At 37.6% G+C, this 852,663-nt stretch overlaps 5 protein-coding genes across 7 annotated transcripts; 2 read left to right on the top strand and 3 right to left on the bottom strand.

Moving 5' to 3' along the window:
* Window positions 1-15,576: 15,576 nt before the first annotated feature.
* Window positions 15,577-195,097, bottom strand: LOC150080635 (scm-like with four MBT domains protein 1). Of its 2 annotated transcripts, XM_090381943.1 has the most exons (17): window positions 194,977-195,080; window positions 180,065-180,153; window positions 173,809-174,049; window positions 156,970-157,058; window positions 147,221-147,310; window positions 143,946-144,093; window positions 128,612-128,709; window positions 108,409-108,667; window positions 93,509-93,606; window positions 78,263-78,331; window positions 68,481-68,707; window positions 68,010-68,047; window positions 62,025-62,268; window positions 55,061-55,236; window positions 40,952-41,424; window positions 23,221-23,343; window positions 15,577-15,717 (listed from the first exon to the last, which is right to left on the bottom strand). In XM_090381943.1, the coding sequence occupies exons 2-17, from the start codon at window positions 180,140-180,142 to the stop codon at window positions 15,577-15,579; spliced, it is 2,592 nt and encodes an 863-aa protein (XP_090238069.1). In that variant the 5' UTR covers window positions 180,143-180,153; window positions 194,977-195,080. The 2 variants fall into 2 exon arrangements, with proteins under 2 accessions (XP_090238069.1, XP_090238070.1); XM_090381944.1 differs by lacking the exon at window positions 180,065-180,153 and having other exon boundaries at window positions 194,977-195,097.
* Window positions 195,098-203,986: 8,889 nt separating this feature from the next.
* On the top strand, window positions 203,987-290,206 carry LOC150080634 (store-operated calcium entry regulator STIMATE-like). 2 transcript variants are annotated; one of them, XM_090380597.1, is made up of 7 exons: window positions 203,987-204,262; window positions 228,399-228,447; window positions 267,522-267,617; window positions 276,962-277,083; window positions 279,146-279,258; window positions 284,562-284,645; window positions 289,940-290,206. In XM_090380597.1, the coding sequence occupies exons 1-7, from the start codon at window positions 204,160-204,162 to the stop codon at window positions 290,138-290,140; spliced, it is 768 nt and encodes a 255-aa protein (XP_090236723.1). In that variant the 5' UTR covers window positions 203,987-204,159; the 3' UTR covers window positions 290,141-290,206. The 2 variants fall into 2 exon arrangements, with proteins under 2 accessions (XP_090236723.1, XP_090236724.1); XM_090380598.1 differs by lacking the exon at window positions 228,399-228,447.
* A 3,785-nt stretch (window positions 290,207-293,991) lies between these two features.
* LOC150080633 (solute carrier family 41 member 1-like) lies at window positions 293,992-521,034 on the bottom strand. The gene is made up of 11 exons (XM_090380764.1): window positions 520,293-521,034; window positions 519,151-519,194; window positions 502,235-502,342; window positions 470,602-470,673; window positions 445,815-445,959; window positions 431,660-431,806; window positions 425,928-426,072; window positions 394,725-394,798; window positions 384,450-384,581; window positions 307,560-307,708; window positions 293,992-294,554 (listed from the first exon to the last, which is right to left on the bottom strand). The coding sequence occupies exons 1-11, from the start codon at window positions 521,032-521,034 to the stop codon at window positions 294,390-294,392; spliced, it is 1,923 nt and encodes a 640-aa protein (XP_090236890.1). The 3' UTR covers window positions 293,992-294,389.
* Window positions 521,035-630,500: 109,466 nt separating this feature from the next.
* On the bottom strand, window positions 630,501-748,819 carry LOC150080632 (WD repeat-containing protein 82-like). The gene is made up of 9 exons (XM_090381174.1): window positions 748,534-748,819; window positions 724,829-724,926; window positions 716,511-716,577; window positions 708,850-708,949; window positions 682,184-682,300; window positions 662,562-662,717; window positions 648,047-648,116; window positions 636,756-636,898; window positions 630,501-630,771 (listed from the first exon to the last, which is right to left on the bottom strand). The coding sequence occupies exons 1-9, from the start codon at window positions 748,707-748,709 to the stop codon at window positions 630,736-630,738; spliced, it is 963 nt and encodes a 320-aa protein (XP_090237300.1). The 5' UTR covers window positions 748,710-748,819; the 3' UTR covers window positions 630,501-630,735.
* A 9,245-nt stretch (window positions 748,820-758,064) lies between these two features.
* LOC150080631 (glycerate kinase) lies at window positions 758,065-813,602 on the top strand. The gene is made up of 6 exons (XM_090380763.1): window positions 758,065-758,131; window positions 762,100-762,276; window positions 767,634-768,066; window positions 775,123-775,277; window positions 781,926-782,101; window positions 812,721-813,602. Exons 3-6 carry the CDS (start codon window positions 767,660-767,662, stop codon window positions 813,600-813,602), a joined length of 1,620 nt encoding a protein of 539 aa, XP_090236889.1. The 5' UTR covers window positions 758,065-758,131; window positions 762,100-762,276; window positions 767,634-767,659.
* Window positions 813,603-852,663: the final 39,061 nt, after the last annotated feature.

The raw sequence follows: 852,663 nt of genomic DNA, 5'->3' as shown, positions 1-852,663 counted from the left end.
CGTTCCAAAACATTTTTCCAAATTTAAGCTAAAATGGCGTATTCTGGCTTTATCAATTTTTTGAATAAACTTTTTTGCATCTCATTTGTGTTTGGGTTTCTCTTCTGACTCTTTGAAAATGTCCTTAAAATGTCGTTGTAGCCAAGTTGCAAAGTTTGAACAGCTTTATAATGGGCAAGCCGTCTTGTTACACTTAAACTCTTTAAATAAAAATCCAAGTTGGCATGTGTGTGTGTGTGTGTGTTTAAAATACTCCATCTATGAGACGAACACGAAAATTTACCTCAGGGACTCACATCTGGTGAGTATGGACTTGGCAAACCCAGGGTCCTGAACTGGATATCATCATTCTTCTCTTTCTTGCTTTTTTGGTGATTCCCTTCTACTTCTGACACTCTCTCTCTCTCTCTCTCTCTCTCTCTCTCTCTCTCTCTCTCTCTCAGGATAACACGGGATTTTTTTTTTTTTTTTTTTTGGCTGGTGCAGCATAAGTCTCAGGCTTCCTTGCACCTTATGGATAATACGGATAATACGGATAATACGATTATGGATAATAATAAAATAATAATAATAATAATAATAACACACATAACTGTTGCAAAACACTGAAGTAGCAATAACTTAGGTCCTGTAGACGTAGCTGTTTCTGTGACGAGATTAAGTGAATGAGCTGCGCACAGCACATATTCTGGTACTTATATTTTTAAAGAGTGCTTCAGCCCTTTGTCCTCACCTATTATAACAGCTGCGTTGTCATACAACTGAACACAAATGTTTAATGGCAGGTTGCAATCGTCCAGAACTTGTTTCATTTTGTTAAATACATCATTATTATATTAAGATCACTCTTAATTGATTACATATACCCATATATGTATTTTGTCTGTAACTTGCGTTCTCAGCCACTGAGTAAAAAAATTCGATTATAGTACCTCGTTCCTATCGTGTCTGCAATTCTGTCAGATACAATAGGAGGGAGTACATGATGACAGCCTTGTCATCAATAAAGGCTCAAGGGGTAGAATTTTTTTTCAGCGTGGTCTGTGCTTGTTAACAGGAGAGACTGCTTCTACAGGGATGGGATACACTTAAATAAAAAGGGTGCAAGAATATTTGCTGATGCTATCGAGGCAGTGTTAGATGGGTCGGAAAACTGTTAGCTTGGGGGGGGGGGATTTACAGACTAAAAGGTTAAAAGTAGCCGCAGGCAGGGAGGTGATTCTTGCACAACTTCTATTAGAAGAAGTAGCAACCTGGAGTGAGGGGTACTGGGGTTTCAGGGACTGATGGCAGTCATCGTCATCCTAATATCAGGGTAACTAGGAATAGGAATAGGTGCGTGTATGCTTGCATGTATACCAATGCTAGAAGTATAGTAAATAAATTTGATGAATTGGAAGTGTTGGTCAAGACATCAAAGGCGGATATTGTTGGGATATCATAGACATGGTGTCACACTGATATTAGGATTGCAGATTTGGAATTTGGGGAGTACAATGTGTACAGAAAGGATAGACAGGATAGGAAGGGAGGCGGTGTCATGCTGTTAATTAAGAAAAACATAAAATCAAAAGAAGTGCATCCAGTTGATATAGATGAACAGTACACTGTTGAGTCAGTTTGGTGTGACATAGCACTGCAAAAGCAAAAATAAGAGTAGGAGTGTGTTACAGGCCTAATGATTCGAATGAGTACAATGAACAATTGTACAGAGAAATACAGTGGGTTAGTAAATCAGAATGTCTTATAATGGGGGAATTTAACTTCCCAGATATTGACTGGAACTTGTGGGTTGGTCATTCACACACTAGTAAGACTTTTGTGGATTTAATGGATGATTGTTTTCTTTCTGCAGCAGCATGTTCGAGAGGCAACCAGAGAGAGTAATACTCTTGATCTGGTTATCGGCAGTGATCATTCGTGTATTACGAATTTGCAGATAAAGGAACCACTAGGTAGCAGTGATCACAGTGTATTGATGTGGGATTTACTTAAAGATATAATTACCATCAGGGGTAAAAGAAAGGGTTTTTGCTTCCGTAAAGGTGAGTACAGTGGTCGCAGTTTTTAAATTCTCTACAGTGGGATTAACTGACGATGTTACCAACGGTAAATTCTAAGTGGGAAGCATTCAAGGAATTAATCGCGGAAGCTAATAAAAGTTTCATACCTATTAAGAAATATTGTTCAAGGTTTAGGCCTAAATGGTTATCAAATGAAATAATGAGACTCGTAAGAGAGAAGAAAAATGCATGGGATGCATATAAATTATCAAGCGTCTCAGAAGCCTATGGCAAATATAAGCTAGTCTGTAATCAGTTCACAAAGGAGGTTAGGCAGGCGAAGGCAGATTACGAGAAATCTTTGGCAAAGGATGCTAAGAAAAACATCAAGGATTTCTTTACTTATATAAACTCTAAAAAGAAGGGGATGAATCTGATTGGTCCACTTGATATCGATTGTTCGAATGTTGATGATCCTGCTCAGATAGCAAACAAACTGAATGAGTATTTTGCATCTACATTCACAAGAGGAGTTATTAAGGTTTGAAAATGGCAGAAAGTTATCAAATAGTAGCAGGGTGCTTAATGATTTTGTAATAACTGAGAGCAAAGTGGAGGAGAAATTGATGAGTTAAAGATGAGAAAGGCACCTGAGGTGGACCGATCTATCCAGTTATATTAAAGGAGGCGGCAAAGGAACTAAGCAAACCCTTAGCCATAATTATGAGAGCATCCTTGGACTCAGGGGAGGTCCCCACGGACTGGAGATGTGCAAATGTATCCCCAATTCACAAAGGGGGAATCGAAGGGTTACACGAGTAATTACAGACCAGTTAGTTTAACTTCTGTTCCAGATAAAATAGTGGAGTGACTGGATCAAGATGCATTGCAGGATCATCTAGACAAGACTGCAGCAATAATTCAGATACAGCATGGGTTTGTTAAGGGAAAGTCTTGTCTGACAAATTTGATAGGATATTATGATGTGGTTACAAAGGAACTGGATGCAAAAAATAATTTTGATTTCACATATTTGGATTTCAGGAAAGCTTTTGACACTGTTGCGCATGGAAGACTATTGTACAAATTGGAGCAGAATGGTATTAAGGGTAAATTGCTACAATGGATAAAAGGATGGTTGAATGGGGGAAGACAGAGGGTGGTAATCAATGGGTGCTGCTCTTCGTGGACTAATGTTATTAGTGGAGTCCCACAGGGAGGATGAAAGTATATCAGGCTTAATGTCGAAGTTTGCAGATGATACAAAGTTGGCAGGGTTGTTAATGGCAGTGTGCTACTGCAACAGGATCTAGAATATTTGGGCAGATGGGCTAAGAAGTGGCAACTGAAGTTTAACCTTGACAAATGCAAAGTACTACATATGGGTAGAAGTAACCGAAGAGAAACGTACCATCTGTGTGGTACTACACTTAAGGTGGTATAAAAATGAAAAAGACCTGGGAGTAATTGTGCAGTGAGATATGAAGTTTTCTGAATAATGCAGACAGGCTCTCTGGGCAGGTCATGGGGTTTTGTCAATGATATATAGGAATTTTACCAGCAGGGAAAATGTGATTGTCCCTCTGTATAAGGCAATGGTCAGGCCACGCCTTGAGTACTGCATACAGGTATGGAGGCCTCATTTTAGGAAGGATGTAGATTTGCTTGAGCGTGTACAGAGAAGGGCAACAAGATTGGTGAGGAGAATGAGGGATCCTCTTACCAAGAGAGGCTTAAGTTCTGCAAATTGCAGTGGCTGGAGACTAGTCACCTGCGCGGTGATCTGATTGAGGTGTATAAGGCCTTGAATGGGTTGAGCACGCTGAATTCTGAAGGGAATCTTCCACTTGTTCAGATTATGAACCTAAGGGAGCATAAATTCAAATTAAGAAAAGACAGATGTAGAACAGATGTGCGGAAATTTGCCTTTAGCCAGCAGGTGGTTAATTGCTGGAAGAAACTTCCATCTGTCGTTGTGGAAGTTGATAGTTTATATAAATTTAAGGAGGAACTGGACAGGTATTTGTAGGGAATGGTGTGATTTTTTTTTTTTGTTGGCTGATGCTGCATAAGCTCATACACTTGCTTTCTTGCATCACATGCCACTTCTACTATTACTACTACTACTACAGCGACGGGATTCGAACCCGGGCCTTTTTCACCCAGGGTGAGGAGGAAGGTGACGATACCACAGTTCTCCACGCACAGACACTTTGCTAAGCATTACACAATACATACTCCACAAAGCAAAAATTTTGCCAATCTTTACTTATGCCACGAAGCCTGGTTTCAATAATCAGGACTCTTCAAAAACGATTAAATTCAATTCAATGCAGTTTCTTGCTCGTCTTGGTACTTTTGTTGCAGATAAGACCTGCAGCAAAAATATGTAGAAAAAAAAACTGTTTCTACACTAGGTCTACAAAATCAGGTTTTTTACTACTGGCCTTAATCGTGGTCTTTGTTACTACGAAAGAAAAGGCATGACTATATTTCGACGGGATATTTATAAACCCTCCTGTCACTCCTAAAAAGAAAAAGTTGTGATGATTTAGAGTCTAAACACCAGGCAGCAAAAGAAGTAGCCTTGTTCTACAAAAGGACGATCTGACAGTTCATACTGAAATTGACTTTATTCAATAATAGCACCTTAAAATGGTTTACACCCAGCATGTTTACATGTTTTCTACTAACCTGGGCATGGCTCCTTAAATGTAAATTGGCTTATTTTCATTTATCCTAAAAACTTATCTTTGCCTATGTCGGCATCACGTTTTATGCAATTGTACTTTATATATTATATAAAGATGATGTATTATGATATTTTATCTGCTGTTGTTGTTATTGTCATAGGGTTTTAGGAGCATCAGCGACTAAGGCCATATTGCTTATGTACCGTCTGTAAATTGCACATGTTCTCTGGTCGATTTTCTGTTTTCTGGACAAAAAGCCCGAGTTTCCAGAAGAAAATTACTAATGATATTAAGAGTAGGAGACCAGCAGAATTACTTAACAAGTACAGGTCACTGTTGAAAAAAAGCCGTGAAGTAGGGTTGAATTTGAGTGTCTGCAATTCTGCCCAGACACGATAGGAGGGAGTATATGATGAGAGCCTTGTCGATCAATTCGGCCCTGGAAAGATTGTGCAAGGCTCAAGGGGTAGAATTTTTTTCAGCCTGGACTGTACTTGTTAACAGGAGAGATTGCTTCTACAGGGATGGGATACACTTAAATAGAAAGGGTGCAAAAATATTTGCTGATGCTATCGACGCAGTGTAAGGTGGGTCGGAAAACTGCTAGCTTGGGGGAGACAAAGACGAATATACTAACAGTAGCCACTGGCAGAGGTGAAAGAGATTCTTGCACTGCTTCTATTGGAATGAGCAGAAGGCTGAAAAACAATATGCAGGATATTTCAGACTGCTGGAAGTCATTGCGGTACAAGTAAACACATGGGTTGTGTTAGGGTAGCTAAAGAATAGATACAGGTGCATGTATACTTGCGTGTACACCAATGCTAGGAGTTTAGTAAATAAATTTGATGAATTTGAGGTTTTGCTCAAAACATCAAAGGCAGATATTGTTGGGATATCAGAGACATGGTGTCACACAGATATAAGGAATGCAGAACTGGAATTTGGGGAGTACAACGTCTACAGAAAGGATAGACTGGATAGGAAGGGAGGAGGGGTTATGCTATTAGTTAAAAAACACATAAAATCCAAGGAAGTGAAGCCAGTCAACATCGATGGACAGGGCAGTGTCGAGTCAGTTTGGTGTGACATAAGCATGGGTAAATCAAAATTGAGAGTAGGAGTGTGCTATAGGCCTAATAACTCTGATGAGTATAATAAGATACTGTACAGGGAAATAGAATGGACCAGTAAATCAGAGTGTCTTATAATGGAGGATTTTAATTTCCCAGATATTGACTGGAATTTGTGGGTTGGTCACTCACACACTAGCAAGGCTTTTGTGGATTTATTGGATGATTGTTTTCTGCACCAGCATGTTCGGGAGGCAACTAGAGGGAGTAATACTCTTGACCTGATTATCAGTAGTGATTCTTCATGCATTAAGAATCTGCAGATAAATGAACCACTAGGTGGCAGTGATCACAGTGTGCTGAAGTGGGATTTACTCAAGGAGGTAACTACCATCAGAGGTAAAGGGAAGGGTTTTTGCTCTCGTAAAGGCGACTATGATGGGCTGAGACAGTATTTAAATTCTATACAGTGGGACCAACTGATGATGTTACCAACAGCAAATTCAAAATTGGAAGCATTCAAGGAAGTAATCTTGGAAGCTACCAGGCTTTACATACCAACCAAGAAATATTGTTCAAGGTTCAGGCCTAAATGGTTGTCAGATGTACTAATGAGACATATGGCAGAGAAGAAAAATGCATGGGATACATACAAATTAATGGGCGACTTGGAAGCCTATGATAGATATAAGTTGGTCTGTAACCAAGTCACAAAGGAGATTAGGCAGGCAAAGGCAGATTATGAGAAATCCTTGGCAAAGGATGCAAAGAAAAACAGAAAAGAGTTCTTTACCTATTTAAACTCAAGAAGGAAAGGGATGAATCAGATTGGTCCACTGGATGTTGATGGTTCAACAGTTGAGGATCCTGCTCAGGTGGCTAACAATCTAAACGAGTATTTTGCATCTACATTCACACATGAGGAGTTATTCAGGAAGGGGAATGTCGTAGGTGAAGTAAACATTGGCAGTGAGCTAGATGATTTTCTAATAACTGAAAGGAAAGTGGAGGAGAAATTGTTGAGGATAAACATAAAAAAGGCACCCGGGGTGGATGGGATCTATCCAGTTATATTAAAGGAGGCAGCAAAGGAAGTAAGCAAACCCCTGGCCATAATTATGAGAGCTTCTTTGGACTCAGGGGAGTTACCCATAGACTGGAGATGTGCAAATGTAACCCCAATTCACAAAGGAGGATCAAAGGCTGACACAAGTAATTATAGACCTGTTAGTTTAACTTCGGTTCCAGGAAAATTAATGGAGGCACTGGTTAGAGAAGCACTGCAGGATCACCTGGACAAGAATTCAGTTATAGCTCAGACACAGCATGGTTTTGTTAAGGGCAGGTCTTGCCTGACCAATTTGATTGGATACTATGATGTAGTCACAAAAGAATTGGATGCAGGGAATAACTTTGATATTATATATTTGGATCTTAGAAAGGCTTTTGATACCTTTGCGCATGGAAGACTGCTGCACAAATTGGAGCAGTGTGGCATTGGAGGCAAATTGCTGCTATGGATAAGGGGATGGTTGAGTGGCAGAAGACAGAATGGTAACCAATGGACACTGCTCAACGTGGACTAATGTTATTAGTGGAGTTCCTCAGGGTTCAGTGTTGGGTCCATTGTTGTTTTCTGTATTTATAAATGATATTGATGATGGTATATCAAGCTTAATGTCCAAGTTTGCAGACGATACAAAGTTGGCAGGGTTGTTAAGGACACTACTGATGCTATGCTGCTGCAACAGGATCTGGAAAGGTTGAGCAGATGGGCTAAGAGGCGGCAAATGAAGTTTAACATTGACAAATGTAAAGTACTACATATGGGAAACAGTAACCCCAGATCAACGTATCAACTCTGTGGTACTACGCTGACAGTGGTAGAGAATGAAAGGGACCTGGGGGTAATTGTGCAGGCAGATATGAAGTTCTCTGAGCAGTGCAGACGAGCTGCAAGGGTAGCTCATGGTGTCTTGTCAATGATATACAGGAATTTTTCTAGCAGGGATAGGGATGTGATTATTCCCTTGTATAAGGCATTGGTCAGGCACACCTCGAGTACTGTATACAGGTCTGGAGGCCTCATTTCAAGAAGGATATAGAGGTGCTGGAACGAGTACAGAGAAGGGTATCAAGATTAGTGAATGGAACAAAGGGTTGCTCTTACGAAGAAAGGCTTAAGTTTTGCAAATTACAGTCTGGAGACTAGGCATCGGCGAGGTGATCTGATAGAGGTGTATAAGGCTTTGAATGGCTTGAGCATGCTCAATGCCGATGGGATTCTTCCTCTTTCTCAGAATAATCACCTGAGGGCATAAATTCAAATTAAGGAAGGACGGGTGTCGGATAGATGTGCGGAAATTTGCCTTTAGCCAGCGGGCAGTTGGTTTGTGGAATAGACTTTCATCACTTGTTGTTGAAGTTGATAGCCTAAACAAATTTAAGGCCCAGCTGGACAGGTATTTCGAACGAACGGAGGGGTGAAATGGGAGTAGTGGTTGTGCTTTTTTTTTTTTTTTTTTTTGGCTGATGCTGAATAAGCTTGCTTTCTTGCATCATATGCCTCTACTAATGCTAATGCTAAATCCACGGTACTGTCGCCTGAGACCGACTAACTCAGCCATTGTGAAAAGGCCCATAAAAATTCCTCTCGTCTTCGACAGAACGCGAACTGGGAGTCTTTTTCCCCCAGTGTGGGGAGGACAGCGATTCTGCCAACTGTGCTACCGATGAGGGCCTTTCTCTGACCTTTATCGTCTATGTAGCTATCGTTCTGGTCATGACATGCTGTCCTATCGTCAACTCCTACGGTAAGGTTTGATATCTCCCCTGAAAAGATGAAAGACCACAGTAAATTAGCACAATCGGAAAACTCGGAAAGGAAAGTATGTTATTTCTGTGAAAAGTCTCTGCTCACGGAATTGGTTGTACCTTTTTTTTTAAAAATGGCCGTGAAGACTATTTTTAAATACAAAAAAAAAACAAAAAAAAAAAAAAAACGCACCAAATTGATAGGATCACCCGTAAATGATTACATTTACACATATATTTATTTTGTCTGTAAATTGCATGTTCTGTGGTCGATTGCCTCTTTTGCTGAATGAAAAACTCCACTTTTGGGGAAAAAACCTTGCTATCTACACCTGAGACTAACTCAGCCACAGAGGGAAAAAAAGCCCACTAAAGTTCATTGCGTCGACGGGATTCGAACCCAGGCCTTTCCACACAGTGTGGGGAGGATGGTGATGATGACACCGTTATTGCCGCGCATACACTTTAAATACACTCACAGATAGATTGGTTTTCATTTGGCAAAAGAGTTAAAAATCGCTCATAGTATTTTTCATTATAACAGTAGTGAGGGTTTACTGTATTGGTTTTTGGTTTATTTGATTTAGCACACTTAATTTTGCAAAAGTTTTCCTATTATTCCGATTAATTCTTTATAAACTGTTTTGGATAAATAAGTCACATTTGTTTTTTCATTTTGACATTTTTTCCAAGTGCACGTGAAAAAATTGATCAAATTCAGCAATTATTATTATTATTATTAGCCATATGGTACAAGGAAGCCTGAGGCTTATGCTGCACCAGCCGAAAAAAAAAAAAAATAATTTCTGAGTTACCCTGGAGAGAGAGAGAGTAGAAGGGAATCACCAAGAAAGAGAAGAATGACAATTTTTGTTGTGACCACTGAAGGGCAAACCTTTCACTTAAACATTTAATAACTGCAACTACTCTTTTTAGCACTTCAAAATAATAAATGTTCTTTCTTGTCTGCTATTCAATACATTGGTCTAGTGAATTTTTATTTGATTTAAGTGCAATCCCAGTAAACATAGCCTTCTTGTGCTGTGGAATTTTCATGATTTTCAAGGGTTCTGAATATATTCATCCAGTCTGAATACCCATCTGATGTAAGTGGCAGTGATCACAATGTACTAATGTAGGATTTACTCAAGGACATAACTACCACCAGGGTTAAAGGGAAGGGTTTTTGCTTTCATAAAGGTGACTACAGTGGTCTGAGACAAGTGTTTTAAATTCTATAGTGGGACCAACTGACGATGTTACCAACAGAAAATTCTAAATGGGAAGCATTCAAGGAATTAAATGTGGAAGCTACTCGATTTTTCATACCAAATAAGAAATACTGTTCAAGGTTTAGGCCTAACTGAATGTCAGATGAACTAATGAGACTTGTGTCAGAGAAGAAAAATGCATGGGACACACAAAAATTATCAGGAGACAAAGAAAAACAATAAATAAAGACTTCTTTACTGATGTAAACTCTAGAAGGAAGATGAATCAGATTAATCCACTTGATACCGATTGTTGATTCTGCTCAGGTAACTGACAAACTGAATGAGTATTATGCATTCACATGATGAACTCTGTAGGGAAGTGGAGGCCAGAAGCTTATCAAACTATTAACAGGAAATTAAATGATTTTGTAATAACTGAGAGTGGAGGAGAAACTGAAGTTAACATAAGAGAGACACTCGGATGGATGGGATCTATCCAGTTATATTAAAGGAGGCAGAAAGTAAGCATGCCCTTATCCATGATTATGAGGGCATTCTTGGACTCAGGGGAGATCTCCACAGACTTGAGATGGTGCAAATGTATCCCAAATTCACAAAGGATGACACAAATAATTATAAACCTGTTAGTTTAACTTCTGTTCTGGTGAAAATAATGTAGTCACTGGTTAGAGGTGATACAGGATCACCAGCAAGACTGCAGTAATAGTTCTATTAAACTATTTAATAGTAACCTTACTGCTATTACTATTAAGATTACTGCAAATTTCACTACATAGGATACATACCTAAAAAGAGAATTGTTTCATACTTTAAAATAATCTGTCAGAATATGCTGTTTCAATGGTACAGCATGTTTTAAGAGAGAATTATGGAGGTGTGCAATAGCAGTTATTTCACTTTTGCAGTTAAGCTGCACTTGAAAAAAAATCAACATACAAGTTCTAAATCCTTGATGAACATTTTTCACTGAAACTTCTTGTTTAATAGGGCCCTCATCTTCATCACTACAAATTTCAGAAGATTCCATTACATTTGCAGTGAGTTCCTCTTCATTTGTGCATATCCTAAAATATTCAATGTCCGCATCCACTTCTGTGTAATCTTTGAAGCTTAAGTTTCCTGTAAGTTTAGGTGATGACCCACATACTCAAATATTTCTTCTCTATTACCAGATTGTTCTTCGCAATTAATAGATGAAGCATGCAAAAGTTCACACATTGCATTATTCAAGGCAGTAAATCCAGCATGTTTGAAGCAGTTGGTGATAAATACAATCCCTGAAGGATGTCGATTCTGCATTGAATTTTGCTTTTAAGTCAGCATAATTTTGTTTAATAGCATTCTTCAGTAGTATTTCTTAAAACACTGGATTACACCTTGATTAAGTGGCTGAAGAATCGATGTCATTTTTGGTGATGGATATTCGACAGTGATTGTGCATAGTTCATTTACTTGAAAGAGGCGTGCAGTTATCCACAAAAAGCAAAATGTTTCTCATTCATCCTGCGATCTAAGTCTGATCCATTCTTCATAGATTTGTGATGTCATATACTCCTTTTGGTTTGCTTGATACAGTCAGTAATGTTTTCAAACCTTTAAAGCATTGAGGCTTCTGGACTTTCCCAATCATTAAACAAGGAAGCTTCTCTGTGCCAGACATGTCTGCTGCTAGGAGAATGGTAATCTGTTTGGCTTTTTTTTCTGCTGCTGCATTTCTTGTCTTTAAACATGTTTTATCCAGTAGCAATTTTAAAAAACAAGAGTCCAGTTTCATCAGCATTGAAGATGTCATTGTGGTCATATGTCAGCAAAACATTTTTTAAATGATTTTTCTTCCATTTGTTTGTAGCATCAATATCCATGGTTGCATTTTCAGTACACTTTTTTGGCCATGATAGTTTTAAATTTCTAGAACAATCCATCTGAACTTTTAAATTCTTCAATATCCATTCAATGGATGGTTGAGTGGAAGAAGACGGTGTGGTTATAAATGGGCACTGCTCTTCTTGGATTGTTATTAGTGAAGTCCGTCAGGGTTTGGTGCTGGGACCCTCACTGCTTACAGTATTTATTGCAATATTGATGAAGGCATAAAGCTTAATGTCTAAGTTTGCAGATGATACAAGATAGGAAGGCTGGTTAATGACAGAAATCAAGGCGTACTACTGCAACTAGACCTGGAAAAATTACAGATGGGTAGGGGTAATCTCAGAATAACACAACAGGTAGTATCATACTCAAGGTGGTAGAAAATGAAAAGAGACTGTCTCCCTTTGTAGAGGTAACTGTGCAGTTCTCTGAGTAGTGCAGACAAGAAACTAGGGCTTCATGAAACTATGATATACAGGAATTTTACCAGCAGGGACAAGGAAGTGATTATCTCATTATATAAGGCAATGGTTAGGCATATACACTGAGTGATTACTGAATTATGACCACCTACCTAATACTTCGTAGGTCCTCCTTTTGCCCTCAGTACAGCGGCTATCTGACGGCATTGATTCAACAAGATGTCAGAAGATTTGGGAGGTATGGCAAACCAAGCTGTGTGTAATGTGGTCAGCAATGCAGGTATGGAGGTGATTGGTGTAGGCAGATGCCTGATATGCCTTTCCATAATATTCCGCAAGTGTTCTATGGGATTGATATGGGGGCAGTCCAGAGGCCAATCGACATGCTGGAAGTCAAAACTGTGTTCTTCAAACCATTCCTGCACAAATGCCCGATGGCTCAGTGCACTGTCATCTTGGAAGACACCATTGTCATTCGGGAAAAGTGTAACATAGCGGGGTGTACACAGTCAGAAAGCAGTTGATGATAGCGGAGACCACTGATACGTTGTTCCACATGCACAAGGGATCCAAGTTCCTGCCAGTGAAACATGCCCCACACCATACAACCGCCTCCACCAGCCTGCACTTTTTATACCATGCATGATGGATCAAGAGCCTCATGTTGTTGATGCCAAATCCGTACAACTTGCATGCTCTTTGCACCAGGTGAGCCTTTTATGCTGATGAACCTTGGTTAGGAGAGGATGCTGTAGGGGTCATCCGCTGGTATAGCCCATACGTGCGACGCATGGTCATGTCAGATATTGTTCCGGGTTGGCCCATGTTGTATTGGGTAGTCACCTCTTCAACAGTTCACCTGTTCTGCGCCTGTTCACCTGTACGAGTCGTCAGACCTGGCGCTCACCTCTAACATCAACATTTTGCTGACCTTTGCAGTTGGGTCATTGTTTGACCATTTTGACACCAGTCATGGTACACTACGGCGGCTCTCGAAGACCCCTCCAGTTTAGCTGTTTGGGAAATCGATGCACCAGCTCTTTGAGCACCCACAATCTGTCCTTTATCAGTCTGATAAATCCTTCCTTTTACCCATCACTCTCAGAATTTTACTACCTACTGAACCACTGACACCTTATCTATGCTATGTAGGTCAACTAACTGTACACTCCCGTACCTCACATGGTCACATTCAGTTTTCATAGGGATGGTCATAATTCAGTGATCACTCAGTGTAGATCTTGAAGCCTAACTTTAGAAAAGATGTGAATCTGTTGGTATGGGTGCAGAGAATAGCAATGATATCAGTAAAGGGAATAATAAAAAAAAAGATTTAGTTCTGCAAACTGCAGCAACTAGAAACCTGCAAGCAGATCTGATTGAGGTGTTTAAAGTTTTAAAGGATTGAGTGAGCAAATGCCAATGGCATCTTTCCTCTTTCTCAGACAACACACGAGGGAACATAAATTTAAACTGACAAAGGATGATTTTATGATACATTTGTGGAAATTTGCTTTCAGCCGAAAATAGATTGTCGGAACAATCTCGAATCAGGTGTTGTGGTATTGGACAGTTTTAATAAAATTACAGAAAGATTGGGCAAATTATTAGAGGGTATTAACAGATAAGCTTTTTAGGCTGATTCTATATAAGCTTGCATCCTTCGCCACTACTAATAATCAATTGTTTGGTACTGTACTGGTGATTCAACTAATCGGTTAAAATATGACAAAATGAAGTTGCACTGCTAAATTTTCTCCTTTAGATTAATATATTTCTGAGATTGGTGGATATTCTTTGAAACTATAAAGACCCAGTAGTAGATTCATGTTTCTTTGTGTTTTGGTGGGGGCACAAGTGTAGGCCAATCATGGCATTAATCATTGACTACGTTATGCCTGTAGCAATAAAAGGTTTGTTTTAAAAAACGATTCTTTGTTCAATCCTAGTATTCTTTTTCCTTTTTTTTTATCTTCCCAAATATGTGTAAGCACTAAAAACAATAATAACTCCCTAGCCTGACTAATGATATGCCTGCTATATTTAAATAAAATTCTTACTTTTCTGTTGACACCATTACTTACGGCTTTCTGAACATGTATCATGAATATGTTCAGCCAATACAGGCTGACCTCAATTAATTGTGATTAATTTGTCCCGCGAGCACATCGTGCAAAATGGAAACGCATTAATCGAATATAATAATCAGTCCTTGGCCTTCAGCAATGTCCATAAAAATTTTTAAAAATACCCTTTAAATAACTTTTTAACTGTATACTATGTAAAAGATAATGAAAATAATGGAATTAAATATTTATTGCATAAACCAGCATTTCCCAAACTGTGTGCCGCAAAATATTTTAAATTTTCGAGGGAAACACAGCGATACTCGACATCTGTCGGACCGCACAAACTACTAGATTGAGGTAGTTCACAGTTTCAACATAACTACTTAATAAACAGAACTGTTAGGTATTTCTTTTGGTCTAGGTGCACCATGAAAAAATTACTGAGACACTAAGGGTGCCATGAACCGAGAAAGTTTGGGAACCTCTGACATAAAATACACAATGAAGAAACAATTTGTTACGGAAATATTTGAACAGTGTTGACTTTCTCTTTTCATCAATCAATTTCCGATAGCCGACAACAATCTTCTCTGGGCCCTGGCGAAATAAATATCGCAGAGAACCTCAAACTGTTTAAGGTTCTCTGTGATACGAAAAAATATCGTTATCTCCTTCACAGTAACATTTTCATCTGGCTCATTCAAAAATTAGAATTTTTAAATGCGAGTCTGCATTTACTTTATTAGTGGGAGACAAACAAGCAACACATCTTTTTCCGATGGTTGATGGAACACACTGAGGTGGGCAGCAGGCAAACGTTTGTTTATTGCCTGTCCGACACGTGGTAAGCTTAACGCGCGATTCAAATCTTTTTCAACTATCACATAAAAAAAAATAATAATAATATCGCATTAACTATAAATTTGCATTGTGTAAAGTGATATAATTTTTTCAAATAGCGGTAACTGAAAAACACGTTTATCTAACTCGCATAACACGAGTTCGATTAACGTGTTCGATGAAAGTCTTGAGAACTTTTCAGATTGTCTGAAAAGTTCTCAAGACTTATGATGCAAGGTACAGACGATTTTTTTTTTAAAAACCCCTGCTCATCTGTATTTAAGCATAAGAATTTCACTCATACTTCTTCAGTGATACAAGCACATTAAATTCTCACTATATTCTAAGTGAAACTGCTTTACAGTAAACTATCTATTTAGAAAAAACTGACAGATATAGAATATATTCTGAATAACTGCAAAATATACATAAGAATACTTTAATAAAACTGGAATTATTTTACATTATTATACAGATGTTATATGTAATCCTATTCACACTTTATTTACAGTACAGCAATATTAACGGATTTAATACTTTGTATGCTGCATTTTAACCTTATTTAGCAAATTCATTATAAAAGGCTAATTTAATCCTTTCTATATGAGTACACAATTTGAGTGCAGGTTCATATTTTAGTTCCAAGAATTCTTGTGCTGCAGGCAAAGTGAGCAACAACAATGCTTGACCATCGACTTCCTATGGAGGAGCATGCAGAGAGAGTAAAAATAAAATTAGCTGTGAACATCCAAAAATCTGGAATTTCTTTAATCGTATACAAGTATAACAGTATGTACAAGTTAGTGCAGATTATATTATTTCTATATTCAACTAAATCAAAATAAACTGAAGTTTATACAGAAAAGGCATTTTTATACCTCAATCTTGTGAAACCTGAATGAAAACTATTCCAACTTATACACTAAATTTCCCATAACTTGAGGCTTCACAGCCCTAAATTAATTACAACTTTGATACTGTATACCTCTTGGTGTCTTTTGTATTGCAAAGATAATTCACAACTGAGCTGTTAACCCTTCCACCTTGGATGAGGTGACAATTATCTCCAAAATGGTCCATCTGGGTAGTTTCTCTCAACTGAGAATAAGTAACAAATACATATCTGTAACGAGAAGTGCTGATAATTTGAAATACAAGAACAGGTAAGGATCATGACGGATTTCAATATGAGATATTGTAAGAATGCCTTTTCATTACAAACTTGGTTTATTTTGATTTAGTTACATATAGAACTGATGCAAACTTCATGAACTTACATGTATACTAAATATCTCCATAACCTCAAGCTCATATAGCCATAAATAATTACAATGTATAGTAGTACAGTAATCTCCTAGTTTTATATTTGATTTATAAACTCGATCTTCCGAACAAGAACTTATGACACCACACATTCCATAAAAAAACAAATCAGCTTACAAACTTTTATTCAACTTCAATAACTTTATTAAAACGTGATCTTTGATAAAATGAAAGAATGAAATACTTCCAGAAATTATTTATGTATTAACATACATTGTAAATAAGCTACAACTACACTACAATATATGTACAATACAAACACAGTAATTATTATCCTGTATTTATCATAAAGAACATAACAACAAGCAAATTTCAGAAAGAAATTTAATAAATACAGTACAAACTCCTAAATTAGGCAACTTGCAGACCAACCACCACCAAATTTTCATGTGAAAGTTTACTGATAACTGTACTGCTTTTTCTGTTGTTGCTTAATGTAATATCGTACTAACCATGCCATACAATATATATAAAATAAAATTAAAAATATGCATTATGTAAACAGTGCAAAAAAAAAAAAAAAAAAAATTTTTTTTTTTTGCATGCATCCTCCCGTTATATCATTACATGATATTGTGAGAATCAACTCCTGACTGCATTCATATATCAGAAAATTATTGTATATGCTGCTAAATACTTATAATACACTTTCACTTTCTTGAACTGTAAGACATCCCAACTGGGAAGAATGTCAAAATTAATCAACAAACTCTTAACAAATCTTTACTGTGCAGTACACGCAAATACCCTTCAAGGCTTTTTTTGCACTGTTTATATAATGCATATTTTTTATTTTATTTTATTTAAAATAATTAAATGCACAAGGCATAATACATTAAGAGTTTAATATCTATATAATATCAGTGTTTAGATACACCATAGACAACTCTTAAAAAACTACAAAGTAGTTGTTGTGGGCATCATTTGCTCTTTCTCATATTGTGCTCTGCCTTCACAACGAGTTGCCATGATATTGCACTACCTCAAATAAGTAACGCTTCACTAATAGAGAAGACTATTGTTACTTATTCTCAGTGAGTACCACCACCCAGACATGTTTCAAGGCTATTGGCCTATCATCAGTGGGTGGGCAGGTACCCTAGTATTGCAGACATGATGACCCAGTTGTGAAGTTAATCACACAATATGAGAGATGCCAAAAGGTGTATAAGATAATATTTAAAATAATTAAATGCACAAGGCATAATACATTAAGAGTTTAATATCTATATAATATCGGTGTTTAGATACACCATAGACAACTCTTAAAAAACTACAAAGTAGTTGTTGTGGGCATCATTTGCTCTTTCTCATATTGTGCTCTGCCTATGAGAGTTGTCTATGGTGTATCTAAACACCGATATTATATAGATATTAAACTCTTAATGTATTATGCCTTGTGCATTTAATTATTTTAAATATTATCTTATACACCTTTTGGCATCTCTCATATTGTGTGATTAACTTCACAACTGGGTCGTCATGTCTGCAATACTAGGGTACCTGCCCACCCACTGATGATAGGCCAATAGCCTTGAAACATGTCTGGGTGGTGGTACTCACTGAGAATAAGTAACAATAGTCTTCTCTATTAGTGAAGTGTTACTTATTTGAGGTAGTGCAATATCATGGCAACTCGTTGTGAAGGCAGAGCACAATATGAGAAAGAGCAAATGATGCCCACAACAACTACTTTGTAGTTTTTTAAGAGTTGTCTATGGTGTATCTAAACACCTATATTATATTTTATTTTATATATATTGTATGGCATGGTTAGTACAATTAAGCAACAACAGAAAAAGCAGTACAGTTATCAGTAAACTTTCATTCCTAAACACCAGGGGGCATCATCTACATCATATCAGCTAATACATTTTTTTTTGCACATGAACAGTTTAATGTAATTAATTTAATCACATTAAACTGTTCAATTAATTAATGTAATTACATTAAGCAATTACATTAATTGAATTATAAAACAAAAATTAGAAAAAAATATATAATGTTTTTAGCATAATTCTCCCTTTTTTCCCCACCCAATCTTTAATTTGCCTTGTATATCAAAAAAGTCCATTTTAAATTAATCCCATCCTCCTCATCAGCATGATATATTATTAGCTACAAATGTGTTTTTTTGGCATTCATCAGGCTTTACATCTGACAATGACTGGTCATTAAAAGGTGACCATGTCTTTTGTAGTATAACAACTATTAAGAAAAATAACATCCAGGTGAATGCGTGGTCACTGTCTCCTCTATGTGAACCAGTTTATAATGTATCCTACATGCAAATTTACTAAGTTGCTCTTTTCTTTCAGCAGTTTGTAATTTGATTTAGATTTGCCCCAACTAAAATCTAATCATTTGTGGTGAACCAGGTAAAGGGATGAGAAAACTCTAACAACTCATCCCTGCTCTACTATTTTAACTTTATGTGATCGGGAGCAGACTTGATCACATCAAGTTTTAGTAGTTACTGAGGCAGAGCTATGATTAGCTAATTCTTCAGTTGGAATTTTTGTAGCAAGAAGATGGGCATATCCTCTCTGCCGCTATATATCGCATCATCACGACTGAATTTTCAATGTTTGATTTGAACTTGATCAGATTTTGTTCACCTCAGGTATAATACATTTCATGATTTATTTATTAATTTCCCCCCTCTATTTTAGCCAGTATTCATTCAGTGTTTATACTGACAGTTGTTGTTTAGTTTTATATATAAGCATATCTATCTAAGGTGACATTTTCAATATCCAATTTGAACTTTACATTAGAGGTGGTCAGAGTTGATAAATCTTAATGTATTCACTGAATGGGTAACTTATAGCTTATGAATAGAAATATAGAAAATTTCATTAGCTGTGGTATTTGTAAACAGTAAAATAAAGAAAGTGATCACTTGATATGTAACCTTGGAAATCATCCCATTTTCCACTAAATGCAGTGGAATGAAATCATTTAGCAAAATGTTGTACATGAGTCAGACCTCCTATAAATGCACCAGCACAAATTTGATTCTAAAAGAAAAATTTCAGCCTTATCTTTGCCAGGACCACCACCCACTCTGAATCATTTAGGAGATTCTCCCAATTCTATAGACACTGGCATCACTAACCTGACTAATGATAGGCCTGGTATTTGGTTGGCCTGACTAATGATAGGCCAACCAAATACCACGCAACACAAAATAATGAACAGCTGTGGAAAATACAATTACTGCTAGCAATCAACCTTCAAACGAAGAACTGAATTCTAACCTTCTCATTATCAGAGACAATGTTATCAGAATTGCAAAAATTCAGGTTAATTCAGTTTGAGAAACACTTAGAAGTTCATATAAGCTTTCCCTATTATTTGGCAAGCTCAATGTAGTGAACAATTATCAAACTGGATTAAAAGACACTCTGTAATGATGTATAATGTTAAATATGAATGATAAATTTGACACAATAATATTTCCAAAATTTATTTCTGTTTACAGATTTATTAAAAAATTTAAGCTTAGTAATTTGAATAACAATTTCAATATATTGAAATTGTTATTCAAATTCAATATAGCCTCAGATACTGAACTGAATGAAGAGGGAGAGAAGATTTATACATCTGTTATGTATACTAATAATTTGTCCACCCTTCCTTCCCCCCCCAAAAAAACACAGATGCACATTTAAAAACCAGGGAAAGATATCCTTCAACAGATATCATTATCAGTGATTTAAATAATATAGTACACTAATTAGCTGTCAAGGTTGTTCAACCAAATACATTCAGTCAACTTCCACCATGTATGGACACTCTGATATATCAAACATTTATACTTATTTTCACAAATATAGCATGCATACCAGAAATGGAGTTACAGAATTTAAGACACATGAAAAAAATAATGAACATATACCATAATCAGATAATGTTGATATTGTAATTAAATTAAATAACAATTACCAACTTTGCACAATGGAAGCACTCAGCACTCACTATTATGAAGTATAAATTCGAATATTCGTAAACATATTATTAAAAAGCACCAGTTGATTCTTCTGTTTGGTGTCTTGAAAAAGTCAAATTCTCTATTAGCCAATCAGAATAAGCTCAAGCTCTCTGTTCACTAAGACTCCTAATACTATTTCAAAACCTTTATCTTCCATTTGAAAATTACATAAAATAACAATTTGTTATATTATGCAATTTATAGGAGGCAGCAAAGGAAGTAAGCAATCCCTTAGCCATAAATTACGAAAGCTTCCTTGGACTCAGGAGTTCCCCATGGACTGGAGATGTGCAAAGTGTCCCCAATTCACATAGGGGGATCAAAGGGTGACACGAGTAATTAAGATCTACTAGTTTAACTTCTGTTCCAGGGAAAATAATGGAGTCACTGGTTAAAGCAAAATTGCAGGATCATCTAGACAAGACTGCAGTAATAGTTCAGACACAACATGGGTTTCTTAAGGGAAAGTCTTGTCGAACCAATTTGATTGGATGCTATGAAGTGGAAAGGAACTGGATGCAAAAAATAATTTTGATATCATATACAGTCATCCCTCGATTTGCATGGGGGTTACGTTCCAGGAAAACACCACGTAGTCCAATCCACGCAATGCAAAACATAATTTATATGACATAATGAAGGCTCTGTACTTGTACACAAAAAAAAAATTAAATTGAAAAAAATTGCTTTCATTTGGTATAAGAAAACAATTATAAACATGTCCATAAAATTAATCTTGCTAATACTTACCTCTAGATTTTTAATCTAAATTCATTCGTCATTGCTGTTTTCCTGTGATTAACTTGCAACAGTACCTGACACTTTTTGAAAAAAAATAGTTAAAATTGTTTGCTTAGAAGCATGCTGTTTTTCTCTATAAATTCTTCATAAGGAACTAAAGCTAATGATAAAGTTCTGTGAAAATTTAAACTCCTCTCCAAATTAATAAATAAATAAATTTTCTGTTTATATTCCGGGATGACCAAACGGTCAGAGGAGTTCACAAATAGACAGAATACAAGAAACAGCACTGTATTTGGCAGTCATGGGCTTGAACCCCGGACACTCAAGGAACGTGTACTTATGCACTCTCACACCCAGATCTTCTTGGCTAAGCTAATTTGCAAGACATCAGCTGGTCTCTTCGCAGCCAAATTTTTGTGTGCATCTTCTTCGTTTTTATCAGTTTTGTTATCTTCTTCGCATTGCGAAAAAATATTGCCCACTGATAATTGTTCTCTATGAGATTCAAGAACTTCTGCGATATCTGCTGGTTCCAGTTCTTCTAATTCCTCTCCGCTAATCATTTTGCCAATTCTCACAGTCTCAACCACCGTGGCTTCTTTAGTGCAGCTTTGTGACCACAGCTTTTTCCACACTACATTCATCGCTGAGTTCTAAACTTCATCCACGCGAATTCAATATTTTTAACAGCATCAAGAATGTTATAATTCCACCATTATTCTCGAATTGAAAGACTGCCTATTCCATCAGTAGCTTCTACAAATGTCAACCTCGGCATTGCCACATAACAAAAGTGTTAACCTATCTTTTGCAGCTTTGAAACATGGGGCAGTTTTCTCTTCTTTTGAAATGAATGTGCGGCTTGGTATATGCTTCCAAAATAAGCCAGTCTCATCAGCATTAAACATTTGACTTGCTACATAGCCCTCAGTCACAATAACATCCTTTAAAGTTTTTGGATACAAAGAAGCAGCTTCCATATCTGCATTGGCTGCTTCACCCATTAATTTTAGATTGTGAAGACTTTGGCATTTTTTAAAATTTTCAAACCAACCCTTACTGGCCTGAAAGATGTCTGCATTGGATGGACCAGCTTCTTCTTGTAAGCGATTAAAAATTTGCATAGCTTTGGCACGAATAATATCTGAACTAAGAGGCATTCTTTTTTGATTACGATCTATCTAGAAAGAAAATAATTTTTCAGTTTTCTCTATTAATGGATTTCTCACTTTTGTAGTGCTTTTTGCAGCCAATGATGTGGAATAGACAATTGAACTTTTAATTTTTTCAGGATTTTCCCTGATTCGCCAAATGCTAGATTCATTTATGCTGCATTTCTTGGCCAATGTCACAACCTTTTTGCCATTTTGTAACTCCTTAACTATTTTTAATTTTTCCTCTAAATTAAAATTTTTTTTTGTTGTAGCCTTCTTCATTTTAGACACTAATTAAATACACTTTACATAGACAAGAAATATTAAATCAACAAACATAATGCTTACCGATTAAAACACTATACGTTTCGTGAACCACAAAAAGATTCTGTCTGAACAGCTAACATAGGATAACTGATGAAGGGGGTTCCGAATTAGGAAGCTGTTTCAAAACTAACTGGACAAACACACCACCATTTATTGCTATGTTAAGTTATAATAATCAGTTTTGAAAGCTTTTGTGATATTTTTCTAAAGCACATTTCTGGAGGTCATAACCATAGAACACTTTCTAGTTTATTGGACTTTTCTGTTAGTAAACAGGTAGTAAACTCGTAAACAGGTAGTAAACTCGATCTTATTGCATTTGTGATGATACCGATAGCTGGAATTCTGTGGAATTTTACGGTATTATGGTGAAATGTGTTTCTCCTTCAATGAAACCTTCAATCACGTAAAAGACAAATAAAATTTCAAAATCTGCTCTTCATTCCTATTTTTGAAGCTTCGTAAACAAAAATGAGCAGGTAGCAAAACTATATATTATATTCAAAAGTTACAGAAGTTGTTGTTGATACTAGTGCTTTTTGTGCATTAGCTACTACTCTAAATGCATGATAACTTAGATAAATGACAATCTCTTTTCAAAATCTTAACAGGGCCTTAATGCACGTGCTTGCTATATTTGGAAATGAAAATAAGACTCACTTGCTCTTGGAGAACTCTTGCAATAGGGGCACATTCTGTAGATCTGATATATTTTGCTACATCACCAATAGCCCAGTCCAATGGATTATTTTTTAAATATGGAAGATTAGGAGGTTTTATAAGCTGCAAGATAAAGGTCAAATGGTTTAGTTTAATGTATCACAGTTTAAGACCAACTGTTTACTTATATTATTACATTCAGTAGTCAATACAGAATGTGAAAAGTAAAACTTCTAATAAACGAATGGCAAAAATGATTATTTAATACTTTACCCATTCAGTTGCTGACTGAAAGACATTTAACATAAGTACCAAAAAATGAATTTTTAAAATCCAATGTATGCAGTGAACATTCCACTGTGTACACAGTTGGGCACAATACCTCAAGTTCGAGGTCAACTAAAAGTACTTAGTAGGAACACATCAACCAGACTATAAAAGTGTGTTTGTATTGATATGGCATTTTTGTACTAAGTACCTTTAGTTGATCTCGAACTCAAGGCTTGTGCATAAGTTTACAAGCAACAATATATTGTACATTTATATACAGCTATTTCAAGAAATAATTTTGGTATTATGCAGTCCACTAACAGAGCACTCCTTTTTTTTTTTTTTACTTTGTGTTGTCTGATTATTTACATTTTGTCAAGCTCTAATTCAATTTATAAATAAATATATTTAGAAATTTGAGTTCTGACATTTTTCTGAGGACTTAGTTTGAAGATTTAAGTTAATGGTTAGTTCCAATTATTTCTTTCACCCCCCCCACAACTTTCCATTAAATCTTGCAGTTATGGTTAGCTGGAATCAAAACGGTTAGTCCTATTTATATTTTTTATATAACTGAAGTAGTTAGTTCATTCCTAGGTCTTTGTATGCCAATCTCCTCACTGAAAATTTGCCAATAAAAGCACCGGGGGGGGGGGGGGGGGGCAGAAAAATAGTATTTATATTCTCAGTTTGAAGAGAACTCAAGGGTCACCTCTTTATCGCCTGGTTTATACAGTGTTCCTCTGCTAAGTGCCTTTGGCAGATCTCTAACATGAGGCATTACGCTCAAAAAGAGAATTTATATATGTTTACAAAACAACAGCACTTTGTGCATTTATATACACTGTCCAGTGAAAACATTATGATCACCCCCATGTTTTACATTCAGCTGTTCCTTCCCACCTGGTGGTATACATATTGCAGGTTTGTGGCATGCAGGCCATTGGAAGTACTTGATAGACATGGGCAAGGGAAGTGATGTGACAAACTGAAAAAGGATGATTGTTGACTACAGGTTGAGCAGCTGACATTGGACTTTAACTGGGGGATGACCAGCAGTGCTTTCAAGACCATGATCCTCCCCTATATAGGCCACCACAGTAGGTGTCCAGTCAACCTACCCATGCTTACGGCCACCCACTGACAATGGCTCCTAAAGTTTACATCTGAACAGCACCATTGGACCATTGATGACTGAAAAAAAAAAAAAGTTGCCTTTTCCAATGAATCATGTTTCCTGCTATTCCATGCAGTAGATGGAGGATATGGTGAAAAGCCCCAGAAAGGAATCACTCCAATGTCCTGATCCAACAGAAACAGGCAGGTGGCAGCAGTGTTTCTGTATGGGTGATGTATTCCTAGGTATCTTTTGGAGCCTCATACCCCTAGACCACATTCTGAATGCTAAAAACTACATATGCTGGTTGATCAGGTATGGTGGCCATCTGTTCAGATGGCACGGGTACATTCCAGTTTGGGGGGAGAAACTCACAAGAAAAGTGACTTCCAGGTGCTACCTTGGCTGCCAAATCTGCCCGATGAATCCCATAGAACATCTCTGGGATTGTGTAGGTCAACAGATCCAGCACGTGGATCCTCCACTATGGATTGCTGCAGATGTATAGGATATAATCCTGGTGATACGGTACAACATACCTACTGCAACCAACTCATTCAGAGACTTTATAGAGTCCATGCTTCACCAAGTGGCAGTGGTACTGGTCAAGAGGAGAACAAACCCATTAATAAGTAGGCAATCATATTTTTTTCACTGGATAATGTATGGTTGTGCCCACATAGGATGATTTAATGATGGGGTTTCAACCACTCCCTGTGGTTGCTCTAAAACAGTATAATACAGAATTCATAATTTAAATTACATTATGGATAGGGGGTGTAGCAGTTACAAAATTTCGCAAAGCAGAAGTGCTGACTGCTCTCTTTATTCATAAATCTATTATAAATATAACATAATTGATAGTTGCACATTATAGTGATACATCTGAAATGTTGGATAAAACTATTTAAATACTATTTGAGGCAATATGAAGTTCTTTATATTGTTCCTACAATGACAGAAATTAGTAGTAAACTGGCTGTTTAATTTTGGCTTAAAAAATATTAAAATTATTTTTATTTAAAAGTAAAAACTGTATCATTATGAAATTCGTATTCTTAGAGTAAAACTGAGTGAAGAAAATTTTAATTTCAGCAGGAAAAAAAAAAAAAAAAAAAAGGAGTATATAGTAAATGGTCAAAATAAAAAAGACACTGATAGCAGTTTTTCAGGCTTCATTACTCATCTAAAATCATAATTATGTTATTTTCAAGAGAATGTATAACAGATTTAAAATGGCTAGGCATGCAAGAAACAAGGTATTTTAATATTTTTTGCAGAACTTTGTGATACCATGCTCTAATTACTGTTTTTATTTGCAACTTGCATTTTATATGAGAGTTTTATAATTAACCCCCATCCCTAACTGCATCTACAGACAGTTTTTTTCTATAGGGTTAAAATTCAGAAAAACAAAAGCTCAGGAAAACATTTTTGGATGACAAAATCTCTTGCCACTCTTTGCATGAGACAACAGATAAAATGAATTCTCTGTTGTTGAACTTGAAAAATGAATTCTCTGTTGTTGAACAGCTCCGAGTATATCATTTAAAAAGAAAATACATCTTTGTACACTGACATTCACACTTTTGCCAAGGAATTTCAATCTGTTCACACTACTGGCTGAAACACATTCCAAACCATCACACAGGTGAAAAATTTCATGGTCTTCAATGTACAATGAATAAATAATTGTACAGCATGCCGTTGTCTCAAAAACTTTATATCCAACTATACTTTGGACAAGTCTAGAGATCAAGATCCATTACATCAGGGACACCAAATAATAAGAATATGAACTGCTGACTACTGACCAAAAATATAGAAACCTAGTGCCAATTTTCATATGGTCATTTTGGACCTTACCAGGTCCTCATCAGCGAAGAGATGAGTGAAACAGAAAGACCAAATATAGAGATGGTAATAGCAGACAAATTTTAGTGTTTGTTTGGTAGAATTTAAATTATTTGATGATGCACTCCATTTACCAGGTAGTTTAAATTCGGCCAAACTCAAAAACAACCAAAACAAAGTCACTGATATGTTTTTGATGGAGTACCTTTTGAAAAACTAAGGCTTATTTTTGTGTCTTAAAATTTTTGGCTAACTCCAACATGAAATTAATTAAATTAGGCCTGACATAGTCAAGTGGTCAGAAGCACAAGTGCAGTAGCACTTGTGCAGAGCATGTGCTACTGCAAGTGTACCAGGGTTCGAGCCCATGACCACTAAATATGATTAACCTTTGTATTGACTGATTTGTTGTAAGCTCCACTGACCTGGTGGTCATGCCGGAGTATAAACAAGAACATTTTTAATCATTGGCTTGTAGCCGTGAAGGGTATTGTGTATGGCATGTGCCTTTTGTATGCAATAAAGAGTTCTTCTAAATTTATTTAATTTTTAATTGTCACTGATGTGCATATACACACTGAGTTGGCTTTGCATTGGCAACACTTACCTAATACCTTGTGTGGTGCCACTTTTTGCCCATAATATAATATGTACACATCTTGGCATAGACACCACAAGATGTTGCAGGTTGTCCCAAGGTTCCATGCGTTCCAGTGTGTCCAGTAATGCCTGCACATTATCACAGGGAGTTGCAGCACTGAATGTCCTTTTCCAGTAGGTCCCAAACATGCTCAAATGGCTTGAGAATGGGTGAATTGGCCAGCCATGGGAGGATGGAGAATTCACTGTCATGTTCCTGAAACCAATTAGCAACCTACTGGACCTTGTAGGCATGGCACATTGTTCTGTTTGATGATTTCTAGAGTTGTCTGGATATACTATCTTCATGAAGCGGTGTAATTGGTTGGTGATGATAGAAAGGTAGGAATTCTCAAGCCATTGATTAAGAGTGATCAGAGGGCACAGAGCATGACACAAAACCAGCCCCCACACCATAATATCACTGCCTTCGGCTTGCCAAATATCAACAATACATCTAGATGTCATGGCCTCATGTTTCTTCAAATGTGGATACACCCATCAGCATGGCAGAATTGGAAATGGGATTCATCAGATTATGCAACAGATTTCCACAAGTTGGTGGTCCAGTGTTGTGCTGACATGCCCATGCAAAGTGCATGTTTCCTTGTGTTTTACAGTGAGCATGGGTACCCATGACAGCCATCAATTACTATAGCCTATATGGGCTAATGTCTATCACATAGTTCATGTGGACATTGGTATTGCTATTCTTCTGTTGTACTGGGTGGTTAGCTGGGCCACTGTGCTGTGCTGTGTTAGGAGGTGAAACACAGGACACTCACCACAGACATCAACCACACATGGCTGTCAAACATGTGACATTTGGCTGGTTGTTTGACCAGTGTTGAACCAATCACAGTAGACTCAACACACAGAAGCACTTAACCATGTTGGCTGTTGCTGAGATACTGGCAGTCTTGCTTCCACAATCATTCCATTTTCGAAGTTCGAAAGATTTCAACACAGACTCATTTTAACTCGCAGACACAAAAACTGAACGCCACGTGTGCGAACTACAATCTTGATCATCCATTCCAGACTTGACCTTCACTAGCATCGCAGACCAGTCCATCACTACACAAGGGGATGTTGCTAATGCCAAGTCAATTCAGTGTATACATATATGGTAAATGCCTTTAAAATGCAACCTACCTTTTAGTTTTTATAGAAATATGATGAGTTAATTTTAATTTAGCCAACAAATTGCTTTAATTTTTAATTAAAATTTTTTTTTCTTTAGTCTTTAAATTCAATCAATAACTGCACAAAATATCCTTGATTATGTTACTCATCAAGAAAAGATAACATCTACGCTTGTTTTCCTATTCTCATTTCTAAAAAATGAATGTGATGCAGCTTTTATGTTCAAAGTGCAGTTAGCTAAGTTTTGAAATACTGCTTGACTTCATTTACATTTAAAATTTTTTTAATCAAGTTTCAAAGACATTCCTTACTCCCTCCAAGTTTATATCCTCTTTTGGGAGCAGAAGCAGTTTATTTTTTTGTCTAATTAAATTTGTCAAAATCATCATGACAATCTTCTTTCTTATTTTTTCTTACTATTCTTTCTTTCTTTCTATAGTTTTAGTTTTTGGACTTTGAAACAAATCTAATGCAACTGCCTGAGTTGCCATTACCCGTTTCTTTATTAAACATACTACAGTTTCTAAAGAGATTCCTTTGGCAAGGTGAGACTCTTTCATGTAAAATTACAATTTATTACAATACATTTAGCACCACTTCCTTTGTTTTGGGCCTCCGTAGCCGAGTGGTCAGGAGCGGGGGTGCAGTAGCACACGCTCTTTGAGTAGACTGGGGTTCAAGCCCCTGACTGCTGAATACGGTCGATCTGCCAACCCGCACTGGACCAGCGTGGCAGATTATGGTCCACTTCCCTCAGCATGAATTGTTGAGGAGGCTTCCATCTTGCAGTGGGTTGATAATGGCTGCACTTTACTTTTTTTTTTGCCTTTGTTTGGTAATACAACCTCTTGACTAATTGTATTCATATTTCTTAAGCACGCCAAAATAACGTTATCATGAGAAACAGTTACACCAAATGTATATTACATTAGAATAGAAATATAACATGACTTAATAAACATTTCCGTACCTTATGTAAAAAAAAAAAAAAAAAAGGAAAAAAAAAAAAAATCTAGCTTTTCTGGGTGGCTCTATTGTCAGGAGAAATGGATAACATTTTCTGCAATAATTATGGATAGACAGATTAGAACCAGAGAGTGTCTGTCTGAGTCAGCACTGATGTGTTACTAACAGGCTGTCAGTTTTTAAGGGGGAGTAAAGAGGGCATTATTATACGGTCCATTGACTGAGGACAATTTTTTGAATCAAATTGATTGCTAAATAGGAATCAAGTTAATTGAATACAAAGAAATGTGAATATATAGGTTTTTTCTTTTTTTTTTTTTTTTTGTAGTTGTTGGCGCATCGGCTTCTGTGGCCATAGTGCACCTCCCAAAGTTTTTACAGTACTTTGATCCAAGCTCGAGGTGGGATTCGAACCCGTGAACTCGTGAAGGATGAGCACAATATGAGATACAGATAAAATGATGCCCTTTTACACCATAGAAAACTCTTAAATGAAAAAACTACGGTTGTAGTGTAAAAGGGCATCATTTTATCTGTATCTCATATAAAATGATGCCGAGTGGTCAGGAGCGGGGCATCATTTTATCTGTATACAGATAAAATGATGCCCTTTATACATTACAAACGTAGTTTTTTCATTTAAGAGTTTTCTATGCCGTATTTACACCAATATTATATAGATTATTTATACTCTTAAACATATGCCTTGTTGCATTTACTTTGACTTAAACATTATTATGTACACCTTTTGGCATCTCTCATATTGTGGGATTATCTTCACAACTGGATTGTCATGTTTGCAATACCAGGGTACCTGCCCACCCACCGATGAAAGGCCAACAAGCTCTGAAATGGTGCATTTACAAGAATTATCTGCAGGGGGCTTATACATGGGAAACAAACTCAAGATTTCAGAAATTTATTGGAAGTTATCCGATATAAATGTACCGGCACAGTGGAACACACATTTTTTTCTTGTCCGGTTACTCAGCGCATCTGGATTAGCGTGCATAAAACAATGAGAATACCGCGCTTGACTAGGGAACAAGTACTATTTCTACAGTTTCCAGCCCCGATTTCCAGAGCAACGAGCATCCTGATATACCTCCTAAATGAAGGTAAATATCAAGCTTGGAAAATCAGGAAAAGGAAAGAAGAAGGCTCTGCAGCGGAGGTATCAAAATGCGTCCTTCAAATGATGCATGCTGCAATAAGAAGATTCTTGGTACTAGAGTTATTGCAACTCGGAAGGCAAAGATTTTTACAGTTATGGTGCTTCCCCACACCTCTATGTCGACTAGTAGATAATAACATATATGTGCAGCTTAGATGGTAATGATCAGTCTAGGCTAAGGGGTGTTACATACCAACCAGATTAGCTTAGTTATTAGGGGATAGGGACCAAGTCAGCTGCAGGCGTTTGGTCTCTCTCTTGTATGTACGGCGGCTAAGCTTTGAAAGCTGCAGATGGTAAAAGGAGTGTGTAAGAGGGGAATGACCCTAGAACCCATGTAGGGCAAGCCTACTCCAGGCGGCCGCCAACTTGGTGGTCACATGGACTGGGCCTTCCTCAGAGTGTGTTAGTGGACGAGTGAGCAGCCCAATTGGGTTGAGTCATATAGAGATGAGTGAATAAGGGCCCTGTCTTTTTTTTTTTTTTTTTTTTAAGCCATACAGGCCACTAGATAGTCCCAAAGCAGGACCAATAAAGGGTCCCTGAAGGGTTGATTCCATAGAAATATCCAAAAACTGGAAAGCACGTCTGGTCTAACCAGTACGCCTATCTACCCACTGATGAAGGCTAAAGAGCCAGAAACGGCACCAGAGAATGATCTTAATCATCTTTGCAGGATTCTGAGAGGGTAACAACAGTCCCTGTCTGGGGGACGCATTGCCCAGCCGGGGCATGGAGCTCTGAGTTCGTACGAATTACAACTAATTATCCCCTTCATTCTTCTACGGCATCTTTTCCTCTCTCTCTCTTACTATCACGTTCCTACCTGTTTTTTTCTTTGCTCAGTCTTATAGGGATATTGAGGATAGCTGATATCTTTATCCCATACCATATTTCAAAATGGTGGTGTCTGGGTGGTGGTGCCCACCGAGAATAAGTAACAATAGTCTTCTCTTTTAGTGAAGCGTTACTTATTTGAGGTGGTGCAATACATGGCAACTCATTGTGAAGGATGAGCACAATATGAGATACAGATAAAATGATGCCCTTTTACACATAGTTTTTTCGTTTAAGAGTTTTTACTATATAACCTACTCTTAAACTTATGATGCCTTGTTGCATTTACTTTGACTTAAACATTACAAGCATAGAATCTCTTTAAGATTCTATGCTTGTAATGCCACAAATGCATATATATACCATTAAGAAAATAAATAATAAGGAGAATGCCAAGATGGACGATAGAGTTAGCCAGTTTAATGCAGAAAACAAGTCTCATGGGAAAGTTAGAGATGAAAGGTACTTAAACCTATAATGGCAACAAGTTGATCTGTAATAACTGTTAAAAGAGAAAACAATGGGGGCAAGAAGTTGTGTATGTGAATACAAAAAAAAAAAAAAAAAAAAAAAAAGAATCAGAGTGTATACTCATGCACAATAGGTGTGGCTTAGATTCAGTTTATCAGCAATTTCTGCTGTGAGGAGAAACTGTGAATGAAGCTGAACAGTATGAAATTAGTGATGTGTGTTAATGCAATTACAGAATAGCAAACAAAAAAGTTTTCCATGCAGTATAGACAGGAGGCAAGAAGGCCTGGCTCACAGTGTCCTATTCATGATTTATTAAACATTTGCTTGTAGAAATGGGGAGGTCAATCTCACTGTATTAGGCAATTTTAAGACTCCACCCACAAAAAAAGAGACACTGAAAGGGTACAAAGACAGGCAAGCTCATTAGGTGAGATATGCAAAAGGATATCTATATGTGGAAAAAACTGAAATGTAGGCACGCGAGAGAGAGATGACTAGGTACCCTAAAAGGAATCTGAGTGAGGTCCATAAAGCTCTGAGAGATGATAGCAAAATGAAAGTGAAATAAGGACCATAGGACATAACTTAAAATAATGGAAAAAGAGGTTTAGATAAGATATTGTAGGAAGATTTCTTTTAGCCATCATTGTTAATTAGTGCAATAAGTTACTCCATGGGTAAATGAGGTAGTTAATAGGAGCGATACAAAGGGAAAAATACAAATATCAGCTGGACAGGTCCAGTTATGGTGGGAGGAGGGAGTAGTTCATTTTATTTTTTGATTGGTGTGGCAAAAGCCTGGGCTTAATTGCACTGTCTGACTAGTACAATAGTTGCAGTAGTAGTGGCAAAAAATGATGTATGTAAGAAAGCAAGCTTATATAGCATCGACCAAAAAAAAAAAAACCTCATACACTTCTCCCATTCATACCTTCCAAGAATTCATCTAGTTCTTCCTTCAAACTGGAAGCTTGTTCCAACAAACAATCAATCACTCACTGGCTGAAGGAGGCAAACTTCATATACGAGGGTAGTTCAATAAAGAATCGCCCTCACCTACTTCCACATATCGCAGAGTCATGATATTTTGTGTGTAGCATCGTACATATCTCTGTACTAAAGGTGTAAAATTTCAGCCCTGTGTCTTAATTTGTTTTTCTCTTACAGAGCTGAACGTGTGATGAAGTAGCATCATGGACAAAGTTGAAGCCAAAGCTGTAATCCGGTATCTGTTCTTGAAGGGGAAATCACTAAAGAAATACACGAGAAGATGACTGCTGTATACAAGGATGAAGCCCCATCCTATGGCATTGTGAAGCACTGGCATAGACAGTTTAGGTGTTGGTCAGACATAGGCAGAATCTGAGCCCATTCCAGGTCGTCCCCATTCAGCCATTGAAGACAGCATGATCAGAAAAGTGGAGTTGTTAATCATGGAAGATCGCCGGATATCTGTGCATGAATTGTCCCAGGAGGTGAAGATTAGTGTGGGATCTGTTGAAACAGTCCTTCATGACCAACTCCATTTACAGAAATTGAATGCAAGATGGATTTCCCGATTATTGACTGGTTTCCAGAAGGCTAATCGACAACAGAAATCACGAGTTGTTAGCCTTGTGCCAAAAAAATGAGGAAGACTTTCTCTCATCTAATCACTCAGGATGAGATTTCTAGACAATTTATGTAATAAATGGACAAATTACTTGTTTGCCAGTATGCAATGGGATTTTAAGTGACTGCCCTAAATAAGTGACAAAACCAGCACACTGTCATAGAGGCATTTGAAATATAAGAATAAACAAATTTTCCTGAATATTTAAAGAAAAATATTTATATTAAAGAAAAAAATGCTATATGAAATGAAAGGAGAATTGCTGAAAGATAAAAACTTCCCTATTATATGCATATACTTTATGTTTAACTTAAAAGGCCCACGTAAGATTGATCCTTTACTATTCTGGATAAAGGGATGGTTGAGTGGGAGAAGACAGAGTGGTTATTAACAGATACTGATATTAGTAGTAGAAGTAATAGACCCCCTCCAAGAATTTGTCTAGTTTTCCCTTTAATTTATTCAACATCATCCACTTCCACAACAACAGATGAAAGCCTGTTCAAACAATCACCCACCCGCTGGCTGAAGGCAAACCTCTGCACATCTATTCTGCAACCATCCTTCAACTTGGCTTTATGCCTCCTTGTGTGTGTGTGTGTGTGTGTGTGTGTGTGTGTGTGTGTGTGTGTGTGTGTGTGTAGTCTCAGCAAGTGGATGTTGTTGTTGTTATTTGGTTTTTAGGAGCATTAGCAACTAAGGCCATATTGCTCCGGGATATGCGGTGGTCATTCCCTGACCTTTCCGCATCCTCCATATTTGGTGGTGACAGGCTCGAACCCCGGTCTAATCAAGAAGCGTGTGCTACGCGCTGCTGCTCCTTCCCACCTGGCTACGGAGGCGCCTCTCAGCAAGTGGAAGAATACCATTAACACTCAGCTTACTCAATCCATTGAAGACTTTAAACATCACAATCAGATCTCCCTGCAGGTGCCTGGTCTTGAGACACTGCAATTTGCAGAAATGAAGCCTTTCTAGGTAAGAGCACCCTTTTGTTCCCTTCACCAATCTGGTTGCCCTTCTCTGCACATCTACATCCTTCCTAAAGTGAATGATATACAGAAACTTTGCTAGTAAAGTTTCTGTATATCATTGACAAAACACCATGAGCTGTTCTATCAGCATGTCTGCACTGCTCAGAGAATTTCATGTCTTACTCCACAATTACTCCCAGGTCTTTTTCATTTTCCAATACCTTGAGTGTAGTACCATACAGTTAATAAGTTACTCTGGGGTTACTGCTACCCAAATTCACAAATGCAAGGCACTGCATTTGTGAATGTTAAACTTCAACTAACATTTCTCAGCGAATTGACCAAAGTTTTCTCGATCTTGTTGCAGTAGCTTACCTTGATAACTGTTGTTAATGGACTTCTCTTATTGGTGGAGTTCCCCAGGGTTTAGTGCTGGGTCCATTGTTGTTTTCTATATTTATTAATGATATTGATGAAGGTATATCACATTTAATGTCTAAGTTTGCAGATGATACAAAGCTTGAAGTGGTTAATGACAGTAATCAGGGTAAGCTATGGCAACAAGATATAAAAAAATTAGAAAAATGGGCTAAGAAATGGCAGTTGAAGTTTAACATTCACAAATGAAAGGTACTGCATATGGGTAGCAGTAAATGAAAAAGACATGGGGATAATTGTGTAGTCAGAACCCCACAAACTGCCATGGCAGCTTGTGGGGTTTGTCAATGACATACAGGAATTATGTCAGCAGGGATAAGGAGGTGTTTATCCATTGTACAAGACCATGGTTAAGACACATCTTGAGTACTGTATACAGGTTGGAGGCCTCATTTTAAGAAGGATATAGATCTGTTGGAATAGGCAATGAGATTGGTAAAGTGATCAACAGGGTGGTCTTACCAAGAATGGCTGTTGTTTTTCAAATTGCAGCATCTGGAGAACAGGCATCTGCAAGGTGATATAACTGAGGTTTTGAATGGATTGGGCAAGCTCAATGCTGATGACATTCCTCTTTCTCAGACTATACACATAAGGAAACATAAATTCAAACTAAGGAAGGCTGGTTGCAGGAGAGATGTGCAAAAGTCTGCCCTCAGCCAGTAGGTGGTTGGTTGTTAGAGCAAACTTCAATCTGTTGTTGTGGAAATCCACGTGTTACAAGTTGCAACTCCGCTAAACGAGAGGTTTTTTAGCCATACTTAGCCGCTTTATTGAATATTTTTTACATCAAATTATTTTCTATAAGTAGCTTATAGACCTAGTCAGGATCATTAGTTTATTCTAAATTGAGACAGCGAGATTTGGAAGTTAATTAATACTTAAGTGTCCGTAGATTTACCGTTCGTAACTTGCTGCCTTTGTCATACGATACGTTATATTCCGAACTAGATAGCGTTAGTATAGTATAGTACAATATTGTCAATTAATCAGTAAAATCTATTAAACTTGTTAAACTTCATTGTCAATTAAATTGTACTTTTAACAAAATATATATAACGACTTAGATTACAAAAGTAACATAATTAATTAATACATAACTTCATACGGAAGTTATATAAAGGGAACTCGTAGATAATTAATACTTGATACTGAAAAATATATATACCGTTATAACTGTGTTGGGATACAAGTGTAGGCTTATAATTTTGTATTGAAATTGAAATTTAATTGAAAGTAAATCGGAATCATGACTCAGACCAGAGCAGCAAAGCAAAAGGCTCAAGCTAATGGGAGTGCTGTGGCTCAGAGGAGAACGGAGGGGGGCAGTTGCCCTCTGAATAACAGCCTTTTAAAATGCACTGCTTGCATGATGTTTGTGGAGCAATCGGGTACGGGACATGATATTGCCATGGGGGATGTCTTTGTGTGTGCGCGATGCAAGGAGTGTAACGAAATAAGGCAACAACTCAGCGTTGTTATGGGCCTATATGAGAACTTGAAGAACAGGGTGGATGCCCTCGAAGGAACTAAATTGAGGGGCCCATCAAGCTCTCAGCTGCCCACATCAACGCCAGAGCTTGTACTTGTTCATCAGGCAACACAGCGGCAACCCCCAAGGCAGAATGCACTGGTCCCGCAGGAACTAGTAGTTGTTGGTGACTATTGTCAGGGAAACGGGGAACATGCTTTGTAAAAAGGATAGGTGGAATAGGACCAGGGTATGTCTGCCAGGGGCAAAGGTTGATGACGTTGTAGAGCAGATATCATCTTTTAAGGGCACAAAAGGTGATACAGTTGTACACGTTGGCACTAATGATATCAAGAGTAGGAGACCAGCAGAATTACTTAACAAGTACAGGTCACTGTTGAAAAAAAGCCGTGAATTAGGGTTGAATTTGAAAGTGTCTGCAATTCTGCCCAGACACGATAGGAGGGAGTATCTGATGAGAGCCTTGTCGATCAATTCAGCCCTGGAAAGATTGTGCAAGGCTCAAGGGGTAGAATTTTTTTCAGCCTGGACTGGACTTGTTAACAGGTGAGACTGCTTCTACAGGGATAGGATACACTTAAATAGAAAGGGTGCAAGAATATTTGCTGATGCTATCGAGGCAGTATTAGGTGGGTTGGAAAACTGCTAGCTTGGGGGGATACAAAAACTATTAGATTAACAGTAGCCACTGGCAGAGGTGAAAATGATTCTTGCACTGCTTCTATTGGAATGAGCAGAAGCCTGAAAAACAAGATGCAGGATATTTCAGAGACTGCTGGGAGTCATTGCGGTACAAGTAAACACACGGGTTGTGTTAGGATAGCTAAGAATAGAAACAGGTGCATGTATACTTGCGTGTACACCAATGCTAGGAGTTTGGTAAATAAATTTGATGAATTTGAGGTATTGCTCAAAGCATCAAAGTCAGATATTGTTGGGATATCAGAGACGTGGTGTCACACAGATATAAGGAATGCAGAACTGGAATTTGGGGAGTACAACGTCTACAGAAAGGATAGGAAGGGAGGAGGGGTTATGCTGTTAGTTAAGAAACACAAAATCCAAGGAAGTGAAGCCAGTCGACATCACTGGACAGTGCAGTGTCAGTTTGGTGTGACATAAGCATTGGGAGATCAAAATTGAGAGTAGTAGTGTGCTATAGGCCTAATGACTCTGATGAGTATAATAAGAAACTGTACAGGGAAATAGAGTGGGCCAGTACATCAGAGAGTCTTATAATGGGGGATTTTAATTTCCCAGATATTGACTGGAATTTGTGGGTTGGTCACTCACTTTGTGGATTTATTGAATGATTGTTTTCTACATCAGCATGTTCAGGAGGCAACTAGAGGGAGTAATACTCTTGATTTGATTATCAGTAGTGATTCTACATGCATTATGAATCTGCAGATAAAGGAACCACTAGGTGGCAGTGATCACAGTGTGCTGAAGTGGGATTTACTCAAAGAGGTAACTACCATTAAGGGTAAAGGGAAGGGTTATTGCTTTCGTAAAGGCGACTACGATGGACTGAGACAGTATTTAAATTCTATACAGTGGGACCAACTGACGATTTTATCAACAGCAAATTCAAAATGGGAAGCATTCAAAGAACTTATCTTGGAAGCTACAAGGCTTTACATACCAACTAAGAAATATTGTTCAAGGTTTAGGCCTAAATGGATGTGAGATGAACTAATGAGACATATGGCAGAGAAGAAAAATGCATGGGATACATATAAATTAACACGTGACACAGAAGTCTATGATAGATATAAGTTGATCTGTAACCAAGTTACAAAGGAGGTTAGGCAGGCAAAGGCAGATTACGAGAAATCTTTGGCAAGGGATGCAAAGAAAAACAGCAAAGAGTTCTTTACTTATGTAAACTGTAGAAGGAAGGGGATGAATCAGATTGGTCCACTTGATATCGACGGGTCAACTGTTGATGATCCTGCTCAGGTAGCTAACAAACTAAATGAATATTTTGCATTGACATTCACACACGAGGAGTTATTCAGCGAGGGGAATGCCATAGGTGTCTTCAACTCTGGCAGTAAGCTAGATAATCTTGTAATAACTGAGAGTAAAGTGGAGGAGAAATTGTTGAAGATAAACACAAGAAAGGCACCTGGGGTGGATGGGATCTATCCAGTTATATTAAAAAAGGCAGTAAAGGAAGTAAGCAAACCCTTAGCCATAATTATTTGGTTTTTAGGAGCATTAGCAACTAAGGCCATATTGCTCCGGGATATGCGGTGGTCATTCCCTGACCTTTCCACATCCTCCGTATTTGGTGGTGACGGGCTCGAACCCTGGTCTAATCAAGAAGCGTGTGCTACGCACTGCTGCTCACCATAATTATGAGAGCTTCCTTGGACTCAGGGGAAGTACCCATGGACTGGAGATGTGCAAATGTGACCCCAATTCACAAAGGAGGATCAAAGGGCGACACAAGTAATTATAGACCTGTTAGTTTAACTTCTGTTCCCGGAAAATTAATGGAGGCACTGGTTAAAGAAGCACTGCAGGATCATCTAGACAAGACTTCAGTTATAGCTCGGACACAGCATGGTTTTGTTAAGGGGAAGTCTTGCCTGACCAATCTGATTGGATACTATGATGCAGTCACAAAAGAACTGGATGCAGGGAATAACTTTGATATTATATACTTGGATCTTAGAAAGGCTTTTGATACTATTGCACATGGAAGACTGCTGCACAAATTGGAGCAGTGTGGCATTGGAGGCAAATTGCTGCTATGGATAAAGGGGTGGTTGAGGGGGAGAAGACAGAGAGTGGTAATCAATGGACACTGCTCATCGTGGACTAATGTTATTAGTGGAGTCCCTCAGGGTTCAGTTTTGGGTTCATTATTGTTTTCTGTATTTATAAATGATATTGATGATGGTATATCAAGCTTAATGTCCAAGTCTGTAGACGATACAAAGGTTGGCAGGGTTTTTAAGGACACTACTGACACTATGCTGCTGCAACAGGATCTGGAAAGGTTGAGCAGATGGGCTGAGAGGTGGCAAATGAAGTTTAACATTGACAAATGTGAAGTACTACATATGGGAAACAGCAACCTCAGAGCAATGTATCAACTCTGTGGTACTACACTGACAGTGATAGAGAATGAAAAGGACCGACCTGGGGATAATCATGCAGGCAGATATGAAGTTCTCTGAGCAGTGCAGACAGGCTGCAAGAGTAGCTCATGGTGTCTTGTCAATGATATACAGGAATTTTTCTAGCAGGGATAGGGAGGTGATTATTCCCTTATATAAGGCAATGGTCAGGCCACACCTTGAATACTGTATACAGGTCTGGAGGCCTCATTTCAAGAAGGATGTAGAGCTGCTGGTACGAGTACAGAGAAGGGCAACAAGATTAGTGAATGGAACAAAGGGTACTCTTACGAAGAAAGGCTTAAGTTTTGCAAATTACAGTGTCTGGAGACTAGGCACCTGCGAGGTGATCTGATTGAGGTATATAAAGCCTTTCATGGTTTCAGCATGCTCAATGCTGGTGGGATTCTTCCTCTTGCTTAGAATAATTACCCGAGAGGGTATAAATTCAAATTGAGGAAAGACAGATGTAGGATAGACGTGCATAAATTTGCCTTTAGCCAGGGGGTGGTTGGTTGATGGAACAGACTTCCATCACTTGTTGTGGAAATTGATAGCCTAAATAAATTGAAGGCTCAGCTGGACAGGTATTTCAAACGAACGGAGGGGTGAAGTGGAAGTGGGTTTTTTTTTTTTTTTTTTTTTTTTTTGACTGATGCTGCATAAGCTTGCTTTCTTGCATCATATGCCTCTACTAATGCTAATGCTAAATGGATAGTTTGAATTCAAGAAAGAACTAGACAAATTATTGGAGGGGATGGACACGTGATGTGAGATTTTTTTTGGCTGGTGCGTTATAAGTTTGCTTACTGGCGTCATATGTCACTACTATTACTTTTTACATTGTCAGTGATAGACCATATTAAACAGCTTTATATAGTTGTAGATAAACTGATGCTACTATGTATGCTACTTTTGTCAGTGATCTTGTATATGCAAAACAGTCAAGAGAAATAATGATAATGAAAAAAAAAAAAAATAATAAATAATAATAATAAAGGAAAAAAAAAAAAAAAAAAAAATATATATATATATATATATAAGCTGAAATAGAATATTTGCCAGTAGCATGGCAAACCAATAGAATAAAAATGAACTCAACCAAATAAAATAAAAAATAACAATAACAGAAAAATATAAGGGGGAGATGAAGAAGAGGGCAGTGTCGAAGCAACGTTCCTAAAATAATTTAGAAAATTAAGCCAATTAAAAGAAATTTAGTGGCACCCGTTTCCGAATTATGCAAAATCTAACTAAAATGGAAACTTAGACTAACAACATTATATGACCAAATAAACTGGAAATTAATAAATTGAAATTTTTATTTTCATTTTCACTCTATTGGTTTGCCATGCTTCTGGCAAATATCCTATTTTAGCTTATGATAAGCAACATGAAGTGGATTGTGCTTTTCTGCTGCCATTGATGTTAGCTTTTCTACTGTTTTTCTTATTTATTTATTTATTTTTAATATATATTTTGATTACTTTTATCTCTCTAATTTTTGGATCAATTGGATTTATATATATATATATTATATATATAAAACTAACAATCCAATTAAAGGATTGTTAGTTTTTTACTTACTTTATTTACACATTACTTACTTTATATGAAGCCGAAGCTTGACTCTCTGAAATTTTTGCTGGCATACAAGGTTTATTGGAAGACAATTTTTTTGTACTTCCTGGGGGTCTCCCTAATTTTTTCGGGGAAAAAGACAGAACGGTCCTGCAAGGAAGGCGATTGACTTTCTTTGACAAAAATGGAGAAATATGATGTCTCCACTTCATTTCTAGACTGAAGTTTGGCAATTTAGCTCCTCGTGTAACAATTCCAGACCTAGGGGGAATAAATTTACTATGTTTCCTTGTAGTGCCTGTTGAGAATGTAGAAAGTTCCTTCTTAACTGAGATATCATTTTCATTGACTAAGTCAGCATTATCTTTATTAAGTTGCTGATGTATCTGCCACTGCTTTTTCTTCCGTTTTCGTCCACTTCCTTTAAGAATCTTGTACCTACTTTGAAAAACCAATGAGTGCTTTCCCGCTTTCTTTTGCTTCTTGGCAAAATTATAAGCTAGTTATAAAAGAGATTAAATAAATTTACATTGTTATAATTTTGCATTAATATGTATGATTAAAATCAGGACAGTATCTAGAAAATTCTTTAAAAATAAAATACAGCAGGATTCCAATTATTAGAAATTAAAATTAACCAAAATATTTTTTTCCACCTTTCATTATTCCCCCCCCCCTAATTTTGTTTCTAATTAAATATTTGTCAATTGGGTGAATTTCACCCAAAGAAATTGACAAATAGTTAATTAGAAACAAAACATCACAGGAACAGAATACAATCATGATTCCATTATATAAAACATTATGAGGCAAAGAAGAGTAAATTGCATTCATGTCACTTATGTATAATACTAACCACACCTATATACAAGAGATCAGCAAAGCAAAAAGCTCAAAGTAGCAGGGATGCTCTGCCTCAGGAGAGAACTGTCAATGCTGTTCTTTGGCAAATCATAGCTACACTTGTAGTACTTGTGGCAACATTTTTTAAGAGTTGAGTTATCCAAAGTGGACCATGATATAGCCGAGGTAAGGGAGAATGTTTTTGTGGTTTTTTTTTTTTTTTGTAGAATGTGTGAGAACCTTAGGCATCACATCAATGTTCTGATGGGCATATATGAGTGCTTGAGAAACAGTGGATGCCCTTGAAGAAATTAAAAAGGGCCTTTAAGTGCAATGCTGGACACTACACTCAGGCAACAAAAAAGCACAACAAAATCCTGCATGGAAGAGATCCTTGATGCCATGGGAAGTATCAATAGTTGGTGATTCAATTGTCAGGGAAATGGAAAATATATAGTCGAAAAAGGACCAGGATACATCTATTACTGGCTAAAGTTGTAGAGCAGCTACCACCTTTCAAGGGCACGAAAGGTGATATTGCTGTACATGCTGATATTAAGAGTAGATCTAAGGATTTAAGTAACAAGTACAGAGTAATGTTGAGAAAAACTCATGAGTTAAAATTAAATAAATTTGATGAATTTGAAGTACTAGTTAACTCATCAAATGCAAATGTTGCTGTGGTCAGACAAAGCACACATTTCTTCCCTCATGGTACTGTCAACACTCACAAATGTCATTTGGAGAAATGGGAATTCCCCATTTTTATAATGAAACCCCTCCCTCGGATCATAAAGTTACTATATTCAGAAGGTCCATATTTTCACTGAGAAATAAATTAATGGCACAATCAAAACTGTTACAGTAACTAGGGAAACAACGTGCAAGGATATTTCTAGTCATTTTGTCTGAATTAGGTGTCCTTGAGAGAACAATTCCAAAAATATGGAGTGCCCTCTCACTTTCAAAATGCAAGAATGCATTCAGCAATAATCTCACTGGGTAGAATTACAATATTAAATAGGCTCTGCAATTCCTGATTTAAGTCGATGACTTTTCGCTATGGTACTTCTTGGAAGACTGTTTACACCCAGCTTTTAAATTTATCAGAGTTAAAGAGGCAATTAGAACCCAGATTTTCAATAATCATTCAGAGTTCTTTCCAGGTGTAACAACCTGGATATTTTTCCAGGTGTAACAGGCTATCATTGCATTCATTATTATAATCAAAGAGTGTTTGTTTATCAGGAGTCTGAAATGCTACCAAGAAGCATTTTCTCCTACACATGCTACCAGTGAGCAAAATTCAGTCCATTTGTGAGTCAAATGGCCTGAATTTTGGTGTAGTCCAGTCATTCTTCAACAGCTAAATCCTCAGCTTGCACCTCACAATGGTGGAGCTGTTAATAACCCTGGTTTTATCCCCATGTGAAAGTCCTGAAACACTGCACCTAATATACTGGAGGTGACCACCCAGTTGTGAACCAACATAAGCAGGGGTTGAGGTGCGGCATCTACATCACACAAAGGAATGCCACCCTTCTGTATCAACATAGATGACACTCACAATGTGGTGTAATATCACCACTTTGCTAATTGAATGCTTAAAGGAGTGAAATTCATGTTAAGTCTCCAGAGCAAAGCTCCAGCATTCCCCATCTCTTCCATCATGCAGTATGATCAATGTCTTTTGAAGTTATGATGGGCATCATGGCAAGATCCAATCTTCCTTACACAAGGGCAGCTCTAAAATGGTTTTTGCAGGTCAGCACCTAGACAGTCTACCAAAACAAATCTACCGGTAACTCTCTTGGGGGGGGGGGGGGGGGTGGTTCCAAATTAGCTACTGTGTAATCTTTCTGCCTCTACTATGCCAGCTAATGATAGGAGAGTCGGAGTAGTGTGTATGTGGGGGGCATCCGTGAAGCCACATTATGTCAAGGAGTTACAACATATTCTTACTATGTGTGCAGCATATTCAAAGATTATTAATTCATACGTGTATCCACACTCTGCTTTTACTTTTACTGAATGCATCATGATCAAAACCAACTGAATAAACTTAACTTAGTTGTGAAAGGATCTAAACCTCCCAAAAACTATATTTAGAAGGTCCATATTTTCAACATGTTTTTCCCAAAAACTTACTTATTCTCAACGATGTCCATTTCCACACAGTCTGTCAAACTCCACTTTTTTCTGACAGAATCTCAATTATTAGTTGCTTCAAACACTACTCATGTCAATTTCCCTAATTATTTTTGATTCCTTTTGCTCTATAAACAGTACTTGTGCACATGTCCTGATATCCTTGTCAGAAAAGATTTCCTAATTTGGAATTCCCCCTTTCTGACTTCCTCTGGCTCAAAATCTCTCTACCCAATTCTGTAAAATTCATCTTTGGCTGCTACTGTTTTCCAAATTCCATTAATCCCTCTGAACTTTAACTTCCTTTCTCCGAAACTCGACTTTCCACTTTAACTTTCTTAACAGTGAGGCAATTTTCCTTGGTGATTTTAATGCTCATAAAATTAGTTAGTTTCAATTTTTCTAGCTGCAGAAACCCAGCTGGATAGGATGTTGTGGCTTTTGCAATTACTAACTCAGGTTGTTCATTTACCTACCAGAAAACATAAGACAATCCTAACCATACATTAAACACTCTTGATCTTTTTATCGTAAACCTTTCAAAGTACATAGTCAATATTAGTGGTCCTCTAGGCACCTCAGATTACACAACTTGATGATGGTCTCTTCTCCAATGGAGCCCCCCCCCCCTCTCTCTCTCTCTCATGGCCATTTGCAGCCAAAGTTGTTTGGCATTACAAAAATGCAAAATGGGATGATTTGCATGATTTCTATCTTTTCCCCTTTGCTGGATTAGTTTTAAATCTTCTGATCCCAATTTACTCAGATCCTGTCAGTGAAATTATTCTTGTAGGAGTCAAATCCTTTATTCCACATGCCATCTTGAAACCCATCTTTTATCTAAACCATCATTTTCCAATAAATATGCTAAGGCTGTTTAAGGTAAGAACATTACATATCACAATTGGCCTGCGTCTAAATCTCCAGTTTTATTTTCCACTTATACTAAATCTTGCAACAATTGCAAAACAGTAATTAATCAATCCAAACTTAATTTTGAACAGGCTAATAGTAGAAAACGTGCTTCTTGTCCAAATGGTAGTTGATCAATCTAGTCTCTTGCCAAAGTTGTTGGATGCAACTTCTGTGCATCTATACGTCCACCTCTGTTAAAACCTGATGGCTCTATTGCATCCTCAGCTAAAGAAAGAGCTGACTTGTTTGTTTGTTATTTGGATTTTAGGAGCATTAGCAACTAAGGCCATATTGCTCCGGGGATATGCAGTGGTCATTCCCTGACCTTTCCGCATCCTCCGCTTTTGGTGGGCACGGGCTCGAACCCCGGTCTAATCAAGAAGCGTGTGCTATGCACTGCTGCTCCTGCCCACCTGGCTACAGAGGCGCCTAGAGCTGACTTACTAGCATCCTATTTCGAATCCCTGTATTGATGATCTTGATAAATCTCCTAACACACCCAGTACATTTCACTTAACCAAAACTTTCACCTGTTATGGTTAAACAGGAGGCACTCACAACAATTCTAAACTATCTTGATACCAAAAAAGCCCCAGGACCTGATAGCATTTCTCTACTTATTCTCAAAACCTCTGCTCATTAGCTTGCTTCTGTTCTCTTCTGTGTCATCTTTTACATTTTCTTATTCCAATGGTGTTTTTCTTCCTGCATGAAATTTTACTCACATCCAGCCAGTTTCTAAAAAGGGTGATAAAATCCATCCAGATTACTTATCACCCCACTGCTCTTACTTCTACTCTTTAGAAAGTAAAAGAGAAATCCATCAACCACCAACCCTTCAACTATTTCAAAACTTTCCATCTGATCCACGATATAAAACTACATTATCTCAAATCTGCACACTTGGCAAACTCATGGTTAGAGAGGGACTGCTGTATATAAAATGACATACAATGTAAAGATTGTTCCCAAAGCCACAAATACAGAAAGAAAGAAGCAATAGGTAAACTTATACTACCCAAAGTGATATTATAAACCAAGCTGTCATTAAATCAGCTTAAACTATTTTACAGACAGAAGTTAACAGAATTGAATGGAATACTGATCTAATTTTATATGATTGTTCAAGGCTTGAATCAGAATTGTGTCGTTTTGGTTTTTTTTTTTTTTTTTTTTTTTTTAGAAGTATTAGCAACTAAGGCCATATTGCTCCAAGAATATGTGGTGGTCATTCCCTGACCTTTCTGCATCCTCCGTATTTGGTGGTGACGGGCTCGAACCCCAGTCTAATCAAGAAGCGTGTGCTACGCACTGCTACTGCTCCTTCCCACCTGGCTACAGAGGCGCCCCAGTATTGTGTCCTTACTGCTTATCTAATATGCACAAATATGATATTCCTGTATATTTTTCAGGAAATTCTGGAAATCTAATAACACCATTGTCATTAGATCTCCAGATTAAACAATTTCAAGATTAAAGCATTTCTTTTATCAGATATCAATGATGAATTCTTCACTTGAAAGTTGAGTAATTTCTAGATCTGAAAAAAAAAAAAAAAAAAAATCTGAATTACTGATTTTTTGTTTTAAAATCAGTTTTTCTGGATATACTTTATAAATTTTATTAAAATTACAAATGAGCATGAGGGTATTATCAATGAAATGAAAAGCATTTAATACAGTATCATTCTGAATCAGATATTAATTTTAAGAATGGCATCAATAATTTTTATAATCCAGAAACTCTTGAGGTTAGACACCAAAGTATAAAAATTCTGGGAAATTTCTTGCTGGAAATTTAGCATCCATCATTTTTTTCTGTTGGATATGAACTAAATTCACTGGACTGCTTATAAAATTTCATAACCACAAATCAGAAAAGTAGTCTGGTAAAATAGAAGCCTGAAAAATAATGCTTATTTAACAAATTCAGCAATAGGTTGCAGAGCAGCTGAATGGTCAGGCATGAAGGTGCATAAGTACACGTGTCTTGAGTGACTGAGGATTCAAGACCGTGAGTGCTAAGTACGGTGCTGTTTCTTGCACTCTGTGTGTGTGTGTGTGTGTGCGCGCGCGCGCGTGCGTGAACTCCTCTAATCGTGTAGTCGTCCCAGAGTATAAACAGAAAATTTATTTATTTATTTATTTATTTATATGTATAGTGATATTTCTGTGTGGTTGTTCATTTACAGCTTACACTGTTTTAAATGAAAGCATCTTTGAACAGGCAGCTTAAACAACATGTAGTTATCAAGTTTCTGGGTGTTATCCTATCAATGTTACCTACATCATATTTTTGGAAAAAGGGACCACAATCAATTCAGTCTGGTATAATGAGACACTAGATAAGCTCAAAAAATATATATATAAATAAAAAATAAATGAATAAAACAAAATAAACAGCAATAGAATACTTCCTTGCTATTGAATTAGTAAGGAAGTACTTTATTGCTGTTTACCCAATATTTTGTGTAAACAGCAAATAATACACTAATTTTGTGTAAAATTAGTGTATTATTCAAAATATTGTGTATTACTAATTCTCTACTGTTTTTATATGTCTCTTGGTACAGATAATTTTAAATCTGTTTAGAATGAAATTCTAATTATGAATATGAATAGTTTGCCTAATTTGAATAAGGCTGCTGAAATCAACTACTGAAAAACAATTTATAATGAAATTGGATGGAACTATAAAAAACATTTGCTACTGCCCAGTATAAATGGTGTATTGTCACCTTTAAATTTAACATTTCTATCTGCTTCCCCAAAAACTGCATGCAGAATCACAAGGAATTCACAAGTTTATAGGAGGCATGAGCCAAAAGGTTTCTGGAATGGGGCAATAAAATTAATTTAAAATTACATTAGTTACAAGCTGTGTAAAAAAAGTAGTCTTTCAAAATAATTCCCTTCAGAGTTTATACATTGATCCCAGTGCTTCTTCCACTGTTTAAAGTATCTCTGGAACTCCTGTTTCATGATGCTATCCAACACTTTCTGCAATTCAGCTTGAATCTCCATGATGTTTTTGAAATAAAAATCAGATTTTTTCTGTTCCCCCAAATAAAAATTAGATTTTTATTTGGGGGAACAGGAAGAAGTCATAGGGAGCCAGGTTAGGAGAATAGAGAGAATGTAGGGCCACTGCCATTTTGTTCTTGGCTAAAAACTGTGACAAAACTATATGGACTGGGGCATTCTTGTGATGCAGAAGTCAATAATGTGTGCCATTTTTCTAGCATTTTCTCCTCAAATGCCTTAGGATCCTGATGTAAAATTGGTGATTTACAGTTTAGCCTGGCAGAAGGCTCCTAATGAACAATTTTCTCACTGTCAAATAAAACAATTGGGAAGCTCTTGATGTCTGATCTGACTTGCCTTGCCTTTTTGTACATGGAGATGGACTTTTTCCATAAGAACTGCTGCTTTGTTCCTGGGTCATAATCATAAATCCACCTTTCATCTCCTGTTATAATCCTAGAAAGGAGATGTCTATTTTTTCCAGCCTGCTTGCAGATCCCTGCACACAGAAAGCCAGTTCTTTCCTGTTCATCACTCAGAAAATGGGACAAATTTTTGTAGCAACCTGCCTCATGTTTTTAAATTTTCAGTTAAAATGTATTGGCATGTAGCATACAATAGGTCTCAAATGTCACATATATCAACTGTATGCTGTCTGTCCTCAAAGGCAACTTGATGCACTCTTTCAACATTTTCATCAGTATAACTTGACAACGGACGAACCAAATACTCAAAATCTTCAAATGCAGTGTGGCCACCTTGGAAACACAAATATCATTGAAAAGTTTGTGTTCTACATATATCATTATCACCAAATGATTGTTTAGGCATTTATTTATAAGTCTCCAAAGTTGTTTCTCAAGTTTATAAAAAATTTTATGCATATCTGCTGTTCTATAACATTTGCCTAACTGCTGTTTATGCATATCTGCTGTTCTATAACATCTATAACACTTGGCTACAAAAATCCCTCAACAGAAATACACTTAAATACTAACTGCACAAGAGCACAACATCCTACTGGCATGAAACTCACCACACTTAACACAATGAATTATTCAACAGTATCTGATGGTGCACTGCTATACTGCATATGGTTAGCACTCTATGACAGTCTGGAAATTTTGGTTTACATTTCACAACTAGATTACGCTATGGGTACACACATGTAATCCATTTTGTTCATATCAATGAAATCAAAATACACCGACCACTAATGATACAAAACATGCGATATCCTGATGCAGGTGTTGCACATCTTCCTTTAAACCACAGCATGTACCCACTCGATATCAGAGAGAATAATAATAAATGTGCTTCAGACAAAAAAAAAAAAAAAAACATTTGCTATGGAGGACAAAAAAAAAAAAACAAAAAATTTAACTTTGATGCATGTGAAATATTTCTCAATTTCTTGTATTTGATGACAAAGGTCGCTGAGTTTTGTCTTTGCTGCCATTAACTCATGCAACTCTATGTACATGAGCTGTAATTAAAACAAGAGCTATGCTAATCTAAAAGATATTTCTTGGCTAAATGCCTAAGAGTATGAAAGAGTTTGTTTATACATGGGTAATGCACAAACATCATTTCTACTACCAAGGTAGAAGAAATGATGTGTGTGCATTTTAATTATCTCATATTGTGAATACCTTCACAATGAGTTGCCATGGTATTGCACTACCTATAATAAGTAATACTTCACCTATGGAGAAGACTACTGTTACTTATTCTTGGCTGATACTACCACCACCACCCAGACAGCACCGTTTCAAGGCTTTTTTTGCCTCTCTTCAGTGGGTGGGTAGGTACCCCCGTTGTTGCAATAGTGACAACCCAGTTATGAAGTATAACTCCACAACATGAGAGATGCCTGATGGTGTGCATGATTTAATTTAAGAGATATTTCTTGCTAAATGCTTAAGACAATCAAGGAGTTTGTTTATGCATGGGTAATGCACCACAACTAATACTACAATACTACTAATGTAGAAATATGAGATATAATTAATATATTCATATTAATTATATAAATTATTATTTTATCTCATATTGTGAATATCTTTTACATTACACCACACACACACACACACCATCAGGTATCTCTCATATTGTGGAGTTATACTTCATAACTGGGTTGTCACTACTGCAACAACAGGGTATCTACCTACCCACTGAAGAGGGGCCAAAAAACCTTTAAACAGTGCCATCTGGGTGGTGGTATCCACCTAGAATAAGTAACAATCGTCTTCTCCATAGGTAAAGCATTAATTATTTGAGCAGTGCAATACCATGGCAACTCTTTATGAAGGTATTCACATTATGAGATATAATTAAAATGATGCATTAAAACTACCTTGGTAGTAAAAATGATGTGTGTGCATTACCCATACATAAATGTACTTACTGGGAAGAGAGTATCAATATTTTGGGATATTATCTGCTGTTTATTAATTGTAATCTATGCAATAAGATGACAGTCCTCTCTTTCAGCACTGCTGCTTATTCAGTGAATAAGCAGCATTTCAAGGGCAGTGCATGCTAACTAAGTTAGCATGCACTGCCCTTGCAATTTACAGCTAAATAAGCTGGTCAAAGGCATTTGCATGAACCAGTGACCAGTTTGACTTATGTAAATAGCTGAGAGTAAAGAGATATAAAATGCCCAGTGCATGGATAGAGATGGAAAAATTTATAATTGATTACAATTGTGAAATAAAAAAAAAAAATAAGTGTACTTGATTGTCTTTGGATGTTAATTAAAAATGCTTTTGTTTTCAATTTCATCACAAAAACTAGCATATCTAGTTCTTGAAACTGATTACATGAACATGATGAAAGTGATTATACACTCACAAACCTATTAAAACTACATGAATGTAATTAATTATTTACTATTATTGTTTAAACATTCACATTTATATAATTATTTTAATGCATCTGTGTCATCATTTAATAATTTAATTATTAGTTATAAATCAGTTCATGTAAAATCAAGTGAATTACAGCAATAAAGTCAGTCCTCGTATAGCACGATAGTTGTGTTTCTAGAAACCCTCGTGCAATGCAAAATTGTGCAACATAAATAACAGGCCCTATGGAAAAAATAGGGTTAGGTGCCAACCACCCAAGATTGAATACACATTTGTAACCAAAACATTACCAAACACAATAAATTATCGTAATAAAATACGTAAGTATTTTATTACGACTATTACATAATAAAATATTGTGCTTTTGCTTCTATCATAAGCAAACTTGTTCTTTGTTTGATCTTCTATCCAAACAGATGCCAGCCGTTCCATCTCTTCCAATTGTATGTGTCTTGATCTAATGCATTTAATTACACTTTGAGTTGTTCTTGCTATGAAAGTTGTTTTTATCTTCTCTGCATTCTTTCTAATTCTCAGCGTTGTCACATTTAGGCCTGTAGCATGTGCAACATCACATGGTCTTTCATTTTGCTCAAAGTGTTTCACAATTTCATATTTTTTCTCCATCGACAGAGGCGGGCTGGCCATAAGCCTTACCGGGGAAACCCCAGTGGGCTGGAGGCCAGTATGATTTTGGCCATAAACTCTAGTATGAGGCTGCTACAAATTTTCCCAGCTAAGAATTTTTGACCCAGTCCGCATCTGTCTATCGATATTGCTTTTCTTTGATATTACTCATTTTTAGGGAATAAAGGACAATTACAAAATGAGGAGGCACACTTGATACACATAAACAAAGCTGCGCGTGTGTGTAGCAATTGAATAAACAACACCGTAAAGGAAGAGACACTATTAACACCTCACTAGCTCACATTTTACTAAAGCACAATTCTGGGGGGTTAAAAACAAAAACAATTTCCAGTTGTGTTTCTGCTAGTAGAATCCGTTATAAATTGGTAGAAAACTCAATCTAATTGCAATTGCGATAATACTGATAGCTGTAATTGTGTGGGTTTTTACGCTATTATGGCGAAATGTGTTTCCCCTTCACTGATATAAAAAAAACAAACACATTTTCAGAATCTTCTCTTCATTCCTATTGTGTTGCATTCAGTTGGGGTGATTTCTTGCCATTTCTTGTAAACACAGAGGCAAATCGTGCATAAGTGAATTCGGTTCGTGTTATATACGATATCGTTCCCCTATTTATAAATCGTGTATGATCGAATTTGTGTAGTGTAAACACGTGTTATACGAGGACTGACTGTACATCCATTATCATGCCTTGAAAGTGTAAAAATTGCCTTAAGTTCTGCTGTGTGTATACAGCTCTTTTCAAACTAAATAATAATGGCATACAATCATAACAGATATTTGGAAAATTTACCAGTTATACTTTGGCAGTCCTCCAGTTGACCAGAATAAGGTGTGCACACCACATATTATTTGTACTGTTTGTTCAAATGGATTATATGACTGGCTGAACAAAAAGAAAAGTCAATGCCATTTGTCACACTCATGATATGGAGGGGGGGGGGTAAAGGGACCATGACGGTGTTTGTAACTTTCTTAATGTGAATGTAACTGGACTATCAATAAGAATAAGCACAAGATTGTTTATCTGAATCTAGGTTCAGCAAAATAAGCCAAATCCTCAAAATGACAGTAAGCCAATTCTAGTACCTTTACATCCAGATAATATAAGATAATCCATATCCAGATTCTTTAGAAGATGAAATGGGCAGAGAAATGAGAACTTCAGCTGATACTGAACACATGTAAACCCACCAAAAAGGCATCAAAACTGGAGTTGTTGATTCAAGATGAGTTGAATAACCTAATTAGAGATCTAGCCCTCTCCAAAGATAAAGCTAAACTTCTAATGTGAGAACTGTAAGAAATATTTGGGTAAGAAAAAGTGTTGCACTATCAAAAAAGAAACAAAGTTTTGGTGACATTCTTTAATAGAGTAAACAGTCTGTTCTGTTTACAATCAATTCCATTGATTCATCACCAATTCCATTGAAGAGGCGCCATTTCAAAACTGCAAAGCTACTCTCCTGCATAATGGAAACTTAAAACCATTCATCCCCATTGCCCATTCTAATCATCTAAAGGAGACATACTATGACATGAAGGCATTACTCAAAGCAATTTAACACAGCATTCATCAATGATTTATCTGCAGTGACCTCAAAGTAATTGATATGTTAAGGGACATGAAAGGAGGGTTCACAAAATGTTATTTACTATGCCTGTGGACAGTCAATCTACTGTGGACCATTACACTAGATGTGACTGACCTCAAAGAAACAAATATGAGCAAGGAGTAAGTAGCAGCGTACAGTACATTCCATTAGTAGATCCAATAAGGATTTTTCTTTCATCTCACCTCTCCATATTAAACTTGTTTTTGTGATGAAACACTGATGTGATTTCAACATGTTTGTGTAATCAGTCTCATGAAGAGTTTTGTGAAAGTAAGGTGAATTTGTGGATTTCATTAATTAAATAAGAAATGCGTGATGAAATTTCAGAAAAATGGCTTGTGTAGTAGAACTAAAAGTATGGCAGGCTTTCAAGTGGCTTTGTGGAAAACATAGGTCTCCCTCGTACAAAGATGCAGTTCAGAAACTGCTTGATGCACAAAAAGAAATGGGATGTTGTATATTGCTATAGCTTCATTTCCTGCATTAGCATTGAGGTTTTTCTTGAAATGTTGACACATGAAGCAGAGGTAGCTATTCCATCAAGACATTAAGTCAGTGTAAAATTACTACCAATGTTTCTGTAATGAATATATGTTTGCAGACTAACTACTGCTAGATATTGCACTATGACATTCCATAGGACAAAATTTAACAAATGAAATCTACACATTTTTAAATTGTGCATATCTTCTTTATAATAGTGTAATGTATTATTTTAACTACATTGTAAAATATATTGGGCTTAAACCATAAAACTGATAAAAAGGTAACTATAATCAGCATTGAGTTTTATAATGCAATCATCATAATTAACTTGTAATGATATCATCGGTATTCATAATAAGAAAATTACACATGCTAGGAAAAAACCAAGAACATCTGAAATCAGCATGCAAAATTGGTTTATAAAAGTGTTTACATCTTTGATGAGGATAAAAGCTTCATTTTGTTAAGCACATAAGTCTCTATTTATGGAAGAGTTTAACCATATGCTTTCTTCTCATTTTCAGTGCTACTTTTTCTAAGCTAAGTCAAAAAATGAAAGATAAAAAAATTTTATCACATACCTCCATGTCTAAATTCGAAAACTGCAACCTCCTGCAAATTAGCGAATGTAATTTTTTTTGTTATGCTTTATTTTAGGGAATTGTCATAAATAGAGACTTATTTACACATGTACATGTACACAAAAAAAAAAAAAAAAAAAAAACCCCAAACAACAGATTTACTACCACACAACTAAGATAAAATTTTACAACTGTAATAAAACATACATTTTTTAAAACTTTTCTAGAGTGATGTCAAGCTGGTCACCAGCTCATGAGAATGCTGTATAACAAGCTTATGAGCTAAGTGCAGAAAAGTTTGCCCTAAGTTATTATTATTAGCTTTATGGTGCAAGGAAGCCTGAGGCTTATGCTGCAACAGCAAAAAAAAAAAATTCCCTAGTTACCCTGAGAGAGAGAGAGAAGTAGAAGGGAATCACCAAGAAAGAGAAGAATGATGATATAAAGTTCACTAAATAAGTAACAATATAAAAGGGGGAAATGTCATGGATTACAAGCAAATTACAAAAAAAAAAAAAAAAATTGAAATATGGACTCTTGCAAATATGTACAATTATAAACATTACAGTGTTTATTTTAACATACAGTTTGTATATATACAGCTTTATGATTACTAAATTAGTATTAGCCATATAGGCTTTTGCTATAGAGAGAGAGAGAGAGAGAGAGAGAGAGAGAAAAGATAAGAAAATACAAATTAATGTGCTTCCCTGCTCACATAAGTAACTATCCATTTGATATTTGAATTTCTTCAAACTCTCAGTCTAAGCTACCTTGTGGAGGCAATTCATTTGTTTGTTAGAGAAAAAGATGTATTGCAACTTGGCTTCTAGTTAAGTTGATTTGTGAATAATGGGGTCATCCCCAATGCAAACCCAAACTTCAATGGCTGACTTTTGGCCAATAACAGAATAGTCTGAGAAGGCTTTGGGGAAACCAAAGCAATTTTGGGATTTATTTTATAATCATTCACATTATGTGATAAATGAAACCTACTATATTTTGTTTTTGTTAGTGTATGACACTTTTCAGGACAGTCTTCGCCAACGTGATGTGGTCCGAAGAGATATGGACAACATTCCAACTTGGTACATGTATTTTTACAGAAGTCTTCCACTTGTTCACCATGCCGTACGATTTCAACTACTGCTCTATAGGATTTTCCTTTATACCTGAAAGATGTTATGTTCATGAAAAAAAAAAAAAAAAGTTTTAGTGACACTTAAAACAAGAAGAAATCTGAAAAAAAAATTATAAATCTTTGGGGAAAAACATATGCTTAGAATGACTACAATATACAGCCAGATGGGAACTATTCAGTGAAATACCAGTACTGATAAGGATTCTATTGCTAGATTCAAAATATGTCAAATACAATCTGATTCTTGGATAATATAAATGATATTATTTCATTCAGTAAACCTGTTATGAATAATTTTACTTTATTATAATTAAACAAACAATAATTGTACTTACCAACTACCCTCTAAAAACAGTAATATTTGCTATGCTGCTGAGGAGGAGTGCAAGTTAAAATATAATAATAAATAAAGAATTTTCTATATGTAAGAATAGTAAGTTTCTGTTGCAGTTTTTCCTAATTTGAAACAAAATTTGATGGAACTTTGCTGCTCAATAAAATTGCCCATTTTAAAATGTGAGAAAACACATAAAACACCTTCATTCAATATATATGCTAATTCATATGTTACTATGTCTAGATGAGCATAATTAATACTGGCATGGTTGCTTATCTATAACTCTTTAATGACTGTTGGATTAATACTCTTAGTCCAACTGTTTAAAACTTTTCTCACCAAGCAGTGCAAAACACTACATTATACGATAAGTGTCAATCTTGTGAAATAAAACACCATGTTATTAAGGAGTGAGTGGCAATACTTGTGGAGAATAGTAAAAAAGCAATAATGGGTTCTGAGAAACAACTGCACCCTTGACTAAAAAAGTAAAGATTCTAGTATTTTCAATAAAAATTATACTGACCTAGTGATTGTATGGGTTCCAGCAGACACAGGTCTGAAACACCAGGTTTATAAAACAACGTTTTATAATAACTGACAATAGCATAGTTAATAAAAAGGCACTGAATCATATGCATTTGCAAATTTAGAATAAATCCCTTAGCTAATTTCAACATGTTAATTTATACACTTTAGAATTTGGACATATACACTAGAAAATGGTAACTTCAGTTTCATAAACACCATATTTTCTTATTAAATGGATTACTGAATGTTGCCACCAAAATTAAATTTATATGCAAATAAACCTCTAACATGAAGTGAACAAGTAACTTTACACATTTTAACTTTTTGGATTTTTTTTTAATAAAATTTCAAATGAAGCAATGTTATAAAGATTATAGATCAAAATTTAATTTAGATTTTTTTTCCTCCTTTTTTTTTTAATTTTAGACATGTAGAACTTTAAATCTTTAAAACATGATGACTGTCTTGTCTTTAAACTTAATCTTTGCTCCCTAGTCTATATTAAAAAAAGGATATTGGTCGCACTTTTTGAAAGTTTTTAACCTTTAAGTGCTTTAAAATCTACTTGATAACTGTGAGTTTGCTTTTAGTAGAAGGAAAACATGTTTCTTCAAAGTGATGACAAATAAATAAAAAAACTTTTCATTCTCAAAAACTTAACCTTAAAAAATATCTGTTTACAGTTGTGATTCAGCTTCATTGTTCAGAAACCTGTTTTAAGAATTCATTGATTTTTGCTTATTGGCATATCCTAATAAGCTTATTTATATTTAGCTCAGTAATATCAAAAACTGAATGAATAAATTTATTCAATGCATCTTAGTTAATGCTTGAAAACTTGCAGGATCAATTCATATATTAAAAACTTTATCTCATAATTATACATGATGGAATTAGAACACTATACAAGTTCTGCTGCCTATTACTTCATTTACTATATCTCTTCCTTCTATATCTTTTTTCTCTAATCCTGTATTTGTTTTTATCATCATGTCAAGCACTTTACATTTAGACCTACAGTGCTAAAGACTATGCAGTAGCAAAAGATGAAAATTTGTTTAATCACTGGCTTTGTTTAATCACTAGAGTTTCAAAATGATGATGTATTTGAAAAGCCACATTGTATGAATGATGAAATGTGCCTAAGTGAACTAAAGTATTGTGCTTTTTTTTATTATTATTATTAAATAATTCAGAGTAGTTTGATTCTACAAGACCAATGGATTAAAAGGAGTACATTAAGTATTAATAAAATACAGGTAACTATTTATTTATTCATATTTTATAAAAAAAAAAGGCTAGGGCTTTGAAGAAGAACATGGACTTTGGTTTGAGAATTTTGCGAGTCTACCTCAGCAAACAATGTTACTACCACAGAACTGCTGACATTCAAGCAAAATGATAAAATTTTGTTGCTAATGAGGAAACTGAAATAATAACTACAATAATAACTGTACTATACTTAAAAATGAGTGTAACATATAAACTGTACAAATGAAACTGGATTCTTTCTTTAAATTACATTAATTTATTAAAGGGGTCATTGATTTTCATGTTTCTGTAATGTTAATACAGTCAGTTCTGCTATAACGTGCATTTTCGCAATGCGAATTTGCTCCAACGCAACTGATATATTAGGGAACAATGCGAGTATAATGCAATTTTTGTATTGGCTCCTATGCGATTTTGTCTGCAAGTAACAATAGGTGAATGCAAAACCAGGCACCAAGCTGAAAGTAGCGACCTGTGCAGAAACATGCGCAAGTTTACGAAACTTAAAAAAATGCTAAAAGTCAAATGTGTGACAACTATATTTCCCATTTACTGTAGTTGTATTGGTCAGAGATACACTGTTGTCATTCGCTGTATTTACAAGATAACATTGTGATATTGTAGGCCGACTAATGTTTTCAGCAGCTCACATTTTTCTGTTCAAACAGAAATTTTCATGAGGCGTGAGCAGAGGAGCACATTTCTGGAGGTCACTACCATAAAACAATAAAAACAATTTGCAGTTCCCAGTTTATTGGACTTTTCTGTTAGTGCAATAAAATTATAAATGAGTAGTAAACTCTCTTACTGCTTTTGTGATAATACCGATAGTTGGAATTCTGTGAGTTTTTACATTATTATGGTGAGATGTTTCCCCTTCCATGAAATCTTCAATCATATAAAAAACAAATAAATTTTCAGAATCTTCTCTTCGTTCCTATTTTTTAAGCTTCGTAAACTTGTCTCACTTGTGCGTCCCATGTTTGTCATTATTGATTGCTTATCTTCTTTACTGTTTTAAATTTTACAATCCAAAAAAAAAAAAAAAAAAATGTCAGTGAACATAAATATCAATCAAACAAACTTCATATCTTGTCAAGGTAAAGAAAGTGCTATATTTACTGTAATATTTATTTATTAAATTAGAAATTTAAGATGTTTAAACCTGTGTTAGCAATTTTATTGCATTTCGAACTTTTTTTTAGTGTTTTACTTACCAGACTAAAATTTTTTTTTTTTTTTTTTTTTGAGTGCTCTGCTGCATCCCTATTTTTCCCACAAACCTTGTTGTTTTTAATGTGCAAAATACCATAACATGGAGATTTTTAGGAACACGTGTACTGTGTTATAGCAGAACTGACTGTATTGCAATTCTGTTTTTGCTTATTTATGTGGTACTACAGTTATGTTGTTTCTTTTCTCATGATTTCTCCCATAAGTTAAACAAAATATTACTCTTATTATTGTTAAACAAAGCTTAAGTTAATGTTAAAATATGTAGCAAAGAAAATGGTCAGATTTGACATTTTTTGAAGACCTCATTATTACAAGTCTGAAATTCACTAATACTGTATAAGATTATATTAAATAAAATTTATACTTGTGTGAACCTTCATAAATGTCACGAGATTGCATATTTTTGAACAAAGAGAAATACAAGAAAATATTTAATATTGCTCACCATATGCACTATGGTGTGGCACAAGAACATCCCCCCATTGTTTGTACAGCCTGCTATGCCCAACCACGTGGGGCCTACAAACATTTCTGAGTTTTCCATCTCTCGATTAGAGCATGAACTGGAATCACTCCCCCTTCTCTATCTATCTGGACGTAACTCTCCAGCAAGCTAAGACTTTACAAAAAGAAAGAGAGAATGCCTGAAAGGTTTGTAACAATTTCGGCATGACCAGCTGTTTGTTAAAATGACATTTTACTTATCTGAAAGATGAAACAGAAGCTTTAAAAACATTGTGGCTTTTGACCTTAGAATTATTTTAGCCTTTATACTAACCTTGATAAATTTGTTCATATTTCTTTCTCAAAGAAATCATCTTCTTTTAATCTTACCCCTCTCAGCGGAGCTCAGCCCATTAAATCGGTTCCATCCTATAAAGATCTGGGGGTAACTATGATGCTAAACTTATCTTGCCTTCTTACATTAATGTTCTTAAAACTGTCTCTCCAAAAGATGTGGAGGCAGAAACAGCAGTTCCTTCATATTTCCAACCTGGTCATTATCCAATGCTATATAAAAGCCTATCATCTTTCTTCTTTGTTATACACCATAGAAATTTTGTCAGCTGCAGCATCCTCTCGCATTACCCATTAAAACAAGCAAACTTAAAGATTGGCCTGAATATAACATCTCTCACACCATAATTACAGAGAATTTAAATTGGGTTCCATTCAAAAGTATCCAAACTCATCTTGTGTGATTAGCAGGCTCCTTGTATTTGGGATAGGGGTTGGCTGGCATATTCCCTCCCCCCAAGGAGTACTAGGCAGAAGGCACTTTTAAATTTTTTTCAATAGGTTCTTTCCTTAACCATACTCAAATTCATTCAGCATCTCTATGTTGATATAAGCCTAATCTCAGAAAACCTCCAATATCACAAAGAAACCTTTCATGCCATATCATCTTTTTCTTTTGATGTATGTGTATACAGGGTGTCTCAAAAATATTGGTACAAACGTTTAGGGGAGGTAGGTAACATCTAAAGGAATGTGAATCGCATAGGAACCCATAACAGGAAACGTCACCGTAAGTCGGTACATGGCACTGTTCATCAGTTCGCGAGAGGGAAAATTTCTGGTTTACTCATTCAAGCAGTAGTCGCCACACGAAGAGCATACATCGATATACAAACTGTGAGCTGGCAGACATGCACCTAGTGTATGGATTAGCAGAGGGCAATGGACGAGCTGCTCAACGAATTTATGGAGAACGCTTCCCAGACTGACATGTACCGGACCACCGTTTGTTTGCATGTGCATCAAAATTTGTGTGATTGTGGGTCATTTAGAGGTAACAGGAGTAGTGCGGGCTGACCACGTTCGACGCGAACTCCCGCCATGGAAGAAAGTGTGCTGAATGCCGTCCAGAATAATCCTACTGCCTCTGCCTTAGGAGTGTCTCGTTGCAGTGTACAGTGTGTCTGGCACGGCGATTCCTTACACCCCTTTCATCTCTAAAGGGTTCAGTTACTGCTCCCCCAAGGTCATCCTGCACGTGTGGCTTTTGCGCAGTGGTTTCTCCAAGAAAGTGTTCAAAACTTGAATTTTCCAGCCTATGTTTTGGTCATGGATGAGGCTTATTTCACTCGGGAAGGCTTAGTCAATCAGCACAATGCTCATGTGTGGGCTGATGACAATCCACATGGTGTGTGCCCCCAACAACATCGCTTCACAATAAATGTGTGGGCAGGTATGGTCGATGACTGCTTAGTCGGCCCATACCTGTTACCATCCCGCATGAACTCCGCTAAATATCAGACCTTTCTTGAACAAGTTCTACCAGGGTTACTTGACGATGTTCCAGCAAATGTGAGATGTAACATTTGGTTTCAACATGACGGGGCGCCTGCCCATTATGGAAGGTGTGTTCATGACCATTTGAACAGGCGTTTTGGGTGTCGATGGATTGGCCGTGGTGGACCCATTGCCTGGCCCCCACACTCACCTGATTTATCGAGCCTTGATTTCTTTCTGTGGGGGGCCCTCAAATCTATCATGTATAAATCGCCTGTGGAGACGGAAATGGATCTCGTGGCGAGACTCGTCTGCGCTGCTGCTACTGTCAAAGAAACTCCAGGTGTGTTCAACCATGTCCGCCAATCCATGCTGCGTCGGTGTCAGGCATGCATCGGTCTCATGGTGGAACCTTCGAGCATCTGTTGTAACATCATGAAATGTATCCATCTCGTACCCCATTGTTAATATTATGTCAAATAAATGTTTGCCACTAATTACTGTCTTGTGTCATTTCTGCTTCTTGTGCCTCTGCTACTACTTTCCTGTGACGTTTCCAGCTATGGGTTCCTACGTGATTCACATTCCTTTAGATGTTACCTACCTCCCCTAAACATTTGTACCAATATTTTTGAGACACCCTGTATATCTGACTTTTAATGTAAATACAATTATTATTTATGTATTTTGTTATCTGCTGTAAACCTTTCTGACCTCAGCAGTAACAGGTATGTCATTACTGGTTAATGGTCACATAATTCTCTGGCACAACAAAAAAATGAATATTATTTATTTTGTTTATTGCAGTGCTACCAAATTCATTCTGTCGCTGAAAAGCAAAGCTTTAAGGTGTTCAAATACTTAAGTTTTTGCATAAAAAAAAAATTTAAAAAACAATGGAAGTAATCGTTAAACATATTCCTGCAAGCAGTTTATTAAGAAATCTCTGTATCAGCACATTTGAAAAATCATTCTCAAAAGAGATAATGTAGAATGGACAAATATGCATACATAAAGAGAAATTTATATGCAGTACAAGTAAAAAAAAATCATTGAGGAGCTATATTATTCACAGTATCTGCTTGAAATAAAAGACAATTTCTAGCTATGGAAATATTGTTCCAGTACACAAGCTACCTCACGATTGCAACAAATAAAATTTCCTGCAAATAAATATTTCATAAAACAAAACTTCTTTTCACACTTACTTAGCTTTCAGAATTTGTTGCTGCATGTCAGGATTTGGTTTTCCACATAGCTGCAACTCTTTCAAGACACGACTAGATTTATAAGCAACATTAATTAATAAAGTTAGCACTTCTTTCATTACTAAGGAGACAGGACCAGGTCCGACCTGCCTTGGAAGCTCTGCAAGACGACCCTTACTGAGAAAGGGACCAGAAAAGCAACGGTGGTTGAAGTAGATTTTTGGGCACCAAGCCTTCTTGCTATCTTTAAATAATAATAATAATTAAAAAAAAAAAAAAAAAAAAACCTTGTATAGTCTCCGTTTTAAGCTTATGCAAGAACAAGTAATCTATATTTCAGAATGATTTATTTAATGTGTCTAATGTAAGCAGATAGTAAGAAAATTAAGAAAACTATTTTTATTCTTAATTGTATGGGACCATGAGTGCAAATTTATTTTTTTTTTTTGGCCTGCCTGCATGTCAACCATATGGTGGAGGGAAAAAAAAAAAAAAAAAAAAAAAAACTACAATTAGTAGTCTACTGATATAAAAAAATAACCGAAAGTTTCTAATGAGAACTTTGTTGCCACATATATTGCATAAAATTAAATTATAGTTTTCATCACTAGAAGATGAGGAACCAAAACACAAATTTGTCTTCAAATAACAAATTTTTTTCTAATACAGCATAAGTGGCCTAGTGCTGGAATATTTTCTTGTGTGCCACATATGCACATATGCCACTAGCATAGGATGGTTCAAAATTCGGCTAAGGTAAAGAAAGCCAACACAAGAACCACAGAAAACTTTTACCAGACAAACTCGTTTCCTGCTACGGCAATTTCTCCCTATATTCTCAGTAAACAGATGGTGCATGTTATAGGTAGTGGCAGTAGAAGTCGATAACGATGTACTGATTAGTTTCTTCTCATTATCAAAAGCAGATTACTGGAGTTCATGAATGGGCTGAAATCTACTTACAGGGTACACCCTCCAGACTGCCTCAGTCTTAGGGTGCTTATCCCCCCCTCCTGATGTTTTAAAACAGGAAAACAAACTTCTACAGCCACTACTGCTAACACGCACCATCTGTAGAAGTCGTTTTCCTATTTTAAAACAGTGGGAAGGGGGATAAACACCCTAAGACTGAGGCAGTTTGGAGGGTGTACCCATAAGTCGATTTCAGCCACACAGGGCATTACACTCATGAACTCTAATAATAATCTGCTTTTAATAATGAGAAAAAACTAATCAACACGTCGTGATCAACTTCTACTGCCACTACCGATAACATACACCTTCTGTTTACCAAGAATGCAGGGAGAAACTGCAATAGCAGGAAACAAGTTTGTCCAGTAAAAGTTTCCTGTGGTTCTCGTGTTGGCTTTCTTTACTTTCACCCAAAATTCGAGAATTTTGGGCGAAGGTAAAGACTATGCTGAGAGTAAATACTATATGATGTGGAGTTATGAATACTATATGATGAACAGTTAAGAAGATACAAAATGCATACAAATGTAACTGTAAAAACACAACTGCTCAATGCATACAACTTTTATATATATATATATATATATATATATCTCAATAAGATAAGCATATTCTCATTCTTTTTGCAAAGAATAATTACTCTGAAACAAAACAATAGACAGTTTATTTAAAATTAATTAAATTTCAATTAGCAACAATTTCATGATATTCCTGTGCAACAATTAGCAATAATTTCACGACATTCCTCTGCAAAAATGCTCTTAGTAAAAAAGCACTGTAATAATGAAAGGACTTGGTATTAAAGAAATAACTAAAGAGCACTATGCAACAATGCTCATTACTAGGTCCCATACACTTGCACTTGTTGAGAGATCGAAACTTTACAACGAACATCCAAATATCTCATCTATCTGTAATGCATAACAAAAAGGTGTAGCATATTGTTGAAACCAGAAATCCCTCAAGAATTGTATTTGTATTTTTCTATGGGCGGCTCCTAGAACAGAAGTTCATCTCTGCCTCATTGTTCTGTTCAGTTTTTACAGACTCTGTCAAGGTAAGGCCAGTGTGTGCCGTGTAATAAAAAAAAAAAAAAAAAAAAAACCCATCTCGCACAGGATGGAGGGTTCTGTGCCGGTTGAACTGGGATAGGAGAAAAGGAAGCAGAGAGGAGTAAAAAATAAAAAAAAAAATTTTTTTCATCCCACACGGGAGAAAGTGATAGGACAGAAAAATTGTGTGAGCTTGTGCGCGTGTGTTCTGTAGTGTAGTGTTGTGTATTTGTCTTTTGACTACCTGGAAGCAGTGATCACCTAGACTTCCACTTTCAGGTAGCCGTGGGAAGGGAAGGCCTCCCTTACTATCTTTTTTTGGGCAAGTAAACCATAGACGTTTAACATATTCTAAAAACTTCAACTTACTATCAAAAATCAGACCAAGGAGGTGGATGCTATTCACAACTGAGATAGGATGATTTCTTAAGTGTAGCTCCTGGTCAGGAAGAATCTTCTATTTGCTGCAAAAGTGTATGACACTAGAGTTTTAGTAAGATAATTGGTAACCATTTTGTGCTATCTATAGCTCAATATTATTAATGGAGATTTGGAGTTGCCTTCCAGTGAAGCTCGTTCTGTGAACTGCACAGTCGGATCATCAGCATAGAGATATGAGTTTACCGTGTTGGGAATATTATTCTTATTGCAAATAATGTGGTACCGAGAACAGAGCCTTGTGGGACTCCTTCCTCTTGTACATAGATTTGTGAGAGGACTTGGAAGGATCTATGCTGAAGGAAGTTTTGTATAAAATATGGTAAGTGGCCTTTCAGATCAAGGGAATGAAGACCTTTCAAGCTACCAAAATGTTATGTGGTGTAAAAGCTTTCTCTATGTCAAGGCATACCATAACAAGATGCTCATTTCAGATAAACTCATTTCTGATATTTGTTTCAGCTTTGACTGTGAGATCCAGGGATGGTCGATTATTTCTGAAACCAAATTGTTTATCAGAGATTAGAGTTTGGAAATCAAGATACCATGTTAGTCAACAATGCAAGTGGCTGGTAAGAGAAATGGGTCTACAGTTGTGAGAACAGAATGATCTTTCTCTGGTTTGGGAATTGCCAGTGCATAGGAACGATGCCAGGAACTGGGGAATGAATGTTCAATGAAGATGCAGTTGTAAGTCAGCAGCATGGATAATAATGATTTATTATCTAAGTGTTGAAGTATTATGTAATATATTCCATTGGGACCAGCAGCAATGTTCATTGAGATAGATATGGCTTCTTGAAGTTCAAGCATGGTAAACTGTTGATTGCAGGGTAAAGATGCGGTTCTGAAGATTAGTTGATATTTTTCAGCTAAAGCTTTAATCTTTCGAAATGATGGTATACATCATTCACAGCTATCTTCTTACTTTCTGAAGAAGATAGCTGTGAAAATACGGTTTCTAGGGCATTCACAATCTCAGCAGGAGTAGAAAGCTACTACCCATTCCAGTTGAAAAGTGGAAAGGATAATAGGGAAATCTGCCATTTAGTTGCTTTATTTTTCTCCATATTATCCTTACATCAATAGTTTTATTAACTGAGGTTGAACATTGAATCGAAGAGTCTCTTTTAGCTTTCTTCCTAATGTAGCAGGTCTTGGCCCTAAGTCTCTTATAATTTATAAGATTGGTAGGACAATTGAGAATAGATTCAACACTTGGTTATTTATTTATTTTTGAACTCTTACAATCCTCATTCCACCAATAATTTACGGTTCTATGGATGCTCAACCTGGATTGTGGGATGGCAGTAAACTCAGCTGCTAGTATTTGTTTCATAAGGTGGTGGGTGATTGTGTCAGTTGGATGAGATTTGATGATCTGATTATCAAAGGATACTTGGTGTATTCTGCCCAACCTGCTTTGGAAAATTTCCACTTTATGCAGTTTTCTGAGGTTATGGTGTGTGATTTCGAATTTTACATATTAATGGGTAGTGAACACTATTAAGTGGATTGTCAAGGGCTGTTCACTCAACCTGGACAGAGAATCAGGGAGCAGATAGAGAGATCTATTGCAGAGGTCGTTCTCTTGTAAGGAGATGGATGCAAGTTGGTGAGCCAGTATTTAGTATGGTTAGATTTTGTCCGTCAATGAGCATTTCAATGAGTTGTCCTCATCTGTCTGCATTGGGAGAACCCTACAATGGATAGTGTCCAGTGAAGTCACCCAATAAATAGAAAGGGGTTGGCAAATGCAGAATAAGATTTTCAAGTTCATGAATAATAAAAGCTAGCGGTAGATTGAAACAAGTGTCAGAGTAATACCAATCACTATATGTTAAGTAACAGCTTCAATAGAGGTTAGTAAAGGAATGTGTTTGCAAGGGACTCGTGAACCTACGATTATGGCTACCCATAGGTTCTAGGGGTTAGCTTTACCACTCAGGTTTCTGGCCCTGCCATGGGGAAGACAGGGACAGTGCCAAGGTGATCAAGTGACTGAGTTAGTTTGTCAGTACTGTTTAGAAAAAGAAATGGAAAGGTTAATTTCCCCTCTGGGCCTCTGCCTATTTCTTGTAGTGCAAAAGAGCTACTCTAATTTATAAATAAAGTAAACGGTAGTTGAAAAGAAATATAATCTATTTACTTAAAGGCTCTTTGTAGAATGCACAGAAATTTCTTGGTCACAGAAAATTTGGCACCCAGGGCCCTCTACTCGTCATTTAACTATATGGAATGGAAGTTAACTTTCAAGAGAAATTAACCTTTCTACATTACAGGAATGTTACAACTTGGAAATTAAGCTCCTGCCAATAATTATTTTTATTATATACATGTAATGAATGCTGTCAAATTAAATTTCCCTCTTGCTTTTATCTATCATTATGCTGTAGAACAATTACCGTGCAACCTCCTCAAATGGACTATGATTGATGCATTAACATAACCGAGCCTTGATTTCTGGTTTGACAATACAATACTTTTTTCTAATGATGTTGAAAGGTTGGGATCTGCTTTTCCAGATTAAAAGTCACTGATATTGTTGCACAATTTCTGTTGGGGCCATTCTCATGTAGACCACTAAATATAGTGGTCTACACGAGATCTATTTTATCTATTTGATAAAAATCAAATAGATAAGAATAATGGCAAGTGTGCCTAAATGTCAGAAGCAAGTTGTGGCCTGGAAGTCCTAGCAATTGGACAGGGCAACAATCCAAGTTTGAAAAAAAATTTCTTTATCTTTGATTTTCCAGGGAACAATCTTTCTCCACTATAAACTTTTCTGAATTGCATTTGAACAAAAGTGGTTCCTGTTCCACACTTTTTTCCCACCACTAATCACATGCTCACTAATTATTTCTTGCCAACTCTCTCTACCCTCAGCCTTCATTAGAATTTAATTTTTTTTTTTTTTTTGGCATCTCTCATTGTATAATCAAGTCAGAAATTGACTGTCGGTGCTTTCACTAAAGATGCCTACCTGACCACTGATGAGGAGAGAAACTCTAAAATGGTGAAGTCTTGGGTGGTGGCACTCAACTGAGAATAAATACCAGTGTACTTCTCTTTTAGAGAAATGGCACTTAATCAAAGTGTGTAAGTAGGAAACTCATTTTAAAGGGATTCAAAAATGTGACATTGTACAATGATGCCATTTAATGCAAACGTTGCTTTCATTATAGCTATGTACAATCTGATGCTATTGCACTGACCATATATAATAGTAATACACTAGGAGAAGTTGAATTAAAGAAGCTAGAGGGGAAATCTAGATGTTATAATCAGACAACAGACAGACATGAAGTTCTCCATGAAGTGTAGACAGGCATTACATTGTTTGCCAAGTTGTCACGTAAAGCAAGGATATTTACAACCAAGTTTTTTTTTTCTTTTTGAAGTGGACATGGATCAACCAGAAATGATGCAGATATCTATTGTAATTAATGAAATATAGTAATCTACATTTTTTTAATATACACAATGCATATATATATATTTTTTTTTTTAATCTAATTACCTTTCTGTGAGTTTGTTTGACCTGTCTCTTCTTTTTTCCTGATAATAAAGCAAAACAGTCTGTTAAAAGTATTGAAGATTTACATTTTATACAAACAAAAACATTTTATCATAATACAAATTTGATAAAAGAATTAAAGCAATGTCACTCAACATGTTTGAAACTACATTACAGAAAGAAACACAAATACATGTTTTTTGTTTCCCTCACGATGCAGAGATCGTCTATTCTACCTGTTTGAAATGGTTTTGTTATAGATGCAGATCAACTGAAAAATGAATGGAAATGAGAAGAAAATAATTCACTTGAACTTAACACTTTTTTTTGAATTAGTCTTTCAGATGGTTTGCATTTCTTAGCTGTACCTTAAGCATGTTCTGAGGGATAAAAGATTAATATTATAAAAATCATTTACACAAATCTGCATAAAAATGAAATTTTCAAAAATTATTTTAACATTTCAATACTAACATCTTTTGGGGGCACTCCAACAGTGATGGGTTTTTTTTTGGAATATTTTGTTGCCACTTATTTTGGCATGGAGATTTAAGGGGATAGTTATTACTTTCGCACCATCCAACAGGAAATATATCTTGAGAACTAACAGAAACTATCTGATGGGAATCCGAAATACTCATACCATCCAACTGGATCCACATTAAAGGATCTACCAGCTTTGTAATTGTGGCAGTGCAGATCTGTAGATAAATATACACACATTAAGCATATGAAAAATAAATAAGTTTTTTACTGCATTCAGTACATATTTATCCAACTTTGTTTTGTTAATTTTTTATTCTACAATACAGGGTGGGGAATAATGCTCTTACTAATTAATGGACACAGAACATCATGCAAAAATACTATTAAAATGTTGCATATGGAGATCTGATCAGAATTTCATAATTATTATCAGGTATAGCCATTAAGCAAATATTGAATTGTATATACACTGAGTGGACAGAAATCATGGGATACCTACCTAGTAATGGGCAGGCCTACCTTTCGCCCAGATAAGGGCAGACACACGGCAAGGCATTGAGCCCACTAGTTCACGAAAGCGTTCCACAGGTATTTCCATCCATGCTTGCTGCACTGCTTGTCCATAATTCTGTTGCATTCCACGGCAGAGGATCCAAAGCTTGAACGGACCTTTCCATAGCATCTCAAAGACTCCACAGGGTTCATATCCGGTGAATGGGAAAGACATTCCATGTGGTAAAATTTGAGGAATGCTCTTTGAATCATGTTCTAGTCACCACAGCACTGTGAGGAAGTGCACTGTCCAGCTCGAAGAGTCCATTGCCCTCTGGGTGCACGATGACCATGAAGGGATGCAAATGGTCTTCAAGGATGGACACATAACTTGAACTGCTCAGAGATGGGTTGAGACATACCAGAGGTCCCAATGTGTGCCAGTTGAACATGCCCCAGACCATTACCAACCGTCCACTTGCCTAAACAGTTCCTTGTTTGACATGATGGGTACATAGCTTCATGCAGTTTCTGCCAGATATGCACCCTCTCGTCCACTCAAAATAACTGGAAACAGGACTCATTTGGACCAGGAGACCCATCTCCAATCATCCAAGGTCCAGTGCCGATGTTCTTGTTGTGTGTTATTTGGTTTTTAGGAGCATTAGCAACTAAGGCCATATTGCTCCGGGAATATGCGGTGGTCATTCCCTTGACCTTTCCGCATCCTCCGTATTTGGTGGTGACGGACTCAAACCCCGGTCTAATCAAGAAGCGTGTGCTACGTACTGCTGCTCCTTCCTACCTGGCTATGGAGGTGCCCTGCCAATGTTCTTTCGCTCAGTTGAGGCGTAGAGTCCTGTGTCATGGAGCTGCCGACCCACCAATGGGACTCTGGTGGGTCGGCAGCTCCCATAACCTACTGCAGCTAACGATTGCCTGATGGTCTTGGTGGAGACGTTTCTGGCACCTCCCTTGTTGAAGTCGGTGGTGATTTGTGCCACTGTCGCTCTACGGTTGGCTGAAACAATGCTAGACAGGCGTCGACGGCCACGTTTAACCACCACCTTTCTCCGCCCACAGTGCTGTCCACGATGAGATGTTATTCCAGAAATGCCGTATTCTTGATACTGTCGAATGGGGATAGTGTAATTTCTGTACCACCTCCGCGATAGAGTAACCCATGTGTCGGGCAACCACTATTATCTCTCTTTCGAAGTCTTTTATGACATTTACTGACATCGAATGCAGTGATACAGTGTATCTATATACATGCCAAACGGTAGGTTTGTCCACTAGCGAGAGGGGTGACAGTATTGCATTGCCCAGGTATCCCATGAATTCTGTACTTTCAGTGTACATTACATGAGTATACAAAGAAATAGTAACAATTAAAATCCTAAGAATGTGAATACTTGGGTACAGTTATAAACAGTAATTTCTGTTCTTAATGATGTAAAGAAATAGTGAATAATATGGGGACAAGCAAGAGTTTATAAGCACATAGCAAGAGCTGAACAAATTGTGATTGGCATACATGACACAAACAAACCCAATGGCATATTTGGGTACTGGTATTTATTGCACAATTTAATTTTATTTTAAGAACTGTTTATTATTACTTAATATATATATATTTTTTTAAGTTAATATTTTTTCCCTTGATGTATTCAGCAACAGAGCAAGTAAAGGAACCATAATGAAACCATAATTTGTAAAAGTAGATATAAAAATATCAAAATAAGCACTTTTAAAAATCTTCCCCGTAAAAAGTAAAATAAAATTCAATTTTTATTTGCCACCTTGAAAAAAGATGGTCACCATTCCATATAAGATCAGATGTTTAGAACTAGTGTTTACAGTTTTATCCCACAAATTACGAAAATCTTTTTCGTAATTCTGGTCACGGAGGAGTATACTTGTGGGTATACCTTCAATAGAGTAATTCTATTAGTATATTAGGAACCGGCATTTATAACAAAATGACTGCTACTGGTGTCACAGGCGACTCCACTTGTAACTCTTCTTGTTACAATACAATTGGGGAAAAAAAAAAAAAAATTGTTTTAAAAGATCGAACCACTGATTGACTGAGAATTTCAGAAGAATGAATGAAACAACAAAAAAAAAAAAAAAAAAACCCTGGAAATATCAGTTTATCCAGAAACTGATTCACTACTACAAATTCACATTTTTAAATTGCTACTATCTGCCATTTTCATTATAATGGCATAACTATTCACTATTTACACAAACATATCAATGCAACTACCTTATAGTGTGGATGCATTGGCCCAAATTTGCGCAAGTGGTTAACTGAGATATGGGAGCAGTTCAAAAAGTTTGCAGAATGATTATAAAAAAATTAAACTTTTAAACATGTGTTTATTTTAGTATTCAGCATAGTTGCCCTGAACTGCAATGCACTTTACCTAACAGCAGCTTGTTGTCTGTTAAAGACCTAAAAAGAGAAATCACCTCATCATCCATGTGAAGTCTCTATCCAAAAAAGATGTTCAAGTTTTGGAAAGAGAAAATTATTTGGAGACAGGTCTAGAGAATATGATGGAGGGAGGTTGACTAAAGATTTAGAATCCTCCCCTGCATATGCAATGCCAGACAACAGAGGACTCGTGTAAAAGGACATACACCACAATGCAACTTCATCTTGATGTATCATTATTAATTGTTGCTACAGCAGAATTTTATTTTGTTTTTTTTTTTATATAGTACAGTAAGAAGAGACATTCTAATGAAAGGCACGGATCTCTCAAATAGTGAGGTTACCACCTTGAGTTGCCCCATGTTGAATCACTAAAAATAATGCTTCTTTAAAAAGAAAAATATGTTATTTATTAGTAATGTGGTGCCACCCCCCAACCCAAGACAGAGCCAGTTTGGTATTTACTGGTATCTCATCAGTATAGCATCTGAAAACCCAGTGCTAATTTAACCTACAAAGTGAGATGTTAAAAGATATGAAAATAAGCTTTCAAAATGAGCGAGTTAAATAATTGCTGTTTAGCTTGTCTTAGCTGATAACCTTACAGACAAGCTATTTTTTAATTTTTAATTTTTAATTTTTTACAGACAAGCTTATTTAAGTAATTTTGGAAATTAATCATGCATAATATTGGCCTGCAATGTGATTACATGCTGAAAGAATCAACAAACAACTTTGGAGGCTGTCACCTTGGCAATTGACGCGGTAATACATATATCTTGGGTGGCAGGTGTGTATTTCAAGGTCATGTTTTGATGTTTGAATTTAGGATAAAAGTGGCATACATATGGCTCAGCTACTGCTATGAACTGGAAAAGAACCTCCTCTCAGAATTCCATCAAAAGCTCTCCTAAAAGTGTTCTCATGACATTGGGTGCTCTGGTTATTGGTTAACAATCATGGAGTCCATTGACACTAAAAACTAATAACTAAGCTTAAGTTAGGCTAGTTTTTGGTTTTATGCAACTTGGGCCATATTGTACTATTGTGTGTGTGTGTGTGTGTTCATTCATGGGTAAATTTGCATGTTGTGTGAGCCTGAAGCAACTCACAAGAAAAACCCTATTCTATTCCTTCCACCAAAGATCAGCTAATTGCAGTCATGTCTGAAGAGTCATGTTTTTTAGAAATTCCTCCAGTCTACAATGGGAATTGAACCCAAAAAAGTAACAAACAAACAAGTAACAAGTGCCAAAACCAATACACTGTCACAGACAACCCTGGAAATCTTTCTCAGCTTCAAAATAATCCATTGATATATATTACATTTGCTGTAATATATATCAATATATATATTGATATATATTACATTTCCAGGTATGCCAACAGACTGTTGGCATACCTGGAAGATCACCAAATGAATTTAAATCATTTGGTGATTTTCCATTACCATATCTTCCAACTATTACTACTGGTTCTCAAATAACAGAGCTTAATGGCACTCAGATTCACAAAACTTTCTTCTTCCAGAAAAATCTGCATAACACTTGGCAACAGTGGAATACGTTGGAGCAGTCCCCTACCACTGCTGGCATATCAACAGAGATCTCCACTATATATATGTCCTCCAAATACAAACATCTGATAACACAAAATTTAAATTTCTTTATTTTGATGTTATTAACAGACGTGACTTAAAAAATTCCCTGCAAAAAAAAAAAAAAAAAAACCCCGTTAATACAAGTATCTGTTGTAGATTAACTCTTAACTAGTATGGTGCAATTTTTTGGTGCAGTAGTAGTATGGTACAGTCACTGAGACCACTGGTCTTTTACATCTAATGCTTGCTGGTTTTGCTAAAAAAAAAAAAAAGTTTTGGTACAACAGGAATAAATTTTTAACTATATAAAATGAAAATAAATAATTTAAGAAAACTTTTCTTTTTATTTTCTTTTAGAGTGGCATACATATCTTCATAAAACAAAACATGAAAGAATTAAACATTTTGAAATTTTATCAGTTTCATCAAAACTTAAAAAAATTAAATATTGCTAGTTTTTAAAAAATGGAAGAGAGAAATACATGTAATAAGAAAAAAAAATTTACAAATTTAAAAATCTACACGTTATTATAAAATATGTAAAAAGCATGTAAATAGTATGGTGCATGCCTGCCAGACAACAAACAGAATTTAAAAATTAATTACAGAAAAACAAAACAAGCAGGTTATAAATTTGTAGGCATACCGTTGATCATATGGTAGAAAAGTACTAAATTTCTCATAAACATGAATAAAGCAAAACCAGCACAAGAAGCAAATTTAATGTTCCATGGTTTGAGAGACGTCATACTAGTAGGGATTGAAGAAGTCTATTATTTAATAAACACATATAGCTAACAATACAAGAATTAAAAAAAAAAAAAAAAAATATATATATATATTCGCTGCTATAACAGTTTCCACCGACTATGCATGCTCAGGAACACCTACAGAAACTAATGAAAGAAATAAGGATATGTCTTGAATTATAAACATAACCTCAAGAGGTTACTCTGAATGTAGCAGACTCAGTAAAATGTATTTTAAGTGTAAGTAAATTTGTATTTACTTTTTATTAATTTGTAAAATACACTGAAATACTATAATTCAATTAATTCTCAACTGAGTTTAACTCAAATTAAAAACAGAAATTCAAACAATATCAACAAAGCTGATTTATGAGTTAATTATTTTTTTTTACACTTTTTTCCTTTATTTATTTATTTTTTATCAGATCAAACAACAGAATTGACTACGTTATAACAAAATAAACAAGTGTGTAGGGCTATTTTAGTGTGTTGTTTAAAGGCTGTTCGAAAACGGCAGGTGTACAGTTATTACTTTTGGCAATAGTGTAATTCTCAAAGCACAACAACCAAATTACGATCCAACACTTAATAAAGCAGATCTTCACTACTAGTCTACAGGTTATTTTCTCTCTCTCTCTCTCTCTCTCTCTCTCTCTCTCTCTCTCTCTCTCTCTAGAAGAAAAATGCTATCTGTGAACATAGTTCTTATCACATTTGCATACATACCAAATATGCATACATAACAGTAGCAAATAAAATCACAGTAAAATGCTGCTAGACTATATTCAGGCAGAAATTACTGCAAAAAAAAAATTTGCATTCACCCAGAAGTAGTTGTGACAGAAGGTAGAAACAAACACTATGCATTACACATTTTTAACACAGTCACGAAAAAAAAAAAAAAAAAAAAAAAAAAACATTTTTAACACCTCTCCATACACTTCCACAGGCCAGTTTTGTAGACATCTTCTGACTGTCCTTCAAACCATAACTTGGCAGCAGAAATCACTTCATCGTCACCAGCAAAGTGTTTTCCATTAAGAAAGGTCTTTAGGGCATGAAAGAGCACAAAATGAGGAAAGATGGATGAAATCCAAGAGTGCAAGGTCAGCAGAATAAGCAGGATGTGGAAACATTTCAAACCCACATTTATGGGCACACCTCATTAAAGCATGCGAAGAATGCTCAAAGGCATTATCACGGAGCAGGAGTGCACCTTTTGGCAGCTTTCCCCTGTCTTTTTTCTTTTATAGCAGCATATATCTTTATGAGGATGTTGGAATAATAATTTGCCGTCACAGTACAGCCCCTTTGAAAGTAATCTATCAGTATTACATAATGCTGATCCCAAAAACCTGACATCACCTTGCCAGCACCTTTGCCTTTGGGTGATTCTGCATGCTTCCAATGTTTTGATACTTGGTGAGTTTTGGGATCATAGTTATGGATCTAAGTTTTATCCATGGTGACTAGCTGTGAAAAAAATTCCTCTTGTTTTTCCTGTCACATTGACAACATTTCATGTGCACCTTGTGCCCTTTCCTTCTTTTGGTAAGGAATCAGAAGTCTGGAAACCCAACTGGAAGACTTTACTCATATGCAACTGTTTGTAGATGATGGATGAATATAAGTAAAGACACATTCTCCACAGACTGTACACTAATCTGGAGCTCTGCAGCTAGTTCTATGATGTTAATATGATGATCTTCCAGGATTAATGGCTCAATTTTTGCAACACTCTTCTGTTACAGCAGTTGCTGGGCAACTGCAGGAAATTCAGTTCCTGGAATTTCTTCATCATTCACTGAGGTTCATCCACATTTGAATTGTTTATACTAATGTGCAATAACACTGTAACCTGGACAATCTTCTCTATAAACAGCAACCATTTCTTTGTGGATTGTTTTGGGTGTTTTCCCTTACAGAAAGAAGAACTGAATCAATGACATGTATTCCACTTTATTCATTGTGACACTTCACTTCTTTCATCACTGCAAAGGAAAAAAAAGAAATTGTCGGACTGAAACCAAAATTTGCACAGCTCGGCTGCTATAGTGAATTCAAGGTATCAAACAAAAAAAAAAAAAAAAAAAAATTTCATCTTTCTATCGCAACTACTTCTGGGTGAATACAATCTTTTTTTTGAATCCCCCTTGTATATACAAGGGTCCCCAGTATCTGAGTATTCATTATCTAAGTCCCCACAGTTACAAGGATTTGAAAATTAAAGAATTAAAGGAAGCCCTTGAGAATATTGACTGGGCACTTGAATATTTTTGTAAGAATGACCCTCATTATGATTGTGCAGCAAAAGTTAAGTGCGAAGTTAAAGACATAACTAAATGCTATGACACAATTTTATCTGATAAAATATGGCAAAAAAAAAAAAAAATAAATAAATAAAAAAATAACTCTGGATTCATTCTTCATTTGTAAAACTGAAAAATTGTGTAACTTCAATAAACTTTACTTAACCTTATTTGTTCAACATATTATAATAAAAAATGTCTAATAAAATAATGCTATATAATTCTCATTTTTCAGTTCATTCCATTTTTTACTATGTAAAAGTACATAATACACATTACAAAAATTTAATCCCCGTTTTAAGTGCAATTTTCTGGAACCAATTATCCTCAGATAACAAGGATTCCCTGTATTGCAAACAAAGTAAGTATTCAAATTTATATCATTGATAAAAGTTTTAAATGGCTGAATGGTCAGTTTCATATACATTTAGCACATTTTAAATATGCTATATAATTTATCAACTTTATAATTGAATTTATTATTAAATTTAAGTTAAAACAATTTATTTTAAATTTCAGGGGAAGGGGAACACACACACACACACACACACACACACACACACACACACACACACACACACACACACACACACACACACACACACACACACACACACACACACACAGTGTTTGAAATGTTTGTGGCCTGAGCATGAAAGGGTAGTGGTAGTACAGTGTTAAGAATTTCTGTACTTAATGTATAACGCTTCAAATAGTAACCCACCAAGTTTCATGCAGTATCAATAACTTCTTTTTTTAATTACAGGTCCTGAAGTCAACAAAATTGTGTGAATGAGGAAAGATGGACAAAAATCAGTCACTGTGCCGTCATCTAATATTTGAGAAAAGGGGGAATAATGGCAAAGGCAATTCACAAGGATATGGTTAAGATATTGGGGGAGGATGCCCCTTCCTATTCCATGATTAAGAAGTGGGCAGCAAAATTAAACAAGGGAGGGAGGGCCTGGAAGATCACCCATGCTGTGAAAGACTAGCAACATCCATCTCTTCAGAAGTTTTTTTTTTTTTTTTTTATGAAACCCCCAAACACGAAAGGTATCAAAACCTTTCATGTTTGGGGTACTTAGTACCGTGCATGGGTTGAAGGAGAAGTATGGGGGGGGGAATGGGGATGCCGGAAACTTTGCTCTAGAGACTAAATATGGGTTTCACCACTTCAAGTCTCCAATAAGCAAAGTGGTGGTATTTCACCGGTTGATGAAAGTCATCTACCACCTTTGGTTGACAGTGTGCACGATCTGGTGATGAGTGATCAATGAGTGACAGTTCAGTACACTGCCAGCATCTTGGGCATTTCATCTGAATGTGTGTACCATATAATAATAGAGGTTCTCACTATGAAAATGGTGTCAGCATGATGGGTCCCAAAGCTGTTGACAACAAGTCAAAAGCACACAAGAGTTGTTAAGTGAACATTTATATTGTTTTTCAGCAGATCCAACAAATTTCCTTGGAAGGTTTGTGACCATGGCTGATACCGTGGATCCATCACTTTCAGCCAGAGACAAAGAAGTAGCACAAACAGTGGTAACATAGCTCTTCTCACAATCCAAAGAAAGCCAAGTTGATGGCATTGGATTTTTGGGATGCAGATGGAGTGTTGATGGATTACTTACGGAAGGGCCAGACAGTCACAGGGGGACATTATGCAGACCTTGTGAGGCATATGCATGAAAACATCAAAGCCAAACACCAAGGAAAACTCAGAAAAGGAGCCTTGTCCCATGACAAGGGCAACATGCATGGTCATAAGTTTGTCAATGCAATGGTTGTACTACATGAGTGTGGCTTCGAAATCTTGGATCTTCTCCCATATTCACCAGGTCTAGCACTATTGGAACAGTAATACCACTGCTGTGGTGGATGCATTCCTGGAGGCCCAAGCAAAAACCTTTGCAGAATTAGTGGACAGGTATTTTGAACGAACAGAGGGGTGAAGTGGAAGTGGTTTTTTTTTTTTTTTTTTTTTTTTGGCTGATGCTGCATAAGCTTGCTTTCTTGCATCAAATGCCCTCTACTAATGCTAATGTGTATTGACTACAAAAGGGAACTATGCTGAAAAGTAACACATTACTAAACTCCTAAAATAAATCCTTCACACTCGGACCACACACTTTTCAAAGACCTCTTGTGTGTGTCAACAAGTAAATTATTACCTGATGATGGTTAAGAGAATTCACTGCTTCTAATTTCATACCAGTTTCAAATCCAAGATTCATATAATTCTAAAAAAAAAAAAAGAAATATGCACACAATTCAGTGAAATTTAACTTATCAATTATTAATAAATTAATAATTTATGAATTACATCAATTTAATTTATCAATTCAAAATTGTTATTTTACTAATTATTATGGCTTAAATGTAGTTTAAATTAAGGAAACAGTTTATAAACCAAGATTTCCCCTCCCACATTTTTGTATATGCAGATCTAGTCCAATATTAAATACAGTGAAGCTTTCATCATTTTTAGTGTAAGTGTAAAAAAAAAAAAAAAAAAAAAAAAAATATGTGATTTTAAACCAGAAGTGCTTATTATGCATCCAACTTGGACACTAACTCTAAAACTGGCAGCACATGAATATTCATCAAGGCAGAACAGAAATATTTCTGCAATTTTTTTTCTTCTAAATCAATTTTTTTCTAAAAATCACAATTTTTTTCTAAATCACAATTTAAATCACTAAATAGTGATTTAAATTGTGATTTACAAAAGACATAAATCACTATATTAAACAAAAATATAGTGGTTGAATATCACTATACTGAACAAAAACACAGTGCAAATCAAAATCAGAACATAAAATTATAAATATTAAATTTCTTTAAACACTAAGATAACTGGTAGTTAGCGATATGGAGCACCCAATACCTTTCATCACTATGATGCCACAGAAAAATATTAAAAATGAACTGATCAAATTATATGAATGATTAAGTTACATAATAAAGAAAAAAAAAAAAAAAAAAGGACACAAACCCACCCGTCATTCTGGGAGGCAAGTTGTTGAGACTTTTTTTCTCTCGAGCATTTCTGGAAGCCAACGTAAGTGATTATATATCGAATGGACTGTGTCCAAAACAAAACATTTTATTTTGGATGTCTGCCTGTACAACTGGAATCAAAAGAGATCCATCCATGGATAAAAAAGTTTATGTGACACTGCTCTAACTCTTGAATCTGTAATCTTTGCAAATTTCTTCTAACCACAATGAATGTAATCCATTCCATTCAATATCTCCCTCGGTCTTCTGATGTAACAGAAATACATCAGAAGAATTGTCCATCCTTAGGAAAATATAGTGCAAGAGAAGTGTCCAGAATTTTAGAAATACAGAGACATCTGTATTCAAAACAATGACAATGGTTATAAAATTGTATCCTTATTAAGTTCAAGAGTTGTCCTCCAATTGAAAAGTCTGTCTGAATTTTATATTCCTGTGTAAAAATCAGACTGACTTTTTAAATGACTAGCAACAAACCCATATGCAATAAATGTCAAACCATTATATGATCAAACACATAACTGGATCACATTTTGTTGAAATTGTTAATGAACAGTTCATTACCATATCACTAGAATTCTGGATTTGAGGTGGTGTTGGATCAGGTTATCTTTCAACAGGATGGGGGGGGTGACCCTACATATTCACCAGAAAGTTACATTATTAAGAGAGCATTTTGGTGGAGTAGCACTTCTAAAAAAAAGTGGCCAAGTCGAGATTTTAATTCCACTGATTACGAGGTGTGGGGTTTTGTCTAAAAGGTTGCTTTTACAGACATGATCCAAAAAAAAAAAAGATAATTAATTAGTATTTAGCATTAGCGGAGACACATGGTGCAAGAAAGCAAGCTTATACAGCATCAGCCAAAAAAAAAAAAAAAAAAAAAAACCCTTCCCATTTCACCCATACATTCGCTCCAAAAGTTTGTCTAGGCATGCATATGTTATAATATGCAACTAAAGAGGGCTATCCAAATAGAGATAATAAATATGTCTTGATCAACTTTCCTCCACTGCTAATAATTTGATTGATTGAATTGGAGCTGTCATGAATGAATTTGGAAAGTTGACATTTCAAGCAATATTTGTAACCATATAAAGTGTAGCTCCACAATGAAATTTAGTTATTGTGGATTAACATGTTTACATCGTGACATTTACTTTTTTTTTATTATAGCAAAATACTTTGTGACCACTTTGCACACTAAATATCTTCTGATGTCAATTTGACTTTTCCTTCAAGTACTATCTGACCATGTGAAACACACAGTAAACCCTCGCTAATTCAGTTACAGTTAATCCGGATCAAAATACAAAAAATTCTGTTCGCAGTTGAATACTTTGAAAGACACATGGCATTACGGAAGGCAGATGAGTCACTCTTACTGTGTGCTGAATGACTGCATAGAGAGACAGAACATACATTACACTGTCTTGCATGTTGTTGTTCAGTATCATTGTTGACTCTGGTCGGACGTATATTATTGCTTATGTCACTTCATTTGCATATTTCTTTATTTACGAGTTAATTTGTTCCTAGAGCGTGCTCGTAAAGCGGGAATTTATTTCCCATAGACAATAATGTTAAAAGTAGGGGTTACATTATCAACAATGAAATTAGTTAGCTAATTAGTTTATGTTTAAACAATGATTGATTTATCCAAAGAAATGAAAACAGCCTGTAAAATCGAGCAAATTATAATAAGAGAGAAATTATTTCTCCCTTATTATAATTTTATGACAAATGTTAAAGAATGTTTATTCTTCATCATCATCATCGACTAAATGCACACTCATTGATCACTTATTATTGGCTCAGCACTCGTTGGTTTGTTGCACAAGGAGTCGTCTTATTCAGAAATGCTTCAAGAGGCATTTGTTTCCAAGATAATCTCTTTTAATTATAAATTTCACAATTGCATGCATAAGCATTTTTTAACGGCGCACACAAATTGCAACTAACACAATTTACGTGGAGTAACAAGTTTACGAAGCTTAAAAAAAAAAAAAGGGAATGAAGAGAAGATTCTGAAAATTTATTTATGTTTTTTATACGATTGAAGATTTCAGTAAAGGGCAAACACATTTCACCATAATAACGTAAAAAAACCACACAATTCCAACTATCAGTATTTTCGCAAACGCAAGAAAATCGAGTTTACTACCCGTTTATAATTGCTTATACTAACATAAAAACACAATAAACCAGAAAGTGCAAATTGTTTTTATTGTTTTATGATCTTGACCTCCAGAAATGTGCTTTAGAAAAATATCACAAAGCCAGGGCAGAAAAAGAGCAAGGAGAAGTTTTCAGCACTTTTTTTCATGCCAAAGCAGATGGCAAAAATTTTCGGTCAAAGTCTGTGATGGTCGGCGGGGTCTTTTAATGCCTTTGGCATTAAAATATGCACGTACAGTCTTTTAATGCCTTTGGCATTAAAAGACTGTACGTGCATATTGCCTCTTGTCTACTACAACTTGCAAAATGCTTGATTCACACAAGAAATTACAAAGAATTGGTTCCATAACCACTTTGTACCCAAAATCAATAGGTACCAGAAAGAAGCATTGAAATTTTCAGATTACCAGATTAAAGCAATTTTAACACTTGACAATGCCCCTGCACATCCAGATATTGAAAATGTGTCCAGTAAGGAGGGTAAAATAAAGTGCTTGGCTTTGCTGCCAAACACAACTGCCTTAATACAGTTCACAGAGCAAGACTGCAAGAGGTTCTACAAGCGAAAGTTTCTTGATGAGGTGATGGTAGTGTTGGAAGACAGAATGGTTTTTTTTTTTTTTTTTTGATTTGGTAGTTGTTGGCACATCGGCTTCTGTGGCCATATTGCACCTCCAAAGGTTTTTGCAGTACAGTGATCCAAGCCCGAGGCGGGAATCGAACCCGCGACCTTTGGGTTGCCGGGCAGGTACTTTATCCACTCGGCTAGCCCGGTCGGCAGACAGAATGGATGAAGATAACAACATAAGAGGAAGAAGAATGCTGGAAAATATCAAATCATACAATATCAAGTCTGATATCTTCAACTGCACCAATGCATGGAGGGACACTAAAAAGGAAACTTTAGTGAATGGTTGAAAAACACTTGCAAAAAGTCTTAATACCCTTAAGAAGTCTGTTAAGTGTCATTTCTGTGGAAGTACACATGTACTTCCACAGAATATCCTTTACAAAGAAATGACACACTCACCTAAATGACCCCCCCCCCTTCCATTTTGGTATCTATTGGAGGAAATGAAAATTTCCATAGAATTTGTCCACAGATGAGTAACATAAGCTAGTATAACACCAGCAATTAACAGTGATGGAATCCATATTGGCAATCTAGATATAGAAGTAACTATTATTCACAGGGAGAAATGGCTGAAAATATTTCAAGTAGTGTTTTGGTAGTTACAGAAGCTTGAAATCAAACTTTAATTTGCAAACAAATTTTAAAAAATAATGCAATTGATACCTGGAATCCAAAAATATACTGAGCAGTGGTGTGCCTCCAATGAAAATTACTAACTCTAGGAGTTCCTGGTAATCTCGTCAGCAATATGGTGCTTTGTAACAGATGTGAAGCAAAATTGAAGGTTTGGTTTGGGTTTTATTGGCTCAATAGAAAATAAGGTTATAATGCACCAAAACGGTTATAATGCACCAAAACGGAATATAAAAGATAACAGTTAACCATTATCAAAATTGAGGGTATGTTCCACTAGGTCCAAAAAGGCTGAAATGATATATATGAGCCCTGCATTCCTCTTTTAAATTCAGTAGTATCAATTTTAAATAGTGCTTCCTGAAAATTCTTAAAAATGCATGCTTTATTTCAAAAATTATCTCCAATACTAATTCATAAATATGATACTTTACAAAGAAGATACAAAAGATCCTTCTTTTCCAAAATATGCAAGCACTGCTATTTCTACCTGTGTTTGGCAAAGTAGTGCCACAGCAAACAGCATGCAGTCCAAGACCAGCCCCCCCCCTACACTTCTCTTTAGTAAGTGATAGATGGCTGCAGGTATTTTTTCACTGGTCCCAACAGATACTTAAGGAATACCAAGCAGTTGTTGGTCAGTACTCTTGAAAGTTACTATTATGGGAAGCCAATCAAAATAAAATTTTCCAATTAAGGCAAGCAGAAGCTTCCCATCCCAAAGAAAAAGATGGAAAAAGATATATTGGGTCACTTTAAATTTGTTTTTTTAACTATTTCTGCATGGGACTATTGGCAACAGCAATGAATCAATGACAAACTGATTATAAAATCATTAACATTTTCATCTAATGCCCCAGAGTCACTATTAATATGTGAACTGTAGCAGGTCTGAGTGATAAAGTCTATTTACTTCTTTTCTCTGCCTTTGATGAGCAGACAAATGTTTCTAAGTGTTTTGTTTATCTACTGTTAAAAAAAGCAATAATAAGAATTGTGTTACTATGCTGTTAAAAATCCTTAAAAAGTCATTAATAAACTTAATAGCCTCTGCAGCATGGGTTTCCGTGATTTAACTAAGCTAACATTTTGCAGCTCTTATTTACATATCAGAACAAAAAAAAAAAAAAAAACTACTGTGTGAGGTGAGGAAAATTTTAAACTTCAAAAATAAGGACTGTCTTGCTCAACACATTACAAAATGTACTGGGAAGTAAATTGAACATTTTCAGTATAGTCAGAATTTGTCACCTTGCAATTTTCATGATTTGGGAAGACTGAAAAAAATTAATTGGCAGAATATCAATTCCTCACAAACAAAGAAGTGAAAGAAGTAGCCAAACAATGGTGCTAGCAGCAATTAAAAGTCTTTTATGAGCAGGATATAAAAAAAAAGTAAGAAAGAAATACTTTCCTATAATATATTAGTACTATGTTTCTATATTTATATTTCAACTATATAGCCTAATATTAGTGCGAGACCATGGCCTAAAAAGGAAACCAAATATCCACCATAACTAGTGAAGCCATACTTAATCCAAAATTAAAATAATAACAAATCAAGAGTATCATATGCCGTTACCGCACAAGGCTTACATTGAAGGGCACGTCAACTTGGGGCTAGCACCTCTCAATATATGCCATCAGTAACAACATGAGCCATCTGTTTCTGCAAGTTACATGCCAGTCACACCTTATTAATATATGCCAAATCTAGTATATGAAATAGCCGAAAAGTAAATGTTGAATATTTTGAATTAAAAAAAAAAAAAAAAACAAAGTTAAAGTTACCGATTGCTAAATTTGTTGAATATAACTTACACAATAAAAAAAGATTTTTTAAGAATGGTTGCCTGGCAAAATATAACTGCTAGCCCTACAGATAGCTTTACTCTTACCATATTTACACTAGTGTTTCTGTTACTGTAGCTAAATGGGTGGGAAAAAGCAAAGGGCATAAGCCAAAGAAATAGGCGAACAGAGTAGGCAAAAGCAATGGTGGTAGTACCTCAATTTCCCCCGAATTACTCTAATAGATTTCGAGGCAGAAGGAATTAGAGTTAGAAAGTGAATAGATAAAAGAACAGGTAAAGACAGTAAACTACTTCGGAATATTTTACCGGGGGGCGTAAATCCCCATCCCTTAGTAAGGGTTCCTGGTAATTCGTTGTGTGAAGAATTTTGTGCTATTACAACTAAGATTTAGCGACTTAGATGCATAAGTGAATGCCATCTTCTAGGTGAAGGACAATCTTCTAGAAAAAGGCAAAGGTTTTACCGATACGTTGGAGCAAACAATAATGCAAAAAGACAAAGATTTTTACCAATACTTTGGAGCTACAAAAACTTGGTCTGACCCAAGCTACAGCTAGAAACAAAAGAAGGTTCAAAGTTCCCTCTTTGGACTCATACGATCACAGAGATAGCATCCACCAATTAGAAGCGATATGAGTAAAAGCGACCTCTGGAGAGGGAGGGAGGGAGGGAGAGAGAGAGAGAGAGAGAGAGAGAGAGAAAAGAAAAAAATTTGTTCCTTCTCAAAGAACCATGGGTACAACTTTTCCAGAGCGTAAGACACAGATCAACTGTTCAATGAGGAGTACCTAGTATATACTTATATACATAAGTTCCATCTAAGACATCACTTCAGTGTGACCCCAAATTCCTAACAATATCTTGCGGGCAGATATTAACATGCCATAATTTTATTGCAATAAAAATAGCTCTACGTAGATGTCTAAATATAAATTTACGAGGAAAGCCATTTTTACATAGCTTGTTGATAAAATTGGTTAGTGATGCTATGATATTAATTCGACTATTGCATATTCTTATTATTCTTAATCCTTGTGATTTAATTACATTACTATGAATTTTACGTGACATGTTCGAATGCCAATGCGTGAGATTTATAGTTTCAAAATTAAAGTCAGTATGTTTGTCGTACACTTTAGTATCAACCTTCCCAGCATTAATTTTAATGCCGATATCTAAAAATGTGGCAGCAATAAAACTATCTTTATTAGTACGTTTAAGCTGCAGATCCGAAGGGTAAAAAGTTGCCATTTCCTGCAGAAAATTTGGCTCATTGATTGCTATAAGATTGTCAATATATCTATATGTTAAATTTACTTTCAAAGTGGTGCAAATATAGGTTGGCCACAATACATGAATTACACGCACCCATGGCTATACCCATATGTTGCCGATAAACCGCACTTCCATTAACTATAAAGCAATTAAATAGACAAAGGTCTATTAAATTATCCCAATAATATTTATCACAAGGGATAACTCTATAATATTCGTTCAAAACCTTTTTTAGATTACTATGCGATTGATGTGCTAATAAATAAATTTTTGAAGTCGTATATACCAATATGTCTAATGTTTGTGGTATTGGTATTAAGATAATCTAAAACCTTACCATTATTTAATATAATCTTTGTGTCTCCTACTTTACTTAATACTATTTTTAACAACTTTTCCAGCCTTTTATGTGGTGCTTCTACATAACTATCCCTACAAGAGGTTACAATTAGGGATCCAATGTATATATAGAAACTTGGTGTTATAGTAGTTGAGATTTAACCCCGGGGGCTCACATCTAGTGAGTATGGGCTTGGCAAACCCAGGGTCCTGAGCTGGATATCATCATTCTTCTCTTTCTTGGTGATTCCTTTCTACTTCTCTCTCTCTCTCTCTCTCTCTCTCTCTCTCTCTCTCTCTCTCTCTCTCTCTCTCTCAGGGGGTAACTTGGGAATTTTTTTTTTGGCTGGTGCAGCATAAGCCTCAGGCTTCCTTGTACCATATGGCCATTAATAATAATAATAATGTCTAATGTTTGTGGTATTGGTATTAAGATAATCTAAAACCTTACCATTATTTAATATAATCTTTGTGTCTCCTACTTTACTTAATACTATTTTTAACAACTTTTCCAGCCTTTTATGTGGTGCTTCTACATAACTATCCCTACAAGAGGTTACAATTAGGGATCCAATGTGTATATATAGAAACTTGGTGTTATAGTAGTTGAGATTTAACCTTTTTCTCATAGCTATCAGCCTTTTTTTGGAAATATTACTGTTAGTTTCCACTTTCTTATACATGGTGGTGTTGCTGCTATTAAGCTCTTTAGCCAAAGAGTCGATATAAAACTTTTTACAAATAATCCCATAGTCGTTGGCTGCCTTGTCAACAGTGGTTATAATAAATTTTGACTGCAGGTTAATACCTGCTGCTTAATTAACTTTAAATCAAAAATTTTGTCTCTATCATGCCATTGGAATGTACTCCGAACCTGATTTTTCAATGCTTCGTATACTAAGGTCCACATACGGGAAGCCTCTGGCATGCCGTATTTGCATGCCAATTTTAGGCCAAATTGTGCTAAATCTATTTGGATTTGCTTACATATTTGTTTAATACTAACCCTAAAACAGGGTCTAAATTTAAAACCATAGGTTAACAATTTCCTGAGTTCATTCTGCTTGACAATTCCCAGGTCTCCCGTTATTACATGCTTATGGTGTTTATCGACATAAGAATGATACTCCGGTAAATAGCATAAGCAAAGGGCCTCATTTGCTGTAATACTCAACTTTGTAGCCTCATGTTTGTAGTTACAAACTTTGTCCAATTGGCTTAAAGTAGCTGAACCTAGTTCCAATAATGGAGCTAGATAACAACAGTGCATGGTTAAAACTATTAAGAATCCGATCTAGATTTATGCTATCTAAGACCTTATATGAAAATTTAAAGCTTACCATATTATTACTCAGTTTAAACTTAAAAATGTCCGATAACAGCTGCTCCAAGTGCACATTAGTGAATTTATAATCTCTGCTTACTTTAAGTAATGCTTTCAACTGCTAACCTTCAAACCAAACATCAGATTATGAATGGTCTTAATACCAATAACAGGTTGATCCCAAGACTTCATCAAATCTGAAAAATTACCTATCATATCTACTTTACATAAATCCTTGTTGCTTCTATCTTGCAAACTCTTTTGACTATAACGCCTAATTGTAGTCGTTTTTACTAATTGGAATGCACTATATATACATTGCTCATGTTTATAATTTGCAAAGCAATGCCCATTAAATTTGCTATTCAATCCATAAGGATATATCGATTTTTGCTTAAGAATATGTAGGTTTTCTAAACTTAACCTATCCTTATAATTGCCTTCGATGGCAAGGATAGATATAGAAATGCTGCTAAAGTTATGAAACTGAAAATGTTGTAATTCTATATCATTTTTATTCCTAAATGACCTGATATGCGATCTGTGAACACCGATTCTTATATGCAGTGATAGATAGACAATCCCACTGGTTTGGAAAAAAGCCGGGAAGTTATTCCCTGCAATATCTAACTGCGATGGGTTCATAACTGGACATGTTTGGCAGAGCTCTTTACCACAACTTCTAAACTTAAGCTCATTAATATGTCCAATGTTGGTTGCTGAACGTTCCTGCATGTTATTGTTAATTTCAGTATTACCTGGCGACTCTAAAACTGATGTCTTATTAGAACTGAGAGCATCGAATGCTACCTGGCCAGCAAGATTACTTATCGGTTCACCCAGAGCCTCAGAGGAAACCGCAGTACAGTTTAGCCTATGCGACCAACGTAGTATCTTATTATTCTTAGCTGCATAATAACTCATATTAACCAATTATTTCAAAAATTATAAAAATTAATTAAAAAATTAATTAATTAATTTTAAAATAAAATAAAAATATATAGTTATTATAGTAAAGGTATAATATGTACTATATAGATGCTGAATATGTATATAAACATAACAGTATACAGTGGGCCATAAGGCCAAGATAACTTATAAAGACTAAGATAGCCTATATATATATATATACAGTGGATTCCGATTATTTGGGCCACTGGTTAATCGGGGCAAATCTTAAAAAACAGCAACCAATCGAGAAAATAGCCAGGTTTACTTCGCTTAATTGGGACAGCATGTCGTTTAATCGGGGCAGGAGACCGCAGCACTGGAGATTACCCTACGATCGTCTACGACGGTACCACGTGGTTCGGTCGAAATTCTGGAGGTCACAACCATAAAACAATTAGCAGTCACCTGTTTATTGGGCTTTTCTGTTAGTGAAATCTATCATAAACAGACAGTAAACTCGATCTTATTGAATTTACGATAATATCGACAGCTGGAATTCTGTGGATTATTATGGTGAAATGTGTTTACACTTCCATGAAATCTTCAATCATATAAAAAAATTAATTTTCAGATCTTCTCTTCATTCCTATTTTTAAAGCTTTGTAACTTGTTACTCTGTTCTCACTTGCACGTATTGTGTTACTTGCAATTTGTGTGTGCTGTGTTCTTTGTTATTGATTGCTTATCTTTTTCCTGATTTAAATTTTAATCCCCCACCCACAAATGTCAGTGAACAGAAATGTCAACTACTTCGTATGTACATATTACAGCATGTATTAATTATTCCAATTTTCACGTATATTCTTCCAATTTTCACGTATCATTTAATTTTTTAATTGGTAAGGTAATAAAGGGTAAATTTGTACTTAATATATCTTTGCTTTTATAGTCTGTGGATGATATTCCTCCTATTTTCGCTAATTAGAATCGCTGTTTAATAGAATTAAAATTCAATTCACAAACGTTTTTACAATGACCAGCACTTACTGCACATCATATAGTGAATGGTACTTTACTATGGTGAGTTCGTCGTAACGTGATTTGATTGTACACTGAACTAATTGTAAAGGGGAAGGGTATATTGTTTTTTTAACTATTTACGTGAAACTTCGGATAATTGGGACAACCGCTTAATCAGGCCAAAATGCACTAGTCCCGATGTGTCCCAAATAATCGGAATGGACTGTGTAAATATATATATATATATATATATATATATATATATATACACATATACATATATATACAGTGCATTCCGGTTAATTGGGCCACCGGTTAATCGGGGGGGCCGCTTATTTGGGGCAAATTATGAAGAACAGAAACAAAACAAATATTTAGCCTGAATTTGTTCCGCTTATTTGGACCAACTCGCCGCTTAATTGGGGCAATGAAGGTCTTGATTGAACAATTAACTATACAGTATTTAGATGGCGCGCACAAACATCTAAATATAGTTTATTAGGCCTGACGTAGCCCAGTGGTCAGGAGCGAGAGTGCATCGCACGCGTTCTTTGAGTGGACCGGGGTTCAAGCCCGTGACTACTAAATACGATAATTGGCGATTTATTGTAAACTCTACTGACTTGGTTGTCGTGCCGGAGTATAAACAGAAAATTTTTTTATTGAACAATAAACTAATTTAGATGGTTCGTAACAAAGAGATCATGTGGGCAGCAGCGGAATCAGTTATTGCGAAGTCGTGCTGTACAGTGGTTGTTTTACGTTTGTTCTGTGTTGTGGTAATCGGATTCTGAAGAAATTTTGCTTGCAGTTGTTTACGATCACACTTGGTACATATGTATACATCTTGTGGGTTAGAATAGATTAAAAACTGTACCAAACAGTGCACTGATTTTGGTTTCCCCCTCCCCTTTTTTTCAGTACATTTAAGACTCCTGTCAAGATGCCACGTAAAGATTTGTCACTTTCAGAAAAAAATCGCTATTCTTGACAAGATAAAAAGTCAACCTCCTAACATCAGTCATCGTCAGCTAGCGGAGATAATAAAGGTGCCAAAATGTACAATTTCACGACTGCTACAGCAACAAGAAAAACTTAGAGAGGAGTGGACATTGCGCGTGGATTTAAAGAAAACATCTCATAAGCGAAAGAGGGAAGGCAAAGATCCAGACGTCGAAGATGCTTTGAATCGATGGTTTTCCACTGTATCTAAACGAGGAGTGCGTGTAAGCGGCCCTATGCTAAAAAACAAGTCAGAAGAGTTGGCCAAAAAGCTAGGTCACGTAAATTTCAAAGCGACGCATGGTTGGTTGTCTCGATGGAAGTGTAGACATGACATTAGTTACAAAAAAGCACATGGCGAGAAGGACAGTGCTGATGCTACGAGTGCTGAGCAATGGAAATGTGAAAAACTGCCAGAGTTGCTTAAAAAATTTAGTGGGGATGACATTTACAATGCCGATGAAACAGGTCTATATTATCGTGCTACGTCGGATGGTTCCCTCAGCTATCAACACATAACACTGTCTGGTTCAAAGAAAGCAATGGATCGTGTAACAGTGTTGTGCTGCTCAAACATGTCAGGAAATGATAAACTCAAACTTTTGGTTATTGGTAAAAGTGCCAAACCTCGTTGTTTCAAGGGGCTTACAATAGGCAGTTTGCCAGTTTCGTATTATGCCAATAAGAAGGTGTGGATGACCACATATATTTTTACGCAATGGCTAATGAACTGGGACGCGGAACTGCAATGGAAGTCCAGAAAAATTCTGTTGATATTGGACAACTGCACCGCACACTCTAATGTAGCTGGTTTAAAAAATATTGAACTGGAATTTTTACCCCCTAACACCACATCCCTGATAAAGCCTATGGACGCAGGAATTATAAAAAATTTGAAGACCTATTATCGCGGAAAGCTGGTTAATCACATCCTTGAAGCAATTGAGGAAAATCTGCTGACATCATCTTCGAAATCAATAGAGGTTAGTGCAAAAGTTTCAATGTTAAAAGCTGTACAATTTATCACCGATAGTTGGCGAGTAATAACCAGTAAAACAATTCGGAATTGTTTTGCTAAATGTGGTTTCGCGACTAATTGTGATTCAGACGCGATAAGCTGTACAGAAAATGAAATGGCTTTGGAACTGCAACAGGTCCAAAATTGTGAAGAATTTTTAACGATTGACGATAACCTTCAATGCCACAATGAAAATGAAGATTATGAGGAAACGATTATTGAACAAATTGCAGCAAAACACTCAGAGACACCAAAAGACCAAGAAAATGATGACGATGATATACCTAAGCGAGTGACTAATCAGGATGCCAGGAAATGTATTGCTAAATTGAGATGTTATTTCATGCAGGAAGGCAATGAAGGCAGTCCTTTATCAGCATTAGATACCTGCGCCGACTTTGTTCAATTGCAGTCCATAAAGAGGACACGTCAGGGTACACTTCATAATTTTTTCAAAGTAAGAACCCTTAAGTAATGTGTAATCTTTGCCTGACACGGACATTATTCTGTACTGTATCTTCATTTTACACATGTACATACGTACATTTTGTTTGCTTTTAGCTTTAGTTATTTTTAAATAAATGTTTGTACCAATATAACTTAAATACAGTGTGCTTTCTTTAAATACCACATTCCCTTTATTTATTCATACCTTTTTTGCCTCCGTTAGAATGTGCTTTTCAGCTCATTAAAATTTCGCTTAATTGGGCCAAAGTGATCTGTCCCGATGTGTCCCAATTAACCGGAATCGACTGTGTATATATATATATATATAGAGAGAGAGAGAGAGCTGTTTTCATTCGATTTACCTTTGTGAAAGCTATCTCAGAACAGTATGAAAAAATAAACCAAATTTGAATTTATATTCATCTGATTTGAAATGGCTTGACAAATCTTTCTAAAAGATCCAAATATAAAATTTCATTAAAATCCACTCATGGATGGATGGACAGACAGGCATGCCATAGCGGTTTGAAGTATAATTTTTATATGCATGACATGGAGTTTCAGAACTTAAAGTATTAAAAATATCAAAGTTATATGCTTCAAGGACCCCTATGTTTGTGGCACCTCTGTGCACAGCAACTTAACATGTTCACTGCAGGAATGTAAACTTGCGTCAAAATGAACTGCAATTTTTGTGCTTTGACTCAACTTTGCATCTGTTCAATTCAGTCAATAAATAAGTGCTGTAAAATAAAAGGAACGTGAAATGAACAACTGTTCGGTAGTGGCAAACTGACTGAACCATAGGCTATTTGCATTGCAGCTGAAATTTTGTTTAGAATCAATTGCACTGTCTAGAGAGCACTATAAAAGCACCATACTTGGTTCACAGTTTCATTTGTTCTTTTCGTATGCTGAAGTTATTTTATTTAGTTTTTAGTATTTTCCACAAGAAGAAAAAAAGGTAATATTTTGAAGATTATGCTCACTGAATTTTAATTCTTTAGTTTGCGAAAAACAAAATCCTCGGTGTGTGTGTCTACTGATAAAATTTTGTGCAAAAAGTGTTTTCCTATAAAATTTTATCCTAAAGGGTTGTTATAATGGATTCATTATATGCCTGGAACATCAGAACTGAAAAGGTTATGTTGTTTGTTTGTTATTTGGTTTTTAAGAGCATTAGCAACTAAGGCAATATTGCTCCAGAGATATGCAGTGGTCATTTCCTGACCTTTCCGCATACTCCGTATTTGGTGGTCATGGGCTCGAACCACGGTCTAATCAAGAAGCGTGTGCTATGCACTGCCACTCCTGCCCACCTGGCTACGGAGGCGCCTAACTGAAAAGGAACAGGGGGTGGACAGTATATTGAAGCTGATGACATTGAATCAGCTCTTTATAATATGTCATCTGATACTGAAAAAGAATTCTATTCAAGTGATGTAGATTCTGAATTTCATTCAAATGCATTTGTTAATGTCAGAATGCTACAAACAACAGATGCCTTGAAGTGATGATCCTTCACAGATGAAATCCATTTACTAAAAAGAGGTGCCTACTTGTTCCAATACCCGCCAGAGAATATATAGTGCCCCAAGGCACTATAAAGGATCCTCACAAATATAAGCAGTAGTAAACATGTTAAGCATGTGAATTCAGCTGGAAGAACTGATCAAACCAGTTTAAAATAATTTTTTTATGTTAATAATTTATCTCTGATTTTCTTCATTTTACTCAATATATCAAAACTGGAGTACTCAATTCATAGTCCAATTCTATAAACAAATTGTAGCAATAAAGTATATTCTCCTATATTTTACCATTGAAAATAAGTCTTCACTTGCAGGCTGAGCTTTACAGAATGCTAAATAATCCTGCCAGTCAAAGTCTTCACCTTTATCAGAATTTCTGCAATATCCTAAAAAATAATTACAGGAATTTGAATAGAGAATACACACATTAAATTTCAGTCTTAAATAATTATAGAGTGAATTTTTCAATCATTATGAATGTTCTTAAATCTTCTTTGCACACTAATATACATAAAACACAAATATTAATTTAAATGCATTAAACCTATAAACCAACTTTAAATATATCTCGTAGTAATGAAACTCCCTCAGCGACATGGAGAGTTAACTTTCATTGGAAGCATACTTTAATGGGACCACTTATTTTATTTTATTTTTTTATCAACACACAATATTCAGTTTAAACAGAGATGGACTCAGCACAGTAAGATTGGTCTGTCTTGTTAACAGGGAAGACTGTTTTTACAGGAATAGGATCCACTTAAATAGAAGGGGTGCAAGAATATTCACGGATGACAGAGGAAGTGATAGGTGGGTTGGAAAACTAACAGCTTGCGGGGGGGGGGGGAGGTTACACATACTAATACATTAACCAGAGCTGCAAGCAGAGGTGAAAGTGATTCTTGCACTGCTTCTATTGAAACATGCAGCAGCTTGGAAAGGAGGGTGTCACGGATTTAAAGCTCTGCTATGGGTCACCATGAAAACACCAAATACATGAGCATATTTGAAGATAATACAAAAGTTGGCAAGGTTGTTAATGACAGTATGCTACTGCAGCAGGATCTAGAAAAGTTGAACAGATGGGCTGAGAGGTGGCAACTGAAGTTGACACCACTGACAAATGCAAAAATACTGCATATGGGTAGCAGTAACCCCACAGTAATGTATCAACTGTGTGGTATTACACTCAAGGTGGTAGAGAACGAAAAAGACCTAGGGGTAATTGTGCAGTCAGATATAAAGTTTTCTGAGCAGTGCAGACAATCTGCAAGAGTAGCTCATGGTGTCTTGTCAATGATATACAGGAATTTTTCTAGCATGGATATGGAGGTGATTATCTCCTTGTAAAAGCAATGGTCTGATTATCTGCTTGATAATCAGATCAGCAGCAACTCTTCTTGCTTTCTCTTTTTTCTCTAACATGCTGCTGTAGAAAACAGTCAATCAAATAAATCCACAAAAGTCTTGCTAGGGTGTGAGCGACCAACTCACATGTTCCAGCCAATATCTGGAAAGTTAAAATCCCCATTATTAGACATTTTATTTACTGGTGCACTCTGTTTCTTTGTATAACTGTTTGTTGTACTCATCACCATAATGAGGCCTATAGCACACTCCTGCTCTCAGTTTTGCCTTTCCAGTGCTTATGTCATTCCAAACTGACTCAACCTTGCAGGCCACTCATGTCGACTGGATGCATTGCCTTAGATTTTATATGCTTCTTAACTAAGTGCATAACCCCTCCTACCTCTGTCCTTTCTGCACTATGCTGACACCGGCTACAGCTGGTCTGGCTAATGAGGGATTATTCATAGGGAACCACTGTCCTTGGTGCAATCTCTGTCCAATATAGAGCACCATAGCCCTATGCTTTATTCTGAACTTACCCATAACTCCCTTCCCCCACCTCCCATCCCTGTTTTTTTTTTTTTTTCCTGATGGTCCCTACCACCACAAATCTTTTAGTTTGATGATGGGCTTCTTTCACAGGAGTGCTCCCACTATTCCTTTTACTTTGTACTTCTTGGTGGACAGCCTTCCTGTCATCCACATCCACCCCAGCCTTCTTGCTCTGCTCCCATCCCCTCCACTGTCACCTCTTTTACATCTTCTCCATCTAGAGGTTTTTTTTTTTTTTTTTTTTTACACTGATCCCTTTCCCTGGCAAGCCCAGCAGCAGTCCCGGGTTCACCCTGCCAGTCTTTCTAGGTGGTGGATGGAAACACAGGATCCCACTAGGGGCCCTGGCATATAAATGCCAGAGGAACAACAGACCAACATAAACCCACATTACACTACACTAATACTTACACTATCTCTGGCATTCAAAGAGTTTGTACTGTGTCATAAAGCATAATTTGCGGTTTGTAGGGGGAACCCCCGGTGCCTCTAAACAAGAAACACTATATGTCCTTCATGTATATATACATTGTATTCCCCATAATCAAATTTTGCATCCATTTATCTGAGTAACACCATGTCTCTGATATCTCCACAATGTCTGTGTTTGATGACTAATCAATACTTCAAATTCATCAAATTTATTTACTCTACTCCTAACATTAGTTTACATAACAATAGGAGCATGTGCACATGCTCCTATTGTTCTTCTTAGTTATCCTAACATTAACATTAGTAGAGGCATGTGATGCAAGAAAGCAAGCTTATATAGCATCAGCAAAAAAAAAAACCTTCCCATTTCACCCATCCATTAACTTCTAATGTTTGTCTAGTTTTGCCTTGAATTTATTTAAGCTGTCAACCTCTACAGCGACACATGGAAGTTTGTTTCAGCAATCAACCACCCGCTGGCTAAAGGCAAATTTCTGCACATCTTTTCTATGACTGTCTTTCCTCAATTTGAATTTATGTCCCCTCAGGCAACTAATCTGGGCAAGAGAAAGAATCCCATCAGCATTGGGCTTGCTCAAACCATTCAAGGCCTTATACACCTTAAGCAGATCACCTCACAGGTGCGTAGTCTCCAGACACTGCAATTTGCAAATCTTAAGCCTTCTTTGTAATAGCAACCGTTTGTTCCATTCACCAATCTCTTTGCCCTTCTCTGTACACATTCCAGCAGCCCTACATCCTTCCAAAAATGAGGCCACCAGGCCTGAATACAGCTCTCAAGGTGTGGCTTAGGAATAAATGGATTTCAGATAAACTGATGAGGCTTGTAGCTGAGAAGAAAAATGCGTGGGATGCATATAAATTATCTGTCAGTAATCAAGTCACAAAGGAGGTTACGAACCTAAGGCAGATTATGAGAAATCTCTAGCAAAGAATGACAAGAAATGCAACAAAGACTTCTTTACTCATCAAGAGTGGAAGAAAAGGGTTGCATTAATTACATTGATCTGCTTAATGATGACAGTTTAACTGTTGATCATACCTGCTCATGTTGCTGACAAACTGAATAGATATTTTGCATCTACATTCACACAAGTTCTTTATCGAGAGGAATACCAGAAGTTCATCGGAATCTGACAGGAGTTAAACATTTTGTGATAACTGAGAGGAATTGTTGAGGCTCATCATGAAAAAGAAACTTTGGGTGGGTGGAGGGGATCTATCCAATTATATTAAGGGAGGCAGCAAAGGCGGTAAGCAAACCCTTAGCCAAAATTATGAGAGCATCTTTGGATTCAGATGAGGTCCTAATGGACTGGAGATGTACAAATGTATCTGCAATCCTTTCCAAACACGATAGGAGGGAGTACACGAGAAGAGCCTTATCAACCAATTTGACCTGTAAGAGACTGTGCAAGGACCATGGGGCAGAATTTTCCCCAGCATGTCTATGCTTGTTAATAGGAGAGGCTGTTTTTACAAGGATGGATACACTTAAATAGAAGGAGTGCAAAAATACTTGCTGATTCAATCCAGGAAGTGTTAGGTGGGTCCAAAAACTGCCTGCTTGAGGAGATACACAGACTAATAGATTAACAGTAGCGGCAGGCAGAGGCAAAAGTGATTCTTGCACTGCTTCTATTGAAACATGCAGTAGATTGGAAAACAAGGTTTTGTGGATTTCAAGAGCTGCTGGAGATCCTCATGGAACAAGCAAATACATGGGCTGTGTAGGGTTACTAAGAGTAAAAACAGTTGCAGATATACTTATGTACAATAATAGTAGGAGCATAGTAAATAATGAATTTGAAGTGCCGATCAAATCATCAAATGCAAACATTGTGGGGATATCAGATATGGTGTCACTCAGACAGAATGAATCAGAATTTGAATATGTAGAATATAATATATACAGAAGGGACAAGTATTCTTGTATTATAGATGGTCTCCAGGATTTCCCCTATATGATGCATGCAGAAGGGACAGACAGGACAGGAGGAGGGGAAGGGTTATGCTCTTAGTTGAGAAGCAGATAAAATCTAAAGCAATGCATCCAGTTGGTATAGGCAGCAAAGTGCAATCCTGAGTCAGTTGGCTGCAACATAAGCATTGAGAAATCAAAAATTGGGGTATGAGTGCACTATAGGTCTAATGATTGTGATGAGTATAATGAACAACTGTACAGACAAACAGAGTAAGCCAGTAAATCAGAATGTCTTATAATGGGAAACTTTTAGCCTTCAAGATACTCACTGAAAATTGTGGATTTATCATTCACACACTAGCAAGACTTTTGTGCATTTACTGGATGATTGTTTCCTTCACCAGCATGTTAGAGAGAAAATAAGGGAAAGCAATACTCTTCATCTGGTTATCAGCAGTGATCATTCTTGCATTAAGAATCTGCAGATAAAAGATCCACTAAGTGGCAATGATCACAATGCATTGATGTAGGATTTACTTAAAGTTTTAACTACTTGCAAAGGCAAGAATAACAGCTTTTTCTTTCGAGGTGACTACAGCAGTCTCAGACAGTTTTTAAATTCTATGGAGTGGGACCAACTGATGAAGTTCAAATTGCAAATTCTAAATGGGAAGCATTCAGATATGTTATTGTAGAAGCTGCTACTAGGCTTTTTATACCAATTAAGAGACAAAATTAGGCAAATGAGCTAAAGAGTGGCAACTGAAGTTTAATAATGACAAATTTAAGGTACTTCATATGCACAGCAGCAATCCCAGATTAACATAGCATTAGCAGCAGGTGAAATAAAAACGTAGTTTTTTGATATCCCTTCTAACCCATCAAAGGGACTGAGATGAGCTGTAGTCCCTACACTAGTACAACCAGCTTGCAAACACATTCCTGACTAGCAAGGCACCCAACGCCATTATAAATGAACAGAAAACATGTGGATATAAATATAAACATCCTCAAACATGTAATTACTAAAATATAAAATGAGTAAAAGTACAGAAATTGGTTAGATAGAAAAACCAAAAGATGTCAAAATTTGAAATGTGATAAAAATAACAGATGAAAAGTGCACAGAAAGAAAGAAAAAAGAAATATCTTTATATTCTAGCATGACCACTAGGTTAGAGTTTACAATTAATCATTTCAACAATGAATATAATCATCAAATATATTTATCAATCATCAAGACTAAAGCACAGTCTACTGAAACACACGTGCTAGTGCATTCTCATACTTCACTACTCAGCTATATAAAGTAGCTTAAAAAAGCAAATAAAATAAAATAAGGTAGTTGAACTAAAATAAGGGTATGTCTGCCAGGAGGTAAAACTGATGATATTATCAATAGGTCGCCAGATTTTAAACTGACAACCAGTTGCAATATCATCAGTTTTAAATGAAAGGAGGACTATGTGCTGAAAGCCATGTGGCTCATGGCTTTCATGGCTTGTGGACTCTGCAATAATTTTTTTTTTTTTTTTTGGAAGCAGGAAGGGGGAATATGATTATATTCATATTGGCAATGAATATAATTACCAAACTATTCAGCTATGTAAAGTAGCTTAAGAATCAAGCAGGTGGAATAAAATAAGGTTATGTCTGCCAGGAGTTAAAAATGATGATCCTATCAATAGGTTGGAAAGACTGCAAATTTTTTTGGTGGGGGGGGATTATTTTATCAGCGTGCCCTTCAATGTAAGTAGAAGGGGCCAATTCTATAGAGTCAGAATACATTTGAATAAACGTGGCACAAGGAACGTTGTCAATATCATTGAGGCCTCAAATGTTCAGGTAAACTGCTAGTTAAGGGAAGGGGGCAGAGTTAATATATATGCATTTATCTGATATGGGTCAAAGTAATATTTGCAGACAACTTAAGAGTTCTTGTATTCTTCAGAAGAGAAAGAGCCTTCTGATAGCAAAAAATATACCAATACATAACACAAAACACTACTCATTTCTTTGTAAATTGCATACAATTGCCTAAAGGTATGAGTAGTTTTTTTCTAGAGGAAAAACTATTATTTTAATTTCTGCCTTCTCTTAATTTCTGTCCCACCTCCATGTTGCATTTTTAGATACGAAACATAGAAAAAAAAAAAAAAAAAAAGTGCTTTTTCGATTTCCAAATTATCTCTGATAATGACAATGTTGCTTGCTATTATTATATTGCATATTAGTGTCTCTAAGGCCATATTGCACTTCTGATTATGAAGTTTACACTTAGTGCTGCAGAATTAAAAACTGCATCAACATGAAACGGAAATCTTTCAGTAAAAGACTGAAAAAAAAGTCATTAATTTCCTAAAAACTGCAGTTTAACACATTAACTGCATATGTGCATCATGGAGTTTTTAATCCGCTTGGATTGTTGGAGGAAAAACCACCTTTGTAGAAACATTTTTTCTGATATGACATTCAAAACTGTATAAAATAGTTTAAAAATAATTAAAAATCAATTTAATGCAATCAAAAATAAGAAAATTAATTAAAAGAATTTAAAGAAAAAAATTGCAAAACGATTTTGCAATTTTTTCATTAAATTCTTTTAATTAATTTTCTTATTTTTAATTGCGTTAAATTGATTTTTAATTGTGTTAAATTGAGCTTTAATTATTTTTTAAACTATTTGTTACGCTAATGTAAGTTTTTCAATTTTTTCATTTTAATTTCTGGAGAGTAGTAGTAGTAGTGGCATATGATGCAAGAAAGCAAGTGTATGAGCTTATGCAGCATCGGCCAACAAAAAAAAAAAAAAAAAAAAAATCACACCATTCTCTCCAAATGCCTGTCCAGTTCCTCCTTAAATTTATTCAACCTATCAACTTCCACGACAGATGGAAGTTTGTTCCAGCAATTAACCACCCGCTGGCTAAAGGCAAATTTCTGCACATCTATTCTACATCTGTCTTTTCTTAATTTGAATTTATGCCCCCTTAGGTTCATAATCTGAACAAGTGGAAGGATCCCATCAGAATTCAGCGTGCTCAACCGATCCAACCACTCAACCCATGCAGCAGAAACAGTACATCTATGAGACAGTGAGTGGAGAGACTCTTAGAGATGAATTATTAATTAACCTAACTGCCCTCTTCTGAATGGAATCAAGAAGCCTGAGAAAGGTTTTGGTGGCACCACCCCAGATGTGGGAACGATATTCCATGGTAGGGCGGATTTGCGATTTATACAGAGTGAGCAGCTGTTTGGAAGAAAAGTAACGCTGAGAGCAAAAGAGAAAACCCAAGTCTTTTAGATGCAGAGGAAGCAATATTTGTAATGTGCTTGTGCCAAGAGAGATTAGAAGTCAGGGTAATCCTCAAAAGAGATATCATTTAGCCTAGAAATCGGAGTGTCACCAAAGATAAGCATAGGAGCAGAAGAATCCTTTTTGCGAGATATAAGACAAGACTGAATTTTAGAAGGGTCGAAATCAACTAAGTTGTCTTTGCCCCACTGGAGAATTACCTGAAGATCGGCATTTAAGGAATTGGTAGCAGACTTTCGAGAAGTTGAAGCTGATTGAGCAGGACAAGCTTTCTCAAAATGGAAAGTGGAATGCAATGTGCTATCAGCAGCAAAATTATGGATAGGATTTCCAGTCAATGGAAGAAGGTCATTAATATACAAGAGGAAAAGAGTGGGAGAAAGAACTGAACCTTGGGGGACACCGGCATTAGTGGAGAAGTTAGAAGACAGAGAGCCATCTACCATCACCCTCAGTGAGCGATCAGAGAGAAAACTGGATAACCAATTATTAAAAACAGTTGGCAAACCATAAGATGGAAGCTTTTTTTAGAAGACCTTTATGCCAAACATGATCGAAAGCCTTTGAGATGTCAAGAGCAACTACTTGTGTTTCACCGAACCTTTCCATTGAATTAGTCCATAAATGGGTAACATAAGCCAGAATATCACCAGTGGATCGACACTGACGGAATCCATACTGGTGATCGTTGATCAGACGGAAGGTTTCTAGGTAGTTTAAGAGTTGGCGGTTATAATTATATAAAATGGTCTAACGGTAAAATAATAGTTGAAAAAAATAATACAATGTATGCATAGCACACAGTGATCATTCTTGACCTGACTGAAAAGAGAAAAACTAAAATCTAAATTAAGAGATATAAGCAGACTTACCATATCCTAGACAAATAATCACATGTGAACCTTAATGTAGCCAAAAGAGAAATTGAGGAATGAATAAAGTTCCAAGCTTTCAATTGTCCCTAGAGGATTGAAAGCTTGGAAAGTGGCAACTTTGAATGTTGGACATGGTAAGATGTTTATTTATATGCATAGAATACACAAAACATGAACCTCATGAAGACAAATATATAGTAGTATGTTTAGAAATAGTTTTTTCTCCATCCTCAATAACTCTTATAATTTTGAAGAAATAAAAATGAAGAGCACAGGATAGTTAAAAGTACTGCTTTTTTTGTGACGGTATGCCGTACCGGCACCTTTATTAACAGTGACATTTGGATGCAATGCACTTCGAAATTTATAATATTCCGTAAATTTTTTCACATGTTTACCTACTATTAAAATAAGCTTAAAATGATTTAACTAAATTTGCATTTTTTTACTGTCTATTGTTAAGATATTTTCTATATAAAACTGTATAACCATTTTTATAATTCTAAATTACTCAGTCAGACCTCTGTTTAATTATTTTGAATTCCCCTTGGAAGTTACATTTAAAATAGTTTCGGTTGAGGGAAGAAAATTTTAATATAGCGAACGGATTAGGAGAGAATTAACTTGGTATGGCCTGTTCGCTTTCTGGCCTTCGGGCAATTAGTGCTGCTGCACGAATTAAGAGAGCTAAAGTGATTAGTATTGTATAACTTAGCGGTACCTGGTAAAACCTATCCGACCACCTGTCCCACATAAGAAGAAGTCGCGCTGGTCAAGAGTGAGCAGATCAAGGGGTATTCCCAATGGGCTCTGGTCCACCTTTTACTGCAGTGGTGTCCAACCTTTTCCAGTACCAGGGCCATATTCAAAAAAATTCAAAGTTTCTTTAGTGTGTTACATTTTCGATATCTTATTGCATGTAAAAGTAAAATTGAAAATATAAAAAATTTAATTAAGTACAATACACAATTACATTTACTGAACAAAACATTTTAATGAGAAAAATTTTTTGATAATAAAATTTAAAATGCTGTTTTAGTTCACTTTCCTCGCCGGGCATAGGTTGAACACCTCTGTGAATCAACTGTAAGCGCCCCGTTTGAGAATTAGAAAAGTGATTTTCTTTTACCCTATAAATAATCATCTGTTATTTCGTGGAAGTGCGTTATCCACATTTTTCCGAAAATTTTCCCTATCTCTGTTTACACTTTACTTTACATGAATATCCGAATGATACGGATATTTTGGACAGTTTCAAAAAAAGAAAAGAAAAAAATTTTAATTTAAGAACTAGTGACAATACCGATGATGAGAGAAGGAAAATGAGGACAATGAAGGTATTAAACCTTCTAAACATGAAATGTTGGCTTTTGGTGAAAATGAAGTTAGAAAATTGTCAATTAGAGTTGAATGCAATTCGTGGATACCTAATTGGCAAGGTTTCCGAAGAATTGAAGCATTTGATGAACGCTCTGAGTACGATACCAATTTCACCAAGTGAATGTGAACGAGGATTTTCAGAAATAAATCTGATCGCCAACTAGCGCTTCGTTGATAACAAAAACAGTTTCTCCACTACTGTTTCTTAAAATTGTGGGCCGTCCGCAGACTTGCTGCGATCCAGCAAAATATGTCAATTCATGGCTGCTTCAGAAATGTCATTCAGCAACCGATACAAAGAGCAGGAAAAGAAGTCAGCATAGGGCGTCGGATGAGAACTTAATAAAAATTTGGAACATTCTACAAAAACTTTATTATGAAATTATTTTTACTTATGTTATTATTTTTTACTTATTTTACTTATTTTTTTTATATACTTGAATAATAAATTTATGCTTAATAAACTGCGTTAATATACTTAATTTCTTGTTCTTATTCTAAAAAAAAACTACTAAAGTAACAATATGTGGGGGGGGAGAATTAGAGTACTTTTCATATCCTTTTAATTTTCAATTTTTCCCGATAGCACAAAGAATGAGTACCGGCACCTATTTTTTTACAAAAAAAGCACTGGTTAAAAGTATGATGCAAGATATAAGACAAAGTTTGGGTAAGCCCAAAATTGCAAGCTGAAGTTATAGTTATTATGCCTGCAAACTTAAGTGAAGTGACGTATAGTCATAAAATAAGAAAAACATAGTAAAACAAAAATATATACAAAATATATTTTAATAAAACAAAAATCATATATACAGTAAGACAAGACAAAACAAATATGCAAAAGAACAAAGCTGTATTGATATGTATGACTATAAATAATGAATGAAATCATATATAAAATAATCATATGAAAAAAATAATGACCGAAAACAACACTAGGTTACTTGAAATACACTATTAAACCTTCTAACGTGTACCCACTGGCTAGTTACTTGCTAGCCAGTGGGTACACGTTTTTCAGACTGTAATACACCAAGAAAGCATAATGTATACAAAATATATATATATATATATATATATATATATATATATATTATATTATATTATTTAAGATATTAGTTGTAGTGGTAAGTTCTAATAGTGCAATAATAAACAAAGTTAAGCCGGCTATAATATATAATACGAAAGCTAGTAAGTTAAAGCTTCTCAAGCAACTCAACGCCTTATGCAAGCAACCAACGCAACCTGGAAAAACATATATATATATGCCAAATAAAGTAAGGAAAACCTTACATATCAATAAAAGAAAAATTAAAATGTTAATTATAGGCAATTAGATACATTGAAAGGGACTTTTTCAAGGGCTAACCCTTTCAATGTATCAACCATAATTAACGAGCTATCCGTTTCTGTAGTCATCGTCCAGCATAACTGTGTCCAAATGATAGTCAGGTAGTATAAGATAACCAGGTAGAATAAAATAACATTAAAGATGTATAACAACCATACAAAGGAAGTAAACATCCATTATAATAAGATATTTAAGTTGATACATCCCAATTTAGTAGTAAGCTGGCAAGATGATTGTTAGCCCGACGGATAGCCAAATTTTAAATTATAGAAAGAGATCCATCTATAGTTAGACTTATACGTATGTAATATATAATATATAATCACAGTAGAATCAGCCATTGCCAAGTAACAGTAGAAGCATAAGCTAACCAAGGCGAACGGAAAAGGTCAAAGTATAGATATAGTACCTAAATCCCCCTCGAATTATTCTAATAGTTCATGAGGTATGAAATAGAGGGATCTTACAGCAAAAGTTAAAAAGAATAGAAAAAGTTAAATCATAAATTAACTTAGGATATAACCGGGAGCGTAAATTCCCGTCCCTTATAGTAAGGGATCCTGGTTATGGCAAGCAAGGTAAAGTCCTTTAGTATAAGCTAAAAAGTATATATAAGAAAACTGCTTACCACCATAAAGCAAAAGTATGAAAGACCGAATGAATCGGCACGTGTTGAATATATGCTTACCGACCGAAGCCTCCCCTAGGAAAAGTAGTTAATATCACTAAATCGCTATAATTAATTCTAATATATGCAGCGCCCTCTGCAATTTTGTATATGCTGCTTAAAAAACATATAGAAATGCCAACAAATAGATATCTCTCGAAGTAGCTGTAGAGGTTAATAGAATAAGTTCCTACCCATAGAGTAAATATAGGTACAACGTTTTCAATGCGTGTAAGCTATATAAATCTTACTCCATGGGCAGTGCGCTTACTATGTACATATATACATGTCCAACAAAGACTACCTATGCCATAACTTCCACGAAAAAACACAAAATCTATGCTGTATCAGTGCAGGTTTAAAACTTTATCCATAATACGATGTGGGTTTAGGCTATAGTGCCCTTTGTTATTAGCTATCAAAATGGCCTTATGTAGATATCGTGCAATTATATAGTGTGGGAATCCATTTCTTATTAACTTAGATCTGAAATCTGTAAGCGTATCTATAATGTAATCATCTATCTTGTTACATATGCATATTTTTCTGATTCCTTGTGCGAGTATGATATTTCTATGCATCCGTTTAGAGATGTTAGAGTTCCAGTTGGTAAGGTCTATAGAATTAAAATGAAATTCTTTACATTTGTCATACAGCTTGGTGTGTACAGTATTATTAACTATACTTATGTCTAAGTCTAGGAAGGTAGCTAATTTGGAACTGTTTGTGTTACTACTATTAGCTATTGGAAGGTATTAGCTAATTAGGAACTGTTTGTGTTACTACTATTAGCTATTGGAAGGTATTAGCTACCTTCCTAGACTTAGACATAAGTATAGTTAATAATACTGTACACACCAAGCTGTATGACAAACGTAAAGAATTTCATTTTAATTCTATAGACCTTACCAACTGGAACTCTAACATCTCTAAACGGATACATAGAAATATCATAGTCGCACAAGGTATCAGAAGAATATGCATATGTAACAAGATAGATTTCATTTTGCGGCATCCCTACTCAATTTTCTGCCTGTTAGATCCGATTCTCTCCCTGTGTGTGTGCGCGTATAGATCTACCACTCCTGAAGTAGAGGAGGAGATTTTGGATGTTGTCCTCTATCAGCAGCACGAGGAGGAAAGGTCCCATGTTCACAAAGGCGGTGATAGATACCTTCAAACGTTTTCCTGTCTGGACATCTTTGTTCTGGGAACCTTTCATGGTACAAATGATGAGCCTCCAGAGCATTGCCCTCCGCCAAAACGTACATAAAGTGCATATTCGCTTGCTCCTGATTTGAGTACATGGTCAGAAGGGAAAATCACAAGATTCTGTCAGTACCTTGTGATGAAGGAAATCACCTGCGGGAGATAAGACATTCCGGTTAATAACTCGGGAACCAAGCATTTCCGGAACTATGTTGATTATAAAATATTTTATTGTCTACATATGAGGAACTCATTCCTGAAGTTATGCCGTGTATTTTGTGAGACACCCTGTATATATATATATATATATAAAAGAAACACACACACGCGCGCGCACACACACACACACACACACACACACACACACACACACACACACACACACACACACACACACACACACACACACACACAAAACATGCAGACATATATATATGTGTGTGTGCAAAACATGCATACACACACACACACACATATATATATATATATATATAGGTTCCTGGGGGGACTGATGCAAATGGAATCAGGGCAAATGGAACCCTTTATATAATGGAGTCAATCAGAAATCACAGGGTTAGGTTCCAGGCACCAAAAATTTTACCTACCACTTTGCATCAATTGTTTTATTTTATTAGCATTCTTCATAGTTATAGTAATAGTCGATGGAAGCATATTCATAGCCCTACACACACACATTACGGCAGCTTTCACCAGATTCCATCCTCCGAATATTGCACTAGTATTCAATGAACTACTTTTACCAGACATGGCATCTCTTTATTCTATTAAATTAAAAACTTTATAACACGATGGAAAAAACTGCACACGACTATCACTATTATTATATTTAATTTATTAATAGCACAATTATAAAAAAAAATGTTAGCGTAATAAATTTCCAACACGTGTAAATAGCGTAAACAACAACCAACTGAATGCTTCACCGCATTGACCTTTACCACCCGCATCCACAAGTGGCTACTTTGAGGGCGGGAATCTTTGTTGTCTCTGATACGGATGCACTAATTGCTGATTGGCTCAGATTGTCCTAAATCACATGAACAGTGCATGATACATAGCAGTATGAGGCCGAGAAATTTTGTCTGACGATTTTAAACTTTCAATTTATAAAAAAATTGAAAAAAAAAAAAAAAAAAAAAAAAATATTCAAAAATAAATAAATAAAAATGCTGTTGTGGTCAGTGATCGGCGCTATTGCGAGTCGGCGCAAAACGAGGGCTACCTGTGTGTGTGTGTGTGTATATATGCATGGTACAATAATGTGTACATGTTTTACACACACACACACACACACACACACACACACACACACACACACACACACACACACACACACACACACACAGTATATATCTAATATTAAAAAATATAGATGTTATATGGTAGTTATTACAATAATATAATTATAATAATTACATTTCATAATACAAATGATATACATACAGTATACAATAATTTATTCTTTATATAGTGGTACTAAGTAAATCAATTATAGATCACCACAAAATTAAAAAGATACTGTACACCTTTTTATAATGAAATAAACATATAAATTAAAAAAAAAAATTAAGTTCAAGTAACTTGAAGAACCCAAATTACGTGGTACCCCTGGAATGTTGTTGCAGCACCCCAGTTGAAAACCACTGGCTTAGAGGGCAAGGTCAAGGACACTACTTTGAAGGAAATTCATCCAAACAGCAGGTAAGTAACATTTCCCAAATATTAGTTCAGTTTTATTACTGTGTGTGTGTGTGTGTGTGTGTGTGTGTGTGTGTGTGTGTGTGTGTGTGTGTGTTTTATAAAAAAAACATTGTCAAGATCGCACTAAAAAGCAAATTATTATGAATTGACCAAGTCATTTTTAATAAGAAATTAACACTTCACATTAAATTTCACTGATAAAAACATTTAATGAATTCCACCAATAAGAATTTTTAATAAGTCATCATCCAGTGCTTTAAGGTTATTGTAGCAGGCAGAGGATCAAGTAATTATGTAATTTATTCATGAAATTGAAACTGAAAACAAAAAAAACATTGAAAATGGGTAAACCATAGAGGGGAAAAAAAAAAAAAAACAGGACATACCATTTGGTACATGAATCTTTAAACCATTTTCTTTAGCCCAATTGATAGGAAATATCACAAGAGAATTCTTATGGCAACACAGAGTATGCTGCTGCTGTTGCTTTTCCTTTTCATTACTATAGTCATCTATTTCAACAAAGAAGTAATGATTATTGATTACTTCAGTAACTGTGGCAGGATATAAATTAAGATCAGATGAATGAAGAGCTTCCAGTTTCATGTGCACTTTAAATTTGTGAGATTCTATCTGTTGCTGTGGCTAACAAAAAGAAAAATAAAGTGAAAAGCTTTAGCATAAGTGTAATTTGAAAATGTGATCAAATTTATTCACTCCATTTATAATTCCTGTCAAAACATTTTTTTTTTTAATTTAAGGCAAATATTAAAGTTTCATATCAATAAATCATAATATGGCTTAAATAAATGATTCCAGTCTGCATTAGCAGTGGTTAAAATAAACAAATAAATAGTAGGTGACTGAATAATAAGAACAAATAATATCTTTGACAGCAGCAAAGACTGCTGCTTTTGTTATACAAAAAAAATAAATAAATAAAATAAAATATTTCTTGACTATTCCTCATTTCCAATGGAAGGTTTCAAAGAGCAAACAAAATTGAAGCTGAAACAAAAAATCTATAAGAAAATTACACACAGCAGCCAGCAGGCACATAGCATTTTGGAAACCAACAGATTTTTTTATGAACACATTAACTCCAAGGGGAGAATGATATTACTGCAGATGAAAACTGAAAAGATTATTTGGCACATATTAAAATTCACACTGATATAATTCTAGATATTTTAATATTTAAATTTAAGAGAAATGGTTTTTGCTGGCTTTTCAAGTTGCTTTTATCATTATAAAAAATTTAAAACAATTTATCTAGATCTGAAATAATTTTAAATGACTAAAGTTGTTGTTTTCTGTTTTTTTTGTCTCACATATTATTAAGCCAATTGATTTGCTAATTTTGCATTCTGAATGAATGCCTGTTTTACTCTGTGAAAGAATAACATGTTGGCTTAAAATAGAAAAATTAAACAATTTTATATTGCAACTAAACATTTTCTCACTAATATATGGCAATACGAGTAAAATTTATGCATGCATGCACTGTTAGATTGAACTTCGTGTAAATCACTTTCTTGCAAAGAAATCAAATATTAGATAAATTCCTGGCATCCATGAATAAAAGTTGAGGGTGGTTTTCAAAAATGGATTGCTCCATTCTATATTTCATTTTTATTATTTTTTTTATTTTTCTGTGCGTGTTTCACTTATAAAGTGGTTGGACAAATTAACTAGCTTGTAGATCAAGCTACAGTCTGTTTCTTAAAATTCGGAGTTGTAGTCCCTCTTGGTTACCATGCTGAGAGACCATTCCCAACATGTTTACCAAGAAGGGCTACAACTCCTGTGTAATAAGCCCACATTACTCCCAAAACACAGGTTCTAAATTTGCACATATCAAAGGTTGCCAAACTTTCAGACATACTGGTGTGCCAACTCAAGACAAAAAGTGAAAAATTCTTGAAATCAGTGTACTTAATATGTATTAGTATTAAAATGGTTAAATAATGCAAGATGTAGACTTTTACTGCATCAGCCAATAATATATACAAATAAATAAATTACTAATCATTCTTACGTTTTTCTGTCACCAAAAATACGACCATCACAATTCGACTTACCATCTCAGTCACCTTGAGGGTTAGTTGGTGTTTAATGGCACATTGGCAGCTAAAGCCATAATGCACCAAAAAAAAAAAAAATATATATATATATAATTTTAAAAATAATATAAATATCATAAAGAAAAACATCAAAAAAAATTTGGTAACCTCTAAACAGGTTATCACATCAAAAGAAGTAAATATATATCAAAAATATAAAAGGATAAATTGAAATGTGTGTATAAATTAATACACTGTAAAAAGTTAAAAATGTCAGACTATTGTCTCCATCACCTAAAATCTGTAAAACACAAATGTCATGCATTCGTTAAAAAACAGGACATTCTATAAAACTATGAATAATGGTTAAAATAGTTTCATAGTTCTTACATATAGGTTGGTCACCTGGCCTCAGCAGAAAATAGTGTGTTGACTGTGAGACCTATGCAGAGCCAAGCAAGAACAAATTTCTCTCTTTAGACCCTACATAGACTGGATTGCCACTACGTGATTACAGGCTTAATTTGCTTTAGTTTATTTGCATTCTGTCTGTACCAAGAATCTTGTCTGGGAGTATAGTCTGTTGTGTATTGTTTGCCTGTAGTATGTATAAGGGACTGGCAACAGTTACTCAAGGAGATTGCTGATTTTACAGTGATATCAGCTAGATCATTTCCCCAATCCCAATGTGGCTTGGGATCTAACAGAAGCAAATGTCATATTCAAGTTCGAAAAGGGAATAAAGCAACTGCTGAATCCACGAAAGAACTGGATTAGGGTTATACCTCACTGCTGAAAAAGCCTGAAGCACACTTGATGAATCTGTGTATATAATACATCTTGTATCATTGCTAACTTTTATATGATCCAAGGCAAGTTCTACTGCTAGCAGCTCAGCAGTGTATATGTTACTTTCTCATGTAAGCTGGATGAATGTTATTTTATGTGGAAGGACAGCAGTTGATTCCACAAATGATTCTGACCTAGAGCCATCTCTGTATACTGGCAGAAAGTCAGAATATTTTATTTGACATGCTGTAAAAAGTTGCTGGTAGACAGCTGGTGGTGTGGCAGCCTTTTCCCTTATCAGGGTGGAAGAAATTGCCTCTGTGAATGGGAAATGTCTACTTCATGTTTAGTTCACTTAACCCTTGGATTTGAATACTAAAAGGTTAGTTGGCAGTCTGATGGTTATTGTAGAGATTTTCCCTGGCTGAAAGACTGATGTCGACATGGGTGATCAGGCAGGAACTTTAATTTAAAAGCATACTTCAAGGACAACTGCTTACAATAAAGAGAAAGACAAGGCTCATTTGCTTCAAAATAGAAGCTTTGGACTAGAGACATATGGAATACTCCAGTGGCAGTCCACGACCAAGTCCAGATGACATGGTTGGTCGTGGACTGCATCTTACTATCAAAGTGCACTATTTCTGACAGAAGCATAAACCCGGGCATCGAGTTTAGGACGAGAGCTGGAGTAGGATACAATGATCTGCACCTCAGGAAGTTGACAAAAGGGCATGAAGTATGTTAAGGCCCTTTGGCCAACTTGTCCTAAGCTGACGAATCTGTTGTAGAAATGTCTGTCAGCTTCCTGTCAAAAATAAGTCCTAGGAATTTGACTTCTGCTACCACTGGGATACTGTTTTGCCTAAGCTTTAATTCTGGGTCAGGATGAAAATTATACTGTCAACAAACGTGTACACAAAGTCTTCTATAATGAAAATCTGAACCCATTGCCAATGCCAAAATGTAAGATGATCAACTGCTTTTTGTAGTTGCCTTTCCAATGACCCTCCTATTGGGTGCATGAATGAAAAAAAATTGTAAAATCATCAATGTAGAGGGCACTGTTTACCGCTGGTGGAAGTTGTTCTGTGATAGTTTATTTTGAAAGCAAACAAGCATGACACTAAGAACAGATCCTTGTGAGACTCCCTCCTCTTGACAAAAGACTTGAAATTGTGGATTCTAAATGAACTTGAAATCAGCAATTAGAAAGTTTTTAATAAAAACAGGTGGGTTACCACTAAGACCAAAGTTATGGAGATCTTGCTATATGCCCAACTACCAAGTTGTGTCACATGCTTTTTCCATATCAAAGAAAACTACTACTAGATGCTCAGGTTTTATAAAAGCATCACAGATACACATTTCTGATCTAATTAAATGATCCAAAGTGGACCAGTTTCTTTGGAAGCTACACCATGTCCTGGAAAGGATGCCGTTTGTTTCGAAATACCACACAAAGTGAGCATTGATCATTCTTTCCAGGATCTTGCCAGAGCAATAGAATGATAGTTTCTTTGATATTTAGCATCCTGTCCTGGCTTTGGCTTCCCAAAGCCAGGACAGGATGCTAACCGTTCGAATTGCCCTCCCACTTATTCCAATCAATCTGGGCAGATTAAAGTCACCCATAATAAGACATTCACACTTGTTTGCCCATTTCATCTGCATGTAATGCAGATGAAATGCTATCGAGGCAGTGTTAGGTGGGTCGGAAAACTGCTAGCTTGGGGGGAGACAAAGACCAATAGATTGACAGTAGCCACTGGCAGAGGAGAAAGAGATTCTTGCACTGCTTCTATTAGAATGAGCAGAAGCCTGGAAAACAAGATGCATGGTATTTCAGAAACTGCTGGGAGCCATTGCGGTACAAGTAAACACATGGGTTGTGTTAGGGTAGCTAAGAATAGAAACAGGTGCAGGTATACTTGCGTGTACACCAGTGCTAGGAGTTTCGTAAATAAATTTGAGGTATTGCTCAAAACATCAAAGGCAGATATTGTTGGGATATCAGAGACGTGGTGTCACACAGATATAAGGGATGCAGAACTGCAATTTGGGGAGTACAACGTCTACAGAAAGGATAGACAGGATAGGAAGGAGGGAGGGGTTATGCTATTAGTTAAGAAACACACAAAAACCAAGGAAGTGAAGCCAGTCGACATCGCCGGACAGTGCAGTGTTGAGTCAGTTTGGTGTGACATAAGCATTGGGAGATCAAAATTGAGAGTAGGAGTGTGCTATAGGCCTAATGACTCTGATGAGTATAATAAGGAACTGTACAGGGAAATAGAGTGGGCCAGTAAATCAGAGAGTCTTATAATGGGAGATTTTAATTTCCCAGATAGTGACTGGAATTTGGGGGCTGGTTACTCACACACTAGCAGGGCTTTTGTGGATTTATTGGATGATTGTTTTCTGCATCAGCATGTTCGGGACGCAACTAGAGGGAGTAATACTCTTGATTTGATTATCAGCAGTGATTCTTCATGCATTAAGAATCTGCAGATAAACGAACCACTAGGTGGCAGTGATCACAGTGTGCTGAAGTGGGATTTACTCAAAGAGGTAACTACCATTAGGGGTAAAGGGAAGGGTTATTGCTTCCGTAAAGGCGACTACGATGGACTGAGACAGTATTTAAATTCTATACAGTGGGACCAACTGATGATGTTACCAACAGCAAATTCAAAATGGGAAGCATTCAAAGAACTTATCTTGGAAGCTACTAGGCTTTACATACCAACTAAGAAATATTGTTCAAGGTTTAGGCCAAAATGGATGTCAGATGAACTAATGAGGCATATGGCAGAGAAGAAAAATGCATGGGATACTTACAAATTAACACATGACACAGAAGCCTATGATAGATACAAGTTGATATGCAACCAAGTTACAAAGGAGGTTAGGCAGGCAAAGGCAGATTACATACAAGGTTTAGGCCAAAATGGATGTCAGATGAACTAATGAGGCATATGGCAGAGAAGAAAAATGCATGGGATACTTACAAATTAACACATGACACAGAAGCCTATGATAGATACAAGTTGATATGCAACCAAGTTACAAAGGAGATTAGGCAGGCAAAGGCAGATTACGAGAAATCCTTGGCAAGGGATGCAAAGAAAAACAGCAAAGAGTTCTTTACTTATGTTAACTCTAGAAGGAAGGGGATGAATCAGATTGGTCCACTTGATATTGATGGGTCAACTGTTGATGATCCTGCTCAGGTAGCTAACAAACTAAATGAATATTTTGCATCGACATTCACACATGAGGAGTTATTCAGCAAGGGGAATGCCAGAGGTGTATTCAACTCTAGCAGTAAGCTACAGAATCTTGAAATAACTGGGAGTAAAGTGGAGGAGAAACTGTTGAAGATAAACACAAGAAAGGCAACCGGGGTGGACAGGATCTATCCAGTTATATTAAAGGAGGCAGCAAAGGAAGTAAGCAAACCCTTAGCCATAATTATGAGAGCTTCCTTGGACTCAGGGGAGGTACCCGTAGACTGGAAATGTGCAAACGTGACCCCAATTCACAAAGGAGGATCAAAGGCTGACACAAGTAATTATAGACCTGTGAGCTTAACTTCTATTCCAGGAAAATTAATGGAGGCACTGGTTAAAGAAGCACTGCAGGATCATTTAGACAAGACTTCAGTTATAGCTCAGACACAGCATGGTTTTGTTAAGGGGAAGTCTTGCCTGACCAACTTGATTGGATATTATGATGCAGTCACAAAAGAACTGGATGCAGGGAATAACTTTGATATTATATACTTGGATCTTAGAAAGGCTTTTGATACTGTTGCACATGGAAGACTGCTACACAAATTGTAGCAGTGTGACTTTGGAGGCAAATTGCTGCTATGGATAAAGGGGTGGTTGAGGGGGAGAAGACAGAGAGTGGTAATCAATGGACACTGCTCATCGTGGACTAATGTTATTAGTGGAGTCCCTCAGGGCTCAGTGTTGGGTCCATTATTGTTTTCTGTATTTATAAATGATATTGATGATGGTATATCAAGCTTAATGTCCAAGTTTGCAGATGATACAAAGGTTGGCAGGGTTGTCAAGGACACTACTGACACTATGCTGCTGCAACAGGATCTGGAAAGGTTGAGCAGATGGGCTGAGAGGTGGCAAATGAAGTTTAACATTACATTTGTCAAAGTACTACACATGGGAAACAGCAACCCCAGAGCAACGTATCAACTCTGTGGTACTACACTGACAGTGGTAGAGAATGAAAGGGACTTGGGGGTGGTTGTGCAGGCAGATATGAAGTTCTCTGAGCAGTGCAGACGGGCTGCAAGAGTAGCTCATGGAGTATTGTCAATGATATACAGGAATTTTTCCAGCAGGGATAAGGAGGTGATTATTCCATTGTATAAGGCAATGGTCAGGCCACACCTAGAGTACTGTATACAGGTCTGGAGGCCTCATTTCAAGAAGGATGTAGAGCTGCTGGAACGAGTACAGAGAAGGGCAACAAGATTAGTGAATGGAACAAAGGGGTGCTCTTACGAAGAAAGGCTTAAGTTTTGCAAATTACAGTGTCTGGAGACTAGGCACCAGCGAGGTGATCTGATAGAGGTGTATAAAGCCTTGAATGGTTTAAGCACGCTCAATGCTGATGGGATTCTTCCTCTAGCTCAGAAAAATCACCTGAGAGGGCATAAATTCAAATTGAGGAAAGACAGATGTAGGATAGACGTGAGGAAATTTGCCTTTAGCCAGCGGGTGGTTGGTTGGTGGAACAGACTTCTATCCCTTGTGGTGGAGGTTGATAGCCTAAATAAGTTTAAGGCTCAGCTGGACAGGTATTTGGAACGAACAGAGGGGTGAAGTGGAAGTGGGTTTTTTTTTTTTTTTTTGGCTGATGCTGCATAAGCTTGCTTTCTTGCATCAAATGCCTCTACTAATGCTAATGCTAATGTAAAGACTCATCATATTCTTCACAATCTTCTGGTCTGCAGATTACTCCCATTCTTGTTGTTTTGTTTGCAACTAACTCACACCACAGATTCTATGCTGGTAGATGTAACTTCAGACTCAGCAAAAGCTCTTTTCATGCTCAGGCTGCTTTGGATAAGAAGTATGACCCCTCCACCCCTTCTATCTTCCCTAAATACATTATACATACTGTAGTGGAACTCATCATCACCAATTTCTGGGTGGCATCATGTTTCTGTTAGCCCTATTATATCAGCATTACTTGTCCTAAACAGGAGTTCAAATTCGGACATTTTATTTACAACACTCCTGACATTACTGTAGACACAGTTGAGACTAAGTAATCTTCTATGGTTTATTACCCTGACACACCAATCGAAGTTATTTAGATTTATATCCAAAGCTTTATCTTCCCTCTCATTTGAAACATGTCTACCCTCAGGCCATCTTATCAATATCGGCCGTTGTAGCAACAAACAAGGATTCATGAGATGAGTGCAAGCATTACTTTGACCCATATCATCAGATAAATGAGGATCTAAATTACTCTTCTCCCCCTAACTAGTAGTTTCTCTAAACACTTAGGGGTATCCTCAATGATACTGGCAAAACTCCTTGCACCACCTTTGTTCAAATGAATGCCACCTCTATAAAATAGATTCCTTTTGCCTACAAATGTGGGCTATGCTGATAAAAATTCTCCCCCCAAGAGCCTTACAGATTCCCTCAAGTCTCGAGTTAATCCACAAGGTTTTCAGCATATAATCCCTCCGATCGTATCAGGGTAAAATTTCAGACACATACACGTTGTGACCTAACTCGCGGAATTTTTTCAGCACAGTCCCATATTTATCCAAAAGATGGTCAGGTTGTATACGTTTAGTATCATTAGTCCCTACATGAATAATAATTCTCTGTTTACCTCCCTTAAAATCTGACAATCTCTTGGTAACATCATCAATTGTCATCTGGCACAATAGCACTTGCTTGTGTAAGGAAGAGTGCTGTTTAACTCTTTCTGTGTAAAGGGCATGTTGTATGGTTTAAGCCCTTTTGAAAAGAAGTTTACTACACATTTCTCACTTTTTCTCTTTTAGGGCTTAGAACCATGTGTGTGTGTGGGGGGGGTGATGTTATTGCAGAGATTTTTGCAAATGTTTCCTACAGAACAGGTACGGGCAAACTGCAACCCTGCATGACTTCTATGGCTTGAATACTATTATGATCCTTATATGTATTTATGTCATAAGAAATTTACAGTAAGTCCATGTGACCAGTGGAACTCTCATAAGGTTTAAGCCATAAATTTTAATATCAGTTCTCCATATCAGTTTTTTCGCCCATGGTTGAAAAAAGCAGTTGGTTCATCTCAACAGGTTTTTGGTAAAATCAGTGTTAAAGTTTTACAACCTTGAAAAGTTACTTTGAAAGCTCATAGTATTTGTGCTGCATATATATATATATATATATATATATATATATATATATATATATACAAAGGGTACTAGGAAAGTTTTGCTTTCCTAGTACCCTTTGTAAAGGGTACTAGGAAAGCAAAGTGAATCACCCTGTCTGTGTGTGTGTGTATATACTATATATATATATATATATATATATATATATAATATATACACACAGGGTGATTCACTACCAGTGCGAAAAACTTGCAGGAGGTGTAGGTGGCACAAAGACGAATCGGAATCACATGGCATTGCAGGGTCCAAAATGCCTTCATCATGCAGTAGAGGACATTGAACGGGAGGTCGCATGAACAGCGATCCTGCTGGAAGTCAGCATTTGCGAACCGGTTCCCGAGGCAGTAGGATGGACGAGTATTCAAACATTGAACTGGCCGACATGCACCTTGCGTATGGAGCTGTGGACTGTAACGGGCGCGCCGCCCTGCACTTGTACCAGGAACATTTCCCGCACAGGCGTGCTCCTCATCATACGATTTTCGCATGTGTGCACAGAAGGTTACGTGAGACTGGTTGTTTCACGAGAGGTACCATGAATCGAGAGCGAACGATGAGGACCCCAGACAATGAGGAGAATGTCCTACGTCTGGCAGAAGGCAATCCGAGTATGAGTTCTCGAGCGATAGGCCAACGATTGGGTATTTCCCAATGAGTTCATACCATCTGCAACGCGTCCAATCATTGGAGCTTGCAGATTATCCACTCCAGAGGACTTTTGCTACTTGGTTTCTTCAACAGAGTGTGGCAGACAGCGCATTTGCTGCGTCCGTATTGTTCACGGATGAGGCAAGTTTCACAAAGGAGGGAACCTTCAATCAACATAATGCCCATTTGTGGGCTTTGGAGAACCCCCATGGTACGCGAGCACGTGCAACTCAACGCCGTTTCTCTGTCAATGCTTGGGCCGGCATTGTTGGAGACCACCTTATTGGACCGTACCTTCTGCCCCCTCATCTGGACGGTAGGGCATACTTGATCTTTCTACAGCAAGTCCTGCCCAAACTTATTGAAGAAGCACATGTTTCTCAGTCGTTGCGCCGCTCAATGTGGTTCCAGCATGATGGGGCTCCCCCACATTACATCAATGACGTCCGCCAACACCTAAACGTTACATTTGGACAGCATTGGATAGGTCGTGGTGGTCCGGTTCATTGGCCTGCTAGATCGCCGGACCTCTTCTGCTGGGGTCAAATGAAGACATTGGTGTACGAGACCCCCGTTGATTCAGTTGAAAACCTCATCGCTCGCATCTCTGTAGCTGCCAGGGAGATTCAAGACACGCCAAGAATCTTCCAGAACGTTAGGGATTCCATGCGGCGGCGCTGTGAAGCCTGTGTGACTGCTTCTGGTCGAACTTTCGAACACCTTCTATAGCATGGCTTTTTGCCAATGTAAAACTTGTCATTAAAATGATTTCTGTTACACTAACGAGTTGCTGTTTCTGTTCTTTTTCTTTGCTTCTTTTTTCACGTGACCTCCCGCATGACGAAGGCATTTCGGACCCTGCAATGCTATGTGATTCCGATTCGTCTTTGTGCCCCCTACACCTCCTGCAAGTTTGTCGCACTGGTAGTGAATCACCCTGTATATATTTATATCAGTAATAAAAAAGAAAGTTAATAATTATAACGACTAACTAATATTTATGGGTCAATGCAGTTGCAGAGCAATCATGCATTACAACCATAATGGTTATAAAATATTGAAGATAATAATAAAAAAGGTAAATCAATCAAATAATACTATTCAGGAATTTAAGAAAACGCAAAGGATTAAAAAAAAAAAAAAAAAAAAAAATGCTTTTTACCCACAATCCAGATGACTTCAACTGGGTCAATCACCGAGACCGAAGGCAAAAAACGACAAGAAGTTCTCTGTTTCTGTAATGATCAATATATGCTAAGTAATTTAAATCTAAACCAAATATAGTAATTAAAAATGGTTAAGAAATTTTAGAATCAAAAGTAAGAAAATAAGTAAATTATAAATAAATTATAAATGTAAGCATATATTAATCATCGTTGACCCAAAAGAGAACGTAATTTAATGATTAAAATAAGATTAAATATATAATACATACTACATATCTACCGTATCCAGGACAATGTAGTAACAATAATAGTCGTCAAGATCAAAATAATGTGGTGCCCCCTACTATGTGATGGATATGGTAATAAAAAAAAATAATTAATTAATTAAATAACCAATCAAATTTAAGTTAATGCAAAGAGAAACATGCAGATAGTAAGAAGAAAAACTAAATGAGTAGGAATAATAGAACCTGAACTCCATAAAGGCGAAAAATAGTGGTATAGATAAGAAATAGTTACCCAAACCACAACTTATATCATCATTAAGCTGTCCTACACTCTATTTTTATTTCTCTGAAATTATTAGGGCAATCCGAGGACATAGGAGAAACTATTTATCTATTTTTTTCACCTTTATGGAGTTCAGGTTCTATTATTCCTACTCCTTTAGTTTTTATTCTTACTATCTGCATGTTTCTCTTTGCATTAACTTAAATTTGATTGGTTATTTAATTAATTAATTATTTATTTTTTATTACCATATCCATCACATAGGGGGCACCACATTATTTTGATCTTGACGACTATTATTGTTATTACATTATGTCCTGGATACGGTAGATATGTAGTATGTATTATATATTTAATCTTATTTTAATCATTAAATTATGTTCTCTGTCGGGTCAACGATGATTAATATATGCATACATTTATAATTTATTTATAATTTACTTATATTTTCTTACTTTTGATTCTAAAATTTCTTAACCATTTTTAATTACTATATTTGGTTTAGATTTAAATTACTTGGCATATATTGATCATTACAGAAACAGAGAACTTCTTGTCGTTTTTTTACCTTCAGTCTGGGTGTTTGGCCCCAGTTGAAGTCATCTGGATTGTGGGTAAAAAGGGATTTTTTTTTTTTTTTTTTTAAATCCTTTGCGTTTTCTTAAATTCGTGAATGGTATTATTTGATTGATTTACCTTTTTTATTATCTTCAATATTTTTTATATATATATATATATATATATATATATATATATTTTAAATTAAATAAAACATAAGCCAGTAGTATGGCAAAAACTGTAGAGCGAAAATTAACATAAAAATAACCAAATAAACGAACAAACGGAAAAGAAGAATAAAAGTTAGACATAAATAATAGCCCAGAAACCCCTATATAATTTCGAACTTTAAATCCAATTAACATAACGTATATAAAATTTAGAATAATACCAATTACATATTAATTTAGCGGTACCTCCCCGAGAGGTACCATTTCCAAAAGACGTGAAATATCACCAAAAAAGGGGGTTAAAGGAACTACTAAAAGATGACAAAATCAGAATAAATTAAAATAAAATAAAATAGACTGACCATCGTGCCCCATATCGACAGAGGACCACGAGGCCAATAATGGTCATGGAATCGCTGCATTTCAATCACTATACAAATCGTCGCAATGGTGAAAAGATCGAAGTACCAAATCACCCTTTCTCCTCCGCAAACATACCATCATAGTTGCGAAGTTAATTCCACATTATGAGAGATGCCAAGTGGTGTACAGATGGCATTAGCATTAGCATTAGTAGAGGCATTTGATGCAAGAAAGCAAGCTTATGCAGCATCAGCCAAAAAAAAAAAAAAAAAAAAAAAAAGTAACATAAATAAATAAAAATAACCACTTCCACTTCACCCCTCTGTTCGTTCGAAATACCTGTCCAGCTGAGCCTTAAACTTATTTAGGCTATCAACTTCCACGACAAGGGATGGAAGTCTGTTCCACCCACAAACCACCAGCTGGCTAAAGGCAAATTTCCGCACATCTATTCTACATCTGTCTTTCCTCAATTTGAATTTATGCCCTCTCAGGTGATTTTTCTGAGCTAGAGGAAGAATCCCATCAGCATTGAGCATGCTCAAACCATTCAAGGCTTTGTACACCTCTATCAGATCACCCCGCTGGTGCCTAGTTTCCAGACACTGTAATTTGCAAAACTTAAGCCTTTCTTCGTAAGAGAACCCCTTTGTCCCATTCACCAATCTAGTTGCCCTTCTCTGTACTCGTTCCAGCAGCTCTACATCCTTCCTGAAATGAGGCCTCCAGGCCTGTATACAGCTCCAGGTGTGGCCTGACCATTGCCTTATACAAGGGAATAATCACCTCCTTATCCCTGCTAGAAAAATTCCTATATATCATTGACAATACACCATGAGCTACTCTTGCAGCTCGTCTGCACTGCTCAGAGAACTTCATATCTGCCTGCACCACCACCCCCAGGTCCCTTTCATTCTCTACCACTGTCAGTGTAGTACCACAGAGTTGATACGTTGCTCTGGGGTTGCTGTTTCCCATATGTAGTACTTTACATTTGTCAATGTTAAACTTCATTTGCCACCTCGAAGCCCATCTGCTCAACCTTTCCAAATCCTGTTGCAGCAGCATAGTGTCAGTAGTGTCCTTGACAACCCTGCCAACCTTCGTATCGTCTGCAAACTTGGACATTAAGCCTGATATACCATCATCAATATCATTTATAAATACAGAAAACAATAAAGGCCCCAATACTGAACCCTGAGGGACTCCACTAATAACATTAGTCCACGATGAGCAGTGTCCATTGATTACCACTCTCTGTCTTCTCCCCCTCAACCACCCCTTTATCCATAGCAGCAACTTGCCTCCAATGCCACACTGCTCCAATTTGTGCAGCAGTCTTCCATGTGCAACAGTATCAAAAGCCTTTCTAAGATCCAAGTATATAATATCAAAGTTATTCCCTGCATCCAGTTCTTTTGTGACTGCATCATAGTATCCAATCAAATTGGTCAGGCAAGACTTCCCCTTAACAAAACCATGCTGTGTCCTAGCTATAACTGAAGTCTTGTCTAGATGATCCTGCAGTGCTTCTTTCACCAGTGCCTCCATTAATTTTCCGGGAACAGAAGTTAAACTCACAGGTCTATAATTACTTGTGTCAGCCTTTGATCCCCCTTTGTGAATTGGGGTCACATTTGCACATCTCCAGTCAATGGGTACCTCCCCTGAGTCCAAGGAAGCTCTCATAATTATGGCTAAGGGTTTGCTTACTTCCTTTGCTGCCTCCTTTAATATAACTGGATAGATCCCATCCACCCCAGGTGCCTTTCTTGTGTTTATCTTCAACAATTTCTCCTCCACTTTGCTCTCAGTTATTACAAGATTCTCTAGCTTACTGCTAGAGTTGAATACACCTCTGGCATTCCCCTCGCTGAATAACTCCTCATGTGTGAATGTCGATGCAAAATATTCATTTAGTTTGTTAGCTACCTGAGCAGGATCATCAACAGTTGACCCATCAATATCAAGTGGACCAATCTGATTCATCCCCTTCCTTCTAGAGTTAACATAAGTAAAGAACTCTTTGCTGTTTTTCTTTGCATCCCTTGCCAAGGATTTCTCGTAATCTGCCTTTGCCTGCCTAATCTCCTTTGTAACTTGGTTGCATATCAACTTGTATCTATCATAGGCGTCCGTGTCACGTGTTAATTTGTATGTATCCCATGCATTTTTCTTCTCTGCCATATGCCTCATTAGTTCATTGACAACCATTTAGGCCTAAACCTTGAACAATATTTCTTAGTTGGTATGTAAAGCCTAGTAGCTTCCACGATAAGTTCTTTGAATGCTTCCCATTTTGAATTTGCTGTTGGCAATATCATCAGTTGATCCCACTGTATAGAATTTAAATACTGTCTCAGTCCATTGTATTCGCCTTTACGAAAGCAATACCCCTTCCCTTTACCCCTAATGGCAGTTACCTCTTTGAGTAACTCCCACTTCAGCACACTGTGATCACTGCCACCAAGTGGTTCATTTATCTGCAGATTCTTAATGCATGAAGAATCACTACTGATACTCAAATCAAGAGTATTACTCCCTCTAGTTGCCTCCCGAACATGCTGATGTAGAAAACAATCATCCAATAAATCCACAAAAGCCTTGCTACTGTGTGAGTGACCAGCCCCCAAATTCCAGTCAATATCTGGGAAATTAAAATCCCCCATTATAAGACTCTCTGATTTACTGGCCCACTCTATTTCTCCGAACAGTTTCTTATTATACTCATCAGAGTCATTAGGCCTATAGCACACTCCTACTCTCAATTTTGATCTCCCAATGCTTATGTCACACCAAACTGACTCGACACTGCACTGTCCAGCGATGTCGACTGGCTTCACTTCCTTGGATTTTATGTGTTTTTTAACTAATAGCATAACCCCTCCTCCCTTCCTATCCTGTCTATCCTTTCTGTAGACATTGTACTCCCCAAATTCCAGTTCTGCATTTCTTATATCTGTGTGACACCACGTCTCTGAAATCCCCACAATATCTGCCTTTGATGTTTTGAGCAATACCTCAAATTCATTAAATTTATTTACTAAACTCCTAGCATTGGTGTACACACAAGTATACATGCACCTGTTCTTTTTCTTAGCTACCCTAACACAACCCATGTGTTTACTTGTACCCCAATGATTCCCAGCAGTCTCTGAAATATCCTGCATCTTATTTTCCAGGCTGCGGCTCATTCCAATAGAAGCAGTGCAAGAATCACTTTCACCTCTGCCAGTGGCTATGTTAATCTATTAGTCCTTGTATCCCCCCAATCTAGCAGTTTTCCGACCCACCTAACATTGCCTCGATAGCATCAGCAAACATTCTTGCACCCTTTCTATTTAAGTGTATCCCATCCCTGTAGAAGCAGTCTCTCCTGTTAACAAGTACAGACCAGGCTGAAAAAAATTCTACCCCTTGAGCCCTGCACAATCTTTCCAGGGCCGAATTGATTGACAGGGCTCTCATCATATACTCCCTCCTATCGTGTCTGGGCAGAATTGCAGACACTTTCAATTTCAACCCTAATTCACGGCTTTTTTTCATCAGTGACCTGTACTTGTCAAGTAATTCCGCCGGTCTCCTACTCTTAATGTCATTAGTGCCAACGTGTACAACTATATCACCTTTTGTGCCCTTAAAAGATGATATCCGCTCTACAACGTCATCAACCTTTGCCCCTGGCAGACATACCCTGGTCCTATTCCACCTATCCTTTTTACAAAGCATGTTTCCCGTTTCCCTGACAATAGAGTCACCAACAACTACTAGTTCCTTTGGGACCAGCGCATTCTGCCTTGGGGGTTGCCGCTGTGTTCCGCGATGACCAAGTGCAAGCTCTGGCATTGGTGTGGGCAGCTGAGAGCTTGATGGGCCCCTCACTTGTAATCCTTCGAGGGCATCCACCCTATCCTTCAAGCTCTCATATAGGCCCATAACAACGCTGAGTTGTCGCCTTATCTCCTTACACTCCTTGCATAGCACACACACACAAAGACATCCCCCATGGCAGTATCATGTCCCATACTTGACTGCTCCGCAAACATCAAGCAAATAGTGCATCTTACAAGGCTGTGATTCAGAGGACAACTGCCCCCCTCAGTTCTCCCCTGGGCCACAGCATTCCCATTAGCTTGAGCCCTTTGCTTTGCTGCTCTGGTTTGAGTCATGATTTAGATTTACTTTCAATAAAATTTCAATGGCATGTTTGTATCACCAGAGTACCTGCCCACCCACCGACGAAAGGCCAACAAGCTTTGAAACCGTGCCGTCTGGGTGGTGGTGGTGCCACTGAGAATAAGTAACAGTAGTCTTCTCTACTAGAGAAGCATTACTTATTCAAAATAATGCATATTTTTCAAGTCACACTTGGAAAACATGCAACAGACTTGCCAACAAAGGGTGCTGCAGCACTGTTGGCTGGGCAGTTGATCATTTTCTTTTCTTGTGGTGGGTGTTATTTCAGTCTGCAAAATTGAATTTAACTAATTTCTTTTTTTAATAATCTCTAAAAAAAAAAAAAAAAAAAAAAAATAGAAAGCTAACAAATGAAATGAGAATGTTTCTGATTTTTTTTTTTTTTGGTAGTTGTTGGCGCATCGGCTTCTGTGTCCATAGTACACCTCCCAAGGTTTTTGCAGTACTTTGATCCAAGCCCGAGGCGGGATTTGAACCCGCGACCTTTGGGTTGCCAGGCAGGCACTTTACCCACCTGGCTAGCCCGTTGCGAATGTTTCTGAAAAGGTGAACATATCAGTACTTTTTCTTCGAAGTGAAAGACAAACCATTGTGTCTAATATGTTCAGAAACTATCTCTGCATGTAAAGAATATAATGTTACGTGCTATTACTCTACCAAGCATTTTGGTTAGGTAAATTTCCAAGGAGAGATTAGAAAGCTCAAAGTAGAAAATCTAATACAACAGATTGGAAAGTTGGATACACTTATTTTTAATAGACAAAAAGTTTCCGATAAAACTCTGCATGCTAGCTATACTGTTAGTGGAAAAGTTGCCAAGCATTCCAAAAACTATACAGAGGCAAATTTGTGAAAGAATATTTTCTGGGTGCTATTGAAATTTTATGCCAGAAAAGGTGAAAGAATTTGAGAACACCAGCTTGTCTTGCAGAACTATAACGAGATGTGTTTAAGAAATTGCAGCTGATTTAGAGAATAGTTTAGCAAAACAATCATCACAATTTTATTCATTTTCACTGGCTATCAATGAAAGTATTAATGTACCAAATTCAACTCGACTTGCAATTTTTATACGTGGAGTTGATAATGCTTTCAATCTAAAGAAATGCCTTAACACTAAAAGACAGTTATTTATTAGGAAATTATATCTTTGAAGAAGTAAAGGCAGCAATGAAAACTCTCTTTTGATATGCTCATAAGCGCAACAATAGATGGGGGTACTTGCAATGGTTGGGCAGTAGGTCAGCTTAGTTCCCAGAATAAGATCCGAATTAGCTTCTCTCAACTTAGCAGAGAAAGGATTTACCACATTTCACTGCATAATTCGCCACTCGTTGTGGCAAAGTGTGGGCAACAGTGGGTCCTAATAGGGGCTCAACAGCTAAATGGTCAGAGAAACAACAGAACATAACACTACACAACAAGCCACTCCCCACAGACTTTTTAAATCTCTGGCCTCCACCACAGAGTTCTGTGTCACTTACAAAGAATACAACATGGAGATGGGGGAACCCCCGGTGCCGTCAGGTAACCAACACACTTTACACTTGCATAATTCACCAGGAGAATTTATGTGCAAGATCAGATATTTGAAAATGTTGTTTCAAGCATAAATTTCATAAAATCACAAGCACTCAACCATCGCCAATTTAAACAATTTCTTCAAGAGCTTGAGACTGAATACAGAAGTCTTGTATACTACAGTGAGGTTCATTGGCTGAGTAAAGGAAAAATGCTACAATGATTTTAGAGCCTTAGAGAAGAAATTTGTACCTTTACAGAAATGAAAGGGGCATTGTCCCAGAACATAAAAGTAACTGGACACATGATCTTGAATTTCTTATTGACATTACATCCCCTTTAAATAATATGAATTCAAAATTGCAATGAGAAAAGCAGTTAAGTCATGAACTATATGCTCACACCAGAGCCTTTCAAAGTAAAATTCAGATTTGGGAAAGGCAGCTTAGGAGTGCTGACACTTACCATTTCCCTATGTTAGTCAATCACAGGATGTTTGAATGTTTTCTATGCTGATGAGCTAATGGCCATTGACAAAGAATTTAGTTCAAGATTTAACAACTTCAGAGTGAAAGAAGCAGATTTAAATCATTTTTCAAATCCATTTAATGTACTTGTTCAGCTGGTGAGAAAGGAACTTCAGATGAAGTTAATTGAACTTAAGAGCAATGAACTTGCTGAGACAAAAATTTCATAATTGTTTTTTACTGCAATTTTATGCAAATTTACCAGTTAGACTTTCCAAAAATTGCAGAATTTTCTAAACATGCATCGATATTTGGAAGTACTTATAATTGTGAACAACTATTTTCTTGAATGAAAGTTATAGGCAAAAACAAGACAAAAAAAAAAAAAAAAAGAAGTTAAGTCAAAAACGTTAACTGACATACATCTTGAAAATAATTTGTGAATTGCAACATCTAAGATTCAACCAAATTTTGAAAATTTGGTAAAAAAAGATTACAACCCCAAAATTCTCATTAAAATTTGGTCAGTACAAATATTTTTTCCTTAATTTTTTTACCTACAATTTTGAATTAATAAAATTATATAATTTTCTTGCATGCATTGCAATTTTACATATGAAGGCCCCTTTTTTTTTTTTTTTAAGCTCCCAGAAGTTTGCTGATAGGAAAAAGTGAAATAGGAAAATAATTAATAATTTACTGTGCTCATATTTAATTACACTTTAATAAAGAATTGTATCATATTTTATTTATTTACAGATCTATTTGATAGATTCATAAACAAATATCCATTCGTTGTCAGTTCAGGTACCTGAACTGACAACCAATGGATGATAAATACAAACTTGCCAAATTTCAAAAACTGAAAAATGAAAGAGAGACTTTTAAAAGAGAAACTTCTAAATTGCATTCCAGCACTGTCCAAATAGCATTCCCAGAGTTTTTTTTTTTTTCCAAATTAATGAAAACTAATTAAATCATGCCATACGCTGCAGTGGGTAGGTAAAATAATTTTATTGCCCAAATCCTGCATTTCAGTTCATCCCAAAGATGTTCAACTGGATTGAGGTTGAGACTAACACTCTCTTAAAAAAATTATACATTTAAAGTAACCTAACCTTCTTTTAACAACAAACTACTCAGTTACCAGTAAAACAATGGAGCACCAAACCCCACCTCAGTCATTAATGTTCCTTACAAAAAAAAAAAAAAAAAAAGGCACTGAAATCCAGACAGTAAAAATTAAACCTTTATTACAAAAAATGAAATATGCAAATATAACTGCCAAAACATATTATATACAAAGTTATTTTTTTTTTACCCAATGTCTCAAAAACATAAGACATACTGGCACATACTGGTTGCTATACTTAGACTAAATATGAGTAGAGCTATCTAATGTCAGCTCTTAAGCAAATATTTTTAAATTTGGAAGATATTTTAGATCTGGGAGAATAAAAAAAATCTGCATAATTGAAAAAAATAATAATAATAACAAAATTGACAAAAAACTGCAAGAAAACTGAATGGGGGAGACACTTATTATCAGAAAAATTCTAAATTGAAAGAGTTGGCAGGTATGCATATGAAAAAATACACAAAACTGCTGCAATGAAACTAAGCCAGTACACTGCTTTTATTTCATAAATTAACTTTAAATGGCAAAATAAAGTTTTATAAATAAATTTTTAATGGACATACCACAAGTAAAGAAGGGGGGAACTTTAAGCAATCTGATGCACAAAGTGATTCCTTCAAAATTTCTGACCATTCTTCATCACCATGTTCAGATTTCAGGCCTTTGTGTAAAAAAAAAAAAAAAAAAAGAAAAGTAGGATTTTTCAAAAGTTTTGTTATACTTCATTAATCATTTAATCATAAGATAAGAAATTAAACCTTTAAATAAAAAATAGCAGATTTTTCTCAATCTGTTATTAAATTAAAGCACAATAAAGGCATGATACAACACAGAAAGTAGTGTTTATGTTTATATAGAATTACGAAAAAATTCATGATAAGTATTAGAAAATTGACTTTTTTTTTTAAGTGTAAAAACAAAAGTGTATAAAAAAAATAATAATAAGGCATTTATTAGCAACTACTATGTTACAGCAATCAGTAAAATAGTAGCTGTTACTATTCTCTTGAAGTTACTTCAAGAGAATGTTTTCATTGCAACTGATTTTTTGGAATCAAATTAACAATAGCCATGTATTATAATGAAAACATGATTTTTACAGCACAAAATACACTACAACAGCTGGCCAAAAATAACAAATAAACCAATTTCTGCCATTTTATGCAGTCACTTTTTTTAAAAATTAAATATAAAATGTCGGATTACAGTGACTTATAATAATGATTTAAAATTGCAAATCTAATTACAGAAACAATTTTTGTCCCAATTATTTAGTAAACTGGGATATGAATAAAAGATAATAAAATAAAGAGATACGCACAAGCCATTCATTTTGATTGGATATCAGACCAGAGTATTCCCTGACAAAGTTATGGAATGGTATCCACCAAAGATGAATGGAAAATATTTTTAAGTTAGAAAAGAGCAGTAGGCTTTTAAGAAAACATTTTTCAAAATGTAAAAAAAAAAAAAAAAAAACAACAACATATATTTGTCATGCATGTTTGCACTCAGAGGTGCAAAAGAGGATCTCCTACACAAAGATACATTTATTAACTAAAATTAAATAACATTGCAACTGCTGACATCAACTGCAGACATTTGCAATTTTATTTAACTAATTGAACATACCTTTGTGTAGAAAAACATCCTCTTTTGTAACCTTTATGTATCAATCAATAAGCCATTCAGTTTGTAAATATCTGTGGATGTTTTTTTTTTATATCTTTTAAAATTTAATTATTAATTTCCATATCCTTTCATAGAACATATCAATAACAATTTATCACACAAAAATTATTAGATTGTGGCAAAGTTTGTAAATTTTAATCCTTTCCTAACAATAAATACATTAGTTAAAGCAACAGCATTAGTACAAGGAAGCAAGCATCAGAAAAAAAAAAAAAAAAAAAAAAACAACTCTACTCACTTCACTTGACCATTTTAATAATTAAATGGCAAATTAATTTCATTATTTAAGCCAGAAGAAAAGAAAGAAAACAGCAGTTCTGGATATAATGACAATAACTGTTGGAGTTATCCCTGTATATGCAGATAACTCTGATAAGCATAAGCTGTTTTAGATTATTTACACCAGACAGTTGTAATTACTAAGAAATTCATTACCTTTTCCTTTTTCAAAAACTACTGCAGGATTTTTAACTCAATTTGAATAAGTCGGTGCTACTCAATAGTGATTCCTGCATTTTTCAATTCAACTTCACAATGGTAGGCTGTTAGTGACTCTGGGTATATCCCTATGTGCAAATTCCTAAAATGCCGTGCCTACTATACCAAAGGAAACCACCCAGGTGTGAACCGATGTAAGCAGGAGTCAAGAAGTGTCCATATCACACAGTCAATAGTGTCTATCACACAAAGGAATGGCTATCTCCCTGTGTCACTAAGACAATACTAGGTGGTAGATTATTCATCACCTGGTGCAGCAGCAGCATCACCATGTTGATTATTAGGGGTGTGAGAAGTGGTGAAAAAAAAAAATGTTTGGTAGCTCTGCAGCAAAGCTTCAGCATCACCCCATCCCTTTTATCAAGAAGGTCATGTGATGCATTGTGTCATGATCAATATTTCTTATATTTTGAGGACATTTCCATCTTCAATATGACAAGTTCCACTCACTTTTTCTAACAGAATCTCAATTATCTTTTTGATTCATAACATTCATCTCATTTGTCCTAATTATTTGCTTATTGATTCCTTTTGCTTTAATGCTGAGTTAGGTGTGTAAAAATTTGAAATTCCCCTGTGTGCACAAAAGTTTTAAAAATCAACCAAAAATAATTCAATTGTTCATTTTTTGATGCCATCTATTTATACTCTTTTCTGAATACAACCATTAAAAATCTATGTTCTATATTATAAACATATATTTTAAATTATTTTTTAAAATTCAACCTCTCTTTAGTCCTACTGGTGAGCAATTTGCAAAACACCACACTTCAACGATGCTGTGATTAGACACCAGCTTGACAGTAACAGACACCTGTTGCATGAAATGCATGCGTCAACAGTTTGATTCCAAATAACATATTAATGTCACGAAGCCAGACAATGTTACCGAGTGGAGGAAAGCATGTGGCAGTAAAGAGAGCATGCTATCAATAGCTGAATGTAATTTCTCTCACAACATGTGTGTATAATAAGGTTTATACTTAATAAAATGTTTTCCTAATCATGTAGTAATTAACAGATATTTCTGGAATTTTCTGCAGAGAATTCAAAGAAGAGATTTTCAAAAACAGCTACTAGGAGTTTCAGCTGTGTGCAGAGAGAGGGGGGGGGGAGGGAGAGAGAGAGAGAGAGAGAGAGAGAGAGAGAGAGAGAGAGAGAGAGAGAGAGTAGATGAAGCATTAATTGCTTAAATATTGTAGGGGTCAAATCAATCCAGCAGAACTAATTCAGTGTTAAAGGAATAAAATGAATATATTTACATAAAAAAGCCTATCCTTTTGCAGGGGAATGGCAAGTGCTTCATATAAACGAGTACTTTGTATAAACAGAGTTTGCATTAACAAGATTTTACTGTATATACACGTTTAGCATCAAAATCAGTAAAGAAGAATCATATTACAGGTAGCTTCGATATTACAAGAAATCTACAACCCAATTAACTCTTTAACAAATTAATCTAAATTACAGAAAGAATCCAATATTGTATCACATAATACAATACTGTATTGTACTGTATTTTAAGTTTAATTTCAAGGTTTAATTTTCTCTGTTTACATTTAGTTACCATAACTGCTCAATGAGGTTTTAATATATAAACTCAATCCATAAAAAATTACACAAAAATAAATAATAATAACAAAAAGTCTCTTTGAACAGGGTGTAACAATTGCAACTAATGTTTTTTTTTTGTGCTTTATGCTGTAGTTTTTTTTTTTTATGTAAACCCCAAACACGAGAGGTGTTAGAACCTATAGTACTTAGTACCATGCTTGGGTTGGAGGTTGAGAAGACGAAAGAACATATTTGTTGACATTGGACTTGAACTTCTGTAGACTGTAATTTTCAGGAAAAACGTATGAAGGAAGGTTGTTCCATAAAACGGCAGTTGAATGAATAAACGAGGAAGATGAAAACTTGGTTCTGTGAGTTTGAAGTTGGACAGTAAATGGATGTTGGCTGGTGGCGGCACATGTTCGGACTGTTTTGAAAGAGAGAGCAGGAATTATAGAAGCTAATTCAGAAGAACAGTGCCCATGGAAGTATCTGTAGAAGATGTTTATTGTTTGTTATTTGGATTTTAGGAGCATTAGCAACTAAGGCCATATTGCTCCGGGGATATGCAGTGGTCATTCCCTGACCTTTCCGCATCCTCCGTATTTGGTGGTCACGGGCTCGAACCCCGGTCTAATCAAGAAGCGTGTGCTACGCACTGCTGCTCCTCCCCACCTGGCTACGGAGGCGCCATCTGTAGAAGAGGCATGCAGCAGAAACAGTACATCTATGAGACAGCAAGTGGAGAGACTCTGTTAGAGAGGAGTTATTAATTAACCTAACTGCCCTCTTCTGAATGGAATCAAGAAGACTGAGAAAGGTTTTGGGGGCACCACCCCAGATGTGGAAACAATATTCCATGGTAGGGCGGATTTGCGATTTATACAGATTGAGCAGCTGTTTGGAAGAAAAGTAACGCTGAGAGCGAAAGAGAAAACCAAGTTTTTTAGATGCAGAAGAAGCAATATTTGTAATGTGCTTGTGCCAAGAGAGATTAGAAGTCAAGGTAATCCCCAAAAGAGATATATCATTTTGCCTAGAAATCGGAGTGTCACTAAAGATAAGCATAGGAGCAGAAGAATCCTTTTTGCAAGATAAAAGACAAGACTGAGTTTTAGAAGGGTTGAAATCAACTAAGATGTCTTTGCCCCACTGGAGAATTACCTGAAGATCGGCATTTAAGGAATTTGTAGCAGATTTTCGAGAAGTACAAGCTGATTGAGCAGGACAAGGTTTCCCAAAATGGAAAGTGGAATGCAATGTGCTATCATCGGCAAAACTATGGATAGGATTTCCAGTCAATGGAAGAAGGTCATTAATATACAAGAGGAAAAGAGTGGGGGAAAGAACTGAACCTTGTGGGACACCAGCATTAGTGGAGAAGTTAGAAGACAGAGAGCCATCTACCATCACCTTCAGTGAGCGATCAGAGAGAGAACTGGATAACCAATTACTAAAAACAGTTGGCAAACCATAAGATGGAAGCTTGTTTAGAAGACCTTTATGCCAAACATGAACGAAAGCCTTTGAGATGTCAAGAGTAACTACTTGTGTTTCACCAAACCTTTCCACTGAATTAGTCCATAAATGGGTAACATAAGCCAGAATATCACCAGTGGATCGACACTGATGGAATCCATACTGGCGATCGTTGATCAGACAGAAGGTTTCTAGGTAGTTTAAAATTTGGCGGTTAATTGATTTCTCCATTACTTTAGAAAGAATAGAAGTAATTGCAATGGGACGATAATTGGATGGGAGGGATTTGTCACCCTTTTTAGGAACTGGCTGGATATGAGCAAATTTCCAAGCAGAAGGAAAAACATCTTTGGAATAAGAAAGTGAAAAAAAGTGGCAAAGAATAGGAGTAAGTTCAGGAGCACAGGTTTTGAGAACAAGTGAAGAAATACCATCAGGACCTGGAGCATTCTTAGCATCAAGATTCGTCAAAATCCTTCTGACATCCTTTGAAGGAAGACCACAGGAGGCATTGAATGGAGTGTTTTGGGAATAGTGGGAGGTGTTTTACCAAGATCGTTAATGCACAAGTTGAAAGAAAAATGGGATGCTAGCAGGTCAGCTTTATCCTTGGCTGAAGTGACAACAGGACCATCTGGTTTTGACAGAGGTGGGAGCAGAGATGGGCAAAAGTTGCAGCCAATAGCTTTGGCAAGAGACCAGAATGCTCGGCTACCATTAGGGCAAGAAGCAAGTTTTCTACTCTCACCCTGTTCAAACTCTAGTTTGGACTGGTTAATAACTGCTTTACAATTGTTGTGTGCTTTGGTGTAGGTAGAAAATGAAATTGAAGAATTAGAAACAAGCCAATTACGATATGCAACATTCTTCTCTTGAACAGCCTTAGCAGATTTATTGGAAAACCAAGGTTTAGATAAAGGACGAGATTTTAAAGTGGAGTGTGGGATAAAGGATTCCATTCCTGCAAGAATAATTTCACTGACACGATCATCAGAACTTTTGAAACAGTAATCCGACCAAGGAAAAGAAGTCTCGCAGGTCATCCCATTTTGCATTCTTGTAATGCCAAACAACACGAGGTTGGGAATAGCCATGAGATAAAGATTCCATTGGAGAAGAGACAATCACCAAGTTGTGATCTGAAGTGCCTAAAGGACCTCTTACTTCGACCATGTACTTAGAAGGGTTGTTTGTGAGAAAAAGATCAAGTGTATTGGCTGTATGATTAGGATTGTCCAGTATTCTTGTAGGTAAATGTATAATTAGGATTGTCCGGTATTCTTGTGGAGTAGAACCAGGGTATGTCTGCCGGGAGCAACTATTGATGATGCCACCAACAGATTGTCAGATTTTAAAGGGGGTAAAGAGAATATTATTATTCATGTGGGACTAATGATATTAAACGCACACGATCTGATGATTTGTTGGAAAAATACAGGACCATGCTGAGGAAATGTCTATGTGTCTGCAATTCTGCCCAGACACAATAGGAGGGAGTATATGTTAAGAGCCTTGTCGATTAACTCAAGACTTGAAGGAATCTGCAAGGCTTTAGGGGAGAAATTTCTATCAGCATGGCCCACACTTGTAGGTAGAAGGAATTTGTTTTGTAGAGACGGGATACACTTAAACAAAGGTGGTGCAAAAGTTTTTGCCAGTATTATTGCGGATATACCTTAAAGGTTCAGGGAAACTGCTAGTTAGGGGGGATGTGGGTAATACTGACACGCGTTTATCTGATAATATTGGTCAAAGTAACTCTTGCACATACCTTAAGAGTTCTTATCTGTTACCCCAACTGGACGTATTATCTAGATGTTCTGGGGGCAGAAACGTTTCACGTGAGCGGGTAGCTAATATCAGGGAAGAGAGCCTAAAAAACTTCAAGGGTTGTGTTAGGGTTGTTAAATATACAAGAACAGTAAATATTAATTAATTAATTGTTTATACAGTAACAATTCTAAATTAATTGTTTATACAGTAACAATTCTAAATTAATTGTTTATACAGTAACAATTCTAAATTAATTGTTTATACAGTAACATTAGAAGTGTCGTCAATAAAATGAGCGAATTTGAATTGCTGGTTAAAACAGGTAACACGGACATAAGAGGGCTTACAGAGACTTGGTGCCACCCGGAAATTGGGGATGATGAGTTTAAGTATGGCTTGTATAATGTATTTAGGAAGGATAGGGTAGATAGAAGGGGTGGTGGGGTTGTTGTTGTTATTTGGTTTTTTAGGAGCATTAGCAACTAAGGCCATATTGCTCCGGGAATATGCGGTGGTCATTCCCTGACCTTTCCGCATCCTCCGTATTTGGTGGTGACGGGCTCCAACCCCGGTCTAATCAAGAAGCATGTGCTACGCATTGCTGCTCCTTCCCACCTGGTTACGAAGGCGGCTGGGTGGGTGGTGCGGTAATGCTTCCTATCAGAAGCAACCTGAGTGCGACGATAGCTTTCCCGGATTCAGACATTTCACATGCTAGTATAGAGTCTATATGGTGTGAGATAGTTGGAAACAAAGGTATAATGCGAGTAGGAGTAATCTACAGACCAGGTGATTGTGAAGATTATGACAAAAGCCTCTACATGCAAATGGAATGGGCAAGTAAGCGTCAATGCCTTATTACGGGTGATTTCAATTTGCCTCTAATTGATTGGAGCAAATGGGAAGGAGACTCGACATGGGGAACAAAATTTTTAAATCAACTAGATGACTGTTATTTGTATCAACATGTCAGGGAAAGTATTAGAGAAAAGAATATCCTAGACCTCATCACACATGAATCAGATGACATAACAGGGCTGACAGTAGAGGAACCAGTAGCAGGAAGTGATCACAGAGTTCTACGGTGGATGATGACGAAAGAGGTAGCAGAAGTAAAAGGCAAAGGAATGGGTTTTAATTTCAGAAAAGGAAATTACGATGCCATAAGGTACTACATGGCCTCTATGTAGTACCTTATGCAAAAACCACTGGGTAGATATCATGCAGAAAATGAATACATTTGAACTGTGGTACACTTTTAAAACATTAATCACAGATGCCTTGAATGCATATATTCCATTAAAAAAAAAAAATACTCCACGAGGAGGGTTCCAAGTTGGATGAATAGTGAAGTTGCCACATTACTTGAGCAGAAAAAGGTGGCATGGAAAGGTTACAGAGCAATAAAAAGTACTGAAGCCTATAACAGGTACAAGGTGATGTGTAACAGAGCCACAGAAAAGGTTCGACAGGCAAAGGCAGTTTATGAGAAATCACTAGCAAACAGAGCAAAGAGGGGGGGGGGGAATAAAGAATTCTTCACATATATAAATGCCAAGAAGAGCAGGACAAACCAGATCGGACCTTTACGTAAGGGAAAGGGGATAGTAATAAATACACCAGCTGCCGTTGCAGATGAACTCAACAGTTATTTTGCATTGATATTTACAAATGAAAAACCTTTTGTGGCAATGGGAAATTGTGGGAGCGAAGTTAAAGAATATGTAATTAATGATATTGAAATTTCGCAAGATTATTTAATGAAAAAACGTTCGAGCCTACAGGCCAGTAACGCTCCTGGAGTTGATGGAATATACCCTATAACCTTAAGGGAGGAGGCAAACGAGTGCATTGAATCATTGAGGCTAATTATGCGAGCATCACTAGACTCTGGGGAGATTCCCTTGGATTGGAAAAGTGCAAATGTATCTCCCATACATAAGGGTGGCTCTAAAAGTGAAGTTGGAAATTATCGACCTGTCAGTCTGACTTCAGTAGTAGGGAAAATCATGGAGGCAATGATCAAGGGTGGAATTCAGGATCATTTGGATCGAATTGAAATTCTCAAGGATACTCTGCATGGTTTTAGGGAAAATCATGTTTAACAAATCTGGTTCACTATTTCGAAAGGGTCACTCACGAGCTGGATTTAGGGAATAATTTCGACATTGTTTATTTAGATTTCAGCAAAGCTTTTGACTCAGTCCCACATGAGCGGTTGCTTTATAAGCTGGAACAGGTTGGAATCACAGGGAAAATCCTTAGATGGATAGAAGGATGGCTTCAGGGCAGGAGGCAGAGGGTTGTGATAAATGGCTATTCCACAGATTGGGTTGATGTAAGAAGTGGGGTTCCCCAAGGATCAGTATTAGGACCACTGTTGTTTTTAATTTTCATAAACGACATTGATGAAGGGATAGAGGGCGTGATGTCTAAATATGCAGATGATGTTAAAATCGGTAGAGTAGTTAATGATCACTGTCAAGCTGAGCTTCTTCAGAGAGACCTAGATAGACTTCAGGAATGGTCAGAAAAATGGCAGCTATGCTTTTAATCCAACAAAGTGTAAGGTATTACACCTAGGAAACAGTAATCCCAAAATAACTTATTCACTTGGTGGAGTTCAACTAAACCCAGTACTGGAGGAAAGGGACTTGGGTGTTACGATACAGTCAGACATGAAATTCTCTGAGCATTGTAAAAAGGTTGCAAGGAAGGCCCATGGTGTCCTATCGATGATCTATCGAACTTTTGCAAGTAGAGATAGGGACGTGATAATCCCATTATATAAGACTTATGTTAGACCACACTTGGAATACTGTGTTCAAGTATGGAGACCGCACCTAAAGAAAGACATTGAGCTTCTTGAAAGGTTGCAAAGACGAGTAACTCGCCTAGTGAGATCGGCAAAAGGACGTCCTTATGAAGAAAGACTTCGAATATGTGGGTTGCAGAGTTTGGAAACTAGACACCTTAGAGGAGATTTGATTGAGGTGTTTAAGGCTCTGAGAGGCATCAGTAAAATGAATGAGGACGAAATTTTCAAGATTATAAATGATGCTAGAACTAAGGGACATAAATTCAAGTTACGAGGAGAAATGTTTAGATTGGACTGCAGGAAGTTTTATTTTAGCCAGCGAGTTATAAATTACTGGAATAAGTTGCCTTCATGGGTGGTAGAGGCCAACAGTTTGGGGAAATTCAAAGGTCATCGGATAGTACTTTCGGGCAAGGGAAGTGCATAGGATGATAGGTTTAATTTTCTTTTTTTTTTATTAATTATTATTATTATTTATTATTTTTTGTTTTTATCATTGTTTTGTTCAGATTTTTTTTTTTTTTTGGCTGGTGCAGCATAAGCCATAGGCTTTCTTGCACCATGCAGCCATTACTAATACTAATACTGAATGAACAATCTGTGCAAGATCATTAGTAATTTCAAAAGCCTCAGAATCTCGACCAGCTGGGTCGGTGTGACTAGAAAATGGAAGCCAGCTGGAGTTGTGAACATTAAAATCACCAAGGAAAATTACCTCACTGTTAGGAAATTTGGACTGGAGAAAGTCAAGTTGGAAAGAGAGGAAGTCAAAGAGCTCCAAGTGATTAGTGGAGTTGAGAGAATGGTAGAGACAACAGATGAATTTGACACAATGAGGTAGAGAGATTTTAAGCCAGAGAAGATCAAAGAGAGGAGATTCCAAATTGCCAAGTCTCTGACAGGGAATATCAGAACGGACATATGCACAAGTACCACCTTTGAGGTGAAAAGAATCATACAGCGAATAATTTGGGCATCTGAGATAAGCAGTAGTTGAATCAACTAATAACTGAGATTCTGTCAGAAAAAGTACATGGGGTTTGGCAGACTGCAAGTGGAAATGGACATTGTTGAGATTAGAATTGAGACCATGTATATTTGTGAAATGAATTAGAAAGTGCTTGGGAGGTTCAGATCTTTTCGCAGGTAAGCTTGCTCTATTAGTTTGACAATTCATGGTGTATTCAATAGTAAAAAAAAGTGAGTGGGACATGCTGTATGAAGTAATGAAATTTTTGGATATGGCGTAGTTATAAAAAACTGGCTTTGTTTACATAAACAAATTCTAACAAGTCAGTGCTACCTTACAGGAGCACTGGTTTATTACAATTTATGTCAAACTGGGTGACCACATGCACACTGGTGGTAGGGTCAATAACAGGACTGTGCCAAACTCTGTATTAGCTATACAAAATAACAGTTTATGGGGAGGGAAGGGGTAAAAAAAAGATTTGTATTCACCAAGAAGTAGTTTGGATAGAAGGTTGAAACAAACGCCATATACAGCAGACTCTTGATTTACCGGGATCGGATTAATCGGGACACAAAGACTCCAAATTAAAAAAAAAAAAAAAAAAAGAGAGAGAGAGACCAAATGTTTAGTTTGTTAGTGCGTCACATCAATTGTTGTGTTCTGTCGCACCACAAAAGGACAAATTTTGTTTCGTTATTTATGTCAGGGATGTCAGATTTTTTTTTTTTTTTATAGTAATTTTTTTTTTTGTTTAGAAATTGCGAAAATTATGAGTAAATGCAAGAGTTGGTTGTGCTTTCAATTATACAAAAACTTGAAATTATTCAAAAGTTTGAAAACAGTGCATCTGTTAAATCTCTATGGAACCATTATAATGTTGGTGACCAAACATATAATATGAGACACTGTAAAAAATAAAGGGAAGCTATTAGATTTAAAATCGACATCGTAAAAAATAAAGGGAAGTATCATATTGGACACGCGGGTAGTACGTGGCAAGTATGTTTCATTTTTTATCTATTGCCATACTTTTTACGTAGTTTGCTGAACATATTTCGATACAGTAAATCCCTGACTTACGTAGCTTCGGGCTTACGTTACGTTATTTATATTTTTTTTATGACTGAAGATTTCAGTGAAGGGGACACACATTTCACCATAATAACGTAAAAACCCACAGAATTCCAGCTATCAGTATTCTGGTAAATGCAATAGGACGGAGTTTACTACCCATTTATAATAGATTGCGCTAACAGAAAAGCCCAATAATCCGGAAAGTGCAAATAGTTTTTGTTTTATGGCAGTGACCTTCAGAAATGAGCTTTAGTAAAATGTGAGCTTGTGTGGGTGACAACAGTGAGTTTTTGCCTTAACCCTGTGAAGTTCTTTTCAGAAAATTTAATTTTGACTGTTTTCGTGGTGCTGATTAAGAGACTAAGTGACAGCGGTATTAGTAAATTTATCAAGAAAAGGAAGGCGATTGAGTTGGATCAGAAAATTAAAATAATAAGGATGTATGAAAATGGCCAAACATTAGCAAGCATCGCACGGAATTTAGATTTGTCAGTGGCAACAGTGAACACAATAAAGGAGAAAGACAGAATACGAGAAGCGGTGAAGCGATCTGCACCAATGAAGTCAACTATAATAACCAGAGCTACAAAATACATATCAGCTTTTACAGTACAATAACATGCGTTTTTTTTCTTCCTTTTACTTTTTTTTTTTTTTTCCTTATATGTCACTCTGGCTACTTCACTGCTGTCCCTAGATAAAGTTTTTTTTTTTTTTTTTTTATGAAAACCCCAAACACAAAAGGTATCAAAACCTATAGTACTTAGTACCGTGCATGGGTTGAAGGAGAAGTAGGGGGGGGGGTGCCGGAAACTTTGCTCTAGAGACTAAACATGGGTTTCACACCACTTCAAGCCTCCAATAAGCAAAGTGGTGGTAATTCACCAGTTGATGAAAGTCATCTACCACCTAGTAATTGATCTAATTAAAAATATATAACTATTTTTCTTCATTCTTCTGAGGATATTACGTAGTTTTTGTAATTTTGGCATATCAGGAACACAATAAAGCAATATTTTAATACTCATTCCTGAGTTATGTAAAACTCAACTTAAGTAAGAAATCCTGGAATGTATCTCTTACGTATGTCAGGGACACTGTATTTTTGGATTAACCGGGAATTTTTTTTTACCATCTATCCTGGAAAATCAAGAGCCTACTGTATTACAATTTTTCAACATAGTCACTAGACAAAATGACACATTTTTCCACCTCTCAATAAACTTCCGCAGGCCAGTTTTGTAGAAGTCCTCTGACTGTTCTTCAAACCATGACTCAGCAGTAGAAATCACCTCATCATCAGCAGCAAAGTGTTTTCCACGAAAAAAGGACTTCAGGGTAGAAAAGAAGAAGAAATCTGAGGGCACAAGGTTGAGGAGAATAAGCAGAAGGTAGCAATATTTCAAACCCACATCCGTGGACACACCTCACTGCAACAAATGTGTAGGGGCATTATCATGGAGCAGGTGCACATCTTTTGACAGCTTTCCTCATCTTTTTCTTTTATAGCAGTACGTAGCTTTATGAAGCAGTTGTAATAATACTTTGCCATCATATACAGCCCTTTTGAAGGTAATCTGTTAGTATACACCATGCTGATCCCAAAAAACTGATAGCACATCACCTTGCCAGCACTTGGTTGCACCTTTGCCTTTGCAGGGGGAAGTTCTGCATGCTTCCATTGTTTAGATATTTGTTAGTTTTGGGATAATAGTGAAGCAAGCAAGTTTCATCCATGTTGACTAGCTTTAAAAAAAAAACAACTTGCTTTTCTCCCCACACATCAAAAATGTTTTATGTTCACCTTGTGCCCTTGCCTCCTTCTGGTAAGGAGTAAGAAGTACACATCTAGCAGCCACTTTACTCATATGCAACTGTTGATGGTAATGTTTTCCAGATCCTATATAATTTGGAGCTCTCCAGCTAGTTCTTTGATGCTAATATGGCAAGCTTCCAGGATTAATGCCTCACTATTTGCAACACTCTTTTCTGTTACAGCAGTTGTTGGGCATCCTGGGATTTCTTCATCATGCACTGAGGTCCTTCTCCATTTGATTTTTTATACCAATATGCAATAACACCATAACCTGGGCAATCTTCTCTATAAACAGTAACCATTTCTTCATGGATTGTTTGGGTGTTTTCCCTTGCAGAAGGAGGAACCAAATCACTGATCTATATTCCACTTTATCCAATGTGACACTTCACTCCAACCAGCAATTAAAAAAAAAAAAGAATTGTCAGATTGAAACCAAAATTTGTGTGGTTGCAATAGACTTAAGGTATCAAACAAAAATATTTTGATCTTTCTATCACTATTTCTGGGTGAATATAAATCTTTTTTTAAACCCCCTTTTATTTCTCATGGGGTGAAAACAAACTTTGCAGTACATATTAACTGAATTATGTAATAAATGGATATAAACAAATATGTTAACATAGAAAATGTAGAAAATAACAAAGTATGTTAATATTTTTTTGTCCATCTGTGTTTATGTTAACAAAGTATGTTAACATAAACACAGAAAAGGCTATCCTTCTGCAGGGGAATGGTATGTGCTTATATGAATGAGTTTGTATTAACAAGGTTCTACTGTAATGATTTTACACAATTTATTTACCTACTAAAATAGCAGACAATATTAACCTCACACTCCTCAGTCTTCGAAGTATACCATTCAAGTTAGTGGTTGAGTAGGCACTGCAGATCACAACTTCGTGATAGCGTTTCTCCAATGGAGTTCTCTCTCATGACCATTCTCAACCTCATGTCATTTGGCATAACTAAAATTTGAAACGGGATGATCTTGCATGATTTCTATTCCTCTTTACCTTGATTGAACTACTATTTTTAAATCACCTGATCCAAAATGTCTGCTCAGATCATATCAGTGAAATCATTCTTGGCAGTATGAAATCCTTTATTCCTCACTGTATCCGAAACTCTCAACCTTTATCTAAACTATAGTTTTATGGCTGCTCACGATTAGAATATAGCATATTGCAATTGCAAAAGCTGTTATGAGCTTTTGTGTAGCTTCATTTCTGCTACACAAAAGCCCATAACAGCTGTGTAAAATGTTATTAATCAATCCAAGCTCAATTTTGAACAGGCTAAGAGAAAGACATTAACTTCTTGTAATTGAGCTTACTGGTCTCTGGCCAAAGCTCCTGGCTGCAACTTCTGCCAATAAATACTACCATCCCTGATGCATCCCAATGCTAAAGATGCAGCTGATTTATTAGTATCCTACTTTCCTCTGCTCTTACCTTAATGATACTGGTAAATCACCTCCTACCATACTAGACCTCCCATAACCTTCCAACAAAAGGACATTAAAAGAATCCTGAACACTCTTGATGCTAAGAATGTCACCTGTTTGTGATGATTTTCCCACTTTTTCTCAAAACCTGTGCTCTGCAGCTTACTCCTATTTACTATTTTGTGTCACCTTTTTACATTCTCTTAATTCCAGTGGTATCTTTCCTTCTGAATGGAAATTTGCTCATAATCAGCCAATTCCCAAAAAAGGGGTAACGAATCCCTTCCTTCCAATTAACAACTCATTACTTACCTCAAGTCTTTCCAAAAGAATCAAAAAAAATCTACCAATTACTAATCCTTAAACTACTTTAAGTTCTTCCATCTAATCAAAAATTACCATACGGATTCCTTCAGTGTCAATCCACTAGTAATAGCTTGGCTTATATTACTCATCTTTGGACAAATTAAATGAAAAAATTTCAATAAGCCAAGTAATTGATCTTGAAATTTCTAAAACTTTTGATTATTTTTAGCACAGAATTCTATCTTAAGACAAAACAGAAGACCTTTATGCTAAGATAAGGTTGTCTTTGAAGATTTTTTTTTTTTTGATAATTCCTTGATTAAAAATCACTTGCCATTAGCTACTTCACTGTATACTTCACACAATACTAAATTTCCACAATTTTTGAAATAGTGTTATCTTTATTTTCATGTACTTTATGGCAAAAACAATAAAATCTGCTCTATATTAAAGAAATTATACATTACCATATGGAGGATTATAACTGCATCCATTGGAAATGCTCCAACCAAGAATATGTAAGCGATCGGAAAGATAAAAGAGCCAGAAATCCTGATCTGATGTTTTGATTCCATCATATCTGAGCAAGAGTCGACCACCAACATTTTTCTGGATCTAAGAGAGAAACCTTAAGCTTAATCAAACTATTAAATTCAGAAAGCTTACAAAGTTCTCATCTAAGTTGAAATAGATAAATTAATAGAAACACTTCTTTTGTGGGGAAACATGCTATTTTCAAAGTTAAAACACAAAAAATTGAGTCTACAGAAAAGTAGTACTACTCTAGAGATTTAATTCTGTAAATGGATCACATTTCATCAAAAGTAGGGTGGTATAAATTAGAGCAAACCATGAGCAGAGTGGCATATGCAAAATTCATATAATAAACTTGGACTTTGCAAATGATATTAGGTTACAAGATGACAACAATTCTCGGGTGCCAGTCACAATCAAATGCCCAACCACAATAGTTCTGAACCTGAACATTTTATGCTTGTAATGCAGCATGCTACTGATTTTTCAACTCTTGCTACTTTTAAATTTTTGCCATATATTCAGAAACATTAGCAGAGACAGCTTTTATATATATATATATATATATATATATATACTACCATTAAATATTGACAAAAGTTAAATTATAATAAAATAAATAAATAATTAATTAAGCATTCATTAGAGGCAGCGACTCGCAATTCCTCCATATGAAGCCGAAATATATTTTAAATTAAATAAAACATAAGCCAGTAGTATGGCAAAAACTGTAGAGCGAAAATTAACATAAAAATAACCAAATAAACAAACGAACGGAAAAGAAGAATAAAAGTTAGACATAAATAATAGCCCTGAAACCCGTTTTTAATTTCGAACTTTAAATCCAATTAACATGACGTATATAAAATTTAGAATAATGCTAATTACATATTAATTTAGCGGTACCCCCCCGAGAGGTACCAGTTTCAAAAGATGTGAAATATCACCAAAAAAGGGGGTTGAAGGAACTACTAAAAGATAACAAAATCAGAATAAATTAAAATAAAATAAAATAGACTGACCATCATGCCCCATATCGACAGAGGACCACGAGGCCAATAATGGTCATGGAATCGCTGCATTTCAATCGCTATACAAATCGTCGCAATGGTGAAAAGATCGAAGTACCAAATCATCCTTCCTCCTCCGATCGATCCTCCAATGCAGAGGATTTGCACGGCGGTGGTCCTTATGCAGCGAAAAATAAATTATAGAACAGACAGCACTCTAAAGCAGAGCCACACCACTGACATACTGTAAGCTGAATCAGAAGAAAGGAAAATAGATGGCGGCACAGGCTAAATTAGCATATCAACCCATACTACCACTGAAGTATATTAAATATTGACAAAAGTTAAATTATAATAAATTAAATAAATAGATAATTAAGCATTCATTAGAGGTAGCGACATGCAATTCCTCCATATGAAGCCGAAATATATACTACCATTAAATACTGACAAAAGTTAAATTATAATAAAATAAATAAATAATTAATTAAGCATTCATTAGAGGCAGCGACTCGCAATTCCTCCATATGAAGCTGAAATATATTTTAAATTAAATAAAACAAATTTATTTTTCGCTGCATAAGGACCACCACCGTGCAAATCCTCTGCATTGGAGGATCGGTCGGAGGAGGAAGGGTGATTTGGTACTTTGATCTTTTCACCATTGCGACAATTTGTATAGCGATTGAAATGCAGCGATTCCATGACCATTATTGGCCTCGTGGTCCTCTGTCGATATGGGGCATGATGGTCAGTCTATTTTATTTTAATTTATTCTGATTTTGTTATCTTTTAGTAGTTCCTTCAACCCCCTTTTTTTGGTGATATTTCACATCTTTTGAAACTGGTACCTCTCGGGGTGGTACCGCTAAATTAATACGTAATTGGCATTATTCTAAATTTTATATACGTCATGTTAATTGGATTTAAAGTTCGAAATTATATAGGGGTTTCAGGGCTATTATTTATGTCTAACTTTTATTCTTCTTTTCCGTTCGTTTGTTTATTTTTATGTTAATTTTCGCTCTACAGTTTTTGCCATACTACTGGCTTATGTTTTATTTAATTTAAAATATATTACGGCAGACCACAATTTTCAGGAAATACGTACAAAATAAGGTTGTTTCAGAAAATGGCAGTTGAATGAATAAACGAGGAAGATGAAAAGTTGGTTCTGTGAGTTTGAAGTTGGACAGTAAATGGATGTTGGCTGGTGGCTGCATGTGTTCAGACTGTTTTGAAAGAGAGAGCAGGAATTATAGAAGTCAATTCAGAAGAACAGTGTCCATGGAAGTATCTGTAGAAAAGGCATGCAGCAGAAACAGTACGTCTATGAGACAGCGAGTGGAGAGACTCTGTTAGAGATAAATCATTAATTAACCTAACTGCCATTCTTCTGAATGGAATCAAGAAGCCCGAGAGAGGTTTTGGGGGCACCACCCCAGATGTGGGAACAATATTCCATGGTAGGGCGGATTTGCCATTTGTACAGAGTGAACAGCTGTTTGGAAGAAAAGTAACGCCGGGAGCAAAAGAGAAAACAAAGTTTTTTAGATGCAGAGGAAGCAATATTTATAATGTGCTTGTGCCAAGAGAGATTAGAAGTCAGGGTAATCCCCAAAAGAGATATATCATTTTGCCTAGAAATCGGAGTGTCAGTAAAGATAAGCATAGGAGCAGAAGAATCCTTTTTGCGAGATATAAGACAAGTCTTGAGTTTTAGAAGGATTGAAATCAACTAAGTTGTCTTTGCCCCACTGGAAAATTACCTGAAGATCGGCATTTAAGGAACTGGTAGCAGATTTTCGAGAAGTTGAAACTGATTGAGCAGGGCAAGGTTTCTCAAAATGGAATGCAATGTGCTATCATCGGCAAAACTATGGATAGGATTTCCAGTCAATGGAAGAAGGTCATTAATATACAAGAAGAAAAAAGAGTGGGGGAAAGAACTGAACCTTGGGGGGGGCCACCCACATTAGTGGAGAAGTTAGAAGACAAAAAGAGAGATGAGAAAACTGATTGACAGGGAAAGAATGTTTAACCTAAAATTAATTCTGATGTGATTCTTTTTAAATCTCTCTCTCTTGCCCCTTCCCTCATTTTTGGAAGACTGATTTCTAGAGAAAATTAATTTTAATAAAAAAGAAACGTTACTTTAGTGAATAAAAAAAAATTATAAACTATACTTAATGCCTTACAGTTGCTATCCAGATGCTGGCAGGCCTACATTCTTCTTGTATTTCAACTTTCATTCCTGGTTTAATTTGATCAACAGGTGTTGTGCCAGCCTGAAAATATGATTTAGAATTATTAATGTGTGTAAAAATACAGAACAGTCAATAACAAAATCAAAAGAGGACAATTCTGGGCCCTGCATATTACAGTAGCATAAAGCAGAACTGTCTAACACAGTGCCCTTGGTAGCATCAGGGGGTTTCCTCCAATCTGCAACAACCTTTTGAGAATGAAAGTGTTGGAAATTAATCAGTCTAAAATGAAATGAAATGTTTTAAGCATTTATATTTCCTGCTTTCCCTTGCTTGTACTACTAAAATGATGTTCTATTATTAAAAATAAAATTCAAACTACAAAAAAAATCTACTCATAAATTTACATAAGCAGTAATTAATTTCAGTTAATTACAGAGAAGCATTATTAGTCATGGCAGCACTATAATATGCCACGCCGGTCCAACATGGGTTGGCAGATTGACTGTATTTAGCAGTCAGGGGTGTGAACCCCAGTCTATTCAAAGAGTGTGTGCTACTGTACTCCTTCTCCTGACCAATCGGCTATGGAGGCCTTTTCGCACTAACTTATATGTCTGTAAATTTTCCTGTGGTCTGAAGCTTTAGCCCTGGATTTTTATTATTGGATTATAATACTTACTGTAACTTTTCATTTATAAGAAAAAAATTAATTTAAGAAATGCTGTGTTTTTACTCCTTTTATTTTCAAAAAAAAAAAAAAAAAAAAAAAAAAAAAGAATTCTGCTTAAAATCTGCTCGTATAAACAAGAATCTATTAGACTTTTTCCATTTCCAGTTTAAAAGACTATTAAGTATGCAAAATTGCAAATATGTGCAAAGTCACGTATTTCTGCTCATTATGTTTAGAAATACTTTTAAAAAATAAAAATATTTATTATATATTAGACACTTATTTACTTCCATTTAAAAAATTTTTTCAAATTTGAAATTCACATCCCTTCCAGCAGAATCTTGGTTGAGTATCGTGTTTCATGTTCTCGTCTTTATATATGTGAAAATAATAACACATCTTTCAAAAAACAATTTTTGTGAAATTGTAGATGTTTATATAACTAGCAAAAATGAACAAGTAACCTTGAACTATAAACAAAGAAATAATTCCAAACTCCATATGAATATCAGCACTTATCAGGTATCATGATACTGATATAACCTGTCGGGTAACAATACTGAGCAAATAGCTGCCTTAGCATGCAGGTTACTGCCATGCTAAGGTAGTAGTAACATTAGCCACAATTACTCTGCAAATTAATCTTAAATATCTTTAAAAAATCACTTAAAAAAAAACTATTGGAGTAAAAAGTATGCCTATATTTAGAAAGGTAAAAAAAGTTTCAGATTTTTAATCACTAATCGAAGATTAACGTGGAATATTTTAAAGGATAACCAGTCAAGTGACTTGCCAACAATGCTTGTTTAATACAAGCATGGATAATGAATATCACAGTAACAGTACTGTGATATTCATTATCCAACAATTATATAATTTTTGTAAAAATGACATTATTACAATTACACAAATACGGTTATGGCTACAGAACTATTATAAAAAAGACTCTCTCTCTCTCTCTCTCTCCCCCTCTCTCTCCCCCCCTCTCTCTCTCTCTCTCTCTCTCTCTCTCTCTCTCTCTCTCTCTCTCTCTCTCTCTCTCTCCCCCTCTCTCTCTCCCCATAAAATAAGTAAATGCTACAATTAGGGAAAATTGTTAGGAAGGTGTAATATTGCTACCTGTATACTGCAAGACACACAATATTCAAATATAGTAAAACCATAAAATAAAAACGAAAAAGCATTGTGACATGTACCCCCCAGCAGTGTAAGCAAATGACTGGAGGCACCTCCTCCAAGTCATCAAAGCTTTATATTTAATAGTTCAGTAAAACCACTGAAGTTAATTTAGTTCTACAGGTCCAAGCTAATCAAAGAGAAATTAAAATGGAGTCAATGGAAGTAAAAGGCAGGAATGTACAATATCCAGAAATTCACTACCTAGTTAAATGGCAATCACCTGTGTGATGGCTAGTAATTTTAAAAACAGCTTAAAGCAACAGAGGAATGAAAGATAAAAGAAAAGAAGCTGTGGTTTATAGCTTGTCTATAGCTATATATTTAGAATATTAATTCAATGATAAATTTTACTTGGAAAAATGGTATGAAAACTGTTTATTGATGTATGTGGCATGCATGAAAGCCCTCATGTTGAAAAAATTACAGCAATTTTAATTCTACAGAAAAAAATGGAAACTTCAATGATACACACTTTTAAACACTTATAAAGCTCACAGCATCTCTCTTTCTCTCTCTCTCTCTAACACACAGGCACCTCCATAGCCAGGTGGGCGGGCAGGAGCAGCAGTGCATAGCACACGCTTCTTGATTAGACCGGGGTTCGAGCCCGTGCCCACCAAATACGGAGGATGCAGAAAGGTCAGTGAATGACCACCGCATATCCCCGGAGCAATATGGCCTTAGTTGCTGATGCTCCTAAAAACCAAATCATTCACACACACACACTAATCAAATGAGTTAAAGTGGAGACAAGCTCTGTATGTCACTTAAATTAATAACTGCTCAAAACAGAGATATACAGGGTGATTCACTACCAGTGCGACAAACTTGCAGGAGGTGTAGGGGGCACAAAGACGAATTGGAATCAAATAGCATTGCAGGGTCCGAAATGCCTTCGTCATGCGGTAGAGGACGTTGAATGGGAGGTCGCGTGAACAGCGATCCCGCTGGAAGTCAGCATTTTCGAACCGTTTCTGTTGAAGAAACCAAGTAACAAAAGTCCTCCGGAGTGGATAATTCATAGGCTCCAATGATTGGACGCGTTGCAGATGGTATGAACTCATTTGGCTTGTTGACAGTATCCTCCATACAGTGGATTGGGAAATACCCAATCGTTGGCCTATCATGCGAGTACTTGTACTCTGATTGCCTTCTGCAAGACGTAGGACATTCTCCTCATTGTCTGGCGTCCTCGTCATTCGCTCTCGATTCATGGTACCTCTCGTGAAACAACCAGTCTCATGTAACCTTCTGTGCACACATGCGAAAATCGTATGATGAGGAGCACGCCTGTGTGGGAAACGTTCCTGGTACAAGTACAGAGCGGCGCGGCCGTTATAGTCCGCAGCTCCATACGCGAGTTGCATGTCGGCCAATTCAACGTTTGAATACTCGTCCATCCTACTGTCTCAGGAACCGGTTCGCAAATGCTGACTTCCAGCGGGATCGCTGTTCACACGACCTCCCGTTCAACGTCCTCTACTGCATGACGAAGGCATTTCGGACCCTGCAATGCTATGTGATTCCGATTTGTCTTTGTGCCCCATACACCTCCTGCAAATTTGTCGCACTGGTAGTGAATCACCCTGTTTATATTAAGTTGAATTTCTTAAGATTATTTCTGCTTAGGAGCAACTGCATTTTTCTGAAACTGCTTTAAACTAAGGTAAATAATTAGGGATGCTTTAGAACTTGGTTTACTTTATACTATTTAGAGAATTTTTTGAACAAATATTTTGATACAATGGATTCCGGTTATTTGGGCCACCAGTTAATCGGGGCAGCCATTTATTTGGGGCAAATCTTAAAAAACAGAAACCAATTGAGAAAATAGCCAGGGTTTACTTCGCTTAATTGGGACAAAATGCCGTTTAATCGGGGCAGGAGACCGCAGCACTGGAGATTACCCTACGATTGTCTCCGACGGTACCACGTGGTTCGGTCGAAATTTTAGAGGTCACAACCATAAAACAATAAAAACAATTAGCAGTCACCTGTTTATTGGGCTTTTCTGTTAGTGAAATCTATCATAAACAGACAGTAAACTCGATCTTACTGAATTTGAGATAACACCGACAGCTGGAATTCTGTGGGTTATTATGGTGAAATGTGTTTACACTTCCATGAAATCTTCAATCATATAAAAAAATTCATTTTCAGATCTTCTCTTCATTCCTACTTTTAAAGCTTTGTAACTCATTACTCTGTTCTCACTTGTGTGTATTGTGTTATGTGCAATTTGTGTGTGTGTGCCGTGTTTCTTTGTTATTGATTGCTTATCTTTTTTACTGTTTTAAATTTTAACCCCGACCCACAAATGTCAACTAGTTCGTATGTACATTAGCATTAGTAGAGGCATTTGATGCAAGAAAGCAAGCTTATGCAGATCGGCCAAAAAAAAAAAAAAAACACCACTTCCACTTCACCCCTCTGTTCGTTCGAAATACCTGTCCAGCTGAGCCTTAAATTTATTTAGGCTATCAACTTCCACAACAAGGGATGGAAGTCTGTTCCACCAACCAACCACCCGCTGGCTAAAGGCAAATAACCACACGTCTATCCTACATCTGTCTTTCCTCAATTTGAATTTATGCCCTCTCAGGTGATTATTCTGAGCAAGAGGAAGAATCCCATCAGCAATGAGCATGCTCAAACCATTCAAGGCTTTATACACCTCTATCAGATCACCTCGCTGGTGCCTAGTCTCCAGACACTGTAATTCGCAAAACTTAAACCTTTCTTCGTAAGAGCACCCCTTTGTTCCATTCACCAATCTTGTTGCCCAACTCTGTACTCGTTCCAACAGCTCTACATCCTTCTTGAAATGTATCCAGCACTCAAGGTATGGCCTGACCATTGTCTTATACAAGGGAATAATCACCTCCTTATCCCTGCTAGAAAAATTCCTATATATCATTGACAATACACCATGAGCTACTCTTGCAGCCCGTCTGCACTGCTCAGAGAACTTCATATCTGCCTGCACAACCACCCCCGGGTCCCTTTCATTCTCTACCACTGTCAGTGTAGTACCACAGAGTTGATACGTTGCTCTGGGGTTGCTGTTTCCCACATGTAGTACTTTACATTTGTCAATGTTAAACTTCATTTGCCACCTCTCAGCCCATCTGCTCAACCTTTCCAGATCCTGTTGCAGTAGCATAGTGTCAGTAGTGTCCTTGACAACCCTGCCAACCTTCGTATCGTCTGCAAACTTGGACATTAAGCTTGATATACCATCATCAATATCATTTATAAATACAGAAAACAATAATGGACTCAATACTGAACCCCGAGGGACTCCACTAATAACATTAGTCCACGATGAGCAGTGTCCATTGATTACCACTCTCTGTCTTCTCCCCCTCAACCGCCCCTTTATCCATAGCAGCAATTTGCCTCCAATGCCACACTTCTCCAATTTGTGCAGCAGTCTTCCATGTGCAACAGTATCAAAAGCCTTTCTAAGATCCAAGTATATAATATCAAAGTTATTCCCTGCATCCAGTTCTTTTGTGACTGCATCATAGTATCCAATCAAATTGGTCAGGCAAGACTTCCCCTTAACAAAACCATGCTGTGCCTGAGCTATGACTGAAGTCTTGTGTAGATGATCCTGCAGTGCTTCTTTAACCAGTGCCTCCATTAATTTTCCAGGAACAGAAGTTAACTAACAGGTCTATAATTATTTGTGTCGCCCTTTGATCCTCCTTTGTGAATTGGGGTCACATTTGCACATCTCCAGTCCATGGGTACTTCCCCTGAGTCCAAGGAAGCTCTTATAATTATGGCTAAGGGTTTGCTTACTTCCTTTACTGCCTCCTTTAATATAACTGGATAGATCCCATCCACCCCAGGTGCCTTTCTTGTTTTTATCTTCAACAATTTCTCCTCCACTTTACTCTCAGTTATTACAAGACTTTAGCTTACTGCCAGAATACACCTCTGGCATTCCCCTCGCTGAATAACTCATGTGTGAATGTCGATGCAAAATGTTCTTTAGTTTGTTAGCTACCTGAGCAGGATCATCAACAGTTGACCCATTGATATCAAGTGGACCAATCTGATTCATCTTCTTCCTCCTAGAGTTTACATAAGTAAAGAATTCTTTGCATCCCTTGCCAAAGATTTCTCGTAATCTGCCTTCGCCTGCCTAACCTCCTTTGCAACTTGGTTACAGATCAACTTATATCTATCATAGGCTTCTGTGACACGTGTTAATTTGTATGTATCCCATGCATTTTTCTTCTCTGCCATATGTCTCACTAGTCCATCTGGCATCCATTTAGGCCTAAACCTTGAACAATATTTCTTAGTTGGTATGTAAAGCCTAGTAGCTTCCAAGATAAGTTCTTTGAATGCTTCCCATTTTGAATTTGCTGTTGGTAAAATCGTCAGTTGGTTCCACTGTATAGAATTTAAATACTGTCTCAGTCCATCGTAGTCGCCTTTACGAAAGCAATAACCCTTCCCTTTACCCGTAATGGTAGTTACCTCTTTGAGTAAATCCCACTTCAGCACACTGTGATCACTGCCACCTAGTGGTTCATTTATCTGCAGATTCTTAATGCATGAAGAATCACTACTGATAATCAAATCAAGAGTGTTACTCCCTCTAGTTGCCTCCTGAACATGCTGATGTAGAAAACAATCATCCAATAAATCCACAAAAGCCTTGCTAGTGTGTGAGTGACCAGCCCCCAAATCCCAGTCAATATCTGGGAAATTAAAATCCCCCATTATAACACTCTCTGATTTACTGGCCCACTCTATTTCCCTGTACAGTTTCTTATTATACTCATCAGAGTCATTAGGCCTACACACTCCTACTCTCAATTTTGATCTTCCAATGCTTATGTCACACCAAACTGACACTGCACTGTCCAGTGATGTCGACTGGCTTCACTTCCTTGGATTTTATATGTTTCTTAACTAATAGCATAACCCCTCCTCCCTTCCTATCCTGTCTGTAGACGTACTCCCCAAATTCCAGTTCTCCATTCCTTATATCTGTGTGACACCACGTCTCTGATATCCCAAAAATATTCGCCTTTGATGTGTTGAGCAATACCTCAAATTCATCAAATTTATTTACTAAACTCCTAGCATTGGTGTACATGCAAGTATACATGCACCTGTTTCTATTCTTAGCTACCCTAACACAACCCATGTGTTTACTTGTACTGCAATGACTCCCAGCAGTCTCTGAAATATCCTGCATCTTGTTTTTCAGGCTTCTGTTCATTCCAATAGTAGCAGTGCAAGAATCTCTTTCACCTCTGCCAGTGGCTACTGTTAATCTATTCGTCTTTGTCTCCCCCCAAGCTAGAAGTTTTCCGACCCACCTAACACTGCCTCGATAGCATCAGCAAATATTCTTGCACCCTTTCTATTTAAGTGTATTCCATCCCTGTAGAAGCAGTCTCTCCTGTTAACAAGTACAGTCCAGGCTAAAAAAAATTCTACCCCTTGAGCCTTGCACAATCTTTCCAGGGCCGAATTGATCGACAAGGCTCTCATCATATACTCCCTCCTATCGTGTCTGGGCAGAATTGTAGACTCTTTCAATTTCAACCCTACATCACGGCTTTTTTTCAACAGTGACCTGTACTTGTTTAGTAATTGCGCCGGTCTCCTACTCTTGATATCATTAGTGCCAACGTGTACAACTATATCACCTTTTGTGCCCTTAAAAGATGATATCCGCTCTACAACGTCATCAACCTTTGCTCCTGGCACACATACCCTGGTCCTGTTCCACCTATCCTTTTTACAAAGCATGTTCCCCGTTTCCCTGACAATAGAGTCACAAACAACTACTACTTCCTGTGGGACCAGCACATTCTGCTTCGGGGTTTGCCGCTGTGTTGAGTGATGACCAAGTGCAAACTCTGGCGTTGATGTGGGCAGCTGAGAGCTCAATGGGCCCCTCAATTTAGTTCCTTCGAGGGCATTCCCCCTGTCCTTCAAGCTCTCATATAGGCCCATAACAACGCTGAGTTGTTGCCTGATTTCGATACACTCCTTGCATCGCGCACACACACAAAGATATCCCCCATGGCAATATCATGTCCGTACCTGAATGCTCCACAAACATCATGCAATCAGTGCATTTTAAAAGGCTGTGATTCAGAAGGCAACTGCCCCCCTTAGTTCTCCTCTGAGCCACAGCACTTCCATTAGCTTGAGCCTTTTGCTTTGCTGCTTTGGTCTGAGTCATGATTTCTGTTAATTTCAATTTCAGTTCAAAATTATAACCCTAAACTTGTATCCCAACACAGTTATAACGGTATATATATTTTTAGTCTCAAGAATTAATTATCTACGAGTTCCCTTTATATAACTTCCGTATCAGTTATGTATTAATTAATTATGTTACGTTTGTAATCTAAGTCGTTATATGTATTTAGTTAAAAGTACAATTTAATTGACAATGAAGTTCAACAAGTTTAATAGATTCTACCGATTAACTGACAATATTATAACCCATACTTTTTTTTTTTTTTTTTTGATTTGGTAGTTGTTGGCGCATCGGCTTCTGTGGCCATATTGCACCTCCCAAGGTTTTCGCAGTACTTTGATCCAAGTCCGAGGCGGGAATCGAACCCGCGACCTTTGGGTTGCCGGGCAGGTACTTTACCCACTCGGCTGGCCCGGTCGGCATAACCCATACTATACCAATGCTATCTAGTTCGGTATATAACGTATCGTATGACAAAGGCAGCAATTACCAACGGTAAATCTACGGACACTTAAGTATTAATGAACTTTCAAATCTCGCTGCCTCAATTCAGAATAACTTACGATCCTTACTAGGTCTATAAGCTACTTACAGAAAATAATTGAATGTAAAAAATATTCAACAAAGCGGCTAAATATGGCTAAAAAAATTCTCGTTCAGCGGAGTTGCAACTTGTAACACGTGGATTTGATACCCTTACCGATACTTTTATACAATTACAAGGCCGAGTAAAGAATAAATACACCAGATTAATCAGAAAATCACAAAATAATGCTATACTACTAAATTTAAATCAAAAGTTTTAGAAAAACAATAATTTCAAATCAAAAAATAAGAAAAATCCACTTAGCGGCTTTGAACACGTCTGGCTCGCACTAGCTTCATCAGCAGACAGTATGTATTAATTCTTCCAATTTTCAGGTATCATTTAGTTTTTTAATTGGTAAGGTAATAAATTTGTGCTTAATATATCTTTGCTTTTATAGCCTGTGGATAATATTCTCCTATTTTTGCTAATTAGAATCGCTGTTTAATAGAATTAAAATTAAATTCACAAATGTAATCACAATGACCGGCGCTTATTGCACATTGTATAGTGAACGGTACTTTACTATGGTGATTCCATCGTATCGTGATTTGATTGTACAATGAACCAATTGTAAAGGGGTGGGGTACAGTGTATTTTTAACTATTTACGTGAATCTTCGGATAATTGGGGCAGCCACTTAATCGGGCCAAAATGCACTAGTCCCGATGTGTCCCAAATAACCGGAATGGACTGTAATTATGTTAGATGGCTGTATACCTGACTTTAGCTACTGTATGACATTTGTTTGTAAATGTTTGCCTCTTGAACACAGGCACAATGGTTTGAATTTTCTAGAATCTAATTAACCTAGTTTTGTTAAAGAAACTCATTGCTAATTAATCTGGTGTAATTAGTTTTGATTCTATCACTAAATAAATATTTCTTTTTATATTTTCACGGTATAACATCAGCCACATGAACAAATTAAGTTTGAACCTGTGGTCTTTTCACAAGGAAATAGTAATTTTGGGAAAGTCAGTAAGAGTATACACATAATTATAAACCAAGCACATATAAATATCATAATGGTATAACAAACTAAATTCTAAAATTCTTACCCCTTCAACACAGTGTAATGGTATAGTAAAAGTACTGTGATATTCATTATCCAACAATGACTTCCATTCTTTATGCTTTTCTTCAATGGCTAACAAGGAGAGGGAAAAAAAAAAAAAAAAAAAAAAAGGATAAAAGAAAATAAGGAGAAAGTTTCTAGTTTCATTTTCAGAAGTTTAAATTTATAAAACAATTTAATTCTTAATAATTAACTAAAGGTAACCACCCTCCATCTGCAAAATCCAATCGTATATCTGCATTTCACTAATACTTTTCTACTCTTTCTTGCAGAAACTATTGCTAGAAAAGTTCCAATACATTACAGACAAGATTCAGAAGGAAATATTTCAAAGGAAGAACCTCAATTAATTTGTTCAACTCATGGGAAAAAAAAAAAACTCACACAACCAAACCTGCTGATGAGGTTATCTACACTCACCAGTTTTTTATTTTTATTTTTTTTCAACCAAATTGGAACAATAAATATTTGTTCTAGCCAACAAATTTATATATATTTATTTTTTCTCATAATAAAAAAATGTTAATTAAACATATTTTATAGTTTGGAACATTAGTATCGCTATATAGTGCAAGGCTTTTGCTCCACAAGAAAAAAAAAAAAAGCACATAAGAAAATACAAATTATGTACTTCTCTCATGTAGGTAACCATTAACGTTTACCCTTTGAATTTTTTAAAATTGTCATCCTCAACTACCTGCAAAGACAACTTGTTCCAGTAATGAAGGTTGTCACAGACATTCTCTCAGATATGCCAGATAAGCTGTACTTGCTACCTGGGAGTCTAAAATGCTGATGGAACTGATATTCAGGTGACACTCCAGTCAAGTGGACCCAATTTTGGCAAAGTCTGGACGGTCTGTGACAGCCAAATCCTCTGCTTGCATCTTCACGATGGCAGGACTTATAGTAATCCTGGGTATAAACTCCATGCACAAGCACTGTGGGTGATCAACGTGTGGCACCCACACCACTTGGAGAAATGCCACCCCTCGGTGTTACCAGGCAATACTAGATGGTAGATGACTCTCATCAACCGGTGCAATACCACCACTTTGCTTACTGGAGGCTTGAACTGGTGGAACCCATGTTTAGTCTCCAGAGCTAAGCTCTGGTCAACCCTTCCCCATCTCATTCATCATGCAGTATGACTGATGACTTTGAGGTTATGATGGACATCATGGCGAGATCCAATCTTCCTTACATTTCGAGAGTACAGCTCTAAAACGGTGTTCACAGGCTGGCTACTAGTTAGTACACCGGAAAGGTCAGGGAATGACCACCGTGTATCCCGGAGCAATATGGCCTTAGTTGCTAATGCTCCTAAAAACCAAATAACAACAACAACATTACAAATATTACTTCCTCTGAAATCTAAAAAACTTGGTTTTCTCTTTCGCTCTCAGCGTTACTTTTCTTCCAAACAGCTGTTCACTCTGTACAAATTGCAAATCTGCCCTACCATGGAATATTGTTCCCACATCTGGGGCAGTGCCCCCAAAATCTCTAGATTCCATTCAAAGAGGGCAGTTAGGTTAATTAATGACTCATCTCTAACAGAGTCTCTCCACTCACTGTCTCATAGACATACAGTTTCTGCTGCATGCCTTTTCTACAGATACTTCCATGGACACTGTTCTTCTGAATTGACTTCTATAATTCCCGCTCTCTCTCTCTCTTTCAAAACAGTCCAAACATGTGCCGCCACCAGCCAACATCCATTTACTGTCCTACTTCAAACTCACAGAACCAACTTTTCGTCTTCCTCGTTTATTCATTCAACTGCAGTTTTCTGGACCAACCATTCTTCATACATATTTCCTGAAAATTAGTCTACAGCAGTTCAAGGCTAATGTCAACAAATATCTTCTCTTGTCTTTTCAACCTCCAGCCCAAGCACAGTACTAAGTACTATTGGTTCTAATACCTCTCATGTTTGTGTAGGTAACTGCCAGGTCCCTCTGGTCCTCTACAGTTTTTAATTCAATTCCACAAAGTGCAAGACCTTGCATTCTACTAAATAAAACATAGCTGCCACTTCTCCGACTATTCTTGAAGCCTGTTAAAGTCACCCTTAAAGAGTTACTAATTTGTTACTAATTTGTGATCCATCTTCCCCACTGCTGGCACCATTCCCTCACTCCTTGTATAACTCTTTATAGTAGTCTTCTGCTATTTGAATTATGCCTTCTCTGCTATTTATAAGTACACCATTGCTATTCTTCAGTTTCAGTATCATTTGTCTTTCTGTATTACTGCTCATGGCTGCTGATTTAAGTCCTTTGTTTTCCCTTAATGCTTGTTCTACTTTTCTTGTGTTAAATCTTCTTATGTCCTCTCTGAGTCTCTTTCTAATGGCTTTGCATAACTCAGTATACTCAATTTTTTCCTTATTGGTGTTTTTCTTGCTCTTCATTTGTCGTCTTAGTACATCTTGACTAATTTTTCCTTCTTTGGATTTCTTTTTACCTATAGGTTTCTTGGGCTTTATCACTTTCAGAAAGTTGTAATATTCCTCGTCATCCTGAGCAGTCTGCAAAAGCTCAAACTTGTTCTTAAATTCCAGCATACTGCTTTTTCTCCTCTTCTGTTATCTCAAATACCTTCGTATTATTTACTCAAGTCAGTTTTTTCCTTTCTTTTCTTACATCTATATCAAGTGTGCGTTTTACCATTCTGTGATCACTTCCAACATTTACCTTGTTCAGGACAGTAACATCATTCACGATATATCTTCTGTTAGTGAGGATGAAGTCGATTTCATTAGTTGTTAATCCATTTGGGCTCTTACACGTCCACTTTCTGTTCACCCTTTTCTTGAAAAAGTGGTCATTACTGACATTCCTCGAGATTCTGCAAATTCTACAAGTCTTTCATTTCTTTCACCAATTCCAAAATTTTCTATGCTTCTCCTTTCTGCGCTGTTTTGTCTCTTTTCAACCTTAGCATTGAAGTCCTCCATAATGATAGTGTAGTGAGTTTTCTGTTCATCTGGAAGACTCAATTTCGGTGCACATTTCTTCAACCTCTTTATCATCATGGCTTGATGTTGGTGCATAAATCATAACCTTTAGTTTATACCTCTTAGAAATCCTGAGTAGTAGTCTTGGCACCCTTGGTGATGTACTTTTGAATTCCAAAATGTTGTTTTTTATATCTTTATGGACCAGAAAGCCAACTTCACCTTCACTCCTTTCACTGTTTCCATTTGTGTACAACAGATTTCTAATTGATAAACTTAGAAGTGATTTATTTCTTCTTGTTTCACCCAAACCGATGATATTCCAATTCGCATTTTCTAATTCCTTTTCCAGCTCTAATATCCTGTCTTCACCGATGAGCAATCTTACATTGTAGCAGGCCAAGTTCAGTTTCCATGCATGGCAGCCTGGTCGTACCCAGAGATTCTTAGCATCCTCTGCTTCCACTCTGATCCTCTTGCTGCTGTAAGAGGGGGAGTGATAGCCACTGGGGACTGAGGGCCATTTGTTTCGTCTTACTGTCTCTGGCCATCCCCCTCAAAATTACTGGGTATATGCCATCAACTCCATGAGCTTTACTTGCCATTTTCTGCTCAAAAGATTTTCCAATAAACAGTCATCAGTAATTCTGAAGTCACTAATTTCACATGGCTCAGCCTCACTTTGTAATGTTTTCATGCTTTTTCTACATGATCAGACTGGCCAGTTCCGTATTCTTCCATTTTGGCATCCTTCTCGTGCAAAATTTTGTTATGGTATATTATCATCATCATCATTAGCCATATGGTGTGAGCCTGAAGCTTTTGCTACACCAGCCAAAAAAACTTTTCTGAGTTACCCTGAGTGTGTGTGTGTGTGTGTGTGTGTGTGTGTGTGTGTGTGTGTGTGTGTGTGTGTGTGTGTGTGTGTGTGTGTGTGTGTGTGTGTGTGTGAGAGAGGGGGGGGGAATCACCAAGGAAGAGAAAAGAGAAGAATGGTGAATGGTGATATCCAGCTCAGGACCCTGGGTGTGCCAAGCCCATACTCACCAGATGTGAGCCCCTGAGGCTAAATATATATGCATTCATGGCTTCTGTGATTTTTGCTTCATAGACATTCCATAATTCAAATGTATTTGCCTTCCCTCTGCAATTCTCACAATTAATATATATGCCATATAGCCATAAACTGCCATAGTCACTTCTTCTGAAATTAAAACCCATGCCTTTACCTTTAACTACTGCAACATCTTTCTTTGTCTTCCAACTAATGATAGCATAATCACTACATGCCAATGATTCTTGTACTTTAGTGATATGTTGAGTAATGAGGTCAAGAATATTCTCACACCTAGTATTTTCTCTAGTATGCTGGTACAAATAATCTAGTTTACAAAAAAATTTTGTTCCCCTGGTAAGTTTCCCTCCCACTTATTCCAATCAATTAGGGGAAGACTGAAGTCACCCATAATAAGAAGTTCACACTTGTTTGCCCATTTCATCTGCATGTAAAAGCTCATTATACTCGTCACAATCTTCTGGTCTGCAAATACAGACCAGAGGATTGTGAAGAAGTCTTTTGATAAGAAGCACAACACCACACCCCCTTCTATCTTCCCTAAATACATTATACATACCATAGTGGAAATCGTCATCCCCAATTATTTCCAGATGGCACTACATTTCTGTTTGCCCTATGATGTTAGCTGTTGTTGTTGTTGTTATTTGGTTTTTAGGAGCATTAGCAACTAAGGCCATATTGCTCCGGGAATATGCGGTGGTCATTCCCTGACCTTTCCGCATTCTCCGTATTTGGTGGTGATGGGCTCGAACCCCGGTCTAATCAAGAAGCGTGTGCTATGCACTGCTGCTCCTTCCCAGCTGGCTACGGAGGCGCCTATGATGTTAGCATTAGTTGCCCTAACCAGGAGTTCGAATTCAGCCAATTCACTGACAACACTCCTGACATTACTGTAAACACAGTTAAGACTAAGTATTCTTCTATAGTTTACTACCCTGACACACTCATTGAAGTTATTTAGGCTTGTTTCTCTAGCTTTATCTTTACAATCATTTGAAATGCTACTACCCTCAGAACATCTTGCCAACATTGGCTGTTACAGCGACAAACAAGAATTCTTGAGGTGAGTGCAAGCATTACTTTGATCCATATATTACAGGTTAAACTGTTCAAATATGACCTTAATTTTGCTATAATGTCTGATTTCTGGGAAAGAAATATTTTTGATTAACTAGTTTATTAACAAAAAATATTTAACAGCACTAAGAAAAATGCAAATTTTTGAGCCCAAAATGTTTTGGGCTCTGATTTTTGATTGTATGCTATTACTTACAATCTGAAATAACTGTTTGTTAATCAAATTATATGGGTAATAATGTATAATTAAAAATTAACTTTTATAAATCAAATCATAATTTACTGGTTCTGCTGTTTTTACATCACTGAAGAAGTGATGTAAAAGTGCTACAAAACGTCCCAGAATAATCTGTACAGTAGGCCCCCGTTATAACGCGGTTCGCTTTACGCTGATTCGCTATAACGCTGTTCTTATATTATAACCCGTATCTGACTATAACGCTGTCACAGATCACTATAACGCTCTTTTACAGATTACATTTTTGACATATTAACGAAATCGTTTCATTTGATGGAGTCGATAGCTTGAAAATGAATATCAAAACAGCATTAAAACGTTTCCCACGCCGACTTGAGAAATTTTCCCACGCTCAGTGAAATTTTCTCGCACGCTAATTTAGTTTCAGTACAGTGACTTGTTACGTACTTCCGAGATCAACATTTTAAAAAATGATCAAGTATATTGCTTGTAATATTTGCGTTATATGCATTTATCCGAAGTTTAGACATCGTGCGTAACGGAAAGTTTACTTGAACATTGTATCGTAATTAATTCAACCAACGCAGTTACATTTTCGAAGAGCTAATAATGACTGAAAGGAATGAAAAAGCAACAACGTCTGGGCGCAGTACGAAGACTATAAATGTAAGAAAAAGACTGAATTTGAAAATTAAATTAGACGTTTTGAAGCGAATCGATTCCGGTCAACGACAAACGGATGTGTGCCATAATTTAGGACTTGCAACTTTAACTGTAAGAACAATTATAAAAAAATAAAGAATTAATTTTTGCAGCGGGAAAGATAGCTGTTCCACTGCAAGCAACTAGGGCTAGGCCGGCTATTAGGATTGAAATGGAAAGACTAATTTTATTGAAGATAATATTCCAATGCAGAATTCAGTTAAGTTAAATATTAAAAAAAAGCGAGAGAGAGAAAGAGATTAGCCAATATGATGATCTGAAGAAAACTCACCTAAAAAAAAAAAATGTGGAACCATTTAAAACTGGTAAGGGCTGGTTGATTAGATTTAAAATCCAGGGAGAAGCCGCAAGTGCAGATCAAGGAGCCGAAACTTTCAAAAAAGAACTTGTTAAAATTATTGAAGAGGGGTATTATGTGTTATCCTTCTCAACAAGTTTTTAACATAGATGAAGCAGGACTTTTGTGGAAAAGTCCTGCTTCATCTATGTTAAAAAGAAGTTTCATATTGAAAGAAGAAAAAAACATGCCAGGTTTCAAAGCGGCGAAGGATCGGTTGACTTTATTGTTGGTTGTAACGCTGCGGGGGATTTAAAATTAATACCCCTTTTAGTTTATTTGGAAGAGGGCCAAAGTTCAACTCAAAATTTACACATTTTTCATGATTAAATTCATCAATTAAATTAAATTCATTATTTTAATTGGAATTTTAAATTTACTTTTGATATGCAAGTAGTTACCACATAATTATACGTATGCAATGCAGAATATTTTATATGTGCAAATATTTGAATATTAAATATTTTGACCGACATTTGTGCATCTTTTCATTACTGTTTATTATTCATTAGGAAATATCCTATGGCACCGACCGCAGCTCATAAATACATATGTTACCTTATGGGAAAGCGGCGCTCGCTTAGCGCGGATTCACTTAGCGCTCTGTTTTTCCGGAACGAATGATCAGCGTTAAGCGGGGGTCACCTGTAATTCTTTAAGAAATTAAAGGCAGATTACACTCCATGCAGGTTTAAAATGCTCAATTATTTCAACAAATTCCAGTTCTTGATATACCTGCTCACCATGCCACTTAAAGGATATTTAACATGTTATAATTCAACTGTTATTAAATAACAATTGAAATATAACATGTTAAATATTCTTCCAGGACAGATAAGTAAATGCATTACAAAAGCTTTGTCAGTATACTATGACTGTTTAATTTATTAAATCACAGAACCTGAAATATGTGATGCATTTCACATGCTGTTGATTATACTTTATAACCAACAGCATTTATTATTTGAATGTAACATTCACTCCAAATTTTGTAAACCCAGAGCAAACATCATGTTGGGAGATATGCAGGGAAGAAAAACAATTACTTTTATATATTATTAGTTAATCAAGTAGTAACAAGTTAGTTATTTACTTTTAACTTCTATTAATCAGAAAAAGAAACAAGTTAGCTAATGTGTGCATTACGTTACATTTCAGGTTCATTAGATTTTTTTTTTTTTCTTCTTAACTGACTTTTCATTTTCTGTGATTAATAGATATGAAAAGTAAATAAAGTAATAACTTTATCAATTAATTACTACAATTATATAGAGAACACTTAAAAAAATAACACTTAAATGTTCTCTAAACTTAGTCATTTAGTTTAAGTATAACAATAATATTTATTATTGTCTTCCCATATTACTTTTTTTTAAAATCTCTGTTCTGTGTTTATATATATGAGGGGTGATCATTTAATTTGCAGACTGGTGCAAGATTTTGTTTACTGTAAAAACTTTCCATAACTGCCACTAGAGGTGCTCTCCCTCATCACTACACTGTGTGTACTCATTGAGCTAGTGTTGCGTGAAGAGTTTTTTTAGTCACATGTCACTGATGACCGTTTTGAAGCAAGTATCATGTTAGACATACAGATTGAACAGCGATATGTGATTTGTTATTGTCAGATGGGGCTTAAATGCATTGGAAACAGTTAATGAAACATATGGTAATGAGCTTCATGGTAGGACAGCCATATTCCAGTGTGTGTTCGTTCTTGTATCAGGGTGGCTCCTAGGCATTAGCCCATCTCCACCTTTGTTCTCTGTGATGATGATGCAGAAACTCTGCATAACAGGCCTGAAAAAGTGTGGTGTATGTGTGCAAATATTAATGTGTGTTATGTGTGTTAAGCCACTTTGCAACAAGGGAGCAGCCAACACCTAGGCAGCTTGCAGCTGCTGCGTGGTGCCCATCCCTGGCATGAGGAGCTGGGCCTGGGTCTACTATCATCTTGTACCAGTGTAATTACTACCAAAGATCCCACACACACCTGCCAGAGGTAGTGCAATACTGGTGGGTGCTCATAATCTGGTGAAACTAAACTTTCTGATGTGAAGCAGTTTTTCCATCAAGACAATGCCAGGTCCCATATGGGCTTGTTTAGGTGGCAAGGTTCTGACACATCCCTGTTATTCACCAGACTTAGCCCCAAGTGATTTCTTCTTGCTTCCATGTCTGAAGAAAGCTCTGAAAGGCAAGCGTTTTGTATCCAACACAATGATGCTCACAGAGCCTTAATAGAAGTGCTTCGCACTCTTTCGAGAAATGGCTTGCAAGAAGCATTTAATGTGTGGGTACGATGGTAGCAAAAGTGTGCAAAGTTCAAGTGAGACTATTTTGAGAAGGAGGAATCCACAGAAGATTCAGATGATGACAATTAAGACAAGATCGTGCACCAGTCCGCAAATTAAATGATCATCCCTCGTATATATGTATCTCTTCACAAGCGACATTGCGTTCATGAGTCTTGTATAACAATACAAATGAAACATGCATGGACTATCTAAAGCTAGCAATACTGCGTTAAAATTACATTTAATCTATGAATTTCTCTTTTCCTTTTATCCAATATATGGAAAAAATAAATAATTATCACATTTTTATTTGTCTGATTTTAATGAAATTTGGTTTGGCTCAGATATTTTTAACAAGTCCAAATACAATTTCATGAAAGTCCATCCAGTGGAAGTTCCTCTGTTACTTGTGGACAGACAGACATAGTGAAGACAACAGGCACTTAGCATATATAATGGTGGTCAAAAAAATTGCATCATTTCATTTTTTGTCTCTGTTTGTCCTTATACCAGCAGCTAATCTTTTAGAAATAGCTGAAAGAACATAAGTAATAACAATACATATATGAAACTATTAATTGCAGAAAAATTTACTTTTGTGCCTTATGGGTGAATATACAATGAAATAAATACTTTTCTCCACAAATGACAGCATGTTACTATTATGGTTCATATAATAAGTTAGCCCAATCCTTCTGCAGGGAGTAAGCCACCTTGATGACTGCTGCATATTGTGACATTAACTGGTTAAATTTCTGAATGTATTCCTGAGAAACCTCAAGATTATTAAGTGTTTATGGTTTCTTCTGCATTACAAACAATTTTCAACTGGATTGAGGTTGGGACTGTTTCCAGGCCAAGTTATTGTGCAAACTGATTTATCCTTCAACCATTTTTACACCTGTAGACAGTAAGACAGTGAAATAAATTTCATTTATTTAAGCAAGAGTATGATATTTCCTGAATTTAAAACTTGATAATTTTATGAAGTTGTACTGACTCTATGACATGGAGCAGAGTCATCCTGACTCTGCTCCAAGAAATGAAAAATGCAAATAGCAACATCCCCAAAGTGATCTCAAATTGTGGGAAGTAATATTGTTTCAAGAATGACCTCGTACACCTCAGCATTCACTGTGCCCTTCACAAATAGCATTTGAGACCTATGTCATTTGAGAAGCAGAATGTTTCGCTGTGGAGACAATAGCTAATTCATGTGAAGAATGTCCCCTCTGGATTCAACGCAGCAGCAACACTTTTCCTACATGGTGTTAATTGTGAAAACAATACAGTCAGGATGAAATTCTTCTCATCATCTCCGTCTAACAGTCTGCTAGCTGTCCAAACCATGCAAGTTGAATTTTGAATCATCAGAGAAAATTGCACATTTCCACTGATTCTCAGACCAACTAACATGCTCTTTGTCTACTTTAGACACTGGGCTTTCATTTTTTGCATCAAAAGTGTCATTTTTCTTGGGCAACATGCTACTAATCCCAATAAGAAAAGTCTTCTATATGTGGTAGCAGTACTTGCCTTTATGCCTATATCCTCCTCCCATGCTGTTTTGAATATGCTGATAGACCATAAATCTGTCTCTCACTGCAGAAGATATTTATGAATATCCACTTCTTTCTTTCTATTTAGACTGCCAGTTTCCGATAATCATCATAATAAACAAGCAACTTGAGGTGAACTAGCTATTTCATGTGAAGAATGTCCCCTCTGGATTCAATGCAGCAGCAACACTTTTCCTACATGATGTTAATTGTGAAAACTTAACCATTGAAATAGCACAGAATACTGAGCTTGGGGCACATGCACTGTATTTATACTGCCACTAGGATAATGCAATCATGTATGACACATGACATCATCTAAGAGTTTGCTAGAGAAGGATGATGCAATACAGTAATGCTATTACAAAACATATGATATACAGGTAACCCTCATATAATGCGGTACCTATACAACGTGGTTTCGATAAAATGCGGTTTATAAATTGTGGCTACCCTTGTATGACACAGTTGTGGTTTCGATATAATGCGATCTACAAATTGTTGTATCGCTTCTTTTCACACACTTTTACCACGCAACTTAAAAATCTAACTTTATGTTCATTAAATTTGTCTGCTCGTATAATGGGTGTAGTTGCCAGAACCGAATTTATATAAGGGGAAACACGTAAGTACATACATACATATTTTTTTTATGTAGTGCCAATTTTTTACCTTATAAAGAGTTAATTGTTGTGCAAGTAGTTATAAATAGTGAATTTATTTGGGGAATACCCCTTGGCAAATAAATTTATTTTTTATAGTAATGGCCACCAAAACTGCAAAAGAAGGAAAAAAAACCAACATTGAAAAGAAAATTAATTTCTCTCGAAGAAAAAAATTAAACTCTTGGATCGGTTGAAAAATGGAGAAAAACAAGTTGTTGCAAGGACTTTGAATTTAAATGAATCAACAATTCGTACAATCAAACAAAAGGAGCAGAAAATCAGAGATAGTGTTATTGCTGGGTCAACGATTGCAAAGCCTGTTGCTCGTATACATGATATTTTAATGGAAAAAAATGGAGAAATCTCTAATGGTTTGGATTGAAGATTGCACTCACAAGAAAATGCCTTTGAATGGAAACCTTATTAAACAAAAAGCCCTCAAAATTTATCAATATTTAAAAGAACTTGAACAAGATTTTTCAGAAGAAAGCTCTCAGCATGAATTTTGTGCCAGTAAGGGCTGGTTCGAAAGTTTTAAAAAGCGATTTTCTTTGCATAAACTTCAGCTCCAAGGAGAATCGGCTTCAGCAGATGCTGCCCAAAAATTCCCAGAAGAACTTTTAAAAATCATTGAAGAAGGTGGATATAGGACAGACAAGGTATTCAATGCACACGAATTTGGGTTAAACTGGAAAAAAAAAATGCCAAAACGCACTTATATATCGAAAAATGAAAAAACAGCTCCTGGATTCAAAGTTTCTAAAGACAGAATTACTCTACTATTTTGTAGTAATGCGTCAGGTGATTACATGACAAAACCAATGTTAATTAACCAATCTTTAAATCCTCGTGCTATGAAAGCGATTGACAAGTCCACCCTCCCTGTTTATTGGAGAGCCAACAAAAAGGCATGGCTTACAGCTAGCATATTTGAAAATTGTTTTTTTAACTGTTTTGTGCCTGATATAAAGAGATACACAAAGAAAAGAATATCGACTTTAAAATTTTACTAATTTTAGATAACGCGGCAGGGCACTCAAAAAAATGTAACCCATCCAAATATTAAAATAATTTATTTGCCACCTAATACACGCTTATTTAACCCCTTGATCAAGGGATAATTTCAACATTTAAAGCGTATTATATTCGTCAAACATTCAAATTAATTTTCGAAAAAATGAAATTTAATACAAACATGACACTGCCTCAAGTGTGGAAAGAATTTTGAATATTTAATTGCGTAAAAATTATTTCTCTGTGTAAAGGAATTAAAACCCTCTACACTGAAAGGTTGCTTGAAAAAAAATATGGCCTGGTCCTTAATCAAAATTTCTTACCTCCTGTGGATGCTGAACTAAATCATATAGCAAACCTGGCACACATTTGTGGTGGTGAGGAATTTTCCGATATGGTTGAAAATGAAATTCGTGAATTAATTGATGAAGAAACAGATTTAAATGAGGAGGAACAGGTTCAATTAATAGAAGACAGCAAACCAAATACAAATGGTGAAGAAGGTTCTACTGAAGATTCTGATTGTGCTGAGTCCGTTAAAGAGTTCAGTCTAAAGAAATTAGCTAAAGGATTAAATTTGGCACAAAAGTTAGGAAGTTATTTTATGGATAATGATCCCTCAACAAAGCGCTCGGAAAAATTCAAAAGACAATTGGACAGTTGTTTAGCTCCATATTATGAACTTAATAAAAAATTGCAGCATAGTGGTAAGCAAGGTCTTATTACCGACTTTTTGATAAGAAAACCAGCTGAAGTACCCAGTGAGAATTACACAAATGATGTCGAGAGATTTCAAGTGATAACAACATCCATCCACTCGTAAATAAAGAATATCTACGAAATATTTTTACTGAAGACAGTGATGATGATTAAAATATCCATTTCTTTAATTTTGAAATTTATGTACAATTCCTAATTTTTATAATTTTATGCTATGTATTTGTTAAATAGTTAGTTACATGAATTCTTGAATGAATAAAATGTTTTTGTTGAATGTCATTGTTGTTTTTATAATTATAAAAATACTACGGAACATAACCCTACATTTTATATGAAACCTGAACCTCATATAACGTGATTTCTATAACGTGTGATATTTCTGGAACCTAATCTCCACGTTATACAAGGGTTACCTGTACTACCAAATTTCACAGAAATTTGGTGAATTCTGTAAGTGATTCCATTTTTTTTGAGCATCACTGTATATATCATATGTTTTGCATTAGTAATGGCAAATAATGCAAGAAAGCAAGTTTATAAAGCAAAAAATAAATAAATAAAATAATAATAAAATTTCCCACATCACCTGTTCATCCCCTCCAATAATTTGTCTAGTTCTTCCTTGAATTTATTCACACTACCCATTTCCACAACACCAAATGGAAGTTTGTTTCAACAATCAATCACGCAAATGGCAAAGGCAAGCATCCACACATCAGTCCTGCAATCATCCTTCCTCAATTTAAATTTATGCCTCTCCTGTGCGTGTAGTCTGCGTAAGAGGAAGAATGCATCAGCACTGAGCATGCTCAATCCAGTCAAAGCCTTAAATACCTCAGTCAAATCACCTTGCAGGTGCCTGGTCTTCAGATGCTGCAATTTGCAGAACTGAGGCCTTTCTCGGTAAGACTACCCTTTTGTTCCTTTCACCAACCTCTTTGCCCTTCTCTGCATCCATTACAGCAATCTACATCCTTCCTAAACAAGGTCTTAAGATCTGTACATAGTACTCCAGTAATCAAGATTCATTTTCCACTACCTTAAGAATAGCACCACACAGCTGGTATACTAATCTGGGATTATTGCTACCCATACGCAATGCCTTGCACTTGTCAAATTTCAACTGCCATTTCTCAGCCAATTTCCCTAATTTTTCTAGGTCTTGTTGAAGTAGCTTACACTGATTACTGTCATTAACTACCCGTCCAACCTTTGTATCATCAGTAAACTTAGACATTAAACCGGATATACCTTCATCGATATCATTAATAAATGTAGAAAACAATAATGGGCCAAGCACTGAACCCTGGGGAGTCCACTAGTAACGTTAGCCCACAAAGAGCACTGTACATTAAAAACCACTCTCAGTCTTCTCCTACTCAACCATGCCTTTAACCATAGCAGTAACTTGCCCTTAATGCCATACTGCTTCAATTTGTACAGCAATCTTTTATGTGCAACGGTATCAAAAGCTTTTCTGAAATTCAAGTACAGTGGTACCTCTGGTCAAGACGCCTCTAGTCACAAACAAATCGGCCCACGAACACAATTTCCGAACAAATTTTGACTCGACCAGCGAACAATGCCTCACCGCACGAATGCACAAACGTGGCTTTGGCGCCATGTTTTCAGCTCGCAAACAGCATCAGTTGTACTCAGGTTTGTGTGCCCATTGTTTGTCGTTGTGTTGTTCTTGATACAATTTTTTTTTTGCTTTTTGCATTAAATTAACCCTCATTATGGCTCCCAAGAAAGTGAAAAGTGTTAGTGACAGTGGTGTAAAGAAGCCTAAGTGTATTACAGTAGAAACGAAGAAGGAAATAATAACTAAACATGAGAATAACTTATATAGCAGCTGCCAAAATCGTAGCAAGTAATCCGGTATACAATGCTGCTGCCTAAGAGAGGGGCAATGGGCATATTTAATCTCAAGACTAGAGATCGTAAACTCCTACAAGGAAGTTGTATGCATTTCATGCAGTACTCACGCAGGATCTTAGAAATCTGGTCTGAGACGCCTGGGTAATATGGAATATAAGCATGAAATGCATACAACTGCCTGGTAGGAGTTTATGATCTCTGGTTTCGAGATTAAAAATGTCCATCGCCCCTCTCTTAAGCAGCAGCATTGTATACTGGATTACTTGCCACAATTGTGGCAGCTTCTATGTAGGGGAAAGCTCCAGACATCTTCAGGACCACCTTGCGGAACATGACAGGTCCATCCACTTGGGTGACTCTGAACACCGCAATTGCAGAACATATTTGGTCAACTCATCATGACCTCAATCCCAGGCACGATGGTGAGGTGATTAACCAGTCTCAACACTACCATCACTGCCTTGGTTCGAGTCCCTAAATATATCCAGGTGTCACAAAGTTTTAAATCGCAGTAGAGGTTACAAGACTACACCCAATTTTGGAGTCAGTAGTTTTGAAACACGAAAAATGTTGGCAGCAATCCCATATGCACGCCGCACACCAATAACAATTGCCTGATCTGGCCTAGTGAATGACCGACCACTTTTCGGTCACGTACGCGCTCTCCCGGTCATCTAATCACACACATAGCATATTTAGTATAATTTACTCCATTCCTAACATTTTATGTTATGTTATGTTTTCATTTCTGTATGTATGTACCTTTCTTGCTGAGGAAGAGGTTTGTCACCCTGAAAGCTACTCGTTGTATTAAAAATTATTTATTTTAGTTACTGCTTCCACTGGCTCTGCCGTATTCTCTTCTTCTAAACCATGGAAACCAGTACCACAGGTCCATTCTCTTTCATTTACTCCATTAAAGTTCTGTAGGAGTAAACATAAGAGCTTCAGGCATTTACAAAAGAACTTCAGTTCTTCTTCCTGTGGGTACAAGGGACCCCAACAGAACTATTACAAATACCTGATATTTAGAATGGCGGTGCAGTTAATCCTTTTGAATTATGACTGGGTTTTGGAGGAATATACAGCTGCAGAGTCACACTCAAGTTCACATATTAGCAGGTGAGTCAACACAACAATTCCTTATCCTGCTATGTAATCTGCTTCCTGTATATGTTAAGGCAAGTTTAATTAATTTCCTTTGAAGTAAAAGTAAATAAACAATGCAAGTAAGCTAAGTATAAACAGCAACACAATTTTTTTTAATACAAAATTCCAAAACTGTGTTTAACCAATGTTAATTTATGAAGTCACTACAATGTAGCAATATGCCATAGTACCATTAAAGAGAGAGAGAGAGAATAAGCTGCTATCATTAAGTTTAACAGCATATGAATGACAGCTATAGTGCACCACTAAAGTGAGAACAAGAAGATATTAGGTCACATGTAAATTAGTTATTTACATATTTGTGACTGCTAATAGATCTATATCCAATTATGTAACAAGTAACTTAATTTTGACCTGAATATTTTATGTTTTGTTAGGCTGTTCAATGTGAACCATAATGCATGCATAGCACAACAGAATGTAACACAGCTCTGAACTCTGCAATCGCAGAACATTTTTGGTCAACTCATCATGACCTCAACCCACGATACATATGGAAAGACAGCAGGATGTGAATTTGAGTAACATAACTTCTAGATCTTCACAATTTAAAGAGATAGCACATATGGTAGCTCAGGTATTTACTTTTATGTTTTAAAGCAGATGCAGGAGAACACTATGATGGAAAAGAGTAACGTTAATTTCGAGAAGAATAGCTTATGTTGTTTTGTATTGTATACAGTTTTATTATCTGAGCCATAATAATACTATATTTAGCCAAATATTTTGTGATATGCCAGCACAAGATCAGCTATAACTTTTAAGGAAAGGAGTATTAGTTTAGCCAGCTGATTTTTTAAAAGAACAGCAAATTTATTAACATGGTTCATGCATATTTCAGTTGCTATCCTCGGTAGGATGATATTTTTGACTTTTTGCCAACAGCAGTCAATACAAAATGATGGCATTATAATAAATTGAAACTTAAATTAACGTTAGAATTTTTAGGCTAAATAAACTGATAAACCTTAAATTGGAAATTATTTTTCATTACAGTTATTGCTTCAAACCATGAGAGTCAGAGTTCTTTTAATTTAAAAAAAATTGTTTAATCATTTTTGTTACTAAAAATATTGTTGGTTTAAACTTTAAACCATCAGAATGCTTTAATTTGAACCTTAAAACAGAAGTGAACCATACCATCAGGTGGGTGAAGCTGCTTATTATTTTCTACACACCATCCTAAAGGATGGGCATCACCATTACTAACATCAAACCAAAAATCTGAAGATCTATCATCCCCATATCCAGCATATCTCAGGGATAACAGTGGACCACAAGTCATTATTACAGTTGCTACCCAGTAACATTCCGGTCTATCACGATTTGGAACTTCAACTTTCATTCCCATTTTAAAACCAGTTTCCAAACTGTGCTCCACCTACAATAAAAATATCAAAAAAAAAAAAAGTTAATATTTATACCAAGAGAAACCAGTAATTCAGTCATTTTTAAGGCATCTGGAATGATCAATGTAAAGAATTTATAATTTTTAAACCAGCACTTTACAATAAATTAATTTAACACAATGCATATTGGAATTCTTGGCAATATATAGCAGATCACTGATTATCTGCCAACTGGTAATGAGAGACACCCAAGCCATTGCTCATATTTAAAAAGTAGCTCAAATGCATGTTCATACTCTCAATATACAGAAAAAACTCAGTTAAAGATGTTTTTGAAGGAAACAGAAAATAACAGATATCTCAAGCAGAAATTTTTTTTAAAGAGAGTAGAAGTATTTTTTCACCAAACTTAACATTTGCTGCTACTAAATATACATAAACATATGAGCATCAAATAGCACCCAAGTGATGCACCATTAGACATATATACCGGGTGGTTATAAAATAAGTTTCCCTATTCAGGAAACCCTAGTGTAAAAACGGTTAGAGATAGCACTGTGAAAATTGGTGGGTATGTCATTTAGGGTATGGGGAAGCGATTTGTAGAAGAAAAAAAATTAGTTCAAATTTCGGTCACCAGGGGAGAAATTAGCATTGTAAACATGAGATGGAATACTTAACTTAGGATTAGATTTTAATATCAGAACTTAGAAATCTACAGACATTGTTCTATGTGCTTTCCTTCACTTGAGATAACATTCTGAAAACAGAGGACTGTGTGCGACAAAGTTTCGTGTAGTATCTCACTGGTGATGTTGGCTACATGCTGTTGAATGCTTGCTTTCAAATCGACAAGCATCAGTATGGCGCCACAGTAAACTCTGTCCTTCAGGTATCCCCATAGCCAGAAATCACAGAGATTGAGATCTGTGATCGGGCTGGCCAGAACTATGGCAAGCTCTAGAAATGATGCAATCATTTCCGAATGTTGAATGGAACAGTTCCTTCACTTGTTGGCCAACGCGGGGGAGAGGCACCATCTTTGCACAAACACATATGGTCTCCAAGCATTGCTTTTCTTGCAGGGTGGGAATAATGCAATCTCTTAGAAGAGCACAATACAGTACGCCTTATGGGGCCACGAGGTGTACTCTTCAAATAAAAATGGTCCAATTATAAACTCTGCTGTAAATCCACACCATACTGTAATGTATGGACTTTGTAGTGGTCTTTCATGCACAGCATATGGACAAGAAGTTCCCCATATTTGGCAGTTTTGTGCATTTACAGCCTCACAGAGAGTGAACTTGTCTCATCAGACCACAAGATCATTCGAGCCCATGTATCAAGTTCCATAAGAGCCAGAAATCGTAGAAAACAGTCTATTCATTGTTGCTGATCACAAGACTTTAGTTCTTGCACTATGTGAATCTTGAATCTATCATCCTCAAAACCAGCGTAAAATTATTCGAAGCACTTTACATACAGTAGACCAAGGAAGGTTCAAGTCTCTTGACACACCTATGGCACTATTGACTGGCAATGTTTCGCTTTCTGACCACTGCAACCACCACTTCATCCACTACCTCTGCTCCGACACATGGTCAACCCCTGCCTGGAATTACACCTAACTCCCTGATCGCTTCAAATTTCTTTATTAGTTTTCGAAGCCCCACTGGTCCTTTATACAAATCAAAGGTCCTTTATGCAAACCTTTAAGTTTCCGATATTCACGTAGTGCTGCATTACATTATTCTGGTAGAACAGTTTTCCTAAAAGAAAATGTTCCTTTTTTGTAAGAGCCATAATGGTTATTGACAGTGGCCTTTCTGCTTTTATCTAACAGGATGTCATTTGCGTAAGCAGCGTGTCTTGAAGTAAATGAGAACTTTTACATAAGTGCAGCGCCGTTTCCCCTTGGCGGCAGAAATTTGAATTAATTTTTTTCTTCTACAAATAGCTTCCTCATACCATAAATGACATACCGAATGATTTTCACAGCGCTAACTCTAACCGTTTTGACACTAGGATCTCCTGAATAGGGAAACTTATTTTATAACCACCCGGTATATAGTCCTTCTTAAGGAGCTAGTAAATGAGTACTGTAAAAATAAATGCATATGAAAATGACAACTACATGTTATCAGCGCATTTACTGACTGCACTCTTTGTAGTAATGCATGGTTTTTGATTACTAATTTAGTAGACGGCTTTTTTGTTCTTTGCTTCATTGGTTTATGTATACAAAATAAACTTTTCATAAAATTTTGAAGTTTATTATGATTTACAGCTCAGTCCAAAAGTAGCATACACTGGCAGATTCTCCAGTCAATTTAGCATTAGCATTAGTAGGGCATATGATGCAAGAAAGCAAGCTTATATAGCATCAGCCAAAAAAAAAAAAAAAAAAAACACTTTCCATTTCACCCATCCATTCACTCCAAAATTTTGTCTAGTTCTGCCTTCAACTTATTTCAGTTGCTGACCTCCACTACAACACACAGACGTTTCTTCCAACAATCAACCACCCGCTGACTAAAGGCAAATTTCTGCACATCTATTCTACAATTGTCTTTCTTCAATTTGAATTCATGCTCCTCAAGTGAGTAATCCTCAGATTACTCACTTGAGGGGTAATCACTCACTGCTCAGAAAACTTAATATCAGACTGCACAATTACCCCCGGGTTCTTTTCATTCTCCACTACTGAGTGTAGTACCACCCAGTTGATACTTTACTCTGGGATTACTGCTACCCATATAGAGTACTTAACATTTGTAAATGATAAACTTCAGTTGCCACCTCTCAGCCCACTGCTCAACTTTTCCAGATCCTGTTGCAGTAGCATATTATCATTACTGTCATTGACAACTCTGCCAACCTTCATATCGCCTGCAAACTTAGACATTAAGCCTGATATACCTTCATCAATACCATTGATAAATACCAAAAACAACAATGGGCCCAAAACCAAACCCTAGGTGACTCCACTAATAACATTAGACCATGAAAAACAGTGTCCATTGAAAACCACTGTCTTCTCCCACTCAACCATCCTTTTATCCATTCTAGCAACTTGCCCTTAATACTGCTCCAATTTGTACAGTAGTCTTCCATGTACCACAGTATCAAAAGCTTTCCTAAAATCCAAGTACAGTAAACCCTCACTAGTCCGGATTAATTGGGGGAGAGATCATCCAGATTAGTGAAGAAAGAGATAGCCCGAAAGCACAAAAAAACTTAGAACAAAAATAAATAAAAAAAAAAAAAGATAAAAAATAAATAGAAGGAAAATAGAAAGAAAGCTCCAGGTCCTGATGGTATTTTTCCACTTGTTCTCAAAACCTGTGCTCCTGAACTTACTCCTGTTCTTTACTCTTTCTAAAGTAATGGAGAAATCAATTAACAGCCAACTCTTAAACTATCTAGAAACCTTCCATCTGGTCATCGATCGTCACTATGGATTCCATCAATGTCAATCCACTGGTGATATTCAGGCTTATGTTACCCATTCATGGACAAATTCAATGGAAAAGTTCAGTGAAACGCAAGCAGTTGCTCTTGACATCTCAAAGGCTTTCGATCGTGTTTAACATTAAGGTCTTCGAAACAAGCTACCATCTTATGGTTTGCCAACTGTTTTTTGTAATTGGTTATTCAGTTTTTCTCACTGACCACTTATTAAGGGTGATGTTAAATGGCTCTCTGTCTTCTAACTTCTCCACTAATGCTGGTGTCCCCCAAGGTTGTTCTTTTCCTCTTTTCTTGTTGTATATTAATGACTTTCTTCTATTGACCGGAAATCCTATCCATAGATTTGCTGATAATAGCACATCACATTCCACTTTCCAGTTTGAGAAACCTTGCCCTGCTCAATCAGCTTCAACTTCTCAAATATCTGCTACCAATTCCTTAAATGCCGATCTTCAGGTAATTCTCTAGTGGGGCAAAGGCAACTTAGTTGATTTCCATCCTTCTAAAACTCAGTCCTGTCTTATATCTCGCAAAAAGGATTTTTCTGCTCCTATGCTTATCTTTGGTGACACTCCGATTTCTAGGCAAGATGATCTCTTTTGGCCATTACCCTGACTTCTAATCTCTCTTGGCACAAGCACATTACAAATATTGCTTCCTCTGCATCTAAAAAAATTTGGCTTTCTCTTTTGCTCTCAGCATCGGCGCCTCAGTAACCAGGTGGGCAGGAGCAGCAGTGTGTAGCACACGCTTCTTGATCAGACCAGGGTTTGCCTGGTCTGATCAAGAAGCCCGTGACCACCAAATACGGAGGATGCAGAAAGGTCAGGAAATGACCACTGCATATCCCTGGAGCAATATGGCCTTAGTTGCTAATGCTCCTATAAACCAAATAACAATAACCGTAGCTCTCGGCATTACTTTTCTTCCAAACGGCTGTTCACTCTGTACAAATCGCAAATACAACCAACCATGGAATATTGTTCCCACATCTGGGGCGGTGCCCCCAAAATCTCTCTCAGGCTTCTAGATTCCATTCAGAGGAGGGCAGTTAGGTTAATTAATGACTCATCTCTAACAGAGCTTCTCCACTCTGTCATGGACGTACTGTTTCTGCTGCACGCCTTTTCTACAGATACTTCCATGGGCACTGTCCTTCTGAATTGGCTTCTATAATTCTCGCTCTCTCTTTCAACACAGTCCAAACACGTGCCGTCACCACCAGCCAACATCCATTTACTGTCCAACTTCAAACTCACAGAACAAATTTTTCATCTTCCTCGTTTATTCATTTTAGCATTAGTAGAGGCATACGATGCAAGAAAGCAAGCTTATGCAGCATCAGCCAAAAAAAAAACCCTGCTCCAATTTCACCCCTCCGTTCGTTCCAAATACCTGTGCAGCTCAGCCTTAAATTTATTTAGGCTATCAACTTCCACAACAAAAGATGGAAGTCTGTTCCACCAATCAACTACCCACTGGCTAAAGGCAAACTTTCACACATCTATCCTACATCTGTCTTTCCTCAATTTGAATTTATGCCCTCTCAGGTGATTATCCTGATCAAGAGGAAGAATCCCATCAGCATTGAGCATGCTCAAACCGTTCAAGGCTTTAATACACCTCAATTAGATCACCTCACAGGTGCCTAGTCTCCAAGCACTGTAATCTGCAAAACTTAAGCCTTTCTTCGTAAGAGCAACCCTTTGTTCCATTCGCTAATCTTGTTACCCTTCTCTGTACTAGTTCCAACAGCTCTACATCCTTCTTAAAATGAGGCCTTCAGACCTGTATACAGTACTCAAGGTGTGGCCCGACCATTGCCTTATACAAGGTGATAATCACCTCCTTATGCCTGATAGAAAAATTCCTGTATATCATTGACAAGACACCATGAGCTACTCTTGCAGACCTTCTGCACTGCAAGACTTTTCCCAAAATTTCCTTGTATTTGTTACGCAAGTCCTCAGACCTCCTACTTCTTTATAACATTAGTGTCAAAGTACAACAATATCACCTTTCATGCTCTTAAATGATAATATCTTCTCTATAATGTCATCTACCTTTGCCCCCTGGCAGCCACACTCTGGTCCTATTCCAATTATCCCTTTTGCACAATATATTTCCCATATCCCTGACAATACAGTCACTGAAAATAACTACCTCACATAGGACCAGCACATTCTGTCTTGGGTACTGCTGCTGTGTTGCTTGATTCACATGTGAAAGCTCTGGAGTTGAGTTGGGCAGCTGACAGCTTGAGAAATTAAAATGGAGGCCACATTGACTGGCCTCCATTTTAATTTCTTTGAGGGCATCCACTATAATCTAATCTTCAAGCTCCCAAATGCCCATCAGAAATTCTAAGTTTGCACCTAATTTTCTCATATTTTTTGCAAAAATCTGATTAATGAATTCACAGCAAACATATATATCACTAGTTTAGTGGTGCCTATTGCACTTCTCTGAAAGGAGGTTGCCAAAAGAGGCTGGGAACAGTTAAGTTAAATATAAGCAAACTGCCTGAGCAAGCAGATTACATTTTCTATAAAATGCAGAAATATAATAATTACATGTGCAAAAGCTTGAGGAGGTGCTGCTGTACTTTCTGTTTCTTCCAAATAGTCATCCCATGAAAAATCCTGGTCCATGTTGACTATACCTGAAAAATTATTAAAATAATGCTCACTTAGAATATTCAAAATAAGATTTGATACAATGTAAGATACTGTATTTTCAATATATAATAAATTATACATTATATATATATATATATTAATAAAATACTAATAATATTTTATTGATATAATAAAAAGTGATTATTATTGTTATATAATAATAATAAAATTGTTAAATTTTATTATTACAGAGTACAGTGATTAAATTTTTTTTACTGTTGAAAGAAAAACACCACAAGAAATTCACAGCAAAATTTTGACTGTATATGGTGAAGGTCACTACTTAAAAGCAGGCAGCTGTGATTCAGCAGTCAAAGAAAGTGTTGAGTAAGGCCACATTGAGAGAAAAACTAAATAAAACCTATTCACAACCTTGAACTTTTGGAAAAGGTATTATACAACAATAGATACATAACGGAGAACTTTAAAAACTTTAGCATAAGAAACGTCACACATTTTTAATAATCTTTGTTACTCTAAAGTTAGATTTCAGGATTTCAATGTTAAAGATGAAAATACAAGTGGAATTATAGTTTGAACACGTTATGCCAACTAAGAGATGCTATGATTTATGGAATAAGACTGTAGAAGCATCCTCAATGCCAAGAGAGGGGGGAAAAAATGATCTGAGATTTTTGAAAGAAAAGTTATGATAACAGTTTTTTTTTTTTTAACTTTAAACATACAGACTTTCAAAAAGCTACAGATTGGGTAATTTGAAGTAGGAGGGAAAAAATGAAATTTACTGGGAAAAACAGGCTCTTTCTGGGAAAGCAGATTTTTTTTAAAATCCAGACTTTGGACCTGAAATTAAATTTCAATGACAACATACATATTTATATTAAAATAAAAAAAAAAAGACCTATACAATTGTTTATCAGTACAGTATGCTTTCAAACATCAGCTTGCCTAAGATTTCTCCTTGGTGTTTATTTATTATCTTTTTCCTATGTATACATCGTCCAGTCAAAGCATTATGACCACCACCTTTGTTTTTTAGCAATTGGCCTTTCCTCCCTGCCTGGTGGCACGTGTCATGGTGAGAACCAGAAAATGTGATATTACAGATTTGTGGTATGTACATGATTGACATGGGCAATGAATGTTGGGTACCGGTAAAGAGTGGCAATATTATAGAAACTGTGAATCTTGGGGGCTGATCGTGGAGTGCTGTGGTTAAGGTGTACCAAGAGCAAATGGATAATGGACAGAGCAGCAGTTACCAAGCCAACGGCAGATGCCCATTGGTTAATCAATGGCCTTGGTGAATGTAGGCTGTCCTACCTTGAGTGAGTCAACTGACAACCTATGAAATGGGTGGCCTTAGACCTTTAGCCAGGAGACAACCAGCAATGTTTCCAAGACCACGATCTAATGAATCCTCCTCCACATAGGCCTGGAGTAAGAGCCTAGTTAGGGTACCAATACTTAAGGCCACCTATTGCCAACACCTAGAAGTTTGCATCTGAATGGCTTCATTGAACCACTGATAACTGGAAAAAAAAGTTGCCTATTCTGATGAATCACATTTTCTTCTATGCTGTGTGGACAGTAGATGGAGGGTACAGCAACAAACTGCAGAGAGGGATCACTCATGTCTAATCCAACAGAAACAGGGAGATGGTGGCAGCATTTTGGTATGGGGAATGTTTTCATGGGAAGCTCTTGAAGCCTTCATACCTCTAGAGGCTAAAAATTACCTTTCCATTGTGGCCGATCAGGTACACCCCTTCATAGTAACTGCCTTACAAGGGTACACAGGTATGTTTCAGCTGGATAATGCAACCTCCATGTCGCCGGTATGGTTCAAGAGTGGCTCACCAAATATGAATGTCACTTCCAAGTTACCGTGGCCATTGGATACGAATCCCACAGAACACCTCTGAAATTACACAGATCAAGAAACCAAGCATTTGGATCCTCCACCACAAATATTGCAGATTTACGGCAACATGGTATAACATACTTCCTGCAATGTTCAGAAGGTATGTAATATCATGTCCATGCCTTGGCATGCAGTGGCAAACACACACACACACACACACACACACACACACACACACACACACACACACACACACACACACACACACACACACACACACACACACACACACACACACACGTGTGTGTACAGTGGATTCCGGTTATTTGAGCCACCAGTTAATCGGGGCAGCCGTTTATTTGGAGCAAATCTTAAAAAACAGAACCCAATCGAGAAAATAGCCAGGGTTTACTTCGCTTAATTGGGACAACATGCCGTTTAATCGGGGCAGGAGACCACAGCACTGGAGATCACCCTACGATTGTCTCCGACCGTACCACGTGGTTCGGTTCAATTTCTGGAGGTCACAACCATAAAAAAATAAAAACAACTAGCAGTCACCTGTTTATTGGGCTTTTCTGTTAGCGAAATCTATCATAAACGGATAGTAAACTCGATCTTGTTGAATTTGCGATAATACCGACAGCTGGAATTCTGTGGGTTATTATGGTAAAATGTGTTTACACTTCCATGAAATCTTCAATCATATAAAAAAAAATTAATTTTCATAATCTTCTCTTCATTCCTATTTTTAAAGATTCATAACTTGTTATTGCGTTCTCACTTGCACGTATCGTGTTACTTGCAATTTGTGTGTGCTGTGTTCTTTGTTATTGATTGCTTATCTTTTTACTGTTTTGAATTTTAACCCCCACCCACAAATGTCAGTGAACAGAAATGTCAACTAGTTAGTATGTGCACATTACAGTACTTATTAATTATTCCAATTTTCACGTATCATTTAATTTTCTAATTGGTAAGGTAATAAAGGGTAAATTTGTGCTTAATATATCTTTACTTTTATAGCCTGTGGATAATATTCCTCCTATTTTCACTAATTAGAATCGCTGTTTAATAGAACTAAAATTCAATTCACAAACGTGATCACAATGAAGAGCGCTTACTACACATCGTATAGTGAAAGGTACTTTACTTAGGTGACTCCATCGTAACGTGATTTGATTGTACAGTAAACTAATTGTAAAGCGGGGATCCATTGTATTTTTAACTTTTTTTTACGTGAAACTTCGGATAATTGGGGCAGCCGCTTAATCGGGCCAAAATGCACTAGTCCCGATGTGTCCAACTTAACCGGAATCGACGGTATATGTAAAAAACCAAAACAAGAGGTAACAGAAAATATATAAACTCAGTACCATACACGGATTGAAGATTAAGAAGACAAAAGATACTTGTTGACATCAGAGGCGGACTGGGTCAAAAATTCTTACCAAGAAAAACTTGTAATGGCCTCATAGCAGTGTTTATGACCAAAATCACACTGGCCTCCTTTTGTCTCCAGCCCACCAGGGTTTCCCCAGTAAGTCTTATGGCCAATCCACCTCTGGTTGACTTTAGACTTGAATTTCTGTAGATCATAATTCTTAGAATATATGTGAAAGAAGGTTGCTCCATAAAAAACAGAAGTTGAAGGGATAAATGAGGAAAAGGAGGCTGAGTTTGAATTAGGAGAGCGAATGCATGCTGAGTGATTGTGGCATATGTTCAGACTGATTTGGAAGAAAGTGGGGGAATTAAAAAAGACAATTCAGGACAATGCCCATGGAAATATCTATAGAAAAGGCATGCAGCAGAAATTGAACATCTATGAGATGCAGAGTAGAAAGACCTTATTAAAGGGCTGTGTCCCTGACTATCATCTCTGAATGGAATCAAAGTTTGAGAGAAGTTTTGGGGACACCACTCCAGATGATGGAACAATATTGCATTGTAGGGTAGATAATCAAGAAGACCTCGCCATAACTGAAGTTGACACATACAAGGCATTCGCGCAGCTGGCTCAGGACCTCTTCACAAGGAGAAGGACGCTCCCACAGCCTCAACCACTGCAGTAAACAACCATGCCATGCAGACCAGCAGAAAGCCTACACAACCACGGAAACCTTCCCAGATGATAAACTGACACCAGAGTGAAACAACCAAGGAATTAAACCTCACAACTGAGTCTACCTGAAGTCACAATCTCTATGACTACCGACAGATGTATCCACCTGACGTGACAACCCGATCAAGACAACAAGACTACCATGCAAGGGCTCAGAGAAATGACTGCAGCACATTACTGCCACCTAGCCATATGGCGATCTGGGCTGGTAGCCTTGACCAGCCTGCTTTCACTCCTATTCCTTGGTGGGGGGGGGAGATGGCTTGCTGTCTTCTCCTCCTCCTGCCATCCCCCTTTCCCTCTGGTGGGGCATGGACATGCCCCACTGACTGCAGGGGCCATCTACCCTATCGGCCCCTTATTTCTTTCTTCTCCCCCAGCCTTCAGTCTCCCTACCCTTCTCTTTGACTATACACTGCGAAAGCCCCAAGCATCGAAATTTAAATTAGCACCAAAATTATTGCCCGCCCCATTAGGCCTCTAGAACTTGTCATTTTAGCGTACAACCCCCATGGTAATTTCGGGGAACAAACCCCACATACTATCTCGTAATAGCGATTTTGCAACTATACCACCGCGATCATTTTTTTTTTTTTTTTTTCTCTATAGGACCCAGCCGCTGAAATCCCAGGAAATTAGGCGGCGGGACCTGCCAGAGTATAATAAATTTTAAGGTACACCTGGCCAGCCTCCTCGTTGGCATAGTACGGACAACGCCGGGTCCCATCAGGGGCTCGATGGCCAATAGGCCAGAAGAACAATGGGCACAACATACGACACAACACATGATCCACACACTTTTAAATCTCTGGCCTTGACAGAGTACTATCCCTCGATACAACGAACACTTGCGGAGATGGGAGAAATTCCTGGTGCCATTTGACCCTCAACGTACTTTGTAGGGCAGATATGATCTTTCTAAAGAAAGATTAATTGTTTAGAAGATCAAAAGCAAAAAAGAACACCCAGTTTTTTTATGCAGAGGAAGCAATTTCAATATGCTTATTCCAAGAGAGAGAGATCAGAAGGCACAATAATCCTTAACAGAGATATACAATCTTGTCTAGAAATTTGAGTGTCATTGAAGATCAGCACAGGAGCAGGAGATTTTTTTTTTTTTTTTTTGAGAAATAAGATGGGACTGGGTTTTTAACTTCAAAAACCCAGTTTAGGACTGGTTTTTGAAGTTGACTAGTTTTCATTGCCCCACTGGGGATCAGCATTTGAGGAATTAGTAGTGGATATCTGACAAGTTGAAGTTGTTTGTGATGGGCATGGTTTCTCCAACTAGAAGGGGGAACACAGTACTATCATCAACCAAACTACAGATAGATATTCTAGTCAGTGGAAGGTCATTAATACATAATAGAAAAACGGTAGGCAAAATAACTGAACCTCGGGGCGCAACCAAAATTAGCGGAAAAATTAAAAGACAAGAGCCGACCATTACTTGCAGTGAGGATGAAAACTGGATACCTGATATGAAAACAATCACTAATCCATTATATGGAGCTTATTTAAAAGACCTTTATGCAAAACACAATCGAAAGCCTTGGAACTGTCAAGGGCAACTGCTTGAGATTCTCCAAATTTTTCCATTGAATTTGTCCACAAATAGGTAACACAGATGGATAGAATCACAATATATCACCAGTGGATCATCAGAATCCACATGGAAGATCATTGATCATGTGGAAGGCTTTGAAATAGCTTAGGAGTTGGTTGTTAATGAATTTCTCCATTACTTTAGAAAGCGCAACGGTAAGTGCAATAGGACAATAACTGGACGGGAGGGATTTGTCACATATGATCAGGAACTGGCTGGATATGGGAAAATTTCTAAGCAGAAGGAAAAACACCAGTGGATAAAAAAGTGACAGAGAAAAGGAGCACTGCTTCTAAGAACAAACAGAGAAAAGCCATCAGGATTGTTCTTCAGGATACAATTCTTTTACCATTCTTCTCTCAAAAGAATCCTACATCAAAAGAAGTGTACTAGGTTTCACAGAAGGTGGCTTACCAAGATTGTCAAAAGAAAAGAAAAGTAGGATCCTAGTAAGTTGGTTTTATCTTTAGCTGAGAATACAATAGAATCACCAAGTTTTAAATGAAGTGGGAATACAGATGGACAAAGGTTCCAGCCAACAGCACTGGCAAGAGAACTGAATACTCAACTACCATTTGGAAGAAGCAAATTTTCTACTCTTAGCCTCTTCAAAATCAAGTCTGGATTGATTAATAACTGCTTTACAATTGTTGCAAGTTTTAGTATAGAAAATGAACTTGCAGATTTTGATGCCAACCAACAGTGATATGCAATATTCTTAATTTGACAGTTTTAGCATATTTATTGGAAAAACCAAGGTTCTTATGAACTAGATTTTAAGGTGGAATAAAGGATTTCACCTAAAGAAAAACAATTTCACTGACAAGATCTGAGCAAACGTTGGGATCAGAAGGTTTAAAATGGCAATCCAACCAAGGAAAGGAAGACCAGAAATCTTGCTGTTCCCATTTCAAATTCTTGTAATGTCAAATGACATGAGGCTAAGACTGACCACAAGAGAAAGTCTGCATTGGAGAAGAGACTAAAAAGTTGCAATTCTTTGTAATATAGTTCTCTGCAAGAACAGCTATTTAGTGAGATATCCAACATGTCCTCCCTCTTTCACCAGTGCCAATTCTGAACGATGAAGAATATGGTTACAGGTTGGATTGTTTTATTTTTATAGAAGCTGATTATATTTAAAAAAAAAAAAAAAAAAAAAAAAAGTCACTGCATTGCATACTGCTGTATGCTGCAGCAATTGCTTGTCTAATCCCAATTCTTCAGTTACACTATTTCCTATTCATCAATACTCATTTTGCTTGGTTACCTAACTCCATAACTAAACTTAAAGCATGGAGACTTTTAATGAGCAGTAACAACTGAAGATGTAGAGGAATTTCAAAAATCCCTGGAGATATAGCAGAGATTAGCATTCTTAATATTGAAAAAGTATCAACATTCCCTGGAAAAAGAATTTTACACTGCAGAGGAAATAAGAAAGGAATTTGAATTTGCTTAGGCATTTTCTTTTTTTTTTTTTTTTTTTTTTTTTTTATGAAAACCCCAAACACAAGAGGTATTAGAACCTATAGTACTTAGCACCGTGCTTCGGTTGGAGGTTGAGAAGACAAAAGAAGATATTTGTTGACATTAGACTTGAACTTCCGTAGACTGTAATTTTCAGGAAATACGTATGAAGGAAGGTTGTTCCAGAAAACTGCAGTGGAATGAATAAACGAAGAAGATGAAAATTTGATTCTGTGATTTTGAAGTTGGACAGTAAATGGATGTTGGCTGGTGGCGGCACTTGTTCGGACTGTTTTGAAAGAGAGAGCAGGAATTATAGAAGCCAATTCAGAAGAACAGTGCCCATGGAAGTATCTGCAGAAAAGGCATGCAGCAGAAACAGTGCATCTATGAGACAGTGAGGGTAGAGACTCTGTTAGAGAAGAGTCATTAATTAACCTAACTGCCCTCTTCTGAATGGAATCAAGAAGCCCGAGCGAGAGAGAGGTTTTGGGGGCACCACCCCAGATGTGGGAATAATATTCCATGGTAGGGCGGATTTGCGATTTGTACAGAGTGAACAGCTGTTTGGAAGAAAAGGAATGCCGAGAGTGAAAGAGAAAATCAAGTTTTTTAGATGCAGAAGAAGCAATATTTCTAATGTGCTTGCGCAAAGAGAGAGAGAGAGATTAGAAGTCAAGGTAATCCCCAAAAGAGATATATCATTTTGCCTAGAAATCGGAGTGTCACTAAAGATAAGCATGGGAGCAGAAGAATCCTTTTTATGAGATATAACACAAGACTGAGTTTCAGAAGGATTGAAATCAACTAAGTTGTCTTTGCCCCACTGGAGAATTACCTGGAGATTGGTATTTAAGGAATTGGTAGCGGATATTCGAGAAGTTGAAGCTGATTGTTGAAGCCTTCTTATATATTAATGAAGAAGAAAAGAGTGGAGGAAAGAACTGAACCTTGTGGGGGGGGGGACACCACATTATTGGAGAAGTTAGAAGACAGAGCCATCTACCATCACCCTCAGTGAGCAGTCAGAGAGAAAACTGGATAACAAATCATAAAAAAACAGTTGGCAAATCATAATATGGAAGCCTGTTTAGAAGACCTCTATGCCAAACACGATCGAAAGCTGTTGAGATGTCAAGAGCAACTGCTTGTGTTTAACCGAACTTTTCCATTGAATTTGTCCATAAATGGGTAACATAAGCCAGAATATCCCCAATGGATCGACACTGACGGAATCCATACTGGTAATCGTTGATCAGACGGAAGGTTTCTAGGTTGTTTAAAAGTTGGCAGTTAATTGATTTCTCCATTAGAAATAGTAGAAGTAATTGCAATGGGATGATAATTGTATGGGAGGGATTTGTCATTCTTTTTAGGAACTGGTTGGATATGAGCAAATTTTCAAGCAGAAGGAAAAACAACTTTTGAATAAGAAAGTGAAAAAAGGCAGCAAAGAACAGGAGTAAGTTCAGGAGCACAGGTTTTGATAACAAGTGGAGAAATACCATCAGAACCTGAAGCTTTCTTAGAATCAAGATTCGTCAAAATCCTTCTGATATCCTTTTGACGGAAGACCACAAGAGGCATTGAATGGAGTGTGTTGGGAATGGTGACAGGTGTTTTACCAAGATCATTAATAAATGAGTTGGAAGAAAAATGGGATGCCAGCAGGTCAGCTTTATCCTTGGCTGAAGTGACAACAGAACCATCTGGTTTTGACAGAGGTGGGAGCAGAGATGGACAAAAGCTGCGGCCAATAGCTTTGGTAAGAGACCAGAATGCTAGGCTACCATAAGGGCAAGAAGCAAGTTTTCTACTCTTAGCCTGTTCAAAATCTAGTTTGGACTGATTAATAACTGGTTTACAATTATTGCGAGCTTTGGTGTAGGCAGAAAATTAAACTGAAGAATTGGAAACAAGTCAATTACGATATTCAACATTCTTCTCCTGAACAGCTTTAGCATTTATTGGAAAACCAAGGTTTAGATAAAGGACGAGATTTTAAAGTTGTGCAGAATAAAGGATTCCATTCCTACAAGAATAATTTCACTGACACAATTTGAGCAAACGTTGACATCAGAATTTTTGAAACAGTAATCCAACCAAGGAAAAGAAGAAAAGAAATCTCGCTGGTCATTTTATTTTGCATTCTTGTAATGCCAAACAACACTAGGTTGGGAATAGCCATGAGGTAAAGGCTCGATTGGAGAAGAGAAAATCACCAAGTTGTGATCTGAGGTGCCTAAAGGACCACTCACTTTGACTGTGTACATAGAAGGGTTGTTTGTGAGAAAAAGTGCAAGTGTTTTGGCTGTATTTTTAGGATTGTCTGGTATTCTGGTAGGTAAATGAACAATCTGTGTTTGGTCATTAATAATTGCAAAAGCCTCAGCATCTTAACCAGCTGGGTTGGTGTGACTAGAAAACAGAAGCCAGCTGGAGTTGTGAACATTAAAATCACCAAGGAAAATTTCCTCACTATTAATAAAGTTGGACTGGAGAAAGTCAAATTGCAAAGAGAGGAAGATAAAGAGTTCCAAGTGATTAGTGGAGTTGGGAGAATGGTAGACAACAGATGAATTTGACACAATGAGGTAGAGAGATTTTGAGCCAGAGTAGATCGAAAAGAGGAGTTTCCAAATTACCAAGTCTCTAACAGGGAATATCAGAACGGACATATATGCACAAATACCACCTTTGGGGCGAAAGAAATCATACAGTGAAAAATTTGGGCAACTGAGATGAGCAGTAGTTGAATCAACCGATAACTGAGATTGTGTCAAAAAAGTACATGGGGTTTGGCAGATTGCAAGTGGAAATGGACATCGTTGAGATTAGAATTCAGACCACGTATATTTGTGAAATGAACTAGGAAGTGTTTGGGAGTTTGATCTTTTCGCAGATAAGTTTACTCTATTAGTTTGACAATTCATGGTGTATTCAATAATAAGAAAAATGGGGGAGCGACATGCTGTATGAAGTAATGAAATTTTTGGATATGGCATACACATGGTCTTTTAGCAGATAAGCTTACTATATTAGTTATGATGGAAATTTGTTAGAACAACCTTCCATCTGCTGTTGTGAAGGTGGGTAGTTTAAATAAATTCAAGAATGTGCTATAAAAATTATTGGAGAGGATAAACAGGTGATTTGGGAAGGGGGGTTTTTTTTGCTGATGCTTTAGTAGCTTGCTTTCTTGCATCAGCTGCCATTACTACTATTACTAATAATGTTTTAAAAAATAACTCTGAATTTCGTATCTTACAGAAAACAGATGACTTATTCTTAATGGAAATGAGCAGGAACTTCCATTTCAAGTAGAGGCTTTGACGGATTAGCATTTCAGAGCAAATTTTCATCTTCTTTAATGTATATTTTGCCAATTTATTATTGCACTACTAATAATGATGGTATAAGGGCATGATTAAACTTAAAGTTTTTCCTACCCTTCTTTTATTATATTTTACTATCCTCTACTTCTCACCAGACCAGCCGTCTGCACTCAGTGATCACTGAATTATGACCAAGATATGTGGCATAGTCTGTTATGGACTATGCCACATAGCTTGCAGTATACTTCATATACTACTGGATGTTTGTGGTGAGTGATGGCTACAGTGCATTGTATGGGCTCAACAGCAGGTCACTGTGCAACGGTTGACAACACAATACAACATGGAAAATGCAACAACAATATCCCAAAATGTATGGGTTCCATAGCAGATGACCCAAGCGACAGCCTCATCACTGATCATCATTAATAGCAAATACTGTGTTGGTAACAACACACTGGAGGACTGGAAACAGGTGTGCAGGTTGGATGAGTCTAAATATCTTGTACAACATGCCAATGGACACCTTCACGTGTGGCACAAGCATCTACAGTTCATTTACCCATTGCGTTGCTCTTTGCTGTTTGGTTTTTAGGAGCATTAGCAACTAAGGCCATATTGCTCCAGGGATATGCTAGGCTATGCGGGGATGCAGAAAGGTCAGGGTGGTCATTCTCTGACCTTTCCGCATCCTCCGTATTTGGTGGTCACGGGCTCGAACCCCGGTCTAATCAAGAAGCATGTGCTACGCACTGCTGCTCCTGCCCATCGAGGCGTCTACCCATCGCGTATGGTGCCCACTATCCAGGCAGGTGGCAGTGGTTGCATAATATGGGGAATGTTTTGCTGGCAAGAACTAGGATCCCTGGTGCATGTGTATCAATGTTTCACTGATGACGTCTGCTGGCAGCTTTTAGAAGGCCATGTGCACCCTGCCATGTTGCATTTTTTCCCAGGCAGAAACTGGATCTTCCAAGATGATAATGTGTTGTGTCATTGTGCCAGCACTGTGCAAGAGTGTTTCAAGGAACACAGTAAAGATATTGCACGTGGGCTACAATAATGACATCTCAAAAATATGATTTGAGTTAATACTACCTACAAACTGGCAGTAATTCTATCTCTCAAGTCTTTAATATTTAATTAAATAATTAAGATGCCAGGTTACACAATGGCACTTATCCCATTGAACCGTAAAACAATCAGACAATTTTTTGCTTGGATTGATTTTTCATGTAGAAGTCAGTAGTAGTAGAGGCATGTGATGCAAGAAAGCAAGTGTATGAGCTTATGCAGCATCAGCCAAAAAAGAAAAAATAAATAAAAAATTTACAAAACAAATCCCTCTAAATGTTTGTGCAGTTCCTCCTTAAATTTATTTAAGGAGGAACTGCACAATGTTACCAATAGTAAATTCTAAGTGGGAAGCATTCAAGGAATTAATCGTGGGTGCTACTAAATGTTTCATACCTATTAAGAAATATTGTTCAAGGTTTAGGCCTACATGGTTATCAAATGAACTAATGAGACTCGTAACAGAGAAGAAAGATGCATGGGATGCATATAAATTATCAAGCAACTCAGAAGCCTATGGCAGATATAAGCTAGTCTGTAATCAGGTCACAAAGGAGGTAAGGCAGGCAAAGGCAGATTACGAGAAATCCTTGGCAAGAGATGCTAAGAAAAACAGCAAGGATTTCTTTACTTATTAAACTCTAAAAGGAAGGGGATGAATCTGATTGGCCCACTTGACATCGATGGTTCGACTGTTGATGATCCTGCTCAGATAGCAAACAAATTGAATGAGTATTTTGCATCTACATTCACACATGAGGAATTATTAAGGTTTGAAAATGGCAGAAGGTTATCAAACTGTAGCAGGATACTTAATGATTTCGTAATAAAAAAAAAAAAAAAAAAAATTGTTGAAGTTAAACATAAGAAAAGCACCTGAGATGGATGGGATCTATCCAGTTATATTAAAGGAGGCGGCAAAGTAACTAAGCAAACCCTTAGCCATAATTATGAGGGCATCCTTGGACTCAGGGGAGGTTCCCACGGACTGGAGATGTGCAAATGTATCCCCAATTCACAAAGGGGGATCGAAGGGTGACACGAGTAATTACAGACCAGTTAGTTTAACTTCTGTTCCGGGTAAAATGATGGAGTCACTGGTTAAAGATGCATTGCAGGATCATCTAGACAACACTGCAGCAATAATTCAGACACAGCATGGGTTTGTTAAGGGAAAGTCTTGTCTGACAAATCTGATTGACTATTATGATGTGGTTGCAAAAAATAATTTTGATATCATATATTTGGATTTCAGGAAAGCTTTTGACACTGTTGCGCATGGAAGACTATTGTACAAATTGGAGCAGAATGGTATTAAGGGTAAGTTGCTACAATGGATAAAAAGATGGTTAAGTGGGAGAAGACAGAGGGTGGTAATCAATGGGTGCTACTCTTCGTGCACTAATGTTATTAGTGGAGTCCCACAGGGTTTGGTCTTAGGTCCACTGTTGTTTTGTATATTTATCAATGATATTGATGAAGGTATATCAGGCTTAATGTCAAAGTTTGCAGATGATACAAAGGTTGGCAGGGTTGTTAATGACAGCAATGGCAGCAATGGCACACTGCCATTGCTGCCATTGCTGTTAATGACAGCAATGGCAGTGTGCTACTGCAACAGGATCTAGATAATTTGGGCAGATGGGCTAAGTAGTGGCAACTGAAGTTTAACCTTGACAAATGCAAAGTACTGCGGAAAAGGAGGCGATTGTCCCTCTGTATAAGGCAATGGTCAGGCCACACCTTGAGTACTGCGTACAGGTCTGGAGGCCTCATTTTAGGAAGGATATAGATTTTCTTGAGCATGTACAGAGAAAGGCAACAAGATTGGTGAGGGGAATGAAGGGATCCTCTTACCAAGAGAGGCTTAAGTTCTGCAAATTGCAGGGGCTGGAGACTAGGCACCTGCGTGGTGATCTGATTGAGGTGTATAACGCCTTGAATGGGTTGAGCACGCTGAATTCTGATGGGATCCTTCCACTTGTTCAGATTACGACCCTAAGGGGGCATAAATTCAAATTAAGAAAGGACAGATATAGAACAGATGTGCGGAAATTTGCCTTTAGCCAGCGGGTGGTTAATTGCTGGAACAAACTTCTATCTGTCATTGTGGAAGTTGATAGGTTGAATAAATTTAAGGAGGAACTGGACAGGCATTTGGAGGGAATGGTGTGATTTTTTTTTGGCTGATGCTGCATAGGCTCATACACTTGCTTTCTTGCATCACATGCCACTACTACTACGACAAATGGAAGTTTATTCCAGCAATTAACCACCCACTGGCATTTTTTGAGTTGTGCCAGTATTGCAGTCCACTTGCAATATCAACCATCTTGAGTGGCTTCCAAATTTGCTTAACTTTTAATAAAATTGAACACCTGTGGGATGTTTTTGAACAGGAAGTGAGGCATATGGACATGTAACTGTCGTCTATTCTGATACTGTGAAAGTCTTGCTGGCAACATGGCTGTAGATCCCTACAGACGTCTAGGCCAATACCAGCTGTTATCTGTACAAACAATGGCCCAACACAGAATATAGCAAGGTGGTCATAATTCAGTGATCACTGAGTGTATATACTGATCATTACACCTTATTACCTATTCATACTTTATTCATCTTCAATTACATATTTTTTAAATTGTCTTGTGCTTGTAATTCTATAAATTACAAGCACAAGAGAACTTATCCTAGCATTCCTCTTTATCCATCCTTATATTTATATTGGGGAATACTTAGTCAAGTATTCCTCAACAAATATATCTTTTCTTTTATTACTTTAATGCTATATATGTACTCACACAAACACCTCGCTCTCTCTCGAATTAATGGTTACTTTTTTTTTTATTTATGAAATCGTGCGAATCTATGCTCACCCGTTCTGGCAACCTTGTCTGACAACTATCACGAGTAATTTCGAATACCCTAAAACTCATAATCGGCAATGACCGCACAGTATGTTCTACTCTGTGGACCATGCCATTCTGGATTGCGTAATTTTGACAGCCTGTATACCAGAATGGAACGCTTACTCTAGCTTAATTTTAAAAAGTACGACTATCAACAAAAACTGGGTCGAGGCCCAATTCGAGAACCATCGTCAAGTGAATTATATCGCACATTACATTCACTGAAATAAAGTGTCTACAGAAATCCTATGCATGTGATGCTGCAAGTAAATGAATGTCGTGAATAATAATCATCAGATGGGCAATTCAAAAATAGATAATAATAAAGAAATAATAATAATAATACAAACAAATCATAATTATCAAATTGTCAGCTGATTCAAATAACCGCCATCCACCTAGATGAATTGGTATTTTTGAAATACAAAGATATTAAGGATACATCACAATAATTAAAGTTTACCTTGAACTGAACAATTCCTACTTTACACTTCATTATTTGTCACAACAGAATAAATAAGTACTAGAAATCTCAGAACGAAAAACGTAACTAAGACCCCACACCACCATATTCCACATTATGAATGAATAAACACCAAGAGAATGACAACGTTGAAAGCTGCCCCCTATTACCGGGAAAACAATAATTGGACATATGGACCTTTTTTGAACTACAGGGACTGCGCCAGCATGTACAACAGCATTTTATACTGTACCTCTCCTAACTTTATGCCGTTTGATATAAATTCACTGAACAATTATTTAGATATAAAGATTTACTGAAATATATAGTATGCAGTATATTTATGCACCAACATCGAGCCATGATGATGAAGAGGTTGAAGAAATATATACCGAAATTGAGAGTCTTCTAGATGAGCAGAAAACCCACAACGCTATCATTATGGGGGACTTCAATGCTAAGGTTGGAAAAATATAAAACAGCGCAGAAAGGGTAACTATAGGAAATTTTGGAATTGGTGAAAGAAATAAAAGAGGTGAAAGACTTGAGGAATTTGCAGAATCTCAAGGATTGTCAGTAATAAACACTTTTTTCAAGAAAACGGTGAACAGAAAGTGGACATGGAAGAGTCCAAATGGATTAACAACTAATGAAATCGACTTCATCCTCACTAACAGAAGATATACCGTGAATAATGTTACAGTCCTGAATAAGGTAAATGTTGGAAGTGATCACTGATCACAGAATGGTATAGATGTAGGAAAGGAAAGGAAAAAATTGACTCGAGTAAATATCACTCTGATTATCAGTAGTGATTCTTCATGCATTAGGAATCTGCAGATAAAGGAACCATTGGGTGGCAGTGATCACAGTGTGCTGAAGGTGGGATTTACTGAAGGAGGTAACTACCATCAGAGGTAAAGGGAAGGGTTTTTGCTTTCGTAAAGGCGACTATGATGGTCTGAGACAGTATTTAAATTCTATACAGTGGGACCAACTGATGATGTTACCAACAGCAAATTCAAAATGGGAAGCATTCAAGGAACTATACTTGGAAGCTACCAGGCTTTACATACCAACCAAGAAATATTGTTCAAGGTTCAGACCTAAATGGTTGTCAGATGAACTAATGAGACATATGGCAGAGAAGAAAAATGCATGGAATACATACAAATTAATGGGTGACATGGAAGCCTATGATAGATATAAGTTGGTCTGTAACCAAGTCACAAAGGAGATTAGGCAGGCAAAGGCAGATTATGAGTAATCCTTGGCAAAGGACGCAAAGAAAAACAGAAAAGAGTTCTTTACCTATTTGAACTCAAGAAGGAAAGGGATGAATCAGATTGGTCCACTGGATGTTGATGGTTCAACAGTTGAGGATCCAGCACAGGTGGCTAACAATCTAAACGAGTATTTTGCATCTACATTCACACATGAGGAGTTATTCAGGAAGGGGAATGTCGTAGGTGAAGTAAACATTGGCAGTGAGCTAGATTATTTTCTAATAACTGAGAGGAAAGTGGAGGAGAAATTGTTGAGGATAAACATAAAAAAGGCACCCGGGGTGGATGGGATCTATCCAGTTATATTAAAGGAGGCAGCAAAGGAAGTAAGCAAACCCCTAGCCATAATTATGAGAGCTTCTTTGGACTCAGGGGAGATACCCATGGACTGGAGATGTGCAAATGTAACCCCAATTCACAAAGGAGGATCAAAGGCTGACACAAGTAATTATAGACCTGTTAGTTTAACTTCGGTTCCAGGAAAATTAATGGAGGCACTGGTGAAAGAAGCACTGCAGGATCATCTGGACAAGAATTCAGTTATAGCTCAGACAGAGCATGGTTTTGTTAAGGGCAGGTCTTGTCTGACCAATTTGATTGGACACTATGATGTAGTCACAAAAGAACTGGATGCAGGGAATAACTTTGATATTATATATTTGGATCTTAGAAAGGCTTTTGATACTGTTGCGCATGGAAGACTGCTGCACAAATTGGAGAAGTGTGGCATTGGAGGCAAATTGCTGCTAGGGATAAAGGGATGGTTGAGTGGCAGAAGACAGAGAGTGGTAATCAATGGACACTGCTCAACGTGGACTAATGTTATTAGTGGAGTTCCTCAGGGTTCAGTGTTGGGTCCATTGTTGTTTTCTGTATTTATAAATGATATTGATGATGGTGTGTCAGGCTTAATGTCCAAGTTTGCAGACGATACCAAGGTTGGCAGGGTTGTTAAGGACACTACTGATACTATGCTGCTGCAACAGGATCTGGAAAGGTTGAGCAGATGGGCTGAGAGGTGGCAAATGAAGTTAAACATTGACAAATGTAAAGTACTACATATGGGAAACAATAACCCCAGATCAACGTATCAACTCTGTGGTACTACGCTGACAGTGGTGGAGAATGAAAAGGACCTGGGGGTAATTGTGCAGGCAGATATGAAGTTCTCTGAGCAGTGCAGACGAGCTGCAAGAGTAGCTCATGGTGTCTTGTCAATCATATACAGGAATTTTTCTAGCAGGGACAGGGATGTGATTATTCCCTTGTATAAGGCATTGGTCAGGCCACACCTTGAGTACTGTATACAGTCTGGAGGCCTCATTTCAAGAAGGATGTAGAGCTGCTGGAACGAGTACAGGGAAGGGCAACAAGATTAGTGAATGGAACAAAGGGTTGCTCTTACGAAGAAAGGCTTAAGTTTTGCAAATTACAGAGCCTGGAGACTAGATATCGGCGAGGTGATCTGATAGAGGTGTATAAGGCTTTGAATGGCTTGAGCATGCTCAATGCCGATGGGATTCTTCCTCTTGCTCAGAATAATCACCTGATAGGGCATAAATTCAAATTGAGGAAGGACGGATGTCGGATAGATGTGCGGAAATTTGCATTTAGCCAGCAGGCAGTTGGTTTGTGGAACAGACTCCCATCGCTTGTTGTTGAAGTTGATAGCCTAAATAAATTTAAGGCTCAGCTGGACAGGTATTTCGAACGAACGGAGGGGTGAAATGGGAGGAGTGGTTGTTTTTTTTTTTTTTTTTTTTTTTTTTTGGCTGATGCTGAATAAGCTTGCTTTCTTGCATCATATGCTTCTACTAATGCTAATGCTAATGCTAAATAATACAAAAGTCTTTAAGATAACAGAAGACGAGAGAGAACAGTATGTACTGGAACTTAAGAACAAGTTTGAGCTTTTGCACACTGCTCAGGACCAAGATATCGACGAGGAATATTACAATTTTCTGAAAGTGATAAAGCCCAAGAAACCTATAGGGAAAAGAAATCCAAAGAAGGAAAAATTATTGAAGAAACACTTGTTATGATGAACCGAAGGCTAAAAATAAAGAGCAAGATAAACACTAACAATGAAAAAATTGAGTATACTGATTTATGCAAAGCCATTAGAAATAGACTCAGAGAGGACATAAGAAGATTTAACACAAGAAAAGTAGAACAAGCATTAAGGGAAAACAAAGGATTTAAATCAGCAGCCATGAGCAGTAATACAGAAAGACAAATGATACTGAAACTGAAGAATAGCGATGGTGTACTTATAAACAGCAGAGAAGGAATAATTCAAATAGCAGAAAACTACTATAGAGAATTATACAAGGAGCAAGGGAATGATGCCAGCAGTGAGGAAGATGGATTGCAAATTAGCAACACATACGACATACCCGATATTCTTCCTGATGAGGTAGAACATGCATCGAAGAAAATGGAGAATCAGAAAACCCCGGGGGAAGATGAAGTTACTGTAGAGTTGTTAAAATTAGGAGGAAGAGACATAACACAAATTGGCAAGGCTCTTCACAAAGTGCATTATAAAAGATGTGATGCCTAAGCAGTGGAATAATGCAATCATAGTTTTGCTGCATAAGAAAGGAGATAAATCAAAAATTGGAAATTATAGACCAATTAGCTTGTTATCCCACATCTACAAGTTGTTCACAAGGGTCATTACTAACAGATTAGAAAGAATACTTGATGAGAGTCAACCGAAAGAGCAAGCTGGCTTTAGGGCAAGATTCTCAACTATGGATCACCTTCACGTAATATCACAGCTAATGGAGAAAGCAAATGAATATAAAACACCTGGCATTTGTGGATTATGAAAAGGCATTTGACTCCATACAGCATAAGGCAATTTTTCGGACATTGGAAAGACAAGATATAGATACCCCACATATTATGATTTTGAAGAAAATATATGAGAATGCTACCTCCTTTATTAGACTAGACAAAGACAGTAGGAAATTTAAAATCGAGAAAGGAGTTCGACAAGGAGACACAATATCTCCGAAGCTGTTTACTGCTGCCCTTGAGAAAGCTTTCACAAGATTAGACTTTTTTCACAATGTGAAAATAAACACTACACACATATTTTTCAAATTCTGTAATATCTTGTCTCTGCTTGCGGACTATGTAACTTTCACAGATGTAACAAAATAAGTTCAGATTGTTCAAACACTTTCGTGAAGATATTTTACTTACTTTTCAACACAAGTTTGAAACGATAATATCAAAAAAAAAAAAAAAAACTGAGCTCGCACTGATAAATACTACTGCATGCTGCTCCCAAGGTCAAGAAACAAATGCCTGAAGGCAAGGTTGCCAACCTGTGGTAATGGGAGGCGTCAAGTAATTTATTTGTCACTGTGAGAACATTATTATTATTATTATTACTAGCCAAATTGTGCAAGAAAGGCTGAGGCTTATGCTGCACCAGCTAAAAAAAATTTCTGAGTTACCCTGAGAGAGAGAGAGAGAGAGAGAGAGAGAGAGAGAGAGAGAGAGAGAGAGAGAGAGAGAGAGAGAGAGAGAGAGAGAGAGAGAGAGAGAGAGAGAGAGAGAGAATCACAAAGAAAGAGAAGAATGATGATATCCAGCTGAGGTCCTTTTGTGTGCCACGTCCATACTCACCAGATATGAGCCCCGGAAGTTCATTCCAGGAGAATACCTCTATGTGTTGTTTGTCTGATAGCTAGATCCGTTTGAATCCGCTAGATCCGTTTGTTTCAGCAAGGGATGGTAGCTGTGCATTTCATTCTGCATTGAGTTTATAGAGTTAAAGAATCGGAATGGATGATATGCTATGTGCCAGTTTGAGAATCTAGATACTTCGTGCTGGGTAACTGGTGAAACGTTCTGCAGAGAAGCAGAAACAGTGAAAGCAAGTAAGACTGTTGCAGCGCCTACTGTTTTGTCTAATTTAGAACCATCACTGTATATCTGATTATATTCAGCATAACGTTGGGTGCTGATAGCATGAAGTTGTCGTATTTTTAAGTTTTCCATGAAATTCCTACCCCCACTGTGTATCATATTTTACCATAATTGTAGCCCACTGAAGGTAAAAGAGAATGTGAAATAGAAACATGGAAAGGAATACGAAATCTCAATTGATTAACACTGACAATAGCGGACACAATTAATTTTTACTGCGACACTCGCTAATCAGTAATTTTGCGGTGCAAGTAAGAACTTTTAGATATTTTATCAAATTAACACAAATGACAACTGCCCACCTGGTTTTTAAATGAAAACAGTACAAAAAACCATTTACGTGGAGTACAATTTGAAGTGTTGGTCAAGACATCAAAGGCGGATATTGTTGGGACAGGAGAGACGTGGTGTCACACAGATATAAGGAATGCTGAACTGGAATTTGGGGAGTACAATATGTACCGACAGGATAGAAAGGGAGGTGGTGTTATGCTGTTAATTAAGAAAAACATAAAATCAAAAGAAGTGCATCCAGTTGATATAGATGAACAGTGCACTGTTGAGTCAGTTTGGTGTGACATAAGCACTGCGAAAGCAAAAATAAGAGTAGGGTGTGTTATAGGCCTAATGACTCGAATGAGTACAGTGAACAATTGTACAGAGAAATAGAGTGGGCTAGTAAATCGGAATGTCTTATAATGGGGGATTTTAACTTCCCAGATATTGACTGGAACTTGTGGGTTGGTCACTCACACACTAGTCAGACTTTTGTGGATTTATTGGATGATTGTTTTCTGCAGCAGCACGTTCGAGGGGCAACCAGAGAGTACTGATGTGTACACAGTGAGTACACAGTGTACTGATGTGGGATTTACTTAAAGATTTCATTACCATTAGGGGTGAAGGAAAGGGCTTTTGCTTCCGTAAAGGTGAGTTCAGTGGTCTCCGACAGTTTTTAAAATCTGTACAGTGGGATCAACTGACGATGTTACCAACAGTAAATTCTAAGTTGGAAGCATTTAAGGAATTAATTGTGGATGCTACTAAAAGTTTCATACCTATTAAGAAATATTGTTCAAGGTTTAGGCCTAAATGGTTATCTAATGAGACTCGTAACTCAAGCCTATGGCAGATATAAGCTAGTCTGTAATCAGGTCACAAAGGAGGTTAGGCAGGCGAAGGCAGATTACGAAAAATCTTGGCAAAAGATGCTAAGAAAAACAGCAAGGATTTCTTTACTTATATAAACCCTAAAAGGAAGGGGATGAATCTGATTGGTCCACTTGACATCGATGGTTCGACTGTTGATGATCCTGCTCAGATAGCAAACAAACTGAATGAGTATTTTCCATCTAAATTCACACATGAGGAATTATTAAGGTTTGAAAATGGCAGAAGGTTTTCAAATTGTAGCAGGATACTTAATGATTTACTAATAACTGAAAGCAAAGGGGAGGATAAATTGTTGAAGTTAAACATAAGAAAACACCCCCAGGGGCTCACATCTGGTCAGTATGGGCTTGGCACACCCAGGATTCTGGGCTGGATATCATCATTCTTCTCTTTCTTGGTGACTCCCTTCTCTCTCTCTCTCTCTCTCTCTCTCTCTCTCTCTCTCTCTCTCTCTCTCTCTCTCTCTCTCTCTCTCTCTCTCTCTCTCTCTCTCTCAGGGGTAACTCAGAATTTTTTTTTTTTTTTTTTGGCTAGTGCAGCAAAAGCCTCAGGCTTCCTTGCCTCATATGGCTAATTATAATAATAATAAAGCACCTGGGATGGATGGGATCTCTCTAGTTATATTAAAGGAGGCGGCAAAGGAACTAAGCAAACCCTTAGCCATAATTATGAGAGCATCCTTGGATTCAGGGATAGTCCCACGGACTGGAGATGTGCAAATGTATCCCCAATTCACAAAGGGGGATCGAAGGGTGACACGACTAATTACAGACCAGTTAGTTTAACTTCTGCTCCGGGTAAAATTATGGAGTCACTGGTTAGAGATGCATTGCAGTATCATCTAGACAAGGCTGCAGCAATAATTCAGACACAGCATGGTTTTATTAAGGGAAAGTCTTGTCTGACAAATTTGATAGGATATTGTGATGTGGTTACAAAGGAACTGGATGCAAAAAATAATTTTGATATCATATATTTGGATTTCAGGAAAGCCTTTGACACTGTTGCGCATGGAAGACTATTGTACAAATTGGAGCAGAATGGTATTAAGGGTAAGTTGCTATAATGGATAAAAGGATGGTTAAGTGGGAGAAGACAGAGGGTGGTAATCAATGGGTGCTGCTCTTCTTGGACTAATTTTATTAGTGGTGTCTCACAGGGTTGAGTGTTAGGTCCACTGTTGTTTTGTATATTTATCAATGATATTGATGAAGGTATATCAGGCTTAATGTCGAAGTTTGCAGATGATACAAAGGTTGGCAGGGTTGTTAATGACAGTAATGTCAGTGTGCTACTGCAACAGGATCTAGGTAATTTGGGAAGCTGGGCTAAGAAGTGGCAACTGAAGTTTAACCTTGACAAATGCAAAGTACTGCATATGGGTAGAAGTAACCCCAGAGACACGTACCAATTGTGTGGTACTACACTTAAGGTGGTAGAAAATGAAAAAGACCGGAGAGCAATTGTGCAGTCAGATATGAAGTTTTCTGATCCTATCAAATAGGCTGCCAGGGTAGGTCATGGGGTTTTGTCAATGATATATAGGAATTTTGCTAGCAGGGAGAAGGAGGTGATTGTCCCTCTGTATAAGGCAATGGTCAGGCCACGCCTTGAGTACTGCGTACAGGTCTGGAAGCCTCATTTTAGGAAGGATGTAGATTTACTTGAGCGTGTACAGAGAAGGGCAACAAGATTGGTGAGTGGAATGAAGGGATCCTCTTACCAAGAGAGGCTTAAGTTCTGCAAATTGCAGTGGCTGGAGACTAGGCACCTGCGCGTTGATCTGATTGAGGTATATAAGGCCTTGAATGGGTTTAGCACTCTTAATTCTGATGGGATCCTTCCACTTGTTCAGATTACGAACCTAAGGGGACATAAATTCAAATTAAGAAAAGACAGATGTAGTATAGATGTGCGGAAATTTGCCTTTAGTCAGCAGGTAGTTAATTGCTGGAACAAACTTCCATCTGTCGTTGTGGAAGTTGACAGGTTAAATAAATTTAAGGAGGAACTGGACAGGCATTTGGATGGAATGGTGTGATTTTTTTTTTTTTTGGCTGATGCTGCATATGCTCATACACTTGCTTTCTTGCATCACATGCCACTACTACTACTACAAAGAATGGTGTCAAATTTTAAAAACGGTCATGATAGGAAGTTACTCTAATTGATGGGAATTCCTAAAGTCACTCTGAAGAGATACATGTAGAAAAAAATAATTATGTCCATCAGAAATTAGAATCTAGAAGGTAAAACGTTTGAAGAAAAGGTGTGGCCAAATCGAAGAACGTTAATTAAACAAAAAAAATGACGAAAATTTCAACATCTGAGGTGTTTAAACGATTATTAAAATAAAAATAGGAATTTTTATTTATTCCACTCCGCGAAATTCATTCCACCCGGGGGCAAAACTCACCCCCGGTCAGTTCCCCCTGGATTTAACACTGCCAATATTGAATGTGGATCCCGCTACAGTTCAAATCAGAATTTCCCGGATATAAAAATTGAAATGTTTATCAAGTTTTCAATTTACAGAGGGCACTGTGTCCATGCATATAAAAGTAATCACTTGCAAGAGGCATGGATTTGTTGGGTGTAGCGTCTTGTCATTTTTCATGTGGGAGTAGTGACAGTGGATGTGTTTTAAAAGTTGAATATTGTAATATTAAGTATTTTCATTCGCAGTTTGCATAAAGACTCATAATATGAAACGAATTATAAAACTTTGTTTTTCGCTAATGGTGGCAATTTCCCAATCGATGTTTTGATTGTGAAAATTATGGTTGCGACACAGTTTCATTGCAGTCCTGGAGCCTTGACGGATTCGTTTGGATGGCTTGTGCAAGGCATCTTGGCATGTTTGGCATTCGCTTGTTTAATACGTAAGTGTATTAAATTTGGTACAGTATTTGCAGGTGTATCTTCCTACTTATATCTTTTGGAGTATGATCACAGAACAATTCTACACCCCACCCCATATTAGGAAAGTACGGAAACGGGATTTTGATTTAAAAATTGCGGTTATCTAAAACTTATTTGCTATTTGAATGGCATTTTCTAAAACATTCGAATTTCATTCCTGTTATTGGTGGGAGAAACATTATATATATTTTTTAAGTAATGCTAGTTGCAGAAGGTATAGTTCATCTGGAATTTTTTTTTGTGAAAGTATAAACTTTCCGTACACCATTACTCCTTCAGTTGTTATAATTTCTAGTGAGTACTGAATCCTAAAAGAATAGTAGATCAGTGGACACACTATGATTTTATTTATTTTGCTAGGTATTCCTGGCCAAACTTTGGCAAGTTTAACTTGTGTTCCAGGGAAAATAATGGAATGACTGGTTAAAGAAGCATTGCAGGATCATCTAGACAAGACTGCAGTAATAGTTAAGACACAGCATGGGTTTGTTAAAGGGAGGTCTTGTCTGACCAATGTGATTGGATACTATGAAGTGGTCACAAAGGAACTGGTTCCAAAAATAATTTTGATATCATATACTTGGATTTCAGGAAAGCTTTTGATACTGTTGCACAATAAAGAATTGTACAAATGTAGCAATTTTTACAATGCTGTACAAATTGGAGAGGTATGGCATTAAGGTTCAGTTGCTACAATGGATAAAGGGATGGGTAAGTGACAGTGGTAATCAATGGATACTGCTCTTCATGGACAAATGTTATTAGTGGAATTTCCCAGGGTTTGGTGTTGGGCCCATTGTTGTTTTGTATATTTATCAATGATATTGATGAAGGTATATCAGGTTTAATGTCCAAGTTTGCAGATGATACAAAGGTTGGCAGGGTTGTTAACAACAGTAAAGACAGTATGCTTCCCCAACTGGATCTAGATAAGTTGGGCAAATGAACTGAGAAGTGGCAAATGCAAAGTACTGCATATGGGTAGCAATAACCAAAGAGAAATGTACCAACTGTGTGGTACTACACTTAGAGAATTGAAAGTGAAAAAGACCTGGGGGTAATTGTGCAGTCAAATATGAAGTTCACTGACAGTGCAGATGAGCTGTCAGGGCAGGTCACGTCATGGAGTCTTGTCAATGATATATAGGAATTTTACTAGAAGGGACAGGAAGGTGATTATTCTGTTATACAAGGCAATGGTCAGGCCACACCTAGAGTACTGTGTACAGGTCTGGAGGCCTCATTTTAGGAAGGATGTAGAGTTGCTAGAATGAGTACAAAGAATGGTAACAAGTTTGGTGAGGGGAACAAAGGGGTGCTCTTACCAAGAAAGGCTCAAGTTCTGTAAATTGCAGTGCTCGGAGAGTAGGCACCTGCGAGTTGATCTGATTGAGGTGTATAAGGCCTTGAATGAGTTGAATGCTGTTGGGATTCTTCCTCTTGCTCAGATTAAGAACCTGAGTAGGCACAGTTTCAAATTGAGGAAAGACAGTTGTAGAATAGATGTGCGGAAATTTGCCTTTAGCCAGTGGGTAGTTGATTGGTGGAACGGACTTCCATCTTTTGTTGTGGAAGTTGATAGCCTAAATAAATTTAAGGCTGAGCTGGACAGGCATTTGGAACGAATGGATGGGGTGAAATGGGAGGTATTTTTATTTTTGGCTGATGCTGCATATACTTGCTTTCTTGCATTGTATGCCTCTGCCAATGCTAACCCTGCAATATTTTTTACAAAAACAAATACATATTTACAGTTCTTGCTATCCTTAAAAAAAATTACAATCAGGTGTGAAGACCAAATTGTGTGTCAAATAACAGATTCTTCAAAGCACAAGAATGCAGTGAGCAGTTCCTTCTTGAAAACCAATTAAGGTAGATCTTTCATGAAGCATCAAATCCATATAGAGACATCACTGGTGGCTGTAAATTTAAGCTGTAAATTTTAGGAAGCATTTAATGGTGTTCTTTTAGTGTTGATGTAGTGATGTTCTGTTTAATTTTTAAGGTTGATTTTTTTTTAATTCTGTGGCATGAGTGCAGACTTCGTAATCAGATCCAATATAGGCTTCGATACTAATATCTATATGATAATAACAGTATAATTAGATATAATTAGGAAATCGAAAAGATGCATCTTTTTATTCTACTTTCACATCTAGTAATGCAAGTTTTGCAATTACAAAATGTACTAAATTTATAACGATAACAGTAGTGGAACAGTGTTGTTTATAATTCAAATTACACAATAAGAATATGATCAATGCCTGATAATTTAGCAAATATGTTTCTTAAAAGATTATCATTCGTAGAGGCATATGATGCAGTGTTCTTGATTATGCCAACAAATTAGGTGCTTGTTTTCAGCAGAGAGCATCTATCACTTGTTTACATTGCAAATGAACTATAGCATTAGTAGAGGCATATGATGCAAAAAAGCAAGCTTATACAGCATCAACCAAAAAAAACCCTTCCCATTTCACCCATCCATTCTCTCCAAATGTTTGCTTAGTTTTGCCTTGAATTTATTTAAGCTGTTAACTTCTACAATGACAGATGGAAGTTTGTTCTAGCAATCAACCACCTGATGGCTAAAGGCATATTTCTGCACATCTGTTCTACAACTGTCTTTTCTCAATTTGAATCTGTCCCCTCAGGCGATTAATATGGGAAGAGGAAGAATCCCATCAGCATTGAGCTTGCTTAAACCATTCAAGGCCTTATACACGTCAATCAGATCACCTCTTAGGTGCCTAGTCTCCAGACACTTAATTTGCAAAACTTAAGCCTTTCTTTGCAAGAGCAACCCTTTGTTCTATTTAGTAATCTTGTTGCTCTTCTCTGTACTTTCCAGCAGCTCTACATCTTTCCTAATATGAGGCCTGTATATCATTGACAAGACCTCATGACCTGCTCTGGCAGCGTGTCTGCATTGCTCAGAAAACTTCATATCTGACTGCACAATTGACTTTGACTACATTTGCGGCGCCTCTGTAGCCAGGTGGGAAGGAGCAGCAGTGCGTAGCACACGCTTCTTGATTAGACCGGGGTTTGAGCCCGTCAGCACCAAATACGGAGGATGCGGAAAGGTCAGGGAATGACCACCGCATATCCCAGAGCAATGTGGCCTTAGTTGCTAATGCTTCTAAAAACCAAATAACAAACTACATTTGCCTTGTTGAAATGTGGGTTACGCAATAACGGACAACTAAACATTCTTGCTAATCTGCTTGGATACAAATGTGTTGGCACTGGAAGAACTGAAAAATGGGGTGGAGGAACCATGATCCTGTATAAAGATGAGTAACAGTCTACCAAGGAACACCTCTCCAAATTTTGAAGCCACCTGTGCTACCTTTTTCAATGGGAAAATAAAATTACAAATCTGTCTTATATACCTGCCTCCTGAGCACATCAGGGGTTCAAGAAATGAACTCTTTTGCATGGCTTACCATTAACTTCAATCCAACTGTAGATATGATCCTGTTAGGAGATGTTAACATGCCAATTCCAAAACATACCTGCGCAAAAAGAAATCTTGACTCTTCTTGCACAGCTTAATCTGAAACAACTGGTTACTCCAGCTACTAGAGGGAATCAGTGGTTAGATGTCTATAACAATACACCTAGCATTAGATTAGCAGACAACTTGCTTCGCTTTAAGTCAGACCACAATCCTATAGCTGTAGAGACCACATTCAATGTTGCTGGAACCAATCAGAGGGACGGCGGAAATTTTAATGGCATGCACAGAACGACATTTTCTTTAAAGTATATCAAGCGAAACATCATCCTCAAAGAACTTTGAGAATACAAATGGCAAGCACTAAACACAGCCAGCAGAAGAAGCTCTCCAGCTACTGGCACTAAAGCTCACAAAAATTGCCTATGAAGGAGCATCAAGGGTCATAAGGATAACCAGGAAATCCAAAAACCGGTTTAATCCACAGATAAATGTCTTTTGTAAAAAGTAAAGATTTTACAGGAAGTGGCTGAAGATAGGACATCCTAATGACTACGGTCTGTACAAAAAAGAGTGCTCACTTCATAAAGCTGAAAAGACAAGCGCATTACTGCTGCTTGTCTCTTGCACATTACAGCTGTATTATCAAAGCTCAATCAGGGAAAAAGAATCATTGGTGATAACAGGAAAAAAGGTCTTATGATTGCCGAGGTCTTTACGGAATGGTCCAAGAAGACATTTGGACAACCTCCTGTGCCCAACCAATTAGCAACTGAAGAAAACAGGAAGAGAATAACTGAACTAAGTAAAAGAAGAATTCATCTCAAACTTACTCAGAAAGACACCTCTAACAATCATCACAATTACCAAAGAAAACCTCATGAAAACCATAAATGAACTTGCCAATAAAGCAACTGCTAGTCCTGATAACTTCCCTCTTTCATGGCAAAAATCAGCAGCCCTTATATTATTGAGGTTCAGTGATTTCATTGAAGGTGTGAACCTTCAATGAAATCATTCAAAAAGGTACTCTCCCCTGTATATGGAACAGCTACATAGTCAGACCCATTCCCAAAATAAAGAAACCAAAAAATGCCAGACTATAGACCCATAGTAGCCGTAGGTTGCATCATCTTGAAAATTTTTGAGAAGACCCTTCTCTCAGCCCTTGCCCAACACTGCTTCAGGCATTGTCCTCTGCACCTACACTCAGTCTTACCTGGAAGATCAACTGTCACAAATCTTCTTGAGACCCTTTTTCGGATGCAGAAAGCTCTCAACAATAAGGAACAGCTCGATATTATCTTCCTAGACATATCTGCAGCTTTTGACAATATCTTGATAACAGCTCTGGAACAAATTTTATCTTTCTACTTCAAAATACAAGGCAATCTCCTGAACATTTTATGTAACATTCTGAAGGAAAAATGCCTTGTAATCTGTAATGACGATTTTATTGCCCATTACTCCATTTCACAAGGAGTGCCACGGGGGGGCATTCTCTGCAGGGCACAATATAGCCAAAGCAGCTTTTGCACCACAAAACTACAAACAACAACAATGTTCTCTCCTCACTTTTATTTGCTGCAGCTCTGGAACCATTTTTTGCATCCCATAAAGACAACTTTATTACATATGCTGATGACCTGAAATTCTTCGTCAAATCTAAAGATCTGCAAGTTAAGCAAACAAATCAACAAGCCAATAACACAAAAAAACTGGAGCATTACCTTGACTGTATTGGACTACATTTAAACCCAAGCAAATCTGCTCAGATGGCAATTACAAAGAAAAAGAATAGCACAATATCTCTGCTGGTAAGCAGATGCGAAGTTCTAAAGGTTAAATCGCACGTAGACCTTGGCCTAAAATTTTAAGGGCACAAAAGGTGATATAGTTGTACACGTGGGCACTAACGATATCACGAGTAGGAGACCGGCAGAATTGCTTAACAAGTACAGGTCACTGTTGAAAAAAAGCCGTGAAATAGGGTTGAATTTGAAAGTGTCTGCAATTCTGCCCAGACACGATAGGAGGGAGTATATGATGAGAGCCTTGTCAATCAATTCGGCCCTGGAAAGATTGTGCAAGGCTCAAGGGGTAGAATTTTTTTCAGCCTGGACTGTACTTGTTAACAGGAGGGATTGCTTCTACAGGGATGGGATACACTTAAATAGAAAGGGTGCAAGAATATTTGCTGATGCTATCGAGGCAGTGTTAGGTGGGTCGGAAAACTGCTAGCTTGGGGGATACAAAGACAAATAGATTAACAGTAGCCACTGGCAGAGGTGAAAGAGATTCTTGCACTGCTTCTATTGGAATGAGCAGAAGCCTGAAAAACAAGATTCAGGATATTTCAGAGACTGCTGGGAGTCATTGCGGTACAAGTAAACACATGGGTTGTGTTAGGGTAGCTAAGAATAGAAATAGGTGCATGTATACTTGCTTGTACACCAATGCTAGGAGTTTAGTAAATAAATTTGATGAATTTGAGGTATTGCTCAAAACATCAAAGGCAGATATTGTTGGGATATCAGAGACTTGGTGTCACACAGATATAAGGAATGCAGAACTGGAATTTGGGGAGTACAACGTCTACAGAAAGGATAGACAGGATAGGAAGGGAGGAGGGGTTATGCTATTAGTTAAGAAATACATAAAATCCAAGGAAGTGAAGCCAGTGGACATCGCTGGACAGTGCAGTGTTGAGTCAGTTTGGTGTGACATAAGCATTGGGAGATCAAAATTGAGAGTAGGAGTGTGCTATAGGCCTAATGACTCTGATGAGTATAATAAGAAACTGTACAGGGAAATAGAGTGGGCCAGTAAATCAGAGTCTTATAATGGGAGATTTTAATTTCCCAGATATTGACTGGAATTTGTGGGCTGGTCACTCACACACTAGCAAGGCTTTTGTGGATTTATTGGATGATTGTTTTCTACATCAGCATGTTCGGGAGGCAACTAGAGGGAGGAATACTCTTGATTTGATTATCAGCAGTGATTCTTCATGCATTAAGAATCTGCAGATAAATGAACCACTAGGTGGCAGTGATCACAGTGTGCTGAAGTGGGATTTACTCAAAGAGGTAACTACCAATTAGGGGTAAAGGGAAGGGCTATTGCTTTCGTAAAGGCGACTACGATGGACTGAGACAGTATTTAAATTCTATACAGTGGGACCAACTGATGATGTTACCAACAGTAAATGCAAAATGGGAAGCATTCAAAGAACTTATCTTGGAAGCTACTAGACTTTACATACCAACTAAGAAATATTGTTCACGGTTTAGGCCTAAATGGATGTCAGATGAACTGATGAGGCATATGGCAGAGAAGAAACATGCATGGGATACATACAAATTAACACATGACACAGAAGCCTATGATAGATACAAGTTGATCTGTAACAAAGTTACAAAGGAGGTTAGGCAGGTGAAGGCAGATTACGAGAAATCTTTGGCAAGGGATGCAAAGAAAAACAGCAAAGAGTTCTTTACTTATGTAAACTCTAGAAGGAAGGGGATGAATCAGATTGGTCCACTTGATATCGATGGGTCAACTGTTGATGATCCTGCTCAGGTAGCTAACAAACTAAATGAATATTTTGCATCGACATTCACACATGAGGAGTTATTTATTGAGGGGAATGCCAGAGGTGTATTCAACTCTAGCAGTAAGCTAGAGAATCTTTTAATAACTGAGAGTAAAGTGGAGGAGAAATTGTTGAAGATAAACACAAGAAAGGCACCTGGGGTGGATGGGATCTATCCAGTTATATTAAAGGAGGCAGCAAAGGAAGTAAGCAAACCCTTAGCCATAATTATGAGAGCTTCCTTGGACTCAGGGGAGGTACCCATAGACTGGAGATGTGCAAATGTGACCCCAATTCACAAAGGAGGATCAAAAGCTGACACAAGCAATTATAGACCTGTGAGTTTAACTTCTGTTCCAGGAAAATTAATGGAGGCACTAGTTAAAGAAGCACTGCAGGATCATTTACACAAGACTTCAGTTATAGCTCGGACACAGCATGGTTTTGTTAAGGGGAAGTCTTGCCTGACCAATTTGATTGGATACTATGATGCAGTCACAAAGGAACTGGATGCAGGGAATAACTTTGATATTATATACTTGGATCTTAGAAAGGCTTTTGATACTGTTGCACATGGAAGACTGCTGCACAAATTGGAGCAGTGTAACATTGGAGGCAAATTGCTGCTGTGGGTAAAGGGGTGGCTGAGGGGGAGAAGACAGAGTGGTAATCAATGGACACTGCTCGTCATGGACTAATGTTATTAGTGGAGTCCCTCAGGGCTCAGTGTTGGGTCCATTATTGTTTTCTGTATTCATAAATGATATTGATGATCGTATATCAAGCTTAATGTCGAAGTTTGCAGACGATACAAAGGTAGGCAGGGTTGTCAAGAACACTACTGACACTATGCTGCTGCAACAGGATCTGGAAAGGTTGAGCAGATGGGCTGAGAGGTGGCAAATGAAGTTTAACATTGACAAATGTAAAGTACTACACATGGGAAACAGCAACCCCAGAGCAACGTATCAACTCTGTGGTATTACACTGACAGTGGTAGAGAATGAAAGGGACCTGGGGGTGGTTGTGCAGGCAGATATGAAGTTCTCTGAGCAGTGCAGACGGGCTGCAAGAGTAGCTCATGGTGTATTGTCAATGATATATAGGAATTTTTCTAGCAGGGATAAGGAGGTGATTATTCCCTTGTATAAGGCAATGGTCAGGACACCTAGAGTACTGTATACAGGCCTGGAGGCCTCATTTCAAGAAGGATGTAGAGCTGCTGGAACGAGTACAGAGAAGGGCAACAAGATTAGTGAATGGAACAAAGGGGTGCTCTTACGAAGAAAGGCTTAAGATTTGCAAATTACAGTGTCTGGAGACTAGGCACCAGCGAGGTGATCTGATAGAGGTGTATAAAGCATTGAATGGTTTGAGCATGCTCAATGCTGATGGGATTCTTCCTCTCGCTAAGAATAATCACCTGAGAGGGCATAAATTCAAATTGAGGAAAGACAGATGTAGGATAGACGTGCGGAAATTTGCCTTTAGGCAGCGAGTGGTTGGTTGGTGGAACAGACTTCCATCCCTTGTCGTGGAAGTTGATAGCCTAAATAAGTTTAAGGCTCAGCTGGACAGGTATTTTGAACGAACAGAGGGGTGAAGTGGGAGTGGTTTTTTTTTTTTTTTTTGGGCTGATGCTGCATAAGCTTGCTTTCTTGCATCAAATGCCTCTGCTAATGCTAAAATGGGATGAGGGACTAACATTCTCCAAGCAGTTTGATTACATCAAAGCAGAAACATATGCAGCGCTTTGGGCTGCCAAACAGGAGTTAATTGAATTAGAAACCCAGATCTTGTTATAAAGTATATATATCTTGAAATGTATACTTCTCATCCCACTGTATGCTTCATGGATTTGGTCCTCTGCCCCACCCAGCAACCTGAAAGCTTTCCTAAGTATTGAATACTGGCTCTTGAGATGGCTGAACAGGATCTCTAATCACCCATTTACTATCTCTAGAGCCATCCTACTTTCCAATCTTAGTATTCCTCCCTGGAAACAGATAATGCAAGAAACATTTTCACATTAGCCCAACTGCTAACAGGAAGATTAGACGTTCCCAGTATTGACTGCTTGTTTCACTCTTGTCGAGCAGCCACCAGGAATGCCTAAACAAGAGATCCTCTTCAAAGCAACTTAAAAACCTGGACAGCCTAAGTCTTTTTTTCCAGCAAACACAATAGAGCTCTTCAATCAACTAAGAATTGAGCTGGAAAAGCTCTGTAATGAAAAAGCCTACAGATTGAAAGTCTTTGCCAACTCCTATTGTCTTGTGCAACTGTAGTGCACAGCCACTCGGCTCAAAAACTGCATTTAATTTTGATCCCTTTTAAGTATATATTCTCAGTATTCTAGTTGTCAACCTAAGGTGTCAAAATTAAATCTTCTATGATTACAAAGATGCCAAAACTTTAAATATTCTATTATAAAATCATAATTACTCATGTATTTCAAAATTCTGTATTCAACCTATCAGGGTGAACGTCCCATAGACTTTGTAACCTTTTGCTCATGGGGTCCTCTTCACACCTTAGAATGTAACTCACACCCTTCTAGCCAATGGCTGCCACAGAGGTGTCTCCTCAACATAAATATAATAATAATAATAATTATCCCTAGGTCTCTTTCATTCTCTACCACCCTGAGTATAGTACCATACAGCTGGTACATTTCTTTGGGGTTCTTCTACCCATTTTCATTACTTTGCATTTGTTAATGTAACTTCAGTTGTCCCTTCTCAGCCCATTTGCCCAACTTTTCTACATTTTGTTTCAGTAGCATACTGCCATTAACAACCTTGCCAACCTTTGTATTATTATTATCTGCATACTTGGACAATAAACCTGATATACCTTCATCAATATCATTGATAAATATACAAAACAACAATGGACCTAACACTGAACCCTGGGGAACTCTACTAATAACATTAGCCCGCGAAGGGCAGTGTCCATTAATTACCACTCTGTCTTCTCCCACTCAACCATCCTTTTATCCATGCCTTGATGCCAGTTTGTACGGTAGTCTTCCATGTGCAACAGTATCAAAAGCTTTCCTGAATTCCAAGTATATGATATCAAAATTATTTTTTGCATCCAGTTCCCTTGTAAACACGTGGTATCCAATGAAATTGGTCAGACAAGATTTCCCTTTAACAAACCCTGTCTGAATTATTACTGCAGTCTTGTAGAGATGATCCTGTAATGCTTCTTTAAACATGGGCTCATGATTGGGCCCATTTGCCTTATTTGCTTCAGGTGATTAATCTGGGCTAAGAGGAAGAATCCTATTAGCATTGAGCATGCTTAAACCATTCAAGGCCTTAAACATCTCAATCATTTACCTCGCAGGTGCATAGTCTTCAGACACTCTAATTTGCAAAACTTAAGCCCTTTCTTCGTAAGAGCAACCCTTTGTTCCATTCAGTAATTTTGCTGTTCTTCTCTGTACTCATTCCAGCAGTTCTACATCCTTCCTAAAATGAGGACTCCAGACCTGTATACAGACAGTACTGAAGGTGTGGCTTGACCATTGCCTTATAGAAGGGAATAATTTTTTTTTTCTGTGAACCCCAAAAAACGAGAGGTATTAGAACCTATAGTACTTAGTACCGTGGTTACCTCCTTATCCCTGCTAGAAAAATTGCTGTATATCATTGACAAGATCCCATGACCTGCTCTGGCAGCCTGTCTGAGAAAACTTCGGAAAACTGCTCAGAAAATTCATATCTAACTGCACAATTACCCCAGGTCTGAGTGTAGTACCATTCAGTTGATTACTCTGGGGATACTGTTACACATATGCAGTACTTTACATTTGTTAATGTTAAACATCAGTTGCCACTTCTCAGCCCATCTGCTCAACTTTTCGAGATCCTGTTGCACTAGCATACTGTCAATAGTTTCATTAACAACCCTGCCAACCTTTGTATCATCTACAGACTTGAACATTAAGCCTTATATACCTTCATCAATATCATTAATAAATACAAAAAACAACAATGGTCCAACACTGAACCCTGCAGGACATCACTAATAACATTAGTCCAGAAAGAGCAATGTCCATTGATTACCACTTTGTCTTCTCTCATTCAACCAACCCTTTATCCATAGCAGCAATTTTCCCTTAAAGCCATACTGCTCCAATTTGTATAGTAGTCTTCCCTGTGCAACAGTATCAAAAGCTTTCCTAAGATCCAAGTATATGATATCAGAATTATTTTTTTTGCATCTAGTTCCTTTGTGACCACATCATAGTATCCAATCAAATTGGTCAGGCAAGACTTTCCCTTAACAAAACCATGCTGTGTCTGAGCTATAACTGAAGTCTTGTCTAGATGATCCTGCAGTGCTTCTTTAGCCAGTGCCTCCATTAATTTCCCCGGAACAGAAGTTAAACTAACAGGTCTGTAAATACAGTGGATTCCAGCTATTTGGGCCACTGATTAATCGTGGCAGCCATTTATTTGGTCCAAATCTTAAAAAACAGAACCCAATCGAGAAAATAGCCTAGGTTTACTTCACTTAATTGGGACAACAAGCCGTTTAATTGGGGCAGGAGACTGGAGATTACCCTATGATTGTCTCAGACCATACCACGTGGTTCAGTCAGATTTCTGGAGATCACAACCATAAAACAAAAACAATTAGCATTCACCTGTTTATTGGGCTTTTCTGTTAGTGCAATCTATCATAAATGGATAGGAAACTTGATCTTATTGAATTTGTGATAATTCTGTGGGTTATTTTAGTGAAATGTGTTTACACTTCCATGAAATCTTCAATCATATAAAAAAATTAATTTTCAGAATCTTCCCTTTATTCCTATTTTTGAAGCTTCATAACTTGTTACTGCATTCTCACTTGTGCATGTCATGTTACTTGCAATTTGTGTGTGCCATATTCTTTGTTATTGATTGCTCATCTTTTTACTGTTTTAAATTTTAACTCCCACCCACAAATGTCAGTGAACAGAAATGTCAACTAGTTAGTATGTACGTATTACATATATAATATCGGTGTAGATACACCATAGTTAACCCATAAATTTGAACTACATTTGTAACGCAAGAGGCATCGCTTTAATAGTATCTCATATTGTGAGTGCCTTCACAACGAGATAGCTGGTATTGCACAACTTCAAATAAATAACGCTTCTCTAGTAGAGAAGACTTATTTATTTTCAGAGGATACCACCACCCAGACGATTGTTTTGAAACTAGTGGGCTTAATCATCAGTGGGCAGTCAGGTACCCTGGTAGTGAGAGATGCCAAAGGGTGTTGGTAATAATGTATTTGAAAACGAAATGCACAAGTCATAATCTTTATGGGTTTTGGTAATTAACCATATAATATCGGTGTAGATACACCATAGTTAACCCATAAATTTGAACTACATATGTAACGTAAAAGTCATCGTTTTATCTCATATTGTGGGTACCTTCACAACGAGATAGCTGGTATTGCACTACTTCAAATAAATAATGCTTCTCTAGTAGACAAGACTACTGTTATTTATTTTCAGAGGATACCCGATGCCTTTTATGCTACATACGTAGTTCAAATTTATGGGTTAACTATGGTGTATCTACACCGATATTATATAGTTAATTACCAAAACCCACAAGGATTATGCTTTGTGTTTTTGTTTTCAGGTGCCTCCGTAGCCAGGTGGGCAGGAGCAGCAGTGCGTAGCACACGCTTCTTGATTAGACCGGGGTTCGAGCCCATGACCACCAAATATGGAGGATGCGGAAAGGTCAGGGAATGACCACCGCATATCCCCGGAGCAATATGGCCTTAGTTGCTAATTCTCCTAAAAACCAAATAACAAACAAACATTTTGTTTTCAAATACATTATTACCAACACCCTTTGGCATCTCTCATATTGTGGATATAACTTCGCAACTGTGATGGCATGTTACACTACCAGGGTACCTGACTGCCCACTGATGAAGCCCACTAGCTTCAAAACGATTGTCTGGGTGATGGTATCCTCTGAAAATAAATAACAGTAGTCTTCTCTACTAGAGAAGTTATTTATTTGAAGTAGTGCAATACCAGCTATTGCGTTGTGAAGGCACCCACAATATGAGATACTATTAAAACGATACATTTTACGTTACATATGTAGTTCAAATTTATGGGTTAACTATGGTGTATCTACACCGATATTATATAGTTAATTACCAAAACCCATAAGGATTATGCCTTGTACATTTCGTTTTCAAAATACATATTACAGTACGTATTAATTATTCTGATTTTCACGTATATTCTTCCGATTTTCATGTATCATTTAATTTTTTAATTGGTAAGATAATGAAGGGTAAATTTGTGCTTAATATATCTTTACTTTTATAGCCTGTTGATAATATTCCTCCTATTTTTGCTAATTAGAATCACTGTTTAATAGAATTGAAATTCAATTCACAGACATAATCACAATAACCAGTGCTCACTACACATCGTAACATGATTTGATTGTATGGTGAACGAATAGTAAAGTGGGGGTTCATTGTATTTTTAACTATTTACGTGAAACTTTGGATAATTGGGGCAGCCGCTTATCGGGTTAAAATGCACTAGTCTCGATGTGTCCCAAATAACCGGAATCGACTGTACTTGTCACCCTTTGATCCTCCTTTGTGATTGAGGTCACATTTGCACATTTCCAGTCCATGAGTATCTTCCCTGGGTCCAAGGAAGCTCTCATAATTATGGCTAAGGGTTTGCTTACTTCCTTTGCTGCCTCCTTTAATATAACTGGATAGATCCCATCCACCCCAGGTGCCTTTCTTATGTTTATCTTCAACAATTTCTCCTCCTCTTTTGTCTCAGTTATTACAAAATCATTTAGCTCACTGCCAGAGTTTAATACATCTGTGGCATTCTTGTCCCCGAATAACTCTGCATGTGTAAATATAGATGCAAAATACTCATTGTTTGTTAGCTACCTGAGCAGAATCATCAACAGTTGGACCATCAATATCAGGTGGATCAATCTGATTCATCCCATCAGATTCTTTCTTCTAGTTTACATAAGTAAAAGAACTCTTTGCTGTTTTTCATTGCATCCTTTACCAAAGATTTCTTGTACTCTACCTTTGCCTGCCTAACCTCCTTTGTAACTTTATTACAGCCCAGCTGAAATCTACCGTAGGCTTCTGTGTCACCTCTTTATTTATATGTATTCCATGCATTTTCTTCTGTCACATGTCTCATTAGTTCATCTGACATCCATTTAGGCCTAAACTTTGAACAATATTTCTTAGTTGGTATGAAAAGCCTAGTAACTTCCAAGATTAATTCTTTGAATGCTTCCCATTTAAAATTTGTTTTTTGTAACATCATCACTTGGTCCCACTGTATAGAGTTTATACGAAAGCAAAAACCCTTCCCTTTAGACCTGATGGTAGTTACCTCTGGGAGTAAATCCCACATCAGCACACTGTTTACTGCTACTTTTTGGTTCCTTTATCTGCAGATTCTTAATGCATAAAGAATCACTGCTAATAATCTGATCAAGAGTATTACTCCCTCTGGTTGCATCCCGAACATGCTGGTTTAGAAAAGAATCATCCAATAAATCCACAAAAGCCTTGCTGGTGTGAGAGGGACCAACCCACAAGTTCCAGTCAATATCTGGAAAATTAAAATCCCCCATTATAAGACAATCTGATTTACTGGCCCACTCTATTTCTCTGCACAGTTCATTCTATTCATAAGTCATTATACCTATAACACACTGCTATTGCAACAGTTTTTAAAATATTTGTTTGTGGCATTTGATAGAAAGAATTAAATGTAGCTTGCTGGATTTTCTTTGTTTTTAATTGTTTGAATTGAAATGTCCCCATCAAATGAATACACTTGTGTGTATACAGTGAAACTTCCCTTTAACAGACAGCCATGGGGAACGAAAATGTGTCCGTTAGAGAGAGGTGTCCGCTAACAAGAAGTCTGAGGGAGAAAAAAAAAAAGAAAGAAAAATCGTTAAACGTTTAATGTAAAATTAAATTAAATTATATACAGATTTTGCACAATATTTTTGGAAATAATATACATACAATTGTGCTATGCATATTATGACTTTATCTTATGAAAAATACATACCGTAATCACTTATTTTCTTCTGCACCTTCTTCCGGCTGATAATTTTGTTTTCAACATTTGTTTGGAGTGAAGAAACCATCGAAAGTTCTTCAGTAAGATACTTCAGCGGCGAAAAACATTTTTAAACAATTGATTTGTATGAGCGCTTCTATTTTCATCCGTGGTTCGTTGTTAATATGTTCTTCGACATAATGACCTCCTTCCATTTCTTCATCCTCATGAGGAACTTCTTGAAAAATATCGATGATAATGTTGTTGATATCTATAGCACCATCTTCTGTAGTGAGGTTTGAGTCTGTATCTTTGTAGCCAGGGTCACTTGTAGCTGAAGTATTGTACATTATCAATAGATGAAGTTCTTGTTCTTCTTGGTGCTCCACATTTGCTGTTCACAACTTCAATTTTTGCGTTTGACAAGCCAGACTTTACAAAACAGTTCGACAGTTTGTTTTCTAATTGCGTTTAGTGAAGAGGAAATCCATTGAATCGCATCTAGGATGCTGATTTTCTTTGCAAGGTCACTCGCACATGTTACATCGTTCATGTTTGCAATGAGATGTCTTAAAACACGTTTTCTGTAGTGAAGTTTAAAATTTTTTATTATCCCTTGATCCAAGGGCTGACACTCTGCAGATGTGTTTGGTGCAGAAAAACGATTTGAATGTTGGACAATTCAATGTGCGGGTGAGATGCAGCATTATCCATGAAAAGAATAATTTTTCTGTTTTGACGAATCATGTTTTGGTTAAAGTGACTTATCCATTCGCTCATGATATCTCTTGTCATCCACGCTTTTTATTAGACTTCCAATCAACATTTAAGATTCAACTTTATGCCCTTGAAACAATGAGGATTTTGTGGTTTTCCTATAACAAGAGGTTGTTCAAAGTCTCCCAGCATATTTGTACACAATAGTACAGTCAAGCATTCCTTAGAAATTTTTCTGCCCTGGCACTTTTCGTTTTTTAGACTCATTGTTTTTTCAGGAAGAACTTTAAAAAACAACCCTGTTTCGTCACAGTTGTAAATATCCTTAGCTTCAAAATCACGACATAACTCTTGCAATTTGACTGTCCACTCTGTTAGAACCCCAGTATCAACAGATCCACCTTCACCACTTACGGTTTTCCAAGAAATTTTATGCCGAGTTTTGAACTTGTCTAGCCATCCCACAGAAGCTCTGAACTCATTTACTCCCATAGATTTCGCAACCTCCAAAGCCTTTTCCCTAATAATAGGCCCATTAATGGGAATTTTTTTTAGCACATGCGTGACAAAACCACTGGTACATAACATTGTCAATTTGAAGTCCAACAGTTTTCGGGAATGATTTTTGAACCTGATCATTTCCGTGTTGCCAAAATTGTTTGAGCAGTTCATTTTTTTTCTTTAGGATATCGCTTACCTGCGTCTTCCCGATTTTGAATTTTGCAGCGAGATTGCGAACACTATTTTTTTGCCAATCATACGCATTAATGAGTTCGACTTTATCTTTTAAAGTTAAATGTTTACGAGAAGACATTGTGCACTTCACACGACACTGAACAAAACTGAAAAGACGAAAGGCCGACCATATTCCCCCCCCCCTTGCACACACCGAATTCATCAGAAGTTTTACACGTGCCTTAAAATTCTTGAAAAAGGGTTTAGAACCGCGACGCAAACCTTGATAAAATTCAGAGAATCGGAAATAGAAAATAAACACACGATTGAGGCAATACGTGGAAGAAAAGTTCCTAGAAAAAGGGCCGTAAGCTCGCCCGCTGTCCGTTATGGGGAGATCAAATTAAGTGCTAATCTAAACGAAACAGTGCAGATTGCCTGTCCGCGTCCGTTACAGAGAATGTCCGCTACACAGAAGCTGCAAACACGTTAAAACCAATGGAGGTGAGTTGGGGAATTTGAAAATGTCCGTTGTAGAGAGATGTCCGTTAACGAAAGGTGTCCGTTAGGAGAAGTTTCACTGTATATATAAAAAAAAAAGTAAACTGCAACCATTATCAACCCACTGCAGGATGGAAGCCTCCTCAACAATTCATGTTGAGGGAAATGGACCATAATCTGCCACGATGGTCCAGTGCGGGTTGGCAGATCGACCGTATTTAGCAGTCAGGGGCTTGAACCCCGGGCTACTAAAGGAGCGTGTGCTACCGCACTCCTGCTCCTGACCACTCGGCTGCGGAGGCCTTTTTCCCTTTTTTTTTAAGGATTACTTGTATATAGTAAACCTTAACTTGGTATTCCCTTCAGCAATTTAAGAATTTTAGTACAGTGGCTCTTTGTTTTAGTAATTTAATGAGTTGGGAAATTGCACTGGTATTGTATTGCATTGTATTACATTGTAATTGTATATGTTAATGTGCATGCTATTGCTGTTATTGAATAACTGCTGACATCACCATTTATTGAGAACACATTCTTTTTATAGCTGCCATCACTTGATGTTTGTTGTCATTTTACATGTCATAAATATGTACACAAACGGTGTCCTTGAACAATCTCTTCAAATTTTTTTGGTGAGTCAACTTCACCCATCCTGCACACTGCATAACTGCCAGCTTCACCTGTTGTTAACAGTGTGCAGTTTCTTTTGTCTTGCATTTTGCCAGGCAAAGTAATTAGAAGCCATATGTTTTGTTGGATAGAATATACAGCTCTGTTGTCTGGAGTCATTTAATTTGCTGTTATTTCCTTTCCCTGACGCTATAGTCTTTGCTAACAGATGTGCTGTGTTTTGCTGGAAGATGCCTCTTTAGTGTTTCTTTTTTTTGCTTCTGCGATTCATTATTTGATACTTGACCTCAGGTCACACAGAAGTAATAGATGTGAAACCCATTGCTAAAAACTCATATTTGTACTAATGTTTAGTTATAAGGATAACCTATTTACTAAATTTGGAGTATAGTTAATGTAAACAGACAACTTTGTGGAGGATAGCAGATATATTCCCACTATGCCCTTATTTAAAAATCAGAAAAGTGAATGAACCAGGAAATTGATTGCTTCCTTTTTCACATTTCCCTTTTATCGATAGTCCTTTCAGGAATAGGGAATACGTCCTCCGTTTACCCTTGTTTAAAAGTTGGAAAAGTGACAATCAGACATTGCATAAAGGCAAGCAATGATAATTTCCTGCTTCATTCACTTTTTCAATTTTTAAACAAGCACATAAGAGAGGAGATATCTCCTATCCCTCTGGTTTCCTGGGTAACATTCAATTATATTCAGTGTGTTTAATATACAGTACTACAGTCATAATGAAAAGAATTTGCATATGTGATTATTAAATGGGTTTATACTGATGCAACTTGTTAAATACTAGGATTTATCAGTGCAGCTATGGTATGAAAGAGTGAAATGTATTGATATTTCAGGCTTAATATACAGTACTTTAGTCAGATAACGGAAAAGACTTGGGCTTTTACCAAAGTGAATTGGAAAATCCTAAGATTATTGAATTTTAGGATTTTGTTGTAACATAAATGTTATTACTCCTTTACTTCCTTACATGAAAAAAATGTATCTACTTGTGAAAGGGTTAACCATTGCTTCCTAGAAAACCAGATTGTTATACAGATTAGTTTCCATGAATCCTCTGGTTAGCTAACTGCAAAATGACACCATTTCAAAACTACAAAGTTTACCAAGGTGATAACTTTTACTGACTACATTGTATGGAAATGGTACAAAATAAAACAATGCACTGGCATGAAAACACACTGCTGTAGCTTTCAGCTACCCAAATGGCCTTCAATATCTCCTTTAAGTTAATACAGCCTGATAGCACTTAAATACCATTCCTCTATTCTGTCTTGTGCCACCATATCATTATTATTATTAGTGATATGGTTCAAGGAAACCTAAGGCTTATGCTGAGAGAGAGAGAGAGAGAGAGAGAGAGAGAGAGAGAGAGAGAGAGAGAGAGAGAGAGAGAGAGAGGAATTACCAAGAAAGAGCAAGAATGATGAAATCTAGCTCAGGACCCTGGGTGTGCGAAGCCCATACTCACATGTGAGCCCCATCTGCCATGCAACTTCTTTCCCACATCCTTTTCTATTAACTATACTTCTAATATCTTGCTGTACAAGCTTCTATCCATTGTTGTGGTAGTGGATATTTTGATAGTCTGTCTAGTTCCTTAAATAAATTCAAGGAAGAACTAGACAGACAATTGAAATTGAAAAACTTTTTTTTTTTTTGGCTACCGCTGTACAGGCAGGCCTCGCTTAACGCGAGTTCGATTAACACGGTTTTCAGTTACCGCGATTGGAAAAAATGATACCACTTTTTACTTTACGCGATCTTTTATTTCTGATAGTTGAAAAAGATTCGAATCGCGCACTAAATGTCTGACTGCCAATAAACAAGCGTTTTTCCGCTTCCCGCCTCAGTGTGTTCCATCAACTAAGTAGACGTGTTACTTGTTTGTCTCCACCTAATAAAGTCACGTGCAGACGTATTTAAAAATTCTAATTTTCTACCCCTGTTAATTATGGATAAAAGAAAGAGTGAAAAACAACGTGATTGTAATAAAAAAAAACGAAAAGTTATTACTTTAGCTGATAAACTTGAAGTTATTAAAAAACATGAACGTGGTGCAAACCATGTGAAAATCGTAAGAGATCTAGGATACAGTGAGTCTACCGTACGAACTATCTTGAGCCGTAAGAACGAATATAAAGAGAAAGGTAAAGTTTCATCATCTTCTTTTGTCTTACAAAATACCAGAAACAGAACTCTAATAATGATTGAAATGGAAAGTCTTTTATCAATTTGGATAGAAGATTGCAATCAAAAAAGAATTCCATTATCTAAGGACAATATTCAGAGCAAAGCTATTAACCTTTTTACTAAGCTCAAAGAAACAAAATATCAAGGGGAGACTGAAATGTTTGTTGCTAGTTCAGGGTGGTTTGGACGTTTCAAAAATCGAGCACGACTGCATAATGTTAAAGTAACAGGGGAAGCTGCTAGTGCTGATGAAGATGCTGCAGCCAAATTTCCTGCAGAATTGCAAAAAATCATTCAGGATGCTGAATACGACGATCGGCAAATATTTAATGTAGACGAAACGGGCGTATTTTGGAAACGGATGCCAACTAAAACTTATTTGGCTGCAAATGAAGCATCACAACCTGGGTATAAAGTCTCAAAAGATCGACTAACACTTTTATTAGGAGGTAACGCTGAAGGTGATTTTAAATTGAAACCCATGCTTGTGTACCGTGCACAAAATCCTAGGGCTTTAAAAGGATACAGCCATCGCACTCTTCCAGTCATTTTTCGTTCAAATAAAAAAGCATGGATGACCAAAGCCCTATTTGAAGACTGGTTTACATCTTATTTCTGTCCAACAGTTGAAACCTATTGCAAGAAAAATAATCTTACTTGTAAAGCTCTGTTGCTTTTAGATAATGCACCTGGACATCCTTCTGCACTTGGTGACTTAAATGAAAATGTGAAAGTTGTTTTTTTACCGGCGAATACGACTTCATTATTGCAACCCATGGACCAGGGGACGATTGCAACTTTCAAGGCTTACTATCTCCGCAGAACCTTTGCACAGGCACTTGAAGCTATAACAGGAGATAATGCAATTTCTGTACCAGAATTTTGGAAAAAATATAACATACGATTGGCCATTGAAAACATTCATGCAGCATGGGAAGAAGTGACAGCCAGCAATATGAGAGCAGTTTGGAAGCATCTTTTACCCCGTGCAAACGATTTTACTTGCTTCAAAGATGCAGTTCAAAAAGTTATTGAAGACATAACTAATATTGGTAATGAACTTGGTTTCAAAGGCTTGGATGTGGCTAACGTTCGAGAATCACTGAATTAGCATTTAGAACAGCTAAGTGACAATGATCTCCTTCAAATAGAGCAACAGCATGCGCACGAAGAAGCTGAAGAAAAAGAGTGTGAGCCAGATGAAAATGTTACCTCAAAGGAGATAACGGTAAAAGAACTAGGCGAAATCTTTCGTATCGCAGAGAACCTTAAACAAAAGGTAATGGATGTTGATCCTAACATCGAAAGAAGCATGTTATTTCGCCAGGGCCTAGAGAAGCTTGTTGTCGGCTATCGGAAATTGTATGATGAAAAAACAAAAGCCAAAACTGTTCAAACGACTGTGTTCAAATATTTCTGTAGCAAATAGTTAGTTTCTCCATTATATATTTTGAACAATAAACATTTAATTCTATAATTTTTATTATCTTTTACATGGCATGCAGTTAAAAAGTTATTTAAAAGGTATTATTTAAAAGTTATTTAGAATTCTTTATGGACATTCCAGAAGGTCAAGTACCAATTATAATTTTTCCTATTGGTTATGATATTCGATTAACGCGTTTCCGTTTTGCGCGATGCGCTCGTGGGACGAATTAATCGCGTTAATCGAGGCCCGCCGGTATAAGCTTGATTTCTTGCTTCAATTGTCTACTAATAAATGGCAGCATTATAATATTATATTTTCCCATATAGGATATATGGAAGTCCCCACCATTCTATTCCTTGTATATTCTGTGTTCCTAATTAGGATTCCCTCTAACCATTTGCAAAATTGTCCCCTGCCCCAACAGCGATATCTAGATTGGCAATGTTACCTTTCCAAGACCATTTCAGCACAGAATTCTTCCCCCCCCCAAATAACAGGGTTTAAATTGCCTAGTCAATGCAGTTGTCCTACTCACAGCAGAAAAAACATTATCATAAGTTGCCTTGCTATTGTATTATTTGTCAACAAAAGGCATGCTGAATGATTAATCAGCCATTCATTTAAAAAGAATGACTGCCACGATAGCCTCTTTTGGGATCTGCATCCTCATTAGACAGAAGGTGGAATCTGGTTCTTAGGAATACATTATATGTTTAAATTAAATAAGTGGTAAATATAACCTGTTATCTCATAAATCCTAAATCAGACTTTTACCAGTATATCATTCTTTGAGTCAGTGTCATTCAAACTTTTTCAGCCACAGACCCCTTTTGATCCTAGCTTTAGAAAAACTTCTCAGAATTAGTGTGAGCTTGTATCTTCCCATAGGCTCCAGGGATCTGCAGCTTTCTTCTATTATTGAAGGGATTTTTTGGATGGTGAGTATATAGTGTATCAAGGTTCCAGCCCAAAATATTTTGTTAGTGGTCTTGAGGGAGAAACCCTCCTTGTCACTATTAGCATTAGTAGAGGCATTTGATGCAAGAAAGCAAGCTTATGCAGCATCAGCCAAAAAAAAAAAAAATTAAATAAAAAAATAAAATAAATAAATAACCACTTCTATTTCACCCCTCTGTTCGAAATACCTGTCCAGCTGAGCCTTAAACTTATTTAGGCTATCAACTTCCACGACAAGGGATGGAAGTCTGTTCCACCAACCAACCACCCGCTGGCTAAAGGCAAATTTCCTCACGTCTATCCTACATCTGTCCTTTCTCAATTTGAATTTATGCCCTCTCAGGTGATTATTCTGAGCAAGAGGAAGAATCCCATCAGCATTGAGCATGCTCAAACCATTCAAGGCTTTATACACCTCTATCAGATCACCTCACCGGTGCCTAGTCTCCAGACACTGTAATTTGCAAAACTTAAGCCTTTCTTCATTAGAGCACCCCTTTGTTCCATTCACTAATCTTGTTGCCCTTCTCTGTACTCGTTCCAGCATCTCTACATCCTTCTTGAAATGAGGCCTCCAGACCTGTATACAGTACTCTAGGTGTGGTCTGACCATTGCCTTATTCATGCAGAGTGGGGTGGTTTATCATATTAGACTGCAGTCTGTGTTACTTGGGTAGAGCTAAGAGGTGGCTTTGAGACTGCATGATGAACATTTAACTTTTATTCAAGATGCAGATATTTAGGCTTCCCCTCTGTCTGAGGATTACAGGATATGCACTTGATCCTAATCACATTTATGTTGTAGATTGTGCTCACCAACCATTTCATTGCCATTGGTTGGAATCAGTTTACATTACCATCACCTCCATTTGCTTTAACTTAACTTAGACCTCACATCAGCTGTTTCTTTGAGCAAGTCTTGACCTAGAAGAATTGCAGTGGTGTAACAGAATGTTACTGGCCAGATGATCCTCCTGTCCTGCTCTGGTACTGCTATATTCTTCTCTTTATTTATTGTAGCATTGCTCTAGCAATTTTATGGTTGACAAAGACAGACATCCTGGAATGTTGAAAGCCATTGTGTGCTTTGTTCCTGCCTTTACTTTGTATTTGCGTTGCTTTTATTTTAATTTAGTAGTTATGTATAAATATACGTTTTTACTTATTTTTATCGTTATTTTATCTCTGCATATTTTGTTGGTTTGAGATGCTGAAGAATATATTAATGAAATAACTATTTTTAATAGTTTTAAAAATTTGGATAGGAGGGGTAACCTTTGGATGCAACTCAAGACAATGTGGGCTTATGCCAGCTGAAACTTAAATTCTCTGGAATTTGCATGCAGAAGTTGATGAAATTGAATTGAATGCATATATAAAGGTGGGCAATATTACTGTTTAAAAAAATATATATTTTTTGGCTTTTTTTTAAATCAAATTTTTATTTTCAATTTTTTTATGGTAATCTCGCTCTCCCACTATAAAGTCAAAATATGAAAAATTAATATTTAAAATTATTTATGTACATTTTTTTAAAAAAAATTTCTCTCTAAAAAAACCCTCTTCAATCAGGTGTAGTCTGTTTGGAACTTGTTTGCAAAACAGTCAATGGTGCGTAATAGGCTAATTTCTAAGTTGATTTAATTTGGAGTTTATTTCTAGGCAGGATTACCAATATGAATGATTACTTAAAAATGACTAATGGAATATTGTAGTTTTTATCAGTTTTCTTTTAGTTCCACTATTTTAATGTGTGCTATTTATCTACCAGCACTTATCCATTTGTTTGATATCTGATATTACAGTTAAAAGGTTTTGTGAGCCAAGAAGGGAAAGGAGGCCATGGATTATATGGTAAGCATGTTTTTATCCCAAAAATTGTTTATTTATTGAAATTTTTTTTTTTTGTCATTAGCATTAGTAGAGGCTTTTGATATAAGAAAGCAAGCTTATGCAGCATCAGCCAAAAAAAAAAAAAAAAAAAAAACACTTCCACTTCACCACTCTGTTCGTTCGAAATACCTGTCCAACTGAGCCTTAAACTTATTTAGGCTATCAACTTCCACGACAAGGGATGGAAGTCTGTTCCACCAACCAACCACCCGCTGGGTAAAGACAAATTTCCGCACGTCTATCCTACATCTGTCTTTCCTCAGTTTGAATTTATGCCCCCTCAGGTGATTATTCTGAGCAAGAGGAAGAATCCCATCAGCATTGAGCATGCTCAAACCATTCAAGGCTTTATACACCTCTATCAGATCACCTCGCTGGTGCCTAGTCTCCAGACACTATAATTTGCAAAACTTAAGCCTTTGTTCCATTCACTAATCTTGTTGCCCAACTCTGTACTCGTTCCAGCAGCTCTACATCCTTCTTGAAATGAGGCCTCCAGACCTGTATACAGTACTCTAGATGTGGCCTGACCATTGCTTTATACAAGGGAATAATCACCTTATCCCTGCTAGAAAAATTCCTATATTGACAATACACCATGAGCTACTCTTGCAGCCCATCTGCACTGCTCAGAGAACTTCATATCTGACTACACAACCACCCACAGGTCCCTTTCATTCTCTACCACTGTCAGTGTAGTACAACAGAGTTGATACGTTGCTCTGGGATTGCTGTTTCCCATATGTAGTACTTCACATTTGTCAATGTTAAACTTAATTTGCCACCTCTCAGCCCATCTGCTCAACTTTTCCAGATCCTGTTGCAACAGCATAGTGTCAGTAGTGTCCTTGACAACCCTGCCAACCTTTGTATATCAACTGCAAACTTGAATATTAAGCTTGATATACCATTATCAATATCATTTATAAATACAGAAAACAATAATGGACCCAACACTGAACCCTGAGGGACTCCACTGATAACATTAGTCCACAATTACCACTCTGTCTTCTCCCCTTTATCCATAGCAGCAATTTGCCTCCAATGCCACACTGCTCCAATTTGTGCAGCAGTCTTCCATGTGCAACAGTATCAAAATCCTTTCTAAGATCCAAGTACATAATATCAAAGTTATTCCCTGTATCCAGTTCTTTTGTGACTGCATCGTAGTATCCAATCAAATTGGTCAGGCAAGACTTCCCCTTAACAAAACCATGCTGTGTCCGAGCTATAACTGAAGTCTTGTCTAGATGATCCTGCAGTGCTTCTTTAACCAGTGCCTCCATTAATTTTCCTCGAACAGAAGTTAAACTCACAGGTCTATAATTACTTGTCAGCCTTTGATCCTCCTTTGCACATCTCCAGTCTATGGGTACCTCCCCTGAGTCCAAGGAAGCTCTCATAATTATGGCTAAGGGTTTGCTTAACCATAATTATGAGAGCCTTTACTGCCTCCTTTAATATAACTGGATAGATCCCATCCACCCCTGGTGCCTTTCTTGCCTTTATCTTCAACAATTTCTCCTCCACTTTACTCTCAGTTATTACAAGATTCTCTAGCTTACTGCCAGAGTTGAATACACCTCTGCCATTCTCCTCACTGAATAACTGTGAATGTCGATGCAAAATATTCATTTAGTTTGTTAGCTACCTGAGCAGAATCATCAACAGTTGACCCATCGATGTCAAGTGGACCAATCTGATTCATCCCCTTCCTTCTAGAGTTTACATAAGTAAAGAACTCTTTGCTGTTTTACTTTGCATCCCTTTCCAAAGATTTCTCGTAATCTGCCTTTGTCTGCCTAACCTCTTTTGTAACTTGGTTACAGATCAACTTGTATCTATCATAGGCATCTGTGTCATGTGTTAATTTGTATGTATCCCATCCATTTTTCTTCTCTGCCATATGTCTCATTAGTTCATCTGACATCCATTCAGGTCTAAACATTGAACAGTATTTCTTAGTTGGTATGTAAAGCCTAGTAGCTTCCAAGATAATTTCTTTGAATGCTTCCCATTTTGAATTTGCTGTTGGTAACATCAGTTGGTCCCACTGTATAGAATTTAAATACTGTCTCAGTCCATTGTAGTCGACTTTATGAAAGCAATAACCCTTCCCTTTACCCTTAATGGTAGTTACCTCTTTGAGTAAATCCCACTTCAGCACACTGTGATCACTTCCACCTAGTGGTTCATTTACCTGCAGATTCTTAATGCATGAAGAATCACTACTGATAATCAAATCAAGAGTATTACTCCCTCTAGTTGCCTCCCGAACATGCTGATGTCGAAAACAATCATCCAATAAATCCACAAAAGCCTTCTAGTGTGTGAGTGACCAGCCCCCAAATTCCAGTCAATATCTGGGAAATTAAAATCCCCCATTATAAGACTCTGATTTACTGGCCCACTATTTCCCTGTACAGTTTCTTATTATACTTATCAGTCATTAGGTCTATAGCACACTCCTACTCTCAATTTTGATCTCCCAATGCTTATGTCACACCAAACTGACTCAACACTGTGCTGTCCAGCGATGTCGACCGGCTTCACTTCCTTGGATTTTGTGTTTCTTAACTAATAGCATAACCCCTCCTCCCTTCCTATCCTGTCTATCCTTTCTGTAGACGTTGTACTCCCCAAATTCCAGTTCTGCATTCCTTATATCTGTGTGACACCAAGTCTCTGATATCCCAACAATATCTGCCTTTGATGTTTTGAGCAATACCTCAAATTCATCAAATTTATTTACTAAACTCCTAGCATTGGTGTACACGCAAGTATACATGCACCTGTTTCTATTCTTAGCTACCCTAACACAACCCATGTGTTTACTTGTACTGCAATGACTCCCAGCAGTCTCTGAAATATCCTGCATCTTGTTTTTCAGGCTTCTGTTCATTCCAATAGAAGCAGTGCAAGAATCTCTTTTACCTCTGCCAGTGGCTACTGTTAATCTATTAGTCTTTGTCTCCCCCCCAAGCTAGCAGTTTTCCGACCCACCTAACACTGCCTCGATAGCATCAGCAAATATTCTTGCACCCTTTCTATTTAAGTGTATTCCATCCCTGTAGAAGCAGTCTCTCCTGTTAACAAGTACAGTCCAGGCTGAAAAAAATTCTACCCCTTGAGCCTTGCACAACCTTTCCAGGGCCGAATTGATCGACAAGGCTCTCATCATATAATCCCTCCTATTGTGTCTGGGCAGAATTGCAGACACTTTCAAATTCAACCATAATTCACGGCTTTTTTTTTCAACAGTGACCTGTGCTTGTTAAGTAATTCTGCCGGTCTCCTACTCTTAATATCATTAGTGCCAACGTGTACAACTATATCACCTTTTGTGCCCTTAAAAGATGATATCCGCTCTACAATGTCATCATCCTTTGCCCCTGGCAGGCATACCCTGATCCTGTTCCATCTATCTTTTACAAAGCATGTTCCCCGTTTCCCTGACAATAGTCACCAACAACTACTAGTTCCTGTGGGACCAGTGCATTCTGCCTTGGGGGTTGCCGCTGTGTTGTGTGATGACCAGGTGCAAGCTCTGGCATTGATGTGGGCAGCTGAGAGCTTGATGGGCCTCAATTTAGTTCCTTCGAGGGCATCCACCTTGTCCTTCGAGTTCTCATATAGGCCCATAACAACGCTGAGTTGTTGCCTGATTTCGATACACTCCTTGCATCACGCACACACAAAGACATCCCCCATGGCAATATCAAGTCCCCCTACCTGAATGCTCCACAAACATCATGCAAGCAGTGCATTTTAAAAGGCTGTGATTCAGAAGGCAACTGCCCCCCTCAGTTCTCCTCTGAGCCATAGCACTTCCATTAGCTTGAGCCTTTTGCTTTGCTGCTCTGGTCTGAGTCATGATTTCTATTAATTTCAATAAAATTTCAATTTCAGTTCAAAATTATAACCCTAAACTTGTATCCCAACACAGTTATAACGGTATATATATTTTTCAGTGTCAAATATTAATTATCTACGAGTTTCCTTTATATAACTTCCGTATCAGTTATGTATTAATTAATTAGGTTACGTTTGTAATCTAGTCGTTATATGTATTTAATTAAAAGTACGATTTAATTGACAACGAAGTTCAACAAATTTAATAGATTCTACCGATCAACTGACAATATTATAACCTATACTATACTAAAGTTATCTAGTTCGGTATATAACGTATCGTATGACAAAAGCGGCAACTTAAGAACGGTAAATCTAAGGACACTTAAGTATTAATTAACTTTCGAATCTCGCTGTCTCAATTCAGAATAACTAATGATCCTTACTAGGTCTATAAGCTACTTACAGAAAATAATTGAATGTAAAAAATATTCAATAAAGCGGTTAAATATGATAAAAAAATTCTCGTTCAGCGGAGTTGCAACTTGTAACATGTGGATTTGATACCCTTACCGATACTTTTATGCAATTACAAGGCCAAGTAAAGAATAAATACACCAGATTAATCAGAAAATCACAAAATAATGCTATACTACTAAATTTAAATAAAGTTTTAGAAAAACAATTTCAAATCAAAAAATAAGAAAAATCCACTTAGTGGCTTTGAACAAGTCTGGCTCCTACTAGCCTCGTCAGCAGACTTCCCACCCGCAGCAGACAAATAATATGTAGTATATTTAATTGAAATATGTAAAAGCAATATTTAAGTAGTGTAGTTCATGCTTTTTATTGACCTTAGCATACAGAATCAAACAATAATACTGTACAGCCTCAATATACCACACCTGATTATACTGCGCTTTTGGGTATAACGTGAATCTGATCATGTCTTCCAAGAGCAACAGAAAAAAAAAGTAAAATGCAAAATTTAACAGTAAACACTAGTAGAAGCAAACTGTATAGCTCACAGAGGGAAACCAGCTACTGCAATGGTTTCCAGAGTGGACCATTGAGCTATTATATTCTCTTTGGTGTATTCTATCAATTTTTATAAATATCAGTAGTTATCTGAAAGTAATTATTGTAGATGTTCAGCTTCTCCACTGTCTTGCCTCACTTAGATTCCATAAAAAAAAATGTTAATGAAATATTAATTGTGCCCAGGACACTTTCAAAACTGAAGGAAGAGGGGAATCAGCTACTGTATTTATCATTTTCATAATGTTCAGTAAATTTTTGTGAACAAGAGCATGTGATGTTCTTTTCAAGGATGACATCACAAGCTGCTAAGGGCATAATGCAAAGTGTGCATGAATTGAGAAACAATTTTTATATTTTTATAAATTGTTGCTGCTGACCTCCTAATTATACTGCAGTGCTCTTAACAGTATTGACTTGTTTATAACCCAATTAGTATATCATTGAAGGAGGAGGATGTCCCATAGTTTGATTCAGAATATAACTACCCTAGTACTGCACTTAGGGTAGTGGAGAATGGAAAACGCCTGGGGGTAATTGTGCAGCCAGATAGGAAATTCTCTGAGCAGTGCAGACATGTTGCCAGGACAGCTCACAAGGTTTTGTCAGTGATAACAAACTTTGTTAACAGGGATAAGGAGGTGATTATATAATGTCATCTCTTTGTATAATGCCATCGTTAGGCCACATCTTAAGTACTGTATAGAGGTCTGGAGGCCTCACTTTCGGAAGGATGTAGATCTGCTGGAATGGACGCAGGGAAGGGCAACCATACTGGTGAAGGGAACAAAAGGATGCTCTTGCCTAGAAAGGCTTCAGTTCTGCAAATTGCAGTGTCATGAGACTAGGCACCTGTGGGGAGATCTGATTGAGATGTTTAAAGCCTTGAATGGAATGAATTCAAGATTCGTCTATTCTGCTGCAGAATAGATGTGAGGGGGCATATACAAGTTGAGGATAGGATGGTGCAGGATAGATGTGCAGAAGTTTGCTTTCATCTAGTGAGTGGTTGATTGTTGGAACAAGCTTCAATCTGTTGTTTTAGGAAGTGGATGGGTTGAATAAATTTAAGGAAGAACTAGACAAATTCTTGGAGGGTATGGATGGGTGAACTTTGGAGGTTTTTTTTTTTTTTGCTGATTCTATATAAGCTTGCTTTTTTTGCATCATTTGCTATTTTACTACCACTACTATAACCCGGCCATATTACACTACTTTCTAGAGAAAATGATTTCCAGTGTGTTGGTAATTTTGACTATGCAATGAGTTCCAGGAACAGCTTAATTGTGTAACTTTTTTTTTTTTTTTTTTTGCATTGGACTACTCAGTTATACAGCCATTAAATTATGTGGCCTATGGTTATATGTTGCTGAGTTGTTTCTTAGTTTCTATTTATGTAGTATACTGTAAACATGTAAACTTGTGCACATGTTTAAAACATGTGCACAAGTCAGATATAAAGTTCTCTGAGCAGTGCATTTTATTTATTTAATTAATTATTTATTTTTGATACTACCACTAGAGAATTAAATACTTGGAGGTTGTGTGCCTTTACCTTTACACTTGGCTGTTTGGCTTACTATTAAAAGTACACAGCATAAGGTACATAGTTGGCTGCCACTGGAGGGACCAAAATGTCTTCAAAGACATGAATTGAATGCAGAGGTACACATAAATTTCAAATCATTTCAGTGTTCTGTTGAAATATAACCACAGTTAATGCCATAGAGAAACATGGCAGAGTGGAACTGATGTTCCTGTTGCTGCCTTACATTAGATATGTATATGCATTCATACCTATTTAAGAAGGGTGCAGGATATCTTTTTCAGGGCCAGCATGCCAGGTAGTACAGGTGGGCAAATAGTACATAATTGTGGCCCACTTCCCTGCAGTATGGGTGGATTGTACAGGTGGGCAATGATACATAATTGTGGTCCACTTCCTTGCAGTGTAGGATGCTGAGCCGGCTTTCCAGTTGATTGCCTTCCTGGTGGCCAGATAACTAAACAACACATACTGCCCAAACAAAACACCTTTCTGGCCATTTACAAAGTTCACTATCATCACAGTGTTCCATGGTGGAGTTGAACTAAAGTTCTGGAGCCACCCTACATAAGATACTATACATGTCTACATGTTGAAATGCAAATCAAACCCATTACTATTAAAATGTTTTTTTCATGTGAAAAAATTAGTGCATCAAATTATAAAAATGAGAAATTTTTATAAATTTCCTAACTCTTCATAATATGGCCCAGCATTTTAGTTTATTTGAGTGTACTGCACATGATTGGGAAATCAAAAAAAAAAATTTTTTTTCCTTTTACAATCCAATAAACTAATTTTTTTTTTCCACTGATGAAAACCTTTTAATTACATTTATAGTTAATATTGCATGTAATATCATTTTCAAATCTAAAATTTTGATCAATTTTATTTATATATGGAAGCAAGGAAAACAACTTTTAATTGAAAACTTTGCAACTGTTTTTACTCTCTTTTTATAAGAAAAAGGAATTTCTGGTTTTGATTTGTCCATTCTATTCAAATGAATTCTTTGAAACTGTTTAACATTTTAAAGAATAGTAGATTTTGGACCTGGACAGGATGAGTGAGGGGCACATTTCAGTTTAGTTTTTATTTAAATTTATTAAAATTAGTTGATGTAGAGGGATGAGCTTTACCGGGTCAGATTCTTGGAAACAGATTCTCAAATTTTTGGACTTGTGGATTGTAAAATTCAATACAAGTTTTATGGATTTGTATCCTGAGTGATTGAAATCTATTTAGGAATATAACATACTGGTCTATAGACCACTGATTGAAAATTTCTGCTCTAAGGGACTGTAAGGTGTGGTTAGAGGTTTTAGGTTCTGGAGTATAGTGTATGTGTTAGAATTTGGGACATTTAATTTTATGAATATTTTTTATAAACTAAAAGTCAGAAATACATCTGTTTAAGTTTTAAGGGTTAACTGGCAATTTGCTGTAAATTGGTAATATGACTAGGAACAATTTGTTGTTAATACATGATAATGTGAAATAATCAAGACTCACACTGGATGGAATGTTGCCCCAGTCAACTATATCCCTGCTCTGCTGGTCAGGACACAAAGTGCATCAAGACACAAAGTGCTAAATATGTTACTGGGACAACCATAAAGTTAGACACCATCCCATCAGTGTTAGAAGCTTCAATAGTAAAGAAGTATATGATGTCCAGCAGTCATTAGACAAAAGAGGGGTTACTCTGACTAGAACTAAAGATCTAACAGAAAAAATAGCTGAGAGACAGTGAGCGAAAGGAAGTTGATAGTCTAGAAAGGCAGATTTGTACCATCATAGTAATCTGTACGCACACTAACAGGTTTGGATAATGAGCTTCTGTAGTATTTCCCTAGGAGGAAATACATCAAGCATTTAAATGCGTAGTAAATTCTCCTTCACCATTTGTTTGAGTACCTTTTTACTACAAGTATTGTGAAACTTTTTTAAAGAAACTGATAAACTTAAAAAAAATTTAAGGTACTATAAACTTCATATCTAAGTAACATAAGGGATATACTTTGAGATCAGTGTCTTACAACGCTTTTCATGTGACTGGCTAGCTGAAAGTAATCAGCTCATCAGTTTATTTGCAAGCTATGAAATATTTTTTTTTATATGTGTATTGGAAATCAAAACTTTAAACTGCCTTCTTTTAGTTTTACAGAATAAGAATTAGGACATTGAAGAATACTGAATTGCTAAAGAACTTAGTTTGCTTTGCAGGCTTAAAGATAGTGAAGAATTTTTCAGGTACTTGCTGGTATAGAAATTGTATAATTTAGTTGAGAAAATTAATCGTAGCAGAATTTGTCCCTTTTTGTTATACAAGGCTAAATGCAAACTTAAAGCTTCTAGAAAAACCAGGTTTTCCATAATGTGCATTTAATGTATTTTAATCTGTAATATACATACCACAAGGGGACTTGGTGTTGTTCTAAAAATTAAAAAAAAAAAAAAAAAAACTTCTGAAAAAATAGTATTGCTTTTTATTTGTGGTATATGGTGATGACTCCATTAAAATTGTTTTGATGGCATTGCCATTTTGTCAGAGGGTTAAACAGACTTAATCCATACCTTGCAAAATGGTAATATTTTAAGACTTCATTATGAGGGAGGATAAATCATAACAGATCTAAAATCTTTAAAGGGCTTACGAAACTTTAAGCCTAGGAAAAGGTTAACAACTTTCATTCTTTTGCTAATAACAAGCCAGTGTTTGTACTAAATAAAATGCACTAGATTATGATAGTCCTGTTAACCTGTGGTGAGATTGCTATATATTTTATTTTGCTAGGTGTGGTATTTTTCAACCTCTTATTTGAATATTTTAAGATCATCCCTTCTGCACTTTTTGTTTTGTGTATTTAAATATCCACTATTTTAGTATACCCTAAACCAGTGTTTCATAATTTTTATAACGAAACCCACTTAAAATATGTGTTTTTAAAAGTTGTATTTATGGACAATGAAGAATTCATCATTTTGGCTTCTTACTGTTTTTATATCCAAAGTATAAATATAATCAACAAAAAGTATTTATCTTTTAATGCATACTATATTTTATTTAATTTCCAAATTTCCACATCCAAATTATATAATTTACAAAAAAGTATTATTATATGTTATTTTTATTTTATTTTTAATGTGATCCTTGTGCTTTATTAAAATTTTCATGAGACACCCCAGTTTGCCTGCGACTTACCTGTTTTATCTATTTATTGTGCATTTATCTATTTTAAAGCTCAGTTGCCATTTTTTAGCTTATCTGCCTAGTTTATCATGATCTTGAAGTAGCATGCACCTTGATTTTTATTGTTAATCATCCTCTCCACCTTTGTGTTTAAACTTGACTTCATACCTATATCATTAAATATTAAAAACAGTAAGGGATCAACACTAAACAGCCGACCCGGCTAGCCGAGTGGGTAAAGTACCTACCCGGCAACCCAAAGGTCGCGGGTTCGATTCCCGCCTCGGGCTTGGATCAAAGTACTGCAAAAACCTTGGGAGGTGCAGTATGGCCACAGAAGCCGATGCGCCAACAACTACCAAATCAAAAAAAAAAAAAAAAAATCAACACTAAACCCTCTGGTAGGCCACTCATATTTCCCAAGTGAGAAATAAAATTTATTTGTAATGCATATAACTAATAAGCTGGTCTGTAACCGAGTTACAAAGGAGATTAAGCAGGCGAAGGCAGATTACGAGAAATCTTTGGCAAAGGATGTAAAGAAAAGCAGCAAAGAGTTCTTTACTTATGTAAACTCTAGAAGGAAGGGGATGAATAAGATTGGTCCACTTGATACAGATTGGTCCACTTGATATCAATGAGTCAACTGTTGATGATCCTGCTCAGGTAGCTAACAAACTAAATGAATATTTTGCATTGACATTAACACATGAGGAGTTATTCAGTGAGGGGAATGCTAGAGGTGTATTCAACTCTGGCAGTAAGCTAGAGAATCTTGTAATAACTGAGAGTAAAGTGGAGGAGAAATTGTTGAAGATAAAGACAAAGGCACCTGGGGTGGATGGGATCTATCCAGTTATATTAAAGGAGGCAACAAAGGAAGTAAGCATACCCTTAGACATAATTATGAGAGCTTCCTTGGACTCAGTGGAGGTACCCATAGACTGGAGATGTGCAAATGTGACACCAATTCACAAAGGAGGATCAAAGGCTGACACAAGTAACTATAAAGAAGAAGCAGTGCAGGATCATCTAGACAAGACTTCAGTTATAGCTCGGACACAGCATGGTTTTGTTAAGGGGAAGTCTTGCCTGACCAATTTGATTGGATACTATGATGCAGTCACAAAAGAACTGGAGGCAGGGAATAACTTTGATATTATATACTTGGATCTTAGAAAGGCTTTTGATACTGTTGCATATGGAAGACTGCTGCACAAATTGGAACAGTGTGGCATTGGAGGGAAATTGCTGCTATGGATAAAGGGATGGTTGAGTGGGAGAAGACAGAGTGGTAATCAATGGACACTGCTCATCGTGGACTAATGTTATTAGTGGAGTCCCTCAGAGTTGAGTGTTGGGTCCATTATTGTTTTCTGTATTTATAAATAATATTGATGATGGTATATCAAGCTTAATGTCCAAGTTTGCAGACGATACAAAGGTTGGCAGGGTTGTTAAGGACACTACTGACACTATGCTGCTGCTGCAACAGGATCTGGAAAGGTTGAGCAGATGGGCTTGAGAGGTGGCAAATGAAGTTTAACATTGACAAATGTAAAGTACTAAATATGGGAAACAGCAACCCCCAGAGCAATGTATCAACTCAGTGGTACTACACTGACAGTGGTAGAGAATGAAAAGGACCTGGGGGTAATTGTGCAGGCAGATATGAAGTTCTCTGAGCAGTGCAGACAGGCTGCAAGAGTAGCTCATGGTGTCTTGTCAATGATATACAGGAATTTTTTTAGCAGGGATAAGGAGGTGATTATTCCCTTGTATAAGGCAATGGTCAGGTCACACCTTGAGTACTGTATACAGGTCTTGAAGCCTCATTTCAAGAAGGATGTAGAGCTGCTGGAACGAGTACAGAGAAGGGCAACAAGGTTAGTGACTGGAACAAAGGGTTGCTCTTACGAAGAATGGCTTAAGTTTTGGAAATTACAGTGTCTGGAGACTAGGCACCGGCAAGGTGATCTGATAGAGGTGTATAAAGCCTTGAATGGTTTGAGCATGCTCATGCTGATGGGAATCTTCCTCTTGCTCAGAATAATCATCTGAGAGGGCATAAATTCAGATTGAGGAAAGACAGATGTAGGATAGATGGCGGAAATTTGCCTTTAGCCAGTGGATAGTTGGTTGGCGGAACAGACTTCCATCCCTTGTTGTGGAAGTTGATAGCCTAAATAAGCTTGCTTTCTTGCATCATATGCCTCTGCTAATGCTAATAGTAATGCAACATCAAAGCAACTTTTGGTGGCATTGCATATTGAGAGATTATTACTTGCATGATCAAATTCTTTTTCATAGTGTAAATTTGAGTTTGCCATTGCCCCTAGTGTAGAAAAGGAGAGACATCCTTATTGTTTTTAAAATTCTAAGTTTTAAAGTTTTTAAACTTTTTATTTTAATAAAAACTAAAGATTAATGATTTTAATCAAAAGAACATAGTGCTTGTTTGCTTACATTTAACTAATTTATTATTTGTGAAAATATAAGCTAATGAAATAATAAAATTAAAATGAAATGACCCTGATAAATTTTAATAATTAAATTAAAATAAACTAAAATCATTATTAGTTTGGCTTGACTAGGTAAATTAACAAGATCTTAGCATTTTGAAAATTTATTTGAAATATATTTTCACTAACAGGCTGTCAGTTTCATGCACATTGGTGGTGTTAAAACATCAGAGGAGTATTTAAACTATTTCATTCATAATATATTTAATGATAGTCCTAATTTAAACTCTGGTTTTACTGTATTAATGAAGTCTGTTTTTCTGTATTAATGATGTCTTTGCCATAAGAAGACAATTCCGATTCCATACATAGGAATCTTAGTTTGAATAAAAATTGCTTAGTATTGTAATTCTTTACTGAAGAGAAAAAGATTTTACATTTGTTTTTATCACTGACTATTTCATAATCACCCTTCAAGTTTTAATTTATAGAAACCTAGAGTCTAATAATATGAATAAAAATGACAGCAAAAAAAATTTAAAAGTAAGTGAAAAGGGAATATGTGAAATATTTTGTGGTATAAATTTTGCAATTAAACAGATCAAAATGTTGCTTTTATATATTTTAATGATAAAGTTCATCAGTCAGTTAACCTTTTTTTTTTTTGCTGATGATAATGCACTCAAAAAATTGACATCCTTTTAATTCTAAGGGTTAATAAAATTCAAATTTTATTTTACAGTCAGTTCTGCTATAATGCCCATTTTAGCGATGCAAATTTGCTCCAACCTGACTGATATATTAGGGAACAATGCGAGTATAATGCGATTTTTGTGTTAGCTCATGTGTGATTCATCTGCGAGTAATTTCATCTGCGAATTTTGCTTTCACCAGATGAATGCAAAACCCGAAACCAATCTGAACGTAGTGACCTGCGCAGCAATACATATGTTTACGAAGTTTAAAAAATGTCAAATGTGCGAGGGCTATAGTTCCCATTTACCGTATGTTTATTGATCAGAGACTCACTGTTGTCATTTGTTGTATTCACAAGACAACAGGTAATATTGTAGGCTGACTCATGTTTTCAGGAGCTTGCATTTTGAACAGAAATTTCATGAGGCGTGATAGTGTGAGCAGAGGAGCACATTTCTGGAGGTCACTACCATAAAACAATATAAACAATTTGCAGTTCCCAGTTTATTGGGCTTTTCTGTTAGTGCAATCTGTTATAAAGGGTAGTAAACTTGATCTTGTTGCATTTGTAATAATGCCAATAGCTGGAATTCTGAGTTTTTACCTTATTATTGTGAAATATGTTTCCATGAAATCTTCAATCATAAAAAAATCAATTTTCAGAATCTTTTCTTCATTTCTATTTTTTAAGCTTTGTAAACTTGTTACTCCGTATCTCACTTGTGCAATTTGTGCATGCAATGTTCGTCATTATTGATTACTTATCTTTTTTCTCTTTTAAATTTTACAATCCAAAAAAAAATGTCAGTGAACAGAAATATCAATTAGTATGTGTGTGTGTGTGTATATATTACAGTATTAATTAAGCTATACATGTAAGCGTGCTTGTTAACAGGAGAGATTGCTTCTACAGGGATGGGATACATGGGAATATAAAGGGTGCAAGAATATTTGTTAATGCTATCGAGTCAATGTTGGGTGGGTCAGAAAATTGCTACCTTGGGGGATTCACAAGCCATAGGTAGAGGTGGAAATGATTCTTGCACTGCTTCTATTGTAATGAGGAGCAGCCTGGAAAGCAATCTGCTGGGGATTTCAGGAACTGCTGGGAGTCATGAAACAAATAAATACATGGGCTGTGTTAGAGTAACTAAGAATAGGTGCATGTATACTTGTATGTACACCAGTGCTAGGAGTATAGTAAATAAATTTGATAAATTTGAAGTGCTGGTCAAGACATCAAAGGTGTATATTGTTGGGATAGAGATGTGCTGTCACATATATAAGAAATGCAGAAAGTGCATCCAGTTGACCTGGGTGGACAGTGCTATGTTGAGTCTGTTTGATGTGACATAAGCACATGGAAAGCAAAATTGAGGGTAGGAGTGTGCTTAGGTGTAATGACTGAGCATAATGAACATCTGTACAGAGAAATTCTGATTTTCTGTCCTACTATTGTAATGGGGATTTTAACTTTCCAAATTTTGACTGGAACTTGTGGTTTAGTCACTCGCACACTAGCAAGGATTTTGTGGATTTATTGGATGATTGTTTTCTACAGCAGCATGTTAGAGAGACAACAAGAGGAAGTAACATTCTTTATCTGATTATCAGCAGTGATTATTCATGCATTAAGAATTTACAGATAAAGGAACCACTAGGTAGCAATGATCACAGTGTACTGATGTGGGATTTACTTAAAGATGTAACTACTATCAGGGATAAAGGGAAGTGTATTTGCTTTAATAAAGGTGACTATAGTGGTCTCAGATTTTTTAAGTTCTGTACAGTGGGACCAACTGATGATATTACCAATTGAACATCATAATTGAATTGAACATCATCAAATGATGATTGAACATCACGCAACACAGTGGTAACCCCCAAGGCAGAATGCGCTGGTCCCAAAGAACTAGTTGTTGTAGGTGACTCTATTGTCAGGGAAACGGGGAACATATTGTGCAAAAAGGATAGTTGGAACAGGACCAGGGTATGTCTGCCAGGGGCAAAGATTGATGACGTAAGGCAGATATCATCCTTTAAGGGCACAAAGGGTGATACTGTTGTACATGTTGGCACTAATGATATTAAGAGTAGGAGACCAGCAGAATTACTTAATGAGTACAAGACAATGCTAAAAAAAAAGCCGTGGGTTAGGGTTGAATTTGAAAGTGTCTGCAATTCTGCCCAGATACGATAGGAGGGAGTATATGATGAGAGCCTTGTCGATCAATTCGGCCCTGGAAAGATTGTGCAAGGCTCAAGGTGTAGAATTTTTCTCAGCCTGGTCTGTGCTTGTTAACAGGAGAGACTGCTTCTACAGGGATGGGATACACTTAAATAGAAAGGGTGCAAGAATATTTGCTGATGCTATTGAGGCAGAGTTAGGTAGGTTGGAAAACTGCTAGCTTGGGGGGGGGGGAGATACACGGACTGATAGATTAACAGTAGCCGCTGGCAGAGATAAAAGTGATTTTTGCACTACTTCTGTTGAAATGCAATTAAGCAGCAGCCTGGAAAGCAAGGCAGTGGGAATTTCCAGGACTGCTGGGAGTCATATTGGAACAAGTAAATACATAGGCTGTGTTAGGATAACTAAGAGTAGAAACAGGTGCATGTACACCAATGCTAGGAGTATAGTTAATAAATTCGATGAGCTTGAAGTGCTAGTCAAGACATCAAAGGCAGATATTGTTGGGATATCAGAGGTATGGTGTCACACAGACATAAGCAGTGCAGAACTGGAATTTGGAGAGTACAATGTGTACAGAAAGGATAGACAGGACAGGAAGGGAGAAGGGGTTATGCTGTTAGTTAAGAAACACAATGTAACGAAGTGCATCCAATTGATGTGGGTGGACAATGCAATGTTGAGTCTATTTGGTGTGACATAAGCACTGGGAAAGGAAAAATTAGAGTAGGTGTGTGCTATAGGCCTAATGAATCTGATGAGTATAATGAGCAATTATGCAGAGAAATAATGGGCCAGTAAATCAGAGTGTCTTATAAATGGGGGATTTTAGAGGATGACTGGAATTTTTTTTGGTTGGTCACTCGCACACTAGCAAGGCTTTGTGGATTTATTGGATGATTGTTTTCTACAGCAGCATGTTCGGGAGGCAACTAGAGGGAGTAATACTCTTGATCTGATTATTAGTAATGATTCTTCATGCATCAAGATTCTACAGATAAAGGAACCACTAGGTGGCAGTGATCAGTGTGCTGAAGTGGGATTTACTTAGACGTAACTACCATTAAGTGTAAAAGGAAGGGTTTTTGCTTTTGTAAAGGTGACTACTGTGGTCTGAGACTGTATTTAAATTCTATACAGTGGAACCAACTGATGATGATACCAACAGCAAATTCAAAATGGGAAGCATTCAAAGAATTAATCTTGGAAGCTACTAGACTTTTCATACCAACAAAGAAATATTGTTCAAGATTTAGGCGTCAGTGGATGTCAGATGAACTAATTAGACATGTGACAGAGAATAAAAATGCATGGGATACATAAATTAACATGTGACACAGAAGCCTATGATAGATAGAAACTGGTCTGTAACCAAGTTACAAAGGAGGTTAGGCAGTCAAAGGCAGATTACAAGAAATCTTTGGCAAAGGATGCAAAGAAAAACAGCAAAGAGTTCTTTACTTAGGAAAACTCTAGAAGATAGGGGATGAATCAGATTGGTCCACTTGATATCGAAAGTTCAGCTGTTGATGATCCTGCTCAGGTAGCTAACAAACTAAATGAATATTTTCCATTGACATTCACACGAGGAGTAATAGCTCGGACACAGCATGGGTTTGTTAAGGGAAAGTCTTGTCTGACTAATTTGATTGGATACTATGATGTAGTCACAAAGGAACTGGATGCAAAGAATAACTTAGTTTTCATATATTTGGATCTTAGAAAAGCCTTTGATACTGTTGCACATGGAAGACTGCTGCACAAATTGGAGCAGTATGGCATTGGAAGCAAATTGCTGCTATGGATAAAGGGATGGTTGAGTGGGAGAAGACAGAGTAGTAATCAATGGACTCTCTTTGTGGAGTAATGTTATTAGTGGAGTCCCTTAGGGTTCAGTATTGGATCCATTGTTGTTTTCTGTATTATAAGCGATATTGATGATGGTATATTAGGCTTACTGTCCAAGTATGCAGATGATACGAAGGTTGGTAGGGTTGTTAATGACACTAATGACAGTACACTGCTGCAACAGGATCTAGAAAAGTTGAGCAGATGGGCTGAGAGGTGGCAAATGAAGTTTAACATTGACAAATGTAGCAGTAATCTCAGAGTAACGTATCAACTCTATGGTACCACACTGACAGTGGTAGAGAATGAAAAGGACCTGTGGGTAATTGTGTAGGCAGATATGAAGTTTTCTGAGCAGTGCAGACAGTCTGCAAGAGTAGCTCATGGTGTCTTGTCAATGATATACAAGAATTTTTCTAGCAGGGATAAGGAGGTGATTATCCCCTTATATAAGGGGATAATCACCTCCAATGGTCAGGCCACACCCCGAGTACTGTATTCAGGTCTGGAGGTCTCATTTTAAGAAGGATGTAGAGCTGTTGGAACGAGTATAGAGAAGGGCAACAAGGTTACTGAATGGAACAAAGGGTTGCTCTTATGAAGAAAGGCTTAAGTTTTGCAATATTACAGTGTCTGGAGACTAGGAACCTGCGAGGTGATCTGATTGAGGTGTATAAAGCCTTGAATGGTTTGAGCATGCTCAGTGCGGATGAGATTCTTCCTCTTGCTCAGAATAATCACCCGAGAGGACATATTTTCAAATTGAGGAAAGATGGTTGTAGGATAGATGTGTGGAAGTTTGCCTTTAGCCAGCGGGTGGTTGATTGCTGGAACAAACTTCCATCTGTCGTTGTAGAAGTTGATAGCTTAAATAAATTTAAGGCTCAGCTGGACAGGTATTTCGAACGAACAGAGGGGTGAAGTGGAAGTGGTGTTTTTTTTTTTTTTTATGGCCGATCTGCATAAGCTTGCTTTCTTGCATCAAATGCCTCTACTAATGCTAATGTACATACCAACTAGTTGACATTTGTGGGTCGGGGTTAAAATTTAAAACAGTAAAAAAGATAAGCAATCAATAACAAAGAAACACGGCACACACAAATTGCACATAACACAAAGCAGAACTTGACAAACATTTGGAGCGAGTGGATGGGTGAAATAAGGTTTTTTTTTTTTTTTGGCTGATGCTATATAAGCTTGCTTTCTTGCATCATGTGCCTTTGCTAATGCTAAAATGTGTATTTGCTTTCATAAAGGTGACTACAGCGGTCTTAGATTTTAAGTTCTGTACAGTAGGATCAACTGATGATGTTACCAATGGCAAATTTTAAATGGGAAGCATTCAAGGAAGTAATCTTGGAAGCTACTAGGCTTTTTGTTCCAAGTAAGAAATACTGTTCTAGGTTTAGGCCCAAATGGATGTCAGAAGAACTAATGAGACTCGTGGCAGAGAAGAAAAATTCATGGAATGCATATAAATTATCTGGCGACACAAGCCTATGGTATATAAAAGTTAGTCTGTAATCTAGTTACAAAGGAGGTTAGGCAAATTATGAGAAATCTGTGGGCAGTGGATGCTAAGAAAAACAGCAAGGATTTCTTTACTTATATAAACTCTAAAAGAAAGGGGATGAATCAGATTGGTCCACTTGATATCGATGGTTTGACTGTTGATGATCCTGCTCAGATAGCAAACAAATTGAATGAGTATTTTGCATCGTCATTCACACATGAGGAGTCATTCAAGGAGGAGAGGCCTAGATATTTATCAAACTCTACCTGGGAGTTAAATGATTTTGTAATAACTGAGAGCAAAGTCGAGAAGAAATTGCTGAAGTTAAACTTAAGAAAGGCAGCACCTGAAGTGGATGGGATCTATCCAGTTGCATTAAAGGAGGTAGCAAAGAAAGTAAGCGAACCCTTAGCCATAATTATGAGATAATCCTTTTACTCGGGGGAACTCTTCACAGACAGGAGATGTGAAAATGTATCTCTAATTCACAAAGGGGATCAAAGGGTGTCATGAGTAATTACAGACCTTTAGTTTGACATTCTGTTCCAGGGAAAATAATGGAGTCACTGGTTAAAGAAGCATTACAGGATAATCTAGACAAGACATCAGTAGTAATTTAGACACAGCATGGGTTTGTTAAAGGGAAGTCTTGTCTGACCAATTTGATTGGATACTATGATGTGGTCACAAAGGACCTGGATTCAAAAAATTTTGATATGATATATTTGGATTTCAGGTTGATACTGTTTGCACATGGAAAACTACTGTACAAATTGGAGCAGTATGGAATTGATGGCAAGTTGCTACAATGGATAAAAAATGATGGTTGAGTGGGAGAAGATAGAGAATGGTAATCAATGGATACTGCTCTTTATGGACTAATGTTATTAGTGGTGTCTGCCTGGGTTTGGTGATGGGCCCATTGTTATGTATATTTATCAATGATATTGATGAAGGTATATATCAAGCTTAATGTCAAAGTTTGCAGATGAATCAAAGGTTGGGAAGATTGTTAATAAAAGTAATGACAATATGCTGCTGCATCAGAATCTGGAAAAGTTGGGCAGATGGGCTGAGAAGTGGAAATTGAAGTTTACATTATCAAATGCAAATACTGCATATGGGTAGCAGTAACCCTATAGAAATGTACCAACTGGGAGTGTTACGCTCAGGTTAGTGGAGAATGAAAGACTTGGGAGAAATATAGCTCCGACACTGCATGGTTTTGTTAAGGGAAGTCTGTCTGACCAGTTTGATTGGATACTATGATGTGGTCACAAAGGAACTGGATACAGAGAATAACTTTGATATCATATACAGTCGATTCTGGTTAATTGGGACACATCGGGACTAGTGCATTTTGTCCAGATTAAGCGGCTGCCCCAATTATCTGAAGTTTCACGTAAAAAAAAGTTAAAAATACAATGGACCCCCGTTTTACAATTGGTTCACTATACAATCAAATCACGTTACGATGGAGTCACCTAAGTAAAGTACCGTTCATTATACGATGTGTAGTAAGCGCTGTTCATTGTGTTCACACTTGTGAATTGAATTTTAGTTCTATTAAACAGTGATTCTAATTAGCGAAAATAGAAGGAATATTATCCACAAGCTATAAAAGTAAAAATATATTAAGCACAAATTTACCCTTTATTACCTTACCAATTAAAAAATTAAATGATACGTGAAAATCGGAATTAATACGTACTCTAATATGTACATACTAACTAGTTGACATTTCTGTTCACTGACAATTGTGGGTGGGGATTAAAATTCAAAACAGTAAAAAGATAAGCAATCAATAACAAAGAACATGACACACACAAATTGCAAGTAACACGATACACAAGTGAGAATGGAATAACAAGTTATGAATCTCTAAAAATAAGAATGAAGAGAAGATTATGAAAATTAATTTTTTTATACGATTGAAGATTTCACGGAAGTGTAAACACATTTTACCATAATAACCCACAGAATGTTCCAGCTGTCGGTATTATTGCAAATTCAATAAGATCGAGTTTACTATCCATTTATGGTTGTGACCTCCAGAAATCGGACTGAACCACGTGGTATGGTCGGAGACAATCGTAGGATGATCTCCACTGCTGCGGTCTCCTGTCCCGATTAAACGGCATGTTGTCCCAATTAAGCGAAGTAAACTCTGGCTATTTTCTCGATTGGGTTCTGTTTTTTATGATTTTCCCCAAATAACTGGTTGCCCCGATTAATCGGTGGCCCAAATAACCGGAATCCACTGTATTTAGATCTTGAAAAGGTTTTTGATACTGTTGCACAGTATCAAAAGCTTTTCTAAGATCCAAATGTTGTTGTTGGAAGACTGCTGCACAAATTGGAGCAGTGAGGCATTGGAGCCAAATTGCTGCTATGGATAAAGGGATGGTTGAGTGGGAGAAGACAGAGTGGTAATCAATGGACACTGCTCTTCATGGACTAATGTTATTAGTGAAGTCCCTCGGGGTTCAGTGTTGAGTCCATTGTTGTTTTCTGTATTTACTAATAATATTGATGGTATATCTGGATTAATGTCCAAGTTTGCAGATGATACAAAGGTTGGCAGGGTTGTTAATGACACTAGTGACAGTACGCTGCTGAAACAGGATCTAGAAAAGTTGAGCAGATGGGCTGAGAGGTGGCAACTGAAGTTTAATATTGACAAATGTAAAGTATGGCATATGGGTAGCAGTAACCCCAGAGTAACATACAAATGTGTGGTACTACATGTAAGGTAGTAGAGAATGAAAAGGACCTGGGGGTAATTGTGCAGGCAGATATGAAGTTTTTTGAGCAGTGCAGACTGTCTGCAAGTGTAGCTCATGGTGTATTGCCATGAACTACTCTTGATATACAGGAATTTTTCTAGCAGGGATAAGGAGGTAATTATCCGTTTGTATAAGGCAATGGTAAGGCCATGCTTTGAGTACTGAATACAGGTCTGGAGGCCTCATTTTAGGAATAATATAGAGCAGCTGGAGCGAGTACAGAGAAGGGCAACAAGATTAGTGAATAGAACGAAGGATTGCTCTTATGAAGAAAGGGTTAAGTTTTTCAAATTACAGTGTCTGGAGACTAGAGCATCTGTGAGGTGATCTGATTGAGGTGTATAAAGCCTTGAATGGTTTGAGCATGTTCAATGCTGATGAAATTCTTCCTCTTGCTCAGAATAATCACTTGAGAGGCCATAAATTCAAAGTGAGGAAAGACAGTTGTAGGATGGATATGCGGAAATTTGCCGTTAGCCAGTATGTGGTTGATTGCTGGAACAAACTTCCATCTGTTTTTGTAGAAGTTGATAGCTTAAGTAAATTCAAGGCAGAACTAGATGAACACATGGAGTGAGTGGATGGGTGAAACTAGGTTTTTTTTTTTTTTTTTGACTGATGCTATATAAGCTTGCTTTCTTGTATCATGTGCCTTTGATAATGCTAATTGTGCAGTCAGATATGAAGTTTTCTAAACAGTACAGACAGGCTGCCAGAGTAGGTCATGGGGTCTTGTCAAAGATATATAGGAGTTTTGTAAGCAGGGATAAGGTGTTTACCCCCTTGTATAAGGCAATGGTCAGGCCACATCTTGAGTACTGTGTACAGGTCTGGAAGCCTCATTTTAGGAAGGATGTAGAGTTGCTAGAATGAGTATTGAGAAGGGCAACAAGACTGGTGAGGGGAACAAAGGGGTGCTCTTAGAAAGAAAGGCTTAAGTTCTCCAGTTTTTTTATGAAAACCCTAAACTCGAGAGGTATTAGAACCTATAGTACTTAGTACCGTGCTTGGCGTGGAGGTTGAGAAGATGAAAGAAGATGTTTGTTGACATTAGATTTGAACTTCTGTAAATTGTAATTTTCAGCAAATATGTATGAAGGAAGGTTTTTCCAGAAAACAGCAATTGAATGAATAAACGAGGAAGATGAATAGTTGGTTCTGTGAGTTTGAAGTTGGAGAGTAAATGGATGTTGGCTGGTGGAGCACTTGTTTGAACTCTTTTGAAAGAGAGCAGCAATAATAGAAGCAAATTCAGAAGAACGGTGCCCATGGAAGTGTCTGTAGAAAAGGCATTCAGCAGAAACAGTACCGTGTAGGAGACAGTGAGTGGAGAGACTCTTTTAGAGAGGAGTCATTAATTAATCTAACTGCCCTCTCCTGAATGGAATCTAGAAGCCTGAGAGAGGTTTTGAGAACAATATTCCATTTTAGGATGGATTTGATTTGTACAGAGTGAACAACTGTTTGGAAGAAAAGTAATGCTGAGAGTGAAAGAGAAAACCCAGTTTTTTAGATGCACAGGAAGCAATATTTCTAATGTACTTGTGCCAAGAGAGATTAGAAGTCAGGGTAATCCCCAAAAGAGATAAATCAACTTGCCTAGAAATCGGAGTGTCACCAAAGACAAGCATAGGAGCAGAAGAATCCTTTTTGCGAGATATGACAAGACTAAGTTTTAGAAGGATTGAAATCAACTAAGTTGGAGAATTACCTGGAGATCGTCATTTAAGGAATTGGTGGCAGATATTCGAGAAGTTGAAGCTGATTGAGCAGGGTAAGGTTTCTCAAAATGGAAAGTGGAATGGTATGTGCTATCATCGGCAAAACTGTAGATAAGATTTCTAGTCAAGAAGAAGGTCATTAATATACAAGAGGAAAAGATTGGGGGAAAGAACTGAACCTTGGGGGACACCAGCATTAGTGAAGAAGTTAGAAGACAGAGCCATCTACCATCACCCTCAGTGAGTGATCAGAGAAAACTGGATAACCAATTATAAAAACAGTTGGCAACCCTTAAGATGGAAGCTTGTTTAGAAGACCTTTGTGCCAAATAAGATCGAAAGCCTTTGAGATGTCAAGAGCAACTGCTTGTGTTTCACCAAACTTTTCCATTGAATTTGTTCATAAAGGGTAACAAAAGCCAGAATATCACCAGTGGATCAACACTGACGGAATCCATACTGGCGATCGTTGATCAGAAGGAAGGTTTCTAGGTAGTTTAAGAGTTGGTGGTTAATTGATTTCTCCATTACTTATTTTTGAATGGGAGGGATTTGTCACCTTTTTTAGGAACTGGCTTGGATATGAGCATATTTCAAAGCAGAAGGAAAAACACCTTTGGAATAACAAAGTGAACAAAGGTGGCAGAAACAGGAGTAATGTCAGGGGCACAAGTTTTGAGAACAAGTGGAGAAATACCATCAGGACCTGGAGCTTTCTTAGCATCAAGATTCATCAAAATCCTTCTGACATCCTTTTGGCGGAAGACCACAGGAGGCATTGAATGGAGTGTGTTGGGAATGGTGGGAGGTGTTTTTTATCAAGATCATTAATACATGAGTTGGAAGAAAAATGGGATGGCAGCAGGTCAGATTTATTCTTGGCCAAAGTGACAACAGAACCATCTGTTTTTTTTGACAGAGGTGGGAGTAGAGAGGGCAGAAGTTGCGACTAATAGCTTTGGCAAGAGACCAGAATGCTCGGCTACCATTGGAGCAAGAAGCAAGTTTTCTACTCTTTGCCTGTTAAAAATCTAGTTTGGACTGATTAATAACTGCTTAACAATTGTTGCGAGCTTTGGTGTAGGTAGAAAATGAAACTGAAGAATTGGAAACAAGCCAATTACGCTATGCAATGTTCTTTTCTTGAACAGCCTTAGCACACTTATTGGAAAACCAAGGTTTAGATAAAGGACGAGATTTTAAAGTGGAGTGTGGAATAAAGGATTACATTCCTACAAGAATAATTTCACTGACACAATCTGAGCAAACGTTGACATCAGAAGTTTTGAAACAGTAATCCGACTAAGGAAAAGAAGGAAAATCTTGCAGGTCATCTCATTTTGAGATGACCTGTGAGAAGAGACAATCAAGAGACCATTGGAGAAGTGATAATCACCAAGTTGTGATCTGAGGTGCCTAAAGGACCACTCACTTTGACTGTGTACTTAAAGTGTTGTCTGTGAGAAAAAGATCAAGTGTGTTGGCAGTAGTAATTGCAAAAGCCGCAGCATCTTGACCAGCTGGGTCAGTGTGACTAGAAAATGGAAGCCATCTGGAGTTGTGAACATTAAAATCATCATGGAAAATTACCTCACTGTTAGGAATGTTGGACTGGAGAAAATCAAGTTGCAAGGAGGGGATGTCAAATAGCTCCAAGTGATTAGTGGAGTTGGGAGAACGGTAGAGACAACCGATGAATTTGGCACAATAAGGTGGAGAGATTTTGAGCCAGAGAAGATCAAAAAGAGGAGATTCCAAATTACCAAGTCTCTGACAGAGAATATCGGAACGGACATATGCACAAGTTTTTTTTTTTAAGGCAAAAGGAATCATACAATGAATAATTTGGGCAACTGAGATGAGCAATAGTTGAATCAACTGATAACTGAGATTCTGTCAGAAAAAGTACATGGGGTTTGGTAGACTGTAAGTGGAAATTGACATTGTTGAGATTAGAATTGAGACCACGTATATTTGTGAAATGAACTAGGAAGTGTTTGGGAGGTTGAGATCTTTTTGCAGATAAGCTTACTCTATTAGTTTGGCAAATCATGGTGTATTCAATAGTAAGAAAAAGTGGGGGGGGGACATGCTGTATGAAGTAATGAAATTTTTGGATACGGTATACACATGGTAAGAATATACCCAGATCCTTGACATAACGTGGCCTCAACAATGCCCCCCGTATGCACACTACTTGGACTCCCTCCAGTCACTATTTGGCAGAGTAGAGGTAGCAAGATTATACACTAGCAGATCTGGAAGCCTCCTAAAGAGTTACCAATAGGTTTGGTTCAGTCCATTGGACTAACTAGCGGCCGGCCTGCAAACACCGCTTTAGAGCTGTACCCTCAAAATGTAAGGAAGATTGGATCTTGCCATGATGTTTATCGTAACCTCAAAATTCATCAATCATACTGCATGATGGAAGATGGGGAAGGGTTGACCGGAATAGCTCTGGAGACTAAACATGGGTTTCACCCACTTCAAGCCTCCAATAAGCAAAGTGGTGGTATTGCACTGGTTGATGAGAGTCATCTACCTAGTTTGCAGCATCTGGAGACTAGGTGCCTGTGAGGTAATCTGATTGAGATGAATAAGGCCTTGAGTGGATTGAGTAGGCTCGATGCTGATAGGATTCTTCCTCTTGCTCAGATTACAAACTTAATGGGGCATAAACTTTAATTGAGGAAAGACAGTTGTTGAATAGATCTGGGGAAATTTTCCTTTAGCCAGCAGGTAGTTGATTGCTGGAACAGATTTCTATCTGCCATTGTGGAAGTTGATAGCTTAAATAAATTCAGGGCAGAACTAGACAAACATTTGGAACAAATGGATAGGTGAAATGGGAAATTTTTTTTTTTTTGGCTGATTCTGTTTAAGCTTGCTTTCTTGCATCATATGCCTCTACTAATGGTAATGCTAATAGTCTCCAACCAGTACAAGGTATGTTATCAAGGTAAAGTGTTATATTTACTGTAATATTTATTTATTTATTAGAAATTTAAGGTGTTTAAATCTGTGTTAGCAATTTTGAGTTTAATTTTTTTTAGTGTTTTTCTTACCAGAATGAACATTTTTCTTTTTTTTTTAGTGCTCCACCCCCATCCCTCACTTTCCCATAAGCCATGTTGTTTTTAATGTGCAAATTACCATAATGTGAATATTTTTAGGAACACATGTACCATGTTATAGCAAAACTGACTGTACTTTTTTTTATCCATAGTGCTTTAACTATGGTACAAAATTCATAAAATGACTTGAACTTCTTCACAGAGAAAGAAGCTACTTATTTATCAATCATATAAACTCATTTATATAATAGGAAACTCTTTAGTTTTATATTTTGTGAAGTTCTCATAAATTTCCCATGTAGCTGTGTAATTAAGTTTTTGTTTTATTTTTTTAAAACTAGTATTGCTGACATTAAATTATTATGGGGGATGTTTATATACATTTTGCAACACTATAGAAAGCTGCAGAGTATGGTGACAAGCATATCATGTGGCAGTGGCACTGAAAAGCACAGATTAATATTACTGTGTGTGTGGTAAGTAAAGTGTGCTATGGTATGGCAAGTTCAAATATTTTATACACTTGAAGGCAAAGATGTGCAACTGAAATTTGTATAAAGCTCAGGGAGTGTAACCAAATGTTGAAGCTTATAGATTGGGATCTTAAGGTATTTAGTAACTAGGAGCCATTTTAAGGAAGCTAAGATGAATGAAGAATGAACCTTGAAGAGGCAGACCAAGCATGCCTATTATGGTTTTGAATGAAGAGCAAGAGTGTGTTGGATTGCCAGACCAGTTTGATTAGCCACTATGAAATTGCTTTGCAAATGAAATGCAAAGAATACTTTGACATATATACTTAGATTTTGATTACTGTTCCATGTGAACAATTGTATATCTTGGAGTAATGTGGCATTAGGGAAAAGTTATGAAGGGCTGGTTGAGTTTTGGAAGTCAAAGGATAGTTATAAATGGCCACTGCTCTTTGTGGACTAATGTTATGGACTGGATACCACAGCATTCAGTATTGAGTTCCTAATTGTTTTTAATATTTTCTAATTGATATTGATGTAGTTATTTTAAATTTGATATCTAAGTTTATTATGGTTCGCTGGTAGGTAGGTTGGTTAATGATATTAATCAGGGATGCTGCCGACTGGGCTAGCCGGTTGGGCAAAGTGCCTGCCTGTCAACCCAAAGGTCGCAGGTTAGAATCCCGCCTCGGGTTTGGATCAGAGTAAATGCAAAAACTTTGGGAGGTGCATTATGGCCACAGAAGCCGACGTGCCAACAACTAACAAAAAAAAAAGAATCAGGGATGCTTGATGGATTTCGATGAACTAAGCGGATTGAATAAAATGGCAGTTCAGGTTTAACATAGATAAATGCATAGTACTGCATTTGTGTAGCAGTAATCCTAGAATAACATACCATTTGAGTGGTACAAAATATAAAATGATATGAACATTGCAAGCAGACTGCTAAATATCTCATAGGATTCTGTCCATGATATACAGGAATTCTATCAGCAGATATAAAGTGCTTATCCCATTATATAAGCCATTTGTTAGGCCACATCTTTAATACAGTGAGGTTTCCAAGTTTGGAAACCCCCACTGTAGGAAGATTGTAGATCTGTTGGAAATGGTCTTGCCAAGAAGAGAAACAAAGCTAGTCAAGGATGTAAAAAGGTACTCTTACCATGAAAGACTTTCATTCTGTAAATTGCAGTTCTTGAAAACTACATTCCTGCAGGCAAACCTTAAGTTTAAGGCTTTAAATGGATTGAGTAAACTAAATGCTGATGCTGTATTCTTTCTCAGATGACATGCAATGGGACATGAATTCAAATTGGAAAAAGGATTGTTACAGAACAGGTGAGCAAATTGCCTTCAATCAGAGAGTAATTTAATTTTTGAATAAATTTTACAAATTATTACAAGAAATGGACAAATGATATGGGTAAAAGGGTATGTGTTTATTATTTTCAGTGCTGTATAAACTTAATTTCAGAATTTTTCCAGTGCTAATACATTGTTTTTGCTGAACTGAATGAGTGGGAAAAATAAGTATTTGAAGATTTTTCATCCCAAAGCAACAGAAGAATGTTGATAAATTTTCAACAAAGCCCAAAAAATTAGTGTGGATCTGCTGGAAAGGTGATGGCATATGTATTTTGGGTCAGTGAAAGAATGATTATCCTGAAGTTCATGCTGCGTAGAATGGCAGTTAACACTAATTTGTGGCTTCAGGCATTGCAGGAAGTTATGAGATGAAGACAATTTGCACTTGTCTTGTGGAAAGATTCTTAAGCAGAACAACATCATATGGCATACATTAGATTCAGAGCTTATTGATATGCATTTGTTTAAAAGTTACTCAACCACTTAAGTGCATGTCAGGTCCTCACCTCCACACTTCAGATACTAAAGTAACCTTTGATCTATGAAGTTTATAAGATTTTGATCATATTATTAAGATGGAAAATGCAGTTTGTTTTCGACTCAATCAGCCAAGAGTATGGTTTACAGAAACATTGGGATAAATGTGCTAACTGCTGTTTCTTATGTAGATATATAGTACCCAAAATGCATATTACTATTGTATAGTTCCAAAATGCAAATAAGTGCTTAAGAAGAATGGTATGGCCTAGGGAACCTTGCTTTTGAGCACTCCTCATCCATGTGCACGCACACATCTCTACACCTACACACACACACCTTCACTAGCTGGTGCCACCTGTCTCCCACAATCCTTTTGCACAGATGACTCCATCAATCACGTGACTTGTCCCTCCTGGACTTCGGTGTGTTTTTGCTGCCAGGGGGTGCTGGCTGCTTTCCCTGATCCTTTGCATAACCACTCGCTCTCTGCTCCATGCTCAGTTATTTTTTTCCAATGACTGCTTCCCATAATCCTTTGTGCAGGCTGGACTCCATTATTTTTTTATTTTAAATTTTGCTACTGGATGGTGGCACGTGTTTTTTTTCATAAAAATAATTTAATTGGTGGGATTCGAACTTAAGTCTGAGCGTTATGGGCAGGTACCCTAAATGGGAATATTATGTGAAATTATAAAGTTGAAATTAATTTCAATTAAATAAATTTTTAAATTCTAAGGAGAATTTAAAAGTTAAATGAAATTTCTAAACTCTGGGTAAAGTTTGAAAATAAATGCCCATGTCTGAAAATTATAAGATAAAAATTGTAATTTCCAAGCTGTAATTATAATGTTCGTATTATTTTGGTTAAAATTCAAATATCTTCATTAAAAACAGTTTTATCGAATGAGTCTTTTATTTGAATACTAAAGATGCAATATCAATGTGTACAGATCTTTAGTAATAATAAAGTTCTCAATTCAGATAACATACCATTTATGAGGACAGTCCATTCTTTTTTTCATTTTATGTATGAAGTCTTCCAAGTATTGTTCAAGAAAGTGTTCATCACTTGTTTGCAGTATGGAAAAATTTTCAAATTCCACCTCGTAGTACTGAAGTAATTGTGATGTCATTAAAGATGTACAGCTCCTCTAGTAAAACCTATGACTGCTTTTCAGTGGATGCTTTCTCTCTCTCCTAATTCTCTAACAGGGCTCTTACAGTAGCAGCCTGTTAGAGAATTTGGGAATACCCCTTGATCTGTTCACCAGCACAACTTCTCGGTATGTGGGACAAGTGGTCATATACTTTCATGAGTACCACTAAGTTGTAGAATGTAATCCCTTTAGCTCTCTTAATTCGTGCTTAGCCACATCACTAATTGTGTGGCTAAGCACGAATCTGTTCGTTATATGAAAATTTTCTTTATTCAACAGACTATTTTTAAATGTCATTACCAAGGGGAATTCAAAAAAAATTTGCTAAACAGAAAAATTAGCTATAAAGGAGTTCGTTAAACTTGAGGTCTGAGTAATTTAAAATTCTAAAAATGGTTATAAAGTTTTATATAGTAAATATCTTAACAATAGACAGTGAAAAATGCAAATTTAATTAAATAAATATGAGCTCTTTAAAAATGAACAGTCATTCCTTTGTATGATGTGGGTCAATAGAGTGTGATGCCTTCAGTAAGGTTTATTTGATATGTATTGAAGGAAAATTTTTAATTTTTCAAATAGTTCCTTTTCTCTGCTTGAATAAGTGACAGATTTATAACAAATTTCTTGCGATTGATTCCCTTGCTATTGAAAAAAAGGATTAACATCACTTTGGTTGTTATTCTTTGTGTCTGGGAGGGCATACTGATCATCATTCCATGCTTCATCTCTTTGTGGATTATATTTAAAACATCATGACCTTACCTTTTATAATCAAATCAAACAAAGAGTCATGATCATCAAAACTTGAATGTACTCTTCTGATGCTTTAGTTGAGCATGGTTTTTTTTTTTTTTTTTTTTTTTTTTTTTTCCCCATCAGTAAAACAGTTCCTGGCACAGATATGCTGTCAGAATTGTACAATTGTTTTCCTTTGTTGGTGTGAAGTTGTTTCCATCATTCAACAATCAAAGATAATGTGTGAATTTTTCCAACCATTTCTGATGTTAAAAGCATTATTGGATGTCCACAGTGCTCATTTTCTAGTTCATGTCCATCCCAAAATCTTGCAAATCTGAGAAACATGAGTCAAATAGAGAATCATTACCATACACTTGTTTTACCAATTCAGGTTTGTCACACTATTCCCAAATTTGGAACAGAATTTAATGTTTCCTTTTTGTTCCATCATTTAATATAATGACGATGCCTTGAACGATACAACTAATAACGTCACTGCAAGCAAACAACTTATGGTACACATGTGACCTTGTCAGCAACATAGTCGTGTGTGCCAGCTCTGTTATGAGTTTTCTGAGAGCAGTGGATTAAATACACTGAGTTTTGTGATTGAATTTGAAAATTGTTAAGGATGAAAACCTTATATAAATATTTTTAAATACTGATTTGTTCTTATTTTGATTTTATTATCCAGCATAATTTTGAAAAATTTGTTAATGTTATTGTTAAAAATTTGAACAGAACTTTAAAAAAAATACTGAAACTGGTTACATTTTTTTATATAATAATGTTATTTAATGTGTCTTTATATTAAGCAGAAATTGAAAAATGATGGCTAACAGATGCAAACTCCTCCATTTCCAAAGATATTTTTGTGTTGCCATCTATTAAATCTATCTGTTATTAGATATAAGTTCAAATAAGAGATGGCCTTGAAAAATATAAATATACAGCAACTCCCCGACTTACATAATGCTTATGTAGTGTTAATAACGCTACGTAAGTAGGATTTTACGCAAGTCCGAATTTCCCCCATGCTTGTGCAGCCCTCACAACTGTACTTGCTGAATTGATTGAATCAAAAAAGAAATGGTTGACAAACATGTAAATAGAATTATTTATTGTATTTATTAAATTTTTTATCTCATGCAAGAAAAATTACAAAAGCATTCAATTTAAAGTAATTTCAAAATTATAAAATTACAAAAAAAGAGGAGACAGGCATAACGTCAGTAAGTTTTGCTTCTCGAGCATAGTTGCCAGAATCCACGTCTTCAGCTGATAAGTATACCGCTGCGGTTGAGAATATTTCGTAAGGTTGAACGGCCAACCCAGAAGGAGTCGGCCACTCAACCTTATGAAAGACATATTAATGAATGACTGGACGGTGGATTTTTCCTTTTCGTTGTCAATTTCTTTGTAGCAAGCAAGCACATCATTCATCCCTCTGTTAACTTTTAAGAATCGTTTGCTGTCAGGATCCATCTTCTCAAACGTTGCAATTTCATGAAATGCCATTGTCATCTCTAGTGATGAAGTGTCTTGACTCCTCATTTGGTTCATTTTGAGCTTTGTCAGCATTTTCTTCTTTTGCTATCACTGCCTGCAAGTCAATAAGTTCTTCATTAGATAATTCCTTCTCTTCCTCTATTAACTCCTTGTCTTTGGCATCAACCTCCAACTGAAGTAGCTCTGCAACCTTTACAATCTTATCTTAAAGGTTGCATAAGATTGTAACGGTAACCTCCTTCATATGATTCATCTTTTTCAAATCCTTCAAAACCTTTTACGTGCGGTGGGCATATTTTCTTCCATGCGCCATCTAAACAACTTTTAGTAATTTCTTCCCATGCCTTATGTTTAAGATGGCATGGTAAATATTCTAAGATTTCCAAGTCTTAACGTAAAATTTTTCTCATTGTCTACTGCAGACAATGCCTCGGCAAATAATGTGCGTAAATAGTATACTTTTAAATTTAAAATAACACCCTGATCCATAAGTTGGATGAGTGAAGTCGTGTTTGGCGGTAGAAATATGACTCTCACGTTCTAATTGAAATCATCTAGATGTGTAGGATGTCTAGGAGCATTATCTAATAGAAGCAAAATCTTGAAAGGAAAGGCGTTGTCTTTACAATAACCCCAGGAGCTCACATCTGGTGAGTATAGGCTTGGCACACCCGGGGTCCTGAGCTGGATATCATCATTCTTCTCTTTCTTGGCGATTCCCTTCTACTTCTCACTCTCTCAGGGTAATTCAGAATTCAGGGTAATTGATTTGTGCAACAGTATCAAAAGCCTTTCTAAGATCCTAATATATAATATCAAAGTTATTCCCTGCATCCAATTCTTTTGTGACTACATCATAGTATCGAATCAAATTGGTCTGGCAAGACCTTCCCTTAACAAAACCATGCTGTGTCTGAGCTATAACTGAATTCTTGTCAAGATGATCCTGCAGTGCTTCTTTAACCAGTGCTTCCATTAATTTTCCTGGAACAGAAGTTAAACTCACAGGTCTATAATTACTTGTCATCCTTTGATCCTCCTTTGTGAATTGGGGTTACATTTGCACATCTCCAATCTGTGGGTACCTCCCCTGAGTCCAAGGAAGTTCTCATAATTATGTCTAAGGGTTTGCTTACTTCCTTTGCTGCCTCCTTTAATATAACTGGATAGATCCCATCCACCCAAAGGTGCCTTTCTTGTATTTATCTTCAATTTCTCCTCCACTTTACTCTCAATTATTACAAGATCATCTAGCTCACTGCCAGTGTTTACTCCATCTATGGCATTCCCCTTCCTGAATAACTCTTCATGTGTGAATGTCAATGCAAAATATTCATTTAGTTTGTTAGCTACCTGAGCAGGATCATGAACAGTTGAACCATCGATATCAAGTGGACCAATCGATTCATCCCCTTCCTTCTAGAGTTTACATAAGTAAAGAACTCCTTTCTGTTTTTCTTTGCATCCCTTGCACATTACAATTTCTCCTAATCTGAATTCGCCTGCCTAACCTCCTTTGTAACTTGGTTACAGATCAACTTATATCTATCATAGGCTTCTGTGTCGCATGTTAATTTATATGTATCCCATGCATTTTTCTTCTCTGCCATAAGTCTCATTAGTTCATCTGACCTCCATTTAGGCCTGAACCTTGAACAATATTTCTTAGTTGGTATGTAAAGCCTAGTAGCTTCGAAGATAATTTCTTTGAATACTTCCCATTTTGAATTGCAGTTGGTCCCACTATATAGAATTTAAATATTGTCTCAGACCATCGTAGTCGCCTTTACGAAAGCAAAAACCCTTCCCTTTACCCTTAATGGTAGTTACCTCTTTGAGTAAATCCCACTTCAGCACACTGTGATCACTGCCACCTAGTGTATCTTCAGATTCTTAATGCATGAAGAATCACTATTGATAATCAAATCAAGAGTATTGCTCCTTCTAGTTGCTTCCTGAACATGCTGATTTAGAAAACAATCATCGAATAAATCCACAAAAGCCTTGCTAGTGTGAGTGACCAACTCCCAAATTCCAGTCAATATCTGGGAAATTAAAATCCCCCATTATAAGACTCTCTGATTTTTCCCTGTACAGTTTCTTATTATACTCATCAGAGTCATTAGGCCTATAGCACACTCCTACTCTCAATTTTGATCTCCCAATGCTTATGTCACACCAAACTGACTCGACACTGCACTGTCCAGCGATGTTGACTGGCTTCACTTCCTTGGATTTTATGTATTTCTTAACTAATAGCATAACCCCTCCTCCCTTCCTATCCTGTCTATCCTTTCTGTATATGTTGTACTCCCCAAATTCCAGTTCTGCATTACTTATATCTGTGTGACACCACGTCTCTGATATCCCAACAATATCTGCCTTTGATGCTATGAGCAATACCTCAAATTCATCAAATTTATTTACCAAATTCCTAGCATTGGTGTATACGCAAGTATACATGCACCTGTTCTTTTTCTTAGCTACCCTAACACAACCCATGTGTTTACTTGTACCCCAATGACTCCCAGCAGTCTCTGAAATATCCTGCATCTTATTTTCCAAGCTGCTGCTCATTCCAATAGAAGCAATGCAAGAATCACTTTCACCTCTGCCAGTGGCTACTGTTAATCTATTAGTCCTTGTATCCTCCCAATCTAGCAGTTTTCCAACCCACCTAACACTGCCTCGATAGCATCAGCAAACATTCTTGCCCCCTTTCTATTTAAGTGTATCCCATCCCTGTGAAAGCAGTCTCTCCTGTTAACAAGTACAGATCAGGCTGAAAAAAAGTCTACCCATTGAGCCTTGCACAATCTTTCCATGGCCGAATTGATTGACAGGGCTCATCATATACTCCCTCCTATTGTGTCTGGGCAGAATTGCAGACACTTTCAAATTCAACCCTAATTCACGGCTTTTTTTTTTTCAACAATGACCTGTACTTGTTAAGTAATTCCGCCGGTCTCCTACTCTTAATATTATTAGTGCCAATGTGTACAACTATATCACCTTTTGTGCCCTTAAAGATGATATCCGCTCTACAATGTTATGAACCTTGTCTCCTGGGAGACATACCCTGGTCCTGTTCCACCTATCCTTTTTACAAAGCATGTTTCCCTGACAATAGAGTCACCAACAACTACTAGTTCCTTTGGGACCATTCTGCCTTGGGGGTTGCCGCTGTGTTGTGTGATGCCCAAGCGCAAGCTGTGGCGTTGGTGTGGGCAGCTGAGAGCTTGATGGGCCCCTCACTTTTAATCCTTCGAGGGCATCCACCATGTCCTTCAAGCTCTCATATAGGCCCATAAGAACGCTGAGTTGTCGCCTGATTTCCTTGCATCGCGCACATACAAAGGCATCCCCCATGGCAGTATCATGTCCCGTACCTGACTGCTCCACAAACATCAAGCAAATAGTGCATTTTTAAAGGCTGTGATTCAGAGGGCAACTGTCTCCCTGAGTTCTCCCCTGAGCCACAGCACTCCCATTAGCTTGAGCCTTTTGCTTTGCTGCTCTGGTCTGAGTCATGATTTCTATTTAATTTCAATAAAATTTCAATTTCAGTACAAAATTAAAACCCTAAACTTGTATCCTAACACAGTTATAATGCTATATTTATGTTTCAGTATCGAGTGTTATCTATGAAATCCCTTTATATAACTTCCGTATCAAGTTAAGTATTAATTATTTATTTTTGCTAATTATTTATGTTGCGTAACCTGAGTCGTTATATGTATATAGTTAAAAGTACAATTTAATTGACAATGAAGTTCAGCAAGATTAGATTTACTGATTAATTGACAATATTATATTATGTACTATACTATACTAAGCTTATACTATCTAGTTCAAGATATTTTGTATGGCGGCAATGTACGAACGGTAAATCTACGGACACTTAAGTATCGATTAACTTCCAAATCTTGCTGTCTCAATTCAGAATAAACTAAGGATCCTGACTAGCTACTTACAGAAATAATTTGATATAACAATTGGTTAATAAATCGGCTAAATATGGTTAAAAAAAAAAAAACCTCGTTCAATGGAGCTTCAACTTGTAACACATGGATTTGATACCCTTACCGATACTAAGTAATACCTACAAAATCTATCTAAGTTAAATAAACTAAGTATCGTAACTAGGAATATAAAGCTACTGTAGAAAATAAGTTAATATGCCAATTTAAGCTAATTAAACAGAAAATAAATCAGAAAAAACTTCTCTGTTCCAGGAGCGGCAATAAGCTACGTCCGCACAGGCTACACTCGTTCTCAAAAAGTTAGTTCTGAAGAGACAAATAATTCATAAACATGCTGATATTGTAAATAAAATGGAGTCAGAATTAATAAATAAATTTCCTGTTTATACTCTGGGATGACTACATGGTCAGAGGAGTTGGCAAGATAGAGAGAATACAAGAAACAGCACCGTATTTTAGTAGTCACGAGTTTAAACTTCGTTTTCTAAAAGCACATGTACTTATGCACCTTTGTGAATGACCACTTGGCTATGGGGGGGCCTTTCTTCGTGGATTCAAAGGAAGCAACACGAGGGAGGCTACTTAAGAGTTAAGTAGTCAAGTATTTGTGGCAGGTTTTGGTGATTTAATGGAGTAAAACAGGCATGCATCCCACCAGGTATTTAACTTTGAAACTGATTTGTTTTGGGAAAAATGACAAAACCTACATTATGGAAAATGAGAAAAAAAATGATCTTATCATAATTTAGCCTCAGAAGACATTTATTAGCTCAAATGCTGTATTAGCTCAATTGATGTATTAGCTCAAATGCTTCTGGGGATTTTTCTGGAGTCAATCTCATAAGTTGAAGCATCACCATATAATAGCTGTTCCTTGTTGCCTGTTTAGCACTGAACTGCAAATTGGTTTCTCTCTAAACAGTGCCTCAATATGGAAGTACAATTTCAAGAAGTTGGCAATTTCAAATATTTAATTTCACATATTTGAAAAGTAACTCCTAAAATGTATTCACAACATGTATAGCTCCCGACGAATTCCACCAAGTCTTTTCATATGAAAAGATGAAATTCCATTGCACCATGTCAATGCGTTGCATTGTTGCATTGACCTGGAGCAATGGAAGTATATTTTTCGTTCATATTTATGGTTGTGGCAGCACCTTCCCCAAATGTGCTGCCACAACCTAGGTAATGCATTATTCTCCAGGATGATCTAGATAGATCACAGTATTCATGTCCAAAACCAATGGGGCTGGCCAAACCATGAAAAACAGCCCCAGACTATAATGCTGGTTCCACCAAACTTCATTGTCAGGATGATACAGTCCGGCAGGTTGCTTTCTCTGGGCACAACCATCAGACTTTTTTTTTTTTTATGAAAACCACAAACATGAAATGAATCAAAACCTATAGTACTTATCATGCATAGGTTGAAGGAGATGGCGGGGGGAAGGGATACCAGAAACTTTGCTCTGGAGATTAAACATTAGTTTTGCCATTTCAAGTCTCCCATATGCAAAGTGTTAGTATTGTACTGTGACTTGTCACTCTGAAGCACAGCTTTCCATTGCTCCACAGTTAAAGAATGGCTGACCTTGCCCCAAGTTAGATGGCATTTGGTGTTAGTTGGGAAGATTGAGTGTCGTAGCCCATGTTATGCAACGTCTTGTGCACTGTATTAATGCTGATGTGTCCCATTTGCCTCACTGGCCTGTGTTCTGAGCAGTCATAATTATTTGCAGGGCTCTCCTGTCATATTCCATCAGTTTTGGTGGTTTTCTGGGTCATTTCATGGAGATTTCAGCACTAATCCTCTTCCATTTGGTGATCCATCAGCAATCAATGACTCGGATCTTTAGTTATGTTAAAATGTGTTGCATACAGGCTGACTGCTTATGTGAAAACCCTATTACCATTCTGTGCTGGAAGTTTTAACTTCATCACATCATATTCTTTGACACACATGTTAAGAATTTTGAAGAAAGCAGTGAAGAACCTGTAGAGAAAGAATAGCTTACTCTCAGTTAGCACAATAAACAATATCTAAAGCAGATAGTTACTGCCTTGCAGGAAAGGCTGTTTCTTTCCAATGATTTTTCTTTGTGTGGTTACCTTTAGCAACCACACAAAGAAAAATCACCTTTGACCTTATTAGAAAGGGGTGGCCCTATCAAGAACCCAAACTGTGTATTCGTGATACTTTATATTTTATCGTACAGAAGTTTGAAAACTAAATTAACTTAGTTAATCATAGATTTTATTTTTAATTTTGAAATGTGTGTAAATTTTTTTTTATTAATGATTCATTTAGTTGTAAATTTTAGCTAATTTTGATTTTCCATGTTTACAAAACTTAAAAGTAATGATATAAAGAAATTAAACACTGTTGTATGAAGTTAAAGGAACTGTTGCAAATTACAATAAGTAACAGTGGTTCCAACTGCTACCTTCATACAAGCAAAATTTAGAAAAATAAAATTCAAAGTACCAAATGGAGGGGAGAAAATTTCAGAATAGATAAGTGGGGTTTTGTACTTGCTCAAGGAAGTAGGGGGACATATTTTTCACAGGATACTATGTTGCAACTGCTGCCTGAAACAGGGGTGCCTCTGTAGCCAGGTGGGCAGGAGCAGCAGTGCATAGCACACGCTTCTTGATTAGACCGGGGTTCAAGCCCGTGACCCACCAAATACAGAGGATGTGGAAAGGTCAGGGAATGACCACCGCATATCCCCAGAGCAATATGGCCTTAGTTGCTAATGCTCCTAAAAACCAAATAACAAACAAGCTGCCTGAAACATGCCAGTCAGCCCTCCCACCTTCTCATTGCACCAACATAATGAGAAAAATACAGATACTAAAAAATCCACAAAAGGTAGCTTGTTTGGGGGCCACCACATTGACCACTTCAAGAAGACATCAGCCCTGTGGAAATTCCTAGAGCATTCCACTTTTTGCCATGGCCTGCTAAAAAAAGGTCAGCAAAAAGAGCTGTGGACTCACCTGTGTTGAGCAATGAAGACAATCGAGAAAAGTGGGTGTTTGTATTTCGTCTGTTAGGTTGCTGCAATTTGGAGTTTCTCTGCTTGTTTCAGGTAGCAGTTATGCCATATTTTTTATTCAGGATAATGCACTTTCCTGGATGATTATAGATTGCAGTAATCTACTCTGGAATTTATTTTTTAATTTGGTACTTTGATTTTTTAACTTGTATGCAAGTGGCATTTAGCATCTCTTTAGCTTTTTGTTGCTGTTTGTAATGATTTCTCTAATGTTGATATAACAGTACATAATTTTGAAAATCATTATTTGATTACACTGTTTAATTTGTATTTTAGAAAACTTGTGAAAACACTACTGAATAATATTTATTAAAGAAAGGACCATTTGAATTTTTCTAGGTTTTTTGACACCTCTAAACAAGGCTTGGGAGCTTTAATTATTCATTTTGCCAATATATTCTTAGCTGAATTTTTACAAGGAGAGCCTTGCACTTGGTAAGTACACTATTTAGAGGCTGCCATCATATTTTTTATAATTGAAACACAATTGAATAACTGAAATTGGTCATGTTGCCAAAAAAATGGCAACAAGTGTTATTTATTGATTATAGTTAACCATAACTGTTAGAAGTTACTGTATATATGGCTTATTAATTAATAATCCACATACAGTAACTTTTAAAATGCAGCACTCTTATTAACGATTGCATTTGTTCTTTAAGAATCCATGAAAAAACAGGTGACATTTCTCTTTTTAAGATGCATACAGGACTATCTTGTCCTTTAATCTATTTTGTGTTGTTTTTGCTGCCAGCATGATTAAAACTACATAGATAATGAAATGATATTAAGTCTCATAGCAAAACAAACGTCCCGTGCAATGAGCTGCCTTGGTATGGGCTTGGCAAATGGTAAGTTGAGACTGATATGACAGTTTGTTTCAGAGCTAATTAGTCCCTCATCAGGTGGTCTCTAGTGAAAACTTTGTAGAAAAAACATTTGTTTGATCGAGCTGCCATGCGGTACACAAAATTTGAATTTTAAAAGTTATAATATGGCTACAGCTGTTTTGTCTGAGTTGTCACTATAGATTGCCTGCTGTCTAATGAGGTACTCAAAACAGTCTCATGGCAGTCTAATATTGTAAAAAAAGAAAAAAAAAAAGCCATCTGTTTGAAAGTGGCACAATGCCAAGGGAATTTGCTACAAAGGCAAATCTCTTCTGCTGTGAAAATTGACCATTGCATTATCAGTGCAGTTTAAAAATACTATTTTTCAGTCAAATTTGTAACTTAGCATGAAATGCTCTTGCAAATTAGTTATGTCATCATTCATACAGCGCTTGTGTGAACTGGTGTTGCTAGTTTAACATTGTTGTTTAGTTTAACATTGTTGCTAGTTTAACATTCCTTTTAGAACAGCTGAGAGCAAAGAATGTGCCAAATCTGGTTACAGCTAATGATTAAATCTGCAGTTAATCTCCTCCATAAACAGACTTACTGATGTGTAAAAACAATAGATTTAATTCTCCAGATCTTATTATAAATCTTGCTTAAGAAGTTGACTTTTTGTTTATCCTTCAATTTAAGCATTTTTCTCTGAAGCACATTTATTGATATTCTGTCTGATACCGTTTACCAGACATGCATTTAAAATTGACATCACAGTACTTGACAGCATTTCCTCTGACTTAGTTTATTCTCATTTGCTTATATTTATTAAATTGAACTTTTATTTACATCTGTCACCATTAGCTGTACCTTTTTAGTCATCATATTTATCTATAGATGTAAATAAATTCACTAACAACTGAACTTATTTACATCTATAATGGATTCTAGGCTTCTGGATTTTAAGGAAATTGCTGTACAGTCAGTCCTCGTATAGCACGATAGTTGTGTTCCTAGAAACCCTCGTGCAATATAAACAGGCCCTATGGGAAAAATAGGGTTAGGTGCCCAACCACCCAAGATTGAACACACATTTGTAACCAAAACATTACCAAACACAATAAATTATCGTAATAAAATACGTAAGTATTTTATTACGACTATTATGTAATAAAATATTGCTAATGCTTTTGCTTCTATCTTAAGCAAACTTGTTTTTTTGTTTGATTTTCTATCCAAACAGATGACAGTCCATTCCATCTCTTCCAATTCTTTGTGTCTTAATCTAATGGATTTTAATTACACTTTGAGTGTTCCTGCTCAAATTAGGCCTGTAGCACGTGCAATATCACACGGTCTTTCATTTCGCTCAGTGTTTCACAATTTCATATTTTTTCTCTATCGACAGAGGCGGACTGGCCATAAGCCTTACCAGGGAAACCCCGGAGGCCGGTGTGATTTTGGCCATAAACCATAGTATGAGGCCACTACAAATTTTCCTGGGTAAAAATTTTTGACCCAGTCCACCTCTAACTCTGTTTATCGATATTGCTTTTCTTTTTCTCTCTGAATCTGTAGTGTCTTTGCCAGGATGCTTTTTTTTCACACCTTTTAAGTATTTTACTCATTTTTAGGGAATAAAGCTCAATTACAAAATGAGGAGGCACATAAACAAAGCTCTACGCGTGTAGCAAATGAATAAACAATACCGTAAAGGCAGAGACACTATGAACACCTCACTAGCTCACATTTTACTAAAGTACATTTCTGGGGGTTGTTACCATAAAACAATAAAAACAATTTCCAGTTGCGTTCCTGCTAGTGAAATCTGTTATAAACTGGTAGTAAACTTGATCTAATTGCATTTGTGATAATACCGATAGCTGGAATTGTGTGGGTTTTTACATTATTGTTGAAATGCGTTTCCTCTTCACTGATATAAAAAACATAAATACATTTTCAGAATCTTCTCTTCATTCCTATCGTGTTGCGTTCGGTTGGGGTGATTCCGTGTTCAACTGCCATTTCTTGTAAACACAAAGGCAAATCGTGCATAAGCGAATTTGGTTCATATTATATACGATATCGTTCCCCTATTTATAAATCGTGTATGATTGAATTTGTGTAGTGTAAACAAGTGTTATACGAGGAATGACTGTACTCTAAAGAATAGAGTAAATGAATAAGTAATATGAACTTGCTTACTGCTAAAACCTAGTGGGCATAGATATAATTTGTTGTCCCGTTTTAAATTAAATACTAAAATCTCAATGTTTTTATATTACACCTACCTTCACTCTCTCATTTCTCTTAATAGGAAAAGAAATATACTACATACCAGTAAGAGATTTAAAAAAAAAAAAAATTGAAACTCGTGTCAGGTAATGAATTGCATCTGTGCTTTTGTGAATATAGCTACTTCATTTTACACTGTAATCTTACACAAGCTGCAGTTCTTTAGTCATTTAACAATACTTGATTTAGTCCATTAAAACATTCACTGACAAGCATTTTGTTCCTGTTTTGGGTGTGCTATTATTCCAGTAAAAGACAAATATACACAGGTGTGCTTGGTTGTTCATGCTTGCCCTACCATAATCTGCAGTTAAATGGGATTCAACCTCTCCAATCAACTCATTTAAATTCCTGGGGGTTATTTTCAGTAATAAATTGAACTTTTGCAAGTTTGGAACTCTGGGCAGGCCAGTGAAGCTGGCCTGCCCAGAGTTCCAATAGTGCATGCTATAAGCTATGCTATTCCATAGTGCATGCTATAAGCTATGCACTATGGAATCATTCATTGTTATGCTGAAATAGAAAAGGGTCCTCCCATGCTGCTGCCACAGTAGGAAAGCAGAATTGTACAGAATGTTAATGTACCAAATGGCTTTCATTGTTTCAGGAATGACATCCAAGCCCAAACCATCAGAAATAACCTCCAGACAGTGATAGCACCTCCACCAAACTTCACAGTTGGGTCCAACAAATTCAGGTAAATAATGTTCCCTGGGCATCTTCCAGAATCAGATATGGCCATCAGGATGGAAAACCATGTGTCATGAGTCATCACTCTGTAACACAGCTTTCCAACATTCCAGGGACTAAATTATGAATTGTCCTGCATTTCTTCCATAAAATCCACTGTTATGCAGCTCCCTATGCATCATCCATGTGCTCGTAAATTACTGTGCCTCTACCCCCCCACCCCAAACTCCTCTGAACTACACTGTCCTCCAACATTTATTGGAAGTAATAAAAATATATTGAAGTAATGAAATAAGAGGCCACATGTCAGGTAGCTGGAATTAATAGTTAAAGTATTGTCTGGTGGTTGTGAGAGCCTCTATTTTGATTTTATTCTTAATTAATATTCACTTAATTTATCTATTTACCAATGTAGCATTTGGCTGGAAAAATGTATGGCAAAAATCTTAATTTTTTTTAATTAGTATCAGCAACAATTGCGTTAATTGGATTTTGACGCTAAATGCAAACGTGTAATCTTTGGCTATAAAATCCAATTAATAGCATTAAATTATATTCAGTTGGTTATTATATTACATTAGAGCTAGTAGGTCCTCTCTCTGAATGTAGCTCATCAATAGAGAGAGAGAAAGAGTCTGCTACATGTAACAGACTCAACATGTAGCAAGTACAGAATTCTATTCCCCCTCTCTACATGTAGGATGAGAATAAATTCTGTTAGGGTGTAGACAGCCACATATATTACTTGAAACTGTATTGGCAAAGAGTGATTTCCATCAAATGTTTTACTGCTTGCCTTGTTGTGAAGGTGTCAAGTAATCCTTGGTTGCAAGAGGCTGCTGTGCCTCTTGAAATCTGGTATTTGTTCCCATCTTTAATAAAAAGCATATCCACATGTAGTGTGGATATGCTTTTTATCTGCCAGTATGTTTATGTATTTAAATTAACAAGGAAGTGCTCCTCAGAATCAAATGTTCTGGATACTGCTGATTCCAAGTAAGGCTAATTTAGCATTAATTAGATTACCTAATATGTTGGGCCCATGATCTGAGCTTCCAGTAAAGCATTGAGTAATGTGTACACTTGTGCTTCTGGCTTGTTCCTGGGAAGCCATTGCATATGATTAAAGTTGGCATAAAGCCTAAGTCTACTTGTAATGTGAGTGATAATTCATATTACTAGGTTGAACTGATCATTCTGCATTTATGCAGGTTCCTGATTAAGACTTGAATAGCATCAAACCTTGCCATGTTGTCAGGTTAACATTAGAAAAATAGAGTAGCTTCACTATTGGTTAACTATTGGGAAGACGTAATGGATTCTACAACCCATTCATGCTCTTGCTGTGTTCTTCAAACAGTATTTAAGTGCAACATTGGATCACATACTTATCCTCATCATAAATTATGGATCCTGGGATGATTTCTTATTGTCTGTTTTGTGATCTGTGGTACCCTTTCAAATGAAGGTTTCTGATTTTATAGCTGCATATAGCTTGTACAGTGTGTACGTATGCTCATGTAAGTTAGCCACCCTATCATTTAAAGCAATTCTTTTGTAACTGTTCAGCTGCTCAGTGAGTTTGTCTACATGATAATGTCTTTTGAGAGGCTGCCCTAAAATATTGAAATCATAGTGATTGCATCTTTAATAAAGCATAGTATTGTTGTTCATTAAAATAAATGGTTCAAATCATTTTCTCTCCGTAGGATTGTCACTGCCAAAAGACTTGCATGTCAACCTTGCTGCCAAGCTCAAACAAGATAGCCAGTATATATGCTTATTTCGTTTGACAAAATAAAAACATTGGAAATCATTGTCCCCCTCTTCTTGGAAATTGGAAATCATTGTGCCTCTCTAACTTGTTTCTGTTCTCTGTTTAAACCCTTCTTTTCTGTTTCAGGTGATATCTCTTTCATCCCCTTTCTTTCTATACTCCTTCCTTCCCTACTAGTTAGGCGCCTCCGTAGCCAGGTGGGAAGGAGCAGCAGTGCGTAGCACACGCTTCTTGATTAGCCCGGGGTTCAAGCCTGTCACCACCAAATACGGAGGATGCAGAAAGGTCAGGGAATGACCACCGCATATCCCGGAGCAATATGGCCTTAGTTGCTAATGCTCCTAAAAACAAACAAACAAACAAACCCTACTAGTTCCCCTACTTCTATAAACTTTTCCTTTCCTTATTTACCTTGAGGTTTCTAGCTTGTCTGGACATCTCAGTAAGAGTTTTTGGGTTGTAGTGCCTGGCTTCCTCCATGTGGCTTGGGATGGGAGTCGGAACAGGAAACCGGGTGTTCCCTGGCTGCACTCAGCAGAACACACACTTATACACACTTACTGGCCTTAGTGCCATGCCCTTACAGATGCACCAGTGGCATATAGGGGGAATCCCTAGTTACTGCCATTTATACAATCATACTTTGTACCCCTTTCCATCCTTAGATATGTTGATCTTAATCCCAAAACCATAAATCAAAAGGAAAACCTTATATTAGTGACAGTATTATATAAAGAGTTTTTCTTAATTATAGATGGATGGAAGAATGAGACAAGAAAAGGATTTAACTTTATTCGCAAGAGCTTTATTAACACATTTCCTTTTTGAAGGGGTGCATTCACTCTGCCATAATTTTTGGAAAACATTCCAAAATCCTCAACATTCTGAAAATTCATAAATAATGGTTGAAAAGTGAAAATCTGGAATTCCTAGCTAAAAGCAAACACTTACTTTTGGGCTGCAAAATTGTCTACTCTGATATTCCCTGTCAAAGACAGTAATTTGTAATCTCCTCTTTTTGATCTTCTCTAGCTTAAAGTCTACCCCATTCTGTCAAATTCATCTGCTGCCTCTATTGTTCTCTCAACTCCACTAATCACTTGTAAACTTCCTTTCTTTGAAATTTGACTTTCTCCAATCCAACTTTCCTAACAATGAGGTAATGTTCCTTGGTGATTTTAATGTTCACAACTCTAACTGGTTTCAATTTTATAGTTGCACAGACTCAGCTGGTTGAGATGCTGAGAATGATCTTGCAAAGATGTTTCGTTTGCCTACCAGAATACTAGACAATCCTAATCACACACCCAACATTCTTGATCCTGTTCTCACAAAGTACATTGTAGAAGTGAGTGGTCCTCAGTCACATCAGATTGCAACTTTGATGGTCTCATGTCCAATGGAGCCTTTTTTCTCATTGCCATTCTCAACCTTGTGTTGTTTGGCCTTACAACAATGTGAAATGGGATCATTGCAAGATTTCTGTTCTTCTTTTCCTTGGTTGGATTGCTCTTTTAAATCCTGTGATGTCAATATTTGTTCAGATCATGTCAGTGAAATTATTCTTATAGAGATAAAATCCTTTATTCCACACCTCACTTTAAAATCTCATTCTTTATCTAAACCTTGGTTTTCCAATAAGTGTGCTAAGAAAAGAATGTTGCATATTGCAGTTAGTTTACATCCAAATCTCTAGGTTTATTTTCTGCCTACATTAGAGCTTGCAACAATTGTAAAGCAGTTAATCAATTCAAACTAGCTTTTGAGCATGTTGAGAGTAGAAATCTTGCTTCTTGTTCATTGGTACTCATGTATTCTGATCTTTTGCCAAAGCTATTGGCTGCAACTTTTTCCCATCTATACTCCCACCTCTGTTAAAACCTGATGGTTCTAGTGTCTCCTCAGTTAAAGCTGACTTGTTAGGATCCTACTTCAGTGTCTGCTATGTGGCCTAGTACATTGTCACATTCTTTTCGTGCTCTTGTTTATTTGTGATACTAAGTGTTTTCTTTGAACTTTATGTTAAATAGTTATGCTGTGCATGATGCTGGATCACCGTTTTTGTTGCCTGACCACTTCTTTGCACCATATGTTACTCCTAAAGTAAGTTATTTTTAATCTTAATTACTGTATTATTACCATTGACTGTGTAGTTCAATGGTAATAATACCATTGAAAGTTAGGGAACAGCAAGTCAATGCTGTTCCCTAACTTTTTTCTTTTGCCACTCTGAACTTTGACCTTGTTGACTGAGTTCTTGGGGAAGTGACCTACTTTCTTCCTTGACATCTGAAACAGTGACATTTGCCATAGAGCAACTGTGGGCAGTTTCATGTTGTATTTCTTTTGACTGAATATAATAACTTTAGATTTTTTTTTTTTTTTTTTTTCCGAATTGTTAGGATTTTCTTATTGATGGTAGTTGGTATAATTATCCTCTCATAATGATATTTTTCAGTGACTTTTTGGGTGATTTATTAGTATTCTATCGTAAAATCTAACATCATAATGCTTTAAACATTATTTATTGTTCTTGTGGGTCAATCTTTAGGGTGCCCCAAAAATACTACAGTGGTGTGCAAAATTTAAGGACCATTCAGGTTTTCACCTGTATCTTCTCATAGGAGTGGCCTGGATATGGAAAAACCATACCAAAGGAACCTCACGAGGTACAGAAATGAAGGAAACAACATCGACACAACGGAAACAAAACGGTACAGCGGGACTTTATTGAAAAATGGCAACATAGCACTGGCTTCCATGATACAGATGCATCACTGCCAAAGATGGAACAAAGGGAAGAGGTAGTCCTCAGTAGGAGATATGGCCACCCCTAATGTCGATGCAGGCTTTGCACCACCTGTCCATACTTAGAACAATGTTGTTAAGTTCTTGCAGTAACATCGTCCATTCCTCTGTCAGCAGCATCTTCAGCTGGCAAACATTTTCTGGTGGGTGTGCACATGCCACTAGGCGTCTTCCCAGAGCGTCCCATATGTGTTCGATGGAATTTAGATAGGTGGAACAGGCAGGCTAATCCATATGAACAATGTCCTCACTTTCCACAAGCATATCAACATCTGAAGTGCGATGGGTGTGGCGTTATCATCCATAAACACAAACTCGGGGCCAATGGCACCTTGGAACAGATGCACATGGGGAAGGATTACCTCAGTACGGTAGCGTGCACCAGTTACAGTACCGCCTTTCATTATCTGGGGTTGTGTACATCCATCCAAGATAGTGCCTCCCCAGACGAGAACACCTCGACAGCCATATCGATCCCTTTCAGTGATGTTCGTGTATGATACTGTGTGCCAACCTCTCGCCAGATTAGCTTTCATCCAGAATCACTGCTGAGACTGAATCTACTCTCATCAGTAAAGGGTACCTTAAGTAAAGATTTTGTGGTTGTAACACTTTAGAAATAGTGTTGGTCCTTAAGTTTTTGCACACCAGCGTACTTTACTTCTGTTAATATACTTTACTGACTCTGTGAACTGTCTAACAATACCAAGAAAACTGTTAGAGAGCCCTCTCCAACTCTTAACTGTCTATGCCCTTGCTCAGCAAGAGCATAGGAAGCTCCTCCAGAGTCCTTCCCTTTTGATCTCGCTCCATGTGTCATAGATGAAAGCTGCCTTCCTGGTGATCACACCTCCTGGTAACTAAAAGACTAGTCAAATACTTTATTCGCATACCCCCCCCCACTAACCATGCCGGGGTTTTGCAGATGTTCTTGCAACATCGCAGGAGAATTCTATACAAATTTGTGGAAACCACTGGAAACACATTTTCTAATGCTTGTGGCTCTATAAGAATTGTGTATGGTTACTAGATTGAGAGAAATTTGCTCATTATTTTGGGTTGTGCAAATTCTGGAGCACCCTGTACGTTAATATTTAAATAATGCAGTAGTTAACCTATTTGTGGTTGCATGTTATATTTCATGCTCAAACTATCTTGTTCATTTGGAAAGGCTCATTTCTTTCCAAGGTAATTTTGATAATATTAAAAATTTAAGATATCCCCAATGAATAGCATCGCAAATGACACTATCTGGTAATATCTTGTATATATTTTACTGAAACTGTCAGTTGGTTAAAATAAGATTTTTAAAATAAAATAAGACAGTTTTCTAATGCTTTTTATTTTTATATTTTATTAATTCAGTATAACTGTTTCAGGTACATAATGAATTTTCTTCTTGATTCCACTGTGGGACTGTTTGTCATATTTTTAGGAATTCGTCTCACACAACATCTTGCAAGGAAGAAAGGATGGGATAATTTAATCTTTGGAGAATATGGTAGGTGCCTGTGTTTTTTTTTTTTTTGTCTGAAGTGAAATTATTTGTGAAGTTTCGTATTATGTTCATAAATTAAAGAAAGAAAGTTTGATTTTTTTTTTTTCTGTTTTGAAGTAACAATGATTTCATAAGTTATTCTGGTTAGTAAGCAACTAAATTCAGAATAATTACTAATTATTCTGAATTTAATTATTCAAAATAATTAGTAATTATTCCATCTCTAATTCTGATATTGTATACCCATCAACTTTTCCAGTTTTGCTGTAAAATTTTCAGTATTCACATGTCCATTATTGTTTTCTGGAAAATTTATTCTCCACTCCTCCCACCATCAAATATTCACATGCATTAGATTTTATTTGTTAATGTGGACTTCAAAAGCTATTGTTTGGTGGCTCTGGTTCCTCTTGTATTTAGCATAGAAAAAATTGGTCATGTTCAGTATGTACTACACTTCAGTTTGTTTATCTTAGATAGCAGTGGTGTTTACAGGTTTTGTAATTTGTTTTTGAATGGTTATTTCTGATTATTTTCTTCTGAAAATATATCTGGAAATATGTAGCTTGCTTGAAGCTTGATTTCTTTCCTGTGAGTATGGTTTTCTCCATTATCTAGTGTCAGACACTGTTTCTGAAATAAAGAAACCTTCCATTGTTAATTTTCAGTGTTTCATCATTATTTAATGCCCTACAAAAATCTCTCGTTAAATTGCATACTTACTTTTGCATTGGCAGAGAGGTAAGTTACTTCACGTATAAACAACAATGGGAGGTGATGAATGAAAGTATTATTTCCAAGGATTTGTTCTTATTCTCTTACCTTCATACCACTATATATATCCAAGTAAGAAAAAATATGGTTGCATTTTGTGGTCTGTGCCAACATGACATTAATCTATCATATTGTAGAAAAACTGATATTGCCAACCATTTTTTTGGCGCCTCCCTAGCCAGGTGGGAAGGAGCAGCAGTGCGTAGCACACGCTTCTTGATTAGACTGGGGTTCGAGCCCGTCACCACCAAATACGGAGGATGCGGAAAGGTCAGGGAATGACCACCGCATATTCCTGGAGCAATATGGCCTTAGTTGCTAATGCTCCTAAAAACCAAATAACAAACAAGCTAACCATTTTAAGTATTCAAAGTGTGTCTGTTTTTGAACTATTTTTTGGTTGAATGTGGAAATGCTGATTTGTATGCTATACATGTGTATTCCCTGTCTTCATTTTTGGTAGAATTTCTGTAAATTTATCAGGTCATGATAAATTCCCATATTCAAGAAAACTTCTAAATCCAAAGTCACAAAATATTATGGGTCTGAGAGGACAAAACTAGAGTTGCAGTGTTTGTAAAATGGATCATTTTCTTCTTGAACTGATGGTAGCAATGATATAGATACAAATTATTCTCATTGGGAACCATTAATAAAAGTTTTGCTATATATATATATTTACTTTCCTTTTTTTTAAGGATGTTTCTAGAAAATTTTCATCCAAATTGGCATTTTATAATTATTCTAGCCTCCTAGGAATGGGTTCCTATGATAATACACATGGAACACATGTGTTCCATGTGTATCCAGATCATTCAGAATCATTAAGTTGATTTCTTGTTCTTTACATCCCTGTTACTTTTGTTATTTGTTCATTCTTCTGCATTTTTCAGAAAGTTTTAATTTCTGATTTACAAATTAAAAATTAAGTCCATTGTCAGGAACCATCTAGATAATTATGGATTTGCCAAAATGGATTTGCCAAAAACTTTAATGTTTGGCATTCTCATTAAAAAAAAAAAAAAAAAAAAAAAAAGTTTCATTTAGAATATTACATGGATTTTTTTCTTTTTTGTCCTTTTGAAAATGTTTTAATTTTACAGCACTTTCAGTTTGGATAATTTTTCTCTGTTATCATACAACCAATCTCATTATATTATAATAATTAAAAATTGTTTCTTTAGTTTTATATAATATATATATAAAGTTTGACTAATTTTATTAAGATATTCTCTTGTGAATACTTTAAAAATTAATATTAATTTTTTTTTTTTTCTGTCTCTCTTCAAAGGGAAACCCCCATATGTACATGCTTGGTTATCACAATGTGCAGTGTACGTATCTCTTATGATACTTGAGAAAATACTCATTGCATTGCTTCTCCATTTAATATTTTTAGATCAGGTTTGTATATGTCTTGCTTTTATCAATTAAATATAATGCAGTAAGCTATATACTATCACTCTTTAAATTTTAGAATTAAATTCTAAAAAGGAACAATTATATAGGCACTTGCACTAATACATTAACATTTACTAATGCTAAGAGCATAAATAAATTTAAATTATTTGCCAAATCAACAACTGCAGCAGATCTAATAGAAATGTAAGATACAGTGCATAATGTTTATAATATACACGCAAGTTAGTTATAATCCAGTTTAATACAAATATATACTAACAAAATCAGTAGCTTTTGAGACGCGTGTCTCTTTGTCAACTGACAAATTAAATACAAAAATACAACGAGCTGAGTGAGGCATGTTAATCATGCGTCATTGTTGTTGCACGGACGTGCCCTGCTTTCTACACCACTGATCATCCAGCATTAAAACGGTTGTCTCTAGGATGGGATGTAGACGTATGCCTTTCTGGCGATTTAATGCCTTTGGATTGTTTACTATGTTGAGTGACTCTAGCCATAGGCAGTGGCGAAAGTGTCGTGAGTGGTCTACTATTTCAAAGTCGCGTTTGGGGTCAAGATCGTGGTTGGTGGCCCAAAAATGTTCCACGACTGCAGACTGGTCAGTTTTGGCAAGCCGGATTGCTCTGTCGTGTTCCGTGAGGCGATCTTGGAGACGCCTTGATGTTTCTCCTATGTAGCAACTGTTACAGTCTCTACAGGTGATGCGATATACCACATTGCTGCGTAAGACAGGTGTGACAGGGGTCTTCACGCTGGAGACAAGTGAACGTAGGTTCCTGCAGGGTAATTGCACATATTTGATGTAACTTCTAAGGACCTTCGAGATCCGTCCTGACACGCCTGGATAATAGGGAATGTAGGCGGACGATATACCGACTTGGTTCGGTGGTCTTGGGTTGGATGTGAGTTCTTCTGCCTGTAATAGGCATCTGCTTAGTACATGGGATGGATAACCACATTTGGTTAGGTCCACCTTCACACGGGAGATCTCGTTACGCCTAATTGTGTCGGTGCTGGAATGGCTCCAAGCCCTGGAGAATAAGGTGCAGGCCGTGCTATTGAGATGGCTTGGTGCGTGGCCGGATCTGTAGTTAGTGTATACCGCACCACATAGGTTTGCGGTATACTGAGGTCTCTAGATGTGGGCCTACGCGATGCACTAGGACGTCCAGGAACGGGAGCGTACCGTTCACCTCTGATTCTATGGTAAACTTGATGAAATTAGATAGGGAGTTGAGGTATTCCAGCAGTGCAGTTTCAGAACCACGTAGTATTACGGTAAAAATATCATCAACGTATCTACACCATGTTGTAATAGGTGTAAGTGGGTTCTGGTGTATCTGCTCCTCCAGATCTTCCATGGCGATGTTGGCTACTACGGAACTGACAGGGGCACCCATAGCAGGGCCATGTACCTGCTGGTAGAGTGAATCCTCAAAAGTGAAGATGCTGCTTGATAAGCATAGGTTGAGGGCGGTACAGATGTCCTGTGGAGTGATGTCCTGGATTGGAGGCTTAAGCCTCCAATCCAGGACATCACTCCACAGGACATCAAGATTTGTTGTCAAGAACAAATCCAATAAATTAGAATTGACAATATTGACATTCACTTTGTTTGGTTTAACATCATCAGTATGAAAGAAAAAAATGAAAGTAGGTATATATTACAGACCAAATCACTGATTATAATAATTATCTCTACAAACAGATTTAAAGTTTCATATTTGGGGTGAGGGATTTAATCTGTTTAACTTGTGAGAGTGGTCACTTGTCCAGTAGTTTGTTCTCTCTCTCTCTGTGTGTGTGCGCGTTTATAGATTGGCTAGATGACTCTTATCTATCAGCAGATTAGATCCATGAGTATAAGTATATTCCTCTTTCGGCACGATATTTAGATAATAAGAATTTAAGTAAAGGAACTGCCAGAATTGAGGTAAAATTTGAAGAAAACAAATGAATTTAATGCTGAATGCTATTATATAATTTAAGCCTAATGTGCTGTTAGTCTTAGGTCTAAATACTTTGAGAATTTAAACACCATATGGTAACAGGTTTTAAAGGTGTGTTGATAATGAGAGAGAAATGGACCAGAGAGTAAACAAAAGCATAATTTTATGTTTTGAAATTAGTGGTGCTCTGAAGAACTTTTATTGCATGATAAACTGGTGTTACGACAACTTTGTCTTTAACAGTTTATGGCAACACTGCGCTCGGTCCTTAACACATAGTTCGGGTCATAGACTGAGTGTATAACAGTGCTGTTTTGTCAAATTTTTGTAAAGAGAAGTGAAACTGGCTGAAATTCTTCACAGGTTAAGTATTAAGTTCACAGTATGATGATGAGACCCTGGTAAAACAAGTTTTTCCAAAGGCTGTGAAGAAGTTGTTAACCAACCACTTGCTTATGGGCAGCTGACAGCTGTCACAGAAGTGAATGTAATAAATAAAAAAACATAGCCCTTAGCTGGAAAAGTCATATGAAGTGGGATTTAGAAGGGTTGATCCTTGTCAATTTTCAGACACCTTTTTGTAATGGTTAATGCTCAATATTACATCAACTTGTTTTTCAATGATATACATATAGCACCTAAGAAAAGACCTCAAAAATTGTCAAAGGAAATTGTTCAGCTGCATGAGAATATTATAAAATTTACCATATGTGTGCAGCCATTGCATATTCACATATGATGAATTTTACAGTGATGACATTGTCAACCTTAAGTGAAAATCATGAACCACCCTTCTTACAAGCCTCCAGTTAACTGCTGGGGCTCATAATTCACTTGTTTTAGTTAGTGAAACACATGGAAGGATAGAAGGTGACTTAATTGAGTAAGCTGTCAGTATAGGATAGTATCTTAAGAAAGGATAATAATGGTGATTCTGGTATGCATGTTTTTTTTTAATTTTTTTTTATTTTAAGTTACCACTTCAATTGTTACCTATCTGTAATCCTACAAGAAATTATAAGAGATGAGTGACTGTTGCCACACAAGTTTAGTCTTCCTTTATGAACTAGCAAGGTCATCTGTTTTTAAATGCAAGGTTGGACAATTAAGTTGGAGGACTGGTTCCATTGCACATGTCAAGTCAGATAGGACCATGGCACACGGGAAATCTCACCTACATGAATTCTTTCTACAAAGTAATTTTCATCCAGTTGTGTTAGAGCCATTGTGTTGTTCAAGGCATTGCTAATGTGTTTAGTGATAAGACAAAGAGCACACATTATGTCAGATTGGGGAAAAGTGCAAATGAAACCAACGGATTGGTAAAAAGAGCATATGGTAAGAATGCTCTGTCTAACTTGCATATTTTTCACTGGTTTATGTGATTTCAGGGTATCTGTGAGAATCAGAAATACAGTGAGCATCCAACAGTCTAGAAATGGTCCAAGTTTGCACAGTGATCACAGCTGATAGAAGAATAACTTCATGTTAATAGAGAGACAATTTGTGCAACTGTTTGGCTAATGAACAAAAGCTGCTTAGACTTGAAGCATGCCAATAGCTCATTCAAGCTGTTGATTATGTGACCTTCCTTGTTTGAAAGGGAGAATCTTAATCAACAGCTTGAATGAGCTCTTAGCAGGTGATGAATCATGGTGCTTTGAATACAATTCTAAACAAAGAGAAAGCATGAATGGTAATGGGATAAAAGAAACAAAAACATGGAATGGTTTTGAGTTGCTCCAGGACACAAAAATTGTCTAGGAGAGATGTGCAGAGATTTGCCTTCATTCAGCAGGTGGTTGATTGTTGGAACAAGCTTCCATCTGTTGTTGTAGAAGTGGATAGTTTGAATAAATTCAAGAAAGAACTAGACAAATTAATGGAGGGGACGGTTGTTGGAAGGGTTTTTTTTTGCCGATTCTTTATATGCTTGCTTTTTTGCATCATATGCCACTACTACTTATGATAATGTCAGTCTCCATGCCATGCTTTGAGAGCAAAAACCAAAGTGATGTAGATCACTTCCTTTGACAGCTAGCAATTTGTTCCACTAGGTAAGATAGTGAATAAGGAGCACTGTATTTTTCACAAGTTTTGGTTCTTTTGGTTAAAAGAATTCACCAAGTAAGGCCTCAATTTTGAGAAAAAGGAAGCTAGTTTCTCCCTGACAGTACTAGTCTATTAGTAGCAGAATAGTAGCATTTGAAAAAAAAAAAAAAACTTTTCTCTATGCAAGGTATACTCTGCATAGAGGAATAAAAGAGTTAAAAGCCAGGTATCCTCTTATGCCATCAGTAAAAAAAAAAAATGACTCATCAGTTTGCCATTATTGATGAGTGAGAGTACTGCAAAAATTTTCCATGAAACACAGCCATTATGCATGTCACAGCAATAATGAAGCATGCCTGATTTTGCACATAAAATGGCTCTAATTAAAAATAAAATCGTGTTATTTAAATTTTTTAACAATGATCTTACATAGAGAATCAGAGAATCAGTGTTAAAGGCTCCTATCCTAAATGTTAAATCCTCCTGTATCATTGATAAATATTTTACACATCACTACGTTGATGTGGACTGCACATAATGCCTCTGAAAAAACAGCCATAACACATGTATAAGGGGAACTAGCTCCGAACAGCAGGAATTTTCAAAATAAGCCCCAGCAGTATGCTATTGGAGTAGGTGGATGTCATTGAAGAAAACATGGTGCAATTTTTTCCTACTTTACAAATATTCCTATGCTGCATTGCGTTGTTGAATAATTGCATTATCACACATAGCAAGTTTTTGCTGCCACTTGCCTCGCCATCCTACAAACTAAATTTGGGAATGGGTTGTACCTTGTAAATCAACAGGCATTTTCTCTTAATGTGTTTTAATAAATTTTAGTTTTTGAATGGAGTGTTTCATGAGTTTATTTACTGTACTTTGATGTGACCATGCTGTTTTTCATTCATTTCTTTGGATACGAAACAAATTTCTATGTCTCATAGAATATCCAAACAGAAATCGACATACAGAAAAAATGTTATGTAAGCCAATGTTTAAAAGTAAGTGATACTGGTAAATAATCCTATGACTGCTTTTTCTGAAAAGCTCATGTTTCTTGGAAAGCATTCAGAATTCATTTTTTTTGCAAAAAAAAAAAAAAAAAAAACGCCCTGTAAGCAGGAGGAAAACAGGAAGGTTTTGGGCCAAAATCCTCCTGCTTATAAATAATTTATCTTTAGGTTTTTGAAAGTCAAAAGTTAATAGTTATGTTGTTATATATCATACTAAACTTATTGTTAACACTTGCTATTACTTGTTTTATTTCTTTCTTTGCAGGATAAAAAAGTCATCACGTTACCCATTAAAAATCCAAAGCTGGAAGTTACAATTGTGGTTCTTGTAATTCCTTTCATAATAAATGTAAGTCTGTGTTTATACACACACACACACACACACACACACACACAGGAGTTGTGTGTGTTCATTTTACACCTAACAAATGTGTTATTCAACTTAAATAGTCTAGAAACAGGCTCACAGCCTGCTGCTGGTGTGTGATGCTGTGCTCTTGATCAGTGATGAGCAATTGCTTGAAATTGAGTTTTTGGGTTTCACTTTTTTTTTTATCTTAATTTTGACCCTGCAAGCCATTTTAAAGATCAAAAGATATTAAAGATCAAAAGTTAAGCTCCTTATGTTACTCCAAACTACAAAGATTTTTGGATTGAAAGGGAGGGTAGAGCGAAGAAAATGGGAAATTTGTCCTCAGTCCCCACTTCTGAAAATGTAATCCCTTTGTCAGTATCATTTAAGAAAATCAGAAAATACTGATTCCAGTGCTTATTCCCAAGGGATACCACTTCTCCCCTTAGCTCAATCTGAAAGGTAACCATTAAGTAAAACTCTCACATCCTGCATTCACCTAGAAACTAATCTGAGAATCTTGTTTGTTCCAACTTGTACAGTAACTGTTGTGCAGGACTAGTCAAATGCTTTTCTAGAAGCTAAATAAACAATGCAAAAATTATTTCATATATCACACTCATGAGTGACTATTAGAATAACTAACCAGTTTACTTAAACACTAATATATTTTTATCTATATGCCTCTGTGTTGCATACTTAATCATTGGCTCCATGATTTTTTATACTATCGAAGTCAGAAACCAATATGGCGAGAGTTAGGCACTTACCTAATTCTTTGAATTAGATAAGTGCTAACAGCTTAATACTGTCCTCATAAATAATCTTAATGCTTTATGCACCCTCTTGCCATCCTTCCTCAGAATTATTGGATATATGCCATCAGCTCAAAGAGCCTTTATGCTTGAGTTTTTCTAATAATCATCTGTGATTATCATATCAGCAATTTCATACTTGCATGGTTTCTTATTGTGCAAGGGGTCTTTCTTCTTTAAAGATTAGTGCAAGGTACTCATTCAGTTTATCATCAAAATCAGATAGGTTAGCTTCCTGCTCCATTACACGAGGCACTGATCTGATATTCTTTTCTTCTTTAAATTCATGTATGTGAAAACTTTGTCCCCATTCTCTGCTCTCTTAGCCAGAAATTTCTCATAGACAGCCTAACCTCTTCTGTAGTAATGTTACAGATATAACTCTTGTATGCTTCATACTTTTCAACATTCTAACTTTTTCATTTCATCATTTTTCTGTTTTTGTAAACCTGCTGGCTCATAGTTCATCCATCCCAGTATATTCCTCGTGCTCTATTTTCTTAATGGTATATATACATTCGTGGCTTCTACCACAAATACTGTAAAGGTTTTCCACAACTCCCCAATTACAGAAATAAGGCATTCGTACTTACTCACCCATTCTATCTACATATAAAGGTTCTTATTATACTCTTCACAACCTTCTGATCTGTATCATCTTTTTACCTTTGTTTCCAGTTACCCTACACCACACAGATTCTCTGAATAGCATGTGCAAGTTCAAAATCTGGGTAGGCTTTTGTTGCATCTAGGCTGCTCATGATAAGCAGCATGTTCCTACCCATTTCTGTCTTGTCTTTCTTTCCTAAATGTGTTATACATGCTACTCATCATCCTCTATTTATAGATGACACGAAGTTTCTGTTAGACTCATTATGTCAGCATTAGCTGTCCTACCCAGAACAGCTAATGCTGACATAATGAGTGTTATCTAGTAATGCACCAAGTTTTAATTTAACATCAGTATACTTTTCTGTGGTCCTGGTGTCAGAACTGATCTATTAATCAGTTCTTACATCAGGATCACAGAAAAGAATTGCCAGTTGAGCTAGAATTATCCACCAGATTGACCTCTGAATTTGTGCCACAAGCTGTGTCACAAGTGATAAACTTGTGACTCACGGGGACATCACCTTTGGCCATTCCCATCTGAGTCGGGAAATCCTGAGAAGCATTCAGAGTGGATACTGGAGCAACCATTTTTAAGATACAAGGGGTGTTCAATAAATTATCTATGGAAAATTTATCTATTGGTAATTTATTCAAATTATCTACTAAGGAAATGGATAGAGGCAAAAATCTGTTTTTATTTTTCAATGTACTCCCATGAACTTCAATACACTTGTTCCATTTTGTTGGCAGAGGAAATAGAAATACCATAGAAATAAAAAAATAAAATTCATCTTCCTGTCCATCAAAGAATATAGAAATAGCAGATTCAAGTTCATTATCATCAGCAAAATGACATCCACATGTTTTTTTTTTTTTAGATTGAAACAGGAAATAGTCACTGGGGGCCCAGATCTGGACTGTAAAGTCACAGTCTCTCAAAAGCAGCAACAGCATGTGACTTGTGCACTGGTATTGTCGTGAAGAATTAGCACACCTCTGGAAAATTTTCCACAGCATTTTTCCTTTGACATCCCTTAGGTTTTACAGTAGGGATGCATATGACTCCCCAGTGACTGCTTGTGTTCCAAGAAGTGAATGTACAAAATTTCCTCAGCATCCCATAAAATGGTGTCCATAATCTTGCCAGCTGAAGGTTGTGGCTGAAAATTTTTGGGTGGGGGGAGAACCCTTGTGCTTCCATTGCATTGATTCTTGCTTGCTCTCAGGATCACAGTAATGAGCCCATGTTTCATTACCTGTAACAATTACTTGTAAGAGTACTCTTAAAAAATAATACAGTTATTGTTTTACAAAATATTGTAGTATTTAAGTTGATGTCAGAAAAATTTTATACAGTAAACAGTTAATGCGAGTCGAAATATGAAATTCTGTTCACAGTTGGTACTTTGAAAGATACACGGGATTTAGGAAGGTAGATGAGGCACTCTGACTGTGTGCTGATTGACTGTGCAGAGAGAGAGAGAGACGGATCGTGCATTACATTGTCTTGCGTGCTGTTCAGTATTGTTATTGACTCTGTCAGATGGATGTTATTGCTTATATCGCTTCATTTGTTTACTTCTTTATATGTATTCAATATACATAAGTTAACATTTTATATAATTATGGGTTCTAAAGAAATAAAAAGAAAACACTAACTATCATTAACAAGCTCAAAGTGATAGAACAACTTGAAATTGGTGTTCCTGAAAAAAAAAAAATTGCTGAAGTATTTGGTGTTGGCCAACAGGCTGTGTCAGATTAAAAAACAAAAAGAATCTATAAAGGCATTTGCTTTAAAATTCAATGTGGGGAGTGATAAAAGCAGTGTATCAAATGGACAGACATTAAAAAAGCCAAAAGAAATGTTGTGGAAGAAGCTGTATTAATTAAGTGGTATTCACAGCAATGATCAAGTGGCATTGGTGTGTGACGCTAACACCACCTGATAAATATATAAAAAAAACAATACATTTATCAATCGATGGATAAATGTATTGTCTTTTTTATAGTTTTTAAATAAAGGCTCTACGATGATATTTTTAAAATTTATTTTCATCAGTACTACCTATATCATTAAATTTTCCATTTATTTGTGTTCTAAGTTTTTTTGTCTTAAGGCTATCTTTTGCTTCAGTTCGAGCCTGTGACCACCAAATACGGAGAATGCGGAAAGATCAGGGATAAATTATCCCCTGAGCAATATGACCTTAGTTGCCAATGCTCCTAAAAACCAAATAACAAACAAACTTTTGCTTCACTAATCCGGATGACCTCTCCCCCAATTACACTGGATCAGCAAGGGTTTACTATATGTCAAAAAAACTTTATTTACTACTGAACTTCAGAATTTAAATTTACAAGATACTGAAAGGATTAAACTTTAAAAATATTACAAAAAAAAAATCCACAAAATTACAGAGATTAAGCATAAATAAACTAATGCAGTCATAATCCTTATCAAATTAATATTTGATCTAGAGCTGTGTAGAACTTTTAAAGGAATAAAAGCTAAGGTTCTTAGAACTGGCTGAAGTTAGATAATTAGAAATTAGAGAGAAATTTCTCACAATTAGAGAGAAAAGATTGAATAATATACCCATGAATTAAATTTTATCAAATTTATATATATATAAAAAAAAAAAAAAAACTAATAGCTAAACAGTTAAACCTATCATCGGTTAAAGAAATGCAAAGTTTTCCTGTTGCATGAATTGCATTGAGAGAACTTATAGGAACTTAAGAAAAACTGGCTCTATAAGGTCTTTCAATATGATTCATGAAGCAGGTCAGGACAAATGTCCAAGTATGATAAATATGCCAGCAGATTGTGTGATAATGAAATTAAAAGAAATAGCAAACCCAGAAAACAGCTAGTGCCTCCAGCAGTTAATGTGGATCTAACCTTCCTTTAGTTTTGTTAGTTCCTAATTTTATGCTTGTGTAAGTTGTATTAATCTGTGGAGACCCTTTTCTTGAATTTCCTATACTTTCCTTCCAGTAGGATTCAGTTGTCATCTTGCCCTTGTTCAGATGAGCTTATTTCTGAAACTGTTAACTGGCTTTCTCTAATTACAGTCAAATTTTTTTTCTAACTTCAGGTGTTCAGTTAAAAGAAATTTTATTCCTTCAGTCCTGCAAAAGCTCTAGTGAGAATATTAATTCACTATAAATAAATAAAATATACAGGTATTAACTTTGATTATGCAAGCTATTTGTGAATTAAATCCTTTGTTTAAAGTTAAATATGTGGCAGCATTTAAACTCCTTATTAATTCGGGTTTGAAAAAAGATGATTTATTTTTCTGAAAACAGCTGAAGGGTGGTGGACTAGGTTTTCTTAGCAATATCTCCTGATTCAGCTGTACTTGGCTTCTTAGGAATTGTGCATATCTTTTTTGAGGCTAGTTTATTTCTGTCTTTCTTTCCATCTAATTTTAATATTGTTTATTTTTATAACGTCATATAGCAATGAAGCATTGTTCCCATGATGTTGGTGGCATAGCTTCCTCTTGTACGTCAACGGTGTCTAGAAGTGACCGCATTCACATCTTGTTATTATTTCCCCCCTGTACTACTGGGTCTGATAGTGGGATTTCACCAGGAATTTAGAAACATTGTAAATTAGTTAAGTAGGGTTTTGTGTTTATGTACATGATTGTGGACTGATTATAACTTCTAATATTTAGCACCATAATTTTATTTTATAATTCATGTAGTATTTCTTCCTTTTAACTATTTTGTAAGAAAGAAATACCATATAATGGCTTTTTTACAGAAATATTGTTAAAACATGATTACCTTCCAGTAAAATAGCTAGTGATAGTTTTACAAGTTATAAGCATTGAGAATTGTATTTTACAGGTCATTATGTTTTGGGTTGTGGATAACCTCCTTATGCACAAACCGAGCCATCGAACATTAGCCCATACCAAAAACAAATCGAAAATCCAGTATGTGGAGGCAGAACAAGATACAGTGTCTGAAACAGAAGTTTTGCTCACTGCAGACAATGATGATGATGATGATGCTGAAGCTGCTTGTCAACATAGACACCTTATATGATGATTTTCTAATTTTATTTGTATCATGACTTTAATTTATATGAAATATTAAATATTTTTACCCAAATATGTGCAAGGACAAATTAATCAGTTCATAATATTAGTGATATTGATGTAACTTTTGTAAACACCATGATGTTTCTGTTTTAACTTTCCATCTCCAAAGTCTGATTTTCTTCTAACAAAAAACTAGTCTGGTTGTCAATATTTTTCGTATCTCAACTTAGAGCATGTACCATATTTAATATATAAAATGATAGTCATTAAATTACTTAAGCTTATGGTGTTAAAATATTAGCATTAATAAAAATGTGAACTTTGTGTTTGTAAGCTTTGTAAAATATTATTCAACTTCTATCAGTATTTGGAATGGTTTGTTGGGAGGGGGGGCAGAACAAAAGGTGAGTACACAAACAAACCATTGTGTGAGAATATTTTCCTCATTGTTAGAATTTTATTTGAGTATGTTCTTAATTAGAAAGAAAATCCATTCATGTGGTTACTCATTCAGTTTTCAAAACAATGTGCAGGTGAATATAAAGTGTATCACACTGGTTGCATCTAAGTGGCAAACCCTAAATCACAAAACCTAAATCATATAAAATTGAAAGAAAACAAAAAACTATAGCTTTAAAAGAGCTAAAGCATGTTGTTGTGAATAATCTTATGCACAAAGCAAGCCGCTGAATATTACATACAAGTGATACCATGATGCATTCACTGCAACCAGCCAAATAACCAACAATACAAGAGCTTTCTCATTGTATGAGAAAGCTACATGCTGTGGAGGTAAAATTGGTTGATGTAACAGTATTGCAAATGTTCAAGTTCAGCACCACATGGCCAACTATGGGCATCATGGCTCAGTGAGGCAGAGATATTACTGAACTATGTCCTTGAGACATTTCTCTAGAGTGTAAGGTAGTAAAATATCTAGAAATTGTGATCATTGTGGCAGAGCCCCATCCTGCAAACAGGTGTCAAAACAGCCTCTCTTGAATTGCAGGAATGATAGGTACTGGAGATAATCAGTGATATTCACCTATAACAATACATGTTTCAAGACATGCTTGAACTCAAAGAATGGCCAATTATGGAATTTGAATAACACCACAGTAAGATGTTCTTAGTTGTCCACTTCTGTCATAGCTAGTATTGTAGAACAAAGTCACATGTGGTTAACTATTTCCTTACAAGGTCTATTGCACTGCACATGAATCTTGTAAGGAAACCATTGCAGGAAGGACTGAAGCACTTTGTTGGACTGTTGTCGGAGACAAGTTTTTATTTCATATGGCACTATTGGTCAAAGCTCGTGCTTCTTTGAATTTTTTTCATTTTGTGAAGAGTCCTTATGTTTTTTTTTATTTTTTTAAATAGCAGTACCCCTTAATCACAGTCAGGACATTGTCTTGTAAAAGAACTCTACCTTTTACTTTTGTTTGTTAGTGCAATGAGATTTATTTTGCGTGCCATTCCCTTCCTGCATGATTTATGGTTTGCCATCTACAGGGATCCAGAACTTTAGTTAAAATAATTTCCCTGAAGTCCTTCATATAGCTGTTGTTATACCTTTAATTAACAGTAGAATAGTTTCCCATGGTCATATGATTATGTATGCCAGTGGGAACTATTGTAATTTCAAATAGAATATTTCCCAATATGAATCAAATTGGTTGCTCCTAATATACTGACAGCAACAAGCTGTCAGTATATTAGGAGCTGTTATTCAAACTGTCAAAGACTTGGGAAAATTTAAGAAGAGTTCCATGGAAACTAGAAACTTATGAAAGCTAAAGGTTTCAGCACATGTTATTAGATGTAAGTAAGGCAATCTGTTATATAGCATTCTGTTATATATAAAAGGATGCTAATTGCCTTACATTTAGCAACAAAATAAAGGAAAGGGTTGCTAGAATTCTTAAGTCATACTTGATGCCAGGTAGGAAATTATTCTTGGAAGGATAAAGTGTATCTCCTTCCCATATTTAAACAAAGTGGAATGGTGGATTCCATTCAGTGTTAAGGCTGTGAATAGCATTACATTGGAAACTCAGGCATATATTTGAGTACCCATTACAAGATCATGATGATACGATACAGGAAGCCCTGACTATTTTTGCAGTTGCATCATTTGGTCCCAGTGATGTCCAGATTTTGAAATAAATGAATTTAGAAGCAATTTTCAAACCCATAAATAAGATGGGAAATCAGTTTAAAAAAAAATAATAAAAAAATACTTGTGAATGTGAAAAGATATATATTGGGCCATTTCAGTATTCTTAATTGTAATCAAAACTTGAAATTTAAAAAACTGGAATTAAAAAATAAAATCTTTATTGGAATGTAAATATCTTGAATTGCTAAATTAAAGAGAATTTGTTTCAATAATTTGTGACTCACTTTGCTGTGACTTACTTTTTCTTTGAAAACAAATAGTGAAGTAAATGTTTTAATTCATTTGACAATTGGAGGAAAATTTCTTAAGTCTCTTTGAACGGCAACTGTCCTTACCAACTTTGTGGAATCTCACTGATTTAGACTTAACACTAATGAATGGATTGACATTTTCGGTACATACATTTCATTTTTTTTTTTTTTTTAACACTTTGTTAAACTGTATATGCCCAATTTATGTAAGAAAATTAAGTTTTTTTACTGTACATTATATAAGAGTGAAACAAATTGAGGTGACCTCCTTATATATACAGGCAGTTCCCGGGTTTACAAGTTTTTTTCACGTATCAACAAAATCAAAAATATGAACATTAATATATATATATATATAAAAATGTTAAACATTCATAAATACTGCATTTCAAACCACGCGCATAGCTATACAATACAGTGTACTCCGCTTTACGATATTAATCCATTCCAGAGACACCATCGTATCCTGAAAATATCGTAATGTGAACCCAATGACACATCGTTTTTTGGTAATTCGTTTCACAGCCTCGGAAGTTAATTTTCACTATATAACTCTCTAAAAGGTTGTTTTTATAGTGTAAATTGTATTAGTTACCAATTCAAATTATTAAAATGCACTACACTTTCATCGTAATCATATGTTCTGTTATAAGAACCAATTTTGAACAGCTTTGTGATATTTTTTTAAAGCACGTTTCTGGAGGTCATGACCATTAAACAAAAACAATTTGCATTTTCTGGTTTATTGGGCTTTTCTGTTAGTGCAAGCAATTATAAGTGGGTAGTAAGCTGGAATTGTGTGGTTTTTTATGTTATTATGGTGAAACGTGTTTTCCCTTTACTGAAATCTTCAATCGTATAAAAAACAAATTTTCAGAATCCTTCATTCCTTTTTTTTTTTTTTTAAGCTTCGCAAACTTGTTACTCTGTGCAAATGGTGTTAGTTGCAATTTGTGTGTTCCATTAAAAAATGCTTATGCACATGCTATTGAAATTTATAAAGAAAAGAGAAGATTATCTTGGAAACAAATGCCTCTTGAAGCATTTCTGAAGAAGAATATTGTGCAACAAATCAATGAGTGCCGAGCCAATAATAAATGATCAACGAGTGTGCATTTAATCGATGATGAAGAATAAACATTCTTTAACGTTTGTAAGTCATAAATAATATCTTTATCATAATTTGCTTGATTTTACAGGCTACGTTTTCATTTCTTTGGATAAATCAATCATTGTTTAAACAAACTAATTACAATGTTGAGAATGTAACCCATATTTTTAACATTGAAATCAATCATTATTTAAACTAATTACAATGTTGAGAATGTAATAACATTGTCTGTGGGAAATAAATTCCTGCTTTACGAGCGCGCTAGGAACGAATTAACTCGTAAAGTTGGGAACTACCTGTGTGTGTGTGTGTGTGTGTGTGTGTGTGTGTGTGTGTGTGTTTTAAATGTAAAGTTACTGGTTCTTAATGGAACCCATGATCTAGCTCTCTGTCAAGATATTTTGGTCTCTGGGCAAAAGTTTGCACAATTTTCAGGTAAAGCTCTCCTTGCACAAAATGCATTTATCAAAATTATTATTACCAGGCCAGCAGCTGTCCAGCCTGTGGTTAAGGATATAACCAGTCATCTTTTCTTACTGTTTGGGCTTGAAATAATACTTAAAAAGGGGACCACAAAAACTGTTGTGTGATTGAGATCATCTGGAGAACAGTAGAATGATTCCAGGAACTCTCTACATGTGGTTTTATGCCTACTCTAAGCATCTGCTATCATTATATCCAGTTATCTTTCAGCCCTATCAGCTATATTTCAATGATTCAATAAAGAATATATGTAGAAGGAGCCAGAAAGCAAAAGTGTGCCAAGAAGGTCCCCAAGAGCAGTTAAAAGTGGAATGGCTGTGTTATCTGGGTCAATTTTCCAAATCCATATATTACAGATGAGGCAGTATGCTATGTATAGTAAAATAGAGACCTGCAAGAAACCAAAATGAAAGTCATTCATTTTTAAATAATCAAGGAATTACTGTTATATTTGTGAAATATTTTCACCAGCATTGCTATAAATAAAATTCGTTATGATTAATATATAAGACATATGGATAATTTTATTTACTTCTATATTAAGAAACAGTGGTCAGAAGGGAACCATTAAAGCAATGTAGCACAGCAAGTTTACTTTAACCACTATAGCTCATTGTTATTTTTTGTTGAATGAAACTGAAACCAAGTGAATTTTTACTTTAACCAGATTTAAGCCAGTGGTGTAGCTGGTTATAAGGTGCCCTGAGGCATAGCATTGTTGCTATAACAGTCTATAATCGATTAAATGTAATGTAACATAGTCAACAGCTAAAAGTGATGCTACTGTAAAACTGGCTTTCAGTTATAGCAACTTTTCTTCACTTTCATTCTGAGTATGAATGAATTTGCCAATTTTGTCTCACATGCTTTTGTTAATGTTTTATTTGCAATGAATAAGAATTTATTAAAATAATAAAACCTTCTTCATAGATGACATACTTAAACAATTAAGCAGAATTATTTTTATTGTTTAATTAGAACAATCCTGCTTTAGATAACCTGATTACTAGTTGAAATTGCCAGCAACCATCACTGTTTAAAGGTCAATGACAATTATATAACTGGTGCAAAACCTTCAATGAAGGTTGCAAATGAACTAGTGTTTCATACAAAAAACTATTAATAACATACAAATTATCATAGGATAAAGTAAGGCTACCAATAGTGTCAAGAGTCCCAAAAAAAATGTTATCAAGTAATGCCTTAAAGAACCACAGGCAAATAAAATAAAAAGAAAGCTGAAATGGGAGATGCTTTCCCACTTTTTCATATTCTACACTAGTGTTTCTCAATTAGTGCTACATGAGTACTGATCACTTGGGCTTTACTGCTGAGGAATAATTTTGACATAATTTATTGACAAGTATTATCTGTAAATATAAATGAGATCTTACTTAGTTCGTATTATGGATTGTTTTTATGCTAATGGAATATTTATATACAGTAAAATGTAAAAGCATGCACGCATGACATGTTCTCTAGAGCTCCATCTAAATTAGGGAATACAGGCATACCTCGGTTAACGTTACCTCTGATAATGAAGCTTCGATATAATGAAGTCCACAATTTCAAGCCCCATTTAACATAAAAAAAATTCCAGTTTAATCACCTGAAATCTAAACAAACTGAAGAAATTACGGAAACCTTTTGGGCTTCTCATGGTTGGTTCGAGAAATTTAAAAAATGGGCCAGGATTCATAGTGTAAAATTAACAGGAGAAGCTGCAAATAAGTTTCCAGAAAAACTAAAGGAAATAATTGAACGTGAAAATTTTCCACCAAATTTGGTGTTCAGTGTTGAGGAAAGCGGTTTGTTCTGGAAACGGCTACCAACAAAAAGCTTCATTTCTATTGAAGAAAAATCAGCTGCTTGGTTCAAAGCAGCCAAAGACCGTTTAACGTTACTCTTTGGATCAAATGCCTCTGGCGATTATAAATTAAAATTGTTATTAGTTTACCATTCAGAAAATCCGAGGGCGTTAAAAGGTTAACATAAAAATGAATTTACCTGTAATATGGAAAGCAAATAGAAAAGCGTGGGTTACCAAGGTGTTATTTACTGATTGGTTTGTTAACCGTTTTTGTCCTGAAGTAAAATGGTATTGTCAAAAAAAACAACTTTGAAGAAAAAGCTCTTTTGTTGTTAGACAATGCTCCGGGACATCCTACTGATCTTAACACGTTGGACACATGCATTCCTGTCAAAGTTGTGTTTCTTCCAGCAAACACAACTTCCCTGATTCAACCATTGGATCAGGGAGTAATAGCATCATTTAAAGCTTATTATCTGCGTCGAACATTAAGCAATTTAACTGAACTAGAGGATAAAGAGGAAATGACAGTTAAAACTTTTTGGAAAAACTACACCATTAAAAGCGCAATTGAAAACATTGATAGTTCTTGGAAAGAAGTCACTAAGAAATGCTTAAATGGAGTTTCAAAATATGGCCAGAAGTTGTACTAGAAGAAGAAAATAACATCCAAGAAATTAGAAATGAAGTTATCCAGATGGCTCAATCAATAGGTTTCGAAAATGTCGATGAAGAGGATGTTAGAAATTTATTGAATGCAGAAGATGATGGTTTTTCAATGGAAGATTTAGAAAACCTTGTTAGCAACGAAGACAAAGATAATGAAGACGAAGTTAAAGAAGTTCCTGCCGAAAAAGTGTTAACAACCAAAGATTTAAAAAGGTGCTTAAATGACATTGAAACCGTTTTAAATTTTTTTAGTGAAAATGATCCTGATTTAGGAAGAAGTGTTATTGTTAAGCGATCAGTGTTAAATGCAATAACTCCGTATAGGCAATTGTTAAATGAAAGAGAAAAAAACATAAGTAATCAACTTTAGACTCATATTTTAAAATGTGATTTCACTTTGTATGTAAGTTGACTGTTTATTTAATAAAACTTTTCTTTGTTCGAAAAAAAAGCTTTTCATTTTCTTTACGTAGGAACGTATCCCTATTCTGGCCATAGTATTTTTACCTCTGAAAACGAAGTTTCGCTTAACGAAGTAATTTCGTGGAACGCATCCTATTCGTTATTCGAGGTATGCCTGTACTCTGTGGTGCTCAAGTCTACTAACAGTTGAGAAATACTGATCTAGACTTAGTACCCTCTGATTATTTTGTTGTTAGTTCAACAATACACATGCAGCTTTTTTTTTCAAAAATGGTAATGTGTTGTTGGAGTTGAGGATTTAATGGTGCATGGGCCATAGTAGCCCATGCACCATTAAATCACCTGTTATTTTGGAGAGTTGATAAATGTATGGAATGAAATAGATCTAGAAATGAGTATATAAATTGATAATTTTTAGATAAGTAAAAAAAAAATAATAAATAAACTGGTGTCATCTTCAATAATATGAGTTAGTTGCAAAGGTTTGTGTAAATTGAGCAGTGATCTGAAAGGTGATTCTAATCAAATGGTAGTGATAGTGTGTGCACTCAATGAGAATATATTTAATGGTAAGTAGGGAATGGCTATACAAGCAGTAGTTTATAGTGTTATTTGCAATGTGGCTCTGAGGTTCCCCCCCAACTCCACATTAGGCAATGTAATGAATAAAAAATCTGTAAAGGCCAGATTTATGGGGTGTGTTGCTCATCAGGCCTTTTAGCCTAGAGGCCTGTGTTTTCATACAAACACCTAGTTTACCGTCCAATGCCACAAGGAGGTGGGCCGGGCCGGGCAGTAGGGAGTATGAAGCAGTGGCAGGGCAAACCCCCTGGTAGCCAAGGCTACAGACAGGGAGAACCCAGTAAAAAAAAAAAAAAAAAAAAAAGTGAAAGTAGAAGATAAGTGAGGAGACAGGAAGTGTGTGTGTGGGGGTTTAAAGTTGTAGAGTGAAAGAGGGGGAACTTATCTTGTGGGATTTCTCTTTGGACAACTGTTCGGGATAGAGAATTGCAGTAATGCACTCAAAGTACTGTTTTGGAGAAAACTGATTAGCAGTAGCTGACCTTGGAGTCCTGTGGCATACAGATTTTGAAGAATACCATTTTGCCAGATAGTATCAAATGCTTTTTTAATGTGCAGGCAGACCATGATAAAATGTTCATTTCTGATAAAAGCATTCCAAAGAAATATTGGTCAATAGTTTTGTATATCTTTACTGATCTTTTCGGCACCTCCGTAGCTAGCCAGGTGGGCAGGAGCAGCAGTGCGTAGCACATGCTTCTTGATTAGACTGGGGTTCAAGCCCGTGACCATCAACTATGGAGGATGTGGAAAGATCAGGGAATGACCACCGCATATCCCCGGAGCAATATGGCCCTAGTTGCTAATGCTCCTAAAAAAAAAAAAAAAGCATGGGACAGTATATCCCATCAGGTCCCAGTGCACTGTTTGCTGACCTGTTTAGGGAGCTCTAGTTCAAAATTTGTGAAAGGTTGGTTGTGTAGAAGATGTGCACCCATATTGAAGTTCAGATTATACCTTTTGGCATGGGTGTTTTCCTGTTTAAAGAGTGACTCATACTGATGTGGCTGAGCTTTGAGCAAAGGATTCTGCCAGAACATTTGCAATTTCCACTGGAGAGGAAAAGTCTCTGCACTTCCTACTTAGAATAGGCACTGATTCCGAGAGGGATTTACCATTCAGTTTTTTGGGTTTGTTTCAGAATTTTCAGCTGTCTGTATTTGTAATAGTGGAAGCAAATCAGATCCATGAGTCTTTTTTTGCACTTAATGTGCCTTAGCTTTAAGTTTTGTGAAATTAGTCAGGTGTTAGATGCTTTCAGAGCAGATTCCATGCTTTATTCTGCTCTTTTTTTTTAGCATCATGGCATGCATCGTTCCACCAGATATTGGCATGTTTGTGAGGAAAACTTAGGTTTGGGATATAGCACAGGTTGTATTTATGTGATTGGTAACAATAGGCTGGCTTTTGGTGACTGTCACGAAAGGAAATTGCGGTGGTGAACATGTTCCAATTTGCCTTGGAGAATTTCCATTTTATACAGTTGTCTATTATGTGTAAAGTTAGATTTGTTTGCAAATAATCAGTAATGGTCACTTTTCAATGGATTATTTGAAACTACCCATTGAATGACTGAGAACTGTTTTGATAATGTGAGATTCTGCTTGTCAAGGATTATTTCAATGAGTTTTCCTCATGTTTGCATCTGGGGAGATCCATACATAGGATAGGCCCTATTTAAATCCCCCATTGAGAGGTGGAAACTACATAAGGTCCTACACAATATTCAAAGAGAATTCTGTGTTTGGGAAAGAGACTGGTTAATGTAAAACTCAAAGCAATGCATACTGCTACAGCTTATAATGTGGTCTATAGTGTGATCTGTTTGCTAGGAATGTTGTTGTCAACAAGAATGACTAAGCTGCCTCTTGTTGCATTAGTAACATTTCTGTCTTATTGATAGATGCATAGTTTTTAATCACTGGAATCATCTGTGAGATTAGACTGGTTTCTTGTAGGCAGATACTTACTAGACCGTGCTGTTTGATTAGATCATAAATATCAAAAATGTTGCCATGCAGACATTATACAGTCCACAGTATAATGTTTTGTATTATTTAGCTTTAGAGTGTATGGTTCTGTCTGTTTTTTTTTTTTTTTTTGTATCCATACAGTGATTTGTATACCTCCATTTGTATTTGTGTTGCTTTAGAGTGGTATTTCTAGGTTGCTGCAGCATAAGTTTTGGCATGTTGAGTATAACTTGCTCCCTGATAAGTAACCTTTTGTTCAATCTTGTAATCTTTTTTTTCCCTACCTTCCAGAGTTTACAAGCTTTTGAGTATGCTAGATGCTGGTCTTTATGATGTGGGAATTCTGCTGAGCAGTCCATTTGTGTATAGGCTTTGCAGCTTAAATTTGGGCATATTGTGTTCCCTTGATATACATTCCCTCATACCATTTAAGTGTTCAAATTTTTGACAATATCTGATTAGATTGGGAATATAGGAATGTACGTGGCAATTGAGGTATCTGGCATGATGGTAAGGTTGGCATAACAAATGTAAGAATAATGTTTCTAGTGGGAACATGTTCACCATCTTTTTTAATCATTATTTGTTTTGCTTGAACAACTTTTTGATCACTTATTTACTCAATTAGCTTGTCTTCAATGTCATTCATCAAATTCAACTCTACAATTACCCCTTTTGGATCTAGTTAATGTAGCAGGAGGGATTTACACAGGTATTCCATCAAAAGTTGGTATTTTCAGTTGAGAATGCTGATGGTTAGTGTTTCAATGGGTAAGTCTCCAAATCTGAGTCATTCACCATTTTTGGTGAACCAGCTCTGCTTCCTAAATATTTCTGAATTAAATACGGTTTCTAAAAATGAAAACACTTTCAGTGTCAGGTACTTCCATATTAGAAACAGCATGTCTTATCAGTTGCTTATGGTCCATTGTGGTTAAGGTTAAACCACCTCCTGCCAACAGAACTGTAAAGGATTATGCAAGGTGGATGTTCATGACGAGTGAAGTGTGCAGTGTGTTGTACAAGCTCAATGGCAGGTCACTGTGTGACAGCTGACACTGCAATACAATATGGAAAATGCAAGAACAATATCTCAAGAGGACAATGTGCCCACTTAGATATGGGGTTCCATAGCAGACAACCCAAGAGGCACCCTCTCCTCACCACTGATCACCGTTGGCAGCAAATGCTGTGGTGTCAGTAACGCTCATTGGATACTGGAGAAATGGAAATGAGTGTGATAGTTAAATTTGGGGCATGTTTTGCTGGCAAGAACTAGGATCGACCCCTGGTGTGTATAGACCGTTTCACTGGTGAGGTCTACAGACAGCTGTTGGAGATTACATGCAACCTGCAATGCTGCATTTTTTCCCATCCAAGACAATGCACCATGTCATTAGGCTCACACTGTGCACAAGTGGTTCAAGAAATGCAGTGAAGATATCATCCATCTTGTCCCTAAATTCACCTGACCTCAATCCAAATGAACACCTGTGGGATGTTCTGGAATGGGAAGTTGAATGAACATGCAACTGTCATCTGTTCCATCACTGTGGAAAGCCTTGCAGGCAGCATGGTTGCAGGTCCGTACAGACTTCTTCAGACAACTAGTGGCTGTTATTCATGTGAATGGTGGCCCAACATGGTATTAGGTAGGTGGTCATAATTCAGTGATCACTGCATGTATATAGCTACTGGTAAGAGTAACTTGCAAAAATAAAAATAATCAATTTGTTGATGCTGGAGTGGAATACATGTGAGGAATCATATGTACCATTCCAGCACACCTTTGAATTTCTCCAACCCCTGACTTAGTTTATTCCAGTAATTAACAGCTCACAAGAAAACTTTCTACAACCTAGTATGCCTCTTCTACCATAATTTAAATTTATGACTTCCTACTGTTAGTATCATTAACAATCATAAAAATTTCATCTTCATTCATTATACTGTCCCCTCTCTGATCCTTATAAACTTCAATCAGATCCCCCTCTAAAATATTTAGTTAATAAATGCCATATAATCCACGTGTTGAAAAACTTTTCTCATAATAAAATTCCCCACAACAAGGCATTCTGATTTTATTTGTATAGCTGGTCATTATTAGTATTAATAGTGGCAAATGATGCAAGAATGCAAGTTTTTCAGCATCAGCTTAAAAAAAAACCATTTCACCTATCCATCTCTTGTTATTCAGACTACCCATTTCCACAGCAAAGGGTGAAAGCTAGTTCCAGCAATTAACCACCCATTGGCTGGTTAATTACTGGAACATTGGAATTCTGTGCATCTATTCTACAACCATCCTTCCTCAATTTGAATTTATGCCCTCCCTCATATTCACAGTCTGAGTAAGAGGAAGAATCCCATCAGCACTGAGTTTGCTCAAGCCATTACCTGAATCAATCAGATCACCTTGGAGGTGCCTAGTCTCCAGACATTGCAAGTTGCAGAACTGAAGCCTTTCTTGTTGAGGGCATAACTTTATCCCATTGCCCTTCTCTGTACTGGTTCCAGCAGCTCTACATCCTTCCTAAAATGAGGCCTCCATACCTGTATTCAAGATGTGGTCTGACCATTGCCTTATACAATGGGATAATCATCTTATCTCTTTCAGTGTCAGGTACTTCCATATTAGAAACAGCATGTCTTATCAGTTGCTTATGGTCCATTGTGGTTAAGGTTAAACCACCTCCTGCCAACAGAACTGTAAAGGATTATGCAAGGTGGATAATCCTGTATATCATTGACAAAATCCCATGAGCTGTTCTGGCAGCTTGTCTGCACTGCACAATTACTCCCAGGTCCTTTTCATTTTCCACTACCCTGAATGTAGTGCCACACAATTGATAAGTTATTCTGGGATTACTACTACCCATATGCAGTACTTTGCATTTGTCAATGTTAAACTTCAATTGCCATTTCTCAGCCCATCTGCCTAATTTTTCTAGACCTTGTTGCAGTATGCTTCATTACTGTTGTTACGTACCCTACCAACCTTTGTATCATTGGCAGACTTAGACATTAAGCCTGATATGCCTTCACCAATATCATTAATAAATACAGAAAACTACAATGGGTCCTGCAGGACTCCACTAACAACATTAGTCCATGAAGAGCAGTGGCCATTGATAACTACTTTGTTTTTTCCCACTCAAACATCCCTTTATCCCTAGCAGTGACTTTCCCTTAATACCATACTGCTCCAATTTGTACAGCAGTCTCTTATGTGCAACAGTATCAAAAGTTTTCCTGAAATTTAAGTATATAATATCAAAATTATTGCTTGCATTCAGCTCCTTTGTCACTTCATCGTAGTATCCAGTCAAACTGGTTAGACAAGATCTCCCCTTAACAAACCTATGCTGTGACTGAAGTATAACTGCACTCCTTTCTAGACTCTAGATGGTCCTGCATTACTTCTTTAACTAGTGACTCCATTATTTTCCTTTCTAATAGAAGTTAAGCCAAAGGTCTGTAATTACTCATGCTACTCTTTGATCCTCCTTTGCAAATTGGTGATACATTTGCATATCTTCAGTTCACATGGATCCCCAAATCCAAAGATGCTTTCATAATTATGACTAAGGATTTGCTAGCGCCTCCGTAACCAGGTGGGAAGGAGCAGCAGTGCGTAGCACACGCTTCTTGATTAGACCGGGGTTCAAGCCCGTCACCACCAAATACGGAGGATGAGGAAAGATCAGGGAATGACCGCCGCATATCCCGGAGCAATATGGCCTTAGTTTTTTTTTTTTGGTTTTTAGGAGCATTAGCAACTAAGGATTTGCTTGCCTCCCTTTAATATAATTGGATAGATCCCATCCATCTCAGGTGCCTTTTTTTTGTTCAACAGTTTCTCTTCCATTCTCATTGGAATGAAAAGCCTAGTAGCTTTTGTGATTATTTCCCTGAATGCTTCCCATTTAGAATTTGTTGTTGGTAACATCATTGGTTGGTTGGTCCCACTATATAAAATTTAAAAACTGTCAGACCACTGTACTCATTACCATCATTGTTTTCTGTTCCTTTCTTAGTGCTTATGTCACATTAAACTGACTCCACATTCTACTGGAAATGCATGTCAATTGTGTAGACTGCCTTAACATCCTTATGTCTTTTAGCCAAGAGCATGTATCCTTTTCTTCCCACTCCTCCTGTCTTTTCTGTATGTTAGACTTGCTGTATTCAAGTTCTGCATTCCCTTTGTCAGTGGTGACATATTTCAGGTAAAAAACATTAGTACACGAAGAGGAGTGGCCATTAATACCAATTCTCTATATCCTGGCACTCAATGATCCCTTTATCCATAACTTGCCTCCTAGTACCACAATGCTCCAAGTTGTACAGCAGTCATTAATGTGGCAAAAACTATACTGAAAGGTAAATATAGAATGGCAAAGCTTCCCCCCATCCAGTTCCTTTGTAACTACTTCATAGCATCCAATCAGATTTGTGAGACAAGATCTCTTAACATATCCATGCTGTGATTGCTGTATAGTTGTGTATAACTACTGTTTACCTTTCTTGGCATTGTTATTCTTTCACCCATATTACAGCTAAACTGTTTTCTCCACTGTGGGTATCAGAGAGAAGGCAAAGGGTAGGCACCTGCTTTTTTCCCCCTTTGATTTTAGTATTTTTTTCTTTTTAAGGGTCCCATTGCTTCCACCTTCTAGTCTCCTCAAAATGTTGATTCAGCTTCGGTGACACTACCAATCATTACAATTATAGTGGCATCTGATCTGACAGATCCAAACTTTTCTTTATTTCTGAAAAGTGTTTTTGGGGATTTTTTTTTTAATTTTTTTTTTTAATTCTGCTTATATAGTGATGACATTTTACTACACTACTGGATTGCAATACTTATATGTATTAATTTTTAAATGAAAAATTTAAATATGTTTTGATTTTTTATACCTGTTATTGCCAATGAAACAAAACTTTCATTACTTATACTGAAAATATGAAAAACATTATAAACATGAAACTATTAGTTTTTTCCATTTAAAGTTTAAAAATTATTATAGAGATGGAATTTCAAACTTATATATACACATATATTAATATATTTTGTCAAATAAATTATATTATGTAATAATTAAAAAAAACTATTTTATATAATAAGTAAACAAAGCAAAGAGTACTTAACTTTTGTAGCAACAGCAAGAAACACTTAATTTACATTATACTGAAATGGAAAGTAGCAGCACAAAGTCAAAAATAGTAGCAGAAATGGTGGCATCTTGGGTATTAGTACATTACTCTAGTTAAACGATAAATTCTCCAATTGCATTAAATTTTTATTTTTTTAAGCAGAATGAGTTCTTAGGTTTCCACTTATTATTCACCTGCATAATGACCTTCCAAAACTTATATTGGTAATGGAAGAATTAATCCCTAGATCAGTGATTTTTAATCAAAGAATTTCAGGAATATCTGGGGAAGGTGGTGATATATCACAATCAGTTAAAATCCCAAAATAGTGAAACAAAAAAGGGGATTTAAACTTTTTATGACTAAAAAATGTTTGAGGGGTGGATTTGAAATGTTAGTGGATTTTAATTTGCTCAAAACTGGATCACAAAAGTGCTGAGAAACAGTGGCTTAATTTTATCAAAAATGCTTATCTCCAACGATGAAATATACATTAAAGGCAATGAATTAACAACTTTAAAGTTGTAACTACTTCCATATACAAAATCTTTATGTAACTAGTGAAACTGCTCAACCCACCCTACACCATTCTCTGAATATTGTTTTCTTATTTATATTAAAATTTTAATTAATCCTCTGGTCTTTGATGATGTGCTGAACACATTTATCATGAATTTTTAGTTAGCTTTATGCTGCTCCACACACAGAGCATGTGAATTTTTTTTTTCTGCTGATAGTAATTATTTTCCACACCTTAGCTTATTTTATTGTTGATGGAGAGAGCTTGTTTACTTTGATAAGGGATATAATTTTATGGTAGTTATGTTGGAAGGATTTTTTAATCCTTGGTAATGATGCATATCAAGCATTATCTACCACACATTGTAAGTACCAGTCAGTTGAATGGTGGTTGAAGTAAAAACTGATCCAAAAACAAATGTTTTGGTCTCCAAGAAGCTAAGGTGATCCTGACTAGTCCGAGAACGATGGACTGCCTGGCTCACCTCCCTGTGGTGGTAGCGGCAGGCAATGTAGAGTCCCACTAGGGGCACTCTGGCCAAGTAGCCAGAACAATAGAACACAATATTATATATAAACAACATACATCTCTGGCATCCAGGGTTCTGTTACTTCACAAGAGTACTGATGGCACAATTGTGGAGAACCACTGGTGGCACCCTACTCCCACCACTGCCCATTCATGGAAGTTTATGGTGAAGATGAGAATGTAGCAAAATGGCATGTAATTTCATGGTGGAAGAGTCAGCACAGAGGAATGAGAGGAGCAACAGTTCCAACAACTTTTACATTTGGAATGAGAGATATTGGAGCATCCTCATATAGTTGCGATCTAACTCCTAGTAATTTCCATCTTTTTACAGCAATGAAGCACATTTTAGAAACCATAGGTATCAAAATAACATGATGCTAGCATGTTGACACTAGCTGAGCAAAAAGGACATGGACTTTTATCAAAGGAAAGATAGAAACTCGTTGCACAATATAAGTGTCTCCACCTTCACAGAGACCCAGTTAAAAGTAGTATGATGGCAGCAGAAGTACCCTGCATTGTTGTTATTTGGTTTTTAGGAGAATTAGCAACTAAGGCCATATTGCTCCGTTACCCTGCATTGTTCATGCTTATAGTATAGATTGAAATAAATAACTTCATAGAAAAATGCTCCAACTTCAAATGGTATAAGTAAATTTAAGCATTATAATATCCTTTTAGAAAAACTCTTCAAAATTTAAAACAGTGAAGAATTATATAAGCTCAAAATATAATTGAGGAAAGCGAAATAATTTGTTTTTCTGATGAAATGGGGCTAGTAAGGGTTTAACAAGAACATTTTTATACAACACCTCATGCTATAAACCATCTTACATTGCTTGTTTCAAGTTATGCACCTATTTATTTGACACTTTCTGCTATTATGCACATGAGAATTCAAAGTTACATGCAAGAAACCCATGTGCTGCCACGTTACTCTTTCTCGCTAGTGTCATTTCAGTTAATTCTGTTATATATTTTGTGTATAAAAATTTTTATACAGTTCCTATAAATATACATTTTCTTACTATCCATAGTATAAAAAAATAAATATTGAAATAAAAATGGAAGTTTTAGAGTTTTGGCCAATTCAAACGAAAATTACTGATCTGACGAGCAGTTAAAATTTATTTTAGAAGAAAGGAAGAAGAAAAAATAAACGCATGCTAGGACTTACATTCATTCTTTAAAAATCACAATTCCCCCCCCCTCCACCTTCCTCTGATTGAAAAATTAGCTATCAAAAATGAAAAAATGTTTTATTTCAATAAATTATTATTTAATTAAATTGAGTTTTAAGTTTGAAACTTGGGTAAATAATAAAATATATTTACCCAATTTATAGCTTTTATGGAAGTATCTTATAAAAATGTGCATTTCTGTTATGTGCGATTTTTCAGAATGTATCTCATGCATTACAGCAGGATCAGCTGTTATAACCTTATATTATGTATATATTTTGAATAAAATAATATGGTTCTTTTAAAATTTATGTTGCATTTAATTATAGCATACCAAGTCAGAAAAATCCAATGTTAGTTCTTATACCTATGGTTGAAAAAAAAAAAAGTTTTTTAGTTTGAAAAAAAAAGTTTTTTAGTTTAAAAAAAAACAAACAAACTAAAAAACATGTTAAAACTAAACAAAAAAAACTAAAAACTTAAAGGGATTTAAATAATTACTCAAAAGAAAGTACACCTTGTGGAACAAGAAAAATATTACTATTATTACCTGGAGAACTGCTGCTAATAGATAAAGTGGCAGGAAAAGAGGTGTCAATGAAGTAGTTCCTCCTTTAATCAGACTTAAGCTGTATCCAAATATAAGGTGACCAGGAATAACCATCAACATCAGGATTCTTGCTGTGCGAGCATGAATATCTATAAACAATATAATTCATAAGAACACTGCCATGTATTCTGGAAAGAAGCTGGATATGTTATACTGGTTGTGTATTTTAAGAAAATAAAGTTTGTTTTATCATAAATGTGGCAACATTGGAACTTAGTTCTAAAAATGTTTCTGTAGAGCATAATACATGAGTTGAACTTATATTGTCTAAACACAGTATGAGTCAGAGCTGTACTACTCAATTAGTATTATACTAATATTGTCTAAACATATATATAGGTGAATATGTTGCTCTACTTAAAAGAGATATTAAATTCTCTAATAGCCTATAGAGTATTTTAGCACAAGAACTTCATGCTATGTGGCTAGAATGACTAGTGTATATTAAATTCTCTAATAGCTTGTAAAATAAACAAAAATTGAAGCACTAATAGTAGTGAATATATTACAGACAACTTGAGGTTTTGGTATCTCTTTTCATGCATTCATTTGATTTTTTTTTTTTTTTTTTCTTTTTCTTTGTTAGTAGAATAAGATTACCAAAAGTCTCCAGGATTGACTGCCTCAGAAATTCTGTCCAATTTTTATAATGTATCCAGGGAAAGGGGACCCAAGAAATGCAAATAGTATATTTGAGACCACTCTCTTCTCTATTCTGCACATTCCAGCATGAAATTGTAAATGATAACTTAGCCAAAACAAACAATAATTCATTTTCTACAACTATGGCTGTATTAGCATAAACATCTGCAGCAAAACTAGGGTATGGCAAATCTCAGCCAGTCACCAGGTTGAGTTAAAGAAAAAACTCTTAATAACAATTTATGAATTTTTTTTTAAAATATGACATTAACCAAATCAACTATTATAAGTAATTGAAAATAAAATTATAAAACAAAATTTTTTGATTATTATCAAAATTAATCAAAACTTAATATTAACTACAATTGCATTTGTTTAATTTTCTAATTAAATTCGTAATTTCATTTATATAATTATATTTATTACTTACTCAAGCTTACACTCCTACAAGTAGCCATAGTGATAATGAAGTTGAAGAATTTTATGAAGAGGCATTGTGCCTTTACAAGCAGGATGACTACCAATATAAAACTGTAATGGGAGATCTCAATGTGAGAATTGGTATGATCCAAAATGGGGGAAGATCATATGGAACTGAAAAAAAAAAAGATGATAGAGGCAATCTACTAATTGAATTTGCAAAGGAACAAAAGTTGTTCATCACAAACTCATTCTGCAAGAAAAAGGCCCAACAAAAATGGATATGGAAGAAGTCTCTTGGAAATAGTAGTGACATTGACTTCAGACTGGCAAACAATAAAATGATATTCACTGACTGCTCAGTCTTGAATCATTGTAACGTTGGAAGCGACCACCGGTTACTGAGAGCAAAAATCAAAATTGATTGCAAGAAAGAATGAAAGAAATTAGTCAACTAAAGTGAAGATCAACACTTACTATTGAAAAATTGTTCAAACTTTGAACTAGAACTGTCCAATAGTTTTTGTGCTGCAAGGCCTTCCTGACACAGATAGTTCAACCGATAATGGCAAAATCATTGGGACTATTGTATAGGGTTTGTCGGTTTTTAAAAACCGGTTTTTTTTTGGATAAATTTGTAAAATTCGAAAACCGGTTTTTAAATTTAAAAAACTGGTTTTAGATACTAGAATTAATATGTAAAAATTAATTATTTAATTAAAAACATTAACATTTTGACTTGAAATCGTCTCGGGCACAAGCATATTGTAGTAAAACTAATCTTCATGAGTCAGGCGAATGTTTGACACGCAAATCCATAAACGCATTGTATTATGCTATTCTATGTGGCATCACACAGACTGATTGATGACATCAGCTGTGTTGCTCACGTGCACCCCACCAGACCAGACCAGTTTAGTCCTGCGTACTACCCATACTACACAGTACACAACACGCCGCGGCAGTTCCGTTCACTTGAGTTTGATCACAAGCAGCAATAGGAAGTTTATGTTATTATTCTTGTTTTAGTTAGTAAAAACAAAAACAATGGAAGTAAATATATTAATGTCTATTCTAATAATATAACATTCTTTCATTATTAAATATTAATGTCATTGATAAAAATATTTAAAATGTTTCATTTGATTTTTAGACCAAAATGAATGTTGCAAATAAGTCAGAGGTTTGGAATAATTTCAAAAAGGTTGAAAAAGACAAGGCATGCTTCAACCATTGTGATAAAATGTTGAGCTGCAAAGGATCATCTACAAGCAATCACCATAATCTTCTGAAAGCAGTTCATAAAATAATAATCGACAAGCAAGAAACACCTGGACCCTGCTCCTGCCCACAAAAACAAGCCAGTATTTTTAATGTCGCATAAAGGAGCAGTTTAGAAGAAATTATAGCAAAACTTGCTGCAATGGATGGATTGTCCATTAATAGCATTACAACAAGCTCGTTCATACGAGAGTCATTGCAACAACGGGGGGATATTCATTACCAAAAAACAACACTCGAGTAATGGATCTCATTCATATACGTTTTATGACAATGCCAAACGTGAAACAATAAATGAACTGGATTGTATTAAGAAGAATGGGAAAAAATTTTCTATAACTTTAGATGAGTGGACTAGCAAAAGAAATCGCAGATATTTGAATATCAGCATACACCATTTTGCGGAAGATTTAAATTTGAGCTTAGTTCCAGTAGCTAGTTCCTGCAATGCTAAGAAAACATTAGAATTAGTTTCTGAGAAGCTACAGATTTTCAACTTGGATCTAGTAACCAACATAGTTGCAGCGACAAATGCCGACCGGGCTAGCCGGGTGGGTAAAAGTGCCTGGCAACCCAAAGGTCGTGGGTTCTATTCCCACCTCGGGCTTGGATCAAAGTACTGCAAAATCCTTGGGAGGTGCATTATGGCCACAGAAGCCTATGCGCCAACTACCAAAAAAAAAAAAAAAAAAGCAGCGACAAATGATGGTGCCAATGTTATGAAAAATTTGGCCAATTATCACCTATGCAATTCACACACCATACACTTAGCAGTTACTGATGTGTAACATAAAAGTAAAGAAATTGCTGAAACCGATGTATATGTTACAAGTGAGGAATCAGAAGATGACGTAGAGTGTGAAGACGACTTTTGGCAAGGATTTTTTAAATTCTGTTGATTTAGATAACGACTGTGGATTCCCTGCGTTAGCATTAGTAGAGGCATATGATGCAAGAAAGCAAGCTTATGCAGCATCAGCAAAAAAAAAATAAAATAAACACTTCCATTTCACCCCTCTGTTCATTCAAAATACCTGTCCAGCTGAGCCTTAAATTTATTTAGGCTATCAACTTCCACAACAAGGGATGGAAGTCTGTTCCACCAACCAACTACCTGCTGGCTAAAGGCAAATTTCCGCACATCTGTCCTACATCTGTCTTTCCTCAATCTGCATTTATGCCCTCTCAGGTGATTATTCTGAGCAAGAGGAAGAATCCCATCGGCACTGAGCATGCTCAAACCATTCAAGGCTTTATACACCTCTATCAGATCACCTCGCCGGTGCCTAGTCTCCAGACACTGTAATTTGCAAAACTTAAGCCCTTCTTCGTAAGAGCAACCCTTTGTTCCATTCACTAATCTTGTTGCCCTTCTCTGTACTCGTTCCAGCAGCTCTACATCCTTCTTGAAATGAGGCCTCCAGACCTGTATGTAGTACTCAAGGTGTGGCCTGACCATTGCCTTATACAAGGGAATAATCACCTCCTTATCCCTGCTAGAAAAATTCCTGTATATTATTGACAAGACACCATGAGCTACTCTTGCAGCCCGTCTGCATTGCTCAGAGAACTTCATATCTGCCTGCACAATTACCCCTAGGTCCGTTTCATTCTCTACCACTGTCAGTGTGGTAACACAAAGTTGATACGTTGCTCTGGGGTTGCTGTTTCCCATATGTAGTACTTTACATTTGTCAATATTAAACTTCATTTGCCACCTCTCAGCCCATCTGCTCAACCTTTCCCAGATCCTGTTGCAGCAGCATAGCGTCAGTAGTTGTTGTTATTTGGTTTTTTTTAGGAGCATTAGCAGCTAAGGCCATATTGCTCCAGGGATATGCGGTGGTCATTTCCTGACCTTTCCACATCCTCCGTATTTGGTGGTCATGGGCTCGAACCCCGGTCTGATCAAAATGCATGTGCTACGCACTGCTGCTCCTGCCCACCTGGCTATGGAGGCACCTCATCAGTAGTGTCCTTAACAACCCAGCCAACATTTTGTATCGTCTGCAAACTTTGATATTAAGTTTGATATACCATCATCAATAATGGATGATGGTATATCAAACAATAATGGACTCAACACTGAACCCTGAGGGAGTCCACTAATAACATTAGTCCACGATGAGCAGTGTCCATTGATTACCACTCTCTGTCTTCTCCCCCTCAACCATCCCTTTATCCATAGCAGCAATTTGCCTCCAATGCCACACTGCTCCAATTTGTGCAGCAGTCTTCCATGTGCAACAGCATCAAAAGCCTTTCTAAGATCCAAATATATAATATCAAAGTTATTTCCTGCATCCAGTTCTTTTGTGACTGCATCATAGTATCCAATCAAATTGGTCAGGCAAGACTTTCCCTTAACAAAACCATGCTGTGTCTGAGCTATAACTGAAGTCCTATCTAGATGATCCTGCAGTGCTTCTTTAACCAGTGCCTCCATTAATTTTCCTGGAACAGAAGTTAAACTCACAGGTCTATAATTACTTGTGTCAGCCTTTGATCCTCCTTTGTGAAGTGGGGTCACATTTGTGCATCTCCAGTTTATGGGTACCTCCCCTGAGTCCAAAGAAGCTCTCATAATTATGGCTAAGGGTTTGCTTACTTCCTTTGCTGCCTCCTTTAATATATAACTGGATAGATCCCTTCCACCCCGGGTGCCTTTTTATGTTTATCCTCAACAATTTCTCCTCCACTTTCCTCTCAGTTATTACAAAATCATCTGGCTCACTGCCAGTTTACTTCACCTCTGGCATTCCCCTTCCTGAATAACTCCTCATGTGTGAATGTAGATGCAAAATACTCGTTTAATTTGTTAGCCACCTGAGCAGGATCCTCAACTGTTGAATCATCAATATCCAGTGGACCAATCTGATTCATCCCTTTCCTTCTAGAGTTTACATAAGTAAAGGACTCTTTTCTGTTTTTCTTAGCATCCTTTGCCAAGGATTTCTCATAATCTGCCTTTGTTTGCCTAATCTCCTTTGTGACTTGGTTACAGACCAGCTTATATCTATCATAGGCTTCCATGTCACCCATTAATTTATATGTATCCCATGCATTTTTCTTCTCTGCCATATGTGTCATTAGTTCATCTGACATCCATTTAGGCCTAAACCTTGAACAATATTTCTTAGTTGGTATTGGTATGTAAAGCCTAGTAGCTTCCAAGATAAGTTCTTTGAATGCTTCCCATTTTGAATTTGCTGTTGGTAACATCATCAGCTGGTCCCACTGTATAGAATTTAAATACTGTCTCAGACTATCGTAGTCACCTTTACGAAAGCAAAAACCCTTCCCTTTACCCCTGATGGTAGTTACCTCTTGGAGTAAATCCCACTTCAGTTGTCTGACAATTACAAACAATCAATTTCCCAAATTAGAAAAATTTGCAAATTTTTTAGAAAATCTCCCATAAGGGATAGTATCCTTCAGAATTATGTAAAACAAAAAAAATGAAAGGAATTAAGTCTGATTCTTGACTGCCAAACAAGATGGAATAGTTTAGAGGCCATGATTGAAAGGTTTATAACATTAAAAGAATGTGTTGTTCTCAATATCCAAAAATCATGCAGCTTCTTAAAGTGTCTAGCAGCTTAGACCTTAGGGTGGCAAGATGCCAGTTTATTAACAAGTGAAGGCATATTTGAATTTCTGTTAAATGAACTAAAAAAATTGAAGACTGAAATTAGTTCCAAATTATTAAATGCTTTAGAAGTACAAATTCAAGAAAGAAGACAAGTTGGATTGGTAACCCTTTTGCTATATTTGCAAAATCTACAAAACATTTTAATAAAGAAATCTAGTGTATTTCCACTAGTTTCAAAACTCGATATTATTAAGTTATCTGGAAAAATATTGTCTAGAATATATCCAAATTCTTGTATGGAAACAGATTCCGATGATGAATATATCGGAGACAGAGAAACTAATAATCAGGGCAATGCTCTAAAAGAAGCCAGGGAAAAATCAATTCATAGGTTTCTTGAGGAACCTGAAGAAATAATATCAAATCCAAAAACACTGAAGGCCGAATTTTCAGTAGGCAACCAATAAAAGAACAAAGAATTTAGATTTATTATTTGATGCCCTGAAAACAATAAAACCAAGTTCAGTAGCCAGTGAGAGAGTATTTTCTCTTTCAGGCAATTTTGTATCTAGAATAAGAACAAAATTAAGTAATCGTTCAGTGGACATTTTATGTTTTTTGAAATCATATTTCCTGAATCAAAATACTAAATGAAATAAAAATTTATTTATATTTTGTACTGGTTTTAGTTATTTTAGTTTTTTTTTATTTGGTTTTGTATGGAGTATATTTTATTTTGTTATATTTTTGTAGTTCCATAAATATTAAATAAACTGAAAAATTTTAAAATAAGTATAAATATTTTTTTACTGTTTTAATTATATATATATATTTTTTTGTAAAAATTTGAAAACTGGTTTAACCATTTTTTTGGAAATACTGGAATTCGAAAACCGGTTTTTTCAAAGGTCGGCTTTTGTATAAACCCTACTATTGTAGACACTGCCTACACACCTTTGCACCTAACTGTAAAACAAGCAAAACCAACCAGAACATCAAAAGAAACAATTACCATGATGAAAGTACAATGAGAAATGAAGAAAAGTAGTAACATAAGAAACAAGGTAGAATATGTAGAAATGTGCATGACCATAAGTGCATAAAAGAAGAAATGTGCACGTTCGGTGTTGATCTAGTCAGAAGAACACTAGAAGACAATCAATGGCTAAAGAAAACAAAATGAAAAATGGTTACACACTAGAGCCAAATATTTGCTTTGTAGCTTGAGGATGGCATAACAACAAAAACCCAACAACAAATACTAAAATGAGTGGAAGAATTTTGTTCAAATCTTTATAAAGATAAAGGATGACAACCAGATCCAACACCAGATGCAGAAGCTGTACCAGAAATTTTGGTAATAGAAGATGCTATAGAATCAATGAAAAATGGCAAAGCAGCAGGACCTGATAAAGTCACTGTTGAAATGTTGGAAACCAGCCAGTTCGTAAAGCTTTAGTCAAACTATTTACTATTTTCAAAATGCCTCCTACTTAACAAAGTGCCTATCTACTACTAGTCCATGGTGCTTGTGCCGCGAGGGTCTCTGACTGCCTTGACAACTAAATTCCACAACCCTCTCTTTATGGGATTCCTGTGGGGATTTGATGGATGCATCTTCTGTCATCAGTATGGATAATATGTCCAGCCCATCTCAATTTTCTAACCTTTATGATTTGAATTATACTTTCACTTCTATATTTCTCCTTTAGTTCATTTTTATGAAGCCTTCTCCATTCTCCACTTCATCTTGTTTTAGTCCAAAGATTGTTCTTCGAATTCTATTTTCAAATGACTGTAATCTGTTCTTTGATTGTTTAGAGTGGCCAGGTTTCACATCCAAAGGTAAATTCTATATCTAGGAACCTGAAAATTTTATTTTCAGGTTCCTAGATATAGAATTTACCTTCAAAACAAGTATCTAGGAACCTGAAAATTTTATTTTCAGGTTCCTAGATACTTGTTTTGAAGTCAGGATTTTTTGAACTGCATAAAAGCATATATTTTTCCATTTTGAATCATAAATTAATTTATTCTGCAATCTTAATTGCAATCATTCAGAATACTTCCCTAGTTGAAACTTGACACTTTATCACTGTTTGATTTTCAATTTTGAAGTTGTGGTCCTTGTTATTCTTCTTTCTACTATGGTTAAGGTATTTTGTTTTACTGTTGTTTATTTTTAGGTCAATGGGATTAGCTTCTTTTTCCAACACTATTAAATTACAGATGAGGCTCTTTATATCATCATTGACCAGGCATATGTCATCTGTATGTGCGAAGGCCTGGTGTAGTCCTTTCCCTGTCTCTTTCAGCACCTTCATAGCCAGGTGGGCAGAAGCAGCAGTGCATAGCACACGCTTCTTGATTAGACCAAGGTTCAAGCCCGTGACCACCAAATACAGAGGATGCGGAAAGGTCAGGGAATGACCACCGCATATCCTGGAGCAATATGGCCTTAGTTGCTAATGCTCCTAAAAACCAAATAACAAACAGTCTCTTTCACTTTTCTTATCACTTTTTCCAAAGCCAAATTAGAGAGTAGGGGTGAAAGTGCATCACCCTGTTTCGATCCTGTTGGCAGATTTCAAAAGGGATGTGATATTTCATTTTGTATATTAATTCTGTCATGCATATTTTTGTTATGGTGACTAGTTTCTTGGGAATTCCAGAGTTGATTTCTTCTCGTAATCCTATTATATGCCTTACTGAATTCTTGGTCATATTTGTATTTTTTCTCTGTGAGTTGTCTGATTGTAAAGATTTGATAGTGAAGTGATTTTTCTTAAAACCACATTGTTAGTTCCAGGTTGTTTCCTTTGTGTAGTAAGTTATCCTTTGTAGTATGATATTTGACAGAATTTTGTATGAAGTGTTTAAAAGAGAACTCCCTCTATAGTTATTACAGACTGCTCTAGATCCTTTCTTGTGAATGGGATATACGAGAGTGGTTCAATAAAGAATCGCCCTCATCTACTTCCATATATTGCAGTCATGATATATTGTGTGTAGCATCATACATATCTCTGTACTAGAGGTGTAAAATTTCAGCCCTGTCTTAATTTGTTTTTCTCTTACAGAGCTGAATGTGTGACGAAGTAGCATCATGGACAAAGTTGAATCCAGAACTGTAATCCGGTATCTGTTCTTGAAGGGGAAATTTCCTAAAGAAATCCACGAGGAGATGACCGCTGTATATAAGGATGAAGCCCCATCCTATGGCATTGTGAAACACTGGCATAGACAGTTTAGGTGTGGTTGGACATTGGTAGAATCTGAGCCCATTCCAGGTTGTCCCCATTCAGCCATTGATGACAGAAGGTCAGAAAAGTGGAGTTGTTAATCATGGAAGATTGCTGGATATCTGTGTGTGAATTGTCCCAGGAGGTGAAGATTAGTGTGGGATCTGTTGAAACAGTCCTTCAAGACCAACACCCATTTACAGAAATTGAGTGCAAGATGGATTCACCGATTATTGACTGGTTTCCAGAAGGCTGATTGACAACAGAAATCACAAGAGTTGTTAGCCCTGTGCCAAAAAAATGAGGAAGACTTTTTCTCTCGTTTAATCACTCAGGATGAAAGTTGAATATAAATACACCATTTCGACACTGAAAGTAAAAAGCAGTCCACGGAATGGTGACATTATGGATCCCCCTCAAGAAGGCAAGGGTCCAAGCGTCACCAGAAAAGGTCTTGCTGACAGTGTTTTGGGATGAGAAAGGTGTAATAATGACTGATTACCTGCCGAAAAGTAGAACAATTACAGGTGCCTATTATGCCAACTTACTCACAAAATTATGGGAGAAAAATCACAACATGTAGGTGTGGCATGTTTTGTCCAAAGGTGTGAGAATGCTTCAAGACAATTTCAAAACATGTAGGTGTGGCATGCTGTCCAAAGGTTGTGGTTGTGTCCAAAGGTGTGAGAATGCTTCAAGACAATTTCACTTCTGAAATTACAACACAAACGGCCACTTGTGGATATGAAATACTGCCCCATCCAGCCTACTCACCCAATCTTGCACCATCGGACTTCTTCTTGTTTCCTTCCCTCAAATCATTTCTTCGGAGTGGGGGACCCACTTCCCTTACGACGAGACACTCATTTCTTCAACAGAGTCATGGTTCAAAGACCAACCTCACCACTTCTACAAAAATGGTATCCGTAGCCTCATCCATCGATGGGAAAAATATAAATCTGCACAATGGCTATGTAGAGGAGGACTAAAACCCATGCTAAGAATCAACAGGCTAGCACCTCTGCAGCTAGGTCAGGGCGATTCTTTATTGACCACCCTCGTATTATGCTTTGTTTCCATTGATCAAATAATTGTTCTTTTCTTCAGATTATGTAATTAGGTTGTGAATGGCTTTATGCCTGTTTTCATCTCCTGCCTTTATGAGTTCAGTAGGGATATTATCGCTTCTGGGCGATTTGTGATTTTTCAGTTTGAGGATACTGGATTTTACTTCTTAAAGTGTGGGTTTCCCTATTTCTGACTGCAGTATGGATTTCCTCTTTGTCCATCCTCTTCTTCCATTTTTATACTCAGAAGTTCACTGAAATATTCCTTCCATCTTTTAAGGATCTCATCTTCTGATGTTAGTTTCTTGGAAAAGGGTGTATGTTGGTTGGTAACCATTCTTCCATTGGTTTATTCCCTTATACATGTCATATATTCTCTTACGCCTTATATTTTTGTCTTTGTGGTTGTTTTCCATGTTTACTATTTGGTCTTTCCATAATTGTCTTTTCTCCTTTCTAAGGATTGACTTAGTTTCTTTGCAATATTGTTTGTGCTGCTCATTTTTCTTGTGGATGGGATTCCTTTGCCATTCTAATCATTTGGATCTTCTTTCCTCCACCTTTTGTGCACATTACCCATCATACCATTTCTTACCTTTTGTCTTAGGTTAAAATCTGAGTGTCTTTTGCAGATTCCAGGATAGCATCTTTTATGTATTTCCAAGTGCTATTAACATTGTTAAATTCATGTTTCTCTGCTTGACCAGTAATTTTATTTTCTAGATTTCTTTTAAAGTTAAGCTTATTTTCATTGTCTTTTAGTCTGTTGTTGTTGATTTTTAGTGGAGCAGTTCTTTTTGCATGGCCTGTTGTTGATAGTCTTTCTTTGAGCTTTCCATGGCTAAAAAAGTAGTCTGAATCAATAGCATCACTGTATGATCTAATATCTGTGATTGTTGAATGTTTTCTTTTGTCAATTTGGTTAAATGTTTTCCAGCTGGTGACATCCAGGTCTGCTTATGTATTTTTAATTATCATATTTTTGGATGTTGCAAATGATGTCTTGAGCCACTGTCTTTAGACATTTTGTGAAGGCTTTCTTTCCTGATAGTTGGCTACCTATCAGGTAGCCAACTATCTTTCAGTCTCCCAGGATGATTTTGCAATCATATTTTGACAATTTATTGTATAGTTTTTCAAGGTCTTCATAGAATTTACCTTTCGTTTCCTCATTTTTGTCTTCCTTTCATGTTAATAAAAAAAACATGTTGAACCAGTTACCTTTAATTCTTATATAGGATAGTCTGTCTGAGATGAATTCCACCTTTAAGATATTTTCTAATAGTTTGTTGTCAACAAACCCTGTCCCAAATTTATGTTTATCCGTACTGCCATAGAAAATTGTGAATTGCTGGGTTTTCATGCAATATAGTCCTATCCGTTTCTTGGGTGGCTATAATATCTGTTTTGTATTTAAACAGCTTGTCGACCAGGTTTTTGAGTGCACCACTTCTAAAAAGACTTCTTACATTCTATAACCTGAATTGTAGTCCTTTTTTTCCATAGCAGGGTCTTAGTACCAGAGGGGTAGTCTGTTTATGCATCTGTTTTGGCTTTGTAATGGATACATTTTGTATGGGATAGGGTTGTTGGCCCTATGCTCAACCCACAACTTGGAGGACCAGGATAACAAAGTGCCTGTAGCAAGAAAAAATGCAGACGCTATCCTACTGTACAAAAAAGGTGACAAGGCAGATTTAAAAAAACTACCAACCAATAAGCCTACTGCCAGTTGTCTATGCGATTTTCACACAGATACAATACTTGATGCAGCACAACCCAAAGAACAAGCAGGTTTCAGAAGCAGAAGCAGCAGTGGAAGTATAATGGATCACATCCAAACAGTGCAACAAGTTATAGAGCAGCACAATGAATACAATTTCCCATATTCATCAATTATGAAAAAGGATTCAACTCAGTCACAAAACAAGCAATAATCAATACCATAATCAACCAAGATGTAGATAGAGCTTATATCAATATTTTCCAATCAATATATGAAAAGGCAACTGTATAAATATGGGTCAACAATGATAAAGTTCAGATTACATAGAAAAAGGTGACCGACAAGGTGATGCAACTACCCAAAACTATTTTCTGCTTGTTTGGAAGAAATTGTTTGCAAGCTAAATTGGAATAATAAAAGACTCAAGATAAATGGAGATTATCTGAATCACTTATGATTTGCAGTTGATATCATTCTCTTTGCCAACGAGTCGGAAGAATTGCAACAAAACATTGAAGAACTGCAGAATTTCAAGAAAACACGTTATGTTCAACAAATTTACCAGGCAAAAAGAAAACTCATGGCCAATGGACAAGAACTATATGAAGTATGTTTACCTTGGACAAAGGCGCCTCCATAGCCAGGTGGGAAGGAGCAGCAGTGCGTTGAACATGCTTCTTGATTAGACCGGGGTTCAAGCCCGTCACCACCAAATACGGAGGATGCGGAAAGGTCAGGGAATGACCACCGCATATCCCGGAGCAATATGGCCTTAGTTGCTAATGCTCCTAAAAAAAAAAACCCTTGGACAAGAAATTTTAACAGATGGAAATTGAATGGCACGTAAAATTGGGATGGCAAGCATTTAGACAGCTTAATGTAGTCTTCAAAACAAACTTGCCACTGTCTCAAACAAAGTTTTTGATCAATGTATCCTCCCTGTCCTAACATATGGTTGTGAAACATGGACATTCAATGCTAAAGCTCTAAAAAAAAAACCGAGGGTCGCACAAAGAAGTATAGAGCACCGAATTTTGAACATAACCAAAAGAGACTGTTAAACATATGCATGGATTCGCCAACAAACTGAGGTCTGTAACATCATTGAAAGAACAAAGTGCTTGACATGGAAATGGGCAGGCCACATCAAAAAGGACTGACGATAAATGGACCGAACAAATTCCGCTTGACTAAACGCCCAAGAAAAAGACCAAAGATGAGGTGGATTAATGAAATTGTGATATTTGCTGGTGTACAATGGCAATAGAAAGCACAGTTGCTGGAAACTTGTTGGGAAGGCCTTCATCCTATAGTAGATCAACAATGGCCGAAGATGATGATTTATTACTTAATCCTATCCCCAGAAATGCGGAACGGTACAGCTTTATTTTTCAAATTTTTTTATGTTGAAGTGATTTTGTTCCCAATATGAAGAGCAAAAAAATGGTAACCTTGGGTAGTATAAAGAAAGAATTCATAAAATAACAGCTATATTAAATACTGTCATATAGGGAAATAAAATCAAAATATGGTCTCAAAAGTCATTTAACAGATATTAGCAGTGCAGGTAATTAAAAGGTTTTCTTATTCAAATAGTTCCCAACAATTTTAACAGAAATAAAGGAATCAAGAGACTAGACTTGAATCAAAATCAAAAAGGACTCCTTTTAGATTTTAAAATATAGCTGAGGAAAGCTCGCCTCAGAACATATTCATTATTTCATTTTGGTTCACCCTCCATATTTATTTGTGCAACATCTTTTGGGTCACACAGCCTTTTAGATAACTTTAGATAGGAAAATAAATTGTACAAAAAAATGGATAAACGAAACAGGACCAGGGACAAAATGATGTTGTAGAGTCATATTTTAAGGGCACAAAAGGTGATATGTTGTATATGTTGGTATTAATGATATTGGGAATAGGTCATCTGAGAATTAAAATTTTTAATTTATACTCCAGGATGACCACATAAGGTCACAATAGCACTGCATTTAGTATTCATGTGGGCTTGAATCACAGTCACTCAAACACATGACCAAATGATGCAGTGGTAAATATGTATCACAGTGTAAGGTCATGAACTGTGTGTACTGTAATGATTGGACTCTTAGCCCAAATGACTACAGAACACTGTAAATCTTTGATTTCTACCTATGGCTGTACAGAAAGTACAAAACAGAATGGAGGGGGTGGGACTATGTTCTTGGTTAAGGTGCACATATAATCTAAGGTTGTGCACCCAGTTGACATGGGTGGACAGTGTGATGTTTAGTCAGTTTGGCATGACATAAGCTCTGGGAAAACAAAAATAAGAGTAGGAATTACTATAGGCCAAATGACCGTGAGAAGAATAATGAATAACAATACAGCAGGCCCTCATTATAACACAGTTCGCTTTACGCTGATTTGCTACAATGCTGTTCTTATATTATAACCCATATCTGACTATAACACTCTTTTAAAGATTGCATTTTTGGCATATTTAACGAAATCGTTTCATTTGATGGAGTCGATAGCTTGAAAATGAATAGCAAAACAGCATTAAAACATTTCCCACGCTCAGTGAAATTTTCTCGCATGCTAATTTAATTGCAGTACAGTGACTTGTTACGTAGTTCCAAGATCAACATTTTAAAAATTGATCAAGTATATTGCTTGCAATATTTGCATTTATCCGAAGTCTAGTCATCACTCAGTACGGAAGGCGCCTCCGTAGCCAGGTGGGAAGGAGCAGCACACGCTTCTTGATTAGACCGGGGTTCGAGCCCGTCACCACCAAATACGGAGAATGTGGAAAGGTCAGGAATGACCACCGCATATTCACGGAGCAATATGGCCTTAGTTGCTAATGCTCATAAAAACCAAATAACAACAACATAACAACATCACTCAGTACGGTATTAGACATTATGCGTAACGGACAGTTTACTCAAACATTGTATCATAATTAATGCAACCAACACAGTTACATTTTCGAAGAGTTAATAATGGCAGATAAGAATGAAAAATCAACAATGTCTGAACACAGTACGAAGACTATAAATATAAGAAAAAAGACTGAATTTGAAAATTGAATTTGACGTTTTGAAGCAAATCAATACCAGTCAACGACAAGCAGATGTGTGCCATAATTTAGGACTGGCAGGTTTAACTGTAAGAACAAGTATAAAAAATAAAGAATTAATTTTAGGCAGCCAGAAAGACAGCTGTTCCAGTGCAAGCAACTAGGGCTAGGCAGGCTGTTAGGATTGAAATGGAGAGACTAACTAATTTTATTGAAGATAATATCCAATGCAGAATTCAGTTAAGTTAAATATTACTAAAAAAAGAAAATTCACCTAAAAAAAAAAAATGTGGAACCATTTAAAACTAGCATGGGCTGGTTGAATAGATTTAAAATCCAGAGAGAAGCTGCAAGTGCAGATCAAGGAGCCGAAACTTTCAAAAAAGAACTTGTTAAAATTATTGAAGAGGGGTATTCCAACAAGTTTTTAACATAGATGAAGCAGGACTTTTTGGAAACGAATGCCTAAAAGAAGTTTCATATTGAAAGAAGAAAAAAACATGCCAGGTTTCAAAGTGGCGAAGGATCAGTTGACTTTACTGTTGGGCAGTAACGCTGCAGGGGATTTAAAATTAAAACCTCTTTTAATTTACCAGGAAGAGGACCAAAGTACAATCCAAAATTTTTCATGATTAAATTCATCAATTAAATTAAATCAATTAAGATCAATTAAATTCATGATTTTAAGTAGTTACCACATAATTATATACGTATGCAATGCAGAAGATTTTATATGTCCAAATATTTGAATATTAAATATTTTGACTGATATTTGTGCATCTTTTCACTACTGTTTATTATTGGTTAGGTTAATATCCATAGGATATTAACCTAACCAATAATAAACAGTAGTGAAAAGATGCACAACCTAACCTAACCTAACCAATTATTATTGTTTATTATTGGTTAGGTTAATATCCTATGGCATCGACCGCAACTCACAAATACATGTTACCTTATGGGAATGCAGCGCTTGCTTAGTGCTCTGTTTTTCTGGAATGAATTATCAGTGTTAAGTGGGGGTCACCTGTACAGACAAATAGAAAAATGTTCTTGTTTATACTCCAGCACAACCACCAGGTCAATGGAGTTTACAATAAATCAATCGTGGGTCAGTAAATCAGGATGTCTTATAATGGGGGATTTAAAAAAAAAAAAAACAGATACCAACCTGTGATATACCAATTGACCAGATAATGACTAGAGCTCGTGGGTTGGTCACATAGGTTTCTACACCAGCATCTTAGAGAGACTATAAGAGAAAGCTTGTAGTCTCTTCAAAGCCTGAAGGAGTCACTGCTGATTATCAGCAGTGATCAATAATTCTCTGACATGTCTGAGAAAATCTGGATGCATGGCCCTTAAAACAGTGACTTCATGAATTATTTAAGAATGAATGAAATAAGTTAACATTTCTTTGTTGCCAGTTGACTTTTGGATAAACAGTTTTCCAAAAACAGTTTTTACCTGTACAGTTCACTAAACTATGTTACAATCTTTTTAAATATTTTTAAATTTAATCTTTAAAAGTAAAAAAACTGTGCATTAGCCATAGGTTACTATTGGAATCACATAGTTTTATCAATAAATTCAGCTTGGTCCACTAATGTAGAGTATTATCCATGCTCATTTTACCTACAGGTATTCCTGCACCAGTTCTGTTCACAGATAAAACTGGATCTTTATCTTGTCGTCTGACACTAAGGGAAAGATTTATTTGCAGTTTTGGAAAGGCACAGTCAGAAGAACCAATGGATAAAACTACTCGTGTATGGTCTGCTAAACTGGTATTACTGGACATTAGTTCCATTTAGAGCAAGCTTCATTCTGAGAATCCAGGAATTAGGTTTAATCTGTAAATATAAAAATTTGTTGTAGTAAAATGGATGATATACTTCTTTGGCATTCCATTTCTGAATTCCAGTGAAGCTGGTGATTATTTTATAATTCACAATGATGAGATACAGATTCATCTTGCTGATTAACTTCCACACATTTTCTACGTTGTAGTAAGAAATATAGTAATGATTATAGTAGAATATACTATAAACCTAGAAAAAAATGCTGCAGAAAAAAAAATAAAATAAAAAAAATAAAAGCTGACCCCTCAAAATAAATCCTTATAAACTGAAGTAATAAAATTAACCAATTTTTAACTGTCCCATTCCAGGAGTCGGGGGAATCACAAGCAACAAAAATTATTAGAATGCAAATTATATGAATAAATCTAATAAAAATTAGATTTATTAAATGTATTTCTTATCTTCTGTACAAAAATTCATAAGTAATTTGTTAATATATATTTTATTTAATTTAATCAAATTTAAATCTATAAATTGGTAATGTACAAATATGGCCACTGGTACAGCACAGTGCTGGGGGAGTGAAGGGTACATAAACAAATTTAGTAAATAATAATTATTTTGTAAACTCAGTATGTAAAATATAAAAGTCTACGAAGTAATAAAATTGAGAACAAATTGAGTGTTGAAGAAATTGAGAACATTGTAAGTGCCGCAAGTTCAAAAAGTGATCAAGTCTTGCATGCAATGGGCTGCTGATGAGTTCAGATGGTGCCTTTTATGTGGGAAGATGACCTGTGTTGATATTAGATGTATCCAGTTTCCCTGGCAGTAGTTTTGTGAGTGACAGGATATTTTCAAGGTATAACTTTCCACGCTATGTACAGGATACCTTTGGAACGCTATGAAATTTCTTGCTGCTTTGGTGAGCCAGAACAGAATACAGCATTCAAGACTAATGAAGTTAATGTAATATGACTGTGTTGCTGATGCCCAGATGACAGAGAAACAGGATAAACACAGCCCATTCTGAATGACTAATTTTGTATTGCAGAAACCTAATCATTGATGTGTATTCCAGAGAAAGTAGCAGAGCTACCATATTTCCAGCTCTGCCACTGGGGGGAGGAGGGAAGGTCGGGGGAATTCATCAATCTGAAAGAGGTCCAAGAATACTCTCCAAAGAGAAGGGTTTTCCTCCAATACTCCTTGATCTTAAAATGTTCATCCCAAATGACTAAGACTACAGTGATTCCTTGACTCTTAATTACTATTCCATTTACAGAAATCTACAGCTATGTCCTTTATCTTGCATTTGTTGGTGAAACAGATTTTTTTTCAGAGCATTTAGTTGAAGACCTGTCTGAAGATATGATGAGAGGGTAGCTATTTGTTGCAGAATATGTTGTGAAATAATACTAACTTTGTCTCATCCATCTGAATAGATAAACAATTTAAGGTCTGTTGAGTAGAAGAGAAAATTATGATTCATAAAATCCTAATTCTGATTAACAGAACTCACAATATATAATAAAAGGTTTTATGTCCAAAATAATATTTCTAAATTTAATGCGGAAATTCTTTCCAAAACAACCAAACAGAGCAATTATACTGTTTTAGCATTAGCATAGGCATATGATGCAAGAAAGCAAGCTTATGCAGCATCAGCCAAAAAAAAAAAAAAAAAAGTTCCCATTCACTCATCTATTCACTCCAAATGTTGTCCAGCTCAGCCTTAAATTTATTTAAGCTATCAACTTCCACAACAAGAGATGGAAGTCTGTACCAGCAATCAACTACCTGCTGGCTAAAGGCAAATTTTTGCATATATATTCAACAACTGTCTTTCCTCAGTTTCAATCTATGATCCCTCAGGTTCTTAATCTGAGCAAAAGGAAGAATCCCATCAGCATTGAGCTTGCTCAACCTGTTCAAGATCACCTCGCATGTGCCTAGTCTTCAGGTGCTGCAATTTGCAGAACTTAAGCCTATCTTGGTAAGAGCACCCCTTTGTTCCCATCACCAATCTTGTTGCCCTTCTTTGTACTTGTTTTAGCAATTCTACATCCTTCCTAAAATGAGGTCTCCAGACCTGAACACTGTATTCAAGGTGTGGCCTGACCATTGCTTTGTACAATGGGATAATCACCTCCTTGTATCTGCTAGCAAAATTCCTATATATCATTGACAAGACTTCATGACCTGCTCTGGCAGCCCGTCTGCACTGATCAGCAAACTTTATATCTGACTGCACAATTACCCCAGGTCTTTTTCACTTTCCACTTCCCTGAGTGTAGTATAGTTGGTGATCTGATTGAGGTGTATAAGGCCTTGAATGGGTTCAGCACACTGAATTCTGATGGGATCCTTCCACTTGTTCAGATTACGAACCTAAGGGGGCATAAATTCAAATTAAGAAAGGACAGATGTAGAATAGATGTGTGGAAATTTGCCTTTAGCCAGCGGGTGGTTAATTGCTGGAACAAACTTCCATCTGTTGTTGTGGAAGTTGATAGGTTGAATAAATTTAAGGAGGAACTGGACAGGCATTTGGAGGGAATGGTGTGATTTTTTTTTTTTTTTTTTTGGCTGATGCTGCATAAGCTCATACACTTGCTTTCTTGCATCACATGCCACTACTACTACTACTACTACTACTACTATTTCTCTTGGGTTACTGTTACCCAAATGCAGTACTTTGCATTTGCCAATGTTAATCTTCATTTGTCACTTCTCAGCCCAATTGCCCAACTTATCTAGATCCAGTTGCAGTAGCATACTGTCTTTAACAACTCTGCCAACCTCCATATCACCTGCAAACTTGGACATTAAGCCTGATATACTGTCATCAATATCATTGATGAATACACAAAACAACAATGAACCCAGCACCAAACCCTGGGGAACTCCACTAATAACATTAGTCCACAAAGAGCAGTGTCCATTGATTACCACTCTCTGTCGTCTACCACTCAACCATCCCTTTATCCATTGCAGCAACTTGCCCTTAATGCCATACTGCTCCAATTTGAACAGCAGTCTTCAATGTGCAACAGTATCAAAAGTTTCCTGAAATTCAAGTATATGATATCAAAATTATTTTTTTGCATCCAGTTCCTTTGTGACCACATCATAGTATCTAATCAAATTGGTCAGCCAAGACCTCCCTTTAACAAACCTATGCTGTGTCTTAACTATTACTACAGTTTTGTCTAGATGATCCTGCAATGCTTCTTTAACCAGTGACTCCATTAATTTCCCTAGAACAGAAAAACTAACAGGTCTGTAATTACTTGTGTCACCTTTTGAAGCCCCTTTATGAATTGGGAATACATTTGCTCACCTCCAGTCCATGTGGAGCTTCCTTGGACTTGGGGGATAGATCCCGTCCACCCCCAGGTGCCTTCCTTATATTTAACTTCAACAATTTCTCCTATACTTTGCTCTCAGTTATTACGAAATCACTTAGCTCTCTGTTAGTGTCTGATAAACTTCTGGCAATCCCCCCTCCTTGAATAACTCCTCGTGTGAATGTAGATGCGGAATACTCATTCAGTTTATCAGATACCTGAGCATGACCATCAATAGTATAAACCATCTATGTTAAGTGGACCAACCTGATTCATCCTTTTCCTTCTAAAGTTTACATAAGTAAAGAACTCTTTGCTATTTTTCTTTGCATCTTTTGCCAAAGATTTCTCGTAATCTGTGTTTGTCTGCCTAACCTCCTTTGTGAATTGAATACAGACTAGCTTATATCTGCCACAGGCTTCTGTGTTTCCTGATAATTTATATGCATCCCATGCATTTTTCTTCTCTGCTACGAGCTTTATTAATTCATATGACATCCATTTAGGCATAAACCTCGAACAATATTTCTTAGTTGGTATAAAAAGCCTAGCAGCTTCCAAGATTAAGTCCCTGAAAGCTTCCCATTTAGAATTCACCACTGGTAACATCATCAGTTGATCCCACTGTACAGAATTTAAAAACTGTCTGAGACCACTGTAGTCATCTTTATGAAAGCAAAAGCCCTTCCCTTTACCCTTGATGGTAGTTACATCTTTAAGTAAATCCCACATCAGTACACTGTGATCACTGTCACCCAATGGTTCCTTTATCTGCAAATTCTTAATGAATGAATAATCACTGCTGATAATCAGATCAAGAGTATTCTTGGTTGACTCCGTCTGGTTGCCTCTTGAATATGTTGCTGTATAAAACAGTTATCCAATAAATCCACAAAAGTCTTGCTAGTGTGCAAATGACCAACCCACGTGTTCCAGTCAATAAATATGGAAAGTTAAAATCCCCCATTATAAGACATTCTGATTTACTGGACCACTATTTCTCTGCACAATTGCTGATTGTACTCAGAGTTATTACGCCTATAACATACATCTATTATCATTTTCACTTTCCCAATGACACTGACTCAACATTGCATTGTCCACCAATGTCAATTGGATGGACTTCCTTAGATTTTGTGTTTATTAACTAACAGCATAACCCCTCCTCCTCCCTTCCTCTCCTCTCTATCTTTCTGTACACATTGTACTCCCCAAATTCCAATACTGCATCCTTTATATCTGAGTGGCACCAAGTCTCTGATATCCCAACAATATCCACCTTGGATGTCTTAACTGGCACTTCAAATTCATCAAATTTGTTTTCTATACTCCTAGCATTGGTGTACATGCAAGTATACATGCACCTGTTCTTACTTTTAGTTTCTCTAACACAGCCCATGTATTTACTTGTTTCATAACCCCCAGCAGTTCCTGAAATCTCCGGCAACTGGCTTTCTGTAATGCTGCTCATTCCAATAGAAGCAATGCAAGAATCACTTTCACCTCTGCCAGTGGCTACTGTTAATCTATTACTCCATGTATCCTCTCCCAATCTAGCAGTTTTCCGACCCACCTAACACTGCCTCAATAGCATTAGCAAATATTCTTCCATCCTTTCTATTTAAGTGTACTCCATCCCTGTAGAAGCAGTCTCTCCGGTTAACAAGCACAGACCACACTGAAAAAAAATTCTACCCCATGAGCCTTGCACAATCTTGCCAGGGCCAAATTGATTGATAAGGCTCTCATCATATACTCCCTCCTATCATGTCCGGGCAGAATTGCAGACACTTTCAAATTCAATTCTAATTTCCGACTTTTTTTAAACATTGATCTCTACTTGCTAATTAAATCTGCAGATCTCTTTCTCTTAGGGTCATTAGTGCCAACGAGTACAAGAATATCACCTTACGTGCCCTTAAAAGATATCTGTTCTACAACATATTTTGCCCCTGGCAGACGTGCCCTGGTACTGTTCCACCTGTCCCACAGGGTTCGGTGTTAGGTCCACTGTTGTTTTGTATATTTATCAACGATATTGATGAAGGTATATCAGGCTTAATGTCGAAGTTTGCAGATGATACAGAGGTTGGCAGGGTTGTTAATGACAGTAATGGCAGTGTGCTACTGCAACAGGATCTAGATAATTTGGGCAGATGGGCTAAGAAGTGGCAACTGAAGTTTAACCTTGACAAATGCAAAGTACTGTATATGGGTAGAAGTAACCCCAGAGAAACGTACCAACTGTGTGGTACTACACTTAAAGTGGTAGAAAATGAAAAAGACCTGGGAGTAATTGTGCAGTCAGATATGAAGTTTTCTGACAATGCAGACAGGCTGCCAGGGCAGGTCATGGGGTTTTGTCAATGATATATAGGAATTTTGCTAGCAGGGAGAAGGAGGTGATTGTCCCTCTGTATAAGGCAGTCCCTCGTGTCAGGCCACGCCTTGAGTACTGCGTACAGGTCTGGAGGCCTCATTTTAGGAAGGATGTAGATTTACTTGAGCGTGTACAGAGAAGGGCAACAAGATTGGTGAGGGGAATGAAGGGATCCTCTTACCAAGAGAGGCTTAAGTTCTGCAAATTGCAGTGGCTGGAGACTAGGCACCTGCACGGTGATCTGATTGAGGTATATAAGGCCTTGAATGGGTTGAGCACGCTGAATTCTGATGGGATCCTTCCACTTGTTCAGATTACGAACCTAAGGGGGCATAAATTCAAATTAAGAAAAGACAGATGTAGAATAGATGTGCAGAAATTTGCCTTTAGCCAGCGGGTGGTTAATTGCTGGAACAAACTTCGATCTGTCGTTGTAGAAGTTGATATGTTGAATAAATTTAAGGAGGAACTGGACAGGCATTTGGAGGGAATGGTGTGATTTTTTTTTTTTTTTTTGGCTGATGCTGCATAAGCTCATACACTTGCTTTCTTGCATTACATGCCACTACTACTACTACTACTACCTATCCTTGCATAATATATTTCCCATCTCCTTGACAATAGAGTCAGTAACAATAACTAGTTCCTGTGATACCAGCACATTCTGCCTTGGAGATTGCCTCTGCATTGCCTGCTGCACAGGAGTGAGCTCTGGTGTTAAGTTGGGCAGCAGATAGCTTGATGGGCCCCCATATTAATTTCTTTGAGGGCATCTACCCTACACCTCAAACTCTCTACCCCAAAATAGTTTTGAAATTTTGCCCCCAGAAGTTTGAAGGCTTCTAATTGGAACAGCACAACAAATTACTAGTAGGATTAAAATTTAAATGATCCCACTGAAATTAGCACTGGAGGGTTTGCATACAGATTATATTTGCCACTGAGGCAAGAGTTGAACTAATAATTTCAAGGCTTGTAGAAAGTTGTAGAAAGTTTTCTTTTAGCTAGTGACTGTTAATTACTGAAATAAACTAGTTGAAGGGGTTGCTGATGTTAACAGCTTGAAGAAATTCAAAGATGTGCTGGGGACGTAAATTAAAATTGAGGAAGGATGGTTGCAGAACAGATGTACAGAAGTTTGCCTTCAGCCAACGGGTGGTTGATTCTAAAACAAGCTTCTATCTATTGTTGTGGAAGTGGAAGTTTTAATAAATTCGAGGAAGAACTAGACAAACTATTGGAGGGAATGGATAGGTGAAGTGTTATTTTTTTTTTGGCTGATGCTGTATAACTTTGCTTTACTGCATCATTTGCCACTATTAATACTAGCAAATACTCCCGTTGTAATGTGTATTCATACATGAAGTTTTGTACAAAGGTCAGGAGATATCCTTGAATCCACAGTGATGTAATTTGTTGAGTATTCCATACTTCCATGTTTCACTGATGTCAAAGAAAACAATTACATGATGTTCTGATCTAAGGAATGTAGTTTTACCCATCATTTCTTTTGCACTGATGGTGCAAAAGTGATGGTGGGTAAAACTGCTGGTGCCTTAGCATGAATCAAGGCAGTGGCACCAAACTGTACTAGTAGTCATTGTATTCTTCACTGCCACACACTCGCAGTAAAAAACATGCCAGTTTCACTTAAGAATGTCCTTGATGAAGCAGTAAAAATTATTGATTTTATTAAATCTCGATCCTTGAGTACACGTGTTTTTAATATTCTGTGTGATGAAATGGGAAGTATGCATAAAGCATTTCTGCTGCATATTGAAGTACGAGTTGTCTCAAGGAAAAATACTTGTGTGATTGTTTGAGTTGCAAGCTGAACTAGCCACTCTTTTCATGAAACACCATTTTTACTTGAAAGAACGACTGACAGACAAACTATGGTTATTCAGACTTGGGTATTTGGAAGACATTTTCTTGAAAATGAATGAAGTGAGCTTGTCACTTCAAGGAAAACAACTGACAGTATTTGTTTTGCCAATGATAAAATTCAAACTTTCAAGCAAAAATTAGAATTTTGGAAAACTTGGATCCATCACTGTGAGCTTGACAGCCTCCCAATATTTAAACATTCTTCTGATGAGATTGGTGGTGATATTAACAAATGTGATTTTTTGATATTGTATAATGAAATGTGTCAACATTTGGAAGATCTGCATAACTCAATGAACCAGTATTTTCCAAATGAATGCACAATGTTACAAAATCATGCATGGGTAAAAAGATCCATTCAAAGTGCAAGATAGACCAATGGATTTTAATGTAAAAGAGTACGGAAAGTTCATTGATATGATTTCAATTCAACATAAGAAACTACCACTTCTCGAATTTTGGTGTGGTATCAAAGAAGAATATACACAATTATCTGAAAAGGCTATTAAAATAATCCTTCCTTTTCCAACTGCATATCTGTGAGGCCGGATTTTCTTCATATACTTCAACCAAAACAACACATCGCAACAGATTGAATGCAGAAGCAGCTGTGAGAATCCAGCTGTTTTCTATTAAGCCAGACATTAAAGAGATTTGCAAAAATGTAAAAGAATGCTTCTCTTCACTAATTTTTTTTTGTTTTGGAAAATAGTTATTTTTCATAAAAAATATGTTATTTATGTTAATACGTAATGGGTTTATTATTATTTTTAAATGAATTAATAAATAAACATTTTAAAATTTCTCACTTTTAATTTCTAATGCGGTAAATGTCAATAGATATAACCCACATAAACAAAAGCTCTTTGGGGTCCTCAGTAATTTTTAAGAGTGTAAAGGGGTTCTAAGACAAAAAAGTTTGAGAACAGCTGCCTTATACAATGGGATAAACAACCTCCTTATCACTGCTGGCCATGTTCCTGTATATCATTGACAGAACCCCATGGGCTGCTGCACTGTTCAGAGAACTTCATATTGGACAACATAATACCTCTAGGTCTCTTTCATTCTCCACCACCATAAGTATGGTACTAACCAAATGAAATTATATGTTATTCTGAGATTATTGCTGTCCATATGCAGTAACTTGCATTTACTAATGTTAAACGTAATTGCCTCTACATTAACAATGTTTTTAGGGAAAATGCTACCCTAAATTACATTTAATTCTAACTGCAAGTTAAATGATTTTATGATAACCTAAGCTAGAAGAGAAATTATTAAAGCTACTAAAAGTAAATAAGACCCCTACAGCTTATGGAATCTATCTAATTATGCCAACAAAGCAGCAAAATATGTAAGCAAACCTTCAGCCACAACTCTGAGTGCATTCTTGAATTCAATGGAGGTCCCCAAGAAAGAGGTGGGGGGGATCAAAGGGAAATGTGAGTAATTGCAGACCTCTAAGCTTACTTCTGTATCTGAGAAAGTAATGGAACACTGGTTAGAGAAATAATGCAAGCTTATCCTGACAGGAATGTAGTTATAAGCAATAACAACATGGATATATTTAAGGTGAAACTTTAAAGGCCAAAAAGATTCACTGATGTTACACTTGAAAATTGCTACAGAAATGTTACATTTGAATTTCTGTAGATTATAATTTTCAAAAATATATCTCAGAGAACAGAAGTAGGAGGGATAAATGAGGAAGAGGTAAAGTTAGTTTTGTGAGTTTGAATTGGATAGTGAATCGATGTTGACTGGTTGTGGCACATGTTTGGACGAGACTGGGAGAATTACAGATGCCAATTCACAAGAGTAGTCCATGGAGGTATCTAGAAAAGGCATGTAGCAGAAACTAAATGAATGGAGACACTTTGTAAAAGACTGGTCTGAAACTTTCCTTTTTGGCATAAAGTCTTGCTACCAAGATTGTTCAGAATTCTCTAATATCTTTCTATCAGAAGACTGCGGTAAGCATCGAGTGGGGTGTACCGGGTAGGTAGGAGGCCATTTCCCAAGGCTGTTGATACAAAAGTTAGAAGCTAGAAGTCAGCTTCTAACTGAGGATGCAATAGCACCATCAGGTTATAACAAAGGTGGGAATACAGATGCTTTGGCAAGAGAGACCAGAGTGTTTTGACTGTCATTTGGAAAAGAAAAGTTTCCTTCTCTTGGCCTGTTCAAAATCAAGCTTGAAAAACTGTTTAATAACCATCAAATTTTTGTCAAATTCCTTTTTTTTTTTTTTTTTTTTTAACTTTTTTACAATTGTGAGCTTTAGTATAGGCAGAGAAAAATCAGGCTGAAGATTTGAATACAAACCAATTGCAAAATGCTAAGTTCTTATCTTGAACAGCCTTAGCACATTTATTGGAAAACAAATGTGCTATAATTTCACTGACGTGATCTGAGCAAACATTGTACTCAGAAGATTTAAAATACTAATCTGACCAAGGAAAGGAGTAATAGAAGTGACATAGATCATCCCATTTGCAAAAATATTTTTGCAATATTTTTTCAAAATATTTTTAGATACAATTAAATAATTTTGACATCACATGTTCATATTTCAGTAAAGATTTTCATACTATTCCATGTGAATGACTGCAATGGATAAAGTGGCAGAAGACACACTTGTTATTAATGGACACTGCTCTTCATGGGCTAATGTTATTAGTGGTGTCCCTTACCATTTTTAATATCAATTAATGATACTGATGTAGGCATATCAAGTTTAATCTCCAAGTTTTCTGATTATGCAAAAAGTGGTGATCAAACGGTAGTGAATGACAGTGATCAGGGCATGCTACTTCAACAAGACATAAATTGGGCAGATAGGCTGAAAAATGGTAATTCAGGTTTAAAACTTATAAATGCAAGGTAGCAACAATCCCAGAATAACATACCATTTGTATTACTGCCAACTTTTGACTTAAAAACCTGAAGAGATGGTAACTATAAGCACAAGGAAATCAGGATTTTCTGTGACTAATCAGGAAGAAAATTGATTTTTTTTTTTGGAAAAGCAGATTTTTTTTTTAGTTCAGACTTGAAATTAAATTTCATGGAAAAAATATGCATTTTGTATTAAAATACAGCCATAGGATTGTTTACCAGCACAGTATGCTTTCAAACATTAGCTTATCTAAGAATTTTTTTAACCTGTGGATTTCTTTGGATTTTCCGTTAGACATCAGCTAATTATTAGAAACCAAACCATCCTGTCTATATCCGCCCCATTATGGAGTTGCTGTCCTACAATAAGACAAGTACTGGTGCACTCAGAACACTGTTGCCAATACTCATAGATCTAGCAGCAATACTGCTGCTAGATCCTGATTAGTTTCATTTTTTTTGTGTCACTGCACCTTGGATTATGCTCTTTCAAATGACAGACTTGCTATGTATGTCATGTTGTGCCATGTACTGGCCAGTTGACAAAGCAGTGCATTGCCATGAAAGATTCTCACTTATGCTTGTGAATTTAACTCATCCTCACGTATGTTCCATGATTTTAATTTATTTTACTCTATATATTTTTATTCATATCTTTTTATCTCCCTTAGCATATTGCTTGTATTTATTCTTAACTTAATTTTGCTCATTTTTGTATACAGTAATACCCCGACTTACGCGAACTCGCGGTTCTTGATTTTTTCGTTTGGCAACACTGCCGCCCACTATCTTCAAGGTTGTTGCTATCGATATACGATGCTATCGTCATATGCTATCAATATACGGTGCGACAGTGGAGAGTGAGAGCGAAAGATGAACAAAATTCAACTTTGCTGTCGCATCAGCTGCACACATATACAAGAATTTGCATTCCAACTGTCATATTTATATGTGTGCGTTCGAATTCATGCTCAACTTTTGTCGGAAATTACATCGTTTTCACGAATAAAAAAACTTTCCAGGCTTTAAGGTTTCCAAAGACCGATTGACAATTGGGAATGCAGCTGCCGACTGCAAGTTAAAACCTCTCTCTTAATATATTGCTCTGAAAACAAACCCAAGAGTTTTAAAAAATATATCTAAAATTAGCTTACCAGTGATTTGGAAGTCAAATCATACAGCTTGGGTGACAGCTTCTGTTTTTGAGGACTGGTTTGGTCACCACTTCATACTTGAAGTCGAACGTTATTGCAAGTCTAAACAGATTCCATTTAAAGTGATGCTTCTTATTGACAATGCACCCAGTCACCCTACTGCCACCCTAATTAATTTCAACCCACGTGTGAAAGTTGTGTTTTTGTCTCCAAACACAACCAGCTTGCTTCAACCGATGGACCAGGGAGCCATCAAAACATTCAAGGCCTACTACATGAGGCGTTCGTTTGCACGTCTGAATGAAGCTATGAGACAAAATAGTGAGATATCTGTTAAAGACTTTTGGAAACAATTCAATGTTTTAGATGCCGTAAGAATCACTGAAGAATCTTGGGATGAAATTCACAAAAAAACATTGAATGGTGTCTGGAAGAAACTTTGTCCATTTTTTTTTCAAAAACGAGACGAAAACAACGCCAGAAACTGATCATGTCGCTCACATGATAGAAGAAGTTGTTAATCTTGCCAGGCAATTAAATTTGGAAGTCAATAGTGATGATGTCAACAAGCTGTTGGATTCACATAGTGAGGAGCTGACAATGAATGAGCTCAGAGATGCGTGAGCAAAACGTCACTGAATTATCCAACACTTATTAAGGATTAAGGAATTATTAAGGTTTGAAAATGGCAGAAGGTTATCAAATTGTAGCAGGATACTTAATGATTTTGTAATAACTGAAAGCAAAGTGGAGGAGAAATTGTTGAAGTTAAACATAAGAAAGGCACCTGGGGTGGATGGGATCTATCCAGTTATATTGAAGGAGGCGGCAAAGCAACTAAGCAAACCCTTAGCCATAATTATGAGAGCATCCTTGGACTCAGGAGAGGTTCCCATGGATTGGAGATGTGCAAATGTATCCCCAATTCACAAAGGGGGATCGAAGGGTGACACGAGTAATTACAGACCAGTTAGTTTAACTTCTGTTCCGGGCAAAATAATGGAGTCACTAGTTAAAGATGCATTGCAGGATCATCTAGACAAGACTGCAGCAATAATTCAGACACAGCATGGGTTTGTTAAGGGAAAGTCTTGTCTGACAAATTTGATAGGATACTATGATGTGGTTACAAAGGAACTGGAGGCAAAAAATAATTTTGATATCATATATTTCGATTTCAGGAAAGCTTTTGACACTGTTGCGCATGGAAGACTATTGTACAAATTGGAGCAGAGTGGTATTAAGGGTAAGTTGCTACAATGGATAAAAGGATGGTTAAGTGGGAGAAGACAGAGGGTAGTAATCAATGGGTGCTGCTCTTCTTGGACTAATGTTATTAGTGGAGTCCCACAGGGTTGGGTGTTAGGTCCACTGTTGTTTTGTATATTTATCAATGATATTGATGAAGGTATATCAGGCTTAATGTCGAAGTTTGCAGATGATACAAAGGTTGGCAGGGTTGTTAATGACAGTAATGGCAGTGTGCTACTGCAACAGGATCTAGATAATTTGGGCAGATGGGCTAAGAAGTGGCAACTGAAGTTTAACCTTGACAAATGCAAAGTACTGCATATGGGTACAAGTAATCCCAGAGAAACGTACCAACTGTGTGGTATTACACTTAAGGTGGTAGAAAATGAAAAAGACCTGGAAGTAATTGTGCAGTCAGATATGAAGTTTTCTGAGCAATGCAGACAGGCTGCCAGGACAGGTCATGGGGTTTTGTCAATGATATATAGGAATTTTGCTAGCAGGGAAAAGGAGGTGATTATCCCTCTGTATAAGGCAAGGGTCAGGCCACGCCTTGAGTACTGCGTACAGGTCTGGAGGCCTCATTTTAGGAAGGATGTAGATTTACTTGAGCATGTACAGAGAAGGGCAACAAGATTGGTGAGGGGAATGAAGGGATCCTCTTACCAAGAGAGGCTTAAGTTCTGCAAATTGCAGTGGCTGGAGACTAGGTACCTGCACGGTGATCTGATTGAGGTATATAAGGCCTTGAATGGGTTGAGCACACTGAATTCTGATGGGATCCTTCCACTTGTTCAGATTACGAACCTAAGGGGGCATAAATTCAAATTAAGAAAAGACAGATGTAGATTAGATGTGCGGAAATTTGCCTTTAGCCAGCGGGTGGTTAATTGCTGGAACAAACTTCCATCTGTCGTCGTGGAAGTTGATAGGTTGAATAAATTTAAGGAGGAACTGGACAGGCATTTGGAGGGAATGGTGTGATTTTTTTTTTTTTTGGCTGATGCTGCATAAGCTCATACACTTGCTTTCTTGCATCAAATGCCACTGCTACTACTACTACTACTACTTCAGACCCAGTTCCACCAGAAAAGCACATGACAATTGCAAGCTTGACAGAAGGTCTCAGCTCAATTGAAAAGGGCTTAAAAATTTTAGAAAACAGACCCCAATGAAGAACGCATTATAGCTACAAAGCAAGGAATAAAAAATTATTAGCTTGCTACGAAGAAATTCTGCATGAAAAAAAGAAGGCACTGTGCCGTCAGACAAATTTGTTAGATTTTATGAAGCCATCAACATCGAAATAACTTTTTTACGTAACTGATTTATTTTTTTAATACATAATTTGTATTAATATGTATAAATAACTGCAATTTTATTAAATTTTTTTTCTTTTAAACTAGTGTTTTTGTTAGTCCTTGGTCCCAATTAAACAAAATTTATATGTATTTATATGCAAAGTTTACCCCGACTTACGCGAATTCGACTTAAGCGATTTTCGTTGGACCCACCTATCGCGTAACTTCGGGGTATTACTGTATTTACTTTAATCAAGTTCAGTCAGCTGTTTCACAAATTTTATTACTGATCAGCTGATTATGATTATTTCAAGAAAGATACTACTGCAGACTTTGCTCTCTTCAGACCTTGTAACTCCGTTTTGTTTATAACAATGTCCCTGCTATCGATACTTGGCTGTTGAGAGCATTTCCAAAGAGAAGATATGAAACTTGTTTTTTTTTCTCCACCTAGCTGAATATCCTCTCACACTCAGAATTGCTATAAAGAATTGTTAAAATGCCAAGTATAACTTAGGAAAATGTTATATTAGAAGATTCCTTGTATACTTTGTCAATTCCTTAAACAAGGATCAATTCTTTCACTGTTCGTAATAACTTCTGGCAGATTCTCGCACTGAAATTGACAGATCTGATGTCGCATCTATTGCTTTCATCATTTTGTTTATCTTCAATGATAAAACGAAGTACTAGATAAGATTTATCCAACAAAAATTTCAAATCTGAAAATGATGCACTACAAATTGATGACATTTGTACTTCCTTGATATTTCTAAGAAAATCATTTTTCAATAGGAACTTGTACACCATGCTGTCACATGCAGCAGTAAAGTACTTCCTCCCTGAACAAAAAAAAAAATCCGGAATCTTCTCTTCTAGTTTTACTCTCCACAGCTTTGACAGAGAAATGTCTATAACTATGATCCTTCTGATGTATGCATCACATTCTTCAACATATCTAGGAGTAATGATCTCTGTATGTGTATGTGAGGTACATTGCACTGAAGAATTATGTTTGAAATGTTGGCATCACATTTAAAAGAAATGAGCAATTGCTTTATTCAAGACAGAAGAGAGGAACATGAACAGATTTTCTGCACAGATGAGGATGAGATGCCTAGAGTTATCAGCTTGATAGCTTGTTAAAGACTGCTTTCACCAGAAGTTTGTGATTAAAAAGTTTTATTTCTTGGGGTGTTCTTTAATTTGCCTTCTTTCAAAGCTTCTTTTAGATCATGAACTGGATTTGGGCATGTGTCAGTGCCACTCACTAGTGTAACTGCTTGTTGTTCTTTTCAATTTGGTAACTCTAAAAAGTGTTCATATGGCTTTTCAGACTACTTCTAACCTCTTGTTTTAATAGACTTGTCAGAGGTTGCTACTGTTTTCTAACATTTTGCCATAGACAGCCAATGTGTACATACTTCAGTCTCATTCATTAATTGAAACTATTTCAATCTATTTTTTTCTTTTAGCAGTTCTTTCTAGAGAACTATTACCACCAAGTGCTCAATCACCTCTTTTAATAACCTGTTTTACATGATGCCACATGCTTTCAGGTTGTTCAGAAAGTGATGCTCAATGTTGTACCTCATAGAGTCATCTTCCATTTCTAGCATGGAAAGCAAACTGCTTTCAATTGACTATTTTTTTTTCCTACCTCTTCTTTCATTCTCTGTGCAACTAACAATGCCTGCTGTTTTTGTCCTTCCACAACCACATTTTTTTTTTTTTTTTTTTTTTTTTTTGCAGTTTCACAACCAAAAAAAAAAAAAAAAAACAATATTATGTTCTATGATAAACAATGCAAATAAACATTCAGCACATTGATCATTACTGTGAAATGCTACATCTATTTATACATTCCTTTCTACAAAAGCATGTTGTCTTTATGCTTCTTTGTTTGAAAATTTCAGATTATATAGTTGCCTGCCACTTGAAACTGAAAAGTCACGTCTATGTACGGTACACAAAAAAAAAAAAAAAAAAAAAACCCCCACATTAACCTTTTCCTTCCAGTTAACATGTTAATGTTGTTATTTGGTTTTTAGGAGCATTAGCAACTAAGGCCATATTGCTCCGGGATATGCGGTGGTCATTCCCTGAATGACCTTTCCGCATCCTCCGTATTTGGTGGTGACGGGCTCGAACCCCGGTCTAATCAAGAAGCGTGTGCTACGCACTGCTGCTCCTTCCCACCTGGCTACGGAGGCGCCAATTTAACATGTTAACTGTCACATCTATGTACATAACACAAAGCTATGTTTAACCTTTATGTTAAGCTAATGTTAAACTTTTCCAGGTTTTGCAATACCTGCATATATGTTTCCAAAATTTTAAATCATATTTTTGTGGCATCTTACTAAAGGACACTGTTAATTACTTTAACACCAAGTGTGATGCAATGCTGCAGTGTATAGAGAAAAACACTGTTTCCCATGTTCTAACTTCCATGAATGCCATGCAATGTAGTATGATAGCCAATACTTTAGAAAAAATAAATAAATGCATATAATTTTTTAAAAATTGTGAATTTAATGTAGCATTACTATTTTTTTGACAAAAATATGAAGAAAAATTATAAATTATGTTACTATATGGTGAGATGGATTCTCCACTGTAAATCTGCAGATTTGGCAGCTATGCATTTGGGTATTGAGTACATCTCTACATCTGAGTAATAAACTCAGGGTAGTAGAGAATGAAGAAGCCCTAAGGGTAAGTGTAATCTAATATGGAGTTCTCTGAGCAGTGCAGACTGATTGCTAGGACATATATTGGAATAGGTTCATGTGGTTCTGTCAATAATATACAGGAATTTTTTACAGCAGGGACAAAAAAGATTAGGCTAAATCTTGAGTACTGGATACAAGCCAGAAACTTTGTTCTGGGATGTAGACACATTAGAATAGGTGTGGAGAAGAGCAACAAGAGTAGGCAGAGGCACAAAAGGATATTCTTAACAAGAAAGGCTGGTGGTCTATAAATTGAAGTGTCTGAGAACTAAGCACCTGAAAGGGGACCTGATTAATGGACAAAAGGAAAAGAAACTTAAAAGGTTAGTCATCCACTAAGGAATTTTTTTAGAACTTATGATAAAAGCATAAAACAGATTGATTTTGATATTTAGGTAGTGATCATGTATATATTTTTTAAAAAAAAATACAAAAAAAGAAGTATATATCAGCACTTAAGTTATATATAATATGCTTTACTCTTCTTTCTCATTTTACAGCTTGGAAGAGAAGAGCAGGGCACATTAAAGCCACCTAGTCAGAGTTTGTGTTGATAGCAAATATGTTCACATATGAATTATAACGATTCTAATAACAACACTTTATCCAAAAGCTCAGTTCAGATATGTGAAGCTGTATATTTGTATTTAATCCAATTAGTTTAACTTCAATTTTCTTCAATTCTCATCTTAGTACATAATTATATTCCACAGGCCAGTCTGAAGTTAACTGGAAAAGATTTTATTTACCAAGCTATAATACATGTATTCAAAGTCCTTCCTCATATGGATGTCCATTTTGCCAACCTCATCAGTTGCACTGCCTGCCTTTGGAAGTTTTTCAGGAAGTTCAATGTCTTCTTTTAGGTGTGGCATCCATACCTGGACACATTGTACCAGGTGCAGTCTCTCAATTACTTTGCAGACTGGTATTATAACCTCCCTATCTAAACATAAGCAGTCAGCACCTCCATAGCCAGGTGGGCAGGAGTAGCAGTGCATAGCACACACTTCTTGATTAGACCGGGGTTCGAGCCCGTGACCACCAAATACGGAGGATGCGGAAAGGTCGGGGAATGACCACTGCATATCCCAGAGCAATATGGCCTTAGTTGCTAATGCTCCTAAAAACCAAATAACAAACAAACAAACATAAGCAGTTGTTTGCATGAAAAATTTGTGCCCCCCCTGGGTTGTAATCTACAAACTCTCTTTTTCTCTCTCGTCCCACTTCTCCCCATCTTCTTCTGCTATTTTTAATTTAACTTAAAAAATTATAAATTTAAAAGTATAAATTTTTCTACAACTATTATTCCCCTACAACTATTATTCACCTTGCATTTTTCACCAATAAAACAAAGCTAGCTCATCTAAAATAACTCATTGTCACAGGCACCCATCCTAAAGAACATGGCCTGGTGCTAGTCAAGCAGCACTTCCTAGAAGATAGTTATATCATTATTGATTTACTATCATAAACTCCCCCCCCACCCCTACTCACTCCCACTTTTTTTTATTTAATACAATTATAATTTTTTTTTATACAATTTTTTTTTTTTCTAATTCTATTGACAAAATACAAAACTGACAGCATCTCTCTCTGAGACAAACAGGAAATAAATTCAGTGTTTTTGAAATTAAGAAAAAAAGAAGTGTAAAATGTATACCAGCCTTGGAAATTTAAAAGATAGAACTCAGTATTATAAAGAAATTAAGAATTATGGATATTTCTCCTCTTTGCTATCTGAACATCTCTGCATAAGTCAGCTCAAATCATTTCTACTTTGCAGAATAAATATGAACATTTAGAGGTGTAGAATTATGAACTGACTCACCATTTTGATAGATACTGGAAAACTGGGCACACAAAAGGTTTGGCTGGCACTTCACCACATTCAATAAAATTCTCAGCATTGATCTTATGGATAACACTTGGCGTGTTATTCTGAAAATAAAGAAATGCCTACATAAAGAAAAAAAGCAATAATAATCATTTAAAAAAAAAGTATAACATCTGTCTTCTGATCTGCTTAATAATCCATTTTTTTCTGGTGAAAATTAAATAATTATTTCCAGTAAGATGTCCAATAGAAGTTAATAAATGCCTTCTCTCTATGAAAAGATGACTGCAATCATAAATGGCACTACAAACAGAATGTATGTCTGGTTACTTTTTTTTTTTTTTTCAGGGTAATCCTAAATCAAAAGATTAATGATTTACCAAAGAATTGAAAAGGTTAATAAACCTAAAAAATAGGAAACAAATACCACTTTTGAGACAAAAGGAACCAGTGGAAGTAATTAAGGGCAAGTGAAACGAGTGGTTATTGAGGAAAATAATAAATCAGTTTCATTGAGAAAGAGTACATTGAGTTTAAAGAAGTAGGCTACTATTGGAAACAGACTTCCTTCACATCAGAACTGAGACTATGTATATTTGTGAGATAAATTTGGAATTTTTGAAGGAAAGCTGATTTTATCTAAAAGTAGGCTTGCTTTGTTAATGACCTTTTCATGCACATTAAGCTAAAAGTTAAGCAGGATAAGGTGAAGGGATTTTTAGTTTTACAGTATACAAGAAGAAAATATATCCAACTACTTAATAAAGAATAACCTTAACTGTGGTCTTACATACCACTACTAAAATTTTCTTCAAGATGTAGTAGGGTACTGGCAGTGAGATTATTTATTAGCTTAGTGGAAACTTCTTAAAGCAGGGGTGAAGAAACTTTTTAAATGTAAAGAGCCAAGTAAAACTAAAAGCTATCATAAGCACGCTAATATCTGTTGCAGGCCCATTTAATAATGGATTATTACTATTAGAATGGCGCCTCCGTAGCCAGGTGGGAAGGAGCAGCAGTGCGTAGCACACGCTTCTTGATTAGACCGGGGTTCGAGCCCGTCACTACCAAATACGGAGGATGCGGAAAGGTCATTCAGGGAATGACCACCGCATATCCCGGAGCAATATGGCCTTAGTTGCTAATGCTCCTAAAAACCAAATAACAACAACAACTATTAGAATGGCAGAATAATGCAAGAAAGCAGATCTTTTCCGCATCTGCCAAAAAAAAAAAAAAAAAAAAAAGTTCACATTCACTCAAATTTTTCCTGTTGCTAAAAATTTTACTGTGCCTATATTTTTATAAAGCACATTTCTGGAGGTCACGACCAAAAAACAATAAACTTCATGAGATACAGCTTTTTGTTATTCCATAAGATTTTATATCCATGTCCCCTGATTTGCTCTCCTACTATTGAGAATATATCTCTCTTGTTCATTTTACTGATCCCCTTGAGGAACTTAAAAATCTGAATCAGGACCCCTCCCCCCAAGAGTCTAGCTGCCAAGCTTTTATAGCCTGCATCTTTCTTCAGTCTAGCTGCCAAGCTTTTATAGCCTGCATCTTTCTTCTATGGACATAAATCCAAAACTTCTTTGAATACTCTGTACAAGCTGTCTTTTTTTCAACAGTATTCCAAATATGATCTAATCATCATTTTATACAAAGAATGACATACTTTTCTTTATTTTCAAAGTCCTATAAATCATAGACAGGGTATCATGTGTTTTCCTATCCAACTGTTTACACATGGTAATTTCATATCTGAATGTATCATAACTTCAAGTTCTTTTCTTCCTGAACCCCTTACTCCTCCCCTACACTACCAGGTTATAAGAAACTCCTGGATTTCTGTATCTCAGGTGAAAAATCTTACATTCAGAAACATTAAACTTAAGCAGCCAGTTTTCAAACTATATTTATAACTGAATCAAAACACTTTGAAGGGTTGTTAATAACTTGTTTTTTGATACTGTTGCATATAAAAAACTGCTGTACAAACTGGAGCAATGTGGCATTAAGGGAAAGTTACTGATATGGATAAATGGATGGGTGAGTGGGAGAAGATAGAGTGGTTATCAATGGGCACTGCTCTTCATGGATTAATGTTATCAGTGGAGAACTCCAGGGTTCAGTGATGAGACCATTGTTTTCAATATTTATTAACAATGCTGATGAAAGTATATCAGGCTTAATGTCTAAGTTTGCAGATGATACAAAGGTTGATAGGGGTGGTTAATGACAGTAATCAAGGTAGCTACTGCAAAAAGATCTACAAATAGGCTGATAGCTGAAAAATGGCAGTTAAGGTTTAACATAGATAAATGCAAGGTACTACATATGGATAGCGGTAATCCCAGATTACCATATCAACTGTGTGGTGTTATGCTCAGAGTAGTGGAAAATTAAAAAGACCTGGGGGTAATTATGCAATCAGATATGAAGTTCTTTGAGCAGTGCAGACAGGTGCCCGAACAGCTCATCTGGTTTTGTCAATGATATACAGCAAGTTTGCTAGCAGGTGATTCTTTCTATAAGGTCATGGTTAGACCACATCTTGAGTACTATATACAGGTCTGGAGACCTCATTTTAGGAAGGATGTAGATCTGCTGGAACAGGTACAGTGAAGGGCAATGAGACTGGTGGAGGGAACAAAAGGGTGCTTTTGCAAAGAAAGGCTTCAGTTCTTCAAATTGCAGCATCTGGGGGACTAGGCACCTGCAAGGTAATCTGATCAAGGCATTTAAGGTCTTGAATGTATTCATGTAAGCTCAATGTTGATGATATTCTTCTTGCTGAGACTACACTCAAATGAGGGGCAGGAGTATAAATTCAAACTGACGAAGGATGGTTGCAGGATGTGTGATGCACGAAGTTTGCCTTCAGCCAGTGTGGTTGATTGTGGGAACAAACTTCCATCTGTTCAGGAAATTGGTAGTAAGCTTGTTTTCTTGCATAATTTGCCACTACTAATACTAATAGTTATTAAAAAACCTTCCTATCTTTAAGCCAATGGCAAATTTTGACAGCGATCCTGTACTTCTTCATCAATATCATTAAAGATATCATTACGTAGCCGAGTGGTCAGGAGCATGAGTGCAGTAGCACACACTGTTTAAGTGGACTGAGGTTCAAGCCCATGACTGCTAAATATGATTAATATTTGTATTGATGATTTATTGTAATTAATTTATTCTAGAACTGGTAGTCATGACAGAGTATAAACAAGAACATTAAAATAGGAGAGTCCACATCACTGATTGCTAAGTGGCTCCATAATAAAGGAATTCAACTAAGCCCATATCAAAAGCTTTATTGAAGTCAAGGCAAATGATGTTCAAGTTGTTTCTTTCATCGAATGTAAACTTCACTCATATAATGAAAGAAACAACTTCGTTCATCTGTTAATTTTATGACTTTTTTCATAGTAATTAATAGATTTCAGTCAAGGCTTTCTTCATGAACCCATGCTCTGATCTGTTAAGAATATCTTTCTTATCAAGAGCTCTGTATTACTTCTCAACCAGACGCTATGATTTTACTGACCACAGAGGTCAAACTCACTGGTTTATAGTTGGCTATCATCCTCTTGCACATCTCCTTTTTTGGAAATGTGCTAATAAATAAAACTCCTTGCCCCCATTCTTTTACACATTTTGCTAGCAATTCCTTATACAGGAACTCCCCGACTTACGTAATACTCGACTTAAGGAAATTAGACTTTATGTAAGTTTTTGCCGGCCGGTGCAAACTTAAAAAAAATCGTGGAAACATATTTTGCATCCCGTAGGAATAAATGGAGATATCGTAAAAATATTGTAATGTGGACCAAAAACCACATTTTTTTTTTTTGTAATTCGTTCCAAGGACTTAATTTTCGCTATATTACTAAGCTATTTATCTCTCTAAAAGGTCATATTTATAATGAAAATTGCACTACCCTTTCATTGTTATCATATGTTCCCATTATAAGAATCAATTTTGAACGCCTCTGTGATATTTTTCTAAAGCACATTTCTGGAGGTCACAACCAAAAAACAATAAAAAAAAATTTGCACTTTCTGGTTTATTGGGCTTTTCTGTTAGTGTATTTAATTATAAATGGGTAGTAAACTCGATCTTATTGCATTTGCGATAATACCGATAACTGAAATTGTGGGGGTTTTTACGCTATTAATATGTGAAATGTGTTCCCCTCCACTGAAATCTTCAATCATATAAAAAACAAAATTTTCAGAAACTTCTCGTCATTCCTATTTACTATTTACAATGCTGAAGGGAAAGGGACCAACAGAAAGTGAAATTGCAGGCAGTACTAGGAAACGAAACAAAATTGATTTAGAAATGAAGATGAAAATGATTAATAAGTATGAAGCAGGAAAAAGTTTGTCATCTATTGCACGGGAATTAGGTTTCGTTGCTTCAACAGTGAATATTATTTTAAAGGACGTGTGTATAAAGGATCAATGCACTTAAGATCAATAAAAGTGATTAAAAAATGATCACAAAAGTGATCACTTTTGTTCAGGTGCTATATCGAAGATGGAATAACTATTAATAATATGGATGGAAAATCAGATTCAGAAGCGAGTGCCCCGAGTCTAATGACCATTCAAGCAAACAAAGCAACAAGTATTTATAAAGAGTTATTAATAGGTTCAAGTATTAATAGGTTCAACCATCATGCTAGTTTCCGAAACATTACAGTATGCAGTGAAGCCGCGAGTGTTGATTCCGCAGCTGTAGAGAAATTTTATGATGCGTTGGAAGTATATGATGAGAGCCTTGTCGATCAATTCGGCCCTGGAAAGATTGTGCAAGGCTCAAGGGGTAGAATTTTTTTCAGCCTGGACTGTACTTGTTAACAGGAGAGATTGCTTCTACAGGGATGGGATACACTTAAATAGAAAGGGTGCAAGAATATTTGCTGATGCTATCGAGGCAGTGTTAGGTGGGTCGGAAAACTGCTAGCTTGGGGGGAATACAAAGACGAATAGATTAACAGTAGCCACTGGCAGAGGTGAAAGAGATTCTTGCACTGCTTCTATTGGAATGAGCAGAAGTCTGAAAAACAAGATTCAGGTTATTTCAGAGACTGCTGGGAGTCATTGCGGTACAAGTAAACACATGGGTTGTGTTAGGGTAGCTAAGAATAGAAATAGGTGCATGTATACTTGCGTGTACACCAATGCTAGGAGTTTAGTAAATAAATTTGATGAATTTGAGGTATTGCTCAAAACATCAAAGGCAGATATCAGAGACTTGGTGTCACACAGATATAAGGAATGCAGAACTGGAATTTGGGGAGTACAACGTCTACAGAAAGGATAGACTGGATAAGAAGGGAGGAGGGGTTATGCTATTAGTTAAGAAATACATAAAATCCAAGGAAGTGAAGCCAGTGGACATCACTGGACAGTGCAGTGTCGAGTCAGTTTGGTGTGACATAAGCATTGGGAGATCAAAATTGAGAGTAGGAGTGTGCTATAGGCCTAATGACTCTGATGAGTATAATAAGAAACTGTACAGGGAAATAGAGTGGGCCAGTAAATCAGAGAGTCTTATAATGGGAGATTTTAATTTCCCAGATATTGACTGGAATTTGGGGGCTGGTCACTCACACACTAGCAAGGTTTTTGTGGATTTATTGGATGATTGTTTTCTATATCAGCATGTTCGGGAGGCAACTAGAGGGAGGAATACTCTTGATTTGATTATCAGCAGTGATTCTTCATGCATTAAGAATCTGCAGATAAATGAACCACTAGGTGGCAGTGATCACAGTGTGCTGAAGTGGGATTTACTCAAAGAGGTAACTACCATTAGGGGTAAAGGGAAGGGTTATTGCTTTCGTAAAGGCGACTACGATGGACTGAGACAGTATTTAAATTCTATACAGTGGGACCAACTGATGATGTTACCAACAGCAAATGCAAAATGGGAAGCATTCAAAGAACTTATCTTGGAAGCTACTAGGCTTTACATACTAACTAAGAAATATTGTTCAAGGTTTAGGCCTAAATGGATGTCAGATGAACTGATGAGGTATATGGAAAAAGGGATACATACAAATTAACACATGACACAGAAGCCTATGAGAGATACACGTTGATCTGTAACCAAGTTACAAAGGCAGGCGAAGGCAGATTACGAGAAATCTTTGGCAAGGGATGCAAAGAAAAACAGCAAAGAGTTCTTTACTTATGTAAACTCTAGAAGGAAGAGGATGAATCAGATTGGTCCACTTGACATCAATGGGTCAACTGTTGATGATCCTGCTCAGGTAGCTAACAAATTAAATGAATATTTTGCATCGACATTCACACATGAGGAGTTATTTAGCGAGGGGAAAGCCAGAGGTGTATTCAACTCTAGCAGTAAGCTAGAGAATCTTGTAATAACTGAGAGTAAAGTGGAGGAGAAATTGTTGAAGATAAACACAAGAAAGCACCCGGGGTGGATGGGATCTATCCAGTTATATTAAAGGAGGCAGCAGAGGAAGTAAGCAAACCCTTAGCCATAATTATGAGAGCTTCCTTGGACTCAGGGGAGGTACCCACAGACTGGAGATGTGCAAATGTGACCCCAATTCACAAAGGAGGATCAAAGGCTGACACAAGTAATTATAGACCTGTGAGTTTAACTTCTGTTCCAGGAAAATTAATGGAGGCACTAGTTAAAGAAGCACTGCAGGATCATTTAGACAAGACTTCAGTTATAGCTCGGACACAGCATGGTTTTATTAAGGGGAAGTCTTGCCTGACCAATTTGATTGGATACTATGATGCAGTCACAAAGGAACTGGATGCAGGGAATAACTTTGATATTATATACTTGGATCTTAGAAAGGCTTTTGATACTGTTGCACGTGGAAGACTGCTGCACAAATTGGAGCAGTGTGACATTGGAGGCAAATTGCTGCTGTGGATAAAGGGGTGGCTGAGGGGGAGAAGACAGAGAGTGGTAATCAATGGACACTGCTCGTCGTGGAATAATGTTATTAGTGGAGTCTCTTAGGGCTCAGTGTTGGGTCCATTATTGTTTTCTGTATTCATAAATGATATTGATGATGGTATATCAAGCTTAATGTCCAAGTTTGCAGACGATACAAAGGTAGGCAGGGTTGTCAAGGACACTACTGACACTATGCTGCCGCAACAGGATCTGGAAAGGTTGAGCAGATGGGCTGAGAGGTGGCAAATGAAGTTTAACATTGACAAATGTAAAGTACTACACATGGGAAACAGCAACCCCAGAGCAACGTATCAACTCTGTGGTACTACATTGACAGTGGTAGAGAATGAAAGGGACCTGGGGGTGGTTTTGCAGGCAGATATGAAGTTCTCCGAGCAGTGCAGACGGGCTGCAAGAGGAGCTCATGGTGTATTGTCAATGATATATAGGAATTTTTCTAGTAGGGATAAGGAGGTGATTATTCCCTTGTATAAGGCAATGGTCAGGCCACACCTAGAGTACTGTATACAGGTCTGGAGGCCTCATTTCAAGAAGGATGTTGAGCTGCTGGAACGAGTACAGAGAAGGGCAACAAGATTAGTGAATGGAACAAAGGGGTGCTCTTATGAAGAAAGGCTTAAGTTTTGCAAATTACAGTGTCTGGAGACTAGGCACCAGCGAGGTGATCTGATAGAGGTGTATAAAGCATTGAGTGGTTTGAGCATGCTCAATGCTGATGGGATTCTTCCTCTTGCTCAGAATAATCACCTGAGAGGGCATAAATTCAAATTGAGGAAAGACAGATGTAGGATAGACGTGCGGAAATTTGCCTTTAGCCAGCGAGTGGTTGGTTGGTGGAACAGACTTCCATCCCTTGTCGTGGAAGTTGATAGTCTAAATAAGTTTAAGGCTCAGCTGGACAGGTATTTTGAACGAACAGAGGGGTGAAGTGGAAGTGGGGTTTTTTTTTTTTTTTTTGGCTGATGCTGCATAAGCTTGCTTTCTTGCATCAAATGCCTCTACTAATGCTAATGCTAAGAAAATATTGATAAAGGCGGCTATTCAACACAGCAAATTTTAAACGTTGATGAGACTGCTCTGTATTGGAAAAAAATTCCGGATCGAACATACACTGCCAAAGAGGAAAATACAATCCCAGGTTTCAAGGCATCAAAAGATAGGGCCAAGCTCTTACTTTGGGGTATTTGCAGCGGGAAATTACAGATTAAAACCACTTCTTGTGTACCATTCTGGAAATCCTCGTGCATTTAAGGGCATAATAAAGCCACCCTACCCGTGCATTTCCAATTGAACCAGAGAGCATGGATAACAGCATCTCTCTTTGAGGATTGGTTTAAATGCTGCTTCAATCCCGAGGTTGAAAAATATTGTAAAGACAACGACGTTCCTTTCAGGATTTTGCTTTTGTTAGATAATGCTCCTAGACATCCTATGCATCCTGATGATTTCAATTCGAAAATGAGAGTCATATTTCTACCACCAAACATGACTTCACTCATCCAACCTATGGATCAAGGTGTTATTTCGAATTTAAAAGCATACTACTTATGCACAACATTGCTCAGGCACTGTCTGCAGTAGACAATGAGAAAAAAATTTACGTTCACTGACTTTTGAAAATCCTACATTTACCACACCATCTTAAACATTAATAAAGCCTGGGTGGAAATCACTAAAAGTTATTTAAATGGTGCATGGAAGAAAATATGCCCATGGTAAGTTGGCATATTTTCTTCAACTTCATATTTTCTTTGGCTTCGAAGGGTTTGAAAAAGACAATCATATGAAGAGGTTACAGATAAGATTGTAAAGGTTGCAGAGCTACTTCAGTTGGAGGTTGATGCCAAAGATGTGGAGGAGTTAATAGAGGAAGTAGAGAAGGAATTACCTAACGAAGAACTAATTGACTTGCAGGCAGCGATAGTGAAAGAAGAAAATGCTGACGAAGCTCAAGATGAATCAAATGAGGAGCCGAGACTCTTCATCACTAGAGAGATGGCAATGGAAACGTTTGAGAAGATGGATCCTGACAGCAAATGATTTATAAAAGTTAACAGAGGGGTGAATAATATTCTTGCTTGCTACACAGAAATCTACGATGAAAAGAAAAAAGCTACCATCCAGTCATCCATTAATATGTTCTTTCGTAAGGTTGAGCAGCTTATCCCTTCTAAATCTTCACAGCCCTGAACCTCAGCAGTGGCATAGTTATCAGCTGATGGCATCGATTCTGGCAATGATGCTCGAGAGGTAAAACTTACTGACGTTATGCCTGTCTCCTCTCTTTTTTTGTAATTTTATAATTTTGAAATTTTTTAAATTGTACACTTTTGTAATTTTTCCTGAGCATGAGATAAAAAATTTAATAAATAATTCTGTTTACATGTTCATCGAACATTTGCCACACTGACAAATTTATTTTTTGATTCAATCAATTCACCGAGCACAGTTGCGAGTGCTGCACAAGCATGGGGGAAATTTCAACTTGCGTAGTTACATAAGTCAGTGAGTTCCTGTACTCGGTTTTTGCTTTCTTTCCATCACTTTTGTGGTTTTGTTACATTTATTCTTATAATACTCAAGCAAGGTATCACAATAGTCCATAATTATGGCTTCAGGATAAATTCCTTGGATACTCTGCATAATGAACTTGCAGTGCTGTCTCAACTCATTAATCCCTCCTCCCTTCTCGAAATTGAAGCCCCCAACTTTTTAGTTTGAACACAGAATTTATTTGGATCCTACTAATAATACAGACTTTATATGATTCCTTGATGAAAATTTTATTATTATTATACAGTAATTGCACCAATGAAAAAGGCATAACCTCAATATATGTATTACTCACCTGTAAAACCATGTTAATGAAAAAAGATGTTTATAAAATATGAAATAATGCAGGAAATATGTAAGAGAAAATTTGCCAAAAAATTTACCATTGTTGATGGGGTTATAATTCAGTTCACTGGCATGTCAAATAGTCCAGATTTTGGCAAAAAGTCGTGTGATAACCAAATCCTCTGCCTGCACCTCACCTTCACAATGGTAAGGCTGCTAGTAACACTGGGTAAATCTCCATGTAAAAAGTCAAAGAAACTTTTCCCAGTATACTGGAGGTGACCACCCAGGTGTAAACTAACATAAACAAGGGTCAAGCTGTGTCATCCACATCACTCAGGAACAGCTAACCCTCTGTGTTGCCAGACAATACTAAGAGGTAGATGACTCTTATCTAGGTGTAATACAATCACTTTGGTTACTGGAGCCTTAGAAAACCATTCTAAATGTATAGTCACCAGAGCAAAGTTCCAGCATCTCCCCCATCTCTTATATCATGCAGTATGGGAACAAAATCTATTGGTAATTCTCTAGGAGGCACCCAAATCAGCTAATATATAATGTTGCTGCCTGTACTCTGCCAGCTTGTGCCTGGATCAGAGTAAATGCAAAAACCTTTGGGAGGTGCATTATGGCCACAGAAGCCGATGCGCTAACAAAAAAAAAAAAAAAAAAAAAAAGCAACAAACTGCCCCACTTTTTATTCAGACCCTCAAATACCAGTGCTTATTCCTTGCCTGGCTGTCTCATTCACACAAAAGGCAAGGCATTTTTGTGGTGTGGACCAAACTAGGAGGCCTCCTAAAAAATGAAAATCATTTTTTTTTTTTTTTTTTTTTTTATGAAAACCCCAAACACGACAGGTATTAGAACCTATAGTACTTAGTATCGTGCTTGGCTTGGAGGTTGAGAAGATGAAAGAAAATATTTGTTGATATTAGACATGAACTTCTGAAAACTGTAATTTTCAGGAAATACGTGTGAAGGAAGGCTGTTCCAGAAAATGGCAGCTGAATGAATAAACGAGGAAGACGAAAAGTTTATTCTGTGATTTTGAAGTTGGACAGTAAATGGATGTTGGCTGGTGGCAGCACGTGTTCGGACGGACTGTTTTGAAAGAGAGAGCGGGAATTATAGAAACCAATTCAGAAGAACAATACCCATGGAAGTATCTGTAGAAAGACACAACAGAAACAGTGTCTATGAGACAGAGAATTGGAGAGACTCTGTTAGAGAGGAGTCATTAATTAACCTAACTGCCCTCTTCTGAATGGAATCTACAAGCCTGAGAGAGGTTTTGGAGGCACCACCCCAGATGTGGAAACAATATTCCATGGTAGACGGATTTGCGATTTGTACAGAGTGAACAGCTATTTGGAAGAAAAGTAACGCCGAGAACGAAAGAGAAAACCAAGTTTTTTAGATGCAGAGGAAGCAATATTTGTAATGTGCTTGTGCCAAGAGAGATTAGAAGTCAGGGTAATCCCCAAAAGAGATATATATCAACTTGCCTAGGTATCAGAGTGTCATCAAAGGTAAGCATAGGAGCAAAAGAAGGATTGAAGGATTGAAATCAACTAACTGGTCTTTGCTCCACTGGAGAACTACCTGGAGATCGGCATTTAAGGAATTGGTAGCAGATATTCGAGAAGTTTAAGCTGATTGGGCAGGGCAATGGCTAAACTATGGATAGTATTTCCAGTCAATGGAAGAAGGTCATTAATATACAAGAGGAAAAGAGTGGGGGAAAGAACTGAACCTTGGAGGACACCAGCATTAGTGGAGAAGTTAGAAGACAGGGAGCCATCTACCATTACCCTCAGAGAGAAATCAGAGAGAGAAATCAGTGAGTGATCAGAGAGAAACTGGATAACCAATTACAAAAAGCAGTTGGCAAACCATAAGATGGAAGCTTGTTTAGAAGACCTTTATGCCAAACACGATTGAAAGCCTTTGAGATGTCAAGAGCAACTGTTTGTGTTTCACCAAACTTTTCCATTGAATTTGTCCATATATGGGTAACATAAGCCAGAATATCACCAGTGGACTGACACTGATGGAATCCATACTGGTAATCATTGATTAGATGGAAGGTTTCTAGGTAGTTTAAGAGTTGGTGGTTAATTGATTTTAGAAAGAATAGAAATAACTGCAATGGGACGATAATTGGATGGGAGGGATTTATCATTCTTTTTAGGAACTGGTTGGATATGAGAAAATTTTCAAGCAGAAGGAAAAACAACTTTCGAATAAGAAAGTGAAAAAAAGGCAACAAAGGACAGGAGTAACTTCAGGAGCACATGTTTTGAGAACAAGTGGAGAAATACCATCAGGACCTGGAGCTTTCTTAGCATCGAGATTTGTCAAAATCCTTCTGATATCCTTTTGATGGAAGACCACAGGAGGCACTGAATGGAGTGTGTTAGGACTGGTGTGAGGTGTTTTACCAAGATCATTAATACATGAGTTGGAAGAAAAATGGGATGCTAGCAGGTCCGCTTTATCCTTGGCTGAAGTGACAACAGAACCATCTGGTTTTGACAGCAGTGGGAGCAGAGATGGGCAAAAGTTGTGGCCAATAGCTTTGGCAAGAGACCAAAATGCTCAGTTACCATTAGGGCAAGAAACAAGTTTTCTACTCTTAGCCTGTTCAAAATTTAGTTTGGACTGATTAATGACTGCTTTACAATTGTTGCGAGCTTTGGTGTAGGCAGAAAATGAAACTGAAGAATTGGAAACAAGCCAATTATGATATGCAACGTTCTTCTCTTGAACAGCCTTAGCACATTTATTGGAAAACCAAGGTTTAGATAAAGGATGAGATTTTAAAGTGGAGTGTGGAATAAAGGATTCCATTCCTACAAGAATAATTTCACTGACATGATCTGAACAAACATTGACATCAGAAGTTTTGAAACAGTAATCTGACCAAGGAAAAGAAGAAGAGAAATCTCGCAGGTCATCCCTTGGAGAAGAAACAATCACCAAGTTGTGATCTGAGGTGCCCAAAGGACCACTCACTTCGACTGTGTACTTAGAAGGGTTATTTGTGAGAAAAAGATCAAGCGTGTTGGTTGTATGGTTGGGATTGTCTGGTATTCTTGTAGGTAAATGAACAATCTGTGCAAGGTCCTTAGAAATTGCAAAAGCCAACATTAAAATCACCAAGGAAAATTACCTTACTGTCAGGAAAATTAGATAGAGAAAGTCAAGTTGCAAAGAGAGAAAGTCAAAGACCTCCACGTGATTAGTCGAGTTGGGAGAATGGTAGAGACAACAGATGAATTTGACACAATGAGGTAGAGAGATTTTGAGCCAGAGAAGATCAAAAAGAGGAGATTCCAAATTACCAAGTCTCTGACAGGGAATATCGGAACGGACATATGCACAAGTACCACCTTTGAGGCGAAAGGAATCATACAACGAATAATTTGGGCAACTGAGATGTGCAATAGTTGAATCAACTGATAACTGAGATTCTGTCAGAAAAAGTACATGGAGTTTGGCAGACTGAAAGTGGAAATGGACATCGTTGAGATTAGAATTGAGACCATGTATATTTGTGAAACAAACTAGGAAGTGTTTGGGAGGTTTAGATCTTTTCGCGGATAAGCTTACTCTATTAGTTTGACAATTCATGGTGCATTCAATAGTAAGGAAAAGTGGGGGAACATGCTGTATGAAGTAATGAAATTTTTGGATATGGTATACACATGGTAAGAATATACCCAGATCCGTGGCCTCGACAATGCCACCCCACACACACACTACTTTGACTCCCTCCAGTCACTATCTGGCAGAGTAGAGGTAGCAAGGTTATACACTAGCTGATCCGGAAGCCTCCTAAAGAGTTACCAATAGGTTCAATCTGGTGTACTAACTAGCGGCCGGCCTGCAAACACCGTTTTAGAGCTGTTCCCTCGAAATGTAAGGAAGATTGGATCTCGCCATGATGTTCATCATAACCTCAAAAGTCATCAGTCATACTGCAAGATGGAAGAGATGGGGAAAGGTTGACCGGAACTTAGATCTGGAGACTAAAACATGGGTTCCACCACTTTAAGCCTCCAGTAAGCAAAGTGGCAGTATTGCACTGGTTGATGAGAGTCATCTACTACCTAGTATTGTCTGGTAACACAGAGGGGCGGCATTCCTCCATGTGGTGTGGTGTGGGCACCACACCTCAACCCCTGCTTACGTTGGTTCATACCTGGATGGTCACCCAGTGTGCTTGTGCATGGAGGTTATACCCAGTATTACTAACAGTCCCACCATCGTGAAGGTGCAAGCAGAGGATTTGGCTGTCACAGACCATCTGGACTTCGCCGAAATTGTGTCTACTTGACTTGAATGTCTCCTGAATATTAGTTCCATCAGCGTTTTAGACTCCCAGGTAGCAAGTACAGCTTATCTGGCATATCTGAGAGAATGTCTGTGACAACCTCAAGGACTGAACAACCTCAAGGATATATGTTGAGATAAACATGCCATCCAAGCCTCCCCCGGTTCACCCCCAAACTATTTATCACCTACCTAATTTCTGGACATGGCTGCTTCAATGCCAAGATGAACTCTCTCGTTACTGATCCCCACCACCCTGCTTTGGAAAGGATGGAAACTAGGTCTACATATTGTATGCCTGCCCACACTATGATGTGCTCAAGTGTATTCTCAACCAAACTAGGTTCTACTTCATCAACCAAGGAAATTGCAACCTCTTCTCAGACTTCATGAACCAGACCTTCAAGATTCAGTACTACCGACACTGCCAAACTCTTCATGGCATCCCAGTGGCCCAACTCCAGCCCACTTCCTGACCACTCTGGCCACAACTTCACCATACAAACCCCATTTTGGGGTAGGATAGTGTGTTGTTGCCTGCCCTACATATTGGGAGACCCTGTATCCAGTATGGGAATTCCTTAGCATTCTTGCCATCCCTGCATTGTGGGAAGGAATACTGCTGACACTAGGTCTTTTTTGACATGGTGTAGGATCTTGCTACACTCTGCCTCCCTGTGTGAGATTTTCCCTACGCTAGAACACCCTAAAATCCAGATCCTCTGGGGAAGGAGGAGCTCCTTGCTGGCACTGGGTTTCCTTGTGCTCCAGCACAAGACAAAGTAACTTCACCTCCCTTACTCACCACCAAGTTTTTCCTTGCTTAGTGCATGATCCTGCAACCACTTTTACCACTGCAGACACTGGGCTCCTTGTGCTTGGTGTGGGTTTTTCTGGCACGATGGCTCCTTCTGACCAGTTTAGGATTTTTCTGACACTGTCACTCCTTATGCCCACTGTGAGAACTGCTGGCTCCTGACACCCTTACCAGGAGACATCACTTCTTTTTTCTGATGCCCCGCATGGGAAGATACTGGTACTGTGGTCTAATGTCCAGTGCATGATACTTCCTGCATGTGGTATTTCTCCAGGCCCACAGAGCCACTTGTCATGGGAAACCACCCTGCTCCTGAATCTCTTCTTATAGTAGTATCTTCTGGAATCTCTCCACCCACAGTGAACTCACTTGAGCCTTCCCTCCCACTTGTGGTGGCTACCATATCAATCCCATTCATGGGCGCCTCCGTAGCCAGGAGCAGTAGTGCGTACACGCTTCTTGATTAGACCGGGGTTCGAGCCCGTGAGCCACCAAATATGGAGGATGTGGAAAGGTCAGGGAATGATCACGGCATATCCCTGGAGCAATATGGCCTTAGTTGCTAATGCTCCTAAAAACCAAATAACAACAAGCAATCCCATTCATTCTTTCACCTTGGAGGATGTCTCCTACTCTTGCTTTCCTCCGTCTACACTTTCCCACTCTCTCCCAGGTCCTCCCCTTTAACATCATCAGTCCCTTGTCTTGCTCAGGCAATGAGAGGCAAGCCCTGACAGGGCATTGTTTTTAGGCATTTTTTATAGTCCTCTGCCTTGCTTGTTAAGTAAAAGGCCTGCCCTGTCTGAGCATTACATATGGCAGATGTCCTACTTCATCATTGATGAAGCGATGGGTACCAGGTAGCAGCTCTCACGGTGCTTTCTGTGCTCACCGGCCCCTAGTAGCTAAGAGGTCAGTCATACAATAAACCAACATAACACACTATACTATGCATGCTGTCTGGCTCTACAGAGTCCTGTACCATCACAGGAGATATCATGTGGAGTTGAAGGAAACTTCCAGTGTTGCCTTAATCAATATACAATACAATTCTTTTCAATTAAAGCTGTAGTTAACCAATCTGCTGACCAATCAATCAATCAATCTGCAGTTAACCAAGCTGTAGTTAACCAATGAGCAGAAGCCTGAAAAACAAGATGCATGATATTTCAGAGACTGCTGGGAGCCATTGCGGTACAAGTAAACGCATGGGTTGTGTTAGGGTAGCTAAGAATAGAAACAGGTGCAGGTATACTTGCGTGTACACCAATGCTAGGAGTTTAGTAAATAAATTTGATGAATTTGAGGTATTGCTCAAAACATCAAAGGCAGATATTGTTGGGATATCAGAGACGTGGTGTCACACAGATATAAGGGATGCAGAACTGCAATTTGAGGAGTACAATGTCTACAGAAAGGATAGACAGGATAGGAAGGGGGGAGGGGTTATGCTATTAGTTAAGAAACACATAAAAACCAAGGAAGTGAAGCCAGTCAACATCGCTGGACAGTGCAGTGTTGAGTCAGTTTGGTGTGACATAAGCATTGGGAGATCAAAATTGAGAGTAGGAGTGTGCTATAGGCCTAATGACTCTGATGAGTATAATAAGAAACTGTACAGGGAAATAGAGTAGGCCAGTAAATCAGAGAGTCTTATAATGGGGGATTTTAATTTCCCAGATATTGACGGGAATTTGTGGGTTGGTCACTCACACACTAGCAAGGCTTTTGTGGATTCATTGGATGATTGTTTTCTACATCAGCATGTTCGGGAGGCAACTAGAGGGAGTAATACTCTGGATTTGATTATCAGCAGTGATTCTTCATGCATTAAGAATCAGCAGATAAATGAACCACTAGGTGGCAGTGATCACAGTGTGCTGAAGTGGGATTTACTCAAAGAGGTAACTACCATTAGGGGTAAAGGGAAGGGTTATTGCTTCCGTAAAGGCGACTACGATGGACTGAGACAGTATTTAAATTCTATATAGTGGGACCAACTGATGATGTTACCAACAGCAAATTCCAAATGGGAAGCATTCAAAGAACTTATCTTGGAAGCTACTAGGCTTTACATACCAACTAAGAAATATTGTTCAAGGTTTAGGCCAAAATGGATGTCAGATGAACTAATGAGGCATATGGCAGAGAAGAAAAATGCATGGGATACTTACAAATTAACACATGACACAGAAGCCTATGATAGATACAAGTTGATATGCAACCAAGTTACAAAGGAGGTTAGGCAGGCGAAGGCAGATTAAGAGAAATCCTTGGCAAGGGATGCAAAGAAAAACAGCAAAGAGTTCTTTACTTATGTAAACTCTAGAAGGAAGGGGATGAATCAGATTGGTCCACTTGATATTGATGGGTCAACTGTTGATGAGCCTGCTCAGGTAGCTAACAAACTAAATGAATATTTTGCATCGACATTCACACATGAGGAGTTATTCAGCGAGGGGAATGCCAGAGGTGTATTCAACTCTAGCAGTAAGCTACAGAATCTTGAAATAACGGGGAGTAAAGTGGAGGAGAAACTGTTGAAGATAAACACAAGAAAGGCACCCGGGGTGGATGGGATCTATCCAGTTATATTAAAGGAGGCAGCAAAGGAAGTAAGCAAACCCTTAGCCATAATTATGAGAGCTTCCTTGGACTCAGGGGAGGTACCCATAGACTGGAAATGTGCAAATGTGAACCCAATTCACAAAGGAGGATCAAAGGCTGACACAAGTAATTATAGACCTGTGAGCTTAACTTCTGTTCCAGGAAAATTAATGGAGGCACTGGTTAAAGAAGCACTGCAGGATCATTTAGATAAGACTTCAGTTATAGCTCGGACACAGCATGGTTTTGTTAAGGGGAAGTCTTGCCTGACCAATTTGATTGGATACTATGATGCAGTCACAAAAGAACTGGATGCAGGGAATAGCTTTGATATTATATACTTGGATCTTAGAAAGGCTTTTGATACTGTTGCACAAATTGGAGCAGTGTGACATTGGAGGCAAATTGCTGCTATGGATAAAGGGGTGGTTGAGGGGGAGAAGACAGAGAGTGGTAATCAATGGACACTGCTCATCGTGGACTAATGTTATTAGTGGAGTCCCTCAGGGCTCATTGATGGGTCCATCAATTGTTTTCTGTATTTATAAATGATATTGATGATGGTATATCAAGCTTGATGTCCAAGTTTGCAGACGATACAAAGGTTGGCAGGGTTGTCAAGGACACTACTGACACTATGCTACTGCAACAGGATCTGGAAAGGTTGAGCAGATGGGCTGAGAGGTGGCAAATGAAGTTTAACATTGACAAATGTAAAGTGCTACACATGGGAAACAGAAACCCCAGAGCAACATATCAACTCTGTGGTACTACACTGACAGTGGTAGAGAATGAAAGGGACTTGGGGGTAGTTGTGCAGGCAGATATGAAGTTCTCTGAGCAGTGCAGACGGGCTGCAAGAGTAGCTCATGGAGTATTGTCAATGATATACAGGAATTTTTCCAGCAGGGATAAGGAAGTGATTATTCCCTTGTATAAGGCAATGGTCAGGCCACACCTGGAGTACTGTATACAGGTCTGGAGGCCTCATTTCAAGAAGGATGTAGAGCTGCTGGAACGAGTACAGAGAAGGGCAACAAGATTAGTGAATGGAACAAAGGGGTGCTCTTACGAAGAAAGGCTTAAGTTTTGCAAATTACAGTGTCTGGAGACTAGGCACCAGCGAGGTGATCTGATAGAGGTGTATAAAGCCTTGAATGGTTTGAGCATGCTCAATGCTGATGGGATTCTTCCTCTAGCTCAGAAAAATCACCTGAGAGGGCATAAATTCAAATTGAGGAAAGACAGATGTAGGATAGACGTGCGGAAATTTGCCTTTAGCCAGCGGGTGGTTGGTTGGTGGAACAGACTTCCATCCCTTGTAGAGGAGGTTGATAGCCTAAACAAGTTTAAGGCTCAGCTGGACAGGTATTTTGAACGAACAGAGGGGTGAAGTGGAAGTGGGTTTTTTTTTTTTTTTTTTTTTGGCTGATGCTGCATAAGCTTGCTTTCTTGCATCAAATGCCTCTACTAATGCTAATGCTAATCTCAGTTGGAGGCATACAGTTTTTCCCATAATTTATTCAAGGTTTTTTCATCTTGAAAACACATGCTCCCTCACACATAACACACACACAGATTATGAAGGAGTGCTAAGTTGCAGTTGCAAAGGGGAAAATGTAGCCTCCTACATTTTACTAACAAGATAGACATGCGATTATATTTATCCTTAGCTAAGGTAGAGCTCAGAATAAGTATAATTATTAGTTATTATATTAACATCCTATAGGTACCCCAGAATATCATACAAAATCTATTCCATTCAATCCTTTGAAAAACAACTTGAGATTTATGAATCTGGCTGTTAGAACATTTCTGAATGTAGCCGAGTGGTCAGTAGCATGCGCTCTTTGAGTGAAGCGGGGTTCAACCCCCTGGCTGCTAAATATGGTTAATGTTTGTATTGATAATTTATTGTAAACTCCTCTGACCTGGTGGTCATGCTGGAGTATAAACAAGAACTTTTTTTTATCTTTTGCCTGATGCTCATGTTCCGTTAGAAGTTTCAAAAGCGTGGTATCTCAATTGCATTTCTTTTCCTCACCTAGGTCTTGATCATATAGGATCACATTTCCTCCAAACTGAAGTGATCTTTTATATATAAAGCTATCACCTCTGCTTATTTACTTTCAATTTAATGTGTTAATGAGCACTTGTGAAAACTCTTTTCTGTTTCTGTCATTTTCTGTGCCTTTTAGGTTTTTAAGAACAATATGCACTTCTTAAATATCCATCTTCATTAATATAGTTTTAAAGGTGAGTACAGTAAATAATGAGTTATTCCAATTTTCACTGGTTTATGGATATTTGACAGAGATTTTTGTAATTATAATAGTTTAATTTCAAATTTTTAATCAAATACTTAGAATTGAGCAATACTGTACAATAAGTTGTTTTACTTTGCAACTTTCTTGAATCATGCTAGCTGAGCATAATCATTGGTTTCTTAAATATTAATTGCTGTGGATACAAAAATAATTTTCAGCCGCAATCTTGTTTAATTGTAGTTCCTACATTTCATCAGAATGTTTTTTATGCCTCATGGAATAGTAAGAGATGCTCAAGGTTTAATCTCTTGCTATTCACTTCTACAAATAAGTAACTATTTGATGGAATACAATTATGAAAGCAAAAAAAACTCGTATACCTCACAGAGTTTGGCTTATTTGCTCACGCTCATGCTCACACATACACCTGAATGGGTTGCTGTTCAAGAGACAGCATAACTGTAAAATACAGCTAATGATAGTATTCCTTGTCAAAATAATTAACTGTAAACTCCTCTGACTTAGTTGTCATGTCAGATATATATATATATACAAGAATTTTTTTTAAATTTAAGTTTAGTTAGTTTTATTGCACTTTTAGTGGTAAACCTATTACAAGTACCAATATATATTCAAGTTGTATAGTAATAACCACAGTGAGATTTACATCCTTATTTTATAGCCCAGGTATAAGTAAGGTGCAGTCTTATGAAAAGGAAGCAATCTCTAAAATTGTGTTAGTATGAGTTGCCTCATACGAGTTGTCTCATTGAGTATAGCATGAGTTTCCTCATGCTACACTATTAATAAGTAACACTTCACCCACCAAAAAAGTGAAGCATAATGTAATTAATAGTGTGTTGTGCCACTTTCCCAGATGGACATTTCAGTACTTGTTGGTACCTCACTGGTCGACTGGTTAGGCACATCAGCACCCCACCATCTGAGATGCTGTACTGATAAAATATCATTATCAATAGTAGTGGCAAATGTTGCAAGAAAACAAGCTTATACAGCATCAGCAAAAAAAAAAAAAACACTTCTCACCTCACTTGCCCAACGCCTTTAATAATTTGTCTGGTTCTTCCTTAAATTTATTCAAACTACTACTTCCACAATGCCAGATGGAAGTCTGTTTTGGCAATCAACTACCTGCTAGCTGAAAGCAAATTTTTTCACACCTATTCTACAACCATTCTTCCTCAATTTAAATTTATACCTCCTCATATGTATTATTATTGTATAAGCAAGAGGAAAGATACCATCAGCATTTAGCTTACTCAATCCATTTCTCGCCATTAAAATGTCATCAAAATTGACCTGAGGTTACTGGAATGTTTTCTGTAAAGTTTTCTTTCTATTTTGTTTCAATCAACTCATTTTTTTAATTTCTGCACTCCATATAAATTTCTTCAAAATTTATATGGAGTGCAGTGTTCTTCAATCTCTTATTACAATTAGTTAATTCCCACATGTTTTTCTCTCAAAAAATTAAAAATACATGTTTATTAACATACTAAGCATATATAATATATTATGTACAGTATTAATAATTAATACTGTACATAACTATACAATACTACACTTATTCTTACTTTACGGTACTTATATGGTTAATTGCTTTTAGAACAATAACATAGGATGTCGGATAGATGTGCGGAAATTTGCCTTTGGCCAGCGGGTGGTTGGTTGGTGGAACCGACTTCCATCACTTGTTGTTGAAGTTGATAGCCTAAACAAATTTAAGGCTCAACTGGACAGGTATTTCGAGCGAACGGAGGGGTGAAATGGGAGTGGTGTGTTTTTTTTTTTTTTTTTTGGCTGATGCTGAATAAGCTTGCTTTCTTGCATCATATGCCTCTACTAATGCTAATGCTAATACAATCTTACTTTGAGTTTTCCCATTCAGAATTCAAGCTTTTTTTTTTCAAAATGCATTTATAGGATATACATTAAATTCAATGTACTTACTTAATTTTTTAATAGAGCCAAACTTTAGTTGTTCTACACAATTCATACCATCAGAATAATTTTGAACATTGAACACCTCATCAGTAAAGATTTATGCATCATTTTTATTATCTTTATCACTGCTTTGCCCTTCAACTTCCCGTGCTATGAAACCTCTTATGAATTCTGTTTGAATCTTTCATTAAATAGTCATCGATTTTTAAGTATTCCTCCAGTGAAGTATTGGAATCATAGTCTTTCATTAAGTCAGAAACAATTTCAACCATTTCCTCTGGAACAGGTTCACAGTTTATTTGTGCAAGCTGGGAGTGAGGGGTCAATGAAACCTCAGACAGTATTTCAGAAATCTGTGCTGTTCATCTAGTCCATCCACATAGCTGTTTTTAAAAATGTTTCTTTGATTTCACCACTGAAAATTCCAGAAATCGCAGTTAATTATTATTGTTCAAACAGGAAAAATACAGGAATCAGGATATGCCAATTATATGCACATGTTAAATGGCATCTGTAATGTGCAATTATTGACAGTGAACAGGCTTTATTAACATGCTTTCTTCCAATTGGTAACACCATTTGATTCATCATCTAGAATCAAACTGTTGGTGCATGCTTTACTTTTCATGCAGCAATGCTTATGTTATTGACAGGTTGTTGTCCAACTGCATATGTTTGTTGAAACTTTTTCAATTTGCATTTTGCTAGCTGACAGTTTCAAAGAGAGTTTTATTTAAAAAAGTTTTATTTAAAATATCTGTTTTTATATAAAAAATGGATTTTTCACAGATGTCTCCACACAAGATTAAAAAAAAAAAAAAAAGTTGGCATCAAATAGTGATCAATTCTGAATTATAAGGCGTGACATTTAAATAACAAGACGACATGCATGCATGCATGCAGCCACTAGACATCAAGTGCCACCTGTGAAACAAAGGCACATAAGTTGACCTTGAACCTTTCCCTAATTGCCTGCCAAGTCATATTCCAACATGCTCATTTGCTTTACAGTGAAACAGGTTTTCATTATCTTGTGTTTTTACAGTTTGCCAGAAAAATGACAGACAAAAGAACTGAACAATGAATCGACCTCAAAGTTTTAACAAAACTAAAAAAAACGCCAACTGAAAGTTGTGAGCTGTTACATCAAGTTTATGGGGTAGATACTGTGTCAGGAGCTCGCATGTTTGAATGGCATAAAAGATTTTTAGAAAGAAGAGAGAATTTGAAAGATGAATGACCAGGCTATCCAGTATCCATGAAAACTGAAGAAAATGTGCACTGGGTTAGGACACTGATTAGAAGTGATTGTCTAAGCATTAGAATGGTTGCATCAGAACTCAATATAGACAAAGAAACAATTGGTCAAATTGTTCAATTAGTCAACAATTAGTCAAAACTGAAAATTTAAGAATGAGAAAAGTGTGGGCAGGATGGTGCCAAAAATTTTTAAATAAAGATCAAGAACGAAAAGGCCCCAAGTTTATGAAGATGTTTTTAAAAAAAACTGAAGGAGATCCAGTCCTTTCTGAGCACTGTAATTACTTGCAATGAAAGTTGGCTGTTCCAGTATGACACTTGAGGTATATGCAACTGTTACTTTGACCAGAGATTTTAGAATTTTAAATTATATTTATGAATACTGTCATGCAGAGGTTATAACACTATGATAATACAGTTTTTCAAGAACCTTTAATTTCAGTTCAGAGTTACACTTATTCTTATAAAATGAAATTGGTTGGTTGTATTCTACTGTAAAGAAAGTTTTCAACGACGTGTTCAATCTGATAATTGAAGTGCTTCTTTGACAGTGGAACAGGTACTTTGTGTGAAGCATATTCACATGTTTTTCTTTCCCCACTACCAAGTCTCCCTCCAGACGTGATGTCCGCCTTGTTTCCACATTGGATGTAGCAGATCTATCGCTGCTTTTTTTTTTTTTTTTGCAAGAGAGTTTTAACAATCCCTTTGACAGAAGTAACTATGACTAGTTTATGTTCAAAGTGAGTTAACTCAGGAACTTGTAATTGGAGTTGCACAAGTTGACACCATTTTGTTTCTTTCACTATGTTTTAGTGTGGTATTGTACTTGTGAGGTTAGTGAGTTATTTTAATAGTTTTAATTTTGCTTAAAGTTTTATATTATTAACGTACCTTTGGCTGGATTGTTTAGTGGTTTTGCTTATATTTTAGGATTTTATTATTTATTAGTTTTAATCATTATATTATTTTATCATATTGCAATATTAATATTATTTATTTATTATTATTTTTTTTTATCGAGGGCTCCTTGCTCTTTGACTTAACAGTCGTAAATATTGCATATAGTTTGTCATTAATCGTGTTTGATTTTGACTTTTAAATTGTATATAAGCTATTTTATGCTATACAATACTATGTCCACTACAAATGATTCAGATATTATGGACGAAGACCTGTTAACAGCAAATAGTGAGGATGAGAGAGAGGAAATACTCTCAAGTAGAAAATATGACCAAAATTGAGGTATTCTCTGGAAAAACTATTCCCAGAACACCTGTCAAAACAAAATCGTCATCACTCCCTGGTCTTGTGCAAGGGACTGAAGGGAAAAGCTCAAAAAGGAAAAAGTCAAAAGGAAAAGGTGCTGATGTAAGTCAAGAAGTACTCTCAGATTCAAACGTTCAGGAAAAGGATAAAAATTGGAAAAGAAAGAGGAAGACAGTATAATATAACTGAGAAATCTGAAAACGAAGGATTTGGGCACGTCCAAGAAATCCGTAAAAGATTGAAAAGTTTCTTATGGGATGAGAATAGTAAAGTCCTTATGGCAGCAATTCGAATAGTAATGGACTTATGGGATGACTTGGAAACAAAGGCTTATAATGTTTTCATGGAGAACATAGTTCTAAAAGACAGTGCAAGTTATTCTTCAAAAGTAAAGAAGTCTGATACCGAGAACAAAGCTCCAAAAGTTATGATCATTAAAGCAATGACTGATAGACTGAAAAACAGTGATGAAGTGAAAACTGAAATTCTGCATGAAGTGAGACCAATGTTAACCACAGTTAAGGTCAGAAATATTAGACCTATATGTGATAAGTTGTCATTGTAGAAGCCGGGAGTGATGGCAATATTGATAAACTTTGAGGGTGTTCGAGAATACAAGGTATTGGTTTGAAATATGTGATTCCTAAACCTGTGTATCCTAAGATGTAGGATAGATGTGCGGAAATTTGCCTTTAGCCAGCGGGTAGTTGGTTGGTGGAACAGACTTCCATCCCTTGTTGTGGAAGTTGATAGCCTAAATAAATTTAAGGCTCAGCTGGACAGGTATTTCGAACGAATGGAGGGATGAAGTGGAAGTTTTTTTTTTTTTTTGGCTGATGCTGCATAAGCTTGCTTTCTTGAATCATATGCCTCTACTAATGCTAGGATAGTGATATTTGATGTTGAGCCTGATGTTGAGAAGGAAGAATTGCTTAAACAATTGTGGTTGAAAAATTTTCAGGTAATAATATAAGTGAGAATAAGTTTTTAGAAGGACTTGAGGTTCCGACTGTAAATAAAAATAAAAGTTCTTTAAAATAACTAAATGCAACAAGGCATAATATGTTAAGAGTAAGAGTTTAATATCTATATAATATCGGTGTAGATACACCATAGATAACTCTTAAGAAACTACGATGGTAGTATGGGAGGCATCATTTGCTCTGTATCTCATATTGTGCTCTTCCTTCACAACGAGTTGCCATGGTATTGCACTACCTCGAATAAGTAACACTTCACTAATAGAGAAGACTATTGTTACTTATTTTCAGTGAGTGCCACCACCCAGATGGCATCGTTTCAAAGCTATTGGCCTATCATTGGTGGGTGGGCAGGTACCCTGGTATTGCAGACATGACCCAGTTGTGAAGATTATCACACAATGAGAGATGCCAAAAGGTTTATATGATAATATTTAAAATAACTAAATGCAACAAGGAATAATATGTTAAGAGTAAGAGCTTAATATCTATATAATATTGGTGTAGATACACCATAGATAACTCTTAAGAAACTACGATGGTAGTGTGGGAGCCATGTAAAAGTTCTAACATAAATAATTGGGTAGTTCAAGTGCAAATTATTAAGGAAAGAACAAGATTGTATGTTCGTTGGACAGCTTGCAAATTTAATGAAATTTTTACAATAGTTCAATGCTTTAATTTCTTAATATATGGACATGTGGCTAAATACTGTAGAAAGGAGGTGCTGTGTGTTCACTGCTCTACTGAAGGACACTCTTACCGGAACTGCCCTAATAAAGAAAAACAACCTGAGTGTTGTAACTGTAAGAGGAAAAAAGTTAATGCTGCACATGTGGCTATTGATAAAAAAATGTCCAAAGTATATTAAGGCTTTAGCGATATTTAAAAAGATTAATTATGGGTAGAGAAGTAAGTGTTTTACAAATGAATGCCCAGAGATCTAAAATGTTGCTACTCAAATTAGTTATTTGATGGAAAAGGATGATATAGCAGTTGTCCTCCTGCAGGAGCCGTATGTAGCATGTAAAGAGGTAAGAGGATACCTACTGAGGTATAAGATTATATCTGATGGTGACTTGCTGGGTGCCATAATCATTATTAGAGGCAATGATTTTGCTGTTCCTAAGGTTTCGGCTTTATGTAGCGAAAATACTGTATGTTGTGGGGTGATCTGCAGCATCGGCAGGGTCTACTTTGTGTCAGTATTCTGATGATATTGAGACTTCCTTATGTGGAATATTGGAATGTGTTTACGAGGTGGTTGGCTCCTGTGGAGTGATAGTTGCCATTGACCCCAATGCAAATTCACCACTCTGGGGCAGCGAAGACACTGATAAAAGAGGACTAGTTCTTGAAGAGTTTGTAGCTGCCTCCGGGATGAAGATATTAAATATACACGAACATGCTCTGACATATTCAACTGTCCATGGGCAGTCATATATTGACTTTACCATGGCAACTTATGCTATTAAGAATAAAGTTAAAAATTGGCAGATGTTGGAAGATTACACAACCAGTGATCCTAACAGCATATCCTTCAGTATTGTTAATAGAGATGAAATAAAAGAATGTTGTGATACTGGGAGATATTTGATTAAAAAAGCAGTGTGGCCCAAGTTCCAAAGTTTGTATATAAGGTATGTTAATGAAGTAGATTGGCAAGTGTTAACATCTGAACAGTTTGCCAGAAAATTGACTGAAATTTTAGTGAAAATTTGTAATTCTTGTATGAAAAAGAAGATGGTTACAAAGCCAGTTTTTTTGGTGGAGTCAAGAACTTACTCAACTCAGGTCTCAAACTATGAGACCTGAGAAGGCAATATCAGAGGCAATGAAGGTATAGAAATTTAGATATATGTAGTATTGAGAGCAAAGGAAACAATATGTTAAAGCTGTCAACAGGGCTAAGATTATGTCATGGAGAAAATATGTTGAAGAGTAAGGATCCCGAGATCCATGGAGTACTGTTTTTAAAGCACTAACAAATAAGAAAAATCTATCTGAAGTTGTTAATACCATTGGAGTTGGCAAAACTTGGCACGATTATGTGGGCAGAATTCTGGAAGACCTCTTTCCTGATATTGAAATTGGGAATGAAAGCCTGGGAACAACAACAAATGATTATTGAAAATGCTCAGTATCAATTAATGAAGCCATGGGCCGCACAAAGGATGGCAAGTCGCCGGGCCTAGATAAAATTGAAGTTGCTGTTATGAAAAAGTCATATGAAATAAAACCTGAATTGTATGTTGAGTTATTTAATGTTTAGGAGATGGAGCCTTCCCCCAATGCTGGAAGAATGCTCAGGGAAATTAATTGTTAAAGGCATGGATAGAATAATTAATGAGACAGAGTCATACCGGCCTATTGCTCTGTTCCCTGTTATAGGCAAAGTGTATTAATGGCTGTTGAACTGCTTAATGATTATGTATGATGCAGAAAATTTGTCCTCTAGAAATCAATTTTGTGTCAGAAAAGAATTATCCATAGAGGATGCTGTGTATCAATTGATACACACAGTAGAGCGGAGTGATACTAAGTACGTCCTTGCTATATTTGCAGATTTCAGGGGAGCATTTGACAGGCTATGGTAGGAGGGTATCTTGAGTAGAATAAGGATTTCTAATTGCTCACAGAATTTATATTCTGTATTTAAGAGTTATTTTTGTTCTAGTGAAATAGTTGTTAAGACAAGCTATACTCAAGTTATTAAGAAAGTTTCATGTGGATGTCCACAAGGCTCGGTGACTGGCCCCTTTGCGTGGAACATCGTATTAGATGAATTTTTAAAGAAACAGATTTCCGGCATAATATTTATAGTGTGTGCTGATGAGTTAGCTTTACAAGGAAACTCTCGTTCTTTGATTGAAAACAGAGCAGCAGAGGTTTTAGGTATGCTAGAAAATTGGTGTCAAAATTACAAGTTGCAAATTTCCAAGGGAAAGACCGTTCAGATGCTTCTGAAGGGCTACCTTGGTGTAAATCGTGCCCCTACTTTATGAGGATGCGGTTCGGTATGTTAAAGTCACGAGGTATTTAGATTTATATCTTGAGGAGCATCTTTTTTTACTGAGCACGTCAAGTTTTTGAAAACCAAAATTCGAACATTATATGCCAAGCTTTGGAGGATCGTTAAGACCTATCGTGACCTATGCCTCTGGAGCTTGGGTTCATAGAATTAATAATGCTATTATACAGAAATATTTGATACAACTCACTCTTCTCCGATTGACGAATGCATGCCGGACTGTCTCCAATGAAGCTTTACAGATTATTTCTGGATGGCTTCCTGTTCAGTACGGAATTTTGCTGGCTGGATTATTATATTACACAAAACATAATATTAGAAGGACTATTCTGAGAAAAAAAGAATTGTCCTGCCTCCTTGCAGAAGGGATGGGAACCCACCTGATTAAGATTTACAAATGGGAAGCAGGAAATTATGTATCGAGCTCTTTTCATTGTCTAAATCAATCTACTGTAAACTCCGAATCAGTTAACAGCACACCATTGCAGTTGATAGCGTGCGGATAGGCTGTGGCCTAGGGAGTGGCCTTTAGCATTAATGGAATCTTATTTTTTTTTTTTTTATTATTTTTTTTTTTTTTGGGGTGAAGTGGAAGTGGTTTTTTTTTTTTTTTGGCTGATGCTGCATAAGCTTGCTTTCTTGCATCAAATGCCTCTACTAATGCTAATGCTAAATGTATGTTCCAGTATGACCCACAAACTAAAAGACAATCATTGCAATGGAAGACAAAATAATCCCCCAGACCAAAAAAAAGCAAGAATGTCAAAGTAAAAAAAATGAAAACCATGCTTCTTGTCTTCTATTTCAAAGGAATTATTATGGCTGAATATGTCCCACCAAATCAGACTGTCAATCAAACATACCACATTGAAGTTCTGACAGGGCTGCATGAAAAAATTTGAAGGAAGCAACCTGAACTGCAGAAGGATGATTGGATGCTCCATTGACACCATGCTGCAACATGCAACACACCCTTTGTTCACCAGTTTCAGGCAAAAAAAAAACAAACCCCTATATGCAAACATGCACCCTACTTGCCAAACCTAGCCTCTTGTGGCTCTTTTCTCTTTCCTAAACTGAAAAGTGTACTTAAGGGAACTCATTTTCAGTCCGCTGATGACATTCATTTGTAAGTCCTTTTAACACCGAAGTGTTAAAAGGGCTTACAAACTGAAAGCCTTTTAACACTTCAGTGTTAGTGCCTCCGTAGCCAGGAGCAGCAGTGCATAGCACACGCTTCTTGATTAGACCGGGGTTCGAGCCCGTGCCCACCAAATATGGAGGATGCGGAAAGGTCAGGGAATGACCACCGCATATCCCCAGAGCAATATGGCCTTAGTTGCTAATGCTCCTAAAAAAACCAAATAATAACTTCAGTGTTAAAAGGCTTTCAGTATACAGCCAACCAATTGGTTGGCTGTACACCAAATCACTTTTTGTACTTTTATTTAGTAAATAAAGATTTTATTATTAACATTATTTCTAATGTTGGAAAGCATGAAATATTTTAATAATTGTAACCCACACAGACTACCAATATTTATTTAAAATACTTTCATTACAGTGTAATAAAAAGTTCCATTATTTTTTTACAATGGCTTGCGAAACTAATATAAATTGAATAAACTGTAAAAGCAAATCAACAACTTGGGCCAATACACTTAGACTATACATTTTTAGAAAGGAGGACCATCCAAACCACTCCAACAAAATAACTTATTCTGCATAAATAATTTACACTCTCAGAACTTGCTATTCTCTTTTGTATACCATATTGCAGAAAAGCAACACAATTAAACATGTCAGCAATATCAAGTGGCTGTAACATAAAAAAAAAAAAAAAAAAAAATGGACATTTCAAAGTCCTTTAAAAAGCTTGACATGCAATCTATTCCAGTGACACAGATTTAAAATTTTAAAATACATGTCTAATTCCCTATTCTTTGTAGCCACCTTCTCCAACTTCCATTAGCTCATAGAACTTTTCATACTTTGGTTCTGTATTATTTTATTTTTATTTTGTATTTATATTTTTTGTTTCCTCTATTATGCCATGCTAGCTAGATTAGATTGTCTTTGTCCATCACCTACCACAATGACTACAATGCACAATCATTTGTTCTCAGCTATGCCACAATTTGCTACTATGTCATTCTTTCTTTCCTACATCATCCTTGTGCTTTTAGGCAGTCTAGTGTGTTTGATTGGACTTCTTGAATAGTCTCATCCTTTTCCTTCCACATCTTGTTTTAATTTTTGGTGCCAAATCTGATAAACAAGTTGGGTGCAGCACAATGGGAATAGCTTTGTTAGTCAAAAACTGTTAGACAGCAAGTGACATGCGACATAGTGCACCGTCATGGTGAAGGAGCCAACCATTTGGTTCTTGAGGTTGTTGCAGACATTCTCTCAGGTATGCCAGACAAGCTGTACTTGCTACCTAGGAGTCTAAAACATTGATGGAACTGATATTTGGATGACACTCAAGTCAAGTGGACACAAATTCGGCAAAGTCTGGACGGTGGGACTGTTAGTAATCCTGGGTATAACCCCCATGTGCAAGCACACTGTGGGTGACCACCAAGGTGTAAACCAAAGTAAGCAGGGGATTCAGGTGTGGTACCCACACCACATGGAGGAATGCTACCTCTCTGTGTTACCAGAAGGGTGGCATTCCTCCATGTGACCACACTAGGTGGTAGATGACTTTCATCAACTGGTGCAATACCACCACTTTGCTCATTGGAGACTTGAAGTGGTAGAACATATGTTTAGTCTCCAGAGCTAAGTTCCGGTCAACCCTTCCCCATCTCTTCCATCATGCAGTATGACTGATGTCATTTGAGGTTATGATGGACATCATGGTGAGATCAAAACTTCCTTACATTTTGAGGGTACAGCTCTAAAATGGTGTTCGCAGGGCGGCTGCTAGTTAGTAAATCAGACCGAACCTATTGGTGACTCTCTAAGAGGCTTCTGAATCAGCTAGTGTATAATCTTGCTACCTCTACTCTGCCAGATAGTGACCGGAGGGAGTCCGAATAGTGTGTATTGTCGAGGCCACATTATGTCGAGAATCTGGGTATATTTTTACCATGTGTATGCCATATCCAAAAATTTCATTACTTCATACAGCATGTCTCCCCCCACTTTTTCTTACTACTGAATACACCATGAATAAGTCAAACTAATAGAGCAAACTTATCTGCAAAAAGATTTAAACCTCCCAAAACATTCCCAGTTCATTTCACAAATATACGTGGTCTCAGTTCTAATCTCAACGATGTCCATTTCCACTTGCAGTCTGCCAAACCCATGTACTTTTTCTGACAGAACCTCAGTTATCGGTTGATTCAACCACTGCTCATCTCAAATGGCCAAATTGTTCGCTGTATGATTCCTTTCACCTCAAAGGTGGTACTTGTGCATATGTCCGTTCTGATATTCCCTGTCGGAGACTTGGTAATTTGGAATCTCTTTTTGATCTTCTTTGGCTTAAAATCTTTCTAACTTATTCTATCAAATTCATCCGTTGTATCTACCATTCTCTTAACTCCACTAATAACTTGGAGCTCTTTGACTTCCTCTCTTTGCAACTAGACTTTCTCCAATCCCAGTTCAACTTTCCTAACAGTGAGGTAATTTTCCTTGGTGATTTTAATGTTCACAACTCCAGCTGGCTTCCGTTCTCTACTCACACCGACCCAGCTGGTTGAGATGCTGAGGCTTTTGCAATTATTAATGACCAAACACAGATTGTTCATTTACCTACCAGAATACCAGACAATCCTAAAAATACAGCCAAAACACCTGCATGTTTTCTCACAAACAACCCTTCTATGTACACAGTCAAAGTGAGTGGTCCTTTAGGTACCTCAGATCACAACTTGGTGATTTTCTCTTCTCCAATTGAGCCTTTATCTCATGGCTATTCCCAACCTCGTGTTGTTTGGCATTACAAGAATGCAAAATAAAATGACCAGCGAGATTTCTTTTCTTCTTTTCCTTGGTTGGATTACTGTTTCAAAAATTCTGATGTCAACGTTTGCTCAAATTGTGTCAGTGAAATTATTCTTGTAGGAATGTAATCCTTCATTCCACACTCCACTTTAGAATCTCATTCTTTATCTAAACCTTGGTTTTCCAATAAATGTGTGAAGGCTGTTCAAGAGAAGAATGTTGCATATCATAATTGGCTTGTTTCCAATTCTTCAGTTTCATTTTCTGCCTACACCAAAGCTCACAACAATTGTAAAGCAGTTATCAATAGTCAAATTAGATTTTGAACAGGCTAAGAGTAGAAAACTTGCTTCTTGTCCTAATGGTAGCCGAGCATTCTGGTCTCTTGCCAAAACTATTGGTTGCAACTTTTGCCCATCTCTGCTCCCACTGCTATCAAAACCAAATGGGTCTATTGTCACTTCAGCCAAGGATAAAGCGGACCTGCTAGCATTCCATTTTTCTTCCAACTCATGTATTAATGATCTTGGTAAAACACCTCCCACACATTCCCCTAACACGCTCCATTCAATGCTTCCTGTGGCCTTCCATCAAAAGGATGTCAGAAGGATTTTGATGAACCTTGATGCTAAGAAAGTTCCAGGTCCTGATTGTATTTCTTCACTTGTTCTCAAAACTTGTGCTCCTGAACTTATTCCTGTTCTTTGTTGCCTTTTTTTCACTTTGTTATTCCAAAGGTGCTTTTCCTTCTGCTTGGAAATTTTCTCATATCCAGTCAATTCCTAAAAAGGGTGACAAATCCCTCCCATCCAATTATCGTGCCATTGCAATTACTTCCACTCTTTCTAAAGTAATGGAGAAATCAATTAACTGCCAACTCTTAAACTACCTAGAAACCTTCCATCTAATTAATGATCACCAGTATGGATTCTGTCAGTGTCAATCTACTGGTGATATTCTGGCTTATGTTACCCATTTATGGACAAATTCAATGGAAAAGTTCAGTGAAACACAAGCAGTTACTCTTGACATCTCAAAGGCTTTCAATCATGTTTGGCCTAGAGGCCTTCTAAACAAGTTTTCATCTTATGGTGTTCCAACTGTTTTTTTATAATTGGTTTTCCAGTTTTCTCTCTGACTGCTCACTGGGGGTGATGGTAGATGGCTTTCTATCTTCTAACTTCTCTACTAATGCTGGTGTTCCCCATGGTTCAGTTCTTTCCCCCACTTTTTTCCTCTTGTATATTAATGAGCTTCTTCCATTGACCAGAAATCCTATCCATAGTTTTGCCAATGATAGCACATTGCATTCCACTTTCCATTGTGAGAAATTTTGCCCTGTTCAATCAGCTTCAACTTTTATCTACTACCAATTCCTTAAATGCTGATTTCCAGGTAATTCTCCAATGGGGCAAAAACAACTTAGTTGATTTCAATCCTTCTAAAACTCAGTCCTGTCTTATATCTCACGAAAAGGATTCTTCTGCTCTATGCTTATCTTTGGTGACACTCCGATTTCTAGGCAAGATGATATATTTCTTTTGGGGATTACCCTGACTTCTAATCTCTCTTGGCACAAGCACATTACAAATATTGCTTCCTTTGCATCTAATAATAAATTGATTTCTCTGATGATGTTCAAAACAGGGAATTCTAACTGGGAAACCTTCAAGGAATTAATCTTGGAAGCTACTAGGCTTTTAACTCAACTAAGAAATACTGTTCAAAAATTATATACCTAAATGAATATTAGATGAACCAATGAGGCTCATGGCAGGGAATAAAAATGCAGGGAATGCATATAAATTATCAGGTGACACAGAAGCATATGGTAGATATAAGTTAGTCTGTAATCGAGTCACAAAGGAGGTTAGGCAAGCAAAGGCTGATTATGAGAAATCCTCGGCAAAGGATGCAAAGAAAAACAACAAAGACTTCTTTACTTATGTAAACTCTAGAAGGAAGGGGATGGATCAAATTGGTACACACATGATGTTTGTGGTTCCAACAGGGGTGGGCCGACCAAGGGTGCAAGGGGTGCACTGCACCAAGGTTTTCAGGTGCCCCTCGAAAGTTGCCACCTGGGTGGCAACTTTCGAGTGGCACCTGATAACCTGAAACTTACATACAGATATGAAGAAAATTCAACGGGGGGGGGGGTTTGCCAGATTTCAATTGGCATCACGGTGGCAAATTGCAATTGGCACCCGAACACCACATATCCTAGAAACGACCCTGGGTTAGACTGTTGATAATCCTGCTCATATAACTGACAAACTGAATGAGTATTTTGCATCCAAATTCACACATGAGGAATTTTGTAAGGAAGGGAAGGACAGAAGTTTACTAAACTCTAACCAGGAGCTAAATGATTTTGTAATAACAGAGAGCAAAGTGGAGAAGAAATTGTTGAAGTTAAACACAAAAAAGCCACCTAGGGCAAATGGAATCTATCCAGTTATATTGAAGGAGGCAGCGAGGGAAGTAAGCAAACCCTTAGCCATAATTATGAGAGCATCCTTAGATTCAGAGATACATTTGCACATCTCCAGTCCTCATGGACTGGAGATGTGCAAATGTATCCCCAATTCACGAAGAGGGTTCAAAGGGTGATACAAATAATTATAATCCTGTTAGTGTAACTTCTGTTCAGGGGAAAATAATGGAGTCACTGGTTAAAGAAGTGATGCAGGATCACCGAGACTGCAGTAACAGTTCAGACACAGCATGGGTTTGTTAAGGGGAAGTCTTGTCTGACCCAATCTGATAGGATAATACGATGTGGTCACAAAGGAACTGGATGCAAAAAATAATTTTGATATCATATACTTGGATTTCAGGAAAGCTTTTGATACTGTTGCACACTGAAGACTGCTGTACAAATTGGAGTGGTATGGCGTTAAGGGAAGTTGCTGCAATTGATAAAGGGATGGTTGAGTGGGAGACTGCAGAGAGTGGTAATAAATGGACACTGCTCCACGTGGACTAATGTTAATAGTGGAGTCCCCCAAGATTTGGTGCTGGGCCAATCGTTGTTCTATGTATTTATCAATGATATCGATGAAGGTATATCAGGCTTAATGTCCAAGTTTGCAGATGATACAACAGTTGGCAGGGTTGTCAATGACAGTAAAGAGAGTATGGTACTGCAACAAGATTTAGAAAGGTTAGGCAGATGGGCTGAGAAGTGGCAACTGAAGTTTAACATTGACAAATGGAAAGTACTGCATATGAGTAGCAGTAACCCAAGAGAAACGTACCAGATGTGTGGAACTACACTCAGGGAGGTGGAGAATGAAAAAGATCTGGGGGTAATTATGCAGTCAGATATGAAGTTCTCTGTGCAGTGCAGATGGGCTGCCAGAGAAGGTCATGGAGTTTTGTCATATAGGAATTTTCCTTTTGTATAAGACAATGGTCAGGCCACACCTTGAGTACTGCATACAGATCTGGAGGCCTCATTTTAGGAAGAGTGTAGAGTTGCTAGAACAAGTATAGATTAAGGCAACAAGATTGGTGAGAGGAACAAAAGGGTGCTCTTACCAAGGGAAGCTTAAATTCTGCAAGTTGCAGCATCTGGAGACTATGCACATGCGAGGTTATCTGGTTGAGGCGTAGTAGTAGTAATGGCATGTGATGCAAGAAAGCAAGTGTATGAGCTTATGCAGCATCAGCCAAAAAAAAAAAAAAAAAAAAAAAATCACACCATTCCCTTCATATGCCTGTCCAGTTCCTCCTTAAATTTATTTAACCTATCAACTTCCACTATGATAGATGGAAGTTCGTTCAAATTGACCACCCACTGGCTAAAGGCAAATTTTCACAAATCTATTCTACCTCAGTCTTTTCTTAATTTGAATTTACGCCCCCTTAGGTTCGTAATCTGAACAAGTGGAAGGATCCCATCAGAATTCAGCGTGCTCAACCCATTCAAGGCCTTATACACCTCAATCAGATCACCATGCAGGTGCCTAGTTTTCAAAAGTTGCAATTTGCAGAGAGGATCCCTTCATTCCCCTCACCAATCTTGTTGCCCTTCTCTGTACACGTTCAAATCTACATCCTTCCTAAAATGAGGTCTCCAGACTTGTACGCAATACTCAAGGAATGGCCTGACCATTGCCTTATACAGAGGGACAATCACCTCCTTTTCCCTGCTGGCAAAATTCCTATATATCATTGACAAAACCCCATGACCTGCCCTGGCAGCATGTCTGCATTGCTCAGAAAACTTCATATCTGACTGCACAATTACTCCCAGGTCTTTTTCATTTTCTACCACCTTAAGTGTAGTACCACACAGTTGGTACGTTTCTCTTGGGTTACTTCTACCCATATGCAGTACTTTGCATTTGTCAAGGTTAAACTTCAGTTGCCACTTCTTAGCCCATCTGCCCAAATTATCTAGATCCTGTTGAATTAGCACACTGCCATTGCTGTCATTAACAACCATGCCAACCTTTGTATCATCTGCAAACTTCGACACTAAGCCTGATATAGCTTCATCAATATCATTGATAAATATAAAAAACAACAGTGGACCCAACACCGAACCCTGTCAGACTCCACTAATAACCCCGACTCACGACTTTTTTGCAACATTGACCTGTACTTGTTAAGTAAATCTGCAGATCTCCTACTCTTAATGTCATTGGTGCCAACATGTACAACATATCACCTTTTGTGCCTTTAAAAGATGATATATGCTTTACAACATCATGAACTTTTGTCCCTGGCAGGCATACCCTTGGTCCTGTTCCATCTATCCTTTTTACACAATATATTCCCCATCTACCTGACAGTAGAGTCACCAACAATAACTAGTTCCTTTGGGACCAGCGCATTCTGCCTTGCTGATTGCCACCATGTTGCCTGATGCCCAGGAGTGAGCTCTGGCATTGAGTTGGGCAGCTTAGAGCTTGACGGGCCCCTCATATTAATTTCTTCAAGGGCATCTACCCTACACCTGAAGCTCTCATAGACGCTCAGTAGAACGCTGAGTTGATGCCTAATTTATAGACACTCTCTGCACCTAGCACACACAAAGACATCCTCCTTGGCTAGATCATGTTCTGTTCCAGAGAGTTCGGCAAACATTTCACAAGTTGCACATTTTTTTAGGCTGTGTTGCATTCGGGAATCGCCCCCCTCAGTTCTCCCCTGAGTCACACCACTCCTGCCACTTTGTGCCCGTTGCTTTGCTGCTCTAGTCTGGGGCATGATATTTTAAATTAATAAGATCAATAAATTTAATTAATTAATTGTCAATACTAAGCTATCTAAGGTAAAAGGTAAAGTGCAGCCATTATCAATCCACTGCAGGATGGAAGCCTCCTCAACAATTCATGCTGAGGGAAATGGACCATAATCTGCCACGCTGGTTCAGTGCGGGTTGGCAGATCGACCGTATTCAGCAGTCAGGGGCTTGAACCCCGGTCTACTCAAAGAGCGTGTGCTACTGCACTCCCGCTCCTGACCACTCGGCTACGGAGGCCTCTTAATACGCTATCTAATAGAATCCTAAATGCAGTGATTCGTATTACGCTATATAATTATACGTTAGAGTTACCTAATTACCACAATTAAAAATTTGAATTCCCTACTACTCTACAAAAACAATGGCTGCAAGATTCAAACGAAATAACGGTTTTACATGTACAGTGAAACTTCTCCTAACGGACACCTCTCGTTAATGGACATCTCTCTACAACGGACATTTTCAAATTCCCCAACTCACCTCCATTGATTTTAACGTGTTTGCAGCTTCTGTCTGGCGGACATTCTCTGTAATGGATGAGGACAGGCAATCTGCACTGTTTCATTTAGATTAGCACTTAATTTGATCTCCCCATAACGGACAGCGGGCGAGTTCACGGCCCTTTTTCTAGGAACGTTTCTTCCACATATTGCCTCAATCGTGTGTTTATTTTCTATTTCCGATTCACTGAATTTTATCAAGGTTTACATCGCGGTTCTAAACCCTTTTTCGAGAATTTTAAGGCACGTGTAAAACTTCTGATGAATTCGGTGTGTGCAGTGGGGGGGAGAATATGGTCGGCCTTTCGTCTTTTTCAGTTTCAGTTTTCAGTTTTGTTCAGTGTCATGTGAAGTGCACAATGTCTTCTCGTAAACATTTAACTTTAAAAGATAGTCAAACTCATTAATGCGTATGATCGGCAAAAAACGAGTGTTCGCAATCTCGCTGCAAAATTCAAAATCGGGAAGACGCAGGTAAGCGACATCCTAAAGAAAAAAAAATGAACTGCTCAAACAATTTTGGCAACACGCAAATGATCAGGTTCAAAAATCATTCCCGAAAACTGTTGGACTTCAAATTTGTCGCACACATGCTAAAAAATTCCCATTAATGGGCCTATTATTAGGGAAAAGGCTTTGGAGGTTGCGAAATCTATGGGAGTAAATGAGTTCAAAGCTTCTGTGGGACGGCTAGACAAGTTCAAAACTCGGCATAAAATTTCTTGGAAAACCGTAAGTGGTGAAGGTGGATCTGTTGATCTGGGGTTGTAACAGAGTGGACCGTCAAATTGGAAGATTTATGTCGTGATTTTGAAGCTAAGGATATTTACAACTGTGACGAAACGGTTGTTTTTTTAAAGCTCTTCCTGAAAGAACAATGAGTCTAAAAAACGAAAAGTGCCAGGGCGGAAAAATTTCTAAGGAATGCTTGACTGTACTATTGTGTACAAATATGCTGGGAGACTTTGAACAAGCTCTTGTTATAGGAAACCCACAAAATCCTTGTTGTTTCAAGGGCATAAAGTTGAATCTTTTGGATGTTGACTGGAAGTCTAATAAAAAAGCGTGGATGACACGAGATATCATGAGCGAATGGATAAGTCACTTTAACCAAAACATGATTCGTCAAAACAGAAAAATTATTCTTTTCATGGATAATGCTGCATCTCACCCGCACATTGAATTGTCCAACATTCAAATCATTTTTCTGCCACCAAACACATCTGCAGAGTGTCAGCCCTTGGATCAAGGGATAATAAAAAATTTTAAACTTCACTACAGAAAACGTGTTTTAAGACATCTCATTGCAAACATGAACGATGTAACATGTGCAAGTGACCTTGCAAAGAAAATCAGCATCCTAGATGCGATTCAATGGATTTCCTCTTCAGTAAACGCAATTAGAAAACAAACTGTCATGAACTGTTTTATCAAGTCTGGCTTCTCAAACAAAAAAATTGAAGTTGTGAACAGCAATGTGGAGCACCAAGAAGAACAAGAACTTCAACATCTATTGATAATGTACGATACTTCCGCTACAAGTGACCCTGGCTACAAAGATATAGACTCAAACCTCACTACAGAAGATGGTGCTCTAGATATCAACGACATTATCATCGATATTTTTCAAGAAGTTCCTCATGAGGATGAAGAAATGGAAGGAGGTCATTCTGTCGAAGAACATATTAACGACGAACCACGGATGAAAATAGAAGCGCTCATACAAATCAATCGTTTAAAAATGTTTTTTGCCGCTGAAGAAGATACTAAAGGACTTTCGATGGTTTCTTCACTCCAAACAAATGTTGAAAACAAAATTATCAGCCGGAAGAAGGTGCAAGAAGAAAATAAGTGATTACTGTATGCATTTTTCTTAAGATAAAGTCATAATATGCATAGCACCATTGTATGTATATTATTTACAAAAATATTGTGCAAAATCTGTATATAATTTAATTTAATTTTACATTAAACGTTTAACGATTTTTCTTTCTTTCTTTTTTTTTTTTTCTCCCTCAGACTTCTTGTTAGCGGACACTTCTCTCTAACGGACACATTTTCGTTCCCCATGGCTGTCCGTTAAAGGGAAGTTTCACTGTATTAAGTAGTAATCTACAAAAAACTCTTTATCTAAATTAAAAATAAAAATAACCAGTGTAACTATAACTATAAGACTATGTATAAAGTACAATATAAAATAACAATTAGGTAAATAAAAAGGCAAACACTTATCGCTTTTTTGGGGCCTGTAATTCACAGCTGTAATTTTTAAAGAGAGTCAGTGCCCTCTCTCTAGGTGTATAATGCCTTGAATGGTTTGAGCAGGCTCAATGCTGATGACATACTTCTGCTTGCTCAGATTAAGAACCTGAGGGGGCATAGATTCAAATTGAGGAAAGACAGTTGTGGAATAGATGTGCAGAAGTTTGTCTTTAGCCACTGGGTGGTTGATTGCTGGAACACACTTCCATTTGTTGTTGTGGAAAATTTAAGTCTGAACTAGACAAACATTTGGAGTGACCGGATGGGTGGAATGGGAACTTTTTTTTTTTGGCTGATGCTGTATAAGCTTTCTCCCTTGCATCATATGCCTCAACTAATGTTAATGCTAGAAATGCTATATGCAATCCATGTGATGATACATCATTTCCTACATTTGATGTTTATGATATTTTCCTTTGCAACTGATTTTTTATTAATATTTTTAACTTTTCCTCATCCTTAAACCTTAAACCTCAACCTTAAATTTTCCTCATCTACTTACTACTGTTGTTTTGTGTATGCTTCTATTTTTGCTAACATATATATATATATCAGTCACCCACGATCTGTAACTGAGCTTGAGCCTGTTCAATTCTGCATTGAAGAAAATAATATTAGGTTAGAATAGCACTTGATCTAGGTGCTCATGCAATACAACTCAGAGTTTCAACTAGTCTTATCTACCTTACATTTTAACGATATTTTGCAATAAAATTGCTTGACTATGGTATTTTCTTAATGATGATTGATTCATACTTGGTGCAGATCAATATAGTACCATATCAAATATAACAATTTATAAATACATAATATCTAAAAATCTTTTATAGAATCAAAAATTATAAGTAACAGTTATTACCTTTTCTAAAGAAAGCACTGCAAGGGCTAATGCACCTTGACATGCCCGGCGGCATTATTCCAAGTTGACTTCTTTGATGAAAAAAGGTTGAGATTCTACTTGCTTGAACAGCAACAAGATTACCACCAGTACCTAATATAGGAATATGAAGTTGTCTATATATGTACACACACACACACACACACACACACACACACACACACACACACACACACACACACACACACACACACACACACACACACACACACACACACCATGTGTTTTTATATACTGTCTTTAAACACAATAATCAAAATCATTACATATTTTCCACACAGGCAGAAAATTTTGTTGGATGTATGGGGGGAGACACATCATGCATTCCACACTGATAGCTTTAACAAGCATCAACACATGGCACTACAATAATATAATATGAGGGTTATCTCAAAAGTAATGAATACTGTACACATCTACATAAATAATATTTATCAGTATAATAATTTGAAGTTTACCCTCTACATTAGTTTGCTCAAAACAGAGTTCCTGCACTGAATGTTTCAGCAGAGGCTTTTAAAAAATGGATAGAGATATTTTTATCGATTTTTTTAAAAAAAATTAATTCAGGTCAGATTACAGTTTCAGATCAAAAATCTTTAATCAAAATTGAAGAAAAACTTTACATAGTCGAATGCTGACACACATTTGTGAATTGTTGTGAGTAGTGCATAGTGAGTCAACAGTAGCTCATACCATGATTTCATGTTATTCTCCAAGGTTTTGTCCAGTTCAGATTTCTTGTCTTCAGTGTTGAAGACAAGAAATGCTCAGATAGACCGAGAATACAGACAACACACTGGCAGCCAATATTACCACCATTTTGGAGGAAAACAGAGTATGACATGTGAAGAAATAGTCAACAAATGTGGAACACCAAAATCATCTGTTCACCAAATTTTAACTAGGGTGTTACAAAAATGAAAGGTTGCCACCCAATGGGTCCCACATTTGCTATCACATGAACAAGCTTGCAATGAAGTTACTCAAGTTACTGACAAGAAGGTGAGGAGATTTTAAAACACATTGTTGCCACTGAAGAAGCAGTGACATGAAACTTTGAACCGGAACTGAAATCATAACCAGCATAGCGGAAGCGTCAATCTTTGCCACACCCCTTTAAATGTTGCTGGGAAAAATTAAAGGTGAAAGAAATGGTCATCATGGCCTACAATTTTTAGGGCATTACTGCTGCTGATTGTGTGCCACTTGTAAGATTAGTAAATGGAGACTACTATGTAACATTTCTTTATTAGAAGTGGCCATAGATGTTTGAAGCTGATGTGATCATACTCCATGATAATGTAATACCTCATATTACAAGTGGAAAGCACTACCTCACCCCCTTATAGTCCTGATATGAGTCCTTGCGATTATGACCTGTTCCCAAAACTCAAGGATCATTCCATGGACAAAGATTTATGCCTCTAGAAGAGTTGAGTGCACTCTAGAACATAACACATTTTTAGCATTAGCAGAGGCATATGATGCAAGAAAGCAAGTTTATGCAGCATCAGCCAAAAAAAAAAAAAAAAACCGCTCCCATTTCACCCCTCCATTCGTTCCAAAAACCTGTCCAGATCAGCCTTAAATTTATTTAGGCTATCAACTTCCACAACAAAGGATGGAAGTCTGTTCCACAAACCAACTACCCGCTGGCTAAAGGCAAACTTCCGCACATCTATCCTACATCTGTCTTTCCTCAATTTGAATTTATGCCCTCTCAGGTGATTATTCTGAGCAAGAGGAAGAATCCCATCAGCATTGAGCATGCTCAAACCATTCAAGGCTTTATACACCTCAATCAGATCACCTCCCAGGTGCCTAGTCTCCAGACACTGTAATTTGCAAAACTTAAGCCTTTCTTTGTAAAAGCAACCCTTTGTTCTTCAGACAGCTTAACATCAGACAGCTTAATTTCATAGACAGTTAACCAGCATTCAAAAATTATCCGAATGCTCAGAAGTAGTCAAGTAGGCATGGAAGAGGGTAAACAGAATGTTTTAATGTAAATTAAGTTATAAAATAATTTCACTTTAAATTAACTGCTTTTGTCCAGTACTTTTGAGATAACCCTCGTATAAGATTCTTTGCCTGAATATCCTCACTAGTATTGTGCAATTATTCAACAGCTATGAATAATTACAGCCTCCTAAATGAGGACAACCAAATTTAGTCAGTATATTATCTACAGTGATGGCGAACCTTTTCCACACTGTATGCCAAAATTAAGCTTAAACAAAAATAAAAAAATTTCATGTGCCATTGAAAAAAAATATAATTTTTTGCATTCCAGCAAAATAAAAACACTGACTAAAATTAGTAAGTAGTCTTTATTGTTATTATAAAAGTAGTAAGAAAACTTAAGTTTCTAATGAGCACTCACTATAATTCTGCAAAAAAATTAATTATGACCCAATACCTGTGGCTGATAAACAATAAAAAAAAAATTTTTCCTTTCAATATATTTTTTTTTTTTATAAATGGACTATTTACAGATAGCCATGTGCCCACATATTTTTCCTATTTGTTTCATTAATTTATCATTGCTGATCTAGGGGCTAGCCATTAAACTGATTTCAAATCTGTATCCTCAAATTGTTACATCTCACTATGTTTCCTATCACAACCTCAAAAGCCATGACTCTTAGCTGCAATTTCACCAAAGCATTGTTTTGGCCACTTCAGGCCAAAATTAATAGTAATGTACCAGGTTAACTCATTCAGAGCCATCTCTAGAATATGGAAGACCTGAGCTAGGTCTGAGTCACAGGGTGCCCATACATAAGCGATCACCACAAAGGACCGAGTTAACTGAAAATTGTCTCCCGCAGACTATTTTATGGAAAGCATACTTTGAAAATAAATTTTTCAATTTTATTTTCTTGCATGATTAATAAATTTATCATGCAAGAAAGCAAGCTTATATAGCATCAGCCAAAAAAAAATACCCATTCCCATTTCACGCATCCATTCACTACAAATGTTTGTCTAGTTCTGCCTTAAACTTATTTAAGTTGTTGACCTCCACTACAACAAATGGAAGTGTGTTTCAACTATCAACCAGTTGGTGGCTAAAGGCAAATTTCCACACATCTAATATACAATTCTCTTTCCTCAATTTGAATTTATGCCCTCTCAGCTTGAATGGTTTGAGCTTGCTCAAACCATTCAAGGCCTTACATACCTCAATTAGATCACCTCACAGGTGCCTAATCTCCAGATGCTGCATTTTGCAGAACTTAAGCCTTTCTTGGTAACAGCAACCCTTTGTTCCACTCACCAATCCTGTTGTCCTTCTCCGTACTCGTTCCAGCAGCTCTACATTTTTCCTAAAATGAGGTCTCCAGACCTGAATGCAGTACTCAAGGTGTGGCCTGACCATTGCCTTATACAAGGTGACAATCACCCCCTTACTTATCCCTGCTAGCAAAATTCCTATGTCATTGACAAGACACCATGAGCTACCCTTGCAGCCTGTCTGCACTGTCAGAAAAATTTATATCTGACTGCACAATTACCCCCATGTCCTTTTCATTCTCCACTACCCCGAGTGTAGTACCACATAGTTGGTACGTTACTCTGGGGTTACTGCTACCCACATGCAGTACTTTACATTGGTCAATGTTTAACTTCAGTTGCCACCTCTCACCCCATTTGCTCAACTTTTCTAGATCCTGTTGCAGTAGTGTACTATCATTACTGTCATTAACAACCCTGCCAACCTTCGTATTATCTGAAAACTTAGATGTTAACCCTGATATACCTTCATTAATATCACTGATAAATACAGAAAACAACAATAGGCCCAACGCCAAACCCTGGGGGCCTCCGCTAATAATGTTAGTCCACGAAGAGCAGTGTCCATTGATTACTACTGTCTTCACCCACTCAACCATCCTTTTATTCATTGTAGCAACTTTCCCTTAATGCCATAACACTCCAATTTGTACAGAAGTCTTTCAAGTGCAACAGTATCAAAAGCTTTCATAAAATCCAAGTATATGATATCAAAATTATTTTTTGCATCCAGTTCCTTTGTAACCCCATCATAGTATCCAATCGAATTTGTCAGACAAGACTTCCCCTTAACAAATCCATGCTGTGTCTGAACTATAACTGCAATCTTGTCTAGATGATCCTGCATTGCTTCTTTAGCCAGTGACTCCATTATTTTCCCTGGAACAGAAGTTAAAGTAACAGGTCTGTAATTACTCATCTCACCCTTTAATCCCCCTTTGTGAATTGGGGGCACATTTGCACATCTCCAGTCCATGGGGACTTCCCCTGAGTCCAAGGAAGCTTTCATTATTATGGATAAGGGTTTGCTTATATCCTTTGCTGCCTCCTTTAATATAACTGGATGGATCCCATCCACCTCAGCGGCCTTTCTTATGTTCAATTTCAACAATTTCTGCTGCACTTTGCTCTCAGTTATTACAAAATCATTTAGCTCCCTGCCAGAGTTTAACCAGCTTATGGCCTCCACTTCCCTACAGACTTCCTCTTGTGTGAATGTAGATGCAAAATACTCATTCAGTTTGTCAGCTACCTTAGCAGGTTCATCAACAATCGAACTGTCGATGTCAATCATGTTACTGATATGTTTTAAGGAACAGAAGTTACACAATACTGATCGCACCACACAGTGCAACAAGAATCAGCATGGAAATTAACATTACAAACATGGAAATACATTGCCCTATCATTAATATCCAGCCAACCCTCCGTTAATAGTTGACCATGTTCTACCCAAGCACCATCTGCCAGACAACTATAAATATGCCTGTAGGCCTTCAAGGAGACAGTAGCACATTTGTGAATGCAAAATTCCATGATCAAAATTAAGACTTCCAGCATGGAATTATAACAGGGTGCCAAATAAGCAATTGGTCTATATATGATATTTCAACAGTACTGAAGATCCCTAGGTTGATGATTTGGCAATGTGATCTGCAAATGGAAGTGAAATGGTGCTGAAACTATCACAAAACAATCCAAGTAACTTCCAAAGTTGACAGAACGTAACAGGAGAATCCTGCAAAGAATCGTCCACTTGGAACCTCTGATGGCACCTTTTAAATATATAAAAATATGGGAGTCTAGAAAACACTGATGAAACTGATATTCAGGTGGACCAAATTCTGGTGAAGTCCAGTTGTTCTGAGACAACAACACTTGGTAACCCTGGGTATACCCTACATGTGAATGTAAGCAGGGGTTGAGGTGTGGCATCCACACCACACAGAGAAATATACAAACCCCAGGGGCTCACATCTGGTGAGTATGGGCTTGGCACACCAGAGTACTGAGCTGGATATCACCATTTTTCTCTTTCTTGGTGACTCCTTTATTTCTGACTCTCTCTTTCCTTCTCTCTCTCGGTAACTGAGGAATTTTTTGGCTGGTGCAGCATAAGCCTCGGGCTTCCTTGCACCGTATGGCTGATAATAATAATAATACCTTGTTGTTGTTGTTACTTGGTTTTTAGGAGCATTAGCAACTAAGGCCATATTGCTCCAGGGGGATAAGCGATGGTCATTCCCTGACCTTTCCGCATCCTCCGTATTTGGTGGTCACGGGCTCGAACCCCGGTCTAATCAAGAAGCGTGTGCTACGCACTGCTGCTCCTGCCCATAATACCTTGTGTACTAGACAATACTAGGTGGTAGAGGATGCTCATAAACTGCTGCAATATCATCACGCTTATTGGAATAGTGAAACTCATGTTCAGTATCCAGAGAAAAGCTCTGAAAACTCCATCTCTTTCATCATGCTGTATAATTGATACCTTTTGAGGTTATGATGGGCATCATGGCAAGATCCTATTTTCTTCACATTTTGAGGGTACAACTCTAAAACAGTGTTTGCAGGCTGCTAGGTAGTCCACTGGACCAAATCTATTGGTAGCTCTGTAGGAGGCATCCAGATCAGCTAGTGTATCTCACTGCCTCTACTCTGACAGACAGTGACTGGAGTAGTGTGTATGTGGGGGAAGGGCATTATTGAGGTTACATTATGTCAAGGAGCTGGATCAAATATACCCTTTCTGTGTGTGTACACCATATCCAAAATTTCATTACTTTATACAACAGATTCCCCCCCCCCCACTACTGAATACATCATGAGCAATCAAACTACTAACAGAACAAACTTATCTGCAAAAAGATTTAAATCTCCCAAACACTTCCTCATTCATTTCAGAAATATTCACAGTTTGTTCCATCCTCAATGATGGCAATTTCCACTTACAGTCTGCTGAGTCTCAATTACTTTTCTGAAGAAATCCCAGTTAATTCAATCACTTCTAATCTCTTAATTGTCTTAATTATGCACTGTATGATTCCTTTCACTTCAAAAGTAGTACATGTGTATAGGTCCACTCCGATATTCCCTGTCAGAGACTTAGTAATTGAACCTCCTCTTTTTGATCTTTCTCTCAAATTCATCTGTTGCCTCTATTGATCTCCCAATTCCTTAATCACTTGGAACTCTGACTTCCTTTCTTTGAAACTTAACTTCCTCTAGTTCCACTTTCCTAATGGTGAGGTAATTTTTCTTGATGATTTTAATATTCCGAATGTCAGCTGGCTTCTGTTTTCTAGTCACACAGACACTTTTTTTATCAAATATGAGTCTCAATTCTCAGATACTACTAGAATAACATTTGATCCAAGCCTCAAAAAAAACCAAGGAGCACAAATACAAAATTTTGGAGAATAATAAAAGACTGGATTTCATGAAGTAGACTTTCAGGCAGTGTGTTGTAGATCACTAAAATGAATTGCCTGCTGCATTGGTTGAAGCAGATAGTTGGGCAAAATTCAAAGAATTGGAGAGCCACTTTAAACTTTTTTTTTCCTCTCCAAATGCAGAAAAAGTCTACTTCCATATATCACCCAGCCATTATAATACTAAGGGTAGTAGTAGTAGTAGTAGTAGTAGTAGTAGTAGTGGCATTTGATGCAAGAAAGCAAGTGTATGAGCTTATGCAGCATCAGCCAAAAAAAAAAAAAAAAAAAAAAACCACACCATTCCCTACAAATGCCTGTCCAGTTCCTCCTTAAATTTATTCAACCTATCAACTTCCACAACGAGAGATGGAAGTTTGTTCCAGCAATTAACCACCCGCTGGCTAAAGGCAAATTTCCGCACATCTAATCTACATCTGTCTTTTCTTAATTTGAATTTATGCCCCCTTAGGTTTGTAATCTGAACAAGTGGAAGGATCCCATCAGAATTCAGCGTGCTCAACCCATTCAAGGCCTTATATACCTCAATCAGATCACCGCGCAGGTGCCTAGTCTCCAGCCACTGCAATTTGCAGAACTTAAGCCTCCCTTGGTAAGAGGATCCCTTCATTCCCCTCACCAATCTTGTTGCCCTTCTCTGTACACGCTCAAGTAAATCTACATCCTTCCTAAAATGAGGCCTCCAGACCTGTATGCAGTACTCAAGGCGTGGCCTGACCATTGCCTTATACAGAGGGATAATCACCTCCTTTTCCCTGCTAGCAAAATTCCTATATATCATTGACAAAACCCCATGACCTGCCCTGGCAGCCTGTCTGCATTGCTCAGAAAACTTCATATCTGACTGCACAATTACTCCCAGGTCTTTTTCATTTTCTATCATCTTAAGTGTAATACCACACAGTTGGTACGTTTCTCTGGGGTTACTTCTACCCATATGCAATACTTTGCATTTGTCAAGGTTAAACTTCAGTTGCCACTTCTTAGCCCATCTGCCCAAATTATTTAGATCCTGTTGCAGTAGCACACTGCCACTACTGTCATTAACAACCCTGCCCACCTTTGTATCATCTGCAGACTTCGACATTAAGCCTGATATACCTTCATCAATATCATTAATAAATATACAAAACAACAGTGGACCTAACACCGAACCCTGTGGGACTCCACTAATAACATTAGTCCAAGAACAGCAGCACCCATTGATTACCACCCTCTGTCTTCCCCAACTTAACCATCCTTTTATCCATTGTAGCAACTTACCCTTAATACCATTCTGCTCCAATTTGTACAATAGTCTTCCATGCGCAACAGTGTCAAAAGCTTTCCTGAAATCCAAATATATGATATCAAAATTATTTTTTGCATCCAGTTCCTTTGTAACCACATCATAATATCCTATCAAATTTGTCAGACAAGACTTTCCCTTAACAAACCCATGCTGTGTCTGAATTATTGCTGCAGTCTTGTCTGGATGATCCTGCATCTTTAACCAGTGACTCCATTATTTTACCCGGAACAGAAGTTAAACTGACTGGTCTGTAATTACTCGTGTCACCCTTCGATCCCCCTTTGTGAATTGGGGATACATTTGCACATCTCCAATCTGTGGGAACCTCCCCTGAGTCCAAGGACGCTCTCATAATTATGGCTAAGGGTTTGCTTAGTTGCTTTGCCGCCTCCTTTAATATAACTGGATAGATCCCATCCACCCCAGGTGCTTTTCTTATGTTTAACTTCAACAATTTCTCCTCCATTTTGCTTTCAGTTATTAAAAAATCATTAAGTATCCTGCTACAATTTGATAATCTTCTGCCATTTTCAAACCTTAATAATTCCTCATGTGTGAATGTAGATGCAAAATACTCATTCAGTTTGTTTGCTATCTGAGCAGGATCATCAACAGTCGAACCATTGATGTCAAGTGGACCAATCAGATTCATCCCCTTCCTTTTAGAGTTTATATAAGTAAAGAAATCCTTGCTGTTTTTCTTAGCATCTTTTGCCAAGGATTTCTCGTAATCTGCCTTCGCCTGCCTGCCTAACCTCCTTTGTCACCTGATTACAGACTAGCTTATATCTGCCATAGACTTCTGAGTCGCTTGATAATTTATATGCATCCCATGCAATTTTCTTCTCTATTATGAGTCTCATTAGTTCATTAGATAACCATTTAGACCTAAACCGTGAACAATATTTCTTAATAGGTATGAAACTTTTAGTAGCTTCCACGATTAATTCCTTGAATGCTTCCCACTTAGAATTTGCTGTTGGTAACATCGTCAGTTGATCCCACTGTACAGAATTTAAAAACTGTCGGAGACCACTGTACTCACCTTTACGGAAGCAAAAACCCTTTCCTTTACCCCTGATGGTAATTAAATCTTTAAGTAAATCCCACATCAGTACATTGTGATCACTGCCACCTAGTGGTTCCTTTATCTGCAAATTCTTAATACACGAATGATCACTGCTGATAACCAGATCAAGAGTATTACTTTCTCTGGTTGCCTCTCGAACATGCTGCTGCAGAAAACAATCATCCAATAAATCCACAAAAGTCTGACTAGTGTGTGAGTGACCAACCCAAAAGTTCCAGTCAATATCTGGGAAGTTAAAATCCCCCATTATAAGACATTCTGATTTACTAGCCCACTCTATTTCTCTCTACAATTGTTCATTGTACTCATTCGAGTCATTAGGTCTATAACACATTCCTACTCTTAATTTTTCTTTCGCAGTGCTTATGTCACACCAATAACTATATCAATTATCAAGCAAGTAGTGTAAATGCATCATTTTTATGTGTAGTTATAATGACCATACAACTCACCAAGCACCATATAACTCATAAAAAGCACCATACAAATCACATATTGAAGCAGATTACAATGAGTTTCTTCACTCTTACAATTTAAGCAAGTGGTTCTGGTTGAAAATTTTATTCTCAATGAGGACCATTACTCATATGGACTACTTAAGGAATTATTATCCTTTCATCAGTGGGTAATGGCCCACCTCAGTGTGACTGGTTACCCATTTTCTATTGCTCAAACACTCTTAATCATTTAATTGTCTTTGCAGCATTTTTAATCATTACTTGCCTCTGCAGAATGTTAACCTTATTGAGCTAATTAGAGAAATGCTAATCATTATATTTACTGTTGAACAGTAAATTGCAAATCCATACTATACAGAATCTGCAGTATGATATGCATCACTTGTGAAGTGACATAGCCATGTGTCCATTCTATAATACTTTCAGAGTTATCTGCCATTCAAAAATTTTCTTGTATCGAAGCTGAAAACATGGGTTCCATATAATAAACATATATAACTTACTGCATGGAGTTTAATATTTGACTTAGTCTAATGAATTTAGTCTTACACAATTACTCATTAATAATCATAAAATTAAGTTTTTATTTATTAAATAATTAATAAGAAGAAAAATAATCAAGAATGAAGGTGGTAAATAACTTACCATTTATAACTGGCTGAAACAAGGCAAGACCATGAAATTGACTTATTGATTTCTCCAAGATAAACCCACCACCACTAAATTAAAAAAAAAAAAAAAATCTGTTTTAGTTCAAGAATTCAAGAAAATATAACAGCTGCACTAATCACACTATCATATCACTTGAAGTGAAAAATAAGATTTGGCTTACATACCTAAAATAACACAAATTTGGCTTATATATCTAGAATCAAAATAAAATAATTAAACATTTTTTGAATGTTTGTAGATAAAGAGCAACTTTTTATTCATGGATTCATTTGAAATATTTATAAGTCTGAAGCAAATAAAATAAGTGCAGTAAGAATAATATTCATTTCTGAAAAATTTAGTTCTTTGAGGTAAAAAGAAAATAAGCACTCTTATGTAAGTTTTAAAGTTTATTTCTATGGTTTGCTGGTAGCAACAAGATTTGTTCATAATATAACTGTATTATACTATATTAAACATAAATGTAAACTTATAATCCACTTTAGCAAGAAAGGACTGGTGCATTTTCTTCACCAATTCTAATTCTACAATATCTTCAGTATGATTATTACAGGGAAATTATTTCCTGTTACAGTTAGAAGGCCCTCAATAAATCTACACAGTAGATCTGCTGCTTTCTAAGTTTCCTAGCAGTTAGGTACAAATTCCCAAATTCCTGCTTCTACATTATCATCATCTTGTTCTTTTTGTGTTTGTATCTGGGAAAATATCTCAACATCAGTTAATTATTATCCACAAATTTCAATATCACAATAAACATTTAAATCAACAAATGAAACTGGGGCATACATATATATATACTCAAACGTGGGCACTGGCAGGATATTTTGAAAGGTGGTGCAAAAAAAAAAAAAAAACCCCTACAGTAGAACGTTGATTATCCAAACCGTCAATTATCTGAATTCCCCCCCCCCCCCCAAATTGCAGTATCTACTCTTAGTGCACTGGTTGTCATGCTGAAATATTATTCCTGCTGCCTGATGCATTTGTTTCCGATTATTTATTTGAAGATATATGCAGTATAGCATAGAAATACTCTTAATTTGTCATTACAGGAGTTAAAAATCAAATGTTGGCTTTAACTACTGTGTGGACCCAGGTTAGTGTCCCATGACCTTGTTGCATCATTGTCAATTGTACCATTGTTCGTTGTGAGTGCGGGAGTATGGTGGGGGCGGTTAGCTTTCACTCAGTCTGCTGCGAGCCATGCAGTGTGAGGTTATTTCAAGCATTTTATTTCTAATCACTCAATGTTTCAGTTTTTGTTTGTGCTATTTCAAAGTGAAATATTGTGTCATTTTGCTTTTTAATTTTAATACTGCTGCACCTTTGTGTTAGTAATGGCATCTACAGGCAAAAGAAACTGCAATGCGTTGCTAACAGAAAACAAGATAACAATTATTAATAGACTGGAAACAGGCTGAAATCTTTACCAACGTTAAGATTTTTAACGTTGGTAAAGCAACCATATCTGACATAAAGAGCAGAAAAAAAATGAAATTTTGAAGTTTACTTCAAAGTTAGACAATGAACATGGCTATAAAAAACAGGAAAACTATGAAAAAAGCTAGTGGCGAGAAATTAGAAGATGCTGTTCACTTATGGTTTCTACAAAAGAGAAGTCAAGGCGAACCTATTTCTGGACCTCTGTTATGCAAAAAAGCATTACAATTATCACCCCAGGGGCTCACATCCGGTGAGTATGGGCTTGGCACACCCAGGGTCCTGAGCAGGATATCATTATTCTTCTCTTTTTTTTTTTGGTGATTCCTTTCTACTCTCTCTCTCTCTCTCTCTCTCTCTCGGGAATTTTTTTTTTTTTTGGCTGGTGCAGCATAAGGCTTCCTTGCACTATATGGCTAAATAATAATAATAATTGAATCAAAATTTTAAAAGCCATCTGAATTTAAAGCCAGTACAGGATGGCTGAATAATTTCAAATCTTTCCACGGTATATGGGAGCTTGAAATTCAAGAAGCTTTATCAGGTGATGTCCCAGCAGCAGCTTTTAAAGTCTTTTCTGAAAATAGTGGAGGAAGAAGGTTTTCCAAGGATGACATTTAGATGCAGATGAAACTGGTCTTAATTGGAAGTCACTCCCTCGTAAATCACTTGCATCATAACGCAAAATGGCTGCTCCTTGTTCCAAAGCTAACAAAACAGCATGATACCATCATGGTGTGTGTAAATGCAAGTGGACAGCATCTTTTACCATTGTTGGTGATTAGGAAATTCAAGAATCCAAGATGCTTTAAAGGTGTAAAGTGCCTACCAGTATGATATAAAGGACAGAAAAATACTTGGATGAATTCCAACATTTTTTTAGATTGGTTTAGCCAAGATTTTATTCCAAGTGTGAAGAGGCATCAAGAAAATGAGGATAAAGCTGATAAAGTTTTGTTTATTATTGATAATCTATATATGATATCGGTGTTTAGATACACCATAGATAACTCTTAAGAAACTACAAAGTAGTTGTTGGCGGCATCATTTGCTCTTTCTCTTATTGTGCTCTGCCTTCACGACGAGTTGCCATGATATTGCACTACCTCGAATAAGTAACGCTTCACTGATAGAGAAGACTATTGTTACTTATTCTCAGTTGAGTACCACCACCCAGACAGCACTGTTTCATGGCTATTGTGAATTTAATGTGAAAAAAAAACCCATTGGACCAGATCTATGAAGCCAAACAAATGAATTATAACATTCAAACCTAAATCATAAAAAATCTAAATCTAGACGATCGTCTCAAAGCTATTTGTGAATTAAAGGTGAAAAAACCCATTGGACCAGAGCTATTTAACCAAACAAATTGAGTTATAAAATTCAAACCTATAGCATGGAACTGTTTTGATGAGAACCTAAGACGTCTAGATTTTTATCAAGAAAACTGAATTTTGTAATAAACGAAAAAGAAACCCAGGTGCTGCTTTTTTTTTTTTTTTTTTTTTTGCAAATAACTAAAACCAGTACTTTAGATGAACCTCATCTCCAACCAAACTGCACAGAAGAGGTGGCTCTCCCCACCTTTTCAGAAACTTATCAGCCCCTAAACGCCATTTTTCCAACTGTAAAAACCTTTGCATGGAACCAGACATTGTTTGTTTCAAGCCCCAAAGAGATCTCCTGAAGGTCCCAAACCTTTTCCATTTTCGGAGCTTCCACACATGATATTTTGCCTCTGTAAATAAAAATATAGTGAACATTTTTTTCTTGCCCAAGGGATGATTGAATTGCAAGTAAATTACCTCCTCCAGCGTGAACTGTCTTATCCTCAAAAATCGACAAATTCTCTTCCAAACTTCCTGCACGAATCGACAGTAATGAAATAAATGGTACACTGTTTCATTTTCGGTACAAAATTCGCATAATCTGTTGCCTGTCTGACTAAATCTATACGTGATATCGTTCACTGGTATATTTCCATAACCAACCCTTCACAAAAAATCAATACGTGATGGGTAGTTTCCGCCAATTTTTAGATTTTTAAAAAACAACTGCGCATTAAGGTTTCCTAAATTTGGTTTTTCTGGATTTTCCGAGTTAAACAGTGCCCAGTAGAGATGTTTTAAACCACCCTTAAAAGGATCTATATCTTTCTCCCTGAACTGCGTGCACATATCCCGAATTTTTTTGTAATATATAGGAATTGTCTCTGCTTTAGGCCCTAGATAAGTACCTCGAATAAGTAACGCTTCACTGATAGAGAAGACTATTGTTACTTATTCTCAGTTGAGTACCACCATCCAGACAGCACTGTTTCATGGCTATTGGCCAATCATCAGTGGGTGGGCAGGTACCCTGGTATTGCAGACATGACGCCCCAGTTGTGAAGTTAATCACACCATATGAGAGATGCCAATAGGTGTAGATGTCAATATTTAAAATAAATAAATGCACAAGGCATAATACTTTAAGAGTTTGGTATCTATATATCGAGGTAGTGCAATATCATGGCAACTCGTCGTGAAGGCAGAGCACAATATGAGAAAGAGCAAATGATGCCGCCAACAACTACTTTGTAGTTTCTTAAGAGTTATCTATGGTGTATCTAAACACCGATATCATATATAGATACCAAACTCTTAAAGTATTATGCCTTGTGCATTTATTTATTTTAAATTATTGATAATGCACCATCCCACCCTCCTCTTGAAAAAATGAATTCAAATGATGAGAACTTCATTGTCAGGTTTTTACCGACAAATGTTACAGCCCTGATGCAGCTAATGGATCAAGGTGTTATGGAAAAACTAAAAAATATGTACAAAAAACAAGTCTTGTATCACTTGCTGCTACCAGAAAGAGATGAAGAGAGAGTGTGGTTGAGTTTTCAAAGAAGCTCAACATTAAGGATTGTTGCTACATGTTAACAGATGCCTAGAACATGTTTTCGGAGAGAAATCTGAAAAAGGCATGGACTTTAGGGTACTGCCAAAGAAATAGTCACACATGTGTAAGATTTGAATGAAGACATAAGCAAAATTATAACTTTATTTAAAGGGATTCCCGGGTTTTCCGAGTGTGGGCAAGATGATGCAGAGGCATGGTTAAACAACGATACTGAAGATCCCGGTTATCCATATCTTAACTGAAGAAGAAATTGTTGCATCAGTACAGGATGAAGAACGTTCTGACTTTAACCAAAGTGATTCTGATGACAAAGATGAAGAGGGAGCGGGTACGCTCACGCAGAGGCCGCCTTCACTGGCTAGAAACTGCAATGGCATGGCGTGAACAACTGTCTGAATGCACTTCTACAGAGATATTGCTATTAAAGAGGATGAGAGACCTCACAGTGAAAAAAATACAATCTCGCATGGTTCAAAGAAAAATTCAAGATTACATATTTTAAAAAATAAACCTTCCCAAGATTCATTATGCACTTATTTGTGTGCAGTTACTTGTGTTTGTTTATTTCTATTTACGTAAAAAAAAAAAAAAGTGTGATTTATAGTTGAAACCATGTAAAACAATTAAGTAAGTTCAAAATAAATGAAATATATAATATACATTGTTTCTTCAAAACGTTTTGGTTATTATTTACAAAACATTTCCTAAATCAATTATTTTTTATAATACTTCATATTTCAAAATACAGCAACAATAACCTTGGATACAATAATTTAATTGTAGGCCTAATTACACTTTGTTTCATATAAACTGGGTATTCTAAAGTATATTTGACTATCCGAACAAACCTTGGTCCCAAATAGTTTGGATAATCAATGTTCTACTGTATTACATTAGGGTGACCAGGTAAGTTATTACATTTACCCAATGAGTATTGTGTCTGTAAATTGTGTGTTCTCTAGCTGATTTGCCTGTTTTGCTGGATGAAAAACCTATTTCTGGGGGGAAACCTTGCTATCTATGCCTGAGACCGACTAACTCAGCCACAGAGTGAAAAAAACTCTTAAAAGTTCCTCGTGTCATCGACAGGATTCAAAGCCGGGCCTTTTCCACTCGTTGTGGGGAGGATGATGATGATACCACTGTGCTACCACGCAGACTGAAGGTGGTGCATGTGGGAATAAATGGTTTGTTCAACAAATTTTCGAATACATGCAATATCTTAATTAAGTCAAGCTTGACTGATTTACACGTTCAGTCGAGCCAATGTTTCGTGATTGGTGGGAGAAAGTACTATGCAGACTTTGAGCCATTTGGGCAGAGTTAAAAAGAAAAAGGTGCGTAATTTTGTCGTTGGCAATGAAGATGTCATGAACACAACTGTATCAAACTATATTTGCAGAGAAGCTGAGAAGATTGCAATTTTTATTTAAAGATAACAACGAAAATTAACAGGGTCTAATTCTGTTTTGCAAGAGTTATTTTAATTTTGTACTTGTTTTAATAAATTATTTAAATGAATATTTTTTTTCTTTTTAGAATTTGTAATGTTTGAATGTTTCAATAAATTAATGCCAATATTAAAAATTGTTTATTACTTTGACATCCAAAGGTGGTGCACTTGCACCCATGCATTCAAGGCAGAAATGGCAGCATCCCAGGTATCCCCTGAAACATTTATATCCACCTCACCCTTTGAAACAAGAACTTATTATTGGAAATCCAGCTAACCAAAAACAAAGTACACTTGTGTTTTCACTAACAGCATGCAGAAAATTGATTCCAAAACCAGTCGTGTTCTTCTTAGAATAACATTATTAGTGGAGTTCCTCAGAATTCAGTGCTGGGGCCCCTTACTGTTTACAATATTTATTAATGATATTGTTAAAGGTATATCGGGCTTAATGTCTAAACTTGCAAATGATACAAAAGTTGGCTAAGACAGTAAGAGTATGCCACTGCAACAAGATCTATAAAAATTAAGCAGATGGTCTGAGAAGTAGAGCAAATAGACTCCTAGAACAGCTCATGGGGTTAATCAATGATATACAGGAATTTGGCCAGCAGGAACAAGGCAGGTTGGTTGGTTTAATTTTTTATGGCACATTGGCAGCTTAGGCCATAATGCACCAAGTCAAAAATAAAAAGAGTACAAAATATGTTTGGTAACCTATGAACAGGCTACCATCCATCAAAAGGTAAATATGATGTTCTAAAATATATACAGAGTACTATGGTAACCTATATAAATTTAAATATAATTTAAAGTTAAATATAAACCTGTATAAATTTAAATCTTTGCGTATAAATTAATAGTGTGTAGAAAGTTAAAAATGTCAGAGATATTGTCTCTGTCATCTAAAATCTGGCCACGTGTAAATAGTTCAGCCATTTACACTACTAATAGTTACATCTTTAAGTAAATCCCACATCATTACACTGTGATCACTGCTACCTAGTGTTTCCTTTATCTGTAAATTCTTAATGCATGAATAATCACTGCTGATAATCAGATCAAGAATGTTACTCCCTCTTGTTGCCTCTCTAACATGCTGCTGTGGAAAACAATCATCCAATAAATCCACAAAAGCCTTGCTAGTGTGCGAGTGACCAACCACAGTTCCAATCAATATCTGGGTAATTTAAATCCCCCATTATAAGACACTCTGATTTACTGGCCCACTCTATTTCTCTGTAATTGTTCATTGTACTCTTCAGAGTCATTAGGCCTATAACAAACTCCTACCCTGATTTTTGATTTCCCAGTGCTTATGTCATAACAAACTGACTCAACATTGCACTATTCATCTATGTCAACTGGATGCACTTCCTTAGATGTGTTTCTTAACTAACAGAATAACCCCTCCTCCCTTCCTCTCCTGACTATCCTTTCTGTACATATTGTTCTCCCCAAATTCCAATACTGCATCCCTTATATCTGAGTCTCTGATATCCCAACAATGTCTGCCTTGGATGTCTTAACCAGCACTTCAAATTCATCAAATTTGTTTACTATACTCCTAGCATTGGTGTACATGCAAGTATACATGCACCTGTTCTTAATTTTAGTTACTCTAACACAGCCCATGTATTTACTTGTTTCATGACTCCCAGCAGTTCCTGAAATCCCCAGCAGCTGGCTTTCTGGGCTGCTGCTCATTCCAATAGAAGCAGTGCAAGAATAATTTCCACCTCTGCCTGAGGCTACTGTTAACCTATTAATCTGTGAATACCCACAACCCAGCAGTTTTCTGACCCACATAACATTGCCTCGATAGCATCAGCAAATATTCTTGCACACTTTTCATTTAAGTGTATCCCATCCCTGTAGAAGCAGTCACTCCTGTTAACAAGCACACACCACACTGAGAAAAATGCTACCCCATGAGCCCTTCACAATCTCTCCAGGCCCAAATTGATTAACAAGGCTCTCATCATATACTCCCTCCTATTGTGACTGGGCAGAAATGCAGACACTTTCAAATTTAACCATAACTCGTGCCTTTTTTACAGCAGTGATCTGTACTTTCTTAGTAAATCCGCAGATCTCCTACACTTAATTCATTAGTGCCAACATGTACAATGATATCACGTTTTGTGCCTTAAAAGATGATATCTGCTCTAGAACGCCATGAACCTTTGCACCTGGCAGACATACCCTGGTCCTATTCCACCTATCCTTTTTGCACAATATATTTGCCATTTCCTTGACAATTGAGTCACCAACAATAACTAGATCCTGCGGGACCAGTGCATTCTGCCCTGAAAGTTACCACTGTGTTGCCTGGCGCATAAGAGTGTGCTCTGGCATTGAGCTGGGCTGAGAACTTGATGGGCCTCCCCATTTTAATTCCTTCGAGGATATCCACCCGACCCTTCAAGCTCTCATATACACCCATCAGAAGGCTGAGTTGGCGCTAAATTCCTTCACATTCTTTGCACTTAGCACACACACACACACAAAGACATCCTCCATGGATGGATCATGTCCTGTTCGAGAGAGAGATCCACAAACATGTCACATTTTACACATTTTTTTAAACTGTGATGCGTTAGAGAATCATTCCCTACGGTTCTCCCCCAAACCACAGCACTTTTGCTACTTTGCACAGATTACTTTGCTGCTCTAGTCTGGGACATGATTTCTGTTTAAATACAATTTAGTTAAAAATAAAAATTAAAAGGATTTATAGATTTAATTGATTAATTTCCAATACTGTACTAAGCTAACAGATTCCTACTACAGTCCTACGTATTATGGGGTAGCTAAGAAAAAGAACAGGTGCATGTATACTTGCGTGTACACCAATGCTAGGAGTTTAGTAAATAAATTTGATGAATTTGAAGTATTGCTCAAAACATCAAAGGCAGATATTGTGGGAATTTCAGAGACGTGGTGTCACACAGATATAAGGAATGCAGAACTGGAATTTGGGGAGTACAGTGTCTACAGAAAAGATAGACAGGGTAGGAGGGGAGGAGGGGTTATGCTATTAGTTAAGAAATACATAAAATCCAAGGAAGTGAAGCCAGTCGACATTGCTGGACAGTGCAGTGTCGAGTCAGTTTGGTGTGACATAAGCATTGGGAGATCAAAATTGAGAGTAGGAGTGTGCTATAGGCCTAATGACTCTAATGAGTATAATAAGAAACTGTACGGGGAAATAGAGTGGGCCAGTAAATCAGAGAGTCTTATAATGGGGGATTTTAATTTCCCAGATATTGACTGGAATTTGGGGGCTAGTCACTCACACACTAGCAAGGCTTTTGTGGATTTATTGGATGATTGTTTTCTACATCAGCATGTTCGGGAGGCATGTGGACATGTGGACATGTGTTTTTGTAATGGGCGGCACCTAGAACGTCAGTTCATCTCCGCCTCGTATCTCTGTGAAGAACAATGTAGAAGGGCCAGAAATAAGTAGTGTATGTTTGTGTGTATTCTGTGTGTGTTCTGTTGTTGTGTCTGACCGCTTGGCAACCCAGAATCATCAGTCACCTGGACAGATGATTCTGGGTACTCGTCCACACCACGGGAAGGTGGGCCAGTCTCAATGGAGCTCGCACTGTCTCAATTCGAGACTCTGACCCACCTGATGTTGGCAAAAGATGGGCCAGATTCCTCTGGGGGCCCACTCCAGAGGAGAGAAAAAAAAAAAAATTTCCCTGTGGTGTTAAAAAATATATATACACGTATATATATATATAAAATAAATAAAAAAATAATAATAATAAAAAAAAATAAAATAATAATAAATAAATAATAATAAATAAAATAATATAAAATAATAAAAAAATAAAAGAAAAATTAGGGAATGTTACTCCCTATTGAGCAGCTCCACCAGACAAAGGAGTAGAATTATTCGTAGCCGTATAACTAATTCTTCTTCTTGTGAAAACATTAGATGCAAACTGCTGAAGAGCAACATAAGAATTCTTGTCTCCCACCAGCAAAGTTTCATGCCCATGAGAGAGTGTAGAAACTGATGAACGAAGAACATCTCTAAAGTCATTATACAGTGGACATTCAAATAAAATGTGGCTCCAATTTTCATTTTCCCCGCATTGACAAGCTTCCGTTCTAGAAAGACCAAAACGACATAGTTTTTCGTTAAGAGATCCATGTCCCGTTAAGAGGAAGGATGTATATAAGTCTAAAGAGAACCAAACAGGTTTCTGCTTTACACAAAAGGTCACCTCATTGAAAAAAGTCCTAGTAACAGATCCGACAGATGACGTATCCCAGTGGGTCTGCCACAGATTTATCATTTCATTTCACAAACGATTACGTTCTTGCTTAATATCTGAATTAATATTCAGAACCAAACCCATAAATTCAGTTGATAGTTGGTTTTTTAACCTATAACAAAGACCTCTGTAAGCTACGTGAAGGTCCAATGGCAATACACCTGCAAGAACCTGCAGTGCAGAAGTTGAAAGAGTTCGACAAGCTCTTAACATACATAATAATATTGTGTGTTGCATAGTAGCCAACTTCAATCGAAATTTAACAGTTCTAAGCCTGTGAAACCATACACCTGCAGCATAAGTAGCCATAGGAAGGAATACGGCGTTATAATAGATTCTCGTGGTACGTCTAGAAAGTCCCCAGTCTGAACGAGAAATTTTTACAATAACACCAGTGAATCTTCTGATCTTTGTTGTTACATTATTTAAATGAGAGACAAAATTAAGCTTTGAGTCAATTGTAATCCCAAGTAATTTAGTTTCAGAGACAAGTGGAATCCTGTTATTATTAATCTTCACTAAAGGGGGTCGTTGAGGGTTTAAATGTGATCCAAAGATCATCATTTTAGTCTTAGACGAACTTATTGTCAATTTATTATCCACTGTCCATTGGAATAAATTTTGTAAGACATCATTGGCATTACTTTCGATAGCAGATCTAGATGAACCATGAATTAAGATAGTAAGATCATCGGCATAAGCGATGATTTTGGTACTACCGAAACTACGGGAAATCCAATCCTGTAATACCATATTCCATATAAGAGGCCCTAGGATTGACCACTGGGGACACCCTCGTGAAACTTCTCTAGACACCTCCTGAAATTTAGATTTCACTAAAATGTGACGATTACTGAAATAGCTTGTAAACAGGTGGTATAGTTGCTGAGAGCATCCAGCTGATCGTAACCATTAGAGAGCACTCTGCCACCATAAAGAGTCAAAAGCGCCCTCGAAATCAACAAAGGTAGCTAATGTGTACTTTGATGTTGAACTCTCAATGATGCCAGCAAATTCAACAAGTGCATCTTTACAGGACTTCCCTACACAGAACCCATATTGATTAGAGGACACCATATTTTTCGACTGAAGAAGATCAGTAACACGCAGAGTCATTAGACGCTCTAGAAACTTCCCAAGATTTGGCAAAAGTGCAATAGGCCTATAAGATCTAGGATTTAATGCTGGTTTATCTGGTTTTTTAATCAGTTTTAAAAGTGCAATTTTCCACATATCAGGAAAGAGACCTTCTTGGAGACATTTGTTAAAAAGTAAAAGCAGTACTTGTGGACGCAATTTGAAAAATCGCAAAATAAATGTATTTTCAACCAGGTCTATCCCTGGACATTTCTTAATATTAATCTTTTTAGCAACAGAGGTTAACTTATCAATGGTAAATTCTTCTGTCTGAATATTGGTGGTATAAAGCGAATTTGCAACTCGAATATTTGAATGTACAACAGAATCAGTAATTAGATCATCCACCGGGAATAGTCTGTCAAGAATAACATTAACTGTATTCATCCAATCAGTAGTCTCCAGGAAATCTTCTTTCACAGTGCCGTATACATCTAAAGAGTGAATCTTATTACGAGCTATCTTATAAATAAGACCCCAAGGATTATCATTACCAGCACTGTGAACAAACTCCTTCCATGTTTCTCGCTTACGTGTGGCAATAGCTTTTACATAACATTGTTTGAGTGAAATATATTGAGAGTAAAAATAAGCTACTTCATCAGAGTGCCAATCCCTACGTCGACGCTGATATTTTCGACGGGCTTGATGTACCTTTTTCCTTAAAGAAGACAATTCTGAGGTCCACCAGGAACAGGTCTTTAAATTAATCTTTTTCTTGCTGACCGATTTGTATGAGGCCTTAAGTAATGACTGGCGTAATAAGGCAGCAATTCCAGCAGCCGTAAAAGAGTGAAGAGACGAAAAGTCTTGTTCAGGGAAATCTGCAGAAATGGAGGAGTCAAATAATTCCCAGTTTATATGATTTATGGAAAATCTGACTAAAGCTGGCTGTAGTAGAAATTGATCTCCAGGTTTAGAAAAATCAGTAACAACAAAAAATAGAACCCAATGATCACTTGTTGTCCAATCAGTAATCACCACCCAATCACGAACAACTGCTTTAAAATGAAAATTAGTTAATGTCACATCAATATTTGATTCTCCAACAGAGCTGGAAAAATTTGAGGAAGGTTTATTACATTTAAGCTGTTATTAATAATAAATTCCTCCAACATATGACCACGACGATCGCTTCCATTACTAAACCAGAGTGGAGACTTAGCATTTACATCAGAAGTTATTATGACATTCTGTGGACCCAAGAAATTTAAAGTTGTTTCTAGATAATTCAAGGATAAATTAAAATCTTCTGAGGGAGGACATAATAGAGAAATTAAATAAAAATTCAAATTCAAATATGCAACCAAAATACAAGTAGCCGTTTTATTGCATAAACCATTGATTATAGTGATATCAAGCTGATTATTTAACACCACAATACATGTTTTAAGTTCCTCAGAGACCGGTTGAATTATACGGGCAATGAGTGGAAATCCTGTTACCTTTGGAGTATATCCAGGATATACTCCAAATATAGGCCTAATGACTCTGATGAGTATAATAAGAAACTGTACGGGGAAATAGAGTGGGCCAGTAAATCAGAGAGTCTTATAATGGGGGATTTTAATTTCCCAGATACTGACTGGAATTTGGGGGCTAGTCACTCACACACTAGCAAGGCTTTTGTGGATTTATTGGATGATTGTTTTCTACATCAGCATGTTTGGGAAGCAATTAGAGGGAGTAATACTCTTGATTTGATTATCAGTAGTGATTCTTCATGCATTAAGAATCTGCAGGTAAATGAACCACTAGGTGGCAGTGATCACAGTGTGCTGAAGTGGAATTTACTCAAAGAGGTAACTACCATTAGGGGTAAAGGGAAGGGTTATTGCTTTCGTAAAGGCGACTACGATGGACTCAGACAGTATTTAAATTCTATACAGTGGGACCAACTGATGATGTTACCAACAGCAAAATCAAAATGGGAAGCATTCAAAGAACTTATCTTGGAAGCTACTAGGCTTTACATACCAACTAAGAAATATTGTTCAAGGTTCAGGCCTAAGTGGAAGTCAGATGAACTAATGAGACATATGGCAGAGAAGAAAAATGCATGGTATACATACAAATTAACACATGACACAGAAGCCTAAGATAGATACAAGTTGATCTGTAACCAAGTTACAAAGGAGGTTAGGCAGGCGAAGGCAGATTACGAGAAATCTTTGGCAAGGGATGCAAAGAAAAACAGCAAAGAGTTCTTTACTTATGTAAACTCTAGAAGGAAGGGGATGAATCAGATTGGTCCACTTGATATCGATGGGTCAACTCTTGATGATCCTGCTCAGGCAGCTAACAAACTGAATGAATATTTTCCATCGACATTCACACATGAGGAGTTATTCAGCGAGGGGAATGCCAGAGGTGTATTCAACTCTGGCAGTAAGCTAGAGAATCTTGTAATAACTGAGAGTAAAGTGGAGGAGAAATTGTTGAAGATAAATACAAGAAAGGCACCTGGGGTGGATGGGATCTATCCAGTTAATATTAAAGGAGGCAGCAAAGGAAGTAAGCAAACCCTTAGCCATAATTATGAGAGCTTCCTTGGACTCAGGGGAAGTACCCATGGACTGGAGATGTGCAAATGTGACTCCAATTCACAAAGGAGGATCAAAGGGCAACACAAATAATTATAGACCTGTTAGTTTAACTTCTGTTCCTGGAAAATTAATGGAGGCACTGGTTAAAGAAGCACTGCAGGATCATCTAGACAAGACTTCAGTCATAGCTCAGACATAGCATGGTTTTGTTAAGGGGAAGTCTTGCCTGACCAATTTGATTGGATACTATGATGCAGTCACAAAAGAACTGGATGCAGGGAATAACTTTGATATTATATACTTGGATCTTAGAAAGGGTTTTGATACTGTTGCACATGGAAGACTGCTGCACAAATTGGAGCAGTGTGGCATTGGGGGCAAATTGCTGCTATGGATAAAGGGGCAGTTGAGGGGGAGAAGACAGAGAGTGGTAATCAATGGATACTGCTCATCGTGGACTAATGTTATTAGTGGAGTCCCTCAGGGTTCAGTATTGGGTCCATTATTGTTTTCTGTATTTATAAATGATATAATGATGGTATATCAAGCTTAATGTCCAAGTTTGCAGACGATACGAAGGTTGGCAGGGTTGTCAAGGACACTACTGACACTATGCTACTGCAACAGGATCTGGATAGGTTGAGCAGATGGGCTGAGAGGTGGCAAATGAAGTTTAACATTGACAAATGTAAAGTACTACATATGGGAAACAGCAACCCCAGAGCAACGTATCAACTCTGTGGTACTACACTGACAGTGGTAGAGAATGAAAGGGACCTGGGGGTGGTTGTGCAGGCAGATATGAAGTTTTCTGAGCAGTGCAGACGGGCTGCAAGAGTAGCTCATGGTGTATTGTCGATGATATATAGGAATTTTTCTAGCACCGATAAGGAGGTGATTATTCCCTTGTATAAGGCAAGGGAATAATCGTACTGTTTCGTACTGTATGCAGGTTTGGAGGCCTCATTTCAAGAAGGACGTAGAGATGCTGGAATGAGTACAGAGAAGGGCAACAAGATTAGTGAATGGAACAAAGGGGTGCTCTTACGAAGAAAGGCTTAAGTTTTGCAAATTAGTGTCTGGAGACTAGGCACCGGCGAGGTGATCTGATAGAGGTATATAAAGCCTTGAATGGTTTGAGCATGCTCAATGCTGATGGGATTCTTCCTCTCGCTCAGAATAATCACCTGAGAGGGCATAAATTCAAATTGAGAAAAAACAGATGTAGGATAGACATGAGGTTTGGTTTGGTTTGGTTTGAGTTTTATTGGCGCATCAGCAACTGAGGCTATAATGCGCCAAATACCGGTCATATGTAAAAAATTAAAACATTCAGTGACCTAAGTAGTTAGGCCACCATGTCCAGATGTATAATAACAAAGATATAAAAAATAAACCAATAAAGACGTAAACAATAACATAAATTTTAAATACAATTAAAAACCTTTAGTGATTTAAAATAGCTAAAAACAGCAGACACGTTGTCATTGTCGGATAAAATCTGACTGAGTGTATATGGCTCAGTCAGATGGTTAAAAGCGGTAGAACGAGTGCTGCTAAAATCTGGACAGTCAATTAAAAGGTGTCTGATCGTTAAAATTGTGCCACAGGACACACACACATAGGAGGGTCATCAGCCCTCAGCAAAAACGAATGTGTCAAATGACTATGTCCTATGCGGGTCCGGGCAAGAACAACTTCCTCCTTACGATTCCTGCGCGGACTAGACTGCCACGGTTCAATTACAGGCTTTATACGATATAGTTTATTCCCAGTCTGTCTATTCCACAACTCCTGCCATTGGGAGTGTATCTTCTGCTGTACTGTTTGCCTGTAGTCTGTATAGGGGACTGACAGGCAGCGATTATTATTAGGGATTGCTGATTTGGCTGCCGTATCAGCCAAATCATTTCCCCTAATCCCAATGTGGCTGGGAATCCAGCAGAAGCGGATATCATATTCACGTTCTCGCAGGAAGTGAATCTTCTGCTGAATGCTAGACAGAACCGGATGAGGATTATACCTCACGGATATTAAAGCCTGTAACACACTGAGAGAGTCAGAATATAAAATGAACCGTTGGTATTGGCTTTCACTAATATGATCCAAGGCTAACTTTATAGCGTGCAGCTATGCAATAAATATGCTGCATTTAGAGGGAATCTGCTCCAATGTAGTGCTGTCTCTAAAGACAGCAGCAGATCCCACATATGATTCCGCCTTCGAGCCGTCTGTGTAGACTGGCGCGAAGTCAGAATGTTCAGCTCGGTGTGCTGAAAAAAGCTGCAGGTAGACAGACGATGGAGTGTCCGACTTTCCCCAATTTCTAAGGGACAAGTCACATGCCGGGACACGAGCATGCCAGGGTGGAAGGGGTTGCTTGGGTGTTTGGGCAACCTTGTCTACCTTTATATTAAGTTCTTTGAGTAGCTCTTGGACACGAATACCAAAAGGACGATTGGCAGTCTTACGGGTGTTGTACAAATTTTCCCATCGTGGCTCAAAAACGGTTAGCCACGTAGGGTGGTCTGGCAGGGATTTCAGTTTTAAAGCGTAGTTTAGAGACAACTGCTTACGTCGAAGCGATAACGGTGGTTCGTTTGCTTCGACGTATAAGCTCTGGACAGGAGATGTTCGAAATGCTCCAGTAGCCATACGTAGAGCCTGATGATGGACAGGATCCAGCCATCGAAGGGCACTGTCTCTGGCTGAAGAATATACTTGGGACCCATAATCTAATTTGGATCGCACAAGTGCACGGTAAAGCCGTAGAAGGGTGCATCGGTCTGCACCCCAAGAGAAAGAGCAGAGCGAGCGGAGCATATTAAGGCCTCTTGTGCACTTTGTGCGGAGTTGACGAATATGATCCAAAAAGGTCAGTTTTTTATCAAATATGAGTCCCTAGAATTTTGTGTTCGCTGCTACTGGAATAGCATTTTGTCCGAGCCTTAATTCAGGTTCAGGATGAAGATTACGCTTGCGACAAAAGTGTACGCAAACGGTCTTCTCTGGCGAGAACCTGAAGCCATTAGCAAGTGCCCAGGAATTCAGACTATCAATGGCTTTCTGCAGTTGTCTTTCAATAACCCTCATGTTGCACGACTGACAAAAAATGCTAAAGTCATCAACATAGAGGGCACTGTTTACAGTCGGAGGAAGTTGTTCTGTGATGGAATTTATTTTTATGGCAAAAAGCATGACACTTAATACTGATCCTTGTGGTACTCCCTCTTCTTGGCTAAAGGAGCGGGAGAGTGAGGATCCCACACGAACTTGGAACGATCGATTGGCTAAAAAGGATTGAATAAAAAAGGGGAGATGCCCTCTAAGGCCTAGGCTATGTAAATCTTTTAAAATGCCAAATCTCCAAGTTGTGTCATACGCTTTTTCCATGTCAAAGAACACCGACACCAAGTGTTCACGTTTTAGGAAAGCATCCCGGATGGATGCTTCCAATCTAATAAGTTGGTCCAAAGTGGACCGGTTCCTTCGGAAGCCGCACTGGATGTTGGAGAGAAGGTCATTTGATTCGAGATACCAAATTAAATGAGAATTAACCATTCTCTCCAGGATTTTGCACAGACAGCTAGTCAGAGCAATAGGACGATAATTGGTGGTGACTTTTGGATCCTTTCCTGGCTTAGGAAAGGCAAGAACGATTGCCTTTCACCAGGAGTCTGGAAACTGCCCTTCAGTAAAGATTCTGTTATACAGAAGGAGCAGACAATCCATAGATTTTGGTGAAAGATGTTTAATCATTTCATAATGGATGCCATCTGGTCCAACAGCACTTGCTTTAGAAAGAGCGAGGGCTCTTTTGAGTTCCTGAATAGTGAAATCCCCGTTGTAGGGATAAATGCTCTTAGATTTAAAGTTAAGTGCCTGTTTTTCGATTTTATATTTCAGGACCAGAAAGTCTAGGGAACACGAAGATGTTGCAGAGATGTTAGAGAATGTTTCCCCAAGAGCATTGGCTATTGCAGTTGGATCTGCAATAGCGCATCCATTATAATTTAGGATTGAAGAAGGGTGGGATGTATATTTCCCCTTCATTTTCCGGATTTTATCCCAGACTACCTTAGAGTTGGTAGACTGGTTAATAGATGATGTAAAACGGATCCACGATTCCTTTTGACTCTGACGACGGATGTAGCGTGCTTTGGCTCATGCACGTTTGAAGGCTATAAGGTTGTTCGTGGTAGAATATCGGCGAAATATCCCCCATGCTTTGTTTTGAGCCTTTTTTGCTGCTGTACATTGTGAATTCCACCAAGGTTTGGGAAATAGTGGAAACCGGGCAGATGTTTTTGGAACAGCATTCGTAGCTGCTTGGACAGTATTTTCTGTGATGCACTTAACTGCATCATTGATAGGCTCTTGACTGACTGTGATAAGATCAAAATTTGCCTGATGTTGGAAAGCAGTCCAGTCAGCCTGATCAATCTTCCACCGTGGTAACCTGAAGGGAAGACATGGCCTCCCGCTGTGTAACGAGGTTATCACAGGGAAGTGATCGCTTCCGTATGGATTCTCCTCCACTTCCCAGGTGAGTGAAGGGAGTAGAGAAGGGGAACAGATAGAGAGATCAATGGCAGAAAAAGTACGGGTAGGCATGTGGAAGGTGTTTGTTCCAGTATTTAGAAGGGAAAGGTCATTGTCATTGAGCATACGCTCTATGACTCGTCCCCTTCCGTTGATGTTAGCACTACCCCACAGGGTGTTATGTCCGTTAAAATCCCCGAGAAGTAAGAAAGGGGGAGGCAGCTGCGTTAGAAGATCATCAAGGTCTGCCTGGGTGATGTTAGTCCCAGGTGGCAAATAAATGGAGCACACAGTTATTAAAAATCCCACTGAAAGGCGAATTGCAACAGCCTCTATGCTGGTTGTAATTAGCAAGGGCTGCACTGGGGTCTGGTTACCCACAAGGATAGCCACTCCTCCATGTACAGAGCCATCCGCAATTCTATCCTTTCGAAAAAATGTGATATTGTGCATGGTGGGATCATCATTTGCCTTTAGATATGTCTCCTGCAAGCAAAAGCAGACTGGCTCGTGCTTTTGCAGGAGGGCCTTGATGTCATCAATATTTCGCCGGAATCCACGACAATTCCACTGTAGGAATTTAGCCATTATTTTGGCTTGGTGGGTCCATCAGGCGGCTTCCGAGGTGCTGAGGGCTTACTTTTATCAGTCTTGGATTTATCTTTTTTGGGGAAGAATGGACGCTGTCCCGTGTCCATTTCCTCCTCCGCAAAGAGTTCCAAGACTGAATCTTCGGGTACCTCCTTCTGCTCGACATCCATCTTTTCCTGGGTACTAGGGGGGGACTTCCCCTTTCTTATTCTTTTCTTTCATAATTATCTTTGTTACTTGTGGAGCATTAGGAGGTACCGATATAGGAGTGGCAGCTGATTGGTCCTTCTGTGCAGGTTTTTCAGAACTTAAGAGATACCGCGTGATGGGAGTGAAAGACTCCTTTGGAGGAATGGTCATGTCCGTCTGAGTTCCGACGGAACATCTCCCTGCTACCTTCTGGGCGTAGGTAGGTTTGTTGATATTCAGGGGTTTGACCGATTTCCTTGCCGCCTGGTATGATATATTTAGCTCTGCCTTCAGCCGTTGGATTTCTTTTTCTTCTTTCCACCTCTGGCATGCTCGTGAGTAGGCCGGGTGTTCGCCTTCACAGTTAATACAGGTGGGCTTTGCGGCTGAACATGCTGTTGTTTCGTGGTCCTTTGCACCGCATCGAGCGCATGCAAGGACTCTACGGCAGGCCATTTGAGAATGTCCATACTTCTGGCATTTAAAACACCGTAAAGGGTTTGGAATGTATGGACGCACTGAACAGTTGATGTATCCAGCTTTAATCTCGTCAGGAGGTTTAGGAGAGTTAAAAGTCAGGATAACGTTCCTGGTTTTAACAATTTTTCCATCCCTTCATGCAGTAATTCTCTTGATGGCAATAACTCCCTGGGGTTTTAATTCGGAGCAGATTTCCTACTCGGTTACGTCGAGAAGGTCCCACTCCGAAATGACACCTCTCGATGAATTGAGTGTTCTGTGTGGTGTCACTGTTATAGGGATTCCTCCGATTGATGTTACTCGGAGTAGATGTTCTGATTGCCTGTCATTTTTAGTTTCAATTAAAAGGTCTCCAGAACGAAGCCTCTTAACTGATTTGGGTGAACCTGCTAACCCATCTAACCCTTTTTGGATAAAAAAGGGCGACATTTTACCAATTGGTTTTTCACTGTTGGCATGTATAATTAGGAACCTTGGGACAGGCCCTGATGGTAGTTTGGTTCGCTGCCTCTTTTTAGCAATACTGCTATCAGTGTCTTTGTCATTGTTTTCAGATAGGGACCGGGTTGGAGCTCCTGAAGAAATAAGTTTATCAGGATTCATTGAGTTTTTTAAAGTGTTCAGTGCCCCGGCTCCCCACCCACCACGGAGCCCAAAGGGACGCCCACTACCCGGCATGCAATAAATGCGCTCGGGAGTGGAACGCCACGGCTACCCAGACACTATACCCGCACTTCCTCCAGCCTGAATCCTGTCCCTCGGACCATGAGGGTAGGGGCTTGGCATTGACACGGCTGACCCTCGCAGGCGAGCCTACTAGCCGATTGATCCTAGCCGGGCCTTCCAGGACCACCCGTCTTGTCGAAGCAGGGGCCAAAGTGGTGTATTGAAGCTGGGCCCCTCAACCACCAGGATCCCCCTTTCCGAATTTCCACGGGTCGCAGCGCACGGCAAACACGCCGGATTCCATTGATGTAAGCCTGGAACCTGGGCTGTGGATCCCAGTGACGCTAGTCTGAAGTCCAGCAGCACCACTGGGAGGTCCCCTCACCACATACAGGTGCCCACGTCGAGGGGGGATAGACGTGAGGAAATTTGCCTTTAGCCAGCGGGTGGATGGTTGGTGGAATAGACTTCCATCCCTTGTCGTGGAAGTTGATAGCCTAAATAAGTTTTAGGCTCAGCTGGACAGGTATTTCGAACGAACAGAGAGGTGAAGTGGAAGTGGTTATTTTTATTTATTTATTTATTTTTTATTTATTTATTTATTATTTTTTTTTTTTGGCTGATGCTGCATAAGCTTGCTTTCTTGCATCAAATGCCTCTACTAATGCTAATGCTAATTACACTACCTAGTTTTACATTATGCCTTACACTATCAAGTTAGAGATATACATAATGCTATTCCATATCGATACTACATAATGGCAGCAAGTTTTGAATGGTACAAACAGGGAGGAAAATGCCAGAAGTTTATCAAACTGTAACAGGGTGCTTAATCATTTTGTAATAACTGACAGCAAAGTGGAGAAATTGTTGAATTTAAACATAAAAAAGGCACCTGTGCAGATGGAATCTATCCAGTTATATTGAAGGAGGCAGCAAGGGAAGTAAGCAAACCCTTAAGCGATGTATCCCCAATTCACAAAGGGGAATCTAAGGATGTCATGAATAATTACAGATCAGTTAGTTTAACTTCTGTTCTGGGAAAAATAATGGAGTCACTGGTTAAAGATGCATTACAGGATCACCTAGGCCAGGTGTGTCAAACTCATTTCTGCGCAGGCCATTTTGTGTGATGGTATGATTTTCGCGGGCCGCATAAAATTTTCTAAAATATTATATATTGATTCAGGATTCAGTAGCATAATCAGGATAATTAAAACTCACATGTAATTAACATTTAAATTTTTATTCAGATCAATAGAATACAAGTAATTTAGAATTTAGTATGTATAGTGAAGAAATGGGAGTAAAGTGGCTGTTGATGAACTGGTAACCAAAGGAGAGCAAGGTAGCCAAAGTAACACACCTCTATTAGTTACAATTTATTAGGAAACGTTTTGGAAATTGCTACAAAGACTGAAGATGGATTTTGTAACAATAACAATTTCTGAAACGTTTCCTAGTAAATTGTAACTAATAGAGGTGTGTTACTTTGGCTGCCTTGCGCTCCTTTGGTTTTAGTACAGTAATACCCCAAAGTTATGCGATAGGTGGGTCCGACGAAAATCGCTTAAGTCGAATTCACATAAGTTGGGGTACAACTTTGCATATAAATACATATAAAAAATTTTGTTTAATTGGGACCAAGAACTAACAAAAACACTAGTTTAGAAGAAAAATATTTAAAAAAATTGCAGTTCTTTATATATATTAATACAAAATATGTATTAAAAAATAAATGAGTTACGTAAAAAAGTTATTTCGATGTCGATGGCTTCATAAAATCTAACAAATTCGTCTGATGACATAGCGCCTTCTTTTTTTCACGCAGAATTTCTTCTTAGCAAGCTAATACTTTTTTATTCCTTGCTTTGTAGCTATAATGCGTTCTTCGATGGAGTCTATGTTTTCTAAAATTTTTAAGCCCTTTTCAATTGAGCTGAGACCTTCTGTCAAGCTTGCAATTGTCATGTGCTTTTCTGGTGGAACTGGGTCTGAAGTGTCTGATACTTCAATGACGTTTTGCTCATGCATCTCCATGAGCTCCATTGTCGGCTCCTGACAATGTGAATCCAACAGCTCGTTGACATCATCACCATCGACTTCCAAATCTAATTGCCTGGCAAGATTAACAACTGCTATCACATGAGTGACATGATCAGTTTCTGGCATTGTTTTCATCTCGTTTTTGAAAAAAAAATGGAGAAAGTTTCTTCCAGACACCATTCAATGTTTTTTTGTGAATTTCTTCCCAAGATTCTTCAATGATTCTTATGGCATCTAAAACATTGAATCGTTTCCAAAAGTCTTTAACAGATATCTCACTATTTTGTCTCATAGCTTGATTCAGACATGCAAACGAACGCCTCGTGTAGTAAGTTTTGAATGTTTTGATGACTCCCTGGTCCATCGGTTGAAGCAAGCTGGTTGTGTTTGGAAGCAAAAACACAACTTTCACACGTGGGTAGAAATTAATTAGGGTGGCAGGAGTGCATTGGGTGACTGGGTGCATTGTCAGTAAGAAGCATCACTTTAAACGGAATCTGTTTAGACTTGCAATAACGTTCGACTTCGGGTATGAAGTGGTGACCAAACCAGTCCTCAAAAACAGAAGCTGTCATCTAAGCTTTATGATTTGACTTACAAATCACTGGTAAGCTAATTTTAGATATATTTTTTAAAACTCTTGGGTTTTTGGAGTGATAAATTAAGAAAGGTTTCAACTTGCAGTCACCTACTGCATTCCCGCCAACCATCACTGTCAATTGGTCTTTGGAAACCTTAACGCCTGGAAAGGTTTTTTCTTCACGCGCAATAAAAGTTCTTTTAGGCATCTTCTTCCAGAACAGGCCAGTCTCATCCACGTTAAATACGGTTTCACTGTTATAGTCACCTTCTTCTATCATAGCCTTGAGTGTCCCAGGAAAAGAAGATGCAGCTTATTTATCGGCACTTACTGTCTCTTCACTCTCCGCGATACTGTGCCAGTTACAGTGAGTTTTAAATCAGTTGAACCAACCGTTACTAGTTACAAAGTTTTCATCTTTGCCCGCCTCCCCAGCTTCTTTCAACCTCTCAAAAATCAGCTCAGCTTGATACCACACAGTGTTCCGATCGACTGGACAATTCTTCACTTTTTACTTGATTATCACACCATAATTTCAGCATTGTTTCCATCTCAGCAATAATACCATGACGTTTACAAATTATGCTTGAGTTCAAGGATTGAGCATTTTTCACTGCTTCGAGAATTCTTTCTTTATCTTTTATGATTATTCTTACTGTGGATTCCGGTAGCTCAAACTTCTTTGCCAATTCACAAATTTTCATTCTGCTATCAAAATCCTTGATAATGTTAAGTTTACATTCCAAAGATATTGTTTTCCTTTTCTTACTAGGTGCAGGAGAATTTGATTTACTTCGTTTGAATGACAGTTTTTTTAAGGTTTAGAAAACCTATAACAAAACAATCTTAACTTTGGTCGATTGTAGAATCGTAATTGTGCACGTAGAGTTCGCGCGAAACACGTCCAATGCATATCACAGCAAAAAAAAAAAAATCAAGAACCGTGTAACTCTGAATTCGCATAAGTCAGGGTATTACTGTATATATAATTGTTATATTATTATTTTTATTTAAAAATTAAATATTCAATATATTTATGAAAATAATTAATTTGTTTTCCCGGAAACCTGCCAGCATTTACCCCCTACTAGTTTTTCAACATCAGCAGTCAAAGACTGGGAACATACAATTTTCAGTATGTCAGAAAGATGTTTATCTGTCAATCTCGATCTATACGCTATTTTATTTAATTTCATACATGAAAATAATTGCTCGCATAAGTATGTACTCCCAAAGTTGCACATAATTTGTACAGCAAACTTTTTAATTTCCGGGTATTTTTCACCTAAGTAAGAATATATTTTTGGAATTTCTACTTCTCGACATTTGTCTTTCAAAAATGAATCATTTTGGAAATCAATTAATTCCAGTTGAATCAAAGTGGGAGCTTTTTCAATTTCAAATGAAAAAGGTCCAATAAAAAGAGAAAACATATCTTCTAACTCTTTAAAATCATTAAAACGCTTATCGAATTCGTTTTTGATTTCCTTAATTTTGTCACAATATTGTGAGAAAGAGCAATTTTGATTTTGTGTTTTTAACTGCTCACAAGTAGGATAATGGGTCAAAATGTATTTTTTTTAAATGATTTTTAAACAACGTTAGTTTTTTACTATTGCGTTGTACATGTTCGTTATTAACTTATTTTTACCTTGCAATGAAATGTTAAGATTATTGAGGTGGCTTGTAATAGCAATTAAAAATGCCAACTCCTTAATCCACAAAGGATTTTTTATAACTGATACATTTTCATTTTTCATTTCAAGAAAATCTGTTATTTCCTCCAAAAGCATATAAAATCTCTTTAAAACTTTGTGGCATGATAACTATCAAACTTCTGTATAAGGAAGATCGTCGAACTCAGATTCGAAATCTTTAAGAAGAGAAGTAAATTGCCGATGGCTGAGTGCTCTCACTCGAATAAAGTTGATTGTTTTTGTTATGTACTATTTTCAATACATCGATGTACTGTTTTCAATACATCGTCCATTTTTAATATTTTTAAACACAGAACTTGTTGATGAATAAGGCAGTGGACAGCCATGGTTTTTGGTTTCAGGTGACAGCCATGGTGGCAGGTGAAAATCCTCGATTTTCACCTGTCATTGATTTAGCACCGTCAGTTGTTACAGACACAAGTGTGTCAAGTGGAAGCTTACACTTTTCTAAAATGCTCTACACAGCAGCAAAAATATCTTCGCCAGTCGTAGTTCCAAAAAGAGGGATATCTTCCAACAATTCTTCGGTGATCCTCATGTTATTATCGCAACCACGAAAAAATACAGCAACTTGAGCAACATCTCGTATATCTGTACTTTCGTCAATCGCAATTGAAAAGAACAAGACTTCTGTAAATATATCCTGTAGTTATGAACTGATGTTATCTGCCATTTTGCTAATTCTCTTTACCACTGTATTTCTTGATAATGAAATATCGCAAAATGATTGCACTTTTTTCAGGACAGATGATTTCAGCTGCTTTTATCATACATTCTTTAATTAAGGAACCATCCGTGAATGATTTTGAACGTTTTGCTAACAAATAGCTTATTTCGTAACTTGCTCTTACTATTGATTCATTAGTTTCATGAATTTTGTAAATACTTGTTGTTGACTATGAAGTGTTTCTTCATTGTTTTTAATTTTTCTTCTCTTATTTTTCCTTCGAAGCCCGAATATTGTTCCTTATGATTAGAGTTATAATGCCGCTTAATGTTGTATTCTTTAGCAACACTAATATTTTCCTTACAAATTAAGCATGTAATTTTACTGTTCACTTCCATACAAAAATAGTTCAGCTCCCACTTTTCTTGGAATTTTCTTCCCTCGTTATCAATTTTTCTTTTCTTGACTGGTGTTGAAAGCGACATTTCCTATATAAATTCTATAGTTGAAATTAAAATTATAAAAACGATTACTTAGGTATTTTTTAAATTATAGATAGCAAACACAACATAACAGATCCTGACAAAGAAATTAGTACGAATGAAGTATCTTTTCGATAAAATTATAAATAATGCTGCATTTGCAATATTGTAATATCAGTTTAAATGTAAAAGAAATTTAGATTAAGATTTCTCCATTTAAAAAATATTTTAAAAAATAAAATGTAACTCTTTTATTTTTAAAGAAATAAACTAAAAAGTTACAATGTTATTTAAAGATAACAATTTCAATTTTCATTAATTTGAAATTACTATTTATATTTTTAGTTCTTTCTAATCAAGGCTCCATCAATCCAGTCTTTTTTTAAAATTATTATCAATTAAAATGACTATTTTTATATTTACTACAGAGGTTTTTTAATCCTTATATTCTAGATTATAAATAGGTACTTTAATTGTTTACTTTAGCATTTTATTTTTGGGCATCGCGGGCCACAAAAATTTTGTCGCAGACCGCCAGTTTGACACCCTAGATCTAGACAAATATGATGTGGTTATAAAGGTATATACTATGATGTGGTTATAAAGTAACTGGATACAAAAAATAATTTTCACATCATATACTTGGATTTCAGGAAAATCCTTTGACACTGTTGTGCATGGAAGATTACTGTACAAATTGGAGCAGTATGGTATTAAGGGTAAGTTGCTACAATGGATAAAAGGGTGGTTGAGTGGGAGAAGACAGAGACTGGTAATCAGTGGATGCTGCTCTTCATGGACTAATGTTATTAGTGGAGTCCCCCAGGGTTCAGTGTTGGGGCCACTGTTGTTTTGTATATTTATCAATGATATTGATGAAGGTATATCAGGCTTAATGTTGAAGTTTGCAGATGATACAAAAGTTGGCAGGGTTGTTAATGACAGTAATGGTAGTGTGCTACTGCAATAGGATCTAGAAAATTTGGGCAGATGGGCTGAGCAGTGGCAACTGAAATTTAACATTGACAAATGGAAAGTACTGCATGTGTGTAGCAGTAACCCAAGAGAAATATACCAAATGTGTGTGGTACTACACCCAGGGAGATGGAGAATGAAAAACACCTAATTATGCAGTCAGATATGAATTTCTCAGAGCAGCGCAGACATGGAGGGGATTATCCCTTTGTATAAGACAATGGTCAGGCTGCACCTTGAGTACTGCTGAATTCTGATGGGATTCTTCCGCTTGCTCAGATTACGAACATGAGGGGACATAAATTCAAATTGAGACAGTTGTAGAATAGATGTGCGGAAATCTGCATTTAGTCAGCAGGTGGTCGATTGCTGAAACAAACTTCCATCTGTTGTTGTGGAAGTTGATAGCTGAAATAAATTCAAGGAGGAACTGGACAAACTTTTAGAGGGAATGGATGTTTGAAATTGTTTTTTTTTTTTTTTTTTTTTAGTTGATGCTACATAAGCTCATACACTTGCTTTCTTACATCACATGCCTCCATTACTACTACTACTATCACCAAGTTGTGATCTCAGATGCACAGAGGCCCACTGACCTCAACTGTGTACTTTGAAGGGTTGTTTGTGAGAAAAAAGATCAAGAGTGTTGTCAGTTTGGTTAGGAAGTCTGCAGTCACAGCAGAGATTTGTTAAGAGGTGATCTTGTCTGACCAAGCTGAATGGATACTATGATTCAGTAACAAAGAAAATGATGCAAAAAATAATAATTTTGACATCATATCCTTAGATTTCAGAAAAGCTTTTGGAATTATGGTCATTACAAGTAAGTTACTGATATAGATAAAAGGCTGATTGAGCAGAAGGAGACAGATTGGTTATTAATGGGCACTGTTCTTCTTGGGCTAATGTCATTTGTGGAGTCTCCTAGAATTCACTGCTGGACCCATTATTTGTACATCGTCGACATTGCTGTCAACCAGTAATATTGCTGTTACTGAAAGTTATTGGTTATGTTAACTGCTGGACCCATTACTGTTTTCAATATTTATTAATGATATCAATGAAGGTATATCAGGCTTAATGACTAAGGATGGCAGGGTGGTTAATGACAGTATTCAGCGCATGCTGCTGCAAAAGATCTAGAAAAATTAGTCAGCTGGGCTGAGAAGTAGCAATCGAAGTTTAACACTGACATATGCAGGTTACTGCATAGGGGCAGCAGTAGTAGAAGAATCACACCTTGTTGTATAAGGCAATGGTCATGCCACTGAGTACTGCATAGATGTCTTAAACCATTATTTTAGGAAGTATATTGATCTGTGGGAATGGATGCAGAGAAGGACAAGATTACTGAGAGGAACAAAATGTTATTCTTACCAAGAAAGGCTTCAATTCTGAAAATTACAGTATCTGGAAACTAGGTACATCAGTGAGGAAATATGATTGAGATGCTTAAGGCTTTGAATGGACAGAGTACACTAAATGCTGATGGCATCCTTCCCCTTGCTCACACAACACACATGAGCATGAGGGGGCATAAATTTAAACTGAGTAAGGATAGTTGCAGGATAGATGATTTGCTTTTAGACAGCGCATAGCTGCTGACTGTTGGAACAAACTTCCACCTGGTACTGCAGAAGTAGATAGTATGAATAAATTCAGGGAAGAACTAAACAACCTGTTAGAAGATCCAAAGGGTACTAGGAAAGTTTTGCAATATGACACAACAATGAATCACAGGAAGCTGCTTGTTGTTGCTGCATGTTGAGACATGTTCATACGTGCATAGTAGCCGCCGGGCCAAGTCGATGGGCTCAGTTATTCATTAGTAGTGAGAGTGTAAATTGCTTGCGATGGCATCGTGGTCACGAAATGAGATAAGGACAGTTTTGCGGTATAATTTCGTGCGTGGTTTAACCATAGACCAGTGCTTAGAAGAAATGACTCTTGCACTAGATGATGATTGTCCACATTGTACAACAATATTCAGGTGGTATAGAGAATTCCAAAGGGGAAATTTCACTCTGGAGGATTCTGAGAGGCCGGGAAGGCCACGAACGTCAGTTACGGAGGAAAACGTTACTGCTGTGAGGAAAATGCTTGACGGAAACAGGCGAGTGACCTACCAACAGATAGAGGATACTTTGGGCCTAAATGCACCAGCAATTCGTTCGATTCTGCAAGATCATTTGCACGTGAAGAAACTTTGTTCTCTCTGGGTGCCGCATCAACTGACTGAAGAGCAGATGACACGACGTGTGACTTGGTGCCGGGAGATGTTAAAAAAGTTTGATAAGGGACAATCTCAGTATGTGAACAACATCGTGACAGGTGACGAGACTTGGCTGTACTATTACGATCTGCCGACCAAGGCTCAGAACAAAGTTTGGGTCTTTGATGATGACGACACACCCGTAATTGTCAGAAAATCCCAATCTGTAAAGAAGAAAATGATAGCTGTATTTTTCAAATCGAGTGGAATTGTGGAACGTGTCGTTTTGGACACGCAGAAGACAGTCACAGCTAAGTGGTATACTGAACAATGCCTGCCTAAAGTCATTGGATCTATGAAGAACCTGCGGCCAAAGTCAAGAATGGACACCTGGTACCTCCATCACGATAATGCTCTAGCTCACCGCGCCAAAGCCTGCACCGAATATTTGACCACGACAGGACTGAAACTTCTCGAGCACCCTCCCTACAGTTCAGACCTTGCTCCCTGTGACTTTGCACTGTTCCCGCATGTGAAAATGAAGCTAAAAGGGAGGCGGTTTTCTAGTGATGAGGACCTTCTACGGGCTTGGGACAACCCTTTGTATAGACTGGTTATCACTGTTTTTTTTTTTTTTTTTTTTTGGCTTATGCTGTATTGTTATCACTTGCCACTATTAATACTAATACTTCAATTCAGTTCAGTGTTGTTCACTTTATCACCAGTGTTTAAATGTATTTCAATATTTAAATGTAACAATTATTATTATATTTGATGGAGTTTTGCTTCCTTTTAGGTTGCATGTATTTATATTTTTTGTGTAATTTCAGCATTTCATCACAAATGAAGTAGAACAGCATTGCTTCTTTTAATAATTATTCTGTAAATGTTTTCAATTCAACATTTGATGTTTCAAACATATTTGTACATCGCCGACAATGCTGTCAACCAGTAATATTGCTGTTACTGCAAGTTATTGGTTACCATTTATGTTATGATTGCAAATAAATCATCTACATGTGCAAGGAATGATCAACAAGTTAAGAGACCAACTTTTTATCATTAAATTGCAACCTCGTAGTGACATCGCAACACATTTGGTGACTCATCTTGACACAGTAACACAATCACTCATTTATCTCCACTCAGGCTCTGAATTAGCACAAGTTGAAAAGAAGTGTTTTATGTGTTTTCATCACATTTTAAAATGAATGATTTTAGTAAGCAATGAATTGTATCAAATTTTGATCAATGTTTAGCTGTCTGCAAAGTTGATAGCAAAACTGATATTTCTTATGAAACATGTCAATCAATTTTAAAACAAGATTTTGGAATGCAATGTGTTTCAACTATGTTCATGCTTCACATTCTCACTAATGATAACAAAGAACAGAGTTCTTGCATATCAGGATTTTCAATGTGCTTGTGTTGTTGCACCCTACTTTGCTTCTTCCATCACTAGTGATGAATTATGGTGTATGACTAAGATCTGGAAACAAAGGTCCAGTCCTCTCAATAAAAGGCTCCAGCTTCTTTATGGCTCCAAAAAAGCAAGACAATCTTGATCAAATATGAAGATCCTGCTTAACACATTTTTTGACTCACAGAGCAGTGTTCTTTCTCAGGGAATTGCCACTTACATTGCAGCAACATCCTTGCACCCTTGGCATGCTCTATTCAAGAATTTATTTGAAATACTTTATCACTGTGGTACCCCATCTGCCAAACTCACCAGATTTAACTTCCTGTGATATGTATTTTTAGCCCCTCCAAGCTTAACACCTCCTTAAAAGGATTTGCAATAACTGAGAAAATCATTCAGAACATGAGAACTATCAGATATGTTTCCAGAAATTGCAGAAATGTTGGTAGCTGTGAATATGATATCAAGGAGATTACTTTGAAGGTGATCCACCCAAATAGATAGTAAGCTTTGTCATGTCCCAAATATTAGTTCAGTTCCTGAACTTTATGATTATGCCTCATAGCTGAGAGTGCTGTTTTAATCAGGGCTCAAAATGGATTGGAGTGTACTGGAATGCTGTTCCTATTCATCACATGCAATATCATGTACATATTTAATTATTAAAAGTAAGATATTTCATTAAAGTTTTCCGTTTCAACCTCTACTTTTTATTCAATCAAGATTTGACAAATTTTACAAAATGAACAAAATATGTAATGTTTTTGTTGTTCCGTGCAGTAAGAAAAATAAATACTAATATTACAATGTAACTATACCTGGTAATAACTACAGCTATCAGGACAGGAATCCACCCTGTGAATACAATGTTCCTAACATATTTATTTTGTAAAGCTACAAAGGCCCAAAGTGGAACAAGAAGTAGCAAGATGCCAGCTAAAATGGCTGCAGGAAAGAGCTGATCTGAAAAGAAAAAGTTGCTAAAATGAATATATACATCAAATCTATATATTCATTTTAAGCTTGGATAAAATTATTAAATGTTTTTAACTAGCTATTAAACAACATTAAGAAATTTTTTCTACCAGCTATTTTGGGTTTATTTGATTTAATTTTCAGCTGATCATCTATATAATAATTTGCTTATGTCCCTCCCTCGCTCCAGACTGCTTTTTGAACTTGAATAATTCAAAGGCTAAACAAGCTTTTGACCTGATTCCTTTAGCAATAGGTTTTATTTAGCAGTAAAATTGAGAAAAAAAAAAAATTTCCAAAAAATTTTCCAACCAGTTTTCAAATCCTGAGAATTGATTTAGCTCCAAGTGAAACTAACTTGCTGTTTAGGTTGAAGATAAGACAATTTCTTCACTTTTTTCCATCACAATCAACAAATCTCAGGGTCAGACTTTGAATAAAGTTAGCATTTTTGCCCACGGACAATTTTATGTAGCAGTTTCCAGATCCAGAATACATGAAAAAAATTATCAAATTGCATTTTTATCCAAGTCCATCCCACTGATGCCTTGGCTAGCAGCAAAGGGAGCAAAGGGAAAGGTTTTTGTAATTACTTCAATATTAATCATTACTTCTTCTCTGAAACTTCTTCTTCTTTTAATGCTGCCGAATGGCGTTTGCGACTTCGTTTTGATATTGTTCTCTGTCTAGCGCTGCGTGTAGAATTTGTGCTGTTGTCATGTGAAGCCAGGTGTTGATGTTATCTAGCCATGCCATTTTCGGTCTGCCTGGGCGTTTCTTGCCTTCGATCTTTCCCTCCAGGGTGAGTGGTAGTAGGTGATATTTTTGTTGGTTCCTAGCGATGTGACCTAGGTATTTGCATTTCCTGCTGATGATGGTTTTGAGCAGGTCCCGTTCCGTGTGCATGTCCTGCAGGACCTGCGCGTTGGTTATCTTGGCTGTCCACGGAATTTTCAGCATTCTTCGGTAGAGCCACATTTCGAAGGCCTGGAGCTTTTTTGTAGTGGCTGATGTTAGAGTCCAGGTTTCTACACCGTAGAGCAGTATTGGCCAGATGTAGCATTTCAATGTGCGTAATTTGAGCATGATGTTCAAGCTTCTGTCGGTGAGCAGGGTTCTCCATTTGGTGAATGCCTGCCTGGCTTGTTCAATTCTGCTTTTGATTTCGACCTCATGGTTCAGCTAGTCATCAATGAATACTCCGAGATACTTGAAGCGGTGTATTTGCTCTAATTTTTCGTTGTTTAGTTTGATCGTGATATTGCTTGCAGTCCTGCTGACCTTCATCACCTTTGTTTTCTTTTTGTTGATTCGTAGCCCCCATGCTTGGCTTTCTATGTCCACTTCGTTCAAGATGGTCTGTAAATCTGGTTCTGAATCCGCTATTAGTGCTGTGTCATCGGCATATCTTAAGTTATTGATGTAGTGTCCGTTAACTTTTATGCCGATGTTCTTGTCAGCTAGTGTTTGGTCGAAGATCATTTCCGAATAGATGTTAAAAAGAATGGGAGATAATGGACAGCCTTGCCGGACGCCTTTTTTTATTGGAATTGGGTCTGTCAGGTCGTTGTCATAGCGAAGCCGGGCTGTTTGATTCCAGTAGAGAGTTGTAATAAAGTTGATATCATTGTTTTCAAGCCCAAGTTTTCTCAGTCGGTCAATTAGGCGGTCGTGGTCTACTGAATCGAAGGCTTTCTCGTAGTCAATAAAACATATATACACGTCTTTTTGATGTTCATAGCACCTTTGTAGCAATATTTGTAAACAGAAAATTGCTTCTCTGGTGCCTAATCCCCTGCAGAATCCGAACTGTGTGTTTCCTAGTGCACTTTCGCACTTACATCTTATCCTTTGCTGAATCACCTTGAGGAAGACTTTTAGCACCTGGCTCATTAGACTGATCAGCTTGAAATCTTCGCATTTCCAGCTGGTAGCCTTTTTTGGTAGGGCCACAAAGATGGATTGGAGCCATTCGGATGGAATGTCGTTGTTGTTGTAGATTTGATTGAACCATTTCGTTAGTTGTTGGATGTTGCTGTAGTCTAGTTGTTTCAGCAGTTCCACATGAATCTGATCAGGTCCAGAGGCCTTGCCTGGCTTTGTTATTCGGATGGCATGTTCCACTTCAGATGTTAATATGTGGAGATTGTCTTCCTGTGTTTGTTGTTGAGTTTCTGCCGGTTTTCTGTTGGTGCCGAACAGATTGTATATATAGCTCTTCCAGGTGTCGAGTTTGGCTTGTTTGCTTAGTATAGGTTGATTGTTGTCCGTATATAAACTTGGGATAGGAGCCGGTTTGTAGATGTTTCCAGCTTCTTTAAGCTTCTTGTGCAGGTTATAGTTGTCATTTTTCTTGATTAGGTCTTCGATTTCTGCACACTGATCTTCTATCCATTTTTCCTTCGCCTTCCGGATTTCCTGTTTGAGCTTTTGTTGTATTTCTTTGTATTTTTCCAGGTTGTTGTTGCTTTTGAATATTCTCCTTTCATCCATTAGGTCTAGTATGTGCTGGGTCATCCACCGTTGTTTCTTTTTCGACGCCTGATGTCCTAGCAGGGTTTCTGCTGTTTCATTGATGCACTGTTTGAGTGAACGCCCGAATGCTTGCACGTCTGTTGTTACTGCTTCGATCGATCGGATTGTAGTGTTGAGATGAAGCTGTACTTGTCGCCTGTTGGCGGTGTTCTTCAGTTTCTCCAGGTCGATTCTTTTTGTTGTGCTTGTGCGTTTGACTGCTCGTAATTTGAGACGTAGTGTTGCTATTACTGGGTTATGGTCTGATGATATGTCAGCTCTGGGGTAAGTTTTTGCCTTGAGGACACTTGACTTATATCTGATGTTGATTAAAATGTAGTCAATTTGGTTCCTGACGATATTGTTGTCAGAGTCTTGTGGTGAGGTCCAGGTGTATAGTCGACGAGGTGGTAGTTTGAACGAAGTGTTGGCAATGCTAAATTTTTCTTCTTGGCAGAACTGGATGAGTCTGTCGCCTCGTTCATTCCGTGGCGACAGACTCGTTTTAGCAGTTTTAACAAAATATTCACCATGGGTATTCTAGTTTAATATAAAGAGAGTGTATAATTGTTTAAAAAAGGTTTATTATACTCAACACAGTTATTATGCTCTAAAGGAGTCACACTTTATGATAATTTCTTATGGTAACTAGACCAGTACCACAGCTTAAATAATTTAAATTTAGTAGTGGCAAGTAATGCAAGCACATACAGCATCAGTCAAAAAAACTATGCACATCCTCTATCTATCCCCTCTAATAATTTGTCTAATCCTTCCATAAATTTATTCAAACAACCCACTTCCACAACAGCAGGGAAAGTTTGTTCCAAAATCACTCTCTGGCTGAAAGTAAATTTTCATGTATCTATCTGGCAACCTTCATTTTTCAATTTAAATTTATGTATTTATGTCTCCTTGTGTATGTGTCATCCAAAAAATAGTAAAGATGCTAGCAACATTTAGTTTACTAAATTTATTTAAAACCTTAAACATTTAAATCAGTTCTGTCTAGTTTCCATATGTTGCAATTTGTACAACTGAAGTCTTTCGTGGTGAGAATACCCTTTTGTGATACTGATTAATCTTATTCTTTTCTGCACCTGCTTTTCGGACTTTTATGCAGTATTCAAGGTGTGAGCTCAAGGTTGGGGCCAGCAACTCAGGTTACTAAGATGGTGGCCCCACCTTCCAAGCACTTCAAATAATTCCACATTCAAACTCCATCAGGTCCTTCCATCAGATACTACCACCACCACCCAGATGGCACCATTTCAAGGCTTATTGGCCCATCATTGGTGGGCGTACAGGTACCCTTGTGTTGGAATCATGCCAACCCAGTTATGAAGTATAACTCCATAATATGAGAGATGCCAAATGGTGTATATAGTAATAATACTAAGAAAAAATGAACACAAAATGCATAAAAATAAATGAAAAACATAATTTTCCCCAGTTTTTTTAATATAAATACACTTTACTTAGTAAATAAATACTTTAGTTAATGTTTTATGAATATATAGACTGAAAAACAAAGTATGTAAGGTTATATCATTCCCTTTACATTGTACTAATACAAAATGCTGTTGTGGACTTACATTTCACTGTTATGGAATTACATCCGTTCTGAAATAGTCATGTAATTTTTCCTGGAACTAATGACAGTGTTTTCTCATCACATAATTCTTAATAGTGGTCAGATGCAATAAACGAAGATGTTCACTCTCACCCTGATGCTCTAACCACGCCATCACCTCAAGCACTTTGTTAATTTCTGGTGCTTTTTTTCTTACACAAATCATCCACATTATACTCTGAGTCACTCCCTATGTCACTGGCCTTTTGTTTGTCGATTGTCTTTCCAATGTTCACAGAGACTGCCATTTCTTCCTTGCTCAGGTAATGCACAACTTCTGCATCCACCTCAATCCAAGCAGCCAGATCATTTGCTCCAAGACTCCCATCAAGTACATTACATGCAGCCCTTGCTTCTTGTTCTGAAAATGCTGCTAATTCAAGGTTATTGTTAGTGATATCATCTTTCCCAATACATTTTTTCCAACGGTTTTAAATTTTCCAAATGCAGATTTGCTGTTGAGCTTACTTTCTCCCGCACTAATACAATATTCTATGCACCTTTCAGTGTTAATGTTTTCAGAAATTCTAGAACATGAATTTCTGAGTTCACAACAACAACAAATAGCTCACTATGAGAGTAGGCTTTGATGGCTCAAATAATGCCTTGATCCATGAGCTGAATTAGTGCAGTTGTGTTCCTTGGCAGAAACACAACTCTTATTCTTGCCATCTTGCAATTTCAGGGTATCAGCCGAAGAATGAGCTGGACAGTAATCCAACAGTAACTGAGCCTTTTTTTCAAGTTTTTTTGGAAAACAAGTGGCATCTCATCAATAGTACAAACTCACTTTCAAACCATGAAGCAAAAATATCACTCGTCATCCAAGCGTTGAAGCTATTTTTATAAATCAGAGGTAGTGATTTCATGTTGATATACTTAAAACACCAGAGACTTTGACTTTCAATCCGCAGCCTGCCTGTGTAATTAAACTGTTCAGTTTGAAAGTAAAGGACAGGGAAATCTCCCCTTTTATTCACTGTTTTCATGGAGACATCCAAATATATGGCAATACGGCTTTCGTGGAGTACATAAACTTTATATATATCCCAGACTGAAGAAGTGCAAACTGTACTTCATCAATGCTATTTTTAATCTAATTAACTTTTTTTGAAATTGATTCTGATTTATAGGACCTGAATCCTGAATACTGGAACAGTATTATCATTGCTGATTGTCAACAAGGAGCAATAATATGCAGATGTTTTATAAGCCCCCTCATTTTGTAAAAGAGTTTCTGCCATGTAATGTCCTGTAGGTGTACTTATTTTTTAATTTTTTGGCAATAAAGATTTTAATAATAATAACCAGACATAACAACCACCTTGTGTACTTGGCAGCAATATCCGTGACAGGATAGACCCCCCAATCAGGGTGCAATAATATAAGAGCAACAACAATAATAATAATAATAACATAACTTATTACCTCGAACATGGAAGAGGAGGCTGGACACTGAAGCAAGAATCCCTAGAGTAGTAATATCTCCCAAGGATGCAGCAACTGGTGTTGCTATATTATCAGGATTTATATTGCATTTACGAGATACCATCACAACTGACACCGTCACTGTATCTGCAAAGATAAAAAAAATAAGAAACAATTATATTGTATTGTAGGGAGTTTGTATTACTCAGAAGTTTATTACAATTGAAATATTTACTATAACTGTTATTCCAAGAAAGTCATCAAACAAATTTGTTACTTAATGCATAACAAATATTATGCATGAATAACTGTGAGCAACATAAAAATGATTCTAGAACATGAATTTCTGTTGTGTACCACTATGAACTGAATAGCTGTTACTCTAAAAAATGATTAATCATATACCACTGTTGTGCACTGGATTAGCTGCTGATAATGTCAGATTTCTATTTACAAGGTAACTGTGAGACTGCACCCATAAAAAAAGACATTGAAGTCCTTGGAGTCCCATATGGGGAGAGAAAGAGTCCCAATATTACTACACAACTTGGTAACTAAGCACCTTAAAGTAGGATCTAACTAATGTTTATAAGAGTCTAAGAGGAGATGGCAAAATGAATGAAAGGGAGATATTCCTGATATTAAATAGTGCTGGAACCAAGGAGCATAGATTCAAAATTAAAAGAGAAAATAAATTCAAACTAAAACTAATATAATATTTGCAAAGTAAGTTCCACATGTTATCTTTATCTAAATACTCAAAATTAAAGCACTATTTTTTTTTTTTTTTTTTTTTTTAAAGATACAATGGTTTATTTATAAACGGAGTTACAAAAATGGTTCAACAAAACATGAACAATATATTAATTCCAATTAACTGAGTTAATCTGGCAGACATTTGATATTCCAAGAAGATATCTCACAATTCAAATTCAAGCTGTGCAAAGTCTGGAATCTATTTATTATTAATAGAATCAAAAATTGTGTTTAATGGATGTTTTCGCTTACACTTCTTCAGTAATTGTAATCCTGCTGTTACACAGTCACAAAAAATACCAAAGGACCAAATTGACCCTGAAATAAGAGATGTTCATAGGTTCTGGTGAGTTTTGATGCAATCTTTTCATGCCTTTAACTCTCAGATAGTATTTCTTTCATAATATCATATTTGAACTGCACAGCTTATCTCTGGTCATTTGTTGTTTTTTATAACAGCATAATAGCATGATTATAATCACTGTGGAAGCAGGGGAGAATGAATCAGATTGGTCAACTTGATATCAGTGGTTCGACTGTTGATGATTCTGCTCAGATAGCTGACAAACGGAATGAGTATTTTGCAACTACATTCATATATGAAGAATTATTAAGGGAGGAAAATGCTGGAAGTTCATCAAATTGTAACAGGTTGCTTAATGATTTTGTAATAAGTGAGAGCGAAGTGGAGGAGAAATTGTTGAATTTAAACATAAGAAAGGTACCTGGGGTTGATGGGATCTATCCAGTTATATTAAAGGAGGCGACAAAGGAACTAGGCAAATCTTTAGCCATAATTATAAGAGCATCCTTGGACTCAAGGGAAGTCCCCAAGGATTGGAGATGTTCAAATGTATCCCCAATTCACAAAGGGGGATCTAAGGGTGACATGAGTAATTACAGACCAGTTAGTTTAACTTCTGTTCCAGGTAAAATAATGGAGTCACTGGTTAAAGATGCATTGCAGGATCATCTAGACAAAACTGCAGTAATAATTCAGACACAGCATGGGTTTGTTAAGAGAAAGTCTTGTCTGACAAATTTGATTGGATACTATGATGTGGTTACAAAGGAAATAGATTCAAAAAATAATTTTGATTTCATATACTTGGATTTCAGGAAAGCCTTTGACACTGTTGCGCATGGAAGATTACTGTATAAATTGGAGCAGTATGGTATTAAGAGTAAGTTGCTACAACAGATAAAAGGGTGGTTGAATGGGAGAAGACAGAGAGTGGTAATCAATGGACTTGCTCTTCATGGACTAATGTTATTAGTGGAGTTCCACAGGGTTCAGTGTTGGGTCCACTGTTGCTTTGTATATTTATCAATGATATTGATGAAGGTAACAATTTTGCTATTGTAACCACCAGCAGGGATAAGGAGGTGATTATTCCCTTGTATAAGGCAATGGTCAGGCCACACCTAGAGTACTGTATACAGGTCTGGAGGCCTCATTTCAAGAAGGATGTAGAGCTGCTGGAATGAGTACAGAGAAGGGCAACAACATTAGTGAATGGAACAAAGGGGTGCTCTTACGAAGAAAGGCTTAAGTTTTGCAAATTACAGTGTCTGGAGACTAGGCACCAGCGAGGTGATCTGATAGAGGTGTATAAAGCCTTGAATGGTTTGAGCATGCTCAATGCTGATGGGATTCTTCCTCTAGCTCAGAATAATCACCTGAGAGGGCATAAATTCAAATTGAGGAAAGACAGATGTAGAATAGACATGCGGAAATTTGCCTTTAGCCAGCGAGTGGTTGGTTGGTGGAACAGACTTCCATCCCTTGTAGTGGAGGTTGATAGCCTAAATAAGTTTAAGGCTCAGCTGGACAGGTATTTTGAATGAACAGAGGGATGAAGTGGGGTTTTTTTTTTTTTTTTTTGGCTGATACTGCATAAGCTTGCTTTCTTGCATCAAATGCCTCTACTAATGCTAATGCTAATGCTAAAATATATGCTGAAGTATACCATTCACCGACTAGCAGATGAAGAGGCACTTCGCCTTGAAAGCTTCTATGTATTTTAACACTTTTATTATTATATTATATTTTAACATTTTTATCTTATTGTATTTTAAACTTTTATCGTATTTTATCTCTGGTTTATCTTACGTATATCGGTCATTGCAAGAAACTTGTATGACAACAAAAGACTAGTTTTGTAAAAAAAAATCTGCCACATTATGCTTGAACTGTTTGGGTTGTTTAATCAGTCTTGTATTTGCTTGCTTTCATAATTTGAGGTGTTTGGCATCCCTAAGGCAAGTATTTTTCTGCAGAAAAATGAATCATACCCACCATTCACAGATCAAGAATACAGTGCCATATTTGCACATAGGCACACTAGGTGCAAATCTAGGACTGCCCAATATTTGGAAACTTCAAAAGTTGAAATGTACACAATGCAGCAATTGGAAAACAAGACTGATGTTAGAAGACAAGTGCTGGTGGTGCCATCTACTAGAAATAAACATGAATTGAAAGGGTGAATGTTCCTTAAGCACCATAGTAAAGGTCAGCAGAAACTGCTGCCATTTCAGAATAATGCCGTATGAGCTGAAATGCACCTCTCTCCTATGTCTGTGTTGTAGGGGATGATGGAACAAAGAACAAACAATAAGTTTAGTGTTAAACTGGACAAAAGTGCCACAGAAATGTTTCAGATGATGAAACAAGTGTATGGAGAGAATTGCCTGCCTCGTGCATATGTATTAGAGTAGCTTAAACAGCTTGCCCATGGTGGTTGTTGTTGTTGTTATTTGGTTTTTAGGAGCATTGACAACTAAGGCCATATTGCTCCGGGGATATGCGGTGGTCATTACCTGACCTTTCTGCATCCTCCATATTTGGTGGTCACAGGCTTGAACCCCAGTCTAATCAAGAAGCAAGTACTACACACTGCTGCTCCTGCTCACCTGGCTATGGAGGCACCTTTGCCCATGGAAGAGAATCACTGGAAGATGACGAACATCTGGACCCAGAAAAAATGGTTAAAATGCCAGAGTTGATTGAAAAGGTGTGGAAAATCATTAACAATGGCCGATGTGCAAAGCTCCGAATGATTTCAGATCTGTGCATTAATAATGAAACCATTCAACAAATAATAAACCAGGATTCAAAGAAACAAGGTGTGTATGGGTTTGTTCCACATTTGTTAACAAACAGTCAATGACAGATGCAAGCTGAACACGGCAGAGATGCAGAGAACTCAGTGAGCCCACTGAAAACAAACCCAACTTCCTGAATTTGATTGTTATGGGTGACAAAAAGTGGTGCTTTCAGTACAACCCTGCAATGAAGCCAAAAAAGTTCATCAAGAAAGGTCAAAAATTAACACCATGCCTTCGCTTCCTACAATAGCAAGGGAATTTTGTGGTAAAGAGTTCATGCTCAATAGCCAAACTGTTACTGCTGCCTACTACTGGATGTTTTGAAATGTTTGTTACAGAGAATCCGTTGTGTGTGGCCTCAATATGGAGAAGATGGCTCTTGAACAATTACTTGTAATTTCAGAACATTAGGCTCAAGGCAGAAATACTGAGGGAATATTAAAATGTCCACCCAAGAAAGACAGATGCCCAGAATCTTTCTGACAAAACTAAGGAAGTTAAATTTAGTGTAGTAAAAAATCAATTTAACTAGTTACAAGAAGTTAATTAATATACTGATATAATTATGTACTTCTCCTACTGGACTGAAATGATTATGACACTACTTCTCATTCCCATAAACAACAACCAGCTGCTTGCAACCAGACAACTAGAGTTCCACACACTGGTGACTTGTTTTCAATCAGTTTTGTGTATTAAAATGACTAGTGAGGAAGCTGATATTGTCATTGCTATGTTTTGGTATTTTAAACAAAATAGAATTTAAAAAAGCAAATGGTGGTTTCATCTACATCCTTTAAACTGTAAAACATTTACTGCTGCTAATGAACTTTCACAAGATAAGGAGAAATTTCAGACTTTACCATATGTTTAAAGAAAGTTTCTCAGAATTAATTCAGGAAGTGAGTTGAGTTTCTGGATATACACATATTCAGAAATGGAACACTCACTTCAAGAGTGTACTGTACAAACATTGAAGAACAGCTATTAATTAATAACACTTATGTAAAGGTACTTTTAAGTTTTTATTTATTTTTAATAAATGAATATAGTCAGTTCTGCTATAATGCAGTACATGTGCCAGACTGCTGTTGTGATTAAATAGTGGCTTAGTCATTATACAAGTAAGTGCTTCAGTGCTTTCTCTTACACACAAGGTGCACTTGGTACATTTTTCTTTGTAAGTCTTTATTATTTCTTAGATAAGCTGCATATTCTGCTTACGTGGACAGGGTATCCATTTAAGTGTTACAACAAAGTTTAATCAGATTCAGAAAGTAGTAAGGACGTTATCCACAACAAGGTCCAATATGTCCATTTATGTAGAATTATGTTTTGGATGAGGCTTAGGCAATGGAAAGTGAGGACTGTGATTTCATGGCATGTGTAGATCACTTACTGGTGGTTATTAATGTTGATTAAAGATTCCAGGTGAAATATTTGCCACGGGTACACTAGAATAATTGTAATTTTGTCTGTGCAATAATTGTAATTTTTTTAAAGGACTATATAATCAAAAGGGTGGGGAACTGGTCCAGAAAGTAGTAAGGAATTTGAACTGGATGAATTGATAGAGATGGTTTCAGCAACAAAAGTAGGAAAGATCCCTGACACAGACCTTCTTGGAGCAGAAGTAATAAGTAGCTGTTTTGTTATCTCTGTATATAAGTTGTTTGGGGGGGGAGGAGTTTAAGTGAATGAAAAGTGGCTCAGGTCAAGATTCTCTTAAAATGTTTAAAAATCTGTGGATGAACCCAAATTCAAAAAAGAGCTATTGCTCTTATTCTCTGATAATGAGAACTGACATACAGAAGAGGGTTATTGCCAGGAAATATGTTTTACAGATTTTTTATACCTTAGACAAGAGCCTTTGTCAGCTTGTGGTAGGAGAGTGCACTGAGGAGACTGAAAATTTTCAAGTGCTACCAGAATGTGTATATGATATAAGAACCATTTTTTTGTAATAGAAAAATTTATTATAACAAAGTTTAATCACATTCAGAAAGCAATAAGGATGTTATCCACAAGGTCCATCCAATATGTCCATTTATATAGAATTATGTTTTGGATGAGGCTTTGGCAATGGAAAGTGAGGAGTGTGATTCCGTGGCAGGTGCAGAGAACTTACTGGCGGTTATTCATGTTGATTCAAGATTCCAGTTGGAATCTAAACCATGTGAGGTTATCAAGAAAATAATGACTTCGTGACAAATACACAAATTAACAATATCTTACAGAAGGTTAAAGATTATGATGTTGAAGAGAAGTTTCAATGCATCTCACCAATCAGTTGTCAAGCAAAGAAATCTTTCCATTCCTCGTGCTCAACAGATGTGCAGAAGTTTGCCTTTAGCCAGCAGGTAGTTGATTGCTGGAACAGACCTCCATCTGTAGTTGTGGAAGTTGATAGCTTAATTAAATTTAAGGCTGAACTAGACAAACATTTGGGGTGACCAGATGGGCAAAATGGGAAGGCAATTTTTTTTTTTTTTTTTTTGCTGATGCTGTATAAGCTTGCTTTTTTGCATCATATGCCTCAACTAATGCTAATGTGAAATATATGGCAGTACAACTGTCCTTTGGGCAAACTGTCCAAATATTTTAAAGATAAAATTAAAGTTATTTTACTAAATTTGAAAGAGTAATAAGAAATCAATGGAAACTGAAGGGGAAGGCATTTGAGTTACTATAAAAAATGTGCCTTCCTTCCAATAGTCACATATATGTGTGCATAAATATAAGCAACATTACAGCTAGGAAGTACTTTATAACTAAGAGTTTTGACTTACTGGAAGTGACCAAGGCCTATAGAACTGATTCGGTCATAATCAAGTAAAAACTATGATTAAGTCTCCAAATCTATTGACTTAGTCAGGAAAGACTTCCACTATGCCACAAAAAAGAATTATCCAAAATAGGTTAATGGTATTACAGTACAGGCAGTTCTCACTTTACAAGTTCCAGGGCTTACGAGTTTTTTTCCCCCAAGTATCAAGTATCAACAAAACCGAAAATATGAAAAAGATCAGATCACCAATGAGTGGGTCCTTAAGAGGGCAAGGACCACAAGGTCCTTGCCCTCTTAGGTTATCTTGTTGTTGTTGTTGTGCTTGGATTTTTCTGGTGCAAAGGCTACTTAGGCCATATTGCACCTATCATAGTAGTTAATACTAATTTTATTGGTTTTTATGGAAGCAGTTAGGAACTGTTATATAAACCTATTCGTTTCAGAAAGAAGAAAAATTCTGTAAGGTTTGAATTTTCGCCTATGATATGGCTAAGTGACAATTCCTGTAAGTTTGAGAGAGAAGTGAATGAAATTAGACGGGAATTGTTATACAAGGTGCATCCCAGGAGTATGTGTTTTATTGTGAGTGGCCTGAGGCAATGTGAACACTGTGGAGGGTCATTACCCGATAACAGGAATAGATGGGTCAAATGAGTGTGGCCTATTCGGGCTCTGGCCAGGACAACCTCTTCTTGTCTGTTTGTGCGGAAATTGGAGGCCCATTTTTGCGGTACAGGTTTAATTTCAAGGAGTTTGTTATGAATATGCGTTTGCCACTGTAGTGTCCATCGTTCCTTACATATATTTCATATATGCATTTTGTAATCACTGAATGGGACTAGAAAATTCATTGGGGATGTGCTGGATGGATGCTTGGCAGCAGCATCTGAAATTTCGTTTCCAGGTATTCCAGTATGGCCTGGGATCCAGCAGAAGACAATCTTTTGATCAACTCTGATCTGATTAGCTGTAGTAATGGATGAGTAGGCAAGGAAATCTTTTGCATTGCTAATAGGGCACTTTGCGAATCTGTGTAGATTATGCTCTTTTCGATTGAGAGATGGAAAATGTTTTCAAGAGCAAGCTTTATGGCATATAATTCAGTGGTGTAACTACTGCATTCTTTTGGAAGTGATAGTGTCATGAAATACCACTGCTGCACCTGATCCACTCTCTGACTTTGATCCATCAATATACATTTTAGCGAAGTCAGGATAACATTGTAAATGTGCAATGTGCAGCTGCTGGATGTTAATACCCGTTGAAGAGTGTTTCCCCCATTGGTGGAAATAATTGTCACAACACGGCATGATGACAGACCATGGAGGAACGTGATCTATAGGTTCTTGGTGGACTTTAGGTTGTATATTCCAGTTTTCTGCTAGTTCCATTAACCTAATACCTGCAGGCCTAGTTGCTTGTGATGTGTTTCTATAAAAGGCTGTGAGTGGCAGGTCATTAAATATTGACCAATTAGGATGGGTCAACTGGCTTTGGATCTTGGTTGCATAGTTTAGTTCAGTAATAACATCTTTCTTCTGATGTTTAGAGGAGCTTCATAGGCTTCTACATAGACTTTTCACTGGAGATATTCTGAATGCACCTAAAGCTATTAAAGCTATTCTTAGAGCTGAATGTTGAATGGGGTTGAGGCGAGATAAAGCACTTTCCCTAGCAGAATTGAAGACAGGTGCGCCATAATCCAGACGAGATCTAATTATGGATCTATATAAGTGAAGCAAGGTGTAACGATCTGTTCCCCAAGTTGTTGCTGATAAGGCTCTGAGTATGTTCATTTTTTTTTTGGAAAGCTGTCCGGAGATGTTCAATGTGTTTTTGATAGATAGTTTAACTTACTGTCAAAAATTAAGCCAAGCAGATAAATACTATTTGCTATTGGAATAGGATGGCTATCTAATTGGAGTTCAGGATCAGGATGCATTTTATGTATGGTACAGAAGTGAATGGCAGTAGATTTCTTGCTGGATAGTCTGTAACCATTTTGTGTCATCAAATCGATATCTGCAATTGTCTCTCAATATAGTTCATGTTTTGAGAGTGGCAGGAGATTGTGAGATCATCGGCATAAAGATATGAGTCCACTGTTTTCGGAATGAGTTCAGTTAAGTGATTAATTCTAATTGTGAACAGAGTGGCGTTGAGAACGGACCCTTGAGGGATTCCTTCTTCCTGGACAAAGTTTTTAGAGAGAGTTCCCTGATAACAAACTTGAAAGGATCTTTGTTGTAAGAAATTTTGGATGAAATATGGCAAATTTCCTCTCAGGGCAAGAGAATGTAGATCCTTTAAAATGCTGAAACGCCATGTGGTGTCAAAGGCTTTCTCAATATCCAGACAGACCATAACGAGATGCTCCTTTTTGATGAATGCATTTCTGATGTTTGCTTCAGCTTTAATCATAAAGTCCAATGATGATCGATCTTTTCTGAATCCAAATTGATTGTTATTGATTAAATTTTGAGACTCAAGATACCAAGTCAGACAGCGGTGAATCATTTTTTCGAGGGTTTTGCTCGGACAGCTGGTAAGTGAAATTGGTCTGTAGTTATGAGGAACAGAATAGTCTTTACCAGGTTTTGGGATAGCCAGAACGTACGAATGATGCCAGGAGCTTGGGAATGTATGTTCAGTGAAGATTCAATTGAAGAAGAACAGCAGTGATGAGTGTGACTTTGGATCTAAATTTTTGAGCATTATATTAAATTTCCCATCAGGGCCAGCGGCACTGTTCCTTGTGTTGGTAAGAGCATGCTGCAGTTCAGCCATGGTAAATGGTTGATTATATGTTAGTGCACATCTGTCAGTGAAATTCAGTTTGGATTTTTCAGTTACACCTTTAACTTTTTGAAATGATTGGTCATAAGCAGTTGAGGAGGACAACTGAGAAAATACAAATCCTAATGCATTTGCGATTTCTGCAGGGGTAGAAAGTTCCTGTCCATTCCAGTTAATTAGTGGAGTAGACGTTGGAGGAATTTTACCATTTAACAATTTTCTTATTCCAGATCAGTCTAATGTCTGTATTTTTATTAACTGAGGAAGCGAATTTAATCCAAGAATCATTTTTTTGCTTTCCATCTGATATAACGGGCTCTTGCTCTAAGTTGCTTATAATTAATAAGATTGGAAGTGGTTTGATGTTTGTGGAATTGATTCCAAGCTTTGTTTTTCTCCTTTTTTTGCATTGTTGCACTCTTCGTTCCACCAATAATTTAATTTTTGCCTTTTCCTGACTTGGTATTGTGGAATTGCAGCAGTTGCAGCTGTTAGAATTTGGTTTGTTATATGTTCAGTAACATGGTTGATTGAAGAGCACTGTATGATATGGTTGTCGAACAAGACAAGGAGGCTGCATTTTATCCAGTCAGCCTTTGGAAATAATTTCCATTTTACTGGATTATCTGTTGGTAATGAACAGGAAGTTTGAACTTTGCATATTATTGGGAAATGATCGCTGTTGTGAGGGTCGTTAAGAGTTACCCACTCGATACTGGGATAGAGCACTGGAGAGCAAATGGAAAGGTCTATTGCGGAGGTTATTCCGGTAGGAAAATGAACATAGGTAGGAGAGCCAGTATTCAACAATGTTAAATCCTGTCTATCTATCAACATTTCAACAAGCTTTCCACATCTGTCTAAGCTGGAGGAACCCCATAATGGCTGGTGAGCATTCAAGTCACCTAGTAGACAGAAAGGAACAGGTAGTTGCAACACAAGATCTTCGATTTCCTGAATAGAATATGGACGATTAGGTGGAAGATAAATTGAGACCAATGTAACAGTGATTCCAATTACTGTGTGTGTGGCAATGGCTTCTAAAGAGGTTTGCAATGGAATGCATCTGGAGGGAACTCCTGAGTCCAACAGGATGGCTACTCCTCCATGAGCACTATTAGTGTCAGATCTATCTTGTCTGAAGATAGTGTAATTTTTGACTGTAGTGGAAACTTGGGGCATCAAGTTGGTTTCCTGTAGGCACATGGCAACAGGATTGAAGCAGTGAATTAGTTCATTGATATCATCGATGTTGCTGCGAAAACCTCTACAATTCCATTATTTGGTTTTGTTCGTGGAAGATGTATCTGACTGCTTTTTATAAGTTGATTGTTTATGATGGGCTGGTTTTGGTTTTTCTTTTTGGGGAAAAGTGGGACGTCCTGATTCATTGCTATCATCCATACCATCTTCTGCATGTATTTCAAGCAGTTCTTCTTGACCTATAGTATCATCTATATCCATGCTTGTTAGGCATGATTCTTTCGTCTCAGCAGGATACAATCTTTGCAAATTTTCTGCTTCCTGACAATGCGGAGGTCTCTGGGATGGAATTGTGAGTGGCGTATTATTGCTTTGGTCTACTGAATTTGGTTTAGATGGATGCTGGACCAAGAGTACTGATCGTGCCCAATCTGATATTGATATTTTTAGAGAGATGTATGCTTCAGTCTGACATGCCACTGATTCGTGTCTGTGAATGGTAGAAGCATAAGTGCATTTTGGTATACTTAAGTTGATCTGTTTTTTTGCTTCTTGATAAGAGACTTTATTTTCAATTTTATATTATTGTATTTTTTTTCCTATCTTCCATAGTTCACAATCTTTGGAGTATGCTGGATGTTTGCTACTAAAATTAGGACACTGTGGTGTTGGAGCGTTGCATTCTGCTTGCGTGATTTTTGCAGCCGCAGTTAGAACATATAGCGTCTCCACGGAATGCTGTCTGAGAATGGCCGAACTTTTGACATTTATAACATCTGAGTGGATTTGGGATATATGGCCTAATGCAGCAATGCAAATAACCTGCTTTGCCAGAACCCGGTAGATTTGGAGTACTGAAATTCAAGATTATGTTTCGCATGGGAGTTAAGTTGCCATCTTTTCTGATCATGATATGTTTTGCATGAGACACATTTTGATCTTTTAGCTCCTGGACAATTTCGGAGATCTCTCCCTTGGAAGAATTCGGTGTGTTGTGTGGAGTGACCTGAAGCGGTATTCCACTTAAAGAAGTCAGTTGTAGTAGTAACTCAGAATGTCTTGAGTGAGATGTCTCTATTAGTAAATCTCCTGATTGGAGACGTTTAACCATTTTTGGTAAACCTGCAGCATTTTCTAGGCATCCCTGGATGATGAAAGGGGAGCGTTTACTCACAAGTTGGGATGACAAAGAGTGTATTATGAGGAAAGCTGGCGATTCCTGCTTCCTAGTGTCTTTTTTAAGTCTCTTTGAAAGAGAGAAGTCATGGTCAGTGTCATTGAGAGCTCTTGGGCCCTAAGCGTGGAAATACATCAGTTTCCATTTCTGCTCCTTTTAGCCCTGAGGGATGGATTTTCCCCCAGATTACTAGCCCCGCCACATGGAGGCAGGAGCTGTGTCACCAGTGACCAAGCAGATATTGAAGCTAGTAGAGTGGTTAGTATTTGATATGAAGACTAAGAAAAGAAAGGTGGATTCCCTTTCTGGGTTTTTACTTCTGATGCAAGCAAAAAAACCACTTGATGCGAACAAAAGAGGAGAAAGTCACACGAGAAAAGAAATAAAACTATATTGTTTTCAAAGAGCACTCTATAAATCACACAGAGAAAAATGCTTGGCACTATTGCTTGGCACTCGGGGCCCCCACAAGGACACTACTAACTGCAATTGCAAAGAGAAAGACTGTCTACCTTGGGCATATTATAAGAGGCCCACAATATGACCTGCAGAGACTAATCCTGCAAGGAAAGATCAAAGGCAAACGAGCAAAAGGAAGAAAAAGAAAAAAGTGGCTTGATAACACAAGAGTGGACAGGGGGGGGTCTTACAACACAAGAACTATTTCACAAAGCAAGAGACAGAGTTAGCTGGAAAATGCTGGTCTCCAACATTCAAACTGAACACAGAACCTAAAGGAGTATGAATGGGTCTGTACTGTTGATGGGCCATAGCCTTGAGAAATGAAAGAAGCTTGGGGGGGGGGGAGTTAAGTGATAAAGGCTTGTTATTTTGGTATGACAAAGGTAAGTTTCCACACTGCTGTGAAATTTATGCTGATTATAGATACAAGTTAGAAACTGTAGGCAAATTGACTGAATATAATATATTAGCATTAGTAGTGCAAATGATAAGCAAACAAGCTTAAAGAGCATCGGCTTAAAAAAAAAACAAAAACTACCCACTTCATCTGTCCACCCTTCTAATGGTTTGTCTAATGTTTCTTAAATTTATTAAAACTATTCACTTCCACAATACTAACTATTTAAATACTAGATATTCCTTCTACAACACTATATATTAGAATATCTAGTGTTGCAGAAGTGGAGAGTTCTACAATTACTCTCTATATTACAGCAAATTTTTAAAAATATATATATTCCACATCTATTCTTTCTCAATTTAAGTTTATATTCCACTATGTATGTTGTATGAGAAACAACAAGGATGCCATCATCATTTAAAGCAGCTCAATCCATTTAAAGTTTTAAAAACTTCAATCAGGTTTACTTGTGGGTGCCTGATTTTCAAGTGCTGTAATTTGCAGAATTAAAATCTTTCATGGTAGGAATACCCTTTTGTTTCCTTGACTAATCTTGTTACTCTTCTCTATGCCCATTCCAACAGTTCCAGAACTTTCTAAAAATGAGTCTTCATTTCACTGTATCAAGCAATGGCCTTACCATTGCTTGATACAGTGGGATAATCACCTCCTTGTCCCTGCTGGCAAAAAATTCTGTAAATCATTGACAAAATCTCATGTGCTGTCCTTACCCCTAGGTCTCTTTCATTCTCCATTACCTTGAGTGTGGTAACATTTAAATTATATGTTATTCTAAGTTTACTGCTTGCCCATATGCAGTAGCTTGCATTCATCAATATTAAGCTTTACATAATTGCCACTTCCAGGCACATCTGCTAATTTTCCTTGGTATTTTTATAGTAATATGGCATGATTCCTGTCATTAACCAACTCTGCCAACCTTTGTGTCATCTGCAAACTAGAAAATAAGTTTTCATCAATATCATTAATAAATAATCAAAACAGTAAGGGGACCTAAACTGAACCCTAAAGGATGCTACTAATAACATTAGTCCAAGAAGAGCAGTGCCCATTAATAAGCATTCTCTCTCTCTCTCTCTCGCTCCACAACACTCCCTTTGTCAATAGCAGTAGCTTGCCCCTAATGCCATTTAAGTACATAAAGTTAAAATCTGAAATAAGTACATAATATAAAAATTATTTTCATGCAATTCCTTTGTTACTGTGTGAAAGTTATTGTCTGACATTAAGTCATTTCAGTAGTTTGCAAGATTTGTGCAAAATATTCAAAAGAAGAAGTTTAAAAGGTTCATAGAGAATTCTTTTATATATACAATATTATTTTACACACACACAAACACGTACGTATTTAAAGATACACACAAGTTCACACAGACAACACTAAATGTGTTTAATCTTTAATTATCTAATTTAACAAATTTTATCTGTGAATAACACTCACCCAATACACAACTAGTAACAGAAGCAGTGACTAAACTGGAGGCACAAATCAAGAGAGCTGTTTCGATGTCAAAGTGGCCATTATTTATAACTTGCATTCCAACTGCAAACAGAGAAGCCAAGAATCCCAGTACAATAGCCTGACACTGACAGTTAAAATTTAAAATACCAGTTATTTTATGCTTTTAAATATCAAAATGTACACACACACACACACACATATATATATATATGAAATGCCAAATATAAACATGAGTTTTAACAAGAAGTGCCAGGTGATAGATAAAAATAAGAATGATATGACATATATACAAATGGTGGGCAGTAGGATTGGAAGTTATTCAATGCATTGCAGAGGGAACATTGTGGTAGTGGGGAAGAATGAGAACTGTGTAACTACAGTTGTGTATTCATACAGTTCAGTAATCATGGATAATTGGCCAGTGAACCATGAGAAATTTACAGTAGAAACTTATTTTATAACAAAATCTATTGTGCAGACACAAAGAAGGTTAATGACTTCAGTTTAAAGTACTGAGACATGGCTGAATTCCCTCTTGGAACATAATATTAAGATGGGTTGAAGCTTTTTTGCACTTGTGGTAGTGTAAACAATCAATTTTTCAGGACCACACATACAGTTCACACACCTGAGAACGTTGAGAGAGTGAGAAAGGCAGTGTTGCAAAGTCCATCCCAGTCAGCAAGGAGACAAGCAATTGCCTTGTGAATGTTAAAGAGAAGTCTAAGATGAATTTTTCACAATGATCTTCAGTTCCACCCATACAAAATTCAAGTCACCTATGAGATAACATATCAGGATAAAATTGCTCGAGTACAGTTCTGTAGACAATTTATGGACATTTTGGAAAATGATGCTAATATTTTGATTATGTCAGATGACATTCATTTTCACCTTTCTGGATTTGTTAACAAGCAGAATTTTTGCTACTGGTTGGGGGAATAACCCAATGGAGCTCCACCAAAAGCCCCTACTTAGTGAGAAGTTAACCATCTTGTGTGGTGTATCTGCATTTGGAGTAATCAGACCATACTTCTTTGAAGAGAACAATCAGACTATAACAGTGACTGCTAATCAATACAATATTTATTGCATTTGGAGTAATCAGACCATACTTCTTTGAAGAGAACAATCAGACTATAACAGTGACTGCTAATCAATACAATATGACGTTGGAAATGTTTCTGGTTGAGGAGCTACATGAGTTCAAACAAAATAATGTCTAGTTTCAACAAGACAGAGCAACATCGCACACCAAGAGAGGCTTAAGTTCTGAAAATTGCAGTGGCTGGAGACTAGGCACCTGCGCGGTGATCTGATTGAGGTGTATAAGGCCTTGAATGGGTTGAGCACGCTAAATTCTGATGGGATTCTTCCACTTGTTCAGATTACGAACCTAAGGGGGCATAAATTCAAATTAAGAAAAGACAGATGTAGAATAGATGTGTGGAAATTTGCCTTTAGCCAGCGGGTGGTTAATTGCTGGAACAAACTTCCATCTGTCGTTGCGGAAGTTGATAGGTTGAATAAATTTAAGGAGGAACTGGACAGGCATTTGGAGGGAATGGTGTGATTTTTTTTTTTTTTTTTGGCTGATGCTGCATAAGCTCATACACTTGCTTTCTTGCATCACATGCCACTGCTACTACTACTTCAAGATAAAGTATGGCCATTTTGAGGAGAATGTTTTCTGGGCACTGGTTTCAAGGTTCGGAGACATCCACTGGCTATCAAGATCCAACTTGACCACCCCGAACTAATAACCTAAAGCACCAGATTACAGAAAAAAAATTGGAAGAATCGATTTAATTTGTTACAGCGAGTAATGCACAGTTTTATGCGAAGCTGCAACAACGTACTGACTGTGCCAGAGATCATTTGGACTATGTCATTTTTAAAACTTAACATTCAGATACTAAACTGAATTTGTTTGTTATTATTTCTTTAATTATGTAAAAATATGCATGGTTATTTTTACTATGCTAAATTTTTAAGATGCAAGAATTATATAAATCAAGCAGCTGTGGTACCATGAATTTAAAAATTAATATAAAAAAATAACTTTGGAACTGCACTTTAAGTTCTGACAGCAAAACTAAGCTACATATCAAAAAAGAAAATGATTGCAATAAATTTTAAATCACTTCGGAAAACAGCATGACATTCATTCAAAATTATCTCATCTGATTTTGCACTCAAGCAAATTTTAGTAATCATTCCCTGCCAGTGATATCACTGCATCAACTGATACTGCTGTTTAGCTGTCATTGCATCATGTAATGGTAAATGTGTACCACTTTACTGAAATTGATATCATAACTCATGGTAATGAATTCTTAAAAATACATACTTTTAAACTCAAAAATCATAATTAACCATGGTCAATGTGTGCATTTATATTTTTTAATCCTCTTTTTCATATAGCATTGATGAAGTCGTATGGACAAGTGGGATACACCTTAATGTATAAACTATATAACTTTTACATTACAGTTATTTATTTATTTTGAATCAAGAGCCATTACATCATTAACTAAGTTTTATAAAGTAATGCCAGTGCATTCTACCCTATTTGCACTCAAATTTATGTAAAAATATGCATGGTTATTTTTTCTATGCTAAATTTTTAAGATGCAAAAAATTATATAAATCGAGCAGTGGTGATGGTATTAGCAAAGGCAAATGTTGCATAGAAGCAAGCATATACAGCATCTGTCACAAAAAAAAAAAAAAAAAAAAAAAAAAACACTACTCATCTCATATTTCCATCTAACAATTCTTCCTTAAATTTATTCAAACTCTCCCACTTCTGTAACACCAGATGGTAAATTCTTCCAACAATCAATCTCTCTGACTGAAAGCAAATTTTCACACATCTATCCTGCAACCATCGTTATTTTTTATCACTGAGTTTATGTCCCCTTGTGTGCATTGTCTGAGAAAGAGTTATAATCCTAACTAATATTATCATTAAGTTTACTCAATCCATTTAAACCTCAATCAGATCTCACAAGTCCCTAGTTTCCAAACACTACAACTTGCAAAACAGAAGTCTTTTGTGGTAACAGTACACCTTTGTGTCCTTGATTAATTTGATTGTTCTTCTCTGCACCCATCCCATGGGATCAACATCTTTTTTAAAATGAGGCTTCCAGATCTGTATAGAACTCGAGATGTTGCCTAACCATTGCCTTATACAATGGGATAATCACCTCTTTGCCTCTGCAGGACAAGTTCTGGTATATCATTGACAGAATCCCGTGGGATGTTCTGGCAGCCTGCCTGCAAAACTCAGGGAACTTCATGCAGAATTAGAATTACCCCTAAGTTCTTTTGTTCTCCCCCACATTGAATATGGAGAACAAAGGACACCTAATTGGTACTACCTAATTAGTATATTATTCTGGAATTACTGCTACCCATATCCAGTATCTTGCATTTACCAATATTAAACCTCAATTGCTACCTCTCACCCCATCTGCCTAATTTATTTGGGCAGATGGGGGTGAGATTTTAGCATTGAACCCTGAGGGACTCCAGTAATAACATTAATCAAAGAGCAGTGCCCATTTATAACAACCCTCTGTCTTCTATCACTCAATCATTCCTTTATTATAACAGTAACTTTCTAACTATAGAACACTGACAAAAGTTCAACTAAAATCAAAATATGTGATGTCGAAATTATTATTTTCATCCAATTCTTCATTACTACATCATACTAGCTAATCAGATTGGCCAGAGAAGATCACCCCCCTTAACAAACCGATGCTGTGATTTCCATATAATTCTGTCCTTATTAAGCTTATCATGAAATAATTCTTTAACCACCAACTATAACTGCTCACATCTGGTGAGTATGGGCTTGGCACACCCAGGGTCCTGAACAGCAATAGGTCTCCCAGAGAACACCTACGAGGAACTCCAGAAAGTCACAATCCTGAACACCTGTAGGATAGTCAGAAATTTCCTCGGCCAACAGTAACACCAGACATTAATCACCCTGTGTACTTGGTAGCAGTACCCATCACGGAGTGGAATCCCCCAATCAGGGAGAAATAATATAAGAGCAACAACAATAATAATAATAACAATGGTGACTACATACCAAGTACAGATCGCGACTACATACCAAGTGGTTAGAACAATACCCGGATATTCAGGTCACCGAACAGCGATTAGCAGACCAGAGAAGGACCATCGTCACAAGCAACCTAATAGCTCCTACCATCTTAGAAAATATCAAGCAGGATGTCAGCAATCTGCTACAAAGAACAAAGAAAATGGTCAATATGGAACCAGAGGAGGAACCGGAGGAGGAACAGCAAGAAGAAATATAACCCAGAGTAGCTGAAGTGGAAAGAGATGAAGTCATGCTATCCAGAATAGAAGACGAGTGGAAGAAGGCCCTAACAGAATTCGAAGGAATGGACCCCACAAGAACCCATGTGATACCTAAGCAGAGGCCAAATAAAATCCTGTGGAGAGTAACAGACCACCTCAATTGGCAAATAATGCCACTTTACCTTGACAACAATGGTGCAATTCTGGAGGCTATCCACACAGCCATATACTGTGCTGCCAAAGCAGCCACTAGGATTAATGGAAAAGAAATGAGAGGCCCGTAGCAGAAGAACCAAAAACAGATGGAACCACTAGCTTGGGAAAGAAGACTTCAGCAGAAGATAGAAGAATTAAGAGTCAAGATAGGTCAGTTGACCCAGTACCAACAGGGTAATAAAAGTAAGAAATTGGTTGGAAAGGTGAAGAGCATCCTCAAGAGAGACAGCGCCCACAGCAAACATGAGACCAGAAATCAGAGAATAGGAGAATACTTAGACACACAGAATCAGAACCTCCTTGCACTCAGCAAAAGACTATACTGATACAAAGAGAGCTCCCAGAGGAAAATAAACAACAGAATCTTTGATAAGGATACAAGAAACTGGATGAAGATGAGAAAGCAGGAAACGGACCACCTGAGAAGAAGATGATCAAAGAGTTCTGGGGAAATATCTGGAGCAGTGAAGTAAGACATAACAGCAAAGCACCCTGGATAGAAGTAGAACAGAAGGAAATGAAGGACATACAAGAGATGAGAGTGGGAGATTCGAGAAGAAGAAGTAAAACAGTCAATCAGGAACACCCACAACTGGCGAAACCCGGGAATCGATAACATCCCCAACTACTGGTACAAGAAGCTCACCTGCACACACACACAAGCACCTAGCAGAGCAGTTCACTCGAATGATAAGGCACCCAGAGACAATCCTGAAGTTTCTCTTTGAAGGAGTCACATATCTGAAACCTAAAGATGAAGATACAAGAAACCCGGCGAAATACAGGCCAATCACATGCCTCCCAACGATGTACAAGATCCTCACCAGCTGAATAACTAAGAAGATATCAGACCACTTAGAGAGTCAGAACATAATGGCCGAACAGCAGAAAGGATGTAATCAGAGGAGCAAAGGATGCAAGGAGCAATTAACCACAGATGCTGCAGTTATGGAGCAAGCCTTCAAGAAGCACTGCAACCTATACACGGCTTACATCGATTACCGCAAGGCCTTCAACTCCGTACCTCATAGCTGGCTAATAGAGACCCTGAAGATCTATAAGGTCAATCCGATAGTGACAAACTTCCTAGGAGCAACAATGGCGAAATGGAGTACCACCATTAAAGTCAAGAACATCACAACCAGGGCAATCCCCATTAGAAGAGGAATCTTTCAGGGAGATGCTCTGAGCCTACTATGGTTCTGTCTAGCACTCAACCCACTATCCACCATGCTCAATGGCAGCAAGTATGGATATAACCTCAAAGAAGAAAGAAAGAAAGAACCTGTACACCCTCACCCACCTGATGTACATGGATGACATCAAGCTCTATGCCGCAACCGAGAAGCAACTCCAGCAACTACTCCAGATCACCGAAGAATTCAGCAAGGACATCAGGATGGAATTTGGTCTAGAAAAATGCAAGAGCCACACACTGCATCAGGGAAAATTAGTTGGCCAAAACTACCAGCTGCTGACTGATAAAGAGATCGAAGCTATGACAAAAGGAGAGACCTACAAATACCTAGTGATAATGCAGGCTAAGCAGTTGGAACAAAAGGAAATCAAGAAGTGCCTGACCGAAAAATATCATCAGAGACTCAGAAGTCTGCTGAAAGCAAAATTGAATGGAGGGAACACAGTTATAGCCATAAACACCTATGCAGCTCCAGTAATAACATACACATTCGGGGTCATAGATTGGACTAACACCAAGCTAGAAGATATCATGCGAAAGACAAGGACAATGATGACCAAGAGTCACTAACACCACCTGAAGTCAGCAGTGGAGAGAATAACAATACCTCAGAAAGAGGGAGGAAGGGGCCTGATAGACCTGACAGAACAACAGAAAACAGCGATAGTTAACCTGAAGGATTACTTCGAGAACAACCCAGCACCACTCCACCAGGCCACAAGGAAGACAGATAAGAGGTATACCCAACTCAACCTAAGCGAGGAAACTCCTCCCACCCAAATGGTACAAGAAACGAAGATAGAAAGAGGGTCAAAGAAGACACTCAATGGCAGACACTACAATGACCTCCATCAAGATCACATTGATAAAACTGCTTCCAATGCATGGCTCACAAGCGAGATGCTCTTTCCCGAGACTGAAGGATTCATTCTGGCCATCCAAAACCAGGCAATCAATACCAGAAACTCTAGAAAATACATCGCAAAGGAGCCTGGAATGTCAGATGACACATGTCGACGATACCACCTGGCCTCAGAAATGATCCAACATATCACCGCAGGGTGCAAGGTGATCTCCCAGACTGAGTACACTCATAGACACTACCAGGTAGCAAGGATAATACATCAGAAGCTAGCGAGGAAATACCAGTTGACGAAAGAAAATGTACCATACTACAAGTACAAACCCCAGGCAGTACTAGAGACCCGAACCCACAAGCTGTACTGGGATTGCGCCATAATAATGGATAAGACCATCCCGCACAACAGACTGGACATAACCCTTGTGGACAAGATGGAAAAGGCTACCTACCTGATTGACATAGCAGTGCCCAACACAAGCAATGTCCAGAAAACTCTGGAAGAAAAAATTAGGAAGTACACGAACCTGAGACACGAGGTCAAGGAGATGTGGCATATGCAAGAAGTATTGACCATCCCGATCATCGTGTCAACCACTGGTATGGTACCAAAGACTCTACATAGCAGCCTAGCAGCAATAGGTCTCCCAGAGAACACCTACAAGGAACTCCAGAAAGTTGCAATCCTGCACACCTGTAGGATAGTCAGAAATTTCCTCAACCAACAGTAACACCAGACATTACAACTGCCCTGTGTACTTGGTAGCAGCACCCGTTACGGAGTTGACTCCCCCAATCAGGGAGAAATAATATAAGAGCAACAATAATAATAATAATAATAATGTCTATTATTATTTTTATTAGCCATGTGGTGCAAGGAAGCCTGAGGCTTATGCTGCACCAGCCAAAAAAAAAAAAATTCCAGAATTACCCTGAGAGAGAGAGAGAGAGAGAGAGAGAGAGAGAGAGAGTCAGAAGTAGAAAGAGAGGAATGATGATATCCAGCTCAGGACCCTGGGTTTGCCAAGCCCATACTCACCAGATGTGAGCAGCTGGGGTTATCACCACCCTTTAAACACATTGACTGCCAAGCTAGTTTAAGAAAAAACTTCCCCTTGGCCAAAAAATATTTAGTAAATAATTTGATTAGTAATTCTAAAATAAATATTGTAATGTCAGTGTTTTGTCATTTTTTCACTTAAAATCTCAAAAAACAAGTTTTTTTTTATGTCATATATATGTGGCTCAGTAAGTTACTTTATTTCTTGAGAAGCCATGTCAGCCACATACATGTGACCGTATTTAGGTCACACATTTGAAGGTCATTTGTGATTAGTTTATTGCATGTGTTTATTGCAATAATAAGTTTAATAAGTTTATTGCAATAAACTTATTAAAAACTTGTGGAAGTAAGTTTGTCAGTATTGTTAAAGCTTTGGTCAAAATAAGTTTGTTAAAAAAGTAGTTATATCTTTAAACATATCCCACATCAATATATTATGATCACTGCCACCTAGTGGCTCCTTTATCTGGATATTCTCCCTATATATATATATGAGGGCTATTCTGAAAATATGCGAACTGGCAACACTGCTTCTTTGTTAAGGAAACGAGTGACGAATTTGCTGTCTAGGAATGTTCCCCCACCTTGTTCTTAGTTAGTTTGTGCAAGTGTATCACAGAGTATTAATTTTTGTGTTGCTATAACAGCTTATGCAAAATGTGGGTATAGATTAATGTGCTCCATCCAACATGGCAGCTAGCAAAACAGTGATTGACAAGTTGTGACTCTGACCACTGTCCTCCTAGGTTGATATGCCTAGGGTGTTTTTTCCCCACTTACTGCTGTTTTCAGATCGCGAACTCATTTTCCAATTCAAAAATTAGGGGGTTGGGGATAAACACCCTATCTCCTCAACGACACAAAACAATCGAAAGAAAATGCCTCCACAATAATCATCCAATCACAGAACTCGACAGTCAATCACAGCACTGAGTGGGAGGTGCCTTCACCTGACAATCACTTCTTTCCTCACTATGTTGGATGAGGTACTCTAATCTTGAGTTCAGCTGAAGTGTGTTTTATGATGGGGAATGAGAAAGATATTTTGTTAATTATATCTTTTGTTAAATAGACAAAGAATCGTGATTCAATTTTTTGTAAAGTTAGGCAAAAGTGGTCAGAATACGTTTGAGATGATTCAAAAAGCATACAGTGAAGAAGCCTTAGGCAGAACGGCTGTATTTAAGTGGTGGAAGCATTTTAAGGTCAGAAAAAAAAAGTATACAAAATGAACAAAGAAATGGGCATCGTTCAACCTCAGTGAACGATGAAAACATTGAGGAAACCAAAACGTTATTGAAAGAAAACAGACATTTATCAATTTTGATCTGGCAGTTCAGTTGAATGTTGGTGTAGCAAGATGTCACAAAATTGTAAAGATGCACCTTAACATGCCATGTGTTTGCGTAACATGGGTACCGCACGATCTTACTGCAGAACAAAAAGAATGCTGCACTGAACTTTGTCAAGCCTTTATTGACAAGGTAAAAGAAGAGCCCAACTTTTTGAATAAAATAATCCAGGATCAAATTATTTAATCCAGGACTCGTGTGACAAATCCTAGATTAAACAATTTGATCCCAAGTCCAAACAGCAGTCAAGCATATGGAAACACTACGATTCACCACCTCCAAAAAAATTGAGTTTTTGGTTCATCAAAAAAATTGATGTTGATTTTGTTTTTTGACACACATGGAATAATACTGCAGCACTGGGTTCCTGAGAAACAAACTGTAAATGGAGAATATCATGCTAACACGTGAGTTCACCTCAAAGGAGCAATTTGCAAAAAAAAAAAAGACTAGAACTGCTTAATCAAGAATGGTTTCTTCTTCAAGATAACGCTAGACCACATGTTGCACAACCAGCAATGCAAACTTTAGCAAAAATTGCTGGTCAAATGCTAGACCACCCTCCATACAGCCCAGACCTTGCACTATACGATTTCTAAACTTTCCTGAGCTTCAAAAAAGAGTTGAGAGAAAAAAAATTTAACACAAATGAAGTTAAATCTGCCACATCCACTATCCTGCAATGCCTTTCAGAAAATGGGCTGCAGCATGTGTTTCAAAAGCTAGTGAACTGTAAAAGGTGTATAGAATGTGAAGGATGCTACACTGGTATGCAAAATTTAAGGACCAGTCAGGTTTTCACCTTCGGCTTCTCATAGGAGTGGCCTAGATATGGGAAAAGCATACCAAAGGAACCTTGTGAAGTACAGAAATGATGAAGGAAACAACGCTGACACAACAACGGAAACAAAACAGTACAGAGGGACTTTATTCAAAAATGGCAACAGCACTGGCTGCCATGATACAGATGCATCACTGCCAAAGATGGAATAAAGGGAAGAGTTGGTCCTCAATAAGAGATATGGCCACCCCTAATGTTGATGCAGGCTTTGCACCACCCATCCATACTTAGAACAATGTTGTTGATAAGTTCTTGCCGTAACATCGTCCATTCCTCTGTCAGCGCCATGAACTTCCATTCCTTCAGCTGGTGAACATTTTCTGATGGGTGTGGATGTGCCACTAGGCATCTCCCCAGAGCATCCCATATGTGTTCGATGGGATTTAGATTAACAGAATGGGATGGTCAATCCATACGAACAATGTCCTCACTTTCCAAAACATATCAACAGTTGCAGTGTGATGGGGTGTGGTGTTATCATCCATAAACACGAACTCGAGGCCAATGGCACCTCGGAACAGATGCACATGGGGAAGGATTACCTCAGTACAGTAGAGTGCACCGGTTACAGTACTGCCTTCCAGTATCTGGAGTTGTGTACGTCCATCCAAGATAACGCCTCCCCAGACGAGAACACCTCGACCACCATATCAATCCCTTTCAGTGATGTTTGCGGGGTGATACCATGCGGCAACCTCTTGTCAGGTTAGCTGATGTCCAGAATCGCTGCTGAGACTGAATCTACCCTCATCAGTAAAGAGTACCTTAAGTAAAGATTTTGTGGTTATAACCTTTAGAAATAGTGTTGGCCCTTAAGGTTTGCACACCAATATATTTCGAAAAGGAGACTCAGAGCAATGATCTCAGTCTGCGTATTTTCGGACCAGCCCTCATATACAGAGTGTCTCAAAAATATTGGTACAAACGTTTAGGGGAGGTGGGTAACATCTAAAGGAATGTGAATCGCATAGGAACCCATAACCGGAAACATCACTGTAAGTCGGTACACGGTGCTGTTCATCAGTTCGCGAGAGGGAAAATTTCTGGTTTACTCATTCAAGCAGTAGTCGCCGCACAAAGAGCATGCATCGATATACGAACTGTGAGCTGGCAGACATGCACCTAGTGTATGGATTAGCAGAGGGCCCACATGGTCTGCGCCCCCGTGCGGCACAACATCGCTTCGCAATAAATGTGTGGGCAGGTATGGTTGATGACTGCTTAGTCGGCCCATACCTGTTACCATCCCGCATGAACTCCGCTAAATATCGGATCTTTCTTGAACAAGTTCTACTTACTTGACGTTGTTCCAGCAAATGTGAGACGCAACATTTGATTTCAACATGAACGGGGCGCCTGCCCATTATGGAAGGTGTGTTCGTGACCATTTGAACAGGTGTTTTGGGTGTCGATGGATTGGCCGTGATGGACCCGTTGCTTGGCCCCCACGCTCACCTGATTTATCGAGCCTTGATTTCTTTCTGTGGGGGGCCCTCAAATCTATCGTGTATGAATCGCCTGTGGAGACGGAAATGGATCTCGTGGCGAGACTTGTCTGCGCTGCTGCTACTGTCAAAGAAAATCCAGGTGTGTTCGACCGTGTCTGCCAATCAATGCTGCATCGGTGTCACGCATGCATCGCGTCTCATGGTGGAACCTTCGAGCATCTGTTGTAACGTCATGAAATTCGTCCATCTCTTACTCCATTGTTAATATTATGTCAAATAAATGTTTGCCACTAATTACTGTCTAGTGTCATTTCTGCTTCTTGTGTCTCTGCTACTACTTTCCCGTGAAGTTTCCGGTTATGGGTTCCTATGCGATTCACATTCCTTTAGATGTTACCTACCTCCTCTAAACGTTTGTACCAATATTTTTGAGACACCCTGTATAAACTGATGTAAATTATATAGTTAGAGTAATGTACTGCAAAAGTATTGTAGTATCATAATGTAGTACTATATCTAAGATTTATGGACCATTGACCATAAATCATAGACATAACAAAGATACACTTTTGCTTTTTTTTGTAAAATTATTACTTAAATAAATAAAATTTATTATATTTAACAATTGAATAAAACATTAAGTTATAATTACATTATAGCATTAATGTTCATACATTAATTTATTTAAAATATAAATTTATAAATTATAATATTAATTAACTTATAAAATGAAATTTTTGTAGCTTTTAAATACAAACAACATGCTTCTATATTAATTCATTAATATAGAAGCATGCTGATTGTTATTATCTGTAATAATAATCAGCCATTATTTTTAAATAAATTATTTAAAGTTATTTTCTTTAACTCTATTGAGCAATTATGGTGCTTCAACAGCTATAGCTGTAATGTAATTGCTATAGCTGCTAGGGTTTAGCATTTGCTAAACCCTAGCAATTACGATGAATTTCACTACTTTTTTTTCACTAAGATGAATTTCACTACTTTTTTTTTCACTAAGATGAATTTCACTACTTTTATTTCTGCAATGCTTGAGTTTTCTAAAAGTTAAAATTTAAATAAGATTATTAATATCTGAATACAAGGTTTGTATTGAAAGGTTTGAGCACGTTTTAATGTAAAATTATAATGTGAATTATAATTTTCACATTCCAAAGAAACCATTTACATTAATTCTTATTAAAATGAAACTAAATGTTACTAGGCATAATATTTTAAGAGTTTAAGATTATCTATATAATATTGATGTAGACACATCGTAGACAACTCTTAAAGAAAAAACTGCAATATTAGTGTAAAGGGCATCATTTCATCTGTATCTCATATTGTGCTCATCCTTCACAATGAGTTACCATGTATTGCACTACCTTGATTAAGTAACACTTCACTGATAGAGAAGACTATTGTTACTTATGTAGTGCCCACAGAGAATAAGTAATAATAGTCTTCTCTATTAGTGAAGCGTTAATTACTTGAGGTAGGGCAATACATGGTAACTTGTGAAGGATGAGCACAATATGAGATACAGATGGAATGATGCCCTTTACCCTACTATCGTAGTTTTTTCTTTAAGAGTTGTCTATGGTGTATCTACACTGATATTATATAATTAATTCTTATGAAATTAATGCTCATAAAATTCCTGTATATCATTAACAAAACCCAGTGAGCTGTCCTAGGAGCCAATCTGCACTGCTCAGAGAACTTTGTGACTGACTGCACAATTACCTGCAAGTATTTTTTGTTCTCTACCACCTTCATAGTACGTCATAGTAGGTAGGTTAATCTGAGACTACTACTACTGCCCATATGCAGTACCTTGCATCAACTTATATTATAATTTATATTAACCACCCCACAAGCCTTTGTATTATGCGCAAACCTAGACATTAAGCCTGAAATTCCTTCATCAATAGCATTAATAAATTTTGAAAACAATGTGAATTCCAAACACTGAACCCTGTAAGATTCCTCTAACAACATTAGTCTAAGAAGACCTTGTCAAACAGTTATATATCTATACCAATATATAAATATTAGTATAGAACTGCCCTCTTCTGAATGAAATCAAGAAGCCTGAGAGAGGTTTTGGGGGCACCACCACAGATGTAGGAACAATATTCCATGGCAGGGAGGATTTGCGATTTATACAGAGTGAGCAGCTGTTTAGAAGAAAAGTAACGCCGAGAGCGAAAGAGAAAACCAAGTTTTTTAGACGCAGAGGAAGCAGTAAAAAGAAGCTTTTTATATTAAATAAGTACTAGAAAAATAAACACAAAAGGCATAATAAACTACAAATTTGAAATTCACTACAGAATTGCCAGTGTATATACACAATATTTTGTTCGTAGTAGTGACCAACAACATTAGTGTAAAAAGTATTGATTTAATCGTATCTCATATTGTGACTACCTTCTAGTGCACTACCTCGAATAAGTAACACTTCACGAATGGAGAAGTGTTACTTATTCGAGGTAGTCACAATTCGAGGTTGTTACTTATTCTTGGAGGATACCACCATCCAGACAGCACCGTCTCAAGGCTTATTGGCCTATTCTCAATGGGTGCTGCAATCATGCCAACCCAGTTGTGAATAATTCCACAATATCATGGTAACTCATTGTGAAGGCAGTCACGATATGAGATACAATTAAATCAATGCCTTTTACATTACTGTTGTAGTCCACTACTACAAACAAAATATTATGTATATACACTGGCAGTTCTGTAGTGAATATTAAATAAGTATAACATGTTAATGGCTTTTAAAAAATTAAAAACTGCTGACACGTGGTCATTGTCGGATAAAAATTGTTGGTTATAAATTACTGGAATAAGTTACCTACATGGGTGGTAGAAGCTGAGTCTGGGGAAATTCAAAGGTCAGCTAGATAATTACCTAAGGGAGGAGGGTTTGTTTGTTGCTTGTTATTTGGTTTTTAGGAGCATTAGCAACTAAGGCCATATTGCTCCGGGATATGCAGTGGTTATTCCCTGACCTTTCCGCATCCTCCATATTTGGTGGTAACGGACTCGAACCCCAGTCTAATTAAGAAGTGTGTGCTATGCATTGCTGCTCCTGCCCACCTGGCTATGGAGGTGCCCGGGAGGAGGGAAATGCGTAGGTTGTCCATTCCTTTTGTCTTATTAATTTTTTATTATTATTTATTTATTTTTTTATATTTTCTTCTTATAATTATTAATTTGTTTTATTCTTATTATTCATTTTATGTATTTATGTAATTTTATTTTATTTTTTTGCTGGTGCAGCATAAGCCATAGGCTTCCTTTTTTTTTTTTTTTTTTTTTTATGTGAACCCCAAACACGAGAGGTATTAGAACCTATAGTACTTAGTACTGTGCTTGGGTTGGAGGTTGAGAAGACGAAAGAAGATATTTGTTGACATTGGACTTGAACTTCTGTAGATTGTAATTTTCAGGAAATACGTATGAAGGAAGGTTGTTCCAGAAAACGGCAGTTGAATGAATAAATGAGGAAGATGAAAAGTTGGTTCTGTAGGTTTGAAGTTGGACAGTAAATGGATGTTGGCTGGTGGCGGCATGTGTTTGGACTATTTTGAAAGAGAGAGCGGGAATTATAGAAGCCAATTCAGAAGAACAGTACCCATGGAAGTATCTGTAGAAGAGGCATGCAGCAGAAACAGTACGTCTATGAGAAAGCGAGTGGACAGACTCTGTTAGAGATGAATCATTAATTAACCTAACTGCCCTCTTCTGAATGAAATCAAGAAGCCTGAGAGAGGTTTTGGGGGCACCACCACAGATGTAGGAACAATATTCCATGGCAGGGAGGATTTGCGATTTATACAGAGTGAGCAGCTGTTTAGAAGAAAAGTAACGCCGAGAGCGAAAGAGAAAACCAAGTTTTTTAGATGCAGAGGAAGCAATATTTGTAATGTGCTTGTGCCAAGAAAGATTAGAAGTCAGGGTAATCCCCAAAAGAGATATATCATTTTGCTTAGAAATCGGAGTGTCACTAAAGATAAGCATAGGAGCAGAAGAATCCTTTTCGTGAGATATAAGACAACACTGAGTTTTAGAAGGGTTGAAATCAACTAAATTGTCTTTGCCCCACTGGAGAAATACCTGAAGATTGGCATTTAAGGAATTGGTAGCACATTTTTAAGAAGTTGAAGCTGATTGAGCAGGACAAGGTTTCTCAAAATGGAAAGTGGAATGCAGTGTGCTATCATCGGCAAAACTATGGATAGGGTTTCCAGTCAATGGAAGAAGGTCATTAATATACAAGAGGAAAAGAGTGGGGGAAAGAACTGACCCTTGGGGGACACCGGCATTAGTGGAGAAGTTAGAAGACAGAGAGCCATCTACCATCACCCTCAGTGAGCAGTCAGAGAGAAAACTGGATAACAAATCACATAAAAACAGTTGGAAAACCATAAGATGGAAGCTTGTTTAGAAGACCTTTATGCCAAACACGATCGAAAGCCTTTGAGATGTCAAGAGCAACCACTTGTGTTTCACCGAACCTTTCCATTGAATTAGTCCATAAATGGGTAACATAAGCCAGAATATCACCAGTGGATCGACACTGACGGAATCCATACTGGCGATCGTTGATCAGACAGAAGGTTTCTATGTAGTTTAAGAGTTGGCGGTTAATTGATTTCTCCATTACTTTAGAAAGAGTAGAAGTAATTGCAATGGGACGATAATTGGATGGGAGGGATTTGTCACCCTTTTTAGGAACTGGCTGGATATGAGAAAATTTCCAAGCAGAAGGAAAAACACCTTTGGAATAAGAAAGTGAAAATAGGCGGCAAAGAATAGGAGAAAGTTCTGGAGCACAGGTTTTGAGAACAAGCAGAGAAATACCATCAGGATCAGGAGCTTTCTTAGCAACAAGATTCATCAAAATCCTTCTGATATCCTTTTGACGGAAGACCACAGGAGGCATTGAATGGAGCATGTTGGGAATGGTGGGAGGAGTTTTACCAAGATCATTAATACATGAGCTGAAAGAAATATGGGATGCTAGCAGGTCAGCTTTGTCCTTGGCTGAAGTGACAACAGACCCATCTGGTTTGGACAGAGGTGGGAGCAGAGATGGGCAAAAGTTGCAGCCAATAGCTTTGGCAAGAGACCAGAATGCTCGGCTACCATTAGGGCAAGAAACAAGTTTTCTACTCTTAGCCTGTTCAAACTCTAGTTTTGACTGATTAATAACTACTTTACAATTGTTGCAAGTTTTTGTGTCAGCAGAAAATGAAACTGAAAAATTAGAAACAAGCCAATTACGATATGCAACATTCTTCTCTTGAACAGCCTTAGCACATTTATTAGAAAACCAAGGTTTAGATAAAGGACGAGATTTTAAAGTGGAGTGTGGGATAAAGGATTCCATTCCTGCAAGAATAATTTCACTGACACGATCTGAGCAAACATTGATATCAGAAGTTTTGAAACAGTAATCCGACCATGAAAAAGAAGAAAAGAAGTCTCGCAGGTCATCCCATTTTGCATTCTTGTAATGCCAAACAACAAGAGGTTGAGAATAGCCATGAGATAAAGGTTCTATTGGAGAAGAGACAATCACCAAGTTGTTATCTGAAGTGCCTAAAGGACCTCTCACTTCGATCGTGTACTTAGAAGGGTTGTTTGTGAGAAAAACATCAAGCGTATTGGCTATATGATTGGGATTATCCGGTATTCTTGTAGGTAAATGAACAATCTGTGCTAGGTCATTAGTAATTGCAAAAGCCTCAGCATCTCGACCTGCTGGGTCGGTGAGACTAGAAAACGGAAGCCAGCTGAAGTTGTGAACATTAAAATCACCAAGGAAAATTACCTCACTGTTAGGAAAGTTGGACTGGAGAAAGTCAAGTTGCAAAGAGAGGAGGTCAAAGAGCTCCAAGTGATTAGTGGAGTTGGGGAGAACGGTAGAGACAACAGATGAATTTGACACAATGAGGTAGAGAGATTTTAAGCCAGAGAAGATCAAAAAGAGGAGATTCCAAATTGCCAAGTCTCTGACAGGGAATATCAGAACGGACATATGCACAAGTACCATCTTTGAGGCGAAAGGAATCATACAGCAAATAATTTGGGCATCTGAGATGAGCAGTAGTTGAATCAACCGATAACTGAGATTCTGTCAGAAAAAGTACATGTGGTTTGGCAGACTGCAAGTGGAAATGGACATCGTTGAGATTAGAATTGAGACCACGTATATTTGTGAAATGAATTAGGAAGTGCTTGGGAGGTTTAGATCTTTTCGCAGATAAGCTTGCTCTATTAGTTTGACAATTCATGGTGTATTCAATAGTAAGAAAAAGTGGGTGGGACATGCTGTATGAAGTAATTAAATTTTTGGATATGGCGTACACGTGGTAAGAATATTCCCAGATCCTTGACATAACGTGGCCTCGACAATGCTCCCCGCATACACACTACTCGGACTCCCTCCAGTCACTCTATCTGGCAGAGTAGAGGTAGCAAGATTATACACTAGCTGATCCAGAAGCCTCCTAGAGAGTTACCAATAGGTTCAGTCCGGTGTACTCACTAGCGGCCGGCCTGCGAAAACCGTTTTAGAGCTGTACCCTCGAAATGTAAAGAATATTGGATCTCGCCATGATGTTCATCATAACCTCAAAAGTCATCAATCACACTGCATGAGGGAAGAGATAGGGAAGGGTTGACCGGAACTTAGCTCTACAGACTAAACATGGGTTCCACCACTTCAAGCCTCCAATAAGCAAAGTGGTGGTATTTCACCGGTTGATGAGAGTCATCTACCACCTAGTACTGTCTGGTAACATAGAGGGGCGGCGTTCCTCCATGTGGTGTGGGTGCCACACCTCGACCCCTGCTTACGTTGGTTCACACCTGGGTGGTCACCCACCATGTACTTGTGCATGGAGGTTATACCCAGGATTACTAACAGTCCCACCATCATGAAGGTGCAAGCACCATGTGGCCATTACTAATACTAATACTAAAATCTGACTGAGTGTATGATATATAGTGTCACATTGCTTGCACACAAGAGGTTCATCAGCCCTCAGTAGAAAGGAATGTGTCAGATGACTATATCCTATGCAGAGCTTAGCAAGAACAACTTCTTTATGAATCCTGTGCAGACTAGACTGCCATGGTTTGATTACAGGCTTAATCTGATATAGTTTGTTTGTTGCCTGCCCATGCCACGAGTCTTGCCACTGTGAATGTATATACCTTGCTACGGATTATTTTCCTGTAGTCCGTACAGGGGACTGACAGGCCAAGATTATTTGTTGGAACTGCTGATTTCGCTGCATTATTGGCCAAATTGTTTCCGATAATGCCAATGTGGCTGGGGATCTAGCAGAAGTGGATATCGAATCCACCTTCACAGAGAGAGAGCATATCATCTGCTGAACCCAGGACAGGGTTGGATGAGTGGTGTATCTCATCATTGACAGAGCCTGTAGTATGCTCAAGGAATCGGTATATATAATAAATCAATCCAAGACTAACTCTATAGTCTTGGATGAAGCTCTGCAGTGTATATGCTGCATTCAGGAGGAATCTGCTCAGATATACTACAGTCAGAAAAGACAGCTGCAGATTCCACATATGATTCTGACTTTGAGCCATCTGTATACATAGGCAAAAAGTCAGAATGTTCAGCTCGGCACTGAGAGTAGAGTTGAAGGTAGACAGCAGGTGGTGTATCTGATTTCATCCAATTTTTAAAGGAGCAGTCACATGCTGGAGTTAGAGCATGCCAGGGTGGAATGGGCTGCTTGGGTGATAGTGCAACATTGTCTACCATGAGGTTCAGCTCTCTGAGTAGCTCTTGGACATGCATACCGAATGGATGGTTGGCAGTCTGACATGTGTTATAAACATTTTCCCATTGTGGCTCAAAAATGGATGTCCATGTGGGTGGTTTGAGTGCCCACTGATAACAACTCAACTATCCCTTTATCCATAGTAATAACTAGTCTCTAATACTATATTGCTCCAATTTGTAAAGTGGATGGTGCTTATTGTGAAGACTTCAGGCCTCAGCTGTTCAGTGCTGTTTATAGATGCAGAGCAGAAATGTGTATATGAAAAGGTGAACAGAAAGAAAATATTAAAATCAAGATTCTTTATCAAGATACAAAATACTTTAATTTGATTGCCCACTATTTCTTCAAGAAAGTCATCATTAAAATGTAACTCATAATGTTTCTGGAAATCCAGACAAACTATTAAAAACAAATAAAAAAAATATTAAAGCAAGAATTAAAACAATTACTGTAAAACAGTCAGATTTGTGGCAGTAGAGATACAGCACTTTCTTTCATGTTGCAACAGACAACCATACGAACTGTACAAAGCAATAACAGTAACTAGACATGCAACATGTTAGATTTAAGAACAAATCGGAAAGTTATGTAAGCAATAAGACAAAAAAACAATAACAAAAACTGAAGGGCTGATTATAATAAATAATGTTTGTTCTATGTATCAGTATATGTCTGATTAGGACTTGATGAAAATGATAACATTATCTATGGTCACAATAAGCGACATTCACTGTATATGTGTCAAAATTATTTTTTACATCTAGTTACTTTGTTACAATATCATAGTATCCAATCAGACTGCTCAGACAATATCTCCCCTTAACAAATCCATGCTGTGATTGCTGTATAACTGCATTCAGAAGAACAGTGCCCATGGAAGTATCTATAAAAAAGGCATGCAGCAGAAACAGAATGTCTATGAGACAGAGAGTGGAGACTTTGTTAGACATGGGTCATTAATTAACCTAACTGCCCTCTTTTCAATGGATTCTAGAAGCGTGATAGAGGTTTTGGGACAACAGTATTCCATGGTAGGTGGATTTGAGATTTGTACAGAGTGAATGGAGTAAAGAAAAGTAATGTCAAGAGTGAAAGAGAAAACCCAGGTTTTTAGATGCAGAGGAAGCAATATTTCTGTGTGCTTAAGCAAAGAAAGATTAGAAGTCAGGGTAATCCCTAATAGAGATACAAAGGGTACTAGGAAAGTTTTGCAATATGACGCAACAATGAATCACAGGAAGCTGCTTGTTGCTGCATGTTGAGACATGTTCATACGTGCATAGTAGCCGCCGCGCCAAGTCGATGGGCTCAATTATTCATTAGTAGTGAGAGTGTAAAGTGCTTGCAATGGCATCGTGGTCATGAAATGAGATAAGGACAGTTTTGCGGTATAATTTCGTGCGTGGTTTAACCATAGACCAGTGCTTAGAAGAAATGACTCTTGCACTAGATGATGATTGTCCACATCGTACAACGATATTCAGGTGGCATAGAGAATTCCAAAGGCGAAATTTCACTCTGGAGGATTCTGAGAGGCCGGGAAGGCCACGAACGTCAGTTACGGAGGAAAACGTTACTGCTGTGAGGAAAATGCTTGACGAAAACAGGCGAGTGACCTACCAACAGATAGAGGATACTTTGGGCCTAAATGCACCAGCAATTCGTTCGATTCTGCAAGATCATTTGCACGTGAAGAAACTTTGTTCTCTCTGGGTGCCGCATCAACTGACTGAAGAGCAGATGACACGACGTGTGACTTGGTGCCGGGAGATGTTAAAAAAGTTTGATAAGGGACAATCTCGCTATGTGAACAACATCGTGACAGGTGACGAGACTTGGCTGTACTATTACGATCTGCCGACCAAGGCTCAAAACAAAGTTTGGGTCTTTGATGATGACGACACACCCATAATTGTCAGAAAATCCCAATCTGTAAAGAAGAAAATGATAGCTGTATTTTTCAAATCGAGTGGAATTGTGGAACGTGTCGTTTTGGACACGCAGAAGACAGTCACAGCTAAGTGGTATACTGAACAATGCCTGCCTAAAGTCATTGGATCTATGAAGAACCTGCGGCCAAAGTCAAGAATGGACACCTGGTACCTCCATCACGAAAATGCTGCAGCTCACCGCGCCAAAGCCTGCACCGAATATTTGACCACAACAGGACTGAAACTTCTCGAGCACCCTCCCTACAGTTCAGACCTTGCTCCCTGCGACTCTGCACTGTTCCCACATGTGAAAATGAAGCTAAAAGGGAGGCGGTTTTCCAGTGATGAGGACCTTCTACGGGCTTGGGGCAACGAGTGTGCTTTACTCCCTAGTGAAACTTGGCAGAACTGGTTTAAAGATTGGTTTCGGAGGATGGAGAGGTGTATTGAATGTAGAGGAAATTACTTTGAAAAAATTAAATAAACAAAGCTGTATTGCAAAACTTTCCTAGTACCCTTTGTATATCATCTTATCTAGAAATCTGAGTGTCATTGAGCCTAAGCATAGGAGTAGAAGAATCCTTTTTGTGAGATGTAAGACAAGGCAGAGTTTTAGAAGGATTGAAATCAACTAAGTTATCTTTGTCTCATTGGAGAATTACTGGAGATTGGCATTTTAGGAGTTGGCAGTGGATGTTTGAGAAGTTCATGCTGTTTGCATAGGGAAAGGTTTCTCAAACTGGAATGCAATGTGCTATCAATATTCTTAAAAAAATAAAATAATAAAATAAAATTTATAAATAATTTTTATTAAATTTTTTTAAGATGCAGAAAACCACAAAAACTATGAATAGGATTTCCAATCAATGAAAGAAGGTCATTATATAAGAGGAAAAGAGTGAGAGAAAGAAATCAACCCTGGGGAACACCAGCATTAGTAGAGAAGTTAGAAGACAATCTACCATCACCTGCAGTGAGTGGTCAGAGAGAAAATTGGATACCCACTTACAAAAAAACGGCTGGAAAACCACAAGATAGAAGCTTATTTAGAAGACCTTTATGCCAAACATAATTAAAAGCCTTTGAAATGCCAGGAGTAACTGCGTGAGTTTCACAAAACCTTTCAATTGAATTTGTCCATAGATCGGTAATATAAGCCAGTATATCACCAGTGGATTCTGCCACATGGGATATTTCTAGATAGTTTGGGAGATGCTGGTTAATGGATTTCTCCATTGCTTTAGAAAGAGGAGAAGTAAGTGAAATGGGCCAATAATTAGATGGGAGGGATTTGTTACCCATTTTAGGAACTGGCTGGATATGAGCAAATTTCGAAGCAGAAGGGAAAAACCACCAGTGGAACAAGAAAGCATGAAAGGCAACACAGAAGAGGAGCAACGTTCAGGAGCATAGGTTTTGAGAGCAACCTGAAAAATACCATCAGGACCTGTCACTTTCTTGGCATCAAGACTGTTCAAAATTCTTCTGATATCCTTTTAATGAAAGGACACAGGAAGCATTGAATGGAGTGTACTGGGAATGGTAGGAAGTGGTTTACCAAGATCATCAATACACCAGTTAGAAGAAAAGTAGAATGCTAGTAGGCCAGCTTTATCTTTAGCTGAGATGGCAACAGAACCATCTGATTTTGACAGATGATGGAAATAGAAATGGGCAAAGTTGCAGCTTTTCTACCACCCTTATCCTGTTCAAAATCTAGTTTGGACTGATTAATAACTGGTTTACAACTGTTGCGAGCTTTGGTGTGGGCAGAAAATGAACCTAGAGATTTGGATGCAAGTCAACTGTGATATGCAACATTCTTATCTTGATCAGCCTTGGCACATTTATTGGAAAACCAAGGTTTAGATAAAGGACGAGATTTTTAGGTGGAGTGTGGAATAAAGATCTACAAGAAAAATTTCACTGAAATGATCTGAGTAAGCATTGACATCAGAAGATTTAAAACATTAATCCATCTAAGGAAAAGAATCTCACAGATCCCATTTTGGATTCTTGTATTGCCAAACAACAAGAGATTGAGAATGGTCAGGAGAGAAAGGCTCCACTGGAAGAGGCCATCCAAGTTGTGATATGACATGCCTAGAGGACTACTTGCCTTGACTGTGTACTTGGAAGGGTTGTTTGTGAGAAAAAGATCAAGAGTGTTGGCTCTGTGGTTAGGATTATCTGGTACTCTGGTAGGTGAATGAATTATCTACGCTAATGAAGTAGCTGTGTGAACTATCTAAATGAACTATCATACTGCATGATTGAAGAGATGGGGGTGGTTGAAGGAGCTTTGCTCTTGAGGAAAAACATGGTTTCCACCACTTCAAACCTCCAATAAGCAAAGTGATGATTTTGCACCAATTGATGAGTCATCAATTGGTGACTAATTGGTGTACTGGTATTGCCTAGTAACACAAGGGGACAGTGTTCCTCTGTGTGGTGTGGACAGCACACCTTGACCCCTGCTTATGTTGGTTTGCACTTGGTTGTCACCTCCAGTATACTAGGTGCCATATTTCAGGACTTGCACATAAGAGCTGTATCCAGGGTTACTAAAAATCCCACCATCAAGGAGCAAGCAGAGGATTCGGTTGTCGCAGAACAAATGTACTTTGCCAAAATTCAATCCACTTGACTCAAGTGTCATCTGAATATCAGTTCTACCAGTGTTTTAGACTGCCAGGTGGCAAGTCCAGCTTGTCATAACTGAGAGAATGCCTGTGACAGCCACAATGACCAATATTTAAAATATTTGAAAGTGGTTTCAATTCTTGAAAGTTTCTAATGAGAACTTTGTTGTGGCATAATTTTTTGCATAATTACACTTATGGTCTCACTTAACAGATGTGACAGGCAGGCCATGAAACAAATTTGACTGTGAATAAAAAATAATTTTTTAACAATATAAACTATTTATGAGTGACCACATGCTCTTATATTTTCTTATGCAGACTCCTTGTTATTACCCAAAGATTTGTAGCTTTTATATAAACCAGTTATTATAATCTGTCATTGTTATAAACTACAGATGTTTATAATAACTGTTTTATATAATAAAATTTTAGATTTTTAAAATAAATCATAAATTCTGTTATTCTGAGTCTTCAAAAACCGTGGCAGAGCCACATCTGACATCAACAACAATGTTCATACTAATACAGGCATAATAATGGTAAGCAAATAAGTTATCCTTGACCATTTTGAGTGAGCTCATAATGTACAGAATACTGACCTGGAAAGAAAGAAAATCTCAAGTACATAATGATTTGCAGTTCTTGTGAGTCACTTTACCAGAAACACATTCTAAATATTGAATCCTGAACATTCCAGGGATGAATAGTCAATGCTAGGACTGCCCCTGGAAACTGGGGATGTCTAGTAAATCTACACATATTTGTATTTTAATTCCATATCATTTATGCAGAACACTTTAATTTCCTTTTTATTTCCACTATATATTTCTTGGATTTTATTGGCCTCTGAGGATTCAAAAAGCACTTCTTTGGTGGGGAAACTGAATATGCAAGAATGAGTCTTTGTTATTTTATTATTAACTGCACATATAAAATTTCATTTATTATATTTTTTAGTCATTTTTCATGCTATTAAAAACAGCATTGTATTTGTAAGGCAAATAAGAAAATATTAGAAAGCTTTATCATACCTGAATAAGTGCCATGTTACCCCATGTTATTCTCCTCAGATCTTTAAAAGTGTTCAAAAGTCCTAAATTAGCCTGTTGGATAAAATTGCATTTGTAAAAAAAAAAAAAAAAAAAAAATTATTATTAAAAATTTTGGCAAAAAATGTTATTTCTGTTCAATATAAATGATAATAAAGATATAACAAACATTCTAAAACAGTTTAATTTTACCAGATGAATCATTACACTGCATATTTCCTGCAATACAGAGCAAGACTTGCTATTATTTTTTTAAAAATAAGTTTCTTTATTCTTACTATAAATTTATTATAAACAGTCACATTTTACTGTAAATAGTGTTGTACTTTATACTACAAAGACATCGGTCCTATTTCAATGTCTCTATACTATAAATGTCATTATACAATAAAGACATCGAAATAGATATCTACCCTAGTAGGAGTAATTGCAATAGAGGCAAGTGATGCAAGAAAGCAAGCTTATGTAGGAACAGTCAAAAAAAACAAAAATAAAACCAATTTCACACATACATTCCCTCTAAATGTTTGTCCAGTTTCTCCTTGAATTTATTTAAGCTATCGACTTCCACAAGGACAGATGGAAGTTTGTTCCAGCAATTAACCACCCGCTCGCTAAAGGCAAATTTCTACACATCAATTCTACAACTGTCTTTCCTCAATTTGCATTTATGCCCTGTCAGGTTCTTAATCTGAGCAAGCAGAAGAATCCCAACAGAGTTCAGCATGCTCAAACCATTCAAGGAACCTAGTCCAACCACTGCAATTTGCAGAATTTAAGCCTTTCTTGGTAAGAGAAATCTGCAATTTGCAGAATTTAAGCCTTTCTTGCAGATAAATGAACCACTAGGTGGCAGTAATCACAGTGTGCTGAAGTGGGATTTACTCAAAGAGGTAACTACCATTAGGGGTAAAGGGAAGGGTTATTGCTTCCGTAAAGGCGACCACGATGGACTGAGACAGTATTTAAATTCTATACAGTGGGACCAACTGATGATGTTACCAACAGCAAATGCAAAATGGGAAGCATTCAAAGAACTTATCTTGGAAGCTACTAGGCTTTCCATACCAACTAAGAAATATTGTTCAAGGTTTAGGCCTAAATGGATGTCAGATGAACTGATGAGGCGTATGGCAGAGAAGAAACATGCATGGGATACATACAAATTAACACATGACACAGAAGCCTATGACAGAAGCCTACTAGCCTATGACGAGGCTAGTAGGGGCCAGTCGTGTTCAAAGCCGCTAAGTGGATTTTTCTTATTTATTGATTTGAAATTACTGATTTTCTAAAACTTTTGATTTAAATTTAGTGGTATAGCATTATTTTGTGATATTTCTGATTAATTTGGTGTATTTATTCTTTACTCGGCCTTGTAATTGCATAAAGTATCGGTAAGGGTATCAAATCCACGTGTTACAACTCCGCTGAACGAGAAGTTTTTTTAGCCATATTTAGCCGCTTATTGAATATTTTTTACATCAAATTATTTTTTGTAAGTAGCTTATAGACCTAGTAAGTATCGTTGGTTTATTCTGAATTGAGACAGCGAGATTTGTAAGTTAATTAATACTTAAGTGTCCATAGATTACCATTCGTAATTTCCCGCCTTTGTCTTTGTCATATATATTGAACCTAGATAGCGTTAGTATAGTATAGGTTATAATATTTTCAGCGATCGGTAAAATCTATTAAACTTGTTGAACTTCGTTGGCATTTAAATTGCACTTTTAACTAAATACATATACCGACTTAGATTACAAATGTAACATAATTAAATAATACATAACTGATACGGAAGTTATATAAAGGGAACTCGGAGATAATTAATACTTGACACTAAAAAATATATATCCCGTTATAACTGTGTTGGGAGATAAGTTAAGGTTATAAACTGAAATTGAAATTTTATTTAAATTAAAAGTAATCATGACTCAGACCAGAGCAGCAAAACAAAAGGCTCAAGCTAATGGAAGTGCTGTGGCTCAGAGGAGAACTGAGGGGAGCAGTTTCCTTCTGAATCACAGCCTTCTAAAATGCACAGCTTGCATGATGTTTGTGGAGCATTCAAGTACGGGACATGATATTGCCATGGGGGATGTCTTTGTGTGTGCACGATGCAAGGAGAGTATCAAAATCAGGCAACAACTCAGCGTTCTTATGGGCCTATATGAGAGCTTGAAGGACAGGGTGGATGCCCTCGAAGGAACTAAACTGAGGGGCCCATCAAGCTCTCAGCTGCCCACATCAACACCAGAGCTTGCACTTGGTCATCGTGAAACACAGCGGCAACCCCCAAGGCAAAATGCGCTGGTCCCAAAGGAACTAGTAGTTGTTGGTGACTCTATTGTCAGGGAAACGGGGAACATGCTTTGTAAAAAGGATAGGTGGAACAGGACCAGGGTATGTCTGCCAGGGGCAAAGGTTGATGATGTTGTAGAGCAGATATCATCTTTTAAGGGCACAAAAGGTGATATAGTTGTACACGTTGGCACTAACGATATCAAGAGTAGGAGACCGGCAGAATTGCTTAACAAGTACAGGGCACTGTTGAAAAAAAGCCGTGAAATAGGGTTGAATTTGAAAGGGTCTGCAATTCTGCCCAGACACGATAGGAGGGAGTATATGATGAGAGCCTTGTCGATCAATTCGGCCCTGGAAAGTTTGTGCAAGGCTCAAGGGGTAGAATTTTTTTCAGCCTGGACTGTACTTGTTAACAGGAGAGATTGCTTCTACAGGGATGGGATACACTTAAATAGAAAGGGTGCAAGAATATTTGCTGATGCTATCGAGGCAGTGTTAGGTGGATCGGAAAACTGCTAGCTTGGGGGGATACAAAGACGAATAGATTAACAGTAGCCACTGGCAGCGGTGAAAGAGATTCTTGCACTGCTTCTATTGGAATGAGCAGAAGCCTGAAAAACAAGATTCAGGATATTTCAGAGACTGCTGGGAGTCATTGCAGTACAAGTAAACACAAGGGTTGTGTTAGGGTAGCTAAGAATAGAAATAGGTGCATGTATACTTGCGTGTACACCAATGCTAGGAGTTTAGTAAATAAATTTGATGAATTTGAGGTATTGCTCAAAACATCAAAGGCAGATATTGTTGGGATATCAGAGACTTGGTGTCACACAGATATAAGGAATGCAGAACTGGAATTTGGGGAGTACAACGTCTACAGAAAGGATAGACTGGATAAGAAGGGAAGAGGGGTTATGCTATTAGTTAAGAAATACATAAAAACCAAGGAAGTGAAGCCAGTCGACATCGCTGGACAGTGCAGTGTCGAGTCAGTTTGGTGTGACATAAGCATTGGGAGATCAAAATTGAGAGTAGGAGTGTGCTATAGGCCTAATGACTCTGATGAGTATAATAAGAAACTGTACAGGGAAATAGAGTGGGCCAGTAAATCAGAGAGTCTTATAATGGGAGATTATAATTTCCCAGATATTGACTGGAATTTGGGGGCTGTTCACTCACAAACTAGCAAGGCTTTTGTGGATTTATTGGATGATTGTTTTCTACATCAGCATGTTCGGGAGGCAACTAGAGGGAGGAATACTCTTGATTTGATTATCAGCAGTGATTCTTCATGCATTAAGAATCTGCAGATAAATGAACCACTAGGTGGCAGTGATCACAGTGTGCTGAAGTGGGATTTACTCAAAGAGGTAACTACCATTAGGGGTAAAGGGAAGGGTTATTGCTTTCGTAAAGGCGACTACAATGGACTGAGACAGTATTTAAATTCAATACAGTGGGACCAACTGATGATGTTACCAACAGCAAAGGCAAAATGCGAAGCATTCAAAGAACTTATTTTGGAAGCTACTAGGCTTTACATACCAACTAAGAAATATTGTTCAAGGTTTAGGCCTAAATGGATGTCAGATGAACTGATGAGGCATATGACAGAGAAGAAACAAGCATGGGATATATACAAATTAACACATGACACAGAAGCCTATGAGAGATACAAGTTGATCTGTAACCAAGTTACAAAAGAGGTTAGGCAGGCGAAGGCAGATTACGAGAAATCTTTGGCAAGGGATGCAAAGAAAAACAGCAAATAGTTCTTTACTTATGTAAACTCGAGAAGGAAGGGGATGAATTAGATTGGTCCACTTGATATCGATGGGTCAACTGTTGATGATCCTGCTTAGGTAGCTAACAAACTAAATGAATATTTTGCATTGACATTCACACATGAGGAGTTATTTAGCGAGGGGAAAGCCAGAGGTGTATTCAACTCTGGCAGTAAGCTAGAGAATCTTGTAATAACTGGGAGTAAAGTGGAGGAGAAATTGTTGAAGATAAACACAAGAAAGGCACCCGGGGTGGATGGGATCTATCCAGTTATATTAAAGGAGGCAGCAGAGGAAGTAAGCAAACCCTTAGCCATAATTATGAGAGCTTCCTTGGACTCAGGGGAGGTACCCACAGACTGGAGATGTGCAAATGTGACCCCAATTCACAAAGGAGGATCAAAGGCTGACACAAATAATTATAGACCTGTGAGTTTAACTTCTGTTCCAGGAAAATTAATGGAGGCACTAGTTAAAGAAGCACTGCAGGATCATTTAGACAAGACTTCAGTTATAGCTCGGACACAGCATGGTTTTGTTAAGGGGAAGTCTTGCCTGACCAATTTGATTGGATACTATGATGCAGTCACAAAGGAACTGGATGCAGGGAATAACTTTGATATTATATACTTGGATCTTAGAAAGGCTTTTGATACTGTTGCACATGGAAGACTGCTGCACAAATTGGAGCAGTGTGACACTGGAGGCAAATTGCTGCTGTGGATAAAGGGGTGGCTGAGGGGGAGAAGACAGAGTGGTAATCAATGGACACTGCTCGTCGTGGAATAATGTTATTAGTGGATTCCCTCAGGGCTCAGTGTTGGATCCATTATTGTTTTCTGTATTCATAAATGATATTGATGATGGTATATCAAGCTTAATGTCGAAGTTTGCAGACGATACAAAGGTAGGCAGGGTTGTCAAGGACACTACTGACACTATGCTGCTGCAACAGGATCTGGAAAGGTTGAGCAGATGGGCTGAGAGGTGGCAAATGAAGTTTAACATTGACAAATGTAAAGTACTACACATGGGAAACAGCAACCCCCAGAGCAACGTATCAATTCTGTGGTACTACACTGACAGTGGTAGAGAATGAAAGGGACCTGGGGGTGGTTGTGCAGGCAGATATGAAGTTCTCTGAGCAGTGCAGACGGGCTGCAAGAGTAGCTCATGGTGCATTGTCAATGATATATAGGAATTTTTCTAGCAGGGATAAGAAGGTGATTATTCCCTTGTATAAGGCAATGGTCAGGCCACACCTAGAGTACTGTATACAGGCCTGGAGGCCTCATTTCAAGAAGGATGTAGAGCTGCTGGAACGAGTACAGAGAAGGGCAACAAGACTAGCGAATGGAACAAAGGGGTGCTCTTATGAAGAAAGGCTTAAATTTTGCAAATTACAGTGTCTGGAGACTAGGCACCAGCGAGGTGATCTGATAGAGGTGTATAAAGCCTTGAATGGTTTGAGCATGCTCAATGCTGATGGGATTCTTCCTCTCGCTCAGAATAATTACCTGAGAGGGCATAAATTCAAATTGAGGAAAGACAGATGTAGGATAGACGTGCAGAAATTTGCCTTTAGCCAGCGAGTGGTTGGTTGGTGGAACAGACTTCCATCCCTTGTCGTGGAAGTTGATAGCCTAAATAAGTTTAAGGCTCAGCTGGACAGGTATTTTGAACGAACAGAGGGGTGAAGTGGAAGTGTTTTTTTTTTTTTTTTTGGCTGATGCTGCATAAGCTTGTGTTCTTGCATCAAATACCTCTACTAATGCTAATGAGGACCATCCTTCCTGAAATGAGGCCTTCAGACCTGTATGCAGTACTCAAAGCATGGCCTGACCATTTCCTAATTCAAAGGAATAATCACTTCCTTTTCCCTAATAGCAAAATTCCTATATCATTGACAATACCCCATGACTTGCTCTGGCAGCCTGTCTGCATTTCTCAGAAAACTTCACATCTGACTGCACAATTACTCCCAGGTGTTTTTCATTTTCTGCTATCCTAAGTGTAGTACTGTGCAGTTTGTAAATTTCTCTGAAGTTACTTCTTCCCATATACAGTACTTTGCATTTGTCAATGCTTAACTTCAGTTGCCTCTTCTCAGCCCATTTGCCCAAATTTTCTAGATCCTGTTGCAGTAGTACACTGTCATTAACGACCCTACCAACCTTTGTATCATATGCAAACTTCGACATTAAGCCTTATATACCTTCATCAATATTATTATTATTAGTATATGGTGTAAGGAAGCCTGAGGCTTATGCTGCATCAGCTAAAAAAATTTCTGAATTACCAAGGAGAAGAAGAAGAAAGAAGAATGATGATGATGATGATGATATCCAGCTCAGGACCCTGGGTGTGGCAAGCCCATACTCACCAGATGTGAGCCCCTGGGGTTATATCATTGATAAATATACAAAACAACAGTGGCCCAATACTGAACCCTGTAGGACTCCAATAATAACATTAATCCACAAAGAACAGTGTCCTTTGATTACCACTCTCTGTCTTCTTCCACTCAACCACTATTTCATCCATTGTAGCAACTTACCCTTAATACTATAATGCTCTAATTTGTACAGTAGTCTTCCTGAAATTCAAGTATATGATATGAAAATGATTTTTTGTATCCAGTTCCTTTGTAACCACATCATAGTATCTAATCAAATTTGTCAGACAAGACTTTCACTTAACAAACCCATGCTGTATCAGAATTATTACTGCAGTTTTGTCTAGATGATCCTGCAATGCATCTTTACCCAGGGACTCCATTATTTTACCAGGAACAGATGTTAAACTAACCGGTCTGTAATTACTCGTGTCACCCTTAGATCTCCCTTTGTGAATTGGGGATACATATGCACATCTCCAGTACGTGGGACTTCCTCTGAGTCTAAGGATGCTCTCATAATTATGGAAAAGGGTTTGCTTACTTCTTGTGCTGCCTCCTTTAATATAACTGGATAGATCCCATCCACCATAGGTGCTTTTCTTATGTTTAACTTCAACAATTTCTCCTCCACTTTGCTCTGAGTTATTAGAAAATCATTAAGCATCCTTTTACAGTTTGATAAATTTCTGGCATTCCCCTCCCTGAATAACTCCTAATGTATGAATGTAGATGCAAAATACTCATTCACATTATCAACTATCAGAGCAGGATCATCACCAGTCGAACCATCGATATCAAGTGGAACAATCTGATTCAACCCCTTCCGTCTAGTGTTTATATAAGTAAAGAAGTCCTTGCTGTTTTTCTAAGCATCCTTTGCCAAAGATTTATCATAATCTGCCTTTGCTTGCCTAATCTCCTTTGTGACTTGATTACAGACTAGCTTATATCTACCACAGACTTCTGTGTCACCTGATAATTTATATGCATCTCATGCATTTTTCTTCTCTGCCATGAGTCTCAATAATTCATCTGACCTAAACCTTGAACAATATTTCTTAATCGGTATGAAAAGCCTAGTAGCTTTCACGATTAGTTGCTTGAATGCTTCCCACTTAGAATTTGCTGTTGGTAACATTATCAATTGGTCCCACTATACAGAATTTAAAAACTGTCTGAGACCACTATAGCACCTTTATAGAAGAAAACCCATCCCTTTATCCCTGATGGTAATTATATCTTTAAGTAAACCCCACATCAGTACACTGTGTTCACTGCTACCTAGTGGTTCCTTTACCTCCAAATTCTTAATGTACAAATAATTACTGCTGATAACTAGATCAAGAGTATTACACTCCCTGGTTGCCTCTGAAACATGCTGTTGCAGAAAACAATCATCCAATAAATCCACAAAAGTCTTGCTAGTGTGCAAGTGGCCAATCCACAAGTTCCAATCAATATCTAGGAAGTTAAAATCCTCCATTATAACACAACCTGATTTACTGGCCCATTCTATTTCTCTGTACACTTGTTTGTTGTACTTATTAGAGTCATTAGGCCTATAATACACTCCTACTCTCATTTCTGCTTTCCCAGTGCTTATGTCACACCAAACTCACTCAACATTGCACTGTTCATATATATGTCAACTGGATGTACTTCCCTAGATTTTATGTTTTTCTGCATAACCCCTGCTCTCTTCCTATCCTGTCTATCCTTTCTATATACATTGTACTCCCAAATTCCAATTCTGCATTCCTAATATCTGTGTGACACCACATCTCGGATATCATAACAATATCCGCCTTTGATGTCTTGACCAGCACTTCAAATTCATCAAATTTATTTACTAAAATACTTCTAGCATTGGTGTACATGCAAGTATACATGCACCTATTTGTAATCTTAGTTACACAGCCCATGTATTTATTTGTTTCTTAATGACTCCGAACAGTCGCTGAACCCCTAGCACCTCACCCTCCAGGCCGCTGATCATTCTAATAGGTAAACTGATTACACCACAAATAATAGTTCAGCAGAATGAATGCATCTAACAGTTGATTTGGGGATATGTGTAGAGATGTCATATAGTGTGATGAACATGGGAAGGGATCACAACACAATAGACTTTCAATGAGGCAATATGGTTGGTATTGGGCCGCTGTGACCCGATGTGCCGCCAGTAAGCAAAATCCAATTTCCCGCCCCAAAATATTTCGATTAAAAAATAAAATAAAGCACAAATTATTATTAATTTATTGAAAAAGAAAAGAATTACAACATATCTGACATATAACAATCCCAGGGGATCACATCTGGTGAGTATGCGCTTGGCATACTCACCAGATGTGATCTGGTGAGTATGCCAAGGCACATGGCTAATAATAATAATAATATAATGAAACAACAAACAAAAATACCAAAATCATTCTGAGATTCTGGAAATAAACTTTAAATTCTAAATCACGGTAATCGCACTCTATCACAATAATAAAATAAAAGGAAAATTATAATGTTAAAAAAAAATTATACAAATCATCTATGTTTCCTTGCTTTTAAGAGATGTGAATTTATTAATTATTTCATATATGTTTATTTGTTCCAAATGATCCCTTTCCATTGAAATTACTGCTAGATTAGAGAGGTATTGTTCACACATTGCCAATCGTAAAAAAATTTCATTAATTTTAATTTTGAAAAATGCCATTCACCTGAGCCAGCTGAAACTGAAAAAATTGTCTAAAGTCAGAAAAATTGGTATTACCATTAGTAGTGGCATATAATGCAAGTAAACAAGCTTATACAGCATCAGCAAAAAAAAAGGGGGGGAAAAAAGGGAAAAAAAAAAAACATTTCTCATTCGCCTTCCCATCCGATCCAAAGGTTTGTCCAATTCTTTCTTGAATTTATTTAAGCTATCAACTTCCACAACAGATGGAAGTTTGTACCACATTCAACCACTTGCTGGCTAAATAAAAATTTCCAAACAACTGTTCTACAACTGTCTTTCCTCAGTTTGAATTTATGCTCTCGCAAGAGCGTAATCTGAGCAAAAGGAAGAATCCCATCAACATTGAGCCTGCTCAACCCATTCAAGGACTTATACACATCAATCAGATCATCTCAGAGGAGCACAGCCTCCAGAAGCTGCAATTTGCAGAACTTAAGCCTTTCTTGGTGAGAGCATCCCTTTGTTCCTGTCATTTACATAAATTTTTAATGCAACTGCTACATTGAAAAAGTATCTGTAAAATTGTTTTTAAAAATATATTGTAACACTTCAAATGAAGTAATATTGTCTTTAATATAAATTTGAAGTACTCTACGTTCTTCAAATAATGCTAAACCATCAATATCAGACTCATTATGATCAATGTCAATTTATTACGTAAATCTTTGCAAAGATTTAAAAAATCGTTATATTACCATTTTTTTAAATTCAGAAATATTATAAAATATTTCTACCTGTTCTTTCATACTTGTAAACTTTTCAGTTAATGAGAAAATTGTTGTGTCCATAATTTGAAAGAAAAAAATTAATTTTGAAATTATGCTGCAGTTCCTGAATAGGTTCCTTTCTACTTTCATAATCAAAATGACATCTTTTCAATCTTTTCCTTACAGTGCTTTTTTCTGGAAATGAAGCAGCAATGCCAATGATGGTAGTCATACTATTAGCCAAATCAAGAATTTTTTGGAATACTTCCTCTGTTCTATTTTCTTGAAAATATTCTGTGATTTCTCATTGGTAGGGGGTGTAAGGCAAGGATGTTCCATGTCCCCCATACTATTTGATTTATACGCAGAAGCACTGATAAAAGAGTGCAAGAAGAACTGAAAGGAGGTGTAAAGTAGGAAGGGGAAGGTAAAGACAATAAGATTTGCAGATGACTAGATATTGATTGCTAATAATGAAGAATTACAGAGCTCCTTGGACATCTTGAACAGCATAATAAAGGAGTGAAATATGAAGATTAACAGCAATAAAACCAAGGTAATGTTAATTTCGACGTGGTCAGGAAGAAGAATCAAAACATTAGAGGGAATAATATCGGAACAGGTCGACAGATACAGATACTTGAGAAGCATAATGACAAAAATTGGGAAAAGCCTGGAAGAAATAAAAACAAGAATTACAATGACAAAGAAGCATTTAGTAACAGAAAAGAACTATTGAGAAGAAATTTCAAGGAGAAATTAAGAAAGTAAATGATGAAAACATTAATATGAACCATTGTACTATATGGCTTCGAGACATGGACACTGGGAAAGAGGAGATTAGATGCCTGGTTTTGGAGATGTGAGTGTGGAAGAGAATGGAAACGGTGAAATGGGTGGACAGAGTGAGAATGAGAGTTTGAGAAAAGTAGAAGAGAGAACATTTGTAAAGAATTAAGAAGGAGACAAAATAACTTTATAGGACATGTATTGAGAAGAGAAAGCATGTAGAGGAAAGGGACTGAGGGGTAGATGTGTGGGAAGAGAATTGTTGGGAGGAGAATTGAAATGATGAAGTGATGACAGTAAGAGGAAATTATGCAGGAATTAAAAGTATAGCACAAGATAGAGAAGCAAGGTGTCAATGGAGCCCTAAACCTGCCTAAGGTTATAGAACTTGAAGAAAAAGAAGATTTTATAACTGCAAAATATAAATATGAAACACAGATCCGGATAAGCAATTAATGTGTCTGCAATTTCACGTACTGTATTTATTTCAAATGAATTATTTGTGTGTCGTGTTGAATACTGGTAAACTATGGAAGTCGCGCTGATTACATAAAACCAATCAGATGACCAGCACGACTTCTGGGTATATGGAACAAGGATAGATATTAAGAGTAACACTAAGTTGCACAATGATAATTCCTTTGCCTCTTTATTTGTGCTTAGCAGCAGCACTAATTGACTCAATAGTCTCAATAGGTGTGAACAATGCATTCCCAGTAAAGTCTCTCGTAATCCATTCGTTATATGGAAATTTTCTTTGTTCTACTGAAACTATTATAAATGTAATTACCCAGAGGAATTTTAAAAAAAATAGCTAAATATCAAATTTCTCTATAAAGCAGTTCGTTAAACAGAGGTCCGACTTGTATAGGTCAAACATTTTTTGGCGCCTCCTAAACTGCCGGCCATAAGCGACGCTTACCTCACCTATCCACATTTGGCAGCCCTGGGTTGGTACAAGTGAGGTGTATTCCTGTACGGTCTGCACAGTGGTATTGTCACCATCCTCCCGACACCGGGTGGAAAAGGCTTGGGTTCGAATCCCATCAAGAACTGGGCTCATATATATGCTGCACTACCTGTTCATCAAAATTCAACATGTGGGTGAATCAAAAGGGACGTTTTATGCCTTTTGCTGTGCCCATGATATGGAAGGAGCAAACAAATCACGTCACATACTGTTACTTCTCTATGGTGCCTCCTATTAGAAAAGGGATGACAAAGAAGAAAAAAGTGAACAGTGACGTACCCAAATACACCATTTGCAATTCATCCCAAGCCTCACGGTGAAGTACTACCTATTCCTGAAAAACCTGACCATTTTTTTTTTGTGCACTCTGTTGAAGATGAAGACACTGATGAACATCAACTTGATATACACAAAGAAGTAACAGCAGCCGCCTATGTCAAGGGATCCACCATTCTGACCAATCTTTATCATTCTGAACCACATAAGATCACAGAAAGTGAGCTTAACAACCAGATCAGGGATCTCAAATTACCAAAGAATAAGGTAGAGCTTTTGGCCTTAAGATTACAACAATGAAATCTTCCAGATCAGCAGTTCTCAAACTTTCTGAGCCCAAGCCTCCCTTGATCAGTAAAATTTTCCCAGTGCCTTCCTTGAGGTAAAATATCTATCATTGTGCAATTTCTTATTTTTAATATGTTAATACAATAATTCAGACTCAAATAATGTGCGAAATACCAGAACCAAATGCTCATAGTAATCGGATTCCAAGAATACGGTCAGGGAACACGATGCGTTCTCTTCATCAAAAATACACCAAATATTTTCCTTTTATTTACATTAATAATACAGATCAAATAGTAGTAGATATCTAATAGTAAAAAAAAATCATTCTTAATACATTTTTAATATTTGTCATGGAAATCTTACATAAACTATTAGATTGTCCGCAACGACCTTGGTAAATTATGGCACCTCCCCAGGGCGTCACGATGCACAGTTTGAGAACCGCTGTTCTAGATCATTCTGTGAAAATAATAACATTTTGTACTTGAAATAAAGACTATATAGTTGATCCCACTGTATAGAATTTAAAAACTGTCTGAGACTGTTGTAGTCACCTTTACGAAAGCAAAAACCCTTACCTTTACCCTTGAAGATAGTTACATCTTTAAGTAAATCCCACATCAGCACACTGTGTTCACTGTCACTTAGTGGTTCTTTTATCTGCAAATTCTTAATGCATGAATAATCACTGCTGATAATCAGATCAAGAGTATTACTTCCTCTGGTTGCCCCTCAAACATGTTGCTGTAGAAAACAATCATCCAATAAATCCACAAAAGTCTTCCTAGCATGCAAGTGACCAACTGAAAGTTCCAGTCAATATCTGGAAATTTAAAATTCCCCATTACAAGACATTCTGATTTACTGGCCCACTCTATTTCTCTGCACAACTGTTCATTGTACTCATCAGAGTCATTAGGCCTATAACACACTCCTACTCTCATTTTCCCTTTCCCAGCATTTATGTCACACCAAACAGACTCAACATTGCACCTGTCCACCCATGTCAACTGGCTGCACTTCCTTAGATTTTATGTCGTTCTTAACTAACAGCATAACCTCTCCTCCCTTCCTATCCTTTCTGTACACATTGTACTTCCCAAATTCCAATTTTGCACTGCTTATAACTGTGTGACACCATGTCTCTGATATCCCAACAATATCTGCTTTTGATGCCTTGATCAGCATTTCAAATTCATCAAATTTATTTCCTATACTTCTAGCATTGGTGTACATGCACCTATTCTTACTCTTAGTTACCCTAACACGGCCCATTTATTTACTTGTTCCATGATGACTCCCAGCAGCTCTTGAAATCCCCAGCAACTTGCTCTGTAGGCTGCTGCTCATTACAATAGAAGCAGTGCAAGAATCACTTTCGCCTCTACATGCAGCTACTGTTAATCATTTAGTCTGTGAATTCCTCCAAGCTAGCAGTTTTCCAACCCACCTAATACTGCCTCAATAGCATCAGCATATATTCTTGCACCCTTTCTATTGAAGTGTATCCCATCCTTGTAGAAGCAGTCTCTCCTGTTAGCAAGCACAGACCACGCAGAAAAATATTCTACCACATGAGCATTGCACTATCTCTCCAGGGCTGAATTGATTGACAAAAGTGGGAGAGTCAAGCCAAAGTGATGCAGTAGGAAAAGAGGAGTTGGCCTCACGAAAATCATTATTATTATTTATTAGCCATATGGTGCAAGGAAGCCTGAGGCTTATGCTGCACCAGCCAAAAAAAAAAAAAATTTGAGTTACCCTAAGAGAGAGAGAGAGAGTGAGTGTGTGTGTGTGTGTGTGTGTGTGTGTGTGTGTGTCAAGTAGAAGGGACTCACCAAGAAAGAAAAGAATGATGATATCCAGCTCAAGACCCTGGGTGTGCCAAGCCCATACTCACCAGATGTGAGCCCCTGAACACCTCAAATGAAGAACGTAGCATTTGAACCAGTGGATCCAAATAAAGTCTTGTTTCCACCACTCCACATGAAACTGGGGCTCATACAGGAATAGGAACTTTATACAGGATGTTTATACAGGAACTTAATTTTATTATAGTAGTACTAAACAGTGGGCAATATTAAAAAAAAAAATTCAAATCTTTCGCTGAGACCTTTGTCAGACACGCGTTGGGAATGTCAAATTGACTATAAAACCTCTAGTATACAATCTAGAACATATTGATGATGCTCTTCGTGAAATATACTCTACTCAAATTGTAATAATAAATTTGATTTAAAAACAAAACACCAGTCTGTCATTGTCAAATAAAATGAGATCTTTTAAATTCGCTTGCTCGACTATTATTTGGTTTGACATTTTATGTAATGTAAATTATTGAAAAATACACAACTGGATATTTTAACATTACCTATGCATTTAACATTACCAATGCATTTAAACAAAATTAAAGGAAATGATAATAAACTTTAGAACGGATGAGCATTTTGTACTTGTACTTGAAACTGCAGAAAAAAATTGATAACTCATTACAAATTGACACTGATTTTCTGAAAGAAAACTTAAGAACGGGAAGGAAACATAAAACATTATATGATTATGAATCAGGAGATGAATTTGTGCCAAAAGATAATTTTAAAATAAACTTCTTTTTTGCTGTTTTGGATACTACAAGAAACGCAACAGATGAATGTTTTGAACAGCTCGAGGTTTATAATAATTTTAATTTTTTACCATGTTTTAGCGAGATAAGTAAAACGTTAAAAGATGAAATTTTAAAACATTGTTCAGATTTAGAATTACAGTTATCAGATGCCACCAATGAGGAATGTCCAAAAAATATTGTTGCTGTTGATCTTGAAATGTCCATAAATCAGACTCCACAAGCTGGATATCATCATTCTTCTCTATCTTGGTGATTCCTTTCTACTTCTCTCTCAGGGTAACTCAGAAATTTTTTTTGGCTGGTGCAGCATAAGCCTCATGCTTCCTTGCACTATATGGCTAATAATAATAATAATAACAAGAAATTTCAAGTTTTATATTCAAAAACAATTTAACCATTCTACTTCTTAATATATTTATTTCATTAAGAATAATGTTAACAATGCCCATATCAGTAACTAGTGGTGAGTGCACTTTTTCTAAATTAAAATTAATAAAAAATTACCTCCTTCATCAATGCATCAAAAAAAGATTAAATAATTTGGCAATAATATCTACAGAAAGTATTTGTGATTCTTTAGTTTTAAAAAAATATATTATGACTGATTTAGCTACAGCCAAAGCAAGATAAGTTAAATATATATAATGTTTTGTTATTGTTTTATTCTTATTATTTACATTTTTATTTTAAGTTTATATATAATTTTATTTTATTGTCTGCAGCCAAAGGAAAATAAATGTATTTTCGTTTTTTTTTTTTTTTTTTTTTTAACATATTTACTTCATGTATCATAATATGTTATTCTGTGTTTAAAAAATAAAATTATATATTATTTTGGAATTTTTTTTTTAATTCCTCTAAAAAAATTGATTTAAGAAAAATGGCCCCACAGTCATTTTTCTTTATATCAATTTTGATATGTAAATTACGAATTTGGAATCTGTATATACTGTATATGTAATTTTTTTTATGTGGTTCATTAAAATTTATTTTTTGTTAAATTTAGTGTTGTCTTCATGCTTTGCTAACTTATCGCTTAAAGAAAATTAAATTTAAAAAATACCGGACGACCACAGTAGTATGGGAGTTCATTGTAGGTCCTATGATACTTTAATACAATAATAAAGATTTATTTAAACTTAAGACAAAATCAGGAAAGTAATTCTTAGAAAATTGCACCTCAATCTACCATTTGTCGACCCAGTAAGCTGTTGATGTAGTCGTCAAATGGAAATTAGAAAGCTGTACAATTAAATAATAATTTAATTGTACAATAATTAAATAATAATTTAATTGTACAATAATTAAATAATAATTTAAATCAACAATTAATATGTTAATTTTAAATCAACATATTAATGAAGATAAAAACATTCAGGACTGCTTTCACAATCCCGATGTCCACACACACACACACCTCGAGTTGAGATTTTGAAAAGACGGCAACCCAATATCTAATATGCTACAACGGATGGCTCTTTGTTTCTGTGATCACTCAGAAACAAAGCTGCCTGTTTGTTTCTGAGTGAAAACACTGATCTCTGCGTTGAAATCTAGTGTACTGTGTTTCTCAACAGAAAACAGTTTTATTATGCACTTCCAGGCAGTAGTTCCCCCTTCCCCAATTATTGGTCTGCAGCCAAGCATGCTGTGCTATTTACTAGTCCTCAATTACAAGATTCCTTCTTTGTTTCCTCCTCACAATTGATTTCACGATAATATTGCTGTAGCACAACCAACCAAAAGTAACAAAAGATTAAAAGTTGCTTGTTTTAAAATATTTCCTCTGTTAAGCGGAATCGCCACGATATGAGCTTATATAATTCTGTGACGCTTCAGTGAACGAGCAGCCTTTTTGCAATTTTCCACTAGGAAGAACAATAAACACAAAAGCTAAATATCGACAATTCTTTTCTCATAAAGCACTTCTGTGAAGAAGTGGAAATTTTTTAAGAGATATGTCTTCTTGGCATAAAGCCATGGCTAGATAACTGATGACGAAAAGGGTTCCTACACATGATACTGACATGAATATGTTGTTTCATGAAATGGAAATATGTTGCGAGGCTGCGTAAAAGTTTAAAGAAATACAAATGGATAAAAAATGGAAAATTTAAACAGGAAAAATAATAACACCTGAAAAATATTAAATATGAAGAGGAGCTCATATCTGGTGAGTATGGGCTTGACACACCCTGGATATCATTATTATTATTAGCCATATGGTGCAAGGAAGCCTGAGGCTTATGCTGCACCAGCCAAAAAAAAAAAAAAATTTTTCTGAATTACCCCGAGAGAAAGAGAGAGAGAGAGAGAGAGAGAGAGTAGAAGGGAATCACCACGAAAAGAAGAATGATGATATCTAGCTCAGGACCCTGGGTGTGGCAAGACCATACTCACCAGATGTGAGCCCCTGGGGTTAAATCATCATTCTGCTCAAGTAATCTGGCAACTTCATTATTCATCCAACTTGGAATCCTCCTCATGGAGTATTTTTTTAATGGTATATAAGCATTCAAGACTTCTGTGATTAATGTTTTAAAGGTATGCCATAATTTAATTGTATTTGCTCTCTGTGAGATATCTCTCCAGTTAAAAGAGGCCATGTAGCACCTTAAGCCATCGTAATTTCCTTTCCTGAAATTATAACCCATTCCTTTGCCTTTAACTACTTCTACCTCTTTCTTTATCGTTCACTGTAGAACTCAGTGCTCACTTTTTGCTACAGGTTCCTATACTGTCAGCCCTATTATGTCATCTGGTTCATGGATGGTGATGAAGTGTAGAGTATTCTTTTCCCTAGTACTTTCCCTGACATGTTGATACAAATTTTGTCTCCCATGTGGAGTTTCCTTCCCATTTGCTCCAATCAATTATAGGCACATAATTAAAATCACCCATAATAAGACATTCATGTGCTTACTTACTCATTCCATTTGCATGTAGAGGCTGTCATCATAATCTTCACAATCACAGGCCTGTAGATTACTCGCACTCTCATTATACCTTTGCTTCCAGCTACCTCACACCATACAGATTCTATATTAGCATGCGAAACGCCTGAATCCGGAAAGGCTTTCATCACGCTCAGGCTGCTTTTTGATAAGAAGCATGACCCCACCACCCCTTCTGTCTTCCCTATCCTTTTACCCCCAGGGGGGCTCACATCTGGTGAGTATGGGCTTGGCACACCCAGGGTCCCAAGCTAGTTATCATCATTCTTCTCTTTCTTAGTGATTCCTTTCTACTTCTCTCTCTCTCTCTCTCTCTCAGGGCAATAGGGAAATTTTTTTTTTTGGCTGGTGCAGCATAAGCCTCAGGCTTCCTTGCACCTTATGGCTAATAATAATAATAATTCTCTTTCTTGGTGATTCCTTTTTACTTCTCTCTCTCTCTCTCTCTCAGGGTAACTCAGGAATTTTTTTTTTTTTTCGGCTGGTGCAGCATAAGTCTCAGGCTTCCTTGCACCATATGGCTAATAATAATAGTAATTTTTTTTTTTTTTTTGGTTTTTAGGTGCATTAGCAACTAAGGCCATATTGCTCCGGTGCGGTGGTTATTCCCTGACCTTTCCACATGCTCCGTATTTGGTGGTGACGGGCTCGAACCCCCGGTCTAATCAAGAAGTTTGTGCTACGCACTGCTGCTCCTTCCCACCTGGCTACGGAGGCGCCTAATAGTAATATGAAGTTTGTTACAGGTTGTTGTTGTGGTGAGGTTTTTGGAGCATCGGCGACTAAGGCCATATTGCTCCGTGTATACTGTCTGTAAATTGCGTGTGTTCTGTAGTCGATTTTCTGTTTGCTTATCGAAAAACCTGAGTTTCCGGGGGAAAAACATGCGACCCTTGCTTGAGATTGACAAACTCAGCCACGTTATGGAAAATGCCCATTAAAATTCCTCAATAATTTTAATGAACCTTTCTCACAACGTGGCTGAGTTTATTACCTTTAACAGCAAAAATAAAATAAAAATAAAATAATAATATAAAATATATGTAGAAATAAAAAAGAAGAAATAATAGAAAAAAACTATATAAAAAAAAGAATAGAAATAAAACCCAGAAAGGCAAGCTTCAAACTAGCATCACGTTGTCTGAACACATAAGCTTACTCATAGGGAAGGTGAAGAGCTAAAGTCCCCAAGAATATACTTTATTATTATTATTATTATTATTATTATTATTACCAGCCATATGGTGCAAGGAAGCCTGAGGCTTATGCTGCACCAGGCAAAAGAAAAAAAAAAAAAAATTGAGTACTCTGAGAGTGAGAGAGAGAGAGAGAGAGAGAGAATCACCAAAAAAGAGAATGATGATATCCAGCTAAGGATCCTCAAGCCCACTCACCAGATGTGAGCCCCTGGTGTTAACTTGTACTATTATTATTTTAGGATCACCTAGAAAGTCACTCCAACTACCCATTTGTATTGTGTCAGTAAATTGCGTGCGTCCTCGGGTCGATTTGCCTGCTTTCCTGGACGAAAAACTCCAGTGTTTTCGGGGACCTTGCTGTCTACACCTGAGACCGACTAACTCAGCCACGGAATGAAAAAATGCCCATAAAATTTCCTCGAGTCGTCGATGGGATTCGAAACCGGACCGTTTCCATCCGGCGTGGGCAAGACAGTGACGATACCACTGTGCTGCACGCGCAGACGTACATGTATAACTTGTACTGTCACAGGTGTTGACACCTGTAAAAGATATGGATGTAAACAGTACGAATCCCCCCCCCCCCAATTTCTAGGTGCGCCACTGTCAGAGCATAATGTAGGGGAACGTCCCTAATTTGAACATTCCAGTCGCCGTGATGTGGATATATTTTCGTTATGGTGAAAGCAAAGCGTTAGAAAATTAATGCCACCCATTCCTAAATCATGAAGACGTCAGCCAAAATCCAAACTGAGTAGGTACAAATAAAACAAGAATGAGTGAGCGTTTTAGAATTACCTGACCTTTGAGGCATTTTTAATGCATTACATTATTTATTGATTTATCAGTTTATTACAGGATTTTCACACCAAGAGAAATTTTGCTAAAAGTGTGTTCATTCTGCAACAATTTTTCAGTTAAGAAATATATCATTTACATAATAACAAAAATGCCCCAAACAACATATTATCAATACATACAGTATATGGTTGCTAGATAATTGTTTCTTCAAATATTGACAGCTCCGTATTTAGATAATCTGGTGACACTGAGAGAAAGTTTATTAAATCTAACAAGCTACAAAACATATAAATGGCAGAGTCCCGAGAAATGATCAGTTGGATGAATTGATATATTTCCTGCAGCTTTGACGTCCTGTATTTTCTGTTGAAACAAAAACTCCCGGGATCAGTTTTAAGAGAATTATAATATTCCACTACGTTGTTTTTGGGAATAATATATTTAAATAACTAACGTTGGTAAGTCTGCTTTTGAACGGATTTCTCTCTCTCTCTCTCTCTCTCTCTCTCTCTCTCTCTCTCTCTCTCTCTCTCTCTCCTAGCATTAAAAGACAATATTTTAACTGCAGGTGCATCTTTTGGGAAATTAATTGTTGCAATATGTTCATGTTCTTCTAGACTACAATGTATTTCCATGGTGAAATGGCAAGTGTGACATAGAGGACTGATTTCGCTATCGTGGGAGTATTGCTCAAACGCCGATTCAAACTTCTCATCAACAAGTACAGCAACACATAAACACGCTTCTGGAGGTGCAGATGACCAGATAAACACACATCGGGAAGTATTGTACTAGTAGATTTTGATTTCTGACCCAGTATTAATTCTTGTTAAAGGCTCTAGTGTATAGTATAAAATTTGTTTTTTAGATCATTGAAGTGATAAATGAAGCTAAGGTTCTTGTTTCAGGTTACGCCCAGATCATTATGCAATTTTACCTTGTGGATTTTCGCCAGATCGATAAAGACACGGATTTTCTATACACTTCTTCCAGAACGTGAGTTGTGCCGATTTCTCTTTATTTAGGTGGAACCCAATGGAATGCAGATAATTATTTAGGTCAAGCACTATATTTTGGACCTCCTGGTTGACCGTTTGTACAGAGTCAGGAGCTTGAAGTCATCAGCATATAACAAAAAATTAGGATTTTCTGACGTTCAAGTGCTGCTGCAAACAGTGTTGGGGGCAAACTACCCCCCTGCAGAACTCCTCCAGTTCCTTTAAAAGTTGGCTGTTCACTGTTGTGATAAACCATCAGTACCCTATTGATTGGGATTCCAACCAAGACTTAAAGGAGGTTTCCAGTAAAAATTTAAATGAAACTGAATTATGTGCAGGAGAGCATTTACTGAGAGGTTATAAAATGCGGCCTTTACGTCGAGGAAGATAACATTCAATCGACTTTTATTGTGGAATGCTTTTTGAATTTCAAAGAGAGTTTGGAGCGGGTTAGTGATTGCAGACCGCCAACTGATGATATTGTGGATCAGTTTCATCAGTTGGCTAGTCTTTTATGGATCGGTTTTTGGAAAACTTTCAGAAAGAAGCACCCAATCGAGAATAGTTTGTAATCCTTCAGGCATTTTGGGGTTTTGGATTTTGGAACTGGTTTAATATAGTATGATTTCCAGATTAAAGGCGTGGACCAGTTTTTAGAATTTCATTAAATATGCAGTGTAGAATACCAATAATGTTACTACAAACTTTCATATGAAACAAGAAACTCCATCAGGGCCAATCATAGCTTTATGGGAAGCTTCATTGATTTAGAAATGTGAATAGTTGCAAGGTTGGGTCTTGTGGTTTTCTTAATATTCAAACTGCATATATTGCTTTTATCTTCCAGTTATCTGAAGTTTGATTCAGCCTATTCAGTGTGGATTGACTCACATTACACTTCTGCACATGCTCACAGTAAATCCGCTTATTTTCTTTCATGCGTATGTAGACTAACTTATAGTAATTTTCAATTTAAGAAAATTGGTTCGTCGTTTCTTGAAACAGGTGCAGTCTTGGTCAGCCCCTGTCCTTTTCCATTTTCGGAGTGCTTTTTGCATTTTCAGGAGGCACTTTTCAACTCAAAAGAAAACAAGTGATTAGTTTTGAGAGTTATGCGGATAACTTCAGAAGCCCCTAGGTCCGCAATTCTTGAGAGATTGATAGAGAGTTGGTTAACTGCTTCCTCAAGGGGAAGGTTATAAATGTCTCCCCAGTTAAAAGATCCTAGAAGGGTGAGAATTTTTTCCACATTCATATATCTAAAGGAGAAAACTTTCCTGGAGGTCACAACATTTGTTTGGATATTTTCGGACTCCATGGAACATTTAAAAGCAATTGGCGTATGGTCGGAAGAAAAAGCAAAATTAGGCGTTATTCTTTCTAGCCCTGGTGAGTTTATTTACCAGGTTTACATAATGTGATCCGGCGGGAGGTAGATAAGACAAGACATTTGGATCTCTGAGTTTTGAAATTTAAATTTTGCACACATTGCCTCAAAGTTACAAGTTGAGCTCTTCACAGTCCTATAGTCTGCACGTGTAGCACAGTGGTATCGTCACTGTCCTCCCCACACCGCATGGAAAAGGCACGGGTTCGAATTCCGTCGATGACGCGAGGAACTTTTAAGGGCTTTTTTTACTCTGTGGCAGAATAGTCGGTTTCAGGCGTAGATAGCAAGGTTCTCCCCCCCCCCGGAACCAGGGAAGAAACACTTGCTATCTACACCTAAAGGGTTTTTCATCCAATAAAGCAGGAAAATCGACCAGAGAACACACGCAGTTTACAGACACAAAACACATTGGTAGATGAAATAACTTTCCGGGTGACCCTAATAAATAGTTTTTTTTTTTTTTTTGTTGTTGTTGTTTCACAGTCCTATAAATCTGAATTGACTTTTTAAAGATAAACCCACTGCAACACCTTTTCTGTCCGTCCGTCCTACCAATGAAGTGATAGTTCGTAAAGTTGCTCAGTAAGTCAATGTCTCTGTTATAATCGAGCCAGGTTTCTGTTAAACAAATGATTGAAAATTCATCATAAAATAGTAGGATTTGAAGGGAATACATATTTGAGATACTCCTAATATTCTGAAGAATGGTGATGTGATCGGTTCTCGATCTAGATTAATTTGATTTTAATTCCAATACATTGAAGATACATATTTTAATTTGCGTCTTCAATGTATCTGATCCACTAGAGAGAAACTGCCTTATCTTCGAGTCATATGGCCAAATATGGGGGATTTAATATTGATGCCTTATATTTAATATGATGCCTTATATTCATCATTTTGACTTGCACGCGCACTCCAATTTTATTAGCATTTAGTTTCTTAACAGATACCGAACTAGTATGTGGATGAAGCCGTGTAATAAAAACTTCAACTTTCCCCGGGACAGATTATACAGTAATCGTGTAGTTCCATGTATGATATCTTCTTTGAAGTGGCTGTGTGCAAGATATCTTCTGTAACTTCTGTCTGGATAATAATCTTGAATCTCGTCGCAACACCTGTACATCTGTCTTTAATTTGAGATATTTTGAACAAGTCGTCTACATTTGTGTTTTTTTTTTTTTTTTTTATTTTCCTGGTAAGCACAATCACCCTGAGGGTCCTTATGTTCAAAGTGAAAAAACTGTTTCTGTTGACTTGTTGCAGTTGTCTAGGTTGACTTGATTGTTTCAATCCTGCCTGCCGCTTTGACATTATGGAAGAAGTTGCAATTAAATGTTGGATTTTCATTAATTTCTGGGTGGTTAGAGTTAGCAGAAGAATAAGCGGAGGAAGATATCTGAAAGAGTCGAATTGTTGGCGGCTACGGATTATCATTCATAACACTGCACTGTGAGGAATGGTGTAAAGATAATCATGACACTGTTGCAGGGATCTTTCAGCTAACTCTGACACAGGAGGTCAAGACTCACAGAATCTGAGAAGTATTTATTCAAAAATGTGTTACACAATGTGATTCCGCAAAGGATTGAGCCAACTGACGTAGGTCATTGACCCAAGTGGTATTGGTGAGGTTTGCAAATACCTCTTGAGATCTACCTTGTATTTCCTTATTGCTTGTTTCTGACGGTAGCGAATTGGTAAAGGCTTTGCTAGGTTTTAGTAAGGCTTGTGGGAATTCTTTCACTACAGCATTTTACTAATCATCGCTTGAATTATAGTTTAATGGCGGAGAACACGAGTCTCTCATCTGGAATTTTGTAATCAGTCTTTCCGAGAAAGAGGATCGTGCGATTCAGTGCAGTCGCCTTCTGTGCCTTTCACCTCAGCGAGATAGTCTACCACGAGATAGTCTATTAATTTAACTCTGTCTTCAGTATTTTTCTAGGATGCTTGAACTATAAGCAGCCGCGCGTGTACAAGCTAACAACTTTCCAGACTATAGAAAGTTGAAATGGAAGTTTCATTGCATTCAGATGGCCGGGCTTCTTATTACTTTTAGCCAAATTTGTTTGGGAGCATTTCAGAATGGTTATCCATTGCTGACTTTATCTGGGAAACAATTTCTAGCTCTTGTTTAGAATGTGAGAATTAAATAACTTCTACAGAGCCTGCCAGATTTCACAAAACAGACAGGCAAGGAGAAAGACAAATATATTCTGAGGCAAACACAGCATAGCAAGCCAACTGACCTTGGGAATCAGCTGGCTTGAGTCTAGGTAGAGCACCCTTTTGTTCCCTTCACCAACCTGATTGCCTTTCTTTGCACCCGTTCCAGCAGATCTATATACTTTCTAAAATGAGGCCTCCAGATCTGTATACAATATTCAAGATGCGACCTAACCATGGAGGCGCCTCCGTAGCCAGGTGGGAAGGAGCAGCAACAGTGCGTAGCACACGCTTCTTGATTAGACCGGGGTTCGAGCCCGTCACCACCAAATACGGAGGATGCGGAAAGGTCAGGGAATGATCACCGCATATCCCCGAGCAATATGGCCTTAGTTGCTAATGCTCCTAAAAAAAAAATAACAAATAACCTAACCATGGCCTTGTACAAAGGGATAAATCACTCCTTATCCCTAATAGCAAAGTTTCTGTCAAAGATGTTGTTTTTTATTGATTAATATCAATGAAATTCTTCATACCTTAAGTTTATGTTAAATTTACATTTACATGGTGTTAAATACTGGCGGTTTCGTCTATCTGACCAATGAATTAAAAGGAAGAGGTAGGTATTCTATAACAGTAAACATATACTGTCCTTTAATGTAGCATGTTAAAACCACAGAGTGAGCGAAAAGTTACACAACCCAATTCCATAAACATACATTTGTAAATATATGAAAATGAGAAAGCAATTTAAAAAAAAAAACAAACGATATTACAATAAGTGCTGGAAATGTCCGTCCCTTTCAGCAATGCATACATTTACTCTTCTCCTCGTATCTGTTGCAACACGGTGAAGAGTTTCTTCAGTGATGCTTGAAATGCACAGCTCAATATTTTATTTTAGTTTTTCTAGTATGTGGATTGATTTATCGTATGAGCCCAAGTCCTATCTTTCTGAAATCAGCAGCGTTGCTCATCACGTTCCAATAAGGATATGAAATACATTATTATTTCCTGTTAACGTTCAGCACTTACCGTATCACTAAAGAAAATGAGACCAATAACTATCCATCGAGAGACAGCACAGCATACATCGACTTTCAAGGAGCGCAACGGTCTTTCGTGAAAGATGTGAATTTTCCGCACTTCATATTCTATTGTTTTGAGTATTAACGTACTCACTTAGATGAAACCACGCTTCATGAGTAGAGAAAACTTTATTTAAAATGTTAATACCTCCCTTGAATGAAGCGTGTAAACAGTATTGAATTCGTTTTCCCTATCAAGTTTCTTGAGTTTCTGCATGCTAAGTACACGATGTAGTTTTGAAATCTTTGAATTGCGTAAGATAATCAACTCTGCTGTGAAAGTTTTCTCTGGGAGAGCATAAGCACCCCGAGGAATCTGGCCCACCTTTTGACAACATCAGGTAAGTCAGAGTTTCGAATTGAGACGGCACGAGTTTTACAGTGACTGGCCCACCTTCCCGGGGTACGGAAGAGTACCGAGAATCATCTCTCCAGATGACTGATGCTTCTGGGTAGCCAAGCGGCCAGAATATAACAACAGAACGCACACATAATAGACAGAAACCTACACTACTCACATTTCTGGCTTTCTTATAGTGGTACTGTTCTTCACAGAGATACGAAGTGGAGTTGAACTGATGTTCTAGGAGACACCCCCTTACAAAAACACATGTCCACAATAAAGTCTGACGAATATTGACGACTATCGTCAGCTAACACTAATGGCCGACCAGAACATTTTCTGTCCTGCACACTTCTTGTGTCGTGGAAACGTTTTAACAGACGAGATATTGTCGATTTATTTGGCACAGGAGAACCTGGAAATTTAACACAGAAGTCATTCTGGAAAGTTAAATAAGAATGAAATGACGGTTGTGTTCGACAATGAATACGTATTGCACTTAAGAAAAATGCATGTTTGCACTTTGGCTGTTGAAAGATGACTGCCACGAGTCTGTTGCAAAATCATCACTGTGACTTTGCGGTTTCTTCTGTGCTGGTTTACTCAGAGCTGTGTATTTGTTCATGATGGCACTGCCTTCATTTACAACTGCCAATAAATATTTCACTATGGGTTTGCGTCACTTTTCGCTCATCCTGTACAATATTATAGTAAAAAAGTTTTCCAAAAAAACAGTTTATCGCGTGAGATTGTTGGTGGATTATATATGACAAAATCTTTCAAATGAATTACAATACTTTTGAAAAGCAATTTCTTAATTTTCCTAAAATAATCTTTCAACATTTCTATTATGTTCCGGAATGGCAAACAAAAAGTCAAATAACTTTTCAAATGTCTGCTCTAGAAATAAATCCTTTGGAAAAAACAATGAAAAACAATTTGTTTTCTACATCAGCATGTTCGGGAGGCAACTAGAGGGAGTAATACTCTTGATTTGATTATCAGTAGTGATTCTTCATGCATTCAGAATCTGCAGATAAATGAACCACTTGGTGGCAGTGATCACAGTGTGCTGAAGTGGGAGTTACTCAAAGAGGTAACTACCATTAGGGGTAAAGGGAAGGGGTATTGCTTTCGTAAAGGCGACTACAATGGACTGAGACAGTATTTAAATTCTATACAGTGGGATCAACTGATGATATTGCCAACAGCAAATTCAAAATGGGAAGCATTCAAAGAACTTATCGTGGAAGCTACTAGGCTTTACATACCAACTAAGAAATACTGTTCAAGGTTTAGGCCTAAATGGTTGTCAGATGAACTAATGAGGCATATGGCAGAGAAGAAAAATGCATGGGATACATACAAATTAACACGTGACACGGATGCCTATGATAGATACAAGTTGATCTGTAACCAAGTTACAAAGGAGGTTAGGCAGGCGAAGGCAGATTACGAGAGATCCTTGGCAAGGGATGCGAAGAAAAACAGCAAAGAGTTCTTTACTTATGTAAACTCTAGAAGGAAGGGGATGAATCAGATTGGTCCACTTGAGATCGATGGGTCAACTGTTGATGACCCTGCTCGGGTAGCTAACAAACTAAATGAATATTTTGCATCGACATTCACACATGAGGAGTTATTCAGCGAGGGGAATGCCAGAGGTGTATTCAACTCTAGCAGTAAGCTAGAGAATCTTGTAATAACTGAGAGCAAAGTGGAGGAGAAATTGTTGAAGATAAACACAAGAAAGGCACCTGGGGTGGATGGGATCTATCCAGTTATATTAAAGGAGGCAGCAAAGGAGGTAAGCAAACCCTTAGCCATAATTATGAGAGCTTCCTTGGACTCAGGGGAGGTACCCATTGACTGGAGATGTGCAAATGTGACCCCAATTCACAAAGGGGGATCAAAGGCTGACACAAGTAATTATAGACCTGTGAGTTTAACTTCTGTTCCCGGAAAATTAATGGAGGCACTGGTGAAAGAAGCACTGCAGGATCATCTAGACAAGACTTCAGTTATAGCTAGGACACAGCATGGTTTTGTTAAGGGGAAGTCTTGCCTGACCAATTTGATTGGATACTATGATGCAGTCACAAAAGAACTGGATGCAGGGAATAACTTTGATATTATATACTTGGATCTTAGAAAGGCTTTTGATACTGTTGCACATGGAAGACTGCTGCACAAATTGGAGCAGTGTGGCATTGGAGGCAAGTTGCTGCTATGGATAAAGGGGTGGTTGAGGGGGAGAAGACAGAGAGTGGTAATCAATGGACACTGCTCATCGTGGACTAATGTTATTAGTGGAGTCCCTCAGGGTTCAGTATTGGGGCCTTTATTGTTTTCTGTATTTATAAATGATATTGATGATGGTATATCAGGCTTAATGTCCAAGTTTGCAGACGATACAAAGGTTGGCAGGGTTGTCAAGGACACTACTGACACTATGCTGCTGCAACAGGATTTGGAAAGGTTGAGCAGATGGGCTTCGAGGTGGCAAATGAAGTTTAACATTGACAAATGCAAAGTACTACATATGGGAAACAGCAACCCCAGAGCAACGCATCAACTCTGTGGTACTACACTGACAGTGGTAGAGAATGAAAGGGACCTGGGGGTGGTGGTGGTGCAGGCAGATATGAAGTTCTCTGAGCAGTGCAGACGAGCTGCAAGAGTAGCTCATGGTGTATTGTCAATGATATATAGAAATTTTTCTAGCAGGGATAAGGAGGTGATTATTCCCTTGTATAAGGCAATGGTCAGGCCACACCTAGAGTACTGTATACAGGCCTGGAGGCCTCATTTCAGGAAGGATGTAGAGCTGCTGGAACGAGTACAGAGAAGGGCAACTAGATTGGTGAATGGGACAAAGGGGTTCTCTTACGAAGAAAGGCTTAAGTTTTGCAAATTACAGTGTCTGGAAACTAGGCACCAGCGGGGTGATCTGATAGAGGTGTACAAAGCCTTGAATGGTTTGAGCATGCTCAATGCTGATGGGATTCTTCCTCTAGCTCAGAAAAATCACCTGAGAGGGCATAAATTCAAATTGAGGAAAGACAGATGTAGGATAGATGTGCGGAAATTTGCCTTTAGCCAGCGGGTGGTTGGTGGGTGGAACAGACTTCCATCCCTTGTCGTGGAAGTTGATAGCCTAAATAAGTTTAAGGCTCAGCTGGACAGGTATTTCGAACGAACAGAGGGGTGAAGTGGAAGTGGTTATTTTTATTTATTTATGTTACTTTTTTTTTTTTTTTTTTTTTTTTTTTGGCTGATGCTGCATAAGCTTGCTTTCTTGCATCAAATGCCTCTACTAATGCTAAAATGCTAATGCTAATGACCACCAACCGTGACATCATATTCCTCTCGTTCAGATCCCTTAAGCCACATCATATTCCTCTCTTTCAACTAGTTTGAAATGAATTTTTTTAAGCAAGAAAACTGATTAAATAATAAGTTTTCGTCAATTTGAAATTCCTTATCAATAAAATTATATATACTGTATTTGGTATTTCCTCCTTCCCTAGTGCAATTCTTAAAAGAATCCATTCCGTAAATCTGAATTTATCGAAGGGTTAAGCTCATTTTTCTAGGTAATTACACGTCGTGCTATAGATATCATATATTTCACTTTTAAATTACATCTAATATTAACCGTTAATTTGTGATCAGTTCAAATTTCGCAAGCACTTAATTGAGGGAACAAATTTTTCTTCAACGCGTAATTCAAGCATTGCGATCATCTGATACGCAATTTTTGGAACATTCAATTTTTAGTAATTACTTAATATTAACCCCAGGGGTTAATATTAAGAGCTAGCCTCTCTCAAAAATATTTTTTTGGCTGCTGCAAATAAGCCTCAGGCTTCCTTGCACCATGTGGCTAATAATAGTAATAATAATGTCAAGCATACTATGCATAACACGAAGTGCGTTTCATTTAATGGTGATCCAAATAGTTTAATGATTCACGGTGGCTTTACTTCCTCCAGGGGAGAGAGAGAGAGAGAGAGAGAGAGAGAGAGAGAGAGAGAGAGAGAGAGAGAGAGAGAGAGAGAGAGAGAGAGCTTTCAATACTTCTCAACCGGCGAGTTTTTGAATGTGTCACTAACTTGTATACGTTACATCTTCAAAAGAACATAATTCTAAAAATTACAAAGTTTCATTGACTAGTAATGAAAATAACATCGCATCCTTGAGCAAGATTAGTGGAGGCTGAAAGGCAGATTGACACACAGCACAATGCTGATTGTCTGTGCACGTGGAATTCCACTTTTTGCATCCAGCAAAGAAACTTTCAGGACGAACCAGGAAAATCCGGACGTCTCGTTACCTAATCTAATCTGTTTCGCTTTGATAACGTTGTCTATGGAATCAATTTAGATAATCATGTGACGGTGTGTTAATCATACTTAGACCTTTAAATACTTGTTATGAGAAATGATTGTTTTGTAATCGTATACTCTAGAACTGCAATCCAACTTGAGATAAGCGGTACAAGGAATTGATGTAGATAATTTCCTCGGCTATCCTCCATTACGTTGAGAATATATTTTCAGTCAAACTAAAACATGTGGGAAAAAAATAAAAATTATACGGACAATTCTAAGAGAAAAAAAAGAAAATGATTTAACATATTCTTCGAGTTGCATGATGGAATTCCAGTAATGGAGGTAAATAAAATAAAATAAAATAAAATAAAATAAAAGCACTTATTCCTGTGTATAAGTAACATGCTCGAGCGATTATTCAGTATTATCAGAATATTTATTATTTTGTGCGTCGAGTCGCATTACTTTTAAAAACCTTCTCCTAACGGTTCTTCAACCAGAACAGTCAAAAAGTCAGTACTGTTAGCAAGCCTTTAACCTTTGCACCAACGTAACAAAAAAGATATACAAAAGACTATATCATTACTATTAAAATATTAAATATAGTATTATTAGTAACAGAAGGTGGGCAGCAGGTTTCTTGCCAGTAATCCCATTTCAATTTACAAGTTTGTGCAATAGCACGCAGCAAACTCAAAAATAGCTGAAAACGGCATCGTTTTAAGTGTATCTCATTGTACCTTCACAACGAGTTGCCATGCTATTGCACTACTTCGAATAAGTAACCCTTCACCAATGGAGAAGGCTATTGTTACTTATTTTCAGCGGATACCACTACTCAGACGGCACCGTTTCAAAGCTATTTGACCTATCTTCAGTGGATGGGTAGGTAACCTTGTGATGCAATTATGGCAATTCAGTTATGAAGTATAACTCCACAATATGAGGCGCCATCAGGCATCTCTCATATTGTGGAGTTATACTGCATAACTGAATTGCTGTCATTGCATCACCAGGGTACCTATCCACCCACCGAAGATAGGTTAAATAACCTTGAAATGGTACCGTCTGGTGGTATCCGCTGAGAATAAGTAACAATAGCCTTCTTCATTGATGAAGCGTTACTTATTCGAGGTACTGCCGTATCATGGCAACTCGTGAAGGTATTCACAATATGAGATACACCTAAAACGATGCCGTTTTCAGCTATTTTTTGAGTTTGCTGCTACCAACATGATGCTATTGCACAAACTTTGTTGTGCAATAGCATCATTGCACAACAACAGTTTAACAACATTTTACGTTGTTAAACTTTCACGCAGCCTGAGGCTTAAGCCCTAAAAGCGTTTTATCCCATTTCAATTTCAAGACACTGATAGATCTCCAGATGCAATGTAAAGGCAAACAAAATTCTATATTCAATATATTTCGAAAATTTCAAGCATGCAACTACTTACTCTTGTCGACAGTCTCGATGCCAAAGTCATTTCCAAATTTCCCTTTAATCCAAGAAGTGTTGGAACCAAAATGAACAGTTCGGGGATATTTACAAACACAAGCCAATCCTGAAATGAAAATCGTTTTTAAGAGGATAAAACTGTTGATATATTGAAAAGTAAAGTATAATGAAAAAGTAATATTTCTGTTTGTGTACTTAGATATTTGAGAAAAAATAAATGAAAGAAGAATAGTCTGCATTCTAACAGGAACTCGTGCTACTGGACGATTCCGTAACTTCTTTGTGTATATTTTTGATTACCATAATAAAGATTATTAATTTATATAAAAAAATCGGTCGTACGTTATAATGCAGGCTTTTTAGAGTTATTGGTGCAACTACACATCTGAAATCTAGGTAATTTCATTTTAGAATGCAATGTAATAATTAAATGAACGAGTAGAAAACAACGTACAGTGAAACTTCCCTTTAACGGACAGCCATGGGGAACGAAAGAGATGGGTCCGTTAGAGAGAAGTGTCCGCTAACAACAAGTCTGAGGGGGAGAAAAAAAAAGAAAGAAAGAAAAATCGTTAAACGTTTAATGTAAAATTAAATTAAAATATATACAGATTTTGAACGATATTTTTGTAAATAATATACAATTACATACACAAGAGATAAAGAAAAATCGTTAAACGTTTAATGTAAAATTAAATTAAATTATATACAGATTTTGCACAATATTTTTGTAAATATAATATACATACAATTGTGCTATGCATATTATGACTTTATCTGAAGAAAAATACATACAGTAATCACTTATTTTCTACTGCACCTTCTTCCGGCTGATAATTTTGTTTTCAACATTTGTTTGGGGTGAAGAAACCATCGAAAGTTCTTCAGTATCTTCTTCAGCGGCGAAAAACGATTGATTTGTATGAGTGCTTCTTCTGTTTTCATCGGTGGTTCGTCGTTAATATGTTCTTCGACAGAATGACCTCCTTCCGTTTCTTCATCCTCATGAGGAACTTCTTGAAAAATATCGATGATAATGTCGTTGATATCCAGAGCGCCATCTTCTGTAGTGAGGTTTGAGTCTATATCTTTGTAGCCAGGGTCACTTGTAGCGGAAGTATCGTACATTATCAATAGATGTTGAAGTTCTTGTTCTTCTTGGTGCTCCACATTGCTGTTCACAACTTCAATTTTTTTGTTTGAGAAGCCAGACTTTACAAAACAGTTCACGACAGTTTGTTTTCTAATTGCGTTTACTGAAGAGGAAATCCATTGAATCGCATCTAGGATGCTGATTTTCTTTGCAAGGTCACTCGCACATGTTACATCGTTCATGTTTGCAATGAGATGTCTTAAAACACGTTTTCTGTACTGAAGTTTAAAATTTTTTATTATCCCTTGATCCAACGGCTGACACTCTGCAGATGTGTTTGGTGGCAGAAAAATGATTTGAATGTTGGACAATTCAATGTGCGGGTGAGATGCAGCATTATCCATGAAAAGAATACTTTTTCTGTTTTGCCGAATCATGTTTTGGTTAAAGTGAATTATCCATTCGCTCATGATATCTCGTGTCATCCACGCTTTTTTATTAGACTTCCAGTAAACATCCAAAGGATTCAACTTTATGCCCTTGAAACAACGAGGATTTTGTGGGTTTCCTATAACAAGAGGTTGTTCAAAGTCTCCCAGCATATTTGTACACAATAGTACAGTCAAGCGTTCCTTAGAAATTTTTCCGCCCTGGCACTTTTCGTTTTTTAGATTCATTGTGTTTTCAGGAAGAGCTTTAAAAAAAACAACCTTGTTTCGTCACAGTTGTAAATATCCTTAGCTTCAAAATCACGACATAAATCTTCCAATTTGACGGTCCACTCTGTCGGTCACCACTTACGGTTTTCCAAGAAATTTTATGCCGAGTTTTGAACTTGTCTAGCCATCCCACAGAAGCTTTGAACTCATTTACTCCCATAGATTTCGCAACCTCCAAAGCCTTTTCCCTAATAATAGGCCCATTAATGGGAATTTTTTTAGCACGTGCGCGACAAATTTGAAGTCCAACAGTTTTCGGGAATGATTTTTGAACCTGATCATTTACGTGTTGCCAAAATTGTTTGAGCAGTTCATTTTTTTTCCTTTAGGATGTCGCTTACCTGCGTCTTCCCGATTTTGAATTTTACAGCGAGATTGCGAACACTATTTTTTTGCCGATCATACGCATTAATGAGTTCGCCTATCTTTTAAAGTTAAATGTTTACGAGAAGACATTGTGCACTTCACACGACATTGAACAAAACTGAAAACTGAAACTCAAAAGACGAAAGGCCGACCATATTCCCCCCCCCCCTCCCTGCACACACCGAATTCATCAGAAGTTTTCCATGTGCCTTAATATTCTTGAAAAAGGGTTTAGAACTGCGACATAAACCTTGATAAAATTCAGAGAATCGGAAATAGAAAATAAACACACGATTGAGGCAATACGTGAAATAGAAAAAGGGCCGTGAGCTCGCCCGCTGTCCGTTATGGGGAGATCAAATTAAGTGCTAATCTAAACGAAACAGTGCAGATTGCCTGTCCGCGTCCGTTACAGAGAATGTCCGCTAGACAGAAGCTGCAAACACGTTAAAACCAATGGAGGTGAGTTGGGGAATTTGAAAATGTCCGTTGTAGAGGGATGTCCGTTAACGAGAAGTGTCCGTTAGGAGAAGTTTCACTGTAATTCTTATGTTCTCACAGGGAAACATCTTACTTGACTGTTCATATTATCAGCAGGAGAGGCTAGAAACATTCCTATCTCACAGAAGTTTACAGAGTTTACAATGAAACAAACCTAGATGAATTATTTTCCTTTCTAAAGAAGATAAAGGATGTTCTCTCACTGCTAAAAACTTACAAACTTGAAACTATTATATTAATAAATGGCGCGTGGTAACGTCACCGTCCTCCCAACACCGGGTGGAAAAGGCCAGGTTTCAATTCCGTCGATAACGCGTGGGACTTATGGGCTTTTTTCACTCCGTGGCTCGATCTCAGGCATGGATAGCAAGGCTTTTTCCCCAGAACCTGGGGTTTTTCATCCAGTAAAGCAGGCAAATCGACTAGAGAACACACATGCAATTTACAGTATACACGAAAGTTATTTCGTATACAGACACATAATACGAAAGTTATTTCGTATACCCATGTCACATGGGTATATGAAATAACTTTCCGAGTGATCCTAATAAATAGTATGCAAACTAACACAAATACTTACATTATCTCTGACATTTACAGAGTTTGTACTGTGTCACAAAGCATACTTCGCGGTTAGTAGGGGAACCCACCGGTACACCGCTAGACAAGAAACGCTAAACACCAGAGGTTACCAAACTTATTCGGTTCACGGCGCCCCTAGGCCAAAATGAATACTTAACAGTTCCGTTTATTAAGTAGTTAGGTCCAAACGACTTAATAAGTAATGCTGAAACTGTTCACCTCGAGCTGTTCGCGCGGTGTCCGACAGATGTCGATTATCGCTGTGTTTCGCTCGAAAATTTAAAATATCTCGCAGCGCCCAGTTTGGGAACCGCTGCTATGCACTAGAGTCCATGGAAGTGGAGGATCCAAATGCTGGATTTGTTTATCTACGTAATTCCAGAGTGTTCTATTGGGATTCATGTCCGGCGAATTTGGCTGCCAAAATAGAACTTTCGGCAAACCACTGTCGAACAATATTAGCAAAGTGACAGGTAGCAATATCCTTCTGGAAGACATTAGCAATCACTTGGAAAGCTACTTCTGAGTACTCATCCATACCACGGGTAGTCCAGCAGATGGTTCTCAGGGTCTCATTTTTGAGACGAACTCCACCCACAGGAAGTAGTGCCATACTAATGGGTGAAGCAGTATTCTCTGGGGGCCCATTCCATAGGGGGAAAATTCCGTGGGGAATTTATATATATATATATATATATATATATATATATATATACACACACACACAAAAATTCATCTTCTAAGGACCTTGTCAAATCAGAACTTCACATAATTTTCCCCCCACATCTAAAATGCATTAATTATAAAACTTAAAACTCAACAGTAGAGCTTAAGAATAACAAATATAAACTTAAAGATAGAAAATCAAAATTATTTGAAATTAATTATTAACAGAGGTAACATTACCATGTGCACCATTAATAGGAACAGCATTAGCATTCACATTATGGTACTCTACTTAACTTCATATAAAAACTTCAACAGCAAAAGTTTGTAGAGCAGAGAATTTATGTTGATCTTGCAGAAGAAGTGGTTCTCGACCTGGGAAAATATTAGGACACGCTGTCAGAGACTAGACCTCAAGTCACTGTATAAATCGCAGTTGAGGAGAAGGTGACGCCAGTTCCCTTTTTTCGCCACAGAAGCAAAATTCAGTATTGCGCAGTCCAAATGATAATAATTTTTCGTTGAAGGAGCCATGTCCCGTAATGATGAATGATGCTTCCAAACTACCAAGTTTTAGCCCTCTTGTTGAGTAAATAAATCACATCTGGAATAAATTTTTAGTTACTAAACCTAGAGTAGAGACATCCCATGTAGTTTGCCAATGTTGTGCAATTCGTTACAAACTCTACTTTTTTTTTTCTTTTAACATTTGATTTGAAGATCGATTTCATTATCAAGGACCTTGATAGGAATTCGTTTTTTGATGCGATATGAAAGGCCACGGAAAGTCAAGAAAACATCAAGAGGGATGGTTCCAGAGATAACCTATAGGGCGGATGTTCCCTAAATTCCATGGTCATGTGGACATGTGTTTTTGTAAGGGACAGCTCCTAGAACGTCAGATGAATTCCGCCTCGTGTCTCTGTGAATAACAGTGCCACTGCAAAAGGGTCAGATCTGTGAACAGGATAGGTTTGTGAGTATTACATGTGTTGTGTTGGCCACTTGGCTACCCAGAAGCATCAGTCAGAAATTCCATGATCAAAAACAGTATTACATTAGGTTCACTTAGAAAGTCACTTAAATTACCCACGTGCATTGTGTCTCTAAATTGCATGTGTTCTCTGGTCGATTTGCCTGCTTTGCTGGACGAAAAACCTCGAGTTTCCAGGAGAAAAACCTTGCTATCTACGTCTGAGAACGACTAACTCAGCCATGGAGTGAAAAAAAAGCCCATAAAAGTTCCTCGCGTCATCGATGGGGTTCAAACTTGGGCCTTCTCCACCCGATGTGGGGAGGAGAGTGACGATACTACTGCGCTACGGCGCAGACAAATTCCATGGTCAGCCGTTCCACCGTATTCCGTCTATCGGTTCGCACAAGGCGGGAACAGCCTATATTCACCATGATCATCAATAAGGCGTGGACGTCCGTCATTGGCTGGCGAATGCTGCTTTGTCTATTATTCGTCCACTCTTGGATTTCCTTAACTACATCACTTCGCGAACAGCCCACAAGATTTGCAGTTTCCGTAATGCTGCTACCTTCAACAGATTACCCACAACCATATAAAGGACTTGACCGATATGGGCAAAGGACTTGCCCATATCGGTCAAGTTCTTTATATGGGCCCTCGTGGGTAGCACAGTTGGTAGAATGGCCCTCCCCCCCCCCACACCAGGTGGAAAAGACCTGAGTTTGAGTCCCGTCGATGAAGTGAGGAATTTTTATGGGCCTTTTTCACAACGTGGCTAAGTTAGTCGGTCTCAAGCGAAAAATAGCATGTTTTTTTTTCCTCGGAAACTCGGGGGTTTTCGTCCAGCAAACAGAAAATGGACCACAGAACCCACGAAACTTATAGACAGTATAAACGGAGCAATATGGCCTTAGTCGCTGATGCTCCTAAAACCCTACAACAACAACTTCATATGGATAGCATGCCATGAACTCGCAGTATAAAATTTATCGGTCCTTACCAGTATTCAACGAAGAGTTTAAGGATATAATTTATATGAAAAATAATGATAATATTCATATGAACAATAGTAATTCATTATGTTTTAATCATCAGCACTGCTAGCATATCGTTTTATTGCTACTTCAAACATAGGGTGCAAAAGTGCTAAAAATAGCACTCTTGAGATAACTTTAAATGTCCTATCCAAAGGGCAGGGCTCTGAATGGATCACAGTGCACCGGAACCGCGTTCCGGTCAATCATCCGTATCGGTAATATTATGAACTGTACATACTTGATCATTAAACCTAAGATACTTTATTAACAAGCATTCCGTTTTGTAAAATTTTCCATTTAGGCCCTACCCAAGGTACGAAAATAGATGATCAAAATTTTTCTTTTTTTTTTTTTTTTTTTTGTGTGTGTGTGTGTTATTTGTCCCTACAGTGATAGTCCTGGAGCTCGGGTACACCGAAATGCACTAATTAATGGTGGAGCTATTTGGTCCTACTTTTCAAGCCTGATGACTCCTTGGTTTAGATTTGGGCGGGCCCTTTTCAATCGGAGGTCCGGATGCCCTGCACCCCGATTGAAAAGTGCCCACGTTGCATCCGGTACAATCAATCCAAGAAACAGCCATTCATCTATGTTCGATTGTGTTTATTATAAACTGTCCTGGGTATCTGCTGATCGGAGCTGTCTGCTCTATAATGGAAAGTTAATCAAAGGCAAGAACGACTGGAAACTTTGTTGAAAGAATTCACACCCATGAAAATTAAGTGAGTACTGCATTTAGATTTCTGAATTACGCTTCACAAGCGGGGAGAAAAATAAAATTATAGGTGCTCAAATTAAAAATGAATCTGAAAACAAAAATATATTTTGGATCAATGTCGCATAAAAACGTATAATTAACGCAATATTGGTCCTTGACGTTGTCACAGACATTCTCTCAGATAAGTTGTACTTCCTACCTGGGAGTCTAAAACGCTGATGGAACTGATATTCGGGTAACATTCAAGTCAAGTGGACCCAATTTCGGCGAAGTCCGGACGGTCTGTGACAGCCAAATCCTCTGCTTGCACCTTAACGATGGTGGGACTTTTAGGAATCGCGGGTATAACCTCCATGCACAAGTATATGGTGGGTGACCACCCAGTGTGAACCAACGTAAGCAGGGGACGAGGTGTGGCGCCCACACCACATGGAGGAATGCCGCTCCTCTATGTTACCAGGCAGTACTAGGTGGTAGATGACTCTCATCAACCAGTGCAATACCACCACTTTGCTTATTGGAGGCTTGAAGTGGTGGAACCCATGTTTAGTCTCTAGAGCTAAGTTCCGGTCAAACCTTCCCGGTCTCTTCCATCATGCAGTATGATTGATGACTTTGGAGGTTATGATGAACATCGTGGCGAGATCCATTATTCCTTGCATTTCGAGGGTACAGCTCTAAAACGGGGTTCGCAGGCCGGCCGCTAGTTAGTACACCGGACCGAACCTATTGGTAACTCTCTAGGAGGCTTCCGGATCAGCTAGTGTATAATCTTGCTACCTCTACTCTGTCAGATAGTGACTGGATGGAGTCCGTGGTAGTATGTGCGGGGGGCATTGTCGAGGCCACGTTATGTCAAGGATCTGGGTATATCCTTACCACGTGTACGCCATAGCCAAAAATTTCATTACTTCATACAACATGTCCCACCCACTTTTTCTTACTATTGAATACACCATGAATTGTCAAACTAATAGAGTAAGCTTATCTGCGGAAAGATCTAAACCTCCCAAACACTTCCTAATTCATTTCACAAATATACGTGGTCTCAATTCTAATCTCAACGATGTCCATTTCCACTTGCAGTCTGCCAAACCCCATGTACTTTTTCTGACAGAATCCCAATTATCGGTTGATTCAACTACTGCTCATCTCAGATGCCCATATTCGCCGTATGATTCCTTTCGCCTCAAAGGTGGTACCTGTGCACATGTCAGTTCTGATATTCCCTGTCAGAGACTTGGTAATTTGGAATCTCCTCTCTTCGATCTACTCTGGCTTAAAATCTCTCTACCTCATTGTGTCAAATTCATCTGTTGTCTCTACCGTTCTCCCAAGTCCACTAATCACTTGGAGCTCTTTGGCTTCCTCTCTTTGCAACTTGACTTTCTCCAGTCCAACTTTCCTAACAGTGAGGTAATTTTCCTTGGTGATTTTAATGTTCACAACTTCAGCTGGCTTCTGTTTTCTAGTCACACCGACCCTGCAGGTCGAGTGTGACTAGAAAACGGAAGCTGAGGCTTTTGACTAGCTGAGTGTGACTTGAAAACGGAAGCTGAGGCTTTTGACTAGCTGAGTGTGACTAGATAAGGCTTTTGCAATTACTAGTGACCTTGCAGAGATTGTTCATTTACCTAAAAGAATATCGGACAATCCTAATCATACAGCCAACACGCTTGATCTTTTTCTCACAAACAACCCTTCTAAGTACACGGTCGAAGTGAGAGGTTGTTAGGCACTTCAGATCACAACTTGGTGATTGTCTCTTCTCCAATGGAGGCTTTATCTCATGGCTATTCCCAACCTCGTATTGTTTGGCATTGCAAGAATGCCGAATGGGATGACCCGCGAGATTTCTTTTCTTCTTTTCCTTGGTCGGATTACTGTTTCAAAACTTCTGATGTCAACGTTTGCTCAGATCGTGTCAGTGAAATTATTCTTGCAGGAATGGAATCCTTTATCCCACACTCCACTTTAAAATCTCGTCCTTTATCTAAATCTCGGTTTTCCAATTAATGTGCTAAGGCTGTTCAAGAGAAGAATGTTGCATATCGTAATTGGCTTGTTTCTAATTCTTCAGCTTCATTTTCTGCCTACACCAAAGCTCGCAACAATTGTGAAGCAGTTATTAATCAGTCCAAACTAGAGTTTGAACAGGTTAAGAGTAGAAAACTTGCTTCTTGCCCTAATGGTAGCTAGCATTCTGGTCTCTTGCCAAAGCTATTGACTGCAACTTTTGCCCATCTCTGCTCCAACTCTGTCCAAATCGGATGGTTCTGTTGTCACTTCAGCCAAGGATAAAGCTGACCTGTTAGCATCCCATTTTTCTTCCACTCATGTATTAATGATCTTGGTAAAACACCTCCCTCCATTCCCAACAAGCTCCATTCTATGTTTCCTGTGGTCTTCCGTCAAAAGGATGTCAGAAGGATTTTGACGAATCTTGATGCTAAGAAAGCTCCAGGTCCCGATGGTATTTCTCCACTTGTTCTCAAAATCTGTGCTCCTGAACTTACTCCTATTCTTTGCCGCCTTTTTTCACTTTCTTATTCCAAAGGTGTTTTTCCTTCTGCTTGGAAATTTGCCCATATCCAGCCAGTTCCTAAAAAGGTGACAAATTCCTCCCATCCGATTATCTTCCCATTGCAATTACTTCTACTCTTTCTAAATTAATGGAGAAATCCATTAACTGCCAACTCTTAAACTACATAGAAAACTTCCGTCTGATCAAAGATCGCCAGTATGGGTTCCGTCAGTGTCGATCCACTGGTGATATTCTGGCTTATGTTACCCATTTATGGACTAATTTCACACATCTCTGTATACGAAGGTTACATATGCAGAGTGTATACTGTGCTTCGAATTCCAGAGGATATACGGTGTATACCCGTATATATATATACAGAGTGATTCACTACCGGTGCGACAAACTTGCAGGAGGTGTAGGGGACACAATGACGAATCGGAATCACATAGCATTGCAGGGTCCGAAATGCCTTCGTCATGTGGTAGAGGATCGCGTGAACAGCGATCCCGCTGGAAGTCAGCATTTGCGAACCGTTTCTGTTGAAGAAACCAATTAGTAAAAGTCCTCCGGAGTGGATAATCCGCAGGCTCCAATGATTGGACGCGTTGCCGATGGTATGAACTCATTTGGTTTGTGGACAGTATCCTCCATACAGTGGATTTTGAAATACCCAATCGTTGGCCTATCGCTCGAGTATTCGTACACGGATTGCCTTCTGCAAGACGTAGGACATTCTCCTCATTGTCTGGCGTCCTCTTCGTTCGCTCTCGATTCATGGTACCTCTCGTGAAACAACCAGTCTCACGTAACCTTCTGTGCACACGTGCGAAAATCGTATGATGAGGAGCACGCCTGTGCTGGAAACGTTCCTGGTACAAGCGCAGAGCGGCGCGCCCGTAACAGTCAGCAGCTCCACACGCGAGGTGCATGTCGGCCAGTTCAACGTTTGAATACTCGTCCATCCCACTGCCTCGGGAACCGGTTCGCACATGCTAACGTCCAGCGGGATCGCTGTTCACGCGACCTGCCGTTCAGGGTTCTCTACCGCATGACGAAGGCATTTCGGACCCTGCAATGCTATGTGATTCCGATTCGTCTTTGTGCCCCCTACACCTCCTGCAAGTTTGTCGCACTGGTAGTGAATCACCCTGTATATATACGGCATATTTACTTACTTATATATAAGGCACATATATATTAAAAATAATGAAACTATAAGTATTCTTAAGAATTAAATTTTAATAAATTTATTTATTAATTTTCAGCAAATATTTTAATTGATACAGGGGCTCATATCTGGTGGGCATGGGCTATGCACACCCAGGGTCCTGAGCTGTATATCCTCATTCTCTTTCTCGGTGATTTGCTTCTACCTCTGATTTTTGTTCTCTCTCTCTCTCTCTCTCTCTCTCTCTCTCTCTCTCTCTCTCTCTCTCTCTCTCTCTCTCTCTCTCAGGGTAATCCAGAAATTTTTTTTTTTTTTTTTTTTTTGGTTGGTGCAACATAAGCCTCAAGCTTCCTTGCACCATATGGTAATAATAATAATAATAATAATAATAATTAATATTATTATTATTGTTGGAAGTGCTTCCTGCGCAACTGCGTTAGTGACCACCCAGGAAGGGAGAAAACGCCAACGCATGAAGTGGAGCATCGAAATGAATACGTACATCATGCAAGAATACTACGAAACAACGAAGTTGGAAACCGATATGACAACTTACAGGGCGAGACTACATACTAAGTGGCTGGAAGGATTCCCGAATATTCAGGTCAGCGAACAGCGAATAGCGAACCTGAGAAGGACCATCGTCACGAAGAACATGATAGCTTCTGCAATCTTGGAAAAATCAAGAAGGACATGAGCGATCAACTGCAAAGGATAAAGAATACAGAACTAGAGGAGGAAGAACATACCACCGCCGAACCAGAGGAGGAAGCGCAAGAAGAAATACAATCCACAGCAGCTGAAGGGGAAAGAGACGAGATCATGATATCCAGAACAGAGGACGAGTGGAAGAAGGCCCTAACAGAATTCGAGGGAATGGACCTCACAAAGAGTCACCTGATACCGAAGCAGAGGCCCAATAGAACCTTGTGGAGAGTCACAGACCACCTCAATCTGCACATAATACCGCATTACCTCGACAGCAATGGTGCAACACTGGAGGCCATCCACACAGCCGTGTATTGTGCTGCGGTAGCACCCACGAGGATTAATGGAAGAGATACCAGAGACCAGCAGCAGAAGAACCGAAAACAGAAGGAACCGCCAGCTTGGGAAAGAAGACTTAAGCAGAAGATAGAAGAATTAAGAGTCAGGATAGGTCAATTGACCCAGTACCAACGGGGCAATAGGAGTAAGAAATTAATTGGAAAAATGAAGAGCATCCTCAAGAGAGACACGTCCACAGCAAACATGTGACGAAAAAAAATTAAAAAATAGGAGAGTACTTGGACACATTGAAGCAGAACCTCCTTGCACTCAGCAAGAGACTACGCCGATACAAAGAGAGCTTCCAGAGGAAAACAAAGAACCGAATCTTCGATGAGGACCAAAGATGCTTCTACAGGAGTCTCGGAGAAGACGGGAAAGAAGGGAACGGACCACCCGAGCAGAAGGCGATTGAGGAGTTCTGGGGAAACATATGGAGCAGGGAAGTAAGACATAACAGCCGAGCCCACTGGATAGAACTAGAATGCAAGAAAACCAAGGACGTACAAGAAATGAGAGGGCGGGAGATTCGGGACAAAGAAGTAAAACAGATCAAGAACTCTCAAAATGTGTGAACTCCATGAATAGATGACGTCCACAACTCCTGGTACAAAAAGCTCACTTGCACACACACAAGCTCCTGACAGAGCAGTGTCCCGAATGTTAAGGCACCCAGAGACAATCCCGAAGTTTCTCACTCAAGGAATCATATATCTGAAGCCTAAAGACGAAGATACAAGAAACCCGGCGAAATATAGGCCAATCATCTGCCTCCCAATAACGTACAAGTTCCTGACCAGCTGCGTAATCAGTAAGATATCAGACCACTTGTGGACATGTGTATATGTAATGGGCGGCACCTAGAACGTCTGTTCAACTCCGCCTCGTGTCTCTGTGAAGAACAGTATCACTACAAATGGGCCAGATATGTGTGTGACGTAGGTTTGTGTGTATTGTATGTGTGTTCTCTTGTTATGTTCTGGCCACTTGGCTACCCAGAAGCATCAGTCACCTGGACAGATGATTCTGGGTACTCGTCTACACCACGGGAAGGCGGGCCAGTTCCAGTAGAGCACGTAATGTCTCAAAAGAGACTCTGACCCACCTGATGTTGCCGAAAGGTGGGCCAGATTCCTCCAGGGGCCCATTCCAGAGGAAAAGAAAGGAGCAAGAGAGAGAGAGAGAGAGAGAGAGAGAGAAATAAAAAAATAAAAAAATATATATAATAATAAGAAAAAAAAATAAATAATAAAATAAACACAACCCGTGGTGCTGATTGAAATAAAATAAAATATAAAAAAAGAAAAAGACACGTTGGGATAAAAAAAGAAATTATAATAAAATAAAATAAAATAAATAAATAAATTTAAGAAATAATAAAATAAAAAAGAATACTGTAATAATAAACAAATAGAAAAAAAAATAAAAAAAAAAAGATTCTGATGCTGGTAAAAAAAAAAAAAAAAAGAGAGGAAGAGTGACTGATGCTGGTTGACAAAAAAAAAAGTAGTCTTCAATAAGTACTCTTGTATCCAGGATAATTCGGATGTGAAACTGATGACCATTAGGATAAGTGCAATGACAATTCTTGCGTACATGAGCCATAGAAGAAAATAAATCGAATTTTGATGCAATTATGCTGAATTCATGAGCAGCCCAGCACTGCGCAGAAATTTCTGAGTGTTCTCTGAAGTACATGTTTTATCATCCAGGATAGCAGAGAATCAAACTATTGTCCTGCTTACACAGGTGTATTTGGTGGATTGTTTTGGTGCGCTACTCCGGCATTGATTCTCTTTCTGCGAGCAAACACCTTTCTCTTTCTGCGAGGCAAAGTTCTGGAGGGCTGAGAGATGGTTCTTATTCTGCAGAAGCATTTCCTCCCGCCCTGGAGAGAGATCTGGAACGTCAATTCGGAGCGTCGATTCGGAGCTTCACCCTAAGATCGTCGTAGATTGCACAGTTAAAGAGCAGGTGACTCCAATCTTCTGTATTCCCACAGGTGCAGAGATCGGTGTGATGCAAGGAAACTGATGCATGCGAGCGAAATGGAGTACCACAATTAAGGTAGAAAACATCACAACCAGGCCAATCATCATCAGAAGAGGAATCTTTCAGGGAGATGCCCTGAGCCCGTTGTGGTTCTGTCTAGTACTTAACCCGCTATCCACCATGCTCAACAGTAGCAAGTACCGATATAACCTCAAAGAAGGAAGGAAGAACCTCTACACCCTCACCCATCTGATGTACGTGGATGACATCAAGCTCTACGAGGGAACCGAGAAGCACCTCCAGCAACTACTCCAGATCACCGAAGAATTCAGCAATGATATTAGGATGGAAGAGAGAGAAGACATAATCTGCTATGCTGACGATATTAAGTTACACACCCAGATTAACCCGGGGGAACATATCTCAAAAATTAATGAAAAGATCAATCGAAAGCTACACGACTTAGAATCCTATCTCCATCAATTTGGACTACTTATTAATCCTGCAAAATCAGCCCAAAGTGTCTTTTCGTTGAAGCACCAACCCACTGAAGTCCAAGTTTCTCTAAATGGCATTTTCCTTCCAGTGGTAAATACACATACAGACTTGGGAGTAGTTTTCGATTGCAAACTGACCTTCAAGCCCCACATTGACAAGCTCATAACAAAATTCTGCAAAATGCGGTGGATTACCAAACAACAACTACTTCACGTTAAGGATCTGGATGTGACTCGGCGGTACGTATACACCTCTGTATACTCCGTCGTGTTATACGCCTCAGAAATATAGGCATCTGCAGCCCCCACGAATATCAAGCGTGTGTACTCCTCCGAATACTGGCTCCTTCGTTGGGTCACACATAAACATCATCGTCCACCCTAGCAAAGAACAACTGCGATGGCAACCGCACTGAACTTTGCCCGACTGCCAAATCTTATAATGGAAAGACGCCTCACCCTAACTGTCAAAATGACCACTGGAATAATCTCGGAGCCAAACATATGGGAACTGTGCAGTTGGAGGATCCCTCAACCCGGACTGAGATCAGCTCCAACCCTTATAGCCAACCATAACAGACTAGCCCTTAGCGACCGCTTTCTCCCCAAGCAGATGCTTATCATAGTCCAAGCAATCAAAGGCGACCTCTACAAATTTGTTAAGGACCGCAAATACCGGAGGGAGATCCTTGATGACGTAAACTCAACCAGGAAAACTTCACAGTAATGTCGCAGTATAATAAATTTAAAGTCTGTATAATATTGTATATAATGTCAAAAAATACTGTATAACATTTTTATGAATACTGTGAATAATTTAACTGAAACCTATTATATTGTTGGCCCTGGGGGATGAACCCGAACTTCGATGTGGGCCCCGTCCTCAAGGCCTTTGTATACCAGCCAATGTGAAGGCCCCTGGCATTCCTGCCGTGAAGGGTAAATTGTATACATCCTTTGTACAATAAAGATTATATATATATTTGCTCTAGACAAATGCAAGACCCATGGATTGTACCACGGAAAATTAGTCAACCGAAACTACCAGCTGAAGACTGGTAAAGAGATCGAAGCCATGGCAGAGGCCTACAAATACTTGGGGATGATGCAGGCTCAGCAGTTACAGCACAAGGAAATTAAGGCCTGCTTAACCGACAAATACCATCAGAGACTCAGAAGCCAGCTGAAAGCAAAGCTGAACGGAGGGAACACAGTTAAAGCCATGTACACCTATGCAGTCCCAGTGCTAACATACTCCTCCGGGATCATAGGATATCATGAGAGATACAAGGAGAATGATGACCAAGAGCTGCCAACACCACCCGAAATCTGCCGTAGAGAGACTGATAATTGCCCGGAATGAAGGAGGAAGGGACCTCCTTTAGATAGACCTCATTTAGCAACAGAAAACAGCGATAGTTAACCTGAAGGATTACTTTCGGAAACACACAGTAGCACTCCAGCAAGGCCATAAGGAAGATAAACAAGCGGTATACCCCGCTCAATCTAAGCGAGGAGTGCCCCCCCAAACAGGAGGCACAAACGAAGCTAGAAAGATGGGCAGAGAAGACACTATGTCAGATACTACAATGATCTCCATCAAGGTCACATAGATAAAACTGCATCCAATGCATGGCTCACGAGCGGGACGCTCTTCCCCGAGACTGAAGGAATCATGCTCGCCATCCAAGATCAGGTAATCAACACCAGGAACTATAGAAAATACATCGCCAAGGAGTCCGCAGTGTTCGATGACACACGTCGACGATGCCACCTGGCCTCAGAAAAGATTCAACACATCACCGCGGGATGCAAGGTGATCACCCAGACTGAGTACACTCAGTCTATATTGTGTCTATGAGTAGCCAGGATAATACATCAGAAGCTAGCAAGGAAATACCAATTGATCGAAGAAAGTGTACCGTACTACAAGTACGAACCCCAGGCAGTACAAGAGACCCCAACCCACAAGCTGTACTGGGACCGCGCCATAATAACAGATAGGACAATCCCGCACAATAGACCGGTTGTTGTTGTTATTGTTATTTGGTTTTTAGGAGCATTAGCAACTAAGGTCATATTGCTCCGGGGATATGCGGTGGTCATTCCCTGACTTTTCCGCATCCTCCATATTTGGTGCCTCACGGGCTCGAACCCCGGTCTAATCAAGAAGCGTGTGCTACGCACTGCTGCTCCTTCCCACCTGGCTACGGAGGCGCCTACACCAGACCGGATATAACCCTTGTGGACAAGGAAATAGACACAGCGGTACTCAACGCTGGCAACCTGCATAAAACCCATGGGGAAAAAATCAGGGAGTACACGAACCTAATACAAGAGATCGAAGATGTGGCATATGCAACATGTAACGACCATCCCGATCATCGTGTCAACCACAGGTATGGTGCCAAAGACCCTACATAACAGCCAAGCAGAATAGGTCTCCCAGTGAACACCTACAAGGAACTCTAGAAAGCCGAAATTCTGAACACATGTAGGATAGTCAGAGAGTTCCTCGACCAACAGTAACACCAGACATAACCACCCTGTGTACTTGGTAGCAATACTGGTCACGACGTGGAACCCCCAATCAGGGAGAAATAATATAAGAGCAATAATAATAATAGAGTATTTGTTTTCCCAAGTCTTTCAAAAACCAGAAAGTATACGTTATTCACCTTAAAAAAAAAAAAAAAAAAAATCCAGAGGATATACAGCGTATACCCTTCACGTGGTTAAACACTTTTGGTATAATCATCGTCTTCCCAACGTCGGGTGGAAAAGACCAGATTTCGAATATCATCAATGACTGGAGGAATTTACAATATACAAGGAGCAATATGGTCCAAGCCGCTGACACGTCTTAAAAAAATAAATAAATAAAATAATAATAAGATAATGTACATTCCTGTTTATCTTAGAGAAAGAATTCAAGATGAACTAATCAACTTAATTGTGCAAAAAGTTGAAAGAACATTAATTAAAATAAAGTACTCTACGTGCTTTATATTTCACGGGCCCTCACCTGGACGTGAGAAAGAAGCAAACCGGCTCCGCAAGTATCAAGGCCTGCGATGATAAATGGAATGAACACTTGAGTTGCTATAGTCCGTGAAGATTCGTCTTTCTTTTTTTTTTCTTTACGATCTCAACATCACAGCCAGCGGCAGTTTCCTGCACTTTCTCACCTTCGTGACTAGAGTTATCTGAAGGTAGACTGGTTTACTTTCATTCATTTTACAGAGTTTTACCCTTAAATTGTACATAGGAAGTTAGACCTGACGTAGCCGAGTGGTCATGAGCACGAGTGTAGTAACACACGCTCTTTGAGTGGACCGGGGGTTCAAGCCCGACTGCTAAATACGATTAGCATTTGTATTGATTGATTTATTGTAAACTTCATTGATTGATTTATTGTAAACTTCATTGATTGATTTATTGTAAACTTCATTGACCTGGTGGGCGTGCCGGAGTATAAACAAGAGTTTTAATTATCGGATTAACACGAGACGTCTTGTGTATTATATCCTCCATAAATTGAGTGTGTTCTCTGGTTGACTTGCCTGTTTTGCTAGACGAAAAACCCGAGTATCTGGGGAGGAGGGCTTGCTGTCCACGCCTGAGACCGGCTTACTCAGTTACGGGTTAAACAAAGTTCATAAAAGTTCCTCACATCATTAACGGGAGGAAAACTCGGGCCGTGTTTGCCCACTGCGCTACAAGTGCGAACATTTCAAATAGACTGCAAAATTAATTACTGTGTGGCCATTTAGCATTTTGAGCAGCTTAAAGTTCTGCTTGGGTGGAAATAAGTAGCTAACCAGTTGCCAGTAATAGATTATGTTATTATAATCTACTGAGATCAAAGATAATCCAAAATTCGAACTGGAGACATCACTAATTGCAAACCCAATTCTAGCAATCATGATAATTATGAAAATATGATTTATCGAAATAAAAAATATCCCCAAAAACGGTACCTAGGATTCTTCCTAATTAATATACAATATAGAGTTGGAATTTACTTCGGATTTTAAACAGTAATTAACAGCAAGGAAGGTACAGATAAAAAATACATGAGCACAGAATTTCGAATATCACATACATAATTGCACAGAACTTAAAAGTATTCATGGGCTCTTACCTGGACGTGAGAAAGAAGCAAACCCGCTCCGCAAGTACCAATGCCTGCGATGATAAATGGAATGAAAACTTGAGTTGCTATAGTCCATGAAGATTCGTCTTTCTTTTTTTTCTTTACGATCTCTACATCACAGCCAGCGGCAGTTTCCTGCACTTTCTCACCTTCGTGACTAGAGTTATCTGAAGGATAGACTGGTTTACTTTCATTCATTTCACAGATTCCAGAGTCGGTACTCTTATGATGGCAGGCTTCTTTCACATAAGCAATTGTACCGTTGATTTCGTTTTGGAATTTCACTGATGGAGGAACTTTTTCAGGTGTCATTTGATAGCTTTCTGTTGTCGTTCTGTTGTTTCGCAAAATATTTTCGCTTCCGCCATTCTCGCTATGCGTAATATCTTCTTGAACTGAAGAGCTAGTGAGATCTGACTTCGCAATCGTGCTATCTTTTAAATCGACATTAAAAGAGACTTCAGAGGCTTTCATTACCTCCGAAGGTGCCTCTAATGTTTCATTACTCTCACAGATACACGCAGAATCTCTATCTGAAGATGCATGATCTGTAATCTTCCTAAACCCAAGAATTTGGGGTTCAAACGGTTCTTCCTTCTTGCCAAATATACCTCTAGTTGAGTTATCAAATCTTATGTGTTGTAAAGAATTTTCGCTCGACGAATAATGTCCTCGTAGATTGTTGCTTTCCTCCTTTGGAGACGACGTAGATTCATAGTCTTTATGATCGGGAAAACTGACTTCTGAAGACATTGGCAGTAAGGGAAATGAACTTTTCTACACAATGATTTTAGTAAGTGAAATTCTGGAAGAAAGGAAAATAAATTAAACATTAATATTTTTATTGTAAATCGCTTCAGTCATATTTCAGAAGCAAACAAAAAGGTTATTTGTAGTAGAATAATGGGAGTGTCCCGTTCACAGTAACGCGTTAGAACAGAAAAAAATGTATACCATATATAAAAGATAGAAGTATTAATAAATATCCGCAAAAATAGAAAATCAACAACAACTTTAAAATTTCTAACTTACGTAGTTCGAAAACAGTAAAAATAATAACAATTTTGAACAACTGGAAATACATTAAAGGACGCCGAAAATAATGGACAGCATCTACTGAATCCAACGACTGAAAGTGTTCTTATTTATACTCCGCCAACACCACAAGGTAAGTGGAGTTTACAATAAATCATGAATACATTCATCAATCGTATTAACAGTCACGGGCTTGAACCACGGCCCACTCAAAGAGAGTGTGCTATTCGAGAGCCTTAGCGCGATAAACAACTCGGTTGCGTCACTGATGAACAAATGCCATCGAAGTGATGGCAAATGCCAAATGAAACAAACAAACAAAGGTCTATTTACTAGAGTAGTATTCCAAGATTTTTTTTTTTCTCATAATCATTTTCCTTCAGTCTATCGAACATGCCAGACACCACGAGGGTGTCCTCTGATAATTGAGAGCCATTCAGATTGAATAAAAACTTCAGCCAAAGATTCCATCGCCATTATATGACACGACAAATTTTTAAGCTCCTATACTCCACACAACTGTTAAGTGCGGCAAAATACAGCATTAGAAAATTCGTCTTTTTTTCACTTTGACGAATATATGTATTTCTTTCGAGTTTAATGGACAATCAGATTTAACGAATAGGCCTGACTACACAGTCCATTAAATCGAGGTTTTACTGTACAGTATTAGAATTTTAGTACATGAGAAACTTGTGCTTTATGTGAGCATATTTTCACATAAAGCTTGCTAGACGAAAAACCCGAGTATCTGGGGAGGAATGTTTGCTGTCACGTTTAGCGTATTGTGAAATACGATTGAATCAGACTACGAAAGTTAGAAAGTTCAGTTTAATACTTTTGATTTCAAAAAAAAAAAAAAAAAAAAAGAGAGAGAGATAAACCTGAAATCATCCGTTAAAATTGAAATCATACTGTACTGTATACCTTAACGTAGTTAATCAATAACAGAAGCGTCCCCATGCATACTTCATTTTGTTTTATTATTAATTAATTTCTGAATTTTTAAAATTTATTTTTGGTAGATTAATTCTGGCAGAATTATCGTGCATTGTTTAGTTAGAGATCCAATATTATCCATTAAATCGAGGGTTTAGTGACAGAAAACGTTAACTACAAAATCATTTTGCAGTAAACGTTATTTTAATTAACCAAGTAAAAGTCATTAGCTTTCTTGCACATGATGCAAGAAAGCAAGCTTATAGAGCATCAGCCAAAAAAAAAAAAAACCGCACACCCTTCTCATTTCACCCATCCACTTGCTCCGAATGTTTGTCTAGTTCTGCTTGTTTGTTTGTTATTAGGAGCATTAGCAACAAAGGCCATATTGCTCCGGGGATATGCGGTAGTCATTCCCTGACCTTTCCGCATCCTCCCTATTTGGTATCACGGGCTCGAACCCCGGTCTAATCACTGCTGCTCCTGCCCACCTGGCTATGAAGGGGCCAGTCTAGTTCTGCCTTGAATCTATTTAAGCTATCAACTTCTACAACGACACATGGAAGTTTTTTCCAGCAATCAACCACCCGCTGGCTAAAGGCAAACTTCCGCACATCTATCCTACAACTATCTTCCCTCATTTGAATTTATGCCCTCTCAGGCGATTATTCTGAGCAAGAGGCAGTATCCCATCAGCATTTAGCATGCTCAAACCATTCAAGGCTTTCACCTCGCAGGTGCCTAGTCTTCAGACACTGTAATTTGCAAAAATTAAGCCTTTCTTCGCAAGAGCAACCCTTTGTTCCATCAATCACCTCGTTGCCCTTCTCTGTACTCGTTCCAACAGCTCTATATCCTCCTTAAAATAAAGCCTCCAGACCTGTATACAGTACTCAAGGTGTGGCCTGACCATTGCCTTATACAAGGAGATAATCACCTCCTTATCCTTGCTAGAAAAATTCCTATATATCATTGACAAGACACCATGAGCTACTCTTGCAGACCGTCTGCACTGCTCAGAAAACTTCATATCTGCCTGCACAATTATCCCCAGGTCCTCCGTGAAGAATATCGAAGAGTCAGAAACGACTACACCTCCCTCATAAGGCAGCGTAAAAGATCATCTTGGGAACGACTCGTGAAAACGACTGGCAATACTGAACCCTGGGGGGTGGTGTATCGTATCACCACCAACAAGCTCCTCAGGGGCGAAGTTATCCAATCCACTCTCACACCAAAGGGCACTATGACTACATCGTGGGAGCAATCTATGGCCAATATTCTGGACACACTTTTTGGCACAGATACTGATCCTCTGACAGTACAACAGCAAGAAATATGCCAGGCAAACAACACCTACTTCAACAATGCTGTAGAAGACCAATTTTCCACCGATGAACTGCAACAGGCTCTTACCAAAATGAAGGAGATTAAATGTCCCGGACCAGACCTCATTGAACTCGAAGTCCTTAAAAAGACTGCCCAAATCAACATCCAATTTCTACTCGACCTCTTCAATAACTGCTTGTCCCATGGATGTTTCACAGAAGAATGGAAAAACGCCAATGTAAAACTGATCATAAAAAATCCGTCTAAACCGTTCCAACAACCAGAGTCATATCGACCCATTGCCCTTTTATCCATGGTCAGTAAACTGTTTGAACGTCTACTCCTAGTACGGCTCCAAGACCATTACACCAAAGCTGGGCTCCAGTCCAACTTCCAGTTTGGATTTCGACCGGGGCGTTGCACAGAAGACGCACTGCAAAGGATCATCTCTGCAGTCTCAACTTCTACCTTCAAATACTACCTACTAATAGCAATAGATTTCGCAGGAGCCTTTGCCAGGCTCTGGTGGGCAAGTATCCTTCGCAGACTTAGGCAAGCAAATATTCCATTAAATTTATACAAATGCATCGAAAACTACTTATCAAATAGGAAAATTACAATCTCCTCAACGTACCGAAGAATCACCAGGTCTATCTACAGAGGTTGCCCCCAGGGTTCAGTCCTTGGTCCTTTTTTGTGGAACATTGTCCTGGATGAGCTCCTTGGACCGAACCTAGGTCCTGTATCTCTCTCTGTAGCTATACAAGCCTTTGCTGATGATGTGATCATCTCGATTGAGGCTGACAGCAGAGCTTCTCTGGAAGCCCGAGGGAACCAGGCACTTCAAATCCTTCAGAACTGGGCAGCCCTACACAAACTAAGACTCTCACCCCAAAAGACACAATCCATTCTCCTGAAGGGATCACTGCAGCCTACTAGAAACCCCACTATCAAACTTCAAGGCCAAACCGTCAAGCTAGTTTCTACGTTAAAACTACTGGGAATAGTGCTTGACCCTAAGCTCACTTTCTCTCCGCATCTTGCACACCTCCACGCGAAAGTGAGAAACTACACTGCTCTCATTGCACGGGTGAGTCGTCGTGATTGGGGATTGAACCGACGCACTCTTAAGATTCTGTACAAATCAATCTTCCTTCCCTTCATAATGTATGGATCAGGGGTCTGGTTTCGGAGGGCAACTCTTTACAACAACAAACGTAAACTGGGAACCATCCAGCGCGCCATCCGTCTTACTACTACAAGGGCATGCTGCAGTTAGCAACCCAGCCCTTCAGGTTCTTGCGGGCGTCCTTCCACTTGATCTGGAGGTTATTCGAAGAGGCCTCCACTACTGTTTATCCAGGGGTATACCAGCAACTATCCTTGGACACTCCATCAATAACCTGAATGAAATCAGGCAGGAAAAGAAACAAATTGCCATCAATTACTTCAGACCGGGCAGGACAGATGGACTGCTACCGACAAGGGTCCAATCACCAAGAAATTTATACCTTATGTGAATGCCGTATTTCCCAAATCTCCAAATTGGTTTTCTCCTGGTCTTTATACCACCTACCTCATTACTGGACACGGATCAATAAACCATAAACTAACATCCATGGGGAATCACTGACAACCCCTATTGTGCATGTGGTGAAATAGAAGACTGGAACCATCTAGTATATACCTATCAACACTATGAGGACCTCCGCAGCATTCTGTTTACCCGTATACAAGATAACCCTCAAGGAAATGAACGCTTATTCATCACAGAAGAAAACTACTACTATGAGTTTACCAAGTTTGCACAAGCCCTCTTCACAAGACGGAGCACCCTACTGCCAACACAAAATAGGAACAACCCAAACATCTGATCCTTACCTAACTGGCCAACCGATCTTAACCTGGATAGGATCAACTGGCGTATGGGCCACCTCATTCCTCAGTGGCAACTTGCACTCGGCTCTCTTGCTGTCTTATTTATCGTCCTTCCCGGGTTCCCCTTTCAACTGATGGCGCTTATTGCTCCATTGATAACCTGTAGGATGCCTTCGCCTGCATCCTCCATATTTCTAGCTATACCCTCCTTTCTTGAGTACACTCTGTACTTCTCCGACTCTACTTTTTTTTTTCTTTTTTTTTTGTCTCCGTACAGGAAGCTCTGGCGACCCTGGCGGAGACAAGCCAGAGAATAATGGGCAGACTGGCTACCTCCTAGTGGTGTGTGCGGGCAACGTGGAGTCCCACCAGGGGCCCTGCGGCCAAATGCCAGGACACACAACAGAACCTAACGCAATATGTCATAAACAACACAGAACACTTTTCTGGCATTTACAGCTGTATTCCTTCACAGCGAACATATGGCGCAGATGTGGGAAACCACGGGTGGCGCCTGACCCTAATACTATGCACTATGTCAGTGTAGTACCGTTCTGCGCGTGTAGCACAGTGGTATCGTCACTGTCCTCTCCACACCGGGTGGAAAAGGGCCGTGTTCTAATCTTGTCGATGACGCGAGGAATTTTAGTGGGCTTTTTTCACTCCATGGCTGAGTTAGTCGGTCTCAGGCGTAGATAGCAAGGTTTGCCCACCAGAAATTTGGACAGCAAACAGGCAAATAGACCAGAGAACACACGCAATTTACAGACAAATAAATATATGGGTAGATGTAATCATTTACAAGGGACCCTAATATCATAATCACAATTTGTCAGTGTAGTACCACACAGTTGATACGTTACTCTGGGGTTACTGCTTCCCATATGCAGTACTTTACATTTGTCAATGTTAAACTTCAATTGCGACCTCTCAGCCCATCTGCTCAACTTTTCTAGATCCTGTTGCAGCAGCGTACTGTCATTAATGTCATTAACAACCCTGCCGACCTTCGCATCGTCTGCAAACTTGGACATTAAAACTGATATATACCATCATCAATATCATTTATAAATACAAAAAACAACAATGACCCAACACTGAACGCTGGGGAACTCCACTAATAACATTAGTCCACAAAGAGCAGTGTCCATTGATTACCACTCTGTCTTCTCCCACTCAATCATCCCTTTATCCCTAGCAGCAATTTGCCTCCAATGCCACACTGCTCCAATTTGTGCAGCAGTCTTCGATGTGCAACAGTATCAAAAGCCTTTCTAAGATCCAAATATATGATATCAAAATTATTCTTTGTATTCAGTTCCTTTGTGACCAAATCATAGTATCCAATCAAACTGGTCAGGCAATACTTTCCCTTAACAAACCCATGCTGTGTCCCAGCTATAACTGAAGTCTTGTCTAGATGATTCTGCAATGCTCTTTAACCAGTGCCTCCATTAATTTCCACCTAGTGGTTCCTTTATCTGCAGATTCTTAATGCATGAAGAATCACTACTAATAATCAGATCAAGAGTATTACTCTCTCTAGTTGCCTCCCTAACATGCTGCTTTAGAAAACAATCATCTATTAAATACACAAAAGCCTTACTAATGTGTGAGTGACCAACCCACAAATTCCAGTTAATATCAAGGAAATTAAAATCTCCCATTATAAGGCACTCCGATTTACTGGCCCACTATTTCTCTGTATAGTTGTTTATGATACTTATCAGAGTCATTAGACCTATAACACACTCCTACTCTCAATTTTGATCTCCCAGTGCTTAGGTCACACCAAACTGACTCGACACTGCACTGTCCAGCGATGTCGACTGGCTGCACTTCCTTGGATTTTATGTGTTTCTTAATTAATAGCACAAGCCCTCCTCCCTTCCTATCCTGTCTATCCTTCCTGTACACATTGTACTCCCCAAATTACAGTTCTGCATTCCTTATATCTGTGTGACACCACCTCTCTGTTATCCCAGCAATATCTGCCTTTGAAGTTTTGACCAACACCTCAAATTCATCAAATTTATTTACCAAGCACCTAGCATTGGTGTACTCATAAGTACGCATGCACTTGTTTCTATTCTTAGCTACCCTAACACAGCCCATGTATTTACTTGTTCCTCAATGACTCCCAGCAGTCTTCTGGAATTCCCTGCTCAATTGCATTTCAATAGAAGCAATGCAAGAATCACTTTCACCTCTGCCAGCGGCTACTGTTAATCTATTAGTCCGTGTATTCCCCCAAGCTAGCAGTTTTGCGACCCACCTAACTCTGCCTCGATAGCATCAGCAAATATTCTTTCGTCCTTTCTATTTAAGTGTATCCCATCCCTGTAGAAGCAGTCTCTCCTGTTAACAAGCACAAACCAGGCTGAGAAAAATTCTACCCCTTGAGTCTTGCACAATCTCTCCAGGGCCGAATTGGTCGACAAGGCTCATCTTGTATACTCCCTCCTATCGTGTCTGGGTAGAATTTCAGAAACTTTCAAATCAACCCTAACTCACGGCTTTTTTTCAACATTGCCTGTACTTGTTAATTAATTCCTCCGGTCTCCTACTCTTAATATCATTAATGCCAACGTGTACAATATCATCTTTTTTCCCCTTAAAAGATGATATCTGCTGTACAACGTCATCAACGTTTGCACCTGGTAGACATACTCTGGTCCTGTTCCACCTATCCGTTATGCACAATATGTTCCCCGTTTCCCTGACAATAGAGCCACCGCATTCTGCCTTGGAGATTGCCATTTAACCATTTAACCTTTAAATGTTAAGCGACTGTTGGTTTACCAGAAATGTGCTTACAGCCAAGGCTAACTGGTAAACTAAACTACTGGGGAAATACATTTCTATGACATGATGTGCATTGTTTTTTTGTATAAAGTTAAACTAAGGTTGTCTCAAGACAAAAATGCAATTTTGTAGTTAACGTTGTATCACACTAAGCCCTCGAAATGAAATACTGATTTCTGAACTTGGAATGAATGCGGTAATGCTGACACTTATTTGATGATAAAAAAAAAAAAAAAAAAAAAATATATATATATATATACACAAGGAAACGTGTATCGAAAGTAAACAAAAATTGTTTCCCACTTTATCAGCATTCAGGAGCACGATATTTTTTAGAAAAAACCACAAGGTTTAGCACGTTTAAGAAATAGGTGAACTTTAATTTTGCTTATTTGGCTTCTTAAACTAACAACAAGACACTACTAAAAACATGCACATTCATCACAAAATGCATTTTCCTAGAGACTTTCAAGTTAACCTATTCTGTGTTCTAATTTTACACACTAAATAATCGTTACACTGACACGAATATGCTATTTTTTAGTTCACTGACTCGAACCGAAAAAAGCAATTTACTTGTACAACAAAATCTAAGCCCGATATTAAATAAAATGTAAAGTTAGAGTGCATCTAAACGTCACGAAAACAAACAAAAAAAAAAAAATAAATAAAATAACTCACTTTTTTGAAACGTTGTTCCTTTAATATTCGCTTCTAGTAATCGTGGTTTACCACCATAACACTAGAAAACGCCAATTACAATGATTCAGCTGCATTTAACTGTGATACGAGAGAGGCAAACTCCGATTGCATCTGATTAAACCACCAGAGAGTCATGATTTGTAAAAACCAACTTTTTTTTTTTGTTGTTAGTTACGGTACAATGATAACAATAGACGATAAAAAAAAAACCGAGTCCACCAGCTACTCACTGGTGCAATATGCAATTCATTTATGCATCAATGCTTACTGCTGCGAGCAAAAAAAAAGAAAAGGAAACGAGGTTATGATCACTCTACGATCTTCTAAAGAACGATGTTATGTCTAAAGGTTTTTAGTCATAAGCAAATATCTCACTTCGATTTTCAAAGTGAGATTAAATAACAATTCATAAAACATAATGTAGTGTTTGGACATCATACTCCACATGATATTTGCATACATTTAGGAATAACTTTCCGTTCAGTGGTGCGTTATCCAATAGGCAAAAAAGACATCCGTCTAGGGGGCTCCGATCAAAGGGAGCCCCAAAATCACTGTTTCAAAAACTAATTGCTGTTTTTTACTAATATTTTTAAGTGATTTTTATCAGAAACTGAACTTTCTACCTGCCAAGATCAATGAACTCGAAGATTAGGTTTTTTTTTTTCTTTTCAAAAATGGTTTTATCGATTTTGATGAAATTTTATATTATATTTAGCTCTTAAATCATACAATTTCTTTGTTTTGTTGTCACAATGAAATAAAATTGAAAATGTTCTTTAGTTTTTTCTTTAGATGCGGCCCCCAAATTTCACTTTACCTTGGGCCCCATGAAGGTATCACGTGCCACTGTTTCAGTTAAATATGCTACAGTTTGACCTCTGAACATACTTCATACGGATTTGAATAGTGAAGTTGAAAAAAGTAATTTTGTTGCTTTATTAATAACAAAGCGATTAATTTTACTGTAACAGAAGTCAGTGTTTAATATATCTTAACTAAATATTGAAAATATAATTTTACTGTTTACGACTAATTTGTGCCGTCTTTTTGTTATATTATAATAATAAATTATAATATATTATATTATATTATTACAATATTATAATAATAAATTCTTTACTGCGAAAAATGACATCTGTGTTAACAATTCTTAACAGATGTCCAGAGGAATTTTATAATTATTTTCAAAATTTACAATAACTTAAATTACAAATCAAACTGATAGCGCCAAATTAGAGGACTATTGATAATAAATAATATTAGTTAAATTATATCGAAGTGAATGAAAAGAATAGTTCAACGAGATTCGGGCAAAGGCCTCATGCTATTCGAGCTATCTGGTAGCATGAAAACGTTGAAAGTGTTATTGTACAGGTAGGCATTGAGAACTAAAGTGCATCGATTTCATATTGTAAATCATCACGATTCTCTCCCCCAATATTGTACTACAGAAACTAAGTAAAAATATAAAATAAATAAAAAACACTGTTATAACTGAGAAGTATAACTCAATTTACAAGGCACCAAGCAGCACCGAAATTAGTCTGAGGAATGGCAAATACTTTAAATAAAAAGTGATATACTTTTCCATTGGAGCGGTGCTTTTTATTTAAAGTGCACAATGCAGTACTGGAGCAACCCGTGTTGTTGAAATGATCTCATATTGTACCTCTACAATACGAGATTGATTCAGTTAGTAGCAATTTAGTTCGCTCAATACTACAAACAAAGTGGGGCTGTGCTAACGTTGGTTCATTTTTTAATGCCCCGTGGTCTGATTGAGACCACGGGGAATTAAAGAAATTTTGATAAAGCTATTGCAACTGCTAAAAGGGAGTTTTGGCATTTTAAATACTACAGGTAATTCTGTTCCGTAGGGATTACTATATAAACTTGCCAAAAATTAAATATATGCTCCTGATATTTTTAACACTGTGATAAACAGTGTTAAACGCCGAAACTAAAAAATGGCCTGACACTATTAATACCATCCTAGACAGGCTCTTTCCTCCGGACGACCCTACCCTAGACTATCGTCATGCTCTAATTTGATTAGAAAATGCTAATCTAATCTAATCTAATTCTCCTACCAAAGGGAATCGAATCGTTCGATTCCTTATGGTGTGGAGAGCGCTCTAGAACGACTAAGTACAGTAAACTGTAGCTCCCGTTTCTTCTCTTTAGTTCCTAACTATTTCCAAGACAGACAAGTTTTAATAAAATCCAAACATCGATCTATTACTAGAATTGTTTACAGGGGATGCCCCCAGAGTTCCATTTTGGAAACTCTGATAAGGAATCTGGTTTTAAACGACTGTCTAATTATAAATATTTCAAACACACATATAATTCCATATAAGCAGACATATTATTATCCGAGAGCAATACTTGAATCCAACGCCAAATCTGTTCTACAAGATCTTCCCATTTGGGCTAAACTGAACAAATCAAACATTAGCATTAGTTTTTTTTTTTTTTTTTTTTTGTTTTTTTAAAAGACATATGATGCAAGAAAACAAGCTTATGCAGCATCAGCCAAAAAAAAAAACGCTCCCATTTTACCCCTCCATTCGTTCCAAATGCCTGTCCAGCTCAGCCTTAAATTTATTTAGGCTATCAACTTCCACAACAAAAGATGGAAGTCAACTCTGTTCCACCAATCAACTACCCGCTGGCTAAAGGCAAATTTCCGCACATCTATTCTACAACTGTCTTTCCTCAATTTGAATTGAATCTATGTCCTCTCAGGTTCTTAATCTGAGCACGAGGAAAAATCCCATCAGCATGCAGCTTGCTCAACCCATTCAAGGCCTTATACACCTCGATCAGATCACCTCGCAGGTGCCTACTCTCCAGGCGCTGCAATTTGCAGAACTTAAGCCTTTCTTGGTAAGAGCACCCCTTTGTTCCTCTCACCAATCTTGTTACCCTGCAACTCTACATCCTTTCTAAAATGAGGCCTCCAGACCTGTACACAGTACTCTAGGTGTAGTCTGACCATTGCCTTGTATAACGGGATAATCACCTCCCTGTCCCTGCTAGAAAAATTCCTATATTAATCCACTTAAAACTAAAATGTTTCTTTGAAAGGTAAATTAGACCAAACTAGACTCCCACAAATAAAATGAATAATTTATAAATTCCTTAATAACAGAAACGAAATACTTGGGATTAATATTGGATGACAAATTAAATTTCAACGCCCATATCTCTCTCTCTCTCCCTCTCTCTCTCTCATATGACAACTAAACTGAATTTCTCCAGAGCTCTCATACATATTACTCAACAGGACTGGGGCCTCAAAAGGCCCCAGTCCTGTCGATTAATATTTTAAGTCTGTATTACTCTGCAGAATTCATCTCTCTTTCAACCTGCAGCGCCAGCGCCTGGATTCACAGTTATATACAAAGAAGCATACTACTTGCCATGGTGCTTATGTTCCTGCCTTACAGTCTTGGCAGATTTTCTCTAAGTTCGAAGTTTTCTTCTCTTGTTTTTGAAAGACACCGATCTATTAAACAAACACTAACTGCATCCATCTGATATTCTGGTTTTTTTAAGTTTGTATTATATGCTGAATGTAAATATGTATTCTATACTCATGTAACCATGTTAATTTAGTTTTAGTTTACCTTAATTGTGTTTGAATGACCTAAGATTGTTTGTCCACATTGCTTTGTTTGGGTTAACCAAACTGAAGGAAATTTAGACCTCTCTCTCTCTCACTTTTTTTTTCTTTTCTTTCTTTTCTCTGAGTACGGTTCTCTGCACCCTTCGGTTAGTTCTCCGCCTTCGGGTGTGGATCAACGGTTTTCTTGTGAGGACCGACAGGGCTGGTAGTTGAAGCTTCCTCTGCGCGGTTGGAATGGGTATACTGTGAGGGATTTACAGTTTATGCCTCTTATAAATTGATAATTTACGTTGTCCAGTATGAAAGCTGCAATTTTGCGTGGTGAAGTTTCTCGTGCCGCCTATAACTTACATAAATACAATCATCCATAAGACAGATTCATAACACTAGGTTCTTGTACAAATTGCATAACTGGTCTTTCCTGGTAATTGACTTTTTCCACATCATATAGTGTTATCTTTCTTTCCTGCTCTCTACGAATCGAAAAAAGGCACTTGAACCTCTTGATCATTTCGCATGTCTTGACCAATTCTCTTTACAGGGATTGTATATCCATAAGACAGATTCTCGAGAACCCATTCAAATGGGTTCATTGTCGAAGCTTTCAATTTGTCAAGGAGTTAAACTGATAAGGCTCTGGACACACTGTACAGAATTGTTGTCGTAATGAGCCGACTTATAGTCACTGTGCTCTTCAAGGGCACTCTTAGAGGTTTTGTACGCACCCACATGAGGCACCTGAATTTTAAAATTGCAAGCCTAAGAGTCGCACCGCAAACTATTCTGTGAGAAGTAAGTAAAGCCTTGAATTAACTGGAAGTACTGCAATCGATGAAAGAAAGAATAAGAAAAACCATAATGGAAATTAACAATAGTGACTCAAAGGTTGGTTATTGTATGGTTTAGCGCATCAGGAACTTACTGAGCCGTATATAATATTCCTGTAAATTGCGTGTGTTCTGTGTTCGATTTGCAGGACGAAAATCACGAGTTTCCGGAAGAAAAAACCATGCTATCCTCGTCTGAGACCGACCAAATCAGCCAAGTTTAAAAAAAAAAACAAAAAAACAGAAAAACTTTTAGCGTCATCGACGGGTTCGAACTGAGGTCTTTTTTAAGCGTACAGAGATCAAGAGCAGTAGCAGATGAATTAAGAGAAATATGTGAAAGGGAGCGTATTGATGTAGTCGACATTCAAGAACCTTATACTCTGAAGGGGCATATTGTAGGCTACCCATTTTCTGCACGGGTGTTGTATGTAGGATAGGATGATCAAACAGCAGCAATTGTAACATTCAACAGGAACCTCGTTGTGCACAAAAAACAATATAGGAGAGGATTCTGGATTAACGTTGTCTTTCATTTACTGCATGTACTGTCGTGGCCAAACTGATATTAACGTCGACATTGAACAAATAGAAGCAGTGCGGGCTCGCTTTTGTGATCTACCTATTTTTGCCATAGACTCAAATGCCAGATCGACGACATGGTTCGATCACCTGATTAATGAGCATGGGCATTAATTACATGAGTTTTTAGATGGCAAGAGAAAGAAAATAATTATTCCAATCTCTTTTTTGAAGTAAAATAATGTCTTTTGCCGTAAACAGGGAGTCAAGCATTGATTTAACTCCCACTTTACGGTAAAATTGTAGCAGGATTGCTTCAGCACAAATGATAAAGAATTAGGAGGCGAAAGCAGACTGGACTCTTAGTGATCACCACGCTACTCAATTCACAGTCAGAGGAGAACCATGCCAGGTTCCCTCTCCATAGAAGCCGAAGAGGTTTGCAGTAGCCTATGCAAAATGGGACAAATTTGAAGATTTTATTCGCAATAAATTTCGATTTTTAGGGACTGAAGTGGGTAAATCTATGTCGGGAGAGGATGGAGCTGAAGTGTATCAACATGGACTGAGAGAGATGTCTGAAAATTTAGTGGCATGAATATGAAGAGTCTACTTGAGGAATCTGATAACATGTTACTTTTCAACGTAGTCCCCTTTGGAGTCAGTCGCTTCACTTTTACTACCAGTGCAGTAATACGTTTAATCAAACTGCGAGGAAAGCTCTCTCTATCTCTTTCTCTTGGGCCTCCAGGAATGCATCCACTGCAGCAATGACATCACTGTCTGCGTTAAAATGGAATCCAGCTAGGTATTTTTTCAAATTACGAAATAGATGAAAGTCAGATGAAAGAAGAAAAACCAGATGGTGCTACATCTGTTTTTTTTTTTTTTTTTTAAGAGAGCATCAGAGACTAAGGCTATATTGCTCCGTGTATATTATCTGTAAATTGCGTGTGTTCTGTAGTCGATTTTCTTTTTTCTGAACGAAAAACCCAAGCTTAAAAGAAGAATCAAACAAGTCAGGCCTATCAATACTGCTTCAAGAGTGCGCAATTGGAAACTATCTCCTCACTGGGATTTGGAGTTTTTCTACAATCTCCCTACGGCTCAAATCTGGCTCCAAGCAACAGCAACTTTTTTATTATTTTTTATTTTATTTATTTATTTTTTTTTTGTTTTTAAATAACATCTCCGAAGAAAAAGATATAACTCCAGTAAAGTTCGAGACAAATTCACGTGAGGGTGAAATTTTAAAATGAACTGCACAAAGAACTGCAGAGATGTACAAAGAACTGCACATCATATCTTACAAGGAACATGATAACCAAAGCTACCTTTTGAATGAGGATGCAGAGTTCAGTTCGAAACCAATCTGCGTGTGGAGAATGGGTTTCGTTACACACGGACAGGAATTGAGACTGACGAATATTTTTCGTTTTAATGGGATATTACTTCACCAGAAAAATGTACATTTTAGTAGACATTACTGGGACGCCATCATCTGATGCCCATCATTGGGAAATTGCTAGAAGGATGCATTCTGCACAGTGTTCAGATTAAAGAATGAATTTGAGTATGTCATTAAGTGAGTTACAGTTTTTTTTTTCTTTCTCTAAAATATGACTTGGATGTCTGATTCTTCAATTAGTGTATTTCTCATTCGAAGGTAATAAGGAACTTTCAGGGCTAACAGTATACTCGGGAAAAGAAAAGATGATTACAGTAAGCCAAAATTGAGCAGACATAAGAGGAAAAAGTAAGTTAAAAAAAAAACAAAAAAAAACAGTCACATAATAACTTAATCATATCACTGAATAGTTGCCAACACATAACATTTGTATCCAGTTTTTCACTGGTAGTAGTAGAATTTTTTTAGCGGGTTATAACTGCCCTCCCTCTACTGTGACAGAGTGCCCCTGCAGAGGCCATATATCTATAAGAACACGTGTGTTCATAGTCCGATTTCCACATTTTGTGGATTGAAATTTTGCGGAATATATCACTGGGGAAACCGTACACCTCCACTGGACATCGGCTAATTTTAATCTCGATAAAAGGCCTTTATTGGAAATTCCTCCAGTCACCGAAGGAATTTGAGCTTATACCTTGCCAAACGAATGATAGGTGACAGCTCTATACTGTCACGGAGAACGTTGCACACAATATCAAATTTCAGATCTCAGTGTAACACTATTACCAAAAAAAAAAAAATTATATATATATATATATATATATATGCACTCGTATATCCTTGTAACAGTCAAGTTCCTTGTGTCACCTTTCGACTGAAAATATTTCAACTGTATACCGAATGAATCTGTGCAATGCACCATCCCTGCTTAATATGACAGATGTCTTCCTGAAAAGTCCCGAAAAACCAACATATTTCTTAAGAACTGTGTGTGAAAGATATGTGGCATAATTTAATTCTTAAATATTAAGTAAATAAAAACGTTCAAGAACCATGTGAATTAGAATTAAATTGCGAGATGATTGAAGTTTAATCATATTACCTAAGTTATATTAAGTATAATATCGTATTCCAAACAGACTAGATTTGAAAATTATTCCCAAGACGTTGTCAAAGTAGGGCAGAAAGTTGAGTGTCTCGTTATAAACTTGCACTATTTAACTATGTTATATTTAATGTAATATAATTTATAACCAAACGTCAGTAAACTCGAAATTTTTCTCTAATTCACGTTAGTCCCCTGCGATTGCTTTTCTACTTAATATTTAAGAACAAAAATTCTTCCCATAAGAAATATTAACACAGTAAGCAGGGGTCATCCAGGCTGGAATTTTAATGACTTTTTTTTTTTAAATTAAATATGCCATATATTTGAGAAGAACGTATCGACAAATTCAAATGTTCAACGTTAAAAAAGTGTGCTTTGTCAGAAGAAATGGTGCAGTAAGGCAACTAATCAAAAGAATGCTTTAAGTGCTTTAGATACAATAGCATTAATAGGAGATACAATATATGATACAAGATACAATACAATTTACGCACAATGAATGTTAGAGCAAAAATTGCAAACTATTTGTATTTGACCAAGTCAATTTAATCACGAGCAATATGCCTTTTCAATTCAAACAAGAAATAGTGGAAATTAAATATTCTTACAATCAAACAGGCTGGAACTATCCACCTACTCCAAGACCTGAAAAAAAAAAAAACTATTTTTTAGGCCACCAGAATAATTAAAAAAATCATCTGCCGTGCTGTGTGTTTTATGGTCGATTTGTCTGTTTTGCTGGACGAAAAACCCCAGTTACTGGGGGGGAAAACCTTGCTACCTACGCCTGAGACCGACTAACTCAGCCATGGAGTGAAAAAAGCCCATTAAAGTTTCGTTTCAAAGCCATATTCAAGAGCTTCGTACTGGAACATCGACCTTATTCGCCTACCATATTTTATTATTATTATTATTATTAGCTTATGGTGCAAGGAAGCCTGAGGCTTATGCTGCACCAGCCAAAAAAAAAAAAAAAAAAATTCCCGAGTTACCCTAAGAGAGAGAGAGAGAGAGAGAGAGAGAGAGAGAGTCAAAAGGGAATCACCAAGAAAGAGAAGAATGATGATATCCAGCTCAGGACCCTGGATGCGCCAAGCCCATACTCACCAGATATGAGCCCCTGGGGTTACATCTGGTGAGTATGGTATTCTCTACCAGTAGCAGTTCCAGATACGGGCCAAAGGGGAATATAGCACCTCTTATGACTTAAATAACGCAGGTTTTTTTTTTTTTTTTGTTTTTTTTTTTAAATACTGTTACATGATGATTAAAGCTTTAATGATTCTCCGGGGAAATTTTGATTCCCCAGAAAATTGATTTAGCCTCCACTCCTTCAGAAGTCTTGGGACCGTGACTGCTCTTTGCGGTCTTCTTTCTAACTTTTATCCGTTTTATTTTCCTTTACTCGAAATTCTGCTGTATCAGAAAAAAACTTGTCTATACAACCTCAACCCGCTTTCATCATACTCTTCCCACCGCCAGGAGGTACCGATCCAACTAACCCTTAAGTAGAGTTCTAACTTCGTTTCACCTCAACGGAATTAGGTGGCGTTTTTATTGCAGTTCAGAGAATGTCAACTTTTCTTCACTTTAAAATTTTGGAATGCAGGAAAACAACCTACCTAAAATAGAGTCGATGTGATGCTACCTATTAAAATAACTCATTTTTAATATTTCGAAAGCGATATACAATGTACGGCATATATCTTTTATGAACACACATAAGTTAAATATACAGTGTTTTCATATTTTCTTAATATGCGAAAGGAATACACTGCCAACACCTGTTGGCACCTGTTGGAGGTAGGAAAAATTACTTTTATAAACTTCACTCCTATTTTGTAGAAATATTCGAATCATTTTGTAGCTCCTTTCTAAAAAAACTGTCCATCAGATAATGATGGAATACTGTATTTTGTGTGATCTTATTAAAAAGACAAAACAGGACACCAATTCCACCTATCAATCAATACGAGCGCAACCGACAAGTACTGCAACAAGCTTATTTACAAAAAACATTGTAACTGCGTTTATTACTTGTCTGATTCTATACTAGTAAGTATAAAATTTCTACTCGTAGTCAAAATCTCCCCTTCCTCCCCAACGGAATCAAATATTCAACATATAACAATGTTACTTTTGTCGCAGTTGTTTCATTACCACTTGTATTACAAATATACATCAGTACACCGTGTAATTATTGAGTAAATATGCGTTGGTGAAAATAATAATTAAGTAGCATGTAATTCTACTAAGGTGAATACATTTCATTAACAAAAACAGAGTGAAACAACCATTAACGACCCATTTAAAGGATTTTAAATAGATCCATAAAAGTTGATCTAAAGCTAAAATATTTATTACGTTTTAAATTTTGTTTTTTGGTCTTAACCGGCCATAGTCTTTTCTTAAATTCCATAATAAAAATATCTTATTTCTTGTAAATCTTGCAAATACGTGAAAATAAATCAATTTAAGTAAATTGGCGCCCCTTTATAGAAGAGAAAAAAAAAATATGTAGAAAAGAAGGCCTGCGATCACCTTTCCTTTAGAGAAGCTGCAATTTATATTTTTTCAGTATACAAGTTGTACTGATCATTGTAATATCTAAATTCTCCAAATAACATCAGTAATTACCTAATGGCACATCTCTCTCTCTCTCTCTCTCTCTTTTTAAGTTCGTGGATCAAGGGCTAGAATGCGGAGACCAAACAAGGGCAGCGAATTCCAGTCTATGAAGAACCAGAGTTTTAAAAAGGGGTTTACACAAAGTGATTGAACCCAACGTAAAAGGAAAGCACTTGGGCAGTCCCGTTAATCGGTAGTCTGCTCGAATAACACTGTTAATATGCGTAAGCAAAGTTATCGTTTAATGTGAAAATAGCTTTAGATTTGTATATAGTAGTGACTCTAGTTAAAACTTCTTGATTAACAAAATAATCAAAGCAAGGACTAAGAATTTGGGGATCTGAGAACGTCATTATGTGATATTTTGTCACAATTAACATTCATAAATAGACTGTTGTTTGTTACTCATCGAAAAATGTCCAGTGCCTTTTGGGGTATAAAGAATGAATTGTCGTATCCACCATTCTGTAACGTTATATCGATGGTATATAAACTAAGAATTCGATGTCTGTATACGTTAACAAAAGCCCCGAGGCCGACCCTGAAGAACGCTTAAGTTCTAAATGAAAAATGACGATTGAGTCAGTGCCATTTAACCATATCTCGATAATTACGACAATAAAGATAACTTCTTATCCAAAACTGCTGTTTGTAGGGTTTTAGGCGCATCAATGCGCCATATATCAGTGATCATTCAATTATGACTACCTCATCCGTATAGGCGCCTACGCACTGCTGCTCCTGCCCACCTGGCTACGTAGGCGCCTATACGGATGAGGTAGTCATAATTCAATGATTTACATTTTGTTACAGAAAGAGAATATTTACATTTTGTTACAGAAAGAGAACTTGGATATTTATAATAGAATGTTTGAAATCATGAAGCTGTTGGTTCCAAATCTGGTGCCTCAAAAGGTTCTAGTGGATTTTGAGAAGGCTTGCATGAATGCAATGAGGACAGCCTTTCCGCACGCTGAAGTCAAAGGGTGCTATTTCCAACTGTGTCAGAGTCTCACCAGGAAACTCAGCAATGTTGGCTTGAAGACTGAATTTATATCAAATTCAGTCTTCAAGTTGATATAAATATAAAACTCAAGCTGAAGTCTCTTGCTGATTAACCTTTGTCTCAATCAATGATGTGAGGAGTGTCTTTGATGAGCTTGCCGCCATATTTCCAGACGAAGATAGGCTATTAATGAGGTGCTCGCGTACTTATTTTCCACATACAATGAGGGTGCAGCAGGTAGAAATCCCCAGTTTCCAATAAGAATATGGAATCGTCATGATGCAACTCTTGAACGTTCGCCTAAAACTACAAACTGCTGTAGGTTTCAAAATGCAATTAATTCCCTATTCCACTTCAGACATTCCAGCGTGTGGTTTTGTTTGATGGACTGAAGAGGGACCTGGTTTGCCACAGATTGACACTGGCTAATGCACAGGCAGGTCGTCTAGCGGTGAAAAAGAAAAGATATGATGCACTGCATGACTTGTTTGCCACTTTTGTGTCAGGAATATGAGCAGATAGAAGACGAACTGAAATACTTACGGAGATTGGCTAACTTACAGTAATGAAAATTCTATTCAAATCCTTGACAAATAAATAAATCACTGAAATATGTCTAAATTAGTTATTTGTTGATAAAAAAAAACCAAAAAAAAAAAAAAAACCTGTTGACTATTCACTTTGTAAGACAGAAAAAAAACCAATTTATTTTTATAAATAAAATAAAAGGCTTTAGTTTCAATAAAACCAGAGCACTCAGACTTATTCAAGGTTAAAATACAAAAATAAAAGTTCATTAAAAATACATCGTATAGAAGTAGAAATAAAATATATAAATTCAACATTTTGTTGCGTTTTGAAATATGAAATAATTTGTTTTTTGTAAACTAAAAATAATGTGAGTAGTCTTCCGTGTGAGCATTTATCCGTGTAGGTATTTTTCATGTGAGCATTTATGACAGAGGGGTTTTTTCTGTGCGGAATTTGTGTGGGCTTTTTTCATGTGCGCATTTATCTGGTCACCGTAAGTAAAACATTATTTCTACGACACACGATTTTGTGATATTTGATTCGATCATGGCCTCCATGCTTCCCCATGAAGTAACTCGCGTGACAGTGAATAAACTTCAGCAACTTAGTTTTTCACAATTATATCTCCAAGAAAAAAAATGCGATTAAAAAAGAAGGCCGCCCCACACCAAAGATTCAAATTTCTCAGCGAGGAATAAGTAATAATAAGAAATATATTCGCAGTTTTAAAACTGAATGGTACCAAAGGAAAAGTTGGCTTTGTGGTTGTAAAGTTAAAAATGCATCGTTTTGTTTTCCATGTTTACTGTTCGGAGGTGACTTAACGTGGACAAAAAGTGGCTTTACAAACATAAACAGAATGAAATAAAAAAACTCTAAAACATGAGAGTTCGAAGAAACATTGATAATGTGATTTCACTATCGCTTTTAGGAAGCGTAAATATTAAAAGAATAGCTTAGTGAGGCCTACAGACTTTCGATCTGCAAACATAACAGAAAAGTTACCAAGAATCGTGAGGTATTATCTAAAATAATAGACTGCATTAAATTTTGTGGACAGTTATAAATTTCTTTACGTGGACATGACGAAAAAGACGATTCTAAAAATCCAGGAGTATTCAGAGGATTAATAAATTTCGCTCAATAGATTCCAATTTAAAGAACCATTTATAAAGTAATGCAGCATTTAAAGGTATTTCAAAAACTATTCAGAATGATATTCTTGACTGTTTGCTGCAAATATGCCAGGATGAAATAAAAGGAGAAATTAAAGAAGCTTCATTCGTAGCTGTCATGGCTGATGACACAACAGATGTTTCAGAACATATAAAATGGTAATTGTTTTGAGATATGAACAGAATGGAGACATTTTTGAGCGTTTTTGGGGTTTTTTTCACTGCGGAAAACCAAACAGCAGACAGAATATCGAAGTGCATTCTAGATCAGTCAGACATAATCCTTGAAGGAAATACTCAAAAACTGGTTGCTCAGACATTTGATGGCGCAAGTGTGATGAAAGGCAAGAAATGGGGAGTTCAGGCTAAAATAAAAGAAGTGTACAAAAATGCACATTTTATTCACTGCTATGCACACCAACTGAATCTGTTGATGAGAAATGCAGCAAGTAGTACCTGAGATTCAAGAATATTCTTTTCGAACCTCATGTCGATACCGACATTTTTCTCGAGATCACCACAGCGTCTCTGTTCTCAGAAAGCATATGGACAGCCGTGTTGCCCGACCTTCCCCTACAAGATGGAACTTCAATATACGCACCGTGAACAGCGTTTATGAAAATTTTGAATCCTTAAAAAAAAGTGCATGGAGGAACTACAAGCGACAGCAAACGCAGATAAGACGATTTCAGAAGCAACTGGAATTTGCACATCTTGAGTAACGAAAAATTCGAGTTCTGGTTAGAACTTTTCCATCAGATAATGCCGCACGTAGAAGTTATTTATAATCAAATGCAATCTCGAGAAATTGTACCAGTTAAAATACATGAATATACAGGAATTCAATGTGCTGTGAAAATTCTTCAAAAACACTCATGGTTGAAGCGAAGGAAGTATGCGACTATATAAGTGTTGACATAAGTGAAAGATATTCTTTTACAAAGCAATTAATTGCTGTTAAATTGTTTAACAAGGAGAACTTTGTTATTCTTCGTACGAAAATGCCCATGGAAGAGGTAAGAGGTACGGGAGACTACTGAGGCATATCTCATGATTGAAAGAGAAAAACTTCTTACGAAATTACAAGTTTTCTATAGTAGACATGATCTACACAATTATTGCAAATTAACCGACTTGCTGAAATTCATCTCAGAAAGTAATCCAGCTGAAGTTCTTGGTGAACTTACAAAATTCATAAAAGTTCTTTTGACCACTCCGATGACTACTTCAAAGCCCGAACGCTGCCATTCGACATTAAAAAGAATAAAAACATTTTTAAGGAGCACTATGAATCAGGAATCAGGCTAAATACTCAAGCAATGTTTTCAATAGAAAAAGATTGGTCAACAGTGCACCAAACTTGAATGAAAAAAAGTTATTAATCTATTTTCAACAAATAAAAACCGAAGACTGGATTTTGTTTTTAAATAAAAGTTCAAGTCTGTTAATGGTAAATGTCTAGTTAATGTTTTGTAGTATTTTTAACTCACTTATTATTACTGTGTATGTCTACATGTATTATAACCAAGGCAATTTAATGTAATTTTAAGACGAAGCATCCCCAAACGTCAGCGTCGCCACTGGACACCTTATAACTAACCAAACTACTGTAATAGTGAAAACGTAAACATAGAAACAGATCATCAATGATGCAAACAACAGTGATTATAAAAGACTTGAGACACAGTTACAGTAAACAATATTAATACTACTCCTAATAATAAACTACTAATAATAATAATAATAATAATAATAATACAACATAATTTTAAAGGATTACGTTAACAGATAAGACTTGATTATCTAACATTGCTATCAAGAGAACATTTAGCAAGACCTTAGCATTCAGGTCAATTCCATAGTTGTCTGGATAGCTGATCCAATTTTTTATCTCATGCGATAAAAAAAATATAACGCTGAGCGTATACCTTATTGCTCGTGATAATATTGATAACATTTCATGGCATCTTTTCAAAAACTTTTCATGTAACGAAATTCCTCGAAACATTTCTTCGTTGTTCATCACGTGCATTAGGACTTACCTGGATGAAATACTTCACTATCGGTAACCTTAATCCAACAGAATCGCAACTTTACGCAGAAGAATTGGTTGTAGTAGTAAGGTTTTAGGAGCATCATAAGGCCATATTGTTCCATGTATATTGTCTGTAAATTGCGTGTTCTGAGGTCGATTTTCTGTTTGCTGGAAAAACCCGAGTTTCCAGGAGAAAAAAAAAAAAAAACATGCTACCCTCGCCTGAGACCTGACTAACTCAGCCACGTTGTGAAAAGGGCCCATAAAAATTCCTCCCGCCATCGACGGGACTCGAACTCGGGTCTTTCCCCCCCCCCGGCGCGAGCAGGACGGCGATCCTATCAACTGTGCTCCCACGAGGGCAGAAGAACTGGTACAGCGCTTTCTCTCTACTATTAGTACACGATGCTATCTATAGATTGTGTTTTAAACAGAGACGCCGGAAGCAAGTGTGCCAGGTGTGCAAGGGACACCGACGGCCGCATTAAGTGGACTTCATATAAACGAATTTCATAAGACTTACAGAGAACTTCCATTCATTCAATAAAAAATCATTTTCAATAATTGCAGAAACATATAATAAAATGAAAATTAGGACAAGAGAAACACTTACCAGAAAATGTATTAATTATATTTATTGCTTTTCGCCTCGAATATCATGTTTATGTGAGCACTGTGCAGTTTTCATTCTCCTGCTCATTTTAGACTTTTTATAATCAGCTATTGGATGAGAATTATTTGCTTATAGAACTTGAGATGTGGGAATGTTCCTCTGGTTTCATCAACCCATTAGACGTACCCCAAATTCCAACTGTATTAGTTTGCCTGTTCAAAAGTCATCATTTTGCGTTTTTTCTTTTGCTTGACATCAAGTTTATCCTTGACCCGATATCGTAGGGATTTTTTACTGAAAAAATTTAAGGTATTAACCGTAATATCTGCTTCAAAGTAGGGTAAAAATGATTTCGAATACACCGTTCAAAAAGATGTGAAAAAAACTAAAACGTTTCTGTTGTTTCGTCATCGGGATAAAACTGACGCTCATCACAATGCTACGTGCACCTTTGCCTACTGAATTCAAACTTTTATCTCTACAAAAGACAAGAACCTAATGAATTATACCATGCAGACTCGTCTAATGTTACGAAAAGCCAAATGTTTTGACAGCATTTCGTTACTGCTAAATTTTTCTTGACAGAAACATTTTACCCTTAAAAAATCAGAAATCTTACCTTGAAAAACGTAGGTTTAAGGAAAGGAAAATACAAAGTTTATGAAGTAAATAGCCTGACAAGCAAACTATTTATTACCAAATAAAAACAGTTGTAGTTAGAAAGAGAAATTACTAGTATATAACAAAAACAGTTGAGAAAATCATATTCGCGGATTCATCATAACAAGTTACAACATATAACACACCCACACCCACTGTACATGTAATTAAGACTTTGAAGGTCTTTTAATTGCATGTACAGCACCTTTCACCGCGCCTCTTTCTCTATTACAGCTACTTAATTTAGAACGTTACAGCCCTTAGCTAAATCAAGTAGACAGTTATAGATGAAGAAAGTGCTTAATAATTATACTGAACTTGTATTGTAAAAGCGGTGTTGTAACTTTAATTATGAATGTTTGTTCATACGATATTACAGACTGCTGTTTGTAACTGAATATCCAGTTTTGTCTCTGACCGCTTCCTGCGAGTGATGGAAGATGACTGTCTTTTTCTTTCTCCACAAATGCTCGTGTTCCCCAAGATTTAGTTCTTCTTTTCCTCTTGTATATTAATGATTTTATTCCAGTGACTGAAAATCCTATAAATATTTTTGCGGATGACAGCACACTATATTTCGCATTCCAGTTTGAGAAACCTTGCTCTGCACAAGTAGCTTGCACTTTTCCAATACACAATACCAATTCCTTAAATGCCGATCTCCAAGTACAGTAACTCCCCGACTTACGTAATACTCGACTTACGAAAATTCGCTTCACGTAAGTTTTTGCCGGCCGGTGGAAACGTATTCTGCATCCCGTAGGAATAAATGGAGGTATCGTGAAAATATCGTAATGTGAACCCAATAACACTGTTTTTTGGACTTGGAACGAAAGAATTTCGCTTGGAATGAAAATTTCGCTATATTAATTAAGCTATTCTATTCATCTCTCTAAAAGGTCATATTTATAATGGAAATTGCACTACCCTTTCATCGTTATCATCATATGTTCCCGTTATAAGAATCGATTTTGAACGCCTTTGTGATATTTTTCTAAAGCACGTTTCTAGAGGTCACGACCAGAAAACAATAAAAACAATTTTCACTTTCCAGTTTATTGGGCTTTTCTGTTAGTGCATCTAATTATAAACGGGTAGTAAACTCGATCTTATTGCATTTGCGATAATACCGATAACTGCAATTGTATGGGTTTTTACAACACTGTTATGGTGAAATGTGTTCCCCTTCACTGAAACCTTCAATCATATAAAAAACAAATTTTCAGAAACTTCTCTTCATTTATATTTACGTATACAATGATGAAAGGAAAGCGACCAACGAAAAGTGCAAGTGGTGGTAGTGCCAAGAAACGAAACAAAATTGATTTAGAAATGAAAATGATTAAGTAGTACGAAGCAGGACAAAGTTTGTCATCTATTGCAAGGGAATTAGGTCTCGCTTCTTCAACAGTGAATATTATTTTAAAGGACAGTGCGCGTATAAAAGAACATGTTAAAGGATCAACGCACTTAAGATCAACAGTGATCACAAAACAGCGTTCAGGTGCTATAGCGAAGATGGAACAGCTGCTAATAATATGGATGGAAAATCAGATTCAGAAGAAAGTCTCCCTGAGTCTAATGACCATTCAAGCAAAAGCAACAAGTGTTTATAAAGATATTAAGCATAAGTACAACAAGCCCCAACCCAAGTTCGTGGCAAGCAACGAGTGGTTTAATAGGTTCAAGCATCGCGCTGTTTTCCACAACGTTAAAGTATGCGGTGAAGTTGCCAGTGCCGATTCTGCAGCTGCAGAGAAATTGTGATGTGTTGGAAAAAATTATTGATGAAGGCGGCTATTCAACGCAGCAAATTTTTAACGTTGACGAGACTGCTGTGTATTGGAAAAAAATGCCGGATCGAACGTACATTGCCGAAGAGGAAATTACAATGCCAAGTTTCAAGGCATCAAAAGACAGGGTCACACTCTTGCTAGGGGCTAATGCAGCGGGAGATTACAGATTAAAACCACTGCTTGTGTACCATTCTGTAAATCCTCGTACATTTAAGGGCATTAATAAAGCCACCCTAACCGTGCATTTCCGATCGAACCAGAGAGCATGGATAACAATATCTCTCTTTGAGGATTGGTTGAAATGCTGCTTCATTCCCGAGGTAGAAAAATATTGTAAAGACAACGACGTTGCTTTCCAGATTTTGCTTCTATTAGATAATGTTCCTGGACATCCTACGCATCCAGTTGATTTCATTTCGAACGTGGGAGTCATATTTCTACCGCCAAACACGACTTCACTCATCCAACCTATAGATCAGAGTGTTATTTCGAATTTAAAAGCATACTATTTGCGCACAACATTTTCTCAGGCATTGTCTGCAGTAGCCGATGAGAAAAATTTTACGTTGAGAAACTTTTGGAAATCTTACAATATTTACCACAACATCTTGAACATTAATAAGGCCTGGGCGGAAATTACTGAAAGTTGTTTAAATGGCGCATGGAAGAAAATATGCCCAAGGCACGTGAAAGGCTTCGAAGGATTTGAAAAGACGAATCATATGAAGAGGTTACAGATAAGATTGTAAAGGTTGCAGAGCTACTTCAGTTGGAGGTTGATGCCGAAGACGTGGAGGAGTTAATAAGAGGAAGAAGAGAAGGAATTATCTAACGACTAACATATTGACTTGCAGGCAGCAATAGTGAAAGAAGAACATGCTGACGAAGCTCAAGTTGAACCAATTGAGCAACCGAGACGCTTCATCGCCAGAGAGATGGTAATGGCATTTCGTGAAATTGCATCGGCAGTGGCGAGGTATGAGAAGATGGATCCTGACAGCGAACGTTTCTTAAAAGTTAACATAGGGGTGAATGATATGCTTACTTGCTGCAAAGAAATCTACGATGAAAAGAAAAAATCCACCGTCCAGCCACCCCATATACTTCGCCTGGTGAGGCAAGGGCATTCCTTACTGACCACCTGGGGTTGCCTTCCCTATCGACCCCATACTTCTGTCTTTTCCCCCTACTCTGACTAATACGCCAACGTAAACCCCACACAACTAATCAAAATTAACGATTTCTAAATTGAAACCTGAACCACATAACCTCTCCTGGCTTTTTCCAAACTTAAGTGTTCCCGTTTTGTTTTTAGGTCCTAGCCACCGAAATCTCAGTAAATTAGGTGACAGGACCTGCCAGAGCATATATAAGCTACTGGGTTCCTGGTCTGCCTCCACGGGGCGTAAGTGGGGCAACATTGGTCCCCAACAGGGGTTCGGCGGCTAAACGACCAGGAGAACAACGGTACACGACACTAAACGATTCAAGACCCACAAACTTTTAAATCTCTGACATTTACAACGTACGGTAACACACCACAACGTAAACTACGCAGAGATGGGGGCAACCCCTGGTGCCGCTTGACCCTAAACACACTTACGTCCAGTCACCCATTAGTATGTTCTTTCGTAAGGTTGAGCGGCCGATCCGTTCTAAATATCCACAGCCCTCAACCTCCGCAGTGGCGTACTTATCAGCTGAAGACGTCGATTCTGGAAACACTGCTCGAGAGGTTATGCCTGTCTCCTCTCTTTTTTTGTAATTTCACAATTTTGAATTTTTTTTTAAATTGCACGCTTTTGTAATTTTTCCTGCGCATGAGATAAAAAATAAATAAATACAATAAATAATTCTATTTACATGTTCGTCAAACAATCCTTTTTTGATTCAATCAATTCAGCGAGCACGGTTGCGAGTGCGGCACAAGCAAGGGAGAAATTCCACAACTTACGTAAAATCCGACTTACGTAGAGTTCCGGAACGCAACCCTTAAGGGTTTTAACTTACGTAAAATTTAGTTATCAGTCTTTCCGAAACTTAGTCCTGTCTTATATCTCTCGCAAAACAAAAAAGTCTAAGTCTACTGCTCCTGTGGTCCGATGGCTCAGATTTCTAGACAAGCTCACATATCTCTATTGGTTATTACCGTCACTTCTAATCTCTGTCGTCATAAGCACATCAAAAATATTGCTTCCTCTTCATAAAAAAAAAACTAGTTTTTCAGTGTTACTTTTTTTCTAAACAGCTACTCACTCTATACAAATCTCAAATCCTCTCTACAATGGAATCCCAAAACCTCTCTTAAGCTTCTTGACTCCATTCAAAAGAGGACATTCAGGTTAATTAATGAACAAAGTCTCTCCACCTTGTGCCTTACACACGTTCAGTTTCGCGCTGCATGCCTTTTCTACAAATGCTTCCATGGGCAATGTTCTTCTGAAATGGCATCTATAATTCCCCAACTCTCTTCCAAACCAATTCGAACACATGCTGCTAACAATCAGTTTTAATTCACTGTCCAACTCCAAATTAGTATCAGCAATAGGATTAGTGGTGACAAATGATTCAAGAAAGCAAGTTTATAGAGCATCAAAGGAAAAAATAAATAAATAAAAAAATTACCCACCTTACCCGTTCATCCCTGAGAATTTGTCTAGTTCTTCCTTAAATTTATTCAAGCTACCCACTTCCACAATAACAAATGGAAGTTTGCTCTTACAACAACCACACGCGGTTTGAAGGCAAACTTCTGTACATTTATCCTGCAACCAACCTTCCTCAGTTTGAATTCATGCTCTCTCATGTGTGTTTTCTCAGAAAGAGGAAGAATGCCATCAACATTGAGTTTACTCAATCCATTCAAGGTCTTAAACACCCTCAATCAGATCTCCTTGAAGGTGCCTAGTCTCCAAACGCTGCAATTTTCAAAACTGAAGCGTTTCTTGGTAAGAGCATCCTTTTGTTTCCTTCACCAATCTCGTTACTTCTCTGCACCCTTTCCAGCAAATTTATATCGTTCCTAAAATGAGGCCTCCAGACCTGTATACAGTTCCTAAGATGCGGCCTAACCATGGCCTTGTGCAAAGGTCATGGATAATCACCTCCTTATCCCTGCTAGCAAAGTTACTGCATATCATTGACAAAACCCCATGAACTATCCTGGCAGCCTGTACCACACAGTTGGTATGTTAATCTGGGATTACTCCTACCCATATGCAGTACCCTGCCAACTTTGTATCATCTGCAAACTTAGACATTAAGCCTGATATACCTTCAATATTAGTAATAAATATAGAAAACAACAATGGGCCAACACTCAACTATGGGGGACTCCACTAATAACACTAATCGACGAAGAGCCGATTAAGGGCGATTTACTGGAATGAAATTTTCACCCACTATGCTAAGCGATCTATATTCTACTAAAGTATTCATAAGAACTAAACAAGTTTTAGCCTGGAATTACTGTCAAACAGTTATTTTGCCTTCTCTTTAAATGTTTTATCTCCTTTCCTTTTCCTGTGAGGTCGCTATGTGTAATGAAAATCTAATCTCTGTGTATGCAGTGTGTTTGAGTGTTTCCTTAACCATTAAACTCTATTTATTTATTATTGTTTGAATACTGTAAGCTTCATGTACCGTGAAGTACTATACGTTGGAGTTCTACAGTATTTCTTTAGTTCTATAGTACTACTTTCGGTACTATACAACGGAGTTCTTAGCTCTTTGGTTCGCAAGAAGCTCAGACTATGTTTATTTTTATTTTTATTATAAGAAATCAAATTACACAGGTTATCTCCTACTTTCAATTTTATTATTCAGTTTCTAAAGAAACTTTTGTTTACATCAGTTACAAACAAAAGAAACGAAAGTCAACAAAAGAAAACTGATGCAAAATATCAAAGTACGCTTTTTCTTCTATAACGTCACTCTATTGTTACGACGAACACAATGAGCGATGTTACATCATCCAAATGGTATTTTGTAAAATAATAATGTAGACAAACTACTGTACTTAGTAACGCCAGGGAGCAAATTGTTTTGAATGTGCACGATAATCATCATAGAATCTATTCATAGAGGGTCATCCATTCGATTTTATTCATAGAATTGCAAAATAATAATAATAATGAAAAAAAAAATGGCACGATCAGTGGTTATGACATCGGGCCACCAATATGATGGACCTGGTTCCAATCCCGCCGCAGAGCAAAAACATCGTGCAAAAAAATCAATCTTAAGAAGAAAAAATCGCGAAAGTCGTTTCATCAGGCCTACTTCCCCAAGGTCGAAGTGCTAAGGAAGAGAGTGGCACACGCCATCTGCTGTTGCACCCAATAACTAGGAATGAAGAGAGCATATAGAAATATTGCATCGAGTGTGGCGCAGAATAAAATCACTTGCATTCAGGTCTGAGTCAGAGGGGTAAATTTGAAAAGTCGGAGACAGTCTCCCGAAGAAGACAGTGGAGCAAGTGGCTGTTCCCAGTATAGCTACGACAAGGGAATGGCAAGACACACCAAGTGGGTGGAACATTCCCGATTGTTCAAATCACCGAACAGCGAATAGCAGACCAGAGACGGACTATCGTCAAGAAGAACCTGACAGCTGCTGCAGTCTTGGAAAAAATCAAGCAGGACGTGAGCGACCAACTACAAAGAACACGGACACAACCAAACTAGAACTGAGGAACAACAAGTATAAGAACTACAATCCAGAGCAGCCGAAGTGAAACAAAACGAGGTCGCGATATTCAGAATAAAAGAAGAGGGTCCTAGAAGAATTCGAGGGACTGGACCCCCACAAAGACCTTCACCATACCGAAGGATAGACCCGATAGAATATTGTGGCACCTAATAGACCACCTCAATCGGCGAATAATACTAGATTACCTCAACAACAAATGAGTAACACTAAATCGATCAGGGGTGGCGAACCTGTTTAAGGGTGCGTGGCAAAATTGGCTAAATCTTTAAAAAAAAAAAAAAACCCTCTTCCGTTTCAGAACACAAAATGCATAATGCTTTATTATCCTTCTAAATGATACTAAATCTTTCACTCCGAGATTCTTGAAATTTTCTGCTACTCCCCTCTTCATTTGAATGTTTTTGTTTCTTTACTGGTTGAACTGACATTCTAAACAAACTGTAAAGGGCAAATAGCAATTAAAATATTTATATAATTTATGGGAATTAATGAAGAATATTCTCCACGTCATATATAAACCGTAATTGACAATGAAGGAGGCTACACTAAATACTCAATGTGGATAATATATCTCACATAACTTTACCAATAACTTATGTTCTGAACGTTCTAGTGTGAAATGTACGGATTTTTTTTCTTAATTTCGTTTCACAGTTTCGTCAGTACGTCTCACTACTCTGACTTCAAATAAATCTCTGCATGAAGTTTGAAAAATTTTTGGGACGCTATGAATTCCGCGTGCCCAAAAAATTTGTACGCGTGCCATGGGTTCGCCATCCCTGCACTAGATACTATCCGCATAGCTATTTACTGTGCCGCAGTAGCAACCATCAAGGATGAGCGGAAGAGAAACCAGAGACCAAAATATGATATCAAAATAATTTTTATATTATATACTTGGATTTCCGGAAAGCTTTTGACACTGTTGCGCATGAAAGACTACTGTACAAATGGGAGCATTATGGTATTAAGGGTAAGTTGCTACAATGGATAAAAGGTTGGTTGAGTGGGAGAAGATAGAGTGGTAATCAATGGAGGCTGCTCTTCGTGGACTAATGTTATTAGTGGAGTCCCACAGGGTTCGATGTTGAGCCCACTGTTGTTTTGTATATTTATCAATGATATTGATGAAGGTATATCAGGCTTAGCGTCGAAGTTTGCAGATGATACAAAAGGTTGGCAGGGTTGTTAACGACAGTAAAGACAGTATGCTACTCCAACTGGATCTAGATAAGTTGGGCAAATGGGCTGAGAAGTGGCAACTGAAGTTTAACATTGACAAATGCAAAGTACTGCATATGGGTAGAAGAAACCCCAGAGGAATGTATCAACTGTGTAGTACTGCACTTAAAATGAAAAAGACCTGGGAGTAATTGTGCAGTCAGATATGAAGTTTTCTGAGCAATGCAAACAAGTGCAAGAGCAGGTCATGGGGTTTTGTCAATGATATACAGGAATTTTGCTAGCAAGGATAAGGAGGTGATTATCCCCTTGTATAAGGCAATGGTCAGGCCACACCTTGAGTACTGTACAGGTCTGGAGGCCTCATTTTAAGGAGGATATAGAGCTGTTGGAACGAGTACAGAGAAGGCCAACAAGATTGGCGAGCGAAGGGGTTCTCTTACCAAGAAAGGCATAAGTTCTGCGACTTGCAGCGGCTGGAGACTAGGCACCTGCGAGGTGATCTGATTGAGGTGTATAAGGCCTTGAATGAGTTGAACACGCTGAATTCTGATGGGATTCTTCAACTTGTTCAAATTACGAATCTAAGGGGACATAAATTCAAATTGAGGAAAGACAGTTGTAGAATAGATGTGCAGAAATTTGCCTTTAGCCAGCAGGTGGTTAATTGCTGGAACCAGTGGCGGATTCAGGGTTGGGGCACCCGGGGAACGTTTGTCCTGTCGTTTTTCGGAAAATATACACCAATCGTTTAAATTCCTTTTAGCTGCAAAAAAGTTTTTTTTTTCATTGTTAACATAGGATTTTATCTATTTTGGCATTTTCAACTGACTACAGTTGGCAACACTGATGCTAATGTGACTGCGATTCTAGTGCATAAAATAAATAAATAAATTTTCTGTTTATACTCCAGGACGACCAAACAGTCACAGGAGTTCACAAGATAGACAGAATACAAGAAACAGCACCATATTCAGCAGTCACGGGCTTGAACCCCGGTCACTCAAGGCACATGTACTTATGCACTCGCGCGCCTGACCACTAGGCTACGGCGGCCTTCTTCCCCCGTCACATTTACACAGTGGGAGACCGTGTCTTCCTTTCAGGTTACCACGGTGGAAGATTGATCAGGCTGACTGGACTGCCTTCCAACATCAGGCAAATTTTGACCTCAATACCGTCAGTCAGGAGCCTATCAATGATGCAGTAACGTACATCACAGAAATTATCGTCCAAGCAGCTGCGAATGCTGTTCCAAAAACATCTGCCCGGTTTCCACCATTTCCCAAACCTTGGTGGAATTCACAATGCACAACAGCAAAAAAGGCTCAAAACAAAGCGTGGGGAATATTTCGCCGATATCCTACCACGACCAACTTTATAGCCTTTAAACGCGCACGAGCCAAAGCACGCTACATCCGCCGTCAGAGTCAAAAGGAATCGTGGATCCGTTTTACTTCATCGATTACTCAGTCCACTAGTACTAAGTTGGTCTGGGATAAAATCCGGAAAATGAAGGGAAAATATATATCCACCCTTCTTCAATCCTAGATTATAATGGATGCACTATTGCAAATCCAACTGCAATAGCCAATTCTCTTGGGGAAACATTCTCTAACATCTCTGCAACATCTTCGTATTCCCCAGAGTTCTTGGTCCTGAAACATAAAATCGAAAAACAGGCACTTAATTTTAAGTCTAAGAGTGTCTATCCGTACAACAGGCCATTCACTATACAGGAACTGAAAAGAGCTCTTATCCTTTCCAAAGCGAGTGCTGTTGGACCAGATGGCATCCATTATGAAATGATTAAGCATCGTTCACCAAAATCTATGGATTATCTGCTCATTCTATATAACAGAATCTTTATTGAAGGGCAGTTTCCGGATTCCTGGCGCAAGGCAATCGTTCTTGCCTTTGCTAAGCCAGGAAAGGATCCAAAAGTCACTTCTAATTATCGTCCTATTGCTCTGACTAGCTGTCTGTGCAAAATCCTGGAGAGAATGGTTAATTTTCGTTTAATCTGGTATTTAGAATCAAATGACCTTCTCTCCAACATCCAGTGCGGCTTCCGAAGGAATCGGTCCAAACTTCGGAACCTGTCCTCAGGAACCGGTTCCTTTGGACCGGTTCCTTAGACTGGAAACATCCATCCGGGATGCTTTCCTAAAACGCGAACACTTGGTGTCAGTGTTCTTTAACATGGAGAAAGCGTATGACACAACTTGGAGATTTGGCATCTTAAAAGATCTGCATAGCCTTGGCCTTAGAGGACAACTCCCCATTTTCATTAAAAACTTTCTAGCCAATCGATCTTTCCAAGTTCGTGTGGGATCCTCACTCTCTCGTTCCTGTAGCCAAGAGGAGGGAGTACCACAAGGATCAGTTTTAAGTGTCACGCTTTTCGCCATCAAAGTAAATTCCATCACAGAACAACTTCCTCCAACTGTAAACAGTGCCCTCTGTGTTGATGGCTTTAGCATATTTTGTCAGTCATGCAACATGAGGGTTATTGAAAGGCAACTGCAAAAAGCCATTGATCGCGTTAATTCCTGGGCACTTGTTAATGGCTTCAGGTTCTCGCCGGAGAAGACCGTTTGCGTACATTTTTGTCGTAAGCGTAATCTTCATCCTGAACCTGAATTAAGGCTCGGAAAAAATGCTATTCCAGTAGCGGCGGACACAAAATTCTTGGGACTCGTATTTGATAAAAAGCTGACCTTTCTGAATCACATCCGTCAACTCCGCACAAAGTGCACAAGAGGGCTGAATATTCTGCGCTCTCTTTCCTCAACATCTTGGGGTGCGGATCGATGCACACTACTACGCATGTACCGTGCACTTGTACGATCCAGACTAGATTACGGGTCCCTGGTATACAATTCGGCCAGAGACAGTGTACTTCGTTGGCTGGATCCTGTCCATCATCTGGTTCTCCGTACCGCTATTGGAGCATATCGAACATCTCCTGTCCAGAGCTTATACGTCGAATCAAACGAACCGCCGTTATCGCTTCGACGTAAGCAGTTGTGTCTAAAGTACACTTTAAAACTGAAATCCCTGCCAGACCATCCTACGTGGCCATTCGTTTTTGAGCCACGATGGGAAAATTTGTACAACACCCGTAAGACTGCCAATCGTCCTTTTGGTATTCGTCTCCAAGAGCTACTCAAAGAACTTAATATCAAGGTAGACAAGGTTGCCCAAACACCAAAGCAACCCCTTCCACCCTGGCATGCTCATGTTCCAACATGTGACTTGTCCCTTAGAAATTGGGGAAAGTCGGACACTCCATCATCTGTCTACTTGCAGCTTCATTCAGCACACCGAGCTGAACATTCTGACTTCGCGCCAGTTTACACAGACGGTTCGAAGTCGGATTCATATGTGGGATCTGCTGCTGTCTTTACAGACAGCACTACATCGGAGCAGATTTCCTCTGAATGCAGCATATTTACTGCAGAGCTGCACGCTATAGATAGCCTTGGATCACATTAGTAAATGCCAATACCAACGGTTCATTTTATATTCCGATTCTCTCAGTGTGTTGCAGGCTTTAATAACTGTGAGATATACTTCTCATCCAGTTCTGTCTAGTATTCAGCAGAAGATTCACTTCCTCCGTGAACGTGAATATGATATCCGCTTCTGCTGGATTCCTAGCCACGTTGGGATTAGGGGAATTGCTGATTTGGCTGACACCGCAGCCAAATCAGCAATTCCCAATAATAACCGCTGCCTGTCAGTCCCCTATACAGACTACAGGCAAATAATACACGAGAAGATACACTCCCAATGGCAAGATTCGTGGAATAGACAGACTACGAATAAATTATATCGTATAAAGCATGTAATCGAACCGTGGCAGTCTAGTCTGCGCAGGAATCGTAAGGAGGAAGTTGTTCTTGCCCGGACCCGCATAGGACATAGTCATTTGACTCATTCTTTTTTGCTGAGGGCTGATGACCCTCCTATGTGTGAGTCCTGTGGCACAGGTTTATCAATTAGACACATTTTAGTTGACTGTCCAGATTTTAGCAATATCCGTTTTACCGCTTTTAATCATCTGACTGAGCCGTATACACTCAGTCAGATTTTATCCGACAATGACCATGTGTCTGCTATTTTTAGCTTTTTGCAATCAGTAAACCTTTTCATTCATATTTAAAAAAATCTACCTTGTTATTGTTACTTGTATTTGTCTTTTAGTTTTTTTTTTTATAACTTGACTTAGTGACCTAAATCATTAGGCCACTGAAAATTTTACTTTTTATGACCAGGTTTGGCGCATTATAGCCTTAGCCGCTAATGCGCCAATAAAACCCAAGCAACAGCAACAACAACAACAACTTCCCCCGTCACAAATGGTGCCCCCCCTGTCATTTTTTTCTGGATCCGCCACTGGCTGGAACAAACTTCCATCTGGCGTTGTGGAAGTTGATAGCTTAAATAAATTCAAGGAGAAACTGGACAAACTTTTAGAGGAAATGGTTGTGGGAATTTTTTTTTTTTTTTTTTTTTGGCTGATGCTACATAAGCTCATACGCTTGCTTTCTTGCATCACATGCCTCTATTACTATTACCAATAGAAAAAAAAATGCAAATACTGTACAATGAACCACCAGCCTGGGAAAGAAGGCTACAGCAACAGTTGGTAGGATCGTCGTCCTCCCCACACCGGGTGGAATCTCAATGATGGGAAGAATTTTTAAAGGCCTTTTTCACACCGTGGCTGAGTTAGTCGGTCTGAGGCAAGGGTTGCATGGTTTTTTCTCCCGGAAACTCGGGTTTTTCGTCCAGCAAACGGAAAATCGACCTCAGAACACACGCAATTTACAGACGGGTATACACGCAGCAATATATCCTTAGTCGCTGATGCTCCTAAAACCCTACAACAACAACAAGGCTACTACAGCAGAAGACAGGCCAATTGACCTAGTACCAACGAGGAAATAGAAGTAAAAGGTGATCAGAAAAGTGGAGACTATCCTTAAGAAAGACAACATCCAAAGGAAACACGAAACCTATAATCAGAGAATTGAAAAATAGGTGGACACCCTCAAATAGAACCTCCTAGCACTCAGTAAGAAACGTCACAGAAATAGGGAAAGTGCCCAGCGGAAAAACAGACGACAGGATTAGATATTTCATGAATGCCAGAGAGCCTTCTACAGGAACATTGGACAAGAGGGAAAAGAGGGCAACGGACCCTCCTAACCAGAATGCACTCGAGGAGTTTGGGAGTAACGTGTGGAGCAGCAGATTTAGCCAAAGATGAAATTCAGGAGGAAGAAGTACAACAGTCCATAAGGAGGTCCCACAACTGGCGAACCCCAGGAATAGATAACATCCACAACTACTAGTACGTTTAACTATGCACACACATAGCATAGCAGTTCACTCAGATGAAAATGAGGCAGTATGATTTTACTATCGGAAGATCATGTGACGATGCGCTGACTGGTTTTGTGTTTCTTATTGAAAACTGTGTTCCAAAATACGAGCTTTCAATTTTCATCGACTTGGAAAAAATCTTTGACTCCCTCTGGTGGGAGTGAGTTCTTGAGCGTCTGCGGAGCTGAATGCCCCACGAATCTTTTTCAGTTATACCAAAGTTAGTTATTTTTCAGATAGGTATATTATTGTTAAGTCACAGTATCAAACAACTAAGAGACAGGGTTCGGTGCTGGGTCCACTAGTTTGGAACATGTTTATTTATGAATCGATAGAACGATCATTTGATAACTGTAAAATCATTTTGCGGGCGAATTAACTGTTATTATTAAAGGCGATTCTAGGACAATGTTGGAACGACAAGTTAATATTGTTTTGACTGATTTATATCAGTAGTCAGTGAACAACAAACTGAAAATTAGTCCAGTTAAGACCAGAATGATGATTTTTAAAACTAAATTACATTACAATAGACAGCCTCAGATTAAAATTAATGTTGTACAGATTCTTATGGTTATAGAAAATAAGAATCTGGGAGATGGATCCTAAATTAAGTTTATATCCTCATTTATTACATATGGCAGATAAAATCAAAAGTATTCACCTTCAGTTTTAAGAATAACTAGAACTGATTGGGGTGTATCTAGAGAAACTTTGCTATTGCGCTATAAAGTCGTATCCTCCCTTTGGTAACTTATTCAGTAGGAACATGGTTCCACAGGGCAGAAATAGTCAGGCACCAAGGGAAGATTCAATCTCTTCAAAGGCTAATATTATCATTAGCATTAGTAGTGACAAATGATGCAAGAAAGCAAGCTAATACAGCATCAACACCCCTCAAAAACATGACACCTATTTCACCAATTTATTCCCTCCAATACTTTGTCTAGTTCTTCCTTGGATTTATTTAAGGCATCAACTTCCACAACGACGGATGGAAGTTTGTTCCAGCAATCAACCACCAGCTGGCTACTAAAGGCAAACTTTCGCACAATTATTCTGCCTCAGTCCTTCCTCAATTTGAATTTGTACCCCCTCATGTGTGGAGTCTGTGCAAGAGGATCCCATCAACACTGAACTTGATCAACCATTCAAAGTCTTAAACACCTCCTCAATCAGATCACCTCCTGAGTGTTTAGTCTCCATACGCCGCAATCTGCAGAACTGAAGCCTTTCTTGGTAAGAGCACCCCCCTTTTCTCTCATCACCAATCTCGTTGCCCTTCTCTGTACTCGTTCCAGCAGCTCTACATCCTTCCTGAAACGAGGCCTCCAGACGTGAATACAGTACTCAAGATGTGTCCTGACCATTGCTTTATACTAATCGAATATACTCGATTTTGTAGAACAGTATCGACTGCTGCTTTGCAGACTGGAGCCATTCTTTTGGACTTATTTCTAGTGTAATGTTAATACCGACGTCGGTATTGACGTTGCACAGTTATGACAGGTTTAAATTCAGCGTACCACACACACACAGCGTACCAAACACACACGCTGCGCTTTCTGTTTCACGGTGGCCATCTTACTGACACTGACGAGGCGGTGCGCGTACGAGTCATCACAGCAATCGATCAAATATTTCCGAAGATAATTAAAAGGGAAATCATGGACACCTTTTTCGATCACCCTGATAATCAGAGCATGGTTTTCTATGGATTTGGAGACCTCATTCATTGTAATTGGATACGGATCTCTAAATGAGAAACGTCCTCAGTTGGGTCTAACAGATAATGACTTGTGTCGTATAGAGCTGAGGAAAATTGGAAACATGTTGTATGAATGTCCTCATTATGCCGACTTGCATTTACCCTTATAGCAAAGTGTTGAAAAATTCATACAAGGACATGAATGTGATCTTCTTGAGACTCAGACAGTATTTAGAATGTTTCAGGACTTTGCAACTGATGCATTTGGCAGACGACGGCAGATGATTAATCAGGCATGATTAACTCATTATGACATTATTTAAGCAGCTGCCTTTGCTCTCTACATTTTTTTTAATAATTACTCAGATCTGTGGTTGTTACAATTTTTTTAAATGATTTTTTTTTAAAAAAATCAGGCAGGACAGTCAAATTGAGACAGTACGAGCTTTACTGGAACTGGCCCAAGTTCCCGTGGTGTGGACGAGTACCCGGAATCATCTCTCCACGTGACTTCTGAATAGCTAAGTGGCTCAGAACCGCACAACAGAACACACGACCAATAACACACAAAAACCTACATTACTCACATATCTGGCCCTTTTGAAGTGGTACTTCTTCACAGAGATATGAGGCGCAGTTGAAGTGACTTCTAGAAACCACTCTCTACAAAAACACATGTCCACAATTTCATTGTTCGCCGAAGGCGTCATTTGCTAACATCTAGTCTAAGGCCGCTTCTGAACACATTTAAATTGCTTTATTTATGCAGATAAGTGTTATTGCTATGACGTTTACTTTATGAAAGTAAGTTAAAACACTTGCTATTTTGCGATTTTTGTGTTTGTTGCTTAAAATTTGAACATGGATACATCACCCAGTGTTTTTCGGAACAGTCTCATAGTAAAAGTGCACCGTATCACAACAACCGTGAACGCGATCCTTTTTCGACTCTAGTGCCTACAAAGTCTGAAAGGCTAATCAACTATTTGTTCGAGTGTTAACTGATTGTACCGTTAGTTCTTTATTCTTCATTTTGTAACTTTAGCACTTTAGAGGTAACTACCCATTTAGGAAATGCGTCGTTCACATTAACAAAAATGATAAATAAGTACATATAACAACATTTTAATATAAAAACCTTCAAATCAATAAACAATCAAAGAATGCTTCAAAATTCCATTTGGCATAACACCGGAGGAAAAAGAATTTTATAATTAAGAATTAAAAAAATTTACATGAAATATCTTTAAGTAAAGGGGAAAATGTAATGCAGATATAACTAAAATTTACAGAAAACTGAAATTAAATAAGGTAATTAAATTAAATTAAGTAATTAGTGTACCTTAATAATTTAGAAATTTCATAAATATTCTTAAGTCATGCAAATAAGTATGAAACGCTAAAAAGATCTAACTGATAATGACTCACTAAGTGGAGCATGAAGCGAAGCAGGCAATTTTTTCCGTAATTAGTTCGGTATGTTATTGTGTTATTTTAAATGTAGCTATTTCGAGTTTTCCCGAGGGGCACTTTTAATTTAATAGGATAATATTGAAACACTGACTATGAGTTAACTTATACAGGGTGTCTCAAAAATATTGGTACAAACGTTTAGGGGAGGTAACATCTAAAGGAATGTGAATCGCATAGGAACCCATAACCGGAGTAGTAGCAGAGGCACAAGAAGCAGAAAAGATACAAGACAGTAATTAGTGGCAAACATTTATTTGACATAATATTAATAAGGGAGTACGAGATGAATGCATTTCATGATGTTACAACAGATGCTCGAAGTTCCACCATGAGACGCGATCCATGCGTGACACCGACGCAGCATGGATTGGCGGACACGGTTGAACACACCTGGAGTTTCTTTGACAGTAGCAGCAGCGCAGACGGAAATGGATCTCGTGGCGAGATCCATTTCCGTCTCCACAGGCGATTCTTATACACGATAGATTTGAGGGCCCCCCACAGAAAGAAATCAAGGCTCGATAAATCAGGTGAGCGTGGGGGCCAGGCAACGGGTCCACCACGGCCAATCCATCGACGCCCAAAAAGCCTGTTCAAATGGTCATGAACACTCCTTCCATAATGGGCAGGCGCGCCGTTCATGTTGAAACCAATTGTTGCGTCTCACATTTGCTAGAACATCGTCAAGTAACCCTGGTAGAACTTGTTCAAGAAAGATCCGATATTTAGCGGAGTTCATGCGGGATGGTAACAGATATGAGCCGACTAAGCAGTCACCGACCATACCCTGCCCACACATTTATTGCGAAGCGATGTTGTGCCGCATGGGGGCGCACACCGTGTTGTCCCTCTGCTAATCCATACACTGGGTGCATGTCTGCCAGCTCGCAGTTCGTATATCGATGCACGCTCTTCGTGCGGCGACTACTGCTTGAATGAGTAAACCAGAAATTTCCCTCTCCCGAACTGAACAGCGCCGTGTACCGACTTACGGTGACGTTTCCGGTTATGAGTTCCTATGCGATTCACATTCCTTTTAGATGTTACCTACCTCCCCTAAACGTTTGTACCAATATTTTTGAGACACCCTGTATATTAAAGTTTAATCCCTGAATTTTCCTTCTGACGGATAGCGGTTTAGATTTATACCCGTGTAGGAGGTAAGCCTGTATTCCACCCTGTCTCAACAAGTATTTCAGCCTACGAATCTGCAACCTTTCAAGTTTATTCTCGATGTTTTTTCAGATTGAGATCCACACCGAGCTTGCAAATTCTAATTGTCGAAAAAATACTAGTGATGAAAGAGTTTATTTATGCATGGGTACTGCACATACATCATTTCTACAACCCAGGTAGTGTGAATACATCATTTAAAATCTGAAATTGTGGATCAACCTTCACAACGAGTGGCCGAGGTATTGCATTGCTTTGAATAAGTAACGCTTCACCAGTGGAGAAGACTAATGTTACTTATTCTCGGCGGATACCACCACCATTCAAACGGCACCGATTCGAAGCTTGTTGGCTTACTCATCGGTGGGTGGGTGGGCAGGTACCCTGTTGTTGCAATAGTGACAACCCAGTTATATTGTTAGTCATATGGTGCAAGGAAGCCTGAGGCTTATGCTGCACCAGCCAAAAAAATTTTCTGAGTTACCCTGAGAGAGAGAGAGAGAGAGAGAGAGAGAGAGAGAGAGAGAGAGAGAGAGAGAGAGAGAGAGAGAAGAATGATGATATCCAACTCGGAGCCCTGGGTGTGCCAAGCCCATATGTCACCAGATGTGAGATGAATATGAAATAACTCCCCAATATGAAAAATGTAAAATACTAGTGATGTAAATAATGATTTCGTCGGTTTAGAATTATTAAGAGATTAATTAATTTATTAATTTAATTAGCTACAGTAATTATTAATTTAATCAAGCGTCAGAGTTAAAAATCACAACCGGTGGGCAAGAACAGTATCTTAAGCAATCATTGTTATTTCATGAAAAACAATCGCTATATGAAATTGTTTCTAAACTATTTCTAGGGATTGGTTTTGAGATAACAGGGCAAAAAAAGAGATATATTTTTTAGAAATTCATATAAGTAAGAGGTTATCTCTGACATGTTAGTAATCAGCACCAGGTGATAACGATTTATAGCAAAAAGTAGTCCTATCGTTTCTTTAGCCGTTAGCAATTCAACCCACGAAACTGGGTCATGTAGTAAGACTATTCTCAGTTTCTCTCCGCTTCTATGTTTACTTGCACTAATACAGAGGTTGGTCCCCGAACTTTTATACCTTTTCTTCCTTAAAATATTTCATAAATTTCACGTCTTCCCCCCCCCCCCAGCACAAGTGCAAATAAACAGATTTAACAATTTGCGTATACACACTTTTATATATTATCAATACAATTAGTATATACAGTACTTCAGTACAATCCATATTTCGCTAGTAAAGTGATTATACTTGTAAAAACAACATACCCCTACCCTCGAAAAAAAAAGTGTAGCACCAGGTGAGCGCGCTTCACACTTTGGGAACCTCTGCACTTGTAGAATTGGATTTTAACTTTCTCAACTCACTCCCGAATCGATAATTGCTTTCGGTTACGCCGCTGTATCCAACAGGTGTTTATGACAGCGAGCCTATTTGTTAAGAACATTAGTTAATCTCCTAAAGAGAATTTCTTCGCTACTTTCTTAAAGATAATAGTATTATAGTATTAGTAACGGCCGTATGGTGCAAGAAAGCCTATGGCTTATGCTGCACCAGCCAAAAAAAAAAAAAAAAAAAATCCGAACAAAACAATGATAAAAACAAAAATTAAATAAATAAATAATAATAATTAATAAATAAATAAAAATAATAAAATGAAATTAAAAATTAAATAAAAAGGAAATTAATCCTATCATCCTATGCGCTTCCCTTACCCGAAAGTACTATCCAGATGACCTTTGAATTTCCCCAAACTGTCGGCCTCTACCACCCATGAAGGCAACTTATTCCAGTAATTAATAACTCGCTGGCTAAAATAAAACTTCCTGCAGTCCAATCTAAACATTTCCCCGCGTAACTTGAATTTATGTCCCCTAGTTCTAGCATCATTTATAATCTTGAAAATTTTGTCCTCATTCATTTTACTGATGCCTCTCAGAGCCTTAAACACCTCAATCAAATCTCCTCTAAGGTGTCTAGTTTCCAAACTCTGCAACCCACATATTCGAAGTCTTTCTTCATAAGGACGCCCTTTTGCCGATCTCACCAGGCGAGTTACCCTTCTTTGCACCCTTTCAAGAAGCTCGATGTCTTTCTTTAGGTGCGGTCTCCATACTTGAACACAGTATTCCAAGTGTGGTCTAACATAGGCCTTATATAATGGGATTATCACGTCCCTATCTCTACTTGCAAAAGTTCGATAGATCATCGATAGGACACCATGGGCCTTCCTTGCAACCTGTTTACAATGCTCAGAGAATTTCATGTCTGACCGTATCGTAACACCCAAGTCCCTTTCCTCCAGTACTGGGTTTAGTTGAACTCCACCAAGTGAATAAGTTATTTTGGGATTACTGTTTCCCAGGTGTAATACCTTACACTTTGTTGGATTAAAGCACAGCTGCCATTTTTCTGACCATTCTTGAAGTCTATCTAGGTCTCTCTGAAGAAGCTCAGCTTGACAGTGATCATTAACTACTCTACCAATTTTAACATCATCTGCAAATTTAGACATCACGCCCTCTATCCCTTCATCAATGTCGTTTATGAAAATTAAAAACAACAGTGGTCCTAATAATGACAATGAATGTGAAATGGAAAAGACAGAAAATGTATGTGGCTTTGGAAACTTTGGCTCGGAGGAAAGAAAAGTACAACTGAAAAATCTATGGTTTATTATAGCCAGTAGTACACCGTTGCGAGTGAAAGAGAGTAGGAGAAACACTATTGTCTCTTTTTCTAACAAAACGATAGAGCAATAAATGTACAAAGAAATAAAATCATTTTTTTCAGATTCTTTGCTAAGAATTGCAGCTTACATTTTCAGTTTTAGATGTCCGTTTCATTTGATCTACACACACGAATAAACTAAAGTAGCGTGTCCAGTTTTACTATCTACAACTGTCAACTAAATGGGGTAAAAGTTCTGTAATCTAAAAAATATGATAACAGTTGGCTACAATAAACTACATACAAAGATAATGTCCCACTGAGACAGAAATTTACAGTTTCCATTGCACTCTTGTTGGGCAAGTTTTTACACAAAAATAAATAATCACAGTTACCTTGGGAAGTCTTACAACTTTTTTTTTTAAGAGCTTTTCACTGCTTGGCAGTCCCATGCCAAACTGGCATCTGTTTGGTTGATGAATGACAATAGTTTTCTGAATTACAGAATAAGTTTTTTGACGGTGACCTATATTCAAAGCTGTAATGATACACATCGCTACACTTGGTTGAGTCTGAAAAAACTCATGACCTTATCCATTGATGCCTTAGTGTTGTACATAGAATCCCACAGCAGTACAGTAAAAATGTCGAAGAATATCACTTGTAATAATTAAAATACAGAGAAAACAGGAATTCAAAATCTAAACTAATGCCGTCAGAGTTTGACTGCAATTGCCTGGAATTTGATATAGAAAATAAAAAACATAAAACATTTGAAATAGATAACAAAAAATAACAACGGTTTCAGAGCAAACTGATCACTAAACGAATAGCGAAAACGACAGGCACTGAAAACAGTAGGAAGAAGAAAGAAACAAGAATATTATTTGGCCGATTTTATTCATAAAAATAATCCTGAAAATATTAGAGCAGGAAAGAATAAGAAGCTACTTCCAATTAACGGAGTCCACCATTTCTTTCATCACACTGAATAAGGAATCAAATTTCAACTTTGATTCAAGATGATGGATTGATATAAAAAAAAAAAAAAAAAAAAAACACTGTCATCATAATTCTGCAGAACTCATCGCCCATGAAACAGATGACATCATAGGGTTGGCCGTACAGGAATTATTAGTAGGGAGTGATCAAGCAGTTCTAGGTTGCTGAGGTGAAGACAGGTAGCAGGTTTTAAAGGCAAACGATTGGTTTAATTTCAAGAAAGGTGATTATGACAGCGTAAGGTGCTACATGGCCTCTGTCAACTGGAGAGATAGCTGACACAGCACGAGCACATTAGAATTGTAGTAAACCTTAAAAACTAGTCACAGAAGCCTTGCCTGCTTATATACCATTACGAAAATAAATCAGGAGGAGAATTCTGAGGTAGATGAATAATGAACTATCCGGTTTATTAGAGCAGAAAAAGATGTCATGAAAAAGTTATAGAGAGAAAAAACAAGTACCGAAGTCTATAATAGCTACAAGTTGTTCTGTAATACTAACACAGAAAAGTTTAGGCTGGCAAAGGCTGATTATGAGAAATCGCTAACCAAAAGAACAAAGGACGACGACAAGGAGTTTTTCTCATACCGAATACTAAGAAATGAAGAAGGAATCAGATCGGATCCGTGTGAAATGGGTGCGGAAGTTCTTAGATAACCCATGTGATATTGCTATAAATTGAACTGGTGTTTTGTATCTTTCTTTACAGACAAAAATATTTTCGCAGTGAACAGAGGCCATGAAGCTGAGCAGTATGAAATTAGCGATATTGAAATTACAGATAATTGTTTATTAGAAAATCTTTCGAACCTAAAGGCAAGAATGGCTCTTGGAGTTAATGGCATATACCAAGTAATTTGGAAGGTGGCAACAACAGAGTGCATTGGTCCATTATTACGAGGCATCGTTTGGACAGGAAGAAATTTCACTGGATTGGAGGATGCCAGTGTATCGCCAATACAGAGGCGGTTCTATGAACGAAGTGGGTAACTCCACGCCGGTTAGCGTGACTTCAGTGGTGGGGAAAATCACGGCGGCAATAATAAAGATTGCAAGAAAAGAAAATAATGGAATCTGAAGGCTACATAACACGGTTTTGTTAGGGAAAAATCATGTTTAACCTGGTTAGCTATTTTGACACAGTTTCTCATGAGTTGGTTGTAAAGAATAATTTCGACATTGTTTACTTGGATTTCAGAAAAGCATTTGACTCAGTCCCTCATGAGAAAGTTACTGTATAATCTGCAACACGTTTGAATCACATCACATTTAAGATTCTATGATGGATTGAATGGTAGGAGGCTGACGGGTGAAGGTTGTGATTAATGGTTATTCTTCAAATTAGTCTAGTGTTAAAAGCGGTGTCCACAAGAATCGGTTTTAGAACTGCTCTTTCTGATTTTCATAAATAATATCGAGGAAGAAATAAAGGGCGTAGTGTCAGAATCTGCAGATGATATCAAAATCGGTAGAGTAGTTAATGATCAGCGTCAAGCAGGTCTTCTTCAAGACGACTTAAATAGATTTCAGGAATGGTGAGAAAAGTGACAGCTGTGTATTAATGTAGCAAAATGCAAGGTCTTACACTTTGGGGGGGGGCGACTCCGTAGCCAGGTGGGAAGGAGCAGCAGTGCATAGCACACGCTTCTTGATTAGACCGGGGTTCGAGCCCGTCACCACCAAATACGGAGGATGCGGAAAGGTCAGGGAATGACCACCGCATATCCTGGAGCAATATGGCCTTAGTTCCTAATGCTCCTAAAAAAAAAAAAAAAAAAAAAACCAGACTTTGGGAAACACACAACCAAAATAACTTCTTAGTGTGTCGAATTAAAAACTGTGGTGGAAGACGGGGATTGAGGAGTCACGATACGGTCGGATATGAGATTCTCCGAGCAATGTAGACAGGCGGCAAGTAAAGTTCACGGTGTCTATTCGCTTACAGAGATAGGGAAGTCATAGTCCCGCTGCATAAGGCAATTGTAGACAGCACTTGGAATGCTATGAAAAACCGAGCTCCTTGAAAGGGCAGAGACGGGAAACCCGCTCGGTGAGATCAGTGAAAGGTCACACGTATGAGGAAAGACTTCGAATATGTGAGCTACAGAGCTTGGCAACCAGGCAGCTCAGATGGGATCTCACTGAGGTTTATAAGGCTTTGAAGCAGGGTAATAAAATGAATGAAGGCGAACTTTTCACTGTTATAAATTATTTTAAAACTATTGGTTTAAATTAAAATTACGGAAAAAAGGAGATTTAGACTGGATTGTAGGAAGGTATCTTTTATCCAGCGGGTTGTTAATTACTGGAATAAGTTACCTCTTGAGGGTAGCTGAGGTTGACAGCTTGGGGAAATTTAAAGATCAGCTGAACAACTGAAGTTATTTTCGGAGCACTTTTCCAGCATTAATTTCCTCGCATTACAAACTGTCATGACGATTTTAACGATTTTGCTAACAGAAAAAGCCGAAGAAAGATTTCTAAGAATTTATTTTAAAAATCTGTGCTTAAAAATTAATTTGCAGAATTTTATTGTTGGAATAAAATCATTAAATTCTGTTTGCATTATATATATATATATATATATTTTTTTTTTTTTTTTTTTTTTTCGGGTCCCTGTTTTTCGTAGGCTCTCAGCACGCTGCCTAAAGTGCCTAATGGAAATGGCGACCCTGGTTTTGAAGTATTAACTACTTGGATCATAAAACACAACTCAGTTTTCTCTTCTGCTGCAATTCAAAAATTACAGTACTGTAGTAGTAGTAGCAAAACCTGTGATATCCCCCCCCGCCTCATCTTTTCAGCAAAGTAATCTCTACCTTAACTCCTCTGATCGTTTGGTCGTCCCGGAGTATAAACAGAAAATTTATTATTATTTATTATTATTATAAGCAGTCGGTTTGCACCTACTCTACTGAACTAGTTGCTAAAATATTATTGCTATTATACTCTACTGTCTCTAAAAGAATAATCAAAATGAACTAGTTGTTAAAATAAAATTAAAAAAAAAAAAAAAACTGGAAACCGGGTTGACTATGCCATCTACAACTAGGTATTTATTAGCCGATCTGCGTTACTGCAAGTCATTTGTGAACACATTGGAAACTGACGGCAAAACTGATACCAGTAAATCAAAAACATAAGCTACAGAATCTTAAAAAATCAAAATAAAGTTAAGTTTATAAAGTCATGTTGATTCCTGTATATTCACTGTCATGTTGACTCCTGTATAATCACTGTATGATCCACGGAATTCATTATACAACTTGTTACTACTTTGGCTGAATCATTTATTAAGATTCACTACCAAGACATAATTCTCAAGCTGAAACCATTGCGAAACCCATATGTCTGCCAAAAGCGTTCATTCATCCAATGCGTAACTGACGCAAATAAAATCTGAATTTAAAACCAACTTATTTCCCGTCGGTTGGGACCATCTGCGTTACAGCCAATTTATTAAAAGAATGTGCTTTCAGGATAAAACCAAAAAAATAAATAAACAATCCGCTCTAACGCTTGTAATAATACACTCTTCTTCACGACCACCTCAGTTACGTCCGTATACCAGTTCAAATCTCATATTCAGAATGAAGCCACGGGATAGTGCGCAGCTATTAAATAAAGCTGAACACTAATTAATAAATGTGAAGCCAGTAAGACAAATATCTACTCGCATTACAAACAAATGATGCATTATACAATGGACCCGTGAGTAGGTTTATGTTGGATCCTAGGAAACGTATGGGATAATATTTACAAAGTTTATTCCATCATTTTTCAGCTTCATAACTGGACTGTGTGTCCAGTTATGAAGTTATAATATGTGAAACAGCTATGATGATACTAGGCACTTAATTGAAGTTTAATTTTTCAAGTGATTCTGTCTCCTTCAATGAATCATTAGCTGATAACTGTTTTCCAGGATTTGCTTTCAAATACTGCGTATTTTTGATAAATGCATGCAATACTTATGGTTTTGAAGATTTCCAGAGTACTGGCTTCGAACATATCCCTCAGATTTCGAACATTTCCCACCCCACTGCCTTTTTCATACTACCAGAAAATTAAAGCTGCTACAGATGGAGCATCAATTCCTCACTTTATGAACCATGTTAGAACGAGGATATTCCTCGTGATGTAATTATGATTAATATCATGAATTTGATTCCTTCGCAAAACCTATCAAATGATATGAATATGCTATGTCTTTGTAGATTCAAAGCGATAGGACAAGATATATTCAAGTATAGCTTCGATAATGTACAACAGTCTATTCGTATTACACTGCACTTTACAAAGTTGAAAAAAGATTTTACCAAGTACTAAAGAAATATCTCGTATGCTTACTGAGAACTTTTTTGTCTCTTTTACCAGTTACTTTGGAAACACTCAGTATGTGCAAAATTCAATATTAAATGCCAGATCCGAAAATTAAACGTAAACCAAACAAATTCCCAAAAACAGAATTTCACTCATCCCTCAGGGTTGCTAAGTACTCAGCGAACGGAAAGGGACTGAGCTGAGTTGAGGGGCTGTGAGTTCATACTGCTACTTCAATTGCGAAGTGCCTATGGAGATGACGTCTGAAAATTATCCCGGAAAATCGGGTTTTTCGTCCAGCAAACAGAAAATCGACTGCAGAACGCATGCACTTTACAGACAATACACGAAGCAATACGGCCTTAGTCGCTGATACTTCTAAAAACCCTACAACAACAACCTGAAAATTGAAATAAAGAAAGCTTGGGAATAGATGGTTGCATATTCAAAGAGGTGTTCTCTTGCAGGAAAACATATAGAGGACGCCTGCTCAGGGTCAACCCACAGCTGCAGATTTGAAAAGGGATGGTTCGAATCTCTAAAATTCACACAATTATATATAAATATGTATACATTCTTGATCTGTCTTGATAAGTAGAAGCATCACATCCGATTTCTAGACCTGTTCACAAAACTTCGAATTAAATTTCTAAATGAAATCAGATTTTAAATTTTTAAAATTTATTCTACCTAGAATATTTATAACTTTGGTGACGGTGCTGTTTCTTTCAGAACTGTTTTAATCTGTAAAAGAAAATACATTGCATTTCTGGCTTGCATCCGGAAAGAGAAGCCGAAGAATGACTCGCTGATTTTGACGAAAAATGCGTTTTTGTTGCTCAAACAAAAGATGTAGGTCAGCTCATATTTCTGTAGTACGGCTGCACAATTCTGTATTACAGCTGCCCAAATATTATGATACAACAGATGTAACAAAGGAAGACGATAAATTTCCTGAACAAGTGATCCACAAGGAGAGAATCTGGGACTATTTCGTAGTTCCATACCAACAGCATATGTTTTTCGTAATGTTCGATTTAGTTATTTTTACAAAATAACTATATCGAACATGATGCGTATCACCGTGGTCTATTGATTTCAACAGAAATACAGTGAAGCTTCTTGTCAGTCCGAGGTTTCTCATTGAATTCAATAAGAATTCTGCAGATGGATTCAGCTTTATTCAATGCAGTCGAACTCTCAGAAATGGACTGCGTAGAAGAGGAAAAACATAATTCAGGCGAGGGGTATTCGAGGGGTTACATTTAGTGAAATATTCAGAGAGATAAAAATTCTGCGACTTAAATGCTTAAAGTTCGTATTTAAATATCAAGTTTTATGTATCTACATACATATGTATGAAGATATGCTTATATCATTTTGTAGTTTCTTATCAATTTAGAAACGAATAAAACTGTACCAAACCATACTGAATAAAATTGTACAGAATAAAACCGTACCGAATAAATCTGTGCCAGCTTTCCTACGACCAGTTGTATTTAATGTTTTTTTTATTATTATTATTTCCTAGCTGTAAACAATTTGTCATGCAAATGTTTTTATGCGTAACGAAACAACAACAACTACTACTACTATGGTAAATGTAAATAGCAAATACTGTACTGCTATGTTCACAAGAATGATAAAAGAGGCAATGAGCCGCTAAGTTAACCCTCATTTTAATTTCGGAAAAGACATTTATCAAGCATGTTTTTTTAAATTTAATATCACAATTTAATTTTTTTAAATTTATTAATAATAAATACATTTATTAATTATATGAGCATATAAAAATGTAGCGACTTTCATATACAGTATTTGAGAATTTTCAGAGCATACAAAAAAAAAAAAAAAAAAAAAAAAATCAGAAAATCTTCCTAAATCAAAGCTCGTATACATCGCTATTCTTCTTGTGAAGAGTACGAACTAGAAATAATCACTTGCAATCATAAGAAGTGTCGATTATGCTGCTAATAATGCTAATTTATTGGCAGCCAGCAGTGGCGCTTGGTTTGCAGGTAAACTTGACTTTGATATCAATAGAAGTAATTGGAGACAGTATGATTGGTCATACTAATAATTACAAAGTTACGAACTTGACTGATATTTTAAAAGGCTTATTCAAATTGCCTAATATTATTTAATCAACAGGCTAAGTTCATTAAATAATTCAATTCAACATCTATACATAATGCTGAGACCATAAATTCCGGAACACAGATCCCCTGGACTGTGGATGCACTAACGTCTCCCCAATCCACAAAGGAGATGAGAAAGACGTGGTGATATACACAGTAAGTTCGATTTCAGTGGTAGGAAAGGTCATGGAATTTGTGGTTAAGGATACAATATCAGATTATCTCGAAGGAATAGCATTCTTAATGGATCATAGCATGGGTTCACGAAGGGGAAGAAATCTGATCAATCTAGTTAATTATTATGACGAAGTCATAACACACTTTGATCTAAGAAATAACTTTAGTATTGTTTACATTGACTTCAGAAACGCTTTTGATACGGTTCCCCATGAAAGCTATTATATAAACTGGAGAAAAATGGTATTAATGAAAATATCCTTCGCTGATGATTATATAACTAAAAGATAAGAAACAGGAAGGAGTCATAAACGGACATACGTCAAGGTGGATCAGTGTACCAAGTGGAGTCAATTAGTGGTTGGCCACTTCTGTTTCTTATCTTCCTTAATGGCGATGATGAAGAAGTGGGGGGAAAGTTGTCAAAGTTTTCCGATGATATAAAGATAGAAAGGATGATTAACGACCAGAATTAGGCTATTTTGCTTTTATTGGTTGTACAAATAAAAATGGTTTTTCACCTATGGAACAGAAATCCAGAGTTAAAAGTAGTTAGATAACCTCTCACCTCTGCAAGTGGGAAAAAGGGATGTCATTATCCCTTTATATAAGAAGATGGTGAGACCGTATTTAGAATATTGTGTTCAGGTTTTGAGGTCGCACTTGAAGACAGACGCAGAGCTTCCAGGCGAGTTCAAAGAAGGGCAACCAAATTGGTGAGGAGGGCTAATCGATGTCCATATGAAGAACAGTTTAGCGGATGCAAGCTGCAAAACTGAGTATGGACATCTTGGTTGGGGGACCTGATTGAAGTATATAATACCCTGAGGGGAGGTCAGTAAAATGAACGACGGCGAGTATAATTTCACTGGTAGGAGAAACCAGAACCATGGGTTCTTGTTTCTCCTACCAATAAAATATAGAATTTGAGAATAACAGAAAGCCGAATTTCATGAAATTTACTTTCAGACATCGTAGATTAGACCATTGGAATAAATTATCTGTCAGTTGTCGAGGCGAATAGTTTGGAAAAATTCAAAGCCGAATTGGATAATCACTTTTTGGCAACGAGAATGGGGTAGCCGAGTGGCCAGGAGCGAAAGTGCAGCAACACGCGTTCTTTGAGTGAACCAGGGTTCAAGCCTGTGACTGCTAAATACGGTTAATGTTTGTATCGATCATTTTATTTTAAACTCCTCTGATCTGGTGGTCGTGCCGGAGTATAAATAAGAATGAATGATAGAATTTTTTTTTTTTTACATTTTGGTAGGTGCAGAAAAATTCCAGTTCTTTGAATAATTTAGTCTCTATAATGCTAATAAACCTGCCAGGTTTCTTAGCATTATGGATCACTGGTTATAATCGCCGTCATCGCTATATCGGCGGGAAAAGTCTCAGGTTCGAATCTCGTCGACGATGAGAGGAACGTTTATGGGATTTTTTCACTCTGTGGCTAAGTTCGTCTGTTTCATCCGAAGATTGCAAGATTTTTTTTTTTTTTTTTGTTATATTGGCGCTCGGAATTTTCGTCCAGTAAAACATGCAAATCGATCAGAGAAAAACAAGAAATTTATGAACATAATATCTGCCCATAAATTGCTTGTGGGCGAAGTGAGTGAATGAAGCTGTTCTTAAGTAACCCTAATATGACAGTTACTAATAAATCTGGATGACACTTTAAAAATATAACAACCGGAATGCCTTTAACCTTTATTTACAAAATTAACGTATCAACCAGATAAGCACTCTGGCCGAATTCGATCACTAAACATAATCTTCCCAATGACATTAGATTTCTACTAAGAACTTAATACACCTGATTCTTCAACGTAAACGAACAAATAGATCAGAAAATGAAAATTTTCAGCATTCCAACAAACACATTCAGTTGATTTATACATATTTAATGTATAAATTCTACCTTGGTGGTAAACCTTCCTTCAATTTCCTTTTGTCAAAACAATCAGAAGTTAAGAGGGAGGAAGACAAAAAGACGACGTCCACAGCTGGATTTGATACTGTACACCGAGAAACAATGACAAAACTCATTTATCTACCAAGCCACTCTACTTACAGCCACAACAGTTGAATCGCAATGGGTAACTTCGAGGAAAGAGCGATTACTCAATTATGTAAATAACAATTAAATCAATTTAATTTTGATTAATATTATAAACTCGATTTCTCGTCAAGTGTTATATACAAGATGGTTATAATTATATTGCGTTACTTTCTCATCCTGAGTACCAAATTACAGTACTTATGGCAGCAGAACTAGCTAAGTGAAAGTTTCCGAAAATAAGAGATCCGCTACAATTGTCCAACATTCTTGTTCTTCGAGTTTTTTTTATTAGTTCCAGGCACCAGACTTTAATCATCAACAAATTCTAAACTTCTGGAATGATCCATAAGTTCAGAATACTGAAAAGTTACCCTACGTACATACTGCTTAGTATGTACGTGGGGTAACCTTTCAGTTGCATATACTGATGCTGCTTAACAACAGCACCAGTATATGCACTTACAGACGGTAACCTTGAACTTTCACTTTCCAAAATTTCAAAAAAAAAAAAAAAAAAAGAGTAATCCACTTATCAATATCAGAGAGATTACCCTGCCATTCCAACGATGCAGATTTTGTTGGCATTTAATCTGTAACAGTTTAGACAACATGGAATTTAACAGATCTTCTAATACCGTAGCTGTAAACATTGTTTGATTACTCAACGATTCCTTTTATTTCAATTTATACAAAAATTTAGATTTGGACGATGATAAAATTTTTGAAAGAGGCTGAGTATCAGCTTTACAATCTGTGCAACTTTAAACCTGAAAATTTACTTATATTGTCTATTTGAAAATTTAAAGTTGAAGGTCTTTTTATGCAAAAACACAAATAAAAAAAATTATATATATATATATGGTATATACAGGGTGATTCACTACGAGTGCGACAAACTTGCAGGAGGTGTAGGGGGGGCACAAAGACGAATCGGAATCACACAGCATTGCAGGGTCCGAAATGCCTTCGTCATGCGGTAGAGGACGTTGAACGGGAGGTCGCGTGAACAGCGATCCGCTGGAAGTCAGCATTTGCGAACCGGTTCCCGAGGTAGTAGGATGGACGAGTATTCAAACGTTGAACTGGCCGACATGTACCTCGCGTGTGGAGCTGCGGACTGTAACGGGCGCGCCGTTCTGCGCTTGTACCAGGAACGTTTCCCGCATCATACGATTTTCGCACGTGTGCACAGGTTACGTGAGACTGGTTGTTTCACGAGAGGTATCATGAATCGAGAGCGAACGACGAGGACGCCAGACAATGAGGAGAATGTCCTACGTCTTGCAGAAGGCAATCCGAGTACGAGTACTCGAGCGATAGGCCAACGATTGGGTATTTCCCAATCAATTGTATGGAGGATACTGTCAACAAACCAAATGAGTTCATACCATCTGCAACGCGTCCAATCATTGGAGCCTGCGGATTATCCACTCCGGAGGACTTTTGCTACTTGGTTTCTTCAACAGAAACGGTTCGCAAATGCTGACTTCCAGCGGGATCGCTGTTCACACGACCTCCCGTTCAACGTCCTCTACCGTATGACGAAGGCATTTCGGACCCTGCAATGCTATGTGATTCCGATTCGTCTTTGTGCCCCTACACCTCCTGCAAGTTTGTCGCACTGGTAGTGAATCACCCTGTATATTATAGAACCCGTGTTCTATAATATGCTTGTTCTTTTCAAATCAGGCAATCTCGCATTTTTAAATTTAATAGTAATACAAACAAACACACACCCCCATGACATTTGGAATGAACAAATTAATACTATGTAGGTCGCCCTTAGTCCCAATGATCGAAAGTGTTTCACGACAGATCGATATGTCGTGGAAGGCTTTCGACTAATTTCTTGTAGCAGGCAAGAGGAATTTGCTCTTTCCTGTTGCAGAAGAGGGACGGGCTGACCAAGCATTCTAGTTCATCCCAAAGATATTCGTCTAGATTCAGGCGTGTATTCTAAGCCGGCTAAAAAAATAAAGAAACTCGTTTTCTTCAAATCGGGTTCTTATACTGCTCACTGCATTAGTTTGAGCATTATCGTGCTGACACATGAAAGGGGGGGGGGGGATTTCAACAGAACTTCCATAATGTGAACACAATATAATTGGCCAAGATATTAGTGTATGACTTGGCATTGATCGTTTTTGGCACCCACACCCACATTCGACCGTCTGGACGACTGTGGGTGTGAAGTCAAACCGGTGTAACGCAATTGATGCTCCATAGAACCAATTTCCACTGTTCCATGGTCCACGCAGAGTTGCCAGATTGGGATATAAATAATATTTCCATGCGACTAAATCAACACATTGGACTACAGCGACTTTTTGGACGAGTTATATTCAGTTATAGATGCAATTTTACTTTACTGTGCGATTTTTTCGTTGAAAAAAAAGAAAAAAAGAAATATCGCTGTGCAAAAAAAAGAAATATCGCGGCGGTTATATTTCAGTGATCACTGAAATATGACCGCCCCCCCATCCGCAGTGGACTATGCCGCATAGCTCGCAGTATAAAAAGCCGAACACTTTATACGCTACAGCAGTGGTAATATTCATCAGGTCGTGCAAGTCAGAGTGATAAAGTAGCAGTTATGGGACACAATAAAGATGTCACGGAGTTTCAAAATGGCATGATTGTGGGAGCTCGTGCATATCTGAATCAACGTGTCTTGTCGGTTGCGCACGGTCCACTGTGGTAAAGGTGTACAAAGAATGGTGTCAAATAGTAATAGAATGGGTCACTCCACCTCCCGCCGACAGAATTGTAAAGGATTACGCAAGGTGGATGTTCATGATGAGCTAAGGGTTGTACAGGCTCAACAGCAGGTCACTGTGCGACAGTTGACATTGCAATACTGTACAATATAGGGAATGCAGGAACAATATCCTAAATGACGATCCGCCACACACTCAGACATATGTTCAGAATCAGCTGACTTCTGCAATCAAGTGGCTAACACTAAAATTAAAGATCTCCAAAAATATCTAGACTGTATAGGGCTACACTTAAATGAAAACAAGACTGCGCAAATGACCTTCATAAATAAAATAAATTCGAAAAAAAATAGAAATATGTGAACGACAACATCCTTGTCCAAAAGGTTCAGTCACATCTTGACCTCGGACTCAAATGGGACGAAGGGCTGAACTTCCTTCCGCACTTCGCATACATTCGTAAGAAAACGTATACGGCGCTCTGGATAACCGGACAGGAGCTCATAGGCATTAAAGACCCCAGTTTAATGAGGCAATATATCAATTGGGATAACACAGATGTGTTATCCCAATTCCCCTATACGCGTCACAAATCTGGTCTTCAGCTCCTGAGAGCAGTATCAAGGCTTTCCTTGGGCTTGAATACTGGCTCTTGAGGTGGCTGAACAGAATTTCAGATAAGCCATTTACCATCTCAAGAGCTATATTATACTCCAACTTAGAGGTCACACCCTGGAGACAAATCATCACAGCAAAAAATATAATGACGCTTGCTCAGCTCTTCTAGACCGGGGTTCGAGCCCGTCACCACCAAATACGGAGGATGCGGAAAGGTCAGGGAATGACCACCGCATATCCCCGGAGCAATATGGCCTTAGTTGCTAATGCTCCTAAAAAACCAAACAACAAACAAACAAACAGCTCAGCTCTTAACAGGTCGGCTGGATTCACAGTAAGTCCGACAGCGAATATTAACACCAGGAGTAAATCAAAAAAAGAGTTGCAGATAAGGAACCGCAACTCAGGGCTGCATTTACACAGTTGGATAGTGCAGGAAGATTCTTTCCAGCAAACATTATAAAGTTATTTAATAAGCTAAGTATCAATGCTGAAAACACTGTACAATCAAATTATACAGAAAAGGAGTGATACAACGCCCTCGTCTCCCAGACACGATCGAAAAGACACCCTCTCCTCACCGCTGATCATCGTCGGTCGACTGCGAATGTTGTGGTGTCAACAGCACGCTAGTTGGACACTGGAGGACTGAAAACGAGTATGTTGCGCGGATAGTCGAAATACCTGGTGAAACATGCCCATGGATGCCTTGTGTGGCGCAAGCGATCACGAGTCTATAGACCCACTGTGTATGTAAATCTTTATTTGTCCTACCAAATATACAGGGTGTCTCAAAAATACACGGCATGACTTCAGGAATGAGTTCCTCATATGTAGACGATAAAAATATTTTATATCAACATAGTTCCGGAAATGCTGGTTCCCGAGTTATTAACCGGAATGTCTTATCTCCCGCAGGTGATTTCCTTCATCACAAGGTACTTTTTTTTTTTTTTTCATTTATTTACACACTCAAATATTATGTACAATCTCAAGAAACATATACAATAATTTATATACAATTTTATGTACATTTTCATTCTCATATATAATTATCCTAGCATATATATTTTGTTCAGAATATAGTTGAGGAAACACAGTACAAAACACGTGTGTGTGTGTCCTGGTATCAAGGGTGGCCCCTAGGCATAGCCCATCTCCACCTAGTGGATCCGTATTGAATGTAGGACCTCTGCAAAGGAGCAGCCAACACCTGGGCAGCTGTTGCCTGGTGCCTGTCCCCAGGCACGAGTAGCCGGGCCTCAGTTTTTTTATCCTCTTACATGCCAAGTGCACGAAATCCCGCACTCACTGCAGGTAGTGCAATACCAGTGGGTGCATCATCACAAGGTACTGACAGAATCGGGTGGTTTTCCATTCCGACCATGTACTCAAATCAGGAGCAAGCGGATATGCACTTTATGTACGTGTGTGTGTGTGTGTGTGTATATACTGTGTCGGGGTGGTACCTAGGCATGTGCCCATCTCCACCTAAAACATTTTAACAGAAAAACTGTAAAGTGGGCCTGAATTATAGCTAAGAAATAGAATATTCAAAAGAAGAAAATTTTGAGATGGATTCAATTTTGAACAATGATCTAAAACTAATAACTGAATTTTGTATAGGAAAGGTTAAAATTGTATTAAAGAAGTGTTTGTGTGTATAGTGTGTTGTTAATGTCAGGTCACTTTGCCATCAGGAAGCAGCTGTCATCCACAGCTGCTAAGTGATGCCCGTCCCCGGCACGTGGAGCCGGACCTGCTCTACTATTATGATCTTTAGTGCCAAAGCACAATCCTGCACCCGACAGAAAAAGTGCAATACTGTCGGGTGCCAACATTCCTGGTCTCAGGTTGTGCACTTTATGTACGTGTGTGTGTGTGTGTGTGTGTGTGTGTGTGTGTGTGTGTGTGTGTGTGTGTGTGTGTGTGTGTGTGTGTGTGTGTGTGTGTGTGTGTGTGTGTATACTGTGTCAGGGTGGTTCCCAGGCAAAAGCCCATCTCCACCTAAATAGTTTTACAACAGAAAATCTGTAAATTGGACCTGAAAAATAAAAAGATAGCTAAGAAATAAGAAGAGTAAAACCTAATTTTGAAAAGAAAAAGGAGGGAGAAAATTACATTAAGTTCATATACTAAATCTAGTGCATAATAAATAGATTTTCGTATAGGAAAGAATGAAAGTATATATACGAGAGATATTTTTGTGAGTGTATTATGTTGTTTATGTCAGGTCACTTTGCCATCAGAAAGCAGCTGGACTTTTCAACTACAATCTGATGCCCGTCCCCGGCACGAGGAGCCGGACCTGCTACTATATTAAAAGCTGGAGCGCCAAAGCGCAATTCAACACTCAACAGAGAAAGTGCAATACTGTTGAGTGCCAGCTGTCCAGACTTGGGCCGCCCAAACCCAAGAACTGAACAAAAAAAAAAAAAAAAAAAACAACCACTAGAGTGGTACATGCCGAGGAACCCCAGACCCGACCAAAGGCTTCCAGGTCTGAAGTTCCCAAGCCCAGATGCAATCATTGAAGATTCTGGTTGTATACGGCCAGTTCAATGTCTGAAAAGTTTCTTATTATACATCTTCTGGAAAACACAGTATTTGCGAACACCTGTAAGGCCTGAAAGTTGTCAACTCCTTGCACCAATGTATGCACATTATCTTCATCAAAATTAGATATTTGTTCTTTCAAAAGATGCCTTTCTACTTTATAGTAAGGACAAGAAAATAGTATGTGTTGCCAAGTCTCTATCGCTCCACAAGAACACCATGGATCTGGCTCCAATCCTCTAGAGTGCAATTTATCCCGGATCGAACCGTGTCCTGTCAGCAGAAAACTGGTATACATAGTGGGGCAAAACCACGACGACACTGTTACAAACCATGTTCACAAAGGCGGACGGCAATGCTCGTCGTTTGTACCACGAAAGGTTCCCAGAACGAAGATGTCCAGACAGGAAAACATTTGAAGCATCGCCGCCTTTGTGAACATGGGACCTTTACACCTCGTGCTGCCGACAGAGGACGACCAAGATCTACGACTCCTGAAGTAGAGGAGGAGATTTTGGATGTTGCGCATGCCACTCCTGGAATCAGCACACGCAGAATAGCAATGCAATTGACTGTTCAACGTTCGACTATTTGGAGAGTGTTGCGAGAACATCAACTGTATCCTTACCATCTGCAACGGGTACAGGCTTTGTCACCAGCAGATTACCCTGCGCGAGTAATGTTCTGCCAGTGATTCTTGCAGCAGTGTGGTACAACTCCTCACTTTCCTGCCTTAGTGATATTTACAAATGAAGCACAGTTCACACGAGACGGAATCCAAAACTTTCACAATCGACGTCTCATGGACTGAGGAAAACCCACATGCAATTCTTTCATCACATCACCAACAGCGGTTTAGCCTCAACATCTGGGCGGGTGTTTTTGGTGATAAGTTATTGGGCCCCATGTACTTCCAAAGTCACATGGCAGGCGTACAGAAAGATCGGCTAACTACAGTCCTGACTGAAGAGTTCTTTCTAAATTCCTTCAGTTTCCGATGGCATTCGAACCTATGCGATTATGCTATGTTGTACTAATATTTTTTTATAACATAGTGTATATGTAAAAATTTGGCTACTCGACATGCATCTTTATGTGTAACCTTTCTGGCAACCAAGGCTAAACATCACTGCGAACGATGGTTGGCATTCATTGGTGATTTGCTAGATGGTTGGCATGGCTTTTCAGTGCAGAAAGCTGGAGTTTGCCATGAAAACCTATGCGCAACTTTCTCCGGTCTTGGAACGCTCTTACAGACTTTCCTGTAGATATCTGGAACGCCAACGTAACATTTTCTAAGTACGTCGCTCTGTTTGCTTTCGCCACTTTCTTCAAAGATTGGCAACCCCTATCCGTCAGCTTCTTTACCTAACTGACTGTTTGGGCACACCTACATGCCCTCGTTCTTCCCTTCCAACTTTTTCTTAGATTGGCTACGGATGATGAAGCAGTGCAACCTTCACCATAATTAAATAGTATAGCTATTTCATTATATATACAAGGTGTGTTATTAAATAACAAGACTACGCATGCATCCACTACACACCAAGCACCACCTGAAACAAAGGCACAACAGCTGACCTTGAACCTTTTCCTAGTTGTTTGCCAAGTCGCGTTCAAATACGATCATTGCTTTGCAGTGAGACAAGTTTCCTTACCTTGCGTTTTTGCAGTCTGCCAGAAAAATGACAGACAAAAGAATAGAACAACGAATCAACCTCAATTTTTCAACAAATCTAAGGAAAACACCAACTGAAACTTATGAGTTGTTTAATTCAAGTTTGTGGGGAAGATACTGTATCAAGAGCTCGGATGTTTGAATGGCATAACAGATTTTTAAAAGGAAGAGAGAAGGGAAAGAAGACGAACGACCAGGCCATCGGGTACCCATGAAAACTGATGACTGTGTGGACAGGGTAAGGCCATTTAAGCGTTAGAATGGCTGCATCAGAACTCAATATGGACAAAGAAACAATTAAACAGATTTTAACCGAAAATTTAGCCATGAGGAATGTGTGTGCCAAAGATTTTGAAAGAAGATCAAAAAAATGATAAAACTCCAAGTTTGTGAAGATGTTTTGAAAAAATTTTAAGAAGATCCAGACTTTCTGAGTAGAGTAATTACTTGTGATGAAAGCTGGCTGTTTCAGTACGACCCAGAAAATAAAAGATAGTCAGTGCAATGGAAGACAAAACAATCGCACAAACCAAAAAAAAAAAAGCGACAATGCCAAAATCAAAAATAAAAACCATGTTTCTTAGTTTTATTCGCTTTAAACGATTCATTATACCTGAATACATCCCACTAAATCAGACTGTCAATCAAATATACTACATTTGGAGTATAGTTCAGTGGCGTATCCAGGTGTCATCGTAATGGGGGAGGGGGGGCATTGCGACCAAGTCCAGGTATCATCGTAAGGGGGGCATGGTGTCCAGGATTTTGAGGGTTTTTTTTTTAGATATCTCCTGCCTTCTTTTTCTTTAATTTCAAATTTTTGGTTAATTTATAAAAAGGGAGGGCATATGCCCTTTCTGCCCACCCCTGAACACGCTCCTGTTAAAATTCTGACAAGGTTGCGTGAAAAAAGTCGAAAGAAGAGACCTGAATTATGGAAGGATTCTGCAGCACACAACGCTTTCTCTGTTCGCTAGTTATCGGGCAAAAAAAAAAAAAAAAAAAAAATCCTGTTATGAACATGCACCCTACTCGCCAGACCTAACCTCTTGTGATTTTATTCTCTTCCCTAAACTGAAAAGTGTATTTAAGGAAACCAATTTTCAGTTAATTGAAGAAATCCAGAAAAAAACGAAAAAAGAGTTAAAAGGACTTACAGAGGAGACTTACCAAATAGGGAGGATGCGGAAAGGTCAGGGAATGACCACCGCATATCCCCAGAGCAATATGGCCTTAGTTGCTAATGCTCTAAAAACCAAATAACAACAACAACAACAGAGGAGACTTTCAGAAATGTTTTTGTGCTTGGAAGAAATTTATGGAACAGTGTCTGCACGCCCAAGGCAATTATTTTGAATGGGATAACTTGTACGGTACGAAATGCACACCAGGAACTCACATCTGTTGAGTATGGGCTTGGCACACCCAGGGTCCTGAACTGGATGTCATCATTCTTCTCTTTCTTGGCGATTCCTCTCCCTTTATGGAGACCTATAGCAGCCTAGCAGCTATAGGTCTTCCAGAGAACACCAAGGAACTCCAGAAAGTCGCAATCCCGAACTCTCGGATTACGCACAGGCACTGTTCACGAGGAGGAGGACGAGGAGAAACTAAATGGCCGCAGCCCACAACCCACTACCATTATAACCAAAGAACATCTGTTCTTCAGCTCACCGGGCTCCCTTGCCTGGTGCCTTTCAACCCCCCTCCCCTGCGGCGCCCCCTACTTTCTCCTGGTGAGGCATGGGCATGCCTCACTGACTTCTGGGGTTGCCTACTCTATCATCCCCATATTTCTGCCTTAACCCCCCCCAGCCTTCAGTCTCCCACCCACTCTATCTTTATGCTAGCGAATGTCCCACACACAAAAACTTAATTATGTCAAAATTCCCGTTCGCCCATTCTTTCGGCTTTTATTATGCAAGCATTATCCCCCTCACCTAACGATCATCAAACCGACGATGAGGGATATATGTATCTGTCTATACGTACGTGCATATAAAAGAGCGCGCGCGTTTTTTTTTTTTTTTTTTTTAGGTCCTAGCCTCTGAAATCTCAGGAAATTAGGTGGCAGGACCTGCCAGAGTGAAACTAAAACTACTGGGTTTCTGGTCTGCCTCCACGGGGCGAAGGTGGGGCAACGTTGGGCCTCAGCAGGGGTCCAGCGGCTAAACGACCAGATGAACAACGGTACACGACATCACACAGATACAAAGCCCACACACTTAAATCTCTGGCATTTCCCAGTGAACTGGTACACCCACAATGAAAGGAACACAGAGATGGGGGAAACCCCTGGTGCCGTCTGACACTAAATACACCTCACACCTTACCTTAATCCCGAACACCTGTAGGATAGTCAGAGAGTCCTCGATAAACAGTAACACCAGACATTACAACCACCCTGTGTACTTGGTAGCAATACCCGTCACGGAGTGGAATCCCCCAATCAGGAAGAAATAATATAAGAGCAACAATAATAATAATATTTCATCACAAAATGTTGAAGTATGCCTACAGTTGACACGCGGATTGATAAAACAAAAGATAAGTTATTTAGTTTCCAAACCAAAAATTATCTTCTGTTTAAATGATAAGCTTCAAAAAGGAAATAAATGCTATCGATGAGTAATTCAGTATCCAAACTAGAAGTTAGTTTTTGTTTAAATGATAAGCCTCAAAAAGGAAATAAATGCCGCTGATTTTTGATATTAAAACAAATAGCAAAGTTTCATTAATATTTCATAAATTTTAAAATTAATTATTTTCTTCTATATAAATTTCATGATTTTTTCAAGTTAAATGTTATTTAAACTGACAGAGCACTATAGTTATATTCATTATAGTGGAGTTTTACCAACATACTAGTTGATGGCTTGGTTAAGTTCAAGTAGTAGACTTTTTGGCGACCGGGAAGAATATAAATGATTGTTTTTTTTTTTGGAATATGTAGAAAAAAAATCCTGCTTCCTTGTATTTTTTAGCCATTGTAATACCAATATTGGGCAAAATACATGAGACTCAGAAGTGGTTCGAGATATATTTTTATTCTACTATCAGAGGAGAAGTGCAAATCCTTTCGGAAATTATATTTTTATACATTGATTATTAAAAAACTACATTCTAAAGGGAAATTTTAAACGCTTGGAGTAACCAAAAAAACGCTAACCACATCTTCCGACCACGTAAAATAAATTTTGATGTTTATACTTCGGATGGGCCAAAGTCAGAGGAGCTTACAAGGTGGAGAATACAATATTATTACAGTATTTAGCGGTCATGTGAGACCGCTAAATACTGCAATGGTCGAACCACTATCAATTCAAATGCGTGTACTACTGTGCCCATCCCCAGCATTGATCACTAAGGTAAAAGTCTCGGTGTTCATTCTGTCGCCCTTGTCCCTCACACAAAAGTACTTTACCAACTTTGAGATCTAGCCACTTCTAAGTTTCCATATTCGCCGCCCCCTCAAATTTTTGCTACGCTCTGTTTATTAGTTTATCATTTTACAAGAACGAAAGGGAAAAAATGAGCCATACAGCAGTAATATTTCTGAAATCTACTCGTTATAATATCCAGTACCGGCTTCTTTTGTGATATTAAAAAAATGATATTTGAAATATTGATTACTGACTGCATATTATAATAATTATCTTACCTTTCCCAATGAAACGACGTTGAATCAGCTTTAAAAATAAGTAAAACACTAATTATTATATTCACCGTACGAAAAGTATGAAGAAGAGATGTCTCGAATTGTTTTCCAGCGTCTGTTCTGTACTCGATGATTTCGTCTGCGCGTAACCGTAATCTGCGATTATCATGCAGTTTCTTGAAATACTTTCTGTGTGACGTGAATCGAAACGCACGCCGGTAGGTAGCTGTACTCACTTTACTAGTTAAATATTATTACCCCAGCACGTGAGCGAGTTTTTCTTTGTGTAAAATAAAGTAACTTTCGCAATTTCTCGCTGAAGCCAGCAGATTATTTAGCTAAAGAAATATGGAACTATATTGTTTGCAGATTTGCATGGAATCGCTTGTTCAACATCTCGTCTAGACAAAAAAAAAAGTATGAATTGGGAAATTCATTAATTCATTTACACATTTTCATCATCTGCATACACTTTCTTTTTTTTTTTTTTTTGTTTTTGTTTTAATTATACACTAGTGTGCAAAACTTAAGGACCAACGCTATTTCTAAAGGTTACAACCATAAAATCTTTACTTAAGATACTCTTTACTGATGAGAGTGGATTCAGTTTCAGCAGCGATTCTGGACGTCAGCTAATCTGGAGAGAGGTTGACACACGGTATCACCCCGCAAACATAACTGAAAGGGATCGATATGGCGGTCGAAGTGTTCTCGTCTGGGGAGGCGTTATCTTGGATGGACGTACACATCTCCAGATACTGGAAGGTGGTACTGTAACTGGTTCACGCTACTGTACTGAGGTAATCCTTCCCCGTGTGCGTCTGTTCCGAGGTGCCATTGGCCCCGAGTTCGTGTTTATGAATGATAACGCCACACCCCATCACACTGCAGCTGTTGATATGCTTTTGGAAAGTGAGGACATTGTTCGTATGGATTGGCCTGCCCGTTCCATCGATCTAAATCCCATCGAACACATATGGGACGCTCTGGTGAGACGCCTAGCGGCACGTCCACGCCTACCAGAAAATGTTCACCAGCTGAAGATGGCGCTGACAGAGGAATGGACGATGTTGCCGCAAGAACTTATCAACAACAACATTGTTCTAAGTATGGACAGGCGGTGCAAAGCCTGCATCGACATTAGGAGTGGCCATATCTCCTACTGAGGACCACCTCTTCCCTTTATTCCATCTTTGGCAGTTATGCATCTGTATCATGGCAGCCAGTGCTATGTTGCCATTTTTGAATAAAGTCCCTCTGTACCGTTTTGTTTCTGTTGTTGTGTCAGTGTTGTTTCCTTCATCATTTCTGTACCTCACTAGGTTCCTTTGGTATGCTTTTCCCATATCCAGGCAACTCTTATGAGAAGCTACACTGACTGGTCCTTAAATTTTGCGCACCAGTGTATGATTGTATTGCTGCATCGTATTTGGAACAAATCCATTCTAATAACCAGACCTCAACAATCAGACTCCAATAACTAGTAGACAGTGTCAAAAGGTAGTAACCAGAAGGTGGAAGAGAAGCGGTGTTAGTTGTTGTCAACGTCCTGTTTTCAACCAAAAATGTACGGTTTATATCTTCGACCGACACACTTTGTCCGGTTACTTGACATTCGACAGGATAAAGCCCTGCCGGACAGTTTTTCTGCAAGCGTGTAGCAGTAATCAGTATTAATCTATATAAATAAAATAAGATAAATCTGTAGCCACTGTTAATCCATTTCCCTCAACTAGTCAAGTTGAAGGAAATGGACCACAATCTGTCGCACTGGTCCAGTGCGAATTGGTAGATCGACCGTATTTAGCAATCAGGGGCTTGAATGCCGTTCTAGTCAAAGAGCGTGTGCTATTGGACTCCCGCTCCTAACCACTCGGCTAATAAATCTATACAGTTATGATTATATCTATATAGTTCGGTGAGATTCCAGAAGGTAGGATAACAATGGTTATTTAAGCTGAGGTCACATAGCACGCGATTTCAGCTGAAGTTTTCCTAGCGCGAACAATCAACCTCACATCGCACGTGGTCACAGTGGAAGAGTTCATTGAATTTATCGCTGGGCATCGCTATTTTTTTCAAACTGGTTTTGCTTTTGATCGCGCAAACAACGGGACAGCAAAAATAGCTCATCAGGGGAGTCGAGAAGGGTAACGAAGCGGACTGAAGGAATTAATGAAATGAGTCACGGAAAGTGGAGAACAGGGTTGTCGAGAGCTAACGCGGACCATAGTAAAAAATGCCCTTGTGTTTGTAACTCGGGCCCTCAGTATAAAGTGCATGATGGCTCTCTCTTTTGTGTTTGTGTGTTCATGCATGCCCACATTTACATGTGAGGATTAAAAAGCAAAATGTCAATTCTAACATATAATAAATCCGTATGATAAAAAATTAATAAAATAAAAACATTTTCATTATTTTAAGTTTGTAGAATTGTTGCAGATTATTAAAAATTAATTTAATTATTTAAATGCAATATTAAGGTCTTGGCCGGGCCCCTTGAAAAATTGCAGGCATGGGTACTGTAGCTCCCCTTATCCCCTCTTCTCGTCGGGCCTGTTGAAGGATATTAAAAGCATGCTAAATTTCGTGGAATAATATCAATATCAGCAAATGTAAGAACTAATATCATACAAGCAATTAAGCAATGCATTGACTCATTAAAAAGAAAAAACCAAGATAAAGTATCAGAAGTATTGTCTCTGCTAAAGATGAAAAAAAAAAAAAAAAATTAAATCAGATAAACACGAAAATACAGTTATCATTAATGATTAAGTTATGCCAGAAGGAAGGAAACATTAAACAATCAATTTAAAAAAAATTCGGCCCAGCTCAACCATAGAGCAAAATAATGCGTTTTCAGGAGATTAACTGGGATATACAGTATGGGCTCCACTCGACAGCTCCGTGTCCATTTTCTCCATTACGTGCTGTATTTCCTCTTCTTATCTATAGCAAACTCTCCGCAGTTATTTTTCAGATCTGTCTGTAACGATTCTTTCTGGTGTTAGGCAACTTGCACGTTCCATCATCCGAGGATCCCCTCAAGGTCAGATTCTTGAACCACTTGTCGGGAACCTTGTTCTGGACGAGTGGCTCCGCCAGCAGTTTCCGAACGTCAAAAAATTATTTGTGCAGATAATCTAACTATTTTGGTTTATGGGAATTCTCGAGCTTCTACTCAATCGGCATGTTGTTCACCTTTCGGATAAAATTAGAAAATAAACTCCATGTTAATCGAAATTATTCGGAAATCCTAGGGCCTCAACCAAAGAACACTGCGTAGAAGAGTATTTTTATCTATTTGAGCCTTTGGCGCAGGTTCCTGGCTTTGGTGCTCCCGTAAATTGACAGTACAGGACAAACTCCAATCTATACAGCGGTTTGTACTACTGGCTAAGTGTAGGGCTTTTGCTCTACAAGTCTTAAATTGTTGTCTTCCGGTTTATCTCTGCTCTGTCAATCTTGGGTTCTGTTTTACATTCGTCACAGAACATCTGTTACTTGCCAGGATTACACTGTCGATGCTTCTGCTGATCTCAGAACTAAAAAACTTTGATGTTGCAACCTCCTCATTCAGAAATGACAATTTTGGTGGTCCGCATACAACGACATTGTTATGCGAAAATTTGCACCGGACGTAGCTTTTGCATCCTCAAAATTTATATCTTCTTGGTTTTAACCGATCAGGGTTCTCTGAATTATACGCATGCAAGGCTTAATCTTTCCAACTTTCCTCTATATTCCTGCGGCGGTCTTGAAGGCTGAGAGCATGTGTTGTATCACCACTCTTTTTATTGTGACTTTTGTAAACAATTCTCCATTACTGATGGTCTAAATCCTGGTAGGTCCTAGTGGTTTGCACACTAGTATTAGTTGCCATCCTCCCTACCGGGTGGAAAAGAAAGGTTGTTTGAATCCTGCAAACGACGCGAGGAACCTTTATGGAATTTTTACACGCTGTGACTGAGTTAGTTGGTCTCAGGCAAGGATACCAAGATTTTTTTCTCCCGGAAACTCGGAATTTTCGTCCAACAAAACCAACTAACTCAAGAGAAGTTTCACAAACTTCAGGATTTTGTTTACAACCTTTTTATATTAGTATTAGTACAGAAATGGCAAATGATAAAAGAAAGAAAGCTTATACAGCATCAGCCAAAAAAAAAAAAAAAAAACTTCCGACCATTATCAATCCACATCCTCCAATAATTTGTGCCATCCTTCCTTAAATTTATTCAAACTACTTACTTCCACAACACCAGATGGAAGTTCGTTCCAACTATTGGTTAAAGGGAAATTTCTGTACATCACTCCTGCAACCATCCTTCTTCAATTTGAACTTACGCCCCATCACGTGCGCAGTCTGAACAAGAGTAAGAACGACGTCACATCTAGTTTACCCAATCCATACAAATAAAGGTCTGGAAGCCTCATTTTAGGAAGGATACGGATCTGTTGGAAAAGGTGCAGAGGTTGAACTTGGCGCACCATGGCCTTAGTCGCCCATGCGCCATAAAAGCTAAAACCAAACCAAACCAAGCAGGTGCAGATGAGAGCATAATTAGTCAGGAACACAAAAGGGTATCCTTACCATGAAAGACTTCAGTGCTACAAATTGAAGTGTCCGGAAGCGAGGCACCTGCAAGGAGACCTGATTGAAGTGTTTAAGACCAAACTAAAAGAATTTTAGGGCTAAAGCCTCAGGTAAAGTAGCTAAAGAATGGGCATAATTTAAGTATATCTCATATTGTGAATACCTTCACTGTTTAAGTAACAGTACTCGAGGTAGTGCAATATCATGGCAACTCGTTATGAAGGTATTCACAATATGAGATATACTTTAAATGATGCCAGTTCTTTAGCTACTTTAGTAGTTTTTTGCGCACTAAAATGATGCATTTGTACTAACCTGTACTTCAGTGTTAAAGATGAGTAAATTAAATGTGGTTGGTATCCTAACCCTTGCCAGGAAAACATGCATATGGAGATATACATTGTAAATATATGGTGTAAATTTAAATTGAAAAATGAGGGTTGTAAGACAGATGTACGAAAATTTGCTTTTAGCCAGAGAGTGACTGATTGTCGGAACAAAATTCTATCTTGTGTTGTGGTGGGTAGTTTCAATAAATCTAAGGAAAAATTAGATAAATTATTAGAGGTGATGGGCAAATGAGGTGGGTAGTTTTTTGCTGATAACGTTTAAGCTTTCACACTTGCATCATTGCCTTTACTAATAGCTAAAGAATTAGTTAATGTACCACTCGTACATTAGCTAACTAATAAACCCATCATATTCAGGCTACGAACTTTTAAATAGCAACCCACCAAGTTTCATGCAGTTTCAACAACTTTTTTTTTCTCTTTTTCTATCTTTTTTTTTTATTCCAGGTCCTGAAGTAAACAAAGTTTTGTAAATGAGAAAAGGTGAACAAAATCAGCCACCGTGCAGTAATCCAATATTTGGGGGGGAAAAAAAGAGACTAACGCAAAGGCAATTCATGAGGATATGGTTATAACTTTGGGACAGAATACCCTTTACTATTCCACAGTTAAGAAGTGGGCAGCAGAATTTAAACGAGGGAGGGAGAGCCTGGAAGGTGGCCCACGCTGTGGAAGACCTGCAACCTCCATCACTCCAGAAGTTGCTGACAATGTGCATGACCTGGTGATGAGTAATTAATGAGTGACAGTTTTCGGTACATATACAGCCTCATGGGCATCTCATCTGAACGTGAGTACCATACAATAAGTGGTTCGCCCTATGAGAAAGGTGTCAGCACGATTGGTCCCAAAGTTGTTGACAGCAGATTAAAAATGCACTTAATTTGAAAACTTTTGTATCATTTTCAAGCAGATCTAGCAAATTTCTTTGCGAAGTTTGTGACCATGGTTGAGACGGTCTATCACTTTCAGCCAGAGACAAAGGAGCAGCCCAAACAAAGGAAACACAGCTCTTTTGCTCCTCCAAAGAAATCCAGGTCGATTCCATTACCTGGCAAGGTGATGACATGAGTTTTTCTGGATGCTGATGCAGTGTTTCTAGTGGATTACTTTCAGATAAGGCAGACTGTCACGGTGGCATATTACGCAGACCTTGTGAGACGTTTGAGTGAAAACATCAAATAAACGCAGAGGAAAACTCAGCAAAGTGGTCTTTTATCACCAGGAAAACGTGCATGCTCTGCATGAGTGTGACTCTGAAACCTTGGATGATCCCCGATATTCACCACACTGGGCACAATCGGAATTTCACCTATTTCCTAATTTAAATAAAATAGCTGGGTAGCATCCATTTTTTCCACCTACAGTGACGTCATTGCTGCAGTGGATGCATCCCTAGAGGCCCAAGAGAAAACTTTATTCGCAGCTGGCATCAATGCATTGCAGCGTCAGTGAAAAACGTTTATCGACTCTATAGGTCCCCTTTGGAGTCGATAAACTTTTGCCACGTTGAAAAGAAGCATGTTAGCAGACTCTTCAAATAAACCCATCATATTCAGGCCACGAACTTTTCGAACGACCCTGGTATGCAGTGCATTGAATTTCAGGAGCGTTCTATTTTATTTATTTTTCTTAAATTAAATAACTTTTTTATTTTCATTTTTTGTTTATTAATAGAAATGAAAAGTAAATATAGTTATCTCCTTATAAATTAATTACTAAGATTATAACTTCATAGAACACAATAAAACTATTGTTTATTGCGTAAGCTGCGATGTTTGAAGTATCAAGTAAAGAAAAAGGTGACTTATTAAAAACACGACAACAACAACAACAACAAAAACGGGAGTGCACGGAGGGCGGAAAAAGTAACAAGCGGCCAAAATAATAATAAAAAAATTTCTTGAGATCTTGAAAAAAAGTAATTCAAAACTAATTGTTTAAGACTTTGTAAAACGCGCCAAATTCGAAAATTTGGCAACATGATTTTCTAAAAATGTTCCGGGAGGGAATCCCCCCCCCCATTTCCTAGCGGGATTTCCTCACCATTCCAGAAATTCATATTTTACAACTCTGTTATACCTCTTCACAAATGACATCACGTTCATGTCTTGCATAACAAGACACGCGAAGCGTGCACTGACGTCTAAAGCTAACATTGCATTAAAACTACATTCGATGTATGAAGTTCTTTATATTCCATGCAAATTTTATGGAAAAAAAAGAAATAATAATTCCGGATTTTTATTTGTCCAATTTTAATGAAATTTGGTGTGGATCAATAAATATTTTTAACAAGTCCAATTATAAAATTTCATGAAAATCCATCCACGGCTGACAGTGAGCACTCCAACAGCCGTCCCGTTTGGGATATGCTCTGACCCAGTCGTTTAAGTCCGCTGCCTTTCCCATCTGAAGAACAAGAGCAACACTGATTAACGGAGCTTAGTATCAGGTGTTTTTTATACCGTGTCCTGACCAGCGCACGCGCCGTAGTTCACCTGCAGTTGCTTTGATTTGCATATCGATTCGCTGGTCATAATACTTTGGCTCAGTGGTGTATATATACTGTATATGTATATATATTAGCATTAGTAGAGGTGCAGTATTCGACTCAAGAAAGCAAGTTTATACAGTATCAGCAAAAAAAAAAAAAAACCTTTCCTATTTCGCCCTTCCATTCACTCCAAAAGTTTTGTCTAGTTCTGTCTTGAATTTATTTAAGCTATTTGGCCTTTCCACAACGACAGATGGAAGTTTGTTCCAGCAATCAACCACCCGCTGGCAAAACGCAAATTTCTACACATCTATTCGACAATAATCTCGAAACAACAATCTCAAAATGAAAGATTTAGATTTTGGGATTTATGAGAAATTTTTTTTTTTTGTAAATGCTTTAAAAATTAATTTTCTGAATGTGGCCTTGAGAAGTTGAGAGAAGGATGAAAGTGAGAGGTTACGCTATCTCCTCTAGTAGAACGCCAGAGGATTTTCTTTCATGTTGTAAAATCATTTGAAGATTTGTAGATTAGAAGTAGCGAGGTTTTAGGAGTTGGACCATCAACGGACGGTTTATCCTGAACTAAAATTATTTTATTTATAAGTGTACTTACCATTGCTATGGATTAAAAATTAAGGCATGCAGAAATTACCAGAACGGACGGTGGCGATAAAGACGGTGTTAAGGTATCAGACAAATATGAAGGAAGGCTCGGTAGCTTCATAATTAGAAGGAAGTTCGTTATAATTAGGGTTGTGAAGAAATATCCTTAATGTTTTATGAGTCTATAATAACAGGTAGAGGCGGATTGGGCCATCGGGACATCAGGAAAGTTTCCTATGAGTCTTACACAACGAGACCTATTGAACATATGGTATTATTATTAAATCTGTTTATTATTGTAGCAAATGTTTGCTTTCACCCCTTTTGCCCAGCCAACCGGCTGGAAGGGTGTACAAAAGGCAATAATAGCAATTATTTACAATATTATTTACAAAATTCAATTATTTACAATATTATTTACAATACTATTTACAAAACGCAATTACTCATAATATTACAAGAGGAAATTATTTACAGTATCTTACAAAAGGTAGATGATGTTCGACAGTGATTTTACGTTGCACTTTCACTGGTTATAGGATATTACTTTTTAGTTATACTATTACATCTCGTTCCATTTTCTTTATCCGAGTAGTTTCATCAGGGGTGCTCCGTTTTATATTTGAAGTAAGCTGTGCACTTCAGATAGGCTCTTTATTCTGTATGGCTTACTTTCGGAGTATTTCACTGGGTCTATTGTTAATGAATTAAAAAGGTTAACTGCGTTGTTGGGAAAGAAATTCTGTAGACAGGAGAGGTTGGACAGTATAGAATGTAAAAGTAGGTAGGGGTTGCCATTACTGCGTCCAGCACGTGGAGTACAGATAAATCCTTGAAGACTGGGGGTGTCAATGACACCAGTAAGCATCTGAGAAAAGAAGAATATTCCTAGATGTTATGTGGACTCTCCAGGAATGATATTTAGGGTGGTGTATAAAACAATCCTGGAGATGGTGAATGGGTTGCCTGTGACCCCATTCATTGAACGCATTATCCAGTACTCTATTGCCAGGAATCTGTTTACATCCGACAGCGCAGGAAGACCAGATTGGTAATGCGTATAGTGCAATTGGTTGTAGGCACGGCTGGACGTTGGACGTATCGCCCGAATAGGTCCACGTTGGTAACCCTGTCAGCTCTTGTAGAATTGCCTACATCGCCGAGTAAGTGTTCGTGTTCATTGTTGAAAAATGGTTCTGAAAAGTGAGGCCCTCAATACATGTCTTTCGATGTTATATATAATTTGAGGTCGTCTGCATATCATGAAAAATCAGCGTACCTTGCGAGGAAAGGTTCGAGTGCAACGGCGAATAGCAGACCAGACAGGACACCTCCTTGCGGTACTCCCCAAGCTATATAACCAGTGGTGTATTCGGGCCGGAACTCAGCGGAACGACGTTCCGGTACTTTTTTCTAAATGTTTGTTGTTTATTAAACTACACGGTCCACCATTAGAATTATGGAATCCAAATTTTTATGTCCGAACTTGGTTGCGGTCTCATCGTTCTGCTGTTGACCAATAAACAAAAAGGGCAGTCACACAAGAATACGTAATCGATCCTGTATGGGAATTTCTATGATTCTTCTGAACAGTATTTTTTATATTATTTTGGAGTTTTTCTTTTTGTTTTTTTCTTTTCTGATTTTTAAAATTTTTTGTCTTGTTTTTTACTTTTGAAATGTTTATTTAATAGTTATAAATAAATATTGAACAAATATTCTAATCTTTGACTTATTTATTTTTGCAAATGAAAAAAGCGTAGGTAAATATTTGTAGTTAATCGACGAGCGTTCCGGTACTATTTTTTTTTTTTTTTTTTAGCAATACACCTCTGCTATAACGCACACCTGTAGGAAGGATTTATGGCTGATGATGAGTTGTCTTGGTGTAAAGATGAGATTGATGGTTTTTAACAGGCTTTCTGATATATCAAAGATTATGTCCAGCTGAGATGCTGTTGAGAGCTGTTTGAATTTTATATATGGTGTCCAGTAGGTTAGTATATGTACATCTTTTAGGGATCACAGCATGAAGATGTTTAGGTCTGTGAGAGAAACATTGGTCGATCAGTGCTGATGACATAATTTCTCAAACACTTTTAATAGAGAGCAGCCCACTGAGATTGGCATGAAGTCCTTAAGTTCTTTAAAGTTTGTTCTTTTAGGTATGGGTTGTACCCTGTAGTGATTCCATATTGTGAGGATTGTTCCGGAATTTATTATCTGATTAAAGATTGTTAGAAGGGGCTCCACAATGAAGGCATTGCAAACTTTAACCATGAATAGAGGAAAGCCGTCAGGACCAATTGTAGATTTATTGGGAAGTATGTTTATGGTATTTATACGGAAGGTGCTGGTTTTTTAGAGATACAGTTGAAAGGGGCTGTCTGGAATGTATGAAAGAATCGTTTAGGTTTGGGGTTTTTGGGTCTGATGGCATCTCGTTGAAAGTCAAAGATACCCAGTATAACTGCGCAATAACGGAAGTTATTCTAAAAAAAGATGGAATTTAGATTAATGTTAAGAATAACGAAAAATACATTTTAAATTCCGTCTCTTTCGTTAAAATGTGCACAGTTATACTGTAGGACTTACGCAGTAATACTCAACAGGAAATTTCCTGGTTGGTCCTATGCAGCAAGATGATGATGCACAAAAAATATTTTTATATTTTTTGTACGTACAAAAAATATTTTTATATTTTTTTAACTTCGTACAAAAAATATTTTTATATTTTTTGTACGAAGATTTTTTTGCATATCAACGATTTTGGCCATGTTTAATGAGGTTATATTAATTCGAAAATTGTAGATCTCTTAAAGGACCATTTATAACTGACCCAATATAATAGCTTAGCTTAATTTAATTTATTATGGTACTCACCTTTTGTTCAATTGTTCCAATTTAGGGAGAATAAAAAAGTCAAGAAGGGCGAGTAGGGCGCACTTTTTCACACACAGGGATTTGTTATTTGGCTAGAAAGCGGCGAACAGAGAGCACGTTGTGTGCATTGTCTTCATGGAGCATCCAACCATCCTTCTACAATTCAGGTTTTTCCCTTTGAATTTTCTCAGGTAGCCGTCTCAGAACTTCAATGTAGTATGTTTGATTGACAGTCTGATTTGGTGGGAAGTATTCAGCCCGGTGAGATTAGCAAAAGGGCGTCCATATGAGGAAAGACTTCGAATATGTGGGTTGCAGAGCTTGGAAACTAGGCATCTTAGAGGAGACTTGATTGAGATGTTTAAGGCCCTGAGAGGCGTAAGCAAAATGAATGAGGACGAAATTTTCACGGTTATAAATGATTCTAGAACAAGGGGCCATAATTTCAAGTTACGGGGAGGGGGAGATGTTTAGACTGGACTGCAGGAAGTTTTATTTTAGCCAGCGAGTTATAAATTACTGGAATAAGTTACCTATATGGGTGGCAGTAGCTGATAGTTTGGGAAATTCAAAGGTCAGTTGGATAATTACCTATGAGAGGAGGGAAACGCATAAGTTGTCTATTTCCTTTTCTGTTATCATTATTATTTTTATTCTTATTATTTTATTTTATTTTATTATTATTTTATTATTATTTCTTTTTTGTAGTGCAGCATAAGCTATAGGCTTCCTTGCACCATGTGGCCTTTACTAATACTAATACTAATAATAATTCCTTTAATATCAAAGAAAACAAAAAACAATTTTGATTTTGACATTCTTGTTTTTTTAGCCACTGGGGTATTGTTTTGTTTTCCATTGCATTGACTCTCTTTTAGTTTCAGGGTCGTCGTGGAATGGTCAACTTTCATCGTTAGTAGTTACAGTACTCAGAAAGTCCGGATTTTCTAGATATTTTTCAGAACGTCTTCACAAACTTGGAGTCTTCTCATTCTTTGATCTTAATTTAAAAATTTTTGGGCAGCATCTTGCCGACACTTTTCTCATGCCTAAATTTTCAGTTAACATTTCTTTGTCCATATTGACATATTGAGTTCTGATGCAACCATTCTAATGCGATCACTTCTAATCAATATCCTTACCAGGTCCACATTTAGCATTAGTAATTGCATATGATGCAAGAAAGCAAGCTTATACAGCATCGACCGAAAAAAAAAAAAATAACATTTCCCGTTTCATCTATTCATTCCCTCCAAAAGTTTGTTTAGTTCTTCCTTGAATTTATTTAAGCTATCAAGTTCGACAAAGGTAGATGGAGGTTTGTTCCAGCAATCAACCTGAGCAAGAGGAAGAATTCCACCAGCACTGAGTTTGCTCAAACCATCCTAAGCCTTATACACCTCAATCAAATCACCTCGCAGGTGCCTAGTATCCAGACACTGCAATTTGCAGAACTTAAGCCTTTCTTGGTAAGAGCACCCGTTTTTGTTCCTTACCAATCTCGTTACCCTTATCTGTACTTGTTCCAGCAGTTCCTAAAATAGGAAATCCTTCATAAAATATGGCCTCTAGACCTGTAAGCAGTACTAAAAGTGTAATCTGACCATTGCTGGCCGTGCCAACCCTTTGATGCACTGCACCGCGGCAGCAAAATTTAAAAAGTGATTATTATTTTATTATTTTTTTATTTTCGTGTATAAATATTTATTACATCTTATAATATTGTAACTGTTTAATATTTACTAATACAAAAACAGTTTATTTTAATTTATGGTTCAGTTTATTTTCAACAAAGTTACAAATGCATGCAATATAATTATAGGGTTTTAGGCGCAATTTAAATACTATGCCATATTGCGCAGTATCTAAATTGCGTGTGTTCTGTGGTCGATTTTCTGTTTGTCGGACCAAAAATCCAAGTTTCCGAGAGAAAAACCATGCTACCCTCGTCTGAGACCGATTAACTCAGACACATTTAAAAAAGTCCCATAAAAATTCCTCACGTCATGGAGAGATTCGAACTTGGGTCTTTCAAGCCAGTGTGGGGGAGGACGGCGATTCTACGAAATGTACTACTCACGAGGGCGCATACAATGTAGATAGTTGCGGCGTCTTCACAACCAAACCTTCCCCACTATACACCCCTCCATTACCCTACTCCATAATGCATAATGCGCAACATAGGCGTGACACCCTAGAAGTGATTATCAACCCAGGGATACCTCTCCCGTGAATATCCTGCATAGAGCTGACAACCCCACCTCGCCTGTACACTGAGTCTAACCAGAATTACTCTACAAGAGTCGTTTACGCTAATCATAGACTTGACCAGACTGGACAATCTACCTCCACGAGACCATCGGCCCTGGACGGTCCCATTGAATGACATTACCCACCTTGACCAACAACAACTTGCAGCCTCGCTGCCTGGACAAGCTAAGTGTGACTCTCAGCCCTGGGTGGGTCCCCTGTCTCAGGAATGACACCACCGGACTTAACTTCTCGCTGGATTACAACTCCAGCCGATCGACAAGACATCTACTGCAGCCCTGCTGCTAACGTGCCATTGGCGTTCAATACCAGGCTACCATGGTATCTTTTCTTCCACTTCCTATCCTTTCTTCGCCTTGCAGGGCCTGTCCCCACTGGACCTTTGGGGTTTCCTTCTCTATCATTCCCATCCTTCACCTTCCCCCTCCTTCAGTCTTCATCCCCCCACCCTAACTATTGCGCGGTTTTTGTTTTTTTTTTATATAATAGGCCCTTGCCACTGAAATCATGGAAAACTAGGGGTGGCAGGGCCTGCCAAAGTCCTAATGTGATCCCTCTACGCCTGACCTTCCTCCTCAACAATTGAGGTCCAACTAGGGGCCCAACGGCTAAATGGTCAGAGGAACAACAGAACGCGACACTACACAACACTTACACACACTTGACACTTTTTTTGAAAACCTCTGACGGTTACAGAGTTCTGTGCTACACAAACAGAGTACACAACGCGGACAGGAGGGAAACCCCTGGGGCCGTTTGAAAACTAACACTTTACCACCCACTTACTGAAGTAAAACAAACGCAAGCTGGACTCCATACAGCGATTTATGATATTATCGGTAACAAGGGCGTGCTGCACCGTCAGCACATCTGCGCTCCAAGTCATCGCGGGGTATATGCCCCTATACCTTGAAGTTGCCAAAAGAGGCCTCTTCCATCGGCTGAAAAAGACATACCTACACAGCTACTAAAATTCCAACTGGACCTGACAAACGACAATAAAAAAAGACGAATCTCATATCACCTGCATTGTTTCTGGCAGGAATCCTGGAATTCAACTGACAAAGGAGAAATAACAAAGAAGTTCTTCCTCTTAGTCAGTTTCACTTTTTACAAGCCTCCTCCCTGGTACTCACCTGGATTACAAGCAACCTTTTTATTAACAGGACACAGATCATTCCAGCAAAAACTCAGCTCTATGGGTATCGAGTCAAATCCTTTCTGCCATTGTGGAGATGAGGAGTCCTGAGCCCAAGTTATATACGAGTGGCCCCCAACTGTTTACAGTAATCCAAGGATATCCCCGCAGTCAGGAGCAAACGCTACTAAATGACGAGGATAATACTCGTATATCGCATTCACTCGATTTGCCCAGGTTTGTTCATCACAAGGCGTGTCAACCTCACCGCTGCTAGGACAGACCAAAATACTTCCCACTCCCTGCAAATCCCTTCCGGAGTAGGATAAATGTAAATCCGTGCAAGCCCTTAATGGGTAGGATACATGCTGGCACCCACTTTACGGTGAGGGATCACTGCTGACACTCAACTGGGTGCGGGATCAACACACTTGGCCAATGGCGTTCACACAGGGTCACCTGCTCCTGTGATGTTTAATCTCTTTCCTTACTCCCACTTCGCCTAAATCCATTGTGAATTGCCTTCACTATTAGTTCACCTCAGTCTGACCTCTTCTCTAATTCCCCATGAACTCTCTTCAACAAAGTTTTTTTTTTTTTTTTTACTATGGCCTCTGTCAGGAAGCTCAGGCGACCCTGGCGAAGGCCAACCCTGGGCACCGCGGCTCGCCTCCCAGTGGTGGTGACGGGCAGCATAGGGTTTCATTAGGGACGGGGCCCTGCGGTCAAGTAGCCAGAGAAACAACAGAATCCAACACAATACATGCCACACGCACTTCTGACATTTACAGAGTTCTGTATGCTTCACAAGAGTACAGATGGCGCAGTTGTGGGAAACCACCGGTGGTACCTTCCCCTAAACACTATGCACCCCCCCCTTCTTCAAATAGTGTGCGAAATTTCGACAATTCGTGCGCATGCCTATATGCATGTGGTTCGAGCAGACCGCTAGACTGTGTTGTTTACAATTACAGAACTACGTTTTCTTGTATTAGTGGTTTTAAAAAAATTAAATGGTATATGTTTGTTAAATTTTTAGGGTTTTTTTCGTTAATAAAATATCAAACATTGTTCAGAGCATTTTTTAGTTTCCACAAAAGTTGATTCAAAACATTTTTATGAGACACAATTAAAACACGAAACTCAAATTTTATCCACATAAATGCTAATTGTAAATGAAACTAAGTTTTAAAAATTACGTAACTTTTAGTTTTATTATACAGGGACGGCAAAAAATATTAAAAATCGTACCACGGCGACAAAAAACGATGGAACGGCCAGTGTAGATATGTAAATTGTTCTAGTGACTGATTAGTATTAATTTTTATATTCAAATAATGAATCTTAGGACACTTCTCTGAGAGAGAAGTGTCCAATGCAAAATATTACATTCATTATATCATAAGCCTGCAATAAGGAAGACATTATAAGTATTGTACTATGGCATGCATTAACACTTGCATTATAAATTTATAGCTCACTGTTTTACAGAAGAACAAAATTATTCACACAATCATGAAAATGAACATAATAAAAGGAACGGCATACGTATCTATGAAAAATCAAACAAATAAAGCACAATATTGAAAATCTCATTAAGCTTAAAGGTTCATTTTACGTTCATTAAGGTTAATGAACTTATTAATTAGTTAATTTAAACTAAAAAAATTAATGTTTCATATTATAATAAGGTAAAGTTCATTTTACTTCCACCTGATGCTGTGACCTATGGCATTTAGAAATTCCTCCAAGGTCTTCCTCTCATTCACATAATCTAGACATAGGTTCTTCAAACGCTGTTGATACTCCTTTGTGGCAGGTTTTACTCGTTTTCTTGGAGGAGCACCACGAGAATCCTTAATCAGGGCTGTTGATACAAGAGCCCGATCCTTTCTAATACTTTCAATGGCCTTCTAGATGGTCCGATGGTCATTTAATGGACTTTTTCACTCCGTGGCTGAGTTAGTCGGTCTCAGGCGTAGATAGCAAGGTTTTTTCCCCAGAAACTGGGGTTTTTCGTCCAGCAAACAGACAAATCGACCATAGAACACATGCAATTAACAGACATAAGACACAGCACGGCAGATGAATTTAATTATTCGGGTGGCCTAAATATAAGTTTGGTCATGCCCCACAAGCTCACGGAAAGCAAGATTCCAACTCTCATAGGTTGTTGGTGAGATCCTTCCTCATCAATGGTTGCCTGATGGATAACTGTAGTGGAAACATGAGAAGAATCGTTCTCATGCGTACTGAAGGACGTATTCCGCCAGGAAGGGCTGGTGGCTGGATGCAACGACAGGTGCTGAACACGTAGGTGCTACTGAAATAGTCCATTAGGTCTTCCAGTCATTCAACAAACTTGGAGGAACAGCAACTTGAGGAATTTCTGAATGCCATAGATCAGTGGTTCCCAAACTACTGGGATCTACGGACCCTTTCAAAAATCAAAAAAGGTTTACGGACCCCTTAAAAAATTAAACCAAAGTTTGCGAACATTTATATATATATATATATATATATATATATTCATTTATTTTTAATATATTTCTTGTCCATAATTTAGGGTAAAATTCATTATATATTACTTCTTAAAATCGATTTTAGAGGTCGCTAGTTATTTATTTTTACAGCTCTTTCTCATGTTGGTTTTATTACTATAAATTATGAATGCTTACAACGGTCCCTGTTTTATAACGCTTTGGTTGCAGCTATCGGATTGACTATTTGTCATTTCCTGCCCATTCCGTTTTGTATTTCAGGTAGAGATTTTCTAAAATGTCTTACGCTTTTTAATTTTTAACTGTCGTTTTTGACTTAGCGGTATTCGTTTACTTCAATTCTTTTGTATTAAATTTACCGCAACTTTTGTATTAAATTTATCGTAACTTTCATTATAAACACTGCGTAGGGACTACATTGTCCATTCTTTGTAAGAGTCATATTGCTTTTCTTTTACGATTATTTTTACTTTGTTTTCAAATTACTACTCTAACACAGCTTTGAACAAGTAAAGAAACGCAGTCCTTTAATGCATGGTCAGGTGTAGTCCCCTGATGAAAAACCTGATCATGTATCAACTTTGATTTTTATTTTCGCCGACATCGGATTTAAATGTATTTTTTCTCTATTTCCCCTTTTTTCGAACTATAGCTAAAGTTATCCATCATTATGTGATGCCAGCTATCGTTATTTTATTTTATTTTACAGGTCGCGACCGTTATTTTATTTTATTTTACAGGTCACGTTCTTTATTTTATTTATTTTACAGGTCACGTTCTTTATTTTATTTATTTTACAGGTCACCTCCCTTATATTTATTTCTTTTATGTTTTACTTTCTTTTTATGTTTTGGCTATTACTTCTTCTTTTTGGGTTTTGGCTTTCCATCTAACTCATATCTACATTTTTTATATTTATTATAACATGCATATATATACTCGTACATCTGCATTTTTATATTTAGTATAACATGCATATGTTATACTCAATATATAAAATACTCATACAGCTACATCCTTTGCTGCTGCTTTGCGTGCTTTGGTGTATTTGACTTTAGCATTAGCATTAGCATTAGTAGAGGCATTTGATGCAAGAAAGCAAGCTTATGCAGCATCAGCCAAAAAAAAAAAAATAATAATAATAATAAATAAATAAAAAATAACCACTTCCACTTCACCCCTCTGTTCGTTCGAAATACCTGTCCAGCTGAGCCTTAAACTTATTTAGGCTATCAACTTCCACGACAAGGGATGGAAGTTTATTCCACCAACAAGCCACCCGCTGGCTAAAGGCAAATTTCCTCACGTCTATCCTACATCTGTCTTTCCTCAAGTTGAATTTATGCCCTCTCAGGTGATTATTCTGAGTAAGAGGAAGAATCCCATCAGCATTGAGCATGCTCAAACCATTCAAGGCTTTATACACCTCTATCAGATCACCTCGCTGGTGCCTAGTCTCCAGACACTGTAATTTGCAAAACTTAAGCCTTTCTTCGTAAGAGCACCCCTTTGTTCCATTCACTAATCTTGTTGCCCTTCTCTGTACTGTTTCCAGCATCTCTACATCCTTCTTGAAATGAGGCCTCCAGACCTGTATACAGTACTCTAGGTGTGATCTGACCATTGCCTTATACAATGGAATAATCACCTCCTTATCCCTGCTAGAAAAATTCCTATATATCATCGACAATACACCATGAGCTACTCTTGGAGCTCGTCTGCACTGCTCAGAAAACTTCATATCTGCCTGCACAACCACCCCCAGGTCCCTTTCATTCTCTACCACTATCAGTGTAGTACCACAGAGTTGATACGTTGCTCTGGGGTTGCTGTTTCCCATATGTAGTACTTTACATTTGTCAATGTTAAACTTCATTTGCCACCTCGAAGCCAATCTGCTCAACCTTTCCAGATCCTGGTGCAGTAGCATAGTGTCAGTAGTGTCCTTGCCAACCCTGCCAACCTTGTATCGTCGGAAAACTGGGACATTAAGCTTGATATACCATCATCAATATCATTTATAAAATTCTGCAAATAATTCTGCCCCTTGAGCCTTGCACAATCTTTCCAGGGCCGAATTGATCGACAGGACTCTCATCATATACTCCCTCCTATCGTGTCTGGGCAGAATTGCAGACACTTTCAAATTCAACTCTAATTCACGGCTTTTTTTCAACAGTGACCTGTACTTGTTAAGTAATTCCCCCGGTCTCCTACTCTTAATATCATTAGTGCCAACGTGTACAACTATATCACCTTTTGTGCCCTTAAAAGATGATATCCGCTCTACAACGTCATCAACCTTTGCCCCTGGCAGACATACCCTGGTCCTGTTCCGCCGATCCTTTTTACAAAGCATGTTCCCCGTTTCCCTGACAATAGAGTCACCAACAACTATTAGTTTCTTTGGGACCAGCGCATTCTGCCTTGGGGGCTGCCGCTGTGTTGCGCGATGACCAAGTGCAAGCTCTGGCATTGGTGTGGGCAGCTGAGAGCTTGATGGGCCCTCACTTTTAATGCTTCGAGGGCATCCACGCTGTCCTTCAAGCTCTCATATAGGCCCATAACAATGCTGAGTTGTCGCCTGATTTCCTTACACTCCTTGCATCGCGCACACACAAAGACATCCCCTATGGCAGTATCATGTCCTAAATATTCAGTCTATTTTTTTTTGTTTTTAACTCATTGGTACTATATTTGATATTTTATATTTGATATTTGAATCGTGATGAGAGGGCTCACATAAACAGATAAAAGCAGCAGTATAAGTGCAAATTATCGAATGGTAAGCACGATTGTTACAGACGTTCTATTGGTTTTATACAGTGCTACAGACAACAAAATTGCCAGTAGACAACATTTGGATGACTTTACCCGGGGTTGAATAATTGAGAAGCTCGAGAAAGTTCGAAGTGCGAGGAGTATGGCTGCGCCGACCGGGCTAGCTGGGTAAAGTGCCTGCCTGGCAACCCAAAGGTCGCGGGTTCGAATCCCGCCTCGGGTTTGGATCAAAGTACTGCAAAAACCTTGGGAGGTGCATTATGGCCACAGAAGTAGCATCGTCTCACGTGCGTGGTTGGCCTTCAGAACGACACATACAGCTGTTCGAGGGACCAGTGGTGGTGGTATCCCGAAATACAACGCCCAATGATGATCGCTATACAGGGTGTCTCAAAAATATTGGTACAAACGTTTAGGGGAGGTAGGTAACATCTAAAGGAATGTGAATCGCATAGGAACCCATAACCGGAAACGTCACGGGAAAGTAGTAGCAGAGGCACAAGAAGCAGAAATGACACAAGACAGTAATTAGTGGCAAACATTTATTTGACATAATATTAACAATGGAATACGAGATGGATGCATTTCATGATGTTACAACAGATGCTCGAAGGTTCCACCATAAGACGCGATCCATGCGTGACACCGACGCAGCATGGATTGGCGGACACGGTCGAATACACCTGGAGTTTCTTTGACAGTAGCAGCAGCGCAGACGAGTCTCGCCAAGAGATCTATTTCCCTCTCCACAGGCGATTGATACACGATAGATTTGAGGCCCCACAGAAAGAAATCAAGGCTCGATAAATCAGGTGAGCGTTGGGGCCAGGCAACGGGTCCACCACGGCCAATCCATCGACGCCCAAAACGCCTGTTCAAATGGTCACGAACACGCCTTCCATAATGGGTAGGCGCGCCGTTCATATTGAAACTAATTGTTGCGTCTCACATTTGCTGGAACATCGTCAAGTAACTCTGGTAGAACTTGTTCAAGAAAGATCCGATATTTAGCGGAGTTCATGCGGGATGGTAACAGGTATGGGCCGACTAAGCAGTCACCGACCATACCTGCCCACACATTTATTGCGAAGCGATGTTGTGCCGCATGGGGGCGCACACCGTGTGGGTTGTCATGAGCGCACACCGTGTGGGTTGTCATGAGCCCACACACGAGCATTGTGCTGATTGAATAAGCCTTCCCGAGTGAAATAAGCCTCAACCGTGAACAAAACGTAGGCTGGAAAGTTCAAGTCTTGAACACTTTCTTGGAGAAACCACTGCCCAAAACCCACACGTGCAGGATGGTCTTGGGGGAGCAGTAACTGAACCCTTTGGAGATGAAAGGGGTGTAAGGAATCGTCGTGCCAGACACGCTGTACACTGCAACGAGACACTCCTAAGGCAGAGGCAACGGCATGTGTGCTGGTAGTAGGATTATTCTGGACGGCATTCAACACACTTTATTCCATGGCGGGGGTTCGCGTCGAACGTGGTCTGCCCGCACTATTCCTGTTACCTCTAAATGACCCATAATCGCACAAATTTTGATGCACACGCGCAAACAAACAGTTGTCCGATACATGTCTGTCTGGGAAGCGTTTTTCATAAATTCGTCCATTGCCCTCTGCTAATTCATACACTAGGTGCATGTCTTCCAGCTCATAGTTCGTATATCGACGCATGCTCTTCGTGCGGCGACTACTGCTTGAATGAGTAAACAAGAAATTTTCCCTCTCGCGAACTGATGAACAGCGCCGTCTGTCGACTTACGGTGATGTTTCCTGTTATGGGTTCCTATGCAATTCACATTCCTTTAGATGTTACTTACCTCCTCTAAACGTTTGTACCAATATTTTTGAGACACCCTGTATACTCCTACAGACCAAGAGGGACCGACACCAGACAGCAGGATCCATTGCAAACCAGCTGCACAGGAGCACAGGACACAGGATATCGCAGTTTACCGTGGCCAGGCCACTCCACAAAGGTGGACTGTTTGCCCGACGGCCAGTACGCTGTGTCCCTTTAACACCTTTCCATCGGAGACACAGTTTACAGTGGTGCATTGAACACAAGAACTGAACAGCAGCGCAATGGGGTACGGTACTATTTACTGATGAGAGTAGATTCAGTCTCAGCAGTGATTCTGGACGTCAGCTGATCTGGCGAGAGGTTGGCACACGGTATCACCCTGCAAACTTCACTGAAAGGGATCGATATGGCGTCGAGGTGTTCTCGTCTGGGGGGACGTTATCTTGGACGGACGTTCACAACTCCAGATACTGGAAGGCGGTACTGTAATCGCTACATGCTACTGTACCGGGGTAATCCTTTCCCATGTGCGTCTGTTCCGAGGTGCCATTGGCCCCGAGTTGGTGTTTATAGATGATAACGCCACATCCCATCGCACTGCAGCTGTTGATATGCTTTTGGAAAGTGAGGACATTGTTCGTATGGAACGGGCAGTTCGTATGAACTGCCCGTTCTACCGATCTAAATCCCATCGAACACATATGGGACGCTCTGGGGAGATGCCTAGCGGCACGTCCACACCTACCAGAAAATTTTCACCAGCTGAAGATGGCGCTGACAGAGGAATGGACGATGTTACCGCAAGAACTTATCAACAACATTTTCTATGGACAGGCGGTGCAAAGCCTGCATCGACATTAGGGGTAACCATATCTCCTACTTAGGCCCACCTCTTCCCTTTGTTCCATCTTTGGCAGTGATGCATCTGTATCATGGCAGCCAGTGCTATGTTGCCATTTTTGAATAAAGTCCCTCTGTACCGTTTTGTTTCCGTTGTTGTCTCGGTGTTGTTTCCTTAATCATTTCTGTATCTCACGAGGTTACTTTGGTATGCTTTTCCCATATTCAGGCTACTCCTATGAGAAGCTACAAGTGAAAACCTGACTGGTCCTTAAGGTTTGCACAACAGTGTATATATACAGTCGGACCTCTCTCTCTCTTTAACGAACTTCCATATAACGAAATTTTCTATGTAAAGTGTAAAGTGTGTTTAGGGTCAAGCGGCACCAGGGGGTTTCCCCCATCTCCGCGTAGTTTACATTGTGGGTGAGCCAGTTGACTGGAAAAGCAAGAGATTTAAAAGTGTATAGACTTTGTGTATGTGTGATGCCTTGTACCGTTGTTCATCTGGTCATTTAGCCACCAGTCCCCTACTGAGGCCCGACGTTGTCCCACTTTCGCCCCGTGGAGGCAGACCAGGTACTAACTAGTATATAATTCACTCTGGCAGGTCCTGTCACCTAATTTCCTGAGATTTCAGTGGCTAGGACCTAAAAAAAAAAAAAAAAAAAAAAAAAATCTCGTACGCGTCGCGGGAAGCGCTAGAAGTCCAAAATGTTGGGCAAAATTAATTTAGATTGGTGATTTTAGATTGTGTAGGGCGTGTTCACGTTGCTGTCAGATAGAGTGGGGTGAAGGCTGAAGACTGGGGGGCAAATAGACAGAAATATGGAGCCGAAAGGGAAGGCGACTCCAGTTTACAGTGGGGCATGCCCCACCAGAGGGAAGAAATAGGGTATGTAGTGAACTTTTTTGTTTCCCATTGGTCATTACATTGAAAATAGTTTCCATATAACGAAGAAAATTTCCATATAACGAACTAGGATCGCCAGTATGGCGGCTGTCCAGTGTGGACGCACGTTTTCCGCGCTCCTGGATTTTGTCTATGAATATTTGGTTACAGTGTCTACTAGTTAATGAAAAGTGTACTAATTAGAAGAACTACTATAGTGGATCTCATGGTGAGGAACTTTTGCTTATTTGTTGAGAACTTTGCAGGTTATTTACGTTTTCTATCTATATCCTTTGTTGCCAGATCGTACTGGTCACCATGCGGCTGACAGCAGGGCTATAGAGAGGCAATTATAATGTGGTTGCCCCAAATACCCTGCACTTGACTTGGGAGGCTTGTGTGACAACGGAATGTGTAGCATTCCCCTCCGGCGCAGGGATTAGTGAGTAAAGACATCTACTCGTTCATCTGTGACCTTGACTGCTGCATTTCACTATTTGTTAACGGCTAATTTTGTCCCACAATTTCAGCAGAAATCAAAATTGTGCCACCACCGCAAAGAAATGGAAAATTAGAACCACTCTTCTAAGTGCATTTTTCACTTTGGTGTCCCCCCCCCACGTGATCTAGCCTAAAATTCGCCCGGACATTACGTGGTGCCAAATAACTGCAAAAACTTGTGACGACCATCATTTTGTGTGCCTTTTCTCACACTCTGTGTGACTATACATAAAAAAAACCTCGTTAATCCGGAAACCCCGATTTTCCGACTTTTCACAATGATGCCAGAATGTACCCAGGAAAGTAAGGCTGGACAAGCTGATCCTGAAGGGACAGTACTGGATAAGTCGCTGATCCTAAAACTGAACTGGAGGATCTCCTAAAGGACCAAAGCAGTACAGTGTCGGCGGCCCTTAGAGGACAAATTATAACACTGTTTTCCAAATTAGAAATAATCATAATGAAGACCCACATGGACCGCGAAGCTCGAAGCATTCCTGGAAGTTGGAGCTAACCAAATACAACAGCGTGATCCAACCTATGCCCATGCGCTGAGGAACAAGCAACACAACGAAATGTCGAGGACTACAACTGTGGTGCCGTCGAGGGGGATCCACCCAATAAGGAAACCACTAAAAACCCCAAACCTCATAGTCCTGAGACCAACTGAGGAAAATGCAACATGTACAAGTGAAGAATTAAAAACAAAAATTATGACTAGCTTAAAGCAGCGGTTCTCAAACTTTCCGAGCCCATGCCTCCCTTGACCTGTAAAATTTTCCCGGTGCCTCCCTTGAAGTAAAGCATCTATAATTGTGCAATTTCTTATTTTTAATATGTAAATACAATAATTATTAATACTACAGATGCTTAACAGAACTAAATTACTAACGTAATTTCATAAATTACGTTAGTAATTTAGAACTACAACTTCTAAATTACTAACTATTATTATCAATAAGTAAGTAATCACGCCAAAAACAATAAAAAACACAATCGCACACCGCTGAAACCATATTTTCAACCATGCAGCTAATGCTATACTATGCAATCTACCTATATATGTCATACATAGTACGCACTAAATTATATATATTACATTACATACACATCAATCATAATTCATCAACCCATTTCAGCAAAATATATATTTTTTCGAAATAAATGTTTATCTCATGTTTATATCGAAGTTAGAATGAGATGGGTGGCGGTAAATGCTTTAAGAAATAGGTTATAATATACGTAAGTTAGTTATATCCAGTTTAATACAAATATATACTAACAAAAATCAGTAGCTTTCGAGACGCGTGTCTCTTTGTCAACTGACAAATTAAATACAAAAATTTAATGTTATGTTATGAAAGTTTATTTATATGTATATATTTTTTTATTTATATATGTTATGTTATGAAAATTACATTTCTGTTAAACTTTTCGCGCCTCCTTTTGCACTAGCCCGCGCCTCCCCAGGGAAACACGCCTCCCAGTTTGGAAATCGCTGGCTTAAAGGATGACCTGAAAACGACCAAAATAAAATCAGTATGTAAGACGAGGAACATAGGAATTATCATCGAAACAGAAACCGAAGAGGACATAAAAAATATTTTCTCCAACCCCAGATTTCTGGGGTTGGAGAAAATTAGGGTTAATTGCGGAACCACCTACATTAGGGTTAACTGCGGAACCACCGAAAAGAAAGAGCCCGTCAATAAAATTTTTCGATGTTAGCAAGGACATTACGCCACAACAACTCACGGAGGAAATTATTTCCAGAAACCTTCAAGGAACTGAAGAAAAACGGGAGCCCCACAGGCTTGTCCAACCAAAGTATGCAACTAAATCAAAAAATGGAACAAGCAATAATTGGATAGTGGAGTTAGCCCCCCCCCACGGCCTGGTAAGTTTTAAAACATCAATCCAGGGTGTATATTGAATGGGGAAGCCACCGCTGCCATGAATTTGTGGCCGTGCAGAAGTGCTACAAATGCTGCAGGTTCGGCCCCACTTCGCATACATGTGCTCAGACAACCGCCACATGCGGCCATTGTACAGAGAGGAGGCATGAATACAATTCGTGTCCTAACAAAGATAAAGACCCACAGTGCTCCAATTGCAAGCTTAACAAGATGGACCACTCACACTCAATAAAAGACCCTAACTGCCCGATATACCTGAGAATAAAGAGTCAATACAAGAATAGAATCGACTATGGGGATACGCCCTTTAATTCTACAAAGTTCAAGATACACCAACAGAATGCTCAACGATCAAAAGCAGTTGCAGAACAACTCAGAATTAAGGCGGATGAAGTGAATGCTGACATCATCATCCTCAAGGAGCCTTACACACACTTAAAGCGTGTGTGTGTAAGGCTCCTGGAGGATGTCCTCTCACTGGATATCCTGTGACAACATAAGTGATACAAGGTCATCCAGGTGGAAGACGACACGCCCTGGGCAGCTGTCCTGGTGCGCAATCCAAAAATAACAGCAACGAAGCTCACAAAGTTGTGTACTCCCTGGGCAGCCTGCATCCACCTACTTACAGCCTTAGGGCCTATCTACGTGGTTTCCCTATACTGCAGGCCGGGAGAGAAAATATTCTTTGCAACTCGGTACCTGCAGACACTACTCGATACATTGCGCAACCAGAGGATTCTCATTGGTGTCGATGTAAATTGCCGGTCTCTGACCTGGCATAGCACCACACCGGACCGCCGGGGGGACAAGAAATGGACAGCTCCTTGAGGACTTCCTGGCAACCTCCCCTCTAGTACTAATCAACAGACCAAATCAGATACCAACCTTCTGTAACACCCTGTGGGAGGCAACTACATATGTCCCCTAGCAACCAACAACATCGCTGGCTACATCTCTGACTGGGTGGTGCAGGACTCCAGGACGACTTCCGACCACAGAGTGATTACATTCCAGATCCTCCGAACCATAACCACATCACCGCTAATCAAACAGGCCACTAATAGGTTTGCAACTAAAAAAGCTGATTGGGAACTCTTGAAGGAACACCTGACTGCCGCTACAAATGAACACCTTCGACAACAACCCCAACTGAGGGAACCCAATGATCTACAAAGGGAAGTCACAAGGATAATCACAGGAGCTTCTGAAGCGACAATAAAAAGAAAGAATCCGAGGCCTGGTGCTGTCCCTTGGTGGACACCTCAAATCCAACAGCTGAGAAGAGAAGTAATCACAAGACGGAGGCAGTTTCAAAGATGCCGACGTAGCTGGCCCGCAGCCGAGGTCGCTGCCCCGAGGGAAAGCTATAGGAATGCCAGGAACCGCTACACCAACCTCATTGAAAAATCCAAGCTGAAGGCCTGGAAACAACTGGTCTCCGCCAGCGGAAACAACGATTCCTGGGGAGTGGTGTACGAAATTACCACTATCAAACTCCCCAGAGGTGAAGTCATCACATCAATAATAACGCCGCAGGGTACATTGGCCACATCGTGGGGCGAGTCAATAGGAGATATATTGAACATAATCTTTCACGAACTAGTTCAGCCTTACACACTGAAGTAGCATAAGAATGCTGCTTCAGTGTGTAAGGCTGTAGATGTATTCAGTGTGTTTCTGCTGCCAAGCCAATGACGAATTCCACACGAAGCAACTGCTGCCGACAGAGGACGATCAAGATCTACGAATCCTGAAGTAGAGGAGGAGATTTTGGATATTGTCCTCTGTGTCCTCTGTCGGCAACACGAGATGTAAAGGTCCCATGTTCACAAAGGCGGCGATGGATACCTTCAAACGTTTTCCTCTCTGGACATCTTCGTTCTGGGAATCTTTCGTGGTACAAACGACGAGCCCACAGAGCATTGCCGTCCGCCAAACTGTACATAAAGTGCATACCCGCTTGCTTCTGATTGGAGTACATGGTCGGAATGGAAAACCACCAGATTCTGTCAGTACTTTGTGATGAAGGAAATCACCTGTGGGAGATAAGACGGACTGTCTTATAATTCGGAAACCAAGCATTTCCGGAACTATGTTGATATAAAATATTTTTATTGTCTACATATGAGGAACTCATTCCTGAAGTTATGCCGTGTATTTTTGAGACACTCTATATATATATATATATATATATATATATATGGTGGACCACCGTTTCGCGGACCCCCCTGGAACTAGTATCGAACCCCCAGGGGTATGCGTACCCCAGTTTGTAAAATGAAGCAAAATGAACTTTACCTTATTTTATTATATGAAAATTATTGATTAACCTTAATAAACGTAAAATGAACCTTGCGCTTAATGAGATTTTCAATATTGTGCTTTATTTGTTTGATTTTTCATAGATACAAAGTATGGTGTGATGTTCTTTTTATTATTACGTAAACAATTTTGTTCTCCTGTAAAACAGTGAGCTATAAATTTAAAATGCAAGTGTTAATGTATGCCACAATATAATACCTATAATGCCTTCCTTATTGCAGGCTTATGATATAATGAATGTAAGATTTTTACATCTCAGAGAAGTGTTAATTCTTAAAGAACTACAACTAATAAGAATAAAAATTTCCCCCTTGGATAAAACCCCCTCAATTAAAGTGCAAAGTAGGACAAATCCCCCACCCCACCCTGGACAAATAATAATACGAAATTTTTAAACCATAATTTTTCTTCTTATTAGTTGTAGTTTTTAAAGAACTACAACTAATTAGTTGTTATATTCAATATATGTATATTCTTATGTTTATATTAAATATATTCATAATAATTATATTCAATATATGTATATTCTTATATTTATATTCCATATATTCATAATAGTCACAGCGGTATAACTGTCCCGTCACATACAGAGGAAATGCTATACCTGAAGCCTGTCTAGAGGCTAAGGTGGCAGCCCCACCACCAAACTTACCCCGCGAAAGGCTGGTAACCTATCCGGGGGACATTCTAAATACTCGAAATAAGCTCAAGGGAAAAAAACTAGACGGATCTCAAGGTAAAAAACTGGCCGGATCTCAAGGTAAAAAAACTGGACGGATCTCAAGGTAAAAAAACTGGACGGATCTCAAGGGTAACGACAATGGATATAGGACTACGATTAAGGAACTTAAAGTAGCAACTTGGAACGTTAGGGGAATAAATCACAAATTAGATGAATTGACCATGGAACTAGAAAATATAAATACTGACATAGCAGTCATTACCGAAACAAAAAAGAAGAACAAATGATCCAAAGAAATAGGTAACTTCATAATGATATACTCAGGCGTACGAAGTGAAATGTGGGCATCATCGGGAGTTGATGTTATAATAAAGAAAGAATGGGAAAACAAAATATTAGACTACTCTTGGATAATACCTATAATGCCTGGATATCACCCAGAATATTGAAATTAGGACTAAAAATTCTATCTTATACAATAACAATCATTGGCATCTAAGCACCACTAGAAGACAACATTGATGAAACCACAGAATTTTATGACGAATTACAACAGATCATAGACCAAACTAACAAAATCTCATACTAGCAGGAGATTTTAATGCAAGAGTTGGTGCTCAATCATTAGACAAATGTATAGGATCAGAAGGCGTGATCAACAATAATGGAAGATGCCTGATAGACTTCTGCATTTTTAATAAACTTAAAATTACAAATACTTTTTTCAGACACAAGAATATCCATAAATTCACATGGAAAGCAAGAAACAAAGTCTATAATAGATTATATTATCATTAATGAAAATTTAAATTACAAAATTAGAGACACTAGAGTATTCAGAGGCAGTGAAATTGACAGTGATCCCTACCTAGTAGAAAGCATTTTCAAAATAAAAAGAAATTATCTTAATAAAAAGAAGAAAATACCAACAAAAACTACTAAGAATTTAAAAATACATTTGTTGGAAAACGAAAGCACTAAATTCCTGTATGAAAGTCGATTAAAGGATAAACTCAAATCAGATGAAAGTGATAATGTTGAGGAAATCTGGTCAAACATGAAAAAATCAATTCTGGGAGCTGCTGAAGAAAGTCTTGGATATAAACTTATAAAAAATAAACACTGGCTAAGAACTTGGAATGAAGAATTGAAACAAACAATCAATGAGGAAAAAAAAAAGACCTATAAATTTTTCCTGCAAACTAAAGACCTACATCTACACATAAAATATAAAAAGCTTAGAGCAGAAGTCAGAAAACTAACCAGAAGAATCCGACGAGATGACTGGGATAAATTTGTTAAATCTTTAGAACGTGATATCACGGGCCCACAGAGAAGAGGTTTTAAAATTTTTAAGAAATTGCAACTAGACACAAATGATCAAATAAAAACCAACTCCATCTCCCAAGCAGAATGGAAGCAACACTATTCCAAACTATGGTATTGGAAGGCACTAGGGAATTGGAAGATGAATCTTTGATAACCAAAGATGAAGAAAATATAACAATAGAAGAACTAGAGTTAATATTACAAAAATCAAAAAACCGAAAAAGCTCAGGTATAGACAATTTGAATGTAGAACTATTTAAATATGGGGGCACCTTACTAAAAAACGCACTACTAAAATTATTTAACATCATATGGCATAAGCAACAGATACCCAAAGACTGGGAAACAGGAACAGTAATCAATTTACACAAAGGCTCCAGAAATAACCCTAACAACTACAGAGGGATAACACTGCTGTCAACTTCTGCAAAGCTATACTTTAATATACTAAAGAATAAACTTAATAAATACAGTGAACAATTCTTAGAAGAAGAACAATGTGGGTTCAGAAAAGGGAGAAGCACAATAGATGCCATTTTCTCACTACAACAAATTTCGGAGAAAAGAAGAGAATTCAATCTACCAACATTTCTGCTCTTTATTGATTATGAAAAAGCATATGACAATGTAAACCGGAAAAAAACTTTGGCAGATTCTACGTGAAGAAAATATCCCAACCCAACTCCGGAAAGCGATCCAAAGCCTATATAAAAACTCAAAAGTCTGAATAAAATATTCTAATGGCCAACTATCAAACCCAATTAACACCAATAAAGGAGTGAAACAAGGATGTGGACTATGACCAAATTTATTTAATATCTACATCAATAAAATTCTTAAAGAATGGAAACAAACAATTAACAACGGAATACAGTTGAACAACAGGAATAAAATCCAAACTATATTATATGCCGATGATCAAGTTATACTTGCAAAATCCGAAGATGAACTACAGATAGCAGCAAATGAACTTAATAAAATAGGTAAAAAGTACGAGATGAAAATCTCCACCTCAAAAACAAAATCAATGGGATTATGTGGAAAAAACATACAAAGAGTCAAAATTGTTATTGATGATAAAATAATAGAACAAATATCTGACTTCACCTATTTGGGAAATTTAATATCAAATGAAGGGAAATACATCCACACTAAACTACAAAAAAATAATAAAATGAATGGAACGATTAAACGCACTTCGGAAAACAAATGACAACTGAAACAAAATTACGACTGCACAACATCATTTCAAAACCAACCCTCTTCTACAGCTGTGAGACTTGAGTCATAAATAAGAAATATGCACACAAACTAGAAGCAGCACAAATGAGATTTTTAAGACCATTATTAGGCTTTACAAGACTAGACCACAAAATAAATTTAGATATCCGCGAGAAATTAAAAGTAAATAACATAGTAAATGACATAAAACGGTATCAGGAAAAATGGATCAGCCACATAGAAAGAATGAACCCAGACCGGATCCCAAAATTAGCCTTTAACTACAAAGCTACAGGCAAGAGAGATGTTGGTCGACCAAGACAACGTTGGCGAGATCAAGCCCACCTCCAAGAGCTACAACGGAACAGGTCATAAAAAACCTAAGCCCGACCAAGTTCATGATGGTATTCATAATAATTACATTCATAAAAATTGTATTCAATATATTCATAATAATTATATTCATAAAATTGTATTCACAATATATTCATAATAATTATATTCAATATACAGGGTGTCTCAAAAATATTGGTACAAACGTTTAGGGGAGGTATGTAACATCTAAAGGAATGTGAATCGCATAGGAACCCACAACCGGAAACGTCACCATAAGTCGGTAGAAGGTTTCCAGCCTATGTTGTTGTGTCACGGATGAGGCTTATTTCACTCGGGAAGGCTTATTCAATCAGCACAATGCTCATAGGTGGGCTCACGACAACCAGCACGGTGTGCGCCCCCATGCGGCACAACATCGCTTCGCAATAAATGTGTGGGCTGGTATGGTCGGTGATTGCTTAGTCGGCCCATACCTGTTACCATCCCGCATGAACTCCGCTAAATATCGGATCTTTCTTGAACAAGTTCTACCAGGATTACTTGACGCTGTTCCAGCAAATGTGAGACGCAACATTTGGTTTCAACATGACCGGGCGCTTGCCCATTATGGAAGGTGTGTTCGTGACCATTTGAACAGGCGTTTTGGGCGTCGATGGATTGGCCGTGGTGGACCCGTTGCCTGCCCCTACGCTCGCCTGATTTATCGAACCTTGATTTCTTTCTGTGGGGGGACCCCTCAAATCTATCGTGTATGAATCGCCTGTGGAGACGGAAATGGATCTCGTGGCGAGACTCGTCTGCGCTGCTGCTGCTACTGTCAAAGAAACTCCAGGTGTATTCGACCGTGTCCGCCAATCCATGCTGCGTCGGTGTCACGCATGCATCACGTCTCATGGTGGAACCTTCGAGCATCTGTTGTAACATCATGAAATGCATCCATCTCGTACTCCATTGTTAATATTATGTCAAATAAATGTTTGCCACTAATTACTGTCTTGTATCATTTCTGCTTCTTGTTCCTCTGCTACTGCTTTCCTGTGACGTTTCCGGTTATGGGTTCCTATGCGATTCACATTCCTTTAGATATTACCTACCTCCCCTAAACGTTTGTACCAATATTTTTGAGACACCCAGTATATTCAATTCTTATTAGTCGCAGTTCTTAAAGAACTTAGTAGTAGTTGTTTAAGAACTACAACTAAATTGAATATTTGAATATATATTCAATATATCTATATAATATCGGTGTAGATACACCATAGTTTACCCATAAATTTGAACTACGTATGTTCTGTAAAGGATCGTTTTAATTGTATCTCATATTGTGGGTGCCTTCACAACGAGATAGCTGGTATTGCACTACTTCAAATAAATAACGCTTCTCTAGTAGAGAAGACTACTGTTATTTATTTTCAGTGGATACCACCAGACGATCGTTTCGAAGCTAGTGGGCTTCATCATCAGTGGGTGGGCGGGTACCCTGGTAATGCAACATGCCATCACAGTTGCGAAGTTATTTCCACAATATGAGAGATGCGAAGAAACGATCGTCTGGGTGGTGGAGTCCACTGAAAATAAATAACAGTAGTCTTTTCTACTAGAGAAGCGTTATTTATTTGAAGTAGTGCAATACCAGCTATTTCGTTGTGAAGGCACCCACAATATGAGATACGATTAAAACGATGCTTTTACACTACATACGTAGTTCAAATTTATGGGTAAACTATGGTGTATCTACACAGATATTATATAGTTAATTACCTAAAACTATAAGAAATTATGCCTTGTGCATTTCATCTTCTAATATTCAATATATGTATATATTCTTATATTTATAAGAATTCAATATATTCTTATATTTATATTCAATATATTCTTATATTTATATTCAATATATTCTTATATTTATATTCAATATATTCATAATAACTATATTCAGTTCTTTTCAGTTGTAGTTCTTTAAGAACTACAACTAATAAGAATAAAATTTCGGTTACACTTCACTGATATTGTTCAAAAAGAACAATATTATTAAAAAATAAAATAACAAACAAACAAACTCACATAGGCAGGAAATTTGACTGGACGAAATCCAGTTCACACTATTCTTTCCGTATTCTCTTGAGGAAGAAACAAAACAATACACTACAGATATCACAATGTAGTAACATACTGCTACTACTCTCTAACTCTGTGATGAATAGATATTAAAAGAATTATTGCCATCTAAGAGGATTTTATTGTTTTAGTGTCTACTAGAACTAAAATCTGTTACGTGCACTCGGTCTTCCCTATGTATAACAGCACATAGGCTAAAAATCTGGTATTGATGTTACTAATTTTTATCTCTTCAAATCCTTGGATAAAATAGTTTCAACAAAAATAGACATATACCATTCTTGTATTTTCGGTACACCATTAAATAATAATTAAATAAATGATCATGTGAATTTATTTAAACATTAAACAAACGAAATTATAAAATAAAATAAAAACAAATTATTATCCAAAAGCTCTTCAAACAGGCCTCTGAGGTTGGGTATATCCATACTGTGACTTTAGTGTTTTGCACCAACCTTGCGTAGAAGTAGAAATAAAAACACCAGGGAAACTAAACTTTTGATAACTGTATTTATAATAAGTCAAAATAACCCGCATCTACAATAAATTTAACTTTACAATAAACTCTACATGTAAAATATTAAAATCTGCTACATTACAATCAATAAAATGCATAAATACACAGATTAAAACGATAAAAACCGTAGCTTTCAAAGGCTCAGCCTTCTTCTTCAGCGGTAACTCTTGCTATGCAGTACAACTTTAAATATCAGCAGGCTAACGGTACTCCTCACGTGTTTCCATTCTCGTGTGCCTCGTTCTCTCGCGTTGTGGAACTGGAAGTGGCCCGAGTGGAAGCCACACGGAATCGTTCATCTCTTCTGAGGATAATGGTCTCAAAGATGGGATGAATCCGCGTACCTCTATCCCTATTTATGTTAATTGTAGAACAAATCCGCAAACTCTCGAGCCACTTACGGTCCCAAAACTTATGCGCCCGATCGGTGATGATAGCATCGTCCGGGGAGATCTGGTGTTGTTTCTCCCAAAAATGCTCGGCCACGGCGGACACTAAGGCAATAAGAAATGCGGAATATGGCAAGTCCGCCGTGGCCGAGCATTTTTGGGAGAAACAACACCAGATCTCCCCGGACGATGCTATCATCACCGATCGGGCGCATAAGTTTTGGGACCGTAAGTGGCTCGAGAGTTTGCGGATTTGTTCTACAATTAACATAAATAGGGATAGAGGTACGCGGATTCATCCCATCTTTGAGACCATTATCCTCAGAAGAGATGAACGATTCCGTGTGGCTTCCACTCGGGCCACTTCCAGTTCCACAACGCGAGAGAACGAGGCACACGAGAATGGAAACACGTGAGGAGTACCGTTAGCCTGCTGATATTTAAAGTTGTACTGCATAGCAAGAGTTACCGCTGAAGAAGAAGGCTGAGCCTTTGAAAGCTACGGTTTTTATCGTTTTAATCTGTGTATTTATGCATTTTATTGATTGTAATGTAGCAGATTTTAATATTTTACATGTAGAGTTTATTGTAAAGTTAAATTTATTGTAGATGCGGGTTATTTTGACTTATTATAAATACAGTTATCAAAAGTTTAGTTTCCCTGGTGTTTTTATTTCTACTTCTACGCAAGGTTGGTGCAAAACACTAAAGTCACAGTATCCAAAAGCTGCACTCTTTTATAATAATTGACTTAGTAATAAAAATCGTAGCCATGGTTTTAAAATAAATCAACTGCTTTATCAATTCAACTAATTTAAGTGTTTCCTTTAATCCCATTTGGCGCCTATGGCTCATGCTGCATTCAGGCGCGAGAGTACAAGTGTTCTGAGTAACCGTGGTTCAAACTCACGTTTCTACTAAATACGGTGCTGTTTCTTGCATTTTTTTCCTCTCTTGTAAATTCCTCTACGATGTGGTCATCCCGGAGTATGAACAGAAAATTCATTTATTTATTATCTATCTTAGCCTAGTTAGGCCACAAACGTTCGCACTAATGGGCCCATAGTAGTAGTAATAAGAGAATAGACGTTGTGGACCAAATCGAGATTTGTTCTCGAGGATAGCGAAGTGGTTATAATCATCGTTCTCCCCAAGCCTGGGGAAAAAGGCCTAGGTTTAAGTTATGCGAAGAACCTTTATGGGCCTTTTTCACACCGTGGCTGAGTTATCGGTCTCAAAAGATGATGGTAAGGATTTTTCTGCTACAAGACATGGTTTTTCATCCAGAAAACACACAATTTACGGACATAATACACATGGGTATATATGGGACCCTGTTCTTTTGGACAACCCTAATACAATACATTTATTTATTTTTACCCTTTCGAGAACTCTTGATGTAATGCACAGAATGTTGACTTTCAAAAGATGTTAACCTCAAGCCCATGATGATTTGCAGTTTTTGTTAGTCACCTTTCCAAGAACATACACTACAATTTAGAGATCTCTGATAATGTCAGTATCAATTCTGCTTTTCCTTAATGAATAATGTTTGACTATCCAAAACATACTTCTCTTTATATAGAAGGACTGTTATATAAAGGGACTGTTAGTAATCCTGGGTATAACCTCCATGCACAAATACATGGTGGGTGACCACCCAGGTGTGAACCAACGTAAGCAGGGGTCAAGGTGTGGCGCCCACACCACATGGAGAAACGCCGCCCCTCTATGTTACCAGGCAGTACTAGGTGGTAGATGACTTTCATCAACCGGTGAAATCCAACCACTTTGCTTATTGGAGGCTTGAAGTGGTGGAACCCGTGTTTAGTCTCTAAAGCTAAGTTCCGGTCAACCCTTCCCTATCACTTCTATCATGCAGCATGATTGATGACTTCTGAGGTTATGATGAACGTCGTGGTGAGATCCAATATTCCTTACATTTCGAGGGTACAGCTCTAAAACGGTGTTCGCAGGTCGGCCGCTAGTTAGTACACCGGACCGAACCTATTGGTAACTCTCTAGGCTTCCGGATCAGCTAGTGTATAATCTTGCTACCTCTACTCTGCCAGATAGTGACTGGAGGGAGTCAGAGTAGTGTGTATGCGGGGAGCATTGTCGAGGCCACGTTAGGTCAAGGATCTGGGTATATTCTTACCACGTGTATGCCATATCCAAAAATTTCATTACTTCATACAGCATGTGCCATCCACTTTTTCTTACTATTGAATACACCATGAATTGTCAAACTAATAGAGCAAGCTTATCTGCGAAAAGATCTAAACCTCCCAAGCACTTCCTAATTCATTTCACAAATATACGTGGTCTCAATTCTAATCTCAACGATGTCCATTTCCACTTGTAGTCTGCCAAACCCCATGTACTTTTTCTGACAGAATCTCAGTTATCAGTTGATTCAACTACTGCTCATCTCTGATGCCCAAATTATTCACTGTATGATTCCTTTCGCCTCAAAGGTGGTACTTGTGCATATGTCCGTTCTGATATTCCCTGTCAGAGACTTGGCAATTTGGAATCTCCTCTCTTTGATCTTCCCTGGCTTAAAATCTCTCTACCTCATTCTGTCAAATTCATTTGTTGTCTCCACCGTTCTCCCAACTCCACTAATCACTTGGAGCTCTTTGACTTCCTCTCTTTGCAACTTGACTTTCTCCAGTCCAACTTTCCTAACAGTGAGGTAATTTTCCTTGGTGATTTTAATGTTCACAACTCCAGCTGGCTTCCGTTTTCTAGTCACACCGACCCAGCAGGTAGAGTTGCTGAGGCTTTTGCAATTACTAATGACCTAGCAGATTGTTCATTTACCTACAAGAATACCAGACAATCCTAATCATACAGCCAATACGCTTGATCTTTTTCTCACAAACAACCCTTCTAAGTACACGGTCGAAGTGAGAGGTCCTTTAGGCACTTCAGATCACAACTTGGTGATTGTCTCTTCTCCAATGGAACCTTTATCTCATGGCTATTCCCAACCTCGTGCTGTTTGGCATTACAAGAATTTAAAATGGAATGACCTGCGATACTTCTTTTCTTCTTTTCCTTGGTCAGATTACTGTTCAAAACTTCTGATGTCAACATTTGCTCAGATCGTGTCAGTGAAATTATTCTTGCAGGAATGTCTGCGCGGGTAGCACAGTGGTATCGTTACCGTCCTCCCCACACCGGGTGGAAAGGGCCTGGGTTCGAATGCTGTCGATGACGCGAGGAACTTTAATGGGCTTTTTTCACTCCGTGGCTGAGTTAGTCAGTCTCAGGCGTAGATGGCAAGGTTTTTCTCACCATTAACTGGGGTTTTTTCGTCCAGCAAAACAGGCAAATCGACCATAGAACATACGCAATTTACAGACACAAATACGAGTTAATGTATTTAATTACGGGCAACCCTAAAATAATAATTTTTTTTTTATTCTTGCAGGAATGGAATCCTTTATCCCACACTCCACTTTAAAATCTCGTCCTTTGTCTAAACCTTGGTTTTCCAATAAATGTGCTAAGGCTGTTTAAGAAAAGAATGTCGCATATCGTAATTGGCTTATTTCTAATTCTTCAGTTTCATTTTCTGCCTACACCAAAGCTCACAGCAATTGTAAAGCAGTTATTAATCAGTCTGAACTAGAGTTTGAACAGGCTAAGAGTAGAAAACTTGCTTCTACCATTAGGGTAGCCTAGCATTCTGGTCTCTTGCCAAAGCTTTGGCCGCAACTTTTGCCCATCTCTGCTCCCACCTCTGTCCAAACCAGATGGTTCTGTTGTCACTTTAGCCAAGAATAAAGCTGACCTGCTAGCATCCCATTTTTCTTCCAGCTCATGTATTAATGATCTTGGTAAAACACCTCCCACCATTCCCAACACGCTCCATTCAATGTCTCCCGTGGTCTTCCGTCAAAAGGATATCAGAAGGATTTTGATGAATCTTGATGCTAAGAAAGCTCCAGGTCCTGATGGTATTTCTCCACTTGTTCTCAAAACCTGTGCTCCTGAACTTACTCCTATTCTTTGCCGCCTTTTTTCACTTTCTTATTCCAAAGCCATTTTTCCTTCTGCTTGGAAATATGCTCATATTCAGCCAGTTCCTAAAACGTCCCATTGCTATTACTTCTACTCTTTCTAAAGTAATGGAGAAATCAATTAACTGCCAACTCTTAAACTACCTAGAAACCTTCGGTCTGATCAACGATCGGATGAAAATCTATCTGCTGGAAATGGCATGGTATCTGCACATGGATGAGAGGCATAATGAAAATAGTCACTTAACACATACAGAAAGACAAACGGCAGAGGTTCACGAATTTCTTCATGTCTAAACCGCAATCTTAGAAATTTATTTTCCAGTAAATATAAGTTTTGTTAGTTTATATGAATTGTGCATACTTAACAGGGTGCTGTTTTTTTAAATAAATAAATGTTTACTGATAAGAGGAAACGTGTTGCAAGCCAACACATCCTTAGCGTACCTACTCTGTATGATCAAGGCCTGAGGGTTTTACGTCATCCAGAAAGAGAAACATCCAAACTATGTAACCAGTTTAGTTGAATTCTGCTTTATGCCAGTTACCACGACATAAAGTAGAATTCAAATTAAATTGCCCATAAATTTAACAAATCAATAGTAACATAATGACATAAACCTGATACTTCACATAACAACCACCTCAGGGAAAAAGAAATAACTAAGTTTAAGTGTTGAAGGCTAAAGAGAAAGAATAAAACAAATCACTTTTTTTCTTGTATATGTTTCCCCCAAATATTTTAAGATACACAATAGGCTGATTACCAAATTTTAGGGAGGGAGCAGGGTAATACATGATAGAGATAAAATTCTATTAGTAACTGGGAAAAGGGAAGGCTTATTTCCACTACTTGACAAAATTAACAGAACATGTAGAAAACGTAATGTAACACGTGCAGCTTGCAATGAAGCGGGACAAAATTTGGTATGGTGGTTAGGGGATCATACCAAACCAAATTTTGGTGGCATAATAAGAGGTTGTTTACATTTAAGGGTATTAACATATTTCAAAAATAAGTTGAGTCATTATTTTCTTTAAGTCCAAAGGCTTGACAGCAGCAAACCATGCTTGATATAAGGGTGTCTATAAGATTCTGCGGCAAGAAATCCCATTCTTCCAGCAGCACAGACCTTAGCTCACCAAGTTACTGAGGAGTTGGCTGTCAGTAATATGTTGTAATAGGGTTTTAGGAGGAGCTTCAGCGATTAGTCATATTGCTCCGTGTATACTGTCTGTAAATTGTGTGTTTTGTGTTAGATTTTCTGTTTGCTAGACAAAAAACCCCCGAGTTTCAGGGAGAAAAAAAACCCAGCTACTCTCTCCTGAGACCGACTAACTTAGCCACAATGTGAAAAAGGCCCAAAAAATTCCTCTCGTCTACAGGATTCGAACTGAGATCGTTTCCACCTGGTGTGGTGATTCTGACGTGCTACCCACGAGGGCTTGGCTGCAGTGCCAGATTAAGGCATGGGCTAGCAGGGCCCTTCCCCGGGTTGCCACTCTTTAAATGGCACCAAGTTTTGCAAATCATGAAAAAAAAAAATATATATATATATCCTTAGTAAAGGTGCACCAAAAAATCTTTCTGCCCAGAGTACAGTACTAAAATACTCTGCTCCGGCACTTCTTGCTGTCAGGGTGCAATGCAATGCCCAAAGGTATCCTATACATGTTTGATCAGATTTAAGTCTGATCCTGCTGGCCATGGCAGTTGCTGGATATCTGCACAGGTAGCAGTGTTATCGTCACCGTCCTCCCCACATCAGGTGGAAATCGAATCCCGTCGATGATGCAAAGAACTTTAGTGGGCTTTTTTCATTCCATGGATGAGTTAGTCAGTCTCAGGCACAGATAGAAAGTTTTTTCCCCCCAGAAACTGGGGTTTTTTCACACGGACAAAATAAATATACAGATAGATGTAATCATTTACAGGGGACTCTAATATCATAATTTGGTTTTTTAAAAAAATATCTTCTGTTTCAAGGTATTCCTCCACACTCGAGCTCTCTGTGCAGTGGCACTGTCATGCAGTAAAAGAAAATCTGGGTCAACTGCACTCCTAAAAATTTGCAAAATCTGTTCTTAGTACCACTGCACAGTTATGGTAGCCCCTATCAAAAACATGTTGTCATCACTGATCATTATTTCATCCAACATGAGAACACAGCTGTCACCATAAGTGCCTCTTTCTCCATTGGAGGAATGGTCCACCTTCCTCGTTATCTCCAGATGAAATAATGTTCAGTCTGTAGGCTAAAACAAGGTAGAGTTATTTTGGAGTTGCTATACCCCAAGCATAAGACCTTGTATTTTGCTGTATTAAAACATAACTATCACTTTTCTGACCATCTCCAAAGTCTATCTATGTTGTCCTGAAGAAATTCTGCTTGGCGCTGATCATTAACTACTCTACTGATCTTAACATCATCTGCAAATTTTGAAATCGTATCTTGTATCCCTGTCTTCAATGTCATTTAGGAAAATCAAAAACAGCAGTGGTCCAGTATACCAATCATTGTGGAAACACCCACTTCTTATTTTAGACCAATCTAAAGAATAATCATTAATCAAAACCTTTGTCTCCTGCTCTGCAGTCATCTTTTAATCCATTTAAGGATTTTCCCTCTGATTCCAACATGTTACAGATTGTACAGTAACCTCTCGTGTGGGACTGTGTTAAATTATTTACTGGAATCTATATTAAACAATATCAAAATTTTTTTCTGGCATCCTGCTCAGGAGTGACTCTCAAAATAGCTAATCAGGTTGGCTAAACATGATTTTCCCCTTACAAAACTATGCTGTGTTTCATTTAGAATGTCATTTCTAAATAAATGATTTTGTATTGTACTCTTGATTACGATCTCCATGATTTTTTCCCTATCACTGAAGTTAGACTGCCATCGGTGGTTACCCACTTCACTCTCAGAACTGTTTTTATGTATTGGCAATATAGTATCACCTCCAATCCAAGGGAATCTCTCCAGAGTCCAGTAACACCACATAATTAACCTTAATAGTTTACTGCACTTTCTTCTAACTCTCTCAGAATTACTGGGTAAATGCCATCAACTCCAGGAGCCTTACTGCCCTTTTAAGCTCAAAGGTTTTTGTAATAAATAATCTGAAATTTCAATATTGCTGATTTTGTTCTTTCCTGCTTCACTTGCAGTTTCTCCTCACTAGAAAGAGTCTTTTTTCTGTAAACATTGATGCACGAGTACCTATTCAATTCATCTGCAACATCAGCTGGGTTATCTAAAACTTTTTCACACCATTACCCAATTCTTTTCTTTGTATTCATATACAGTAAATGAAAAACTCCTTGTCTTACTTCTATTTGCTCTCTTGTCCAGAGATTTATCATAATCTGCTTTTGCCAGCCTAAACTTTTATCTGTTGTATTATTACAGATCAGTCTACAGTTGTAAACTCCAGTACTTTTCATAGCTCTGCAACTTTTTCATGCCACCTTTTTCTGCTCTAATAAACTGGCTGGCTCATTGTGTATAGTACAGCACAAGGAGTATTCCATGATAGAATCCTCCTTGTGTTATACTTCCTTATCAGTACATACACATTCAAGGAATAAAACTGTACATGCTAACTGAGCCAAACAGTCACATATTGTAGTATCTGGCATACATATCTGGATGGGATGGGAGTAAAACAGCATGTTGCAAATGTAGTACTGAAACTTAAGGAGAAAGTGAATATTGGACATTCTTTGCATATGAATAACTTCTACAATTTGTATACTCTTTCAGTGCAATTACTTGAGGCCAAGACATACTGTACATTACATGCTAACAGAAAAGATAATCCAAAGATTGTAAGCTAAAATAGGGTGGTTGGTTGATTGGGGATTTTTTTTTTTTTTGGAACATCAGCATCTATGGCCATAGTGTGCCATAAAATAGGGTGAACATATACACAGTTATGCCAATGGTGTAGCTGTTTCAAAACACAGTGAGAGAGAGAGAGAGAAATTTTGATCATTTCAAAATTCTACTGAGCCTGAGCATGACATGGTTGAAGTCAGAAACAACAGAGGCCAAGCAAAAATAAAGCTCAAAGTCACTGCTGAATACAACAAATATAGTCAGGAGTGGATTTTAAAGACCAAATCACATCTTACTATCCATGTGATAAAAAGACAATTCATAATTCAAAATTTGTATTTTGAATTATGCTTCTGGTGCACCTTTTATCTTTCCAGCAAGTACTCAGAAAGAAAAATAAATTCCTTCTTGAGTAAAAAAATGAATATAATTTTCTCCTTGCTGTCATAAGAGAGGCATCCACAACCTTACCTTGTGAGGTTGTGGATGCCCTTCTTTCACATCTTGCATTACTAGAATACTTAAAGGACATTTTGCACATGTACTTATGAAATTCCCTCTAAATACCATGGGACATGTGATGCAAAAAGATACCATCATGCCTTGAGTTTGGCAAAATGAAAGATACAACTGCAAGAAGTGTCCAGATAAGCTATTGTTTTGTTTCAACTATTTAATTTTTTTTTCCTTCCCAAAGCAACTAAGGCTAAAAGGGATAGTGTGTTGTGTCTATAAATTACGTGTATCCTATGATTTGTCTATTTCACTGGATGAAAAAAATCTGAGTTTCTGTGGGGTAAAAACCATGCCACCCATGCCCACGACTAACTAATTCAATCATGGTGTGAAAAAAAGTCCACAAAACTTGAACCTCTCTTATCTAGTCTGGCAAAAGGAAAGATACAACATACTACTGCGAGAAGTGTCCAGAGAAGCCAATGCTTTGTTTCACTATTTAATTTTTTCCCCCCCAAAAGCAACTAAGGCTAAAAAGCACAGTATATTGTATCATAAACTGCATGTATCAAAAAAACCCGAGTTTCTGTGGGGAAAAAATCATGCAACCCTTCTCCATGACCAACTAATTCAGCCATGGTGTGAAAAACATCTATAAAACTTGAACCTGTCTTAACGGGATTGAATACAGTTCATTTTCTTATGGCATGGAAGAACAGAAACTATAACAAATCTGCTACCTATTTTGAGTTATTGAAGGCGCATTCAGAGTTAATTTCCTGCATTGGTGTTCAAATAAGCTAGGCTTTTGTTTTGTATGAGAGAGAGAGAGAGAGAGAGAGAGAGAGGAGAAAAAAAAAAAAAAAACACCCATCACCTTATTCCTAAAAATACTTATTAAGGAATGTATACAAATGGAAAATGCACTCTCTCAAATATAGCGTCAGTAAATATTTAAGCATATGCAAAATTTTTAAATTCTAATTAAACAGGAAAAGAAAGACAACTTCAACGTGTAACATCAGGAAAGGCTACCACTTTAACACTTCTTAAAATGTTAATAGCACAGAAAGTGCAAGATAGTATATGTTAATTAGGTTCATATGATTTTTTTTTTTTTTTTAAATAAAATGGGATGTAAAAAAAAGTGAATTAACTGAAGCTCGCTATAGTAAATAGTTGGCTAATACAGTACTTTATTAATTAAGATGGCTTTATCCCTTCTGCTACCATTTTCTTCTTACCTCTTCTTTTGTATAATTTCTGTATGAAAAAATTAACTAACTTTCAAAGAATAATGCATACTTGTAAAAAATATTTTAAGAGATGCCACATTTTATTTTTGTTTATACTAAGTTTCACACTATGGTATTTATTTACAGTGCATGTCTTCACAATTCAATTGAGGCTGCACTAGATTACAAAATGTTATATGCTTATAACAGAAAAATGAGACAGAAGTGATATCACAATAAGTTTAAAATGCTCAAAAATTTACAGTGTAATAAGAGAGTGGACAAAGGACACCCACATTCGATTTAAAATGTGTATATGATAACTTCCTTGAAAAACATAAAAACAGTGTACTATCTGAAAAATGAATGTTGATGATGGATTTAGGAATGGCAAATGTAATGTTAGAAGTCCAACATTTTTAGTGATTTGTTCTATAAAAATTTCCTCTCTCGCACTCTCTCTCTCCCTTGTTTGTCAAAGGCTGTCTTCAACAGTAGGCAACCAAAATGCCTAAAAAAAAAAGAAAAGAAAACTATAATCATCAGACAAGTATTATAAAAACCATCCTTTAAATTTTTTTTTTCCAAAGAAAGGCTAAAATCTAAATAAAGAGTAATAGGAGGCAATCTTTTAGAAATTTTAAAAAAATTAATTCTATGATAAGTAATGGAAACAATATTATTTAAAAACATACATGTGCATGCACGTACACACATTTATATAGGATGGTTTCAGAACTGCAATCATCATATTATTAACATATTTGCTGCTGGCTTAACCTATGACCTTATGAACCAAATTCAAAAATCATGGAATTGAGCCAATCTGGACTGGGGAGGGCAGAGACATTTTTGGTTCTCACTATGGCTGAACTAGTCAGCCTCTCGTGAAGATTGCTTGACAAAAATATCCAGTTTTTTCCCCCCCAGAAAACAGGCAGAAAATGGTTCTTAAAGTCAGGTAGTTTTTCATCTACATATATATTTTTTAAAACTCTTTCCCACACATATGCATCACCAACAATGAATGGGTTAAATCAACAGCACAATAAAAAAAAAACCGCAGAGCATCTTCATTCCTCAGACTTATTGTGGAACTGATGCTGTTGGATTGTCCAATGTTTAATTTAACTGTTAATACCAGTTAAGTGTTATGAACCCAGACACTCACACCGAAGCTGTAGACACACATACAGAGAAATAAAATAAAAACCACTGGCAAAGTGATATACCGATTGACACTAAATAACAATTTGAATAAATGGAACTAGAAAGGAAGGGCATCATTCCTAAAATTATTAACAGAATTTGTAATCTTCACATAATTAAAAAAGAAAAGAAAAAAAATGTATAAATTAGTTCCTTTTTAGGACAGGTTTCTGATGTAACTGTGTAGTCATCTGGAATGCTCCAGAAGTATAATCTTCTAAGCAAATGGCATTTTGTTCTTGAGTAGTAATCACTGTCACAATCACTTGGATTCTCAAAGCTTCAGTGCTGGATCTAGTCTTCTAAGTGAGTATTATCCTCTTGTATAGCTCAAAAGGTTGACAAAAATATCCAGTTTCATGTAATATTCTGTGATCCTCTTGTTGCATGGGAACTAGCATTATGTATTAGGAAAGAAGTTAAGATATTGTTCAATAAAGCAAATCCCTTGTTTTCCCATTATTGGTTTGTGATTTTTAACACAATGCAAAAGAATTCCTTCAAGGCTCCCTAATGACAGGAAGAATTTGTATCGGAGATGGAAGCAAACTGAAATCCCATTTTGGCTGACTGACATTTCAAAGCATGCAGGACTGGGTATGACTTCTCAAAATTTCATTATTAAATATTCTTAGTGTTCATTATCTTTGCCAAATTGCCCAAGCACCATTAAAAATGAAATCAAATCATGTGTCAGAAACAGTCTATAAGAGTCTTTGACATAAATGATAATGCCCCATTGTGCACTTGCAATTTGCCTAATCATGAACTGCTGTACATTTCTTTCTTCTTTCATAACAGTGTCTGATAGATTCTCATACTGAAAATGACAGAACTGATGCTGCAGAAAATCTACTGTTTCATTCGTTTCTTTATCTTTAATGATGATAAGAAGTAATGGAAATTTGTCCAAAAAGAAAAAAAAAAAAATTTCAAATTTGAAAATGATGCCTTGCCAATTGATGAAATTTGTTCAACCTTGGAATTTATAAACACTTTATTTTCAACAGGAACTTGTGGATCAATGCAGCAATAAAGTACTTCTTTGCTAAACAAAAGAAGAGAATCTCCTCCTCTTATTTTAAACCATCCATGACCTTGGTAGCAGAAATATATATATTTTTTTAAACAAAAACTCCAAACACAAAAGGTATCAATGACCAAGTCAGAATAAGTGAAAAATTTGAAAGCTGTTGGAGGCTTGAAGTGGTGGAACACATGTTTAGTCTCCAGAGCTAAGTTCCGATCAACCCTTCCCCCATCTCTTCTCTTCCATCATGCAGTATGACTGATGACTTTTGAGGATACGATGAATATCATGGCGAGATCCAATCTCCCTTACATTTCGAGGGTAAAAAGTAAAGTAAAGTGCAGCCATTATCAACCCACTGCAGGATGGAAGCCTCCTCAACAATTCATGCTGAGGGAAATGGACCATAATCTGCCACGCTGGTCCAGTGCGGGTTGGCAGATTGACCATATTCAGCAGTCAGGGGCTTGAACCCCGGTCTACTCAAAGAGCGTGTGCTACTGCACTCCCGCTCATGACCACTCGGCTACGGAGGCCGTCGGCCGCAAGTTAGTACTGTGGACCGAACCTATTGGTAACTCTTTAGGAGGCTTCCGGTTCAGCTAGTGTATAACCGTGCCCTCTACTCTGCCAGATAGTGACTGGATGTAGCCTGAGTAGTGTGTATGCGGGAGGCATTGTCGAGGCCATGTTATGTAAAAGATCTGGGTATATGCTTACCATGTGTACGCCACATCCAAAAATTTCATTACTTCATACAGCATGCCCCCCCCCACTTTTTCTTATTATTGAATACACCATGAATTGTCAAACTAATAGAGTAAGCTTATCTGCAAAAAGATCTAAACCTCCCAAACACGTCATAGTTCATTTCACAAATATATGTGGTGTCAATTCTAAACTCAATGATGTCCATTTCCACTTGCAGTCTGCCAAATCCCATGTACTTTTTCTGACAGAATCTGTTATCGGTTGATTCAACTACTGCTCATCTCAATTGCCCAAATTATTTGATGTATGATTCCATTCGCCTCAAAGGTGGTACTTGTGCATATGTCCGTTCTGATATTCCCTGTCAGACTTGGCAATTTGGAATCTCCTCTCTTTGATCTTCTCTGGCTTAAAATCTCTCTACTTCATTCAGTCAAATTCATCTGTTGTCTCTACTGTTCTCCCAACTCCACTAATCACTTGGAGCTCTTTGACTTCCTCTCTTTGTAACTTGAATTTCTCCAGTCCCACTTTCCTAACAGCGAGGTAATTTTCCTTGTTGATTTTAATGTTCACAACTCCAGCTGGCTTCCGTTTTCTAGTCACACCGACCCAGCTGGTCGAGATGCTGAGGCTTTTGCAATTACTAATGATCTTGCACAGATTGTTCATGTACCTACAAGAATACTGGACAATCCTAATCATACAGCCAACAAGCTTGATCTTTTTCTCACAAACAACCCTTTTAAGTACACGGTCGAAGTGAGTGGTCCTTTAGGCACCTCAGATCACAACTTGGTGATTGTCTCTTCTCCAATGGAGCCTTTATCTCATGGCTATTCCCAACCTCATATTGTTTGCCATTACAAGAATGCAAAATGGAATGACCTGCGAGATTTCCTTTTCTTCTTTTCCTTGGTTGGATTACTGCTTCAAAACTTCTGATGGGAATGTTTGCTCAGATCATGTCAGTGAAATTATTCTTGTAGGGATGGAATCCTTTATTCCACACTCTACTTTAAAATCTCGTCCTTTATCTAAACCTTGGTTTTCCAATAAATGTGCTAAGGCTGTTCAAGAGAAGAACGTTACACATTGCAATTGGCTTGTTTCCAATTCTTCAGTTTCATTTTCTGCCTGCCGACCAGGCTAACCGGATGGATAAAGTGCCTGTCTGGAAACCCAAAGGTTGCGGGTTCGAATCACGCCTCGGGCTTGGATATCACAATGGTGCCGCACTATCCAGTTGGATCTCACGGCCACGATACACGAAGGAAGCAGGAAGAAACTGGTTCTTTTGTGGATTGTACACATCATACAATAAAAAAAAAATAAAATAAAAAATTTCTGCCTACACCAAAGCTCACAACAATTGTACAGTCAGTTATTAATCACTACAAACTAAATTTTGAACACGTTAAGAGTAGAAAACTTGCTTCTTGCCCTAATGGTAGCTAACATTCTGGTCTCTTGGCAAAGCTACTGGCCGCAACTTTTGCCCACCTCTATCAAAACCAGATGGTTCTGTTGTCACTTTGGCCAAGGATAAAGCTGACCTGCTAGTATCCCATTTTTCTTCAAACTCACGTATTAATGATCTTGGTAAAACACCTCCCACCATTCCTAGCACGCTCTATTCAATACCTCCTGTGGTCTTCCGTCAAAGGGATGTCAGAAGGATTTTGACGAATCTTGATGCTAAGAAAGCTCCAGGTTCTGATGGTATTTCTCCACTTGTTCTCAAAATCTGTGCTCCTGAACTTACTCCTGTTCTTTGCCGCCTTTTTCACTTTCTTATTCCAAAGGTGTTTTTCCTTCTTGGGAATTTGCTCATATCCAGCCAGTTCCTAAAAAGGGTGACAAATCCCTACCATCCAATTATCATCCCATTGCAATTACTTTTACTCTTTCTAAAGTAATGGAGAAATCAATTAACCCCCAACTCTTAAACTACTTAGAAACCTTCCGTCTGATCAATGATAATGTATGGTTTCCGTCGGATTCTGTCCACTGGTGACATTCTGACTTATGTTACTCATTTATGGACAAATTCAATGGAAATGTTTGGTGAAACACAAGCATTTGCTCTTGATATCTCAAAAGCTTTTGATCATGTTTTGCATAAAGGTCTTCTAAACAAGCTTTCATCTTATGGTTTGCAACTGTTTTTTGTAACTGGTTATCCAGTTTTCTCTCTGATCGCTCACTAAGGGTGATTGTAGATGGCTCTCTGTCTTCTAACTTCTCTACTAATGCTGGTGTCCTCCAAGGTTCAGTTCTTTCCCCCACTCTTTTCTTCTTGTATATTAATGACTTTCTTCCATTGACTGGAAATCCTATCCATAGTTTTGCCGATAATAGCACGTTGCTTTCCACTTTCCATTTTGAGAAACCTTTCCCTGCTCAATCAACTTCAACTTCTAGAATATCTGCTACCAATTCATTAAATGCCGATCTCCAGGTAATTCTCCAGTGAGGCAAAGACAGCTTAGTTGATTTCAATCCTTCTAAAACTCAATCTTATCTTATATCTCGCAAAAAGGATTCTTCTGCTCCTATGCTTTGGTGTTGTTGTTTGTTTTTTAGGAGCATTAGCAACTAAGGCCATATTGCTCCGGGAATATGCGGTGGTCATTCCCTGACCTTTCCGCATCCTCCGTATTTGGTGGTGACGGACTCGAATCCCGGTCTAATCAAGAAGCATGTGCTAGGCACTGCTGCTCCTTCCCACCTGGCTACGGAGGCGCGCCATGCTTTGGTGACACTCCGATTTCTAAGAAAAATGACATATCTCTTTTGGGGATTACCCTGACTTCTAATCTCTCTTGGCACAAGCACATTACAAATATTGCTTCCTCTTCATCTAAAAAACTTGGTTTTCTCTTTCACTCTCAGCGTACTTTTCTTCCAAACAGCTGTTCACTCTGTACAAATCGCAAATTCACCATACCATGGAATATTGTTCCCACATCTGGGGCGGTTATTCTTCAAACTCCTAGATTCCATTCAGAAGAGGGCAGTTAGGTTAATTAATGACTTCTCGCAAAGAGTCTCTCCACTCACTGTCTCCTAGACGTAATGTTTCTGCTGCATGCCTTTTCTACAGATACTTCCATGGGCACTGTTCTTCTGAATTGGCTTCTACAATTCCTGCTCTCTCTTTGAAAATAGTCCGAACACGTGCCGCCACCAGCCAACATCCATTTACTGTCCAACTTCACAGTAAATGTGAAACTCACACAACCAACTTTTCATCTTCCTCGTTTATTCATTCAACTGTCGTTTTTTGAAATAACCTTCCTTCATACGTATTTCCTGAAAATTACAGTCTACAGAAGTTCAAGTCTAATGTCAACAAATATCTTCTTTCGTCTTCTCAACCTCCCCCAACCCTAGCACGGTACTAAGTACTATAGGAGAGAGAGAGAGAGAGAGAGAGAGAGAGAGAGAGAGAGAGAGAGAGAGAGAGAGAGAGAGAGAGAGAGCAGGCACATAACTAGTTTACAATGCAAGACAAAAAAAACTAGTTTAAAACTTATGCATACCATATTTGTGCAAGCAGAAGCAAGCATCATATATTTAGGATTAAACTGTACACATTGAACTGGTCCTGTATGATCACAGTTTAGTACAGCAGTTTTTACTCCTGTCTCAGCACTCCAAACATGTATCCTACCATCTGTTGAACCTAAAAATTGATAATAGTCATTTTAAATATTTCAAAGAACAATACAATCTATATAACTGATGAAGTAATTATATATATCTTTGTATAATAATATACAACTGATATGCTATTTATGTTATTCAGAATTATCCTGGCACATAAAACCAAGTTATAATTAATAACAGTCTATGTTTATTGTTCCAATAGGTGAATAGGTGAAGTTCAGTGGCTTTCAAACTGGGCTCAGAGTGCTTTCTTAGAATACAGATTCTTAAACTGACTCTGGGGATCGTGACTCACAGTTCAAGAACCACTGGTGTATAATAATTTGAATAGTTCTATAATAAATATTTAATTTAATGACATTTATCAATGTTTGCTGCGACCCCCAGAATCTTTTTTGAATACATCTATCTGTCCTTCACTTCAGCACGGTTCAATCGGTTCTGTACTTTTTTTCTGATATCTTTCCCCAGAGCTTGCTGTTCTCTTCAAGCACGTTGTTGTTATTTGATTTTTAGGAATATTAGCAACCAAGGCAATATTGCTCCAGGGATATGCAGTGGTCATTCCCTGACCTTTATGCATCCTCCGTATTTGGTGGTCACGGGCTCAAACCAGGTCTAATAAAGAAGCGTGTGCTATGCACTGCTGCTCCTGCCTACCTGGCTACTGAGACGCCCTCTTCAAGCAACACATAAGTTCACTAGTCATCAGGTGCTTGGAAGTTTGTACGGCCCAGTTCAAAAACAATTTTTTTTCATTTCCTTTCCCTGTAATTCTTTCCAGAAAAGGTTTTTTCTGGAAAGGATTAGAGGGAATTACCATGTAGCTACTATGCCTTACCTCTAATTTACAATACACTAGCAAACCCCCCCCCCCCTGCAATAAGCAGCATGATCAGTTTGAAGTACTAGTATCAGTAATCATTTGCTTGAATTTGGCTGACCTTATCTGTGACCTTTGACAATCAGTAATCCTTCTATAAATTAATGAGTCTGTATCATGTTTCTGTATTTGACAAAGTACAGTAGTTTTAATTTGTTATATATTTGTAGTCCTGACAAATTTGGTACAAAGCAGAAAAGGTTTTCTTGACTATTGGCTTCAAACTGAAGGAGTTAAATTATGCCAATGAACATGGAAACATGGCAGCAGAAAGACGGTCCTCCTGCAACCAAGAAAATTGTATCATTACTTGTTACATTGTATTTCAAATATAAAACAAAATATTTTTCCAAAATTCTCCTTCTAAAATCTAGGTGCATCTTATCATCCAGCAAATATGTTATGTATAAACACACAACTTGATAATACACTTATGTAACTTCTGACATGTGTGTTGAAGGAACTCTAACATACAAGCATAAATTATTTGAAAGATTAAACTTTGCTGTATGGGATGCACAGACAGGGCCGCTGCAAATGGATGGGCAAGGTAAGCGTCGCTTACGGACAGAGGTTCAGGAGGGCGGCAAAAATTTTTTTGACATATACAAGTCGGACCACTGTTTAACAAGCTTCTTTATAGAGAAATTTGATATTTAGTGATTTTTTTTTAAATTCCCCTGGGTAATTACATTTATAATAGTTTCAGTAGAACGAAGAAAATTTCCATATAATGAACGAATTACGAGAGACTTTACTGGAAATGCATTGTTTGCACCTACTGAGTCAATTAGTGCTGCTGCTAAGCACGAATTAAGAGCCAAAGGGATTACCATTCTGCAACTTAATGTTACTCTTAAAACCTATCCAAGATGGGGGAACCTACGGTGCCTTCAGATAACTAACACACTTTACATACTCAGAAGTTGTGCTGGTCATCTGACTGGTTTTATACAATCAGATGATCAGTGCGACTTCCATTGTTTACCAGTGTTGAACACAACAGGCAAATAATTCATTTGAAATAAATACAGTACATGAAATTGCAGGCACATTAATTTGCTTATCCGAATATATATGTTTTATATTTTACAGTTATAAAATCTTCTTTTTCTTCAAGTTCTCTGCCTTCAGGCAAGTTCAGGGCTTCATTAATGCCATGCTTCTCTATCTTGTGCTATACTTTTAATTCCTGCATAATTTCCTCTTACCATCCAATCCATCACTCCAATTCCCCTTCTCCCAACAGTTCTCTTCCCATACATATACCCCTCAATCCCTTTCCTCAGCATGCTTTTTCTTCTCAATACATGTCCTATAAAGTTATTTTGTCTCCTTCTTAATTCTTTACAAACATTCTCTCTTCTACTTTCTGCAAAATCTCATTCTCACTCTGTCCACCCATTTCACCCTTTCCATTCTCTTCCACACCCACATCTTGAAAGCTTCAAGGTGTATTATCTCCTCTTTCCCATTGTCCATGTCTCTGAGCCATATAATACAACAGTCCATATTAATGTTTTCATCATTTGCTTTCTTAATTCCTCCTTGAAATTTCTTCTCGACAGTTCTTGTCTATTACTAAATGCTTCTTTCACATTGTAATTCTTGTTTTTATTTCTTCCAGGCTTTTCCCAATTTCTGTCATTATGCTTCCCAAGTATCTGTATCTTTCGACCTGTTCCAATATTATTCCATCTAATGTTGTTTTGTTCTTCTTCCTGACCATGTTGAAATTAACATTACCTTTGTTTTATTGCTGTTATTTTCATATTGTACTCCTTTATTGCACTGTTCAAGATGCCCAAGGAGCTGGGTAATTCTTCATTATTAGAAATCAATATCTAGTCATCTGCAAATTAGCAAAGCAAAGGCATATGATGCAAGAAAGCAAGCTTATATAGCAGCAGACAAAAAAAAACCAAAAAAAAAAACCACACCCTTCTCATTTCACCCATCTACTCGCTCCAAATGTTTGTCTAGTTCTGCCTTGAATCTATTTAAGCTATTAACTTCTACGACAGATGGAAATTTATTCCAGCAATCAACCACTCGATGGCTAAAGGCAAACATCCACACATCTATTCTACAAGTCTTTCCTCGATTTGAATTTATGCCCTCTCAGGCGATTATTCTGAGCAAGAGGAAGAATCCCATGAGCACTGAGCATGCTCAAAACAATTCTGGACTTTATACACCTCAATCAGATCACCTTGCAGGTGCCTAGTCTTGACACTGTAATTTGCAAAAATTTAGCCTTACTTCGTAAGAGCAAAACTTTGTTCCATTCACTAATCTTGCTGCCCTTCTCTGTACTCATTCCAACACTTCTACATTTTTCTTAAAATGAGGCCTCCAGATCTGTATACAGTACTCAAGGCATGGCCTGATCATTGCCTTATAAAAGGGGATAATCATATCCTTATCCCTGCTAGAAAAATTCTTGTATATCATTAACAAGATACCATGAGCTACTCTTGCAGACCATCTGCACTGCTCAGAAAACTTCATCTCTGAGTGCACAATTACCCCCAGGTTCTTTTTACTCTCTATCACTGTCAGTGTAGTAACACACAGTTGATACGTTATTCTGGGGTTACTGCTTCCCACTGTTGTTTGTTTGTTTGTTATTTGGTTTTTAGGAGCATTAGCAACTAAGGCCATACTGCTCCGGGATATGCGGTGGTCATTCCCTGACCTTTCCGCATCCTCCGTATTTGGTGGTAACGGGCTCGAACCCCAGTCTAATCAAGAAGAGTGTGCTATGCACTGCTGCTCCTTCCCACCTGGCTACGGAGGCACCTCCTCTGCTTCCCACATCCAGTACTTTACATTTTTTCAATTTTAATTTGAGTTGCTACCACTGAGCCCACCTGCTGAACTTTTCAAGATCCTGTTGCAGCAGCATACTGTCATTATTGTCATTAACAACACTGTTCACCTTTGTATCACCTGCAAACTTGGACATTAAGCCTGATATACCATCATCAATATCATTAATAAATACAGAAAACAACAATGGACCCAAAACTGAATGAACCCTGGAGGACTCCACTAATAACATTAGTCCATGAAGAGCAGTGTCCATTGATTACCACTCTTTGTCTTCTCCCACTCAAACATCCCTTTATCCATAGCAGCAATTTTCCTTCAATGCCACACTGCTCCAATTTGTGCAGCAGTCTTCCATGTGCAACGGTATCAAAAGCCTTTCTAAGATCCAAATATATGATATCAAAATTATTCTTTGCATCCAGTTCCTTTGTGACCACATTATAGCATCCAATCAAATTGGTCAGACAAGACTTCCCCTTAACAAACCCATGCTGTGTCCGAACTATAACTGAAGTCTTGTCTAGATGATCCTACAAAGCTTCTTTAACCAATGCCCCCATTAATTTCCCTGGAACAGAAGTTAAACTAACAGGCCTGTAACAGCCCTTGTACCTCTTTTGTGGACTGGGGTCACATTTGCACATCTCCAGTCCATGGGTACTTCCCCTGAGTCCAAGGAAGCTCCCATAATTATGGCTAAGGGTTTGTTTACTTCATTTGCTGCCTCCTTTAATATAATGGATAGATTCCATCCACCCCAGGTGCCTTTCTTATGTTCATCTTTAACAATTTCTCTTCCACTTTACTCTCAGTTATTACAAGATTATCTAGTTTACTGCCAGAGTTTAATACAACTGTGACATTTTCCTCCCTGATAATCACCTCCTCATGTGTGAATGTAGATGCAAAATATTTATTTAGTTTGTTAGCTACCTGAGCAGGATCATCAACAGTTGAACCATCGATATCAAGTGGACCAATGTTTCAATCCCTTCCTTCTAGAGTTTACATAAGTAAAGAACTCTTTGCTGTTTTTCTTTGTATCCTTTGCCAAATATTTCTCGTAATCTGCCTTTGCCTGCCTAAACTCCTTTGTGACTTGGTTACAGACCAGCTTATATCCATCACAGGTTTCTGTGTCACCTGTTAATTTATATGTATCCCATGCATTTTTTTTCTCTGTCACATGTCTAATTAGTTCATCTGACATCCATTTAGGCATAAATCTTGAACAATATTTCGTAGTTGGTATAAAAAGCCTAGTAGCGTCCAAGCTCAATTCTTTGAATGTTTCCCATTTTCAATTTGCTGTTGGTAACATCATCAGTTAGTCCCGGATAGAATTTAAATACTGTCTCAGCTCACCCTAGTCACTTTTACGAAAGCAAAAACCCTTCCCTTTAGTTTGTTACATCTTTACATGGTAGTTGTATCTTTGAGTAAATCCCACTTCAACACACTGTGACCACTACCACCTAGTGGTTCCTTTATCTGCAGATTCTTAATGCATGAAGAATCACTACTGATAATCAGATCAAGAGCATTACTCCCTCTAATTGCTTCCCTAACATGCTGCTGTGGAAAACAGTCATCTAATAAATCCCCAAAGGCCTTGCTAGTGTGTAACTGACCAACCCACAAATTCCACTCAATATCTGGGAAATTAAAATCTCCCATTATAAGACACTCCGATTTACTGGCCCACTCTATTTCTCTGTACAGCTGTTTATTATACTTATCAGAGTCATTAGGCCTATAGCAAACTCCTACTCTCAATTTTGATCTCCAGTGCTATGTCACACCAAACTGACTTGACACTGCACTGTTCAGCCACGTCTCCTGGTGGTACTTCCTTGGATTTTATGTGTTTCTTAACCAATAGCATAACCCCTCCTCCCTTCCTATTCTGTCTATCCTTCTTGTACACATTGTACTTCCCAAGTTCTAGTTCTGCATTCCTTATATCTGTGTGACACTACGTCTCTGTTATCCCAACAATATCTATCTGCCTTTGAAGTTTTGACCAACACTTTAAATTCATCAAATTTATTTACCAAACTCCTAGAATTGGTGTACACACAAGTGTACGTGCACCTGTTTCTATTCTTAGCTACCGTTACACAGCTCCTGTATTTACATCTTCCGGCAGTCTCTGGAATCCCTTGCACCTTGTTTTCCAGGCTGCTGCTCATTTCAATAGAAGCAGTGCAAGAATCACTTTCACCTCTGCCAGCGGTTACTGTTAATCTATTAGTCTGTGTACCCCCCCCCCCCCCCAAGCTAGCAGTTTCCCAACCCACCACTGTGCCTCGATAGTATCAGCAAATATTCTTGCACCCTTTCTATTTAGGTGTATCCCATCCCCGTAGAAGCAGTCTCTTCTGTTAACAAGCAAAGACCAGGCCGAGAAAAATTCTACTCTTTGAGCCTTGTACAATGTCTCCAGGGCTGAATTGATCAACAAGGCTCTCTTCATATACTGCCACCTATCGTGTTTCTGGGCAGAATTGCAGACACTTTCAAATTCAACCCTAACTCACAGCATTATTTCAACATTGACCTGTACTTTTTAAGTAATTCTGGTGGTCTCCTTCTCTTAATATAATTAGTGGCAACGTGTACAACAATATCACCTTTTGTGCCCTTAAAAGATGATATCTGCTCTACAACTTCATCGACCTTTGCCCCTGTCAGACATACCCTGGTCCTGTTCCACCTATCCTTTTTGCACAATGTTTCCCGTTTCCCTGACAATAGAGTAACCAACAACAACTAGTTAGCATTAGCATTAGCATTAGTAGAGGCATTTGATGCAAGAAAGCAAGCTTATGCAGCATCAGCCAAAAAAAAAAAAAAAAAAAAAAAAAAAAAGTAACATAAATAAATAAAAATAACCACTTCCACTTCACCCCTCTGTTCGTTCGAAATACCTGTCCAGCTGAGCCTTAAACTTATTTAGGCTATCAACTTCCACGACAGGGGATGGAAGTCTGTTCCACCCACCAACCACCCGCTGGCTAAAGGCAAATTTCCGCACATCTATCCTACATCTGTCTTTCCTCAATTTGAATTTATGCCCTCTCAGGTGATTTTTCTGAGCTAGAGGAAGAATCCCATCAGCATTGAGCATGCTCAAACCATTCAAGGCTTTGTACACCTCTATCAGATCACCTCTATCAGATCACCCCGCTGGTGCCTAGTTTCCAGACACTGTAATTTGCAAAACTTAAGCCTTTCTTCGTAAGAGAACCCCTTTGTCCCATTCACCAATCTAGTTGCCCTTCTCTGTACTCGTTCCAGCAGCTCTACATCCTTCCTGAAATGAGGCCTCCAGGCCTGTATACAGTACTCTAGGTGTGGCCTGACCATTGCCTTATACAAGGGAATAATCACCTCCTTATCCCTGCTAGAAAAATTCCTATATATCATTGACAATACACCATGAGCTACTCTCGCAGCTCGTCTGCACTGCTCAGAGAACTTCATATCTGCCTGCACCACCACCCCCAGGTCCCTTTCATTCTCTACCACTGTCAGTGTAGTACCACAGAGTTGATACGTTGCTCTGGGGTTGCTGTTTCCCATATGTAGTACTTTACATTTGTCAATGTTAAACTTCATTTGCCACCTCGAAGCCCATCTGCTCAACCTTTCCAAATCCTGTTGCAGCAGCATAGTGTCAGTAGTGTCCTTGACAACCCTGCCAACCTTCGTATCGTCTGCAAACTTGGACATTAAGCCTGATATACCATCATCAATATCATTTATAAATACAGAAAACAATAAAGGCCCCAATACTGAACCCTGAGGGACTCCACTAATAACATTAGTCCACGATGAGCAGTGTCCATTGATTACCACTCTCTGTCTTCTCCCCCTCAACCACCCCTTTATCCATAGCAGCAACTTGCCTCCAATGCCACACTGCTCCAATTTGTGCAGCAGTCTTCCATGTGCAACAGTATCAAAAGCCTTTCTAAGATCCAAGTATATAATATCAAAGTTATTCCCTGCATCCAGTTCTTGTGTGACTGCATCATAGTATCCAATCAAATTGGTCAGGCAAGACTTCCCCTTAACAAAACCATGCTGTGTCCTAGCTATAACTGAAGTCTTGTCTAGATGATCCTGCAGTGCTTCTTTCACCAGTGCCTCCATTAATTTTCCGGGAACAGAAGTTAAACTCACAGGTCTATAATTACTTGTGTCAGCCTTTGATCCCCCTTTGTGAATTGGGGTCACATTTGCACATCTCCAGTCAATGGGTACCTCCCCTGAGTCCAAGGAAGCTCTCATAATTATGGCTAAGGGTTTGCTTACCTCCTTTGCTGCCTCCTTTAATATAACTGGATAGATCCCATCCACCCCAGGTGCCTTTCTTGTGTTTATCTTCAACAATTTCTCCTCCACTTTGCTCTCAGTTATTACAAGATTCTCTAGCTTACTGCTAGAGTTGAATACACCTCTGGCATTCCCCTCGCTGAATAACTCCTCGTGTGTGAATGTCGATGCAAAATATTCATTTAGTTTGTTAGCTACCCGAGCAGGGTCATCAACAGTTGACCCATCGATCTCAAGTGGACCAATCTGATTCATCCCCTTCCTTCTAGAGTTTACATAAGTAAAGAACTCTTTGCTGTTTTTCTTCGCATCCCTTGACAAGGATCTCTCGTAATCTGCCTTCGCCTGCCTAGTTCCTTTGGGACCAGCGCATTCTGCCTTGGGGAGTTGCCACTGTGTTGCGTGATGTTCAAGTGCAAGCTCTGGCATTGATGTGGGCAGCTGAGAGCTTGATGGGCTCCTCAATTTAAATCCTTCAAGAGCATCTACCCTGTTCATCAAGCTATCTTATTGTCTTTATCTTCCCCTTCCTACTTTTACACCTCCTTTCTGTTCTTCTTGCACTCTTTTATCAGTGCTTCTGCGTATAAATCAAATAGTATGGGGGACATGGAACATTCTTGTCTTACACCCCTACCAATGGGAAATCACGGAATATTTTCAAGAAAATAGAACAGGGGAACCATTCCAAAAAATTCTCGATTCAGCTAATAATATGGCTAGTATCATTGGCATTGCCACTTCGTTTCCAGAAGTAAGCACTGTAAGGAAAAGATTGAAAAGAGGAATTTCGATTATGAAGATAGAGCTGAATGCAATCCTGAAGCTATTCAGGATCTGCAACAAAATTTCAAAATTAATTTTTTCTTTCAAATTATAGACACAGTCATTTTCTCGTTAACTGAAAGGTTTAGAAATATGAAAGAACATGTAGAAATATTTCAAATATTTTATAATATTTCTGAATTTAAAAAAAATGGTAATATAATGATTTCTTAAATCTTTGTAAAGATTTATGCATAATAAATTAAGTGATATTGATCATAACGAGTCTGACATTGATGGTTTAGCATTATTCGAAGAACTTAGAGTACTTCAAATTTATATTAAAGACAATATTACTCCATTTAAAGTGTTACAATATATTTTTAAAAACAATTTTACAGATACTTTTTCAAATGTAGCAGTTTCATTAAAAATTTATGCAAATGAGGGGAACAAAGAGGTGCTCTTACCAAGAAAGGCTTAAGTTCTGCAAATTGCATCTTCTGGAGACTAGGTTCCTGCAAGGTTATCTGATTGAGGTGTATAAGGCCTTGAATGGTTTGAGCAGGCCCAATGTTGATGGGATTCTTCCTCTTGCTCAGATTACAAATCTGAGGGGGTATAGATTCAAACTGAGGAAAGACAGTCGTAGAATATATGTGCAGAAGTTTGCCTTTAGCCAGTGAGTGGTTGAATGTGGAATAAACTTTCATGTTGTTGTGGAAATTGATAGCTTAAATAAATTCAAGCAAGGACTGGACAAACTTTTGGAGCGGATGGGGAGGTGAGTGGGAAATGGATTCCCCCCCCTTTGCTTTCTTGCATCGTATACTATACACATCTACATTAGCCATACGGTGCAAGGAAGCCTGAGGCTTTTGCTGCACCAGACAAAACATTTTTTTTTCTAAATTACACTGAGAGAGAGAGAGAGAGAGAGAGAGAGAGAGAGAGAGAGAGAGAGAGAGAAAGCAGAAGGGAATCACCAAGAAAGAGAAGAATGATGATATCCAGCTCAGGACCCTGGGGGTGCCAAGCTCATACTCATCAGATGTGAGCCCCTGGGATTATGCCACTACTAATGCTAATGCCAATTTTTCTGACTTTAGACAAATTTTCTGACAATTTTTCCAGTTTCAGTTAGCTCAGGTGAACGGAGTTTTTCAAAATTAAAATTAATGAAAAATTATCTACGATCGACAATGTGTCAACAACAACAACAACTCTCTAATTTGGCAATAATTTAAATCGAAAGTGATCATTTGGAACAAATAAACATAAATGAAATAATAAATTTGCATCTCTTAAAGCAAGGAAACATAGATTTGTATAATTTTTGTAACATTATAATTTTCCTTTTATTTTATTATTGTGATAGATTACGATTATTGTGATTTAAAATTTAAAGTTTATTTCCAGAATTTCAGAATGATTTTGGTATTTTTGTTTGTTGTTTCATTATATTATATGTGAGATGTGTTGTAATTCTTTTCTTTTTCAATAAATTAATAATAATTTTTATGTCTTATTTTATTATTTATTCGAAATATTTTGGGGCTGCAAATTGGATTTCGCTTACTGGCGGCATATAGAGTCGCAGTGGCCCTGGAGTTTTAATTTGTTATATATTTGTAGTCCCGACAAATTGGGTACAAAGCAGAAAAGGTTTTCGTAGACTGTTGGCTTCAAACTGAAGGAGTTAAATTATGCCAATGAACATGGAAATGGCAGCTGAAAGACATTTTGGTCCTCTTGCAACCAAGAAAATTGTACCTTTACTTGTTACTTTGTATTTCAAATATAAAATAAAATATTTTTCCAAAATTCTCTTTCTAAAATCTAAGTGCATCCAGGAAATATGTTATGTATAAACACACAACTTCATAATACACTTATGTAAATTCTGACATGTGTTGAAGGGAACTCTAACATGCAAGCATAAATTATTTGAAAGATGATACTTTGCTGTATAGGTTGCACAGATGAAAAAAAAAATTATTATAAGAAGCCATTTCAACCTATTTCCACCAGCTTGCAGTTAAGCATGAAAATATGGATTATGAAATGTGAAAAATATAAATAACATTTGGAATTTGAACTAGTAGGCTTTCTGAGTTATCTTTATTAATATTCATTTTTTCATATTTTTACATTTTTATTTTTTTACCTTTGTTAATCAAAATTTCCAAGCACAACTAGATGTTAAATAAATTTTATTTTCATCTTCATATTCCAAGTAAAGAAATGCCAGTTATATAAATGAATATTTCTGATATTAATAATGTAACCTAGAGAGTCAACACACCAGGGAATGCGTTTATACCAGAGAATTCAACTTACCACTGAATATAAATTGAGAATCAGGACTGAAAGAAGCCTCAAGGGGTATTCCTTTATTATTCATGTGCCCCTAAATTAAAAAAAAAATAAAAAAGAAAAATTATAAACACAAATAAATACTTCAGCACACTTTGTCCTAAAAGAAATATGCAAAAAATATAAAATTTTGATAACTGGTTAAAAATCTTTTGTTCCTGTCACTTTTGATGACCACCATATTTGTCTAAATTAGCATTTCTTAAACTATGATCCAAAGATTCCTTTAAGTTTGTAAAGATACTTCAGGGGATCTGTGAATAATGTCCAAAATTTGGTATAAATATTTAAAAACTGAAAAAAATTTTGAGCATACAGTAAGACCCCCGTATCTGTGGGGGATACGTTCCAAGATCTACCATGGATGGCTCAAACCGCAGATATAAGCGAACACTTGCCGACCCCATATATAACATGATTTTCTTGTACATACATACGTATAATAAAGTTTAATTGATAAATTAAATACACAGTAAGACATTACCGACAATTAGATAAGTTATAGGATTTCTTAAAGTACCGATATGATTGGACCCAAGTTTTCGAATAGCAAAGATTACCAACATTAAATACGGTCATAATAAAGTACAGCAGACTCTCGATTTACTGGGATTGGATTAACGGGGACACTTCAAGGCTCCAAATTAAAAAAAAAAATTAACCAGAAATCATAAAATTCAAGTAATAACTAGAATAGGTATAAACATTTATTTTGCAAGTCGTAAATAAGCGACAAGAACCAGCATTATAAGCCATCATTGGGAGATTAGTGTACCTATTATCTTGCAACCCCCGCTGTCATCACACCTACCGCTCAAAAAAAAAAAACAAACAAACAAATGTTTAGTTTGTTTTAGTCCATCGCGTCGATTGTTGTGTTCTGTCACACTGCAAAAGGACAAATTTCATTTTGGTATTTATGTCAGGGATGTTGGAATTTTTTTTTTTTTTATAGTAACTATTTATTTATTTATTTTTTGTTTAGAAATCTTGAAAATGATGGGGAAATGCAAGAGTTGTGCTTTCAAATTAAACAAAAACCTGAAATTATTCAAAAGTTTGAAAACAGTGCATCCGTTAAATCTCTAAAAAACCATTATAATGTTGGTGACCAAACCATATGCAACACTGTAAAAAATATGCTTTAGCCACTGATGTTGCAATGTTGATTTCAGCCGTGAAGAAAGCTTTCACTTGGGCCTTCAGTTATGCTTCAGCAATGATATCACTATCGATGGAAAAATGGATGCAGCCACGTATTTTTTCAAATTAAGAACTAGATAAAAGTCTGATGGTGCTAGATCTGAGGAATATGGAGTATGGTCGAAGATTTCAAAGCCTTATTGATGAAGTGCAGCCAAGGCAATGACAGACTTGTGAGCAGGAACATTGTCCTGGTGGAACAACAATTCTTTGCTGAGTTTTCCTTTAGCATTGTCTTTGATGTTTTCAAGAAAATGCTTCACAAGGTCTGTGTAATATGCCCCGTGACTGTCTGGCCATTCTGAAGGTAATCACTAGCAACACTCTGTCAGCATCCTAAAACAACAATTTCCCTACCTTGCCATTAGAAGGAATCAGCTTTGCACACTTTGGAGGGGAGAAGGGGGAGACTGGGGAGACTCAAATTGATGGATTCTTGTCTCATCCATGGTCACAAACCTTGCAAGGAAGTTTGCTCGATCTGCTTGAAAATGATGAAAATGTTCATTTGACTTGAAAACTCTTGTGCATTTCTAACCTGGCTTCAAACTTTGGGGCCCATCAGCTGACACCTTCTTCAGGGCAAAAACTTCTGTTATTATTAGCATTAGCATTACTGAAGGCACATGATGCAAGAAAGCAAGCTCATATATATGGCATCAGCCAAAAAAAAAAAAATCTCCTCATTTCACCCATCCACTCGCTCCAAATGTTTGTCTAGTTCTGCCTTGAATCTATTTAAGCTATCAACTTCTACAACAACAGATGGAAGATTGTTCCAGCAATCAACCACCTGCTGGCTAAGCGCAAACTTCCACACATCTATCCAACAACTGTCTTTCCTCAATTTGATTTTTTAATGACCAGGTTTTGGTGCATTATAGCCTTAGTTGCTAATGCGCCAATAAAACCCAACAACAAACAAACAAACATCCTCAATTTGAATTTATGCCCTCTCAGGCGATTATTCTGAGCAAGAGGAAGAATCCCATCGGCATTGAGCATGCTCAAACCATTCAAGACTTTATACACCTCAATCAGATCACCTCGCAGTTGCCTAGTCTCCAGACGCTGTAATTAGCAAAACTTAAGCCTTTCTTCGTAAGAGCAACTCTTTGTTCCATTCACTAATCTTGTTGCCCTTCTCTATACTCATTCCAACAGCTCTACATTCTTCTTAAAATGAGGCCTCCAGACCTGTATACAGTACTCAAGGTGTGGCCTGACCATTGCCTTATACAAGGGGATAACCACCTCCTTATCCCTGCTAAAAAAATTCTTGTATATCAATGACAAGATACCATGAGCTACTCTTGCAGACCATCTGCACTGCTCAGAAAACTTCATATTTGCCTGCACAATTACCCCCAGGTCCTTTTCATTCTCTATCACTGTCAGGCACACACAACGGCCAGATACTTTCAGACTATATAGCCACCTCACCCTTTCAAGTGCTAAACCAACCAAATAACCTCCCAACTTTTAGCAGTACCATGTGGGAGAGTGACATTGATATCACTCTTGCCACCAATTCAATAGCTTATAAAATCACAGACTGGTGTGTCCAGCCAGCCTGGACCACATCAGATCACAGAGCCATTTCCTTCAAACTAAACAGGCAATTACAAACAACCCAACACTCTCTGTTGGATATCAACAGGTATAACCTTAAAAAGGCAAACTGGCAGATTTTTGCAGAACATACAGCAGCTGAGCTGCAAAAACAGGAAAATGAGTGGTCTAGATCAGGCAACTGTAGCCCGGACGAGCAAGCACTGACTACGACAAACATTTTAAAAAAAACAGCAACCCTGTCTATCCCACGGAAAAAACCGAGGAAGCAGACAGTTCCCTGGTGGTGCCCCGAACTGACTATACTCAGAAGTAGGGTACACCAGGCACGGAGACATTTTCAAAGAGCCAGAACATCTTGGTCACAAAATGAGGTGGATGCACTGAGAGAGAGTCTTATAAAACTCTCAGGAATCAGTATACAGCCCTCATAAGAGATAAGAAAAAGGAATGCTGGAAGCACTTAGTGGGAACTACTGGAAACAATAACCCTTGGGGAGTTGTCTACAGAATAGTGACCAACAAGCTGCCAAGAAGAGATGTCTTAGAAACTACTGTCAAACCAGATGGAACCCCAACCCTGTGTTGGGTGGATTCTGTAAATAACATCCTAGACAGTATCATTCAGACTGAAACTGGAAATCATTCCCCCACAGCTCGACATTATAAAAGAAAACACTGATTATGACAATGCCAATATTGAACCTCTGTTCACTATACAAGACTTAGAAATAGCACTATCTAAAACCAAAAACAATAAATGCCCAGGTTTTGACCTCTTAGAGGTTGAGATTATCAAAAAATTAGCAGAAATAGCACCAGATAAATTAATAGCACTATATAATAACTGTATGACAGAAGGTATATTCCCAAAAATATGGAAACAAGCTGTGTTAAGGTTAATCCTGAAAAACCCTGAAAAACTCCCTACTGATCCCAAATCATATAGACCAATAGCCCCACTCCCTGTACTAGGGAAAATATACGAAAGATTAATATACAGCAGATTAGTTCAATATTACACAGAAGCAGGCTTGCATTCCAACAATCAGTATGGTTTTAAGCAGGGCAATTCTACGGAGGATGCCATGCACCACCTACTGACAACAGTTAAAAACACAGAGGAGAAATATATGCTGGCAATCTCCATTGACTTTGCTGGGGCATTTGACTCACTGTGGTGGCCTAGTGTCCTTAGGAGACTTTGCCAGGCAAATGCCCCACAAAACCTCTATAAGGTAATAAACAGCTACCTTACAGACAGAAGTGTCTCAGTACGCACAAGGTTCCAGGAATTGACACGCCCTGTGAATAAAGGCTGCCCGCAGGGATCAATCCTTGGCCCTTTCTTTTGGAACATTGTTCTGGATGAATTTCTGGCCTTGGATCTGGGCCCCGTGGAAAGCCTGGCCTTTGCAGATGACATGATTTTCCTTGTAAAAGGCAACTCACGAGTGGTTGTAGAGCAAAGATCAAATGCCGCTCTCTTGCAGCTGCAGGAGTGGGCACAAATGCACATGCTCAAAATATCGCCTGAAAAAACCAAACAAATACTTCTAAAAGGTAATTTGGATATGAGAAGACGTCCACAAATCAAAATTAACACAATTACTATAAAAATGGTAACAGAACTAAAATATCTTGGAGTGGTCTTTGATTCAAAATTAACTTTTTACCCCCATTTGATCTACTTGGCGAAGAAAGTGAGAAATTATGCAGGTATGATTGCCAGGATCAGTCGAGCAGACTGGGGACTCAAAAGAAAGACCTTGGCAATCATATACCGTGCAATGTTCCTGCCTGTTATCACCTATGGAGCCGGTGCGTGGTTCATCCGCTCCGCCATAGTAAGAAATAGGAATAAATTAGAATCGATACAAAGGACAATACTACTCACTATTACCAGAGCATGTCGCACAGTAAGCACACCTGCACTACAGTTGCTGGCCGGAACTCTCCCACTTTACCTGGAAGTAGCCAAAAGAGGCTTATATTATAGATTTAAAAAGGGCATACCCACAGAATTTCTGGGGATAGCCCTTGATACAACCAATACCTTCAATAATGAAAGAAAAAGAATAGCCACAAAGCTCCACGAGCTATGGCAAACAAAGTGGGAGCAGGAAACCAGAGGTCTGGTCACCAAACGGTTTCTGCCACTGGTGTCAATGGTTAGCCCAAAGCCACCTAAGTGGTATGCCCCTGGACTTTTTACAACATTTATATTGACAGGGCACGGCTCCCTAAAGGCAAAACTAACCTCCTTAGGCCTGACCGATGACCCAAACTGCACCTGTGGCGAAAGTGAAGACTGGGCACACATTCTCTATGAATGTATAATATATGACATCCCCAGAACAGAACTAATAGCACAGATTGGTCCCCTTCCCAGGGGAGAAGAACATCTCTTCATCATAGAAGAGCAAAATTATAAAGCTTTTACATCTTTCACACAGAAAGTTTTCGAAATGCGCAGAGCAATTTCAGCCCCCCAGCAATTAAACAATAATCAATAGTAAAATTGCCCAAGTTTCCCACCACGCCCAGATGATGACTTAAAAACTGTTAGGATAGCAGTATTCTGCACCTGACAGAAACCTGACATAACAAAACTCCCCATGACTACCATGCCATGTGTAGGAACCTGGGGCCCCAAACCAATGTAGGGGAGGGGGATGGGAATGCATGCAGAGAAAGTGAATGGGAGTGAGCAGAAGAGCAAATGTAATTGGCCGAAAGAATACAAAGTTAAAAATAACTTACATTACTTTATATATACTGTACCAACAAACATTTACAAACCACATAAACACTATCACTGCATTCTCCCCTGGCCTGCAAAAAAAAAAAAAAAAAAACCTTGCAGCTAGGCCTGCACCACAACTGAAGAATAACAGTAAGTTGCGGTGCCCAGAGAGTGCAGTGCAGAAAGAAAGAGTCGAATAAATGAGATGAGAGCTAGAAGAATGAATAAAAGTGCAAGCGTGAGAGAAAAGAACACAAACCACAAATGCTAAGTTAAGTACACACTAACCCTGGTTTTAATTAGTATTTAAATTTACGCTACCCATCATTGCATCCCCTCCTGGTGTGTGAGAAAAAGATGAATGAGTTGAGTGAAATAAAAAAAAAAAAATAATAATAATAATAAATAAAAAAAAAAATATATATATATATATATAAAAATTATAAAATAAGAAAAAAGTATAAAAAAAATAAATAAATAATAAAAAAAAAATTATAAAATAAGAAAAAAGTATAAAATAAAAATAAAAAAATAATAATAAATAAATAAATAAATAAATAAAAAAATAAAAAAAAAAAAGAATGCAAGTAGAGTGAGAATGCACATTACGAATGAAGTAAATGTGTGTGTCTACCCCCCCTTCACCTGGTAGGCTCCCCACTGCCAGCTAACATATCCCACCCCCAGAGCGGGATGGGCAGCTGGACCTTCATACCGGATTCGACACTCCTTGGACAAGACACCGACGAAGACATTCTGCGGCTTTGCTGCCAACACGCCATTGGCGATCCGAACTGGGTACTCTAACCTGGTTCCCTTTAAAACCCCATCCCCAGGCAGGGAATGGAGGAGACGGATCTCTGTCTCCTCTCCTCCCTGCCTACCCCCCGTATTTCCCCATATCTCCCCTACATCGTCTCCACTGACCTCTTTGGGGATGCCTACTCTATCCGTCCCTATTCTTCTATCTGTTTCCTCCCCAGTCTTCAATCTCCCCCCCTCTCTCTCACTAAATCGACCAAGTACACTCCTTAACAATGCCGCCAAATTATAACCAACGTCTAAATTCTACCGGTTTTGTGCAAATCTCTAAGATATCTAACACTCAGCTTTTATATAGCGTTACATGTCTAAATTTAATAACATCAAAATTTTGCCCGACATATTTGGCCTTGAACACATCTCTTTAGTGTTCAACCCTAACCAGCGATTTCCTAATAGCAATCCCATTAAGCATTAATGTCAAATGCATAAACTTTTTATTTTATTTTATTTTTTTTTTAAATAGGCCCTAGCCACTGAAATCCCAGGAAACTAGGTGGCAGGACCTGCCAGAGCAAATTGTTGTGATACTGGATACACCCGGCTAGCCTCCACGTGGCAGGGTATGGGCAACGTCGGGCCCCACTAGGGGCCTGGCGGCCAATAAGCCGGATAAACAATGGGCACAACATATCACACTGCACAGACACGACCCACACATTTTCAAGTCTCTGGCTTGGCAGTGTACTGTCCTCGATACAGCGAAACACACGCGGAGATGGGAGAAATCCCAGGTGCCGTCTGACACGAACATACCTTATACCTTGTCAGTGTAGTACCACACAGTTGATACATTACTCTAGGGTTACTGCTTTGTCAATGTTACATTTAGCTCTGTCAATGTTAAACGTCAGTTGCCACCTCTCAGTCCATCTGCTCAACTTGCCTAGATCTGGTTGCACCAGCGTACTGTAACATTAGTGTCATTAACAACCCTGCCGACCTTCGTATTGTCCGCAAACTTTTTTTTTTTTTATGAAAACCCCAAACACAAGAGTTATTAGAACCTATAGTACTTAGTACCATGCTTGGGTTGGAGGGTGAGAAGACGAGAGAAGATATTTGTTCACATTAGATGTGAATTTCTGTACACTGTAATTTTCAGGAAATACGTATAAAGGAAGGTTGTTCCAGAAAACAGCAGTGAATAAATAAATGAGGAAGATGAAAAGGTGGTTCTGTGAGTTTGAAGTTGGGCAGTAAATGGATGTGGGATGGTGGCAGCACGTGCTCGGACTGTTTTGAAAGAGAGAGAGAATTATAGAATCCAATTCAGAAGAATGAGCCCATTGAATATGCCCCTGCAGAAAAGGCATGCAGCAGAACAGTACATCTATGAGACAGCGAGTGGAGAGAGACTGTTACAGATGAGTCATTAATTAACCTAATTGCCCTCTTCTGATTTGTTGTTATTTTGGTTTTTAGGAGCATTAGCAACTAAGGCCATATTGCTCCGGGGATATGCGGTGGTCATTCCCTGACCTTTCCGCATCCTCTGTATTTGGTGGTCATGGGCTCAAACCCCGGTCTAATCAAGAAGCATGTGCTATGCACTGCTGCTCCTGCCCACCTGGCTACGGAAGTGCCGCCCTCTTCTAAATGGAATCTAGAAACCTGAGAGAGGTTTTGGGGGCATCGCCCCAGTTGTGGGAATAATGCTCCATGGTAGGGCAGATTTGCAATTTGTACAGAATGAACAGCTGTCTGGAAGAAAAGTACGCTGAGAGTGAAAGCGAAAACCAAGTTTTTTAGATGCAGAGGAAGCAATATTTGTAATGTGCTTGTGTCAAGAGTGATTAGAAGTCAGAGTAATTCCCAAAAGAGATATATCAACTTGCCTAGAAATCGGAGTGTCATCAAAGATAAGAATAGCAGCAGAAGAATCCTTTTTGCAAGATATATGACAAGACTGAGTTTTAGAAGGACTGAAATCAACTAAGCTGTCTTTGCCCCACTAGAGAATTACCTGGAGATTGGCATTTAAGAAATTGGTAGCGGATATTCGAGAAGTTGAAGCTGATTGAGCAGGGCAAGGTTTCTCAAAATGGAAAGTGGAATGAAATGTGCTATCATCGGCAAAACTATGGACAGGATTTCCAGTCAATGGAAGAAGGTCATTAATATATAAGAGGGAAAGAGTGGGGGAAAGAACTGAACCTTGGGGTACACCAGCATTAGTGGAGACGTTAGAAGACAGAGAGTCATCTACCATCACCCCCCTCAGTGAGCAATCAGAGAGAAAACTGGATAACCAATTACAAAAAAACAGTTGGCAAACCATAAGATGGAAACTTGTTTAGAAGACCTTTATGCCAAACACGATCAAAAACCTTTGAGATGTCAGGAGTAACTACTTGTGTTTCACCGAACTTTTCCATTGAATTTGTCCATAAATGGGTAAAGAGTTACCAACAGGTTCTGTCCAGTGTACTAACTAGCGGCCCGCCTGGGGACGCCGTTTTAGAGCTATACCCTCGAAATGTAAGGAAGATTGGATCTTAATGATGTCCATCATAACCTCAAAAGTCATCAGTCATACTGCATGATGGAAGAGATAGGGAAGGGTTGACCAGAACTTAGCTCTGGAGACTAAACATGGGTTCCACCACTTCAAGCCTCCAATAAGCAAACGGTGGTATTGCACTAGTTGATGAGAGGTATTCTATGTGGTGTGGGCACCACACCTCAACCCCTGCTTACATTGGTTCAAACCTGGGTGGTAATCTATAATGCGCTTGTGCATGGGATTTTTCTCAGGATTACTAACAGTCCCATCATTGTGAAGGTACAATCAAAGAAGGTACAAACTTGAACATTAAGCCTAATATACCAACTTCAATATCACTAATAAATACAGAAAACAACAATGGACCCAACACTGGACCCTGGGGAACTCCACTAATAACATTGGTCCACGAAGAGCAGTGTCCATTGATTACCATTCTCTGTCTTCTCAACTAACCCTTTATCCATAGCAGCAATTTGCCTCCAATGCCACACTGATCCAATTTGTGCAACAGTTTTCCATGTGCAACAGTATCAAAAGCCTTTCTAAGATCCAAATATATGATATCAAAATTATTCTTTGCATCCATTTCCTTTGTGACCACATCATCGTATCCAATCAAATTGGTCAGACAAGACTTCCCCTTAACAAACCCATGCTGTGTCCGAGCTATAACTGAAGTCTTGTCTAGATGATCCTGCAGTGCTTCCTTAATGAGTGCCTCCATTAATTTCTCTGAAACAGAAGTTAAACTAACAGAACTGTAATGACCTGTGTCACCCTTTGATCCTCCTTTGTGAATTGGGGTCACATTTTTACATATCCAGTCCATGGGTACCTGAATCCAAGGAAGCTCTCATAATTATGGTTAAGGGTTTGCTTACTTCCTTTTCTGCCTCCTTTAATCTAAATGGATAGATCCCATTCACTCCAGTGCCTTTCTTATGCTTATTTTCATCAATTTCTATTCCACTTTGCTCTCAGTTACTACAAAATCAGGCGCCTCCGTAGCCAGGTGGGAAGGAGCAGTAGTGTGTAGCACACACTTCCTGATTAGACCGGGGTTCGAGCCCGTCACCACCAAATACGGAGGATGCGGAAAGGTCAGGGAATGACCACCGCATATCTCGGAGCAATATGGCCTTAGTTGCTAATGCTCCTAAAAAACCAATAACAAACAAACTACAAAATCACCTTGCTCACTGCCAAAGTTTAATTCACCTCTGGCATTCCCCTTCCTGAATAACTCCTCATGTGTGAATGTAGATGCAAAATATTCATTTACTTTGTTAGCTACCTGAGCAGGATCGTCAACAATTGAACCATTGATATCAAGTGGACCAATCGGATTCATCCGTTTCCTTCTAGACTTTACATAAGTGAATAACTTTGCTAAAGATTTCTTGTAATCTGCCTTTGCCTGCCTAACCTCCTTTGTGACTTGGTTACAGACCAGCTTATATCTCTCATAGCTTCCGTGTCACCTGTTAATTTCTACGTATCACATGCATTTTCCTTCTCCACTACATGTCTCATTAGTTCAACCATTTAGGCCTGAACCTCGAACAATATTTCTTAGTTGGTATGAAAAGCCTAATAGCTTCCAAGATTAATTCTTTGAATGTTTCCCATTTTGAATTTGCTGTTAGTAACATCATCAGTTGGTCCCACCATATAGAATTTAAATGCTGTCTCAGACCACCGTAGTCACCTTTACGAAAGCAAAAACCCTTCCCTTTACCCTTAATGGTAGTTGCCTCTTTGAGTAAATCCCACTTCAGCACACTGTGATCACTGCCACCTAGTGGTTCCTTTATCTGCAGATTCTTAATGCATGAAGAATCACTACTGATAATCAGATCAAGAGTATTACTCCCTCTAGTTGTCTCCTGAACATGCTGCTGTAGAAAACAATCATCCAATAAATCCACAAAACCTTTGCTAGTGTGTGAGTGACCAACCCCCAAACTCCAGTCAATATCTGGGAAGGCACCTGGGGTGGATGAAATCTATCCAGTTATATTAAAAGAGGCAGCAAAGGAAGTAAGCAAACCCTTAGCCATAATTATGAGAGCTTCCTTGGACTCAGGGAAAGTACCCATGGACTGGAGATGTGCAAATGTGACCACAATCCACAAAGGAGGTTCAAGGGGAGACACAAGTAATTACAGACCTGTTAGTTTAACTACTGTTCCAGGGAAATTAATGGAGGCACTGGTTAAAGAAGCATTGCAGGATCATCTAGACACGATTTCAGTTATAGCTCGGATGCAGCATGGGTTTGTTAAGGGGAAGTTTTGTCTAACCAATTTGATTGGATACGATGATGTGGTCACAAAAGAACTGGATGAGAAGAATAAATTTGATATCATATATTTGGATCTTAGAAAGACTTTTGATACTGTTCCACGTGAAAGACTGCTGCACAAATTGTAGCAGTGTGGCATTGGAGGCAAGTTGCTGCTATGGATAAAGGGATGGTTGAGTGGGGGAAGACAGAGAGTGGTAATCAATGGACACTGCTCTTCGTGGACTAATGTTATTAGTGTAGTTCCCCAGGGTTCAGTGTTGGGTCCATTGTTGTTTTCTGTATTCATCAATGATATTGATGATGGTATATCAGGCTTAATGTCGAAGTTTACAGATGATACAAAGGTCGGCAGAGTTGTTAATGACAGTACACGCTGCAACAGGATCTAGAAAAGTTAAGCAGATGGAATGAGAGGTGGCAACTGAATTTTAACATTGACAAATGTAAAGTACTGCATATGGGAAGGAATAACCTCAAAATAACATATCAACTCTGTGGTACTACACTGACAGTGGTAGAGAGTGAAGAGGACCTGGGGGTAATTGTGCAGGCAGATATGAAGTTTTCTGAGTAGTGCAGACAGTCTCCAAGAGTAGTTCATGATCTTGTCAATGATATACAGGAATTTTTCTAGCAGGAATAAGGAGGTGATTATCCCCTTGTATAAGGCAATGGTCAGGCCACACCTTGAGTACTGTATACAGGTCTGGAGGACCTCATTTTAAGAAGGATGTAGAGCTGTTGGAACAAGTACAGAGAAGGGCAACGAGATTAGTGAATCGAACAAAGGGTTGCGCTTATGAAGAAAGGCTTAAGTTTTGCAAATTGCAGTGTCTGGAGACTAGGCACCTGCGAGGTGATCTGATTGAGGTGTATAAAGCCCTGAATGGTTTGAGCATGCTCAATGCTGATTGGATTCTTTCTCTTGCTCAGAATAATTGCCTGAGAGGGCATAAATTCAAATTGAGGAAAGACAGTTGCAGGAAAGATGTGCAGAAGTTTGCCTTTAGCCAGTGGGTGGTTGATTGCTGGAACAAACTTCCATTTGTTGTTGTGGAAGTTGATAGCTTAAACAGATTCAAGGCAGAACTATACAAACATTTGGAGTGAGTGGATGGGTAAAATGTGAAGGGGCTGTGTGTTATTTATTTTTTTTTTTGGCTGATGCTATATAAGCTTGCTTTCTTGCATCATGTGCTAATGCTAATGCTAAATGAATAAATACCTCACACTGACATTTTCAGACAAGACCCTTAATGGTGAGGAAAAACTGTGCAAATGAGACCAAGAAGAATGAAATTAGTAATATTAAAATTAGAGAAAAGTGTTTATTAGAAAAACCTCCAAGCTTGAAAGCAAGTAAGGCTCCTGGTGTTAGCATTATAATTATTATTAGCCATATAGTGCATGGAAGCCATAGGCTTTTGTGGAACCTGAAAAAAAAATAATAAAATAAATAAAGAATAAATAAAAAAATAATAAATAAATAAAATATCAAGTGCATGGCTAATGTTTGCTTAATTTTTTCTAAAATTTATATCACACGTCTGTCTTTAAGGACTAGTTGTTCCACTTTATCTGCAATCAATGGAAGGGTCTGTGGCTGGAAATGGGTCTTCATTCTCGTGGATCATTAAGTGCACACTGCTTCGCCCACACAAAAACTCTTTTCCAATTTTCCACAATCTCATATGATTGACAAAGCAGTGTTTTCTAATAGCAAAATGAATAACTACCACTGATAAGTCTGACTGCAGTAATAGGGATAATCATGGATGCAATGTTCAACAGTATAATATTGGATCAGTTAGACAGAAATAGCATTCTGAAGGAAACACAGCATGGTTTTTGTAGAGAAAATTGCATTTAACAACATGGTTAGCTATTCTAACAAGATCACTGATGAGCTAGATATAGCAAACAACTTTGACAGTCTTTATGTGGATTTTAGCTAAGCATTTTACTTAATTCTATATGAGAGGTTACATTATAAGCTGGAATACATGGGAATTTCAGGACTTTCATTTCCTTACATGGATCACAGGGAGGCTGCAGTGTTATAAGTATAGGGTTGCTTTCTGATTGGGCTAATATAAGAATTCGGGTGTCCCCAGGGTCAGTTCCCATGACCACTGGTGTTTTTATTTCTGTAAATGACATCAATAAAGGACACAGAACACGATGTCAAGACTGGGAGAGAGCAATTAATGATCAGCACTTCTTCAAGAAAACATAGATTTCAAGGATGTGGCAGCTGCATTTTAATGCAGAAAAACAAGTTATTTTGGGGTTGCAGAATAGCAACCCCAAAATAACTTACAACTTGGCAGCACAGATTTAAAAAATGTAGATGAAGAAAGGAATTTGGGTTTACAATATGGGCAAATAGGTCAGGTAGAGGCCGCCGTAGCCTAGTGGTCAGGCACGTGGGTGCATAAGTACACGTGCCTTGAGTGACTGGGGTTCAAGCCCAGTCACCCAGTCACTGACTACTCGGTCGTCCCGGAGTATAAATAGAAAATTTATTTATTTATTTAGAGAGGTGGTAAGGAAGGACTATGGTGTCCTCTTACTGATTTATAGAATATTTGCCTGTAGAAAGATCATAATCCCATAATGTAATTAGCAAGGGCAGTTCACACTTAATTATGAAGTTTACTGAAAGAGATAATAATAATACAAAAAAGAAAAGCATTACACTTTTTGTTTTGCATAGATTACAAGCATTAAAGGGCAAATAATATCCCATGGCATGTATGTGTGCGCACGCACACACACACACACACACACACACACACACACACACACACACACACACACACACACACACACACACACACACACAGAGAGAGAGAGAGAGAGAGAGAGAGAGAGAGAGAGAGAGAGAGTTGCAAAAATGAAACTCAGAAATTTTTATTATCACATGTGAAAAATTGATTGAATTTCAACACAGCCAATTTTTATCTTTCTCATCAAAAGTGCAAGCTAATTTTCTGTTCTCATATTGATTAAATTAATATGTTAACTATCTACTCACAAATATCTACCACAAGAAAATTAAAAGATTATTAATATTTTAAATGAGGATTACAAAAATTCTGTACAGTATCAATAAGAGTATCTCACTAAATTTTTTTCTTTTTTCTTGATTAATTAATAATGACATTCTGAACTTGTACAGAGACATACTTCAGACATACCCATTTCTATTTAAACCCCTTTAAATAGAAGGAAGGTCCCAGGAAGTTTGAATTAACCATGTTTTACTGTACTAATTTCTAAAAGAAAGATAAAAAAACCTACTCAGAATAATATTTACCATGAAAGTCTGTAAAGGATTTCCTTGAAAGGCATCACTAAGATGAATGATTTGTCCATTGGTTGATATAAGGATTGTTTTGCCATCAGGACTAAATTTAAGACCTGTCCAATCACAATCTTTATCTTGGGGAAGTCTGAAGGTGTTAAAAGGACCCTTTAAAAAATATATATACATAATCAGAAACACTAAATAAAAAAAATAATAATTTATACACTCTATCTCACTGGAAATCTGCTTAACATAAAGCAGATTCCCAGTGATATAGTAGTCTTTTTTTTTTTCTCTCCAAATACATTTCTTACATACAGTGTAACTCATGGTCTTTTCAAGAAGTTTGATCTTTAATTTATCTATTGACATTTCAATAACTGCTAAGCAAGCAACAAAAGTGCAAGATGCTTATAACTTGACCAATATCAAGAAGCCTATTTTCTGTTCTAATGTTTAACTGATTCAGTGTCTGGTAAACTTGGTTACTGTTTTATAAAGGGAATTTACAGACATGACATACTGATGCTTTATGGCTTTACTTATCAAAATGACGAGTACTTTATGTTACCTTTTAACTTCCTTTTCAAATAATGATATCCTTGTTAGACAGTCTGAAGCTCGTGGGATACTTTCAATGCAAATGAATGGCAAAACATGGTAAGGTTTCTAGTATTTGAAGGTGAGTTAGCAAATGAAACATTCTACCCATGTGTGAAGACCATCATGCAGCTGATGCATTTGGAATACCATCAACATATAATGTAAATACACTGGTAAGCTTTCCAAAAATTTCTGTTTTAATTAATTTATTATTTAACATACTATTAAAATATTTAGTGTTTTTAGTTAAAATAATTTCACATTTACAATGAGAAATCAACAGCTGTTTGATAACATAATGTGGCAGCTTGATAAGGTCTCAATTTCAAGTACTGATCTTTAAGATTAATTTAATTCGATATATTAACAGCAAATTCAACTGGTAAAAAAAGATCAGAAACATACTTTTTAGATTTATTTCTGCTTTTTGTAGTAGCCCTAAAATGGGAGTGGTGTGTTTTTTTTTTTTTTTTTTGGCTGATGCTGAATAAGCTTGTTTTCTTGCATCATATGCCTCTACTAATGCTAATGCTAAACATTTAAGCATTTATACCATGACCATTACTGAATATTTCTCAATAATGTTTTCATGTACTCTATTGAAACTCCTAGGCACTTATATCAGCTCAGCCATACCAATATCAAAGGCAGATATTGTTGGGCAGCACCTCTGTAGCCAGGTGGGCAGGAGCAGCAGTGCGTAGCACACGCTTCTTGATTAGACCAGGGTTCGAGCTCGTGACCACCAAATATGGAGGATGCGGAAAGGTCAGGGAATGACCACCGCATATCCCCGGGGCAATATGGCCTGAGTTGCTAATGCTCCTAAAAAAAAAAAAAAAAAAAAAAAAAACCAAACCAAACCATACTTTTGGGAAATCAGAGACGTGGACACAGATATAAGGAATGCAGAACTTGGGGAGTACAATGTGTACAGAAAGGATAGGAAGGGAGGAGGGGTTATGCTGTTAGTTAAGAAACATAATATCTATGGAAGTGCATCCAGTTGACATGGGTGGACAGGGCAATGTTGTGTCAGTTGTGACATAAGCACTGGGAAAGCAAAATTGAGAGTAGGAGTGTGTTAAAGACCAAATGACTATGATGAGTACAATGAACAACTGCACAGGGAAATAGACTGGGCAAGTAAATCAGATTGTATTATAATGGTAGATTTTAACTTCCCAGATATTGACTGGAACTTGTGAATTGGTCACTCATACACTAGCAAAGCTTTTTTTGGATTTATTGGATGACTGTTTTCTACAGCAGCATGTTTGAGAGGTAACCAGAGAGAGTAATATTCTTGATCTGATTATTAGCAGTGATTCTTCGTGCATTAAGAATCTGCAGATAAAGGATCCACCGGGTGGCAGTGATCACAGTGTGCTGAAGTGGGATTTACTCAAAATTATCCCTTTATCCCTGATCTCAGACCTCCGTAGTCAAAAAACCTTTTGACTACGGAGGTCTGAGACAGTTTTTAGTCTATACAGTGGGACCAACTGATGGTGATGTTACCAACAGCAAATTCTAAATGGGAACCCATTTGAAGAATTAATCTTGGAAGCTACTAGACTTTTCATACCAACTAAGAAATACTGCTCAAAGTATAGGCCTAAACGGCCATCCATTTAGGCCGTTGTTTCCAAGATGTCTGGAAACAACGGCTGATGATCCGTTCATCTGCAAAGTGTTGCCTTAGCAATCTTTGGCAACAGTAGATGTGGGGTGGGGCACCAGATGAAATAATGAGACTCATGGCAGTGAAGAAAAATGTATGGGATGCATATAAACTATCAGGTGACACAGAAGCCTATGGTAGATATAAGCTGGTCTGTAATCAAGTTACAAAGGAGGTTAAGACCAGGCGAAGGCAGGTTACGAGATATCCTTGGCAAAAGATGTAAAGAAAAACAGCAAAGAATTCTTTACTTATTTAAACTCTAGAAGGAAGGGGATGAAACAGATTGGTCCACTTGATACTGACGGTTCGGCTGCTGATGATCCTGCTGAGGTAGCTGACTGAATGAGTATTTTCCATCTACATTCACACATGAGGAGATATACAGGGAGGGGAATGCCAAAAGTTTATTGAACTCTGGTAGGTAGCTACATGATTTTGTAATAACTGAGAGCAAAGTGGAGGAGAAATTGTTGAAGTTAAACATGAGAAAAGCACCTGGGATGAATGGGATCTATCCAGTTATATTAAAGGAGGAAGCAAAGGAAGTAAGCACACCTTTAGCCATAATTATGAGAGCTTTCTTTCACTAAGGGTAAGTCCCCATAGACTGGAGATGTGCAAATGTATCCCCAATTCACAAAGGGGAATCAAAGGGTGAAATGGGTAATTGTAGACCTATTAGTTTAACTTCTGTTCTGATGAAATTAACAGAGCCACTGGTTAAAGAAGCACTTGCAGGATCATCTAGACAAGACTGCAGTTATAGTTCAGACACAGCATGGGTTTGTTAAGGGTTAGTCTTGTCTGACCAATTTGATTGGATACTATGATGTGGTCACAAAAGAACTGGATGCAAAAAATAATTTTGATATATACTTGGGTTTTAGGAAAGCTTTTGATACTGTTGCATATAGAAGACTACTGCACAAATTGGAGCAGTACGGCCAAATTAAGGGCAAATTTGCTGCTATGGATAAAGGGGTGGTTGAATGGGAGAAGACAGAGAGTGGTAAACAATGGACTCTGCTGTTTGTGGGCTAATTTTATTAGTGGAGTCCCCCCAGGGTTCAGTGTTGGGCCTATTGTTGTTTCCTGTATTTATTAATGATATTGATGAAGGTATATCAGTTTTAATGTCCGAGTTTGAAGATTTTATGAAGGTTGGCAGGGTTGTTATTTACATTAATGACAGTATGCTACTGCAGCAGGACCTAGAGAAATTGAGCAGATGGGCTGAGAGGTGGCAACTGAAGTTTAACAAATGTAAAGTACTGCACGTGGGTAGCAGTAATCCCAAAGTAACATATCAACTGTGTGGAATTACACTCAGGGTAGTGGATAATGAAAAAGATGTAAATGTAATTGTGTAGCCGGATATGAAGTTTTCTGAGCAGTGCAGACAGGCTGCCAGAGCAAATCACGAGGTCTTGTCCATGATATACAGGAATTTTGCTAGCAGGGATAAGGAGGTGATTATCCCCTTGTATAAGAACAATGGTTAGGCCACACCTTCAGCACAGCATACAGGTTGGAGGCCTCATTTAAGGAAGGATGTAGAGTTGCTAGAATGAGTACAGAGAAGGGCAACACGATTGGTGTGAGGAACGAAGGGGTGCACTTACAAAGAAAGGCTTAAGTTCTGCAAATTGCAGCATTTGGAGACTAGGCACGTGCGAGGTGATCTGATTGAGGGGTATAAGGCCTTGAATGGTTTGAGCAAGCTCAATGCTGATGGGATTCTTCCTCTTGCTCAGATAAGTGTTTGAAGTGTCAGATTATATTATTTAAAGTGGCATAAATTCAAATTGAGGAAAGACAGTTTTAGAATAGATGTGCAGAAATTTGCCTTTAGCCAGTGGGTGGTTGATTGCTGGAACAAACCTTCCATCTGTTGTTGTGGAAGTTGACAGCTTAAATAAATTCCAAGGCAGAACTAGACAAACATTTGGAATGTTGGAAGGTTTATTGACGTTAATAACGTCTTTACCTGTGTTATTTGGTATAAACCGTTATGTTACCTAGAAATCGTTATATAAAATTGTCATGAAACCTGATGTGCATGCATTGTACTTGATGTTAAAAAAACGTCTTTTCTTGGGTGCATGCATTGTACTTGTTGCGTGCAGTGACACAACAAGTATAACATAGCACATTACTGCTCAATTGTATGCAACAAGTTGCAGTGACATAACAAATACAATTGAGCAGTGATGTGCTACGTTATACCGTTATATGAGCATAATGATTAATACGCGAGTGACTGTGCCAAAATCTACAGCCCGGCGTTCATAGGAATATCTTGAAAGAAAGAAAGGGAAGTTGATAAGATGTGAATCCAGATGAAATTGAACAACAGTGTTCCACTGTGTCTGAAACTGCCTACAAGAAAACTCAAGCTCAAAAGATGAAGGAATATTGTGAAAGAAAGGAAATTGGACAGAAATGTGAATCCAGATGAAATTTAAGAAGAGTGTTTCATTATGCGTGGGACTTCTCAAACTTTACCCAAAAAAAACCTCGAGCTGAAATAATGAAGGAATATAGTGAATGGAAGAAAGGGAAAGTAGAAATTCAAACTATTCCAATTTATAATGAAATTCAACCACAGAGTTCTACTATGTCTGATACTTATCAGGAATCTAAAACTACAGCAGAACAAATGAAGGAATATCGTACACGAAAAAAAGCAAAATTAGAAATGGCTAATAATGAGATTCCTGATTACATCACTATAGTGTCTACACTAGCTGACAGTGAGTTTGAAAAACTAGTGTACAAAAACCCATTTGGATTAGTTGTAATGTTTGTGATTGTTTATGGTTTCAATTAGATTTGAAACCATTTCCAACAACTTCATATGAATTACTTCAAAATGAACTTCCTTTACAAGAAGTGGGTAGTTTCATGATGTGTAATACATGTCATACTTCATTAAAAGAGGGACGGATACCAACTATGGCTACGTCAAATGGATTTATATATCCAACCTATCTTACTGATTTGCCTCCACTGGATGTTGTAACTGAGCGTTTGATGTCACCACGATTACCCTTTATGCAAATTTGTTGTTTACGTTATGAACATGGACAATATGGGATCATTGGACAAGTAATAAATGTACCAGTTAAAGTAAATATGATGGTTCATCAATTACCTAGAGAATTAGATGACGATTATGCCATTAATGTACATATAAAACGAAGACTCATACATAAATCATCATATCTACAAGGATGTATGCAGAAGAAAATAGTGAAAATATGGTTACGGTATTTGATAAATTCACCTTTGTATAAATTCTACACCATAAAAGTGAGTGATGATTTCTTGGGGACAAATGATGATAGTGAACAGGAACATTCAGATGAAATTGTGGAACCTGTCTAACAATGATTATGAATTATTGTTAATTCAACAACAAACATTATTATGGTCTGAAGATAAATATTTATGTATAGCACCGGGTCAGAAATCATCTCCAACAAGTTTCATATTTGATATACATGCAGAAGAAATTTCTTTTCCAGCTATATATTTGGGACATGCACGAAAATTTAAAAATAGATTGACTTTTATGATGGCATGAGTGAAATTCGTAGATCTGATCGTCATGGAGTAACTCTCCAACATTTGCTATATATGGCAATGAAAATTATGCAAATGCATACCGCAGAAAATTTGCAAATTGCATTTAAATCAGTAGAAATAACAACTAACATTACTCATTCTACACTGGAATCGAACAATCAAAAGAATTTATAAACAAGTCATTAGAGTCTAACTTGGCATTTCTAAAATCAATTCCCAATTCAGCATTTTATTGGAGCCAACATAAACGAGATGCGTTTGCCATTATTCGTCAATTAGGAAAACCTACAATGTTCTTGACGTTGAGTGTGTGTGTGAACCAACATGGCCCATATACTATGCATGTTATACAAATTCAGATATAAATGAGAAATTACAACTAATGAAGTTATGCATCTACCTTACATGGAAAGAATTACATTAATAAATGAAGACCCTGCAATGTGTGCTATATATTTAGTAAAATTGTTGAGAGTATACTCAAAATTTTTAAATCGAAAATCTATAGTCCTTTTGGGAAATATTACATTGTGAATTTCTTTAAATGCATTGAATTTCAGCATCGAGGAATGTGCACATATATTATTATGGATGAACACTCATGCACCCTCTGCACCATTAGAAGAAAAAGAAAGTGGAATGGAAGAAGCAATCCAAATAATAGATGCATTATGTTCTATAGAGAAAACTTCAGATTATTCAAATTTACAGCAACAAAGAGATACTTACTTTTACCTGTTATAAAAATAATAACGCAAACCGAAACAAATGTCGATTTGAAGCACCTTTTTGGCCAATGTTGCAAACTCGTATATTGATACCGATGGCCACATATGACAATCAAAGATCAGCTTATCGCAAAAAATATCATAAAATGCACGAATCACTATCAACAGAGTGCTCAAGTCTAATTCGGATTTACAATTTATCATAGAAGAATATTAATGTGCAGCATATGTAGTTGAATATGTGAATAAAACAGAGGAATAAGCAACCTGCAACAGAAAATTATAGAGCTACAAGAAGAATATCCTGATATGGATATAGATTTAACATGAGCATTAAGCGTAGATGTATTGAATTCTGTGGAGATGAGTTCACAAGAGGCAGCTTGGTATTTATTACAATACTCAATATCCATGTCTTCAAGAGCGATTGAATACATGCCAACGGTATGGCCACATGAGCATCAGAAATTACATAAATCAACAGCTGAATTGGATGAACAACAAGTTGATAGTGAGTCTTTGGATATATGGAAAGATCGTATTTTTTTGATAAATATGAAAAACGGGGCAAAACATGAAAAGATATAACTCTTGCACAATTTACTGCTCATTATCGAAAAAGGAAATGGGGGATGGGTGAAAAGACAATTTCCTAAAATAATTCAGTATCGGAATTATAATACAACGTGTTTTCATGAACATATACGCGAAATGGTAACTTTACACATACCATTTATCAATGAGGAGAATGAAATTTTGAATGGATATAAATTTTTGAACTTTATGAAACCAACAAAGAGATAATTACCTTGAGAAGAAAAGAGTTCGAATCTGATACTGATATTGAAAAGATGCTAGCAATTTGTAGGCAACTTTGTATCGAACTTTATGAGAATGATAAAAACGGACTGGCGGTGGAAAAAAATGAAGAATTTCTTAAATCAAAAGAAGTTGATGATGATTTCTTTACCGACAAGAAAACTATTGATGAGGAGATGAGAATGGCGATGATGGATAAATTATTATCTGTCGTTAGGAAGCAAGAGAATATCTTATCATCTGAAGAATACTGTCGTTTGATGAATAATACTAATAAAGAACAACGCACATTATTACTTGAAGCTATCTATTGTCAAATTGATAATCAGATAAATGAACGGATACAAGTATTTCTCACTGGACCTGCTGGCTGTGGAAAGACATTTACTCTTAAATTATTAATGGAAACGTATAATCGCTTTTGTAATGTATCATGTATATTCACAATGCATATGTTACTTGTGCCTCCACAGGCAATGCTGCTGTGGCAATCGATGGTACAACAGTGTATTCTGCTTTCCGTACATGTCTATCAGATAATCTTCAACTCAGTAATGGAATTCTTCAACAACATAGAACTGCATTTCAACATGTATGTACTATTATAATTGATGAATTTAGTATGATTAGTGCAGGACTATTATCGATTATAGATATGTGGTTAAAGCAGATAACTAGTGTTCATGAAATACCATTCAAGAATGAATATATACCTCATTTCAAGTATGAATATATACCTCACTGGAGATTTACGGCAATTGCCTCCAGTTTGTGCTACGCCTATATATAAATGTCTGAAGAACTCATTGATTGCTCCAGAATTATGGCATGCACTACAATTTCATGAATTAGTACAAGTTGTTTGACAGTCTGATAGTACATTTTCTAAAATTCTTACAAAAATAGGTCCATACACTAGTCCCGATGTGTCCCAATTAACCAGAATCGACTGTACTTGTTTCAGATGACTCACACCAATTCCTGAAATCCTCAGCAACTTACTTTCCAGGCTGCTGCTCATTCCAATTGAAGCAATGCAAGAATCACTTCCACCTCTGCCTGCAGCTACTGTTAATCTATTAGTCTGTGAATCCTCCCAAGCTAGCAGTTTTCCGACCCACTTAACATTGCCTCGATAGCATCAGCAAATATTCTTGTTCCCTTTCTATTTAAGTGTATCTCATCTCCGAAGAAGCAATCTCTCCTGTTAACAAGCACATGCCACACAGAACAATTCTACCCCAAGAACTTTGCACAATCTCTCACTAGAGCCAAATTGCAGACACTCTCATTAACCCTAATTCAACTTTTTTTTCAATATTGACCTGTACTTGTTAAGTAAGTCCACAGATCCCCTACACTTAATGTCATTAGTGCCTAATGCACAAGAGTGAGCTCTGCATTGAGCTGGGCAGCTGAGAGCTTGATGGGTCACTCCATTTTAATTCCTTCGAGGGCATCTACCCTACACCTCAAACTTTCATAGATGCCCATCAGAACGCTGAGTTGGCACCTAATTTCTTGACATGCTCTGCACCTAGCACAAACAAAGACATCCTTGGCTAGATCATGTCCTGTTCCAGAACGGTCTGCAAATATATCACATTTTGCAAAATTTTTTTTAGACTGTGATGCATTGGAGGATCACCCCTTCGATTCTCTCCTGAGCCACAGCAGCCCTGCTACTTTGTGCACGTTGCTTTGCTGATCTAGTCTGGAGCATGATTTCTTTTTAAATACAATTTAATTAACAATGAAAATTAATAAGATTTATAAATTTAATTGATTAATCAAGAATACTATACTAGGCTAACAGATTCCTGATACAATGTTATGTATTACGCTATCTAGTTTTACTTTTTTTTTTTTTTTTTTGTGTTAGTTGTTGGCACATTGGCTTCTGTGGCCATAATGCACCTCCCAAAGTTTTTGCATTTTATTCTGATCCAAGCCCGAGGCAGAATTCGAATCCGTGACCTTTGGGTTGCCAGGCAGGCACTTTACCCACCTGGCTAGCCTGGTCGGCATCTAGTTTTACATAGTACCTTATGATATCAAGTTTGAGATATACATTACACTATTCCATATCGATCTAATATACAGTAGCGCCCACTCATACAGCAGGTAAGGTTCCAGACCCCCCCACCAAAAAAGTGAAAATCGCTGAAAAGTGGAACATATCCTTTTTTTTCACTTGCGAATGCATATAAAAGCTTAATAACAAATTTACACTTATCATATGCTGTAAAAAGTTAAAAACAGACAATAAAATGGAATCCCTTCTTGGAATCGGTTGCTGAGCGTGTCATGGCAAAAAGTGGAACAAGCAGTGAACATAATGAATACAGATATAATTAAAAACTGGCATATTAGCGGAATGCCAAAAAGCGTGACCCTACTGTACTACATCAATGGCAGCAAGTTTTGAACGGTACAAGGTTCTGTGGATGCTAAGTAGTAACCTACAAAATCTTTTATCTAAATTCAAAATAAACTAAGTAGCATGACTAGGACTATAAAGCTATTTATAGAAAACAAATTAATATGATAATTAATCCAATAAAACGGCAAAAATTTAACAAAGACTTATCCATTTGCTGGATCCATAAAATCTCTGCTGGCACGTAGATATCCTCATGTGTGAATGTAGATGCAAAATACCTATTCAACTTGTCAGCAACCTGTGCAGGACCATTAACAGTTAACCCACTTGCATCTAGTGGCCCAATGTGATTCAATCCCTTTCTTCTATTAATGTAAGATAGAAGTCTTTTGCTGCTTTTCTTTCCTTTTTTTGACAGTCTTCTCATAATCTGGCATAGCTTGCCTAACTCCTTTGTGACTTGATTACAGACTAATTTATATATACCATAGGCTTCTGTGTAGCCTGATAATTTATATACATCCCATGAACTTTTCTTCTCTGCCATGTATCTCAGTTTATCTGATATGCATTTAGGCCTAAGCCTTGAATAGTATTTCGTCATTGGTATGAAAAGCCTAATACTAAAGAAATACTGTTTTTCATCATTTTAAATAATTTTTTATGATATGAAAAAAATTATTTTTTAAATAATTTATTTTCATACATAGTAGCAGTGGGATCAACTGATGATGTTGATAATGTCATCATCGGTTGATCCCACTGCACAGAATTTAAAACTGTCTGAAACCACCGTAGTCACCCTTAAGAAAGCAAAAGCTTTTCCCTTTACCATTGAGAGCAGTAATGTCGTTAAGTAAATTGCACATTAGTACACTGTGATCGCTGCAACCCAGTGGGTATTTTACTTGCAGGTTCTTAATACATGAAGAATCACTGCTGATAACCAGATCAATAATATTGATTCCTCTTGTTGCCTCTCTAACGTACTGCTGTAGAAAACAGTCATCCAAGAAATCTACAAAAGTCTTGCTAGCGTGTGAGTGACCAACCAACAAATTCCACTGAATATCTGGAAAGTTAAAATTCCCATTACAAACCATTCTGATTTACTGGCCGACTCTATTTTCTCTGTATAGCTGGTTGGCATATTCATCACATTCATTAGTCCTATAACACACTCCTACTCTAAATTTTGTTTTCCCAGTGTTTATATCACATCAAATTGACTGAACATTGCACTGGTCACCCAAGCAGACTGGATGCACTGCCTTAGATTTAATATGCTTCTTAAAGAGCATAACCACTCCACTCCTCCTGTCCTGTCAGTCCTTCCCGCATACTTTGTACTCTTCATAATAAAATTCAGCATCGCTTATGTCTAAGTGACCTCATGTCTCCACCATCCCTACAATGCCTGCATTTTATAACTTCATCAGTACTTCAAATTTATTTACAGTGCTCCTAGCATTAGTGTAAATGCATGTATACATGCACATGTTCTTACTCTTAGTTACCCTAACACAGCTCGTGTATTTACTTGTTCCACGATCACTCACAGCAGGGCCTGAAATCCCTGGCACCTTGCTTTCCAGGCTGCAGTACATTCCAATAGAAGTACAAGAATCACTTTCATCTCTGCCTGCGGTTCTAGTTAATCTATTAGCCTGTTAGACAAGAAATTCCCATCAAAATAAGATTTATCCAGATAAAACATCTAATCTTCACATAATTTCAATAACTAGAACCTAGAGGCACTAGGCAATTGACATTTTGAGACAGAGATAACAATAATTTGAGGGGGCATAGATTCAAATTGAGGAAAGACAGTTGTAGAATAGATGTGCGGAAGTTTGCCTTCAGCCAATGGGTAGTTGATTGCTGGAATAGACTTTCATCTGCTGTTGTGGAAGTTGACAGCCTAAAATAAATTTAAGGCTGAGCTGGACAGGCATTTGGAATGAATGGAGGGGTGAAATAGGAGGTTTTTTTTTTTATTTTGGCTAATGCTGCATAAGCTTGCTTTCTTGCATTGTATGCAATCATCTTGATAATTCCAGACCTAGTTATTAACACTTTCACTGCCACCTGTATTGGAAGGAGTACATTCAGCAGATCGTAATTTTCAAAATATTCATGAATAACAACATTCTAAAAATTTATAAATAATTTATGAAAATGAAATCTAGAATTTGCAACAAAAAATTAAACAATTACTTTTTGGCTGAGCTGTAAATCAGAACAAAACTCAAAATTTTATTGAAAGTTTATTCTATGTACATAAATTAACCTCAACACAAGCAAAAAAGAAATAAATGTGTATTAAGCTAAAAAAGACAACAAAAAAAAATAAATAAAATAAATCACTGATGATAATAGCCTAGAGTTCAATCAGTATGCTGACAGAATCAAGCAGTTCAAGTGTGTTTAATTTTAGAAAACTTATACGAGTATATTGACTGCTTAAGAATGACCGCACATACATGATACAGCACATTAGGTGTCATGTTATGATGCATATCAGTGGCATGGCACAGCACCCAAGGTACCGTTAAACACTTTATAAGTGTTGATGCAGTAAACATGTTAAACTCCTAAAACCCTTGCGCACAAATGCCTCAAAATAAGATTTGCCTTCTTACAATTCCTCTGAATAGTTCCCGTGTGTTTTGCAGGCTTTATGTGCTCTATGTCCTGTTTGGTTCATAGTTAATTAAATAGTTAAAATGTAGGTATAATTAAATGTATGTTATAAAGTAAACAATAAGCACACCAGGGGTCTCTACCAGTTTATTTATTTTATGTCTCCTATCAAACCAAAGCTAAGGGAGGTTGTGCCTGGAGGAGTCAACACAATCTATTTCCCAGTGTATCTTCAATTAAAGCCAATATGGCTGCCACAATGTTTTCCTATGGGGTTACTTATGGACTCTAAATCTTCACAACTCCATACTCAAATCCCATAAACATCCAACTGATAAATATCTGAAGGGGAGAAGGGACTCTATTAGCTGATTTGGTTAATAACAGTCCCCAAGGCTATTTGCTTAGAAAAACAAGCTTTTCTCTCATATATTTGAACCACCCTTCAGCTCACCAAACAGTGAGGACCGGACCGGAGTGATCTCTGAAATTTGGTCGAGTACACAATTCTTTGGCACCCACTATTCAATTTAAATAATTGCACTTGGTATATCTTCTCTAAAAGAAAGAGCTATTTAGTCTTATACAATTCAAGTGATTCCCCACTCTGATCTCTTAAGTTATGGGAGATTTTTATCCCCGATGTCCTAGTTCTCATACAGATACTTAAAGGCGAGAAGTAAACAGGATTCCTCAGCCAATTTTAATTATGAAATAATATTTATAAATTGTTATGCTTCCCCTTATTTATAGCCCACAATGAGATGACATTAATGACCTTTATTTGAATATGAGGTTGTTCATCATGACATCTGTAATGGATTTCACGGTGACCTTTAAAATCATGGAAAATATATATCTAATTAAGTTGTTAATATTTTGGAAGAATACTTTTATCTTCTGGTTCCAATTTTATTTATCTACATAACTCTACCTCTATTAATCACCAAATGGTCCTAATAACTGTTTCTTAGGTAACTGTTCTGACCTTGAATTTTCATTTATAGCTCCATTACATAATCAGCCATTATAGGCTATGCAGTAAATACAAACTAGATGAAGAAATTTTACATCCTTAATTTCCTTTCCTTGAAATAAACAATCACAAATACTAAAAACTGTCTTACAACTCACCCAATCCTTTTCTTCTATTTGATCCATCACTTTGTTTCATCCTTATGCAAATTAATATCATTTCATTTTAAATTTTATTTAGAGCTAAAATTCACACAGCCTTAGTAGTAGTAGTAGTAGTAGTAGTAGTAGTGGCACATGATGCAAGAAAGCAAGTGTAGGAGCTTATGCAGCATCAGCCAAAGAAAAAAAAAAAAAAAATCACACCATTCCCTCCAAATGCCTGTCCAGTTCCTCCTTAAATTTATTTAACCTATCAACTTCCACAACGACAGATGGAAGTTTGTTCCAGCAATTAACCACCCGCTGGCTAAAGGCAAATTTCCGCACATCTATTCTACATCTGTCCTTTCTTAATTTGAACTTATGTCCCCGTAGGTTCGTAATCTGAACAAGTGGAAGGATCCCATCAGAATTCAGCGTGCTCAACCCATTCAAGGCCTTATATACCTCAATCAGATCACCGCGCAGGTGCCTAGTCTCCAGCCACTGCAATTTGCAGAACTTAAGCCTCTCTTGGTAAGAGAATCCCTTCATTCCCCTCACCAATCGTGTTGCTCTTCTCTGTACACGCTCAAGCAAATCTACATCCTTCCTAAAATGAGGCCTCCAGACCTGTACGCAGCTCAAGGCGTGGCCTGACAATTGCCTTATACAGAGGGACAATCACCTCCTTTTCCCTGCTAGCAAAATTCCTATATATCATTGACAAAACCCCATGACCCGCCCTAGCAGCCTGTCTGCACTGCTCAGAAAACTTCATATCTGACTGCACAATTACTCCCAGGTCTTTTTCATTTTCTACCACCTTAAGTGTAGTACCACACAGTTGGTACGTTTCTCTGGGGTTACTTCTATCCATATGCAGTACTTTGCATTTGTCAAGGTTGAACTTCAGTTGCCACTTCTTAGCCCATCTGCCCAAATTATCTAGATCCTGTTGCAGTAGCACACTGCCATTACTGTCATTAACAACCCTGCCAACCTTTGTGTCATCTGCAAACTTCGACATTAAGCCTGATATACCTTCATCAATATCATTGATAAATACACAAAACAACAGTGGACCCAACACCGAACCCTGTGGGACTCCACTAATAACATTAGTCCACGAAGAGCAGCACCCATTGATTACCACCCTCTGTCTTCTCCCACTTAACCATCCTTTTATCCATTGTAGCAACTTACCCTTAATACCATTCTGCTCCAATTTGTACAGTAGTCTTCCATGCGCAACAGTGTCAAAAGCTTTCCTGAAATCCAAGTATATGATATCAAAATTATTTTTTGCATCCAGTTCCTTTGTGACCACATCATAATAACCAATCAAATTTGTCAGACAAGACTTTCCCTTAACAAACCCATGCTGTGTTTGAATTATTGCTGCAGTCTTGTCTAGATGATCCTGCAATGCATCTTTAACCAGCGACTCCATTATTTTGCCCGGAACAGAAGTTAAACTAACTGGTCTGTAATTACTCGTGTCACCCTTCGATCCACCTTTGTGAATTGGGGACACATTTGCACATCTCCAGTCCGTGGGAACCTCCCCTGAGTCCAAGGATGCTCTCATAATTATGGCTAAGGGTTTGCTTAGTTGCTTTGCCGCCTCCTTTAAAATAACTGGATAGATCCCATCCACCCCAGGTGCCTTTCTTATGTTTAACTTCAACAATTTCTCCTCCACTTTGCTCTCAGTTATTACAAAATCATTAAGCACACTGCTACAATTTGATAACCTTCTTCCATTTTCAAATTGTAATAATTCCTCATGTGTGAATGTAGATGCAAAATACTCATTCAGTTTGTTTGCTATCTGAGCAGGATCATCAACAGTCGAACCATCGATGTCAAGTGGACCAATCATATTCATCCCCTTCCTTTTAGAGTTTATATAAGTAAAGAAATCCTTGCTGTTTTTCTTAGCATCTTTTGCCAAAGATTTCTCGTAATCCGCCTTCGCCTGCCGAACCTCCTTTGTGACCTGATTACAGACTAGCTTATATCTGCCACAGGCTTCTGCGTCACCTGATAATTTATATGCATCCCATGCATTTTTCTTCTCTGTCACGAGTCTCATTAGTTCATTTGATAACCATTTAGGCCTAAACCTTGAACGATATTTCTTAATCGGTATATAAAGTCTAGTAGCTTCCACGATTAATTCTTTGAATGCTGCCCACTTAGAATTTACTGTTTGTAACATCGTCAGTTGATCCCACTGTACAGAATTTAAAAACTGTCTGAGACCACTGTACTCCCCTTTACGGAAGCAAAAACCCTTTCCTTTACCCCTGACGGTAGTTACCTCTTTGAGTAAATCCCACTTCAGCACACTGTGATCACTGCCACCTAGTGGTTCCTTTATCTGCAAATTCTTAATACACGAATGATCACTGCTGATAACCAGATCAAGAATGTTACTTTCTCTGGTTGCCTCTCGAACATGCTGCTGCAGAAAACAATCATCCAGTAAATCCACAAAAGTCTGACTAGTGTGTGAGTGACCAACCCACAAGTTCCAGTCAATATCTGGGAAGTTAAAATCCCCCATTATAAGACATTCTGATTTACTGGCCCACTCTATTTCTCTGTACAATTGTTCATTGTACTCATTCAAGTCATTAGGCCTATAACACACTCCTACTCTTATTTTTTCCTTTCGCAGTGCTTAACTCACACCAAACTGACTCAACAGAGCACTGTTCATCTATATTAACTGGGTGCACTTCCTTTGATTTTATGTTTTTCTTAATTAACAGCATAACACCCCCTCCCTTTCTGTCCTGTCTATCCTTTCTGTACACATTGTACTCCCCAAATTCCAGTTCTGCATTCCTTATATCTTTGTGACACCACGTCTCTGCTATCCCAACAATATCCGCCTTTGATGTCTTGACCAACACTTCAAATTCATCAAATTTATTTACTATACTTCTAGCATTGGTATACATGCAAGCATACATGCTCCTATGCCTATTCCTTGTTACCCTAACACATCCCATATACCCAACTAATCCATGATGACTGCCATCCATCCCTGAAACCCCCAACACCCCTCGCTCCAGGTCGCTTCTATTCTAATAGAAGTTGTGCAAGAATCACCTTCACCTCTGCTGCGGTTACTGTTAAACTATTAGTCTTTGTATCCCCCCAAACTAGCAGTTTTCCGACCCACCTAACACTGCCTCGATAGCATCAGCAAATATTCTTGCACCCTTTCTATTTAAGTGTATCCCATCCCTGTAGAAGCAATCTCTCCTGTTAACAAGTACAGTCCAGGCTGAAAAAAATTCTACCCCTTGAGCCTTGCACAATCTTTCCAGGGCCGAATTGATCGACAAGGAAGCCTTTTTACTATGCAGATGGTGCTATGATAACTTTACCAGAATTTCCATCGTTACTGACTTGAATCATCCATACAGATGACACAAAGCAATTGCATGGATGAAATATCAACATCCAATATGAAACAAATAGAATTAAATATATCAGACATGCAAATAATTCCAAATTATCCTGAATAGTGCTAGCAAGATCGTTTAATACATACTATTCTGGCACTATTTTTAGCAAGCTCAAACAATGTTGGATGAAACTAGAGGTCCTTTCAGATATGTGTGTGTTTGTGAGAGAGAGAGAGGGGGGAGGGTGCTCAGAAAATGCATAATTCAGCATGTGTTTCAAACTTTGCTTATTTGGGAACAAATGAGAAAGGGTTTTGCAGAAATCCCATAATAAAAAGCTTAATTTTTTTTCACAAAATAAATTAGTTATCAGTTATATGAATAGGAGTATTGTGGTTATTCAGCTATCATATTTAATAAATCTACCTCCCATTCTTGCACCTAAATAAAAATCTGATTATATTGGCATGACCACTATGGCCAGAGGAGTTTACAACTTTATTGTTAACTGATTACCAGGGCAACAGTGTATGGGGGATGCTCAATCTTGCAATATACATGCCTGTATCTGCATATATTTCCCAGGACTACAGCAAGCTCCAAGAGGTTTGGAGTGGATATGCCTAATGAATCCTATACATCTCCTTTAGACCAAGTAAATACATTAAAGGAGGGAATACCAAACTGTTATACTTCTGAAGTAGGCGCCTCCGTAGCCAGGTGGGCAGGAGTGGCAGTGCGTAGCACACGCTTCTTGATTAGACTGGGGTTCGAGCCTGCGACCACCAAATACATAGGATGTGGAAAGGTCAGGGAATGACCACTGCATATCCCCGGAGCAATATGGCCTTAGTTGCTAATGCTCCTAAAAAACCAAATAACAAAAACAACTCCTGAAGTAGGTAAGATGGATACTGTGCCAAAATACGGAATGGTGGCATCCACTCTTTCTGTCAATGCTTTTTTTTAGATTAATTAAATACAGATAGTTCCCGACTTTACAAGTTAATTCGTTACTAATGCATGCACATAAAGCAGGGATTTATTTACTATAGACGTAATGTTAAAAACAGGGGTTACGTTCTCAACAATGAAATTTGACCAAAGTAATGTTAAATAAAGGTCAACAAAAAAATAGTTTATGCTTAAAATGATTTATTTATCCAAAGAAATGAAAACATAGCCTTTAAAATTAAGCATAATAATAATAAAGAAATTATTTATGTCATACAAATGTTAAAGAATGTTTATTCTTCATCAGCGACTAAATGCACACTCACTGATGGCTCTTCACTCATTGTTGGCTTGACACTCATTGTTGGTTTGTTGGAAGCAAAAGGAGCTGTCTTCTTCGGAAATGCTTGTTTCCAAGACAGTCTTCTCTTTTTTTATAAATTTCATGATAGCATGCATAACCATTTTCTAAATCTGTAGCAATGTTTCTAGTGTGCTCGAAATCGAAATTTGAATCTTGTGACTCGAGCAGATCAGTGATGTCAGTTGTAGAAACATCAAGCTGCAACTGGTTAGCAATATTAATGATCGGTTCTGTTTCATTTTGTATGATCTCTGCTGGTTCTTGAAATCATTCAAAATTATTAATAAACTGATGACAGAGTTCATTCCAAACACCCTTCATGTTCTTCTCTGTAATTCTGTCTCAGGCTCAGGCTTATTTTATTATTTTGATTGCATCTAAAATATGGAATCCTTTCCAAAATCCTTTAAGAGTTTGACCTCCCTCCTTATCTCTGCCTAAACAAATAAATGCACGCACAGTAGTACTGCACAGTATACGTACGTGATTTGAAATGCAATATTTATGAATGTTTAGCATTTATTCATTGCAATTAACGTTCATATTTTTGATTCTGTTGATACTTGAAAAAAAGAACTCGTAAAGTGGGAACTGCCTGTATAGGTGCCATTTTGCAGCAAAAGGCTGGAAATAAGTAATGAGCACTTGTGTTTTTTTTTTTAATATAACTGGAATGTGGTCTGTGCTGGCAATCATTCCTTAGTGTACCAAGTACATAATCAATTATTTCCTCTGTGCACCAATTGATTTAGCTCATTGCATTATCCTTAATAGGGTTTGCATTTATAGAAAGACATCTAAAAAAGCTTTCATGATAGGCTAAGGCCCAATAATGGCTGTGTTGTAATTAGTTCTTTGAATTTGGCATTTGTTTTTTTTTTTTTTTTACAAAGTTCAAGGGCTTCAAAGTCCTGAAGTTCTTCTTGAACTTTGCAAACCTTTTGAACTCCAAATGAGTACATCAGAATTAAAAATATAAGAAATGTATCTATGATGTACTCTTTCACCTACTTTACTGGTTGGTCCAATTTGTAAATAATGCAAGTTTACTAAGAAAGTTTTTGACTTCATGTGTAATGTGCCTGCAGGTAGAGAAATATGTTTGATCATGTGGTACTTCAGGTCTCCTTTTTGTGGGGGAAGATATAAAGACTGAAGACTATTGAATCTTCTCAGATTCAACAGCCTTCCTCCAATTCTACTACTACAGAGTTTATATGAATATGAATATATGAATTTATACTACTAGAGAGTTGATTTTTTCTAATAAATTCACTTTTATTGAAAATTTTAAATTATTAAATTAAGTTGTATAATTTACCTTATCAAATGATCGTAAATCATATAGCTTGACAGATTCAGAATTAACACCTACAGAAAAAATGAGGCCTTCTGGATCAAAGTTTGCCACTGGTCTACCAGTGAGATGCATCAATCCCTATAAAATAAAATAGAAGTCAAGAAAATTCTACTTGTTTAGCAAAGATATGAATACATTATTTCAGCAAAAGCATGATGATACAATTTTAGATATGTATAATGAAAATGCAAAAAATGTAAAATAAAGAACACATTTCAGAACCATTCAGAGAAGCAATAAATGATAGCTATCACTTGTTACTAAAGTGATAAATTTGTCAAACTATTACAGAATTACCTACTACACCATTATGTATTAATATTCATGGTGGAACAATCCACTAGTGGGTTGCTCAGTAACTGCTTGTCAGGTGGAGCGATTCACTTGTGGATCTCCCAAATACTACAATATATGGAGACCCATAGGTGGATTGCTTTTTCTATAGATGGAAAAACTTTTTCTCCACTGGTGCTGAAGAAATTTTATTTTTTTTGCATTCCTAATCTTACAGACAAGTTGTAATTTATGTAAGAGCAATAGTCAAATATTTAAATTTTTTATTACAAAACCAATTTGATTAGCTTGATGAGCAGTGGGTGAAAACCCATTGGTGGATTACCAAATACTTCATGTGAATATGCCTGACAAATACCAATATCACACTGCATACTTTAATTATATATTTAATAATATAATAACAAACTTAGCATTATAAAATTATGACACCTTATAATGTGCCCTTACCACTCAGTGTCTCCTTTTTTTGCAACATACATAAATGTAATAGCTCTGTGTATATGAAGGCTACACTAAGTGTAGCCTTCACATAAGCAGGGCTTTTATACAATGACACTATGGTTTTTGTTAGCAAGGTATTACTGAAACAATAGCTTGACATGACAGGGAACCATACTTTCATCTATCACGAAGTTTCCTGACAAAACATCTTTTTTCAAAAAAGTTTCATATCAGCTTTACCAACAGTTCTCAATTTTGAATAGCTGATCATCACTTTCTATGGCATTATCACTAAAAAAATGCCAATATTATCAAAAGGACAATTCCCATGGAATGGGAGTTGTCCTTTTGATAAAACAGTTGGAGTACAATTAACTTTTAGTATTAGTATTAAGCGGGATAAAAGATGAAGTTGTGTAAGCAACCTTACATAGCTTCAGCCAAAAAAAATTAAAATAAATAAATAAACTTTCCTATTTCACTTAGCCATTGCCTCTAATAAATCTAGATTTCCCTTGAATTTATTTAACCTATCCACTTCCACCAACCACAACACTTAGAGAAAAGTAGGTGGAGGTTTGTTCAGCAATCAAGCACTTGCTGGCTGAAGGCAAATTTCTGCACATCTATTCTCTGGCAGAGATAATCCCAAAGTCACCTTTCTGGAGAAGGTCAAGTAAAAAAAAAAAAAAATCATTGAAGTAGAGCACAGAAGGATAGCAGTAATGGTGGAGGGGGTCAGGTGAAAAAAAGATATGGATGAGAGGAAGAGACAACCAACAGAATGAGCAGGAAAAGGGGAATAAAGGAAAACCCTGGGGGAAGGGAATCACTACCCCTCTCCCAAGGTGGAGTAAGTTATGGAAGAAAATGGTTAGTTTCTTCCTCTCTTTGGCTGATGCTGACTAAGGATACTTACACAAAGAATGCAGATGGGCAGCTTTCCAGGAACCATTACCTTCACACAGACATATCATGTAAATTAATGGGAGAGTACACAGTTACAGCATGTCAGGACTGGTCATCACTGGTTGTATTAATCCACCTGCTTACTGGAATGAATTTTAGTTTAAAATTGTCAGTGGTTGATGCAATGCATATCATGTTGTTGCTATGGGCTGATTGAAGGAATGAATGGGCAATACGACAGATGCACAGAAAAAATATAATCTCGATTCTCTGTTTGTAGAAGTGTTTTTTTTTTCTGTCTTTTTTTTAACATAAGGGGCATTTGAAAAGTTCATGGCCTGAGTATGAAAAGTTTGTGATACAGCGTTAAAAATTTCTGTAATTAATTTATAACACTTCAAACAATAACCCACCAAGTTTCACACAGTTTCAATAACCATTTTTTTTTAAAATTAGAAGTCCTGAAGTCAACAAAGTTGTGTGAATGAAGAAAAATGGAAAAAAATCAGTCACCATGCAGTCATCCAATATTTGGGAAAAAAGGACTAACACCAAAGACACTTCATAAGGATATGGTTGCAACACTGGGGGAGGATGCAACTTCCGATTCCATGGTTAAGAAGTGGGCAGCAGAATTTAAATGAGGGAAGGAGAGCCTGAAAGATAACCCACACTGTGGAAGAACTGCAACTCCCTCCTTCCAGACGTTGACAGTGTGAAAGATCTGGTGATCAGCATTCGAAAAGTGACAGTTCAGTACACTGCCAGCATCTTAGGCATCTCATCTGAAAGTGTGTATACTACATAATAAAAGAGGCCCTTGTTATGAAAGAGGTGTCAGCAATGGATTCCAAACTTGTTGACAGCAGATCAAAGACACAAAAGTAATGTCAAGTCAAGTGAAAATTTGCATCATAATCAAGCAGCTACAGCATATTTCCTTGAAAAGTTTGTGAACATGGATGAGACATGGGTCCATCACTTTCAGCCAGAGACAAAGGAGTAGTCCAAATTGTGGAAACAAACCTCTTCTCCTCCCCAAATAAAACCAAGTCAATTCCTTCTACTGGCAAGGTGAAGGCATCACCTTTTTAGGATGCTGATGGAGTGCTGCTAGTGGATTACCTTCAGAAAGGCCAAACAGTTACAATGGCCTATTATGCAGACCATGTGAGGCATTTGCATGAAAACATCAATAAATGCTGAGGAAAACTCAGCAAAGGAATTTTGTTCCACCAGGACAATATTTCTGCTCACAAATCTGTCTCTGCTATGACTGCACTGCATGAGTGCAGCTTCGAAATCTTGGACCATCTTCCATACTTACCAGATCTAGCACCATTGGACTTTCACCTATTCCTAATTTGAAAAAAAAATACCTGGCTGGCATCCATTTTTACCACTGACTCAGGGATAATCCCAGAGTCACCTTTCTGGAGGTCAAGTAAAAAAAAAAAAATTTTTTTTTTAGGGACGTCATTGACTTAGAACATATATTGTGTCAATCTGAGAGAAAACCTGGCTGAAGTATTTAAGGCTTTAAATGGTCATTCTTGGAAGCCCAAGAAAAAACAAACCTTCTTTGCAGTTGGAATCAATGCACTGCAGCATTGATGGAAAAAGTATACTGACTTCAAAGGGCATCTCATTGAAAAGTAACATGTTACCAGACTCCTCAAATAAACCTTTCATACTCAGACCACAAACTTTTCAAATGGCCCTTGTATATGTTGGTTAAAACTGTTATAAAAAATAAAACTTTCCACGATAATTAATTCCCCATCAGAAGAACTGGAACTCGAAGACATGTATGTGTACATTCTTCTTAACTCACACATAAAAGACTAGCTTATTTTCTAGCTTTAATATGCTTCTTCCTAGTAAAACCTACCCAACTGCGTGTTCCACGTAATGATAATATCAAGAACTTGCACTGGTCATCTTGCTTTCTATGTGTCCATAGCTAGTGATCAGATTAACACATTCCTGACACAAATAATAGGCTGTAGTCAACTTGTTTTCTATGTGTAAGCAGCCTATAGTTGCTTCCTCAAATCATTTAGCCTATATTAATACTAAAAGACAAGAAAACAGTTTTAATAATAAACCCATATATACACAAAGTATGGCAATAAAGTTGCAATAAAAATAACACAATGTGAAGGAGCTCAAAAATAGTTTTATTTTCATTCAAAGTAATCAGTAATCACCACCTGATTGAATGAACTTATTATTCTATTCTAACATTTCATCAATATAAACAGATTTTAACATTTCATGTTTCTGTTGAAGATTTTCCCAGTTTAAACCAAAATTTGATTGCTCAATTGCTCATTGCTCTATTGCAAAATTGTGACAGAGAATGTATATTAATGAAACTGGTTGTTACTTGCAACCAGTTTCATTAGTAGCTACTGTACAATCTCTGTGCCACCATCTGTTGGAGGATATTTTAACTATAACATACCACTTTTGTTTATTTTCAACCTAATCAAACACAACAGCAACAGCACCACTCTGGGAACTTTATTGCCACACCTCGTATATATAATTTCATCTATATTATTTTTTTTAGAATAAAATGTTTTCTATTGTATCACAGTCTATCATGCCAGTCTTGCAAATGACAGAAATTGCCCTGCACTAGCCTTTTCTTTCCAACCATTATAGCAGAAATGCCAGAAATTTTACAATTTTTCTGAATGAAGGCAAAATTAGGTAAAGATTTTAGGAAAGAATCAGACAGCTCCTCCCTCTTGGGTTTCCTAATAGCATGTTGAAATAAATGGCAAGCAGAGATTTAAAAGCACAAACTTTGAATTTCTTCATTCATATACTTTTAGATTTACTCTTTCTTACAATATTAGGGTACACAAGGACAGGCACTATCTATTGCTTCTGAAATCTTCACCCAATTTTACCTTCATTCAGCAAAATCGTTAGATATCAACCTGTGACCTCATAGTAAAGTTTGCCCCCCCCACACAAGGTGTAATCAAAAAGATCAGAGACTGAACTAATATTTATTCGGAAAAAATGATTTAGACTTTGATAAAAGTCTAATTGTCTACTATGGAATTTAATAATAATAAAATATAAAATTTAATATTAATTGTTTCTGTGTCACAGGAATAATTTCCTGTCATTGCAAATCTGTGTCCTATCAAGGGGCTTTGAGCTTGGGATGGGGGAAAACAGGGAGTTACATCCAGTTAGTATGGAGGACCATAATGATGTAGTATTTTGCAAGATGTTCTCTGTAATCATTAGTGAAGCACAAATGTATCAGGTTCCCGAATCTTGTGTTAAAATTGATTATATATCCCATAAAAAAAAAAAAATACCAATTTCAATAGCAACTCTTGAAGAGAAAGTGTAGAACATGCAGGAGCAATATTACGATGCAAAAGTCACTTTTTACACTTTTAATAATATTGAATACTTAATGATAAATAAACAATAAGATACACAGTCATTAATGCAGAATTTCTCTTTCATTATTAAAAGAAGTTCCTTATATAATCTCCCTTTACTTGCAGAGCAAATATTTTGATTATAGATTAATGACAACAAAAACAAGGCACACCTTTATCCAGTACAGTGGTCATTGTCTTTATTAGATGTTTGATATTTGTATAAAGTAAAGTGCAGCCATTATCAACCCACTGCAGGATGGAAGCCTCCTCAACAATTCATGCTGAGGGAAATGGACCATAATCTGCCACGCTGGTCCAGTGCGGGTTGGCAGATTGAGTATTCAGCAGTCAGGGGCTTGAACCCCGGTCTACTCAAAGAGCGTGTGCTACTGCACTCCCGCTCCTGACCACTCGGCTACGGAGGCCGTTGATATTTGTATATGGAGGTGTAAAGTAAAATTATTTCTTTACAAATCTCAATATATACTGAGAAAATGCCAATTGTGGCATTTTCTCTCAGCTAAAAAGACTTATTTTTTATGCTCCTCAAAACAGACATATTTCTTCATCAGCTCCGATTGCAAGCATAAAGTAATGTTAACTTCAAATTTTTCAACTGCAACGTTTATCTGCAATATAAAACAGCATTAAATACACAGAATAACCAAAAATAATTGCATCACTCTAAATGACATGAATAACTTTCCTTCAGAACAGTTTTGCTATTGAAGCAGTTGAGTGGAATTCATTTGAAACAAGTAATGAAAAAAGTAAAGTAAAGAAACTACTAATTGACTCCAAATTCCTAATTCGTTACTCCCTTTTTTACTCTGCTAGAATGTCTTATTTTTTTTATTTCTAAAAGTCTTTTGCACTCCTGCATTCATCACATTTGGGCATATCATTCATTAATAGGGCTGAGCTGGACAGGTATTTGGAATGAACAGAAGAGTGAAATCGGAGCGTTTTTTTTTTTTTTTTTGGCTGATGCTGCATAAGCTTGCTTTCTTGCATCTCCTAATACTGATCACAAACATCAAGAACTCACCAACATTGTAAGTGTGATTCTGGACGAAGAGTGAAAAATGCTTAACAATGATAATTGCTGCCAAGTGCATGTTAGGCGAGCAATTATGTCCTAATAATATATAAAGCATTAGATGCACAATAAATGAATCACGATATAGGATATAAAATCTTATAACAATTTACTATATATAAGCAATATAATAAAATTTATGCATGATGAGATAGTAGTAAAAGCTAATGCTACAGTTCACCTTGATAATACCATCTGAAAACAAAGTGGAATTGACAGACATTAATTTACAATTTCAAACATATTAAAAAAATAATTTATTCACACAGGAGTTTTAATCAAATACTTCAATTAACACTATGGAAAACAAGAAGTTCTAAACAGGATGGCATCTACTTTTAACCTCTTTCGAAATGGTTGGAAAATACAACCTGGTTTCAAGATGGCCAGCCAGAATAAAAATATTTCTCTAGGGGGGAAGCCTGAGGTCCTCCTCCCATTGCTATAAATTTAATATAATGAAAGTTACATGGCCTGTGAAATAAATTAGTAAATTGGAAAGCACTGCCTTGTACTTTTGTGTACTCAGAAGCCAAAAGAATTTCAACTGCTATAAGTAATTCTATGATATTAATTTATTTCATATGCCATATAGCTTTTGCAATATTAAACGCTTGAAAGTTTTAACTTCTTTATACCACATGGCAGCTCACAAAGAACATCTTTATTACTCACAAGTCACCATCAAAGATTTAGTAATCAAGAACATTCACCCACTATCTGATGAGTGATGAGATACCAATAAGTTTTGAAACAAGCTTTTGTAACAATATTATGTATTTTTAGTGATCTTATCTTAAAAAAAAACAAAAAAAAAACATGATTCTTGATGTGACTCCTCATAAATATTGAAATTTGTACTATCTCAAATATTACGATAATAGCATTACTCATAGAAGTTGAAATTCTGGTGGCTACTGAATACATAAAAGAACATGACAATCCTCAATTTACTAATTTATATAGATCACACTGTAAATGCATGAATTTTCAATGGGTGGTGCTTTTAATTTAAGTAGCAGCCTTATTTCTACGTGGTAGATAATAATAATAAAAACATTCTTATCAGGATACCCCCACCCTCCCTTCCATATATTGTAAATTTTGTATGGTTTACAATGTAAACAAGAGTTCTAAACAGATGGTGCTTATGATCTGAATAGTGGCTATTTTGTTTGAAGATGGTGTAATGCAATTTTTCCTCATACATTTTATTTTTATACTCTGGCATGACTGCCTAGGTTGGAGGAGTAAACAATTACTTATTTGACAAGAATATTATCACAACTATTTAGTGGCAACATGAAGCTAAAATGGAGTCAACTTTAATGTGTGTACTACAATATTTTTTACTGACATATATTTGCAAAGACATGGGTACATGTCTTTGAAAATATATATCTCGTGCTTAATTTTTAACCAAATTGATGAAACTTGACATCAACTAGGTTAAAATTGTATTAGCTATTAGCTTTTCAAGATTTTTTTTATTCTTCAGAGTCATGGAAGCAAGTTTATGTAAATGGAGCAGATGTTTGAAGCATGGAATGGCATCAGTAATTCATTGCAACTAAAATCAATGTTGGTTTTAACCGTACATGTTTCTTGCAGAGTGAACTATACACTTAGAAAAGCATACCTGAGAAAATCTAGATTGGTTGTAGATTGTTTTGGTGGCTCAACTACTTTGTTCCTAATAGGCCAGCTTGTATGATTCTTATATAGCAGGTCCTGAGGTAACATGGAGAACAATGGCATGCACAGCACATTAACTGTCACACTGTTTCATCTATTACAATAGAACAGTTACAATTAGAGTGTAAAATCCTCTAATCACAGCAGCAATATGGAATATAAATGGAAATTTATTTATTCCTTCTGTACAAGTCTGTGTTTATAGACTGATTTGCATGTTGTTTTGGCTGAAAAATCTAGAAAAACTTATGGGAGTGGGAATTCCACTCCTACTAACTGGCTACCTATAGAAGATAATTCAACTGAAGACAAAAATAGTATTAATAATGGTCATATGGTGCTAGGAAGCCTAAGGCCTATGCAGCACCAGCCAAAAAAAAAAAAAATAAATAAATAAATAAAATAATAAAAGAAAAGGAAATAGACAACTTATGCATTTCCCTCCTCCCACGGGTAACTATCCAGCTGAACTTTGAATTTCCCCAAACTGTCAGCCTCAACCACCAATGTAGGTAACTTATTCCAGTAATTCATAACTCGCTGGACAAAATAAAACTTCCTTAATCCAGTCTAAACTTCTCCCCCTGTAACTTGAATTTATCACCCCTAGTTCTAGAAACATTTATAACCATGAAGATTTTATCCTCATTCATTTTTTACTTTTGCCTCTCAGAGCCTTCAACACTTCAATCAAGTGTTCTCTAAGGTGCCTAGTTTCCAAGCTGTGCAACCCACATATTCAAAGTTTTTCCTCATATGGACATCCTTTTGCCAATCTCAACCAGGTGAGTTACCCATCTTTGAACCCTTTCAAGAAGTTTGATGTCTTTTTTTTTTAGGTGGGGTCTCCATACCTGAACAGAGTATTCCAAGTGTGGTCTAACAATAGCCTTATATAATGGGATTATGATGTCCTTATCCCTACTAGCAAATGTTCAATAAATCATTGATAGGACACCATTCAATAAATCACTTATAGTTCAATAAATCATCGAAGGCCCTTGCAACCTGTCTACAATGCTTGGAGAACTTCATGTCTGACTATCATAACTCCCAAGTCCCTTTCTTCCACTACTGACTTTAGTTCAACTCCACCAAGTGTATAAGTTATTTTGGGGTTACTGTTTCCTAAGTGTAAGAACTTGCATTTTGCTGAATTAAAGAATAGTTGCCACTGTTCTGACCATCACTGAAGTCTATCTAGGTCACTCTGAAGAAGCTCTACTTGCAGTGATCATTAACTACTCTACTGATCTTTACATCATCTGCAAATTTAGACATCACGTCCTCTATCCCTTCATCAATGTCATTTCAGAAAATCAAAAGCAACAGTGGTCCCAATACTAATCCTTTGGGAACCACACTCCTTACATTAATCCAATCTGAGGAATAACCATTTATCACAACCCTCTGCCTCCTTCCCTGAAGCCATCCTGATATCCATCTAAGGATTTTCTCTGTGATTCTAACTTGTTTCAGCTTATAAAGTAACTGCTCACGTGGGACTGAGTCGAAATCTAAATAAACAATGTTGAAATTATTCCCTAAATCCAGCTCATGAGTGACCCTGTCAAAATAGCTAACCAGATTTGTTAAACATGATTTTTCCTTTACGAAACCATGCTGTGTATCCTTCAGAATTCCATTTCTATCTAAATGATCCTGAAGCTCAAAAGTTTATTCATTAAATAATCATGTAAAATTTCAATATCATTAATTACATATTTTTCAACTTCGGTCCCATAATTTCTCATTGACAAAGGGTTTTTCTTCTGTAAATATTGATGCAAAATAACTGTTGAGTTCATCTGCAACATCAGCTGGGGTATCTAATACTATCCCACATCCATTACTTAAGGATCTGATCCGATTTGTCCTACTCTTCTTTGCATTTATATATGTGAAGAATTCCTTATCCCCACTCTTTGCTCTCTTTGCCAGTGATTTCTCATAATCTGTCTTCCCATCTTAACCTTTTCTGTGGCACATTACAGATAAATTTGTAGATGTTATAGACTTCAGTACTTTTTATTGCTCTGTAACTTTTCCATGCCATCTTTTTCTGCTCAAGTAATCTGGCAACTTCATTATCCATCGAACTTGGAATCCTCCTCGTGGAGTATTTTTTTAATGGTATATAGGCATTCAAGGCTTCTGTGATTAATGTTTTAAAGGTATACCATAATTCAATTGTATTAGCTCTCTGTGAGATATCTACCCAGTTAATAGAGGCCATGTAGGTGACCTTAAGTCACTGTAATTTCCTTTCCTGAAATTATAACCCATTCCTTTGCCTTTAACTACTGCTACCTATCTCTCTTCATCATCCATTCTATGATCATTTTCTGCTACTGGTTCCTGTACTGTCAGCCGTATTATGTTATCTGGTTCCTGGGTGATGATCAGGTCTAGAATATTCTTTTCCCTGACATGCTGATACAAATAACAATCATCTAGTTGATTTAAATTTTTTTTTCCCCCCATGTTGAGTTTCCTTCCCATTTGTTCCAATCAATTTGAGGCAAATTAAAATCACCCATAATAAAACATTCATGCTTCCTTGCCCATTCCATTTGCATGTAGAGGCTCTCATCATAATCTTCACAATCACCTGGCCTGTACGTTATTCACACTCTCGTTATACCTTTGCTTCCAACTTTTCTCACACCATACTAGAATGCAAAACGTCTGAATCTGGAAAAGCTTTTGTTGTGCTCAGACAGCTTTTGATAAGAAGCATGAACGCACCATCCCTTCTATCTGCTCTATCCTTCCTAAATACATCGTACCGTACTGAAACTTATTAGTCTATTTCCGGGGTGGCACCACGTTTCCATAAGCCCCTTATAAGCTGAAACCTGTTGGAATCAAAGGGAAAATCCTTAGATGGATATCAGGATGGCTTCAGGGAAGGAGGCAGAGGGTTGTGATAAATGGTTATTCCTCAAATTGGGTTAATGTAAGAAGTAGGGTTCCCCAAGGATCAGTATTGGGACCACTATTGTTTTTGATTTTCTTAAATGGCATTTGATGAAGGGATAGAGGGTATCATGTCTAAATTTGCAGATGATGTAAGAATCAGTAGAGTAGTTAATGATCACCGCCAAGCAGAGCTTGTTCAGAGTGACCTAGACAGACTTGAAGGATAGTTAAAAAAGTGGCAGCTATGCTTTAATTCTGTCAAAATTATTTTCCATAGAAAAATAATTTCATGTACAGAATATTTTAATATTCGTAAGTGTGTATGGAGTATTTTAATATAAATGTTATTTGGACGTAAAAGAAACCAAAATGTTTCATTAATCTATTGTTTAATTGCCATGAGAAGATTATTATTAAGGAGGGAAATCAGAAGTGAGTATATTTTTTATTAATAGTGAACCTAAATATGAAAGGTATTAGAAGCTAGTACGGGTTGGTTGTTGGCACTGGACTTGATTTTTTGTAATTTTCAGGAAATACATAAAGGCCGAGAAAGCAGTAGTGATATATGAGGAAGAGGTTGTTGTTGTTGTTGTTATTTGGTTTTTAGGAGCATTAGCAACTAAGCCCATATTGTTCCGGGGATATGCGGTGGTCATTCCCTGATCTTTCCGCATCCTCTGTATTTGGTGGTCACGGGCTTGAACCCCGGTCTAATCAAGCGTGTGCTACGCGCTGCTGCTCCTGCCCACCTGGCTACGGAGGCACCAATGAGGAAGAGGAAAAGCTAGTTCGGAGTTGACCTGCGACTGAATGGTAACTAGTTGAGACAAATGCTCAGACTGGCTTAGAAGAAAGAGGTGGAGTTTCACATGCTACCGAAGAACAGTGCTAGTGGAAATATATAGAGAAAACGCATATAGCAGGAACTGAATGAGTATGCTACAGGGAATGGATTGAGTCTGTAAGGAATTATTAATTAAACTTACTGCTCTCTCTCTCTCTCTTGAATAGGATCTAGAAGTTTTAAGTCTGCAGACAACACCCAGATGAAGGAACAATATTCCACAGTGGGGAAGATTTGTGATTTTTGCATACTTAGTAGCTGTTTAGAAGAAAAATGATAAGAGTGATAGTAGCTTTTTTTTTTCAATTCAGAGAAAGCAATATATGTGTTATTTTTGTGTCAAGAAAGGTTAGAAGTCAGAGTTATTTGCTCATAAATCTGAGTGTTGTTGAAGAAGAGTAAGGGAATGGAATCCTCTTTTTTTTTTTTTTGCTTTTTTTAAAATTATTTATTTATTTATTGTAAAAAATAAGACAGGACTGAGTTTTTACAAGGATTGAAGTTAACTAAGCTTTCTTATTTCTAAAACAAAATTACTCAGAGATCAGCATTTAAGGAACTGGTGATGATTTATTTGAGGTTATAGCTGTTTGTTCGGGGTTTCTCAAACAAAGTGTAATGTAATATATTATCATCAGAAAAATTATAGGATTTCCAGTCAGTGGAAGAAAGTCATTAATACATAGGACCAAAAGAGCTGGTGAAAAAACCTCAGGGAACTCCAGCATTAATTGAGAAGTTAGAAGACAGTCTTTTACCATCACTTACAGTGTGGAAAGAAAACTGGCTATCCAATTACAAAAAACAAAAGGTAGACCGTGACATGGAAGCTTATTTGGAGATCATTAAGTTAAAATCATTAGAAATGTTGAGAGCAACTGCTTCTGTTTCTCTGAATGTTACCATGGAATTTGTCCAAAGGTGAGTAATCAAAACAAGGTGTCACCAGTGGATCAGTGCTAATGGAATCAATAATAAGATGAAAGCTTTCCAAGATGGTGCAAGAGATGGCAGTTGATCAATTTCTCCATAAACTGCAACTGTAACAAGGAAAAACATCTGTGGGATAAGAGAGTATAAAAAGGTGATGCAAAAGTAATTTAACTCTGAAGCACAGGTTTTAAAAACAAGCAGAGAAGTGCCATTAGAACTTGGAGACTGTGGTATCAAGATTTTTCAGGATTCCTCTAATGTCTTTCAGTCAGATCAATGGAAGCAGAGAGTAGAATGTCTCTGGTATGGCAAGAAATTTATCACGATCACTGATGCAAAAGTTACAAGAAAAATAAGATAAGTCAGCTTTATTTTTAGAGGAGAATACAACAGAACTATAGGGATGTAACAGAGGCAGAAGAATGAATAGACTGAAGTTGTGGCTGATAGCTTTTGTAAGAGACCAGAAGACTTGACTACCATTGGATAAGGGGCAAGTTTTCTACTTGGATTTATTAATAACTTCATTACAAACTTGAACTGTTGCAAACATTAGTGTAGGCAAAAAAACAAAGCTAGAGATTTTAATACAAGCCAATTATGACATCCATGTTCTTATCTTGGACAGTCTTAATTTATCTCACTGGCATAATCTGAATAAATGTTATGGTTAGTACAACTAAGGAAAAGGTACAGAAATCATTTAAAATCACTCTATTTTCATTCAGTGAGAAATTAGGATTATTTGGAATCAAAAATTTGTGAAAAACCTTTATCCTCACTTATGTATATCTAATGTACACTAATCACATGTAAAAGTTTGTTTCTCTTTTCTTTCTGCCTAGACTATGAACCAATTATGAGAACAAGAGAGAAATCACAGAATTTGTTTTTCTAACAGCTGATTCCAAATCTTTGAGCTCTGCAAATGGCAGATGAACTTCAGCTGATGCTCATTCTGAAGCAAACCACAAGTAAGTCACAAAAAAGTCCAAAACAAACTCCAAACATGTTTGACTTCAATATTGTGTGTATATACTGGTTAGCTTTTCTATTCGCAATATAAAAATAAATAAATCAACCCTGAAGGAAACCCTCCATAAGCCATTCAAAGCCTTATACAAAAATCTGAGGAAATATACAAGGCTTGCGAACAAATATAAAATTTGTTGCAAAATTTGCAATTTGTAAATGAATACCAACACAGTGACAAAATGATCATACCTTGTTTTAGAAAATTAACCGATAAAATTTCAAGCTGTACAAATAAAGTGAAAGTGTTGCCAAAAAAAAAGTAAGGAATGGCGAAGCTTACAGATGTGCTAAATGACAAAACTGTCAGAAATATGAATTGCAAAAAAAAGGAATTTTTGTTGTTGTTTGTTTTATTTATTAAGTGCAGTAGTGAAAATGGAGATCAAATGACAAGAAAAATGTTGGTTCTATTCCAAAAAGTTTCTTTCAAAGTTTCTCACTTGCATACCAGATCAAATCTAGTTTTTATATTACTATTAGTAGTGGTAAATGATGCAAGAAAGCAACCTTAAACAGCACCAGCCAAAAAAAAAAAAAAAAACCCTTCCCATTTCACCTATCCATTTTCTCCAAAATTTTGTCTAGTTCTTTAATAGATGGAAGTCTGCTCCAGCAATTAACCACACAGTGGATAAAGGCAAACTTAGGCACATCTTTTTATTAACCCCAGTGTGTAGTCTGAACAACAAGAAGAATCCCATCAACAATGAGCATGCTCAATCCATTCAAAGCCTTAAAAATCTCAATCAGATCACCTTGCAGCAGGTGTCTACTCTCCAGACACTGAAATTTGCAGAACTAAAGCTTTTTTTGGTAAGAGCATACTTGTGTTCCTCTCACCAACATCACTGCCCTTCTCTCTACTTATTCCAGCAGCTCCACATCCTTCTTAAATAAAGGCCTCCAGACCTGTATGCAGTACTTAAGATGTGGCCTTATACATTGGAATAAAAAATATAATGGAACTGCCTTATACAAGGGAATAATCACTTCCTTATCTCTGTTAGCAAAATTCCTGTATATCATTGACAAAACCCCATGAGTTGTCTTGGCAGCCTATCAACACTGCTCATGGGGTTTTGTCAATGATATACAGGTGCTTTTCATTTTCTACTACCCTGAGTGTAAGGGTAGTAGGTCTGAGTGTACCCAAAAAAAAACAAAAAAAAACTACACACTTCTCCCATCCATACCCTCTAAGAATTTGTCTAGTTCTTGAATTTATTCAAACCATCCACTTCCACAACAACAAATGGACACCTGTTCCAGCAATCAACTACCTGCTAGCTTCCGCATATCTATCCTGCAACCATTCTTCTTAACTTAAATATATGCAATCTTATGTGTGTAGTCTCAGCAAGAAGGAGAAAGTACCTTGCATTTGCCAATGTTAAACTTCAACTGCCATTTCTCAATCTATCTGCCAAATTTTTTTAGATCTTGTTGCAGCAGCATGCTTACATTACTGTCATTATCCAAACTTTCTATCATTTGCAAGCTTGGACATTAAGCCTGATATGCCTTCAATATCATTAATAAATACAGAAAACAACAAAGAGCCTCCAGCACCAAAACCTGGGGAACTCCACTAATATACTAGTACACGAAAAATCCACTGATAACCACTCTGCCTTCTCCCATTCAACCATCCCTTTATCCACAGCAATAACTTGCCGTTAATGCCACACTCCTCCAATCTGAATGGCAGTTTTTTATGTGCAACAATATCAAAGGCATTCCTGAAATCCAAGTATATAATATCGAAATTACTTTTTGCATCATAGTATCCAATCAACTTGGTCAGACAAGATTTTCCCCTTCACAAACAAATTTTGTGTCTGAAGTATAACTTTTTCTTTCTTTATGAAAAGCCTAAGCACGAGAGATATTAGAACCTATAGTACTTTAGCATTAGTTGAGGCGTATGATGCAAGAAAGCAAGCTTATACATCATCAGCCAAAAAAAAAAAAAACACCTTCCCATTTCACCCATTCCAAATGTTTGTCTAGTTCAGTCTTAAATTTATTTAAGCTATCAACTTCCACAACAACAGGCGGAAGTCTGTTCCAGCAATCAACTACTGGCTAGCTAAAGGCAAACTTCTGCACATCTATTCTACAACTGTCCTTCCACCATTTGAATCAATGTCCCCTCAGGTTCTTAGTCTGGGCAAACGGAAGTATCCCGTCAGCATTGAGCCTGCTCAAACCATTCAAGGCCTTGTACACCTCAATCAGATCATCTTGCAGGGCACTGCAATTTGCAGAACTTAAGCCTTTCTTGGTAAGAGCACCCCTTTGTTCCCCTCACCAATCTTGTCGCCCTTCTTTGTAATCGTTCTAGCAACTCTACATCTTTCCTAAAATGAGACCTCCAGATCTGTACACAGTACCCTAAGTGTGGCCTGGCCATTGCCTTATACAAAGGGATAATTACCTCCTTGTCTCTGCTAGCAAAATTCCTATATATCATTGACAAAACCCCAAGACCTACCCTGGCAGACTGTCTGCACTGCTCAGAGAACTTCATATCTGACTGCACAATTGCCTCCAGGTTTTCTTCATTCTCCACCTCCCTGAGTATAGTACCACACAGTTGGATACCACACAGTTTTCTCTTCGGTTATTGCTACCCATATGCGGTACTTTCCATTTGTTAATGTTAAACTTCAGGTGCCACTTCTCAGCCCATCTACCTACTTTTCTAGATCCTGTTGCAGTAGCATACTGTCTTTATTGTCATTAACAACCCTGCCAACCTTTGTATCATCTGCAAACTTGGACATTAAGCCTAATATACCTTCATTGATAAATACACAAAACAACAATGGGCCCAGCACTGAAACTTTGGGGACTTCACTAATAAGATTAGTCCACGTAGAGCAGTGTCCATTTATTACCACTCTCTGCTGTCTCCCACTCAACCATCCCTTTATCCATTGCAGCAACTTGCCCTTAATGCCATACTGCTCCAATTTGTACAGCAGCCTTCCATGTGCAACAATATCAAAAGCCTTCATGAAATCCAAGTATATGATATCAAAATTATTTTTTGCATCCACTACCTTTGTGACCACACCAGAGTATCCAATCAAATTGGTCAGTTAAGGCTTCCCCTTAACAAACCCATGCTGTGTCTGAACTATTCCACTCTTGCCTAGTATTCTGTATCACCTCTTTAACCAGTGACTCCATTATTTTCTCTGGAACAGAAGTTAAACTAACAAGTCTATAATTATTTGTGCCACCCTTTGAACTCCCCATTGTGAATTGGGGATGCATTTGCACATCTCCAGTCGGTCCATGGGTACCTCCCTTGAATCTAAGGATGATTTCATAATTATGGCTGAGGATTTTCTAACTTCCTTTGCTGCCTCCTTCAATATAAGTGGATAGATTCCACCCACCGCAGGTGCCTTTTTTATGTTTAACTACAACAATTTCTCCTCCACTTTGCTCTCAGTTATTACAAAATCACTTAGCTCCCTGTTAGAGGTTGATAAACTTCTGGCATTCCCCTCCTTGAATAACTCCTCGTGTGAATGTAGATGCAAAATACTCATTCAGTTTATCAGCTACTTGAGCAGGGTCATCAATATTCGAACTATCTATGTTAAGTGGACCAATCTGATTCATCCTCTTCCTTCTAGAGTTTACGTAGGTAAAGAACTCTTTGCTGCTTTTCTTTGCATCCTTTGCCAAAGATTTCTCGTACTCTGCCGTTGCCTGCCTAACCTCCTTTGTGACTTGATTACAGACTAGCTTATATCTGCCATAGGCTTCTGTGTTGCCTGATAATTTATATGCACCCTTGCATTTTCCTTCTCTGCCACAAGCCTCATTAATTCATCTGACATCCATATAGTCCTGAACCTAGAACAGTATTTCTTAGTTGGTATGAAAAGCCTAGTAGCCTCCAAGATTAAGTCCTTGAAGGGTTCCCATTTAGAATTCACCATTGTTAACATCATCAGTTAATTCCACTGTATACAATTTAAAAACTTTCTGAGACCACTTTAGTTACCTTTACAAAAGCAAAACCCTTCCCTTTACCCTTGATGGTAGTTACATCTTTAAGTAAATCCCACATCAGTATAATGTGATCACTGTCACCTAGTGGTTCCTTTATCTGCAAATTCTTAATGAATGAATAATCACTGTTGATAATCAGATCAAGAGTACTACTCCCTCTGGTTGCCCCTCAAACATGTTGCAGTAGAAAACAATCCTCCAATAAATCCACAAAAGTCTTGCTAGCATGCGAGTGAACAACCCACAAGTTCCAGTCAATATCTGGAAAGTTAAAATCCCCCATTACAAGACATTCTGATTTACTGGCCCACTCTATTTCTCTGTACAACTGTTCGTTGTACTCAGCAGAATCATTAGGCCTATAACACACTCCTACTCTCATTTTCTCTTTCCCAGTGTTTATGTCACACCAAACAGACTCGCATTGCACTGTCCACTCATGTCAACTGGATGCACTTCCTTAGATTTTATGTGTGTCTTAGTACCATGCATGAGATAAAAATTGAGAATTGAGAAGATGATAGAGGATACTTACTGACATTAGATTTGAATTTTTATCAATTGTAATTTTCAGGAAATATGTATAGAGGGAGGGAAATACAGAAAAACAGAAGTTGAAAAAAGAATTAATGAGGAAGAAGAAAAGTTGGTTCTGTGTGTTTGATAATGGACAGTAAAAGGAAGCTGACTGGCTGCAGTATGTGTTCCAACTGGTTTGAAAGAGAGAGAATAGGAATTATAGAAGGGAATTAAGAAGAGCTGTGGCCACGGCAGCATCTATAGAAAAGGCATGCAGCAGAAACAGAACATCTATGTGACAGAGGGTGGAGAGAGAGAGAGAGAGAGAGAGAGAGAGAGAGAGAGAGAGAGGGAGATTGTTAGAGACAGGTCATTAATTAAAATAACTGCCTGCCTTTGATTGGATTCTAGAAATCTGAGAGAGGACGCACCATCCCACATGTGGGAACAATATTCCATAGTAGGATTGATTTGCGATTTTTAGAGAGTGAACAACTTTTGGAAGAAAAGTAACACCAAGAACGAAAGAGAAAACCCAGTTTTTTAGATGTAGAAGAAGTAATATTTGTGATGTGTTTATACTAAGAGAAAATTGAAGTCAGGGTAATGCCTAATAGAGATATATGATCTTGTCTAAAATCTGAGTGTCATCGAAGGTAAGCACAGGAGCAGAAGAAACTTTTTTGCAAGATATAAGCCAAGACTGAGCTTTTGAAGGATTGAAATCAACTAAATTATCTTTGCTCCATGGAGATCAGCATTTAAGAAAGTTGAATTGCTTGTGCATGGCAAGATTTCTCAAACTGAAAGGTGTAATGCAATGTACTATCATCAGCAAAACTATGGATAGAATTTCTAGTAAATGGAAGGTCATTAATACACCAAAGGAAAAGAGTGGGAGAAAGAACTGAACCTTGGAAAATGCCAGCATTAGTAGAGAAGTTAGAAGACAAAGAGGCATCACCCATGGTAAGCAGTCAGAGAGAAAACTGGATACCCAATTACAAAAAACAGTTGGCAAACCATTAGATGGAAGCTTATTTAGAGGACCTTTATGTCAAACACGATCAAAAGCTTTTGAAATGTCAAGAGCAACTGCTTGAATTTCATCAAACTTTTCCATTGAATTTGTCCACCAGATGGGTAACAAAAGCTAGTATATCACCAGCAGATCAACACTGACAGAATCCATATTGGCAATCTTTGATCAGATGGAAAGTTTCTAGATAATTTAGGAGTTGGCGGTTAATAGATTCCTCCACTACTGTAAAAAAGTGTAGAAGTAAGTGCAATAGGACTATAATTAGACAGAGGGATTTTTTTTATCCTTTTTAGGAACTGGCTGGATATGAGCAAATTTCCAAGCATAAGGAAAAACCCCAGCGGAATAAGGAAGTGTATAAAGGCGACATAAAACAGAAATAAGCTCAGGGACACAAGTTTTGAGAATAAGTGGAGAAATACCATCAGGACCTGGTGCTTTTATTGGCATCAAGGCTGTTCAAAATTCTTCTGCCCTCCTTTCAACATAAGACCACAGGATGCACTGAATGGAGTGAATGAGTTAGAAGAAAAGTAGGTCAGCTTTATCTTTAGCTGAGATGGCAACAGAACCATCTGGTTTTGACAGAGGTTGAAAATGAAATTGGCAGAAAAGTTTTGGTCAATAGCTTTGGCAAGAGACCAGAATTCTCAACTACCGTTTGGTCAAGAAACAAGTTTTCTACTCTTAGCCCATTCAAAATCTAGATTGGACTGATTAATAACTGCATTACAGTTGCTGCTAGCTTTGGTGTAGGCAGAAAATGAATATGGAGATTTGAATTCAAGCCAATTGCAATATGCAACTTTCTTATATTGAACAGCTGTAGCACATTTTTTCAAAAACCAAGATTTAGATAAAGGACGAGATTTTAAGGTGGAGTGTGGAATAAAGGATTTCATCTCTACAAGAATAATTTCACTGACACGATCTGAGCAAATGCTGACATGAAGATTTGAAGCAGTAATCCAACCAAGGAATATAAGAAAAGAAATCTCGCAGATTGTCCCATTTTGCATTCTTGTAACGCCAAACAACACGAGGTTGAAAACTGCCAAGAGAGAAAGGCTCCATTGGAGAAGAGACCATTATCAAGTGTGATCTGAGGTGCCTAGAGTGCACCACTCACTTCAACCGTATACTCAGAAGGGTTTTTTGGGAGAAAAAGATCAAGTGTTGGCTGTTTGGTTAGGATTGTCTGGTTTTCTGACAGGTAAATGAACAATTTGTGTGAGGTCATTAGTAATTACAAAAGTCTCAGCATCTCAGCCAGCTGGGTCCATGTGACTTGAAAATGGAAGCCAACTGGAGTTGTGAACATTAAAATCAATTAGGAAATTTACTTCACTGTTAGGGACGTTGTACTGGAGAAAGTAAAGTTTCAAAGAGAGGAAGTCAAAGAGTTCCAAGTGATTTGTGGAGTTGGGAGAACAACAGAGGCAACAGATGAATTTGATAGAATGGCATAGAGAGATTTTAAGCCAGTTTAAACCAGAGAAAACTGAAATGAGGAGATTCCAAATTACTGAGTATCTGACATGGAATATTAGAGCTGACACTTGCACAAGTACCACCTTAGAAGCAAAAGGAATCATACAGTAAATACAAAGGGTACTAGGAAAGTTTTGCAATATGACGCAACAATGAATCACAGGAAGCTGCTTGTTGAGACATGTTCATACGTGCATAGTAGCCGCCGCTCCAAGTCGATGGGCTCAGTTATTCATTAGTAGTGAGAGTGTAAAGTGCTTGCGATGGCATCGTGGTCACGAAATGAGATAAGGACAGTTTTGCGGTATAATTTCGTGCGTGGTTTAACCATAGACCAGTGCTTAGAAGAAATGACTCTTGCACTAGATGATGATTGTCCACATCGTACAACGATATTCAGGTGGTATAGAGAATTCCAAAGGGGAAATTTCACTCTGGAGGATTCTGAGAGGCCGGGAAGGCCACGAACGTCAGTTACGGAGGAAAACGTTACTGCTGTGAGGAAAATGCTTGACGAAAACAGGCGAGTGACCTACCAACAGATAGAGGATACTTTGGGCCTAAATGCACCAGCAATTCGTTCGATTCTGCAAGATCATTTGAACGTGAAGAAACTTTGTTCTCTCTGGGTGCCGCATCAACTGACTGAAGAGCAGATGACACGACGTGTGACTTGGTGCCGGGAGATGTTAAAAAAGTTTGATAAGGGACAATCTCGGTGTGTGAACAACATCGTGACAGGTGACGAGACTTGGCTGTACTATTACGATCTGCCAACCAAGGCTCAAAACAAAGTTTGGGTCTTTGATGATGACGACACACCCGTAATTGTCAGAAAATCCCAATCTGTAAAGAAGAAAATGATAGCTGTATTTTTCAAATCGAGTGGAATTGTGGAACGTGTCGTTTTGGACACACAGAAGACAGTCACAGCTAAGAGGTATACTGAACAATGCCTGCCTAAAGTCATTGGATCTATGAAGAACCTGCAGCCAAAGTCAGGAATGGACACCTGGTACCTCCATCACGAAAATGCTCCAGCTCACCGCACCAAAGCCTGCACCGAATATTTGACCACGACAGGACTGAAACTTCTCGAGCACCCTCCCTACAGTCCAGACCTTGCTCCCTGCGACTTTGCACTGTTCCCGCATGTGAAAATGAAGCTAAAAGAGAGGCGGTTTTCCAGTGATGAGGACCTTCTACGGGCTTGGGACAACGAGTGTGCTTTACTCCCTAGTGAAACTTGGCAGAACTGGTTTAAAGATTGGTTTCGGAGGATGGAGAGGTGTATTTAATGTAGAGGAAATTACTTTGAAAAAATTAAATAAACAAAGCTGTATTGCAAAACTTTCCTAGTACCCTTTGTAATTAATACAACTGGGTTGAGAAGTGGCTGAATCAACTGATAACTGGGATTCTGTCAAAAAGTAAGTGGGGTTTAGCAGACTGTAAGTGGAAATGGACATCACTGAGATTGGAACTGAGACCACAAACATTTGTGAAATGAACAAAGAAGTGTTTGGGAATTTTGAATCTTTTTTGCAGATAAGTTTATTGTATTAATTTCACTATTCATGATATATTTAGTAGTAAGAAACGGTAAGGACATGTATAAAATGATGAAGTTTTTGGCTATAGCATATACAGAGCAAGAATATATCCAGCTCCTTGACATAATGTGGCCATCACAATGCTTCCCACATACATGCTACTTGGATTCCCTCCAGTCACTATCCGGCAGATTAAGGGCAGTGAGATTATACATATGTGGATCTGGAAGCTGCCTATAGTTACCAATAGGTTTAGTCCAGTAGATTGACTAGGGACCACTCTGCAAACACCGTTTAAGAGCTATATCCTTGAAATGTAAGGAAGATTGAACCTTGCCACGATGTCCATCATAACTTCAAAAGACATCAATCATACTGCATGATGAAAGAGATGGGAGAAGTACCAGAGCTTTGCTCTAGACTATAAACATGGATTCCACCACTTCAAGCTCCCAATAAGCAAAGTGGTGTTTCTCACCTAGTGCACTCCTGTCTAAATGTTTCAGTATTACTTTTTTAACCAGTGACTCAATTATTTTTTCTGCAACAGAAGTTAAACTACAAGGTCTGTAACTGCTTGTGTAACCCTTTGATCTAAATTTGTAAATTGGGAATACGTTCGCACATCTCCAGTCCGCAGCTATATACTTCTACTGAATACAAAGATGCTCTCATAATTATGGCTAATGGTTTTCTTACCTACCTCCTTAGCCTGAAAAGATCTCATCAAACCCAAGTGCCACTTTTATGTTAGCTTCAACAATTTCTCTTTCACATTCCTCCCAGTTATTACAAAATCATTTAGCTCCCTGTTAGAGTTTGATAAACTTCTGACATCCACTTCTCTAAAGATTTCCTCATGTGTGAATGTAGATGCAAAATGCTTATTCAGTTTTACAGCAACCTGAGCAAGATCATCAACAGCTGAACCATCGATATCAATTAGACCACTTGTGATTCATCTACTTCTTTCTAGTGTTTATATAATTAAAGAAGTCTTTGCATTATTTGCCAAAGATTTCTCATAATCTATTTTGGCTTGCCTAACCTCCATTCAGTTAATATCTACCATAGGTTTCTGCGTTGCATGATAATTTATATGCATCCTATGCTGTTTTCTGCTGACACCTATTGGTTCTTTTATCTGAAGATTCTTAATGCATGAATTATCACTGCTGACAATCAGATCAAGAGTATTAACAATCTCTTGTTGCCTCTCTAACATGCTACTGTAGAAAACAGTCATCCAATAAATCCACAAAAGTCTTGCTAGGAAGGAAAATGCCAGAAGGTTATCAAATTGTAGCAGGGTGCTTAATGATTTCATAATAACTGAGAGCAAAGTGGAGGAGAAATTGTTGAGGTTAAACATAAGAAAGGCACCTTCGGTGGATAGAATCAATCCACTTATATTGAACGAGGTGGCAAAGGAACTAAGCAAATCCTTAGCCATAATTATTAGAGCATCTTTGGACTCAGTGGAGGTGCCCACAGACTGGAGATGTGTCAATGTATCCCCAATTCACAAATGGGGATCAAAGGGTGGCACGAGTAATTATAGACCAGTTAGTTTAACTTCTGTTCTGAATAAAATAATGGAGTCGCTGGTTAAAGATGCATTGCAGGATCATCTAGACAAAACTGCAGCAATAATTCAGACACAGCATGGGTATGTTAAGGGAAAGCCTTGTCTGACAAATCTGATTGGATATTATGATGTTGTTACAAAGGAACTGGATGCAACAAATAATTTTGATATCATATACTTAGATTTCAGGAAAGCTTTTGACACTGTTGCACATGGAAGGCTACTGTACAAATTGGAGCAGAATGGTATTAAGGGTAAGTTGCTACAATGGATAAAAGGGTGGTTGAGTGGGAGAAGACAGAGGGTGGTAATCAATGGGTGCTGCTCTTCTTGGACTAATGTTATTAGTGGGGTCCCACAGGGTTCGGTGTTAGGTCCACTGTTGTTTTGTATATTTATCAATGATATTGATGAAGGTATATCAAGCTTAATGTCGAAGTTTGCAGATGATACAAAGGTTGGATCTAGAAAAGTTGGGCAAATGGGCTGAGAAGTGGCAACTGAAGTTTAACATTGACAAATGCAAAGTACTGCATGTGGATAGAAGTAAATCCCCAGAGGAACGTAACAACTGTGTGCTACTACACTTAGGATAGTAGAAAATGAAAAAAAGCTGGGAGTAATTGTGCAGTCAGATATGAAGTTTTCTGAGTAATGCAAACAGGCTGCAAGAGCAGATCATGGGGTTTTGTCAATGATATATAGGAATTTCGCTGGCAGGGAAAATTAGGTGATTATCCCTTTGTATAAGCAATGGTCAGGCCATGCCTTGAGTACTGCGTACAGGTCTGGAGACCTCATTTTAGGAAGGATGTAGGGTTGCTTGAGCATGTACAGAGAAGGGCTTTTGTTGTTATTGTTTGGTTTTTAGGAGCATTAGCAGCTTAGGCCATATTACTCCGGGATATGCGGTGGTTATTCCCTGACCTTTCCGCATCATCCATATTTGGTGGTGATGGGCTCGAACCCCGGTCTAATCAAGAAGCGTGTGCTACGCACTGCTGCTCCTTCCCACCTGGCTACGGAGGCGCCACACAGAGAAGGGCAACACGATTGGTGAGGGGAATGAAGGGATCCTCTTACCAAGAGAGGCTTAAGTTCTGCAAATTGCAGCAGCTCGAGACTAGTCACTTGCGAGGTAGGTGATCTGAATGAGGTGTATAAGGCCTTGAATGGGTTGAGCACGCTGAATTCTGATGGGATTCATCCACTTGCTCAGATTACGAACCTAAGAAGGCATAAATCCAAATTGAGGAAAGACAGTTGTAAAATAGGTGTGCTGAAATTTGCCTTTAGCCAGCAGGTGGTTAATTGCTGGAAAACTTCCATCTGTAGTTATGGAAGTTGATATGTTAAATAAATTCAAGGAGGAACTGTACAAACATTTAGAGGGAATGGCTTTGCGAATTTTTTTTTTTTTGGTTGATGCTACATAAGCTGATACACTTGCTTTCTTGCATCACATGCCTCTATTACTATTACTAATCCACTAGTTCCAGTCAATATCTGGAAAGTTAAAATATTCCATTATAAGACATTCTGATTTACTAGCCCACTCTATTTCTCTGTACAGCTGTTCACTGTACTCATCAGTCATTAGGCCTATAACATACTCCTTTTCTTTTCCAGAGCTTATATCACACCAAACTGACTCAACATTGTACTGGCCACCCATGTTGACTGGATGCAATGCCTTAGATTTTATGTGTTCTAAACTAAGAGCATAATCCCTCCTTTCCTATCTTGTCTGTCCCTTCTGTATGCATTGTACTCCCTATGTTCAAATTCTGCATCCCTTATACCTGAGTGACATCACATCTCTGATATCCCAACAATGTCTGCATTTGATGACTTGACCAGCACTTCAAATATCATAGTAAATTGCACTGGTGTACATGAAAATATCCATGCACCTGCTCCTATTCTTAGTTACACAGTCCAAACACAGTCCATGTACTTACTTGTTCCATGATGACTCACAGTAGGCTTTGAAATCCCTGGCAGCTTACTTTCTAGGCTGCTGCATGTGCCAATAAAAGCAGTGCAAAAATCACTTTCACCTCTACCTCAGGCTATTGGTAAGCAGTTTTCCAACCTACCTAACCTTGCCTCGATAGCGACAGCAAATATTCTTTCACCCTTTCGATTTAAGTGCATCCTATCCCTGTAGAAGCAGTCTCTCCTATTAACAAGCACAGACCTCTTAATAGGAAAAATTCTACCCCATGCACGATCTCTCCAGGGCTGAACTGATTGACAAGGTTCTCATCATATACTTCCTCATATTGTTGTCTGGACAAAATTGCAGACACTTTCAAATTTAATCCTAACTCAAAACTCTTTTTCAACACAGCCCTGTCCTTGTTAAGTAATTCTGCAGATCTCCTATTCTTAATACCATTAGCATCACAATATCACCTTTTTGCCCTTAAAAGATGATATCTCTGAACATGATCAAATTTTGTCCCTCAGACATACCCCTGGTCCTATTCCACCTATCATTTTTGTGCAATATATTTCCCATTTCCCTGACAATAGAGTAACCAACAATAACTAACTCTTGTGAGACCAGTGCGTCCTGCCTTGGGATTGCTGCTGTGTAGCCCGATGCTCAAGTGTGAGCTCTGGTTTTGGGCTGGGCAGCTGAGAGCTTGATGAGCCTCCATTTTAATTCCTTAGAGGGTATCCCCCCCCCCCTACTCTTCAAACTCATAAATACCCATCAGAACACTGAGTTAGTGCCTAATTGTATGTTCAAAACAAATTTCACAGAAAGTAAAAAATGCAAAATTTGAATCTTATACTTACCTGACAGTTTGGAGATCTCAAGTCCCATAACCTGATAGTTTTATCAAGGGAACCAGAGAGAAATGTATCGTCAACAGGTGACATGCATAAAGCCACTACCCTAAGGAAAGTTCAAGGGGAGAGAGGGGGAAAGCGATAGATAGGAATAAAAAAAAATTGCTCAAATAACATGAAAATAAAATTCACTGCTAAGAGTTTCATAATCACAAAATTATCTAAAAGACAAAAAAAAAAAAAAAAATCAAACTATTACAATCAATTTAACTTATAAATAAAAAAGCCAATTTAATAAATAAACAAATTACACTACACTGTTTTTTCATAATTTAGATTAATATTTTAACAATACATTTAAGTGCTTGGATGTTTTGGAGGTCTTCACCTCCTTCTGTGGTACAATATATAATATAAATCAACAATTTAAACATCAGTAGCATTACAGGGTAAAGGTACTGCATCTTTTTCCTATGAATATTACAAATAAGGATTTGTAATGGATCATGTGATAAGATGGGTTAGAGTCCAATTGTTTAGCTGTCTTGTGTCGTGAAATGTCTGTTGTTGTTGTTATTTGGATATTTTTAGGAGCATTAGCAACTAAGGCCATATTGCTCCGGGGATATGCGGTAGTCATTCCCTGACCTTTCCACATCCTCCGTATTTGGTGGTCACGGGCTCGAACCCCGGTCTAATCAAAAAGCGTGTGCTACGCACTGCTGCTCCTGCCCACCTGGCTATGGAGGCATCATGAAATGTCTGAGAGTCTATGGGAGGAAGTCCCCATGAAAGTCCTCATTTGACAGCCAGCCTCCTTGAAATGTCTGGGATGAGATGGGAGTCTGATCCAGCTGCAAGATGCACATCCGCTGCTGCTATTACTGCTTGGTGAAGCTATTTATTCTGAGTTCAGGGGAGAGGGGATAATCTTCATGAAGTCTTGGAACTCACTACACAACAAGCCTACTTACAATTTGGCAGCCAGTTCTATGTAAAAAAAATGGGGGGGGGGGGCTCATCATAGAGAATCCTCTTTTTCCCCATTCTAGAAGATATGTTTGCATTTTAATTTGAACAGACAGTTGTAGCTCTGTTTTTATCCTCTTCCTACCCAAAAACTTATGGATCAGGTTTGTTGATGATATTTTTTTGGTATGGAGTGAGATTGAAAGGGAGCTTTCTTTCTCCCGTGGTAACAAAAATAGCATACAAGGGAGCATAAAATTCTCCACTGAAACAAATTACAATAAAACATCCTGCACTTTTTTTTTTTTTTTTTTGGATGTTGTTGACATCTCCAAAAAACAGACCTGTAGGTGGTCTGTTTTTGGAGACCACAGATACAGACCACAAATACAGTTGATCCTACTATAAGGTGCCATCCTACAATGCACACTTCAAGTTGTGCATATTTACTTGACACTAGTCTATGCAAAGAAAATTTGAAGTTACATTTATGCACAGGGTATGTCTGCCAGGGGCAAAAGTTGATGATGTTGTAGAACAGATATCTTTTAAGGGCACAAACGGTGATACTGTCGTACACGCTGGCACTAATGACATTAATAGTAGGAGATCTGCAAATTTAAAAGTGTCTGCAATTCTGCCTAGACATGATAGGAGACAGTATATGATGAGTGTGCTGTCAATCAATTCGGCCCTGGAGGGATTGTGCAAGGCTCATGGGGTATAATTGTTCACAGCATGGTCTGTGGTTGCTAACAGGAGAGACTGCTTCTATAGGGATAGGATACACTTAAATAGAAGGGGTGAAGAGTGTTTGCTGATGCTATCAAGGCAATGTTAGGTGGATTGTAAAACTGTTAGTTTGGGGGGGGGGGATTCACAGACTAAAAGGTTAAAAGTAGTCAAAGATAGAGGTGAAAGTGATTCTTGCACTGCTTCTATTAGAATGAGCAGCGGCCTGGAGAGTGGAGTACTGAGGGTTTCAAGGACTGGTGAGAGTCATCATGAAACAAATAAATACATAGGCTGTGTTAGGGTAACTAGGAATAAGAATAGGTGCATGTATACTTGCATGTACATCAAAGCTAGAAGTACAGTATTTAAATTTGATGATTTTGAAATGCTGGTCAAGATATCAAAGGTGGATACTGTTGGGATATCAGAGATGTGGTGTCGTTGTTGTTATTTGGTTTTTAGGAGTATTAGCAACTAAGGCCATAGTGCTCCGAGGATATGCGGTGGTCATTCCCTGACTTTTCCGCATCCTCCGTATTTGGTGGTCATGGGCAGATGTGGTGTCATACAGATATTAGGAATGCAGAATTGTAATTTGGGGAGTACAATGTGTACAGAAAGCACAGACATGATAGAAACGGAGGAGGGGTTATGTTATTGGGTTATTGTAAATTAAGAAAAACATAAAACTTAAGAAAGTGCATCTAGTTGACATAGATGGACACTGCAAAGTTGAGTCAGTTTGGTGTGACATAAGCACAGGGAAAGCAAAAATAAGAGTAGGAGTGTGTTATAGGCCTAATGACTCTAATGAGTACAACGAACAATTGTACAGAAAAATATAATGGCCCATTAAATCAGATTGTGTTATAATGAGGAGATTTTAACTTCCCAGATATTGACTGGAACTTGTGGTTGGTCACTCACACACTAGCACGACTCTTGCGGAATTATTGGATGATCGTTTTCTGCAGCAGCATGTTCGAGAGAGTTGTTGTTTGGTTTTTTTTAGGAGCATTAGCAAGTAAGGCCATATTGCTCCGGGGATATGCGGTGGTCATTCCCTGACCTTTCCGCATCCTCCGTATTTGGTGGTCACGGGCTCCAACCCCAGTCTAATCAAGAAGCATGTGCTATGCACTGCTGCTCCTGCCCACCTGGCTACAGAGGTGCCCAACGAGAGAGTGTAATATTCTTGATCTGGTTATCAGCAGTAATTATTCGTGTATTAAGAATTTGCAGATAAAGGAACCACTAGGTGGCAGTGACCACAGTGTACTGATGTGGGATTTACTTAAAGATATAATTACCATTAGGGGTAAAGGGAAGGGTTTTTGCATTTGTAAAGGTGCCTACAGTAGCGTCAGACAGTTTTTAAATTCTGTACAGTGGAATCAACTGATGCAAATTCTAAGTGGGAAGCATTCAAGGAACTAATCGTGGAAGCTACTAAACTTTTCATACCAATTAAGAAATATTGTTCAAGCTATAGGTCTAAATGGATGTCAGATGAACTAATGAGACTTGAGGAAGAGAAGAAAAATGCATGGAATGCATATAAATTAACAGGTGAAACAGAAGGCTATGGCAGATAAAAGCTAATTTGTAATCAAGTCACAAAGGAGATTAGGCAAGCAAAGGCAGATTACGAGAAATCTTTGGTAAAGGATGCTAAGAAAAAGAAGCAAACACATCTTTAGTTATATAAATTCTAGAAGAGAATGAATCAGATTGGTCCACTTGATATCAATGGTTCGACTGTTGATGATCCTACTCAGATAGCTGATAATCTGAATGAGTATTTTGCATCTACATTTCCACATGAGGTGTTATTAAGGGAGGAAAATGCCGGAAGTTTATCAAACTGTAACAGGGTGCTTAATGATTTCGTAATAACTGAGAGTAAAGTGGAGGAGAAATTGTTGAAGTTAAACATAAGGCACCTGGGGTGGATGAGATCTATCCAGTTATATTAAAGGTGCAGCAAAAGAAGTAAGCAAACCCTCAGCCATAATTATGAGAGCATCCTTGGGCTGAGGGGAAGTCCCCAAGGACTGGAGATGTGCAAATGTATCCCCAATTCACAAAGGGGGGATCTAAGGATGACATGAGTAATTACAGACCTATTAGCTTAACTTCTATTCCGGGGGAAATTAATAGAGGCACTGGTTAAAGAAGCACAGGATCATCTAGACAAGACTGCAGTTATAGTTCAGACACAGTATAGGTTTGTTAAGGGGAAGCCTTTCTGACAAATTTGATTGGATACTATGATGTGGTTACAAAGGAACTGGATTCAAAAATTAATTTTGATGTCATATACTTGGATTTCAGGAAAGCTTTTGACACTGTTGTGCATGGAAGACTACTGTACAAATTGGAGCAGTATGGTATTAAGGGTAAGTTGCTACAATAGACAAAAGGGTGGTTGAGTTAGAGAAGATAGAGAATGGTAATCAATGGACGCTGCTCTTTGGGGACTAATGTTATTAGTGGAGTTCCCCGGGGTGCGGTGTAGGGCCCACTGTTGTTTTGTATATTTATTAATGATATTGATGAAGGTATATTATGCTTAATGTCGAAGTTTGCAAATGATACAAAGGTTGGCAGGGTTGTTAATGACAGTGTGCTACTGAAACAGGATCTAGAAAATTTGGGCAGATGGACGGAGGAGAAGTAGCAACTGAAATTTAGCATTGACAAATGCAAAGTACTGCATATGGGTAGGAGTAACCCCAGAGAAACGTGCCAACTGTGTGGTAGAGGCTTGTTATTTGATTTGTAGGAGCATCAGCAACTAAGGCCATATTGCTCCGGGGATATGCGGTGATCATTCCCTGACCTTTCCGCATCCTCCGTATTTGGTGGTCACAGGCTCGAACCCCGGTCTAATCAAGAAGCATGTGCTATGCACTGCTGCTCCTGCCCACCTGGCTACGGAGTTGCCCTGTGTGGTAGAAAATGAAAAAGAACCTGGGAGGAATTGTGCAGTCAGATATGATGTTTTCTGAGCAATGCAGACAGGTTGCCAGAGCAGGCCATGGGGTATTGTCAATGATATACAGGAATTTTGCTAGTAGGGAAAAGGGGTTGATTATCCCTTTGTATAAGGCAATGGTCAGGCCATGCCTTGAGTATTGTGTACAGTTGTGGAGGCCTCATTTTAGGAAGGATGCAGAGTTGCTTGAGCATGTACAGAGAAGGGCAACAAGATTGGTGAGGGCAAGGACGGGGTCCTCTTACCAAGAAAGGCTGAAGTTCTTTTAAATTGCAGCGGTTGTAGACTATGCACCGGCATGGTGATCTGATTGAGGTGTAAAAGGCTTGAAATGGGTTGAGTACGGTGAATTCTGATGGGATTCTTCCGCTTGCTCAGATTACGAACATGAGGAAGCATAAATTCAAATTGAGGAAAGACAGTTGCAGAATAGATGTGCAAAAATTTGCCTTTAGCCAGTGGGTGTTAATTGCTGGAACAAACTGCCATCTGCCATTGTGGAAGTTGACAGTTTAAATAAATTCAAGGAGGAACTGGACAAACTTTTAGAGGGAATGGATGTGTGAATTTTTTTTTTTTTTTTTTTTTTGCTGGTGCTACATAAGCTCATATGCTTGCTTTCTTGCATCATATGCCTCCATTACTATTACTACATGAAATCTACACGCTACCCTCTTTCATTTTAGTTTATGCCTTTGCTTTTCTGTGAGCATGCCTTAAATATTCTGATACAGTATACAGTAAACTAATATCCACTGGTTTTCTGTATACAGATTTATTACACTGGACAGTCACAGAAAGTGGAAGCATTTCCCATTGCTTTGTCATTCTAGTAGACTACATTCTTGTTGGAGATTTTAGTAAAGAATTCAGTATACTGATTTTTTCTTTTGTTTAATATCTTGTAAATTAAATTTTTGTAATTTTATAAATTTGATTTTGATAGTTTTTTTAAGGTATTTTCTGTGATATTTTGTAAAGCTAATTCTAGTAAGTTACATTATCTTTTCACTATCTTGTAAGTTTAATTTCTTAAGTTAAGTATTTCATATATTTTTGGTATTTGCTTAATTAATATAATTTTTTAAAATTTAGTTCTGTAATATTTTGTTAATTTAATCCTTACCTTAATAATAGTTTCTACAAGATCCACTTCAAATATTTCATCAAAGAATATCAAGAATCAGACAGGAACAGCAGCAGACAATTCACATTAAGTTGGAAACAGGTTCTTTGCTTGTATAGACTGAGGCATATATTCCAAGGTCAATCCAGTGGGTTATGCTAGCTCAACTAGTTCTTTACTTTGTTACTGATTTAAGAAGTGTACTGATGTTAAATTACAGCTCAATACATTATTAGATGAAATTCAGTCACTGAAGAAATGATGGATGCCATAGTGACAAATACAGTTGATCCTACTATAAGGTGCCATCTTATAATGCACACTTCAAGTTATGTGCATCTTTACTTGACACTAGTCTATGCAAAGAAAATTTGAAGTTACATTCATGCACATGAAATCCACACGCTACCATGTTACACTCTTCTCTGAGCAGTACCAAGAGGTACTGCTCAGAGAAGTTCATGTCAGACTGTAAAATTACTCCTAGGTCTTTTTCCCTATCAACTACCTTGAGTTTTGTAAAAATGGTAAGTTATTCTGAGATTACTGCTACCTACATACAGTACTTGCATCAATGTTAAACTTTAGCTACCACTTTTCAAGCCAGCCACTTAGTTTACCTTGTAAGTAGCATGATTTCTGAAGTAGCATGTTTACCCTGATTTCTGTAATTAATAACTGTGATCAACTTTGTATAATCAAACTTTAAATACTTACTTCAATATCATTAATAATCCAAAACATTAAGGGACCCAACACTGCCACCCATGGTACTCCACTCATCACATTAGTCCACAAAGGGCAGTGGCCATTTATAACCACTCTTTGTGTCTCATCATTTAACCAAACCTTTATACATAGCAGTAGCATACCCCTAATAGCACAAAGCTCCAATTTACCCACTTTTCACAATTGTACATGTGGTATACCAATGATGACTTTGCTTTGAAATCTAAGTATATGATGTCAAAATTATTCTTTGCAACCATTTCTCCTGTGATAACTTCAAAGTAGTTAATCAGACTGGTCAGACATAATCTATCTTTAAAAAACCCATGCTGTGATTGCTTATGGCTCCACTCCTACCAAGATGACCTTGCATTACTTCTTTAACTATTGACTCCGTTATTATCCCTGACACAGAGGTCAAACTAACATATCTTTAATTACTCACTTCACAAACTGAATCACTCTTAACATATTCACTGTGGTTGATGTGTGTGTGAATGTGTTCACAACTGCTCAATATTGGTGACACTGACTGGACTCTGCTCTATTTGCAACAATACTTTTTTTATATTATCAAATGTGTGTTCTAAATCCTTGGAACACAGTTTTATTTGTCCTTTACTTATATTTAGATCAGTTTATGTGCATGGAATAAACTTCTAATAATTTTAACCTCAAATTTTATCCAAAGTTTATTCCATGTATGTAAACTAATCTCAACACAGCAAAAAAACAAATAAAATTGTGTACATGGTTGTTGATTAAAGGGGAAAAAAAAAAGTGGCATGCTGATTGAATTCTGGGATACTGAATTCTTAGAAAGTTCAATCTGCATGCCGATACTGAGTGCCTTTACTTTTACAGCGATTGTTTACTGACTGCTTAAGAATGATGTGCCATGATGCACATCACTTCGATGCATATCTACATCAGTGGCAGCAAACATGTTAATGTATAATTGTTGAAGAATGAGTAAGACAATTTTTGCAATATAATGTGGATAGAAAACTCTATGATTGCTCAAACTTACTCAAAGAAAAGTATATATTTTATTTTGAAAAAATTCATTCTGTTAAATAACTATAGTAAGATTAAATAAATGAAACTTACTTTTTTGTATGTCCGGGAAAGTATCTGATATATTTGTTGTCATGAAGAGATAAATACCTAATGGTATCTAAAAAAAAAAAAAAAAACTTCATAAAAATTGTAATTATTCAAAATAGTTTTCTAAAAAATATAATGTACTATTTCTTAAATATGTATTTCTTTCAGTAAAGAATGCCTATACAACTATTATATTATACTTAATCATGGTAATGTTTGTCTTCTGATTAGTCTGTTACTTAGATGCTATCAATGCAAAAATTGTCTGCAAAATTTTGGAATAATTTTTTTTCTTTGGTAAAGTATGAATCTATTATTGACATTATTGTGCTGACAAACTGAATTTCAATAAGTTATCTTTCACAGACACTCCATATTTTGGTAATCTATATAAGCGTTAAAAATATGGTACCAAAGAAACCTGTATGTTTTAAATACTGCAAATAATAAAATGCTTAAAAACATCCTCTTTCCTTATAAAATCACTGTTAACTTATGAACTTTTAAACACAGACTGAAAAGATACAAACTGAGAAATTTTATAAAAAAGAATTCCAACTTTATTGGAAGCCACTTTTTCCCAATGAGGCAACCTTTCATATAAGTATAAAAGTAAACTGACATGATAAAAGCATATGAGTCTTTAAGAGTTAATGTTTAATCCACAAGTGGTTGTGCCCAACTTTTTTTTTTTATTCTTGGAAAAAGTTTTAGGGTTTTTTGAATTTTGTTTGCAGAACACCAATGCTTGAACTTCTACTAATAGACTGAATTAATTATTATATGTAATTTTTTTATTTTTTAATAAAAATAATTTGAATATTTAAATATGTGTTTTGTAAAAAAAACACATTTTCATGTCATTTTCAATGGAACAATACTTTTATTAATTCTGCTCTAAATAAACAGTTATAAATATAAAATATAAACATGAAAATATTAATCCCTTCCATTTTAGTCTATAAAACTGTTCCAGCCAAGCACTGTTTTTATATCTGTTCAGTCTGTTTTTTTAATGTTTGTTATTTGGTTTTTAGGAGCATTAGCAACTAAGGCCATATTGCTCCGGGGATATGCGGTGGTCATTTCCTGGCCTTTCCGCATCCTCTGTATTTGGTGGTCACGGGCTCGAACCCCGGTCTAATCAAGAAGCGTGTGCTATGCACTGCCACTCCTGCCCACCTGGCTATGGAGGCACCTTTTTTTAATATGTATGCACACATATTTCTGCTATTTTGTGTGCTTAATGGTTTTTAAAACTATTAAGCACACAATTGAAATGAATGAAATTATGCATTCGAACAAATTTCTGTTCTTGTTATATATTATATATCAAATTATTAAAAGTGCACACTTTTTTTTTTAAAGAAGCATCTATGATGTGCAGTGCAACTACTGAACAAAAATAGTTGCAAGAATGGTCACACAGCACCTCAACCACAGGTGATTTCTTCAATGCAGTTACTTTGCAAAAACCATAAAATATCACTCAAAAACTACTCTAGTAAAACTGCATCTATATTTATGAAGGAAGAGAAAGTTTCAGTCCTTGAATCAAAAATTCGTGCAAAAAGATTTTTTTTTGCATGCATCTGTAATGACTAGAATGAGCACTACTGGGATAAGAGCAGAACAACAAGGGAATAAATATTTATTCCATTTCTTATTTGGAAAAAAAGAATGGCACATGAAAAATTATTTCAAGATTTCACAAGCTTTTTTTTTTTTTGTTTCTAGGCTTTAGAGAAACCTAAAATAACTAGCATAATCACAGAACTGAACATTGTTCTAACATCCATTGTTCTTCCACAATGGATGGTAAATGTTCATGTCACCAGTAAACAGAGATCAGTGGAGGGAGCTGAAAGATAAAATCATGAAGTTTTGCTCTTCAAGGGGAACATTTGGCAGGAGATATACTTCCTATCAAACCTGGTTATAGTAACCTCACAAATAACAAAAACTCAGCTATGGTATCACAATTAAGCCAATTAAAAAAAATCTCCATATAAATTGTGCCATTTTATCTTGGTTACAAAATTATTTCAAAATTACATACACCTCCTATAATGTCAAACTTTCCAGTAAACTGCCCAACAATACATATTTTAAAATCTTAAATTATAAGAGGAAACCTCACCTTTTTAGTAGGACTGTAATTCTCTTGATACTCAATCGTGAATGATTATAATATGAACCTACCCCACATGCATAGTCATAAACAAATCAAATTAAAATAGCTATTAATTAAAATCATCATGCCTTCACAATTCTCATATCACACCAAGCGAATCGGAAAAAGTTATGGAAAGATGGTGGCCATCAACCCCTAAAAAACCAACCAATATCAAATGCTACCATGAGAACTGAAAAACAATTGTCGCAAAAACATCTAAAAACTACGAAACAAATAAATATCCATTAATTCACACACAATTTAAACTTTAAAACTGTTTTATAACTTCTTGGGGGTTGGTGGCCACCGTCTTTCCATAACTCTTTCCGATTGGCTTGGTGTGATATGAGAATTGAAGGCATGATGATTTTAATTAATAGCTATTTTAATTTGATTTGTTTATGACTATGCACGTGGGGTAGGTTCATAAAGAAGTTATAAAATGGTTTTGTGTGAATTAATGGATATTTATTTGTTTCGTGGTTTTTAGATGTTTTTGTGACAAGTGTTTTTCAATTCTCATGGTAGCATGCGATATTGGTTGGTTTTTTTGGGGGTTGGTGGCTACCATCTTTCCGTAACTCTTTCCGATTCGCTTGGTGTGATATGAGAATTGAAGGCATGATGATTTTAATAAATATCTATTTTAATTTGATTTGTTTACGACTATGCACGTGGGGTAGGTTCATATTATAATAATTTGCGACTGAGGGTCGAGAGAATTACAGTCCTACTAAAAAGGTATGAGGTTTCCTCTTATAATTTAAGATTATAATAATAGGACTTATTGGGCTTCAAAGTCCCTTTTGATTCGAATTAGTAATCTATATTTTATAGATTACTAATTGAAATATTCATGTATTTCAAACAGTAATAAATGAACTTATAATTATTGAACACAGTGGTAGCTAAAAGATTGTGAGAGGGTGGGTTACAGCATCTTTTGAGCATGATTGCATACCAAGATTGCATACTTCAATTAACTTTATGTGAAGTCTAGCAGAGAGATGTTAAATTTCACATAAACAGTTGCTGAGCTGTTTGAGTGAACAGAGGTTTTTCTCATCTGTTGTAATGTACTGAAAATTATGAAATCTTAACAATGTATAAACATAAAAAATTTTATTGTAAACTTGGAAAGACATGAAATGCGTGTTACAGTTTATGGAGATAATGCTATGATGAAAAATAAATATAGTTTTATGTAGTTTCAAGTGTTTCTTGTGGGAAATTTTCCACTATAAGAGAAGGAGATATCTATCAACGTCCTGAAATGATCAAAACCAACGAAGTCCACATCACTATTTGATAGGATCAATGACTAATTATTCAAGAAACTGTAAAGCATCAAACCTTCATTCATTTGAGTTGTTTGAGTAAACTATGTTTGATCTTGCATTTTTAATAAAAATTACAACAGGTGATGAATCCTGGGTGTACAGATATAGATGAAGTTTAAATCTCAATGAAAGCAAGAAAGCTGAAAAAGACACAGCAGTCAAAATCACATGTGAAGTTAAATGCTGATTGCATTTTTTGACAAGGTGATGGTTTTATTAAAATTCAGGCCACAAGGTGTCACTGATAATACAGCCTACTATCAAGAAGTTTTAAAATGGATGAGAGATGCAATTTGCTGTCCATGATCAGAAAAATGGTTGGTTCCTTCACTACAACAATGTGTTGTGTTATACACCACTTGCTGTATGGCAATTTTTGTTCAACAGAAACATTTTCATTGTGTGTACCCACCTTATTCAGATGATTTGGCACTGACTCTGACTGTTCTCCAAATTAAAACAATATCAAAAGAAAAGAAAATGATTTGAGTTGATTCAAGAAATCCAATCAAACATGATGGACTGCTAAAACAATTCACAACTGAACAAGTATATGGTTGCAGAAGGAGATTATACTGTAGAATATTAACAATATAAACATTTATCTTTGAATAAAATAAATTTTTTCACCAAACATTTTGATCAGACCTTGTATTAATATACTGAACATAGCTGAGATCACACAGTAAACAATGCACTGTTGTTTGCGATAACGTATATAATAATAATATGGTTTTTTTTGTTTGTTTGGAGCATTAGCAACTAAGGCCATATTGCTCTGGGATATGCGGTGGTCATTCCCTGACCTTTCCGCATCCTCCGTATTTGGTGGTGACAGGCTCGAACCCCGGGCTAATCAAGAAGCGTGTGCTACGCACTGCTGCTCCTTCCCGCCTGGCTATGGAGGTGCCCATAATAATATGTATGTAATAAATACCTATATGTGTTAAGTAATATATATATGTAATAAGTAACTGATCAGCAAGTGATTTATGGAAGTACATTTGTTAATAACAAAAAAAAAAAAGTAAGCATGGACCTTTCCACATATTGCTGATTTTGTGAAATCATCATTCAGTAGCCTGTTAGCAGACCTATAAGCCAGTTTGCTTTGGCAGCTTTCCTAGTGGCATTGACAATACACCTCTGTTTTTGAAATCTTTCCTGAGAAAGATTTCAAAAACACTTTTGGTTAACACTGCTAAAGTGCTAATTCAAAGCTTTCATGAACTTGTTTCACAGGACAGAGTTCTGTTAATTTGCCATAAACATACATTATAGTTTTCTTTGACTGACAACATAGCTGCTTCTCTAACGTGTTGTTTTTCAATAAGAACATGATGCCATACACCATAACTTCTCTTCTGAACTAAAAATAACCTCATAGACAGAAACACAAAATCCTAGGATTAATGGTTACAATGTCAAGAATACTGCAGTTCCCTCAACAATGCTATAACCAAGAGAGGCCATATATAAATACCTATACCTACCAACTTTTAGAAATCAAATATCGGAAGATGTTTTAAGGAGATTTGGTTTTGGATAGAAAGCTCTGGAAGAAATTTCTGGTGCATTCAATGATATTGATAACTGTAAGAAAACTACTCGCTTAGCCAGAGACATAATACATGTAACATCACCATATGTCAATGTGCTGGAGATATTTGGCTCTATTTTGAGATGGATAGTTTGATCCATTGGAATTCTTGTTGGCCCTGAGCGATCTCTTTTCACCCAGGTTACATACCTTTTATTTTTATTTATTTTTTTCATGAAAACCCCAAACCCGAAAGGTATTAGAATCTATAGTACTTAGTGCTGTGTGTTAGTTGAGGGTTGAGAAGATGAAAGAAGATACTTGTTGACATTGGACTTGGAAGAAGTTGAAGGAATAAATAAGGGGAAAAAAAAATATTTGTTCTGTGGGTTTGAAGTTGGACAATAAAAGGATGCTGACTGGTTGCGGCATGTGTTTGGACAGGTTTGGAAGAGAGAGAGCAGGAATTACAGAAGCCAATTCAGAAGAACAGTGGCCATGGAAGCATCTATAGATAGGAATGTAGCAGAAACAGAATGTCTATGACACAGAGAAGTGCAGAGACTTTGTTAGAGATGGATCATTAATTAACCTAACTGTCCTCCTCTGAATGGAATGTAGAAATCCGAGAGAGGTTTGGAGGCACCACTCCAGATGTGGGAACAACATTCCATGGTAGGACAGATTTCAGATTTCTAGAGTGAGTAACTGTTTAGAAGAAAAGTAATGCCAAGAGCAAAAGAGAAAATCCAGTTTTTTAAGATTTTAATTTTTTAATATTGCAGAGGAAGCAATATTTGCAATGTGCTTATGCCAAGAGAGAGAGATTAGAAGTAAGAGTAATCCCTAATAGAAATGTGTGATCTTGTCTACAAATCTGAGTGTCATCGAAGATAAGCACTGGAACAGAAGAATCCCTTTTAGGAGATATACTATGGGAGTAAGTTTTAGAAGGATCAAAATCAACTAAGTTACGAGGAGGTATCAAAAAGTTCATACCCTAACCAAGAAATAATAGCCCTAGAAAGGTGAAACTTCACAGGAACTTTAATCCTTTTTTTATGGTCTCTCCATGTATAGTAACACATTTCTCCCATTTATGTATCAATTGTTTAATGCCTTGATCATAGAAGTCCGCGCTTTTTGCCTGAAACCACGATTCCACTTCATTGATGACTTCCTGAGACAAACCAAAGTGCCGCTCACACAATGGTTTCTTCATTTCTCGAAACAAGAAGCCTGACGGAGCTAGGTCAGAAGAAAAGGGTTGGTGGTGCAGTAGTTTGAATCCACGCTGGCAACAAAGTTGGTGGTGGCAATGACCGTGTGAGCTGGTGCACTGCCTGACAGAAGACAGACACTTTTGGTTAACATTCCACACCTTTTCTCCTTCAAAGAATCGTGTAACTTTTTCAAAAGATTTCTGTAGTATTCTCCAGTAAGTGTGGAACCGTGAGGTAGGTAATCTGTCAGGATAACCCCTTTTCTGTCCCAAAACATGGACAACATCACCTTCTTCACAGATGGAGTGGTCTTTGCCCTTTTGGGAGGTGGGGAGGTGTGCCTCCACTGCTTTGACATGTCTTTAGTCTCCGGATCATACTGGTACAACCAGCACCATCATTTGTCACCAACCGATCAAAAAAGTTCTCAACATCCGCATTACACAAATCCAACAGTTGGCAAGAACATTGCATTTGACATTTCTTCTGCAATGGCATCAGCAATCTTGGAATCCATCATGTGGAGACCTTAGACATATGCAGCTGGTCATATAAAATGCTGTGGGTAGACCCATAACTAATTCCCACTGCATTTGTGATGAAATGAATTGTCACACCTGTGTCAATTAGCACCAGCTGCTCAACCTTTGCAACTGTCTCACTGTCTGTGGATGTTGATGGCTTTCCTTCTCTTGGTTTATCAAAGATACTGGAACTTCTGTTTCCACTTTTTTACAGTGTCATAGGATGGACACTTCTGCCCATACACAGCTTTCATTTCTTTGTCAATTTCCTGGGTTTTCTTGCCTTGCAAATGCAGGAACTTGATCACTGCTCAATACTCCACTTTGTCAACCATAGCATTCTTCCCCAGATTTTGGGTTCCACCTGTGGTGTATGATCACCTACGGGAATGAAATTTCACATTAGTTATTGTAAAATTTCATTCCAGAAGATGAAAGGCTGTTCTGGCATCTTCTTACTGATGTTTTATTTAGGTCAGAGTACAAACTCTTTGATATCCCCTCATACCGTTGCCACACTGGAGAATTACCTGAAGATCGGCATTTAAGGAACTGGCAGTGGATATTTGAGACATTGAAACTGTTTGGGCAGGGCAAGGTTTTTCAAGGTGGAATGCAATGTACTATCGTCAGCAAAACTATGGATAGGATTTCTAGTCAATGGAAGAAAGTCATTGATATACAATAGGAAAAGAGTGAGAGAAAGAATTAAGAACTAAATATTAGGGAACACTAGCATTAGTAGAAAAGTTAGAACACAGAGCTATCTACATCACCTACAATGAGTGGTCAGTGAGAAAACTGGATACCCAATTACAAAAAAACAGTTGGCAAACCATAAGATGGAAGCTTGTTTAGGAGGCCTTCATGCCAAGCATGATAAAAAGCCTTTGAAATGTCAACAGCAACTGCTTGAGTTTCACCAAACTTTTCCATTGAATTTGTCCATAGATTGGTAACGTGTCAGTATATCACCAGTGGATCGACGCTGATGGAATCCATATTGGCAATCGTTGATCTGATGATTAAGATATCAAGATATCAAGATTTCTTGATAGATTAGCTGTCAGTTAACAGATTTCTCAATTACTTTAGAAAGAGCAGAAGCAGACACAATTGGGATGATAACTGGATGAGATGCAAGGCCAATGTGCTGGCTGCTGTAACTGAGTATCCACTAGAAGGTTAAGACAGTTTGATCCACACTTACAGCATGTTGCTGACTCAATTCTGCTTCCAGTTCTATAAGCAGAGATATACCTCAGGGCTAGTCTGCTTCACAGCATACTTTAGTGATAAACTGATATACAGTGATGGAGATATTTTGATTTAGGGAACCTTTACTACAAACTTATTTTGCCGTGAATAAAAAACAGCCTTTACAGGCTTTTTTTTCATTCTCTTAAATTGGCATATTAATTTTTCAAATTTAAGATCAAATGGAACATAAGATCAAGTAGTGACTTAAACAGATTGATACAATCTGATTATTAAGAGAGGCAAGAAAAATCAGCTTACCATCAACTTTTGTTGAACTATGAATTGCAGTATTCGCTGCATGTGTGTATCTTATAAGATCTACACCATATTTTTTGCTATGAAGAGTTCGCTTATGCCTGTAAAAAGAAAATACATAACTTCTCAGCAAAATAACTTTTACAATATATGTTAATACAGGTAACTCTCAGTTAATAAATGTTCATTTAAGGAAATTTCAGCTTGAAACATAAAAATTTGTGAATAAATTTGAATAGTGAAATTCAAAGTTGCAATTTTTGAATATACAGAATATGTATTTAGCCCCTGGTGATTTGCTGTGATGGAATTTTGTATAACTGCTTTTGGTTACATATAATATTTGCTTACTGGTTTCCCATGATTTTCATGCTTAGTACAGCATGTTCATTTGTTACTGAACAGCAATTAAATGTGTGCTGTGCTACGCTGAATAGCTGAAATTTCAATATTCCCTCTAAAACTTATTTTGAGTGTACAGAGAAGGAAGCAAGACTGCAAGTTTCTGTTTATGACAGCAGGAGAAGTGTTGACAATTGCAGTGTTGTGTCATCTTCACCTGATACTCAGTTAAGAATATACCTTTTACATTATATATTAATAATTTTGTTATTTTGTGCTGGTGCCAAAATCAAATAAGTTCAATAATTTTTACTGTCTGGAAGCCACTGGAAAAATTGGTTTCACTAACAAAATTCCATTTAATGGAGGACTTTTCAGGAGTATATATATATATCCCTTTTGCTAAATGAGGTATGCCTATATGATGAGTTTTCATAATATAAAAAAATATTTATATGATGCATATTTGTTAATATTTTCTTATTATAAAAGAATTTAACATAGAGTAGTCATATTTTTATCTTTTACTCTGAAAAAAAAATTATCATAATTAAAACAATGAACATCACTAAAGCAAATAATAAGCATCATTAAATGACTTCAATGAAGTCCTTTTAACATATTTATATAGGGAACAATTATAAAAAACAATAGACAAACTGACAATTTTTATTCATTGAAGTAAATTGAAATATAAAACTTAACTAAATCTTGCAGAGCAATTAGATTTCATTTTAAGTGTACTGGTAAACTAAAAACCATGAATATACAAAATAATTACAACAGTTGGAAATTATAATATGTTATCAGGAGTGTGCAAATAAATAAAGAAAAATAAATAGTGTTATGAAGTTAAAAAAAAAAAAAAAAAACTACAAAAAAAGATAAAAAGAATCTGCTTATAACTAAACAGTTGTCAGGATTCCAGTTTTGCAATGCTATAAGGTCAAATTGCATATGTGTCACTTGTGATACATTTTAATGGACAAAATATATTTAAATGCAATATATAATGAATAAAATGTATACAAACATCTGCACATATTTTTATAGCTGTAGCAGACACAACAGTTAAAATATTTAAAAAATAAGTCAAGGGTGAATATGCTGGGGAGGCATCCGCTCCCTGCAATTACTGCATTTCTTTTCGAGCTTATTACCAATATAAATCACAGATTTTCTAGATACAAGATAAATTTGCATTGGTTTGTATAACTTGTCCCCAATCCCATGCCTATATGATTTTTTCTAACAATCAAATCATGTGCCTTAGATTTAAAAACAGAATTAAAATTAAATTATTATTATGTGAAAGCTAAAGGATTCAGTAATTTTTCCAGATTATACCTTTTGACAGGCAGAAAAATTTGAATCAAGTATAGAGAATTTGGACAAATAATTATTAATGTTACCAATAATATAATTCTTAATTTTATTTGAAACAGATTTTATAAAAATAAACCTGTAGTTATAGGAATCTAAATGGAAACCTGCTTTGTAAACATCATTGCACTTGAATATATATAAAACTATGTGGATACTTTCCTTCTTTCAACATAATGAGTTCAACTAACAAGTCAAATATTCTTTTAATAGACTTTTTCAATTTCCAAGTATGAAGAGGGTTGCTGGGTGACTTCCTCAGATTTTTTTTTTTTTTTTTGATTTGGTAGTTGTTGGCGCATCGGCTTCTATGGCCATATTGCACCTCCCAAGGTTTTTGCAGTACTTTGATCCAAGCCCGAGGCGGGAATCGAACCCGCGACCTTGGGTTGCCGGGCAGGTACTTTACCCACTCGGCTAGCCCGGTCGGCGCTTCCTCAGAAAAACTGGACAGCTTTGGTTTCATTTATCCACTACTTCCAGTTATGTATATTCATGCCTTCAAAGTAGACATGCTTACTGGATGATTTCCATAAAAAACTTGACACATATGAGGAAAATTTGGCACAGAAAAAAAAAAACAAACAAAAAAAAAAGTTCCCAGTTGAGTAAGAAATACTAATCTTAAATATAATGGAACTATTTATCAATAATATTGATGAATGTATAACAGGCAGATGATACAAAGGTTGGCAGGGTTGTTAATGACAATAACAACAATATGTAGCTGCAACATGAACTAGAAAAGTTGGGCAGATGGGCTGAGAGGTAGCAACTGAAGTTTAACATTGACAAATGCAAAGTGCTGCATATGGGTAGAAGTAACCCCAGAGTAACATACTAACTGTGCAGTACTACACTCAGGGTCGTCGAGAATGAAAAAGACCTGGGGGTAATTGTGCCATCAGATATGAAGTTTTCAGAGCAGTGCAGACAGACAGACTACCAGAGCAGCTCATGGGGGTCTTATTAATGATATATGGGAACTTTGCTAGCAGGGATAAGGAGGTAATTATTCCTTTCTATAAGGCAATGGTATCAGACCACACCTTGAGTACTGCATACAGGTCTGGAAGCCTCATTTTAGGAAGGATGTAGAGCTTCTGTACAGAGAAGAGTAACGAGATTGGCGAGGGGATCAAAGGGGTGCTCTTACCAAGAAAGGCTTAAGTTCAGCAAATTGCAGCGTCTGGAGACGAGGCATCTGCTAGGTGATCTGATTGAGGTGTTTAAGACTTTAAATGGTTTCAGCAAGCTTAATGCTGATGGGAGTCTTCCTCTTGCTCAGATTACACATTTGAGGGGGCATAAATTCAAATTGAGGAAAGATAGTTGCAGTCGGTTCCATAGCCGAGTGGTCAGGAGCGGGAGTGCAGTAGCACATGCTCTTTGAGTAGACTGGGGTTCAAACCCCTGACTGCTGAATACGGTCGATCTGCCAACATGCAATGGACCAGGGTGGCAGATTATGGTCCATTTTCCCTCAGTATGAATATTTGTGGAGGCTTCCATCCTGCAGTGGGTTGATAATGGCTGCACTTCACATTTTTTTTTTTTTAGTTGCAGATTAGATGTGTACAAATTTGCCTTTAGCCAGCAAGTGGCTGATTGCTGGAACAAACTTCCATTTGTTGTTGTTGTTGTTGTGGAAGTTGATAGCTTAAATAAATTCAAGGAAGAACTGGACACACTTTTGGAGTGGATGGAGAGGTGAATCGGGTGGGGTTTTTTTTTTTTTTTTTTTTGGCTGATGGTGTATAAGCTTGCTTTCTTGCATCATATGGAACTACTAATGCAACAATTTACAATTTAAATATGAAATGCCCAATTTTTATAATTTTTTTAAATAGAGAAAACATCCTTTGCATCTAAACAATTGAAAGGTGTGTGTGTGTATATATATATATATATATATATATATATATATAAAACATTGTACAGATTTAATGCAGACACTGTTATGTTCATCTCTTCAGAAAATTAAATCTCATTGAAACTTTATTTTCCTGACTATGTGAAAATATAATAAAGGTTAAAGAATACCTTTATTCTTTAACCGTTAAAGAATACAATGATTACAAAATTTATTAAAACTCAAGAAAACTAAGAAAAAAACTGACCATAACTAAAATTAAACCAACAAACATATAAAATGATAATAAAACTTACATAATTAGAAAATACCAAGCATTTTCATGACCGATATTTGCTCATATTGTTTGTTAGGCAGTAAGCTCATATACTGGACTGTCTGGGTCAAAACTGGACACCCGGCAACCCCAAACATCAATAATATTGTTTTGAATACAAGATTTTAATACAATACATATACAAACTATACTAAAAGAAATAAATTACTCAATTCGTTAGAGTTATATACTGATAAGACAATTTTTTACTCAATGAAGATTTGGAGAAAATTTTTCTTATTAGTATATTGAAAAACTATCATTAAACTATGATCTAAATAAGAAATGTTACTGCTGTTAAGCTCATTAATCATGTTTCTCATCTCATTTCTATCTCAAAATTTCTGAGCACAAAAAAAAATGTTTTTTTTTTCTTTTTTAAAGCTTATTTCTTGTTTAGTAATTATGTTAATGAGATATGTCTGAAAGACAATTCCTAAATTTCTTAACAGTTTGTTTCTGTCCTTCATTATAATAATTTGGTCAGTGATTGATCCAAGTTTCATGATTATTACTTTAATATTACACTAGGCACTAACTAAAGTTTTATACTTAAACATCATACTGTTCTTATTAATATAACACCTATTTAAAAAAAAAAAAAATCTATACCTTTAAACAATATGTGCTGAGCCAAAAACAAATTGACAGAATAAATGTCAAAATGAATAAATAAATTGAAAATTTGCCCAATGAAATCAGTGGTAGACATAGATATGCTATGTAACATAATTAAGAACATTAATGTGATCTCAAACAAAAAAAAAATATCTAAAACAAGTTAGCTAATGTATGCAGAGTATTACATTTTAGGTGCAATTAATTTGTTTTTGTTTTTTTTTAATTAAATTAATATTTTTTCTTGATATGTAATTAAGAGAAGTGAAAAGCAAATACAGTTACCTCCTAATCAATTAATTACTATGATTATAACTTTATTAGAACACTTAATAAAACTCTATAATCTTATATTCTCTAAACTTAGAAATTCAGTTTAATTACAACTGTATAATATTTATTACTATCCTGCAGTATATATATATATAATGCATCTCTTCATAAGCAATACATTCACAACCATACATGCAAAGTGTGCACAGACTGTCTCAAGCTAACAATGCCTCATTAAAATTACATTTAATCCATGAATTTGTACCAAAAAAATAAATAATAACTGCTGGATTTCTATTGTCCAATTTTAATGAAATTTGGAATGGCTTGGAAAATATTTTTAAAATTCCTAAATATAAAATTTCATGAAAATCTATCCATTAGGAGTCCCTCTGTTACAGGCAGATAGTCAGACAGACATGGCAAAGACAATAGGCACATATACATATGTGAGCATACCTAAAAATGATCAGATATAACGAGCTCTTAATAATACACATATTTATCTGAGAAAATTTAATGTTAGTACTTAGGTGATACAGGCAGGCTGATGTATATGTCTCCATTTTGATGCCAGGTTATTCCAATTACTGGATTTATAACACTATATTTATATAATATAATTATTGCAAGGAATGGCAATCTCTCAGCAGGCATAGCATGTCAGATTATTTGCAGTGCAGTAATATTTTTTATTATAGACTTCTCATGTTTCAAAGCATCAATAGGGTTGCCAGTTAACCTCTCAGAAAAACCAAACAGCTATCAGTTTGCTGATTTCTGAAGCTTCTGGTTTCATTTATCTCCAATTTCCAGTTTCACGTATTCGTGTCTAATACTTCAAAATAGACAGGCTTCAAAAAAAGTAGATCTGCAGTTCTCCTGGAAATCAGGACTATATTTCATGTATCAACTGATCTCGTTTTTCAAAGCTACTTTTAGCAGAATGTGATACCGCTACAGGGGGAGAGGTGCCTTTGTGTGTTCATTGCAAAGAGCATGAGAAGGTTAAGCACAAATTCAGCATTCTAATGGGCCTATATAAGAAGAATAGGAAGATTCTTCTTATATAGGCCTATTCTTCAAGCTCTTCTTCTATATAAGAAGAAGAGCTTGAAGAATAGGGCTGATGCCCTTGAAGGATTACAAGATTACTCATCAAGCACTCAGCTGCCCAGCCCAATGCTTGAATTCATGCTCCAGTAGCAAACAACACAATGACAACCTCCACAGAAGGAAGAGATCCTTGGTGCCACAGTAAGTAGTAATAAGATTAACAGAAGCTGCAGAGGTGAAAGTAATTATTCTTGCACTGCTTCTATTGGGGTATACGGCAGAGTGAAAAGCAAGGTATCTGGGATTTCAAGGCCTGCTTGGGATATTCATGGAACAAGCAAATAAATACATGGGCTGCATTAGGGGTACTAAGAGTAAATTCAGGTGCATGCATACTTGCATGTACTTCAAAGCTATGAGCATAATAAATACATCTGATGAATTTGAAGTACTTGTCAAGTCATCAAATTCAGACATTGTGGAGATATCGGAGCCATGGTGTCACTTAGACAAATATGCAGAATTTGAATATGGGGAGTCCATTGTGCACAGAAAGGACAGACAGCAAGTTAAAAAGCACATAAAATCGAGCAGTGGCTGTGCATCCAGTTGATTGACATGAGTAGACAATGCAATGTGGAGTCAGTCTGGTGTGACATAAGCATAAGGAAAACAAAAGGGAATAGGAATGTATTAGCATTAACAGAGGCATATGATGCAAGAAAGCAAGCTTATACAGCATCAGCCAAAAAAATAAATAAAATAGAAACTTCCCATTTCACCCATCCATTCACTCAAAGGTTTGTCACTTCTTCCTTGAATTTATTTAAGCTATCAACTTCAACAACATATGGGAAGTTTGATCTGTCAATCACCTACCTGCTAGCTAAAGGCAAATTCTGCACATCTATTCTACAACTGTCTTTCCTCAATTTATGTCCTCTCAGGTTTGTAATCTAAGCAATAGGAAGTATCCCAAAGCAGTGAGCCTGCTCAAACCATTCAAAGCCTTATATACCTCAATCAAATCACCTCGCAGGTGCCTAGTCCAGATGCTGCAATTTGCATAACTTAAACATTTCTTGGTAAGAGGAAACCTTTGTTCCCCCTCACCTGTACTCATTCTAGCAAGTCTACATACTTCCCAAAATGAGGCCTCCAGACCTGTGTTCAATACTCAAGGTGTGGCCTGACCATTGCCTTATACAAGGGGATAATCACCTCCTTATCCCTGCTAGCAAAATCCCTGTAAATCATTGACAAGACCCCATGACCTGCACTGCTCAGAAAACTTCATATCTCACTGCACAATTGCCCTCAGGTCTTTTTCATTCTCTACTACCCTCAGTGTAGTAACACACAGTTGGTACATTTCTCTTGGATTATTGCTATCCATATGCAATACTTTGTATTTGTGTCAATGTTAAACTTCAGTTGCCACTTCTCAGTCCATCTGCCCAACTTTTCTAGATCCTTTTGAAGTAGCATACTGCCATTAACAACCTTGCCAACCTTTGTATCATCAGCAAATTTCGACATTAAGCCCAATATACCTTCATCAATATCACTGATAACTATACAAAACAACAATGGGCCCAACACCGAACCCTAGTGGATTCGGCTAATAACATAGAGCAGTATCCATTGATTACCACACTATGTCTTCTCTCACTCAACAATCCTTTTATCCATTGTAGTAACTTGCCTTTAATGCCAAACTGCTCCAGTTTGTACAGTAGTCTACCATGTGCAACTGTATCAAAAGCTTTCCTGTAATCCAAGTATATAATATCAAAATTATTTTTTGCATCCAGTTCCTTTGTGACCACATCACAGTATCCAATTAAATTGGTCAAGACTTGCCCTTAACAAACCCATGCTGTGTCAGAATTTTTACTGCAGTCTTGTCTAGATGATCCTGCAATGCTTCTTTAACCAGTGACTCCATTATTTTCCCCGAAACAGAAGTTAAACTAACAGGTCTGTAATTACTTATGTCACCCTTTGATCCCCCTTTGTGAACTGGATATCATCATCAGCCATTTTTAATCCACTGCAGGATGAAGGCCTCTCAGGCAGGAACTGAATATACATTTGCATATTCTCCTGTCCGTGGGGATCTCTCATAATTATGGCTAAGGGTTTGCTTACTTCCTTTAATATAACTGGATAGATCCCATCCACCCCAGCTGCCTTCTTATATTTAACTTCAACAATTTCTCCTCCACTTTGCTCTCAGTTATTACAGAATCATTTAGCTCCCTGTTAGAGTTTAATAAGCTTCTGTCCTCCATTTCCCTACAGAATTCCTCATGTGAATGTAGATACAAAATACTCATTCAGTTTGTCAACTGCCTAACCAGGATCATCATGTTATAGGCTTAATGACTATGATAAGTATATTGTTGTTGTTGTTATTTGGTTTTTAGGAGCATTAGCAACTAAGGCCATATTGCTCCGGGGATATGTGGTGGTCATTCCCTGAACCTTCTGTATTTGGTGGTCATGGGCTCGAACCACGGTCTAATCAAGAAGCATGTGCTATGCACTACTGCTCCTGCCCACCTGGCTACGGAGGCGCCGTGATAAGTATAAGATGCAACTATATAGACATATAGAGTGGGCCACTAAATTAAATCAGATCTTATAATGGGGGATTTTAACTTTCCAGATACCAATTAGAACTGGTGGGCTGGTCATTCATGCAGTAACAAGAAGTCTGCATATTTATTGGATGACTGCTTTCTATATCAGCCTGTTAGAGATGTAACAAGAAAAAGCAATAATCTTGATCTGATGATCAGCAGCAAACCTTCATGCATTAAGAATCTCCACATAAAAAGACCTACTAGGTGGCAGTGATCGAAGTGTACACAATTAGGATTTATTTCAAGATGTGACTACTATCGAGGGCAAAGGGAAGGGCTTTTGCTTTCCTAAAGGTGCTACAGTGCTCTTGGACAATTTGTAAATTACATGCCGTGTGAACAACTGATAAAGTCACCAACATGAAATTCTAAATCGGAAGCATCCAGGGATGTAATCATAGCAGCTACTAATCTTTCTATACCAATTAAGAGATACTGTTCAGTGATGTCAGAGCTAAACAGATGTCTGTACTGATGAGACTTATGACAGAAAAGAATGTATGTGATTCATATAAATTATCAGGTGCTACAGAACACTACAGCAGATATAAATTGGTCAATAATCAAGTCACAAAAGAGGTCAGGCAACCTAAGGCATATTACAAGAAGTCTCTGGCAAAGAATGCAAAGATAAACAGCAAAGACTGCTTTACTTATATAAACACTAGAAGAAAGAAATGAATTACATTGGTTCACTAGATATGAATAGTTTAACTGTTGATGGACCTGCTCAGGTTGCTGCTGAAACACTGAATGGGTATTTTGCATCTACATCCACATATGATGAATTTTTTAGGGATGAAAATGCCAGAAGTGCATAAAATTCTAACAGTGAGCTGAATGATTTTGTGATAACTGAGAGAAAGGCAGAAGAGAAATTGAAGCTAAATACAAAAAAGCACCTAGAGTACATTGAGTCTATCTAATTATTTTAAAGGATGTAGCAAAAGAGGAGAGTAAACCTTTAGCCATAACTATGAATCCTTGGATTCAAGAAAGTCCCCCATCGAGCACAGCCGTGTGAATGTATCCACAATTCACAAAGTAGTAGTGGCATGTGATGCAAGAAAGCAAGTGTATGAGCTTATGCAGCATCAGCCAAAAAAAAAAAAATTATACACAGCCATTCCCTCTAAATGTTTGTCCAGTTCCTCCTTAAATTTATTTAACCTATCAACTTCCACGACAGATGGAAGTTTGTTCCAGCAATATTAACCACCCGCTGGCTAAAGGCAAACTTCCACACATCTATTCTACATCTGTCTTTCCTTAATTTGAATTTATGCTCCCTTAGGTTCGTAATCTTAACAAGTGCAAGAATGCCATCAGAATTCAGCGTGCTCAACCCATTCAAGGCCTTATACACCTCAATCAGATCACTGTGCAGGTGCCTAGTTTCCAGCCACTGCAATTTGCAGAACTTAAGCCTCTCTTTGTAAGAGCACTCCTTCATTCCTCTCACCAATCTTGTTGCCCTTCTCTGTACAAGCTCAAGCAAATCTACATCCTTCCTAAATTGAGGCCTCCAGACCTGTACGCAGTACTCAAGGCGTGGCCTGACCATTGCCTTGTACAGAGGGATAATCACCTCCTTTTCCCTGCTAATAAAATTCTTATATATAATTGACAAAACCCCATGAACTGCCCTGGCAGCCTGTCTGCATTGCTCAGAAAACTTCATATCTGACTGCACAATTATTCCCAGGTCTTTTTCATTTTCTACTACATTAAGTGTAGTACCACACACTTGATACATTTCTCTGGGGTTACTTCTACCCATATGCAGTACTTTGCATTTGTCAAGGGGGATCAAAGGACGAGATGGGTAATTACATAGCTGTTAGCTTAACTTCTGTTCCAGGGAAATTATAGAGCTACTGGTTAAAGAAGTAATGCAAGATCATCTAGCCAGGAATGCAATGAAGGAATACCACAGTCACAATATGGATTTGTTAAAGAACGATCTTGTCTAACCATCTGATTGGATACTATGACTCAGTGACAAAGAAACAAGTGTTCAGTGCTGGACACATTGTTATTTTCAATATTTATTAATGACATGAAGGTTGGTAGGATGGTTAACGGCAGAAATCAAAATAGGTATGCTATTGCAACAAGATCAAGATAGATTAGGCAGATAGCCTGAGAAATGGCAACTGAAGTTTAACATTGACAAAATCAATGTACTTCACATGGGTAGCAGTAATCCCAGAGTAGCATATCAACTGTGTAGTATCATGCTCCATGTAGTGGAGAATGAAAAAAATTTAGGGATAATTGTGCAGTCAGATATGAAATTCTCTGAGCAATGGAAACAGACTGCCAGGGCAGTCCACGTGGTTCTGTCAATGAAATACAAGATTTTTGCTAGCAGGGATAAGAAGGTTATTATCCCATGGTATAAGGCAATGGCTAGGCCACATCTTGAATAATACCGCAAACAGGTCTGGAAGCTTCATTTTAGGAAGGATGTGGATCTGTTGCAACAGGTGCAGAGAAGAGCAAAAAGATTAGTCAAGGGAGCAAAAGGGTGCTCTCACTAGGAAAAGGCTTCAGTTTTGTAAACTGAAGCATTTGGTGAATAGTGACACCAAAAGCATGAGGAGATTTTACTGAGGTATTTAAGGTTTTGGATGGACTGAGTAAGCTCAATGTCAATGGAATCCTTTCTCTTGCTCAGATTATACACACGATGGAGCATAAATTGAAATTGAAGAAGGATAGTTGCAGGATAGATGTGCAGAAATTTGCTTTCAGCCAGCAGGTAGTTGACTGTTCTACCAAACTCCATTTTGTTGTTATAGAGGTTGGTATTTTGAATAAATTCATGGAAGAACTAGACAAACTGTTGGGTCGGATACAGGTATGGGAAATGATGGAATTTTTTTTTAAGGCTGATGCTGAACAAGCTTGCTTCCTTATATAATTTGCCACTACTAATACTAAAATTAAGTTTTCTTTTAACTGGTTAAACTATATGCAGACTATATGATACAAAGGTTGGCAGGGTCGTTAAGGACACTACTGACGCTATGCTGCTGCAACAGGATCTGGAAAGGTTGAACAGATGGGCTGAGAGGTGGCAAATGAAGTTTAACATTGACAAATGTAAAGTACTACATATGGGTAACAGTAACCCCAGAGCAATGTATCAACTCTGCGGTACTACACTGACAGTGGTGGAGAATGAAAAGGACCTGGGGGTAATTGTGCAGGCAGATATGAAGTTCTCTGAGCAGTGCAGACGAGCTGCAAGAGTAGCTCATGGTGTCTTGTCAATGATATACAGGAATTTTTCTAGCAGGGATAAGGAGGTGATTATTCCCTTGTATAAGGCAATGGTTAGGCCACATCTTGAGTACTGTATACAGGTCTGGAGGCCTCATTTCAAGAAGGATGTAGAGCTGCTGGAACGGGTACAGAGAAGGGCAACAAGATTAGTAAATGGAACAAAGGGTTGCTCTTACGAAGAAAGGCTTAAGTTTTGCAAATTACAGAGTCTGGAGACTAGGCACCGGCGAGGTGATCTGATAGAGGTGTATAAGGCTTTGAATGGTTTGAGCATGCTCAATGCCAATGGGATTCTTCATCTTTCTCAGAATAATCACCTCAGAGGGCATAAATTCAAATTGAGGAAAGACGGATGTCGGATAGATGTGCGGAAATTTGCCTTTGGCCAGCGGGTGGTTGGTTGGTGGAACCGACTTCCATCACTTGTTGTTGAAGTTGATAGCCTAAACAAATTTAAAGCTCAACTGGACAGGTATTTCGAACGAACGGAGGGGTGAAATGGGAGAGGGTTTTTTTTTTTTTTTTTTTTGGCTGATGCTGAATAAGCTTGCTTTCTTGCATCATATGCCTCTACTAATGCTAATGCTAATGCTAATATCCAAAGTGGGAATCAGTTAATTGAGTGCTAATCAATATACTGGCAATCTTAATGGGGGTAACTTTAATGATCCTCTGCCAGCTAGATTACAAAGCTTTTTGTTATCTTTTCTAAAACTTATGGTATACTCTGCAATATATTAGATGTATTTCTAATTTCAACTCACTTCATATGAGCCAAGTTGCTCTAGAGAACTTTTTTTTTTTATATACAAGCACAACTAATACCAAAAGCCATTATACTTCAATATATTGCTCTCAAATAATGCTAAAAATTTTAACTCTAAGTGCTTGTAAGTACAACAATTAAGTGCTTTTTTAAATATTACTGTAGTAATGCATACATAGTAAAAATTGTTAATTTATCATTCAAAACTTTAATTTTGAGTTATTAAGTACAGATACAGTCAAACTGAAGCTTGCAAGGCATATGCAGCTCCCTGATACTTGACAGTGTCTCTCAGGAAAACATGGACTGGAAAAATTCATGCTTCAAAATAATACTTTGTTTAACAGGTAATATTAAGAAAGCCCGTGAGTAGCAACCATATATTTAAAGATTTAAGACCAGTTGGTATGTCAAGAAATCTGATCAGTTTCTACCTTTTATTCATACAGAAATATACTGACAGCTGTTTGGCCTTAGGAAATACCAAAAATAACCAGAAACAATTATTGTGTCTTTATTGTATCACAATAAAGACACAGGGAGAGAAGTAGAAGGGAATCACCTAGAAAGATGATATCCGGCTCAGGACCCTGGGTGTGCCAAGCCCATACTCACCAGATGTGAGGCCCTGATCTTTATAAACTATGTCTAGAATCAGAAATTCATACAAGAGATAGCAACACATACTAAAAAAGAATTCCACGACAATTCATATATTACCAGACACACTGAAGCAACTTTCAAAACACAGATCTATGTACATATCCTGGGATTCACAAATGAAGAATGTAGATTTACAAATGTATTCCTGAAATGGTTAATGATAACTGTACATGAAAATAAACACAAAAATTCAACTTGAATTCATTTTTTTAAATTATTACTATTATTAGCCATATGGTGCAAGGAAGCCTGAGGCTTATGCTGAACCAGTCAAAAAAAAAATTGGCTGTGAGAGTGAGTGAGAGAGAGAGAAGTAGGGGGGAATCATCAAAAAAGAGAAGAATAATGATATCCAGCTCAGGATCCTGGGTGTGCTTTCCCTGTCATTTTACAATGAATTATATGATGGAATTTTCATAATATGCTAATTTATTTAATAATGGGCACGTTAAATAAAAGTAAAATTTTATTATGTATGTGAATATTCAAATATAAACTTTGAAGGCTTGTGCCTCTTCAGTCTCTGATGATTATCTCATGTGGCCCTCAGTGTTATTAAGCCAGACCACCCATGAAGTAGAATGAAACAAACCAAAGAGCAACTACTATCAAGTACAATAATACAAGTGTAGTGCATTGCATTTACATGCACTTCTAAGAAAAAGCTTTGTCAACAGAAGAGACAAAAGCTTTAGATGTTGCTTGAGTGGCATGGTGCATAGATAATGTAAAACATCAAAAGTGCTTAAACCTGTGTTAAAATATCTGTTTCCAACTGTTTATTTCCAGTTGGAAATTATACACATATGAACCAGATGAAACATCAATCACTACATCAGTGATTGATGTTTCTTATTAGCATTAGCGTTAGTAGAGGCATATGATGCAAGAAAGCAAGCTTGTGCAGCATCAGCCAAAAAAAGGGGAAAAAAAAAAAAAAAAAACACTCCCATTTCACCCCTCCATTCGTTCCAAATGCCTGTCCAGCTCAGCCTTAAATTTATTTAGGCTATTAGCTTCCACAACAAAAGATGGAAGCCTATTCCACCAATCAACTACCTGCTGGCTAAAGGCAAATTTCTGCACCTCTATTCTACAACTGTCTGTACACTTATGTTAGTTCTTAAGTCAAATTTTGGCCTTTTTTCTTACCTATGTAATGGTGAAGTAGTAACAACAGCAATCACTGATGAAGTGGTAAGAATATACCACAAAATATAAATATACCAAGTTACTGTGTATGGGTATAAGGTATGTTAGTGTCTAACGGCTCCTGGGATTTCTCCCATCTCCACGGGTGTACATTGTATCGGGGCCAGAGATTTCAAGTGTGTGGGGGTCTCTCGCCTCGATGGGTATGGGTAGCAGTATTCCCACAATGAAGGCAGAGAACAAAAAAAAAGGTCTAGGGGGTAAGTGTACAGTCTGAAATGAAGTTCTCTGAGTAGTGCAGACAGGCTGCTAGAACAGCTCATGGGGTTCTGCAAATGATATATAGGAATTTTGACAGCAGGAACAAAATGGTGATTATCCCATTATACAAGGGGGGTATCAAAAAGTTCGTACACTTACCTAGAAATGTGAAACTTCAATCCTTTTTTAAGGTTTCTCCATGTATAGTAACACATTTCTCCCATCTATGGATCAGTTGTTTAATGCCTTAATCATAGAAGTCCACCCTTTTTGCCTGAAACCACGATTCCACTTCATTGATGACTTCCTGAGACAAATCAAAGTGCCATCCACACAATGGTTTCTTCATTTCTCGAAACAAGAAGTCTGACGGTGCTAGATCAGAAGAAAAGGGTGGGTGCTGCAGTAGTTTGAAGCAGTGCTGGCAATGGCTGTGTGAGCCGGTGCATTGTCTGACAGAAGATGGACACTTTTGGTTAACATTCCATGACTTTTCACCTTCAAAGAATCGCGTAACTTTTTCAAAAAATTTCTGTAGTATTCTCCGGTAAGTGTGGAACCATGAGGTAGGTAATCTGTCAGGATAACCCCTTTTCTGTCCCAAAACAAGGACAACATCACCATCTTCGCAGATGGAGTGGTCTTTGCCTTTTTGGGAGGTGGTGTGCTTCCACCGCTTTTACATGTCTTTAGTCTCCGGATCATACTGGTACACCCAATATTCGTCATTTGTCGCCAACCGATCAAAAAAGTTCTCAACATTCACATTACACAAATCCAACAGTTGGCGAGAACACCGCATTCGACATTGCTTCTGCAAAGGCGTCAGCAATCTTGGAACCCATCGTGTGGAGACCTTAGACATGTGCAGATAGTCATATAAAATGCTGTGGGCAGACCCATAACTAATTCCCGCTGCATTTGCGATGAAATTAATTATCACACGTCTGTCACTTAGCACCGGCTGCTCAATCTTTGCAACCGTCTCACTGTCTGTGGATGTTGATGGCCCTCCTTCTCTTGGCTTGTCAAAGATACTTGTATGACCACACTGAAACTCTCATTTCCACTTTTTTTTACAGTGTCATAGGATGGACAATTCTGCCCATACGCAGCTTCCATTTCTTTGTCAATTTCCTGAGCTTTCTTGTCCTGCAAATGCAGGAGTTTGAGCACTGCTTGATACTCCACTTTGTCAACCATAGCATCCTTCCTCAGATTCCAGGCTCCAACTCTGGTGTATGATCACCTACGGGAATGAAATTTCACATGTTAGTTACTGAATATGTAGACATCTTATATTAAAAATGGCATCTTCCTACTAATGTTTTATCTACGTTAGGGTATGAACTTTTTGATACCCCCTCGTATAAGGCAATGGTTAGACCATATCTTGAGTACTGCATACAAGTCTGGAAGCTTATTTTAAGAAGGACGTGGATGTCTTTGAAAGGGCATAGGGAAGAGCAACCAGATGAGTAAACAATACAAAGGGGTACTCTTACCACAAAAGACCTCAACTGTGCAAATTGTAGTCCCCTCTCAAGAAATCCCCTCTCAATCCTTAACATACTTGTAAAAAAGACTGGTGTCATGTTTTACACAACTGTTCTAAACAATAAATCAAACAAAATAAAAGGCCTAATCTCACTATATTAAGGACTGGAAACTGTAAAAAAAAAAAAAAAAAAAAGAAAGAAAGCAGAACTTTTGTTCAAGCCTTTTCACTTTCCTAGTCAGATTTTTTTAGTGTGCCAAATGTTACATGACAATTGTACTGGAAATTGCATCATAATAAGAAACGCACCTGCAATATGGGGAAGATATGTGTGCGCATATTACAGCTTTGATGACAAAGTTTTTTTTTTTTTTAATGAAGTTTTACTGCATAAAGTTATAAATGAACCCCAGGGGCTCACATCTGGTGAGTATGAGCTTGGCACACCCAGGGTCCTGAGCTGGATATCATCATTCTTCTCTTTCTTGGCGATTCCCTTCTACATCTCTCTCTCTCTCTGTCAGGGTAACTCGGGATTTTTTTTTTTTTTTTTTTTGGCTGGTGCAGCATAAGCCTCGGGCTTCCTTGCGCCATACAGCTAATAATAATAATAATAACATTTCGTCAGTTAGAAGCTTACATCAATAAAAATAAAACATCATAACTTTGTAGTAATCAACGACTAAGAAAATCTGTATATTAATAACTAATTTTGTCCTCACCAGTCAAATATATACAATCGAAATAGAGATCGCAACCAACAATGCTAATCGATCACTGATTGAAAATATAATGTTGGTATAATAAAACTTTTATTTGGAAAAAAGACAAAATGCTTGATTTCAATTTATTAAAGTTTGATTCCAACTTCTGTGTCTAGCTAGTCTGATTATCACTAAATGATATTACACTTGAAATAATATCAGTAATGATCACATATACTGAAACTTTTTAATCTCTTTACAAACAAGAAATGTCATAATACTTAGCTTATTTTAAAAACTGGAAAGGAACATATATCTTGCAAACCTACGCAAAAATATAACGATTAAGTCATTTCTCTGTTGGAAGTATTATATATTGGTATTTAACTTTTATTGTCTGGTTAAGCTGTAGGAGATGAAAATAATAAGGTTGACTGACTTCTTGTTTATTTACACTTGAATGGCACTTTGTGATGCTCAGTCAGACTGGACTAATCAGTCAGATCACAAATCTTGACAACTCAGATTTTACTGTTATTTTAGAACTAACTTTAACTCTTACTTTAGAACCATCACCTACATGGAGAGCAGCTATAATGATAAAGATTAGCATATATTCATTTAGTTATGAGCCTGAATGATATGACTATGCTTCAAAGAGGACATAAGTTGTGAGCAATTATTTTTAATTTTAATAACACCCCAAATAACTTCTGTAGACTTTAATATTCAGTAAAGGCATGTTAAAGAAAATTGCTTCAGAGAACAGAAAGGATAAACAAGCAAAAGCTGGCTCTGTGAGTTTGAAGTTAGACAGTTAATGGATGCCGACTAGTTGAAGCATGTGTTCAGAAGCAAGTGTAGGTTTAGAAGTGAGTGGAGAGTAGGAGCATTAGATACCAATTCAAGAGAACAGTGCAAGACATGTAAAAACCAACAACAGAGAATAGGAGCTAGTTGTCAGTTTCAGGTTCTGAGAACATGTGGAGAAATAAAATCAGGCCTTGGTAGTTTCTTGGAAAACTTGAAGAAATTTAAAACATCAAATTTCTTCAAACATCTGTTGGAAGATAATGAGAGGCAATGAGCAGAGTTCACTGGGTTTTAGTAGGGAGTGATTTACCACGCTAAAAAAGTTAGAGGAAAAATAAGATTCTAGTAAGTCAGCTTTTTCTTTGGTTCAGATGCATTTGTCAACAGATATGGCAAGAGACCAAATCTGTTGGCAAATGCTCAACTACCATTTGACATGATATAAGCTTTCTACTCTTAGCCTGTTCAAAATCAAGTTTGAATTGATTAATAACATTTTAAAATTGTTGAGAAGTATAGAATAGGCAGAAAATGAAGCTGGAGAATTGGATACAAACCAACTGTAATATGCTATATTCTTATCTTGAACAGCCTTAGAACATCTACTAGAAAACCAAAGTTTGGATAAAGGACAAGATTTTAAAGTAGAAGGCAGAATACAGGATGTCATCCTTACAAGAATAATTTCAATGTCACAATCTGAGCAAACATGAGGATCAGAAAATTTAAAACAGTAACCCAACCAAAGAAAGGAGGAATAGAAATCATGCAAATCATCCCATTTTGCATTCTTGTAATTCCAGACAACACAAAGCTGAGAATGGCTATGGGAGACTCTACTGGAGAAAAGACCATCATTATGTTGCTATATGGGATGCATATAGGACCACTAAAACTGACCATGCACTTTGAAGAGGTTGTTGGGGAGGAAAAGATCAAGGGCATTAGGTGTGTGGTTAGGATTGTCTGATATTCTGGTAGTAAGCAATCTGGGTGAGGTCATTAGTAATTGCAAAAGCCTCAGGGGAAATTCCTTGAAAGGTAATATGAGTTACAATTGGATAAACTGAACAGTTTCAGAGCACAAAGAGATAAAACCGAGGAGGATGGGGGGATCGTCAATATGTACAAGATGCATTGCAGGATCATCTAGACAAGACTGCAGCAATAATTCAGACACAGCATGGGTTTGTTCAGGGAAAGTCTTGTCTGACAAATTTGATTGATTATTATGATGTGGTTACAAAGAAACTGTATGCAAAAATTAATTTTGATATCATATACTTGGATTTCAGGAAAGCTTTTGACACTGTTGCGCATGGAAGACTACTGTACAAATTGGAGCAGAATGGTATTAAGGGTAAGTTGCTGCAATGGATAAAACGATGGTTGAGTGGGAGAAGACAGAAGGTGGTAATCAATGGGTGCTGCTCTTCGTGGACTAATGTTATTTGTGGAGTTCCACAGGGTTCGGTGTTGGGTCCACTGTTGTTTTGTATATTTATCAATGGTATTGATGAAGGTATATCAGGCTTAGTATTGAAGTTTGCAGATGATACAAATGTTGGCAGGATTGTTAATGACAGTAATGGCAGTGTGTTACTGCAACAGGATCTAGAAAATTTGAGCAGATGGGCTGAGAAGAGCAACTGAAGTTTAACATTGACAAATGCAAAGTACTGCATATGGGCAGAAGTAATCCCAGAGAAACATACCAACTCTGTGGTACTACACTTAAGGAGGTAGAAAATGAAAAAGACCTGGGAGTAATTGTGCAGTCAGATATGAAGTTTTCTGAGCAATGTAGACAGGCTGCCAGGGCAGGTCATGGGGTGTTGTCAATGATATACAGGAATTAGGAATTTTGTTAGTAGGGAAAAGGAGGTGACTGTCCCTTTGTATAAGGCAATGGTCAGGCCACGCCTTGAGTACTGCGTGCAAATCTGGAGGCCTCATTTTAGGAAGGATGTACATTTGCTTGAGTGTGTACAGAGAAGGGCAACAAGATTGGTGAGGGGAATGAAGGGATCCTCTTACCAGGAGAGGCTTAAGTTCTGCAAATTGCAGCAGCTGGAGACTAGGCACCTGCAAGGTGATCTGATTGAGGTGTATAAGGCTTGAATGGGTTGAGCACGCTGAATTCTGATGGGATTCTTCCACTTGTTCAGATTATGCATCTAAGGGGCATATTGAAATTGAGGTAGGACAGAGGTAGAATAGATGTGCGGAAATTTGCCTTTAGCCAGCGGGTGGTTAATTGCTGGAACAAACTTCCATCTGTCGTTGTGTAAGTTGACAGGTTAAATAAATTTAAGGAGGAACTGGACAAATATTTAGAGGGGATTGTTTTATAATTTTTTTTTTTTTTTTTTGGCTGATGCTACATAAAATCATACGCTTGCATCACATGCCACTACTACTACTACTACAAACCAGTTGATTAAGTCAATCAACAGAAATATGGAACATGTTATCCCTAAAATTCTGCCTCTATCATATATTCTTCTTCTTCCAATCACATAGTTCCCTGAGGAGCTGTTGTGGCCACTAACAAATACCTCCAACTGCATCGATTATGTGCTATACGAGCAAATGTTATGCCCAAAAGTTCACTGATCCCATCCAACTACCCCACCTAGTTGCAGATCTTCCTTTAACAGCAGTTTTTGGAGTTGGTTTTGTTATGGTCTCTATGGCATCAGATAATGTGGTGGCCAATTTTAAAAGGGGCCGGCTTTAATCATAGGAAGAGTCCTCATGCATCCCATGAGATGCTCTTGAAGAAGAAAGGTGACTACAGCAGAGCCCCCACTTAGTGCAGAAGGCTGATTACAACTGGTTTATGCTTGGTTTCCAGAGGTCATCTATGTTTATAAACAGACATATATTATTCATTATATTCGCACAAGTAATTATTATATCTTCAGTCAATGAATTTATTCATAAGGTGACGCTATTATCCCTCTTCTTCCTTCTTCGATGTCTAATTAATGTCCAATATTTCCAATTAATTATGTCGAATATATTTTATAATACTTTTTTCTCCCAAACCATAAAGCATGCAACGTTTCCTTACCATAAACATATTTTCATGCTGATTTGCAGTCTTAACCCCCAATGAATACATTTCTTACGTTTTAAAATATTCATTCCTGTATTTCAAATTTACACTCCTTTCGTATAGCATTAACCGCTGCATAATCTTCTGTATTCTTCGAACGCGCTAAACGTTAAACTGTTATTTTTAATCTTAGAGCCTAAATATTTACCACACATATAAAATATGTATCTAATAAATATGTATCTCTGTACCTCTTCTTCTGTATGGTAATATGTATTTTCGGTTTTTTATGCTTAAACCACTAAATTTTCATATAACTGAGAGCACATTATAACACAGCCACTACATGCAGTGCCATATATATATATATATGATAACTATGAAAAATATATGGATGGAAGAATGGCACACAAGATGTGAGGACTGAGTGAAAAAATATATGGAAAATGTACATAAATTATTTTTTAAATAAATAAATATATATATATATATATATATATATAAAGTCTGAAATACTTGTTAAAAAGTATTACAATTTAAAACTTTAAATATAATGGTTTATATTTTTTTGTTGTTCCATATTTATCTAAGGGCTTAAAACTTTTTTCATTAATGTGGAGGCCAAAGAATTCACTGATCGGAATCAATAAGAAAATACTTCCAACTTATCTTATCAAAGCCCGCAGTAGCCGAGTGGTCAGGCACAAGAGTATATAAGTACATGGGCTTTCAATGACTAGGGTTCAAGCCCGTGAATGCTAAATATGGTGCTGTTTCTTCTTGTATTCTCTTGATCTTGTGAACTCCTCTGACCATGTGGTTATTCCAAAATATAAACAGAAAACAGAACTCCCCTCGTTTTGGCACTTGATTCATGAAAACAACAGATAATTACATAAAGAAATGGTAGTGAACACAGATCTGAAGTTTTTTTACTATATTAATAGAATAAAGGGCATTCACAGTTTCATGACAATTTACAGTTTGCTCACACAAAAGAACATGCTAATACAAACTAACATTTCACTAGTTTTGACACTGGTGAGCAGGACAACTATTAACCAGAATTCTGTTTTTACAATTACAGAATGAACAAACAAATGGTCACCTAATACATACAATTTTAGTTTTAGGAATTACAAATTTTAGGAATAACATCTGAACCAAAATTTAATTGCTCTCAAATCTGCACATTTAAGTATTCAAAAAAACATTTAATCCCATCACTGTTTTTTAAAACAATGACTTTACATAAAATAACTTTTGGTAGGGTTCTCAGAAAAGTGGTAAGATGCTATATTGAAAACATGCTCTTCAGTATCAGTTTATAATGTCAGTAGTGTAATATACAAGATATATAATTCCATATTAATAATTTGCCATGAGTATAGTCACTTTGCAAATAACTGTGACTGGAAATGAAATATGGCTGCCCTGGAATTCCAATACAAAATATACATCAGTGCAGTAAAAACAACCTATGTGAACAGATGGCTCTTGTAGAATTTTTGGTCAGAAAGCCAATATCTTCATTGCCAGGAACAATGCCACAATAAGATCCTTCTTCTCCATGAAAGCACTGCAGTCTAAAATAACAAAAAAATTCAAAATGTTGTTTGTAGTTTTGGTTTTGAAAGCTGAACCATATGCCCTACACTTCTAATCAGATCTGCTTGTTTTCATAATAGTAACTACTATTCTACTTGGCCAGAATGTAAACCAATTTATTTATTTATAAATTAAGTATATTCTTTAAATAATGACATGTAATATGGTTCTGTCCACTAAAGTGGATACATACAAATTTATCTTAATGAATGCTTTAAATACCAATTGTATTAAATTGCCTATATATATAAAAAAAAGGTTGACATTCCCAAAATTGTCTTTGATCTCTTAGCAATTATGCTATTGTTGAGCTGCCCTGACATTGCCTACATATAAACAGTAGTTCCCATATAAAAAGTATAATTGCCATCTATTTGTAATGCAGTACAACCACCCCCAATGACTGTGGTTATGTTACTTCATCTCATTACAGATGCCAACAGAGATCATATGAATGCAACACCGAACAACCAGTAACGATTAAAAATCATAAGATCACAGTTTTCAAATGGTGTGAAATGCAAATGTATAATGACATTGAAGATTAAGATTATGTTTAATATTAGGATATTATTTATTTTATGTTATTCTCCGTGTATAACAGCCTAGTCCGTCGTTATGGATTTTACAATAAGTCATTCAAATCAAAAAATACCTTTTGGGTATTACTCGGAACGTAAATTTTTTGGATAAACATATATACAAATGTACACGTGATGTCAGGGATGCATGATGTTCTATTTTTTTCTATTTGAAAATACACCCGATAGGTCATTTCGAGGCCAAAAACTAACGAGAGAGGGAAAGAGTGAATGAGAAAAACTGAACGGCAAAGCTTAAAATTTCAGGTATTCAGTGAAATTATTCTACAAAACGCAGCTATTAATAATTATGTATACTGGATTATAATTATATACACACATACGTTATATATCCGAAAAAGTGCACCAATTGAAAGACAAATTGCAAAACGAACTATGCTTAATTCTTGGTTATCTCGCACAGTTACAATATGACATTAGGCTACGGTAAGTCGTTTTTGTGAAATCATTGCTTTCTTGATGTCACGTTATAAATTCTCCACTAACCAAACGAGCTTTTAAAAATTTCTTGATAAATGAAACTAGTAAAACCGTAGAAGGAATAAGTAAATATGATTAAAGGATGAAACAATTATTTTCAATGTTGAAATGCACAAATACAAGAGCACATGTTTATTGGGATAAAGCGAACTGGCATATATGTTTTTTTGTTTTTTTTTTTTTTTTTTTTCTTTTCACCATCTCTTTCTACTTGTACGCAGACCGTAAAAAAAGAAAGAAAAAAAGTTTGCTAAGAGCAAGTATTCAAATTTCATCTTCATTTGTTGATAAATCACTTACGTTCCTTTTTCACAGTCATATATTACAATTGATTCATCATCACTGCTGGAAATTAGAGTCTCACCGTTAGGAGAAAAATCAAGACTATTGATGCGATCAGTGTTCTCTCTGAATACTTTTGCTACACGAAAACTTTGGACTACATGATCAACAAGCTTCATTTTTTCACAAAGCATTTGATGTTATTTCCCCCAAATGTCCAATTATTTGTGTGTTTTGTTTACATTCAGTCATCACATCTTTCAAATATTACCTGCTTTACACTATTAGATTTTCCGACAATGGCGGGAAATGTAAACTCTGGTGGCTAGTTTTATTCTCATTGGTCGCTACTAAAATGATATCAACATGAATTCATTTCTCTATTAAATTCCTACCACTGTAACAATTTCTCTTTTCAGTTCACGTAAGTAAAGCTGCTTGCTTCCAACGCATACTTCATTTCGACAGTAAAACATACTGAGTGCACAAATGATTAATGTGGTAATAGTTCTATTGATCACTAAATGTCTTTGTTATAAACAGCGCGAGAATCAACTTACGTAAGGGCATTATTTCTTTTCTTGGTTACAGATTTTTTTTTTTTTTTTTTTAATGAAAAAAGTCCTCTGCTATATAAAAATGGATTGGTGGATTCAAATTTTGCTATTTGTTTGGTGATCTGAATGGTAATGATCATTCAACAATTTCCTGTGACTATGGTATAAATTTAACTGGTTGTTTTATTTCTTCGAATAACGTAAGCTTATACATGTATTGTATTATTATTCTACCACAAAGTAGTAATATCTTACTATTATGTGTATTCTACGACACTGAATAAAAGATAAGTTTGAGCTTATTCGTTTTCTTTTTGACGCCCATACGCATTCATTTATAGGTTTCCTAAACAATGATGTGGCAGTGCAATCACGACCAGAAGGAATTACGTGAATAACGAACAATATATAGCTCAGAGGTTAAATTAGATGATATTAGATAGTAAAAAGTACTTTCGCGTGGACACCTGTATTCAAATGCAATGGAACAAATGTAGAAGCATATTCTATAGCTGAAAAAATAAGAAAACTTCATATAAAAATAAGTCTCAAAAGTCTTCATTTCGGATAATTTAAATATCAGTCATAAATTACAAAACGGTGTAAAACGGTAAAACATTTTTATGGTCAAATTCCTGTCGTGAATATATGACTGAGCAAAAAAGGCTTTAAAACAATCCATTCGACATGCAGAATGAGCGCTAGGGGTAAAAGGAACCATCAGAGAAATATGTTTAGACATGAAATTTATGTAACTTTGACCATGCTGACTACCCAAAATACCGAGAAACGGTGTACACATCCACTTGCTCATATTGTATTCTTGTTCTTTTTATTCTTGTTAGCAATTGTGTAAAATCTAGTTTTACTGTATAAGCACGAAGCGTTTAAAGACAAAGAAGTTTCAAACGAATTTTCTGGGACATAATCACAAGCCCTGTCACAGAAATATGTTCAGACGCGGAAACCTATGTAACAGACGCAGTTCCAATGCGGTCCTTCTTTAGTAATTTCTGGGTGCATAGACCAGCGACAGTTGGTGCCAAATGGGAACCCCATATCCTTCTTTGGTAATTTCTTCTACCTGTGTATATATGGTGTGAAAACCTACTAACATTATTCCTTAGTGTTGCTATTTCTGGGGTACCAAGGACAAACAAACAAAAAAAAAAAAAAAAAAACTGTCATACTCTGGCTGATTTGCCTGTTACGCTGGACTAAAAGCACCGGTTTTCTCAGGAAAATCAAACCTTGCTATCCACGCCTGACACCGGCTAACCCCAGCCAGAAACCGAAAAAAGCCCATAAAAGTGATTGTCGTGATTCGAACGCGGCCTTTTCCAGCCGGTGTAGAAAAGACAGCGAGTATTACACTGACATGCGCAGACACAGGTGCTCGAGGACATTATTTTATTTATTTATTAAATAATGCGGTCCTAGCCAACTTATGGCAACCCCGCTGTCAGTTACACATGGTTTAGCAGTATTCTAATATACTCCCACTCCTGTTTGCCCAAGTACAGGGAGGGAAAAACTGCCATGACTAAAAAACTGAGAATAATCAAATTACATAAAAAATAAATATACATATAATTAAATTTCAGACAAAGTCCAAACTTCATCGCAAAGATCTGTTCAGAGTCTGTTGGAAAGGCAGCAGCACAAGGAGCTGCCAAGAACAGAAATGCCAGCACAAGGAGCTGCCTAGAAAAGAAATGCCAGCACAAGGAGCTGCCTAGAAAAGAAATGCCAGCACAAGGAGTGGAGTTGCAGTGGATATTGCAGACTCATGCCTCCACCAAATCAAAGCCTTTCAGGACAATTCCACAGAACTTTAGGTAATTCGGCACTACACCGCATTACCAATCCAAGGCTTCCAGATTTAGAAGAGTTTTCCACCTAAGAAATACTGCATTTGCAAAGGCTTGGAAATCCAAGAAGTTCTCCTGTTTATCAACTAGAATCGTCTCGCAGCCTACGGCCATGTGATGGAGATTACTCACTCGACATGCCAACTCAATTCGTAGATCACTGTACTCCTCGCAGTTCTCTAGGAAAGGCTGGGTTATGGTTTTTCTTTTTCATGAACTGGCAAGCGTCCATATACAGTGTCTCCTGTAGACACAGTCTATTATTTGATCTGCCGATCTCTGTTGGTGGACGAGTGTGCTCATCTGAAAATTACTCTGTTGGTTTCATCAAAACTGAAAAAGAAAAAAAAATGAAAAGTCCATTTAATTACCTTAATGGCCTGCCCGTTCCACCGATTTAAATCCAATCGACACATATGTAACCCCAGGGGCTGTCATCTGGTGAGTATGGGCTTGGCACGCCCAGGGTCCTGAGCTGGACATCATCATTCTTCTTTTTCTTGGTGATTCCCTTCCCTTCTAACTTTCATTCTCTCTCTCTCTCTCTCTCTCTCTCTCTCTCTCTCTCTCTCTATCTCTCTCTCTCTCTCAGGGTAATTCAGAATTTTTTTTTTTTTTTTTTGGCTGGTGCAGCATAAGCCTCAGGCTTCCTTGCACTATATGGCTATTATTAATAATAATAATAATAATAATATGGGACGCTTTGCCTGCATCGACATTAGGGATGGCCATATCTCCTACTGAGGACCACTTCTTCCCTTTGTTCCATCTTTGGCAGTGATGCATCTGTATTATGGTAGACAGTGCTACGTTGCCATTTTTGAATAAAGTCCCTCTGTACCATTTTGTTTCCGTTGTTGTGTTGGTGTTGTTTCCTTCTTCATTTCTATACTTCACGAGGTTCATTTGGTATGCTCCAGGCCACTCCTATGAGAAACTACAGGTGAAAACCTGACTAGTCCTTAAATTTTGCACCCCAGTGTATCTCTGTGAATGAAATCCAATAAAAAAAAACTCTACCTGATATACCTAATTGCCATAAATATATTCCCAAAGGGTAAAATATGTAATTAATGGAAATATGAGAAATCATCCAAATGGCAATCATGACAACCAAACATACATTTTATTGCATTTACGTGTACAAACCGAAATGTCAAGTTAACATAATAGTATTATGTACTGTTAATCAGCAAAATAAGTCTTCAATATTTTGTTTTTCCTCCTCGAACAGTCAACTCTATGCCAGTTCGATCTGGCATAGAGTTAATCAACTTCTGGATATCTTCTTCTTCCAGTCACATAGTTCCCCGAGGAGCTGTTGTGGCCACTAACAAATTCCTCGAACTGCATCGATTATGTGTTATACGAGCGGCATCGCCAAATGTTACGCCCAAAAGTTCACTGATCCCATCCAACTACCATCTAGTTGCAGGTCTTCCTTTAACAGCAGTTTTTCGAGTTGGTTTTGTTATGGTCTTTATGGCATGTGGTGGTATGCCATTGCCTACTACCTGGCCGATTTTAAAAGGGGCCACCTTTAATCGTAGGAAGGGTTCTCATGCATCCCACGAGATGCTCTTGAAGAAGAAAGGTGACTACAGCAGAGTCCCACTTAGTGCAGAAGGCTGATTACAACTGGTTTATGCCTGGTTTCCAGAGGTCGCCTATGTATATAAACGGACATATATTATTCATTATATTCGCAGAAGTAATTATTATATCTTCAGTCAATGAATTTATTCATAAGGTGACTCTATTATCCCTCTTCTTCCTTCTTCGAGGTCTAATTAATGCCCAATATTTCCAATTAATTATGCTGAATATATTTTAAAATATTTTTCTGGACAAACCATAAAGCATGCAATGTTTCCTTACCGTAAACATATTTTCATGCTGATTTGCACAGTCCTAACCCCCAATGAATACATTTCTTACGTTTTAAAATATTCGTTCCTGTATTTCAAATTTACCCTCCTTTCATATAGCATTAACCGCTGCATAATTTCTGTGTTCTTCGAACGCGCTAACCGTTAAACTGTTATTTTTAATCTTAGAGCAGAAATATTTACCACACAGATATAAAACATGTATCTCTGTACCTCTTCTTCTGTATGGTAAGATGTATTTTTAGTTTTTTATGCTTAACCACTAAATTTTCCTATAACTGAGAGCATATTATAACATAGCCACTACAGGCAGCGCCACTACAGCCAATACGGTTGCCCTATTTCGTGGTACCACACCCTTACAATGCTCTCCTGCAGCTGAATCTTACTTGTTGGCTTCTTCTGAGCAATTTTAGACGACATTATGTACCAGCAATTTTCAATATGGTTCAAATCTGCACTGTTCAAATCTCGGCCAGTCCAACACTGTAATGCCCGCATTTTTGAGGTATGACTGCACCTTAAGGGAGAAAAACGAGGGAAAACATTGGTGTAAGTATCTTTTAAGCCTTGTGAGATAAGAAGACAAACTCATCATTAAATCTAAATAGCATAAAACTTAAAATTTCGCTGTGTGGCAAGTTGCTGAGTCCTGTTGAAAAATGCAGTTTTGGACGTCTGTGTGATGAACACTAATAACGGGTTTCAGTCACTCCTTCAAGATGGCAGTGTAAGTTTCTGCATTCACCGTTCGGTTAATAAACTTAATTCGCCCCACCCCTTTGCTTGTTATGCAACCCCAGACCGTCTGACCGGCGGGGAACTTTACAGTCTGTGTTATGCAGTCAGGATGGTATGTCTCAGAAGATTTTCGTCTTCTGAGATATGGCTTCCCATCGGAGCCATGCAGGTTCAATTTCAACTCGTCAGAAAAGACGTGTACCATTGCTCTTTTGTGCAGGAAACGTGCTTTAATCCAAGCAAGTCGCTTCTTCCTCATTTGTTGGGTCATCAAAGGCTTCTTGGGCCGATAGGCATGCAGACCACATTGCGAAAGCCATCTTTGGATATAAGGTACGTTCGTGTCAGGTGGCACCTGAGATTTTTCCCATCTTCGCGTGAGTTCGCTGTATGTATCGAGGAGAGTACATTGGCAAGTCAGAGACTTTAAAGGGTGTGGGCCATGTCTGTGCAGTGTGATGTGTCGTGCCCATTGTTTCACCGGCTTATTGGCCGCCATGCCCCTAGTGGGGCCAGACGTTGCCCATACCTCGCCACGTGGAGGCCAGCCAGGTGTGTCCAGTATAACAACAAGTTGTTCTGACAGGTCCTGCCACCTAGTTTCCTGTGATTTCAGTAGCTAAGACCTAAAAAAAAATTTCACACGTTTGACGTTAATGTTTAATGTGATTGTTGTTAGGGAATCACTGGTTGGCGTTGAACGCTTGAGAGATGTGTTAAAAGCTTAATAGGTCGGGCAAAATTTTGATGTTATTAAATTTAGACGTGCGAGGCTATATGCTAGATGAAAGATAATAGTGAGAGCAAGGGCAGGCTGAAGACTTGGGGGTAGAAGTAGAAGTAAAGGGTCGATAGAAGAGATGACCACTGCTAGGCAGTGTGTCATGCCCATGCCTCACCTGAAGGAAGTTTGGATGGGAGGTGCCAAAAAAGTTACCTCCCCTGCCAGGGATAGGAGTTGGAAGCAGGCTGGGCTAGGTGTCCAGCCTGGGTCACCGTATGGCTTAGGCAGCGATCAGCTGCTGTCCTGGTCTTTGTTCCAATATCTTGGTTGTCCTTTCCTTGTGGTGCTGGTTAGTTTGTGACATCCATTAGCATTAGCATTAGTAGAGGCATATGATGCAAGAAAGCAAGCTTATGCAGCAAGCATCAGCCAAAAAAAAAAAAAAAAAAACCACTTCCATTTCACCCCTCCGTTCGTTCGAAATACCTGTCCAGCTGAGCCTTAAATTTATTTAGGCTATCAACTTCCACAACAAGGGATGGAAATCTGTCCCACCAACCGACTACCCGCTGGCTAAAGGCAAACTTCAGCACATCTATCCTACATCTGTCTTTCCTCAATTTGAATTTATGCCCTCTCAGGTGATTATTCTGAGCAAGAGGAAGAATCCCATGAGCATTGAGCAAGCTCAAACCATTGAAGGCTTTATACACCTCTATCAGGTCACCTCGCCGGTGCCTTGTCCCGAGACACTGCAATTTGACCAAACACATCCATGTGTTTGGTCCAGTATGATTGTCCTTTCCTTGGACCAATTTCCTTTTGTCTCATCTCTGGTTTAAGTCAGGTGTGCAGTGCCGGTTGTCATTAATTCTTGTGGTCAGTTGTGGTTGTTTAGTAAACTGTTGGGTTGAGAGGAAGCTGTTTGTGGTCGCTGTTTCTCTAGGTGTTTCGAGGCGACAAACTTGCAGTTTTCCTGTTTGTCGCAGAAGGTAATCACTTTATTGAAAACTTAGATTTTCTTGACTTGTGGGGTGATATGATCTTAGGTCCCAATGCATTCTTCCCCTAGTCTGGTTGTGTCATTTTGTTGTTTGCACTTTCTCTTATGTTGGTAATTCCTTTTGTTGTCATTTGTCTCGCCACTTTCCTAGTTGGTGTTTGGTGGTTGTGGTAAAGTTTGTCGCTTGGCATATACGGCCTGGGCAAAGTCTGAGAAGGCCCTGTAAGTCTAGGCACTCTCCAGAAGGTAGTGTTCATTATTTCTCGGGATGAATTGAATCTTGGTGATTCATATTAAGCTGTAGTCCTCGTAGTGTTAGCATTCGTGCACCATGTGGTTCTAAGTCTCAGGAACACAGGTGGTTGTCCACTAGTCGGAAGGTGGCCAGTTTACTTCTGATGGCGTCATATCCTATCATCAGATATGTAATCAGAAGCCCTGGGGAAAACCAGGCCTGTAGCATTGGGTAGACTGTATTTATTTCGGGCATGAATTTTATATTATTTGTCCCTTTGTTGTTTGGGACCAGCGTCGTTGCCATGTCCCATGGAGGTAAGCTAGAAGCCGCTTCTTTTCATTTGTTCTGTTGTTTGCAGGTTCTGTGGTGAACTCTTTGTATGTGGTGCTTTTGCCCCTACCTAGCTGGAAATTTGTCCCAGCTCGAACCACCTCCAGGTCAAGGGGGCAGGCTTCCTGTCATCACTTGTAGTGCTGGGGGGGGAGAGACTGTCTAGCTAGTTCTTGTCATGATGAGTAGTCCCGGTCTTTGATGGTGAGAAGCTTTCTCAAGAGTGGAAAAGAAATTGTCGAAGTTAAATATAAGAAAGCTACCTGGGATTAATGTGATCTATCCAGTTATATTAAGGGGGCAGCAAAAGAGGTATACAAACCCATAGCCATAATTATGATTGAATTCTTGGATTCAGCGGAGGTCTCAGTGAACTGGAGATATATTCAAATGTATCCCCAATTCACAAAGTAGGATCGAAGGGAGACACGTGTAAATACAGACCTGTTAGTTTAACTTACACACGCAATTTACTGACAAAATTAATATGGGTAGATGTAATCATTTACAGGGGACTCTAGTATCATAATTTTTTTTTTTTTTTTTTTGTTAGTTTAACTTTGGTTCCGGGGAAAATAATGGTGTGCCTGCTTAAAGAAATAATGCACGATCATCTAGACAAGACTGTAGTTATAGTTCAGACACAGTATGGGTTTGTTAAGAAAAAATATTTTCTGACCAGTTTGATTGGATTCTACGAAGTGATTACAAAGGAACTGGAAGGAAAAAAAATAATTTTGATTTTTTGATACTGTTGCTCTTAAAAGACTACTGTACAAATTGGAGCAGTATGGCATTATTGGCAAGTTTATACACTGGATAAAGGAACAGTTGAGTGGGAGAAGACAACGATTTGCAATCAATGCAAATTGCTCTTCGTGGATTATGATTAATGTTATTAATGGTGTCCCTCAGGGTTTAGTGTTGGGCCCATTGTAATGATCTATATTTATAAATACTATTGATGAAGGTATATCAAGTTTAATGTCCAAGTTTGCAGATGATACAAAGGTTGGCAAGGTTGTTAAGGACAGTAATGACAGTATGCTACTGCAGCATTATCTAGAAAAGTGAAACAGATGGGGATGAAAAGTAGCTACTGAAGTTTAACATTGACAAATGCAAAGTACTGCATATGGGTAGCAGTAACCCCAAAGAGTAAAGTACCAAACGTGTGGTACTACGCTCAGGGTAGTGGAGAATGCAAAAGACCCGGCAGTAATTGTGCAGTCAGATATGAAGTCTCTGAGCAATGCAAAAAGGCTACCAGGACAGCTCATGGGGTTTTGTCAATGATATAGAGCTAGCATGGATAAGGAGGTGATTATCCGTTTGTATAAGACAATGGTCAGGCGACATCTTGAGTACGGTATACAGGTCTGGTGGCCTCATTTTAGGAAGGATGTAGAGCTGTTGGAACGAGTACGGAGAAGGGCAACGAGATTGGTGAGGGGAACAAAGAAGTGCTCTTATCAAGAACTGCTTCAGTTCTGAAAATTGCAGCGTCTGGAGACTAGGCACCCTTGAGGTGATCTGATTATGATGTTTCGAATGGCTTGAGCAAGCTCAGTGCTGATGGAATTCTTCCTCTGTCTCAAATTACGCACTTGATCGAACATAAATTCAAATTGAGGAAGCACGGTTGTAGAATAGGTGTGCGGATTTTGCCTTTAGCCAGCCTCTGGTTGTTTGTCGGAACAAACTTGTATCGTTGTTACGTTGTGGAAGTTGATAGCTTAAATAAATTCAACGATGAACTGTACAGACTTTTGGAGGGAATGGATAGATTATTATTATTATTAGCCATATGGTACAAGGAAGCCTGAGGCTTATGCTGCACCAGCCAAAAAAAAAAAAAAAAAATCCTGAGTTACCCCCCTGTGTGTGTGTGTGTGTGTGTGTGTGTGTGTGAGAGAGAGAGAGAGAGAGAGAAAAAGGTATCACCAAGAAAGAGAAGAATGATGATATCCAGCTCAGGACCCTGGGTTTGCCAAGCCCATACTCACCAGATGTGAGCCCACGGGGAATGAAATGGGAAGTGTTTTTTTTTTTTTCTTTTTTTGCCGATGCTGTATAAGTTTTTTTTTTTTTCTTTTTTTGCCGATGCTGTATAAGTTTTTTTTTTTTTCTTTTTTTGCCGATGCTGTATAAGTTTTTTTTTTTTTTTTTTTTTTTTTGATCCTATGCCACATTTGCCATTAGCAAGTCACTGACATTGAGATCGTGTCCAGCGGGTGTGCCTGGTTAACATTTTAAATGCATTGTAACTATTGCAAATAATTTGGTGTTATAATATATTAATTAATTATTATTTTTTAACTTTAGTGATGCGTTAATAAAATTTCGAAAAAAATATTTAAAGTCTTGTGGATCCAATAGTCAGGGATCTACGCGTAATTAGTGAGAAAATTGTTTCGTATGTTTGTTAGATTATACAGAAGAAATCCTTCACATTTTCGTGAAAATATCAAAAGATTAGAAAAATGAAATAGCTCCGGTAGAACATATCTAACTACATCCAATTTCACAGATGTAAACGTTGCGCTGTGTCATGTTGGTGCTGAATTCCAGCAGTGCTCAATTTTACCTGGTGCGGAGTTGTGATGCAATTCACAAATGCTGACAGGTAGTTTGTGGTATTTACTGTATACTGTACATCAGTTATTACTGCATTACCCGTACATAAATTAATATATTTTAATCGGTCACCTATACGTAATGTGTTTTTAAACAATCAACTATTCATAAATTATTAATAATTGCTATAGTAATGAATTATTAACTTATTAATAATACCTTTATTCATGTATTCATCTTGCAAGGAAATTTGTTGGATCTGCTTGATAACAATGCAAATATTCACTTGACTTGCTGTCAGCAACTTCTGGCAACAGATATGAACATGTGATGCACATGTTCAGATGAGATGCTCAAGATGCTGGCAATATGCCAAACTCACTCTTACCACATCATGCACACTGTCAACAATTTCTGTAGTGATGGATGTTGCAGGTTTTCCACACTAAGTCATCTTCCAGGCTCTTCCTCCCTAGTTTAAATTCTGCTGCCTACTTCTTAACCATTTAATAGGAAGGGGCATCCTCCCCAGTGTTGCAACCCAGGGCCGGCTTAAGGCATGATTGAGCGGTTCCCCCAAACAGGGTGCCAAAATTTAGGGGTGCAAAACACCCCAAAAATTCACTGATTTGCAATGAATTTTGTGAGAGGGTACACCAAAAAATCTCACACAGGGTGCTGATAGACCTGGAGCTGCTTCTGTTGTAACCATATCCTTTACTTTTACTAATTCCATTTATTAACTCTTGGTCAGGAGTCCATACAATACAGAGAGGCAACATAAAGACAAGCAGGCCAGTGGTCGCAGGTTTGTCCAGAGGCATATTGGACAAAGTGTCAGACCGACGTCGAGATGCACTACCTATAATGATCAGAATTATACTGACAATCAAGCTTGCTCCGGGACAACCAATGAAACAGGTATAGGGGCTTAGGTAAAATGGAAAGTGATGTTAGTCCCTTTTTTCCAAATATTGGATGAATGCATGGTGATTGATTTTTTCCATCTTTATTATTATTATAATTAGCCATATGGTCAGTGGTGGATTTAGCACTTGAGAGGCCCCAGGTGCAATTCAATTTTGAGGCCCCCCCCCTCTAAAGTGTGCATTCTATGCGCACGTTTTCACTATAGCACGCACTCTAGATTTGGTGTTGCGGTTTTAATCATTTTGGTTGCACAAAATTCTTTCATACATATTTTAACTAATGTTTAAATGAAAAAATGACACAACTACCATCCCTCCCAAATCTAACATTAATACATAAAATCTAGCATTAATGATAATATGTATTCTACGTCAAATTCATTTATTTCACATAGATATTTCTATAATATGTAGGGATATTCGCATAAGAGTTTACTAACTTCTCATATTAAATTATAGTTTTATTCAGTAACGGTAATAAAGATGAGTGTAAAAATTTAAAATGAAACAATTTTACTTTTTTTTTTGAGACCTGAGATTTGAGGCCCCCTTGATTTAAGAGGCCCCAGGCGCACGTCTCGTGCGCCTGTGCGGAAATCCGCCACTGCATATGGTGCAAGGAAGCCTGAGGCTTTTGCTGCATCAGCCCAAAAAAAAAAAAAATTCTGAGTTACCTCTGAGAGAGACAGAGAGAGAGAGAGACTAAATATAAACATACACAAACTTGGCTGACTATTTCTCACCACTCAAGTGGAGTCAAAAGGATATATGAAACCTAAGGATAAAAAAGATTCACTTAAACTGATATACAGGAAATATAAGAAAAAGAGTGCAACAAAAAATTCGCATAACATGACACTGCATCAAAAACGTTACCACCAATTTCACAAATACTGCCAATAACATAACTATCTGCTTCCTCAATCACACAACTTTGTTGATTTTAGGTTCTGCAATAAAAAAAAGATGCTACTGAAACTGTGTGGGATAGTATTTGAAGTGTTATACATTAAGTACAGAAATTTTTAATACTGTATGACTACCCTTACATACTGAGGCCATGAAATTTCAAATCCCCCTTGCACACATTTAAAATTTTCTATTAAACTAAGAAGGAATTTCACATTTTCTAATTCTGTTGGGGTGACATATAACTCAATACAAGAAAATACACTGCCCAGAACATGAAATGTGATAAAGGCAGACTTAGCCTTTGAACTGAGTGAGTGTTATGTTAGATTAGTACAAAAGACACTGATCTGTGCTTGAAACACAGGTAGAAAATATGGAATTTGAGAGTGATGTCATTCTACTAAATAGCATTAGCATTAGTAGAGGCATTTGATGCAAGAAAGCAAGCTTATGCAGCATCAGCCAAAAAAAAAAAAAAAAAAAAAAAACCACTTCCACTTCACCCCTCTGTTCGTTCAAAATACCTGTCCAGCTGAGCCTTAAACTTATTTAGGCTATCAACTTCCACGACAAGGGATGGAAGTCTGTTCCACCAACCAACCATCCGCTGGCTAAAGGCAAATTTCCGCACATCTATCCTACATCTGTCTTTCCTCAATTTGAATTTATGCCCTCTCAGGTGATTATTCTGAGCGAGAGGAAGAATCCCATCAGCATTGAGCATGCTCAAGCCATTCAAGGCTTTATACACCTCTATCAGATCACCTCGCTGCTGCCTAGTCTCCAGACCCTGTAATTTGCAAAACTTAAGCCTTTCTTCGTAAGAGCACCCCTTTGTTCCATTCACTAATCTTGTTGCCGTTCTCTGTACTCGTTCCAGCATCTCTACATCCTTCTTGAAATGAGGCCTCCAGACCTGTATACAGTACTCTAGGTGTGGTCTGACCATTGCCTTATACAAGGGAATAATCACCTCCTTATCCCTCCTAGAAAAATTCCTATATATCATTGACAATACACCATGAGCTACTCTTGCAGCCCGTCTGCACTGCTCGGAGAACTTCATATCTGCCTGCACAACCACCCCCAGGTCCCTTTCATTCTCTACCACTGTCAGTGTAGTACCACAGAGTTGATATGTTGCTCTGGGGTTGCTGTTTCCCATGTGTAGTACTTTACATTTGTCAATGTTAAACTTCATTTGCCACCTCTCAGCCCATCTGCTCAACCTTTCCAGATCCTGTTGCAGCAGCATAGTGTCAGTAGTGTCCTTGACAACCCTGCCTACCTTTGTATCGTCTGCAAACTTTGACATTAAGCTTGATATACCATCATCAGTATCATTTATGAATACAGAAAACAGTAATGGACCCAACACTGAGCCCTGAGGGACTCCACTAATAACATTAGTCCACGACGAGCAGTGTCCATTGATTACCACTCTCTGTCTTCTCCCCCTCAGCCACCCCTTTATCCACAGCCTCAATTTGCCTCCAATGTCACACTGCTCCAATTTGTGCAGCAGTCTTCCATGTGCAACATTATCAAAAGCCTTTCTAAGATCCAAGTATATAATGTCAAAGTTATTCCCTGCATCCAGTTCCTTTGTGACTGCGTCATAGTATCCAATCAAATTGGTCAGGCAAAATATTCCTGAATTAATTAACATCCTTTCTCTAATGGGATTTTAATACATAATTACATAATCATAATTTAATACATATTTTTAAATTAGCTAGAAGACAATGTGTGTACTATTATATTCTTAGTAGTAATACTTTTTATATTGTTTGACATTTATTATTTAATATAGGTGCTTCAGGCAAGCTGACATTTTGCATACTGTTCATTACAAAACATTTTGAAAAGTGTGTAATAGACAAAGCATTTGAATTCCTTGGTTTACCTTAGAGCTTACTGTCCCAAACGGTCTCGATTGCTTGTGCAATTGAATTGTGCTATGTTTTCAATAAATTGCATCTTTTAACAGGTAACTAATAATTTTTTTAACAATGAGAATAGTTTAGTTTCTTTCAATAAAATTTCCTTATAGTTATGATGCTTTGAAAGAGTAAATTTCATCAGTAATTTAATTTCATGATTATATTCACAAGGTTAGATACTCTCAAGAAAAAAGTAATTTCTTATAATAAAACTTGTTCAGTTAAGAACTAATGAAATATATTTCTTTCATAGTTGAATATATATATTTTTCTTTGTTCCTTCCACTACTGTCGGGCTGGTTTAAGGGATGAGTCAATGTGACATTGGCTTTCTGATTGATTCATTTTTAGACAGTGTGATCCAGTCATTGAAACAAGTATCATTAAATAAGTAACAAATTTGATTTGATCTTATAGTATAATGATCAATTCTAATATGGATAATATGGATTAGAAATTCTGCATACAGATGATCAGAAAGTCATCTCCATCATTGATGGAGATGACTACAAAGAATTAAAATATTTACAAAACCATTTTGAAGGTGGTTATCCTTACTGAAAATCAATCTTGAAATTCATGTGCTCAAACAGTTTGATGCCATTGGCAAATCATTTCGTGGTACCTGAAATTATTGTAACATTGCCAGAATCAGTGTATAATGCTGAAGGGAGCCTTTTTAAAGATGAAGTTAATTAAAACTCACTTCTCAAGATTGTTTGGATGAATTGGAAAGCTTATAAGCTGAGCATGCAGTCTCCAAAGATTTAAATGTTTTAGACTTGGATGAAATGATCCAAGATATGCAGCTGTTAAGGCCCGAAAGTTAATCTTGTAGGTTGGATGGATTGGCAACCTTATAAGCTGAACATGAAGTTTCCGAAAAAAGGATAGTTGCAGGAGATATGTGTAACAATTTGCTTTCAGCCAGAGAGTGATTGCTTGGGGAGGCAAATTTTTGTTGGGTGTTGTGGAAGTGGGTAGTTGTAATAAATTTAAGGAAGAATTAGGCAGATTATTATATGGGTAGAAAGAAGAGTAAGTGTAGTTTTTTTTTTTGTTTTTTTTTTGGCTGATGCTGTATAAGCTTGTTTCCTTGCATCATTGACACTACTACTAATACTGGAAGAAAATGCATTGTCATACTATGATATCCATATGTTATTCCTGCTGCCTAATACAATAAATAAATAAATAAATGTATGTTATTCCTGCTTATTTGAACATTTTCAGTTGATTGGATTTTATGATCACTGTTAACTACTTAAGTTGATAGAATCCAATTAATTTTTGACTAATGAGTACAGATTTATATGATACTAATCCTTTATGCCCTTACCTTTTTTACGGGGGTTTGTTTTTGGTTTTAACGGTCTACTAGTAGTGCAACTAGGCGCCTCCGTAGCCAGGTGGGAAGGAGCAGCAGTGCATAGCACACGCTTCTTGATTAGACCGGGGTTCGAGCCCGTCGCCACCAAATACGGATGATGCGGAAAGGTCAGGGAATGACCACCGCATATTCACGGAGCAATATGGCCTTAGTTGCTAATGCTCCTAAAAACCATTCAACAGTAGTGCAACTGGATTTTATTTTGTACCTTGCCTTGCATAATGCTGTTAGTTTTCTGGTGTAGTTTAGACCTACCAGCATCTTAGGCCACATTGAATCAGTGTGACATATGTGTTCACAGCCTGATTTACATGTTTTATGGGCTGAAAAACCTGGAATAATATTGGGGGGGGAGAGAGAAATCATCTACTTTTCCTCTCTCTCTCTCTCTCTCTCTCTCTCTCTCTCTCTCTCTGCATGTGACTTACTAACTGCAGCCTTGACTGAGAGGTCTTTAAGAATTCTTCCAGTCTTTGGTGTGATTTGAACAAACACAGACCTTTTTGAAATAAGTGACAAGTGGTGAAACCATTGTATGGTTATGGAGGACCCATTTATTGCTAACTACAGATAAACTATGGGAATGATCAAACTCAATGCTTTGCAATGATGTTTCTTTATTATGCTTTTTACCTGTGTTGTTCCTGTATAAGTTTTCTTAAAAATATTCATTTAGTGGCATGGTGTACAGGTATATCAAGAACTAGAAGTTGGTGAAATAATGAGTACTGAAACCTGCTTGGAGTGTAATCTGCCTTCAATTTCTTAAAGAATTACAGATTACCCTCAGGGCGCCTCCGTAGCCAGGTGGGCAGGAGCAGCATTGCGTAACACATGCTTCTTGATTAGACCGGGGTTCGAGCCCGTGACCACCAAATATGGAGGATGCGGAAAGGTCAGGGAATGACCACCAAATATCCTCGGAGCAATATGGCCTTAGTTGCTAATGCTCCTAAAAACCAAATAACAACAACAACAATTATCCTCAGAGATTTCGTGATACGTCCTCTACCACTTCTTCATTGAACTCTTGTAATGCTGTCCTTATGACACCATCAGCCTCGTGTACTTGATATGTGGGACTGATATATATATATATATATATATATATATATAATGAGATAAATATATATATCTACTGAGCACTAACTTTATATTCTTCATTCATAATACTGTTCACTTCTTTCCAACTAATTTTTTCTGCACTCTGGGCTATTAGTTTATATGAGGGCAGGAGTGTCTCTTTCTGTCCTAATTTTGTGTACTGTTAGTTAAACTGCTATACCACACACACACACACACACACACACACACACACACACACACACACACACACACACACACACACACACACACACACACACACACACACACACACACACACTCTCTGTCTCTCTCTCTCTCTCTCTCTCTCTCTCCCCAGTTAGTCAAAAAGTGTTCAGTCTGGGAGAGTCAAAATGTTGGGAACACCCCAACGTAAATGGGAAACTGACTAATTTTAGCAGAGTATCAGTTCTAGATTAAGAACAAAATAGAGATGATTATTTAATAAATCATTTTAGATTCAGGAATTATTGCACTCAAATTGAACAGATTAAGCATCATGTTTGGGATGAACCAAACAAGATTAGTCAAGGCGGCCTAGATCCACGGGATGTAAGAACTTAATATGTTCTTGCATCCAGATTAATAAGGGGAATTTAAATAAAATTTAGGATGAGTAGAAGTTATAAAATCCAAAATTAATGTTTTGCTTTCAGTTTTGCGAGGTATACTGTTGAAGTGAAAGCAGAACATGATATCATCAGGATAATAATTGAACAGTTTGAGCTAGGATGGTATTGTGATGCCACTGAAACTCAAGTGTTAGTTTTAAATTTAATGAGTTGATAATAGTTGGGATAAGCTGGTTAAGTGCTGATCAAGTCTGAAGGAGTTGATAAAAGTCGGCTGATTTATAAAAATGGTATAACCTTATTTATCTCTTTATGACATGCTCACCCATGTAAAGCATCTGTTTTAATGATATTACTACTTTAATACATAATACAAAAATTAAGAAGAAATAATGAACTAAAATGACCAAAAATAAATTCCAAAAAAGCTGAAGTGCATCTCGATGTTTGTGATTGTTTATACACTTAAAAAGAGTTAGTGTTGAGAACTGAAATGGGAACTTGCAGCTTGAAGCAGTCATCTGCTGGCATGGGAGCATGACGAGAGCAAAGAGGAGAATTTTAGGGAATGTCTGGAAAACTATATTGGGAAGCTGTGTTCATATTGCTAATATGATTTCTTTCTGTAAACTACTTGTGTTGCAAAGTAATTTGATTCATAGTCCATGTATTTGAAAAGCCTACTTGTAGTCTTGTTTTTTAATAGATTTGGTTTGGTTTTGTTTTTTTTTTAGGAGCATTAGCAACTAAGGCCATAATGCTCCGGGATATGCGGTGGTCATTCCCTGACCTTTCCGCATCCTCCGTATTTGGTGGTGACAGGTTTGAACCCCGGTCTAATCAAGAAGCGTGTGCTACGCACTGCTGCTCCTTCCCACCTGGCTGTTTTTTAATAGAGGAATGTTATGAGACTGAGAAACCTTTATGACCAAAGTTTCATGGACTCTAAGTTATAGGCAGAAGGAAGTTTAAGGATTATGCTCGCTTTGTCCACCTTCAGGGTTGTGTTTCTTAAGGTCAGTGTATGCCCTTAACTCAGTTGCTCCATAATTGGTAGTGAAACTATAGTGGTGATAGCATGCTCTCTTAACTAGTGATTTTGCTACTGTTTCTGCAGATATTCATCTTGGAAATCAATACAATGTATATTATAATATAATTTTTTGTATGTTTTAATTAGTAGTGCAGTTAGAACCATTAAGCAAATATTAATAATATGAAATAACTAATACATAGTGCAAAAAAGCATAATTTATAGATAATGAAACAACAAATGAAGTGTCTGTAAATGTGTCAAGTATCTTATATTATGAAGCTGATCATCACTTTACCCAGTCTCACACCACAGGTAAACAGTGCTGTTCTCTAAGGTAAAGTGTATTGCTATTTATTTATAATACAGGACATTATTCAAATGGACAAACCATTTCAGGGATTATTGTCTTTTCATCAGTCAGTAACCAGTGTAGGACATGACAATTGACTGAAGATATATTTCAACAATATGAGAGATGTTAAAAGATCTTGATATTCAAACTCGAAATAATTTTGAACTAATATGTTTCAGGATTTGCAAGTTTGATAATTTCCAAAGATGTTTTAGAAGTGTATATGGAGAATGAGGAGGTTGTCTGTATCAGTGGCATTAAAGGCTGTGGAAATATGTTCTTAGACTAGATCAAGCTGATTATTATTGAAATATTTTTTGTAGAAGGTTGCTAATGACCTTTAGATTAATCAGTGTACCTTTCCAATCCACAGTGAAGTGCATTGTGCTGGTAGAAAAAAAAGATGCGACATAAGATTGAAAGAAACATTTCCTGGAGAAGTTTAATCCTCTAACTGGGTTAAACCCTGTAACTAAACTTCTCCAAAAAATAGAATACATGGCTAAGGTAAAGAAAGCCAACACAAGAACCAAGGGTAACTTCGGAAACTTTATCGGGCAAACTCGTTTCCTGCTACTGCAGTTTCTCCCTGCATTCTCAGTAAACAGATGGTGCGTGTTATCGGTAGTGGCAGTAGAAGTCAGTAACGATGTATTGATGTATTTGGATCAGCATTTATTTGGAAAAATGTTCAACAATTAGGTTAATCAGGTTAACTGTAAAAATTAACATAAAATAATTGAATTTAAAAGTTATAATATAAACTCCTCTCTGGAAGTCTTTATATGATTGGTAGTGGCTAAGTAAAGCCACTACCAATTTATATATGTTATGTGCAGTGAAGTGTTCTATTTTTTCAGCAAAGTTATCTCTAGTTTGTGTGTTTCAAAATGCATTTCTGTTATCAATTTATACGTGACATGAGAAATAATAAAAGAATTTTTTTATAGGGCATGAATTTATTGTTTTCTTGCTAATGGGATGGATGACTGCAATAGCCTTTTCTTCTCGTTGGTTATTTCATGATATCTGGAGAAGTGATAAAATCCAGTTTTCATTTATCCGTGACAAAATAATATACACCCAAGCTATGTTTTCTTCAGTTTCTTGTAAGCTCAAGAATGATTCTCTTAGCATTTTTCAAGAAGGAGTGAAGGCTGTGCTACCAGAAAGGATTATTCCCCAATTTCTTAAAGTTGAAGGAAACATTCTTACTGTAAGGTCAAAAAAATATCATCTTAATAATAATGTGTATGTTGTAGGATTTGGAAAAGCAGTATTCAAAATGGCACAGGCTGTTGGAAATATTCTGAAAGATCATATTGCTGATGGAGTAGTTTCCATTCCTTCTGGAACTTTAAAAATGGAATGTGGTAAACAAATGTACGTAAGTACTTTTGCTGATTTTAAGAATACATGATTACCATATATTACTGAATGAGTAAGAGTTCATATGAGAGTTGTATTTAAAAAAAAAAAAAAAAACCTTGAAGTTTCTTCAAATGTGTCTTGGGCAAGCAAGAAATACTTACTCAAAATAGACTAATAATGGTATGAATAAATATTACAGAGGGTTGGTTAGAAACTGTCCTGCCAAATGTTTGGAGCATATTTGAAGGATTAACAATAAAGATATTCTTATAAATATTGGTCTAAAAACATCTTTTTTCTGAGTTACATTCTTGAAAATTTCTTGGTTTATCAATGCAATTTCTTCTTGTTTATGACTTATTCATTCTGGTTAGGTAAAGATTTCAGTATCCAAAATGTGTTACTGATCATCACATCAAGTGCAAAATAGTACTAAACAATTATGTACTGATCAGTCATCAGAGCAGTTAGTAGTGTTACTGTGTGTGTGTATTCAAAGTGGTTTGACTTATTTTTCTATTTAACAAGTTACAGGACTGTTGGCTCAGAACTTATTACTTTGTGTATTTAGCATGCTACTGAAGATTTACAATAGTTGCAGTGTTTGTGGGTATCACTTGTGTATTTGTGTGAAGCATGCACCTGAACTGAAGGAGAGCATTTTGAGGCACTTAAATTTTTTGTGTGATTTTTAATCAACTTTTTAATTAAAATGAAAATAAAGAAATGTAATTATTATAGATGGACATCCTTATTAAAGCCAGAACATCCTCCCCTCCTTCTCCAGTGAAAAGGAATCAAGCTATGAAATATAAAAGATATATAATGAATAAATGTATATACAGTATTTAGCAAGTGATAAACAGATTAATAATAAATAAATAAAAGATTGCTAAATAGCTCTTTATACGACCAGCCAAATTTGAGATGTTGTAACTCAGCATGAAGATATTTTCAGATTTACATTTATAAGAATATATTCTTTATTTTTGATCTTATCCTCCAATAGGCTCTTCAAGTTTAGCTGAAAAGATATAACACATTCTGTATAGTTTGTTACTAATTAATATGTATAGTTTGCTACAGAACATACTATGAGAGACCCTCATTGACAGTATAGTGGATTCATCACTTGTAATTCATTTGGGGAGGTCTGGATTTAAATATTGCTGGTGACTGGAGGAATTCTTAAAGGCCTCCTCAGTTGTGGCAGTTGTCAACCAATCTCAGGTAGCGGAGTAAGGCCCCCCCCATTGATTTTATTTGATCAATGGTTTTCAGCTTATATAAACATGCAAATTGGCCCATGAATATAGGCTGACTAGCCAATTTGTAAAATTTACTCAGTGCACAGTATTCTCCTTAGGAAATTTTGCCAGCTGGATGGAATTATGAAGTAGCTGGGTGGGGAAGTTTATTACTTTGCAATATTATAAAATTTCCTGTTATATATAAATGTGACAAGCGATCCAGAGCAAAAATTAATTGCATAATTTAGTATTATATGCTCCTGTTGCATTGATCTCGATTGCATAGTATGTTCGAATTAATATTGATCGAGATCAGTGAGCAATACCATACGGTACCCCGAGAATCCCTTAAATTTTAGCTAGATGGTCAGTTAAATTCACCGGGCAGTGCACCCATTCGATAGGTCTTGGGGAGAACATTCGTGCGTATCACCTACTCTAGGCACAGTGCACTTGTTTATATGATACTATAAACAAGTGCACTATATTTATTGTAAATTATGCCTGTATAAGTGATGTGCTAAGGAATTCTAAATGGCCAACTAACAGGCTGATTGTTTAAATTTCAAAAGTGATTCAAATAAAAATTCAACAAAAAATATATAAAAGCTATTTTAATCATATAATGCAAAACATATTTTTCAGTCCCCTGTATCATATTTTACTTCTACTTCTTTCTCCTGCCTGTGAACCAGTGATGGTATTTCTTGGGAGATGAACCCTTTTGACTGGTATTAGTCATTAATGCCCTTCTTTCTTGATCACATCTGATTAGAAGTGATCTACTCCATGGCTTTATTTCTGTGGCCAGAAAATATGAAAATTATTCAATGTAAAGTCTGTTTTACAGTAGAACATTATCCCTTTTCTAATTCTTGATTTTAATATTTTCTTTGTTTTTAATGGTTTGTATGGATTTCCAGAAACATTGTGACAGTTTCATTTTTATTGATAGCTTTCTTGAAGAAGTTTATTTCAACTATTAACCACCCTTTGCTTTAGCCAATGGGTGGTTGATGGCTAGAACAAACTTCCGTCTGATGTTATGGGAGTGGATAGCCTGAATAAATTCAAGGAAGAACTAGATGAACCATTGGAGGGGATGGGTAAGTGAAATGGGAAGGTTTTTTTTGGCTGATGCTATATAAGCTTGCTTTCTTGCATCATTTGCCACTACTAATGCTAAATATTTGAGAAATGATGCACTTTATAATTTTATTATTTATTCAGACGCTATATTGAATAATAAGACCCTAGCCAAATTAAAATATTTTATATTGCTTGATTTTCATGTTTTCTTTCTGTTCACATCCACCTTTTTTATATACGTATTTCTGCTCTGCATCAGAAAACAATGCTTAACAGCTGCATTTTTGTTATCACTTCAGCTCAGCTGAGTCCAAAAGTGAATACAATAAATGGAATTAACTGTAATCCTTTTTTGTTGTGAACTAAAATTCCTCTTTTATATTAATTTCATAAATAATAGTGAGAAGTGTATTAAAACATCTGATGATACTTTCAGCCTTTTTAAATTATTCTTGAAAATATTGAAATAATTGAAAGTAACATTAAGGTTGCAATGAAATTTTATAAGATATTTTGAAAAAATTTCAATAAATACACAAAGCACAATTTAGCAGCACTATGATCCAGTGTGATCTATCACAGAACATGGTGTGCACAGTACAGAGGTGGCAATGGATTTATGCAATGACTAACAACAGGATGATAAACACTGAGAATTACTGTACTTCTATGAGCATTGACTTTGTGAATTGACATCTGTAATTTCCTTTACTCTTTCAAACCAGGTCTAACACATGCTGCAACTAGTCAGCATTCATCGACTGTGCAACTCTAATCTCACAGAACCAACTTTTTCTCTTTCTTGTATATCAGCTATATACTTCTGTTCTTTGGAACAACCTTCCTTCATATGTATTTTCCAAAAATTATAATGTACAGAAATTCAAGTCTAATACCAATTTTTATATTACACATATGGTTAGCAATGTGGTTGTAGAATTTGATAAGGTCTTCACTGTAGTTCCACACTACACAAACATTATCTGTGAATCTTAACTAACATTTTGGAGCTGTGGGTGTTGAAGCTAATACTATTGAAACTATCATGTATGCATCTGCTGTTTGGGTTTAGTTTTAAACACAGAATTGGTTTCCAAATAATAAATCTGCTTGGCCTAGGGTTGCCGCCTTGTGAATTGCTAATCTGGGAAATTTCTTTCAGTGCTGTTGGATTCGGGAAACTTTTTTTTTTTTTTATGTTGAAAAACATTTGCTCCAATCAAAAATCTTAATAATTTAATTGAAATTTGATTAAGTTTATCTCTTATTTTATGTGATATGGTAGTACTGTTGGCCATGATTTTAATTTAATCAAAAAAGGTTGTAGAAAAATTCTTTGATATGCTTACCACCTCACTTGTTCATTGCACGGTTGGCTTAATGTGATTGGATCTAGTTAAAATCCAGTTGTTCTAGACAACTTCTCATGGATTAAAAACCAGCATGAAAATTATTAGACTCCTTTTTATTTATAATTAAATAAAAAAATAAAATTAACGTAATTTGCATTGAACATATTGCTTATAGATTAAGAAAATTAATTTAAATTAGTGTTGATCAAAATCCAAGATTTCTTTTTAAATTTGAAATTATATTTCGAATTTCTTCTTGCAGCAGCTAAGATTTCTTATTTTGTAAGCAAAAAAAGCATGGAACTCCTTGCAAGAAATATTCAAATTTGTGCCACTTGAATTTCAGCCTTGACCTGATCTATACTTAGCCTCTTTTGATCATTAGATTGTAGTTCATTTGTGATACCGAAAATTCACAAGCTGTATTGGGAACTGGAAATGAGAGCACAAAGGATGCAATTTTTTACAGTTCTTTACCAACTCCATCATTAACTTTAGAAAAGAAATTAACCCATCTTAAGTCTACCCTTTTGGTATTGGCCACAACAACTTCATGGAGACCATGAAATGCACAGAAGTATTCATATTGTTTATCTTCATCAAATGCTAATTTTAGTATACCCTCAATTTAATGGACCCTGATATAACGGATTTCAGATTTAATGGACCAGACAAATAATAATACAGTAATATACATATTAATCTTGACCATATTATTTTTTTTAGGTTATACAAAACTTCGGTGTTATTAAAAATTAATAATAATTACCTATTTCCATTATTGTTTTGATAATTACCTACTTTTATTTATTTAGGCGCATCCGTAGCCAGGTGGGAAGGAGCAGCAGTGCGTAGCACACGCTTCTTGATTAGACCAGGGTTCGAGCCCATCACCACCAAATACGGAGCATGCGGAAAGGTCAGGGAATGACCACCACACTGAGCAATATGGCCTTAGTTGCTAATGCTCCAAATAACAACAACTTTTATTTATATAATCAAGTTCAGGAAGTTGTAGTCAGGAAAATGGTTTTTATTCTTTCTGAAAATGTGTTCAAATAACTGTTTTCTCAGATTACAGATAAGAGCAGGCGGTGATTTGCGAGCTGAACATGACTCGGGACACAAAACTATAGGTCTACTGACACGCTTTATTTCGGTCTCAGTCTACCTCAAGCTACCGTGCGGTTAGGTTGTATACAGAGTGTTTCTGTGATTTCTGAATTGTGACTTTATTTATTAAATAATTTTGCAATCCTTACAATTTAAAATGGCATCAAGTGATAGAGGAGTTAAAAGAAAGCATGTGAACTTAATTGTGGCACAGAAATTAGAGCTAATTGAGAAATTAGAACAAGGCATCTCAGTAGCATGTGTTTGTGAAATTTACGGTGTAAAAAAACACCGTTTCTGATATCCGTAAATCAAAGGCCAAATTGCAACATTTTATATTTACAACATTTTATTTATGTTGTACAGTACTATATATTGTATTAAACCTTTCTTTTTACATTAAGAAAAATAAAAAATGTCCCCCCCCCCCAGGTTACATTTGATTTAATGGACTTTCGGCATTAATGGACACCCCTTTTCCCCTATTAGTCTGTTAAATCGAGGTTTTACTGTTATATCCAAGATTTCTGAGTTCATCTCATAATTTCCTTTTTCACCGATAATATATTCATGATAATATATTTCCATTTTTTAAGGTAAGTTAGGCATCTTTGGAAAAAATATTTGATTTTTACAGTAAATTGCAATCTATCCACATCTTTAAGCAATTCAACATAACTTGTGTTTTCTACCTATAAAATCCATCCTTTTTCCTGTCTTCAGTCTTCATGGATTCCTACCATCACTGCATGCAAATCTGTACAGGTAACATGTTCACTTTCCAAAATTTTAACACCATACTCAAAAATTTTTAAATATGAATATTTGTTGTTTGTTATTTGGTTTTTAGGAGCATTAGCAACTAAGGCCATATTGCTCCGGGGATATGCAGTGGTCATTCCCTGACCTTTCCGCATCCTCCATATTTGGTGGTGACAAAATATGAATAACAAAGTGGTGCAGGTGTATTCTTTCTTCAAATAACTTCCATATTATTTTGGGGTATTCATCTCAGATTACAGATAAGAGCAGGCAGTGATTTGCAAGCTTCACCTTCCTCCAAGAAATACTCTCTTAAAAGCCTCCCAGTTTGAGAGCATGCTTTGAATAGCCATAACAGATATAACCATCTTGTTGGCATCGTAAAATTCACATATATTTAAAATTAGTGAACTGGCAGAATGATTTTAATTTTTTTGTACACTTAGAAAAAGTAGAAAATACACTATATATTTTCATTACTAACAACTACATCAAAAGGAAGCACTTTAATGCATATTTAACACAATGCACTTTAATGCATATTTAACAAAAATACAAACTGGAATGATCTATATTGAAATGATGTATATTGAAACAGGACATTATCTTTACTTACAGAAGCAGCTTATACTTAACTTACTTAAATAAATATCACCTTAAACTTCTTTCAACCAGAAGACAAACCCAGGTACTTAAATTGATGGTGCCTCCATAGCCAGGTGGGCAGGAGCAGCAGTGCGTAGCACATTCTTCTTGATTAGACTGGGGTTCGAGCCCATGACCACCAAATACGGAGGATGCGGAAAGGCAGGGAATGACCACCGCATATCCCCGGAGCAATATGGTCTTAGTTGCTAATGCTCCAAATAACAAACAAACTTAAATTGATATATAGAATAATCAATAGCACTCGTATTAATCTCAGTTTATTATCTTGTATAGCAATTAATATTCCATAGTATCATACATGCAAACATACTTTATTAGAAATAAATATCAGAACAGAATATGGAAGACTTTCCCCATTGACCTACTTGCTTTTCACTAATTAATCATTATGATCCCAATACCTTTTACAGCTCGAACTCATTTCAAAATCAGGTAAAAGCCACCATATTCAATCTGGAAACTAAAAAGCTTCATTGCACAAACATAATTGTTTAAAAACAAATATTTTTATACTTAATTTTATTAGATTTTAGCTCATTTCCTTTCCATATTATTCTAAATAACATATTTAGAATAATATGGAAAGGAAATATACTATGTGTCTCATTATGTAGCACAATGTTCTTATTTATTTTTGTATTATTGTTTTATTTTTAATCTGAATTGTAATTATTAGTTATTATTGAATATTGTCTTTTGTATATTGTAAATATGACATTACACATTGTAATTGGATGAATCCTGTTATGTGTAAATAAAATAAAAATAAAATGCATAAATTCCTACTATGTTTTATTCAATATCTTTATAAGTATGTTTTTACTTTATTTCAGGAATGATACTTCATTTGCAGTTTTTAATGCTATTAAATATATGGAAGGTGCTAGAAACAATATCCCTGATATAGCTTCAGAGTGTGCAGCAAGAAAGATAATGGATACAGTTTCTGACCTGAAGGACACCGATCTCTTACTTGTGCTTATTTCAGGTGGGGACCATAATTTATTTATTTATTATTATTTTTAAGTCACTTAATAAATTTTACTTTTACAAGACTGATGCATTTGTTCTTTTCATTTGATAGTATGCTATTCATCTTTCAAACAGTATTCACTGTTTGAAAAAAAATACATGTATCATACATGCATTCACAAATACATGTATGAGTACTGCATATAGGTCTGGAGGCCTCATTTTAGGAAGGATGTAGATCTGCTGAAGTGGGTACAGAGAAGGGCAATAAGATTTATGAGAGAAATAAAGGGATGCCCTTACCAAGAAAGCTTCAATTTTGCAAATTGCAGCTTCTGGAGGCTAGGCATCTGCAAGGTGATCTGCTTAAGGCTTTGAATGGAATAAGCAAGCTCAGTGCTGATAGAATTCTTCCTCTTGTTCAAACTATGCACATGAAGGCGCATAAATTCAAATTGAGAAAGGATGCTTGCAGAAGTTTATCAAGTGGAAATGTGCTGTACACCAATGGAAAGAGTGAAAGGAGTGAAGGTGGAGTTGGCTTTTTGGTCCATAAATATATAAAAAACAACATTTTGGAATTCAAAAGTACATCACCAAGGGTGTCAAGACTACTCAGGATTTCTAAGAGGTACAAGCTAAAGGTTATAATGATTTATGCACCAACATCGAGCCACGATGATGAAGAGTTGAAGAAATGTATACCGAAATTGAGTCTTCTAGATGAGCAGAAAACCCACTACACTCTAATTATGAGGGACTTCAATGCTAAGGTTGGAAAGAGACAAAACAGCGCAGAAAGGAGAACTATAAGAAATTTTGGAATTGGTGAAAGACGTGGAATTTACCGAATCTTGAGGAATGTCGGTAATGAACACTTTTTCCTAGAAAAGGGTGAACGGAAAGTGGACATGGAAGAGCCCAAATGGATTAACAACTAATGAAATCGACTTCATCATCACTAACAGAAGATATATCGTGAATGATGTTACCATCCTGAACAAGGTAAATGTTGGAAGTGATCACAGAATGGTAAGATGCACACGCGATATAGATGTAAGAAAAGAAAGGAAAAAACTGACTCGAGTAAATAATAAGAAGGTCTTTGAGATAACAGAAGAGGAAAAAAAGCAGTATGTACTGGAACTTATGAACAAGTTTGAGCTTCTTCAGACTGTTCAGGACCAAGATATCGACCAGGACTACTACAACTTTCTGAAAGTGAGAAAGCCCAAGAAATCTATAGGTAAAAAGAAATCAAAAGAAGAAAAAATTAGTAAAGAATCACTTGTCATGATGAACTGAAGACGACAAATGAAGAGCAAGATAAACACTGACAAGGATAAAATTGAGTATACTAAGTTATGCAAAGCCATTAGAAAGAGACTCAGAGAGGACATAACAAGATTTAACACAAGAAAAGTAGAACAAGCATTAAGGGAAAACAAAGGACTTAAATCAGCAGCCATGAGCAGTAATACAGAAAGACAAATGATACTGAAATTGAAGAATAGTGAAATAGTGATGGTGTACTTATAAATAGCAGAGAAGGCATCATTCAAACAGCAGAGGACTACTATAGAGAATTATACAAGGAGCGAGAGAATGATATCAGCAGTGGGGAGGATGGATCACAAATTAGTAACACATACAACATACTTGATATCCTTCCTGATTGAGGTAGAACATGCTTTGAAGAAAATGAAGAAACAGAAAGCTCCGGGGGAGATGAAGTTACTGTACAGTTGTTAAAATTGGCAGGATGAGACATGACACAGAAACTGGAAAGATTCTTCACAAAATGTATCAGAAAAGGAGTGACACCTATGGAGTGGAATAATGCAATCCTAGTTTTGCTGCATAAGAAAGGAGATAAATCAGAAATTGGAAATTATAGACCAATTATCTTGTTATCCCACATCTACAATTGTTCACAAGGGTTATTACTAACAGATTAGAAAGAATATTTGATGAGAATCAACCGAAAGAGCAAGCTGGCTTTAGGACAGGATTCTCAACTATGGATCACTTTCATGTAATGTCATAACTAATGGAGAAAGCAAATGAATATAAAACACCATTATGCCTGGCATTTGTGGATTATGAAAAGGCATTTGACTCCATACAGCACAAGGCAATGTTTCAGGCACTTGAAAGACAAGGCATAGATACCCCATATATCATGATTTTGAAGAAAATATATGAGAAGACTACCTCCTTTATTAGACTAGACAAAGACAGTAGCAAATTTGAAATTGAGAAAAGAGTTTGACAAGGAGACACAATATCTTCAAAGTTGTTTACTGCTGCCCTTGAGGAAGCTTTCAGAAGATTAGACTGGTCGCAGAAAGGAGTCAATGTGGATGGAGAGTACCAAAATCATTTATGATTTGCAGATGACATTATGCTCATAAGCCATAATCCCAAAGAATTAGAGGAAAATCTTAATCAGTTATGTGGAGTTAGTAAGGATTTCAGACTAAAGATGAATATGGCTAAAACAAATATAATAATGAACAAGTATGCCAGAGAAAGGGATATAATCATTGAAGGAGCAGTAATTGAAAAGGTGGGTTCATATACTTATCTTGGGACAAAGTCATTAGCTGTAATAATGATAAATGGCTGAAAGTCGAGAAGAATAAATTTTGGATTGGTAGCATTCAGGAAAAATAGTCACATACTGAGGACAATATCCCAATTTGTCTGAAACTTAAAATAACAAACCAATGTATACTCCCATCCATGACTTATGGAAGTGAAACTTTGGCATTCACCAAAAGAATGGAAGAGAAGCTGAGAACTACAAAACGAAGAATGGAATGAATTATATTAGGAATCAGACTGTTAGATAAGAAGAGAAACACATGGATTAGGCAGCAAACTCAAGTAAAGGACATTCTTATTAGCATTAGCATTAATAGAGGCATACAATGCAAGAAAGCAAGCTTATGCAGCATCAGCCAAAAAAAAAAAACCCTTCCCATTTCATCCCTCCATTCGTTCCAAATGCCTGTTCAGCTCATCCTTAAATTTATTTAGGCTATTAGCTTCCACAACAAAAGATGGAAGCCTGTTCCACCAATCAACTACCTGCTGGCTAAAGGCAAATTTCAGCACATCTATTTTACCACTACCTTTCCTCGATTTGAAACTGTGTCCCCTCAGGTTCTTAAGCCGAGCAGCAGCTATTTGCTTATGTTTACAGGAAATGCTCAAATCGACACTGTGTGCCTGAATACAAGCCTGATAATGCCTCATCATAGACCTCATCCACTCAAACGTACCAGATGTCTGTTGGATTTGCTGTTCTGGTGCTGATGGGTCTACCACAATCTGAAACTCATTTTCTAAATGAACAGTTTCCGCATGGTATTCATGTATTCTCTGAAAGGTCTTCTTATTTGGCACATGACAATTAGGGAAGTTTTCTGCATATAAGCATCTTGCCTCAGTTGCATTGCATCTATCAAGTCCATACACGAGATAAATGTCTGTCATCTCTTGATTTGAATAAGCCTCTATTATTACAGAATGTACACCTCAACTGCCCAGGGAGTACATTCATGCATCGCTAAGGTGTACATTCTTATTTGTTTTGGTGATTGACAGCATATTTTTTTTTGACTGAATGTAAACATTTTGAGGGCCAGTCTTTTAGTCTTCCGTTCTAGTTTGTACCAGAACTTTCCTGAGATGCTTGTTTTCCAAGCTCTTAATCTGCATTTTCATAGTCTCTCCTTACATGGATATCTGTATACTAGTTTATTCAAGTCTTTCAAAGCCATAACCACCGATGCAAGTGAAGCACCGATGGAAGTGAAATATCTGTTGTGTTTTACCTCCAGTTAAAGATTAATAGTTGGGTTTTTTAACTTGTAGCTGTGAAAGTAGCAAACCCAGTTTGCTCACAGTTATGTATAGAAAGAGGCTATGCTTAGCATTTACTTTTGTGTACTTGGAGCAGTACAATGATTTTTTATAGCTGTTGTAGCCAGAGGCTTTTTCCCTGAATTTAATTATGAACGGACTTCTGTCTTTTGTTGTGGAAGTTAATAACTTAAATAAATTTAAGGCTGAACTAGGCAAACATTTGGAGTGATCGGATGAGTGAAATGGAAAGGATTTTTTTTTTTTTTTTTTGCTGATGTGTATAAGCTTGCTTTCTTGCATCATATGCTTCAACTAATGCTAATGCTAAAACTAATGTCTACCTCACTTACTGCACCATCATGCATATTTTGGATATATTTCATCACTGAGTTGTTCATGTTTTCACAATGCTTACCTGCTTGCCAGTGAGATCCTAGAAAGGATCGAAACCCATGTCTGGGTAGTGGCATGTTTAAATAAGTAGTAGTATACTTCTCCATTTGAGGAATGCTTTTTATTTAGGGTAGTAATGGCACATCAGGGTAGTATGTGGTGAAGTGCTTCCGTAATATTAAATCGATGCACCGTGTATCAAACCTGTGTATATGTGCTTAAGTTTTAATTTTCATACACCTAACAATTTTTTTAACTTGAAAATGGAAGTGATTAATAGTTTAATTTTTATGTTTTATAATCTTTTTTTACTTCATTGTACATATTAAATGTTTGTTTTGTTGTAAAAAAAGCAATTTTTAAATTAAAAATTTTCATTAAAAATAGAAAATTACATTTATATTTCATAACCATTGCAATCCATTAATAAAAGGTCTGTCAATGGCAGGCAAAAGCAAAATTCTAAAAACCTTTTTTCAGAAAAAAAATAGGGCTTGTCAGATTAGGTGTCATTGTAACCAGTGCTAGGTTAAATAACTTTATTGATCCCCCATGTAGATGTCTATTCTTAAAACTTTGCAACCCATAAAATTGATCTCTCTCTCTCTCTCTCTCTCTCTCTCTCTCTCATGATGTCCTTCCTGACTCCACTAGGCAAAATTTCTGTATATCATAGGTAAAACCCCATGGCAGCCTGCACTGTGGGATTACTCAAATGTAAAATTTTTCATTTTGAAATACAGGCTGGCCTCGATTAACACGATTAATTCGTCCTGCGAGCGCATCGCGCAAAATGGAAACGCGTTAATCAAATATAATAATCAATAGGAAAAATTATAATTAGTCCTTGACCTTCTGGAATGTCCATAAAGAATTTTAAAAATACTTTTTAAATAACTTTTTAACTGTATACAATGTAAAAGATAATGAAAATAATTATAGAATTAAATGTTTATTGCATAAAACAGTGGTTCCCAAACTGTGCGCCGCGGAATATTTTAAATTTTCGAGGGAAACACAGCGATACTCAACATCTGTTGGACACTGCGCGAAATACTAGCTCGAGGTAGTTCACAGTTTCAGCATTTCTTATTAAGTTGTTTGGATGGAACTGTTAGGTATTTCTTTTGGTCTGGGTGTGCCTTGAAAAAATTACTGAAACACTAAGGGTGCCGTGAACCGAGAAAGTTTGGGAACCTCTGACATAAAATACACAATGAAGAAATGACTGTTGCGGAAATATTTGAACAGTGTTGACTTTCCCTTTTCACCAATCAATTTCTGATAGCCGACAACAATCTTCTCTGGCCCCTGGCGAAATAAATATCACAGAGAACCTCAAACCTTTTGTTTGAGGTTCTATGCGATACAAAAGATTTCATATAATTCTTTTACTGTTATCTCCTCTGCAGTAACATTTTCATGTGGCTCATTTAAAAATTTGAATTTTTATGCAAGTGTGCATTGACTTTATTAGCAGGAGACAAACAAATAACATGTCTTCTTCCATTAGTTGATGGAACACACCGAGGCGGGCAGCAGGCAAATGTTTGTTTATTGCCCGTACCACTCGCAGTAAGCTTAACGCGCGATTCAAATCTTTTTCAACTATCGCATAAAAAAAAAGATTACATTAACTGGAAATTTGCATTGTGTAAAGTGAAAAGTGGTATAATTTTTTCAAATAGTGTTAACTGAAAATCGCGTTAATCGAACTCTCGTTATGCAAGGCCTGGCTGTATTGCACTTTACATGCCCTTTGTTAGACAAACTAAATAATTTATCTAGATCTTGTTGAAGCAGCATACTTTGCTTGCCATCATATACCACAGCTCCAAACTTTTATATCATTGGCAAACTTTTTAACATCAAACTTGTTATGCCTTCAACATGTTTGTGTTAACAGATATCAGAACCAACAAAGGATCCATTGCTGATATCAGGATCTTAAGTGGGATCTCTTTGAGACCTTACTTGGGACTCTTGTTCACTTGGAGCAATAGCTGTATACAACTAAACTTTATCTTCTACCATTTACACAATATTTTAGCCACTGTAGTACCTTACTTGCTGGTAGCATGTTGTTTCAATTAATACAAAAGTTGTTCACTTGGGATGATTTCAGAAGCTGTACTGAAGATGCCTTTAAGAATTCCTTTTAATTTCTCATATGATTTGAACTCTTATCTTTCCAGTTGAGTGGAAAAAAGAGGCAGACCCACTAGACTGTCACAGAGGACTATGAAGAGGCAGACACACTAGACTGTCACAGAGGACTACTTGAGACTACATGATGGCTGCAATCCATACATCATGATTGTTTTGCCTTTAGTTTAACTATTCAGATTATTATAAACACGTAGCTTATTCTTTCTAAGTTTTTATACATTTATTTTAGGTGGTGGATCAGCATTGCTTCCAGCTCCAATTCCTCCATTGACAATAGATGAAAAGAATAATATTATAAGGTTGTTAACTGAGAATGGGGCCACTATACAGGAGCTCAACTGTATTAGGAAGAGTCTATCTCTAGTCAAAGGTGGTGGGTTGGCAAAACTTGCATGGCCTGCACAAGTAAGTTCACTTGATAAAGGTAATTTTAAATTAAAGTTGGTTAATGTATTGCATAACAAGAGCATTTTTTCTAAAGGTTTAACAGATTTAATAGCCGGTATGATTCTTAAAAGCAGATATTAGCATTAGTAGAGGCATATGATGCAAGAAAGCAAGCTTATGCAGCATTAGCCAGGAAAAAAACAAAACAAAAAGCTTCCACTTCACCCCTCTGTTCATTCGAAATACCTATCCAGCTGAGCCTTAAATTTATTTAGGCTATCAACTTCCACGACAAGGGATGGAAGTCTGTTCCACCAACCAACCACCCGCTGACTAAAGGCAAATTTCCGCACATCTATCCTACATCTGTCTTTCCTCAATTTGAATTTATGCCCTCTCAGGTGATTATTCTGAGCAAGAGGCAGAATCCCATCAGCATTGAGCATGCTCAAACCATTCAAGGCTTTATACACCTCTATCAGATCACCTCGCCGGTGCCTAGTCTCTAGACACTGTAATTTGCAAAACTTAAGCCTTTCTTTGTAAGAGCAACCCTTTGTTCCATTCACTAATCTTGTTGCCCTTCTCTGTACTCGTTCCAGCAGCTCTAAATCCTTCTTGAAATGAGGCCTCCAGACCTGTATACAGCACTCAAGGTGTGGCCTGACCATTGCCTTATACAAAGGAATAATCACCTCCTTATCTCTGCTAGAAAAATTCCTGTATATCATTGATAAGACACCATGAGCTACTCTTGCAGCCCGCCTGCACTGCTCAGAGAACTTCATATCTGCCTGCACAATTACCCCCAGGTCCTTTTCATTCTCTATCACTGTCATTGTAGTACCACAGAGTTGATATGTTGCTCTGGGGTTGCTGTTTCCCATATGTAGTACTTTACATTTGTCAATGTTAAACTTCATTTGCCACCTCTCAGCCCATCTGCTCAACCTTTCCAGATCCTGTTGCCGCAGCATAGCATCAGTAGTGTCCTTAACAACCCTGCCAACTTTTGTATCATCTGCAAACTTGGACATTAAGCTTGATATACAATCATCAATATTATTTATAAATACAGGAAACAATAATGGACCCAACACTGAACCCTGAGGGACTCCACTAATAACATTAGTCCACGATGAGCAGTGTCCATTGATTACCACTCTCTGTCTTCTCCCCCTCAACCACCCCTTTATCCATAGCAGCAATTTGCCTTCAATGCTACACTGCTCCAATTTGTGCAGCAATCTTCCATGTGCAACAGTATCAAAAGCCTTTCTAAGATCCAAGTATATAATATCAGTTATTTCCTGCATCCAGTTCTTTTTGTGACTGCATCATAGTATCCAATCAAATTGGTCACCAAGACTTCCCCTTAACAAAACCATGCTGTGTCCGAACTATAACTGAAGTCTTGTCTAGATGATCCTGCAATGCTTCTTTAACCAGTGCCTCCATTAATTTTCCTGGAACAGAAGTTAAATTCACAGGTCTATAATTACTTGTGTCAGCCTTTGATCCTCCTTTGTGAATTGGGGTCACGTTTGCACTTCTCCAGTCTATCGGTACCTCCCCTGAGTCCAAGGAAGTTGTCACGATTATGGCTGAGGGTTTGCTTACTTCCTTTGTTGCCTCCTTTAATATAACTGGATAGATCCCATCCACCCCAGGTGCCTTTCTTATGTTTATCTTCAACAATTTCTCCTCCACTTTACTCTCAGTTATTACAAGATTATCTAGCTTACTGCCAGAGTTGAAAAAGCGAGGGGAATGCCATCTTTGGCATTCCCCTCGCTGAATAACTCCTCATGTGTGAATGTCGATGCAAAATATTCATTTAGTTTGTTAGCTACCTGAGCAGGATCATCAACAGTTGAACCATCGATATCAAGTGGACCAATCTGATTCATCCCCTTCCTTCTAGAGTTTACATAAGTAAAGAACTCTTTGCTGTTTTTCTTTGCATCCCCTGCCAAAGATTTCTTGTAATCTGCCTTCGCTTGCCTAACCTCCTTTGTAACTTGGTTACAGATCAGCTTATATCTATCAGTGGCGTTTGTGTCACGTGTTAATTTATATGTATCCCATGCATTTTTCTTCTCTGCCATATATCTCATTAGTTCATTTGACATCCATTTAGGCCTAAACCTTGAACAATATTTCTTAGTTGGTATGTAAAGCCTAGTAGCTTCCAAGATAAGATTCTTTGAATGCTTCCCATTTTGAATTTGCTGTTGGTAACATCATCAGTTTGTCCCACTGTATAGAATTTAAATACTGTCATAGACCATCGTAGTCGCCTTGACGAAAGCAGTAACCCTTCCCTTTACCCCTGATGGTAGTTACCTCTTTGAGTAAATCCCACTTCAGCACACTGTGATTACTGCCACCTAGTGGTTCCTCTATCTGCAGATTCTTAATGCATGAAGAATCACTACTGATAATCAAATCAAGAGTATTACTCCCTCTAGTTGCGTCCCTAACATGCTGATGTAGAAAACAATCATCCAATAAATCCACAAAAGCCTTGCTAATGTGTGAGTGACCATCCCACAAATTCCAATCAATATCTGGGAAATTAAAATCCCCCATTATAAGACTCTGATGTACTGGCCCACTCTATTTCCCTGTACAGTTTCTTATTATACTCATCAGAGTCATTAGGCCTATAGCACACTCCTACTCTCAATTTTGATCTCCCAATGCTTATGTGACACCAAACTGACTCGACACTGCACTGTCCAGCGATGTCGACTGGCTTCACTTCCTTGGATTTTGTGTGTTTCTTAACTAATAGCATAACTCCCTCCTCCCTTCCTATCCTTTCTGTACACATTGTACTCCCCAAATTCCAGTTCTGCATTCCTTATATCTGTGTGACACCACGTCTCTGATATCCCAACAATATCTGCCTTTGATGCTTTGAGCAATACCTCAAATTCATCAAATTTATTTACCAAACTGCTAGCATTGGTGTGCATGCAAGTATACATGCATCTGTTCTTTTTCTTAGCTACCCTAACAGAACCCATGTGTTTAATTGTACTGCAATGACTCCCAGCAGTCTCTAAAATATCCTGCATCTTGTTTTCCAGGCTTCTGCTCATTCCAATAGAAGCAGTGCAAGAATCACATTCACCTCTGCCATGGCTACTGTTAATCTATTAGTCCTTGTTTCCCCCCAAGCTAGCAGTTTCCGATCCACCTAATACTGCCTCGATACATCACCAAATATTCTTGCACCCTTTCTATTTAAGTGTATCCATCCCTATAGAAGCAGTCCTTTCTGTTAACAAGTACAGACCAGGCTGAAAAAAATTCTACCCCTTGAGCCTTGCACAGTCTTTCCAGGGCCGAATTGAGAAAGAAGCTATTCTGTAATTAAATTTTTTTGATGAGTGTAGTAGTGCAGGTTGATTTTAATTTACATTCACCTCAAACTACATACATGAGGAGGCATAAATTCAAATTAAGGAAGGATGGTTTCAGAATAGATGTGTGAAAGTTTGCCTTTAGCCAGAGGGTGGTTGACTGTGGGATCAAACTTCCATCTGTTGTTGTGGAAGTTGATAGCTTAAATAAATTTTAAATAAATTAACCACTCACATTTGAAGCCACATTAAGAAGACAACGAGACATCCGACAATCTGGTTCACATTTGAAAAGCATAACAAAGATAATCTTCTCAACAAAATATATCAAAAATGATGTCATTGTAAAACACCTGACCGAATACAACTGGCAAAACCTATACCTTTTGAGCACTTATGCTGCTTTAACAGCATATTCTAAAACACCTGACCGAATACAACTGGTAAAATCTTTTCCTTTTGAGCACTTATGCTGCCTTAACAGCACTCTTGCAATAACTTTTATATATAGCACAAGAAGGAGCTTCTAAACAACTAAAAGTGCCAGAGAGGGCAAATCCTTGGTTCAGCCCACAATTAAAAATAATTTTCAAAAATAAACAGAAACTGTACAGGAAATGGAAAGGAACAGGGCATCCAGAGGATCATGTCTGGTACAAGCATGAAAGAGCACATTTTACAAAGGCTAAGAAACAGGCACACCTTGAAATGATTACAACAAAATTAAAAAAAGGCAAAAGAATTGCCAACAAAAAAAGCTACATGCATAAAATGACTGAGAAGACCTTTAAGGATTGGGCTGAAGCCAAGTTCAGAACACCCTTCAAAGAAAATAAAGTTAATAGTGAAGATAACATTAACAAGATGCAACCAAAAAAAATAAAGACATTACCAACACTAATAAAATTGTGACTAACAATGAAGAATTGAAGGAAATCAGTATTAGCAGAGACAGCTTAAAAAGAGCAATCAACAGCCTCCCAAATAAAGCAACAGTTGGGCCGGACAGACAAATTCCCACTATTTTTGATTAAAATCTGTAGCTGTTTCATTATCGATATATTATTACATCTATTTCACAGAATAATGGTGGAAGAGGGTTCCCAAAGCTGTGGAAAAGCTATTATGTAAAACCTATCCCCAAAATAAAAAAACCCTAAATCTGTAAACGACTTCAGACCAATCATTGCAGGCGCCTCCATAGCCAGGTGGGCAGGAGCAGCAGTGCGTAGCACACACTTCTTGATGAGACCAGGGTTCGAGCCCGTGACCACCAAATACGGAGGATGCGGAAAGGTCAGGGAATGATCACCGCATATCCCCGGAGCAATATGGCCTTAGTTGCTAATGCTCCAAATAACAAACAACAAACCAATCATTGTTGGATGCTCTTTACAAAAAATCTTCGAAAAAACAATCCTGGACATCATCATCCAACATTGCTTCAGACACAGACCTGAATACCTGCACTCAGTACTTCCTCAGAGATCGACCATCCCCAACCTCATAGGAACACTACTAAGGATTCAGCAAATGCTAAATAACAAGCAGCAACTGGATGTTGTTTTTCTAGATGTGGCAGCCACATTCAACAACATATCCGTCCCAGCTCTAATAGTTATTCTGAGGGACTACTTCCTCATTACGGGAAATGTCCTCCATTTAATGAACACTTTTCTGCGCAGAAAAATCACAGTAACAAATGGGATTATGTGCGCTACGTACCAATTCGATAAAGGAGTCCCACAAGGCGGCATATTGTCTGCCACACTCCTTGCTATAGCCCAAGAAACCTTCTTATCTCAAAACAGAAAGCAATTCATCACATATGCAGATGATATGAAATTTTTTTATTACCTCAGAAGACCAGAAATCTGCCAGCTACTGCAACCAGGTGGCTAACTCCAAAATAAAAGAACTACGAAAATACCTCGGCTCTATCGGGCTACACCTAAATGAAGACATGACTGCCCAAATGACTTTCACAAATAAAATAAATCCAAAAAAAATAATATACATGAATGACATCCTTGTCCAAAAGGTTCAGTCACATGTTGATCTTGGACTCAAGTAGGATGAAGGACTGAACTTCCTTCCGCACTATGCTTACATTTGTAGGAAAACTTACGAGGTGCTCTGGACAACCAGGCAGGAGCTCACCGGTATTAGAAACCCCAATTTAATGATTCAGTATATTAGATGTGTTATCCCTATTCCTCTATACGTGTCACAAATCTGGTTTTCGGCTCCTGAAAGCACTATAACTGCTTTTCTAGGAATAGAATAGTGGCTCTTGAGATGGCTAAATAGAATTACAGCTAAGCCTTTTACCATCTCAAGAGCTGTACTATACTCCAATTTAAAAGTCATTCCCTGGAGACAAATGATCACTACAAAGAAAATTAATGACACTTGCTCAGATCTTAATGGGATGGCTGGATACACTGAAAACCCAAGAGTGGATAGTAACACCTGGAGAAAAACAAAGACGAGTTGCAGATAAGGAACAGCAACTGAAGCCCACATTTACGCAGTTGAAATAGTCTGGGAAGATTCTTTCCAGCAAACACTCTAAAGCTGTTTAATACCCTAAATATCAACTCTGAAAAACTCTGCACAAGCAAAACATATACAGATGTAAGAAAAATAAACAGCACTAAGAACCTCCATAAATTAGTTGACGGGAATCAGGAATCCCAACCTCACTGGAAACACTCTCTTAGATATGTCTTACCTACTCCACTCCCACAAATTGTATATAATGTTATTCTGTCGCATGTATTGTATAATTTAGTAACGAGTATTATATATAATGAAAACAGTAAAATTGAACATTTCACGCTTTTATTCTGTATTATATTTATTCTGTATACTGTTCTGCTGCGAATATCCATGCTAATGTAAATATGGTGTTGTTATGCTTTAAACGCAGCGGTATAAAATTTTACTCATTTATTTATTAAGTAAGTCTTAAGCAGATTACAAGTTGTTAATGTGTTGTATAATTCTGATAATAAGTACTACATGTATTGTATAATTTAGTAACGAGTGTTACATATAACGTAAAATTGTATATAATATTATTCTGTCGCATGTATTGTATAATTTAGTAACGAGTATTATATATAATGTAAAATTGTATATAATATTATTCTCTGTTGCATAACAAAATATGTATCTACACTCCCTAGTCAATGACTGTAACTGGATGTCTTCTAGGAGAAATAGATAATAATAATAATAAATTCAATTAAAAAACTAGACAAACTATTTGGAGGGGATGAATAGATGAAATGGGAAGTGTTTTTTTTTCGCTAATGCTGTATAAGCTTGCTTTACAGAGCTGCCAACACACCATGCCATAATAGCAGACAAGACAATCCTGCACAACAGGCTGGACATAACCCCCAAGGTCCTGGGCTGGATATCATCATTCTTCTCTTTCTTGGTGATTCCTTTCTACTTTTCTCTCTCTCTCTAAGCCTCAGGCTTCCTTGCACTATATGGCTAATAATAATAATAATAATAATAATCATTTGCCACTACTAATGCTATACTGATGTCTCTGTAGGTTGTATAAGATTGGTGAAATTTGCAATATGCACAATGTTGATGATGGGGGAGAGAAATTCACTGGAAAACAGTTTCCAAATAACACCACTAAAGGATTATGTGAAGCCAGCATTACATCAATTATTTAGGCCTAATGTCATCTGTCATTTTCAACAGCAAGTTGGCAGCGAAGGATTACATTTTCATCATCATCATGTAAAAGATTTAATATTTCTTGCCGTGTGCCACATATTATGTGGCACACAACATCTGGCAAAATGTTGCTTACATGCCGTGCGGTGCTGACTTTGAAATCCACCGGTAAGCAAATGTTCGTATGATAAACATTGCCCTTTAGATAGCCTACAACGCCACCACAGTCACATGGGGTCAAAACGGTGTTGGGCCCATTGTGACTGCCTGGCAGCACATTGCAGCTTATCACTCGTTTTCAGAGAAATGAGTCTTAACATGTGAGTAGCCATCACTATGTGCTTGTTTTAAAAATCAGAAAAGTGATAATTGGAAAATGGGAGTTAAATGATTTTATAATAGCTGAGAGCAAAGTGGAGGAGAAATTGTTGAAGTTAAACATAAGAAAGGCGTCTGCTGACGAGGGAAAGGGAGTCTGCTGACGAGGCTACTAGTGACGGTCGTGTTCAAAGCCGCTAAGTGGATTTTTCTTATTTATTGATTTGAAATTATTGTTTTTCTAAAACTTTTGATTTAAATTTAGTAGTATAACATTATTTTGTGATTTTTTGATTAATTTGGTGTATTTATTCTTTACTCGGCCTTGTAAAAGTATTGGTAAGGGTTTCCACGTGTTCGTAACTACTGTTACCGTTAGTAACTTTCCCGCCATTGTGATACCGTACTAGATATACCGTAGGTTATATACCGTACTAGATAGCGTTAGTCGAACTTCGTTAGCAGTTAAATTGTACGTTTAAATAAATACATATAACGACTTAGATTACAAACGTAATATAATTAATAACATAACATAATTAATTAATAAATTAATAGAATCATGACTCAGACCAGAGCAGCAAAGCAAAAGGCTCAAGCTAATGGAAGTGCTGTGGCTCAGAGCAGAACTGAGGGGGGGCAGTTGTCCTCTGACTCACAGCCTTATAAAATGCACTGTTTGCTTGATGTTTGCAGAGCAATCGGGTACGGGACATGATACTGCCACGGGGGATGTCTTTGTGTGTGTGCAATGCAAGGAGTGTATCGATATCAGGCAACAACTCGGCGTTCTTGTGGGCCTATATGAGAGCTTGAAGGACAGGGTGGATGCCCTCGAAGAAACTAAATTGAGGGGCTCATCAAGCTCTCAGCTGCCCACATCAACGCCAGAGCTTGCACTTGGGCATCGCGTGACACAGAGACAACCCCTAAGGCAGAATACGCTGGTCCCGAAGGAACTAGTAGTTGTTGGTGACTCTATGGTCAGGGAAACGGGGAACATGCTTTGTAAAAAAGATAGGTGGAACAGGACCAGGGTATGTCTGCCAGGGGCAAAGGTTGATGACGTTGTAGAGCGAATATCATCTTTTAAGTGCACAAAAGGTGATATAGTTGTACCCGTTGGCACTAATAATATTAAGAGTAGGAGACCGGCAGAATTACTTAACAAGTACAGGTCACTGTTGAACAAAAGCCGAGAATTAGGGTTGAATTTGAAAGTGTCTGCAATTCTGCCCAGACACGATAGGAGGGAGTATATGATGAGAGCCTTGTCGATCAATTCGGCCCTGGAAAGATTGTGCAAGGCTCAAGGGGTAGAATTTTTTTCAGCCTGGACTGTACTTGTTAACAGGAGAGATTGCTTCTACAGGGATGGGATACACTTAAATAGAAAGGGTGCAAGAATATTTGCTGATGCTATCGAGGCAGTGTGAGGTGGGTCGGAAAACTGCTAGCTTGGGGGGAGACAAAGACCAATAGATTGACAGTAGCCACTGGCAGAGGTGAAAGAGATTCTTGCACTGCTTCTATTAGAATGAGCAGAAGCCTGAAAAACAAGATGCATGGTATTTCAGAGACTGCTGGGAGCCATTGCGGTACAAGTAAACACATGGGTTGTGTTAGGGTAGCTAAGAATAGAAACAGGTGCAGGTATACTTGCGTGTACACCAATGCTAGGAGTTTAGTAAATAAATTTGATGAATTTGAGGTATTGCTCAAAACATCGAAGGCAGATATTGTTGGGATATCAGAGACGTGGTGTCACACAGATATAAGGGATGCAGAACTGCAATTTGGGGAGTACAACGTCTACAGAAAGGATAGACAGGATAGGAAGGGACGAGGGGTTATGCTATTAGTTAAGAAACACATAAAAACCAAGGAAGTGAAGCCAGTCGACATCGCTGGACAGTGCAGTGTGGAGTCAGTTTGGTGTGACATAAACATTGGGAGATCAAAATTGAGAGTAGGAGTGTGCTATAGGCCTAATGACTCTGATGAGTATAATAAGGAACTGTACAGGGAAATAGAGTGGGCCAGTAAATCAGAGTGTCTTATAATGGGAGATTTTAATTTCCCAGATATTGACTGGAATTTGGGGGCTGGTTACTCACACACTAGCAGGACTTTTGTGGATTTATTGGATGATTGTTTTCTACATCAGCATGTTCGGGAGGCAACTAGAGGGAGTAATACTCTTGATTTGATTATCAGCAGTGATTCTTCATGCATTAAGAATCTGCAGATAAATGAACCACTAGGTGGCAGTGATCACAGTGTGCTGAAGTGGGATTTACTCAAAGAGGTAACTACCATTAGGGGTAAAGGGAAGGGTTATTGCTTCCGTAAAGGCGACTACGATGGACTGAGACAGTATTTAAATTCTATACAGTGGGACCAACTGATGATGTTACCAGCAGCAAATTCAAAATGGGAAGCATTCAAAGAACTTATCTTGGAAGCTACTAGGCTTTACATACCAACTAAGAAATATTGTTCAAGGTTTAGGCCAAAAGGGATGTCAGATGAACTAATAAGGCATATGGCAGAGAAGAAAAATGCATGGGATACATACAAATTAACACATGACACAGAAGCCTATGATAGATACAAGTTGATATGCAACCAAGTTACAAAGGAGGTTAGGCAGGCGAAGGCAGATTACGAGAAATCCTTGGCAAGGGATGCAAAGAAAAACAGCAAAGAGTTCTTTACTTATGTAAACTCTAGAAGGAAGGGGTTGAATCAGATTGGTCCACTTGATATTGATGGGTCAAGTGTTGATGATCCTGCTCAGGTAGCTAACAAACTAAATGAATATTTTGCATCGACATTCACACATGAGGAGTTATTCAGCGAGGGGAATGCCAGAGGTGTATTCAACTCTAGCAGTAAGCTACAGAATCTTGAAATAACTGGGAGTAAAGTGGAGGAGGAACTGTTGAAGATAAACACAAGAAAGGCACCCGGGGTGGATGGGATCTATCCAGTTATATTAAAGGAGGCAGCAAAGGAAGTAAGCAAACCCTTAGCCATAATTATGAGAGCTTCCTTGGACTCAGGGGAGGTACCCATAGACTGGAAATGTGCAAATGTGACCCCAATTCACAAAGGAGGATCAAATTCACAAAGGGGACCAACTGATGATGTTACCAACAGCAAACTCAAAATGGGAAGCATTCAAGGAACCAATCTTGGAGGCTACCAGGCTTTACATACCAACTAAGAAATATTGTTCAAGGTTTAGGCCTAAATGGTTGTCAGATGAACTAATGAGACATGTGGCAGAGAAGAAAAATGCATGGGATACATACAAATTAATGGGTGACATGGAAGCCTATGATAGATATAAGTTGGTCTGTAACCAAGTCACAAAGGAGATTAGGCAGGCAAAGGCAGACTATGAAAAATCCTTGGCAAAGGATGCAAAGAAAAACAGAAAAGAGTTCTTTACATACTTGAACTCGAAAAGGAAAGGGATGAATCAGATTGGTCCACTGGATATTGATGGTTCAACAGTTGAGGATCCTGCTCAGGTGGCTAACAATCTAAACGAGTATTTTGCATCTACATTCACGCATGAGGAGTTATTCAGGAAGGAGAATGATGTAGGTAAAGTAAACATTGGCAGTGAGCTGGATGATTTTGTAATAACTGAGAGGAAAGTGGAGGAGAGATTGTTGAGGATAAACATAAAAAAGGCACCTGGGGTGGATGGGATCTATCCAGTTATATTAAAGGAGGCAGCAAAGGAAGTATGCAAACCCCTAGCCATAATTATGAGAGCTTCTTTGGACTCAGGGGAGGTACCCATAGACTGGAGATGTGCAAATGTAACCCCAATTCACAAAGGAGGATCAAAGGCTGACACAAGTAATTATAGACCTGTTAGTTTAACTTCTGTTCCAGGTAAATTAATGGAGGCACTGGTTAAAGAAGCACTACAAGAATTCAGTTATAGCTCAGACGCAGCATGGTTTTGTTAAGGGCAGGTCTTGCCTGACCAATTTGATTGGATACTATGATGTAGTCACAAAAGAACTGGATGCAGGGAATAACTTTGATATTATATATTTGGATCTTAGAAAGGCTTTTGATACTGTTGCACATGGAAGACTGCTGCACAAATTGGAGCAGTGTGGCATTGGAGGCAAATTGCTGCTATGGATAAGGGGATGGTTGAGTGGCAGAAGACAGAGAGTGGTAATCAATGGACACTGCTCAACGTGGACTAATGTTATTAGTGGAGTTCCTCAAGGTTCAGTGTTGGGTCTGTTGTTGTTTTCGGTGTTTATGAATGATATTGATGATGGGATATCAAGTTTAATGTCCAAGTTTGCAGATGATACAAAGGTTGGCAGGGTCGTTAAGGACAATACTGACGCTATGCTGCTGCTGCAACAGGATCTGGAAAGGTTGAACAGATGGGCTGAGAGGTGGCAAATGAGGTTTAACATCGACAAATGTAAAGTGCTGCATATGGGAAACAGTAACCCCAGAGCAACGTATCAACTCTGCGGTACTACACTGACAGTGGTGGAGAATGAAAAGGACCTGGGGGTAATTGTGCAGGCAGATATGAAGTTCTCTGAGCAGTGCAGACGAGCTGCAAGAGTAGCTCATGGTGTCTTGTCAATGATATACAGGAATTTTTCTAGCAGGGATAAGGAGGTGATTATTCCCTTGTATAAGGCAATGGTAAGGCCACATCTTGAGTACTGTATACAGGTCTGGAGGCCTCATTTCAAGAAGGATGTAGAGCTGCTGGAACGGGTACAGAGAAGGGCAACAAGATTACTAAATGGAACAAAGGGTTGCTCTTACGAAGAAAGGCTTAAGTTTTGCAAATTACAGAGTTTGGAGACTAGGCACCGGCGAGGTGATCTGATAGAGGTGTATAAGGCTTTGAATGGTTTGAGCATGCTCAATGCCAATGGGATTCTTCATCTTTCTCAGAATAATCACCTCAGAGGGCATAAATTCAAATTGAGGAAGGACGGATGTCGGATAGATGTGCGGAAATTTGCCTTTGGCCAGCGGGTGGTTGGTTGGTGGAACCGACTTCCATCACTTGTTGTTGAAGTTGATAGCCTAAACAAATTTAAAGCTCAACTGGACAGGTATTTCGAACGAACGGAGGGGTGAAATGGGAGTGGGTTTTTTTTTTTTTTTTTTGGCTGATGCTGAATAAGCTTGCTTTCTTGCATCATATGCCTCTGCTAATGCTAATGCTAAAGGCTGACACAAGTAATTATAGACCTGTGAGCTTAACTTCTGTTCCAGGAAAATTAATGGAGGCACTGGTTAAAGAAGCACTGCAGGATCATTTAGACAAGACTTCAGTTATAGCTCAGACACAGCATGGTTTTGTTAAGGGGAGGTCTTGCCTGACCAACTTGATTGGATACTATGATGTAGTCACAAAAGAACTGGATGCAGGGAATAACTTTGATATTATGTACTTGGATCTTAGAAAGGCTTTTGATACTGTTGCACATGGAAGACTGCTACACAAATTGGAGCAGTGTGACATTGGAGGCAAATTGCTGCTATGGATAAAGGGGTGGTTGAGGGGGAGAAGACAGAGAGTGGTAATCAATGGACACTGCTCATCGTGGACTGATGTTATTAGTGGAGTCCCTCAGGGCTCAGTGTTGGGTCCATTATTGTTTTCTGTATTTATAAATGATATTGATGATGGTATATCGGGCTTAATGTCCAAGTTTGCAGACGATACAAAGGTTGGCAGGGTTGTCAAGGACACTACTGACACTATGCTGCTGCAACAGGATCTGGAAAGGTTGAGCAGATGGGCTGAGAGGTGGCAAATGAAGTTTAACATTGACAAATGTAAAGTACTACACATGGGAAACAGCAACCCCAGAGCAACGTATCAACTCTGTGGTACTACACTGACAGTGGTAGAGAATGAAAGGGACTTGGGGGTGGTTGTGCAGGCAGATATGAAGTTCTCTGAGCAGTGCAGACGGGCTGCAAGAGTAGCTCATGGAGTATTGTCAATGATATACAGGAATTTTTCCAGCAGGGATAAGGAGGTGATTATTCCATTGTATAAGGCGATGGTCAGGCCACACCTAGAGTACTGTATACAGGTCTGGAGGCCTCATTTCAAGAAGGATGTAGAGCTGCTGGAACGAGTACAGAGAAGGGCAACAAGATTAGTGAATGGAACAAAGGGGTGCTCTTACGAAGAAAGGCTTAAGTTTTGCAAATTACAGTGTCTGGAGACTAGGCACCAGCGAGGTGATCTGATAGAGGTGTATAAAGCCTTGAATGGTTTAAGCATGCTCAATGCTGATGGGATTCTTCCTCTAGCTTAGAAAAATCACCTGAGAGGGCATAAATTCAAATTGAGGAAAGACAGATGTAGGATAGACATGTGGAAATTTGCCTTTAGCCAGCGGGTGGTTGGTTGGTGGAACAGACTTCCATCCCTTGTGGTGGAGGTTGATAGCCTAAATAAGTTTAAGGCTCAGCTGGACAGGTATTTTGAACGAACAGAGGGGTGAAGTGGAAGTGGGGGTTTTTTTTTTTTTGGCTGATGCTGCATAAGCTTGCTTTCTTGCATCAAATGCCTCTACTAATGCTAATGCTAATGCTAAAGGCACCTGGGGTAGATGAGATCTATCCAGTTATATTAAAGGAGGTGGCAAAGGAAGTAAGCAAACCCTTAGCCATAATTATGAGAGCATCCTTGGACGTCCCCACGGACTGGAGATGTGCAAATATATCTCTAATTCACAAAGGGGGATCAAAGGGTGACACGAGTAATTGCAGACCTGTTAGTTTGACTTTTGTTCCAGGGAAAGTAATGGAGTCACTGGTTAAAGAAACATTGCAGGATCATTTAGACAAGACAGCAGTAATAATTCAGACACAGCATGGATTTGTCAAGGGGAAGTCTTGTCTGACCAATTTAATTGGATACTAAGATGTGGTCACAAAGGAACTGGATGCAAAAAATAATTTTGATATCATATACTTAGATTTCAGGAAAACTTTTGATACTGTTGCACCTGGAAGACTACTGCACAAATTGGAGCAGTATGGCATTAAGGGCAAGTTGCTACAATGGGTAAAAGGATGATTGAGTGGGAGAAGACAGAGAGTGATAATCAATGGGTACTGCTCTATGTGGACTAATGTTATTAGTGGTGCACCTCAGGGTTCGATGTTGGGCCCATTGTTGTTTTGTATATTTATCAATGATATTGATGAAGGTATATCAAGCTTAATGTCAAAGTTTGGAGATGATACAAAGGTTGGCAGGGTTGTTAATAACAGTAATGGCAGTATGCTGCTACAACAGGTTCTGGAAAAGTTGGGTAGATGGGCTGAGAAGTGGCAACTGAAGTTTAACATTGACAAATGCAAAGTACTGCATATGGGTAGCAGTAACCCCAACTATACCAACTATGTGGTGTTACACTCAGGGTAGTGGAGAATAAAAGAGACTTGGGGGTAATTGTGCAATCAGATATGAAGTTTTCTGAGCAGTGCAGACAGACTGCCAGAGGAGGTTATGGGGGTTTTGTCAATGATATATGGGAATTTTGCGAGCAGGGGATGCGATTATCCCCTTGTATAAGGCAATGGTCAGGCCACACCTTGAGTACTGCGTACAGTTCTGGAAGCCTCATTTTAAGAAGGATGTAGAGTTGCTAGAACGAGTACAGAGAAGGGCAACAAGACTGGTGAAGGGAACAAAGGGTTGCTCTTATGAAGAAAGGCTTAAGTTCTGTAAATTGCAGCTTCTGAAGTCTAGACACCTACGAGGCGATCTGATTGAGGTGTATAAGGCCTTGAATGGATTGAACAGGTTCAATGCTAATGGGATTCTTCCTCCTGCTCAGATTATAAACCTGAGGGGGGCATAGATTCAAACAGAGGAAAGACAGTTGTAGAATAGATGTGCAGAAGTTTGCCTTTAGCCAGGGGTAGTTGAATTCTGGAACAAACTTCCATCTGTTGTTGTGGAAGTTGATAGCTTAAATAAATTGAAGGCAAAACTAGACACGCATTTGGAATGAATGGATCAGTGAAATGGGAAGGGTTTTTTTTTTTTTTGACCTGATGCTGTATAAGCTTGCTTTCTTGCATCATGTGCCTCTACTAATGCTAATATCCTGTTTCATTTACATTTTCGATTTTTAAACATGGATGTTGAAGGGGGTATATCTTCCTTTTCTCCTGCAAAGTTGCCTGGACAACATATTCATTAATATTCAGAACATCTAATATACAATACTTCAGTAATAAGGAAAAGAAGTTTCAAATGCAGTATCAAATGGGCTTATACCAACACAAAATGTTAAATACTGGTATGTAGTGTATTAGTGCAGTAACAGTGTGAAATGTGTTGTGAGTAGTGGTAAATGTTGCCTTGCATCATTTGTCATTAGTAGTGGCAAAAGATGCAAGAAAGCAAGCTTATATAACATCAGCCAAAAAAAAAAAAAAAAAAAAAAACACTTCCCATATCACTTGTCCATCTCTAATAGTCTGTCTTCTTTGAATTTATTCAAACTACCCACTTCTGCAACACCAGATGGAAGTTTGTTCCAGCAATCAACTACCCACTGGCCGAAGGCAAATTTCTGCACATCTGTTCTACAACCATTCTTCCTTAATTTGAATTTATATCCTCTCGTGTGTTTAGTGAGCAAGTGGAAGTATTCCCCATGCATTGAGCTTACTCAATCCGCTGAAACCCTTAAATACCTCAATCAGATCTTGCAGGTGCCTAGTCTCCAGATGCTGCAGTTTGCAGAATTGAAGCCATTCCTGGTAATCACTTTCTTTTGTTTCCCCATGCTAAACTCATTGCTCTTTTCTGCACACATTCCAAGAGATCAATGCCTTTCCTAAAATGAGGCTTCTGGACCTGTGTGTGGTATTGAAGATGTGGTCTAGCCATTGCCTTATACAATGAGATAATTATCTCCTTATCGCTGCTCACAAAATTCTTGTATATCATTGATATTTCAGACTTTTATTAGATCACTTTGGTAAAAGTTTGCATTGGTCAAGAACCCGAAATTCAAATTGGTAAATTTTAGGATATACTGGATTTCAGGCTTTTACACTAACATGCGCGTACGTGTGTGTGTGTGTGTGTGTGTGTGTGTGTGTCACTTCCATCCTTAAGATTAAATAAGAAAATTAAGTGATAACCACTGTCATAATGATGATGGAAGTTAAAAGAGTCAGCAGTAATAGCAATAACAAATATGCACCTACTGTAGTTTCATATTTCCATCAAACTATATTCAACCTGAACATAATTTATTATCTGCTATTAATATATTTGATACATACCTATCAGCAAATAACTTTGCTCTTAAGCTAATTCCTACAATAATCAACCTAGGAATTAACATTGTTTAATCAAAACCAGGTTAGTTGTTTATAACACAATTTTAAAGACTATTTTCCCCTGTAGACATGAGAGCTCGATAAGAAATAAAGGAATTCCTAAAAACTTTGAATGTTCTGAAGTGAGACTTTAAAAAAAATAAATAGCATTAACAGATGAAAGGAATAGCATGACCATGTTACAAATGAAGCAACGAGAAGAAATATTTAACTGATATCTAAACAAAGGTGGTAAGTGAACTAACCTTAAGATGGTATGAGCACACAGAATGAGGGGAGAAGGGAGATTGACTAAATAGGTGTTTGATGCAAAAAGGAATGATAACACTACGTGACGAAATTTTTTTTTTCATCATACCTCTGAAACAGAAGTTCGTTATTCTGAACAAAATGTTCTGATTATGAAAATATCAATCTTTTACTTCTGTCACGTCTACATCAAAAGATATATGCTTTTTTAAAATTCCTTGTTTTTATGCAATATCAGCATACATGGTTGTAATTATTACACACAATATATGTTACTTAGACGTGTTTCTCACTCAATGATTTCCTTTAATACTTTCCTTTAATTCCCGTTTAAGGAACCAACAGTAATCTCCCATCATGGCAGAGTCCCAGTGACCTTGGTATCATTTTTCCATTGCAGATACGTCCTGGTGGAAGTGCTCTCCTTGTTCATCACTGACATCTGCTAAGTTTTTAGGAAAGAAATCCAGATGGGAATGAAGGAAATGCATTTTTAATGACATTCGGCACCCCATGTTCTTGTAAAATTTCAGCAAGTTTGTCACCAGTTGCTCATAGTTCTCTTCTTTTCTCTTTCTGAGGAATCTGTGTACCACAGCCTTGAAAGATCTCCATGTAGCCAGTTCAACATCATTCAGGTTTCTTTGCAATGCTTCATCTTTTAGGAGCTCTCTTATTTGAGAACCTATAAAAATTCCTTCTTCAGCTTTGCATGAGATAAATTTGGAAACATTTTCAGTAAATATGCAAATCTTCTGCTTTCTTTATCCAGTGCCTTAGTGAAATTCTTAATCAGTCCAAGCTTGATGTGTAAACGGGGAAGAAAAACCTTTTGTGGATCAACCAAGAGGAGAAGGGAGATTGCTTTTGCTGGGAATATATTCATCTCTCTTGTCCCGGTGTTGTACGACGTAGTGTTTGGCTGTTGCATGACTATCCCACAAACACAGGAAACAACGGTATTTAGTGAAACCACCTTGCAACCCAACAAGCAGTCCAGTCACTTTGAGATCACCACAGATATTCCAACCATAGTCATTGTAACATATAGCAGCAAGAATCTGGGACATACTATCGTAATTTCTTTCAGGCCAACAGCATGAATGAGAGGAATTGATGGTAAAGTATTTCCATTATGAAGCAGTACTGCTTTCAAACTTAGCTTTGACACATCAATGAAAAAATGCCATTCAGAAGTATTGTGATCAATGTTCAGTTCATGCATAAGATCAATGACGTATTTGCAGACACACATGTTGTTTTCCATTGCAAAATATCTTGAAAACTCTTCATTTCGCTTACGGTATATTGTAATGTTTGTACCTTTGGCAAGTAAGTTCCACTGTTGTAGACTGGATCCGAGTAATTCAGCCTTCTCTTTGGGTAAGCCCAAGTCTCTGATCAAGTCGCTTTATTCTTCTTGTTCAATGTAGTGTGAGGCCTTTTCTTTTTCTGGCTCATAGTCCAAATCATGTGAAGTACATGGTTCTGCATCCGGCAAAATGATTTCTTCTGTACCTTCATCACTACTTCCAATACCTCAAGATTTTGGTGGCACAGGTACTGGCAGTTCTTTACCGTGTGGCACTGGCTTAATTGCTGAAGGGATATTTGGATATTTGATGCAGTGCTTGCTCTTTTTGGAAATGCCTTTTATTTTTGTCATGCAGAAATAGCAGCTGTTGAAATGATTCTTGGGCTTGCACCACACCATAGGGACAGCAAAAGGTAATGCTCTCAGCTTGCCATATAACCACAGCCTTAATTGTACTTCGGCTGCACTGATCTTGTATCCGAAGTACAATGAATATGCAACTTTTGCGATATTGTATATTTTCTTCCTCTGAGTTTTTGGGGTTGAGTCCACAAGCATAGCAGAAGTTGTCTGGGTGATTGACACAAGTTCTGTGCTTTGTCTTCTCCATTTTAACAATGCATTAACCTAAAAACAGTAAAAGCAATTGGTAAATTTGAACAGAATGTGAATTCTTGTAGCATAGTTTATCATACACTATATATTGAACAGTTGAATGGTGTAATAAAATTAATAAAAATACTGACTTGCCTGGAAAAGTGCATCAAAATCAAAATATACTATATTGCAAGAACAGTAATGATGTACTTGCTTAACTTTTAGCCTAATAAACAAAACCAACCAAAAGTTAATAAGTTTAAAAATTGTATTTCAAACAGTAATGATATCCTTGTACAGAATCCAGTTATCTATCTCTACATAAAACTTGACCAGAAACAACCATTGATTTGTTGGAGGTAAAAATCATGTTGGGTAGTGTAATAGGAAGAGAACAGTATTGATACGGTTAAGGAAGCATTAGAGGAAAGAGTTCACATTGGTTAGGGCTCCAGATCTAGCGTGAAATAGGATAGCATAGAATAAAATAGTGAATAAGATGCTGATAATCCAGGACTGATGTGTATAACAGATTTGAATTATGATGATGATAATCAAAATGATAAACAAAAGGTAGGAAGGTTGAAACTGTTTATTATGTGTTCTTGAATAAAACAAATAGTAGAATTAAATAAATAATATGAAAAATTAATTTAGTTTATATGCTAATATAAACTAAATTAATTTCAGAATCTATGTAATAACATGCTTATTGTATTAATAATAAAGATGTATGAAGGGAGATTGTTCCAGATAACAGAAGTTGAAGGAATAAATGTGGAAGAAGAAAAGTTGGTTCTCTGAGTATGAAGTTGAACAATAAAAGAATGCTGACTTGTTGCAGCATGTGTTTGGATAGTTTTGGAAGAGACAATGGGAATTATAGAAGCCAATTCAGAAGAATAGTGTCCATGAAAGTATTTATACAAAAGGGATGCAGCAGAAACAGAATGTCTATGAGACAGTGAGTGGAGAGATTAATTAATTAATGTGGAAACAATATTGCATGGTAGGGTGGTTGTAAAAAAAATACTGCTGAGAGCAAAAGAGAAAGCAGTTTTTTAAATGCAGAGAAAGCAATATTTGTGACGTGTTTATTCCAGGAGAGATTAGAAGTCAGGGTAATCCCTAATAGAGATATATTTGTTTGCAAATCTGAGTGTCATCAAAAAAAGCACATAAGCAGAAGAATCCTTTTTGTAAGATGTAAGACAAGACTGAGTTTTAGAAGGATTGAAATCAACTAAGTTATCTTGCCCCACTGGGGAATTATCTGGAAATTGGCAGTGAAGGAATTGGTAGTGGATAATGAGAAGTTGAAGCTGTTTGTGCAGAGCAAGGTTTTTCAAACTGGAAGGTGGAATGCAGTGTGCTGTCATCAGAAAAATTATTATTTGGTATTTCTGGTTACTGGAAGAAGGTTATTAATATACAAGAGGTAAAGAAGTGAAGATTTGAGAATGCCAGCATTAGTGGAGAAGTTAGAAGACAGAGAGCTATCTACTATTACCTACAGTGAGTGGTCAGAGAGAAAAACTGGATACCCAATTAGAAAAAAACAGTTGGAAAACCATAAGATGGAATCTTATTTAGAAGATCTTTATGCCATACACAATCAGAAACTTTTTAATTAAACTTTTTAAACTTTTTGAGTTTCACCAAACTTTTCCATTGAATTTGACCACAGTTGGGTAACATAAGCCAGTACATCACCACTGGATGAACACTGATAGAATTCATACTGATGATCATTGATCAGATGGATGGTTTCTAGATAGTTTAGAAGTTGATGGTTAATGTATTTCTTCATTACTTTAGAAAGAGTAGAAGTAAATGCAATGGGATAATAATTGGATGGTAGGAATTTTCACCCCTTTTAGGAACAGACTGGATATGAGCATATTTTGAAGCAGAAGGGAAAACACCAGTTGAATAAGAAAAAAGCGACACAAAACAGGAGTAAGCCCAGGAACACAGGTTTTGAGAACAAGTGGAGAAATACCATCAAAACCCGGCACTTGGCTTCAGACTGTTCAAAATTCCTTTGATATCCTTTTGACAGAAGACTACAGGAGGTATTAAATGGTAGGAGTATGTAAATACTGGGAATGGTAGGAGGTACTTTAGCTAGATCATCAATACATGAGTTAGAAGAAAAGTAGAATGCTAGCTTTATCTTTTGCTGAGCTGGAAATAGAACCATCTGGTTTTGATAGAGGTGGGAACAGAAATGGACAAAAGTTGCAGCCAATAGCTTTGGTGAGAAACCAGACTGCTTGAATACCATTTCGACAAGAAACAAATTTTCTATTCTTAGCCTGTTCAAAATCTAGTTTGGACTGATCACTAACTGCTTTTCAATTTTTGTGAGCTTTGGTGTAAGCAGAAAAATTAACCCGGAGATTTGGATGCAAGCAAATTGCGATTATGCAACATTCTTATCTTGAACAACCTTAGCACTTTTATTGGAAAACAGAGTGTTTAGATAAATGAAGCAATTTTAGAGTGGAGTGTGGAATACGTTTCTGTAAACATAATCTTTCAAATACCCAATAGCTAAAAAACTGCAAGAGTTAAAACTGTAAATATCGAAACACACCACTGGGAAAATTCATACTGATTATTTTGTGTTGCAAATTTTTCTGTGAGCAATGACTCCCAGACTGCTGGGAGTCATTGCAGTACAAGTAAACACATGGGTTGTGTTAGGGTAGCTAGGAATAGGAACAGGTGCATGTATACTTGCATGTGTAATCCTGAGTATAACATCCATTCACAAGTACATGGTGGGTGACCACCCAGGTGTGAACCGACGTAAGCAGGGGTCGAGGTGTGGCACCCACACCACATGGAGGAACACTGCCCCTCTATGTTACCACCAGTGAAATACCACCACTTCGCTTATTCGAGGCTTGAAGTGGTGGAACCCATGTTTAGTCTCTAGAGCAAAGTTCCGGTCAACCCTTCCCTATCTCTTCCATCATGCAGTATGATTGATGACTTTTGAGGTTATGATGAACATCATGGCGAGATCCAATATTCCTTACATTTCAAGGGTACAGCTCTAAAATGGTGTTCGCAGGCCGGCCGGTAGTTAGTACACCGGACCGAATCTATTGGTAACTCTCTAGGAGGCTTCCGGATCAGCTAGTGTATAATCTTGCTATCTCTACTCTGCCAGATAGTGACTGGAGGGAGTCCGAGTAGTGTGTATGCGGGGAGCATTGTCGAGGCCACGTTATGTCAAGGATCTGGGTATATTCTTACCACGTGTACGCCATATTCAAAAATTTCATTACTTCATACAGCATGTCCCACCCACTTTTTCTTACTATTGAATACACCATGAATTGTCTACTAATACTAACTAATAGAGCAAGCTTATCTGCGAAAAGATCTAAACCTCCCAAGCACTTCCTAATTTATTTCACAAATATACATGGTCTTAATTCTAATCTCAACGATGTCCATTTCCACTTTCAGTCTGCCAAACCCCAAGTACTTTTTCTGACAGAATCTCAGTTATTGGTTGATTCAACTACTGCTCATCTCAGATGCCCAAATTATTTGCTGTATGATTCCTTTCGCCTCAAAGGTGTTACTTGTGCATATGTCTTTTCTGATATTCCCTGTCAGAGACTTGGCAATTTGGAATCTCCTCTCTTTGATCTTCTCTGGCTTAAAATCTCTCTACCTCATTGTGTCAAATTCATCTGTTGTCTCTACCGTTCTCCCAACTCCACTAATCACTTAGAGCTCTTTGACTTCCTCTCTTTGCAACTTGACTTTCTCCAGTCCAACTTTCCTAACGGTGAGGTAATTTTCCTTGGCGATTTTAATGTTCACAACTCCAGCTGGCTTCCATTTTCTAGTCACACTGACCCAGCAGGTCGAGATGCTGAGCTTTTGCAATTACTAATGACCTAGCACAGATTGTTCATTTACCTACAAGACTACCGGACAATCCTAATCATACAGCCAATAGGCTCAATCTTTTTCTCACAAACAACCCTTCTAAGTACAAGGTTGAAGTGAGAGCTCCTTTAGGCACTTCAGATCACAACTTGGTGATTGTCTCTTCTCCAATGGAACCTTTATCTCATGGCTATTCCCAACCTCGTGTTGTTTGGCATTACAAGAATGCAAAATGGGATGACCTGCGAGACTTCTTTTCTTCTTTTCCTTGGTCGGATTACTGTTTCAAAACTTCTGATGTCAACGTTTGCTCAGGTCGTGTCAGTGAAATTATTCTTGTAGAAATGGAATTCTTTATTCCACACTCCACTTTAAAATCTTGTCCTTTATCTAAACCTTGGTTTTCCAATAAATGTGCTAAGGCTGTTCAAGAGAAGAATGTTGCATATCGTAATTGGCTTGTTTCTAATTCTTCAGTTTCATTTTCTGCCTACACCAAAGCTCGCAACAATTGTAAAGCAGTTATTAATCAGTATAAACTAGAGTTGGAACAGGCTAAGAGTAGAAAACTTGCTTCTTGCCCTAATGGTAGCCGAGCATTCTGGTCTCTTGGCAAAGCTATTGGCCGCAACTTTTGCCTATCTCTGCTCCCACCTCTGTCCAAACCAGATGGTTCTGCTGTCACTTCAGCCAAGGATAAAGCTGACCTGCTAGAATCCCATTTTTCTTCCAGCTCATGTATTAATGATCTTGGTAAAACACCTCCCACCATTCCCAACATGCTCCATTCAATGCCTCCTGTGGTCTTCCGTCAAAAGGATATCAGAAGGATTCTGATGAATCTTGATGCTAAGAAAGCTCCAGGTCCTGATGGTATTTCTCCACTTGTTCTCAAAACCTGTGCTCCTGAACTTACTCCTCTTTGCTGCCTTTTTTTACTTTCTTATTCTAAAGGTGTTTTTCCTTTTGCTTGGAAATTTGCTCATATCCAGCCAGTTCCTAAAAAGGGTGACAAATCCCTCCCATCCAATTATCGTCCCATTGCAATTACTTCTACTCTTTCTAAAGTAATAGAGAAATCAATTAACCGCCAACTCTTAAACTACCTAGAAACCTTCCGTCTGATCAACGATCGCCAGTATGGATTCCGTCAGTGTCGATCCACTGGTGATATTCTGGCTTATGTTATCCATTTATGGACTAATTCAATGGAAAGGTTCGGTGAGACACAAGTAGTTGCTCTTGACATCTCAAAGGCTTTTGATCGTGTTTGGCATAAAGGTCTTCTAAACAAGCTGCCATCTTATGGTTTGCCAACTGTTTTTAGTAATTGGTTATCTAGTTTTCTCTCTGATCGCTCACTGAGGGTGATGGCAGATGGCTCTCTGTCTTCTAACTTCTCCACTAATGCCAGTGTCCCCCAAGGTTCAGTTCTTTCCCCCACTCTTTTCTTCTTGTATATTAATGACCTTCTTCCATTGACTGGAAATCCTATCCATAGTTTTGCCGATGATAGCACATTGCATTCCACTTTTCATTTTGAGAAACCTTGTCCTGCTAAATCAGCTTCAACTTCTCGAAAATCTGCTACCAATTCCTTAAATGCCGATCTTCCGGTAATTCTCCAGTGGGGAAAGACAACTTAGTTGATTTCAACCCTTCTAAAACTCAGTCTTGTCTTATATCTCGCAAAAAGGATTCTTCTGCTCCTATGCTTATCTTTAGTGACACTCCGATTTCTAGGCAAAATGATATATCTCTTTTGGGGATTACCCTGACTTCTAATCTCTCTTGGCACAAGCACATTACGAATATTGCTTCCTCTGCATCTAAAAAACTTGGTTTTCTCTTTCGCTCTCGGTGCTACTTTTCTTCCAAACAGGTGCTCACTCTGTATAAATCGCAAATCCGCCCTGCCATGGAATATTGTTCCCACATCTGGAGTGGTGCCTCCAAAACCTCTCTCAGGCTTCTTGATTCCATTCAGAAGAGGGCAGTTAGGTTAATTAATGATTCATCTCTAACAGAGTCTCTCCACTCACTTTCTCATAGACGTACTGATTCTGCTGCATGTGTCTTCTACAGATACTTCCTTGGGCACTGTTCTTCTGAATTGGCTTGTATAATTCCCGCTCTCTCTTTCAAAACAGTCCGAACATGTGCTGCCACCATCCAACATCCATTTACTGTCCAACTTCAAACCCACAGAACCAACTTTTCATCTTCCTCATTTATTCATTCAACTGCCGTTTTCTGGAACAACCTTCCTTCATACATATTTCCTGAAAATTACAGTCTACAGAAGTTCAAGTCCAATGTCAACAAATATCTTCTTTCGTCTTCTCAACCTCCAACCCAAGCACGGTACTAAGTACTATAGGTTCTAATACCTCTCTTGTTTGGGGTTAACATAAAAAAAAAAAAAAAAATGTACACCAAAGCTGGGAGTTTGGTAAATAAATTCGATGTATTGCTCAGAACATCAAAGGCAGATATTGTTGGGATATCAGAGACATGGTGTCACACAGATATAAGGAATGCAGAACTGGAATTTGGGGACTACAATGTGTACAGGAAGGATAGACAAGATAGGAAGGGAGGAGGGGGTTATACTATTAGTTAAGAAACACATAAAATCCCAGGAAGTGAAGCCAGTGCAGTGTCAAGTCAGTTTAGTGTGACATAAGCATTGGGAGATCAAAATTGAGAGTAGGAGTGTGTTATAGGCCTAATGACGGTGATGAATATAATAAGGAACTGTACAGGAAAATAGATTGGGCCAGTAAATCAGAGTCTTATAATGGGAGATTTTAATTTCCCAGACATTGACTGGAATTTGTGGGTTGGTTAGTCACACACTAGCAAGGCTTTTGTGGATTTATTGGATAATTGTTTTCTACATCAGCATGTTCGGGAGGCAACTAGAGGAAGTAATACTCTTGATCTGATTGTCAGTAGTGATTCTTCATGCATTAGGAATCTGCAGATAAAGGAACCAATAGGTGGCAGTGATCACTGTGATCACTGCCACCTATTGGGAGATTTACTCAAAGTGAGATAACTACCATCAGGGGTAAAGGGGTATTTACTCAAAGAGATAACTACCATCAGGGGTAAAGGGAAGGGTTTTTGCTTTCGTAAAGGTGACTACGGTGGTCTAAGACAGTATTTAAATTCTATATGGTGGTACCAACTGATCACGTTACCAACAGCAATTTAAAAATGGGAAGCATTCAAAGAATTTATCTTGGAAGCTACTGGGCTCTACATACCAACTAAGAAATATTTTTCAAGTATTATACCTAAATGGATGTCAGATGAACTAATGAGACATGTGGCAGAGAAGAAAAATGCATGGGATACATATAAATTAATGGGTGACATGGAAGCCTATGATAGATACAAGCTGGTCTGTAACCAAGTCAAAAAGGAGATTAGGCAGGCAAAGGCAGATTATGAAAAATCCTTGGCAAAGGATGCAAAGAAAAGCAACAAAGAGTTCTTTACCTATGTAAACTCTAGAAGGAAAGGGATGAATAAGATTGGTCCACTGGACATTGATGGTTCAACTGTTGATGATCCTGCTCAGGTGGCTATTTTGAGTATTTTGCATCTACAAATACTAAATTACTAATTTGCATCTACATTCACCCATGAGGAGTTATTCAGGGAGGGGAATGCCTGAGGTGAGTTAAACTCTGCCAGTGAGCTGGATGACTTTGTAATAACTGCGAGGAAAGTGTAGGAGAAATTGTTGAAGATAAACATAAAAAAGGCAAGTGGGGTGGACTGGATCTATTCAATTATATTAAAGGAGGCAGCAAAGGAAGTAAGAAACCCTTAGCCATAATTATGAGAGCTTCTTTGGACTCAGGGAGGTACCCATGGACTGAAGATGTGCAAATGTGACCCCAATTCACAAAGGAGGATCAAAGGGCAACACAAGTAATTATAGACCTGTTAGTTTAACATCTGTTCCAGGAAAATTATTGAGTCTTGTCTAGGATCACCTAGACTAGACTTCAGTTATAGCTCGGGCACAGCATGGTTTTGTTAAGGGAACGTCTTGCCAGACCAATTTGATTGGATACTATGATGTGGTCACAAAGGAATTGGTTGCAGGGAATAAATTTGATATTATATACTTGGATCTTAGAAAGGCTTTTGATACTGTTGCACATGGAAAACTGCTGCACAAATTGGAGCAGTGTGGCATTGGAGGCAAATTGCTGCTATGGATAAAGGGATGGTTCAGTGGGAGAAGACAGAGAGTGGTAATCAATGGACACTGCTCATCGTGGACTAATGTTTTTAATGGAGTCCCTCAGGGTTCAGTATCGGGTCCATTGTTGTTTTCTGTATTTATAAATGATATTTATGATGGTATATCAAGCTTAATGTCTAAGTTTGCAGACGATACAAAGGTTGGCATGGTTGTTAAGACACTAATGACAGTATGCTTCTGCAACAGGATCTAGAAAAGTTGAGTAGATGGGCTGAGAGGTGGCAAATGAAGTTTAACTTTGACAAATGTAAAGTACTACATAAGGGAAGCAGCAACCCCAGAGTGATGTATCAACTGTGTGGTACTACGCTGACATTGATAGAGAACGAAAAGGACCTGGGGATAATTGTGCAGGCAGATATGAAATTTTCTGAGCTGTGCAGACGGTCTGCAAGAGTAGCTCATAGTGTCTTGTCAATGATATACAGGAATTTTTGTAGCAGGAGGTGATTATCCCCTTATATAAGGCAATTGTCAGGCCACACCTTGAGTACTGTATACAGGTCTGGAGGCCTCATTTTAAGAAGGATGTAGAGCTATTGGAACGAGTACACAGAAGGACAACGAGATTAGTGAATGGAACAAAGGGTTGCTCTTATGAAGAATGCTCAATGCTCAATGCAAGGGTTGCTCTTATGAAGAATGCTCAATGCTCAATGCAAGGGTTGCTCTTATGAAGAATGCTCAATGCTGATGGAATTCTTCCTCTTGCTCAGAATAATCATTTGAGAGGGCATTAATTCAAATTGAAGAAAGACAGATGTAGGATAAATGTGCAGAAGTTTGCCTTTAGCCAGCGGGTGGTTGGTTAGTGGAACAGACTTCCATCCTTTGTTGTGGAAGTTGATAGCCTAAATAAATTTAAGGCTGAGCTGGACAGGTACTTGGAACGAATGGAGGGGTGAAATGGGAGCGTGTGTTTTTTTTTTTGGCTGATGCTGCATAAGCTTGCTTTCTTGCATCATATTGCCTCTACTAATGCTAATAAAGGATTTCATCCCTACAAGAATAATTTCACTGAAGTGATCTGATCTGAGCAAATGTTGACATCAAAAGATTTAAAATAGGATTCCAATGAAGGGAAAAAAAAATATATAGAAACCTCACAGATCATCCTATTTTGCATTCTTGCAATGCCAAACAACATGAGGTTGAGAATGGGCAGAAGAGAAGAGGTTGAGAATGGGCAGAAGAGAAGAGGTTGAGAATGGGCAGAAGAGACTTGCCAAGTTGTGATCCGAGGTGCGCTTAGGAGACTGCTCAGAATTATACACCAGCTGATTCAGATGTCTCCTAGAGAGTTGCCAATAGGTCAGGTGGACTATATAGTAGATAGTCTGCAATTACCATTTTATAGATATACCATAGACATGTAAGGAAGATTGGATCTCACTATGGTGACTATCACAACCTCAAAAGATATCAATCGTTCTGCATGATGGAAGAGATGGGGAAGGGTTGCTGGAGTTTTTCACATATTGCTCAACCAGTTTCTACTCTACTGCATGAAACATTTGTAACATAAAATAATCAGTATAAATTTTCCCAGTGGTGGGTTTCCACATTTACAGTTTTAACTCTTGTAGTTTTTTAGCTATTGGGTATTTGAAAGGCTATGTTTACAGAAATAACTCCTGTTTCTTTAGTCTTTACATGAGGTTCTGGCCATCTCTATGCACTTGCTGCTGGTGAGTTAACAATTTTTTCCTTATTCACTTAAATATATAGGTGAACAAAGTGGATGTATACAACATCTTTATATACTGTATCAAAGGTGTTGTGTAGGTCCTTTGGTAGAAAACACTGGTGCGTTTTAATTTTTTTTTCTTAAAAACTTCATTAAATTTTATGCCTGACTGTGAAAGTATTTTTTTTGTGAGGCTTTGTTTTACTGTTTTTATTTTAAAAAAAAAGCTAAGTATTTTTTTAAATAATAAAAAATGGCCTTTTTTAAATATAAAATTTTAAATAAATTTAAAAAATATATAAATTAAATTAAATTAAAAATAAAATATTTTTCAAATTTAATAGCTTTAATAGCTTTTAAAATTGGAGAAGGAGATCATACCTGTCAGCCATCATTTGGGCTTTCAGATCTGGGCTTTCAGAAGCCAGAACTCACCAAAATTAAGATCCAGTAGTTGATGAAATTAAATAAAGTGTTAAATAAATAGATGTAGATGTTATTGCATAAAAAAAATAAGTAACGGCAAGGTTTTTTGCAATTTTTTTAATTCTGATTTGATTTTTGACAATAGTTTCGCTTTAACTTTGGGTAACCAAGACAAAATAAAAATTTTCAAAATTTCATGAAAAGTTAAAAATTCAATGAAGAAGCATCACAGAGCTGGCTGCATTAGTAACTTGCTCTGTGGAGTTTGTAGATTTAACTCGTTCATTGTCTAATGCTTAAAAATTACATTATTTTAGTCATAATCTGAATAAAACTTCTTAAGCATTTATTAAGTTATAATCATATAGATAACTGAACTGCACATACCAAAATTATCATATACTTTTTCCTTTATTCCTTTATCCTTTATTCTTTTTCCTTTATTCATAACCATGAGCGTTTTATGTTTTCTTTTACTACTTCCACCACCAACTTCATAACTGTTATTATTTGAGTTTCTTTTCTTTTTTTTCGATCCTACATATATAATATATCAGGACGGTAAGTAATTCAGATGCTTTATCATATGTAATTTATTTCATTAAGAATCTCATAATACAGTTGAAGTACTATAGTAATTATAATTAATTACATGGAAACTAGGGAGGTTTAACCATTTCTTAAATGGTTTGCAAAGGCTTTAAAAGCAATAAAAGAAAGTAATTTACACAGGTAACTTAACTTCTCCCTGAAATCAATTTATTTAAGTATCTGAGGTCCTTGAGTTTATTTGAGAATCACCTCTTGGAGGTAATTAACTCCAGGGGCTCACATCTGGTGAGTATGGGCTTGGCACACCCCAGGTTCTGAGCTGGATATCATCATTCTTCTCTTTCTTGGTGATTCCCTTCTAATTTTGACTCTCTCTCTCTCTCACTCACTCACAGGGTAACTCAGGAATTTTTTTTTTGGCTGGTGCAGCATAAGCCTCAGGCTTCCTTGCACCCTATAGCTAATAGTAATAATAATATGGATTTATTGAAAAATATAAAAAATTAACCCAAGGATCAGGTGATATCACACAGTCTCTGCTCTAAGATTTGTATTCTTTCCCATTGAAATTCATACTGCTACCATTTACTGCCTTGTTCATTGGGTGTTAGCTCATTTTGAAGATTATTTCAAAATTTATAATACTTACTTTTTAGACATTGGGAAATATGGATTTTTTTTGGGATAATGCCTTTTACAGATTTAATTTGGAATATTATTACAGTGCATTAAGAGTTCAAGTATTAAGAGTATAAGTGTAATTATAATTTGATGTAATTACACTGATGATTTATTAAAAATTGTTTTATACATTTCAGGTAATATCCTTAATACTCTCAGATATTATTGGGGATCCTTTGGATCTAATTGCAAGTGGACCAACGGTAGAAAACCAGGATAACCCTGATTTACCATTAAGTATTCTGGAAAAATATGGACTTCTAAGTAAAATTCCTCATAATGCATTAAATATTTTAATGGATAGAAAAAAAGTAGATGTCAGTTGTGATAAAATATATACTTGTGTACATAATGAACTGATTGGAAATAATAGCACTGCTATTTGTAGTGCAGAAAACAAAGCAAAAGCTTTAGGTTATGACACTTGCATTTTAACTAGTTCACTCTCTGGTGAAGCTTGTATTGTTGGAAGGACATTGGCTAAACTTTGTGTATATTTGCTAAAGAAAAACAGTCTTGATAATTCTGAGTTTCATGAAGCATCAGTTGAAACTGATTTGTCTGAGATAGCTGTTAATTTAAATATGTCATATGAGAATCTTTATAGAATATTAAACTCTCTAAAGGAGGGAGGAGAAAATATTTGCATAATATGTGCAGGCGAAACAACAGTGAAGGTAATAGGCAATGGGAAAGGTGGAAGAAATCAGGAGTTAGCACTTTCAGCAGCTGTAGAATTATCTTTGCATTTTAAAGATGATTATTCATCTGGAGATATTGTTATATTAAGTGCTGGTACTGATGGAATTGATGGTCCCACAAATGCTGCAGGGGCTTTGGCCTATATTTCACTTGTTTCAGAAGCACATTTGAATGACCTAAATGCTTTAGAATTTTTGCAGAACAATGATTCCTTTACTTTTTATACATCATTTAATGGGGGAAAAAATCACGTGATTACAGGACACACAGGAACAAATGTTATGGATTTACAAATCTTGCTAATAAAAACAAAATAGTAGTTCACTAAAGTACAATTTTTTTTTTAAGTTAATGTATTGATCATTTGTAAATGGCTCAACATTTTGAAATGTAACATTCAAAAATTAAAAAAATATATTTATCCTTTTTTTTTGTCATGCAGATTAGTTTATTTTTATTCATTCTAAACAAATAGCTTTTTGACATGGTTCCTGTAGAGATGGAGTATTTTATGCTGTTTTAATATAGCAAAAGCTATATGGATTTGGAAATAAATTGGTGAATTGAGGACTATTTTGTTGTGTATATTTTGTGGTCAGCAGGTTTTCAGCTGCTGTGAGTAAATGCTATGGTCTTAATATGTTTGGGCGGTATTTTAAACATCAATGGTCACAATATCGAAAGAAAGAAAAAATGTTCCTCAATTTATCATTTTCTTTAAGTATTAGTAGTGGCAAATGATGCCAGGAAGCAAGTTTATATTATTAGACAAAAAAAAAAAAAAAAAAAACAAGCAACTACTCAATTTGTACATCCCCTTTAACAATTTGCCTAATCCTTCCTTAAATTTGTTCAAATTACCCACTTCTAGAACATCAGACAGAAGTTTATTCCAACAATCTGTTACTCCCGACTGTAAGCATATTTTAAAAAAAATTTTTTTATGAAAATCCCAAACACGAGAGATATTTGAACCTATAGTACTTGGTACCACGCTTGGGTTGGAGGTTGAGAAGATGAAAGAAGATATTTGTTGACATTGGACTTGAACTTCTGTAGATTGTAATTTTCAGGAAATACGTATGAAGGAAGGTTGTTCCAGAAAACGGCAGTTTAATAAATAAATGAGGAAGATGAAAAGTTGGTTCTGTGAGTTTGAAGTTGGACAGTAAAAAATGGATGTTAGCTGGTGGCGGCACGTGTTCGGACTGTTTTGAAAGAGAAAGCGGGAATTATAGAAGCCAATTCAGAAGAACAGTGCCCATGGAAGTATCTGTAGAAGAGGCATGCAGCAGAAATAGTATGTCTATGAGACAGCGAGTGGAGAGACTCTGTTAGAGATGAATCATTAATTAACCTAACTGCCCTCTTCTGAATGGAATCAAGAAGCCTAAGAGAGGTTTTGGGGGCACTGCCCCAGATGTGCGAACAATATTCCATGCTAGGGCAGATTTGCGATTTGTACAGAGTGAGCAGCTATTTGGAAGAAAAGTAACGCCGAGAGTGAAAGAGAAAACCAAGTTTTTTAGATGCAGAGGAAGCAATATTTGTAATGTGCTTGTGCCAAGAGAGATTAGAAGTCAGGGTAATCCCCAAAAGAGATATATCATTTTGCTAGATGGGCAAAAGTTGCGGCCAATAGCTTTGGCAAGAGACCAGAATGCTCAGCTGCCATTAGGGCAAGAAGCAAGTTTTCTACTCAGCCTGTTCAAAATCTAGTTTGAACTGATTAATAACTGCTTTACAATTGTTGCGAGCTTTGGTGTAGGCAGAAAATGAAACTGAAGAATTGGAAACAAGCCAATTACGATATGCAACGTTCTTCTCTTGAACAGCCTTAGCACATTTATTGGAAAACCAAGGTTTAGATAAAGGACGAGATTTTAAAGTGGAGTGTGGAATAAAGGATTCCATTCCTACAAGAATAATTTTACTGACACGATCTGAGCAAATGTTGACATCAGAAGTTTTGAAACAGTAATCCAACCAAAGAAAAGAGGGAGAAAATTCTCACAGGTCATCCCATTTTGCTTTCTTGTAATGCCAAACAGCACGAGGTTGGAATAGCCATGAGATAAAAACTCCATTGGGGAAGAGACAATCACCAAGTTGTGATCTGAGGTGCCTAAAGGACCACTCACTTCGACTGTGTACTTAGAAGGGTCATTTGTGAGAAAAAGATCAAGCGTGTTGGCTGTATGTTTAGGAATGTTCGGTATTCTTGTAGGTAAATGAACAATATGTGTAAGGTCAGTAGTAATTCCAAAAGCCTCAGCATCTCGATCAGCTGGGTCGGTGTGACTAGAAAACGGAAGCCAGCTTGATTTGAGGACATTAAAATCACCAAGGAAAATTACCTCACTGTTAGGAAAGTTGGACTGGAGAAAGTCACTTCCTCTCTTTGCAAGGAACATAAATATATGTTCCTCGCAAAGAGAGGAAGTCAAAGAGCTCCAAGCGATTAGTGGAGTTCAGAGAATGGTAGAGACAACAGATGAATTTGATACAATGAAGTAGAGAGATTTTAATCCAGAGAAGATTGAAGAGAGGAGATTCCAAATTACGAAATCTCTGACAGGGAATATCAGAATGGACATATGCACAAGTACCACCTTTGAGGCAGAAGGAATCATACAGCGAATAAGTTGGGCAACCGAGATGAGCAGTAGTTGAATCAACTGATAACTGAGATTCTGTCAGAAAAAGTACACTGGGTTTGGCAGACTGCAAGTGGAAATGGACATCATTGGGATTAGAATTGAGACCACGTATATTTGTGAAATGAACTAGGAAGTGTTTGGGAGGTTTAGATCTTTTCGCAGATAAGCTTACTCTATTAGTTTGACAATTCATGGTGTATTCAATAGTAAGAAAAAGTGGGTGGGACATGCTGTACGAAGTAATGAAATTTTTGGATATGGTGTACACATGGTAAGAATATACCCAGATCCTTGATATAATGTGGCCTCTACAATCTCCCCCCCCCCCCCGCATACACACTACTTGGACTCCCTCCAGTTGCTATCTGGCAGAGTAGAGGTAGCAAGATTATACACTAGCTGATCCAGAAGCCTCCTAAAGAGTTACCAGTAGGTTTGGTCCAGTGTACTAACTGGCGGCCGTTAGTTCATGTAGTCCATTTTAGAGTTGTACCATCAAAATGTAAGTAAGATTGGATCTCACCATGGTGTTCATCATAACCTCAAAAGTCATCAGTCATACTGTATGATGGAAGAGATGGGAAAAGGTTGAAACGGGTTGCATGACAGGTGTGCAAACCTGTCATGCAACCATCAGTTTTCAATTTAAATATATGTTCCTTTATGTATGTTGTCCAAGAAAAAGGTTTGACTGTTGATCCTGCTCAGGCAGCCAACAAACTCCATGAGTATTTTGCCTCTATATTACACATGAGGGAAGTTGAAACCATAAGTTTATCAAACTCTAACAGGGAGCTAAATTATTCTTTAATAACTGAGAGAAAAGTGGGAGAGAAATTATTGAAGTTAAACATAAGAAAGGCACCTGGGGTAGATGGGATCTATCCAGTTATATTAAGGGAGGCAGCTAAGCAAGTAAGCAAACTTTTAGTCATAATTATGAGAGCTTCTGTGGATTCAGGGGTGGTCCCTAGAGACTGCAGATGTGCAAATGTATCCCCAAATCACAAAGGTGATCAAAGGGTGACACCAGTAATTACAGCCTGTTAGTTTAACTTCTGTTCTGGGGAAAATAATGGAGTCACTGGTTAAAGAAGCGGTGCAGGATCATCTAGACAAGCCCTCAATTATAGTTCAGACACAGCATGGGTTTGTTAAGGGGAAGTCTTGTCTTACCAATTTTATAGTATCCAATCAAATTGGTAAGTCTTGTCTTACCAATTTGATTGGATACTATGATGTGGTTCACAAAGGAAGTGGATGCAAAAAATAATTTTGATATCATATACTTGGATTTCAGGAAAGCTTTTAATGCTGTTGTACATGTAGGATTTCATATGCCCTGTTAATTTATAATCATCTGACACATTTTTCTTCTCTACCACTAGTCTCACTGACAGTTCATCTGACATCCATTTAGGTCTAAAATAAAAGTTCTCAACCTTTTTTACTTTCCAACCCCTTTAAAAAATGCATTTTATCCTCATTGACTCCCTTCATCCAAAAAATACATACATTTTAATTCTAATTAGGTAGGAGGGAGTATATGATGAGAGCCTTGTCGATCAATTTGGCCCTGGAAAGATTGTGCAAGGCTCGAGGGGTAGAATTTTTTTCAGCCTGGACTGTACTTGTTAACAGGAGAGACTGCTTCTACAGGGATGGGATACACTTAAATAGAAAGGGTGCAAGAATATTTGCTGATGCTGTCGAGGCAGTGTTAGGTGGGTCGGAAAACTGCTAGCTTGGGGGGAGACAAAGAAGAATAGATTAACAGTAGCCACTGGCAGAGGTGAAAGAGATTCTTGCACTGCTTCTATTGGAATGAGCAGAAGCCTGAAAAACAAGATGCAGGATATTTCAGAGACTGCTGGGAGTCATTGCGGTACAAGTAAACACATGGGTTGTGTTAGGGTAGCTAAGAATAGAAATAGGTGCATGTATACTTGCGTGTACACCAATGCTAGGAGTTTAGTAAATAAATTTGATGAATTTGAGGTATTGCTCAAAACATCAAAGGCAGATATTGTTGGGATATCAGAGACGTCGTGTCACAGATATAAGGAATGCAGAACTGGAATTTGGGGAGTACAACGTCTACAGAAAGGATAGACTGGATAGGAAGGGAGGAGGGGTTATGCTATTAGTTAAGAAATACATAAAATCCAAGGAAGTGAAGCCAGTGGACACCGCTGGATAGTGCAGTGTCGAGTCAGTTTGGTGTGACATAAGCATTGGGAGATCAAAATTGAGAGTAGGAGTGTGCTATAGGCCTAATGACTCTGATGAGTATAATAAGAAACTGTATGGGGAAATAGAGTGGGCCAGTAAATCAGAGAGTCTTATAATGGAAGATTTTAATTTCCCAGATATTGACTGGAATTTGGGGGCTGGTCACTCACACACTAGCAAGGCTTTTGTGGATTTATTGGATGATTGTTTTCTATATCAGCATGTTCGGGAGGCAACTAGAGGGAGGAATACTCTTGATTTGATTATCAGCAGTGATTCTTCATGCATTAAGAATCTGCAGATAAATGAACCACTAGGTGGCATTGATCACAGTGTGCTGAAGTGGGATTTACTCAAAGAGGTAACTACCATTAGGGGAAAAGGGAAGGGTTATTGCTTTCGTAAAGGCGACTACGATGGACTGAGACAGTTAAATTCTATACAGTGGAACCAACTGATGATGTTACCAACAGCAAATGCAAAATGGGAAGCATTCAAAGAACTTATCTTGGAAGCTAGTAGGCGTTACATACCAACTAAGAAATATTGTTCAAGGTTTAGGCCTAAATGGATGTCGGATGAACTGATGAGGCATATGGCAGAGAAGAAACATGCATGCGATACATACAAATTAACACATGACACAGAAGCCTATGATAGATACAAGTTGATCTGTAACCAAGTTTCAAAGGAGGTTAGGCAAGCGAAGGCAGATTACGAGAAATCTTTGGCAAGGGATGCAAAGAAAAACAGCAAAGAGTTCTTTACTTATGTAAACTCTAGAAGGAAGGGGATGAATCAGATTGGTCCACTTGATATCGATGGGTCAACTGTTGATGATCCTGCTCAGGTAGCTAACAAACTAAATGAATATTTTGCATCGACATTCACACATGAGGAGTTATTTAGCGAGGGGAAAGCCAGAGGTGTATTCAACTCTAGCAGTAAGCTAGAGAACCTTGTAATAACTGAGTGTAAAGTGGAGGAGAAATTGTTGAAGATAAACACAAGAAAGGCACCCGGGGTGGATGAGATCTATCCAGTTATATTAAAGGAGGCAGCAGAGGAAGTAAGCAAACCCTTAGCCATAATTATGAGAGCTTCCTTGGACTCAGGGGATGTACCCATAGACTGGAAATGTGCAAATGTGACCCCAATTCACAAAGGAGGATCAAAGGCTGACACAAGTAATTATAGACCTGAGTTTAACTTCTGTTCCAGGAAAATTAATGGAGGCACTAGTTAAAGAAGCACTGCAGGATCATTTAGACAAGACTTCAGTTATAGCTCGGACATAGCATGGTTTTGTTAAGGGAAAGTCTTGTGTGACCAATTTAATTGGATACTATGATGCAGTCACAAAAGAACTGGATGCAGGGAATAACTTTGATATTATATACTTGGATCTTAGAAAGGCTTTTGATACTGTTGCACATTGAAGACTGCTGCACAAATTGGAGCAGTGTGATATTGCAGGCAAATTGCTGCTGTGGATAAAGGGGTGGCTGAGGTGGAGAAGACAGAGAGTGGTAATCAATGGACACTGCTCGTCGTGGACTAATGTTATTAGTGAAGTCCCTCAGGGCTCAGTGTTGGGTCCATTATTGTTTTCTGTATTCATAAATGATATTGATGATGGTATATCAAGCTTAATGTCGAAGTTTGCAGACAATACAAAGGTAGGCAGGGTTGTCAAGGACACTACTGACACTATGCTGCTGCAACAGGATCTGGAAAGGATGAGCAGATGGGCTGAGAGGTGGCAAATGAAGTTTAACATTGACAAATGTAAGGTACTACACATGGGAAACAGCAACCTCAGAGCAACGTATCAACTCTGTGGTACTACACTGACAGTGGTAGAAAATGAAAGGGACCTGGGAGTGGTTGTGCAGACAGATATGAAGTTCTCTGAGCAGTGCAGATGGGCTGCAAGAGTAGCTCATGGTGTATTGTCAATGATATATAATAATTTTTCTAGCAGGGATAAGGAAGTGATTATTCCCTTGTATAAGGCAATGGTCAGGCCACACCTAGAGTACTGTATACAGGTCTGGAGGCCTCATTTCAAGAAGGATGTAGAGCTGCTGGAACGAGTACAGAGAAGGGCAACAAGATTAGTGAATGGAACAGAGGGGTGCTCTTACGAAGAAAGGCTTAAGTTTTGCAAATTACAGTGTCTGGAGACTAGGCAGCAGCGAGGTGATCTGATAGAGGTGTATAAAGCCTTGAATGGCTTGAGCATGCTCAGTGCTGATGGGATTCTTCCTCTCGCTCAGAATAATCATCTGAGAGGGCATAAATTCAAATTGAGGAAAGACAGATGTAGGATAGACGTGCGGAAATTTGCCTTTAGCCAGCGGGTGGTTGGTTGGTGGAACAGACTTCCATCCCTTGTCGTGGAAGTTGATAGCCTAAATAAGTTTAAGGCTCAGCTGGACAGGTATTTTGAATGAACAGAGGGGTGAAGTGGAAGTGGTTTTTTTTTTTTTTTTTTTGGCTGATGCTGCATAAGCTTGCTTTCTTGCATCAAATGCCTCTACTAATGCTAATGCTAATGGATGGATTATAAGAGAAATCTGTTAATAATAATTAACAACTCACTCACTAAAGGAAAACTTTCTATCCAATCTATAATCCTACTCCCTTAGTTTGAATTTATGTGCTCCTCAGTTCTAGTCACTTAACACTATGAAAATTTCACCACTCATTTTACTATCCCTTTTCAGAGCCTTATTATTGGATCCTCTGTTTTTCTAATTTCACCAGGTATGCATTCATATGTGAACCTTTTAAAGAAGTTAAATTTTCATTTTATGTTTTGTTTTGTTTTTTAAGTGTAGGTTTCATACGTGGAAACAGTATTCCAAGTATGGTTATTCATTGCTTTTCAGTTGGAAATGATGACCTCCAAATCTCTATAAGCATTTATTTGATAAACCATTGACAGGCTACCATAGGTTCTCTTTGCTGCCTGTTTACACTATGGAGAATTTCGTGCTTGCCTGGTGCACAAGTGGGGCAACTAAGTTATGGTAAATATGGTCACAGCGAAAGGCACAGATTCACTGTAAGCAACAATATAAATTATAATTATAATTTATTTTAAATAAATTAGAATTTATAATATATTTTAAAAATATTTTTCTTAAAAAATATAAAAGATAATGTATAAAAACTTGTATAAAAGTTACAAGCATTGGAATGATTATTTTATTTTATAATTTAATTATAATAATTAATATAATGAATATAATTTAAGTAATATTATTAAAATTAAGTTAATAAATTAAAACTAATGTAATTAATTATATTTTTATTAAATTAGTTAATTGTTCAATCAATAATTTACTAGAATTTTGCTTTCCATTAATTTCAAAAATTAATGAGAAGCCAAGATGTTGTTCTGGCATTTGGTCATGACTGCAAAAAATCCCGATTATTAGTATTTACCAAAGGGGAAAAAATGTTCTTGTTTATAATATAGCATGACCACCAGCACAGTAAATCAGGAATACAACCATTATTTGTGTTTAATAGTCACAGGGTCTTTAACCACTGTCCACTCAAACATGTGCTACTGCGCTCTTGCTCTGACCACTTGGCTATGTCAGGCAACATTGTGCATAAAGAATGTAGCATAAAGCTTAACCCATATATGTAATTAACAGATATCATGTAAGTGCAGTGGTTATGATTACTGTTCTTACATGTTTTGTGAAAGCCTTACATGTTGTAGTGGAGGTCAGAAGCTTAAATAATGTCCAAGTTAGTTGCTCTTAGGAGAGGGTTAGTGTTAATATTAGTATTAACAGTGGAAAATGATGCCAGAAAGCAAGGTTATACAGCATCACTCAAAAAAAAAAAAAAACTTTCCATTTTATTTATCCATTCCCTCCAATAGTTTGTGTAGTTCTTCCTTGTATTTATTTAAGGTATTCACTTCCACAACAGCAGATGGAAATTTGTTCTAACAATCAAACTATCTTCTCACTAAAGGCAAACCTCCACAAATCAATTCTGCAACCATCTTTCCTCAATTTCAATTTATGCCTCCTCATGTGCATAGTCTGAGCAAGAGCAATCCCATCGGCATTGAGTTTGCTTAATCCATTCAAAGCCTTAAACACCTCAATCAGATCACCTCACAGATGCCTAGCCTCCAGATGTTGCAATTTGCAGACTTAAGCATTTCTTGTTAAGAGCACCCCTTTTGTTCACCCACACCAATCTCGTTTCCCTTCTCTGTACTCATTCCAGCAGCTATACTCCTTCCTAAAATGCAGTCTCCAGACCTGTATGCCATACTCAAAATGTGGCCTGACCATTGCCTTACACAATGGGATAATCACCTCCTTATCTCTGCTAGCAAAAATTCCTGTATATTATTGACAAAAGGTCATGAGCTGTTCTAGCAGCATGTCTGCATTGATCAGAGAACTTCATATCTGACTGCACAATTACCTACAGGTCTTTTTTATTTTCCACTAACCTGAGTGTACTACCACAAAGTTGGTAATTACCCTGGCGGTTGCTGCTACCCATATGCAGTACTCGGCATCTGTCAATGTTAAACTTCTATTGCCATTTCTCAGCCCATATGCCTAAATGTTCTAGATCCTGTTGCAGTAGCATACTGTCATTCCTGTCATTAATCACCTTTCCAACCTTTGTATCAACTGCAGACTTCGTCATTAAGCCTGATATACTTTCATCAATATCATTAATAAATATAGAAAACAAAAATGGGTCCAGCACCGAACCCTGTGGAACTCCACTAAATAACATAAGCACATGAATTGTCCATTGATAACCACTCTGTCTTCTCATTCAACCATCTCTTTATCCATAGCAGTAACTCTCCCTTTGGTAACTCTCCCTTTGTACAGCACTGCTCCAATTTGTACAGCAATCTTTTATGTGCATCAGTATCGAAAACCTTTTTGAAATCCAAGTATACAATATCAAAGTTTATTTTTTGCATCCAGTTCCTTTGTTACTGCATCATAGTATCCAATCAAACTGGCCAGACAAGAGCTCCCCTTAACAAACCTATGATGTGACTAAAGTAAAACTACACTCCTGTGTAGATGGTCCTGCATTACTTCTTTAACCAGTGATGTCATTATTTTCTCCTGGAACATAAGCTAAACTAGCAGGTCTGTAATTAATTACTCATGTCACCCTTTGTTCCTTCCTGTGCTCTCATAGTTATGGCTAAGGGTTTGTTTAATTCCTTCGCTGCCTCCTTTAATCCCATCCACCCCAGGTGCCTTTCTTACGTTTAACTTCAAAAATTTCTCTTCTACTTTCCTCTCAGTTATTACAAAATCATTTAGCCCTCTGTTAGAGTTTGATAAACTTCTGGAATCCCCTTCCTTAAAGAATTCCTCATGTGTGAATATAGAATCAAAACACTTATTCAGTTTGTCAGCAACCTGAGCAGGATCATCAACAGTCAAACCATCAATATCAATTTGACTAATTTAGCATTAGCATTAGTAGAGGCATTTGATGCAAGAAAGCAAGCTTATGCAGCATCAGCCAAAAAAAAAAAAAAAAAAAAAAACCCACTTCCACTTCACCCCTCTGTTCGTTCAAAATACCTGTCCAGCTGAGCCTTAAACTTATTTAGGCTATCAACCTCCACCACAAGGGATGGCAGTCTGTTCCACCAACCAACCACCCGCTGGCTAAAGGCAAATTTCTGCACGTCTATCCTACATCTGTCTTTCCTCAATTTGAATTTATGCCCTCTCAGGCGATTTTTCTGAGCTAGAGGAAGAATCCCATCAGCATTGAGCATGCTTAAACCATTCAAGGCTTTATACACCTCTATCAGATCACCTCGCTGGTGCCTAGTCTCCAGACACTGTAATTTGCAAAACTTAAGCCTTTCCTCGTAAGAGCACCCCTTTGTTCCATTCACTAATCTTGTTGCCCTTCTCTGTACTCGTTCCAGCAGCTCTACATCCTTCTTGAAATGAGGCCTCCAGACCTGTATACAGTACTCTAGGTGTGGCCTGACCATTGCCTTGTACAATGGAATAATCACCTCCTTATCCCTGCTGGAAAAATTCCTGTATATCATTGACAATACTCCATGAGCTACTCTTGCAGCCCGTCTGCACTGCTCAGAGAACTTCATATCTGCCTGCACAATCACCCCCAAGTCCCTTTCATTCTCTACCACTGTCAGTGTAGTACCACAGAGTTGATACGTTGCCCTGGGGTTGCTGTTTCCCATGTGTAGTACTTTACATTTGTCAATGTTAAACTTCATTTGCCACCTCTCAGCCCATCTGCTCAACCTTTCCAGATCCTGTTGCAGCAGTGTAGTGTCAGTAGTGTCCTTGACAACCCTGCCAACCTTTGTATCATCTGCAAACTTGGACATTAAGCTTGATATACCATCATCAATATCATTTATAAATACAGAAAACAATAATGGACCCAACACTGAGCCCTGAGGGACTCCACTAATAACATTAGTCCACAATGAGCAGTGTCCATTGATTACCACTCTCTGTCTTCTCCCACTCAACCACCCCTTTATCCATAGCAGCAATTTGCCTCCAATGTCACACTGCTCCAATTTGTGTAGCAGTCTTCCATGTGCAACAGTATCAAAAGCCTTTCTAAGATCCAAGTATATAATATCAAAGTTATTCCCTGCATCCAGTTCTTTTCTGACTGCATCATAGTATCCAATCAAGTTGGTCAGGCAAGACTTCCCCTTAACAAAACCATGCTGTGTCTGAGCTATAACTGAAGTCTTGTCTAAATGATCCTGCAGTGCTTCTTTAACCAGTGCCTCCATTAATTTTCCTGGAACAGAAGTTAAGCTCACAGGTCTATAGTTACTTGTGTCAGCCTTTGATCCTCCTTTGTGAATTGGGGTCACATTTGCACATTTCCAGTCTATGGGTACCTCCCCTGAGTCCAAGGAAGCTCTCATAATTATGGCTAAGGGTTTGCTTACTTCCTTTGCTGCCTCCTTTAATATAACTGGATAGATCCCATCCACCCCGGGTGCCTTTCTTGTGTTTATCTTCAACAGTTTCTCCTCCACTTTACTCCCAGTTATTTCAAGATTCTGTAGCTTACTGCTAGAGTTGAATACACCTCTGGCATTCCCCTTGCTGAATAACTCCTCATGTGTGAATGTCGATGCAAAATATTCATTTAGTTTGTTAGCTACCTGAGCAGGATCATCAACAGTTGACCCATCAATATCAAGTGGACCAATCTGATTCATCCCCTTCTTTCTAGAGTTTACATAAGTAAAGAACTCTTTGCTGTTTTTCTTTGCATCCCTTGCCAAGGATTTCTCGTAATCTGCCTTCGCCTGCCTAACCTCCTTTGTAACTTGGTTGCATATCAACTTGTATCTATCATAGGCTTCTGTGTCATGTGTTAATTTGTAAGTATTCCATGCATTTTTCTTCTCTGCCATATGCCTCATTAGTTCATCTGACATCCATTTTGGCCTAAACCTTGAACAATATTTCTTAGTTGGTATGTAAAGCCTAGTAGCTTCCAAGATATGTTCTTTGAATGCTTCCCATTTTGAATTTGCTGTTGGTAACATCATCAGTTGGTCCCACTGTATAGAATTTAAATACTGTCTCAGTCCATCGTAGTCGCCTTTACGGAAGCAATAACCCTTCCCTTTACCCCTAATGGTAGTTACCTCTTTGAGTAAATCCCACTTCAGCACACTGTGATCACTGCCACCTAGTGGTTCATTTATCTGCAGATTCTTAATGCATGAAGAATCACTGCTGATAATCAAATCAAGAAGTATTACTCTCTCTAGTTGCCTCCTGAACATGCTGATGTAGAAAACAATCATCCAATAAATCCACAAAAGCCCTGCTAGTGTGTGAGTAACCAGCCCCCAAATTCCAGTCAATATCTGGGAAATTAAAATCTCCCATTATAAGACTCTCTGATTTACTGGCCCACTCTATTTCCCTGTACAGTTCCTTATTATACTCATCAGAGTCATTAGGCCTATAGCACACTCCTACTCTCAATTTTTATCTCCCAATGCTTATGTCACACCAAACTGACTCAACACTGCACTGTCCAGCGATGTCGACTGGCTTCACTTCCTTGGTTTTTATGTGTTTCTTAACTAATAGCATAACCCCTCCCCCCTTCCTATCCTGTCTATCCTTTCTGTAGACGTTGTACTCCCCAAATTGCAGTTCTGCATCCCTTATATCTGTGTGACACCACGTCTCTGATATCCCAACAATATCTGCCTTTGATGTTTTGAGCAATACCTCAAATTCATCAACTTTATTTACTAAACTCCTAGCATTGGTGTACACGCAAGTATACCTGCACCTGTTTCTATTCTTAGCTACCCTAACACAACCCATGTGTTTATTTGTACCGCAATGGCTCCCATCAGTCTCTGAAATACCATGCATCTTGTTTTTCAGGCTTCTGCTCATTCTAATAGAAGCAGTGCAAGAATCTCTTTCACCTCTGCCAGTGGCTACTGTCAATCTATTGGTCTTTGTCTCCCCCCAAGCTAGCAGTTTTCCGACCCACCTAACACTGCCTCGATAGCATCAGCAAATATTCTTGCACCCTTTCTATTTAAGTGTATCCCATCCCTGTAGAAGCAATCTCTCCTGTTAACAAGTACAGTCCAGGCTGAAAAAAAATTGATTCATCTTCCTTCTAGTGTTGACATAAGTAAAGATGTGTTTGCTGTTTTTCTTTGCATCCTTTGCCAGAGCTTTCTCATAATCTGTCTTTGCTTGCTTAATCTTCTTTTTGACTTCATTACAGACTAGTTTATATCTACATTATTTTTATGTGCCGCCTGATAATTTATATACAGCCTATGCATTTCTCTTCTCTGCTGTGAGTCACATTAGTTCATCTGCATTCCATTTAGACCTATATCTTGAATGCTTCCCATTTAGAATTTGCTGATGGTAACATCATCGGTTGGTCCCATTGTACAGATTTTAAAAACTATCGGACCACTGTAGCCATCTTTACGAAAGCAAAAACACTTCCCTTTACCCTTGATGGTAGTCACATCTCGAAGTAACCGCATAATAACTTTCTGCTAATGGTTTCAGTACTGTAATCCCTATGATGTCTGATTTGTAGGTAATGACCATGGCTAGAACATTCTTACTTCTAGTATTTTCTGTAATGTGCTGATGCAAATAATAATTTAGTTTATTTAAAAAAAAAAATTTCAACCACGCTCTCCATGAGTTTTTTGCCCACTTGCTCCATTCATAAGGGTTAAATTGAAATTACTCATAATAATACATTCACATCTGCTTGTACGTTTCATCTGATTGCAGGGATTCCTGTTATTCCCTTTTCAATCTTCTAGTTAGTGGTATACCCTACTCATTTTACCTTTGCATCTAGTTACTTCACACCTGCATTCTATGCTGGAATGCAGATGTTCTTAATTTGGGATGATTTTAGTCAGAAACGGCACTAGCTTTTGTGGTGCCTGAGGCAAAACCTTTTCATGGTGGGTGCCTAATTCTTATTGTATCTTAACCCATGAATATGCAGTAGTTCAACTAGCAGTGTCTATTTTAAGCAGTGCCTGTGGCATGTGCCTCACTTGTGCACCCCATAGCACTGGACCTCATTTTAGTTTGCTCATGCTGCTTTTGATAAGCACGACTCTCTTCTGTTATCTTGCCATCAGGAAGAATAAAGAGGTTGAAATACTCACCATTATAATACATATGGACACTAACATCAAACATGAAATGGCTTGTGTGGGGACTTAACTAACTGGTTTCCTTATGGCAGACATGGTGCAATAGCTCAAGAGATGAAATTACTAAACTCTTCATTCTGGAGGTCACCTTCCGGCGCCTCCGTAGCCAGGTGGGAAGGAGCAGCAGTGCGTAGCACACGCTTCTTGATTAAACCGGGGTTCGAGCCCGTCACCACCAAATACGGAGGATGCGGAAAGGTCAGGGAATGACCACCGCATAACCCGGAGCAATATAGCCTTAGTTGCTAATGCTCCTTAAAAAAACCAAACAAACAACAAACAGGTCACCTTCCTCAACAGTACACAGGTTGAAAGGAAGACCCATGGTGTCCTATTGGTGATTTATCGAACGATTTCTAGTAGAGATAAGGAGGTCATAATCCCATTATACAGGGTGTCTCAAAAATACACGGCATAACTTCAGGATGAAAGGAAGTCCTGAGTTATTAACCGGAATGTCTTATCCCCCTGTGGGAGATAAGACATTCCTGTTAATAACTCGGGAACCAAGCATTTCCAGAACTATGTTGATATAAAATATTTTTATTGTCTACATATGAGGAATTCATTCCTGAAGTTATGTTGTGTATTTTTGAGGCACCCTGTATATGGCTGTTGTTAGACCACACTTGAAATACTGTGTTCAAGTATGGAGACCACACCTAAAGAAAGACATTGTACTTTTTGAGAAGGTCCAACTATGGGTAACTTGCATGGTGAGATCTGCAAAAATGGGCCCCATATCAGGAAAGACTTTGAATATGTGGGTTGCAGAGCTTGGAGACTAGGCACCTTAAAGGAGACTTGATTGAGGTGTTTAAGGCCCAAAGAGGATAAGTAAAATGAATGTGGATGAAGTTTTCACAGTTATAAATGATTCTAGAGCTAGGGGCCATAATTTCAAGTTACAGGGAGCTATTTAGACTGGATTGCAGGAAGTTTTATTTTAGCCAGGAGTTATAAATTACTGGAATAAGTTACCTACATTGGTGGTAGAGGCTGACAGTTTGGGGATATTCAAAGGTCAGCTAGATAATTACTTATGGGAGGAGGGAAATGCATGGGTTGTGTATTTCCGTTTTGCTTATTATTTATTTTTTAAAAATTTTATTATTATTATTTTATTTTATTTTATTTATTTTTGGCTTGTGCAGCGTAAGCCATAGGCTTCCTTGCATCCTGTGTCCATTACTAATTCTAACAAACAATGTTCCAACTGATTCTATCCTAATGTTAACATATCCTTTTGAACCACCTTGGATCATTTAAAAGGCATCTTTTTGACTTTGGTCTGGTGGATGATGCTTTTTGCATCGTGGAGAGCCAGAGGACTGGAGCCACGTGATGCACTCCTGTCCTATCGACCTTGACCTCTGCAATCAACTTCTAGCCCTTGCACTGACAATCCATCCAGAGACTGGTATTGGAATCGGAAGAAGCTTATAAAGCATTTTCGACCTATGCCACCGTGGTCTTCAACAAGTGCTGCTATCACTCACAACCTCCAACTGGCACACCTATAACAACTGCAGCTCTTTCTTTGTCCACTATCCCCCACTGCCAGTCACAGCAGGAATTAAGTAACTTGTCAACCATATGGATATACCGACCCCAGTAATGATTCTGTGCTCCACAGGATACACCATTGCAGTTACATCATCGGTCTCAACTATATGGCCACTTGAGAACCATCTCTAGCTTTGCTGTGTCCATCCACTGTGGCTTCATCTCCTGCAATGCTCTGTGTTCCCTGCTGCACCAAGAAGACTTCACTGGGTGATATTCAACTTCTGTTGACAAAATTCCCACTCCCATTCTTGCCAACACCTACACTGCAGGGGATAAACTACTACTACTCTGCAGGGGATAATCCACTTGTGTATCCAAGGGTCTCCCTCGGGTGGGATTCTTGCCTTCACCTCTTTTCCTTGAAGTTCCTTTGTTGATGCTGGCTCTCCACCAGCATGGGATTAGCTTTTGCGCTCTCCTGCTGGCCTGGGACACTCCCCAGTTGAGATTTTACCCTTCAATGAGTTCACATCAAAGGGGTTCTGCTGACGCTGGTCAACTGACAAGCATGGGATCATTTGGCCGTTCAGCCTTCTGCTAGCCCAGGACTCTTCCCTGGGCAGGATTCTTTCTGCTTCTGCCCATCCGTCCAGAAGACCTGCTACTTCATCAGGTGGACACCCGATCTACGGTATTACCTCCTGCCCCATAAGATGTTCAACTTTACCCTTTGCCTCTCAATAGTATGCTCTTGGCAGTCTACTTTCTCCGCTTACCTCTGACAGTTGCTTAGTTAAAACACAATCTTCATCTGTTGACAGCTCTATGTGCACTGCAACTCACAATGGTTGTCCTTCTTGGTGATCTTTCACACTTTATCACTTCATCATCTTCTCTAACCCCTATGTGTCTTTTTTTTTTCTTTTTTTTTATGAAAACCCCAAACACGAAAGGCATCAAAATCTATAGTACTTAGTACCGTGCATGGGTTAAAGGAGAAGTATGGGGGAGGGGGATGCCGGACTTGCACTTTTCCTGCTCTGACTCGCCTTGGGAGTAGCCATCTGCTCTGCCTGCCACTGTTTCCTTCCCCCTTCTTACCTTTCCTGTCCAACTCACCCCATTCCTCTAACTTGGCCTCTCTCACTTTGCAAGTGAGGAGATAGCCCAGCAGGCATTTCCTCTACCTTTCTGGCCTGCCTCCCCATGCCAGTGGATGGATGCCGAAAGGAACCACTTGACAAACACTATGTTCTCTGTTATCTTGTTTACCATTTCCAAAGATATTACACATACCATAGTGAAACTCAACCTCCTGTTTTTTGGTATTGTGCAAGTGTTATTTTTCCCATCTCATCAGATAAATGATTTAAAAATTCAGATAAATTTCCCATCTCATCAGCCATACAGCATTATCCTTATCCCCTTCCCCAATTAGTAGTTTCTGTGAGCCCTTACCATATACCCTATGATACGGGCAAAGTCCCTTGCACCACCTTTGTTCAAATGTATTCTGTCTACAAAATAGGTTCCTTCTACCTACAAGTGTGGTCACACTGAAAATCTACAAGGAAACGTATTCATGAAAGAAACTTGATTTGGTGCCAGCATTCAAAAATACTAATCTTCAATTAAGAATGCAGTATCTAATGCATTTATGTGGATGTGGTCTAATTGTCGCGATGCACACCAAAAGGACATTGAAACAAATCACTAACCTGATATGTCAGCCTCCATTGGCTTATTGATTGACTTACACGTGTCATGGTATTGGTGTTACAAGGCACTTTAAGACACCTTGAGATGTGGATAACTGTCTGTATAGTATATCATATTCGACTGTGTTGGGTTACATGCTTGAACAGCCGATTTTACCCTAACCTGCAAATGTTCAATGGAGTTTGAACTGGGAATTGAGAAGCCACTAACTGGAGGAGGGCAAGGTCTTCAGTGCACACTGCAAACCATTTCTGCACAAATTCAGCTAAGTGGCACAGTGCATTTGTTGGGAGACCATCATAATCAGGAAGCAGCAAGAAAATTGACATTTACATGGTTAGCAATGATGGTGCAGTCTCCACTACCAAATATCCTTTCGCATCCTAGAGTATCCGAGAAAAACGTTTCCTGGACCAACACATCAGTCTGCATTGTCTGTCATAAATGTGGGCAAATTGCTTCTATGGGTGCCAGCATTCAAAAATACCAATCTTCAACAGCTGCAATGAACTTTAACAAAGCCTGATGTGTAAGACCGACTTTGAATAAACAGAGTAAGAGAACTGCAAACAGGTTGGCCACAATGGTGCCACTTGTTGTTATTTGGTTTTTAGGAGCATTAGCAACTAAGGCCATATTGCTCCGGGGATATGCGGTGGTCATTCCCTGACCTTTCCGCATCCTCCGTATTTGTTGGTCACGGGCTCGAACCCCGGTCTAATCAAGAAGCGTGTGCTACGCACTACTGCTCCTGTCCACCTGGCTACGGAGGCACCTAATGGTGCCACTGACTGCAAGGTAGAATATTATAGTTTAGAACACTACTTTTCAGCAGTACTATTCTACATATCTACTCAGATAGCACAAGGGTCATAATCACCACCCTTGCCCAATCGGAAAAGGCCTGGGTTAGAATACCATCAGTAACATGAACTTTTATGTGTTTTTTTATTTTTCTTTTTTACTCCATGGCTGAGTTAGTCGGTCTCACGTGAGGACAGCAAGGTTTTTGAACCAGCAAAAGAGGTAAGACAATCACAGATTACACATGTAATTTATGGACATATTACATATATGCAGGTGAGTTAATTCTCTAATGGCCCTGATATGACATTGTTATTCGACTTTCTTTCCATCAGATGGGGATGCCAAAGCAGACAACTGATTATCCACAAATGACTGTACATAGACTTCATCTTACCTGGTGTGGCAAATACCACATAGTGGATGAGTAGGTGTGATGATCAGATGAATCTATCTTCCTTTTGCATTATACAGGGCCATTATAAAGTGCAGTTTTAAAATTTCTTGACTTCCCTTCTTGGGTGCCTCCGTAGCTAGGTGGACAGGAGCAGCAGTGCATAGCACACGCTTCTTGATTAGACTGGGGTTTGAGCCCGTGACCACCAAATACAGAGGATGTGGAAAGGTCAGGGAATGACCACCGCATATCCCCCGAGCAATATGGCCTTAGTTGCTAATGCTCCTAAAACCAAATAACTAACTAACTACCTTCCGTTCTATACATGATAAAATCAATCTGTGGAAAGGGAAAGAATTTATTATGGTTTACATACATTAGGATTGTTAATTCTCAACATGTCCACCGTCAATACGTATACAAACTGAGATATGATTCCGAAGTTCTACAAATACGTTTTTCAGTTGATTTCCAGTAATACCCTGAATCACATTAGCTATCCTAGTCTGAAGATCGTTTAAAGAGTGAGGTTGTGTTGAATAAGCAATAGTCTTAACATGTCCCCCATGGAAACAAATCCAGTTGGTTCAAATCTGCTGAACGTGGTGGCCAAGAGATCAGCCCACCTCTTCCAATCCAACCGTTAGGGAAATTTTCATTCAGAAACTGCCTAACACTGAGAGCAAAGTGACAAGTTGGCATGCAGACCACATCCCGAAAGGCATGCAGACCACATCCCGAAAGCCGTATTTGGATAGTTCGTGCACTTGTTTCAGCACGAGAGGCCATCTCAAAGTCCAGTTTTAGATCAGGAGCACTAGCATGGCGATTACGAAGGCATAGCCGTTTCAAATATTGATCTTGGGAAGGCATAGTCAGTCTCTTATGGCCTGATCCAGGTCTTCTCTTCACATCACCAGTTTCACGCTTTAATTTCAGCACCCTGTTGATTGGTGGCAGCCTATTTTATCAGCGATAGTACGCGTAGAAAGCCCTTCCTGGGACAGAGCAACAGCTACACTTTTTTTTTGGTGTCAATTGAACATATGGAGCCATGCTTACACCTCCGCAAAACAGGATACTAATGAGCGTGTGTAACCCTTCAATACCGTGTTTATAGAAATGGCTGATGCAATACCTTGTAATTATTTTCTGATGCAATAGAAGCGTTATCTGACGCAATACTTTCGTTTTACGACAAACAAAATACCTATAATCAAACAATATCTTATACGTTTCACTGAAAATGTTACTTTTTTTAAGGTGATGCAGTTTTTTGTCCGCCACTGTGTGCACTCTGGTACCCAAATGGGGATTGCTTGAACCTTTAGAAAACAACACATTCTAGATGCAAATTTTAAAGTGATTTTCCTCAAATTTGGTCATGATCTGCGTAAATTCTGATTCTTTGAATCGCCCATCTTTCTGCCATTGATCACGAGTCCAAAATCTGTAAGGAGTACAGTACACTATTCTGAATTCCCTATTTATGCAGTTCTCAACATGACGTTCTCTTCTACTGTAGTAGAAAAAGTAATTTCGGAATTTCTTTTAAACACTGCGATTTAAAATCTGCTGTCGCTTGTCGATTTGCAGTGGCAATTCATGAGAAGTCAGTGGTCTGATACGCAAACTAAATTGGCTATAGTCTGTAGAGCTCCCCACCCTACATGTGCAGATGTCCAACAAATTAGGCTCTATTGGAAGTTGCTGATATCAACTGATCCACCAATTCTGCTTATAGTGAATGACGGTTTGACACTACTGCACGCTTTATATGTTTACTGAGTGCCGTTTGCTATACAAATATATTATTTGCATCACATCATATCACAGAACAAAAGTGAGGACTGTTTTTGATACACACGGTGATTATTTATTTTTTTGTCTCTATATGCTATATACACGGTGTCTCAAAAATACACGGCATAACTTCAGGAATGAGTTCCTCATATGTAGACAATAAAAATATTTTATATCAACATAGTTCCGGAAATACTTGGTTCCTGAGTTATTAACCGGAATGTCTTATCTCCCGAAGGTGATTTCCTTCATCACAAGGTACTGAAAGAATCTGGTGGTTTTCCATTCCGACCATGTACTCAAATCAGGAGGAAGCAGATATGCACTTTATGTACGGTTTGGCGGACGGCAGTGCTCTGGAGGCTCGTCGTTTGTATACGAAAGGTTCCCAGAACGAAGATGTCCAGACAGGAAAACGTTTGAATGTATCCATCGCCGCCTTTGTGAACATGGGACCTTTACACCTCGTGCTGCCGACAGAGGACGACCAAGATCTACGACTCCTGAAGTAGAGGGGTGGACCAACTGCCTGGCCTTCATGCTCAGCTGATTTAAACTGACTAGATTTCTTCTTGCGGGGCCATTTAAAGTCATTGGTGTATTCGACTCCGGTAGCTGATGTGGAAACTCCGCAATCGAATTGTGGCAGGTTGAGAGACAATACGAAACATGACAGGAATTTGCCATCGTCTTCGCGAGTCCATGAGACATCGATGTGAGGTCTGAAGGTGAACATTTTGAACAATTTCTATAAGGTGATGTGAACAGTTAAGTGTCATAGACAGACCTTCAAAACTCGGAAACCAAGCATTTCCGGAACTATGTTGATATAATTTTTTTTTTATTGCCTACATATGAGGAACTCATTTCTGAAGTTATGCCGTGTACTTTTGAGACACCCTAAATATGCGGAGTGGCAATAAAGTTCCCAGACTGTTGCTGTTGCAGTCATGTTCCGTGAGTTTTAAGATAAAAGGAAGTGGTGTGTTGTGCAAACTTAATTCAATCGAATAGTGGTACAGAGATTGTCCAGTAGGCTGACAGGCTGCAAGTAACAACCAATTTTGTTAATAGCATTAATGTTCCATGTCACGATTTCGCAATTTTGCAACAAACGAACATCAAATTTTGCTTTGAACTGGGAAAATCTGCAATAGAAACGTATGAAATATTAAAGCCTGTTTATGGTGATCAAATTTTAAATCGTATCGGTGTGTCTGAATGGTATAGCAGTTCAAAGACGGACATGAGGATGTTCGCAATGACCTAAGTCTAGAGGTGGGCGTCCTTCTACCTCTCTAAATGAGGACAGAGTTGCAAAATTTCGGCAGATTGCGGCAAGAGATTGTCGTTTGACACTGAGAATGATGACTAATGAGCTGAACGTTAATAAGGAGACGATTCGTCTAATTCATGAAGATTTAGGGGAAAAACAAGACCAGTGCAACTTTTGTGCTGCACGGCCTCACGGATGAGCAGAAGCAATGAAGAGTGTCATCATGAGAAGACTTCATCCAGACTTTTGAAGACAATTCTAATTTCCTTGACTGTATTATAATTGGGTCTGCACGGTAGCGCAGTGGTATCATCACCGTCCTCCCCACAATGGGTGGAAAAGGCCTGGGTTCGAACCCCGTCGATAACGCGAAGAACTTTAGTAGGCTTTTTTCACTCCGTGGCTGAGTTAGTCGGTCTCAGGCGTAGACAGCAAGGTTTTTTCCCTCCAGCAAACAGGCAAATCGACCAGAGAACACACACAATTTACAGACAAAATAAATATGGGTAGATGTAATCATTTACAGGGGACTCTAATATCATAATTTTAATTTGTATTATAATTGGAGATGAACATTAGGTGTTTCAGTAGATTTCAGTAGAGGCGTTAGAGCATGCACTTCAAAATCATCACCAAATCCCAAAAAGTTTCGTTTACAGAAGTCCAGGAGCAAAACGACGCTGACCACGTTTTTTGACAAACAGGTTGTGATTTACAAGGAATTTGTATTGAACGTGAGAAGTGAATGCTGCGTTCTACGCAGCATTCACTTCTCACGTTCAATACAAATGCTTCTAAGACAATTGAAACAGATGCTTCTAAGACAATTGAAACTTATTTCCCAGGGTGAGGTCACAATTAGCATTAGCATAGGCATTTGATGCAAGAAAGCAAGCTTATGCAGCATCAGCCAAAAAAAAAAAAAAAACCCACTTCCACTTCACCCCTCTGTTCGTTCAAAATACCTGTCCAGCTGAGCCTTAAACTTATTTAGGCTCTCAACCTTCACTACAAGGGATGGAAGTCTGTTCCACCAACCAACCACCCGCTGGCTAAAGGCAAATTTCCGCACGTCTATCCGACATCTGTCTTTCCTCAATTTGAATTTATGCCCTCTCAGGTGATTTTTCTGAGCTAGAGGAAGAATCCCATCAGCATTGAGCATGCTTAAACCATTCAAGGCTTTATACACCTCTATCAGATCACCTCACTGGAGATCTGATAGACTCGCGACCAGTGACAACCCAGCCAACTAGAAGAGCTGCAACTATTCCAGTGTCAATCCCTTTAAACCTCCTCCCCAATAAGGATCAAAATGCGCAAACAAAGACAAAACAACCTGAAGCATTAGTGGAAGCTGCCCATAAACAAACCCCGTCACATGGGTATAACTTGCGCAGCCGTGATCATGTGACCCACACTCCACATATAGTAACTATCAAACCTCCAACCCAAAATGAAGTGGTAGTTCCCGAATCAGTTCCAGATGGCAGGGAAAGATTAGAACCAAATAATCCCCCCAGTGAGCAGGAAAATATTAATCAAAACAAACAGCCAAGTGGTGTCGATAGGGCCCTACAGTGGATGTTAGGTCCGCTTGCATCAAGGTTAGACCCACAACATGAAGACAAAGGACTTGATTTGGTGGGTCTTATTAGAGATGCATGGAAAGATTGAAAAAAAAAAAAGAGAGATTTTTTTTTGTTGTTTTTGTTGTTGTTTGTGGGACGTAGTAAAGATGCACCTGAGTAATTTTTTTCCCTCTCCCTTTATAGTTTGGTTTTCGTGTCCTATAGCAAGTGTGACGCTCAATATGAGATGTTTGCTGAGAATGATCATCCTAGGAACTTTTCTCTTGTTTTGTCAAGTTGAAGTTGAAATTTGCCAAGTAAAACATGGAGTGTACGAGTGCGAGATGACCAAACCCTCTTTGTCTCTACGAAAATCACTTCCCCAGATTAGTTGTTCAATAATGAACTGCGGAAATTGCCTTAAGCAATGGGTATCTCGAATTCTCCTTGAAAACGGCACTTTAGTCCCACCGGCCCATTTTATGTTAAAACAGTCCTTGAAAGAGAATGGCACTTCAGTTATTTATCAGTGTCAAAGAAATGGAGAGAGTTGTGAGTGTAGCAAAGAAAGATGCAAAGGAAGTATTGAATATTGTTACGAAACTGAGTGCAATCAGCAAGCGTCATGTGTATGTCAGAGACAACCAGCTGAAACATATTGGCTAGTGGAGTGGGGCTCGCAGACTATCAGGAATCCGCCAGTGGTTTCGTACAAAGTCTGTTTGACACTGCCCGTTGAAGATGTGCATTGAATTAGGCACACAAGACAGGTGTTGTCTGATGAGCAAGCTCATTTTGAAGAACAAGGATTAGAAGTCAAGTTTACAGACCCAGTTTTCTCTACATTAGAAATGGGTACCTTAATAATAAGAAGGTTTGGCAATGAACGAACTTTTGTAATAGATAAAGAACCATTTCAGGCAGAAGTTCCTCCCGAGTTTATGTTAACCCCAGGACCATTAAAATTTCTTTTTGTTTCCCAACAAGGGAAAATAATGCAAGGAACAATACATTTGGCAGGAAGAGATGAATGTAAGAAGATGACTTGTATTTTTTGATGGGAATTCATAAACAATAGACATTGTTTCCCACCTATCGTATCTTATTTAATATACCTAGAGTTTTGGGTATTCTAGCAGCAATCATTATTTGGTACTCTAAGCTCATCATTGAATCTATAGTACAAACAGTCAGGGGTTTTTTCATGTTGGTTAGTGTCATGTGGAAAATGTTTCGAATTGTTTGGCGCCTAACAAGCATGGCAGGCCTAACCACCAGGGAAACTATTAGAACAACCACAGGAAAGGTACAGGAATATTTGGAAGAACATATCCCCATGGAGCCCCAGACGACTTTTGCAGGTTGCACACCTGCAAATCCTCTTATACCTATCAGCCCTTATACTTATAGTTGGTTCAACATGTACCAATCACCAGATCTTACATGCCAAAATAAAAGAATGTCAAGCAGACTTATCTCGACCTTGTAAAATCTCCACTAAAGCCCGAGTGACTGTTGAATTTGGAATACAAACAGTGCCTATGGTTCGTTTCTGACACAGAACAAACTCTTTTCCAATTGCAGTTAACCTTTAAACAAGTGCAGTGTCATTGGCAGACAAAACGAATGTATTACACTTTCCCCACAGAATTACATCTCATAAGTCAAGTGGCATGCCCCCAGAATGCCTATTGCGCTTGGGGCCGACATTATGTGAGCGGCTACCTTTTCGAGGCTATCACCAAAGAATCCTTGAGTTGGCCAGGAATTACTAACTGCATCGCAGGAGACAGTGGTTCAAACTGTCTCATCATTGATAGTCAATCCTGTTTACACTATCGAGTATGGTTAGTTCCAGACTTTACACGGGTGTACGAAGTCCGCAAAATTGAAGGAGTTTCTTGTCGTTACATAGTTGAAGTTCAGACACGTGCTAATGAGACCATTGAAACTATTTCTCTAAAGAATTTTGCAATTACACGAAATAATATTGAGATTCAAGTCTTGGGAACATTCGATCAGCCCACCGATATCCTTGAACATCATGTGATTTTGAGAGTAGGTGATAATAGTGAGGCTTATTTAGACCAAGCAGCTTTAGTGTCCAGACAAAATACGGAGAAATCGGTGATGTACAAGCAAATTACAGTGTTTCAAAACAGTTCCTTTTTGATGACCGGATGATACAATGTCAGTTTTATGAAGAGAAGGTAAGATGTCAAAAAAGTGAATCTTACTTGGAACAAATGGTAGCAAACAAAATCAATAAACTTCCAAAAATTCAAGTTTTTCACCAGTTAGAAATCGAGCCCTCAGGCCGGCTCACATCAACAATGATACAATCAGTCCCATTGACCCTGGATCTGTCATTTTTTGAGTTTGATTTTTATCTGGAAACACATAGTGTGCCCCAAATTTGTGGAAGACATTACTAGACCAATTGGATGTTTTACATGTGACACACTAGCTACTCTTACTTTTCAAGCATTTTCGACATGCCTAGCTGGAACTGTCTCAGTAAACTTCCAAAACATATTAGTGGCCACAAGATCAGTTAAATTAACCCAAGAAACAACCACTTACACTATCCAGTTCAAGACAGATACTAAATGTCACAAAGAAAATTTGTGTTTAATTGCTCGAACTATTACAGCCTGTAAAGACATAGAGTTTTGTTTGGAAGACCCAATGCTACAAATAAGTCACCCTAACTTTTCACAAGTATCCTATATATGTAGTTTTGCACCAGGGCAATCACCTTGGCCAGTATGTTTTCATCAATTAGTTGGTGGAGGATTTACCTCCTGGATCAAAATACCAATTTTGCTCTTATCTATAGCCTTGTTGGGTATATTTGTTGTTTCTTCATGTTTGGCATGCTTTCGCAAATAAATCAAATAAACCTTTTTTTTGAAGACGAATGAAAGGGAAGCAAAACAGTGATAATTATGACAGAGAGTGAGAATAAGAAGAATAAATGGGAAGTATAACTGAGAAGCGTAAGTGCTATAAGATCTTCTACCCCCCCTTCTCTCTCCACGGAGTTATGTATAAAAGGAGAAGGAAAGAAGAGTAAATGAAGCAAATCTTTTGACTGAAACGAGGACCTGAGAGAAGAAGAAGTGAGTGAATGGAATTATCTTTTTCCCATTTTTTGATACTTATTTTTTTTGTGTTGCTGACTTCCCATCTGTAGTTTCACCAGTGACCATCTTTTTCATCAGAATGTGGTCCTACCTCAGTACTCTGGTGCAACGGATGATTGCCGGCTCAACTTATGTTCCCTCTTCTGAGGCCACAAGCCAGGAGCGCCCTGGGGCGGACTTGTTGATGACCCCCCGGGTACTTACCGAGTCCTATAGAAGATGCAGATCAATAGGGTCACAACCCATAAAGAGATCACGGAGGGATGAGACACCGGAGCAGAGAGTAGATTTTCAACCAACTGCCATCAGAGTTTCTCCAGGTGTGTTTCTCATGACCCAACATCCACACAAGATGATGGCAGTCCCGTTTCCTAGTTGGGTTTTTATTGATGTTCGTTTTGTGTGGGATCGGGAAGGGCCGCTTGCCGCGGAGGAAGTTGCATTGATAACATGCGACAATCAAAATCTGGCGGCCATTTTCAATCCAGGGACCTTCTCATCCCCACATTTCAGAACATGGTTGAGCCCCAGGGTAAGACCCTACAAGATCATCTTTACGGATGGAAAGATGAAAGCACGAAGCCTTCAGGGCAGCTTGCCTTTTAAGACAGTCCTTAACATACAAGACTTCTGTCACAAACAGGAAGCACTCCCTGAGGTGAGGGACCACAAGTTCCGGTGCCCCTGGGACCACCAACAAAAGCATTGTGCAGTCCGATCAGTAGGTGTCCTCACACAATGGGCAGAATTCGAGGGCCTCATAAAGATCAGACCTGTCTCAACCCAGGAATGGTGGGAATAAAATTCCATTGTATAGTGCTTAATATATTGCTGTTAGAGGTCATTTTATTTTATATACCCTTGTAACCACACTTTGTATGTATAGCTATAAGGTACTCAATTATTATTCATATTTTTAAGTAACCAAATATATTACCTTACTAATTGAAATTACCATATCTATTCAAAAAAAAAAAAAAACAAAAAAAAATTATAAAAAAAAAACAAAAAAAAAAAAACTTTTCCTTGGTGGGTTGGAGTAACAGAATAACTATTAATAGTAAACTTGGTGCTCATAGAGCATTGCAGGAAGCATTGTATATTAGAAACTTGCAATGTTATCTAATCATATGTACCACCATGTCAAGTGTATGTTATATATATATCCATTATGTAATCTATCTAATGAACATATCCAATGGCGGATATATAGATGTTCTTATTCTATGAGAGCTTACATCATTCTATGGTAGTATATTACATCATTTTCTAGCCAAATATTATAGCCAGGCAATATTGAGACTGATTACATTTTTGGGGAGACAGCAATATAGTGTTGTCATATTAGCTTATTATATATGAAGATTTTTCTGCTGCACGTATGACTATTTAATTAAAAAAAAATAGCCATGCAGCCCCGTGCAGAATTATATTTTTAAGTTAACCAAATTTATTATCCTATCAACTAGTCAATTTTATGTGTAACCAAAATGTTTATCAACGTGAGTGTATAATAACCATGTGTGTTTAAAGTATAGGCTGACTATATAATAACGGTCAGGAACAGAATTCATATCCAATGCTAAATATATATATGTAATCATTGAATAACATTGTATGTATAATGTATTACTTGGTATTGAAGCATGTTTAATGCTAAAGGTATATGATACTTTGTAAATGTCTTTAAAGCTGAGAGCAGATACTAATTGTTGTTTATCTCTGTTTCATATCATGTTACATTGGAGCGAAGAGTTTGACGGAGCAGCTACATGCAGTCAGTCCTAGAAGAGGAAATTACCTTAGTGCCCTTTGGACCGCTAGTATAGTGTTTCTCCAGGAGCTCAAAGCATGGTTTCCCCAAGACTGACAGTCATCAACGAGAGAACACTTTTACAACGTAGTCAATAAAGAACAGTGCGGGATACAAGAGACATTTTTATATATTATACAACCTATAGACATTTGTTATTTCATAAACAGAACATTATAGAATATATTAGTGCTTGTTCATATGTGATCTTGCAGAAAGAAATCTGTGACAACCAAGGTAAGGTTGAAGAGAAAAAAAAAGGGGAAGAACTGTTCTGTTTAATGTAGCAAGATAACTTTATTGTCCAGAGGAACCAAATGGCTCTTGGGAAAATTGTTATGTTATTATCTTACGATATTGTATTATGTGTATTGGATAAGGGTAATTCAATTGTGTTAGAGGAGAGATGTTGGTCTCCTCCCCCCCATCCGGAAAGCTCCATGCAAATTTTTTTTATTATTACAAAAGCATCCCAAAACCTAAAAATTTTGAGCAGGAGGTCATTTCTTTCCCCCCTGCTCGAAAATTTTTGGCGTAGACGGGAGGTGTGTAAAAATGTGAACATTTTTACAATAATGAAACTGATGCAGGAAAGCACCTTATACATCAACCAAAAAAAAAAAAAAAAAACCCTTCAATAGTTTGTCTAGTTTTTCCTTGAATTTATTCAAACTATCCACTTCCAGAACAACTGGTGGATTTTTTTTCTTCCAACAATCAATTACTCGCTGGCTGAAGGAAGGTTTGTGTTGCACATCCTGCAACACAAACTTCCTCCAACCATATTTTCTCCATTTGTATTTATTGAGATTGCCCAATCCATTCAAAGCCTTAAACACCTTAATCAGATCACCTCGCAGATGTCTAATCTCCAGACGCTGCGATTTTCAGAATTGAAACCTTACTTAGTAAGAGAATCCTTTCGTCCCTGTCACCAATCTTGATGCTCTTTTCTGCACCCGTTCCAGCGGGCCCATATCCTTCCTAAAATGAGGCCTTCAGACCTGTATGCAATATCCCAAGATGCAGCCTAACCATTGCCTTATGCAATGGTTATGTTTTTTACAATCCCTTTTTATAATATTTTAAAATTTTATTATTATTATTATTATTTAATTCTAACCCCAGAAATATGGAATAGTATATTTATTTTTCATAATTTTCCATAAAAATATCTCCGGAATTAAAGGGAGAAAATAGTACACTACACAACATGTCATTTTTTAAATATTTTTGTAGTAGATCTTCCCCTACCGCTGTAAAACTTTATTGTAAAAATACTGATTGGCAGTAGCTCAGTGAAACAAATTGTCGATACACAATCTATGCGATATCAAAACACACCATCAACTTTTTCTTTAACCTGTTCGTGCCAGTGTAACTGTGCGACAATTTCCTACCAGAAATGTTCCCGATAATGGTAGAATCGCAGAACTTCTGTATCAAAATGACATGCATTGTCCGATAAGCTATATGTTTGGAAATAAAATCTGGGAACTTTTTTTATTACATTACCCCCAGAGGCTCACATCTGGTGAGTATGGACTTGGCACACCCAGGGTCCTTAGCTGGATATCATCATTTTTCTTGGTGATTCCCTTCTATTTGTGACACTTTCTCTCTCTCAGGGTAACTCAGAAATTTTTTTTTTTTGGTAGTGCAGCAAAAGTCTCAAGGCTTCCTTGCACCATATGCATAATAATAATAATAATAATAATAATAGGCGCGATGGCCCAGTGGTTACGACATTGGACTACTAGCCTAATGGACCCAGGTTCGAATACCTCCTTGGCGGAAGCGAACGCGGCTCCATCACGCTGGGAGACTGGTATAATAATAGTAATAAATTAGAATAATAATAATAAATTAATAAATAAACATTCGTGAAAGTTGCTCCAAGGGACCTCCCTTCCCCAAGGTCGAAGTGGCGATTAAGGCAGACTGTGGTGCCACTGGCGTCACTTCCGAGAATTACCACTGGACATAAGCCGAAGATAAACAGGTCCTGCGCATCATCCATCTACCTCCATAAATGGATGATGCTCAGAGAAATATTAATCATACTGCATCGAGTGTGGTGCAGGATAAAAAAAAATCAAATTACTATATTAGGGTTACCCCCGTAAATGATTACATTAACCCGTATTCGTGTCTGTAAATTGCGTGTGTTCTCTGGTCGATTTGCCTATTTTGCTGGACGATAAAACCCAGTTTCTGAGGGAAAAAAACCTTGCTATCTACGTCTGAGACCGACTAACTCAGCCACGGAGTGAAAAAAGCCCACTAAAGTTCCTCGCGTCATCGACGGGATTCGAACCCGGGCCTTTTCCACCCGGTGTGGGGAGGACGGTGACGATACCACTGTGCTACCCACGCAGACTGATGCAGGATAAAGTCACTTGCGTTCAGGCATTAGGCAGAGGGGTTGGTTCGAAAAATCAGAGATGTTCTCCCGAGGAAGACAGCGGAGCGAGTGCCGCTGTTCCCCGTATGGCTACCACAAGACAAGGGCAAGACCATCCAGCCCCACCAACTGGAAGCACTTCCTGTGCAACTGCACTAGTGACCACCCAGGAAGGGAGAAAACGCCAACGCATGAAGTGGAGCATCAAAATGAATATGTATATCATGTGAGCATACTATGAAATAACGAAGCTGGAGACCGATATGACAATTTACGGGAACGATTGGAACGATTCCCGGATATTCAGGTCAGCGAATAGCGGACCAGAGAAAAATCAAGCAGGACGTAAGCGATCAACTATAAAGGATAAAGAATATGGAACCAGAGGAGGAAGAATATGCCACCACCGAACCAGAGGAAGAAGAGCAAGAAGAAATACAACCCACAGCAGCTGAAGTGGAAAGAGACGAGGTCATGATATCCAGAATAGAGGACGAGTGGAAGAAGGCCCTAACAGAATTCAAAAGAATTGACCAAAAAAAAAAAAAAAAGACTCACGTGATGTTGAAGCAGAGGCCGAATAGAACCTTGTGGACAGCCACAGACCACCTAAATCGGCATACAATACCGCATTACATCGACAGCAATGGTACAACACTGGAGGCCATCCACACAGGCGTGTATTGTGCTGTGGTAGCACCCACGAGAATTAACGGAAGAGAAGCGAGAGACCAGCAGCAGAAGAACCGAAAACAGAAGGAACCACCAGCTTGAGAAAGAAGATTCCAGCAGAAGATAGAAGAATTAAGAGTCAAGAAATTAATTGGAAAAGTGGAGAGAGACAGCGTCCACAAAAAAAAAAAAAAAACAGACTATTGTATTTAGGAAACCCGAATAATTAAATTCATCTGTCGTGCTGTGTCTGTTCATTGTGTGCGTTCTATGGTTGATTTATCTGTTTGCTGGACGAATAAAACCCGTTTTCTGGGGAAAAAAACCTTGCTATCTATGCCTAAGACCGACTAACTCAGCCACAGAGTGAAAGACAGCATCCACAGCAAACATGAGACAAAAATCAGAGAATAGGAGAGTACTTGGACACATTGAAGCAGAACCTCCTTGAACTCAGCAAGAGACTACGCCGATCCAAAGAGCTCCCAGAGGAAAATAACCGAATCTTCGATGAACACCAAAGAGGCTTCTACAGGAATCTCGGAGGAGACGAGAAAGAAGGGAACGGACCACCTGAGAAGAAGACGATTGAGAGGAGTTCTGAGGAAACATATGGAGCAGGGAAGTGAGACGTAACAGCTGAGCCACCTGGATAGAACTAGAGCGCAAGAAAACCAAGGACGTACAAGAAATGAGAGGGTGGGAGATTCGGGAAGAAGTAAAACAGACGATCAAGAACTCTCACAACTGGTGAATTCCAGGAATAGATAACATCCACAACTACTGGTACAAGAAGCTCATTGCACGCACAAGCATCTTTCAGAGCAGGTCACTCAAATGATAAGGCACCCATAGACAATCCCGAAGTTTCTCACTCACGGAATCACATATCTGAAGTCTAAAGACGAAGATACAAGAAACCCGGCAAAATATGGGCCAATCACTTGCCTCCCAACAATGATCCTGACCAGCTGCATAACCAGGAAGGTATCAGACCACTTGGAGAGCCAGAACATAATAGCCGAACAGCAGAAAGGATGCAAGCGGCTGAGCAAAGGATGCAAGAAGCAATTAACCATAGATGCCGCGGTTATGGAGCAACTACAAGAAGGGCCACAAGATGTACACAGCTTACATCGATTACCGCAAGGCCTTCGACTCCGTGCCTCATAGCTGGCTAATAGAGGCGCCGAACAACAAAGTCAATCCGATAGTGACAAATTTCCTAGGAGAAACGATGGCGAAATGGAGTACCACCATTAAGGTCGAAAACATCACGACCACGCCAATCCTCATCAGGAGAGAAATCTTTCAGGAAGATGCCCCAAGCCCATTGTGGTTGCACCCGCCGGTATTGCACTAATCCGGCGGGTGCGGGATTTTAGTACGCTGAGTATTGACAGTGAATAATGAACCCGGACCTGGCTTCTCGAGCTTGGGATGGGCATTAGGCGGCAGTTGCCCAGGTGTTGGCTGCTCGCTAGTTCGATGAGGCCTGATATACTTTTTTCAGGCCGTTTCAGAGAGGTTTTGGGCTGTTGCAAGTGTTCAAAGTGGAGATGGGTATTTGCCTATGTGCCACTCTCACTCAAGAACATAAAAAAAAAGCCCATTGTCGTTCTGTCTAGCACTTAACCCGCTATCCACCATGCTCAACAGTAGCAAGTACGGATATAACCTCAAAGATATACATGGATATAACCAAGTATGGATATAACCCACCTGATATACATGAATGACATCAAGCTCTACGCGGGAACCGAGAAGCACCTCCAGCAACTACTCCAGATCACCGAAGAATTCAGCAATGATATTAGGATGGAATCTGGTCTAGACAAATGCAAGACCCACGGATTGCACCAGAGAAAATTAATCAACCGAAACTACCAGCTTCAGCCTTGTAAAGAGATCGAAGCCATGGCAGAGGGAGAGGCCTACAAACACTTGGGGATGATGTAGGCTCAGCAGTTACGGCACAAGGAAATTAAGGCCTGCCTCACCGAAAAATACCATCAGAGACTCAGAAGCCTGCTGAAAGCAAAGCTGAATGGAGAGAACACAAATAAAGCCATAAACACCTATGCAGTCCCAGTGCTAACATACTCCTTCGGGGTTATAGATTGGACTAACACAGAGCTGGAGGATATCATGAGAAAGACAATGATGACTAAGACCCGCTAACACCACCCGAAATCTGCCGTGGAGAGACTGACAATTGCCCGGGAAGAAGGATGAAGGGGCCTGATAGACCTCATTGATCAACAGAAGACAGCGATAATTAACCTGAAGGATTACTTCCAGAAACACAGCACTCCACCAGGTCATAAGGAAGATAGACAGGCGGTATACCCCACTCAACCTACGCGAGGAGTCCCCCCCCCAACCCAGAGGTACAAACGAAACTAGAAAGATGGGCAGAGAAGTCACTCCATAGACACTACTATGATCTCCATCAAGATCACATAGATAAAATTGCTTCCAATGCAGGCTGACGAGCAGGACGCTCTTCCCCGAGACAAGGATTCATGCTCGCCATCCAAGACCAGGTAATCAACACCAGAAACTATAGAAAATATATTGCCAAGGAGCCCGGATGTCCGATGACTCATGTCGACGATGCCATGTAGCCTCAGAAACGATCCAGCACATCATCGCGGGGTGCAAGGTGATCATCCAGACTTAGTACACTCACAGATACGACCAGGTAGCCAGTATAATACATCGGAAGCTAGCAAGGAAATACAAGTTGATCAAAGAAAGTGTACCGTACTACAAGTACGAACCCCAGGCAGTACTAGAGACCCCAACTCACACGCTGTACTGGGACCGCGCCATAATAACGGATAGGACAACAGACCGGACATAACCTTTGTGGACAAGAAGGAAAAGGCTACCTATCTGATTGACATAGCGGTACTCAACACTGGCAACCAGCAGAAAACCCATGGGAAAAAATCAGGAAGTACACAAACCTAAGACAGGAGATTAAAGAGATGTGGCATATGCAACAAGTAACGACCATCCCGATCATCGTGTCAACCACAGGTATGGTGCCAAAGACCCTACATAATAGCCTAGCAGCAATAGGTCTCCCAGCGAACATCTATAAGGAACTCCAGAAAGTCGCAATCCTGAACACCTGTAGGATAGTCAGAGAGGTTCTCGACCAACAGTAACACCAGACATAACAACAACCACCCTGTGTACTTGGTAGCAATACCCGTCACGAGGTGGAACTCCCAATCAGGGAGAAATAATATAAGAGCAGCAATAATAATAATAATTTAGTTACGTGTATATGTATATAAACGTAACCAAATCAATATGTAGTATGAAATTTGGAGGGAAATGCATCGGATGCGTATATAAAAGTTCAAGTATTTCGCACTTGTCTGTTGCATGATGAGCTGTGAGAAGGAGCTAATGTACTTTCAGGAGGAAGGGTTGTGATAGTTTCATGTTATATAGGACAAATATTGTATGCTGTTATTATTATTATTATTATTAAATCTGTTTATTGCTCTGCCGAAGAGCCACACCCTGGACAGCAGAAAGCTAGGGGGGGTGATATTTACATACAGAGGTTAAGACAGGGACACGTGCCTGGCGGTTACATGGGGCCCATGTATGCTTAACCCAAAAGGTACAGAACTTAGTGTTTATTATTTTACATAATTGAAAAAATTAAAGGATATTATTTTCTCAAAATTGCTATAAATTACAAAAGCATGAGAGAAATATACAAAATATAGAGAAATGAGGCAGTCCTTCACCGGTTGTTGCACGTGGTATCTCTTCAATTCTTCAATCTTGAACATAATAGTGCAGCCAGGCGTCTTTGGAGTAGTAAATTCTAAGAGAGAGAGGACCAGTGATGGCTTCACTTTATTTTCCTTTTCACCTACCTTTAACGTGTTGTGCAGCATCATCATCATCATCATCATCAGCCATTTTCAATCCACTGCAGGATGAAGGCCTCTCCAGCAACTTTCCAGTTGCTTCTGTTTTGAGCACTGGACATCCATTTACTACCCACAAACTCATGAATTTCATCTATCCATCTCCGCCTTTGTCTTCCAGGTTTTCTTCTAGCTCCTCTTGGATACCATTCTGTTATTTTCTTAGTCCATCTGTCATCATGTCTTCGAGCTATGTGTCCTGCCCAAGACCATTTTAGTTCTTTAGTTTTGATAAGAATGTCCTTTACTTGAGTTTGTTGCCTAATCCATGTGTTTCTCTTCTTATCTAACAGTCTTATTCCCAATATGATTCGTTCCATTCTTCGCTGTGTGGTTCTCAGCTTCTCTTCCATTCTTTTGGTGAGTGCCCAAGTTTCACTTCCATAAGTCATGGTGGGGAGTATACATTGGTCCATTATTTTACGTTTCAGACAAACTGGGATATTGCTCTTCAGTATGTGACTATATTTCCTGAATGCTATCCATCCAAAATTTATTCTTCTCTTGACTTCCAGCCATTTATCATTATTACAGCTAATAACTTGTCCCAGATAAGTATATGACTCCACCTTTTCAATTACTGCTCCTTCAATCATTATTTCCCTTTCTGTGGCATACTTGTTCATCATTACTTTTGTTTTAGCCATATTCATCTTTAGTCCAAAATCCTTACTAGCTGTGCATAACTGATTAAGATTTTCCTCTAATTCTTTGGGATCATGGCTTATGACCACAATGTCATCTGCAAATCGCAAATGGTTTAGGTACTCTCCGTTCACATTGACTCCTTTCTGCGACCAGTCTAATCTTCTGAAAGCTTCCTCAAGGGCAGCAGTAAACAGCTTCGGAGATATTGTGTCTCCTTGTCGAACTCCTTTCTCAATTTTAAATTTCCTACTGTCTTTGTCTAGTCTAATAAAGGAGGTAGCACACTCGTATATTTTCTTCAAAATCATAATATATGGGGTATCAATGCCTTGTCTTTCCAGTGCCCGAAACATTGCCTTATGCTGTATGGAGTCAAATGCCTTTTCATAATCCACAAATGCCAGGCATAATGGTGTTTTATATTCATTTGCTTTCTCCATTAGCTGTGATATTACATGAAGGTGATCCATAGTTGAGAATCCTGTCCTAAAGCCAGCTTGCTCTTTCGGTTGATTCTCATCCAGTATTCTTTCTAATCTGTTAGTAATGACCCTTGTGAACAACTTGTAGATGTGGGATAACAAGCTAATTGGTCTATAATTTCCAATTTCTGATTTATCTGCTTTCTTATGCAGCAAAACTATGATTGCATTATTCCACTGCTTAGGCGTCACACCTTTTCTAATGCACTTTGTGAAGAGCCTTGCCAGTTTTTGTGTTATGTCTCTTCCTCCCAATTTTAACAACTCTACAGTAACTTCATCTTCCCCCGGGGCTTTCTGATTCTTCATTTTCTTCAATGCATGTTCTACCTCATCAGGAAGAATATTGGGTATGTCGTATGTGTTGCTACTTTGCAATCCATCTTCCCCACTGCTGGCATCATTCCCCTGCTCCTTGTATAATTCTCTATAGTAGTCTTCTGCTATTTGAATTATGCCTTCTCTGCTGTTTATAAGTACACCATCGCTATTCTTCAGTTTCAGTATCATTTGTCTTTCTGTATTACTGCTCATGGCTGCTGATTTAAATCCTTTGTTTTCCCTTAATGCTTGTTCTACTTTTCTTGTGTTAAATCTTCTTATGTCCTCTCTGAGTCTCTTTCTAATGGCTTTGCATAACTCAGTATACTCAATTTTCTCCCTGTCAGTGTTTTTCTTGCTTTTCATTTGTCGTCTTCGGTTCATCATGACAAGTGTTTCTTGACTAATTTTTTCTTCTTTGGATTTCTTTTTCCCTATAGGTTTCTTGGGCTTTATCACTTTCAAAAAGTTGTAATATTCCTCGTCGATATCTTGGTCCTCAGCAGTCTGCAGAAGCTCAAACTTGTTCTTAAGTTCCAGTACATACTGCTTTTTCTCCTCTTCTGTTATCTCAAAGACCTTTGTATTATTTACTCGAGTCAGTTTTTTCCTTTCCTTTCCTACATCTATATCAAGTGTACATCTTACTATTCTGTGATCACTTCCAACATTTACCTTATTCAGGACGGTGACATCATTCACAATATATCTTCTATTAGTGAGGATGAAGTCGATTTCATTAGTAGTTAATCCATTTGGACTCTTCCATGTCCACTTTCTGTTCACCCTTTTCTTGAAAAAAGTGTTCATTACTGACAGTCCTTGAGATTCTGCAAATTCCACAAGTCTTTCACCTCTTTCATTTCTTTCACCAATTCCAAAATTTCCTATAGTTCCCCTTTCTGTGCTGTTTTGTCTTTTTCCAACCTTAGCATTGAAGTCTCCCATAATAATAGTGTAGTGGGTTTTCTGCTCATCTAGAAGACTCTCAATTTCAGTGTACATTTCTTCAACCTCTTCATCATCATGGCTCGATGTTGGTGCATAAATCATTATAATCTTTAGCTTGTATCTCTTAGAAATCTTGAGTATTAGTCTTGACACTCTTGGTGATGTACTTTTGAATTCCAAAATGTTGTTTTTAAAATCTTTATGGACCAGAAACCCAATTCCACCTTCACTCCTTTCACTGTTTCCATTGGTGTACAGCAGATTTCCACTTGATAAACTTATAAGTGATTCATTTCTTCTTCTTGTTTCAGCCAAACCGATGATATTCCAATTCACATTTTCTAATTCCTTTTCCAGCTCTAATATCCTGTCTTCACCGATGAGTGTTCTTACGTTATAACAGGCCAAGTTCAGTTTCCGTGCATGGCAGCCTGGTCGTACCCAGAGATTCTTAGCACCCTCTGCTTCCACTCTAATCCTCTCGCTGCCGTAAGAGGGAGAGTGAAAGCTGCTGGGGACTGAGGGCCATTTGTTTCGTCGTGCTTTCATATTGCTGGAGGGGTTGGTCTTTTCCTCTTCATGCTGACCAGGCATCTTGAAGAGAACCACTCTACACGTTCGTTGCCACCTAAGTGACGTAACAGGGCTTACCATCGAGAAGGTGTGCATGAGTGGATTTTAGTTGTGCAGCAGTTAACAGTAACCAAGTAGACTGTTCGCACAATGTGCTTCGAAACGAGGCCGAAATTGATTCTGCCGTCAAGAAACAACAAGCATGTCCAAAATCCTTAGTTACAGGGATAAACGGATCCTGCATTGGTAATTTCATCATTCCGCTACTCTTAGTAACGCTTGCTTTAAGAGAACAAGCATCTCTCAGGCAATCCTATAAGCGTTTTCACAACTTGCAATGGTGCATGCCACAAATTTCTACGATACAACTTTCATCGCATAACCCTTGATTATCAAATCAAATGCACAATACCAGTTGATACAATGTACGAAGCACACACTACATTGTTGATCAATAGGAATGAGTATCATGGAGCAATGAGTCAAGCTACATTCTTTCAGTAAGATATGTTTACGTTTTGAGAATGCCTGACGAGCACTTTCGACGAGAATGTGTTTTTCCCACTACGAAATTTGTTTCACAGATGATATTATTGCAGGGTGTTTCAAGAGGTATATCCTCAGTTCACCGATCGCAGCGCGTGAAACTATGCATACCGA

The sequence above is a fragment of the Mastigoproctus giganteus genome, chromosome 9, assembly GCF_048544385.1.
Source record: "Mastigoproctus giganteus isolate SK-2022 chromosome 9, ASM4854438v1, whole genome shotgun sequence".
NCBI classification, from domain to species: domain Eukaryota; kingdom Metazoa; phylum Arthropoda; class Arachnida; order Uropygi; family Thelyphonidae; genus Mastigoproctus; species Mastigoproctus giganteus.
Note: the sequence above shows the minus strand (reverse complement) of the source record. Positions and strands in the feature narration are given on the sequence as shown.

Coding starts and splice junctions, on each gene's coding strand:
- LOC150080632 (XM_090381174.1), bottom strand. CDS start 748,709: ATGCTTTGTGAAAAAATGAAGCTTGTTGATCATGTAGTCCAAAGTTTT. Junction 724,927..748,533: donor TATGACTGTGAAAAAGGAAC/GTAAGTGATTTA, acceptor TTCTTTTTACAG/GCATAAGCGAACTCTTCATA. Junction 682,301..708,849: donor TGAGATCTCCAAACTGTCAG/GTAAGTATAAGA, acceptor TTTATTTTATAG/GGATTGATGCATCTCACTGG.
- LOC150080634 (XM_090380597.1), top strand. CDS start 204,160: ATGGTTGCGACACAGTTTCATTGCAGTCCTGGAGCCTTGACGGATTCG. Junction 204,263..228,398: donor GGCATTCGCTTGTTTAATAC/GTAAGTGTATTA, acceptor CTGATATTACAG/TTAAAAGGTTTTGTGAGCCA. Junction 277,084..279,145: donor TTTAATCTTTGGAGAATATG/GTAGGTGCCTGT, acceptor CTCTCTTCAAAG/GGAAACCCCCATATGTACAT.
- LOC150080635 (XM_090381943.1), bottom strand. CDS start 180,142: ATGGACCAGGATTTTTCATGGGATGACTATTTGGAAGAAACAGAAAGT. Junction 157,059..173,808: donor GCAGCTTCACCCACCTGATG/GTATGGTTCACT, acceptor TCTCCTTGTTAG/CCATTGAAGAAAAGCATAAA. Junction 62,269..68,009: donor TCAAACAAACTCACAGAAAG/GTAATTAGATTA, acceptor TATTATTTAAAG/ATAGCAAGAAGGCTTGGTGC.
- LOC150080631 (XM_090380763.1), top strand. CDS start 767,660: ATGGGATGGATGACTGCAATAGCCTTTTCTTCTCGTTGGTTATTTCAT. Junction 768,067..775,122: donor ATGGAATGTGGTAAACAAAT/GTACGTAAGTAC, acceptor ACTTTATTTCAG/GAATGATACTTCATTTGCAG. Junction 782,102..812,720: donor AACTTGCATGGCCTGCACAA/GTAAGTTCACTT, acceptor TATACATTTCAG/GTAATATCCTTAATACTCTC.
- LOC150080633 (XM_090380764.1), bottom strand. CDS start 521,034: ATGTCTTCAGAAGTCAGTTTTCCCGATCATAAAGACTATGAATCTACG. Junction 445,960..470,601: donor GTAACATGGCACTTATTCAG/GTATGATAAAGC, acceptor TTTAACTGTCAG/TGTCAGGCTATTGTACTGGG. Junction 426,073..431,659: donor CCTCCTCTTCCATGTTCGAG/GTAATAAGTTAT, acceptor TTTTCTTTTCAG/ATCAGCTCTTTCCTGCAGCC.